Source organism: Bacillus rossius, chromosome 7, assembly GCF_032445375.1.
Source record: "Bacillus rossius redtenbacheri isolate Brsri chromosome 7, Brsri_v3, whole genome shotgun sequence".
Taxonomy (NCBI): domain Eukaryota; kingdom Metazoa; phylum Arthropoda; class Insecta; order Phasmatodea; family Bacillidae; genus Bacillus; species Bacillus rossius.
In genome coordinates, this window is record NC_086335.1 from 13,513,852 (window position 1) to 14,619,261 (window position 1,105,410).

The 1,105,410-nt window shown below is 36.3% G+C and overlaps 5 protein-coding genes and 2 long non-coding RNA genes across 18 annotated transcripts; 5 read left to right on the forward strand and 2 right to left on the reverse strand.

Annotated features, from left to right (window-relative positions):
• Window positions 1-411: 411 nt before the first annotated feature.
• LOC134533679 (sodium-coupled monocarboxylate transporter 1-like) lies at window positions 412-243,796 on the reverse strand. The gene is made up of 13 exons (XM_063371225.1): window positions 243,736-243,796; window positions 170,438-170,638; window positions 123,951-124,110; window positions 123,751-123,868; window positions 95,788-95,855; window positions 94,984-95,138; window positions 88,846-88,986; window positions 84,483-84,591; window positions 72,076-72,185; window positions 57,400-57,586; window positions 56,828-56,914; window positions 9,003-9,163; window positions 412-746 (listed from the first exon to the last, which is right to left on the reverse strand). Exons 2-13 carry the CDS (start codon window positions 170,632-170,634, stop codon window positions 431-433), a joined length of 1,809 nt encoding a protein of 602 aa, XP_063227295.1. The 5' UTR covers window positions 170,635-170,638; window positions 243,736-243,796; the 3' UTR covers window positions 412-430.
• A 396-nt stretch (window positions 243,797-244,192) lies between these two features.
• Window positions 244,193-288,187, forward strand: LOC134533680 (uncharacterized). Of its 4 annotated transcripts, none has more exons than XR_010075364.1 (6): window positions 244,421-244,560; window positions 255,684-255,799; window positions 259,015-259,287; window positions 261,572-261,786; window positions 267,997-268,092; window positions 287,992-288,187. It is a non-coding gene; the product is annotated as an uncharacterized LOC134533680 (long non-coding RNA). The 4 variants fall into 4 exon arrangements; XR_010075362.1 differs by lacking the exon at window positions 287,992-288,187 and adding an exon at window positions 257,915-258,112 and having other exon boundaries at window positions 267,997-268,673; XR_010075363.1 differs by lacking the exons at window positions 244,421-244,560; window positions 287,992-288,187 and adding an exon at window positions 244,193-244,265 and having other exon boundaries at window positions 267,997-268,673.
• Window positions 288,188-324,266: 36,079 nt separating this feature from the next.
• LOC134534406 (lachesin-like) lies at window positions 324,267-748,979 on the reverse strand. Its single transcript, XM_063372870.1, has 10 exons — window positions 748,928-748,979; window positions 743,587-743,696; window positions 571,828-572,035; window positions 455,615-455,773; window positions 409,707-409,835; window positions 401,722-401,859; window positions 391,707-391,856; window positions 356,587-356,655; window positions 330,194-330,301; window positions 324,267-324,851 (listed from the first exon to the last, which is right to left on the reverse strand). Exons 1-10 carry the CDS (start codon window positions 748,977-748,979, stop codon window positions 324,697-324,699), a joined length of 1,278 nt encoding a protein of 425 aa, XP_063228940.1. The 3' UTR covers window positions 324,267-324,696.
• On the forward strand, window positions 547,609-554,399 carry LOC134534419 (uncharacterized). The gene is made up of 2 exons (XR_010075489.1): window positions 547,609-548,483; window positions 552,957-554,399. It is a non-coding gene; the product is annotated as an uncharacterized LOC134534419 (long non-coding RNA).
• LOC134533685 (sodium-coupled monocarboxylate transporter 1-like) lies at window positions 588,646-629,886 on the forward strand. Of its 2 annotated transcripts, none has more exons than XM_063371240.1 (13): window positions 588,646-588,934; window positions 596,579-596,857; window positions 598,159-598,318; window positions 599,309-599,426; window positions 604,805-604,872; window positions 610,152-610,306; window positions 612,239-612,379; window positions 618,041-618,149; window positions 620,993-621,102; window positions 622,434-622,620; window positions 625,813-625,899; window positions 626,371-626,537; window positions 627,743-629,886. In XM_063371240.1, exons 2-13 carry the CDS (start codon window positions 596,664-596,666, stop codon window positions 627,990-627,992), a joined length of 1,746 nt encoding a protein of 581 aa, XP_063227310.1. In that variant the 5' UTR covers window positions 588,646-588,934; window positions 596,579-596,663; the 3' UTR covers window positions 627,993-629,886. The 2 variants fall into 2 exon arrangements, with proteins under 2 accessions (XP_063227310.1, XP_063227312.1); XM_063371242.1 differs by having other exon boundaries at window positions 596,582-596,857.
• LOC134533681 (sodium-coupled monocarboxylate transporter 1-like) lies at window positions 672,976-814,809 on the forward strand. Of its 8 annotated transcripts, none has more exons than XM_063371230.1 (13): window positions 672,976-673,029; window positions 673,462-673,682; window positions 691,171-691,330; window positions 692,895-693,012; window positions 699,337-699,404; window positions 730,844-730,998; window positions 740,119-740,259; window positions 796,882-796,990; window positions 798,099-798,208; window positions 798,280-798,466; window positions 801,983-802,069; window positions 812,592-812,755; window positions 813,577-814,809. In XM_063371230.1, exons 2-13 carry the CDS (start codon window positions 673,489-673,491, stop codon window positions 813,821-813,823), a joined length of 1,740 nt encoding a protein of 579 aa, XP_063227300.1. In that variant the 5' UTR covers window positions 672,976-673,029; window positions 673,462-673,488; the 3' UTR covers window positions 813,824-814,809. The 8 variants fall into 8 exon arrangements, with proteins under 8 accessions (XP_063227300.1, XP_063227297.1, XP_063227299.1 ...); XM_063371227.1 differs by having other exon boundaries at window positions 672,977-673,029; window positions 812,525-812,755; XM_063371229.1 differs by lacking the exon at window positions 672,976-673,029 and adding an exon at window positions 673,113-673,287.
• A 176,489-nt stretch (window positions 814,810-991,298) lies between these two features.
• On the forward strand, window positions 991,299-1,090,361 carry LOC134533684 (sodium-coupled monocarboxylate transporter 1-like). The gene is made up of 13 exons (XM_063371239.1): window positions 991,299-991,427; window positions 1,004,798-1,005,004; window positions 1,014,214-1,014,373; window positions 1,014,451-1,014,568; window positions 1,017,414-1,017,481; window positions 1,053,577-1,053,731; window positions 1,055,355-1,055,495; window positions 1,058,879-1,058,987; window positions 1,069,695-1,069,804; window positions 1,072,596-1,072,782; window positions 1,079,489-1,079,575; window positions 1,087,989-1,088,149; window positions 1,089,905-1,090,361. Exons 2-13 carry the CDS (start codon window positions 1,004,808-1,004,810, stop codon window positions 1,090,173-1,090,175), a joined length of 1,764 nt encoding a protein of 587 aa, XP_063227309.1. The 5' UTR covers window positions 991,299-991,427; window positions 1,004,798-1,004,807; the 3' UTR covers window positions 1,090,176-1,090,361.
• The last annotated feature ends 15,049 nt before the right edge of the window (window positions 1,090,362-1,105,410 follow it).

Sequence of the window (1,105,410 nt, forward strand, 5' to 3'; positions counted from 1 at the left end):
AATTAGGATAAATGTCAAATACTGTCAAAATAATAAAGTTTATTCTTTCCTAGATAATTTAGTTTTAATCATTTATGAAATAATGTTACAAAATAAAATATTACAAATAGGGGATTACTAGTTGTAAAGAACGAGACTCTTATTACATACGAGTTGCAGATATGTATATCTCTACGAATTGATAAAATTAAATGGAGTGCAAGTTAAATTAAAAGCAAAGTTAGTTAAATTTATATTAATTTTTTCTCTGTTTTATTGAAAAAATAATTATTTTTGAAATATATTTTTAAAATATATTCAATACTCACCTTTATTCGAAATATTTTGATAAATAAAAATATACTCAGGTTTCAATTATAGACATCTTGTAATTAGCTATGTTTAATTTTTTTAAAAATTGTGTAAACTGTAAATAAGGTACACTTTTATTTCATGCTGAATTACTTGTCTTCTTGATATAAGACACACTATTTTTCCTTACGTCAGAAACAATGTTTTTCTCCAAGTTCAGCAAAATTTTTTCAGACGGGTCTTGGGCATCTGCTTCACGCGAATGTCCATACTTCTTGACGAAAGGCACCAGGAGCCTGGCATCCACACTATTCGGGTCTGTGAACCCTGTGAAGTAGCTCACGGCCAGACCGACCACGAGGACTGTGGCAGTCCCCACCAGGCAGTAGTAGTGGAAGGAGATTTTGTAGATTGGGAAAGCGTCGTCACCCGTTCCTTTAGGCAGTGGTGTTGGACTGTCGAGAAAAAAATTATAATAATATTTAATATAGTTCTCTTTCAGCTATTAAATAATTAAGTAGGTTAATTAATCCTTTTCTCCTTGTATTATGTATATTAATAAAGAAAGCAAAGTTTCAAGAAAGAGAGGTGTAAGTACCATATTGCTTTATAGTAATAACAGTTATCTTATTTATTTAAACTGTTACATGCACATTGTTCCTATCAAAACAAAACCAATAAATTTTAAGTTTATATCATTTTTGAGAACTAGGCTATATTTTGTTGGTACATTCCAATTGCAATTGCAATTTAAAAATTCATATTTGTCCAAAACTTTTACTTCACGAATCATGTAGGTAAATGTCGGTATTTTATGTTTGTTTAACTGATATTTGATATTTAATCACTAAAATGTATTAAATATGCTCAAGAATTTAAGTGTAAACTTAAATTAATGAATATTTTTGCCTAAAATAAAAATATGTTATTTTATTGATTTATTTTTTACTGAATTGTTATAAATTTTCTTTTTATAACGAATGACATTGTAACGGTCATGTGAGAGTTTTCCGTGAAAATGGAATGGTTATAGGTATAAAATAAAATAAAATGGAATGAAATGTTCTGAAAATCTTTCAATCACATGCAATGGCAAAAAACACTAACCAGTCACGATGGCTTATTCACTACATCCCAAATAACAAAATTTATATAAACACAAATGTGGAGCTTTAAATTATTACTGCAAGCTCACTGGGCGGGAGAAGTACAAGGAACTACCAAATTAAAAAAAACTTCAATAAACCATAAATCATAATCTGTAAAGAATATGCAAAACAAAATACCATATTTATTCATTGGGCCTAACAGATAATTAAATTTTTTTACGAACTCCGAAACGATAATGTAATGGCCTTTTATTTTATAGAAAAAAGCCTATCTTAAAAATCAACACGTCTCATAACTCAAATCAATATCAAAATCTTTAACAGTCAATCGAACTCAACAAATGCAAATATTAACAAAAAATCAACCAATGATACGACAAAAAAAATCCCTAGGCCTTAGCCAAAATTATAAAGACTTCAAGAATACCAACGTGATCATTTTCTAGTGCGATATTATTCATCATTTTTAGAAAAAGAAGCTCGTTAAAAATATTACATTTATAATTTTTTATATTTTAATACATTCGTTTGTTTTTTTAGGATATTATTCTTAATTTAGTATAGGGTTTCTTAAAGTCTATTCAACATGCATTACTATATTTCGCGTTGTTGATCGTATCATGGATTATATACTATGAACTAAAGCAACATTTTTAATTTGTGAATAGTACAAATTCACTAATGAAACTCAATTTTATAACGCGAAAATATTATATTTGAAATTAAAATGACTGGAAACGCAGGCAAAAAAGTATTTTTACGCTTTTTAATAAAAACTCTATTCCATCTAACATTCGCATCCATCTCTCTTTTAAATCTAAAGGGGCAAAGCCTTAGGTATCTGCAGATGTCTGCTGGGGTTTTCATTAATGAGTAGGAAAGTTTAAAATTTATTTTACAGCTACTTCAACAATTTGAATAAAACAGTTTTTCGCCCGATTTTCATGTCACAGTGTTTCATTGTAATTTAATAATAATTGAAACAATTATTGTTTAAAATCACATTATGGTTAACGCCTATTACTATACTGCACCGATAAAAGAATCTCAGTAAGTGTTATGATAACAAAAATTAATTTTTGCTTTATTATTTTTAATTTTATTCCGTATTATTTTCTCCTAACTGTACATTAAAAACAACATATTTTTCAGTTTAGTTCTCGAGTTAGCGAACTGTTTATAAGAGCTAATTTTCACATCTATCAACCATACTCTTTAGGAGGCTTATCAGGATACCACTTATTGTAACAAAGTTTGGGTCAGTGGGGCATTTATACTGATAATCAGATAGGTTATTTATGTTTATTTTATTTATAAATTTGAGTAAAGTTACTTACTACAAGAAATGTTTAAAACGACTTTAATATATTTGAAAATATTTGTAAAATAAACCATAAAAAATGTTATTTTGTTAAACGCATTATTTTACTAAATATGAAAAATATAAAACGGATCTTAAAATTTGTATTAAATTTGCCTCAAAATCTTGAATTCGTTTATGTTTTGCCAATAGTACATTTAACTGGATCATGTATTGTTTATCATAAGCACTATCATTTTGAATGTAAAATAATACACTATAAAGTTTTTAATGCCGAATTATCCCTATATGAAACGTGCCTATACATAATTATTAAATAATACTTCGTTTTCGGTAGGAATTTTATTATTTTTTTGAGAATTTTTGAAGTGAGTAATTTTAACGCGTTTTCACAAATCCCGTACAGTGGTAATTCCAGACAATATTTTCCCCAGTATTTTAAGCTTTAAACATATTATTAACGCTCAAACACAGGTAGCTTATTTAAAAGTATTTATTTAGCCAAAATTTGGTTGTGAATATAAGAAATCATTTGGAGTTCTGAACTAAAAATACTAAAAAAACATTTTGTAATTATATTTAACTAGATTAAAGTTAAGATTATTGTGGGCTATTTCAAAAACCTTGTCTTAATATAAATTGTACATTGATTATAACCTGATAAAAAATAGTGGCGCTTAAGGTTTTAAACTTTTCTGTGTGTGTATCTATCTCATCGTAGCGCCCGAGCGACTAGACCGATTACAATTAGGCTTTTTTATTTGAAGGCTGGTTTATTCGGGTTTGTGCTAAGCTTTGTTTGATAAATATTTGTTCATACGTTTGAAAATCATCGACTCTTTTACAAAATTGTGGGTTTGTTAGCACTGAGGTAAAAGTACTTATATCTCTGTTTCTGAACACAAACACACAAAGTTAAATAATTATTAAATTAAACATTAAAAAGACTAACAGAAAAACAAACATAATAAAAATAAATAGAACCATTATTAACTTTAAATAATTAAATGTTATTCTAAAAGGTGTCGAGGAACCACTAAGTAAACAAAAACGGACCTGTTCAGCTAACAAAAAAATAATATAAAAACTTAATAAGGTTTCAATCCAAAATGCTAGATTAAACTTTATAAACAAGTTTTAAATTGACACCGAAAAATTTACTAAATATAGACAATCATCAAATTACGTCTCCCCTCGTGCACCTGCACTTGTTCGGGTCGCACACTTGTGACATCACGTCCCCCGAGCCATAGCTCGCTCGCCCGCCACGTTTATAGCAGTGGGGCCAAATCCGAATTCTCTGGCCAAAAGTCTTAAAATTAATTTTTTTTCGCGAATCCTGTAGTTATATTTTGAAATATAAGTGTCCAGGGCATAAATAATTGCACAAATCACTTCGTTATGACGAATAGATTTTGCACAGTAATTGAGAGAAGACAAAAAATTCAACTTTCAGAAAAAATTTGGGTAATAAAAACGTCGTTTATTGATTGATGCACTCACTTTTGATTCAACATTTTAGAGTTCTCATCGGTACTAGCTTAATCTACGTTCTTTTCTGATTCTTAGCGTACATATTTCGTATCGGGAAAGCTACAACTACCTTGCAAATTAACGTATTTTAATAAAATAACGGTAAGATTTAAGTAAACCTAACTGTTCTTTGAGCTACTAAATTTCCCCCGATTTCCCCCAACCAGATTTTTGTGTTTTTAGGTACCCTAATATGTACCCTATATAGCCCTGAAAACGGCATTTGCTCAAACATGCTCGTTTGAAAGATACATAATTTTTAATTTGCCCGTGGTGTATATTCAGCTGTAGAAACTCAACTGAGCTGCGAGCGATGGTGACCGCCACGCGTGTTTTTGTTGGTTCTCATGTTTTGACTGGAATGTTTCGGAGGTGGTAAACAAAGATGAATCATCGTTTTTTTATTATTCTTTGTTCACTCTTAGCTGAGTTCTGAAATAAACAAAGCCGACTGTAAACAAACATTGTGAGTGGCTGCAGATCTCCACGCACAGTAGTCGTGCGTAAGAAATAGGCACTTGTTATGTACCGTTTATAAATATTTTTTACCGTGACTGTTTGCAAACAATAATTGTTATAAATCATGATAACATATCACCATTAATCTGCAATATATTTGAATTTGTTAAGCATATATTTTCTTACAATTGTGTTAGCAGACGACATGTGTACACTTGATGCACGATTTACCAAGCACGCCCTGCGCTGCCTGGCGCTAGTTGTATTTCGGATTTTCGCGCGTACGGTTTTGTTTATTTGTCTGGCTGACGCCATACCAGACCGGGTTTTGTAAAGCACAAAACGCGAAAGTCATTGGAAAATACTAAAGTTTACTATTAGGCATAAAGTGCATTGTTTTTTCTTCGCACCTATGTTAAACAAAATACTACGGTGTGTTAATGACGACCCTGACCTTCCTAATTTCAAAAGAGATAGCACCACTGCCAGCCAGTGATTAGGCGAATACCAAATTGCAACTCATCATCAAAGCTTGTCCGCTTCCCATCGGAATGCTGAGCGAGGAAGCTCAAGAGGCAAGGAACAAAGATTTCCGCCACTACCGAAGACATAGATCTCGGAAAGTTTCACGTATAGCTACAAATGCTGATGTTTTTTATTTAATGCTCGCCTCCTCCGATCCGATTATCTCTGCTATACGGGAAACTCCCAAAAGATTCTCAGGCAGCCTGAGTGGGGATGTTGTTGCCCTCTTAAAACAACCTGTTGATGACAGTAGAAGTGACACCAGTAATCTTGATAGTGAATCTGAGGAAGACTGAGGGTTTTTCTTGCATTGCCATTTTAGCTAAAGACAGCTACAGATAAAAAGAGATTTCATTATCATTCGACTGTTTTACTTGTTAAGTAAATATATTTTTGTTGATTGTTTTCTTTAAAAAATGTGGAAGCATAAATAATTTCTTAGTTAATTTTAGCTACTTGTTAGCTTCGATTTAATTTTTAATTTTAATGGTATTAAAAAAGTTTACAAAATTATTTTAGATGTGCGTGTCAAATACAAACTTAAGCAAACGATTTGCAATCACTGCCATCAGCCTAATCACATTCGGTTTTTGATCGTCAGTCTTATACTTTTCAATATTTCAAATAAATTTCCAAATGACCACTTCACATTTAAAGGTAAAAACGGCGAGCTTAAAATAAGTTTTATGGTATTTGAACTATGCAGCCTCAAAAACCCCAAGGCTCTACTTTTTACGTGCAAATAATGTTTTGACACTTCCGAAGTTATTCCGAACAAATTGCGGAGAAGTCATCTCGAATTTTGAAAGCAACATTAATAGATTTGCTATCAATTTTGTATCAATTTTGTTTGAACTCAGCGATCCCGAAAACCCCCGAGTACGATAATTCGTGCCAACTGTCAATCCTTTTTGACTTTTGGTCAGGGAATTCGGATTTGGCCCTACTGTGTGGCAGTCACGGTCGCTCGCAGCCCAGTTGAGTTTCTGCAGCTGAATATACTCCACGGGCAAATTAAAAATTAAGTATCTTTCAAACGAGCAAGTTTGAGCAAATGCCGTTTTCAGGGCTATATAGGGTACATATTGGGGTACCTAAAAACACAACTTTCTGGTTGGGGGAAATCGGGGGAACTTTTGTAGCTCAAAGAACAGTTAGGTTTACTTAAATCTTACCGTTATTTTATTAAAATACGTTAATTTGCAAGGTAGTTGTAGCTTTCCCGATACGAAATATGTACCCTAAGAATCAGAAAAGAACGCAGATTAAGCTAGTACTGACGAGAACTGTAAAATTTTGAACCAAAAGTGAGTGCATCAATTAATAAACGACGTTTTTATTACCTATTTTTTTCTGAAAGTTGAATTTTTTGTCTTCTCTCAATTACTGTGCAAAAAATATTCGTCATAACGAAGTGATTTGTGCAATTCTTGGTGCCCTTGACACTTATATTTCAAAATATAACTACAGGATTCGCGAAAAAAAAAAATTAATTTTAAGACTTTTGGCCAGGGAATTCGGATTTGACCCCACTGTGGGCGCTTCATAGCGAGTACCTACTGAGCTGTACTATTACTGCTTAACTAAGTAGGTATTTTTGTATCGAGAAAACGTGTAATACATAAAGCTATTATATTCTATTATGTAAGACTTCAAACATAAAAAAATATTTAAAAAATATACATCTTTATTACAAACAGGATTTGACTTATTGGTTTGAAATAAACTTAACTATTTTATATTGATTCTGTATAACATACTTACACTGTTAAACATTTAATTTTTTTAACATTACATTTTTATCATTTATCAGTCCTCTAAGTCTTTAAGGATCCAAATTATTTTTAATTAAAAAAAATTAGTATTATTAAATTTATAGATATCGTTTTGATTGGTAAATAAATATTTTCGTTTTGTGTTACATATATAATCTAACATTGCTAAACAGCTAGTGTAAAATTAATATTGTGTTAAGCATTGTTCCTGTTTCTTTTTAATGAATGGCTTGTTTAATTGATTTTATATGTGTATTTTACAACTTGTTAAAACGTGAAGCTTTATTTGTATTTTCATATATAGGACTTCATTATGATTTTTATTAGCTCAACAAAATCATATGTTAAAATATTTAAACATTTAAAATTTGCTGATATATTTTTGAAAGTTTAACTAAAAATTTGACATAAAAAGTTATTTTTCAAAACATGTTTTATTGCTGTAAAATAAAATTTTAATAGTAACAAGAGTGAGATAAATTAAATCAAAATAATATTTTTGATAAAACCGAACCTAAAAATTAACTATCAAAAATTTGTTCAAAGTTTTGTCGGATTTTAAACAAAAATTATTTTGACATTAAATTATATTTGTAATTCTTCCAATAGTCCTATAGGTTATCTATAACATTGAATTTAGATTTTCTAACGACGATATTGAATATTAAACTTTTTGTTAGAATATGCTTAACCACAAAGTTAATTATTTATTTCATCTAAATATTAGTAGAATTACCTATGCTAAACTTCACTATAGCTTATTACGTGATATATCCAACGTTTTTAAATTATGAAATGATAACTACACATTTACCTTAAAAATTAAATGAAACAGGTTTTGTTTGTATCAAAGATGCTTTAAGCTGTGATTACACCATCATTTTTGTTTAAACATTTAAGTAAATTCTATTATTTTAATAAAACATATGACACACTTTTGTCTTCCAATTATGTTGCAGTACTCAGTAGCATAACACATGGCTAAAGAATTTTTTTTTTGAATTTTCCTAAAAAGTTATGTTTTTTTTTTGTGTTTAAAAATAATGTACCACACATATTTAATGTTTAAATACGTCCATTATATTCATCTTTGTTACTTATTGAACAGAAAACAAAAAATAAATAATTTTTCGTCGGAGAACTATTAATCATTAGAAGTTATTTATGAAAATCTTGCCACGTGTATTAAAATCACACATAATTTAATTTAAAAGACTATTGTTTTCTCTTTCAAAAATAAAGTTAAATTCTTTAAATAAATTTGAGATAATTGTTTGTAATGCAAATATAATTTTATTTAAATGTTTAATTCGTTAAAAAAATTAATTGAGTTTTTTTTCATACTTCCGTGTTTTTGTATTTAAAAAAGGTTCATGAGATAATATGTAATTCAGTAAGCTCGAAAAGTTGACAACTAGTTTTATTGTAACTTTAAACGAAATTAAATGACGAAATTTTTCTGAATAAGTACCTATATGAAAAATGTAAATTTTTATACCGGAATCCAATGATGTTATAAAATATTTTGTAGCAAAATATGTTTTTAGATTTGATACACGTTAAACACTTTAAAAAAATTGACCTTGAAATAATAACTGTACTTTGTTTTCATTTACTTTCTTTTAATAGCTACTGGTTTTGTGTATATATATATATTAAAACTAAAAACCAGTAAGCATACATGGAAATGAGTAAATGGAGAAGTTATTTAAACGTTAATTTAGTATGTTATAATTTAATGATTTATAATTAAATTTTATGTAAGTTAATTCCATGCAACAATTTTGAAATAATTTTTGTTAGTTTTGACATATATAAATAGTCGTGAATATACATGGTTTATGAATTTTTGATGTAGGAATATATGGTGACATTTTTACTACCTGAAAATATTTATAAATGTTTTCCACTTTAAAATTCTGAGAGCATTGAAATTGAAACCTTTTGAGACAAAATCACGTACAAAAAAAAAGAAACACAAGTTCTTACGATGGCAAAATTGGCACTGTGATATTAAAGAACTCCTCGCATCCCTCAGTGGACATGGGCAGGTACGGGAACCTGTCAGTACCCATGGTCTTGTACACTTGCGCACCAACCATGATCCATGCCATCACACCAAGGCTGACGACACTCCCGACAAGGCACCCCTGGAAAAAACGAATGCACATAGAAACACAAAAGTTAAATGCAATAACTATATTTCTAAATAGTGTTACGAACGTGAGAGTCAAGACCACGATGCGTGCCAGGCTTGGAACTGGCTGGCAGCCACTGGCGTCACGCACCATTCATTGACATAAGGCATAGCACACGTGCCTTGTCGGATTACAAGGGTCCACATCACCCATCACCCCTCGGGACCTATAAAGTGAAGCATTCTGTATTTTACAATTGAGTAAAACTTTGTCTGGAAATAAAAGACTACATTTAAAAATAATCTTCTTTGACAATTTTTGTGGTGAACCGAATGGAACTAAAAATTAGGTAGTTGGAACCGATTCAGACAAAAATTCTCTTAAGACAGGTAACTTTTGCAAGTGTTCCTGTAGTAAAATAAAATTTATTTTATAAATATTCTATAGTTACTTTTTGTCATGTAAGTAATTTTAGTTGTATTAAAACCAAGAAAAAGTTATTTTATAAAAAACATTAAATTTGCTTGAAGTGATTAATAATTATATAGGTGTTTTTAATTTTAAAAAAAAAGTTTGAACCTAGGGAAAAATTGCGTTCGAACCAAAAAGTAAATAAAGTTATATAATTATTTTAATTTTTATTTGTAATTATTTGGTCAATATAGGCAGTTGTCCTATTTGGAGTTCGAAATAACCGACAATATATAGGTCACTACAATAGCCGATGGTCTTGTGATTATCTATACTGCATTTTAAAGAATAAAAAATAATAAATATGAGTACGAGGAACGACGGCGTACTAGGACGGTGTAAATATTGTTTACGCAATGATTACGGCCCCCAGCAGTCGTCGTCTGCTGGATGCCGCCATCTTGATGACATTCGCCATCTTAGTTACACCTTACGCTCCCAGACCACGCCGCCATTGATGTTTACAACCAGTAAACCTCTGCTGGAGGCCGCAATCTTGTTGACGTCCGCCATCTCAGTACTTCCTTTCGTTCCCAGAGCGCGCCACCGTCCTTCCGAAGGCAGGAGTAGTTTTCAAAAAAACAGGGCGGTATGGATTTGATCTGGGGGACGTGAGCACGTCGAGGTTAGAAAGCAGATACCTTACCAACCAGAACACGAGATGAGTTGAAGGAAATAAAAGTATATAAGCTTAAAATCCCCCACCCCCTCCCCAGCAAAAAAAAGAAAACTCCGAGTATGCTAAAAACAAACACCGCCATACTGTTGTGTTTAATATTCTCAAAAAAAAACCACACCGTGTATGCTTAAAACAAATGCCGCAATACTACAATTTTAAATTTCCAAAGGCCCTTTCCGATTATGTTTAATATAAACGCCGCCATACTGCTAAATTTAAATACAGCTCCCAGGGAGCACCATAACCCAACCACCCGCGCACAGAGAGCGCCACAAAAACCCGCTTACAGAATCCGACCCCCAATTGTTACCGCGAGGGCATCATGTACAGTGAATGCGAAAAAAAAAACAGCCATATTATAGTATTAACCCAGGAAGAAAAACGTAACGTAAAATATGCTTTAGTAATAGGACTTTAGCAAAACTCCAAGTAATAAGCATAGAGTAAAATAAAATGTAGAAGCAAGGTATACCACGAAGACAGAAATAATAAGCATTGTTAAAATGTATAGTAAAGTTGAACCTCTATTGTACTAAAATCACATCCAAACACCACCATTTATAGTACTGGATCAGAGAGAGATAAAATAACATCACTAAAAATACGCCGTAGCAATAGCACGTAATCGGCATGTCAACTAATAAGCAAAATGTAAAATAAAATGTATTATGCATAGTTAGGACCCAAACAAATGCAATGAAAACACATAGTGATAACAGTTGCGCGAAGCGCTAAAATCAAAATTAAAATAAAAAAGGACCCGTACATTAAAGCATGTAACACATAACTATGTGAAGCGTTAAGTAATAAGTATATTTAAAATAAAATCGTAGAAAGGCTATAGTATTGCCCCGAGCATCTCTGCAGCCGCACGGGAAACAGCGAAGGCGGTCTCGCTAGTCCGCGCGGTGACGCCGAAGACCCAGAAAATAATGTTTACAATGCTCGCCGGGAAAATCTGTTATGGTCACCGGCCCTCTCGGCTGCCGCACGATCGCAAGAAAAAAAATTATGTATGTTACCTCAGTGCTCAGTTATAAAAAAATGTAGGTACGCATAAACCTATACTTAAAATATGGAGACCATAGTAATAATATAACTGGATTCCTGTAGTACTAACCATTAAAACAGTGTGAAGCGCATTAAAAGACACACAAATATATGTAGAAATAAGAAAACATAAAATAAAAAAGTAGGGTCGATATAGTAAAACCTTAGTGTAGGAAAAACTCACCGGAATACAATTCGCCCACCTCGTTGGCTTGTAAAGATAAGTACCTTAATAAATAAAAACGCAGAGAAAAATACATATTTAAAATAGGATTTCTATAGTAACACCTATGTACGCCGTGTGGAGTGCAAGCTGCCCACCCGACAGCGTGTTACTATAAGTTAATATATAAAAAATATAGCAAAGACATATTTAAGCGGGAGAGTTTGAATAACAACTGTGTTCGCCATTTGGAACTCGGAAGATTGCAGACAGCCCGCATGTTGACAGGCCAGCGAAAAGTGAAAGTTGTTTGTAACACTGGCCCGCTGCGATCGCCGCGTGCTATACTAACTTCTTGTAATGTCACGGAACTTGCCTAAGCGTGGAACACAATTAATAATATACAGCCCAGTGATACATGAAGTTAATCAACCGACGAACGCATTAGCACACTATAACTGTGACAAAAATAATACCATCCTTTAATAACATAAAACATGTTTAAATAACAATACAAATAGGTACATATAAACCAATTAAACCATATCACTAAAACATAACAAAAACAATCAAAATGCTATAGCAGACACACACAACCACCATCATTAACACAATAGAGCCAAATGCAGATAAAATAAACAGTTTTAAATCGCCAATCAGAAATAATAAAATCTCAGCAACGAAAATTCCCATGAAATAATAGAACACACATCACAAACAACTCGTTTATTGAGACAGCATAATGCAGAGAGTAAAAATTTTTAACATCGCTATATGTAAATACGAATAATAAAACAAACGCGGAAAACTAAATACCGTCACCACCGCGAGAAAACAACCATAAGACGTACTAAAATTGAGTTAACGGAATACCCCAATATTAACAAGCAAAACCATCGACAGCAGGTGACACCATAAATTAATAACTCCAATAAAATACCAAACATAATTACAAGAAAGCTATTATAAGATACTGTTACGATTTCCCTGCGGGTTCGTAAAGGATAGCCCAATTAAAGATTTTTTTTATCACACACAGTTTTATTTATTACCACTACTTGTCACTTACAAATAATCTTCTAAATTGGCAGATAATTAATTACACGTAAAGAAATGTCAATTCCCCAGTCACTCGTTTCACACACCTTGCTGGGCCGCACTTCCGGCGCAACTCTCGCAGCAGCACCACTCGTGGGTCTCCGCCGCGGGACTCCGTCGCCGCACTTCGCCGCCGCCGTCACACCCTTCGCCGAGATCCCACTCGATGACTGACTCGCTCGCCACTTCACTCGGGACTCCGCCGCGCCCGCGACTCTATCGCCCGGAAACTCCCGACTCCACTGAACTCACTCACTCCCTGCCCTGGAACCTTCGTCCAGGGACTTCGCCACTCTGCCGCACCCGCGGCACTATCGCCCGGAAACTCTGCCGCGGGAGAACTCCCCACTGAACTCCTCCTCGATGGTCGGCCCAACCTCCTTATATAGCCCTTGGGTTCCCGTCCAGAACAATCGGGCATGTCTCCGAGATATCGCGCGTCCTTCGCCGTCGAAATGCCCAGAAACGCGTCGTGAGTCCTCGAAGGACGCGGCGGCTGCTCAAAGAACGCCGATAAACGCAACAAGCATCGGGTTCCCACAAAACGCGCCGATAAACATGTCTGAGTCCTTTTATTCCGCAGTGCGGCCTTTTTTAAGTAACTCGATCTGAGGCAGGTGCGCGCTGCGATGGTTAGGATGTCGCGAAATAGTATGACACGAGATACCAGGGAGAGGATGCGGGTGTAAGGGGGCGCAGACAGGCCGAACGAGCGCGGCGACGCCAAGCGCGATCGTAACATTGCCCCCTTCTTAAACCTGTTCGTCCCGAACAGGTAATACATCTCCTTGTGGAGGTCCCCATGCTACTTGAAGTTTAGGCCTCCTGCCTTTCCTCCATCGCGGGCTGTACAGTCTCACCAGATAACCCTCTCTCGCAGTAGATGTAGCTTCTCTTGTCACCCGGCGACACTTCTGCGTCGCAGATGCCCCATGTCGTTCAGCCAGCTGCCCGAGACGGGCTGACCGATGCCTTGGACGGACCCGATACTCTTGAGTGCATTGCTTATTGCCTTCCAACAGTTTCCTTGTTTCTTGCCTTTTTCTCTCCATTTCTTCTCTCGCAGCTACTTGTTCGCACAGCATTTCTTCCCGGCTCTTCTTCGTCTCTTCTTGGTTACTCGTGCCCTCTTGGTTCTTATGTGTCTCACCTGGACTGCACTTAGTTTCTCCTTGTACCCTCTTCATGACTCCTTGTGTTCTCATTTTCTCTTCTCGGTCTTTCTTCCCCTGTTCTTGGTCTTTATTCACCTCTTCTTGGTCTTCCTGAGTCTCTTCTTGGTCTTTCTTCGTTTCTTCTTTGCACTTCTCTATCTCTTCTTGACTCTCTTCTCGGCTTTTCTTCAGCTCTTCTGTGCATTTTGCTCTCTCTCTCTTTGGTAAATGTCCTCTTCGCTGTGTTCTTTGCTGTTCTCTTCGCTGTTCTCTTTACTGTTCTCTTGACTGTTTTCCTCTTCGCTGGTCTTCTCTTCGCTGGTCTTCTCTTCTCTGGTCTTCTCTTCGCTCGTCTTCTCTTCGTTGTTCTTCGCTTTGCGGTTCTTGTCCTGGCTGTTCTCCTCTCCTTGGATAATGTCCTCTTTGCTGTGTTCTTCGCTGTTCTCTTCGCTGTTCTCTTGACTGTTTTCCTCTTCGCTGGTCTTCTCTTCGCTGGTCTTCTCTTCGCTGGTCTTCTCTTTGCTGTTCTTCTCTTTGCTGTTCTTCTCTTTGCTGTTCTTCTCTTTGCTGTTCTTCTCTTCGCTGTTATTCACTTCTTGGCTGGTTTTCTCTTCGCTGGTCTTCATTTCGATGTTGTTCTCTTCGCTGTTCTTCTCCTGGCCGGTCTTCTGTTCACTGTTATTCTCTTCACTGTTTTTATCTTGGTTATTCTTATCTTGGCTGTTCTTCTCTTCTAGGCTTATCTTCACTTCGGTCTTCATTTCATTTTTCATTTCTTCCTGGCCATTCTTCATTTCATCCTGATCCTTCTTAATTTCCTCTAGGCTATTATTTGACCTGCTCTTCGTTTTTTATGATGGTCCTTACTCTCATTATTTTCACTATTCACTTCTTTCGCAGAGTTCTTCATACTGGTTCTCCATGCCCTCATGTCATTCACCATTTCTTCCAGGAGAACCCTTATCTTCCTGATATCTTTTACATTTAACTCTTCAGCAGCCATCTCTTTCTAAAGCATTTACTAATTAAACAACCTAAATAATAATTTTTTTCTAATACTGTTCTTAATTTTAAATGACCTAGCCGAACCTTCTAATTAAACTAACAATAACACTATTACATTCAAAACTAACACTGACTACAGTGTATACTGTATACTCAAACTAACTATATAAATTTCAAATTAACTAAAGTTCTAAACACTAACTATATTCTCGTAAACTAAATTCTATTTCTTAACTATTCTTATAATAAAACTGAATCCTAAATCTATTAATTAGGGCTATCCCACTTCTGACACCAAAATGTTATGATTTCCCTGCGGGTTCGTAAAGGATAGCCTAATTAAAGATTTTTTTATCACACACAGTTTTATTTATTACCACTACTTGTCACTTACAAATAATCTTCTAAATTGGCAGATAATTAATTACACGTAAAGAAATGTCAATTCCCCAGTCACTCGTTTCACACACCTTGCTGGGCCGCACTTCCGGCGCAACTCTCGCAGCAGCACCACTCGTGGGTCTCCGCCGCGGGACTCCGTCGCCGCACTTCGCCGCCGCCGTCACACCCTTCGCCGAGATCCCACTTGTGCCGTTGTAATGTTGGTGGCACTTGCTCAACTTATTTATTTATAATTTTGTTTTCTTTTATTTTTGGGCGAACTGGTTTCCACACGTTTTCAGTGTTTTATTTTGGTATTTGTTAATGGTAATATGTCATTTAAAGATTTAAAGGTTAATTTTGAACGAAGTTGTAATAATTATAATTATGTGTAATTTAAATGTTTGAACATCAAGTTTTTTTATTGTGTCAATGTATTTTTTTTTGAATCTATTATGAATAATGTGTTTACAATTTAATTATTATGGTAAATATGTGAAGGTATATTTATCAAATTATAAGTCAATCTTTTTGTAATAGAATTAATGCTCCATTAATAATCGATATGTGGTCGTTTAAAAAAAAAAAAGTACTCTCTACGAGTGCCATGTTCAATGTCCTTCTTCGTCTTGCACTTACAGACCACAAACGGTCTTTTCCAGCACCTTGACGCCATGATGTAGTAACTCAAAAATTCGTTCTTGTGTGATTTAAAGTTTTCAAGATGCATTAAGCATCTACAACCGCACTAAGTGGTAAGTTTTGTTGTTTTATGTCTCAATAACGTAGGGTAATATTTGTAACACCGGGCGTGTTAATATTCTTTGTTATTTTATGTTAATTAGCGGTTCCACGATACCGGCCACGCGGTAATCCACGATACCGGTCATGCGGTACACTTGAACCAACTTGTGCTGTGGTGTTGGGGGCCTGTCCCCGGCAGCCAGGAAGCAAAATGATGTGACCGCACCTAATTCAGGAAAGCCGACGACTATTTCATTATTTTTGGCATGAACTACTAACATTTTTTTAATCAACTCTACATAATGTGAAAATTTCGTGATCTTAACCTCATCGGACTTCTCGTCAAACTTTGTCTTCTCTTCTATCTTAAAGAAATTTTTTTGTTGAACCAATGTAACGTCTTATTTAACATATAATTTACAAGCAACGATATAATGTAACATGGACTAAAGATATTTTGATAAACAAAAATTTTGTTTTGTAAGGAATTCATCATGTAATTATTAATTTGTTTTAATAGTAAACAAAAAAATTTATTCGTTTTTGTAAGGGGCCCCAGATAAGATAAAACTTAAACATAATAAAATCAGTATCATGTAAGAAATAATTTAAAATACTAGTGATAATATAATATGGTAATATAATATGGTCAGGGTGTTGAGATTTAAAAAATAATTTACATAAAAAATAAATTATTTATCTGAAATTGTCCTTTTTATTTAATCATTGAATAATACTCTTATAGTTTATTGTGAGAGTGCATGACCAGTCAGCCCTGTTGATACTCTAACTAACCCCTCTGCACATCGAAACACTTCATGAGCCTTGGTCCACAAGCTTTCAGCATCCGCCTGCCTTTGTTCATAACCTCAAATATTTTATGAATAGAGGTAAGGTGTGGTGCAGTAATGGTAGCAGAGCATGGTTCTGAAGTTGTTTTGATGTGCATTTGTGCATGTGTAGATTTTGTCTTGCATGTGCCCCTACCTCAACAGCGGTGCTATTCTGGAGGTGACAACACTTTTGGGTTAATTTGTTTTATTTTGTTGTTTGTTAATATTTTGTATTTTTAATCATGCCTTCGACAGTAGTACCAGAATTCCTTTTAAAGGATGAATTGACATTTGAATGTCAGTTGCGTGGTGTTCAGCACCAAGAAGCCACAGCAGCTGTTTTGCGTAAGAAACTTCGCACAGCAATCAATAATGATGTACCTATTGTTCAAGACAATTTAAAGAGTATTGACCCCAATCATGAATTCAATGTGTGCTCGAGTAAAATTCTAGTTTTACAGGAGATAGTCACTAATTTGACTGATGATGAAAACTTTGCCCTTACCTTGCCCAGAGTCAGAAATCGTTTAGCTCATTTGCACAGACGCATTCAATTACTTTTAGAGGTTCATGCCTCTGTATTGTCTGAGGTCCAAGTTGCCTCCTTACAAAATGTTATAATTCAGGTTAAGAGACTGTTAGATATTGTAAACAAGTCAGAAACAGAATTTTCACTATTGCGAGATCTTACCCCTTCAGCCACTATGGCACAAGTTTGTGACCAATTCGCGGGTTTAGCATTGCCCACTCCCAGTAATGAAAACCTTCCTTACAAACCCATCCCAGGGCCTTCCATGTTGAATGTGGATCCTGTTCCAAGTACCACTAAACAAGTTGTAGATTTCACGAACCTAACCAACACAACATCATTACCACCCACGAGCTCTAATTCTCGTGTAGTAGTTTGTACAGCACCTGGAACGTCACAGCCGGTAACGACACCAAGTAGCTTTTCTATTCCTAATGTTTTTGGCAAGATTACTCACCCTCTTGAAAATATGTTGAAGGAACTACCAGTCACAGATGGTCTTAATGTTCCACCCCTGTTAAATTTTTTAAAGAACCTTGTCAGGTTGCGACAGAGTCATTGTGTGCACGAAACACAACTTTTGGAGGTAATTTACCCTTTTACTTTGGGTCCTTTGGCCGAACGAACTCGAGCGGCTATTTCTCAAAATCTTTCGTTTGATAGTTATCATGATGACATTCTTACATTCTTCATTCCATCACGATTGCTCACACAACTTCAACAAACACACTTCAGTCGTCTACAGAAGCCTGGTGAAACTCTTTCGGTTTATGTTAATGATGTTAAGGAAGCCGCAGCTATTTTTCGCCTTAAAGTCACTGAACAAGAAATAGTAAACAATATCCTTGATGGTATTTCTCCTGAAGAAAGATCACGTTTAGTTTTTTTGAATAAGCCATGTTCTTTCGCTGAACTTGACAGGATGTGTATTCACTCACAGAACATAAGATTTGCTGACAGAAACAGAGATAAGCAATCTCCCCATTTTTCAGGTTACAATCCAGCTAGACATTTCACTAATACCTGCAACACCACACAACCTAACCGATACTACCCTAACAGTAATGTGAATTCACATAACAGAGCTCAGTGGCCAGCAAACTCAAGAGGTTCACCTCAGAACTTGTTTTGCACAAATTGTAAAAGAAATAATCATGTTGTTAGTAATTGTAGATTTTTGCAACAAAAAAACGCCTGGAGCAGGGATTCAAGGTGAGCGGTTCCCCCTGCAAATTGGGCCAGCCCAAAAATTCTCAATATAATGCTCACATTTTTCAGCAGATGAAAGTAGCACGTTGTTTTCAAAAGTATTTTGGTACACCGATAAAAAGGAGAAAAGTTCCAGATCAGGTTAATCATTCTAGTTCACCTAATTTAGTAGGATCCAATGTTGTTCCAGTTCCTCGTGTCAGTGTTTCTTTTGGTACGTTTGTAGAACAAGCTCTTGTGGATTCAGGTTCCACACGGTCTATTATCTCTTATCAATTGTTCAATAAACTGAAAGAAGCTAATCTTGTTAAATCTATTGACAATGGTCAATTTAAGTGTTACACAGCATCTAATGAAATTTTGCCTATCGTTTGTTGTGCTGTCATAAAGTTGAAAATAGCACATTTCACGTGGATGTTCCCTTGTTTAGTTTCGAAAAATGTTGGTTTAGACTTCATCCTCGGCGCTGACTTAATGACAAAATCCGGTCTTATTCTTGATATGCAGGAGAAACATATTTTATTTAAATTTCAACCTAACCTCAAAGTTCCTTTTGTAGGTGTATCCCAATTGGATAATAGCCTTGCTGAAATTAGTGTTAAACAAAGTTCTGATGAAAATTCTGATTCTTTGAGTCATCTACCTGAGCATCAACGTAATGCAATCAAAAATTTGTGTGAAAAATTTCCTAAAGTTCTCACTTCTGATTTAGGACTTACAAATCTTCTCGAGTATGAAATTAAACTCCATGACAATGGATACGTTAAAAGTCATCCTTATCGTTTAGCACCACCCCAGATGAACCTTCTACGAAAAGAGGTACAACAATTGTTAGATAAAGGAGTAATTGAACAATCTACCTCTCAGTATGCAAGTCCTGCATTTTTAGTACCAAAACCCAATGGTAAACAACGCATGGTAGTTGATTTCCGCCGTGTGAATCAAAAAATCGAAATTGAATCAGTTCCATTACCAGATTTACATTCAGCCTTTCACTGGTTTTCCAAGGCCAAATTCTTCACTACTATAGACTTAAATTCAGCTTATCACCAAATACCTCTAAAACATGAATCTAAACCTATTACAAGTTTCTGTGTACCATGGAACCTATATCAGTTCACTCGTGTGCCCTTTGGTCTTGCAACAGGCGCACAAGTTCTCACCCGTTTACTCGACCAAATTTTTCATGACGTTAAATTCAAGTTCGTATATAATTATCTAGACGATCTCGTCATCTACTCTGAAAATTTTGATGACCATCTCCAACACATAAAGGAAGTTCTGTCTCGACTTGAAAAAGCTGGTCTTACTGTTAATCCACAGAAAGTTAAGTTTGCAGTACAAGAAATCTCATTTTTAGGACATAAAATTTCTTCACGTGGAATATCCATTGATCCTTAACGAACAAAAGCTATTAGAGAGTTTCCTCCTCCACGAGATGTAAAAGGTGTTGCATGTTTTATTGGTATGATACAATTTTTTGGCAAATTCATTCCTAACCTAGCGGAAAAGGCAATTCCGCTTAATAAGCTACGTAAGAAAAACACAAAGTTTGAATGGGGTGATGACCAACAAAAGGCTTTTGAATCATTAAAACAAGACATAATAAGTCCACCAGTTCTTCGTATGGCGGATTTTTCTAAAACTTTCATTTTGCAAACAGATGCATCTGGTTCAGCAATAGGAGCCGTTTTGGCCCAGGAATTTGACGGTGTTAGACAACCTATAGCCTTCGCATCTAGAACTCTCACTCAGCAAGAACAGAAATCATCAATTTATGAATTAGAATGTTTGGCAGTAGTTTTCGGTATTGACAAATTTAGGCCCTATCTCGAACATGCTGAATTTCTTTTAGAAACGGACAATCAGGCATTATCATGGCTTCTTGCACATCCCCGCCAGTTAGGCAAAATTGGTCGTTGGGTAATGAGAATTTCTTCACTAAAATTTAAAGTTCAACATATCCGAGGATCTCAAAATGTTGTTGCAGATGCTCTTTCACGTATGTTTGATAAGACACAACATAATCCCTCATTGGAGGAAAACAAATGTAAAGTTCTTCTAACAGATTTTCCTTTAACATTCAAAAACATTCAATTGCATCAAGAAGAGGATCAAGAATTACGGAAGATTGTTCAAAATTTAAAATCTGGAATACCCCAAAAATCTTATTTTTTATCTAATGGTGTCTTATATTCTAGAATTCGAAATCATCAGAAACGTATTGTGTTACCTCAAGTCTTGAAACCTGTCGTTTTCCAGTATTTTCATTCATCACCCATTGGTGCACATTTGGGTACCTATAAAACAATTGAGGCTATCAGAAGAAAATTTGTTTGGAAAGGCATGTATGGTGAAATTGCAGAGAGAGTTAAGCAGTGCCAACTTTGTGCCCTTAGTAAGCCAGCTCAAAATACACATTTAGGTTTGTTGTCTTCAGAAGTTTCGGATAAACCAATGCAGAAATTATTTATCGATTTTGTGGGACCATTACCAAGAAGTAGAAAAGGAAATAATATGTTGCTAGTTTGTGTAGATGCATTTTCAAAATTTGTTTGGTTGATCCCGTTAAAGAAAGCTGATGCACCCTCAACAATACAAGCTCTTCAAACCAATATCTTTCAAAACTTTGGTATACCTGTTTCAATTGTTTCAGACAACGGATCTCAATTCACTTCTAAAGTATTTAAGAATATGTGTTTCACCCATGGTATACGTCACATTTGTCTGTCTCCGTACTATCCGCCACCTTCGCATGCGGAAAGGTTTCAATCGAAACCTCCGATCAGCGTTAATCGCTTTTCATGCCGAAGATCAGAATAGTTGGGACAAACATTTAGTTTGGCTTCAGATGGCTTTTAATTACTCACGACATGAATCACATAAGTCTACACCATATAATTTGATGTTCACTTTCACTCCTAATAATCCATTAGCAAATCTTTGGTCTTTAAATGAATTGTTACCAGATGACCCAAAAAACATAAAGGAAGTTTGGGCAGCCGCCCTTAGAAATCTCAAGCGCTCTCATGAGAGATATAGAGTCAAATATAACAGGAACAGAATTGATAATCCTTTTCGACGAGGTGATCTCGTCTTGTGCAGAGCACACCCAATCAGTAAAAAAGTAGATAAAAGAATGGCAAAGTTATCGTTTCGCTGGTCAGGTCCTTACCAGATACAGCGTTTTCTAACCCCAGTTACGGCAAGTTTGTGCGATCCAGACTCTGGATCCTATGTTACCAGAGCCCACATTTCTCATTTAAAGAAATATCATTCATCGTCTTCAGTAAGTTAGGGGAAATTGCACCCCAGTTTTGTTTGGGCCTTTGGCTCAGTCGATCGTGGCCTGATCACCCACCGATCCTAGTCTTTGAGTCCCAAGAAACTTCTCTTTTTTAATAAATCAATATAGGCCTATATTACTATATCACTATATCTATATACATAATATACATAACTACACAAGAAAATGAATAAAGTTAAGAAAAGAAAGGTAAAAGTAATGTAATAACATGTATGTGCACATAAAAAATAAAAATATAAAAAACCATGGTACCTAGTTTTAAGTTGTCGCGCGACAAGTCTTAATTGTTTGTATGTTAGTTTTGGGGAATAAGTTTGGTTGTAGGGTTTTCCTAGTTTGAAGTGTTATGTTCAAGTATTCATTTGTTTATAGGTTTCTATTTTGAATCATTGGTAGAGGAGGATGTTAGAATTTTTTGTCCTAATGCAATGCTATCCGCACTTGTTCTTTATGTTTTATGTTTTAGTGCAGCGGTCCGCTCTCTTGGTCCACTCCGTTGATTGATGTCTGTAGGCCATGTTTGGACCACTTGGTATTCTTCTCTGTGCCTTCACCTTAACTTCAGCTAACATTACGGTAACAACAACTCATACTGGTGTTCTCTTTGAAAAGGAAGAGGATCTTCTGTTTTCAGACAATTTTTATTCTATTGTATTGAATTTCAATTTGCTTCAGTTGGAACATGCAAACAAGGACTTAGAATCAGATTTAAATAAGGTAATTCAAGTCAACAATGTCATTTTCAGTGAAAACAGCTCTTGGAATCAAAACTTCGCCTTCGTAATTCATCAACTCAAGGAAAATGTTGTGGCCTATAGATCAGAGACAATTGCTTTAACTTCATTGTTACCTCAAGAATCTTCAAGGAGAATAAAACGTGGTATTTTTAATTTTGGTGGCAAGATTTTGAAAACTGTTTTCGGTACTCTGGACAGTGATGATTTAGACATTTTGGAAAGACGTTTAAAATCCGTGGAAGAAAACCAAGATGAAATTTCTGGCAATGTCCTACACCATATTCTTGTGGTTAACAGTTTGGAAGAAAGAGTTCTCAATAACACTAAATTGATGAGTAACCTAGCAAAACACTATTTGGCCAGTCATAATGAATTTTATAAACTTTTGAATAGTTCACTACATGAGATTTGGGACAAAATGATGCTAATGAATTTGAGAATTGATTTGAATACACTTTTGTTTAGAATAAGTGAATCTTTATCCAGTGCCCGCTTAGAATTATCTGATTTGAGACAGTCTATCGAAAATAGTGTTCACGGCAGATTAAGTTCAATCTTGTTACCACCTAACACATTCCTCACCTTGTTGGACAATATTCAACATTTAATTTCATTACCATTATACATGTTAGCACAAGTCACTTTTGAAAACCTTCATATGTTTTATGGTCTGAGCACAGTCCAGGCTGTCATTTATAATTGTTCACTAAAAGTCATTGTTAATGTGCCGTTGTCTAATAAGGATAGTACTTTCGAATCATACAAGGTTTTTGCTATTCCTTTCTTCTTCCCTAAATTGCAACATTATCTATTACTCAAGATTCACGATGTGTTGTTGATTAGTCCAGACAGAAAACTTTTTGCATCTATTAATTCTAACCTAGTATCTGGTTGTGTAAAACACAGTATCACTTTGTGTCCATCCAGCTTTCCTTTCTTTGATTCTCATATAAATAGTTGTGAGTTTAATATTTTTCTTGGAAAACCTTACTTTGAGTTTTGTGACAAATCAGTTGTACCTTTAAATCTACCTTTTTTTCAGAAGACCAACACACTCTGGTTGTTTGCAACGAATTTTTCCATTGATGTAACCTTTTTATGTAAATCTACTAAGGAGACATTTGTACCTTTCACTATTACAATAACTGGTAGTGGTTACATAAGTAATGCATCTCATTGTGACATTGTTAGTCCTTTCTTTAAAACCTTTGGTTCAGTCAGTTCCTCTATCACTTTTAATATGTCTCTACCTATTGTACATGTACCTAAATTTAATGTCAATTTAAGTCAGCTGACATTTTCCAAGTTACCAAATGTATCCTTCAATTCTTCAATTGTGGAAGATATTAACAAACTTTTGATCTCTCAGCCTAGTGGTGCTCCATTCCACGACATTGTTAAGCTTTTACGTCCTCACCAGTATGTTGAAACTAATTCTCATTTTAACGTCATTGCTTTGATTTTGTCAGTCTTCGTTTTTCTTTGCATTTTTATCCTATGTATTACCCTATGGTTCAAGTTTAGGTCCATCTCGACCACCCCTTCTAATCCCTCACCCCCTATCCCTTCTGGAACCATCTTAATACCCGTAGCCTCATCCTCCAATGTGGAATAGTTTGTAATTTTTTTATTATGATATGTATGTAATGGGGTTTTTTTTTTTTTGTGGTCAAGGATTTAGTTTTAATTTTTTGTGTGGGATATATGGTGTAGTTTGTTGTTGTCTCCCGGTAGCGTCTGCTTTGAGGGGGGGAGTATGTGCCGTTGTAATGTTGGTGGCACTTGCTCAACTTATTTATTTATAATTTTGTTTTCTTTTATTTTTGGGCGAACTGGTTTCCACACGTTTTCAGTGTTTTATTTTGGTATTTGTTAATGGTAATATGTCATTTAAAGATTTAAAGGTTAATTTTGAACGAAGTTGTAATAATTATAATTATGTGTAATTTAAATGTTTGAACATCAAGTTTTTTTATTGTGTCAATGTATTTTTTTTTTGAATCTATTATGAATAATGTGTTTACAATTTAATTATTATGGTAAATATGTGAAGGTATATTTATCAAATTATAAGTCAATCTTTTTGTAATAGAATTAATGCTCCATTAATAATCGATATGTGGTCGTTTAAAAAAAAAAGTACTCTCTACGAGTGCCATGATCAATGTCCTTCTTCGTCTTGCACTTACAGACCACAAACGGTCTTTTCCAGCACCTTGACGCCATGATGTAGTAACTCAAAAATTCGTTCTTGTGTGATTTAAAGTTTTCAAGATGCATTAAGCATCTACAACCGCACTAAGTGGTAAGTTTTGTTGTTTTATGTCTCAATAACGTAGGGTAATATTTGTAACACCGGGCGTGTTAATATTCTTTGTTATTTTATGTTAATTAGCGGTTCCACGATACCGGCCACGCGGTAATCCACGATACCGGTCATGCGGTACACTTGAACCAACTTGTGCTGTGGTGTTGGGGGCCTGTCCCCGGCAGCCAGGAAGCAAAATGATGTGACCGCACCTAATTCAGGAAAGCCGACGACTATTTCATTATTTTTGGCATGAACTACTAACATTTTTTTAATCAACTCTACATAATGTGAAAATTTCGTGATCTTAACCTCATCGGACTTCTCGTCAAACTTTGTCTTCTCTTCTATCTTAAAGAAATTTTTTTGTTGAACCAATGTAACGTCTTATTTAACATATAATTTACAAGCAACGATATAATGTAACATGGACTAAAGATATTTTGATAAACAAAAATTTTGTTTTGTAAGGAATTCATCATGTAATTATTAATTTGTTTTAATAGTAAACAAAAAAATTTATTCGTTTTTGTAAGGGGCCCCAGATAAGATAAAACTTAAACATAATAAAATCAGTATCATGTAAGAAATAATTTAAAATACTAGTGATAATATAATATGGTAATATAATATGGTCAGGGTGTTGAGATTTAAAAAATAATTTACATAAAAAATAAATTATTTATCTGAAATTGTCCTTTTTATTTAATCATTGAATAATACTCTTATAGTTTATTGTGAGAGTGCATGACCAGTCAGCCCTGTTGATACTCTAACTAACCCCTCTGCACATCGAAACACTTCATGAGCCTTGGTCCACAAGCTTTCAGCATCCGCCTGCCTTTGTTCATAACCTCAAATATTTTATGAATAGAGGTAAGGTGTGGTGCAGTAATGGTAGCAGAGCATGGTTCTGAAGTTGTTTTGATGTGCATTTGTGCATGTGTAGATTTTGTCTTGCATGTGCCCCTACCTCAACAGCGGTGCTATTCTGGAGGTGACAACACTTTTGGGTTAATTTGTTTTATTTTGTTGTTTGTTAATATTTTGTATTTTTAATCATGCCTTCGACAGTAGTACCAGAATTCCTTTTAAAGGATGAATTGACATTTGAATGTCAGTTGCGTGGTGTTCAGCACCAAGAAGCCACAGCAGCTGTTTTGCGTAAGAAACTTCGCACAGCAATCAATAATGATGTACCTATTGTTCAAGACAATTTAAAGAGTATTGACCCCAATCATGAATTCAATGTGTGCTCGAGTAAAATTCTAGTTTTACAGGAGATAGTCACTAATTTGACTGATGATGAAAACTTTGCCCTTACCTTGCCCAGAGTCAGAAATCGTTTAGCTCATTTGCACAGACGCATTCAATTACTTTTAGAGGTTCATGCCTCTGTATTGTCTGAGGTCCAAGTTGCCTCCTTACAAAATGTTATAATTGAGGTTAAGAGACTGTTAGATATTGTAAACAAGTCAGAAACAGAATTTTCACTATTGCGAGATCTTACCCCTTCAGCCACTATGGCACAAGTTTGTGACCAATTCGCGGGTTTAGCATTGCCCACTCCCAGTAATGAAAACCTTCCTTACAAACCCATCCCAGGGCCTTCCATGTTGAATGTGGATCCTGTTCCAAGTACCACTAAACAAGTTGTAGATTTCACGAACCTAACCAACACAACATCATTACCACCCACGAGCTCTAATTCTCGTGTAGTAGTTTGTACAGCACCTGGAACGTCACAGCCGGTAACGACACCAAGTAGCTTTTCTCTTCCTAATGTTTTTGGCAAGATTACTCACCCTCTTGAAAATATGTTGAAGGAACTACCAGTCACAGATGGTCTTAATGTTCCACCCCTGTTAAATTTTTTAAAGAACCTTGTCAGGTTGCGACAGAGTCATTGTGTGCACGAAACACAACTTTTGGAGGTAATTTACCCTTTTACTTTGGGTCCTTTGGCCGAACGAACTCGAGCGGCTATTTCTCAAAATCTTTCGTTTGATAGTTATCATGATGACATTCTTACATTCTTCATTCCATCACGATTGCTCACACAACTTCAACAAACACACTTCAGTCGTCTACAGAAGCCTGGTGAAACTCTTTCGGTTTATGTTAATGATGTTAAGGAAGCCGCAGCTATTTTTCGCCTTAAAGTCACTGAACAAGAAATAGTAAACAATATCCTTGATGGTATTTCTCCTGAAGAAAGATCACGTTTAGTTTTTTTGAATAAGCCATGTTCTTTCGCTGAACTTGACAGGATGTGTATTCACTCACAGAACATAAGATTTGCTGACAGAAACAGAGATAAGCAATCTCCCCATTTTTCAGGTTACAATCCAGCTAGACATTTCACTAATACCTGCAACACCACACAACCTAACCGATACTACCCTAACAGTAATGTGAATTCACATAACAGAGCTCAGTGGCCAGCAAACTCAAGAGGTTCACCTCAGAACTTGTTTTGCACAAATTGTAAAAGAAATAATCATGTTGTTAGTAATTGTAGATTTTTGCAACAAAAAAACGCCTGGAGCAGGGATTCAAGGTGAGCGGTTCCCCCTGCAAATTGGGCCAGCCCAAAAATTCTCAATATAATGCTCACATTTTTCAGCAGATGAAAGTAGCACGTTGTTTTCAAAAGTATTTTGGTACACCGATAAAAAGGAGAAAAGTTCCAGATCAGGTTAATCATTCTAGTTCACCTAATTTAGTAGGATCCAATGTTGTTCCAGTTCCTCGTGTCAGTGTTTCTTTTGGTACGTTTGTAGAACAAGCTCTTGTGGATTCAGGTTCCACACGGTCTATTATCTCTTATCAATTGTTCAATAAACTGAAAGAAGCTAATCTTGTTAAATCTATTGACAATGGTCAATTTAAGTGTTACACAGCATCTAATGAAATTTTGCCTATCGTTTGTTGTGCTGTCATAAAGTTGAAAATAGCACATTTCACGTGGATGTTCCCTTGTTTAGTTTCGAAAAATGTTGGTTTAGACTTCATCCTCGGCGCTGACTTCATGACAAAATCCGGTCTTATTCTTGATATGCAGGAGAAACATATTTTATTTAAATTTCAACCTAACCTCAAAGTTCCTTTTGTAGGTGTATCCCAATTGGATAATAGCCTTGCTGAAATTAGTGTTAAACAAAGTTCTGATGAAAATTCTGATTCTTTGAGTCATCTACCTGAGCATCAACGTAATGCAATCAAAAATTTGTGTGAAAAATTTCCTAAAGTTCTCACTTCTGATTTAGGACTTACAAATCTTCTCGAGTATGAAATTAAACTCCATGACAATGGATACGTTAAAAGTCATCCTTATCGTTTAGCACCACCCCAGATGAACCTTCTACGAAAAGAGGTACAACAATTGTTAGATAAAGGAGTAATTGAACAATCTACCTCTCAGTATGCAAGTCCTGCATTTTTAGTACCAAAACCCAATGGTAAACAACGCATGGTAGTTGATTTCCGCCGTGTGAATCAAAAAATCGAAATTGAATCAGTTCCATTACCAGATTTACATTCAGCCTTTCACTGGTTTTCCAAGGCCAAATTCTTCACTACTATAGACTTAAATTCAGCTTATCACCAAATACCTCTAAAACATGAATCTAAACCTATTACAAGTTTCTGTGTACCATGGAACCTATATCAGTTCACTCGTGTGCCCTTTGGTCTTGCAACAGGCGCACAAGTTCTCACCCGTTTACTCGACCAAATTTTTCATGACGTTAAATTCAAGTTCGTATATAATTATCTAGACGATCTCGTCATCTACTCTGAAAATTTTGATGACCATCTCCAACACATAAAGGAAGTTCTGTCTCGACTTGAAAAAGCTGGTCTTACTGTTAATCCACAGAAAGTTAAGTTTGCAGTACAAGAAATCTCATTTTTAGGACATAAAATTTCTTCACGTGGAATATCCATTGATCCTGAACGAACAAAAGCTATTAGAGAGTTTCCTCCTCCACGAGATGTAAAAGGTGTTGCATGTTTTATTGGTATGATACAATTTTTTGGCAAATTCATTCCTAACCTAGCGGAAAAGGCAATTCCACTTAATAAGCTACGTAAGAAAAACACAAAGTTTGAATGGGGTGATGACCAACAAAAGGCTTTTGAATCATTAAAACAAGACATAATAAGTCCACCAGTTCTTCGTATGGCGGATTTTTCTAAAACTTTCATTTTGCAAACAGATGCATCTGGTTCAGCAATAGGAGCCGTTTTGGCCCAGGAATTTGACGGTGTTAGACAACCTATAGCCTTCGCATCTAGAACTCTCACTCAGCAAGAACAGAAATCATCAATTTATGAATTAGAATGTTTGGCAGTAGTTTTCGGTATTGACAAATTTAGGCCCTATCTCGAACATGCTGAATTTCTTTTAGAAACGGACAATCAGGCATTATCATGGCTTCTTGCACATCCCCGCCAGTTAGGCAAAATTGGTCGTTGGGTAATGAGAATTTCTTCACTAAAATTTAAAGTTCAACATATCCGAGGATCTCAAAATGTTGTTGCAGATGCTCTTTCACGTATGTTTGATAAGACACAACATAATCCCTCATTGGAGGAAAACAAATGTAAAGTTCTTCTAACAGATTTTCCTTTAACATTCAAAAACATTCAATTGCATCAAGAAGAGGATCAAGAATTACGGAAGATTGTTCAAAATTTATAATCTGGAATACCCCAAAAATCTTATTTTTTATCTAATGGTGTCTTATATTCTAGAATTCGAAATCATCAGAAACGTATTGTGTTACCTCAAGTCTTGAAACCTGTCGTTTTCCAGTATTTTCATTCATCACCCATTGGTGCACATTTGGGTACCTATAAAACAATTGAGGCTATCAGAAGAAAATTTGTTTGGAAAGGCATGTATGGTGAAATTGCAGAGAGAGTTAAGCAGTGCCAACTTTGTGCCCTTAGTAAGCCAGCTCAAAATACACATTTAGGTTTGTTGTCTTCAGAAGTTTCGGATAAACCAATGCAGAAATTATTTATCGATTTTGTGGGACCATTACCAAGAAGTAGAAAAGGAAATAATATGTTGCTAGTTTGTGTAGATGCATTTTCAAAATTTGTTTGGTTGATCCCGTTAAAGAAAGCTGATGCACCCTCAACAATACAAGCTCTTCAAACCAATATCTTTCAAAACTTTGGTATACCTGTTTCAATTGTTTCAGACAACGGATCTCAATTCACTTCTAAAGTATTTAAGAATATGTGTTTCACCCATGGTATACGTCACATTTGTCTGTCTCCGTACTATCCGCCACCTTCGCATGCGGAAAGGTTTCAATCGAAACCTCCGATCAGCGTTAATCGCTTTTCATGCCGAAGATCAGAATAGTTGGGACAAACATTTAGTTTGGCTTCAGATGGCTTTTAATTACTCACGACATGAATCACATAAGTCTACACCATATAATTTGATGTTCACTTTCACTCCTAATAATCCATTAGCAAATCTTTGGTCTTTAAATGAATTGTTACCAGATGACCCAAAAAACATAAAGGAAGTTTGGGCAGCCGCCCTTAGAAATCTCAAGCGCTCTCATGAGAGATATAGAGTCAAATATAACAGGAACAGAATTGATAATCCTTTTCGACGAGGTGATCTCGTCTTGTGCAGAGCACACCCAATCAGTAAAAAAGTAGATAAAAGAATGGCAAAGTTATCGTTTCGCTGGTCAGGTCCTTACCAGATACAGCGTTTTCTAACCCCAGTTACGGCAAGTTTGTGCGATCCAGACTCTGGATCCTATGTTACCAGAGCCCACATTTCTCATTTAAAGAAATATCATTCATCGTCTTCAGTAAGTTAGGGGAAATTGCACCCCAGTTTTGTTTGGGCCTTTGGCTCAGTCGATCGTGGCCTGATCACCCACCGATCCTAGTCTTTGAGTCCCAAGAAACTTCTCTTTTTTAATAAATCAATATAGGCCTATATTACTATATCACTATATCTATATACATAATATACATAACTACACAAGAAAATGAATAAAGTTAAGAAAAGAAAGGTAAAAGTAATGTAATAACATGTATGTGCACATAAAAAATAAAAATATAAAAAACCATGGTACCTAGTTTTAAGTTGTCGCGCGACAAGTCTTAATTGTTTGTATGTTAGTTTTGGGGAATAAGTTTGGTTGTAGGGTTTTCCTAGTTTGAAGTGTTATGTTCAAGTATTCATTTGTTTATAGGTTTCTATTTTGAATCATTGGTAGAGGAGGATGTTAGAATTTTTTGTCCTAATGCAATGCTATCCGCACTTGTTCTTTATGTTTTATGTTTTAGTGCAGCGGTCCGCTCTCTTGGTCCACTCCGTTGATTGATGTCTGTAGGCCATGTTTGGACCACTTGGTATTCTTCTCTGTGTCTTCACCTTAACTTCAGCTAACATTACGGTAACAACAACTCATACTGGTGTTCTCTTTGAAAAGGAAGAGGATCTTCTGTTTTCAGACAATTTTTATTCTATTGTATTGAATTTCAATTTGCTTCAGTTGGAACATGCAAACAAGGACTTAGAATCAGATTTAAATAAGGTAATTCAAGTCAACAATGTCATTTTCAGTGAAAACAGCTCTTGGAATCAAAACTTCGCCTTCGTAATTCATCAACTCAAGGAAAATGTTGTGGCCTATAGATCAGAGACAATTGCTTTAACTTCATTGTTACCTCAAGAATCTTCAAGGAGAATAAAACGTGGTATTTTTAATTTTGGTGGCAAGATTTTGAAAACTGTTTTCGGTACTCTGGACAGTGATGATTTAGACATTTTGGAAAGACGTTTAAAATCCGTGGAAGAAAACCAAGATGAAATTTCTGGCAATGTCCTACACCATATTCTTGTGGTTAACAGTTTGGAAGAAAGAGTTCTCAATAACACTAAATTGATGAGTAACCTAGCAAAACACTATTTGGCCAGTCATAATGAATTTTATAAACTTTTGAATAGTTCACTACATGAGATTTGGGACAAAATGATGCTAATGAATTTGAGAATTGATTTGAATACACTTTTGTTTAGAATAAGTGAATCTTTATCCAGTGCCCGCTTAGAATTATCTGATTTGAGACAGTCTATCGAAAATAGTGTTCACGGCAGATTAAGTTCAATCTTGTTACCACCTAACACATTCCTCACCTTGTTGGACAATATTCAACATTTAATTTCATTACCATTATACATGTTAGCACAAGTCACTTTTGAAAACCTTCATATGTTTTATGGTCTGAGCACAGTCCAGGCTGTCATTTATAATTGTTCACTAAAAGTCATTGTTAATGTGCCGTTGTCTAATAAGGATAGTACTTTCGAATCATACAAGGTTTTTGCTATTCCTTTCTTCTTCCCTAAATTGCAACATTATCTATTACTCAAGATTCACGATGTGTTGTTGATTAGTCCAGACAGAAAACTTTTTGCATCTATTAATTCTAACCTAGTATCTGGTTGTGTAAAACACAGTATCACTTTGTGTCCATCCAGCTTTCCTTTCTTTGATTCTCATATAAATAGTTGTGAGTTTAATATTTTTCTTGGAAAACCTTATTTTGAGTTTTGTGACAAATCAGTTGTACCTTTAAATCTACCTTTTTTTCAGAAGACCAACACACTCTGGTTGTTTGCAACGAATTTTTCCATTGATGTAACCTTTTTATGTAAATCTACTAAGGAGACATTTGTACCTTTCACTATTACAATAACTGGTAGTGGTTACATAAGTAATGCATCTCATTGTGACATTGTTAGTCCTTTCTTTAAAACCTTTGGTTCAGTCAGTTCCTCTATCACTTTTAATATGTCTCTACCTATTGTACATGTACCTAAATTTAATGTCAATTTAAGTCAGCTGACATTTTCCAAGTTACCAAATGTATCCTTCAATTCTTCAATTGTGGAAGATATTAACAAACTTTTGATCTCTCAGCCTAGTGGTGCTCCATTCCACGACATTGTTAAGCTTTTACGTCCTCACCAGTATGTTGAAACTAATTCTCATTTTAACGTCATTGCTTTGATTTTGTCAGTCTTCGTTTTTCTTTGCATTTTTATCCTATGTATTACCCTATGGTTCAAGTTTAGGTCCATCTCGACCACCCCTTCTAATCCCTCACCCCCTATCCCTTCTGGAACCATCTTAATACCCGTAGCCTCATCCTCCAATGTGGAATAGTTTGTAATTTTTTTATTATGATATGTATGTAATGGGGTTTTTTTTTTTTGTGGTCAAGGATTTAGTTTTAATTTTTTGTGTGGGATATATGGTGTAGTTTGTTGTTGTCTCCCGGTAGCGTCTGCTTTGAGGGGGGGAGTATGTGCCGTTGTAATGTTGGTGGCACTTGCTCAACTTATTTATTTATAATTTTGTTTTCTTTTATTTTTGGGCGAACTGGTTTCCACACGTTTTCAGTGTTTTATTTTGGTATTTGTTAATGGTAATATGTCATTTAAAGATTTAAAGGTTAATTTTGAACGAAGTTGTAATAATTATAATTATGTGTAATTTAAATGTTTGAACATCAAGTTTTTTTTATTGTGTCAATGTATTTTTTTTTTGACTCTATTATGAATAAAGTGTTTACAATTTAATTATTATGGTAAATATGTGAAGGTATATTTATCAAATTATAAGTCAATCTTTTTGTAATAGAATTAATGCTCCATTAATAATCGATATGTGGTCGTTTAAAAAAAAAAAGTACTCTCTACGAGTGCCATGTTCAATGTCCTTCTTCGTCTTGCACTTACAGACCACAAACGGTCTTTTCCAGCACCTTGACGCCATGATGTAGTAACTCAAAAATTCGTTCTTGTGTGATTTAAAGTTTTCAAGATGCATTAAGCATCTACAACCGCACTAAGTGGTAAGTTTTGTTGTTTTATGTCTCAATAACGTAGGGTAATATTTGTAACACCGGGCGTGTTAATATTCTTTGTTATTTTATGTTAATTAGCGGTTCCACGATACCGGCCACGCGGTAATCCACGATACCGGTCATGCGGTACACTTGAACCAACTTGTGCTGTGGTGTTGGGGGCCTGTCCCCGGCAGCCAGGAAGCAAAATGATGTGACCGCACCTAATTCAGGAAAGCCGACGACTATTTCATTATTTTTGGCATGAACTACTAACATTTTTTTAATCAACTCTACATAATGTGAAAATTTCGTGATCTTAACCTCATCGGACTTCTCGTCAAACTTTGTCTTCTCTTCTATCTTAAAGAAATTTTTTTGTTGAACCAATGTAACGTCTTATTTAACATATAATTTACAAGCAACGATATAATGTAACATGGACTAAAGATATTTTGATAAACAAAAATTTTGTTTTGTAAGGAATTCATCATGTAATTATTAATTTGTTTTAATAGTAAACAAAAAAATTTATTCGTTTTTGTAAGGGGCCCCAGATAAGATAAAACTTAAACATAATAAAATCAGTATCATGTAAGAAATAATTTAAAATACTAGTGATAATATAATATGGTAATATAATATGGTCAGGGTGTTGAGATTTAAAAAATAATTTACATAAAAAATAAATTATTTATCTGAAATTGTCCTTTTTATTTAATCATTGAATAATACTCTTATAGTTTATTGTGAGAGTGCATGACCAGTCAGCCCTGTTGATACTCTAACTAACCCCTCTGCACATCGAAACACTTCATGAGCCTTGGTCCACAAGCTTTCAGCATCCGCCTGCCTTTGTTCATAACCTCAAATATTTTATGAATAGAGGTAAGGTGTGGTGCACACTCGATGACTGACTCGCTCGCCACTTCACTCGGGACTCCGCCGCGCCCGCGACTCTATCGCCCGGAATCTCCCGACTCCACTGAACTCACTCACTCCCTGCCCTGGAACCTTCGTCCAGGGACTTATCCACTCTGCCGCACCCGCGGCACTATCGCCCGGAAACTCCGCCGCGGAAGAACTCCCCACTGAACTCCTCCTCGATGGTCGGTCCAACCTCCTTATATAGCCCTTGGGTTCCCGTCCAGAACAATCGGGCATGTCTCCGAGATATCGCGCGACCTTCGCCGTCGAAATGCCCAGAAACGCGTCGTGAGTCCTCGAAGGATGCGGCGGCTGCTCAAAGAACGCCGATAAACGCAACAAGCATCGGGTTCCCACAAAACACGCCGATAAACATGTCTGAGTCCTTTTATTCCGCAGTGCGGCCTCTTTTAAGTAACTCGATCTGAGGCAGGTGCGCGCTGCGACGGTCAGGATGTCGCGAAATAGTATGACACGAGATACCAGGGAGAGGATGCGGGTGTAAGGGGGCGCAGACAGGCCGAACGTGCGCGGCGACGCCAAGCGCGATCGTAACAATACCAATTCAGTAACACATTGAGAAAATAAATAATACAGACAGATCAGGTGCAAACCCCTATACAACAAAAACATATATACCAGATAAGCTACTTCACTAGGCTAAACACCACACATAAAAAAATCTCAATAGAACCCCGTCATATAACTACAGAAAGCTAATAAACCAAAACCAATATACAGACACTTAATCTTAAAAAAAAATATATATATATATCTACGAGAATATAATCGTAAATATACCACACTCTCAAGTCAGCAAAATACATCACACCAAATAGAATGGCTCGAGAAATGAAAACACAAATAAACATCAATAACCATAAATAACTACGTCACTAAAATATGATATAAAGAAACCGAAACATAAGAATGTCTAGCGTATACAAAACAGGAAAGAACAACCATAACACAAAATCCATGAACAACGCAGGGAAAGATCCAAAACTAAGACCTGTCGACTGAGAGACCAGCACCCCTCCCGCCCCACCCTCGGCACCCAACCTGAAGGATCAAGCTTTGTCTCTACAAGAAACAACGAAGCTCTCATGCGACACGAAAATAGAGGACTGTTGCGGTCCGAAACAAGCTGTATTTTATGTCGTAAACATTGTCAAACGAAGACAGAAATTAAATAAATAAATGCTAGCGTAACAAACTAAAGCACAGATAATACCTCGAGAATAAATAAACGAACGGCACAACACCAGAGACGAAACCTGAAAATTCTTTATTAAAAAAAAAAAAAATCACATATGAGTCTTTACTGCTAGCCCAGCTAATAAGCATGCATTAATAAGAAAAATATGTTATAGTAATGTGTGTAGGTATAATGTACTATACTCATTAAATAAGATAAATTAAAAGTATATTGGTATAAAGCGAAATAGGCACATGACATTATTAAATAAAAATAAAGTAAAATTGTTTTAGTTAAATGCATGCTTATATCCATTAGATAATATTATATAATTAAATAAATGCAAGTAAAACGTGTTAAACGCATACCACATTAATCTAAATATATGCAGTTTTATTCTCTTAAAGTCATTGAAAAAGATACTTTGTAGGAATATAAACATAATTTGTTACTAAATAAAACTGTATGTGTAATACACATTCTTATAGGTAGATCGTCAGCTCTGACACATTTGTCCTTATTAAAGTGCGGCTAAATCTTGCTTCATATAAGAAATATAAGTGCAATTTCCTTGCTGTAAACATGGCATGTGATTTTAATATCTAAATAAAATAAACTAAGTATGTATTCTTGTAAGTAGAAAGCCAGCAAGTTTTAACCTGTTCATATACAGGTAACTTATTTGAAAAGTCATACAATCGTTATTAAATAATCATACTAAGATTGACTTTTTATTTTTACAAAAAATGTTAAGTGCTATCTATACTTCTCTTTCTCTGATGACATTAGGTCCGAAATAACCTAAAGGATAAAAATAATTTTAAGAATTTAGTATTAAATTATTTTTAATTAATAAAATCTATATGTTGTGGAGAAATTAATCCGCAAAACTTTAAAGGAAAATATTTATTTTAAAAAAAACCCTAAAGGCCAAAAACTTTTAAGAATTAAGTTAAAATCTGTATGTGAATTTGTTTAACTATTATTAAATTTGTTGAACTATTATTAAATATTTTACTGTTAAAGGTAGAGTAATTTTTCCGCAAAACATCAATGAATTTTTTTTTAAAGAATTTTAGTATTAGATTATTTTTAATTAATTTAAATATATTTGTTAATTTGTTGAATAATTTTTAAAGTCTTATGGTTATAAGCGGAGTCATTTTTTAGTAAAATGAATAGATTTCTTTAAGCATTATTTAAATGTTTTATCTCTTACATTATTTCACTACCATCGACCGAAAAATTCTATGTTTTTGTTTTCACCATTTGCTTTGGGATTTTTTTCCCCTCTAGGATCCTTTATATAATATGTAAAATATCCGCCGCTACGTAATGAGTGAGAAAAAAAACTATATTAATTGACTTTCAATTTGATGTATGGCGTGTTGTTAATGATATGAATTAAAAGAATATAACATACCATTGAACCTGGGACAGTCTTTCATAGACATTCTGTATTTGCTCGCGTTACTACTATCGTTCTACATATAGGTCGCTTGTTCTTGTATTTTAGTGGAGGTGTTTGCCTTTACTCAGGGTTCCTCTCCCTGCGGTGGGTATGAGTGGTTACTTTTGAGTGTAAATGTGGCGGACGTTGCTGTGAGCCTGTGAGTGTTCTCGAGATGCTCCCGTTTCCCTCTCAAACCCTGAATGTAGCTGACGTTACAATGCATCGGTGTGGGAGTTACCTCTAGGTTCATTGTACCCATCTTGGAATTTTGCAACCAGTATACAGAGCTAATGAGAGAGAGAGAGCAAGAGAGAGGTTTTGTAGGTTTTCATTAATGGTTTTACAATTCTGAAAACAGATTTTAAAATACACTGTAATTTTATTCTCCATATTTTGTTACACAAAGATTATACACAAAAACATTCCTGTGTGGTTAAAAAAAAGTACAATTATATATTTATTTTGTGCAATTTTACATAATGAATGTGGTTATAGAGTTCAATTGATGGTATTTTCTTCTTTCCAGCCAATGGTGTTTTGATGTATATTTGTGCGTTTGTTCGCTAGCTTTTGAGATATATGCTTACTATTATATAGAATGCTGGGGTGTAATAGTATTTTCTGCTTCACTGGATTAGTATTGAAAGGGTACTTTGATTTAATTTTTTTATTTTTGGGACTTTTTTTGTGTCTTGTATATTACTTATCTATATATCTTTCATTATATTCGTGTCTCAATGTATCTCAGTGAAATTAACTAATATTTTTTTGGAATATGAGTGTTAAGTTGGCTAGTGCAATTACTTACATAAATACATTGTAGGCTGCGGTGGCCGGCTCCGTTTTTATTTAACGGATTTATTTTACGTCTGGGTCTGTGGACGTGATGGAGAAAATTATATTATTATTGTTGTGTTTAGCTACTATCGGTGCTGCTGTATATATATATATATATATATATATATATATATATATATATATATATATATATTTAGTTCCCGTTGTTAATCAATGCAAATCTAAAATGTAAAATAAGTATAAACGTTCCAAAAATGATGGTGGAAACATCCTGGAAGTAGTATGTGTGTTTCGAGCTAACCCTATGTCAATGTTTTCTATTTGTTTCGATACATATGTTGGACAATGTGTGCTACTGCAATGTATTGAATCCTGAATCCGCGAGGGAAATAGCCTTTACAGCTTCATCTTTACTTATCTACTTGCGTTTTTTCACCTTTCTGTGTTTGTAATGTCTCTACTTTGTTTTCTTTTTTAAGTGATTCCATATTATTGGTAATTTAGTTTGTTTTTTACACCATTTATATTAGCTTCACCTGTATGTTTGTTTGTATGCTTGTAACCGACTCCTTTGGGTGCGATTTTGACCCACTTTAAAAGGCCAGATTTCATTCAAACTTTGTAGATTTATCGAGGACCGATGACAATACACTAATTTGATAAGATTATTCCAATAATCAATTTGCAAAATAATTTTTTGTCAATTTATATAATTGGTAAAATGAAGAAAAGACGTATTTGTAAAGAAAATTTCGCTTATGTGCGAACTGTTTTCTTTCAGTTTGTCTTTGGCGCGATATAAACAAATCCTACTAAATATTGTGACATTTAATTAAATGAAAAGTGAGAGTGGGTTATGATTATTGTGAACAATTTTCTTGAAGAGAATATAATCTATATTTGTAAAAATATGAAGAAAAAAAATTGAAATAAGGGTTTTAAATGTTGTTTCTTTCGTTAAATAGATAAACACAATTACGTCATTGTTTCATTTTACCAATTAACCAAGAATGAAATATTATTATAAAACAACGTTTTATGCAAATATTTCACGAAACATTAAACAATTGAAGTTTAATTTTGCTGTGAAACCAACAGAAGATGGGAAATCAAACATCATATGCATTACCTCAATAGCTACACCTGATGGGCAGATTTTTGAAATTCCACTCGAACACCAACATGCAAATCTACACCAAGCAGTTACAAATACTCCAAACTATGCCAAGGTCAGTAACTCATTAAATGAAAGACATCAAACACGGAAAATATGGATAAGTTTGATAGATTATATATCAAAAACATATTTGGATAGAGAGCAAAACTTACAGTTTAAGGATTTTTGCCTGGAAGAAATTGAGGAAATAATTTTTAAAATATGCTTAAAACAATAATAAATGAAAAATCTAGTATTATTGTGAAAAAAGCGTGGGGCGCATTGTATCATATTTATCGTACACCGAGCGCCCGATGGTAGCCGACATGTCATCGGAAGGCTCTAGGTTCGAATCCCAGTCCGGTCTATCCGAATTTTTCTCACATATTGTATACACTCTTATTGAGCAGGTCCTTTCCTCATCTTTTCGCAATCCTTATCCTTCCCAAAATTCCTGTTACGTAAATGTGGAACGCTTCACGTAATAATTAATCCGTAACTCCCATCCTTTCCTGCTTCACAGCATTAATTTCGTGCAGTATGTAAGACTGGTCGATATCACTTGTTTGTCAATAACCTTATACAATTAAGTCTCACTGTATATAATTATAACGTTAACATTTTAGAATGGCTTCTAAAATCGAGATTTGACTAAAAATACAGCTGTACACATTAATAATTTGTAAAATACTTACAGTTACTTATAGTTATCACAGAATAATAGTAGATTAGAACAAATAACAGTTTAAAAAATTTAAAAAAAAACGCATTTTTTATAAATAAACAAAAATAAAATGTAAAAAATAAATAAGAGTTTAAAAAAACTTAAAAACCCGCTTTTATAGAAAATACAACTAAAAACTAGAAAATAAACTTTAATAAATTTAAATTTAAATTAGTGTAAAATAAAAATTTATTTTATTTTAAAAAAGCGTGGGGTGCTTTTTAAGATATTATCAAAATGATAATCCTTCTACTCATATCTGTCATTAAAATAATTATAACAATTGACACCATGCACCCCAAGGTTTTTTAAATAAAATACAAATAAATAATATTAACTGTACATTTATTAATCTATGCTTCTGAAAAACCTAAATCGTTTTCCAGTCTATATTTTTTAAATATTTCTGTTTTTATCTTTTTGTAACCATTGGATATTTATTATTACTTCATTATATGTACAGGGAACTACTGGTGACATATTTGATCATGGTGGTATGGTCCTAGATATACTACATACATGAGTTTTTTGTCCTATGTTTCGTATCTAAATTGTTACATTTGTATGGTTGGTATCTATACTAATATTTTAAAACGGAAGAGTTTGTTTGTTTATTTGTTTGTTTGTTTGAACGCGCTAATCTCAGGAACCACTGGTCCGATTTGAAAAATTCTTTCAGTGTTGGATAGTACATTTATCGAGGAAGGCTATAGGCTATATTATATTATCAAAAACATTAGGGATCCTTACTAAAAGTCCAATTCAGAATCAAATGCGTTGGAGGGAGTTAGATACAATATGCAGTACACGTACGAAGTGTGTGTTGACAATGCCGCAGGCACTATAAGTTTATTTTATATTGCCTATTAACATTGTTGCCACGCACTAGATGCCTTATCATTATTATTTTTCCCATACAAGTAAAAAACACCCGTGTGATATTAACAACGAAGCAATCAGTACCCTCATAAGAGTTCAATTAGTATTTAAATACTTTTTATCACTTTAAATCGCAAACCTAAACTATTGTTTTTTTCCTCTCTCTCTGTGTTTAATTTGTGTTTTTCTTTTACTAAAATAATTTTTATTATTTTTAATAATTTTCATTTTTCGGACCACCAATAATTTTTCTCTCTAGTTACAATTCTGACAAGGACTTGTATCAATCAATCTATCTATATATGTGTATATATATATATATATATATATATATATATATATATAAATGAAACCCGTCACGGCATCACGCGTGAACGGCTGGACCGATTTCACTAATTTTTTTTTTGTTGTGTTTGCTATGGTCAGGAGAAGGTTCTTTGAAAGAAAAAAATTAAGAAAATTGTGCGGAAAATTAGAAAATTTAAGAATAATGAATTCCTATTTCCCTTGGTCACGCCATCACGCGTAAATGACTGAACCGATTTCACAAATTCTTTTTTGTTGTGTTTGTTATTGTCACGAGAAGGTTCTTATGAAAGAAAAAATTTAACGGAAAATTAGAAAATTTAAGAATACTGAACCACCATATATAAAATTAATTCCAAACTAACCCAACACTTTATACAATATAAATATTTTTAAAGTAACCTTATGACATTCAGCTTTAAGCGTTTACAGTTTCCAGTGCGGCTTGCATTTGCAATGTCAATAAATAAATCGCAAGGGCAGTCGCTAAGTGTATGTGGCATCAACCTAGAAAATCCATGTTTTTCACATGGCCAATTATATGTCGGCTGTTCCCGTGTCGGAAAACCATCAACATTATTTATTTACGCGTCAGAATATAAAACTAAAAATATAGTTTATCAAAAAGCATTAGAGTAGAGAGAAGCAGTGAGGGGTACAGAGACTATTAGTTGATTTATAGAGCGCGCGTGGTATTGAGCTCATTGTTTACTTAAAAATGCCAAGTTGTTCAATAGCAATTTGTAAAAACATTAGTGGAATTATTGAATCCTATGGAATAAACACTATTTTGACAATATATATTTTGTTTTTTATTTAATTAAATTATTAAGGTCCTTTTCAGTTATAGTGATACCAGGGAATTATGGATTCATTTTTATATGGAGGATATTATAGATTCCAGTTCAAATTGAATAGGTACTCATACCTAAGATAGGTCAGCTATACAAAATAAAGTAGTGCATCATTGCTACGCTAAGGCGGTACGAAGTTCGCCGGGTCAGCTAGTAAATATATATAAGCGAAATACCACTCACTGACTCACTCATCACGAGATCTCTAAAACTATACACCCGATTGACTTGAAATTTAGCATAGTTACTCATTTTGTGATGTAAGTAGTATAGGAATGACGGAGCTGGCACTGGCGCTGGCGCGTGGAGCCGGAGCCGGTGTCCGCCATATTGGATTGTGACGTCACGGCGGCCATCTTGGATGGATGTGACCTTGACCTTTGACCTTGACCTTAAATTTGATCCTCAAAAATCGCCAAAATCCGCCAAAATTGGGCAAAATTTGCCCAAAATTCCTCAAAATTTCCATTTCTGTGGAAAAAAATTCCGCCAAAAATTTTTAAAAAATTCCACAAATTAAATATTTCTCTTTTCGAGGGAAAAATTCCTGTTTCGAGGGAAAATTTCTCGTTTTTAGTCCTTAAATATCCCGGCGGCTAGAAATGTCCATATGTAGGCTTAAGCATCCATGTCGACAGCCTCCGATAAGCCTCACGTCATCATGGAATATGTCATATTGGATGATGACGTCACCGTTGCATTTTCTGTTACGGTCGCCATCTTTAACTTTTTTATTTACTATCCGATTTTAATGAAAAAAAATTTAAAATTTATTAAAAAATTCTCTTAATAAAAATTTAATGAAAAATATTTAAAAAACATACATTTACGACACGGAGCTCGGAGTCCTCGGTTCGAACCCGACGAGTGCAAAAAAATAAAAATGACGACCGATCCTTCCCCTGTGGTGGGTGCTGGCATACTGACTCCCACCACTTATTTCACCTAGTATGGCGTCATGTCCGCCATCTTGTCTTCGATGCTGGAAGCCATCATCATTGTATCGTCGGCTAGAGTGCGCTGATGACATGTTAGTTTAATTCTTATCCGCTAGAGTGCAATAATCAATTATTGCTGTGACACTCGCCATCTTGAAATTCGGCCGCCATCTTGAAAATCCGTAATTATTTAGCTAGAAATTCGGGAAAAGTTCCAAAATTCATTAAATAAATCACTCATTAATTTACATATTGATTAGAGACTCGGTTCGATACCTTAACGATACAAATAATCTTAATTTTTATGTAAAAATACCTAAAAAATTACAGGTTTGAGAAAATAAAAACACCGCAAGTTCTTTTACAAACATAATATTTATTACACAATTTCTGTCATACTACAGGATCACCTGCGAAGGTTAGCAATCTTACAAACATTTAGGTCCGCATTGGCGTGAAATGACTAATTCTTAGCTCCAATCGGTTTATACAAGACAGAGTCCAACCAGATCCTTTACAGACATAGTCCTCCTCTTCTTGACAGAGTTTCTGGATACCTTGTTTAACAGTTTGCTTGACATCGTTAGAACTGTAAATTACTGCAGCCGATGTCTTGAATGCACACTTCTTCACTTTGTCATCGAATGGATAAGGCTTTCCATATATACAGTCCAACCACAAGTTATATTTCAAAGGTCCGTTTGTTGCTACGTCATCAGTAAGCTGATTGATTATGTCCTGTTTGATATCATCAAGAAAATTACAAATGTCCTTCGACTCACTTAACGTACTTGGATAATAGTAGTCTTTCAATGTTCCACGAAATGCAGACTGCGCCAAGTAGAAGCCATTATCGTTCACTTTTAATGCTCCGATCACAGTCTTAGGTTTATTTTCATGTTCAGATGCCACAGTAATCGGTTGTTGCACATCGGTTTTTTTACTTGTACGCTCACGAGTCACCAATCTAAACTCAGGAGTCGTAATTGCTGCAGGTAGTTCTGCAGTAGGCGCACGGAATTCACCTTTACAGTTTATCGCATGTCGACGCAAATTATCAATTCGAGTAAACCATTTATGACACTCGTCACAGCGAAACTTCATGCGAGAAGAATTCTTCGTACATTTACTCCTCTCATGTCTCCGTACATCATGTGCATATGCAAACGACATGTCGCAGTAGAAACAAGGATGCCTAGTTGAAGACAAACCCGAACCAGATGTCGCTGTTACTGCAACTGTACCATTTCCAGGCATACTCTTATGCACATCAATGCATCGTTGTTGTATAGAAACCATTACTTTCTGCCGCACTGCAGGACCTTTACATGTCTCCAAGTGATGCTTCAAATTAACATTTCTTGTAAATTGCTTGCGACACCTTATACAACCAAACATTTTACGATAAGGGTTCTTGGAACATTCTCTCTTCTCGTGTCGACGAGCATTACTGACGTTTGAGAAAATCTTGTCACAGTAACGACATCGATGTTCGTTAGTTGTTGACGATTCGCCATCCATTGAAGTCTCCATCGAGGGCGAAACAGCGTTCGTCGAGGGTTCCTGTACAGCCAGCACTACCGGCATTAAAGTCTCTTCTTTTGGTGGTATCACGTCTGTTGAAATCTCCTCCAGTGTTGACGTCGTCGTTGCCAACGGGATCTGCACCTTCTCCATCGTAGCTATCGTCAAGGTTCCCGTAGTCGAAGGTACAACCTCCATCGAGTTCGACGTTAAAGACGGTAAAGATGTCATCGAGGTCTCAAGAACAGCTAATTGACACGACTCATGCACCAGAAGAAACAAACTAGGTGATCCTTACACCGCCGACGTCAGTAACAAACTGAGCGTCCTGCTGTCTAGGACTCGCTTATATACATGCACCGTATGGAATAATACGCTAGTCAAATCAAGAACCATGTACAATAATACTAGAGTCAAATCTACAAATTAAAAAAGAGAATCATTTAATCGAAAAAGAAATTCGATCTCTCCAATATACGCCAGGCTCCAAGAGCTACAATTCACGTCATCAGATCCATCTACATTTTGCTCCTATGCTTCAATTGACCATTAGCTACAAGGATAAAAGTCTACTCGGCTCCAACACGCAATGTACGGAATGTACGCGCAATACATGCAATTTACACGCAATAAATGTAATGATTACACAGTACACACAGGAAACGGAACGTACACACAGTACACACAGGAAACTGAACGTACACACAGTACACACAGGAAACGGAACGTACACACAGTACACATAGGAAACAGAACGTACACACAGTACACACAGAAAACGGAACGTACACACAGTACACACAGGAAACTGAACGTACACACAGTACACACAGGAAACGGAACGTACACACAGTACACACAGGAAACGGAACGTACACACAGTACACACAGGAAACGGAATGTACACACAGTACACACAGGAAACAGAACGTACACACAGTACACACAGAAAAAGGAACGTACACACAGTACACACAGGAAACGGAACGTACACACAGTACACACAGGAAAAGGAACGTACACACAGTACACACAGGAAACGAAACGTACACACAGTACACACAGGAAACGGAACGTACACACAGTACACACAGGAAACGGAACATACACACAGTACACACAGGAAACGGAACGTACACACACAGGAAACGAAACGTATACACACAGTACACACAGGAAACGGAATGATCACACATACAGTAGCGGAAACACACAGGCTTAGTTGGAAATCAGAATACAAGAAATAAAAACATTAAATTTTTACTTTCAATATTTAATTACTTCTCAACATTACACAAATACAAGTAAAACAAGCCATTATTGTATGTAGCCAGCATTCCTCAGTTCCTTGAGTATGAAGGATATTTCTTTGATGCATGAATAGTTTCCTGCACAAAGCGAGCCATGTAGAAGTCTTAGCCGGTCAACCAATATGTTAGGATCTTTCCATGATGTGTAATCATTCTCTTCTACCACCATCTTCCTTGCACCTTTATAATAAATATTATGATCTCTAGTGTCTTCCGTTTTACCACCAACCTCAGGGTAACTTTCATGTTTGAGACGGTGATCATCACAAGCTTGATCAGATTTATTTAATATATCACGCCGTTTCCACCGTTTCGGTCTCAGGACACCGCCACATTCTTCGATCTTGACAGCTTTAGGTGCTTCATCATAGTCTATGTCTTTGTCAACAGCCTCAGAGTCACTGTAACAATCACTGTAGAAGACATCCTCTTTACCCAGATTACCGTATGAATTCGCTATCGATGAGGTCGAAGTGTCTTCATCGTCTTCATGCTTCCTTTTTTTTGATGGTGCTTCTATTTTTTAATGTTGTTTTGACTCTAGTATTTTAGTAAAATGTTCTTGATTTGACTAGCGTATTATTCAAACCGGTTAATGTATATAAACGAGTCCTAGACAGCAGGACGCTCAGTTTGTTACTGCCGTCGACGGTGTACGGATCACCTAGTTTGTTTCTTCTGGTGCATAAGACGTGTAATTGCTTGTTCTTGAGACTTCGATGGCATCTTTACCATCTAAAACGCTGAACTTGATGGAGGATGTACCATCGACTACGGGAACCATGACGTCGGCGCCGACGATGTTGGAGCAGATCCCGTTGGCAACGCCTCTGACAACACTGGAGGAGACTTCGATATGTGCTGTTCCACCATCAGCTCAAGTTTCATCAGCATTGAATACTTCAATTAATGAAGAGCGTACTTCGCATCAGTGCAAATACTGTGGTGCATCATTTACTATCACCTCAAATGCTCGCAGACATGAAAGAAGCGGTTGTTCTTATAATGTTCAAAGAATACAATTTCAGTGCAATAAGTGCAATAAACTAATTTCACGTCTCGATAGCTTACATCGTCATTATAAAAAATGCTCCGAGACGTATAATGAACATGGTTATTGATTTGACTCATGTGTTGTATCGGCTACTGAGACTATATATAGGTGCTATGAACTTCAGTCCGTCTCTGGCTGCGGTGATGAATGGATCGGATAGACATTTAAAGTCATGTAAAAGGCTTAGTCCGTACAATAAGAAGACTGTTTGAATCGAGGAATCCAAAAGGCTTTGGTAATTTGTCAGTGTTTTTTATGTACTTGTAGTAGTGTATTGAATTTATTTAATAAAATTTTTTTAAAAGAACTTGTGGTGTTTTTATTTTATCAAACCTAACACTTTTTTAGTATTTTTTTAAAGTAAAGTTGTTTTGTATCGACCCGGGATCGAAACGAGGACGGGAATCGATCGAATCAATATGTAAATTAATGAGTGATTAATTTAATGAATTTTGGATTTTTTTCCCGAATCTCTAGCATTAAAATTACGAATTTCCAATATGGTAGTCTTGACATCTGATAGGATGATGGTAGTAGAGGATTTAAAGTCTCTTTACGAAAGTTTAACATGGTTTATTGAAATTATTATTTTTTCATAAATTTAAACATTATTGCATCGATCGGGTATCCAACCGAGGATGGGAATCGATCGAATCAATATGTAAATTAATGAGTGATTTATTAAATGAATTTTGGATCTTTTCCCGAAATTCTAGCAAAATAATTACGGATTTTCAAGATGGCGGACAAATTTCAAGATGGCGGGTGTCAGTAATAAATGATTACTGCACTCTAGCGGATAAGAACTAAACTAACATGGTGTCAGCGCACTCTCGCTGACGAAAACAAGATGGTGGTCTCCAGCAACGAAGACAAGATGGTGGACATGACGTCATACTACCTGATGGTATATGTGCATTGGTAAAAGTGGTGGGGGTCAGTCTGCCTGCATCCACCATTGAGGAAGGAGCTTGTCGCCATTTTAAGTTTTTTTTGCACTCACCGGGTTCGAACCGAGGACGGTAATCGATATAATCAATCAGAATTCGAATAAGTTAATTTTTTGATGAATTTTGGAATTTTTTCCATTAAAATCGGATAATAATTAAAGATTTTCAAGATGGCGTCCAAATTTAAAGATGGTGACCATAACGATAATTGCAACGGTGACGTTTTTATTCAAAATTACATATTCCATGATGACGTCAGAGGCTTATCAGAGGCTGTAGACATGGATGCTTAAGCCTCTTTAAGTAATTTGGGTTCTTTCTAAGGCAAAACGACTTTTGAGGATTTTCGAAATCCTAATTTTTGAATTGTGGAATTTTTTGAGATTTTTTGGCGGAATTTTTTTCCTAAGAAATTGAAATTTTGCCGATTTTTGAGGAATTTTGGGCAAATTTTGCCCAATTTTGGTGAATTTTGAGAGTCAAATTTCAAGGTACTACTTGTCCCGTTACGCTGTGTCCCGTTACGCTCATCCAAGATGCCCGCCGTGACGACACAATCCAAGATGGTGGACACCGGCTCCGGCTCCACGCGCCAGCGCCATGTCCCCGGCGCCCCTATTATATACTACTGATGTAGACGCTCACTAAGAACGGATTATGCGGAAATCCGATTCCAAGGGGAGTTTCAGGGGCGTATTACATCAAAATTTCCAGTTTTTGGTAGGAAATCACCATGGCAACGGCTGTTGCTTTGTTGATGCTTCATTCGTCTCTATGGCAACGACTATTTCATTGTTAGTGCAGTCCTCATCACAGTTGTAATTTTGCGGGTACTTTAAATATCAAAAATTACCCTTTTTTTCAAGTATATATATTTAACAGACTTGAAACTTCACAGTAATGTTCCTTATTTTTTTTATTTATATATTTATTTGTAATTGTAACATGTCAACTAACAGGACAAAGCCTTTAATGGTTGGCACACGGATGGTTACGCAGGATGACATTTTCCGAAAATTAGATCCCATGGGTGGTTAAAACCAGGCAAAAGTGGGTACTTTGTCTGCATGAGAACAGGATTTTACATTGTTCATGCCTTCTGCGTCTCCATGGCAACGGGCATCGCACGGCAGTGGCGTACCCACAAGGAGGGGCATGTATAATGAGCGGCGCAAGAGTGATCTGCCTGTAGACTGCCGTAGCGAAGTACTGGTACATCAGTTGTACGTTGCGTGCACGAGTCGGGAAACAATCGGTGATATTCATTTTCTCTCCGGTACATTATACAGCATTGTAATAAATTTTCACTGAATTTTTTTTTATTTACCATTACTGTAAATGGGAGATGTGGCTTAATTTTTTTCCATTAGTAAAGCCGTGTGAAGCCTTTCGGGCAGCTAGTCTAAGTATATATAATTCCGTATTTATCGTTTCTTGTTACAACATAGCACATTAAAAAACAAACTAAACCAAACATCAAATTACCTTAACTTATCCATTTTTCTCAAATTGTCAGCGAAAATACATAAATTAATGTATCGTTTAAGTGAACAAATAACTTTTTCTATTCTTTTAGATGATGAATTTAATTTATTGGGGATGTGACATTTGGAATAGTAAACGTGTTTGGTCGCAAAGGTAAATCTAGGGTATATGGCTTCATTTTATTCATTTAGCTTATTCCTTTAACTTTTACATGTCTTTATCAAGTGGTTGTCTTTTTATAGTTGGTCCCGTTAACTGTTTCTATTTCACCTGTATGTTATTAGGTATTGTGACAATTATTACCATCGAACATTTTTGTGAGGGAAGCGATGTCTGGTCTTTCTAAAAGCATTTTCCTTACGCTAGGTAATGTAATATATCGTTTGTAATTATATAAATATAAATGAATACTACTTGTAATCTCATGTGCATAATTCGATATTTATCCACATTTGTGTTCCGTTTGGACTTTTTAAATTGCTTTTCTAGTTCACTCCCCTGTCTTGTGTTTCTCATAATTTTTTGAGGTGTTGATGAATTTACGATTATATTCTTGTTATTTTTATGATGTGTTAAAATCATCTGACAATATTATAGATATTTGTAGGGATAGGAAAAATTCGCGGGTTCAATGACCTGCACGATGAACTACATAGTTCTACGTACACTCGGTCAAATTCCACCCACCCATTGGCTGCCGTCTTGTGAGACGTCCCAACGTAGCAGCCTGTGATTCGATAAAGCTTTGTTCGGGCGTTTCTAATTGGCCCAGAGTCATCCACGTGAGTTGATAGCCAATAGCAGAGGCAGCACTGAGGTGTAACTATTTGTATTTTAGCCTGTCGCGAAATGAACCCGCGAATTTTTCCTATCCCTAGATATTTGTTTTGATTATCTACAAAACTACGTGTTAATTTATTTTTCAGGGTTAATTTATTCGTAATTCCAGTTTACGAGTTGTTCTTTTAGTCAGGTCAGGTTGCATACATTAATGTTTGCTACTGTTATTAGTTTTTGGGGTGCATTTTATTTACGGTGGTATTAATGTATTGTTTATTTTATATATATACTTTCAGTTATGGCGGTTACATCTGTGTAATCTATTATCATTGGCATAGTCGTGTCTTTCTATTACAGCATCTGGAATGTTATATGGTTGTATATGGGATGTAATTTCTCCGGGCTATCTCTGTGGGTTTATAAAGTGTCTGGGTTTGCGTCCTGGGTTGTGCATCTTGTAGTCGTTTCGATATTGGTTTCGTATTTCTATATGTCTCTAGATGTTGTTTGGTTTTTTCGGGTTGTCGATGGTACTTGTTATATATGTTTTTCTATTACTGATAACGATATTATGGTTATATTAGCGAATATATGCATATGTCAATGTGGGGTAATATTCAAGAACATTTTTATAATAATACATATGCAGTTTTTTTGTAAACGCATCAGTTACTTCACATGTCACTACTTAGTTTTTAGTATTCTCCTGACACTATACTTATTTATTTTATTTTATTGTAAATATATATTATACAGCCATAATTGATTATTTTATGTTTTTTGACAATAAAGGATTAGCGCTAGTAGGTAGTACATGGTTTTAGGTCTGGTGGGAAAAGAGTATTTGTACGCCACATGTACTTGTATACATGTTTACTTTCATGTAAATATATTTTTATATTTTTCTTCTTTACTCCTTGTCACTTTAATTTCACGGTCGGGCTTCGTTGTTCACGATATATGGTTTAAAGGCATAGGTGGTTTAGCTGATAGTTTGCGAGGCATGCTTAATTTTTGTATATTTTAATTTATTATTTTATCCAGCATTACAGCTGGAAGTTTGTGTTCGGAGGACGCTGCGTGTATGTACTAACAATACTTATTTCCGTGTGCCCCTCCGGCAGTTGAAAAATACTGGTGACCTCACAAGTTCCGCCGAAGCGACTGTGGCTGTCTCTGGGAGGCTGAAAAACGTTTGTGTTCAGGACCATCGTCGAAGCGATGCGGTGTTTGAGGCATGGAATTGCTATATCTGTTATTCTGTAAACGATTTTGGCTACGTGAATCTCCTTGTGTATTCTTTCACAAACATTACTGGTGTGTTCTATTCAGGTTTCGACGGAATGGAATTTTAATGTTTACTATGCTTAATGGATGCATAGCTGTAGAACACAAAGATAAAAATTCTAACTTAAAACTGTACCAGTAACATTTTATTTTAAGTATTGTTATTAACGCCTTGGAACTACAGTGATACCTATACTTATTGGATGTGGTTTAGTACTTATCTATATAGGTTCTATTTAACTGATAATTTTTATATAATTCGGTATATCCTTAATTATTATCTACTAGTATGTAGACTACAGTTAGTATACATAGCTCTGATTATAAATATTTTAATATAAATATATGTTTTTTTTTATCTAGCCTTACATATACAAAGGATAGTTAACAATAATCTTATAAGCATTCTTACTGTCCAACATGAAAGACTCATAAAATATTCATTTATGGGGGTCAACACTCCTTATTTAGAACACCAAACACACACGCAATGGTAATGAAATCAGAGAAAGATAAGTATAGATAGCATGAACATTTATTTTTTAAATAAATAGTAAATCTTAGTATGATTATTTAATAACGATTGTATGACTTTTTCAAAAAGGTTACCTGTATATGGATAGGTTTCAACTTGCTGTATTTCTACTTACAATAATACATAGTTTATTTTATTTAGTTATTAGAAGAACATGCTATCTTTACAGCCGGAAACTTACATTCGTATTTCTTATATGGAGCAAGTTTTACCCACACTGTAATAAGGACAAATATGTCAGAGCTGACGAGCTACCTATTAGCATATGTATTACACAGACCGTTTTATTTAGTAACAAATTATGTTTATATTCCTACAAAGTATCTTTTTTAATGACTTTAAGAGAATAAAACTGCATATATTTAGATTAATGTGGTATGCGTTTAACACGTTTTACTTGCATTTATTTAATTATATAATATTATCTAATGGATATAAGCATGCATTTAACTAAAACTTTTTTATTTTTAATGAATAACGTCTTGTGCCTATATCGCTTTATACCAATATACTTTTAATTTATCGTATTTAATGAGTATAGTACATTATACCTACACACATTACTATAACATATTTTTCTTATTAATGCATGTTTATTAGCTGGGCTAGCAGTAAAGAGTCGTATGTGTTTTTTTTTATTTTTTTTAATAAAGAAGTATCAGGTTTCGTCTCTGGTGTTGTGCCGTTCGTTTATTCATTCGCGAGGAATTATCTGCGCTTTAGTTTGTTACGCTAGCATTTTTTTATTTATTTAATTTCTGTCTTCGTTTGACAAGGTTTACGACATAAAATACAGCTTGTTTCGGACCGCAACAGTCCTCTATTTTCGTGTCGCATGAGAGCTTCGTTGTTTCTTGTAGAGACATAGCTTGATCCTTCAGTTGGGTGCCGAGCTGTGGGGTGGGAGGGATGCTGGTCTCTCAGTCGACAGGTCTTAGTTTTGGATCTTTCCCTGCGTTGTTCATGGATTTGGTGTTATGGTTGTTCATTCCTGTTATATAGCATATTTTGGTGATGTATAAATTTATGGTTATTGATGTTTATTTGTGTTGTAATTTCTCGAGCCATTCCATTTGGTGTGATGTATATTGCTGACTTGGGAGTGTGGTAGTTTCACGATATTATTCTCGTAGATATATTTCTTTTTTTCTAATGGTTGAGTGTCTGTATATTAGTTATGGTTTATTAGCTTTCTGTAGTTGGGTGACAGGGCTCTATTGTGATTTTTTTATGGGTGGTGTTTAGCCTAGTGAAGTCGTCTAGCTGAAATTATTTTTTATTGTTGTATAGGGGTTTTGGCCCATATCTGTCTACATTATTTATTTCCTCAATTTGTTCCTGAATTGGTATTTTAATTAACTTTTTTGGGATTATGTTTGCCGTTTTATTAGAGTATTTTTTTTATAGTGTCACCTGCTGTTGATGGTTTTGCTTGTGAATTTTGGGGTATTCCGTTAACACAATTTTTGTATGTCATATGGTTGTTTTCTGGCGGTGTTGGTCTTTTGTTTTCAGCGTTTGTTTTATTATTCGTATTTACATATTGGGATGTGAAGGATTTTTACTCTCTGCATTATGCTGTCTCAATAAACGAGTTGTTTGTGATGTCTGTTCTATTATTTCATTGGAATTTTCGTTGCAGAGTTTTTATTATATGTGATTGGCGATTTAAAACTGTTTATTTTATCTGCATTTGGTTCAATTGTGTTTATGATGGTGTTTGTGTGTGTCTGCTATAGCATTTTGATTGTTTTTTTTTTATGTTTTACATGATATGGTTTAATTGGTTTATTAGTACCTATTTGTATTGTTATTTAAACATGTGTTATGGTATTAAAGCATAGTATTTTTTCGTCGCAGTTATATTGTGCTTATGCGTTCGTCGGTTGATTAACTTCATGTATCACTGGGCTGTATATTATTAATTGTGTTCCACGCTTAGGCAAATTCCGTGACACTACTGGAAGTTAGTATAGCACGCGGCGATCGCAGCGGGTCAGTGTTATAAACAACTTTCACTTGTCGCTGGCCTGTCAACATGTGGGCTGTCTGCAGTCTTCCGAGTGCTACACGGCGTAAAGAGTTGTTATTCTAACTCTCCCGCTTAAATATGTCTTTGTTATATGTTTTATAAATTTTCTTATAGTAACATGCTGTCGGGTAGGCTGCTTGCACTCCACACGGCGTACAACGGGTTACTATAGCAATCCTATTTTAAATATGTCTATTTTCTGCGTTTTTATTTATTAACTTATCTTTACAAGCCACCGGGGTGGGCGGTTTGTATTCCGGTGAGTTTCTCCAACACTAAGTTATTACTATAACTGCCCTACATTTTTATTTTATGTATTCTTATTTTTACATATCGTTGGGCGTCTTTTGATGCGCTTCACGCTGTTTGAATGGTTAGTACTGCAGCAATCCAGTTATATACGTAATTATTATGTGTCTCCAAATTCTAACGTATAGGTATATGCATACCTACATTGTGTTTTTTATGAGTGTGCACTGAGGAAATATACATAATTTTTTTTCCTGGTGATCGTGCGACAGCCGTGCGGACCGGTGCCATAACAGATTTTCCCGGCGAGCAGTGTAAACATTATTTTCTGGGTATTCGGCGTCACCGCGCGGACTAGCGAGACCGCCTTCGCTGTTTCCCGTGTGGCTGCAGAGATGGTCGGGACAATACTATAGCCTTTCTACGTTTTTTTTAAAATATACTTATTACTTAACGCTTCACACTACTACATGTTACGTGCTGTAATGTAGGGGTCCTTTTTTATTTTAATTTTTCTTTTAGTGCTTTGCGCGACCGCTATCACTTTGTGTTTTCACTGCATTTGTTTGAGTCTCAACTATGCATAATACATTTTATTTTACATTTTGCTTATTAGTTGACATGCCGATCACGTGCTATTGCTACGGCGTATTTTAAGTAATGTTATTTTATGTCTCTCTGATCCAGTACTAGGTATTAAATGGCGGTCTTTGGATGTGATTATAGTACCATAGAGTTTCTACTTTATTATACATTTTAACTTAACTTATTATTTCTATCTTCACAGTATGCCTTGCATCTGCATTTTAATTTACTCTATGCTTATAAATTGGAGTGCTGCTCAAGTCCTATTACTAAAGCATATTTTTCGTTACGTTTTTCTATCTGGGCTAATATTATAATATGGGTGTTTTTTTTTTGTTTGCACTGTACATGATGCCCTCTTGGCGACAACTGGGTAGTCGGATTCTGTGAGCGGGTTTTTGTTTTGCTCTCTGTGCGTGGGTGGTTGGGTTATGTTGCTCCCTGAGGGCTGTATTTAAACATAGCAGTATGGCGGCATTTATTTTAAACATACTCGGAGTGGTATTTTTTGGGGGAATTTAAGCTTATTTTCTTTCATTTATTCTCAACTGGTCTGGTGGTCTAGTTGGTAAGGTATCTGCTTTCTAATCTCGATGTGCTCACGTCCCAAGGATCAAATCCCAGCAGCCAAGGGTTTTGTAAACTACTCCTGCCTTCGGAGCGATGCTGGCACGCTCTGTGAACGAAAGGTAGAACTAAGATGGCTGACGTCAACAAGAAGGCGGCCTCCTGCAGAGGATGACTGGTTGTGAACATCACCGGCGGCGTGGTCTGTGAGCGAAAGGTGTAACTAAGGTTTCGGATGTCAACAAAATGACTGCCTCCAGCAGACAAAGACTGCTGGGGGCCTGCTTTCATTGCGTAGTCAATGATTACACTGTCCCAGTACGCCATCGTTTCTCATACTAATATGGTGATTTAGATATCTAGTAAACGAAAACTAATTGCTAAATAAAAAAATGCCGGCGTAATATATACATTTTTAGCAATATTATTCCGGTTCAGTCTGATGCCACTATGGGGGACGAAAACCTGTCACCATTTTTAATTTAATGACATCACTGGTTTTGAATAAAGGATTACACGGTCTTGTGCAGTGGTTTTTAATGTAAATTTTAATAAAGTTTTAGTAAAATAGCTTTTTTTCCAAAAGTTATGTTTAAAAAATTATTTTTTAATTTGTTTGTTTATATTGTTTCTATTTTTTGGAAAATTATTCCAAAAAAAACTAAACATACGCTGGCAAATTTTGGAATTATTTGGTTAATTCGAAGGTAAATTTGAGAGGATTTTGGCTGGTTGTAAGGGTAAATGTAAATTTATCTCATGTAATAGCCGTAACTTCACAAGTCAAGATAGCTGACACTATGCACTGGTTCATCACTCCGACTCCAGGCACAGGACATGTTAATACATACTGCTGATGATACTGCAAAAATTTACTTACACGTGCATTCATTAATAATTCCTTTGTTTAAGTGTCTGTATGTTTAGAAAACCTATGTTTTTTGAAGTTATTTTTTTAATATCTTGCTGTTAACCTTTGGTTTCGAGCTCCTGGTCGAGGCGAGAAGCCAACTGTGAAGACTTGTAACAATTTTTTTTCTTTATTTCCTAACATTTATTTTGTGGTGGCATCGCGTCCCACGACGAGAGAAGAAACATGCCACTAAAGTCTAGATTCAACCTAAGCATGACTAAATGAGGTAACAGTCTCAGAATGGCCGAAAGTGAAATCGATGTTTAGCCAACTTAGTATTGTTAGAGTTAGCACGAGCAGTATCAGGCACAAACGAAGATTTACATACGCACTGTATTGGAGTGTGAGTTAATATATTTTATTTGATTACTTTATAAGAGTTACCATGCGTAAATACTTTCAAAATATTAAAAAAAAAGTTAAATTTGATATTGATTTTTTTAAAAAATCTACATTCCTGCTTGTTTCTTTTTTGTTTTGTTTTATATGGGATTTTATGATTAATTCTGTGATTTTCAAAATGTAAAAATTAAAAACTTTAAAAATATTACGAAATACATTCCTAATGATACTTTTATTTAATTTTTAGCGTAAAATATGGTTTACCTTTTCATTCGCCCATGGAAAAAGCATTCCGAGGAGAAACATGCCTAAAAGGGCACCTGATGTAATTCCAGAGGCACTCGTTGCAATCTAAAGAAAAAAATTAACAATTAATAGGCGACACCATGTATTAAGAAACCTAGGTTTTCGTTGGGTGATTAATAATCTACATTTAAGCGATCAATGAATTAATGGTACGATGATTTTTTGCATTTTTTATTTTGTAAGATTTTATTTAAATGACTTATTGGCACTCAATTTATTTTAAAAACTATTTATTTGCATTAAATATGAATTTTCATAATTTAAGAAATTTAATTTGCAAAATTTTCTTGGTTGAAGGAAGTATTTGTTCTTTGACTGAATCTACAGTCATTTTTGGGGAATTATTCTAACCAAGAAAATATTTAATTTTTTTTATAATTAACTTTTTTAATAATTAGCATGTAAATCATGTAGAATGAACGATGGTTTAGTTATATTATTACATTACATTAGTAGTAGCATAATTACACTACATTAATTATTGTATAACTAATTTATTGTTTAAACAAACGAACTAAAATTATCCATACCATTATAATTCCAGCAGTTTTCTCTATTGCGAACACCAAAAGAATGCAGATCATCCCTGTAACTACAACTATGCTTTTCAACATAAGAGGAGTTTTATTTTCAAAGAAACTGTTATTCTTTATCCATGGAGAAATAAAGTCTTCAAAAGTTGTGGCTGATAAACAGTTAAAGTTGCTTGAAAGAGCACTGCAAATAAATAAACAGTTCATTATTTTGTTTACAATGAAGACTTAAATATGGTTTACAAATATAAAGATTATAATATTTATTTGGTTTTTAAACTAACCAATAGGAAATACGTTTTCTAAGAACAATCAGTTTTTTTAAATTTTAAACACTAACCTATTTTCAATGAGAACAATTAATAAATAGGTATATGATAGATAAGGTTTAAATATCTTAGGTGTATTATAAAACATAATTATTTTTATTAATATGTAGAATTAAAATCAAACAGTTATATTATAAATAAAAGACAATCAATTTAGTTTTAATTGAAACAACTTTTTTTTTCTTAGCAGCTACATAAACTTTGCTCCGATTGTTATTTTTTGTTAATATTTATTTTAAGTAAAGTAAAACTAAAATTTAGGGAACCAACACTTTTTAAAAATCTATATTAAAATATTAAATATTGCCATTAAAAAAATTTTAGTTGTGTGTTTTTTTTTAATATTTTAATTATCAAAAAATATCATTCATGAATGGACTGGCGAGACACTGTGTCTAGTAAATGTATGTGGAATTTATTTTTTTCCATGTTACTAGCTACGGTAGCGTCACTTTCATCTGCTGGTAGTGCTTGCAACAAGTTAGTCGTTATTGCGGCGCCGTGGTAAGTCGTTTTGTAGGTGTGTACAGTCCATAGTCGAAACACTTGGTCTTTTGGTGTTTTTATTTCATGTTTATGTGCAATGCTGAAACATTTTTTTGTTCCTTCGTGCACTTAACACGAACGTATAAATAGGACAGGCATACAAACTCATATTTTGGTTTCGCCAAAAGATTTGAAAAAAAAAATTGAATTTGCTTTGCCCTTGACTGTTACCGACCTCTTCTTTGTGTCATGTTGGCGTCCTTTGTCCTTCTTCAGGATCAACGACCACTCCTTTGTGTGTTTCCTCTCTGCCTTTGTCCTTTGTGTTTCGATGCTGCCTTTGAATGTTGTATTTCATCGCTGCCATTGTCATATAGGTGCTGCCTCGTCACTATCTTTGTCATCTATGTGACGTCATCGTCTGTAGTGTTAATTGAATATATAGTTGTTTTTTCTAACAAAAGCAATATATCATGACATCATGTTGGCGTTATTGCTGGGTTAAACGTGCGGTGCACCTTGCACACACTGGATAGGGGCCCCGAATAAAAAAAGGACATTTCTAGCAACGGATCGTGACATTCGTTCAACGAAAGTGGATTTTGACGCAGAGTATCTCGCTGTGGTGGCTGCAGTGGGCACAACGTCCGGCGTATGTCCTAACACCTATGCCGCTCACATCGTTTCAATTGAAAGTAATAATAATTGAATATAAATATATCTCTATGGCGGCTGTGGAGTAATTTAGTATAGACAAGAGGGTAGAAGACGTAAAGGAGCAAACAAAGAATGTTACGCCTGGAAATTCCCACGTTGTTTTATAGAAAAAACTGTTTCCCCACTTCAATGTAAACCCTAGGAATAAAGTGATTTTGGCTTACATGTTAACCACGCTTGTGACAATGAATGCTAGCCTCACAGTCGTCGAGATGCTAGTGTAATATAAAACATCTGTGTGTGAGGAGCTGCTACATTTGGATAAGTCATTGGTGAATAAACACATAAATGTTAATTCAGTCTGGAAATTTCTCTCTGAATGTTATGACAACAAGCGCTTAACCTTTTGTTTATGTTGAAACTATTCTGGATGCACTATTTGCGTCAACCGATGCATCCACATGACATCGACATCTGTAAACTTTCGTCACAGAATATGTTGCAGCATTAGCAGCACTTTATTTCCCAGTCAATTCGATTTGCTATTACGTCCCACTGTCTGCAAGAGGTTGAATGTGTTACTTCAAATACAGAGGGAAATCAAACCCATTGTTCAAGATCTACCATAATTGGTCAATTTCTCTAAATTTCTGGAATAGCACAATCGTTCTTTAGAGGTAGTGATAACATCCTCTTAAAGTTATCAATGGCACAGAAATATTTCTCCTCCTTTGCACTTGTTCGTTAGTCTGTTATGACCAAATAGAAAAATACTAATACTTTACTTGCTACGACTGAAACACCTTCCGGAAATATAGGCACCGGTCCACATACTTCGTTTAAGTGCTCCATATTCAACCAGATAAGCCCACCGAAAGATACTCTCTAGTCATACAACGCAGACAATGTTTAAACTGCCTTAGAACGTTACATCACTCGAAGTACTGCCTCAAGGATATATATTGCCACTTGTTGTTTGTGTCATTATTTACTTTTACATTTTCAGAATGAAACTTGTGAAGAGAGAAGTACTGATGCTGCCCCAGACACTGCAGACCGACAATCAACTGTATTAGAAGCGAATGTAACCTCAACTTTATCCACTTTCACCCCTTCCAGTGCTAATAAATCGGTGCCTACAGTCTTGTTTTCAAAAGCCCATGTTAAAATTAATGATGTACTTGGACACCTACATACATTTTGGGTGCAGCTGAGCTTTGCCAGTCAGGCCAGTTTTATGATTGAAATATGTTTTCAGGGTTCTCCTCATAAAAATGTTGACCTACCCATGGAAGGTTTATATAATATACCATTGAATGTTGCTAAGTCATAAACTTCATTGGTAGTAAACCAAACGAAGACAGTCCTGAGTTTGCTCTTGATGCCGTTGTTATTCACTGAATTGCTAGTAACTTGCTCAGTGTTAAACTGTCTCCTGACACTCGTAGGTATTTTTTTCACTTCAGTCTACCTGACCCTTCATATTGTCGCGGTTCGAAATTTTGCAGGGTTGTTGAAATCAATTTAGGGACTTTACTGACGGGACTCTGGGCTGGCTGCTCTGTTCACTCGTCAGCGCAAGTGGCGTGACCATGTAATTGGGGCACGGGGCCGGCGCGGCGCGCTGCAGGCTTGCAGATTTTTGTTTGTTTGTTCGGCCGCGCCGGGCGCAGCCACGGGCCGCAGTTACTGGGGCGCGCTGTCGTAACAAGCCGCGCGGTGTGGCCTGCACGTCGGGGTAGAGGGGGGTAGCCTTCCCAGATGTTGTAGTTAGTTGTTTAGTAAATTTGGCTTCAATAACGAGCGTTTTGTTATTGCTAGGCGCGGCAGGGCGCGCGAATTTAAGCGCCAGTGAGTGGTGACTCGGGGCTCACTCTGGCGGAAGATATGGCGGTCCCCAAAGGTAACGAGTTACTTAGGTCGTAATGTAATTTAAGTTAGGCCATAATGTAATCGTCTTCAAGCACTCGGGTGGAGGCTATGGCCCTCGTCAGGGGTCACTAGTCAGAGTTTTTAAGAATGAAATGTTCGTTCGAGGTTTTAAGGGCAGGAGAGGCCCCTACGTTAGTTTTTAAAGTAATCAATCAAGAAAGGCTTTTCGGAAAATGTGAGTGTTGCTTGATCTTTGTTTTAATTTTAATTATAAATTGAGATGTATTCGTAAGGATTAGGGAATTGTTTAGTGAAGTTCTCTCTTGCTCCCTTGTAAGGTCGTTCAGTCGCTAAGGACGTAATGAAGAGATTGTTGTTGTAAATTTTAATCCCGCTGTGTAAATGTTCGTCAAGACTGATTTTACTTTATTTGACTTTAAAAATAAAAACATTTTAATTTAGTATTATGTTATTTTGCAAAATCTCCTTAGTTCAGCTCTCACCAGACATCCTGTACAGGATGACGAACCTATGATCCTAGGTACAGTAAAGTATTTTTTGAAGTTAAGAGTAGATGCAGCCAGCAAGCGAGTTGTTTCTATGTAAAGAGCTACGACTTTCTCCACCACCCCCCCCCCCCCCCACCCACCCAGCCCCGTAAGTTTTGATGCTTACGAGTTATTTACGATTTATTTACGTCTTATTGACGATTTACTTTTACGTTTTTTTCTTATTTACGACTATCTCATTCTTATTTTTTTTCCTTTGACATATGGTGGAGTTCGCCGGATAGTTTATATTTCTGGAGAGAGAGAGGGAGATTTAATATTTATTATTAAGATTAGTTTCAAATGATAGAAGGTTAATAAGAGTTTACTTGAGGAGAGGATTACGGAATTTAATCTAAGTGGAGGAAGTCTTTGAGATTTTTTTTTTGACGTAACAGATGTGTATTTGAGGATACTTGTAAGGATAAAGTTTATAGTGATAAGTGGTTTGAAGTCGTTGAATTTATTGTAGATTTATATCGGGGATTATGACGTGAGGAGAATACATTACAATTTAAAGGCTTAGTAGAGATAATGCAAGTGGTTTAATTTAATTGAAGTTAATTTTAAGATTGTAGGTTAAGAGAGTTAAAATTTAAAATAATGTTTTTCGTAAATAGGAATTATTTTCAAGTGAAGTTTGTTTTGTTGTCGTGCGCATAGGAGACGAGACGTACGAATTAAATCAGTCGAGGGAAAAGATAAACGTTAGAAAGGAATTAAAGAGAAAACGAGAGTTTATTTAAAAAGAGAGTTAAAGAATTTATAGTGATGTGGTGTTTAATAAGAAAAATGTTGAGAGTTGTTTCAGAACGACACGTCCGTGGACGTGGCAGAGTGAACACGTGACGGGGAGGTGCTGAGACCTACCGGAGAACAGAGGAACCGACAAGCGAGGGTTGGCGAACCTGATGGAATTCGCTGACGTCACGGGCTCATACGGTGACGTGGACAGGCCGTGACCTTGTTTTGATCAGCTGTACGGTAACTTAGCGATAAGAAAATAGACTATTGTTTAATAACTTTCAATTTAAGTATGTTTTAGCAGAAGAGGAACTTTCAGTATGTAAGTAATTTATTTTAAGAAGGGTAATGTCTAGGCTAGAAGTGTTTCGTTGTAAGTTGTTTATGTTTTTGTTAGTTAAATTCTACCTCTGTTTTAAAAATAATTTTTGGGACGTGTAAACAGTTAGTATGGAGGTACACTATAAAATAGATAAGCATTGAGAAAAGTGGGAAGGATAGTTTTTGTGTGTAAAGGGAATTGACTCCAAGGGAACAGAGAGACAAAATAAATGTTTTCTTTAGGGCGAGGGACCCTAAGGCGAGGTGTTGTGTCCCTGGGAAGTAGGGATTGTAGAGCAGACCCATAGGAGATGGGCTGACTACGGAATTAAGGGTCAGGAGAACCCCTGAGAGTTGTGAGTAGTTTGGGGCAGGAGTTCCCCATGGTAGTACCGAAGTGGCTATCCCGTATGGGATAAGGGTACCATTTCAATGAATTTTGTTGGTGGGGTTAGAGTCCCCTGTTGTGTAGTGGGCCTATAGCAGATAGGCACTACAGTGAAATTTTTGATTATTTTGTGAGGTAAATTCCCTAGGTTAAGTAAGATTGGATTCAGTTAGGAAGGAGGGAAATGGGAAACATTGATGAAGTGATCTAGTGTACTTGCCTAAGTGTCAAATTGAATTTTACTAAATCAATTTGGGAAAAAGTTTTTTTTCTGTCAAATAATAATGGAAGAGAGCTAATTGAATAATTTTTTTTTGAGTAAGGTGTTTTAAGTAATGAAATAGAATAATGTGAAGTAGTTTGAATAATTGGGGAGGAGTTTCTTTAAGAGTTTAGATAATTGTTTTCATATTTTATTGAGATATTCAGCCAGTGGAGTTTGAGTGTGAGAGATACAGTGAGATTTTAAGGAAATTGGTTGTTTATTAATTAGGAAGAATGAGATTTTATGATTAAGAGTCAGTAAACATAGTTCAATTTATGACATGATATTTGTTGACAGTTTACAGTTATTAAGGGGAAAACAGAGTAATCTATTAATTTTAATTTTAATGGTTTGAAGATAAGATTATGAATTTTTTTTGGAAGTTTCTTTGGCATGTTTGAATAATTTTTATTTTTTTTTTTTTGATTTTAAGAAAATAAAGAGAGAAAAATTTAATTGATTTACATTAGTTTGGAAGTATGGAGGTTTAATGTTTGATTAGCCCTAACTTGATGGTCGGATCCCAAAAGAATGCCGTAAAACCGATAGCCAATTGAGAGAAATGCGGTAGGCGCTTCTGTAGAGAGGGGTTGTGGGAAAACTCATTGGGACTGATGGCAGATCAGGGGCCCTAAATAGTGTGTGATGCTGTAAAACCAGTGCAGGGTAAAGCCTGGTATACTTAAATTTTTGGGCACAGGTTAGGTAAACCTAAGGTTCCATGGGATTTAGTCATGTTAGCTGCTGTGGGACATTGAGATTTCCATGCTCCATAGTAAATTCAATGTTAATTTTTGTTTTCTTAAAATAATAAATTTGGTTTTAATTTTTTTTGAGAAATTTGATTTCGAACAGTGAAGACAGACCCCGAGGAATAGTAGTTGTCATGATGATGTGAGGGAAGGTGTTAGGCCTAAAAGGGTACAGGCACCACAGAGGTTATTTGTATTGCATAATTTAAATATAAGGAAACTTGAGAAATTTGAAATTTTGTTGTTGGGTTGGACACCCTTAAGAAGAGTATAGGCAGAATTTTTATTGTTATGAGATGTCTAATTTAATTGAAAAGAAGAAAGTTTAAAGATGCAAAGTAACATTATTATTGTAAAAATTGAAAGAGATTAAGAGGTAGAGAGAAATAGGTAGTTTTTTTAAGTAAGCACTAAAGTTTACATATAGATATTAAGTAACTAAGAATGAATAATAAGTTAAGTCTAGTGTAAAAGTTTATTTTGTTAAGTTAGGAGTCATAAGAAAGTTTTTTTAATAAGAATTTCTTTGATAGGAAGTATTGGAAACTTATGGAAATTTTAGGGTAACATAAATAATGTAGGTAATGAATAATAAATAGATGGTAGGTCTTAAGTTAAGATTAACATTTGAAGAAAAATTTAATTGAGAATAAGGAAAATAAGTAGGCCTAAATAGAAAAAGAGAGAGTTTTATGGTAAAGAAATTTTTTAAAATAATAAACAATGAATAATAATGTTGTTTCAGGGTAATGTGGACTAATAATACAATTTTTTTAGGACCAAATAACAGGAATTATGTAACTTAAATTAACATGTATTTGAAACTGTTACAGATCCCTTAAGATGAGCTGAGCAGCAGTACAGTTTACAATATTGCAAGAGTTCGAGAGACAAGATGCAAGATTTCAGAAACAAGAACCAAGACTGAAGACACAACAGAAGAGAAAGCTGGCAGCCATGGGCTCACAAGTGAAGATTAATAAGGCCATGTAATTTTTTTTTTTTTGGAAGACAGTAACTGGATTTTTTTTTGTTATAAACATTCTTTACAGAACTTTTTAAGTTATAATGTCAAAGATAACTAATACCTTAAGTTTAATTTTAAAATTAATTTTCTTTATTTACAGAGGTATTAGGAGTTTTTTTAAACCTTGTTTAAATGGAATTTAAAGATAATAACTTAGTATAAAGGTTTATTAACAATTTTAGTTCACAATTAGGATAGGTAGATGATCTTACTGGTTTAATGATTTGTTTTTTTGAGTTGATGTTAAGTGTTGTGGATTAGACAATGAAATGGTTCTGAAAACTTAAATTATTTCAAGCTAAGAAATAGTAAATTTAATTTTAACTCAAAGGAGACTAGAATTTAAAATTTTGTTGTATTAGTAATGTTGGAAAATTTTATACTTTACAAGAAAGGTTATAAACAAACTGATCAAATGGAATAAGGATGCAGTAAATCACAGGTTCAGTTAGAATTATTGATTTGCTTTTGAGGTTCTGAAGGAAAAGTAATTATAGTTTAAAAGTTTGAATAAAAATAGTTTTTTTTATTGGTTTGAAAAAAAAACATTTAAAAGTTAATTATTCATGATCTAGGTGAGTGATGGGGTGGGAATTGTCCACTCTTTTTCCCTATAACCTCCCTAACATGGCCTTCTATTACAACTAACAGAAAAGAAGAAAAAAGTGAAGAATTATTATGTAGTTAAACTGTGTTTTCATGAAGATAACCTGATGAACTTTTTTTTTATTGTTTGGAAGAATAGTAGCAATGTTAATCGGATATTTTCACTTGGAAGAAGAAGAAGATAAAACTGTTTTATGACTCTACAAGCCAGAGAGTGGTGTTTCCCCTCTGAGCTTCTATTGACTTCGTGTTTACTCTCATGGGATAGCTGGTTCGGCACCATGGAGAGAGATTGGTGGGCATTGTGGTTGCCCCCAGAATAAAATAAGAGTAGAAGAGGTTATGGGTGGGTCATGTGAAGGGACCTTCAACCCAGTTACTTTGTGGCAACTATTTGATGAAGATCAAGACTCCAGAGTTAGGGAAAATCATTGTAGGTCATGTTTCCCTTCCTTAAGTTTCCTATGAAATTATTTTCCTGATTAGATTATGCTAAGGGTAGGATACTTTAAGTAAGCAGTTGAATTAATTAATTTTATTTTTTTTGTGTGTTTGAATCCTTACCCACCGATTGCAGTTTAGTAGTTAGTTCTGGAATTTGTCAGGCGTGATGGTAATGCCTGTTGATGATGATTCAGAATTGTAATCTGTTCGTGATGAGGATGGCACAACTCCGAACCAGATGTGGGGAGAAGATGTGAGCTGCCCTGGAAGCCAGTCCAGTAGCTGTTGGAGTTTATTGGTGTTTGTTGATGGCCAGCCCAGGGAGCTACTCTTCTCGTCAACACTGACTTCGAGGAGTTGCACCAACCTTCACGAGGTAAGAGTTTAATTACTTTGAAACACTGATAATTTCGTAAGAACACTTAATTTTTTTTAAAGAAAGAAAGAAGTATTGTGATGAAAAGAAACTGGAAAAAAAAATAATTATCAAGAATTTGCTCATTGTTTAACGAATACTGAGAAACTAAGAACATTAATTTAATTTGTAAAGAGAGCTTCACTAACAGAACAATTTTTTTTAAATTGAGAACTTGAGCCTCTGAAGGTCCCTGTGAGACATAACCACATAAAAGTTTTACAATTTTTATTTTTACGAATAATTGTTTTAAATGATCTTGTGCAGAATCTAGATGTATGTTCAGACAGTAAGGAACTAAGAAAATTCTTATTTTTGTGAAATGAGGAATTTAGAGTTATAGTTTGATGAAAAAAAAAAAAGAAAATTTGTAATTTTGAGGTAGCTCGATGGGGCTCGAGCTCTGTGAGGGGAGGGTTATGTCGCGGTTCGAAATTTTGCAGGGTTGTAGAAATCAAATTTAGGGACTTTACTGACGGGACTCTGGGCTGGCTTCTCTGTTCACTCGTCAGCGCAAGTGGCGTGACCATGTAATTGGGGCACGGGGCCGGCGCGGCGTGCTGCGGGCTTGCAGATTTTTGTTTGTTTGTTCGGCCGCGCTGGGCGCAGCCACGGGCCGCAGTTACTGGGGCGCGCTGTCGTAACAAGCCGCGCGGTGTGGCCTGCACGTCGGGGTAGAGGGGGGTAGCCTTCCCAGATGTTGTAGTTAGTTGTTTAGTAAATTTGGCTTCAATAACGAGCGTTTTGTTATTGCTAGGCGCGGCAGGGCGCGCGAATTTAAGCGCAAGTGAGTGGTGACTCGGGGCTCACTCTGGCGGAAGATATGGCGGTCGCCAGAGGTAACGAGTTACTTAGGTCGTAATGTAATTTAAGTTAGGCCATAATGTAGTCGTCTTCAAGCACTCGGATGGAGGCTATGGCCCTCGTCAGGGGTCACCAGTCAGAGTTTTTAAGAATGAAATGTTCGTTCGAGGTTTTAAGGGCAGGAGAGGCCCCTACGTTAGTTTTTAAAGTAATCAATCAAGAAAGGCTTTTCGGAAAATGTGAGTATTGCTTGATCTTTGTTTTAATTTTAATTATAAATTGAGATGTATTCGTAAGGATTAGGGAATTGTTTAGTGAAGTTCTCTCTTGCTCCCTTGTAAGGTCGTTCAGTCGCTAAGGAAGTAATGAAGAGATTGTTGTTGTAAATTTTAATCCCGCTGTGTAAATGTTCGTCAAGACTGCTTTTACTTTATTTGACTTTAAAAATAAAAACATTTTAATTTAGTATAATGTTATTTTGCAAAATCTCCTTAGTTCAGCTCTCACCAGACATCCTGTACGGGATGACGAACCTATGATCCTAGGTACAGTAAAGTATTTTTTGAAGTTAAGAGTAGATGCAGCCAGCAAGCGAGTTGTTTCTATGTAAAGAGCTACGACTTTCTCCCCCCCCCCCTGTAAGTTTTGATGCTTACGAGTTATTTACGATTTATTTACGTCTTATTGACGATTTACTTTTACGATTTATTCTTATTTACGACTATCTCATTTTTTTTTTTCCCTTTGACAATATGATATCTTTGTTCCTAAAAATGGGAATTTTATAGCAGAAATTTTTTTTCATAATTGCTTATTGGAGTTACGCTTGAAGGCTTAGCTCAATTATAGAATGGATCAGTATGGAAAATGTGGAAATGGTATCTGGTATAACCACAACTTTTCACATCATTAGAGACAACTGTTTCCCCCCCCCCCCTCCTTTTCAAACTTTTTTGACCCTGAAAAAAGGGATGAAATTGTTTGGGAACTGGAGGAATTTTCACAGAAATAGTTTCACTGATAAGACGACACTGTATGTGAATAACTGTTTAAGCAAACACATTTTAGTGTTTCCCTGCTTTTCAGGAATCCACGACTAAAATGGTAAATTCTAGATCCGTTACTGTTAAGATGGTTTGTTTGCCTCTAAAGATGATTGAGTGACAATACCAATTGACAGAATGTAATCCGATTTCATGGTGGTTTATTTGTTGTCAGAGCACATAGAAAAGGAACCTAAGTCACAGCTTTATTGCTCAACTTCATGCTTCGACCAAAGGTTCAACTGGGATGTTTCCGAAAGATGAACCACTTACAGGTCCCAAGCTACAGGAAGACATTTTAAAGTAAGTGTTTATAGCTAAATTAAAACAGATGTTCAGGGAAATAGTTGTGTTCAGATCATCAAGACTTCCACGAATGGTTTGGTGGTTCAACAAATCTGAGCCGGTGTAATATTTGTGGCTCAAAACTATTATATACTTGATGTTCTCAGCAACTTGCTGAATCATTCACATTATGTCTCATATAAATGCTTATGTGCAGGAATTGTTTCCTTGACCTTCAAGGACACTCTTATCAGATATATTTTTGCATGAATTTATTACTGGAGATGATTCTGTAGATAGAGTCTTGGAACTTCAATGATAACTTATTAAAAACCGGGACAGAAAATTTATAATGCATTTGGGAAAAACTTTGTCAGGGCTCAAAATCATTTGCGAGAATAACATCTGTTGTTGTTTTCATTGGAACACAAAAAAATTGTTACAGAATCCTTTTACTCAATTGCAGTGATGTCGAATTTTAAACCTTCCTTCGGATTCTCACTTCAATGGGCTGTGGGGAGCGGGATTGAAGTCCTTGGAATTACACCGCAGGCGGGTTATTAAAAAGTTCCCAATACGAAGATCTCTACACTGTCTGATGAAAGTGGGTACCAACTTAAATTCAAGACCATTTTGCCCACTGGGTTCAGAACCAACTTATCTTGAGGCTCTAGCACCAGGTAATTTTCTAACCCTTGAACCACTTGTCACGCTGCCTGAGCCCAACTTGGAAGCTTTCCCCATTGGCCCGTCTGCAGCGTTTTGAGCTGGTGGAACGACTGCACTAGTCAGTTTGGAAGCGCTGGCAACAATGCTACCTTCATACAATGGTAATTGGTCTAGAAAAGCCAGACCTATATTGCTGGATCAGCGAATACTACTCAAGGACGACAGTATTCCCCTATTAAGTGGCTTTAAAAACGCATCCTGGTAATGATAATATCCCTCTTGTTTTGACTTTCCACATCAACAATGTGAATGCCAGACATCTTGTTGTTAAACTTTGTCCTCTATCAGTTGAATGATTAAAACAGTGTTTCAAGATGGGCGGTTGTGATGGGTTTGTGAGTATATATTATCACTTTGAGAGACTAAATTTATAGGAGGTTTCGTGTAAATTTCAATTTGCTGCACTATAATATACCGCAGTGCCACTTGCATCCGCTGGCTGTGCCACCAATTAACTGTTAATCATTGTTTTCACGCCGCCGCGCCGTGGTAAGTCGGTCCGTCGATAGGATGGGGTGTTCATTTACAAGCCGAAAAAAACTCATTGTATGAAAATATATCATTTGCTAATTACCATTATTAAAACCGATTTTCATATTAACTAAATATGATATTAATAAAGACAAACAAAACATTTTGAAAGAAAAAAAATTATATTTAAGAGAGCGAGTGTAGGTAATAACATATTAAACTTAATTTTCTTTAATAAAAATTCAAACATTTTAAAGATAATTCAAATAAATCATTATACTAAGGTCCTTTAATCATGATAAATTAACGAAATCAATTCATACCTATTTATATAAACTAACAAGGTATAAACAGTTTTCTAATAGCCTTAATATTTTGGCGTTTACATCTACACTAAATGTAATATTTTTTTGATGGTAAATTTTGTGATCAGTAACAAAATATTTTAATGAAACTTTGAATTAAATATATTTACTAAAGTTAAAATCTTCACAGAGATATCATGAAAGAAAGTTAAAGGTGAACAACTGTTTATTTTTGTTAATTTATTTATTAAAAAAATGGTTCATTTGCTAATAATTGTTTTATCGATATTTCCAAAAAATATTAAGATAATTTTAATAAGTCAAAGTCTAATTTTGCTAAAGTTATCCTTTATTTTATTACTAAATTTGTATTTTATTAGTATCTATCACGTAGGTTCTTCAATATTTAAACTTTAAATAATTTTGTAATCTGTCCATTTAAAATCGTCTCTCAGAGTATATTTTATTACTACGTAATCATTTCTTTACCACTATTAAAGTTATGTCGTACGAAAGAAAAGTTAGTGTAGCATTTTAAAAAACAAAAATTAAAAATATTATTAATTAATAAATGAATATTATTGTGTTTTTAAATACAATCAAACTAAAAAAATCCAATTTAAACCACCAATAAATTTGAATCCACCACCATATAGGAATTAAATGAATACATGTAGGGTGACGAGATTAAATAAGTGTGTTTTGTGTTTTAATATGTAAAATTGTGTTATATGAGGTCACAAAATTTTGGCCTTATATATTGTAAGAGTTATTACCAGCATAATATATTTGAAAACCAATTTATTTTTCATTTATACACAAAAATAGTCTGTTATAAGAAATGAGTCTTTACAGCTTATTTAAAGGAAAGATCCGATTTACATTTAAAAAAAAAACTATCACTAAAAACAATTTGATTTTTGGTAAGAGTTTCACAGAAGCAAAAAAAAACATAGATAAATACACGCGTGATCAAATTAAAACAAATGTAATGTACCAGTAATTAATTTTTGTTCTTATTGCTTTAGAATTTCACTAGGCCTCCACCATAATTGTGGATACAAAATATTTGGTGGTAGCTAAAATCCTTTGTTCGAAATGACATTTAAATATAAAGAATTCCAAATCGTCTAACGACTAAAGACAAAAAAAAATTGTTTGTTATTTACGTATCCTTGAGACCGTCTGCACAATTATTTATCCAAAATTTTTTTAACATATATTTAAGTTTTCTTTGCTGGTTGGCTCCAGCCGCAACTTGGTCTGACCAAAAAAAACTTCACACAGTGGCCATAAAACCCTACAATATTTACAGATGTATATGTTTAATTTTAGGTAGGTGGTTAAACAGTGGTAAAACATTGAACTTATTTTCTGCTGTCTTCGTTTCGAATACTTTTTTAAACACGCGGTATTTAATTTTCAATAGTTTCGATTAATCACTCAAAGCAAACACTTGTCTAATCTATTACTGAAGACGATATCTGAATTCCCTCGGAAAATCTATTAATAGTGTTGGCTTGTTGGCTAGAAACATACCTTGTTGGTTTGGTGAAAATAGAATAAATATTTAAATAACAAAAATTAAAAAATTAAATAAAGTGATTTTAATACAATCCAAGAACACAAGTAAAGTTGTTTTATAACTATACACTCTGTAATCTACATAAACTATGTGTAATGTGTTCATTGAAATATCTGTTTATTAAAACCATATTTAATATACTACATCAGGACAAATTTTTATAACATTTTTTATTAAAAATTTACTAATTATTCTTCGGAATTTTAGATTCATTGATTGAAAATGACAAAGCAGTGGATACTTAAAGAGGCAAGTAATAAATCTTTTTTTAAATAATGCAGGAACTTTTTAATGATTAGCTAAGGTTTTTTTTATTTTTAAAGTGAAGTAATATTTATTAAATTGGGAGAAAAGTTAAAAATAAAGCTAAATTTGATCAATTTCACTCATATTTACACCGTAAAATATAGAAATGAATTTTTTTTTATTTTATAGATAAGCAAAAGATTCTGTAAAATTAAAGTAATAGCAAAGTGACTAAACTAAATTCTTTGCATACATAAACCAAGATGTGTATGTATTCTCTTAAAACCAGCCACGCAATAAAACACAATATACCTTTATTCATGTACATTGCAAATTAAGAAGTTTTCATACCTGAGGGCTGCACTGAAAGTTCCCGCAACAAACAACCCAGACAGTCCTGGTATGCGAGATGCCGTGTCCATTGTAAAATATGGAAGCATCTGGTCAGGCTTTGAAACTTGCTAAAGCATAAAAATAAAATAAAATCATAGTAATTAATTTAAAAATTAGGACTATAAGATTATATTGCTAAATATTTGAAATCAATTATGTTAAACTAAAAAAAAAATTTAATAACTTATAGGTATGTGCGATTTAAATTTTTTATAAATTTTAATTTTCTTTAAATTTGTAAAAAATGCTAATTTAGGTTTTTAGCAACGAAGTTTTTTTCAGAAAGGATTTGAAGCTATCCAAACTTTATAAGATTAACATCACTTGAGTTTGTAGATTTTAAACCCATACTTATAAAGACATTCTAAATTGTTGACTTTTATAAAAAATAATTAAAATGAAATTTTTTTTTCTTTTGTAAATAGCTTTAACATTTTGCTTTGTTCTGCGAATATATTTGTTTAAATAACTCGTGTTTAGATATAATTTTATTAGTAGTCAAACGTTTTTAAAAAAAAATTGACAACATAATAAAACGTGATTAAGTTTCAATTTAAATGAACAGTTACGTGTTTAAATACGTAGTACCTGTAATACAAAACTAATTAGAAATAAATATAGGCAGAAAGGAATAATTATGTATTATTGAATGAATAAGTACTATATTATTATTAAATTGTTGGAGAAAATGGTTTTTAGCAACAATTTCTTTGGAGGATTGCTATATAGTAAATATTAAATTAATTTCAAACGCTACTTTTGAGGTCGTATTAATAAATATTGTAAACCCAGAATTTGATCAATGTATATTTTAAGCATGAAATTTTTTTAATATTATCAAGAAGTATTTTTTTAAATCTTGTAAGATGTTTAAGGTGTTAATTTTTATTCTGTATTTTTTTTATAGATATAATGAATTAAATAAAATGACTAAAGAACTAATAAAGTTACTAAAACATGAAAAAAAAAATTTAAAATTACTAATAATTTAAATTTATTTATTTTACATAATTAAAATAAATCATATAAAAATAGGTCAACGGATTTAAATAACTTAAAAGTCTTTTAGTGTCGAATTAATTTAAACAATTTTTATAAAAAAATTTTGTGTATTTTTTTTTAAAAAGATGGTAAGAAATCGCGGGTGATTTTTTTTACGGCTGAAATAATGAAATATTTTTAGTAGAGATAAAATATATTTAAAATTTCCTAGCTAAGAATGTTTATTATATGATATAATTAACAAGTGTTAAAATACCAAATTCAATTAATATGGAGAAACGTTTCAAATTCTTAACTAATTCAATGTATATTGTTGTAACATAATTTTTTTGCTGTTCTTAATTTGCAAGTAATAGTTGTGATCGGGTTCGTGAGTATATATTATCACTTTGAGAGACTAAATTTATGGGAAGACTTCGTGTAAATTTCGATTCGCTGCACTACAATATACCGCAGTGCCACTTGTATCCGTTGGCTGTGCTACCAATTAACTGTTAATAATTGTTTTCACGCCACCGCGGCGTGGTAAGTCGGTCCGTCGATAGTATGATGTGTACATTTACATGTCGAGAAAAACTCATTTGTATGAAAATATATCATCTGCTAATTACCATTATTAAAACCGATTTTAATATTAACTAAATATGATATTACTAAAGACAAAAAAATATTTTGAAAGAAAAAAATATATATTTGAGAGAGCGAGTGTAGGTAATAACATATTACACTTGATTTTCTTTAAGCAGATTAGCTACGTTATGAGTTAATCACCATCAGATAAGCAGGATAAAACATAATTATGTGAACAAAACATGCACGAACACACGCATATCTACAGAAACATACCAATATACATATGCAAAAAAATATTAAAACGTTTTTTTCTCTTAGAGAACATATTTATTTTCTAGAGAACATATATTTATTTTCCAAGTTTCGTTATTGAAAATAAAAATTTCTTCAAAAATTAATAATGAAAAATTATTTTGGAAACTGCAACCAACATAATATGAGAAAATGTTTAATTGAATTTTAATATATTTTTTTGCTATTGAGAAGCTATATACATTCAATATTATCACCTTAATTAATGGTTCAATTAGTAAAATAAAATATTAACCTATATCTTTAAGAGTAGATAGGAATAGCCGATTCAAGCGCAGGCGCAGGATCCAGGATCCGGCGGCCATCTTTGATGACGTCATCTAATCCATGCTAATCCGTATGCCAACTCTATGCTAATCCGTATGCCAATCTATGCTAATCTGTATGCCAATCTATGCTAATCCGTATGCCAATCTATGCTAATCCATATGCTTATCTATGTTAATCCATCCGCCATTTGGTTTTCTAGAAATTTTCACCAACTTTGAATTGTGACGTCACTGTTGCACTTTTCGTCACGGCCGCCATCTTGGATTCGAATTGTTATTTCGAAAATCAATGTAAACATCAGCCGCCATCTTGTTTCGTCTGCTGGTGGTCACCATCTTGTTTTCGTCTGCTGGAGGCCACCATCTTGTGACGTCATATAGTTCTGTTGGTCGCCACCAGGTAGCAGCAGGGATAAATTTTTTCTTTAACTAAAATATTCTCAGTGCTGGGACGTGAAAACATAGAGGAGTCAAGGTTAGAAAGCAGATGCTCTATCCACATTTTTTTATACTATGTTTATTAAAGACAATTATATGCTCATTACAGTACACAACAGAGGAATTTTACACAAAAGTATTGGTTACATAGTCCCGCCCCATCACGCACACCAACAAAACCACACGAGCCCTTACATATTTTCAAAACACACAAAGGTAATGCCCATATCTCCTTCTGAGTGTTTGTTTTTTGACCATGGCCCATCGGTCAGTTCGTAACCGGAAAATGAAGTCCCACAGGAAGTACGGCTCCGGAGTTGTAAACACGAAAGCGATCAGATGCGACATAAGCCATACGGCAGCCCTCCTCTTCATGGACGGGAACGCTGTAAAGTCATGGTAGCACATCCTGTCCGCACATACGTCTCTTGGTGATACGCCCAGGAGTCTTGCCAGTGTTCTTTGACACCACACCCACAGTCGGCCCGAGGAGGAGCAGATGTACAATCTATGGAGAGCCATGTCACAGTAGCCACAGATCTCACACAGGTCGTCCCGGGATAGTGCGATGCATTTTCTTCGGTATTTGGTAGGGATCAAATCATTCACGAAAGCATAAGCGGCAGCCCGGAGATGCGTGGGTAGATCAGGATCGGAGATGTTTTTCCATACATGAGCCCAATGCAATGAGTGTACTTTGGTCTGTACGTGGGGTGTCGTGTTGATCGCTCTGCGATGAAAATCGTAGAGTTGACGAGTGGACACAGTCGTACCGTCGGGAAGTTCGGAGACGGTAGTCCTTAATGTCTGGGCAGCTGTCCTGTACTGCCGGGGGAGGTTCCCCACTACTTCCCATGCTTCACTGTACAAGGCAGCTGTACAGCCACCCGCCAAGACCCGCTGTATGGAGGTCTTCTGGAATAAGGCTCTGGCCTTTGTCTCATGCTCGATGAGCCCTAGACCTCCATTTTGGACAGGCAAAGTTAATTGGTCTCTACTGACCCTGAAGAGGAAACCCTGCCATATAAACCACACCACATATTGCCGGACGCGGGCATCAGTTGCAGCTGTCAGCGGAAACACCTGTGCCATATACCATAACTGAGACAGACAGTATGTGTTGACAACATATACTCGTTGCAGGAGATCTAAATGTCTCAGGCGTGCTTCTAGCAGGCTCACCAAGCACCTTGTGCACCACCTTGTTCCAGTTCACTTGAAGTGTTTGCTCGATGTTGTTCGTGAAAATAATTCCCAGCGTGCGCATCGTCTCTGTGGGGTTGAAAGGGTGCGGTGGAGAGATAACATCGGGTGCAGCTTTCAAGTTCAACAAGTGCATTTTTTCGAAGTTGCATTTAGCCAGTGTCGCTAGGTGATACGCCGATAGGATGTCGTGGGCGACCGCTAACTCCCCTTGACTGCGCAATATGACCGTGATGTCGTCGGCATATCCAACGCACGTCAAGCGATTCCGATTAACACTTAATCTTCAGAGCATTGTATTGAACCTCCTATAAATGGGCTCAATGTATATCACAAAAAGCGCCATGGAGAGTGGGCATACTTGGCGAACCGATGATAGGATCGGGAAGGCGTCACCAAATCTTCCATTGATGGATAACTTCGAAGATAAGTCGCCACGGAAAACCCGTAATGTTGTTCTCACCAAGTGCGGGAAATTCAGGTGCTCAAGCACCCTGTCCAGGAACACCCAATTCACCCTATCGAAGGCTTTTTCGAGGTCTATGTTCAGAAAGGCGACAGCACCATGCGAGTTCTGTGTCATTATCTGTACATCCTGAAGGGCAGTGGTGGCATGCATAATGGACGTACCTGGCACAGCACAGTGTTGATCCGGACCAATGACTTGTGAGAGCATGTCCTTAATGCGATGAGCATATACCCGCGCAATGAGTTTGTAGTCCGCGCATAGAAGGGTGACTGGCCTGTAGTGAGATATCTCTCGTGGGCGTGTTCGCTTGGGAAGAAGAACGATAATGCCTTCCGCTTGTGTGCGTCCAAGGCGTCCCCGTTGAAGAACAGTTCGAACCATTTCACAGAAGTCTCCTCTAATCGTCGTCCAAAAATGTTGGTAAAATTCGTATGGAATGCCATCTATGCCAGGAGACATTACTTTTGGAGCCCGTCGAATTATTTTCGAGAGTTCATCCTCCGTTATTTCTGCCCCCAGTGCATCTTGTGCATCGTCCCCAAGGCTGCTGTCATATTAGTCCAGAAATGCTGTCCCTGCATCATAGTCGATGGCATGTTCCGCATATAGCTCCTTGTATTCACTGGTAAACGCCTTCAGTATTTAATTAGGATCCATTATTTCCATTCCATCTTCTTTCATTATCGAGATAATGTGTCTCTTCATTCACATCTTCCTCTCGCACATGAAGGATAGGATGCTAAGCCGTTCGTGTTGTAGTGCACTCTGGGTGTTACTGAATCCGATTCGGCTTTCCATGTTAGTTCTGTGAATGGCCATTATTTTCCCCTTAAGTTGGCGACATCTCTCTCTCACATTCGTGTCCAAAACAGATTAGGCATTTAATTCACGCAGCGCACTTTCGTACAAGTAGAGGATTGAGTCCTGTTTCCTCCGGCATCTTGCACAATGATGTTTATAAAGTCTGGTAATACCGGGCTTAACACTGCCTTCCCACCACTGTACCATGTCCGGGTAGCGCTGATTGCGTCGTAACCACTGTGTCCAATGCTGTCGGAAATCCTCATCCACTTCCCATTGCCCCAATAAACGTGTCTGAAGACTCCAATAATTCCTGCCCGGGGTTGGCGAGATTTCCGGGGCCGCCACTGTGCAGATCACCATGTTTTGATCAGACCGCCACCGGTACTACATCATAGGTCCTTGCATGTTGCCGCAGTGATCTGGACAGAGTAATCCTGTCCAGACGTGAGCTCGAATTATGTGAATGAAACATGTAATGCGGTGTTGTTTTGTTGAGAACATCCACCACATCTTCTATGTCTATTGCAGTAACGAGCTCTTGAAGTGTTGTGTTGGTTGGGTAATGGCCACCGATATGATCAAATGGTTTAATTACACAGTTAAAATCGCCGCCCAGTATAATACTTGTGCCATCATTCCTAAGAAAAGGGAAGATTTTCCATTCGAAAAAATTTTAGCTGCTCCGATCTGTGTTGCTTACCTGACGGAGCATAGACATTAATGCATTGTCCAAGAACGCTCTGTCCAGAAGCACTGGAAGAGTTCAGCGCTACTAGGGTGCCCGAGAGTATCCTGCCAGACGTGTGTTCCCTGATGTTAGTAAGTTATAAATGCTTATTCGTGACAATTATAGTGCTTATCCCCCTAGTTACAATATTAGGGTATACATTGAATTGATCGAAAAATGGCCACTGGGCCACGGCACACTCTTGTAGGAATAGTACATCTAAGGCTTGGGCGCGTACAATGCTAAAAAGTGAATGATATTTAAACGACGCTTCAATGGCACAGATGTTTACCGTCGCAATCGTCAGGACCTTGGTCATGTCCGCAGTTACTGTCTGCCAACTCACCACCCCAACCTACGCCCCTCGCACTGTCATTGCCATCTTTGCATTGTGCTATCGCTAGTTGCGCGACTCGAAGTGAGTGCTCCCGTTGCGAACGGGGACTGTCTGGTGTAATTGTTGCCTGACCCGTGGGGCTGCGACTCACATGACGAGCCTTTTTATCTTTGCGTTCGCTTGGAGGCCTGTCTCGACCCACTGTCTTTTTCTTTGCAGTAGCTCTGGTTTGCATCCCCTGGACACACTCAGACATGTAGTCGTCTACATCCATAATTTGTACTGTGGGAGGAGGAGGAGGAGTAGTGAAGTCCTGTAGCACCTGTGCAATAGGTTGCTTAGCATTCGTGGGAACCATAACAGTGAGTGTAACTGCCTCATGGGATGTGTCCATCTTGTCGACCAAAGACGAGGTCTGTACCGGTCTCCGGGGTGAAACACCTGATGTGGCAGGTCTGTCGCATAGTATGCATGTTTCTGTCGAGTTACTGCTCTGTGCGCTGCCCTGCAATGTCTGTGCCCACGTTCGCGGCGCTGCCACCCGCTCACGCGGCAAAGTGGGGCATACCGCGCGGTGGTGTCCCGCCTGCGCACGGAGGCTACAAGTCTGCAACTGTCCATCATAGTCCACAAAGCCGTGGTGCCCGTCTATCGTTATCTATGAAGGGATGTATTTATCGAGTTCCATTTTGACAATACAGACCCCGCATTGTTCATCAGTTAACGCGTGAATTTTCCCATATGGCGTCAGAGTGCTCATTTTTTTTTTCCATTTGGCACCTCGACTGGGATGTTTACCACGCGGACATTCGTCACATTGTCCAGAGCCAATTCAATTTCCACACTTATAGACTCACCATTCGCCGTGTAGATCTGTGACGTCCTGCCGGTCGCCATGAGGATCCTTTCCCAAAGCATCATAGACGTTAACTTGACGAAAATACAGTGTTGTCGCCCGCCCACTTGGACTGCGATGAGCTCGTCGTCGTGCAGGTTTAGGGTCTCGTCCAACCAGCGAAGTAGGTCCAGAGCAGGTGGTTTGGAGGTACACTTTATTCGAAGTGTGTTCACATGCGGAGTGGATTTGCGCGATTACATGGCTAAGTTAAGAAAACTATCCGTTCCTAGTGGGCACACTTGGTCCTTTAGTATGTATAAAAATTTCACTGTAATTATCTAAAGACGAAGAAGGTCCTATGGTCCTCAAATGACTTAATTTTTCGACTTGTAATTTTTACATTGGTGGTATTTAAATGATTTGTATGTTAGGTTGAATACAAAGGGTGGTAGGGGTAGCTGCAATATGCTAATGTGCGGATTAAATTGATGGTGTTGTGGGTTGGTTTAATAATTTATCACTATGAAATATGGATTTAATGTGGGTTTGTAGGTATGAAGTTATTTACACAAAATGTTTCGTGATAAACTAATGTTTTTGCTCAAGTCCCATACTTAGTTTCACACATATATGTGTATGTTCTGAATCCAAAAAATATTACATTTCAATTTTTCTATTTCCTTTCATAACTATAAAATTTACCAAGTCAAGTATTACCATGTAGAAGTTTAACTGTGTGTGTAGATAATGGCTGTGTGCTGAGGGACTCTTGGGTCCACGATGCCGTGAATTGCTTGAGACTGTTGTGGATAGCTCAGGCTATCAGACATTATTTAAAGATAAGTCATGATTGTGAAAGTACCTCGTGACCCCTTCTCTAACTGGTAAAGCCAATAGTGGTTGTACTTGGACCAAGCTATAAAGGTTAATCATACTTGTTGCATGGTTGATACAGGTTTTTACCCCATACCCCTTCGCACATCACAGACCTACCGAAACTCAGGAGTTGTTATGAAAATCTGCACATGAGCTATGTTTAGTGCTAAAATTGTAACAAATTTTAGGCTTGGTTGGTTTCAAGCAGGGGCTTCTTTGTTATTTTGAGGGGTAGTATGATTAGTAGTAGTTTGTGGGTTAAATTTTTGGATTTCGTGTAAATGAGTGGATTTGAGGCTGTGTATTCTTTTATTTCCGTTTTATGGGTTTTGGAATATTTTTCAGTTTAATGCTTCTCTGTACTTAAACATTTGTGCGGAGAGGGGATTGTGTGGGGAGGGGGTTGTGTGGAGTTTGAATATTTTTCAGCTAAATGCTTCTCTGTACTTAAAAATTTGTAAAAGTTACCAGTTACTAGGACTTTAAATATTTTCAGCTTAATGCTTCTCTGTACTTAAAAATTTGTAAACGTTACCAGTTACCAGGACTTTGAATATTTTTTGACTACTTCAGTGCAACTTGTCAGTTACAGTACTTTAAAATTTTAGTGATTTTTTAGATTATTTTCGGGCAAGGTAGTACTAACTTAAGGATTGGTTTTGAAGATATGTATGCAAACATTTTCATGTAATGGCTAGCTACATTGTTTTCTTAAGACTTCTGTTATAGTTCTCCGTACGTCGGACTTCCTTCGCGTGTTCCGTTCATTGAGCACCGACTACCGATTGTTGTGATGACATCAACCATGCAGAAATGGCCTGCCCTGCTACCTTTATTGCAGCTCATAACTGCTACTGTTATGAACGTCAGTGTGCTGACAACCAGCAGCATGACCTCAAGCAGTGTCATCTGTGCGGAAAGATGGTTGCTCGCAGTGGTAAATTGCGGTAATATATTACAACGTGTACTAGTGCTGCACTCACGAGTTCAGTCACCTGATGTATCTTCTGCTTCAAAACCTTCGAAAACTCCAGCCATGTCACACATCATGAGAAGAAGGCTTGCAGTCTCAACCCTAGCCATAAAATGTATTTGTGTGGGAACTATGTTGAAGTGTTCACCAGGGCTGGTAAGTTGAAAGCACATACCAAAGTGTGCAAGGATCCTGATCCACTATCAATCAAGAAGCAGAGAATGACCTCACTTAAGCCTGTAGTCATACCTAAGCCAAGCACCAGCCGAACATAGCTGGTGACAGAGGCGGGTTTTGACCAACATCCACGACTTCATCATTGCAGAAGTGGGAATCTGGGGTAACTTGAAGACTTGTGTGGTTGAAAATAATACCAGTTCTGTCAAGGACACACGTACATACTTGGACGCTATCAAGGTTAAACTAATAAGCCAACTTCTGGAGGAAATCGATGAGGATGGTCACTCAAGTATTACATCGTGCTTGAGTGTAATTGTGTAAAGCCAATGGGTACGTGTGAAGACAAGAGGGCCTTCGAAACCACGAATGTTCCACTCTTTGCAGTTTTTGAAGTGGAGGATGTCATTACTGAATACATCTTTATGATATGTAAAGAGGATCAATACTAATAATGAAAGGGGTCCGTATGGTCTTTGTCTGGTGCTAAGCGACTACAAATACAAATTAACAAGCTTGATCCATTTCGAGCTATCTCCTACATCGAAATACCTACCTGCATCAAAGAAAAATATGCGGTGGTCAATCTGTAAATACTTAGATGAGCACATAAGTTTTAAGTGTGCAATTCTGGTTGAGTTAGATGCGGGTGAGCATCTGAGCATGTTAATAAGTGCAACAATGACTTGGAGATAAGGTTCAACTTCACTAACAAGTTTCCCAATCTACTTCGGCATATCCCTCTGTTGAGAAACAGAATCATCGTGCCTGCATAGACATCAATAGCATCCATGACAACAGTTATCCGGGAATATAGATTTATATTTTGTATACTTAACGTACTATGCATCCAGTGTGTGTACTTTAAAACTGTGTGTCATTTCCGTATCTATATGATTTAGAAGCTAGAGTCTGATATTAATGCAGCTGATACATTAGTTGTCTCCTGACCGCACCAATACTGTTATCTAGCATTAGTTCTTGTTTTTCGAGGCGTTTAATGTAGTGGATTTAATATTATTACCTTTATGAATTAATATTTTTCTTACAGCGATGTTCTTTGTAGAATATTTTCTATGCTTTGGAAGAGGCTTTCACTGCAGTGCGTGTTAGGGCAGGAGTAATCGCCGTTGAGGGGGGGTCATGTCTCGCCAAGCCAATTAGGGTATTTGTAAATGTCGTATGTTACATTCCTGGGCTAATGGAACGTTGTTTGGGATGTTTTTAGGATTTATTTCCATGACCACCGCACCAGCTACAGGGTTGCGACTGGCTGCCTGTATTTCACAGAGTTATGGTTTAGTTCGACAAGTCTCTACCCGCGCTCTTGTCACCATGACTTCATCCAGCGACAGCGAAATGGATGATAGTAGGGAGCGTTCCCGCAACCCTCTGCATCGAAGGACACTTCCTTCTTCAGGACCTAGTCTAATTTCTTCCTTTGGACAGAGAGGCTGAAAATGATGCAGCTCGAACTTCCATTCTCCTACTCAGCAGTGGTAGTGATGATGTTGATGATGATGATAATAATGATGATGATGATAATTTGAGGTTGTGTAATCGGATGGATGGTTTGTCTGTCGCAAATACAAATGAAAAGCCATTCCCTTACATTACTCTTTTAATGTCATGCATGTGAGTGTGTGTGTTGTTTATTTTCATGTGTGTGTAGTTAGTCTTTAATGACATCATGGCTCGGAGACGATTGGCCTATACGCCTGACATTGAACATAAAGTGTTTTCATGTGGGTGATATATATATGTCCTTTTGGAGTAGGTACAGTCAGTCTGTTTGTAGAAGTCATAGACGTAGGATGTGTCCGAGTATATCAATTAGGACTCGTCAGATACCCGGTTGGCAGTGACGGGAACAGAGAACTTGGTGAGTACAGGCTACCGACTTGTCTCGTCTTGTCCCCCCGAATTGTCTCGACTGTCTAAACTTACTCCGTCTAGACTTGTCAGGACTGGGTGCATAACACTTGTAGGTTATTTACTTAATTGGTATATACAGTTAAACGAGTAATCCCCTATAAGCATACATTCAGGGACTTTGACAATGAAAATTTTCGTGTGTGTGTCTGATGCGCATAAGGGTACATATACTTTGACGCATCATGCCACACCTCTCCGGCCAAGATGGTTACTAGTGACGCTATCTACCAACTAGGTTTTTGAATTTGAATTTGGCGCGCTCCAGCGGTAACTTCAAGAATTAAAGATGGCGATGGTGGCACGCTCTGGTAGCAACACTAGGAACTAAAGATGACGACGGTGGCGTCATCTGGTATCGATTATATTAACTAAAAGATGGCGACGGTGGCGCCATTTACGAGCCAACTTGAGAACCAAGATGGTGGCGCCTCAAACAACTTATATTTGAATTTGGCGTGCGATACTTGCTACATCTACCAGCCAACTTGAGAACCAAGATGGCGACGTGCGACACCTGTCTGTTGACTCCCTAACTAATATTTGAATTTGGCGCCATCTGGTGGTAATGTCTGGTAGTCTGTGCTGAAATTTAAGATGGCGGCGATATAATAATTTGAATTTTAAATGTGGCGCTTTAGTTATGCATTAAGGAAGGCAAACAAACCCTCCCCCTATTTATCATAAACTATCCATCAGTACGTAGCATATATAGATTATTTATTCCCCCATATCCCAACTGGTCTCATGGTCCTGTGGATAGAGTGTCTGCTCTAACCTCGACGTCCTCTATGTTTTCACGTCACATGGATCGAATCACAGCCCCAGCACTGAGAATATTTTAGTTAAAGAAAAAAAATAATCCCTGCTGCTACCTGCTGGCGACGAACAGAACTAACGTCACAAGATGGTGGCCTCCAGCAGACGAAAACAAGATGGCGGCCACCAGCAGACGAAAAAAGATGGCGGCTGATGTTTACATCGAATTTCGAATAGTTGAAGTTCGAAAAAAAAATTCTAATCCAAGATGGCGGCCGTGACGAAAAGTGCAACGGTGACATCACGATTCGAAGTTGGTGGAAATTTCTAGAAAAGCAAATGTGGGATGGATTAGCATGGATTAGCATGTATTAGCATATGGATTAGCATAGATTGGCATACAGATTAGCATAGATTGGCATACGGATTAGCATAAATTGTCATACGGATTAGCATATATTGTCATACGGATTAGCATAGATTGGCATGCGGATTAGCATGGATTAGATGACGTCATAAAAGATGGCCGCCGATGACGTCATTCAAGATGTCCGCCGGATATTGGATCCTGCGCCTGCGCTTGAATGGGCTATTCCTATCTTCTTTTAAGTTTGTCTGAAAATAGGAGTTAAAACAATTACAAAGTACGAAATTCTGTAGAAAACTATCTACTTACCTTTGATGTTATAGGATCGCAATTGTAGTAAGTGGTGTACATGAGCATGCCAATCATGAAACATATAGATTTTAAAACGATGAAACCAAAAAAGAAGACGACGAGTGACCTGAAAAAATATAAGTTTTGATTAAATAAATATTCCTTTATTTTTCATTATTTTAATTTTAAATGTAATCAGTTAATTATAACTGGATGCAGTCTTGATGATTTAAAATTAAACTTCATTTATTTAAAAATATCCTTAAATAAATTAAATGATTATCTGCACATTTTTTAGTGATAATGTTTTAATTTTTTAAGAGTCTGCCAAGATGTTAATATTAAAATTTGAAGGTATTCAAAAGCACACAGGGCATTATTATTATATATATTACCATGCTTAAATTCAAAGCAAAATTCTAACCTCATATTAACATACAAATAACGTCTTATATTATTTTCGTTAAAATATTCACATTGTTCATCCTTTTAGAGATAAATGTACCACTCCCAGAATATTATCAATTAAATGAAAAATAAGAAAAAGAATTTTATTATAGTTTTCTTAAATGTAATTTCTTATGTGGTTTTGCAAAATTAAATATCGCACATTTCTAGTAGCTATTCAACAAATCAGCGAAAAATATTTTATATGTATAACAGTGACCTTACACATGAAAACATATAATATTTTCGTTTGGAAATTTCATTCTCATCTGAAAACCATAATCATATTGTAATTTTATTGTGCTTATATATTTTAAAACAAACAAAAAACAATAAAAATTTTAAATATATTGTGAAGGTCTAATTTAATAGAAGCTTCACACAAGCCTTATGTTTTGCCATTATAATATATATTTATATTTTTTCTTCGCATTGTTCTTAGCTAATGGTATGCCGTATGCAAGTATTTTATCAATCCACGCCCAATTCGGTTTGTTATCTCTTACATAATGGATGGTTTATTTATAAAAATTGGAAATATAATTCAACTATGTTTTACCAGCAGCTTCGCTCGCGTTGATATTCTTAAATATGTATCAAAGATCATTGCAAATTAAATAAAATAATATGTTAATTGGTTTTTTATTGCGTGACTAGGATCATCGGTATTTAAAAGTTCTAACATACAGTTTAGCTTAAAAATCTGAAAACATGCTTTATTAAGATATGTTTCACTACTACAAAAAATAAATAATTTTAAATACTAATATTTTTAAAAGTTCAAAGAATTAACGTATAATAAATAAAATTTTCTTTTAAAGAGCTTAAATCAGTGATTATTCTAGGATGATCCTGTATACTATATGTTTTCTCTGTCCAGTGCAAATATGTGTAAATTTCGGGAATTGGATACACGCGAACAGGCTACATATAGTTGGCCATGGTAAAAGCATGGTTTTTCCAAATGCACCCCTGCTACCTGCAATGTTTGCCCTTGAGCTTTGTTAATGGTAACAGCAAAACTATACCTGGCGGGAAACTGAACTTTTTTGAACTGGAACGGTAGATCCATTGGGATAATTTGAATTCAAGGTATGATAACACTTTCCCCATCACCGACACCTGTTAAAATAGTGGCACCAAGTATATTCTGCGCCAATTGTGTGATATGAAGCCTCGTTCCATTACATAATCGAGGAGCATCTAGATTTCTCATAAGCATAACTTGTACAGTTAGTTTCATTTGAAGTTTATTTGAGCGTACACCCAGGATATGAAGTTGTTCTGTATCCATGATTATATCTATTGACCAATACTCCTTCATTTCACCTTGCACCTCTTTTAAAATAAGAGTTCATTTTATTAACGATTTAACGTTTTAGCGACATTACTGAACTAGCGCACAACTACTGATCACTATTCAAATTTTGTTGAAAGTCTAGGAAAACTTCATTAAAAAGATCCACATAATTTTCTACTAAATTAGAAAATTCTCTAGAAAGTAAAATATAACCTTCAGCATCATTATCCAAGCAACCATCACCGAAGAAAATAATGAGACACCTAACCTCAAAAATTCAAAAAAGTTTAAGTAATGCTTGGCGGTGACAGAAAAATAAAATTGAATAGTGAATTGACAGCTTATATTGGAGTATTAGATTGGCGGATTATTTAATTTACTTATTGAAAAGCCAGATGGCGTTAAATTTCATTCAATTCACTCAAACTCTCAGTCGGACGATCATACAAAACAATAGAAATTTTTTTGCCTTCTGAAAAAAATTACCTACTATACCCTTGAGAAAATGCGTAAAAAATTTCATGATGATCGGTTGAGTAGTTTCTGCGTGAAAGTGTAACAAACAAACAAAAAAACAAACTCACATTCGCATTTATAATATTGGTAAGAATGGTAAGGATAAAAGATTAATTCCGCGCTAACGATGAATTTAATTACTATCGTATGTGTTTATAATATGATTTAACAATTTAAACATGAGTAAAATATGTTATATAAATTATAATACATAAATTAGTGTCAATGATTCAAAACTGTAACGATGGTGCTGATATGCCAACTAGTTAGTCAGAACAGTACGAAGATGATTAAGTTTTGTATGTGTATTTATGTCAAAGGCCAAGAACAGCAAGAAAGTTTCGAATGGAAAGAAAGATTTCTGTTAGAGATCAGATAGGGGCAATACGTATCTGTAACTGTATCTCATCAAATACGATGAAAAGAAGATATTCTACATCGTGTAACTGAAACATAATTATGATAGCTGAATGACTATTTTAGAATGTAATTCTAAGCAAAGCTGTTTTTTTGTGGATCACTAATATTATAGTTAATAGAAGTTGTAAACGCAGTTTAAACAACCTTAGCATCTAGAAACATTTTTATTCCAAGAAATGTTATTGAAAAATGTACTACCACTTAATATGAATTAAAGATGGAAATTATTTGAAAAAGAGGTTTTCCTTAACACAGTTATTTCTGAATAACTAAGATATCAACGATTTATGACAAAGAATAAAACTTAATCGTCGGTTGTACAATTGGTGCTGAGTGAATATTGCTAAGAATGAAGCATGGTTGTGAAAGAGACCAATATTACAAGAAGTCTAAGAAGAAGACGACTAATTTTAACGTGCAGTTGTGACGAAGACAAGAACGGCTTTGATTTTGTTGTACGAGGAAACGATTTCATGGTAGTATTTCCGGGATAGCAAATTATTAAAGATCTATAACGATTCCGAGTAATTGATACTGATGGGCTTAACGCCGTAGGAGCTGTTCCGTTGTATGTGAGCCCAGCTGATCCAGAAGAACAAAAAGAGTTATTGGTGTCGAAGACGAAGCAAAGGGATACCTCGGTATTGTGTGCCCAGTAGAACCAGAAAAATCCAGATCCACGGCCTTTGCAGTCAACGACTCTGAGGAAATTACTGGGTACAATAGTTCCCACTTAGAAAGTCTACTAATCATAGGACAGCCAAGGTATTCTGAATAATTGAAATGTTGTTTGTTATTTGAACTGATCAGTCATCATCGGGACTGTTTTAAATAATATCTTCATGTTATTTTGTTGTTTATAACATTAATATATGGCAATGTTCTATATAGTCTATTTTTATCTCAATTTTGTGAAACATTAATAGGTTAGAATATATCAGTCACGACACATTAAATACACACTGGAACTTTAAATTGAATGACCATAATTTAAAATTTATAATTTATTTAGCTAGAAAATTTTATATGTAATATTTCATGTTAACCAACGGTCCATTTCACCATATACTGATCTCAGCCTGGATAATTACTGTATCATATAATCTTTTATGATATCTTAAACAAAAAAAACATTATTATTTTTAATTCCAACTTTGTTTTACTATGAATTTTAAATATTGCTATTAATTGTCCACATTAATATTATATATTGATTGACACAGCTGAAACCCTAACGACCGATCGAATCTAAACCAAAGTACTGATACAACACAAAACGTTATATAATAGATTTAATAACCAAACATGTGTACAAATTTATAATAAAGATTGTGATGCATTACGGGAGTCATTTTTATTTCATTAAGTAAAGGCAAAATGGTGCATTGGATATAGTTGATTCATTTGAACTGATTAAAAATAAGTTAAAGAGAATTTATAGTGTTAAATTTTAGGTCTTGTCATAAAAGAAAAGATCATATTAGTTTTTAACATTATAGGGAATAGTTATTCAGAGTGAAAGTAATTTACTGTTCCGTGACTTATGAAAAATTAAGTGTAACCACACTAGCAACATTCCTACATACTACCATATCTGGTGAAATAAGAGCAACAATAAACTATTTATTAGATCTAATGAAAAAAAAATTCACTTTCAAGCAGATTATTTATAAAAGAATTGTGAACAAAAATACTCACAGCCTAGCTTTTTTTAAAGATGGGAGTGCTATGAACTTCTGTATAGTTCCTTGACTCACACCAAGTCCACTCATCCAGAAAAACGTGGTTCCCAACGAAACGGTCCAAAATGTGTTCCTCGCAAAGGGATCTGGATTGAAGCTATGAAAGAACAATTAATTAGAAAAATATGCATTTTTTTAAATTGCGTATTTTATAACTGCACACACCTACAGCTCTAATCTCACACATACATTTTCTAATCATATAATTATATACATTCACACATATATTTGTTAACATTTTCCAAAATACAGTGAAGCATTTAATAAATATTTTCTATTAAATAATAATAAAAATTAAAATATAATATGAAACCTTAGGCGAAACCATTTTATCTGTCTCTGAAATATGCTTTTGCACACCAATAAATAATGAATTTTTAAAAAAATATTTTTATTGATTTACTTCTTTTTTTTTCAGAATTTTTTTTTTTTTAAATTTTTAAGCTTGTATTCTATAAATAATGTGGTAATTTTTATGTATATTGACAATTATTTCTGTTATCCAGCGAAAGGATTACTAAAAACTTGTTGTTAAGGGTTACATATTAATTAACGCCTTACTTGAATAGTTATTGACGTTTATTGATAAGGCCAGAAAAACAAGACGTAAGAACAACACGTGAACGAGAAACAATGATAGAAATGCCGAAAAGTAAACGCTTTAGTTTCAAAGACTGGGTTTCTAACTCAACAACGAACAGATCTACAAACAGAACTAAATAAGTCTAAGCGATTGAAAAGTTTTCTAAATGCTATTTATGTGAGTAAAAAATTTGTCGTTTTTAAAAAGTCGAATATTGTAAGTTAAAGCTAAAAATTCCTTTATATATATCAACAAATATTTTTACTTTATATAAATATAGGTACTTATCATTACGCGCATGAAAATTACTTATATCCTGTGTCAAAGCATTATGTTATAAAATGAGCTCCTGGTGCTGGTGCGTGGTGCCGACAACCCTGACGACACGGATTTTGGATCCGCCATTTTAAACTCCGCCAGTTTTAATTCCACCATTTGTTTTCAATCATTTTGTTTAACCACTCTACTGGAATCGAATGCCCCACTTCCTAACGTTGCAATTTTCGTTACGGCCACCCTCTTGAAAATCAGTAATTATTAACAAATGTTAATGGAGGAAAATAAATATTAATAAGAAGTTCATTTCATAAAATTTTAAGTAAACAACGTACTTGTGTCATGGAATAGCAGTTTTAATTCAAGGAGGCCATTCGGTTAAAAAATGGCGACAGGTCGTTCCTCCATGGAAGCCACAGACAGACTGACCTCCCATCACTAATTCCAAGGGCGATATTACGCTAGCTAGTATGACGTCATGGCAGCCATCTTGGGTTCTCCATCTTGTTTCCTTATGGTGGAGTTCACCATTCAATTTCGTATGCTGTCACTATATAGGTAATATTTTCTGATACATTAAAAAATACAAATTAATTACAGAAAATCTACAAGTACAATAAACAAGAAAATTTCATTCATTACTCGATGTCTACATTCTTCTTAGAAGGCGAAGCAAGTCCTTTGCATTCCTTAAAATGTATTTTTAGGGCATCACCAAATTACAGTTGATTTACCAGCCACGCCCAGTAAGGGACCTGGTACATCCAGTCGGTGACATGGTGCATGCAGTTGGTTGGCCAGACACACACGACCAGTCGGTTGGTCAGGCTAAAACATCAAGTTGATGGCAAGGTATGCTAAGTCGGAGACCATGCACATCAGTCGGTTGACCAGACACATACGACCAGTCAGTTGGAATGGATATCATTTCCAGTTGGTGGTAGAGTACGCCAAGATGGTGGCCAGATATGTCTAATAATTGGCGAGGAACGCAATCCAGTAGGTGGCCAGCCACATTCAGTTGGTAGCCAGGAACATCCAGTAGAATGTCAGACAAATCTATTCAGTAGCCAAGAGGTATATTTTGTCAATGCTCGGCGAACATTTCGAACATTTTATGTACAAAATCATGCCTATATACCAAGCGTCTATGAACCTAGAGGTATTATTCAGCCACATGTGACCAATATTTGAAACAGGTCATGTTCAATACTAAACGTTTAAACCACGCATCTCCGAACCACGAGACCAATCATGTCCTGACTACAGTTTTGCGTCCTTACATTAAATGAAACGTCGCACATTGAAAAGAAATGTTCAATGGATTCGCAAACATAGGTACATATGAAACACAATTAACACACAATACAAAGACTTGAAACGCAAAACTCACTCAGGCCATGCAATGGACGCGCAATACAGACACTTGGCAATCAATGAACATGCAATACACACACAGGATATGCAACAAATACTTAAAACACAATAGTAGTACGTAAATAGCAGTTCGAGCACAGGCTCCAGGCTGTGGAGCTTGGAGCCGATCTGCCAACTGGGATTGTAACGTCACGGCGGCCATTTTGGATCCGCCATCGTGGATCCGCTTATTTGTTTTCTATATATTTCCGCAAATTTGAATTATGATGTCACCATCCTAATTTCGGTTATGGCTGCCATATTGAAAATCTTTACTATCCAAATAAAATTAAAAAGATTAAAATTTATAAAAAAATTTAAATAATCAAATTTTAATAAAAAATAATTTATAAAACGCACTTACTTCATGGAGCTCGGAGTCTTTGGTCGCACCCGGTGAGGGCAAAATAAAAAAAATGGTGACTGCTCCTTTCGCCATGGCGGCTGCTAGCAGACTGACCTCCTATCACTTATGCCAATATATATATGCCTTTTGACAGCTAGTATGTCATTTCCGCCATCTTGTTTTCGTCTGCTGGAGGCCGCCATGAATGTTTTAGGCTGGTAGATTGCACTACCATCATGTTAGTTTGATTTTCGTCCACTAGAGGGAAGTATTCATTTATTATTACTGAGGCACACATTCATCTTGAAATTTGGATGCCATCTTGGAACTGTGTAATTATTTAGCTATAAATTTGGAAAAATGTCTAGAAATCATTTCAAAAATATGCTATTAATATACTTACTGATTATTTTGATCGGTTCCTGTCCATGGTTCGCAAAAAATTAATAAATTTAAAAATAAATATATCAATAAATGGAAATTCGTTAAAATTAACCTAGAAATTCAGCAAAAAGTTCGAAACCACAAAAAATACACATTAATTTACTGATTGAATTGATACTTCGTTCGATACTTGGTTAATGCAAAAAGGTAATTTAATTAAAATATCGCAAAAGAAACAGGTTCTAGAAATAAAACACCACGAGTTATTTTAAAAACCTAAAAATTATTACATAAAATCGACACATACAAGTAAGTACAAAAATAAAACACAAGAAAATAGCTAAAGTCTTGAGCATTTTTCGATTTCTGTATCCGCTACCCACGAATTAAATCAAGGTGGGAGGAACCCACCACTGGACAAAGGATCGTCATTTATTCTTTTTATAATCTCCATCAAAAATATATCTCGATACATCGTAAGCATAGAAGCCGCCAAGAAAAGGCTTGTAGTCCATATCTTTGAAGTAGTAGGTCCTCGGCTCTGATTCACGAACATGTTTCACACAGAAAAGTTCGGAACTCCAGTTTGAAGAGAAACCTTTCTCGAAGATGCTTTCTGCTTGGAGATTCGTACAATGTCACCGACGCTTTCGTGGATTTTCTTCTTTGTGTTGGTAAACACTGTACGTAGCAAGTGATTATTCTTTAAGTCTTTAGGCTTCATTTTCGTGGTAGAATGCACTGTGGAATTGTACCCATTCACGATTTTTGGCAATGCCATGAACTTTCGCCACATCTTGGTCCGTAAAGTTCTGTTAAATCTTTCTAAAATGAAGGCTTCAACATTACAAAATATATAGTAGTGTTTGATGTCATCCTTACCCATAAAACACTTGAGAGTCGCATTGTATAATTATTTACCAAGATCTGTTTGCAGGTGCGATGATACACAACCATTACAGAATTTGACATGCTCAGTTGCTTATTGCATGTCCATCAAGTGTCATGTGAGTGTATTGCAAGTCCATTGCATGCTATGCATGTTTATTGCGCGTAAAGTGTATGTTATTTTAGGTTTATTGAGTGTCTTGTGTGTTTTTTTCTTGTCCATTGCACATCCTCTTATTTTTTTGAGTGAGTGTCGTTTCATTTAATGTTATTGCTGAAGACTGTAGTCATGAAACATTAATGGTATAATCGCATGACATTGAACGTGATCTGTTTAAAACGTTTGTCGCGTATCGATAAATAATCCATCTTGGTTCAGAGCCACTGGCCTATGCCCATTATTTTTTACATAAATTGTTTAAAATTTTCGCCGAGTATCGGCAAAATTTACCTCTTGGCTAATGACTAGATGTTTCTGAACATCTACTAGATGAGCTTGGCTACCCACTGGATCTGTCTGACCACTTACTGGACATGCATTCCTGATTACTGAATAGATGTGTCTGGCCACCGACCTCGTGTATCTTGCCACAAACTTGACGTGATAGCCTTTCCAACCGACTAGTCGTGTGTGTCTGGCCAACCCACTGATGTTCATGGTCACCGACTGGGCGTACATTGCCATAAACTTGACGTGTTAGCCTGACAAACTGGTTGGATGTACTTGGCCACCGACTGGGTGTGGCTAGTTAATCGACTGTTATGTGGAGATGCCCTAAAACACATGTCAAGGCTAGCAAATTACCCGTTTCACCTTCTAAGAAGACTGTAGACATTAAGAAACGCTTAAAATTTTCTTTTTTTTACTTGTAAATTTTCTGTATTAAATATTTTATTTGTAATTTTGTTATGTTTTCTCGAACTGTCATTTTTTGGTAATTTTTACTAGATAATATTTTATTGCATCAAGTAAGGATCAAACTAAGCGGGATATATATCGAATCAATCATTATTTTAACAAACAATTTTTAATTTTTCCGAATTTATAGTTTAAAATTTACAAAATTTCAAGATAGTGGCCAAGAAGTCTGACAAGATGTGGACGCTACGTAAATACATACTACTGCATTTTTTCGGAAGAAAATGAGATGGTGACCTCCTCCAGACAACAACGAGATGGTGGATCTTGGCATTAGTGGTGGGAGGTCAGTCTGCTGGTGACTTCTGTGGAGGAAAAATCCGTTGCTATTTTTAACGGGTTAACTTCGTTGGATTGAAACTGAGTATTCCATGATAAAACAATATTTTTTTATTAAATTTTAATTAAATGATTTTTATTACGTTTAAAAATTTTCTCATTAAAATCGGTTCATAATCACAGATTTTCAAGATGGCGGCCATAACGAAAATTACTATGTTAGGGAACGGGGAGTTTTATTCCACGGTGACGGAATGTTTTTATTAAAACTTTATACGATTTAACGGATTTTCAAGATGGCGACCGTAACGAAAATTGCATAATTAGGGAGTGGGAAATTTGATCTCAAGATGGGGGTAAAACCAAATGGGGGAATAAAAAATTGCTTTCTTCTAAATGGTAAATCTAAAATGACTGCCGGCGTCAATGTCAAAATCAAAGGTCACAGTCAGAGCCATCCAAGATAGTCGCCATGACGTTAGGGTAATCGGCACCACGCAACACGCACTGGCACTAGCAGCAGGAGCCTCTATTATATACTGCTCATAGCAAGTGTTACTGTATTTAGTTTGATGTGTTCAGCTAAAAAAATGTTTAAATTAAAATGTTTTTCAATTTAGATGTGTCTGATATTTGGGAATTGGTGGTACAGTTGTGGGGAGTTAAATATTTTGTATAAATATATAAAATTATAATTATTATTGCAGATATTTTAGAGGATATAAAAGTTGTTTGAAATGTATCAAGGCCCAAATAAATTTGGTCACAGAAAATGACAAAGAAAAAATTTTGTTTAAAAAGCAACCTTGCAAATTTAAAGGCCCTAACATTAACAAAAAAATTAATTTCACATGCATTTACATACACTTTAGTACTTAAATTTCATTTTATTACCTCCTTTTTCTCTTTCTTAAAACTAGAATTTTAAAGACATTTACGTATTTTAAGAAATGTCCATGGACCACTAAATCTAATATTTTGATGTGAAATTATGTTAACTTACTCAACAAATTCCAATCTTCCTCCTTTTTCACTTCTGTCCCACATAGCATTAAATCCTCCGACATTGATGAGTCCCAAAATAATGATTGTTATTGATGAGCCTACTGTGACAAACGACTGCAGAAAGTCTGTCCATACAACAGCCTTCATGCCACCCTGAAAGGGAAAATAAATTTACAAAGAGTTAGACAAGGTTTACAGTTTTCTTAACCAGCATCGTATATGTAAATAACATGATAAAAATTCAAAATTATTAAACTTATTTGCTGATGCATTGAATCCATTTTATTAAATCTACAAATGTTTCTACTTTAGGACTTCTTCAGTGATTCAACTAAGGCATCATGTTTAAGGACATATTATTCAAGTACCGTAACCCGCTAAAAAAATAAAGGAAGAGAAAACCATTTTGTTGCATCACATGTCGTGGAACACGTGAAAGTAAGACTAAATCTTAAGAATATAATTTTAATTTGTAAAACTTATCTGTTATATTTGTGTTAAAACACATATTCATCTACAGCATTAAATATTTTTTGCGTTTTATCTAACTAAATATTTTAATATGTTAATACTGAAAATTATTCGTTTAAATATTTAAATATTTAAAATATTTAATGTAAGGACTATATTATGAATTATTAATATAAGTCCCACTAATAATTTCAAAGACCTAAGAAGAAATTTTTTTTAAAAGTAATTGTGAATGTGATAATTATTTTGAAAATAAAGTGAACATTTTACAATAAGGTTTTAACGTTTTAAATTCTTATATACTCGGATATTTGTGAAAAAAGATACTTACAAGCATTGTATACAGCATGCATACACCACACACGACGGATGTGACGAGGTGCAGCGGTACTCCGCTAACTGCCAACATGGGAATACTCATTTGATTAAAATAACATTTGTGTACAAATATATCTGAACATGTATATGTTAAATTGTAGAAAACCCACAATTTACTTTTTAAATAACAGAAATAAAGATATTTGTACCTTTGTGCAGAATATTTTGTTTATAAAAAAATATGTTCTAATGTTTTGAACTGCAACATATAAGATTTAAATTATTGAGCAACTAGAAATATTAATTTCATAAAAATAACTGAGAATAAATCAGTAAATAGGAACTAAAAAAGATCACCTTTTATAAATGTTTGAATGAATACAATGTGTAGAGTGCATTATGGTAGGTGCTTGATTTAGCATTAAATTTGCCGCATGGTGGTAGGCAGTTAAAAAACTCTTTATAATATTCTTTCACATAGTGTTATAGCTGAGAAATATTTTTAACGTAAAGAAGCAATTCTATTCATTCGTATTGACTTTTTATTGGTGAGTGTGGAACTAGGAGTAATTTGATAAGTGACATTTAGGAATATTACCAAATAAAAAATATAAGCGAGTCTTTTCAGTACTTGCCAGTGATATGTAAATATCGAACCACGGTAACACGTAAATTGATGTTTCCGTGTTGCTAATAAACTTATAACACCAAACTCGGAAATGTGATTAAAAGAAAAATTCTTAAAATAATACCGACATTGCTAAAAATAACGATCTATAAAATATGCGTTTTTCAAGTACAAGCCAACATTTTGAGACGCGAACCACACACTTACTTATTCACCCCACCGCTAGAATTCGCTGCCTGAATCGTAAAATTTGCTTGCCACCATCACGCATAGATAGCAACAAGGTCACACAAAAGACTTGAAAAATGATAATAATAAACCCTGGCTTTTGATTTTCAACAAGAAATTTTATCTAAACATAACCCATTTACTAAAAATTAATTAGAAAGTTAATACTTTAAAGTTTCCCATTTACCATAAATTATTATTTTAAAAATTCTTTAAAAATTGAACTGAAACCATTTATTTTAAAAACAAACGTATAACACTGTCTATATATTTGTTTTTTTTTCTAAAACCACTGAAATGTCTGTAAATAATTTATATAAACAAAAGTTAACCACACTGACCAGATTTAAAAAAATATGATATTACTTAATTATTATTATGTTATTAAAAACGTATGTATGTGTGCTTATTTACGAGCATTTGAAGATATACATTTTTTTTTATTAAAGACAATGAACTGTTTTATATTTACTGTAACAAAAATTAATCCTTTAATAACTCAGTATTCAATAATAATAAAAAGATGTGTATAATTTTAATATTCTATTTAGAAAAATATTTGAGAAAAATTAAAAAATTATGATTATCAATACATATCCTAAACGTTTATTCTAATTAATTATTAATATTTTATTAAATAAAAATGCCATTATTTAAATTTTTAAACCAAATGAATTATATAAACGAAAATATAAACTCACTACAAAAAAATTATATTATAAATGTTTAAAAATATTCCTAATATTCCTAAAAAATAAAGGTTTTCAAATCTATGGACCAGTATTCAAAATCAATTACTAAAATTTTGAACAAAAATCACCCGTAGTTCCATACCTGCTGATATAATTCTTTTACCGAAACAGCTACGTTAACTATCGAATCATTTGACTTGCAGAGTGAACGGTTAAACTATATAATAAAAAGCCTCCAATTAAAACGAAAAAGAGTAGAAAAATACTAAATCACACTCAGTTTCTTTAATACTGTATATCGATTTTGGTTCTATGGCCGGCTACTGGGCGCGGTATCGTCGCTTTCAAGTCTGATGTCACCAGTGCCGTAGTGCGGGTGTGGGACTCAGCTGTTAGCTTCGGGGAGGGATGGACTGCGAGTCGCCGCCGACGCACGTGCGGAGGAACTCCGCCGCGGGGAGAGGTGTATAATGCTTCGACACAGCGCCACGCAGTCCGTGCCTGGATTGGCATGGATGGGGCCGTACCTTGAGCTGGTACAAAAGGAAGTGCCTCGCAAGAGAATACTTCGATAAGGTAAAGAGGCGACACGTAGTATTGTTTGGATTTGGCATAAAACTAATTTTCATAATGAGTAAAATTTTGGTGCAAAAACATAACTGTGTCTATGCTATTTACAATTACGTTGAGCAAAGTTAAGCAGTGCTGTAATTTCGTACGAAGTTTAAATTTACGTCAAGAAGCTTTAAAATTGGAACTTTGTCTATGGAAATAATTTTGTCAACGTAACTTGTTACGTTTGTTTCGGCCCCATGCATATACTGTTGCGGCACACGGCGCTTTTGACTGGACAGTGTTATTTTGGTGAAGGTTAGGCACACAGCTGTTCGTGACATACCAGGAAGGCGAGAAATTTCGTATTTGCGTGTGGCGACGTTTAAATCCGGCCCCAGTAGGACTTATAAACTTTATATAGGTATATATAGGGATTTTATATAATTTATCTTTTTACATCATTAGGTGTTATTGTTGTATTTTTATATTAATTAGCGCTGACTTAGAATGCTTGTGTGGTTATTTATACGGGCATTCAAAAGAATAAATTTTAGTTAGTTTTTGCATACTAAAATCAAGTAACTGCCATATTTCTGTATTACCATCTGAAGTTTCGTGAATGAAATAGGCCTACGATTTAGTAAAAATCTGCATATATGTACTCTGCATTTTTATTACATTAGGCCAAAGATCAGCCTATAATTTGTTTGATAATATTTATATTTTTGGTTTGACAACTTGGGTAAAAAGAGGGGTTGATTTTTTTGGAGCTCTTAATATTTTTTGGGTATTTCATATTTTTAATTTTATTTACCTAGAGTGTGTTGAGCATGCAACCCCCTTTTGGACGGAAGGCGGGTTTCAACATCTTGAGTATTGGGAACAACGGCGTTCTATGACTGTGTTAACATTGATAACGTAATGAGGGGGAAACCATTACGACATTGTCTGATGGAGGCCGCCATTTTGTTTACATCCACCAACTTAGTTACACCTTTCGTTCCCAGACCGAGCCACCGTCGCTCTGAAGGCAGGAATAGTGTACAAAAAAGCCAGGCAGCAGCTGGGATTTGTTCGGAGAGATGTGAGCAGGCCATGGTTATAAATCAGTGACCATAGCCACCAGGCCACGAGACAATTTCAGGAGTAGAGGAAGAAATAAGAAATATAAGCTACAGTACTAGGAAACATCCACAATTCTTCCTGTGAATTTTATTCACTAAATAAGTGTCAGGGTAGGCTGTAACTTGAATATCAGGACCATAATAGCCGAATTCAATTTCGTTGTCATCAAATCACTCAAATAAAACACATGCGGAAAACTAGGCGTATTACTAACTACTCTGAAAACCTAGTGTGACCACCTCGATTTAAAGCTTTCTTAAATATCATCCTGCATTTTGAAATACGTATGTATAAATCCACATGAGCCTTAGGCCACCAAGGATCTTCTTTCTTAACATATCTGTAAACAGTTTATAGCAAAGAGTTATCTCTCACATCGTTCGACGCCATACCTATAGTGCAGAGTAATCTATTATTGTAGACTCGTAGTATTTTCGGTAAAAGCGTAAGCCACTAATAATATCCTTGTGCCGAGAACTCACGATAAAGAATATCTTTTAAAGTTCTATGAAAATATTCTACAATAGATGCCTTGAACTCACTATAACAGGAGTAATGTTTCATTGCATACTTATAGATTAAAGTGTGAAAAGGTCTATTGTAAAATTCTTCTATAGCATCGCTTTGAATGTTCTTAAAATGTCCTGCCTCTTTTCAAATATGTTCCATGATTGCATTGACTAAATTTCCTGTCTTTTGTTTAACTAGAACCACATAACCACGGTAGCTATACACATCTATAGCTGTAAGGATGTACTTGAAACCACTATTATCTTACTGTACATTAACATCTCCACAAAATCAATCGGTAATAAATCACGAAGACCATAGGTCAACACACATCTACAAGGAAAAATTCTACGAACCCCACAATGTAGTTCATTAGCAATCCTACATTGTGCGAGTCGCTCATTTCGCAATATATTCCACTACCTTCAACTCTTCAAGAATAAATATCGCCTCGTTGCTGTGTCCGGTATAGTCATCAGCTTGTGAGGCCATTATTAATCTGAAGCGAGCAACAATCTGCTTTGGAATATCCTTAAAAACAAATTGCTTTGTCCGTTGCAAATCCAATGTTTTCTGTAACACACCACCTCCTCGCTGCAGTAAGCCAATATTCAGAAACAATCCCTTAACTATATCACACTTTGCATGCCTTTTCCATTTATAATGTTTCGTCCTATGATCATATATTTTATAGTAAGCATTTGTTGTATCTAGTAAATGTCCGTGTGTTGCACTCGGTGGAATAATAATTCGAAAAAGCCAGGAGCAGGCTGTATTATTTAATTATGGGAATTAAATATTTGACTTAAAGAAACACTTCCCTATCCCCTTACAACCAATGATTGTTGCGTTTATAGAGACCATATGTCCTGTAACTCATCAGAAGGTTTTTGCTCTGTAAGTAAGTGTGTACTTCAAATAATGAATTACTCATAACACCTTGACATACAGTAGAGTCAGAACCATCACTATCATTCATTACTGGATCCAGTTCCACTTCCAAGGATTCCTGTTTCGGAATATCATGTTGTTGTGGGATAGACTGCACGAGCGACTAGGCTTGTCCAAGCTTATCCAAATGCGAACTAACAGACTTGAACATTTCATGATTAATCGCATCCCTCTCCATTCGCGCTCACTTAGCCAAAATATATTTGGCAGATATGTTCTGTATAACATGATCTAAATAGTTTGCCTCGGCATACATGACATAAGACTGCCCAACAGCATAAAGTCCTTTTATATACAAGCTCAGAAACTAAAACTGTCTAGAAGCCGGTGGTTTCGGAGCCGCAGGCGGCGGTTTTAGAGGTGTGTGTCACCTAGCACCAGTCCTCGCAGTCGATACATTGACAGAACCCAATCTATTAACACTGCTCTTCACAACAATAGTTAAAGCCAATTGAGAAACGCATTGCGCGATGTAAGCGCTACTAGAGGTAAGTTTTAGTACCAGATCTGTCAAGGTATCGTTTATAACATCCTTTGCCTTTCCTATAAACATCTTCTCAAAATGGTTGAGTTTTTTCTTAAACAAAGAAAAATAAATATCACCTAACTTTGATGGCAGAACTGACAGTCAAGCATTAATTTGATTTACCAACTGCTGTTCCTTTACCTCCATATTCCATAAAAACTCGAGAATACCAACCTGCACATCCTTTACTTTGAATAGTGATGCATTTAGCTATGCAAACTGACACATAAGCTCCTCAGTCATTGTGAAAATGATTACACCAGAGACTGTGTCAATATAATGTTCACAAGTGCCATCCCCAGCATCCTTAGTCATACCCACACATTTGTAAAGTTTTACACCTAAATCGCAATTCCCATCAAGATCAAGAGTCAAACTGACATTTCAGAGGACCACCTCCGAACTTTGATACACTCTAATTCATCTTTCAGTGATTCACCACAATAAAATGATCAAAACCACAAAAATACCTGCCATTAAGCAAAAAAAATCCTTTATGAGAACAAGAAAACCGTGCTCATTTTTTCCAGCAGAAGGGGCACATATATTTTAATGTTTTAAATCCTATATCACTTTTTACATGATCATTATATGCATGGCGTAAATTAAGCAAAACCAAGTGGAAAAGCACGATAACTTTCGAATTATTTCAAAGAAAATGTTTAGGTATTCTTCCATACTTTTGACCCAGGTAACAACAGTCAATGTGTGCATGTCTACACATAAAAAATACTGCTGTATCATACCTCGTTTCACACACATAATATCATCGAATACTATCACTGAATTGGCCCTGGCCTTGCTATGAGGTACCACACCCAGCATTTTCCATTTATTGGAAATATCCCAATCCTTCCACCGCTCTAAGAACCATAGCCAACCGCCGATACTTTGGTTGTTGCAGCGACTTTAAATACAGATACACATTCTCGAACCGAAGACTGTTCGGTCCCTCATGTAAACTAAGGACACACATTTTTGCGCATTGGGACGATCATAATCAAACATTTTACTGTCGAAGGTAGTAAAGACCCATGCCGTGACTCACGAGCACTGGCCTGTGTAATGTGCACAGGCAATGGCTCACACTGTGGAACTACTTCCATTACACAACTAAACAGAAAAGTATAAATTGGTATACATAAACTATATTGAATCAATAAAGAGTGATATTTTGTACACAAAAGAAAGGTACAAAAAGGTGTAGGAATAATAAGCTATATTATAAACAAGCTGCCAGTAGAGTTAAATCTTCCCCTTAAAAACATACAACATAATAATGTAAGTAGTCGTTCTAGCCAACTTAACACTCATATTTCACAAAATATAATTAAAGATTACATAAAAAAATTGAGACACAAATATATGCATAAAATATCGATAAGTACTATACAAGACACAAAAAGTTCACAGCATTAAGCCAGAGACTATCATCTGTTGGTTAGAGCGGTGCGGTGATTTTATACACTATACCGTATATGGTAATCATATATGGTACACATCATGCAATTTCCTACAGTGCAGACTCAACTCCTTCAACCCCTCCATTTAGGTCTGAATGCTACTTAACCTCAAACCATACTGGACTCTGAGTGAAGTGGCCACAGCAAGATATGAAGTTGGGCACTGGGATGCAGACATTGTACCTGATGCTATAGACATATACGCTGTGGAACCTACCGCCGGACCCAACACCAAGTGAAAGGCCAGCACATAATTTTTTTGACCCTACCAATAAAGGTACATGCTTACCCGTGTGGGTTTGCACTGTATAGAATACAGAGTACCATTATTTGCTACAGACAAAACAATTTATCAAAGCCTTCAAATCTATCGAGTATTGCAGTGGCAACACACATTTTCGATTGAGGTGGTAACCAAAATGGCCATGTAATACTGAGCGACGTGTGAGTGTGTATCTTGTGCACACTCCCCCAATATGCTTCATTATCTCGAAGCATTCAGAATACCTGCCGAAGAATCCAGTTATGTTGTATCTTGTAATGAATAATCACATTATCGCTACTTCCACGGAGACACTCCACGCATTACGAGCAGACTCACCACCTTGGATAATTGGCCAACATACTGCAAGACTCAGTACAGTCGTCATATGAACATAAAGTTGGCTAGGCAAGGTATGTTGTCCCTAAACTTATTTCTTAACCAGTAATTAGTTGTAAGTCTGTGTGCCTAGTAGAGATAGTTATACTTCGCTAAATTTACTAATTATTTTAAATTATGGAAACGTCCACAGCAACTGCGTGTTCACGAGCTTCGCATCCTGGCGGGCTTCTTTGCTTTTGCTAGGAGCCACCTCCCTGTCTGGTGAGATTTGCAAACCTTTTTTCCCCAACCATCATGGTTTTTGCAGGCATTTTCTGCCATTTTACTGACTGTGAACCAGTACTGATCATGTTTGATTCGGGCTTGTTCGCAGAAAGAGTCCAAGAGCCAGGTGTGGGCATGACTACACCACCCTCGACTCCTTCATCCGGGAAGCAGGACGACTAAGGCGCGCTGGTACCATGTAACACATCACATTCGGCCAGCTAAGACAAATCTCCAGTCTTCCAGATTTTTGTGATTTCAACAGCGTGACAATCAGTTAACTCCGCCCAAGAGATTGGACGAACCTAAACTATTTACTACGGAATTTTAATAACTCTAAACCCGAAAAATGTATTCCCTGGTATTGTTTATTGAAAAAAAATTGTTTCTGATTCCATTTTAATTAAGCCAAATGAAATTTAATAGTAATATTCTAATTAGGGCCTGCCCATACTTCATATTTTGTAGTTTTGCTATATATTTAATAACGCATTTATTAAATAATACTATTTAAATATATTTGTCAAAACATATACATAAATTAGGTTATATTTAAACCGGTTTGGGGGATCAATGTTTCGTAGATTTATGTTAAATTAGTTAAAATTGAAATAATATATATTCAGATGAAATCTCATTTGTTATTATTTTGCCTTTTAAACGAATAGATCCACCAGTATCCCAAAGTTATTTTAAGGGGACATTACGTTACACCAGAGAAGAAGAGAGTATGTGTAGCATTAAGTACATGTAAATTGACCTTAATACCATTTTCACAGTGAATTATATACTTCTATAGTTTATTGCATATGTGTAATTTGACTTTAATGCCACTTTCATGGTGAATGATATACTTTTATAGTTTAATACATTAATTGTTTTCATGTTCAATTATTTGTTCTCAGTATATTCTTTTTCACACTGAATTATATAGTTTTATAGATAAATACATTTGCATTACAATATATATTTTTAAAGTTAAATACATTAATTGTTATCAGTAACCATGTTCATGTTGCATTATATACCTTCTTTTATAATTGAAAACATTAATTGTTTTCAGTAACTGTTTTATTAATACATATAATAATTTTTCAAACTGAAATGTATAGTTATATGGTTTATTGTGTACATTTTATTTGTTTTTTATGTGTAACATGGTTTTTCTACAGTATTAATCTGTAACTCTTTGTGTTATTCCCCATTGGTGTTGGCTACCCATTGACAATTAAAAAAAAATTGGTTGTCTGTAAAGTCGGTTTACGGACGATAGTTTAACGTGACGTCATAACAAAATATTGATGAAATGATTGATCCAGAAGAAAAAGAAATATCATATTCAGCCTGAGACTGAGCCATAATAGGTTTTTGCAACCAAACCATTTAGGCATTAAAAATATTATATTCTTTGAGGAAGAATTTTTTTTGTTAAATTTTTCTATCTTTTGTATGATAAAATCTACCTCTGCATACTTTTATGAATAAAATTGAATCATTTTTATTGAACTATCACTATTTTGTATGGATACAAAGAAAGAGTAAAATGAAATCTACAATTTAATTAATAAATTTACTTTTATTTGTATTATTTATTTCAAATATATTTATTACTATTGAAATGTTGCGTGCGCCGTATTTATTGTTACAAGTACAAAAAAAAATTCGTAGCTGCCGAGATTCGAACCGATTACCTTTAGAATTTGCATTCATCCATGCTAACCACACGTCCACGAGACCATGTTGAGAATAATTGTTTCAGATGGTATAAATTAATAATATTCCACGCACGATATTTGTTTGAATTTCTTTTAACTAGCATATTCTCTGTTGGACTCGAAATATTTACACGCTTGTGGGCTCATAACTATAATACGGTGTGTGATTTAGTTGATCAAATAATAACTCATGACAAATAATTACCAATGTCAAACTAAAGCATGAAAAGTATCATACCAGCAATAAATATTTAGTTACACAGCTAAAACAATACTCATACAACACTGTTTAAATATACTGATTTACACTAGTAATTAAAATAATACGTACTTGTAAGAACGCCATTTCCTTGCCAATATACTCCCGTGGCGCGGAGCACAACAATAACCTCGAACCAGTACACCGCCACGTGCCGGCCGAGTTCTCTGTACCGTCCGCAACATACCAGAGAGATGCCACGCATGTGTAAACACATCCGTGTCGGTGGTCGTCTCTCGGGGCGTGCGCATCTCTCTCGCGGGCTGTTGGCTGGAAGTTCCCTGCGCCCTATTGCGTAACCGAAGGCTGGCAGTGCGTGTGGGATTTGTGTGCGTGCTGGGGGCGGCCTAGCAGCGCCAACTGCTACCGACCGCGTCCCGCGGGTGGCGGATACGGGAGCCCAGCTCGAGAGTTGCAATCTCGCTGGGGTGGCTGTGAATAACCAATAGCAGTCCGCGGACCAATGGGCGGCTTGTGGAGTCGTTATTACGGCTATCGGGGTGAAAGGTAGCTTGGATGTAGCTCGGCGCGTGGCAGGAAGCAGCTTCGTCGGCGAAGGCACCGCAGGGGAGATCGATGTGCTGAAAAAATGCGAAGTGTAGACGAACTGCGGGCTGGAACTTGCGGATCTGTGAACTGCTGCGCGCGCAACGGAATTGAAATGCATCGCAACTCTGAAGGAAGAAATCAGGAACCTTCAGCTGGGGCTGCTGTAGCTGTGGCAGCAGTAGCCTCGAGCGGCGCGATCTTAAACCGTCTCGGGGATTTTGGGTGGCGAGGTTGGTTCCCTCCCCCCACCCTGGCTTGAAAAGTACTGCTGTTGACCTGAAGAAGGAAGATGAAGATGGCGCAACGTCAGGCTGCCTTTCGCGCCGTGCGCCCGCAGTTCGAGCCGGTTTACTGGCTCGTCTGCCCACTTCTGTCTTAACTGTGGCTGCCTGGGCAGCTGTGGCTGGGTCGACGAGTGAAGTCGCCCACCCCTGGGGGCGCATGCGCCCCTGGTTAATAATAACTTAGGAGTTCCCAACCTTTAAATGCGGGCCGCAAGGCCCAAGCACCCAACTCCAGCATGGTTGATTTTTCAGCCCCTCAAACTCTTCTTACCTGTACCCTTCTTCCCTCTTGTCCAGTAGTTAGCTGCTTGCTTAATGCATGATAATTGATCCCCGCATGACCCGGCCCAGGGTTTTCCCTGTGTCTATGCAGGTTTTACCTGGGTCACACTTAGCTAGCTTTTAAGCTAGGCGACCAATGGGGGGTCAGTCATGGCGCCAATTGCAGCCATGGCTGGCCAGTAAACCCCAACACGCACACGATTGCACGCGCCCTTGTCCTGCATGGTTCGAAACCCGCATGGTAGAGTGTATAGGCTTGGGCCTGAGACACACCTAGGTCCTCCCCTAACCTGGACCCTCCCCTACACACTTAGAATTAACTAAGGCTAGGAAAAAAAAACACATCCGTAGTGGGACATCCGTATTGGGACAATTTTTCGTGCGTGCAGCCAGCGTTCATCGATTTATTAGACGTCACGTCAAAAAATGAATGTCTGGAATCTTTTCTTTTCTAATTTACCCCTGAAAAAACTGCATAAGACAAATAAATGTGTGATGTTATCCAGGCTTTAGGAAATAATGTGTTCCGTTGGTAAAAGCATATATTATACTTAAACTCAAGGTGGTTCTTAAGACAAAGTTAATGCATGTGTTCTGAAATGGTCACGTACATGTTTACGGATGTTTGGTGATAGCCAACCTGCACTCAGCCCAGATAAACAATCTGCCCCTCTAGTGTTGCTTAAATACCACCGGCAGGTGGTGGATGCATGCATTTGCGGTTTGTGCATGCTATGAGAGGTAAGTCACTAGATGTACTGCAACACACTTGAATCAGTGTAATTATTTTTATGCTATCTTTTGCACACTAATGTAAATGTTTTAGTATGTGCTAGCATAACCATTGTATTAAATGCGAACATAACTTGTATTATACTTTAACGTAGCTTATCTTACACACCAGGAAACTGCTATTACACACTATATTTACATGCTATTATTGTCACATCTCATGGATAGGTCTCTCCGCGAATAGTGTTCATAGCTAGCTCCCCTCCCTGACTGTAGGTTGTGGGCGGGGCAAGACCCATTGTCATGACAATGTGGCATGGTGGGTGGAGAATGAAGGGGAACAGGGTATGAGGTTAGTCGTACTCTCGGCATGCACAAGGTAACATGGTCATGGCCGGTCACATGGCATTGGTTAAACTCTGCCTGGGCTTCACTCAGTATACAAATATGCATTTACACATTACACAAATTTGTTTCCATTACTGTTTACACGAAATGGTATTCATTTTTTCTGTATTCATATAGCTTTTTGTATTGCTGAACATAATTTCCCATTTCTCTTTTCCACCTAATATCTACTATCCGAATACCCACCAGTAGGCCTAAAATAATTTGGCCTAAAATTAGGCTGAATATTTTTAGGCCATGTGACTTTATGCCAAACAATATTAGGTCAAATGACTTTAGGTCAAATATCTTTATGCCAAACGACTTTAGGCGAAATAATTTTAGGTCAAATGACTTTAAGCCAAACAAATTTATGTCAAATTGCTTTAGGCCAAATATATATAGGTCAAATATCGTAAGGTCAAATAATTTTAGGTCAAATAAGTTTCATAAAATTATTTTATGTGTCTTTATGCCAAACGCCTTTCGGCAAGATAATTGTAGGTCAAATGGCATTAGGCCAAACAAATTTATGTCAAATGGCTTTAGGCCAAATAATTTTAGTTCAAATGTTTCCGAAAATTATTTTAGGTCAAATGATTTCAGGCCAAACAATTTTTGGTCATTTGGTAGAAAGTAACTTTATTTCTGGCAAAAGGAAGTGCTTGCACATTTAGCTCTCTCTATCTCTATCTATCTACCACATTCTTCGAACATTCAACATGGCTAGAAAACATAAAATAAGTTTAGCGTATTAAACACAGATGAACTTTTCTGTTCCCAAATTTTTTGTTTGCTTGTTATTTACATATTGCTTCTCTGGCGGTTATTTTAATAAGCGAAATTAGTGAATGATTATTTTATTTTCTGGTTAATTCGTTTAATAAATACCCCGTCCCTGGAAAAGTCCAATAATGTGCACCACATGTTTTATGTGAGTGTCTTGTCATACTGTCCTTATCACAATTGTGTGGTTCGAGTTGAGTGAACCAGAATAAATTAATAAATAACATGAGTAAGACTTGTTTAACTATATTTTACTTAGGTGACAGGTAAATTTCCCTAATAAAGAACTAACAGTATCAGTATCAGTATCCAGTATCTGAATGAATACATAAAACCAACCGTAAACATAACACCATTAAACAGCACGGAAACTATGTTTGGTCTACCATCTGGCGATCTTGGTTTCGGTCCAGCGGGTGATCCTGTCACGTTTAGTAGCGTATCAACTAGATGGCGCTGCAGTACATCAACTTCGATCTTACACTGGCAGAACCATATCTACCGGGTTCTGCTTATTAGCTATAAAATGCTCCAATCAGGCTTTAAAGCAGAAAAATTTGATTGCCACACAAAAATGACTTGCTGCAAATTTTTTTTGTAGATATCAAAAACATTTTCCAATACAAAGTCAGTAATTGTATCCAACTTTTTTCCAACTTGTAAAAAAAAACTTTCACTCATCCAGTATTTTTTTGTGTATTTCAATTTTTCGTCATACTGGGTGCATGCAAGTAGTATACGAATGTATGTTCTGGGACTGGCGCTGGCGCGTGGATTGTGATTGCCGACCGCCATCTTGGATTGTGACGTCATGGCGGCCATCTTGGATGATTGTGACCTTGACCTTTGACCTTGACCTTGAATTTTATCCTCAAAAATCGCCAAAATCCTCCAAAATTGGGCAAAATTTGCCCAAAATTCCTCAAAAATCCCCAAAATTTCCATTTCTGTGGAAAAAAGTTCCGCCAAAAATTCGCAAAAAATTCCTCAATTCGAAAATCAGGATTTCGAAAATCCTCAAAAGTCGTTTTTCCCTAGAAAGAACCATAATTTCTAAAACTGGCTTAAAACTCCTAAGAGATAGCCGCTTATAAGCCATTTCTAGGAATAAGGATACCATGACCGTCATCTTGGATTATGACGTCACCGTTGCAGTTTCCGTTACGCCCGCCATCTTTAACTTTTTTATTTATTATCCGATTTTAATAAAATATTTATTAAAAATTATAAAAAAAATTAAATAATAAAATTTTAATAAAAAATTTATAAAAAAAAACATTAACGACACGGAGTTCGGAGTCCTCGGTTCGAACCCGGTGAGGGCAAAAAAAATTAAAAATGGCGACAGGCTCCTTCCTTAATGGTGGCTGCAGGCAGACTGACTCCCACCACTTTTCTTAAAGCAGATATATCGTCACCTAGTATGACGTCATGTCCGCCATCTTGTCTTCGTTGCTGGAGACCACCATCTTGTTTTCGTCGGCGAGAGTGCGCTGACGCCATGTTAGTTTAGTTCTTATCCGCTAGAGTGCAGTAATCATTTATTACTAAGGTGCCCGCCATCTTGAAATTTGGATGCCATATTGAAAATCCGTAATTATTTAGCTAGAAATTCGGCAAAAATTCCAAAATTCGTTAAATAAATCACTCATTAATTTACATATTGATTCGATCCGCTCCTGTCCTTGGTTCGATACTTGATCGATGCAATAATGTTTAATTTTATGTAAAAAATAATAATTTCAATAAACCATGTTCAACATTCGTAAAGAGACTCTAAATCCTCTACGACCACCATCCTATCAGACATCAAGACCACCATATTGGAAATGCGTAATTTTAATGCTAGAGATCCGAGAAAAAGTTCAGAAATCATTAAATATTTTTTCCGATCAATAAACTGATTAATTAGATCGACTAAGGTCCTAAGTACGATCCCAGGCCGATACAAAACAACTTTAATATTTTAAAAAAGCACCACTAAAGTGTAAGGTTCGAGGAATTAAACACCGCAAGTTCTTTTACAAACATAATATTTATTACATAATTTCTATTCTACTACAGGATCACTTACGAAAGCCAGCAATCATATAATCATTTAGTTCCGCAGCGGTGTGAAATGACTAATTCTTAGCTCCAATCGGTTTATACTAGACAGAGTCCAGCCAGAACCTTTACAGACATAGTCCACCTCTTCTTGACAGAGTTTCTGGATACCGTATTTAACAGTTTGCTTCACATCGTTAGAACTGTAAATTACTGCAGCCGATGTCTTGAATGCACACTTCTTCACTTTGTCATCGAATGGATATGGCATTCCATATATACAGTCCAACCACAAGTTATTTTTCAAAGGTCCGTTTGTTGCTACATCATCAGTAAGCTGATTGATTATCTTCTGTCTGATATCGTCAAGAAAATTACAAATGTCCTTCGACTCACCGAACGTATTTAGATAATAGTAGTCTTTCAAAGTTCCACGAAATGCAGACTGCGCCAAGTAGAAGCCATTATCGTTCACTTGTAATGCTCTGAACACAGTCTTAGGTTTAGTTCCATGTTCAGACGTCATAACAATCGGTTGCTGGGCATCTGTTTTTTTGGTTGTACGCTTTCGTGTCTCCAATCTAAAGCGAGGAGCCGAAATGTCGGCAGGTAGTTCAGCAGTAGGAGCACAGACTCCACCTTTACATTTTTTCGCATGATGTCGCAAACTGTCAATTCGAGTAAACCATTTAAGGCACTCATCACATCGAAACTTCATGCGAGAAGGATTCTTCGTGCATTTGCTCCGCTCATGTCTTCGTGCATCATGGGAAAATGCGAACGACGTATCACAGTAGCTGCAAGGATACCGTGGTGATAAAGACGATCCTTTCAGACCCGATCCAGATACAGACGTTGCAACAGTAGTACCATTTCCAGGCATTCTCTTATGCACATCGATGCATCGTTGTTGCGCCGAAACCTTTACTTTCTGCCGCACAGCAGGACCTTTGCATGCCTTCATGTGCGTTTTCATATTATCTTTTCTGGCAAACTGCTTATGACATTTCTCACAAACAAACATTTTACGATATAGGTTCTTGGCACATTCGCTCCTCTCGTGTCACCGGGCATTGCTGTTGTTTAAGAAAATCTTGTCGCAGTAACAGCACCGATGTTCGCTAGTTGTCAAATCAGCATCCATTGAAGTCTCCATCGAGGTCGTATCGTCGATCGTCGTGGTTTCCTGCACATCCAGCTCAGTAGTCATTAAGCTATCTTCTGCTGGTGGTATCACATCTGTTGAAATCTCCTCCAATGTCGACGTCGTCGTCGTTGCCAACGGGATCTGCTCCTCCATTGTCGTCGCTGACGTCAAGGTTCCCGTAGACGATGGTACAACGTCCATCGAGTTAGGCGTTATAGTCGGTAAAGATGCCATCGAGTTCTCAAGAACAGGTAATTACACGACTTATGCACCAGATGAAATAATCTAGGTGATCCTTACACCGTCGACGACAGTAACAAACTGAGCGACCTGCTGTCTAGGACTCGCTTATATACATGCACCGGATGGAATAATACGCAAGTCAAATCAAGAACCATTTACTATAATACTAGAGTCAAAACAACATTAAAAATAGAAGGACCATCAACGAAAAGGCAGCACATTTGGAAGCACCGACAACGAAAAGGCAGCACATTTGGAAGCACCGACTACGAAAAGGCAGCACATTTGGAAGAACCGACTACGAAAAGGCAGCACATTTGGAAGCACCGACTACGAAAAGGCAGCACATTTGGAAGCACCGACAACGAAAAGGCAGCACATTTGGAAGCACCAACAACGAAAAGGCAGCACATTTGGAAGCACCGACAACGAAAAGGCAGCACATTTGGAAGCACCGACAACGAAAAGGCAGCACATTTGGAAGCTCCATCAACAAAAAAAAAAAAGGCAAAAAGGAAGCACAAGTTACGAGATCTATGTCTTAGTTAGAAATCAGAATACAAGAAATAAAAACATTAAATTCTTATAATTTAAATTATTTATTTTATTGCTTTACACTATACAAATGCAAGTAAAACAAGCCATTAGTGTATGTAGCCAGCATTCCTCAGTTCCTTGAGTATGAAGGATATTTCTTTGATGCACGAATAGTTTCCTGCACAAAGCGAAACATGTAGAAGTCTTAGCCGGTCAACCAATATGTTTGGATCTTTCCATGGTGTGTAATCATTCTCTTCTACCACCATCTTCCTTGCACCTTTATAATTATTATGATCTCTGGTGTCTTCCGTTTTACCACCAACCGCAGGGTAACTTTCATGTTTGAGACGGTGATCATCACAAGCTTGATCAGATTTATTTAATATATCACGTCGTTTCCATCGTTTCGGTCTCAGGACACCGCCACATTCTTCAATCTTGGCAGCTTTAGGTGCTTCATCATAGTCTATGTCTTTGTAAACAGCCTCAGAGTCACTGTAACAATCACCGTAGAAGGAATCGTCTTCACCCAATTTACCGTAATAATTCGATGTTGATGATGTTGAAGTGTCTTCATCGTCTTCATGCTTCCTTTTTAGGAGTCCATCATTTTTACAAAGTAGGAAAGATCTACTTGAATTCGGCTGGAATATATTCTCACTTTTAACGTTAAGGATTCTTCCATTGTCTTCATTCTTCCGTAAATCATCAACCTCCTTCAATTTAAGTTCGTTGTCGAGATCGGAAGAGCCAAGAAAATTATTGGCGTAATGCAGATCACTCTTCCTTAGGCTAGTAGATTCATCGTTGTCCTCTAGCCTGTACGCAGGCTTGGCGCTACAAGTTCTGCCATGTCTTTTTAGGCTCTCTCTCCGCGTAAACGACTTGCTACATCTAACACAACTTATCATATTGCGCAGTGGATTTTTAACACAGTCATTCTTCTCGTGTTGTCTTTTATTCTTTCTCAAGATAAACTCTTTACTGCAAAACTTACACCTATGTTCTTTCGATACAGCGTCAGATCCCAAATCGGAATTCATATTAGTTACTGAGACTAACGTCAGATACCAATTGAGTGTTTTAAATTAGATCCAATACTTAAAAAGAAATATTTTCATATTTCATCAGCGAGAATTAATATATCTCATGCAAAAGTACTTTATGCATGTATTTCTGCTTTTCAACAACAGATGTCGCCACATGTTGCTTGCAGGTAAATAATATTTAGTTCTTTTATGCGGGATGCGGGATGCTCACTAACGATCGCAAAAGAAGGATGGCTTCGCTAGACTGCAAGGAAAAGGAAGTTCGTCTTGCATGTTGGTGCTCCACAGATGTCTCATGGCGTAATATTAATTTGACTGAGTAATGATATTTTTTAATTCCACCTGATAAAAATATTGCAAGTTTTGATTTAGTAGCAGAAATTATCGAATTAAATGTAACTCCAAATAAAATGACATGTCTCATTAGTCAAAAAAAAAAAATCCATGCAGACAGCGGTTTCTCAGAATAGTCAGAAACACTTGAAGAAACCACAGGAATGATTGCAAGAACACGGGAAAAACCATCAAAATAATGACAAGAATAATCAGGAGCACACGGGAAAAACCATCAAAATACTGACAAGAATAATCAGGAGCACACGGGAAAAACCATCAAAATACTGACAAGAATAATCAGGAGCACACGTAGAAAACCATCATAATATTAACAAGAATAATCAGGAGCACACGGAGAAAACCATCAGGAGCACACGGAGAAAACCATCAGGAGCACACGGAGAAAACCATCATAATATTAACAAGAATAATCAGGAGCACACGGAGAAAACCATCATAATATTGACCAGAATAATCAGAAGTACTCGGAGAAAACCACCACATGTTTTCTTTGATATCATAAAATTACAGGAAAAAATATTTAAAAATAAAAATAAATTAATAAAAAAAAATACATAAATTTCTGGCTTGTAAAATTATCATTGTTGAGCAAAGATAGAGTTCTTGTGCATAAAGTACTTTTTCATGAGATATATTAATTCTCGCTGATGAAATATGAAAATATTTCTATTTAAGTATTAGATCTAATTTAAAACACTCAATTGGTATCTGACGTTAGTCTCAGTAACTAATATGAATTCCGATTTGGGATCTGACGCTGTATCGAAAGAACATAGGTGTAAGTTTTGCAGTAAAGAGTTTATCTTGAGAAAGAATAAAAGACAACACGAGAAGAATGACTGTGTTAAAAATCCACTGCGCAATATGATAAGTTGTGTTCGATGTAGCAAGTCGTTTACGCGGAGAGAGAGCCTAAAAAGACATGGCAGAACTTGTAGCGCCAAGCCTGCGTACAGGCTAGAGGACAACGATGAATCTACTAGCCTAAGGAAGAGTGATCTGCATTACGCCAATAATTTTCTTGGCTCTTCCGATCTCGACAACGAACTTAAATTGAAGGAGGTTGATGATTTACGGAAGAATGAAGACAATGGAAGAATCCTTAACGTGAAAAGTGAGAATATATTCCAGCCGGATTCAAGTAGATCTTTCCTACTTTGTAAAAATGATGGACTCCTAAAAAGGAAGCATGAAGACGATGAAGACACTTCAACATCATCAACATCGAATTATTACGGTAAATTGGGTGAAGACGATTCCTTCTACGGTGATTGTTACAGTGACTCTGAGGCTGTTGACAAAGACATAGACTATGATGAAGCACCTAAAGCTGCCAAGATCGAAGAATGTGGCGGTGTCCTGAGACCGAAACGATGGAAACGACGTGATATATTAAATAAATCTGATCAAGCTTGTGATGATCACCGTCTCAAACATGAAAGTTACCCTGCGGTTGGTGGTAAAACGGAAGACACCAGAGATCATAATAATTATAAAGGTGCAAGGAAGATGGTGGTAGAAGAGAATGATTACACATCATGGAAAGATTCAAACATATTGGTTGACCGGCTAAGACTTCTACATGGTTCGCTTTGTGCAGGAAACTATTCGTGCATCAAAGAAATATCCTTCATACTCAAGGAACTGAGGAATGCTGGCTACATACACTAATGGCTTGTTTTACTTGCATTTGTATAGTTTAAAGCAATAAAATAAATAATTTAAATTATAAGAATTTAATGTTTTTATTCCTTGTATTCTGATTTCTAACTAAGACATAGATCTCGTAACTTGTGCTTCCTTTTTGCCTTTTTTTTTTGTTGATGGAGCTTCCAAATGTGCTGCCTTTTCGTTGTCGGTGCTTCCAAATGTGCTGCCTTTTCGTTGTCGGTGCTTCCAAATGTGCTGCCTTTTCGTTGTCGGTGCTTCCAAATGTGCTGCCTTTTCGTTGTCGGTGCTTCCAAATGTGCTGCCTTTTCGTAGTCGGTGCTTCCAAATGTGCTGCCTTTTCGTAGTCGGTTCTTCCAAATGTGCTGCCTTTTCGTTGTCGGTGCTTCCAAATGTGCTGCCTTTTCGTTGATGGTCCTTCTATTTTTAATGTTGTTTTGACTCTAGTATTATAGTAAATGGTTCTTGATTTGACTTGCGTATTATTCCATCCGGTGCATGTATATAAGCGAGTCCTAGACAGCAGGTCGCTCAGTTTGTTACTGTCGTCGACGGTGTTAGGATCGCCTAGATTATTTCATCTGGTGCATAAGTCGTGTAATTTCCTGTTCTTGAGAACTCGATGGCATCTTTACCGACTTTAACGCCGAACTCGATGGACGTTTTACTATCGTCTACGGGAACCTTGACGTCAGCGACGACAATGGTGGAGCAGATCCCGTTGGCAACGACGACGACGTCGACATTGGAGGAGATTTCAACAGATGTGATACCACCAGCAGAAGATAGCTTAATGACTACTGAGCTGGATGTGCAGGAAACCACGACGATCGACGATACGACCTCGATGGAGACTTCAATGGATGCTGATTTGACAACTAGCGAACATCGGTGCTGTTACTGCGAAAAGATTTTCTCAAACAACAGCAATGCCCGGCGACACGAGAGGAGCGAATGTGCCAAGAACCTATATCGTAAAATGTTTGTTTGTGAGAAATGTCATAAGCAGTTTGCCAGAAAAGATAATATGAAAACGCACATGAAGGCATGCAAAGGTCCTGCTGTGCGGCAGAAAGTAAAGGTTTCGGCGCAACAACGATGCATCGATGTGCATAAGAGAATGCCTGGAAATGGTACTACTGTTGCAACGTCTGTATCTGGATCGGGTCTGAAAGGATCGTCTTCATCACCACGGTATCCTTGCAGCTACTGTGATACGTCGTTCGCATTTTCCCATGATGCACGAAGACATGAGCGGAGCAAATGCACGAAGAATCCTTCTCGCATGAAGTTTCGATGTGATGAGTGCCTTAAATGGTTTACTCGAATTGACAGTTTGCGACATCATGCGAAAAAATGTAAAGGTGGAGTCTGTGCTCCTACTGCTGAACTACCTGCCGACATTTCGGCTCCTCGCTTTAGATTGGAGACACGAAAGCGTACAACCAAAAAAACAGATGCCCAGCAACCGATTGTTATGACGTCTGAACATGGAACTAAACCTAAGACTGTGTTCGGAGCATTACAAGTGAACGATAATGGCTTCTACTTGGCGCAGTCTGCATTTCGTGGAACTTTGAATGACTACTATTATCTAAATACGTTCGGTGAGTCGAAGGACATTTGTAATTTTCTTGACGATATCAGACAGAAGATAATCAATCAGCTTACTGATGATGTAGCAACAAACGGATCTTTGAAATATAACTTGTGGATGGACTGTATATATGCAAAGCCATATCCGTTCGATGACAAAGTGAAGAAGTGTGCATTCAAGACATCGGCTGCAGTAATTTACAGTTCTAACGATGTGAAGCAAACTGTTAAAAACAGTATCCAGAAACTCTGTCAAGAAGAGGTGGACTATGTCTGTAAAGGTTGTGGCTGGACTCTGTCTAGTATAAACCGATTGGAGCTAAGAATTAGTCATTTCACACCGCAGCGGAACTAAATGATTATAAGATTGCGGGCTTTCGTAAGTGATCCTGTAGTAGAATAGAAATTATGTAATAAATATTATGTTTGTAAAAGAACTTGCGGTGTTTAATTCCTCGAACCTTACACTTTAGTGGTGCTTTTTTAAAATATTAAAGTTGTTTTGTTTCGGCCTGGGATCGTACGTAGGACCTTAGTCGATCTAATTATCAGTTTATTGATCGGAAATTTATTTAATGATTTCTGAACTTTTTCCCGGATCTCTAGCATTAAAATTACGCATTTCCAATATGGTGGTCTTGATGTCTGATAGGATAGTGGTCGTAGAGGATTTAGAGTCTCTTTACGAATGTTGAACATGGTTTATTGAAATTATTATTTTTTACATAAAATTAAAAATTATTGCATCGATCAAATATCGAACCAATGACAGGAGCGGATCGAATCAATATGTAAATTAATGAGTGATTTATTTAACAAATTTTGGAATTTTTCCCGAATTTCTAGCTAAATAATTACGGATTTTCAATATGGCGTCCAAATTTCAAGATGGCGGGCACCTTAGTAATAAATGATTACTGCACTCTAGGATAAGAACTAAACTATCATGGCGTCAGCGCACTCTCGCCGACGAAAACAAGATGGTGGTCTCCAGCAACGAAGACAAGATGGCGGACATGACGTCATACTAGGTGACGATATATCTGCTTTAAGAAAAGTGGTGGGAGTAAGTCTGCCTGCAGCCACCATTAAGGAAGGAGCCTGTCGCCATTTTTAATTTTTTTTTGCCCTCACCGGGTTCGAACCGAGGACTCCGAACTCCGTGTCGTTAATGTTTGTTTTTATAAATGTTTTATTAAAATTTTATTATTTAATTTTTTTTATAATTTTTAAAAAATATTTTATTAAAATCGGATAATAAATAAAAAAGTTAAAGATGGCGGGCGTATCGGAAACTGCAACGGTGACGTCATAATCCAAGATGACGGTCATGGTATCCTTATTCCTAGAAATGGCTTATAAGCGGCTATCTCTTAGGAGTTTTAAGCCAGTTTTAGGAATTAGGGTTCTTTCTAGGGCAAAACGACTTTTGAGGATTTTCGAAATCCTGATTTTCGAATTGAGGAATTTTTTGCGAATTTTTGGCGGAACTTTTTTCCACAGAAATGGAAATTTTGGCGATTTTTGAGGAATTTTGGGCAAATTTTGCCCAATTTTGGAGGATTTTGGCGATTTTTGAGGATCAAATTCAAGGTCAAGGTCAAAGGTCAAGGTCACAACCATCCAATATGGCCGCCGTGACGTCACAATCCAAGATGGCGGTCGGCAATCACAATCCACGCGCCAGCGCCAGTCCCAGAACATACATTCGTATACTACTCATGCACTATTTGTTTAACTCGACAAATTATTTAACACGTAAATAGGAACCAGTTGTGACATGGAGAACAAACTGGCGCTACTTTCTAAGCGACACATAGGTTTCATCAGTAGCAGTTGTTAAAATGCATGTTACCATTTTCAACTGTAGGGCACAGAAAATAATTATATCTTGGGACTTTATGTCGGTAATCTAAATGTTCTGTTGTGCACACACTGTAATAGCGATAATTGGAAGAATAAAAGATTACAGATAAGCGTAATAAAAGTCTCATGAATATGACAGTACATAAATTAACTGCAAACATTACCAGCTATAATTTAACCCAAAACATCTTGAAAATGATTTCTTTTAGATTTATTGGAAATGTATTTTACTCACGCACTAGTAATTTCACATTGATTGATGTTTTCTTGTAACCAAAACAATAATAATCTATATAAACACAGTGTAGGATAGTACTTAAAAATAACAAAGAATTTGTGCCAAAAAAATGGCATTTGAAAAACTGACTCAACTGTTTCTTAAATAGATTGCTTTTTTGTTTAATTAATTTTTTTGTATAATAAATTATAGTAGTTTACATATATTCTTTAATTCAAAACATAATGCTATGAGTCTGATTTATAAATGCTATTTTCCATCATCTCTACCACAATGCTATCACATTGTTTTTTTTTTACAAACGCAAAACAAGTTTTATATTAGTGAGCAAATTTGAATTTTAGAGCTAGAATAATCTTGTAAACTGCAATTCTGTGTGAATTTTAGAAATTTTTGTATGTCTAAATAAAGGGTTGTAAATTATTGCTATATAAACGCTACAGCTCAACATATAGCATAGTTGACAGTAAAATAAACATTCTACTATTTGCTAGAAGTACATGTTAAAAGATCAGAGTTAATTATTCTAAAAACAGTTTTAGGCCAAATACCTTTAAGTTAAATTATTTATGCCAAATGACTTAATAGGAAATAATTTAAGGTGAAATGACTTTAGGCCAAATATGTTTAGGTCAAATGACTTTAGGCCAAATACGTTTAGGCCAAACGTCTTTAGGCCAAATAATTATAAGTCAAATAAGTGTTACAAAATTATTTTAGGCCAAGTGATTTTATGTCAAACAATTTTAGGTCAAATGACTTTAGGCCAAATAACTTTATGCCAAACGAATTTAGGTAAAACTATTTTAGGTCAAATGACTTAAGGCCAAACAAATTTATGTCAAATGGTTTTAGGCCAAATATGTTTAGGCCAAACGCTTTACGCCAAATAATTTTAGGCCTAATGACTTAAGGTAAAAAAAGTTTAGGCCAAGTGAACGTTCTGAAACAGTTTTGGCCTTATATTTTAGGGCAAACGACGCGCTCCCGTATTATCCTGTTTATTGTGTAGCAACTGTGTTTATTTCAAATATGTGATGTTCTGCAGGTCTCCTCCAAACTCAATGGATTACATCTCACCCAAAGAGTTGGTGGTACTCCTACAAACCGAGATAGCAACACTATTCTTTGTGGAGGAGGTGTCTGAGGGGATGTCGCGTGTATCTTCCTCCTTGGTCCTACACGAGGGGGCGGTGTTGTAGACGTGGCATTCGGGGACATGTCCCTGGGGCTGTCCCCTATCCTTTGATGAGATACAGGGCTACCGACTGCTTCCACCCTCCTAGGGAATATTTATATTACAATAAACCTAACATTATTTTTACCCCTGTGTTGTCTAATTTTTTTTACCCACTCTGCTATGTATGTTCCTTATGGTTTCTCATTTACTATACACAGTGGCCTGGGTTAATTCTGACAGTTGCTGCGGTAGGCGATGGCCCAACCTTGCGTTTGCAGCGGTAAACACTTTCACTGTCACCCCACAGGCAAGAAATAATTTCACAGCACTGGTCGCGGCATGCTAGCAGTCTACCAGCCACAGTCTAGAGAGTCTTTCCTACACAGCATTTGTAAAGCACTTATTTTAAATATGCTTATTTTATTATACTTGACACATTGGAAGAGAGCTAGTATTATATATTTTTTTATTACTATACAACACTGTAGAAACCTCCTTTTTTACTATATTGTTTTGAATACAACATGCAGCGTGGTGCTAGCACTATAGCGTTTATATTACTGTACATAACGGATTGCACACAGTAATGCTACTGAAGAGAGCTAGTAGTATATATATTTTTTGTTACGGACTAGTACTGTAAATAAATAGTATTTGAAAATGAACTATAACTATACATTTTTATTTATATAATTTTATTACTTAGCACTTCACACATTAAGACATTGCTATGCTATTTTATAAACTAGTACTATATATTGTTTTATTACTATAATTTATAATGTAGGGAATAATTGTTGCCCACTCTGTGCGTGGAGTCTCAGCATACAACACCTAGATGGCGGCGAGAGTATGTGGCGCTCCCTCTATGTAGCGCTCTGGTGGTGTTTGTCGCATTAAAGATTGCAGTGTTCTCTGGTGGTGTGTGTTGGCATTAAAGATGGCAGAACTTCCTACTCTGTGGTGCTTTCTCAGAATGGGAGATGTTAGTTTTTTTGTCATTTAAACATAGCTAGTACTTTTGGCACTCTCTCGGAGCGGTCTTTTGAAATTTAGACATATCTAGTACTATACTCAGGTGGTGTTTATTTTAAACATAGCTAGTACTGTAGCTTATATTTCTTATACTCCTCAAATGGTCTCGTGTTCTGGTGGCTAAGACACTGCTTTCTAACCACAGCCAGCTCATGTGCACCGATCAAATCCCAGCGCCACCCCGCATTTTTGAACACTATTTCTGCCTTCGGAGCGACGGTGGCGTGGTCTGGGAGCAACGGGTGTAACTAAGATTGCGGATTTCAACAATATGGCGGCCTCCAGATGACAATGTCGTGATGGTGGCCGTCATCATTATCTAATCATTGTTTACACTGTCACAGAATGTCATCGTTCCCCTACTGCCTAGGACTTAATTTCTTTACAAGGATTTGTATTTAATACTTCCCACCTATTTAAAATTAATTATAATTTTATTAAATATATTTTCTGCACACATTAGATGTCTTGAAATAATTATATATAAATAAATAATTGTACTATTGGTATTATATTACCTGTCGAATTCATCAAACTGTATTTCCCAACAAATGTAATTTATTGAATATAATTTTAACTAAAAATAGAGCGTTTAGTATTACATTGAATGTAATAATCAGTCCAATGGTCTGAGCTATGTATTAAGCTATATTTTAGTAATAAAATAAGTAAACACTATTTATATATTTTTTTAAATAGCAGAATATATGATCCAGTAATTTTTTTAAACTATTAAAATTTCCAAATCCAAGTTTTGAATCACATTCCTTTAACTTATTATCTTTGCACTACAATCATTGCGCTGCGAAGCTCACAAGGACAATGTGTATTGGGTAAAACTTTACAAACACTTTTTTTTAATTTTAATTTACACTTTATTATGACTATTTTAGATTACCAAATATATACCAGGGTATTTTCCTTAATATAAAGCTTCATTTCGCACACCAATACGTTCAGTTTCCTACTAATTATTGTGAAATGTACTATATATGTGTTTATGTTCACACATTTGGGTCAGCCTTATTCCTGAGAAAATTTCGTTGCATTAATTGCGTGCGTGATTTTTCCATCGGCTAGATTTGATCCACGTCATTTACGGTTAACAAGCGCTCGCCCTTTGGCTGGTTATCCAGCGAATTTAGAATGTGGAAAGTTATTTTGTATTATAATAATTTTATTTCCCGATTTATATTTATTAAAAAACTGGGGGATTACATTTTACTAGAAAATGTTTAGTAAACCATATGTAATACAAATAGTTTTAATATCCTAAAGTTTCATTGAGCACACCAATACGTTTTGTATGTACCCGAATGTTTACGAAAGTGACTATATACACGTTGGTCCGCTATCTTTGTGTCACATTTCCGTTCAATATTCACGAAAATACTAATATCAAATGCCGTATACCGAGAGCTAAGTTGTGTATATATTAAGAAATAAAATTTGCACATCCTTACATGCTCTCTTCTCAAAGAGCTGCATTGATGAAATTAATTCCACTTCGACCGTGTAAAGTTACTTCCCATTTATTTCTTCTACTGTTCATTATAATTGTATAATTTTGTTTATTAGTATCTTAGACATATTTAGGAAAAATATTTTGTGTCATTTATTTGCAAATAATTTAATATGATGGACATCATTTATTAAATGTTAAGCTGTAGTAACATTAAGGTGGGCGGAAAAGATTTATACCTACACAGGTTGGAATAAACCAGTGATGTCCTTAAATTGCTACAACTATTGAAGTGATGAATGACATTGCGCAGTTTAAATTTATTCATGTTTATTATTGTAACCATCTATATGAGAGGACGTAAATCAAATAATTTTTATTAAGGTTTTCCAATCTTTGAAGTTTCAGAAAAATTTAAACATAAATAAGATACCTCAAATAAGTTTTAGATCAAAATATGTCCGCAAGATAATACGAAAATATATTTTGATTGAATTTATCCAAGATACAGTCTTTGAAATGTTTACAGAGGTATTATTTTTTCATGAACTTTTGAAGATGTTATAATTAAATTTCCTAGAATTTTTTTACTATTTTCTGTAAATAAAGATTAGTTATTTAACTTAAACTATTTTCTAATGCTAATGAATGAAAATTCTTGACAATATGACTTTCATAAAAGTGTCCCGTTAAATACCCTTTAAAAATATTTTTCAGTAGTTATATTGAGTTACCTATTTAAATAACGACTCGACGTTTCTTTTTCCTCATACCGTTTTAACATCAAACCTATTTAAGAAGTAATCTTAAATTTTCTTCAGGATAAGTAAAATATATATTATACATTGCGATTAAATATTTACGATGATTTTTTTTCTACACTAGTGAACTGTATTATAAATTTGTTTTATAGTTTTTTCCTCTCCCAGGCTTTATTTCATATTTTTCAATTTATGTTTGTACGAACACATGTATTTTGTTACAGTAGAAATATAATTTATTCTCTTACCTTGGTTAAATGCCAGAGCTGGTACGTAAACTACGATTGGCAGGTAAAGTAATATATGGACAGTAAAAAGAATTGAAGCCATTGTCCTTACTTGCCTGTTGAATCGTAATTGTAAATACTGAAAAAGAAAAAAAAATATTAATAAATATTGAATAAAAACCCAAATAAAAAAAAACGTTCTTTGTAAAGTGTGTACTTACCTCGTATGTTGATGTTAGTTGAAGATCGAAAAATATAGGCAGAAATATGTAATAACTAATAACACAGGTAATAAAACCTGATATATACTGATTGAAGTAAACGGCTCCATACGTGTAGTATTCGGTAGGAACAGCTACGATTGTTATGCTTGAAATATGACTTCAAACATGAAAGAAGAAAATGAAACATTTTAATTACTCCTGGGAACAGCACGTAAAACCAAAATTATGTTATTAAATGTAAGTACCACGTATACATTAAAATGACATTTTAATTTTAAAATTAATTAATAACAAATGTAACAAAAACTTATATATAGTTTCTTTACGAAAAATAGATATTTGAAACAACAAATAGTAGAAAACAATTACTTAAAACACTCTAAATATGTTAAAAAATTTGTAGGAACAAAAAATATATATTTTTTACTATATATTAACTTCTAGAAATACATCAATTGCATTTAAATTTTTAAATATTAATACATTTAAAACCAGACTGTATTTTTTTGGTCAAATAAATAGGTGTATATAAAACATTTCTAAGACAAATTAATTTATTTAATCTGCAGTGACAGGGCTAATATTTCTGTCATACAGCAGAGATCGAAGAATAGCGAAAATACAGAGATCACATGGTAACGAAATTCCTAGCGAAAATGTCCGTATAGTAAATATAATGTTTTAATTAAAGAATTTTTATGGTGGGCAAAGTATGAAACATCCAAAATGTTAAATAACTGTCTTAATGGAATTTAATTGGAATTTATATAAATTTCAATGACAACTTAAGTACTAAAAAGTTATTTCAAACAAACAACAAACCAACGACTTTCAATCCATCAAAGTTTTATATAACTAAATCAACCTAGAAATTATAACAATATTATTACGTAACCAAGCTCTATCTTGACTTATTACGTCTTGAACGCATGTTTATATTGTTAAGATATCCTAAAACTTTAAATTGTTATTATGAAACCCTAACAACAAATCTGAAATTTATTATTATTTTTTTTGTTTCCCATTAGATTTTTTTTTTTCATTTTGAGTAACAGTTTTAAACAGAATATTAGAAAATTGATCTTGGATTTGCAGTTAAGTTGTATTAATTGACATTGTTCTATGCCACATCTTGGTTGGAGTTCTAAAGTGTTAAGTTATTATTTAAACAGGTTCTTAAAAAAAAATCTAAGAGTTAAATTACCCTTTGTGGCATTTGAAATCCAGCCTTTTTCTTAACTAAGTCCTATATTATATTAATCTACACAAATAATAAAAACATCTTGAGCTTAAATTTCTGGGCATTGGATAAAATAATGAAAAACCTATCTGAAATAGTTACTTTCATTTTTAAAATTTTTGCCTTTTTTATGGTTGTTCTAGCGACAATCGAAAACTAGGGATTTTGATTGATATTTTTTATTAGGAATATCTCTCGCTAACTTAAATAATGGCTATACTAATAACAGAATTCAACGCCTAAGGGGTAAAAAAGTTTTAATACCGTTTTAAGTTAGTCAATTACATCTGTGAAACATTTGGTGCATTAGTGAAGATATAAGTAGTAAATAAATGGGCATACTTAAAAACAGGTTACAGACTGTAGATTAAGGATCGTCGTCCTACATCTTAAATTATGAAGTCACGGTGGCCATCTTGGTGTCAAATTCCTTCAAAATTCCTCAAAAATGACTCAAAGTTGCTCAAAAATGTCTCTTTTTTTTAGGAAATAATTCACGTTTGGGAGAAAAATTTCCCGTTTTATCCTCAAAAATTCTAAATTCTAAATTATTCCAAAGACGTTTGCCATAGAAAAAATAAAAATTCCTCATAGCGGCTACAATTCCCCGACATCTAACCGCTTAAAGCCATCGAGGTCATTTACTGTATCATAACCGAAACATTGAAATTCCTTAAATTTTGGCCAAAGAATTTAGAAAAAATTCCCAAAGATATAAAAAATTGGTTAGATAAACGTTACGGTTTTCGTAACGCCCGCCATTTTGTCTTCTAGAATTTTTCCGCCATATCAAATTATAGATCTTTATAACATGTTTGAAACTAATGACTCACTCTCAAACGCTGCCACTTTCGTTATGGCCGTCATCTTGTAAATCTATAGTTTTCAATTTAAAAAAAATGGGAAAAAATCTGCCATTTTGAAAATCGTTGGTCTTCTAGAAAATCGGCAATGATCATTTAATTTTAAAGAGAAAAATTAGAATATTTATCAAATTTATCTAAATATGAATTTATTAATATACCTAACAGGTGAAATTGGACCGTAACCTTTGAACTTTAAAAGTGACCTTAAATTCTGACCTTAGACGCCATCTTGAAACTAACCATTTTGAAACCAATTCCTGAATTAAGCATTTTTTTACGGCCGCCATCATACATTTCGTAGATATTAAGAGTAGCCTACTATATAAATGTTCCTTCGGTGCCGGGATTCTGAATGTGGATGTGGATGGAGTCTGCCATCTTAGATTGTGCCGTCATGACGGTCATTTTGGATGAACTTGACTTTTAACAATGTTGGTTGAAGTCATCGCCACCATTATGTTTTATATAATATTTCGCTATTTTGAATAACGTCATCGCTGCAATTTACATTTCGGCCGCAATCTTTAAAACCTTTATTTATGATCTGATTTTAAAATAAAATATTCTGAAATTTATAAAAAATTATGTTTTCAAATTTTATGAAACAAATTTGATAAAAAATTATTTAATACAATTTTAATAAGAAACGCACTTACATCATGGAGTCCTCGGTTCGCACTCGGTGAGGTCAAAAAAAAAGTTGGTGTCAGGTCCTCTTGGGATAGTGAGTGAGCATCCCGAATTCTAAATTACAAATAAATAATTTATACATCTAAACACGAGGCGACTACATTTGTTAAGAACTGCTTGGCCATGAGGCTTTCAATATTAAAAATTAATTATTGCAGACCAAATATTAACAATTCTATTTAAGTAAAGGTTCAAATTAAAATCTAACAGTATTTCATTAGTCACTCGACCTAACATGGATCCTGGTTCGCTGCCTACAGCTGTATCGGAAGGAAACCGCTGTAGATATAGCAGAAAGTTATTGGTCCTGAGAAGGAATACTAGATATGCAGAGAAGAATGATTGTATTAAAAACCCACTTCAAATTTAGCATGTTCATTGTGTGTGCAGTGTGAGTATTGCGAATCCATTGCCGTGTTCGGTGTGTGCATAGCATTTTCATTGCATTTTTGGCGTGTGCTTTGCTAGTTTATTTCGTTTCAAATGTGTGTATTGCAATTTCATTAGATTTTTATTGTATGTATTGCGTGTCTATTACGTGTTCGGTTTGTGCATGGCTCGTTAATTGCTTGTTTATTGTTTGTCCAGTGTGCGTATTGCGTGTATATGGCATATCAAGCGTGTAAATTACGTATCCAATTGTTTTCGGTGTGAGCATTGAGTTTTCATTGCGTATTGGGTGTGTGGATTGCGTTTTCATTGCGTGTTAATTGCGAGTCAAGTGTGTGGATTTTGTGTTCAATTCATGTTCATTGGGTGTCCATTGCGTGTCTAGTGTATGCATTGAAAGTTCATTGTGTGTTCGGGTTGTTCATTGCATGTTCATTAGTCTTCTTTGCGTGTATTGTGTGTTCTTTTATTTTGTTGAATGTGTGTCGTTATGTTTAATGGTTGTTTTTTATTTTGTTGAATGTGTATAGTTTCGTTAAATTTGTGTAATCAAGACTGAAGTCAAGTCAATATTTACCTCGTGTTTCGGAGACGCCTTGTCTACACTCATGTTAATGAATATGACATTTTTAAAATGTTCTAATGTGTCGTCGAAATATACCTATTGTTTCGGAGGCGTTTACCTATGCGCATGATTTTATACATGAACTGCTTAAAATGTATGTTTATATATAAAAATAATGGTCTCCTGTTTCCTATTTACCTGGCCTGTATGAATGTCTTTTGTGGCAAGTGCCATGGGTTCGATTTTGATATATGCACTACAATATTTTTCGGGGGGCAAACTTCTCTTTGGTAGGTTTTTTCTACTTTCAATCAGCTTTTCGTAATTTAAGGCGATACAAACAAAAACTTTTCATGTACCTAGTTATGATTTCAGTGATGTTTTATACGTGTTAACAACACGGCTGGGAACCGAGGCCTGTGCGCAGCGTGTTGAGGCCAACTGATCGGTCACCAGACATTTCTACAAGCTTGCGAATCTCTCCGCACGCCGGTAGACGATTCCGTCAGCGTTGAGAAATTTTTAAAATTCTTGTGGAAAACAAGCTAAAATTAGTTTTGTTGACTTGTCGTTAGTTAATACTTTTAACTTCGCATGTATTGTAATTTATTTTTCTAAGTGAAGCAATAAATAAATAGAGAGTTGACGGGTAGGTAAAGAACACGTAGTCTTTAATACAAGAGTAGCTGGCACTGATTATGTATACTTACTCATTTTTTCCTGTTGTTTCATTTAATAATGATAATTTTTTGTTGTACCCTAGATATTATACCGTTCAGTATATAAAAAATAAATTTAATTAATTATATACTGCCTGGTAGCAAATCGCGGACAGGAGCCGATCAATAAATTCAGAACATCAATGAGTGATTTGATTAGTTATTTTTGGAAATCATCCCAAATATCTTGCTTTTGTTTTAAATAATTTTATTATAATGGACAAATTTCAAGTTTGCAGGAGCCTGTTAATAAAAAATTACTGCGCTTCAGCGGTAAAAAATTAAACTAATATGGTGGTAGTGCCAACTAACAGATTAAAACAATATGGTGGTATCCTGTAGACGAAAACCAAATGGCTTTCATGACAGTGTACTTTCTGATGAAATTACAGTCTTATCATTAGTGGTGTGAGGTTTGGTCTGTCGGTGTCTTACGTGGCGGAAGGATCTACACGTAATTTTAATCGAATTATCTCGTTGGGTTTGAACCTAGTAGGCTCTACCTTTAAATTTATTTTATTATTAAAATTAAATGAAATTATTATATATTTTTTACATTAAAAACAGAAATAATCATGTATTTAAAATATTGCGCATGTAACAAAAATTACGTTTACCTTATAATTCAAATTGGGGGTCATATCAAAAACTTCAACGATTACGACATATACAGCCGATATGGTGACCGTAACAAAAATTGCATATTCTAGAATCCAAGATGGCAGGCGTAAGAAAAATTTTTTTTACAATTTTTGTGAATTTTTGGTATTAAATAAAAGAAATTCAAGATTGCAGTCAATGTCATGTTCATGATCTCGTCGGCTTAAGGCGTAGACGACAAGGAATTGAAGCTTTTATGAGAAATTTTCATTTTATCTTAGGCAAAAGTCTTTTGAAGCATTTTGAATTTTTGAATTTTTGAATTTTTGTGGAATCAAACGGGAAAATTTCCCTCAAAATCGCACCATGGTAACATCCACAATAGGTACTATTTTTTTTTAAAAAAAATATGTTAGATCCAGGAGAGATGGACCACCTTTTTTGAAACTCTTATAATTTTGTTATTTGTCAAGATATTGGTGAAGTAAATTTCGCTATGATATTCTGGTGATCTATGTATATGAAAAGCAAAGGTATATGTAGAAAATTTTCGTTAACAAAGTGAAGAAAAATGTTGAAAAATTATGCAGTACTGGCTGGTCCATCTATACAATATACCTAGGGTTAGATGGACCAGGCTATATGGGAGAGATGGACCAGCATTGAGAAAGCTATTTAATCATTTATGACTAACTTTAAATTCAGATTTAAGCACTCAAAAAAAAAAATCGTTTCTGACGTACAAGTCTACAGTGCCTATACATTAACATGTTTTACAAGGTCTTTCTTCTTTTATATATAGTTTTTCAAAACCCGTAAAGATTTTACTTCTTTTTTCCCCATACATCGCACTTATTTTCATACTTTGTGCAGTTCTCATGCAACCAATGGGAACACACTGTGCATTCAATCCAGTCTTCTGTACCTTTTGTAGTATTGTAGTCCTCATTAAACCCGACACATTCATCTTCGTCCCAGTCCCCATCATCACTGTCATCATACAAAATTGGCTGAGAAAATTTTTTGGTGTTTGTTTTTTTATGTTTGGTAGGCCTAACAGTCCTAGTTAGGATAGATTCTTCTCTCCGTCCTTTTCTTTCTTCTTTTTATTTAATTTTCTTCAGTTTGTCATGTTTTCCTTGGGTAATACGTTGTATATTATCCTTAAAATTGAGTACTTTTGAAACACTTCCACTCTTACCACGGGCAGTAGTTTTTTTTTTGTTAAGATTGGAATAGGTGAGATGTTGTTCAAAATTTTTGTTGGCGTGGGGTTGTCGACCTCTTTGACTCAGGAGACACTGGTGGGCCCAGACGAAGTTCCAGGAGTCGCCAGGCATTCATCACTGATAGGCTGTTATAAATGTCTTATAGGCGGAGCAGATTCGAGTGGAGGAGTAGACTTATCGGTGACTATGGTTGCATCTTGGTTTGATGTCAAACCAATGTCTGGAGAGTGTAGTTGAACTATGTTCGTTTCAGTAGCTTCAGAAAGTGACGTTTCACTAGAACCTCTTGTGTCAGGGGTGATGATTGTTGAATCTTCGCTAGGTGTCAGGTAAACGTAGTCTGGTATTGCAGACATGTTTAACGGAATAATTTCACATGCCTTGAAGCCGGAAACTGCATTTTCTACAGTCGCTGATTTGGATCAAGCACCTCCTAGCAACTTGTCAAATTGCAGTCTCGTAATCTGCCGCAATGAGTTGTTCCTCATGAACACATTACATTCTTTGTTGTAGTTAGACTTCAAAGATTTAAAAAAGATTCTGTCAAGTGGCTGGAAGAAATGGGTCGTGTGACTAGGAAGGCTAAGCAAAATTATATCATTTTCATCAGATAATTCAAGCATTTCCACACTGCTGCAATGGGAAGAGTGTCCGTCAAGAATCAACTGTACTTTTCCAGCAGGCTTTCTTTGCAAAAAGTGATGTTTCAACCAGTCTAAAAATAATTCAGATGTTATATAAGCAGATGTCACGTTCGTTGCAATCATGGAACCCGGAGACATGCCATCACTCCTGTTTCTTATTCTTCCCTTTAAAAATGCAATATGGAGGAATGAAGTTGCCCTCGCCATTGAAACAACATACAAGCCATGCGGACGTGCTACCCACTAGACCAATAAGTCAATTATTGCATAGTACTTTTAAACAAATTTATATCTGTTCTAAACAAAGGTCAACATAATAGGCGTATTGATCTTCAAAATCAAATTTACATTCGAATATAAAATTAATTTTTAGACACAAATTTACTGAATATTCCATAACATAAATATGGTCAACAAACAAAGGAAAAACAAAGAAAACGGACTAACCGAACGAAAAAAAGGCCACAATTATGACAGCACAAAAATATTAACCAAAAAAAAAATTCAGCACAACAGTTGAAACGAGACAAAAACACAGCAAAACGAAAAGATGAAAGAAACACAATAGATTTCCAAAAAACAGAAGATAACGAAAAAAAACCCACAAATGATGACATCAAAATATATTGAACTCAAAAAAATTCAGAACAACAATTGAAACGAGACAAAAACACAGCAAAACCAAAAGACGAAACAAAAACAATATTTTCTGTTTTAGAAAACTGTTGTGTTTGTTTCGACTTTTCGTTTTCTGTGTTTTTGTCTCGTTTCAACTGCTGTGCTTTATTTTTTTTTGGGTTTAATATTTTTGTGTTGTTATCATTTGTGGTTTTTTTTTCGTTCTGTTATTCCGTTTTCTTTGTTTTTCTTTGTTTGTTGACCATATTTATGTTATGGAATATCATGTGGTGTTTATATCCTGTTGACAAGAGCAATTTTTTGCTTAATTTGTGTTTTTGTCTTTTGTGTTTTTTGTAGTTTTCTTCTACAGACATACATGTGCTTTAGCAATGGCGAATGTCCAAAAGCTTACATCAAGTCATGCACTCCCATTGCACAAATATTTCAAAGATAATACAATTCTTATAATTTCCGAAATTTAGCTATATAGTGGTTAAAATTATAACATTGATATTAAGATAAATAATGATATATTTTTCCAAATATAATTAGGCGTACTAACTGATGTCGGGTACCAATTATAAACACGCGATAACTAGCAAAAAGATGTTTTAAATTTTGGCAAAATGCAACTATAAAGAGGTAAGAAATGTGTGATTAGGGTTTTAAAATAGTAAATATATCTCCTTATTTAATCAAGCTTGATAAATATTTTTAGTACCAATATTAAACGACAAAAAATAATAAATTCTAATTTAATGTTTTGCAGTATTCTCTCCTAAGGTTTTAAAAAGGGGTGCGTAGTTTTAAATACTAACAATTATGTCCCTGCATTGAATTAATGTTAGTAAATAATATTATGTTCCAATAATAAAAAATAACACCTAAATGCAATACAAATATGTTGCTTTATTTTTAACATCAATAATTATATCACCGAATTAAAACAAGCATATAATGTTTTGGGTACCAAGGAAAAACATACAGTATCTACAAAACAAAATTCTTATATTTTGCGAAATCGAAAACAAGAGGTGAGTATATTTTAACAATAGTAAATATATCTCCGACCTAAATTATTAAGGAGAATAAATATTTTGGTGCCAATAATAAACATACGAAAACTACCAACCACAATTTACCACTATGCAAAGTGGCTTAAGGGGCTATAGAGAGGTGAGTATTGTTTTATGATCAATGAATTTAACTCTAAATTTAATGAATAACAGTTAAAAATGGGTATCATTTAGTAACATACGAATACTACCAAAAATTTTTGCATTAAAAAATAAGTAGATTGTTTTAAAACAAACAAACTGACACTAATAAATATATCAGAACAAGAGTAAGATACTAAAAATTCTTGCACCTAAAGGTATGAATTGCTTTTTTTTTTCATCAACTGAAATTATTTTCATAAGGTGATTACTGTGTTGGAATTTATTTATTTTAAAAAATCCTGTCTCCCAAACTAATAAAGTGCAACATAAAATAAAAAGCAAACATAAAAACTAAATATTATTATTTTAATTATTCGCAAGATTCCGACCCTTAAAGGTAAAAATGTAATGTTTGGTTTAAAAAAAGGCAATCCTCTGATTAAACTATTTCTAAGTAGGCCTACTAATTTTTAGTATTTCCGGATTTCGTCATTTAAGGGCGTGAAAAGGGTGAAAATTCTGGTTTATCATAAAAATTTCATATCTCTGTTGCAAATAATTTTGGATGTAAGAAAAATAGCAGGTAATACGTAAATAATTAATAGCGTAGATTATTTTTTACAATTTTGTAGTATTCCGACCTCATAGCCATACCGGCTCACATTAGTTTTTATTGTAAGAAATTTTATATCGAAGAAAACAAAGATAAAGTTAAACTTTTGAGCAAGAATAACGTACAAAACTATTATTTAATATCAGAATTATTAAAAAAATTAACATTTTTAAAATTTGCTGGAGTTCTACTTTATAAAACGTGAAATAAAGTAAATATTGTTTTAATATAAAATGTAATAAATTCTGATATAAACACAATTAATTTTTAAAATAGGAAATTATAAATAAAACTCAAGCTACATTCTCCTCTTCAACATTCTCCTAAATATCAGCTCTTAATTTGTAATAAGGGTTTATATTATTAAAAAAAAATTACTGTGCAATATATTACATCATGATTGGCAAAATAACTTTTACATCAATATAATAATTATTTTGGAGTTCACTTTTACGGTAAAAAGAAACATTAATTTGAGTTTGGTTATTTTATCGCAAAGATATAATGCCATATTCATTTGATTCTCGATTTTCACATTGGCATATGTGTGATAAAAGAGGAGAGGGTAAGAAATTGTTTTATTTGTTTAATTTATACTAAGCATACCAAGCATTAACATAGGTGCGAGATTTAAATTGTTTTAATTTGTCTAACTCGTGAAATGAAAAGGATATAATTGTGATTTCAAAAAATAAAATATTTCTTCTAACACTCTGAAACAATAGTTTTAAAATCAAATAATTAATCTATACGACATTTTAAATTTCCTTTTTTTATCACTTTAAACATTATCATTTCAATACAGTTATGTTCTAACACCTGAAAACTTATTCTGACTTTTTAAGTAAAAATGTTTGGATTTAATAAAATATTTTTTTCAATTGTATGATTTGAGCAATATATTATAAAGTAAAAATAAAAAAATAAGATGCCTGTACAATGAAAGAAATGAAGTATTAACTGTTTAAAGGACTATTTACATTATTTAGGTCCATAAATAAATTTTTTTTATAAAATTTTGACCCTTTTAATTTTTGTCTGTTTGTCTGTTCCAGCATCAATCGTAAACTACAAAACAAAAAACTGATAAAAAATTTAGAAACTTTTTAGCTAATTTGAAAATTAGTCTATATACCATATAAGAATTCCATCTCTTGGGGGCTTGAAAAGATTGATATAATATTTCAAGATCGTTTATTATATATCTGAAATTAATTACTCTTAAGATAAGATATTGGTATCAATAATAAACATATTAAAATAACAAAAAAAAAATCCAGTTTGAAAAATACTAAACCTAACATAAGTAAGGGGGTTATATGTTTATAAAACGAAAAGTGAGCTCTTCCAAATCTATTATATTTAAAAATAAGAAACCAAGAATATACAATTTGCATATAGAGTTTCGTACTACATATTTTTTTCCTTCCATTTACAGAAGTACGTTTTATAAAGTGTGGTAAAGGTGGACAATTTTTTATTTATTTAAAAATAATCAAATGTTCTCAACTAAATAAGCAAGATTTTCAATACTTAGTAACAATAATAAAAATAACTAAACACAATATCAATTTTACTACTTTGCAATATAATCCTCCCTCTAAGGTGTGTACAAACGTTGATTTCAGTTTAAAGAAAAAAATCATTAATGAGACTTAACTAGATATAAGAGTTTGAAATTATGAATGAGCAACAAGCGTATAGAGTAACAAATTAGAATTTTTTCTGGAATTTGGTTTTATTCGTGTGAAAATAGAGTAAGTTTTGTTTTATCATAAAAATGTCATATTGCCCTAGCAAATGAAGTCAGATGACAGAAACTCAGCATTAATAATATAAATAAATATGATCATAGTTCGTTGTTACCATTTTTCGATATTCGACCTAAATGGCAATGAAACGAGATTACAATAGTTTTTATAGTTATAGATCGTATATTCTCACAAATAAAGATGGAGGTAAGAAAATGAGAAAGAATCAAGTCCCTTTTTGATATAATAGTATGTTATTTACCATTACCGTTTTTCAATATTCTACCACAAAAGTGGTAAATACATTTATTAAAATTATGAAATAATTTTACTTTATTACAAATACCTCCCATTCTTAAAGATATTAGCCGCAATCGCATCTTCATTTAAAATGTAGAGTACACATATGAAATATATAATCCAATGTAAAGGTTTATTTTTATTTTGTTTAGTATTACTTAAAAATAAAACCCTAAATATTTTACCCTCTCCTCTTTTACCACAAGGATGTCAATGTAAAAAGTTGAGAACTATGTAAATATGTTAACCAGACAAAAACCAAACTCAAACTTTATATTTTTGTACCACAGATGTAAACTTCAAAACAATTATAATAATTTTAATATTAAATCATAAATGTATTTCCTCTTAAGCTTATCAAGCCCGATGCAAGTTGTGCTGCGTGATTCATAAAAAATGCAAAATCTGCTGTCTTTTTCTTACTACTGCCATCATCCCAGTAACGGAGGCTGCGTAAGCGGGTGAGCCTTGTAGGGAAGTCGGCTGGTATACTGATCGGTCCGGATGGGCGCCAGGCTAGCTTGCAGCTAGGCCACGGTGAATGTGGGTCGTCAGCCCCTGTGCAGCTCACTAGGCTCGCCGGCGGTGCGGAGTTCGCGTCCAGAAAACACTCACATATCTCACTACTCGCGTCTCACGTCTCGCGGTCTCACATCTCCCGGAGTCTCACAGGGTTACACTTCCGTCCTTGGTCGCGCGCTGGCGAAGACTGGCTAGCGATGGTGACAGCACGGAGGAGGGGTGTGAGGGTGCGTTCCGCCAGCGGGGGCTTGTGCTGGCGGGGTGGGGACCGGGCTTTACTGCCCACGGAGGTACGATGTCAAATGCCCCCCCCCCCCCCCCTGGAGAAGCCCGGTCTTACCACGCGCTCGGGCCCCCGCGGCATGTTTGCACCCTTACTGCTGGCAGCAGGTCCAGGTGGGAGGCGCCTGTGAGAGCCGCCGCTGGTAGGGTCTGTGCTCTGCTTCTCCCTGCGTCCCTCGTGGTGTACCTGGGGGTGGCATCTCCGGACGAGGGCCCTTGGTATGTTTCCCATGTGGTATGCCACAAGGTACCTGGGTGGCCGTCGTACTCGGCGGGGGTGGTCAGGTCGACCGTCTCCTGCCCGACTCCCCAGAGGTTGTGGGCTGTCATTGGTCTTTACGGTGGTTACCCCATATTCCGGTTGCCCCCGCGTTTGTTGCAGATGGCATGGACCCCTTTCCTGCGCTAGGCTTACTACCGAGGGGCCCATCTGTGTATCCAGTGATGCAATTGTTTCTCTCTCCGGGCCGATTTGGACTGACAATGAACGGTAGGGCACCCTCTCCCGCTCAGGTATACCTGGTGACATGTCTGTATTGTTGGTTTCAGCCGCCTGATAGCGCTGGGGACTCCCTGTTTTGCCACCGTTCGCGAGCCTCGGGCCTCGCCATGGGCAGTTCGTGTTTTGGCCTCTTGGTCCGGGTGTTGTGGGCCGGTCTCCTGCATAGTTCTCCACGAAGGGGGGGGGGGGGGTTGCGGTGACTGTCGGTGTGGTTCGATGGGTGGTCTTTCATCCGGGTCGCTCACATACATTGTGAAGGTGGCTGCTTTTAGGGGCGCAAGGTGGCCCCAGGCACCGCGAGTTGGCGACTCCAGTGTTTCTGGGTCTAGCTCCTCTGGCTCAGTCACGACCGGTAAGGTATGCGGCGTGCCATCAGCTTCGGGCTCAGATTCCTCTGCTGAGACATCTGTTATACTGAATTGCCCCAGGTTTTCTTGATGAGACTGCGGTCGGCACGGGGTTTGTACGTCGGGTAGTACGCCATTCCTCCCAGTGGAGGGTGTTTATGATTCATCTGGTTCCCCCTGTGACCTCGTGTCGACGGATGGGCAGTTGGGAGTCGGTGTCCCCGGGAGCCTGTCTCCTGGGAGTGGGGCGAGTCGTAGGTCATCCCGGTGTATTTTCTTCACTCGACGCCTGCCTAGGCATACCTGGTATGTCGTCTGGCCGAGCCGTTTCTGAACAGTGTAGGGCCCGCCCCATCGCGGGGCTAACCCCGCGCAGTAATTGCGAGGGGCAGCTGACAACGGTTGAACCCGCACATAGACTTGATCCCCGGCCTGCACCCCAGGAGGGGGTTGATTTGTTATAGGTGTGATCTCCTGCGCGTATGCCCATTGCCTCTGGGGTGCGCCTTCGTGTGCGAGGTTGCGATGCTGGGCCCGTTCCTCCAAATCTTCCGCTGTGTGCGGAACCCCATGAGTGGTCCACTCCCCGGGCAGTGGCAGTTTGCGCTCCTGGACCATCTTGGCGGGTGTCATACCGGTGGCGGCGTTCGTCCGGCGCCGGACACAAAAGAGTGCGTCTGTGAGGTGTTGGTCCCACTGGGCATGGTCCTGGCCCAAATGGATGCGGAGTTGCACTTTCAGCTCCTGGTTCCTGCATTATGTGGGGTTGGCCCGCGGGTGGTAGGCAGGTGTAGTGTGGTGCCGGATTTGTTGCTCTCCACACCAGGCCTTCCAACACCAGCCAAGGAACTGACTGGCATTGTCCGTGAGAACCGACTGTGGGTAGCCCCAGCATGGCAGGAATCCTGTGCCCAAGATCTTGGTGATCATGGCCGCCCGCACGTTCCGACATGGGTAGGCCTCCGTCCAGCGTGTAAAGAGGTCGGTTACTACGAGGTTGAAGCGGTGTCCTCTAGGAGTTCGTGGGTAGGGGCCCATCACGTCGAGAACTAGTGTTTGGAATGCCGTGGTGGGCTCATGGGGCTGCTGTTGTTCCTACCCATCTCGTCTTCGAGCCTTCCGCGACTGGCATATCTCACACTCACGCACGTAATCTCGTACATCGCGGGTGACTCCGGGCCAGTGGTAGAACTGAACCACTGCCCGTCGTGTTTCGACAGTACCTGGGTGGCCGGCCAAGTCATGGTCATGGTGGAAACGTAGCACAGCCTCCCGTGCTTCAGGTGGTACATATTTTTTCCAATCGACATGTTCCCCGGGTGCTCGGTTGATCAATGTCCCGTCCTGGGTACTCCAGGTCTCCTGATCTCCTTCGGTCACCTGCTGGCATCGACGGGCAGCTTCTGGTGAGACTTCTTGTGCCTTTAGTACACATCAGTGGACGTTGTTTGAGGTACATGGAGGATCGCCCTCTTCCAGTGTGTCGGCTGTGATCCGAGTGCAAGTCGCATCTGGGTGAGGTAGCCTGTCTCGGCTGTTGGGGGCAACATGTCTTCCCACTCTTCTGGGTCGATCAGTTCATTGCGCTCGTCCGGCTCACGGGACAGCAGGTCGGGCCGCTGGTTGTCTGCTCCGGGGATGTGTTCGACGTTGAAGTTTGAAGGATTGTAAGAACAATGCCCACCGGTTCAGTTTGCTCTTCCTTCCCTGCATTGTATGCAACTAGGTTAGGCACTGGTTGTCTGTGCGAAGTATGAAGGACTTCCCTTCCAAGTGTGGGCAGTACTACTTCATCACCCACACGACAGCCAGGCACTCCTGCTCGTTACTATGATAACGATGTTCTGAAGAGCCGAACTTCGCGCTGGCATATCTATAACTTGCCGACCCCCATGCTGGTCCAGGTGGAACAGCACGGACCCTACCCCCAGGGTACTGGCGTCGGTCTGCAAGTACAAATGATGCTCTGGGTCGACCCGTGCCAGAGTATGGCATTGTGTGAACACCATTTTGACCTGGCTGAATGCTTTCTGAGCAATTGCATCCCACCGACAGCGATGTTGTGGGGACAGGAGTTCAGTCAGGGGGGCAATGACATGAGAGAAGTTTGGTACATAACTCCTCAGCCAGTTGACCAGGCCGATAAACCGCTGCAATTGCTTGCGGGTCCGGGGAACCTCGGCCTCTACGATTTTCCGCAGGTGCCTGGGCTGTGGGCGGTTGCCCGCTGCGTCCACGACGTGTCCCAGTAACTTGACTTCTGAAGCGCCGATGTGGCATTTGAGCGGGGCTACCATTAAGTGGTGAGTGGCCAGCCACTACAGGACGAGTGCTAGGTGTTGGACATGGTCTTCCCATGTCTCAGAAAACACAATGACGTCGTCAAGGTAGGCCATGGCAAACTGCCTCAAATAGCCCTCCAGCACTCGTGTCATCATTTCCTGGAATGTTTCAGGCACGCACTTAAGGCCGAAAGGCATGGCTCTAAACTGGAAGCGCTGCCCATCTGGGATGGTGAAGGCTGTCTCTTCCCTGTCCCCGTGCCGTATGGGCACCTGCCAGTAGCCGGCCTTCAGGTCGAGGGTGCTGAACACCTTGGCCTGTCCTAGCCCAGCTAAGGCGGCCTCGACACTGATCTGAAGGGGGGAGCACTGACGGTGATGGCGTTCAGGGGCCGGAAGTCGAGGCAAAACCGTAATGAGCCATCCTTCTTGGGGGCCAACACCACACAGGAATTTTAGTGACTACTGGATGGCTCGATGATGCCATCTTGCATAATCTCTGACACCTGCTCCCGGATGGCATGCTGCTCCCTGAAGCCATACCCCCTAGGTGGCTGGTGGATAGGTCGATCATGGGTGGTGGGGATCTGGTGTTCTGCTACTGTGGTGCGTCGGAGTGGGCTGGCTGTGGCGAACACACCCTGCCTCTCGCAGAGTACCTGTTCGTTGGCAGCTTGATACTGTAGGGGGACATCGTGGTGTAACAGTCTCAGAGTCAGCGGCTCACTAGGTGGTTCAGGTTTGAAGCCTATGCCATACACTGTGAACCATTTCGGTATTCCCACGTGGACGCGGGCCGACTTTAACTCCACTACAGCATCATGTGCTGCTAGCCATGGTTGTCCCAGGACAAGGGCCTTGTGTAAATCCTCCAAAACAAGGGCGGTCACTGTGGTAGTAAGGTCCCGAAGGCTTACCTCAATCTCCGCCTGGCCCACCGTCACTCCTGGTCGTGTGGTGGTCGCTAGGCGCAGCTCCGCATGGTGAGGCCGGAGCGTCCCTGGTGGTACGAGGCTCGGGGTGATGAACACATGGCTGGCACCTGTGTCCACCAGCGCTGCGGCCGGCCGGCCATTCACCTCCACCGGTATGCGCAGCAGGTGGTCTTGCAGTTGGAACAGCTGGCTCAGGGTTGGCCTGGGGCCAGTCGTGCTCCCAGTAGCCAGTGGTGCCCCCAGTGGTGGGGCAGTTGGTGCCCGGGAGAGTGTTGTGGCAGGTGGTGCCGATGATGTTAATGGTGCTGGGTCTGTGGTAGGTGGTGCCGGCATGGCTGGTGGTGCGGATGGTGGTCTTGTGGGGGACGAGCTCCTCAGTTCCGCGCCCCCCGGTGGCCCGTTTCCTGATGAGGGTGTCGTCGGGTGTTGGCGTTGTGATGGAGGGAGGGGGCACTCACGATGCCAGTGGTATGTTCCGCTGGGACACCCTGTTGGCCCTGTGGTGGCCGGTCATATTCACGTGACTGCGAGTGTTCATGGTAGCCCAGTGGGTTGAGTGCCATTGGTGGTGCTGTCGCGCCCTCGATGGCCCGCTGTCGTCTGGGCGGGGTTTGCCACTCGGTTGGTTTGTCGACTGGCTGCACTGTGTGGTGAAATGGCTGCTGTTTGCCTGCTCTGGGGCTGGTGCACCTCACCGCCAGATTTTCTGCAAGTTCTTCTCCGTGGCCACTGCCTGCTTTAAGTAGTCTTCTACTGAGAGGTGTTGGCTGTTGTAAAGAAAAGGCTGGATCTCGTCATGTAGCAGTGTGGTGATGGTCGGGAGTGCAGATGTCAGATCCGTGTTTGGGGCGATCCGCCAGAGCAACTGTACATTGTGGGCGATGAACAGCTCCAATTGCTCCCCGTCCCACTGCTGTTCCCCGTAGAATTGGGACGTGCAGAGTACTATCGCTTGGCCGGTGTTAAACCGCCGTGTGAGCCGTTCCCCGAACTCGGGCCATGGCATGTCAAACTGGCCCCAAAGGCTCCACCACTGCTGTGCGGCGCCTCGTAGCTGTTCGCTCGTCCATTGCGCCCACTCATCAACTGGTACCCTCACTCGCGACAAGCATACGTTGCACTGTCGCAGGAAGGCCCTTGTGTCTTCGTGTGATAGTCCACTGAACTCTTGTAGTGTGGTCCTTCCGGCACTCATCTCCACATGTGGTGCGGCTACCCATGGTGGGCTCAGGTCGACTAGTGGTGAGTACTGTTGCATGGGCGTCTGTTCGTAGCCGCACTGAGCACAGTTTTTACAAAGGTTTGGTTTCATGTCGACGGGTGGTGTCCCGGCAGAGGGGTTTCCAGTGTTTGGGATTCCTTGGGTTGGTTGCCAAGGAAGTGGTGACTTCACCTTGTCTCCCCTCGCCAGATGGGGTTCCTTGGTATGTCCCATGCGTTGGCCACGGTCTCACATTTGGTTGGGACTTTTCCCATGTCCGGTGCACACAGGCACGTGTTGTGCCATGGTAATGTTCCTGTAAGTAGATCCATGTTTTTTGGCAAGGAGCATTTCGCACAGAAGATGGTCATTGTGTGGGGTAACATTGTGTTGGTGTTACTATCAGATCTGAGGTGATGGTCAGCCGAAAATGTTTAATAAATAGTTAAAATTACTTTTAACATTGGAATTTTTAAGAATAAAAACTAATGGAGTGGTGTCTGGTCTTTGTTTCGATCGTAGTTGTTAGTTACATGGTCGTGCGCGTGCACCCTGTACCGAGGGGACGAGTGGTGGCCCCTTGCCCAGACGAACGCACAAAGAGGAGAGTGATAGCTCTGAGGGGGGGGGGATGTGGGTGTTTGGGTCATGCTGTAGTTGTCTGCGCGCGCAGCGTCGAGGAAGGAGTGTGGGCCGCTGCCCGGACGATCGCAAAAAAGGGAGGGCAATAGCTGCCCGGACGATCGCACAAAAGGGAGGGTGATAGCTGCCCGGATAACCGCACAAAGAGAAGGGCGATAGCTCCGACAGGTGTTGGGTCATGACGCAGGCCAGCTGCGTCGCTCGCTCCGCTGGAAAGTTGCGTGAGTGGGGAGGGATGCTCTTTGTTCGCTGCGCTGGTCGCGCCGGCCTGTCTGACCATAATCACGTCGCGCGCACAAAATGGCCGTTTCCCGCATACCACTCAGCTTGGTTGTTGAAAAGTTGCTGTAGAACACTGAAATTTTCTTGATTTTTGCCAAACACGCAGGGGCGCCAAATGCCGTCGTCCCAGTAACGGAGGCTGCATTAGCGGGTGAGCCTAGTAGGGAAGTCGGCTGGTATACTGATCGGTCCGGATGGGCGCCAGGCTAGCTTGCAGCTAGGCCACGGTGAGTGTGGGTCGTCAGCCCCTGTGCAGCTCACTAGGCTCGCCGGCGGTGCGGAGTTCGCGTCCAGAAAACACTCCCATATCTCACTACTCGCGTCTCACGTCTCGCGGTCTCACATCTCCCGGAGTCTCACAGGGTTACACTTCCGTCCTTGGTCGCGCGCTGACGAAGACTGGCTAGCGATGGTGACTGCACGGAGGAGGGGTGTGAGGGTGTGTTCCGCCAGCGGGGGCTTGTGCTGGCGGGGTGGGGACCGGGCTTTACTGTTCACGGAGGTACGATGTCACTACTTGCTCATTTTTTTATTTCTTTAGGTGTGAAACAATGAAAATATTGTTTTACAAATAAAATAGTACTTTCTGATCAAATAAAACGTACTTTTAAAAATTTGTAAATATTTATAAACACACCTTAAGCTACCATCTCTAATTCAACGTTCTCTGAAATATCATCTCTGAAGTTGTAACAGGGGTTCGAATATATAAATGATTTTGAAGATATAAGAACCGTCAAATCAGAATTAGCAAAGTTAAATTTTAATTCAATATTAATTTAAGTTTACTATTAATATTTTTAATTAACATCTGCGGTAAAAAAATCTTTATTTTGTAATAATTTATTGTCATATTTATTAGTTATAATCCTTACATAATCATACCTGTGGTAAAATAGAGGGTAAAAAATTTGGTAATTTCGTTTAAGTAATACTAAACTTAACCAAAAATCAACCTAAATATTCGATGAAAAATCGGATATCTTTACTCAACACTTCAAAGAAAGATGCGATAGTATTAAATACCTTACTATATTGGAGGTATGTATTTGTAATATAGGGAAATTATTAATTATTTATAGCATAGCCTTAACCGTAATAAATGAAAGTGTTATTGTGGCGATGACATGAACTTAATTTAAAAATATATATATGATCATGTTTAAAACTTTTTAAAATTTTCTACCACTTAAAATGAAAATTAGGTGACTATGATTTCATTACGTTAAATGTATCCTCGAAAAGACTGAAATATTAGTTTAAAAAAAGATACCAGTATCTATTGTACAAATGTACGTCCGGGGACTGGGTTTGGGGTGTAGAGCCGTGGAGGCGAACAGTAATGTTTGATTGTGACGTCTGGCCATTTTGGATGACTTTGACATTTGACTTGGACACATGCGGCCATTTTGGATCCGCCATCTTGGATCCGCCATCTTATCTGACATTTTGTTTTCTCGTAGGTTTCGCCATTTTGAATTCCGCCATTTGGTTTTCTATAACTTCCCACCATTTTGAATTATGACATCACCATTGCAAATTTCGTTACGGTCGACATCTTAAAAATCCATGATTTTTATTGTAAGAATTTGGACCAAATTTTAAAATTTATAAGAAATATTTACTAAACAAATTATTTTCAAAAAAAATTAAATATGCACTTACGCCATGAAGCTCAGAGTCCTCGGTTCGAACCCGAACAAAGTAAAAACCATTGGTGACCGATCCTTCTCTGCACTCGGTAGATAGCACAAGCTCAACACCCGAATGGTTTTCAAAAAAAAATTGCAACTGCATCAAGATAGGTAAGCAAAATGCACGCAAAGATCCAGACCGAGTATTAAAATGAATTATATTACCAAAAATCCTTCAAAAGCAGAACAAAAAGATCATGGTGTCAAAGTGGGCATTCAATTAAATAAAAATAATAACTATAATAACTTTGTGTTTATTTTACGTAATACTTAAACGAAAGATTTTGTATCCAATACAAACGTAAATTCTCCAGAATAACTGATGGTGGATATTTGATTACGCGCAAAAAGATAATACACTAACAAATTGAAATAAAAATATAGTTATTTAAAATTGACTACGCGCAAAATAATTATATTACATAATATTACAAACTTCCTGGATAAGGACTGTCCCTACACTACAGGCAGTTCCTAAATCCTAAAGAAATATATTACGTCATTTACATTAAAAATAAATACAAAAAATATTAATATTTATAAAATACAGCAATTTACAATATTACAGAAAACGCTAGGGGAGTGCACGAAATATTTAGTCCTTTTCACGAAAATCAAGCTCTATAACGGTGACGGAGCTTTTTTCCATTTCCCAAAACCAACACCCAGAATAAAAGGAGCAGCTGTCCTTATAGTTTCTTTTGTAGGTGCACCAAACACACTCCTAGCTAATTCTCATAAGTGGCATTAAAATTTCTTGCTGCCTGTAATAAATAAGTCTAATCTGATCCCAACAGCCGAGCAATACGTCTTTCAATGCAAGTATTGTGACATTTTCGGGGCGACGGAAGACTACCATAATGGCATTATTCCGCCTGGCCTCTTCGAAAAAGACGGAAATCTGCCATAAGTCCAAAGGACAAGACGTAATTCTGCCATATTTTCTTTCACCCTCCATGTAATGAGTACAGCAGCATTTTCCTAGAAGTAGTGTATAGAATACTCGGTAGGTAACACTGTCAACCCTCAAGCTGTTTCTCAGGTTAACTTTAAAGCGTAGGGGAGAAGTTGGGTATATGGACCGGGGTTGTAAAGTGGACCAGTATTGTTATTCTGTTGTTTGTGCTGCAATCTGCATGATTTTGGAATAAACACATCGGAGAGTGTCCTGAGAAGTCAACAGGTGGCGCTAGTGTGGATTTCACGTTTAGTTTAGCTAGCAAGTTGACATGTTTGTTCTGTTCATCTAAAACTTTTTTAATTGTGAGATTAACTAATATTTTTCTTACGTTTTAAGACAATTGTAAAATATTAAACATACATACATGATTAGTAGTAATGTTAAGCTTCAAACTGCACCTAATAGTATTTTCGCTATACCATTCATAGACCGACATTTTGAGGTTATTCTGTACAACATGGTATGGTGGAAATATGGAACTTTTTGTCCAAGCAATTTTTGCACACTGGAATAATTGAAGTAATTGTAGATCATTATTTAATAAGTGCAAATCCAAAGCAAATATTCAAGGATTTTTTATGTAATGTTTTCTGTGACTGAACACAAAAAACTCAGATGTTAAGGTTTTTAATGTTTATAATAAATTATTTAAAGTTTACAAAATGTGTTTTTAAGATGCTGAAATGCTAGAGAAATATGTTTTGTAGTGTAATTTGTTGGCACAGGGCAAGCAGGACAGGCGCTCAAGGGGAGACATAGGCTCGTACATTTCAAATGTTGATGGGCGTTGCACAGGCTTGCAGTCTTTCAAAAATAAACTCTGCTGAAATTTTAGTATTTTTTATATTATAAAATAAATAATATGACTATGCGTAGCACATTATCCTGCTTGAATAAAACTGTTAGATCTAATTGAAATTTAGTTTATGTGCCTTTACAGTACCTATAAACGAGCTATGACATAAAATAATAACAAAAAAGCACAAGACATAATTGCGAAAAAACACGAAACAACAAAACACACAGATAGATACTGATTGATAAAGTTCAGTTAACAAATTGGTTACTTTGATTTTCACAAAAATCTTAAACCAAAATTTAAATGGTGCATACAAAATAAATATATAGATTACAAAAGTTTTACCAATGAATATTTGTAGATTATTCAAAAGGATTTATAATTTTTTACACATTTTATAGTTACTAATGGTTTTAAAAGTTTCACAAATTCTGTAATTGCAAGATGGAATTCATTATGTCTGAACCAACATAGATTATTATAATAAAAAGTGTATCACTGATCGGACGTCTAATAATTAGAAAATGAAAATAGGTTATATGGGATAATCAAAATACTTAAATGCCTGAAATTTTTAATATTAATTAAAGAACGATTTCTGGATACTTTCAATTCTTTTATAACTAAAATCTTTTGATGCAGAGAAATTTTTAAATTTAATAAGACCTAAAGATCTTCATGTGTTGCTAATAGTATACATATACATTATGGTGAAAAAAATCTTGGCATCCAATATAACTCGAAGGTCGTCAAAGAGGACACCACGTTTAATGACATTATTTACAATGTGAAAATTCTGATTAATTAAGTTATTATTTTATGACTAAAGTTTATACAATTAATGCTCTCGTAATTCAGAGACGTTTCTTTACTGGAAAATCAGATCCGGACGGCTGAAATATCCTGCTGAATAGTTTCGCAAACATGTTTCCCAGATATATTTTTTTCATTAGCATCTTTTCTTGATTAATTCTGATTACAGTTGGAATATCATTTATTTAATATGAAAGAGTATTTGAGATAAACTACTACTTTGCGGAACAAATATTAACATAACCATGATATTGCATTTGCAAATTTGACTACAAAACGTCTATTTGTAAGATTATTAAAACAAACATACCACGCATTGCTTTACGAGGCTAAAAATTGACGATTTTTTAATCATAAGATTATTTTGTAAAGTATCAAAGGCTTTGCTCATGTTAAAATAAATAGAAAATTTTATTTACATTTGGATTTATACTGGCACACACAAACACATATAATAAAAGCATGTGTTAAAAACGATAATCCTGATTAAAAACCATGTGGTTTAACAGAAATAATATTTTTAGGAATAAAATTCATGTGCCTATAAATATTTTTTCGTCAAAAACTGCTAAAATACTACAAACCATAGGTTTCTGTCTAGAATTTAACCGTCAATAATACTTTAAGAAAATAAATACCGATAAATGGTTGAACACACAACCAATCACTGACAGATGCATACTTAATTAAAATATTTTTGTACAAAAGCAAAAATGTTTTAAATGTTTGTTTGAGCATTATTTATTAACATGTTGGAATGATAATGCTACAGTTACTAAAAACTAAAACGCTACAAATCGACAAAAATATTTTTGCAAAACTCCGTTCCCCCGGAATGGCCAACGCATGGGGAGCCCAAGAAAAGAAACGGGCTCCCCATTTGGAAGCCACCTGGAAGTTTTTTTTTCTGTTACACCCACCGTTTCTTTGGTAGCCTGACTTGTTGCAAGGGATTGTATTCATACCAGAGAAAGTGCTACCATTTTGTCTGGGCAATCCGCCTTGGAGGAGCCGGGGCGCGAACCCGGGTCCTACAAGTCACAAGGCAGGCGCTCTACCCCAGAACCAGAGTGGTAGAGCGGATGCTTGTAGTCTTCTTAACACTGACATGATGTTATTACACGAGTTTACTGTAGTTTCGTGTGTCATTAAAACGTGCAGTACGTGCAGTAATATCTAACCTCGGTAACGAACAAATTTATGTGTTCTTATGTTGCTCGTTCACCGTGAATTATGTAATTACATAACAGTGAAATATAATATGTATAACTCGTCTGGAAATTTTATAAGTTACTTTCCTGCAAACAAATTTACAATCCCGCTGTACAATAATTACATAGAAATATAGGCTAGTAAAAACATATGTAAGAGCTTGCACTGTTGATGGTAAAGTTATTTTGAAATAAATGTTAAATATTAAAAGAGTGTGTTTAGTTAAAATATGCGTGTGCTTACAAGCATGAAGTTATTGTATAAACATTTTATTTATTTGGTTTTAAAGCCACAGAAAAGTTAAAATTTTTATATTATTTTTGTCTTTTTTTTTACCGTGCTAAACATTCACAGCTAATCCCTGGAAAGCTATTCAAACAACTGTTTGCAAATAACTAAATATTGGAGGTACTGGGGCAACACGAAGCATACATGGTAACAATATTTTGTAGTGATACATTTATTTACATGTAAATGAACAAATAGTTAAGGTTACATGAATATTTATGGTCCATTTACAATCAACGATGTAACTTAACAGATAAAAACTGAAAAAACAACGGTTTAGGTTGTAATAAACCTCTGTTCCTGTAGACTTAGTAGGTACATAAAAAAAAGCTAGAAACGTACGGGCTATGGCATACGTCAAGAAGACATTTTAACAGTGAACACAGGCGGAACACAGGTAATATACAAATAATTTAGGTGTTAACACCCCAAAAGGTTGGTGGGTGTTAAGGTGGATCGTAATATATAAAAATATGAATAGAACACTGAAATCTGGTAACTTCTAGATTATTTTAATGGTTAAATTATTTTATATTTTGGACAAGCCATATTTATTATAGTGTGGTAGTTAAAACTTTTGGTCACCACTTTGATGACTTACAAACTAATGACAATAAATATTTTTATGAAAATTCACAGGTTCAATCAAATCAAAATTTATTACATTAAATTGTAATTGAATTAAATTTTACTACACGCAGGCCGGCCGCGGATACTTTGATAATTACTTTACAGATTACATTTATTTTAAAGCAAGTTGCACAAACAAGGTTTCAGAGTAATAAAATTAAAAATAAACAACTTTCCATTATTTTGGTTTGGGAAGTACTTTTCATTACTATATTTATATACTTTTTCTTTAAATGGTAGTTGACTAGTTCGCAAATTGTTCGTAGAGAATTTAAAACTTTAAGAATTCTTACATTGTGTCTTCCAAACATAGACTTAGCTGCATGCGAAGAGCTGACATCTGAGCGGCGAGGCGTGACGGGGCGGATAGCGGACTTAAGTTAACAGCACGATGCGGGTAATTTAGAAGGCCGAAATCAGAAACTCAGTGCAGGTAGATGTGGTTGTCTACCCATCACTGGGGATGAAAAACCCCACAAATTGTGGGGTAGGTCAGTGTGAGCCATACATTTTCATATTCGCCTAACTCATCATTAGACTTAGCATAATTTAAATAAAAATTTTAAGTATTTATTATGTAGCCTGTTACAGCCTATCAAAATTTTATCCCAGTATTGTACTCTACTACTTAATAAGTTTAATATTCTTTACTACTGGATTCCCTTTTGGTTACAGTGGGGTTCAAGACTTGGTTCAAGAAATGTTTCAAGACTCGAGTGAAGTTTCTTTTCAAGATATAGTCTACCAAATTTACGCCAATCCTTCGGAGATTGAAGCCCAGAACATCCTAATTATGCTCCGCCAGTGAACAGTCCGCTATGCAACACTTTGAATATGTACTCCAGCACCAATAGGATCAATTAATGTTTTTTATAACTATTAAGTTTATGAATGGTAAATCTGTTATGGTTATTATCATAGTCTCATTTATGAAATGTATTATAAAATTGTAACTAATAACTTCAAATCGGCCGGGCCCCCTTAAATAATTAATTATTACTTCCGATAATTGTAATTTTGTAATTTCAAAGAACATCAAAATAAGATAATGGAGATTTTAATTACAATAAAAAATGTAAACTTTAAGCAAACATATTTGTTTTTCACTTTAATTACGATCCTCCTTCCTAGTTTCCTTTGTGAGAACTAACTAATAATTGTGTTACTCCCTTGTGTCCTCTGAGTATAGAGTAGTTACTGTTTCACACACTTGATGCAGCTTCTAGAATTTTCATTACCATGGATAAAGTTTCTTTAACTACACAAGGGACACAGATTGGTAGTAGAGCATGGTTTTTAAATTGCATTTAGAATGGTTTGCTTTTAAGTCTACCGTAGTGTTGAATTACTACAAAAAAATTAATAATAATTTTTAATCCAGTTTTTTTTTTTTTTTTAATTTATTGAATTGTAAACTGTGACTGGCGGATACTTTTTCCCTTGGTGATACTAGCTTTAACTCCTATGCATTAAAATAAAATTAAAAGATAAATTTATACTTATATAAAAAATCATCACATGGCTTTTAATTTTAGCGGATTTTTTTCCTTTTTAGTAAGTATTATAAAAATTTACGCTCTCAAGTCCCAACAATGAGAGAGAATTGACATTTTAAATTCAGAAGACGAACAATATTTTCATTTCCCGCTGGCTGTCTCTCTGACTTCGGCGCAGTCCAGCCACCTAGCTGCTTGACCCCCCCCCCCTCTTCCTTAACAAGTGCGCACAGTAGGACCGCCCATGACTATCTTATCACACAGTAGCCTACCCAGCCTCCCCCCCACCGCTTGTCGCATAGCGACCTCGCAATGCCGACGACCTTGTGACGTCAACCGACCTTGTCCCGGCAGAACAAGCCTCCCTTCCCCCTCACCAAGCGGAGTACATCCGCCTGCTGTGATAACACTCGTCGCAGACCTGCTATCTCGGGCACGCGACTCGAGGCCTGCTAAGGGTCTCACTACAATAGATACATCGGCACAGATAATAACGATCGCCCATCGTTACAGGTACCCAATGGTTCCCGCCTATAGCAGTAAATTTTGTTAAGAAAATTTCCCCCTTTTGCTATATAAGCTACTAATAAATTCAAAACCTTTTTAACCTTGGTATACACCCAAACATATTCGCTAATCCCCTTACTCCTGGCAGAGTTCAGGGTAATCAACAAGAGCTTTCTGTTAAAAATTAGTGTAAGACTTAAAATAAGTACTCTATTAGTCTAAGAGTGTCCTTAGGTTTAAGTTTAGGTTAAGTTTAAGTTATGAGTGGTGTATATACACCCTAATTTTTTTATATCAAGTTGTACCAAACTAATGTCAGATGATTGCACCAAAGTATCTCTTGAAGGACGAGGCAGTGTATGAGCTAACCCTCCGGGGGCTACCTTCGTCAGGTGTTGCCCAAACACTATGAAAACCACTTAGGGCCGCTTGTCATGATCAAATACAGCCATCAGTGACGAATTTGACACTGGACGCCCTAGGCGAATTTAATACATCGGTTAGCAAGTTCCAAGACATTGCTAGCTATACCAATACCTTGGATGCGAAAACAAACAAAAATAACATACTGCGTGTGCTTACACGACTTTCACCTGTCTCCACCAGACTCACAAATTTAGTGATTTTTTCCCTGGGTAAATTGAATGAAGTTTACCGCAAGGAAGTAGAGAAGTGTCAGCAACAAATTCCAAAGCTCACCTTTAGGTTGAAAACCAAGATTCTCTTATTAGAACAGAAATTTCCCGAGCCTGCAAATCCAATTTCCAGTCCCCAGCTGCAAATGCCTGAAAAAAATGCAATCGCAGAACCCAATCCAAGGACAACACCCCTCCACGACCCAAGAACAGGGCCACAGGTGTTGCAGCCTATCCCCTCTCTGCCTTCACTCTTACCAGCATTACCACCCGTGCACTCTCCACCCCCACTAACAGTTTCCTTTCCCTCCCTTCCATTCATGAGCCATCCCTCTTTCACCACTATCACCTACCCTCCCAGTCGTACGTTGTTCACTTCCGCAACTGTCATGGCACCTGTATCTCACCCAGTTACCAAGGTAACCTACACTCAACTCATTCCAGGCTTTGCCTTTCATCCCTCCCAACAGATGCACCTTCCTCTCACCGCCCCCATCACTTACAACCCTTAGCATCAGTTTCATTCTGCCTTCTCTTCTAATCCAAACTACCCCTGAACATCGTCCTTCCCACTTGGCTCTCGGCACCCAAGTCTCACCTCTACCCCAGCCTTTTCCATGCACCTTGGAAGCCACTGTCTCACAACCAGTAATTGTACCACCTGTCTCTAGGGAAGACCAGCAGCTGCCACAGATCAGTCCTTCCACAACCTACCTTCCCTTAGCCCCAGGAGCCTCCTTCCCCGAAACAACTCCCATCCCTCACAGACACAGAATATCAATCCCAACCCCGTACAAACACAGGTCCAAACACCCGCAACCCCAGGACACGAATATCAGGTCTATGGTAAAACTGCCCACCCAGTGGAAAGGTTGTTAAGAGGCTTCAAGGAAACCAATGGATTAGAGCCGACAAAATTAATCAAATTTGTATGTCACCTGTTCAAATTGCACCAAAAGGGTAACATACCAGATAAAAAACTGTTTGAGGTAATATTCCCATTGACTCAACCACCACTGAGTGAGCGATCTTCCATGGCTAAAGAGAATAATTGGAACTTTGACCAGTATCATGCTGATGTACTGAGTTTTTTTTTATTCCAGCTCGTATGATCACGAACCTGAGACTAGAGTGGTACAATAGATTGCAACACAAAAACGAAGTATTACCCCACTACATATCAGACATTAGGCTGGCTGCACAAGTCTTTCGTTTAGGAGTTTCAGAATGCGAGATTGTCACTAACATTATTGATGGAATTAATCCAGCGCAGCGTTCACGATCGGTATTCCAGACTCTACCACAGAATTTTGCCGAGCTAGACCGATGGTGTATTCAGTCAATAAATTTCGAGTATGCCGACTACCAAAGGAATCGGCAAGTAATTCACATGGAGCCGCAAGGGCCCTGGAACGAAAACATGAATACCAATTTCAAATCTAAACAGTCCTCTCACAACAACCAACAGGCTAGATACAACTACCCCCAAATGCAAACCCCATTCTGAAAATTCTGCAAAGGACAGGGGCATATAGTTGAGGAATGTCGCACGAAAAACAGAACCCAAAACTACCAGAATTCAAAAACATAAAAAACCTGTAACCCGGTGGCCAGAGAAAAAATACTCTGCGCCACCTAAGCTATACGCCCAGGAGAATCGCCTTTCCAACATTACTTACACTTCAGTGACAGAGAAGCCCCTAATGGGTAAAGAAGATTTGAATAAGAATAAAGGTAATTATTCAGGAACATTCAATCAGAACAGGGGTAGAACAGGAAAAATTTTCCAAAAAGGAAAAAGGTTTTTGAATCAACAATATTATCAAAACATTGCTCAACCAAGAATCACAAAAAGCACTTTCCCTAACATTACTCAGTGCAAAACCTGTATTTGTCCGAAGGTTCCAGGAAAAGGTACTTGTCATAACATTTTTGGTAAAATTACTACTGCGCCTCCTTTTGCCAGCACCTTGATTGGCAAACATAAAATACCTGTATTAATTGACTTAGGTTCTGTTCGCAGCCTTATTTCAGGAACTCTTTATCGTAAATTGCAGGAAAACCATTTAATTAAGAAAGTTGAATCAACAAATGTGAGATATTTTACAGCCTCTGAGCAACATGTTAACACTGCTGTGGTAATCAAAGTCAAAATTGAGTGGTTTTCATGGACATTCCCTTTCTTAGTGTATAATGATTTAGCAACAGAACTTATTTTCGGCTCAGATTTTATTGCTAAAACAGGATTGGTGATTGACCTACATGCACAAAATACTGAATTTAAATGTAATAAAAATGTTGTCATCACTTTGGATAGGCCAGACTGTACTCCAAGGCCACACCAACAATATAACAACAAGCATTGAGCATTCAGATAATTTAGTTCTGGAACATCTCAGCTATGAAAAGCAATCAGCGATTAAAATAATGTGCGACAAATTTTCAGATGTTGTAACAAAAAATTTAGGACGCAACCACTTAATGGAATACGATATAAACCTTTTGGTCCCAACTCATGTAAGATGCCACTCATATCAGTTGCTTGGTCCCAAAATGCAAATCATGCTTGACCACATTCAGGACCTCTTGGATAAGGGGGTGATCGAGCCCTTGACCTCCAGTTTCTCTTCACCCACATTTCTGGAACCTTAATATCAAGATCACAGTTTGGTGGTCGACTACCGCAAGCTGAATCAGCAAATAAATTTAGAGGCTGTTCTTCTACCAGACCTAAACACAGCCTGCTATTGGTTCAGCAAGGCAAAATATTTCAGTATTTTCAACCTTAATTCAGGCTATCACCAAATTCCGCTGACCCAAAATTCCAAACCTATCACTGGTTTTTGTGTCCCCTGGAATCTCTACCAATATATAGTAATTCCCTTTGTCCTGGCCACCGGAGCACAAATGCTGACACGACTGCTTGACCATGTACTAGGGGATTTAAAATTTAAGTTCGTCTTAAACTATTTGGATGTTGCAGTGGTATATTCTGAATCATTTTAGGAGCACCTTAACCACCTGACAGAAGTACTCCACAGGTTATGTGGAGCATGTTTGACAGTACATACCAAAAAGTAAGATTTACAGTTCAGGAAATTTCCTTCTTAGGACATTTAAAACAAAGGAGTTACAATATATCCCAACCGTACACAGGCCATCGTGGATTTTCAACCTCCTAAAGACCACAAGGGCATTGCTCATTTCATTGGCATGGCCAATTTCTACTCCAAGTATATCCCAAATTTTGCCGAGCATGCAGCCCCTTTAAATGCGCTGCGCAAAAAGAACATACAATTCCACTGGGGACCAGAACAGGAAAAATCTTTCCAGTTTTTGAAACAGGCGATAGCTAGTCCTCCTGTATTGCGAATGGCTGATTTCAGCAAGCCATTCATTCTACAAACAGATGCATCCAGCCTAGCCATTGGAGCAGTTTTATCGCAGAAAATTGATGGTTGCCGACAGCCTATAGCATTCGCATCTCGAATGCTTTCACACCAGGTAAGAAAATCATTCTCGGTTTACGAATTGGAAATTTCTTGCAGTTGTCTTTGGCATTGATAAATTTAGACAATTTTTAGAACACAGAGAATTTCTTTTGGAAACAGACAACCAAGCTCTTGCATGGCTATTGGCACATCCGAAACATTTGGGGAAACTCGGACGCTGGATTGCCAAGATTTCATCTTTTTAATTCCAAATCCAACACATAAGAGGTTCTCAGAACATTGTGGCGGATACACTATCTCGCATGTTCGAGAAAACCTCTGACGAAAATACCCGAGAGGCCCCCCCAAAATGGGTGTCAGGCTCTTCTTACAGACTTTCCCTTGGCTTTTCAAGACATACAGTCTCATCAGCAATCGGACCAATTTATTGCCAATATCATTGATCAAGTTAAGGTCGGTACATCCCGAAAATTTTACAAGTTTTCAATAGGACTTTTGTATCGACGAACACGACAGTCGAAATCTTTCAAAATAGTTCTACCCCAAAATTTAAAGGATATGATTTTCCAGTATTACCATTCTTCACCTCTAGGTGCGAATTTGGGTACATATAAAACAATTCAGAGCATACGCCGACATTTCATTTGGGATGGCATGCATCGTGACATTGCCGAGCGTGTAAAGCTGTGCAAGCTGTTCGCACTCAGTAAACCTGCCCAATACAATCAGTTTGGATTCCTGTCATCCGAAGTAGCAGACCGACCTATGCAGAAAATGTTCATTGACTACGTAGGGCCATTCCTAATCTCTAAAAGTGGTCACACCATGCTTCTGGTGTGCATCGATGCATTTTCCAAATTCGTCTGGCTCATTCCCTTAAGGAAAGCCACGACTACAACCACCATTACTGCTCTGCGAACCCAGATATTTAAACATGCTGGACTCCCAAGCATAATCGTCTCGGACAACGCCTCTCAATTTACTTCCAAGCTTTTTAAGAACATGTGTTTTTTTTCACGGCATCCAACATGTCAACACATCCCCATATTATTCTAAACCATCGCATGTGGAGAGATTCAACAGGAATCTCCGTTCTGCGCTTATAGCGTATCATGCGAATGCACAGGACAATTGGGACAGTAACCTAATGTGGTTACAGATAGCATTCAATTATGCCCATCATGAGGGCCATAAAACAAACCCATTCCAACTCATGTTAACTTACCAGCCAAACAATACCCTTTCCAGTCAGTGGTCCTTAACGGAACTTTTGCCCGATGATCCAGCGGACATCGGGGAGATTTGGAAGAGAGCTTACAAGAATCTTAATCTAGCACATGAGTTAAACCGAAACAAATACAATATTAAACGTTCCCCTAATCCCTGCTTGTTAGGAGATGTGGTGATGTGCCGGCCACATCCTCAGAGCAAGGCTATTCACAAGAAGTCGGCCAAGCTTATGTATCGCTGGACTGGTCCTTTACAGATCTAGCGCTTTCTGACATCTGTAACAGTGTCACTAGTAGACCCAAGTTCGGGGCAGTATGTGACTAGGGCTCACATCTCCCACTTGAAAAAGGCACACCCTAAAATGAAATAGGTGTGATATTGTGTTTTCCCTGCTCCTACCATAGGAGTTTCCACTAAATATCGGCATTCCATTCTCCACATCTACAGGATGTACAAAAAATCCCTAGATCCTAGTTCGTAAGTACAACAAAAACCATGGTACTAGTTTTAAGTTGAGCTCAAGATGTATTAGTTTTAAGTGGCGCCACATTAGTTATAATTTGTATATAATGAGTTGAAACTCACCTAAGTTATGTCAAACGTTAGTAATCCATTAACAGGGTAACAAAGAATCCTGTGTGTTTGTATGTATGATGATTACCCTGGGCTCCGCCTTTGAGCGGGGGTGTATGAGCCATAAAATTTCATATTCTCCTGGCTCATCTTCAGACTTAGCATAATTTAAATAAATATTTTAAGTATTTTTATGTAGCCTGTTACAGTCTATAAAAAATTTATCCCAGTATTGTACTCTACTACTTAATTAGTTTAATATTCTTGACTACTGGATTCCCTTTTGGTTACAGTGGGGTTCAAGATTTGGTTCAAGAAATGTTTCAAGACTCGGGTGAAGTTTCCTTTCAAGAATTAGTCTAGCATATTTACGCCGATCCTTGGGAGATTGAAGCCCAGAACCTCCTAAATATGCTCCGCCAGTGAACAGTCCGCTATGCAACACTTTGAATATGTACTCCAGCACCAATCGGAGCAATTTATGTTTATTATAACTATTATGTCTATTAATGTTAAATCTGTTATGGTTATTTTCATAGTCTCATTTATGAAATGTATCATAAAATGGTAACTAATGACTTCAAATCGGCCGGGCCCCCTTTAAAATAATTAATTATTAATTCCAATAATTTTAATTTTGTAATTTAAAATAACATCAAAATAAGATAATGCAGATATTAATTAACAATAAAAAAGGGTAAACTTTAAGCAAACACATTTGTTTTTCACTTCAAATACGATCCTCCTTCCTAGTTCCCTTTGTGAGAACTAACTAATATTTCTTTGTTGCTCCCTTGTGTCCTCTGAGTATACAGTAGTTACTGTTTCACACACTCGATGCATCTTCGAGAATTTTCATTACTATGGATAAAGTTTCTTTAACTATACAAGGGGCACAGGTAGTACCATCTATCCACATGATGGTAGACGACCACTAGCGCGGTTAAAAGCACTTAATTCACCGAAAAAACACTAACATTAATATGATGTAGTCTAAACTTTATATTTGTAAGGAGGTTTTCTCCTGGTCGTCGCGACTAAATCCTATAGTCTTTGATGTCCTACTTCTCAGAAGGAGAGATGCGGTCGTGGTAGAAGTAGTGCGGCAGATGTAGAACGCTCCCTGTACCACAGTTGATTGACGACCCTCTCTACTTGAGAAAGTCCCTTAGTTCCTGCATGGGCTCGAAATTTAAAAGTGGGGAGGGGGGAAGAGATAAACAGAGTGGGCGGAGCTAAGTGGGCCATTGGAGGGAAAGTGCCTGGCGATTGGTCAGGGCTTGTGGGTGTCATAGTGCCACAAGAAAAAAATTTAAAACTCTCTATGGGATCGCCATCTTTAGTTAGCACGGGCGCCATGAGATATCACACAGAGCGGTGGTGTTGCTGTATGCTGTCTAAGGCAGAGGGGGATTGGAAGGTGGTGCTCACTGGCAGGAGAAACTGACATTAGCATGCTTAGTTTTGGTTGTGCTCGAAAGATTGCGCACAAGCCTCGTGCATGGAGTGCAAGCATATGTATGGCTTGTTCCTAAAGGAGAGGAGGGGTTGACGAGGGAAAGATCATGGTCCATCCCTCGGTCATGGTTCCTGGAAGCATAGCAGAAAACCTAAGAGGGCCATGGGTGGGGGGAAGTGCTTGTTTATTCCGAGACCAGCACATCCGCTTTGCTCACCAGGGCCTTGAGTCTGGGAAAGCGAGCTAGGCTCGCCTGACGAGGAAGGTACCCCTGCATGAGAAACAAGGTGGTAGGCACGTTAGGCAGGGAGTGTTATCATTCCTGTTCCTGCATGCAGGCAAGATAAAATTGACTCGGCTATCCTACACTGCGTGTAAGCGTCTGCATGTCTCTGCTGAGACGTTCAGACTCTTTAAGACCCACTAGTTAATTTTAAATATTTATAGCCCTAGGTGGTATAGCTGAGAAAATAAAATTTAATGAGGTCCTCTAGCTAATGGGAAAGCAAAAATATTTTAATAAATAAAAGTTGAAAAATTGAACCAAGAAATTACTGATTTTCGGCTCAAGGTGAACCCTGCGATGTGAATTATCAGTGATGATAGCACAGACAAACACCGTAAGCAACAGTTAAGCGAAAAAACCGATATTTTAAAAACCACAACGATTAAAGCACAGAATAACAAGTATATAATTCCTAAGAGAACAGTTGCGACGTTTCGGGAAAGAGATCTTAAGGCACAAATAGACTGATGTTTGTCATAACATACAGTTTAATTAGTAATGGAGTTTGTCCGAAACTACATCTTGAATTATTTTATCTATTATTTTTAATGTTGTTTGTCATTGGAAATTTTATTTAATGAAATTTACTGAATTTGTTGATATTGACATAGATACTGACATTCTTTCAACTGATTTGTGTTTAGTTTGTTTTATGTGTATAATTGTTTACACTTCTGTTAACAAGGCACAGGTATTAGTGCAGAGAAGCTTATTCAAAAGAGGAACCTGTTTCTGTAACAATAAGTGTCAAGAGCTAATTAAAAAAAGAGGGAAATTAGGGTTGCCAAATTTATTTAGACAAAGAATTTTAATTAACAAAAATTACAATGACATGAATTTCAAAGAGAACCAAAGGAATCGTCAACTAACTTAAAAAATTGGTTGTCTGTAAAGTCGGTTTACGGACGATAGTTTAAAATGACAACGTCATAACAAAACATTGATATAATTATTGCATATCTTTGACGTGACAACGTCTAATAAATAGATTAACGCCGGTTGCACGCACGAAAAAGTGTCCTGTAACGCACATTGTCCCACTACGATGTGTCCCATTACGCTCATTGTACGTTTGCACCGCATCTATCTCTCTTCCACTCGATTGGAACAACCATCGATTTGACTTTTCAATCATGTTTTCGTCATTTGAATTATTAATATTAAGTAAATTAACGATTGTCATCCGGTTTTCAGCACAATCGGTATGGTTATTTAAAAGTAATTTTGAATTTTCAAATACGTTTTTGTACGAACAATGGTGTTTTACAGTTACACATAATAATTCCAATTACACACGGGATCTTTTGCACAATGTTTTAAAAAATATTGTAACACATTATAAATAAGTTTGGTGTATTTGGGATGCGTATTTGTTATAAAAACGTATTATAAAAACGAAATAATATTATTCCCCTACGGTGCTGACATTTACGGTGACAGACGCGAACCGAACGAATCGCGCAATCTATCCGCTTTCGCGACAACCAGGCACTCGTTAATACATATTTTCCTTTGTTTATCGCGAGGGGCGTTATTATAAATGAATTATAAATAAAGTTTTATGCCCGGGGCCACAATTGCATATCATTTTGAGCACTGGAAGACATAAAAACGTAAAATATTCTCGACGAAATTTAATCTCGGTCCCAGCGCACCACGAGCGTCTGGGATGAAGATTAAAGCCGAAATTCTTTCATAAACTTACTTATACCTATTTTATTACCAGCAAGGGCATTTTTATTAAATTCTACATTTAATTTCATGACGAACAAACTTCGTCGTAAAATGTGTAATTGCGAAATAGCGTAAAACATTCTCGACGATTTTGAAGTTAAATAGTAAACATGTATAAAATTTAAAGTTAAAATAATCTATTTGTTAAAGTTATAAACATATTTGAATTAATGAGTGCAAATAAAAGTAAATTTATCAATTAAATTGTAGATTTCATTTCACTGCTTCTTTGTATCCATACAAAAAAGTGATAATTTAAAATTGGTTGTCTGTAAAGTCGGTTTGCGGACGATTGTTTAACGTGACAACGTCATAACATAACATTGGTGAAATGATTGCATACTTTTATGAATAAAATTAAATAATTTTTATTGAATTATCAATATTTTGTATGTATACAAAGAAGGAGTGAAATGAAATCTACAATTTAATTCATAAATTTACTTTTATTTGCACTCATTAATTCAAATATGTTCATTACTTTAACGAAGAGATTATTTTAACTATAACTTTTCAACATGCTTGCTATTTAACTTCTTCTAATCTGTGTTATTCTGTTAAGGATAGGAGGATGATAGGAAAAGTAAGAAACGAATGATAGTTTTCAAGTTTAATGTGCCTCGAAAAAGTCAAATCGATGGTTGTTCCAATCGAGTGGAAGAGAGATAGATGCGGTGCAAGCGTACAATGAGCGTAAAGGGACAAAGCGTAACGGGACAATGTACGCAACGGGACAATTAGTCATCCTTTTTCGTGCGTGCAGCCGGCGTTCATCGATTTATTAGACGTTGTCACGTCAAAATATATTTTCAAGCATTATCTATGTAAAAGAGTTTCCGGAGGAGGGACTGGCTTCTGCCCTCACCTTCCACAAATACTGTCTACACCCATGGTAAATGTGTAAACAAAATCACGTGTAGTTATACGCACTAGTACAGGATAAACTCAAAAGACGTGAATCATAATTTAGGAGACCGTAACATTAGATAGTTGTACTTATAATATTAGATGTCAATAATTTTTCAAGACATGTGATGATAGCCTACATGGAGTAGGCCTACTATAATCTGAAACTATGTATTTGTACTGTTATGCAATAATCGTACAGTCACGCCTGTAGCATAAGGAATCACTACAAGGCAATATGAATATGATAAAAAATACACTATCAAAGTTTATGGACTGAGTCGAAAGACACTACATTCGTATTCCAGAGAACATAGGTTCAAATCCCGACAGGTAATTGACATCATTTTGACATGAAACGTCTAATAAATCACAGCGAAATATATAGACCCTATGTACCAGAAAAAAACTGATGAAGAGGTGTGTATCATCTTGCTTTAACATTTTTCTAACTATATAGGCTTCGACCTTAGACGTACTTAAGTCTTCCTTACCTAGACCTCCCAATACACTTAGTTTTAATTTAGGTTAGGAAAAAAAATTCTATTCAGTGCAGCTCACGACTCAGGCATGATAGCGTGGTGATTCGTGTGATTGTGAATAGAGAACTGACAACACTGGCAATACAGATTATAGGTTCACCCAAAAAAAAACATTAATTTTGATATTTTGCCTTCGGTATCTCATATATCATATCACAGGACAATGTTTAACAGAATTTTCGTCGAAAGCTACCATTAAGTGTCTGTTTTGAATTATAATTTTAGTACGTAGTAAATGTCTCGTTATTATTTTATTTTAAACCATTACACTAAAAGCGACTCGCTAACATAGAAGTTACACGTGAAACCAACAGCCGTGATTCTCGATACAGCCCCACTGATTTTTTTCTCTAGAATATTGGTAGGTTGGTTCCTTACTGTAGGTCATGGCTAATTCATTTGACATTGTCGCTCTACTGTGGCATTGTGTTTTGCCATCTATTAATCTGTTAACGGACAGGCAATAATTTCAGAATAATAAGAAAAATGATATCGGAAATAGACTATTTTCCTGGTAAACGTACACAAATATTATTTCAAGGCTTTCATAAATTAATATTCGGAAATGTTTTCACTTAACCAGCACATTACAGTATTTGTAAAAGATTTCTTAGTCATTGAGGCAGTTATAATATAGGTCTAATTTCACAAACACTTAATCAGTAAAACTTAAACAGCAAACGTAAATCGTTCTCAAGTAACGTATAACAAATATTCCGTATTCGCAGTTGACAGGTTGGAAATGCTGTCTTTGTTTTTATCTTTTCTTAATTGCAATAGTTTGTTTCTGTACATCTATATTTTAAAATACTCTTCTAATAGTTTTCACATCACATGCTAAAAACATAATGCTGGAATCACAATACCCTGTAACATTCCCAACATGACAAAAACACCACCACAGCCATTAAGAAGTAAGGTGAAAGTGAATTCAGCCTACGAAAAGTGAACCACATTAGCCCATCAGAAACATAATGTGGGTATTATTAATGTTGTAGTAACATAAAAAATACTTTTTTTGTGAAATAATGAACGCTTGAGTTTATTTTATAGTTCTATTTATATACGTTACATAAAATAAAATCAATTGAATTACCACCTGAGTAGTATAGATGACTATACTCTTGATGGTGATAGGTGACGTGGCATTTTTAACATATGATATAAACTAGCTTAACCCGTCAACGCTTCGCTGTGGATCAGTATTAAATGAAATGGATAGGAAATTAAAGTGGGTCAGTATGTAATTAAATTTAATTGAAAAAAAATTAAAAAATAAAATTATCATTATAACCGTAAATAAATTTTCATTAAATGTATTGATTATCTATAACTTAACTAATTAAATTTAAAAAAAAATATGTTCAATAAAATTTAGAAAATAATGAACGCATGTTTTTAAATTTAATTACGAATCCATTAATTACTATTAAATGGAGATGTAATTAATATTTCAGTTATTATTTCATAAGTTGAATTATTTAAAATTATGGTGATGAATTACATGGGGAATATAGTAGAGTATATAAGAATTATATACGTTTAAACAGAAAAACCAATTACATAAAAATTCACCAGAACTTCAAGGATATGAAGAATAGCTTATTTTTGATTGAGTTCACTACGTTTGATTTCACTCACTTTAAATATCAATAAAATCACTTTTGATTTGAGTAAAAATTAACTAAATTATCATCAACTACACATTAAGTAATATTATACTCAAATAAATAATCACCACAACGAAGAAAATTATAAGAACAACTATTTATTAATAATTAATCTCACCTAATTAAGCTCACTTTAATCAGGTCTACTTGATTTAATTAATTAAAAATGATCAGATATTTGAATATATTTATCCTGACAGCTGTCTGGTCATATTTTTATTTTGACAAAATAAAAAAGTAAAAAAATTGAATGTCATTTATTTTTAAGATAGCTTTAATTCTATGAACATAATCAAGTTATATAATACAAACTATAATAAAATATTGTTTATATTATTTACAAATAAATAACCTATTTCAATTAAATAACTGAAATAAAAATTTATTTATGTACAAATTACAAAATTTACTAAGTAAAATAAAAATTTAATTTAATGTTAATTAAAATAACCAAATAAAAAGCAACTTATTAAAAAAGTTGGACAAAATTCTATAAATAATTGAATTTATAGCAATTAATAATAAATGGAGACAATACATTATGATCTCTGTAAATACAATTAATTACAATTAATTAAATAAATTCTTATTAATTGGTAAAATTTATTCTTTTTCTTCTGATTTTAATCCTTGCAACTAGAGATTTGCGAATTCAGATGTTAAATAATAATCATTTAACGTAATAAATCGAAAATCAAGAATTGAAAAGGAGAGAAAATAAAGGTCATCGTCATCTACGTGCGAAAACTGAACTCCAAGTTCAATTGTTGTATTCTCAGCAATGAATAAGCTATGAATAGGAAAAAATATTAGAAAATATATAACTTTTCATTTAAATTGTAGTGAAAATAAATTATAAAAATTAATACTTGGTTAGCTAAAATGTTCTGAATTTTTTTTTCAAATATTTAAGACGCTGATTGAAATCAAATGCTCATGAGTTTATTGACAAACAAAGAATTGTTGGGTTGTTTTTTACAACGCTTATTCAATTTATATATAAAAATTATATTTTTGTCAACATCAGCAAACTAAATTGAACCCGTAGAGAATCCTACATATTAATTTTATTATTCACTAGCTGCCCGACCCGGCTTCGCACGGCTATACAAATGGAAAAAAGTAAGCCACATCTCCCATTTACAGTAATGGTAAATAAAAAAAATTCAGTGAAAATTTATTACAATGCTGTATAATGTACCGGAGATAAAATGAATAGCACCGATGGTTTCCCGACTCGTGCACGCAACGTACAACTGATGTACCCGTACTTCGCTACAGCAGTCTACAGGCAGATCACTCTTGCGCCGCTCATTATACATGCCCCTCCTTGTGGGTACTCCACTGCCGCGCGATGCCCGTTGCCATTGAGACGCAGAAGACATTAACAATGCAAAAGCCTGTTCTCATGCAGACAAAGTACCCACTGTTGCCTGGTTTTAACCACCCATGGGATCTAATTTTCGGAAAATGTCATCCTAAGTAACATAAGGAACATTACTGCAAGTTTCAAATCTGTTAAATATATATATACTTAAAAAAAAGGGCAATTTTTGATATTTAAAGTACCCGCAAAATTACAACGGTGATGAGGGCTGCACTAACAATGAAATAGTCGTTGCCATAGAGACGAATGAAGCATCAACAAAGCAACAGCCATTGCCATGGTGATTTTCTACCAAAAACTTGAAATTTTGATGTATTACGCCCCTGAAACTCCCCTTGGGATCGGATTTCCGCAGAATCCGTTCTTAGTGAGCGTCTACATCACAAAATGAGTAACTATGCTAAATTTCAAGTCAATCGGGTGTATAGTTTTAGAGATCTCGTGATGAGTGAGTCAGTGAGTGGTATTTCTTTATATATATATATATATATATATATATATATATATAGGCCTATACATATATAGATAGATGGATACAAGTCCTTGTCAGAATTGTAACTAGAGAGGAAAATTATTGATGGTCCGAAAAATGAAAACTATTAAAAAAAAGAACATTACTTTAGTAAAAGAAAAAAATATTAAACACAGAGAGAGGGAAAAAAAACAATAGTTTAGGTTTGCGATTTAAAGTGATAAAAAGTATTTAAATACTAATTGAACTCTTATGAGGGTACTGATTGCTTCGTTTTTAATATCACACAGGTGTTTTTTACTTGGTTGGGAAAATTAAGAATGATAAGGCATCTAGTGCGTGGCAACAATGTTACTAGGCAATAGGAAATAAACTTCTAGTGCCTGCGGCATTGTCAACACACACTTCGTACGTGTACTGCATGTTGTATCTAACCCCCTCCAATGCATTTGATTCTAAATTGGACTTTTAGTAAGGATACCTAATGTTATTGATATTATAATATAGCCTATAGCCTTCCTCGATAAATGTACTATCCAACATTGAAAGAATTTTTCAAATCGGACCAGTGGTTCCTGAGATTAGCGCGTTCAAACAAACAAACAAACTCTTCAGCTTTATAATATTAGTATAGATTATAGGCCGAACTGTAATTAATATTTTTTTTACTTTCTTTATAAATCCCTCGCAATCCCCTTATTGGATGGAATTTCGTAAAATACGTTCTTAGCTGACCTCTACTCAGCGAAAGAAATATTCCTACCAAATTTCAAGTCTCTAGGCCTTATGGTTCCACAGATATCGTGATGAATCAGTACATAGGTGGAAATCTCTTATATTATTTTACTTACTTAACTGTCGTTTGTCAGGGAATTGTGAATTTCGGTAACTAGATTGCATTTCATTTCAACTAGTGAGCTGGAGTTAAAGCATTAACTAGAACCACAAGACTTTGTTTGCTGCTTATTTATTTAAATTCTCTTTAAGATAATAGACATAATTTATTACTCATGTCGGTTGAGTATTAGGACTGTATGGTCGCGTTTTAACATATGGTAGTTTTCCATCGCCCCTAGACGGAATTATTCGATTATGGTAGTCTTCCAGTATGGCAGTCTTCCATCGCCCCACCTCCCTCATCAAAACAGGAAGAAAAGTACCATATTTTTATTTTTACAGATCGTGGCTATAAGTATACAGTGTTGCTACCTATAGCCCATTATTGGAAATATTTGTTTCTATTAGTGCACGATCTGTTGAGTTGATTTATGACTGGAACTACAGAAAGTAACAGTCAGAAGCGCTATCTGTAGCCTTTTAAGTTAACCTAAGAAACAGCTAGGGGGTTAACAGTGCTACCTAGCGACGTATTCTATACACTACTTTGAGAGGAAAGCAGCTTTACTCATTCCATGGAGTGTATAATGAAATATGGTAGAATTCCGCCTCGTCATTTGAACTTATGGCAGATTTCCGTTATGGTACTTCTCCGCCTTTTTCTAAGAGGCCAGGCGGAATACCGTCAACATGGTAGATTTCCGATATGGCAGTCTTCCGCGCCCCCAAATTTTCTACTCCGCACCCGACCAATGCTATAGAGAGGTCTTTTCTCGGCCGGCCGCGGACTCCGAAAGCCAATATCTTTGCAAAACACATACACACACGCCTTCTTCCAGGTCTGCCAACTCGTACTTCTAATACTTAGTAATCGTCTAATTTCCACATGATAGAAAAAACTATAAGTACTGATTTTGTAACATGATTTCAGAAATGTATAAGAAACTCTGAATAAAATTACCGTTTTAAGCCTTTGTTTTGTAGTGGTTTTTCTATGATACCACTTTGAAAAAATGTTACTATGTATTTGCAATGTTTCAGTGTTATTGCCGAAATACCTCGCGTGAGTAAGCCTTGTGCTGCTATCTGGCGATCCTAACAAGAACAAGCAACATTGGCTGCTTTAATTTTTCCTTCCGCCTCGTCTGCTATAAGTTACACAATATATTCTAATTTATTTTTATTATATTTCTGTGTGCCTCAAAGGGTTAATACATCAAGGATAAGGAAGTATTTCTTTCATGTTAGTGTCTCAAGTTAGTGTCAGCTGTCTCAAGGCATATTATTTGTCTAAGTAATATATATTATTTTTAAATTCCATGTGATAAAAAATAATTTTAGTTTAACAATTTGGTGCCAGAAATTCTCAATTTAAATCTAACTAAAAAAATTAGATTGCTTGACTCATTTCAAAAATTCTTTTTAATTCAGTGATCTATTCTTCAGAAATAATTAGAAGCACTTGGAGAAACCACAGGAATGACCAGAAGCATGTGGAGAAACCATGGGAATTACCAGAAACACTTGGAGAAACCACAAGAATAATCAAAAGCACATGGAGAAAACCATCAAATTATTGTCAGTAATAACCAGGAGCACACGGAGAAATCTAATCGAGGGGGAGAGGTAGTTAATATACAGAATGGTATTAGTGGTGGGGGTAAGTCTGCCAGCAGCTGCCATGGGGGTAGGATCGTTCGCTATATTCTTTTGACCTCGTCGGGTTCAAACCTAGGTCTCCGAACTTCGTGGCGTACTTAAGTGTGTTTTTATTATAATTTTTAATTAATTTGATTAAAAATTTTTTTTATAAATTTTAGAATTTTATCCAAATTTATATCATAAAAATTAAGGATTTTTAAGATGTCGGCCGTAATGAAATTTGCAACTTTTTATAATACAAAATGACGGAAAGTTCGAGAAAAAAAATGGCGGATCCAAGGTGGCGGATCCAAGATAGCGGATCCAAAATAGCTGCCAGGGTCAAGGTCAAAGATCAATATGACCCAATATGGCCGCCATGACGTCAAAATCCCAGATGACAGTTCGGCTCCGCGGTTGCACTCCCGGAACCCAGTCCCTGGACATACATTTGTACACTACTGATGCGTAATTTATATTAAAAATTAAAAAAGTTTAAGCAAACTTCTTTAAAAAAAATTCTTATTTTTTGGTCTTGTAATGAATAAATTATTTTTGTTGTGATAATTTATTTATCAACTATTTTTAAATTGTTTATAGTAAATTATATAACTACTTTTATTTCAATGATAACAATTCAACAATACTCTGAAAATGCACTATGAAAGCCACTTGTCGTTAGTTAATTCTTTATAATTCTTCCTTTCAATGTTTGTTTGTAACATTAACTCTCATAAAGTACATAAAACTACGTGGTACAAATAAAATTACGGCATATTGTGTTACCGACTGTAAATTCGTTTACTTCAAAATTTTTAATAATTAATTTGCCCGAAAAAATACTTAACAAAAAATTGGTTGTCTGTAAAGTCTGTTTATGGACGATAGTTTAACGTGACAACGTCATAACAAACCATTGATGAAATGATTGCATACTTTTATGAATAAAATTTAATAATTGTTATTTTAATAATAAAAGAAAGAATATTTGAAAGTATACTAGTAATCAGATTTTAAAAATGCAAGAATAATTTACATTTATTGCTGAAATTGTTGTTGTAATAAGCAATGAAAACCACATTAATTTTTCACTTCACTTTATAAATAGTCGACGAAACAGTTCACGAGTAGATGACTTGTAATTAATTTTAAAAACTGGTATTTAGTTATAAAGTTTAAATATAATTATGAACAAGTTTTCATATTAATAAACTGTAATCAAATATCTATCATCAATTATATGAATCACCATATTTTTTAGTCAATTGTAACATAACCTACTATTACTGCACTCGCCGACAGCGTAACGGACCACAGCGTAACGTAACAATGAGCGCAACGGGACACAGCGTAACGGAACAATGAGCGTAACGGGACACAGCGTTACGGAACAATGTGCGTAACGGGACACTTTTTCGTGCGTGGAGCCGGCGTTCATCGATTTATTAGACGTCACGTAAAAAATTGAAGTTGATAGATGTTACAAAAATGATCGGCGGTGAAAAAATTTCATTTAAAATATTCAATAACTTGCTTGAATCATGAAATGATTCAATAATTTTAATAATAAATTTCTACAATTGTTATAAACATGGTGCCAGAAATCCGCAGGATTTTAGATCTGTCTCACTCTCTTCTTAATGCATTGTTTTCTTTAATTTCATATTTACACCTTTCAATTCCTTAATTTTAAACCCTGCACCTTCGAGCAATATCCATTTCATCAGTTCCCTTAGTTACCCATGATACATGTACACATGTCCGTTACTTTGTAATGCATTCATCACTCAAAATATCTAACCAACAATGAAGAAGGTTTACTTGAACTGTTGCCACTTTTTACAATAAGAGTCTTTATTTAATATCACTATTAATTATTAACTGTTGAGCGATAGCAAGATCACACTGGATCGCATTTTCGCTGTATTAATCAATGACACACTGTTCTCGTTTGACTACTAGCTAGTGTTTCATTGATTTTATTACATGCTTTTTATTAGCTTCACTTGTATGTTTGTTTGTCTGTCCGTCTGTAACTATTTTTGGACTAAGAGTGATCACTGTGAAATGTCCCACCAATTTCAGTACGTTCGTTAGCCGAGCGGTCTAAGGCGCGCAACTTCTGTGACGTCAGCTTTCGGATTCAGCGGTCGTGGGTTCTACTCCCGGCCACGCCGAAAAAAACAAACTGTTTTTTTTTCCCGGTAAATTCAAAGATTACATCTATACATCTAACTGTAAATGATTCGGAGAGACTTTACCATTTCTTTGTGACGTTGCAACTCCAAATAGTTATCTCAGATGGTAATAGGTAGTGTCGGTAACTCATTTCCCTATGATAATTATGCATAAATATATTTTAAAAAACTAAAAAATCATGCTTTTAAATAATATCAAACTAAAAAGTTAAAAATAAATATAGTTTAAAAAACTAAAGAAAAATGCTTTTAAAGATTATCAAACTAAGAAGCTAAAAATAATTTTAAAATTTAATTTATGACAATATTAGGCCTATATAAGCAATACTAGTATAAATGAGAAAAAAGCATGGGGCGCTTAATATACAAAAAATATGGCACAAAGCGCCTCAAGCTTTTTTCTCATTTATACTAGTATTGCATATATACTATTGTCATAAATTAAATTTTAAAATTATTTTTAACTTTTTAGTTTGATAATCTTTAAAAGCATGTTTCTTTAGTTTTTTAAACTATATTTATAAGTTTTGTATCCTTCCTCGGTGATAGCATGTTTTTGTTGCGTGCTGAAAGAACGGAGATTTGATAGCAAACACAGAATAGCTTGTAACACTTCACAAGTTATAATGCAACCACTCATTAAACAATACATACATTTGATCGTCCTCTTAAAACTCACCTAAATATCAGCGACACAGCTATGGGTATGACGCTCATCTTCTTCCCTCCCAGCAGGTAGTCTACCTTGGTGTCCTGCTTGCCGCACACGCCTATCAACACCCCCACCACTGTGGACACCACCAGCATCAGGGCGAACATGGTGTGGTCCACCCAGCTGAAGTGGGCCACGTGTGTTGCTATCGTGGAGTTCGTCATATTGCTGAAAATTAAATATATAAATTAATATTATTTTTAAGCAAAAGATGTTTAAGAACGATATTATTTAAGTTTTACGAATTTAACAACTAAAAGTGTAAATACCATACCGTGTTTTAAGAAGCAAGTATTGTCGAGGGTTCTTAAATAATTAACTGAATTTAGTTTTAGATTTATAATTTTAATTTTTTGACTGTTTTGAACTTCAATATTAATTACGTAAAACATTTTCTTGGTTTAAATTGTATATAATTTGTTTAGTTACGCAATAAAATCTTCGAATTAAGAGCAAGATAAAACCTGTAATCTTCCTAGAAATAAGAGTAACTTTTTATTTTACTTAGCAGCAAATGCAAAAATGAATTATAAGTTTTCAATAGAAATTAAATGATTTATTTTAAACTAATGGTATGGGTATGGTAAAAATGCAAGGTACACATAATTTTGATCTCACATAAATGTCTAATGTTCAAAACGTGACTCCAGTCGAAAATGTTTTATGTAAACACCATAATATTCCTTTTTTACATTAAGGTTGCGAAGAATTATATTTAATTCTTGGGGAAGCCGCGGGTAACGTAACTTCATAAAAAATAAAATTAATTGATTTTAAATACCAAAGTGAATTTCAGTCAAATTAAACTAAATTCTTGGCAGCGTTTAAACATTAATTTTAAAAAACAAAGATTCATTTAAGAAATTGATGTAAACATTAAAATTTATTTTATTTTATTTTTTAAGAATATTTGTGTTTTTTACTATATTTATGTCATCACATAAAACCATTTAAAATTATTACCTCCTGCTTGAAATCGAAATGCTTCTTCTGAGTCTCACGTAGTCTAAACGTTGTGAGTTGTGGTATTCCTTCTCGTCAGTTCGTACTCCGTTTATTAATGTCAGCTTAAATGTAACGTGTTACAACCAACCTTCAAGCTATCAAGATCCTTATCAGATAAATATAGTTGATGTATTTATGTACCCACACAGTGGCTGAAATTCTTCACAAGCGAATCCTGTCTAGTTTCAAAGTCATAAATTTAAACACGTTGTGCTGATAAACTCACCAAAATGTATTCTATGCAATGCAAACAAGAAGATAAAAACCAAAGCTAAGCTAATAATTTTTCCATTTTGCAAGACCAGCAAATAGCTTATTACACAGCCACATATAAAACAATGCTTATAGTAATCTTTAGGATTTATACTCTTGTTTGGTACTTTTCTGACCTGTCACACAGTGTAAAACAGAAAAAAAAGAGAAAAATTTGCCTTTAATGTCCAATCGAAATCTGTAATTACAATTGCAAAATGAATTTTGTAATAACAACAGTAAAATATATGACTAAACCAAATAAACAGAAATTTTACAAAGGTGTTAATCAAAATATACACGTATCTCTAGATGTTAGGCAGATAAATGTTTGATAATATGCATTGAAAAAATTATAAAATATTATATTTAAACGCAAATTTTAATACCTAGATTAGTTTGTTTACTATCACAGTGTTTAGCGCTTTGACTAGCTGCTGCAGCCCACACCTATCCTTAAGCGCTGCAACAGTTTTCAAACCAAGAATCGCTTTTTTATTAATTCTATTTTTTGTAAAGGAAAACACCTATCAATTAACTTTTCCCTCTTTAAATGGAATGGTTATCCAAAACTCTCGTGATGCATAGTTTTTTTTTATTTAGAAACAGCTATATCCGGCTTCACACAGCTTTTAATGTACGCAAGCATGCGTATAGTTTTTCTGAAGAGTAATTACACAGGGAAAGTGTAATTACAAAGCGACTTAGATAAAACAAAAAAAAAAGTTTTATCAGTTTAGTAATATTTACATGGTAAATAAAATCAAATCATTCGCAACAAAATTAACTCATACTTATATTGTTTTACCAGGAACTTCACCGAATGTTTTAAAAAATAATTCTTTGAATTTTTTTGTTCCAATTTGGTACAAATTGAAAGAAAAATGCATTGCATTAATGTTTAATTGTTTAGTTAGGTAATATTCAACCAATTTCTCTACCATCATTTTGACGGTTTTCATTTCACTTTTAAATACTTAACATAAATATTGAATAAATAATATTTCAAGTGTAATTTTAATCAATTTCTTTTAATATATATTTAAAACTATCTGACGGGGTTCTGAAGGTATTGAACTTTTAAGATAAGAGGCACTTTTTTTCCGTTTCAATCCCACTAATATTATAAATGTGAAAGTTTGGATGGATTGATGGATAGATGTTTGTTACTCAATCACGCCAGAACGGCTGAACGGATCTGGATGAAATTTGGCTTACAGCGAGCTCATAACCTGGATTAACACATAGATTACATTTAAATATGAAATTCCATCCCTAAGGGAGTGAAAAAGTGATAATTTCACTTTATAACCGAAAAAATCATAGGTCATAGACATACAAATAGTGAATGAGTGTCAATTCTCTATGTCTGCCACACGATCATACACATAATACGGTCTGGCAAATTCATATTTTTCACCTTGGTGAAACCATCCCAGAAGTATATAAAAGGGTATCCGAGCCCCGGCGCTGGCGCATGAAGCTTGAGCCGGTCCGCCATCTTCGATTGTGACGTCACGACGGCCATCTTGAATAAGTGTGACCTTAACTTGACCTTGACCTTTGACCAACAAAATTTGCCCAAATTTTCTAAAATTTACCCAAAATTCCTCAAAATTCGCGAAAATGGCCATTTTTTTGGAAAATATTCCGCAAACAAATCTCAAAAAATTTGTAAATTCAAAAATTAGGATTTTTAAAAACCTCCAAATATTTGTTTGCCTTAGAAAGAACACAAATTCCTAAAATCGGCTTAAAAGTCCTAAGAGCTAGCCGCTCTAAGCCGCTGACGTCATCTAGGATTATGACATCACCGTTGTAATTTCCCTAACGACCGCCATCATGAAAATCTTTATTTATTATCCGATTTTAATGAAAAATAAATAAATTAAAAAAAATTATTTAATAAAATTTTGATACAAAATATTAAAAAAAACATACATTTACGACATGGAGCTCGGAGTACTCGGTTCGAACCCGGTTAGGGCAAAAAAAATGGCGACCGAACCCTCCCTCACGGTGGCCGCAGGCAGACTGACTCCCATCACTGTTTTAGTAGCATATATCATTATTTAGCATGATGTTATGACTGCCATCTTGAAAATCCGTAGTATTAATGGTAGAAATACGGGAAAATATATAAAAATTAAAAAAATATATATCAATCAAATTTTAATAAAATACTTTGAAAACACCGTTGCACTTTTCGTTAGGACCGCCATCTTGGAAATCCGTAATTATTATTCTAAAATTATTCTAAAATTTTATTAATTTACATTTTAATAAAATACTATTTAAAAACATTTGCCTTGATGTCCTCGGTTCGCACCCAGTAATAGCAATAATAAAAAAAAAATGTTGATAGATCCTTTATCCATGAAAGCCACCTGCCGAATGACCTAACAATACCAAGGTATATATATACCATCAGCTGGTATGATGTCCGCCATCTTGTCTTAGTCTGCTGGAGGCTACCATCTTGTTTTCGGCTCCTAGAGTGCGCTGATGCCATGTTAGTGTAATTTTTACCTGCTAGAGTTCAGTAAGCATTTATTATTACAGTGGCACCCCTCATTTTAAAATTTGGATACCGTCTTGGAATAGTGTAATTATTTAGCTAGAAATTCGGGAAAAATTTAAAATTTCAAAAAAAAATCACACATTTATGTACTGATTGATTCGATCAATATTCATTCCTGGTTCGATCCCTGGGCGATACTAAACCACTTTAATTAAAACACCAGAAAAGTGTCAGGTTCGAGGAACTAAAAAACGGAAAGTTCTTTTACAAGTGTAATATTAATTACATAGTTTCTATTATACTACAGGAAAATTTGCGATAGTTATCAATTTAATAATCTTTTAGGCCTGCATAGGCGTGAAATGACTAATTCTTAGCTCCAATCGGTTTATACTAGACAGAGACCATCCAGATCTTTTACAGACATAGTCCTCCTCTTTTTGACAGAGTTTATGGATACCATGTTTAACAGTTTGCTTCACATCGTTAGAACTGTAAATAACTGCAGCCGATGTCATGAATGCACACTTCTTCACTTTGCCATCGAACGGATATGGCTTTCCATATATACAGTCCAACCACAAGTTATATTTCAAAGGTCCGTTTGTTGCTACATCATCAGTAAGCTGATTGATTATGTTCTGTCTGATATCGTCAAGAAAATTACAAATGTCTTTTGACTCACTAATCGTATTTAGATAATAGTAGTGCTTTAATGTTCCACGAAATGCCGACTGCGCAAAGTAGAAGTCATCATCATTCACCTGTAGAGCACCGATAACATTCTTAGGTTTAGTTCCATGTCCAGACGACATACCAATAGGTTGCTGCTCATCTGTTTTTTTTTGCCTGTACGCTCACGAGCCTTCAAGCTAAACCGATGAGTCGAAATTTCTGCAGGTAGTTCATCAGTAGGCACACGGACTTTACCTTTCCATTTTTTCGCATGTCTTCCTAAACTATCAATTAGAGTAAACCATTCATGGCGCTCATCGCAGCGAAACCTCATGCGAGAAGGATTATTCTTGCATTTACTCCATTCATGTCTCCATGCATAATAGGAAAATGCGAACGACATATCGCAGTAGCTGCAAGGATACCGTGCTGATGAAGACGAACCCTGCAGACTCAAACCAGATGACGATGTAACTGCAATTATACCATTTTCAGGCATACTCTAATGCACATGAATCATTCGTTGCTGCACCGAAACCTTTACATTCTGCCGCGCAGCTGACCCTTGCATGTCTTCACATGCGTTTTCATATTATCTTTTCTGGCAAACTGCTTATGATATTTCTCACATACAAACATTTTACGATATAGGTTCTTGACACATTTGTTCTTCTCGTGTCGTCGAGCATTGCTGTAATTTGAGAAAATCTTGTCGCAGTTACAGCACCGATGTTCGTTAGTTTTTGTCGAATCAGCAGCCATTGAAGTCTCCATCGAGGGTGAAACGCCGTTAATCGTGGTTTCCTGCACAGTTGGCACTGAAGTCATGAAGTTCTTCTGCTAGTGATACCATGACTGATGAAGTCTCCTCCAATGTTGACGTAATCGTTGCCAACGGGATCTCCACCTTCTTCGTCGTCGCTGACGTCAGGTTTCCCGTAGACGATGCTACAACGTCCAACAAGTTCGTCGTTAAAGTTGGTAAAGATGCAATCGAGTTCGCAAAAACAAGTAATTACGCGACTTTTGCACCAGATGAAACAAACTAGGTGATCCTTACACCGTCTATGTCAGTAAAAAAACTGAACGGTCTGCTGTATAGGCGACGCTCATATACATGATCCCGAAAGACTTATACGCTATTCCATTTAAGAAACATTTACTATATAATAGGAGTCAAAACGACATTTAAAAAAGAGGATCATTTGATCGATAAAATTCGATAAGTTGTGATACGTTCTCGTCTCATGAATTCGATCTCACAAATATACGCTAGGCTCCAAGAGCTTTAATTCGTGCCATAAAAACTATAAATATTTTCTTTCAAGAGCTACAATTCTCGCCATCAGATCCATCTACATTTGGCTCCTATGCTCCAATTGAACATCAGCTTCAAGTGTGCCAACAGCTCCAAAGCACCAAAGCTCCAACACGCAATGTACGTAATGTACGCGCAATACACGCAATTTACGCGCAAAAAATGTAATGAACACACAGTACACAGAGGAAACGAAAAGAAGACAGTGCATACAGTAAACGGAACAAATACATAATGGTCTCGCAATTGACGCACAATACATGCAATGTACGCAATGTACGCAATATACGCAATATACAAACAATGACTACGCATCGTTCGCGCAGGACAAGCATTTAATGAAAACGAAGCACGTTTCCACGGAAATTCTACAAACCGAAAGCTCATTTAAAGAAAAGGAGGCGCATTCGCTCGTTCATTCAATTCGGTAGGATGCGATCGTCAATGATACGTTAGGATATAATGTCTCCGACAATCTATGAGTCCGACAGATTTTAGTTCCATAAGTCATTGGCTCCAATAGACATTGGCTCCATCAGTCATTGACTAAAACAGTCTTTTGGCTCCAAAAGTCATTGGCTAAATAACAGTCATTTGCTCCAACTGCATTTTGTTACAACAGCTCCAAAGATATTTGGCTAGAATGCTACGAGTCTAAGAGTATATGAGGTTACAAGACTGTGAGTCTACAAGGATCTAGCAGGTTACGAGTTATACATGGCTGCGAGACTGCATGGCTAAAAGGCTGCGTGGCTACGAAACTGCATGACTATGAAGCTACATGGATACAAGTCTTCTCGGTTCCAAATGACTGCGAGGCTACATGGCTTTAAGACCATTTGGCTACAAAGCATCAATTCTACTATTCTACAAGACTCCTTCAACTGCCTACGAGTCTAGAAAGCTCCAACTGCTCCAGCAACATTATGTTAAAAAATTACAAGGCTACGTGGTTACATAGCTACAAGTCTACGAGGCTACTTGGTTAGTCTACGAGGCTCCAAGGCATCACGACTACGCGACTACGAACCATGAGGTTACGAGACTACGAGTATAAATGTTTACGAGACTGCGAGGCTACAGAGCTACGAAGCTTCTAGAACACATGTTTACAAGACTGCAAGGATACAGGACTACAAGTCTACATGAGTACTTGGTTACGTAGCTACAAGTCTACGAGGCTACTTGGTTAGTCTATGAGGCTCCAAGGCATCATGACTACGCGACCACAAGCCATGTGGTTACGAGACAACGTGACTACCAGTCTACAATTTTTACGAGATTGCTAGGCTACAGAGCTACGAAGCTTCTAGAACACAAGGTTACGAGACTGCGAGGATACAGGACTACAAGTCTTCATGAGAACTTGGTTACGTAGCTACATGTTTAAGAGGCTACAGTGCTACGAAGCTTCCAGGACACGAGGCTTCGTGGCTTCGAGACTTGACTCTTACTGACTACAATAGCACCATTCAGTGGTGAGAGTTAATTTATGTTATGCAAAATAACCCGTTTAAAGTAGTGTTGATTCTTGGCAACAGATGACACCACATTCTGCTTACAGATAATATTATTAGTTCTTTTATGTGGGATGCAGGATGCCCATTAACGATCGCAAAAGAAGTATAGCTTCGCTAAGCACCAAGGAGAAGGAAGTTCGTATTGCTTATTAGTGATTCTCAGATGTCTCAGAGTTTATTATATATCACTGAGTAATGGTATTTTCGTTTGAATTCCACCTGATAAAAATATTACAAGTGATGATTTAGTAGCACAAATTCAATTAATTAAATTTAACTGTGAATAAAATCACATTACTCATTAAGTAAAAAATCCTTCATGTTTAGATCGGTTTCACAGAATCAACCAGGAGCACACGGAGAAAACCATAAAAATATTGACAAGAATATTCGGGAACACGCGAAAAAAAACATCAATTATTCACAAGAATAATCGGGAGCACACGGAGAAAACCGATAAACACATTTCTTTGATATCTAAAAATCTCAGAAAATGTTTCAAAATAAAAATTAAAAAAATTGATAAAAAAATTACAAAAAATTCTGGCTTGTGCTAGATCTCTATCATTTTTCAACAAATGAGAAGTGCAGTCCAATTCAAAGTAATGTGAACAACAATTTACATTTACATGGTGTCAGTGCACTCTAGCTGACGAAAACAGAACGGTGGCCTCCAGCGGACGAAGACAAGATGGCGGATATGACATCATACAAGCTGACGGTATTACCGTGGTTTTGGTAGTGGGAGGTCAGTCTGCAGGTGGCTGCTGTGGAAGAAGGACCTGTCGTATTTTATTTTTAACTCTAACAGGGATCGAACAAAGGACGTGAATCCATCTTATCAATCAGTATAATAATAAGTTACGTTTTGATGAATTTTGATTTTTTTTAAGTCGGATAAAAAATAAAGCTCTTGACGATGGTGTCTGTAATTATAATTGATACAGTGGGGACATAATTAAAAATGTCGGGTGTGATGTAAGATGTTTTATGACTTTTTATTGAGAATTTTTTTAATACATTAGTAAATTACTGGTTTACTTGTGTTGGTTATCTAACCGAAGACCGAAATCATTTACGTAACGAAACATTTAGATTCGGTTAATTTTTTAATATTTTTTTTAAATTGTTTTTGGATACTCTTGCATTAAAATTTCTGATTTTCAAGATAACGGCCGTAACGAAACATGCAACATTTAAATAATACAATATGGTGGACAACGAAGAAAGTAACGATGACATTTTCAACCAAGATAGCGGGCATAACGAAACATGCAACATTTTTTTATCCAAAGTTGGCAACTGTAACGATATGTGGAACGGTGGCTTTTAAGTAATATTTATTAAATTTTAATTATATAATTTTTTAAATTTAATTTTTTTTTATTGAAATCAGGATAATAATGTCTGATTTTCAGGGTGGTGGACATTACATCATACTAGTTGACGATATATATACCTTGGCATGCGTGGTGGCAGGTCAGTCCGCCGGTGGCTTCGGTGGAGGAAGGACTTGACGTCAATTAATTTTATTTTTATCCTCGCTGGGTTTGAACCGAGGACTTGGATCTACATAGTGATAGTGTACTTTTTTTATAATTTTTTAAATTTTATTTTACATAATTTTTATTATTAAATTCATTCTATTATTTTCTTTATAAATTTTCAAATTTTTGGTGTTTTTATAACATGAAAATCGTGGGTTTTTAAGATGGTGACCGAAACGAAAATTACCACATTGTTTTTTTTAATATTTTTAATTATAATTTGATTATTTAATTTTTTATAAATATTAAATTTTTTCATTAAAATTTGATAAAAAATGTAGAATTAAAGATGGCGGCCGTAACGGAAATTGTAACGGTGACAACATAATCCAATATGGCTGTTTATGGCATATTAATTCATAGAAACGGATTATCAGAAGCTATAGACATTGATGCTTAACTTTTAGGAATTTGTGTTCTTTCGAAGGCAAAGTGACTTTTGAGGCTTTTTAAAATCCTAATTTTCGAATAAACATTTATTTGAAATTTTTCGGAATTTATTTGCAGAAACTGGAAATTTTGGCGTTTTTGGTCAACTTTGGCAATTTTTAGTAAATTTTGTCCAATGTTTCAAATTTTGGCGAATTTTTAAGGTCAAAGGTCAATGTCAAGGTAATCCAAGATGGCCACCGTGACATCACAAATCCAAGATGGCGGACCGGCTCTAGCTCCTCGCGTCAGCGCCACATCCTAGTATGTGCTACTGTATACTAGTTTTATGGATTTTTTAATTTGGGAATTTTGGCTGAGTTGGGCGAATTTTGTGTAAATTTCGAATCATTTTCGGCCAATTTTGAAAGTCTATATCAAGGTCAAATGTCAAGGTCATCCAAGATGTCCGAAAGTATTCACAATCCAAGATGTTCGTGTGTATTCACAGTCCAAGATGGCGTCGACTATCCTCCAATCCGCAGCCTGAAACCAGTTTTTGTACGGCTATTATAACTACTACAGAAAAAATAATGGCTCCATGCATTTTTATTAAATGAAGTCAGTAATCATATGCCTTTTCTTTCTTTTAATCTGTTGATACTGGTTACCAAATTAAAAATAATAATATTTAACCAGTTAAAGTTAAAACCAAAAATGTAATTAACTGTAGATTGCTATGCCTTAAAATAGCTGATAAATACAATCATGCTAAGAAATTTCCCTTTCTTAAGGTCCTGCGAAGCGTAACTAATTGCAAACAAGTTTCTTACATGAAATAAAATAACCCTTTCTGGAGAAATTTTTAAATGTGAAAATATATGAGCAATAAAATTGCCGAAAATATTTCGTGAGCGTTAGAACCTGGTTGGATAATTTTCTCTTTGAATTATGGAAAAATATTTTAATGATATATTAAGAAGTGTTAGCAGGGTTACAAAATTATTATTGGCATCGTACATATATGTGTCAGTACTGTGGTACCTATTTCGTTCACTAAAACCGACAATGCTCGGTGTCATGAGAATGGCAATTGTGCAAAGAGCCTATTGCAGAAAATTCTAATTTAAGGCAAATTCATCTTTCAGTTTGGACGAAGTTACCTCAAAACTGCAAAGGTACACTTTTTTTCGTTTACCGAGAAAAAGTCATTGATTGTGTTAAATGAATGTACGGTGTATTGGTATATATCAGCACACTTGGAAATCTTTACAATCTACATTCAATTTCAATGAAATACCAGCATCGAAGATTGTACCGCAAACTAATATTTTTTGCAAAATTTTAAATAAGAATATTTTTTAAAATTAAATAATGTCACCAGTCTTTCCTTTACTGCAAGAATTTAAACTTGTTCCTCCTCCTGTACACTCCCATCCAAACTTTGTGAAACTCGTCTCCCCAAATTATCCCAGCTCTACCATTCAATGAGCAAGCAGAGCGATCCCATTATTCCCGCCTTGGCGCACGGACGTCTCTGTAATTTGCCCCCGATCCGTGACGAGAACTGCTAGGCCCTGCAAGCTCTCAGGACCACCCAGTTCCTAGACCTCGCCTGATGCGAGCACTCCTTGGCATGATCGCGAATCATCTTCACCAAAGTATAGTCACGCCTCCGGGTCTTGAGAACCGCCTTTCCTACTGGCATCAGCAGCCACCACGCTTCCTTTTCTCCAGGTTTTCCTGGAACACCGCCCCAGGTCTTTGACTGGCCACTAACCCCAGCCAGGCTCAGCCTCTTCCCAAGGCCACGACATTAGTACATGAAATACATACTTTTGCCATCTAGCGGTAGTTTTGTGAATCACTTCCCTGGGACTATGAACGCCCGCGGAACGCCTGCCCTCTGGCATCTCCCGCAGTAACCAGTTCACGTAGTTTATTCCCAGGCCACCAGAGCACTGGCTCAGTCCTCTCCATAAGCCCAAAGCTGCTACCAGCTGCCCAGCGTGTGTCGACCTCTGCTCAGTTCAGCCACACCTCAGTAAGTCGCGCTGACATCGGGTAGTAACAACAACTTCCAGATATCGAAGACTGCCTTCCTCGACAAGCACCTCGGTAATGTTCGGAACCTTTCGGTTCGAGAGCCGAAGCCACCCCACCTTTCTTTCGTTAACGACGCTTTTAATTACGAGTCTCGGCCGCCCCAAGCTCACTGCGCGCGGCGATTCAGGACTGACTGCACCAAACCAGACATAATCGAGACGGCTCATCGTGTTTTTCTTCTAAGATGTGATCAGATTAGACAAGGGATGTTTCCCACCATAGTAGTGTATAGGCGTTAGTCAGTCCATGTAAATCTAGCTAAAGTAGTCATGTATAAGTCATCGTAGATAGTTTATTTTTTTAGACTCATGGATCAACCGCGTCGCGCTCGTCTGCTCAACCAGCGGGCAGAACCTGGAAGACATCACCCTGTTTGACAGTGTACTTGTGCCAGAGTACAAGTGCTAGAAGTACCGGACCAGGCACTAACTACCGGACCCGGGTACTTTCCCAAGGACCAGACCAGTCTCCACAGAGCGGAAGACCAAGGCCCTCTGACATCTCGTCAGCTGTCCCACTTCATCCAACAATCTCCAAAATGCCAACCTTTCAATATTTTTAAAAATCTTTTCCGGACTAGCATCCAAGCACGACGTTTCTCAGATATGAAATCAAGAACCTTACTACAATTATTTCATATGTTTCTTGTTACGAACTTTATTTAAAAATTGTTAATCTACTTATGTTAATTGTCTAATAAAGGCCGGCCCATTCTTGTATAAATGTGATCTCAATTCCATGTTTCATATGTTTTCAGTTAATTAATTTATTTATGTAGTTCTATACTTTATAATTACCAATAACCAAAAGTTAAATAAAATAAGAAAAAATTAAAGGCTGGACGAAATCATTGTTTTACTTTCTGGAACAAAAAGAACCACTCGTTCCCCTCAGTTATCAGGTGAGAGTGACGAGGCGGGACAAGATACGAAAACAAGATATCGTATTACAGGAAGAAAATGACGGCAGATTTCCTAAGATGACACATAAAGTATGTGCCGAATCAGTGCTACTTTAGGCACGATTTTTTTTTATTTTCTTATTTTTACTAAATTTTAAATTTTTTTTTATAACTTCAATTTTCCTCCTTCGCCCGCTGCTTTCGCCCCCATCCAAACTTGTTCGGTCGAGTGTACCGGCAGGTTAGCTTGTTGAGCAGTATAGTGCTCACTGCCGTTTCCCACCAAATTTGCTGGGTCTAGCGGACTACAGGGCTATCATCAGCAACGGTATCCACTGGCCGTCGCGTTTCGTCACGAGTTTAGCGCTACCCGTGACGAAATTAGCCGCCCTAAGCTTCCCATGGTCACCTCCACCCCTTCTCGGAGGTGTGCTGAAGTTTGCTGTCTCTAACACGTTTTGGTGTCCTTTTTTCAAGCTCCGCCGCACGTCCCAATGCCTGGCAGGCGAACTCTCCCATGGCAGGTCATTCACCGGACATACCCCCCACCCCATCCTGGTCCACAGCGGTCATCGGCCAGCCGCGGCAATGACCAACCTCAAGGCCAAAATCCCCCCCCCCCCACTTGCAAAATGGCGGCCATCAAGGGCCGCGATGGTCTCTGCGAGACTCCGATCTGCATGCCCACACCATCTATCGGCGAAAAGACGAACCAGCTGAGAGCGAGAGCGCACTACTGACCACCCTATCCCCACCAGGAGAAACAGTCGACCTCACATTCAGTCGATAGGTCGCCGGAGCCTATTTTTTCTTTCGGAGCCCTTTGGAGCACTTCGGGTTTCCCGATCCCCTCCTCCAGAGGAACAGACGACCGGACTTAATTTTAAGTTAGCGCCCCGGCGCCATTTCAGGGATTTTGAGGGCAGCTCTCATCCAGCGCGCATCTTTGCAACAGGTCGCAGTAACGACCAGCAGATATCGTGATCCGCTTTCGGCAATAATGTAGTTGCTTTCTGAGCCAGGCCTTGTCGCCTAGATTTTTTTTTAGTTTTGCTTCGTAGCTGCCCAAATAGTTAAGTTTAACTTTAGTTTTTTTTTGTTTTCGTCATAATTATTTCTTCTACGGCTACCGCGACCGCCCGCGCCGCGCGTCCCCGGATCACCCCCAGGGACAGCCACTATCTACTTCACCCTGCCAGCTAAGGCAGGGTTTCAGAATCCCAGAGGGTTCCAGAATCCCAGAGTACTCAAGAATTCCAGAGTGCTTCAAGGACCCCAGACCAGTTAAAGATGGCGGCCCAGTTCCGGCGCCACATTTTGCACCTCAACATGTAACTCGTGAGCCTCTATAACGGAGTCTCCCTCCATCTTTCAGCACCCCTCAAAAAGAAGTGAAGAACAGCTTTATAACTCCGCCAGTTTTAGGACGTTTTCCTTATTATTATAAAACATTGTATTTTAAACACATATATTTGTTTTTTTGAGCCTGCGAGCTCAATGTTCCTAAACAGTTGAACTTAGTATAGCATGAAATGGTGTTCCCCCCCCCCCCCCAACCCTTTTTACTTCTATTTTATTCGTTAGTGTACTCAATGTAATGTATCAAAAATATGAATCTAACATTGTTACCAGTTTTGTTTGTTATGGCGGTAATGCCGTAAGATATTTTCAAATGTAAGAATCCGACAATGAAAAAGATACTAAACTACTAATCAACAGTAAAAGCCTCTAATGAAACCAAACCATACGAGTGTTTTCATTTGCTGCTACTTGAAACCACAATCCACGTAACCTTTCCTACTGTCAGGGAGGTTAATTTTATATTGTGTTTGTAAGTGGGCTGTGCCCCTCTGGCAAGTTCTTTTAGATAATTAGCCTGACGCTTCCACCGGACATTTATTATTAATAATTATGGTTTAATCCTGAGCACAGCACCACGGTTACAAGTAATTGCCCTTTCTACCGAATTTCCCGATGGATTTTCTGTTACGCATGTTTAAAGGATTAAATAAAAATAATAGAAACAATGACAAAAACAGCTTTGTAAAAAAGGAAAACAATATAGAAGAAATTGAAGCTGTCAAGAAAGAAGATTGTGATGAAGCCCAAAGAAGACCAAAAATATGGAAATAAGGAATAACATAAATGGTAATGATCATGCACATGTTAATGATTCTGATAACAACGATGATGACTGTAACTTTGAGGCCTATAATAAAACATAAAATTTAAGAGATAAAATAAATATTAATCTAAATTATGGAAAATGACAACAGCAGAAGAGATTGATTAAACGCCTAGGGTATATTCTTACATACAGCCGAAAATTTACCCAACACCAAAAAAAACTGACTATATTTCGTATACTATTGACTTCTTTTTACAAAAAGTCCAAAACACATAATAGTAGTATATAATAGCCAGAGATGGCGCAGGATCCAGGGGCGTAGAGCCGGAGCCGGTGTCCGCCATCTTGGATTTGTGACGTCACGGCGGCATAAATTCCTCAAAATTACTAAAAAATTACTCAAAATGACTCGAAAATTCCTGTTTTAAGAAAAAAATTCCCGTTTTCGAGGGAAAAATTCCCGTTTCGAGGGATAATTTCCGTTTTATTCTGTAAAAATCCCAGCGGCTAGAAATGTCCTAGAAGAGGCTTAAGCATCCTTAACTCAAGCCTCAGTTAAGCCTCTATCAGGATGTAACCTTGAATTTGACCCCGACGGCCATTTAGATCCACCATCTTGGATGACATAAATTTGTTTTCTCGATCATTCCGTCATTGTGTTATCCGCCATTTTGAATTATGACGTCACCATTGCAATTTCCGTTACGGTCGCCATCTTTAACTTTTTTATTATCCGATTTTAATGAAAAAAATTTTTAAATTCATAAAAAAAAATCCATTTCATAAAATTTTAATAATTTTTTTTTAAAAAACATACATTAACGACACGGAATTGGAGTCCTCGGTTCGAACCCGACGAGTGCAAAAAAATAAAAATGACGACCAATCCTCCCCCCGCGGTGGGTGCTGGCATACTGACTCCCACCACTTTTTTTTTAAGCATATATATCGTCACCTAGTATGACGTCATGTCCGCCATCTTGTCTTCGTCTGCTGGTAGCCATCATCAATGTACCGTCGGCGAGAGTGCGCTGACGCCATGTTAGTTTAGTTCTTATCCGCTAGAGTGCAAAAATCATTTATTATTACTAAGGTGCCCGCCATCTTGCAATTTGGACGCCATCTTGGAAATCCGTAATTATTTAGCTAGAAATTCGGGAAAAGTTCCAAAATTCATCAATAAATCTCTCATTAATTTACATATTGATTCGATGGATTCCTGTCCTTGGTTCGATCCCTGGACGATACAAAACAACTGTACTTTAAAAAAAAATACCACAATAGTGACAGGTTTGAGATAATAAAAACATCGCAAGTTCTTTTAAAAATACTTTTATTACATACACAAAACACTACAACAAGTACAAAAAAACACAGACATATTACTAAAGTCTTGTGGATTCCTCGATTCAAACAGTCTTCTTATTGAACGGACTAAGCCTTTTACATGACTTTAAATGTCTATCCGATCCGTTCATCACCGCAGCCAGAGACTGACTGAAGTTCATATCACCAGGGTCCCACTTATATATTCTCATTTGCTGGTACAACACACGAGTCAAAACAATAACCATGTTCATTATACTTCCCGGAGCATTTTTGATAATGAAGATGTAAGCTATCAAGACGTGAAATTAGTTTTTTGCACTTATTGCACTGAAATTGTATTCTTTTAATATTATTAGAACAACTGCTTCTTTCATGTCTGTGAGCATTTAAAGTGTAATCGTGGTGCTGTGCTCACGATAAAACCATTATTATTAATAATAAATGTCCGGTGGAAGCGTCAGGCTAATTATCTAAAAGGACTTGCCAGAGGGGCACAGCCCACTTACAAACACAATTTAAAATTAACCTCCCTGACAGAAGGAAAGGTAACGTGGATTGTGGTTTCAAGTAGCAGCAAATGAAAACAATCGTATGGTTTGGTTTCATTAGAGGCTTTTACTGTTGATTAGTAGTTTAGTATCTTTTCATTGCCGGTTTCTTACATTTGAAAATATCTTACGCCATTACAAACAAAACTGGTAACAATGTCAGATTCTTATTTTTGATACATTACATTGAGTACACTAACGATTAAAAAATATAAAAAAAGGAGGGGGGCTGGGGGGGGGGGAGGAACAAAATTTCATGCTAAACTAAGTTCAACTGTTTAGGAACATTGAGCTCGCAGGCTCATAAAACAAATATATGTGTTTAAAATACAAGATTTTATAATAATAAGGAAAACGTCCTAAAACTGGCAGAGTTATAAACTGTTCTTCACTTCTTTCTGAGGGTGCCGAAAGATGGAGGGAGACTCCATTATAGAGGCTCACGAGTTACATGTTGAGGTGCAAAATGTGGCGCCGGAACTGGGCCGCCATCTTGAACTGGTCTGGGTTCCTTGAAGTACTCTGGGATTCTGGAACCCTCTGGGATTCTGGAACCCTGCCTTAGCTGGCAGGGTGAAGTAGATAGTGGCTGTCCCTGCGCGCCGCGGGAGCTCGTGGTAGCCATAGAAGATATAGTTAAGACGAAAACCAAAAAAAAAAACTAAAGTTAGACTTGACTATTTGGGCAGCTACTAAGAAAAACTAAAAAAAATCTAGGTGACATGGCCTGGCTCAGAAGCAACTACATTATTGCCGAAAGCGGATCACGATAGCTGCTGGTCGTTACTGCGACCTGTTGCAAAGATGCGCGCTGGACGAGAGCTGCCCTCAAAATCACTGAAAATGGCGCCGGGACGCTAACTTAAACTTTAGTCCGGTCGTCTGTTCCTCTGGAGGAGAGGATCGGGAAACCCGAAGTGCTCCGAAGGGCTCCGAAAGAAAAAAAAAGGCTCCGGCGACCTATCGACTGAGTGTGAGGTCGACTGTTTCTCCTGGTGGGGATAGGGGATAGCTGGTTTGTCCTTTCGCCGCTAGATGGCGTGGGCATGCAGATCGGAGTCTCGCAGAGACCATCGCGGCACTTGGTGGCCGCCATTTTGCAAGTGGGGGGGATTTTGGCCTTGAGGTTGGTCACTGCCCCGGCTGGCCGATGACCGCTGTGGACCAGGGAGGGGTGGGGGGTATGTCCGGTGAATGACCTGCCCTGGGAGACTTCGCCGGCCAGCCGTCGGGACGTGTGGCGGAGCTTGAAAAAAGGACACCAAAACGTGTTAGAGACCGCAAACTTCAGCACACCTCCGAGAAGGGGTTGGGGTGACCATGGGAAGCTTAGGGTGGCTACTTTCGTCACGCGTAGCGCTAAACTCGTGACGAGACGCGACGGCCAGTGGATACCGTTGCTGATGATAGCCCTGTAGTCGGCTAGACCCAGCAAATTTGGTGGGAAACGGCGGTGAGAGCACTATACTGCTCAACAAGCTAACCTGCCGGTACACTCGACCGAACAAGTTTGGATGGGGGCGAAAGCAGCAGTCGAAGGAGGAAAATTGAAGTTATAAAAAAAAATTTAAAATTAAGTAAAAATAAGAAAATAAAAAAAAATCGTGCCTAAAGTAGCACTGATTCGGCACATACTTCCCCCCTGAAAGACGGAGTCAGGGTGGCCAACTTGAGCCACCAAAAACCTAAGTGACTTACCCTGTACCAGGATATACTGTAGTAAACTACTTACAACCTATAAGAATTCTTACACGTTTAAATAGAGCTAAAACTTAGAGATAACTTATTGAATAAGTGCCGCCACTTAAAACTAGACATCTTAATATAACACTTCTTAACTTAAACATTTTATGAACAAGTACCATGGTTTTTTTTTTCTTATAATTAGGACCTAGGGTTTTTGATAACAACACTGTGTGTTGAGTTTGGCATGCCGAAGAATTGGCGCTGTTCCTTGCAGAAGGAAAACAGTGAAGAGTGCCCTTACTTTAGGTTCGGGTGCACTTTCTTCAGCTGAGATATGTGCGCGCGCGCGCGATATTCGCCGGAGGTGGGGTCGGCTAAAGCGACAGTGACTGGCGTGAGGTATCGTTGTATCTGCAAGGGGCCATTCCAACGATACGAAAGCTTGGCTGATCTCTTGTCGATCGCCTTGCTGAGTGTGTGTGCTCTGCACAACACTAAATCGCCTACTCTGTAGGGATTGGGATAACGTCTTCTGTTATATTGTTGCCTGCTTGCCTCGTGGGCCAAGTTCAGGTTTTTACGAGCTCTACTCCATACTTCCTTAATGTTCCTGGGGTCGTCTGGCAGTAACTTTTTTAACGTCCATTGATTAGAGAGTGGGGTGTTGGGCTGGTATGTAAACATGAGTTCAAACGGTGTTGTTTTGTGACTCTCATGTCTGGCGAAATTGAAAGCCATTTGCAACCACATGAGATTGGAATCCCACCTATCCTGCGAGTTCGCATGGAAAACTATTAAGGCAGACCGGAGGTTTCGGTTGAAACGCTCCGCATGTGAAGGCTGGGGGTAGTAGGGAGTCGTGGTCACATGCTGAATCCCGTGTGAAAAGCACATGTTTTTGAAAATTGTCGATTTGAAGTTTGTGGCGTTATCGGAAACAATGATGGAAGGTACCCCGGATATTTTGAAAATATTATTTTGGAGGGCTCGAATGGTGATTTCGGCCGTGGCTCTTCTAACAGGGATTAGCCACACAAATTTTGAGAATGCATCTACGCATACTAGAAGCATCGAATTTCCGTCTTTTGACCTTGGGAAGCGTCCTACAAAATCAATGAAAAGTTTTTGCATGGGCCTTTCGGCCACATCGGAACTCAAAAATCCGAATTGTGTTTTCTGGGCAGGTTTGCTCAAATTGCACAACTTGCATAATTTGACCCTCTGGGTTATGTCTTTATGCATTCCGTCCCAGATGAAATGCTTGCGGATGTTTTAAATGGTTTTGAAAATGCCTAAATGTGCGCCTAAAGGTGATGAGTGATAATATTGAAAAATCATGTCCCTGAGATTTCGAGGTAAGGCTATTTTAAAATTCTTACATTGCTGAGTTCTTCGATAAAGAATTCCCTTAGATAGTTTGTGGTATTTTGGGGGTGATCCTGAGTTTATTTGCGCAATTATGTCAGACAGTTGCGGGTCCGAATTTTGGTGGGATCGTAAATCCGAAAAGGCTAGCGGAAAATTTGTGAGCAATGCGTGGCAGGCAATGGGAATTTCTTCCTGAATATAGGAATTGGAAGGTGACTCGAACATTCGGGAAAGGGTGTCTGCCACGATGTTTTGTGATCCTTTAATATGTTAAATTTTAAATTTGAGAGAAGCAATCTTGACAATCCAGCGTCCTAATTTACCTAATTGCTTGGGGTGAGCCAAAAGCCAAGCAAGGGCCTGATTATCGGTTTCCAGCAGAAATTCTTTATGTTCCAAATAGGGCCGGAACTTGTCTATGCCGAAAACTACAGCAAGGCACTCGAGTTCATACACCGAAGAGGCTTTTCTCTCTTGGTGCGTTAAGGTGCGGGAGGCGAAAGCTATAGGCTGCCTACAACCCTCAAACTCTTGTGAGAGAACTGCGCCTATGGCTACGCTGGAGGCGTCAGTCTGAAGAATGAACGGCTTACTGAAATCTGCCATTCCGAGCACTGGAGGGCTAATTATGGCTTGTTTGAGGAAAGAAAATGCTTTGTCTTGTTCTGGACCCCAATTAAAGACTGAATTTTTCTTACGTAGAGCATTCAATGGTGCTGCATGCTCAGCAAAATTAGGTATGAATTTAGAATAAAAATTTGTCATGCCGATAAATCTGGCGATGCCTTTAGCATCTTTAGGGGGCTGAAAATCCTTGATCGCCTGTGTTCGGCTTGGGTCTATGGTTACTCCCCTATTAGATATTAGATGTCCTAAGAAAGAAATTTCTTGTACCGCAAATTTTACCTTTTTTGTATTGACCGTTAGGCCGGCATGGCGTAGTCGTTTAAGGACTTCATGCAAATGAGCGAGGTGCTCTTCAAAAGTTTCTGAATAAACGACAACGTCGTCCAAATAGTTTAAAACGGACTTGAATTTTAGATCGCCGAAAATTTGATCTAGAAGTCGTGTTAACACTTGTGCGCCAGTGGCTAGACCAAAGGGTACTACTTTGTATTGGTAGAGATTCCATGGCACGCAGAATCCGGTGACGTGTTTTGACTCTGGGGTTAGTGGTATTTGGTGGTAAGCCGAATTAAGGTCAAACACACTGAAAAATTTGGCTTTACTGAACCAGTGACATGCTGAATTTAGATCAGGTAATGGCGTCATTTCTACTTCAATTTGTTGGTTCACCTTACGAAAGTCAACAACGACGCGGTGACCTTGACCTTGATCCTTAGGTACCAAGAAGGCTGGGGAAGCGAAATTTGAGGCTGAAGGCTTAATGACGTCTTTTTCTAAAAGTTTTTGTATGTGTTCACGCATTACCTGCATTTTTGGTCCTAACAGAGGGTACGGATGACACCGAACTGGGGTTTTGTCCAAAAGTTTTATTTCATATTGAGTTAAGTGAGTGCGTCCTAATTTCTCACTTAAAACGTCTGGAAAACTGTGACACAAATTTTCTATTTCTTTTCTTTGTCCGTGACTGAGATGGGCAAGTGAAACGTTGTTTTCCCCGTTCGAAACTGACTGGATGGTGTTGACATGAGTCTGACTCTGCGTGTCGGGGCATACAAAGGAAATTAAAATTTGCTTATTAAATTTGAAATGAAATTTACGTGCTTGTAAATCAATTATCATGCCAGTTTTTGCAACAAAATCAGAACCAAATATTAAATCAGTGGCCAAATCATCAGCTACCAAAAATGGAAAAGTCCACGAAAACAAATCAATTTTAATTTTAACAATAACTGCAAACTTTACTTTCAAAGGCTTATCCGCCGCTGTGAAACACTGTATATCAATGGGCTGTGTTTTGTGAATGATATTATCTTGTTGTAATTTATTGAAGAACTTGCCCGACACGAACGAGCGCACTGATCCCGTGTCAATTAGTCCTGGGATTTCTTGTTTTCCTACGGTTGTGTTGGCATAGGGTAGAACTGTGGGTAGATTGGCGAAAATGTTATGACACGTTCTTTTGTCCGTGGTTCGCGGACAATTACATCTTTTGCACATAGGCCTAACAGTGTTGCAATGTTCCATTTGATTGACTTGACGAGCTTTGTTTTTCTTAGCTCGCCTTTGTTTTTGTTTTCTTAGTTTATTTTTTTCTCTGTGTGGGGAAGCTGTGTTTTGTTGAAGTTTTTGGTCGAATTTTGCATTAGGGCCGGTGTGAAGGGAAAAATTTCTAACTGTTGTTTGGGCAGCTGGCTCAGAAAGAATTTTTTCTGGCCAGCGATTTACACGTTTTTTTGAGTCTCGCGAATTTTGATAGTTAGGGCGATAGTTTTTTGCACGACACTGTTCAATGTAGTGCCCGGGTTTTTTGCAGTACCTGCAGACAGGTATCCGTTCATCTTTATTTTGAGGCTTAGCGACTTGTTCATTGCTGTTTTTTTGTTGCGAATTTTTGTTATAATACTGCTGTTTATTTTCTGTTATTCTGGTATTGTTGTGGGTGTAGACATTAGCTTCTCGATTTCGCTGGTGGTCTGCGTATTCTACATTTGTGTTGGAGATGCACAAGCGATCAAGCTCGGCAAAATTTTGTGGTCGGGCCTGAAAAACTGCCCGCGATCTTTCTTGAGGGTTAATTCCATCAAGTATGTTAGAGACTATCTCACTCTCAGACACTCGCAACCGAAGAATTTGAGCGGCTAGTTTGATGTCTGCTATGTAATTAGGTAAGGCTTCATTTCTTTGTTGTAGCCTGTTGCACCATTCCAACCTGATGTTGGTCATCAAACGGACTGGAATAAAATAATTTAGTTTATCTTCGTGAAATTGATCAAATGAATAATTTTGTTCAATCGCGAGCGTAACTCGCTCACTCAAGGGTGGTTGTGTAAAGGGAAAAATGATTTCCAGCAGTTCCCTGTCCGGAAGATTAGCCTTTTGTTTGACCCTAAATAAATGATTGAGAAAATCGATTAGATTTCTGGGTTCCAATCCTGTGGTTTCCTTAAAATTAGCTAAGAGCCTTTCCACAAGATGTGGAATCTTAGCATACAAACTACCTCCAACTGCTTGATTTGAGTTAGAGAATACAGGTACCGGGTTCGGTGCTGGATTAGGGGGTGGAGGTGGAGCTGGTTGAGGTTGTGGATGATTTTGAGTCTGATATACCTGCGGGGCCAATGGCAGGTACGAGGTGGCGGGGCTGATGTATGGCAGTTGTGACTCTACTCGGTCACCGGGTGGCACGGATAAGTTATGTGGCAAAGTTACTGCCAGGTCGGAAGTGAAATTTAGCAGCGGCGAAGCTGACCGTCCAATGGCCGAGGAGATGGGGTGGGTTTCCGGGGAGGTTTGAAGGGATGAAAATGTGGACCTGAATTGCCGATAGGGGTTGAAAATGGCGGGTGAGGTAGAGGGGAGGTATATGGGTTTGGGGCGATGGAAAGGGTGAGCTGCGAACGATTGGCTGGGATGGGCGTAGGTGACCTTGGTGCTCTGGTGATCACCAGTCGCCATGACACTCGCGGAGGAAAACTGCTCGTTAATGGCTGTTGCGGTGATGACAGGAAATGTCTCACGGCGTGGTGTTACTGGTGGAGATGGAGGGGAGGAGGGTAAAGGAGGGGGTGTAGGGACTGGGCTACCTCCGGTTTCCATTTTTTTTGGAGGTTGCGGTACTTGAGTGTGAAACTCTGCTCCTGCAGCTGCAGTTACAGGTTCTAGGGATGTTTGATCAAGTGTGTCCAACTTACTCCGCAGTTTGAAACATAGGGCAGGGATCTGCTGCCTACATTTGTCAATCTCGGTTTGGTAGATTCCATTTAATTTATTTGCGGCTAGTATCTTGAGGTTAGTAAACCTCGTGCCGATATGTGTCAAGCGAGTTAGCGTACGGAGAATTTTGTTTCTGTTTGTTTCCTCTCCGACATAATTGATGTAGCTGTGTATGTCATAGAACTTGCTACAAACACAATTAAACTCACTCAACGGGTCTAGGTTTGTGAGGTGCGTAATGTGTGGTTGTATTTCCTCGGCGCAAGCAGCTCGGAGTCTTTTTCGGAGCGTGGCCACGTCGCCGAGGTCTGATAAGCCTCGAAACTTGAGTTCGTATGTTAGCTCGTCACGGAGGAGGTACTCCGGGGTGGGCATGATTGCAATTACTTCTCTTTGAAGTTGGTACAATCTTACAAATGCAAAACAAATAAACTAAATTTTTGGTGTGGATTGTTCAAAAATAACCCACGTAGAACTTAAACTTATTGTTTAGAATTACCTTAAACTCTATACATAAGACACTCTTAAATTAGCTTAGTTTAATAATATCATCAGTACCACAGCAGGTCGGGAAGTATGTGCCCAAAATAATGAAAAATTTATTAGTTTAGTCAACATTAATTTGGTACTTCTGCTGCTCGAGAAAAGAAAAGAACAAGGCCACGGCGGGCGGACAGTGGTCTGCGAAGGTCGTGCAGGACGCACAGGGCGGTGAACTGAAGACGAAACCACGAACGTGCGCCGTGAGAGATAAATGGGGCGCAGGGACGGGGGAGGGGTGGCTGGGACACGTCCTCAAGATAAGATCACAGCTGGGGGTCCGACGCTCGCGGGCGACCTCGGGCCGCGTAAGAAAAACGTCGCTGGAAGTTAACTGAAATTTTAACTTACAAACTTACTAGTAAAAAGTTAAGCCAGTTTTAGGACTTACAATAATAATATATAACGAAAATCTTAGTGACAAACAAAAAAAAATATTTATACCAAATAAATTTAAAGCATTCTCATAAATCAAACCAAAATACAGTTAACAATTTAAGAGTAACCATAACCACACAAACTGCTACAACATTGTAACCGTAACCATGCTAACTGCTACCAATTTGTAATCGTGGTGCTGTGCTCAGGATAAAACCATAATTATTAATAATAAATGTCCGGTGGAAGCGTCAGGCTATTATCTAAAAGGACTTGCCAGAGGGGCACAGCCCACTTACAAACACAATTTAAAATTAACCTCCCTGACAGAAGGAAAGGTTACGTGGATTGTGGTTTCAAGTAGCAGGAAATTTTTATTTATTTATTTTATTTATTATTATTATTTGAGTGCCTACCAACAGTCAAAGCCTTTAATAGGTAGGCACTTAACAATTATTACATAAAGAAACAACAATAACATACACAAAACACAATGATAAACACAACAATAAAAATGGGACAACACAAACATAAACACATGACAAAGGACCCTTATAAGATTAAGTAGCTAAATTTGTCAAATTTATATTAATTTTTATCAATGAAATAACAATAAAACATTATTTACATCAGAAGTTATCTTAACTGCAAGAAAATTAAGAATTCAAAATATCTTTCATAGAGAATTTTGCCCTTTGGAAAGGGTCTAAATCTTTCAAAATATCATTACAATTATCAGTACACCGTTTTGATAGCTCATTTTTTATGTGATACGTTCGAAAGGGTCGCATTGTTCTATGATTGAATGAAGGAACTCGAAGACCAATTTTGTTGAATATTTCAGTGCTGTGGTAAACATTTATAAAACAATTTATTACAAAAACCTTATCAGAAACTTTCCTTCTAAACTGCAGTGTATGCGTGTTCAGGGTTTCAAGGATTAGATCGTAGTTAAAATTCTCTGAATTATCATCTATTAAATGTTTGTTATAAATGTATCTGAACAATTTCTTTTGTATATTTTCAAGTCTATTTGAGTCAGTGGTAGTTATAGAGTTCCAGATGACAGAGCCATACTCTAATCTTGATCTTACTAAAGTAAAATAAAGACTAATTACAGAATCAAGAGAGCTAGCCAAATAAGTTAAATATTTTATAAGCCCAATTATTTTGTTTGCACTTGCAATTAAATTATCCACGTGGTGATGAAAACAATCATATGGTTTGGTTTCATTAGAGGATTTTACTGTTGATTAGAAGTTTAGTATCTTTTCATTGCCGGCTTCTTACATTTGAAAATATCTTACACCATTACAAACAAAACTGGTAACAATGTCAGATTCTTATTTTTGATACATTACATTGAGTACACTAACGAATAAAATATAAAAAAAAGGAGGAGGGCTGGGGGAGGAGGAACACAATTTCATGCTATACTAAGTTCAACTGTTTAGGAACATTGAGCTCGCAGGCTCATAAAACAAATATATGTGTTTAAAATACAAGATTTTATAATAATAAGGAAAACGTCCTAAAACTGGCGAAGTTATAAACTGTTCTTCAATTCTTTTTGAGGGGTGCCGAAAGATGGAGGGAGACTCCGTTATAGAGGCTCACGAGTTACATGTTGAGGTGCAAAATGTGGCGCCGGAACTGGGCCGCCATCTTGAACTGGTCTGGGGTCCTTGAAGTACTCTGGGATTCTGGAACCCTCTGGGATTCTGGAACCCTGCCTTAGCTGGCAGGGTGAAGTAGATAGTGGCTGTCCCTGGGGGTGATCCGGGGATGCGCGCCGCGGGTGCTCGCGGTAGCCATAGAAGATATAGTTAAGACGAAAACCAAAAAAAACTAAAGTTAGACTTGACTATTTGGGCAGCTACTAAGAAAAACTAAAAAAAATCCAGGCGACATGGCCTGGCTCAGAAGCAACTACATTATTGCCGAAAGCGGATCACGATAGCTGCTGGTCGTTACTGCGACCTGTTGCAAAGATACGCGCTGGACGAGAGCTGCCCTCAAAATCACTAAAAATGGCGCCGGGACGCTAACTTAAACTTTAGTCCGGTCGTCTGTTCCTCTTGAGGAAGGGATCGGGAAACCCGAAGTGCTCCGAAGGGCTCCGAAAGAAAAAAAAAGGGCTCCGGCGACCTATCGACTGAGTGTGAGGTCTACTGTTTCTCCTGGTGGGGATAGGGGATAGCTGGTTTGTCCTTTCGCCGCTAGATGGCGTGGGCATGCAGATCGGAGTCTCGCAGAGACCATCGCGGCACTTGGTGGCCACCATTTTGCAAGTGGGGGGGATTTTGGCCTTGAGGTTGGTCACTGCCCCGGCTAGCCGATGACCGCTGTGGACCAGGGAGGGGTGGGGGGTATGTCCGGTGAATGACCTGCCCTGGGAGACATCGCCGGCCAGGCGTCGGGACGTGCGGCGGAGCTTGAAAAAAGGACACCAAAACGTGTTAGAGACCGCAAACTTCAGCACACCTCCGAGAAGGGGTTGGGGTGACCATGGGAAGCTTAGGGTAGCTACTTTCGTCACGCGTAGCGCTAAACTCGTGACGAGACGCGACGGCCAGTGGATACCGTTGCTGATGATAGCCTTGTAGTCGGCTAGACCCAGCAAATTTGGTGGGAAACGACGGTGAGAGCACTATACTGCTCAACAAGCTAGCCTGCCGGTACACTCGACCGAACAAGTTTGGATGGGGGCGAAAGCAGCGGGCGAAGGTGGAAAATTAAAGTTATAAAAAAAAATTTAAAATTTAGTAAAAATAAGAAAATAAAAAAAATCGTGCCTAAAGTAGCACTGATTCGGCACAAAAGTAATAGTAAATGATGCGTCACAGTATTTGCACTGACGCAATGTACGCTTTTCATTAGTGGAAGAATCCATTGCTGACGATGAAACTTCGGATGATGGTGGTATCAAATCTGTTGAAATCTCCTCCAATGTTGACGTCGTAGTTGCCAACGGGATCTGCACCTTCTCCATCGTAGCTGTCGTCAAGGTTCCCGTAGACGATGGTACAACCTCCGAGTTCGACGTTAAAGACGGTAAAGATGCCATCGAGGTCTCAAGAACAGCTAATTGACACGACTTATGCACCAGAAGAAACAAACTAGGTGATCCTTACACCGCCGACGTCAGTAACAAACTGAGCGTCCTGCTGTCTAGGACTCGCTTATATACATGCCCCATATGAAATAATAAGCTAGTCAAATCAAGAACCATTTACAATAATATTAGAGTCTAATCTACAAATTAAAAAAGAGGATCATTTGATCGAGAAAAAAAAATCTATCTCTCCAATATACGCCAAGCTCCAAGAGCTACAATTCACGTCATCAGATCCAATTACATTTTGCTCCTATGCTTCTATTGACCATTAGCTGCAAGTGCTCCAACAGCTCCATCAGCTCCAAAACGTAATGTACGCAATGTACGCACAATACATGCAATTTACATGCAATAAATGTAATGATAACACAGTACACACAGGAAACGGAACGTACACACAGTACATACAGGAAACGGAACGTACACACAGTACACACACAGGAAACGGAACGTACACACAGTACACACACAGGAAACGGAACGTACACACAGTACACACACAGGAAACGGAACGTACACACTGTATACACACAGGAAACGGAACGTACTCACAGTACACACAGGAAACAGAACGTACACACAGGAAACGGAACGTACACACAGGAAACGGAACGTACACACAGTACACACAGGAAACGGAACGTACACACACAGTACACACCGGAAACGGAACGAACACACAGGAAACTGAACATACACACAGTACACACAGTAAACGGAACATACACACAGTACACACAGAAAACGGAACGTACCGACAGTACACACAGGAAACTGAATGTACACACAGTACATACAGGAAACGGAACGTACACACAGTACACACAGGAAACGGAACGTACACACAGAAAACGGAACGTACACACAGTACACACAGGAAACAGAACGAACACGTAATATTCACGCAATTTACGCATTGTTGAACAAAGATAGAGTTCTAGTACAAGCCAGAATTTTATGTATTTTTGTATTATTTTAAAAATATTTTATTATTTATTTGATATTTATTAAATATTTTTTCCCTGTAATTTTATGATATCAAAGAAAACGTGTGGTGGTTTTCTCCGTGTGCTTCCGATTATTCTTGTTATTATGTTTGCTCATGAATATTATTTTCAATATGTGTATGGTTTTCTCCGTGTGCTCCCAATTATTCTTCTCATTATGTTTTTCTCCGTGTGCTCCTGATTATTCTTGTTAATAATTTGATGGTTTTTCCAAGTGCTTCTGGTTATTCGTGGCTAGACATTTAATGATTTTCTCCGAGTGCTGCTGATTATTTGTGTGAAATCCATCTCTGCATAAAAGGATATTTACTTAATGAGTCATGTCATTTTTTTCAGAGTTACTTTTAATTAGTGAACTTCTGCTAAAAAAATTGACATTTGCAATAATTTTACCAGGTGGAATTATAGAAATAAACAACCATTACTCAGTCAAATAATATGCCATGAGACATCAGCGAAGCATTAACATGTAAGACGAACTTCCTTCTCCTTGGTGTCTAGCGAAGCATACCTTCTTTTGCGATCGTTAGTGAGCATCCCGCATCCCACATTAAATAACTAATTAATATTTACCTGCAAGCAACACGTGGCTACATCTGTTACTGACAGTCAGAACTACTTGCATCAATTTGCTTTGCATTAGATAACCTAACTCTCACCACTGAGTGGTGCTATTGTAATCAGTTAGAGTCATGTAGTCTTGTAGCCATGTAGCCTCGTGTCCTGGAAGCTTAGTAAACATGATGCATTGGAACCTCGTAGACCTGTAGCTACGTAACAAAGTATCCATGGAATCATATAACATAATGCTGTTGGATCAGTGGGAGCAAAAGAGAAAATGCTGACGAAGACAGATGCGATTATTGGAGCTTTGTAGATGTGTAGCTTCGTAGTCAAGTATCCTTGTACTATTATAACATAATGCTGCTGTAGCAGTTGGAGCCAAAGAGAAAATTCAGCTGAAGACAGATGCCGCAATTGGAGCCATGTAGACTTGTAGCTTCGTAGTCAAGAACTCGTGTAGACTTGTAGTCCTGTATTCTCGCAGTCTCGTAAACTTATGTTCTAGAAGCTTCGTAGCTCTGTAGCGTCGCAGTCTCGTAAGCTTGAATACCCGTAGTCACGTAGTCTCGTTACCTCATGGCTCGTAGTCGCGTAGTCATGATGTCTTGGAGCCTCGTATACTTGTAGCTACGTAGCCAAGTAGCCTCGTTGCCTTGTAGCTATGTAAACAAGCAGTCATGTAATCTAATAACATAATGCTTCTGAAGTAGTTGGAGCTTTGAAAACTTGAAGGTAGTTGGAGGAGTCTTGTACACTCGTAGAATTGTAGTCTCATAGTCTCTTAGAGTCATAGCATTCTAACCAGTAGTATATAATAGGGGCAGCTGGGACAGGATTCAGTTTGTGGAGCCTGTGGAGCCGACCGCCATCTTGGATTTGTGACGTCACGGCGCCCATTTTTGACTCAAAATTCCTCAAAATTCCTCAAAATTGACTCAAAATGACTCAAAATTTCCCGTTTTCGAGGAAAAAGTTCCCATTTTATTCCTCAAAAATCCCAACGGCTGAAAATTCCTAAAACTGGCTTTAGCATCCTTAACTCAAGCCAGCGTTAAACCATTTATAGGATTATGACGTCACCGTTGCAATTTTCGTTACGCCCGCCATCTTGAAAATCCACAATTTTTATGTTAGAAAAATCGGGAAAATTTTTAAAAATCATTAAAAAAATTATTTGATCGAATTAAATAAAAATCTTAAAATTTTTGTTGCACTTATCGTTACGGTCGCCATCTTGGATTATATAAATGTTGAATATTTCGTTACACCCGTCATCTTGGTTGAGTACCATGTAATTCTTACACTTAACGTTACGACCACCATATTGGATCCTATTAATGTTGCAATTATCGTATGGTCGCCATCTTGAAATTTAGACGCCATCTTGGAAATCCGTAATTTTTATGTTAGAAAATCGGGAAAAATTCCAAAATTCATCAACAAATTAACTTAATAGAATTCTGATTGATTATATCGATTTTTGTCCTTGGTTCGAAACCGGTGAGGGCAAAAAATAAAAACAAATCAGATCCTTCCTCCACATAAGCCACCTTCAGACTGACCTACCACCACCAATAACAAGGTATTTACCATCAGCTGGTATGACGTCATGTCCGCCATCTTGTCTTTGTCCGCTGGAGGCATTCATCTTGTTTTCGTCTGCTAGAGTGTGCTTGCGACATGTTGATATAATTCTCTGTTCACTATACCTTTAACCTCGTCTGTTGTCCTTTAACTTTGTCTTTGACCTTGACCTTGAACTTTGTCCTTGAACTTTGTCCTTGACCTTGAACTTTGACCTTGACCTCTAACTTTGAACTTGACCTTCAAATTTTACCTTGATCTTGAAATTTGTCCATGACCTTGTTATTTGACTTTGACCTAGACGACCATCATGGATCAGTCATTTTATGTTCATTACATGTTACCAGGAGCTACCACATGCTAGTGGTCATTGCCACCATTATGTTTTCGTCTGCTGGAGGACACCATCATGTGTGTACTCGTCTTACCATCATGATAGTTTTATTATAACCTGCTACAGTGCAGTAATCATTTATTATTACTGAGGTGCCCGCCATCTTGAAATTTATAGGAGCCATCTTGAAAATCCGTAATTATTTAGCTAGAAATGCGGGAAAAATCCCAAAAGTCTCCGATGAAATCAATTATTAATTTACAAATTAAATCGATGGATTCCTGTCCACGGTTCGATTCTTGACCAGTGACAGTTGTAACAAATTATTAAATCAATTTTATATTCTGTTTTCCATTACCTTTCGTGGTGTTGATTAATCATTCACTCTACGAAAAAAAACTCAAGTCAATCTTCCTGACCAACGAATTAATACAATGCCGATTATTCTATTATGAAAGTCTAATTTTTCAATAATCTCAATAAACTATAAGCCGTTCATGTACAAAGCCACACATGTAGATTAATTGCCTTCAGTCCATGAGACCGAGTCATGTCATTATCAGAAGTATAGGCTAGTCATTTCAGGACCGCATGACCTTCGTCGTTTGCTAATTATATTCAATTAATCCATCCTAACATTTTTATACATTCTAAAGGTCCAAGTAACCTTGAAAAATATTTTAGTAACACCAAAAGGTTTTATACCTGTAAATATTCAATCACTACATTTTGTACTACACGCAATCAACAAAAAGGAAGCACCGACAAAGAAAAGGCAGCACCACCAACGAAAAGGAAGCACATTTGGAAGCACCGACAACGAAAAGGCAGCACCGCCAGCGAAAAGGATTCACATTTGGAAGCACCGACAACGAAAAGGCAGCACCATCAACGAAAAGGAAGCACCATCATTGAAAAGGCAGCACATTTGGAAGCACCGACAACGAAAAGGCAGCACCGCCAACGAAAAGGAAGCACATTTGGAAGCACCGTCAACGAAAATGCAGCACATAAGGAAGCACCGACAAAGAAAAGGCAGCACCACCAACGAAAAGGAAGCACATTTGGAAGCACCGACAACGAAAAGGCAGCACCGCCAACGAAAAGGAAGCACATTTGGAAGCACCGACAACGAAAAGGCAGCACCGCCAACGAAAAGGAAGCACATTTGAAAGCACCGTCAACGAAAAGGCAGCACATTAGGAAGCACCGACAAAGAAAAGGCAGTGCCACCAACGAAAAGGAAGCACATTTGGAAGCACCGACAAAGAAAAGGCAGCACCGCCAACGAAAAGGAAGCACATTTGGAAGCACCGACAACGAAAAGGCAGCACCGACATCGAAAAGGAAGCACTTTTGGAAGCAACGTCAACAAAAAGTAAGCACCGTCAACGAAATGCAGCACATTTGGATGCACCTGCAACGAAAAGGCAGCACCGGCATCGAAAAGGAAGCACATTTGGAAGCACCGACAACGAAAAGGCAGCGCATTTGAAAGCACCGACAACGAAAAGGCAGCACCGGCATCGAAAAGGAAGCACATTTGGAAGCACCGACAACGAAAAGGCAGCACCGCCATCGAAAAGGTAGCACATTTTGGAAGCACCGTCATCGAAAAGTCAGCACCGCCAAAGAAAAGACAGCTCCTTTGGAAGCACCGACAACGAAAAGGCAGCACCGCCAACGAAAAGGAGCACATTTGGAAGCACCGACAACGAAAAGGAGCACCATCAACGAAAAGGCCGCACCATCAACGAAAAGGAAGCACATTTGGAAGCACATGTTACGAGAACTTAGTCTTAGTTAGAAATATGAATACAAGAAAAATAAAAGAGTTAATTTTTATAATTGCAATTATTTATTTCTTTACATTATACAAATACAAGTAAAACAAACCATTATTTTATGTAGCCAGCTTTCCTCAGTTCTTTGAGTATGAATAATATTTCTTTGATGCACGAATAGTTTCCTCCACAAAGCGAGTCATGTAGATAGAAGTCTTAGCTGGTCAACCAATATGTTTGGATCGTTCCATGAAGTGTAATCAGTCTCTTCTACCACCATCTTACTTGTTTGATTATTATTAATATTATTTTCTCTGGTGTCTTCCGTTTTAACACCATCCTCAGGGTAACTTTCATTATCGAGACAATGATCATCACAAGCTTGACCCGATTTATTTAATATATCACGATGTTTCCATCGTTTCGGTCTCAGGACACCACCACAGTCTTCGATCTTGCCTGCTTTAGTTGCTTCATCACAGTCTATACCTTTGTCAACAGCCGCAGGGTCGCTGTAGCAATCACCGTAGAAGGCATCATTTTCACCCAGATTACCATAAGAATTCGATGTCGATGATGTCGAAGCGTCTTCATCGTCTTCATTCTTCCTTTTTAGGAGTCCATCATTTTTACAAAGTAGGAAAGATCTGCTTGAATTCGGCTGGAATGTATTTTCATTTTTCACGTTAAAGATTCTTCCATTGTCTTCATTCTTCCATAAATCATAATCGTCCTTCAATTTAAGTTATTTGTCGAGATCGGAAGAGCCGCGATCATAATCTCTCCCAAGACAAGGAAAATTATTGTCGTAATGCAGATCACTCTTCCTTAGTCTAGTAGAGACATCGTTGTCCTCTATCTTGTACACAAGCTTGGCATTACAAGTTCTGTCATGTCTTTTTAAGCTCTCTCTCCGCGTAAACGACTTGCTACATCGAACACAACTTATCATATTACGTAGTGGATTTTTATCACAGTCATTCTTCTCGTGTTGTCTTCCATTCTTTCTCAAGATAAATTCTTTGCTGCAAAACTTACACCTGTGTCCTTTCGATACATCAACAGTCACCGAATCAGGATTCATATTAGTTACTGAGACTATTGTCAGATGCAAACTGAATTAATTAAATTAGATACATTACTTAAATATAATTTTTAATATTTCATATACAAGAATTAAGTTACCTCATACAAAAGAAATTGTTACATTTGGTCTCGATTATTAGCATGAGATGTCGCCACGTGTTGTGTTGAGTCATAATTTATTTAGTTGTTTTATATGGTATGCGGGAAGCTCACTATCGATCGCAAAAAAGGATGGCTTCGCTAGACATCAAGGAGAAGGAAGTTCGTCTTACATGTTGGTGCTCCACGGATGTCTCATGACATATTATTTGACTGAGTAATGGTTGCTTAATTTTTATTTCCACCTGGTAAAAAAAAATTGCAAGCGCTGATTTAGTAACAGATAGTCTCGAATTAAATGTAACTCTAAATAACACGTCATGACTCATTAGGTAAAAAATCCGTCATGCAGAGAGCGGTTTCTCATAATAGACAGAAGCACTTGAAACCACAGGAATAATCAGGAGTACACGGAGAAACCCATCATAATATTGACAAAAATAATAGGGAGCACACGGAGAAAACCATCTCACGTTTCTTTGTTATCATATAAATACAGAAAAAATATTTTATAAAAAAAATAAATTAATAAAAAAAAATTAAATTGAAAGCAGGAATAATCAGGAGCACACGGAGAAAAACATCATAATATTGACATGGATAATCAGATGCACTCGGAGAAAACCACCACACGTTTTCTTTGATATCATAAAATTACAGGGAAAAAAATATTTAATAAAAATTAAAAAAATAAAAATTAAAATGACAAAAATTACAAAAATACATTAAATTCTGGCATGTACTAAAACTCTATCTTTGTTACACAATGAGAAGTTCACAAGCTAGCAGAATCTATTTATGTATTTTTGTAACTTTTTTCATTTTAATTTTTATTTTTTTAGTTTTTATTAAATATTTTTTTCCCTGTAATTTTATGATATCAAAGAAAACGTGTGGTGGTTTTCTCCGAGTGCATCTGATTATCCATGTCAATATTATGATGTTTTTCTCCGTGTGCTCCTGATTATTCCTGCTTTCAATTTAAATTTTTTTTATTAATTTATTTTGATATAAAATATTTTTTCTGTATTTATATAATAACAAAGAAACGTGAGATGGTTTTCTCCGTGTGCTCCCTATTATTTTTGTCAATATTATGATGGATTTCTCCGTGTACTCCTGATTATTCCTGTGGTTTCTTCAAGTGCTTCTGTCTATTATGAGAAACCGCTCTCTGCATGACGGATTTTTTTACCTAATGAGTCATGACGTGTTATTTAGAGTTACATTTAATTCGAGAATATCTGTTACTAAATCAGCGCTTGCAATTTTTTTTACCAGGTGGAAATAAAAATTAAGCAACCATTACTCAGTCAAATAATATGTCATGAGACATCTGTGGAGCACCAACATGTAAGACGAACTTCCTTCTCCTTGATGTCTAGCGAAGCCATCCTTTTTTGCGATCGATAGTGAGCTTCCCGCATACCATATAAAACAACTAAATAAATTATGACTCAACACAACACGTGGCGACATTTCATGCTAATAATCGAGACCACATGTAACAATTTCTTTTGTATGAGGTAACTTAATTCTTGCATATGAAATATTAAAAATTATATTTAAGTAATGTATCTAATTTAATTAATTTAGTTTGCATCTGACAATAGTCTCAGTAACTAATATGAATCCTGATTCGGTGACTGTTGATGTATCGAAAGGACACAGGTGTAAGTTTTGCAGCAAAGAATTTATCTTGAGAAAGAATGGAAGACAACACGAGAAGAATGACTGTGATAAAAATCCACTACGTAATATGATAAGTTGTGTTCGATGTAGCAAGTCGTTTACGCGGAGAGAGAGCTTAAAAAGACATGACAGAACTTGTAACGCCAAGCTTGTGTACAAGATAGAGGACAACGATGGCTCTACTAGACTAAGGAAGAGTGATCTGCATTACGACAATAAATTTCCTTGTCTTGGGAGAGATTATGATCGCGGCTCTTCCGATCTCGACAAATAACTTAAATTGAAGGACGATTATGATTTATGGAAGAATGAAGACAATGGAAGAATCTTTAACGTGAAAAATGAAAATACATTCCAGCCAAATTCAAGCAGATCTTTCCAACTTTGTAAAAATGATGGACTCCTAAAAAGGAAGAATGAAGACGATGAAAACGCTTCGACATCATCGACATCGAATTCTTATGGTAATCTGGGTGAAAATGATGCCTTCTACGGTGATTGCTACAGCGAATCTGCGGCTGTTGACAAAGGTATAGAATGTGATGAAGCAACTAAAGCAGGCAAGATCGAAGACTGTGGTGGTGTCCTGAGACCGAAACGATGGAAACATCGTGATATATTAAATAAATCGGGTCAAGCTTGTGATGATCATTGTCTCGATAATGAAAGTTACCCTGAGATGTTGTTAAAACGGAAGACACCAGAGAAAATAATATTAATAATAATCAAACAAGTAAGATGGTGGTAGAAGAGACTGATTACACTTCATGGAACGATCCAAACATATTGGTTGACCGGCTAAGACTTCTACATGACTCGCTTTGTGCAGGAAACTATTCGTGCATCAAAGAAATATCATTCATACTCAAAGAACTGAGGAAAGCTGGCTACATACAATAATGGTTTGTTTTACTTGTATTTGTATAATGTAAAGAAATAAATAATTGCAATTATAAAAATTAAATGTTTTATTTTTCTTGTATTCATATTTCTAACTAAGACTAAGTTCTCGTAACATGTGCTTCCAAATGTGCTTCCTTTTCGTTGATGGTGCGGCCTTTTCGTTGATGGTGCTCCTTTTCGTTGTCGGTGCTTCCAAATGTGCTCCTTTTCGTTGGCGGTGCTGCCTTTTCGTTGTCGGTGCTTCCAAAGGAGCTGTCTTTACTTTGGCGGTGCTGACTTTTCGATGACGGTGCTTCCAAAATGTGCTACCTTTTCGATGGCGGTGCTGCCTTTTCGTTGTCGGTGCTTCCAAATGTGCTTCCTTTTCGATGCCGGTGCTGCCTTTTCGTTGTCGGTGCTTTCAAATGCGCTGCCTTTTCGTTGTCGGTGCTTCCAAATGTGCTTTCTTTTCGATGCCGGTGCTGCCTTTTCGTTGTCGGTGCATCCAAATGTGCTGCATTTCGTTGACGGTGCTTCCTTTTCGTTGACGTTGCTTCCAAAAGTGCTTCCTTTTCAATGTCGGTGCTGCCTTTTCGTTGTCGGTGCTTCCAAATGTGCTTCCTTTTCGTTGGCGGTGCTGCCTTTTCTTTGTCGGTGCTTCCAAATTTGCTTCCTTTTCGTTGGTGGCGCGGCCTTTTCTTTGTCGGTGCTTCCTAATGTGCTGCCTTTTCGTTGACGGTGCTTTCAAATGTGCTTCCTTTTCGTTGGCGGTGCTGCCTTTTCGTTGTCGGTGCTTCCAAATGTGCTTCCTTTTCGTTGGCGGTGCTGCCTTTTCGTTGTCGGTGCTTCCAAATGTGCTACCTTTTCGTTGGCGGTGCTGCCTTTTCGTTGTCGGTGCTTCCAAATGTGCTTCCTTTTCGTTGGCAGTGCTGCCTTTTTGTTGTCGGTGGTTCCAAATGTGCTGCCTTTTCGTTGATGGTGCTTCCTTTTTGTTGATGGTGCTGCCTTTTCGTTGTCGGTGCTTCCAAATGTGCTTCCTTTTCGTTGGCGGTGCTGCATTTTCGTTGTCGGTGCTTCCAAATGTGCTTCCTTTTCGTTGGTGGTGCTGCCTTTTCTTTGTCGGTGCTTCCTTTTTGTTGATTGCGTGTAGTACAAAATGTAGTGATTGAATATTTACAGATTTAAAACCTCTTGGTGTTACTAAAATATTTTTCAAGGTTACTTGGACCTTTCGAATGTATAAAAATGTTACGATGGGTTAATTGAATATAATTAGCTAACGACGAAGGTCATGCGGTCCTGAAATGACTAGCCTATACTTCTGTTAATGACATGACTCGGTCTCATGGACTGAAGGCAATTGATCTACATGTGTGGCTTTGTACATGAACAGCTTATAGGTTTTTCAGATTATTGAAAAATTAGTCTTTCATAATAGAATAGTCGGCATTGTATTAATTCGTTGGTCATGTATATTGACTTCAGTTGTTTTTCGTAGAGTGAATAATTAATCAACACCACGAAAGGTAATGGAAAACAGAATATAAAATTTATTTAATAATTTCTTACAACTGACACTGGTCAAGAATCGAACCGTGGACAGGAATCCATCGATTTAATTTGTAAATTAATAATTGATTTCATCGGAGACTTTTGCAATTTTTCCCTCATTTCTAGCTAAATAATTACGGATTTTCAAGATGGCTCCCAAATTTCAAGATGGCGGGCACCTCAGTAATAATAAATGATTACTGCACTGTAGCAGGTTATAATAAAACTATCATGATGGTAAGACGAGTACACACATGATGGTGTCCTCCAGCAGACGAAAACATGATGGTGGCAATGACCACTAGCATGTGGTAGCTCCTGGTAACATGTAATGAACATAAAATGACTGATCCATGATGGTCGTCTCGGTCAAAGTCAAATAACAAGGTCATGGACTAATTTCAAGATCAAGGTCAAATTTGAAGGTCAAGTTCAAAGTTAGAGGTCAAGGTCAAAGTTCAAGGTCAAGGACAAAGTTCAAGGTCAAAGTTCAAGGTCAAGGTCAAAGTTCAAGGCCAATGACAAAGTTCAAGGACAACAGACGAGGTTAAAGGTATAGTGAACAAAAATTATATCAACATGTCGCCAGCACACTCTAGCAGACGAAAGCAAGATGAATGCCTCCAGCGGACAAAGACAAGATGGCGGACATGACGTCATACCAGCTGATGGTAAATACCTTGTTATTGGTGGTGGTAGGTCAGTCTGAAGGTGGCTTCTGTGGAGGAAGGATCTGATTTGTTTTTATTTTTTGCCCTCACCGGTTTCGAACCAAGGACAAAAATCGATATTATCAATCAGAATTCTATTAAGTTAATTTTTTGATGAATTTTGGAATTTTTCCCGATTTTCTAACATAAAAATTACGGATTTCCAAGATGGCGTCTAAATTTCAAGATGGCGACCATAACGATAATTGCAACATTAATAGGATCCAATATGGTGGTCGTAACGTAAAGTGTAAGAATGACATGGTACTCAACCAAGATTACGGGTGTAACGAAATATTCAACATTTATATAATCCAAGAAGGCGACCGTAACGATAACTGCAACAGTGGTTTTTAAGATATTTTTTTTTTCGATCAAATAATTTTTTTAATGATTTTTAAAAATTTTCCCGATTTTCTAACATAAAAATTGTGGATTTTCAAGATGGCGGGCGTAACGAAAATTGCAACGGTGACGTCATAATCCTATAAATGGCTTAACGCTGGCTTGAGTTAAGGATGCTTAAGCCAGTTTTAGGAATTTTCAGCCGCTGTGATTTTTGAGGAATAATATGGGAAATTTTTCCTCGAAAACTGGAAATTTTGAGTCATTTTGAGTCAATTTTGAGGAATTTTGAGGAATTTTGAGTCAAAAATGGGCGCCGTGACGTCACAAATCCAAGATGGCGGTCGGCTCCACAGGCTTCGCAACCTGAATCCTGTCCCAGCTTCCCCTATTATATACTACTGGTAAGAATGCTATGACTCTAAGAGACTATGAGACTACAATTCTACGAGTGTACAAGACTCCTCCAACTACCTTCAAGTTTTCAAAGCTCCAACTACTTCAGAAGCATTATGTTATTAGATTACATGACTGCTTGTTTACATAGCTACAAGGCAACGAGGCTACTTGGCTACGTAGCTACAAGTATACGAGGCTCCAAGACATCATGACTACGCGACTACGAGCCATGAGGTAACGAGACTACGTGACTACGGGTATTCAAGCTTACGAGACTGCGACGCTACAGAGCTACGAAGCTTCTAGAACATAAGTTTACGAGACTGCGAGAATACAGGACTACAAGTCTACACGAGTTCTTGACTACGAAGCTACAAGTCTACATGGCTCCAATTGCGGCATCTGTCTTCGGCTGAATTTTCTCTTTGGCTCCAACTGCTACAGCAGCATTATGTTATAATAGTACAAGGATACTTGACTACGAAGCTACACATCTACAAAGCTCCAATAATCGCATCTGTCTTCGTCGGCATTTTCTCTTTTGCTCCCACTGCTCCAACAGCATTATGTTATATGATTCCATGGATACTTTGTTACGTAGCTACAGGTCTACGAGGTTCCAATGCATCATGTTTACGAAGCTTCCAGGACACGAGGCTACATGGCTACAAGACTACATGACTCTAACTGATTACAATAGCACCACTCAGTGGTGAGAGTTAGGTTATCTAAAGCAAAGCAAATTGATGCAAGTAGTTCTGACTGTCATCAACAGATGTAGCCACGTGTTGCTTGCAGGTAAATATTAATTAGTTATTTTATGTGGGATGCGGGATGCTCACTAACGATCGCAAAAGAAGGTATGCTTCGCTAGACACCAAGGAGAAGGAAGTTCGTCTTAAATGTTAATGCTTCGCTGATGTTTCATGGCATATTATTTCACTGAGTAATGGTTGTTTATTTCTATAATTCCACCTGGTAAAATTATTGCAAATTTCAATTTTTTAGCAGAAGTTCACTAATTAAAAGTAACTCTAAAAAATGACATGACTCATTAAGTAAATATCCTTTTATGCAGAGATGGATTTCACACAAAGAATCAGCAGCACTCGGAGAAAATCATTAGATGTCTAGCCACGAATAACCATAAGCACTTGGAGAAAACCATCAAATTATTAACAAGAATAATCAGGAGCACACGGAGAAAAACATAATGAGAAGAATAATTAGGAGCACACGGAGAAAACCATACACATATTAAAAAGAATATTCATGAGCAAACATAATAACAATAATAATTGGGAGCACACGGAGAAAACCACCACACGTTTTCTTTGATATCATAAAATTACAGGGAAAAAATATTTAATAAATATCAAATAAATAATAAATTTTTTTAAAAATAATACAAAAATACATAAAATTCTGGCTTGTACAAGAACTCTATCTTTGTTCAACAATGCGTAAATTGCGTGAATATTACGTGTTCGTTCCGTTTTCTGTGTGTACTGTGTGTACGTTCCGTTTCCTGTGTGTACTGTGTGTACATTCAGTTTCCTGTGTGTACTGTCGGTACGTTCCGTTTCCTGTGTGTACTGTGTGTACCTTCCGTTTCCTGTGTGTACTGTGTGTACGTTCCGTTTCCTGTGTGTACTGTGTGTACGTTCCGTTTCCTGTGTGTACTGTGTGTGTTCGTTCCGTTTCCTGTGTGTACTGTGTGTACGTTCCGTTTACTGTGTGTACGTTCCGTTTCCTGTGTGTACGTTCCGTTTCCTGTGTGTACGTTCTGTTCCCTGTGTGTACGTTCCGTTTCCTGTGTGTAGTGTGTGTACGTTCCGTTTTCTGTGTGTACATTCCGTTTCCGGTGAGTACTGTGTGTACGTTCCGTTTCCTGTGTGTACTGTGTGTACATTCAGTTTCCTGTGTGTACTGTGTGTACGTTCCGTTTCCTGTGTGTTTATTGTGTGTACGTTCCGTTTCCTGTGTGTACTGTGTGTACGTTCCGTTTCCTGTATGTGTACTGTGTGTACGTTCCGTTTCCTGTGTGTGTTCTGTGTGTACGTTCCGTTTCCTGTGTGTGTACTGTTTGTACGTTCCGTATCCTGTGTGTGTTCTGTGTGTACTTTCCGTTTCCTGTGTGTGTACTGTGTGTACGTTCCGTTTCCTGTGTGTACGTTCCGTTTCCTGTGTGTACGTACCGTTTCCTGTGTGTACTGTGTGTACGTTCCGTTTCCTGTGTGTACTGTGTGTCTGTTCCGTTTCCTGTATGTACTGTGTGTACGTTCCGTTTCCTGTGTGTACTGTGTGTGTACGTTCCGTTTCCTGTGTGTACTGTGTGTACGTTCCGTTTCCTGTGTGTGTACTGTGTGTACGTTCCGTTTCCTGTGTGTGTACTGTGTGTACGTTCCGTTTCCTGTGTGTGTACTGTGTGTACGTTCCGTTTCCTGTGTGTGTACTGCTTGTACGTTCCGTTTCCTGTGTGTACTGTGTGTACGTTCCGTTTCCTGCGTGTACTGTGTGTACGTTCCGTTTCCTGTGTGTACTGTGTGATCATTACATTTATTGCATGTGAATTGCATGTATTGTGCGTACATTGCGTACATTACGTGTTGGAGCTGATGGAGCTGTTGGAGCACTTGCAGCTAATGGTCAATAGAAGCATAGGAGCAATATGTAATTGGATCTGATGATGTGAATTGTAGCTCTTGGAGCCTGGCGTACATTGGAGAGATCGATTTTTTTTTCTTAATCAAATGATCCTCTTTTTTAATTTGTAGATTTGACTATACTATTATTGTAAATGGTTCTTGATTTGACTAGCGTATTAATCCATACGGTGCATGTATATAAGCGAGTCATAGACAGCAGGACGCTCAGTTTGTTACTGACGTCGGCGGTGTAAGGATCACCTAGTTTGTTTCTTCTGGTGCATAAGTCGTGTCAATTAGCTGTTCTTGAGACCTCGATGGCATCTTTACCGTCTTTAACGTCGAACTCGGAGGTTGTACCATCGTCTACGGGAACCTTGACGACAGCTACGATGGAGAAGGTGCAGATCCCGTTGGCAACTACGACGTCAACATTAGAGGAGATTTCAACAGATGTGATACCATCATCATCCGAAGTTTCATCGTCAGCAATGGATTCTTCCACTAATGAAAAGCGTACATTGCGTCAGTGCAAATACTGTGACGCATCATTTACTATTACTTTAAATGCTCGCAGACATGAAAGAAGCAGTTGATCTAATAATGTTAAAAGAATACAATTTCAGTGCAATAAGTGCAAAAAACTATTTTCACGTTTTGATAGCTTACATCTTCATTATCAAAAATGCTCCGGGAAGTATAATGAACATGGTTATGGTTTTGACTCGTGTGTTGTACCAGAAAATGAGAATATATAAGTGGGACCCTGGTGATATGAACTTCAGTCCGTCTCTGGCTGCGGTGATGAACGGATCGGATAGACATTTAAAGTCATGTAAAAGGCTTAGTCCGTTCAATAAGAAGACTGTTTGAATCGAGGAATCCACAAGACTTTAGTAATATGTCTGTGTTTTTTTTGTACTTGTAGTAGTGTAGTGTGTATGTAATAAAAGTATTTTTAAAAGAACTTGCGATGTTTTTACTATCTCAAACCTGTCACTTTTGTGGTATTTTTTTTAAAATTACAGTTGTTTTGTATCGTCCAGGGATCGAACCAATGACAGGAATCCATCGAATCAATATGTAAATTAATGAGAGATTTATGGATTAATTTTGGAACTTTTCCCGAATTTCTAGCTAAATAATTACGGATTTCCAAGATGGCGTCCAAATTTTAAGATGGCGGGCACCTTAGTAATAATAAATGATTACTGCACTCTAGCGGATAAGAACTAAACTAACATGGTGTCTGCGCACTCTCGCCGACGGTACAATGATAATGGCTACCAGCAGACGAAGACAAGATGGTGGACATGACGTCATACTAGGTGACGATATATATGCTTTAAAAAAAAGTGGTGGGAGTCAGTATGCCAGCACCCACCGCGGGGGAAGGATCGGTCGTCATTTTTATTTTTTTGCACTCGTCGGGTTCGAACCGAGGACTCCAAGCTCCGTGTCGTTAATGTAGCTATGTTTTAAAAAAAATTTATTAAAATTTTATTAAATTGATTTTTTTTATGAATTTGAAAATTTTTTTCATTAAAATCGGATAATAAAAAAGTTAAAGATGGCGACCGTAAGGGAAATTGCAATGGTGACGTCATAATTTAAAATGGCGGATAACACAATGCCGGAAGGTTCGAGAAAACAAAATAACGTCATCCAAGATGGTGGATCTAAAATGGCCATCGGGGTCAAGGTCATGGTCACATCCTGATAGAGGCTTAACTGAGGCTTGAGTAAAGGATGCTGAAGCCTCTTCTAGGACATTTCTAGCCGCTGGGATTTTTACGGAATAAAACGGGAAATTTTCCCTCTAAACGGGAATTTTTCCCTCGAAAATGGGAAATTTTCCCTGGAAAACGGGAAATTTTTTCTTAAAACGGGAATTTTCTTGTCATTTTGAGTCATTTTTGAGAAATTTTGTGTAATTTTTGCCGCCGTGACGTCACAAATCCAAGATGGCGGACACCGGCTCCGTCTCTACGCCCCTGGACCCTGCGCCAGCTCCGGCTATTATATACTACTCATAATATTTTGGATTCCAAAAAATAATGGCTTTTTTTCTCGGTACCAAATTTTTAACCAAGACTGAGTTCTCGTAACAAAAATTCTAACTTAAGATGTAAAGATGCAAAGAGTAATAATGAAACCATTCCAGCAATCGAGACCAAATCAAGAAAAATACTATTTAAATCATTTGGAGCCAAATGCAGACGGAACCATTTTAGCCATACAGAGCCAATTGCAGTTTGAGGTTTTATAGCCAGATGCTTCCGTATCCTACTATGGGATCGTATGCTACTGATAGGGTCGTTTTCTACGGTATCATGCTATTGTGTCCTACTGATAACAATCGTATTCTACCTTGTTGAATGTTGATTCGAATTTGCGTCCTGTTTGTTAAATGTACATGTAGTTTTAACAAATATTTAAAGGTTCAAAACCTATTAGTTTTGCAGAAAGCGTAAAACATTTTAACGTTATCTCGGTCTTATATAAATGTTTAGTTGGTCAGTTTGATTGTAATATATTATATCCGTATTGTATGTCTGACAGTACGGAGACTCTTGTTTTGTGTGCTGGTAATAGTTCATATTTGTTTGAAAGATATAAGAAATATTAACGAAGAATGCGTCGTCGTCAGAATTCGCTTGGCCTATAAGCCTGAAATTGTGCATAGCCTGTTTAAAATGAATTTCAAGTTTCGAAAGAGTTTTTCTCGTGGTTTGGGTACACTTGGCCTATACTCATGTATTTGGCACTCATGTAGTCAAAAGATGCACAGAATATTGCAACCATTGTAGGCATAGTGATAACATATTTATTTAGTCGGACATTTTTTCTGTATAAAATAAATTTTCCTAGTAATAATAATTAATAAAGAGGACGAAATTTTATGAAAAAATCATTTATTTAATTATTTAGTAATTATATATTTCACACCACCAGAACAAGAGTATCGTAACTCAAAATGTTTACGTTTTGTGTTATATACACAGGTGAATTCTAGTTATTTCATATCTATATTATGCAAGGGTATCGCAGGTCCGAACTTAGATGTCCTGCTATTATGGTAAAAATTGTTTAGCATTGTGACAAATATCTAATACTATAAATGGAAGACTATCTCATTTTGTTGACTTACGATGCTTTTGCATTTTTACTTTTAAAAATATTTATGCAAGAAGATTGCATGTCTAAATACGATAGTCTAGCTCTTTTCTAAATAGTTTAGTCATTCTTTTCTTAAATGCATGGAGATCATAAAGAGGATACCTATTAGTGAAAATCATGCCTTATATATGTATAATATTTTTACTTGTGCTTTGGAAAATTATATTTTCTTTATAGTCAACGTTCAGCCTGAATTTCTTTAGTCTGAGGTTGTGATGTTCTGCTAAGTTTGGTGGAAGATGATGTTTTCGTGTGAGTTTTGAGTTATTTACTTTCTACAGATGGAAAATGATATCCAGGGGACAGCACTTAGTAGATCTTGCTTTGCCACAAATTAATAAAACGTTTACGGAACCATCTTTCACATAAAGTGAAGTAGAAATAAATAAGCAACTTCAACTTCAACTTCAAAGCAATAGAACAACAACTTACCAGTCTGAGACCAAAGATGGCATTTCAACTGCCAACGAAGAAATGAAACAAAGTGAAATAAATGTATGTAATGTAAATATTGTGAAAAGATTTTTTTGTTTAAAAAATGTTTGAGATTTAAAACTGTTTCATTTTTCGCAAATAATTTATTAGTTGTGTAGTTAGTTCATGAGTCTTATTGTTATATTTTTAATGTCGGTATAGTGATATTATAGTACTAATATTGTTTAGTGGAACACTTCATTTAATTTTATTTGATTTAACTTACACTATTACTGCTAAGTAATTTTATGTATTTCAGGATGCCAACACAGAACAACAGGAAGAATGCCTTACAATGCAGCATTATCTCCCTGCAAATGAAGACTATAATTGTTTTACGAGTGATGGCAACATTATTGAGGATATAGTGTCTACTACGAAGAAAATAGTGGAGGCTAATTATGATTGTCAAGTTACAAATTTGGAAAACATTATTAAATACAGCCTTGACCGGGCACATGGACACACTTTTAATACTGCAGAGGTAATAACCAATATTTTTACTTACCAAATTCAAACTACATTAATTCTGTAAAATATAGGTACAAACTCCTAACAGTAATCCTACATTTTATAGACAGCAGTACCCTATGCTTATTAAGTTAAAATTTTATTTTAAATTGTTGTTCCTGTTTGTTCATTTAGAACTCAAGTGAAGGTGAAGATACATAATATGATTACGACAGTGATAAAGACCCAGAGTGGATTCCTGAAGTAGATACTCCAAAAAAATCACTTGACACTAATGAGAATTCAACCAATATTGTTGAAGATAACGGAAGAGATGACCACTGTAAAACCACTACTGATGGCATTCATTATGAACGAGCTAATGAAAAAAATTGTCCACAAGAATGAGAATGAACTAGGTTTATAATTTAATGTTAGTAACCAGTGTAATAAGATTAGTTTTATTTTGTTTTGTATGGTATCTGTTAAGAATTTAAGTTAGACACTGAATTAAACACTACAGCTTTACATTAATAAAACAATGGTTGTAATGTTATGACTTCGGTAGAATGCTATAGTATGATATAGAGTGGCCTAACTTGAATGTGATTAACATACAACAAGCAAACCAGAACAAATTTCTTATTTATTAATGGATTCAGATAACTCTCTTATTCTATTGCAGTGCAGAAAGGCCGCAAGAGAGTGGCGAAACCAGATGAATGGGAACGAAATATAAAGAAATCCAAGCTTAATAAGGCTTAGCACACGTGAACACCAGTTAGTTAGTGTACTTCTGATTCACTAAAAATAAAAAAAAATAAACACAAATTAAAAAAAAACTATTTCAAAACAAATTAATATGCACTAAAAAGTAAAAAAAAATAATTGCGTATTCTTCTACACCTTAATAATTAATTGACTTTTTCTACTCATCGATTATTATGATAATATAATGTAGTTACAATAATTGTTATTTTTGGAGTCGGTGTCAGCCAAGGAAACTCTACAATATATCTAGTAATAATAATACGATAATACTTTAAGATATATTTTTTTTACAAATTAAATTTTATTCAAACAACAATATACTGTGAGTACTGTGACAGAATACCAATACCTAATTAAACCCATTTAAAAATTAATTTTTTTACGATAATATACTGTGACAATATCTGTAACCTTGAAACGACATAAATACCAATACTAAATTAAACCAACAAACGAACTTTAATACGACACTATGCTAAGACATAATGTAGCAAATGGTGATACGAAAATATAGCCAATATTAAACACAAGGACTTACCATAAGAAGGACGGTGTAGAGATAGAACGAGACAAGAATCTGAAACGGTGCGTATGCAAGTGACTCATATCGCTTGTTTCACTTGACTGGCGCGGTGATTGCCCGGCTCGTCCACTTGACCGCTCCCCTCCCGCTAAGGCTCCACCCACGCCACACGCCTCGGCACCGCTCTCGCCTCTCGCCTAGTCAAGTTGCGCGTGCGACACAAGCACATCTCACATATAACTATGTACCTACATTGGCTGACACCAACTCCAAAAATAACATAATAGTATTTTTTGTTTTTATTTTAAATTTATTATTATTATTTTTTTGTATTTTTATGATATCAAAGAAAACTTTTGGTGGTTTCTCCGTGTGCTTCCGATTATTCTTGTCAATATTATTGTGGTTTTCTCCGTGTGCTCCTGATTATTCTTAACAATATTTTGATGGTTTTCTCTGAGTGCTTCTGATTATTCCTGACTAGACATCTGATGGTTTTCTCCAAGTGCTTCTGATTATTCCTGACTAGACATCTTATGGTTTTCTCCGAGTGCTTCTAGTTACAGATGAGGAATTGATCTCTGCATGAAAGAATTTTTTTACTTAATGAGGCATGTCATTTTATTCAAGGTTTCATTTAATTAGTGAATTTCTGCTACTTAATCAACACTTGTAATATTTTTATCAGGTGGAAATTAAAAAAAAAATATCATTACTCAGTCAAATAAAAATAATCTCTGAGAAATCTAAAAAGCACTAACAGGAAGGACGAACTTCCTTCTCCTTGGAGTCTAGCGAAGCCATCCTTTTGCGATCGTTAGTGAGCATCCCGCATCCCGCATAAAAAAACTAAATATTATTTACCTGCAAGCAACATGTGGCGACATCTGTTGTTGAAAAGCAGAACTACATGCATCAAGTACCTTTGCATGAGATATATTAATTCTCGCTGATGAAATATGAAAAAAAAAATTATATTTAAGTAATGGATCTAATTTAAAACACTCAATTGGTATCTGGCATTAGTCTCAGTAACTAATATGAATTCCGATTTGGGATCTGACGCTGTATCGATAAAACATAGGTGTAAGTTTTGCAGCAAAGAGTTTTTCTAGAGAAAGAATAAAAGACAACACGAGAAGAATGACTGTATTAATAATTCTCCACGCAATATGATAAGTTGTGTTCGATGTAGAAAGTCGTTTACGTGGATAGAGAGCTTAAAAAGACATGGCAGAACTTGTAACGCCAAACCTGCGTACAAGCTAGAGGACAACGATGAATCTACTAGACTAAGGAAGAGTGATCTGCATTACGACAATAAGTTTCCTGGCTCTTCCGATCTCAACAAAGAACTTAAATTGAAGGAGTATGATGATTTATGGAAGAATGAAGACAATGGAAGAATCTTTAACGTGAAAAGTGAGAATATATCCCAGCCGAATTCAAGTAGATCTTTCCTGCTTTGTAAAAAAATTGATCGACTCCTAAAAAGGAAGCATGAAGACGATGAAGACACTTCGACATCATCAATATCAAATTCTTACGGTAATCTGGGTGAAGACGATTCCTTCTACGGTGATTGTTACAGTGACTCTGAGGCTGTTGACAAAGACATAGACTGTGATGAAGCACCTAAAGCTGACAAGATCGAAGAATGTGGTGTTTTCCTGAGACCGAAACGATGGAAACGTCGTGGTATATTAAATAAATTTGATCAAGATTATGATAATCACTGTCTCAAAAATGAAAGTTACCCTGAGGTTGGTGGTAAAACAGAAGACACCAGAGATCGTAATATTTAATAAAAATGTGCAAGGATGATGGTGGTAGAAGAGAATGATTACACATCAAGGAAAGATCCAAACATATTGTTTGATCAGCTAAGACTTCTACATGTCTCGCTTTGTGCAGGAAACTATTCATGCATCGAAGAAATATCCTTCATACTCAAAGAACTGAGGAAAGCTGGCTACATACAATAATCGCTTGTTTTACTTGCATTTGTATAATGTAAAGAAATAATATAAATAATGTAAATTATAAAAATTTAATGTTTGTATTTCTTGTATTCTGATTTCTAACTAAGATTTAATTCTCGTAATTTGCGCTTCATTTTTGCCTTTTTGTTGATGGACCTTCCAAATGTGATTCATTTTTTGATGGTGCTTCCAAAATGTGCTGCCTTTATGATGGTGCATCCAAAATGTACTGCCTTTTTAATTATGGTGCTTCCAAATGTTCTGCAATTTTTGTTGATGGTGCTTCCAATTGTGCTTCCTTTTTTGAGGGTGCTTCCAAATGTGCTGCCTTTTTGTTGATGGTGCTTCCAAAATATGCTTCCTTTTGTTGATGGTGCTTCCAAATGTGCTTCCTTTTTTGATGGTGCTTCCAAATGTGCTGCCTTTTTTGATGGTGCTTCCGAAATGTGCTTCCTTTTTGTTGATGGTGCTTCCGAAATGTGCTTTCTTTTTTGATTTTGCTTCCAAATGTGCTTCCTTTTTGTTGATGGTGCTTCCAATTGTGCTTCCTTTTTGACGTGACAACGTCTAGTAAATCGATGAACGCTGGCTGCATGCACGAAATTGTCCCACTACGGATGTCCCACTACGGATGTCCCACTACGGGTGTGTTTATGCATGCGTGGCAACTCTCTGGTATGTTGCGGACAGTACAGAGAACTCGGCCGGCACGAGGTTCGAGGTTATTGTTGTGCACCGCGCCACGGGAGTATATTCGCAAGTAAATGACGTTCTTTCAAGTACGTATTATTTTAATTACTAGTGTAAATCAGTATATTTAAACAGTGTTGTATGAGTATTGTTTTAGCTGTGTAACTAAATATTTATTGCTGGTATGATACTTTTTATGCTTTAGTTTGACATTGGTAATTATTTGTCATGAGTTATTATTTGGTCAACTAAATCACACACCGTATTATAGTTATGAGCCCAAGAGCGTGTAAATATTTCGAGTCAAACAGAGAATATGCTAGTTAAAAGAAATTCAAACAAATATCGTGCGTGGAATATTATTAATCTATAACATCTGAAACAAATATTCTCAATATGGCCTCGTGGCTGTGCGGTTAGCGACTCTGACTACCATTCGATAGGTTGACGGATTAAATCCCGGCGGTTCAAGTTTTTTTTCGTACTTGTAAAAATAAATACGGCTCGCACGACACTTCAAAAGTAATAAATATATTTGAATTAATTAGTGCAAATAAAAGTAAATTTATTAATTAAATTGTAGATTTCATTTCCTTCCTTTTTTGTATCCATACAAAATAGTGATAATTCAATAAAAATTATTCAATTTTATTTATAAAACTATGCAGAGATAGTTTTTATCATACAAAAGATAGAAAAATTTCAAAAAAAAATTCTTCCTCAGAGAATATTATATTTTTAATGCCTAAATGGATTGGTTGCAAAAACCTATTACGACTCAGTCTCAGGCCGAATATAATTTTTTTTCTTCTGGATCAATCATTTCATCAATGTTTTCTTATGACGTTGTCACGTTAAACTATCGTCTGTAAACCGACTTTACAGACAACAAATTTTTTGATGGTGCTTACAAATGTGCTTCCTTTTTTTTATGGTGCTTCCAAAATGTGCTTCTTTTTTTTTATGTTGCTTCCAAATGTGCTGCCTTTTTGTTTTGGTGCTTCCAATTGTGCTTCCTTTTTTGATGGTGCTTCCAAATGTGCTGCCGTTTTGATTACGGTGCTTCCAAATGTGCTGCCTTTATTGTTTATGGTGCTTCCAAACGTGCTGCCTTTTTTGTTGATGGTGCTTCCAAATGTGCTTCATTTTTTGTTAATGATGCTTCCTTTTTGATTTGATTCTTGGTCCTCTTGTAAACGTAAAAAACATGATCCGTTGGTTCAATTGAATATAATTAGCTGACGATGAGGAAGGTCGTGAGGTTCGGAAATAACTGGTCTATACGTCTGACATTGATTATGACCCGGTCTCTCGGTCCGAAGACGCTTGGTCTATCTAATCTTAATATATATAAATCTCGTGTCACAATGTTTGTCCTCAATGGACTCCTAAACCACTTAACCGATTATAATAAAATTCGCACACCATGTGCAGTTCGATCCAACTTGAGAGATAGGATAGTTTAAATCTCAAATTATAGTCGCAATTTTAATTTATTGCGATTTATAAAAGCGAAATACCACTCACTGACTCACTCATCACGAGATCTCTAAAACTATAAACCCAATTGACTTGAAATTTAGCATAATTATTCATTTTGTGATGTAGACGCTCACTAAGAACGGATTCTGCGGAAATCCGATCTCAAAGGAGAGTTTCGGAGGGGGGAGGGGGGGGGGGGGTAATATATCAAAATTTCCATTTTTTGGTAGGAAATCACCATGGCAACGGCTGTTGCTTTGTTGATGCTTCATTCGTCTCTATGACAACGACTATTTCATTGTTAGTGCAGTCCTCATCACCGTTGAAATTTAGCTGGTATCTAAATATCAAAAATTACCCTTTTTTTTCAAGTATTTATATTTTACAGACTTGAAACTTCACAGTAATGTTCCATATGTTACGCAGGATGACATTTTCCGAAAATTAGATCCCATGGGTGGTTAAAACAAGGCAACAGGATTTTGCATTGTTCATGCCTTCTGCGTCTCCATGGCAACAGGCATCGCGCGGCAGTGGCGTACCCACAAGGAGGGGCAAGTATAATGAGCGGCGCAAGCGTGATCTGCCTGTAGACTGCCGTAGCGAAGTACGGGTACATCAGTTGTACGTTGCGTGCACGAGTCGGGAAACCATCGGTGCTATTCATTTTCTCTCCGGTACATTATACAGCATTGTAATAAATTTTCACTGATTTTTTTATTATTTACCATTACTGTAAATGGGTGATGTGGCTTAATTTTTTTCCATTAGTTTAGCCGTGCGAAGCCGGGTCGGGCAGCTAGTCTAAATATATATAAATCTCGTGTCACAATGTTTGTCCTCAATGGACTCCTAAACCACTTAACCGATTATAATAAAATTCGCACACCATGTGCAGTTCGATCCAACTTGAGAGATAGGATAGTTTAAATATCAAATTATAGTCGCAATTTTAATTTATTGCTATTTATTTGTCTTTTATTATTTGACAGTCACAATTATCTGTTAACTCCAAATGATTTTAACAGATGTCGATACCTTTCGACTGGGTTGAGTAAGTAATCAATAGATGGCGCTGCTATGGTAAATCTACGAACGTGTCATATAAGCTACATTTTAACAGCATAATTACCACGTGTTGTTGACGCTATAAAATTAATTAAATCTAAATATATATAAATCTCGTGTCACAATGTTTGTCCTCAATGGACTCCTAAACCAATTAACCGATTATAATAAAATTCGCACACCATGTGCAGTTCGATCCAACTTGAGAGATAGGATAGTTTAAATCTCAAATTATAGTCGCAATTTTAATTTATTGCTATTTATTTGTCTGTTATTATTTGACAGTCACAATTATCTGTTAACTCCAAATGATTCTAACAGATGTCGATACCTTTCGACTGGGTTGAGTACGTAATCAATAGATGGCGCTGCTATGGTAAATCTACGAACGTGTCATATAAGCTACATTTTAACAGCATAATTACCACGTGTTGTTGACGCTATAAAATTAATTAAATTTATTTTGTAGTGAACGAAATACCGTTTAATTCAATTATTTCCACTTTTTAAATTTTTGGTGTTAGCATGTTACTTAGACTGAAATGTAAATTGAATTCATATTATAATGAAGATAATACAGTGAAATTAATCCTGTTTTTTACTTATTTGTGCTTCATTGATCAAAACTTTATAATTTAATTTGAATATATGTATGTAAGTATTATCACATAATTATAAAATTTAATTAAAATGTCATTGCAAAAATTATACACAATTTCCTACACTTTTTCAATAGTTGTACAAATATTTTTTTTATTGTTTTTATTTAACCTCTATTAAAAAATATTTAGCACTTATTATTTCAGTGTGCTATGATAACAAGTTTTTCAGATTTTTTTTCTTATATTTAAACGATTAAATTAGTATTTCAATTCTTATTGAAATTATTATTTAAACTCTATAATTTAAATATGTACATGTCAGTATTATCACATAATTATAAAAGTTAATTAGAATGATTTTCAATTTTTTTTTCAAATATTTAAACGATTAATTTATTATTTTCAGTCAAATGCCATGGAAAAAATCTAACCTCAACAACGCGAGCACCAGAGAGGCACGATGCAAACATATTAAAAGAGCCCATCAGTTATATGTATGTAAGTATTATCACATAATTATAAAATTTAATTAAAATGTTAATACAAAAATGATACACAATTTCCTACACTTTTTCAATAGTTGTACAAATAGTTTTTTTATTGTTTTTATTTAACCTCTATTAAAAAATATTTAGCACCTTTAACTCCAAATGATTCTAACAGATGTCGATACCTTTCGACTGGGTTGAGTAAGTAATCAATAGATGGCGCTGCTATGGTAAATCTACGAACGTGTCATATAAGCTACATTTTAACAGCATAATTACCACGTGTTGTTGACGCTATAAAATTAATTAAATTTATTTTGTAGTGAACGAAATACCGTATAATTCAATTATTTCCACTTTTTAAATTTTTGGTGTTAGCATGTTACTTAGACTGAAGTGTAAATTGAATTCATATTATAATGAAGATAATACAGTGAAATTAATCCTGTTTTTTACTTATTTGTGCTTCATTGATCAAAACTTTATAATTTAATTTGAATATATGTATGTAAGTATTATCACATAATTATAAAATTTAATTAAAATGTCAAAGCAAAAATGATACACAATTTCCTACACTTTTTCAATAGTTGTACAAATATTTTTTTTATTGTTTTTATTTAACCTCTATTAAAAAAATATTTAGCACTTATTATATCAATGTGCTATGATAACAAGTTTTTCAGATTTTTTTTCTTATATTTAAAAGATTAAATTAGTATTTCAATTCTTATTGAAATTATTATTTAAACTCTATAATTTAAATATGTACATGTCAGTATTATCACATAATTATAAAAGTAATTAGAATGATTTTCAATTTTTTTTTCAAATATTTAAACGATTAATTTATTATTTTCATTCAAATGCCATGGAAAAAATCTAACCTCAACAACGCGAGCACCAGAGAGGCACGACGCAAACGTATTAAAAGAGCCCATCAGTTATATGTATGTAAGTATTATCACATAATTATAAAATTTAATTAAAATGTTAATACAAAAATGATACACAATTTCCTACACTTTTTCAATAGTTGTACAAATATTTTTTATTGTTTTTATTTAACCTCTATTAAAAAATATTTAGCACTTATTATTTCAATGTGCTATGATAACAAGTTTTTCAGATTTTTTTTTCTTATATTTAAACGATTAAATTAGTATTTCAATTCTTATTGAAATTATTATTTAAACTCTATAATTTAAATATGTACATGTCAGTATTATCACATAATTATAAAAGTTAATTAGAATGATTTTCAATTTTTTTTTCAAATATTTAAACGATTAATTTATTATTTTCAGTCAAATGCCATGGAAAAAATCTAACCTCAACAACGCGAGCACCAGAGAGGCACGACGCAAACGTATTAAAAGAGCCCATCAGTTGGCAGAACAAATTGAATCAAGAAATCCAGCTCAAAGAATCAGGACAGCAGAAGGTCATGCACAAGAATCTCAAGAACAGTGTAACGAACGTCTTCAAGAGAATATCATAAGAACAAGAGCAGCAGGAGAACGAGACATAGCCACAGTAGGAGCACAGGAACAATAATTTCAATTTATACATGTAAGTAATATCACATAGTTTTATAAAAGTTAATTAATATATCAATGAGAAAATGGCACAAAGCTCCCCACACTTTTTCAATAATTGTACAAACATTTTTATATTATTTTTATTTAACCTCCATTGAAAGTTATTTTGCACTTTTTATTTCAATGTGCTATGATAACATGTTTTTCAGTTCCTCTTTCTATTATTTAAACGTTTAAATTATTATTTTCAGTCAAATGCCACCGAAAAAATCTAACCTCAACAACGCGAGCAGCAAAGGGTCACGACGCAAACGTGTTGAAAGAGCTCAGCAATTACCAGAACAAATCGAAACAAGAAATGCAGCTCAAAGAATCAGGACTGCAGAAAGTCGTGCACAAGAATCTCAAGAACAGCGTGACGAACGTCTGAAACAGAATATTACGAGAACAAGAGCGGCACGAAAACGAAACATAGCTACAGTACGAGTTCTAGATCGACAAAGGCAACGGATCAGCCGCTCATTAACACGTGCATCATTCGTTCGGCTTGCCTTTGAATATGCACCAGATATTAACTACTCAGCGCATTCAAAAATTGCTATCGGTGGAATGGAAAAAGTATGTCAATATTGTCAGGCATTGAAATTTCGGAATGAAGCAGCCGGCATGTGCTGCGCATCAGGAAAAGTTGTGCTGTCACCTCTACCCGCTCCGCCGGAGCCTTTATTATCCCTTCTTACTGGCAATTCAGATGATTCCAAATTATTTTTGCGTAAGATACGCAAATTTAATACTTGCTTCCAAATGACGTCATTTGGGGCAACTAAAATTTGCGATCGTGCATCCGATGGACGTAATTTTGAAACTACATTCAAAATTCAAGGCCAGGTGTACCATAAAATCGGATCACTGATGCCAATGCCTGATAACAATCCGAAATTTCTTCAAATTTATTTTATGGGCGATTGTGAAGAGCACGCGACGACTCGGTGCCTGTATAATTTTATTGAACAAGCAGAGGAAAGAGAAATTGTGATATTATTGGAAAATTTTTTAGAAGATCACAATCAACTAATTCAATTGATCAAAAGAGTTTCGCCACGACTGCAAAATGACAATTATCAAATCGTCATAAAAGCCGACAAAGTACCATTAGGTGAACATGCTGGTAGATTCAACGCTCCAACTGTTGATGAGGTTGCTGTTATCATGGTTGGTGATCCAGTTGACAAAAGATCTATAAAAATTACACGGCGAGACAACACTGTCAGTACGATTTCGGATCTACACCGTTCATATGACGCACTACAATATCCATTGATATTTTGGCAAGGACAAGATGAATATCACCTTAATATCAAACAGTATGATCCAAATACCGGTAAGTTTGACAATTATCTATTTACTTTCTTACTGTATGTATAGATTTTAATTTCGTATTGTATTTTATTTTTTATTTTTTTAGGTGATTACAGAAATAATAAAGTTAGCTCAATGAACTACTACACCGAATAATGGTTAGACAACATCAAGACAATTATATCCTTCGATATCGTCAGCTGTTCCATTAATACATTGTTGATATGTATGCTAAGGTCGAAAGCGAACGCTTGCGATTCCTTCGATTCAACCAGGCAAAACTACGATCGGAAGAATATATTCACTTACGAGATGCTGTTGCTGGAAACATCGATGGAAATTTAAATCCCAATGACATCGGTAATGCTTTCATTTTACCTTCAAGCTACATCGGCAGTCCACGGAACATGCAGGAATACATACAAGATGCGATGACTTACGTACGTCATTACGGCCGACCGGATTTATTTATTAGATTCACATGTAATCCGAATTGGGAAGAGATACAAACTTTACTATTGCCAGGACAACAAGCCATTCATCGTCATGATTTAACTGCACGTGTGTTTAAACAAAAATTGAAATCCTTAATTGATTTTATTGTTAAATATTCAATTTTTGGTATCACACGTTGTTGGCTGTATACGATAGAGTGGCAAAAGCGAGGTTTGCCTCATGCCCACATTTTGGTTTGGCTTAAAGATAGAATCCGTCCTGACGAAATCGATCAAATAATTTCAGCCGAAATTTCAGACCCATTAATTGATCAAGAATTATTTGTTATAGTCACCAAACACATGATCCATGGGCCATGCGGTGCTTTCAACATGACGTCACCATGCATGGAAAATGGAAAATGTAAAAAAAACTTCCCAAAGCCGCATACGAATGACACGATCACGGATATTGATGGTTATCCAATGTATCGCCGCAGAAGTACTGAGAATGGTGGCCACACATTTACAATGCGACTGCCGAACTTTCCAAATCAAGTTGAGTTTGATAATCAGTGGGTGGTACCATACTCACCACTACTTTCAAAAACTTACAAAGCTCATATCAATGTTGAGCTTTGCAGTTCTGTTAAATCAATTAAGTATATTTGTAAATATGTAAACAAAGGTAGTGATTTGGCCATATTTGAATTACAAAACATAAATAAAAATGACGAAATAGCACGATACCAAATGGGCAGATACATTAGCAGCAATGAAGCTATTTGGCATATTCTCAGCTTTCCCATCCACGAAAGAGATCCTGCTGTCCAACATCTGGCAATACATCTTGAAAACGGTCAACGTGTATACTTCACTGAAGAAAATGTTCTCCAAAGAGCGTTCGAAGCTCCGAAAACGACTCTAACTGAATTTTTTACATTGTGTCAAAAACCTGATGTTTTTGGCCAATTCGCGAAGACATTGGTGTATGGTGATGTTCCACGTTATTTCACATGGAACAAATCCAGTAAAAAATGGGAGCCACGGAAACAAGGAAAACCACATCCTTCCATTACAGGCATATTCAAAGCTAACACATTGGGGAGACTTTACACGGTACATCCAAAGCAACGTGAGTGCTTCTATTTATGTTTGTTATTAGTGAATGTTCCCGGACCAACGTCTTTTGAATTTTTACGAACAGTTAATGGTCGAGTATTCAATACATACCAGGATGCATGTCGTGAACTGCAATTGCTAGAAGACGATAACCATTGGGACTTAACACTTGCTGATGCTGCGTTGACATCAACACCGAATAACATTCGTCAGTTGTTTGCAATTATTTTGACGACATGTTATCCCTCGCAAGCACAAACTTTGTGGGAAAAATATAAAAATTGTATGACAGAAGACATCTTGCACCGAATTAGACAAACAAATCAATGCCAAAACATAGATTATACACCAGAGATGTACAATAAAGCATTGGTCTTGATCGAGGATTTATGTGTTCTTATTTCAAATTTACCACTTAATCATTATGGTATGCCATCACCTAATCGTCCAGCCACCGACTTAGTCAATACCGATTTACAACGAGAAAATCAATATGAACATGGAAGTTTAGCAACAATTATCATGAACAGTGAACCATTACTGACAGCAGAACAAAAAATTATTTATGATCGGATTATGCTGGCTGTTGCTGCTGAACAAGGCGGTTTTTTTTTCTTGGATGCACCCGGTGGAACCGGTAAGACATTTTTAATATCGTTGATTCTTGCCAAAATACGGTCGCAACAAAAAATCGCATTAGCAGTAGCATCGTCAGGAATTGCGGCTACTTTACTGGATGGTGGGCGAACAGCACATTCAACATTCAAGCTGCCATTGGACGTTCATAATAAACCAGATGCAATGTGTAACATCAAAAAGAATAGTGGAATAGCTGCAGTGTTGCGGAAGAGTTCTATAATAATTTGGGATGAGTGCACAATGGCACACAAATATTCACTTGAAGCATTAAACAGAACTATGCAAGATTTAAACAGCAATAATAAACTTTTCGGTGGTGCTATCTTACTTTTGTCTGGTTACTTCCGGCAGACCTTACCGGTTATACCTCGCTCTACTTTCGCGGATGAGATTAATGCATGTTTGAAACAATCATTCTTATGGCGAAGTGTTGAAACACTTCGATTGACCATAAATATGCGAGTACAATTGCAAAATGATCCATCAGCACAAATATTATCCGAACAACTACTAGATATTGGGAACGGTAAAATAGAACTGCAACCAAATACGCAATGCATTAAACTACCAGACAATTTTTGCACTGTTGTTCAGGATAAAAATGAATTGATTCAGAGTATTTTCCCGGATATACAGAATAATTATTTGAATCATGAATGGCTTAGTCAACGGGCGATTTTGGCAGCCAAAAACGTTGATGTTGACGAAATTAACTTCCAGATACAACAGTTGTTACCAGGCGATCTGATGTCTTTTAGATCAATCGATACTGTTGTTGATGAAAATGAAAGTGTAAATTTTCCGATTGAATTTTTAAATTCATTAGATATCCCTGGAATGCCACCACATAATCTTCGATTAAAGATTGGTTCCCCTATTGTTCTCCTCCATAATTTGAATCCACCTCAATTATGTAACGGTACGCGTTTGGTCATCAAAAAGATCACCGGAAACATTCTTGAAGCAACCATTTTGGCTGGGAAGTTTAAAGGAAAAGTGGTCCTGCTGCCACGTATTCCGATGATACCATCAGATTCTACCATACCCTTCAAAAGGCTACAGTTTCCAATTCGTTTAGCTTTCGCCATGTCTATAAATAAATCTCAAGGTCAAACAATGTCCATTTGTGGTTTAGATTTGGAAAATCCATGTTTTTCTCATGGGCAACTATATGTTGCGTGTTCACGTGTTGGGAAACCGTCGAATCTATTTGTGTTAGCTAAAGACAGGTTAACCAAAAACATTGTGCACCGATTGGTGTTAAATTAAATTGAAATTGAAAGTATTTATAATTCAAAATATAGATATTAATGTTTAAAAGTTTAAGACTGTCTGCCTTGCCTACCTCATTCATGAGTTTAAGCGTCACATGTTATTTACTGTATTATACTGTAATATACTTATATTTGTTATAAAATTAAATGGAAATATTAAATCTGATAAATTTTTATTTTGTACCTATTGATTTCTGCTTAATATCAAGTGTAAGAACATTTTAATTAATTGTGTTCAACGTACTTCCCCTTCTAATCTCAATCCAGTGAATTTGTATACCAACATCAACATTTTCGTCTTTGTTCGTAAATAATTTCATTGTACTAAAGGGTTATAGTAGTAGAAAGTCAAATAAGGAGATCACCATATTACACATTCTCTTATTGTTCCTCTTAGATTGTTTACTATAATGTAATATAACAAAAACTTTAGCCACAGCAACGCGTGGCCGGGTCAGCTAGTATGTATGTATGTATGTATGGCTTTGTACATGAACTGTTTAGAGGTTATTCAGACTATCGAAAAACTAGACTTTCATGTCAGGCTTATCGGCAATGTATTTAATTCGTCGAACATTGTCGTACATTGGCGTGTGTTTTTTTTTTTTTTTTGAAGAGAGAATGAATTTTAAACTCCGCGAAAAGTAATGGAAAAACAGAATATTAAATTTATTTAATATTTAGTTACACTTGTCACTGTTCAAGTATCGAATCGAGGGCAGGAATCCAGCGATTCAATATGTAAATTAATTAATATTTTTTTTTTTGATAGATTTTGGATTTTTTCCCGAATTTCTAGCTAAATAATTACACGATTTCAAGATGGCACCCAAATTTCAAGATGGCGTCGCACCTCGGTAATAAATGATTACTGCACTGTAGCGGGTTAGAATAAAATTATCCAGATGGAAATGTACTCTAAAAGACGAGTACACACACAAGATAGTGTACTCCAGCAGGTGGTAGCTCCTAGTAGCATGTACGTAACATAAAATGTTGGATCCATGATGGTCGACAAGGACAAAGTCAAATTTCAAGGTCAAGGTCAAATTTTAAGGTCAAGGTCACATTTTAAGGTCAAGGTCAAAGTTCAAGGTCAAGGTTCAAGGTCAAGATTCAAAGTCAAGATCAAAGTTCAATGTCAACAGTTGAGAACAAAGTATGGTGACCACATAATTATACTTACATGGTATCAGCACATTCTAGCGGACGAAAACAAGATGGTGGTCTCCAGCAGATAAAGACAAGATGGTGGACATGTCGTCATACCAGCTGATGATATATGTACCTTAGTATTGGTGGTGGTGGATCAGTCTGTAGGTGGCTTCTGTGGAGGAAAGATCTTTTGTTTTTTTGCTCTTAGCGGTTTCTAACCACGGACGGGAATCAAACTAATCAATCGGTATTCTAATAAGTAACTTTTTTTATAAATTTTGGAATTTTTCTCGTATCTCTAGCATTAAAATTACGGATTTTCACGATGGCTGCCGTCACGAAAAGTGCAACGGTGGTTTTAAGGAATTTTATTATTTAATTCGGTTGATTAATTTTTTTAATAGTTTTTTAATTTTTCCCGATTTTCTAACATAAAAATTACGGATTTTAAAGATGACGGCCATAACGATAATTGCAACAGTTACGTCTTAATACAAGATGGTGGTTCTGTCTGGAACAGGTGATGATATTATTACTTTAAATTTAAAAAAAATTACAAGTCCGAATATGAATGTTATTTTTATATATACCTTATTTAATTTTCAGTCTGGTAAATGTCTCGATGGCCGAGCGGTTATAGGCGTATGTTTTCCAACCTAGAGATCTATGCTGCGATGGTTCGAATCACAGCACTTCCAATGTATTTTGTATAAAAATTTAAATTTAATATGTCGATAAGGACCATTAAAGCTATGGTAGGTAATGAAACATCGACCTTATGTGATGAGACAGAGTGACGCTGGCGCTCTCTACGAACAAACAGCAGAAACAAACTCGACGGTATCCAAGATGGCGGCCTCCAGCAGAACAGAAAAAATCTATATGGCGACCGACGAAAATTTCATCATAATGAGTGGGGCCCTCGATTTCAATATGGCTGATCCAAAATGGACGCCGGGGTCAATGTCAAAGTCACGGTACTACTTGTTCCGTTACGCTGTGTCCCGTTACGGTCATCCACGATGGCTGCCGTGACGTCAGAGCTCGGTCATCCAAGATGGCTGCCGTGACGTCAGAGATGGACGTGACGTCAGAGCTCGGTCAGCTCCTCGCTCCTCGTCCCGGACCCGTGTCCCAGTATGCCCTATTATATACTATAATCAGACAAGTTACAAAAGAACCTTGGATGAGCTGGGGAGGGAGGTGGCAGTCACGTGACCGAAGCTTCTGGCGGGGGTGGGGGCCAGTTGAGCTGTCGCTCGCTTCCGGGAAACAGTGGTCCGGTGTCGTCAGCTCGCGGTCCTAGTTACACGATCCAACGCTATCCATGGCATCAACGTCGGGTCATAAGTCACGGATTTTAAGCGGCACGCCGTTGCGGGGACAGGCACGGGAGATTGTGTACAATGTGGCAACACATTTGAAAGAGCAAAAGCGATTACATAATTTGAAGTACAACATTGTCGAAGCAACAAGTGCTGCAACAAGGGTTTCTCACTCAACTGTAAAAAGAATTTTGGCAGAAGGTAAAGTAAAAAGCAAAAATAGTTTAAGTTTTTCTACTCCCACGGGAAAGAATAAGGAGCGAAAAAAAAGAATCGAAGTAGATGACTTTACGTGCGGCGCTATACGGCGGAAAATTCACGAGTTTTACACCGTTAGAAAAACAATTCCAACATTAAAGAAACTGACCAGGGCATTACGAGAGGACGGAGTTTTAAATTGCAGTAGAGAGTACTTGCGGCATTTGTTAAAACGTATAGGATTTAGGTGGAAGAAATGCCAATCAAAAAGAAAGATTTTGGTAGAAAAACCGGAAATTTCTGCTTGGAGGGGGAGGTATCTACAAACAATTCGTAAATATCGAAATGCAGGTAGAAATATCGTGTATGTTGACGAAACATACCTACATGCAACACATTGCGTTAATTCCTGCTGGCAGTCGAGCACTGAAGTAGGTGTAACAGAATCAATTGGCAAGGGGCCACGTTTGATAATCGTGCATGCTGGTGGAGAAGAAGGCTTCGTTTCTAATGCTTTATTAATTTTCAAATCAAAACAAAAGTCTGGTGATTATCATGATGACATGAACTACCAAAAATTTTCTACCTGGGTAAGACAGAAGCTACTTCCAAATTTACCTGAAAATAGTGTCATAGTTCTAGACAATGCCAGCTACCACAATGTCCAAATAAATAAAAAGCCTACGACCACTACTCTGAAATCTGGCATCCAAGACTGGTTAAAAGCCAACAACATTCAATTCTCCACACACATGACCAAAGCCGATTTGCTACTTTTGGTAAAATCCCACCAAAGCACAAAAAGATTCAAAGTGGATCAAATAATAGAGGAGTGTGGCCATGACACTATTCGTTTGCCTCCTTACCACCCGGATTTGAATCCGATTGAACTAGTGTGGGCAGATTTCAAAGCAAAAGTTTGCGAGGAAATATCTACATCTTTGGACGATAAACGAAAACTTTGTGAGAAATTATTTTGTTCCTATACGGTGGAACAGTGGAAAAAGTGCTGTGATCACGTTAAAAACATTGAAGCCGAATATTTCAAGAACGATGCAATAGTGGACATCGAAATCGACAAGATAATAGTGAATCTTGACTCATCATGTGGCGAAAGTTCTTCGGGTGACACAGGATCTAGCACTACAGAAACGGCCGAATGTCTGAACTCAGACTCGAGCTCGGAATAGGTGAGTCGCGTTCAAATAAATTTTAACCGTACTTCCCTGTTATACATAGTTATAAATGTTTTTGTACTTTTACAAAAATTCCTTTGTAAAACTAATTGCCAACGGGTTCGAATCCCGACTCTGGCGTTCTTGATGGTAACCATGTTTTCCAGAAATTAAAAAACAGTTGAACGATGTGATGGTTCCTAAACAAAGAACGACGCAAGACCGCAACATAGCGATTTTTAAACTCTCAACTTTCTAGCGTTTTTGTCTGGAGTGTCCGCCTTCTTAATTCATAACAAATCCTTTCCGATAATGTAAAATGCTCAAAATGTGTATCTCAGGCCCTGGGTTTACTTTTTCGCTGCGTTAATTTTATTTGTGTGACAGTAAAGTTTGTTATTCGTGTTTGTAAAATAACTTGTTAAATAACTTACGTTTCCTTTGTAGACGATTGGCGTATTGGAAAAAGCTGACGAAATCCTAGTTCCCAATAATCTCATTCAATATAGTTATTACATTAAAAATAACTTAGTTTTTTCTTGCCATCCTTTTGTCGTTATGGTTTTTTGTTTATATACTTAGCCTTACTCTTTACATTCTTAACAATAGGCGTACAACTTAGACTGAGCGAGATGAGCTCAGATGCATACAAAAAAAAGGTATTAAATACTTGAGTGTTGCCCGCGCAAAGCTGCGGCGAAGAGTTATTTCTTCGTACATAGTTTACTTTGCTACTGGCCAACTGCGTGGGTACGATACCGTGTTCGTGTAAGTCGGGCCGACGCGACGGACAAGAACAAGGGCGGAGTCACTCCCTTCCCCTACTTCCCCTCGACGGTCCTCGGGAACTCGCGCATGCGCAGTAAAAGGTTCAGCTCTATCTTGTCGGGTTACTAACCTTCTCCATGATAAAAACACTTCGATGTGCCAACTTTCATGGCGATCGGTCAAATGGTGTAAGAGTTTATCGACGTCATACATGCCAACATACAATTATATATATTCTTATATTTCGAAGTTTTGGGGCTTTCACTTTTAAAGAAGGGGAGGGGGGGTTGGATGTTCAGGACCTCGAATGGTTTGGAACAATCCATCTCGAAAGAAATGATATATGAAATTTCTGAAATTTTCGAAATTTTGGGCATTTGTCCCCAGAGGGAAGGGGTGATTTTGTGGACCCTGAATGGCTGGGAAACAATAAAAATCGAAAGAGAATGATTTTTGAAATTTTTGAAATTTTGGGGTTTTGACTCCTGTGGTGATGTTGAGGACCCCGAATGGCTCGTAAACACTTTAAATCGAAAGAAAATAGATTTTTGAAATTTTTGGAGATTTTTTAATAATATGGTTTTTGACTCCATGTGGGGGGAGGGTAGTTTGAGGACCCCGAAGGGCTCGGAAACACTGCCAATAGTAAAAATGTGTTCTTAAATTTAAGAAATTTTTTGAAATTTTGGGGTTTTGCATCCCCCCCCCCTACCCAATTTGATGGAGAAGACATCTTTGGATGAAAGATCCACCATCCCCCGGACAATTTAGTTCGTAATGATTTAATTTTAATATAATTTCATCCAATTTTTCGAATTTTTGGGGTTTTCACATTTGTGGAAATGGAAGGGTGTGGGGGGGGGGGGGGATGGAGGTTTAGGACCTGGAATGTTTCGGGACACTCCATCTCAAAAGAATATATATTTGAAATTCCTGAAATTATCGAGATTTTGGGGCTTTGTCCTAAGAGGGGTAGGGGTGACATATCCTAAAGACAGTTCAAATTTCCCATCGTAAAACTGCCCTCAGCCACCGAGGTAATATTTTTGAAAATTAGGATGTAATTACTTCCATTTTTAATTGTGATATCATTGTTGAATTTTTCGTAAATCGTCGCAATTTTGAAAATCTGTAATTATTGTGCAAGAAAATTGGGAAAAATTGTTAAATCAATAAAAATTAATCTATGAAATTTTATCAAACAACTGGCCCGACATTTAGAAATTATTACGTCATGTCCCCCGTCTTGAAAATGCGTTATTACTTAGCTAGAAATCCGGAAAAATTCTAAAATTAATAAAAAAATTATTTAATAGAAAATAAAAAAAATGCACTTAGATCATGGATCTCGAAGCCCACCATTCCAACCTTGTGCGGACAAACTATAAAATGTTACGAATGTCTATTCCCTGAAGGCCACCGACAAACTGACTCCCGCTACCAATGCCAAGGGAAATATTACGGAATCTATTATGACATCACGTCCGCCATCTTGTTTTCATCTGCTGGGGGCAGTCCTATTTATTTTCGGTACTTGTAACAAGAAGCGCTAGTTAACAAATATCGTTTGCTAAAGAATGCTGCCGCAAATTTTGTTTTCAGTAAGCGATATGAGGAACCCTAGTATCTTGTAGTACACACGACATCTGCTGACGCTATATTAGTTTAATTTTTATTTCCAGGGTGACAGCTATCGTGTCGACCATCTGAACAAACTGATGAAATTATTTAATTATTGAGCTAAAAAATATTGGAAAAAATTTCAATAATCATAAAAAAAACATCACTTTTTAAAATAATGATTGGTTCGATTGATTCTATACATTGTTTCGATCCTTGACCAAAACAAAAAAGAATAATTTAACTAAAAAAATAAAAAACGTTGAAAAAATTACAAATACCTTTAATTACATAATTTCTACTCTACTACAGGAAAACCTATGAAAGTTAGCATACTAATAAACATTTTATTTTGCATTGACTTGAACTGACGGATTCTGCACTCTAATCGGTTTACTGAAGAAAGAGACCAGCCAAATCCTTTTCCTAAATTGTCTTTTTCTTCTCGACAGAGTTTCTCAACTCGTTTTTAACACACTGATTTTCATCGACATAACTGTAAATGGAAATATTCATAGTCTTGAAAGAGCACTTCTTTTGGTCCTCGAATGGATTCGGTTTACCATATCTTTCAGTCCCACCATAACTTATATTTTAATAAAGGTCCGTACGTTGCTACTTCATGAGTATGCTGACTTATAATCTTCTGCTTGACATTGTCAAGAAAATTACAAATTTCTTTCTACTCACTAAATGTATTTAGATAATAGTAGTCATCCAAAGTTCCGCGAAATGCAGATTTAGCCAAGTGGAAACAGTTACAATTTACCGGTATTGTACCAAACAGTCTAAGGTTTTTTTTTTCTTGTATAGGCATTATCAAAATCGGTTGCTGAAAATCCGTTTTTGTGATTGTTCGCATACTAATCTCCAACCTAAACGTAGAAGACGAAATGTCTGCAAATAGTTCCGCAGTAGACAAATGGTCTTCATCTTTAAAGTTTTTCGCGTGTCATTTCAAACTGATATGAGTAAAAACCAAGCATGCAACCCTTAAGAATGAAATTTCATACAAGAATGATTCTTCATCCATTTGCTTCTCTCGTGTCTTCATGTCCTATGAGAAAATGCGAACGACATATCGATTGATGAAACCGAACCTTTCAGAATCGAAACATATGATGAAGTAACATGTATTACCGATTGCCGGTGTATTATTAAGCGAATCAATTAATGGTTGCTGTAGCGAAACAGCAGGGCCATTGCATGTCTTCATGTGTCTTTTTTTATATATATTTTGGTGAATTTTGGTTTAGGTAATAAGGTAGTTAATTTTGTATACTTATTGCACTGAAAATTGTAATATTAATAATTAAAAAAAATACCGAATTATTATGATAACATTTGTAATAAGAAAATAATTTAAAACATAATGGTAGACTTACATGTTAGACTTATCGGCAATGTATTTAATTCGTCGGACAGGTAAATTGTCTTGAGTCGTTTTTCGTAGAGTCAATGATTAATAAACTCCGCGAAAGGTAAGGTAAAGGCACCTATTATGGGACCCCTTTTAAATAAAATTCATATATTTTTATTAAGTGAACATAAATTAACTTTTCACGCATAATAAATCACTTGATATGTTTAACTATAAAATGCAATACATACATATTGTTTTAAAATAATAAATGTATGTCCTCTGCAAAAAACGGAAGACACTGCACTTTTCCAAAGTAAAAAAAAGGTTTCCTATTATGGGACACATTATTTCTTTATCCTCTTTTGGCAATGAGGACACACAAAGTGACTGTCAGTGGCACCACAATGTTCATGAGCCCAACGACAGCAGACAGTACACTGTATCCACTGTTCGCCATGTTTTTCATCTGAAAATATGCATCCACAGAAGAGGCATTCAGCATCGTTGTCTTCTTCACCAGAGCTATCTTATAAGATGTCGAAATCATCATCCGACTCGTCGTTGCTGGATTTTTCCATTAATCTTCTTTTACAACATCGTGATCTTGACTTTTGTGTGTTGGCAGAAGGTTTTTGTCAGGGTTTTATGACATTTCCTTGCAGCTTCTTTTTTTTATTTTTTGCTGTTGTAGCTCTTTCCAAACTCTTCAGGAGATCGGATTTGTAAGGCTATGAGGTTATTACAGATGCTTTGCCACATCTTCGGCTTTATAAATTTGCTAAAAGACTAGGAAGTGGCTTAATGTCTTTAGGAGAGATAGGTGTGATGTCCATAGTTTAAGCAGGACTAGCATCAGAAGGCCCTGTGCCAGAAAAATGTGGGCGATCCATAGGCAGAACAGGCTGAGAATTAGATGGTCCTGCACCAGTTGATATGTCATTCGAAGTGGCGATGATAGTTGCACTGGTATGAACATCTCTATCAGGAATTTCGTGACAACTGTGAATTACAAAGTCACAATCACGAAACGCATCACTGTTGAATGGGTAAAATCCTGTTTAGCGGAATGCATTGACTGCTATTTCCATTGTTGCAGCTCGTTGATATGCTGAAATGAACAACTTTGCAACCAATAGTGGTGTTACAATACGGTTAGGGTTGTTTCTTAAAGAAGCCTGTATTTCTGAGGCATAATAGGTTTTCAGTGGTTTCATGAAGCCTACATCCAGTGGCTGCATTTTGTGTGAACTGTGAGGAGGGATACAAATGATTGATACGTGGTTCTCTCTAGCCAATCGTATCACATCAACATTTCTGGTGTGTGAGTAGTGGCCATCGAGAACAAGAAGAACAGGGTCTTCAAGTGATGGCTATGTATATTCAAAAAATGATCAAACCACTTTGTGAACCAATCCCCCTGAATCCATCCAGAAGGGTGGCATCCCCAATTAGAACCAGCTGGTGCCCCATCCATGAGTTCTATTTTCATATTATTCCTTGGCCACACTATCAATGGAGGGACAAAAGAACCAACTGCATTCATGCAAGTAACGACTGTTATGAGTGACCCTCTCTCAGCTGATGTCAGTGCAGCTACTTCTCGTTTTCCTTTCAGGGATATTACCTTCTCAGCTCTGTGCTGTACCACAGTTACCCCAGTCGCGTCAACATTGTACAACCTGTGAGGACGGCCTTTAATTTTGTCAAATTCAGTTACATAGAGCCCAAAAAATGTTTTCACATTTTCAGAACTGAAACCTTTTACTCTGGCGTGAGAAATGCCTTGGGGAACTCTTAATGACAACTGTGGATGACGCTTTAAGAAAGACCCCATCCACTTCTTACCAGCTGATTTATTTTTTCTGAGAATGGGTGTTTGATACCATTAGCAATGGCTAGTTGTAAGGCCATCCTTTTAATATCACATTTCCTCAACCCATAAAACCTTTTATCCATCTCAATGAAGTACGGTACGAGTTCATTTTCTAGTTTACAGCTTAATGTAGGCCTTCTTCCTAATGGCACATTTACCAAATCATCAGTACGCAATTCAGTATTTTTCATATACCTTTCCACTGTGCTTTTTGGTACCCCAAAATGTTTCGCTGCTGACTTGTAACCCATAGTACCTGTTTGTACAGCTTTGACAGCTAGGATCATCTGCTCCTTGTCCATTTCTTCCTTTTCGGATTTCGGCTAGGATCCCTCTAAAAGCAAAACATTAATATGAAAGGTAATAATAAATTTCAAATCAATGTCATTTTAGGCAAAGAAAACTGTTAATCTATGCCTATGAATTAATATCCTAAGTCCAGCATTACTTATGAAATATGTCATTACAGTTTGTTAATAACGAGAATTATATTGCTATACATTAGATATGAAGCAATTTAAGTACATTGTAACATAATAAATCATCATTGTGTTGTAACAAGGCGATAGTTAATTGATACTCTCATGTTTAAATGCATAACACTTTATTTAGCAGGAAGCTCTTAATATGAGACCCGGTTCCTAATATGAGATAGTATCCCATAAAAGGGTACTCTGTAGGTCTCATAATAGGAGCCATCAATACGCAACAAAAGTCATTGTGTTGCAGATACAAAAAGTGCACGAAACACAATCTCACTAGCATGCACATAACCACTCATCTATATAGCAATCAGCATGTATGAATGTTATAACAAGTAACCTTACCTTGATTTATATGTAAGCCGTTTCTGTTATCTCGGTGGAAAACTCGATAGCTCGTAAAACACAAAATCGGTAACCACGCTTGTCTGCACATTCGCTCGCTAATGAAAACAATACACACGCAAGAAAACGTTCCCTACACCGAGTTAGTGTATTGTCCGCTAGAGTTGAGGAGCTCCCGGCTGAGAAAGTCTAGGGTCTCATATTAGGAAAGGTCTCATAATAGGTGCTTTTACCTTAATGAAAAACCAAATAAAAAATTTATTTAATATTTAGTTACACTTGACACTGGTCAAGAATCAAACCGAGTACAGGAATCCATTAATTCAATATGTAAATTAATGAGTGAATTTTTGGGAGAATTGTGGAATTTTTTCTAAATTTCTACATCAAAAAATACAAATTTTCAAGACGGTGGCCATATCAGCTTACTGAAGACTGGTAGTAGAGGATTATAAGCCTATTTTAGGATTTTGAACATAATTTTTTGACGTGTTTATTTTTTACAAAAAGTAAAATTTTTCGTATCGACCAGGAATCGAACCAATGATAGGAATCGACTGAATCAATATGTATATTCATTGCAAATTTATTAAATGGATTTTGGAATTTTTCCCGAATTTCTAGCTTTATAATTAAAAATTACCAAGATGGCACTCAAATAATAAAATGGCAGGTGTCACAGTAATAATAAATGATTACTGCACTCTAGCGGGTGAAACATAAACAAGTATGATGGTAGTGCACTCTATCAGACAAGTGCACACACAAGATGGAGTCCTCCAGCACATGATAACAAGATGGAGGCAATGTCCTCTAGCAGGTAATATAATGTTAACTATCGTTGCTAGTAGCGAGTACTGAACACAAAATGGTGGATCTAAGATGGTTGTCAAGGTCATGGTCAACTTTCAATGTCAAGGACAATTGCAAGGTCAAGGGTCAAGGTCATAGTTCAAGGTTAAAGGTCAAATTTCATGGTCAAGGTCAAAGTTCAATGCCGACAGTCGAGGTCAAAGTTATGGTGAACGAAAATTTATACTAACATGGCGTCAGCGCACTCTAGCAGACGAAAACAAGATGGTGGCCACCAGCGGACGAAGACAAGATGGCGGACATGACGTCTTACCAGCTGACGATATATACCTTGATATTTGTGGTTGGAGGTTAGTCTATATATGACTTCCATGAAGGAAGGTTGTGTTTTTTTTTTTTTAGCTCTTACCTGTTTCGAAGCAACGGGAATGGATCTAATCTCTTAGTATATTAATAACATACTTTTTAATTAATTTTGAAATTTTTTATTTAAATGTGATGATAAATAATTCAAGATGGCACCCGTAACGATTATTGCAACAGTTACTTCATAATCCTAGATGACGTCAGAGACTTATTATACATGGATGCTTAAGCCTCTTTTAGGATTTTGGGTTATTTCTAAGGCAAAAGTTTTTTGAGGTTTTTCGAAATCCGAATTTTTGAATTTTTGAGGAAGAAAATGAGAATTTCCCCTCGAAACCGGGAAATTTGGAGTCATTTTGAGTCACTTTTGAGGAATTTTAAGTATTTTTTGTGTCCAAGATGGCTGTCGTTACGTCAAAGGCCTGTCGGTCATTGAAGCCACCACCCACCACAGCCTGAAGCCTGTCTCAGCTTCGCCATTTATATACTACTAGTGATCTTCTGCAAAGTGTACGCAATTTAATGATTTAATACCAAATTTCTCATTTAAGGGTGGGAAAACAGAATGAGATGGTTTTCCTTTATCTTATATGGATGAAGATTTTCCCTTTTTTATATAATTTTTAGCTAATTATTGTTTCGGTAAAATACGCAAAATATCTTTAGAAAGCACTATTCAGTTTTAATTGTATAAATGTGTTTTTTTTTATCTCATATGGACTGTAATTTTCTTATTTTATTTGAAACAGAAGTAAATCACATTTTAATTATTTTTTTTTGTACATTTGGCGAAATTTAATTTAAAAGAAACAAAATTCTCCTTGTGAATGAGGGGATGGGAACTGTTTTTTTTTAATCTCATTAGATAGTGATTCTCCTATATATATATTTTTTCAATTAAAATGCAGATGGTATTATTCCTCTAATTTTTAACGTCAATTTTACAAAATTTTATCAAAATGTACCCAAACTTTATTTAAACTGTTGTGAAAGTGGAATCAAATAGTTTTTTTTTTCTAATCTTATGTGGTCAGTATCATTTCTCTTGTTTTGAAGGACAAGTGAGCATTATCTCATCGATCTCAGAATAAAACTGTAGCTTTATAATTAATTTTAATCATAAATAAAAAATTAAGGTTATGTAGCTACCTAGTAAAAGTAACCACACAAAGGGTCTGAGCTACGTATTAATATTTGTTGTAAAATTTAGTTTAAGAAATAAAAAGTAAGTTTACATTAGGGTTAAAAATCATTAATAATTTATATAAAATAAGGAAAATATTTTTTTTTGGTTGGGATATTTATCTGGGAATTAGAATATTAAATATACATATTTAACAACATTTTATGCTTGACTCATTGGTGATTTTTCAATCCCCAATTATCCAACCATTTTACCCTTTATAATATATTTTTAAAAGAAATTCTGACATTTTAATGACTGTGGTGCTTCTTAGAGCAAATAACGAATTATTAAATGTACAGCCATGCTTTACCCGGGACTAGAACTTAGAACCCTTCGCACCGATAGCTGGGATGCATACAACTGCGCCGCGGTTTCGGCATACTGACTTCAACAGACGGATTCAAGACTCGTGGTTAATATGTATTGTAATTCCGGGAATTTTACGTTTCAACTATTTAATTTTTTGATTAATTAATTAATTTTTGATTAATTAAGCTAACGAAAAGTATTCCAAGAGAGTTTCGCTATCACAAAGATTAATTTGGCACACAGTTACGCTTGGTACTCCACCTGATGTTCATGAAAACGAATATTTAGCCTACAGGTTGATGCCGCCACACGCAGTTGGCTGTCTGGATATCTGGACGACTTCAGCAGTAAGCGCGGTTGCGCTATAAAACTACCTGACAAACTCCCACGGCGTGGTGCGCGCGCACTTATTTGCATGACCGTTGCATACTAAAATGTACCCTCAATGTGCCTGAATAAGAACAACTTCAAAAATATGTTTTCTTGCTATCTGTATAACAAAATTATTAAATCTTAAAAAGAAATGCATAACTTTGTGCTACATGTCCTTTACATTCCTGAATGTCATCGTCGCTTTGACGCATTTAACTTCCTATATGATGAAGTGTAGTGCGACAACGAACATACATAGACGCAACACCGGCTTTGTTATCACCCTACTCAAATATAACGAACTTCTCCATCCATTGTTATGCAATGACTTCACATTGACATAGTTCTTTATGACGAAATGATCTTAAGCTTCCACATGATATAAATTACGATAAGATGCGGAACATTACATGAATAGCAACTGATTGTCGTAACTAGTATTAAATTTTCGCGGAAGCCTCAGCTTTAATATTCTCCTCATTATTAGAAGATACTGCGGCAGAACAAGAGGGCCGTAGAGCAAAACAATAAGGTTATTTTGCATAAAGTTTCATGAAATTTTGAGTTTCAAGCATAAAACTTATTATTTTTTACAAACCCAATTGAAATTACATTACAACTTGTGGTTCTTAGGTAATATTAAAGGAATAAACTGTATAAGTTTTCCAAAAATATTAACGTAAATTATGTTGTGTTTAAATATATAATATGTTGATGAAAACCAATTTTTAACGTAATTACAAATAATTTGTATTACTTTAAATATTTTTTATAAATAATTTTTTAGAATTTCATCATCAAATCAACATTCAAAATAGATAAGACTGGTAAGTAAAATGTAAGTATATAGGCATCTTTAAAATAGTTGAATAAATGTGTCACTACCATTTAGCCCTTCACAACATTAACATGGGTCAATAAAGGCAAAAGGTAGTAGAGATGGAAAAATACTAGGTTGAGGTCAGGTAAGTTTAATTGCCATAAGTTCGAAAAAATTGGTTGTCTGTAAAGTCGGTTTACGGACGATAGTTTAACGTGACGTCATAACAAAACATTGATGACATGATTGCATACTTTTATGAATAAAATTGAATCACTTTTATTGAATTATCACTATTTTGTATGTATACAAAGAAGGAGTAAAATTAAATATACAATTTAATTGATAAATTTAATTTATTTGCAATCATTAATTGAAATATGTTTATTACTTTAACTTTAACTTTTATACATGTTTGCTATTTAACTTATTCCAATCTGTGTTATTCTGTTAAAGATAGGACGGTGATAGGAAAAGTAAGAAACGAATGGAAGTGTTTCAAGTTTAATGTCTCGTAAAAGTCCAATCGATGGTTTTTCCAATCGAGTGGAAGATAAATATATGCGGCGCATGCGTACAATGAGCATAACGGGACACAGCGTAACGGGACAATGTGCGTTACGGGACACTTTTTCGTGCGTGCAGCCTGCGTTCATCGATTTATTAAACGTTGACACGTCAAAAAAACAATAAAATTTAAATTGTTATATTTGCTTTCTAAAACATTAAATCTCTCAACAACAGAGTTGGTTGAAGATTGGGCAGTCTACACAAACATTTTTACTTTACTCATCAGCAAAATGATACCATGGTTACCTAAAAAATAACAAGGGTTAGCTGTAGGTAGTAAAAGGTAATGTATGTATGCTCTATCTTCACATAAGCTCTTTAATACCAGAGCATAACTTATGCACATTCTCCCTAAATTTGAAACATATGCCAAATTTCGGAAAAAAATTAATAATCCAGTACTTTTAAAATTCTTCAAAAGCGCACCAAAGTGAATACTTACAAGTAACTGCTTTTCTCACAAAGGATATATTGTAAGTAAATATAACACAGCCAATTAGCCTATATTGCCAAACTATCTTCTTGTAATATCTGAGTATTGACCTGCACGTCAGAAAATAAATATAAAGTACTGACAAGAAAAAATCCAATGCATTTATAGGTAAATAGGCTCTGCCAAAACGTACAATTTATTTTATAAGCAAGGCGTAAAATCATGACACATATGTAAACAACACCTTTGCTCAACATCTCTCAATTAATAATCAAGCAAAATACATCAAGGTAACCAACTATTAAACCTTGAATAAAAATATTATTAAAATGGCAGCCAATCTAATTGACCATATTATATGTTGAATACTTGTATATGCATCATTAGAAAAAATAACTACTTTCATATACATGTATATAAAATATAACTTTGATTACAGTTCATAATCTTCAAACAATTTAAATACTTTTACTACAAGTGTGACATTTTAAGTATCTTATAACTTGCAAGTGTTCAGACTACAACTTCCTGTCGATAGCTTTCAGTTGTCACAAAAAATTTAACTGTGATCATTGAACCGATACCCGTAATTTAATTTTCCCAAAAATGAAATAAAAACAACAAAATAATAATTTCGTGACACATCCAGCTATCTAATCTATTTTTTTTCAGTTCTATGTATTGTTTTTTGCTCAGCGTGATTCAATTCGAATTGTACCATATGCTTCCCCTGGGTGCCTCATTAAATTAAAACAAAGTTAAATAATAAATAAATACTGCTTAATTTAACTGTCGTTATAATACTTCGATACTAGGTATACTGGCCACAACTACATAAAAAGTCAGTTCCTCAATGCCTATTCAACAGCAAAAATTAATAGTATTTTCACTGTCCGACAGGAAAATATAAAATAACCATTTTTTCCCATCTCCTCCAGCAGCACAATTTGCAGTCATTACAAATATTAACCACTTTTCGATATGGCAGCTCGAAGTCTGGTAAAATCGCTAAAATGGCAATTTTTTAGTCGCTTGACCTCCGACTACATGTTGCTGCTATCGTCAAACCAGGCATTTTATTTGACAGCTGAACAACAGCCATCTCGCTATTAAAACAAAAATCCCCTGCTACTACCAACCAAGAAAACAATATTCCCACTAGAAAAACCCGAGTGCAAAACTCCCAACGCCCCACGCACTAAGTCAGAGCACTTGCTCTGGAACTGAAACAACTACACCCGGCATGCCGCGCCACCTCGTAGCTGGAGCACAGCTACAGCAAAATCTCAGTTAACACTAGAACTACCAAGAGGGTCATTTTTACCCCTTACGATATTTTAAAATGATTCCAAATCTATATATCTGATTCAAATTAACAGACCTTTCGTGACTTTTCCTAAAATTATATTATTAACCATTTTTGAACATCGAGTTACTCAGGTTTTATGCGGAAACTATTTAATTACAATATTTTTGTCCAATAACGTAGCAAATACTTTCATTTTACCTAGAACAACCGACAGGTGTCAAACTGACCTCTGCAGAAAAGTATTCAGTTTGTGATTAATAAATGCCACAGAACTGCATATTAGTAAATAAGTATTTTTAGTAATTTCTTATTAAGAAAAAATACTCCTTTTATGGATGAATAATGTTTCAAGAGGATATTTGGTGTGGAATATCTACGAAGGAAACAATTGCTCTCTCAGTGCATGGTCATGTAGCGTCATTCCGTAGGGCCTGTGATATTGTTATCTGACTCCGCCTTTCCTCACACTAGTGAGACATATTTTATACAAAGATAATTATCATCTCGTCTTACAGTGTTGCGGTTTTCTGACATTACAAAGCAATTAGTTATCTTCCTCTATCTACAGTTTCTGTGTTACTAGTTTCCAGTTACTCCTTCGCTTGAGATTTGTTCTATTTTTTCATCAGTTTTGGAGGACGGGTCATGAAATGTATTTCGTTTTAGTCTCTTACATTTGCAGTTGAGAGAGAGAGAGTTGATTATTGTCTTAGGTAATAGTTTTTTGGTAAACTCTATGTCATTGTACAATCGTTCGAATGTATGATAGATAGTCGCCAAAGACTAACTACAGAACAGGCACTCCGATATTTTCAAGATATTTGTGAAACAAAACTCAGACAGTGAAAATAGTGATAATGATTTTTCTAGTGTTGAAGAATATGTACCTTAGAACAGCGATAGTGACAGACATTCTGATTAAGAGGTGGAATCGGAAATCCTACAAGATGCCGATGTCCGTAAAACATCACGGGCTACTAATCCTTCAGTAACACAAGGAAATAAATGAACAGGTAGCTGAGCAGCAAGCTTCTCAGATGGAAGTGGAAGATATTGAATTCGCCCCACAAGATGATCATGCTCAGGTATTGTGTAGTAGTCGATGGGCTAACCGCAGTAGAAGTAGCAGTAGGTGCAAAACAATTCAATGTGTGAAACCAACAAAGTGTTCTTCACTGAAAAAGATGCCACCTGAATCGGCGACTGTGTTGCGAGGTACTGGGACAGAATCGTTACTCGTTCGAGGATGCAACCTCAAGGTTCTGTGCTATGTGTACATGTAGGGCCTGCTGTCGGTCACATTGAGGTTTCTAGGGATGGAACAGAGTGGGAGGTGTTTGACTTTGGGAACATCCTTCCTGGTAGACGGGGAGCTCAAAATGTAGTAAAAGGAAATAATGGTCCTACACTTCATGCTAAGCGACAGATCAAGGATAATTCTCCGCTAAGTGCGTGGAGACTGTTGCTGACACTAGGCATCCTTATACATATCAAGACATCTACTGAGAATGAAGCCCGCAGAAAATTACATGATAATACATGTACCATCACACTCGTAGAACTTGAAGCTTTCATATCAATAATTTATGCTCGAGAGATTTATGCAGCAAAAGGTCTGGAGCTATCTGCACTGTGGTCAAGCATCTGGGGACCAACATTCTTTATGCAAACCATGTCGCGAAATAGATTTTGCTAAATAATGCAATTTCTCCACTTTGATGATCGAGTTTCACGTAGTGAATGTTTACGGACTGATAAGTTTGCACTAGTGTCACATGTGTGGAATGGCTTTATACAAAATAGCATTGCATGCTACAAGCCTGGTATAAATATCACAGTGGATGAGCAGCTTTTCCCAACAAAAGCTAGGTGCCCATTCATGCAATACATGGCCAATAAGCCAGATAAATTTGGAATCAAATTCTGGCCGGCATCAGATGTCGACTCTAAATATCTAGTCAACGGGTTCCCGTATCTTGGAAAAGAAGATGACCAACCCCGTGATCAGCTACTGGGCACCTACGTAGTTCTACACCTATTGGAACCATATTTGCTGAGCGGCAGAAATGTAACTACGGACAACTTCTTCACTTCTTTAGAACTCTGTCATGCACTGAAGGACAAGAAAACCAGTTTAGTCGGCACTGTCGATCACTTTAGGAAGGAGGTGCCACCTACTGCTAAAAATTGCAAACAACAGTTGCATACAACATTTGTGTACAGGAACAAGGACACAACACTAACAGTGTATCAGGGGAAAGTCAGTAAAAATGTGATCCTCATGAGCTCACTCCATCCAAATGTGAGCATTGCTGACAATGAAAAGAAGACTCCTGAAACCATTCAATACTACAATGCCACTAAATTTGGCGTTGATGTTGTGGACCAAATGGCGCGGAAATATTCTGTCAAATCCGGATCAAGACATTGGCTGGTTCATGTTTTTTTCAATGTGTGGGTTTTGACGTGTATCAATGCATGGATCCTGTACAAAGAAGTAACTGGAAGGAAAATCAAAAGAAGAAAATTTATCCTGGAGCTGTGCGAAGAGCTACGAGCGGCTTACCTGGCTAACAAGAATACCAAGCCACATATTGTTAGCAACGGCAATGAAGAAACAGAAAAATCGCGAAAGAAGTGTGGCAACTGCAGAAAGAACAAAACAATGGCAAGTTGTGCTGCATGCAGAAAACCAGTGTGTGGTAAATGTGTTGGAGTAAACGCCTCATCTGTGTAAAATGTAAATAGGATTTTATATGATGTCAAGTTTTGCTGAAAATAGTAGGGTTATGTTTTTTTTTACTGGTAATGTTTAGGCTGAATAATAACATTTCTATTACGTTTTTATTTAATGTTATTGAACAATAGTATTGCCATTTTTGGTACAATAATGCATTGCTGCAGAAGGAAAAAAACAATGACTAGTGTCGCAGCAATGTATAAAAACATTGTGTGGTTATGATAATACTAGGAGTAAACATTTCATGTGGCGAATTATATGTCATATTAGTGACTGAACTACAGTGGTTACACTGTTCCTGCAGAAATAACACATAAAAAGCAAATATTGCAGGATGTACGAAACCTGATTGTGTTAAATGAATTTCAAGTAAATATCGCATATGTGTAAATGTATCCAGGATTTAGTGTCTTGTCAAATTGTAAGTGAATAAAAGTAGTGCATTAATTTGGTTTTGTATTTTTTTAGATAAGAAACACTTAAATCAGTACAATATTTCTTGTCTCTGCAATAAAGTTGTCACAACTATTAAGGAATTTATTTTTTAAAGATAAAAATTAAAAAGGGTCAAATTGACCCCTCGTGATAGTTCTAGATAGTCAGCTGGTGCCGGTAGTCCTAGTGCTAATTCACAAGAAATTCGTCAACCAGCAATATATAGTGCGCAGAAAGGAACAAATGTTTCAGGTACAGTAAACGTTTTGAAAAGAATAATTCATTAAGTTTTTAAAAATTAATTTTCATATATATTGTGTTTTAAAAATATGCAAAATCATTAATCGCTAGGAAACATGTTGAACATACAAGTAAAGGCTTCTTGTTTTCCTTTACACTATATTTATGTATACCTGCATTGGATTACGTGGGAAGTAATTTTTTTATTTCTATATCATAAAATTCACATTCTCAATAACTACGTTTTGACTTCATCCAAAATAATAGACAACACAAATATTTATAAGATTTCAAAGCCAAAATTTTTCTGTTTATCTACAAAACATAAAAAGGAACACAAACAAAACCTTTACATTGCCACGAGTTTAAGCATCAATCTATTTTGTAATTTGATGTTTGAAGCATTGTAGTTTCCAGAAGTTTAAGGTATAAACTTCCAGATCTTTCAACTACTTTAAGAAAGATTTCTTACAAACGAAAACTAAAAATATGTGTAATTAACCTGATGTAATTGAAAGAAAACTGTTTTTAAAAAGACATTTAAAATTAATTTTTTATAAAAAAATATTTTACAGAGTTTTGGTGAACGATGCGTGCTGCCATTGAAATAACCAACATTTAGTAAGTATATATTGCCAGATAAAGGTAGTCTTTTATATTGTGGCGTAGCTCAGCCAGACATCCCACGTACTCCTATACATAAAACAATTAATAAGCTATAACATTGGGGGGGTTGATTAAGATGGTAGAGTCGCTATACCCGAGACCAAGACTTCTCCCCATACAGGGAGTGTAGGGTATGATTTATGCACTGAAAAGAAACATTATTAATTCATTCAAGCACAGATTTTATTTACTAGGCCAAATACTAGAATCAGAATGAACAAACTCAGGAAAATGTTTAGCAAATAAATTAATAAAAAATTAGTTAACAAATAGATTCACGAATAAATAAATACATTAAATACACATTAAAGTGATGTCGGCCGGCAAACAATTATCATTACAACAACATGGCCGTTCTCTCGTCGCCGCAGCTCCGCTGAGGAATAGTCTACTTCCCAGTTACCACTACATGCATGCTTATAACCAGATGTCGATTTTTCCAATCTACTTTTCCAAAACAACATAATTGGCCTGAAAGGAACTTACGCTACATTATTTTTTAAAAGATTAAGTGCTGGACGAAGATCGTCCAGCCTGAGGCTTCGTCTCAGTATCCATCACTGCCAATCACTTACCCTCACTTCGTCTCAGCGATACGGCCCCGTACTGTCGTGGATCACCCGTCCAGCGAGGTCTCGAAGGCGAAAAAAGCCCCGGTCACTCCCTGGACGAGGGTTTTACCTCCCGAACGAGGTCACCCCGAAAAAACACGAACACCGGGAAAACTTAGCCACGGGGAAAATGGCTGTCCCTCCTTCCCGCAAGGGAAAACAAAAACAAGCGAAGTCGACAGTTCCCTCTGCGCAGGCGCGAGCGAGCCTCCCCCTTCCCCCTCTCGCGCTGCTCGATTGTTTCTGCCCACGTTTCCAAACTCGGACGCAAGATGGCAACACTTATCAGGACAGAGTCCTCGAAACGAGTACACAAAAGCCTCGCGTGGCAGAACTAACAAAACGGCAAACAAGAAACTAGCGTAGCGCAGCGGGTTTTATGGAACAATGTGGTGCAATCCCTCGGCGAGCCCTGGCCAGCGGCCCGCGAGAATAAGCAAGCCACGCAGCCTCGAAAAAGCCCGCGGTGCCTGCAAACTACCATCGCAGCAACCTATATCCTGCTACCCATGTGTCGAAATCAACCGGCCGAGCCTGGAAACGTGCACGTACACCAACACGTTAACCAGACGAGATACAAAAGTAAAATAAATTTAAGAAAAAAAGTAGTGAAATTTTCAGACCGTGACAATATAATTTAATAATATTCTTAAAATACTCATGCGTTTAAATTAATTGCACATGGGTAATTAAGTTTTTTTCTCAAATTAAGCTTCGTCCAATTAAAGTTTAGATATAATTAACTAATAATTTTAAAAATTGCAGAAATCTTTTGTCTGCATACCCACACAGCACAGCTGGTGCCAGCAACGTTGCTGAAACGTTCCCCAGTGCTATGTTGGTCACAGAATTTACAGCACGTTGCCTGCAATTGCAGGCAACGTGCTATTGGCAACGTTACAGTTGAAACATGGCAGCACTTTGCCTGCACGTGCCTTGTAGGTTACGCTTGCAACGTTGCCGGTGGCACCTTTCAGCACGTTGCCTGCACGTGCTGTATAGGTTGCGCTTGCAACGTTGCAGGTGGCACATTGTACCACGTTGTCTGCAAATCTCGTATATATACGTCACTCTCGCTATGTGTCGTGTGTGATAGAGTAAAATTTGTTTGTAGAGTGATAACATTAAATTACTTTTTTAATATGTATTTTATTTATTATTGTAAATGTTTATGGCAGCATACATGGTTTACTGTCTGCCATATATTAATGAATAATATGAACACATTAGTAGAAATTTTGGGGTACCAATAAACACATGTGAAAATACCCTAGGCTTTGATAGATTATTATAAATGTAGGCTAAATATTTGATTGCGATTGTATATATTAATATTAGAGTGGTATATAGGCTACACTGTGTGTATGGTAAACTCCTATGTTTAATTTTTGAATTGTTTTCAAAAGTAGTTTTAGTCAGTTTTATAAAGTTTATTTTATGTACAAGACAGTGATACTTCAGTGAGACCGACATATGTTTCCTATGCTGCTTCTTTTTAAATCCAAACAACTTTCCTAATCTCGAAAAAAATTATCTTATTTCCTTTGTTTTTATTTGATTCTGAACCAATGCCTAAAATAATTCGACATGGATTTGACAACTTCATTTGATAACATCATTACGGTTACGGCCGAAGACATAACGAAATCTCTACAACAAAAATTTGCGTTACATATATATATACAAGACGAAGTTTCACATCGCATTGCAATCAACTATAGTGACGACAATAATAAGTCTTCTAATTTACAGTGAGTTTCAAATATGTTCTTATTGGATATAGTAAAAATTGGCATGTTTTCGTCAAGTAAGTAATTTTTGTAGGAAATTAACATTATTTATGTTTGTTCAATTTTGGTGCTGTGCGGTATATTTTGTTGAAATGTGATTATTTCAAATCGTACATCGAGTTTTCATTTCTCAAATGTTGGCAAAACTACATGCGCAATTCGTTTCGTCCTTCCTTTCTTGCTCTGTATAATCCGTTGTGATCAGTGGTGATTTTGTGGTTAAGTCGTTTCTGTGTTTTTGGAAAAAAGTTTGATTTTGAGGTATTATTGCCGTGGAGGAAATATCAAAAGCTATAAGTTTTGCAGGAAAGATCGGTAAGTGTTTTTTGTTTAACACCTTATTGAATCTTTGTGTTTTCAAATGTAAGAAAAACAAAAGTGGTAAGGTTCACGAGGAAGAGGTTAAAGAGCGGGGAAGTGTATAGATGGGGAGGGCAAGAGATTGGTGAAGCTGAAGTATCAGAGTATAAATATCTTGGGGTGGTGCTACATGAAAACCTTGGGTGGAGGAGCCAGGTACAGAAAGTTGTCTCGAAGGGTAGGAAGGTGCTGGGAATGCTGGGTAGGATATTAAGGGGAACCAGCGCAGAGGTGAAGGAGAAGGCCTACTGCACCATGGTCCGTCATACTCTGGAATATGCTGCAGCAGAGTAGGACCCACATTGTGAGGTGGAGGTAAAGGAGCTGGAGAAAGTTCAAAGAAGGGCAGCCAGGTGGGTGAAGGGTAGGTGGAGAAGGCAGGGTCAGGCTGGCGAGGATGAAGGCAATTTCAGGCCTTCAGTGATGGTGAGGATCTTGGGATGGAGCACCCTAAAGGACAGGAGGAAGGTGGAAAGACTGGTGAGAATGTACAGGATGGTGATGGGAGAAGGGTGATGGAGTGCACTGGATGGACAATTAGGGAAAGGCATTTATAAGGGAAGGGGATACAATAGTAAGAAGGTACAGTTGGTCTGGCGGAGAACGGAGCGGGGCCGGCAGTCAATGCTAGTTAGGACGGCCAGGGAGTGGAATTTGTTGCGGGAGGAGGTGGTGTCAGTGGGGGGAGTGAGACAGTTTAGAAGGGCTGTGGAAGGGATATTGTGAGGGGGTTTGAATGCTTGCCACCGGGCGGTAGCCCAATTGCAGGCCATTATAGTATTATTCTTATTATATAATATGTCGTACAAACACGAAGGCCTAAAATACTAAGCAGGCCAAATATACAACTAGATAGGTAAAAGTTAAGTATTTAATAATATCTATACCCTCGCAATTGGGCTTTCACCCAGTGGCAAGTGGACATCTCACCATCCCCCTTATGCTAACCCTCCAACCCCCTCCTAAACCTGCCCATCCCTCTCACAGTCACCAACTCCTGCAGAAAATTCTACTCCCTTACAGTCCTCACAAGCATAGACTGTCTACCCCTCTCAGTCCTCCTCCACACCCTCTGTATCTTTTAATTGTTGTTTCCCCTCCCCTTGTATGCTCCCTTAGAGAATTTACTGAGCAACCCTCCCCATCCACCCTCATTATTTATCACCTTGTACATCCTGACCAGTCGTTCTCTATTCTTCTCTCCTTCAGTGGTTTCCATCATAATTTCTTCATCATTAGGGTCAGCCTAAAGCTACTTTCCTCCTTCCCATCTATTCAACACCCATCTCCCTGCCCTTCTCGGCACCTTCTCCAGCTCCTTCACCTCCACCTTAACATACGTATCCCACTCTGCAGCTGCATATTCCAGCACGGGCCTAACCATTGAGCAATATGCCTTTTCTTTCTGCTAGCTCCCTTCAACACCCTATGCAAAGGATGAAGTCTCGGGGTGACCTTCCCACCATATTATAGGAGAGAATTTAAGAGACTGAAGAAGTGTTGGCAGTGTCATGCTACACTAGAGTATGGTATTGATGAAGCAGGTTGGCAAAAAGCTAGAAACTAATATCAAATAGGCAAGGAATGAATATCAGCAAAATATGGTGAAATAAGGCAAATAAAATGATTGGCAGAATATTTTTGGTTATCTGAAGAGGGAAAAGAATACTATTGTTATCTAGTAAAGATGGTTTGACTTCAAGAATGCACAAAGAGAAATTTTATCTATTTCAGCTTCATGTTTCAATCATTTTTTCATCATTATTCAATACATTTAGGTGTAATTAACTTAAGAAGAAAACTGTTTTAATGTTTTTTTAATGCTGTAATTCCATGTAAGGAGAAATAATTATTATTTATTGGAGTTGTTAATGTGTGAGCAGTCTGTAAAATGTCGAATGCAAGTGAATGCTCACATTCTTGTTAATTCTTAAGAAAGCTGCATTCCTCTTTGTCTCAAGCTGTCTTCTTTACAGATGTGAAGAAAATGAATATGTTTCAAAGTAGAAAAAGACCTTTGATGTCATTATCAAAACGACAGCTATCCCGGCAAGCAGTTCAAAAGACAACTGAGGATTTGGAAAGAATATGGGTGAGAAACAATTATTCTTCTAGACCTAGCCTACAAGGAAGTTTGATGGAAGATGTACGTGTTAATAAAGGGGTCGAAAACATTGAGAGCTCAGATGGAAATTTCAGTGAAAACTTACGCGTGAGTGATGCAGAAAACTCGCACGTAAATAATGGAGACATAAGTGGAGAAGACTTGAGTAGAAATTTTAGTGTAACTGATGCAAATTTAAAATTTGATGAATATATAAGTAGTCAAATTTCATCAGATTGTTGTGAAAGTTCCGATTCTAGTAATGAGGATTTTGGAAGTTCGTTCTCAAATGATGGTGAAGTAAGAAAGGTCAGTAACGATAATACAGATTCGCTGAAATGTGATTTGGCATCATGGGCTGTAGAGTTTAAAATTCCCCACAACGCTCTTATATCACTTCTGAAAATTCTGAATTACAATGGGCACAATTTTCCAAGTGATTCAAGAACACTTATAAAAACACCAAGAACAACGTCAGTAATAGCTGTGAAACCTGAAAGTTCCCATCATTTTTACTTTTCAGAGGCTATCAGAAGTATGTGGCTTTTGTTAAAATATTCAGGAAGAGAACTTGACGTTCTACATATTATGATCAATGTAGATGGCCTACATATTGCCAAATCATCATCATCGTGTTTATGGCCGATATTATGTTCCGACATAGTTTTGAAAACGGTACACATGATAGGTCTTTATCATGGTAAAGAGAAACCATCTAGTGCAAATGAATTTCTGGGTGAATTCGTCAGAGAAGCTAAATAAATTGTAAATAATGGCTTTTTGTTTGATAATAAATTGGTCAAAGTAAGAATTCGTGGGCTAGTGTGTGATGCTCCAGCAAAAGCATTTGTACTCAATGTCAAATCTTATGGGGGTTATCACTGTTGTACCAAGTGTGCAATTGAAGGTGATTACCTAGAAAAAAGAGTAAGTTTTACAGGAAAGTGTCAAACAAACAGAACAAATGAGAGGTTTTTGCGATATACTGACGAAGATTACCACAAGGGAGAAACAGTTTTGGCATCAAAACCCCACTTTGGCTGTGTTACAAATTTGCCACTTGATTATATGCATGTTATATGCCTGGGTGTTATGCGGAAACTTTTAAATTTGTGGTTGTTTGGACAACTGGTTTTTCGGTTACCAGCTCGGAGTGTGAATTTGATATCGGAACGGTTAGTAGCAATGCAGGGAAGTGTGACCTGTGAGTTTTCTCGTAGGCCAAGGTCACTACATGCATTAAAACATTGGAAGGCCACAGAATTCAGACAGTTTTTGTTGTACACAGGACCTGTAGTGTTAAAGTCAGTGCTAAAGCAGCATTTATATGAGCATTTTCTGACTCTTCATGTTGCAGTGTATATTTTAGTGTCAAAGAATTTAAGCTCACATTTCAGTTACGCTTATTCTCTGCTGGAACATTTTGTCAGTTCTTTTGAAATTTTGTATGGCAGACAGTATATATCTCATAATGTGCATTCTCTTTTGCACATTACAGATGATGTTAAAAATTTCGAAGTACTTGATGAGTTCAGTGCATTCCGCTTGGAAAATTTTATGCAAATTATTAAGAGATGTATAAGAAAGCATGAGAAGCCATTACAACAGATAGTAAGGCGTTATGCTGAAAACAAATTTTTACCATGTGTTAGAAAATTTCCTGAAATTATGAGCAAAGTTATGCCAAAATGCTTTAATATTCATGAATATGGCCCATTATTAAATCATATGTTTGATATTGAACAGTACAAGAAGATAAGTCTGAAATCCATGAATGTTAACTGTAATGATGGGAGAAATTCTTGTGTTTTGCTGAAGGATAACACATTTTTTATGTTGAAAACATTGTACTAGACAAAAACACAAAGGTATTTCTGTTGGTTGGGCGCAAGAACAAGAAAATACGGTCATTGTTTGAGAAACCTTGCTCTTCGGGACTCCTAAATATTTATATTGTTGAGAGTTATCCCCTTTTACCAGTTCAGAACTGTGACGATGTTGTGTCCAAAGTTTGTAGAATGGATTTGAATGACTTGTGCATAATGGTACCAGTAAATCATGACTTCTAAACAATACAGTGAGAAAATTATGGATCTTTTACAGGTATGAAAAAGTTTGCTGTAATTTAATTTGAAGATGGTGTTCAGTGTGTACCACTTACATGGTTAAATACAGACAGAAAGATTTGCAAGTGGCCTCCGTATGAAAACCAGTACAGAATCAAAAAACCTATTGCAAACAGTGTGTCTCCATCATTAGATTGGAAACATCATCGTGTCCTGCGGGTTTTTGCTACAACATGTACGTTTTATTCTGACATATCTACAGTAATATTTTATGTTAAGTTTCGAAGTGTGAGCTGTAACTAATATACTATGTGTGAGATTGGGAAATATTAGTCACGTAGGCCTACTCTTTTTTTAATGAAAAAGCAGCAATTTATTTTTAATGACATTGATAGAAATGTTAAGTATGTTATTTATTAAGCAGGTTATAAAGGTTGGTTGTGCAAAAAGTTTGATAGTGGGTTGGTAAGAAACAAATTTAAAAACTTACAAATTTTAAGGGAGAAATGGTAAAAATTTAGGAACAACAAAGCATTGAGTCAGTCTTTAGTAGCCATTACATAGTATTTCTTAGCTTTTAGAGGTTTTTAAGTTTGTACTGATTTTGCCCAGGTTACCAGTTGTCCACTCTAGTAATGCATTCTTCATTAGAACCTTTAGTAGAAAACAGTAAGTGCGTTTTGGCATTTAAAAGATAGCTGTGTTATTTGAGGTGACTTTTTTTTGTTTATTTAAAAAACTGTAATTTGGGAATTTTCATTGGTCTTGCTTTTTAAATTCTCCATTTTAAACAACCTAGGGAAACCATTTTAAACAAGAAAGTACAGTAATTATCAAATATACCTTTAAAACATTGTGTAGCTAGGTTGTAAAATGTAATCAAACTTATCACTAGTGCTTTACCTTTCACATGCTAGTACTTTCAAATGAAAATTTAACCTTTAACTAGACAAAAACAGAACCTGTTTAAATAAACAAATGCTACTCAGTAATCTTTGCAAAAAAAAGTATCATTATTTGAAGAAATGTGTAAGCTATAATGGTAGTGTCTGCCAAAACTATTAAATTGACAAATTATTGATTGGTTTGATGTATGTGTTCATTATAATGAAATTAGTGAATATATTCACTTTCCAGAAACTTATCAAAGGGCCATTGAGAAATTAAAGGAGGCCGAGATATTTTCCGACGTAGAAAGTACAGACAATGAGGTGAGGAAGAAAAGAAGAATAGTACCAGCAAGGGTCCTATCATCTGACAGTGAGGAAGCAAATGATGATGCAGATAATGTAGTGCTTCCCACATACCCTCAGCCAACGGCTACTGATGTATTTAGTCAAAGCACAGTTGCACCAAGAAGTAAGTCTGTCTCTGTTGGTGTGCAGACTGACAACACAGTTTCTGAATGAGGTATGTTCAGAAAAAATTGCATGTGAATGTAAAATACTTCGTGTATAAAAGATGTTGCATCATTTTATATACCGAAACAAAAGTGGAAGTAACTTTTACAAAAATTTGGTCACTTTTATTGCTGAATGCAAAAATGGTTGCAAAGTATGTTGTCGCTACCTTAACTATTAATAATGGTACAGCTGTGTCACCTACAGTTATTGCTAAATGTCTGCTACCTCACTTAGTATATTTCAACAAGACTGGAGGTAAAATGGTTTTCTCTGATGTATTACATAAACACACATTTTTCGTAGTAGTAGTTGCATAATGAAAAAGGAAAGAATTTTGTTTTAGTGTCAGCTGTTACCATAGCTTGAATGTAACATCAAACATGACCTGATTTGAGTAACTCTTCTAAAAACATAATGAAAATTGAGGAACGATTTAATTTTAGTTAATACTGTGCTGATCAAGTCATTTCCATTAAACACAAAGTATTTCTTCATGCAATAGTCATTTAGTTGTCTTTCCAAGATTGAAATTCTTCATCTGTGTAGTGATTTTCGCTTAGTAAATTACAACTGAAACAACAATGTAGCTAACACAGAACATGACGTGGGTCATCGACACTTAGCAGGCGTGCGTGGTGCGACCAAGGTGACATCGCGAAGTATATATGTAAGAGACAAAAAGATACACACTGTTTACCTACCCTATATTCCTACCTTGGGTGTTTGCTGCTGTTTCTACTGTAGACATAATCATTTAGAATTGGATAAAAGGACAACCATTTATGGGAAGTTTATTAATATTGATTCCTGCAGGTATATACTGTAGAACATTGATTTTAAGAGGGCTCACAGTGCCTAAGGATGAGCACTGAAAATCGAAGCCTACTTAAAATTTGGTACACTGAAAATAGGAGTTCTACTGTAATACATCCTTGCAAAATACAAAGAAGAAAATTTGTTATTTCTTACTAAAACCACATGTTTAAACCATGTTGCACGAATGAAATTGCTCAAAGTGAGCAGTAGGAGCTTCAATACTCCCACGGTTATTTACAATAGTGTTTACAGGCCTACTGACAAGAAATATTTAGTTCCTTGGCAAAAATAATTTGCATGCCTATGTATTCACCTGAAATGTTTGCAAACGTATATTGCAGGCTATGAGCTATGTAAATTGGGTTAAAATTAAGTGGTTCTAATTGCATGAAAACATACATTATAAGCATGCACATGTAAAGTTTCATTGCAATATAAATCATATGGTAACCGTATGATTGGAAAAAACAATTTTCCATTAAAAAAATAACAATTTAAAACATAAAAAGCTCCTAATGAAGTTTGAACCACAATTTGTGATGGTTTACATGCTTTTATACTTAGCTACATAGCGCATAAACACAAATGTCCTGTACAAACCTATATAAAACAAACTTATACTTGCAAAATGTTCTTTTCTTATCAAGATCGCAATTACATCTTCCATGAAAATGTGACTTGGAGATAAAAATTTATTTATTATTCACTTGCAGTTTGTCACAATTCTGGCGAGTGAGCATTGTAAATTTGTGGCCCCTATGGAATTAGTCTTGCTTTGGTCCAGAATGTTAACATGTTTCTAAGCACTTCAACAGCAAGAAAAAACATTCAGTTAACAATTATTGCATGTTTTGTCAAAAACTGTCTGTATCACTCTTTTTCTTTTTCTATATTCCAGTGCTACAGGCGACAAGTGAAAAATCTCTCCAACTTAACTGCATATTCTGTAGATGCTCGTTCAATATAAAATTGATGTAAGAAGTAATCTTTTATTTTCAAAAGCAAAAAATTTTCAATTTAAAAATACAGTTTTATTAAACTTAAGTTTCAGCAGTGAATCAAATGCATCCATAGTGAGCTGCTACTTATAAAAGCGATCAGTCATGGCACAGAAATAAAAAAATTGTAACTAGAAAATTTCTTAAAGTATGAGCTACAGCGATCACTGGGGTTTGCTAATAATAATTTATTTTATTGTTTGGTATCTAAATACAAGATTTGTGATAATAATAAAAGTACTACATTTATAACAATAGTTGCTTAAGTCCTCTGTGTCAAAGATTAATACAGAAGGAATTTTACTTGTTTCATTCTTGTTTCTACATTTACACTGTGCTGTTTTCAAGCCAGCCACCTTCAGTTGAACGTAAAATGTCTTGTGTGTGCAAGTGTACTCACAATAAGTACTGCAGACATACACCTGTGCTCCATAAATAATCTTTTATGATTACATTATTGTAAATTGTTTGTTCTAGTTATGGAATGTCAGAGATTAATGCTGAGAAAAGTAAATTTGTTGGCACTCAAAGTTGATGCAATAATAGAAAAGTTGGAAGGTTTTGAACCAACACCAAGACATGAGCCAACCAATGGTGCGACTGACATAATGTCGAGGTTTCCAGTCGTTTGTGATGTTGGCTTGGAATAAATGGAAAACCTTATGTTAAAGGAAGAAAATTCATCAGTTGTGGTATGTGCCCTATGTTTTTAATTTCTCATACTTACAGATGTTTAGTCCTGCATAGTACATAGGCCTGTTTATCTTGATTGTTTCTTAACTGTTTCAAGTTAATAGTTTGACATATCTTGGTGGAAACACTTTGACCCAACTAGTGCTTAACATAATGAAGAAGGTCATCACCAACACTTATGTATTGAACTTCAGTTGGTTAGGTGCAAAGCAAAAGAGACCCATGAAAGACCTGAACATAGCAAAAATTGTACTGAGTATGTACTGATATATTTTTTTCATGTTATAACTTATTCTAAACTTATTCGATGATCAAAGAAAACTGTATAAAGGTGTAAAACAGCAGCTTGGCTACTTATTGTTGTCAGTCTTTCACAAAAAAACGACAAACCGTGATGCTGTTAACCATATCCTTTTATTCACATAATAACAGTCATTTCTCCCACACACCTTTTCCTCCATTTTCTAACTCTCTAAAACTAAGGCAGTGCTACCAACTCGGAAGCTACAACTATACCCTCAACACAAAATATCTTTATTGCCGATAACACCTCCCCTCAATAAAATATTTTTAAGAAACAAACAATCTTTTCCTAAATTTGTCAAACAGTACACCACCAAGAAGCTTAGTAAAAATATCACCTAGTTGGTAAGTGGTATTAACATAGTCCAACCTAATTATGTTTTCAAACAGTTTCTATTTTACGAAACACTTCTTAATCTTTAGATGTTTGACTCTAGAGTTGACAGTGGCCATATGTGCCAGCTTTATGGTAGACTGATTATCCTCTAACAGAGTGATGTGACCAACTTCTATTTTAAAATCATGCAACAAGTCTTTCAACCAACAAGCCTCACTGGCAGCTTTACTAAAAGCAACAAATTCTGCTTCAGTGGATGACAGAGCCACTGATTGTTGTTTTTTTGAAAACCAGATAACAGTACAGCCAAAAACCTTAAAGCAACAACCAGTTGTAGACTTACAGTCAACACTGCCTCCCCAGTCACTGTCCACATAGCCTACTACATCATCATTCCTGTTCCCATAGTAATTTAAACACATACTTAACGTACCCTTGATATATCTAAGAACATTTTTCAGAAGTTTGTAAAGTAAAGTGCTTGCACAGGTCTGATATCTACTTAAGATTGTAACAACAGCACACAAATCAGGTCGTGATCCCATTGCAGCATGCATTAAGGATCCAACTAATTTTCTACACTTTGACTCTATTTCCTCATTTTCTAAGCATTCCTTTTTCAATAACTCAAACTTAAATTTCTGTCGATGAGCAAGGACAAAGATTTGCATTCTAACATACCATACAACTCAAGTAAGTTCTGCAGATACTGTTTCTGACTTATGGTTGTACGATTACTAGCTAAATCCTGCTCGAAATCAATACCTAGAAACCTTTTTACACAACCCAGCTCTTTAATTTTGAAGGTATTACATAGTGCATCTCTAAGATAACTGAGCTCATTTTTACAATTTACAAAATATAGAATATCATCAACATACACCAACAAAAACGTTTTGGTGTCGCCTTTACATTAAGAATAAACACAGGCATCCTTATCGGAACGTACATAACCCAGTGATGACATTAATTTATCAAATTTAGAGTTCCACAATTTGGGAGCATTTTAAAGGCCATAAATAGACTTATATAGTTTACCAACAGGATACTCTGAATTTACACCCTCTGGTAATTTCAAATAGAGTTCCTCATCAATTTCACTGTTAAGGAATGCACTGCATACATCCATTTGTTGTACTGGTAATTTCAGTTTGGTGGCCACACTCATAAACACTCTGAAAGTTTTAAGTTTTGCCACAGGAGCATACAAGTTATACACATCACATTCTTGCTCGAAACCTCTTGCCACTAGTCTTGCCTTGTATTTAGTTTCCCCAGTTTCAGTCCCCTTTTTTGTGAACAACCATTTTGAACTAACTACTTCTTTTCCTTCTGTCACCTGTGGTAAGGTCGTCCAAGTGTTGTTTTCATGTAACTGCTGAAGCTCGGACTTAATTGCCTCCATCCAACATTGTTAGTCTTCCCTAGTCATTGCCTCTTTTTAACTCTTCGGTACCGCATCAGTTGCTACGAGTCCTAGATCATACTCCGAGCACCACGCTGGCTTTCTTACACTCCGTCCACTTGCTGTTTTAGGTGGCTTATCTTTGGAGGTTTCTCTGCTTGACACTTCAACTGGTCTCCCCTTTCTTTGGTCTCCTTCAGTAACTGCATCCTCAAACCCTTTAAAGGGAGAAGACATTCCTTCACTTTGTACATCTTCCTCATCAGTACTGGAATTTGATTTTATTTGTTCATCTTCTTGAGTCAGGTCTAAGCCAATCATTTCATTCTCTTCTGCTTCAGTTTCAGTCCTTGTTTCACGTCCCTTTAGTCTCACAAACACCACATCCCTTTTTATTTCAACTTTCTTCTTGTCTTTAAAGTAAATTCGATACCCTTTGGAGTCTTCGTAACCAACAAAAACACCTTTCTCTCCTTTTGGGTCCCACTTCAGTCTCTTTTCTTTCGGTATATGGACAAATACCTCTGTTCCAAACACGTGAATTAGTTTTGTCAAATCAACATTTTTCCTTTCCAAGACTTGATATGGTGTCTTATTATTTTCTTGAGCCTTTGAGGTCCTATTTAACACATACACAGCTGTATTTACTGCCTCTGCCCATATCTGTTTGTTAATCCCTTTCCCACTGAGCATTGACCTAGCAGCTTCCACTAAGGTGCGAATGTCCCGTTCTGCTCTTCCATTTTGCTCTGGTGTATAAGGTATCGTTGTCTGGTGTTGTATTCCGTGGTCCTCAAGCAGCACTTTCACTTCCTGATTCACAAATTCTCCCCCATTATCACTTCTAAGCACTTTCACAGACAGACCTGTAGCTTTTTCAGAAAACTGTATGTAGTATTTCAGCTTCTGGGACACCTCAGATTTACTCTTGAGAAAGTACACTTGCCGGTAATTTGAGTAGTCACCTTTCAGTAGCAGAAAGTATCGAGACCCTCCCACAGACTCTACCTCCATTGGTCCACACACATCAGCATGTACCAATTGCAATGGAGCATCAGTGTGTTGTTTGCTTTAACCAAATGGTAATTTCTTCATTTTCCCCTCCAGACATGCTTCACATGACTCATTGTTCTCTGAGTACTTAATATTGTTTTGATTCAAGACACTTTTCACATAGTCCAGGTTCTGATGACATAAACTTTTATGCCACTCTCTCAACGAGCGTACCACCACTAAGCAGTCTTGTCCCATGATTACGTCCAGAATATACTAATATCCCTCCTTATTTGCCACCGCAGGAATCTGGCTGTCTTTATATACATAGCAATGATCGCCAGCCATTTTAACAGTATGACCCTTTTCAATTGCACTTGATACTGAGAATAGGTTCATTTTAAGCTCAGGGACCCACAATACATGGTTCAAGGTACTGTGCACATAATTCTGTCCATTGTAGACTTTCACATTTACTTGTCCGATACCTTACACCTGAAGACTACGTCCATCACCAACAAGAACACATTTATTAGATACTGGTGTAAAGTTCATGAGGAGGCCACGTTCAAATGTCATATGTTCACTTGCTCCACTGTCCATGATCCAAAAGGTGGATCTTTTATGGTCCTCCAAATCACTTACACTACGCAGTACACTTTCTGACATTACAAAGGCATTTTCATGTTTAGGCCTATACCTTTGCTTGCACTGAAACTTCAGATGTCCTTTCTTGCCACATTCAAAACACTTTCGTAAGTCTTTATCCTCTCTGCATTGGTTTGCCACATGTCCCAGGAATCCACACTTGAAACACTTTAATCCCCCTGTCTTCTTGACAGTGTTCCCTTTATATGATCCTGCCACCATAGCCACATCCTCATCCTTGATTTTAGACTTTAACCTCTCTTCTTCCACTAGTAGTCGTGCCACCAGGTCATCAAGTTTTTGTTTACTAGTTTCTACAGATTCCCATGCTGTAACAAAGTGACCAAATCTCTCTGGCAGTGACATTAATATTTTTGTAATCGTGAACTGTTCCGACACTTCTTCTCCTGCCTGTTTAAGCAAGTGACACAATTCTTGTATTTTTGACAAATATGTAGACATGTCAGAATCCTGCTCGTACTTAAACTGAAAAAAACGTTGTTGCAGTAAGAGTACATTTATACTCGACTGCTGCTCATACACACTAAGAAGCTTCCTCCACATCTCACTTGCAGTGGTGCAAGTAGGTATGTGCATCATTGCAGCCTCACTCAAAGGCATTACAATAATACTCTGAGCCTTTGCATCTCTTTTTTGCCACTCACCTTGATCTTTTTCCGGTTTAATGTATGTTCCATCCACAACTGAAAAAAGATTCATTCCCCGCAACAACACCGACACCTGGAACTTCCACACGTTCCAATTCTTCTGCCCCTCCAGCTTTATCGCTCCCACGGTATTCATCCCTAGCTGCTCCATTTTTCCGGAGTCAACAAGCACCGACGATAAATTGTTGACGACAAAAGCGACTGAATGTGTACCACACCCCGGTACCGCTACTCCACAGAAGCTTCCCACGACGCCATTACCACTCTGCAGAGAACCACGTTGCCGGCCGACACAATTTAAACATCGCTGGTACGAAGATCACTCATGACCATTATAAGCATCCTGGGCCCATAACCTGTCGTCAGTCTTTCACAAAAAAAACGACACGCCGTGATGCTGTTAACCATATCCTTTTATTCACATAATAACAGTCATTTCTCCCACACACCATTTCCCCCATTTTCTAACTCTCTAAAACTAAAGCAGTGCTACCAACTAGGGAGCTACAACTATACCTACAACACAAAATATCTTTATTGCCGATAACACTTATAACTAAAACATGTGCTTGGTTAACAGATTACCATCTGCCATCTTCCAGCAGTACTTATCTACTCTTTGCCCGAGGAAGCCAAGTTTCTTGGCGAAACATTGCAAAACATGCTTGCATGCAAAAAAAAGTGTTATCCAATTATGTGTGTATCAATCTCTACAGTAACCTGTCAGTACCCGGAACCCTTCAATTATAATATGTATTTAGGTGCCTAGCAACCCTTGTCTCCTTTTACAATAAATTATTATGATAAGTTTGCTTTCACTACGCCAAAAGATTTGCTGAGAATAACATGTTTAAGCAAATTGAATATTTACCAGTGTTCACCAGTAACCTTTTATTTCCTAAGGTATTCAGTGGCTCGCAGAATATTATCACTGTCACAATTAAAAAGCAGCAGTGTACATCTTGCACTAGTCACAACTGTGGAAAGACTATGCAGTGATTTTTATAAGAGTAACTTCACCTATTCATTAGGGATGCCCTTCAAGAGTCATTGTTCAGTTGAAGATGGCAGCCATTCATAACAAAATCAAGAAAGTCATGTTAGCATAGCTAGATGCAATTGCATTTCCATCATTGTCACATCTCAAGGAGTGTGTGTAGGCAAGAGAAACCAATATGGCAGGCAAAGATGTTGCTTCTCAGTACGTTTGTGATTCTTGTCAGTATTTAGAATATTTACATACAAAATTTGTGTAAACATTTTGTGCAATATGTACGTGCTTCTCAATCACTCAATTTTTAAGAAGGTAACACTTTTAATTTCTGAATATTTTACATGAAACAGTATACATAAACTGACAGTGCATTACAAAATGCTCATAATTATTAACATTTGACAATATTATGTAAGTAACAAAATAACTACAGTACAAATTTCACTACACAGAATATGGCCGAAACTAAATTGATCTCTTGCTCGACTCTCCAATAAGTAATGGGACTATGTTCTCATTGAGCAAAATCTTTTACAAAAATGTTGTCTAATATATCTAAGCTACTTTTTAGAAATCATCATAATGCTTTGCAGAGTTTCTGTACATTATGCCTTAAATACACATTTTCATGCAATTTCAAAAAATGGAGGTAATTCATATGGTTTAGGTCCTGACCTTCATACCGAAGTTAAACTATTTATCTTTGCCCCAAGTTTTGAATGTTAGTTTTTAACCTTTTGTATCCTCTGTGTGAATGATGGTTGGTTATGTTCAGATCTGCTTTAACGAATGACGAGATTAGGATAGTGTGTTAATGTACTAGTTATGTAACAAAGTGAACACTTCGCCAACTAATTTCAGGAGCTGTGCGGATTGCAGCACCTACGGCAACCGAGAAAGATATCTGTGTGATAATCTCAAACTGGATGAAGCATGCAAAAACCCGACAAGAAAGAAGTAGGCAAGAATTTTTTTTGGAGTTAATTGGTTTTATGCAATGCCAACTATACCTAACCCAAAATTTTTGGTCTACATACATTTTTTTAGAGATTGCTTTCTGAAGAATAAATGCATCCAGGGTAACCTGGTTCTACAAATTAATGTTCCAAACCTCTGAAGTAGCAGCTATCAATTTATGGTATATCTGATAAAAATTAAGTTGTTCCCTGCTCATTTTTTGTTGAAACTTATAGTAATATAGTTTTTGCTTTTAGAAAATAAGTTCGTATGTACATACCGCCAAACCCCATTTTTACACTTCTCAAGGGACCAGCCGAAATCTGAGTAAAATACAGTAAAATTTAGAAAGAGAACAGCTGAACATCATGTAAATGAGGCATTCGGGAATATATGTAAAATGAGGGAATATTCAAAATCCAGTGGTCCAAAGACAAGGATTCTACCGGGTACTGTATTTCAAATTGTCAGGATGATTTTCATGATATTTTAATGATGTAATCTTCACTACTTAGTTTAACTATCAAAAACTACAAAGAAAAGTCAGAAAATTTATTTAAAGTTCAAGAAATTACCTAAGATGTTTAATTACTGCGTAATATTGTAATTTTTGCTTAGATCATGCTTTGTTTTACTGAAAGGTAAAAAAAAAATTCATATTCTAAATAACACAGCGAAGTTCTACTAAAGATCCATTGAAATTTTGTAAATCTTAACTTCCTACCAACTTGTATTATTTTACTTCATTTGATGAACAAAGCCTTTTCTCTTCCTTAATTCTGTGAACAAAGCCTTGTATGGACTGGTAGCTTTCTTATCACATAATTGTGATGGTTGGCAGGCTTCAGCTTGAAAGTTCTAACAGAATCATAAAATATTAAATTTATCATAACCAAGCTTTTTAATTAAATGGCTCCTTTGTGCTACTCTAGAAGATACCAGATCTAATTCTATGGAAAATGTCATTGGTACAACAAAATAGTATTTTTAGTACGTTAATATATAGTATTTTGTAAGCTTTGATTCTTGACTATCCACACTAATTAACTGAGAACATTACTGTGGAATGCCTTATGGTTTGAGATGATAAATACAGTAATTACAGTTTTCTCAGTGTTAGGTACATTATTTATTGCTTTAGATATTAATATGAATATGATGTGTGTTGTGTATAGTGTATATAGCAGTTGCATCAAGCTTTTAGCTTGCTACCAACTTGCATGCCATTCTGTGAAAACTGCATTTAAGAAATCGTATCTTTTAATAGATATAAATGAACTCTGTATAGTTATATTTTTTGTGATTGAGTAGTATTTTTATAGTTAATTTGTGATAGTCATTGCTGTAGCCAATTCCATGGTTGACCTGCTAATTGGGTTCTCCACTTGAGGATAATCAAGATGTTATAGCTATGCAGTGTTTTATAGTTTCTGAAAAATTGGTTTCACCAGAAGACCTGGTAATCCCAGCAATATTTTTAGCCTCATTTGCAAGGGATCGTGTTCTTACATATTTTTTTTTGTTTGCGCCAAATTTTTAGTTTATCTTTTTTAAAAAAAAAATTCCCTGCAAAAGTTTAACTTAAGTAATTATGGTATGCCAATTCAAACACTGGCAGTTCATTATAATAGGAGCAACCATACCCTGACCTTAAAGTAGTACAAGAGCTGTAATTTTAATTTACTTCCAAATAAAAAATTTTTTGTTTATACTAAATATGCGATAATTTCATTTCAGATAGTTAGTAAATCATAGTGATTGAAATATTAACTTGTAATTTAATTACGAAGTACTCTAAAGAATGATCAGTATACCAACGTGATGATAAATTTCAAACAGTCCAGTCACTTGTCTGCATATGGTGTATGAATAACTAAACATAATTGAAAATTAATTCCATACAATTATTGCAGACTAGGGTTTAGAATTATTCCACCATTTAAATTAAACTCGAAAAACATTTTTTTTGAACTGCATCATTATATTGTTGTTGAAAAACAGCTGTTACCTTCCTGCAATTTACATTGCTTTTCTATGGTTCCAATCACTAATTTTATAGTTCATTCCCCCCCCCCCCCACCCTAAATTCACTTGTCTAATTTAGATAAGATGGAAAAGTTATTCATAGGTGCTGTGACATTTGACAATGTCACCTGTCTGGTGTTTGTTTTTCTGCGTCTTTGTGTCGCCGCGCGCTTGTTTGGATACGTGAGCGGCTTTTGTTGTGCGGCGGCGAAATAGCTGAGTTGTCTGTCTTTGTCCGTCTGATTGCTGGCGCTGCGCCGTGGGCGCCATGTGAAACAGGCGCGGCAGCGTTACTGGAGCGTGTGATTTAGGAGAAGTTGGTAAGACTGCAAGCCTAGTGACGTGTCGCGGCAGACAGCTGAACCATGGAAGATTTGTGTTGTTGGTTTTTTCGGAGCTAAAAGAAATGGGGGAGTCGTCGCTCGGAGCTGGAGAAAGAAGTTTGTCGCTCGTGGCCGAGTAAAGGAGTGTCATTTGGGTTTCACCGAGTCATGTAGGGTTCGTGACGCGAGAATATCAGCGCGACGAGAAACGAGGCCAATAGGATATCGAAATGGGCTAGAGTTTAGCGACTGGCAGTGAAGTTCGTCTACAATCAACAAGGTGTTAGGTCGTGATTATTAGACTACATGAATGCTACGGAAATCATTATAAGTTATTTTAGTTTTTACTACGAGAGTTTGAACTGCGGTGTCAAGAAAATAATGTTCCTACGAGCTGCAACTTGGAGATGTGAAAAATAGCATGGCAAATGAAGCTGTTATGCGCTGCGGGCCCTGACTGTCTACCTGCGCGAGCCTTGTTTATCCTCGTCAAGATTATGAGTTTACATTTCTACGAGAATTAACATGGATAGTGGTGACGAGTAAATTATCTCATTTTTTTGCAGTTGTAAATTATAGTTGTGGAAATTATGAATGCTAATGGACCTGTAATGAGCCGCGGCGTTTGACTGTCTGCAACTGTGAGCCCTGTTTACCTTCTCGGAGTCTACGAGTTTAAAGACCAGCGGGAAAATGCACCGAGAGTTCCGAAGCATATACCAATTTTTTTTTTAACGAAGAAATCGGCGGGAGGTGAGTGAAGAAAAGAAGTTACAAGGTACAAGCAGATGTTGTTTACGAGCAACGAGGCGGTAGGAAATTGGCTTCGCAGCAGTGTCTACAGAGCAGCGTCCCAGTATGTCGGATGTCACAGCTTTAGATTCTGCGTGGGTGTTTTTAGTGAGCCTTCATTTCTGCTAGAAGATGCCTGAGGTCACATGTGGAGGTCGATGGATTGCAGGATACAATCTATTCCCGTGTCGGCGCAGTTGGTAACTTCATATACACTGTAAGTTTGACCCGCCCTATTATCATGTTGTTTTGGGAGTCGTTTGTGGTTATAATTATTCCTGAGAAATTGCAGACAAGCTTCACAACTATATTAATTGTAATGTTAATACTACGCTTAGTAAATTATTTTAATAAATGTCATATTGGGTAGGTTTGCGCTGGGTTATAGTTAAAATATTTTTTGTGAAGATATTGCAGACAAATGATATGTTGGTAGTGAACTTTGTAAACTAATGAATATTTTGAAGGAAACCTACAACACTTGTAGACGCTGTTAATAATTTTTTTTTATAAAACTTAATTTATACTTGAAGGCATTTCTACTTTGGTTATAGGAATAAATATTGCCAGTAGAGTTGGTGCTCTGAGAAACCACGCATGTACCTGATAATGTTTAAAGTATCTATTTTTGTACTAAATAATCTTCCTGGTAGAGTTGGTGCTCTGAGAAACCACGCATGTACCTGATAATGTTAAAAGTATCTATTTTTGTACTAAATAATCTTCCTGGCAGAGTTGGTGCTCTCGTACTTTTGCGAAGTTAAAAGTAATCATAACAACCTTGCTAGATACGCTTATTTTGTAATTAACATACAACGGACTGGAATAATGTGTACAATTAAACTTTAGTAGAATATTTTCCCTTATTGTTATATTCTGTAAAGAAGTTTGTAAGTAAACAAAGTATAGTAGTCGGTGCTAAGAGTTAAGAGTACAACCAGCAGACTCAAGAAGGAATTTGTTTACTTGCGTTAATTTAGTGGCAGGTTCATTTCTAGTATAAAGCCTGAAATTTCAGAAATTTGGTAATTTGAATAATACCGAGTGTTTTAAAGTAGCATGGTACATGGTGTGCCAGGTTAAATAGCATGTGTATTTACAGTTAATCAGTAATCAATTTGCCAGATGAGTAATTTTAGATAAGGAAGTACCTGAGCCCAATTTAATTTTAATAAGGATTGTTAAAGCTGTGAGAACTTTAGTTAGTGTTTTTGCTATATTAAATAACCTTGTATGTTTTTATATTTCCCATATGTTAATATTTTAAGAGGAGGTAGGATTTTAAAAAAAACTTTTTTTATCTATTGCTGTGCACCAGGGGAGGGTGGCATTTTGATAAAAGCTGGCATTGGTCCGGTGCTGTGGAAATGTGCCCTGTTCGGCAGAGATGCTTGCAGATGGTAAAGCCTGTCACTCTCCTGAATGCGAAAGACCTATTGTTCCCCTTTTAATTTTTAGAATCTTTGTATATCTTGAGAGTTTGAATTATTTAACTATATATTTGAGTTTGTTGTCTTTGATTATTTCCTTTTTGGCTGATGCCTTGTATTGCATTTGTAATTGTGGAAGTAATTTTGATCTTTAAATACAAACTAGACATCACCCTAGATTTTTCTTTTATTGAATATCCTCCCCTTAACTTGTCTTTGGTTCCTACTTTTGGTCAAGCGTACAAGAGGAGTGTTCAGGCTGTGCAACTCTGATTCTAGGTTAAGTTTGATGTATGCTAGTTTGTGTTTATTTTGATTTATTTTGTAACCAGTGAAAATGCCTACAGCTTGGATTAATGAGTTGTCTAAAGAGCAGCTGAAAGTTAACTTATCAGCTGCTGCTATTAAATTTGAAGAAGGAGATACTTTAGATTACTTGAGGAAAAAAATTTGTTGGGTTCATTAACCCTTTATCACCCAGCGTCCTATTTATAGGACACACTATCTTTGTCCTTGAATCTTAAACACCAGGAAACATGAGACAGCGTGCTGAGTCACATGAGTTCTAGAGACTTTAGTCATCATGTTTTCCACCCTTTGTTCCATATAGTTCGCAGTATTGTGCTGACAGTGAGGAAGTGAAGTCGCTCCTTTTTCTTATCGTGCACGCTCTTCTCTTAGGTATTATTTTTTGCTGATGTATTGGAGGTAAGTTTATCCTTTTTATTACTGATGTACTTATTATTGATGTAACTGTTTAAGAAAATGTGTAATTAATTTTTATTGGTTTTTATTTTCTGTAGAATTGAATATAAATACCAGTGTCCTATAAATATGACGCTAAGCGTTGCACATATTTTACACTTCACGGTGTCAAAATGGAAAAAAAAAAAATTTTTTTTATTTTTTGCAGGGATAAGGTACGAAAATGAGTCGCCAACAGTTTCGATCTATTGAAGAAGCGCTAGAGAATTTCTATTCCGATAAAATAGAAGAGGATTTAGCCGCTCTTCCTCCAGATGTTGACGAATTGACAGACGAAGAGACAATTGATGATGAAAATCTAGAAGCACCTTTTATTCAGGATATTGCAGGTAATATAGAAGTAATTATTCCGGAAGTAGAAGGGGAAAATGACATACCAACTGCTTTTTCGCCACAAGAGTTAAAAACAAAAAAGAAAAAGTTTGACAACCTAAACATAACTTGGGAAAAAAAGATTCCAGAATACACAAAGCTGCCTGAAGCAGGAAATTCATTTTTCAGACTTATTGAGTTAGTGAAGACTGACTTAGCAAATGCAACACCTTTAGAAATTTTTGAAAAGTTTTTTACAGAGGAAATCTTTGATTTTATGGTCGAAGAAACAATAAGGTATGCCACTACCCAGAAAAATATGCATGATTTAAGTTTATCAACACAGGATATAAAAATCTTTCTTGGGTTTCTTGTGTTGTCTGGGTACCATACGTTACCCAGTGAGCGGGATTACTGGCGTGAAGAAGAAGACTTAGGGTTAGATGTTGTTCGGAATGCTTTTAGCAGAAATGCATATTGCACAATCAAATATCTCATTCACTTCCAGGATAATTCTAAAGCTGAGGACAACAAACATGATAAATCGTTCAAGGTAAACCCCCTTATTGATAAAATCAATGACAAATTCCAGCAGTATGGTATTTTCGAGAAATACTTGTCTATCGATGAAATGATAGTCAGATATTATGGCCACAATCCACTAAAGCAGTTTATAAGGTCAAAACCGATACGATTTGGTTACAAGTTATGGGCATTGTGTGGTGAAAGTGGATACTGTTATAAGTTTAGCCTTTACTGTGGCAAAGAACCTTTGGAAACATCTTCTGTTGGTCCACTCGGAAGTAAAGTTGTTATGAGTTTGTTATCTGCAGTTGAAGATCCTTCAAGTCACGTAGTTATCTTTGACAACTTTTTCACAAGCCATTCACTTTTGATAGAGCTGCGGGAGAAAGGCTTTAGAGCTACTGGCAGAATATGTGACAACAGAACAGCAAAGTGCCCTATAAAATCTACAAAGGAAATAGAGAAATCAGTACGAGGCTCATACGATTACCGTTTTGATACCAGTAATGAAATACTAGTTCTTCGTTGGAATGATAACAGATCTGTGACCTTGGCAACCAACTATGACACAGTAGAACCAATTTCATCTGCTTTACAGTGGAGTCGAGAAGCCAAGGAACGACTGCCTATTCCACAGCCTCTCCTGATAAAGTCTTATAATAAATACATGGGGGGAGTTGATCACCATGACTGGCTGTTGGAAAAGCATGGAATTGCTATACGAGGCAAGAAGTGGTATTGGTGCCTTGTAACTCGAGTAATTGATATGACAATCGTCAATGCTTTCATACTTTACCGTCTCATACATGGATCAAAGTCAATCTCAATAAAAGACTTCAGAAGATCCATAGCAGTAAAGTATCTAAAGCTAGGCCATGGGCAAAATGTCATGAAAGGTAGGCCATACTCCTTTCCCTCTACATCTAAGCCAGCAGTATCAGAGGATATTCGATTTGACAGGGAAGACCACATTATAGGGAAGAGAGAAAAGCAAAGACGTTGCCAATTCAGGGGATGCAAAGGAAAACCACTTACATGTTGTACAAAATATGATGTTACATTATGTACAAGATGTTTTCCAAAATTTCACAACAAAAAGGAAAGCAGTAAGCCTAATTGACATTTTTCAGTGTACATGAACACACATGTTTTGTATGAACTAATCTGATGCTATAGGTCCTATATCTTGGAACACTTATCTGTATCCAGTTCAAAATGTAAATGGTAAACTAATTCTGTCCAAACCAATTTTTGGAAAATTCATAAACAAATAAAAATTCTTATTTTTGGTACATTGTCACTCACTCTCTCTATGTAATGCATTATTACTGTGATTCCATATTGTTGATGCACTTTTATGTATGTGAATTTGTACAAAATTATATGATTAGAATTTTTGTTATATTTTATATAGCTTAGTTTTTCGTATGTCGACTTTGTGTGCACAATGTGTATAAAATGTAATTTAAAACATTATTGTAGTTCCATAAAAGTGTAAAAAATATATATTTTTCACAGTTCTCCATAATAAGACTTAGTAAAGCAAATTTTATAATGGACACATAAATTATTTTCTTATAGTGAGGGCTGATCGCGCATTGCCGGTGATTTCGAGATGTTAACTATGGGCGCCACCACGTGGAAGGGCACGTGGACCCGGCGGAGTCTCTCACTCAGGGCGTGACGTAGCCCAAGTGGGGACGAGTTACCAGCCCTTTCTATCCTAGCTACCCAGACCTGGCCCGCTCTAGGCGTCGGGCACGCCACACTCCTAGACTCACTCACCACGTGATTAAATAAGTACTCACTTTATATTTATTCTCCAGATTTAATTTCACTAACACGTCTCTCTACACGCCCGTTACACGTTACACATTACACGGTTAAAAAGCCTGAGGCACGAATCGGTTTAGGTGAGGGCATGGTCCACACACGTGGCCATGCTGCAAAGTATACTTATTACACGGTGATGAAAAAGACTCGACTGAGACAATTAATTAATTAAACAGCCCGCTGACCGAGAGCTGCCCCGAGGATGACGAACGAAAGCGATTTAAAAAGAATTAACGATACAGAAATTACTTGGTCAGTGATGAACAAAGGTTGAGGTCCCCGGGGTGCTGGCGCGTCTGCTCTCGGTCAGTGATGAAGATGGACTGGGCTGAGCTCATCGCTCGCAGGTGGCAACATGGCGCCCTTCGCGCCAACACAATTACCGTTACTGTATTCTACGACTCCGTGCCCCGGCGAAAGTTGAGTAAATTACAGATAAACATTAAAAATATATAAAAATTACTGACAATGGAAAGTTTGTTACTATTTACTTATTTAATGATAATTCATATAAAAGCATTCCTATCCTCGTCCAAGTCCGTGCCTGTTCGGGTCCGCCCGGGCAACGTCTATAGTTATTTAAGGTAACCTATTTAAATTACAGAAAACACAAGTAAATTGCACAACACTGGGGCAAAGACGAATGAAAACAAAAAGGGTTTACAAATAATATTAAAACGTAGCAAATTAGGGGTGCGGCGCACTGCAGCTAAGCGCCCTCTTGCCGGGCTAGACACACACGCACACACGCACGCACGAGCGGGAGGTTTGAACTGAAACGGTGGTTGGGCGGTGTCATATCGGGCTCAAAGGGGCCGCAGGCCCGGACGACGTCAATTGCCCCCTCCGAAAGTAGGCCGATATGACAGCGCCGTTTGACAGATGGTTGGGGGGCGTTGCCTGTGGTGTTTACGTCGCGCACTCCCACGTGGCAATGTTGATGTTTATGTTTGTGCGGGCAGGTGGCAATGTTGACATGACGGACGGACAAGCAATGTTTACACGATGGAAGGGCGAGCAATGTTTACATGATGGCGGCGAGCAATGTTTACAAAATGACAGTTGAGCAATATTTACACTATGGAGGACGATACACACGGACAGAATGGGCGCTGGCTGACTAACCTTGTGGGTGGTGACCCACCAGTTGTCCCGAGCCCCAAATCTGCGTCAGCTGCGGCTGCGGCGGCTGCTGCGTGTGATAGCGTGGCGGTGGCCAGGGCGCCGGCCGGCAGGGGCGGCGGCGGCCAAGGTCAGGCGGCTCGTGGCAGGCGGGCAGCAAGCGCGGGCGGCGCTCGGCACGACCCGGCTCAGCCTCGCCGACAGGCGGGCGCTTCGCGGCCCGTCGTGACAGACGGGTGACAGGTGTCGAAGTCCGGGTGACGGTCACGTTCGGCGGTGGGACGGTCGGGCGTCCCGGCGTCGTGGCGTCGACCTGCATCGCGACAGGCGGATGTAGGGAGCTCAGGCGACTCTTCACGGTGCGGCGTCCCAATGTTGCCAACTTGCGACATTTGGGTGGCGTCTCGTGCGGCAGGGCACTTGACCGGTGTTCCGGTACTGCGGCGATCGGCGTCGGAATCGGGCGTCGTGGCGCCTCGGTCGATTCTGGCGTCGTGTCAGGTGGGCATGTAGGCGGCGTCAGCGTCGGCGTCGCGCGCGTCCGTCTCTTTCGGTCCGGTTCATCCGTCTGTGCCTCGAAGCCAGGCGGGCACAGAGGAGCAAATCCAGGCGGCGGGGCGGCGCTCAGGCGTCTCGGCGTCATGGCCCTGGACATCGTGTCGCAAAGCGTCCTGTTTGCGACTGCGCACTCTGGTAGCGGTGACGACGGCCGGATGACGTCGAAGCCAGGTGGTGGCGACAAGGTGACACGAAGCGTCGGCGTCGAGTCTGGTGGCGTCCGTGGCGAGTCGTGTGGCGGAGACGATGCGGGTTTCGCCGGAAATGACCTTGGTGGCGTCGGGACGGCGGTTCGGTGCGGTGGCGAGGTCATTCCGGCGTCGGGAGGTGTCTCCGACACGAGGCGGGTGCTGGACGGCGTGGCAGACTGCGGTGGGACGGTCGTTGTCGGGCGTCGCTCGGTTGGCTTCGGCGAGTCAGGCGTCATCATAGTCGGGATGAGTGGCGTCAGGTCGGCGAAACGAGGTCTTGCTGGCGATGATGCGTTTGGACCAGCGTCGGGAGACGTCAGGTCGACGAGAGGTGCCGAGGTTGGCGGCTCCAGGACAGGAGGTGGCGGAAGCGGAATTGTCGGCGTCGGGACGGCGAGCGTCGGCGTCGGGATAAGTGGCGTCGGGTCGACGAAACGCAGTGTGGCAGGCGGCGGCGGGATCGGACTTGTGTCGGGAGACGTCAAGTCGATGAGCGTCGGCACGGCGGGCGTCGGGACGGCGGGCGTCGGCGTCGGGACGACGGGCGTGGGCGTCAGGACGACGGGCGTCTTTGTCAGAGCGGTAGGCGTCGGTAACGTAACACGTGGCGGTGCGGGTGACGTCAGGACGTACCTTCGTGGTGCTGGGGTCGGCGTCGTGCGTGAGGAGTCGGCTTGGTGCGGCGGTGACGTTCCGGCAACGGGCGGCGTCCTTGGCACGGGCTGCGTCGGCGAGTCGAGCAGCGTCTTTTCCGGCGTGGTTGGCGTCGGCGTGAGCGGAGTCGTTTTCGGCGTGGTTGGCGTCGGCGTGAGCGGCGTCTTTTTCGGCGTGAGTGGTGTCGGCGTGATCGGAGTCGGTGTCGGCGTGAGCGGCGTCGGCGTTTCGGGAAGCGTCGAGGCGTGTCGTGGAGGATTTTCCAGCGTCTCTGCCTCGTACTGCGCCTGGGTGGCTAGGTAGGCAGTGCACCGTGCGCACGTGAAGGTAAAAAACTTGCGCAGTACGGTCCATTCACGTTCGCCGATACAGCCACGATGCCACAGGCCGGCACATTCCTGGCAGCGGTATCCCTCGCTACTACCTCCGGGACACGACCTAGCTCCACATTTCGTCACACCGTGTATGCGGTACTCCGTACAGTAGCCACACTCGTATCCGGCGGCGGTCCTGCCATGCAAGTCCCAACTCGGGCGGGGAAAGTAACACCCGATACACTCGTCCGGATACATGTCTACGCACGTGGTACTCTGCACACGAACAGTCCTCACGAACACATCAGCACTGTGTTACTTACTGCGCTCGGAGTCCGTTGTTTGTGCGCGGATTCCTGGAAGCGTGCGCTTGGCTGATCACGTGGCCGGCGCGCCAGAGTCCCGCTATGCGCTCCGCGCGAACAATAGTTCCGGCGCGAACTTTAGTTCCGCGCGCTCCGCGTAACAACCGCCTATCTCACACGCTCGTACAGGTCTGGTTTTCGCGGAAGATGTAACTCGCCCCACGCTCTTGGGCGCCATTTGAGGGCTGATCGCGCATTGCCGGTGATTTCGAGATGTTAACTATGGGCGCCACCACGTGGAAGGGCACGTGGACCCGGCGGAGTCTCTCACTCAGGGCGTGACGTAGCCCAAGTGGGGACGAGTTACCAGCCCTTTCTATCCTAGCTACCCAGACCTGGCCCGCTCTAGGCGTCGGGCACGCCACACTCCTAGACTCACTCACCACGTGATTAAATAAGTACTCACTTTATATTTATTCTCCAGATTTAATTTCACTAACACGTCTCTCTACACGCCCGTTACACGTTACACATTACACGGTTAAAAAGCCTGAGGCACGAATCGGTTTAGGTGAGGGCATGGTCCACACACGTGGCCATGCTGCAAAGTATACTTATTACACGGTGATGAAAAAGACTCGACTGAGACAATTAATTAATTAAACAGCCCGCTGACCGAGAGCTGCCCCGAGGATGACGAACGAAAGCGATTTAAAAAGAATTAACGATACAGAAATTACTTGGTCAGTGATGAACAAAGGTTGAGGTCCCCGGGGTGCTGGCGCGTCTGCTCTCGGTCAGTGATGAAGATGGACTGGGCTGAGCTCATCGCTCGCAGGTGGCAACATGGCGCCCTTCGCGCCAACACAATTACCGTTACTGTATTCTACGACTCCGTGCCCCGGCGAAAGTTGAGTAAATTACAGATAAACATTAAAAATATATAAAAATTACTGACAATGGAAAGTTTGTTACTATTTACTTATTTAATGATAATTCATATAAAAGCATTCCTATCCTCGTCCAAGTCCGTGCCTGTTCGGGTCCGCCCGGGCAACGTCTATAGTTATTTAAGGTAACCTATTTAAATTACAGAAAACACAAGTAAATTGCACAACACTGGGGCAAAGACGAATGAAAACAAAAAGGGTTTACAAATAATATTAAAACGTAGCAAATTAGGGGTGCGGCGCACTGCAGCTAAGCGCCCTCTTGCCGGGCTAGACACACACGCACACACGCACGCACGAGCGGGAGGTTTGAACTGAAACGGTGGTTGGGCGGTGTCATATCGGGCTCAAAGGGGCCGCAGGCCCGGACGACGTCAATAGTATACGTAAAATTGTGTGCTTGAAATTGTTATTTAAAAAATTAGTTATACAAATAAAATAAATAATTTAAATGTTATAAGATTATTTTGTGAAAAAAAAATTACTGTGACTCACTTAAACCCAGCGTCATATTTATAGGACACCACTTTTTTCAAAAAATATAGCATATAATTTTTTTTGTAAATTTATTCATGCTTAGGGGTGTCAATTATACCAGATATGTAAATTTTATAACTAATTTTCAAAAATAATTAATTTGGGCATTAATGGGTTAAGGGAAATAAAAGCAGGGCTGATAATGTAGCTGGTAATCAGGTTAGCCAGGCAGCTGTGGCTGAATACAAGTTCCTGTTAATTATGTCATCTTTACAGAGTCTTCCGAAATTAATTTCTTACGAGCCTAGAGCATTGCTTAATTTCATCGTAGCTGTGGATAAAGTGAAACGCAGCCATCTTTTGCAGTCTGATGTTGATTTAATTCAGGGGCTCTTGCCTAAATGCAGTGTTGTAGTTCTCGAAGTGCTTCTGGAAGGTTTAGCTCGGGGTGAGAACTGGGAAATAATTAAAGGGAAGCTATGGGTTTTGGTTTGTCCTACGAGGGAAAAAGAGGATTTTGAGGTGGTTTGCCTTAAGCATTTTCAACATCCTGGTGAACGCATGGTTGAGTTTATCCAAAACTTGTGGGAATGTGCTTCAGCATTGGGAAAAGAATTGTCCGACGATCAGCTGATTAAATTGGTGCTGGAAAACATGGCGCCGAGTATTAGGCAGCAATGTTCCTTCCTGCAGACTCCCAAGTCCCTCGATGAGTTGAACCCATGGGCTATAGAGGTGGACAATCTTGTGTACACTTGTCGTGTTGATAGTGCGCAGGCAGCCAATCTAGTGAAGGGTGAAGGTGAGCAACAGGGAGCTACGAGTAATAGGGTTAACTTTGATAAGAGTGTAGGCAGGAAGGATTTCGTAAAAGTAAGAACAACACGATAACTTGTTTTAAATGTAATAAACAAGGACATTTTGCGTCTAAATGTTGGAATCAGGTTTCTGAGAAGCGGCATTGCTTTAAGTGTGGGAAAGTAGGACATATTGCCAGTCAATGCGACAAGAAGACGTCTAGGACCAGTGAAACCACAAGTAAGGAGCAAGATGAGACCAGCGCCATACCTGGGGAGCAAATAGCTGTTATTAAATACAGAATCTCAGGAAGAAACAAGAGTAGTTTTTGAGTCGAAAGGCTGGTAGCTGGGAAAAGCAGACAAGCCTTGGTAGACACTGGTGCCAATTCAAGCTTTATTAGTCAGCAGCTGGCTAGCTCGTTGGTGTTAGAGAATCCTGAACTCAAGAACCAGTTGAAGGTTAAGGAGGGTTTTCAGTTGCGGGTGGCGAATGGTAGTGGCATCCAGGTTAAAGTTTGAATGAGGCTGCATTTCAAAATTTGTAAGTTCTCGTGGACCAGACAGTTTTGGGTTCTTCCCAATTTAATCTGTGATATAGTTTTGGGTCTTGATTTCTTAGAAGAGACTAGTGCTGTTTTGAATTGTGCTGACCGTGAGTTGACTTTTGGGTTTCAAAAGGATTTTGTGGTGCTGTTATTACGTAAGTCCAAAAAGGAGATGGAGATATGTTCAGGCATACGGGCGGACAAGAATAATTTGTCGGCTGAGCAACAGAAGAAGTTGGAAGACTTGAGGGGAGAATTTGGGGATGTCTTGACTGAGAAGTTGGGGAAATGTGACATGATGCCGTACAGAATTAAAGTAAGTGACGAAGAGCCTGTCAGATGCATGCCTTACCAATGTTCTCCTCCAAAAATTCAGGCATTTAGAGGGATAGTGAAAGGATTAGAAAAGCAAGGGATTATTCAGCGGACGCTGTCTCCTTATGCGTCACCTGCCTTTCTTGTAAAGAAAAAGGAGCCTGGCCAGTATCGTTTAGTTCTTGATTATCGTCTCTTGAACCGCAAGATCAAATTGGACCCCTTCCCTCTTCCTAACATCGAGGTGCGTTTTCAATATTTGAGTGGTGGAAAATACTTTACGGTATTTGACTTAAATTCAGCGTTCCATCAGTGTGTTCTGGATGTTAGTAGCAAAAAGTACACAGGATTTGTAACACCTTGGGGCCACTATCAGTGGGAGCGTGTACCATTTGGGGTCAACTTTGCTGGTCAATGCCTGTCAAGGATTTTACACGCACTGTTAGAGGAATACCAGTTCAAATTTGTGGTCTCCTTCCTTGATGACATTTTGGTGTTCTCAAATTCCTTCGAGGAGCATTTGGGACATGTACGAAAGGTGCTGCAGAAGTTATGCAGTGCGGGGTTTACTGTCAAACCGCAGAAGGTTGTTTGGGCCAGCGAAAAAGTGAAATTCCTCGGGTTCTTGGTTTCCAACGGCAACTTGATCATGGATCCCGAAAAGATTGGACCAATTGTAAATTTACCCCAGCCAAGGAACTTGAAAGGAGTCATGAGGTTTATTGGGATGTTAGGGTATTTCGCCAAGTTCATCCCAAATTATGCGGAACGCTGTGCTCCACCAACATGCTGAAGAGGAAGAAGGTCACGTTTAAATGGGGTAGTGAACAAGAACACACTTTTCAAGATCTGAAGTATGCGATTTCTCACACACCTGTGCTGAGGTTGCCAAATTTCAATGAAAAATTTGTACTCCAAGTGGATGCCAGTAGTCTTGCTGTAGGAGACGTTTTACTGCAGGGTGGAGAGTGGCAAAGGAGACCTATCACCTATGCCAGTCGTGCCCTCACTCTTCAAGAGCAGATGTATAGCACCTATGAAAAGGAGGCATTGAGTTGCAATTTTGGAATGGAACGCTTTGCTAGTTACTTGGAGCATGACGAGTTTGATTTAATGACAGACAACCAGGCCTTGACATGGCTGTTTTCGCATCCCCGCTTACTGGGCAAGCTTGGAAGGTGGATCATGCGCCTGACACGTTTCCAGTTCAAGATCATGCATGTAAAAGGCAAGGACAATGGCATAGCGGATGCGCTTTCAAGAATGTTTGATCCCGCAGAATTTCTGGTGGAAGGAGAAGAAAGGAAAGAAGAACCTGAAACATCAGAGGAAGCATGTGTGGTGATTAATCAGATTCCTGAATCCTTTATTGACATCGCGAAGTGGCAGAGTGAAGATGAAGAAGGGCAAGAGATCCAGCAGAAGATTCAATCTGGAACGTGTGAAGACTACTTAGAGTTGAAGGGTATTCTATATCATCTTGACAAGAAGAAAAACAGACGTGTGTGGGTCCCTGAATGAGTACGGAATATGCTCCTGAGGTAATTCCATGACTCGGCAGTAGGAGGACACATGGGTATAAAGAAAACAGAACTTATTATTCGGAAGGAGTTTTTCTGGGAAGGTTTGGGAAAAGATGTACGAGAGTATGTAAGGAGATGTCCCGACTGTCAACTAGTAAAGCAACCTCGCAATACCAAGGTTGGTATGTACTCTGTGCAAACTCCCAAAAGAGGGTGGGAACGACTGTATATGGATGTGTTTGGTCCGTTACCCCGCTCGAGCAGAGGAAACAACTGTCTCCTGGTACTTGTTAATGGGTTCTCTAGGTTTGTTTTCCTATTGCCACTACGTGATATGAAGGTAAGCACCATCTGCAGAAAGTTAGAAAATGAGGTGTGGAAATTATTTGGGAGTCCGGAGCTACTGATCTCCGATAATGCGACCTACTTTACCTCGCAGATAGTGAAGAATCTGTGTTTTCGATGGGGTACCAAACAAGTGCACACGAGTTCGTACTACCTGTGCCCGAATCTGGTGGAGTGGGTGAATAAATCCATCAAGACAGCCCTTACCATTTTCCATCATGAGAAACAGCGAGGCTGGGACACTGAGTTATCGACACTGAGTGTGGCCTTGAACTCTGTACCACATGAAGTAACTGGTAAGACTCCAAGCATGATCATGTTTGGAAGAGAGCTACCTCATCCTTTGTTGAGTCTGTGGGGGATCTCTCCTGGTTGTTTTGAGGAGTCAGGAGCAAAGCTTAAAGAGATCTGGTATGAAACTCAACATGCTTTGGAATAGGCCCATGCGGTGATGGGAAAGAAGTATAATCAAGGGAGGTCAGAGTCAGAAATTGTTACCGGTGACTTGGTGCTGTGCAAGAAGGTAAATCTGAGCAAGAAAGTGGACTTCATCTCTAGCAAGATGTGTCCTGTGTTCGATGGTCCTTACAAGGTCTTATCCTTTTTGACTCCTGTGACGGTTAATTTGGGAGATCCTGAAAAAGGGTTTATTATCAAAAAAGCTCATATATCGGCAGTTAAAAAGTTTATTGCTACTTAGTTGAGTAGCTCGTTGTAGTGGATCCTGGTGACTTGCGTTCTAGTGTCGTCTTGAGATTCTTCTCTTGTGTAGTTGCCAGTGTTTCTTTGTTTCTTCTTGGGGTTTATTCCCTTGTTGGGTGGGACTGTCTTGAATTTTGAGTTTTGGGGTTTGTGTTCCTTGTCATCGTTTGTTTTTGTGGTTTGTGAGTATGTTCTGCCTTGGATGTTATTCTGAGCTGCTGTCCTTTTGCTGTCGCAGGGGGAGCGTGTTTTAGGAGGGGTGGCTGTGACATTTGACAATGTCACCTGTCTGGTGTTTGTTTTTCTGCGTCTTTGTGTCGCTGCGCGCTTGTTTGGATACGTGAGCAACTTTTGTTGTGCGGCGGCGAAATAGCTGAGTTGTCTGTCTTTGTCCGTCTAAATGGTGGCGCTGCGCCGCAGGCGCCGTGTGAAATAGGCGCGGCAGCGTTACTGGAGCGTGTGATTTAGGAGAAGTTGGTACGACTGCAAGCCTAGTGACGTGTCGTGGCAGATAGCTGAACCATGGAAGATTTGTGTTGTTGGTTTTTTCGGAGCTAAAAGAAGTGGGGGAGTCGTCGCTCGGAGCTGGAGAAAGAAGTTTGTCGCTCGTGGCCGAGTGAGGAGTGTCATTTGGGTTTCACCGAGTCATGTAGGGTTCGTGACGCGAGAATATCAGCGCGACGAGAAACGAGGCCAATAGGATATCGAAATGGGCTAGAGTTCAGCGACTGGCAGTGAAGTTTCGTCAACAAACAACATGGTGTTAGGTCGTTATTATTAGACTACATGAATGCTACGGAAATCATTATAAGTTATTTTAGTTTTTACTACGAGAGTTTGAACTGCGGTGTCAAGAAAATAATGTTCCTACGAGCTGCAACTTGGAGATGTAAAATATAGCATGGCAAATGGAGCTGTTATGCGCTGCGGGCCTTGACTGTCTACCTGCGCGAGCCTTGTTTATCCTCGTCAAGATTATGAGTTTATATTTCTACGAGAATTTTACATGGATAGTGGTGACGAGTAAATTATCTCTTTTTTTGCAGTTGTAAATTATAGTTGTGGAAATTATGAATGCTAATGGACCAGTAATAAGCCGCGGCGTTTGACTGTCTGCCACTGTGAGCCCTGTTTACCTTCTCGGAGTCTACGAGTTTAAAGACCAGCGGGAACATGCACCGAGAGTTCCGAAGCATATGTCAATTTATTTTTTTAACGAAGTAATCGGCGGGAGGTAAGTGAAGAAAATAAGTTACGAGGTACAAGCAGATGTTGTTTACGAGCTACGAGGCGGTGGGAAATTGGCTTCGCAGCAGTGTCAACAAACAGCGTCCCAGTATGTCGGATGTCACAGCTTTAGATTCTGCGTGGGTGTTTTTAGTGAGCCTTCATTTCTGCTAGAAGATGCCTGAGGTCGCATGTGGAGGTCGATGGATTGCAGGATGCAATCTATTTCCGTGTCGGCGCATTTGGTAACTTCATATAAACTGAAAGTTTGACCCGCCCTATTTTGCATGTTGTTTTGGGAGTCGTTTGTGGTTATAATTATTCCTGAGAAATTGCAGACAAGCTTTACAACTATATTAATTGTAATGTTAATACTACGCTTAGTAAACTATTTTATTAAATGTCCCATTGCGTAGGTTTGCGCTGGGTTATAGTTAAAATATTTTTTGTGAAGATATTGCAGACAAATGATATGTTGGTAGTGAACTTTGTAAACTAAAGAATATTTTGAAGGAAACCTACAACACTTGTAGACGCTGTTAATAATTTTTTTATAAAACTTAATTTATACCTGCAGGCTTTTCTACTTTGGTTATGGGAATAAATATTGCCAGTAGAGTTGGTGCTCTGAGAAACCACGCATGTACCTGATAATGTTTAAAGTATCTATTTTTGTACTAAATAATCTTTCTGGCAGAGTTGGTGCTCTCGTACTTTTGCGAAGTTAAAAGTAATCATAACAACCTTGCTGGATACGCTTATTTTGTAATTAACATACAACGGACTGGAATAATGTGTACAATTAAACTTTAGTAGAATATTTTCCCTTATTGTTATATTCTGTAAAGAAGTTTGTAAGTAAACAAAGTATAGTAGTCGGTGCTAAGAGTTAAGAGTACAACCAGCAGACTCAAGAAGGAATTTGTTTACTTGCGTTAATTTAGTGGCAGGTTCATTTCTAGTATAAAGCCTGAAATTTCAGAAATTTGGTAATTTGAATAATACCGAGTGTTTTAAAGTAGGTTGGTACATGGTGTGCCAGGTTAAATAGCATGTGTATTTACAGTTAATCAGTAATCAATTTGCCAGATGAGTAATTTTAGATAAGGAAGTACCTGAGCCCAATTTAATTTTAATAAGGGTTGTTAAAGCTGTGAGAACTTTAGTTAGTGTTTTTGCTATATTAAATAACCTTGTATGTTTTTATATTTCCCATATGTTAATATTTTAAGGGGAGGTAGGATTTTTTTAAAAAAAACTTTTTTTATCTATTGCTGTGCACCAGGGGAGGGAGGCATTTTGATAAAAGCTGGCATTGGTCCGGGGCTATGAAAATGTGCCCTGTTCGGCAGAGACGCTTGCAGATGGTAAAGCCTGTCACTCTCCTGAATGCGAAAGACCTATCGATCCCCTTTTAATTTTTAGAATCTTTGTATATCTTGAGAGTTTGAGTTATTTAACTATATATGTGAGTTTGTTGTCTTTGATTATTTCCTTTTTGGCTGATGCCTTGTATTGCATTTGTAATTGTGGAAGTAATTTTGATCTTTAAATACAAACTAGACATCACCCTAGATTTTTCTTTTATTTAATATCCTCCCCTTAACTTGTCTTTGGTTCCTACTTTTGGTCAAGCGTGCAAGAGGAGGGTTCCAGTGCTATGTAGTCATTTACAGTGCATATTGTTGGTTACTATGGAATGATACTGTTCAAAGTGGTATAATAATACACTGTCTCTGCATTGTACAGAGTATAATAATGTCCTGATATGAATATGTGTATTGGTTTATAAAATTATGATATTAAGTTGTGAAATATTTTTAATGAAATTCTGGCTTTGTGACATTTTTTTGTTAATTTTTACAGTGAAATTCTTTCTTGCGGGAAACGGAATGCAAATGAAGATGATGAAACATTGGAGTAAGACATGTGCAGTGCTTCGTTTGCTCATTTCACACTACAAATTTCAGTGGGAGATATGATTTTGTTTTCGTCCTTTTTTTGTTTATTTTTTCATGTTCAGCAAATAGTTGGATAATAAACTTCTTTTTTAATTACTGCATTGCTCTGAAAAAAAGCTGCATATTTTTTTTCAAATTTTTGGAGCTATAAAACTTGTAAGCGGCATATTATTGCGTGTTTAGAAAAATATTTTTTTTTTTCAAACAAAATTGCAAAACTTAAAAAAGTTTTGTACCCGCACGCTGCTGCCAGTAGAAGCCATATTTCCCAGCAATAAAATTATAGTTGTATAACGGGAGAAAAATTTTAATACACACTACAATCAATTACTAATGTATGCGAAATAACATGTGCATCGTAACTCTATTGTTTTCGTTGTGATGAAAACAACTGAACTTCCAATAATATCAGGCTGGCAATGTAAACACGGGCACGTACCAATGAACAGCGTAATTTCTGTCATCGCATTGGGGCACAATGTTCTGTTGATACAGCAGCTGCTAGCGCAAGTAGTTCAATGGTTAAAAGAGGTGGAAGCAGGGGCACAGCATTTCAGTTGGAACAGCAGTTGCTAACGCGAGTAGTTCATTGGTTAAAAGCATAGGGAGAAGCGTACTTGGAACAGCCTGTGCGGCGTGTGGTTTCGGTTTTGTCGTAACCCCGCAGGGTATTGTGGTTTTTTGTATTTTGTTTTAGATGGGTATAACACACTTTAAACAGAAAATTTATCTTCAAAATATGTTTTCTTTTACGGTTTTAATTTAAATAAAAGCAGTTTTGCTTTCACCTGCCCCGTGGTCTTTTTCATAGTTTTTAGCACTACAATTACTTCCGTACAGTTGATCTATCTATGGAAAGCATGGTCGTAAACTTATATTCAAGGGCGGCTTATTTTGGAAGCAATACGGTAATATGTAGTTTCAAATTTAATTATTCATTTAAGTAAGAATACATTGTGAATTTTTTGAAGTTTTTTGAAAGAATTTGTATTAATTTGCATTTTTTGATATACAGTATTCAATTTAAATATTACTTTTTTATTACTGAATTTAGGAGATTACCTATGGTTAAATAAGTATCATGTTAAAGTTACATCTTAAAGGGCGTTAATTGTTTACTTTTTTTACGTACATTTAAAACCACATGGTTTAGTTATGGAATGTTAAAATACCTGTCATCGTTAAATATTAAAACATCTAAGTTGTGTAATCCATGACAAGATGTTCACAAAAACATGGCAGCGCAGCAGCGGCATATTAAATAGATGTAAATAACAGTATGACCAAGATAGAAATTTCGGAAAATTTTTCTATTATCTGTATTGTGCTACATTTATATACATAATAAAGTGACCCAGACACTAAATATAATATAGAACATAGTTATAGCTGTGAATGCATCCAGTTTCTTAAGCGCATAGAGTCACGCCGGAGGTATTTATATGCGGTAACGTCTGCCTGTTTTAGATTTGCGGAATGTTTTATTAACCTATTTTTATAAATATAATTCATACGGTTTATAATAGAAAACGCCATTAAATAATACATTGTGTGCTGAATCATGTCTTAACAATAATTGTGCCGAATGGTTGTGCTTTAATTTTGAAGTGTAGTGAAAATGAACCTTAACCCCTTTACTTTAAAAACCGATCTTTTCAGTACCCAAAAACGGTTCCGGTCCGTGGGCGTGGAACCGAGGAAAAAACCCGACCCATCCCTATTGAAAACTAATTTATTCCTTTTTGGTACATTACATGATAAAGAAAGGTCAAGAGTGGTTTCATTACAGTGTGTGATCTTCATTAAATGATTTAAGTTTTTTTATTAATATAATGCAATGAAAATTTTTTCCCTTATATCAGGTAAGATTTCTTTTTTAAAAGGCTGTGGTCCTTTAAGAAAAGCTTTAAAAAAAATTACAATATAATTTTTTTTTTTAATGGCCGTACATCTGATGAAGTTAATAGAAAGTATGCTGGTATAGCAAACTCATCCTCTTGAATGCCCTGTTATGATCTGAACATGATAAAACTTAACATATGGTGGTTTGCACGTTATTGATTCAGTATTATGACTTAATTGGTATAGAATTCAATATATTTCTCCTCACGCACAAGAAAAATGATTTCTCAATTATTATGTTCATTTCCTCATTTATCGACTGGTTATAAATATATATTTACATATTTAATATACTGTATCAACCCGTTATATATATAAATCCCCTTCATAACAATTTCATACTGTATTGTTTTTGCAGACTTTTTTTTCACGCTACTTTGGCCTCTTTGAAACAAAAACTGCAAGTTTAATTTACTTTTTACTGGATAAATGGAGTTATACAATCATATTCAAATGAAATTGTATATGTATGACATTAATGTTCCAAAATAATACGCACAAATGTGTTATTGAATGTAATATTTTTTAAAACAAAAAAATAATCATGTGTATAATTTTTAATATGTATGTACTGTATAGTCTAAAATATTGTGATATTGTTTTGTGTGTATGGTTTTAACAGTGTGTGCATAAATTATAAAATATATGAAGATATATGTTTTTATTTATAAAACGGTGTTCCTCTTCATTTGCAACATAGAAAAAAGCATTACATTACAAATTTTTGTTTAACTTTAAAAGACATTGAAAACCTTTTTCACTCAATCTATTACGTTAGTGCAGAATTTATTACATGTGGTCATTCCCTGTTTGTTGGTATTGTGAAATATTTCAATTCAACAGATAATTGAATAACATCCCAAAAAGTAAGTTTTTTGTCTAGTATGTAATTGCTTCTTAGAGTATGAGAAACCTAACAGGTATAACTTTTTCATTGAGATTCTGGACATGTGCCAAACATGTTGGTGATGACAGGTGCTAGAGAGGTACAGGAAAAGTGCCTATTGTATATATACTGGGCAGGTGCATAACATGTGCTGCATGGATGTAGGAAAGGTACCTGTAATGTGCCCTTTATGTGCTGGGCAGATGCAGATCATGTGCTGCATTGGTGCAGAAAGCATGCCTGTCATGTCTCATAACGGTGCAGGAAACGTGCCCTTCATGTGCTGCATAGGTGCCATAAAGCTGCAGGAATCGTGCCCTTCATGTGCTGGTTAAGTGCTGGGCAGGTGCAGATCATGTGCTGCATTGGTGCAGAAAGCATGCCTGTCATGTCTCATAAAGGTGCAGGAAACGTGCCCTTCATGTGCTGCATAGGTGCCATAAAGGTGCAGGAATCGTGACCTTCATATGCTGGTTAAGTTCTGGGCAGGTGCAGATCATGTGCTGCATGGGTGCTGATAACGTGCCAGTTGTGATGTGCAGGCAACGTGCCAACTAGCACGTGGTCTGCACGAGACATTGAAACGTTACTGGCACCTATTCCGCCTATTAGTGGCACATCTAGGGCACGTTGCAGCAACGTTGCAAATGTGCCCTTTGTCGTGCAGGCAACGTGCAGGCAACGTGCAGGCAACGTTGCCGTGCTGTTAGGGTACTTAGTGGAATGAAAAATATCATGCTTCATTACATTACCATTGTTAAAATTTTACTGATACACTGGTTTCATACACTTGTATTAAGGTTTATTTCTGGTAAACACTTTGTTACTACGTGAATTTAGACCATGTGTTTTTAATGTTCTAAAAAACCCTAAACATAAGACTAATTATTGCAAGAAAATACAGTTTTAAATGCGTGTTTATTCTTTCTTATTAGGTAGATGTCGAAAAATTACTACCTATTGTAGCAGTTACAAGGGTGCGACTTCCGGAAAATCTTTATAGAGATTTGGTTTCCTGGTCCATACACCCCAAAAACCATCAACTCAAAAGTTTGTGTGTGTGTTGTATATATACATATTTACACATATATAAACATATATACACATAGACACACATTTATATGTATCATATTTTGATTAACACGATAACTGCAGTAATCTTTCACCAATTACTTCCAAACTAATACATAATTTATAAACATAAAAAATCTCGGTCAATTCGTTAATGGGAAAAATCTTACGAAGGGTTAGAAATGAAAAAGGTTTTGGAAAACAGGAAATTCATTAAAATTACAATAATAAGATAAATATCACATCCGTTTGAATGTATCATGAATCGTATGCCTTGTACTATGCCTTTAAAAAGCTGAGCACTATCATGCCAGACGAACTTCCTTCATCTTGATGTCAAGCAAAGCCCTCCATCTTGAGAGAGGGAATCCTGCATCGCCCATAAAAAAAGAATAATATTTATCACTAAGCAACATGTTTTTTTTGTATGAAATAGATTAACTCTCGTTGCTGAATTAAGCATTTGGAGCACTTGGAGCAATTGAAGCTGTTAAAGCTGTTTGATAACTTGTTAGCACTTGGATCATTTGATGATTTGGAGCACTTGGAGAACTTTGGAGTTGTTGGAGCATTGGAGCAGTTGGAGCAGTTGGAGCCTGCCGTATATTGGCGAGAACGTATGCCTGTGACAACATTGTAACACACTTCATCGAATTTTTTACCAAATTTGCGTCATTTTTTGTCAAATATGTTTCCTGTGTGTCCATTGCGTGTCTGGTGTGCGTGTTCAGTGTGCGTGTCCAGTGCGTGTTTCCAGTGTGTGTACTGTGTGTGTTCATTATGTATGTACTGTGTGTCCAATGTGTGTCAAGTATGCTTACTATGAGTTCAGCATGTGTACTGGTTGTCCAGTGTGTGTACTTTTTGTATTATGTGTTCTTATCTTTTGCTGAATGTGTGTTAGTTCCAGTCATGTGTATAGTCAAATCTGTAGTAGCTCTAAATATTTACTGGGTAAAAACCTCTTGGTCTAGATAAAACATTTTTCATGAATTGTTGGTCATTTAGTAAGCATAGAACATGTTATTTGATCTAATTAGGTACTTGCACTTGATTTTATCGATACTTCAGGTCTTTCAGTTTAAAGACTTTTTCTTCACTATATTATATTAGCAATCGACGAAGAAAGTCTTGTGTTTCAGAAACACCTGGCGTTTAGCCTACGTTTCGTGGTCTGAAGACACTTGGTCTATACGTATAGCAATGTACTTGAATTGGTCGGAATTTATTTCATAAATCGAAAAAAAATTTAATTCCATGTTATGCAACGTAATAAAATATTTAATTCATCAAACACCATTGTATATAGTTTCTTTCGTAGAGTGAATGATTAATAAACACCACAAAAGGAAATGGGTAACATTAGTTAAAAAATATTTTAAGCTTTATTTACTCTAATCAACGGCCTTAAATCAAACCAAAGTCTGAAATCTATCGCGTCAATCATTAAATTAGTGATTATGTGATGAATTATGAATTTTTTTAAAGAATTTATAGGTCAATAATAACACAATTTTTAAGTTGACTGTAATGTCGGCTTACTGGAGGCTGGTAAATGAGTTCTTTAGTCTCTCTTATGATTTCGAACATGATTTATTAAATACGTATTTTTGTCTTAAAATAATTTTGTTTTCCCTAGTTCAAGTATCGAACCTAGGATGGCTATCGATCGAATCAATATTTACAATAATGATAGATCGAATCAATCATTATAATAATTAGTGATTTTTTGATGAATTTCGGGTTTTCCCCGAATTTCCAGTTAATTATTCACGAATTTCCAAGATGGCATTTAAAATGTTTTCATCGACTTACTGGAGATTGGTAGTAGAGGAATTTAAGGTTATTTTAGGACTTTACACTATATTTATCGAATTAATATTTTTTACATAAAATTATAATTTTTTTCACATATCAAGTATCAAATCAATGAGAGGAATCGATGAAATCATTCAGTATATTAATTGCTGAATTTTTAATGAAATTTTTAATTTATAGCGAAAAATTAAAGATTTCTAATATGACATCCAAATTTTATAATGGTGACCATCCTGGCCCTAAAAAATTACTACACCCCATCGGGTGAAAATTAAACTAATATGATAGCAACACACAAGCAGACGAAAATAAGACGACGGTAGCACAAAATATCAGACAAACTTAATATGGTAGCTTCAGCAGACGAAAACAAGATGGCGGACGTGGCGTAATACTTGCCGGCGATATATACACCTTGGCTTTAGTGGTGGGAGTTCAGTCTGTCGGTGGCTTCTGTGGAGGAACAGGCTGTCGTCATTTATAGTTTGTCTTCGCCAGGTTAGAACAGGAGAATCCATCACCTGTGCTTTTAATTAAAGTTTTATTACAATTTTATTATTTCATTTCTAATGCATTTTAAATTTTTTTCCGAATATTTTAGATAATAATTACGGATTTTTAATATAGCAGTTTTCATGACAAACGAATATGGTGGGATGTTTTTATTTCAAATTTTTTATAACTTTTAAACAAATTTTAGAATTTATTCCTATTTACTAGCATAAAAAATATTTTTAAAATGGTGGTCGTAAAGAAGATTTCTACAGTTACATCATAATTCTAAATGGCAACCTTGATATCCTAATGTTCGAGGCATGACCTCGGCGGCTTAGAGCGGCTTATCGCCGTGGAATTTAAGCAATTTAAGCCACTTTGTGCAATTTTTTAGCTTTTATCATTTTTAATCGCTAAAACGGGATATTTACACTCAAAACGGGATTTTTTCCCCCTTGAAATATATATATATATTTAATTTTTTTGAATTGGTGTAATTTATTTTTTTAAATACTTAACTGGAATATTTGGCGGAATTTGGAATATTTTGCTCAATTTTGAAGGTCAAGTTCAAGGTGAAGGTCAAATATGAAGGTCAATGTCCTCCAATATGGCCACCGTGACGTCATAATCCAAGATGGGATGTCCCACCCACAATCCACATTTTAATACTGTCCCCGGACAGGCCAATACTTACTTCTAACTAACCATTGCTGCAAAAATCCGTTCGAAAGTTTGTAAATCACAACGTTTTACCTATAACTTTAATTTAAAATAAGTTTTGATAAGTTATGGCAGGGGTTTGAACAAACAGGGGTTGAATTAAAAATAAGTTCTTAAGTTCCGTACCTCATACACTATCAAATTCGTCTAACTTAATGCAAAACCATGGATTATTATCTTCAACTTTCGTATGAATAAATTGTTTATATGAACGACCTACCTTTACAGCAAGGGGCTGCATAGATAGGGTTGAATGACAAAAAATCACATATCTCAGTTAGTAGGCACACTTTCAAATCCATTCAAATTGTTTGCAAATCCAACCAATAGGATAAAAAAAAATTGTCTCAAACAGTTTCTTAATACAACCAACTAATGCAAAGGATAGATAAAAAGGGGTTAAATTAGGAAAACAAATTTTTAGTTCCATTAGTAAGCACAATCTCAAATCCGTTCAAATTTTTTATTAATCTTGTTATTTTTATTTAAAATATTTTTCTGAAAACATTTTTTATTATAGAAACTAATATTGCAAGGGGTTGAAAAGAACCTGGGGTGGGAATAGCAATATAAATAAAACTTTATTATCTTGTACTCTATCTAATATATTTTTATTTTTATTTTAACTTCCTAAATATTATCTTAAACTTTTGTTAAAACAAATTTTTTTCTTACCAACCATTACGGCAAGGGGAAGGAATAACAAAGTTTGAAAGTATACTGTCATATTTGTTATAATTTATTGTATAAATCCTAAACTTTATCTAAAACTTAGGCTGAAAAAATTTTTGATGAAACAATTTTTGATGAAACGAATTATCTTCGTAAAAAAAGGAAATTATTTTCTGTAATGTGTTGATATTTATTAAGGAATACGTTTAGTTTTCTCTGTATGCTCCTTGTTCCTGTTGAGACTTCTGCTGATGTACCTACTTAAAGTGTTTCTGGTTTTTTCTAAGGAATCCATTTCCATAAAAAATTTAACTAAGAAGGTACGCAATTTTATTCAAAGTTTAGTATGAATTGTTGAATTCCTTATACTAAAAAAGCACTTAGTTATTTAAATAAGATGGAATTTAAACATAAAAACACATAACTCAGTCAAATAATATGCTTTAAGACATTTAAGAAGCACTATTATGAATGAAAAACTTCCTTCTCCTTGATGTCTAGTGAAGCCTTACTTCTCTTGCGATCGTTGGTGATCATTCTGCATCCCGCATGTCTGCCACTGTATCGAAAAGACATAGGTGTAAGTTTTTCACCAAGGAATTTATCTTGATAAAGAATGGTAGACAACACGAGATTAATGACTTTGTTAAAAATCCGCAACACAAAATGATATGTTGTGTTCATTGCAGCAAGTCGTTTACACGAAGGGAGAGCTTAAAAATACACGAAAGATGATTGATACGCCAAACCTGCTTAAGAGATAAAGGACAACCATGGAGCTATTTTTGTAAAAAAAAAAAAGTGTTATTCATTTGGTCATTAATTTTCCTTGTCTTAAACTAGATTATTTTCATAGCTATTGCGATCTCGACAAAAAAATTAAATTGAAGGACGTATATGATTTATAGAAGAATGAAGAATATGGTAGTTTCATTAACATGAAACGTGAGAATACATACAAGCATAATTCAACAGGATCCTCCGTTCTTTGTAAAATTGATGGATTCAAAAAAAGGAAGCTTAAAACATTTAAGAATCTTTATTTTCTACGATTTAGAATTCTTACAGTAATCTGGGTGAAGATTCTTACTACGATAGTAGTATAGATAGTATGTTATAGCGCTGAGTTCTGGATGAAGTGAGGTGCCGACCGCCATCTTGGATTGTGATGTCATGGTGGTAATCTTGGATGACCTTGACCTTGACCATGGTGGTCATCTTGGATCCGCCATTTTGTTTTCCACTATTTTGTTTTATGATGTCACCATTGCAATTTATGTTATGGCCGCCATCTTAGAAATCCGTAAATTTTATGCTAGAAAATCGGAAAATTTTTAAAATTAATAAAAATATTTAATTAATTGAAATCAATAAAAATATAACAACTTTTAATAACAAACGCACTTGCGCCCTGGAGCTCAGAGTACTCGGTTGGAACCCAGAAAGGTCAAAAAAAAGATGAAAACAAGTCCTTCCCTGATGGAGGCTACCAGCAGACTGACCCCCCACCACTTTGACCAATGCATATATGAACTACCCCTTCTCCCATTTACGTACACCCCTGTCCACTTAGCCAATTTTTTTTGTGGGAATTTACCCCTCTCCTCCTAAATATCCGTTTCTCGGAATTTTCTCCTTCCCACTAAACATATTCAACAGCCTTACAAAAAAATAATTTTTTCTTTGATTTTTCCCCCCTCTATAAAAAATATTATTTTTTTTTGTAATGAACACCCCACCAGTACCCCCACCCCTAATTTCTGACCCCTCTACCCCCTAACCACCTTTAAGCTTATAAATACTGGCTGCCGGCCCCGGAAAACTTCAGTTTACCCACGTTTACTGCACCGGGCGAGATTGTAGCCTATTAAGGCATCACTTAAGTTGTGCTAATACATCATCAACGAGTCTGATTCCGTACTTTGGACTTGATAGACATGGTTTCGGTGCAAGATATTAGAGATTTGTTTTCCGAAATAGGTGAAAGGATATGTTGGACTGACCTACGAAGAAATTAGTCACAGGTTGGCTTTATCCATGCATAACACCCTCCATGCGTATCCTGACTACGCGGCTTTCATCATGTAACTTCACCACAACATCCTTGCATCAGTCGATGCTGCCATAGAAGATCAAAGTCAAGGAGAAGACAGCGGCTTCGAGGAAGACATCTAAAAAATTTTAGCAGCCGTATCAAATTTGTACATCAAGCTGGAATTGTCACAAAATGGCATATATACAAAATAACGGCGATGAAGACGACACTACAAGGCAGTTTTTACGGCTTGTAATACCGGCCCTTAGTGGTGCTTAGCCTAGACCAGTCTCTCAGTCATCGTCCAGTGTCGAGCCCAGTCCAACAGCAGCAGCACCTACGATGGCCAGTGTCGAGCCCCGTGTGGCATCCGCATCAAATGACATCACATTATCTGCACGCATCGACCAGCGTTTGCCTGCAACCGACGAGATACATCAGCCCTTTCATCAGATGCTGGCTCGTTCCGCATTCATCGATGTCTCTCTTCCATGGTGGAAGATTAGTTCAGACAGCGACTCGGAAAGCGACGAGACACGATCTCAGGTGAGGAAAACTTGGACCCTTTTCAAGCCGAAGACATTAGTATTTACAGTGAACTTATTGTCGGTCATAGACGTGTAGCATACTTTAATGTTAACGGTGTTAAACAAACACAATTTTGTAATGGTGAGGTTTACTCCATAATATCCACATATCCCTTTATGAGTGTGACTTTGTATGTGATAGACCATGCAAATTAGAAGATGGAGGCGTATATTACCTCCGTCCAAATAGTGTACTACCATGCACCCTAGATGACTTGTGTATTCAAAGCCTGAAAGAACCGTTGGTAGAAATGCTAGGGCGCGTCACGTTTTATTACTAACTGCATCGTCCTGATTCAGAATACTTCACTGGTCGGAGTGGTGTAACGGTACGAGTCACGGGACTTGTATACACAGTAGTCAAGTGCAAATCACAAAGTGCGTGATGACCACATGAACACTCTTGGAAGAGTCTAGGCCCACACCAATTACGTACACCTCAAATTACAAGCATAACTGACTTCAGGATATAACATTCATGCCATCTGAAGTTTTCCAAAGTACAATTTCTATGCTACATGAAGTGACGTACATTTATGAACATCCATGCGGGGAAGAGGCCGTGAATTACGTCGAGGGGTGTACAAATAACATACATTTCCACATCCAAAATAATTTTTTTGATGAAGGAGCTTCAATTTCTGTCAATGATAGTGTAAGCAGCAAGTGTCCAGTAAACTTGTGTACACCAGGAATAAAGTTTCCTTGTTCAATGGATGAAATAAAAAATATAACTCCACACCAGTGCATCATATCAAAATTCAGAAGTGATACCCTCACTTTAGAACACATAATTTTTAGTCCAAAAGATTCGACGAGATTTCTGGAATATTGTGATGGGTCTACCCACACATAAATCAAACAAAACTATGAAAAATTGGCGCGTATAATATAAAGTATGTGCACCTGAGACCTCTGTGATGTGTTCCACAATATAAGTTAAACAGAGTGCGAATTTTTGCCATTTCAGCACCTCATTGTCAATCTGGTATTACAAAATAAATAAATAATAATGTTCTTGTAATGTAATCGTAAAAATTGATGTATAATTTTTTGTACTGTATTAATAGGTTAAGAACTCGCCTAGTGTAGTAAAAGTGGGTAAATGTATGCAAAAAAATTCTTCTAAAAAAAAAGATTTGTAAAAAAAATAACTATATAAATAAAAAATGCATATATACGAACCAAATAAAACATGTTAGAAACAAAATATGTGTGTTTTATCATTAAAAATTAAAAAAAAAGATGATGATTTATTTCTAAGTGTAAGTGCGTGTAAAGGTTGATTAAATGTACTGAAAAGTCGTGGGGGCAGGTGGTACCGGGTTCGTTCAGGCGGAGAATGTGTTACGCTGGAACTTAAAGACTTATGTGGCAGTAAATAATGGTGAAACAAAGGACATATGCACATAAATGGCATACATGAAGAACAACCTGATCGATCAAATCACTAATTAAGTAAATGAAAATGGCCCAGTAAAATTTAATATCTGGCTTGAATGCGACAATGCCAAGCCGGTGCCCTTCAATGAAGGTACCAATAAAAGGGTGTTCAAGACCAAGAACATTGACATATATAAGGTGAGCTATATTGAGGAAGCCATAAATGCCACAATCGAAAAATATGTTACGAAGAAGAGGACTACGTCAGCAAGGTACTAGGGTGGACTTTGTCTGCCATTAAGAAGATACAGCTCCGCTCCCTTCCTCCTAGATTGATCTGCCACCATCAATCAGGAACCAGAGAGCATGCATAAAACCGAAGTACCTGGACAACATGTGCTTCAAGTGGGCCCTACTGGCATGATACGTAGAGGGTGGAGAACTTCAGCGTGTGTACAAGTGGTACCACGAACTGGAGGATAAATTTGACTCAACAGGACTTGAGTTCCCTACCCCCTCCACCAAATAAAGGTGTTTGAGCGAAAGAATTCGGACATCTCCGTCAATGTGTACAGCATTGGCGAGAACGACAAGATCGCGCCGGTGCTTGTGGGGAAGGAGGAGAAATTGTAACATTTTATCTCATTATGCTGTCTAGCGAAAAAAATAATTCCACATTTCTTTTATATCAAGAACTTTTCGATACTCGTCCGGCCTCAGATCGCAGCCCACACAGAAAAAGTCCATGTCTGCGAGATGATGTTTTACTTATTAAAATGACCAGCACCGAGATTCATGACTGTCCGGGCAGCAGTGTCTCAACACACACAAAAAGGTTTTGCAACACCCATGCTTCCTTGCGCGTCGAGATGCCAATGCCTGACAAGAACGGCCAGCCTCCAGTCCTGGAATTCAAAAATCACCACCACATGTCCAAGATGCCCATCGTAGTATGTGCAGACATTAAGACTATAATAATACCTTACAGATATGCCAGCCAAACCCCCAGAAGTTGAGCACACAATCATACCAAAAACACGAGGCATAGAGCTAGTGCATATACATGAAGGTCGACAACAGTGTGATCCCAGCCATGCTAACTTCTTCGCTGCCACAAGAACCTCACATATACACGGGTCCCTATGCTGAAGAGAAATTCGTGTAAGCCATTGTTAATATTGGAAATCAGGTCAAAGACATTTGGGAGACCAGCCTGGCCATGACGACCCTGATGTCACTAGAGTACGTCAGCTTCGCCGCAGCCCATCAGTGCTGCTACTGCAATACAGTATTTACGACAAAGAATTATTATAAACTCCGACACCACTACCATTTCAGTGGCAAGAACCTTGGAGCCGCCTGCAACAGCTGGAATCTTCTGTGCAGGCGGCCTAAGAAACTTGTGGTATACATATACAACCTGAGCTACAATGAAACATTCATCATTAAGAAACTAGGTTTCGACAACAAAAATATATATTTATCATACTCCACACACAGGAAAATTTTATTACTTTCTCCAAGAAGCTGGGCGACAAGTTTTCCGTACTTTTTATAGATAGTTTCAGGTTAATGTCTCATAGTTTGGCGTCCCTTGCGTCGTACCTGCCGGCCGACCAATTCACAGTTACCAGAAAATTTTTTCCTCGTGATGAAATGCTCCTCGTCACAAGGAAGTGTGTGTTCCCATACGATTATGTTTTCAGCCGGGAAAAATTGGACGAGCCACAACTACCACTACAAGATGAATTTTACAATATACTAGCAAACCCGGCGAACTCCGTTTCGCCACCAGATAGCTTCGTTTTATGTAACATTTCGTTTGGTGATTAAAAGATGAAGAATTTTTTTTTTTTGTTTTGTATTTGAAAAGGAAAATTTTTATCTCATTTCACAACAGTAATGAATTCATTTTGATAACAAAAATGAAGTGTTATGTAGTTACACTTCTCTAAGTAAATGAAAGTGAATCCAAAGTAAATACTGAATCGAAGCGTTATACATGTCCGCAAATTATCCGTTTCATTGAAGTGCTCTTTGGTAAACCACATTTTTTGTTTTTTGGTCTGACGTTAACACAAACAAAGCGGATGGTTTCCCAACTCGTGAACACGCAACGTATAACTGCCCATGTGAAAAACAATGATTTTCTAAATTTATTCCGCAAACACTAAGCGATTGGCCTTGCGACTTGTTAATTGTCATTGCGAACGCAAGGCGAACTGGAAATTGCAATCGTTTGAAGTCAAACGGAAGATCAGTCGGAATCATTGGTATTCGAGGAATACATACATTTTCACCTGCGTACTTTCCGTTAATAATGGTTGCCTCAATCAAATTCGGCATAAGTCTTTTTATCGAAAGTCGAGTACCGTTGCAAAGTCGCGGTGGATTCAAATTACGCAATATCATAATAACTGTACCAACGTTTAGTAACAAGTTGTGTGGTGGAAATCCTGGTAACTCCAGAGAGTTCAAAAACTCCGCTGGATAATTTACTACATCATCGGGATTTGTTATAAAAACTACGGATTTGTATGTCACCAAATCGCCAGAAATTATTGATTGAATGGTGAAATTCAGTGCGTGTACATCATTATTCTTTGCGGCAAGAATTGCTCGTTGACTTAACCAAGCATAATTCTGATAATTCTCACTAATGTTTGGGAAAACATTTTCAATAAGAGCTAATTGAGAGTCTACAAATCGGCAAAAGTCGTTGTTAAGAATAATTAATCCAGATGTCGCATCAACTGGGACTTTTCCATTTCCAACATCTAACAATTGTTTGGAAAATTGTGCAGCACTTTGATCATTTTGAAGTTGAACTCTCCTATTAGTGGTTAGCGATAATTTTTTTACGTTATTCCATAAAGGTGATGGCTTCAGGCAAGCATTCAATTCATCTGCAGGCGTTCCACGGGGAATTACTGGCAACGTCTGCCTGAAATCGCCTGCCAACAATATCATCAAACCGCCAAAGATGTTGTTATTTCGCCGAAGATCCTTCAGTGTGAAGTTAAGTGCTTCAAGTGATTTCTTATGTGCCATTGTGCACTCATCCTAAACAATGAGCTTGCATTGCATCAACAATTTTTCCATTGCACTGGATCGGGAAATATTGCATGTTGGAGTATCAATTGTGTTTAAATTGAGTGGCAACTTAAGCGCAGAATGTGCAGTACGACCGCCATCTAGAAGAGTCGCCGCAATTTCAGATGATGCTAACGCCAAAGCTATGTCACATCTTGATCGAATAGTTCTGTGAATACACTTGTTGCTGGCTTGCATGTCTTGTGCGGCGGCCGATGTTGGCACGTCGTCCTCTAGGCATTTTGGGCTATGGACAGAGTGTTGAATTTAACCTTAAATGCACGATCCACATTATTTACACAGTTCAACTTAAGACCTTAAAGACAAATGCCTGCTGTTGAAATTTAATAAAAATTTGCACAATATACGTTATATGTTTGTTTTTTTTTTTACTTTTTTTTCACAATTTCACAGTAAACACAATACCGGTTTGTCACATGAAATTAACTGAGCAGAGAACAATGAGTAGTTGATTTGATGGTTTCCAATTGAAATGTTAGAAAATGAATAACTTATTTTTTTTCTTTTTTTTCACAATTTCACAGTGAACACAATACCGGTTTGTCACATGAAATTAACTGAGCAGAGAACAATGAGTAGCTGTCAAACAATGTATCACGCACCGGCGCCATCTACTTAAAATGTTGGTTTATCCTGAATTTTTCCTGAATTTTCTTTGCTATAAACCTCACGGAGACCGAGACCTTTTCAACGACTGCAAAACCGTGGAAATCGGTTCGTGCGTTCTGGAGTTATAGCGTCAGGAAGGAACACCCGACTTATTTTTATATAGTAGATTAAATGACTCACACATCAGAAACGAAGATTACGAGCATGCACAGGCAGTTGGGGACATGTTCGGCTGCGTGACCCTAAGCGACTACAGCGACGTCTACCTAAAGATGGACGTACTGTTGCTGACTAACATGTTTGAAAACTTTCGTCAGCTCTGCCTAATGACATATGGGCTTGATTGCCGTCACTATGTCTGCGCACCAAGGTTCGCGTTCGACGCCATGTTGAAGCAGACGGGGGTACGACTTGAGTTGATGAGTGACTATGACATGTACATGTTTACCGTAGCTTGGATCAGGGGTGGGGTTCGCCCAAGTGGTAAAACGACACTGCAAGGCAAACAACATTTGCCTGCCCCAAACCTACGATCCCAGCCAACCATGTGGCTGTTGTGAACCTGGACGCCAACAATTTGTATGGGTGGGCCATGTTGCTGCCTCTTAAAGTCAGCGGCTTCAAGAGGGTGGGAACTAATATCAACGTGATGTCAATTCCTGACGAGGGGAAGACAAAGTACATACTAAAAGTTGATTTAGAATATCTGCCTGCCCTCCATGACGACCACAAAGATCTGCCCTTCCTGCCCATCAGCCAGTGCCCTCCTGGCTCACGTCAGTCAAAATTGATGACAACACTGGAATCAGAGAAAAAATATATAGTGGGCCATCAAGCAGGGACTAATGATAAAGAAAATTCACAGAGTACTTGAATTTCAGCAACGTGACTCGATGAAGCCATTTATTGAGAATAATAACCAGATGAGGACAGCGGCCACAAATGTCTTTGAAAAAGAAATCTTTAAACTTGCCAACAAATCTTCGTTCGGGTAACTTTACGAGGATAAATTCCAGAGGCAGTGCATGAATCTCGTATGCAGCGAAATTAGACTCTGTAAAGTTGTGGCAAAGCCAGCGTTCCAGGACCGAACCATCCTTGATGAGACTCTGTCACTAATAAAATTACAGCACAAAACAATTTTTCTTGACTGCCCTATATATGTGGGGTTCGAGATCTTGGACTTGTCCATGATATAAATGTATGGATTCCATTATGACATCATTAAACAGAAATACAAGGATGAAATCTCGCTGGCGTTCATGGACACAGACAGTTTTATATATGAAATCAAGACAAGCGATTTATACCATGACCTGACCGACGATGCTGTGCTCCTGGGCGAGTTCAACACCAGCAGCTTCCCCATTGGCCACGACTGCTACTCAACCACGAACAAGAAAGTATTGTGAAAGTTCAAGTACGAATGCAGTGGAGGGGCAATGGAGGAGTTCGTCTGCCTAAGGGCAAATTTTTATACATACAGATGTGACAACAATACAACTAAAAGAGCGAAAGGCATCCAGAAAAGTGTGGATAAGAACAAAATTATTTTCGAAGATTTTCTTGAGGTCCTGGAGCACCACATGGAGAAGCGCGCAAATGTCCGGTTAATAAGAATATGTCATATTACATTATATACAGAATGTAGTGATAAATTAGCACTCAGTTGCTATGACGATAAAATAATTATTTGCGAAGATGGAATTAATATAAATTATCATTCGGATACAAATAATATATGAAAGTCATGAAGTCTGAATTGTTTTTAACGAATTTACTGCTTGAAACTTGCGTCTGTGCTTGTACATTTCGCTCAGGATTCTCTGTCGGGGTCCCAGGCTGCTGTGGTAACCGAGAGAATGCTTTGACAGGAATCTGAACCAGAATGTGCGAGTACAGAGCCGGTGTTTGACACTTGCTAGCCACTTATTTTCCTGTTGATGGAGGTGTACATAGCCTTCATCGTTGGGTTTTCCTGTGTTCGTTGATTCTATGCATCCTGGTTGTTCGAGCTTTTCTTTATTTTTATGCACCTACATTTTTTTGTGTTATGTATATTTTCTCGAATTTATGCACCAGTGTTACTTATAGTTCTGTGTGATTTCTTGGTTGGTGGTTGGTTTTATGCACCCTCGTTGTTTTGAGGTGTTTTCTTGGTTGGTTGGTTGGTTGGTTGGATGTCTGTCCTTGGTGGGGGCTGATGTCACTAGAGTATGTCAGCTTCGCTGCGATAAAGCATTTATGGAAAACCGTAATATTTTTTTGGTTTGTTGGCTGATGGTGAAGATGGTGGTGTGTCCTAGTTGTTTGTAGCACAATACATTTTTTACGCAGATGCTTTTTACACTGACACATTTGACACTGATGTGTTTTACACTGGTGTGTTTAACACTGATGCATTATACACTGATGCATATATACATTGTTGCGTTTTACACCAATGCATTTTTTTACATCAATGGATTTTACACATCGCTGGGTTCTTATATCGTTCTATTTTTTACATGGATGAGTTTTGACATTGGTGGGGTTCTTACATCGATGGGCTTTCACACCGGTGGGGTTCTTACATCGATGGGCTTTGACACTGGTAAAGTTCTTACATCGATGGATATTTTATATCGTGGTGTTATCCCAGTCGTTGTTATACAAGATTTCGCCATTAATACTTCGTTTATTTACAAGATTTCAGCGTTGATACGCCATTGTTATTGGGCCATTTCAGCAATGGCATGTGACACTGTATCATAAGTTAGTTTAGTATTATTCCTGGTAAGCTTGCATCGTTTTAATGGGCTTTGATACATAAAAGACATTGTTCATAAGTACTTTGTCTACATATGTCGTTTATACTGCATATGAAGGAAAGGTCTTGTGCGTGCCTGGTTTTGTTTAGCGGTGACGGTCTCCAACCCATACAAATATCGGAGAGATTTGATGCAAGTTTTTTTGTTTAAGTGTCTAACATGCTGTTTAAGTATTTAGCAGGTGAGCAGTTGCTGAGATGGAGACCTGGTGTGATGGGAGCCAGGGGACGGAGCTTACGTTCACGAGAGAGAGGAAGAATGGTACTTACTACTACTACTTATGCTTCTACATGCAAAAAAAAAATTTAATGTATATTTTTGTCACAATATATGTATTGAACGAAATCCCGAATTGTATTTATTTACTTTGTTTTAAAAAAGGATTATAAAAAACAATTTAACTTGTTTTTCTTTACCAATTTTTTAATATATGCATTAAAAAATTCAACAAAAACTTTGAATGAGCAAAATGAAATAATTTGCAATACTTTTTATACACTTCTTTTTCTATAATAATAATTTAAAAAAATACATTAGATATGAAAATCAGAAAGAAAATAAATAAAAATATAAAGACATTGGTGTATATATATATTATTTACATAATTTCAACACCCCCTCACCGGCCAATAAAAGAGGAAACATTATTTGCAAATACAAATAATAATTAAACATACCTGTACTAATAAGGATGCTCATACACATAGCATGTAATAACTTGAGTGTTACAATGGGCACATTTCACAAATTTCAATTTGTTTTCTATAAGTCTTTAACGGTTTGTTGAAGGAAGGACAGTTTCCTTGTTTACGTAAATCAATGTCATTGGCACTGCACAGTTCTCTCGCAATAATTTTCTGTTTGTCTCCGATAACATATTAAACATCTCATTCTTTAGTTTCGATGAGGTCACATAGCACTGAGTTCACTTGGTCAAAGCTCACTACATCTTCATTTCACGAGAGTCCGTTCACTTGATAAGTCTCGCTTGGTGATTGTCTGTTTATCTCAGCCCAGTCACACGGTGGTTTAAAAATGTATAGAGCCTACACTAGTCTTGACTTCGTCGCCACCAACGACTGATATTACTGCTAGTTGCTTAATTATATACACCTGTTGGAATGAAAGACACTGAACATTGACAAAAATGAGTGTTTTATTGATAGTACTCAAGTCTTTGACGAGTGAGGCTGACATCCAACGTAACGACGCTGCTAATGGAGCGTTATGAATCTTCTATGCTCGAGAGTACTGACTCTGCAAGGGGAAAATAACTGTCCTTGACGGAGGATCGCAGCTGTGACCCCAGTACTCAGTTACTGCAGGCTTCTCAACGACTGTTCATACTCCATGACCTCATGTGGGGCATGTCGGAAATGAAAGACATACCCTTATCCCACTCGGTTCATGTTAGACAGTCTTGGATGTCTGGGTCTTGCTGTAGGCACATCGGCAGGTATTTGTACACGTAGCGTTTTTCGTGTGGAGCGTACACGAGCAGGAACTCATTTGGTAGATAAGGTAACTCCGTCTCCTTGTCCAGACCACCTAGAGTACAGCACGATTGATTAAATTATCTTAGCCCCGCTCGCACAACAGGCAAACATTAACTCCTCTGTAGATATGGTTGCCAACCGTCCCGTATTGTACGGGATTTCCCGTATTCTGTGACTAAAATAAGTATCCCGTACGTAGGCAGGACGGGACGTGATATTTCCCCTATCTTGTTTAAAGTTCAATTCACACACCTGCATAAAATTGAAAAAGCATTTTCCAGCCTGCGCCGCACCACCTGTTATATATATTGCGACATTGCGAGGCTCCGTTTACTCCGCAGTTCACTGGCCACCAAATAGATCATGTTGACGCCGACAGGTGGCATCACTCGTCCGCGCTTAGTCTGTTATGTTTATGTTAATATTGTGTTGAGTTGAAAACGGATAAAGTTGAGTAAATCGGGTAAAGTTAAGTTGAAAAAATGTGTGATATTCGATCGAATTACTAAGACGATATTGACTCAATCTGCATCGAATTTTTTCGATTATATAGGCTTCTATTTTAAATGTTGTTTTGGCTCGTGTTTTATAGTAGTAGTATAGGAATGACGGACCTGGGACAGGCTTCAGGCTGTGGATTGTGTGGAGTGGGATTGTCGGTCCGCCATATTGGATTTTGACGTCATGGCGGCCAACTTGGATGGTTGTGACCTTGACCTTTGACCTTGACCTTGACCCCGACGGCCATTTTGGATCCGCCATCTTGGATCCACCATTTTGGATGACGTCATTGTGTTCTAGAAAATTCCGGCGATGTGTTTTCCGCCATATTGGATGATGACGTCACCGTTGCAATTTCCGTTACGCCCGCCATCTTAAACTTTTTTATTTATTATCCGGTTTTAATGATTTTTTTTAAAAATTATAAAAAAAAAAATAATTTAATAAAATAATTATAAAAAATATATTTTTACGACACGGAGTTCGGAGTCCTTGGTTCGATCCCTTGTCGATACAAAACAACTTTAATATATTAAAAAAGTACCACTAAAGTGTAAGGTTTGAGAAAATAAAAAACACCGCAAGTTCTTTTAAAAAAAACTTTTATTACATACATACTACACTACTACAAGTACAAAAAAATACACAGACAAATTACTAAAGCTTTTTGGTTAAGATTTATTTCCGCATTTAATCCCGTGCTGTTCAAGACACTGTATAGCTGTGAGTCCTGATTTTCGAGGTAGATTAGCGAAATACTTAAAGCACATCTTACACATATAAATCTTCTGTTGATGTTTTGTAACCTGGGGTCTCACAAGTCGGGAGAAGTTTTTGATGTAGCAGTAGTGTGCAGAACCGCTTTCATTTGTCACAAGCAACAAATCGAAATGATTTTTTCTTTCTTGTTTGGTAACCCGAATCGGACACACCTTATTATCCTCATTTAGCGCATACACAATAACTGAGACTTCAGGGTTATATTTCTCAAAAACTTTTATCTGATGTAATGGTGGCGGATAGCACAGTCCATCGAAGTTGTACTTATTCTCCAAAGCATAATACCTCTTATCAACACGGTTTTGATGACTTCCCTCGACAAATCTTGCCAAAATACTCCATTTAAAACAAAACTGGTCCTTCAAGTTTTGGCAATTGACTACTGCTCTTTTGTTGACTATCGCCTCAGGTAAGGCAATAAATGATGATGTCTGATGGTATGGAAGCATACTATCACTTGATTATTTTCCTATGCACATAATCTTGTGACTGTCCAGACTGTTACAATGCGAAGAAACCTTATCGCATTTGTCGCACTTATATGTCTCTCGAGAGATTGTCAGAGACCTACTGCAGGTTATTGATGCACCACAATATTTGCATTGACGCGATGTACGCTCTTCATTAATTGATGTCTGGAATGCAGATGATGACATGTCAGCTGATGGTGAAACAGCACGTATCTTTGTCTCCTCTGCAGCAGGTATCGGGATCTCCACAGCTGTCGACACCTCAGCCATTGAGCTCTCCGCTGCCATGGTCTCCTCTGCGGTCGGTATCGGGATCTCCGTCTCCATCATCGTTGCCGCCATTGAGGTCCCCGCTGCTGTCGGTAAACATTCTATTCCGGTCGACATAACTAAATCTCACGACAATTAATGGAGAGAGCACGTTCGTACTGCACCGTGGCCAGAGGTGAACTGCGGGTCCAGTCGTCTGAACCTCGCTTATATACCCATGGTCTACTGGTGTACTACATGAGTCAAAATATTGTCTGTATTAAAAATTTTTTTATTAGGTACCTAAAAATTGTAGAAATAAAAAACACACGAGTTCAAGTTTTACACATTTATTTATAAAAAGTACACAAATACATATTAGGTTAAGGATTCAAGCATTTTCACAAGCAAAGTTTTTAATGCCGCACGAACTGACTCGCCGACTCCGGTTCCAACTGGTTCGTTGACTCCGGTTCCAACTGGTTCGCCGGTCATGGTATCAGGAACACAGGTTTCCAGCTGGTCATCTTCTGCAACGTCGACAACTCCGACAAGACATGGTCGGTGACGTCTGTGACCATGTCTACGCCTGGGCTTTGGCTCAGTGCTAATTGGGACAGATTCACTGCCTGAACTGCGACGACGAGACACACACCGTTTGGACGTCTGCGTAGAAGCATCACAGGTCGCAACAGGTTGCAACACGACCATGTTTAGTGTTGCACGTGAAGACGAGGCGACTACCTCAGCGATGCTAGCAGGAAGGATTGTGTGTGGTCTCATGTGATAGACGGCACAGTTTCCAGGTTCGCAACAATCTACCAGCTGCTGGGTCGGTTCGTAGGACACAGGAAAGTGCGCAAACCGCCAATGCTGAGCGCCTCCATCACAGGTTTCTGTATATGTACGTAGATACCCGGAATCCCAGTAGCTGTACTCGACACTGCTGAAGCTAGGTCTTGCGCTCACGTACACATTAGCAGGATGAAACGTAAACATCTTCTTGCAGGTGGAACGTCAACTGAAGACACGTACGTAGGTACGACATTTATATATGCAGACTCCTACTAACACTGTGTGTGCCATTTCTGCATTAACTGCGAGTTTGTACAGGCACAGACAAGTTCAAACTTGTCACGTGGCTGCATGTCGTATATTGCACTAAGCTTGCGCAGGGAAGGACAGCCGTAGTCGGTCTGTATATCTACGATTTCAGCTGCTCCGTCGTCACACAACTTGCTCAGCCATTTCTTCTGTTCAGGTCCGGCAACGTAGATTATTTCGTTTTGAACTAGTAAATCTCCAATAGTGTTTTTCACTTGGTGGTACGGAATTTTTCCTTCGTCCCACTCTAGTCCGTGATAATATTTACACAGCCATTCATTCGACCGTTTACTTTTTTCGTCTAGTAGTTTCCACGGATACGGAGGTCAGAAGCTGCGGGTTCGAGTCTTGTCTCCGGAGGTGACGCTAATTTCCTTGAGCACGAATCCATTTTGACTCTGGAAACCTTGCAGGTTGCAGTACATCTTGTCGCTAGCAATGGTTGGTCGTAACTAAATTAATATCGAAAACGAAACGGTATTAATGTCAGAATTTTCACAAGTTTGTCTCTACAATTGTACGATGCAAGCCGATCGTGAAGTATCAGACAAAAAGCATAGGTGTTTGGTGGAATATTTCCGCTAGTCGTTATCTCGATCCTACAGTCGATGATGTTTGAATTTATTCGATCATCCTGTTTGGAAACGTCAAACACCATTAACGGAGCCTTGTTCTTGAAACTGTCAGGACTCAGTATCGGTGACTGTCTCCGCCCATAGTAAGCTTGCTGAAACTTGGCGTACATTTGATATGCTAGAAGATATCTTCCACTTTCAAAATCCATGTTCATGTCAACGTATGGATAACTTTCGCTGTTTAAAAATATTTTTACATTGCGTATTTGACAGTTATCGAATACGGAGTGACTTACACCTGCATTGAGCTGTCTTCCGGTCTGAAGCCCAACGATGATGTATCTTGGTCTTTCCGTAGCGAAGCTGGACTTTACTATCCAATTGATACGCTGACTATGAGGCAAGCCAGGATAAGTTTCCAGGCTCCAGGATCGGAATGGCACATCGAAGTTCTTGCCATTTTCTATGTTCTTCAACATCTTGACTCGTTCAACGGTGCTCACTTGGATGTGGGGCAGCATCCACTCGATAGACTGTAGTGTTAGCGAGACATCTTGAGGGTTTTCTGCAGCGGCGACAATTGCATTAATATGCGTGTTGGCTAGAAGCAGTACGAGCTCTTGTTTCGAATTAATGATTATATGCTTGTAGTCCTCAGCGAATCCGAGAAGCATGGACAGAGGAACACAAACTTCGAACTTCCCTTCGGCATAAAACGGAAGCTTATATTCATCCTCGAGAGCCCAACCGGCCATCTTTGCAGCAGACAGTTCATTTGGCGTGAGCGAAAGGTAATTTTTCATAGCAGATACTATGCCTACATCTCTCGTCTGGTCTACCTCGATGCCATTGAGTACATATGTAATGCGCTCGATTAGGTGAAGAATACCATTGCAGGATATTGACGTCGTTGTCGGGTGCGTACCATCCGCTTTTGTAAGCGTACCTCTTATACGTAGAAATGACTGCGAAGGTAAAATACAAATATCTTGGTGTTGTACTGCAATGCGTACTTCCGATGGTAGTGCGTACGGTTCGAGCAGGAAAAGGCTGGTACTCGTGCAATTCCATTTTCGTAATGCTGTCTTCAAAAATGACCGGATATTCCACGTTGAGGATTTCGTCATCCATATTTATTTGGCACTTGTCCAATACTGAGAAGATACTTTATGTTGTCAGGTGTTAATGCACCGATGTCTGGTAGAGAACTGTTCTTATTCACGGCAATACGATTTCTTTTATAACTGTTCGGTGTTACGAACTTTATGCCCATCGCTTCAAGTGCAGACGTAATGTAATTTCTTCGTCTTAAAAATTCACCAATCGTCCTCGCTGGTCAACGATTCGGACGACGACTTCGTGTGCGCACTTCACGACGACTGGAACGTAAATGATACTTTGCGGTACTTCTACCAGTTTATATCCTGGCGGGACCATCGGCGAAAACTCGTGCAGCATGTTGCTTAGTCTTCCATTGAGATACGTTCCACTTGCCAAATTACAGTTTATTCTTATGACATTCACAGGCAAAATGTTTACTGCGCGCGTAGATTCGTACGTTCTTCCTGTATCATACACCTTTGATTCGAATCCGAGCATGGTACCTATGGTGCCAGGTTTCGTAAAGTCGACATTTTCACTGCATGTTAGAATACTTTTTTGAGTGTTTGGATTTCCACGCAGTTGAAAGTCTACATCCTGTGGTAACATATCCCTGATGTAATTTGCAATGTCGTCAATTTCATAAGAGCCAACAGGTAACTGTATTTCATGAGCGGTCCCATCGCTTTTCAGGAAGCAGATCTTGCAATTTTCTTCGTCAATGTTCTGTATGGCATTATACGTTTGAAAATCTACGAGTCCGATACACCATTCTCCGTCTAAATCCAGAGGCGGGAAATGAACCGCCCGCAGCTCAGATGCGTGACCTGTCAATGTAAGTGTTATCGACATGACTAATAAATTAACATCACTGCACAACCTTTAAGTAGCAATTTATATTTGTCAGCTAATTTTTGTTTGTTAAAAAGCGAAGACACAAGTGTCCGCAGTTTGTTTGATTAGGCCTCTGTTCCGTTTCGTAATTGTAAAACAATGTAGTGGACCGGCCCAGGTACTGTCGCAGTTCAGGCGGAGGCCGTAAATTTCCAAAACTGTCGTAGTAAGTAGCTTTTTTTCCGGACTTTATGTACGCCACCCAGTGCGTACCTCGACCCGACGACGTGTCTAAATTAATTATGGCGCGCTCACGTGTCTTTGTCTTGCTGGGAAAAGTGTCTCCCATAAACACGCCGCGGAAATTTCCTATTTTAAGTTTGCGTGCGTACTTTATTAAATCTACGTTGGTGAGCGGACGTTTCGGCAAAGAACTTAGGATTTTCTCTTTACTCGTTTCTTTTTCATGCCTCGACCTGTCTTGTGAGGTCGTAAGTACAGTCCTGCACCGTTTTTTTTTTACCGATGGCAATGGCCTTCATGCTGGCATTGGGTCGCTGTGCTTCTTTTAACTGCTTGCGTTCATTCTTCGAAGTGTTGACTGCCCGCACTATACCGCTCGTTGCACCGATGAGGCCGCCGAGAGCACCCAATGCAGGCAAAAGCAAAGGAAAGAATCCTCCTATAATCTTCTTGTCGAGAGTCTGTAATTTTTGCTTGGCTTTTTGCACGCCTGCACCAGTCTTGCTTTTGGTCTTGCGTGAGTTAGTCTTTGACTTGATGGAGCTGGCTCGACGAGCGCCCAGTCCTAATTTCGTCTTTGCCTTCATGATTTTGGAAACGCCCCACGCTGCGATTTTCTCTCCTAGTCCCGCGTTCGACGATTTACTTATATCTTCGGCTTCCTGTGCCAATATCTGATCTGCTCTGTGCCTAGATTCCAGATCCTTGCTTAATGAATATGCGATATCGTGCTGCTTGCACTTTTCGTCCAGAGAATTAATGCCCACGTCACCGCGAGCTAACCTTTTCGCTAGTTTAGTCCCGGGGCCGCAAAATCTGTAGCCGGGAATGTGTATCTCGAATGGTAGGTTGTTTATGAGCGAGTTTACGAGTCCCGCACCGATGTGTTTTTTGTTCTTACCTCTTCGAGTCATTACGCACAACTGACCAGAAAGTATAAATACGCTTCTTTTATACAATTACTTAAGTACAATGCAGGTCGTCAAGCAAGACATGTGTTTGCCCGTGCGCATTACGCAAGACGATGTATTTAGTGCGCGTGAATCACGACATGGCTTACTGTTGCCTTCTGCCGTACGATGCATAATGGCGGGTCCGTCCAACTGCGGTAAAACGTGTGTTTTACTGAGTTTACTGGAGGAGCCAAATGGTCTTCGGTTCGAGAACGTCTACTTGTATTCCAAGTCGTTGCAACAGCCAAAGTACCGGCGCCTAGCTACTGTTCTACGCTCGGTGGATGGTCTGGAGTATTTTCCGTTTAGCGATAATACCGATGTTGTACCTCCAAACGAAGCAAAGCCTAATTCCATGTTTGTTTTCGACGATGTAATGTGCGAGAAACAAGGCATAATACAAGAGTACTTTTCCATGGGCAGACACGCCAAGGTAGACTGTGTTTACCTGTGTCAGACGTACAGTCGTATTCCAAAACATCTCCTACGAGACAACGCGAATGTCATAGTTTTGTTTCGCATGGACGAACTTAATTTACGTCACGCTTATGACGATCACGTAAACACCGACATGACGTTCCAGGAATTCAAAGACATGTGCTCCTTGTGTTGAAATGAAGAACACGGATTCCTAGTCATAGTCAAAGACTGGCCTCTATATAAGGGCAGGTACAGACGAGGTTTCGATCAGTTTATTGCCAAACATGAGTCATAGCATTTCAAAATTCGGTCGTAGCAGTCGAGACTTACGTACTGCTCTCAAGTCTCATGACGGCGATATCCGCAAATACATTTCGCTACTGGCTCAAAAAGTAGACAGTGTGAAAAAGGAATTACTAGAGTATCTCGTTGCCATCGACCAGCGTGTGGAAGCCTCGGATTCTCGCATTCGCGACATGATTGAAGTATCGAATGCACAAAGACGGGACGATCTGAGGACTTTTCAAAGTAGTCTGAAAGCATCACTATCTCACTTGTCAACAAATTCAGATTCAGCCAAACACAAGAAAGAAGTCTCTGCGAACGAATAAAAAAGTATAAAAGGAGGTCTTGCAATAAGTTTTCAGCCAGTACAATGTCGGACCTGGCCAGTGACCTTCATCGAGCTATACAGTCTGTTCGTAAAAAATATCTACTTGCTAGACGAACCAGACTTGCACGTGAGATGGCAAATGAGGAGATATTTAAAACAATCACTAGTCGTCTCGACGAACTTAAAAACAAGGAAGAACCGGCCATCATTGTGAAGACAGAAGTTGAAGATGAAATGCCAACTGTAAAGAAGAGAAAGTATGAACCAGATCGAGAAGAAGAGGACTTAACAAGTACAGAGTCCATGCACAAGAAAAAAATACCGAAAAAGGGACATCAAATTAATGCAATGGTCCGACCATACCTGATATCGTTTACGAGCCGGAATAATGACACGACCTACGGAGTGTACAGAAAACATAATAAATGGTTCCTCGGTGCTAAAGAAATAGGCTTTCTACCAGGAAATATCGTGCGCGTAGCAGAGTTCAAAAGGCGCGGGACTCCGGGTCTGTACGAATTGCTGTTTCGCAGGGAACCTAAAGGATATTCTCACAACGACTTACAAGAGTACAAAAACTGCTAGAGCTAACCAATGCACATTTTCGCGATAGCGATCCAGATAGTGGTGTATATAAAGACGTAGATCATGAAAAAATAGACATTCTCGCTAATCTCTTCAGTGAACTAACAATACATGGAGAAGGTTTAAAAAAGCTAGAATGTGGTCAGATATTTGACTATGTATATTGGGACGACCCCAATGAATTAGTTGATTGCCTTAGAATTCTACATGCTTTGCTTAGCGTAGGAAACTATTCGCACATCAACGAAATAGTCTCCATACTTGAAGAGCTGAGGGAAGCCGGCTACATACAATGAGTCGAACCGGAATCGCTCGCGAACTTCATGCTCCTGCTAGACGAAAATACCTTCGTCGCAAAGTCATAGTTCGTGGAATTGATGATTTATTCCAGGCGGACCTTGTTGAGATGATACCGTATTCCCGATTGAATAAAGGTTTCAAGTACATGTTGACAGTCATCGATGTTTATAGCAAGTTCGCTTGGGCTAGACCTGTAAAATCAAAGACTGCAACTGACGTAGCCAAGGCCATGAACAATATTTTGTGTTATGGACGTGTACCGTCGCACCTGCAAACGGACCTCGGGAAAGAATTCTACAATGCAACCTTCAAGGCTTTGATGAAGAAGTATGGCATCAAACACTACTCTACATTTAGTAACGTCAAGGCCTCCATTGTCGAAAGGTTTAACAGAACTTTGCGTTCCAAGATGTGGCGGCAGTTCACGGCTAACGGAAATTACAAGTGGCTTGACATCTTGCCGAAACTGTTAAGCTAGTATAATTCCACGGTGCATTCTACCACGAAAATGAAGCCAAAGGACGTAACGGACAATCGCCTGCTTCAAACAGTGTTTTCCAACACGAAGAAGAAGGATCCACGAAAGCGTAAAGCTAACGTCGGTGACATTGTGCGAATCTCCAAGCAGAAAGGTATCTTCGAGAAAGGTTTCACTGCAAACTGGAGTCCCGAACTTTTCCGTGTGACACATGTTCGTGAAACAGAGCCTAGGACCTACTACCTCGAAGATTTGGACCACAAACCTATCCATGGAGGCTTCTATGCCGAAGAGATTCAGCCTACGTTGTATCCCGATACGTACTTGGTGGAGAAGTTTATAAAACGAAGAAATGGACGGTCCTACGTCAAGTGTTGGGGCTTTCCACCTCGCTTTAATTCGTGGGTAGCTGATGCGGAAATCGAGAAATCCACAAAACTTTAGTAATTTGTCTGTGTATTTTTTTGTACTTGTAGTAGTAGTGTAGTATGTATGTAATAAAAGTTTTTTTAAAAGAACTTGCGGTGTTTTTTATTTTCTCAAACCTTACTCTTTAGTGGTACTTTTTTAATATATTAAAGTGGTTTTGTATCGACAAGGGATCGAACCAAGGACTCCGAACTCCGTGTCGTAAAAATATATTTTTGAAAATATTTTATTAAAATTTTATTATTTAATTTGTTTTATAATTTAAAAAAAAATCATTAAAATCGGATAGTAAATAAAAAAGTTAAAGATGGTGGGCGTAACTGAAATTGCAACGGTGACGTCATCATCCAATATGGCGGAAAACACATCGCCGGAATTTTCTAGAACACAATGACGTCATCCAAAATGGCGGATCCAAGATGGCGGATCCAAAATGGCCGTCGGGGTCAAGGTCAAGGTCACAACAATCCAATATGGCCGCCGTGATGTCACAATCCAATATGGCGGACCGACAATCCCACTCCACACAATCCACAGCCTGAAGCCTGTCCCAGGTCCGTCATTCCTATACTAATTATAGTAAATGGTTCTTGTTTTAAATTAATCGATCAGTCGCGGGTATATAAGCGAGTCCTAGACAGCAGGTCGCTCAGTTTGTTACTGTCATCGATGGTGTAAGGATCAACTAGTGTGATTCATCTGGTTCATAAGTCGCGTAATTACCTATTCTTAAGAACTCGATGGCAACTTTACCATTTTTAACGATAAACTCAATGAAGGTTGTACCATCGACTACGGGAACCCTGACGTCAACACTAGAGGAGACTTTAACATTCGTGGTACCCCCAGAAGAAGAGACTTTAATGACAGTAGTGTTGGCTGTACAGGAAAACTTGACAAACGCTGTTTCGTCCTCAATGGAGACTTCAATGGATGGCGAATCGTCAACAACTAACGAACTTCGATTTCATTACTGCGACAAGATTTTCTCAATTATCAGCAATGCTCATCGACACGAGAAGAGAGAATGTGCTAAGAATCCTCCTCGCAACATGTTTGGTTGTGAGAAATGTCATAAGCAGTTTGCCGGAAAAGATAATATGAAAACTCACATGAAGACATGTAAAGGTCCTGCTGTGCGGCAGGAAGTAAATCCTTCTATACAATAACGATGCATTGATGTTCATAAGATTATGCCTGGAAATGGTACAACTGTGGCAACGCTAGTATCTGGATCAGGTCTGAAAGGTTCGTCTTCATCACCACGGTATCATTGCAGCTACTGTGATACGTCGTTCGCATTTTACCATGTTGCACGAAGTCATGGCGGAGCAAATGCAAGAATAATGCTTCTCACAAGAAGATTCGCTGTGATGAGTGCCATTAATTGTTTACTCGAATTAACAGTTTGCGACATCATACGAAATAATAATGTAATAGAGATGTCTGTGCGCCTACTGCTGAACTACCTGCAGAAATTTCGACTCCCCACTTTAAATTGTAGACTCGTAAGCGTACAAGCAAGAAAACTGATGTGCAGCAACCGATTGCTATGGCGTCTTGAAATGAAACTAAACCTAAGGCTGTGTTCAGTGCATTACAGTTGAATGATAATGGCTTCTACTTGGCGTAGTCTGCATTTCGGGGAACATTGAGAGACTACTATTATCTAAATACAACAACTGAGTCTAAGGACATTTGTACTTTTCTAGGTGATATCAGATAGGACATTATCAATCAGCTAACTCATGGCATAGCAAAAGATGTTCCATTAAAATATGACTTGTGGTTATACTGTATATATGGAAAACCATATCTGTTCGATGACAAAGTGAAGAAGTGTGCATTCAAGACGTCGGCTGCAGTAATTTACAGTTCTAACAATGTGAAGCAAACTGTTTACCATGGTGTCCAGAAACTCTGTCACGAAGAGAACTATGTCAGTAAATGTTAGGGCTGGTCTCTGTCTAGTATAAACTGGTTGGAGCTAAGAATTAGTTATTTCACGCATATGCAGACCTAAATGATTATATGATCGCTTACTTTTGCATGTGTTCCTGTAGTAGAATATAAAGTAATAAATGTTATGTTTGTAAAGGAACTTGTGGTGTTTTATTTTCGAACCTGTCATTTTTTAGGGATTTTCATATAAAGTTAAATTTTTTATCGCCCAGGGATCGAACCAAGATTCGAATCAATAATTACTTTAATGAGTGATTTTTTTTATGAATTTTGGATTTTTTCCGAATTTCTAGCTAAATAATTACACGATTCCAAGATGGCACCCCAATATCCAGATGGTGGGCACCTAAAGTAATAATAAATGTTTACTGCACCTAGCGGGTTAGAATAAAATTAGTATGATGGTAATGTACTCTATAACACAAGTACACACAAAGATGGTGTCATCCAGCAGACGAAAACAAGATGGTGGCATAGTCATCTAGAAGGTGGTGGCTCCTGGTAGTGTGTACTGAAACAAAATGTCGGATACTTTATGGTCATCAAGGTCCAAGTCAAATTTAAATGTTAAGGTCATATTCAGAGGTCACAATCAAATTTCAAGGTCAAGGTCAAATTTCAATTTCAAGGTAAAATTTTAAGGTCAAGGTCAAATTTCAAGGTCAATGTTCCAAGTTCGAGTTCAAGGTCAAAGTTAAAGGTCGAGGTCAAAGTTCGAGGTCAAGGTCAAAGTTAAAGGTCAAGGCAAAGTTCGAGGTCAAAGTTCGAGGTCAAGGTCAAAGTTCAATGCCAACAGTCGAGGTAAAAGGTATTTTGAACATAAAATCATTTTAACATGGCATCAGCACACTCTAGCAGACGAAAACCAGATGGTGGCCTCCAGCGGACGAAGACAAGATGGCGGACATGACGTCATACTAGTCTGTAGGTGGCTTCTTTGGAGGAAGGAACAGTAGTTTTTTTTTATTTTTTGCTCTTACCATTTTCGAACGAAGAAAGGGAATCAGCCTTATCAATCATTAAATTAATTAGTTATTTTTTGGTGAATTTTAAACCCTTTTTTATTAAAATCGGTTTATAAATAAAGATTTTCAAGGTGGCACCTTTAACGATTATTAATTCAATTAGTGACATTATTCAAAATGTCGGGTGTGTCGTAAGATGTTTTTATTACATTTTATTGAGAATTGTTTAGTAATATTATTAATTACTGGTTTTCTTTCGCCGGGAATCGAACCGAGGAGCATATCGTTTAAGTAACTAAACATTTGAATTAGGCAATTTTTAAAATATTTTTTGGAATTTTTTAGGAATTTCTAGCATTAAAATTGTGGATTTTCAAGTTGGCGGTCGTTATGAAATATGCAACATTAAAAGAATCTAATATGGCGGTCGTAACGAAAAGTGTAACGATGACATCATATACAACCAAGATGGCGGGCATAAAAAAACATGCAACATTTATATAATCCAATATGGCGACTGTAACGATATGTGCAAGTGTGGTTTTAAGTAATATATTTTTAAATTTTTATTATATATTTTTTATTTTTATTTTAATTTTTTCCTTGTTTTCGAACATAAGAATTATGGATTTTCAAGATGGTGGACATGACATCATATTATATGACGATATATGTCTTGACATAAGTGGTAGGAGGTCAGTCTGTCGGTAGCTTCCATGGAGGAAGGACCTGATGTAATTTTTTTATATTTTGATCTCGTCGGGTTAGAACCGATGTCTCTGAGCTCCATTGCGTAAGTGTACATTTAATTTTTTAAATATTTTTTATTAAATTTGTAATATTATATTTAATTTTTTAATATTTTTATGAATTTTAAAATTTTTACTTATTTTCTAACATAAAAATTACTGATTTTCAAGATGGTGGCCATAACGTCAGTTGCAATGGTGATGACATAATCCAAGATGGCGGTCATGGCATCCTTATTCCTAGAAACGGCTTATCGGAGGCTTAAGACATGGATTCTTAAGCCATTTTTAGGACATTGTGTTCTTTCTAAGGCAAAAATTATTTTGAGGTTTTAGAAATCCTAATTTTTGAATTGTGGAATTTTTTTCGGAAGAATGGAAATTTTGGCGAATTGTGTCTAGTTTTGGCCAATTTTGAAGGTCAATGGTCAAAGTCAAGATCAAAGTTAAAGGTCATAGTCATCCAAAATGGCCGCCGTGACGTCAGAATCCAAGATGGCTGGCGTACACACAGCTCCAGCGCCTGACGCCTGCGCCCGGAGCCCCATTTACATACTACTCATAAGTATAACAGTATTTCAAGATGGCGGCCGTAACGAAAATTTCAACGTTCTAGAATCCAATTTGGCGCCAATAATATAAAGTTTAACGATTTGGTCTTAGTCATCTAAGATGGCGGGCGTAACAAATCAAGCAATGTTTCTAGAATCCAAGACGGTGGGCGAAACTAAAATTGACAACTTTTGCGTCATAATTCAAATTGGCGGTTGTGGCGTAAGACAGTTTTATTACTTTTATTGAGAATTTTTCAGTACATTCAAATTACTGGTTCACTCTTGTCGGGAATCGAAACGAGTACCGAAATCCATGAAGTATTTAAACATTTGAAATAAGCAATTTTTTTTATTCTTTGGAATTATGGAAATTTTTGGTCAAAAATTAAAGAATTAGAATTTTATGGTCCCCACCAGCGGTTTAGGGGCGGCTTGGCCATGGGGGATTTAAGCCATTTCAGGGAATATGTGTTCTTTCTATGGCAAAAGTTTTTTGAGTTTTTTCGAATTCCAAATTTTTTAATTTTTCATGACAAAAAACAGGAGATTATCCCTCAAAACGGGAATTTTTTTTTGCAATATTGAGTCATTTTGAATCATTTTTGAAGAATTTTAATTTCGAAATGGCCGCCATGACGTCAGAGTGATCGGTTATTTATCGGCAGCTCCGTCAGAAGCCAGCACCTCATCTAGAAGCCAGTTTTCGGATCGGCCAATATATACTACTAACTAGTCTGAGATGTGCACGAAGTAAGGGGGAAGCCAAGGACTAGGGAGGCGACCCTTCAAGACTTTTGGCACAACATGTGTTACTCTTGTTCTAACCAGATAGCTACACTGCATATGTTTTAAGATAAAATTATCAGTCATATACTGAACCATTTTCCTTATTTTCTACAATAAATTAGAAAATAACATAAAAATATAATATTTTTTGCATTTAAATTCATTTATTTATAAAGCTTTTTTTCGTTATGTTATTTTACTTTGATTTTTATGTATGACATGCTGAAAAAATTACTGAAACCGTGCTATTTTTCGGCTTAAAAAATGCATGTGTCGAAACTTATAACATAATTTCGTTACATTTCGAAACTGTGAATAATGTTTCCTGAATAATTTTATTGAAATTTTTCAAAGAAATTATTACATTGCTACAAAAAGAAAATCATACCAATTATAAAGTAGACATATTAATTTATAATCATTTACAATTTTACTACCCGTTTTAAATAACATACATAAAAACAATTATTACATGTTTGTTGTTTCTAAAAGCAGAGGCTTTATTATTAGACGAAAAATTAATAATGAAAATTATAGAAAATAATTATTAACAAATTCAATTTATTAAATAATGTATTGTTTGTTCTAAGTTATATTAATAAACTTTGAAGCAAATAAGAAAGTTTTGTTTTTTTGAAACAAAATAAGGTAATTCAATACGTTTTAATATAAATTGATGAAACACAGTTTTTTAAATTATAAAAAATTATTGCAATGTTTCTTTACTTCAATTTACATTCCTATTTAAAAACCAAATTATTTATATCATGCCCTAAAAGTAAGCCTCATATAACTGAGTATGTAACTCAAAATTATTTATTTTAAATTGTTTATGTTAAAGAACAAAAGTTATTTAAAAATACCAAGACAATAGTTCTGTTAATAATGTATGCAGGATTTCTGACTAAGTAAACTAAAAAAAATACTTATTAAATAATTAGTAAGTAAATATATTTATACTTTTTTGTAGAGTAGTTTATTACACTATTCATATTTTCGTGACAATTTCATTCGCTGGCAAAGTGGGAATCATGTTTATATATCTGTATAGGAACAACCACAGCGTTTGGCAAATTGCGTAAATTCACAGAAAATTGACTACAAGCTCGATTTTGTTAATGCACATTTGGAAAGCTTATATAAATAAAAATTTAATGAAGCTCTATTGTTTGCAAGAAAATAAGATGTATGAAAAATTGTTTTGTATAAATTTAACACATTTTCATATTATGATTACAAAATTACACTTTGTATACATCTTATTCAATAGTAAATGAAAATTTACAAAAATTATGTACTACAAAAATATCTTCAAGAAATTAAAATGAAAAACGCGCTTTGATCTAAATACGCATGTTTAATCAATTACATACATAAGGTTATTATTATAAATTAGAAATTTCTTACAATTATTTTAATTTTAAAATTAATATTTTCTTTAGACCTTTTGTTTTTATCTGTGTGGATGATTTATTGTGTGTACATTAAACATTTTATAAATAATATTATTTGAGAACTGCAGTTAAAAATTTTAGCCTACCCTTATACCAAATAAGTACTACTAAAGTAACATTATCATATTTTTTGATTGTGCCTACAAAGTATTTTTGTATATTCCGAAAGCGATAAAATTTTGTATCACAGTAGCTTTTTTAATTAAGAATTTAATAAGCTAGTATTTTTATATTTGTAGTAAAAATAATAGTCATAACATAAGTATTTTTTTTATAAAACTATTATTACCTTAAGTGTCAAAGAAGAAGAATTTAAAGATTTGTATGAAATTTTTAGTCATTATTAATCTTAAATTACTATGGTTGTTAAAAAATTTAATGTAGTAGCAATTTCAAATTACTGTAAAACATTTAACTTTATAATTTTGCTATTCAAAATAGTTTTTGAACGGAAAACATCGCAAACAAGAAAACTCATACTTTAATCTCTATTCAGTAAATGTATACGACACAGCCCATTTATACAATGGAATGAAAAATAAACCACATTCTTATTTGCATAATTTGGGTCCCTTGGGTAAACCTTTACTACATTTAACTGTACACCACATGTATACATTTTGTACTTCCCAAAAGTTTATTTTTTATCATTATATTGACATTTACGTGGATGCTAGCGTTGTCACAACACTTCACAGTTAATCATGCATACTTGGCGGAATATTCTTCTCTGCTCTTGAGGTGCAAGTTAACAAACTCGTCCAATGAATATTTGTTTTATTGTCTTCTTTCGACAAAAGCTTTTTTTTTTTTCATTTTTTATACCAAAGCGTGGCCTCGCACACGAAGTCGGTCTGTCAGTGAGTGTTCACCGAGAGCTGGGGCGCAGGGGTCGAGGGCGGCTCTACGGCGGGACCCGGGTCCTGCGCAGGTACACCAGTGCGGCCCCCGCCAGGAGCACCGTGGGGCAGGTCAGGGCCGCGGCGCCCGAAGCAGAGTCCTCCACGGGCGGAGGGCCCAAACTGTTCTCTTCCCTCGGGCGGCCTCGGTGCTTCACGTCTGGGAAAGTCAAACAAGCATTATACAACTCAATCAATACACGATGTAAATATATTTCAGATTTATACGTCAGTCTTGCATTAACATTTAGACTGTATGAAGGACCATTTCAGCATGTAATTTTATTTTTGTTCAGGCTGGGAGCATTTAATGCCCTACGAAAAAAATAAAAAACAACTAGTGCCACTAGGCTGATTAGAACTCATAACTATTTAAACGTAGTCTAGCTGCTACTACATGAACATATACAACTTTTTAGACGAGTATTATAGAATAATGCAAGTTGGCCAGAATTTTGCAAAAAATAAAAAAACTTTAATACATAAAAGTAATACATTATTTCACATGTTACAAGATTGTTACGTAAACTTAAAAAAAACACACTACGCAGAAAAAAATAAGATATGAATTTTTAAGAAAATATAAACCATATGAACCCAATTAAATATATGTACACACATAAAAGGAAATTTGTGTAAAAATAAACTTGCAGATTTGTACAAAAATATGTGCTCGTCCATAATATTAATTTGTAGTACTTCAAAGTATATATTGTGATTAATTTGTTAGCTTATAAAACTGTAGCTAAAGCGAGCTCATTTAAAACGAGCTTATTTAACATTATTCTCTTTACTTGTTTTCACTATTTCTTTAGTGCATGAATAGGTACTGACACAAACAAGGCCACTGCTCAAAACGCATTCAGAGACTGCACAGTTGACATATTGAAGGAGATACAGAAGGCACGCCGCAAAGCACGGGACGAGATGGGAGTTCTGCAATAAACACAATCTGAGTTCTTGGAGGAAAGACGGGCGGATCTGAAGATGAGACGCTTGAGGCTTTGCGCGGAAGTGGCTCCGAGAAGGAAGTGCGGGGGTCGCTCTCAAGGGAAAAGGCAAAACCCCTGCTTGGTTTCCATTTTCTCTTCTCTGCTCGTCGTTCCTCCGTTCTCTTACCTAGCATCTCTTTACGGAAGCACAACGTTTCATGAATTTCTACACGTGTTAAAACTTTTGTGGAAAGTATTGCCTTTGTTTAAAATTACGGATTTAAAAATTTCTCGTATTGGCAAAAAAAAGTATAATCAAGTTTCGAGTTAGTTATTAAATGCAACAATTTTTTTAATAAGATTTTAATTTTCTAGTTTAAAATTTATTTTGGCTTAAAAAAATCCAAGAAAATTATATAGCTTGAAAATATGTATATGCCCAAACCTTCTAGTAACTTAAATTGAAAAATAAAAGAAAATGTATGTCTATTAAAATTTAAAAAAGGCATTTATTTTCACCAAACAATATTGGCATGTTTCAGAACTGTCCAGGGTCTTTGAAATACAATTTTAAGACTTTACTGTTGGGACTCTGAGTGGTTGCTCTGTTCACTCGCTGCTGAAGTTGGCTTAGCCGTGCAGTTGGGATACAGGGCTGGCGGGACGCGCTGCTGGCTTGCAGATTACACAAAAGCTTGTGTAGTTTGTTTGTTCGGCCGTATACCAGTGTCGCCGGGCGTCACTGTCACTGGGTCAGATTCGCGCCACCACCCGCGGTTTGGCCTCACTTATTCAGCTTTCCTGTTTAGTTGTTTGTAAATTTGGTTTCAACAACCCTGGATTGTTCTGGTAGGCGCGCCGGTGCACGGATGGTTCTTAAGCGACCACGAGTGGTTAATCAGGGCTCAATCTGGTGGAGGCTATGCCCCTCGGAGAAAACGACTTCGTGATATGATCGTTTTAGGAGGAAGGCTAAGCCTCTCCTCCGTGGCAACGAGTAGACTAGATCGGCCCACCTAGGCACACTTGGTGGGCTCTATGTCCTTTCGTAAGTAGAGTTTTCGAGGTATAAGGTCATATGGTACTGAGGGCAAGAAATGGCCCAAGTTATATGTTAAAATCGAGAACAAAGAACTTGACATAAACAGCATGAGTACGAGACAGTCTTATTTAAGGGGCACTTTTAAATCAAATGTAAGATTTGTCTAAGTGCAGGTCGTACGAATTAGAATACCTAACATTTGGTGATGAACTCTCTAGTTCTCTCTCTGTTTCTAGTTATGGGTTGTGACTTATGTTTTATTTTGTTTAAGTCAACTTTAATCGTAAACACTCAATTTATTTTGGAACCTTAAACGACTAGTTTGAAGTTTAGATATTCAGTTGTACCTAAATATGTGTTATTTGTTTTTGAAAAAGTGTATATTTATTTTTATATAATTTTAGTCATTAATGTTTCGGTGGTAAAACTTCATTTAGAAGCATCCTGTATATGGTGATTGAAAACTAACGACCTCAATGATGTTACATCTCGAAATGTTTAGCTCTACCCGATGAATGTTTATACACTGAGTTTTGGAGTTTCCTGTCAAGCGCATATTTTTTGTTCTTAAATTATTACTTTATTATTTATTTTTTTTAAGCCCGCGATTAACAATATAGTCGATGGTTTGGGTTTTGTCTATAACAACATGACATCGTTGGTTATCAGTATAGTTTATTTTACTTATCTAACCCTTAATGCTCTAGTTTTACCCATTATAAAAATAATATTAGAGTAAATATTGTATGAGAACATCCTCAAAATTATCACTAAATATTAAAATTTCAAGTGAGTCTTGCAAATTTTAGGAAACACTGGGCTGTCTCAGAAGTGAGGTAATTGTTTATTCAATTTGCTGATTAATGAAACTCCACTGAAATAAATTTGGATTTTGTAATAATAATTTAAGGTATTCACTACATTGTATGGATTTATATAAAAATATATTTGAAATGACAAATAACATTATTAAAATTCAAAAAACCAAAATTTCCTGTTTTTTATGTCTTTTATCACACAACAAATACTGAACGATTTTTATAATATTTATTCTAATTTTTACGATATTTTGCATACTGAATGATTACGAAACTACACTAGATTAATAATAAAAATGATGTTTATATAATTTTGCGAAAAAAAGGAGGTGCATAACTATATATATATATATATATATATATATATATATATATATATATATATATATATATATATATATATTGTTAGCGCTAAATTTTGTTTCCTCCTGCTCCAGTAAATTCTTAGGTATAAATTTTTCTTCATTAATCCAAACATACCGTTATTACATCCCCTAGGGATATAATTTCCCAAAATGGTAAAATAAATTTCATAGCGTTTGGTTTTTTTTATTTGCTCCAAAAAGCTTAACTTTCTCTTAATTAGATTCAGTGATAGAATAAACTGTTGTTCAACAATATTTATTTCCTTTTCACCCTATAATGGGTAAAGTTATGTTATTTTATTGATTCAAATTTTTAAGTTAGCTAAAAACCAATGTTAAAAATAGGTTGCGTTATAGACCGACTTATGTAGGTACGTGTGTAAGAAGTTATACTTATTTACTAAAAATGTTAAAAATAATATTTTAAAAATATCTAATTTAAGTTACTTAACTTTGTGTTTAGAAACATATTTAACAACAAAATGGATGTATAGTGTTAATTATATATATATATATACATAACCTTCCGAACTTTATGCCGTGTAAAATAATTCTTATTTTTAGAATAACTTGAAAACAAAAGTGTATTGTTCTATTTCATATTTTAACTTAAGTTATGTAAAGAATGTGAGAAGTTTTTTATTTGTAAATCAAATCTAATCATTAAGTTCTGTCTTATTTTAAATGCAGAGTGGCAAAATTTTATCAAGAAGTTCCATGATTAATTTTTAAATGATGGGCAGGGTAATGGAGGTGAAAAATAAAGATTTTATCAATTTTTGTGTACAATAACCAAACTAAGAGACAGATATATATTAAAACTTATTTGAGAAATAAGTTAAATAAATAACAAATAATAATATAATTGTTTATAAATTAATAGTAAAATATTTAATTATTAAATATCTATGTTAAAAATACAAGACATTTTATTGTGCAGGGGTGGGACTGAAATCTACAATATTTACGTTAGACTTAACGCATTTAAACACCTAAGTTTTTTTCCTATTTATTTATGAAAACAATGCTAAAGTGACGCGGCTAATCATCAAAAGGAATATTGAGTTATTACTGTTGTAATACCTAATACCGCAAAGTATTTAAATATGCAATTATTTGACGGATTATTAAAATTCACATAATATATTCCATAATAGTTTCAATATCACTAAGATTTATATAACACACACGCTTGGTACGTCCACTGATGTTCATGAAAGCCACTATATACCGGTTAATGCAACCTTAGGCGACCGGCTGTCTCGACGTCTTCAGCTCGTGGGTATACCCGAAATGCGTAAGCACTTGCTCATTAAACAGTATAGCGTTTAAATTACGTCTATGGTGAACATGCACATTATTGAATTTCACTTGCTTCCTAAAATTTCACCCTCTATGCATATAAAGAAATATAACTTTAAAAATTCATAAAAGTCAGTTTTTGGCTTTAAGTTTTATGCCGGTACAAATTAAGGAACAAACAAACCCCTAATCAAATATAAAAACAATTCGAGACTCTTTAAACTGTAACATTTAGTGTGAACAATGTAAAATTATATTTATTAAATATTTTCCTCGATTATTTAATCTAATGCAGATATACTTTAACTGTGTCGAACAGTCTATCATAAGAATATATTGATAAATAATAAGAGATTACAATTGTTTTACTGCTAAAAGTGAATATCATGTATTTATCAAAACAATAATTTGAAAAATATTTCTACAACATCAAAATGTAAAAAATATTTCACTGATAATAAAAGATGTGCTCAAAAAGAGTTTCATATGTCCGGTTCAACATTGTTTGTTCAATACAATCAACCGAAGTTGAATAGAAAAAATAATATCAAATTACAACATTTTTTATAAAAATATTAAGTCGATAAACAGAAAATTTTTCTTTAAGTGCCTTGACTTTCAGATTTAAGCCGCGTTGAAGGGGGTAATTCTATTTACTGTTTGCTCTGCAGTGTATCAGATTTATACATAGTTGAGAAATCTAACCAAAATAAAAATCAAATTAGTTGATTTCTCAAACCTTAAGATAACTTCTGCAATGCAAAGCAAAACGTTTGTAAAATCTACTTCTTCGAAGAAATCAACACAGAATATAGATATGGTTTATTTGTCCAGGAAAACCTTTTATCTTCTTTAAGATAATTTTTATGTAAATTATATATTAGAGCAATTTTTTTACATAAGTATTTGAAACATATTAATAAATTCCTTAATAATAATACAAGAAGTAATATTTAACTAGGACCTAAAAGAAATTGAACCAATCTACGATAGTATTTTATACGTTTTAGGATCTACTCACATTATTTTTTATACATACGTACCTCTTTCTTTTGTCATCTTTTCAGCATCAGAGTGTACAATTATTTCGTTGATTTCTTGATTTGTGGTAGCGCTTTGTCCATTTTGTGGCCTAAACTTTATTTTCTTGTCTGAAAGCAAAAGCGTAAAAAAATTCCTTACAAAAATATTTAAATGGTTTTGAGATAGGAAATTATATTAACTATTTTAATGCTATAACAATTTGTAAAGATAAATGTTAAAGCGAATCAGGATTGTCATGGTCAGAAAATGTAAATCTTTAATATGACAATTACATCAACATTCTTAAATTAAGTATTAAAATGTTTTTATTTATAATTGTGAAATCGAAATTAAGGCCATTTTAAAGGAGATAAATAAAAACCTTTTCACAAAAAAAGTCTTATTTATAAAGTAATAAAGATCTAGGACTCTTTACCTGAGTCTTTCGTAACATATACAAAATGTTAAACAATATAATGTAGGAAAAAATTGGATTTGTAGGGACAGCCCAAAAAAATAGTACGATTTTATTTATTACTAATGTCTGCACTGATGTTCTCCACCCATAAAAATCATTTTTACTCGGATCATTGAAAGATTAACACTTTCCACTGGAGCTCGACAGTGGCTGGCTCTTCTGTCCGCTTCCTTCGTACACTCACCCACACCGCGCCGCAGTACAGTCCTCAACTATCGCTCGTTGCAACCGACTGGCTCATCTGGCCTTCTCGCAGTTATCGTCTCCCGATATGTCCGGATCGCTAACTAAGGGCCACTAGCCAATTTAACCTTTTGCTGATTGCAAGGGTATCGCCAGTATCGCTCACCAAAGGCACACTCTCTCCCCTACTCTAAGAACTCTCCGAACCCTTGGAGCTCCCGCGGAGGCCGGCGTAGGCGCTTATATACCTGAGGCATCTTTATCGGGCTGACCCGACGCCCCAAACGCCCAGAACAGCGAAACTTAACCGCCCCACTCCTCTTGGTGGCCTCTGTAAGCACGAAATTCCCAAGCCGCTGAAGGTAACAATAGCCCGGAGGATCCTTGTAATCCGGCCAGGCATCGCATCGCGATCTTAAAGATAAAATATAATTCTGTATGACAGTACCATATCATAAGTCAATTTGTCTAAAGTTAAAATAAGCATTAGGCCCCTCTTTCATTTAGGCTACGCATTACTCTGCAACGTCAAACTACACACCCAGTGATTAAAATTATTAATAATACCTACAAAAATACATAAAATGTTATATATGAAGAGTTTTGTTAAACACATTTACTTGTTATCTCCATTTTTGTACGCAAGTGCTGTCATGAGCGTTCTAGTGAAATAATTAATGTTCGAACAAACAAGAATCGAATATTTCTGAAACTTACATAAATATAATCTCGTACAAAATGTATACACCAAAGACATAAGAAGCAAGTATATAGTAAATCGGTATATTAATCAGTCAATTTCTACTTTTTTGGTCTCTTACTACTTTTTATTGTAGATCCCACCGAAGATGAAGAATAGTGGACTAAGGCAATGATCATTCTTCGATCATTAAACAGCTGATAATATTGAAGGAACAAATGATATGTCTTAAAGTTAATTTTTTAAAACTTTTTAATATTAATTTAAATTCTTCAGAACAGCTCTAAAGCGTCATTATAACAATAAATTGCAAACATTTATACCAAAATAAAATTTCAAACCCACTCTAACAGAAAATAAAGTAATTTTTTTGCTGGTTCAAAGTTGATTTATAAAATACTAGCTGGTGCCCGGTGCGTTTCGCTTCACCTAAAAAAAAAAAAAGTACCATATTTATACGTAAATAAAAAACTTTTTTTTATTTTTTAATTATTTTTGTTAACACATGGGTATACCTACAATATTTTTGGTTTTACCATCGTGAGCATAAACAAAAAAAAAAAAACTGTCGGTTAACCAACGTGGGATCACGCGACATACAATTCACCACGTGAAAAGCAAAAAATTTCCAGGTTCATTCCACATACTTGAAGAGATTGACTTTGGGCCTTGTTGATTATCATAGCAAAGCCAAACGAACTGGAAACTGCTATCTTTTAAATTCAAATGGCATGTCAGTTGGAATAATTGTTATTCGAGGAATTAAAACGTCTTCTCCTTTCTATTTTCCATTGAATATAGTTGCTTCGATACTGTTTAACGTTAGTTTTTTTATCGTAATACGTGTGCCATTGCATAATTTTGGCGGATGTATATTTCTTAAAAGATAAATTGGAGCTCCGACTTTTAAATTTAAGTTGTGTGGTAGAATGCCGGGTAATTCCAATAAATGTAGGAATTCTACAGGGTCATTTATAATTTCATCTTCATTCATCACAGAAACAATTGATCTGTTCTTCATTAATTTTTTTCGAGAATTGTATTATGAAATCAATACTGTCATTATTTTTTGAATCCAGAATGGCGCGTTCACAAAGCCATTGATAGTTTTATTTGGTTTATTGTATTTATTTCATTTTATTTTGTATTTTTGTTTGGGAGAACAAAGTCCATTAATTCTTGAAGTGATGGCACAATGGAACAAAAGTTTTCAGGAATGGTTATGCAATTAGTAGTTTGATCGATTGACATTTTTCCATTGCGAAAATCTAACAACTGTTTAGAAAATGTTGCGGCAGATGCATCGTTTTTTATGTGTACACGCATTTTGATTGTTACGTTTAGCTTCTGAACGTGTCACCACAAATGAGATGCTGTTAGACAGGCATTAGAGTTAATCTGCTGGTGTTTATCTTGGTGTTACCGATAATTTGTCTTAAATCTGCGGCTAGTAAAATTAATGCTCCACCAAATGGGCTATCATTGCTTCTTAAATCTTGCAAAGTGCGTGACTTTTTGTGAGCCATCGTGCATTCGTACCAAAGGATAATTTGGCATTGCTTTAGAATTTTACTCATTCCAGAATATTTTGGAAATATTGCATGTTGGACGTTCTACGATTTGCATATTTAATGTTAATTTTAATGCAGAGTGTGCAGTTCGTCCGTTATCCAATAAAGTCACAGCTATCTCTGAAGATGCAATGGCCAGTGCAATGTACTTTTGTGAACGAACTTGTGCCAATATGATACAGATAAAAAATGTTTTACCTGTGCCACCAGGTGCATCTAGAAAATAATGGCCCCCTCTATTATTTAAAATTGCATTTGTTATTTATTCGTGTATCAATTTTTGTTGTTGTGTTAAAGGTGGTATTTTAATAGCAATAAATTGTCTTAAATCATCAACATTGAATTATTGTTCACGTTTAAGGTCACGATCATAAATATCCAGTGTTGACCGACGTCGAGCTACCATTAAAAGTTGAATGAGTGGTTGGTTTACGATCGATAAACATAAGTCTTCTAATTTGATAAGGGATTAATATAAAATATCATCGGAAAAATGTATGTCGTAGTTACTGGTAGTTTTACGAATGCGATGAAGAATATATTCGCTTAAACTATTCTTAAGTTTATCCCAAATTTCTTTATGATATGATGGAGAACATATGGTTAATATGAATGCAAATAACAAACGTATTTGATGTGGTTGACTTGTTAAACTTGCATCTGTCAATGCTTCCTCCCAATGTTGATCACTTTAAAGGAATTGAAGCTTTTGACATGCGTCACGATATGTCTCGCATTCTTCGCCATTAATTGTTTTTAAAGATTTAAATGATGTTGGACCCTCAACATAGTATATCAACAACATACGTAATTAAAAACATTCTGCGTTGTTTGGATCTACTATATATATTTGTCCCAAAGCATAAGATTCAAAGACATTTGGATGTCCAATAACTAAAATTCCTTCCTTTTTTCTGATCAATTTTTTTTGATGATGGATTCCATGTGAAATATTTTGTTACTTGAAAATATTGCAATGTTCTGGCAAAATTATATTCTTCACACAATTTAAAGAAAGCCATCAATGTTATATCTGGTGGATTAAGTGCTCGTTGTATTGCACTTTCAGTTATAAAATAAACACGTTGTCCATTTTCAAGGTGAACACTGAGATCAACAACTGTTGAAACACGATTATGAATTGTAAGCTGAATATAAGCCACACTTCTTCGTTGCTACTTATGTATCTGCCCATTTGATATTGCGTGACTTTATCAAATTGTGTGTTTAGATTTGAAATTACAAATACATCCATATCACTGCATTTGTTTACATACAAATGTATTTGATGTTTTTTTACGAAGTTGGAGTATCCTAAATTGAAATGCGCATTAATTTTTTTGAAAGCAATGGCGAGTAAGGAACAATCAATCGGTTATCGATCTCATAATCAACATTTTTAATTTTTATTGTTGCTGTGTGTCCACCAGCGTCGGGTTTACGACGTCTGCATTGTAGATATACATCATTGCCTGTAATTATGTCATGATGTAAATCTCGTGGATACATTTTACTACATTTGCCATCAATCATACATGGTGACTGCGGATTGAGAACACCACATGGACCATGCACCATATTTTTGATAATAATGTCAATAATACAGGATCATCTTGTTTATTTGGTATTTTTGCACTTATAACATCATCAATTTGATCTGGTGTTATTATGTTTTTCAACCAAATAAGTATGTGTGCATGTGGAAATCCAAATTTTTGCCATTCGATGGAGTAAATCCAGAAGCGAGTTTCTTCAAAAATATAATTCTTAACTATTAAATCCATCAATTTTGATAATTTTTGTTTAAAAATTCTGGCAGTTAAATCATGACAATAAGTTGCTTTTTGACCTGGCATTAATAGTTGATTTAATTCACCACAATTCGGAACACATGTGAACGTTGCAACGTAGCTAGTATCACCAGGACGCTACCAGGTTGCACCCATGCGCCCAACACTGATCTATAGTAAGTGTAAAGATTTAGTGTGAGCCGCAATCGGCGAAGACGTAGAAATATCCCTGCTAGAAGGGACAATTGGAACAGAAATGTTTTGAGTGATAGAAATAATAAAATAATTTATTTATCAAAACATATATTATATATTTGTTTCGTTTCTCAAATGTTAAACATTGTAACAAGAAGCTCCTTGGAGCATATGTAATTAAACATTGAAAGGTAAACAATTATATTGTTCAAAAAAATTTTAAGATGCCAAATGAAATAAACATAGGAAATTTGTTTGAACGAGCCCAATAAGATGGAGTGACTAATTTGTTAAAACATATGACACGTTAAGTTAACCAGCTACGAACCAAACAGCATGGCTATGAAATACAAACTCTCGATATCAGTTAATCATTACGTTAACGAGCCAAAAGGCATGACCAATAAGACACATAATAAATATTCAAGCATAATAATTGAGAGTATCAGACAGTACACCCCTGTCAATGAATTAAACGTACTGCGCAGTGCAAGGGAACAACGAAACAGGATAAAGTACACATTCCACATGTGGCTCAAATTATGAATTTAAAGAAAACGCGGGGCTAGCCACACTAAATTCACTAAGATTCAATAATAAAATAAGTGATTGAAGAAGCCTGGCTCCGATCGAGTATGAGGAAGAGCAAATAATATTACGACTAAACAAACAGTCTAAGCATGGGCACACAAAAACGCTTAACTACAATCATAAGCAGGAGCTCCAACAACATCACACAAAAATGACATCTTGCACTTAAAATTAATGCTGCATAAAACAAAGATGTCGCAATATGCAAGGGTGCAGTGGTAGGCTATGCTGATCATACCAATGCCCCGGAACTAAAAAGCCACGAAAAGAAAACAAGTTGGAGTCAAAACATCGTGTTTCCAGAAAAATAATGAATTTAAATAAATGCCCCTGACGGCCAGCTAACATAAAAACTTAATAAACTGGAACGCACGCTTATTTTTTCGTTAACGCACGGCAGTCTCGTGCCAAAGTCTCACGTTAGACGTTCCATCCAAACTTGTTAAATACATACAAACCACTTGCTCATTCCTCGACAGGACCGACGACAGAAATGATCGCAGCTATCCCTAACCAAAACTTAGCAGAAGAGACCCGAGGGCACAAGAACACGTCAATTTATACCCTCGCATAGATGGCGTGGCGATCGCACATCGTCGGCGGTGGACCTAAGGAAAAAGGGAGGGGGGAAACACAATACACTCAGCTGGAGAGGGGGTAAGGAGGTAGACGGGAAGGAAGGCTATGACTCGGCGACGACGTGATAGGAACGACGCTCGCTTCAACGTAATAAATAGATCTGGACGGCCGTAAGATCTCACATATGTCATGGCATCTTGTGCTGCCAGTAAATGTTGCTGGGAGAATGAGCAATTTTCCTATATCAGTAACATTCCCATCGTTGGCGATTACATCGCGTAAGTGTACTATGTAGTCGTCTGTGCGCAACTTTTTTTTTATTCAAACGAATGAAAAGAAGGCTTTCGCTTCCAATTTTTGCATATATGTCTACTACGAATTGATAAAATAATTGACGACATTGCAGAATGTGGTTTTGTGTCGCTTGCCGGATCATTAAACGGTTTAAATAAAAATTCATTTCAGAAACTTTTTTATTTGTTTCTTCTCTTGTAATTGGATTTACCTGCTTTATGTTGAAGTGATATCCATTTTCACCCTCCCAAATGATAATGGGGTACTGTAATGTGTTGTATGAGCGATGTATTTATGAAACTCTTTGAATCGTGTTGTTTCTAAGGTGTAAAATAATGGCTCGTGCTTAAAACTCTTCAAAAACCATTAATTGTGATACACCAGATAGCAATGACAATAGCTAATGGTTCTGGTGGTGAGCGTAATATTGGCAACATAATCTTACCGTTTGTACAATACAATCCCGGTGCTCCACCGCTGAATTTCAACGCATTACAATACATACAAATTTTACTCATTGAACCAATAATGCATTCAGCATGTTGACTGAAGTAATGGTGTTATTGTAATTAAATGCAAGACAATCAAATAATGGCATGTTTCGTCATATTAAATTTCTTGAACGATTATTTGCAATTCTTTGTTGTTGTTGATTAATATTTTCATTTGCTCTTGCCTGAGATTATTTTCATTACGTAATTCTCTCTATCAGTCTGTCTCTCTAGAGCGTAATTCATTTGTACGTTGTTGATTTGCAATTAAACATTTTTGATGATCTTCTTGAGATTCTGATGCCCATGTTTGTTAATTTCTTATTCTGGTGCTTTCATTTCGTAGGGCACGTAATTTATTACATTCTGATTTTCGTGTCAGTCTCTTCTAGCAGCTTGGCTGTCTTGGCCATGTGATGATCTTTTTCGCATGGCATCGCAAATATAACCAGTTAAATAAGATATTAAATAAAATTAGCTTCGCTATCCAATTTATATCCAAAATCAGAAAACCAATTGTTGTGGTTACCAATTGTGTATTTTAATTCTGTTGTTCTTTTGTTATACATAGTGAGATTCTAATAAATTGTATCTATTATTCAAAATTTTATTAATTTAAATAAACGGCACTAACGCCATCTTTCTGTTACCAGTGTAACCATATTTGTTAGTGTATGGTGTTCTAATGCTGCCACATGCATATACACAACATTTCCTATCAATTCTACGTATGGTTTAAAATATAAAAATCACTGCCACCAGCGCCATCTATCCGGCTCTAACGTAACTATTTTCGTCGGAGTGTTCATGTCGCCCTTTATAATATGCGCGCAAAGTTTCATATCAATTGGGCTAACGGTTCCCGAATTTTAAGTGAACATACAAACACACATACATTATTTTATATATATATATATATATACTAGCTGCCCGACCCGGCTTCTTACGGCTATACTAATAGAAAAAAATTAAGCCACATCTCCCATTTACAGTAATGGTAAATAAAAAAAAATTCAGTGAAAATTTATTACAATGCTGTATAATGTACCGGAGATAAAATGAATAGCACCGATGGTTTCCCGACTCGTGTACGCAACGTACAACTGATGTACCCGTACTTCGCTACGGCAGTCTACAGGCAGATCACGCTTGCGCCGCTCATTATACATGCCCCTCCTTGTGGGTACGCCACTGCCGCGCGATGCCCATTGCCATGGAGACGCAGAAGGCATGAACAATGCAAAATGTTCTGATGCAGACAAAGTACCAACTGTTGCCTGGTTTTAACCACCCATGGGATCTAATTTTCGGAAAATGTCATCCTGCGTAATATAAGGAGCATTACTGTGAAGTTTCAAGTCTGTAAAATATATATAATTGAAAAAAAGGGCAATAATTGATATTTTAAGTACCCGCATAATTCAACGGTGATGAAATAGTCGTTGCCATAGAGACGAATGAAGCATCAACAAAGCAACAGCCGTTGCCATGATGATTTCCTACCAAAAACTGTAAATTTTGATATATTACGCCCCCAAAACTCGCCTTGGGATCGGATTTCCGCAGAATCCGTACTTAGTGAGTGTAAAATTACAAAATGAGTAACTATGCTAAATTTCAAGTCAATCGGGTGTATAGTTTTAGAGAACTCGTGATGAGTGAGTCAGTGAGTGGTATTTCGCTTATATATATATATATATATATATATATATATATATATATATATACTAGCTGCAGTACCCCGCTTTACCCGGGCTGAACACCGGGTGATATATTGTCCGCGAGTTACAGCAAAATGGATAGCGATATGTCCAGTGCGGTGGACATTAAGAAGTGACACATAATTACTGTTTGTGTATCTGTGACCTATGGTTTTCTGTTTACCCATGGCGATCGGTTGAAAAGTTTAGAAGTTGATGCGCTACAGCGCTATCTAGCGGCGAGTTACAAAAAAAATTGTTAGCATAAAAACCTTCTCCATGATAAAAACACTTCGCTGTGCCAACTTTCATGGCGATCGGTCAAACGGTGTAAGAGTTTATCGGCGACATACATGCCAACATCCAATTTATATATATTCTTATATTTCGAAATTTTGGGGCTTTCACTTTTGCGGAAAGTGGATGTTCAGGACCTCGAATGGTTTGGAACACTCCATCTAGAAAGAATAGATCTTTGAAATTCCTGAAATTGTCGAAATTTTGGGGCTTTGTTTCCAGAGGGGGGAGGGGAGGTTCGAGGACCCTGAATGGCTCGAAAACACTTAAAATCGAAAGAGATAGATTTTTCCAATTTTTTAAACTTTCGAAAATTTGGGGCTTAAACCATCTGGGGGGGGGGGTTGACGTTGAGGACCTCGAATGGCTTGGAAACACTCCAAATCGAATGAGATATAAAGGAATATAAGAATGTAGGCATTTACTGTACTCCTATATACCATAATAACAATATTGACAAATAGAAAGCTTATTACCTACCTATTAATAATTATCTAAATAAATTAATAAATAACTCTATGTTTAAGAATTTACGTACATACATAATATTAAACTTCAAATTATACACACCAAAAAAAAAACTAAGGATGTTTGTGAAACTATATTTATTTGTCATAATGTTTAAAAAATTTGTAGGATTCCTTTATATGTAAAACTGTGGTGGCAATATTCCGCTTATCCAAAGGAGTATAGAAATTAATAGAGACATCACTCCCTGTACACACCACACATCTTTGAATTAAATATAAAACAACATAGTCCAAAATGAAACAAAAAGAATAAATAACAACTAATTTGACAAAAATCTATACAACTGGAATGACAATGTTAACATCCGCCTGAAATTTAATAGAAGTAGGTAGGTAAGAATATATATAAGAAATTACATGAAAATAAAACATACATAAATAAAATTATCTCACACTCAACCAAACATAATGTTTAATATGAAATAAAGGAAGATGGCAATTACACGTAACTATTCTAATTAATAAAAAAAATCAACTTTTCTGAAATAGTTAAATTCAAATTTTTCAACAATATATTACATAATTGATAAATATTTCTGGTCTTCGGTCTCAGCAGCCCTAAGACTCTTGACGCTCAGCAGATAAATTATAAACACTAAACCAAACTCCTTGCAAATAAGTAGGTAATGTAATAAAAAATAACAATATTGAAAAATAGAAAATATTAGTAGGCCCTACCTACCTATGAATAAATTTCGAAGAAATTTATAAGTTTAAGAATTTATGTACCTACATAATATTAAACTTGAAACTATCCACACAATAAAAACATAAGAATGTTAGTGAAACTAATTTTTTTTATTTGTCATAATACCTAAAATACGTATGTTTCCAAAATGACACAAAGTATAAATAATGACCAATATGACAAAAAAAAATTGTACAACTCGAATGACATTCAAAACATACACGTGAAATTAAAAAGAATTATGAGTGCCCTAGGTAGGGAGGAAAAATATATATAGAAGAAATTAAATTTAAAAAATGGGTGCGTGTACTTAGGTACGCGCATGTGAAGTTATACTTATTTGGCATCATTAAAAAATTGTTTTTTATTGCATGCAAAAATATTGCGTGGAGTCCCTCCTTGTGGAAGAAGTGAAACTTCGTATTGTGTAAATGAAAATAGGAAGGGGTAGAAATTGATTTTTATTGAAATGATATTGTATCAAATCATACAAAAAAAAAATAAAGGAAATAAATTTGTAACGATTCATAGATTGATTTTCAGAGAGAGAGAGAGAGAGAGAGAGAGAGAGAGAGAGAGAGACACACCTATTGAATGTCTATAAAACTAACTTTTTTATGAGAGCAGATTTTCATGAAATATATCATGAAATCATTCAACGATAAAACCTGTTTATTTAATCAAGCGGACGGGTTCGCCCCAAGGAGAAAATAACGCGGCGAGACCTCGTGGACGTAGAGAAATGACACACTCACTATTTATGTGTCTATGAAACATGATTTTTTTCTGCAATTTAAATTGTAATATACAAAAATGGTATTGAAAATTGAAACAAATATGGCGACACTACAAACTGTCAAGAGCTTTTTTTTTCTTACTCTTTACTTAGTTCCTTACAATAGCAAAACGTTACGTAATGGCTTGAAAGCTATTGCTCGGCAGACATAGAAGAATGACACTAACAGTTTGTATGTCTATGACACACATTACATTTTTTAGTTTTTTATTAACTCATAATCCAGATAAAATATCCAATTGTGAATCCAAACCATCCTCGAATCCCCGTGAACTCACACAAAAAATTTCATCAAAATCGGTCCAGCCGTCTAGGAGTTCAGTGAAAACAGGGTGAAGGGGACCTTTTTCGAAATCAGACGTAGTAAGTAATTGTATTCTTAATTTGAATGTCAAGTGTGCAAAATAATTTATATCACTTTCAGATCCCGACAGATGTTGTTCTGCCACTGTATAGTTTTTTACCTGTATATATCGAAAAATTGGTGGGCTGTATGTAATCTAGACTTTATAAAGCACTATAGAAAAGAGCTGAAAAATAAGAGATTAGTAATATTGAAATGATTCCATTATCTAGCTAAAGCTCAGCTTGCATTGCAATGCCTCATTCAGTTTTGTTTTGTAATATGTTTAAAGTAGTTACACATATACAAATCATCCATCCATATCTCTAAATATATATTTATCTCTATTTACATCTATTTATATATATCTATCTATCTCTATTTATCTCTTTATATCTACATATATACATCCCACTATATCTCTTCTATACATAAATCTCTATATAGCGCTATACATCTATATATCTCTTTATCTAACCCATTTCATTCTCTATACCTCGCTCTATCACAACTTATCTCTCTGTCTCTCTCAATCTCACTCTGTATATATATCACTCTATCTCTGTCTCTCTTTTATATTTAAATAAATTGTCTCATGCGTGCGCACTTAGACAACAAAAACAGACGAAGTGCTGCTATATAATATGAAATGAACACATTTTTTTAAACTATTCGTGCTCCAACTATTGCAAATAGTTATACCGTCTCAGAAACCTTCAAGGGCATCCGCATAACAACTAACCAAAATTTAATCGGAATCGGATAAATAGTATAGGAACGCATACGGCACAAACAAACGAAAAATAAGACATGACAAACGCATCAAACGAAGGTGTGTTTAAAATTCAAGGCAACTCTATATATTGACGAAGTTAAGAAACAAACTGTTATTAGCACCTTTATTTTGCTAGCCGCTGCGAGCTCCACTAAGCGGGCTGGTCTCACCAAGGAGAAAAATATTAATTTGCAAGACCTTACTATGTGTATGATCGTGTGGCAGACATAGAGAAATGACACTCACTCACTATTTGTATATCTATGACCTATGATTTTTTTCTGTTATAAAATGAAATGTTCACATTTTCACTCCCTGAAAGAAATATACATATATATATAAATATATATCCAATTGTGATCTAAACCATCCTCGAATCCCCGTGAACTCACACAAAAAATTTCATCAAAATCGGTCCAGCCGTCTAGGAGGAGTTCAGTGACATACACACGCACACAAGAAATATATATATAAAGATATATATATATATATACCCTTGGGGGTAGAATTAATCGAAATCCTTTCTTAGCGGATGCCTACGTCATAACATCTACCTGCATGCCAATATTTCAGCCCGATCCGTCCAGTGGTTTGGGCTGTGCGTTGATAGATCACTATGTCAGTCAGTCAGTCACCTTTGAGTTATATATATATATATATATATATATATAGTTAACGTTCGACAGATAGTTTTATTTACTTTAATCTTTAATCTGGTATTTATTTTCAAACAATGATTTTTGTTCTTTTCGTATTTTTGTTTAATATTTAAAAGAATATTTATCGCATAACACCGTATAAAATAATCTATATTTCATTTTAAATGGAAAAAAAATAGATATAGGCTAGTTATTTTATGCAGCGTTTATAGCAATATCTATTGATAATATATTTTAAGTGTGTGTATATGTGTTTGTGTACAATTTTAAAGTTAAATTCTTTGTAATTTTGATTCGGTTTTTTTAAGAGGATTTAGAAGATGTGACCTTGAATATAATATTGGTTAATAAATCTCTAATAAAAACTTATAAACTGAGTCGTCCTTCGAGTAAGGCTTTTAAACAGCAGATTTTACTACATAAAGGTGACGCATTGAATCCTGATATAATAATTAGAATCAATCGTCGTTATGTAAGTATAAAAAGGAACTAAAATAAATATCATGTTTATTTAACAGTGTTCACCCGCATCATAATTAGAACTTTTATCCATATTATAAGTAATATTCTGACTTTTACAAATCTTGCAGATGTGTCATTTCATAAAAAGTTGCATTTTTCACTTTACAATAATTATTAAAACTTAACACAGTTATTTACTTTAATATATTTGCGGTTACAAAAACGTTATAAGATTTTATGTGGTTTGTATCAAAATTATCGCAGCAAAGGTTTTCAAAATTTTTAAAATCAAAGGACGGCTTAAAAAAAACTCTAGTAATGACACAATGTTAAAATTTAAAACGCATTATGCGGCAAAGATTTACGGACTAAGTTCTCAGTAGTATATTATAAAGCAGATTAAGGAGTTTTTTCGTTTAGAATATACTCATAATTGACTCACATACAATTTGTATATTGAAATATTCAGATACTTTAAAACGCCAGGGGCGCAACAACAGGGGGGGGGGGGGCAACGGTATTTTCCTCCCCTCTGAAACCTTGAAGTGGGGGCAAACGGGGGCAAAGAAAGTGCTGTGAAATCAATTTTTAGATAATAAAACTGCTTAAATAGCACCATTTTCCACATTTAAATACAAATTTTTCCGGGGGAGTGCCCCCCCCCCCCACCAACCCCCCCCCCCCCCGCTTCAAAACGGGGGAATCGATGATTCTTTATAAAAAGGTATATTGCCCCCCTTTGGAAATTTAGTTGTTGCGCCCCTCTTCAAACCCAATCATATTATTTAAAGTACTTACTCCGACTAAGCAAAAAAAAAAAAATAAAAAATGCTAAGATATAAATGTATTACAAATATATTTTTACATTTAATAAATTAAATCGAAAATCATTTGAAAACAAAGCTTAACCTAAATCACTTTTATAACTAGAGACCGGATTACATGCAAAATAAAAAGCTTGAAATATGCATTAAATATGCATAAATGTGTCAAAATATGCGACATTAAATAATAGAAAAATATTAGTCTTTATTTTTTTTACTCCAAAATCACATAAAATTAGTAAGATATCGACAGTAAATTAACAATTATTTTACATTTAGTATTCATGTAGAAGTTAACAATCAGGTACTGTTCCAAATGTTCGTTATGTACTGAAATTGTGCCTTCGATCACTCAAAATATTTTTATAAGTGGAAAAAGACCGTTCCACATCCATTGAGGTAACTGGGCAGTATTTGAATTTGGATGCTATGTTATCAATTATTGTTTCTGGCAAAAGGTCACCCATCCCATTAATAACACTATTAATTTGACACAAAGGTTCAAAGCCTGGGTTTTTGCTCAAAACGTTTTTTAACTCTTCTTTTAATTTACACGGGAACACATCTGACAATGTGGAGTTCGTTTGACGGATCTTAGTTATTAACCGAATTGATTCAGTAAACGCCAAACATTGAGTATCAAGCTTTTGAATACTCACAGGTATAGGTATGGGAAAAGTGTATGCTAATCACTGATATGTGTTTTTTTTTAATACCATATACGTTAAATGCTTCCTTAGAGTGACAAATTACCATAGCCTCTGGACTATTGAAGTCATTTAGTACACTTTTGATGTCCTTGTAATGTTCGTTGTAAAACAGTACAGCTTCGATCCATATACCCCATATTTGGCAGTTTTTCTTTATTAGCCTTAAAGCGAACAGGTGCCTTAAATAACACAGTTTTTGTTCACTAAGTCAGTTTGTTTACATTTCCAAACGTGGATCTTACTTCTTCAGAGAGTCGATGTACGCCATCGGCAAAGCACGTCACATGAATCAAATTTGGATAAAATACTTGAAAAGATTTGGCTGCTTTGATCATCTGAGAAAAATATAAACACCCTTTTATCGGCAGAAGCTTCAGGAAATAATTTTTATAATACCCTCATTCACAAATTTGGCGATCGTTGAATGATTTGCCTTTTCAAGTTGTTTGCAGGCCACCAGATAGGAAGCAGAAGGCTCTAGTCTCAATGAACCAAAAATTAAATTCGCAATGAAACGGCCACAAGTATCGGTAGTTTCATCAGCGGAAAACCAAGTAATGCTATCCTGGAGTTCCTTGGGTATTTCTTCCACAACATGAAAGGTACATTTTTGGTATTTAATGTTTACGCAAAGTTCATTAGTCTGGCATATTTTGTTTCAAGCAATGTTTTCGGAGAAAATTATTGAATGTATAATTAGTAAGTTTATGAAGAGGAATATTAATCGCAAGCAATGCTACACATAAATCCATATTAAATAGGTTTTTTTTTATTTTGCCTTCTGAATTAGAATTATTGCTACTTGCCACTGTTATAAGTTGTTTTAGGCCTTTCTTTTGTAATCCTACGACATTAAGACTTGTCTTTACATGCTGGTCAATTCAATTTTTTTTTTGCACAAGTAATATTTTTCTCGCAAACTCAACAATATGAAACACTTCCGTCGTATGTAAATATATTAGGAAAGTCTGCCATCCACGAAAAATACTTTTATTTTCGGGTGGCATGGTACATTTTGAACTTTACACAAACACATAAAACACTACACAAATGCAATGAGAGCGCGTCAACAATTATATGCGTAATTTAATAGCCTAGTGATAGTGGTGTACGATTATATTCCAAACAGTGAACAGTTTAACCTAGTCAAAATAAACCCCAGTGTTTTATATTCTGAAAACAATTGACTGGCGTGACTAACCGCGAAAATATTCCAAAACAATAGACTGCTTATTGCGCTCGAAGGACTGTGTGGCTAAATGCCCGTCTACAATAGCAATGTCCTAAACTGTGTCCGAAGGACACTCGTCGCTGATTGGTCCACGTGACCCTCTGACGTCATGCGTCAAGTGGGCGAAGGTCCGAACCTACCTGGTCCGAAGACATTTCGTCAATTTAAACTTTTTGTCCCAACCTGTGTACTTAGGACACAGAGAAAGAACAGAACACTCACGATATTTGAATTTCCGGTTCCCGTTTGGAAACGTGGTATTTGTTTTTGTTATTGAAGGAAATGGAAGGTGTTGTAAGTCAAGAAGAGACACTTTGCCTTACTGAATAAATATATAATATTGCACTCCCACAACTTTCATAAGTTCAATCTCAAACTACAAAGCATCAAAACAATAAACAAAAACATTAGGTTTGGCACATTTACTGCGCTCTGGTGACAACTTTAGAAATCAATACATTCAGCCATTGGACATCGCAATCGTGTACAGGGCAGTTTTCGGTGAGACAATGTGACGTCACTCACATTTGGATGACATGGACCACGCACAGGTTAGGACACTTGTAGACGGGCTCTAATCAATATGGACAGCTACAACGTAATATTTAATTTGTTCATTATGAATCATTAACTAACCTACCCAGAATTATTGCGAAAATATGCATTATTACAAGATTTTAGGTAAAATTTGCATTAACTAACTAAAATGGGCTAAATATTCAAATCCATATGGAAATATGCAATCGCATATCATGCACTCAACTCTCAATAAAATATTTTTTGCCCCTAAAATTTCTAATTTTTCAGTCTCAAGTTAACATTACCATTAAATTTTTCAACAAATATATTTATTTTTCCCTTACCCAACATTTACGTTATTTAAAAAATACATAGACGCGTTTGAAATCGGCCAAGCCGGCAGATCTGGCGCCGGAGCAGCGGGACCGGCAGCCCTGCACGTGCTGGTGCGCGCCCCCGCCGGCAGAGGCGCTGCTGTCTCGCTCTGCGCCGAGCGCGCAGCGGAGCGACAAGGCCAGCCTCCAGGCGGGGGAGTAATTTGAAACGTTAACCTGGCTGCCTGGCTGCCTGCAGCCCGAGGTGTCATTGTCGCGCGAGATAAGCAGCCTGGCGGGAGGGACTGCTCCCCGGGCGCCATCAGTCAGTGTCACACCTCCCGAGCCAGAGTCTCAACTCGCCGCCAAACTAAACGTTATCCCGGGTTAAACTTCCTCCGTGATCGCATGTCACCTCGCCTTATTTTCCCATTATTAAATGAAACAGACTGGCTGGAATATATATTTTGATAAACCAGCCTCTTGCAAGGCATTAAGATATTAAATTAAATAATAATGTGGTTAAAAATATTTAATACTGAAAATCGGTATGTTGCCTATTGTAATATATAAAGTAAGAAAATAAAACAAACGTTTGCGACTTTGACACAAAATGTTTCCTGCTTATATACCTGGAAAACGCCATAAAACATGATACACGCAATAGTTTTAATTTTTATAAAACAATGCGTGTTTGCAAATATATGGGTATTTAAAAAACTGCATTTTTTAACTTTATTGGGAAATATAAATTATAAATAATTAATTTCATACACATGCTTACTTTTATTAAACTTTAGCGTTCATGGTGAATTTAACACAGCGTATTAACTAAAATGTGTTTGTTTAAATAACATTTTCATTGTTTAAAACAAATACGCCGTGATAAGACAGGTAGTAAAATCATACGTGATACTTGCCAAACATTCTTTGGTTATCTAATAACGGAAATATTTTTTCTATGCATTAAAAATTACAACTTGTGGCACTTATATTTAAAATAAATCAGATTGGCCTTTATTTGAATGTGCAATGTATAAACTCTTATTTTACTATGATGTGGTACTAAGGAGTTAACACCCAAACAATTTTTTTTTCCTTTTTTGAACATCAAAAAACACAAGAAAAACTAATATTTTTTATTGTATATTAAAATACAAATTAAAAGGCCTTGGTTTCTTAAAACAGGTGTATTAATAATGAAATATTTTAATAGCTTACTAAAAGAATTAACATATTATTACAATCGGATATTTATATAGTTATTCAATTAATATGCAAACCATTATGCTGTAAATGACGTGCACTGTGTGTATATGTGATACCTTATTAAATCCATTGAAAAGTATCATTGGAGACCGAGTACAGTATACTTTGCACAGAAAACCATTCCGGAGACAAATGCCCCGCTACAAGCTGAGTACTGAGGCCTACCATTTGTCCGACTGTCAACATATTTTTAATGTTTAAACGTTTAATGACATTTTGACATGGTTGTAATTTTATTTTTATATGGAAATCTGTTGATTCTATGATAGAGTGGACACTAATTAAGACATATAAAAATTAACTATCATGCCATAACTTTGTCTCGAACTCCTATACCCCTTGCATTAAAATCCGGCGTGCATTAATATCGTTACCGATATCGGCGAGTTTATTTCTCAAGGCAGCGTTTCTTATCTCCATTTTCTATAAAGTGATTAGGACTATGTTAATAAATAGTGTGTGCTATTAAAAAAGCTTTTTACTTACTACACACAGATTAACAGTGTATTAACTCAATATGATGAAATATTAAAGTATATTTTGCAAATTTAAACATTGACGAACGGAGAACAGAAACGTCATTATATTTCAAGAGCTGCACACTAGGTTTTTTTTTACGCTGTACATAAACAGTAAATCGAAGTTTTTTTAAGGTTTTGTATATTAGTTATTTTGTAATAAATTGATCATCCATTCATTTGAATTAATTTGCATTTTTTTTTACGTGAACCCAAAAAAAATCGCCATCGGCACAGCCTACAGGCGCAGTTCGATTTCATAGTACCTATTTCTTGAAATTCCTAATCCTTGATGTCTAGCTAAGCTCTCCTTTTCTTTCAGTCGTGTATGAGAATCCCGTATGCCACATAAAACAGCGACTACCTGTACGTCATAGTATTAGGCGCCAACTGTTGCAAGAAGCGAGACTAGTTTCAACAAGTTATTTGCATGAGATAGATTAACTCTCACTGCCAAATGGTACTATTTAGCCAGTGGCAACCTTGTAGACTCTTATCCTTGTAGCTGCCTAGTCTAGTAGACTCTTAGGATGGTATTTATATTCACGTCTTGAGCAATTCCTTCGTCAAGAAATTCTTATATGCATTCTTATTTAACATTTGTGTGCCATAGAGGTTGCTTGAGATGATCTCAAGTGATCGCAAACAAGACAATCTTGATGAAGACCATCTTATGATAGTCACACATTTCTTATTTCTGAGAGGGCATTCTCCTGTCTCATAGTCGTTGCTTGAGAACACCATCGTAGAAGCATGTTTCATAGTCGCTGAGACCGTGCTTAAGAACACGAATAAGATCGTTTTTGCCAAGACCACTGCAGGCATGTCTCGCATGTCTCAAGCAATTGCTTGTTATGATCGCAATGTATAAAATGGCGGATTCTCGTGAACCTCGTGTTTTTAAACTTAAATAAATCCTGTATGAAGTGCTGAAGCAATTTTATATGTATTTTAAATGAGTTAAGTGTTTGTTTGTGACCAGTGGTTACATTTTCAAGTGCTAAACAGACACGTTTATTTACGTATCTATCACAGAACGAGTATAATGGATGTGGAAAACGATACGTTTAATGATGGTTGATGGTACATATCACAATCAGAAAATTTAATTCTACATTCGTGACACCCAAAATACATTAAAAATAATTTAAGAAAAGGTGGCATTACACTGTTAATATACCATAATTTTCCATAAAAATTCGCTAGAGGTTTCGTAGTGTAATGGTTAGGGAAATGGATTTCAAATCTGTAGATTGAAAAAACTATGCGAATGTGGTTCAAATCCTGGCACTGGCAATATTTATATATATATATATATATATATATATATATATATATATATATAGTTACAGTAATTGAAAAATGCAAATATAGCTTTAAGAGAAATTTTATTAGATTAATTTTTTAAAATCTAATTGTTATAATATATTTAAATACATAGCTCAATTTAATGATTTGGTTATTTCATACGCAGTAGGCTTTAAGACATCCTGTAGTCTATATATTTTACTTATAATATGATTAAATTATAGAATCACAAGTAACTTGAACAAGAAAAATTAACCTATTATATGAGGAAATTAATGTCTTATATTATTAATGAACAACCACTTTATAAAGGGGTTTACAAAATTTTAAGTTCCTTACTATGTACCCTTATCAGATTCGTTCAAACTTATTGTTATAATTCTAAACATACATTTTTCTTACTTAAATTAAAAATTTTCTTTTACTGTGTAGTTAAATCTGATATTTTTATTAAACTAACATTTACTGTACCTTATCCTGAAGCTGAAGCAGTGTGACATTTCTCAACAAAAAAAAAGTTTTTCACTACCTGAAATATTTTTTGATAATTATGTAAAGACAGGTAGCTTTTAAAAAAGTAGTAATTCAGTATTAACAGTTCTGAAGATGCTAACTTAATTTTATTATTTTTTAAAACGGTATTATTAAATCGTTAGATACATAATTTCTTAATGTTAAACTTGCACAGGAAAGACAAAAGTCTATAAAGTTCTTAATTTCATTCATCTCAAGTGACACAACCTGAGATGTACTAGAAGGTGTGCATATTTGTGGTCGCAAAACATAAATTTTTCCATGTGTGATTCAAGAGTATTAAAACAATAAACGAATTCCTCACATCAACGTACAAACGCACTTCGAATGTAGTGATATATACTCACTAAATCTTGTTACTATAAATAGCCTCAAATTCTGGGGTTTCAGTGCTTGGTGTGAATAGTACCAGAATATTTAAAGAAAACAGTTCAATCGGCAAAGTTCGTGTATGCTCGTGTCTTTTTGGCTGTCTCAAGTAAGTGCTTCGTCAAGCCATAAGTACGGCAAACAAGCTCTTGCTTGAGCATGCAGTCTTCATGAAGCTCGTCTTGTTCGCGGACTATGAAACATGGAGATTGAAATCGCTGCCTTGAGAAACAAGACCGTCTTCGTCAAGACGGTCTCAAGACATTGCTCAAGATGCGACTATAAATACCAGCCTTAGACTTGTAGTTTCGTAGTTTTGTAGTACTGTAGCCATGAAGTATCGTAGGTTTTGTTGCCATGTTTTCTCGTAGCCTTGTAGGCTTGTAGTCTCATGGAATTGTTGTTTCTTAAACAAGAAGCTTGTAGCTTTGTAGTCGCGTAGCCTGTTTCTAAGTAGCCTCGTATTCTCGTAGCTTCGTAGCCTCGAAGTCTTGTAGCTTCGTAGCCTCGTAGACTCGTAGTCTCATTGTCCTGTTGTCTCGTAGTTTTGTATTCCTGCAGACTCGTAGTCTCGTAGCCTCGTATATTATATAGTATTGTAACTTCGTAGCCAAGTCGCTTTGTAGCTGAATGTTTTTTGGAGCAGTTAGGCCTAAGAAAGCTGGTGCCAATGATTTTTGGAGCCAATGACTTTTCGAATCGAATAAATTTTTAAGTCAAATATTTTTGTAGACAAAGATAGTTGGCTTTAAAGACAGTTTGATGCATTGTAGCCTACTGTAAATAGACCACCGCATTCCACCGAGTTGAATGTTCGTGAAAATGTATATCCTTTACGTTAAATCTACTCAATCAAGCCTGTATTATCGTATTCTAATGATCGTATTCATGTGGTATTTATGTGGTGAGATCGTATCCCTGTGGCGAGATGGTATTTCTGCTATGAGATTGTGTCCCTTCAATGGGATTGTTTCCTACCAATTTTAATTTTCGTACAAATGTGTGTCCTTTTGGTTAAATGTGCTTCCGTTTTATCAAATCCATGTCCAGTGTGTGTGTTGTGTGTTCATTGCGGGTCCTGTGTGTGCATTGTGTGTTTCTTGCGTGTTAATAATGTGTCCACATTGTAATGTGTGTTAATTTCGTGTCTTGTGTATACTGTGTGTCCAATGCCTGTCCTGTGTGTTTTACTCTGTATCGATTGTGTGTCCTTTCTGTGTAGTGCGTGTACGTTGAATGTTAATTGTGTGTCCTTTGTTTGTACTGTTTGTCAATTGCGTGACCTGTGTTTGTATTCTGTGACCTATTTTTGTCAAATATGCTTCCTTTTTAATGAATGTGCTTCCAAAAGTGCTTCCTCTTTTAAATGTTGTTTTGACTTGCGTAATAATGTAAATCGATCGTGTTTTGACTATCACATTATTTTAGCGATCGTGGATCTAAGTACGTCCCAGACGTCAAAACTTTTAGTTTGTAACATATTACGACGAAATAACTATCACCTAGCTTGACTTGTCTGATACATAAGTCCAGTATCTTGCTATTCTTGAGAACTTGATAACATCTTTAAAGTCAAACTCGATGGAAGTTGTACCATTGACGGACCAGAACCTTATAGTAGCGACAACTATTGATACCTCGATGGCAGTGGCGTCGATGGTAACGCAGAGCTCGATTTAATGTGTACCATGGCCACCGAAAATATTAAAAAATACTAAACAGTTCTGGTTCTACCAGCAGAAGAGACTTTAATCGCTTTAGTGCTGACTTCAGAGGAAACCTCGATGAGTGATGTTTCGCCAGCGAAGGAGACTTCAAAGGCTAGTAATTCGGCAACAACTAACGAGCATCGAGGCCTTTTACTGTGACAAAATATTCTCGAACAATTGTAATGCTCGCCGACACGAGAATAATCCTTTTCGCTAAATTTTTGGCTGTAAAAATGCCATAAGCAGATTACAAGAAAAGGTAATAGGTATGAAAAAGCACTTGAAGTCATGCAGAGGTTGTTCTGCACGACAGAAAGTAAAGGATTCTTTACAACAACGATGCATCAATGTGCATAAGAGTACACCGGGAATTGGTACATCTAACGTGTGACATGAGCATCTGGATCGGGTCTGAAAGTTTCGTTTTCGGAAACTAGACATCCTTGCGGCTACTGCCGCATTTTCGTAAGGTGCGCGAAGAAATGAGAGGAGTAATTGTACGAAAAATACATCTTAGGCTATATGAAGTTTTGCCACGATAGGTGTCATGTTTGGTTTACACGTATTGACAATTTGAGACGAGACGCGATAAACTATACAGGCGCCGTACATGTGCCTCTTGTGGAACTACCAGCGCAATTTTCAACTCTTTGGTTTTGCTTTGAGACTCGTATGCGTAAAAACACACAAGCAGATGTGCATCAAACGATTTCGATGGGATCTGGACATGAAACTAAACACAAGACAGTACCCGCTGCATTATAGGTAAATAATTAATGGATTCCACTGGGCGCAATATGGATTTCGTAGAATATTGAAATACTTTTATTATCATAAAACGTTAAGAGAATCGAAAAAAAAAATCTTGATGATATCAAGCAGAACATTATAAAACAGCTTACTAATTAAGTAGCAACGTACGAACCTTTAAAATTATAACTTGTAGCTGGACTGCGTACATGGTCAAACGTTTCCGTTTAAGGTCCAAGAGAAGAATTGAGCTTTTAAGACATTGGCTGCTACAATTTAACTTCTGACGATGTGAAGCAGTTTGTGAAACATGGTATCAAATAATTATGTTGGGATAAAAATAATAATTAGAAAAATTATCTGGCTGGTCTCTGACTTCAGTAAACCATTTGTAGCTGAGAATAAGTCTGTTAAAGCCAATGAAGACCTAAATTTTTTTTTTAGATGGCTAACTTTAGAGAGGTTCCTGTAGTAGTTTATAATTTATGTAATAAATTTTTTTCTGTAGTTTTTTTGTTATATCTTGAACCTTTTCCTTTAATGCTATTTTTAATTAAAATATATTTTTGCATCAGTCTAGGATAAAACTGAAGTGATTATTTTATTCATTGTTATAACTAGCGAGTTTCTGATGAGTTTTGGAAATTTTTACGAAACTACAGCTTAAAATAAAAATTTTAAAGATGACGGCGAAGAAGACTTACAAAATGGTCAATAGTAATAGATTCCATGTTAGGGGTTGTTGACGTACGTAAGATTTGTTATTATTTTTTTTTAATTCAGATTTTTTTAAATGTCATTAAATTACATGTTTAATTTCGCCGGGAATCTAACTGAGGACTAGGATCGGTTGAAAAACGAAAATATTGAAAAAAATAAAAAAAATAATATATTTGGAAAATTTCTTGGAAACTTTGGCCAATATTAAAGAATTTAAAGTTTCCAGTGAAGGACAAGTTCATGACCTTGGCAGCTTAAGGTGGCTACTTTTGAGAAGACTTAAGCCATTTTTAGGAATTATGGTTCTTTCAAAGGCGAATGTATTTTGATGCTTTTCTAACTTTGAATTTTTGTAATTTTTGAGGAATAAAGATTAATTTTCCTTTGAATTTTTTTTTAAATAGGAAAATTTCTAGTAATTTTCAAGAACTTTGTATTTTTTTTAGTTATTTTGAAGTTCCAGGACATCCAAGACGGCCGTTGTGATGTCAGAGCGGTCGGTTATTGACCCGCTCCTTGCTCCTCGGGCCGGAACCATCGCCAGTACGTACCAAGATGCAAGATCCTGCATACTTATGGCTATAACTGATTTAGCCTATTTGGGTTTAAATGTGTAATAACTTCATTAAAAAAATTTAATCTATGCTCAACAAATTTATTCTTACGACCATGCTGGAATTGGTTTTGGAAGGTTTTGGAAGGTTTTGATTTTCAAATCGTCCTAACATCTTTAACTGCCTATTTCCATTTTAGAAACGAATTCAATAATTTCATTATTATAACTTTCAAGTTATTTAGAAACCAATTGCACTCAAGTAGGCTATATACACTGTGTTAGACTATATACATCTGCCATAAAAACAAATTCAAGTAAAAACATTGTTGCCCCCTTTTCGAACAGTTTCATATAATCCCATAATAAATGTAATAATTTATTTTAACATTATTTGTTAGATTTATAACCGTTCAATTATTAAAAGTGCAAAATAAATGTTTTTAGAAGATCGAATTATTGTTGCTAGAATACAAAGTATATATTTAATTCATACTGGTTGATGCTTTATTTCGAGATTTGTAATAGCATAGGGACTGAATTCAAATAAGAGTTTAATAGTCCCTATCTAATGTCAGTCCTTGACCTGTCCCACGTATCGCCGAGCTCAGACTGACCCCATGATAGACAGCGAGCATGTAATACGCGCGCATTTGTATAGGGAACGTCTTCGGATATATACATAATAAACGTTGTTTCTCATTACTTTATATGTCACCCCTAGGTATATGTTAACGATAATGAATATGTGACTACAATTATCAGTATTTGTGCCAAGAATTGAAAACAATTTCTAAACCAAACAAATATTTCCTCAACAATGTGTTTTTACATTTACTGAACTCATTACTCTAATAAAAAACTTCTTATATTACCTATTCTCCATCATCAAAATAAATACGTGTAACACCCTATTATTTCATAAATGGTTGAATGTTTTTTATCAACCGTTTATGGCCCAATTTAGAATAACTATTCTTCGGTTGCAACTGCATAGAAACAGCCGTTAAAGAAGTGACTTTAATATTGTTGTAATGAATACGAAATATGCGATTGAATTATAAATATCAAAAAAGCTTTGTCTTGATTAAGAAGTAATAAAATAAACCATTTAAACGTATTTGAAGCATTTATCTCAATTCCATTACATTTGTTTAGTACTTAAATAATTTTTAAATTTATATGATATAACGTAAATTATAATTTTTATTGATAAATATAAATAAAATTCGATGAATATATTTGTATAATTAAGCATTGTAAAATATTTATCTTTACAATTAACTTATTATTATTATTAACATTAAAACGTTTTGAAATGATTTTTATGATTTGTGCTCATTTGTTAAGAGAATGTACACCATAAAAGAACTGAAGTTTTTCTAGTTAAAATACGTTTAGTTAAATTTTAATTATTTGACTAATATATATTTTTTAAATATGTTTGAATTGTGTATGGTTTAAAAAGCTTTTGTAAATTTGTATTAATAAACACCTGCTTTACAGACAGTTAAAAATATAAGGCATACCGTGATAATATAAACTTAAAATGAACTGAAAAAAAATGTTCGCCAACACGACATAAATTTAAGAATATATTTTATGGAAATTGTCTTACATAAAAATTATAGTACCCACGTTAAAAACGGAAAATTAATCGTAAAAAAAACTAATGACTTATACAAATAATTTATTGTTTGAAGATTAACTGGAATAATTTTTACAAAACAATTATATTAGAAATAAAACGAAAATACTTATTAATTTAAGGAATATTAAAAAAATGATAGTTCATTATAAATTAAATATTTTGGTTTTTAATAATTGTAGCTGTGCTGCATGAATACGAGATGGTGGTCTGTTACATTTTACCTATATTCGAGCTTTGCTTCTGGAGGAACTAAATCATACAAATGTAATATTCTTTTTTTCTTTTAGGAAATGACCAAGACATTATACTCACCGTACTCTGTAGAGATACTGGGTTCTGTCGTCGGCGCGGTCCTGTGCAACGTAGTCGGAGTGGGGATCTCTGAAACACAAAGTAAGAGGAAAATGTTATTACTAGCTTTAATATAATACATTTTTTCTACTAAACCATCATCAAATCTTAAAAAATATATTTTACAAATTAGTCTTTTTGGATAATACATTTATAAAACATATATCAAAACAATTTTTAGATAATTCTTTTACATTTTACGTTAAGATATTTTGAGTTAGTTAGAAAAAATGTCGTCTGCTCTACGAACAATACCTTTGCTTGGATTACAGAAAGTTTTAAAATTTTTATGGGATTTTTTTTTCATATTAACTGATAATACATAAGTTCAAAACTAAAAAGAATAAATGAATTTAATACAAAACCAGATGTTATAACAATAAATTATACAAAACGAAATATAAATAAAAAATAATGTATATTTAACGTAATTACCTCGTGGTATATTGCAATAATGTATTAAAAAATCTTAAGGAATGAGATGATTTGCCTCAATTAGGACTCAAAAATAATACATTTTACCTTGTTTTGGATGTAATCTTTTCTGTTGGGTTACGGTATCATAAAAATACCAATGAACGGATTTAAACACAGTAATTAGAAATATTGACTTAACATTAACACGAAATACTATATGTAAGGGGACGAAAATAATTAAATAACAGTTTAATAATAAGAAAAAAATTTAAATACACATATGAATAACTCTTAAACAAGTAAGTTTTTCTTTAAGAAAAATTCAAACCTTCAAATCTACTAATGCGAGAGGTAAAAAAAAAGAGCATTAAAATGTGCATAAAGAGTTATGATGTATGAATTTGAAATTTTTCGGACATTTTCGGAGTAATATATATATATATATATATATATATTAGGATGGTCCTTATTTTTCAGTCTTAATTTCAAATCGCCCAAACCCCATTTTTTTTTCTTTTGTAAAAGATAAAAAATCGAGGCCTTACTCATTAGGATCAGAGGTCGGGAACCCGTGCCGCATCGAGCCTGAAGTTGGGAGGACAAAGCGCTTCCACGCGCGCGTGTGTCTGTGCAAGCCTCGACATGTCCGTGCAAGCCTCGACATGTTCGAGCCTAGGTCCTCCCGCACTTCTCAGATCTATTTCTCAGTTTGTCTCGAGATGTTGCGCGTGTTACAAGTCCCCGCTATGAAGCAAGCATGTGTTCCAATTTGAGAAGTGACGATAAAAACGTTTATTTAGTGGGTTCAGTGTCTCACTAAATTCGTGGTTGCAAGCTACCCTCATACAAGCAAGTGCTTTCAGTTTTATTTTATAATTTACGGGAAGTGAAATTGCCTCTTGTTGAAAGTGCTAATTAAGTGATAAGGGAGTGTTTAATTTTTCGGGAGAAGGCAAGGATCCCTACGAGATCACTGCAACCTTGCCAGGAAAAAATCATTAAATTACATTATTATTGGCATAATTTACAAAGGAATTCTCATCGGTCATCGGAAACGCAGCGTGAGCGTGAGAATGAATTCATATTAGATTTAAATAATTAATTTTATATCGTGCATGCAAATGCTTTGGAGTTAATTTAAATAGAAGAAGATAGTATATGTTTGTAGCTCCAAAGATAACCTGAATGGAAAGGGTGCATTGCCGGGATTGACAAGAAGACACAAAACGGGAGGAACGGTCAATCGAGAGAGCCATTAAATTTTATGAAAGGAGGGCCAAAGAACAAGCACACCGTGAGGGTAATATTAAATTTCACTTTCACGCAGGAAGTTGTTCTGAAGAGTCTGATTCATCCGACACACCTTCATCTAGTTTGTCCCTACCTTGTCCTACCCAAATAACAGGACCCGCCGAAGAAAATTCCGATGAACCGGATAAAGTAATGTGCGGTCGAAAATGCATTTTAAACCAAAGTTAATGGCAGCCTTGGTTCGTTGCCAAATAAGTCAACGGAATGCATTATTCATTTTAGAAGCAGCAGTTGAAGCACTAGGCCTTAACTTAACAGATATAGCTTTCAATAGGACTTCTCTACAAAGATATATATAGAGAAAGGTTTAAGAAAAATAACTATCTGAAAATTAAACAACTATTTCAAGAGGATGTGCATAAGTTTGTAACTGTGCATTGGGAAGGTAAGCTACTTCCAGCATTGAATGTGTGAGATCCAAAGCAAGAAAGGCTGTCAGTTATAGTTCCCTATGATGGTAACAAAGAAAAATGGTTGAGGGTACCAAAATTAGAAATAAATGTAGTTCAGGAAGAGAGCAGGCCTTAGCTGTTTGGACTGTTCTGGGAGACTGGGGATTGCAAGAACTAGTTCAAATTTTGTGCTCCGACACTACTGCGTCTAATACACGACGTTTCAGTGGTGCTGTAACGTATTTAGAGCAATATGCCGAAAGAGAGCTAATATACTTCCCCTGTAGACATGACATGTACGAGCTAGTTTTGCGGAGTGTCTTCGAACAGGAGTTTTCAAAGGATTCGTACAGTCCAGATATAGTATATTTCAAAAAAAGTAGAGAACAATAGAATACATTGGATCACGAAAATTTTATCACGGGGCGAACTTACTGAAAAGAAATATTGGATGAACAAGAAAATGCGAACATCACAAATTATTTGTATGATGTGCTGCAAAACCAAAATTTAAAACATGATTACCGTGAACTGACTGAATTGTGCATAGTTTTTATTGGAAAGTATCCGGAACAGAACTACAAAATCTAACCACCAGGATCTCTCCATTATGCCTGATGGATGGCGAAAGCTTTGTATTACTTTAAAATGTTTTTATTTTCAGTCGTCAGTTAGCCCTGAATATGTCTGTAGTTAACAGTTTAAGAAATATATGTGTGTTCTTAGTGAAACTTTATGTAAAAGCCTGGCTGGAGTGTTCGTTAGCTGTACAGGCGCCATTGAATGACTTACTATTTACGAAACAATTGATAAAAATATGAAACCATAAATACAGGTATTTCGTCTGCTCCACCTTTGAATATATATACTGTATAGAAGTCGCCAGCCCAGGTTAAAATTTCTAATACGGATTTGAGGTAGTTGGTTAATTCACCGCCGCAATCGCCACCATCTCTAGGGCATCGACTTGTGGTGGTCCCTAGCGGACAAGTGTCGAACTCTTCAAACACCCCTTCCCCCTCCTGTTGAACGACCATGAGCTGCAGTGAATGATAGGTGTGGGTGCGGGAAATGACAGCGGGCGACAGTAATGCGCTCTAATGTGTAAATAACAACTAAGCCGATACAGGGCGTTACGGCAGCGCACTGCAGCGGTGAAGTACCCAAGCTGCTCATCATACGCTTCTGAAAAACTTAGAGTAAATCCTATCCACTCGCGACTTCTATACAGTATATATATTCAAAGGCTCCACTGAAGAAATTTTGCAGTCACTTATGGTATTTATCAGAAGATTTGGCTGTTTTTGCACTTTTTGATAAAAAATTTGCTGTATCATCAAAAATAAAAATGGTTGAAAACTTAAAACGGGAAAATCTCAACACGGAAAGAAAGTATTCCGTTTCTCCAAGCGATACTTTTCACCTTACAGGTAAGATCATTTCTATATTTATTTTTGGTTATGAAATTTATGAAAATATTGTAAACATAACATAAACCTGTCATTTTAAACCATGCTTGGCTCAAAAACCATTTATATATGGCACGTAGTACATAAAATATTATTATTATAGAGTATATTATAAATGGTTAGGGATTTTTTTTCTTTTTGTTTCAGATAAAAATATTTAAGACTACATTTCACAAAAAAGTTTAAATTTCCTGAAAAAATTAGAAATCAACACTAACTTTTTGAATCATAGCCAAGACTTTTGGGACGCAGATGATGACTATTTAAAGAGTCAAGAAACAATAAGTAATTTAAGAGTAGCAAATTACACGGTAATGAGGGGCAAACAAAGACAATTCCTTTTTCACAGTGTTGAAGACCACAGGAAGCAATTCCTTGATTACAAAAAAAAAAAACCTTCATTAAAACGAAAATTTGTTTAAGTTGGAAATATTATTTTATTAAACACCTAAATGTTCATTTAAAAAATTATTTTTAAAATAAAAATATATCTATTAGCATCATTAATTTATTTGCATATTTAAATTGTTACCCTTTTTTCCCATATTCAAGGTCGATGTTGCACGGGCTAAATTTAAATTTACCAGAGGAATTTTGTATATTGCCATTTAACGGAAAAGGGGATAAAAATAAGGGGTGGGGGACCTAGAATAACGAAGTTATTTATCCCCCCCCCCCCCCCACCGAAGGCGACGACGAAGATTATAGGAAGAAATTCTTGGAATGCAAGAAAAAAATCATTAAGAAGTAAATTTGTTTAAATTGAATTAAGAAGTTTTTACAAACATTCCAAATCTGTAATTATTTTACTAAAAAAATATCAATTGAAAAATATTTAAAAAAATAACAGAATTTTTAATTTATTAGCGCGTTTTAATTTTTAACCCTACATTGCAATATTCAATGGCAATGCGGCACTGGTTAACGTTAAAATTTTAAAAAATCTTTTGTATATCTTAATTTTAAAAGGAAAGGAAAAAAATGATGGGTGGGAAACCCGGAATTACGAAGTTATTTTTCACCCCTATAAATCAGGACCTTATATATATATATATATATATATATATATATATATATATATATATATATATGCTGGCCCAGGTTTTATCGTGAGGATCTCGGTTAAGTCGAATAGTTGTTCGGCATCAGAATCGTAACGTATGCCGATAGTATCCTACCGTATTCTATCGTAACCAATATTATCCTGCCAATCGTATTCTACCTTATCCTATCGTACTCTGTATATCATAGCCAAATGTATCCTTCTAGTAGTATAAGAATGTCGGTCTTTGCGCAGATTTAAGACTGTGGTGCGTGGTGCTAGTCCACTATCTTGAATTGTGACATAACGGCGGCCACATTCATATTCGATGACTTTGACAGAAGTTTATTAATGTATGTCCTGGGCCCGGTGACTGTGCGTGGTGTCAGGGTCAATGTCCACCATCTTTTAACATAATAATCTGAGAATATTTCACATCCACCATCTTGGATTCCTCCATCTTGAATTCTATTTGGTTTTCTAGATATATCTGCCATTTAAATTTATGATGCCATGTCTGCTGGCAGACTGACCCCCCACTATTTATATAAATACGTATATTATTTGTTTCATTGAAAAAGTTATCACCCTCCTTCATCCTATCACAGCCATCATCCCGCCTTATTTGTGGTCTCCCCTACACCCTCGACATTCTTTATAGCCATAAATACCGACCGCTTTCCCTGGGAGCCTTCAGTTGACAGATGTTCCTCATTCTGTAGTATGCGTCTACTGAGGTGGCTATCGAGGGTGCCATCTCATGATATTACATTATATCCATTATATAGTTTTTGTCTGCTCAAAGTCGCCATCTTGGATTATATCACAACCACTTTTTTTGATTACGACTTCCTGATTGCTATCTAGATTTCGCCTGCTAGAGGTCGCCATCTTGAAATATGTCACAGCCACTATATTTTTTGTATGTTCTGCTAGAGGTCACCATCTTGGATGTTGTTATTTCCTCGATCTATGTTTCCACTGTTAGTTCCAAGTGTGTGTCATCATCGCTCTGTCTCATGCACTTAAATTAATGTTTCAATACCTACCAGTACTCGTTATGATTATTAGCGAATTATGAAAACCAACTTTTTATACAAATTACATTGGAAGCGAGTTGATGCGAACCATTTCATCATACACCTCTTGTGCCAGAAATTAGGCATTTCGTCACCTTTTATTTAATTTTTCTATAATTTAAATTTTTTTTGGGAAATCTTATTTTCTTAATTTATCTGGTTGTTAAGGGGGTGATTTACTCTTTGTTAGGCCGGTGTACGCCACATGTTTAAACTTGGTGCCAGTGGACCGAAGCCCCTTTCTCAGGGGGCCAATCTGATATTATGATGTCTAATGTGGACGTGGGCAGCCCGGGTTGAAATTTCTCTCGCCTGCAGTCACGTCTCGAGTTTGTAATTTTTTTTTTCTTCATGACCAAAATTGCATAGAGTAGCTTGTGGGCAGCAAGCTGCTACTTCTGAGAGGCTTGCTGAGAATAGCAAGTCTCGTCACGAATGGGGCTCCAGTGGAGCTGTGTTCCCAGCAGAGTGGCATTTACTGACCCCCCTTCCTCTCCCCCCCCCCCTGTTAGTTCTGAGAAATCAAGCTAGGAGCAGTGACCTGACGGGAACTTAGCCAAGACGATGGCCTAATTCAAGGACATTCTCCCTGGTCTTACAGAGACGTCCCCGACATCTAGCGGCGAAAAAAGTAACCGCGGGCCTGGTCGCCAGCATGCAGAGCTCACCCTCGTGACACCTAGTGGCAAGTCAGCTCACCGCCTCAGTTAGTTCCCATATATGCCGCTAGAGAGCAGCGCAGCCGTGCCATAAGGCACTATGCTTTCTTCTCGTGGCCTGTAGAAGTCGATTCTTTGTAGCTTCCTGTTACCGCCGGTAGAGAGCGCGCATGTCGTGTTGTCACGCCACCTCGGGCACCTCCGCATGTTTTCGGCCCTGAGCCGAACCTTCTCCCCCTTTTTTCTTAGGGCTGAGCGCCCGATTTAATTAGAAGCTTTGACCGCCTTCGCCGGCACTTAGTTCTCCGACCTCGGCTACTGACCACGTCTTCTCGGCGTCCTCTGTGCTAAGAGGCTTTTCGCGGCAACGGCGAATTCGTGTGCACAAGAATATAGTCAGCTTGCCTTAGGGATGTGATCCCAGTGGTACAGAAGCCAGTCATATGTAGTATTAAGAAGAAATCATGTTTAGTTAGATTTTATTATTGTTTTTACTTTCCTAAAAATTTTAGTTTCTTCCGCGCAACCGCGAATTCTCGGTATGCGCCATCCTGATGTCGGTGCGAGACACCTCGCGAGCCCTGATTTCACACCCTGTTTGGTGAGTAATCCTTTATTTCTCCCCAAATTCCCTTTTGTTGCCCTTTCGCGCCGACTGTGTATGACTGTCTGGACGCAGGTCTAATTCGTTTTGAATTTGGCTTGTGTTTCAGACAGGGTAAAAATAAATAGCTCCCGCATGATCTTCGGGACCTGCAGCTGATTCCCCCCAATTAGAAGAGTTTTCCTCTCGGTCCGACGTCATCCTGGGAAGACCCGGGTGATATGAGCTATATATATATATTCCACTTGCATAGAAGAAACTAAATTCCTTAATAAGATACCAGCGAGCAGTGCTTTAAGAACGTAATTATCAAGAATATGTAAAATCAAGGAAACTCATATTTATGTAATCGTAAGGAGAATCAAATTTTGGTGCTAGACTGGAAATGTTGTTAATGTAATCATTTGTTTCTTAGGGTGTAATATATATTGTTTTAAATAATGTAGGGGCGCCCCCCGTAACCTTGCTTATTGCTAAGATCTTTATTATCATGTCGAAATGATGCTAAAACTAAACCTCTTAATAATAAACCAGGAAAACCTATAGACCAAATTATTTATATAGTGTATTTATTTATCATTTTCCTTCTTATGCATATCGATCCACGAACTCCCAAGTTACTAGTGTGCAGGGAGTGTAAATTTTATCTTGTTCACCGCCTCGTGTCCCCTCTGGTAATTAACTTAAATTTTCTTAATATTTTTTTCCAGCAGTTTCCAAGGTGTTTTTAATTAATTTAAAACAATATAGTTTTTGGGCACGAGGGGCGTTACACTCTGGATTGAAAAACACACACCACTAACCACCCAACCATTTATACATTTACTAGACTGAAAATTAAATTATATGTATAACACATTAGGGCTTGTAATTTTTTTAATGTTAAGGAATAATAGAATCTCATGTTGGAGGCCGAGCCAACATCTTTATTTTCAAAAATTGCTTACAAGAGCATTAATGATACATAGTGCACAAATCATCAGCAAGAGTGTGTAGCAGCCATCTTTATTTATAGTTCATGCTGCTTATAGTGCTAGTGTAATTAAGTAAACACATTGTCACATTAAAGTCACTGCAACATAATTATTAGTTAATTTATTACCCGCAAGAGTGGAGAAGTATTTATTACTACGGCATCTGACAACTTGTCGGTCATCTTGAATATATGAATATATTATCTTAAAAATTAGAAACAAACTATTCTAAATGTTATCAAAACGTACTTATAAATATTGTTACAAACGCGAGAGACCAGACCGCTATGCCAGGTTTGGAGCTGACTGGCAGCCCTGCAGTGTCATGTGCGGCATGCTGACGTAAGACATGCCACGCGTGCCTGTTCGGATTACAAGGGTTGTCACTACCCTCCTCCTCCCCCAACCGTCCTCATGCCTCGGCACCGTTATCTATTGCTGAGTGGCCGGGAATTCGGCGGGCCGCCATTTGAGCAAGCGACGCAACCCTTCTCGACTGTTCGGGCGTCGGGTCAGCCCGGAATGACGCGAAGGTTCGAGATGGGCGCCACAGACTACTTAAGCAGTGAAGCCAGCCTCCATGACCGGTTTTTGGGGTGACGGTGAATGCCGTGAGTGCCGCGAGTGTGGCGAGGGTTTTGGACGACAGAATCTCACGATGGTGAGGGCCGGTGCGGGCCGTGAGTGTAGCGAGTGTTCGCTGACGGAGTTTTGGCAACAGAGTTCGGCGAGGAGTGCAGCGAGAGTTCCGCGACGGGTGTTGCATGAGTCCCGCGATGAGTACGGCGACATTTTCGAGCGACAGTTCCGGAGTTCCGAGGGTTCTGCGAGCAAGGGGAAGTGCGATATCACAAGAGGGTGAGAGATCCCACTTTTCAGTAGCGCAGCGCGGCTCAACGGGATCGAGAGTGCACTGAGTGGTGCGAGACTGTGTGTGTTAACAGGCGCGAGATAAGGGGAGAACCACTGTTGAGCCTAGCTCCAGTGAGGAGTGCTAACTGCGAAACTTGACAGACATGGAGTGACTTGATAAACCTTTTTTAAGTGAGAGAAGATTTTTATTATTGATACAAATATTACTAATAAATAAAATTGAAATAATTTAATTGCGCCATCCCTTACGAACCAAGAAGTTCTCCCCGCATTAAAAATTGTAACATTTCTGTTGTCAGAAGTGGGATGGACCTAATTAATATACTAAGGATTCAGTTAAATAAATAAAATTAAAGTAAAAAATAGAATTCAGTTTTCCTAGAATAAATAAAGTGTTTAGAACTTTAGTGAAAGTCGTATGTTATAAACTTTGTTTACGTACTCTCTAAAGTTTTGAATGTTATAGAGTTATTGCTATTTTTATTAGAAGGTTTTTATTAATTGATAGCCGTAATCGAAATTAAAATTCTTTTAGTTTATTAGTTTAGGCTGCTGGAGATGTTATTGTTGAGGATTCTAATTAGTTAAGGGTTGCATTAAAATAAATTTTGATTTACATTTTCCTAATAGGAGCCAGTATGAAGACCTTCACGGAATAAGTGAAGTATGAAATGGAGGAGAGTAATAACCACCATAAAGAAAAGAAGAATGATAAATAATAGCCTACAGGAGACGAAGTATGGTCAGGAAAAGATGAAGAGTAACCAGGAGGCCATTCAGAAACAAATTAATAAGAGAAATAATAGACCAACAAGAAGAGGCTGGTATGGCCAAATAGAGAAGAAGAATGAAAAGAAAAACTCACAAGCGGAGCCAAATGCCATAATACTCCATACTGATGAAGGGAAGATAAATAAGCCAAGAGGAGAATAGCAGCAAAGAAGAGAAAAACCGCCAAATAGAGAAGAGCAGCTAGGAAATGAAAATTGAAGAAGAGCTGATTAAGAGCACAAGTGTGGTAAAGACTGGTACCAAAGTGATGAATATTGAACAAAAGAAATAAAGATAAATAAATGAGAGAGGGAAAATGCCGAGAAGTGATTAAATTGAGTCTAAAATAAATGGGAAAATGCAAAGAAGAGATGAAGAAAGACCAATAAGAGCCAATGGGAACACAATGAGTCATGAAAGTGGTACAAGGAGGAACAAAGTGCAAACCAGAAAAGATTCAGGAGAACCAAGAAGGGATGAGGAACCAAGAAGAGACGAAGAAGAGAAAAATTATAAAAATAAATAAAATAAAATAATAATAAAAAATAAGAAACAAAAAAATTTACAAAATTTACAAAATATTCTGACAGCTTGTGAACTTCTCATCGTTGAACAAGGATAGAGGTCTAGTACAATTTCTGATATTAAGGAAAACGTACGATTGTTTTCTCCATGTGCTCCTGATTTTTTCTGTAAGTATATATATTGATGGTTTCCTCCCAGTGCTCTTGATTATTCCTGGTTGTATATCTGATGGTTTTCTCCAAGTGCTTCTAATTATTTGTAAGAAATCGATCACCACATGAAGGATTTTTTAATTAATCAGTTATACCTTTTTATTGAAAGTTACATATAATTAGTGAATTTCTGCTACTACTAAATCAGCACTTACACAATATTTTTATCAGGTGGAATTAAAAATCTCTATCACGAAGGACGAACTTCCTTGTCCTTGGTGTCTAGCGAAGCGTTCTTTCTTTTGCGATCGTTAGTGAGCATCTCGCATCCCACATAAAAAAATAAAAAAATAATGACGAAACACAAAAAATGACGACAATTCATGCCAATTATCGGGACTACTTTTAAAAAGTTCTTTTGCTTGAGATAACTTAACTCTTGCTGATTAAATATTAAAAATATTCTATTTAATTAATGGGTCTAATTTATAACTCTTAGTTTGCATCTGGCATTAGTCTCAGTAACTAATATGGATCCTTATTCGGTGTCTGTCGCTGTATCGAAAGGACACTGGTGTAATTATTGCAGCAAGAATTCATCTTGAGAAAGAATGGAAGACAACACGAGAAGAATGATTGTGTTAAAAATCCACTACGCAATATGATAAGTTGTGCTCGATGTAACAAGTCATTTACGCGAAGAGAGAGCTTAAAAAAACATGATAGAACTTGTAACGCCAAGCCTGCGTACAAGCTAGAGGTCAACAATGGATCTACTAGTCTAAAGAAGAGTGATCTACATTACATCAATAAGTTTTCTTGCCTTGAAAGATATTATTTGCTTGGCTCTTCCGATCTCGACAAACAACTTAAATTGAAGTACGTTGATGATTTATGGAAGAATGAAGAGAATGGAAGAATCCTTAACGTGAAAAGTGTTAATATGTTCAAGCCGAATTAAAGTAGATCTTTTCTTCTTTGTAAAAATGGTGGACTCCTAAAAAGAAAGCACGAAGACGATTAAGAAGCTTAGACATCAACGATATCGAATTCTTGCAGTAATCTGGGTGAAGACGATTCCTTCTACGGTGATGGCGACAGTGACTCTGAGGCTGATGACAAAGGCAATGATTATGATGAAGCACCTAAAGCTGACAAGATCGAAGACTGTGACGATGTCCTGAGAACGAAACAATGTAAACGACGTAATAAAACAAATTATCCTGATCAAGTTATTGATGAACACTGGCTCGATGACGAAAGTTACCTTGAGGTTGGTGTTAAAACGGAAGACACTAGAAATCATAATATTTATTATAAACATGCAGGGAATATGAACTTAGCATAAGAGATTGATTATATGTCATGTGAAGATCCTAACATATTATTTGATCGCCTGAGACTGTTGGTGGCATCTGTTCGTAGAGGAAACTACTCACATATCGACGAAGTAACGTCCATAATTCAAGAGCTGCGGAAAGCTGGCTACATACAATAATCGTTTGTTGAACCGTCATATATGTACTATTGAAAAATAAATTAAAAATTTATATTTTAAAAAATTAGGTTTTATTTCTTGTAAAATCAATTAAAACTAAGTCTGAAATCTCGTCATACTGCTACCACTTCATTTATTGTGCTTCCTCGTCATCAATTGTGCTTCCGATTGCGCGTCCTATTCTATATTTGTGTTTCCAATTGTGCGTCCTTTTCTATGATTGTGCTTCCGATTGTGCGTCCTTTTCTATGAATGTGATACCTTTTTCATTGAATGTGCGTCCGATTGTGCTTCCTTTTTGTTGAATGTGCTCCCTCTATATTTAATGTGCTTCCGATTGAGGTTCCTTTTTGTTAATTGTGCGTAATAAAATCTGTAGTGACTGAATATTTACTAGTTCAAAACCTCTTGGTGTTGCTAAAATATTTTTCAAGGTCTCTTGGTCCTTTAGTATGTATAAAACATTTCACGATGTTCTAATTGACTGTAATTAGCTAACGACGAAGAAGGTCATGAGGTCCGGAAATGACTAGCCTATATGTCTGATATTGTTCATGACTCGGTCTCGTGGTCCGGAGATGCTTGGCCTGTATGTATGGCTTTGTACATGAACGGTTTAGAGGTTGTTCAGTGTATCGAAAAACTAGACTTACATGTTAGGAAATGCGACAACGTATTTAATTCGTCGGATATGTATATTGTCTTGAGTTTTATAATTTTTTTAGAGTGAATGATTAATAAAATTCGCGAAGGTAATGGAAAACAGAAACAAAAATGTATTTCATATTTAGTTATACTTGTCAGTGGTCAAGTATCGAACCAAGGATAGGAACTGATTGAATCAATTTGTAAGTTAATTGTAAATTTCTTTGGAGAATTATGGAATTTTTCCCGAATTTCTATCTAAATAATTACACGATTCCAAGATGGCGCCCAAATTTCCAGATGGCGCGCACCTCAGTAATAATAAATTATTACTGCACTCTAGCGGGTTAGAATAAAACTAGCATGATGTTAATGCTCTCTATAAGATGAGTACACACACAAGATGGTGTCCTCCAGCAGACGAAAACAAGATGGTGGCAATGTCCTCTAGCATGTGGTAGCTCGTGGTAGCATGTACTGAACACAATGTCGGATTCAAGATGGTCGTCAAGGTCAAAGTCAAATTTCAAGGTCAAGGTCAAATTTCAAAGTCTAGGTCAAATTTCAAGGTTAAGGACAATTTTCAAGATCAAAGTCAAAATTCAAGGGCAATGTCAAATTTCAAGGTCAATGTCAAAGTTCAAGGTCAAAGTTCAAAGTTTAAGGTAAAGGTCAAAGTTCAAGGTCAAAGTCAAAGTTCAATGCCAAAAGTCGAGGTCACAGGAATGGTGAACAGAAAATCATACTAACATGGAATCAGCACACTCTAGCAGACTAAAACTAGATGGTGGCCTCCAGCAGACGAAGGTAAGATGGCGGACATGACGTCATACCAATTGACGATATATACCTTGTTATTGGTGGTGGTAGGTCAGTCTGTAGGTTGCTTCCGTAGAGGAAGGATCAGTCTTTTTTTTATTATTTTTTTGCTCGTAAAAGTTTCGAACCAAGGTTGGGAATCGATCTAATAAATCAATATTCTAATAAGTTAATTTTTTTATGAATTTTGAATTTTTTTTCAAAATGGCGTCGGTAACGATAACTGATACATAGGTGTAATAATCCATAATGTCGGGTGTGGTGTAAGATGATTTTATTTCTTTTTATTGATAATTTTTTAGATATATTAATAAATTACTGGTTTACTCTCGTCGGGAATCGACCCGAGGACCGAAATCGATTACGTAACTTAACATTTGAAGTAATAAATTTTTTAATTTTTTTTTTTTTGGAATTTCTAGCATTAAAATGACGAATTTTCAAGATGTCGGTCGTAACAAAACATGCAACGATCTAGAATCCAATATGGCACCCGTAACAAAAAGGGAACGATGGCATCGTACTCGACCACGATGATGGTTGTAACGAAACATGACATTTACATAATCCAATGCAAAGTTGGTTTTTATTTAATATTGTATTAATTTTAATTAATATATTTTTTTATAATGTTTAAAATTTTCCCTGGTTTTTTAACATAAAAATTACGTATTTTCAAGATGGCAGACATGACATCATTCCAGTTTACGATATATATACCTTAACATAAGTGGTGGAAGGTCAGTCTGCCAGCAGTTTCCGTGGAGGAAGGATCAGTCGTCATTTTAATTTTTTTGTCCTTACCGGGTTCGAACCGAGGACTCCGAGCTCCATGACGTAAGTGTACATTTAAATTTTTTTAATGATTTTTTTATATTTTTATTATTAAATTTGATAGTTTAATTTTTTATGAACATTTAAAAATTTTCCCTGATTTTGTAACATAAAAATTACGGATTTTCAAGATGACGGCCTTAACGGAAATTGCAACGCTGACGTCATAATATAAGATGGCGGTCTTAATCCTAGATGACGTCAGAGGCTTATCAGAGGCATTAGACATAGATGCTTACGAACTGTGGAATTTGTTGAGAATTTTGGGCATGATTTTTTTCTCTCCAAAAAATGGAAATTTTGGTGATTTTTGGCTAACTTTTGGATAATTTTTGTTAATTTTAAAGGTCAAAGGTCAAGGTTAAGGTCAAAGTTCAAGGTCATCCAAAATGGCCGCAGTGACATCAAAATCCAAGATGGTGGTCGGCACCCGGCACCACACCCCTAAAACTTAAATTATGAGGAATATTATCGGTCAGCTATTAAAGAAGGCGTAATCTCACCATCGTTGACGGACTATTGTTCATCAAGTTTTCTTGTACCATAGAACGATTCATGCGAATAGCGTTTGGTTCACAACTTCCAGCCCCTCAACCAGCGTATTCTTGAATATAAATTTATTTTTTCCACGTTAGAGAGCGCTCTACAACCTCTTTGACGCAATACACTATTTTCGGTTTTAGATCTAAACGCCAGCTTTCACCCGTGTTCTCTCCATCCTTTCTGCCAGAAGTACACTGCCTTTTCTAACCCTTGGGGACAGATACAGTTCAGTCGGATCCCCATGGATGTTAGCTTCAGCCGTCAAGCTCTGAGTAGCGTGTTGGATCAGATACTTCAGGATTTAAAATATAAATCAGTATTTAGTTACGTCTTATAATAACCTGGTAGAAACTTTGGGCACATTTGTGAGAGGTATTTGAACGATTACGAGCTGCGAATCCAACACTTAATCAAAATAAAATATATTTGGGCGGGGAACACGTTAAGTTTTTAGGTTATATTATCTCAAAGGGTCGGCTAAAACTCTATCAAGATAAAATACCTACATTGATAAATTATCCTTGCCCTAAAAATCTAAAAGGAGTGCAGTGATTCCTGGGCATAACTGGCTATTATGCTTGCTTTCTACCCAACTACTCGACAGTTTGTACACCCTTACGTAAGCTACTTAAAAAGAACGCAGAGTTTGTGTGGGGCGAGGATGAAAAGAAAACCTATGACGAATTAAAGGTGCTTATAACATCTTCACCTGTGTTAATACTACCTGATTTCGATAAAAGATATATTTTTCACGTAGATGCGTCAAACATAGCTTTCGATGCGGTTCTTGGTAATTTGGAAAATGGTTCCTCACGTCCTATCGCGTTGCGAGCAGTACATTACCTAATTTAGAAAAATGCCTAAATAGTTATGAGAAGGAAGCTCTCACGTGTTTATTTAGCGTTGACAGATTTCCATAGTATTTGTACTGCTTTGAATTTGATCTTTATAAGTATAATCAGGCCCTTAGCTGGTTTTACAACCATCCTCACAAGCTGGGGAACTTGTTAGGTGGATTTAAGATTGACATGATTTCGATTCAAAATTTACCATGATGAAGGTACTGATAATGTTGTAACAGCTGCGTCTTCGAGAAGGTTTTCGCCGGAAGAATTTGTAACTGTTGAAACTCCTGAAAATTTACCGTCTCACTTTGTTGCTGTTTGTAAACTATTCCCGGAATCATTTTTTAATTTAAGAGATTGTCAAAAGGACTATGCGTTTTGTCAAAACATTAGGCGTGGTTTACGTGCGAAAATAATAGTGCCGTATGTCGAGTAGGCAAACACTATTTATTTTACTGGTAAAACCGGATGGATGCGCAGTATCGTTGTACCAGCCATTAGGCATCGAAAAAACTACGAAGAATAAGTGCGCACTTGGCATGGCCTGAACTACGAGAGAATGTCTGTAAATTCATGCATAAGTGTTCCGACTGTCAGCTCTCTAAACCGCCACAATGTTCGAATGTTTGTATGTACTGTGCTGATACTCCCGTCGCGGCTTGGCAAACGTTACACGTTGAATTTTTGAGCCGCTCACTCGTTCCAGTAGGAAAAATAACTGTATCTTAGTTGTATTGGGTATTTTCACAACATTTGTAATCTTATTACCGCTGTGAAATATGAAGGCGCCCACCTTTGTTAAATCCCTTAGGGATCATACCTGGAAATTTTTGGTGCCCCTGCAATAATAGTAAGTGGTAATGCCAGATATATTCAGTCTACCCTTTGGAAGGAATTGTGACCCATCTATAGCTCGCCTTATTTTCCGCAAGGAAATCAGGTGAAAAGGTTCAATAAGTTTCTTAAGGGTATGCATATCTTCCTGTAATGGGATGACCAAGCGGCATGGAAAACAGATTTAGATTTCATAAACTTAGGTCTTAACTCAGCTGTCCATCATTCCACGGGATTTCCTCATTCTGTACCCTTCCTGGGGCGTGAGATAACCCAACCTCTCCTAAATCAATGGGGATTGCCGCCCCTGGACTCTTTTTTCGGCGAGACCTCTCATGAGGAGGTTCTTAAAAAAGTAACTGATAAATTAAAGAATGCCAGGGATGTGGTTGCTGAGTTGTTTAGTTCTTCTAAGAAACCTCATGGTTTTAAAGTTAGAGAATAGGTAGTTTGTAAAAAAATATATTTGTTACGTCCGTTAGTTGAGAAGATTAATGTGGTCCTTTAAGAATTGGTTGAATCTTAAAGCCAAATACTGTTTTGTTGTAAAATGTTAAAAAGAAAGGGTAATACAAAAAAAGAGTTGTCTGTAAAGTCGGTTTACGAACGATAATTATACGTGATAACGTCATAAGAAAACATCATTGAAAAATTGCAGACTTTTTAATTTTAAAATATTATTTACAGTTTTTGCAAATTTAATTTAGATTATTTTTTTTTAATATAAACATGAACAATTAGTTATAGAAATAAACTGAAATCAAATCAATGTCATTACATTGTTAATTTTGAATGACGAAATTGGACAAATGTAACAAATTTTTTAAATTGCTGCTTTTAAAAAGCCCTCCTTAACCTGTTTGGTATTATAGAAGATTTTTCGCACGCACGCTCGGCTCAGGCGGAACGTGACAATGAGTCATGATTTTTTGTGCGTGCATCCGGCTTTCATCGATTTATAAGACGTTATCACGTCAAGAAGTGCATGTTCAGCAATTGAAAAAGTATCTCACGTAATTTGATGTAAGCTTTTGTTGTTTTGTTTTGTGTGTTATGCCGGAGTAGTTCTAAAGATTTACTGAGCTCGTTGGTCCTCTCCTACATCGGACGCAACGCCGTGCTGTTCTGCGTGCCTGCCAGCCTGTGGCGTCGGTCTGCCCACTCGTCTGATCGTACCTCTACATTCTCCTAGGTTGCCCTCCGCGATATACTCTTCGCCCAGCGGTCATGGTCATCTTCAGGCTCGATCGTCCGCTTGCAGTTTTACGGCTTTCCACACAGCCTGTATGTCGTCTAGTCTGCCCTTCGCCTGTTCAGATACTTCGACCTCCAGACGTCAGCACATTGTCGTCTACTTCTAGGACGGATCCTAGCTTTGAGTACAACTTCCTTACACTGCCGGCTCATCGCTTCCTGTACTGGAAGCGCCTTGACTACCTACTTCGATGTAGCTATCGTCGTATCCAGCTCCATTCTTGACCCAGTGCCCGCCACCACCGGTCAGGGCCCGCACGGATGTGTCTTCCGTCTGTCATGCGGACTTGACCTTATTGGTATCCTTCAAGATCCATCCTTGGAGCCGAGCATCGGTGTGTGTTCGCCTGCTTGCTCTCTCTCCTTCATGCAAGGGAGCTATGCTGGTTGCTGTTGGCGCCGAGACAGGGGCTGACGCGTGCTTCAAATGTTCCCGTTGCATTATTCGCCGATGCTGAACAGTTGCCGTTTTGTGTATGGTCGTAAATTCGAAACGAAATTTGCATTCCAGAAGAATAAATGGCGCTCAAGGTTTATGGAACAAAATTTCGTCTTATTTGCTAAACCTTTGTAAACTCCCTGAGAAGTCTTCTATTTGGTCGTTATTTATTGGATATAGAACAACTATATTTTCCTCCCACACAGGAATATTTTGAGAACTTCCAGAAAAAGAATTGTAATGTGTTCCGTAAGTTATGTACATTGTGAGTGATGAATTTACACAGTTTTCTTTGGAACAGTGATTATGATAATTTAATTTGAGGTTTGGAAATGGTTTGTATTTGTTTGACTCTCCGGTAGCAGAGGTACGGACAAAAAATGTGAGGAAGTTGTAATATAATTACATCAACGGGACTCTTTGCACGTCGCGAGCGTCGATTCCTATCCCCCCCCCCTTTTCCAACAATACTTCACTAAAATCCTTTACGTTCCCCTAAGCTAGCTGCCTCCCTTCTGCTTTTGCCTTGTTGACACCCTCCACTCATTGCTAGCGGGCATATGCACTTGGTTTTAGTTTATGCTATATACATCCTTGCGGCCTATCACTCTACCTTCTTCTTGTTATAATTTTTTGAATCACTTGGTGGAACTTTAGCAGATCATGTAAATCTTCTCGATTATAATAACGTGATTGTAAATGTGTGAGTTAAACTTAAGACGGGATATGTTACGTGTTTGTTACATCATAGGGCTGTTGTCTATTTATTTTGAAATTTAGTTTCTGGCTGAGTCATTTAGCATTATTTTGTATTAATGTTAATTGTTTTCTTTTGGGCTCTTCAGAACCATGGTGCGCCATTATATTTCACGGTTGCTAGTGTCTGGAAATATCCGTCATTATTTAAACATTTATTAATTTAAATTTCAATGAGTCGTTTTGATTGATCATTTTTTGTAAGATTCTTAGTAAATCGTTACCCCTAATTGTAATTAAGATAGAGGTTTTTTATATTATGTTCTGCGCCGTAAATAATTTTCAATGAACTCGCGGTTGACATTTTCTTTATATTGTCCGTGCATTTCCCTGACATGGGATTTTTGAAACGTTTAAATTGTAGTCAATTGCGTTTATGTTTGAGGCCACCCCTTTTGCATCTTCATGTACTTAAAGTTTTTTACTTGTTAGGCCATATCTTTTACTTGCATGAATTGTGTAGAAAATGCGTACAGCACACGTTCCTCTGAAGACCTACAAGTCAGGACACAATTAAATTGTATAGTTTTATTGTGTATTCAAAAATATTCTCCCGTCACAAAAAATATAATTAATGAGCATCAAGGCTATCCGTAATTGTGTGTGTGTATTTATACATATTTACGTAAGACGTTGATGTTAAAATATTTAGGTGTGAATTATAAAGTATTTAATTAACAATATCGTTCGAATTGAAAAACCGGTTTCATAATATGTTGTTCCTGAGACTCATATAGGTATCATTTGTTAAAAAATTTAATATTTTCTTATTGCATGTTTCCCTGTAAATTATACTTTAAAAATAAAAAATAAAACAATGATTGATTATTATTCCGAATAAAGTAAAAATTATTATTTTTATGTAACATGGTTAAGCGTGAGTCATAGTTTCTGATTCTTGTTATAGCACAGGCGTTTGTATGTATGAGTAGGTTTTCTTGTTAATAACGACTGAGCGCACCTTGGAGGTAGTTGGGTTATAGTCCTGCCAAAGATTCGTACCCATCACTCTTTAATTTGATTAACAATTACACACCATATTATAGTTACGAGACAACGACCGTGTAAATATGGTAAGTTCGAGGCGTGAATATTTCTCGATCGGAGTGTAGCTGTGGGTGACTGTGGTTCAACAAAGTTTCATTGAGCTAAGTCCTTTTCGTATGCCATGCTGTCACTTTCACATTCCCGATACCTACCTCAGATTACACACGTCCGATTGAATAATTAGTAAAGCAAGATAAACTACCTATGTATTTATAGGCAGTCTTTAAGTTTTAAATTATTTCAAAACAAAGGTAGTTTTAAAAGTATGAGAAAAACTAGTACTAATTATTATTATATTATCTTCAATTCAATGCATGGTGATTAATTAACAATTCATACCTCAATGGCAACAATTCTGACAGCTCCTAAGATCCCGATGGTGATATGAAAAACGACGACAACACAGATCCTGTTGGCAACGGCATCAACATATGCACCCACTGTCCCAGCAGAGCAGGAGATATTAATACATGCAGTGTCTTCAGCAGCAGGTCAATCCGGTCAACAGTGCCAATGAATTCGATAAAAGACGCAGCAATTTAAGGTAATCCGTCATCCAAATGTACTGTGACGAAATATAAAACTTGAAAATTCATGATTACATGGTACACAAATATAAAAATTATTCTTACGCATTAAATATCAGTAGTAAACTTGTATCCAGTGTATATGCTAAGGAAGATTAAAGAGACACCTGTAATTATAATGAATTGGTTGCACATTCATCTAAACCAATATGTTTCTTCTGTGGCATGACTTTTATGTACATATTCAGTGCGAAGCATTATGAAATATATCACTCTCATTTTAACAAAGCCGAGAACTTATAAATTATAATTTTATGTTGACGAAGAATCTAGAAAAAAAAGGAATCCACCGAATAATTCAGAAGTTAAATATTGTTTATTTTTATAAAATTTGTTTTTAATAAATAATAAGATATTTTAAATATGGCGGCCAACATATCTAAATCGGCTTAATGGAAGCTGGAAGGAGAGTAATTTTATTCTATTTTAGGACTTCCCACTATATTAATTGAAATTAATATGTTTTACGAAATAATTTTTTTTAATAAACGATTATTCATCGAACCAAAGACACGAATACATAAAATCATTGATTAGATTAATTTTTTTTAATTTTGGAATTTTTCTTTTTTGTCTAGTTAAAAAATTATCAATTCCAAGATTTTTGCCAAGACAACCGACAAGATAGCTGGCGCCTTGTATATAAATACGTATGCACACGATTGGGTAAAATTAAAACCTATATCCACTCTGGTTGACGACGTATTATTATTGCTCTGGGTAGAAATTACTGAACAACTGAAATGGCTGCCTCCAGCAGATGAAATCAAGATAACTACTCTGATGTTATAATCCAAAATGGCGGCCTAAATCAAATGAAACCAATATGGTTACTGTTTGATCATATTCTAATGTGACGGCTTCCAGCAGACGAACATAGTATGGCCGACGCGACGAAATACAAGATGTAATTTATACATTAGTTTTAGTGGTAGGACGCCAGTCTGTCAGTGGCCTCCGTGAAAGAAGTATCCGTTGCTATAATTTTTTTTGCTCTCACTGGGTTGAGTCGATGACTGCGAGGTCTTTTCCTTTTTTTTAAATAAAAATATAATAAAAAGTTATTCAAATATATTTTTGTAAGATTTAAAATTTTCCCTACTTTCTAGTATAATAATTCCGCATTTTCAAGGTGGTGGACGTGGCGTCATGATAAAAAAAATTGGTAACGCCTTTTTTAAAATATTTTATTAATTATTTTGGAATTTTTCTCGTATTTCTAGCTTAATATTTACGGATTTTTAAGATGGCTGCCGTTCCTGAAATAAAAACGATGTCACAATTCAAAATATTGGTGTCCAGCAGAAGTCAAGATATCGGACATTACTTCGCTTAAGGGCGTCCATAGGACTGGGAATTTAAGCCTCTATGAGGGATTTTCCTTTTTTTTTTTTAAAGGCGAAAGTCTTTTGAGTCGTTTACAATTTCGAAATTTTTTAATTTTTTTTATGGTTTTTATCCTTCTAAAAGGAAATACTTGAACTTTTAAATTATTTAGATTTTTTGACAGAATGTTTTTCTTAAAATTTAAAATTTTGGCTAATGTTGCTATTTTATTGCAATTTTTGCAAAATTTTGATGGTCATGATCAAATATCAAGTTTTTGTTCATGGTCATGTTCAAAGTCATCCAAGATGGTTGCCGTAACGTTTTAATCAAATTATGCGGTCTCAGACACACACGTCACAGCCAGAACCCAGTCCCCAAAAATAACTTTATATACTATTGGTTTGAATTATATACTACAATTTTTCTTTAAAAGTAATTTATTCTTTTTCTGTCATCTAATGAAATTACAACATAAACGGCAAAGGACATAATTAAAGTCACTTTAATGATATAATGTTAAGAGAAATGATGCCAAACAATCTCGTAAGTGTTATATAAAGTAGTGAGAAAATGTTGTAGCTGTTAAGAACATGATTGTCGACGCGGTATTACTTGAGAAGTTCAAACGAAGCTTGCGATCATTAAAATGAGGCAACGACGAAGAGGCGCTGTGCTTTCTAGTTCCTTGTTTACACTTCTGAGTACCTCACCCCGTTCAAGTGATTCTTAAGAAAGGTTGAAAACCAAGAAGGAAACAACTAGCGATGAGATGTAGCAGCGAGGTTAAAGAGAAGGGAAACATATATCTCTCGGCAGTGTATGGTTCCAGAGGATTGAATAGGGGGAGGAGACTGAGAAGACGAATCGTCACTGAAGTTAAGTTCAAAAAGGTCTCTTGTAGTCTACTTGATAAATGTAGCGGGTCAGATGGAAACATAGTTGCTAAAACATTGCCAATGAAGAAGACGTCCAAAGACTGGGATAAAGCAGCTTCCGATAGGCGTGGTGGAAAACTTTTGCTAAAGAAGGATCGCTTTCTTTGATAAAATATGTTTCTTTAAAAGCGGAGTTGCAAGTCCGACCTGAAAAAAACCACAGTTCCTTTCAAAACAGCAGTAGCACGTACTTAGGTTGAACTAAATTTTGCCTTTTTTATTCGAACAAATATGCAGATTTTTTATTACAATGCATGGCGTAATATTTTTATACCGTTGTTTTATTTTTAAGCAGAGAATATGTGTATTTTAAATAAATTTTACCATACATTTGTTATATTCCAAACATTATATATTTCAATGTTACATAATCTATGTTTTAAAATACGAAAAATGTTTAAGTGAATAAATTATAATCGAAAAAGAGCAAAATTTTTTTTTTAATATTCTTACAAGTTACGCATTTAAAGCTTTAAACGTAAGTGAATAAGTTTATTCACACTTTATTGCGATCAGTGAATAATCATTTTAAAACTTTTATAGTATTTTGCTGTATAATATCGAATAAGAGCAAGAGTACATTTTTAATATTCTTACAAGTTACACATTTAAAGCTTTAAACGTAAGTGAATAAGTTTATTCACACTTTATTGCGATCAGTGAATAATCATTTTAAAACTTTTATAGAATTTTGCTGTATGATTATTGTCGAAATGTAACTCGACAGTAGCGAAGTGACGAAAATATTTAATAACCCTATCAGAAATAACTATTTTTAAATTAATACAATGTAATTATAAGTGAAAAATAGTTTATATTCGGTTAGTAGCACTAGAAGTTAAATAAAACTATTTTACTTTCGTAATTTGGTGACATAAGTAGCCAAAGATTGTTACACTAAATTAATAAACATTCCCTTAAACTAACTAACTATTTTAAAATTAATATTGTTGTATGTATTGTAACTGCGTTTATTATGATCGCATATCATATTCTTTAAGTAAAAATTAAATGTTTTTTATCCCTAAATAAAATATATTTTTCTACTAACATATTTTAACAGAAAATTAAAATATTTTTTGCGTATGCATAACGTAAATTACTTCTCATAAAAAAAAGAAAAACAAATGAAGTGTTTACAAAAAAACCGAATGTGTTTGTGAGTTTTTATAAAACTATAAACAGTCATAGCTTTTTACGTTATACAGAATATATCATAGCGATAAAAACAATGATAAATATGTTTTTAAAAATTTTAATGCAACCAAAAACATTCTTCCTACATTGTCGCCAAAAAAACAATTCGCAATAATATATATGAAAATTAATAGAATGTGTATATTTGAGACATAAAATTTAATAAATTGTATTTGTGTACAAATATTTTTGTTGATTGCGAAGAATAAAATTTAATTTATGAAGAATCCATGGTAGACGTAAAAGCAAAAACTGAAAAAAAAGCTTACTTCATAACACTAGCTAAATATTACACCAAACCAGCTTAAAACGAAATAGTTTGTTTAGTTTAGATTTGTAATGATTTTTAGTCATCCCACACTAATGTGAAGCCAAAATTAATTCCCTAAAAATTAATATGCATCTTAAATTGAAAACGTAACACTTTCATGTTTTGTATGCAAGATACACACACATATATATATATATATATATATATATATACATATAACTGTATTTGAAGTTTTTTTAAAAATAATTCATTGCACATAAAATATCCAAATTTTAAACATTAAATAATATAAAATATTATAGTATAATATTCTATAATATATATAATTTATTTAACATATAATAAATAAAATATTAAATTGAAATAAAATTTAACGTTAAAGTGGCTTAATACTTATTATAAAAATTTGATTTTTAAATCATAATATTTGTGGTAAAATATAAAAGAATGTAATTTAAGTCGATCAAAAGATAGACAACATTTTTACTTATATTAAAACTGTTTGTGGTGAAAGATCTGTATAGTGTCTAAGAATATAAAAATAAAATTTGAATGTAATGGCCACTCTAGTAGTTTCTAAATTACAAAAATATTTATGAAATTTAACTTGTGTGTTAGACTGCTTGTTTGTTAGTTGGCCGGTTTGTCGTTAGTCTGCCTGACAATTGATGTGTTTATCTATTTATTTGTAGGTTTGTCTTTTACCTGTTCGTTTGTTAAGGCATTATTCAAATACTACTTAATGGACTTCCACCAAAAATTGGTCAGTGAAAAGTTTTAAATTTATTTAATGAAAAAAAAATAATATATTTCCGAACCTACAATAGCATTCATACAAAGATATTTGCTGTGTTTTTACTATCTCTTTAGATTTTACCTCGTAGAGGGTAAACAAAAGGCAAATTATGATTCCCAATAATTACCTAATATTACCTTTGAGCAAGTAATGTGGAAAGTAAGATATTGTACACGCATAACCAAAAACCAAACACTTACTAGGCCATTTATTAATTATACGAAGTTCTGTCCCTATGAGTTACAAAAGAGGCAGATATAATATTTATTTTAAAATAAACATATCTTCCAATATAATAATGCGAAACAAGCAAAATTATAAAAAAAATCGACCTAAAATTGTTACCTTTCTTTACTATTTTTTAATTCAACTTTTAAGTGGCTGGATAGGTGTTTAATACTTTTTTTATAACAAAAACACAACTCTAAAGATACTCAGATATTTTTATACCTATGAAGTATGAATAATTCTCACAGAAATCTAAATTCTCATTTTAACGATTAAGCAAAATTATTCGTGTAAGAAATGTAAAAGGATTAAGTTTAGACATTGAAAAATATTTAAATATCTTTATCTACTATAGTTAAAGCTAAGAAAATAAGCGCAAATAACATGGAAAGTATTAGATACGCAAGTATTTTGTCAACTTTGTTGGTTTATTTTTGATGATGGGGGTAAATGATAAGACAAATGGTTTTCTTTTGGGTTCTATTAAAAAAAAAACCTAATAATCTAGTCAAACAAAAGCTATAAAGCAGATAAGAATAGTACACAGTCAAACTTTATAAAAACAAATTTTATTAATTTTTGAAAACGTTATTCCAAAGGTTATAAAATATTATTTTGGTTTGTTACAGAAAAATATCACTTCATCATTACAAAATATTTTTTAAATTTTTCGAGGTTTAATTCTCTGAGTTTGAGATAACGGTAAAATTTTGTCTAATTATGCCAAAGAATACCACCGAATCCACACAGTGAAATGAGTGGCATTTTACACATAATTTTTAATGAAACATTAGACGTTAGCAAATTTTATTGTTTTAATCTAAATCAAGAATACTTTTCGATTTCTTAGAATTATGATACAAATGATTTGTAAAAAGATGAAATATATTTTTATTTAGGCTATGCATACTACTTAAACCACGGAAACATGAATAATAAAAAAATATTGTTTTCTACATTTTAAAAGGGAGCTATGGTTTTACCACCACATAGAATTTTCTACCGAATGAAGTGAAACGAGGTGTGATTTTATTTTGAATATATGTGAATATTTAAATATAAATAGCAAATTTTTTTTAACACTTTCGAAATTCCCAATCATAAAGTTATTTTTGTGGTTTATTTAAGAAACCAATAAACATCAAACATTTAATTTAAACTCTAGCTTTACTTACAGATGTTTCTGATTGGTTACATTATTCCATAACCATGATATAATATAAGCACCATACTGAAACTCTGTACCACTAAGCCGCAGGTGCGCAGCTTTTTTTTAAGTAACTGTGTCTACTAATATAATCTAAATTTATCGTATATTCATCGCTTAATATTGGAGACGTAACTAAATATTTGAAGTAGACAATTTTTAAAATATTTTTCAGAATTTAGTCGGGATTTTTTTGGTAAAAAATTAAAGAATTTGAATTTTATGGTTAAGTTCAAGGTCAATGCTCCCTCACCAGTGGCTTAGGAGCGGCTTGGTAATAAGGAATTTAATAATCTTGAGGAATATGTGTTCTTCCTTAGGCAAAAGTATTTTGAGGTATTCGAATTCCGAATTTGTTTTTATTTTTTCAGGACAAAAACGGGAAATTTTCCCTCAAAACAATAATTTGTGAGTCATTTTGAGTCATTTTGAGTCATTTTTGAGAAATGTTGAGGAATGTTTGAGTCCAGAATGGCTGCCGTGACGTCAGAGAGGTCGGTCATTGACCCTGCACCAGGCAAAACAACCTGAAACCTGTGCCCGGACCGCCATTTACATACTACTCTCACTGAACTGTTATTTGCACTACGTTGATCAATTGCCCATGAAATAAATTAGCAGTAATTTGAAGTCACCATCGGACACCGGCAACAGCGAGCTTGCTTCGTAATATATTTGGCCATGTACCTTCAAATCAAACAGAAAAGTTATAGTTTGTACACAACAACCTAAAAAGAAATAATCACATTAATTATTTTTACCTTAAAAGTTGGCATGAAATTGTCGCGAAGTATATTGGTTGCCCCAAAGGAAGTCATTTGGAAGCAGGTGTTATATTTTTGTATGTATGTATGTAAGGAAATGTATGGAATCCGTTCCAGTTCCTAAAATAATGAGTACAATGGCTCTTGTGGCGGAACCAATAGCACTAATTTCACTTAGCCATTTGCGCAACTCAATACATTTTCTTCATTTTTGTATTTTAATTCCTTACAATTTGGGCAAACTGAATTCATAGATGCAATAGCAACTCATTGGTAGGAAAGGTAGTCAATTGAAACGTAACTGAAAGCCATTCGTGAAACACTGAAAGCAGCTTGAAAACGACGCTTTGCACGTGATTGTAATATCCCAATCCTTTCAATTTTAATTCGCTCTTCACGTTGCTGTGCAGTCCGATTAGATTGAAAATAAGCTTGGTTTGTAACTTTTCAAGATCTTCGATCCAAATTGCTGCGCCTGCGTCTTATAGGCGGCATGGGTCTAAATGAAAACACACTGAACAAATAAACAAACCATTGGTTTTCGAGAGAAGCGAAAATTTATAAAAAACCAAGAAAATGCCACGCACAGAACAAGTAAAGATGACACGTAAGTCAGTAATATTATTTTCTTTCATGACACGCAAAACCTTTCTTTCTTCGAACTTTATTTTGGGTAGGCATAGATTAATATCCATAAGCCTTATCAACTTGAAGGCATACCAAAGATTATCTTAACGCACCTTTGTTTTGTTTTGATTGACGTCAAATGTTTAACAGATGGTGTGTTTTAATTTACTCTGTGGTTTGTATGGGAAAATAAAAGTGTTGTTTTTACTAGTTTCCTCGCAATTTCTTCCTTTGTCTCTCTCCATAAGAACAATCCTTGTGCCTTAACGAATATTTGAAAAAAAAAAAAAAAAAAGCCACATTGATTGAGCCGTTCTCGAGTTTTGCACTTAGCAACACATTTGGTGATTCATTTTTATATAAATAGATGGATTCAAATATTCCTAGTTTGAAAAAAGTAATGTAAATGGCCATATATGCTGGTTCTTTCTTCAGCTTCTGGTCTGGGGTGACTGTTTCTTTTTCTTGTTTGCCGGTGTGGTAGCAGTCACTGATAGCCCTCGGATTTGGTTTCTCAGAGTAACACCTTTAACGATTCGGATGCGAAAATTTTTAGCTATTCTTTCGAATCAGGTATGGATTTCAAACCAATTTCACGCTTATTATGCGAGGAATTGAATATATTCTGCAGGTAGTTCAACAGTAGGCACACGGACTTTACCTTTACTTTTTTTCGCATGTCATCGCAAACTATCAGCACGTGTAAACCAAACATGATACTCATCGCAGAGTATCTTCATACGGTAATGATTCTTCATACATTTACTCCGCTCATGTCTTCGTGCATCATGGGGAAATGCGAACGTCATATCGCAGTAGCTGCAAGGATACCGCGCTGATGAAGACCTACCTTTCAGACTCGAACCAGATGTTGTTAAAACAGTTGTACCATTTCCAGGCATACTCTTATGCACATCGATACATCGTTGTTGTATAGAATCATTTACTTTCTGCCGCGCTGCAGGACCTTTGCAAGTCTGCGAGTGTCTTTCAAATGATCATGCTTTGCAAATTGCTTGCAAAATTGGTTACAGCTGAACATTTTGCGAGGAGGTTTTGTAGCTCATTCTCTCTTCTCGTGGCGTCGAGCATTACTGATTTCTGAGATAATCTTGTCGTATTATCGACATCGATATTCGTTAGTTGTTATTTCGATGAACTATTACACTTATCGCCTGATGGTACCAAAAAAGGAAGATAATCAAATCTTCAAATGTCGGCAATTATTTCATCAATATGCTGTTGATATGTGTGTTAAAAAAGAAACAGAGCGTTTGAAATTTATTGGTTTGAACCATACTAAACCCCGTTCTGAAGAGTATATTCAACTTCAAAATACGATTAATACTAATGGAAATGCAAACAATGTCGGCCGGATGACAATTATTCCAGCAATATATGATGGATGTCCTCGGCATATTAATGAATATGCACAAGATGCCATGACGTATGTTCGTCATTATGACACAGCCGATTTATTTATTACATTCACATGCAATCCTAAGTGGATAGAAATCAAACAAGCGTTATTCCCTGGCCAATTACCCATTTATCGCCATTATATTACAGCAAGAGTCTTCCGATAAAAAATGACTAAATCTTTAATAGATTTCATTGTGAAACACAGTGTGTTTGGTGAGACCAGCTGCTGGATTTATTCTGTGGAGTGGCAGAAACATGTGTTGCATCATGTACATATCTTAATTTGGTTGACTGAGAAAATAAGCCTAAATGAAGTTGATAAAATCATATCTGCTGAAATTCCCGACTTTCAAGTAGATCCAGGCTTGCATGAGGTTGTTATCAATAAACACCAATTTTAACAAACAAAAAACTGACTTAAAAAAATATTCTAAAACAAATTAATAAGCACTAAAAAGTAAAAAAATAACTGCGTATTCTTCTACAACTTAATAATCTACTTACTTTTTCTACTCATCAATATTTAGGTACGATCTATTTGTTTACCACGTAAGAAGGTAGATATAATGTAGTTACAATTATTGTTATTTTTGGAGTCTGTGTCACACTTCAAATCTGACTCAACACATACCTACACCGTCCTTCTTACGGTAAGTCCTTGTGTTTAATATTGGCTATATTTTCGTACCCTTGTTTGCTACATTAAGTCTCAGCATAGTGTCGTACCTATTAAAGTTCGCTTGTTTGGTTTAATTAGGTATTATTTATGTCGTTTCAAGGTTGCAGATATCGTCTATCGAATGAGACGGAGGAGCAACGTGCCCACCGACTCAGCGTGATACACGATCGTCTATCCAAAGAGACAGAAGAGCAAAATGTAAACCGTCAGAGCTTGATCCACGTTACGGTAGGTGACAAAAATATCCGGATAGCCTATAAAAGATTCAGCCGAGTATCGTTAATTTGCTCCTATGAATTGAAGAGTTCCGTTACTTTGCCATAGGTACCATAATCAGAACCTAACAAAACTTTCATCAATCTACCCTTGAAGTACATCCTTTCCAATAAAAAAAGAATCATCGAAATTGGTTTGGCGTGATATTGAGTTATTCGTCCATTTATCGCGCACATACTTAACGCAAATTGATGACTTATAGGTATGTTTTTCCAATGGATTTCATGGTCAGAACTGGAACAAAATGAAATGGGACCACAAGGGAAGCACCAGTTTAAAAAAAAAATCATCAAAATCGGTTCACAAAATCGAAAGTTCTGAGGTAACAAACATAAAAAAAATAAAAAAATACAGACGAATTGAGAATCTCCTCCTTTTTTGAAGTTGATTTAAAACATTATTCATGGCCCATGTGGAACTCGTAATCCCAATTCACCGTGTATGGTGGATGGTTAATGTTGGAAACGGTATCCACGGGCATTAGTAGCTGAAAAAATTACCGGGAATGATGGTTATTCGCTTCAGATCGACTGCAGATAACGGAAAATCAACAATTTTCAAAATAAATTTAAAAAGTATCAAAATTAATAATCGTCGGTTTTTTTTCATATTCACCAATCGTATCAAAGACTTTCAAGGCGCACACCAATGTTGTATCTTTCCATTCCGTCAAAGCTATAAAATATGTTTGCAAATATGCAACAAACAAAAATACAGACGAATTGAGAACCTCCTCCTTTTTTGAAGTCAGTTCAAAAGGACGTGATATGAATGTGATTGGAGTTGGTGCTGAGAATTTCATGAATGAAGTTTCCCAATACCAAATAGGCCGCTATGTAAGCAGTATTGAAGAAATTTGACGCATTTTTTTTTTTCCTTTTCATCGAAGACACCCCACTTAAGTTCACTTAGCCGTACACATGGAAAATGGTCAAAGAGTATATTTTACAACACAGACTGTTTTACAACGAGCAATTCAAACACCGTCTACAACCTTCACCAGTTTTTTTTATATGTGTCAGAATTATGATTACGCCCGAACACTGCTATACTCATAAATGCCAAAATATCATACTTTGAATTAATCCTCAAAACAATTTCAACGACGGAAACAAGAAAAATCAGTTCCAGGTTACCCCAAAGTATATTCCACTGATGCAATTGGTCGAATTTATTCAGTCCATCCAAGCAATGATGAGTGTTTTAATTTAATATTAATTTTAGTCAATGTTCGAGGCTAAACACCATTCAAACATTTACGTACTGTTAATAGTGAATTATGTGGCTCTTACATAGAAGCGTGTCAGTGTTTGCAAATTTTAGAAAATGACTCTAATTGGGATCAAACTCTCAATGATGCTGTAATTTTTTGAAAAACTCATCAAATACGACCATTTTTTTCTATTATTATAACTACTTAATTTTTGGATCAAATACAAAGATGATATGTGTGACGATATCTTGCATCAACTGCGCAATAGAACAGGAAATCTCCATTTACAAATCACAGAAGAAATTTACAACGAGTCGTTGATATCAATTGAGGACATGTGCTTCATGATGTCAGACAAAGTATAATCTCAATTAGGCATGGCCGCGCCTAATCGCCCAATGCACGACGATTTTAATCAAGAGTTGCAAAGTGAAAAATGTACAATTTTGATTATTTAAGGGAATCAGTTCGAATAAATGTTCCGCTGTTGAACCAACAACCAAACAATGCCTTTGATACACTTATGAAAGTTGTCAATGATGGAACTGGAGGGATTTAATTTTTACACGCTCCGGGTGGTACAGGAAAGAATATTTTTAATTTAATTTATTTTTGCAACAATGCGCTCACAAAATGAAATTGCACTCGCACTTGCTTCATCTGGTATTGCAGCAGCATTGTTGGAAGGTGGTTGAACAGTCCATTCAGCGCTAAAATTACTATTCAATATCCAAAGCAACGAAACTCCTACCAACAACATTTCGAAGAATTATACAATGGCAAAGGTTTTGCAGCAATGTAAGTTCATAGTGTAGGATGAATGCACGATGGCACATAAAAAGTCTTTGGAGGCATTAGACAGAACTATGAAAGATCTGCGAAACAATCAAAACTGATTTTATGGAGCAATGATTTTGTTAGCAGGAGATTTTTGTCAAACATTACCAGTGATTCCACTGTCAATGCCAGAGCATGAACTCAATGCATGTTTAAAGTCCTCCATTTTTTTGGATACTAGATTTAAGCAAGAATATGCGTGTCGAATCGCAAAATGATCGATATGGAGAAATATTTTTTAACAAATAATTGACATTGGTAATGGCCAAATCCCTGTAGACGTTTTGACTGACTATATTACATTTCCTGTTAATTTTTGTTAGTTTACTGAATCAAAAAGAAAGCTCATTCAAAATATGTTCCCAAATGTTGCTCAAAATTACAGACATCATTTTTGGTTGAGCGAACGAGCTATATTAGCTGCCAAAAACACGGGTGCAAATGAAATATATTTCGAAATTCAAAATGAAATTGCCGGTGAATTAAGGACATAATAATCCGTTGACTGCGCAAATAACCAAGATGATGTCGTCAACTATCCACCAGAATTATTAAACTCACTGGATTTGCCAGAATTGCCGCCTCATAATCTTAAATTATAAGTAGGATCGGTGGTCATAATGTTGTGAAATATCAACCAACCGCGTCTTTGTAATGGCACACGGCAGTGTAAAAATTACTGAACAATGTGATCGAAGCAACCATTCTAAAGGGAAAATATAAGAGAGATGATGTGTTGATACCTCGCATCCCAATGGTACCAACTGACGTACCATTTGAATTTTAACAACGGCAAATTCCAGTGCGGCTTGCTTTCGCTATGATCATAAATAAATCCCAGGGTCAGTCGTTGAGTGTTTTCGGCGTTAATCAAGAAAACCCATGCTTCTCTCATGGACAGTAGTATGTTGCCTGCTCCCGCGTTGGAAAACCTTCATGTTTATTTACCAGCCAAATAATCGAACAAAAAAATATCGTCTACCATTAAGCATTACAATGAAAATATCATCACATTATTACTAAGTCGTGCAGTGTACGAAACAGAAAACTTACTTATGTATTTAATCGTTGTTTATTATTGAGACATTAAATCAATCAATAAAGTGATCACTCTGAAATAGGTAATATTTATTTTTTTCCATTGAAGTCACGAAGTCTTCAGGGCAGCTAGTACATTATAAAATATCATATAATTTTTCAGTGTACAAAGTGCAAATTAAGGTTATGTTAAAAGGAAAATCGTAACTGCTTCGTAGAATTTCAACTTAACTCTTGAAATGTAGAAAGTTGCCAGAACAATGTTCAGCATTGCTCATTTAATTGTGATTTTAATAGCTATTTATTTTAACTATTGAAGTGTAAAGATAAAAGTGAAGATGTGCCAGAAAAGTGTTCAACTATGCACATTTAACTGTGATTTTAATTATTTGCGCAAGGACAAAGTTGCAAATATGCAAAAATATATATTTAGTGTATTGACGCTTAAAAAATAAGAAATATTTTTTTAAGAAAGTGTTTTAAAAATTTCCAATGCAAATTATAATTCCGGTGTGCCTTAGTATTATTTATCTCTCTAAATTTTATAGATCATGATAATTATTATGCCCTTATAATGGCCATAAAATGGCAAGGTGTCATATTTGGCAATATAGCAAATGCAATGGTGTTGTTATAAATATTTTTTTTGTGTTTACCGTGAAGTAAAATAGTTATAAAAAGGTGGTTTGAATATTTTCTTGAAACTTCTTTTCATGCGAAATTAAGGGTTAAATATATATCGGGTTCATTACTATTTCTACTTTAATTCTGGTAGGCATATTGTAGGCATTCCTACAAGCTTAGTTAATTATACCTTAATGCTGCCTAAAACAAACTCGCATGAATCCCCTATACCGAAGCTAGACTCAATCAACTGCGCCGTGGAAGTCCGCAAGTCCATATCAACAGAAATCTAGGAACCTTCTCGCATTGTGAAAAAAGGGCACATTAATTTTTTTTGTAATGATGCAGACTGAGAATAATTGAAAGTATTACACATACATAATATTACAAATACACTATAACGTATAACTATTCTTCATTGAATACCATATAATGTGTAAAATAAATAATATGTACATAAAATATGATATATAACATCTAAAAGAAGTGTTATATAAAATATGCTATGGTATTTTAGTGAAAATTTCTCAAAAAATTTCAAAGTTCGTATATTGTCTCAACTTATGACGCGATTTTACAAAATACATTATTTAGGGTTTATTACCTGGCCAATCATTGGTTGACAAATTGTGTGAAACGTTTCTTTGGTTCTTTCCCCCTTACCAAGTTTTATTTTCTTTAACACCATTGTTATAAACGGTACCATTGACAATATTGGACATCGAAGCGGAACGTTGCCTTTAAAGAAAAAACGAAAGAAAACGCGATAAATACTATACAAGCCGTAGGAAGGAATATTAATGGTTCGAAAGTAACGTTGCAGTTAATCGTATCGGGACATTTACATCCTGTCTGTAACAAATGTTTGCATAGCAGTAAAAATCAACTGTGGTGTAAGGTGTGACGCAGGTTTCTTATTGATAAATTGGTTCGATGATTGAGTTATGGTGTTATCTTTAAAATAACAATAAATTGTTAGAATTGTACATATTAACTTTTTGTTTGACCGTTCATTAAAAATTGTAATTTATTTTAATTATGGTTCATATGCACTGTAATGTTTTATGAATACTTGAAACTTTTATTATTATTTACTATATACTAGTTAAAGTTTTTTTCTTAATATTTACCATCTTTAACACCCATTAAGTCGTCCAGACCTCTGATAATAATAGGTTACATAACACATGTCTGTATCGATTATTTCAAACCGACTCGTGCAGGAGGTCGGAGTAGTTCGTGCGTGTGACGCAGGGTATCGGAACTCACGGTAGAGCTTGATGCTGCCGTCGGTGTCGCCCAGGGAGTTTTTGGAGACGCACTTGTAGGAGCCGAAGTCCGCCGGCCCCACGGACCGGATCGTCAGCTTCATGTGCACCTTGTAGGCGTTGTCGAGCAGCACGGGCTCGTACTTGCCTCCTGCGACAGGCACCATTCCCCACCTCGGACCAGGAAGTAACATGCTGCACGCCCCCATGCAGTGGCACGGCAAGAGGGAGCACGGTTATTGCTCTCTCCCAACAGGCAAAAAAATAAAAAAATAAATAAAATAAACAAAATAAATTTAAAGAAAATATCCTAATAATCCTGCAGGTAAAAATTCCACCTAATGTCCCCCCCCCCCAACTTAACTTGATATTTTCTAAATGTATAAAAAAAAACATTATGAGAAGAACCTCGGAACCAATTAAAAAGTGTTGTGTTTCAAAACAATAAACTTAAATACTACTAAATAAAAAAAAATACCCAAACTCCCTGCTTTACCAATACACTTACTAAATCGTAAAATAAATAAACCAAATAAAGTTTTATATACGATTCATATTGCAGATTATACTTACAATACAGAAGAAAAGATTTTCATTCTAAAATGCCATATTTTATAGAACATTGTCAAATAAAATCTGTAATATGTAAAAATATTATTTTGCTGTGGAGATAAACGTTATTTAATTTTTAAAATACTTTATTTATTCGTATCTAAATCAATTACTGAATCTAAGGTGAAATATATTTAAGATGTTTTGGAACTGGGTTTAACTCGAATAATTTATCCACTAAGGCAAAATTATATAATTGAATGCTTGATTTTTGTTAACCTCATTGGTTCACCGAGGCTGAAATAAGGTTTAGTAAAATTGGTTTTAAATGGTACTTTTAAATTAAGTAAATCTGGAAATAATTTTTATTTACTCCATTTATTTTTTTGGTTGTATGAAAATGAAATCATATTTTTGATATTAATCATGCAGAATTAAAAAAAAATTGCAATTAAAATAATGTATCGCATTTTCATGTTTCAGAATTTTTTTACGGTTTGCAAACTTTTAAGGTAGTGAAAATAGTATTTTCTTTAAAGTTTAGGAAGCGAAGTGGGAAAAATGTTGACAAGAACATGTTTATATACCATGAATTGATGACCCTTAATATAGCTAAAATGCACGGTCTCATAAGCTTCTACTATAATGAATAATATATTTGCAAGAAAAAGTGTTTTTTTTTTAAATATTCTTTAAACCTATTATCAGAACTTGGTTTCACATTTAATAGTGCATTTGAATTGAAAAAAGTGTTTAAAATATACATCCACTAAATGCCTGGCAATTTTAATAGCATAAAATTTTACATTAATTTTCTTATGTTCCAAATATTGTACTATGTAGATGATTTAAAGAAGTACATCAATATCTTAATAATACATTAAAATTTTAAGTATTATTACTTTATTACTAAATAGCTAAGACAGGTATAAAATAGGTAACTTGACTATATTAATAAGTTCGTTGCATGCATTTAAACCATGTTTCATATTGGTACATGGATTCCTGCAGATGCCTCCTATTTCCACAAACTTGTTTACGAGATGTGGTTTGGTTTAGGTGCCGCTTAACCATAGACAACCTTCCCTAAAAAAAATTAAGTGTAATTAGTCGTAACCGCAACTGTCCGTGAACAGAAAAATTCTCATGGGTTATTATGATGGAAAGTTAATAAATGAATAATTTCTGGGTTTATATCTACATAAATTTAAATTTTTCAACGTTAGCTACATTGTAAATGAGTATGTATGTACAATTTAGTGAAATTACTTACTCACAAACATGCTAAGTATACATGGAAATTCACCAAGTTGACAATACTTTAATAATTTAATTAACAATAAAAAAATCCAAAATTATCACAGTATTTGAAAAATATGTATTAATCATTTTATAAATTTAAAGTTATTTGTTTTGTGTCTTTAATTTACGTTAAAAGTATAAGTTATAAAACTATATATTAAATTTTCATATATATTTATGATCATATGTCTGAAACCTTTTAAAACATTATTACAACGTTAAAAGACTAATTTGTTACTGAGAATAACATAAGATTTTTTTAAATTCAAAGCCAATATAAAATCAATCTATTTAGGTAAATCGTTTTATAGTGACAGACACACAAACAAAATTTACGTTATAAATGTTTTGTGTATTTAATTTGCTAAAAAGAAAAAAATATATATATACTCAATAATACTAACATAATAGACTCTTCTATTTAATATACTTTCCTATATTAAACCAACGACTTTTAGTGTTATTACAATGTTTATTCAACAAATGAATATATATTAAAGTGAGGAACCCTGTAATATTATCATTATGTAAAAATATATCAAATTTATATAAATTTAAAATGAACTTATAATATACTTCATCTGAAAGTTGGTAGAAATATTAAATTAGGTGCTTAATAATTTTTAAAAATTCACACAATCGAAGGAATATCAGTTACATTACAATGGCCGGATGATATTTGAACATTATTTTATTATTATGTTATCGATTTTTCCTCTTTTCCGCTGTCGGTTTCTTGTCCATTCCTTACGTCATATGGTCGTATTCCACGCCTCTGGCCACAACTCGGCTGGACATTCAGAGTCTTTACGCTCCCTCGCCGACGCTTCCCCGCCAGGCCGCCCCAATGAATATACCCCGGTGCACCCCTCTCCTCCCCTCCAAGGGTTTTCAAACCTCTGATCCCACCCTTCTCCCCGGCTCGCACCTCGGACCCCTCGAGAGAGCGCGTCACGCTTTAGGGTTGATGTAAAATTCATGGCTTGATGCAATCTGAAAAGGCCATCTCTGTTTCCATTCTCCGAGCGTCGAGGAGGAATAGGCGATACAGAATGGACCAATCAGCGCTGTTATATTCGAAACGTTCCACCCATCACTAGAATTGCCAAAATATTTTACAGTAATGTTGCGCAGTCAATGCAGGCCAGTTCTTACATAGATGTATGTCATGCTTATATATCTAGGAAATTGCTTGTTTTTTTTTTACTTTATGCTTAGGTATTATCAGAGATTAAATAATTATAGTTTTTAACACTTTTAATCCTTAAAATTAAAATTTAAAAAAATATATACTTCTGTATGTGTTTATGTAATTATGTTTCGTACAGTCCCCTTCAGATGATAAGGATGTATAAATATATATACTATTAATAAAACTGTTCGAAGCAAATATATTAAATTATGAAAATATATATTGGAAATGGCTTTTTACGGTATTAAGAACTCAAAATTAATGTTATAATTTTGGTCTGTTTGTCTGTTTGTCTGATAGATCGAGCATCAATAGAAGACTAATGAACGGATTTTGATAATATTTTTAATGGATGGATCTTAAACTTAAAAACTGGGCTTTATATAAGAAAATATTTCTTAATATAAAAAATTCAACAGGGTTAAATATGGTTTTGAAGTTAATAAGTTATATCTATGAAAATAATCAAACATACCGAAATTATATTGCGTAACAAAAAAACAAACTACAAACCACAATATTTAAAATTTACGAATTTAAACCCCTAAGGGTTAAATTGGAGATGAGTAAATTTTAATTATTAATAATACCTCCGAATTAATTTAAGCATGATGAATGATTTTGTGTTCTAATAACGACCTTACGAACACTTAAAATAAAATATTTGTATATGGCAAAATTCAATACCCAAAGCGCGAAAAAGGGGGAAGAAAGTTTTTAATTTTAATAAATATATAACTCCGAATTGATTAAGCATTTAAATGATATTGGGTACCAATAAAACCAATACGAAAACTATCAAACACAATTGTTATACTTTGTGAAATTTAACCCCTAAGGAGTAAGAAAGTGGTATTTACTATTTAAGAATAATAACTATGTATATCTTTAAATTAAAAAAAAACGGAAAATATTAGTTTGGGAGCAAACAATATCTTCAATATCTTCCAACAACAATTTTAATATTAATTCAAAAATAAAAGTTTTATGGAATCTGTTAAATCAAAATTGGGAAAATAAATTTTAACTGTATATATATATATAATTAAGTTATAATTATTTTTTTGTTCACATCTGCGGTAAAAAAATTACGTTTTTTTCCCCTTGTAAACAGATATTGCCATATAGACTCAGTTCTGAATTTTTACATTGGCATTTCTTTGGAAAAGTGTTAAGTGATAAAAAAAATTCGGAGATTATTTTAGTAATATAAAACAAATTAATAATCAACTAAAACGTTGGATAAGAATTGTATACCTCCACAATACATTTCCAATTAAAAAAACAATTATTTCAAATATCCTTAAATAATGGAACGTATTTTAAATAAGGTAATATAATTTAATTTTTCTTAGTATAGCTTTAACCATGGTGAAATAAAGTGTCAGTATAAACGATGACATAAACTTAGTTAAGGTAATTTAGGTGCTAATTAAACAATTTCTTTTAGATTGTTAACCTAATGAATTCAATATGAGTTATGTATGATTTCATCAAAGGAAAATATATCTCCAACACGCTTAAACAGAAAACTCAAAATTAAATAATTTATCCAAACTAAAATAAAAAACCATAAGCATGTATTGAAGTAAATATTTTAACATCTTACATATTATTGGCCCTTTTTTGTAAACATGTTTGCAATTTATCACATAATTGTTTTATACAAAGGTAAGATTTTATTAACACTCAGACATTGTGATAGCGAAGCCGTATTAGCTAGTTTCTTTATAAAACCTAATGAACCTCCATATGTCGTTGCGTTTAAATTATGTTATATATTTAAAAGGTACTGTAATTATATATTTTAAAATAAATGTTCACGATTTTAATAACGTGATTGATTAGCTGTCGTAATATGATTGATATATCGTGATATGAACAAAGATTTCTGACCTCCTTTCCAGCTGTCTCAATTTAAAAAATTGTAAAAAAGTATCATAATATTTAAGTTGAAAGAATAACATAAAATTTAGTATATTGGTTTTCAAGAGATGCATGAACAAACGCTTTCTTTAAAAATAATTTATATCTAAATATATATACATATAACAATGTCTGGTTAGTTACACAATTTAAAACTCAAGAACGGTTGGATAGATCTTAATGATCTCTGATTTGTTGGATTCGTGTCCACCCCGAATATCATATTAACTATTCAAATAATGATAAAATTCATTAATTTTTAAACAAATTAGGTTTGGGACTACACCATAGTCCGTAATTGACAGCTCATGTCACGTAGGTTGGCCATAGACATACAACGTTATAGGTGTACAAACTGTGAGTGTTATTTTTCTATGTCCGCCAAGCAATAGCCGCGAAGCTATTGTAACGAATAAAGTAGAGAGAATAAGAAATAAGAAAGCTCTAAACCGTTTTTCGTTGCCATGTTTGGGACAATTGTTTTCACCCATTTTGTGATTTATTGTTTACTTTTATCATTAAAATTAAGAAAAATTAATTACCCTATCACATTAACATTACAGCACTACCACAGAAAAAATATAATAAAAAATATTTACAAAACATAATGTATGAGAAACTCTCGAAACATTCCAGTACCGCTGCCTATCAGTACATAAGCTGTAAGTCGCGAAAGTTTAAATTTTTTTTTATTTCATGTTTGTGATTTGTTATGAAAATAGCATATAAAGGTTACCGGTCATTTGTTTGTTTTTTTGCGAGTGTTATTAATAAATCTAATTCTGCGAGTATTATTATTAACAATGCAGCGAAAACAAAGCCGTAATACAATTAGGCTTCGGAACATTGCAAATCAATCCACTGAAAAATAACAAGAAATCGCAAGAGAAGAGCGCCGCGTCAGTATGGCCTTACTTCGTGCTTCTCAAACACAAGAGTAAAGAGAGGCAGCCCCTGAAACGGCTCGGTTGGAAATGAGAATTCGTCAAGCTTATCGGTGGAACTGGGAAGACGTTCCTGAGATCATTGATTTTGGCCACTCTCCGTGCGAGATCCGACATTTCAGTAACAGTTGCTTCTTATGGAATAGCGGCCACATTGTTAGAAAGATGCCGTACGGCTCATTCAGCGTTAAAATTGCCGTTAAACCTTCAAACTACTAATAAACCGACATGTAACATTGCGAAACACTCGGCTATGGCCAAAGTTTTTGTAGTATCTAAAATCATCTTGGACGATGTACAATGGCGCTCAAATGCGCACTGGAAGCACTTGTACGAACATTGAAAGATCTGTGCAATTACTAGAGATGTTTGGTAGGCACAATGATTTTTCTGTTTGGCGATTTCCGCCAAACACTCCCTGTCATTCCAATATCGACTGCTAACGAATAAACGCTTGCCTCAAATCATCAAATATGTGGCTCTATGAGAAGAAACTTCAGCTGGCAGCAAACATGTGAGTTGCATTGCTGAACGATCCATCTGCTGAAGATTTCTCCAAGCATTTGCTGACTATCATTTCCTCCGAATTTTTGCAATTTCGTCTCATCGAAAAACGAGCTCATTTACAATGTGTTCCCGAGAATCATTGCTTACCACAAAAATAACAAATGGTTGAGTGAGCGAGCAATTTTGGCGGCTAAGAACAAAGGTTTGGATGACAAATCTTGTAATTCAGAATCAAATCGTTGGTACTCTGCATTCGTTCAAATCTAATGACTGTGTAACAAACGAACCAACTAACCAACTAAATTATTAAACTCCTTAGATGTGCCTGGCTTACCATTGCCCAATTAACAACTGAAGATTGGCTCTTTAGTCATCATGCTTTGAAATCTAAACCAACAAAATCTATGCAATGGAACTCGTTTGGTGATAAAAAACTGATGATCAATGCGATTCACGCGATGATACTTAAAGGAAAATTGAAAGGTGAGAAAGTTCTCATTCCAATGGTTCCGATGATCCCAACCAATATGCCCTTTGAGTTTAAACGAATTCAATTTCCGATTAGTCTTGCATTCGCCATGACGATTAACAAATCAAAAAGCCAATCCTTAGGTAAGTGCTTGTGGTCTGAATCTATTAAATGCATGTTTTTCTCATGGTCAATTTTACGTGGCACTTTATCGTGTCAGCAAACCAACCGCTTTATTTGTTCTTGCGCCTGATAACAAAACGGAAAAGGTCACATATCACAAGGTGCTTGCTTCACTGAAGAGAATTAACCCGAGTGGAACCCATGCAGCAAAATACATAGCTTCAATAAAGGAAATGTCTTTCTGACACGCCATTGAAATACTTGATATGTAATTTTATTGAATTCTTGGTATTCATTTTATTACGTTAATAAAATTCTACATTAAGTTTAACTAAATGTGTTAGCACGACATTCGTTGACTGTTAGGCGGTAGGAAGTTCGCCGGGTCTGCTAGTATATATATATATAAGTAAAAATTTTCAAGTAGAATATTCCTATGGCTTATCAGCTATTTTAATTTAACTTTTCTCCCGAAACGAATATATTTTCCAAGGATTATGTTTTTTTTTAAATACGAGCTGAAAACTTTCATTTAAACAAAAAAAAACAATTTTAATATCTTAAATTTTATTTTCATGTAAACCATAATATCAATATTTAGAAACTTCACTTTATGCCTAATTAAAATATTTTAATGGAAATATAAGTTATGAATATTAATACTTGTGTAATATTAGTATCTTAAATGTATGTCTAAAATTTAATACCTTTGCAAAAATATTACTTAGTACGTAAAATTATTATTTCTAAATAATATATTCGATTAAATATTATTGTTAAATCTTTTAAAAACATTTAAAGTTTTGTTGCTGTAAAAAATTTATTCAAAGTAACAAATATTTAAGTTATTTTTTACTAACTTGCAGCATTCTGCAATTCCTCTCTTTAATTCTGCGTGTCGCCACTGCCACCTTCCCCTTCTATCCTCCACCTTCCTGTTTTCTGTCTTGCTGTGACGTATTCGTTTTCCCTCTTGGGCTTTGCGTTCGCGCACTGACGCTGGCACAGCACATTTAAGCTCTCGGAGCCTTCTGATCAGGGTTGCAAACTTGGGGGGTTTTCCCCCAAATGAAGGGGTAACCCAGTTGTAAAGGGATTTTTAAGAGGGTACGTACATTTATTTAGGGGGATTCTTTTGGGGGATTTTTTAGCGGGTACATTATTTAAATTTTTGAGGGCGTGAAATTTAAGTGTATATCTTGAAGGAAAAAAGTGAAAAAAGAACAGCAACACAAGTGGCTCTGGGGGCTGATTTTCGCACTACTTTCTGATCAAAAGAACGTTTTCACGTTGTCAGTTGTCACGTTGAGGTTGTGTCCGTTAGTTTGTTGTCTACTTGCGAGTTTTATTGGATTGCAAATTAAGTCGTTTATGTTTTTTTCTGTGGTGCTTTTGAATAAAAAAAAATACACGAATTATTATTAAGTATCGTGTTCAAATCTTTTCCAGAATGCCAAAAGAAAAAAACCTTAAATATCAGCAAAAATCTACAAAATGTTGGGAGACTGATCTAAAATTTAAAATAAATTCGTACATATATATAATTGTAGATATTGAATATTATTTTTCAAATTTATTATTCTCGGTTTGGGCAGAAAAGTAAGGAAATGAAAAGACCCATAACCTATACTGAAAGTGAAGATCGAGGTTAAAGAGAAAAACATTTTAGCTCTTAAATAGGGTGTACAGTGAAAACTTTAGGGGTTTTTAATCGACATCTAGGGGGATTTCAAGTTGATCCTAGGGGGAATACTCTGTAGGAGTTGGTACACTACTTCTGATTTGGCCTATTTTAAGTTTATATTTCTTCGGGAAATGATCGGGGTGTAAGTGATGCACTTAAACGACTCCAGATGGAAATGTAAGTTGTATTTTGTACGGGGTTGAGAGACAGGCGGTGGCTTTGTCATCAATTTTCTTTAAATACCTATTATTGCATGAATTCCATTTCGGCCGCCGCCTGTAGAAAATTCTGGTTTGGCTTTAAGACTTTTGTGCCCTTTGGTTTGATAGGTTTAATATTGATTTAACGCTGATTTACGTGGGGCCGTCCCGTGATTGCTTCTAAGGTGGTAGTTCTAATTATTGTAATGTTTGTTTACGCCTCTACGCTTAATAATGTATATGGACTTCTTAATGTTAAGATTTTTTTTTTGTAAATTAACGTCTACTACGTATTTATCTATTGCAGATCTTGTTATATATCAACAGTAGTTGTCCGTCATGCATTAACAGTTATCCATATTTAATGTGTAGAATTCCGGGTTCGACTGAATTGTGCGTATGACGGCTGCTTTTTCCTGGGGCACACGTAATGTACTTTAGCCCATACATATTCTTATATATATACATAAACATATATATATATATTTGTGGAATTGTTTTATATATATTCATGTGTTTGTATGATATAAATTGGATGCGTGTAGCAGGGCACACAGAAACGTCTCCAACATTTACAACGTATGATTGGACGTTTGGAATTTATCTTAAGTCTTTTGTGTGTGAAGACACACTTATTCCGTGTAGCTTTGAAATCGATTCTATGTCTATGTAAGTACTGATGGCTGTAATATTTATTTATGTTTATTCACGGACGTATCCACATGTTTATAACACAATTTAATTTTGAGTACATTGCATGTTGGGCGCAGACTTTGAGAATTTGTGACATTAATATGTAATTTTTACACGATTGTTGTTTACAGATGAGAAGCTGTCTGGCATTAAAATTTGTAAAGGATGGGTTACCCGTTTTATAATTGTTCTTTCAGTAAAAATTTACATTGTATTACAGCCCACACGATTTCCAACCCTATCTTAAAACAGAGTAATGAAATACAAGCAATTTTTTTTTTTGTCTTTCACATTAAGAGATGAGGAAAATAATTTAAATTCTTTAAATAATAGAAAGTCAATAATAACTTTAGGTAGAATAAAAGTTAAAAAAAAATATTTCCAAAATAAATAGTTTATGGATTACAAAATATTGAATACATACCCTGGGCTATGATCTCTCCTTTCTCTCTTGTCCAGTAGTTAATCGATTTTGGGTAAGCTTCAGAGTGGCACTCTAAAGTCATCTCCTGTCCTTCTTGCGCGCCCACAAGCTGATTTTGTATCCATATCATAGGTGGAACTGAAAAAATATAAAACTACATATTACTAAAATAGTGTGCGACGACTACTACATCTGAATAAGTTTGGGTATGCCAAATTTTTGTTTTTATTTTAACGGAAATTAAGAGCAACATGTAAAAATCCGTGTTTAGTTTTGAGAATTTCATGATCACTATTAGTATGTATTGGGGGCTCCGAGGATAGGTTGAAGGTTGAGGATTAAGAATGGAGCCAGTGAGTGACCTTTGAGCTTGATCTTGAATCTGTCGGCCATTATGGATATCCACCATTTTTGAAACATGAAATGACGTTAGCCATTTGGTTTTACAGAACCTTCCGCCATATCGAATTCCACAGTCTTGGGTTCTATAACCTTTCGCCATTTTCAATTATTATTTAAAGCCCGCCATTTGACTCTCTAGAACTTTCCGCGATTCCGACATCACATCTGACTTGCTTTCTTACATCACAGCCGCCATATTGTATTCATCTTATGGAGGTCGGCATCTTGTATGACATGATGTTCGCCATATTGTTTTTAACTGCTGGAGTTAATCATTTATCAGTCTGTAAAGCTAATAACCACTATCACGCAACACAATCATCCTATTATGCCCTTCCCCTTAAAGTCTAGGAAAGTCCTCTTGCGATTATGAGAGAGCAATCACGTATCCTATAATAAAAATTGCTGTTTTAACAATACAACGAATTATGATCCAACAATTCATCCTTTTTATTTTAAGTTCATCTTTTTGATGAATATAAATCCAAAATGCACGTCCTATTTTATTAATGTGCTACCAAATGTGCATCAATTTTATTGATTGTTTGTCCTTTTTTATGATTGTACTTAGAAAATATGCATCCTTTTTAATTAGTGTGCTTCCTGGATGAAATGAATTGTGCGTAGCCAGAAATGTAGACTTAATCGTTAGGAATATTTTTGTTATGTAGAAAGCATCAAGAATAATAAGTAGGATTACAATAGAACTCTTTTAGTGAATATGAAATACCAATATACGTTTTTTAAATTCCTAACAAATAAATATAACTTTAAAATTATTTAATTTAAAATAATTAAAATATTTGTTTTCTCGTTGTACATACAGTAGCATATACTGCGTGTATGCAAATGGGGGAACAAATAATAGGGTACTCTGTTTGCTCGTGGCTTTGGTAGAGTGTGTATCGTCTGGTTTTACTTGCCTAGTACATAAGTTCAACGACTATTCTTGAGAACTCAGTGGCATTTATGAAATCCGTGGCCGCTATTTAAATGATAAAAGTGCCAAATCGGGTGATTTTCCGTCACTGAACTGCGCATATTGTTATACAGTCGTAACTGGAATTCGCGGAAATGTTTACGCCATGTTTTAAATCTAAAAGTGACATTAGTGCAACATGTGTAATAGTCAGTTAACACCCCTTTGGGTTCAATATAGGGGCAATTATAAATTTCACCCATATCATGTACAATGTCACTCGTACAGGCCAAACGTCATATAACTACATCACATAACCACGAGGCCTTCTTCTTTTAAGTGTCATAACTTTTGACCAGGTAATGTACAATGTCCGTCCTATAGGCCAAGTACTTATAATACAAAAATTAAGCCATCTTTTTCGATACTTATATATTTTCATACAAGCCATGAATTAATTCAATGAAACAAAACACGAGTCTCCAAAATGATAAACATAAAGTTTGATATAACATATTAAAAGAATATAGACAAACTAAATAAGCATGTTTACTCCCACTACACGACAAAAAGTTTCTTACCATTAATTCTTAAGTTCTTACTAAATACATTGAGGCGTGCACTGCACGATAGTCCTACGACGCAGGAATAATAACATTATTTATATATTTTTATAATAGTAATTTTCACTTACATAAGGAAGGACTGAAATCTATCGGAACACACAATATTTTAATAGGTATTTAAGACATTTTTTTTAATTTTTTTACTAATTTTTGTGGTTAATAATTACAGATTTAAATCATGGAATCCAAATGGCCAACAATGTTTTGGATGCTACACAAGCTGACGATCTGGCCATACTATAGATGTTAATTAATAAACTAATATGACGGTAGCAAACTTAATTAACAAAAACACGATTGCGTATATAAGATGGGCATGATTGGCTGAAGTAATAGTAATATATATTTCTTTGTTTAGTGGTGGGGGTCAGTCTTCCAGGGCCCACCATTGGAATAAAGAGGTTTTGAAAGTTTGCACTCTCTGTATTCCAACAGAATTTTCCAAGGTCCAAGCTATAAGGTTTCTTATTAAATTTGTTATTTTTGTGAATAATTTTTTTTTTCATTTTTTTTTTTTGCAATATACCTACGGAATTTAAAGATGGGGGACATCATTTCATCCAATATGGCAGAATGTAAGATGGCGAAAAGCCCTAGAAAACAAAATGATGAAATTGTAAAAGGTGTAATGTTCTATAGTTTAAAATAGCGGAAAATTCATGAATCTAAAATGTCAGAAAGTAAAACATCCAAGATGATGGACATGGTATCAAATACATGATGGCGGCCAGGTTAAAAGTCTTGGGGGTCATGGCTACGAAGTCTTGATTCTAAAAATTTTAAAACAATTAATGCTGATTTGAGGACTTTTGGTTCTTTTAAAGAAAAAAAATAGACTTTGAGTATTCAGTAATTAATAATTTTTTTAATTTGATGGAATGTTTTTCCTCTACAATAGACATTTTTAAATTTTAGGATTTTTTAGTTTTTTGTGGAAAAAGTTTTCTTAATGACGGTACATTTTTGTTGCGAATTTTGGGTTTATTTTGGCTGCTTTTGACCATTTTTAAGTCAGTATTGAAAAAATGTTGGTTTCATTTTTCCAATTTTTGAAACTCATATATCAATTTACCCAAATTGGTGGCCGGGTTCAACGCCAAACTTCAAAGTCAATGTATAAGAATGTAAATGTTGGCGGTTGTGACTATACTATACCAGATGGCGAATCTCACAAACACAATCTAGACCCAGGACCATGCACCATCATCCCCTATTATTACTACTTTTATAATTTTAAAACCATTAAAAATATGTTTTCTAAAAAAACATTAAAAATAGGAAACATAAAAAAATAAAAAATACAAAAAAAGTTAATGAATTATGAAAATATTTCTGTTTCTATTAAAAATATCAAACGGCCTCGTAATATTACAAAAGAAAAAAAAAATATAAGTTTTGAAAATAATTTGAAGAAATTAATTTTTTAAACAAAATCCATATTTCTTAATTAAATTTTCCGTAAGAATTTCATACTCTATTTGAAGGGTAATTAAATTGATGAATTTTCTTATTTACTCGCATTTAACCTGCTAGCTATTTAAAAATAATTAATTCAGTGTTTAATAATATATTACTCTCTTTTTGAAAATATAACCATTAAATTGTAATACAATTTTAAATTTATATTGACGATCTAAACCGTTGGCTGTTGTGGCCAGTCAGATACTACTTCTTGGCCTCTGGGTGTAGGCCAAGTCTGTGTACTTGATCGTGTTCTATATGGTGATGGCCATTTATTGGATAATGTTTCAATTTCATTTAATATCTTTTTTGATATTTTTAGTAGATTTTAAACGTTATTTTATTAATGTATTTTTTAATATAAAAAAACTGTGTTAACTATTTTAACAGCTAGTACATTTTGCTGGATGAACGAGACAGGTTGGAAACATGAGTGATTACCTCCAGAAAGAACCAGAACGTAGGAGGACTTAATATTTAGTTTAAGTTTTAACTCTGTAGCTTTAGTTAATTTTAAAGATTTATACATCAATATTTTTTTTTAAATTCTATTGAAATATTTAGCATGGGGTGCAATAATTTTTTAAGTTATTAACGTCGTGTGGCGAATAACTGGATGGTGCCAGAAATCCCGCGCGCTTAGCGCTGGAGACGCGGAGGAGCGGTGGTGTGTGTTTCGCCAGTGCCCGCCCGGGGACAGGCGACAGGTCAGGCGCGCCGCGCGGGTTCGCAAACTACTCAAGAGATACGGAGTTTCATTTGCATGAACATCTTGAGGGCGTGATGTGGAGGCAATTGACAACATGTTTTTCTTTTTTAGTCTTTGGTGGAACGAAAGTAAATGCAAAATTTACGAACCGACTGAGTGCGAAGACAGCGCGCGGTTGTACAGCACGGAAATGACATCACGTTTGCCGCTGGGTCGGTGGTCGTGACGTGGTGTTGAGGTGTTCGTCCATACTCGCCATCACGTGACAAGCAAGGGATTACCGGGCGTGTCACTTGGGAATATCCCGGGTGCAAGATTGGCAGTCGGCGCGGTTTATATGCAAGTAGGTCTCGCCCCTGCCCTTATAATGAACCCACAAGAGGATAGAAGAATTTATTTACGCCCCTAACACTGTGCGGGATGGTTGTGAAGTATGCGACGTATGACATTTTCCTCGGCGTGCAGCTAAAGCCTCGCGAGCCCTAGTTTACTGTGCTGCTATTACCTTGAAAAATTAAATTTTAAATTGTGCTAGCCTTCAAGTGATTTTAAGATTTATATGGTATTGTATTATATTGCCGCCCTCGCCACACCATGCTTTTTTAGAACGCTTTTTTTATTTTTGGTATTTAATTTGGCAAATATTTATTTATAAAATTTGTATATAATCGTTTAACCGTTCGTAGTATTTAGTTATAAGTATTTCAAGCTAGCAATGCTTTTAAAGGATAATTATAATGCTATCTTTTTTTGATTTCCGTGCGTACGAAGTAAGTTTGATTGTAATGTTACAGCATATCATATAACATATATTTTTTTACTAAACATTCAAGCTGTTCCAAATTAAGCGACAGGTATCCTTTCCCAACTTTGTATGAAATATATTGTTACGCCATTTTTAAGTTTTCCTCGTATTAAAATTATATGAAATTTCGTTAAATGTTTTATTAAACTACTACTTATTACCTACTACAGGTCCACCTTAACTTTTTAGTAGTGTTTATCTTTGAAAACTCTATTAGTTTGGCTCACAGCCTATTAGTAAATGTGCAGGTTTAAAGGGTGTAGCGTCTTAAATTTAATGTTTTCTGATGCCGTTGATGCCACAGAGATTTGACGCTGTCCCTAGCAGGTCGTGGGGACTGATACTGCTCTCTGTGAGTGTGGGGGGAGGGGTTGTCTTCCGTACGTTGTCAATCGCACTTGTATATGACTGTATCAGGAGACACCGCCACTTTGGGCACATCATCAATTAAACAAACGTAGCCTCATCCCAAGGGCTAAAAATTAGTTATTAATGGTTAAGTATTGTAAAATGTTCAATCTTTATATATATATTTCTTGTGTGCGTGTGTATGTCACTGAACTCCTCCTAGACGGCTGGACCGATTTCGATGAAATTTTGTGTGTGAGTTCACGGGGATTCGAGGATGGTTTAGATTCACAATTGGATATTTTATCTCGATTCTGAGTTAAGAAAAACTAAAAAAAAAAAAAACACGCTTTAAAAGCAAATATTGCAACGCATTATTAGAAGCCATTAAGTTTTGCTATTGTAAGGAACTAAGTAGAGAGTAAGAAAAAAATAAAGATCCTGACTGTTTATAGCGTCGCCATGTTTGTTTCAATTTTCAATACCCTTTTTGTATATTACAATTTAAATTGCAGAAAAAAAAATCATGTTTCATAGCCACACAAATAGTGAGGATGGTTTAGATTCACAATTGGATATTTTATCTCGATTCTGAGTTAATAAAAACTAAAAAAAACACGCTTTAAAAGCAAAAATTGCAACGCATTATTAGAAGCCATTAACTTTGCTATTGTAAGGAACTAAGTAGAGAGTAAGAAAAAAATAAAGATCCTGACAGTTTATAGTGTCGCCATATTTGTTTCAATTTTCAATACCCTTTTTGTATATTACAATTTAAATTGCAGAAAAAAATCATGTTTCATAGCCACACAAATAGTGAGTGTGTGTCATTTCTCTATGTCCACGAAGTCTCACCGCGTCAATTTTCTCCTTGGAGCGAACCCGTCCGCTTAATTAAATAAACAGCTTTTATCGTTGAATGATTTCATGATTTATTTAATGAAAATATGCTCTCATAAAAAAATTAGTTGGATAGACATTCAATAGGTGTCTTTCTCTCACTCTCTCTCTCTCTCTCTGAAATGTATGTAGCTTTCTCGCGGGTCAGTAATGCAGACAATCTTTACATTCTAGCTCGAGACGGAAAAAACAGTAAATGTGGTTTACAAAGACATTTTATGAAGTGTCTTCCCGTCATTACATTTGAAAGTAGAAACATATTTACTCAAAATTTAGGTAGTAACATATTTTTATTGCAAAGACTGAAATAGAGGTGAGAAAAATTATCATTTGTGAACATAAGAAAACTACTACAACTGTATCAACTGTTATGTTATAATGTTTAAATTTCTAAATGGTGCAAGATAATACAAAATTCCATGCGGAAAAAGTCGTGGGCAGCATATACGTATAGTTATAGGTGTGGGGCTATGCATGCTGATTTTTCATACACTGCATGGATGCGAACATGTAAGAATAATCTATCTTACTATAATAAAACAGTACTTTTTCTGTCTGTCTGTACGCGATTTTGATGAAATTTTGTGTGTGAGTTCACGGGGATTCGAGGATGGTTTAGATTCACAATTGCATATTTTATCTCGATTCTGAGTTAAGAAAAACTAAAAATACATGCTTTAAAAGCAAAAAAACTAAGCATTGTTGATAATTAGCCTCCATGGCAACGGGCTTTTGCATTGTTGTTGCCTTCTGCGTAACCATGGGAAAGGTTTTTGGTAACGGCAGTGGCGTGCCCAAGAGGAGGGGTATGTATAATGAGAAGATACAAAATGTCCAGCGTAGAAAAACTTACCGCCATATCCATATCTCACAAAAAGTACATTTGGGCAGGACAATGTCTGTCGGGTCCGCTAGAAAGATATATAGAAAGATATATAGAAAGATAGGGATGTAAATAGAAAGATACAGAGAGTTATAGAGATATACATAGAGAGATAGGGAATTAGAGAGATAAAGAGAGATGCTTAGTATACGTTTAAAAAATTACAAAAAAAAATTGATTGAGGCATTGCAACGTATGCCGGGCATTATCTAGTAGTATTATAAATGTATTGTGTTTTTAATACGTTTAATACAATTATCTACCACGTAAAAACTATCTAAGCAACAAAAGCTAATTTAACTTTCACTTGTCAATGTAAAGTCACTGAGTACATGCCTGTTTCTTATCCAAGTAAAAAGACGAAACGAATTTTAATTACATAAAAATAAAACTAAATGCTCATAAAGTAGGTATACAAATTGAAAACATTTTTTTAATAAATGTTTTTCCCTGAATTTTTTTAAAAATTTAATTAATTGACATACATTTCGGAGTAAAGAAGTAAAAATTATTATAAAAAGTTGTCATTATATTAAAAAAAACTGTAATTTACATTATTCTAAAAGCCGTTAAATAATCAAATAAACAAAATTAAATTAGAATGCGAACCATTGAACATCGGTAAAAAACTTTTGTTAACATCATTTAATTATCATGAATTCTAAAAGCAATTTTAATTTATAACAAATTGCAAATCTCCTTAGCGGAATGGTACTTATATTTCGGTTGTAAACATCAACACTGTTTGAGAAGTCCTACACAATGTGTTTGATGACTATGTTACTTCTAGCAGGACGGTGGTTTTGCTTGAGGATATAAATTTTCCTTTTTTTTTTTTTTTAGTTATAATGCTTGCCGATTTCATGCGACCCTTTGACAAAGATTCTCCTTCTACAAGCACCTGCGAGAGTTTGTGGGGAGCGTGCACTCACAGTGAACAATCAGCATGATCCTCTTGCTGACGGTGGGAGGCACGCCGTTGGACGCTATGCACAGGTACGCTCCCATGTGAAGCCTGTTCACTCTTGTGATGTTGAACACCGGCCCTTCGATACTGGCCACTGCAACATTTGCAATACACACTCTTCCAAGCCCCGTTTTTAAATGTCCAGGAAGCAAAGCAGAAATCATGACCTTTTGACTCGGTAGTTAAGAGTTCTGGGTTTGCTTTCTGACAAAGTCAGGGATACGTTCTAGGTTTGAAACAGGTGTTGGGTTGTTCATTATTCTCTTTACTACAGAAGGCACTGTCAAGCCACCACCCAATCATCTCGCCTAGTCTGCCTTGGCCACGCCGTGGTCATGTGGTCACGACGACGTCTGGGAATCCAAACCTATCTCTAAGCTTTATCACCCCAAGGGGGGCGGGGTTATGTATTCCTTTACAAAATAACATTCACACCAACAAAAGTGAAAAAAAGGTAAACCACGGGCCATGTGTAAGTTTCTATCGAGTGACCGAAAATTTAGTATATAATAATGTTATTTTATATACACCATTTGCATAAATGCAATTAAGTATTATAATACTATTGTTGTAGATTTATTTTCCACCTTAAATTTAAAAAAATAGTAGTTAAGTCTCCACTTATGTTAATTGTAGTTTTGAAATTTGTTTGGTAACCTCATTTTCTCAAAGTTAATTATTTCAACTACTAGCATTATGTGTTTTAAATTATTTTGCACATTGAAAACCCATTTTTTCTCAGGGAAATAACTCCAGGTTTGTTTGTGAGAATTTTGTTCCATAGTAAATTACATTAGCTGTATTTGGTAAATGTAATGATTTTAAGTTTAGTGTCCCCGCGAAAATAAATCCTGCATACGCCTTTGATCACCACACGAACTAAATGATATATTATGTCATGACTGGCAATTGAAATAAAATAATTGTGCACCTAATAACAAAAAAAATTTTAAGAAAACAAATTAAAGTGATTTTTTTAAATTCAAATACATTCAAGTAATATTACAGATGTATCGTAAGGCGAACAAAACTTTATAAGAAAGTACAAATAGGATCATTTTTATAAGCAATCACTTAAATATGGTGTGATTAAAAAAAATGTGAGCGAGTCTTTAGTACTCGCCAGTGATGTGTAAACATATAATCTCGGTAACGAGCAAACTCAAGCGTTTTCATGTTGTTTATGTTGCAAATTGTCTTAGAATTTAAAATTCGGACACGAAATTAATTGTATTATTCTTTAAAATAATGCTGGGCGTATTAAATAAACTAATAAATAAAATAGTTGCTTTTCAAATTCAAAACTTTCTGGATACGAATCTCACAAATACTTTCTGCGCCAGCCACTAGAATTTGCTGCCTGAATCGTAAACGTTGCTTTCAACCATCAAACGCAAATAGCAATCAGCAACAAAAAACAATCTGATATTTAAAATATTATAAACGACTTTGATAAAATCGCGGCTTTGGACCTGATTTTCAACAAAGGAAATTTATTAAAATACCGCGCATCTTGATAATCTACACTTAGCCAAATAGTAAATACTATAAAGTTTTCGCACACGAGAGAAGTTATACTTTAATGGAGTTTCTAAAATATTAATTTGAAACATTTTAAAACACGTATTTTAACGCTAAGTATATGTTTGTATATTTTTTTCTTAAACGGCTGAAAACAGTCTCTTAATACTTCTTACAAACAAACCTTTATCTGATTGAGCTGATTAAACATTATTATTTTATTATAATGTTCTTAAAAAAATAATTGACGATATATTAACTACGTCCCTTGACGTTTACAAACACGTGCACTGTCACTGTGCTATTAACTCTCTTGAGAATTACGAAGGAGAATCTGTATTGTAATCATTGTACTACCTTTTTTACTAGGTATTTTAAAGCTTGTGATTAATTTGAACTATGACTATTTTAGTTTACATAATATATTCCAGGGTATTTTCACTATCATAAAGTTTCATTTTGCACACCAATACGTTTGGTATGTCCCTTAATGTTTACGAAAGTGACTTTATACTGATTTATGTTGCTGAACGTGGGTCAGCCATCTTTGTGACACATTTCCGTTCAACGACTTACAATCCATTTTCAAGAAATAACTCATACCAAATGCCAGTTATCGAGAGCCAAGATGTTTACACATCAAAAATTACACTACTTTTAGATCTAATACTATAGGGAGATCATTTACATATATATATAACTATGATTATAATTTTTAAGAAATAAACTTACTAAGGAACTGTAAACCACGGTAAGAACAAAAATTAGCGTTTATGCATTAAATACTTCATAAGAATTTCATGACTGAGTCTCAAAAATATTTTATGGCTAAGCCGCTCGGCGCTGAAAGTCAGTCATATCACAGGCTACTAACCACAAAGGCATATTAAGGATGGATAAACACATGAATTAGTAAACGTTTTCAAAGCTCAGAAGTAAAGAGCGCAACCTAGTCTAAAGGGAAAACTTAACTAGGAATCGGCCACACACAAACAACTTCTCCCTTCTTCCCCAATGGTTAACGTACGTTTTTGAATTCGGATTTCAAAGGGTATCGTAAAACTGTCGGGGTGACGTGTTTTGGAATTCACCTGGTTTAATTGTACGCAACGTGCTTCGCCCGAAAATATTTGCTATTTCAGCATGTTGGTGTTATTATACTATGGCGGGATTATTAACAGACAAAACACCTACCAGAACTTTATTTTAATTTGTTTATGCTACTACTATTTAGTACTGGGGAGCAAAGTTATAAACAAATCTAACGTTTAAAATTTAGTAATTACATACTCAAAAGCTACATATAAATTTGATATTAATAAAGTAAATATACGTATACAACAAATAGGCTAAATTTATTTATATATAAGCTAATAACCCATGCCTTCGCTCGCGGAATTTTAGGGTATTGCTTATATCTTACGACTGAAATAAAATTATGTGTTTGATTACACATATTTTCAGATTCATAAAAGATTTACTGCCTAGCAAACCCGTTAGAAACATATTTTATAGTGTTTTTGCATAAGCCTTTTTGGTTTTTAGTACAGCTCAACTGTCGGATTTTATAAAATCTGTTCCAGTGTGTTCGAACATATAATTTTCCATAGTAAAATCAAGTTTACTTTCTTTTCATTTCACGAGGTAGACAATTCAAAAGTTGATAAACATATTTAATTGTTAATAAGTTCATGCAATCGTTTACACAAACACTTATTATTATTATGGTTAAAGCTATTACTAGAAGAATTAATAAATTCACTTTATTACTAATCGCTTCATTATTATGATCTCTTTGATACAATCGCATCTTTTTTTTTGAAATGGAGCGTACATTTATAAAATTTATAATATAAAATTTTATTTATTCTTTAGTAATGCCTAGTATTTGCTTTAAAATATTCCCAAAATTTTACCTCCGTCCTCTTTTCCCACTGGTACGCCTATGAAAAAATTTCTAACTAAATAAAATTGTTAATATCCATTTACCAAATTAAACTTAACTCGTCCTTTTTTTTATTGCAAATATAAAATCCAAAATAATTTAAAAAAATTCATTTTTTTTTTAAATAAATCTTTATCCATCCAATCTTGTTTAAGAAGATCACTTATTTTTTTAAATAAATAAATTGGTCTTTAATTTAAAGTGAGATATTTCTAAAAAAAACATTAAATAAGAAAAGGTAGGTAGCTCAATGTATATTTATTAATAATTTATATTATTATAAATAATGTTTGATTTAATATGTACATATAATTTCTTATTATGTTAATGCCAAATTTACAATATAACACACCTCAATAAGTAGAACTTCATCACGTAGTGAAAATGAGTTGGTAGATTTGGCAAGTTCATAAATTAGCACAGCGTACATGCCGCTTGATTATCTTGAGAGACACAAATTTAAAAAAAAAAAATCGCCTTTTTACATATTTTGCGTTTAGTATAGAAAACAGGCAACAGTTCAAAATTTATGTTATTCTTGCTCAGTTTGATTCCTTCGTCAAAATTTGCTCAAATATTTTTTTTTTATTTCAATAAAAACTAACTTACCTCCGTTTCACTGTCATTGTGGTCAAGCATAAAATTTTTTGGTAAAAACACGTTACATAATTAATTGTTTTAATTACTCGTGCTCAGTTTCTTATATCGAGGTTTAATTACTATGGAGATATGAGTTTTTTTATGATAAAACAATACTTATATCTTTTTCACACCATGAAAAGTTGAAATCAGAATAATTGTTAAATTTCTACTCGTATTCCTATAGACTTGTTGTTCATTTCAAATATCATAAACTTATCCAGTGTATTTTGAAATATGCATTTATTTCTTTAAACCAAACTTAACCCTTTTCATCCTTGGGAAGTAATCTCGTTCAGTTTAAGATTAAAATTGTTAATATAGCAAAAATTTTGTTTGGAAATTTTTATATATTTATGATTGGTACTAAATATATATCTTAAATCAAAACTTGGAGATATATTTATATATCCATCTCAAATAATATTCTTCCCTTTTTGGAACCTACGAAGTGGAATTACACAAACTAGTAAATCTGTAGTTGGCAGTTTTAGTTTGTTTATTGTTGGTACCAAATATATTTTAGTGTGCTTGATTAGATTCCAAGTTATATTTAAATATAATAAAACCATCTCTACACTTTTATCACACCTTAGGGGTTGAATTTCGCAAAATGATAAAATTGTTTTTGTTTATTTTGGTATGTTTATTATTCGTACCCAAATATTATATTAGTATTGATTAGTTTCAGAGACATAATTAATCATCTATTTACGATATTTTACATTTTTTACCCCTTTTTGTTTAATATATACTTCATACCCTTAGGGGTGAGATTCTATAATATATATATATATATATATATATATATATAAGAAAATATATAAATACCCCATTTAAGTCAGCAAAACTCCTTAATAATAAAAAAATGTGTTCAAGGAGTCCACGTATAACAGAAGAAAAAAATTATTAGTATTTTTATTTAGCAAGAGATAATAATTGAGAATAGTAAAAATGCGGGTATGATCTCGAATGAAAAATCTATCATATCCCGCGCCGTGTTTTCTCGTATCCGTTCAATGGCATTTTTGTGCCTCTTTTGGTGGTTTATTACCACGTTGCCTTTCAAATACCATATAACTGATTCTGCCTTTTTATTATTGAAGTAAAACTTCTTTGGGTGCGATGGGAGTTAAATTTCAAGGCCGAATTTTAATGCAAAGTTTTTTGTTAAATATTTTTTTTATTTTTTTTTCCTTACCTAACTAAAAACTAAGTGTATTTTGTTTGGGAGGGTCTGGGTTAGGGAAGACTCTAGGTGCGTCCCAGGCCGAAGCCTTTACGCCTATTCATGCTGGGTTTAAACCATGTAGACAAGGGAGCATGCATCGTGTGCTTGTTCGGGGATTGGCCAGCCATGGCTGCAATTGGCGCCATGACTAACTCCCCTTCTTAATACTAGACTATAACTAGATAAGTTAGGCCCAGGTAAAACCTCCATAGACAGAGGGAAAACCCTGGGCACTTACATGCGGGATGCAAAATTTCATGCATTAATTACGAGCAGGTCGGTTACAGGAACAGAAGGATGGTTCAGGAAGAAGAGTTGGTCAGAGTAGAAAGAGTCTACCATGCGGGGGTTGGGCGCTTGGACGGTTGTGTCCACTTGTGGTGTTTAGGGGCACTGGTTTTTTAGGGGCGACTTAGTCGTTTCCCCCCAGCTGCCAGCCAGCTGAATCTTAATACTATTTTGTAGTCTAACTCTAAATGACATGTGTTGTAGCGCATGTGTGAGCATTAAATGTTTTTAAAAACGTTAACTATCCGCGAGCTGAGACAAGGGCCTTAACTCCGGAGAAACTATAGCTTCAGGTCGCCTGTCGCCTGTCAATGGCTGTCGGCACTTAGAGAAATTAGTTCGTCCGTCATTGTTTAACCCTTTATCACAGCATCTACGCTTCGAAGCTACGAGTAATTAATTTAAATAGTGTTTCCGCGAGTTGGCGCGTCAGGAATCACTCAGGAAAAGGACACAGCGCTTGTCGCCTGTCGCCAATAAGGGCAGTCGGTCGGTCGTGAAACTATCCAGTTCCTTCATCGCGAGCCCTTCAGCCCCAACTTCTACGCTTGATTTTCTACGGTTTTGTGCGCGTGTAGTATTAACTGTAGATGTGTTTAAGAGCTGCCAGCATACTTGTGTGAAGTGCGCTAGGAGAACTGTGCATTTAAAAACACGCCTGCCCTCGCTATGTTAAAGGATAGGGCAGAATTTTCTCGCCAGTCCGCAACCGTTTGGTCGGGGTATGGCTTTTTCGGGAAAGCTGCGTCGAGCGTGGCCGGGTGGCCGCGTAGGCGCGCTGTGATTGGCCGAAGGGTCCGGCCAATGACAGGTCACTACGGTGGTCGGTGCGCGAGTACCATTTTCGGTCGCTTAAACTTAATTATTTCATCCGGGTCATATTGTCCGAGGGATGAAACAAGTGGGTTTTGATTTGTCGCACATTTATCGTAAAATGTTTGTGTAGTTCGAATGAAAAAACCGTGTAATGTCTCCATGTCCGTTTCCCGATGGAGTGCCTCTACTGGGCAGTATCTGGGGGCGTCTGTGGCGATACGAATGCATCTATTTTGTATTCGCTGCAGTTTTAGTAAATGTGTTTTGGCTACTGTGGCCCACACGGGGGCTGCATAAGTAATTATAGGTCTGATTAGGGCAGTATACAGGGCCAGGCCATTGTACACAGTGCCCCCCAGGCGCCTACTCATTACTGGGTAGAGTGAGCTCATTCTCCCATATGCTTGGCCGCGCTTGGTGTCTATATGGTTTCGCCATAGTAGTTTGCGGTCCATAATGACTCCTAAGTATTTAGCTGCATCCTTGTGCGGTATATTTTCGCCGAATAAGGTGAGCTGTGGCCTGTTGTTTGGTTGCGGTAGATTTTTGCGTGTAAATATTACTACCTCTGACTTGGTGGTATTAATTTTAGTGCGCCATTTTGTGCACCACTGTTGCATTGCATCTAGCGCGGTTTGCAGTCGAGTCGTAGCTAGGCGCAGATTATGTGATCTGCTATACAGAACCGTGTCGTCTGCATAGCAGCCTAGTTTCACGAGGCGGTGTTCTGGTTTGGGTATGTCACTTACATACACATTAAATAATACTGGCCCTAAAATGCAGCCTTGTGGTACGCCGGCATGTATGTGTTTGAGTGTAGATTTAGTGCCTTCCGCAGTGACTCTAAAAGTTATATTGGCCAGGTATGATGCTATTAATTTTACGTAACAGTCAGGGAAACCTGTTTCGTACAGTTTGTGTATTAAGCCTGCGTGAAAGACTCTGTCAAATGCTTTTTCAACATCTAGGAATGTAGCAATTACATAGTCCTCGACATTGTATGCGCTAGTGATTTCCTCTGTGAGGCGGACTAGTGGCTGTATTGTAGAGTGCGCTGCGCGAAAACCAAACTGCTCGTTGGGCAGGATGTTATGTTCACGTATGTGTATATTTAACCTATGTAATATAATACGTTCGGCTACTTTTTACAGCGTGCTTAAGAGACTTATTGGTCTGTAGTTTTGCGGGAGGGATTTGTCTTCCCCTGGTTTGTGAAAGACAATTACATTTGCCTTTTTCCATTGCGTAGGGAAGTGTTGTAATACTAATATTGCATTAATACACGCAGCTAAGTATTCCAGCGTTTCGTCTGGGAGTTGTTTTAAGACAATAGCTTGGATGCTATCATTTCCGGGGGCTTTTCTGGGTTTCATTCGCTTAATGACCCTTTTAATTTCTTGTGCGAAGGTGAGTGTCGGTTCCACTAGCACTGGTTGTTGTAGTTTAGTGCGTAGTTCCCTATATATGTGGGCAGTGAATTGCCTATCGCAAGGCTGGTTGTGCGGCTGGAATGCAGTTTCCAGTGTTTTTACAAAGGCTTCTGCCTTGTCCGCGGGTTTGAAAGCTATTCCCGTGTCAGTTTGTAGGGGAGGAATTTTCTGTGATTTATTAAATATGCGTTTCGTCATAGTCCAGGCGCTATTGTCCTGGATTTTGAGTTTAGAAATTTTGTGTTCCCATGAGCGGGCACGCCAGAGTTCTATTTCTTCCGATATTACTGTCTGTAATTTATTTATTCGGCGCTTGGTTTCGGCCGGTCTGTGTCTCGTGTACCGTCTACGTAGGCGGCTTTTTTGTTCTATTAATTGCGAGATGTATGCTGGCAGCTCGTCATGCTCTAACCTAATCTCCTTTTCTGGTATGCACGCGGTTATCCCGTCTTGTATTTTTGTTGTGAGGTCAGCTATCGCTGCCTCCAATTCATTGCCTGTTGTAATATTAAGCTCTTTAGCGTCAGGCAAGGCATGTATTAACCCTCCTGCAGTCGCGTGGTTGACATGTGTCACCCACTTCCTCTTTGTTACCAAGAACTAGGTATTGGGAGGGGTTTCCGGTCCGAGCCTGACAGTACCTTTCTGTGAGGCTTGGCGGATTGTACCACTGTAGTTAGTCGCCTGCTTTTCTCTGACGATGTTGTGTGGTTACTGTTAGAAGTGAGTTGGTTGACATATGTCCCCCGTGCGACCATCTACATAACTTTGTTATAAGGTAGGATTGCAATTTTTAATTTCTGTTTTATAATAATGTATTCTCAGTAAAGATATATTTAATATTATATATTATAATATATTATATATATTATAATATATAATATAATAATAATATATAATATATAATATAATATAATATATTATAATATAATATATATTATAATATATTTAATATTATATATTATAATATTTATTTTAATATTATTAATATATTTTATATATATTTAAATTATATGTTTTTAATTTGAAAGAACTTATTTGCTGTAAAAATTTAAATTTTTTACTTTTGTAATTTAATTATTTTTTCTTTTTGATTGAAAATTTTATAACTGTTACTACGCCTTACTGGCTTTGCAGGCCAGTATGGCGGAACCAAAAAAGAGAAGGACAGAAGTTTCCTCGGATCCAGCCGTGTGGATGAAGTGGCTGAATGAAGTTGAAGAGACCGAGATTGCTGGTGAGTCGGATTCTGATGAAAGTGATTATATGTGTGAGAGTGATCATGATTCTGGCACTGATCAGTCTGGTGACGAGAACAGTGATGCTGACACTGAAGAGCAAAACTATAAAACTTTTGTAGGGAAAAATGGAAAAACAAAATGGGTCTGCAGTTTGCCTAAAAAATAATGTCAGAACCCGTAGAGAAAACATAATTACGCACCTGCCAGGACCGAAAGGAGTAGCCACAAAGCTCGTTTCTCCAGAAAAAATATTAGATCTTTTCATAGACGAGCAGGTTTTCAATATGATTGTAGAATCTACAAATATTTACATTGATTCTGTAAAATGTAAATATGAAAGGGAACGTGATGCAAAAAACACAGATGAAGCGGAAATTAGGGCCTTATTTGGACTTCTTCTTTTGATAGGTACTTACAAAGGCTCAAGGACAAACATTGATAAATTATGGGACAACACCAAGGGGAATGGCTTAGAATCTTGCTACCTGACAATGAGTAAACGGAGGTTTTTCTTTCTTCTCAGATGCCTTCGTTTCGATGACATTCGAGATAGGGCTACTCGAAGAGAATTTGACAAATTTGCTCCCATAAGAAATATTTTTGAAGTTGTAAACAACAATTTTTCAAAATATTTCATTCCTAGTGAATATCTCACAATAGATGAACAGTGGTTGGTATTTCGTGGGAAATGTCCATTCCGTCAGTATCTACCAAAGAAACTGGCCAAATATGGAATTAAAGTGTTTGCGCTTGTAGATGCAAAAATGGCATACACGATGAATTAAGAATGTTACCTAGGTAATCAACCCGAAGGACCTTTCAGGAAAAGCAACTCGCCGACAGATGTTGTTATGAGGCTGTGTGAGCCTATCAATGGTTCACATCGTAATGTGACCACAGATATTTGGTTTAGCAGCTATCCTCTGGCTAAAAACCTTTTGTCAAAAGGACTTACCTTTGTCGGCACTCTCAGAAAAAACAAGGCTGAAATTCCGAGAGAATTTTTGCCAAATAAACAGCGTGAGCCTAATTCTTCAATGTTTGGGTTCCAAGAAGATATTACATTGGTTTCATACTGCTCTAAGAAAAATCAAGCAGTTTTGTTGTTATCAACTTTGTATCATGACAGCAACATTGACGAGGAAACTGGAGATAATCATATTTTACAACAAGACAAAAATCGGGGTTGATTTACTTGATCAACTGATAGAAAAATACGACGTGGCAAGAACTACACGAAGGTGACCAATGGTAGTTTTTTTCGACTTGTTGAACATTTCGGCTCTAAATGCATAAGTAATTTTGAAGCTTAATTTGGGAAAGCAATTATCTAGAAGTGAATTCCTCGGAGATCTGGCTTGGGAATTGATTAGGCCACAGATCCAGTATCGCTCAACATTGCCGCAAATTCCAGTTGAACTGAGACGACGAGCCCACATTCTACTCGGACAACCAGAAGGTAATGCAAATGTATCAAAAGGACGTGACGGTGCCAGAGGACGTTGTTTCCTTTGTGGACGCCACAGGGACAAGACGACACGAAAATGGTGTTCAAAATGCCGAAAATGGGTGTGCAATGAACATCTAAAAAATGTATGTGAAGAATGTTTGTAAAAAAATAATGTGAATATGCTAGACTGTAGTGTTTACAAGTGGAAAGTATGATATGAAAGTGAAGTGACAAATGCCGATAAAGTATGCACAATGAGCATATGTAAATACAAAATGTGTGTAAAAAGTGTATATCATGACGTGATGGTTCCAGGGAGGTTTTTGTTGTCAATGCCATACTGACTGGTTGATTATAATGTATGTGCAATGAAATATGTGTATTAGCAATGTGTGTAAAATGTGTATTTTTGGTTTTTGAACTTTATTGAAACCCCTAAACTTGCAGAAAGATATAATTTACAAACCACAGCATTATTTAACAGTATTATATGAAAATAAAAAATGGGTGACACCTGTCAACCACGCGACCTTTCACGATAGAACAATATACGCTACTGCTGGAGGGTTAAATGATTTTGAAAGCCCCTCCAATCGGCGCGGTGATAGTCTTTAGTTTTGCGGGGCGTGTTGGTTTCTGTGTTCGCATTGTCGAATAGAATGTGAACTGGGAAGTGGTTGAGGACATTTCATGCACCACTTCCAGCTCGAAACCTGTATTAAAACGCTTATTAATAACTATGTCCAGTACGTCAGGAAAAGAATTTATTTGGCCTGTGTCATGAGTAGGCTCTGAGGGAGCATGCACATGGTAATTTCTGTTAAGTTGATGCGTATAGAGCAGTCCACCGTTCGCTGTAGTGCGCCTGCAGTTCCACTCTATATGCTTAGCATTTATGTCCCCGATAGCTAGGAAACACGGACCTACATTGTATAAAGCCTCCAGGTCTGCCATGGTAAGTGATCGGCCTGGCTTAGCATATATGGAAATTATTTTAACTTGTTGTCTATTAATGACCAGGTTAATGCCTACAGCTTCCAAGTTAGGGAACTGTGGGAGCTGGCATTCTGTATGTTTAATTCGCCTATGTACAGCTATAGCAACGCCTCCGCCTCTGGCATCATTAGCCCTATCGTGCCTATAGATGACATAATTTAATATAGTAAGTCGGTCTGCCTGACGCAAAAATGTTTCGTTGATTGCCGCGATATCAATTTTATAATTATTTAAGTGATGAGTAAATTCTGATATTTTATTCTTAATTCCACGTGCATTCCAGAAAAGGATTTTGTATAGACTATTATTAGTGTTTCCGGCCGATTGCGTTTGGTACGGTCCGGAATTATTTGCTGCCATTGAGGCGAGCAGTGAGAAGTTTTACGAAGCCCATTGTGGCCTGTATTTTGTCTGGCAGCTCCGTTTGCGGGTTGCACCATATGGCCATGAGTTGGCACATTGGCATGATGGTCGCTGCCAGGTTGGGGTCCGTCTTGAAGGTCTCAGATTTCTCCAAGACCTGCAGGAAGTCCTCCAGCACTGGTTGTTTTGGTGTGGGCGCGGGGGTGGGCTGGGGTGCCGATGACGTCCCCGGGGCGGCATCAACTGCAATTTTGTTGGCAGGTGCAGGTGAGGCCTGCTGCGGCTGAGCAGGAGGGGCCTTCTGCGGCTCACTGCGTCGTTGGGCCGGAGTCTGCGGTGCGGGAGGCGCAGGTGTGTCGCGCGGTTTGCGTGAGGCACCCTTACCATTTTTGTCGCCGCTCGGGTGCTTTTTGAAGTGTGGTGCGGGCTGGCCCTGGAACTGTCGGCGAGGCCTGTAGTCGTTGGCACAGACTGGCCATTCTGTTTCGCGGTAGTTCGGATCCTGCGCAAGGGGCGCGAACCTGTTTGGTGCTGGTTGGGGGACGTATTGCCCCAATTGGGGGGGGGGGGCGCAGGGGGGCCCCAGGGGCAGTGCCTGGGTGGTGCCGGTGGGCCCGAGTACTGGCGCGGGTTGCCAGGTTGCTGGCCTGAGGGGCCTTGTGGCTAAGGTGGTGTTTGTGCTTCCGCTGCAGCACGCCGATTTGCCTTCATGTCATATTTCGATTGCCGCTCTCGCTCGCGTCGTGTCTGTGGCGGAAGGTGACGGCGCGATTCAGCCTTGTAGACCGGGCAGCCCCGGTAGTTGGCTGCATGCTGCCCTTTGCAGTTGGCGCAGCGTACGTATTCGCGGCTGCCCCCGTGCGGGCAGTCTGGAGCGCGGTGCGGGCCGCTGCACCAGCGGCAGACAGATTTGGAATTGCAGCATTTGCCCACGTGGCTGAAGCGCTGACAATTGCTGCATTGATTTGGCCCCTCCGGGTGGCGAATTCCCGGATGGCAAGGATTTGGTTACTGTCGCAAGTCTGAGGGACTTCGACTACGAGCTTATCGCATTTCTGATGCGAATACTGGTTTTCCAAGAACCAGAACGACTGCACGGGCAGCCGCATGTTCTGGAACGTTTCGGCGAGGAATTCGGCTGGGGTCTCCCTGTGGACACCCCTGAACACGAATTTGCTTGGTATTTCGTCCTTTTGAAGTAGGACTGAAAACTGGGCGCCTATGGCCTGAAGGGCCCTGATTGCCAGTTGATACTCGGGCACGCTCGCGGTCTGTATCTGTAGCTGGTCGCGGCCATGGTTGTAAACCGTGAACTTGTCCTGAAGGGACCCCTTCAGGGCGCGGTAGATCGCCGGGTAGTTGTGGGTGGCATCCACTAGTGCGTACAACGGCTTTATTTGGTTCCGACCAGGTTTGGTCGCTGCCTGTTGCGGCTGTGCGGGCGCTGCGGGCGCGCCGGACGCTGAGGGTGCTGCGGAGGGCGCGGGGGGTGAGGGGCCCCCGGCCACGCCTGTCATGTCATCATGATTCCGTTTCGGCCGCTTGCCCTGGACCGTTTGCCATGGGCAGTCACTCCTGTCGTCGCCTGAGATCATGGGAGCCGTCTCTGAAGTATCCATTTCGGTGCTCCTTTAGTCCGTGTCCGTCGCTGCCTTTCGCACCGAATCACCCACTGACCGCAAACGGCTAGGCCAAGGGGGACAGAGCCCCGGGTGTAATCAGTGTTTCTGGCTCTGGTGAGTCTTAGTCAGTCGTCAACAGCAGCTTAAACCTTTCACCTGTGCGCACAGGGCGCACAGGAACTGTGTTCGGTGGCTGTGTGGCACTAATAAGTGCAAGCACAACTTGTCGATTCTCTTCGCACATTACTCCAGTGCAGCTCCTTGAAGATCTGGTAGGTCTGGCAGAGCAGCTCCGTCAGACGACGTCTCTCCTCAGCAGCGCAGCTCGGAATCTTTTTCGCCTTTTTGTTAAATATTGTGAAATGATTTCTGATGCTGAACGGTTGCGGACGGTGCAGAGAACTTGGCGGGCTGCGGGCTCCACATGGAGGCTTGCGGCTTAGGTGTAACCCTGCCATGCTGCAGGGATAGGCGGGTCGCGCCGGTTGGAACCTGCCTGCGCCTGACGTTACCCCTACTTGGGCCGAGGGCAACGCACGGGGTTTGAGGTTATTGTGCGCCGCACCATTGGTCATCTTTGCAAGAAAATAGTGTTTTTTAAGTACGCATTATTTTAATTACTTGTTTGAATCAGTATTGTTTAACAGTGTTATATGATTATTGTTTAGGTAACCTTGCGTTCTGGATGCTTCGTAGTCAGATAGCCTCGCGATAATGTAACATTGAAGACTCGTAGTCGCGTAGTCTCGTAACCTCATGGTTCATAGTCGCGTAGTCATAATGTCTTGAAGCCTTGTAGACTTGTATCTGCATAATCAAGTAGCCTTGTAATCTTATTACATAATGCTGTTGGAGCAATTGGAGCCATGTATCTTCGAAGCCTCGTAGCCTTGTAGTCAAATAGCGTTAGGCCCAAGACTATTTGAAGTCGAATACTTTTGACATCATTGATTGCTGGAGCCAAAACACTGTTGTAGAAAATGACTGATGGAGGCATTGTATCCTAACGTAAAAATAACGAACGCAACCTACTGAGTTGAATGTTCGTGAAAATGAACTTCCGTTTCGTTTGATGTGCTTCCTTTTTGTTGAATGTGCTTCAGATTGTGCTTCCTTTTTGTGATTGTTCTTTCAAATGTGCTTCCTTTTTGCGATTGTGCTTCCAAATGTGCTTCTTTTATCCATGAATTTGCTTCCAAATCTGCTTCCTTTTTGTGATTGTGCTACCAAATGTGCTTCCTTTTCGATCATGTTTCGACTCGTGTATTATTTTTAATGGATCTTGATTTTACCAGTATATTTTTTCTTCGGTTGCAGGTATATAAGCTATTCCTAAACAGCAGGTCACTCAGTTTGTTACTGTCGTTGACGGTAAAGATCACATAGTTTGAATAATTTGGTGCAGAAGTCACGTTCTTGAGAACTGGATGGCATCTTTACCGTCTTTAAAGACAAACTCGATGGAGGTTGTACCATCAACTACGGGAACCCTGACGTCATCACTGGAGGAGACTTCAACAGTCGTGGTACTACCAGCAGAAGAGACTTTAATGCCGGTAATGCTGACTGTACAGGAAACCTCGATGAACGCTGTTTCGCCCTCGATGGAGTTCAATGGATGACGAATCGTAAACAACTATCGAACATCGATGTCATTACTGCGACCAGATTTTCTCAAACATCATCAATGCTTGTTGATACGAGAAGAGAGAATGTGCCAAGAATCTTCCTCGCAACATGTTTGGTTGTGAGAAATGTCATAAGCAGTTTGCCAGAAAAGATAATATCAACACGCACATTAAGATATGTAAAGGTCCTATTGTGTGGCAGAAAGTAAAGGCTTCTATACAACAACGATGCATTTATGTTCATAAGAGTATGCCTGGAAATGGTACAACTGTGGCAACGCCAGTCTCTGGAACAGGTCTGAAAGGCTCGTCTTCATCATTACGGTATCCTTGCAGCTACTGTGATACGTCGTTCGCATTTTCCCATGATGCACGAAGACATGAGCGGAGCAAATGCAAGAAGAATCCTTCTTGCATGAAGTTTCGCTATGATGAGTGCCATAAATGATTTATTCGAACTGACAGTTTGCGACATCATGCAAAAAAATGTAAAGGTGAAGTCTGTGCGGCTACTGCTGAACTACCTGCAGAAATATTGACTCCTCGCTTTTGATTGGAGACTCGTAAGCGTACAAGCAAGAAAACTGATGTGCAGCATCCGATTGCTATGGCGTCTCGACATGGAACTAAACCTTAGACTGTGTTCAGTGCATTACAGTTGAATGATAATGGCTTCTACTTGGCGCAGTCTTCATTTCGTGGAACATTTAAAGACTACTATAATCTAAATACGATAAGTGAGTCGAAGGACATTTGAACTTTTCTAGATGATATCAGACAGGACATAATCAATCAGCTTACTGATGACGTAGCAACAAACGGTCCATTAAAATATAACTTGTGGTTGAAATGTATATAATGATGACAAAGTGAAGAAGTGTGCATTCATGATGTCTACCGCAGTAATTTATAGTTCTAACGATGTGAGGCAAACTGTTAAGCATGGTGTCCGATTGGAGCTAAGAATTAGTCATTTCACGCCTATGCAGATCTAAATGATTATATGTTCGCTAACTTTCGAAAGTGTTCCTGTAGTAGATTATAAATAAAGAAGTAAAGGTTATGTTTGTAAAGGAACATGTGTTGTTTTATTTTCGAACCTGTTTTTTTAAGGTATTTGTACATAAAATAAATTATTTTTGTATCGCCAAGGGATAGAACCAAGTTTGGAATTAATTATTACTTTAATGAGTGAATTTTTTGATGAATTTTGGATTTTATTGCCAAATCTTTAGCTAAATAATTACAATATTTCAAGATGACGCCCAAATTTCAAGATAGCGGGCACCTTAGTATTAAAAAATGATTATTGCTCTCTAGCAGGTTAGAATAAAACTAGCATGATCGTAATATACTCTATAAGACGAGTACACACACAAGATAGTGTCCTCCAGCAGACGAAAACAAGATGGTTGCAATGTCCTCGATCAGTGGGTGGCTCCTAGTAGTGTGAACTGAACACAAAATGTCGGATTTATGATGGTCGTCAAGGTCCAAGTCAAATTTCGAGGTTTTGGTAAAATTTCAAGGTCAAGGTCAAACTTCAAGGTCAATGTGAAACTTCAAGGTCGATGTCAAATTTCAATGTCATGGTCAAAGTTTAATGTCAATGTCAAATTTCAAGGTCATGGTCTATGTGCAATGTCAATTTTCAAGCTCAAAGTTCAAGGTCAAAGTCAAAGTTCAAGGTCAAGGTCAAAGTTCATTGCAAACAGTCGAGGTAAAAGCTATGGTGAACGGAAAATTATACTAACATAGAGTCAGCACACTCTAGCAGATGGTGGCCTCCAGCGGACGAAGAAAAGGTGGCGGATGTGACGTCATACCAGCTCGTGGCATATATACCTTGTTATTAGTGGTGGGAGGTTAGTCTGCCGACGGCTACCACGGAGTAAGAATATGTCGTTTTTTTTTGTTTTTTTTGCTCTTACCAGGTTCGAACTGAGCATTTCAATGGGTAAGTGCGTTTTTAAATATTATTTTATTAAAATTTGAGTAATAAATTATTATTATAATTTTTGTAATTTTTTCCAAATTTCTAGCATAAAAATTGCAGTTTTTTAAACATTGTGGACATAACAAAAAGTGCAACATTCTAGAATCCAATATGGCTGACGTAACATAAAATGTAGGTATGATGTCATAGTCATCCAAAATGGCGGGCTTAAGAAAACATGCCAGATTTCTAGAATTAAAGATGGTGGACAGAACGATATGTGAAACGGTGTTTTTTTAAGATTTTTTATAAAAAATTGATTAAATATTATTTTTTATTTTTTATTTTTTCAATAAAATCGGAAAATAAATAATAATTATTTTCAAGATGGCGGACATAACGTCATACTAGCTGACGAAACATATACCTTGACATAAATGGTGGGAGGTCAGTCTTTCGATAGCTTCCAAGGAAAGAGGACCTGTTGCCATTTTTTTTGACCTCGCCGGGTTCGAACTCAGAACTCCGAACTCCATGACGTAATGTCTACGTTATTTATACAAATTTTTTTATAATTTAATTTGATTAATTTATTTAAATTTTATAAATTTTCCCGATTTTCTAACATAAAAGTTACGGATTTGCAAGATGGCGGCCGTAACGGAAATTGCAACGGTGTCGTCATCATTCGAAATGGCGGTCATGGTATCCTTATTCCTAGAAATGGCTTATCGGAGGCTTTAGACATGGATTCTTAAGCCGTTTTTAGGACATTGTGTTCTTTCTTAGGCAAAATGACTTTTAAGGTTGTCGAAAACCTAATTTTTGAATTGTAAAAGTTTTTGAGAATTTTTGGCGGTATTTTTCTTTATTTTAAAAAATGGATATTTTTGCAAATGTTGAATTATGGGCAAATTGGGGAATATTTTGAAGGTCAAGTTCAAGGTCAAATATCAAGGTAAAAGTTTTAGGTCATTCAAGATGGCTGCCGTGACAGCAAAATCCAATATGGCTGACTGTCTCCTTGCTCCTCGCGCCTGCGCCCGGCGCTGGACATACTTTTCTATACTACTATTAATCATTTACGATTGATCAATTGATATTTATGTTCTGAGAAGTTATTTTGAAATGAGTAATAATTTTGTTAGTTCATGTTTATTTAGAAAAATTATCTTCTTTCTCAGTTTTTCTCTTGCTGCCGTTTTACCGCTTACGATATATTAACAAGTCTGATTTAAATTGCCAAAATGATTTCACTTCTATCACATGTACTGAGTAACACTCACTCTTTGCTTTTGTTTGTTTTATTTTTGGTTTGATGTTGAATCACGATCTCCAGCCGAATAATTTGAAATAACAAAAAATACTCCAATAGAACATAAATAACACTTTTTTTAAGTTTCTAAGTCATTTTGACATATAAAATCACAGTGTTCACATAGGTACCAGTAGTTGGAAATGGGGGGTTCAAGCACAGGCGCAGGAGCCAGGAGCCCGCCATCTTGGATGACGTCATCGGCGGCCATCTTGGATGACGTCATCGGCGGCCATCTTGGATGACGTCATCATGACCTTTGACCTTGACCTTGTCAATCTATGCTAATCTATGCTAATCTATGCCAATCTATGCCAATCCGTATGCTAATCTATGCTAATCCATGCCAATCTATGCTAATATATGCTAATCCATGCTAATCTGTATGCCAATCCATGCTAATCCATCCGCCATTTTGTATTTCTAGAAATTTCCACCAACTTCGAATCATGACGTCACCGTTGCACTTTGTGTCACGGGCGCCATCTTGGAATTGAATTTTTTTTTCGAACTTTGAAATTCGATGTAAACATCAACCGCCATCTTGTTTTCGTCTGCTGGTGGCCGCCATCTTGTTTTCGTCTGCTGGTGGCCGCCATCTTGTTTCGTCTGCTGCAGGCCGCCATCTTGTTTCCGTCTGCTGGAGGCAGCCATCTTGCGACGTCATATAGTTCTGTTGGTCGCCACCAGATAGCAGCAGGGATTATTTTATTTTTTTTCTTTAACTAAAATAATTTCAGTGCCGAGGCTGGGATTCGATCCATGGGACGTGAAAACGTCCGGGATGTCGTGGTTACGAGGCGGACACCTTGACCACTAGACCACGAGACCAATTGGGATATGGTGGAATAAATAATCTATATATGCCACGTACTGACGTCAAGTTTTATGATAAAAGGGGGGAGGGTGTCCTAATTTTTGAATTTGGCGCGCGATACTAGCGACATCTACCAGCCAACTTGAGAACCAAGATGGCGACGCCTCTGGCAACTAATTTTTGAATTTGGCGCGCGATACTAGCGACATCTACCAGCCAACTTGAGAACCAAGATGGCGGCGCCTCTGGAGACTAATAACTTATAGTTACAATTCAATAATAGCGGCAATTAAATGTTTTGAAATTAAAGCAAACAACGTAAATGTTAAACACATATTTATTTAAATCTTATTACAAACAGCAAGGGGTAAGAAAAATCGATGATTTAAAAGAATTAAATAACGAGTAATAAAATCACATAATATTCACACACTACACATCATAGTGACAAAGGCAACATTAACTCGAGACCCAATTATACATAGTAGTATGGGTGGTCGAATAGCCAGAATTTAAGTAGCTGAACATTACAATGGGCGCAATGGAATTTGCCATACAGTTTTATACATTTATCCAGGCGGTTTCCATAAGTCTTTAAAAGTTTGTTGAAGCTGGGACAGTTTCTTTCATTATGTAAATCAACAATGTTGGCACTGCACAGTTCACTAAAGATACTTTTTTGTTTGTCTCCTAGGACGTATACTACATCTCCTTCTTCAGGGTTGACGATGTCACATAACACTGATGAGATTTGGTCAAAGCTCACTTCACCTTCGTTCCACGAGAGTCCATGCACTTCATAAGTCAGTTTACGATTCTCGCTTTGCGACAGCCTGTCTAGTTCGGACCAGTCACATGGTGGTTTGAATATGTATTCATAGGTCCTCAATACATCACCGTCCTCGATGAACATTGCTGCAAGTTGCTTAACCACATACCCCTTTTGTGATGTGAGGCACTGAATGTTGCAGAGAAATAATGACATTTTTTTGTCAGTACTCACGATAACTGATGTGTGAAGCTGTGCTAGCTCTGCAAGGCTGATGTTAGTTCTACAGGTATGACTGCAAGGCTGCAGTGCTGATGTTGTCTCTAGGATGCTGAATGTCAGACTGGTTGTAACAACCCTTGGTGTCGTAGTACACACAAATTTACAATTCGTCTTCATCACTATCCCCCAAGCCACTATCCGTTCCTTCATCCACATCTTCGTTCACCTCTTGCGCTTCCTTTGCGGCCTCGATGCAGGTCATAACAGCATGATATAAATAGGTGATAAATACCTCTTCCTCAGGGAACTCAGTGAGAATGTTGAGGGTGGAGGATGTAAGGTGGTAATGTATATCATTAAAGTCCATACCTATGTAGCGACGTACTACATCCATTACAAATTCCTGAACATCGTCCATCGTAACACTGTTTAAATTACAATCGCAAACACTCTCCGCGTAAACACTGGTGGAAGCCATGATGATAGGAGCGTGGTTAGAAGCAGACTACCACGTTAGTGGAGCGATGCTGTGAGACCCCAGAACTCGCTCTAAATATCCTGCACAACACATTCCATTAGCCCGGGAATGTCACAAACAACATTTACAAATACCCTGAGTGGCTCTGTGTGTTTCCTCCTACCCGAACACGCGCTGTTGTGAAAGCCTCTTCCCAAGCACAGACGTCACTCCCGCAGCAGACAAAACAGGCGTATGCTACAGGAGCTAGAACAATTGAATAGCCAAATATATATTTAGACTACCCAACTTCATAAATGACATGAGACAATTCCTGTGCGATAATCATACTTTAAATAATGCAATGTATGTATAAACAATAATCATGACTAAGTACTTGAAAAAAAAATGTAAATGAGGTGTTATTCACCTTTAGCGCTTCTCGATTTCTGTATCTGCTACCCACGAATTAAACTGAGACGGGAAACCCCACCATTTCACAAAAGACAGGCCATTTCTTCGTTTGAGAACTTTTTCCACCAAATATGTGCCCGGATACATCGTAGGCTGGATCTCTTCAGCATAGAAGCCACCACGAATAGGCTTGTGGTCCAAGTCTTCGAGGTAGTAGGTCCTGGGTTCCGATTCACGAACATGTGTCACACGGAAAAGTTCAGAACTCCAATTCATCGTGAAACCTTTCTCAAAGACACCTTTCTGCTTGGAGATTCTCACAATGTCACCAACATTAGCTTTATGCTTGCGTGTATCTTTCTTCTTCGTGTTGGTGAATACAGTCCCAAGCAGACGATCATCCTTTACATCTTTAGGCTTCATTTTCGTGGTAGAATGCACTGTGGAATTATATTCACTTATAAGTTTCGACAAAAGATCCAACCATTTGTAATTACCATTAACTGTGAACTGACGCCACATCTTGGTGCGCAATGTTCTGTTAAACCTTTCTACTACAGAAGCTTTAACATTACTAAATGTGGAGTAGTGATTGATACCATGCTTTTTCATCAAAGCCTTGAAGGATGCATTGTAAAATTCCTTGCCAAGATCTGTCTGTAGGTGTGACGGTATGCGCCCATCACGCAGAATGTCTGCCATAGCCTTGGTTACATCGGCTGCATTCTTCGATTGTACAGGTCTGGCCCAGGCAAACTTGCTATACACATCGATGACTGTTAGCATGTACTTGAAGCCCTTGTTTATTCGTGAATATGGAATCATCTCAACAAGGTCTGCCTGAAATAAATCATTAAGACCATACACTATAACCTTACGACGTTTGTAGTTCCGTCTTGCAGGAGCATGAAGCTCTCGGGCAATCCCAGCTTTACTCATGATATGTAACCTGCTTCACGCAGTTCTTCCAGAATAGAGAGTATTTCGTTATCGTGACCACTATGTCCGGCTGATTGTGAAGCCAGTAACAAGCGAAGTCGAGAAACTAACTCGTTTGGATCATCCCAGTAAATATAGTCTCTTTTGCGCTTCAAATCAAATGTTTTTTGCACTAGTCCACTACCTTTCCGCTGCGACCCGATACCTCCAAACATGTGGTATATAATGCCGAATTTTGGATGTTCCAATGTCTTATACTGTCCAGTCAAAGCATTATTATTTTTAAAATATCCATTCGTGATTTCAAGTAAATGTCTATACTGTTTTAAGGCCATGTCGGAGTATACAGATGGATCTCGTGTGAATAGTAGTTCGTATAAGCCAGGTGCAGCCCGAAAAACTTCATCATTCACACGTACCTCACTTTTGGGGAGAAAGAATATTTCTGAATTTCCTATAAACCATCTGTTTTTGCGACGATATACTCCATATATGACATCATTTACTCTAGGGTTAAAATTACTTAGATATGTTTGTGCTTCATCGGTATTGGATTCATCTGATGTAGTAGGTTCAGAATTCTGATGTTTCCTATACCATAGATTCAGTGGTAAATCATCATCGCTGCTACTAGATGTAGCCTTAGGTTGAGGGTTTTTAAAAGTAGATTGTAAGGGTTCTTGTTTCACAATGGGCGCAGGTGCTACCTTTTCAAGTCGGGAAGTAATTGGTTGAAAAATAGCTTCATTGATTTCATTACGCTCTAGGCGAGCCCGTTTTGCTAATAAATATTTAGCACGTACATTCTTAATGACGTGGTCTAGCTTATCTGCCTGGAGCGACATAACTGAAGACAAACGAGATAACTGAAGTCTTATATAGCTCTAAACCCGAACCGATAAAAGTGAGGACAATCGCACTTGTGTACCCAGCTTTACATCCTACGATGTCTTAGGCTTAGTACGGGGAGCTATTGGTTTAGGAGTCGCAGGCTTCGGTAGAGCTATTGGTTTAGGAGCAGCAGGCTTCGAACCTGTATTGATGAGAGAAAGTAATTTATGTATATCATTCTTCATGCTATCGACAGTGCGAGCCATTTGTGTAAACCGCTGAGTGTTATCTATGCTACTTACACTTATTGTCTGGAAAGCATCTGTTAAGTTTGATGTTAGCACATCTTTAACACTAGTCAAAATCGATTCACGCAACTTTCCTTCAAATGAAAAGAGCTTATTTTCCAACACCGAAGTAAACATGTCACTTCATTTTATTAGCATTTCAGAAAGATTTTTATTCAGTTGATCCACAGAGTGCTGCTTATTCGTTTCCATAGTATGCAAGTAGTTGGTAAGCTCTAATTGTACACTTCTCATGTTAGTGAGTGAGCTATTGAGTCCAGTAAACCACTGCTTCAACTCATCCGAAATGGTTCTTAAGGCATGAGTAATCAATCCGGAAATACCGTCAACATAGTTTTTATTAACAGCATCATCAGGATCTTTAGGTGTAGCCACGCGTTTCAAACGTTTACCATCCGCACTGCATTGTCCATCATATGTAGGAATCAAACACGACTCATACTGACGTTTAAGACACCCACCACCAAACTTGGAGACGCTATTGTTCATTCTTCAATGATGCACAACTATGAAGTGGTCGAAACCGCAACGATATCGTCCTTTAAGTAGGGGACTGTCCTTTACAATCACCAGAAACCCATGCTCATGTTTCCAGCATAATGAGCACATATCTTTAAAAATATTAAATGTCATGTCTGTGTTTACATGATCATCATAAGCGTGACGTAAATTAAGTTCGTCCATGCGGAAAAGTACTATAAAATTCGCGTTATCGCGGAGCAAATGTTTGGGTATACAGCTATATGTCTGACACAGGTATATGCAGTCTACCTTGGCATGTCTGCCCATGGAAAAGTACTCTTTAATTATGCCTTGCTTCTCGCATGCAACATCGTCGAAAATAATCACCGAATTAGGCTTCGCTTCGTCAGGGGGCACCACATTGGTATTATCGTTAAATGGAAAATACTCCACTCCTTCCACCGAGCGTAGAACATTGGCTAAGCGCAAGTACTTTGGCTGTTGTAGTGATTTCGAGTATAGGTACACGTTTTCGAACCGAAGACCGTTTGGTTCCTCTAGTAAACTCAGTAGTACACACGTTTTTCCGCAGTTGGATGGGCCTGCGATTATGCATCGAACAGTTGAGGGTAATAAAGACCCATGTCGCGAATCACAAGCATCTACTTCATCATCATTAGTGATGCATACTGGTAACGACTCGCTCTGTGCTACGAGCTCCATGACACTGAGTGTAAACCTATAAAACAGGCATACTTATAAAGAATACTATCAGTTCGTTGTTATGACTCGAGCAAGAAGGAGGGTACAGAAAGGTGGAGGGTTAATAAATTCTGTTATTAACAAGCTACCAATTGAATTACACCTGCCAGGATATCAATACTGTGGTCCAGGGACGAAATTATCGAAACGACTAGCACGTGGTGACTCAGGCATAAATTCTCTAGACAAAGCATGCAAGCAGCATGATATTAGCTATTCGCAAAGCAATAATCTAAGTGACAGACACATAGCAGATGGTATATTAGCAGACACAGCTGCGCAAATTGCAAAGAATTCAGGGACGAAATTCGGGGAGAAAGTTGCGGCTTGGGGTGTAAATAAAATCATGCGTGTTAAACGTAAACTTGGATCGGGCATAAGACACAAACCTATGAAGAAAAAACAGAATAGGAAAGCACCCATAAAGAAGGGTGGACTGTTGCCCTTTATTTTCCCAGCATTGGCTGCGCTAGGTAGTTTGATTGGTGGAGCTGCAGGCATAGCCAAATCTGTTAACACTGCTAAGAACCAGGTGAAATTGCTAAGTCAAAATGCTCAGCATAATGCTAAAATGCAGGCACTAGCACACATTTCAAAAAACGGGTCCGGCCTCTTCTTGCAACCTTACCCAGTGATGGGAGGAGGAGGAAGGCAGAAACCAAGAAGCAAGAAGAAGGGAAACAAGAAACAATAATAAATAACTTACCGAAACGACCTCTTACCAATGTAGACTTAAAGATAGCAATAAAAAAATTAAAAATTCCCTACTTTAGAGATGTGTTTATGAGGAACAACCTACCAAGAAAACCATGGCATAACGAATGTGCTATTATTAATTTAGATTCCTCTGAAGGCCCTGGAAGTCATTGGGTTTCCTTTAGCAAGAAGGGTCTGAATGTTACATATTACGATAGTTTTGGAGATTTACCTCCACCCCTGGAACTAAGACAATATTTGAATCCATCAAATATAACCTACAACTATACTAGGCAGCAGAGAATAAACTCATGGAACTGTGGTCATTTATGCATACAGTTTCTGCTCTCTGTATATAAGAAACACAAGTGAGAGTTTAGGCTCACAGTTCAAAAACGAGGGAAAGTGGCACCACATAGAGAGACGTAATCGTATAACCTGAAATGTCGATTACGTTAATACTAACGGGAAACAGTTCGGAACTATGTTCCACACACTTTCCTCCATTGGAACTTAGTGGTGGAGAGTGGGAAATGGCTCTTGTCGACTTTCACAGCTATAATAGCATTCCTAATGTACATGAAACAAACCATTATTTTCGTTATATCTTAAAGGGTGAAGAGCAGTCCCACGAGCTGATTCTACCAACAGGCAGTTATGAAATTGCGGACATTGAGATGTATGTGAAACAAAAGCTACCAGCTAACATCATCTTCACACTAAGAGGCAACCCCAACACACTACAGTGTGCAATGTATAGTGATGCAGCAATAGATTTTCGTGCAAATGATACTCTACGAAGCATGCTTGGCTTTGAAGCTGGAATCTACAAGGAAGGAATAGTACATGAATCAACACTGGCTGTGAATATCCATCCAGTGAACGTCATACGTATTACAACCAATATCGTCGGCAACAGTTTTCTCAACGGAAAGGTAAACAGCACGCTACATGAGTTTGCTCCACTTGTACCACCCGGATATAAAATAACGGAACTACCAAAAAGTCTCATTTATACTCCAGTCACCGTCAAGAGAATACAGGAACTGATTGTGCGGGTTGTTGACCAGGACGGTTACCTAATTAACTTTCGAAACGAACAAATCACTTTACGTCTACATCTGAGGAAATATGGGCGTGAAATACTTTAATCTGTATAAAGGTAGGGGAGTGACGAAACCTAGAGTCAGTGGATCACGAGACCTCAAGCGACTAACACGTGTAAACGTACGCTTACTTAAGAATTTGGGGTATAAAGTTAATCAAAATGGCCGATAGTATTTTAGAAATTGAACAGCCGATACAATACGATGATGACATTACCAAAAGTGAATACCATTCTTATAGGCCATTCCTACATGGTCCCTATGAAGCAAGCTCTGAGGTAAGAATTTCAATACAAAATGCTGATATCTACACTCTAATCTCCAAGAGCATTCTACGCATACGTGGCACTTTCACCAAGGCAGATGGTACAGCACCGGATAATGCAAAAATTATAAACAATGGAATAATGCATATGATGAGTCGGATAGCATATGAGCTGAATGGTGTTCAGATTGATGAGTGTCGAGATGTGGGGACTGTATCTACCGTGAAAAACTACTTGTCACGCACAAGTGATGAAAATGGACTTAGTGAAATGTCAGGGTGGAGTCTCGAAGAGAACTACAGCCTTCCTGTTACTGCAGCTGGACAGTTTGAGATTTGTGTGCCACTAAACCATCTGCTCGGATTCGCAGAAGACTATAAGCATATTATCATAAATGCAAAGCAAGAGCTAGTGATAGTATTGGCAAATACATTTACTAATGCCATTGTAGATGTAAGTGTCCAACCACAACAAGTGTCACTAACTCTAAATAGCTTCGAATGGCTTGTTCCACAGATCACTGTTTCACCATCCCAAAGAACACGGCTTCTTCGACTGGTGGAGAAGGGAAAAAATATCGACCTAGCTTTTAGATCGTGGAGCATAGAATCATATCCTAGTTTACCACATGCTCAAACAATTTCTTGGAATGTGAAATCGAGTTTTTCCACAGAGAAGCCACGGTATATAATCGTAGCATTTCAAACTGCTAGACATAACACCATTAATGCTGATAAATCGAGATTTGATCACTGCGACGTAAAGAATATCAAAGTATACCTCAACTCAGAAAGCTACCCCTACATTGATTTAGAAAACAATTTCACTAATGGGTATTACTTACTTGCATATAACATGTATGCAAACTTCCAGTCGAGTTTCTATGGACGGCAATGTGCACCGCTTTTGACTCCTCAAAGTTTCAAAGACAGAGCAACTCTGTTTATGTTTGATGTATCTCGCCAGGATGAAAGGATTGCTTCAAATGTAATAGATTGCAAAATTGAAGTTACAACTTCAAGGAACATCCCTGCTTTAACTCAAGCCTTTGCGATTATACTACATGATAGACTTGTATCGTATAACCCAAGAGACAAAACTGTTAAAATACTGACCTAGAAAGGATATTGGCTTAGTCTCGTCTCGACCGCCATGACGAAATGTGTAAACCTCCAAGGCTTCTCTAGTCAGTATGGGTTTATTATCAAGGAACTTAGCATTGCAGATGAAGAAGGAAATGTAATAACACGTAACTTTCAACCTCCATTTAAATGGCGATATCTCACCAGGAAGCATCAAAAAACAAATGCTTGGCTCACTAGAAATTTTCATGGTTTACATTGGGAACACGGACTCTTTCCTTATGCTTCAATACCCAACATATTGACAAGTCATCTGACCGGACCTGTATTGGTTGTAGGAATAGAGCAGAAACGGTGGCTGGCTAGCTATTGTAAGCATAATGTGCTAATATTAGATGTACAAGCAGAATATGACTGTCCATCATTGAAAGAAATAAATAAATTGTACACGTGCAATAATACATGTCCAGGTCCGATCTCAAGACACAATGCAAGCATGCTTAGGGCTTGGATGGTTGATCACCGCGTTGGAATGTTGGAGGGCGTCAGCAAGGCGGTGGGGACAACAACGGAAGCAACGGTACATGTGACTGGACTGGAGGGGGGTCCTAACGGTATAAATTGACATCAACACCCTAGACACAGCAGTCAACTCATAGTCGAGTGGGTATAGTGCTGCTGCTACAAATTCAAGCAAATGCCGTTCGATCCGTCTGCAAAGTATGCGGAAGTAACGCCGGGATTTCGCCGTGTGAACTACATCACCGAGGATGGATACTTTCAACTAGAGGTCTGCAACTTCGGTCATCACTGGACCAGTGATTGTGACGAGGAGGCTCCGGACATCATCGAGACATCCTGCAACAAGGTAGATTGTGTCGTCCATTATCTAAGACCTGACAGTACATTCCCTACAACATTAGAAGCGCTTAAGGCTGCATCAGCGACTGAAACTATAAGCTCGGAACCAGACTATTCCTCAGTAAGGTGCGAGTTGCGGCGCAACACCGATCCGGAGGCAGTTATTAGTTGGAAGGAACAGTGTGACGGGTTTATTCACAACACCACCTACGTTAACCATCATTGGTACACATCCTGCAGCTTTCTACTGTGTAGACTCTACCGCTTCACACCCTTCAGTTAAATTTGTAAGCTAAGAAGCAATTTGAAGGTTCGTGCGGTTGTTATTATGTCTTCACGCCATGACAATGATTTCAACAGCTTGTGGCGGAATACGTGTGAATGTATTAGGACCATACCCTTAGAGGACATACCAAGTGAAGCAGAGGATGAGGAAACATTTCTACACAATTGGTTTGAAATCGAGTACTGCAGACAACATGGGCGACGCTGGTCACGTGAAGAGCCGTGGGGACGATCCCCTGAGCGTGATCGTTCGCCAATAGAGTCCGCACATCAAGTTTTTAGAGATGTACCTACAATTCAACCTGCTCGTGAACCAATGTTACCACCAATCATCGCTGTCGAACCACTGCCAATTGCATCTCGTCAATCACCTCCTACATCAATCAAAGAGAGACCGTCACCTCCATCAATTGTGGGGAGACCAGCACGGACATCGCATCTCATGCTAGGAGCAAATCTAACGTCTAACTTTATAAACGTAAGTGAATCAGCAATTAACATCTCATAGAGTATAGTATACAACTGAAAACAATTTTAACAATGGACTGTTCTAATAAATGCTCTACTCTATGGAATTGCATAACAGACATATTTATCCAAGTGATACATATATTTTTAAATACGACCCTCGCCTCGTGCGATGGCAGTCGAGCTGAAACTGTGGTGGTGTAAGGACCTACAGCAGAAGTAGTTAACCAAGATGTCTAACTTTCAACCGAACATGATATACTCCAGTGTAACGCCCGGTCTAGGTACTGTTGATTACAGTGAGTCTATCGACGGGGTTTTAAAACATTTTTCGGAGAGATGTGACGCTGTGTTTCACGTGAAACAGGTTTTAAACCCAGGACCTCAAGATACACCTCTAGAAGTTATCAACTGTCTGGGCTATGGACATTGTAGTGTGAATATGATGAGAGACGATACAGTTCTCCCTGCAACACCTGAAGAGGTTTTCGCACATGCATTCAACCTACCAGCTATTCGGTCACCACCAGCATCTGCATGTGGCCAGACTTCGCCAGTACAGACATCAACTGCCTGTACCCAGATGGGTGCTACATCGCCAGCACCTACTACATCAGTAGCAGTCCAGCCTAAACACCGGCGTCAGCTTCGCCTTCCTACATCTCGCAAGAGTCGAACCCGAGATCTCAGTCATCTAGGTCCGATCAGTGAAGACACCACTCAAGTATGTTCCACAGAAAACACTAGTGATGAAAGAACTGTTGAGATTGCCCGTGTAGCTGTACGTTCATTACTTCTGGAACTATTGAGCAAAGTATAATGTTATTTATATCAATTTTCTCTTTAATATGTATTTCAGAGTTTATTATACTCTATGTAACTTGTAGTTATGCTTAATATTTAGGTATTGGGTCTCGAGTTAATGTTGCCTTTGTCACTATGATGTGTAGTGTGTGAATATTATGTGATTTTATTACTCGTTATTTACTTCTTTTAAATCATCGATTGTTCTTACCCCTTGCTGTTTGTAATATGATTTAAATAAATATGTGTTTAACATTTACGTTGTTTGCTTTAATTTCAAAACATTTAATTGCCGCTATTATTGAATTGTAACTATAAGTTATTAGTCTCCTCAGCTAGAGTGATTGCTTTAATACATAAATTCTAACACTAACTTCGAGATGTCTTCCGCCACTACGAGAAGAGAGAGAGACTCTACACAACACCAATATTTTATAAATACTCTATCATATTTAATAAACATACATTAATAAATAATAATAATATGGCTACAGGTTCCAAACTTATCTCGACTGGTTACACATTGCATAACACTTGTAGGTTTTTAAATTCAAACTTGGCACCATCCGGCGACAATACCTTGAATTAAAGATGGCCGACAGTGGTGCCATCCGGTAGCGACTTTATGAATTAAAGATGGCGATGGTGGCGCGCTCCGGCTGTAACTTTAGGAATTAAAGATGGCGACGGTGGCACACTCTGGTAGCAACACTAGGAACTAAAGATGGCGATGGTGGCGTCATCTGGTATCGATTGTATGAACTAAAATATGGCGACGGTGGCGCCATCTACCAGCCAACTTGAGAACCAAGATGGCGGCGCCTCTGGCAACTAATTTTTGAATTTGGCGCGCGATACTAGCGACATCTACCAGCCAACTTGAGAACCAAGATGGCGGCGCCTCTGGCAACTAATTTTTGAATTTGGCGCGCGATACTAGCGACATCTACCAGCCAACTTGAGAACCAAGATGGCGGCGCCTCTGGCAACTAATTTTTGAATTTGGCGCCATCTGGTAGTCTGTGCTGGAATTAAAGATGGCGATGGTATAATAATAATTTGAATTTCATGCATTTGGGAAGGCAAAGACACCCTCCCCCCTTTTATTATAAAACTTGACGTCAGTACGTGGCATATATAGATTATTTATTCCACCATATCCCAATTGGTCTCGTGGTCTAGTGGTCAAGGTGTCCGCCTCGTAACCACGACATCCCGGACGTTTTCACGTCCCATGGATCGAATCCCAGCCTCGGCACTGAAATTATTTTAGTTAAAGAAAAAAAAAAAAATAATCCCTGCTGCTATCTGGTGGCGACCAACAGAACTATATGACGTCGCAAGATGGCTGCCTCCAGCAGACGGAAACAAGATGGCGGCCACCAGCAGACGAAAACAAGATGGCGGTTGATGTTTACATCGAATTTCAAAGTTCGAAAAAAAAATTCAAATCCAAGATGGCGCCCGTGACACAAAGTGCAACGGTGACGTCATGATTCGAAGTTGGTGGAAATTTCTAGAAATACAAAATGGCGGATGGATTAGCATGGATTGGCATACAGATTAGCATGGATTAGCATAGATTAGCATAGATTGGCATGGATTAGCATAGATTAGCATACGGATTGGCATAGATTGGCATAGATTAGCATAGATTAGCATAGATTGACAAGGTCAAGGTCAAAGGTCATGATGACGTCATCCAAGATGGCGGGCTCCTGGCTCCTGCGCCTGTGCTTGAACCCCCCATTTCCAACTACTGGTACCAAAAATAATTTACACTTATAAAGTGAACATAATATGTCTATACGTCCATTTTAAATTTTCAGTCACACTATCCACATAAAAATAAATTACACTTATATGGTTAATTGCATAACTTATTAACTCATTTCCTCACAAGTACTGAAATGGATTATAGATAATTGAATTAAAATAAAATATATATGGTAGCGTCAATCGTTATCCCTCACGAAAACTGAGTAGTAGACAAACACAAGCAGCATTACCTGACTTCCGTATCATCATTGCTGCGGCATTTATAGCATACTCCGTTACGTAACCACCCCCCCCCCCCCCCCTCGTAGAATAAGTCCAGTCAATAACCCATTCGATCGCTAGTAGTAAATGCGTTGGAGTAGCGTCGCCACTGACGCACTCTCTTCCTCTATTAGTTCTCCCATCACTTACATATTCCAGTCCTCGCCCGGTCCCCCACCCCCCTCCCGTTCTTAACTATCCCCGTGATGCGATCGAAATTTTCATATCGCGCAGCAAAAAAGTTTTTCTTCAAAAAAATGGTTTATGTCAAGTGTTTTCGATTGATGCTGGAACGAACTGACAAAATTGTAAAAAACATTTAATTTTTTTCTTTTAATAGTGTAAATAAAGATACATTTTTTTCATTATTTCATATAATTTACTGCTTTTTTTCTTTCAACAGTTTTATATTAGTAAAGATTATAAACGTGAAATGTATTATTTCAAGCTATGCATTGGAATCGTACTTCTTAATATGGCGTAATGATACTATATGAACTACTGTTATGACGTTGGACGAAGTTTCCCTTCCCCTCTGCTTCCCTTTCCCATCTGCCGTTTTCAGCCATTCCTCCCCGCATCGTTACCTGTTTACCCCTTCTTTTCTGTATTGGCGCTTGCGCATTGCTTTGTGAGTTCCTGCTTAAATATCCCTGCAGATGTTTTGCTCGTTCTCATTTATTATTTTCTTTTCAGACTGTAATCATTTGTTAGATTTAGGTCTCTGCGTTGTAAATTACTTTAAAATCAGTATACTTTTAAATGTAAGGCATGATAGGTTGATGGGACACACCATGAAACTGATCTCCTATAAACAGGTTGGCTCTGTCATAGTTAACGTACGTAAGGTTTATCGTACCGTATCGTGTACGCTATTCCGGCCTCCCCTGTTTGCGTGTTTTAAGAATTTATTTTGCATCGGGTATGGTTAACTTCCTAAATATACTGAAAGTTGTTAATTTTTTTGTGGTACTTTCTTGTTCGAGTTCGTGACAAAAATTTAATGTTAAGATTTCTGAACTCTCGTTCATGTTTAACGTTTTTTTTTCTGTAACTAATGCGTATTAGAGTGAAGTATGCGTTTGACTGGGATGTCAGTAATGTCAAAGCGCAAAGTTAGGTTCACGTTTTGATTGCATTATGTCCCGATGTTTAGCTATGACGCGTCAGCTGATCCTTGTATGGAATATTTTCTACTACTATGTGATATAATTTTATTGGATGTATGTTCTGGTGTACTCCACTGCTTTTGTAGGCCCGTGGTAGGATCAAGTTTGCAAGCAAGCTATTTTATTATGATGAAACATATAATTTTTAATGGTTTAAAATTAATAATGTACCTGTTATCTTAGACGTGATTGGTAAAAGGTTAAATATTATTTCTGTGCTATTTTATAAACTTTTATCTAATTCCAATTAATGTTGGACGAAATGTGTATGTCGTTACATATGTATGATATTTCAAACTTATATCGTATACATAATAAATGTTTGTATCCTGAGATCGCATTGCGTGAAAATTAAATAATTTTAAAATGTTAAAACTCCACGTGTTTCACTTTGAAAGTTAACACAACTTTAAAATATATTATTCCACCATTGAGCTATGACTCAAAGGTTTTGGGTTCGAATGAGTAGGTCCACTTTAAACTATCATCTTTATGAGTATAATGATTACTAGTCTATTTTTTGATGACCTCTCTCATATTCAATAAAATACGTGGTAATGTTAGATGCAGAATTTCTCCATTTCTTATTTACATAATTTTCTTTGGAATCAATATCCCTGGTATTTATGGACATTTGGTGCAGTGATAAGAATCTAATTATGTGGCTGCGTGATTCGTAATAACAGAATTAGGACTTAAACTACTTTACTGCGATTTGTTTTGTTGATACACTAGTAGTATATATTGGCCGGTCCGAGATCAGGCCACAGGCGGTGGAGCCGAGAGCCGGCTCCGCCATCTTGGATTTGTGACGTCACGGCGGCAAAAATTCCTCAAAATTCCTCAAAAATGACTCAAAATAACTCAAAATTTCCCGTTTTAAGAAAAAAATTCCCGTTTTCGAGGGAAAAATTCCCGTTTCGAGGGAAAATTTCCCGTTTTAGTCCTTAAAAATCCCAGCGGCTAGAAATGTCCTGATAGAGGCTTAAGCATCCTTAACTCAAGCCTCAGTTAAGCCTCTATCAGGATGTGACCTTGACCTTTGACCTTGACCCCGACAGCCATCTTGGATCCACCATCTTGGATGATGTCATTTCGTTTTCTCGAACATTCCGGCATTGTGTTATCCGCCATTTTGAATTATGACGTCACCGTTGCAATTTCCGTTATGGCCGCCATCTTTAAATTTATTATCCGATTTTAATGAAAAAAATTTAAAAATTATAAAAAAATTAAATAATAAAATTTTTAATAAAATATTTAAAAAACAAACATTTACGACACGGAGCTCGGAGTCCTCGGTTCAAACCCGACGAGTGCAAAAAAAATAAAAATGGCGACCGATCCTTCCCCGCGCGGTGGTTGCAGGCATACTGACTCCCTCCTTTTTTTTCAAAGCATATATATATCGTCAGGTAGTATGACGTCATGTCCGCCATCTTGTCCTCGTCTGCTGGAAGCCATCATCAGTGTATCGTCGGTGAGAGTGCGCTGATTCCATGTTAGTTTAGTTCTTATCCGCTAGAGTGCAGTAATCATTTATTATTGCTGTGACACCCAACATCTTGTCATTTGGCCGCCATCTTGAAAATCCATAATTATTTAGCTAGAAATTCGGGAAAAATTCCAAAATTCATTAAATAAACTTGTAATCTATATACTGATCGATTAGGTCGACTAAGGTCCTTGGTACGATCTAGGACGATGCAAAAAAATTAAATATAACATCAATTTAACATAATAGTAACAGGTTCGAGGAATTAAACACCACAAGTTCTTTTACAAACATAATATTTATTACATAATTTCTATTCTACTACAGGATCATTTGCGAAAGCCAGCAATCTTATAATCATTTAGTTCCGCAGCGGTGTGAAATGACTAATTCTTAGCTCCAATCGGTTTATACTAGACAGAGTCCAGCCAGAACCTTTACAGACATAGTTCACCTCTTCTTGACAGATTTTCTGGATACTGTTTTTAACAGTTTGCTTCACATCGTTAGAACTGTAAATTACTGCAGCCGATGTCTTGAATGCACACTTCTTCACTTTGTCATCGAACGGATATGGCTTTCCATATATACAGTCCAACCACAAGTTATATTTCAAAGGTCCGTTTGTTGCTACATCATCAGTAAGCTGATTGATTATGTCCTCTCTGATATCATCAAGAAAATTACAAATATCTTTCGACTCACCTAACGTATTTAAATAATAGTAGTACTTCAATGTTCCACGAAATGCAGACTGCGCCAAGTAGAAGCCATTATCGTTCACTTGTAATGCACCGAACACAGTCTTAGGTTTATTTTCCTGTTCAGACGTCATACCAATCGGTTGCTGCACATCGGTTTTCTTGCTTGTACGCTCACGATCCTTCAACCTAAACCGAGGAGTCGAAATTTCTGCAGGTAGTTCAGCAGTAGGCACACGGACTTCACCTTTACAGTTTTTCGCATGACGTCGCAAATTATCAATTCTAGTAAACCATTCATGACACTCATCACATCGAAACTTCATGCGAGATGGATTCTTCGTGCATTTGCTCCGCTCATGTCTTCGTGCATCATGAGCAAATGCGAACGACGTATCACAGTAGCTGCAAGGATACCGTGGTGATGAAGACGAACCTTTCAGACCCGATCCAGATACTGACGTTGCCGCAGTTGCACCATCTCCAGGCATACTCTTATGAACATCAATGCATCGTTGTTGCACCGAAACCTTTACTTTCTGCCGAACAGCAGGACCTTTGCATGCCTTCATGTGCGTTTTCATATTATCTTTTCTGGCAAACTGCTTATGACATTTCTCACAAACAAACATTTTACGATATAAGTTCTTGGCACATTCTCTATTCTCATGTCGTCGAGCATTGCTGTTGTTTGAGAAAATCTTGTCGCAGTAACAGCACCGATGTTCGTTAGTTGTTGTCGATTCGGCATCCATTGAAGTCTCCATTGATGGCGAACCAGCGTTCGCCGAGTTTCCCTGTGCAGCCAGCACTAGCGGCATTAAAGACTCTTCTGCTGGCGATACCACGTCTGTTGAAGTCTCCTCCAGTGTTGACATCGATGTTGCCAACGGGATCTGCTCCACCATCGTCGACGCTGACGTCAAGGTTCCCGCAGTCGATGGTACAACCTCCATCGAGTTCGTCGTTAAAGTCGGTAAAGATGCCATCGAGTTCTCAAGAACAGTTAATTACGTGATTAATGCACCAGAAGAAACAAACTAGGAGATCCTTACACCGACGACGTCTTAACAAACTGAGCGACCTGCTGTCTAGGACTCACTTATATACATGCACCGTATGGAATAATACGCTAGTCAAATCAAGAACCATTTACAATAATACTCGAGTCAAAACAACATTAAAAATAAAAGGACCATCAACGAAAAGACAGCACATTTGGAAGCACCGACAACGAAAAGGCAGCACAATTGGAAGCACCGACAACGAAAAGGCAGCACATTTGGAAGCACCGACAACGAAAAGGCAGCACATTTGGAAGCACCGACAACGAAAAGGCAGCACATTTGGAAGCACCGACAACGAAAAGGCAGCTCATTTGGAAGCACCGACAACGAAACGGCAGCACATTTTGGATGCACCATCGAATAAGTAAGCACCGACAACGAAAAGGCAGCACATTTGGAAGCACCGACAACGTAAAGGCAGCACATTTGGAAGCACCGACAACGTAAAGGCAGCACATTTGGAAGCACCGACAACGTAAAGGCAGCACATTTGGAAGCACCGACAACGTAAAGGCAGCACATATGGAAGCACCGACAACGTAAAGGCAGCAACTTTGGAAGCACCGACAACGAAAAGGCAGCACATTTGGAAGCACCGACAACGAAAAGGCAGCACATTTGGAAGCACCGAAAACGAAAAGGCAGCACATTTGGAAGCACCGACAACGAAAAGGCAGCACATTTGGAAGCACCGACAACGAAAAGGCAGCACATTTGGAAGCACCGACAACGAAAAGGCAGCACATTTGGAAGCACCGACATCGAAAAGGCAGCACATTTGGAAGCACCGACAACGAAAAGGCAGCACATTTTGAATGCATCATCGAATAAGGAAGCACATTTGGAAGCTCCATCAACTTAAAAATGCAAAAAGGAAGCACAAGTTACGAGATCTAAGTCTTAGTAAGAAATCATAATACAAGAAATAAACACATTACATTATATTCTTATAATTTAAATTATTTATTTTATTGCTTTACATTTTACAAATGCAAGTAAAACAAGTCATTATTGTATGTAGCCAGCATTCCTCAGTTCCTTGAGTATGAAGGATATTTCTTTGATGCACGAATAGTTTCCTGCACAAAGCGAACCATGTAGAAGTCTTAGCCGGTCAACCAATATGTTTGGATCTTTCCATGATGTGTAATCATTATCTTCTACCACCATCTTCCTTGCACCTTTATAATAAATATTATGATCTCTGGTGTCTTCCGTTTTACCACCAACCTCAGGGTAACTGTCATGTTTGAGACGGTGATAATCACAAGCTTGATCAGATTTATATAATAAATCACGTCGTTTCCATCGTTTCGGTCTCAGGACACCGCCACATTCTTCGATCTTGGCAGCTTTAGGTGCTTCATCATAGTCTATGTCTTTGTCAACAGCCTCAGAGTCACTGTAACAATCACCGTAGAAGGAATCGTCTTCACCCAATTTACCGTAATAATTCGATGTTGATGATGTTGAAGTGTCTTCATCGTCTTCATGCTTCCTTTTTAGGAGTCTATCATTTTTACAAAGTAGGAAAGATCTACTTGAATTCGGCTGGAATATATTCTCACTTTTCACGTTAAGGATTCTTCCATTGTCTTCATTCTTCCGTAAATCATCAACCTTCTTTAATTTAAGTTCTTTGTCGAGACAGTTTATGCTAGCTTGTAAACTTATCATTGTTGAGCAAAGATAGAGTTCTTGTACAAGCCAGAAATTTATGTATTTTTTTTTATTTTTTAATTTTTTTATTAATTTATTTTTATTTTTAAATATTTTTTCTTGTAATTTTATGATATCAAAGAAAACATGTGGTGGTTTTCTCTGTGTGCTTCCGATTAATCTGGTCAATATTATGATGGTTTTCTCCGTGTGCTTCCGATTATTATTAATATTATGGTGGTTTTCTCAGTGTGCTCCTGATTATTCTTGACAATATTTTGATGGTTTTTCCCGTGTTCTTGCAATCATTCCTGTGGTTTCTTTAAGTGTTTCTGACTATTCTGAGAAACCACTCTCTGCATGGATTTTTTTTGGTCTAATGAAACATGTCATTTTATTTGGAGTTACATTTAATTCGATAATTTCTGCTACTAAATCAAAACTTGCAATATTTTTATCAGGTGGAATTAACAAATATCATTACTCAGTCAAATTAATATTACGCCATGAGACATCTGTGGAGCACCAACATGCAAGACGAACTTCCTTTTCCTTGGAGTCTAGCGAAGCCATCCTTCTTTGGCGATCGTTAGTGAGCATCCCGCATCCCGCATAAAAGAACTAAATATTATTTACCTGCAAGCAACATGTGGTGACATCTGTTGTTGAAAAGCAGAACTACATGCATAAAGTACTTTTGCATGAGAAAGATATTAATTCTCGCTGATGAAATATGAAAAAATTTCTATTTAAGTATTGAATCTAATTTAAATACTCAATTGGTATCTGGCATTAGTCTCAGTAACTAATATGAATTCCGATTTGGGATCTGACGCTGTATCGAAAGAACATAGGTGTAAGTTTTGCAGTAAAGAGTTTATCTTGAGAAAGAATAAAAGACAACACGAGAAGAATGACTGTGTTAAAAATCCACTGCGCAATATGATAAGTTGTTTTAGATGTAGCAAGTCGTTTACGCGGAGAGAGAGCCTAAAAAGACATGGCAGAACTTGTAGCGCCAAGCCTGCGTACAGGCTAGAGGACAACGATGAATCTACTAGCCTAAGGAAGAGTGTTAAGACAATAATATTCTTGGCTCTTCCGATCTCGACAAAGAACATAAATTGAAGAAGGTTGATGATTTACGGAAGAATGAAGACAATGGAAGAATCCTTAACGTGAAAAGTGAGAATATATTCCAGCCGAATTCAAGTAGATCTTTCCTACTTTGTAAAAATGATGGACTCCTAAAAAGGAAGCATGAAGACGATGAAGACACTTCAACATCATCAACATCGAATTATTACGGTAAATTGGGTGAAGACGATTCCTTCTACGGTGATTGTTACAGTGACTCTGAGGCTGTTGACAAAGACATAGACTATGATGAAGCACCTAAAGCTGCAAAGATCGAAGAAGGTGGCGGTGTCCTGAGACCGAAACGATGGAAACGACGTGATATAATAAATAAATCTGATCAAGCTTGTGATGATCACCGTCTCAAACATAAAAGTTACCCTAAAGGTTGGTGGTAAAACGGAAGACACCAGAGATCATAATATTTATTATAAAGGTGCAAGGAAGATGGTGGTAGAAGAGAATGATTACACATCATGAAAAAATCCAAACATATTGGTTGACCGACTAAGACTTCTACATGGTTCGCTTTGTGCAGGAAACTATTCGTGCATCAAAGAAATATCCTTCATACTCAAGGAACTGAGTAATGCTGGCTACATACAATAATGACTTGTTTTACTTGCATTTGTAAAATGTAAAGCAATAAAATAAATAATTTAAATTATAAGAATGTAATGTTTTTATTTCTTGTATTATGATTTCTTACTAAGACTTAGATCTCGTAACTTGTGCTTCCTTTTTGCCTTTTTAAATTGATGGAGCTTCCAAATGTGCTCCTTATTCGATGATGCATCCAAAATGTGCTGCCTTTTCGTTGGCGGTACTTCCAAATGTGCTGCCTTTTCGTTGTCGGTGCTTCCAAATGTGCTGCCTTTTCGTTGTCGGTGCTTCCAAATGTGCTGCCTCTTCGTTGTCAATGCTTCCAAATGTGTTGCCTTTACGTTGTCGGTGCTTCCAAATGTGCTGCCTTTTCGTTGTCGGTGCTTCCAAATGTGCTGCCTTTTCGTTGTCGGTGCTTCCAAATGTGCTGCCTTTTCGTTGTCGGTGCTTCCAAATGTGTTGCCTTTACGTTGTCGGTGCTTCCAAATGTGCTGCCTTTTCGTTGTTGGTGCTTCCAAATGTGCTGCCTTTTCGTTGTCGGTGCTTCCAAATGTGCTGCCTTTTCGTTGTCGGTGCTTCCAAATGTGCTGCCTTTACGTTGTCGGTGCTTCCAAATGTGTTGCCTTTACGTTGTTGGTGCTTCCAAATGTGCTGCTTTTACGTTGTCGGTGCTTCCAAATGTGCTGCCTTTACGTTGTCGGTGCTTCCACATGTGCTTCCTTTACGTTGTCGGTGCTTCCAAATGTGCTGCCTTTTTGTTGTCGGTGCTTCCTTATTCGATGGTGCATCCAAAATGTGCTGCCTTTTCGTTGTCGGTGCTTCCAAATGTGCTGCCTTTTCGTTGTCGGTGCTTCCAAATGTGCTGCCTTTTCGTTGTTGGTGCTTCGAAATGTGCTGCCTTTTCGTTGTCGGTGCTTCCAAATGTGCTCCCTTTTCGTTGTCGGTGCTTCCAAATGTGCTGCCTTTACGTTGTCGGTGCTTCCATATGTGCTGCCTTTACGTTGTCGGTGCTTCCAAATGTGCTGCCTTTACGTTGTCGGTGCTTCCAAATGTGCTGCCTTTACGTTGTCGGTGCTTCCAAATGTGCTGCCTTTACGTTGTCGGTGCTTCCAAATGTGCTGCCTTTTCGTTGTCGGTGCTTCCAAATGTGCTGCCTTTTCGTTGTCGGTGCTTCCAAATGTGCTGCCTTTTCGTTGTCGGTGCTTCCAAATGTGCTGCCTTTTCGTTGTCGGTGCTTCCAAATGTGCTGCCTTTTCGTTGTCGGTGCTTACTTATTCGATGGTGCATCCAAAATGTGCTGCCTTTTCGTTGTCGGTGCTTCCAAATGTGCTCCCTTTTCGTTGTCGGTGCTTCCAAATGTGCTGCCTTTACGTTGTCGGTGCTTCCATATGTGCTGCCTTTACGTTGTCGGTGCTTCCAAATGTGCTGCCTTTTCGTTGTCGGTGCTTCCAAATGTGCTGCCTTTTCGTTGTCGGTGCTTCCAAATGTGCTGCCTTTTCGTTGTCGGTGCTTCCAAATGTGCTGCCTTTACGTTGTCGGTGCTTCCAAATGTGCTGCCTTTTCGTTGTCGGTGCTTACTTATTCGATGGTGCATCCAAAATGTGCTGCCTTTTCGTTGTCGGTGCTTCCAAATGTGCTGCCTTTTCGTTGTCGGTGCTTCCAAATGTGCTGCCTTTTCGTTGTCGGTGCTTCCAAATGTGCTGCCTTTTCGTTGTCGGTGCTTCCAAATGTGCTGCCTTTTCGTTGTCGGTGCTTCCAAATGTGCTGCCTTTTCGTTGTCGGTGCTTCCAAATGTGCTGCCTTTTCGTTGTCGGTGCTTCCAAATGTGCTGCCTTTTCGTTGATGGTCCTTCTATTTTTAATGTTGTTTTGACTCGAGTATTATTGTAAATGGTTCTTGATTTGACTAGCGTATTATTCCATACGGTGCATGTATATAAGTGAGTCCTAGACAGCAGGTCGCTCAGTTTGTTAAGACGTCGTCGGTGTAAGGATCTCCTAGTTTGTTTCTTCTGGTGCATTAATCACGTAATTAACTGTTCTTGAGAACTCGATGGCATCTTTACCGACTTTAACGACGAACTCGATGGAGATTGTACCATCGACTGCGGGAACCTTGACGTCAGCGTCGACGATGGTGGAGCAGATCCCGTTGGCAACATCGATGTCAACACTGGAGGAGACTTCAACAGACGTGGTATCGCCAGCAGAAGAGTCTTTAATGCCGCTAGTGCTGGCTGCACAGGAAAACTCGGCGAACGCTGGTTCGCCATCAATGGAGACTTCAATGGATGCCGAATCGACAACAACTAACGAACATCGGTGCTGTTACTGCGACAAGATTTTCTCAAATAACAGCAATGCTCGACGACATGAGAATAGAGAATGTGCCAAGAACCTATATCGTAAAATGTTTGTTTGTGAGAAATGTCATAAGCAGTTTGCCAGAAAAGATAATATGAAAACGCACATGAAGGCATGCAAAGGTCCTGCTGTTCGGCAGAAAGTAAAGGTTTCGGTGCAACAACGATGCATTGATGTTCATAAGAGTATGCCTGGAGATGGTGCAACTGCGGCAACGTCAGTATCTGGATCGGGTCTGAAAGGTTCGTCTTCATCACCACGGTATCCTTGCAGCTACTGTGATACGTCGTTCGCATTTGCTCATGATGCACGAAGACATGAGCGGAGCAAATGCACGAAGAATCCATCTCGCATGAAGTTTCGATGTGATGAGTGTCATGAATGGTTTACTAGAATTGATAATTTGCGACGTCATGCGAAAAACTGTAAAGGTGAAGTCCGTGTGCCTACTGCTGAACTACCTGCAGAAATTTCGACTCCTCGGTTTAGGTTGAAGGATCGTGAGCGTACAAGCAAGAAAACCGATGTGCAGCAACCGATTGGTATGACGTCTGAACAGGAAAATAAACCTAAGACTGTGTTCGGTGCATTACAAGTGAACGATAATGGCTTCTACTTGGCGCAGTCTGCATTTCGTGGAACATTGAAGTACTACTATTATTTAAATACGTTAGGTGAGTCGAAAGACATTTGTAATTTTCTTGATGATATCAGAGAGGACATAATTAATCAGCTTACTGATGATGTAGCAACAAACGGACCTTTGAAATATAACTTGTGGTTGGACTGTATATATGGAAAGCCATATCCGTTCGATGACAAAGTGAAGAAGTGTGCATTCAATACATCGGCTGCAGTAATTTACAGTTCTAACGATGTGAAGCAAACTGTTAAAAATGGTATCCAGAAACTCTGTCAAGAAGAGGTGAACTATGTCTGTAAAGGTTCTGGCTGGACTCTGTCTAGTATAAACCGATTGGAGCTAAGAATTAGTCATTTCACATCGCTGCGGAACTAAATGATTATAAGATTGCTGTCTTTCGCAAATGATCCTGTAGTAGAATAAAAATTATGTAATAAATATTATGTTTGTAAAAGAACTTGTGGTGTTTAATTCCTCGAACCTGTTACTATTATGTTAAATTGATGTTATATTTAATTTTTTTGCATCGTCCTAGATCGTACCAAGGACCTTAGTCGACCTAATCGATCAGTATATAGATTACAAGTTTATTTAATGAATTTTGGAATTTTTCCCGAATTTCTAGCTAAATAATTATGGATTTTCAAGATGGCGGCCAAATGACAAGATGTTGGGTGTCACAGCAATAATAAATGATTACTGCACTCTAGCGGATAAGAACTAAACTAACATGGCATCAGCGCACTCTCCTCGACGATACACTGATGATGGCTTCCAGCAGACGAGGACAAGATGGCGGACATGACGTCATACTACCTGACGATATATATATGCTTTGAAAAAAAAGTGGAGGGAGTCAGTATGCCTGCAACCACCGCGGGGGGAAGGATCGGTCGCCATTTTTTTTTTTTTGCACTCGTCGGGTTTAAACCGAGGACTCCGAGCTCCGTGTCGTAAATGTTTGTTTTTTAAATATTTTATTAAAAATTTATTATTTAATTTTTTTATAATTTTTAAATATTTTTCATTAAAATCGGATAATAAATTTAAAGATGGCGGCCATAACGGAAATTGCAACGGTGACGTCATAATTCAAAATGGCGGATAACACAATGCCGGAATGTTCGAGAAAACGAAATGACATCATCCAAGATGGTGGATCCAAGATGGCTGTCGGGGTCAAGGTCAAAGGTCAAGGTCACATCCTGATAGAGGCTTAACTGAGGCTTGAGTTAAGGATGCTTAAGCCTCTATCAGGACATTTCTAGCCGCTGGGATTTTTAAGGACTAAAACGGGAAATTTTCCATCGAAACGGGAATTTTTCCCTCGAAAACGGGAAATTTTTTCTTAAAACGGGAAATTTTGAGTCATTTTGAGTCATTTTTGAGGAATTTTGAGGAATTTTTGCCGCCGTGACGTCACAAATCCAAGATGGCGGAGCCGGCTCTCGGCTCCACCGCCTGAGGCCTGATCTCGGACCGGCCAATATATACTACTTACACTGTTGTATGTTGCTGTTTAAAGTTTATTGGGCGGATTCTCTATTACAGGATTCGAACCCTGTAGGTACACTACAGTGGGAACGAAAGGAGATGTGTTTTTTTAACGTGTTTGAAAACAGTTTATCAATAAAAATGTATGAATATGAACTCAATTTAAACATTATTTTATTCGTAATAAGAAGTAATCAAAAATATATTCGTGGAACTGTTTTCACGGGAGAGAACATTCTCTGGGAAACTACCCAAACTTATAGTAATCAAACACAAATGAAATAAATATGTAATTTTTTTTTGCACAATGAAAAAGAAAACAAAATATTGTACCTATCTGGAGACTTTTGGGATTTGAATTTACAAAGAAGTACTGACGAGATTAAGAAATTTTGTAATACCTGACGGAATGTGTAATTTGTGCGCTTTTCCTAAAACACGTATTGCTATCGGAGTGTTGGTTTCATCTGTTACATACCTTACACTTAATTATATTTAAATAAAATATAAAATCAAGATGCCAGATATTGCCACGGAAAGAAAAAAATAAAAATAACCACGGACATGTGCAGGTTAAGCTTGATTAGGTAGTATATATATATATATATATACATGTATGTGACAGCCACCTCGGAACTTGGGTAGCATAGCTACCACTCAAAAAAGGAAACCAATAAGAGTAAACAATTTAGTTCCCCCCCAAAAATGGACAAAGTTTAATTAAAAGTATGCACTGATAAGGTCTTTGAACGGTTCATGCAACAAAGAAGATAGATTTAAAATTTTTTTTACATACATCATTGCTGGTTACAAAGTATATCATAAGAAACTCCAATATTAGACAAACAATATGGTAACACACAGTAAACAAGCAAATATAAGCAAATGTTAAAATGTTATAACACAGACAGCATAAAAATTCCGTGGAAGGAACTGGGTCAGAAAATATTTTACAGCACAGACGGACACAGTTGGGTTGACATGACGAGACAGTTACAACAAGAACAGCAAATAAGTATAAAAAAAGACCTTAGACAAAGTGTTTTGTCTTTGGAAGCCCGCAGTATTTGTCTGAGTGGTAATCGTTGTGGTGTCACAAATATATTTTTTGTCACAGTGCTAGGTTCGTATTTTGTTGTCGTTGTGTTGCCCACATTATCTTTAATGTCTCACCTTTGGGTTCGTCTGATTTTCGCTGTGTGTTCCAATGTCGTGTTTGTATAACTTACACAATTTATATCCTTCTATCTGTAAACTTTCATTACTTCCACGTGTGGTTGCCACAACCGTTATTTTTATTTTAAAAGTAATTTTAAGAGAGATTAAAAAAATCAATTTTTTTTTTAATTCTACAAAAAAAGTCTTTACTACAAGTCACTACCTGGAAAAAATGTCCATGATTTTCTGACACCATAAATGGTTGTTTGGTATAAAAGAAACAGCCCAGGAAGTATTGTAAGGAAGTAGTTTCCCCTGTTACTCCGCCGCGCACGGACAGCGACACGAGAGGAAGATGAGTACGAGTTACCTACTCTCCTGACCGCCGCCCATGGGGATGGTCTCGCCGCTCTCCCGCCGCCAGGTGATGGTGGGCGGCGGGGACCCCGTGGCCGCGCACCTCAAGGTCACGTTGGTGCCCTCGCGCACCACCATGTCCGTGCTGGTGGGGTAGTCCAGGATGTCCGGCGGCACTGCAACACGTCACCACCCCGTGGCTCACCCAACCGTTCGGCATGTGACAAGAAGGAAAGTTTACATATTCTCACCTGAAGCCTTAGAACTAATAAAATTAACGTAAAAGTTAAAGTTTGTTTAATAACTTTAATTCCTCCGTGTAAATTACTGTACGGAAAAAAAAATAACTGTAGCTCTAGCAATTTAATTACCAATTTAATTCAAACTATGAAAGTAAACTATAGTATACAAATTATTTGCATTCTATAATTATACGTTTTGGAAAATGGAGCAAACATAAGACGGTGTTTTCCCACTATTTTGTGTTCTCCATTGCCACAGTGAGAATAGGAAACACTTAAGTGAATGCAGAAATATAGAGAATACTGTCAGCAATTATATCTACTCCTACGATACCAATTGTTTTGATAACATTACTTTCATCTGCCGGTGTTTCTCTTTCAAAGTCATATATTTTTTTACTGCAGTAAAAGTTTGGCATTACAACATGATGTTATGTGATACAAAAAGAATGGCTATGGAAGTAATTGTGAATATATAAAATGTTTATGAAGTATATGTGGTTTGATAATCATAATATTGTTTTGAGTTGGTATTTGAAGTTTATCAATTGTTAGTTTGTTATAGAACTCAGTAGATATCTTAGTAGTTAATTCTTTGTAAAAATAACTTTTCTTTAAAGTAATAACAAGCTTGTATCATCATGGAAACAATAAAGTTGTTTTTTTTTTTAAATTATAAAGACCAATGATATGACAAACGCATCCTAACCGATGTTAGGTCATCTTGTCTGTACTATTACCAAGTAATTCTATAAATATTAAAGTATTATAAGAATCGGGTTATACTGGCACAGGGTTTCTTGAGAGGAGCTGGGTTAGGTCTAGGAGCTGACCGCCAACTTGGATTATGTCACCGTTGCAATTTTTCGTTACAATCGTCTTCTGGGACTGTGACGTCAAGGCGACCATCTCGGATGACCCTGCACTGTTTGAAAATTTTCTAAAGCGATTTGATCTTAATGCTTGTCAAAGGTAGTTAAAATTATATAAGGTGGCAGAGGACATGTGGTGACATGACTATATCACACAGATTTTAAGGTTGTGGAAGAGTCAGGGTGGAGAAGGGGTAGGTACACTAGCAGCGCCAGACGGCGTGTGTCAGAGTAGAGCGTGCTTGGAATGCATGGAGAGTTGTGTATAATGCCCAAAATACCGCACATATTTGAAAGAAAGCTTCAGATTAATGTAAGCAGTTTGATTATAATACAGGGGAGTGTTTTCGACAACATAATGTATTTTGTTCGGGAGAGCGATTTTGAACACATTTGGTCGAGTATAGAAATTAGTGGGACCTCCACTCCCAGACATGTGATCGATATTACGAACTATTAGGAGGACGAGGAAATTTACCTCCACAACAGGCAAAAAATTGAGTTCCAGAGGTATCAGGGTCACCGCTGGACGCGAAAATAGCAGTGAAGGCGAAATCCTGAGCGAGACATTTCGTCCTTGATGCCTGCACAACAAGTTTTGAGAAGGTCAACTTCTAAAACAGCTGGCGGATCGAGGACCATTGCCGCTTTCCAGCAGTAGCTCTCTACGTCTCGTGCTGAATCGCGCGTATCATCGTTGCTGGAATCAACCGCCTTGATGATGTCACTGATGCCGCTGATGGCTATTGCGAAATCTCGACTGCCTCGGTCATTAAAGTGACGGAGAGGTCGACACCATCAACGCCGCCGTCTACTTCAAGTTGGGTTTAACCCTCTGCCGCTGTATCATAGTGTGGGTGGGACTCGCCATCAGCTCCAGATATCGGGTGAAGGCCTTAAGACTTGCGAAAATGTCCTAGACTTGGGGGATATGAGGGGCTTGTTGAAAGATGTAAATACGATGTGCGATAGCTTGAGTTTGAACTGACGAACTTTGCGCCATTAACTACCTCTTTCAGTAACCTAGTTATGTTAAGAGTGAAAGGTAGGACAACACTGAAAGCCCGTGAACCAAGGCTCAATTAAGTGTTTTGATGTGAGGTTAGTTGAGACCAGAAAATTGGCTGACTGGTCATGCACGCTTACACAATTTGGGTAGTTAATTAATAAAATATAATGTCATGTAAATAATTTATTTCAAAAATATTTTTTTTATATATATTTTACTTATATACCTTTTCCATATCAATTACATAATATCTCTTGAGTATCGTCTTTTACAAAATCATTTTAAATTATTATTTATATATTTATATTTTTAAGTATTTAGCAAGGGCCCCGCTATCACAAAAGGTAATTAACGAACAATCAAACACAGGTTTTTTTTATGAAAAACATATCTTAATTTTTTTGTTACATAATTTCTCTTTCTCTAATTATTATGATTATTTTGACGTTGGATTATGTTGTTTCAAAAGAATTTAGCTTGGTGCGTTGCAGAATTTTGACGAAAATGTCCGACGTGATTTAGTTCAAAAAAAAGATTTTAACACATGCTTTTTGAGGTTAGTAAATCATTCCAAAAAATAAATTAGATGACGGCTTTCCTGGCAGATGCGGTCACTGCATGGCTTCAGGGCCGATGAGGACAGGCCTCATACTCCACAGCACTAGGTCGACTCAAGTAAACCGCATGGCCGGTACTCGTCGACCGCTATTACCAAATAACCAAGATATTTGACCAACTCCGGTATTACAAACATTATCAGACGTTCTTAATTAACTGATCAGAAAAACTCACCACTTAGTGCGGTAAAACAATGCTCAAAGCATGTTAAATTCCCAAACTTCTACAGACACGAATTCTCACTACTTGATCATGGCGTCAAGGTGTTGAAAAAGAAAGACCTTTCTTGCTCACGGCAAGACGAAGAAGAACATAGATAATAAGGTAAGTGCACCGAATATGGCCTAACTAAGGTTTGGATGTGCCTATACACAAAACCAATGACTAAATAGGTGAATAATTTATGTGTGTTGTAGAGAAGTATATTGTGTACTCAAAAATTGTTATAAGACGTGTTTTGCAATGTGTAGGATATTTTTTAATAATTTCATTTTTTGCGAATCTGTATTGTGGACATAATATGGCCTAGTGCTCCTTATATGGTATATTAGACACACGATCGTGATTTAAGCAGATAAAATATTATTAAAGTTTTACTTAGCTGTAAAAAATATTATTCACTTAAATAAATGTATAATGAATTGAAACAATTTAATTTTATATATTCGAATATTGCTTCTAGTGATGTTAAATGTTATTTCTATAATTTTTACTTAAATTTAATAAGAATTTCAACCTATATAACAGATAAATTCTTTATTTTTGAAGCCAACACAAACTTTCTTGCTTCAAAATATTTATAAATATACCTTTTTCTTTACTTAAAATTTAAATTTTTTTTTAAATTGCATGATTAAAGAATAAAATAGAGGAATAGGTAATGACATTAGTCATTGTCACAAATTGTTTAACATGAATGGTCAACAAATGCTATAAAATCAAATTAACTGGCAAACCATTGATTAATTTAAAATATAAGTGTTCATGACATTATTATGAATGTTTAAAATAAGTCTAATTTTATTTTTCACAATATGGACAAATAAACTCATCAGTGTCATCAGCCGTAAGTCCTACACATTCTTCATGGAGATATTTCTCACAAAGCTAACATTTTCGCATGTCATTAACTCTCTCTTCTTTGCACAAAGCACAGTACCATGACTCTTGTATTTGGTCGGCGACAGATGTTGAAGCTTTGGGCAATCTGTCTGTGCGTCTTCCAGCATCAAGCTTTCGCCCACCTGGCCTTGAGAAATTTGCCTTCGTGAGAGAAGTTTTCCTTTTTGCACCAGGAGCTTCCTTTGACTGCTCTGTACTTGGTCTTGAAAATAGAGATTTTTTCAGGTGAATGGCCTTGCAGTTTAGAGATGATTTCCTCTTTGCTGCTCTTGAAATTTCTTTTTGAGGTGTTGGCAAGAAAGTTTTGAATGAATCACTTGTGCTGTTAACAGAGCTGCCTTCGGTGTTATGTCTCCTCAGTACTTCCTGTACCAATTCCTCTTCTTCATGACATGGTAAAATAGGCACTCCTGAACACTCAGGTCGCTGGTTGGAGTTTTCTCGCTGTACCTCTACATGTGTTGGCCCACGCATTAAGAAGGCTAGTTTTTTCGGTGACAGAGCTGGATGCATATGCTTTATCAGGCAGAATGTCAGGATTAAATGGGTAAATCCCTGTAGCTCTGAAGCCTGGCTAAATGTTGGACGGATTCATGCATTTGTCCCACACTCCAGTGAACAATGATCCAAAGCGATGTTTTGTAATTGTTTTGTCACCATGATTACTCCAGTATAACAACACAGCTTCATCCCAATAGTGCTCAAAAGCTCTGAACACCATTTTATCCAGAGGCTGGAGTTCATGTGTCGTATTTGCTGGAAGGCAGAAAAGAGTTATTTGGTACTGATCAGCCACATCAACAATTTCATAATACGGATGGCTTTTAGCACCATTGAATATAATGATGCATAGCCCTGGTGTTTTAAATCTACTGAAATGATGTATCCAGCTTACAAATGCCTTCGTTGTCATACTACCTCGTGGTGTCATCTGGCAGACAGAGCTGGGAGGTAAATTATCTACATATTCTGGCTTCATACGGACACCTTTGAACCGTATCATGGGGGGCACAGCAGAGCCCAATGCGTTGCTACAAGCAACAATGGAAACACTTTCTCCATGCTCTTTAGCAACAATGTATACCCGTTTACTTCCTGTTTTGGCATACACGGAAGGTTGTTTGTGCAGAATTAACCTACACCCCTTTTCGTCGACGTTATATATACTCTCAGGGTTCCACATTAGATTTTTAAAGATTAATAGTTCTTTCAGTTTCTTGTAATAGTCTGACATAATAAACTTGTTGACCTTTTGTGCTCTTGCTGGGTTGAGGTTTTGAGCCGTACATTTAGCAATATTTTTATTTCTTTCCAGAAACCCCTTGAGCCATTTCCGTCCAGCAAGGTCTTTTTGAATAGAAACCATATTCTTGATATTGTTGGTTATACAGTATCGGTAAACACAAAGTCTGATAGCTGTTGCTGTTAAAGGATATCCAGTGTTGGCCAATTTTATTATACGTTCACACAAATCCTGCTCTTGTTCATGGGTAAGAATGCTTCTTCTACCAAGTTTTGATTTAAATGTTTTACCTTCATCGATATATCGGCGTAAAGTCCGACGTGGAACAGCAAATCTTTCTGATGCTACATATGTTGATAGTGTGTTCGACTTGACTTGACCGCTTCAACGGCATGTTGCAAGTCTTTCTCTGTCCACTGAGCACGTTTAAGACGAGGACCCATCACCCAAAACATAGAAAAATTCATACAAATAAATACATTGTAAAAAATGGAAACACAGATTTTATGTTCCTAATATGGCCTACACAGGCCATATTAGGACACTTTACATTTAATTAAATAACCACGTTGAAGTTATGTTTTTAGTAAAATGAAAGCATATTTCATTATACCATCTTAAAGAGTATAAAATTCTTAACATTTTAAAGTAAAGTTAAATATTGTATGACTTACGTGTAAGAAACATTTATTCTTTCATTACGTTATTAAATAAGATGGCTTCGTCAACCAACTTCTAAAAACACAATAAGAACGTCCTGTAGCGAGTCATTGTGCCCGTGGCGTTTTCTCTTGCCGTTAGTTGGAAGCATTCGATACTTTCTGCTGTGCAGTGGTGCTGCCTGCTGGACTTTTCTGAACTAAGTATTTTTTCTGTAAATAGGCCATATTAGGGAAACAGGCCATATTCGGTGCACTTACCTTAGTACTAGTAGAGAATACCTTTTGGAAATACAATATATATATCGATTATTACTTGACAATATTTTACCACAAAATAATGAATTAATTCATAAATTATGAAATTGTTCCTTTACACATTTACTAAAATAATTAAATTAGAATAAATCATGGTACATAATAAACTTGAAGTTACGTTGGCACAATAACAAAATTGATGTGTTACAAATATTTAAGTTACACTTAATTACAATTATTATAAACAATTCCAACTTTGTTCACTAGTAAACTTTAAATATTTAAAATGACATATTAAATTAATAAATTCCAAATTGAATTAAAATATATGTGGAAACCATTTCGCTATTAAAACCAAAAAAATTATAAAATAAGTAAAGTTGAGCAAGTGCCACCAATCAGTACAATTGCACAACTTGGAAAAAAGGTGCATATCTTGAGCATGTTATTGCGTGGGCGTTTTAGCAATGATTGATGTTTATATATAGTTGTTTAAGAGAAGTATATGATAGCCAGAATGAGCCCAGGCTTCTGGCTGTGGTGCGTGGTGCCGATTGACCTCTGACGTCACGGCGAAAATCTAGGTGTCAATTTCCCTAAAATTATTAAAAATTCATAAAAAAATAACTCAAAAGGACACAAATTCCTCTAAAGATCTCTACTTCGAGGGGAAAATTCCCGCTTTGAGGGAAATTTTCCCATTTTATTCCTCATAAATTCCAAAATTAAAAATTCGAAAAACCTCAAAATGGCTTAAAATGAACAAAATACAAATAAGGGCATTAAATTCCCTAAAGACAAACCTCTATAAACCGCCGAGGTCAGATCTTCACCTTGACCATATAATGAAAATCTTTTATTTTCGACCAAAAAATTCAGAAAAAATTCCAAAAAATATAAATAAAACTAGTTGCCCGACCCAACATCGCACGGCTATACTCATGGAAAAAATTAAGCCACATCGCCCATTTACAGTAATGGTAAATAAAAAAAATTAGTGAAAATTTATGACAATGCTTTATAATGTACCGGAGAGAAAATTAATAGCACCGATGGTTTCCCGACTCGTGCACGCAACGTACAACTGATGTACCCGTACTTCGCTAGGGCAGTCTACAGGCAGATCACTCTTGCGCCGCTCATTATACATGCCCCTCCTTGTGGGTACGCCACTGCTGTGCAATGCCCGTTGCCATGGAGACGCAGAAGGTATGAACAATGCAAAATCCTGTTCTCATGAAGACAAAGTACCCACTGTTGCCTGGTTTTAACCACCCATGGGATATAATTTTCGGAAAATGTCATCCTGCGTAACATAAGGAACATTACTGTGAAGTTTCAAGTCATTAAAATATATATACTTAAAAAAGGGCAATTTTTGATATTTAAAGTACCCGCAAAATTTCAACGGTGATGAGGACTGCACTAACAATGAAATAGTCGTTGCCATACAGACGAATGAATCATCAACAAAGCAACAGCCGTTGCCATGGTGATTTCCTACCAAAAACTGGAAATTTTGATATATTACGCCCCGAAACTTCTTTTGGGATTGGATTTCCGCAGAATCCGTTCTTTGTGAGCGTCTACACCACAAAATGAGTAACTATGCTTAATTTAAAGTCAATCGGTGTATAGTTTTAGAGATCTCGTGATGAGTGTGTCAGTGAGTGGTTTTTCGCTTACACATATAAATATATATATATATATATGTAAGCGAAATACCACTATATATATACCAATATATACCTATATATATATATATATATATATATATATATATATACAAGTCCTTGTCAGAATTGTAACGGGAGAGGAAAATTTTTCATGGTCCGAAACATGAAAATTATTTAAAAATAATAAAAATAATTATAGTAAAAGAAAAAACAAACATATTAAACACAGAGAGAGGAAAAAAAACAACAAAAATTTAGGTTTGCGATTTTTAGTGATAAAAAGTATTTACATACTATTTGAACTCTTTTGAGGGTACTGATTGCTTCGTTGTTAATATCACACGGGTGTTTTTTACTTGTATGGGGAAATTAAGAATGATAAGGCATCTAGTGCGTGGCAAAAAGGTTAATAGGCAATAGGAAATACACTTCTATCGCCTGCGGCATTGTGAACACACACTTCGTACTTGTACAGCACGTTGTATCTAACCCCCTCCAAAGCAATTGATTCTAAATTGGACTTTCAGTAAGGATCCCTAATGTTATTTACAATGCAATATAGCCTATAGCCTTCCTCGATAAATTTACTATCCAACACTGAAATAATTTTTCAAATCGGACCAGTGGTTCCTGAGATTAGCGCGTTCAAACAAACAAACAAACAAACAAATTCTTCAGCTTTATAATAATAGTATGGATTGCTAACTTCATATGTTTAGTTGCATAATCAATTTCGGACCTCAGATCAATTCGAGGTGAGAGTAAAATTGTAATATATGTATTTAAAAAAATCTTAATTACGATTTAAAAAATAATTAACAAACGTTACTTACATCACACCTACCATCTTCAATAAGGACCTAACCATTTCAATTATTTTTAGAGCCACTATCTTGAATATCCATATTCTTTATGCTAGGAAATTATAAAAAAAAATTTATAAAATATTTAATTAAAACATTCCGCTATCTTGGATTATGACATCACGGCCGCCTTATTGAAAATCCATAATTATTATCAGAAAAATGTGGAAAAAATTTTAAATTTATAAAACACTTGATTAATAAAATGTTTATAAAATATTATTTATTAAATGCACTTTCATTAAGGACGCATCGGTTCGAAACCAGCGAGGTCATTCAATTAAAAATTGCGATGGACCCTACCTCCACGAAAGCCACTGGCAGACGGACCCCCAACCACTAATGCCAAGGTATATGTTGTTACGGATGCAAATAAAAGCGAGACACACGCTAGCTTTGGAGCTGGCTGGCGGTCCTGCCAGGCTACTAGCATCATTCACGTATCATATGGCCTCAACTGATGTAAGGCATGCCTCAAAAGTTAAGCCGGATTACAAGTGTCGTCGATACCCACTCCCCCCAAAGCACCACCCAAATCTTCCTGCCTCGGTGCCATTATCTATCACTGAGTGGCCTTTGTAATTCCGTGGGCTGCCGCGTGAAGTCGCGTGAGCAAGCGACAATTCTCGATGCTTCGGGAGTCGGATGACGCGGATCATCACTTCTGCTCTCGTCGCTTCGAGAAGGGTGCCAAACACTACTTATGCAGCGACGCCGGCCTTTGCGAAGTATTGAGCGGATTCCGATCGAAGGGAAGTGTAACATCAGCGAAGAGGCTGAGAGACCCCCCAGAGAGTGGCGCGATGCGGTGCCCGACTGAATCGTTATAGTGCGGCGACTCAGTAGTCTGTGTTTGTGGACAGGCGCGAGGTAAGGAGTGAATCTATTGTTGAGCCTAGCTCCAGTGTGGAGTGCGAATTGAAGAACTTGACCGACATTGAGTGACTTACGGATAAACATTTTTAAGTGCCAGTTCTTTGAGATCGCACATTTTTAAGTAAAATAATGTATTATTAATTTAAATAATAGTAATCAATAAAACTGTAGTAAAACCTAATTGGCATATCCCTTACGAAGCCATTTCACCTGAAATTATAGGTGTAACACTTCAGAAGTGGGATAGTCATAATTAAATAATTTATGAATGGTTTATAAAGATAAAAAATTTGAATATAAATTTTTTTAGAATTGAAATAAGTGTTAGGAATAGTAGTTAGTTAGAGTGTAGTTGTAGTTAAGTTAGTGTTAAATTCAGTATAATTTTCGGCAACCTCTTAGGACAAATTACATTGTAGATCGTAGGGCGGTACAGATAGTGACAGATTAGTAGTGGATGAGGACAAGAAAGATGACTGCCGAGGAGCTTAAGAATATAATGTTTTCTGGGACTAAATGAATCATAAAATAGAGGAAATGAAGAAGGGTCAGGAGGAAATGAAAAATGTGCAGCAAGAGTTGTATAGAACAACCTTGAAGACAAGTCAACAGAGTTATTCAGAAACCCTCCAAGAATTCGAAGCCAACATCAAGCGACTCGTGTACCTCACCTACGCAGAAGCACCAACAGTGTTCCACCAGCAGCTAGCAACTAGTGCTTTTATATATGGGCTCAGAGATGCTGAGGTTCAGCAAACTCTTTGTATGGCCCGACACAAGAAGTGCTACGCGGCCTTGGTCCATGCACTGGAAATCGAGGCAGCATTCAGTGCCTCTAGAAACCCAAGCATCAGAACAAGGAGAACCGTACTGGAGCCCTACAAAGCAGCATATGCCAGAAACACCACTAATAAAGTAGATATTCTCAGGTAATAAGGTCAAAGTCATCCAAATGGCTGCCGTAAATAACTTAATTATAGATGGCCTCCGAAAACGACAGTATCCAAGCTGGCTTACGCCATTTCCTATATTCCTACCCCTTACCCATGTACCAGGACGAAACAAACCTTTCTACTAACATTATTTACTATTAATCAATAATGTATATGATTCATAATCACATTTTTAATTTTTATTTGTGTGCAGACTTTTTTAATTCGGTCCATTTGTGTTGCATGTTGCGCGCGTATAGTATAAATTCATTACATTATATTTTCAAAACACGCCTTAAGAGTATAGTCTAATATCAATTGAAAAAAATATCTTATAAACACTTGGAAAAGTTTAAAAAAACACTTGAAAAAGATTTTAAACACAGTTTCTATCACTAATATGTATCCACAATAAATAAATGGTTTTAATTATATGGACGAATATTCAATATCAATCACTAAAATATCAGATTGAAATACACATGTATAGTTTCAATTTGAATGTAGCCTTTTTTCATCCTTTTATAATTTCGTTGCATGGTCCACGTGTATCGTAAAAATTCACTCTCAACGTATTTTTATAACGCGTGTAATGAAGCATAACATTTTAAAACGTTTAACTTTACCAAGCAATTATGTGTGTGCATAATTCTTAAAATCTATCTTCCTTTAAGAAAGAATATTCAATTGATTGATTTGGTAATTACTTTAATCAATTTTAGTTTGTTACCTCCCAGTCAGTTATATTCGTGTTTTTTTTATTTTTTACTTAAAACCAAACTTTCAAAATTTAGATAAATAAATTATTGGAAAATGTTAAAAATATTCGCCAATTTTTTATGTGTTCTTACTTAATTCATTATATTTATCTTGATTTACGTTGAGAAATTGTTTTTTTTTAATTACACACAAACTGAAAACATTTATTCTTCTTATGGGTTTAATTGTAATAAGTGGTATTAACACATTCTTATCTCTATAAATATTATTTTTGCAGAGTTTATTTTTATATAGGGAAAAGGGGGGGGGGCAAAATGGGGACGCTAAGAAGAAATTGCCTTAAAAAAACAATGGTTGTTGCTAATATGGCAACAAATGTTTCTACAGGTGCACAAAATGTCAGGCTATCAATGTAAACTAAAATGATAGTTACAGATTACTCACTGAAAACAATGGCAAAACATTTACGATCTCACGATAACACCCCATCTTGCCCCTCTACCTGGGGTAAGATGGGGCATAACTTGAGGCAAGATGGTGTGACATTATTTACACATGTCACATACATAAGCAGTGTCTTCGTCCTCATCGTATTCTCCAACACATGCACAGTGAGCCCACCCTTGACATTCTATACTCTTAACCTACGCTTCCGTTGATTCAGAAAACAAATGGCCACAAAAAAAATACACTTAGCATCGTCAGTTTCTTTCACTTCAGAGTATTTGTCCTTTTTCTGTTTGATGGTGGGCCTACTATTCTTTGTTGTCATCATTCTGTGCTCTAGGTTTAGCTTATTTTTGCAAGAAACAGCAAGTTTCCCAGTTTGAGTTTTCATGTCATTTCTATATGGCGATTTAGTTAAAATAGCAGTTTTCCCACGGCGCCGATCACTCGAATTGTTCCTTTCTTTGCCGATATGGGGAAACAGCATTGTATCTTTTGGGGATACTCGACTAAATGCACCAGTGTTATTTTGTACAGTGGAGAACGAACGGCTAGGAAATATGCAATTCTTGTTTACTTCAGGATTCGAGGACTCTGGTGTGCTATCTTTTTCATTGAAATCCTCAGGCATTATTCTGTCAGTTGTTTTGGACGAACAACTAGGAACAGAATTATCCTTGCATACTTGAGAACCCGAAGATTCTGGTATGTTGGCTCCTTCAGCGACACTAGGCGCTGGTCTGTCAGTTGTTTTGGAAGGCAAGAATACACTATCCTGAAAGACCACGGGGTGTATTGGCCTTATTCCCATGGTTTTAAAACCATTGATGGCTGTCGTCATTGTGGCTGCTCGTAGAAAAGCACTTCCAAACAAGCTGGCTATCTGATACATTGTGACAACACGCCCTGGGTGGCATCGCAACCAATTGGTTACTGCAACTTCATAATATGTGCTGAGTGGCTTCATGAATGTAACGTCCAGTGGCTGGAGGCGATGTGTGCAGTGCGGTGGGAAACAGAGGAGAATAACTCCTTTTCTCTTGCTAGATCAATTAGTTCAAGTTTTTTTGTGTGCTTAGAATGGCCACCAAACAGTAATAAAACACGATTATCTTTGGAGGCGTTAGTAAAAGGCATAAACTGCTTGATCCACCTTACGAAAAGGTCGGACTGCATCCCGCCTGATGGATGACATTCGGCCCAAGTTCCAGATGCAGACCCATCCATCAGTTCGTCTTTCATCCTCTGTCGAGGAAATATCATCATCGGTGGCATGTAAACGCCTGATGCACCGACACAAAGTTCTACAGTTACTGTTTGTCCTCTATCTGCCGATGTTAGAGCTCGAACTTGTTTTCTTCCTTTCGAAGAGATGATTTTCGATCTTTACTTTGGCACTGATGACACACTTGTTTCATCGTAGTTGTACACTCTGTCTGGAGTAATTTGGTATTGGTCATACAGCTGTACTAATAGTTAAAAAAATTTGGTAACCACAGCTCTGTTGAACCCCATTGCTCTCGCTGCAGAAGTAGCTTCCGGTTTTCGAAGAGACAAATCCGGATGTCGCTTCATTAAGCATTTAAGCCAGTCCAAACCCGCCTCTTCTTTGGCAACGTCAAACTTATGATTCTTGTTATTCTTCACAGCTAATTGTAAAGCTAGTTTTCTCAGATCAGCAGTGTTTAGACCAAACAACATGCCTTCTATTTCTTTCAAGTAAACTACTAGCTCATATTCATCTTCAAGACTTAACACTGTTTCAAATGGTCCCAAACTGACATTGAGTGGATGATAAGGATTTTGTCGAAATATAGCCATCTTCCTCTCTAGTGGTATTTGTGGCACATCAAAAGCAGCAGATGCCTTACGAAAACCCATTTTGTTTTGCAAAACATCATCAATTGATTTTTGCATCGACTCTTCAGACCACTTCTGTCGATCTGTCTTTCTTTTATAGGTCCGTACTATTTTGTCTGAAAAAATACATTAGTTAGGGACAATATTAAAATGACCATAGACATGTGGAATAAATTGTTTAAATGTATTTGGTAACATGTGCTCTACTTAAAAATATTATGGTCTAACTTTATCAATATTGTAATCGGTTGCCTTTTCTGAATTAAAAGGATGCTACTGTCGAGAGAGAGCCAAAATCTTAAGTTTTAAAACCAACATGGTGGATGGCACTCTCTCTCTGAGCATATCGGAACCGCCAGAGAGTACTCTCTGTGACATAAGAGTGACGTAAACGCGAGTACGACAGACCCCACTCTGAGCCAGATTAAATATGCCCACAATGCAATTAACAGTTGGTTCAAATTATTTCCTATCAAATAAATAGTTTAGTAAACAGAACTGCACTTATCTGACAGTTATATCATTTACTATCCGCATAATTTAGCTTTAAAAACAATTATTACATCCATTAAAATACTGGTAGATACAATAAACAAAATCTCCGTTGCCATTATATATATATATATATTGTTAGAGAAAATGTGGACTTTTGCTTATGTGCATCCTACTTCCCCAAAACCCATACGTTTTTACTTTTTACTAGACTATTACAAACGAGCAGGTATGGTTTTTAAACCTATAATATAAATACAACTTATCAAAAGCATTACTCTTGGCGTGACAATATTTAGGAGCTTTTAAGGGGCAAGATGGGAACAATGTTAAGGGGCCAGATGGGGACGTCCCAATCTTGCCTCAACTGTAGCATAAAACTTAAAAGAATTATAATAACTTTACAGCTTTTTTAGTCGCTTCCGTGGTTACAGTATTAAATACCTCAAACACTATGTTATTCAATAAAATCCAAGAAATATAACATTTTAAATCGTGGCTTACCTGTTGGCCTTGCCACAACCAATTAAAATAATATCACAACAGAGAGATACATTAAAATGGCCACCAAACACAACAAAATACTCCAAGCTTACTAAAATCTTGAATCTTGTACGCCGAGCCAGCGTGACTTGCTGTTGGAGATTCAATCGTTTCCCGCAAGATGGCAGCATCATGCAGACAACTAAACACTTGCCCCATCTTCCCTCACGACCCCATTTTTGCCCCCCCCCCCCCCCTTCATCAACTGCTTTATATAGATTAATACTTTTTAAGTTAAAAAAAAACACCCCATTTTAAACCCTTCAACAGTAGAAGTGTCAAAGAGGATAATAAATTATATTTGTATGTATATGAAATTCTTTCTCAGTTCATTACTTTCCCGCACTAAAATATTCGAGAGTATGAATTCTAGTTAAAACAAAATTTTCCGTTTGAAACGACTAAAAAAATTTTAAGCGTTAGAATGATATTGTTTTTTGTATTACATTTGCCCAGTTTCCTTCGTTAGGGAACAGGTTAAGATACTCTATGATACTGTTAAATAAAGTTTAAATTTAATAACAGTTGTAGTTATTCTCGAAAATAAATTAAAGACTAGACACAGAATATTATAATTGTGGCAGCCATTTATTATTAATTTCAAACAGTCTATAAAATGTTTTGCTAATTATATAAGAAGAAAACTTATTTTAAACTATTAAAGAGTGTTATGGTCCAAAACGGTTAAAACGAAAATTGTGTTTTCCTAATTATATCCGCTCCTTCAATTTTCCCAAAGAAATTACTTTAAAAGTATGGTTTCGTGGGGGCCGCGGCAGTAGGCCGAAAATCACTAGGCCGACAGGCACTAGGCCGAAGGCACTCGGCCGAAAGGCACTAGGCCGACAGGCACTAGGACGAAAGGCACTATGCCGACATGCACTAGGCCGAAAAATTGAAAATTTATCTCGCTGGAAATATGTCTTAACTCTGGCAACAGGCACTAGGCCGACAGGCACTAGGCCGACAGGCAGTAGGCCGAAAATTCTAATATTTATATCACTAGGAATATGTCTTAACTCTGGCAACAGGCACTAGGCCGACAGGCACTAGGCCGAAAGGCACTAGGCCGAAAGGCACTAGGCCGACAGGCACTAGGCCGACAGGCACTAGGCCGAAAGGCACTAGGCCGACTGGCACTAGGCCGACAGGCACTAGGCCGAAAGGCACTAGGCCGAAATTTCGGCCAAATGACTTTCGGGTTAGTGACTGCTACCCCCATATGCGTGTGTTGTGTCGGTTGACTCTTCCTGAGAGATGAAAAGTGGCTTCGTCACTGAAGATTAATTTGCCGTCAAAGTCATCGTCTTCAAGATGGTTCTGCATGGCAATGCAGAACTGCAGTCGGAGCAATTTTTCATCGTGGCTGATGGCTTGCAGAAGCTGCAATTTGTACGGCTTTACTAAATAATTTTCCACAATGTTGGCTGAGGGAGGTTCAATTCTGCACTATCCCGATAAGTTGACTTCTTGGGACTCCGCACCATCATGTCCCGTACACAATCCACTGTCTGTTGTGACATGCCTGGCCGACCGGACCGTTTTGCATCGCACAAACAGCCGTCTTCCTCGAATTTCTTGTACCACTTTATTATTTTATTGTAAACTGGTGGTGTTTTGTTAAACTTGCTAAGGAAAGCTCTTTGGACACTCACTACCGATTCGCTAAGGGCGTATTCAAGCACACAAAAGGCTTTCTCTTCCTGGTTCTCAGCCATTTTCAGCAACTACATGCACTAGCGCCCCTGTCGGTTGTTTTTTAAAATAGCTTTTTGGCGCTACATTCAAAAAATACTTTGAGAGTTGTTCTTTCACGGGGTATATAATTTGTTACGTTATTCTTTTCCATTTCGCTGTACCGATTTTATGAAATGTTTCACGGACTTTATAATTAGCCTGTTTATATAGATAGGCCTAATAATACAACCCAGCGATAGGCCTAACTTTAATAAAATACAAACAATATACTGCAACGTTACTGGTCTTTATTAATAGTATTGCTAAGGTTAAACAATACTATTTGAAGGCTTATTAGTGTGATACACATAAATAATCATTAATCTTACAATTACACACACAGAGGTAGGAAGAATAGAAGTAATACTTTCTATGTAATTTCTATGATAACATATTTATTTATTAACGTATTTATTTATCAACGTATACCTCAATTCCATATAATGGTTAATTAAATTATTAATACGATTAACCTGAAATTCGTAAAACGTGTCTGATTATCCGCTGGATCAATTACAGGAAATAAGGTTGGCACAGAAATACACTTTCAAGAGTCTATTCGTCAAAATTATTTAATACTATTACTTCCATTCACGGTGTACGTTGTAGAGATATAAATGTTATTATTTTACTTGAGGGTTCAATGAAAATTAATTATTATCACTATGGCTAAAACTCAGGGTCAGCTTCGAGAATCTATGAAATCGGACCACTGGTTTTCGAATTCTAATTCCATACTAAAAAGTTCGTGTTTTAGATAATTTAAATCGTTTTGCTCAAAGACATATAATGTTTCGAAATTAATTGTAAATTCTTGTGAGGACTAAATGAATTAACTTATATCAATGTCCGGGATGATGTTCCAATTTGCGTCCTTTACAACGCGAAAACGTATTTGTTAAATACGTGGCCTAACTGTCAATTAATGTCATATTTAATACTCACAAACCATATGTGAAGTCTGGTGAATTCTTTTATATATAGAGACTAGCTGCAGTACCCGGTTTTGCCCGGGCTGAACACCGGGTGATATATTGTCCGCGAGTTACAGCAAAATGGATAGCGATATGTCCAGTGTGGTGGACATTAATAAATGACACATAATTACTGTTTGTGTATCTGTGACCTATGGTTTTCTGTTTACCCATGGCGATCGGTTGAAAGGTTTAGAAGTTGATGCGCTACAGCGCCATCTAGGGGCGAGTTTCAAAAAAAATTGTTAGCATAAAAACCTTCTCCATAATAAAAACACTTCGATGTGCCAACTTTCATGGCGATCGGTCAAACGGTGTAAGAGTTTATCGACGACATACATGCCAACATCCAATTATATATATTCTTATATTTCGAAATTTTGGGGCTTTCACTTTTGCGGAAAGTGGATGTTCAGGACCTCGAATGGTTTGGAACACTCCATCTCGAAAGAATAGATATTTGAAATTCCTGAAATTGTCGAAATTTTGGGGCTTTGTTCCCAGAGGAGGGCGGCGGGTTCGAGGACCCTGAATGGCTCGAAAACACTTAAAATCGAAAGAGATAGATTTTTCAAATTTTTTAAACTTTCGAAATTTTGGGGCTTTTACCACCTGGGGTGGGTGTGGGGGGGGGGGGGTGGGGTGTTTGACGTTGAGGACCCCGAATGGCTCGGAAACACTCCAAATCGAAAGAGATATAAAGGAATATAAGAATGTAGGCACTTACTGTACTCCTATCTACCATAATAACAATATTGACAAATAAAAAGCTTATTACCTACATATTAATAATTATCTAAATAAATTAATAAATAACTCTATGATAATATTAAACTTCAAACTATACACACCAAAAAAAAAACTAAGGATGTTTGTGAAACTATATTTATTTGTCATAATGTTTAAAACATTTGTAGGATTTCTTTATATGTAAAACTGTGGTGGCAATATTCCGCTTATCCAAAGGAGTATAGAAATTAATAGAGACATCACTTCCTGTACACACCACAAATCTTTGAATTAAGTATAAAAAAAACATAGTCCAAAATGAAACAAAAAGTATAAATAACAACTAATTTGACAAAAAAATTATAAAACTGGAATGAAAATATTAACATCCGCCTGAAATTTAATAGAAGTAGGTAGGTATGAATATATATATAAGAAATTAAATGAAATTAAAACATACATAAATAAAATTATCTCACACTCAACCAAACATAATGTTTAATATGAAATAAAGGAAGATGGAAATTACACGTAACTATTCTAATTAATAAAAAAAATCAACTTTCCTGAAATATTTAAATTCAAATTTTTCAACAATATATTACATAATTGATAAATATTTCTTGTCTTCGGTCTCAGCAGCCCTAAGACTCTTGACGCTCAGCAGATAAATTATAAACACTAAACCAAACTCCTTGCAAATAAGTAGGTAATGTAAAAAAAAATAACAATATTGACAAATAGAAAATATTAGTAGGCCCTACCTACCTATGAATAAATTTCGAAGAAATTTATAAGTTTAATAATTTATGTACCTACATAATATTAAACTTGAAACTATCCACACAATAAAAACCTAAGAATGTTAGTGAAACTAATTTTTTTTATTTGTCATAATACCTAAAATACGTATGTTTCCAAAATGAAACAAAGTATAAATAATGACCAATTTGACAAAAAAAAATTGTACAACTCGAATGACATCGAAAACATACACGTGAAATTTAAAAGAATTATTAGTATCCTAGGTAGGGAAAAAAAAAATATATAGAATAAATTAAATTTAAAAAATGGGTGTGTGTACTTAGGTATGCGCATGAGAAGTTATACTTCATTGGCATCATTAAAAAATAGTTTTTAATTGCATGCAAAAATATTGCGTGGAGTCCCTCCGCGTGGAAGAAGTGAAATTTCGTAATGTGGAAATGAAAATAGGAATGGGTAGAAATTGACTTTTAGTGAAATCATATTGTATCAAATCAAACTAAAAAAATAAAGAAAATAAATTTTTTAACGATTCATAGATTGATCTTCAGAGAGAGCAAGACACCTATTGAATGTCTATAAAACTAACTTTTTTATGAGAGCAGATTTTCATGAAATAAATCATGAAATCATTCAACGATAAAACCTGTTTATTTAATTAAGCGGACGGGTTCGCCCCAAGGAGAAAATAACGCGGTGAGACCTCGTGGACATAGAGAAATGACACACTCACTATTTATGTGTCTATGAAACATGATTTTTTTCTGCAATTAAAATTGTAATATACAAAAACGGTATTGAAAATTGAAACAAATATGGCGACACTATAAACTGTCAAGAGCTTTTTTTTTCTTACTCTCTACTTAGTTCCTTACAATAGCAAAACGTAACGTAATGGCTTGAAAGCTATTCCTCGGCAGACATAGAATAATGACACTAACAGTTTGTATATCTATGACACACATTACATTTTTTAGTTTTTTCTTAACTCAGAATCGAGATAAAATATCCAATTGTGAATCTAAACCATCCTCGAATCCCCGTGAACTCACACACAAAATTTCATCAAAATCGGTCCAGCCGTCTAGGAGGAGTTCAGTGACATACACACGCACACAAGAAATATATATATAAAGATAAACACTGAGCTAAAACTCACATGTTAAATCACCAAAATAAGCGGCGTATTGGTAATAACCATACCACGATGACACATTATTTTACATTCTCTCTTTAACAATTAAAATTAATTAATCTCCTGACCTGAACCGGCTGCTGATTGGCCGAATAACATATAAAACATATGGCCTTCAGACAACAATCCGCGGCAAAGAACCAGGTAAGATATAATTAAATTTAAAAGAAAAATAATTAAATTTAACAACAAACTTGAACCAAAGAGATTACAAACATATAAAAAACACAAATAAAATAACAAACAATATTATAAGTTAATGTTCGAAAATATCTTCAACTGTTATTATATAGCTGGACTGAGAAAATAAGTGTTTGTAAAATATAGTCTGCAGCTGTAAACATCAAAGGTGGAAAATAAACATAACATAATTAATTACTCTTAATTAAAATAAACAATAATAAACCTAATTAATGTGTGGGAAATCTTGTTACCGCACAATACGAAACAGCAATAGGTCTACATGTATTTAATTAAAGAAAAATATATAATACGACTCACCGATAGACCTGCCTAAATTATCACATTACAATATTTGTAATCAAATGTCGCGGCAAAGAAGCATTTTGTGTGCAACATTAAATCAGTTATCGAATTTTGCATAAAATTATACTGGAATTTCGGAAATAGTTATCCTCACTATCACTGTCAACAATAACCCCGCCTTATATCTCGCCATTTTCTTTCCTGGTACTTGCTTGCTCTCAGGTTAACTAGCTAGCCATCGGTTCATCCACGGGATATGTTAGCCGAAGGGTTATCTCAGAGTTAGGCGCTAACTAGGGGTCGTAAAACGAAAATAAGAGGTATCCTCCAGTTCAATTGTAGCCATAGGCTTAGCCAAGGTTCATATAACTGGCCCTTAAACTCGTTATGTTTTACAAACACTATATTTTTAGCCATAGGAAAGTTAACTGGACTTTAACTTACACCTGCCCTTTTATACTAACACACCAAACCTAATTCATAAAACCTACAATCTTTGAGCCAAAATCAATTTAGTCGAAAATAAACTCAGCTAAACCTTCATACTTAAAATAACTCAGTATGAAAAATTTGGCCTAATACCGTTCGGTCTTAAAGCACTCAAAGTAAAATCGTTTAGTGTGTAATCGTTCATACTGTCATTTTCCTGACAAGCAGTGAGGGGAGTTTTTATGTGTTTAGTATATGTTATTTGAAAAAAAATTCTAAGTAGTATAGTTTGGGGGCTCCAGGGACAAGGTTCCAGGGTGTGGTGACTGTGGTGCCAACCGCCATATTGGATTGTGACATCACGGCGGCAATCTTGGATGCCCGAGACCTTGACCTTTGACCTTGACCCCGGGGCCATATTGGATCCGCCATATTGGATTCGCCATATTGGATCCGGTATCTTTAAATCGAGCGCCCCACTCACTCATGATGAAATTTTTGTCACGGCCACCATATAGATTTTTTTCTTAGCCGCTGGAGGCCGCCATCTTGGATACCGTCGAATTTGTTTTCACTGTTTGTTCCTAAAGAGCACCAGCATCGCTCTGTCTCATCACATAATGCCGATGTTCCATTACCTACCAGAGCTATTATGGTCCTTATCGACATATAAAATTTAATTTTTTTATGCAAAATACATTGGAAGAGCTGTAATTCGTACCATCGCAGCTCTGATCTCTAGGTTGAAAAACATACGCCTTTAACTGCACGACCATCGAGACATTTACCAAACTGAGAATTAAATAAGGTATATATAAAAATAACATGCATATTCGAACTTGTAAGTTTTTTAAATTTTAAGTAATAATAGCACCACCTGTTCGAGACAGAACCACCATCTTGTATTAAGATGTAACTGTTGCAATTATGGATAACGGCCGCCATATTGAAAATCTGTAATTTTAATGCTATAGATTCCAAAAAAAAAAAAAAAATCCAAAAAATTATTTTAAAAATTGCCTACATCAAAATTTTAGTTACTTAATTGTTTTCGGTCCTCGGTTCGATTTCCGGCGAGAGTAAACCAGTAATTTATTAATATATTTAAAAAATTCTCAATAAAAAGTAATAAAAAACATCTTTTACACCACACCCGACATTTTGAATTATGTCACCGCTGTATCAATTATCATTACGGACGCCATCTTGAAAATCTTTATTCATCATCCGATTTTAATGGAAACAAGTTCAAAATTCATTAAAAAAAAAACTCTTTAATATACTGATCGATTATATCGATTCCTGTCCGTGGTTCAATCCCTGGGCAATACAAAACAACTTTAATTTAAAAAAGTGCCACCAAAGTGACATGTTGTAGAAAAAAACACCGCAACTTCTTTTAAAAAACAAAAAAAAAATTATTACACAAATGCTATACTACTACAAGTACAAAAAAACACAGACAAATTATTAAAGTCTTGTGGATTTCTCGATTTCTGCATATGCCACCCACGAATTAAAGCGAGGTGGAAAGTCCCACCACTTGACGTAGGATCGTCCATTTCTTCGTTTTATAATCTTCTCCACCAAGTACATATCGGGAAACAATGTAGGCTGTACCTCTTCGGCATAGAAGCTGCCACAGATAGATTTGTGGTCCAAATCTTCGAGGTAGTAGGTCCTAGGCTCTGATTCACCTACATGTGTCACACGGAAAAGTTCGGTACTCCAGTTCGCAGTGAAACCTTTCTCGAAGATACCTTTCTGCTTGGAGATTCGCACAATGTCACCGACGTTAGCTTTAAGCTTTCGTGGATCTTTCTTCTTCTTGTTGGAAAACACTGTTCGAAGCAGGCGATTGTCCTTTACATCCTTTGGCTTCATTTTCGTGGTAGAATGGACCGTGGAATTAAACTCGCTTATTAGTTTCGGCAAGATGTCAAGCCACTTGTAATTTCCATTAGCCGTGAACTGTCGCCACATCTTGGAACACAAAGTTCTGTTAAACCGTTCGACAACGGAGGCTTTGACATTACTAAATGTAGAGTAGTGTTTGATCTCATTCTTCTTCATCAAAGCCTTGAAGGTTGCATTGTAGAATTCTTTCCCGAGGTCCGTTTGCAGGTGCGACGGTACACGTCCATCACGCAAAATATTGTCCATGGCCTTGGCTACTTCAGTTGCAGACTTTCATTTTAAAGGTAAAGCTCAAGCGAACTTGCTATAAACATCGATGACTGTCAACATGTACGTGAAACCTTTATTCAATCGGGAATATGGAATCATCTCAACAATGTCCGCCTGGAATAAATCATCAATTCCGCGAACGATGACTTTGCGACGAAGTTATTTTCGTCTAGCAGGAGCATGAAGTTTGTGAGCGATTCCGGTTCGACTCATTGTATGTAGCCGGCTTCCCTCAGTTCTTCGAGTATGGAGACTATTTCGTTGATATGCGAATATTTTCCTACACTTAGCGAAGCATGTAGAATTCTAAGGCGATCAACTAATTCATTGGGATCGTCCCAATATACATAGTCACATATCTGACCACTTTCTAGCTTTTTTAAACCTTCACCATGTATTGTTAGTTCACTGAAGAGATTAGCGAGAATGTCGATCTTTTCATGATATTCGTCTTTATATACAGCACTATCTGGATCATCATCGCGAAAAAGTGCATTGGTTAGCTCTAGCAGTTTTTTGTACTCTTGTAAGTCTTTGTGAGAATATCCTTTAGGCTCCCTGCGAAAAGCAATTCGTACAGACCTGGAGTCCCTCGCGTTTTGAACTCTTCTATGCGCACGATATTTCCTGGTAGAAAGTCTATTTCTTTAGCACCGATGAACCACTTATTATGTTTACTGTACACTCCATAGGTCATGTCTTTATTCCGACTCATAAACGGTATCGGGTATGGTCGGACCATTGCATTAACTTGGTGTCCCTTTTTCAGTATTTTTTTCTTGTGCTGAGACACTTCTGGTGTCTCATGTTATTATGTTTAATGTTTAACTATGTTTAATTTTAATTGTTAACTTAATTTTTTAGTTAATGCTTTCATATTTATTTTTATTTATGTATTCAGAAGTCTCAGTTAAAATTAATCAAAAAATTTGGTTTTCCGTGCGGCCATTTACCTCTGTTGAATGGACTTGTCCACGTATGAAAGAGGGGGAATTAGCGGAGGGAGGTGGATGACGTCACGGGTGTGTGACGATTATGGGGGAGAGACTGGTTGGACTCTGGCGAAGACAGTAGTTCGCGGGCGTTGACCGACGACGGAACAGCTGATAGTTCCATGAATATGGGATCTCGGTGTAGCTCCGTGCAAGGGAGTATGGACGCGACCCACACGGCCGTTGTTAGCTGTTAACCCTGGAGACTGCTACGCGGAACTATCGTGGCCGCGGCCTGCATCAGCTGATTTTTATTTATAACTTGGCAGGAACGGCAACGTATTTACCGTAAGCGATTTTAAACTTTTCGTGAAACGCGAGTGTTAACGCACCTCATCCCAAAGTGTGAAGATCGCTGCCATTTGACAGTGCTACATGTGTCACCTATGCCGAGTCTACAGCCCGGGTACCCGGAGGCGCTACAGTTTTGGTAAATCCCTACTACACGGCGAGAATTACTGTAAGTAAAACTTTAATTTGTTATTGGTGGAAGAAGAAGTTGGTTTGGGACGGTAGGCAAGCTTTGGTGTGGACTTCCCCTCGCCCCTGCGTGTTTAGAGTACGGACTTAGACTTATGCGAAGGCAAGGCCTTGGTGTTGTAGGTAACGTGATCGCTAAGGCCGGGCATCACGTCAGGATTGTAATTTTTTATATCTTTTTTATGTATTTTATGCCACTTGTAAGTAGTCCGTGTATTATAATTTATCTTTTTTTTTATGTGTCAGAATAAATTTACGAATGCTGCAATAATCTACTCAACGCATAAGCAAGCATTTTATTTTAGTTTTTGCGTCTCTACCGTGTCTACGCGACTAGCCATGGTAAAGTCAAAGTCAGCGGAGTTCAAACAGAATAATTGTAACTGGCTGTCCTGGTAGGGACGGACGTGGGCTGCACGCCCCGGCACGGGGTAGCAGGCTACAGTGCATGGACTCTCTAATCGTTTTTCCTCTTCTTCACGATCTAGTTCATACATTCTCTTCTTTACAGTTGGCATTTCATCTTCAACTTCTGTCTTCACATTGATGACTGGTTCTTCATTATTTTTTATATGTTCGTCAAGGCGACTAGAGATTGGTTTAAATATCCCTTAATTTTCCATCTCACGTACAAGTCTGGTTCGTCTAGCAAGTAGATATTTTTTACGAACGGACTGTATAGCTCGATGAAGGTCACTGGCCAGGTCCGACATTGTACTGGCTGGAAACATATTGCAAGACCTCCTTTTATACTTTTTTCTTCGTTTGCAGAAACTTTTTTCTTGTGTTTCACTAAATCTGAATTTGTTGACAAGTGAGTTAGTGATGCTTTCAGACTACTTTGAAAAGTCCTCAAATCGTCACGTCTTTGTGCATTCTATACTTCGATCATGTCGCGAATTCGAGAATCCGAAGCTTCCACGCGCTGGTCGATGGCAATGCGATACTCTAGTAATTAGTTTTTCACACTTTCTATTTTTTGAGCCAGTAGAGCAATGTATTTGCGGATAATATCGTCATGAGACTTGAGAGCAATACGTAAGTCTAGACTGCTACGACCGAATCTTGAAATGCTATGACTCATGTTTGACGATAAACTGATCGAAACCTCGTCTTTATCCTCCCTTACATAGAGGCCAGTCTTTGGCTATAACTAGGAATCCATATTCGTCTTTCCAACACAAGGAGCACATGTCTTTGAATTCCTGGAATGTCATGTTGGTGTTTACGTGATCGTCATAAGCATGACATAAATTAAGTTCGTCTATGCGAAAAAGCACTATGACATTTGCGTTGTCTCGTGGGAGATGTTTTGGAATACGACTGTACGTCTGACACAGGTAAACGTAGTCTACCTTGGCGTGTCTGCCCATGGAAAAGTACTCTTGTATTATGCCTTGTTTCTCGCACTTTCATCATCGAAAACAAACACGGAATTGGCTTTTGTTTCGCTTGGAGGTACCACATCCGCATTATCATTAAACGGGAAATACTCCAGACCATCCACCGATTGTATAACTGTAGCTAGTCGCTGGTACTTTGGCTGTTGTAACGATTTGGAATAGAGGTAAACATTAACGAACCTAAGACCGTTTGGTTCCTCTAATAAACTCAGTAGAACGCACGTTTTACCGCAGTTGGTCAAACCCACCATTAGTAATCGTTCGGCACAAGGCAACAGTAACCATGTCGTGATTCACGTGCACTAAATACATCGTCTTACGTAATGCGCATGGGCAAACACACTTCTTGCTTGACGACTTGCATTGTACTGACAAAAAATTTATTGAAAGAAGCATATTTATACTTTCTGGTCAGTTGTGCGCAATTACTCAAAGAGGTAAGAACATAAAACACATCGGTGCAGGACTCGTGAACTCGCTGATAAACAATCTGCCATTCCAGGTACACATACCCGGCTACTGATTCTGCGGCCCCGGCACTAAACTAGCGAAAAGGTTAGCTCGCGGTGACGTAGGCATTAATTCTCTCGACGAAAACTGTAAGCAGCACGATATTACCTATTCATTAAGCAAGGATCTAAAATCCAGTCACCGGGCCGACGAGATATTGGCACAGGAAGCCGAATATATAAGTAAATCTACGAACGCGGGACTAGGAGAGAAAATCGCGGCTTGGGGCTTTTTTAAAATCTTGAAGGGAAAGACCAAATTAGGACTAGGTGCTCGTCGAGCCAGCTACATCAAGACAAAGACTAACTCATGCAAGACAAAACGCAAGACTGGTGAAGGCGTGCAAAAATACAAGCAAAAATTAAGACTCTCGACAAGAAGATTATAGGAGGATTTCTCCCTTTGCTTTTGCCTGCATTGGGTGCTCTCGGCGGCCTCATAGGTATAAAAAGCGGTATAGTGTGGGCAGAAAACACTTCTAAGAATGAGCGCAAGCAGTTAAAAGAAGCACAACGACACAACGCCAGCAAGGAAGACATAGCCATGGGTAAAAAAAAAATACAGTGGAAACTACTTACGACCTCACAAATCAGGTTGAGGCATGAGAAAGAAAGGAATGAATAATCCTAAGTCCTTTGCCGAAAAGTCCGCTCACCAATATAGATTTAATCAAGTACGCACGCAAAAAGAAAATACCAAATTTCCGAGGCGTGTTTATGCGAGACACATTACCCAGCAAGCCAAAGACATATGAGCGCGCCATAATTAATTAAGATACATCGTCGGGTCGTGGCACACACTGAGTGGCGTACATAAAGTCTGGAAAAATTGTAGAGTACTACGATAGTTTTGGAAATTTACGGCCTCCACCAGAACTTAGGCAGTACCTGGGCAGGACCACTACATTTTTCTACAATTACAAAACCAAACAGTCACCTAATCAAACAAACTGCGGACACTTGTGTCCGCTTTTAAACTAAAATTAATTAGCTGACAAAAGCAATTTCTACTTAAAGGTTGAGCAGTGATTATAATTTAGTAGTCATGTTGATAACACTTACCTTGACAGGTCACGCATCTGAGCTGCGGGCAGTTAATTTCCCGCCTCTGGATTTAGACGGAGAATGGTGTATCGGACTCGTAGATTTTCAAACGTATAATCCCATACAGAATATCGACGAGGAAAATTGCAAGATCTGCTTCCTGAAAAGCGATGGGACCGCTCATGAAGTACAGTTACCTGTTGGCTCTTACGAAATTGACGACATTGCAAATTACATCAGGGAAATGTTACCACAAGATGTAGACTTTCAACTGCGTGGAAATCCAAACACTCAAAAAAGCATTCTAACATGCAGTGAAAATGTCGACTTTACAAAATCCGGGGCCATAGGTACGATGCTCAGATTCTAATCAATGATGTATGATACAGGAACAACGTACAAATCCACGTATGCAGTCAACATTTTGCCTGTGAATGTCATAAGAATAAACTGTAATTTGGCAAGTGGAATGTATATCAATGGAAAACCAAGCAACATGCTTCACGAGTTTTCGCCGATGGTCCCGCCAGGATATAAACTGGTCGAAGTACCGCAAAGTATCATTTATGTTCCAGTCGTCGTGAAGTGCGCACACGAAGTCGTCGTCAGAATCGTTGACCAGCGAGGACGATTGGTGATTTTTTAAGACGAAGAAATTACATTATATCTGCACATGAAGCGATGGGCATAAAGTTCGTAACACCGAACAGTTATAAAAGAAATCGCATTGGGGTGAATAAGAACAGTTCTCTACCAGACATCGGTGCATTAACACCTGACAGAATAAGGTATTTTCTTAGTATTGGACAAGTGCTGAATAAATATGGAAGACGAAATCCTCAACGTGGAAGATCCGGTCATTTTTGATGACAGCATTACGAAAATGGAATTGTACGAGTACCAGTCTTCCTTCTCGGACCGTACGCACTACCAACGGAAGTACGCATTGCTGTACAGCACCAAGATATCTGTACTCTACCTTCGCAGTCATTTCTATGTATAAGAGGCATGCTGACAAAAGCGGATGGTACGCATCCGACAACGACGTCAATATCCTGCAATGGTATTCTTCAACTAATCGAGCGTGTTACATATGTACTCAATGGTGTCGAGGTAGACCAGACGAGAGATGTATGCATAACATCTGCTACGAAAAATTGCCTTTAGCTCACGCCAAATGAACTATCTGCTCAAAGATGGCCGGTTGGGCTCTCGAGGATGAATATAAGCTTCCGGTTTATGCCGAAGGGAAGTTCGAAGTTAGTGTTCCTCTGCCCATGCTTCTTGGATTCGCTGAGGAATACAAGCATATTATCATTAATTCGAAACAAGAGCTCGTACTGCTTTTAACCAACATGCACATTAATGCAATTGTCGCCGCTGCAGAAAACCCTTAAGATGTCTCGCTAACACTACAGTCTATCGAGTGGATGCTACCCCACATCCAAGTGAGCACCGTTGAACGAGTCAAGATGTTGAAGAACATAGAAAATGGCAAGAACTTTGATGTGCCATTCCGATCCTGGAGCCTGTAAATTTTGCCTGGCTTGCCTCATAGTCAGCGTATCAATTGGATAGTAAAGTCCAGCTTCGCTATGGAAAAACCAAGATACATCATCGTCGGGCTTCAGACTGGAAGACAGCTCAATGCAGGAGTAAGTCGATCCTTATTCGATGAACATGGACTTTGAAAGTGGAAGATTTCTTGTCGCATATCAAATGTACGCCAAATTTCAGGAAGCTTACTATGGGCAGAGACAGTCACCGACACTGAGTCCCGACAGTTCCAAGAACAAGGCTCTGTTAATGGTGTTTGACGTTTCCAAACAGGATGAGAGAATAAATTAAAACATCATCGACTGTAGGATCGAGATAACGACAAGCGAAAATATTCCACCAAACACCTATGCTTTTTGTCTGATACTTCAAGATCGGCTTGCACTGTAAAATTTATTGTCGAGACAAACTTGTGAAAATTCTGACATAAATACAATAAAGTTATCGATAATAATTTAATTATGACCGAGCATTGCTAGCAACAAGATGTACTGCAACCTGCAAGGTTTCCATAGTCAAAATGGATTCGTGCTCAAGAAAATTACCATCACCTCCGGAGACAAGATTCGAACTCGTACATTCCGACCTCCGTATCCTTGGAAACTACTAGACGAAAAAAGCAATTGGTCGAATGATTAGCTACGTAAATATTATCACGGACTAGAGTGGGACGAAGGAAAAATTCCGTACCACCAAGTCAAATCTCCATTGAAGATTTATTATTTCAAAACCAAATAATTTTCGTTGCTGGACCTGAACAGAAAAAATTTAAGTTGTGTGAAGCTCCTGTTGAAATTGTAGACCTACAGACCGACTATGGTTGTCCTTTTCTGCGCAAGCTTAGTGCAATATATGACGTGCAGTCATGTGACAAGTTTGAACGAGTATGTGCTGGTACAAACTCGCAGTTAATGCAGAAATGGCACACATGGTGTTAGTAGGAGCCTTCATATATAAATGGCGTACATCCGTACGTGCCTTCAGTTGTCGTTTGATCTGCAAGAAGATGTTTACATTTCATCCTGCTAACGTGTACGTGAGCGTAAGACCTAGCTTCAGCAGTGTCAAGTACAGCTACTGGAATTCCGGGTATCTACGTACATATACAGAAACCTGTGGTGGAGGCGCTCAGCATTGGTGGTTTGCGCACTTTCCTGTGTCCTACAAACCGACTCAGCAGCTATTAGATTGTTGCGAACCTGGAAACTGCGCCGTTTATCACATGAGACAGCACACAATCCTTCCTGCTAGCATCGCTGAGGTAGTCGCCTCGTCTGCACGTGCAACACCAAACATGAGCGTGTTGCAACCTGTTGCGGCCTGTGATGCTTCTACGCAGATGTCCAAGCGACTTTTGTCTCGTCATCGATGTTCAGGCAGTGAATCTGTCCCAACTAGCACTGAGCCAAAGCCCAGGCGCAGATGTGGTCACAGATGTCATCGACCATGTCTCGTTAGAGATATCGACATCGCAGAAGATGACCAGCTGGAAACATGTGCTCCTGATCCCGTGATCTACGAACCAGTTGGAACCGGAGTCGAAGCACTAGTTGTAACCGGAGTCGACGAGGCAGTTCGTGCATCATTAAAGACTTTTTTTGCGAAAATGCTTAATTCCTTACCCGAATATGTATTTGTGTAATTTTTATAAATAAAACTTGAACTTGTGTGTTTTTATTTCTATAATATTTAGGTAACTAATAAAAAAAATTTAAAAAACAGGCAATATTTTGACTCATGTAGTATTGCAGTAGACCGCGGGTATATAAGCGAGGTTCAGATGAGTGGACCCTCAGTCCACCTCTGGCCACGGTGCAGTATGGACCTGCTCTATTCAGTAAATTTCACGAGATTTAGTTACTGCTTCAATGTCGACCGGGCTAGACTGTTTACCGTCAGAAGCGGGGACCTCGATTAGAGCAACAATGATGGTGTGTCGGAGATCCCGATACCAGCTGCACAGGAGACAACGACAGCGGAGAGCTCAATGGCTGCGGTGTCGACAGCTGTGGAGATCCCGATACCGACTGCAGAGGAGAAACGATACGTGCTGTTCCATCATCAGCTGAAGTTTCATCATCTGCATTCCAGACTTCAAATAATGAAGAGCGTACATCGCCGTCAATGCAAATATTGTGGTGCATCATTTAATAGAACTTCAAATGCTCGCAGATATTCAAAAAGCAGGTGTCAAAATAATTTACTGAAAAGAACAGAGTTTCAACGTATAAAGTGTGGCAAACAATTTGTACGACATGATAATTTTAAAAGACATCTAATAACCTGCAGTAGGTCTCCGACAATCTCTCGAGAGACATAATATAAGTGCGACAAATGCGATAAGGTTTTTTCGCATTGTAACAGTATGGATAGTCACAAGATTAGGTGCATAGGAAAAGAATCAAGTGCTAGTATGCTTCCATACCATCAGACATCCTCATTTATTGCTTTACCTGAGACAATAGTCAACAAAAGAGCAGTAGTCAATTGCCAAAACTTGAAGGATCAGTTTTGTTTTAAATGGAGTGTTTTGGCAAGATTTTGTAACATACGCTGGGCTTCAGATAAACACTCAAAAAATGAATAAGTAAAAAAAACAATGCCTTGGAAGCTTCATCCCACAAACAAAAACAACAATTATTATCACAGAGGTGCCCAGACATTGTACAAAGGAATTTACTTATAACCTACTAGAAGCTCTAGGAGGCTATGTGGATCGAGGATGAGTAATAATGAAATAACAAGAATGCTGGTTTGATTTATATAACTGCCTGTTTACTAAAATTATTTACTTAGCTTTAATTTTCTTTTATCTTCATATTTTAAGTACACATGTATTAAAATACATTAATTATAAACAGAAGGGAATCCCGGGGCAACAAAACACATATAAATGTAAAACAACCATATCTCTTAAACTTGACCTTGATTTTACGTGAGCTCGCAGGCTCAAAAGAAAGACAATTACAATTTGTTTTTAATTTGCTTTTGAAATGAATCTAACGAAATCCTATGTCCTGAAAACTGGCGGTCCTGGCACCGGATGTTTCTGTAGATTAAAGTCCAGAAGATTTCGATTTATGAAGAAACTGATATGTCGACCGGTGTGGGGAGAAAACTTGTGACAAAATGAGACCAATCATGGACTGCTAATTTTGGCAGAGAAGTTCCATTTTAATTCTTGTATCCAAATCTTGAACCCCGCCTGTAACCAAAGTCCCAAATTGCTAAGACTGATTAACAGGCAGCTAAGGCTGGGCAAGACTACACCATGGGAAAGGCAAAAAAGAAGAGGGGAGATATGACGACCACTTACACATAACAGAGGGGGAAGTGAAGTTCGCTGGCTCCAGGAGTAGAGTAGTTAACTTCCGGCGCGGAAGTCCGCGGTAGCTATGACGAGAAAAGTGAATAAATAATTTAGATTAAAATACTATTACGGGCAGCCAATTAAAAAAAAAGAAAAATAAGGCATTTAAGTCTTGACATTCGTGACTATATGACGTAGTGTCAAGTCTTAGAAGTAATTCTGAGGTGGACTCTCGCAAATCGCGACGTTTGGCGCGTACTGTCCAGAAGCTACCCTTAGAATCTTCAAAAATGGCATCGGTGCACCTAATTAACTAAGTTACAGCACAGATCCAAGAAGAAGGGGGGTGGTGGTGACCTGAAGGTATCCGTGAATGCCCGAAGGGGCGAAGCAGACTGCAAAAGTGCTCGCCACGCTCTCACCAGGGTCGCGGGCGGACTAAGGTCGCAATCGCACCGCGACTGCTTCCAAAGTCGATTATGACAAGCTGTCTCTTATGGGAGGGATGAGTAGAGCGCTCTGGCGGCCAAGATGAGAAACTGTCTGGAGGGTCACAGAGACGTCCGCTAGAGTGCACTGGGCACACTTGCCACCAGCGGACAGAGCAATGTTAGGGATTTTTGCCGCCGCTAGGCTTCGCTGAGGGCTCTGTTGGACAAGGGCATATGTCCTTGGAGAGACCATGTACTCTGTGTGGGTTCACTGGAGGTCGATGCTCTGGGTTGAAGTTCCCGAGAACCCACAGGTGGGAGATGAGGGAATGGGAGTCAAAACTTGCTAAGTCGTCTGGGAAACAGGTTGTGTGGACTGTTCCGAGGCGTCGCCGGGGACTGTAATATGCACCTCGACGTGCTGGCAAACAGCTTACCTATGTTTGCCTCCGAGAAATGAAAGATGCTAGCACGGGGCTTGGGGTAGTGTTCGCTAGCACAAATAATCATACTGTTACAGGGAGAAAACGTGATGTAAACTGCGACCGAGATGCTGCGATAACCAATCGTTGGCAAAAGTATCTAATTGGGCCTGCGAACAAGCGCAGGTGCAATGGGTTACACAAGATTACGTCGGAGAGTACAGTAATAGAATAAAAATTAAATGAAATTAAAAATACAACTATTTTTTGGTTTCCTTCTTAAAAAATAAAAAAATAAACTTTAAATTCAAAACTTGTGCCGGAAATTAGGCATTTCGACACCTTTTTAAATTTTCGTTATATTTTGAATTAATTTTGGAAATTTTATTTTTTCAATTTATTTGGTTACAATAGGGCGAATTACACTTTGTTAGGCTGGTGTACGCCATGTAGTTAAACTTTGTGCCTGTGGACTGAAGCACCTTTCTCAGGGACCTATCTGATATTTTGCTAGTCTAATGTGGACGTGGGCAGCCCGGTTGAAATTTCTCTCGCCTGCAGTCACGTCCCGGGTTTTTAATATTAATTCCCTGCATGACTAAAATCGCATAGAGCAGCTTCTGGCCTGCAAGCGGCTGCTTCTAAGAGGCCTGCTGAGAGTAGCGAGTCTCAGCACGAACGAGTCTCCCGTAGACGCTCGTTCCCAGCATCGTTGCGCTTTTCTGTCCACCCTCCCCTCTCTCTCCACCCCCCTTTGTTCTGAGAAATTAGGCTAGGAGCAGTGACCTGACGTGAACCTCGCCGAGACGATGGCCTACTCCAAGGACATCCTCCCTTGTCCTACAGAGACCTCCACGACATCTAGCGGCAGAAACAGTAACTTCGGCCCTGGTGGCCAGCGAGCAGAGACAACGCCAGTGACACCTGGTGGTGGGTCAGTTCACCGCCCCCGTTAGTTCCCCTTTAGGCCACCAGAGTGCCATAAGGCACTATGCTTTCTAGTCGCGTCCTGTTAAAGTCGATTCTTTGTAGCTTCCTGTTACCGCCGGTAGAGAGCGCGCACATGTTGTGTTGTTGTCACGCCCGCCTCGGACTCCTTCGGAAATTTTCGGCCTTGAACTGAACCTTCCCCCTCCATTCCCCTAGGGCCCTAGCGCCGGTTTTAATTAGGAGCTGTGTCTGCCATCGCGGGGATTTAGTACTCTGACCTCGGTTACTGACCACATCTTCTCGGCATCCTCTGCGCTAAGCGGCTTTTCGGGCAACGATGTACTCGTTCGAATCAAGATGTAGTCAGCTGTGTTTAGGGATGTGATCCCAGAATCTAATGTAGCAGTAGCCGTTTAGTCGTGGCATTTAGGCAACGAATAATGTTTTAGTTTACATTTTGTTAATTTCTGTATCTTCCTAAATCATGGTTTCTTTCGTGTCATCCGCGGATTCCTCGGTTAGTGCCATTTGGATGTCGGCGCGAGATGTCTCCTGAGCCCTGGTTCTACACCCTGTTTGGTGAGTAATTCAGCTTTTTTCCTTCCCGAATTCCCATTTGTTGGCCATCGCGCCGACTGTGTTTGACTGTCTGGAAGCAGGTCTAATTCGTTGTGAATTTGACTTGTGTTTCAGACAGGGTCCAAGTGCTGGGGAGACGAAATTGCTCCCAGCTTGTTGTCCTGGACCTCGAGCTCCGAGTCCCTTTAGAAGATATCTTTCCCGGCTCGACGTCTTACCTTGAAGACCCGGGTGATAATGTAAAATAAACATCTCCCCCTTTCTATCTACGAACTACATTAACCGAATGAATAGCCTACCAGCGAGCAGTGACTTAAGAAACTTAATCCTCAAGAACATGTAGAATCAAGGAAACTAATTACCTATGTAATCATTGGATGAATCAAATTTTGGTGGGATACTTCAAATTTTTGTTTATGTAATCGTTCGTTGGTTAAAGTTGAATATGTGTTGTTTTAATAATATCGGGCGGGCCCATTCTCAAATAACTTAAATATATTGTTAATATCCTTCAATGGGAAACTTATAAATGCCAAAACAAATGGAAAACCGAATTAATTAGTTACATCTTTAAATAAAACAGGGAACCTATAGACCAAGTTACTTGTGTAGTGTTTATTTATTTGTTATATACCTTATTCTATTTGACGATCCACTAGCTCCCAAGTTGCTTGTGAGCAGGGAGTCTAAATTTGTCTTGTTCTCCACCTCGTGCCCCCTCTGGTAAATAACTTTAATTTTCTTAATATTTTTCCCAGCAGTTTCCAAGGTTTTTATTATTAAGTTAAAATGATATAATATTGAGGCACGAGGGGCATTTCAAACTTGTGCCCAAAAATTATGATAAACAGCAAAATTTATCAAGGGAAGTAATCAAAACCGTGTTGATAAGAGGTATTATGCTTTGGAGAATAAGTACAACTTTGATGGTCTGTACTATCCGCCACCATTAAATAAGATAAAAAATTTTGAGAGAAATAACCCTAAAGTTCAGTTAATGTGTATGCGCTAAATGAGGATAATAAGGTGTGTCCGATTCGGATAACCAAACAAAAAAGAAAAAATAATTTCGATTTGTTGCTTGTGACAAATGAAAGCGGTGCTGCACACTACTGCTACATCAAAAGCTTCTCCCGACTTGTGAGACCTCAGGTCACAAAACATCAACATAAGAATTATGTGTGTAAGATGTGCTTTAAGTGTTTCGCTAATCGACCTCGGAAAACAGGTGTAACTGCTATACAGTATCTTGAATTGCACATAATTAAATGTGAAAATAAATCATAACCAAGACTTTAGTATATTTTCTGTGTTTTTTGTAGTAGTGTAGAATTTATATAATATAATTTTTTTATTTTTAAAACAACTTGTGGTGTTTTTATTTTCTCAAACCTGTCACTTTTGTGTCATTTTTGCAATTAAAGTTGTTTTATATCGACCAGGGATGGAACCATGAACAAGAAACGATATAATCAATCAGTATATGAATATGAATTTTGAACTTTTTTTATTAAAATTTGATAATAAATAAAACATTTCAAGATGGTGACCATAACGGAAATTGTACAAGTGGTGACATAATTCAGAATATCGCGTGTGGCGTAAGACTTTTTATTACCTTTTATTGAGAATTTTTTTAATATAATCATAAATTACTAGTTTACTCTCGCCGGAAATCGAACCGAGGACCGAAATAGTTTAAATAACTTAACATTTGAGTAAACGATTTTTAAAAATTTTTTGGAATTTTTTTGGTATTTCTAGCATAAAAATTAAGGATTTTCAAGATGGCAACCGTAACGATAATTGCAACAGTTATGTCTTAATACTAGATGGTGGTTCTGTCTCGAAATTGTGGTGCTATTATTACTTAAAATTAAAAAAAAAAATTACAAGGCCGAATATGCATAGTATTTTTATATAAACCTTATTTAATTTTCAGTCTGGTAAATGTCGCGATGGCCGTTGCGGTTGAAGGTGTATGTTTTCCAACCTAGAAATCAGAGCTGCGATGGTTCGAATCACATCACTTCCAATATATTTTTCATAAAAAATTAAATTTGATATGTCGATAAAGACCATAATAGCTCTGGTAGGTAATGGAAAATAGACCTTATGTGATGTGACAGAGCGACGCTGGCACTCTCTAGGAACAAACAGCAGAAACAAAGACGACGGTATCCAAGATGGCAGCCTGCAGTGGAACTAGAAAAAAATCATGAGCGATGCTGGTGCTCTCTAGGAACAAACAACAGAAACAAAGTCTACAACATCCAAGATGTCAGCCTCCGGCAGAACACAAAAAAAAAATCCATATGGCGACCGTGACGAAAATTTCATCATGAGTTAGTGGGGCACTCGATTTAAAGATGGCTGATCCAATATTGGCGGATCCCAAATGTCCGCTGGGTCAAGGTCAAAGGTCAAGGTCAAAGGTCAAGGTCACGGTCATCCAAGATTATCGCCGTGACGTCACAATCCAATATGACAGTCGGCACCACAGTCAAAACACCCAGGACCTAGTGCCTGGTTGCCCTATTATATACTACTATTTTAAAATAATTTTTTTAAAGCCTTCAAATTATTTCAAGATTTCAATTAAATTTTACTCTGCTCAGCACATTATCAAGGAATTTCCTTTTTTCTACTAAGAAAATTGGACATAAAACCTACACGGTCCATTATCTTAAATTGAAACTCACTTGACTGAAATAAATGAGGAAGGGGAGGAAATTGATCACATTTTTCTGTAATCCTCTAAGCCTGAAGCATACACAACGCACGGAAAGTTCTAGCTGAACCGCACTCTGCTTTGACTCAGACCATAACATTTCTCCACCGTAGCCATAGCTTAGACCTCACCTTACCACACTCAAAACTTAATCTTAATATAATCATATCAGTAAAGGAACCTATATAAATCACCAAAATAACACTGAAATACATTTTTGCATCCCTCAACAACCACAAAAAAGTTGTATTAAAAAAAGAAATAAAATTATTTATAGAAATAATTATTTTTTGTATTTTTACTTGCTCCTTCTCTAACTAAAATCTTGGTCAAATAATGCAAAGGTATCATATATATGAATATAACAAACACGTAATTGATTTTCTTAAAACAACAAGTTAAACTGTAATTTGCTACTAAAAAACTACTTAAGTAAAAAAAGTTAAATAAATTAACCTTACCATAGTAGGATTAAAATTGCGTAATAGTTTCAAAACCTTAATTTCGATTACCCTCCAGAGACAGTGTTTTCGAAACCAGTTGTACCCCGCCTAGAAACTGCACTAACTCCATGTGTGTGTGACCAAATGAAGAAGAAAAACAAAATAAATTACTTTTGTTTCACTTCAAAATACGCAACAGGCAGTAGGCCGACAGGCACTAGGCCGACAGGCAGTAGGCCGACAGGCACTAGGCCGACAGGCACTAGGCCGACAGGCAGTAGGCCGACAGGCACTAGGCCGACAGGCACTAGGCCGACAGGCAGTAGGCCGACAGGCAGTAGGCCGACAGGCACTAGGCCGAAAGGCAGTCGGCCGACAGGCAGTATGCCGACAGGCACTAGGCCGAAAGGCAGTAGGCCGACAGGCACTAGGCCGAAAGGCACTAGGCCGAAAGGCACTAAGCCGAAAAATTGAAAATTTATTTCGCTGGAAATATGTCTTAACTCTGGCAACAGGCACTAGGCCGACAGGCACTAGGCTGAAAGGCAGTAGGCCTAAAATTCGAAAATTTATATCACTGGGAATATGTCTTAACTCTGGCAACCCGCACTAGGCCGACAGGCACTACGCCGAAAGGCACTAGGCCGACAGGCACTAGGCCGAAAGGCACTAGGCCGACAGGCACTTGGCCGAAAGGCACTAGGCCGACAGGCACTAGGCCGAAAGGCACTAGGCCGAAATTTCGGCCAAATGACTTTCGGCCTAGTGACTGCTACCCGTTTCGTGTTCTTATGTAAGCGCGTTAGAAGTTATACTTAATTGGCGTAATTAAAACATAACTTGAATTTTGCATGCAAATAATTAATAGAAAATTAAATAATAATAGTACTAGAGTGATATTATAAAAATGGTTCGTTATGTATAAATACATTGAAATTCAATTCAATGTTAATATAAACACGCGTATTAAACTAGTTACTTAATTTGGTAAAAAAAATGAAGAAAAAAATTAAAAATTAAATTCAATAAACATGCTCAAAAATTATTTTAATTAATCAATATAATTTATTATATTAAAATATATTTATTTATAATTAATAATTAAAATAAATTATCCATTCTGAAAAGTAAACCCACAAACTCTCCCATAAAAATGGCCAGGAGACTACTAAACCTCCACAGATATTTTGTGCCTGCGACAATGGAAGCCCACAAACAGCATTAGATCGTTAAAAAAACGGTTACATAAACTCACTTATATAAATACACTTGAAAAAGTTAATAAAGCCCATTTCGATCACTTATCTTCACAATAAAAAAATGTTTTTAATTATATTCAATATTAATCTCTTACGTCTATGATTTAAAAGCACATATACTATTTTTATATGTAACATTTTTTTCATGCTGTCAATTTTTATTGCATGGTTCCACACATCGTACAAATTCACTCTCATAATGTTTTCTTTACGCACCTAAAGTGATGTAACCTAACCCTTAGTTTATAAATGCACTTAAAAATCAATTTCAAAATGTTTATAAAGACAATTTCTATATATCATATATTCAAAATAAATAGGTACATTATTTAAATGGTATGGACAAGTGTTAACTATCAATCATTAAATTGTGAGTTTTAAAATCACATATATATTTATTTTTGTATGCAGCATTTTTTTATTTAAACAATTTTTTCATTGAATTAACATTTTGTTGAATCGTGCGCGCGCATCGTAAAAATGAACATTAAAATAAATTTCAAAATGTTTATAATTACAATTTATGTATATCATATATTCAAAATAAATACATTATTAAAGGGTATGGACAAGTGTTTAATAATAATCATTAAGTTGTGAGTTTTAAAAGCACATATATAATTTTTATTTATATGTAGCCTTTTTTTATTTAACCAATTTTTTCATCCTATGAAATTTTTGTTGAATTTTGCGCGCGCATCGTAGAAATTCATTCTCATTATTTTTTTCATTACGTACCTAAAGAAATATAATTTCAAAAATTATCGAAATCCTTTATGATGTTTTCAGTGTTTCTAAATAACGCATGCAAAATAGCTTAACAGACAGAAAATTTAATAACTTTATTTTAAGTTCTGAATAAAATTAATAGCTATTCCTTAAAAAATTTCATAATTTTAATTAAAAAAAACAAAATGTTGCTCCAGTAAATTTAACATTAGTATAAATTAAAACCATTTAATACAAAATCGATAGTATTTTAATGTCCATGACATTTCATTGATGCATTTTAAATGATAAACAAGGTATTATTTTTTTATATTTTTAAGCAATGATTACAGATTTTAAGTTATCGCTCTTGCATGATATTCAATAAACTATCTTCCCGTTTATAATTTTTATATAGACTTAATATATCAATCATCTTTCACGTCAGTATACCTACTTTCGCATATGCCAGAACAAAAGGCAGGCACACCCGACACTGTTTAATCCCACGCTGCGAAGGAAAAAAGCGCGCATTCAACCCGGAATCACACGGCATACATGTAAGGCCTCGCAGTCGTCCTTTGTCCCTGCGTGGGAGATTATTCAACCGCACAATGGATTAGGACAGAGGGGGAAAAAAATACTTCGGCGAGGAATAGGCAGAGAATCCACATAGAGAGAATAACCAAGGTAGATGGTAGAGTTTGCTCATAACATCCCACTTTAAACTGGACTAGTGTTAGATGAGGCCGGGAAGTGGTAATGGGTAATGCGATATTCGCCATTTTACATATATTTGCATGGCAAAAACCCGCGAAACTAGGGTTGCCCATCTACGGGCTTGTGTGCCACAAGGGAAACCAGGGTGGAAGAACCAGGCTGTAATGTGGAGGCCACCCGCGCATGACTTGGAGCACTTAGTTCCCTCTCCCCCGCCAACCCCTGGGGCGCAGTCCGAGGATGGAGAGCGATGAGCTCTGAAAGTAAAACCGGCATATGTACAACACGCTGTACTCGCGAATACTTATAGGATCCTTCAAGTCGTTATAGACTTGATCAAATCGTCATCTTTTTTAAGTCCAAAAACTTCTTTCACGGAGCCATAAGCAAACACTATAGTTCCAAATATTATATTCAGATGTATAAAAAAAATTCAGCATAGAAGATATTTTGATAAAGGTTCATGTCAAGCAGTTTTATACTTAAAGGCTATTAAAAAGTGTAAATTTTTACCTTCCAAGTTTGTTTATTGTTGCATCTTAGTATAAGAATGTTACGAAAGCACTTACACTGCATGTAATTTTACACGCAATTTAGCTAAGACTGTAAAAATTACAGCGAATCAGCATTTTAAAAAAGACGTATACTATATTTTTTACACAAATTTATCTGAGTAATTGAAACCTGGTTAATAAGTATATAAAAATAAATATTGTTTATTTATAAATATTGTTTATTATTACGTAGACTTTCCATAAAACAAAAGACCACAATATTGATGCTAGTTTACATGTTTCATCGGACAAAATTAATTTTTAGTGATATATTGGGCTTTCATTTCTGGTTTGAAAGACAATAAAATTAATTAATCCCTTTATAATTACACTATCGTATTCGTTCCAACTGTCTGTATACCTTTTAAATATTATCTAAAACTTTTGTCTGAAACATTTTTTGATACAATAAAAAAAATCATTCCAAAGTGTGAAATAAAAAGAGATTAAACTATAAAAAAATTCCAACTCTCTTATTAGATACAATAATAATAAACAATTGTAAATATTCTAAAAATTTCTAAAAGTTCGTCTAAAAACCTTGCTGATAAGATAAACCTTTACTGCAAGGTGTTGAAAAATCAATGGTCGACTTAAATTATATATATACTAGCTGTACCCTGCCACGCTTCGCTGTGGCACATTGTGATTGAATAGTTGAGAAATGAGAAACAACACAAAGTATAAGTTTAATTTTGCAATACCTGTGGATATATAATATTTTTTTTTTTTGTTTTTCCACTGTATGCGTATATATAAAGACTATCTGGTTTTCGACTCGGGAACACGCAACATACAGTTGCCCATGTGAAAAGCAATCCGCATCTAAATCTAAACCACACATATCTAAAGTTTGACCTTCAGCTTTATTGATTGTGATTGCAAATGCCAATAGAATTGGGAATTGCAATCTTTTAAATTGAAATGGTGTATCGGTCGGGATCATGGGTATTCGAGGAATGAGGACATCTTCACCTTTGAAAGGCCCCGTTAAAATTGTGGCTTCCACTACGTTATTCATTAATTTCTTAACTGAAAGTCGCGTGTCATTGAAGAGTTTTGGCTGATTAATATTCCGCAAGAGGATAATTGGCACACCTATTTTCAATTTAAGTATGTGTGTTGGTATCCCTGGTAGATCAAGTGAGTTTAAAAATTCCATTGGATAATTAACTACTTCATCTGCTCCCACAACGGAGTCTATCGACTTATATGTAATTTCGTTACTTTGAATACTGGATTGAATAACATTATTAAGTTAATAGACATCTTTATTCTTTGCGGCAAGGATAGCTCTTTTACTGAGCCAATCGTGATTTCTATGATTTTTTTGAATGTAAGGAAATACATTTTCGATCAGTTCTTCTTTTGATGTTACTAAATTACAAAAACGATAGGGAAATGATATTCGTCTAGACGTCTCATCGACTGGCAGCTGTCCATATCCAATTTCCATTAACTGTCGTGAGAATACCTCAGCTGATGGATCATTCTGCAACTGGACACGCATATTCGTAGTAAACTGCAATGTACGTACGTGCCGCCATAGTGTTCAATATTTCAGGCAAGCATTTATTTCGTCTGCTGGTGTCGATCGAGAAATTACAGGCAATGTATGCCTAAAATCTCCTGCGAGCAATATCAATGCATTCCCGAATGGTTGAACGTTTCCACGCAAATCTCGTAACAATCGATCAAGAGCTTCAAGCGATTTTTTATGTGCCAAAAAATTTGTTTACATTTTTGTAATACTTTTCCCATACCGGATGCTTTGGAAATATTTCACGCAAGAGTCTCGATGATTTGCATGTTTAATGGCAACTTTAGAGCTGAATGCGCAGTTCTTCCACCTGGTAACAATGTCGCAGCTATTCCAGACGAAGCAATAGCTAAGGCTATGTCATTTTTTTATCGAACCGTTGCTAGAATCAATCTAATTAGGAATGTTTTCCCAGTTCCTTCTGGCGCATCCAAGAAGAAGATCCCCCCAATTCCGTCATTTATCATTTGCATTATGTGATCATAAATGCCTTTCTGTTCACGCGTTAATTTGGGAATGTTCGATTGGACATATGTCTGAAGATCATAAATGTTATAATTCTGTTCACGGCGTAAATCTACATCAAATGCAGCAGTCGCAGTTCGGGCTGGTGCTGGCATTCCTAATTGACTAAGAACTTTATTTGCAATAGCTAAGCACTTGTCTTCAATATTTATCAATGCTTCGTTGTAAATGCCTTCTGTTAATTCTAAGGTCATATTGGCATTTTCAAGGCGTACTCTATGCAAAATATCCTCAGCCATATGAGATCGATATTTTTCCTATAAGTCTGTGGGAGATGAAGGAAAACAAGCGGTCAATATAATTGCGAATAATGCGCGAATTTGGTTTGGATGTGCAGTGTTGCACGCCTCATTCATGCATATATTCCACTGTTGGTCATTTTCTAATAAATTCAGAGCTTGACACGCAGCGCGGAAATTGGCATGTGTGACGTGGTCAACTATTTTTAATTGCTGAAAAGATCTAGGACCAGGCACATTTACCAATAGCATGCGAAGGAAAAACCATTCATCTTGATAGGGATGCACTGTATAAAGTCTACCAATTGTATTTTCTTTGAAAATGCCAGTTTGACCGTCAACTGGCTACCCTCGTCTGCGTCGTACGAATACTTTTTTAGTTACATTCCACGTGTAATAAGAGGGAACTTCTGAATACATCAGCGTTCTGGCGAAAGCGTCATCCTGGCATAAGGTGAAAAAAGCAGTCAGAGTTTTACCAGGTGGATTACAGGATCTTTCTTGCACATTTGCATTTGTGAAATAAACACGCTGTCCATTTTCTAAATGTACTGCCAAGTGAACCACAGCTGGATAGCATTCATGAATGGGAAATGAAAAAATTCGCCATGCAGCCTTATTGCTGCTTATGTATCTCCCAGCCTGGTATTGAGCAATTTCATCGATATCTCGTATTGAATTTTTGTCACTATTATCTGATTGCACACTAAAAACTGCCATATCACTGCCTTTATAAAAATATTTACAGATGTATTTAATGGATTTGACTGAATTGCAATATTCCTCATTAAGTGGGCTTTATATGTTTTTGACTGCAAAGGAGAATATGGAACCACCCAACGGTTGTCTACATCAATATCACCATTTTGCATGTGTATAGTTGCCGAATTCCCACCATCTTCAGTTGATCGTCTTCTATACCGAGGATATCCATCGTAGCCTGTTACTGTGTTGGCTGTGAATGATCGAGGATATTGCTTAGAGCATTTCCCAACTACCATGCATGGTGAATTTGGATTTAGTGTACCACATGGTCCATGTATAATGTTTTTGATAACAGCATGCAAATCCTTATCGACGTCAGCCCGTGGAATCTCAGCGCATATCACATCGTCGATTTCGTCTGAAGTTATTTTATTGTAGAGCCAGATTAGTATATGCGCATGTGGCAATGCTCTCTTTTGCCAATCCACTGAATACATCCAGCAGCGCACAGATCCAAATACTTCATGTTTCACGATGTAATCCATCAGCGATTTAAGCCTTTTTTCGGAAAACACGTGCTATAATGTCATGCCTATCGACAAGTGATTGGCCAGGAAGTAACAGCTGCCGTTTCTCGTCCCAAGCTGTATTGCATGTGAAAGTGATAAATAAATCTGGACGCCCGTAATGACGAACATATGACATTGCATCTTGAGCATATTCTTGCATGTGACGTGGACTGCCAATGTATGAAGATGGCAAAATAGTTAGCTTTCCAACGTTGGTTGTATTACTGTCATTCGCATCTGCACCTCGCAAATGAACATTTTCTTCAGAACGTAGTTTAGTCTGATTCAAACGGAGAAATAGCACACGTTCCGTTTCAATTGTTGTATACATATCCACAATATACTGGTGAAACAACTGACGGCATTTTAAAATATTATTGTCCTCGTTCCTCCGAATCACTAAGTGGTATGCGTAAAAGTTCATTGAGCTGCAATTTTTATTGATATCTGAACCATTTACTGGATTTATCATTTTTACATTGAAATGATATCCATCGGCACCATCCCAAAAGATCACTGGATATTGTAAAGCATCGTAACAACTGTGAGTTTCTGCTACGATTATCAATTGATTATTTCTTCGATGGAGAACAATATCTCTAGGTTGGAACTGATCTCCGACTATGACAATTGCTACTTCGTCTATAGTTGGAGCATTATATCTCCGGACATGCTCTCCAGCGGGAGTTTTGTCTGGGTGAATAATAATTTTGTGGGTATCTGATGGCATCATATCAATTGCTGTTTTGAACAAAAGCACCAAATTGTACCTTTCGTGAAGAAGCTCCTGCAGTTGCGAAATAATGGATCTTCTTAGCGAGGTATGTATTCCACAACGTGCATCTACTTCATCTCTATCATCAAAAATGAAGTACATTTGTAGGAATTTATGATCACTATCTGAGAACGGGAGCAGGGAGCCAGCTTTGTGATATATTTGCCCTTTGATTTCAAAAATTGGCATGAATTGAGCAGTCACGATTTCCGCACCAAATGACGTCATTTGGAAGCAAGAGTTATATTTCCTGATGTTCGATAGGAAATGCTTCGATTAAGCGGTAGATCCAGCAAGTAAAGTTTTCATTGTATCTGATGGTGCATCAAGTTGAGGCAATTTGATTTTTCCGCCAGCGCAACACATCCCTTTCGTTTCATTATTAAACTTTAGAGCCTGGCAGTAGCGTCAGACATGACTCATCTGACCAATGACAACATGCTGACTTGAACTATAATCAACAGCTTGATTGTACCGGAACGCAAGACGATTTTATTCCAGATGCAGATCAGCTGTTCTTTCTGTTCGTGTTTCAGCTATCCTCACACTTTCGCGTTCATTCCGTTCAAAACGAACCAAATTTGTTGCTGCAGAACGCGACTGACGTGCTCGCAATCGTGCATCCTCAAGCCTGGCTGCTCGTCTTTCTGCTGGTTCCATGTTACGTGTCTGGATGGTGCTTAGTCTGTTCCTCTCTCGCACCGATGCTCGCTCTTCCTCAGTCATGTTTGAAAGCCGTCTTCTTGATCCTTCTGTGTGGCGAGTGCGACGGCCCAAATTGACATACAAAAGTTTTAGCTAAAAATTCTAAAAAAAATTACAAATTCTGTACGAACTTGATTTTGTGCCTACGAAGTGAGCTATGATTTTTTGTCCGCCAACGCTTATATTTCAACTTCTTGCAATTATGGCTGGTCGTATCATAAATTTATTCAGGCAAAATATTTTAGTATTACTACTAAGAGTTATAATACGTTCAAATGAATGTGATATTTCCATTATTACAGGAGTTAGAGCGATTTTTTGGTTTTTCAAAAAACCTTCCCTATTTCTACCCATGTGATCGAATATTGTCCATTTACGAACTTGCCCAAGATTTTACACTTCTCAATTTTATGTATCAGTTTGGAAGTGATTCGTGAAAAATTGTGACAGTTGTAGTGTCCACAAAATTGTGACGTGTGTATATATATAACGATGGTTTGGGGGTCAAACGAAAAACATCATAACACTTTTCCGAAAGTCGCACCATGGTAACGGCTACAATAAGTAGTATTTCTTTTAAATCTACCTAATACATATTTTTTTAAGCTTCTGACTGTGTTTAAAGTTTATTTGTTCATTTATTCATGTTTGATTTACAAAAATGAGTGTTTTCAAAAATTTTATATAGCACATTCAACATTAACTTGGACATTCGCATTCCATTATATGCAGCAAATATGTTCGTGCCAATTTTATTCAACCTGAAGAATATTTTGTAACACCCCTCGTGCCTCAAAATTGAATTATGTTGAATTAATTAAAAGGAGCCTTGGAAACTTGCTGGATACAAAAAAAAATAAGTTAAATAAATAAATGGATTTACCAGAGGCGGCACGAGTTGGGGAACAAACAAAATTTAGGAACTTCCTGTAACAAGCAAGGAGGAAGTTGGTGTGGATCGATAAAATCAATAAATAAAAACTACACGATTAACTTGATCTATAGTTTCCCTGTGTTATTTGCCCTGATGAATTATCTTGTTTCCATTATTTTACACACAAAAGGTTTTAACAAGTTTCAAAGATTAAAAAAAAGAACAACGAAAAGGGGGCCGGCCGGCGATTAGTTAACACAATTTACATTCTTAGTTTGAAATATACACATTTGCATTATGAGTTTCACACCCCAAGTTGGATGGATCCGATGATTACATTGATAATTAGTTCTATTCGTTCTACATTTTCTTGAGAAAAACACTGGTCGCTGGTGCGTTGGTCCTCCGCTTAAGATAGTTCGTAGCTAGGTAAGGGGGGAATGTTGAATTTACATTACCACCCGAGGTCTTCAAACGATCACGTCGGGTGGTAGAAACGTTTCTTCTAACGTGACCCACGGAACAGGAAGGGGAGGGGCCACGAGATGGGAGCACTCAATCTCTCCCTGTCATCGACCCTGTCTGCAACAGTCCAAATCAAAACTGATTACAACTTGTATACAGGCAGTCTATGGGGCAGAAAATGCCCAAAAAAATTTAAGGGGAAAAAAGGGGGTCGCGAATTATTACTCACCAAAACAGGGGAGTTGCCCAGCACGCTGCAGTCGTGGAGTCAGCCAGGGTCTGGAGCTCGCGAATTGCCCGGCAGGACGCGGATGATTTCTTCATGATTAAATATAAAAGAGAAAAAATTTCTAAGGCAAATAACTAAACTATGCAGACAGACTAATCTACTAGAATTGACTTGAGGGATAGCATCCCTTCTACAAAGCGACTACATAGTCGTTAGCGGTCGGATGAAGTCTTGCCGATTCGCCGATACTCGATGGAGGTCTGTCTGCAGACGCGACGCGAGTTGATCTGTGTGTCGCGGCAGGACGCGTCTCGTAATTAAAAGTAGCCGCCGGCGCTAACAGGTGGAGGGAGGTCTGGGCCGCCAAAAGATTCCGAACTTGCCAGAATGCGGGCGAGAAAAAAACTCTAGCAGGAGTCTTGAAGTTGGCCACACTGGGTGACAGTAGCGATCTCTGTCGGAGGGGTCTGAGTTGAAAACAATCGACTCGCGCACGGCGTCCATATAACTCAAGGGAAAGCAAGTGCTGCTCTCTGGCGCCCTAGAGGGTAGGCAAGCGGAGAAGTTCGCGACTTGGTCGCTAGGTAGTGCTTGCTATCAGTTCTGGCGCCTTCATTTTTTCGGGTAGACCTTGAGAACGGTCACTGGTGCCCAGGGGGTTACGACCGGTCATTGGTCTTACTTGGAACTGAGAACGGGGGGGGGGGAGGGTAACGTGCAACGCGGCTGGGAATCTCCGCCCCGCCGCAGCTGCAGGGGAGCGAACATAACACTAAAACGTGATGAAAAGGGCGAATCTCAGCTCGTCTCTGCGAACTGGTCGCCTGCAAGCTACAGGCTTGCCTATGCAGTTAGGGTCACGAAGAGAAATAATATTACAGGCTTGAGGCCTGACTGAAGGCGGGGAAAATGGTAAGCGGTCTGCCAGTCAGGGATTAGGCCAGCAAAATATCCGATACGCCGATGGGAAAGGGGCTTCAGAGCACTGAGACAAAGTTTAACTCAGAGGAGTACACCAGACTAACAAATTAAATTCACACTCTAGTAGAGCAAATAAAATTTCCACACAAAAATTTAAAATCATAATAAAAATTTAAAATATATCGTGTCGAATTTACTAATTAACGGCACAATTTGTTATTTAAAGAATATTCCATGAGTATTATATAATTGTATGTTATGTGTGTGGTGTGTGACGTGTGTGTCGGGGACCACCGTATTGGATAATGACGTCACAGCGGATTTCTTGGTTGACCTTGATCTTTGACATTGACCCTAAGAATGTGCCAAAATTTTGCCAAAATCGGCCATATTTTTTCAGTTTTCAGGAAACTAATTCAAAATAAAAATCTAAAATCAATACTCAAAACTCACAAAATCCATTTGAGAGAAAAAGCAAGAAAAAATTCAAAAATTGGGAAATTTACAAAGGAGAAAATAATTTTGCCTTAAAATAAAAAAAAAACGAAAATTCTCCAAAGAGGCATAAAATCCCCGTCGACCAGCCCACTTAAGCTGCCGAGATTCAGTCTGCCATTTTTTCATCTGCTGGAGACTACCATTTTGAGTTGTGTCGTCATCGTGGCAATTATCTTTACGGCCGCAATTTGGAAAATCCGTAATTATCATCAAAAACATTTGGGAAATTTTAAATATTAATAAGAAAATTTATGTAAAAAAAATTATTCTGTCATTTCAAAACTATGACGTCCCTTCCGCCATTTTGAAAAAAATTATAATATTTATGCGAAATTTTTCAAAAATAAATATAATTTAATAAATTAATTATTTAAATAGAATTTTAACTAATTTTTAATTAAAAAAGGCACTGACATCATGGAGTTCGGAATCCTCAGTTCAAACCCGGAGGACAAAATAAAAATTGCGATGGATCCTACCTCCACCGAAGCCACCGAAAGAATGACCTCCCACCACTTATACCAAACAATGTTTACATTACGGCAGCTAGTATGACGTCACGCCCACTATCTTATTTTAGTCTGCTGGAGACCGCAATATTGTTTTCGTCTGCTGGAGGCCACCATATTATATTATGACATCATAGTCACCGTCATTTTTCGTCTTTCAGAGTTCGCCATTTTGAATTATGACTTCAGGTTCGCCATCGTGTTTTAGTATACTGGAGGCAGCCATCTTTATAATCGGTACTTGCTACCTGAATTATGATTGTTACATCGTGTGCCAGAATGCATTTTTGCAATATTGGTTAAGATGTTTACCCGCTAGAATGCATTATTACTTATTGTTAAGACTTCCGTCATCTTGGTTGTCTTGGTTGACATATTATAAATGCGCAATTATTTAGCTACAAATCCAGAAAAAAAACATAATTATTTTTTAAAAAAATTAGATTTTGATGTAATTATTAGATCAATATCCTTTGTTTGATACTTGATGGATGCAAAAAATTTAATTTACAAAATATTAATTTCATTAAATATGGTGGAAAGACTTTAAAAGATGATCAAATTACACTACTATTAGACTCCAGTAAGCCAATGGTGATATATTGGCCGCCATATTGGAATTATGTAATTATGTACATAGAAATTCGGAAAAGATTCCAAAATCAATCAAAAAATAACTCATTCATTTACTGATTAAATATATTCCCTACTTTAATCCTTGGCCAATGCAAAAATGTAATTTTATTCGAAATAACATACATTTAACATAAAAGTGACAGGTTCAAGAAATAAAATACCACATACACAAGTTATTTTAAAAACAGAAGAAAGTATAACATAAATTATATACCACTACAAGTAAAAAACAAGAAAATTACAAGCGTTTGTCAATTTCTACAGTCTTCTCCGAGTGTGAAGAGTGTCCTTTGCATACCTTCTTGGCATGTAATATAAGGGCATCTCCACATGACAGTTGATTACCACATACAGGACACAGCACAGAGTTCTCGATTTCGTTAAAAGGACAGTAATATATTTCATGATGCTTCGCACTAAAAATGTGCACAAAAGTCTTTCCGCAGAATATATATTTTTGTACCGATAAATGCATAACCATTCCATCATATTTCCTGATGTGTCTTTATAATCTTCTATAGCATATAAACTGGGTACAATATTTATCGCACTGATATTTAATGAGTTTAGAGTTATTATTAAAGTCGTGTACAATGTAAACATAAAATTTCAGTTTTTTTTTGTCATAATACGTACTGTTGGATGTTGAAAAACCTCTAGTTGCTACGTCTTGTATCGATGTCACTGGCACTGATGACAAACATTGTTCTGCTGCTGAAGTTTGATATAACACTACAGTTATTAAAATCTCCTACTCTGCTGGAACAGCAGGTGTAACTGTTGACACCATTGCCAACAGGATCTGCCTCATCGTCACCGTCGTCGTCGCCATCGGGATCTCTGGAGCTGTCAGCAACATTGCCCTCAAGGTCTGCACTGTTGATGATACAACTTCCATAGAAGCTGTCGTTTAAGATGGTAAAGACGTCATCGAGTTCTCATGAATAGACGATTATGAGACTTAGGCACCAGACAAGTCAAACAAGACGATACGCACTGCACCACAGGCAGAGGTGGACTGAGATTCACATCGTCTAGTCCTCACTTATGTACTCGCAGCGACTAGCATGAGTCTCGAGTAAAAACCACAGCCAGTTTAATTTTTGCAAACAGGTTTTTGCTTGCACTTTACTAACCCAGTGGAGATTTCATAACGTTCATTTAGACTATCTAGTCGTATAATTATTACATTTTGTTGCATTGGAACAGAATTCTTTGTGTATTTTTCTGACATCCGCTATTTTATTAAAAACACTACAAAAAAATCTGCATTGTGCTAGAACACCATCCTTGCTGAACAAAGCATAATTTCAAAAGCATAGGTCGTGATTTACTGAGTTTGTTTTAACAAGACGTATGATAGTTTTCTCCGCCCATGATTATTCCTGTCAGTATTTGGTTGGTTTTCTCCAAATGCTTCTGGTCAATCCAAGATGTCCGTCGTGACGTCATAATTCAAACTGGCAGCAGTAACGAAAAGTTCAATTGTGACGTCATCATCTGAGATGACCGCCGTGACGTCACAATCCTCAATCCTCGAGCCTAGAACCTGTGCCCGTGGAAACATTTAGATACTACTAGAAATTTATTTCAAATATATCAGGTTTTAAAAATTCCCTGATTAGGTATATTTATCACTTAGAAGCAATTGTACACTTATGTATATGCTATATTTATTATTCCTTAAACACATTCTTAAAAAAAAAGTATAGGTATTGTTGTAAAAACTTAACTTAAAACACTATAAAACAGATTCCATATCCATCAGTGTATAATAAAAAAAATTGATGGATGGAGAGATAGAAAATTTGTGAGTTGCACAAATATTTTTAACACGCGCACAGGGTATAAGAGTACAAACGAGTGTCCAAGTATTCGAGTGTAGGTATAATTATCTGTAAAAATATCCGATTTCAGAAGTATGTGAGTGAATAAGTATGCGAGTACGCAAATATAAAAGTGCGGAAGTACACGAGTGAGCAGGTATAGCTACAAGTGTTAACGTGTGCAAATGCGTAAGTTTGCGAGAGCGCAAGTACGAAAGTGGGCAAGTTTGTAGGTCCGAAACTATGTTATTATGCTAAAATGCAAAGGCGCAAGCAAACGAGCGATTATGCTGCCATGTGTTTTCGCCAAGTTATTTTCAAACTGAATTATGCTTTCAAAAATTCACCTTCAGTAAAGTACATAATAAATTTTCACGCTGGAAGTGTCACAACTGTAATAAACAAAAGTCACCTAGAAACCTGTAAAAAGTCTTAAATTTATATAACTCCATAATTAATGCCATGTTTTTCTCACTCTCTCCCACCAATGCACCGAGCGTCCCACTAACAAGCGTTGGATCAATAATTTACATATATGCAAACTGGAATAATTTAAGTAATTGTAGATCATTAATAATGAGTGGAAATCCAACGCAAATATTCAAGGTTTTTTTTTATATTATGTTTTCATTATTAGGGTGATAGAACACAAAAAACTCAGATATTAAGGTTTTTAACGTCAGTAGTATATAATAGGGCAAGCTGGGACAGGCCTCAGGCGGTGGATTGAGATTGTCGGTCCGCCATCTTGGATTCTGACGTCACGGCGGCCATTTTTGACTCAAAATTCCTCAAAATTCCTCAAAATTGACTCAAAATGACTCAAAATTTCCCGTTTTCGAGGGAAAAATTCCCGATCCGAGGGAAAATTAGGATTTCAAAAAACCACAAAAGTCGTTTTGCATTAAAAACCACGAAATTCCTGATAGAGGCTTAAGCATCCTTAACTCAAGCCTCAGTTAAGCCTCTATCAGGATGTGACCTCGACCTTTGACCTTGACCTTGACCCCGACGGCCATTTTGGATCCGCCATATTGAAAATCCGTAATTTTAATGCTAGAGATTCGGGAAAAAAAATTAAAAATCAAAAAAATTAACTAATCGAATTAAATAATAAAAAATCCTTAAAACCACCGTTGCACTTTTTCGTGACGGCCGCCATCTTGTCTTCGTTGCTGGACGGTGTCCGCCATCTTGGATTCTGACGTCACGGCGGCCATCTTGGATTGTGACGTCACGGCGGCATCTTGGATGAGCGTAACGTGACACTTTTTCGTGCGTGCAGCCGGCGTAACGGGACACAGCGTAACGGGACATATCGTAACGGGACATAACGTAACGGGACAAGTAGATCACGGCGGCCATTTTGGATCCGCCATCTTGGATCCGCCATTTTGGATGACGTCATTGTGTTCTAGAAAATTCCGGTGATGTGTTTTCCGCCATATTGGATGATGACGTCACCGTTGCAATTTTTGTTACGGCCGCCATCTTGAAATTTGGACGTCATCTTGAAAATCTTTATTTATTATCCGATTTTAATAAAAAAAATTCCAAAATTCATCAAAAAATTAACGTATTTAAATTCTGTTTGATTATATCGATGTACGTCCTTGGTTCGATTCCCGACGAGAGTAAACAGTCGATCCTTCCTCCATGAAAGCTACGTAGACTGATCTATCACCACCAATACCAAGGTATATATCGTCAACTGGTATGACATCATGTCCGCCATCTTGTCTTCATCCACTGGAGACCACCATCTTGTTTTCGTGTGCTAGAGTGTGCCGATATCATGTAGTATAATTATCTGGTCACCACACCTTTGACCTTGACCTTGAACCTTGACCTTGAAATTTGACCTTGACCTCGAACTTTGACCTTGACCTTGAACTTTGACCTTGACCTTGAAATTTGACTTTGACCTTGAACTTGAACTTTGACCGTGACCTTGAAATTTGACCTTGACCTTGAAATTTGACCTTGACCTTGAACTTTGACCTTGACCTTGAAATTTGACCTTGACCTTGAAATTTGACCTTGAACTTTGACCTTGACCTTGAACTTTGACCTTGACCTAGAAATTTGACCTTGACCTTGAAATTTGACTTTGACCTTGAAATTTTACTTTGTCCTTGAAATTTGACTTTGTCCTTGATGTCCATCACGGTTCCGTCATTTTATGTTCAGTACATGCTACCAGGAGCGACCACCTGCTGGAGTACACCATCTTGTGCGTGTACTCGTATTACCATCATGCTAGTTTTATTCTAAGATGCTACAGTGCAGTAATCATTTATTACTGAGGTACCCACCATCTTAAAATTTGACCGCCATCTTGAAATCATGTAATTATTTAGCTAGAAATGCGGGAAAAATTCCAATAGTCTCCGAAAAAATCATTTATTAATTTACAAATCGAATCGATGGATCCCTGTCCACGGTTAGATTCTTGACCAGAGACAAATGTAACTAATTATTAAATAAATGTTAGGTTCTGTTTTCCATTACCTTTCGCGGAGTTTATTAATCATTCACTCTACGAAAATCAACTCAAGTCAATATACCGGACCAACGAATTAAATCAGTGCCGATTAGCCTATTATGAAAGTCTAATTTTTCAATAATCTGAATAACATATAAGCCGTTCATGTACAAAGCCACACATATAGATCAATTGCCTTCAGTCCAAGAGACCGAGTCATGTCATTATCAGACGTATAGGCTAGTCATTTCAGGACCACATGACCTTCGTAATCCATCGTGACATTTTTATACATTCTAAAGGACCAAGTAAACTTGTAAAATATTTTAGTAACACCAAGAGGTGATAAACTAGTAAATATTCAATCACTACATTTTGTACTACGCGCAGTCAACAAAAAAGGAAGCACCAACAACGAAAAGACAGCACCACCAACGAAAAGACAGCACATTTGGAAGCACCGACAACGAAAAGGCAGCACATTTGGAAGCACCGACAACGAAAAGGCAGCACATTTGGAAGCACCGACAACGAAAAGGAAGCACCATCAACGAAAAGGCCGCACCGCCAACGCAAAGGAAGCACATTTGGAAGCACCGACAAAGAAAAGGCAGCACCGACAACGAAAAGGCAGCACATTTGGAAGCACCGACAACGAAAAGGCAGCACCGACAACGAAAAGGCAGCACATTTGGAAGCACCGACAACGAAAAGGCAGCACATTTGGAAGCACCGACAACGAAAAGGCAGCACCGACAACGAAAAGGCAGCACATTTGGAAGCACCGACAAAGAAAAGGCAGCACCGCCAACGAAAAGGAAGCACATTTGGAAGCACCGACAAAGAAAAGGCAGCACCGCCAACGAAAAGGAAGCACATTTGGAAGCACCGACAACGAAAAGGCAGCACCGCCAAAGAAAAGACAGCACATTTGGAAGCACCGACAACGAAAAGGAAGCACCATCAACGAAAAGGCCGCACCGCCAACGAAAAGGAAGCACATTTGGAAGCACCGGCAAAGAAAAGGCAGCACCGCCCACGAAAAGGAAGCACATTTGGAAGCACCGACAAAGAAAAGGCAGCACCGCCAACGAAAAGGAAGCACATTTGGAAGCACCGACAACGAAAAGGCAGCACCATCGACGAAAAGGAAGCACATTAATTTGTCATTGACTGCAATATTCATTGGTTCCAATATTCATTGGCTCCAATATTCATTGGCTCCAATATTCAATGGCTCCAATATTCATTGACTCCAATATTCATTGGCTCCATCAGTCATTGACACCTACAGTCTTTTGGTTCCAAAAGTCTTTTGGCCCCAAATATATTAGGCTAGAATTCTTCGAGTCTAAGAGACTATGAGACCACATGGCTACAGAACTACGTGACTACGAATCTTCAAGTTTACGAGACTGCGAGGCTACAGAGATACGAAGCCTCTAGTACACAGGTTTACGTGACTGCGAGGATACAGGACTACCAGTCTGCATGAGTACTTGACTACGAAGCTACTCGTCTACAAGGCTACAATTACAGCATCTGTTTTCGTCAGAATTTTCTCTTTTGCTCCAACTGCACCACCAGCATTATGTTATAAGATTACAAGGCCGCCTGCTTACGTAGCTTCAAGTCTACGAGGATACTTGGATACGTAGCTTCAATTCTACGAGGTCCTAAGACTTCATGACTACGCGACATCGAGCCATGAGGTTACGAGATTACGTGACTACGAATCTTCATGTTTACGAGACTGCGAGGCTACAGAGCTACGAAGCCTCTAGAAAACGAGTTTACGTGACTGCGTGGATACAGGAATACAAGTCTGCATGAGTTCTTGACTACGAAGCTACTCGTCTGCAAGGCTCCAATTGACACATCTGTCTTCGATGGAATTTTCTCTTTTGCTACATCTACGCCATCAGCATTATGTTATAAGATTACAAAGCTACTTGCTTACGTAGCTTCAAGTCTACGAGGCTCCAATACATCATGACTACGAGACTACGAACCATGAGGTTACGAGACTATGCGATTGCAAGTCTTCAAGGTTACGTCATCGCGAGGCTATAGGACTACGAAGCTTCCAGAACGCATGGTTACGAGAATGCATGACTAATTGGCCGCATGGCTACGAAACTTTATGTCTCTGACTGGCTACAATAGCATTATTCAGTGGTGAGAGTTAATTTATTTCATGCAAAGGTACTTGCTGCAAGCAGTTCCGCTTTTCAACATCAGATGACGTCACGTTTTGCTTGCAGGTAAAATAATATTTATTTATTTTATGCGGGATGCGGGTTGTTCACTATCGGTCGCATAAGAAGAATGGCATCGATAGTCTTCAAGGAGAAGGAAGTTCGTCCTTCCTGCTAGTGCTTCTCAGATTTCTCACAGTACGCCATCTTGGATTGCGACGTCACGGCTGCTATCTTGGATGGGTGTGACTTTGACCTTTGACCGAAACCGCAGGAATGATCGCAAGCACACGGATTAACCATCATAATATTGATAAGAATAATCAGGAGCACACGGAGAAAACCATCATAATATTGGCAAGAATAATCAGGAGCACACGGAGAAAAACGACACATGTTTTCTTTGATATCATAAAATTACAGAAAAAAAATATTTAAAAATAAAAATAAATTAATAAAAATATTTAAATTAAAAACAAAAAATACATAAACTGATTCTGGCTTGTACTAGAACTCTATCTTTGCTCAACAATGATAAGTTTACAAGCTAGCAGAATCAGTTTATGTATTTTTTGTTTTTATTTTAAATTTTTTTATTAATTTATTTTTATTTTTAAATATTTTTTTTCTGTAATTTTATGATATCAAAGAAAACATGTGTCGTTTTTCTCCGTGTGCTCCTGATTATTCTTGCCAATATTATGATGGTTTTCTCCGTGTGCTCCTGATTATTCTTATCAATATTATGATGGTTAATCCGTGTGCTTGCGATCATTCCTGCGGTTTCGGTCAAAGGTCAAAGTCACACCCATCCAAGATAGCAGCCGTGACGTCGCAATCCAAGATGGCGGACTGTGAGAAATCTGAGAAGCACTAGCAGGAAGGACGAACTTCCTTCTCCTTGAAGACTATCGATGCCATTCTTCTTATGCGACCGATAGTGAACAACCCGCATCCCGCATAAAATAAATAAATATTATTTTACCTGCAAGCAAAACGTGACGTCATCTGATGTTGAAAAGCGGAACTGCTTGCAGCAAGTACCTTTGCATGAAATAAATTAACTCTCACCACTGAATAGTGCTATTGTAGCCAGTCAGAGACATAAAGTTTCGTAGCCATGCGGCCAATTAGTCATGCATTCTCGTAACCATGCGTTCTGGAAGCTTCGTAGTCCTATAGCCTCGCGATGACGTAACCTTGAAGACTTGCAATCGCATAGTCTCGTAACCTCATGGTTCGTAGTCTCGTAGTCATGATGTATTGGAGCCTCGTAGACTTGAAGCTACGTAAGCAAGTAGCTTTGTAATCTTATAACATAATGCTGATGGCGTAGATGTAGCAAAAGAGAAAATTCCATCGAAGACAGATGTGTCAATTGGAGCCTTGCAGACGAGTAGCTTCGTAGTCAAGAACTCATGCAGACTTGTATTCCTGTATCCACGCAGTCACGTAAACTCGTTTTCTAGAGGCTTCGTAGCTCTGTAGCCTCGCAGTCTCGTAAACATGAAGATTCGTAGTCACGTAATCTCGTAACCTCATGGCTCGAAGTCGCGTAGTCATGAAGTCTTAGGACCTCGTAGAATTGAAGCTACGTATCCAAGTATCCTCGTAGACTTGAAGCTACGTAAGCAGGCGGCCTTGTAATCTTATAACATAATGCTGGTGGTGCAGTTGGAGCAAAAGAGAAAATTCTGACGAAAACAGATGCTGTAATTGTAGCCTTGTAGACGAGTAGCTTTGTAGTCAAGTACTCATGCAGACTGGTAGTCCTGTATCCTCGCAGTCACGTAAACCTGTGTACTAGAGGCTTCGTATCTCTGTAGCCTCGCAGTCTCGTAAACTTGAAGATTCGTAGTCACGTAGTTCTGTAGCCATGTGGTCTCATAGTCTCTTAGACTCGAAGAATTCTAGCCTAATATATTTGGGGCCAAAAGACTTTTGGAACCAAAAGACTGTAGGTGTCAATGACTGATGGAGCCAATGAATATTGGAGTCAATGAATATTGGAGCCATTGAATATTGGAGCCAATGAATATTGGAGCCAATGAATATTGGAACCAATGAATATTGCAGTCAATGACAAATTAATGTGCTTCCTTTTCGTCGATGGTGCTGCCTTTTCGTTGTCGGTGCTTCCAAATGTGCTTCCTTTTCGTTGGCGGTGCTGCCTTTTCTTTGTCAGTGCTTCTAAATGTGCTTCCTTTTCGTGGGCGGTGCTGCCTTTTCTTTGCCGGTGCTTCCAAATGTGCTTCCTTTTCGTTGGCGGTGCGGCCTTTTCGTTGATGGTGCTTCCTTTTCGTTGTCGGTGCTTCCAAATGTGCTGTCTTTTCTTTGGCGGTGCTGCCTTTTCGTTGTCGGTGCTTCCAAATGTGCTTCCTTTTCGTTGGCGGTGCTGCCTTTTCTTTGTCGGTGCTTCCAAATGTGCTTCCTTTTCGTTGGCGGTGCTGCCTTTTCTTTGTCGGTGCTTCCAAATGTGCTGCCTTTTCTTTGTCGGTGCTTCCAAATGTGCTGCCTTTTCGTTGTCGGTGCTGCCTTTTCGTTGTCGGTGCTTCCAAATGTGCTGCCTTTTCGTTGTCGGTGCTTCCAAATGTGCTGCCTTTTCGTTGTCGGTGCTGCCTTTTCTTTGTCGGTGCTTCCCAATGTGCTTCCTTTTCGTTGGCGGTGCGGCCTTTTCGTTGATGGTGCTTCCTTTTCGTTGTCGGTGCTTCCAAATGTGCTTCCTTTTCGTTGGCGGTGCTGCCTTTTCTTTGTCGGTGCTTCCAAATGTGCTGCCTTTTCGTTGTCGGTGCTGCCTTTTCGTTGTCGGTGCTTCCAAATGTGCTGCCTTTTCGTTGTCGGTGCTTCCAAATGTGCTGCCTTTTCGTTGTCGGTGCTGCCTTTTCGTTGTCGGTGCTTCCAAATGTGCTGCCTTTTCGTTGTCGGTGCTTCCAAATGTGCTGTCTTTTCGTTGGTGGTGCTGTCTTTTCGTTGTTGGTGCTTCCTTTTTTGTTGACTGCGCGTAGTACAAAATGTAGTGATTGAATATTTACTAGTTTATCACCTCTTGGTGTTACTAAAATATTTTACAAGTTTACTTGGTCCTTTAGAATGTATAAAAATGTCACGATGGATTACGAAGGTCATGTGGTCCTGAAATGACTAGCCTATACGTCTGATAATGACATGACTCGGTCTCTTGGACTGAAGGCAATTGATCTATATGTGTGGCTTTGTACATGAACGGCTTATATGTTATTCAGATTATTGAAAAATTAGACTTTCATAATAGGCTAATCGGCACTGATTTAATTCGTTGGTCCGGTATATTGACTTGAGTTGATTTTCGTAGAGTGAATGATTAATAAACTCCGCGAAAGGTAATGGAAAACAGAACCTAACATTTATTTAATAATTAGTTACAACTGTCTCTGGTCAAGAATCTTACCGTGGACAGGGATCCATCGATTCGATTTGTAAATTAATAAATGATTTTTTCGGAGACTATTGGAATTTTTCCCGCATTTCTAGCTAAATAATTACATGATTTCAAGATGGCGGTCAAATTTTAAGATGGTGGGTACCTCAGTAATAAATGATTACTGCACTGTAGCATGTTAGAATAAAACTAGCATGATGGTAATACGAGTACACGCACAAGATGGTGTACTCCAGCAGGTGGTCGCTCCTGGTAGCATGTACTGAACATAAAATGACGGATCCGTGATGGACATCAAGGACAAAGTCAAATTTCAAGGACAAAGTAAAATTTCAAGGTCAAAGTCAAATTTCAAGGTCAAGGTCAAATTTCTAGGTCAAGGTCAAAGTTCAAGGTCAAGGTCAAAGTTCAAGGTCAAATTTCAAGGTCAAGGTCAAATTTCAAGGTCAAGGTCAAAGTTCAAGGTCAAGGTCAAATATTAAGGTCAAGGTCAAATTTCAAGGTCAAGGTCAAAGTTCAAGTTCAAGGTCAATTTCATGGTCAAAGTCAAATTTCAAGGTCAAGGTCAAAGTTCAAGGTCAAGGTCAAAGTTCGAGGTCAAGGTCAAATTTCAAGGTCAAGGTCAAATTTCAAGGTCAAGGTCAAATTTCAAGGTCAAGGTTAAAGTTCAAGGTCAAGGTCAAATTTCAAGGTCAAGGTTCAAGGTCAAGGTCAAAGGTGTGGTGACCAGATAATTATACTACATGATATCGGCACACTCTAGCACACGAAAACAAGATGGTGGTCTCCAGTGGATGAAGACAAGATGGCGGACATGATGTCATACCAGTTGACGATATATACCTTGGTATTGGTGGTGATAGATCAGTCTACGTAGCTTTCATGGAGGAAGGATCGACTGTTTACTCTCGTCGGGAATCGAACCAAGGACGTACATCGATATAATCAAACAGAATTTAAATACGTTAATTTTTTGATGAATTTTGGAATTTTTTTTATTAAAATCGGATAATAAATAAAGATTTTCAAGATGACGTCCAAATTTCAAGATGGCGGCCGTAACAAAAATTGCAACGGTGACGTCATCATCCAATATGGCGGAAAACACATCACCGGAATTTTCTAGAACACAATGACGTCATCCAAAATGGCGGATCCAAGATGGCGGATCCAAAATGGCCGCCGTGATCTACTTGTCCCGTTACGTTATGTCCCGTTACGATATGTCCCGTTACGCTGTGTCCCGTTACGCCGGCTGCACGCACGAAAAAGTGTCACGTTACGCTCATCCAAGATGGCCGCCGTGACGTCACAATCCAAGATGGCCGCCGTGACGTCAGAATCCAAGATGGTGGACACCGTCCAGCAACGAAGACAAGATGGCGGCCGTCACGAAAAAGTGCAACGGTGGTTTTAAGGATTTTTTATTATTTAATTCGATTAGTTAATTTTTTTGATTTTTAATTTTTTTTCCCGAATCTCTAGCATTAAAATTACGGATTTTCAATATGGCGGATCCAAAATGGCCGTCGGGGTCAAGGTCAAGGTCAAAGGTCGAGGTCACATCCTGATAGAGGCTTAACTGAGGCTTGAGTTAAGGATGCTTAAGCCTCTATCAGGAATTTCGTGGTTTTTAATGCAAAACGACTTTTGTGGTTTTTTGAAATCCTAATTTTCCCTCGGATCGGGAATTTTTCCCTCGAAAACGGGAAATTTTGAGTCATTTTGAGTCAATTTTGAGGAATTTTGAGGAATTTTGAGTCAAAAATGGCCGCCGTGACGTCAGAATCCAAGATGGCGGACCGACAATCTCAATCCACCGCCTGAGGCCTGTCCCACCTTGCCCTATTATATACTACTAACGTCCTTATTAAATTATGTAAATTCTACAAAATGTATTTTTAAGATTCTGAAATTGGAGGGAAATATTTTTGTGTAGTGTCGTTTGTTGGCACAGGTCTAGCAGCACAGGCGCTCTAGGGGAGACATAGGCTCGTACTTTGAATGTTGGTGGGCTTTATGTAGGCTTCCAGTCGTTTAAAATTAAACTTTGCTAAAATTTAAGTATTTTATAAGGAAATAGAAAACATTACTATGCGTAGCATATTTTTTCTGTTTATTTAAAATTGCCAGATAAATTGAAATTCAGTTTTATGTGCCTTACAACAATAATAAACTAATTATGACACATACATTGAAAAATAGGTACCATATAAGCACATAGAATAAACTATAAAATAAAATTTACACAATATATACACTTATTGATATCAATAACTTTACGACAAAACACGAAACAACACAACAAACATATAAAGATTGATAAAGTTCATATTAATTAATTGGTTACTTTGGTTTTCACAAAAAACTTAAACAGGAACTAAAATGGTGTGTACAAAACAAATATGTAGATTATAAAAGTTTTAAATAACATTTTTCCTTAAGATTTTTACTAATGAATTTTCTAGATTATGTTAAAAGAGTTATAATTTCTTACACATTTTATTGTTACTGATAGTCTAAAAGTGTCTCTTATTCTATAATTGCAAGTTGGAATTCTTAATCAATAACAAGATATTTTGTCTGAAGTATTAAAAATGGTAATAAAAGGTACATTATAAAAAGTGCATTACTGATGGAACGTCTAGTAAATATAAAATGCAAATTTAATTTAAAATAGGAATTTAGCATATTTGAAAGAAATTTAAAAGCCTGAAAGTTTTAAATATTATTTTAAGATTTTTTTCTGCATACTTTCAATTACATTACAATCAAAATTAGTTATTAAATTCCAAATTACAACCCATTATACTACTTTATGGCTAATCAATTTGAAGAACAATTAAAGTATACTATCAGGTATTTATGCAGAGAAAAATATAAATTTTATACGATCTAAGATCTTCAATGGCAACTAAAAGTTGGCCTACCTATTATCTAAATGTTGGTGAGAAAAAAAAGCTTGGCATCCAATATAACACGAAGGTATTTAAAGTGGACACCACGTTTAATGCAATTACTAACTTTGCGATAATTCTGATTAATTTAATTTATTGTTTTACAAAAAGTTATACAATAAATGCTATCGTAATTCAGAGACGTTTGTTAACTTGATAACCAGATCTGTACAGCTAAAATATCGTTTTGAATATTTTTCCAAATATATAACACAATTATATATTTTTTCATCAGTATCTTTTCTTGATCAATTCTTGATAACAGTTGGAATATCAATTATTAAATATTAAAGAGTAGTGGTGATAAACTAACACTTTGCCGAACATCGAAAATCCATGAACGGACATTTCCAAATTTTACTTAAAAGCATATATTTGAAAGATAATTAAAACACACATATATAGGCCTATATATATGTATATATATATATAACCACGTATTGCTTGACGCGACCTTAAAATGAAAATTTTTCAATCACAAGATTGTGTTGGAAATCACCAAAAGCTTTGCTTGTGTTGAAATAAATAGAATATTTTATTTATATATGGTACACAAATAATATATATAATACGTCTGTGTGTTAAAGATGATCTTGCTGATTGAAAACGACGGGGTTTTTCAGAATTAATATTTTAAGGAAGAAAATTCAAATGCATGTAAATATTTTTTTCTCGATAACTTATAAAATATTACTTTACAAAGATATTGGTCAATTGTTTGTGACTAAATTTTAACTGTCAATAATACTTCAAGAAAATATATAACAATAAATGTTTGAATACTCAACATTGGTAAACAACCATTATTTAAATGAAATGGTAGCTGGAATATCGTAGAAAATTATGGCAAAGCGTACTACTGCCTGAATCCAAATACGAAATATTATAATCATAAATACATAGATAAAAATTAAAAATATAAACGAAAAGAAGACACATCATAGATTCAAATGAAAAATTTACTAATTTAATCAGCTTTATAGCTCCCAGTGAAAAATAAATAAAAATATTCATGCTAACCCGGGTGGCATTTCAGTTAGCTTGTAACTACCCGCGGGAGGGGGGCAGTAGTCTATTTATCAAACACTATAAAATGTACACTTTGTAAATATATCTTTCTGTTAATTCATATTTTCAAGTAAATCAGTGTGGTTATTACTTATAAATAAATTTCAATATGAAACCCCGAACCCATTGGTGGAAAGGCAAAGTGCGAATTTGTGTCTGTAAGCAAATCATACGGAATTGTTAATTTTAATATTATAGATTTTATGTCTGTAAAGAAATATAAAAAATATTACATGTAAGCTATTTATATATAATGACTTGTGTACAAGTAACTTATACAATTTTCACTACGTTTGAGCATTGTAGCCTCTAGCTATGTTTGCATATATTCTATGTTGCATGGTAATCCGTCAGCATGGCGCATTAGTTTACGTTCTACTGTTGTTGGTTCTAGCTCAAGGTCGTGTCTTTTGTGAAGAATGTCGTTAAGAGGAAGGAGTATGTATTCCCGTGCGTCACAGCGGAACGGGGTGATATATGTCTTATAGAGGGAGGGAGACTGCATTGTTTCCTTTGTGGATTGTATTCATTCATGCGTTTTGGGAGATCATCTTTCAAAAACTTTAACAACTAGGTAAACCACCTTGAAACCTACTACCTCGAATTAGTTACCTTTCATAGCGATAGACATCATTTTAAATTTAACACTAGACCGCTTAGCGTATAAGAACACTTGGAAATTAACTAAGAACCTGTATAATAATAGGTTCTGTTACAGAAGTAATGTGAGCGAATAATAAAGTGTTCGTAATCACCGTAAAATCGTATTACATTTGTAAAAATTTTATGCTTGGTGACAAATGTATACAGTTGAAAGTTTTGCAAATATTAATTAATATGAAAATAATGTTTGCCCGTGCTCTGTCACGAATACAATAATCACATACAATGTATTATTTTGCCTCTAGTCTCTGAGGTGACAGGCCTAACAAAATCAGTTATATTACCTGTTTGAGCTCCTAATATCACAGTATCAGTTTGGACTGCACATTATTATGATTTTCATCCTAGAATGCAAAATGAATGGGCGTAGTTGAAATAATTTTTTGTGGGTGGGGATATCATCAGTTGTTGGATTGCTTGGTGAACTAGTTTTATGTGATTTGATTACTTATTTAGGTATATTCACATTATTTGAATACAATTATATTTTATTGGAACTTGCAGTACTATCGAGTACAGGATTCTTGGCAATAGCTTACCTCAGAGTTTAGCAGGAGAATAAATGTTTTATTTCATACAGTGAAACGCTCAGAAACTTAATTAAATCACTGGGATTATTAAACATGAACTTATTTGAGTACCGAAATACAGAAAGATGCTTAATATTTGTGCACATCGCAGTGACACCGCTATTTAACTATTTGTAATTTTGATTGCAAGAAAAGTTGTTATACAGTATTTCAAATATTTTGCTCGTGTAATATTTCTACGTGTTATAGTATCAAACGTGACTTTTTATTTAACTTTTACAGTATCAATAGTCCATTGGAAGGTTGTGTATGTTTATTTCCGTCCAAAAAATTTTTATACAAAATTAAAATATCCTTCAACAAGAGATTTTACTATTCTTACAATTTTGTTTTTAATTATTATGTTCGAATCTTCCCTTCAGTTTAACAAATTAAGTTTATATAATAATTTCACTGTGAATTTAAATCCTCCATACATTCTACAATTGATATTTTGAGAGTAGGCTACTATTACGAAAAAATATTAAATTTTATTTTAAATATTTTTTTGCATACTTACGGATTTCAAATACGACATAAAACATTAATTTTCCTTTTTTTAAAAAAATGTTATAGCAATTGAGGAGACACAGAAACACACAGAAAACAATTAAAAATTAGGGAACATCAAAATATTTTAAACATAGATAGCACAGAAAATTACGTAGAAAGAATTGGTAAAAATAAATTATTATAGCACAGACAGACACATTGAGCTAACAACGAAAAGACATTAGCAACAAGAACAGTAAAAAAGACGAAAAATACTTTAGACAACTCACCAAATTGAATTTTAAGTACTTTCATAAAGATTCAATTGGAAATCTGTTAACAAGGAATAGTTTGCAATACTAAAATATATATTATAACTTTGTACATCACATGGCTTTGGATATTTTTACGCATATAAAAAAAGGTTTATAAGGGTATATTTGAGTATTTTTTTTTTATAAAAATTGGCTAATAATTTTATACTTTAATTGGTGTGTACATTCGACATAGCTTTTTTTAAACCATGGAAAAGATAATCGATCAAATATTCAACAATTTGACTTTCTTTGGTTTTACCGTATCTTAATATGCGCAGTTAATACTATAAAGATATTCAAACAAGGGTTTAAAAATAACTTTTACATACTTGAGGTACTGGGGCAATACAAAGCATAAATAAACGGTGACACTATTTAGTAGTGATACAGTTATTTTCATGTAAATGTACAAATTAACAAATTTGTAAGATAACATGAATATTTCTGTTCCATTTATAAAATAAATACTGTCCACAACGGAAAACAGAATAACTCAACGGTGAAACTTAACAGATAAAATAAAAATAAAAAAAAACAAAAAAAAAAACAACGGCTATACAGAGACATGCCGTTGAACCCAGCGATATGACAAAACAGCGACGACAGCACAGACAAACACCATAAGCCACAGATGAGTGACAAAACATATATTTTGATAACCACAACGATGATAGCACAGAATAACACAGTATATATTTCCTAAGACAACTGTTGCGACGTTTTGGCACAAACAGACTGAGGTTTCTTATGGCATACAGTTTAATGAATAAAAGTGTATGTCTGAAACATCTTCTTGAATTAATTCACCTGTTATTTTAAATGTGGTTTGTTAGTTGAAATTTTATTCAATCAACTACACTGTTTTTGAAATCCACGTAGATACTGACATTCTTAAAAAATATTTATGTTTTGTTTTGTTTTATGTTTATATTTGTATACACTTCTGTTATCAAGGCACAGGTATAACTGCAGAGAAGCTTACTCAAAAGAGAAACATTTTTCTGTTACAATAAGTGTCAAGAGCGTATTAAAAAGGGGGGGGGGGTAGGGTTGCCAGATTTGTTTAAATTTTTTTTTTTAAATTTTCATGGCAGGAGTTTCAAAAAGCACTAAAGGGATCGTCAACTACCATAAAAGTGTATTTTCATGCATTGTCTTTGTAAAAGAGTTTCCGGAGGAGGGACTGGCATCTGCCCCCCCCCCCTTCTACATATACTGGCTACACCCATTGTAAATGTGTAAAAATAATCACATATAGAAACACGCAATAGTACACGATACACTCAAAAGACGTGAACTAAAATTTTGGTGACTGTAATTTTTTAAAGTTGTACTTATAATATTTTATGTCAATAATTTTTCAAGACATGTGATAATAGCCTACATGGAGTACTATAGTCTGATACTATGTATTTGTACTGTTATGAAATTATTGTACACTCACGCCTGTAGCATGAGGCATCAATATAAGGGAATCTGTAAATGAGAAAAGATAAACAATAGAAGTTTATGGACCGAGTCGTAAGACACTAGATTTGTATTCCAGAGAACACGGTTCAAATCCCGGCTAGCCATTGTGATACCGTTTTGACGTGAAACGTCTTAAAAATCGCAATGAATTATATGGGTACCAGAACAGACTAAAAGGTCTGTATCATTGTAATTAAACATTTTCCTAACTATGCAGGCTTCGGCCTGAGATGCACTTAAAAGTCTTCCCTACCTAGACCTTCCAAATACACTTAATTTTAATTTAGGTTAAGAAAAAATATTCTTTTCAGTGTAGCTCACGACTCTGAAATGATAGCGCGGTAATTCTGGTGTTTGTTTATAGAGAACCGTCAGCACTGGGCAATGCAGATTGAACGTTCACCAAACAACATTAATTTTCATATTAAGCCTTTGGTATCCCTTTTATAATATCACAGGACAATGTGAAACAAAATTTTCGTCGAATATTAATTGAAATGAATAGTAAGCTACCATTTAGTGTGTTTTTTGAATTAAAATTTTTCGTACGTAGTCAATGTCTCGTTTTTATTGTTTTTGTTTTAAACCATTACACTAAAAGCGACTCGCTGAAATATAATTTTCACGTAAAGCCAATGGCCGTGAGTCTCGATACAGCCCATCGATTTTATCTAGAAAAATGGTAGGAGGGTTCCTTACAGTAGGTCATGGCTAATTCCTTTCACATCGTCGCTCTACTGTGGCGTTGTGTTTTGCCGTCTGCATTGACCTTGATTTTAATCTGTTTATGGAGAAACCAGCATTTTAGAATAAGAAGAAAAATAATATCCTAAATAGGCTATTCCCGTGGTAAAAAGACATAAAAATAATTTCAATGCTATCATAAATTAATATTCGAAAATGTTTTCACTTAACCAGCTCTTTACAGTATTTTTAAATGATTTCGTAGTCATTGACGCAGTTAAAATATAGGCCTAGTTTCACAACTACTTAATTAATAAAACTTAAATAGCTAATGTGAATCGATATCAATTAAAGTAAAACAAATATTCCTTATTCACAGTTCACAGGTTCTAAATGTGATTGTTTTTATCAATTCTTAAAAGCAATTGTTTTTCTGTACATCTACGGTATATGTTAAAATAATCTTCTAATGGTTTTCACAGCAAATGCTAAAAACATGGTGCTGGAATCAGAATATCCTGTAACAACCCCGACATGACAGAAACAACACCACAGCAATTAAGAAGTAAGGTCGTAGTGAAGTCAGCCCACGAAAAGTGAACCCCAACAGCCCATCAGAAACATAATGTGGGTATTATTAGATAATGATGTAGTAACGTAAAGATATTTTTTTTGTGAAATCGTTCATGCTTAAGTTTATTTTATCGTTCTTTTGATAGACATGACGTAAAATAAACTCTTTTGAATTGCCACCACAGAACTATAGATGGCTATACACATGATGGTGATAATCTGTCGTGGCATTTGAAACATATGATATAAATCATGCAATATTTTACTTTATCTTAACCGTTGGTTGTCAGTGATTGAGATTTCCGGTCACTAGATTGCAATTCATTTCCACTAGTGACCTGGAGTTCAAACATTAATTAGAATCACAAGACTTGGTATGCTGCTTATTTATAGAAAATCTTTCTAAGATAATAGACATAATTTGCTCATGTCATTCAAGTATTAGGACTGTATGGTCGCGTTTTAACTTATGGTAATGTTCCATTACGACCCTTTTCCGTCACACCCCGGCGGAATTCTTAAAGAATGGTAGTCTTTCAGTATGTCAGGAGGAAAAGTGCCACAATGGAAATCTACCAAAATTCTATTTTTACAGATAGTGGTTGTAAGTATATAGTACTGCTTCCTTTAACCTATTTTTGGAACATTTGTTGATTTATTACTGTAACCACAGAACAAACAAATTTATGACTGGAACTACAGAAAGTCACCGTCAGAAGCGCTATACCCTTTTAAGTTAACCTAACAAACAGCTAGAGGATTAACCGCGCTACCTAGAGACTTATTCTATACACTGAAAGAAAAGCAGCTGCACTCATTTCATGGAGTGTATAAGAAAATATGGCATAATTCCGCCTCGCATTTTGAATTTAAAACAGTTTTCCGTTATGTAATTTTTCCGCCTTTTTCGAAGAGGCCAGGCGGAATACCGTTATTATGGTATTTTTCCAGTTTGGTAGTCTTCTGTCGCCCCAAAAATAACTACTTTAATATACTTTAATATTCTTAATCATAATCTTTTTCATCTACGTGGAAGGTAAAATGTAGACACAACTAGCCGAAAAATTTTCCTGTTTTTCTGTATCTTTTCATTTAGGTCTAAAATTATGTTTAAAAAATTATGATTTTACGTTGATACCAAACTCAATGAAAAATAAAAAAATAAAAAATAAAAAAAATACTTCATATTTTATGCAACCTGTGTATGTGACTACGTAAAACAATGATTTTAACTTTCTTAGACAATTTGATAACGTATTGTTAGAGCACTATTACTTTATATCAGTACTATAAAGGTATTAAAAAATTATATATTATTTGTGTTATTGAAACACTAAGAAGCAATGCAATATAAATAATTTGCAAACCAAAACCAAGTTATTTATTAAAAGAAGAACATGTAATTTCGTTTGGGAAAACACTAATAAAAGTTTACGTTCCTTTGAAAATATTTACATCCAATCCCCTTAGCGGTATTAGTAAAAAAAAAAGGTATTTACCTTCAGGGTTAACCATCAATTAGAATAAGACGTCCAACACACAATCATATTTTTTATTTATACGAAATTAGCCCGGATACAGCTGAAACGCCGCAGGCTAGAATAAACTGAGTTTCCTCTGACTCCAGTGAGCATAAACTTTCCCCAGGATTTCTGAAAATTCTATTACTGCAAATGAACTGTATTCAGGGATATTTTTACTTCCCTGCCTCTTTCATGGTTTGCATGCAGAGAACCGGCGAGCAGATCAAAGTGGAAAAAAAAAAAAAAGTGCGTGGACGTACCTAACCCTAGTGAAATCACGTTAGAACTTTCATCACTGCCTCGTCTCTCTCCTCTCCTCGAGCCCGCTCATCGGGAGCTTTACTTGTGATATTTCCAGCACAATCCTTTCCACTCCTGCCACGTGCTCATTACGGCGGAGGTCCTTTCCCATACGTCCAGGAGCCGCAGCTCAGGGGCGTATCTAGCACGGCCCGCCATGCGCCGATAACCACCGAGTGCCAGCCACTGCTCTCTTGAAATGCTAGCTAGGGTATTCACTATTAAAAAAAAAAAAACATTTTGAAAAATAATATAATGTTTGATTTATAGCTTCAAAGCATCCAATCACATGCTTGTAATATTTTTTATGAGGTAGATAAAAATAACCTTTTTTGGTTATAGTAAAAAATACCGATTATTGATTAATTAATTAATAAATTAAATATTTAATAAATTTTCACCTTAGGTTAAATTTTTTTTCGTATTTACACGGTTGCTTTTAATGATGCGATTTGTTTTCTGTCTATACCCGAAGCCTGTTTCTTCATGTCAAACGTATTCATTATCCATTGCACTTCTTAGTCCATAGCATGAATACAATTACATTGCATGCCATGTAAACACTTTTGTAGGAAACCTAACACTTCATCCCCTATCTAACTCTTAAAAAAAAAAACATGCACATTTTCCCTCTTGAATTGCAACTTTAAAACTATTTATAGGAGAATTTATACTATTCTTTGTTGTTTTAGTTTAGTAGTTTTCTTAAAAGAAAGCCGTCAGTGTTGGAAAGAAATGAACATAGGATAACATTATTAGAATCAGTTTATTTTAAAGATGTCCATTCAAGTAAATATTAACGATTTCATTTGTCCTGCACTATTTGGCGGCGTGGCGTCGTCAGATGTATACACCTTGGCCTGTATTTGGTTTAATCAATAAAAAATTAATAATATATTCATTAGATACATATATTTTTTTTTACCCTGACAAATTGAAATAAAATTTTAATTGTAGGTTTTTCTAACATAAAGTTTTTTAATTACCAGGTAACAAAAAAATCAGTAAAATTTCATTTCAGAAAGCATTCTATCTATTTTAAAGGAAATCCCAGTGATATCTTAGAAGATTTCTTCATGCGCGAATATATACATTTTTTTTTACCCCGCGCAATACTGGAAAGGAGAGTTGATTGAGCGAAACGAATGGTTGTTTGAAAAAGTCCAGTTTTTTTCACAGCACGCCCATTCCTACCCTGTGTTCCTTTGTCTCGCCTCGACTTGCGAAGATGAAGGAAACAGCAGAGGTGCTCGAGCTGCGACGTAAACACGAACAATGGAAAGAGTTTGGCTGAGGGTCGCAGGGGCCGGGATGAGCTCTCCAGGGATGGAAGAGTGTGCCTCCTGCCACTGCGGCGCTCGAGGGCCAAGAGCGGGTGGCGGGGCGCGCGGATTGCACTTCGGGTTCATTATCGCGGCAACTGGAGCTCACTTGTTTCTTTCGCCTACACTCGTCACAATGGTCCCGGCGCTCTGCTCCGCGCCGTTCGCGGCGTTTCCTCTCACTTTTTTTTTTTGTATTTTTGCAACTGCTTTTGGGCGAATGAACTGCCCTCCAGAGTGGGAGAAACCTTTTCCGAATTGTATAGAGTTAAATTTAAAAAAAAAAAATGTTCCCTCGGTAGATTAGATATATATATCTATATTTCTATGAAGTAATTAACCTGACTTAAGAATTTCCAAACCAATAAAACATTTGCATTCGTATTGAACATCGGGCTATACGGTACCTACAATCTAAATTAATAATACAATTTTTCGAAGCAAAAAGTCTTAACATTGGTTGAAATGAAGGAAAAAAAATTGACAATTGCTTTTTATATTATTGATTATTCAAAAAATTTATATTTAACTTTTTAAATTTGTTCTGTTTTTGTATGTTCGAGCATCAATTGAAAACTACTTAACGGATTTTTTTTAAAAATATTATAATGCTCTAAGGCTAACTTGAAAACGAGACTATTAATAATTTAAAAATTCAACCCTAAATGGGTGAAATAGGGCTAAATATGGTATAAAGATAATTATTTAAATCTCTGAAACTAATCCAACATAATAAAATATATGGGTACCAATAATAAACATACGAAAACCACCAACCTACAATTTTTATGATTAGTGTAGAATAGTTCCTCCGAGCACAGGTTTCAGGTTGAAGAGCTGAGGATCCCACCATTTTGGATCGTGACGTCACGGCAGCCATATTGGATGAATTTGTCCTTGAACATGACCTCGAAATTCAAAAATTACCAAAATTTGCCCAAAATGAATCAAACTTTGCCCAAATCCGCCAAAATTTCCGGTTTTTTCGGAAAATATTAAGTCAAAACATATTAAACATTTTTAAAAATATTTTTTTTTTTACTTCGAGGGAAAAATTCCTCTTTTGAGGGAAACTTTTCCGTTTTAGTCCTCAAAAAATCCAAAAGATTGAAAAGTCCGTAAGGAGGCTTAATTAGCCATTTCTACAGCCTCCCTAAGCCTCAAAGGATGAAATAGAAGCCATTTTGAAGTATGACTTTTACCATTATCGTTACGGCCGCCATATTGAATATCCGTAATTTTAATGCTAGATAATCAAGAATTGTTTTTAATTTATAAAATAATTAATTTCTCAAATTTGAATTAAATAATATTCGAAAATACAGTTGCACACATCGTTACGGTCGCCATCTTGGATAATAGAAACGTTGCAAATTTCGTTTCGGCCGCCATTTTGGATATGTATGACATCAAGGATACACTTTTCGTTACGACCGCAATTATTACTTCTAAAATGTTGCACTTTTCGTTACTGACACCATCTTTAAAATCCATAATCTTTATGCTAGAAAGAAAAGAAAAACTTTAAAAATAAAAATTATTAATAAAATTTTAATAAAATATTATTTATAAAACGCACTTACGTCCTGGTGCTCGGAGTCCTCGGTTCGAACCCGCTGAGGGCAAAAATAAAACAAATACGACAGATCCTTCCTCCACAGAAGCTACTTACAGACTGACCTCCAACCACTAATGCAAAGGTATATATCGTAAGCTAGTATGACGTCATGTCCGCCATTTGTTTTTGTCTGCTGTAGGTTTCCATTTTTTTTTTCGTCATCTAGAGGGCACTGCCACCATGTTAGTTTAATTTATACCTGCTAGAGCACAGTAATAATTTATTATTACTATGGCACCCACCATCTTGACATTTGGCTTGCTATCTTGGAAATTTATAAATATTTAATTATAAAAACGTGATAAGTACCCTAAATTTATTTTTAAATTCTTCCAATTAATATACTCACTGATTCAATTAATTCCTGTTCTTGCTTCGATCATTAGACAATGAAAAAAAAATATATATTGTACACAAAAATACATCTATTAATAAATCACGTTCAGAATCTTAAAAGCAACTTAAGTTCCCCTATACCAGCCTCCAATAAGCCGATATGACCACCATTCTGGAAATTAGATATAATTAAACTAAAAATTCGGGAAAATGTTAAAAGAATTATCAAAAAAACACTCATTATTTTAATAATTTATTCGATCGATATCCTTCCACGGTTCGATCTTCATCAGTGCAAAAAAATACCAATTTAATTTTTTCATTCGATAACGGACAGGTTCGAAAAATTAACGCAATTTTTTTTTTACAAATACAATAAATTACACATATCCTATAATGGTTTACTGAAGATAGAGTACAGCCAGATCTTTGCCTACATAGTCTTTTTCTTCCTGACAGAGTTTCTCGATACTGTGTTTAACAGACTGCTTCACATCGTTGGAAATGTAAATGAGAGTATTCATTAACTGTCTTGAATGCACATTTTTTCACTTTGTCCTCGAACGGATATGGTTTGCCATATATACAGTCCAAACATATGTTATATTTTAAAGGTCCATTTGTAACTACTTCATCAGTAAGCTGATTAATAATGTTCTGCCTGATATTGTCAAAAAAAGTACAAATGTCAGTCGACCCACTAAATGTATTTAGATAAAAGTAGTCTTTCAACATTTCATGAAATGCAGATTTCGCCAAGTGGAATTCGTTATCATTTACCTGTAATGCACCGAGCACAGTCTTAGGCTTGGATTCATTTCCAGACCTTAACGCATATAGTTTCTGAACATCCGTTTTTGTTCTTGTACGCATACGAGTCTCTAATATAAATTGAGGAGTCAAAATGTCTCCAGGTAGTTCATCAGTAAGCACACGGACTTCACCTTTATATTTTTTTCGCATGCCGTCTCAAATGGTCAATACGAGTAAACCAAACAGGACACTTATCGCTGAGAAACTTCATACGAGCTGGATACTTCATGCATTTACTCTGCTCAGGTCTTTGCGCATCATTGGAAAATGCAAATGTAGCCGCAGTGATGTCTAGCCGTCGAAGGCACTCCTTTCAGACCCGAACCGGATACTGATGTTGCTGTAGTTGTACCAATTCCCAGAGTACTCTTAAGCGAATCAATCAATGTCTGTTTTAATGGAGGATTCCTCTCCAGCCAGTACTGTATTCATTAAGCTTTCTTCTGCTGGTTGTATCCTCTAGTGTTGCCTTCGACGATGCCAACGAGATATGCGTCACCATCGTCATCACAGATGTCAAGGTTCCCATAAACGATGGTACAACTTCCATCGAGTTCAACATTAAATATGGTAAAGATGCCATCGAATTCACAAGAACGGGTAATTACGCGACTTATGCACCAGATGTGGCAAACTAGGTGATCCTTACCCCGCATCAGCCATAACAAACTGAAAATCACGCCGTCTGGAGACTCGTTTGTATAAACGCTACAGGTCAAATAATATGCAAGTCAAAAAACAGATAATTTACATTAATACACTAGTCAAAACAACATTAAAAGGGCAGTATATTTGGAAGCAAATTCGACAAAAGAAATGGGTACGCAATACACGCACAGCACACAATTACAATGCAATAAACACGAAATTGCAACGCAATGACCACGCAATGTACGCACTGAACACTCAATGTACGCGCAATGCCCACGCAATGAACTCACCAAACACGCAATACACACACCGAACACGTAATGTATATACAGGACACACATTTAACGAAAAATACGCACATTTGGACGGAGATTCTACAAAAAGGAAGGACATTTACTTTTAAAGCAGCTTGCCCACAAGTTGTACTTTGTGAATTAGTTGTCTGCTGTAACATTTCGGTTAGTGTCTGTAATAGCAGTGCACAACCTCAGAACTGCATGGGTATGTTTGGATAACTTTCCGTAGTAAGAATAGTATCATCTGTGTCATTCCCAGGATATATATATATATATATATATACATTGTAGAAGTAATTATTTATATTATCCGTCAGACATAAACCATTGTATTACATATTTGTTAGGCTTGTTAGGTATGTACATCTTGAAAGCACATATACACCTGAATCCTAACAGCATTTTAACAACTAATGCATATTCACCTAAAGTAAAATTATTTTGGCAGTTGTTGATATATAGCTGCAAATTAAGCATGTGTTTTCCTCTGATTTATTTGGGAACACCATAAAATCTAAAACACGCCATAATGCAACAGAACCTTCCTCAGGACATCGTTCATATCAAAATGTCATGAACTTTACCGCCAGATGAAAATAATGAAGTTAGGCGTTCATCTCCAGATTTTTAAATTGTTGTAAAAATACAAGCCCCAGAAATGCTTCAAACTCAGTGTTGTCGATATTTCGCAGTTTAGATCTATTCTAATTAACATACCTTTACCTGTACTCACCCAACTTATTAGTCCAGTGTACTTTTTAACTGAAGATGTCATCAAACTAAATTCTCCAAACTCTCTCGGCTCTACTTTTGCACCTTTTGAATGTGCAGGTCCTTTTAGGTTCTCGTTGTTTTCTTTGCCCCAATAGAAGACTATTTGTAACAATGTTTACCGTAATAATATAATGGTTGATGGTTTGCACCATGTTCAGTCAAATAGGTTTCACTTGCGCTTGCAAATTTTCATTTTCAGGAATTTCTTCTAGAGATTGCTTCAACTCTGACTGATGATCACACCAGTTATATCGCTGACAACATTACCAGTTTATTCCAACCACTGAGAAACGCTTTTTTTTTCAAATTTAGAATCACTAACACTAACTTGTTTACGTTATCCAGATGACTTGTCATCGCGTAAATAAATGCCAGACACACATTTACTGGACCTGGGTCTCACAGACCCTAAACATCGTGTTTACTGAACAACAGTTTCCGACTATACCTCACACCATCTCCCTCATAATATGAAGGTAGTAGATTGCCAGACTACAGTAAAAAATAATAAAAAACGGGCCGTACAAAAAATAATTTCTAGGGTTTCTCATACCCAGGTAAATTGTTTAAAAGTTAGTATAATTTAAGTGCCTGGTTTCAAAAATCCTTTTTAAGCGTGTTAGAAGTTAATTTTTAGCTTGATGAAAGACAATTACGCAATTTCATTTTATGAAGTAGACAATTTAAAAAATTGTTCAACTCGCACCTATAAAAATTAAAAAAATGCTTATGTCCTCATTTACACTGAAACTTTCATTTACTATAGTAAAGTGATGATTTTAATAACTAAATAATTTCACCTTATTACAATAACCTCCCATTATTTTAGGATATTCGATACAATCGCATCTTTATATGAAATATAGATTAGATATATAAAACTTATTATCCAACTTTTTTGTTAATTATGAATTTGCTAAATAATACCTAAAATCCCCGAATATTTTACCCCTCGTCTCTTTTGCCTTAAATATGTCAATGCAAAAAATTAATTACTATGTAACAATGGCAATATATCTTAATAAAAGAAAAACCAAACATTATAATAACATTTTTTAGAGTAGATGTAAATCCCGAAATAATCATAGTAAAGTTATATTTATATTTAGTTAAAATTTATCAAGACATCGATTTTAATAGATTCCAAAACTGTTTTTTTAATAATATGAACCCCTGTTACAACTTAATATGTGATATTAAGGTGAATGTTGAATAATAGAAGGTAGCTTAAGGTATGTGTATTTATTATTTTCGATATGATTTATTAAATATGAATTGACCAGAAGTTATTATAGAAGTATAACTTCTTTGCTGAGGTGGTGGAAACGGAAGACAAGGGAAAAAATATATATGTTTTGGGGGAACCGGGTTAGGAGGGGGAACGTGGTAGAGGAACCAACAGAGAAGGCACATACTTTTACACACAATTTTACATAAACTTTTACACAGCCTTTAACACAGACATTAAAACACATTTTTGCACACACATTTACACAGCTTATTACACAGCCTATAACACACACTTTTACACAAAAACACTTTTAACAAACACTTTTACAGACACTTTTACACATACATTTACACAAATTTGAAACCATTTTTAACACACAATGTTTCACACTTTAATACACACTTGTACACATTTTTTTTACACAACCTTTAACATAGCCATTTACACATAATTTTGCTCACACTTTTAAACAACGAATAACACGGTCTTTAACACACACTTTTACAAACACATTTACACATAATTTTACACACGGTTTTTCACATACTTTTACACAGCTTTTAACACATTTTACTCACTATTTTGGACACACTTTTACACAGCCATTAGCACACAACCTTACACAAACTGTAACACAATTTTTACTCACACTTATTTTCATATATACCCTGCCTCAGGTTGTAAATAATATGCCGATATTTTTCATGAATATAAATGTTTCAAACAGTCGTCTTGGACATTTGAAATCGAAAAACTGTGGTTTTATAATCAGTATTTGTTTACAAAACTACAATCCAAAATAAAAACCTTAACTACTCAGAGACCAGGACAAACTTTATAGATCTGTTTAAATGTTTCGTTTTTACAAAATTTGTAGTAAAAAAATAACGCAATGGTTTCCGATTTATCCATAAAATATATTATCCACAAGTTAAAACTTCCCATTACTAATCAGAGATGACAAAGCTACATTTATTAATTCATTTTCTGTTTGACACATAAAGATTCTTGAACATAAATGTCTTAACTAAATTCCATTTCCCCAAATACTGTAAAATTTACTTCTCCTTCATCGATTGTTATAGTTTAAAATGTTGGGAGAGGAATTTACAAATGGGTTGTAAAAGTAATCAGACCATGTTTGTAATCATGAAGAACAAAGTATTCAGAAAGTTTTGAGGAATGAGGTGTTAAGTATCATCCACTCCCGGCTTCGACTAGTATTCACACAGAGTGCCACCGGTGCGAAGGCTGGTAACAGCGATTACGGTAATTTCGTGTCGTGGGCTAAAGACGCCTTGTCCCAGCAGCCGAGTAATTGCTCGGGACTGAAGGGTCCCTGAGACTCCACGTCACTAATCCTGTTAGCCGCTCCAATCAGAACTGCAGGTCCCCGCCAGCCACCCATTGTTCCGCCGCGCGAGCTGCGAGTGGGAACTCGCTCCGCTTACGAATGGGAAGGAGGTCGTTGTGGCTGTGAAGGATGTTGGTTTTGTTTGATTTTTTTTCTATGCTCTTTGTTCTAGAATCTTGTGTTTCATTTGGATCTATTTCTTACAAATGCAGATATGTGTGTTTAAGTTAGAACTTATATCAATTTTTTTTGTCATTCTTATGTAATACATTATATTAATAATAATTGTATAAGACTTAAAGCCAAAATTTCTAAAAATGATGTAAAAATTCAACATTTTATTCGATTTAGGAAAACTGATGAAAAAAATATTTTTTTTAATTTATAATATTTTTTTTTTACAATATTAAATTAATATGTCTCCTTACTTCAAACTTTCTTCACTGTCACACGTTATAGTTTGAAATATTTGCATGAAAATAATGCTGTTCCTAAATACGTTTTGTTAAAAAAGAAGCCAAAAATTTATATACGCTAAAGTTTTTTTAACAAATAGACTACTATAAAAACAGGGAGTTTTTGTTTATTAATGTTCAATAACTCTATGATTATATATACTGTTCATAAAACTTTTCAAGGCAAAAAGTCTGTACATTGGATTAAATAAGTAAAAAAAACATTGGAAATGGCTTTTTTAGTTATGGAAAACTAAAAAAAAAATATTACAATTTTTTAAATTTTGTTTATCTGTTTTATCGGGCTATTTTATGAATTTTGATGATTTTATTTAAATAGAATGCTCTTAAGCTAAAATTAGAAATGAGGCTATAGGTATATAACTAGTGATTTCAACCCCTAACGACGGAAAAAGATGTAAATATGGATTTAATATTATTAATTGTATCTCTTAAACAAATCAAGCATAAGACAAGTTTTTATGTATCTACCAATACTAAACACACGAAACATACCAACCACAATTTTTATTTTCAGTGAAATCGATCCCCTGTGCAGTAAAAAAAATGAATGAATCTTTTTAAGATTAACAATGTAATTTCGGAATTTAATTAAGATAAAGAATAATTTTGTGTACCTATAATGACTGTACTTAAAAAACCAACCACAATTTCAATATTTTGTGAAATTCAACCCCTAGGGGGTGAAAAAAGGGGGAGGAATGATTTTAAGTGGAAATATTATATATTTATTACCAATAATAGACATAAGAATACTGCAAACCACAATGTTTATATTTTACTAAATTCCACCCTTAAGGTATTTAATTAGGGGAAATTAATTTTTTAAGATTTATTAAGGTGTTTAAGATAAGTCACAAGCATTCTCACTGTCTCACGGCGTGGTTCTGTACAGTTAACAGTTGTGAAGACTGCTTGACCCTAAAAATCGAGGGCAAAGTGAGTTTTCTGACAATTCACTCTCATAATTTTTCATAACGCGCCTAAAGAAATATATCTTCAACAAAAACTAAATTTTGTATTTGACCACAGACACAGCCTAGACCCGGGTGCAGCCTTAGTTATTTTTTTTTATTTTCGCGCCGAGAGTCATTGTGTTTCAGTAGTGGTTCGCGGGACATCATAAACGTTGACAAAGTAATGACGAACAGTTCTGAAGTATTGCCTAAGTGATGCAAATTCATGTTTAATAATAATAATTTGACAGTATCGCGATGAAAGACTTCATTGAGAAAGTACGGCCATGTTAGTAAGTGGAAAAGAGAAAAGATAAATCGTCAAAATTAATCAAATTTGTGTGTCTGTAATAAAATAACCATAACATTAATATAACATACAATTTCACTGGCATTTTCAATGCAATAATTTTTAACAAGACTTTGAAAAAAAAATACACTGTTGTTCAATCAACTAAGAAGTCGTACCAGTTAGTAAGGCGAGGGGGCTGATTTATTAAAATGTCTACAGTGGAAAGTTTTTTATTGATCTGGATTGAAATTAAAGTGAGACATTAAATAATTTCTAATTTTATTTTAACATATTTTATATGGATGTACGGGTGTTTTCTTCAATGGCTTTGTCTTTCAGATCAGGTACAGCCACGTGGCGTAATAGAGCGCGCCGCTTGGAATTTGTGACGTTTTCGAAACCGTCCAACTCAATTGGCGCCGGACATTGGGGTTTCTGTGTGTGGCCTCAAGCTTTCTCTGTCTAATAATATGTTAAATCTATACTTTATACAATTAGTGTGTTTTAAAAATGATAGCGACGGTAATTTAATTGTCAACAGCAGTATGTTAAATTGTATACTAAATTAATATAAACTCTTAGAAACAATATAAATACATAAAAATAAAGGTGTTTAATTAAAAATGGTAGCTAATGATGTACTCTTCTGGTTCAGCATTTAGTTGGCTGATGCATGTAAGCTTGAACACTTGCAAATAAAATATTATATCTGGTTTTATTAAAATAAGAAATAAAAGTAGCTATAACATGGGTCATATATACAAATATATGTAAAAATAAATAAATAAATATATATATATATATATATATATATAATTTGTGATTCAACTGAACAACGCCTGTAACTCCTTGTGAAGTTCCCCAATACTTTAGTTTAAAACATTATGAGGTAGAATTTATTATTCCTGGTACTGTTCCTGGGAGGGGGGGGGGGGCGGTTGTCCAAATTTGTATCCCCTTGGAAAGGGTAGGGTACTGGCACCTTATATGAGACTGCTGCCTAATTTGAGACCCCTTGGTATCTCACCAAGGAAGTGCTGCACTGTCTCGGTAGTCAGTGGAACTCTATGCCGAAGCCATTTCAGGCACCAGTAGTTCAGCTGGTGCCGCTTAGTTAAACAGTTGCAACGCTGTGACGGTCTGTGAGTTTTGTTTACGATAAAAGTTATTTCCACGCCATCTTAAATATGCAATACATCAGAAAAGGTAAGTGTATATGTATTTATTGGTTTCTATAAATAATATATATAACCATTTATTGTTGCGATCACGTTATTACAGTAAAGATATATATTTTTAGTTAACCAACAAACTCAGGTTTTTTGTCGCAATGTCCAAGTTCCCGAAATGAGACCTGTTAGAGTTACCTAATATGAGACACGTCTCATATAAGGCAACTGGTATATCATATTAGGAAACCTATTGATAGTTATTATGTTAGATCAACGTAATTGTTAATGGACGTTTTTAAAATAATGGGATAAAAATAATATACATACAAGATTCATTTTGCTGAACGCAGCCTATATAAAACAGTGTTTTGTTTTCGAACAATGTCAAATTCAAACTAAAGAATTAATACTTTTTAGTAACTTTTTTTATCAGAATATTGACCAATATTTGTCAACCGAAAGCTTTTTGAAATCACCTTTTTTCTTCCCAGTGTTATTTTGGCACCACCGTTCATTTATGCTATGTAATATATTTTTCAAACATAAAGTTTCCTTTTCCCTTTACCCTAAAGTGCCTCTCTGTAAACATAGGGCCTAAGCTTGGCTACGGTAGAGTAAAGCTTACATAAATTTTACTCAGTTATTTTCCAGTGCCAATGTAGTGTATACTTATAAACATTTTCTCTCAATTAAAAAAACCGTTGTGCATTTATATATATTTTTTGCAGATGTCACCACCTAAAAAAAGGAAAACTTGTAGTCCGCAACAGATGGTTCGTGCAATTCGAGTTGTAAGAAATAAGGACATGGGCTACACACGAGCTTCGAAATACTTTGAAGTCCCTAGGGGTACTCTAGAAAAGTATGTGAAAGATACCAATTCTCCTGATGAGTTTATTGCAGTTCCTCTTGGTATAAGGCCGGTATTAACCCCAGAAATTGAAAGATCGCTTTTTGAATATTGTGTTCAGATGGATGCAAGATATTTTGGCTTGAGAAAAGCTCACATAATGCGGATGGCTTTTGAACTAGCTCTTAAAAACGGCCTGCCTCATCCTTTTTCTGATAACAAGCATTCTGCTGGAAAGAAGTGGCTAAGAGGTTTTTTTAAACGACACCATATTCTGTCAGTTAGAAGCCCAGAAGGGACATCCCTGGCTAGAATAAAAGGTTTTAATCCTGAGAGCGTGGGAAAAATTGTTGATCTTTAAGAACCTGAGTTGAAAAAAATTCATAACCGGCCTCAGAGTATTTAATGTTGATGAGACAGGCGTATCTGTTGTGCAGCATAAACATAGTAAAATAATAAGTGTGAAAGGAAAGAAAAATGTAGTTTTAATATCAGGTGAGCGGGGAGCACTGATTATGGCAGTTGTTTGTATGAATGTGACTGGAACCTACGTACCACCAATGTTTGTCTGGCCACGAAAAAAAAAAAACGCACGATATTTCATGGATGGTGCACCAGCTGGTTCAATTGGCGCGTACAGCCAATCTGGATGGATAAAAACATAAATTTTTACACAGTGGTTTGATCACTTTGTAGCTTTCACATGTCCAAGTGCTGAAGACCCAGTTTTGTTAGTTTTATATGGACATAATGCACACACTAGAGACATACTGTAACTATCATATGCTTGCCTCCACATTCGTCGCATAAAATGCAGCCGCTTGATGTTGGGTTTATGTTTCCATTGAAATCTTATTATGCGCAAGGGAAGTAGAAAATGATCTCTAGCAAAACGACATGTGCGACAAACCCCATCCTTCTCCTCTAAGACTGACACGTGTTGCGAGGCTTTTTAATGTGGCCTACACAAAAACAGCAACAATGGAAGCATCTGTGAATTCTTTTAGAAAAACAGGTTTGTTCCCGCTAAACCGGCATGTTTTCAGAGATTACGACTTTCCTCTTCATTCTTCTACTGATAGGCTAATTACTTTATCATCACAAGCTTTTCCCTCAACAACTGCAGAACAACCTAGTCCGAACGGGTCAACACCACAGCCTGATCCAACTGCAATGTCAACACAACATACTGGCCCTCCTACAAACTCAGCGCCAAATAGGCCTACCATTGCTTCAACAAGTTCTATGTTACAGGCCACTCATTCAACAAGTTCAGCAGAACAGAATAAATATTCTGCCATAATCAATAGAGAGGACAAGACGTCGCATAACAAAAAAACGGTGTCTCCGGGGGACATTATTCATTTGCCATATTTTCCTACAGAGGAGCCAATTTTAAGTAGAAGAGGCACTGCAAAAGTCATCACATCAACACCTTACAAAGACCAACTAAATGAAAGTATTGCTAGAGGTAAGGTAAAGGAAATGAAAAAAAAACAAAAAAAAAAAAACAAGAATCTTGTCGCTAAGGAATATTTCACCTCAGCAGTAAAACCATTAAAAGATGCCAGGATAGGACTAAGTTTGTCAACAAAACGAGGCCAAAAAAAGGAAGACCACACAGTTGGAGTCATCAGAATCGGATGATTTATCCGATTCTTTTTCGTTGGAAGACAGCTCCGATGGGATGGATGATATGGACGACAATGATGCAGAGTGTATATTGTGTTCTGGTTTGTGGTCGGAGGACAAAAGTGGTGAAGAATGGCGTCAGTGTAGAAAGTGCTGTATATGGGTTCATCATAACTGTGGTGCTGATGACCGATTTATTTGCCCCAAATGCCTTAAAAAAGTTTCCAAATATGTTTAAACACGAAGTGTGTATTATTGAAGTTAATGTAAGTAAACATTGTTGAATTGTGAAGTAAATGTGGTTTATGTAAAGCAAAAAATGGAGGGTCTCATATTAGAAACCTATTAAAAATTAGTTCAAAATGTCATAATTCTAAATAAAACAAAAAATAACATTTAAATATGTAAATGATTTCTTTTTAAGTGCACAGCGTGTTAATAAATGGCTTACAGAATATGTGTGCTTTTTGTTAAAAGTATTATTATGTAAAATATATTTTTTATAATTTTTTTAAAAAAAGGTGTCTCATATTTGGAGCCTTTACCCTACCTTTCATACTTTTGGTGGCGGTAGTGTAGCTAGGTAGAAATTGGAAAGGTACACTTTCCGATTTCTTAAAATGTTTCTGTTTTAATGCAAATATGCACTGAAAAGGTATCCCCTTGGAAAGGGTACCTTTCAGAATTTTCTGTACATTGGCACAGCAGAAAATAAACTGGAAAGGTACCCAGTTTATTTTCTGCTGTGCCAATGTACAGAAAATTCTGAAAGGTACCCTTTCCGATTTCTTAAAATGCATATTATTTTCTGCTTTAAAATCCTGAAAGTTATCTCCTTGGAAATGTAACCTTTCCAGTTTGTGACATGGTTGTGCTCGCTCATAAAATCCTAATAGATATCCCCTGTGGAAACATATCGCAACATGGTTGCCAGACATGTAATGTATCGATACAGGCCAAGTGAAAGAATGACATGAATTAAACACATCAGGAAAAATACCTTATCACTAATTTTACATTTAATAAATTTTAATTTATTAGCTCCCTATAACGTTTAATAGAGGTTAGGTTTGGTTATTTTAGGTTAGGTTAGGTAAGGTCTTCTGTGGACACTCCCTACCAGCGCTACCTAGTATGAAACTGAGGAACTAGGTGCTTATATCGATACCTTACTTGTCTGGCAGCGATTTTGGGATATGTTGCTAGAGGGGATAAATTTAATTATTTTAAAGCAGAAAATAATAAGCATTTTAAGAAATCGGAAAGGGTACATTTCCAGTTTATTTTCTGCTGTGTTTTTGTACACAAAATCCTGAAAGGTACCCTTTACAAGGGGATACCTTTTCAGTGCATATTTGCATTAAAACCGAAACAGTTAAAGAAATCGGAGATGGTACATTTCCAGTTTCTATTCAGCTACACTACCGCCACCAAAAGTATGAAAGATACCCTTTCCTAGGGGATATAATTCTATCGTCCCCTGTTTCCTGCCCTCCACGGAACAGTGGTAAGTGCCATAGTAGAAAACTACTATAAGGAAACATTACAAGGGAAAGTTTACCATAATTTTTTAAACATCGATTTTAAAATAATGCAGTGCTGCTGGCTAGAATTTTTTTTTGAAAACTTTTTTTCTTCTCTTGTGCGATTTTTTTATTTAATTTATGATTGGAACTACAGAAAGACCATCAGAGTGCTAACTGTAATTTTTTTAAGGTAACGTAAGAAACTGCTGGGGTTGACAGCTCTACCTACTAACTTATTTCATATACTACTCTGAGAGCGAAGCTGGTGTAGGTACTCATTCTATGGAGTGTATAAGGAACTATGGCAAAATTTCCCTTCGTCCTTTTAACTTATGGTAGTTTTCCACTATGATACTATTCCTCCTGTTCTGAGGTGGCCAGAGGTGATCCTTCCATTACGGTAGCTTTACCTGACTAGGGTCCACTCAGACGAGATATGTTAGGACGTTGAAAGGGACAACTACCTGCATATACTCGCACAGTTTAAGCCAAATCGGTGAACTCCGACTCGAACCCTCCCCGTAGTGTTGTTTAAACTATTAATTTTACTATTTTTAGCTTGCCAATTTTTTTTTCTTTTTAACTGGGTCGCTACGTAGGTATAAAAACTAATACAAAAAACTTGACATTTTTAAGACGTAACCTTCATTACAAACAGGCACCATACCGGAGCGAGGCATTCTCTCTCACCACTACAGTTTAACTTATAAATGCGGTGAAACTTTGAGGCATTGGTTCAAATTAGGCATTTACCAAGTACCCAAACGAATGAAATATAGTAATCTGGGAAAGTATTGAAAACATTTAGAGGAAATTCAGGAATAACATCATATTATATACTAATATCCCATTTAAAACAAAGTTAATAATGAGCTCCACTACCACTAACGCCGTTAATTCGCAGACCACCGCGAGCTTCACTAAGCAGGCGAGACACGCTACGACAAAGTATAGGAAATTGACAGATCTATCCATACGACCGTGACCCATACCAGTTTCGCCTCAGCACCAGACACGTAAAGTGTGACAACGGCGTTGCGGTGACGGGACCAATGCAATGTGCTATTGTGATCTCCGTATAATGTGGTACCAAGATTGTTATTATCAATATTTACAGGTTCAAGGGTTTCAGGCAGACGTATAAAAATATTTATATTTATTATTTAGAGCATTTTTTTCCTTTAAAAATGCGGGCATATTATAATGAAGCCTCAAAACAAAAGACTTGATAACAGCTTATTTGGTTATTTTATATGTATCCATTATTGTGAGTTGTGTTTCTCGTTATGTGGCAAAAACGTGCAAAATTAGTTCATGGATTGGAACGGCTACTTATTATGTTGATGTGTGGAATTTCCAACGAAAACTCACACAAACTGAAATAATATCATTTAACGAACGTGTGGGATGATAGAATTTCCAAGCGTGGGTGCTCTGTAAATAAATTCTAAAAAAATGTAAAGATGTAGAGTATTGTAATTCTTTACAAAGATACAAACACCGAAATAAGTATAATCAATCTATAAAATATGTACAGTTGAGTGTTTTGCAAGAAACGTTTTATGTTGTACCAAGAAGACATTTGAATCCAGTTGAACAAAATTTATGGGCATTGGGCAGAAAAACTTTACTTCTTCAAAAATATTTTTTTCTAATTGCGAAAGTACTTGCATAGTTCCGAGGACTTGGAAATATATTTGATACTTTTTGCAACAATATCACAAACAGCAGCAAAATAATAACCTGGTGTATTTAAGTGTAGTTCATTCACATAAACTATAAAACATTGCTTCGCCGCTATATTTAAATATTCTGTCAATTATACATTTATTTTTAAAAAAATATTTCGTATGTTATGAATAAGGAGACAAAGTATGAAAACTAACAAACGGAATATTTGTAGTATAAAAATAAAAATTAAATAACATTTTTTATAATCTTATTTTAATTTTTTAACTTTCTCTGTAAAAACGGAAAACTACTAACCATTTTAAAACAAAAACTAGTTCACAACACTGCAACGCAAAGAGGCTAAACAGAATTATTCAAGACGTCTTGCGTTGGAGATGACGCACATTGACGTGTTTGTCGTCAGCCCGAGTGACGTAACCACAAATAATCGGTTGAAGGTAGCGCGTGGAACGTCTAAAACAATCACTTCACTGGAAAGTGCCTAATCAAAAAACTGCTGTAAATAAAGGAGAAGGAAGCACCAAATTTTCCAAATATATCGGTCATTTCTTCAACTAAAACGCATTCCTCTAAAGATCCTGTGACTTTATTATTTGCAAAAAATTGGTTGTCTGTAAAGTCGGTTTACGGACGATAGTTTAACGTGACGTCATAACAAAACATTGATGAAATGATTGCAAACTTTTATGAATAAAATTGAATAATTTTTATTGAATTATCACTAATTTGTATGGCTACAAAGAAGGAGTTAAATGAAATCTACAATTTAATTGATAAGTTTCCTTTTATTTGCACTCATTAATTTAAATATGCTTGTTACTTCAACGAAGAGATTATTTTAACTATAACTTTTATACATGTTTGCTATTTAACTTGTTCCAATCTGTGTTATTCTGTTAAGTATAGGACGATGATAGGAAAAGTAGGAAACGAATGGGAGTGATTCAAGTTTAATGTGCCTCGAAAAAGTCAAATCAATTGTTGTTCCAATCGAGCGGAAGAGATATAGATGCGGCGCAACCGTACAATAAGCGTAACGGTACACATCGTAACGGGACAACGTGCGTAACGGGACAATTTTTTTGCGTGCAGCCGGCGTTCATCAATTTATTAGACGTTGTCACATCAAAAAAAAAATTATATCCTCACAGAGGGCCTGCAATCTGAAATTCTCCCACCGCGATCAGCAATTCACCGTCTATCTCCGAGGTTCGCCCAATTCTCCGCGCAGGACTGTAAGTTTACACACTGCCCCACTGACAAAACAGCGCACTATCACTTGCCACAAAAAAACATCCATAATAGACAATACCTCTTCCTGAACCCTCTACTCAAGGGCTACATACAATGAAACATCCACCAAATTTAAAAGTAAAAACAAATATTTTAAATAGTAGGTTCTCAATAATTGCAACCATATAAGTATATTATGAAAATAATAGGAAATAAACATGTGAACATAACAAACATGATGTTAGAAAAATTATTCCTTTAAAAGGGAAGCTTGATTTCAGAGATTTTTTTTGGAAACACTCTTTTGTAGCTATGGCGTTTAAAAAATGTTACATTAAATAATTATCAGATATAATTTTATTGAAAAAGTGTGTGTAAAATATTTATTTTAATATTATTTTACTTTCTTAGTTGAAAGTTAATTAATTATATTGCTGATATTTTCCTAATAAAAATTTATAGGACGAGATATTATACAGAAAAATAAACAATCATAATAGTAAAATCTGAATACAAAATAAAAATTTAGCAAAGACACTGAAATATTATTTAAAATAGTAATTATGATCAATTAATGGTGCAAGGGTTGCAGGTATTAAAATCCACAAAATAAATTTTAAATTATTTCTTTGAATGGTGAAAAAAATAATTTTATTTTCTTACATATAAAAACACCGCTCCACTTCCCCTCAAATACACACTTCCAATAATCCTGCCGTAATGAATGTGGTGGTTATAAAAGAGATTTTTTTTAATTTAAGTCCGATTATTTTTTTATTAATAGTAACCTCCGAATTCCATTATTTTAAATATATTATTAAACACGTTATTCAAAGAAAATCATATATGAAAATAATAAAAAAAAATTTCTTTGGAATTTGTTCTGTAGGAATTAAGTTAACGAGTGTAAACAATTTACCTGTGCAGTTATAAAACATAAATTACAACAAATCCAAATATTTTTCTCATAATAAGAAGTGTATTACAGAAAACTAACAGGCAGAAAGTACAGTTTTTAAAATTGATGAATAAACGTTAGTTAAAAATATTATCTGGGTGAAACAGACATTTTTAACCTTTTCATTTAGTTTCTTATATTATCCAGAAATATTTTTCATAACTTAGAAACCCGCTTTAGATATAGTAGAATGCAAGATTTGCTTGGATTTTTGGTCTTTTTTCGAACATTTTTTGTTGCAAATAAAATTTCAGAAATTATAATTGCCATAAAATATTTTTTTATCAATGCTATTTATATTTAAAAACATAAATATATAGCTTACTTTAATACATCATATATATATATTGCTATGGCCTTTGCGTAATTTTGGTATATTATTATATTTAAAAGAACAAAAATCTTATTTGGAAGTGACGGGCTTAAGAAAAGATACAAAACAACAACCATTTAAACCTCAGAGGTGACACTTAAGGCCCAAAAACAAAGAAAGTCAATGTCTTCGTGAAAAAAAAAACACTTTTGGGACAGTGGATCGTTAGCATCAAATAAAAAAATATAAAAATGCATGTTCGTCTATAGCTATGCTTCTATTTATTATAATTGAATAGTTAATTGTAACTGGAGATAACAAAATTCATTTTTATAATCACCAGTTGACTTTATAAAGAAGGTTATTACTTAAAATTTACAATAGTGTTAATACATTCATACATTTCAATTTATAATGTAAGTTCATCTTAATGAGTGAAAATTTTATAATAGGGGCCGGCCCGTAAATATTTAGAACAATGTAATAAAATACAAATCAACTATAAATATTAAACAAATATCCTATTTACATATTCACGCTTTCCTGTGTTGCTTACAGTTGGCACGTCTAGTTATAGATAATACCAGAATATATAATCATTAACAACTTTGGCTATCACATATTTTATAAACAGCTCGCATCCCGTGGTAAACTGGCTGTGGGTGTCGCGGAGAATTTGGAGGTAGTATTGTCGGGAGTGATAATTTATGATGGAGCCGGGCTACCAGGTGTCGTCTTAGTAGCCTTCGAGTACCGAGGAGCAGAGAAAACGGCAATCTCGGCTCCGTGTCTGGGATACCAATTCTTGGACCCTGTCTGTGAACATGCCAAATCCAAACGATCAGACTGCTTCACAAATAGTCATTACATAGGTATAAATGCCCACAAAAATGGTGTTGCAAACTCACCAAAACAGGGTGTTGCAGTGTGGCTTCATGAGAAGTCTCGCCGAGGTGTCTGCGAAATCCGGACCGAAACTGGCGCGGTGGATGCAGAAGCACTCATAATTTAAATTTAACAAAATATTTACCAAATGATAAAATTCTTCTTTCTACAGCACAGTCTGACTGATAGCTTAATAAAGGCTTACGGAAGGCATCCATAGACGAGGCGACTGCATCCTTGCAGTAGTAGCGAAGTTGTATATTGCTGAGGGCTGGTCGAGAAACTATGCTGTCAATAAGAAGTCGCGCCCGATAAGTCCCTTGTATGGCACCTGTGACACTTAATGAAATCAGTGCTTCGCCTTGGAAGAAGGATGGAGATACTTTGTTTACGGGGCCTAAAAGTTCCGAAGATGTCCGAAGGAGTGATCGAGGAATACTGACTTCCATAACTCGACGTTGGTGTTAGTGTCCGATCGCAACGCTACCTACTGGGGAGTGGCCGAAACAGAGAAGAAGTCGACTCGCACATATCACACGACTACTTCAAAAGCATGGGGCTAATGGAGTACACTGGTAGAGTGCTCTGGCGGCTTGGAAGAGAAAGACAGGAGAATGTTGGTTGTGTGAGTCGCTAGGGGGCAGGATGTGTTTGGCCAAGACTCGGAGTAGTTGATAACTCCACCGCTAGAGGTCAGAGGCGGTACATTTGAAGCAGTGCGGGCACTGCTTAGTGTTTCTTCCTCTCATTTCCCCTCCCCACTCCTTCTTTCCCCTTCCTCACCATCTTCCCTTCCTAACCCCCCTCTTCCTCCCTTCCCCGCCGCGCCACCAGCGCACTCTGCCGTGTATTATTTCCGGCCTATATTACCTCGGCTCCCGGGCTATTTGCTGCAGTCTATCGGTCGTCTGACTCGAAGGCTGTCACTTGGGGCTGGCGTCGCGTTGGTATGTATTCGGCTGTGTAACTTAACTTCTGTAATTTTCGGTAATTAGTATAGTCTCTTATTCTTGCTTGCGCGTTGTGGCCGCACTTTTAATTTTGGATTTTTGCCATGTTTAGTAATGTTTGTAAGTCTTCTTGGACCCTTCAGGTCACTGCTTAATTTAATTCTTTGCTTTAGTTTCTTTTGCTCATGCCGAGTATTACCGGTAGCTTATGTAATAGTGTTTTTCTGCGGTTGTATATGGGCATGCCATGATGGCTTTGGACACTTCTTGTCAAGCCGTGTCGTAACGGAAATAGTAATTGTATGTAAGTGTAATTTCTTTCTTTCTTGTTGTTGCCTAGCGGCCCATATGATTTGTGCTACGTTAGACGCGTCGTCAGTTGGCCCCATTTATCGCAACATTGTTTGAACTTGTATCTGTGTAAAGTATTCCCGCGGGAAACGACATATTATATGCATTGTATGCTAAATTTGTTACTAATAAATGGCCTTGCTTGTTATTTGGAATATGGACTTTACTTCTTGCAGCACCAGCAAATATCTGCCGTGGGTCTTAACGGAAAGACCCCTGTTATTTCTCCATTTTCAGTTCTATCCCAGTAGGTGAGGCTACAACTTCTGCGCTACTCTGCTTCGGCAATGGTTTTGCTGTGTTTTGCTTGTTTTCTTTCATGACCATGAGTGGCTCGGGAGTCAGCTGGATCTACTGGCTTCACCGCGAAGAGCTGATACGGTATGTCGAAGAGAACCAGCTGCCTGCCTCAGTGAGCGACACCGTAGCTGACAAGTGCGCCCGGCTCGTTCAATTCATACACAAGGTCAGTGATGTCTCGTCTGGTGTTCCGATGGCGCAGTCCAAACTGATAATTCCTTTTCTCAAAAATTATTTTTCTCTGTTCACAAATCCCTTCCTGTGTTGAGTGGTAGTGAGCCTAGGCCTATTCTAGATTTTTTTATACAGGCTGAGCGCCTCGCTAAATTGAATTTTGTGTCAGCTGGCACCTTTATAAAAGCTTTGCTTAGTAAGTGTACTGGCGTTTATGTGTCTAGGCTAACAGAGGCTATCATACAGAAGGTCGATTTTCATACTTTTAAGACGTCGGTACTTTGTGCTGTGTGTCCGCCGCGCGTCATGGACTCGTGTAAGCGCGATTTGATTTTCAGGTTTCAGCATCCTAATGAGTCAGTGACTCATTACATTGATGAGGTTGTTTCCTATGCCGATGTTTTGGAAATTGACATCGCTGAGCCTGAGTTAGTACAGCTTATTTTAGGCAACTTTGCGCCCCATGTGCTCACCCACTGTGGTATGTTAGCTCCACCTACCACCTTCGATGCTTTGCGTGCCTGGGGTAGTTAGGTAGAGGCGCGGTTATTAACAGTGTCTAAATATGAGGCTGAGTTCTCGCCTCCCGCTAGGTCTACGTCCGTGTCAACTGTTCGTGACAGGGGATTTCACAGCCAACAGGTTACGTCAGATTTTCGTGGCAGCGACGCACACGATGCTGACACTAGTGTTTTACGCACGCAGGAAAATAATAGTAATCAGCATTCCTCCTTTGTGCCTCGCCTTCATGACAGCTCATGTGCAGGGCGTTCGCCTTCACGTAGATTTGACAGCGAGTCGCGTGCTCGCTTCCCCGCCGGTGGTGCGGCTATTGTAATTCCTCCCCTTGGTCGCCCGTCTGCCCCGCCTCTTGACACTACCCAGCCGCGCCGGCGTTTGTCTGGCGGCTGCATTGCCACTTCTACGCAACCGGTACAGGATGTTCCAACATTCACTCGCACTAGCTGTGCAAATTGTTGCGTGTTTGGACACGTGACTCAGGACTGTGATCAGGCACGCATTGACGTTAACGCAGGTAAATGTTTTTCCTGTAGGGGATTAGGTCATAACCAGAGTAATTGTCCAGGAAACGGCCATTGACAGGACAGAAGAGAGGTAGTTTCTGTCGCTTCTATAGGAAAGCCTCTAGCTCTGTTTCTCTGAATTTCTTGCCCGATTTTATTCACGAGCATTTCTTTTCGGCTCTTTGTTGTTACCGGTGCTACATGCTCGGCCATTAGTGAGGCATTTCTCCAGACCTTAATCAAAACATTTACTAAATTTTCTTTTCGTGTATTATCTGAACACCAGATTAATATTTGCGTGGCGAATGGCGAGTGCCTTCGCGCAAATACGTTCGTGGTTATTTACTTTAAGATTAAAAAACATTTTTCCTGGAATTGGAATTTTCTTGTTGTTCCTGGTCTTTCACCTAATTTTATTTTGGGCTTAGATTTTTTGAGCAAGACTCGCTGCATCCTGGATGTGGGCCAGCGTGAGCTCCATTTTGATTTCGCCTCTTCTGTGAATGTTCCCTTACGTTTGCAGCCTAGTAATTCTGTTATCTTTGAGTACCGCAATGCTGATAGCATTGCTCAAGGGCAGGCTATTGCTGACCTAGTTCACGCCTTTTCCGATGTTATCACCTCTAAATTAGGACGTTGTGACATTTTACCCTATAAATTCTATTTAAATGATGAAGTTCCTGTTCACGCTAAATGTTTCTCCTCCTAAGCTTCAGGCTATGAGCGACATCGTGGATAAGCTCTTGGCCGCTGGTGTAATTTCACCTTCTACATCTGATTTTTGCACACATTCTTTTTTAGTGTGTAAAAAAGATGGCGCGAGCTTTCGCTGGTGCATAATAACATTCCTCTGAACAATAAAATTGCTAACGACAGTGTTTATCCACTCCCTACTGTCGAGTCTGCCCTTCAGCATCTAGGTAAGGCTAGATATTTTTCGGTTATTGATTTGAATCAAAGTTTTCACCAGTGCCTGCTAGATCCTAGTTGCCGCAAGTATATCGCATTTTCAACTCCTTTTGGCAATTTTGAATTTAATCGTGTGCCTATGGGTGTTAGTTTTGGCAGTCAGGCTATGAGCCGGATCCTTGATCATGTTCTATCTTATCTTAAGTATGATTATGTATTTAATTATGTCGATGACATCATTGTTTACAGTAACACCTTTGAGGATGACATTACTCACCTGACTGAAGTCATTTCTCGTTTACGAGGGGCCTATCTCACTGTTAACCCGAAGAAGGTTACATTAGGCAAAACATCTGTTAAATTTTTAGGTTATGTTATTTCACAAGGTACCCTCCTGATGGATCCTGACAAGATCGCCCCTATCGTCCAGTTTCCTAGGCCTGTCAATTTAAAGTGAGTTCAGCATTTCTTAGGTATGTTAGGTTATTTTTCCAGATTCATTTATAATTTTGCTTATTTATCTGCTCCTTTAAATATTTTGCGTAAGAAGGATACAGTTTTTGAGTGGGGCCCCGAACAAGAGAAATCTTTTCAGGCGCTGAAGTCTTTATGGCTTCACCCCCAGTGCTCATTCTACCCGATTTTATAAATCGGTTTGCCGTTCAGGTTGATGCCTCGCACGGTGCACTTGAAGCCGTCCTAGGACACCTTGAGGAAGGCCAGATTAGGCTCATTGCCTATGCTAGTCGCTCGCTATCAGAGTCTGAGCAGCGATTAGGTGTCTATGAGAAGGAGGCCTTGGCTTGCCTGTTTAGCCTAGAAAAATTAGAAAGTTATCTTGATGCTCGGGAGTTCGATTTATTTACCGACAACCGAGCCCTTAGTTGGCTGTTTAATCATCCTCATCAGCTGGGTAAGCTGGGTCGCTGGATTTTGAGGTTATCACGGTTTCAGTTTGTCATCCATCACATTCCAGGTAAAGATAATGTTATAGCTGACTCTCTCTCTCGCATATTTTGCACCGATGAATTCGATCCTTTGGAACCCAGCTTTTCTGACGCTACTAAATTTATTACTGCCTTTAAATTTTTTCCTGAATACTATTTTAATATCAAGGAATGTCAGAATCAGGACCCCCTCTGCCAGCAGGTGCTGAGAGATCTTCAAGATAAGAAGGTTGTTCCCTATGTTGAGGAGAGTGGCATGTTGTATTTTACAGGAACTTCTGGCAGAGCCCGAAAGGCTGTTGTTCCAGTTGTCTTGAGGCCTATGGTGTTAACCTATTTTCATGCATCTCTCCTACGTGGTCATCTAGGAATAGATAAAACTTTTCGCAGAATTTCAGGACACCTGTTTTGGCCCGAGCTTCATGCTGATGTTCGGAGCTTTGTTCAATCTTGTCTCGACTGCCAGATGTCTAAGCCGCCGCATAATTCTAAGGTGGGTTTCTATGCTGCTGATACTCCTGTTGCGCCTTGGCATGTCTTACATATAGATATTTTTGGTTCTCTGACACATTCTAAGAAGGGTAATGTATGTTTGCTTGTTGTTCTGGATATTTTCACAAAATATGTTATTTTATTACCTCTTAGAAACATGAAAGCTGCTACTATAGTTGAGGAACTTAAGAAACAGGTTTTCAAGTTGTTTGGTCCTCCATGTATGATCGTTTCTGACAATGCCCCGTATATTCAGTCTACTATCTATAAGAATTTTATTTTTTAATGTGCTGTTAAACCTATTTATAGTTCAGCTTATTTTCTGCAGTGCAACATGGTAGAGCGGCAAAATAAGGTTCTTAAAAGCATCCTGATTTCCTTCTACCGGTCTGATCAGACTCTTTGGGATTCAGATTTGGAGTACACTAATGTCGGACTTAATTCAGCTCTTTATTCTGCTACTGGTTTCCCACCTTCAATTCCGTTCCTAGGCCGTGAGCTTACCATCCACTTACTGAACCAGTGGGGCTTGCCGTCCCTGGACACCAGCCAGGACGCCCAGGCATTGGAATGTTTACTCGACACGGTTTCCTGTAACATTCATAAGGCTCGTAAGGCCGTTTCGGACAAGTACAACAAGGCTAGAGCACCTCATGGTTATAAGATTTTGGATTTAGTCCTTTGTAGAGCATTTAAATTGCCTAAGTTGGCTGATCAATTGAATGTAAAGTTACTACCTCCTTATGAGGGACCTTATTGTATCGACAAGTTTTTGGGTGCCAATGCCCTTTTATTAAATTGCTGTAAGCGCAAATTTAAGTTTCGAAAGGCTCACGTAACCCAGGTGAAACCTTTCGTTAAGTAATTTTTTATGGGTTTGTTGTAAGTTGTTTGCAGTATTATATCCAGTTACAGTATTTATATATATATATATCTTTGTTGTTGACCCATTATTAATAATTATGAGATTAGCCTATTGGCCTGCTGTTAAGTGTTCGTGTTCCTAGGAACTTGTGTTTCAAATATGTATCTGTAGCTTGTATTTGTTGGATTTGTGCATGGTGCTGCCACTCCCCTTCTCTTTTTTTTTAGTTTGGAGCACCATCCTTTTTCCCTGTTACCCTTGCTCTCTGTGCCCGACTTCCGCCAGCGATCTTCAGCTTCACCTCACCGAGAGACGTCTCCGTGGGACCTTCCGTTCGTCGCATCTCCCTACTGGAGGTACTTGCCTGTGAGAGCCCATCGTGCTACTGCCCATCGTGCTACCATGAACTTACCTGGCGGCTTCCTCGTCGTGTGGAGGCTCGATGCTGTCTCGCCGCTTCTGGGTCTTGGAGAGGGACCGTGTCGATTCCGGCTGAGTGCTTCCCACACCGCAGTGAGTCCATTGCTGCCCCTGGCCCTTGCTTGACGGGCCCTGGACATCGTAGCTGACCCCATCGTCAGCCTGCTAAGGCACTGTGACTTGGTGCTCCCTGCTGGAGTCCCCTCCCATGCCTGGGTGGTTGCGACTCGCAGGACAGCCCTGCTACGAGCCCTTGTTCTGGGCTGAACATCACCTTCATATCTGAACTTCTTACTCCGTACTCTGTATCAGCCGCTGGCTGCTGTCTACCGCTGTTCCGAAGACCTGCGTAGCGTGTGCCTACGTCCGAAGCCATCTCGTTGATCGCCGCGGCGATCCTAAAGCTTGCTGTTTGATGCTGTCTCCAGTCTCCAGTCTTTCAACGTCATGAACTATCTTCATCGTGTGGATCTTCAAGCTCTCCAGGCAGGAACAATTTAGGGAGGGGGGTTTAAGCAGTGCGGGCACTGCTTAGCGTTCCTTCCCCTCCTTTCCCCTCCCCTCTCCACCTTTCCCCTTCCTCACCATCTTCCCCTTCCTAACCCCCCTCTTCCGCCCTTCTCCACCGCGCCACCAGCGCACTCTGCCGTGTATTATTCCCGGCCTATATAACCTCGGCTTCCGGGCTATTTGCTGCAGTCTATCGGTCGTCTGACTCGAAGGCTGTCACTTGGGGCTGGCGTCGCGTTGGTATGTATTCGGCTGTGTAACTTAACTTCTGTAATTTTCGGTAATTAGTATAGTCTCTTATTCTTGCTTGCGCGTTGTGGCCGCGCTTTTAATTTTGGATTTTTGCCATGTTTAGTAATGTTTGTAAGTCTTCTTGGACCCTTCAGGTCACTGCTTAATTTAGTTCTTTTCTTTAGTTTCTTTTGCTCATGCCGAGTATTACCGGTAGCTTATGTAATAGTGTTTTTCTGCGGTTGTATATGGGCATGCCATGATGGCTTTGGACACTTCTTGTCAAGCCGCGTCGTAACGGAAATAGTAATTGTATGTAAGTGTAATTTCTTTCTTTCTTGTTGTTGCCTAGCGGCCCATATGATTTGTGCTACGTTAGACGCGTCGTCAGTTGGCCCCATTTATCGCAACATTGTTTGAACTTGTATCTGTGTAAAGTATTCCCGCGGGAAACGACATATTATATGCATTGAATGCTAAATTTGTTACTAATAAATGGCCTTACTTGTTATTTGGTATATGTACTTTACTTTTTACAGCACCAGCAAATATCTGCCGTGGGTCATAACGGAAAGACCCCTGTTATTTCTCCAATTTCAGTTGTATCCCAGTAGGTGCGGCTACACATTCAAACACTCGTGTCCAGACCTTGAGATAGACCGTCGCTGGCCGGAATTAAGCACCAGTCAATGCTCTGGGCAGTGATTCGCGGAAAAGAGGGTAGGGTGGTGGGTGGAAATTTTCTAGGAACAGTGGTAAATGTGCTCTACTGAGCCTGGATATGTGTCTGGAGGTCAGGGAAACTAACTCCAGGGCCTGACTGGAAGTGTTCGCCTCAGGCGAGCTGTGAGAAATGAGGTTCTCTGTGAAGCTGCAGCCACAAACAGTCCTATAGCCCGTCCCACTCTCAGATTATAGCACACGGCTTATGGCACGCACTGTTGCCAAATCTCTAACACATTACGAATTTCAGGAGATGTGTGTCTTTGTAATTCGGATGGAACAAGAAGCATTTTGAGAAATCATATCGTAATTCATAATATTTTGTACTATTACACATATAAATTTTTAATAATACCACTTTTATGTAAATTTCAAATAAAAACTACCTATTGTAGACGAAAATTTCTTATAGTTTTCTTTTATGTTCTAAAAATCCCATATATATCACATTTTCATGGGCCCGATACATGCCGTATTTTTTGACAAGTCATGTCCAAAATGATAAATAAAATACGGTAATGGAAATTCTCGGTCGAGTAAGTTATGGGAAAAATCGGAACAATTGGGTCGAAATGGAGAATATTTTTTGAAAAACAGAAAAATCGCAATAACTCCCATAATATGAATAATATCGCACCCGTTTTAACGTATGATAGCTTGGAGTACCTAATGCCAAAAAATGTTTTCTAAATAAGTTTTTGATACGACCAGCCATAACTGCATGGTTTCGAAAAAAAATTTCACTGGACAAAAAAAAACGTAACTGCCTTAGTAGACACCTTATCAAATCTGTTTAAATTGTTTGTTAATATCATAATTATTTTCCAAAACTTTGTCTAAAACAATGTTTGGTAAGGTGCTTGGTGTTGAGAAGGATAGAAAAATAATTCAAAATTTTGTACCATGATCGCTATTAAATTCCTTCGTATTTATTTAATACTTTTTACATATTATGTTCAAGATGTTACCATACCAGGCGTACATAGGGTACCATGTCGCTGCTGTTCTGTCCTTATGTTGTAAATGGTTCGCTCGGAACAGCCTGTTACTTTGGAAGCTTCCTTAATTGCATTGCACACACTCATATTTTTTGAAAAATACTTAAATACCTACATTTAACAGAAATTGCACTCCCTCCCGCGTAGCCTACCGATATAATTTATTTTCGGTGTTCTATCTTCCATATTTTATATGTACGTAATAAAAATAAATGTAGAAAATAAAATCACTTGTGTTAATATATAATTTGTCAAAATTATAACTGTAACGAGTCACCGGACACAACGCGTTGCTTCGTTGCGAGACGCGATACTAACTGGCAGGCTGGTTTTCAGAAATGCGTGTCTAAGGAAATACATGGTTGACTAAGGAAGTCGTGTATTTGAAATTGCTTGCAGGACAGAACCCCACTTATCTAAACACACGACCCTGTTTCCTCTTACGACGGCAGCTTGTGAGAGAAACCTCTATTGCAGCGCGCTCTTGTACTGTTAAGAAACATCTTTAACAGCTATTTCCACGGAAACTGTAGAAGCAATTGAGATAGAGCTGCTTTTAAAAACTTATTCAATTCATTGTGAACATTTTTCATGCTTTCGTCCCCATCTTTCTTTAATAGAAAAAATTTTTTCCGCTGGTCAACTTTTTGATGTGTCAGTTTGTAAGAAAATGAATTTCAATAAATTAAAAAAAATATTTAAGTGAAATTTGTACAGTTTTTGTCTTAAAATTTGTTCGGTGGCGTTCTAAGGCATAAATTTATTAATAAAAAAAATCTGAATGAAATACACATGTAGGTTTTTTTTTTTAATATGAAACATCTCGGAATACTTCAAAACAGTTCGCAGTGAATAAGTTATGTTATTTTATTTTTTCGGACACTTAAAATATTGTTAAGTATTCAAAACAAGCATTGCCTGATGCGTATTTCGATGCTATACAACATGAAAAAAAGCTTGGTCCAAAAATTAAAATTTTAATTTCGTTTGATATTAGGCAACAACGCACGAAGAAACAAGGACAGCGCTAACGGCAATCGGCGTGTGTTAGAGAGAGAGAGAGAGAATGCGCCCATTTACTCCCACACTGCAATCTAAGAGTGGGATGCTCTATAGTCATGAGAGTCGGAGTGAATTTCAATCAGTACGAGACCAAAAATCTATCCTCGCAAATATCGGCAAAGTCTCAGATACGGCGCTGAGAATGACTCGAGGAACTAGCCGAAAAAAATTAAGTGGGAATGTACAGTGAGCTGACCAAGTTTAAATTTTAGTTATAAAATTCGTGCTAAAATAATGTTTGAAAATTCAAATTTAAAATTGTGGGAAGAATCACTATTGGCGACTCAGTACTTCTCTAAATAGATCGTGACTACATGGTCTTACTTTATATAAACACATAAAAATAGTTTTGGAATGTTTTAAAGTTAATAGTTGAAGACTATAGCAAACTCATATTATAATTTAGGTAAAGGATAAATGGGTTTTATCTCGTGGACGGTACAACCATTAGCGTGTTATACATTTTGGAAAATAATTTTATGCCATGTTAAGTAATGTAAATAAACAAATGATCTGTATTAAAAATAAAACACAAATAGGTAAATTAATGAGAGCAAATGGTGTTTTCGTAGTTGGGATATCTCACTGGCCTCATTATAGACACTTAAATTGAGATAATAAACGATATGATTAACAACGAAGATCATTGAGATTACCGTAGGAATAAAATATGCCAGAACCTAGTTTTTCATTTAACTTCAAAATCTTTATAATGGTGTGACAGTTAATATGCTCCTGATTATTCTTGCCAATATCAAGCTGGTTTTCTCCGTGTGCTCGTGATTATTCATATCAATATTTTAATGGTTTTATCCGTGTGCTTTCGATTATTCTTGCGGTTTCGGTCAAAGGTTAAGGTCACACCCATCCAAGATGGCAGCCGTGACGTCACAATCCAAGATGGCGGACCATGAGAAATCTGAGTAGCACTAACAGGAACGACGAACTTCCTTCTCCTTGAAGACTATCGAAGCCTTCCTTCTTATGCGATCGATAGTGATAATCCCGCATCCCACATAAAAGAAAAAAACATATTTACCTGCAAGCGACATGCGGCATCATCTGATGTTGAAAAGCGGAACAACTTGCAACATGTACCTTTGCATGAGATAAATTAACACTCACCACAGAATGGTGATATAGTAGTCAGTTAGAATCATGAAGTTTCGTAGCTACGCGGTCAATTAGTCATGCAGTCTCGTAACCATGCGTTCTGGAAGATTCGTAGTCCTATAGCCTCGCGATCACGTAACCTTGAATACTCGCAATCGCATAGTCTCGTAACCTCATGGCTCGTAGTCACGTAGTCATGATATATTGGAGCCTCGTAGAGTTGAAGGTACGTAAGCAAGTAGCCTTGTAATATTATAACATAATTCTGATGGTGCAGTTGGAGCAAAACAGAAAATTCTGACGAAGACAGATGCGGCAATTGGAGCCTTGTAGACGAGTAGCTTCGTAGTCATGAACTCATGCAGATTTGTAGTCCTGTATCCACACAGTCACGTTAAATTGTGTTCTAGAAGCTTCGTAGCTCTGTAGCCTCGCAGTCTCGTAAATTTGAAGATTCGTAATCACGTAGTCTCATAACCTCATAGCTCGTAGTCGCGTAGTCATGATGTCTTGGGACCTCGTATACTTGTAGTTACGTATCCAAGTAGACTCGTAGACTTGTAGCTACATTAACAAGTAGTCATGTAATCTTATAACATAATGCTGCTGGAGTAGTTGGAGCAAAATAGAAAATTCCGACGAAGACAGATGCGGCAATTGGAGCCTTGTAGACGAGTAGCTTCGTAGTTAAGTACTCATGCAGACTTGTAGTACTGTATCCTTTCAGTCACGTAAACTCGTGTTCTAGAGGCTTCGTAGCTCTGTAGCTTCGCAGTCTCGTAAACTTGAAGATTCGTAATCACGTAGTCCACTGAATGGTTCTATTGTAGTCAGTTAGAGACATGAAGTTTCGTATCCACGCGGCCAATTAGTCATGCAGTAAAGAAATAAGTAATATTTACCTGCAAGCAACACGTGATGTCATCTGTTGATGAAATTCGGAACTACTTGCCACTAGAACCTTTGCATGAGATATATTAAATCAAAACATTGAATGGTAATATAGTAGTCAGAGTACTGAAGATTCGTAGCCACGCGGCCAATTAATCATGCAGTCTCGTAACCATGCGTTCTGGAAGCTACGTAGTCCTATAGCCTCGCGATCACGTAACCTTGAATACTCGCAATCGCATAGTCTCGTAACCTCATGGCTCGTAGTCACGTAGTCATGATATATTGGAGCCTCGTAGAGTTGAAGGTACGTAAGCAAGTAGCCTTGTAATATTATAACATAATTCTGATGGTGCAGTTGGAGCAAAACAGAAAATTCTGACGAAGACAGATGCGGCAATTGGAGCCTTGTAGTCGAGTAGCTTCGTAGTCAAGTACTCATGCAGACTTGTAGTCCTGTATCCTCGCAGTCGCGTAAACTCGTGTTCTAGAAGCTTCGTAGCTCTGTAGCATTGCAGTCTCGTAAACTTGAAGATTCGTAGTCACGTAGTCTCGTAACATCATGGCTCGTCGTCGCGTAGTCATGATGTCTTGGGACCTCGTAGAATTGTAGCTACGTATCCAAGTAGTCTCGAATACTTGTAGCTACGTAAACAGTCATGTAATCTAATAACATAATGCTGGAGTAGTTGGAGCCGAGTAGACTTGTATTCTTGTAGCTTTAAATACATGTAGGCTGTGCTGCCTTTTCGTTTTCGGTGCTTCCAAATGAACTGCCTTTTTTTTGGCGGTGCTTCCAAATGTGTTGCCTTTTCGTTGACGGTGCTTCCTTTTAGTTGGTGTGAGTTGTACAAAATGTAGTGACTGAATATTTACTAGTTCAAAACCTCTTGGTGTTACTAAAATGTTTTTCAAGGTCACTTGGTCTTTTAGTATGTCTAAAAAATGTCACGATGGATTATGAAGAAGGTCATGCGGTCCTGAAATGACTAGCCTATACGTCTGATATTGACATGACTCGGTCTCATGAACTGAAAGACACTTGGTCTATATGTATTAATGGCTTTGTACATGAAAGGCTTATAGATTATTCAGATTATTGAAAAATTATACTTTTATGTTAGGCTGATCGTCACTGTATTTAATTCGTTGGTCGGGTATATTTACTTGAATTGATTTTCTTAGATTGAATAATTGATAAATTCCACGAAAGGTAATGGAAAACAGAATCTAAAATTTATTTAATAATTAGTTACACCCGTCACTGGTCAAGAATCGAACCTAGAACAGGAATCCATCGATTCAATATGTAAATTAATAAGTGATTTTTCGGTGACTTTTGTAATTTTTCCCAAATCTTTAGCTAAATAAATATATTCTTTCAAGATGGCGCCCAAATTCAAGTTGGCGGGCGCCTCAGTAATAATAAATGATTACTGCACTGTAGCAGGTTAGAATAAAACTAGCATTATGGTAAGACGAGTACACACAAGATCGTGTCCTCCAGCAGACGAAAACAAGATGATGGCAATGACCACTAGCAGGTGGTAGCTCCTGGTAGCATGTACTGAACATAAAATGACGGATCCATGATGGACGTCAAGGTCAAAGTCAAATTTCAAGGTATAGTTAAAATTTGAAGGTCAAGGTCAAATTTAATGTCAAGGTCAATTTCCAAGGTAAAGTCAAAGTTCAAGGTCAAGGTTTAAGTTCAAGGTATAGGTCAAAGTTCAAGGTCAATGTCAAAGTTCAATGTCAACAGGTTAAAGGTATGTTGAACAGAAAATTATACTAACAAGTCGCCAGCACACTCTAGCAGACGGAAACATGATGGTGGTCTCCATCGGACGAAGACAAGATGGCGGACATGACATCGTACCAGCTGATGGTATATACATTGTTATTGGTGGTGGTAGGTCAGTCTGAAAGTGGCTTCTGTGGAGGAAGGATCTGTTGTTTTTTCTAATAAGTTAATTTTTTGATAAATTTTGGAATTTTTTTCCTTAAAATCGGATACTAAATTAAGATTTTAAAGATGGTGTCCAATTTCAAGATGGTGGTCATGACGTCATACTACCTGATATATTATATGCATGGTAAAAAGTGGTAGGGGTCAGTCTGCCTGCAGCCACCATTGAGGAAGTAGCCTGTCGCCATTATTTTGCCCTCACCGGGTTCGAACCGAGGACTTTGAGCTCCGTGCTGTAAATGTATATTTTTTAAATATTTTTTATTGAATTTTTATTTATTGATTTTTTATAAATTTTAAATTTTTTTCATTAAAATCGGAAAATAAAAAAGTTAAAGATGTAGGGGCGTAACGGAAATTGCTGCGGTGACGTCATAATCCATGATGACGGCAGAGACTTATCGGAGGCTGTAGATATGGATGCTTAAGCCTCTATATGGACGTTTTTGAGCCTCTGTTATTTTTATGGACTAAAACGGGAAATTTTTCCTCAAAACGGGAATTTTTGAGCCATTTTTGAGGAATTTTGAGGAATTTTTGAGTCAAATATGGCTGCCGTGACGTCACAAATCCATGATGGCGGACCGAAAATCACAATCCACATCCTGCATCCTGTGCTAGTAGCCCCCAATATACACTACTTTACACTTTGATTATTTCGTGATAAGGGTCTCTTTTAACTGACTTCAAATTGCATAACAATAACTTATATGTCTGTACAGTGAACTTAATTAGATTATTATTGATTGCTTCAATGATAATCAATGGCATAGGCCAGTTATGGTTTATTGGTTTTCTGAGAAACTGAAAGTCTTCAAACAAGGATGGTGGGTATGCACTTAGCTCATATCTCATGGTTTTCTCAAGTTATAGTTTCCTTGTCTTAAAAATTACAAGAAATAGCTGGATCAATGAGTAAGGATCAATGGTTTTACTATGCGGAACTGTGACTGCAGAGGAACTACTGAGGTTATTTGCCTTGTTGGTCCTCTTAAACGTAAATGAAAATACATTTTGTCCAATCATAATAGCTAAACTTTCCTTCCCACTGACTCGTATTCATGCACATTGACAAATGCCTTCGCCACAATACCATTTATTATATTTCTAAAACAGGTGTCAGCTGAAAAAAGTGACCATGGTGACATATTTTCATAGGTATATATTTTTAATGTCCAGAGTATCTATATCAATTCTCAAGATACTGAAATCCTTTTTTTTTTGTTACACTTGTGGTTTAAGTGAAACAATTTGAGTCCTACATGACAAGTTTAAAGTCAGACATATGGGCGTTCACATAGTCCACAATGTTCGCTTTTCTTCAGTCATATTACTTCCAAGAGTTTTCGTCCATTTCTTTATCTCATTTGTAGTGAGTTAAAAGGTAATTTAGACTAGAGCGGTACATTGGGAAGCGTTAAGAAAAGTAGTTTTTTTTCCTTGTATATTAACAAAAAACTACCATAAGACATAAATTCTTGGAATTTGATGGAGGTCCTAAAAGATCTGACAACACGTATTTGAGCTATTTAATTCACTGATGCACAGCATTTAAATATCATCGAACAAATTTGTTGTATTATAATGAAATCTTTGACCAATAAAATATTAAGTTTGACAAAAATAACAAAATAACAAAGACGTAAGAATTTGTCCTATTTTTATGGTTATAGGCAAACATCTTGAAACTTACCCATTTCCAGTTGCCAGATTTTTGTAGATTTTTCTAATATCTAGAACTCTTGGAATAGAGAAAAAAGCATTCACAGAACTTTTGTTGGAATTTGTTTAAGGTTATGGATCCTTTTTGTCTACATTTACCTTCCACTATAAATATTTTAAATAAGAGTCTATCTACTGGTAGTTACATTGTTATTGCTAGAGTAATTGATAGTTACAAAAAAAGTTAAAATTTAATTACGTACTATCAACCAATCTTAGTTTTATGCCTTTTTTTCAAAATTAAAAAAAAAATTTGAAAATTTATCTCATTTAGTATAAAACATTTTCCTAACACCAGTAAAACGTGGTTTCTTAAATATCATAAACACTAGTGCAAACCTGTTGAATATTATGAATAAAATTTAATTATCATGAGGTCACTAATATAAAACAATCTGACATAATGCATCTAGATTCCACTAAAAAAAATTGAAACCTATCGTAATAATTGATTAATTGATTAAAAGGTCTTAGCTTTTGGTCTAGATTTTTTTTATTAACCTGGTTTCCTAATTAATATCTATATAATTTAATGGTGAAAATAGAACAAATTTCATCTAATAGACACAGTGTTTTTTCTGGAGTTGCCCAAGGTGAAAATTTGTTACAGCTTCCTTTTAATGGGTTTGTTGTCATACTGAAGTGATTTACGGAATTCATGATTGGTTAATGATCGTAGAGGTTGCCAGCTAGCATAGATTAGCAGTCCTGTGAACTAGTACACGGGTAGAGTGACTCTCATTTCAGGGAAATATGTCGCCACATGGCAGGCAGGAATGAATTAATTAATGAAAAGAGGCTCACCCCACTGTTTCAAGCACCAGGGATGCTGGATTGATGACAATTTTATAAACACAATTCAGCTTTGGATTGGTTTTATTCCGATCAGCAGTGATACATGGTGCTACTTGGCACATGGATTGTCCTTTGTTCGTACCGAGATTCAACAGAGTACTCGTGTTCCATTGCATATGTGTGCGCGATGGCAGATTAAAATACGTTATAATGTTCTTAATATCCCACACACTTTATCACAAATACTAATCGTGTAGGTGTTCCTGGTACACAACGCTCACTAGAAGCGAAGTGTTCTGTACAGAAGTATGGCTTAACTCCGCATAACAATGGACACTAGTTGATATGAAATACAATATTGCATGATGGTGTGATTACACCTAAATTGATATAACAGAATACTAGTTGAAATTACAAAGCTTTACAGCGATGCAGTGTATAAACAAACACAGACCTTAAAGACATAGCTGGAAATCTATTGCAATAAACAAATTAAAACCACTCAAGTGTGATGCAATGATTAGATAGAAGATAAAATTACTACTGGCACATGACCCTAAGCTAAAGTGAATGGCATGTGGGCAGCAAAGGAGCAGGCCCCGAATACCTCAGGCCATCTAAATAACAAGAATATTTTGGCATGTATCACCTCACATAGTGGCCCGTTGCGGGCCAGACCATAACAATGCCTGATGGTGTATATCGATGACTTAAGACCAGGAATGCAACCAGCATCCCAGTTAGACAAAGACTCATGTAGAAAAATGAAAGGTCCCAAAGAGGCCACACACTATCAATTAAAGTTGTTGGTGTGTTCAAGGGATGATGGTTTCTCCTTTGTTGTCTTGGCAGCAAAAGCGCAATATGGCTCAACACACCCTGTTGGGTCATCTTCCATCACACTGGATGACCCTGTAACTTCGGGTTGACCACCCGCACCACGAATTTCGAGTCTGCCAGAATCATGTCTGATGGCAATTGGGGGGAGGAGATGCCCTGGATGTCGGCTGGTTTGGGGAAATTGTCATGGTATCGCAATGACTCATCAGGTGGTACAGCTTATGAATTGTTGCCCTGCCACACGAATGTTACAGGTTTATGACGGACACCTGACATCACAGTCGTGGTTGGTGACGAAGATGCTTGACGAGCATCTGACATAACAGTCGCTGGGGTTGCGTAATGCGCATCCGACATGGCAGTAATTGGAGTGCATGTATTATGAATCCCTGATGTCACAGTCACGGATGGTGACGAATATGTGTGACTGGCATCCGCCATCACAGGCATGCTCGGTGACGAGGGTGAGTCTGGTGTCGCACTTAGGTGCCGAGCATCCATATCTGCAGGTCTGGCAGAGTCGAGTCATTTCACCACATCGTGGAGCTAAGACCAATTGGGGCAAGGCTCGCGCAAAAGTTCCTGTTACTAGTGAGCAGGTGGTGACACCTAACGTATGACTGTTGGACCAGCTCCAGCAGGGGGAGGGATGGAAGGGGTTGGGGAGTTGCTGGGGTACATGTGGCTGTGAACTATGCCTGATTCTGGCATACATCCTCTCATCGTTCGGCGATGGATGTCTACAGCACTTTCTTGAGAGTGTCTGCCACCTGGAGCTCGCCTAAGAGAGCTAGGTCCTAGCCCTGGAGCAACTCTTCAGGGGAGCTGCAAGTTACAAAGTTTCAGCCTTGGCAGGTGCAATACAATATTTTTTGAGGAGGATATCCCAATTGTTGTGATAGTCACCGAGATGGAGCTGCAACTCTAACTCGATGTCCTAGTTGCGGTGAACCATCATGTCTGCCCTTAGGTGGTATGTGGAGGTGTTCCACCTCCCAGCACCTGCAGTCAGCCATCCAACATTATCCCAGGAACTGTGAGCCATGAGAAATCCGTATCGGAAAAATTTTTTAGTGTCGAGGAGTGAGGTGAAGATACTCCTCCCTGCACAAGTGATAGAAAATGCCTCTGCCCAGCGGGTGAAAGTGTTGGTGACCATTACTCTGAACCAATTCCCGTAGGTCCTGTGAGGATGGGGGCCCCATGACGTAGAGAGTGATGGTGTGGATTTTATCACGGTATATACTAGGGTTCTGTAGTTCAACCCCATCTGGGTGGCAGGCCTTGCTGTGCTGTCAACATTGTTAAACCTGCACATGGTCTTGGGCATCGCCTGCGATGTCCGGCAAGTGAAACCATTGCTGCAGAGCGTGCTGTGCCTGGTAGGCCTCTGGGCGCCCCTCCAGGTCATGGTCGTAATAGAAAAATGTAGGGTGACTAGTCGCACTTCGGAAGGTATGTGCGTACATCATGCACACATGTCCCCAGGCATGTGACTCTGGGGGGCTCTGTCATAGTTATCCAGGTAGGGGAACCCTTGTTCCCTGCATGCGGCAAGCTCCATCAGGGTGGTTGGGTCCTGGCACTGCACTTAACAGACTTTCTTGATCAGGGCAACCAGGATCATGGATATGACAGTTTACGGACCCCTCTGGATTTTTTGGCATAGAGCATAAACAGTAGGGTCTCGCCCATGGGCCCTAGTCTGGGTTCTGTGGGAGGAAGTATGTCGTCCAACCCTTGATCATCATTGAATGATGTTTTGTGATCGGATTGGTGGGACAGCTCATCTGCCAGCTGGTTCTCCTGCCTAGGGATGTGTTCCATGTGGAAAGCGAAGTTGTGGAGCATGACTGCCCACCAGGTGAACTTCGAATTGCCCCTCTGGCTGGAGTTCAGCCACCAGAGGCACCAAATATCCACGTGAAGCATGAAGCACCTCCCCTCGAGGTGGAGTCTGTACTAGCACCAGGAACTTCTGCTCATTGATATGGTAACATCACTCTGCAGGGCCAAACCAGATGCTGGCATATTTTATCACCTGCTTTTTCTCTCCATCGTCATTCTCATATAGTACCTCGCCCGTAACATACTTGATCACATCTGTCTGGACGAAGAGGGGGTGATCAAGCACCAGGCATCACAGTGTGTGTCACTCTCTGAATTGTTTTTTGATATCGGTCAGGGCCTGCTCTTCAGCATCCATCCAACAGATCTTACTCTTGGGTGACAGTAGGTCGATCATGGGGGTGGTGATAGTGGCGAAATTTGGAATGAATGATCTGAACCAATACAAATTCCAATTATTTCGGAAATCGTTTTTTGGTATGGGGAACATCATAATCTCGATTAGAGTTACATGATACGGTAGAGGGGAGCATCCATCTGTACTCACGAGGTACCCCAGGAATTATAGTTCGCCAACAATACTTTCGCGGTGCACATGTCAGTCCGTGATAGGCATACTGTTCGAAGGCAAATTTGAGGTGGGGTGCATGGTATATCCAAGACTGTAACCAGATGATCATGTCGTCAAGGACGGCCGCATCAAACTGGCCGATTTAGGCGTCTAATTGCAAACAATCATAGCCTCAGCTTAATGGCATAACACAAAACTGGAACCTGTGCCCGTCGGGGATGGTAAAAGCCATTAAGGGGGAAGTCCTTGTGCTGGACTGTCACCAGTATCCAGATTTCAGGTATAACGATGTGTCAATTCGAGTGTTTCAAATTCTTTTGAGAATCTATGTGAGATTAATTAGTGGAGGTGGTGCTGGGATAGTAAAGTCGTAAATTGGCTTGAAATTGACAAAAATACCTAGGAAGCTGTTCTTATGATCGGCCATGACTGAGCGACAATTTTAGTTGGACATACTCAACTCTTTAACTCCATCCCCTAGCATGTCCGTGATCTGTTCTCAGATGGTGGTGAGTTTTTGTATGCCGAAACACAGTGGTTTGCGAAAGAGGGAATAAAGGACAACAGGGGAGTGCACTGTTCAATAATGCTCGTTCAGCACAGCTGGTCGGCTGAAGCGAACATCTGCAGTTGCTGCCTGAAAACTGTAATATAGTAGTAACTGTTAGATAGTACACCATGCCACAGGTCTGCCAGATGCATGTGGTCTGTCCTAGCAAGAGGCGGTTTTATGACATGGTCGAACACTCCTGGGTCCCGAAAGCATTATACCTGCCCCGACTTTGATGTTGGCATTCTCCTGTACCAGCCACAGCAGCCCCAGAATGAACTCACCATGGATGTTCACATGATGAGAGCACATGTATGGGTGATGCTCATCTTTGCATGCCCGCGACGTAAGTGTGGCTTGCTGCGATGTCCACCAATGCCTCCGCAAGCCGCCCATTCAACAGAACCGGGACTGGTATGATACTCCCCGCCTCCAACCCCAGTAGATCCGGAAACGTGGTGTAATTGTCAGTTGTCGGTTTGTTCAAGCCAAAGCCAATTTTATAAACTGATTTTGTTAACACAGTTTGTGCTTAAAAGCTTTTTATTAGACTGACAAAACTGGTTTATATGTTATCTTTCGACAATGTCGATAGCTAGAGATACAACACAATAAAATCATAAAATGTATCTGTCTGTTTGTTTGTCAGTTATAGCATCACGCTAAAACTTTTGGACCGATGTTAATGAAACATTTCGTATTTTGAAGCATATTAGTTGACTTAAAAACTATTTTATATTTTTTCTCACCATTATAATGGGAGCCAGAGATATAAGAATAATACCCCTTTTTTCACAACCAAATGGTACCAATATATGGTGAGCTCCTAATTAAAGTTTATTCATATTAAAGAGGGGTCAGTTTTTAGTAGACCTTGCACTAGATGCTACGCAGGTCAAACTGTAATCCATACTAATATTATAAAGCTGAAGAGTTTGTTTGTTTGTTTGTGTGAACGTGCTAATCTAAGTAACCACTGGTCCGATTTCAAAAATTCTTTCAGTGTTGGATAGTACATTTATCGAGGAAGGCTATATGTTATATAATATTATCAATAACATTAGGAATCCTTGCTAAAAGTCCAATTTAGAATCAAATGCGTTGAAGGGGGTTAGATACAACATGCAGTACATGTACGAAGTGTGTGTTGACAATGCCGCAGGCGCTAGAAGTTTATTTCCTTTTGCCTATTAACATTGTTGACACGCACTAGATGCCTTATTATTTTTAATTTTCCCAAACAAGTAAAAAACACCCGTGTGATATTAACAACGAAGCAATCAGTGCCCTCATAAGAGTTCAATTAGTATTTAAATACTTTTTATCACTTTAAATCGCAAAACTAAACTATTGTTTTTTTTTCCTCTCTCTGTGTTTAATTTGTTTTTTTCTGCCCTTTTTTTCTAGTATATAAATTTTACAGACTTTAAACTTCATAGTAATGTTCCTTATGTTACGCAAGATGACATTTTCCGAAAATTATATCCCATGGGTGGTTAAAACCAGACAACAGTGGGTACTTTGTCTGCATGAGAACAGGATTTTGCATTGTTCATGTCTTCTGCGTTTCCATGGCAACGGGCATCGCGCGGCAGTGGCATACCCACAAGGAGGGGCATGTATAATGAGCGGCGCAAGAGTGATCTGCCTGTCGACTGCCGTAGCGAAGTACGGGTACATCAGTTGTACGTTGCGTGCACGAGTCGGGAAACCGTCAGTGCTATTTATATTCTCTTCGGTACATTATACAGCATTGTAATAAATTTTCACTGATTTTTTTTTTTAATTTACCATTACTGTAAATGGGAGATGTGGCCTAATTATTTCCATTAGTATAGCCGTGCGAAGCTGGGTCGGGCAGCTAGTATACCATAAAGATCGAAAGATTAAAACAAAACATATGCGTCCAAGGCATCTTGCCTAGGTGTTTCGTGTTTATTTACGTTAATGACACTATGGACAACAAAATAATTTCATATGACTTAATTTAATGAATTTTTAACAAACTTTATAATTAATAAAAATGTTTGGTATTGTTTTAACTTCTTGTTGAAGCCATGCAATTTGCACAGTAGAGTGACTTCGTTCCTCATTGATGACCAACGGGTGGCCTGCTTAAAGAATCCTGCAATAATTAAATTTAATCTCTATTGAAAAGTACTTAGGCCTTACATCTGTTTGGTCGCTTACTTCTTCTTAACTATACAACAGATTTTAATGCAGTTTTCAATATCATTTAAAGAATTACTTCCGGAATGTTTATGACACTAGTACATTCATATTAAAATTTAAATATAGCACTAATGAAATCACGATGTTTTTTTAAACAAGTCGAAAGAATATGCTTTTGGGGACCTACATGTCTTACGCTGACTTCTACATTACTGATGTATTAAAACTACATGATTAAGAATACATGTTTGTAGGTCTTAAAAACATACAAAGAAAAGTATGCGATAAAAGATGTCTTACAAATGTTTATTTATCTTTCATACAAGGTTTAAAAAATAATGATATATTAGCTTATCCAATTTATTATGTCAGTTACCTTAGTTATTACAAATATATCAAAATAACCTTTTAACATTAATTGCTACTTATAAGAATTTACTAATTTAATTAAATTACCCCAGATAAGTAGATCACTCTCGTGCTGGTAATTTAAGAAAGTAACAAGTTGGTATTCTTTGTATGCAGCAATTAAGGTATCATGAGTATGTGGTGAAGAGAAATCACAGATACAGAAATAAAGGCAACATGAGTCGCTGGTGGAGGAGGGATCAGGGACGCAGAAAGGTGACCTGTGGAGCTAATGAAGAAAGGCTCAGGGATGCAGCGAGTAAGGTAGCCCGAAAGGCTAGTGAAGGAGGACTCAGAGACGCAGCTTGTAAGGTAACGTATACATTTGGTGGAGGAGTTCTCAAAGATCCAGCAAGGCGACAAGGGGGATGATGGCGGAGATCTCGTAGATTCAAAAAGTAAGGAAGCCTTGACGGCTGGTTGAGTAGACTAAGGAATTCAGCAAGTAATTCAGCCTGGGTGGCTGGTGGGAGATATATCAGGGATGCAGCAAGGTGGCCTGTGGGGCTAATTAAGAAAGGCTGAGTAAGGTAGCAAGTAAGGTAGCTTGTGTGGCTGGTAGAGCAGGACTCAGAGATGCAGCATGCAAGTTGACCTGAAGCTTGTAGAGGAATGATCAGGGATGCAGAAATATGGCCTTTGGGGCTGATGGAGGAAGGCTCAGGGTTGCAGCATGTATGGCAACCTGTGTATTTGATGGAGGAGGACATCTGGGTGCAACCAGTATTACTTTGGTGGCTGGTGAAGGGGAGTTTAAGGATGCAGCAAGTAAGATGGCCTCTTTGGCTAGTTCAGAATGGCTCAATCATTCAACAAGAATCATAGACTGATTGGCTGGTGAAGAAGGACTCAGGGAAAAGGAGGGTTTAAGGATGCAGCAAGTAAGTTGGCTTGGTTGGCTGGTGCAGAAGAGTTTTGTTATGCATCAAGTATGGTAAACTGATTGGCTGATGGAGGAGGCCTATGTGGCTGGTGGAGGAGGCCTATGTGGCTGGTGGAGGAGGCCTCAGATACTAAGCAAATAAGGTGGCATGAGTGGATGGTGTAGGAGGTCTCAGGTCTCAGGGATACGGCAAGTAATGTGGCCTAGGTGTTTGGTGAAGGAAGTATCAGGGATGCTAACAATAAGGCTGTCTTGTTGGATGATGCAACAGAACTCAGGGATGCATGAAGAAGGGGGTATATGTGGCTGGTGGAAGAGGTCTCAGGGTTTAAGTATCTAAGGTGGCCTGGGTCACAGGTGTAGAAGGACTCATGGATGCCGCAAATAAGGCTTATTGAGTGGTTGGTGCAAGAGGGTTTAGGGATGCAGCAAATAAGTTGGCTTGGGTAGCTGTTGGAAAAGGGCTCAGCGTTGCAGCATTTAAGTTGGCCTGTGTGTCTGGGGGATCGAGGCTTGGGATAGTAATGGGCGGCCTCTCGACAAACTGAGTAAATTTGTTTGCTCGAAAATTTTTGCTCGACCTGCTCTATCAGCCTCTAGTGCAGCCTATTTGTATATTGTTAAAAATAAAAGTTTTTCACTTTTAATAGTATTTAGTATTATTATCAACAGATGATATCATTTGAATATAAAATAAAAGTTTGTAAATATTATAGTGTTTTACATTGCATAACATAATGAATTTACTAGATTTTTTAATTGAACTTCATTTATTTTTATTGTGCTCGAGATATCCGCTTGTGCACTTCCCTTATTATTTCATCTCTCTATTTTTTTTTTTAAATATTGTTTGTCTATTTTCATCCTTGTATTGTGCCAGCCAATTTTGTATTATTTCTGTTGGCTGATGCTTAGTAAAAATAAAAATAAAAATTTGTATCTACAAAAAAAAATATATTAACGCATAGAAAACATCCAGAGCTAAAAAGACAAAAGATTTATTAGAAGTGGCTTTCTAATAAGGAAGCACTCATTTAGGAACGATACAGAAAATTACACTTATGAACTACCCTCGGGAAAATAGCCTGTTGCAAAAAGGTTTCAGCTTTGATATGACAATGCGTGGATAATATTAAGTCCCACTAACCGTTGACCTATCTCGTCATGGGGTCCGATTTTGATCTCGCAATGCACGAAAAGATGGACATTCATCCACTAACTCTATGTAGCCGGCTGGCTCTTCATCAGGTCCTAATTGATGTGGCTATGACTGCAAAGAACGATACCGTGGTGTAAACTTATCGATTACCTCTTGGTAGCCAACCTGGCTCTTCGTTGGGTTCGCGTTCTGGCAAATTCAAGGAAAATTATAATTTTGAGTTGAATACTCACCTACTACCTCCAAGTAGCCGACCTGGCTCTTCATGGGGTCGGTGTTGATCTGGCACATGTACCAGCCGCGGTCCTGCTCCCTCACGTCCCTGATGGTGAGGTACCACGTGCGGTGGTCGCTGTGCGTCACTGCGATGCGGTGGTTCTTGGTGATTACGTGGGTGGCTATCGTCAGGATGGTCTGGGTGTCTACGCGCAGCCAGGCCACCTGCAAGCATACACAAACATTTTTATTTATATATTTAAACTGCTCTCGAATAAGTATGGCCGGAATTGTAATTTTTTTGAGGTAAACAAAAATAATGTCCTGAAATATCTTGGAATTTTCAATCTCTCCTGGTATCCAACCACCATATAAATCGTGTTTATATAAGGTAATAATACTCATTGTACAAAACAAGAATCATTACAGGCAAATAAATGATTGCGTGTAAATCAGTTAACGTTATTGAAGTGAAACTTCTTTGGCAATGTAAACCTCGACTCGTAAGTATATTGTATGTGGTGTAATGGCAGAAATAGAAACAGCGAACGAAGACAATTTTCTAAATAAATATGATTAAAAAATATTGCTCAACAAAATAACTGCTCAGGATATCAATAATTACTCATAAATCAATAATGCTTAATTATAATAAGTATTTGTCACTACAATAAATTACAATAAATATTTCTCACAAATAAAATGGTATATTAAGATTTTTAGGACCCCAACTATGGCATGAAAACTATTCTAAATAAAAATTATACACGTTTTTAAAATAAAATACAGTTAGATGAATTTTATTCTCTACCAAATTAATAATATGAATTAGTTTTACTCAGCAAAACAATTCATAAAATTTAGTAACTAGATAAAACATCCCGGAAATTTTGGCTTTCATTTTTTTTTCAAGGTTTTAAGAATCCTAACTTTTTTGTTTTAATTATAAATTTTATAAAGAATAGAAATAAATTTATGAACATGAATTAACAAAATTATTAATCACTTTAAAGTAACAGCTCAGGATAACAATAATTACTGTACATTTAATATTCATTGATTAACAATAAATATTTCGCACTGTTGAAATACATCATAAATAAAATTTTTGTACTTAATATCAAAGCTATGTTTTATTACAGTAATGTTACGAACGTAAGCAGGACCGCGGCGCACGCAGGATAGGAGCTGGCTGGCAGCCCCGCACGGCCACTAACGTGACACATTCCGCGCGAGCCTGGTCGGATAACAAGGGTTGTCGCTACCCCCATCCCCCTACCAACAGTCCGCTGCCTCGGCACCGTTACGAGGCACCTTGTGCGGGCCATCGCGCCAGCTGTCGATGCGCTTCTCGACGGTTCGGGCTTCGGGTCATAGTTTCCATCAGAGAATTCCGTAGGAAGATCAAATCCTTCTTGACTCACCTTTGGAAACTTGTCATAATTTTTATTCCTGTATTACAATACATCGTTTCTGATCCTTCGATGTTGCAATGTCATTGCATTTAAATGTATGCGATGCATATGTTTAGTTTTATGCTTTATTCCAAATAAACATACATTAGGTCATAACACTGACGGTTTCTCAGTAAACGAAAAAATTGTACCTACACAGGTTTCGATGTGTTTTCTATTACTTTATCACTTTGTCCAAACTGAATGCCACAATTGGGGCAACGTAACTTTTGTTTTACAAAAAGTACTCTATGCAACAATTGCTTTTCTCATGACGTTTAGATTTGTTGGTTTTAGTGAACAAAATGCTATAGTAGCGATACAGATAGGCCTATGCCGACGATGGCAATACTGCTTTTGGAACCACACTGATGTTCTTGATATTTTACCAAACAGAAAATAATGCATTCAGGGTCCAACACTGTTATTTTCAAAACTTTTTCGTCAATATTATTGCTCTTTACTGTAAAAATTTGAATATTTCGTCAGTGGGAGTTAATTTATCTAATACAATAATCGTATTGCAAGTAATTTTTATTCCTGCCAAAAGATGGCCCCACATTTTGTGTTGAGTTAACTTTTTTTTTTTTATGTGGGTTTGGGAATGCATTCTCACGATCGCAAGAGAAACAGAGCATCGCTAGACATCAAACAGAAGGAAATACGTCTTCTAAGATAGTGTTACTCAGCTGTCTCAAGGCATAGTAATCGACTTAGTAATGTGTCTTATTGATTTAAATTTCAAATGATAAAAATTCTTTATGTGCTGAATAAGTAACATCATTTCGCCAAGTAAACGAAATTATGATTACAATTTCATGCTTTATTTAAAAAAAAAATCTCATAAATAACCAGGAGACCACGGAGAACACCAACAGCAATATTACCACAAATAACCTGAAGCACACAGAGAAGCCTAAATAAATATTGTCACGAAAATTCAGGAGCACAAGGAAAGCACTAACAAAAGTAGGCCTACTGCCAAAAAAATCAGGAGTGTTCGGACAAAATCACCAGATATCTTGAAAATTCAGCTCAGTGAATACATTTTGATATATGCTAGCGTATTAAATATAATAAAATAGTAAGCATAGCCAGTAGTATAGGAATGTATGTCCGGGAACTGGGCCGGCGATAGGTGCCTGGTGCCGACCGAAATATTGGATTTGACGTCATGACGGCCATCTTGGATGACCTTGACCATCATAATTTGCCAAAATTTTCCAAAAATTCGCCAAAAATCCTACAAAATTTCCAGTTTCTTGGAAAAATATTCCCGTTTTGAAGGAAAATTTTCCGTTGAGTACTCAAACAATGCAAAAAACTTGAAATGTCCATAATGAGGTTTAAGAATCCATAGCTATATACAGCCTCCGTAAGCCTCCGAGGTGATGAACTTGAAAATAAGGATTACTTGGCAGCAATTTTGAGTTATGATGTAACAGTTAAAATTATTGCTACGCCCGCTATTTTGTAAATCTATAAATTTTATGCTTATGTTTAAAAAAAATTAATTAACATAATTTTAAGAAAATTTTCTTAAAAAATCCGTCGCACATCTCGTTACGGTCACCATTTTGGATTCTAGAAACTTTGAATTTTTCGTTACGCATGGGGTTTTGGATGTGTATGATGTCAACATTGCACCTCTTGGACTTAGAACGTCACAATTATTGTTTCGGTCACCATTTTGAAAAACCTTATATTTTTTTGCTATAAATAAGGAAGAAGAGAAAGGAAATCTATAAAAATGTATTAAATTATGATTTGAATAAAATGCACTTCCGTAGTGGAGTCCTCGGTTCAGACCTGGTGAGGACAAAACAATGGCGACAGATCCTTCCTCCACAGAAGCCGCAGATAGACTGAACTACCACCGCTTTTTTTCCTAGCCTAAGTTAATATAAGGGTGTAAGGTGGGGGGTCCAGGTTAGGGGAGGACCTAAGTGTGTCTCAGGCCGAAGCCTATACACTCTACCATGCGGGGTATTAACCATGCAGAAAAGGGCGTGTGTATCATGTGTTTATTGGGCTTTATTGGCCAGCCATGGTAACGTTTTAGCCATGACTGACGCCCCTTAGGTTGCCTTATCCTAAAAGCTAACTAAAGTGACCCAGGTGAAACCTGCATGGACACGGGGAAAGCTCTGGGCTGGGTCATGCGGGAATCAAATAAACATGCATTAAAGCAAGCAAGAAAACTACTCGTCAAGAGGGAAAAAGGTCCAGGTAAGAAGAGTTGAGCGGGGCAGAAAGATTCAACCATGCAGGGGTTAGGCACTTGGGCCTTGCGGTCCGCATTATTAAAGTTGGGCACACTTGGGTTATTATTAACCAGGGGTGCATGCGCCCTAAGGGGTGGGTGACTTCACTCGTCAGCACAGCCCAGCTGCCCAGGTAGCCACCTTTAAAAAATAATGGGGCAAATGTAAATATTCCCTTCCCCTATCGCCGGAGCCAAGTCTAGGACAGAGGGACAGCCTCGGTTTCAGTAATATTCACAGCGGCAGAAGGCGGCAGGGCAAGCCCTGCAAGCTGGTAAACCCACTGATTCACCGGCAGCTAAGGCCTGGCGCGATGGCCGAGAGCACAGGTGCTCTCGACGGTGGGCAAACGAGTCGGACGTTACTGGCATCCTGGCATCCTGGCGTTGCGCCATCTTCATCTTCCTTCTTCCAGTCAACAGCCGATGACCTTTCAAGCCAGGGTGGGGGTAAGTCTTCCGGGCAAATGAAGTATCTTGCTGTTTTGGACCCTCATGTCCTCCAAAATCCCTAGGACGGTTTCCGGTTCCGCCGCTCAGGGGTAACGCTGTCTCCAACAGGGCCCCAACTTGAAGGCACCGCCATCTCTTCCTTCAGAGTTCCGATGCGTTTCAGTTCCGTTGCGCGCGCAGCAGTCCACAGCTCCGCATGTTCCATCCCGAAGTTCATCAACACTTTGCATTTTTTTAGCACATTGAGCTCTCCAGCGGTGCTTTCATCGACGGAACTGCTTCCTGCCACGCGCCGAGCTGCATCCAGGCTACCTTTCGCCCCGATAGTCGTGATAACGACTCCACCATGCCGGCCAGTGGTCCGCGGACTGCTATTGGTTATTCACAGTCACTCCAGCAAGATTGCAAATCTCGCGCTGGGATCCCGTATCCGTCACCCACGGGACGCGGTCGGTAGCAGATGGCACTGCTAGGCCGCCCTCAGATAGCTACACTGCCAGCCTTCGGTTACCCAATAGGTCGCAGGGAACTCCCGGCCAAAAGCCCGCAGGAGAGATGCGCACGCCCCGAGAGACGACCGCCGAACCTGAACTCCCACCACTAATACTAAGGTTTATATCTCGCCAGCTAGTATGACGTAACGTACACCATCTTGATTTAGTCTGCTGGAGGCCACCACCTTGTTTTCGTCACCTGGAGTGCGCTACCACAAAGTTAATTTAATTTTTACCCGCTAGAGTACAGTAATCATTTATTAGTACCGTGGCACCCGCCATCTTGAAATTTGGATATCATATTGTATATTCATAATTATTTAGCTGTAAGATTGGGAAAAATTCCAAAAATCTTTAAATTCATTCCTTAATTTACTAATTGATTAGATCAACTCATTTCCTTGGTTGGATCACTGGGACATATTGACCGCTGTCTTCTAATTCAGTAATAAAGTACCTAGAAATTCGTAATATATTTTTAAAAATGCATTAAAAATATCCAATTTGTTTAGTTATTAAATCAACGGATTCCTGTCCCTGGTTCAATACTTGTTAAATGCAAATAAATTAAATTAAATATCAAATCGATGTAAAATAAAAGTGACAGATTCCGAAAAAAAAATTGTTACAAATACAATTTATTACATAGATCATATACTACAACAGGAACACTTGATAAATTTAGCAATTTTATAAACACTAGTTCTGCATTGTCTTTAACTGACTAATTCTTAGCTCCAAACGGTTTACTGAAAACAGAGACCACAGCCAGATCCTTAGCCTACATAGTCTTTTTCTTCCCGACAGAGTTACTCGATACTATGTTTAACAGATTGCTTCACGTCGTCGGAAATTTAACTGGGAGTATTCACTGTCTTGAATGCACACTTCTTCACTTTGTCCTCGAACGGATATGGTTTATCCCATACACAGTCTAACCAAAAGTTATATTTTTTTAAATTGTCCCTTTGTAGCTACTTGATAATGTTCTGCCTGGTATAGTCAAAAAAAGTAAAGCTGTTATTCTACACAACGTATTTAGATAATAGTATTCGTTCAGCTCATTTACCTGTAATGCACCGAGAATAGTCATAGGCTTAGATTCATGTCCAGATGTCTTCGCGATCGGTTGCTGATCATCCGTTTTTGTGCTTGAACGCATACGAGTCTCCATTCTTAAGCAAGGAGTCGAAATGTCTACAGGTAGTTCATCATTAGGCACACAAATTATCTCAAGCCATCTCAGATTGTCAATACGAGTAACCCAAACATGACACTTATCAAAACGAAACTTCATACGAAAAAGAATAATAACCTGGTCGTCGATTACGTGTTTGGCTAATGAATAGAAAGGCTTCACTAAAAACGAGCACAGACTTGAGGTGTAGCCAACAACTACTGGATATTCCTGGCCACCGACTGGATATGCCTGACAACTAACTGAACGTGTAAACCTGACCTCAATCTGGTAGTGTCTAACTACCAACTGTACGGGTCCAGCCAACAATCTAAATATGGCTGTATGCTAAATACATGTCTGATCACTGAATATACGAATATACATGCCTGACCACCGAATGGTTGCGTCTTATCACCTACTGAACGTGTCTGACCGTCAGATACATACCTGCCCACGGAATTAATGTCACTTACCACCGACTGGATGTGCCTGGTCGCCTATTTTGAATAATACCTGGGCTCGTATTTTGGAGACGCTTGGTCTATGTGTTTAGTTTAGATACTAAAAGAAACCAAACTTAAAACTTAAATTAATAAAAATCATCACCATTGACAGCTAAAATATATACAAACTAGCTGCAGTACCCGGCTTTGCCCGGGCTGAACACCGAGTAATATATTGTCCGTGAGTTACAGCAAATTGGATATGTCCAGTGTGTTGGACAATTAGAAATGACACATAATTACTGTTTGTGTATCTGTGACCTATGATTTTCTGTTTACCCATGGCGATCGGTTGAAAGGTTTAGAAGTTGATGCGCTACAGCGCCATCTAGCGGCGAGTTACAAAAAAATGGATAGCATAAAAACCTTCTTCATGATAAAAAAACTTCGATGTGCCAACTTTCATGGCGATCGGTCAAACGGTGTAAGAGTTTATCGACGTCATACATGCCAACATCCAACTATATATTTTCTTATACTTCGAAATTTTGGGGCTTTCACTTTTGTGGAAAGTGGATGTTCAGGACCTCGAATGGTTTGGAACAACTCCATCTCGAAAGAAATGATATTTGAAATACCTGAAATGTTCGAGATTTTAGAGCTTTGTCCCCAGAGGGGGAGGGGTGATATTGAGGACCCTGAATGGCAGGGAAACACTAAAAATCGAAAGAGAATGATTTTTGAAATTCTCTAAATTTTGGGGCTTTGACCCCTGAGAAAGAGGGGGGGGGGGTGATGTTGAAAACCCCGAATGGCTCGTAAACAAAACACTCCAATTCGAAAGAGAATAGATTTTCGAAATTTTGGGAATTTTTTTTATTATTGGGTCTTTGACTCCTTGTGGGGGGAGGGTAGTTTGAGGACCCCGAATGGCTCGGAAACACTCCAAATAGTAAAAAAGTATACTTAAATTTAAGAAATTTTTCGTAATTTTGGGGTTTTGCACTCCCCCCTCCCTCAAAATTGGGTTGGAAGTCGACTTTGAGTAAAAGTTCCACCATGCCCCGGACACTTTAGCTCGTAATGACTTAATTTTAATACAATTTCCTCCAATTTTTCAAAATTTTGTGGCTTTCACGTTTGTGTAGGGGCGGTTGGGGGGGGGGGGGTGGGTTGGAGGAAAAGGACCTGGAATGTTTCGGAACACTCTATCTCGAAACAAATGATGTTAGAATTTCCTAAAATTATCGAAATTTTGGGGCTTTTTTCCAGAGGGTGGCGGGGGGTTCGAGGTCCCTGAATGGCTCGAAAACACTTAAAATCGAAAGAGAAAGATTTTTAAAAAATTTTAAACTTTCGAAATTTTGGGGCTTTAACCACCTGGTGGGGGGGGGGGGGGAGGGAGGTGATTTTGAGGACCCCGAATGGCACGGAAACACTCCAAATCGAAAGAGATATAAAGGAATATAAGAATGTAGGCATTTAATGTACTCCTATCTACCATAATAATAATATTGTCAAATAGTAAAACTTATTACCTACCTAAGAATTATTTTATAAATAAATAATAAATAACTCTATGTTTAAGAATTTACGTACATACAAAATATTAAACTTCAAACTATACACACCAAAAAAAAAAAAGGATGTTTGTGAAACTTTTTTTATTTGTCATTATGTTAAAAACCTTTGTAGGATTTTTTATATGTAAAACTGTGGTGGCCATATTCCGCTTATCCAAAGGAGTATAGAAATTAATAGAGATATCACTCCTTGTACACACCACAAATCTTTGAATTAATATAAAAAAAAAGATAGTCCAAAATGAAACAAAAAGTATAAATAACAACTGATTTGACAAAAAATTTATTCAACTGGAATGATAATGTTAACATCCACCTGAAATTTAATAGAAGTAGGTAGGTAAGAATATATATATATATATATATATATATATATATATATATATATAAAATTAATGAAATTAAAACGTACATAAATAAAATTATCTCACACTCAACCAAACATAATGTTTAATATGAAATAAAGGAAGATGGCAATTACACGTAACTATTCTAATTAATAAAAAAATCAACCTACCTGAAATAGTAAAATTCAAATTTTTCAACAATATATTACATAATTGATAATATTTCTGGTCTTCGGTCTCAGTAGCCCCTTTGAATATATATACTGTATAGAAGTCGCGAGTGGATAGGATTTACTGTACGTTTTTCAGAAGCGTATGATGAGCAGCTTGGGAACTTCACCGCTGCAGTGCGCTGCCGTAACGCCCTGTATCGTCTTAGTTGTTATTTAGACGTTAGAGCGCAGAACTGTCGCCCGCTGTCATTCCCCGCACCCCCCACCCATCATTCACTGCAGCTTATGGTCGTTTAACAGGAGGGGGAAGGGGTGTTTGAATAGTTCGACACTTGTCCGCTAGGGACCACCACAAGTCGATGCCCTAGAGATGGTGGCGGTTGCGGCGGTGAATTAACCAACTACCTCAAAACCGTATTAGAAATTTTAACCTGGGCTGGCGACTTCTATACAGTATATATATTCAAAGGTAGCCCTAAGACTCTTGACGCTCAGCAGATAAATTATAAACACTAAACCAAACTCCTTGCAAATTAGTAGGTACTGTAAAAAAAATATAACAATATTGACAATAGAAAAAATATGTAGGCTCTACCAACCTATGAATAAATTTCGAAGAAATTTATAAGTTTAAGAATTTATATACCTAAAATATATTAAACTTGAAACTATCCACACAATAAAAACCTAAGAATGTTAGTAAAACTAATTTTTTTATTTGTCATAATACTTAAAATACGTATGTTTCCAAAATGAAACAAAGTATAAATAATGACCAATTTGACAAAAAAAATTGTACAACTCGAATGACATTGAAAACATACGCGTGAAATTTAAAAGAATTATGAGTGCCCTAGGTAGGGAGGAAAAATGTATATAGAAGAAATTAAATTAAAAAATGGTTGCGTGTACTTAGGTATGCGCATGAGAAGTGATACTTCTTTGGCATCATTAAAAAATAGTTTTTAATTGCATGCAAAAATATTGCGTGGAGTCCCTCCGCGCGCAAGAAGTAAAACTTCGTAATGTGGAAATGAAAATAGGAAGGGGTAGAAATTGATTTTTAGTAAAATTATATTGTATCAAATCAAAATAAAAAATAAAGGAAATAAATTTTTAACGAATCATAGATTGATCTTCAGAGAGAGAGAGAGAGAGAGAGAGAGAGAGAGAGAGAGTGAGAGACCTATTGAATGTCTATAAAACTTTTTTATGAGAGCAGATTTTCATGAAATAAATCATGAAATCATACAACGATAAAAGCTGTTTATTTTATTAAGCGGACGGGTTTGCCCCAAGGAGAAAATTGACGCGGCGAGACCTCGTGGACATAGAGAAATGACACACACTCACTATTCATCTGTTTATGAAACATGATTTTTTTCTGCAATTTGAATTGTAATATACAAAAACTGTATTTAAAATTGAAACAAATATGGCGACACTACAAACTGTCAAGAACTTTATTTTTTTCTTACTCTCTACTTAGTTCCTTACAATAGAAAAACGTAACGTAATGGCTTGAAAGCTATTGCTCGGCAGGCATAGAGGAATGACACTAACAGTTTGTATATCTGTGACACACATTACATAAAATTAAGATATATTTTTTAAAACCGTTTAAACATTATTTTTTTAGACTAAAGATAGCCTATGTCCATCCCCAGGATATAATCTATCTCCTTGCCAAATTTCATTACGATCCGTCCAGCCGTTCAGCCGGGAAAAGGTAACAAACAGACAGACAGACAGAGTTACTTTCGCATTTATAATATTAGTAAGGATATAGTCATAGAAGTAATGATGACAAGTTCGATGAAAAAATGTAATTGAAATGATTTGGTGCGAAATGTATATGGAGCAGATTGAACACTTCGTGAAATTGGAGCACTTCGAGAAATTGGAACATTGGAGCTCTTGGAGCAATTTCAGCTTTGGAGCGCTTGGAGCTCTTAAAGTTTTTGAGCTGTTGTAGCTTTGGAGCTTTGGAGCTGTTGGAACTTTGGAGCTTTGGAGCTGTTGGAGCTTTGGAGCTTTGGAGCTGTTGGAGCTTTGTATTTTTTGGAGCTTTGGAGCTGATGGAACTTTGGAGCTGATGGAGCTTTGGAGCTGTTGAAGCTTGTACCTGTTGGAGCATTTGGAGCAAATCGTTCATTTGGAGTTTGGAGCTTTTGAAGCCATGGATCTTTGTAGCTTCGGAACCAAAAGCATTTGTACTTTCCTTGGCGATATCAGGCCGAATATTATAAATCAGCTTACTGATGATGTAGCATCAAACGCTCCTTTAAAATATAACATTTGGCTGGACTGTATATATGGAATGCCATATATGTTCGATGAAAAAGTGAAGATATGTTCATTTAAAACATCGGTTACAGTGATCTATAGTTCTGACGATGTGAAGCAATCTGATCAACATGGTGTCCATAAACTTTTTGTCAAGAGGAGAAGGGCTGTGTCAGTAAAGGTTCTGGTTGGTCTCTGCCTAGCATAAACCGATTGGAAATAAGAATTAGTCAGTTCACGCAGATGTAGGACTATATGTTTATAAGATTGCTTAGTGTCCCAAGTGATCCTGTACTAGAATATAAGTTATGTAGTAAAATGTATTGTGTAAAGCAATTTAAGGGTTTTATTTCTCGAATCTGTCACATTTATGGTCATTTTTAATTTTTTTTTGGTTCGCTTAGGGATCGAACCAAGGATCTTACTCGATCTAATTTATCAGTTAACTAATGAGTTATTTTTTTGTTGAATTTTGGATTTTTTCCCAAATAACATGTTAATTATTATGAATTTTAAAGATGGTGGACATAACTACTTATAGGCTGTTGGTGTGCTAGGAAACTGTGCTTATTTTGGAACTTTGAACATGATTTATTAAAACTGTTATTTTTACATAAAAATATTTTTTTTGCATCGACCAGGAACCGAACCGAGAATAGAAACTGATCCAATCAATCAGTTTATTGATTTCAAATTTATTAAATGTAGTTTGGAATATTTTCAGAATTTATAGCTAGGTAAATATTTACACAATTCCAAGATGGCACCCAAATTTCAAGATGATGGGAGCCTCAGTAATAATAAATGGTTACTGCACTCTAGCGGGTAAGATTTAAACTAATATGATAGCAGCGCACTCTAGCAGACGAAAAAAAAGATGGTGGCCTCTAGCAGACATTAACAAAATGGCGGACATGACGTCATACTAGCTTATGATATATACCTTGGCAATAGTGGTGGGAGGTCAGTCTGCTGGCGGCTTCCGTGGAGAAAGGATTAGTCGCCATTTTTATTATTTTTGCCCTCACTGGGTCCGAACTGAGTTCTCTATGTCGTAAGTGCATTTTTACATAGTATTTTATTAATTTTTCATTAACTAAATTTTTTATAATTTTTCAAATTTTCCCATATTTCTAGCCTATAAATAACGGTTTTTCAAGATGTAACTAGAAGTGCAAAGTTCTAGATTCCAATATGTCTGACCAAATGTAAAGTGTAACGATGATTTCATAGTCATCGAAATTGGCGGTCATAACGAAACATGCATAATTACTAGAATTCAAGATGTTGGGTGTAACAATATATGCAATGGTGTTTTTTTTTTAAATATTTTTATTAAAATTTTATTAATTTTTTATATAAAATTCAAAATTTTTTTCATTAAAATTTTATAGTAGATAATGATTTTCAAGATGGTAGCCGTAACGCAAATTGAAACGGTGACGTCATAATCGTTGATGACGTCAGAGGCTTATCGGAGGCTGTAGACATGGAAGCTTAAACCTCAATAAGGAATACGTGTTCTTTCTAAGGCAAAAGTCTTTTGAGGTTTTTCGAAATCCTAATTTTTGAATTTTTGAGGAAGAAAACGAGAATTTTTCCCTTGAAAAAAAGAAATTTAATAATTTTTTCAAATTTTTTGAGATTTTTTGGCGGTTTTTTTTCTCTCCAAAAATCTGGACATTTTTGTGGAATTTGGAGAATTTTGGGCAAATTATGGCAAATTTTGAAGAACAAGAACAAAAGACAATGTCAAGGGCATCCAAAATAGCCACCGTGACGTCAGAGGTCGGTCACACACCACAGCCTGAAGTCTGTGCCCGCAGTCTCATTCACATACTATTTCAATACTCATTCATGTTATAAATCGCAATAAACATATGCTGAAAAACCTTGCCACAAAAATAAATAACAATTATGGTAATCACACTGAGATATCATTGCACGAGGTGCCAGCCACAGCCGGAGTATGTGCTCTGGGCACTTGGATGCACAGCCTGGGTTTGCACTGCCTCCGATGAATCATTAAGTGGTTGTTTACTAGCTTCGTGACGTCACATTGGGACGGGAGTTGTACAAAGACCTGCTGCCAGATATAACAAATTTAAGTACACCCATTCGCTTAATGAAAAAATTGGGAAGTAAGCAATTTGAATATGGCCTTGGGGCAAGGGAAAACAGGGAGATACAGGAAGCTACAGTTTCCGTCACGCAGTGGTTCGGACAAGTTGTTTCATGGCCCTTTGGCCGATTCTGTTCTTCAAATTGCGATCGAGTAACCTTAGCCCAAGAAATATCAGTGAATTTACTCTCTAAACGTCCCAAAACTCGAAGTGTATACATTTTGCATCTCCGAAAAGCAGTTGAAACTGTGCCTAACAATTATAATACACGTTTCCATTGGTGAGTTGGAATGATTTTGAATTACCGCAATCGATTTTGAAGTAAAAAACTAATGCTAATTTAGGTGGCCACAAGATAGGTGCTCACAGTTTCGTTGCCTCACACTATACAAATTTAATAACGATTGAAAAAAATACTAGAATTTAAAACCGATTACAAAACAAACCAATCTGAATTATGAGTAGGTTTTCATTAAATAAAGGCCTTTGAATAATTTTTTAAATATTTCTTAAGAATTTAAAAGCCTTAGTAGACATTCAATTAAAATATTGATCTTTTAAAACACTCGATTTTACGGTATTTATTTTGGTAAGCTTTTGTGAGACTACAATCAGCATAACTTTTCATACATGTATTATTAATGATCTATAATTTTGTATGTCACTATTTATATATTTACGTTTGATTAAAAAAAAACACAATCTTTGTTAAATGCGGTACAACTGTCCTCATGTCTGTACCCGCTGTGTCGATCACAGATCAATGTTATGACCCACGGGTTGTGTCGGTTCATTCCGAATTTATGAGCCAAATGTCTTCATTCGACGCTCATGGTGCACCAGAAAATTTTGGAATCAGCTCATGAAACGAGATCACGGTTGAACTCCAGCGACGCAACTGGCCAGCAGACCAGCACGAGGACCAGATGGGTGGTTGTACATCCCTGCCTGGCCGCGACCATTCTCAAGGAGTTTCGGCTGGGCTTTGGCGGCGATTTATTCATTGTGCCAAGGGATGTGCAGGGGTGGGCGGTGGTACCGAAGGCTGGGCGGGCCCCAAGCGAGGCAAGACGTGACTAGAATTCCGCAAGCCGACGACAAGTGGTGCTTAGAACATCTCTTCTCTGCCTCTTCAGAAGGAGGGAGAGAGGTCGGGCGATGTTGCCAGATGGACTAGTGTGGTGGGGACCAATGGCGGCAGGTCTAGGATGGCCGTCGCGTCTGTTGGGTCAAGAGACACGGGTTCAAACAAATCCTCTGACATGGCTCACGTTTACAAGAATACAATCTGTTCTCCAGAGCTACAATGCCAGCTGAAATACCTAATTTCATGTGCATGATCAACACTTAATATTTTAGAGTTTTTGAATGTTTTTGAACAAGTAGGTGAAAAACGTTTTTGAAAAAAAAAATTTGTGATTGAGTTTTCATTACAAGCCAGTGATTTGAAACATCTTAACACGTTAACGAGCAAATTAATGTGTTCTCATGTTGCAAATACACTTATAATATTAAACTCAGAAACGATATATAACGAACAATTCTTTAAAATGATGCCGAGCGTAATAAGTATACGCAAATTGTGTTTTCAACAACATTTCTGGATGCGAATCACACTTAGGGCGGAATTCATAGTGGTGATATAAGCAATACTTGAAAAAAGTACTGCTTATATGCATGCTTAAGTATGGCATTAAATTCATAGCGAACAAACAGAGCACTGTTTTTTAGGACTACTTCAAGTAATACTTCACGAAGCACTGCGTCAAATAAGTACTGCTCAATACGAATTCACAGTCATGAAATACATTTGCCTTGTTTCGCAAGTATTCATAATCAAATAAGCTATGTTTATTCATTGATATAAGAAATACTTAATGAAGTCGGCTATCTAGGTGACTCAAGTACCGGTACGGATTTGTTTGTTGTATGGAATAGGTTATGTAAGGTATTAATTCCCGTTAATTTTTCCATATATTGAATTAAAATTTTGAGAGTAAACAAATTCAATTTGGGGAAAAGAAACGAAACAAATCGTTGCCGCTTAGTTTTGTAAACAATACAGGCTACGTACGTAACCTCTTCTGCAACTAGCGAAATGGATTTTGGTGAGTGGGACGATTTTGAACAACTTGCGGATGAAGTTTACGAGGACCATGTCAATGTACGGACACCAAAGCGCTACATACGAGATGCATTAAACCCTTTCGAATGGTTTAGTGATTCTGAGTTCAAGCGACGTTTCAGATTCAGCAAGAACACAGTCATCCAAATTATCATGCCGTTAATTGAACCTGCACTGAGGAAAGAAACTACTGCTATGTATTTTAAGACCAACTGCTTAAACAAAATTCTTTCCGAATCAGTAGGTAAAATGTATTCCTCCCTTTTCTTTTTCACTAGCCATTACGAATCACGAAAGTTGTTTCGCTAACACGTGGTTAACATCATCCGCTTATAGATCACAGACACAAGATGGCCAACATAATTTAACAACACAAACATTCAAAACATATTTATGTAGGTGTAAATTCGTTTTTAATAAATGTTCATATTTATGTTATTCAAGTTCACTACCAAATAAAGTATAAATATCATCCTACGTAGTATTTTCATTATTTTAATCACATATATGGTTTGAAACGTGGGAATTTTTATTTTAAAACAGGTAAACTATGTATTTACAGAGGTATATTTGCTTGCGTTACGTTGACACAAAATTCGTCCTTTACTTTTTGAGATACTTCATCAAGTACAGCATGGCCAATTTAAGTAGTGCTTGTTCAAGTATTACTTCGTCAGTATAAGTTTATGAATTCATTGCTGGAATAAGTACTACTTGAAGAATAAGCACTACTTTATAAAGTATTACTTATTCGCCAAACAAGCCTTCGACTATGAATCCCACCCTTAGTGCCCGCACCCGCCGCTATATTTCGCTGCGGAGCTTCTACGTTTAATATAAAATCACTCGATTTGTCACGCGAAAATTTTGAACAATATAATGAAATGGCTCCGATAAACGTAAAATAGAATAGAAAAAATATTTAACCCCAGATTTGGACCTGATTTCCTACAACAATTTTATTAAATCCTACCTATCTTGTTTAAATTCATTAAACAGTTAATACTACAATGTTTACCTATGTATTTGTAAAGTTTGGTTCACGCCATCTGTCACAAATGGCAGCACCATGGTTCTTACACATTTCTGTTCCTTAACTTACAACGCATTCACGAAAGTACTCCCACCATATATAGATAGCTAAAATATTACACATCATAAACTACGTTACATTATAGTTTAATTAATATTTATTTTATTTTTTTCTTTCACAACATGTGGCACTATTTAAAAATATATTTTCAACTTGTGTTTACTTGCATGCATGGAGTTATATCAATTAAATGTATTCATTGTGATATTTTAAGTTTCTAACCAAAGAATCAGAAAATTTCCCTCATGTGAGGATGGCTCGTGGACGATATGTCCTTCGCGCTGTAGTCACAATAGCGCGACGCAATGGGAAAGGTGCGAATGAAATAATTTTCTATTCAAAAAACTTTCGATACATCTGTGACGTCGGCAGAAAAAAGATTTGCGGGCGTGACAGATATTCCGCATTAAAATATTTTCTATTTTCGTCACTGCTTCGCGGGCACGACGTTGCCGCTATGAACGTCAAAATTTAGTTTTCTGAAGATGGTTAGACTGATATTTTTAACTAAGGGTTTGTGTACTCAAATAAACCATGAAATTTTTGAAATGTTTTCGCACACAGTAATTCTCCAGAATAATGTTAAATTTGTATTAAAAATATTTCTCTCAAACATGTGTTTTTAAAGAACCCTGGAATCGTTGATTTTTGTGGTATTTTTGGCGCGTGTATATTGGCTAGAATAATTTAGGCGATAATCCTTTTTCATCCGTTTCGCGGGTAAGTACGCATGTTCATAACGACGCGATGTTCGGCAGTCGCGCCAGCCGCACATTGTGCGATGGCGTGATTGGCCGTGGGCAGAATGAGGCTGGCAGTTGCCGCGCGGGGCGCCTGTGGGCCCGGGCAGTTCCCGGAGGTAATGACGGAGGAGGGGGAGTCCACCAGGAGGGGCGCCGGGGATGTGTTTACCGGAGATCGTCGAGCAGAAGGCCAGATAACGCACTGTTGTTCGAGACGGCCCGTCCTCCGGGTTCGACGAGCAGTGCGTGAAGAAGAGGGCCACGTGACAGCCTCGTGTCGCCGCCAGGTCGCTGGTGCTGCCGCGAGGAGCTGCGCTCAGCTGACGGCCTCCTGCTCCGTGGCTGCTTCCCACTGCTAGCACAGGTGAGGCACGCTGAGCAAGACGCGCATGCGTCTCTAATATACTTACAGTCATGGGCTCACTCAACAGGCCCGCTTCACTTGCAACATCGTGACTATGGAACGGGTTTGATGAACTTAAAAGTCCAAAATCTGTTCTATAGAAAATTTCCTTTAAAATTTAAAGATTTTTCTTGTCGCATGCAAAAAAGGCCCACATAAGGGCAATAAACAACATACAAGAACCCTATTACTTGTATTACTTGTGTCGGTAAAAACTCACGCGGAAAAATCTCGGGCCAAACGGGCCCCCATTGCGAATCTTACAGAGTTGCGACCCTGCTTACAGTAGTGTAAAAAATGTTTGAAGTGATAATGATTGTATACTCTAATGAGAATAATATAAAAAGCATAAAAAATCTTCGGTATGAAAAAATGATTTTTTTTTCAAACCCAAATATCGATATTGTTTCTTTTTTCCAAGAAACTAACAAAGTTTCCCAGCATTTTTTTTAAGCAGTGCTGCTCTCTGTAATGATAAAGACAGAATTATCTTAGAGGAGTTTGAATTTCCTTAATTACTTGCATTTGTTTTAGTAATTTTTTTTTAATATTTCGATTAAAACTTTTTAAAATTTTACAAAAACTATGCATTTGTGTAGAGAGAGAGAGAGAGAGAGAGTGAAAATACATTTATTGGTAAATTTGTATTGCCCTTATCATATATATTATTTTCAATCTCACATAAGCAGTGATACATTTCATATCATTCTTCTTATTAATAGAAATATGTACATATTAAACTTGTTTATTATTATAACAATATTGAATTGAATTTCTTAGAAATTTAAATTTACTAATGATTATGAAACAGAAAAAAAAGAATATAACTATATTTGAACTCCTGACAGAAACCGCTCATGTGAAAGACATAGGTAATTAAAAAATAATAACTTTTTAAAAATAAACTCAAAAATGGAACACAAAATCTTATAAAGGTTTTTGAACCAACCATTATAATGAATTAGAAATAAGTTTGCACGAGAAACAATTTTTTCTGCGTTTGGAAAAAAAATAATAATCTGGATACTATCCACAAGTATCGTATTTCCTTACTCCGTGTAGAGGCAGTTGTTAACGGTAATTATTGTAAAATTTCGTAACACATTTATTTTTAAAGTCACTTATTTTATAAATTACTGAGAACACTTAAACAATGGTAAAATTTCAGTATTTTTATGTAATTGTTTCAACGTGTACCAGATGAATTTTTTTTTAAATTTTGTGATTTTTTTGCCAAAATAGCGATTGAAGAACAAATTGAGCTCTTATCTTTCATAAATATAAGGAAAATATCGTGTCATAACATGTTTTCCTGGGTTTAATTACCTATAGATAACATTGATAAGACGCAATACTTACGGTAAGTATGTGATAATGATAGGATTGTTTCTAAATTATGCCTCAAAATTTGCAAAAAACAAATACTAGTAGATACACGATTTATCATTTCGAGGTATCGGCCAAAACATGTTTTCCGGTGTCAAACATTACCTTGAAACAAGCTGATATCAATATTTTACTACGATGTGCTACAATAAAGTTACGCGAATACATGTAAGGTCAGATAGCTGTGAAGTTAATTGCGTTTTAATTTTAAAAGGCTACAAATTATGTGTGAATTTAAACAGTTTTTATGTCAGTATTTGTTTCAATTACGCATGTATAAAAGTTAATTCTACACACTTTTGATGAAAAATCTATTGGAAATTTGAAATTTCTATATAATTTTTTTGGTAAACTGAGCAATATTAAATTGGTGAAAAAAATTATTTTATAAGTAGTGTTTACCTATGCACTTACTATTTTTTTTCTCTAGCATATTGCTTTTTAGTATTTTTAATGTAATAAACTTCAATGTTTCAAAAATACAGTTTTTTTTTCATTTAATAGGCTACACCCAGCATTCAGAATAAGTTACAATAATCACAACTTAAAACTTACGCTACAAATAATTTTATTTTTTTTTCTGTGTCAATTTTTGCTAAAAATGTATATTAATATTAACTATTTTGGTATATATTATTTCTTTTTTTTTTAATTGAAGGCTTTTGGAACATCAACCACAATAAACATTTGAAAATAAATTAATTTAACTGCCATTACATGTTTTAACATTAAACATTTAAATAACTTACTATACTGAAAATTTTCTTGCCAAACTTTATCTTGTTTTGTCAGGGTAACTCCCTAGGATTACTTTGTAAATAAACTAACTCTCTGTAATAATTACCAATGATTTCGAAATAGGCACGAATATATAAACTTTAAGGATATCGCATTTCTTTACAATTTACTCCACTTGATTTATTAATAAATAAAAATTTGCATACTTAAGAAAAAACAACAAAATCTCTTTGGATTGTTTTGGAAAACGAAGCATACTTTGATATCTAGGATACCTTAGATACCTTGAATCCCTGAAAAAAAAAATCAAATACTTACATGAATATTAGATAAAAGGTTTTGGCAGCCATCAATTTAAATAAAAAATTTAACTTAATACCACAAAATGTTTACATATTTTGGCAAAAAGGTTTATTGTTTATGAGATTACAAAACGATGTTTAATTTAGTTCATTTTCAGCAACAGGTGGTGAATTTTTCAAACTTAATTTCCAAAAAATTGGTTGTGTGTAAAGTCGGTTTACGGACGATAGTTTAACGTGTCAATGTCATAAAGAAACATCGATGAAATGATTGCATACTTTTATGAATAAAATTGAATCATTTTTATTGAATTATCACTATTTTGTATGGATACAAAGAAGGAGTGAAATGAAATCTACAATTTAATTGATAAATTTACTTTTATTTGCACTCATTAATTCAAATAAGTTTATTACTTTAACGAAGAGATTATTTTAACTATAATTTTAATACATGTTTGCTATTTAACTTATTCCGATCTGTGTTATTCTGTTAAGGATAGGACGATGATTGGAAAAGTAGGAAACGAATGGGAGTGTTTCAAGTTTAATGTGTCTCGAAAAAGTCAAATCGATGGTTGTTCCAATCGAGTGGAAGAGAAATAGATGCGGCGCAAGCGTACAATGAGCGGAACGGGACATAGCGGTAAGGTACACAGCGTAACGGGACACAGCGTAACGGGACACAGCGTAACGGGACAATGTGCGTTACAGGACACTGTTTCGTGCGTGCAACCGGCGTTCATCGATTTATTAGACGTTGTCACGTCAGTAAATTATTGGGTTAGTTTAATTGATTCTAAACAAAGTTTGAATATTTTGATGTGTTTTTCGGAAATTATTTTACATAGGAAATTATTTTGTATGCGAATCGTATGCAGATGACGTACATTCACTGGTTGAGTTAACATTGCAAATCTAAAATTTTAATCCTTCTTATTTTATAATTGATAGGCGGCACATTACATTTCCAGCTGTGCATAGCACAAAATAGATCCTACATAAATAAGTTTTAAAAAAGTAATTATTATGTGTAGAACTTTATTACTTTATAAAACATTAAAAAAATTAAACTGTATTATGTGTAATATTTTAAATTTATAAGCAATATTAGATATTGGAGTGTTTTCATATTTTCTACCTTTTTTGACGTTACAACGTCTAATAAATCGATGAACGCCGGCTGCACGCACGAAAAAGTGTCCCGTTACGCACATTGTCCCATTATGCTGTGTCCTGTTACGCTCATTGTACACTTGCGCCATCTCTATCTCTCTTCCACTCGATTGGAACAACCATTGATTTGACTTGTTCGATGCACATAAAACTTGAAACACTCCCATTCGTTTCCTACTTTTCCTATCATCGTCCTATCCTTAAAAGATAACACAGATTGGAAGAAGTTAAATAGCAAACATGTATAAGTTATAGTTAAAATAATCTCTTCGTTAAAGTAATAAACATATTTGAATTAATGAGTGCAAATAAAAGTAAATTTATCAATTAAATTATATTTAATTTCACTCTTTCTTTGTATCCATATGAAATAGTGATAATTCAATTTTATTCATAAAAGTATGCAATCATTTCATCAATGTTTTGTTATGACGTTGTCATGTTGTTCTATCGCCCGTAAACCGACTTTACAGACAACTAATTTTTTTTTTGAATAACAATTAGAAAGCTTTTAAGACGATGAAATTCATTTAGATCATTAATTTTACAATAAACGAATGTTATGCGCTTGTCAAACAAAAAATTGTAGCTACTTTCCGTCATGTTTTATATTTCTTTAATGACAACCAGATACGATTGAAATTAGTGTGATAGATTTATGTGGCTTTAAATAAAATGCCTTAAATGACAAAAATAACTAAAAAATAATCTAACTTAAACTTTGGTTAGAAAAATCCTTGAAGAAAAATTACTTCTGTGTTGTTATATAAATGAAGATTAAATAAAACGTTAAAAACCCACTTAGCATTGTCGATGGTTATCAGTATATGCTGTTTTACATATTATTCTTTCTCTTAATACCAAACCATCGAGGGAAGATTGATTGCATCATATTTACTCTGATTTTTCGTAGTTTGTTTTTTGTTTTATTCAAGTGTTCCCATAAATTCAATGTTATCCCTACAAAAGAACTAAACGATTTTTGATCACACTACTATCATTCTGGCCGATCAACTCAGGCGTGTTCTTTCGGCAGGGCTTCCCGTTTTGCCTCTCACAACATTAGTGTTGACTCAGCCCTAGGCGGACGCTTTGGTGATCCTCAATGCCTGGCCATAGCCCCTTGAAGAGGCCGCGGAAGTGAGGGCTTGAACCGATAGATAGTTTGAGTACACACTACGTTCATGTAGGCACTATCAGGACAAAGGTTGGAAGATAGCTAGCATCGTAGTGGTCGTCGAACCCACGTGCCTGCTGGTAGGACACGAGGCCTCGCAGGCATTGAAGTCTTGCCTCGAACCTTTATATCCTTGTTTGAATGACTAGAATTTGTGGTGTAGGGAAGATCAAAGGTTCTATTTGCAGTGTTAGCTGTGGAATATCACAAAAAAAAAAAAAACCATGAGATATCTGTTACACGCAGTATGGTAAATAAAGTACACATTTACAAATTTAACAGTACTACAAAAATGAATTATTTCAATATAAGTAACAAAAGAAGATAAATAAAAAAATATATTTTTCTAATTTTTTAAATTAAAAAAACATCTTACAGAAATTTTTACAGTATCATAAGGGTTGACCATTTAACGATATATATATATTTTTTTTTTCTTCAGATTTATGATTTCTTCATTGAATTACAGAATTGCACTTCTTCAAACTTGTTAGTTACAACATCTAAAAAATAGATGGTATAAAAAACTTGCGTTTAATTGAAAAAGCCATAATTTAAATGTCTTTTAAATATGTTTTTTACCTGTTTACTCTGTTCTATGAAGCATGACCACAATCATGATATAGTGCCTGATACAAAGATAAAATATAATTATCAACTGATGCAACAAATCAGTAATATATCATAGGTGATAAATGTTTATGTATTGATTTAAGCTAAATAAACTGGAAGAGATATGAATACCATAATATTGGAGGTAACCATGGAATATAGAGTGATGAAATATTTGTTTCTAACATATGCATAACCATGTTTAAAAAACTATAAAAATTTAATCAATACAATAATTAAAATATCTCTGTTCAATTTTAAAAATGTTTGAATCGCTATCCAATTGTTCCAATTTGCAGATATCGCCTTAATTTTATACATAAATGATAAATCTGTAATATTATAGTAACCATTCTTTCTAAGATTTCAAATAATGTTATTACTAACCACAAACCTCCTGCATACAGAATGTTTTATCGAAAATAAGCGAAATCTGCGCCACCCCTGTCCACTTGGTGTTTCGGTTATTTAGGTTTATTCCCTTCATCATTGGCATCAAAGAGTCTATTTTATCATGTTTTTATACCATTGGAGATGTTGGATAGCAAGTTTTATTTCTTTGGTTAAATACCATGGAAATTTTGGAAAAAAACTAGCTGATATAGCTGAGGAAAATATTTAATTGGTTTTAATCTAAGATACGTAAAATTGGTGTAAGTCTCTGCCACTGTAGTGTTCTGCAACGTGGCTATGGTACTTCTACACATGGTTGCATGTTTCATATTGTTTTTCATTGGCATTGCATACCCAGGGATTAAGAAGTTAATTTGTGCACGATAGCATACGCCACACTTTCTAAGCGAAAGATTTCAGTATTGAGCTTAGTCGTAACCGAACATAAGTTGCCTTGCCAGCAGTTCAGTTACACGAGCACTAATCACCTTAGCCCCTTATAAAGGTGAAATTTCGTCTGGCTTAAAAATTTAGCTTTTTTCAAATATATCCAATTTTTTTTTCATTGCTAAGTAGTTTGGATTGATGTTTTTATTAAAATTACATAGCTTTTAATGCAAACTAATGTAGTAACACTTGTCTTTGAAATAAAAAAACAGAGTATGCACAAAGGCTTTAAAATGTTAAAATTTATTTTAATACATCATATAGGTAACACATAATTTGTCTGTAAATAAAGTTTAAATAGATTAGGTTTTCATCAAAATTGCATAAAGTAAATGGTTTAGTGTTTATTAAAAATAAAAATTTAGATATTAAATATTATGCAACACAGAAAATTTGTTACTCTATTTGGTCACGCTCTAGTAACAATAAATTTCAATTTTTTTTTCACTCTAAATTATTGTCTTAAGTTATAATACTATGGAAATTATATTGCTAAGACATAACCTAAACTTTATGAGGCTCGGAGTTCAGTTCCCACTAAATAATTTGTTTTGATTGGCGCTATTTTTTCATAAGTTGTAATTAAAAATCTTCTAAGCTGACACTTGCCAAGTGTTTTGACTTAATCCGTGGATGAGTTTAAATAAATTTGTCATACTAAAAAATTAAAATGTTTCCCATGAACTGTGACGCAAATAATTAAAGTGTTTATATCACATAGAAATTAAAGTTATTTATATGTTTTATGTATCCTCGTCGGTTACTGGGATCTCTAAGGATTATTGTCTTTTTTCTCGTTTTTTTTTTACTTTTGTGGGCCTGTTTTTTTATTATTTTTGCATATACTCAGCAATAGAAAGGCCTTTTTTTTAAATTAATTTACAGGAGTTATAACTGTAATTAATATTAAGATTAAAAAAGTTATATTAAAGACTTCTCCTACTTTCACTGTTGCAATAGTAATAAAGTGATAATTTTATATCTATATATAAAAGATAAAAACACAAAATGTATTAAATAGCTGCAATGTGTACATTGTAAGTTCATAGGTAGTAACTTAGAACTGAATCTATGCTGCCTTAAAAACTCTCTACTGTACTCTAACAGCACTATTAAAGCATGTAAACTAACATGCTTCACACAAATTTACTTTTAGCCTATTGTTAAAATAAGAAATAAGTTATTGCTTGAAAACATAATTAAAACTTTTAAACGCACTTCAAAGCATTAAATACAGTCTAAATGCCACAATGTACGTATAACAATTATAAAAAAGGTTTGTTAGCATGTAAATCTAAATACTGCCATAACTTAAAGTATGGACTTAAATCGCAAATGAACACATGCTTAATTCAATTTGATGTTTGCTTGAAGAAGCGGACGAAGCGGACGAAGCGGACGAAGCGGACGAAGCGGACGAAGTGGACGAAGCGGAAGCGTGCGAGCTCAGATCGCGGGGATGTGGAACACGACGGGCGCGGAGCCGCTCTACTTCGGGTGGCTGGACCACTGCGTGTTCGGCTTCATGCTCCTGCTGTCCACCATCATCGGCATGGTGATCGCCTGCCTCGGCAAGCAGGACACCAAGCTGGACTACCTGCTGGGCGGCAAGACCATGAGCACCTTCCCCATCGCCATGTCGCTGATATTCAGGTGCCGCCACCCGCCCGCTCTCGCCGAGCCTCGTTGTTGCGTCAAACGTTTCTGCAATTTGGTGTTTCACTAATCTCGTGTTTCTCTTTGACAAAAATATAAGGAGCGGATACAATATTTTTAGTATATAGGAAGAAAGTTTTTTGTTTATGTTTATAAAACCCTTCCCTATTTCAACATCTGTTTCCCGATTTTGCCCAATAAATAACTGCAACAAAGATTTAATATATTTATTTTGTATCATTAAATTTTTCAATATGTATTCATAAATTTCAAATGTGTCTAAGGTTATGAAATATAGGTGCCAAAAAATAAATAAAATTTTACCAATAGTAGTGGAAATATCAATTTGGTAAAGCCTGCACTAGGTAGGCATAGAATTATGTGCGAAAATTTTCTAAAATATTTTGCGCATTTTTAATTGCAAACATTTAATTTAGCCTAAAAGTGCCATAGGTTATAAAACATACTTTTTTCCTTGGAAGATTTTTGTTAATAGCGCACTTATAAAGATTGTAATTAAAACTGATAAATGTGAAAGCATTTGCAAAAGACCAAGCGTTACATTCATTGTAAATACAACTGTTAAATGTGAAAGAATCCACATAAAACACAGAAAAAAATAAATTAAGATATAATTACAAACAATTGATGGTACTTAGAGAAAACCCATGTTTACATAAACAAGAGTAAAGAAAATTAAATAAAAAATTTCAATTTTTTTGCATTAAAAGTGCAGATATAGGTTTAAATTATATAATATATTCGGTTAAAACCTCTGTTTCATGTTTGCTAGACGAAGAATCTATGATAATAACGAAATATTTCAAACTCTATGTGATAAAAGGATGAACTTTAGAAAATTTTAACAAGAACTTTTAAAGAGTATTTTCGTATTTATTTATCAAGTGTCAATTAGCACTGAATTATTAAATCAACCTTAAACACAACTGATTTTAAGAATCTGAGACAAATAATTCAATATAGGTAACTAAGTTACATTTTAATAATCAGTAAATTTGCATTTTCAACAGCTGTTTATGGGAGGCTATTAATTCGGAGACATAAAATGTTACTGATTATGGAATTAACAATGTTCTTTTGTCATTTAATATATGTGATATGCATTTTTTATCTACATCCCCCTTCAATCTATTCCTAAACATATTTTTAAAATAATTCAAATTTAAAAATTTAAGTTAAAAGTTAAATAAAAAGTTAAATAAAAGTTTAAATTCAAATGTAGGTTTCTCAGGAATATGAACTGCAGCAAATATTAAAATTGTATAATTTTGTTGCAGCCATGTTTCTGGAATATCTCTGATGGGCGTCCCTTCTGAAATATACACGTACGGCACCCAGTATTACATCGTCAACCTGGCCATTATCATCACAGGGGTTCTCAACTATTACATCTACCTGCCGGTGTTTTTCGATCTGCAGCTCACGTCAACTTACGAGGTGGGTTATCTACTTTAGGACTCACCTTATAACAGTACCTTTACACAATAATTCACACACATGTGAACCGATATTAAATAAATAGTAATTTTTTTTATATTATCAATGCAGGATGAGTCCTTTATCGTGCATATGTGTCTTGAGAATTGCATTTATAAGATTGTAATATATCTCTTCATAAATCTCTTTAGTGTCAAAAAGAGATATAAACATCATCGAAAGTAAAATTAAACGACTAACAGAAGTCATACGGTTAAAATTACATAATATTAGGACTGCATTTTATTAGTTAGTAATTATTTTGGGTTTTGCTAGTAATAGTTCTTTATTGAATCACTTTTTCACTAATGGTAAGAACTACTGCCAATATTTTAGCAATTGTACAGCTCGAAAAAAAATCTTGTTAAACAATAGTTGCAGTAAAAATACACGTGTTAAAAAACATATTAATAGCACATTAATAAATATGCGTGTAATATTCTTGAATACGTAAATGTATATCTATCGTATGTCTTTGTTTCCGTGATCGCTGACGCAACGCCCTAAAGTAGGTTGAGCCGGGGTTTTATCTTATCATCGGCTTTCAATCTATGCAGTGTTTAATTCTGTGGTTCGAATCTGGTCATAAATTTAGGGTTCCGTTTTCTCGCGCACAGGTTCGTAGCCGTATTGTTACTGTATGGAGTCAGTTTGTATTTGTATTTAGTTAGTGAATATGGATTATTGATTAATAATTTTAAATGGCTCTAAAACACATTATATATACTAAAAAAATATGTTTTAAAATATTAACTTCAAAATCTGTTTGATTGGTTAGAAAACAGCTGAACAGGAAAGATCTGCTTAAACTTGGCGATGGTTTCTGGTTAGAACCAGTGGCCTGAGGCACATGCAGAGTGCGAGCTGTTACTGTCTCGCCCAGTGTTCCAGTTCTTTGAGCTGAGGTTCAGCTGTAGTACCTTGAGCTTGTGTTTTTTTTTTTTGTTCCAGTACCTTGAACTGAGGTTCAACCAGCACGTGCGTGTCATGGCTTCGCTGTTGTTCACCATCTCCGTTATCCTTTACATTCCGATCGTTATCTACGTGCCGGCGCTGGCCTTCAACCAAGGTGAGTGGTACATGGTCTCCGAGTGGCGCCGGCTGAACGCGGACTCACGGGAGAAAAACAAATTCCGTGGCGCACGTTAATGATTCCGTAATGACGTCAGGGGCCGCTTCACGTGTTCCTTCTTCGCGCAAGAGCAACGCTGTCTGAGGGTCTGTGAGTGCGACCCAGAAGTTACTTCCTGACGTTATTGTATCTGACGCACTTGTACTGCTTTCAGAATTACGTTCGCAAATTTTTCATGACTGCAATATGTATTTTAACTTTTACGGTATAATCACGTAAAAAACCTTTCCGAGGGGCAAAATATAAAGCAAAAGTGGCACGAAAGCAGAGACAAAAGAAAAAAAAAAAACATGATTACTGGGAATGTATAGTGAAATTTCCGTGCATTTGTGCGTGACTGAGAGAATGCACATAGTAGTTATATAAACATACTGTTTATAAAATATTTAATATTCATTTTCGTCCATTTAAAATAATTGATTTTTATAGATGGATTATAATTTTAATGTACGCATGTAAAATTGTAGTAAATTCATTGTAAATAACATTTTGTTTTTTATAAAATTTACTGTAACTGTAACACGGGAAAAATATTTTTATTTATTTTGCTAAGCTGTTCCAAACCAATAATTAACATGTGCTCGGCAAGGCGCGCTGCCGTTGCGAGACTGGTATTTAGAGTTGACGGACGGTTTCTACGAGCGAGGTCTCGTTCACGCTGCTGTGCGAGCTGCACGTGACATCCCGGCGGGCAGCCACGCGCCCAGCACGGGCTGTCCACTCGGCCTCGACAAACAGCCCGTGAGCAACACAGCGGTCACAGCCGGACCGGGAGCCGTGAGTCACTCCGGCCATCTCGGGCGCCCGCGAATACCTTCCCAAGTCGCATGGCAACACGGCCTGGCATTCGGACAGCTCATGCCCAATGTCATATCCTTTGGTTTACAGAGCAATATTCAAAAATAATTCAAAAGGTTTTTTTTGTTTATGATTTTGCGAAACGTTTCTTTTTTTTTTCCTTAAGTTTAAACGTCTTCTTGGCTTATTGCCTGAACCTAATTTCTTTAGTTTATTGATTTTTTAATATTAAATTTCATAATTGTTTTCACAAAACACAACTCAATAAAGGATAAGCCCCGGCAAAATATTTCGTGTAATACCCGAAGTTTCGGAACGTCAATTGAAAGTAAATGCGTCTCTGTAGACTCAAGACCATAATACGAATCTATGTTACATTAAAAACTCACATAAAGCTCAGTACTGAAATTACTGGACGTTAAGTTAAAGTTCACTTGTACTTTTTTATGTAGGTAACTAAAGCTTTACAGTTTTTAGTTTCACCTCCTACACAAAAATGAAATGACCATTTCCTTTTTTTAAACTTATTGATAGTCTTACGTTTGAGGTAAATATTTAAAACAAAAATAATTGGGACAACGTAATGATGTATTATTATTCCACAAAATAATAAATAGATATTACACAAACTTCAATAAACAGATAATTTTATGAGTGCCTGCAGTAAAACGTAACAATAAAATAAGAGAATTCATCAAATGTCACAGTGACATGACGAGTGTTGTCGTGTACATAACCGGGATCATGAGTCGTGACGTCATTCACCCTTTGTGGTAGTGACTCAGCTGGAAGTTATTTTATTATTATTATTTTTATTTTTTAGAAGTACCTCAGCTGCTAGCCCAGGTATTTTATGTACTTCCTGATGCGATGTAGAAGTAGATTAATTTGGGCTTAACGTCCTGGTTGATAGCGAGGTTTTTAGATACGGTGCCACAGAACTATGCATGGGCAGAGATACGGAGAGAAGTAAGCCATGATCTGTTTAAAGAAATAATCCCAGCAATTTCCTTGAGTGTTTGAACTGAAAGGACCTTGTTTTGAACCAGGGACACCTGCAAGGTCACTCTGTCGTGTCAATTATCACCTCATCATTCGTGAGAGTAGAATTGTTGAAAGCTAAGTGCAGTTCAAACTTTTATGTATATTAAAATAACAGAGTGTTTTTCTGTCTGGTTGAAGATCGTGCATGTTGTTGCGTATATTCTCCATAGGAGGTAGGCGTGTACTTTGAAGCAGTTTATTCAAAACGAATTTTTTTTTTTTAATAACTTTATGCGATTTTTGAACTACACCTAGTTTAAAGTGCGAAAATTGAGTAGAGAAACAATTATGAGATCATAGTAGGTTTTTTCGTAGGAATGTTTGTTAAAATTGTGTAATATATTTGCTGCATATTTCACTCGTATATTCTATTCATTCTTTCACAGCAGTCGTGTGAGTTGGTTAATATTATAGTAAGGTACGATTCAATTTCAGAATAAAATAAGTTTCATTCTAATAATACCTTTTTTTTAAATTTGTAGTGTGGCATAGTAAAAGTAAATTTGGTATGTCTCAGTCTATATAGTCAGCAATACGATAGTGTTTTGCCTGTGGATTTACTTAAATAAACATGATTATATAAGCTAGTCAATTATGTTACAAGTACGTATCATTCATAAACATTTATAAAGTTTTATGATGTGGGTATATAAATATTGTTTCCGTTAAAATTAAAGATTCTTCTAATAATTTTATACCTACAATATCCTTGTAAATGTACCCAAAAATAAAGTTATATTAATATTTTTTTATAATAATGCACTATCAACAAGGGTTAGTTCACTTAATTGTATTACGGTGTGCCTGTCCGGCAACATTCCTAGTGTATATTTCCTAAAACATCGTGTAATATTACACCTAATATAGGTATGTTTTATTCTTGAAGTTAAACATTGATAAAAAAATAACTGATTTTCAGTGTAAATCAATGACTCTTCTGATGGTTTTACATCAAAAATGTTCTACTTAAATATCGGTAATATGAATTAAAATGACTGATTGTGTTTTGATAATAATACACCAACATGGTGTGTCTCATTTTATCCAAGCAATATGCATTTCAAAACACTATCAATCAGTGTTAATTAATAACTTGTATCCCTGTGTGCTTACACTGTAAAAATAAGTAATTTTTCACATTCGAGTAGGTAGATTTTTACATGTAAGTATGAGTGAGTTATGGAATATCAGTGTGTGTAATTGAAACGAAAAATCTTACTTTACATGCCCTATTTAATCCCATAATTTCCCATTTATTAAACAGCTTAAAAGTGAAGGTTGTCGCTTTTGGATCAAGAGATGAGCATTTAACATCTGCAATCATGGTTTGAGCACGCGCCAACCCTCTCTGTATTTTATATAATTATCTACAAGAAGGCACACTAGTGACATCCAGTAGCGAACTAGAGAACATTTTACGATGTGATACAAAGTGCAAAATTGGTTTTTAAATATAATTTTAAGAACGGTAGAAACACACATACATGAGTGTTACATTACACAGACATAAATAATGGTATTTTACACTATGATACCCATACATAATAACATATCAATGTATATGTGAAATTATGCAAACAGTGTATATGTAATTGAAAATTCTAAAAAGTTAAATTACCTGTCAGTATTTGTTAAAGTACACCTATTTGGTTGGTGTTATTTTACAACAAAATTGTGTTTCTATATAAACCTGTGTAAGTTGTAAACTCTTACCCATGTGGGGTTAAAATACACCTACTTAAGTGTAGAGATACAATTGCCACCTACTACGGTGTAAAATTAAACTTTTTTACAGTGTACCTAACATGAAATATCTTAACCAATAAATTGAGCTATATAAAGTTTTTACATGAATTATACAATAAAATAACGTAGTTTAACTAATTTTCTTAAATTATAATATAAAAATATGACATTGAAAATAATAAAAATATTCTAAAAAATATATTTTCTGATAGTGATTAATTGTACTAATAGACGTTTAATTCTTAATCCTCAGGTCTTAGCTACTGACCCATTAGTCAAAATGAGAGATTTTCAAGAATATTGAACTATACCTACTATTATCCCAGGATTAAAACTGATTTAAAAGATGTGATTTTTAACGTTTAAAAATGTATTCAGTGATAGTTTTGCTATCATAAAATTTTATTTGGCATACCAATACGACTACTACATTACACAATAATCATGAAAGCTAATATATACAGGTCAATGCCGCCACACGTAGTCGGTTGGCCTTCTGGACGACTTCGGCTGGCGGACTCTTCAACCTCGGCGGCATTGTGCGCGCGTTGTTTTTATTACCGTAGCACACAAAACTTTCACTCTCAAGCTGCCTACATAAGGATAACCAGATAATCAGAACTTTACAATAAAATAATTTAACTTGATTTTGGTGTTAATATTTAACCTAATTGGTCCAATAAAAAGATAAATGTTTTGTTACCTCTGTATAAGCTCTCATAGGTACGTCTTGTTTAATAATTGTATGTTTTGTCTCAGTAAGAAAATTATCTTGTAGTATTTGTTTTGTATTAATTAGTAGGTGTTGCCTGCTTTGTATTAAATGCCTACCTTATGTTTACCTGTGTGTCGTGGCTTGCTTGTATGTAATACTTAAACCATATGCAGTGCCTCCTCATGTCTAGTGCATGAACGGTAAAATTAGTAAATGTTTGTATGTCACTATAATAAAATAATGAAAATTTATATAAATTTACAGATATATTAAATACATATTTTGAACTAACGAAATAAAGGTTTTTGTAATTTGTTGTTAAAAAACTTTTAATTAAAATTTTAAATGTAAAACTATCAACTATATATAAGTATATATCTTGGAAACGAATTGTTTAAGAAGCCTACGTGGTACCCGCTAGAAGTATAATTTGAATTATTCCTGCATTAAAGTTTAATAGTGGTTAAAACATACGCTGTTTTCTAGCTGTTGGATTATTTAACGATGTATACCTATAACTTTTAAATTTGTAAAAAGTATTTAATATGTTATAAAAATGCTTCTTCAATTAATTGACGATCCCTCCATATAACAAAATCATTAATTTATATTTAAATTTTTCTTTAGAAATATATGATTTACTATGACAGAGAAAATATCAATAATTCAGTATTTAAAAAAAAAATGTTCAAATGTTATCTGCAGTTATAAATGCATTAACATTAAAAAAAAATGCATACTTTACTTTGCTATGTAAATAGTTAAGTGTATGAAAATGATTTTTTTTTTTTTTTTAGTTTCAAACTACTGACAAAGCATATAGAAATTAGTTTTTAACTTTTTATCGGTATTAGAATCAACTAAAAATAATTCTAGGTGAAAAAATATTTTTCTGTTGTAATAAAATCTTTGTTCATAACATAGCAGTTACTAAATGAATGAAGTACATTATTTAAAAAATTAATATTATTTTTTTGAAATATTTTACAGTAAAATGGTTTTTATTTTTCAGTCACAGGCATCAATCTTCACTTCATAACACCTATTGTCTGCATGGTTTGCATTCTTTATACAATGTTGGTAAGTTACCTGTTAACTAATATGTTTATATGAAAGTCAATGAATTATTGACCCAAGTTATATAAAGTGAATACTCTTTTTTACAACTTTGGGTATAAAAATAGAATTTTTTTTTCATTGAAAAGAAAAATTGTAAGGGATTAATAATATTATATTTATTAAAGAGTGATAAAATATTATGCTCGAATATTAATGACATCATATTTAAATATTTAATTGATAATTCTGGTGTTAGTTCACTCTTGAATAATATTTAAATATATTTTAACATATTTGTTAGTTTGCAATACTTGTGAATAGTATTCAATTTATAAAATGTAATTTAAATAAAGTTTTATGACTTATGTTGCTTTAATGTTCATTAAAACTTATAAAGGAAGCAAAATGTATGAAACATATATTCCATTACTTTAATATCTAATGCTGAGTTATAAATTTGCAATTTCAGCACATTTAGGCCTACAAAAATTGAGCACAAAAATACACATTTTAAACCAATGATTTCCAAAATAGCTTTGTAACAATTTTTATTGCAAATGAATGTGTTATTCCTTTTTTTCACAAAAATAGTAAATTAAATTTTAAGTTTCTAAAGTTTATTAAAACATTAACATGTTGGCTTTTTAAAATTTAACTAATTTTTAGCAGTTTCACTTAAACTTAATAGGTGTATTTTTATTTTGTTAGATAAAGTATTGAAACGAATTTTTAATTCGTATAAGATTAAATATATTTTTTTAAAGTTGTGGTACCCGCTTAGCAGTTTAAATGACACTTTTGCAAAATTATAGTTTAAAAGCGGTTGAAACATGCGTTGTTTTCTAACTGATATTGAGAACTAAATAATATTACTTAAAAGTAAATTTTATTAATGTTTTTGCTAACACTACCCTGCAGTATAAGCCCAATTATAAATTGTTTCTCTATTTGTATTTATATTTTATTTTATATTTTGAACTGGAAAACAGAATCAAGTACAAAGAAAGCTACCATTATAAACAATGAAAATAAGATAAAATACAAATGTAAAGAACTGACGCGTATATTTAAATAGTCAACCACAATCTCGTTACAAAACGAATAAAAATGACCATTTAAAAATAAAAATACAACTATTTTCAAGTACTACGTTTTCAAAACTAACTAGAAAGGATTAAATAATTTCTCCTAGCTGCATACAGATTTATAACCCCATACAAATTCCTACCCCATACAGATTGTCCTGAAAATTTTTGGTTGTAGATCTTTAACACACATAAAAATTCTTATAAGGTTTTAAACTAAAAACTTATAATTGATATAATTCATGCATGAAAAATACACCTCAGTAACTTACAATTTTATTACACTACACATTATATGAATTGTTGTGTGAGTTTTCTCAGCGACAGCTACAACCTACACTCCTTAATATTATCTATTGCATGCGCCCCACGTTTTTAGTCTTAAACTGAGCTACAGTATGTTGAAAGTTTCAAGTCTTCAGCTCATCGTTAAGTTAGTTTAAAACTGATTGCTAAATTGGTACTGAACATACAAAAAAAAAAACAGACAGAAGAAAGTAAGTTCATAAAAATTTAGTATTACGTTTTCTTTATTATAAAAGCTGATACAATAAAATATGTAATAATTGCAAAAACTTTAAAGTGTTTATCTTTAGGTTTATTTTGATGCCAAATAAATAACAGAAGTAATTAGCAACAAAAGCTGCATTAAGGGCTGATGGATCTGTGTTCAGTTTAGACGTCCCTTTGTTCAGAACCACTCGCTCTTCTTACGTATTCTCCTACAGCTTCAGAAAATAAACACAACAAATATGTTATACAGCTGTAACGAAGTAATTATCTTATGATTTTAAACCCTGTAGGCTAAAACTTTGAGATGTATGCTTTTATGCCTCAATACAATCTTCCATAAAAAAAATGTGTGCTTGGAGTCTACGCGTGACAGAAGTGAAAATTAGGCAAAACGCCTTTAGGCAAAACGACACATGCCCCAAATGTTTACAAATTTGTGCAAACTTATGTACAAGTGTAAGCAAATGTGTGTCCAAGTATGTGAAAAGTTTGTGAAAATGTGAGTAAGTCAAGTGTGTGCAAAAGTGTGTTCAAGTATGTGAGCAAGTGTGTGCAAAAGATGTGTGCAAGTGTTTGCAAAAGTGTTTTCAGTTTGTGCAAGTGTGGTCAAGTAGTGTGTGCAAGTATATGCAAAGTGTGTGTAAGTGTGTGCAAGTATGTGCAAAGTGTGTGTAAGTGTGTGCAAAAGTGTGTTCAAGTGTGTGCAGTTGTGTACTGGTGTGTGCATTGGTGAGTGCATTGGTGAGTGTAAATGTGTGCAAGTGTATGCTAGTGTGTGCAAATATTTGTGCAAGTGTGTACATAAATATGTGTGAGTGTGTGCTAGTGTGTTTAAACGTGTGAAAGTGTGTGCAAGTGCGCAAGTGTATGGAAATTAAAAAAATGTGTGTGCTAGTTTCTACCTAAGTGTTTGCAAATGTGTGCAAAATTATGTGCAAGTGTTTGCAAGTGTGCAAACGTGTGTGCAAGTGGTCGCAAGTGTGCGAATGTATGTGCAAGTGTGTGTTCAAGTGTGCGTTAATTGTGTCAAGTATGTTCAGAAGTGAGTGATATTATTTTCAAAAGTGTGTGCAAGTGTGTACGAAATTGAGTGCACGTGTTCGCAAGTTTGTGCAAAAGTCTGCGCAATTGTGTGTAAAATTGTGTGAAATGTGTGCAAAAGTAAGTACTATTGTGTGCAATAGTGTGAGCAAGGATGTGCAAGTGTGTGCAAAAGTGTATGTTTGCAAAAGTGTGTGTGAAAAGTGTTTCAAGTGTGTGCAAGTGTTTTAACTCGTGTGTGCAAACGTATGTGCAAACGTGTGTTCAAGTGTGAGCAGAAGTTTTTGCCGTCTCGTCTCTTCTGCTTGTTCCCCCACAACGTAACTAGCTAATGCGATCGGAATTTTCGTAACGCTCAAAAACTGTAGCCTCCCCAGTAAAGAAGTTTCACTTTAAAAAAATATTTCAGTGACGAGATCAGCCACCTCCCTTGAGCTTTAAAACCGCGCACTATACCACTCTGATATCAAGCATAACAAGAGTTGGCAAGGATAATATTTATTATACTGATTGTAATATCAGTTTTCTGAGGTAATTTTGTACATGTGATGACCTTTTACTATGTATAATTTAGTTTACTAAATGTATTTCAGTTAGTTACACATTAATAATGTTTCATTTCGCACACTAATACGTTAAGTAGGTAAGTCCCCTAATGTTTACATAAATGACTTTATATTGGTTTATTTTGCTACATGTGTGTCCGCTACCTTTGTGACACATTTTCGTTTATTATCTTCCGTTCCATTTTTCAAAATTACTCCTACCAAATTCCGAATACTGAGAGAGGGGATATTTACACATAACAAAATACATGGGTGCGTGGCTGCTACTTACGTCAAAAGTGAAATTGTGGTCACCTATACTACACACTCTGTTAAAGCTTGGTTCTGGTGCAATGCTTATTTATGTCATATCGGCGAAAAACGTAAAATTCTCATGTTAATAATTCATTTTTGCGATATGTACATATGGCGTTTGTAGTCAGCGCAGAACTGCTGAAATCTGTGATCGGCCGCTATGAAAGAAACGTGTCCATGACTTAAATTTTACTCGTTGTGAGAATATTTTTTATTGAATTCCTGGTCGAAAAAATTGGAACGCTAATATATAATTTTTATTGCTGATTTGGACGAGAAACGAGCTACATACTTGTTATACATGTTAGAGCTTGTACATGTTTATATCTAGCCTTTGCAGATTTCCTGGTCCAATTTGTGCTCATTTACAGTTCCATTCCTAAACGGTTATACTGATTTTCAATTTTATTGAATGAATATATACTATTGCATTGCTTGCTGTGAAATGTCATATCATTGATTTCCCTACAATATAGGTAAAAAAACTACGCGATAACGGCATCCAAACGTAACGATGCAGTGTACATGTAACCGTAATTAGTTCTGAATATTCCATGAAATACTTATTGCTTTAAGTGAAATTCATTATCAACAAACTTAACCAAGCCTTTGAGTATTTTTCAGTTTTTTTGTATTAAGGCGCAACGACATTAAAATTAATAATCAAACGATATGAACGCGGACCTATGCAATGGAAATTTTTTAAATGGTGCAGGATAATATGACATGCGTTTTTTTGTCCAGTTGTGTTAAAACCAACATATATATTTATATATTATATTATATAAATTAAATATATTTACCAACATATATAAAACAAAGTTGGGTTAGTTGCACTATGTTTGTTTACCACACACACACACACACGCGCGAATAATACAATAGGCCTATAGAGAACACAAAATAAATAACTGTGGAATTAAAGATACCTTTAGGATTAGGGTGTATCATTGGCACTTTTGCCATGTGACGAGTGTGAGACAATAAGATAATTGTGCTTATGCTTGCAATTTTATTTAAGCAATATTTCTTTGGAAGAAGAAAATTACCCAGCTATGTACAGAATGAAAAATATTTTTCAATAGATAATAGACTTGTTCCTTCAACTAGATATCTTGATCAAGGAACAACAAGTTCACACTTCCACACGCAAGTAGAATAGTATCTCCGTACCCAATGCGATCTAGCTCAGACTTAGCTAATGCTATAAAATATTTTCTTTATATCTATAATCTGTTCGTCTTTACATGTGTGTTTCAAGAGTGTCACTGAAGATTTTTATGAAAAAAAAAGTAATCTTCAGACACCAGAAAAATTTATTTATTAACAATTTAAAGAGCCAGCCGAAAGTTAAAACATTTCGAAAATAAAAATTGCATAGCAACCGAAAAATATTTAAAACCTCATCTTGCAAATACAAATATAAACTATAAAGTACCATTCCTTTAATGTGTCAGCGAATATAAAGGTTTCGAAAAAAAGATTTATAGTGAAAGTGTATTTTTCGATGAAGAAAAAAAGATTATTTGCTACCCACTTGCTACGAGAGTAATGTAATTCGCAAAAAAAATTATATATAAATATATTTAGTTACCGATTGTCACCACACGCTTGTGAATTAGGAGACTATTTCTTTTTTAGCCAGTGTGACAAATATCTTAATTCTACGTTTCCGAAACTCCAGTTAAATGCGACAAGACAGTTTAGTGGATATATTTTTAGTTTGTTTGCCTAGGGATTCAAAGTGTTATTTTACAACTTACAAGTGTGTGGTTGTCACTGAGACGTGCTGTGTTGGCAGGGGGGCATTAAGGCTGTAGTGTGGACCGACTTCCTCCAGTCCTTTGTCACGATGGGCTCCGTGTTCGCTGTGATCGTGATCGGTCTGATTGACGTGGGAGGGTTCTCCGTCGTGTGGGAGCGAAACAAGCAAGGAGGCAGGCTGGAGTTGTTCAAGTAAGTCAACTGCATGGTTTGTAGCTTTTTATTCTGAATACGGTTCATATTTAACTCAATAAAACATTGGATTTGAGAGAGTAGATGATAAATAATCATTGTGACCTCTTTCAGCATGTTTAAATATTATACACTTGTGGCCAAAAGAAAAATTGTTGTAATTGGAGATGGTTAATGAACCGTAAATAACAGTTCTGTTTAAGGAACAAATACTATTTTCTTATACTTTAAAGTAAAATTTTATTTATTCTTTTAATATAAGCTGCATCAGAATACTAGCCTAATGGATACCTTAGATAATGGATCTACTAAAAGTGGTTCGTAGTGGACGCGGCCATTTCTGCGTGGCTTCCAAATTGTCACAAGAGATGCATCGGCATCCCTACATGCGTCCACTAAAATCGAAATTTCCATGGATGCGACACTCGCATCCACCGATGCGTCCCTATATCAAATACCTTTGGTCTCGTGTGATTTTTTGTACAATAAATTACTTCATATTTTCGATATAGAATTTTTTAAAACTTTATAAACATAAATGATAACTCAAATAAGACAAATAAAAACAAAAAAATATAGAGATAGACCAAGTTAAACTTATATGCGTATTTGTTGCTCGTTTTTAGTATTTTTCATTTTTGGAGATTCATAACAAAATTGTATTTTGATCGCTAACATTTATAACAAATACATTAAAATATTTTTTTATTGGTTGTTGTTATATATATGTTTTTCTTAATATTCGTAGATATATAAATGTAAAATAGCTACGTGCATATTAATAGGACGGACAACAGTAAGTGCTAGCAGTAAAAGTATTCGGAATACCATTTATTAGATATCGTCCTTTTTGATGCATTTTCTAAGGGATTTTGGGATGGACGCGTCCCTATTTATTCGTATACAGTTTATCTTTATGTGTTACAAATCATATAGGCTTTTTTTCACATTCAGTTGAAATAAAATCATGATGTTACTTTCACAAATCTTTATTTTTATGTATACAATGTATATAAAATTTTATTAATATCAAAAAAAGATGTGTCATGAATGAAAAATAATATATGACGACTGTTTATTAATTTATAACTTCTAAAAGTTCGGTTACATCTAATAAAACATATATTTTTACTTTTAATTGTGTTCTAAAGTTATATAAAATATGTATTGAAAATTTTGTTCTTATTTCTCGTTCAAATAATTAAAATTCAATTAGTATTACGTTCTTGCAGAGTTATTGCATTTGTCATAACTGAACCATTTACTGCAGCGTTGTTGTATCAACCCTTAAATAACCATAGCCACCTGAAAAAAAATTTAATGAAAAATTAATTTTAATGTAGATAGTGTCAAGTCTGCAAATTATTTATAAGATATTATTTTAACTGTGTAACAAAATAAGTTGCTAAAAATTTATATGACACTAATCAGGATATTTGCAGCGGAAGCTCTGTGTTCACAACCATAAAAATTCCTGTTTTTGAGTGATTTCATGTACACGAAAAAAGTTTGTTTCCCATATTCATGAAACATATTTTGAAATGTATTGTGGTATCCTTTCTTAAGTAAAATTAATTACAAAATTACAGCTATATTACAATAAGCAGTTTATAATAACTTAAGAACCAGGTTTTAAAGTCATTGGAAGAAGATATTCTGTAATAAAGGCCTGTCAACTAAAGGTTAAAAACAAAATAGCATGGAAGTAACTATTTAAAATTATATTTTATTTTCCTTCATTTTGTTTTAAAATGAAGGATATCAAATCAGAAGAAACAGACTTGTGCAACACCAATTTTATTTAGGTTTAAGTACGTGATCTAAGACAATGAAATCGAACTCAGATAGCCGGTTAATCGTGAGTTTCCTATTAAAACTGTGATACGACCTCATGGTTGTGTTATGAATGTTTTGTTTTGTTTTTTTCGGCAGCATGGATCCGAGTTTACTCGCCCGCAACACCTTCTGGACAGTCACGCTAGGAAGTACTTTTGGATCTCTGTCATCACTGTGCGTCAACCAAGGAATGGTTCAGAAGTTTATTGCTTTGCCAGACTTTAGGCGAGCGAGAAGGTAAAGAAAAAACTGTACTTACATTGTTATTTTTAATTCTCATTTAGTATTTTATTTATTATTTCTAATATCTTATAATGTGATAAAAGAATTATCTAAATGGATTTTTGTAGCAAATTAAGCTAAACAATTTATATTATGTGCATAAAAAATGTGCAATGAGGATAGTAAATAGTTGAATTACTTTTAATTTTAGATAAACAAAAAAAAAGGAAACAATTTACTAAGTGTTTGCAATTTATTCAATAAGTATTTAAACGATAAGTTAACATTAAATGTAATAATATAAAATTTTGTTTAAATTATCTGTATCAATTACGCACCATAATTTCTTAAGTAGCATTGCGAAAATGCTAAGAGCATTCAGAAAGAAAATTTTCTTTCTATATTTGTGGTATGTTGGTTAAACACTAAATACGAATTAAAATTAAACAATCCTTTGGCATTTCAAAATACAATTGGTATAGTTTTAATCATATTTGTTGCGTATTTTTTAAGTTCTAAATGTGGTACATTCGTATAGAAATCAGGAGATAACTTGTAGTTTATTTAATATTTAACATTTATGATTAAGATAACCTAAATTGCATTATTAAAATACCACTATGAGTTTTAATTCAATTAAAAAAATAATTTAATATATATCACGGATTAAATGGAATAATAATCATCAATAAACTAGAGATTTTAATAATATTTGTAAATTTACAAGGATCTTAATATTGTTGTATTATTTTTTTAAAAAATCAAAATTTGTTTTTCCATTCCTTCCTCACTCTATATCTCCCCCCTGAGGTTACAAGAGAGAAAAATAGCCCAATATCTAATAGAAATAAAAATTCCCGCTTATTACGCACTTCTCTGGCGTACTGGGGATTTGATTATAATTGTGTGTGAAATTAAATGTGATTCATAACGTTCTTTGCTAAATAAAAACAAATTGCCTTAATTTTATTTGACATATTCTTGGTCTATAGAAATTCAGAAAAGGCATAACTTAAAAAGGAAAGCAAACCAATGATTACTATGTTAATATTTATTCCACGCGATTTGTGTTGATAGATGGTTTCTAAATACGGAATAAATAATTTACTGGCAAACGGTATTATGCATTGTCAAAACGAATAAATTAACTTACAAATGAATCCTACCTTTTCGTAATTGGTGAGTTTTATAAATCAATTGTCAAATATTACCTTACCCACCAAACTGTCATAAAGGTTTGGTTATGTTGGCAATTTTTTTAGGAATTTATGATGTAATGAAGTAAAAAAATATAATGGTAACAACGATATATGACTAAAAATGTGTAACATTATGAATATGAAATGTTTGTTTTTGTATGTTTATAAATAGCAATGAGTAGATGGAAATAGTCTACGGGTGTAATATTATAATTATGTGACTGTGATTTTGTGGTGTATTCTTAAGATAGCTTGTTAATCGTCAGGATTCGTCCATGTTAGGACGTTTCCGTCGCTCGTTGACTATGACCAAGACCTGGACGGCCATTTGGATTTGCTCCACAACGGCCATCTTGGAAACTATAATTATTGAAACTTAGTAATAATTTGAGATATAAATTCGGAAAAATTTCCAAAATTCATCAAAAAATTAATTTAATAAAATAATTATTGATAATATTAATTTCTGTACAAGGTTTTCTACTTTACCGGTGCAAAAAAAAGGTTAATTTCAAGTGAAGAGGGGGTTATCTGTAATGTCGTTTTACGAACGATAATTTAACGTGATAACTTCATAAGAAAACATAGATGAAAAATTGTATTTAAACCACATTAACTTTTCACTTCACTTTATAAACAGTTGACAAAACAGTTTATGTGTAGATTGTGTGCTGCCGCTGTCTCTCTTCTACTCGGACGCATCGACCGATGGAGTGGAAGAGAGATAGATGCGTCACAAGCCGAATGTGCGTCTCTATCGCTTGTTCCGCGCTCTTGCTTGCACACTTGGCTCAGGCAGAACGTGACAATGAGTCATGATTTTTCGTGCGTGCAGCTGGCGTTCATCGATTTATAAGATGTTACACGCCAAAAAAATAATTCAATAAAATATAACGGATATATTATCAACTGTATAAATTCATCACCACTAGCCGTCAGCTACTGGTGCCATTTTGGGCACCATCTTAAGAAATTGTAATTAATTGTTTCTATCCTTACTGGATATAAAAGAAAATAATTATACACACAATTACTAAAAAAAAGTTTCAGGTTAAAAAATTAAACAAAAATTATAAATAACCATTTCTTATGTCATTCATACAACAAAAAAAATAATTAAAACCAGCAAATAACTAGTTTTTCGATTTCTACAATCTCATTTGAAGGAGAAGCAAGTCCTTCGTATGCCTTGACGTGTGTTTTCAAGGCGGATCTACATGACAGACTATTCACCAAGCACGTCTAATCAGTGGCCAGGCACATCCAGTCGTTGCCCAGTCACATCCAGTTGGTTGTCTAAGGACGTCACACAGGTTCGACAGATAAATCAGTCGGTTAGTCACGTTAACAAGTCAAGTTGGTGGCAAGGTACGACCAATGGCTTACCAGGCACGTCAGTGGCCAGGAACGCACGTTCATTAGGTGGAAGCAGCCATCCAGTTGGTAACCAGGCAAGTATATTTAGTAGGCAGTGCACGTGTTCGGCGGCCAGGTACATTCAGTTTGTGGCCGACATGTCCAGTTATAGACTAAGCACGTCTAGTAGGCGACCAGGAACGACCAGTTGTCAGCTTGACACATCAAGTTGATGGCAAAGTACGTCCATTCGGTGGCCAGACATGTCTATTCAGTGTCCAGGAACGCACGTCCAGTAGGTGGCAATGCTCATTCAGTTGGTAGCTAGGCATGTCTGTGCAGTAGCCAGACTAATAATAAGCGACCAGTTACTTTCAGTTTGTGGTTGAAATGTCCAGTTATCAACTCGACATGTCCGGTCAGCGTCCATTCACCACTAGTTGTTGGTTAGACACATCAAGTTGGTGGCAAGGTACATTGTAGCCTTGCACATATTCAGTGGTCAGGCACACCAGCAGTTGCTGGCTAGATAGCTTCTGTCTGTGGCCAGGCACTTCATATAGGTTTGACAGACACATCAGTCTGTTGGTCAGGCTAACAAGACCACTTGTTGGCCAGGCACATCCAGTTGTTGGTTAGACGCCTACACTCTATGGCCAGTCACATCAGATACGTTTGGAAGACACACCAGTCACTTGGTCAGCCTAACAAGACCAGTTAGTGGTCAGACACATACAGTTTGTGGCCAGGCATATCCAGTTCTTGGTCAAACTTATATGGTCAGTAGCCAAGTGATATTTTTCGTCTATACTCAGCTATAATTTTAAAAATTGCATGTACAAAATCATACGCAAAGACCAACCGTCTCTGAACCAAGAGGTTTCATTCATCAATTTGCAACCATCATTTCCAAAAGGTCATGTTTAATGTCACGCTAATATACCAGTCGTCTCCGAACCATGAGGCCAATCACGTCCAGAGTACAGAATTATCTATGCTTATTCATCGACAAAAAGGAACCAGTTTCTAAAATATTCACATAAGTATAAAAATGAAACACATTCAAAAAGCAAGCACATTTGGACGAAAATTCAACTTGGTAAAATAACTTTTTTCTCATCAGAATGACTCTGCCCTATCAATCGAATATGATACTACAGTCTTGTCTACGCACACCTAGCGAAAAATATATACATTTTCACGAAAATTCAACTCAGTAGGATGCGATAGGACATAACGACACCAACAGTAATTGGCCCCAACTGTCTTTGTGCCTGGCCACCGAATCGTCGTATCTTGCCACAACTTGATATTTCAACCTCACCAACTGACTTATTTGTCTTTCAAACCTATCTGACGTTCCTAGACAACCAACTGTATGTGAGTGGCCACTGACTGGATGTGCCTGGCCATATATTGGACACGCCTGGTTAATCGTCTGTCATGTAGATATGCCCTGAAAACAAATGTCAAGTCATGCAATGACTTGCTTCGTCTTGTAAGAAGATACAGAAATAAATTATCTCTAATTAATTGCCTTTTTTGTGCTTGTAGAAATTACAGAAGAAATATTTTTTTTTTGTTTGAACCTGAAACTTTTTGTAGTAATTTTGATTAAATTATTATTATTTTTATCGAGGAAGGATTGAAAAACAACGGATATCTATCGAAGCAATCATTATTTTAACAAACGATTTTTTGATGATTTTTGGATTTTTACCCTATTTTTTAGGTTATTAATTACGAATATGTAAGTTGGTGGCCAAGTTGTCACTAGTACTTGACGGATGGTGGATGATTATTTTAAGCAGTTTAAAGGATTTTTCGCCATATTTTATTCAAGTAAAATTTTTACCAAAATTAATTATTTCTGCTTCGAACAAGTATCTAACCAAGAACGGATTTCAGTCTATTTAATAATTATTTTATCAAGCGAATTTTGTCATGATTTTTGGAATTTTTTTTCGACTTGTCTAGCTCAATATTGACAGATATTCAATAAATTTTGGATTCCAAGAAGGCCGTTGTGGAACCATTAAAGATGGTTTTTGAGGTACTGATCACAGTCAAGGAGCGATGAAAACGTTCGAACATGGCCGAATAATGACGATTGACAAGCCACCACAAGAATCCACTACAAAGTCTTTGTCCCGTAAGAATAAAATTGCGCCCGTAGACACTATTTATATCAACTGCAATATAGAAACGCATGTGTGTACATTAACTTCACACATGTTAGTTCACTATTTATTTCATTTTTGATAAAGAACATTTTAAACAAATAGGAAAACAATTTTTTCATATAAAATGACATGAATTATTGCGTGATTGAAAATGAGTCCTGATGTTTTGATTTTGAGAGTGGTTGTGGCTGAGAAAATTTGACGCACATGAGATTTTCCTGAACGTATCCTCCCACGGTGGTTTGCAACTGTCATCCTCAGCAGTTAGGTCAAGGAACAAAACGTATCCGAACCCACGGTTAAGTATTCCACAACGGAAAATTTCTGAGCGCAAACGGGAGTCTAACCCCGGAACATTAAACCACAAGGAGTCTTAAATACTAGGCTTAGCAACCGTGATGAAAATATGGTTCTGCAGAGGACGCAAAAAACATAATTACTTTGCTAGTATTTTTTCTAAATGCAAATAAACTAAAACAAAGTGCTGATAATTTTTTTGATACATTTATTATAATATTGTGTAAAATAACGTATTACATTTTGGTACACTATTAATAATTTCAAATTTATTTCATATTGTACCTTTTAATTCATTCAAGCTATTTTCTATATATAACGTAAGATTATGAATTAATGCAGGTCCAATGACTTCTAATAAAGACATAATAATAGCATAAGATTTCGAAAAATGCGTCCTTTTCATTAGTCGCTAACTTGGGAAAAGTTCCTGTTCAGCTGCCAGTGCATGTAAGAGGAAGTTATTTTGTTTGAATTTTTTGACCTAATCGCATAACAAGCACTAGTCTGAAAGAATTTGTTTTTTATTCTTTCCCGAAATAAGGTCGTAAAATTGCCCAGTCTGCTTGAGTGGTTAAGAGATCGGTTAAAGCTTCACCATGAACTTCAATTGTAATTATAGTTTTTCTGAAATTTTACAGCTCGCTGGTTATCTTCACCGTTGGGATGACGATAGTGAAGACAATTGTAGTGTTTGTCGGCCTCATCATGTTTGCTGCATATTATGACTGCGATCCATTTACAACCAAGGTATGTCAACATTCATTTCTCGAACAAAGACATAAACAAATTGCCTGTAATTAACGAAATGTTTATATAAATTACTTTTGTCTTCCTTGAAAAGTAATTTTTTTACTAAAAAAAAGTTTTTGTCTGTAAGTTTCATAAAACATTACGATCGTAAGATAGCAGTAGAGCCTAATGCCAAAAAAAGAAATATTTTTAAAATTTGTTGTATTAATTTTTTTAAATTCCTTTTTAAAATGTACACTTATTAAAAAGCAAGTCAATCGAGTTATGGTTATCTAGTAAATCAAAAATAATTTTCATTAAGATTAGAAAACATATTTTTGTCTAGCTATTTGTTGATGTCTCAGTGATTTGACGATTCATTATGTACAGTAAAATTCATACATATTTACAAACACTCAAATTAAGTTCGTAATTACCTCTTATTATGAAAAAAAAAATTAATGAGAGCAACAACTTATTAAATTATGATAAAAATATATATTTTTTAATAATTTATTGACAATTGTTGTAGGTAAAACTTCAGAATGTAGGTAAGCTATACTAAAGCACATTTATGCACAGATTATTTCTCCAGGAAAAGTTTGTAAAGTTTTTTTCCGTTTGTTTTTAAGGAAGACATTTCCCAATAGAAAATTTTGAAGCTTTTAATAGCCTAGGTTTGAAGTATTATAATGTTTCATGCATGTCTACGATGGCTTAATGTAAATTTACATATCTGGTGCCTATTTACATCTATCTATATATAGGCTATATAATTAAAAAATTGCACTAAATACCAATTTTCTTTTGTTACATGCATATTTACAAAACAAAATTTCTGACAAAAGTAACCAGTAATTATTTCAACGATATGCTCAGATATCAGAAGAATAAAGAGTTACCAACAGGTCACTTATAAATAAATGTTTCTTAATTAACTCTTATAGTTGCTGTAGAATAAATTCCCAAGCATTTTGTTTGTTTCTGTTGATGTCAGTTGATTATTTTATTTGTTTTCAAAATAAACATTTTTCTTTGAGATATTCAAAATATGACATATAAACAATGAATGACAATTTTTTTTTTAAATTTAAAATAAATAAAATATGAGAAAACGAGAAAAGTTCTCTAACATATTTGACAAAGAGTTACAGTAACACAGATAAAGAGTAACAGTTACAGATATCGTTTATTTTAACCACTGAATGATTTTAACACTGAGACCATTTTCAAAATTATTTGGGTATTATTGTTTCAACTGTAGGTCTACTGCATATAATTTCCTGAATAGTTCTACTTCCTAACTATTTATTAATTAATAAACAAATTAGGATTTTAATTCAAATAAAATCCCTTACACTTGTTTTATTAATAATAATTAAAGGTTTGTGATGTATGAACCTATAATTTTTCATACAAAGGTCACTTTTAAAATTATAAAGCCTGTTTAAAATTTTTATTTTAGTATTTTAATATATACTATACCCTTGTTTAAAGGTATTTAAATAATAATAATAACTTTGTTTAAAAAAGTGACAAATAAATGGCTTCTTAAAACAATTCGAATTAATTATAAGAATACATTAATAACTTTTTTTCCTGTAGTTGTTTAATATCGTAAATTATTTATTGTTTAAAATTATTATTTTTTTTATATTAAAATTTTCAATTAAATATTTTTTTTAATATTATATGATTATAAATAAAGTTTGATTTTCGTTATTACATTAAGATGATAGTTAATTGCTAAATTTAGTGCCAAAAATAATAAATTAGACATTTCATGGAAACATCAAAATTATTACGACACATGCATGCGAAAAACCCTAACATTCAGGTATGAAATTTACACCACCATTCAAAAATTTTCACTATCAATTTATTTGCACAAATATGACCAGTTTAACGAGTCAATTAACAAATTCGTAAGAAAGGCATATGTTTGAAATTTCAAACAGAAATTAAGATTTTCTCTAAACATTAAATAAATGTATACAATTTTCATTTTTAAATATTTTCATTTACTGAAGAGGATACTATATTTATACTGTTTGAAATTTTATTAAATTAAGTTAAACATCAAAAGTTCTTATTTTTTATGAATCATTTTAGTAATGAAATCATTAAGTGAAATGTATTTTATTAATGTAAAAATAGTGAAAGAAATTAGCTCGTTAAACAAAATAAGGCATTATTAAAAAATACTAAGACTTCCATTTATAATTACAGTTTTAACACAAAAATTATAATATTAAAAGTTGTAGACTGCGAAGAAAGTGTGAGAGCAATTATTTTAATGTTTCAATTAAAAATAGCTTTTAAAAGGGCATATAATATTTAAATATCTAATCTCATGTTTTTCATAATAAATTCTTGTGAAAAATCTTACATGATTATGTTTCTTTGTGCCTTAGAATAAAATTTATATATTAAGATTTATTGAACTCCAACAGAAATAAGTGATATCTTCATCGTGAAAACCTTACCACTTTTTTCACAGAATCTATATTTTTTAATTAGGTAAGGTTAGGCTTGCTGCTTATTTTCAATTTAACTTAAGTAACAACGTCATGTTCCTATATTTAAAGGCCATTTATACAAAATTTTACTCTTTATTGCTGTAATTACTTTATTCAAACACAAATTTTTAAAGTATGTCTCGCAAAATTCCTTAGATAATCAGTAGGCCATTTACTATTGTATCTTGATGTTGTTATAATATTGATCATAAGTTTGCAGCAAGTTTCTGTTTTGTGAGCAGTTCAACAAAAAATAAATTTTTTTTAACACGTCATTAATGTTCATTAGGTAGTCCTTCAGAGCACGCCTTTAAAGTGTTAAATGATATGGTTATATTCCAGAAAATCCTAAAAGCCGATCAAATCGTTCCATACTACGTAATGGATACCTCAGCTGATTTACCTGGACTGCCAGGACTTTTTGTAGCTGGAATATTTAGCGCTGCCTTGAGGTAAGTATTTTCAAGCTACAACGTTCCTATACACATTACTAAGGTCCGCACTATTATCAAGGAACATAATTGTTTTTGAAATGTTTAATTTACTCGAAACTATGGTTCTTAAAAAGACGCTTAAGAATTGCGTTGTATGTTAGGACCTAAAATCCAATTATTTTAAATATTAAATAAAAATTATGAATAACTCTGTAACAATAAATACAAATATTTTTTTAGTTGAATAAATTATAATTCATCAATTTTAACATTTTAAATATAAAATGGTTTATTAACAAGTGAAAAATTCATCCGCAAAATTTCTTTAAAGAGGGGTGGTGGGTTTCGGTTATACTCATAGCACCTCCTACATATTTTTCATGATAATTAATGGGTTCCATAATATTTGAAGAATAATGCAAATCGTTCCTGTGATATTCTGAAGGAAATTTACTGTGAAATTCAATTTATAAAGACAAGCAAAGTTTGTGGAATATTACTTAATAATATTCAGTTGAACCTTCACTTCGAATGAAAAAAAAAATTTAAATTTAAATTAATCTTTGAATAAGTTTGCTATTTTATGGTTAGGCACTGTCAAAGTTATTAAATAAATGCATTTCAATTTTTTTATGTTAGAAAAGGGTTGTGACTGGTAAAGTGCGCTGTCAAAATAAAAATAATTACCTACTTAAATTTTACGTTTTCAGTAAAACAAATTAATAAAAATGGAAGGTTTAGTGGTTTGTAATCATAACTTTTTCAACAGTATTGGATAAAGTGAATGGATTTATTCTAAGGAAGCTCTAAATTATTTTAAGTTATGTTATTGCTAGATAAAATGCTTCATTTAGAAAATTCCCTAAAATTAAATAAAAATCTTATTATTTTGCAAAAAAAAAAAAACATTATAATTATTTCAATCACAGCATACAGTATTTCATAAAAAAAAATCAGTTTCCTGAGGAATATCACCTTTGGCACTATCCTTATACCTATTAAAGAATTTAAACACATTAAAATAATAAATGATAAAACTAAAACTTATGTATGAAAATTTTTAAGAAACAAAAAAGTACTTACGGATCCAAATATGAATTAAAAAATGCATGTTTGTAATAAAAATGTAGGTAACATATTTTTATATATTCCAGAAATCTCTTTTTTCAAGAAACACTAATTTGTTTTTTAATTTTTATAGTGGGAACCCAAAATTAAATCTTTTCATAATTCATCAGTGAAACAACACCTCTGAGTTATGTTTGTCTCTAATTCACTATTTTAGTTTTTAAATAAAGTCCTGCTTATGTGAAGTTGAAAATCAAACAGTGACATTTGATTCGTTTCAGTACCATGTCCAGCAACCTAAACTGCCTCTCTGGCACGATTTATGAAGACTTCATTCTACCTTTTATCAGAGGAAACAAAGTATGGGAAGACAGAGCTCATATTATAATGAAGATAATCGTGTTCTTGTTTGGTCTTCTTTGCATAGTAATGGTATTCATCGTGGAGCAAATGGGTGGAGTTTACCAGGTAAGATACAATGTATTCATAAAATAGAACATATATATTGTAATTTTAAGTATACAGCTATTTAGATTGCGTCATTCCCAATTTTTATTTGTAACAGTCATTTTTTGTGAAGTATTTTATCAAAAGGAAATCACAGATGGTACAAAGAAAGCGAAATAGTTTTTCAGAGAGTTTTAATAACCCTGAGAGTGTATAAGACTACTTTCATCTTAAAAAAAACTAAAAGTTCGCCACCAAAATTTATAATTAAAATGTTTCTTTTGCTAAAATGTAAAGTTTTAACGGATATTCAGAAACTCTGCCTAAAAAAAAAACCTGTTTGTAAAAGATAACATCCTAAAATTAACTTTGTTTATAATAAATTTAAAAGTATTTCATACTCACAAGTTGCCCGCAGTATTTAATAATACCTATATGCGTACCATAATACTGTTTCGTTCAAATTATACAATTTGAAACAAACTTAAATTAATTTGAAGTTTTAATCTCGCAATTTCTTTTTCTGTTGGAAAAATATATTTTAGTGTGTGACATGGTGGAATTTACAGATCCAAGAAATATTTAATTTTTACAATACTTTTAAAGGTTTTCAAAAACAAAAAAAAATAATATTATTATTATATTTTATTAAATATTTAAAGTGTCAAGTAGAAAACAGTTCATGCGTTTGAAGGTATAGATGATAATTTTATTTAGAATTGATTATAACTTAACGGTTCTTTAAAAAAACTACGAAAATGCATTAAAATTTACATAATCTTAATTTGTTGTTGTATGCTTAAAATACCCTTTATTGTCTTGACTATAAATCACAGACGAAGAATACAAAAATGAAAATTAAATCATTGTATTATCTTTTCTATTACAAATAAGATATTTTGTAAAATATTTAATGAAAACTTCCTGAAAACCGTAAACTGGCAATTAACGCATAGTTAAAAATAATAACCTTTTTCCTATAGGCACATTTCCTGGCATGTAAACAGCCAGTTCGCATAATCGAAGAGCTTATATCTTACTAAATGACTTAAAATCGCAAAGCAAAAAATGGAACCCCAAGCTTATTACGTGATGCGGCATGCTCCAAACAACACCATGGGTATAAATGATTTTCTTATAAAAGGAGTATAGCAATTAATAAATTTAAAAAACATATATATGGTTTCTGAAATTAAGAAGTCGAGACCTATAATTCTAAGCGTTCTAGCCAGGTGCCAGCCACTTTCAAACTGTTTCCAAAATATGCATTTATACAAACACTACGGCGTAAAAATTTGAAATGTTGTCTATGAATTGTAATTATTGTATTTAACATCTAACTTTTAAACCGATAAAGTTGTGAGTAAAAACAATTTTTATGTAAGGTTTAAACATTACACTGAAATAATCATAAACAAAATAAAAAGTATGTAAATAGAGTTCCGAGCGCTGGTGCCAGTTCGTTGATTGCGGATTGTGACCGTCGTCTTGGATTGTGAAGTCACGGCGGCCATATTGGTGTCAAATTTACTCAAATTTTCTCAAACATTACTCAAATTTCTAGAAATTTCCCTATTTTGAGGGAATATTTCCAATTTTGAGGGTAAATTTGCCGTTCTATAGTAGCCAAGAAATATTTTTCTTCGATACTCATGTACAAAATCATGCGCATAGGCCAAGCGTCTCCGAACGAAGAGGTGCTATTCGCCGATACGCGACCAACATTTTAAAATGTTCATATTCAATTTCAGAGGTATAGACCAAATGTCTCTGAACCAAGAGGCCAATCATGTCATGAGTACAGATCAATGCTTATTTGTTGGCAAAAAGGAAACACATAATAAAAAAAACAATTTGGACTAATAGGAAGCACATTTGGGAGCATAACCAACGATAATGAAGAACATTTGGAATCACGAGAAAAAAGAAGCACAATAAAAAAAGGAAGAACAGCCAACGAAAAAAATTTCGACATAAAGGACACACATTTGGAAGAAAATTCGACAAAAGAAGCACATTCAACGAAAAATACGTACCTACATGCACACGTACATTCAAATAAGTGGGGATACGATATCGTCACCGGGATTCTATCTGGTCTCAGGGATAAAATCTTTTTGCAGAGATACGATATCGTTGCATGGATACGTTCTTGCCACAGGAATACGATGGGTCGCAAGATGCGCTATGATATAATGCCCTCAACAGTATTTGGCCACATGCGTTCATGGCCACTGAATAGACGTGTGTGGTTACCGCCTGGGCGTACCTTGCCATCCACTTGACGTGTTTGCCTTTCCAACCGACTGATGTGCATTGGCATCGACTGGACTTAGCTGGTAGTTCAACCAGCGTTCGGAGCACCATTTGCATACTCCTAGTCTGCTAAGTTAGTTAAACCTTATGATAGATAAACCCTATGATAGATAAACCCTAGATACCATTGATGGTTGTATGAGCAATAAAGTTTTTATTCCGTTCAACCATAACAACTTAAACGTCATGATAAGAGAATTAATAACAAATAAGTCCAATTTTTGACTAAAAAAATAAAATTGTATCCGATTATATTAAAATACTTTGTTATATAAAGTTATTTGGCATAAATTATTATTTTAGCTATTATTTTTAGATCTCTCATTGTGCTGTGTGTGACGGATCAATAGTAGAATGTTTTTTATTAAAACTTGTGTTTCAACAAAATATTATAATAGCTGACTTATATATATATATTAAATAAAAAAATCTTTTTTCCATAGCAACAAAAAAATTAATAATTCTAATAAATACTAAAAATGAAAAATTATAATAACGTAATATATTTATTCACTTCTATGTTCTAATACATTAAAATACAATAATGAAAGGCATTTTATTAAAAACTTCCACATTGAAGCAATGTATATTTTTAAAAGAGGTATTATCACTTTGGATTTTTTTTTATAAAGTTTATCAGTAATTTAAGCTTCCCTTATTGTTGTTTAACCTGCCAAACGTTTTTTTTTTTTACACTTTGCAGAATTTTTAATTACTCCAACATGTGAATAAATATTTGTATTGAAAAAAATTTCTCGTTATAAATTTGTTTCAAAATTAAATTTTGTTTGATTGCGCAGAAACCCACCGAAGTGGTGTTTGCGCGTTTAATTATTGCTCTTTGTTTATCCACCGGTGTGGAGTGTTATAAAAAGAACACCGATGTTTTGTTTATAGCTCTCCGTGAGCCTCAGTGGCGTCACTGTAGGCGTATTCCTTGGGCTGTTCACTCTTGGAATGTTTTTCCCATGGGCCAATTTCAAGGTGAGAAATTATAATTTTTATTACATCACACTAGTAAAAATTAAACAATTCACATATTGCAAAAAATATATATCATTTTATTATTCCAAGCCTTAACTACGCTACAAAAAATAAGTCGATAAATAAAAATAACTAGTTTCTCTAGAAAAAAGAGAAAAATTAATTTTACAAGATGGTAAAGTCCAAGAATAAATAAAGTTTATTACAAAGCATGGAAAAGCAATTGTGATATGTGTGTATATATATATATATATATATATATATATATATATATATATATATATATATATATGTGTGTGTGTGTGTGTGTGTGTTTGTGTGTTTGTGTGTGGATTTTTGTTTCGATGATAACAATTTTTGATTTCTTAACTACTATCATGATAAAGTTGTTGAATTGTCAAATGGGACGTTTTTGACGTCTGCCGTGCCGTGCACCGAACTGCAGCATTGCCCTGTGCGTATGCGCGACAGGGTGCGCTGGCGGGGACAGTCGTGGGACTGCTGTTCATGGGGTGGATGGTGTTCGGCGCCCAGCACACCAACGCCATTGGCATCGACACGTTCCCCTACCTGCCCCTCTCCACGGAGGGCTGCGAGACCAACGCCACGTTCACAACCACTCCCTGGAGCCCCATGTCGTAAGTACACTCGTTCTCTCCATTATTGCATCATGACTTTGTTTAAGAGATAAAACTTTGTAGGCATGGAAACATTAACTGAATATTTATGTGATATGTTTGGCTGTGTTTAATTAACTGTCTCTAGTTCATTTAACCGCATCATACAGCTGCACTGGCCAGGAGCTAAACTTTCTTACTAGAGATAGTCCAGCAGTTACAGATGATTATGTTTGGTCATTATAGTGTTAAATGTCTAAAATATAACAAAATTATTACTTTTAAATACAGTTTGATGTGGGGAATAAATAATTTAATTTCGTAGTGTTTAACGCCTTGCGGTAATGCAAATAGACTTTAAATAACCCGACCAGATGAAACAATTTTTCCAGAACTAAAAAATATAATTTACTCGATTCAATAAAAGCATGCCAGGTGCTGGGCCACAGACCGAAATAACCACAACTTAGGGCGAAGCCTGAGCGATTGAACCTACCAAAAACAGTTAAACTCATTACAAAGAATAGATGAGCTTTTGCTGTAAATAGTGGACAGTAGTAAATACAATTGAACTCAAAAGTAATGATAATATTATAGCCAAATAAAATAAGTAAATAACGACTGCAAGCAAATACCTCTAAACGTTTCAAAATGAGTGAAACCAACAAAACTTTAAAAAAAAATCATGAAACAAACATATTCTAATGTAAAAGTCTTGGCTTAACCAGACAAAACAATAATGTGTCTATGATTTCTACAACTCAACATCACAAGTTACATTTAAGGTACACAAGTATGTATTTAAAGTCCTGGATTTTATGTATGGGATATACAAAAATATATTTTGCATAATCGTGTGTACAAATTTATTAAACTTCAAATATTAAATATTGTTTTATAAGAGGAGGAATTTACTTTTTCTATGACAAATAACGTAGACTAAAATGCTGATGGAATATGGATAATGATTAAACTTGTTTTTTTTTTCTCGAGAAAAATATGGTTCGTTTTGCCTTTGCTATTGCAAAACACCAAATTTTCGGAACTTGACTTACTTAATTAAATAACCCTCAAAAATAAATAGTACAGGTTTGTGCTTAACACCAGATACTAGTCGAAAAAGTGGTAACTCAGTCATTACTAAAGTGGTATTTTAGCTTACTGCCCACTTCACTCTTAGAGTGGATATTAACGTTACCACCCCGAGCTGATTGTGTTGCTGACAGGACGCCTCACCCACGTTACGAAGACTCGCAGTCCGAGGAGGTGTTCTTGCTGTACCGGGTGTCGTACATGCTGTACAGCGTGGTGGGCACACTGGTGGTGTTGGTGGTGGGCATGGTGGTCAGCTGGGCCACCGGCTTCACGGACACGCGCCACCTTGACCCGCGCCTCATCGTGCCCATCATGAAGCGCTTCGCCGGTCCGCCCGTACGCCCGCACGAGAAGCAGAAGCTATACGCAGGCCCCGTATGAAGATCTCTACCTCTCCTCCAGCCGTCACTTTACACCTCCCTGTCGTGCCACATAATCATGAGGTTTGGCCTGCGGTTTATCTTGTATTTCATATAAAGCAGCTTGCACAGCAAGTGTACCCGCAAGAGAAGCAGAAGATCTACGCTGGCCCCGAATAAACATCACTACCTCTCCTCCCGCCGTCACTTTACACCTCCCAATAATGCCACATAATGATGAGGTTTGGCCTGCGGTACATCTTGTATTTCATATAAAGCAGCTTGCACAACAAGTGTACCCGCAAGAGAAGCAGAAGCTCTACGCTGGCCCCGTATGGATATCCCTACCTCTCCTCCAGCCGTCACTTTACACCTCCCTATCGTGCCACATAATCATGAGTTTTGGCCTGCGGTACATACTGTCTTTCATATAAAGCTGTTTGCACAACAAGTGTACCCGCAAGAGAAGCAGAAGATCTACGGTGGCCACGTATAAAAATCACTACCTCTCCCCCAGCCGTCACTTTACAACTCCCTATAATGTCACATATTCATAGGGTTGGGCCTGCCGTACACTCTCTTTCATATAATGCTGCTTGCACATCAAGTGGACCAGCAAGAGAAGCAGAAGATCAACGCCAGCCCTATTTGATGTTTGATGCTCAACCTCCTCCCTTCATTCTCCGCAAGAAAACAATTATTAACTTACCTTTCGCTTGTCACGTTAGCTGACTATATTTTTACCCAGTCTTTTGGATTTTATCTGAGACTAAAATATAGTTTCAATTCGCAAAGAGTAAAATAAATAAAATTTTTTTAACTTATTTTTTGTATTCGTTTTATCTTAACTGCGGAGATACCGAAAATGTATGTTACAAACCTTATTATATGTTTAAATATTATTGCCATGTGAGTTCCAGCTAGTTTGCTGCTGTACTTATATCAACAGAAACGGGCACCAACGACAAATTAATTTTGATTTCAAAATATCTTCCGCAGTCCAACAAATACGTGTAAAAGATATTTACGATCAATATCTTATGTGCCTAGAACAGATAAGGTTTTTAATTAACACTTATTAATGCCACATAATTGTACAGAAAAGCTGTGACGACTCATTAGATGTGACCAATTTCCCCTTCCATCCTGTATTTTTACATTACTCTTTATAGTACTTAGGTAAATAAGTGTTTTCTTGGTGTCAGTGGAGTGGTGACCAAATGAAATTTGGAGATTTATCTCGACTGACTTGCATTTAATGCGAAATCTCTGAGTGGTTGTTCAACTGGAATATGGTTTAGAGACAGAATTTTCGTAAGAAAAGTATGAGATTTTATATTTTGTATTACGCAGTTTCATACCTGCAGTGCGATTAAAGATTAAATTTTTATGTTTGGATAAAAAATCCTAAAGAACAACTGGGAAATGAACTAGAAATGTGAAGTGTAAAGGTTTTGCTACATTTTTCATTTTGAAGCATTAATAGAATATTAATTAAGCATTTATAAAAAGAATAATTCATGTAAGTAATACTTTTAGTTTCCTTCGTTTATAATATTATGATTTTTTCTAATCTTTTCGGCAGTCGTGCCTTATATCATAGTGGAAATTCTTTTTACTGTATTTTAAGTCTAGTCATAGGTTTATCTACATTTACATTCACAGAGAGATAGAGAGAGACAGAGCGAGCGAGAAAGAGTTAAGGATAGCTAAACAGATAATATAATTTTTGTGCATATAGTTTTCAGAACTATTTCATTTTATTCAAATTTGTAATATAAAACAATGCTTTGCTTGACCTATAAGAGTGAATTGAAACTCTTGAGCTGGGCAGCTATAATGTGTTACAAGGTGCAGTGTTCCATGAAGATGTTTTAAACTGTAAATAAGCTTAATAAAATTTTCGGTATTTGTAAGGACTATAATTATTTTGAGATAAAATAATTTAATTCAAATTTGGGTAACAGTATTTCATGTTATTGTAGTTCTATTCATACATTTATTATAAAACAATTTTTTTTTTCGAAAATAGTTATTCATTACTTTGTTCTTCTTAAGTGAAACAAATAGTTAAGTATGACATAACAAATTAAACTGGTTATAGAATGTTTTTTAATTACTTTTAACAATTTTTTTGTGAATTTATTGTTACTGGAATACTTTAAAATACACATTATTTTATATGTGGAAATTTTAAGCTTTACTAAAGACAAATTTATTACCAAACATTTTTTATTTTTTTAAAATAAAATTATGTAAATTCTTTTAATGGCAAAATGTTATTTTTTAAATATGGATAACGTTTTTAAAAATGAAACATACAATTTTTAATGTTATAATTCAAATAAAACCTTAAGTTAAAAAATAACCCTAACATGTTTATTTGATGTTATCTTTAAAAGATTTGTGCAATGGGAGTGCATGACTTGATGTAAGTTTTTGGACATACGCCATTGCTAAGAACTTTTTCTGTTGAAGAAAAACTAATAAATAAAATAAATAAATAAAAATACTCAAAAAAAGACAAAAAACACACACCTGTGTTTCCGTACCATGTGCGTCTCTGCCTGAGGACGGGAGCAGATAGCAGTTCCCGAAACGTCGCTTGTTTCTGTTTAGGTAAAACTATTGTATTTGTTTGTCTTTTCGTTTTGTCATGTTTTTTGTCTCGCTTCAACTGTTGTGCTGAATTATTTTGGGTTTCAATATTTTTGTGTTGTCATCATTTGTGGGGATTTTTTCGTTCTCTTAGTACATTTTTCTTTGTTTTTCTTTGTTTGCTGACCATATTCCTGTTTCGGAATATTTTGTGGTGTTCATATCCTTGTTAACAACAGCAATTGTTTGCTTAGTTTTGTGTGTTTTTTGTCTTTTTTTGAGTATTTTTATTTATTTATTTTATTTATTAGTTTTTCTTCAACAGAAAAAGTTCTTAGCAATGGCGTATGTCCAAAAACTTACATCAAGTCATGTTTATTTGATTATATTGATTTTTTCCGAGCATTAGGGTACATAGTAAAAAAATATTTACTTGTCACTTAAGTGTTCTGCTTCAAATAAAGTTCTAATTTTAAAATAAACTTCATTAATTGTGCATAGAAACACAAACAAAAATATTTACACAAATTAAAGAACTTACCTTAAGTGATTATAACGAAAAATCATAGCAGTTAACGTTTCATTATTTTACTACGCTAATTGTCAAATATTTTATAAATACCATTAACCCGCAAGCATTAGGATCTACATTACGACATTGCAAATTTATTGAGAATAATTTTGAAAGTCTTTGAAATATTTTTTTGGCCAGTTTTCCTTATGTAATTACTTAATTAAAGAATTTTTTTATGAATACGTACGGAGATAGTACAAATTTAAGTAAATAAAATTTAAGAAAATATTGCAGGGACTTAAAATATTCCGTACATCTATTGCGTTAGTTCAACTTTGTTTAAATTGCCTTAGAATGTGGTTTAATGTAAAATATTTTTACAGGAGAGTTTCTGTTAAGTGAAATTTGTGAAAAAAGAAATCCATTGTTACAGTTAACAATATGATAGTATCTTAAATAATTCATTAGTGAAGTATAAGTAAAAAATAAAAAATATATATTTACTTTTATGAAACTAAATAAATAACATACTGATAAGTATTATAAATTACAAGAGCCGTATTTAAATGTCGGTCCTGCTACAAGGTTCTGTGTGTAGTGATGGTGGCGATGTCAGCCATCTGGGATTATGACGTCAAGGCTGCCATATTAATTAAACCCTTCACCTTGACCCCGGCCACCATCTTGGAGCCACCATTTTGAGCAGCCAAATTTTTTCCATAATTCTGTTTTCCTCCATATTGGATTCTAGAAATTCATTCAATTTTTTATTGTGATGGCATTATTGCAAATTTCTTTACGGGCGCCATCTTGAAAATCTATAAATATTAAGCTATAAATGAGGGAACAACTTTAAAATTAAAAAATATATATATATATATTCAAAATGTTAATAACAATTTGACATTTAGGAATTATGATATGTCTGCCAATTTGAAAAATCCATACTAATCAGAAAATTTCTGAAAAACTTTAATTTAAAAAAAAATTGTTCGAAAATGAAAAAAAAAATCGTTATTTTATAACCGTGATCCGCTTTATAAGTCTGTCGTGATTATTTAGCTTGAAATTCAGAAAAAGAAATTATTTAATAGAAAAAATCTTCAAATACAATTTTAATAAAATTTTAGTTAAACGAGCTTACATTATGGAACTCGGAGTCCTTGGTTCGAGCCCAATGAGGACAAAATAAAAATGGCGACAGATCGTTCCTTTACGGATGCAACCGATAGACTAACCTCCCACCACATATGCCAAAGAATATATTGCGTCAGGCAGTATGATGTTACGTCCGCCATCTGGCTTTCGTCTACTTGATTCCACCATCTATGGTTTGACATATTGTTTTCACCTGCTAGAGGGCGCTACCGCCATGTTAGTATAATTTCTACCCGGTTGAGTGCAGTAATTATTAAATACCTTGATTTCCGCCATCTTGAAGGCGTCTTCGAGGAGAAAATTCTAAAAATCAAACAAATAATAATTCGATCGATTCGTGTAGGTTCGATACTTGATCGATGCAAAACATACTTATTTTTCAGCTATAAACTCTTACTTTACAAAACATGGTCAAAATAGTAAAAGAGGCTTAAATTGTGTATATACCATCCAATAAACCGATGATGATATATTGATCGTAATATAGGAATTCACCATATTTGAATGGAAAAAAATATTATTCAAAATTATTTCATTAATGTACTAATTATTAACTATATATTTATGTCCTCGGTTCAATTCTTATTGTATGCCAAAAAGTTTTTAGTTAAAAACACCATTAAACTATCAAGGTCAAAAAAATTCAAAGCAGTTATGAGGACTGCCGACAGGAGTGAAAACTTAAAACTATGTACAAACTTTTGTTATTATTGTATATCCAAATAAATGGTTTGATCTTAAATTAAAACTTGTTAATCAAAGTAACTATTATTAGTAGTAATAATAGAATTAATAAAATACTATTATAATTTCAAATAAGAAATAATAACTTTGTAAAATATAATTGTGTAACATAATAAAACATTTTTCGATAGTCAGATTTTTCGCAATTTTTACGAAAAAATATCACACAACAGATTTTTTTCATCACGTTAGTAAAATAACTCCTAAATTACTATAAAATACGCATATGCATAGTAGCTAATTTTAGACATTAAAAAATAAATATTTATGTTGTTAATTATTAGGTTATATTGCTACAAAGACTCCGTTTTCTTCGGTATTCAAACAATATATCTATATGAGAATACTCATATATTTTTTACTCACTTTTTACTCCACAGTAATTGTAAACTTAAGATTTAAAATAAAAATGTAACAAAAACACAATTTTAACAATAATATAACTTATAAAGTGTTAGTGTTAACACATCACGTGACCATGTCAATGACGACTTACATGAATTAACTCCCTATCCAAACCTTCCTATAGAAGTTTTAACTTCAAAAATTATCATGCAATTTCTACATGTACAAAAAACCAACAAATTAAAAGTTTTGATCGTTCTCTACAGTCTTCTTAAAAGGATTATCGAGACCTTCACATGCTTTGACATGCGTTTACAGGACAGATCTGCATGACAGTCGATTAACCAGGCACATTCAGATGTTGGCTAGACACCTCCAGTCAGTGTTTAGGCATGAAATTAGCGGCAAGATACATTCAGTGTGTTTTTTTTCCTAACCTAAGTTAAAACTAAGTGTGTAAGGGAAGGGTCTAGGTAGGGAAGACTCTAAGTGCGTCTCAGGGCAAGCCCTATACGCTCTAAACATGCGGGTTTTTAACCATGCAGAAAAGGTCACGTGAATCGTGTGCTAGGAGGGGATTGGCCAGCCATGACAGACGTTTTCGCCATGACTAACTTCCCTCACTCTTAATTCTAGACTAAAACTAGATAAGTTGGGCCCAGGTAAAACCTCCATAGACAGAGGGAAAACCCTGGGCACATACATGCGGGATGCAAAGGTAATGCATTATTACAAGCAGGTGGATTACAGGAATAGAAGGATGGTCCTGGAAGAAGAGTGGGGCGTGGTAGAAGTTCTACTATGCAAGGGGTGGGGCACTTGGACTGTTAGTCCGCATTGGTTTGGTCAGGTCTGATCTTTTGGGGGCGGCTTATGCCATTTCCTGTCGTGCTGCCAGTTAGTACTCATTGTGGCTGTGTGATATGATCGTGTAAGTGGGGCGGTCGCGAACTGTGGCGTCGGACTAGACTCCAGAGTGGTGACAGAGCTTCAGGTCGACCTGTCGCCAGTAAAAGGCTGTCGGTCAGTTAGAGAAATTGCCACCATCGGTCATTGAAAAGTCCTAGCTGCAGTACTACGCTGTGTGAGCTGCGGTCGCGAGCAGGACATCGAGCCAGACTCCAGAATGGTGACATAGCTTCAGGTCGACCTGTTGCCAGCAAAAGGCAGTCGGTCAGTTAGAGAAATTGCCACCTTCTGTCATTGTAAGACTCTAGACTAGCATCTACGCTGTTTATCTTCAAAGGATAATTTATTTATTCCATTAGGGCCCCGCTGGGCCAAAGCACGACTATTTGAATCGCCTGATAGTTTGTGTTGTGCAGTGTGTAGTGGGATGATGTGTGCTTATATATAATTGGGGCCATATATTTACTTAACTTAACATTAATAACTTAATATACGTGAGCTGTCAGCTTGTGTGCGTGCACTCCGCGCGCGTGTTCTCACACTCGGAGCAGGGGGAGGGGGCGCGCTCTGATTGGCCCGCGAGCTGCCGACCAATCAGAGAGCAGTCCCGCTACGTCCGCGTCTACGGCGGGCGGTGTGACAGGATAGATTTTGGGCGTTTATATTTCTCAATAATGTCTGGGTCATAATTTCCTAATGTAGAAATATGTGGATTTAAACTATTTGCGCATTTATCGTAAAAAGTTTGTGTAGTTCTGATGTAGAAGTCTTGTAAGGTTTCCGACTTCGTTTCACGATGCAAGGCTGCTACATCACAATACACTGGGGCGTCTGTAACTGCCCGAATACATTTGTTTTGTACTCGTAGATTTATTAAGTGTTATTTCGCAGCAGTTGCCCATACCGGGGCTGCATACGTAATTATAGGGCGAATGAGTGCTTTGTAGAGCAGCAGACCATTTTTTACTGTGCCTCCACATCGCCTACTCATAACTGGATATAGTGAGCTCATTCTAGCATGGGCTTGAGCCCGCTTGGCGTCAATATGATGGTGCCAGAGCAGTTTCCTGTCCATGTGTACGCCTGGGTATTTTACTACGTCCTTGTTAGGGATTTGTTTGTTGAACAAATGTATTGGTGGCCTGCGTTCTACAGGCGGAAGGTTTTTGCGGGTAAACACAATAGCCTCTGACCTAGCTGTGTTTACTTTTATTCGCCAGAATGTGCACCATTGCTGCTACACAGCTATGCATCCTGGAGTCTGGTCGTGGCCAAATGGAGGTTATGTGATCTACTGTAGAGTATAGTATCATCTGCATAGCAACCTATCTTTACTAGGTGGTGTTCAGGGCGTGGTAAGTCGTATGTATATATGTTGAATAGGACAGGGCCAAGAATTCTGCCTTGTGGTACGCCAGCTCTTCTTTGTTTAATTCAGACAGAGCTCCTTCAGTTGACACACTGAAGGTTCTGTCTGCGAGGAAGGACGCGACTAGCTTAATACAGCAGTCGGGGAAATTAGCTTGAAATAATTTGTAGATCAGCCCTGCATGAAATACCCTGTCTAAGGCTTTTTCTACATCTAAAAACGTTGCAACTACATAATCTTGAGCGTTAAATGCGCTAGTGATCTCTTCTGTGAGACAAACTAATTGATGTACTGTCGAGTGGATACTTCGGAATCCGAATTGCTCGTCCGGCAGTAAGTTGGGATCGTGTATGTGTTTGTTAAGCCTGGATAGTAGGATATTTTCCGCGACTTTCGACACAGTGCTTAGTAGGCTTACTGGCCTGTAATTCTGAGGCAGTGTTTTGTCTTTCCCTGGCTTGTGGAGAACAATTACTTGTGCTTGTTTCCACTGGGTAGGGAAAATATGTAGTCTGAGAATTGCGTTTATGCATTCAGCTAAATATTCTAGTGCTTCGTCGGGGAGCTGTTTTAGGACAACTGCCTGGATGCGGTCGTTGCCTGGTGCTTTACGCGGCTTCATTTGCTTGATAGCTCGCTTAATTTCCTGGGCCTGTGTTAATAGGGGCTCGGAGACTGTAGGCTGGAGCAGTTTAGCGCGTAGTTCACGGTAGATCTGCGCTGTGAAAGGCCTATCGCAGGGCTCCATGTTGGGCTGGAAGGCGTTTTCTAAGACATTAGCGAAAGCTTGTGCCTTGTCTTGGGGCTGAAAAACTATGCCGTTGTTTGTTTGAAGGGGAGGGATTTTATCCGTTTTATTTAAGAGTCGCTTCGTCATGGCCCAGGCACTCCCGTCCTGGATCTTGAGTTGCGAAATCTTTGTTTCCCATTGGATGCTGCGCCAGAGGGAAATTTCGTCGGAAATGACTATTTGGATTTCATTTATCCGGCGATTTGTGGCTTGTGTGCGCCGCCGTGTGTATTCACGGCGTAATCTGTTTTTGTGCGATATAATATCGCTGATGTAAGCTGGCAGCTCGTCATGTTCTAACTTAACTTCCTTTTCTGGGATGCACGCGTCTATACCGGCCTGGATTTTCACTGTGAACTCAGTTATCGCAGTTTCAAGATTAATACTATTTTCTATAGTGAGTTCGGCCACATCCTGAAGGTTTGTGGTCAAGTAATTTTTAAACCCGCGCCAATCCGCGTTTTTATAATCTCTATACTTCCGTGGCGGGTTTGAGTCTGTGTTAGCGTCATCGAAAATTAGGTGAACAGGGAAATGATCTGAGGAAAGGGCGCGGAAAACCTCGAGCTCGAATCCCGTGTTGACACGCTTGTTTATGGCGATATCTAGAATATCTGGCAAGCAGTTAATGCTATTTGGGTCGTGAGTGGGCTCTGAGGGAGCATGCACGTGGTAGTTTTTATTGTGTCGGTTGGCAAACAGCAGCCTACCATTTGCTGTGGTGCGTCTGCAGTTCCACTGTGTATATTTGGCATTTATATCGCCTACTGCCAAGAAGCTCGGGGCTGTTCCGTACATGGCGTTGAGATCGTCCTGGCAGAGGGACCTACCGGGTGGGGCTTACATAGAAATGATTTTAAGTTGTTGTTGGTTTATTGAGAAATTAATTCCAACAGATTCAAGGTTATGAAAGTCGAGGAGTTGGCATACTGAGTGATTAATACTGTTATGAACAGCTAGGGCTTCCCTACCACCTCTGTTGTTTCTATCGCGCCTATATATTACGAAATTAAGTATCGTTAGGCGATCTATCGGTTGTAAGTGTGTCTCGTTTATAGCCGCGATTTTAATTTTCTATTTTTCCAGGTGATTTATAAACTCCGGTAATTTATTTTTAATTCCGCGTGCATTCCAGAAAAGAAGGGAGTGGACCTTAATACTATTGGTCGAGGTTGTTAAGCAACTCGGGACCGGATTAGTTGCTACCATTGAGTATGGTATTCAATCCCTGAACAAAGCCCAGCGTAGCTTGGACTTTTTTGGGTAGGTCAAATCTAGGGTCGCACCATACCGCGAGGAGTTCGCATAGAGGGCCGATGGATGCTGCCAACTTCGAGTCAGTCATGAGTGTGTGGTTGCTTTCCAGGAATTTTCTGGAAAACAGTCGGCTCTGCGGGGCTTTGTGCTGTGGGTGCGGGCGGGGCAGTTGGCGGCATCGGCATTGCATCAACTACCATCGTCTCCACGACTGGAGCTGCAGTTACCTGGCGCGGCGCTACAATAGGCGCTGGCATGCGGGCAGCTGGTGTTGTGGCAGCTTTGCTTGCCAGCAGCTTGTCCTGGGCTGGCTGCTGGGAGTGCTGCTGGGGTTTGCCCTGGCTATTTTTGTGGCCAGTCCAATTCTTTTTCGGCTGCCTCTGGTTGCGGGGGCGCGGGTTGTTAGCCAGCGCCGGGAAATTCAAATCATCCCGGTAGCTGGGTTCGCAGTGTTGTTGGAGGGGCGCGTAGCGGTTTTGGAACGCCTGAGGCATGTACTGGCCCAGGTTGTTCTGGTGTGCCCACTGGTCCCAGTGGTCGGGCCTAGGTGGGCCCTGGTGGCCTGAAGGGCCGGCCTGCTGGGGCGCGGGCTGCTCAGCTGCGCGCTGATTGGCGCGCATGTCGCGGGGAGATTGTTGCTCGCGTTCCTTGCGAGCCCGGGGCGGTAAGTGACGGCGGGTCTCACGCTTGTATTCGCGGCAGCCGCGGTAATTCGCGCAGTGGGGCTCGCCGCAGTGTGCGCACTTCTTCTCGCCGGTGTCTTTACCGGCGTGGGGGCAGTTAATTGCGCTGTGGTCGCCGCTGCACCACCTACACACTACGTGTTGAAGCAGTTGCTCCGTTTTTCGGCACTGTACAGCATTCCTTCCCCTCCCTTCCCCTCCCCCTCTCTCCCACGCCGCTTCACCAACGCTCCCTGTCGGAGTGTTTTCAAGGCCTTTATATTGTCCGGCCCCTAGCGTATTCCTTGCAGTCGTTCGGTCTCTGGACTCGAAGGCTGTCACTACGGCAGTGGCTCTGCGTTCCAGTATGTACTCGGCTGTGAAACTTAACGTCTGTATTTAGTATTGTTCTTGCTTGCGCGTTGTGGCCGCGCCTTCATTATTTATTGCTGCCCACTTAAATGTAACTGCCACCTATGTTTGGACCCTTCAAGTCATTTGATTTGGGTTTCTTTTGCTCACGCCGTGTACTGTCCGTAGCATGTTGTAACATTTCTGCTGTTGTATATGGGCATGCCACGATGGCATTGGACACTTCTTGTCAAGCCACATTATAAGTTTTTTTGATTCTGCCTTCAGTTTTTCGCCTAGTGACCCATATTACTTGTTCTGCTTCAGCGCATTGCCACCACGCCCGCTTTACTCTTGCTTACTTTGTTTTATTTATGTGAATGATTGTATGTATTTCGCGTCCCGCGGGAGCGCATTCAGCCCTAATGCGAGTCATAAGCTGCTTTATAAACTGTAAAATTTATTAACTGTTATAACTTATATCACTTGCACAAATACATTTCTATTTTTGGTATTTTATATTTTGTTTTGCACCAGCTTCCCACTGTCGTTGGGTTTTAATGAAACCCCCCACCCCTGCCTTTGTCTAAGTCAGTTGTAGTCGATTGGACTTGTCTCCAATTGGCTTCAGTGTCACCAGGTATGTCCAGTCAGTGGCCAATCACATCCAGTTGGTGACAGTCACATTCATATGACGTCTAGACACCTCCAGTCAGTAGTTATTCATATCAGCCGGTTGTCCGGGTTTGTCCAGTCAGCGACAATACACCTCCAGGTGTACGCTAGACATGTCCAGTTAATGTTAAGCACTTCCAGTTTGTGGTCAGGCTAACACGATCAGTTGGTCACCAGGCACAGCCAGTCGGTGGTCAGGCACTTAAAGTTTTCTGCTAGACATATCTAATTGTGGGATAGACACCTCCATTCAGTGGCCAGACACGCCGGTGACCAGCGATGTCTTGGTGTGAGGTATTCATGTCAAGTTGGTGACCATGCAATAAGTTGATTGGTCAGACACCCACGGACTGTCAGTGGGAAAGAACATCACTTCCAGTAAGTGGCAATGTTCACCTAGTCGGAGGCCAGACACGTCTATTCAGTGGTCAGGAACGCATGTCCAGTAGGTGGCCAGCCACATTCAGTTGGTAGCCAGGCGCAGCCAACAGGTGGTCATACACATCTAGTCAGAAGCCAAGAGGTAATTTTTCGTCGATACTCAGCGAACATTTTAAATTGTATATGTAAAAAAATGCGCATAAACCTAGTATCTCTGAACTAAGAGGTATTTTTCGTCGATACGTGACAAACATTTTAAACAGGTCATGTTCAAGGTCATGCGTATATACCATTCTGTCTCCAAACCACGGGGCCAATCATGACCTTAGCACATATTCATCGATGGTCATTCGACATCAAAAAGAATGCACATTCAAAAAAATCCCACCACATTAAAAAAGAAAGAACATTTAACGAAAAGTACACATATTTGTAAGAAAATTTAACTTATTAGGATACAGTTTTATCACAAATATATGATCTCATACCTGGATGCAATCTCATCACAGGGATACGATCAAATCAAACAGATAATGTCATGTCGCAAGTGATTCACTCTCATCGTAGGAATATAATCTCATCGTAAGGATACGAACTCATTGCAGGGAAGTAGTGTATAATAGTTCCTCCGAGGACTGGATTCTGGCTGTGAATTCGGATGGGGTCAATAACCGATTGTTCGGATGTAACGGCGGTCATCTTGGATTACTTTGACATTGACCTTGTCTATGGCATCTGTGATCAACCATTTTGTTTTCTATAACTTTCCGCCATCTAGGAAACGAATACTTCACTCCCCAATGTTGCAATTTTCACTACAGCTACCATCTTGAAAATCCGTAATTTTTTTACAAGTTATTCGGGAATAAATTTAAAATTTATAAATAATTAATCAAAATTTAAATAAATGTTTAAAACACCACTGCAATTTTCGTTAATGCAGCCATATTAAAAATCCATTTTTTATGCTAGAAATTCTGAAAAATTTTTAAATTTATAGAAAGATAATAAAATTGTATAGAAGAAACTTCTCCATGGAGGATTATTATGTCATCGTCACCATCTTGAGAATCCGTAATTATTATCAGATTTTAATGGGAAAATATTTAAAATTTATAAAAAATAGTACCAAATTTTAAGCAATTAAAAAAAACCAACTGACATTAGGTATGGAATCGCCGGTTCAAAAACAGAAAACGCAAAAATTAAAAATAAAAAAAATTCGGCAGATCCTTCCTCCATGGAAGCCGCCGGCAGACTGACAACCCACCACTAATGCCAAGGTATATATATATATATATATATATATATATATATACAGCCAGCAAGTATAACATCATATCCGCCTTTTTTCCGTCTTCTGGAGACCACCATCGTCTTAATCTGTTAGAGTGCACTGCCAACATGTTAGTTTAATTTTTACCCACTAGAATGCAGGAATCATTTATTATTTTAGTGGCACCTGCCATCTTAAAATTTTGGCACCATTTTGGATATTAATAATTATTAAGCTAGTAAATCAAGAAAAATTTAAAAATTCATTTAAAAATCAGCAATTAATATACTGATAGATTTAATCGATACCTGACCTTGGTTAGATTCCCGTGTGATGCATAAAATGTAATTTAATTTAAAAAATAATTTAAATAAAATAGTATAAAGTCTTAAAAGAAGCTTAAATTACTCTACTACCAGCCTCTAGTAAGCCATTGATGTCATATTAACAGCCATCATAAAAATTCAAATTAATTAATGTGGAAAATCTGAAGTAATTCCAAAATTAAATCGATCGATTCCTGTACTAGGTCCGATACTTGATAGATGCAAAAAATTAACTTTATGTAATAAAAACTCTCATTCATTAAAAATGGTGAAAATTCCTAAAACCAGTTTTGTTTCTTACTTAACCTGCCAGTAGTAAGTCAAAATGACCGCTTTTATTAAAAATTTTATTTTTAGCTATAAATTCGGGAAAAGTTGTAATGTTCATAAAAAAATTACTTACTTAAATAATGATAGACCCTAAAGTTTTCCGTCTTTGGTTTGATTATAGGCCAGTAATAAGGCAAAATAAAGCTTAAAAAACAATTTAAAATTCTGTTTCCCATGGAGCTCTTTAATCTACGAAAATCAACACTAGGCAAGATACCTGCCCGACTATATTAATACGTTGTCACGCTGCCTAACATGAAAGTCTAATTTCTCGATATTTAGAACATATTCCAAACAGTTAATGCACAATTCTATACGAATAGACCAACCGTTTTCGTACCACGATACCAGGTCAAGAACAATGTTAGATGTATAGACCAGTAGTCACCGAAACACAAGATCTTCTTCGTCGATAGCAAATATAACATATTTGAAGGAGTTAAGATATGTTCTCTTAACTGTCAGACACAAAGTATCGATTAAACCAGTTACAAGTATTTTGAACACTGGAACATATTTTACGCTTATAAAAGGACCCAGGATCCCTGAAAAATTGGTTTATCAAGAACACGAGGTTTTAAACCAGTAAATATTCAGATCTACTACAGATATGACTTCGCAATATTTAACGAAAAGACAACATTCAACAAAATAACCCACTGCAAACACTGGACGCACAGACCACACAGTACACGCAACTAACATAGAGTACACACATGCAATGGGCCCACAGTACACAAAGGACATGCAATGGACCCATAGTAAATACACTGGACACACAATAAACACACAGGAACTCAAAATTAACGAAAAGTACTCATATTTGGAAGCACAATCGGAAACACAATAAAAGACAATGAAGGACTATAAACGAAAAGGATGCACAATTGGAAACACTATCATGAAAAAGGAAGCACAATCAACGAAATGACGCTCATTTGGAAGCACAATCAACGAAAAGGAAGCACATTTGGAAGCACATCAACAAAACGGAAGCATAAACGGATGCACAATCAACGAAAAAGAAGCACAATCAAAAAAAAGGAAGCACAATTGTAGGCAAAATAAATGAAAAGAGGGAACAATCAAAGAAAATGAGGCACAATAAAAAAAAATTGGTTGTCTGTAAAGTCGGTTTACGGACAATAGTTTAACAAGACATCATAACAAAACATTAATGAAATGATTGCACACTTTTATGAATAAAATTGAATCATTTTTATTGAATAATTACTATTTTGGATGGATACAAAGAAGGAGTGAAATTGAATCTACAATTTAATTGATAAATTTAATTTTATTTGCACTCATAAATTCAAATATGTTTATTACTTTAACGAAGATATTATTTTAACTATAAAATGTTATATGTTTGCTATTTTACTTAAAGATCGTCGAGAATATTTTACGCTTTTTCGCAATAACACATTTAACGACGAAGTTTGTTCGTCATAAAATTAAATGTAGAATTTAATAAAAATGCCCTTGTAGGTAATAGAATAGGTATTAGTAAGTTTAAGAAAGAATTTCGGCTTTAATCTTCATCCCAGACGCTCGTGGTGCGCTGGGACCGAGATTAAAATTCGTCGAGAATATTTTACGTTTTTATGTCTTCCAGTGCTCAAAATGATATGCAATTGTGGCCCCGGGCATGAAATTTTATTTATAATTCATTAATAATAACGCCCCTCGCGATAAACAAAGCAAAATATGTATTAACGAGTGCCTGGTTGTCGCGGAAGCGGATAGATTGCGCGATTCGATCGGTTCGCGTCCGTCACCGTAGATGTCAGCACCGTAGGGGAATAATATTATTTCGTTTTTTATAATACGTTTTTATAACAAATACGCATCCCAAATACACCAAACTTATTTATAATGTGTTACAATATTTTTTAAAACATTGTGCAAAAGATCCTGTGTGTAATTTGAATTATTATGTGTAACTGTAAAACACCATTGTTCGTACAAAAAAATATTTGAAAATTCAACATTACTTTTAAATAACCGTACCGATTGTTCTGAAAATCGGTGGACGATCGTTAAATTACATAATGTTAATAATTCAAACAACGAAAACATGATTGAAAAGTCAAATCGATGGTTGTTTCAATCGAGTTGAAGAGAGATGTGCGCAAGTGTACAATGAGCGTAAAGGGACACATTGTAGTGGGACAATGTGCGTTATGGGACACTTTTTCGTGCGTGCAGCCGGCGTTCATAGAATTTATTAGACTTTGTCACGTCAAAAAAGGCACATTTGGAAGCACAATAATAAAAGGAAGATTTATTACAAAAACTAAGTAGGTATTTGTTAGAATACAGATTACAAGAAATAAAACAATAAATTTATGAAATTTTATTTATTTACTTATTTCATAATATTAAACACATATAACATAAACAAGTGATTATTGTATGTAGCCCGTCTCTTTCAATTCTTTAAGTGTGGAGGCTACTTAGTCGATGTGTGAGTAGTTCCCTCTACGAACCGATGCCACCAATATTCTTGGGCGACCAACGAGTATGTTAGAATCGTCTCATGATATTTAATCAATTTCATCTGCTGATGTCATCTTCCTGGAATATATGTAATTAGTAGTATGTTTTGGTATTATCTGGCACAGGCGTCAGACTGTGGTGCCGACCGCCATCTTGGATTGTGACGTCATGGCGGCCTTCTTGGATGACCATGACCTTAACTTTTGACCTTGACCTTGATCCCGGAGGCCATTTTGGATCCGCAATTTTGGATCCGACATTTTGGATCTGCCATCTTGGATGATGTCATTTTGTTTTCTCGAACATTCCGCCATTTTGTTTTCCGCCATTTTGAATTATGACATTACCATTGCAATTTAATTTGCGGCCGCCATCTCGAAAATCTTCATTTAAGATCCAATTTTAATGAAAAAATTTTAAATTAATAAAAAATTCAATTAATAAAAATGTATAAAAAATATTTTTAAAACATACATTTATGTCATGGAGCTCGGAGTCCTCGGTTCGAACCCGGTGAGGGCAAAAAAAATGACGACCGATCCTTTCCTCATGGTGGCTGTATGCAGACTGACCCCCACCACTTCTTTCATAGCATTTATATCATCAGGTAGTATTATGTCATGTCCGCTATCTTGAAAACCCGTATTTTAATGCTAGAGATTCGGGAAAGATTCCAAAATTCATTAAATGAATTTGTACTAATTGATTCGATCGATTCCTGTCCTTGTTTTGATACCTGGACGATGCAAACAATTGTAATTTTATGTAAATATAATAATTAAAATAAATCATGATCAAAATTCATAAAGAGTCTTAAAATCCTATACTACCAAGCCATTATGTCCACTTTCTTGGAAATTTGTAATTATTGTCCCACAAATTAAAAAAAAATGTTAGATTCATAAAATAAATCAATCATTAATCTACCTACAGAATCGATACATGGACAATAAACAAAATGAAGTATTTTCAGATAAAGTTTACAAGTTTGAGAAAGTTAAGACAATACAAGTTCTTTTTAAAAAAATTATTGCAAAATTCAACACTACTACAAGTACAAAAAAAAAACCAAATTACTTAAGTCTTGGTTATCCTAAACCAATTCTGTTAAAGATTTATTTTCACATTTAATTTTTTGCCTGACACTGTATAGCTGTTAGTCCTGATTTTAAAGGTTGATTAGCGAAATACTTAAAGCACATCTTACACACATAAATCTTACATCCATGTTTTGTAACCTGAGGTCTCACAAGTCGGGAGAAGTTTTTAATGTAGCAGTAGTGCCCAGCACCACTTTCATTTGTCACAAGAAAATAATCTAAAACATTTTTTTTTTTCTTGTTTGGTTACCCGAATCGGACACACCTTATTGTCCTCATTTAGCACATTCACATTAACTGAAACATCAAGGTTATTTTTCTCAAAATATATATCTGATTTAATGGTGGTGGATAGTACAGATTATCAAAGTTGAACTTATTCTCCAAAGCATAATACCTCTTATCAACAAGGTTTTGATGACTTCCCTCAACAAATCTTGCCAAAATACTCCAATAAAAAAATGAACCTTCAAGTTTTGGCAATTGACTACTGATCTTTTGTTGACAATTGTCTCAGGTAAAGCAATAAATGAGGATGTCTGCTGGTATGGAAGCAAACTAGCACTTGTTTCTTTTTTTATGCACATAATCTTGTGACTATCCAAACTGTTACAATGCGAACAAACCATATCGAGTTTGTCGCACTTATATGTCTTTCGAGAGATTGTCGGATACCTACTACAGGTTATAAGATGTCTTTTCAAGTTAACATGTCGTACAAATTGTTTATTACACTTGTTACATTGAAACTCTGTTCCTTTCAGTAAATTGTTTTGGCACTTTTTTTTCATGTCTGCGCGCACTTTAAGGTGTAGTAAATGATGCACCACAGAATTTGCACTGACGCGATGAACGTTCCTTATTTGTTGAAGTATTCAATACTGCTGGCGAAACTTCAGCTGATGATGGAACAGCACATATCGTTGTCTCCTTTACAGCCGGTATCGGGATCTCCGCCGCTGTCGACACCGCAGCCACTGAGCTCTTCCGCTGTCGTGGTCTCCTCTGCAACCGGTATCGGAATCTCCGACTCCATCAACGTCTCTGCCATCGAGGTCCGCGATGTTGATGGTAGATCGTTCATCAAGGCCGTCATTAAAACATGAACTAAACTCGCGAAACTAACTGAAGAGGGCCGGTCCGTACTGCACCGCAGCCCGAGGTGAACTGAGGGTTCAGTCGTCTGCGTAGAAGCATCATAGGTCACAACAGGTTGTAACACGCCCATGTTTGGTGTTGCACGTGCAGACGAGGCGACTACCTTAGCGATGCTAGCAGGAAGGATTGTGTGTGGTGTCATGTGATAGATGGCACAGTTTACAGGTTCGCAACAATCTAATAGCTACTGAGTTGGTTCGTAGGACACAGGAAAGTGCGCAAACCGCCAATGCTGAGCGCCTCCATCACAGGTTTCTGTATATGTACGTAGATACCCGGCATCCCAGTAGCTGTACTCGACACTGCTAAAGCTACGTCTTATGCTCACGTACACGTTAGCAGGATGAAACGTAAACATCTTCTTGCAGGTCGAACCACAACTGAAGGCACGAAAGGATGTATGGCTGTTATATATGCCGTTTCCTACTAACACTGAGTGGGCCATTTTTGCATTAACTGCAAGTTTGTACTGGCACATACTCGTTCAAACATGCCATGTGGCTGCACGTCATATATTGCACTAAGCTTGCCCAGGGAAGGACAGCCATAGTCGGTCTTTAGGTCTACAATTTCAACTGATGCATCACACAACTTGCTCAGTCATTTTTTTTGTCCAGGTCCAGCAACATAAATTGTGTTTTACACTTGGTGGTACGGAGTTTTACCTTCGTTCCACTCCAGACCATAATAGTATTTACATAGCCATTCATTAGTGCAATTGCTTTTTTCTTCTAATAATATGCAGGGATACGGAGGTCGGAATGTGCGAGTTCGAGTCTTGTCTCCGGAGGTGACGCTAATTTCCTTGAGCAAGAATCCATTTTGTCTCTGGAAACCTTGCAGGTTTGCAGTATATTTTGTCGCTAGCAATGCTCGGTCCTAACTGAATTATCATCGCAAACGAAACAGTATTTATGTCATAAGTTTAACAAGTTTGTCTCGACAATTGTACGATGCAAGCCGATCGTGAAGTATCACACAAAAAGCATAGGTGTTTGGTGGAATATTTCCGCTAGTCGTTATCTCGATCCTACAGTCGATGATGTTTGAATTTAATCGATCATCCTGTTTGGAAACGTCAAACACCATTAACGGAGCCTTGTTCTTGAAACTGACAGGACTCAGTATCGGTGACAGTCTCCGCCCATAGTAAGCTTGCTGAAACTTGGCATACATTTGATATGCGAGAAGAAATCTTCCACTTTCAAAGTCCATGTTCATATCAACATACGGATAGATTTCGCTGTTTAAAAATATTTTTACATTAAGTATTTGACAGTTATCGAATATGGAGCGTCTTACTCCTGCATTGGGCTGTCTTCCGGTCTGAAGCCCGACGATGATGTATCTTGGTTTTTCCATAGCGAAGCTGGACTTTACTATCCAATTGATACGCTGACTATGAGGCAAGCCAGGATAAGTTTCCAGGCTTCAGGATTGGAATGGCACATCGAAGTTCTTGCCATTTTATATGTTCTTCAACATTTTGACTCGTTCAACGGTGCTCACTTGAATGTGTGGCAGCATCCACTCGATAGACTGTAGTGTTAGCGAGACATTTTGAGTTTTTTCTGCAGCGGTGACAATTGCATTAATGTGCGTGTTGGCTAGAAGCAGTATGAGCTCTTGTTTCGAATTAATGATTCTATGCTTGTAGTCCTCAGCGAATCCAAGAAGCATAGACAGAGGAACACAAACTTAGAACTTTCCTTCGGCATAAACAGGAAGCTTATACTCATCCTCAAGAGCTCAACTAGGAATCTTTGGAGCAGATAGTTCATTTGGTGTGAGCGAAAGGTAATTATTCATAGCAAATGTTATGCCAACATCTCTCGTCTGGTCTACCTCGATGCCATTGAGTACATACGTAATGCACTCCATTAGGTTAAGAATACCATTGCAAGGTATTTACGTCGTTGTCGGATGTGTACCATCCACTTTTGTCAGCGTGCCTCATACGTAGAAATGACTACGAAGGTAAAGTACGGATATATTGGTGCTGTACAGCAATGCGTACTTCTGATGGTAGTGCGTTCGGTCCGAGCAGGAAAGGCTGGTACTCGTGCAATTCCATTTTCGTAATGCTGTCATCAAAAATTACCGGACCTTCCACGTTGAGGATTTCCTCTTTCATATTTATTCGGCACTTGTCCAATACTAAGAAGATACTTTATGCTGTCAGGTGTTAATGCACGGATGTCTGGTAGAGAACAGTTTTTATTCACACTAATGCGATTTCTTTTATAACTGTTCGGTGTGAAGAACTTTATGCCCATCGCTTCGAGTGCAGACGTAATGTAATTTCTTCGTCTTGAAAATTCACCAATCGTTCTTGCTGGTTAACGATTCTGACGACGACTTCGTTTGCGCAATTCACGATGACTGAACGTAAATGATACTTTGTGGTACTTCGACCAGTTTATATCCTGGCGGAACCATCGGCAAAAACTCGTGCAGCTTGTTGCTTCGTCTCACGTTGAGATACGTTCCACTTGCCAAATAACACTTTATTCTTACGACATTCACAGGCAAAATGTTTACTGCAAGAGTATATTTGTAAGTTCTTCCCGTATCGTACACCTTTGTTTCGAATCCGAGCATCGTACCTATTGTGCCAGGTTTCGTAAAGTAGACATTTTCACTGCCTGTTAGAATGCTTTTTTGATTGTTTGGATTTCCACACATTTGAAAATCTACATCCTGTGGTAACATATTCATGATGTTATTTGCAATGTCGTCAATTTCATAATAGCCATCAGGTAACTGTATTTCATGAGCGGTCCCATCGCTATTCAAGAAGCAGATCTTGCAATTTTCCTCGTCGATATTCGGTATGGCATTATACGTTTGAAAATCTACGTGTCCGATACACCATTCACTGTCTCAATCCAAAGGTGGGAAATGAACCGTCCACAGCTCTGATGCGTGACCTGTCAAGGTATGTGTTATCGACATGACGTATAAATTATCATCACTTCACGACCCTTAAGTAACAATTTTTTTTGTCAGAAAATCTTTTTTTAGTTAAAAAGCGAAGGCATAAGTTTCCGCAATTTGTTTGATTAGGTTGACTGTTCGGTTTTGTAATTGTAGAACAATTTAGTGGTCCGGCCCAGGTAGCGCCTAAGTTCTGGCGGAGGTCGTTAATATCCAAAACTATCGTAATACTCGGCCATTTTTCCAGACATTATATACGCCACCCAGTGCTTGCCATGACCCGACGATGTATATAAATTAATTATGTCGTGCGCACGTGTCTTTGGCTTGCTGGGTAAAGTGTCTCGCATAAATACGCCGGGGAAATTTGGTATTTTCAGTTTTCGAGCGTACTTGATTAAATCTATATTGGAGAGCGGACGCTTCGGCAAAGAACTTAGGAATTTTTCATTCGTTTCTTTCTCATGCCTCGGCCTAATTTGTGAGGTTGCAAGTAGAGTCCTACAACTTTTTTTTTACACATGACAATGGATTCCATGCTGGCATTGTGTCGTTGTGCTTCTTTTAACTGCTTGCGCTCATTCTTCGGAGTGTTGACTGCCCGCACTATACCGCTCGTTGCATCGATGAGGCCGCCGAGAGCACTCAATGCAGGCAAAAGCAAATGAAGAATTCCTCCTATAATCGTCTTGTCGAAAGTATGTAATTTTTGCTTGGCTTTTTGCCTGCCTGCACCAGTCTTACTTTCGTCTTGCGTGAATTAGTGTTTTACTTGATAGAGCTGGCTCAACAAGCACCCAGTCCTAATTTGGTCTTTGCCTTCATGATTTTGGAGACGCCCCAAGCCGCGATTTTCTCTCCTAGTCCCGCGTTGAACGGTTTACTTATATCTTCGGTGTCCTGTGCCAGTATCTCGTCAGCCCAGTACACGGATTCAAGATCCTTGCTTATTGAATATGCAATATCTAGCTAATTGCACTTTTTGTCGAGAGAATTAAACCCACGCCACCACGAGCTAACCTTTTCGCTAGTTTATTGCCAGGGCCGCAGAATCTGTAGCCGGAAATGTGTAGCTCAAATGGCAGATTGTTTATCAGGGAGTTCACGAGTCCTTCACCGGTGTGTTGTTTGTTCTTACCTCTTCGAGTCATTGCGCACAACTGACCAGAAAGTATAAATATGTTTGATTTTATACAATTTCGTCAGTACAATGCAAGTCGTCAAGCAATAAGGGTGTTTGCCCGTGCGCATTGCGCAAGACGATGAAACAAGCGGTCGTGAATCAGCTCATGGCTTACTGTTGCCTTCTGCCATAGGATGCATAATGGCAGGCCTGTCCAACTAAATTGTGCATTCAACTGATTTTATTAGAGGAGCCAAACGGTCTTAGGTTCGAAAAAATGTGTACATCTTATCCAAATCGTTGCAACAGCCAAAGTACTAGCGACTAGCTACAGTTCTACAATCGGTGGATGGTCTGGAGTATTTTCCATTTAATGATAATGCGGATGTGTTACCTCCAAGCGAAACAAAAGCCAATTCCGTGTTTGTTTTCGACAATGTAATGTGCGAGAAGCAAGGCATAATAAAAGAGTACTTTTACGTGAGCAGACACGCTAAAGTAGACTGCGTTTACCTGTGTCAGACGACAGTCGTATTTCAAAACATCTCCTACGAGACAATGCAAATGTCATAATACTTTTTCGCATCTACAAACTTAATTTACAACACGCTTATGACGATCACGTATACACCGACATGACATTCCAGGAATTCAAAGACATGTGCTCTTTTTGTTCGAAAAAGAACATGGAATCCTAGTTATAGTCAAAGACTGTCCTATATATAAAGGTAAGTACAGACAATGTTTCGATCAGTTTATCGTGAAACATGAGACATAGCATTTTGAAATTCGGTCGTAGCATTCGAGACTTAAGTACTGCTCTCAAGTCTCATAATTACGTTATCCGCAAATACATTTTGCTACTGGCTCAAAAAGTAGAAAGTGTGAAAAACGAATTACTAGAGTATCTCGTTGCAATCGACCAGCGCGTGGAAGCCTCGGATTCTCGAATTCGCGACAAAATCGAAGTATCGAACACGTAAAGACGTGACGATTTGAGGACTTTTCAAAGTAGTCTGAAAGCATCACTATCACACTTGCCAACAAATTCAGATTGTGCTAAACACAAGAAAGAAGTTTCTGCGAAAGAATAAAAATGTATAAAAGGAGGTCTTGCAGTATTTTTTCTGACAGTACAATGTCAGACCTAGCCAGTGAACTTAATCGAGCTATACAGTCTGTTCGTGAAAATTATCTACTTGCTAGACGTAACAGACTTGCATATCAGATGGAAAATTAAAAGATATTTAAACCAAAAACTAGTCGCCTCGACGAACTCAAAAAATAAGGAAGAACCAGCCATAAATGTGAAGACAGACGTTGAAGATTAAATGCCGACTGTAAAGAAGAGAAAGTATGAACCAGATAGAGAAGAAGAGGACTTAACGAGCACAGAGTCCATGCACAAGGAAAAAATACCGAAAAGGGACACCAAGTTAATGCAATGGTGACGAGTGAGAATAATGACACGACCTATGGAGTGTACAGAAAACATAAAAGGTGGTTCCTCGGTGCTAAAAAAAAGACTTTCTACCAGGAAAAATTGTGCGCATAGAAGAATTCATAATGCGCGGGACTCCAGGTTTGTACGAATTTCTGTTTCGCAGGAAGCCTAAAGGATATTCTCACAAAGACTTACAAGAGTACAAAAAACTGCTAGAGCTATTAAACGCACATTTTCGCGATAACGATCCAGATATTGGCGTATATATAGACGAAGATCATGAAAAGTCGAAATTCTTGCTAATCTCTTCAGTGAACTAACAATACATGGTGAAGGTTTAAAAAAGCTAGAAAGTGGTCAGAAATTTGAATATGTATATTGGGACGACCCCATTGAATTAGTTGATCGCCTTAGAATTCTACATGCTTCGCTTAGTGTAGGAAACTATTCGCACATGAACGAAATAGTTTCCATACTTGAAGAACTGTGGGAAGCCGTCTACGTACAATGAGTCGAACCAGATTCGCTCTAGAACTTCATGCTCCTGCTAGACGAAAATACCTTCGTCGCAAAGTCATAGTTCGCGGAATTGATGATTTATTCCAGGCAGACCTTGTTGAGATGATACCGTATTCCCGATTGAATAAAGGTTTCAAGTACATGTTGACAGTCATCGATGTTTATAGCAAGTTCGCTTGGGCTAGACCTGTCAAATCAAAGACTGCAACTGAAGTAGCCAAGGCCATGAATAATATTTTGCGGGATGGACGTGCACCATCGCACCTGCAAACGGACCTCGGGAAATAATTCTAAAATGCTACCTTCAAGGCTTTGATGAAGAAGTATGGCATCAAACACTACTCTACATTTAGTAACGTCAAAGACTCCGTTGTCGAAAGGTTTAACAGAACTTTGCGTTCCAAGATGTGGCGTCAGTTCACGGCAAATGGAAATTACAAGTGGCTTGACATCTTGCCGAAACTAATAAGCGAGTATAATTCCACAGTGCATTCTACCACGAAAATGAAGCCAAAGTACGTAAAGGACAATCGCCTACTTCATACAGTGTATTCCAACACGAAGAAGAATGATCCACGAAAGCTTAAAGCTAACGTCGGTGACATTGTGTGAATCTCCAAGAAGAAAGGTATGTTCGAGAAAGGTTTCACTGCGAACTGGAGTCCCGAACTTTTCCGTGTGACACATGTTCGTGAATCAGAGAGTAGTACCTACTACCTCGAGGATTTAGACCACAAAACTATTCGTGGCGGCTTCTATGCCGAAGAGATTCAGCCTACATTGAATCCCGATAATTACTTGGTGGAGAAGATTATAAAACGAAGAAATGGATAATCCTACGTCAAGTGTTGGGGCTTTCCACCTCGCTTTAATTCGTGTATGGCAGATGCAGAAATCGAGAAATGCTCAAGACTTTAGTAATTTGTCTGTGTTTTTTTGTACTAGTACCTAGTAGTGTAGAATTTATGTGATATTTTTTTTTTTTAAAGAACTTGTGTTTGAATTTTCTCAAACCAGTAAACTTTACCTGAAATTACTTCATTTTGTTTATTGTCCATGCATTGATTCTATAGGTAGATTAATGATTGATTTATTTTATTCATTTAATAATTTTTATAAATTTATGGAACAGTAAATATTAATTTCCAAGATGGTGGACATAACGGCTTACTGGAGGATGGTAGTATAGGATTTTAAGCGTCTTTAAGAATTTTGATCATGATTTAATAAAATTATTATATTTACATAAAAATACATTTATTTTGCATCTTCCAGGGATCGAAACATGGACAGGAATCGATCGAATCAATTAGTACATTGATTACTAATTTATTTAATGAATTTTGGAATTTTTCCCGAATCTCTAGCATTAAAATTACGGATTTTCAAAATTGTGGACATAACGTTATACTACCTGATGATATATATGCTATGTAAACAGTGGTGGGGGTCAGTTTACCTATGGCCACCACGAGGGAAGGATCGGTCTGAATTTTTTTTTTGCCCTCACCAGGTTCGATCCGAGGACTTCGAGCTACATGTCATAAATGTATGTTTTAAAAATATGTGTCATTAAAATTTTATAAATTGGATTTTTTTATACATTTTTAATTTTTTCATTAAAATCGGATAATAAAAAAAGATTTTCAAGATGTCAACCATAACGGAAATTGCAACGGTAACATCATAATTCAAAATGTTGGAAAACAAAACGACGTCATCCAAGATGGCGAATCCATGATGTCGAATCCAAAATGTCGGGTTAAAATTGTTGCCGGGGTCAAGGTCAAGGTCAAAGGTCAAGGTAACGGTCATCCAAAATGGCCACCGTGACTTCACAATCCAAGATTGTGGTCGGAACCACAGACACCACAGCCTGAAGCCTTTGCCAGATAATATCAAAACATACTAGTGCCATTAATGTTTTTAAGATTACTATCGTCCTAGTTTTCATCATAAGCGTGATCGTAATAATTTGTTTTAACATCGATTCTATCGTTTCGGTCTCTGGGCTTCATCACTGTTTTCGATCTTGCCAGCTTTAGGTAACTCAGTCACTGTCGCCATCATCGTAAAAGTCATTATCTTTACCCAGATTACTGTAATAATTCTAAATCGTTGATGTCGAAGCTTCTTCTTTGTCTTCTAGCTTCCGTTTTAAGAGTCAATCTTTTTACATGCTTTATATTAGCTTCACCTGTATGTTTGTCTGTCCGTCTGTAACTCTGTCTGTCCGTCTGTAACTCTTTCGACTAAGAGTGAGTGACTCATCACAGTAAAATGTCCCACCCATTTCATTACGTTCGTTAGCCGAGCGGTCTAAGGCGCGCGATTTCATTTCATCCAACAAACCAGATCTGGTGTTCTTGGCTGAAACCTGGCTTAGGACGGGCGTTCCTTTCACAGTGCCAGGATATGTGATGCATCGAGCTGACCGTTTGGATGGGCACAGGGGGGGCGTGGCACTTCTTGTGCGCCAAACCCAGTCGCACCATAGGCGGCAGACACCTCAACTGCAGCACGTGGAAGCGGTGGCAGTTCGGCTGCACACGAACCCCACGCCCTTCACTGCCGTGGCCCTCTACATTCCACCACCCACCCCATTCCCAGCAGAGGACCTCACCAGCCTTCAACGGCTCGACTCACGTGTCATCCTGGCGGGTGACTTCAATGCCAGGCACACCTCCTGGGGCTGTCTCCGTAATAACTATAGAGGTATTGCCCTCTGAAAGTACCTAAATGAAACCCCCTTAACACTCCATGCCCCCGACACATTTACATACTACCCCCACTCCCACACTGGCAGCCCCAGTGTACTGGACCTGGTGATAGGCACAAACCTACCCAGAGTCAACCCCCTCACTGTCTGCACCGACCTGACATCTTACCACTACCCTATCTTGGGTACCATAGACACAACAGTCACCCCCACTGCCACCAGCCTCATCTTTAATTACAAACTAGCTGACTGTAAACAGTACCGAACAGCTATGGACCAGCAGCTCGACATGCAGCGCAAAGTCCGCACAAAGGAAGAACTGGACCAACATGTCCTTCACATTGCTGAAACCATCATCACCTCAGCCTCACAGCATATCCCCACAATCAAACCACACCCACTTGGGCTCCCACTTCCTGGTCACATTAGGACACTCATTACATCCCGCAACAAGGCTAGGAGCCGTTGGCAACGTACCCGCCTGCAACCGGACCGGGATGTCTACAATGCGCTGTTCCGACAGTGCAGAGTGGCCGTCGCGGAATGGACGACGGCGAACGAGGTCAAGAAGTTCCAAGCACTGTCACTAGCGAATGGCTCGGTTTGGCGTTTTGCACGCAGTCTCCGCTCTGCCAGGTCAACGATTCTGCCTCTAGAGGCGGACGGTGGCATGGCAGAGTCGGCGACTGACAGGGCTGAATGCCTTGCCGACCACTTTGCGAACTCATTCACCCCAGCAGAAGTACCACCACAACTCTCCAAACTCCCCACCCACTACCACCCTCCACCTCCCCCTGCACCTGGTGCTCTCAAACTGGCCACGCCCAGGCAGGTGAGGAAGGAAATCAACCGTGTGCGCAGCAATGCTGCCCCTGGCCCAGATGAAGTCACCCCACGCCTTCTCAAATCCATCTCATGCAAAGCACTCATTTACCTCACCAACATCATCAACAGCATCCTCATCACAGGACACTACCCATTCTCATGGCGCGAAGCCACGGTAGTGCCAATTTTCAAGGGGAAAGGCTCGGCCAAACGGCCAGCCTCGTACCGTCCCATATCGCTGCTCTCTGTGATATCCAAAGTAGCGGAGCGCATTGTCCTGGCCAGGTTGGAAGCGGAAGTAGCACGTCTGCAACCGCTGCCGGAATTCCAGTTCGGTTTCAGGCGTCAACTTTCTACGCAGCACGCATTGGCTCACGTCACTGACCAAATCACCCTCAGTTTCACCCAAAGGACCCATACCGGCATGGTGTTGCTAGACCTGAGTCGTGCATTTGATACAGTCCATCATCACGCCCTAATCCTAAAGCTAGCCTTTCTGGGATTCAACCCTGCACTTCGCTGCATCCTCCATTCTTTCCTGGAAGCCCGTACGTTCCACGTGCGGGTGGACAGGTCCACATCATCGTCTAGGCAGATCACCGCAGAAGTCCCTTAAGGGTCTACACTTTCCCCTCTGTTATTTTCCCTATATACACATGATATTCCTAAGCCCCCCGAATGCACGATTGTCATGTACGCGGACGATACCGCGCTGATGGTTCGCCATCATGATCCCGTATTAATTAAAGCCAGGCTGACCGCGGCTATTAACACAGTCAATAACTATTTTATTTCCTGGGGCATACTCCCTAACCCTACCAAAACTGATGCCATCTTTTTTACTAGACGACGCCCCCGTCTGCCCCCAGCACTGTTCGTGGGAGGCGCAGTGATCAAGTGGAGCGATACAGTGAAATACCTAGGTGTGACACTGGATCGCACACTGCGCTTCTCATCACACTTCTCGTCTGCCACTGCCCGGGCCTACCGCGCATATAACTCGCTGTCCGCCATTCTCCGCCCCCACAGCCCCTTACCAGACAAGGACAGAGTGCGCCTCTTCAAGGCGTACATTGTACCTATTTTGCTTTACTCCTCAGTAATATTTGCACATGTACCCGACACCCGTTTCCACCAAATAAAAACATGCTTCAATAAATTACTCAGAGCAACACTCGGGAAATACAAACATGTAACCAACATACAGCTCCATGCCCTCGCAGACACACAACCACCACGCTCACTTGTAATACAATACGCAGACAGATTCTTTAAGAAAGCAGCACAACACCCGTCTACACTTGTACGAAACATCGGCAAACACAACATCACCAGACCTCACCCTCATAAACTCATCACAGAATACCACCCAGGCAGGCCACCCTGACTGGGCAGTTCTCAAGAATCTTAACATCGGTCAAGAAGATCAGTGCAGTGCAACGGACGCCCACCACAGTGCCGGTGCGACGCACTACCAATGAACGCCGCCCATAGCGACATTGCCAGAAACTAAGTGTATATATATTAAGTTATCTATCTACCTGAATGCTTTTATCTTTTCCTCCCTTTTCTCAAATTTACTTAATGTGTATAGTGTATATGAGTGAAGAATAACTTCCATACCCCAAACATAGAGCCCCGGGGCTCCAGACAAAACCAAAGGTTTTAAACTTTTCCTTTGTATATACCGCTTATATTTTTCTGTTAAACTCTGTGAATTTTGTATATACCAGCAAAGTTTAACTTGTATTTAATAATAATGTATTTTTAGGCAAAAGAGCACTGTGTGCTGGCGTGTCTTGTAAACCATTGTCAAATAACTGTGAAGTGTAAAAATGTATAATAAAAATCTTTTGAATTGATTGAAAAAAACTTCTGTGGCGTCAGCTTTCGGATTCAAAGATCGTGGGTTCTACTCCCGGCCACGCCGAAAAAAAAATGTTTTTTTTTTTTCCCCGGTAAATTCTAATATTATATCCATACATCTAACTGCAAATTATTCGTAGAGACTTTACAATTTCTTTGTGACGTTGCAACTCCAAATAGTTATCTCAGATGGTAATAGGTAGTGTCGGTAACTCATTTCCCTATGATAATTATACATAAATATAGTTTAAAAAACTAAAAAAACATGCTTTTAAAGAATATCAAACTAAAAAGTTAAAAATAAATATAGTTTAAAAAACTAAAAAAAATGCTTTTAAAGAATATCAAACTAAAAAGTTAAAAATAAATATAGTTTAAAAAACTAAAGAAACATGCTTTTAAAGATTATCAAACTAAAAAGTAAAAAATAATTTTAAAATTAAATTTATGACAATAGTATATAAGCAATACTAGTATAAATGAGAAAAAAGCATGGGGCGCTTAATATTCAAAAAATATGACACAAAGCGCCTCAAGCTTTTTTCTCATTTATACTAGTATTGCTTATATACTATTGTCATAAATTTAATTTTCAAATTATTTTTTACTTTTTAGTTTGATAAACTTTAAAAGCATGTTTCTTTAGTTTTTTAAACTATATTTATTTAAAAGGTATGTAGGAGCTACATGAATTCTGTTTAAATGTATTTTCACTTGTCATGTCGAGGATACTTACACTGTCTTTATTCTTCCATAAATCTTTAAGGTCCTTCAATTTAAATTCTTTGTCGAGATCGAAAGATATATGAAAATAATCTCTTTCAATGCAAGGAAATTTATTGACGTAATGCAAATCACTCTTATTTAGATTAGTATATCCATCGTGGTCCTCTAGTGTGTAAGCAGGCTTGGCGTTACAATAGGTGTATAACAGTTCCTCCGGCGACAGTGTTCTGGGTAAAATGCCTGCTGCCAGTCTGCCATATTATATTCTAAGGTCATGGGGGAAAACTTGTATTGACATTGACCATGACCTGGACCTTTAAATTTTGCTTATAATTCCCAAAATCTCTAGTTTTATAAAAAATAATTCTGTCAAAAATCTCAAAAAATTTTAAAAATAAAATATTTCTCTCCCTCCAGGGAAAAATTACCTATTTTCAGGGAGAATTTCTCGTTTTAGTCCCTACAAATGCCATCGGCAATAAGTGTCCATATTAAGGCTTAAATTTCAATCCAAAAAGCCTCCGATATTCCTCTGACGACATCTTGGATAATTACGTCACCATTGTAATTTTCGTTTCACCCGCCATCTTGAAAATCCCTAATATTTAGACTATAACATAGGTAATTTGTTTTAATAAAATATATATAACATTAGTAGTATAGGAATGTATGTCCTGAAATTGGCCACTGGCGGTGGAGCCGGGAGCCGACCGCCATCTTGGATTATGACGTCACGTCGGCCATCTTGGATGACCTTGACCTTGACCTTGACCCCAGCGGCCATTTTGGATCTGCCATCTTGGATCCACCATCTTGGATGACGGCATTTTGTTTTCTCGAACTTTCCGCCATTTTGTTTTCCGCAATTTTTAATTATGACGTCACCGTTGCATTTTCCGTTACGTCCGCCATCTTTAACTTTTTTATTTATTGTCCAATTTTAACGAAAAAAAATTTAAAATTTATAAAAACATTCAATTAATAAAATTTTAATATAGTTTTTTTAAAAAACGTACTTTTTAGACACGGAGCTCGGAGTCCTCGGTTCGAACCCGACGGGTGCAAAAAAAAATTAAAAATGGCGACAGGCTCCATCCTCAATGGTGGTTGCTGGCAGACTTACCCCCACCACTCTTCACCATTCATATATACTTTCAGGTAGTATGACGTCATGTCAGCCATCTTGTCTTTGTTTGCTGGAAGCCATCATCATTATATCATAGGCTAGAGTGTGCTGATGCCATGTTAGTTTAATTCTTATCCACTAGATTGCAGTAATCATTTATTACTGTGACACCCACCATCTTGAAATTTGGCCGCCATTTTGAAAATCCGTAATTTTAATGCTAGAGATTCGGGAAAAAATTTAATAATCATTAAAAAAATTAACTAATCAAATTAAATAATAAAAATTCCTTAAAACCTACGTTTCACTTTTCGTGACGGCCACCATCTTGAAAATCCGTAATTTTAATGCTAGAGATTCGGGAAAAAAATTAATAATCATTAAAAAAATTAACTTATCAAATTAAATAATAAAAATTCCTTAAAATCAACGTTTCACTTTTCGTGACGGCCGCCATCTTGAAAAACCGTAATTCCAATGCTAGAGATTCGGGAAAAAGTTCAAAATTCATCAAAAAATTAACTCATTAAGGAAATTATTGATTCCTGACCTTGGTTCAATCCCTGGCCGATACAAAACAACTTTATTTAAAAAAAACCACAAAAGTGACAGGTTTGAGAAAATAAAAAACACCGCAAGTACTTTTAAAAACTTTCATTACATACATTCTAATCTACTACAAGTACAAAAAATAATACACAGACAAAGAACTAAAGTCTTGTGGATTTCTCGATGTCTGAATCTGCCACCCACGAATTAAAGCGAGGTGGAAAGCCCCACCACTTGACGTAGGACAGTCCGTTTCTTCGTTTTATAATCTTCTCCACCAAGTACGTATCGGGATACATCGTAGGCTGGACCTCTTCGGCATAGAAGCCGCCACGGATAGGTTTGTGGTCCAAATCTTCGAGGTGGTAGGTCCTAGGCTCTGATTCACGAACATGTGTCACACGGAAAAGTTCGGGACTCCAGTTCGCAGTGAAACCTTTCTCGAAAATACCTTTCTGCTTGGAGATTCCCACAATGTCACCGACGTTAGCTTTAAGCTTTCGTGGATCTTTCTTCTTCGTGTTGGAAAACACTGTTCGAAGCAGGCGATTGTCCCTTACATCCTTTGGCTTCATTTTCGTGGTAAAATGCATCGTGGAATTTTACTCGTTTATTAGTTTCGGCAAGATGTCAAGCCACTTGTAATTTCCGTTAGCCGTGAACTGCCGCCACATCTTGGAACGCAAAGTTCTGTTAAACCTTTCGACAACGGAAGCTTTGACGTTACTAAATGTAGAGTAGTGCTTGATGCCATACTTCTTCATCAAAGCCTTGAAGGTAGCATTGTAGAATTCTTTCCCGAGGTCCATTTGCAGGTGCGAAGGTACACGTCCATCACGCAAAATACTGTCCATGACCTTGACTACTTCAGTTGCAGTCTTTGATTTGACAGGTCTAGCCCAAGCGAACTTGCTATAAACATCGATGACTGTCAACATGTACTTGAAACCTTTATTCAATCGGGAATACGGTAGCATCTCAACAAGGTATGCCTGGAATAAATCATCAATTCCGCGAACTATGACTTTGCGACGAAGGTATTTTCGTCTAGCAGGAGCATGAAGTTCGTGAGCGATTCTAGTTCGACTTATTGTATGTAGCCGGCTTCCCTCAGTTCTTCAAGTATGGAGACTATTTCGTTGATGTGCGAATAGTTTTCTACACTAAGCGAAGCATGTGGAATTCTAAGACGATCAACTAATTCATTGGGGTCGTCCCAATATACATAGTCAAATACCTGATCACTTTCTAGCTTTTTTAAACCTTCGCCATGTATTGTTAGTTCACTGAAGAGATTAGCGAGAATGTCGATTTTTACATGATCTACATCTTTATATACACCACTATCTGGATCGTTATCGCGAAAATGTGCATTGGTTAGCTCTAGCAGTTTTTTGTACTCTTGTAAGTCTTTGTGAGAATATCCTTTAGGCTCCCTGCGAAACAGCAATTCGTACAGACCCGAAGTCCCGCGTGTTTTGAACGCTTCTACGCGCACGATATTTCCTGGTAGAAAGTCTATTTCTTTAGCACCGAGGAACCACCTTTTATGTTTTCTGTACACTCTGTAGGTTGTGTCATTATCCCGGCTCGTAAACGATATCAGGTATGGTCGGACCATTGCATTCACTTGATGTCCCTTTTTCGGTATTTTTTTCTTGTGCATGAACTCTGTACTTGTTAAGTCCTCTTCTTCTCGATCTAGTTCATACTTTTTCTTCTTTACAGTTGGCATTTCATCTTCAACTTCTGTCTTCACAATGATAGCTGGTTCTTCCTTGTTTTTAAGTTTGTAGAGGCGACTAGTGATTGGTTTAAATATCTCCTCATTTTCCATCCCACGTGCAAGTCTGTTTTGTTTAGCAAGTAGATATTTTTCACGATCAGGCTGTATGGCTCGTTGAAGGTCACTGGCCAGGTCAGACATTGTACTGGCTGAAAACATACTGCAAGTCCTCCTTTTATACTTTATTATTCATTCGCAGAAACTTCTTTCTTGTGTGTGGCAAAATCTGAATTAGTTGTCAAGTGTGATAGTGATGCTTTCATACTACTTTGTAACATCCTCAATTCGTCACGTCTTTGTGCATTTGATACTTCAATCATGTCGTGAATGCGAGAATCCGAGGCTTCCACACGCTGGTCGATGGCAACGAGATACTCTATTATTTCGTTTTTCACACTTTCTACTTTTTGAGCCAGTAGTATAATGTATTTGCGGATATCAGAGTCGTGGCATACAGTATGTCTGCTGCTACGACCGAATTTTGAAATGCTATGACTCATGTTTGACGATAAACTGATCGAAACCTCGTCTGTATTTGCCCTTATATAGAGGCCAGTCCTTTACGATGACTATGAATCCGTGTTCGTCTTTCCAACACAAGGAACACATGTCTTTAAATTCCTGAAACATCACGTCAGTTTTTACGTGGTCGTCGTAGGCGTGAAATAAAATAATTTCGTCCATGCGAAAAAGCACTATAACATTCGCATTATCACGCAGCAAATGTTTGGGTATTCTACTGTACGTCTGACACAGGTATACGCAGTCTACCTTGGCGTGCCTGCCCATGGAAAAGTACTCTTGTATAATGCCCTGCTTCTCGCACATTACATCGTCGAAAACAAACACGGAAATAGGCTTTGCTTTGTCGGTAGACACCACATCGGTATTATCGCTAAACGGAAAATACACCAGACCATACACCGAGCGTAGAGCATCGGCCAAGCGCTGGTACTTTGGCTGTTGCATCGACTTGGAATACAATTAAACGTTCTCGAACCGAAGACCGTTTGGCTCCTCTAATAAACTCATTAAAACACACGTCTTGCCACAGTTTGACGGTCCCGCCATTATGCATCGTACAGCAGAAGGCAACAGTAAGCCATGTCGTGATTCACGACCGCTAGTTTCATCGTCTTGCGTAATGCGCACGGGCAAACAAACATCTTGCTTGACGACCTGCATTGTACTAAATAAATCGTATCAAATCAAACACATTTATAATTTCTGATTAGTTGCGCGTAATGACTCAAAGAGGTAAGAACAAAAAACACAGTGGTGCAGGACTCGTGAACTCGCTGATAAACAATCTGCCATTCGAGCTACACATTCCCGGATACAGATTTTGCGGCCCCGGCACCAAACTAGTGAAAAGGTTAGCTCGCGGTGACGTGGGCATTAATTCTCTCGACGAACAGTGCAAGCAGCACGATATTGTCTACTCGCTTAGCAAGGATCTTGAATCCAGGCACTTGGCCGACGAGACATTGGCACAGGAAGCTGAAGAAATAAGTAAATCGTCGCACGCGGGTCTAGGAGAAAAAATCGCGGCCTGGGGAGTATCTAAAATCATGAAGGCAAAGACCAAATTAGGACTGGGTGCTCGTCGAACCAGCTCCATCAAGTCAAAGACTAACTCACGCAAGACCAAACGCAAGACTGGAGCAGGCATACAAAAAGCCAAGGTAAAATTACAGACTCTCGACAAGAAGATTATAGGAGGATTTCTTCCTTTGCTTTTGCCTGCATTGGGTGCTCTCGGCGGTCTCATCGGTGCAACGAGCAGTATAGTGCGGGCAGTCAACACTAGCAAGAATGAGCGAAAGCAGTTAAAAGAAGCACAGCAACATAATGCAAGCATGGAAGCCATTGCCATGGGTAAAAAAAACGGAGCAGGACTGTACTTACGTCCTCACAAATCAGGCCGAGGCATGAAAAAGAAACCAAAATCTTAAGTTCCCTACCGAAACGAACGCTCTCCAATGTAGATTTAATAAAGTACGCACGCAAACTTAAAATACCAAATTTCCGCGGCGTGTTTATGCGAGACACTTTACCCAGCAAACCAAAAACCAACGAACGCGCCATAATTAATTTAGACATGACAGCAGGTCGCGGCACGCACTGGGTGGCCTATGTAAAGACGGGAAAAAAAGCTACTTACTACGACAGTTTCGGTAATTTGAGACCTCCGCCTGAACTGCGACAGTACCTGGGCTGGACCACTACGTTGTTTTACAATTACGAAACGGAACAGAGGCCTAATCAATCAAACTGCGGACACTTGTGTCTTCGCTTTTTAACAAACAAAAATTAGCTGACAAATAAAAATCGCTACTTAAAGGCCGTGAAGTGATGATAATTTATTAGTCATGTCGATAACACTTACATTGACAGGTCACGCATCTGAGCTGCGGGCGGTTCATTTCCCGCCTCTGGATTTAGACGGAAAATGGTGTATCGGACTCGTAGATTTTCAAACGTATAATGCCATACCGAATATCGACGAAGAAAACTGCAAGATCTGCTTCCTGAAAAGCGATGGGACCGCTCATGAAATACAGTTACCTGTTGGCTCTTACGAAATTGACGACATTGCAAATTACATTAGGGATATGTTACCACAGGATGTAGACTTTCAACTGCGTGGAAATCCAAACACTTAAAAAAGCATTCTAACATGCAGTGAAATTGTCGACTTAACGAAACCTGGGACCATAGGTTCGATGTCAGGATTCGAATCAAAGGTGTATGATGCAGGAAGAACGTACGAATCTACGCGCGCAGTGAACATTTTGCCTGTGAATGTCATAAGAATAAACTGTAATTTGGCAAGTGCAACGTATCTCCACGGAAGACTAAGCAACATGCTGCACGAATTTTCGCCGATGGTCCCGCCAGGATATAAACTGGTCGAAGTACCGCAAAGTATCATTTACGTTCCAGTCGTCGTGAAGTGCGCACACGAAGTCGTCGTCAGAATCGTTGACCAGCGAGGACGAATGGTGAATTTTCAAGACGAAGATATTACATTACGTCTGCACTTGAAGCGATGGGCATAAAGTTCGTAACACCGAACAGTTATAAAAGAAGTCGTATTGCCGTGAATAAGAACAGTTCTCTACCAGACATCGGTGCATAAACACCTGACAACATAAAGTATCTTCTTAGTATTGGACAAGTGCCGAATAAATATGGAAGACGAAATCCTCAACGTGGAAGGTCCGGTCATTTTTGATGACAGCATTACGAAAATGGAATTGCACGAGTACCAGCCTTTCCTGCTCGGACCGTACGCACTTTCATCGGAAGTACGCATTGCTGTACAGCACCAAGATATTTGTACTTTACCTTCACAGTCATTTCTACGTATAAGAGGCACGCTGACAAAAGCGGATGGTACGCATCCGACAACAACGTCAATATCCTGCAATGGTATTCTTAACCTCATCGAGCGCATTACATATGTACTCATTGGCGTCGAAGTAGACCAGACGAGAGATGTAGGCATAACATCTGCTATGAAAAATTACCTTTCGCTCACGCCAAATGAACTGACTGCTCCAAAGATTCCTAGTTGAGCTCTTGAGGATGAGTATAAGCTTCATGTTTATGCCGAAGGAAAGTTCTAAGTTTGTGTTCCTCTGTCTATGCTTCTTGGATTCGCTGAGGACTACAAGCATAGAATCATTAATTCGAAACAAGAGCTCATACTGCTTCTAGCCAACACGCACATTAATGCAATTGTCGCCGCTGCAGAAAAAACTCAAAATGTCTCGCTAACACTACAGTCTATCGAGTGGATGCTGCCACACATTCAAGTGAGCACCGTTGAACGAGTCAAAATGTTGAAGAACATATAAAATGGCAAGAACTTCGATGTGCCATTCCTATCCTGGAGCCTGGAAACTTATCCTGGCTTGCCTCATAGTCAGCGTATCAATTGGATAGTAAAGTCCAGCTTCGCTACGGAAAAACCGAGTTACATCATCGTCGGGCTTCAGACCGGAAGACAGCTCAATGCAGGAGTAAGTCGCTCCTTATTCGATAACTGTCAATTACGTAACGTAAAAATATTTTTAAACAGCGAAAGTTATCCGTACGTTGATATGAACATGGACTTTGAAAGTGGAAGATTTCTTCTCGCATATCAAATGTATGCCAAGTTTCAGCAAACTTACTATGGGCGGAGACAGTCAACGATACTGAGTCCTGTCAGTTTCAAGAACAAGGCTCCGTTAATGGTGTTTGACGTTTCCAAACAGGATGATCGATTAAATTCAAACATCATCGACTGTAGGATCGAGATAACGACTAGCGGAAATATTCCACCAAACACCTATGCTTTTTGTCTGATACTTCACGATCGGCTTGCTTCGTACAATTGTCGAGAAAAACTTGTGAAAATTCTGACTTAAATACTGTTTCGTTTGCGATAGTAATTCAGTTACGATCTAGCATTGCTAGCGACAAGATGTACTGCAACCTGCAAGGTTTCCAGAGCCAAAATGGCTTCGTGCTCAAGGAAATTAGCGTCACCTCCGGAGACAAGACTCGAACTCGCAGCTTCCGACCCCCGTATCCGTGGTAACTACTAGACGAAAAAAGTAAACGCTCGAACGAATGGCTATGTAAATATTATTACGGACTAGAGTGGGACGAAGGAAAAATCCCATACCACCAAGTGGAAAACATACTTGAAGATATACAAGTCCAAAACGAAACAATATACGTGGCCGGACCGGAACAGAGGAAATGGCTACGAGATCTATGTGACGACGGAACAGTTGAATTTGTAGATATACAGACCGACAATTGCTGTCCTTCCCTGCGCAAACTTAGTGCATTAAACGACGTGCAGCCAAGTGACAAGTTTGAATGTGTCTGTGCCTGTACAAACTCGCAGTTAATGCAGAAATGGCACACACATTGTTAGTAGGAGCCTGCATATTTAAATGTCGTACATACGTACGTGCCTTCAGTTGTCGTTCTACCCGCAAGAAGATGTTTACGTTTCATCCTGCTATCGTGTACGTGAGCGTACGACCTAGCTTCAGCAGTGTCGAGTACAGCTACTGGGATTCCGGGTATCTACGTACATATACAGAAAACTGTGATGAAGACGCTCAGCATTGGCGGTTTGCTCACTTTCCTGTGTCCTACGAACCGACTCAGCAGCTATTAGACTGTTGCGAACCTGGAAACTGTGCCGTCTATCACATGTGACCGCACACAATCCTTCCTGCTAGCGTCGCTGAGGTAGTCTCCTCGTCTGCATGTGCAACACCAAACATAAGCGTGTTGCAACCTGTTGCTACCTGTGATGCTTCTACGCAGACGTCCAAACGACGTTCGTCTCGTCGTCGAAGTTCAGGCAGTGAATCTGTCCCAACTAGCACTGCAGTAGAGCCGAGGCGCAGACGTGGTCACAGACGTCATCGACCATGTCTCGCTCGAGATGACGACATCGCAGAAGATGACCAGCCGGAAACCTGTGTTCCTGATCCTGTGACCTGCGAACCAGTTGGAACCGGAGTCGAAGAGGCAGTTCGTGTGACATTAAAGACTTTGCTTGCGAAAATGCTTAATTCCTTAACCTTACATGCATTTGTGTAATTTTTATAAATAAATGTGTAAAACCTGAACTTGTGTTTGTTTTTTATTTCTACAATTTTTAGGTACCTAATAAAAATAATTTTTATTTACAGACATTATTTTGACTAATGTAGTATTCCAGTAGACCGCAGGAATATAAGCGAAGTTCAGACGAGTGGACCCTCAGTATACCTCTGGCCGTGGTGCAGTACGGACCTGCTATCTTCAGTAAATTTCGTGAGATTTAGTTACTGCTCCAATGTCGAGTGGGGTAGACTTTTTACCGGCAGCAGCGGGGACCTCGATGACAGCAACGATGATGGAGTCGGAGATTCCGATACCGGCTGCAGAGAAGACCACGACAGCGGAGAGCTCAATGGCTGCGGTGTCGACAGCTGCGGAGATCCCGATACCGACTGCAGAGGAGACTTCAATTAATGAAGAGCGTACTTCGCATCAGTGCAAATACTGTGACGCATCATTTACTAAACCTACAAATGCGCGCAGACATGAAAGAAGCAGTTGTAATAATAATTTACTGAAACGAATACAATTTCAGTGCAATAAGTGTAATAAACTAATTTTACGCCTCGACAGCTTACATCGTCATTATATAAAATTCTCCGAGACAGTTAAGTGCAAGTATAATGAACATGAACATGGTTATTGTTTTTACTCATGCGTTATACCAGCTAATGAGAATATATATGTGAGACCCTGGTGATATGAACTTTAGTCCGTCTCTGGCTGCGGTGATGAACGCATCGGGTAGTCAGACTTGAATAATAGACCAGTATCTAGCTGTTCTTGAGACCTCGATGGCATCTTTACCAGTATCAACACCGACCTGGATCGAAGGTCTACCATCATCAGTGCAGACCACGATGACTACGTCGTCTACAGCTACACCTGCTCTCTCAGCACAACAGGGGATTTCGACGCGTGCAACATCTTCCACAGAGCAGAACTCAAAGGCTTCCGAAGTTAACATGTCAACAGTGTTGCAGATCTAAATGTTTATAAGATTGCTAACTTTAGCAAGAGCTGCTGAATTAGAATATATATTATGTAATAAAATTTATCTTTGAAGAAAAGCATGCGGTAATTTATTTATCGAACCTGTCACTTTTCTGGTATTTTGAATTAAATTTACTTTTTTTTTATTGAGCAAGGATCTATCTATGGAGAGGAATCAATTGATTTAATTAATATATTAATGAGTGATTTTCTTGATGAATATTTGAATTTTTCCCAAATCTCTAGGTTAATTATTATGAATTATCAAGATGGTGGTCATAACTGCTTACTCGAGGCCAGTTGGCAAGGAAACTTAGCTGTTTTTAGGACTTTCAAACATATATTTTTTGAAATGGTTATTGTTTCAGATAAAATTAAAAATTATTGCATCAATCAAGTATCGAACTGAGGCATTAACTTAAACTGACTAATTCTTAGGTTCATTCGGTTTACTGAAGACAGAGACCAGCCACAGTCTTTGCCTACATATTCAGTCGTTTTCTTCCCGAGAGAGTTTCTCGATACTTTTTTTTTAACATATTGCTTCACATCGTTGGAATTGTAAATGGGAGTATTCGCTGTCTTGAATTCACACTTCTTCACTTTGTCCTCAAACGGATATGCTTTACCATATACACAGTCCAACCACAAGTTATATTTTAAAGGTCCGTAAGTAGCTACTTCGTCCGTAAGCTGATTTATAATGTTCTGCCTGATATAATAAAGAAGAGTAAAAATGTCCTTCGACTCACTAAACGTATTTATATAAAAGCAGTCTTTCAAAATTTCACGAAATGCAGAGTTCGCCAATTGGAATCCGTTATATTTTACCTGTAATGCACCGAGTACAGTCTTAGGCTTAGATTCATGTACAGGCTCACATTCCTTTGTCGAACGTATATTTTTGTGCTTGTTTACATACCAGTCTACCATTTAAAGCGAGGAGTCGAAATTTCTGCAGCTAGTTATTCAGTACGCACACGGATTCCACCTTTACATTTTTTAACAAGTCGTCGCAAACAGTCAATACGTGTAAACCAAACATGGCAATCATCGCAACGAAACTTTAAACGAGAAGGATTTTTTACACATTTGATTCACTCATATCTTTTTTCAACATGGGAAAATGCGAACGACATATCACATCAGCTGCAAGGATGCCTAGATGATGAACACAGAAACAGGACCACGACGCATGCCAAACTCAGAGCTTGCTGGAGGCTCCGCACGGCCACTGAAGTTACGCCCCATACACTGGTGTAAGGCATGCCACGTGTGCCTGCCCGGATTACAAAGGTCCTCGCTACGCTCCCGCCCCCCTTCCTGCAACTACTCATCGTCATGCCTCTGGCCATTGTCAATAACACTTTTAGTGGCATGGGAATTCTGCGGGTTTCCCGAAGCCGCCGCACGCACGGATTTTCGTGAATGAGCACCGCCTTTCTCTATGTTTCAGGCGTTGGGTCGGCCCTGGATAACGTGACTCGTCACAGGCTCTCGTCGGTTCGAGAAGGGCGCCCCCGTGCCACTTCAAGCAGCGACGCCGGTCTCCGAGGCAGTTCTGAGAGTTCCGATAGTTCCGCGAGTGAAGGGAAGTGCCACATCGGCGAAGAAAGTGATAGACCCCCTCAAGAGTGGCGTGACGTGTAGCGACGTTATCGAGAGAATGCGACCGAGCGGCGCGAGACTGTGTGTGTGGAAAGGCGCGAGGTAAGGGGCGAATTAATGTTGAGTCTAGCTCCAGTGAGAATTGCGAACTGTGGAACTTGACAGACATTGAGTGACTTGCGAATAAACATTTTTAAGTGCCAGTGATTGATCAGATTTTTTTAAAGTACAATTGTTAATTAGTTATGTAAATATTACTAATTAATGAAACTTATAAAACTTAATTGGACTATATCTTACGAACACAATTCTTCCTACATAGGTTCGTAACAATATTATCTTGAACATCACGTGACAACCTTAGACAACATTTATTTCAAAGTCTCAATTGACATGGGGTACTATTATTATTTATAACAATTATTATTTTATTTTCTCAGTAAGTGATATTAAAAGTTTCTCATTTTTTACAACATACATTTTTATTGAGTCATTTCAGTATTTTTTATGTATTTCACTGTATCCATATTAAAGTAAAATAATGATTCCAAATATAATATACATTTTATTTGGTGTCCTTACTGAACCATTCTTTTTTTATTTATTTTTTGCTGAGTTAAATACACATTAAAGCTTAAATAATTAAGCAAGTCTTCAATAAGTATTCTCATGTTGTACATTGTGATTAGTTTTAGTAAATTTTTTATTTAATTTTAATAAAATTTTAAGAGAATACATGGTGCTAACCAATGAGTGAATGATATGTCAGAATTGGATTTATTTTTGTCAAAAATTCCACATATAAACGTTTTTTATAAGTTTTCCTACTTTTATGATAAAAATATATTGGTTCACATATCTTATAGTGTTTGTTAAAAAAGGGTTTAAGTTAATTTGTTCTTATTAAAAATATTTTACAGTAAAAACTTAATATTTAAATGAAATAGGTGTTTAAACAACGTTAATGAAGTAATTATAATTTTAATGATTTTTTATTTGATAAAGAAATAATAACATTTTTATGTATTTTCCAATAAAGTACAAAAATTAGATTAATTTTCCTTTTTAAAATTTTTTGATGAAATGTCTCTTTTATGTGTTATTTCGTGATTTTTACTATAGGGACTTTATAACAAAATTGGCTACAAATTTGGTCTGATTATTATAAGTAAATTCAAAAGCTCTAAACACTCAAAACATGAACTTTTATGAGAATTGTTAAAGCAGTCTAGTTAAATTAAAATTTGTTATTCAGTGTTAAAAGTATTTTAAATCACCGCTAAACGTTTAATACCTATTATTTATTGAAGATAAAATTTAGACACATTATTTTTATTTCTTTAGTGCAATTCATAATTTACGCATTATAGCTGGATTTGTTAATTCGGGACAATAGGAACGCAGTAACGTTTGCAAAGTATAATATAACAAACCAACAAAACTTAATTATTGGAGCTTACTAAATGCCTATAGTCTACATGAAGTAACATCGAAATCAGTTAACTGAATGGGTTAAAAAAAAATTTCTCTACTAAGTGGTATATTTTTCGAATCCTTGATAAAAATTGAATGTTATTTTAGATTGAAAACAATTTTAAAAGAAAATTTATACTTTTATTTGTAGTGGTTGGTTCGAGTGTATTTGCTTAATTGTTCACGTAGGTCATATGTAAATTATTGGAAGTGTTGTCAAGTAAATATGAGCAAACTAGATAATGAAATAATTAAATAATTCAAACAAACTTTCATAATTTATTAAGAAAAATTTATTAGCAGGACGATAAAGAAATTCATTTTTTTATAAATATTGGTTATTGCTTTGGGTCCCTAATAAAAATGGCATCTGATCTGACGATAAAGAAAATTTTAATAATTTTATGGCATACGGTTTTTAATTTTGACGATTTATTGGATATGATATTTTACCAACCATTAATAATGTCAAATAAAGAAGCTGAAACAAGCCGAGATATTTTTTTTATACATATGCCAAAACACATTCAGACACAGACACTGATGGAGATCTCATAAGCATATATTACTTCGGGGAAAAATACTTATAAGTATAAGAGTGCATAAGGTTTTTCCAGCATTTATACACGTTTATATAAGCATAAGTACCCTTTATTTAAATTGGTAACACCTAAATGAATTTTTCTTTTTTCATGGTCATATCTAAATTTCATAGGTATCAATATTTTTGTTCAAGTGTATACAACATATGAACTAAAATAATTTTTCGTCCCATCTTCAATAACAAAAATATTGATGACAAATCCACCATAAATCATATATGTACAGCCTGGCAAAGAGGAGATAGATATATCAGGTCAACAATGTTTTTGAAGCTTAGCCGCATAAAAGTGATAGCTTGCACCAAAGTTTCGCTCAAAATTGTAGCAGTAATTATCAGGGTTAAATAATCAACCGTATATTTCTCACCACAGAGAATGTCTGATACAATGCTAAGCGAAACGCCGGTACACTCTACCACTTCAACGCGTTTTAACCTAGAAAAAAGTATAGTTCATTAGACAACAGTAGCAAAAGTATGCAATCTACTTCAGCACAAAAATTTTATAACTTCTCATTGTTCTCATGAAGACAAACACATTTTTAAAGCCATGCTTACCCATGTTAAAGGTTACAATTGAAAGACGTTTACATTAGGATTAGCCATTATGGTCAAGGACTGCTAACAAATCAGATAACATTTCGTGAGGATACTGAGGTGGGGTTGCTGTTTAAGGTCTAACTAGTTTGCTTCTGATAAGGTAAGTCATAGAAATCTTACACAGGTAGAATTTTTTTTTTAGTGTGATTAGATAGATATAAGTAAAAGAATTTAAGATATTTTGTTTTTATTTTAAACATAAATGTGTATGGTTCTACTTTCTCTTAAACTAAGCGATGAGTAACAACGTTAAAATTTTAGATTTATATTAAAATTAACATGGGCTGGAATTACGATAACCGTCCAGATAACAGTTTTCCAAATTTCTTCCCAAGAATCACTGCTATTAAGAGCAAAGGTGATTCCTTACTTCTAAGCTCAATTTTCTCCCTAATAGGCCTACCCATCAATTGCAATTTATGTATTGTGTTTAATTGATTTTTCTGCAGGACCTTAAACATTATAACTATTTCAAAACAATTGAATAGATTTTGAGAAGCTGTATTAAGTGTTTGAAAATGTTTTGTCGCAGAGTTCGGGTAGTATCCACCAATGCGTCATGACTAACTCCACTGGCACTCCATCCCCCTACTTTGGATGGGCGGACTACAGTGCCTTCGGTCTGATGGTGGCATTATCCACAGTAGTAGGTGGTCTCATTGGCGTGTGTGGTAAGCAGGACACCAAAGCCGACTACCTCCTGGGTGGCCGATCCATGAAGGTGTTTCCCATTGCCGTCTCGCTTGTGTTCAGGTGAATTATCTTCACTTATGAGAATTTCTCAGGTCCATTAATGTTTGAAAGTTTCACTTATATGGCCAGAAAGTTGTACCATTGAATATTCAAGAGTAATTAATATTTTTATGCACAATCTGATGCGTTATTCAATCAGCCATCTGCAGTTATTTACTATGAGACTACGTCTGAGCATATCTTTGCATAACTGTAAAACTTAACTATTTATATAACGCGTGAAGACTGTGTTGAGACCATTAAACTATATTTTGTTTCAAAGAGACTGACTTCAAAAACTGATCCCAATATATTTTTTTATAAAGGAATAAAATTGAGTCCTTAAGCTTTTAATCTTTGGTTGTCACCAATTATACAATTTTCGAACATCAATTGAAATGCTTATTCAAACGGAATTTGGTTCAGTATACTTATAAAAAAACCATACATTAAATGTTTACTGATGAATTAACATATAAGTTATATGGCATTTGGTGGGAGTAATTTCGTGAAAATGGAACGGAAATCGGTAAACGGTAATTTGACACAAAGATGGCGGACCCACGTGTAGAAACAATTACCCCTATATGGTCAATTTCGTAATTATTAGGGTTCAATGTAAATGTATTGTTGTGACAAATGAAACTTTATGGAAATCAAACAATCCCGGTAATTTATTTGATAACTAAATTAGTTACAGTAAAAATTAATATGAAGTTGTAAAATAACTAAGAAAACTGGCATTAAAATGATAACGGAAGTTATTTGTTTAAAGTGAGTATTAAAAATAAATTCTGTGACTGACATTATAATGTCATTTGAAAATTTGAGGTTGATTCCTTTTGCTGATAATTGGTGTGCCTTAAAACAAGTCATGACTAATGTCAGGTATGAAGACCAAATGTCTACCAACCACGAGGCGTACAGTGCGAATATACTCAACATTATTTACACTAACTGAAATACTTCTTTTAAACATTATTACAAAAGTAAAAAAAAATAATGGTGACGAGATTAGGTTAACAAGCGAGCATTTAAAAATATTCTACTTATAAATTCCAAAGAGCCTTAGTAGCACAGTGGTATAGCGCGCGTATCACAAACTATCCATTTATATCGTACTAGCAGCGAAACCCGGCGTTGCTCGGGTTAAAATACATCGCATGGTTAATGGTATAAAAATACATTTATAACATAGATATTATATATTTCTATTTCCGATATTGAAAGACTTATTCGGTTATCAAACATACGTGTATATAGAGTATATATAATAGAGTAAACTAATTAACGAATTAAAATAATTATAAGAAAACTTTAGTAAATTATAAATTCATGTTTTATTTACATATTTACATATTATATTATTCATATACACATTAAATGTTACATTATATATTGATATATATTATACAATTACATTTTTTATTTTAATATTATTTTTTGTTTTGAATTTATTTTCACAACACTTGTATACACTACATTTATAGTTTTGTTGTTCGTACTGTATATAAACCAATTTCGAGGTTATCCTACTCTTGAGCATGCGACGTATAGTTGGCCTTTTGCAAAGCATGGTTCCCTTCAGTCAACTCCACAGTACTGGAATGTTTGGCCCTGTGCTTTGTTAATAGTCATGCTGTAAGCCAACTTCACCGGGAACTGTAACCGTTTAAAAGTAAAGGGCAATCCATTTGATATTAAAGGTGGTATGAATAATATCTTTCCTTTTCCTTTACCATACATTATACTGGCTTCAATGACGTTATTTCGTAGCTGTTTGATGCATTCTCTCGTACCATTACACAGTTTCAGATAGTTCAGATTTCGTAATACAATAAATGGTAAACCAATTTTTAATTTAAGACAGTATAATGGCATTCCTGGAACATTTAATGAATTTAAAAATTCAGAAGGAAAATTGACGCATTCCAGCTCATCAGTCATTGTATCAATTGACATGTAAATTTTCTCTTAGGCCGGAATCATTTCCTCGATGACGTTGTTGATGTCGTTGACAATGTCGTTCTTCGTGGCTAGAATAATTCGGTCGCGTAACCAGAATTGGTATAATTTTCAATAATATTTGGATATAGGCCTACTTCATTAATAAGTTGTTCAGGTGTTTCAACAACATTACATAACTCATTAGTTAATGTTATTTGCCCAGTATTTTCGTCTATTGGATAGGTGCCTTCTCCTATATGTAAAAGTTTTTCAGAAAATTCTTGTGCCTTTTCATCTCCTGAATTCTGCGCCCTCATGATCGTTGTTAATTTATTTTTACGTGTTCCCATATATACGAATTATTTAAGCAAGCATTAATTTCATCTGCCGGCGTCAATTTGGGAATGACAGAAAGCGTTTAACGAAAATCACCTGCTAGTATTAACAACACATCACCCCTTATATTCATGTTGTCGCGTGAACCTTGACGTGTTATATTGAGTGCTTATAGTGATTTTCTATGGGTCATTGTGCTTTCGTCACATATAAAGGATTTGCACTGTTTCAATATTTGTCCACGTGCTGATTCTTTTGTCATGTCACATACCGGAAATTCATAGTCAGCTACATTTAATGCTAATTTCAAACCAGAATGCGTTGTTCGTCCCGATGATGCCAGGACGAGAACAATTTCTTTATTTGCACGGATTTCAGCTAGGATTCAATTTATCAAAAATGTTTTCCCAGTGCCGCCAGGTGCGTCTAAAAATATTAGGCCACCTTGCTGTTTTCTATAGTAAACCATTATTATATCATATGCCTGTTTTTGACTCTGAATTAATAAGTTTTTTTTTGTGTTGAATGCAAAGCCCCAATTCGTCGATATTACAATTTGTTTCTCTTAAAAATTCACTGTTCTTAGCATCCAAATGACTTCGTTTAGGAGATTGAACACTTATTTGTATCTACTAACGTTTGGTTAGATATTGCTAAACATTTATCTTCTATCAATATCAAAGCTTTGTTAAAAATTTCTTCATTGAAATCAATTTCATTTTTCGTCGCAGTTCAGCCAAGATGTCATCGCTCATACATTCTCGATATTTAAGCCATAGATAGTCTATTTGGATTAGAAGGATCACATGTAGTTAATATAATTGCAAATAGCTCACGAATTTGATTCGCTGTTGCCGTTTGGACTGCTTCGTTCATAGATAACTCCCAATTATTATTGTTTTCTAGTAGACCTAATCTTTGAGATGCCTCTCGATATGTTTCACAAATGTAACCAATGATAGTTTTTAGGTCTTCAAAACACGTTGGGCCACGAATAGTGTGTGGTAATAAACGTAGATAGAAACATTCAGCGTTTTTTGGATGCACTGTGTAGACTCGTCCTATTATGTAACTCTTGAATACTCCATCATGTCCTTCTACTGGCATTCCACGTTTTCGAGGATTAAATTGTTTACTTGTTGTAGTCCATGTATAATAGCTTGGTACTTCTGAATAAATTAAGGTCTTAGAAAATGGATCTTTCTGGCATAGTTCAAAAAACGCTGTTCAAGTTGTTCGTGTTGGTGGTTCTGTAGCAACTTTTTGTGCCGTTTTTGTAGTGAAAAACACACGTTGTCTATTTTCTAAGTGGACGGATAAATGGAGAACCAGCGGATCTCGATCGTGAATTGGAAAACTTAAAATTCGCTTCGTTAGTATTGATGTAATGACCCATTTTATATCGTTTTACCTCATCATGTTGGTTTTATTTGGTTACCGTTAAAACAGCCATATCACTGCCTATATTAATATATTTGCACACATATTTAATTGACTTGACAAAACTACAGTATTCAACATTGATATGGGCATTAACATTTTGGATAAAAGTGGATTGTATGGAACTACCCATTGATTGTTAATTTAAATTTCTTTATTGCTTCGTACTTTAAATTTAGCTGAAAATCCGCATTGTTCTGGTGGTCGACATCTGTATTTCAGATATCCGTCTTCGCCGGTGACTGTTTCTTTCAAAAGTGGCTTTGGATAACGTTTCGTACATTTTTCATCTTTAATGCACTGAGAACCATGTTTTTCACTATTATATTATATAAATCAGGATATTCTTCCGGGATTGGAAACTCAGCCTTAATGATATCATCTATCGGATTTGGTTGAATTCTATTTTGAAACCAAATTAAGTTGTGAGAATGTGGCAATCCTTGTTTCTGCCATTCAATTGAAAACATCCAACATGTAACAGCACCAAATATTTGATTTTTTACGATGGCGCCAAAAAAAATTTCATTTGTTTTTGATGAAAAACTCGGGCAACAATATCATGTCAATCACTGGCCGCCTGCCCATATTGTAATTCGTCTTTTATTTTCATGTAAATGTTATAAATAAATCTGGTCGGCCGTGTTTTCTGACATAAGTTATCGCATCTTGAGCATATTAAAGCATGTGACGTGGACTTCCAGTAAACGTAGATGGCAAGATGAACAATTTTCCCATGTTATCGACGTTTCCATCATTCATCATAGCATCGCTCAAATGAATGTATTCATCCCAACGCAACTTTCGTTGATAATGGCGAATAAATTCTAATCTTTCCGTCTCAGTTTTACCATACATATCTAAATTAACCTGCTGAAATAATTGCTGACATTGTAAAATATGGTTATTTTCACCATTTCTCGTCATAATTCGATAAGCATAAAGTTTCATAGCTGATACTTTTTTGTTAGTTTAGCAATCTGTAGCTGGATCGATTTGTTGAATATTAAAGTGACAACCATTCTCACCTTACCAAAAAAATTAGCGGATACTGTAGTGCCAGAACATTCAAATAGTTTGTTCTTTTTCACTTGTGATAATCACTTGAATTTTTTTGTAACTGTTTACTCTTAATTCCAATTGATCTTTACCCGACTGCAAACACGATTGAACTGACGAAAAGTCCCTGAATTTTGTTATATATACCATGAGATTCCAAAATTTCCAGTACCAAAACACTCTAGAATATGAAGATGTACATCACTTCGATTTGGTTCTTTTAGATCAATAATAACTATTGTACACATTTTGGAACTTTACAGATCAATCTAATTTGTTTTTAGAACTTTCTCGAACATTTTAGATAGCTTAAAATAATTTGCACTCATTTTAGAATTTTCTTGATCATTCTAGAATTTACTAGAACTTTCTCAAACATTCTTAATCTATCATAATAAATTTCACTGATTTTGGAACTTTCTAGATCATTCTAGAAATTTCCAGTTTTTTCTCTAAAATTCTAAATCGATCATATCAAATTGCACTCATTTTGGAACTTTCCAGATCATTCGGGAAATTTCTAGAACGTTCTCGAACTTTCTAAATCGATAATAACAGTTTTGGACATTTTGGAACTTTCTAGATGAATCCAGAAATTGGTAGATCTTTCTCAAACATTCTATATCGATTATAATAGTTTGCACTCATTTTAGAATTTTCTAGATCAAAACAGATATTTCTAGAACTTTCTCGAACATTCTATATCGAACATAATATTATTGCACTCATTATAGAATTATGTCAATCATTCCATAAATTTCTAGAAATTTTTCGAACATTTTAAATTTATTATAAATTTTTACACATTTCGGAAGTTTTAGATTATTCCAAAAATTTAAGAACTTTCTTGAAAATTTTAAATCTATTATAATAGTTTTACACATTTCGGAACTTTCTAGATTATTCCAGAAATTTTAAGAAAATTGGTAGAACATTCCAGATCAATATTATAACCGTTTTACATATTTTGGAACTTTCTGGACCATTGAACCAATTTTGAGATCTTTTAAGAAGTCCTCATGCGTTAGAAAATGACAGAAATGTATGTTTTAACATTTTCGCCACCCACAACCACCCCAAACCACGCCCCGCGACCAAACTCCCTTGCTACCACCTGGAGACCAAGATGTATTTACCACCCCAACGGGAAGTTGATTAGGGGTTGGTGGTGATTGAGAAAACTGTGTATTTACGAACTAACAAAGCATTTTATATTTAGATATTTAGATTTATTTTTAGATAAGGCCAAGTTTATAAAACACGCAAAGGACTGCAAACGATGTAATAGCGCAACATTCATCAATGTAAGAAAAATGCTGTGTTTATGAGCACGAAAACGCATCACGTCAACAACCTGACCACTTGAAATTGTAAAACAGTTGGAAACAAATTTTTTCCCTGGCTTCTTTTCTAAGTTAAGTTTATCAAGAAAACATATTATATTGAGTGATATTAATTAAGTGATATTTTCTTTCACAGTATGATAGTTTAACAAAGGATAACGTTATGTTTTTTTTAACACCATTGTAATACCTCTATGCACATAATGTCTGCGTCTATAAAAGTTTTCGGAACACTTCGCTTTCAGCATGTACATCGAAAACGCAAGCAAAAACGCAAAAAAAAGTTGGAAGTTGAACAATACTTATGTTGTGTTCTTGCGCCCTTGCATAGTATATAAACCTGGACTGTAAACTTAGTTTTGGCATCTTGCGTTCCTTGCGTTATTGCGTTTCTTTCACGGTTTATAAAACCGTCCTGAGAAACGCCACATGGCAATGCATCACGCTGATCAATACCAAGCGTGATAAATATTCAATAAGAATGTTTGCTAGTACTTACCTATATTACTGGACGCAAATCACACACGTAGTTCCCGCACCCACCGCAACAATTATGCAGCTAGCAGTAAGTTCACTGCTTTTGCTACCTAAACATTGTTTTCGAAGACGAAATTTATGACTATTAGAAACGGCTCCGATAAAAGAGAAAAAAGTTTTTAAAAAATTAAGCCCGGCTTTGTGGTTTATTTTTTACATTGAATTTTATGAAAAGACTAACCATTTTGTTAAAATTCAGCCAAAAGTTAATACTTCAGAGATTCCCTTTAGCGTTGTGAAGTTTAGTTCGCGTTTTCCACCATCGATGGCAGCACCATCTGTTACACACTTACGTTCCTTAAATTCTGTCGCATTCTCGAAATTACTACAACCAAATGCCTTTTTAGGAGAGCTAAAATGTTTCTCATCAAAAACACATATTGAATAAGTAGGTTTAAAGTAACAGGTAATGATTAAAGTACACACATATGTTTCTTTAAAAATTAACTACACAATTAGGGTACTGATTGGAGCAACAACTACATGCGTAACAATAAGCACGACACTCATATATACAGTTTAAAACCGTGCAACAAGAGAAACCAGAAAATAACTGACCACTTTACTTACATAAATTACCTGATATGGCTGATAATTTACCACTGTAAGAAAAAATATGTTTTAATTTCAAACGTGTGTAGGTTTTATTATGATTAATATATCTTTTACTACTCCTCTTACATTTAACTTGTTTATACTAACAAAATAATAAGAATAAATTTCAACCACTTCACCCCCCCCCCCCCCCCTTTTTTTTCTCCAAGTTTTTCTTCACTGGAGACATCAAAAATATATTTAGATTTTGAATTTTTGAAATGAAAAATACATATATTAAAATCCTAATTTTACTTTCGAGTAGATTAGTGGTTATGCTTAATATTATTTGAACAAGTACACAACATTTGTTTCTTCTCTTTTAGAAAAGTATGAATATGCGAAAATTCAGAACCTCAGATATAGTAAATATAGCGATGTACGATAACAAATAAAACCATACTCATCCCGTTTTTACTACTTCAGATGTAAAATGAAATATGCATAAAAAACTTCCATTAAAATATTATGTTAGTTCATCCGGCAAAATGTACCATATACTAGGTCATTTCATTAGAACAATATTTTTAGAAGGCAATTTAAAGCCTTCAAATAAAATATTACTTCCAGATAGAAATTTTTACATTAGTAAATGTGGTTTATTATATAAAACCTTAATTATTTGCCAATAATTATAGAATTACTGAAATAGGATAAAAGTTTTTAAGATGTTATGTTTTATAAATTACATATCATACCGAATATCTTAATAGTAGTACGTAAATGTTGCTTCGAGCACAGAGTGCAGCGTGAGGAGCCGAGTGTCCCTCTGCCATCATGAATATTGACGTCACGGCGGCCATTTTGGGATAAAAAATGTACTAAAAAAATAACTCATAATGACTCAAAATTCCTAAAACATTTTCCGTTTTTTTGGGAAAAATTACACGTTTTGAGAGAAAATTTCCCATTTTTGGACTTAAAAATGCCATCGGATTCGAAATTCCTAAAAAAAAAAGGGCTAAAACTCCGCATCTACAGCCTCCAATAAGCCTCTGGCAACATCTTGGATTCTGAAGTAACTGTTCGTGGCCAGGTTCGTAGTTGACGTTCAGGCACGTACAGTAGGTGACAATATGCATCCAGTTGGTAGCCGGGAATGTCTATTCAGCGTCCAGGTACGTACGACCATTAGGTGACAAGTCATATCTAGTTGGTAACCAAGCGCATCCAGTAGGTGGTCAAACACATGCAATCAGCAGTCAAAAGGTATAATTTCGCCAATACTCGACGAAAAATTTTAAAAGATTATGTACAATATCATACGCATAGGCCAAGTGCCTCCGAACCAAGATGTTTCATTCACCAATATGCGACCAACATTTGAAACCGGTCATGTTCTATGACACGAAAATATACCAGTCGACTCCGAACCATTAAGCCAATCATGTCCAGAGTACAGACTTATCTATGCTCATTCATCGACAAAAAGGAAGCAGTTTATAAAAAGAAAGCACATTAAAAAATAGGAAAAACATGTGAACGAAAATTTAATATGGTGTGATATGGGCTCGACACAGTCCCAATATACAGTTGGCTCCAACTGCGCCAATGCTCCAAGTGCATCAATTGATCCAACAGCTCCAATTGCTCCAAGGGCTCCAATCGCTCCAAGTGCTCCAACAGCTCCAACAGTACCAAGTGCTACAAAAGTTGCAGGAGATCCAATGTTCCAATTGCTCAAAGACCTTGTCTATATTTGTATAATTTATGTAATAAAGTTTTTATTTGTATTGGTGTTGCTTTATTTCTCGAACCTGTAACATTTATGATAATTTTAATTATATGAGCATGCTTTTAAGTGAACTTTATTTTTTGCATAGATATTTATAATCGAACCAAGGACAGGAATCAATATATTCAATCATTATATTAGAAAGTGATTTTTTTGAAAAAGTTTGGAATTTTTCACGAATTACTAGCTACATAATTACAGACTTCCAAGATGGAAGACATAAATACTTACTGAAGTCTGGTTTATGTGGAACATAGGCTAGTTTAAGGATTTTTAACATGATTTATTAAATAAGCATTTTTTTTTACTAAATTTAAAATATTTGCATTGGTCAAGGATCTAGCCTATGGACAGGAACTAATCGAAACAATCAGTATATTAATTGCATATTTCTTTAATGAATTTTGGATTTTTTTCCGAAATTACAGCTTAATAATTATGAATTTCCAAGATGGCATAAAAATTTCAAGTTGGCGACACCAGAGTAATAATAAATGATTACTGCACTTTAGCAGGTAAAAATCAACTAGCATGATGGTAGAGCATTCTATCACAAAAAAAAATGGTAGACTCCAGCAGACGAAAAAAATATGGCTGACGTGGCCTCAAACTAATTGGCAATGTATACATACCCTGGCCTTAGTAGTGGGATGTCAGTCTGCCTGGCTTCCGTGGAGGTAGGATCTGTTGTCATTTTTTATTTTTGTCCTATACCGGTACGACCGAGGACGTTAGCTAGTGTTAAAATAATATTTTGTTAAATTATTTTTTTATTAATTTTTAATTTGTTTATTTTATAGAATAAAAGTTAGAGATTTTCAAATTGGCAGAGCGTAACGAAAAATGCTACAATCTAGAATCCAAGATTGTTTCTTTAACGAAATGCGCAACGATTATGTAACACGCGCCCAAGATGGCGAGTGTAAAGAAATGTGCAACTTTTATAGAATCCAAATAGCGGCCGTATCGAAATGTGCAACAGTGTTTTCAAATATTTTTAGTAAAGTTTTATGAATAAAATTTAATGAATTTTAAATATTTTCACCGATTTTATAGCATAAAATTTACTGATTTTCAAGATAGCAGCCGTAAAAAAAATTTCAACTATTACGTCATAATCCACGATGTCGCCGGAGGCTTATCGGAGATTGTAGATATGGAATTAAAGCAGCATTTTTTTTTTTTTTTTTTAGGAAATTCAAAGCCGATGGCATTTTGAAGGACAAAAACGGGATTTTTTTTTAACGAGAATGTTTAACGGGAATTTTTTTGGGAATTCCGAGTCATTTTTGACTTATTTTTGAGTCCAAAATGGTTGCCGTGAGGTCAATATCCAACATGGTGGAGCGACACTCGTCTCCGTACCGGAGGAACATTTACATATTACTTTAATTTACGCTTGATTCACCTCTATAATACAATATTTATAATAAAAAATTCAGACTTCCTTTAAACTATAATATTAAAAATTATAAACTCATGCTACAAAATTCAGTATGTAAGTGATTCTCATTTTGTTACATATTGCGTGCTTCAGTTGCCTGGGAGACCTTATCTATGATTATAGAACAAAATAACCTCCTTCGAGAAGAATTTAGAAAACTCATAAAAAATCTGTGACCAAATAATTGGGTAGGTAACTTTTTTTATTACTTGTTTACCAACCACATGAATGGCATGTTGATACTTTTTAAATATAGAAACTAACCAAGCCCCTTTCCTCTACCTTTGAGGTATAATAAAAAAATAAAAATATCTTGTTATGGAACTCATCATGTAATATTTTTGTCATCATTATCTTACCTACCACATAATTTGCTTCAAGAATTTAATTTTTTTTATTCCAGAATAAAAATCTCATACATTTCCCCACATTTGTAAGTAATTTGTGAAATAATATTTTAAAAACACATTATTTATCTTATAATGTAAAGTAGCTAATGCCCAGCACGCGTTGCAATGCCTTATTTAATTTATTTGTAATTAATTTTAAGGTGGTTTACATACACAAAGCATCCCTATAACTCTTTCTATACTTCCCTCTATATATACATATATATCTCCCTTTATTGCTTTAACTCTCACTGTATATATCAATCCATCTCTCCCTCTATATATATTGTCTATAACTCTCTATCTCTATCTCTATCTCTGTATGTCTATCTATATTTCTCTATTTTTCCATCTCACTATAAGTCACTCTATCTCACTATATTTCTCTAACAAGCTTTATCTTTCTCTCTCAAATCGCGTGCTACCAGTAGTATTCGGACAAAAGAAAAGAGGATCTGTCATAAAATACTTACTGATGATCATCCGATACTACTCACGCGTCATAATAAATTGGCATTGATACGCAGATGGTATCAACAATGAAAAATCCGTTGCCATGCAAAGGAATTAAGTGTCACGAATAAAATGGCCAAATTTAATTAAAACATAATTAAATTATGATTTAAGGTTGGTTTTATTAAAATCTCACCTAGACAGTGACCTTCCTCTTGTTTCGAAGGTCAAGTTTGCAAAGTTTCATCTCAATGGTATGAATGATGCGTGAGTGCATAGAATAAGAACGAATAAATCAAAATTGATTTTGATATATTAATAGCTGCAGTACCCGGCGTGGCCCGGGCTGAACACAGGGTGAAGGGGACATTTTAGAAATCAGATGTGGACATTAATTATCTTCTTAATTTGAATGTCAAGTGTGCAAAATAATTTATATCACTTTCAGATCCCGACAGACGTTGTTCTGCCAGTGTATAGTTATTTACCTGTATATATCTAAAAATTGGTGGTCTGTATGTAGTCTAGACTCTATAAAGCACTATAGAAAAAAAGCTTAAAAATAAGAGATTAATAATATTGAAAAGATTCTATTATCTAACTAATGCTCGGCATGCATTGGAATGCCTCATTCAGTTTTTTTTAAAATATGTTTGAAGTATTTACCCAATACAAATCATCTATACATCTCTCTAAATATATACTTATCTATATCTACATCTATAAATATATAACTATGTATCTCTATATATCTATTTATCTCTTTATATCTAAATACGAGGGCTGTTTTTATTTCAACCTCCGAAAGGCTATATAAAAAAAGGATCTTTACGTAACATAGTAATTCTACCACCAAAAGTACAGTACGGTCTTACTTATTTTAATACATAAAAGCCAAAACTATCGAGGCATTTGTCATATCGTAACACAAGCTTATCTATGCATGTTTCGAAGAAGTTAGCCGCCAGTGAATAGAGATAACAGGACAAATGCCTTGATCTCCCGCTCCCTCACGACACCACTGTGAGGCGGGTGGACTAATTGTGCGGAGTATTGTGCCTTATTATTCATATTCTTGCGATAATTCTTGACGCGGGAGCCAGTGCGCCGCGAGATTAGTCCACCCGCCTTACATTGGTGTCGTGAGGGAGCGGGAGATCAAGGCACTTGTCCTGTTATCTCTATTCACTGGTGGCTAACTTCTTCGAAACATGCATAGATAAGCTTGCGTTACGATATGACAAATGCCTCGATAGTTTTGGCTTTTATGTATTAAAATAAGTAAGACCCTACTGTACTTTTGGTGGTAGAATTACTATGTTACGTAAATTTCCTTTTTTTATATAGCCTTTCGGAAATTGAAAAAAAACAGCCCTCGTATAAATACAAGTATAACTCCCACTATCTCTATCTCTTCTATATATAAATCTCTATATAGCTCTATACATCTATATATCTCTTTATCAAACCAATTTAATTTTCTGTACCTCGCTATATCTCAACTTATCTCTGTCTCTCTCTATCTCACTCTATATATATCATCCTATCTCTGTCTCTCTTTTATATTTAAATAATTTATTTCATGCGTGCGATATTAGACATCAAAACAGATGAAGTGCCGCTATATAATATGAAATAAACACATGTTTTGAAAAGATTTGTGCTCCAACTATTGAAAATAGTTATACAGTCAGAAATCTTCACGGGCATGCGCATAACAACTCACCAAAATTTCATCGCAATCGGATGAATGGTATAGGAACGCATACGGCACAAACAAACGAAAATTAAAGACATGACAAAAGCATAAAACGATGGTGCGTTTAAAATTCAAGGCAACTCTATCTATTGACGAAGTTAAGAACAAAACTGTTATGAGCGCCTTTATTTTGCTAGCCGCTGCGAGCACCTTTAAGCGGGCTGGTCTCACCAAAGAAAAAAAATGGGTGCGTGTACTTAGATACGCGCGTGAGAAGTTATACTTCTTTGGCAACATTAAAAAATAGTTTTTAATTGCATGCAAAATTATTGCGTAGAGTCCCTCCGCGTGGAAGAAGTGAAACTTCGTAATATGGAAATGAAAATAGGAAGGGGTAGAAATTGACTTTTAGTGAAATCATAGGTATTGTATCAAATCAAACTAAAATAAATTATGAAATAATTCAACGATAAAAACTGTTTATTTAATTAAGCGGACGGGTTCGCCCCAGGAGAAAATTGACGCGGAGAGACCTCGTGATCATAGAGAAATGACACACACTCACTATTTGTATGTCTGTGACCTATGATTTTTTTCTGTTATAAATTGAAATCATCACTTTTTCACTCCCTTAGGGATGGAATTTCATAATAATATGTGGTCTACGTGTTAATCCAGGTAATGAGCTCGCTGTAGGTGGGGAAGGTTGATCAAGTGTTAATTGGTCAGCTATCGACCGGGGTTGAAAATATAAAATTATATTAAAAATTAGGGAATGGTGATAGAAGGGTGAAAATTTAGGGTTGTATGTATTTTTTAATGCCACATTATAAAAAAATAAAAAATTAAAATTTTGTCCAAAAAATAAAAATGTTAGAGGTATGCAAAATAGATAGTAGCCGATTCTCAGACCTACTGAATATGCATACAAATATTCATAAAAATCGGTTAAGCCGTTTTGGAGGAGTATGGTAACTAACACTGTGACACGAGAATTTTATATATAAGATATTATTCATTCTTAGTATATTACCTTTCGTTTTAATTGGTTGAGATATTTAAATTATTACTATTAAAATTTCCCTATTTGCAAGAACATTAAAAATTTTAAAACAGGCAACATTATTTATTATGTAGTTTTACATGCTCAGTTTATAACATTCGTTAACAATTTTTTGCAAATTAATTTTTTTTTCTATAAAACCAAATTGTTTTACCCCTTTCTAGTTGAATCTTGAGAAATTATGCGAGTAACTCATATACATTATTCGCGCAGTTTCATAACCTCCACTTGATTCCCTTCAGATAACCGATTCCTTTAAATTAAATAAAACAATCCCAACAATTTTTCAACACTTTAACGGACTATTTTTCAAAATCAATCAATTACATGACGTTCATTCTTAGATTCTTAAGTAAACATTGCGTAAATGTGGAAGTATGCAATTTTATTTTTGAAACCAACCAACAGCTTTTACAACCCTAAGGGATGGAACTATGTAAAATTTTGGGAAAATGTTTTGTAATTTTGGCATGTTTAGTTTCAAAACCATTATTTATATTTTTTGCTTGATTATATTTGGAGGTACAAATAATTATTTAAAGTTCATATTAAAAAAAATCCCTCGGTAGAGTTGAAATTCTGTGTGTATATCTGTGTGTATATATATATAGACATGTGTTTAAGTTTACCAAACACCTTTTTAATAAATACATTTCATAATATCCATGAAGAAGTTTTTTATTGAAGCCAGAACAAAGTGACAAATAATAAACGTACGGACGAACTTGCCCAGGCGAAACCTCCATTGGAAGCGAATTTTCAGAAAAATCCGTTTTCAGTTGTCAATGCAGTATAGGGAACATCACTGCTAAGTTCCGAGTCTGTAAGACATAAGCTATATTTAAAAAAAAAAAAAAGAGGAAATTTTTTTTCTTGAATGCTCCAGCAAATTTTAAAGAACTTATTTTTAAAAGTCGTGCAATTTTGATTTTTAACGCTTTCGCAACTCCGCTTGGAGCCGATTGTTGTAAAATATGTTCTGAGAGAATTTTTATGTAGTGTATTATAAGGAATATACGTTAAAAATTTAATGTCTGCACCTATTGCAGTTCTGGAAAATTCGTGATGAGTGAGTCAATGAGTGGTTTTTCGCTTAAATATATTACACAAGTTCTTTTAAATATCAGTCTATGACCGGCTTGTTTTTGAATAACAGTTTGTAATGATAATTTTTACCATACAAAATAAGAATTTAGATTAAAAATATATAACAATGATCATATACTTTCCTTACATTTACTAAGTAAATAATTTATCAATTTTAATTTTCTAGTATATTGTGCCGGAAATTAGGCATTTCGACACCTTTTTAAATTTTTTATTTAATTTTAAATTAATTTTAGAAATTTTATTTTTTTAATTCATCTGGTTGATGACTCTTTGTTAGGCTGGTGTACGCCACATGTTTAAACTTTGTGCCAGTGGAGTGAAGCACCTTTTCAGGGGCCTATCTGATATTTTGCTAGTCTAATGTGGACGTGGGCAGCCCGGTTGAAATTTCTCTCGCCTGCAGTCACGTCCCGGGTTTGTAAAATTAATTCCCTGCATGACCAAAATTGCTTAGAGCAGCATCTGGCCTGCAAGCTGCTACTTCTTAGAGGCCTGCTGAGAATAGCGAGTCTCATCACGAACGGGTCTCCAGTGGACCTCCGTTCCCAACTCAGTGGCGTTTTCTGTCCAACCTCCCCTCCCCCCCCCCCCCCTTTGTTCTGATAAATTATGCTAGGAGCAGTGACCTGACTTGAACCTATCCAAGACGATGGCCTGCTTCAAGGACATTCTCTCTGGTCCAACAGAGACCTCCTCGACATCTAGCGGCAGAAAAAGAAACTTCGGCCCTTGTGGCCAGCGAGCAGAGACCACGCCAGTGACACCTGGCGGCGGGTCCGTTCACCGCCTCCGCTAGTTCCCCTTTAGGCCGCCAGAGCGCACCACCTGCTACGCCATATCACTATGCTTTCTAGTCGCATCCTGTTAAAGTCGATTCTTGGTAGCTTCCTGTTACCGCCGGTAGAGAGCGCGCATGTCGTGTTGTTGTCACGACCACCTCGGACTCCTTCGGAAATTTTCGGCATAAAACCGAACCTTCCCCCTCCTTCTTCCTAGAGACTTTAGGAGCGTGGTCCTCCAGGAGGCTCTCTGGCATTGGCTACTAACCGCTCAGCAGTTCGGGCTAAACTTCTCTCCGTCTCTTGTCGCGGCTACGACGGAAACGACTTCTATTAAGAATGTAGACAACGGTCTTGAGGGATGTGATCCCATTTGTACAGTAGCCAGTCAGGAGTAGTTAATAGAAAAAGTCATGTTTAGTTAGATTTTATTTTTTTTTTATTTTTCTAAAAATTTGGTTTCTTCTGTGTCATCCACGGTATCTCGGTGCGCGCCATCCTGATGTAGGCGCGAGACATCTCGTCAGCCTGAAACCACACCCTGTTTGGTGAGTAATCCGGCCTTTTTTTTTCCTCCCCGAATTCCCGTTTGTTGGCCTTTCGCGCCGACTGTGTATGACTGTCTGGAAGCAGGTCTAATTCGTTTTGAATTTGACTTGTGTTTCAGACAGGGTCGAAGTGCTGGGGAGACAAATTGTTCCCATCTCGTGGTCCTGGACCTCGAACTCCGAGTCACGTTAGAAGAGATCTTTCCCGACCCGACGTCTCACCGTGAAGACCCGGGTGATTATGCAAAATAAACATCTCCCCCCCTTTCTATCTACGAACTACATTAAAAGAATCAGTAGCCTACCAGCGAGCAGTGATTTAAGAACTTAATCCCCAAGAGAATGTAGAATCAAGGAAACTTATTATCGATGTAATCATTAGACGAATCAAATTTTGGTGTGATACTTCAAATTTTTAAATTTTTGTTTATGTAATCGTTCCTTTGTTAAAGTTGAATATGTGTTGTTTTAAATAATTACGGGGCGCCCCCATATTTTTGTTACATGTTAAAATCTTGATTGTGATATCAGAATAATGCGCAAACAAAACGTCGTCATAATAAACCAAGGAAACCTGTAGACCAAACTTCTTATGTAGTGTATTTATTTATCACATACCTTCTTCTATTTAACGATCCATGAACTCCCAAGTGGCTTGTGTGCAGGGAGTGTGAAATTTGTCTTGTTCACCGCCTCGTGCCCCCCTCTGGTAAATAATTTTAATTTTCTTCATATTTTGCCCAGCAGTTTCCAAGCTTTTTTTATTAAATTAAAATAATTTAATTTAAGGGCACGAGGGGCGTTACAAGATAAACCAGAAATTTTAATTTAAAAAAAGAGAAAGGTTATAATCTATTAAATACTTTCCACTAATTATTTATCGATATTAGTACTGCTATACTTCAAATATTGCAAATATAAGAAAATCTTATTTTATTCAACGGAAGTAAAAAATTTTCGTACGCTTAATTCACTTATATCAACAAAAATAGTTTTTTGAAAGTTCTTTGTTTCAAGGTATTTTTGTTTACAGTCAGCTATCTGGAATTGCGCTGATCGGAGTACCGACTGAGGTGTACACTCATGGGACGCAGTACTATGCTATTTCGTTCAGTTTGGTGATAGCTAGTCTAATAAACAACTACCTGTTCCTGCCTGTTTTCTTCGACCTGAAGCTCACATCTACTTACGAGGTAACGATTTAGTTTTAAATTATTATAAACTATCGTTTTATTTTGTCTGCTATGAGAAAACTAGTTTCTTCAATAAGATACCAGACGAATTTTTTTATTTAATTAAAAAAATACTTAATTGAATATAAGAAATAGAATATAACATAATCTGTTAAAAAGATCTTTCGTAAATTTTTGTGTTCAAAATACTTTATTTAAAAAATTTAAATTTTGACTGAAAAGTATATTTTAGCACAATTTTACTGTCAAAAAATTGGTCTAATAACCTCTTCTGGCCAATATCGTCATCACAGTTCAAGTTTGATTTTCTTTAATAAAATGGTTTAATCATTTTCTGTTGCACCATTGTGTTTTGAGCCCTGAAATATGGTCATAGGGAACTTTTATATGAACCAACATTTGTGGTGGTAAATTATAATGATCTCGGATCGACTCAGCAGACATGTCTGGATATGTTTCGGAAATATTATGGTTAATATTTTAATTAGGCGTAAATATTAGAGATTTGTGTACAACGTTTCAGATCATTTATAAAACATTTATTATATTGCTGCTTTTAAAGCGTAAGCCTACAAAAATATCCCAATTTATATACTATTATTTTTAATGTTTGACATGTTAGTTATATAATTGTTATCATTTAATAATGATCTTTATTTTGTCACAATTATCCTATGTATTAAATAAAGTATTTTTGTATCTATACCTTTTAATATTTCACATAGCTTAGGTTTGCAACAATTATTTAAATTCCTTCATATGCTTCGGATATTTTTTTTAGAAAAAAAAAACAAAGAAATAATACTGCAGATGCACGAGCTGCTAATCTTGTGGCAACAATTTACTCGCTGTGTCACAATCGATTGATGCGACTTCATATTGTTCCAGCCCACCGATAGATATCCGCCTATCATTTTTTTCACACTGAAACTGCCAGTTGCCAAAAAATAAAAATGTTTGAGTTACGTTTCACGCCAACGACGTTAGTGTGGTCTCAGCATGTGTTGGCACAACGTGTAGAGGAATGGTCCAAAGATCACTGGATGCGGACCAACAACGAAAATGATGTAAATGGCCATATTTAAAGTCTTAGACCGGCAGCAAAGTCGTGACTTGAGGTGAAGTGGAGTATTAAAACATTTCATTAACCTTCCAAGTTTTTGCTGTAACTTCACTTACCTGAACCTGCAAGCGGCCCTTTAAATAATTTCTCAAAAATTACTCAGGACACTTGGCTACGTCCTAACAAATAATGTTTGTTAAAAACATTTCCGTATCATCTTAATTATTTTGAGCACATTATAAGCCTTATATAAACTAGCGTTAAAATAAACACTAAACAAAAATAAATTTTATTAAAATGATTCTTTATAAGAAATAATAACACACAAAATATGTATTGTTTAAAATATTAATAATCTCTGATAAATTTTTAATAATTAAAAAATAATAATTTTTGATTAGTTAAGGATAGCTCGCTCCGATACCAAATTCTTTGGAGATTATTGGAAAAGTTTTTTTTTGTCATGTTGTCAAATGTGGCTAACCAACAGTTCTTTTTCAGTATTTGGAGTTGCGCTTCAACCAGAAAATACGCTTTCTTATGTCTCTACTTTTTGACATATCAATTTTTCTATACATCCCGATTGTCCTTTACGTACCAGCATTAACTTTTAATCACGGTAAGTTTTAAAGTAAATAAATGTTTACTATAAAGTCATGTTAAACATCTGTACAGGCTAATATAGGTATAGTTTTGTTTCACAAAAAATTGGTTGTCTGTAAAGTCGGTTTACGGACGATAGTTTAACGTGACAACGTCATAACAAAACATTGATGAAATGATTGCATACTTTTATGAATAGAATTGAATCTTTTTACTGAATTATCACTATTTTGTATGGATAAAAAGAAGGAGTGAAATGAAATCTAAAATTTAATTGATAAATTTACTTTTATTTGCACTCATTAATTCAAATATGTTTATTACTTTAACGAACAGATTATTTTAACTATAACTTTTATACATGTTTGCTATTTAACTTCTTCCAATCTGTGTTTTTCTGTTAAGAATAGGAAGATTATAGGATAATTAGTAAACGAATGGGAGTGTTTAAAGATTAATGTGTAATAAAAGGTTATGTTATAATTGACTAAAAATGAATGGTGATTATTATAATTGATGATAGATATTTGATTACAGATTATTAATATGAAATTTTGTTCGTAATTTTATTTAAACTTTATAGCTAAATTCCCGTTTTTAAAATTAATTACAAGTCATCTACACGTGAACTGTTTCGTCGACTGTTTATAAAGTGAAGTGAAAAGTTAATGTGGTTTTCATTGCTTATTACAACAACAATTTTGGCAATAAAGGTTAGTTATTCTTGCATTTTAAAAATCTCATTACTAGTACAATTTCAAGTATTTATTCTTTTATTATTAAAATAAAAATTATTAAATTTAATTCATTAAAGTATGCAATCATTTCATTAATGTTTTGTTATGAAGTTGTCACGTAAAACAATCGTCCGTAAACTGACTTTACAGACAACCAATTTTTTTGGTTGATCTTCTATTTAATGATTATCTTTGTTTTGCTGTAGAAGTGCTATTTTTTATAGATATTGGTGACAATTTAAAAAAAAAGATGAATCTAGAATGTTTATTGGTTAAGAGTTTATGTGAGAGCATCAAAGAATGCAAAATCACACTATAATGGCCAACTTCATAGGTTCATTCAGTCCGGATTATACAGATATTGATATAATGATAGGATAAATGAATAAAGTCACATTATTCAGAAGTGTACTGATACAACCAAAGCCGAAATACCTTGTTTCTACACTTAGTTGCTAAAGGAATTAATTCATGTAATTTAAATGGGCATAGAATATAAAAATTAAGATGGACAAGTTTAGATCGGTTGTTTACAGATCTTTTGATAAACCAAGTCTGTAGCATTATTAAAAAAAATCGGTTGTCTGTAATGTCTGTTTACGGACGATAGTTTAACGTGACAACGTCATAACAAAACATTGATGTAATGATTGCATACTATATGAATAAAATTGAATCATTTTTATTTCAATAATATAAAAAATAATTGAAATTACACTAGTAATCATACTTTTAAAATGCAAGAATAATTAACCTTTATTGCCGAAAATGTTATTGTAATAAGAAATTAAAACCACATTAACTTTTCACTTTACTTTATAAACAGTCAAGTGGAATAGAGACAGATGTGGCGCAAGCGTTCAATGAGCGTAACGGGACACTTTTTCGTGCGTGCAGCTGGCGTTCATCGATTTATTAGACGTTGTCACGTCAAAAAAACTTTAATGTTTTAAGGGTTAGTGTTTTTTTGATTTTCATGTTGCTTTGGTTTTAAGTATAACGGGAAGATTATAAAATTTAATATATGTCTCTATTTTTATTATAAGATGCTTTATTTTATTTGAATAAGGAAAACAAAATGTTTAGGGTTTTTGAATCTTGCTGAATTAAAAAATTCCTCTTGGCACTTTGGTATCCTAAACCAAAAGTTAGAATCGAAGAAGGCATCAAACTATTTTGTTTTTCATGTATTGTGTGTTATTCATCTATAATCGTAAATTCAAAACATCTCCAAATAAAAAATAGATGGCTTTAAACCCGCAGGACCGGAACACACCTACTCCACGACCAATTTACACTGTATATAAATAAACGATTAAATCGAGATTTTAAGTAAAGTAAATAATTTGGTTTTCAGCAAATATAAAAATAATGTAAGAGATTCAAAATTTATATTAATATATATTTTGGTTTAAGCAGAACTTTATAAATTTACCAAAACTACTGCTAAAAAGTTTTCTTATGTCAAAATGCAGAAACAATTTCCTGAAGGCAAGGCCAGTCACCAGTGCTTCACGCAAGAACGTGTTGGCCTGTCAGGTGCCGCTAACAGAACACTTGGAACTGAATCTAAAACATACAATAAAATATTTATGGTACACACAGTAAATGAAATGGCAGACAAAAATGTCACTCACATGAATGGTAATAAGAGACATAAATGTGCATTAGAAGTAATATTATTTTTTTAAATCTACACTAATTTTGGGTATACATTTTTTACTTTAGAAAAAGTTTGTTTTATGTATGGTATTTGGTTAACTGTATGTTTTGGCTGTAGCATATAGTACATAAGAGTTGAATTCCTTTAGTAATATCCAGGCTGTAGCTATAACAGTGAATTTATTATTAACTTGTCGTATGGCAAAATGAAAGACGCAAGAAGATAAACGATAGGAATGAAATTATGCTAAAACAAACTTTTTAACTGTGCACAAATTTTACAGCAGCAAAAATACATATAATTTTTTGTTTCGAATTAGGCCTAGTTATTAACTGTGACTAATAAAACAATTTAAAAAGGAGAAATCATCAAAAATAAAACAGTTTAAAAACTATAAATTATAAAAGACAAGTTCTGTCATGTTACACTTTCCACTGACTCAGCAAAGCAGTAGCGCCTGCTATATCCGACTGAGAACACAGACGTTACTTCAACATGTATGGTGGATCGTGAGCTGCAAACTGTTTTCGCCTGAAACTAGGAAACCAGTCGGTAATGCGTGTATCGCGAGTCGTCTAGCTTCCAAAGTTTCACTGAATTTTGTTCAAGATATTGATTAATTTACATAGAATAAGTCAAAATATCTGTGCCAAGTTTCGTGTAGTGTTGATTTCTTTAAATATTCTCCTTACAGATTTTTCAGTTAACATTATTCTTTTCAATGTTCTTTAACATTCTCTAAACACCCCACAAAACTCCGAGCGGACACAACTATAGATACTAACTATAGATACTCACTGTGATAAACTGAGTGACACTCATACCCACAATTAAAGAATAAGAAAGTCTAGGGATGAACACGGTATTACTACACACTCTGCTTGGAATTTATCTAAGTAACCTGCTCAAATACACAAAATGGACCAAAAGAAAAATATGACCCAAGTTTTCGGGCACCGTTTCTCAAGTGGGCGATTTCAATAAAGACAATGGAAAGTCATTCTTTTTTTTAAATATCACCACATAAGTATTTTTAGCTCGCTTTATTAAAATTTTTAAATTAATACATTAAATATTAATTACTTACTAGTTTTTAGGCGAAGTGTAACACTATTTTATGTTTCATAAGTGCGTAGTGATTGGATCATGATTTTCATTCAACCTCTTCACTGATACATACCACCCTTCATAGCAGAGTAGAGCAGTTTAAATGGCATTCCAACGTTTTGTTACACAACAGTTGATGAAGTGGTATTCACAGGTAGGAGCAGCCTATTGCCATCTTTTATAACTAAATTTAGTGCAGTGCATCATTTGTGATATTTTTAAGCATGAAATTTATTTTAAAGTATTAATAAACATTTAGATATTATCTGCTTCTCAAAAAGGGACAGTGCTGTCTAATTTATTGTGTTACAATTTACTATTGCTCTGATGATGTAAAGGACCTAAATATTTTTGTCATTGACGTGTCTTTAGCAGATATTTAAATTGCTTCATAATATTTTATAAAACAAGGGTTAAATCATTTATTGACAATGTATAAAATAAAACAATATTTGAAGACAAATGTGCTCTACTCCGAATTATTGACAACATATGGACCGTGAATATGTTTATTGTTCCAGCCATTGGTATGTAGCTCAATGAATAGCCAAACAAAATGCTTAACATGTTTCACCGTAAGACTTTCCAGGATTCAAATATTATGAAGTGCAATGAAGCATAATCGAATGTTTCAAGGTTTGTGAATCACAATAACGAATTTGTAGTTAGGATATTCAAAGAAATAGAAGAAAATTTTTAATAAAGTTATTTAATATATATGACATTCAAAAGCAATTACAACAAGCATTGTTATTATTTTTGTAAGCCTAATATACACCAATCTTTTTATTGTTGCAACTAATTAGTGTAATTTACTCTTTTTATGTGTGATAATTTTTGGAATCTTATTATTATATCGTTTTCAGAAATATTTGTAAATATAACAAAACAAAAGTTTCAACTTACATCTGCTGTTGAAATGAAATTTTTTCATATCAAGAATATTTTGATGTTAATACACTTTTTTTAAACACTGATTACATTAAATATCTAATTACATACTTAAAACATTTTTTAATTATTGTCAATTGTAAAAAAATATATATTCTGCGCTTCACTATCTGAATCGTCTGAAGGATTTCCTGCCAGTGTGCGTGAAATCTACACTCATGCAGTCATTAATTCTATCTCATTTTTAAAACTGTGACATAGTTTACAATGACATGGTACACTATCTAGAAAAACGACTGAAAAAAATTCAAATGACTTGCATTCGTTTTATTTATAATATTATATTGCGTGAGCATTTATAATCCGATTATAAATAATTTGGCTGGTTGAAATTTCATAAAAAATATCACTAAACACTCTTTTTATGCTACACAAAATACTTAAAGCAGATACTCCTCAATATATATTCCATCGATTTACATTTTTTTTTCAACACTGGTCACAGTCTTGGAACCGATAAATCCAAATAGTGAACTTTTAATACCCATGCCTAAAACAAAAACATTGTAGAAATTCTTCACAATTACTGCATCTCGCCTGTACTACAACCTCGACCAGGGTGGTAGACACTAACGGTCTATCGAAATATTTAAAAAGTCAGTTATTAAAAAATGGCTCTAAATTCACAGTCACGTAACAAAGGGAATATTAAATGAATGTGTGTGTATGTAAGTGTGTGAGAGAATATCATTATCGAAATAAGAATTTCAATTATATTTTAGTATTTTTTATTTAAAACAATATTGAGTATTTTTAAGGTTTGTCTATGATTATTTCTTATTTTTTATGGCTATAACTTTATTTTTAGATGGTTCAGTTAGTAATAAACTATGATGTTAAATTGGTAAACGATTTATCAGAAATGGCTGTTATTTCTAAAGTGTTAGTATGTAATTTTATGTTTTATTCCTATATATAACTTATTTAACGTGGATTATGTATCATAATTTAGTGTAAGAAAATGCGTACACGCCTTTTCTGCGCCAAACTTAAAACAAAACAAATAAAGAAAAAAATTTAAAATCAGTCAATAAGTTATCCTAATCCTTTATTTATAAAATAATGGGTTATAATATTATCCTAAATAAATAGTGCACGTTATGATATAATTTTTATTAGCATGTGTTACTTAAATTTAAGGGGGCTTTAGCTAAGTAATTGATGTCTTATTTAAGTACGAAAAATGAAAAGATTATTTTTGCTTATATTTGTTTCCAAAAATGAAATTCGATTGTTATTGACTTTGCATTTTAAATAATAGCATAAATGAAATCAAACAATATGTGCATCTTAGGTCTATATAATTGTTTTTGTATTTTCATGTAATAGTAATATTTTATTTTTTTCCAAATTCTACTTTTTAAAATGGTTTAAAATTTGTAAAGAAATTTTCAAGGTATCACTTTAAATAAAAATTCATAGAATTAAATCTCTATAAAATTTAAAAATAAAATATTGTATTCAATATTTTCATACTTTTTAAAGAGTTTACTAATAGTTCAGCGATTTTTAAAACAAACGGAAGTAATTTTTTGTATTCTTTGTATTTATTCAAATTACTTAAGCTTGAAAAAGATTTGAAGAACTGTGTACAATAAAAATATTTCATTAAATAATATTTATAAATAAAACCTTTTAAATATCATTGCAATACTTTTTAGTTAACCGTTATTTTTTAATTCATATAAAAATCTTCAAGAAATGATCAAGCTGTAACTATTATTGACAATATGTAATTAACACATCATTTGAAAATTCTAAATATTTTGGGCAAGTTTCAAAGAACCAGATAATGATTAATGCAATGAGATTAATTGGGTATAAAACCTTGCACTTATATAATGCCTTTTGGATTATTTAAATTATTTTATTTTTCTTTCAGTGTCTGGAATAGATGTACATCTCGTGACATACATTGTTTCAATAACATGTATATTCTACACAATGCTGGTGAGTTTAATATATTTTCGAAGTATTTCACTTTAAAAAAATGGTATTTATATATTTTATAAAACACTTGTTTTATATATGTTGGTCTTTTTTAAACACTGAGTTTGAGGAGTAAAATTAGCAAAGCGAATAAATTTCGCAGCTGATGAAAGTTTTCTTATGATCTAAGTAGCTTCAGACTGTGGAGATGGAGAGGGTCTGGGACTTGAGCATCAGGATCGCCATCTTAGACAACGGTGACCTTAACCTTGACCTTTGACCATTAACTTTGAACTCTTACCCCTTAGGTGAGACTTGTTACATAGAGTGTAATTGTACACCCCAATTACATTTTATTAATATATAAGAACAAACATTATTCTTAAAAATTGCTTAAAAACAAAATAATTGTGTTTTCGTATTATGTTTTCATTCCACTTCCTTGATGTTGAATGCTCATCCTTATTATCATAAGTTAGTTTAAATAAAATGTAAAAAAAAATTCGGAAAAAGCTACAAAATAATACCTAACAATAATATTTTAATGAAATATAATATACATCATGGTCTTCATAGGTACAAAGTTCGATTCTTGGTAAGAATTAAAAAATATAAATTTATTCCCAACTATTCACGAGACGACATTACACATATATTTATTTCAGCCATATACTGTTTCCGCAAATATTGCGTTACGGTAGTTATCTTGGAATTGCCATATTGTTTTCGTCTGCTAGAGTGCGCTGCTGCCATAATGGTTTGGTAACCAACCTCTATAACACACAAAAATTAATCACATGATCGTCCACATTGTAGAGTATACCATATTGTCAGCCATTCTGAACGCCATATTGAAAATTTGTAATCATAAAACCAGAAATTAGGAAAAAATTTCAAACATTATTAAAAATTCGCCTATTATTTATATTTAATAGATTACAGTCCTTTGTTTGATTCCAAGCAGTTAAATATGGCTAAAATTTACTTATCAAAAACATTTTACATGATACTACAATAAATAAAACAAAAAAATTATTACAAATTATATTTATTATGGAATTTCTCGTCTAATAAATGTAAAAATAACCAACTTACAAATTCTTTAGCATTTCTCGATTTCCTCATCTGATACGCAAGAATTGAAGTGAGATATGAAACCACACCAAATTCATAGCAGTATAGAGTTAATAAATTGAGTCTTTAGACATACGTGTAGGTTCTAGGTGCAAGATATAAAACAACATATTTTTACAAATATTATTTATTACATAAGTTATGCTTTACTCCAGGTACTACAAAAATTGGCCTTTCAGCGTGTTTCATTTATATTGTCTTCCTGCAGAGGGAAGCAAGTGCTTTACATTTCTCGAAGTGTATTTTCAGGGCAATCCACATGAAAGTTGAATACTACCTATGTTACACAGATGAGAGTCCTGTGTTTAGTTAAAAGGGCAGTGATATATTTTATGATGCCTTGCATTTCTTATGATGGTAAATGTCTTACCGCAGAAGATATAGTTAGGTACTGATGAATAGTCAACCAGTCCTTTGCAAAACCTAACGTTCATTTTTAAGTTCCCGTAGTGTATACATTAGCTAAAGACTAGTTGCACTAATCTCTAACATGTTCAGAGTTAGCATTACAATTGCTTTTTACACACTCGCAAAGCTTCGAGTTCACGAATTTGCCACAGAATTTGCAATCAGGTTCTTGCTTGTGCATAACTGGCCCCGTGTAGATTTCCTCGTGTCGTTTAATGCTACCATGGAAACCAAATAGTTTATTTCAATTGTCAAACCAATACTGTGTTCTTTGTTCACTATTCAGACATTAGCTTCTGTCAAACTTGCTACCACTTAATGCTTTGTTAAAGTTAATACCACAATAACGACATCGATGCTTGGAAAACGTTGGTAAGCTTCCGGTGCCATTATTGATGAAGTGGTACTGCAATCATGGAAGTCTCGTCGGCTGACGACGCTGCATTTATTAAAGTCTCCTCAGCCAATGGAACTGTACCGGCTGAAGTTTTCTCTAGTACAGCTACCACGAGCATTTCTGAGGTTGTCGGCATAGCTACCATCGAAATCTCTGATGAAGATGGTACACCCACCATAAAATTTATGTTCCCTCTGATAATGGTACAACTTCCATTTATGACGAATTTGGAAACGCACGTACTTCAGGATGCTTAGCAAATGGAGTTTATCCACAGTTTATCAAAGCTACAGGTGAACTGAGAACCTGTAATTTGGACCGTACTTAATCATCACCAGTCACAGATACAGTATGTGAGTCAAAAAATCACAATTTATTTCTTTTAAATAATTTTACTACTGCATTAGTTTATATTTATATAAATATTGTGTAAATATATTAACCAAATGTATTACATTGTGGTTAAAATGTGTCCATTTTCTCCAAACATATTTGGTTCCAACTAGCTTGTAATACTACGGTATTTACAGGTTCACTGCAAATGTTTTTGATGCTCGTTTGTTTTGTTTTTCTTTCGTTCCCGGACTTTCGGCAGTGTTTCGTTTGGCGTTGTCACGAGCGTCAGTGGCCTTGGACGTTGCCTTAACGACGCATGAAATCAACAACATTCGGCCGTGGTTCGAAACAATAACATTGTTATTGGTCGCTTGTAATAATTACGCCTAGCGTCGATGTTTGGATCGGCCGATTAATACCGACAATGTGAAATATAAATATTAAGGAAAAAGAGTGCTTCTGACGCCGGGAATATGGCGTGATTTCGGCGAAAATTCCCGTGCGGAATTTGGACGTTTGAAGCAGATCAGCGTCGTGTTTAACTACACAGGTGTGGTTAAACGCGAGAACGAATCACTACGGACGTCAGAAAATGAAGGCAGCGCGCGGCGACGACTTTGCTGATATTTTAAAGTTGAGAAATTCCCTTGTACCACGACTCAGGTATGGCTGACTGCACCATCATTTAGAGACGTTTGCGCCGTGAGTCGATAGCTCCATCCCAGTGAACAATATTAAAATCACGCACGTAATTAACATCGATGTGTTTTCAATCATTTAATTAGATTCAACGAACTATTTCATCAAACTGTTGCACACAGGTCCATTAGTCCTAGGAGTACGAGTCTCGTGTCTGACTAACTGGAGGCAAATATTAAATAGACTTCTGAAAAATAATAAACATGTGCCCAACGTAACTGAACATAGATTTGGACATAGTTTGTTTTCTTTTGGACATATTCGATAAATTTGTGTTTAGAGTCATGTTGGTTACTATTGTTGAGTATTCTACCAAAATAAATGTTTTTATTTTATTGTGGTACTAATTATCACTAGGTTATGTTAATCATAACGCAAGGCTCCCAATCCCATTAAATATTTGTTTTTTATTGTATGCTCATGTTGTATGGGGCATGTTATAGTGAGCCGTATGCTTAAAAGCTACAATTGATCCAGCTGTCTAGTTGAACATTGCTCTACCAAGATCGAATTACTTCAATCGCATTTGGTTTCAACTAGTTCACAATAGTTTTAATATCTCAAACTTCTCCAGCTGTTTTCAATGGCTCAAATTGCTCAAATCACATTTGGGTTTAACTAGCTCACAATGGTTCCAATGGATCTAACAGGTTCCAATGGATCCAACTGCTCAAATTGCTCCAAAAGCTACAATCGGTCTAAATGCGCCAAATGGTCCACTTACTTAAATTTATTTTATAGTTGAAACTGATATAATTGTCCCAACTGTTCCAATTGTTCCAAATTTTCCAAATTCTACCACTGATCCAAATGCACCAAATGCTATAATTCCTCCAAATGATCAAAATGACTATTCAAACATTGCTTTTAGTAGAACCAATTTCTCTAACCGCTCCAATTTCTCACACTGTAGTAGTATATGAATGGGCGTCCGACGGCAGGATTCAGGATGTGGATTGTGTGGATTGTGATTGTCGGCCCGCCATCTTGGATTGTGACGTCACGGCGGCCATCTTGGATGACCTTGACCTTGACCTTTGACCTTTGACCTTGACCCCGGCGGCCATTTTGGACCCGCCATCTTGGATCCGCCATCTTGGATGACGTCATTTTGTTTTCTCGAACTTTCCGCCATTTTGTTTTCCGCCATTTTGAATTATGACGTCACCGTTGCATTCCGTTACGGCCGCCATCTTTAACTTTTTTATTTATTATCCGATTTTAACGAAAATTTTTTTAAAATTTATAAAAAAATTCAATTAATAAAATTTTAATATATTTTTTTTAAAAATTGTACTTTTTAGACACGGAGTTCGGAGTCCTCGGTTCGAACCCGACGAGGTCAAAAAAATTAAAAATGGCGATAGGCTCCTTCCGCAATGGTGGCTGCAGGCAGACTGACTGGCCCCCACCACTTTTTTCAAAGCATATATATCGACAGTGAGCATGACGTCATGTCCGCCATCTTGTCTTCGATGTTGGAAACCATCAATATTGTATCGGCGGCGAGAGTGCACTGACGCCATGTTAGTTTGATTCTTACTCGCTAGAGTGCAGTAATAATTTATTACTGTGACACCCGACATCTTGAAATTTGGCCGCCATCTTGAAAATCCGTAATTTTAATGCTAGAGATTCGGGAAAAAGTTCAAAATTAATTAAATAAATTTGTAATCTATATACTGATTGATTAGATCGACTAAGGTCCTTGGTTCGATACCTGGTCGATACAAAACAACTTTAATTTAAAAAATACCACAAAAGTGTTAGGTTTGAGAAAATAAAAACACCACAAGTTCTTTTTAAAAAAAAAAACTTTTATTACATAAATTCAATACACTACTACAAGTACAAAAAATAATACACAGACTTAGAACTAAAGTCTTGTGGATTTCTCGATTCAAACAGTCTTCTTATTGTATGGACTAAGTCCTTTACATGTTCGTAAATGTCTATTCAGTCTATCAGGTCGACATAATGGTACACCACAATTTTCACATAAAACCGAATTATCGACTTCATTAAAAGGACAGTGATATATTTCGTGTCGTTTTGCAATTTGAATATTTGCTAATGTTTTGTTACAAAATATACAGCTTGATTCTGATGAATGTACAGACAGTCTATCACAATTCCTGAGGTGACGTTTTAATCTTCCATAACGTTTAAACTTGCTTAAACACCTGTTGCACTGATATTTAATGCGTTCAGAGTTATTATTACAATTGTGTATTACATAATCACGTAATTTCAAGTTTTTGATCTTGTTACAGTACGTACAGTTGGGCGATGGAACACTGTTGGATGCTCCTTCCTTTATCAATGACACTGGAACTGTTGACAACCATTGTAACACTGCTGTCATGTTAACTTCTGAAGCCGTTGAGGTCTGCTCTGCAGAAGATGTTGCACGCGTCGAAATCTCCTGCTGTGCGGAGAGAGCAGGTGTAGCTGTAGACGACGTAGTCATCGTGGTCTGCACTGATGATGGTAGACCTTCGATTCAGGTCGGTGTTGATACTGGTAAAGACGCCATCGAGGTCTCAAGAACAGCTAGATACTGGTCTATTATTCAAGGCTGACTACCCGATGTGTTCATCACCGCAGCCAGAGACAGACTAAATGTTCATATCACCAGGGTCTCACTTATATATATTCTCATCAGCTGGTACAACACATGAGTCAAAACAATAACCATGTTCATTATACTTGCACTTAACTGTCTCGGAGCATTTTATATAATGACGATGTAAGCTGTCGAGGCGTGAAATTAGTTTATTACACTTATTGCACTGAAATTGTATTCGTTTCAGTAAATTATTCGGACAACTGCTTCTTCATGTCTGCGAGCGCTTGAAGTTCTAGTAAATGATGCGACACAGTATTTGCACTGATTCGAAGTACGCTCTTCATTAATTGAAGTCTCCTCTGCAGTCGGTATCGAGATCTCCGCAGCTGTCGACAACGCAGGCATTGAGTTCTCCGCTGTCGTGGTCTCCTCTGCATCCGGTATCGGAATCTCCGACTCCATCATCATTGCTGTCATCGAGGTCCCCGCTGCTGACGGTAAACAGTCTATCCCGGTCGACATTGGAGCAGTAACTACGAAATTTACTGAAGAGAGCAGGTCCGTACTGCACCGCGGCCAGAGGTATACTGAGGCTCCACTCGTCTGAACTTCGCTTATATACCCGCAGTCTACTGGAATACTACATTAGTCAAAATATTGTCTGTATTTAAAATTAATTTTTATTGGGTACCTAAAAATTTTAGAAATAAAAAACAAACACAAGTTCAGGTTTTACACATTTATTTATAAAAATTACACAAATGCATGTTAGGTTAAGGAATTAAGCATTTTCGCAAGCAAAGTCTTTAATGCCGCACGAACTGCCTCTTCGACTCTGGTTCCAACTGGTTCGCAGGTCACGGGATCAGGAACACAGGTTTCCAGCTGGTCATCTTCTGCGATGTCGTCATCTCGAGCGAGACATGGTCGATAGCGTCTGTGACCACGTCTGCGCCTTGGCTCTACTGCAGTGCTAGTTGGGACAGATTCACTGCCTGAACTTTGACGACGAGACGAACGTCGTTTGGACGTCTGCGTAGAAGCATCACAGGTCGCAACAGGTTGCAACACGTTCATGTTTGGTGTTGCACGTGCAGACGAGACGACTACCTTATCGATGCTAGCAGGAAGGATTGTGTGCGGTCTCATGTGATAGACGGCACAGTTTCCAGGTTCGGAACAATCTAATAGCTGCTGAGTCGGTTCGTAGGACACAGGAAAGTGCGCAAACCGCCAATGCTGAGCATCTCCATCACAGGTTTCTGTATATGTACGTAGATACCCGGAATCCCAGTAGCTGTACTCGACACTGCTGAAGCTAGGTCTTGCGCTCACGTACACGTTAGCAGGATGAAACGTAAACATCTTCTTGCAGGTCGAACGTCAACTGAAGACACGTACGTAGGTACGACTTTTATATATGCAGACTCCTACTAACACTGTGTGTGCCATTTCTGCATTAACTGCGAGTTTTTACGGGCACAGACACGTTCAAACTTGTCACTTGGCTGCACATCGTATATTGCACTAAGCTTGCGCAGGGAAGGACAGCCATAGTCGGTCTGTAAGTCTTCAATTTCAACTGCTCCTTCATTACACAGATCTCGTAGCCATTTTTTCTGTTCAGGTCCGGCAGCGTATATTGTTTCGTTTTGAACTAGTAAATCTTGAAGTGTGTTTTTCACTTGGTGGTATGGGATTTTTCCTTCGTCCCACTCTAGTCCGTGATAATATTTGCATAGCCATTCGTTCGAACGTTTACTTTTTTCGTCTAGTAGTTTCCAAGGATACGGAGGTCGGAAGCTGCGGGTTCGAGTCTTGTCTCCGGAGGTGACGGCAATTTCTTTGAGAACAAAGCCGTTTTGACTCTGGAAACCTTGCAGGTTGCAGTACATCTTGTCGCTAGCAATGCTCGATTGTAACTGAATTATTATCGCAAACGAAACAGTATTTAAGTCAGAATTTTCACAAGTTGGTCTCGACAATTGTATGATGCAAGCCGATCGTGAAGTATCAGACAAAAAGCATAAGTGTTTGGTGGAATATTTCCGCTAGTCGATATCTCGATCCTACAGTCGATGATGTTTGAATTTAATCGATCATCCTGTTTGGAAACGTTAAACACCATTAACGGAGCCTTGTTCTTGAAACTGTCGGGACTCAGTATCGGTGACTGTCTCCGCCCATAGTAAGCTTGCTGAAACTTGGCATACATTTGATATGCGAGAAGAAATCTTCCACTTTCAAAGTCCATGTTCATATCAACGTACGGATAACTTTCGCTGTTTAAAAATATTTTTACATTACGTAATTGACAGTTATCGAATAAGGAACGACTTACTCCTGCATTGAGCTGTCTTCCGGTCTGAAGCCCGACGATGATGTATCTTGGTTTTTCCGTAGCGAAGCTGGACTTTACTATCCAATTGATACGCTGACTATGAGGCAAGCCAGGATAAGTTTCCAGGCTCCAGGATCGGAATGGAACATCGAAGTTCTTGCCATTTTCTATGTTCTTCAACATCTTGACTCGTTCAACGGTGCTCACTTGGATGTGGGGCAGCATCCACTCGATAGACTGTAGTGTTAGCGAGACATCTTGAGGGTTTTCTGCAGCGACGACAATTGCATTAATGTGCGAGTTGGCTAGAAGCAGTACGAGCTCTTGTTTCGAATTAATGATTATATGCCTGTAGTCCTCAGCGAATCCAAGAAGCATGGACAGAGGAACACAAACTTCGAACTTTCCTTCGGCATAAACCGGAAGCTTATATTCATCCTCGAGAGCCCAACCGGCCATCTTTGCAGCAGTCAGTTCATTTGGCGTGAGCGAAAGGTAATTTTTCATAGCAGATGTTATGCCTACATCTCTCGTCTGGTCTACCTCGACGCCATTGAGTACATATGTAACGCGTTTGATGAGGTGAAGAATACCATTGCAGGATATTGACGTCGTTGTCGGATGCGTACCATCCGCTTTTGTAAGCATGCCTCTTATACGTAGAAATGACTGTGAAGGTAAAGTACAAATATCTTGGTGCTGTACAGCAATGCGTACTTCCGATGGAAGTGCGTACGGTCCGAGCAGGAAAGGCTGGTACTCGTGCAATTCCATTTTCGTAATGCTGTCATCAAAAATGACCGGATCTTCCACGTTGAGGATTTCGTCTTCCATATTTATTCGGCACTTGTCCAATACTAAGAAGATACTTGATGTTGTCAGGTGTTAATGCACCGATGTCTGGTAGAGAACTGTTCTTATTCACGTCAATACGACTTCTTTAATAACTGTTCGGTGTTACGAACTTTATGCCCATCGCTTCAAGTGCAGCCGTAATGTAATTTCTTTGTCTTGAAAATTCACCAATCGTCCTCGCTGGTCAACGATTCTGACGACGACTTCGTGTGCGCACTTCACGACGACTGGAACGTAAATGATACTTTGCGGTACTTCGACCAGTTTATATCCTGGCGGGACCATCGGCGAAAATTCGTGCAGCATGTTGCTTAGTCTTCCGTTGAGATACGTTCCACTTGCCAAATTACAGTTTATTCTTATGACATTCACAGGCAAAATGTTTACTGCACGCGTAGATTCGTACGTTCTTCCTGCATCATACACCTTTGATTCGAATCCTAACATCGAACCTATGGTCCCAGGTTTCGTAAAGTCGACAATTTCACTGCATGTTAGAATGCTTTTTTGAGTGTTTGGATTTACACGCAGTTGAAAGTCTACATCCTGTGGTAACATATCCCTGATGTAATTTGCAATGTCGTCAATTTCGTAAGATCCAACAGGTAACTGTATTTCATGAGCGGTCCCATCGCTTTTCAGGAAGCAGATCTTGCAGTTTTCTTCGTCGATATTCGGTATGGCATTATACGTTTGAAAATCTACGAGTCCGATACACCATTCTCCGTCTAAATCCAGAGGCGGGAAATGAACCGCCCGCAGCTCAGATGCGTGACCTGTCAAGGTAAGTGTTATCGACATGACTAATAAATTATCATCACTGCACAGCCTTTAAGTAGTAATTTTTATTTGTCAGCTAAATTATTTTTTTAGTTAAAAAGCGAAGACACAAGTGTCCGCAGTTTGTTTGATTAGGCCTCTGTTCCGTTTCGTAATTGTAGAACAGTGTAGTGGTCCGGCCCAGGTACCGCCTAAGTTCAGGCGGAGGTCTCAAATTACCGAAACTGTGGTAGTAAGTAGCTTTTTTTCCAGACTTATATACGCTACCCAGTGCGTGCCGCGACCTGCAGTCGTGTCTAAATAATTATGGCATGTTCGTTGGTTTTTGGTTTGCTGGGTAAAGTGTCTCGCATAAACACGCCGCAGAAATTTGGTATTTTCAATTTGCGTGCGTACTTTATTAAATCTACGTTGGTGATCGGTCGTTTCGGCAGAGAACTTAGGATTTTCGTTTCTTTTTCATGCCTCGGCCTGATTTGTGAGGACGTAAGTACAGGCCTGCGCCGTTTTTTTTACCCATGGCAATGGCTTCCATGCTTGCATTATGTCGCTGTGCTTCTTTTAACTGCTTTCGCTCATTCTTCGAAGTGTTGACTGCCCGCACTATACCGCTCGTTGCACCGATGAGACCGCCGAGAGCACCCAATGCAGGCAAAAGCAAAGGAAGAAATCCTCCTATAATCTTCTTGTCGAGAGTCTGTAATTTTTGCTTGGCTTTTTGTATGCCTGCTCCAGTCTTGCGTTTGGTCTTGCGTGAGTTAGTCTTTGACTTGATGGAGCTGGCTTGACGAGCACCCAGTCCTAATTTCGTCTTTGCCTTCATGATTTTAGATACGCCCCAGGCCGTGATTTTTTCTCCTAGACCCGCGTGCGTCGATTTACTTATTTATTCAGCTTCCTGTGCCAATATCTCGTCGGCCCGGTGCCTGGATTCCAGATCCTTGCTGAGCGAGTAGGCAATATCGTGCTGCTTGCACTGATCGTCGAGAGAATTAATGCCCACGTCACCGCGAGCTAACCTTTTCGCTAGTTTAGTGCCGGGGCCGCAAAATCTGTATCCGGGAATGTGTAGCTCGAATGGCAGATTGTTTATCAGCGAGTTCACGAGTCCTGCACCACTGTGTTTTTTGTTCTTACCTCTTCGAGTCATTACGCGCAACTGACCAGAAAGTATAAATGTGTTTGATTTTATACAATTTATTTAGTACAATGCAGGTCGTCAAGCAAGATGTTTGTTTGCCCGTGCGCATTACGCAAAACGATGAAACTATCGGTCACGAATCGCGACATGGCTTACTGTTGCCTTCTGCTGTATGATGCATAATGGCGGGACCATCAAACTGTGGCAAGACGTGCGTTCTACTGAGTTTACTGGAGGAGCCAAACGGTCTTCGGTTCGAGAACGTTTACTTGTATTCCAAGTCGTTGCAACAGCCAAAGTACCAGCGCTTGGCCACTGTTCTACGCTCGGTGGATGGTCTAAAGTATTTTCCGTTTAGCGATAATACCAATGTGGTGTCTACCGACGAAGCAAAGCCTAATTCCGTGTTTGTGTTCGACGATGTAATGTGCGAGAAGCAGGGCATTATACAAGAGTACTTTTCCATGGGCAGGCACGCCAAGGTAGACTGCGTATACCTGTGTCAGACGTACAGTAGAATACCCAAACATCTCCTACGAGATAATGCGAATGTTATAGTGCTTTTTCGCATGGACGAACTTAATTTACGTCACGCCTACGACGACCACGTAAACACCGACATGTCGTTTCTGGAATTCAAAGACATGTGTTCCTTGTGTTGGAAAGACGAGCACGGATTCATATTCATCGTAAAGGACTGGCCTCTATATAAGGGCAGGTACAGACGAGGTTTCGATCAGTTTATCGTCAAACATGAGTCATAGCATTTCGAAATTCGGTCGTAGCAGCAGACATACTGTATGCCCCGACTATGATATCCGCAAATATATTTCGCTACTGTCTCAAAAAGTAGAAAGTGTGAAAAACGAAATAATAGAGTATCTCGTTGCCATCGACCAGCGTGTGGAAGCCTCGGATTCTCGCATTCGCGACATGATCGAAGTATCGAATGCACAAAGACGTGACGATTTGAGGACTTTTCAAAGTAGTCTGAAAGCATCACTATCTCACTTGTCAACAAATTCAGATTTTGCCACACACAAGAAAGAAGTTTCTGCGAAGGAATAAAAAAGTATATAAGGAGGTCTTGCAATAAGTTTTCAGCCAGTACAATGTCGGACCTGGCCAGTGACCTTCATCGAGCTATACAGTCTGTTCGTGAAAAATATTTACTTGCTAGACGAACCAGACTTGCAACGGAGATGGAAAATGAGGAAATATTTAAACCAATCACTAGTCGCCTCGACGAACTTAAAAACAAGGAAGAACCAGCTATCATTGTGAAGACAGAAGTTGAAGATGAAATGCCAACAGTAAAGAAGAGAAAGTATGAACCAGATCGAGAAGAAGAAGACTTAACAAGTACAGAGACCATGCACAAGAAAAAAATACCGAAAAAGGGACATCAAGTGAATGCAATGGTCCGACCATACCTGATATCGTTTACGAGTCGGAATAATGACACGACCTACGGAGTGTACAGAAAACATAATAAGTGGTTCCTTGGTGCTAAAGAAATAGACTTTCTACCAGGAAATATCGTTCGCGTAGAAGAGTTCAAAACGCGCGGGACTCCGGGTCTGTACGAATTGCTGTTTCGCAGGGAGCCTAAAGGATATTCTCACAAAGACTTACAAGAGTACAAAAAACTGCTAGAGCTAACCAATGCACATTTTCGCGATAACGATCCAGATAGTGGTGTATATAAAGACGTAGATCATGAAAAAATCGACATTCTCGCTAATCTCTTCAGTGAACTAACAATACATGGCGAAGGTTTAAAAAAGCTAGAAAGTGGTCAGATATTTGACTATGTATATTGGGACGATCCTAATGAATTAGTTGATCGCCTTAGAATTCTACATGCTTCGCTTAGCGTAGGAAACTATTCGCACATCAACGAAATAGTCTCCATACTTGAAGAACTGAGGGAAGCCGGGTACATACAATGAGTCGAACCGGAATCGCTCACGAACTTCATGCTCCTGCTAGACGAAAATACCTTCGTCGCAAAGTCATAGTTCGTGGAATTGATGATTTATTCCAGGCGGACCTTGTTGAGATGATACCGTATTCCCGATTGAATAAAGGTTTCAAGTACATGTTGACAGTCATCGATGTTTATAGCAAGTTCGCTTGGGCTAGACCTGTCAAATCAAAGACTGTAACTGAAGTAGCCAAGGCCATGAACAATATTTTGCGTGATGGACGTGTACCGTCGCAACTGCAAACGGACCTCGGGAAAGAATTCTACAATGCATCCTTCAAGGCTTTGATGAAGAAGTATGGCATCAAACACTACTCTACATTTAGTAACGTCAAAGCCTCCGTTGTCGAAAGGTTTAACCGAACTTTGCGATCCAAGATGTGGCGGCAGTTCACGGCTAACGGAAATTACAAGTGGCTTGACATCTTGCCGAAACTGATAAACGAGTATAATTCCACGATGCATTCTACCACGAAAATGAAGCCAAAGGACGTAAGGGACAATCGCCTGCTTCGAACAGTGTTTTCCAACATGAAGAAGAGAGATCCACGAAAGCGTAAAGCTAACGTCGGTGACATTGTGCGAATCTCCAAGCAGAAAGGTATCTTCGAGAAAGGTTTCACTGCGAACTGGAGTCCCGAACTTTTCCGTGTGACACATGTTCGTGAATCAGAGCCTAGGACCTACTACCTCGAAGATTTGGACCACAAACCTATCCGTGGCGGCTTCTATGCCGAAGAGATTCAGCCTACGTTGTATCCTGATATGTACTTGGTGGAGAAGATTATAAAACGAAGAAACGGACTGTCCTACGTCAAGTGGTGGGGCTTTCCACCTCGCTTTAATTCGTGGGTGGCAGATGCAGACATCGAGAAATCCACAAGACTTTAGTTCTATGTCTGTGTATTATTTTTTGTACTTGTAGTAGTGTATTGAATTTATGTAATAAAAGTTTTTTTTTAAAAGAACTTGTGGTGTTTTTATTTTCTCAAACCTAACACTTTTGTGGTATTTTTTAAATTAAAGTTGTTTTGTATCGACCAGGGATCGAACCAAGGACCTTAGTCGATCTAATCAATCAGTATATAGATTACAAATTTATTTAATTAATTTTGAACTTTTTCCCGAATCTCTAGCATTAAAATTACGGATTTTCAAGATGGCGGCCAAATTTCAAGATGTCGGGTGTCACAGTAATAAATTATTACTGCACTCTAGCGGGTAAGAATCAAACTAACATGGCGTCAGCGCACTCTCGCCGCCGATACAATGATGATGGTTTCCAACATCGAAGACAAGATGGCGGACATGACGTCATGCTCACTGTCGATATATATGCTTTGAAAAAAGTGGTGGGGGCCAGTCAGTCTGCCTGCAGCCACCATTGCGAAAGGAGCCTGTCGCCATTTTTAATTTTTTTGACCTCGTCGGGTTCGAACCGAGGACTCCGAACTCCGTGTCTAAAAAGTACAATTTTTTTAAAAAATATATTAAAATTTTATTAATTGAATTTTTTTATAATTTTTAAAAATTTTTCGTTAAAATCGGATAATAAATAAAAATGTTAAAGATGGCGGACGTAACGGAAATTGCAACGGTGACGTCATCATCCAAGATGGCGGAAAACAAAATGGTGGAAAGTTCGAGAAAACAAAATGACGTCATCCATGATGGCGGATCCAAAATGGCGGATCCAAAATGGCCGCCGGGGTCAAGGTCAAGGTCAAAGGTCAAGGTCAAGGTCATCCAAGATGGCCGCCGTGACGTCACAATCCAATATGGCGGGCCGACAATCACAATCCACACAATCCACATCCTGAATCCTGCCGTCGGACGCCCATTCATATACTACTCACTGTTCCAGCTTATATAACTGCTCTAATTGAATCCAAATGATTGGTTTAAACAGGCGCATGCAGTTCAAACAAGTAATTAATTGTATGTAGCCCGCGCCTCTTAGCACATTAAGTATAGTCCATTTTTGTTTGATGGTAGATAAATTTTCGCCATTTTGCGAATCAAGTAGATGTCTTAATCGGTCAAACAATATGTTTGGATCTTTTCACGATAAGGAATCAATATTTTTCGTTGCTGCTTTATTCCTTACATTTTTTATTATTTATATATTTTTAAACTCGAATTTCTTCATTGTCACTATGGCCAGCCTCATACTCATAACCATTATAATCCAGTGATCGTCATTATATTAAGCATTATTCGCATCGTGAGTCGTTTCCATAATTTTGTTCTCAGAAGTATTGCTAACTTATGCTCTGTGAATGAACATTTATATAATGATGACATATGTAGGTTTTATCATTGTCATTCTAGTTATTCTCTATAAATAAATACTCTCAGGAGTTTTTTTCATACGAGACTTGAGATACTCTAAGAAATAGTCTATTGTATCGCGTGTTCCTATTTTAAAATTAGACTTACAAAATTTATATCAGGTGGAAACTAAACAAAATATCCCAGTTCGTTAATTTGCCTTAATACAGCTGAGAAACACTATCATACATATCATATCCCTATTCGCCTTGACGTTTAGCAAAGTTCTTCTTCTCTTGCGACCGTCTGGGTAAATATGTAGTTGGGCGATATTTGCTAAAAAATTTTTTAAAATTCCGAAAATACTTTTATGCTATGCTTTTTAACTTCCTCTTTCCATAAATCTCGGCGGAGATAAGAAATTACAAATACTTTAGGAGATTTCGACGTTCTTATTTTGCAATACAAGACCCGTGCAATCATTCGACAGAAGCTATTTATAATTTTGCCGTGTGTTCGTGAATGCCTTATTAATTAAAATGGTCGATTAGGTCAGGTAAGTTACATTATAAATACTTTCAAACTAAGCGGACATTAAAAATAATACGAAATAAATTTAATGGTTGTTTAGTTTTAAAGTATTTATAATGTCACTTACCTGACTTAAGAAACCGGGACAAAGAATAATCAGTTGGAACTCACGTAATTTTTTTTTACTTATTACTTGCGCAACAATATCCAAATAACAAAAATAAAACATTAAAATTTGAAACGTTAAAAACTTGCCTATGTTCACGTGACAAAATTCTACAATAAAAAAAATTGATACTCATAAACAAGAAACAATAGGCTGAACGCCGCATGAATGCACATGTATTGTGATGAAAAATTAAAAAATTCGATATCTCCTAAAGTATTTGGAATTTCTTATCTCCGCCGGGTTTTATGAAAAGAGGAAAGTAGTATACAATAGGGCATACTGGATCAGGCTTCAGGCTGTGGAGCCGAGAGCCGACTCCGCCATCTTGGATTGTGACGTCACGGCGGCCATCTTGGATGGTTGTGACCTTGACCTTTGTCCTTGACCTTGAATTTGATCCTCAAAATCCGCCAAAATTGGGCAAAATTTGCCCCAAAATTCCTCAAAAATCGCCAAAATTTCCATTTCTGTGGAAAAAAGTTCCGCCAAAAAATTTCAAAAAATTCCACAAATTAAAAATTTCTCATTTCGAGGGAAAAATTTCCCGTTTCGAGGGAAAAATTCCCGTTTTTAGTCCTTAAAAATCCCAGCGGCTGAAAATTCCTAAAACTGGCTTAAGCATCCTTAACTCAAGCCTCAGTTAAGCCATTTCTAGGAATAAGGATACCATGACCGCCATCTTGGATTATGTCGCCACCGTTGCAATTTTAGTTACGGTCGCCATCTTTAAAATCTTCATTTACTATCCGATTTTAATGAATTTTTTTTTAAAAATTATAAAAAAATTCAAATAATAAAATTTTAATAAAAAATATTTAAAAATCATACATTAACGACACGGAGCTCGGAGTCCGCGGTTCGAACCTGGTGGGTGCAAAAAAAAATAAAAATGACGACAGATCCTTCCCCCTAGGTGGCTGCTGGCAGACTGACCCCCACCACTTTTACCAATGCACATATACCATCAGGTAGTATGACGTCATGTCCGCCATCTTGTCTTCGATGCTGGAAGCCAACATCATTGTATCGTCGGCTAGAGTGCGCTGACACCATGCTAGTTTGATTCTTACCCACTAGAGTGCAGTAATCATTTATTACTGTGACACCCGCCATCTTGTCATTTGGCCGCCATCTTGAAAATCCGTAATTATTTAGCTAGAAATTCGGGAAAAGTTCCAAAATTCATTAAATAAATCACTCATTAATTTACATATTGATTCGATCGATTCCCGTCCTCGGTTCGATACCCGATCGTTGCAATAATGTTTAATCTTATGTAAAAAAAATAATTTAAATAAACCATGTTCAACATTCGTAAAGAGACTCTAAATCCTCTACGACCACCATCCTATCAGACATCAAGACCACCATATTGGAAATGTGTAATTTTAATGCTAGAGATCCGGGAAAAAGTTCAGAAATCATTAAATAAATTTCCGATCAATATACTGATTAATTAGATCGACTAAGGTCCTTGGTACGATCTAGGATGATGCAAAAAAAATTAAATATAACATCAATTTAACATAAAAGTAACAGGTTCGAGGAATTAAACACCGCAAGTTCTTTTACAAACATAATATTTATTACATAATTTCTATTCTACTACAGGATCACTTACGAAAGCCAGCAATCTTATAATCATTTAGTTCCGCAGCGGTGTGAAATGACTAATTCTTAGCTCCAATCGGTTTATACTAGACAGAGTCCAGCCAGAACCTTTACAGACATAGTCCACCTCTTCTTGACAGAGTTTCTGGATACCGTTTTTAACAGTTTGCTTCACATCGTTAGAACTGTAAATTACTGCAGCCGATGTCTTGAATGCACACTTCTTCACTTTGTCATCGAACGGATATGGCTTTCCATATATACAGTCCAACCACAAGTTATATTTCAAAGGTCCGTTTGTTGCTACATCATCAGTAAGCTGATTGATTATCTTCTGTCTGATATCGTCAAGAAAATTACAACTGTCCTTCGACTCACCGAACGTATTTAGATAATAGTAGTCTTTCAACGTTCCACGAAATGCAGACTGCGCCAAGTAGAAGCCATTTCGTTCACTTGTAATGCTCCGAACACAGTCTTAGGTTTAGTTCCATGTTCAGACGTCATAACAATCGGTTGCTGGGCATCTGTTTTTTTGGTTGTACACTTTCGTGTCTCCAATCTAAAGCGAGGAGTCGAAATGTCGGCAGGTAGTTCAGCAGTAGGAGCACAGACTCCACCTTTACATTTTTTCGCATGATGTCGCAAACTATCGATTCGAGTAAACCATTCATGACAATCATCACATCGAAACTTTATACGAGAAGGATTCTTTTTGCATTTGCTCCGCTCATGTCTTCGTGCATCATGGAAAAATGCGAACGACGTATCACAGTAGCTGCAAGGATACCGTGCTGATGTAGACGAACCTTTCAGACCCGATCCAGATATGGACGTTGCAACAGTAGTACCATTTCCAGGCATACTCTTATGAACATCGATGCATCGCTGTTGCACCGAAACCTTTACTTTCTGCCGCACAGCAGGACCTTTACATGCCTTCATGTGCGTTTTCATATTATCTTTTCTGGCAAACTGCTTATGAAATTTCTCACAAACAAACATTTTACGATATAGGTTCTTGACACATACGCTCCTCTCGTGTCGCCGAGCATTGCTGTTGTTTGAGAAAATCTTGTCGCAGTAACAGCACCGATGTTCGCTAGTTGTCAAATCAGCATCCATTGAAGTCTCCATCGAGGTCGTATCGTCGATCGTCGTGGTTTCCTGCACATCCAGCTCAGTAGTTATTAAGCTATCTTCTGCTGGTGGTATCACATCTATTGAAATCTCTTCCAATGTTGACGTCGTTGTCGTTGCCAACGAGATCTGCTTCACCATTGTCGTCGCTTACGTCAAGGTTCCCGTAGACGATGGTACAACATCCATCGAGTTCGACGTTAAAGTCGGTAAAGATGCCATCGAGTTCTCAAGAACAGGTAATTACGCGACTTATGCACCAGATGAAATAATCTAGGTGATCCTTACACCGTCGACGACAGTAACAAACTGACCGACCTACTGTCTAGGACTCGCTTATATACATGCACCGGATGGAATAATACGCTAGTCAAATCAAGAATCATTTACAATAATACTAGAGTCAAAACAACATAAAAAATAGAAGGACCAACAACGAAAAGGCAGCACATTCGGAAGCACCGACAACGAAAAGGCAGCACATTTGGAAGCACCGACAACGAAAAGGCAGCACATTTGGAAGCACCGACAAAGAAAAGGCAGCACATTTGGAAGCACCGACAACGAAAAGGCAGCACATTTGGAAGCACCGACAACGAAAAGGCAGCACCGACAACGAAAAGGCAGCACATTTGGAAGCACCGACAACGAAAAGGCAGCACATTTGGAAGCACCGACAACGAAAAGGCAGCACATTTGGAAGCACCGACAACGAAAAGGCAGCACATTTGGAAGCACCGACAACGAAAAGGCAGCACCGAAAACGAAAAGGCAGCACCGACAACGAAAAGGCAGCACATTTGGAAGCACCGACAACCAAAAGGCAGCACATTTGGAAGCACCGACAACGAAAAGGCAGCACATTTGGAAGCACCGACAAAGAAAAGGCAGCACATTTGGAAGCACCGACATTGTAAAGGCAGCACCGACAACGAAAAGGCCGCACCGCCAACGAAAAGGCAGCACATTTGGAAGCACCGACAACGAAAAGGCAGCACATTTGGAAGCACCGACAACGAAAAGGCAGCACATTTGGAAGCACCGACAACGAAAAGGCAGCACATTTGGAAGCACCGACAAAGAAAAGGCATCACATTTTGAAGCACCGACAAAGAAAAGGCAGCACCGACAACGAAAAGGCAGCACATTTGGAAGCACCGACAACGAAAAGGCCGCACCGACAACGAAAAGGTCGCACCACCAACGAAAAGGAAGCACATTTGGAAGCACCGACAACGAAAAGGAAGCACCATCAACGAAAAGGCCGCACCGCCAACGAAAAGGAAACACATTTGGAAGCACCGACAACGAAAAGGCAGCACCGCCAACGAAAAGGAAGCACATTTGGAAGCACCGACAAAGAAAAGGCAGCACCGCCAACGAAAAGGAAGCACATTTGGAAGCACCGACAACGAAAAGGCAGCACCATCGACGAAAAGGAAGCACATTAATTTGTCATTGACTCCAATATTCATTGGCTCCAATATTCATTAGCTCCAATATTCATTGGCTCCAATATTCATTGACTCCAATATCCATGAGCTCCAATATCAATTGGCTCGAATTGCTCCAAAAGGTTCCATCAGCATTTTGGCTCCAACAGTTTTTTGGCTCCGATAGTCATTGGCTCCAATAGTCTTTGGCTACAATAATCATTGACTGCAATATTCATTGGTTCCAATATTCATTGGCTCCAATATTCATTGGGTCCAATATTCAATGGCTCCAATATTCATTGACTCCAATATTCATTGACTCCAATATTCATTGGCTCCATCAGTCATTGACAACTACAGTCTTTTGGTCCCAAAAGTCTTTTGGCTCCAAATATATTAGGCTAGAATTCTTCGAGTCTAAGAGACTATGAGACCACATGGTTACAGAACTACGTGACTACGAATCTTCAAGTTTACGAGACTGCGAGGCTACAGAGCTACGAAGTTTCTAGTATACAGGTTTACGTGACTGCGAGGATACAGGACTACCAGTCTGCATGAGTACTTGACTACGAAGCTACTCGCCTACAAGGCTACAATTACAGCATCTGTTTTCGTCAGAATTTTCTCTTTTGCTCCAACTGCACCACCAGCATTATGTTATAAGATTACAAGGCCGCCTGCTTACGTAGCTTCAAGTCTACGAGGATACTTGGATACGTAGCTTCAATTCTACGAGGTCCTAAGACTTCATGACTACGCGACTTCGAGCCATGAGGTTACGAGACTATGCGATTGCAAGTCTTCAAGGTTACTTTATCGCGAGGCTATAGGACTACGAAGCTTCCAGAACGCATGGTTACGAGAATGCATGACTAATTGACCGCATGGCTACGAAACTTTATGTCTCTAACTGACTACAATAGCACTATTCAGTGGTGAGAGTTAATTTATTTCTTGCAAAGGTACTTGCTGCAAGCAGTTCCGCTTTTCAACATCAGATGGCGTCATGTTTTGCTTGCAGGTAAAATAATATTTATTTATTTTATGCGGGATGCGGGTTGTTCACTATCGGTCGCATAAGAAGAATGGCATCGATAGTCTTCAAGGAGAAGGAAGTTCGTCCTTCCTGCTAGTGCTTCTCAGATTTCTCACGGTCCGCCATCTTGGATTGCGACGTCACGGCTGCCATCTTGGATGGGTGTGACTTTGACCTTTGACCGAAACCGCAGGAATGATCGCAAGCACACGGATTAACCATCATAATATTGATAAGAATAATCAGGAGCACACGGAGAAAACCATCATAATATTGGCAAGAATAATCAGGAGCACACGGAGAAAAACGACACATGTTTTCTTTGATATCATAAAATTACAGGAAAAAAATATTTAAAAATAAAAATAAATTAATAAAAAAATTTAAAATAAAAACAAAAAATACATAAAATTCTGGCTTGTACTAGAACTCTATCTTTGCTCAACAATGATAAGTTTACAAGCTAGCAGAATCAGTTTATGTATTTTTTGTTTTTATTTTAAATGTTTTTATTAATTTATTTTTATTTTTAAATATTTTTTTCCTGTAATTTTATGATATCAAAGAAAACATGTGTCGTTTTTCTCCGTGTGCTCCTGATTATTCTTGCCAATATTATGATGGTTTTCTCCGTGTGCTCCTGATTATTCTTATCAATATTATGATGGTTAATCAGTGTGCTTGCGATCATTCCTGCGGGTTCGGGCAAAGGTCAAAGTCACACCCATCCAAGATGGCAGCCGTGACGTCGCAATCCAAGATGGCGGACCGTGAGAAATCTGAGAAGCACTAGCAGGAAGGACGAACTTCCTTCTCCTTGAAGACTATCGATGCCATTCTTCTTATGCGACCGATAGTGAACAACCCGCATCCCGCATAAAATAAATAAATATTATTTTACCTGCAAGCAAAACATGACGTCATCTGATGTTTAAAAGCGGAACTGCTTGCAGCAAGTACCTTTGCATGAAATAAATTAACTCTCACCACTGAATAGTGCTATTGTAGTCAGTTAGAGACATAAAGTTTCGTAGCCATGCGGTCAATTAGTCATGCATTCTCGTAACCATGCGTTCTGGAAGCTTCGTAGTCCTATAGCCTCGCGATGACGTAACCTTGAAGACTTGCAATCGCATAGTCTCGTAACCTCATGGCTCGAAGTCGCGTAGTCATGAAGTCTTAGGACCTCGTAGAATTGAAGCTACGTATCCAAGTATCCTCGTAGACTTGAAGCTACGTAAGCAGGCGGCCTTGTAATCTTATAACATAATGCTGGTGGTGCAGTTGGAGCAAAAGAGAAAATTCTGACGAAAACAGATGCTGTAATTGTAGCCTTGTAGACGAGTAGCTTCGTAGTCAAGTACTCATGCAGACTGGTAGTCCTGTATCCTCGCAGTCACGTAAACCTGTGTACTAGAGGCTTCGTAGCTCTGTAGCCTCGCAGTCTCGTAAACTTGAAGATTCGTAGTCACGTAGTTCTGTAACCATGTGGTCTCATAGTCTCTTAGACTCGAAGAATTCTAGCCTAATATATTTGGAGCCAAAAGACTTTTGGGACCAAAAGACTGTAGTTGTCAATGACTGATGGAGCCAATGAATATTGGAGTCAATGAATATTGGAGTCAATGAATATTGGAGCCATTGAATATTGGACCCAATGAATATTGGAGCCAATGAATATTGGAACCAATGAATATTGCAGTCAATGATTATTGTAGCCAAAGACTATTGGAGCCAATGACTATCGGAGCCAAAAAACTGTTGGAGCCAAAAGGCTGATGGAACCTTTTGGAGCAATTTGAGCCAATTGATATTGGAGCTCATGGATATTGGAGTCAATGAATATTGGAGCCAATGAATATTGGAGCTAATGAATATTGGAGCCAATGAATATTGGAGTCAATGACAAATTAATGTGCTTCCTTTTCGTCGATGGTGCTGCCTTTTCGTTGTCGGTGCTTCCAAATGTGCTTCCTTTTCGTTGGCGGTGCTGCCTTTTCTTTGTCGGTGCTTCCAAATGTGCTTCCTTTTCGTTGGCGGTGCTGCCTTTTCGTTGTCGGTGCTTCCAAATGTGTTTCCTTTTCGTTGGCGGTGCGGCCTTTTCGTTGATGGTGCTTCCTTTTCGTTGTCGGTGCTTCCAAATGTGCTTCCTTTTCGTTGGCGGTGCGACCTTTTCGTTGTCGGTGCGGCCTTTTCGTTGTCGGTGCTTCCAAATGTGCTGCCTTTTCGTTGTCGGTGCTGCCTTTTCTTTGTCGGTGCTTCCAAATGTGCTGCCTTTTCTTTGTCGGTGCTTCCAAATGTGCTGCCTTTTCGTTGTCGGTGCTTCCAAATGTGCTGCCTTTTCGTTGTCGGTGCTTCCAAATGTGCTGCCTTTCCGTTGTCGGTGATTCCAAATGTGCTGCCTTTTCGTTGTCGGTGCTTCCAAATGTGCTGCCTTTTCGTTGTCGGTGCTTCCAAATGTGCTGCCTTTTCGTTGGCGGTGCGGCCTTTTCGTTGTCGGTGCTTCCAAATGTGTGCATTTTCGTTGTCGGTGCTGCCTTTTCGTTTTCGGTGCTGCCTTTTCGTTGTCGGTGCTTCCAAATGTGCTGCCTTTTCGTTGTCGGTGCTTCCAAATGTGCTGCCTTTTCGTTGTCGGTGCTTCCAAATGTGCTGCCTTTTCGTTGTCGGTGCTGCCTTTTCGTTGTCGGTGCTTCCAAATGTGCTGCCTTTTCGTTGTCGGTGCTTCCAAATGTGCTGCCTTTTCGTAGTCGGTGCTTCCAAATGTGCTGCCTTTTCGTTGTCGGTGCTTCCAAATGTGCTGCCTTTTCTTTGTCGGTGCTTCCAAATGTGCTGCCTTTTCTTTGTCGGTGCTTCCAAATGTGCTGCCTTTTCGTTGTCGGTGCTTCCAAATGTGCTGCTTTTTCGTTGTCGGTGCTTCCAAATGTGCTGCCTTTTCGTTGTCGGTGCTTCCAAATGTGCTGCCTTTTCGTTGTCGGTGCTTCCAAATGTGCTGCATTTTCGTTGTCGATGCTGCCTTTACAATGTCGGTGCTTCCAAATGTGCTGCCTTTTCTTTGTCGGTGCTTCCAAATGTGCTGCCTTTTCGTTGTCGGTGCTTCCAAATGTGCTGCCTTTTCGTTGTCGGTGCTTCCAAATGTGCTGCCTTTTCGTTGTCGGTGCTGCCTTTTCGTTTTCGGTGCTGCCTTTTCGTTGTCGGTGCTTCCAAATGTGCTGCCTTTTCGTTGTCGGTGCTTCCAAATGTGCTGCCTTTTCGTTGTCGGTGCTTCCAAATGTGCTGCCTTTTCGTTGTCGGTGCTTCCAAATGTGCTGCCTTTTCGTTGTCGGTGCTTCCAAATGTGCTGCCTTTTCTTTGTCGGTGCTTCCAAATGTGCTGCCTTTTCGTTGTCGGTGCTTCCAAATGTGCTGCCTTTTCGTTGTCGGTGCTTCCGAATGTGCTGCCTTTTCGTTGTTGGACCTTCTATTTTTTATGTTGTTTTGACTCTAGTATTATTGTAAATGATTCTTGATTTGACTAGCGTATTATTCCATCCGGTGCATGTATATAAGCGAGTCCTAGACAGTAGGTCGGTCAGTTTGTTACTGTCGTCGACGGTGTAAGGATCACCTAGATTATTTCATCTGGTGCATAAGTCGCGTAATTACCTGTTCTTGAGAACTCGATGGCATCTTTACCGACTTTAACGTCGAACTCGATGGATGTTGTACCATCGTCTACGGGAACCTTGACGTAAGCGACGACAATGGTGGAGCAGATCTCGTTGGCAACGACGATGACGTCAACATTGGAGGAGATTTCAATAGATGTGATACCACCAGCAGAAGATAGCTTAATAACTACTGAGCTGGATGTGCAGGAAACCACGACGATCGACGATACGACCTCGATGGAGACTTCAATGGATGCTGATTTGACAACTAGCGAACATTGGTGCTGTTACTGCGACAAGATTTTCTCAAACAACAGCAATGCTCGGCGACACGAGAGGAGCGAATGTGTCAAGAACCTATATCGTAAAATGTTTGTTTGTGAGAAATTTCATAAGCAGTTTGCCAGAAAAGATAATATGAAAACGCACATGAAGGCATGTAAAGGTCCTGCTGTGCGGCAGAAAGTAAAGGTTTCGGTGCAACAGCGATGCATCGATGTTCATAAGAGTATGCCTGGAAATGGTATTACTGTTGCAACGTCCATATCTGGATCGGGTCTGAAAGGTTCGTCTACATCAGCACGGTATCCTTGCAGCTACTGTGATACGTCGTTCGCATTTTTCCATGATGCACGAAGACATGAGCGGAGCAAATGCAAAAAGAATCCTTCTCGTATAAAGTTTCGATGTGATGATTGACATGAATGGTTTACTCGAATCGATAGTTTGCGACATCATGCGAAAAAATGTAAAGGTGGAGTCTGTGCTCCTACTGCTGAACTACCTGCCGACATTTCGACTCCTCGCTTTAGATTGGAGACACGAAAGTGTACAACCAAAAAAACAGATGCCCAGCAACCGATTGTTATGACGTCTGAACATGGAACTAAACCTAAGACTGTGTTCGGAGCATTACAAGTGAACGAAATGGCTTCTACTTGGCGCAGTCTGCATTTCGTGGAACGTTGAAAGACTACTATTATCTAAATACGTTCGGTGAGTCGAAGGACAGTTGTAATTTTCTTGACGATATCAGACAGAAGATAATCAATCAGCTTACTGATGATGTAGCAACAAACGGACCTTTGAAATATAACTTGTGGTTGGACTGTATATATGGAAAGCCATATCCGTTCGATGACAAAGTGAAGAAGTGTGCATTCAAGACATCGGCTGCAGTAATTTACAGTTCTAACGATGTGAAGCAAACTGTTAAAAACGGTATCCAGAAACTCTGTCAAGAAGAGGTGGACTATGTCTGTAAAGGTTCTGGCTGGACTCTGTCTAGTATAAACCGATTGGAGCTAAGAATTAGTCATTTCACACCGCTGCGGAACTAAATGATTATAAGATTGCTGGCTTTCGTAAGTTATCCTGTAGTAGAATAGAAATTATGTAATAAATATTATGTTTGTAAAAGAACTTGCGGTGTTTAATTCCTCGAACCTGTTACTTTTATGTTAAATTGATGTTATATTTAATTTTTTTTGCATCATCCTAGATCGTACCAAGGACCTTAGTCGATCTAATTAATCAGTATATTGATCGGAAATTTATTTAATTATTTCTGAACTTTTTCCCGGATCTCTAGCATTAAAAGTACACATTTCCAATATGGTGGTCTTGATGTCTGATAGGATGGTGGTCGTAGAGGATTTAGAGTCTCTTTACGAATGTTGAACATGGTTTATTTAAATTATTTTTTTTACATAAGATTAAACATTATTGCAACGATCGGGTATCGAACCGAGGACGGGAATCGATCGAATCAATATGTTAATTAATGAGTGATTTATTTAATGAATTTTGGAACTTTTCCCGAATTTCTAGCTAAATAATTACGGATTTTCAAGATGGCGGCCAAATGACAAGATGGCGGGTGTCACAGTAATAAATGATTACTGCACTCTAGTGGGTAAGAATCAAACTAGCATGGTGTCAGCGCACTCTAGCCGACGATACAATGATGTTGGCTTCCAGCATCGAAGACAAGATGGCGGACATGACGTCATACTACCTGATGGTATATGTGCATTGGTAAAAGTGGTGGGGGTCAGTCTGCCAGCAGCCACCTAGGGGGAAGGATCTGTCGTCATTTTTAATTTTTTTTGCACCCACCGGGTTCGAACCGCGGACTCCGAGCTCCGTGTCTTTAATGTATGCTTTTTAAATATTTTTTATTAAAATTTTATTATTTGAATTTTTTTATAATTTTTAAAAAAAAATTCATTAAAATCGGATAGTAAATGAAGATTTTAAAGATGGCGACCGTAACTAAAATTGCAACGGTGGCGACATAATCCAAGATGGCGGTCATGGTATCCTTATTCCTAGAAATGGCTTAACTGAGGCTTGAGTTAAGGATGCTTAAGCCAGTTTTAGGAATTTTCAGCCGCTGGGATTTTTAAGGACTAAAAACGGGAATTTTTCCCTCGAAACGGGAAATTTTTCCCTCGAAATGAGAAATTTTTAATTTGTGGAATTTTTTGAAATTTTTTGGCGGAACTTTTTTCCACAGAAATGGAAATTTTGGCGATTTTTGAGGAATTTTGGGGCAAATTTTGCCCAATTTTGGCGGATTTTGAGGATCAAATTCAAGGTCAAGGTCACAACCATCCAAGATGGCCGCCGTGACGTCACAATCCAAGATGGCGGAGTCGGCTCTCGGCTCCACAGCCTGAAGCCTGATCCAGTATGCTCTATTGTATACTACTGAGGAAGTTAAAAAGCACAGAATAAAAGTACTTTCAGAATTTTTTTTTTATTTATTTATTTTTTTTTTAGCAAATATCGCCCAAATACATATTTACCACCGTCTGAAAGCATCCCGCATCCCTCATAAAACAATGACTGCTTTTATAACATTGTGAATGATGCATGTTTTATACTTGAATATGTATGGATTATTACTTATTCTATGTTAGATTCACATATTTCTTTTTATCGGTAGCATGCTCTCTGAGTCATTCAATGATGCGACATCTTTTGTTAAAAAATATAACATCTTGGAGATGAATTCTTCAAAATAATGAATGATATGATGGATAATAAAAATTCCTTTTAAGGTCCTTGATTTCAATATAAAGTTTCAGTTGGCCACGGTTGTAGCTACTGTAGTAAGGAATTGACATTGAGAAAGAATGCTATAAGTCATACAAGGGACCGAGAGTATTTGGCTCATTTCCATAAAACGTTTAGTTAAGGTCAATGCCAGAAATTATTTGGTGGAAGAATTTTTTTACATAAACATCGAAAAATCTGTACAATTAATCTATTTTATGATAATAAGGATGAGTATTCAACATCAAGGAAGTGGAATGAAAACCAAATATTAAGCAAATATTATTATCACAAAAAAATCTAAAAATGTTAATTCTAACACCATTATCGCAGATCTCACAATTTTATTGCAATCAAAAGATGGTGAAGTTATTAAAGTGACACTAGAATAAAAGTTTACACCTCCAAGGTAAATAAAAAAAATATTTTACGAAATACTAGTCGCCTTCGTGAACTAGAGAACAAAATTGAAAAAAAAAAAAAAACCTCAAGGAGAAAAGCTCGGTTATTATGACGAAGCTCTAAAATAAAACGATGGAAACGACACCTCAAATTAAAAAGAAATAATTTGAAAAATACTTATGATAATAATAATGATCACTGGGATGATAATTGTTTTGACTACAAGGCTGGCGATAAAAACAATGAAGAATCTAAAGATTTGAAAGAACCTAAATAAAAACACGTAGAAAGATGACAGCAGCGGAATAGACTGCTTACTGATCGTGGAAATATCCATAAATACTGGTTGACAGATTAAGACATCTACTTGATTAGCAAAATGTTACTATAATTAAAATTTTTTTTACACTACTTAATGAACTAAGAAGCGCGGGTTACATACTATAAATGACTTGTATGACCTAAATGCGCCTATTGAAATCATTCATTTGGATTCAATTGGAGAAGTTCTATAAGCTGGAGCGGTTGGTGAAATTGGAAGAGCTAGAATAATTGGAACTAGTAAAAAAAAAAGTTTGAATAATTATTGGGACCAATTGGAGCAATTAGATATTTGAATCATTTGGTTCAGTTGGAGTAGTTGGAGCATTTGAAACAATTTAAGCAGTTAGAACCATTTAAGAAATTGGTGCAAATGAAGCTGTTCGAGCGGTTGAAGAAATTGGAGCCATTGGAAAAAATAGGAGCAATTGGAAATAATTGGAGCTAGTAGCAGCCAAATTGGATTGTAGCAGTGGGGGATAGTGAAGCTGAGAGAAATGACCACCTTGACGTCGGAGGTCGGTCGGCTCCTCGGTCCTTGAGCCAGAACCATTTTCAGGACCTACTGTTAAGATCAAAACTTAATATATAATTAATAATATAAAATTTTATCACAAGAAAAAATATTCGTATTTACTTATAATCGGAAAAATTTAATCGTACTAAATACTTAAGTTTTAAATTGCACATTTTTATAACACCAAATTCTGTTTCAATACATTATTAATTGGGACTCATATTTTGAATTATTTTAAATAATTTTCTCTATTTACTCTGTTTGGATCTTTAGTTAAAAAGAAAAATTATATTTTGAAAGAGAACATGTCATTATAAAATATTTTTGTAACATTAAATCTTTTGTATTTCATTCCGTCGAAAACCTATGAAGAGTTATCGAACTTGATCATTGAAACTCTTTAATATATATTCATATAGGAATGGCGTTATGATAAAATACATCAGCCATTTAGTGATTGGAACATGACCAGAGCGACGACGGATAAATTAAGCCTATAACACTTTGTTAATTGTAATTTTATTTATTTAAACTTTTTTTTTTCAGATACCATTTTTCAGAAACAAACCATTAACTTAATTAAATATACTTTCATGGACTTTACACCAAAGCTGCTATTGAAAATCATACGATATTAATTTCAATATTAAAGCCAGTTCTATAAATTCTTACGATTTTTTACTTTGAAAGAGAAGAGAAAATTTATATTTTAATTTTTTTACTTAACCACATAGTAAAGTTAAATTTCTAATATCGAGAAACTAAATTTCGAACAAATAATTTATACGTTGGGAAAATTTTATATATATATATATATATATATATATATATATATATATATATATACACTAGCAGTAAATAGCAGAAGGTGTCCTGCCAGAGTTTATTTATTTACCTCCATATATCTAAAATCGATGGTTTGTACGTAATCTATAAAGCGTTTAAAATTTCAATCAATTTTTAACTCACTCACCAAATACTAATTATACTACAAATCACTATTTGTTGTTATTGAGAATTAAAGACAGTAAAACTCACAAAATACCAATTTCCATGGCGATCGTTTGAACGGAATAGAAGTCGATGCGCTGCAGCGCTATTTAGTGGTGAGTTATAGCAAAATTGAAGGTGTGAAAATATTCTCCATAAAAACACTCTTCGATATGACAACTTTCATCGTGATCGGTCAAACGGTGTCGTGAGTTTATTAAAGTCATGCATACCAACATTCATGTGTATATATATAAATATATAAAAATCAAAACCACAGTAACTTTTTGTTATTGTTAAATCAACTAAAAAATACAAATCACAGTCACAATCAGTATTTGTTATTATTTGCTGCTATGTGTTCCTTGAGTTGTAGCAAAATAAATATTGTATAAATAATTGTCATATAAGAATGTCCAAAGATAGTTTAGGTGCATGTGATACAAATATATTTAATGTTTATTGACAGAAAATATTTCCAAAGGCAGTTTAGTTGCGTGTGATACAAATGCCATTTGACTACAAATAAAATAACAATAGTTATTTGTAGATAGAGTGCAAGGCATTGCCCGGACTGAACACAGGGTGAAAGCACTCACTAGGCCTATATGACAGTGTGGTGGACATACACAAATGACACACAATTACTGTTTGCATGTCTATGACCTATGATTTTCTGTTTATCCATGACGATTGGTTAAACGATGTTTAGAAGTTGATGGCTGCAGCACCATTTAGTGAAGAATTATAACAAAATGAATATCGCGAACACATTCTCCGTTTTCCAATACCTATGTATACCAATTTTCATGCAGATAGGTTTAACGGTTTGGAAGTTGATGCATTGCAGCACCATATAGCGGCGAGTTTAAAAAAATGCATTGCATAAAAACCTTCTCCATGAAAAAAAACCTAAATGTGCCAACTTTTATGGTGATCGGTCAAACAGTGAAGAATTTTATCCACGTCATACATACATACATACATACTAACATCCTATTCCATATATATAGATTGGACAACAAAATTCTGGAAAAATATATTGGATGAAATGAGTTGTGGAAAAAGGATATTGGTACGTTATTTCCTTAAAAGGAAATTCACATTAAAACTACATCAAACACAAGTAATATATTGACTTTTATTATTTTATATATACGTTTGAAACACAATTTGAAATTAATAACACCGTACATTAAACTCATAATAACATTACTCTTATGTTCATTCTTTTCAATATTGTGAATAACCTACTATAAATTAAACAAATTCGATCGTAACATCACATTTAAATCTAAAATTCAACCATAGTGTGTGCATTATCTTTCCCTTAATTTGATTTTCTCGACAATAAGGTTGAACTGGTAGAAAATTGAAAAAGTCATTAAACTCTAGGACCCAAATTTACCGTAGCAACTTATTTGTAATGATGCTATCAAAAAGTGCAACTTCAAGGATCGAAAAACATTTCTATTCACTCGATTAATTTTTAATTTTTTTTAATTTATTAAGTTTTTTAACCCTTTTTTCAATAAGCAAAAAACACGAACGAGTGGTGGAAATGAGTGTCCGGGCACTGGAAATATTCTAATAGCCTCATTCATGCGTTGACATTTGTTTGAGATTATGTGTAGTTATGGTTAATGTTGAAGTGCAAATGATTATTATGTATACTTTCAGGGTGGACTAAAGGCAGTCGTGTGGACTGATTTCCTGCAGTCGTTTGTCACGGTTGGATCAAGCCTTATCGTTATTGCCATCGGAGTGGCGCACGTAGGAGGAATTGGCGAAGTGTTCAGTAGAAGCTACGAAGGACAGCGCCTGGAATTGTTCAAGTAACCAAATTTAATATTATTTTAGTAGTATATAAAAATAGCTCCGGTGCCAAGTTCCAGGCTGTAGAATGTGCCCGTAAATATTGATTTATGACGTCACGGTGACCATTTTAGGTGTCAAATTTCCTCCATATTCCTTAAAAATGACTCAAAATTCCTAAAAATTTCCCTATTTCGAGGGGATGGTTCCTGTTTTAAAGGAAAAATGCCCCGTATTATTAATAAAAATTACAAAATTCAGAATGTCTCAAAATTTATTTTCTTTACAAAAAAAATCAAAATCCAAAAAGTGACATAAGAGTTCTTAATGCTAGCCTCCCTAAGCCACTGAGGTTACCTACGTGGCTAAAAAATTCAAAAAAATAAAATAAAATTGATAGTTTTCTACTGTTCTATTATGTCTGATTCAATGCATATAAGCTTCGTTTGCATTTTCTTTTTTTTTTTCCTCGTGTACGTGCTGAATACCGTTTAATTCATTTCGTTCTTTGCGTTGTACTGTAGTTCGATAAGACCAAACAATAGTTTGGTTGGTAACATCGCTAATTCTGCTACGTAAAATGCTTCGTATTACTGGTGGCACTGCAATGCGATTAAAATATATCCATTCAAACTATTTGTTTCAATTGCGACACAAGGAGCTTTGCGGAGAAATACAATTCAAATAAAAATGAACAATTGACTAACTTTAGTGATTATTTAAAAATTGGTTTTCTATAAAGTTGGTTTACGGACGATAGTTTAACATGACAACTTCATAAGAAAACATTGATGAAATGATTGCATACTTCCATGAATAAAATTGAATCATTTTTTATTTTAATAATAAAAGAATAAATACTTGAAATTATACTCGTAATCAGATTTTTAAAATGCAAGAAAAATTAACATTTATTGCTGAAATTGTTGTTGTAATAAGCAATGAAAACGACATTAAATTTTCGTTTAAATATTATTAAGTACAAGTTTTCATATAAATAAACTGTAAACAAATATCTAACATAACCTATTATTACTGCACTCGCCAACATATGCTACTATTTAAGAAGTAAAAGAATAAATACTTGAAATTATACTACTAATCAGATTTTTAAAATGCAATGATAATTTACCTTTATTGCCGAAATTGTTGTTGTAATAAGCAATGAAAACCAGAGATTAAAATCCGTCGAGAATATTTTTGTTTTTATGTCTTCCAGTGCTCAAAATGATATGCAACTGTGGCCCCGGCCACAAAATTTTATTTATAATTCATTAACAATAACGCGCCTCACGATAAATAAAGGAAAATATGTATTAAGGAGTGCCGGGATCCCGCGATAGCGGATAGATATTGGGATTCATTCGGTTCGCGTCCGTCACCGTAAATGGTAGCACTGTAGGGGAATAATATTATTTCGTTTTTATAATACGATTTTATAATAAATATGCATCCCAAATACACCAAACTTGTTTATAATGTTACAATATTTTTTTAAACATTGTGTAAAAGATCCCGAGTGTAATTTGAATTATTATGTGTAACTGTAAAACACCATTGTTAGTTAAAAACATATTTGAATATTCAACATTACTTTTAAATAACCGTACCGATTGTGCTGAAAATCGGTGGACGATTGTTAAATTACATAATATTAATAATTCAAACGACGAAAATATGATTGAAAAGTCAAATCGATGGCTGTTCCAATCGAATGGAAGAGAGATTCCACGCATGCGTACAATGAGCATAACAGGACACATCCGTAGTGGGACATCTCTAGTGTGACAATGTGCATTACGGGACACTTTCGTGCGTGCAGCCGGCGTTCATCAATGTATTAGACATTGTCACGTCAAAAAACGTAAGTCCTTTTTTTATTTAAAAAAGACTAAAAATTAATTATTATAAGAAAACATTCCAATGAATTTACAACAGAATAACACTTAACTGAATTTAAACAACTGAAGATCGACAGAAAAATAAATTATTGTTCAACCTCGATCAAAGAGGAAACATAATTCTCTTTTGCTGAGGTCACAGATTAAAAAGAAATATAAAATAAGGTTTTGGCCATGTAGAAAGGAAAAACTCTCTATAACTGAGATCGTAACTGTTAGGGTTAAAAAAAGAATGATACTTGTTAAGGTAATTGCACAAATCAAAACAAAATTCGTTACACAAAGTTAAAAAACACAGCACAATAAAAAATAAAATTATACTCTCAAGCTGTGACATTTCCCCCGAGACTAGCCCGCCTATGGCATCGTATAAATGTAGGCTTACATTGTCTTACGTCGTACCTCCTATGATAGTAAAGCACAGTCCCCACCCCGCCAATTGCTGTCCCCGCTGGCGGAATGCACCCTCGCATCACATTTGCACGAATCAGTTAGTGATTGTGTCCGCAACTAAGTAAGTGCTTCGTGCGTTGTTTTAGGCATCTGTATGAGAACCAGTGTATTAAATTCCTATAAGAGTTCTGTAATGTGCGTCATCATGTATGTATGTGACCCGTTAAAAGTACCCAGTAACTGTTTTGACGAATGCCGTAATATATTTTGCCAGATTTAATGCATAGTGCTCACTGAGTGTTTTTAATAATATATAAATTGTTGGGCTCCAGGTAACGGAGTTGCCCCCAAGCGACGAACAGTCTCTGGTTTGACTGGTGTTTTTCAAGTAAAAAATACCATATAAAAATCCGCAGAATTTGGAACTTCTGTCAGTCGTTTCCCACATGGGGAATTTATCTTATTATATTGTTAGATATTTAGATGTTAAGTTTCACGTAAAACATTTATTAGTGCTTTATGATTGTGGCGGGCGAGGGCGATGTCCCTCCCCTCTTCCAACAGCCTTCAGGAGTTCGCGGTACAAGGAGGAGGTGACCATCATGTGGGTAAGCACTGAGATCTGCATGCCAGAAACTCATATTAATCAACTGAAATCTTCGGTACTTATTTCACCACGAATATCTGGATCAGTTTGCGGTGCAGGGTGCAACCCTCCCGTTGTAACTTCTACTTCGCTGCGCTACCGCACCGTGGAAGTTTAGAAATAGTTCAGGGCCAACTTATTCGAATCGCAATTTTTCTATAGCGGGACTGCTGCCAGAGGTCGTACACGAGCAACGTGAAGTGCAATCGTGTTAACAATGTTTCCAGTGTAATTTGTAGCATACCGTTTCAGGCCTAGTGCCTGGCCACCAGAAACCCAATCGGTCATGATGCTGTGCTCCGCGGAACTGGAGGTAAGCCTACGGAAATTGACCACTACAATAACAGCTCTTGTAATGGAGGATTTGCACGAGGACACTGTGTTATGTCATCCATTACTAGCGGAACACGTTGCGGTGGTGAACTGAAAAAGGGCCTCATCAATGTGGGACACATGAGCACTGCACTGTTATTTCGACCCATTCCGCCTGGCGAGATATTGACATTGGAGCCATTCCGTCACGATGTTCCTCCCCAGTGCCAGGCAGCGGTCAACTGTGTGCTCCGCAAGTGACAAGATGTGTTTGCCATGGCAAACTCGCTGCAACGCAGCACAGTGGCGGTGCACAGGATTCCGACTACCAATGACAGACATGTTCGTGAGTCCCCCTCGGGGCTATGGGTGTCATATGTTGCGACATGTCATCATTGAGCATTCTAACAGCCATTACAACTCGTGTGTCATGCTAACACCGAATAAGGACGGCTCATTGCGTGTTTGCGTGGACTTCCGGCCGTTGAACGCTGTTACAGTCAGCTTTCCACCCTCACAGATCAGTGGTGAGACTGCCGTAGTTAATTTAGGTCGGGTGAGACCTCAAGGCAGGCTATTGGCAGGTACTTATCTGCTGTGAGGACCGAGAAAAATACAGTGTTCACCATGCTGGATGGGTGGAGATTTAAGTTTATAACAATGCCTTTCGTCATGAAATGCGCCCCAACCATCTTACAAGAGTACTGCAGGACTATGTAGGAAATTTTGTAATAGCCTATCTGGATGAAGTCATTATCTTCTCCGAGACATGGGAAAACCACATCACTCACTTATCGCACGTGTTAGAGCGATTATCTACCTATCATCTCATGGATGCAATACCAAAATATCATATAGGAACACTGGAGGTTAAATTCCTGGGACATGTAGTGAGTGTGGAAGTTAACCACTTCCAGCCTGAGCATCTGAACAAGGTCACTGAGGCTGATGTACCGTGGACCCCCAAACAACTGAAGCGATTCGTAGGGCTCATGAACTGTCTGCGGTGTTATGTACCTGAATCATCACAAGTGACTGCGCCCTTGACTGACTTGATTTCCCCTCAGTACTGTTATAAGTGGGATGCCCCAGCCCAAAGGGCCTTCGATCATGTTAATACCGCATTCACACTGGCCTGAGTCGACCTTGAGAGATGACTATTTTTACAGACAAATGCTAGTGCCCTCAGGGTATTGTGTCATGTGGATTCCCAGGGGGATCAGCAGGCTGAAATGCAAGGTACGTGGTACATACGAGATGGCATGGTGTTGAACTGTACACCCGGGGAAAACGCGAAGTGGAAGACGAGCATTCCACCCGAGGCCCAGGAGGCAGTTCTCAGGTTCTTTCTTGACCACGGTTTGGCTGGCCATTCCAGCACGGACATAACCCAATGCTCTGTCTGTCAGAACTATCATTGGCCCGGCGCCGCTCGTGACGTGCGCGAATATGTGCGCTATTGTGAGATATGTCAATTACAAAAAGCACGGAGACAGGACTGAGAAAAACAAAAAGTCCCACGAGAGCCCACCACGGCTTTTCAAACAATAGCCAGGGAGGTAATGGGCTCATATCCACAGACACCCCGAAGGAAAAATGTTATTCCTTGTAGTCACGGACCTGTTCACGAGGTGGGCAGAGGCGTAGCCACATGGAAATATACGGACTTCCACGATCATCAACAACCTGATGCAGGAGTTTCTGCCGTGCTGGGGCTATCCACAGTCCAACCTCTTGGACAATGCCAGTCAGTTCCTGGGAATACAATGGAGGGCAATAGGCAACAAATTGAGCACCATACGATACCTGCTTATCATCCAAAGGCAAATACCACAGAACGCCGAAACCAGGACCTGAAGGTGTTACTTCGGATACATATCAGAGCGGACTACGTCTCCAATGGGATATACACGTCGCTGACTCACTGTTCTGCACCTGCCAACAGGTAAACGCAGCCACTGGAATGACCACAGCTGGCAAGGCCAGAATCTGCCATTGCCTAGCGAGTGAGCGACTCACGGCACTCCCCATTAGGCGGAAGAGATGGAAGAGCTAATTCTGTGTTATTAATCGAGGGCCACAAGAAGGGGCGACGATGGCAAAGCCCGTATGGGCATAAGATAACGCCGGTGACCAAACGTTCCCCATCAGATGTGAGGGCAGGTGACCTGGTGTTCGCCGGAGTGCACTTATTGTAAGCGGCGCCTCGGGGCTACTGTGAAGGCCTAGCACCACGCTAGGGAGGTCCCTGAACAGTTCAGCGGAAGCTCGGCCGTATGACCTACCTGGTACGATTAGATGGCCGCCATGTGAGGAAACTACACCTCGATGACCTGTGCCTTGCTATACTGCCGGGGGAAGGGTTACCCGGGATGCCAGACACAAGGACTTCGCTAGATGGAATGGCACCCGAATGGGAAATAGGCGAAGTGACACCACCGACAGAGAAATTAAACGAGAGTAGGAGCCCCCACCTTGAACCTGGATGATACTGCGCTATCTCTACATTTCCATGTTAACTAATGATACTCCCAAAATTAAAGCCAGCATATAAACGTTTGATTTGTTTTCTTGATTTCTTTTTAATACTTCAAATGACAAATAATAATTAAAAATAATAAAATCTAGTTATACTATTATAAATTAATGTTTGGCACACCAATACGCATTGTATGTAACCTATATGCCGATTTATCTTATAGAAAAATACATTTAAGTTTTCCACTAATTTCCCAATATTTTGGATTAATGATCCAATTATTTTGCATTAAAAGTTGATTCGAATTAATAACAACTTAAAAAATTTTTTTAGCCAAATCGGTCCAGCGGTTCTCAAGTTATGCGCTTATCAACGAACAGAATATCATTTTTATTTATATAGATTTATCATAACTGAATGACCAAAAATTATTGATATACTGAGCAGGTATTCTGAAGTGAGAAATAGTTATATTAATTCCTGTTTATTAAAATAAATATTCTCCTTTTTCCGTCTTTTTCTCTCTCCATCTATCTCACTTTGCCGTATTACTCCTTACGATGTATTTACGAGTTGTGGTTTGAATTGCCAAAGAAGTTTCACTTCTTTAAAGTGTACTGAGTTATTATTTTTTTTATTTAGGGATTTTGACTACGATTTCCCAATAATCTCTAACACAACATCTGTTCCTTTATTGATGGTGTTTTCTGTACATACTGGCAGCAATTACATTGTTCATTCCCTATTAACCTTAGAAACTCAGTCTATATGCTTGTAATATTATTTACCAACATATTTATGTACACAAAATTATTGGTTAAATTAAACCGAGTTTTAAAACTTAGAAACGTAGAATCTAAAATGTCATCTTGGGCTTACCTATATTTATTATTGTTATTTTAGTTCTAAAAATATTTTGCATAAGTTAATTTTCAAAATTCGGTTCAATGTTCTTCTTTTTGATCGAGACGCGGCAGTGGCGTACCCACGAAAGAGCCATGTACAGGCTGAGCACAAATGATCGGGATCCAACAGAAAATTACTTCAGCCAATAGCGAAACTCTGAAAACATTTTTTTTTTACAAGATACAATGACAATATACGATCCTCACGTTACGCAGCAAACATCGAGGGGGTATTTAAACTCATCCCACACTTTGTGCAATGTGTCTTATTGTACGACCGGCCTATGTGACCTTGATACTCTTGTCTGCGCTCCACACGCCTTGATCTACTTTTGTCGTTAGAAAACAGTGATAAGACTACAATTTTATGGAGAAATGGAGGCAGCATGTTATCAGTACAATAATTGGCTTTTTGGTATCTTGCTTTTATCATTACGGTGGCCAATAATATACAAACTGAAATTTTTTCAACAAAAAATGTTTCCATAAACACACTCTTTATTTTATTTTTTTCTGAAGACTACTATTTATTTGTATAAAATACGAGAAACAAACCATCTTTTCCTTTTTAAAAATTTACTTCACTTAATTAATTTATTTGTAGTACTTACGTTAAGAGTATTCGTTTTAGTGGTCCGCTATAATTATGTGCAAATTTTTGTTTAGAATTGACAATAACTCAAAGCTGCCAAATATTTTAGAACGGCCTTGTAAATTAAGATGAGAATATTTCACCAGAATATCCCGGGCAAAGATTCCCCTAGGCTAAAAAAAATAATCGCATGTGACAAACACATTTAAGGTTATTCATTGTATGGTATTAATTTTTCTAAAGGTGCTTTCTTGGAGTCATCACAACCTTTAAAATGCAGTTCCGACTGCATCTCACCTATCGTATTTCCCTGGCTGGACAGATTCTTCTCGTTGCACAATAAAGCCAATTCCACTAACCACACACTACGACTGGGTAGCGCAGAAGCTAACTTTGTTCGGCATCACACCTGATGTATCTTCGAGGTTAGCTAGAAACAGATTTTTTTTGTTGAAAAATTTAACTGGTTACACTGGGCAAGAACTACAAGCCGGTTGGCTAAGTGGTTTCTATTGGATGGCATCTCACGAACTTACCTCCAAGATTGACCGGGAATAGCTTCTGTTCGTTGGATAAAATAGCCAATTATATTGGGAATACACTATTGGGTATACATTTTCAACACTGGAATGCACCACCTCACCATTTGTATCTCCGTAGTTCAACCGGAAACAACAACACCTGTTTGTTGGGCGTACTGGTCAGTTCCACTGGGCATAAAGTACAAGTAGAATGACAAAGTGTTTTACATTGGAAGTCATTTGAAATACCGTATTTCCAAGGTTGGCCGGAAAGAGCTTCCGTTCGTTGGATAAATTAGCCAATTTGACTGAGCATACATACACTATGAGCCGGGTAGCGCAGTTATGGACAGTCCTGTACCTCACCTTTTATCTCTCCGACACCATGATTTCCGGGAACATAAACTGTTTGTTAGAAATACATTAGACTGCATCTTACCTATCGTTATCTGGGAACAGCTTCTGTTTGTTCGAAAAACTAGCCAGTAACTCTAGGAATAATTTATGAGCCGGGTTGTGCAGTGGTTTAAAACTGGGCGCATTTTTAAACTACCAGGATTTGAACTGGATCTATTCATTGTGATTTTTGTTATAAAAGGTATAGCAAATTTGATCCAGGAAAATGTGGACATGGTTCATTTAAGGTGAACTATAGCTGATAGCTTCCTTAATTACCTTTAATCTGGCTTGTTATATATCCGTCCGTTTCTTATAACTTATAATACAAATATTTTACAAGTTGTTAAGTGGTTAATGAAACATTTTTTGTTAACAATCACTTAACCAATTACAATGTAAAACTAGATTTACCATAATAAATGTATTTATAAAGCCCGTATAAATTAATTTAGCAAAATATATTATTTCAGATTTAATTATTAAACAATAATTCACAATGAGGAATTAAAAATTTTAATTTATCAATAATATCACAAATATAATCACAATAATTTTAAACACAATAAAAAAAACAAAGTGATTTCCTTGAAAATGCTTTGTTTTGAAAATATTTATCGATTTAACCATTACGTCAATTATTTATAAAAATTTTCCTGAATGTAAATTGATGTTTCAAATATATAAAGTATCGTTACAAACATTTTTTTCTTCATATGGTTATTAATTATGTCCATTAAGACATAAATAAGTTCTTTAATTTAGCCTTAATTTAAAATATTTAAACATTAAACTGCAATTATATAAGGTTTAATGGGTATTTTTCCACACATCATGTAAGAGGCATGAGTTTAATGACTTTTGTCTAGTTTTTGGTTGAACTAATTTACATTGCGATATCAAGTCATAAAAATTACCCGCAACCGTTTAATTTTAATTAGCATCAACCTTTGACTTCTTGGAAGGCGACGCTGATAAATTGCTTTGGCTTTCAGCCTTGATCCAAGCCCTTTGGCCCGGAACACATTCTGGACTGTGACCTTGGGGATGACCTTCGCCTGGCTTTCTTCAATGGCGGCGAGCCAGGGAATGGTGCAGAAAGTCATTGCGCTGCCCGACATTACCAGCGCTAGGAAGTAAGTATAGATATTACACGAAAGTAGCATTAGCAACTCTTGCTAAAATAACACCTTTATAGAAAGAGTTGGTATAATTTCTGTATTCCTTATCCAAGTAAAACAAGCTCGAATAAATGTAATATATTTCTAAAGTACAAAAAATTTATAGCATACTAATTCTATTGATTTTTAAATCTATTTTCATAAAGTTTGGTATTTATTGATAATTTATTTGTTTAATTCATTCTTTGTTACCAAAAATTTTTTACTGAAGATATTTTAATTAACTTATATTTGAATAAATTTAATTAAAAAAAGTTTAGTTTTAATTTTTTTTCCAACAGCCAAATAATGCTCCACAACTATGAATAACTAAAAGCGTGGGGTGCTTTCTTGTATCATTTAGGCCTACGTAATAACGTAATATAAGTGATATGAAATTCAAGACAAATGATATCCAGCACCCCATTAATAATTTTATGTAATTTATTGTTGTTAAGTTCGTATAGTAATTTTTGTAACTTATATCGTAAATTTTTGAAAATTACTTTATGCTTAAAATTTTTGTAACTGAATATATACTGAAATAAGTGATAAAAAATATATTATAAATCTTATTGTTTTTTACTGATATAAATATTAGGAAAATTGATATCAAGCCCATCACGCTTTAAGATAAACAGGGTTGTGGAGAATTATTTGGCTTTCAGATAAAAAACTTAAATTTACTTTTATTTTTTTCGTTTTTATTTTGCAACGACGAAAGCTTTTTTTTTAGTGTTTTTTTTAAATTAAGAATTTGTTTAGTTCTTTTTAAACTCAAAATAAAAAAATATTGAATATGAGTAATTAAAACAGATTAAAAATACTAAAAAATGAGTGATTGAAAGACTTGACTTGATACAACTAACTTAAAACTATTCATTGATTTTCACGTAATCTAGTCATTTCAGCTAATTCGTCATCGTTACTTTGAAATTACATTACCCATGAAAACAAAAAATAATAAGCAAAATCTTGTGTTTTTACAATTATTCTGATTTTACATCGCCCCCCCACCCCTTTTTCCACGTGCTCATTTACCACCATAACCCGACCTATTAGATCGGAAACACTTAAAATCAAAGAAGTTTTGATTTTTAACATTTTTGAACTTTTGGGACTTACCCCTATAAACAACCCCCCCCCCCCCTCCTTCACATGAGCACAGTCTACCTCGGGGAAAATTTCCACCATGACCCGACCTTATGGATACACATAAATCATAGTTATTACCCATAGCTCGAAATTAGTGGATTTTTGACCCTCTGACCCCCACCTACTCACCCTTAACACTAAGGTCTTAAGTTTTCAAAGTATTGTATTTTCAGAGCTTATTTATATGTATGCAAAATTTCAACACAATCTGACGTCAAAAAGTGGGTAACAATGGAATGGAAAGATGATATTACGTAGTCCATTCATGCATACATGTCAAGCTAATAAAAGCGTGGTAAAAAGAAATAAAGCGCGTGTAACTCAGTACACGTGATATCAGTGAAACCTCTTTCACCATTAAAACCTCGACTCGTAAGTATATAATAAAGGGAAAAATGGTAGAGAAAGAGAGAGAGAAATAATACAATTTTTTTAAATAAACTAAACTAACAAAATTATTACTCACTTGAAAATAACAGCTCAGGATATCAACAATAACTTATTAATCAATACTTAATAATTAAAAATACACGTACGTATAGTTCAAATATTCATGCCAAAAAGAAAAAAAAACTATTCGTATTACTGTTTCTTCAAACAATCTTGCCATTTTTAAACACGACAAATCTCTGAACGAAATATGAAGTTCATAACCAGTAGCACTATATATGGGGGAAATGCAGGTACTGTCACAACAGCACGTTCTATGCTGCTGGTTGAACAAGAAGGAACGTGAGCACACTGGTAGAAAATATAAAATTCAAGGCACTCACAAGCCGACTGTATAAGATACTTATATCTATTTTCTGAAACAAGTGCTTGTGCTAACTTTATCTTTTTTTTTTTCGTTTATATATCTATCTTGGTTCTATTTTTTTTGGAAGGTGGACGAATCATTGCACAAAGAGAATAACGTAAAAGGGCCCAGAAACATATATATAGCATAGTGCTCTTTTTACATCTCTTTGGCCGAGTACCTAATCTCTGTACTTTACGTGTTACAAACGTTTTACAGCAATGTTTCACGAAAACGTTGCATTAAAATTAGGCCTTGAAATTTTACTAACAACGTGCTCAAATATGTTTCAATTCCAAAATAGAATGTGAAATTATTTTTAAAAATATAAATACGTAATGTATTAAAATATGAATTGAATTTTATATTGTATACAATTTCATATATAACGTTTGTATGAAATGTACAAAGTAAAAAAAGGAATTAATAGCATTTAATTAGATAATAAATTACTTTAATGTAGCAGAAATTTCAATTGACATAATAAAATGTTATTTTGTCGCCATTTCACATGCTAGACAAATACAGGGGGGGAAAAACGCATAGGGCCTAATGCGTGTCTGAAATATCTTGGTTATGAAAACATTTGCACACGAAAATTTGGTAGTGAGTTAATAATAAATTATATGACAAAAACGTACGTCATGTAACCATCTCACAACATTGTTGTAAAGTTTAATAAAAGTTAACAATGTATAATTTGAAGTTTCTTGGCTAGTAGGTTTCAACCGCGTCAAATAAGAATAGCTCACCAATGTTTCGGTTGACCTTGTGGTCACCATTTTCAGGGTACCAGTTACTTACCAATAACCAGGTTTTATGTTACTGCTTTTCTGAAGATGGTGGCTGCAAGGTCAACCGAAACGTTGATGAAATATTCGTCTTCGAAGTGGCTAGAACCCACAAGCCAAGCAACTTGCTATAACAGCCGTAGTAGCCTGCGATCATCATTAAAGAAAAAGTGGTCAAAATCACAATTTACTTGTAAGCTGTGGTGCTTCCCTCAGGCCTGTCAAATAAAAAAAAGTATTAAAATTTATTTTTGTTAATTTATTCTAAAAATTTAGAGTCAAAACAGAAATTCTGGCGATATTCCGTTGAATTTAAGTTTTCGTATGCCTATTGTGCTTGCCTGAATGAAAAATTTAGTCTTTTTTCGGATGCTTTGTTTTAATTGGCTACAAAAGTTTACACCATTAGTTAATTTTGACTACTAATATTAAATAACATCATTAAAAAGTCTATATTTATTTAAAATATACATATTAAAATCAAAACAAGTCTTTTTGCAAAATATATGTAACAATTTAAGTTATTTTAAAAATTATTTTAACAATATTTTAGAAACAAACCTCAACGTTTCCGGAAGCCTGTGAATAAATGAATTGTGACACAACAACTAGTAAAATAACCTGTCTATTTACAACTTGACATTCCTTTAGTTGAGTGCTGATAGAAATGCCTGTATTACGTAAGGATTTTTGGTATTTGTCTTTCCTTCGTAAAATGATAAAAGTCTGATAAGGAAATGAACATTGTCATTAAAATTTATGGCTTCGTAAACAATTCTCAACAAAATAATCCAAGCAGTAAATAACTAGGTGTATTCGCTTCTATAAGAAACGCGAAACTCAACTTGCGAGGTTTAATTACTTCATATTAATGACACGATTAGTCAAGAAAATTATAAAAAAATTATGTTGTAAAAAATTAAGTGTTTACGTCTTTAAAGTGTACTCTTTTATTTATGTAAGTTCAAGGGAGAGTAAAAAATTTAGTATGACCTAGGCTATTTATTATTACTTAGAGAATGTTGTGATAAAATCTATTCATAGAAACAGCCTTTCACATTTAAATTACTTACAAATACAATTATAGACATGAGATTTTATAAATATTAAATTTAAAGAACAATTTATAATGTCAGTCACTTATACACAACTTTACATTTTAATAAAATAATTGTAATATATATCTGTGTTTAAAAGTATGTAATAAAATCTTAAGGCGTAATTAATTTTATTCAAACTTTTAACTTAAATAATTTTTTTTAAATCTCTTTTTCGTAATGATGGTCACAGAAATATTTTTGTTGAATATTTATTAAATACTAGAAAACCCGGCGAACTCCGTTTCGCCACCAAATGGCTTCGTTTTATGTAACATTTCGTTTGGTGATTAAAAGATGAAGAATTTTTTTTTTGTTTTATATTTGAAAAGGAAAAATTTTATTTCATTTCACAAAAGTAATGAATTCATTTCAATTACAAAAATGAAGTGTTATTTAGTTGAACTTCTCTAAGTAAATGAAATTGAATCCAAAGTAAATACTGAATCGAAGCGTTATACGTGTCCGCAAATTATCCGTTTCATTGAAGCAATAATTAGTGTGTGAATATTGTACCTGTAATTGGATCGACCATCTTCAACGTGATGTCGTATCCGTCTTGCCCTTGCCAATAAATGATTGGATATTGTAACGCATCGTACAAACGATGTGTCTCGTTTACACGATGCATGATATTGCTTCTTCGCTGAACGACAATGTCTCGCGATTTATTTGGATCGCCAACAATAATTGCAGCAACATCATTAACGGTGGGTGCATTGAATCTTCGCACATGTTCACCTGTTGGGGTACAATCCGCTCTTATGATAAATTTGTGCGTATCCGATGGCATTCGTTCCAATGCTGTTTTGAACATATTAACCACAGCATTATTAGCGTGAAAAAATGCTTGCAACTGTTCAATAATTCGTCTCTTTAACTGTTGTGTTCCCTGTATATTGCACCGCACATTCAGCTGATCCACCATCGACGAAATTAAATATATTTGCAGAAATTGATGCGGTTCATCTGGGTTGGCACCATTGAACCATGCAAATGATATATTTGTCCTTGTATCTGTAATTGCAAACAATCATTTGTTTAAGAATACGGTGTAACTTCTGATCGTGTGATGGTGTAGTGTGTGGTGTATATGTAGTTGTTATGTATTGCAATTCATTGTGTTGGTGTGAGTGATACTTTACCTTGCAAGTCGGCATGAAGCCGCCTTCTCGAATGATATTAGCTCCAAAGGAAGTCATGCGAAAGCAGTTATTGTATTCAAGGATGTGTTGAAGAAAATGGCTGGAATCGGGATCAGTTCCATCGAACAATGGTTTCAGTGGCTGTGGTGGTGTAAGTAATGGATCAAGTTTGACTTTTCCACTTGCGCAGCACAATCCAGCCGTTTCTCTTTTGAACTTTAACGCATTGCAATATCGGCATATAGTCGTCATTGGTCCAATAATTAAATTTTCATCATCACTGTAGTTCGCAGTGGGATCATATTGGAATGCCAAGCGATTGTATGATGCGAATGATCTTCGTGTGCTCACGCGTTGTCTCAATCGGGCATTTTCTCTTATTATATTTTGTCTTTCTTCGCTTAAGTTCTGTGAATACACTTGTTGCTGGCTTGCATGTCTTGTGCGGCGGCCGATGTTGGCACGTCGTTCTCTAGGCATTTTGGGCTATGGACAGAGTGGTGAATTTAACCTCAAATGCATGATCCACATAATTTACACAGTTCAACTTACGACCTTAAAGACAAATGCCTGCTGTTGAAATTGAATAAAAATTTGCACAATATAGCCTACGTTATATGTTTTTTTTTTTACTTTTTTTTTCACAATTTCACAGTAAACTCAATACCGGTTTGTCACATGAAATTAACTGAGCAGAAAACAATGAGTAGTTGATTTGATGGTTTCCAATTGAAATGTTAGGAAACGAATAACTTTTTTTTTCTTTTTTTTTACAATTTCACAGTGAACACAGTACCGGTTTGTCACATGAAATTAACTGAGCAGAGAACACTGAGTAGCTGTCAAACAATGTATCACGCACCGGCGCCATCTAATTAAAATGTTGGTTTGTCCTGAATTTTTCCTGAATTTTCTTTGCTATAAACCTCACGGAGCCCGAGACCTTTTCAACGACTGCAAAACCGTGGAAATCGGTTCGTGCGTTCTGGAGTTATAGCGTCAGGAAGGAAAACCCGACTTATTTTTATATAGTAGATATACATTTAATTTCTAATACATCATCTTTTGATTAAAATCTTGCTAAGGCAGTTTGTTTGAGAAGCAAATATTTAATTCAAATGAAAATACTTAATTTATTTTTAAAGGTTGTCACAGAAATGAAGAAACAAGAAAAAATTATAATAGTAGTTTTGTTTCCAGTAATAGTTACTGAAACAAATTATTTTTTTTACCTTGATAGCATTTGAATATTTACAAAATTTTGTTTTTTAAAATTTAACAGAGATCATTTAGTAAGCTGTTTATAGGGAGAAAATTGCCCTTTCGAGTAAATATCCTTTTTTCTGCTGTAGGATATCCGGAGATGCAAGACCCGCAGGGGGGGTCGCAAGATCCGCAGGGAGGGTCAATTATCCTCTTTTTCGGAGTGCTAGTTTAACCTGTAAATCCCTATACCTGTCATTTCATACATTTATTAGGGCTTATAGGTATTTAGGGAGTCACGACTGCCATCTTGGATTACGTCACTCCCGATGGCTATTTTGGATTTGACCTTTACCTTTGACCCCGATGGCCATTTTGTTTTCTAGAACATTAGCCATTTCGAGTTTCGTCTGCCATCTTGAAAATCTTTATATAATATCCGATTATAATGAAAAAAAAATTTAAATTTATAAAAAAAATTAAAAAATCAAAATAAAATTTAATAAATATATTATAAATAAAATTTTAATTAAAACCTGCGTATCGAACACCCCACTCCTCTACATTACGAATACACCATCTAGCACCCCACACCGCTGTTACAATGACATCGTAATCGAACACCCCACTCATCCCTGTTACAATTTTTCTCTACACCGCATTCTTTAAAATAAATTTATTATCAAAATAAAAAATATATACCATCGTTGTTTGCCGGAGGCAGCCATCTTATTTAGTGGAGACCACCATCCTTATTTCATCTGATGGATGTCATCATCGGGTGTAGGTTTCTAAAGTACGTTAGTGTATGTAACGACGGGTTCCTATCACGTACCAACATTATTATGACCCTTATAGACCAACCATTTTTCTTAAACTCTTATCATTTATAGGTTTCGACTAAAATATATGTTATCAATACTGTCGTTGTGGATGCGATAGTTAAAGTAATGATAATTTCAAAAAAACATTTATTACCCCATCTTAGCGGACCAAACATTTTTCAGAGTCCTAACTCACAAATTATATTCTCTTCTCATGTTTGCGTACTCGTGTTTTAAAAGCTGCATGGAAGCAGATATTTTAATGTTTGTGAATAATTACATTCCTAAACAAGTTCATGTTTGCGTAAGTTTATGTCTGCTGGAGACCGCCCTCTTGATTTCATCCGATGTAGCCATCATCATCATCCTAAAGTACCTAAGTGTATGTATGTAAGGTCGAGTTTCAATTTCCTGCCAGTGTTGATATGAACCTTATAGACAAAAATCCACAAAGTCCACAACCATTTCCTTAATCTTTTATATAACAAGATATATGTCAACAAAAACAGAAACTATAAAACAAAAAATGGAAACTATACAACAAAGTTACAGCATTGAGGATGCGATGGTTATAGTAATAATACTTAGTAACTTTTTCTTCCATTAAATATATTTACATACTACTTCATAGTCGTCAAAGGAACCAGACATTTTTCAGAGTCCTAACCCACAAGTAGATAAGTATCTCTTCTAAGTAGGAACATGTTCGCGTATTAATGTTTAAAAAGTTGCATGGAAGCAGATATTTTAAATGTTTGTGTAAATATCCTCCACCGAAATTTTTGATGAAAGAAAAAAACACATGCAGTCTTAATCATGCACGAGAATATAATGCTAGAAACAAAAATGCCGACTTACATTTGTACAGTATTAGATGTGCCCACTCTTCACGAGAGAGACAACATCCAATACATAACATTTTACGTTTCAACTTAATGTCTGATCGCTATAGTGTATATGATGCAGTAACAACACTCACCTCAGCCATTACTACCGCTACGAGATGCACTTCATATTGAATAAAAATAGTTGTTTAAAGTCGTGGCAAGAAGTCTAAGTGAATAAAATATTAAAAAATATTTAACACTCTTTAATAAAAACACACAAACCTTCACACCATCTTCTTCCCCTTTTTAACACAATACCATTCAGAAGGCGTAACCGACCCCCTTAAGAACACCCTGCTCCACAGTACTTTCCATACTAGACATCAATTACTCTGTCCACACAACTATACAAGCATTACACAGCTCCAAAGTCGATGATTGAGGAATAAGGGTCTAATATTACCACACCCCCCCCCCACACTCCCCGAAAATATCCACCACAGTGAGAGTGGAGGTGTTCACAGGTACATCTACGAAGTCTTCCCTGGACTCTTTGTCTTCATCCATCACAAGAGCTTCTTCCTGGCCGCTAGGCTCCTGACAGCACGCATAGAACTCATCCTCAGCAATCTTCTCATAGCTGGCACGACACATGTTACTAGCTCTGTTGATAACTACGAATGTAACATCATAAGGGTGCTATTTTTAAACTGTCCCCACCCCTCTACACTTTTGTTTGCAGTCCTGTTCGTGCGTGCCAAGCACACACGTCACTGACGCACTGCCTTTGACGTCACCACACCTACCCTCTCCCGCCTCAACCCCCTGAACAATCCACACCCCAAATAGCTGCGTCATTTAGACCTGTCGGCACATGTCCCCAGTCTCCTGATACCATTTTAAGCACCTTCGACGAACAACCCAACCCTGGTAACTAGTGAAAAGTTTCAAACAGTACATGAATAAATACTTTTTTATTTATTTAAGACTTGCATTTATTAATATAAAAATTTACATTTGTAGCAAGGAGCAAACCACGCTAACTGCTACCATTATTGTAGCAGCAAACCACGGTCTGATTACCATTTTTGTTTTGCTGGGTGGATCTTTAGGTTTCACAATGTTATTAGTAATGAACAGAAACAAGGTGTGATTCCGTCTGAATATAATTACGTCAAATTTATTAAAGGAAAATTTATAACAGATATTAAAAATATATAAACATACAATATTAATTACATTCTTAAACAACTCTCACGAATATTCAAAAAAAATTATTGGCCGGACGTACATGGAATTATCAAAGTTTCATTTACTTAAAATATATAAACCAATATAAAAATACAAATATATTTTAACTATCCCAGTATAGGTATGTACTTAAAGTCCAGAAATTATGTTTGTATGATTAACATTTTTTGACGGCGTAATTTAGGAAATTTCAATAAAAGGTTGAACAATACAGTAGCGCCGGAGGTCGGGGCTGCGTTTCCCGGAGCTCACGCGGGTACATGATGCCAGGGCGCTTGTGTCCTGTTGAGGAAGGGAGATGAAAATGCCAATTCGGCGTCCGGTTCTCGGACCCTGTCTGGAACAGTCCGAATAAAAACTGATCAGAACTAGAACACAGACAGTATACGGGGCTGAAAATGCCCGGAAATGTTAATGGGAGGTTGGGGAAAGTCGCGGATCGTCACTCACCAGACAGGGGAGTTGGCTTCTGTTTACCGATCCGTCGCCAGCCAGGAACTGGATTCCGCGATTACGTGGCTGGGAGCAGTTGTTTTCTTCATTTCAAAAGAAATAAATAAAAAATAATAATTATTACACTTGTACTACGCAGACGGACTAAACTACTTAAAAAAAATTACAGGGATAGCATCCCTTACATAAGCGACTACATAGTCGGTTGCGGCCGGATGGAAGTCTTGCAGTGTCTCGTCGACTGGCCGATAATCGTAAAATGGTCCGTCTGCATTTGCGACGCGAAGTGTCTCGCGGAGAACCGCGTCTCGTAATTAAAAGTAAATCTCGAATCAAAAGTGGAGGGTGTGACTGGGAGTCCGGACCGAAAGTTTCCGAAGTTCCCCGAGTGGGCGTCAAAAAAAACCTCTGACTGATGTCTCGAAGTTGGTAGCACTGGGCGACTTTAGCGCTACCTGTTGAGGGGTGTCTGAAATAAAAAAATAATCGACACGCCCAAAGCGTCTGCTTCAACAAGGGAATAAAGGAGCAGTCAGGTGCTACACTCTGGCGGCTTACAGGGTAAGTTGGCAAGGCGGTTAGCGAGTTTGCCGCTAGGTATCGTGTACGGTCCATCTTGGCACACACATTTTTTATTCAAGGCGTCCTTGGAGACGGTCGCTGTCTGCTGGGGTTTCTGACCGGTCATTGGCCTTAGACGAATTCTTAGAACTGAAAGATTGGGGTAGTAAAGGGGGGGGGGAAACCCAACGACACTGGGAACAAGCGTCCATGATGTGCTTTTCGAGGAGAGAACCTAATACGTATTCGTGACAGTAAAGGCTATGAGAAATGGTAACAGCTCGTCCAGAGCTGCTGTAGGCAGTTTTAGTCATGAAGTGAAGTAACGTTACAGGCCTGTAACGTGCCTGTAAGCGAGGGAAATTTTAAACTGGCTGCCAGCAAAGTATTAGATCTGCAAAATATCAGATACGTCTCTGGGAAAGGTGCTTCAGAATACTGGCACAAATTTTAGCTTAGGGGAGTACACCAGGCTAACGAAGTGTAAATCACCCTTTAGTTACCAAATTATAAAGAAAAATAAAATTTCCAAAAATAATTTAAAATTATATTAAAAATTTAAAACATCGTGTCGAAATACCAAATTTCCGCCACATACTCCACCACTGAAAGGTGGAGCCAGGGTAAGCAACCAACACTGAGCATGAAATAATTGAAACCTGGTATACTTACCCTGTACCAGAATCGACTTAGATAAACTACTTACAATATGTGATGAACTTACGATGTAACATGGTCATAAAAAACAACTTTAAAAACTAAGTGACATGATTATTCATTTTTACACATAACTTTATGAACTAGGTATCATCTTTCTCTTACGAACTAAGTTACAAATTTATCTTATGTACTAATTTACATCTCTCTTAGATGTTAAGTGGATTTTACATGCTAAGTGGCTCTTATGGACCAAGTGTTCTTATGTATTAAGTGCTCTTATGTAATAAGTGGCGCCACTTAAAAATAATTTCTTATCCTAAAACATTCTTAATACTAAACATCTGAAATGTAAACACTCTTACAAACTAGTACCGTGGATTTTTATTACTTATAAATAGAACCAAGGATTTTTATATCTGTCAACACTGCGTGTTGTAGATGGCATGCCGAAGCTTTGTATAAGACTCCTCGAATAGGAGTAGAGGGATGCACCTAATTTAAGTTGGGGTGCATCTTCTTTAGTTGCGAAATGTGCGCGCGCGTTATGTACGCACCAGAACTTGGGTCGGCTAGGGCGACCGTTACTGGGGTTAGATTGCGCTGGATTTGCCACGGGCCATTCCAGCGATAAGCAAGTTTGGCTGATCGCTTGTCGATCGCCTTACTTAGTGGATGTGATCTGCACAACACCATATCACCTACTCTATATGGATTAGGCGAACGTGTCTTGTTATATCTCTGCCTGCTTGCCGCGTGGGCTAAGTTCAGGTTATGCTGAGCTCTTCTCCAGACTTCTGTTATGTTGCGAGGATTATCTGTGAGAAGCTCTTGTAGTGACCAGAGATTAGAAAGTGGATTGTTCGGTTTATACGTGAACATGATTTCAAATGGTGTGGTTTTGTGTCCCTCATGTCGGGCAAAGTTGAAAGCCATTTGTAACCAGACCAAATAAGTGTCCCATTTATCCTGCGAGTTCGCATGATATGCTATTAAAGCGGATCGGAGGTTCCTATTAAAACTCTCCGCATGTGAAGGCTGTGGATAATAGGGAGAAGTGGTTACATGCTTTATGCCATGGGAAGAGCACATATTCTTGAAAAGTCTGGATGTAAATAGTGATGCATTATCTGACACAATTATTGAATGTAAGCCTGATATTTTAAAAATATTATTTTGCAATACTTGTATTGTGGTTTCTGCTGTGGCTCGCCGGAGGGGAATGAGCCATACAAAATAGCTACGAGAAGCATGTTGTGTCCAGTTTTAGAACGGGGGAAGGGGCCAACAAAATCTATAAATAATTTTTGCATAGGCCTTTCGGCCACATCTGATGTTAAAAATCCAAATTGTGTTTTCTGTGCTGGTTTACTCAGGGCGCATAATTTACATAATTTTACCTTCTCAGCAATGTCTTTATGCATTCCATTCCAAATAAAATGGCGGCGTATGCCGTCAATTGTTTTGTATGTGCCCAGGTGTGCTCCAATGGGTGAGCTGTGATAATATTTAAATGCAATGTCTCTTAAATTCTGAGGAAGGGCTATTCTGTAAGTTTTGCATTGTACTGTTCGTCGATACAGGCGACCTTTTGAAATCTTGCAATATTTTGGCGGTGTACCTGATTTTATTTGCTGAATAATATCTGAAATGTAAGGATCTGAATTTTGGTGACACTGTAAGTCTGAAAACGCTAAAGGAAAATCCGTGAGTAGAGCATTACATGAAACTGGGGGTTTCTCCTGAAGATTTGGTTTGGAGGGATTCTCGAACATTCGAGAAAGAGCATCTGCTACAATATTCTGCGTACATCTGATATGTTGAATAGTGAATTTAAGTGAGGAGATTTTTGCTATCCACCTGCCTAATTTTCCTAGTTGCTTGGGGTGAGCCAAAAGCCAAGCAAGGACCTGATTGTAGGTTTCTAATAAAAATTCCCTGTGTTCAAGGTATTGCCGAAACTTGTCGATTCTGAATACAACTGCTAGGCACTCGAGTTCATAAACTGAGGACGATTTCTTCTCTTGATGAGTTAGGGTGCGAGAGGCGAAAGCTATTGGTTGCCTGTGGCCATCGAACTCTTGTGATGGAACTGCGCCAATGGCGACACTCGATGCATCTGTCTGTAGTATGAATGGTTTAGTGAAATCCGCCATTCGAAGAACAGGTGGGCTGGCTATAGCTTGTTTCAAATAACTAAAAGCTTTGTCTTGTTCGGGACCCCAATTGAATGATGCGGTTTTCTTCCGAAGAGCATTTAAAGGGGCTGCATGTTCTGCAAAATTTGGTATGAATTTAGCATAGAAATAAGCCATTACAATAAATCTAGAAATTCATTTTGGATCTTTTGGAGGTTGGAAATCTGCGATGGCTTGAGTGCGGCTTGGGTCAATTGTTACTCCTCTACTGGAAATTATGTGTCCTAGGAAAGAAATTTCAGAAACTGCGAATTTAACCTTCTTTGAGTTTACTGTCAGTACTGCTTTACGCAGCCGGGTGAGAACTTCAGACAAATGAGCTATGTGATCTTCAAAAGATTCGGAATACACTACGACGTCATCCAGGTAATTAAATACAAATTTATATTTTAAATCGCCAAAAACTTGGTCTAGGAGGCGAGTCAGTACCTGTGCGCCTATGGCTAGTCCCAACGTAACTACTTTATATTGATACAAATTCCAGGGCACGCAAAAGCCGGTGATGTGTTTTGATTTTGATGTTAATGGTATTTGATGGTAGGCCGAATTAAGATCAAAAACGCTAAAATATTTGGCTTTGCTAAACCAATGGCAAGCTGAATTCAAATCAGGTAATGGTACCATTTCTATGTCTATATGTTTGTTAATTTTTCGAAAATCCACAACTAAGCGGTGACCTTGACCTTTGGGGACCAAAATGCTGAAGAGGAAAAACTGGAAGTTGATAGTTCAATAACATCCTTGTCCAATAGGTCTTGTATGTGTTCGCGCATGATTTCCATTTTGGGACCCAATAATTGATACGGGTGACATCTGACTGGGGATTTATCCAAAAGTTTTATATCATATTGCACTAAGCGAGTGCGACCTAGTTTTTTTGTCAAGACATCTGGGAAGTTATGACATAGATTTTCCACTGCTTTTCTTTGCGATGTGTCGAGGTGTGTCAGGGATAACTCACATTCATCCTCAGCTTCGGTATATGTTGCATTTACATTACTGTGATGCTGGATTTGTGGTGCAACAAATGGGATAACAACAGATTTATTAAATTTGAACTTGAAATTTGTTGTTCGCAAATCAATTACTAAGCCTGTTTTATAAATGAAATCCGATCCAAAAATTAGATCAGTAGCTAAATCCTGTGCAAATAAAAATGGAAACATCCAGGTAAATAAATCAATTTTATATTTAATGACGACTGCTTGGGTAACCTTTAGTGGTTGCTCTGATGCGGTGAAAATTGTATTTTTATTGGTTTGATTTCCTGAACCAATTTCTCCTTTTGAAAACATGAAAAAGATTTGCTGAACTAAAACTTCGGACTGAGCCTGTATCAATAAGTCCTGGAAATTCGTGTTTGCCAATTAAAGTGCTCGCATAAGGTAATACTGTTGGTATACCTGCAAAGATATTATGACATGTCCTCTTGCCTGAATTTTTTGGATTTATGCAATTTTCCCAATGTGTCCTAGGGTCGGTAGAATTTTTTTACCTTATTTGAATTTGTGTACATTTTGCGTTTTTGTCTTCTACGAGACTTGTTTGACTTTTGTGACCTGTTTGAATTTTTTGTGTATTTTTGTTGTTGCGCAGTGTAATTACTCCTTGGATGGTAATTAAATTTGTTATTGTATCTACTCGGTGCATGTGGAGTAGTGACTGTATTGCATGAATAATTTGGATATGATTTATGTTAAGGTGGCACAGAAGGCTTGCTTTCTGGCCACCTCGTTACTCGTTTTTTTGGTTGTTGTTGTTGTTGTAATAATTTTTCTGTCTGTACTTAGTGCGTCATTGCTAAATCACATGCCCGGGTCTTTTACAAAATTTACAAAATGGCATCTGTTGCTGGTTATGATTATATCCACTCTGATGGTGACTGTAATCATTTTGTTTTGTTTTGTGAATTGTGTTCATGTTCTCTTTTCTCATTTAGGGTTGTAATACTGACAGAATGGGGTGTCGATCAAGGGAACTCGGGTAACGATTCTTTTGGTAGTGGGCGAATTCTACATTAGTGGCATGTATACACAAACGGTCCAGCTCCGCAAAAGTATGTGGTCTGCTCTGAAAAACTGCTCGCGATCGCTCTGAAGGGCTTATTCCATCTACGATATTGGAAAACATTTCGCATTCTGAGGCGCCTAATCGAAGGACTCGAGCGGCTTCCTTAATGTCAGCAATGTATTTACTTAATGGCTCGTCTTTCTGTTGAAGTCTGTTGTACCAATAAAGTCGCAGGTTTGTGAGCATGCGCGCCGGAATAAAAAAAATCTAATATGTCAGCATGGTACTGATTAAAGGTTAGGTTATTTTCTATGGCCAATGAGGTTCGTTCGCTGAGATGTGGGTGGGTAAGGGGAAAAACTATCTCAAACAATTATTTGTCTGGTAGGTTGCATTTTTGGTGTAGTTTCAGTAAATGTCGCAAAAACTCAATCAGTTTTTTAGTATCTAATCCATTGGTTTCCGGGAGATTGGTGTGTAGTCTTTCTGCTGGGTGGGCGATTTTACTGTAGAAGTGGGTGGTTTTGACCTTGGCCAGGTAGTGGTGGGGTTGATTTGGTGCAGGATTGGGGTTGTGTGGAGGGAGGGATGCTGCAGATGCCAGAGGGAGGTACGAGGTTGAAGGGCTGACTTGGGGAATTTGTGGGTCAGGATGTGAAATAGCTGTCATGACGGTGGACTGTGCAAGAGAAGTCGCGGTGCTAGATGCACTTACCTCAGGTAGGGGTGAGATTTGCGTGCCAACTGCCGCAGAGGGAGTGTGGACTTCTGGGGTGGTCTGGAAGGATGGAAATGCTGACTGGAACTGGTAGTATGGGTTAAACATTCCCGCCATGTTTGGTAAAAGGTACATAGGTTGGGTGGGGTGAGAGGGGTGCGCAATGACTTCGGGAATAGGCCGAGTGTAGGTGACCTTGGTGACTGGCTGGGGTACCGGCCTCGCGATAGAGGCGGAGGGAAACCACATGTGGGTGGATGGGTAGCCAATAGTAGTGATTGCAAGAAATGGGATTGACGTAAAGGAAACTGGTGGCGGCGATGAAGGCGGAGGCGGGGGCGATACTGGTAATGGAGACACCAGAGTGGCCTTGGTCTGTAGTCCCAGTATTTCTGTAGGCGCCGTTTCAGCCTGTGTACTTGTACCAGGTATCTGTTCCTGAGGGATGGGAATTACGTCAGTAATGCTCACGAAGAGTGGGTCCTGTATGGTGATGAGTTTTGCACTCAACTTATGTGTGAGATCAGGTATCTGTTGTTGGCATTTGTCAATTTCTTTGGTGTAGATACCATTCAATTTACCTCCTGATAAAATGGACAGGTTGTGGAATCTAGTGGCAACGTGGTTAAATCGTGTGATGGTTCTTAATATGTTTGTTTTGTTTGTATCGTTCTGCACACCATTGGCATAAGCACTTATGTCTTGGAATTTACCACAGACAATATTGAACTCCTCTAGTGGGTCCAAATGTAAATTCCAAGCAATTGGCTGTACTTGTTTCTGGCAAACGGCTCTGAGTCGTTTCCTGAGCTCTTGGACATCTCCTGAGGTCGGTTGTCCCCGGAGTGTGAGCTCATAAATTATCTCGTCCTTAAGGAGATACTCCGGAGTGATCATGTTTAACTTATTTTAAAAACTCTTAGAACCTATAACTCTTACTCTAGGTTGTCATGCAATGCACAAAACACTCTTAACTTAAACTTAAATTAACACTTAAACTATTTGGTTGCGCCCTGACTCTGCATAATCAGTGGGTCGCGTACATATAATATTTTGCATTCCCGCCAACAAAAAGGGTAATGTCCTCTCAGGTGAAGGACGGCGGGCAGAGGGGGGAGTAGCAGGCTGCGTGCTATCACGCACGCGTGGCAAGATTACAGGTGTCAACAGACGCCGCGGACCTCGGCCGTCGGGCGGGGAGAAAGGGGGGAGGGGTGTCTGTGACCTTGTGTATGTCACGTCTGAGGACAGCGCCACGGGAGGGACAGCTGTGGGCCGCTGGGAGACGTCTTGCGTGAAAGTTAGATTAATATTGCTTGTAAGGAATTAAAATTAAAGTTACTTATATTCGCGCCAAAATAAATATAACAAGATTCCCGCTCAAATATTTATATTAAAAAAAATTAAATATCTAAAAATTTACTTTATGTTATTATTACTGGGATTGTTTAGAGACGAAATCACACACTAATAAACTATGAACCCCAGCTCTGCTACCATTTTTGAAGCAAGGATCAAACCACGCTAACTGCTACCATTTTTGTAGCAGCAAACCACGGTCTGATTACCATTTTTGTTTTGCTGGGTGGATCTTTAGGTTTCACAATGTTATTAGTAATGAACAGAAACATGGTATGATTCCGTCTGAATATAATTACGTCAAATTTATTAAAGGAAAATTTATAACAGATATTAAAAAATATAGAAACATACAAAATTAATTACATTCTTAAACAACTCTCAGGTATATTCAAAAAAAAATATTGGCCGGCCATACATGGAATTATCAAAGTTTCATTTACTAAAAATATGTAAACCATTAAAAAAATACAAATATAGTTAAACTATCCCAGTATAGGTATGTACTTAAAGTCCAGAAATTATGTTTGTATGATTAACTTCGTTTGACGGCATAATTAAGAAAATTTTAAAAAAAGGTTGAACAATACAGTAGCACCGGAGGTCGGGGCTTCGTTTCCCGGAGCTCACGCGGGTACATGATGCCAGGGCGCTTGTGTCATGTTGAGGAAGGAAGATGAAAATGCCAATTCGGCGTCCGGTTCTCGGACCCTGTCTGGAACAGTCCGAATCAAAACTGATCAGAATTAGAACACAGACAGTATACGGGGCAGAAAATGCCCGGAAAAGTTAATGGGAGGTTGGTGAAAGTAGCGGATCGTCACTTACCAGACAGGGGAGTTGGCTTCTGTTTTCCGATCCGTCACCAGCCAGGAACTGGATCCCGCGATTACGCGGCTGGGCGCGGTTGTTTTCTTCATTTCAAAATAAAAATAAATTTAAAAAAATAACTATTACACTTGTACTACGCAGACGGACTAAACTACTTAAAAAAAATTACAGGGAGAGCATCCCTTACATAAGCGACTACATAGTCGGTTGCGGCCCGATGGAAGTCTTGCAGTGTCTCGTCGACTCGCCGATAATCGCAAAATGGTCCGTCTGCATTTGCGACGCGAAGTGTCTCGCGGAGAACCGTGTCTCGTAATTAAAAGTAAATCTCGAATCAAAAGTGGAGGGGGTGTATGGGAGTCCGGACCGAAAGGTTCCAAAGTTCCCCGAGTGGGCGTCAAAAAAAACCTCTGACTGATGTCTCGAAGTTGGTAGCACTGGGCGACTTTAGCGCTACCTGTTGAGGGGTGTCTGAAATAAAAAAAGAATCGACTCGCCCAAGGCGTCTACTTCAACAAGGGAATAAAGGAGCTGTCAGGTGTTACACTCTGGCGGCCTACAGGGTAAGTTGGCTAGGCGGTTAGCGAGTTTGCCGCTAGGTATCGTGTGCGGTCCATCTTGGCACACACATTTTTTATGCAAAGCGTCCTTGCGGACGGTCGCTGTCTGCTGGGGTTTCTGACCGGTCATTGGCCTTAGACGAATTCTTAGAACTGAAAGAGGGGGGGGGAGAAGGGGGGGGGAACGCAACGATGCTGGGAACAAGCGTCCATGACGTGCTTTTCGAGGAGAGAACCTAATACGTATTCGTGACAGTAAATGCTATGGTCAGCTCGCTTTTGAGAAATGGTATCAGCTCATCCAGAGCTGCTGTAGGCGGTTTTAGTCATGAAGTGAAGTAACCTTACAGGCCTGGGACGTGCCTGTAAGCGAGGGAAATTATAAACTGGCTGCCAGCAAAGTATTAGATCTGCAAAATATTAGATACATCACTGGGAAAGGTGCTTCAGACTACTGGCACAAATTTTAGCTTAGGGGAGTACACCAGGCTAACGAAGTGTAAATCACCCTTTAGTTACCAAATTATAAAGAAAAATAAAATTTCCAAAAATAATTTAAAATTATATTAAAAATTTTAAACATCGTGTCGAAATACCAAAATTCCGGCACACATTTCAAAAAATTAAAATTTATATAGTATCAGTACATTTTATCAACTGATTTTCACATTTATCGCATACTAACCACTTCACAAAAAAGAGATCGCCTTTTTAATGTATCAATTTTTCTACTTAATAATCACTTGGGTACTTGGTAGGCTGAATTTCTTCCCAATAGAATCTGCCACGTATCACCAAACCTCGTAAATCTTCCAAGTAGTAACATCCCGGATGGTAATTACGTATTTTAACAACCCGGAATATTTATGTCGACCATTTATAAATACAAACAAAATATTTAATTTTAGCTCTAAGTTTTACGCCTATTTTTTTGTATCAAAATAAACAGTTTCCAGGAGTGAGCTATATTTTACATTAACAGGCACCCTGCCAGTTTTTCTGTATTTTCTGTAAGAAATTAAGCCACATATTACACCCTTTTGCTGCGAACTCTCTTCACATGACTTCCTTGAGAAAAGGAGTAAATCATTCATCCATCCATCCTTTTATCTCGCTAAACCTAAATTAATTATATTTTTTTCCGAACATGGCTACAAGGCTAAATGGCCGCAAGGGTACATCAAAAACACAAAGAATAATATTTGTATAAAAATACCAAATCAGCAAATTTAAAGCTTACTGTATTTTATTTTATGCTTACTACAAGACCATGTGGTTTTTGAACCATTACATATTCAGCCCTGGCTACAGACTTGACAACAAACAATCAACAAAAGGAAGCACATATGGAAGCACAATCAACAAAAAGGAAGCACAATCGGAAGCACATTCATAGAGAAGGAAGCACAATCAACAAAAAGGAAACAAACATGGAAGCACAATCGGAAGCACAATCACAAAAAGGAAGCACATTTGGAAGCACAATCCACAAAAAGGAAGCACATTTGGAAGCTCAATCAACAAAAAGGAAACACGTTTGGAAGCACATTCAACGAAAAAGGAAGCACAATCGTACAAATGACTTACAATTGGAAGCACATTCAACAAAAGGAAGCACATTTGGAAGCACATTCAACAAAAAGGAAGCACATTCATAGAAAAGAGCGTACAATCGCAAGCACAATCATAGAAAAGGACTCATAATCGGAAGCATATTTGATGAAGAGGAAGCAGAATTGGAAGCACAATAAACGAAGAGGTAGTATGGAGGCGACTAGAACTTGGTGTACAATTTTTTTAATTCCCCATGAAAATGCTACTTTCTTCGTTAAATTTAGTTCCAAATAATTAACAAGACCTGGGATAGTACTATAAGAATCTTCATTTTCACATTTCTTGTGATCATTATAGTCATCTAATATTTTGCTACCTTTTTACTTCTTTGCTTTTATAGACACACCATTCTTAACATTAACCAGCCTGGTTTGAAGATAGAGGGTTTTGCCAGACCTCAAGAGGGAAGAGAATCATCTTACAAACAAGTGTTGCTCGGCTGTATTTAACCTATTTGATGAATGAGTAATGGATATTTTTATTTAAGAGCCACCTGAAAAAAATGCCGAAATTTCTTACTTGTTGTCAGGAATTCACAATACAAACGGATATCTCTCAATATATTCCAAGAACAATACAAAAAATAAAACTCAATAAGATATATATGACTCAAGAAAAACAGGCAGAACATTCCACTAAATTAGTTTATTAACTCAGAATCATTCATCTATAAGAATACAAATGTGTTTATTTCTAATGTGAACACACATTTAAAACACTAATACTCAAATTTCAAACACAATTTATCATATTTTTAAACACAAATCAGCTTATTTCAAACAAGAAACCACACAATTCACAAAAACCACATATTTCAAAACCAAGAACAGAAGTTTGAAGTCATGTTCTTTTATTTTCTAGAGCGACTCGTGATGTTACAGCAAACTGGTTTTCGTCGATGCTATAGATGCTTATGCAGGCAAGAGGATTCTGTTTCTCGAACAGAGGGATCTGGCGAAGTGGATTGGGAAACTCGTTGTTTGTGAAGTTGAACCTTCCCTCGAAGTCATTGTAGTACTGATTAACATGCTCAGATGCTCACCCGCATCTAACTTGACCAGAATTGCACACTTAAAACGTATGTGCTCATCTAAGTATTTACAAATTGACTACCGCTTATTTTTCTTTGATGCAGGTAGATATTTCGATGGAGCTAGCTCAAAGTGGATCAAGTTTGTTAATGTGTAGTTGTAGTCGCTTAACACCAGACAAAGACCATGCGGGGCCTCTTCATAATTAGTATTCTTCCTGTTTAGATAACTTAAAGATGTATTCAGTAATGACATCTTCGACTTCACGAACTGCAAAGAATGGAACATTCGTGGTTTTGAAGGCCCTCTTGTCTTCACATGTACCCATTGTCTTTTCATAATTGCACTCAAGCACGATTAATATTTGAGTGGACCATCATCTTAAATTTCCTCTACGAGTTGGCTTATTAGTTATACCGTGATAAGAGTCCAAGTATGTACATGTGTCCTTGACAGGACTGGTATTATTTTCTACCACACAAGTCTTCAAGTTACCCCAGATTCCCACTTCTGCAATGATGAGGTCTTGGATGTTGGCCAAAACCCGCCTCTGTCACTAGCAATGTTTGGCTGGTGCTTGGCTTAGGTATGACTACAGGCTTAAGCGTGGCCATTCTCTGATTTTTAGTTGATAGTGGATCAGGACCCTTGCACACTTTGGTATGTGCTTTCAACTTACCGGCCCTGTCAAACACTTTAGATTAGTTCCCACACGAATACATTTAATAGCTAGCGGTGAGACCGTAATTCATCTTCTCATGATGTGTGACATGGCTGGAGTTTTTGAAGGTTTTAAAACAGAAGCTACACCAGGTGACTGAAGTCGAGAGGGCAGCACCAGTGCGAGCAATCATCTTTCCACACAGATGACACTGCTTGAGGTCATGCTGCAGATTGTCAGCACACTGACGTTCATAACGGTAGCAGTTATTAGCTGCAGTATAGGTAGCAGGGCAGAAACGTCATTTCTGCATGGTTGATGTCATCACAACAATCGGTAGTCTGTGCTCAATGCACAGAACACGCGAAGGCAGCCCAACGTATGGAGAAATATAACAGAAGTATTAAGAAAACAATGTAGTTAGGCAATACATGAAAATGTTTTCATACATAACTTCAAACCTACAAACTACAGCTTTATTAAACCAATCCTTAAGTTAGCACGAACTTGCCCGAAAATAATCTAAAAAATCACTAAAATATTAAAGTACTGTAACTGACAAGTTACACAGAAGTAGTCAAAAATATTAAAAGCCCTGGTAACTAGTAACTTTTACAAATTTTTAAGTACAGAGAAGCATTTAGCTGAAAAATATTCAAAGTCCACACAACCCCCTATCCACACAAATTTTTAAGTACAGAGAAGTATTAAGTTGAAAATATTCAAAGCTCTACATAGTTACATTTTCACACAAAATATTAAGTACACAGAAGCATTAAGCTCTAAAATGTTCAAAGTCTACACAACCTCCTCTTCACACAAATTTTTAAGTACAGAGAAGCAATAAACTGAAAAATATTCTAAAGCCAGCACAGCTACATTTTAACACAAAAGTTTAAGTACACAGAAGAAGCTAGCAGAAAAAAATGTTCAAAGTTCTGATAGCTAACAAAATTATTTAAAAGATCATATAGATTGCTATCTACAAAAAGAAAAAAAAATGAATACACAGCCTCAAATCAACTCATTTACACGAAATCTAAAATTTAACCCGCAAACTACAACTAATCATACTACCCCTCAATATAACATAGAAGCCCCTTGCTTGAAACCAACCAAACCAAAAAATTGTTACAATTTTAGCACAAAACATAGCTCATGTGCAGGTTTTCATAAAAATCTTGAGTTTCGGTAGGTATGCGATGTGTAAAGGGGTATGGGGTAAAAACTTTTAGCAACCATGAAATAAGTATGATTAACCTCTATAGCTTGGACCAAGTAAAACCACTATTTGTTTTGCCAATTAGAAATGGCGTCGCGATGTACTTTCACAATCATGACTCATCTCTCAATAATGTTTGAGAGTCTGAGCTATCCACAACAGTCTCAAGCAATTCACGGCATCGTGGACCCAAGAGTCCCTCAGCACACAGACATTATCTACACACACAATTAAACTTCTACATGACAATACTTGACATGGTTAATGTTATAGTTATGAAAGGAAATAGTTAGAAAAATTTATATCTAATACTTTTTTGGATTCAGAAAATACACATACATGTGTGAAACTAAGCATGGGACTTGAGCGAAAACATTAGTTGCTCACGAAACATTTTGTGTAAATAACTTCATACCTACAAAACCACATTAAATCCATAATTCATAGTGATAAATTATCAAACCAACCCACAACACCATCAAGTTAATCCGCACATTAGCATAGTGCAGCTTCCCCCACCACCCTTTGAATTTAAACTAACATAAAAATCACTTAAATACCACCTATGTAAAAATTACAAATCGAAAAATTATGCATGCGATAAGTATGGAGGTGATCTCATACATATCAGCATAGGCTCCTACACAAAAAGAAACAATTAAATGTATCACCCCGGCCACCAAAACATTTAGACCATCCCAAGACACATATAATATCTCTTATGCTGCCATTATTCTGAAAATCACAAGATTCTTTGTTTTTAACACCAGCTACATAGTCATTATACTCATCATCTTCTCAGATATCGTCGACACAGCCATCATCATGATCAACATACTCATCCAGATTACAGTTATATTTCGTAATCTTAGGCATCGAAGCTTCTTCTTTGTCTTGAAGCATACTTTGTAAGTGTCTATCCATTCTCAAAGGTCGAAGACTCTGGATAAATGGGCTGAAACATATTCTCAATATTCACAATAATTATACTTCGACTGTGGTCGGTCTTCCTTAAACCTTCAACATCCTTAATTTCAAGTTCTTTGTCGAGATCAGAAGAGCTACGAAGATTCATCCCAAAGGAATAATATTCATGAGTGAGCATAACTTTACAAGTCTTGCAATGTCTTTTTAAGCTCTCTCGTAGTGCAAAATACCTGTCACACTGATCAAAACTTAACCTTTTATGTAGTTGGTTTTTGACATGATTCCTTCTCAATGTAAAAACCCTGTCTCAATAACTACACCAGTAACCTTTTCATGACGTTAATATCACCGATCCAGAATCCATATTAGTTTCTACGACAGATGTCAGAAGCAACCTGAAAGTTCAAACGCAAACACTAAACTTAAATAGAATATAAAAATAAACTATCGGCGAGAGTTAATTCCAAATTTTAAATAATACATGGTTAAGTAGTTCCGCTTCTCACCAACATATTTTGCAACATGCTGATTTAAAGTACTTAATTATTTATTTCTAATAAAGTAAACCTTATAAAAAGAACATAATATTAGTTAAGGAAATATAAATGCTACCCAAATATGACTACAAATGTAGTCAATTCGGCAGCAAATGTAGCCAATTTTCTCCATCTGTTTACAAATGTAACCCTGTAGCCTATGTATTCCGATCTTCAACCCACTTCGTTTCAGAGTATGATGGGTGTATTCATACTGTTTATAAAGCTATGTTATTATGTATAATGCAGGATGTATACTTGGTGTTCCCAAGAGAAGTAAGGATTCGATAGGTCTCAAGGGAAAGAAAATAAAATTTGTGTTGTCCTCGTCACAAGCTACCATTTCTTATATGTAACAAAATAATGAATTTTAATCAAGTGTGTCGTTATTATCATTTTTTTAAACCAACCGAAATTCTCAGCACATAACCAGTCACATGTAGAAATAATCTGACTATGGTGGATTATAACCCCAGAATTCTCTGAAAAATGCTATGTAAGAATCAATTTTATTTCTAAATAAGGCCACATTCGCCAGTTCTAAGAGTGAACATTATGGAGGACGTATACTTGGTGTTCACAAGAGAAGTAAGGATTCAATACGTCTCAAGAGAAAATCATCAAATTCTTGTCAGGTAAAAGAGCAGAAATACACGAATAAATAAATTCTGACTCAGTAAAGTTGCAGCAAACATAGGAATCCATCGTAATTTCACGTGAAAAAATAGGAGCACTCAGAGAAAACCATCAGGAGAAGATGTCGTTTATAAACATCATAAATTTTCAAATTTTTTAAAAAAGTTCAAAATAATCCTGCTTAAACAGCATGAGTGTTCTAGCACAATTTAGCATATGAACTCTTTGCATAAGCAACATGAGAGTTCTGGCACAAGTCAGCTTGTGAACTCTTTGTTTAAGCAACAAGAGAGTTCTAGCACAAATCAGCTTGTGAACTCTTTGCTTAAGAAACATGAGAGTTCTGGCACAAGTCAGCTTGCGAACTCTTTATTTAAGCAGGAATATTTTGAACTTTTTTACAAAAAATTGATAAACATGATGTTTATAAACGACATCTTCTCCTGATGGTTTTCTCTGAGTGCTCCTATTCTTTCACGGGAAATTTTGATGGATTCCTATTTTCGCTTTAACTTTACTGTGTCAGAATTTTTTTTCCGTGCATTTCTGCTTTTTTACCTGACAAGAATTTGATGATATTCTCTTGAGACCTATCGAATCCTTACCTCTCTTGCGAACACCACGTATATGTCCTCCATAATGTTCACACTTATAAGTAGGTGTATTTGGTTCATCCTGGGACAGGGGTGTGGGGTGGGGGATCCGGGGATCCGCGGCGGTCATCTTGGATTACGTCAGTTCCGGCGGCCATCTTGGATTACGCCACTTCCGGCGGCCATCTTGTATTTGACCTTGACCTTTGACCCCGACGACCATTTTGTTTTTCTAGAACATTCCGCCATTTTGTTTTCTAGATCATTCCGCCATTTTGAGTTTCGTCCACCATCTTGAAAATCTTTATGTATTATCCGATTTTAATGGGAAAAAAATTAAAATTTATAAAAAATTAAATAATCAAAATTTTAAAATAAAATTTAAAAATATATTATTTAATACAATTTTAATTAAATACCTGCGCATCGAACACCCAATTCCTCTATATTACGTATACACCATCTAGCACCCCACTCCTATGTTACAATGATATCGTTATCGAACACCCCACTCACCCCTGTTACAATTTTTCGTTACACCGCATTCTTTAAAATAAATTTACTATCAAAATAAAAAATATATACCATCGTTGTCTGCCGGAGGCAGCCATCTTATTTATTGGAGACCACCATCTTGATTTCATCTGATGGATGTTATCATCGGGTGTAGGTTTCTAAAGTACGTTAGTGTATGTAAGGTCGATTTCCTATCCCGTACCAGCATTATTATGACCCTTATAGACGAAAACCACAAAATCCACAGTCATTTTGCTGTTGTAACCACCATTTTTTCTTAAAGTCTTATCATTTATAGGTTTTAACTAAAATATATGTTATCGATACTATCTTTGTGGATGCGATAGTTAAAGTAATGATAATTTAAAAAAAAAAAACATTTATTAACCCATCATAGCGGACCAGAAATTTTTCAGAGTTCTAACTCACAAGTAATATTCTCTTCTCTTGTTTGCGTACTCGTATTTAAAAAGCTGCATGGTAGCAGATATTTTTAATGTCTGTGTATAATTACATTCCTAAACAAGTCCGTGTTTGCGTACTCGTGTTTAAAAGCTGCATGGAAGCAGATATTTTAATGTTTGTGTATAATTACATTTCACCATTCTGTAAGATATTTATAAGTATCAGTACCTCGTGGGATATAGGTTCTATATTAAAAATAATAAACAATATGTAGGTAAAATTGTATTTATTAAATTAAGAACATATTTTACACAACAAAAATGGAGCAAAACAGAAACTATACATCAAAAAACTTAAACTTTACAACAAAAATGGAAACTATTCAGCAAAAACACAAACTGTACAACAAAATGAAAACTATAAAACAAAAAACAGAAAAAAACTATACAACAAATGGAAACAACTACCAAACTGCCAAACTATTTAAATCAAAAACTATTTACAGGAAAAAAAAATTATTCGTCGCCTCATACATATCCGTGGGGGACTGTGTGGATACCATCTTCGCAGATCAACCGTTTGTCGTCCTCCCACGTTATGGCCAGCTTATTGCTGTACTCAGTATAGAGTATGTGCTGACGGGAGCGAATTGCTCTAACGCCTGCCCTCATTGTGCGGTGGTCTTGCAGGGCATCCAGGTAGTCGTCGAATGTTATGTGTTTTTTGACCACACATCGCTGGATGCCCTTGGCCTTTTTCTCGCTCTTACCACCACACCTGTAGGCGTAGAGTTTGGCCCGTAGGCTTACAAACTCCTCCATCACTTCTCCCCCACATTCATCTTTGAATTTACCGACAACTTTCTTGTTGATGGGGGAGAAGCATGGGTGGTCGGAAGGGTAGCAGCTGGTGTCGAATTTGGCCATCAGTGTAGGGTCGGCTTTGAGGTCTGAGTAAAAGTCTGTTGTCTGGATCTCATACACAAAACTGTCTGTATCCATATACATCAGGTGAATATTGTCATGGTAACGGGGTTTCATGGTATTGTAGTGGAAGTCGTACATGAGAGTCTTTGAAAGATCTAGTACGGCCAGTCCGGCATAGATCGGCTTGTCGAAAATGATGGTCTCGTGATTAAGGTGGACTAGAGACAAATTCGGTTCGTACATTGTACGGTCCTTGAAGGACGGACGACACACCAACTTCTTGAACCTCTTCTCGGAGCACACCAACTCCATTTTGAGCCTCCGCCTTTTATTTTCCATCAGTTTACCAAATGTCGAGTTCACAGCGAGCTTAAAGAACTCCTTCTCGAACTCGTTGGCTGCTGCTTTCCGCTTGTTGGTATTCAGCCGAATATAGGGCTCCAACCATGCCGACTGCTCAAACTGTAGGACTCGGTGTATCTTAGTCACTCTCAGCCCATGAGATACTGCTTGCTGTAGATTTTTGTAGTGGACAATGTAGTGCTCTTTATTTTCAAGAGTTGTCATCAGCTTTGATTGCTTTGAGCCGGGCGGGCACTGATTTACGGGGAGAAATGGCAGGTCTTTATGACTTTCGTGGATCTCGGGAGGGTACTCCACATCACACTCAATAATGTAGCCTGTAGGAGAATCATCTGGGACAGACACGACATCAATTGATGTGTCTGCCCATTGGAAATGCCGAATTGGAAGCGGCAGAGACATCGCCCACCCGTACAAATTATTTGCATCAATGTACTCCAGGAATGTGGATGGCTTGGATGCATCATATGTCTCAGGTATGTAGGAGTTATTGGCTACGCAATGACGTTTAATGCTTTGCGCTACTCCTCCCCTAATACCAGCCTCCACAAACATATACATGTCGTAATCTGTGAGAAGCTCTAGCTGTACACCTGTGGTTCGAAGCATCGCATCGAAAGCGAATCCAGGACAAGAAATATAGTGAGACGGATCTAAACTATATGTCTCCAAACATATGGAACGGAAATTCTCGAATACGTCCGCCAAAATCAGAACATCCGTCTTTAGGTACAAGTCAGCGTACTCCCCCAAAGTAGCACACTGAAACTTATCCCAGACTTTCACTGCATGAACGTACTCCATCTCTGAAATCATGGAATCAGTCAGACTATTGTAGAAATCGCCGATAGGTGGAAGACTAGTATCATCTAGTCGAGCAAAAGAATCGACAAAATCATACGGGAAGACACCCTTGCGGGTAACCAACTCCAACTCATCAGGCGCGAAAAACTCAGCAGTACTGACAAACTTGTCTGCCGGCAAGAACTCAGCGAGCGAAGCAAGACCCCGACTCATGAAACGGAACGTATCGACAAACTGAATGCTGAACTTATCATGCAACTTCTTGGAAAAAGTTATCAGCTTCTCCTCTGAATTCGGGATTATGAAGATGTCTTTACTGTCGTACCCCAACTTCCTGATAATGAAGTTCTGGTCGTACGCCAGGTTGTGGAAGAACACAATTAACTTCTTTGGTCTGCGCCTGAGAAGGTTGCAGTCATTACATGCAGGTCCCAGATATTCACCGGTAAAGTGATTGTGATCACGAACTTTCATTGCAGTTCTTCCGAACTTTCCTCCACAGTAGCAACACACACCTGCTTGCAGAAAAGCAGTGTTCTGTGCATGTGTGAGCAGAGTCATAGGAACAGATGTAAAAAATATTTTTTGTACATCATGACCAATCTCCACAATGCGAGAAATGAATTTATCTTCTGCGTCACAACCGCGATACAATTCAGGCTCTGATGGAAGTGCTGAAGTGAGGTGTGCTGGAATGACTGTATTATCTGCTTTCACATAAATGCAGTAGCTGTATGCTTTATGCTTTTGGTACTGCAGCGTGTATGCTTCATCAGGATTCGGGTGACACATATGGATTTTCTCCAGAATTGCTTCAAAGTCGCAATAAACCACGATGGGCATCTTATCAGCATGGTGGAAGTTTTTGAACTGCAGAACAGGAGGCTGGCCATTTTCATCAAGCTGAGGCATCTCCATCCGAACAGAAGCATGCTGTTTGCAGAGCTCACGGTGTTTTTCCAAACACTGAAGACCAGTGAGCCCGCTAACCCTATCCCGATCATCATAATGCTTGAAGCATCTTTTGCAAACATGAATAGCATCATGATGTGTAGTTATTTGGGACCGAACAAGGGCAGAAAAATTTTTAATGTAGGTGAAATGGGAGGAATTGTCATTGACCAAGAGCAGAAGGTCGAAATGATGTTCTTTTTCTTCAGGAGCGACTCGTGCAGGTACAACATTCAGATTCTCGTCGATGCTGTAGATGTTGATGGAGACTCCAGGGTTCTGTTTTTCGAACAGCGGTATTTGTCTGATTGGAGTAGGAAACTCGATGTTCGTGAAGTTGAATTTCTCTTCCAAGTCATGGTATCGCTGGTTGACACGCTCTGGATGCTCTCCTTCCACGTACTTCACAAGAATAGACCACTTAAAACACATGTGGTCTTCGAGGTTTTGTGGATTTATCACCGCATGTCTTGACTCGATGGTGGTAGGCAGTTCGATGTAGGAGCTGGCACGGAGTGGATCGAGCTTGTTTATGCGAAGTTGAAGTCGCTTAACGGCCGACAAAGTCCATCCGGACCCTTTTCCCATGTAGTCTTCCTCCTCCTTGCAGATCTTAGAGATGGATTCAGTTACTGCTTCCTCCACCTCATGAACTGCGTAGAGGGGCACATTAATGGTTTTGAATGCTCTCTTGTCTTCGCTGACATCCACAGGTTTTTCGTAATCACACTCAAGCACGATGTTGAATTTAAGTGGACCGTTCTCCTCTATCTCCTCTACCAGTTGGCTCATTATTTTTGCCTTGATGGAGTTCAGATACGAGCAGATATCCTTGGCAGTACTTGACGTGTTTTCTGCCACATACGTCTTCAAGTTGCCCTTGAATCCTACTTCAGCGATGATGAAGCCATGGAAATTGGCCAAACCAGTCCCAGTCACCACCTTTGTTCGGCTGGTCGAAGGCTTGGGCGTAACTGCAGGCTTAACTGCTACCATCCTCTGCTTCTTTGTCGGAGGTGGAGCAGGCCCCTTGCATATCTTGATGTGGGCTTTTAACTTATCAGCCCTGGCGAACTCCTTAGCGCAGTTTAAGCAGGAATTCACTATGCGGTTTGGGTTAAGACCGCAAGCCGACTTCTCATGTAGTCTGGCGACATCAGCACGGGCGAAGGCCTTGTAGCAGAAGCTACACCGGGTGCCTGATGTCGTGGCGACAGCTCCAGTACATGATGCAAGGTGCTGCTGCATCTTATCGCTGCGTGCGACCATCCTTCCACATAGGTGGCACTGCTGGTGGTTACGATGCTGGTTCTCAGCACACTGACGCTCGTGCCGGTAGCGGTTGTTGCCTGCCGTGAATGTAGCAGAGCAGAAACGGCATTTCTGGACGGTAGACGCCATCACGACAATCGGTAGACTGGTCTCAACGTACGGAACACGCGAAGGAAGCTCGACGTACGGAGAACTATAAAAGAAGTATTAAGAATACAATGTAGCTAGATGTTACATGAAAACAAACATAACCTCAAAACTCTAGCCCTCAAGCTTACTAACCTAAACTGATAGCAATGTTACTAAATAAAAAAAGTTGCAAACATAACCTCAAAACTCTAGCCCTCAAGCTACTAACCTAAAGTGTTAGCAATGTTACTAAATAAAAAAGTTACAAACATAATCTCAAAGCTGCTCCTTCATGTACAATCCTAAAATGGTAGAATTTTTAAAGTACTGATAAAAGTTAAAGCTGAAAAAGTATTCAATGTTAACTAAAAATGATTGATTACATAACCTCAAAACTACTCTAATGCACAACCCAAAAATGCTACAATATTTAAAGTACTGTTAAAAGTTTAAGCTAAACAATTCCTGGCTACCCACACATAAGTGTACAGAGAAAAAACTAGCTAGCTGATAACCTACGAAAAAGCTGAGAAACATTCAATGTTAACGAAACATGTAGCATACCTCAGAAAATAATGAAGTGGAGTTGTAGAACACGAAGTAGCGTTGGTGGTAGAAATCGTGGTAGCAGCGAAACACACACGAACTAGCTCTCTCAAACTCCAAGAACACAATGAAGCTCCGACAGCTAATCCCGGCCTTTTATAGCCGCGGACCTGCTTGTTCTTGGAAAAAAAACAATTAGGAACATAGTATTTTTACCGAACCTACCAATAGGAATGTAGTATGTGGAGGGGAAGTACCATTGTCTTCGGAAAAACCCAGCATGACTCATGCGCAGGTCGTAGCAGGTCTGTGAGGGGTTGGAGGTAGAAATGTAGGTAATAACTTAACATAGGAAACCACTCTCGGGTAAAACCACTAATAGCCTAGGTGATTAGAGATTAGGTCGCGAGGCACTGCATGCATCGTGACTCATCACTCAGGAATGTCGTCTCGCAGTGCCGAGGGGACCCGAACAATAGACTTGACCGTGCATGTCACAACAGATCCATTAGTCGCCCGACTTTGTGGCGCCATGAGGCGCTCAGGTAGCAGTCATGGTCTACGGCAACAGACTCGTTAAAGTGTCATTACGAAGCACTCAAGCTGCGTTCGAGGAACATACAGCTAAATATTCATTATAGATATGTAAGGAAAGAAATAAAAATTAATAGGGTAAGTTTAATACATTTATTAAAAGTAAGAACACATTACAAAGCTATAACATTAAAAATTTATTCTACATTAGTTATGACCAACATTTGTTTAAAAATTTTTAGCATTTCATTGCGAACAATCAGTTGAACATCCATAGTATGACACATTTTGCTGATGTTCCAGGAACCAACCCGTTTCACAACCATTTAAGGAGACTTTCCTTAAGCTCTCTTTTCATTGGTCAAATAAAACATCTCCCTCTCTTCCCCTCATACAATGATGCTGCTTCACCATCATGCTAAAATTCTGCAAGACCAAAAAAATTTGCTTCCCTTAAACCTTACGGTAGAAATTTCATCCTAGGATGCTGTTACTGCATCTAGAAATTAAAAATTATATTATCTCATACAGGTTTTATTTACATGTTAGACTTAACCATCCTACCACACACATGCACACACATGCACACACTTACACACACATGCATACGCATGCATGCACTGAGATGAAATACATACTCGCCCACATAATGTACTTATTTTTACAAAGGCAACATATTAAAACACATAATATTTAAATTTTGTGTAGATTGTATGGTACCAGAAACCATACTGCAAAACGAGCGGACAACACTAGAGTCTTTACTAGGATTGGGCTGATGGATTACCTCTGGAACGCCCTTGTTGCCTTCAACGACTCAGAATTAATACTTTTATCCATCAAAAAACAACAACAGTTTAACTAAGCAAACATACACCCCACACCCCTCAAAAAATTGTTATTACACAAGGCATTATTTACATGCCAGGAGACCGCACATACGAAGTGCGCAGCTTCAGGTTAGAAATATTTATTAAAATAACCGCTAAAGATGCTAATTTGTTTATGAAAAAATTGCACATGACATACAGACACTTGGTTATTTACACACACACACATACATACATACATACATACATACACCCTGCACGGCTTCAGAAGGAAACAATATTTTGAAAACCACTCAAGACTTACATCTGTTTATGAAAAGGAGCTAAAAATTAATATTTTTTCAAAGTTAATTTTAGAGATGAAACCTCATGTGCAAGTCCTTGCATGCGAGAACATTTTATTACACAATTATCTTCCTTTTTTCCAAACCATAGGTCTGATGTCTGGATACCACACAAATCTCATACTTAACATATGAACTACGAGATGACTGCATGCCAGTCCAAGCCCCCTACGCTTAGAGACGAAACTGCACTAGAAGCGTTAGCAAGCATTGCAATTATCTCTTTTCACTAATGCAGTTTCACCTCTGACTAGGTGGACCTCCTGAAACAGCAAACATAGGACAGTGAAACACATTAAAATAATGCATTTCAAAATAATTGAATCATATAAAACACTGCATATTTCTCGAAAAATCACCACGCAACTGACAGCCCTTTCAATCACAATTCTGCGAATGCTATCACAGAATGTTAGATTTAGAAAGAAAGGATCATTCATTCCTTAATTATGGAACACAGTAATACATCACATGAAGAGAAACAAAAAAGGCACACACTTCGTTCTTAGACTCGTGCCGCCTCCTTGACAGAGAGAAAAGATTTTACACATAAAATAGTATATATTTCTTTTCCAGCGATGAAGCTGTACTAATATAACCTTGTCAAGCTTAGATGATCTAGGGAGAGACAAAGTAAATAAATATATTAACAAAAAAAGTCGGCTAAAAATCATTTACAAACAAAATACTTAATGTTCCTTCGATTACATATTTTTCTCAATTTAATAAATGAGAGAACACAAACATTTGCTTAAATCACTATTTATCAATTTTAAACTCTCGTGTACATTAGGAAAAAATTTATATTATCATTCATTATTAGCTGTAATGTAAAAAATTCAAAACAGTTTCTTTGTGGGATGTAGAATGCTCACTCACGATCGAAAAAAGGAGGGGTCTTCGCTGTAACTCAAGGGGAGGGGGAAACCATCTTGAAAGTTGACGTTTCTCATATATTTGGATATATTAGTAATCAAGCAAGTAATAACATTTGGTGGTATAATCTCCGTCTGATTAAAGTTTATTTGCTAACATGAATTCACAAATTAAACGAATCTGTGAGTACATTTGCATATATTTTATAGAAAAAAATGCACAGATTGTTTTATCATGAATAACCAGGAGCACACTAAAAAAAACCAACGAAATTCTCGCCAATAATAACCAACAGCACACGAAAAACAGAAAAAAAAAACGATTTGTCAGTAATAACATGCACCATGCGGAGAAAATCACCAAAATATTGTCAAGAATAAACATCAGTACATGTAGAATACCAATAAATTCTTGACATGAAAAAGGCTGAAGTGCACGGAGAAAATCATCAAATTGTTGTCAGGTAAAAAAAAGCAGAAGCACATAAAAAAAACCAACAAAATTCTAACACAGTAAAGTTGAAGCACATGTAGAAATCTATCGAAATTTCACGTGAAAAAATAGGAGCACTTAGAAAAAACCACCAGGGAGAAGACGTCGTTTAAAAACATCATAAATTATCAACTTTTTAAAAAAAGTTCAAATTATTTCATGCTAGAACTCTCATGTCGCTTAAGCAAAGAGTTCACAAGCTGACTTGTGCTAGAACTCTCATGTTGCTTAAGCAAAGAGTTCACAAGCTGACTTGTGCTAGAACTCTGTTTTTGCTTAAGCAAAGAGTTCACAAGCTAACTTGTGCTAGAACTCTGTTTTTGCTTAACATGAGAGTTCTAGCATGAAATAATTTGAACTTTTTTTAAAAAGTTGATAATTTATGATGTTTTTAAACGACGTCTTCTCCCTGGTGGTTTTTTCTAAGTGCTCCTATTTTTTCACGTGAAATTTCGATAGATTTCTACATGTGCTTCAACTTTACTGTGTTAGAATTTTGTTGGTTTTTTTTATGTGCTTCTGCTTTTTTTTACCTGACAACAATTTGATGATTTTCTCCGTGCACTTCAGCCTTTTTCATGTCAAGAATTTATTGGTATTCTACATGTACTGATGTTTATTCTTGACAATATTTTGGTGATTTTCTCCGCATGGTGCATGTTATTACTGACAAATCGTTTTTTTTTCTGTTTTTCGTGTGCTGTTGGTTATTATTGGCGAGAATTTCGTTGGTTTTTTTTAGTGTGCTCCTGGTTATTCATGATAAAACAATCTGTGCATTTTTTTCTATAAAATATATGCAAATGTACTCACAGATTCGTTTAATTTGTGAATTCATGTTAGCAAATAAACTTTAATCAGACGGAGATTATACCACCAAATGTTATTACTTGCTTGATTACTAATATATCCAAATATATGAGAAACGTCAACTTTCAAGATGGTTTCCCCCTCCCCTTGAGTTACAGCGAAGACCCCTCCTTTTTTCGATCGTGAGTGAGCATTCTACATCCCACAAAGAAACTGTTTTGAATTTTTTACATTACAGCTAATAATGAATGATAATATAAATTTTTTCCTAATGTACACGAGAGTTTAAAATTGATAAATAGTGATTTAAGCAAATGTTTGTGTTCTCTCATTTATTAAATTGAGAAAAATATGTAATCGAAGGAACATTAAGTATTTTGTTTGTAAATGATTTTTAGCCGACTTTTTTTGTTAATATATTTATTTACTTTGTCTCTCCCTAGATCATCTAAGCTTGACAAGGTTATATTAGTACAGCTTCATCGCTGGAAAAGAAATATATACTATTTTATGTGTAAAATCTTTTCTCTCTGTCAAGGAGGCGGCACGAGTCTAAGAACGAAGTGTGTGCCTTTTTTGTTTCTCTTCATGTGATGTATTACTGTGTTCCATAATTAAGGAATGAATGATCCTTTCTTTCTAAATCTAACATTCTGTGATAGCATTCGCAGAATTGTGATTGAAAGGGCTGTCAGTTGCGTGGTGATTTTTCGAGAAATATGCAGTGTTTTATATGATTCAATTATTTTGAAATGCATTATTTTAATGTGTTTCACTGTCCTATGTTTGCTGTTTCAGGAGGTCCACCTAGTCAGAGGTGAAACTGCATTAGTGAAAAGAGATAATTGCAATGCTTGCTAACGCTTCTAGTGCAGTTTCGTCTCTAAGCGTAGGGGGCTTGGACTGGCATGCAGTCATCTCGTAGTTCATATGTTAAGTATGAGATTTGTGTGGTATCCAGACATCAGACCTATGGTTTGGAAAAAATGAAGATAATTGTGTAATAAAATGTTCTCGCATGCAAGGACTTGCACATGAGGTTTCATCTCTAAAATTAACTTTGAAAAAATATTAATTTTTAGCTCCTTTTCATAAACAGATGTAAGTCTTGAGTGGTTTTCAAAATATTGTTTCCTTCTGAAGCCGTGCAGGGTGTATGTATGTATGTATGTATGTATGTGTGTGTGTGTAAATAACCAAGTGTCTGTATGTCATGTGCAATTTTTTCATAAACAAATTAGCATCTTTAGCGGTTATTTTAATAAATATTTCTAACCTGAAGCTGCGCACTTCGTATGTGCGGTCTCCTGGCATGTAAATAATGCCTTGTGTAATAACAATTTTTTGAGGGGTGTGGGGTGTATGTTTGCTTAGTTAAACTGTTGTTGTTTTTTGATGGATAAAAGTATTAATTCTGAGTCGTTGAAGGCAACAAGGGCGTTCCAGAGGTAATCCATCAGCCCAATCCTAGTAAAGACTCTAGTGTTGTCCGCTCGTTTTGCAGTATGGTTTCTGGTACCATACAATCTACACAAAATTTAAATATTATGTGTTTTAATATGTTGCCTTTGTAAAAATAAGTACATTATGTGGGCGAGTATGTATTTCATCTCAGTGCATGCATGCGTATGCATGTGTGTGTAAGTGTGTGCATGTGTGTGCATGTGTGTGGTAGGATGGTTAAGTCTAACATGTAAATAAAACCTGTATGAGATAATATAATTTTTAATTTCTAGATGCAGTAACAGCATCCTAGGATGAAATTTCTACCGTAAGGTTTAAGGGAAGCAAATTTTTTTGGTCTTGCAGAATTTTAGCATGATGGTGAAGCAGCATCATTGTATGAGGGGAAGAGAGGGAGATGTTTTATTTGACCAATGAAAAGAGAGCTTAAGGAAAGTCTCCTTAAATGGTTGTGAAACGGGTTGGTTCCTGGAACATCAGCAAAATGTGTCATACTATGGATGTTCAACTGATTGTTCGCAATGAAATGCTAAAAATTTTTAAACAAATGTTGGTCATAACTAATGTAGAATAAATTTTTAATGTTATAGCTTTGTAATGTGTTCTTACTTTTAATAAATGTATTAAACTTACCCTATTAATTTTTATTTCTTTCCTTACATATCTATAATGAATATTTAGCTGTATGTTCCTCGAACGCAGCTTGAGTGCTTCGTAATGACACTTTAACGAGTCTGTTGCCGTAGACCATGACTGCTACCTGAGCGCCTCATGGCGCCACAAAGTCGGGCGACTAATGGATCTGTTGTGACATGCACGGTCAAGTCTATTGTTCGGGTCCCCTCGGCACTGCGAGACGACATTCCTGAGTGATGAGTCACGATGCATGCAGTGCCTCGCGACCTAATCTCTAATCACCTAGGCTATTAGTGGTTTTACCCGAGAGTGGTTTCCTATGTTAAGTTATTACCTACATTTCTACCTCCAACCCCTCACAGACCTGCTACGACCTGCGCATGAGTCATGCTGGGTTTTTCCGAAGACAATGGTACTTCCCCTCCACATACTACATTCCTATTGGTAGGTTCGGTAAAAATACTATGTTCCTAATTGTTTTTTTTCCAAGAACAAGCAGGTCCGCGGCTATAAAAGGCCGGGATTAGCTGTCGGAGCTTCATTGTGTTCTTGGAGTTTGAGAGAGCTAGTTCGTGTGTGTTTCGCTGCTACCACGATTTCTACCACCAACGCTACTTCGTGTTCTACAACTCCACTTCATTATTTTCTGAGGTATGCTACATGTTTCGTTAACATTGAATGTTTCTCAGCTTTTTCGTAGGTTATCAGCTAGCTAGTTTTTTCTCTGTACACTTATGTGTGGGTAGCCAGGAATTGTTTAGCTTAAACTTTTAACAGTACTTTAAATATTGTAGCATTTTTGGGTTGTGCATTAGAGTAGTTTTGAGGTTATGTAATCAATCATTTTTAGTTAACATTGAATACTTTTTCAGCTTTAACTTTTATCAGTACTTTAAAAATTCTACCATTTTTAGGATTGTACATGAAGGAGCAGCTTTGAGATTATGTTTGTAACTTTTTTATTTAGTAACATTGCTAACACTTTAGGTTAGTAGCTTGAGGGCTAGAGTTTTGAGGTTATGTTTGCAACTTTTTTTATTTAGTAACATTGCTATCAGTTTAGGTTAGTAAGCTTGAGGGCTAGAGTTTTGAGGTTATGTTTGTTTTCATGTAACATCTAGCTACATTGTATTCTTAATTCTTCTTTTATAGTTCTCCGTACGTCGAGCTTCCTTCGCGTGTTCCGTACGTTGAGACCAGTCTACCGATTGTCGTGATGGCGTCTACCGTCCAGAAATGCCGTTTCTGCTCTGCTACATTCACGGCAGGCAACAACCGCTACCGGCACGAGCGTCAGTGTGCTGAGAACCAGCATCGTAACCACCAGCAGTGCCACCTATGTGGAAGGATGGTCGCACGCAGCGATAAGATGCAGCAGCACCTTGCATCATGTACTGGAGCTGTCGCCACGACATCAGGCACCCGGTGTAGCTTCTGCTACAAGGCCTTCGCCCGTGCTGATGTCGCCAGACTACATGAGAAGTCGGCTTGCGGTCTTAACCCAAACCGCATAGTGAATTCCTGCTTAAACTGCGCTAAGGAGTTCGCCAGGGCTGATAAGTTAAAAGCCCACATCAAGATATGCAAGGGGCCTGCTCCACCTCCGACAAAGAAGCAGAGGATGGTAGCAGTTAAGCCTGCAGTTACGCCCAAGCCTTCGACCAGCCGAACAAAGGTGGTGACTGGGACTGGTTTGGCCAATTTCCATGGCTTCATCATCGCTGAAGTAGGATTCAAGGGCAACTTGAAGACGTATGTGGCAGAAAACACGTCAAGTACTGCCAAGGATATCTGCTCGTATCTGAACTCCATCAAGGCAAAAATAATGAGCCAACTGGTAGAGGAGATAGAGGAGAACGGTCCACTTAAATTCAACATCGTGCTTGAGTGTGATTACGAAAAACCTGTGGATGTCAGCGAAGACAAGAGAGCATTCAAAACCATTAATGTGCCCCTCTACGCAGTTCATGAGGTGGAGGAAGCAGTAACTGAATCCATCTCTAAGATCTGCAAGGAGGAGGAAGACTACATGGGAAAAGGGTCCGGATGGACTTTGTCGGCCGTTAAGCGACTTCAACTTCGCATAAACAAGCTCGATCCACTCCGTGCCAGCTCCTACATCGAACTGCCTACCACCATCGAGTCAAGACATGCGGTGATAAATCCACAAAACCTCGAAGACCACATGTGTTTTAAGTGGTCTATTCTTGTGAAGTACGTGGAAGGAGAGCATCCAGAGCGTGTCAACCAGCGATACCATGACTTGGAAGAGAAATTCAACTTCACGAACATCGAGTTTCCTACTCCAATCAGACAAATACCGCTGTTCGAAAAACAGAACCCTGGAGTCTCCATCAACATCTACAGCATCGACGAGAATCTGAATGTTGTACCTGCACGAGTCGCTCCTGAAGAAAAAGAACATCATTTCGACCTTCTGCTCTTGGTCAATGACAATTCCTCCCATTTCACCTACATTAAAAATTTTTCTGCCCTTGTTCGGTCCCAAATAACTACACATCATGATGCTATTCATGTTTGCAAAAGATGCTTCAAGCATTATGATGATCGGGATAGGGTTAGCGGGCTCACTGGTCTTCAGTGTTTGGAAAAACACCGTGAGCTCTGCAAACAGCATGCTTCTGTTCGGATGGAGATGCCTCAGCTTGATGAAAATGGCCAGCCTCCTGTTCTGCAGTTCAAAAACTTCCACCATGCTGATAAGATGCCCATCGTGGTTTATTGCGACTTTGAAGCAATTCTGGAGAAAATCCATATGTGTCACCCGAATCCTGATGAAGCATACACGCTGCAGTACCAAAAGCATAAAGCATACAGCTACTGCATTTATGTGAAAGCAGATAATACAGTCATTCCAGCACACCTCACTTCAGCACTTCCATCAGAGCCTGAATTGTATCGCGGTTGTGACGCAGAAGATAAATTCATTTCTCGCATTGTGGAGATTGGTCATGATGTACAAAAAATATTTTTTACATCTGTTCCTATGACTCTGCTCACACATGCACAGAACACTGCTTTTCTGCAAGCAGGTGTGTGTTGCTACTGTGGAGGAAAGTTCGGAAGAACTGCAATGAAAGTTCGTGATCACAATCACTTTACCGGTGAATATCTGGGACCTGCATGTAATGACTGCAACCTTCTCAGGCGCAGACCAAAGAAGTTAATTGTGTTCTTCCACAACCTGGCGTACGACCAGAACTTCATTATCAGGAAGTTGGGGTACGACAGTAAAGACATCTTCATAATCCCGAATTCAGAGGAGAAGCTGATAACTTTTTCCAAGAAGTTGCATGATAAGTTCAGCATTCAGTTTGTCGATACGTTCCGTTTCATGAGTCGGGGTCTTGCTTCGCTCGCTGAGTTCTTGCCGGCAGACAAGTTTGTCAGTACTGCTGAGTTTTTCGCGCCTGATGAGTTGGAGTTGGTTACCCGCAAGGGTGTCTTCCCGTATGATTTTGTCGATTCTTTTGCTCGACTAGATGATACTAGTCTTCCACCTATCGGCGATTTCTACAATAGTCTGACTGATTCCATGATTTCAGAGATGGAGTACGTTCATGCAGTGAAAGTCTGGGATAAGTTTCAGTGTGCTACTTTGGGGGAGTACGCTGACTTGTACCTAAAGACGGATGTTCTGATTTTGGCGGACGTATTCGAGAATTTCCGTTCCATATGTTTGGAGACATATAGTTTAGATCCGTCTCACTATATTTCTTGTCCTGGATTCGCTTTCGATGCGATGCTTCGAACCACAGGTGTACAGCTAGAGCTTCTCACAGATTACGACATGTATATGTTTGTGGAGGCTGGTATTAGGGGAGGAGTAGCGCAAAGCATTAAACGTCATTGCGTAGCCAATAACTCCTACATACCTGAGACATATGATGCATCCAAGCCATCCACATTCCTGGAGTACATTGATGCAAATAATTTGTACGGGTGGGCGATGTCTCTGCCGCTTCCAATTCGGCATTTCCAATGGGCAGACACATCAATTGATGTCGTGTCTGTCCCAGATGATTCTCCTACAGGCTACATTATTGAGTGTGATGTGGAGTACCCTCCCGAGATCCACGAAAGTCATAAAGACCTGCCATTTCTCCCCGTAAATCAGTGCCCGCCCGGCTCAAAGCAATCAAAGCTGATGACAACTCTTGAAAATAAAGAGCACTACATTGTCCACTACAAAAATCTACAGCAAGCAGTATCTCATGGGCTGAGAGTGACTAAGATACACCGAGTCCTACAGTTTGAGCAGTCGGCATGGTTGGAGCCCTATATTCGGCTGAATACCAACAAGCGGAAAGCAGCAGCCAACGAGTTCGAGAAGGAGTTCTTTAAGCTCGCTGTGAACTCGACATTTGGTAAACTGATGGAAAATAAAAGGCGGAGGCTCAAAATGGAGTTGGTGTGCTCCGAGAAGAGGTTCAAGAAGTTGGTGTGTCGTCCGTCCTTCAAGGACCGTACAATGTACGAACCGAATTTGTCTCTAGTCCACCTTAATCACGAGACCATCATTTTCGACAAGCCGATCTATGCCGGACTGGCCGTACTAGATCTTTCAAAGACTCTCATGTACGACTTCCACTACAATACCATGAAACCCCGTTACCATGACAATATTCACCTGATGTATATGGATACAGACAGTTTTGTGTATGAGATCCAGACAACAGACTTTTACTCAGACCTCAAAGCCGACCCTACACTGATGGCCAAATTCGACACCAGCTGCTACCCTTCCGACCACCCATGCTTCTCCCCCATCAACAAGAAAGTTGTCGGTAAATTCAAAGATGAATGTGGGGGAGAAGTGATGGAGGAGTTTGTAAGCCTACGGGCCAAACTCTACGCCTACAGGTGTGGTGGTAAGAGCGAGAAAAAGGCCAAGGGCATCCAGCGATGTGTGGTCAAAAAACACATAACATTCGACGACTACCTGGATGCCCTGCAAGACCACCGCACAATGAGGGCAGGCGTTAGAGCAATTCGCTCCCGTCAGCACATACTCTATACTGAGTACAGCAATAAGCTGGCCATAACGTGGGAGGACGACAAACGGTTGATCTGCGAAGATGGTATCCACACAGTCCCCCACGGATATGTATGAGGCGACGAATAATTTTTTTTTCCTGTAAATAGTTTTTGATTTAAATAGTTTGGCAGTTTGGTAGTTGTTTCCATTTGTTGTATAGTTTTTTTCTGTTTTTTGTTTTATAGTTTTCATTTTGTTGTACAGTTTGTGTTTTTGCTGAATAGTTTCCATTTTTGTTGTAAAGTTTAAGTTTTTTGATGTATAGTTTCTGTTTTGCTCCATTTTTGTTGTGTAAAATATGTTCTTAATTTAATAAATACAATTTTACCTACATATTGTTTATTATTTTTAATATAGAACCTATATCCCACGAGGTACTGATACTTATAAATATCTTACAGAATGGTGAAATGTAATTATACACAAACATTAAAATATCTGCTTCCATGCAGCTTTTAAACACGAGTACGCAAACACGGACTTGTTTAGGAATGTAATTATACACAGACATTAAAAATATCTGCTACCATGCAGCTTTTTAAATACGAGTACGCAAACAAGAGAAGAGAATATTACTTGTGAGTTAGAACTCTGAAAAATTTCTGGTCCGCTATGATGGGTTAATAAATGTTTTTTTTTTTAAATTATCATTACTTTAACTATCGCATCCACAAAGATAGTATCGATAACATATATTTTAGTTAAAACCTATAAATGATAAGACTTTAAGAAAAAATGGTGGTTACAACAGCAAAATGACTGTGGATTTTGTGGTTTTCGTCTATAAGGGTCATAATAATGCTGGTACGGGATAGGAAATCGACCTTACATACACTAACGTACTTTAGAAACCTACACCCGATGATAACATCCATCAGATGAAATCAAGATGGTGGTCTCCAATAAATAAGATGGCTGCCTCCGGCAGACAACGATGGTATATATTTTTTATTTTGATAGTAAATTTATTTTAAAGAATGCGGTGTAACGAAAAATTGTAACAGGGGTGAGTGGGGTGTTCGATAACGATATCATTGTAACATAGGAGTGGGGTGCTAGATGGTGTATACGTAATATAGAGGAATTGGGTGTTCGATGCGCAGGTATTTAATTAAAATTGTATTAAATAATATATTTTTAAATTTTATTTTAAAATTTTGATTATTTAATTTTTTATAAATTTTAATTTTTTTCCCATTAAAATCGGATAATACATAAAGATTTTCAAGATGGTGGACGAAACTCAAAATGGCGGAATGATCTAGAAAAGAAAATGGCGGAATGTTCTAGAAAAACAAAATGGTCGTCGGGGTCAAAGGTCAAGGTCAAATACAAGATGGCCGCCGGAAGTGGCGTAATCCAAGATGGCCGCCGGAACTGACGTAATCCAAGATGACCGCCGCGGATCCCCGGATCCCCCACCCCACACCCCTGTCCCAGGATGAACCAAATACACCTACTCTTATAACTGGCGAATGTGGCCTTATTTAGAAATAAAATTGATTCTTACATAGAATTTTTCAGAGAATTCTGGGGTAATAATCCACCATAGCCAGATTATTTCTACATGTGACTGGTTATGTGCTGAGAATTTCGGTTAGTTTAAACAAATGATAATAACGATGACACTTGATTAAAATTCATTATTCTGTTACATATAAGAAATCGTAGCTTGTGACGAGGACAATACAAATTTTATTTTCTTTCCCTGAGATCTATCGAATTCTTACTTCTCTTGGGAACACCAAGTATACATCCTGCATTATACATAATAACATAGCTTTATAAACAGTATGAATACACCCATCATAATCTGAAACGAAGTGCGTTGAAGATCGGAATACATAGGCAACAGGGTTACATTTGTAGACAGATGGAGAAAATTGATTACATTTGCTGCCGAATTGACTACATTTGAAGTCATATGTGGGTAACATTTATATTTGCTTAACTAATATTATGTACTTTGTATAAGGTTAACTTTATTAGAAATATATAATTAAGTTCTTTTAATCAGCATGTTGCAAAATATGTTGGTGAGAAGCGGAACTACTTAAACATGTATTATTTAAAATTCGGAATTAACTCTCGTTGATAGTTTATTTTAATGTTCTATTTAAGTTTGTATTTGCGTTTGAACTTTCAGGTTGCTTCTGACATTTGTCGTAGAAACTAATATGGATTCTGGATCGGTGCTATTAACATCATGAAAAGGTCACTGGTGCAGTAACTGTGACAGGGGTTTTACTTTTAGAAAGAATGATCATGTCAAAAAACAACTATATAAAATGTTAAATTTTGATCGGTGAGACTGGTATTTTGCACTAAGAGAGAGCTTAAAAAGACACTGCAAGACTTGTAAAGTTATGCTCACGCATGAATGTTATTCCATGGGATGAATGTTCGTAGCTCTTCTGATCCCGACAAAGAACATGAAATTAAGAATGTTGAAGGTTTAAGGAAGACCGACCACGGTGGAAGTATCATTATTGTGAAAAGTAAGAATATGTTTCAGCCCATTTCTCCAGAGCCTTCGAACTTTGAGAATGGACGGACACTTATAAAGGATATTTCTAGACAAAGAAGTTGCTTCGATGCCTAAGAAAACGAAATATGACAGTAATCTGGATGAGTATGTGATCATGATGATGGCTGTGTCGATGATATCTGAGAAGATGATGAGTATATTGACTATGTAGCTGGTGTTAAAAACAAAGAATCCTGTGATTTTCAGAATAATGGCAGCATAAGAGATATTATATGTGTCTTGGGATGGTCTAAATGTTTTGGTGGCCGGGGTGATACATTTTATTGTTTCTTTTTGTGTAGGAGCCTATGCTGATATGTATGAGATCACCTCCATACTTGAACGCATGCATAATTTTTCGATTTGTTATTTTTACATTGGTGGTATTTAAGTGATTTTTATGTTAGATTAAATTCAAAGGGTGGTGGGGGAAGCTGCACTATGCTAATGTGCGGATTAACTTGATGGTGTTGTGGGTTGGTTTGATAATTTATCACCATGAATTATGGATTTAATGTGGGTTTGTAGGTATGAAGTTATTTACACAAAATGTTTCGTGAGCAACTAATGTTTTCGCTCAAGTCCCATGCTTAGTTTCACACATGTGTGTGTATGTTCTGAATCCAAAAAAGTATTAGATATCAATTTTTCTATTTCCTTTCATAACTATAACATTAACCATGTCAAGTATTGTCATATAGAAGTTTAATTGTGTGTGTAGATAATGTCTGTGTGCTGAGGGACTCTTGGGTCCACGATGCCGTGTTGTGGATAGCTCAGACTCTCAGACATTATTGAGAGATGAGTCATGATTGTGAAAGTACATCGCGACGCCATTTCTAATTGGCAAAACAAATAGTGGTTGTACTTGGTCCATGCTATAAAGGTTTATTATACTTGTTGCATGGTTGCTACATGTTTTTACCTCATACTTATTCACACATCACAGACCTACCGAAACTAAGGAGTTGTTATGAAAACCTGCACATGAGCTATGTTTTGTGCTAAAATTGTAACAATTTTTTGGTTTGGTTAGATTCAAGCAAGGGACTTCTATGTTGTATTGAGGGGTATAATGATTAGTTGTAGTTTGCACGTTAAATTTTTGGATTTCGTGTAAATGAGTGGATTTTAAAGCTGTGTATTCATTTTTTTTTCTTTTTGTAGATAGCAATCTATATGATCTTTTAAATAATTTTGTTAGCTATCAGAACTTTGAACATTTTTTTCTGCTAGCTTCTTCTGTGTACTTAAACTTTTGTGTTAAAATGTAGCTGTGCTGGCTTTAGAATATTTTTCAGTTTATTGCTTCTCTGTACTTAAAAATTTGTGTGAAGAGGAGGTTGTGTGGACTTTGAACATTTTAGAGCTTAATGCTTCTGTGTACTTAATACTTAGTGTAAAAATGGTACTATGTAGAGCTTGAATATTTTCAACTTAAAGATTATCTGTACTTAAAAATTTGTGTGGATAGGGGGTTGTGTGGACTTTGAATATTTTTCAGCTAAATGCTTCTCTGTACTTAAAAATTTGTAAAAGTTACAAGTAACCAGGACTTTTAATATTTTTGACTACTTCTGTGTAACTTGTCAGTTACAGTACTTTAATATTTTAGTGATTTTTTAGATTATTTTCGGGTAAGATAGTGCTAACTTAAGGATTGGTTTGATGAAGCTGTAGTTTGTAGGTTTGAAGTTATGTATGCAAACATTTTCATGTAATGGCTAGCTACATTTTTTTTCTTAACACTTCTGTTATATTTCTCCATACGATGGGCTTCCTTCGCGTGTTCCGTGCATTGAGCACAGACTACCGATTGTTGTGATGACATCAACCATGCAGAAATGACGTTTCTGCCCTGCTACCTATACTGCAGCTAATAACTGCTAATAACTGCAGCTAATAACTGCAGCTAATAACTGAAGCTAATAACTGCTACCGTTATGAACGTCAGTGTGCTGACAATCTGCAGCATGACCTCAAGCAGTGTCATCTGTGTGGAAAGATGATTGCTCGCACTGGTGCTGCCCTCTCGACTTCAGTCACCTGGTGTAGCTTCTGTTTTAAAACCTTCAAAAACTCCAGCCATGTCACACATCATGAGAAGACGGCTTGCGGACTCACCCCTAGCCATAACATGTATTCGTGTGGGAACTATGCTAAAGTGTTCGCCAGGGCCGGTAAGTTGAAAGCACATACCAAAGTGTGCAAGGGTCCTGATCCACTATCAACTAAGAAGCAGAGAATGGCCGCGTTCAAGCCGGTAGTCATACCTAAGCCAAGTACCAGCCAAACATTGCTGCTGACAGAGGCGGGTTTTAGCCAACATCCACGACCTCATCATTGCAGAAGTGGGAATCTGGGGTAACTTGAAGACTTGTGTGGTAGAAAATAATACCAGTTCTGTCGAGGTTACATGTACATACTTGGACTCTTATCACGGTATAACTAATAAGCCAACTCGTAGAGGATATTGAAGTTGATGGTCCACTCAAGTATTACATCGTGCTTGAGTGCAATTATGAAAAGCCTATGGGTACATGTGAAGACAAGAGGGCCTTCAAACCACGAATGTTCCATTCTTTGGAGTTCGTGAAGTGGAGGGTGTCATTACTGAATATATCTTTAAGATATGTAAAGAGGAAGAATACTAATTATGAAGAGGGCCCGCATGGTCTTTGTCTGGTGTTAAGCGACTACAACTACACATTAACAAACTTGATCCACTTTGAGCTAGCTCCATCGAAATATCTACCTGCATCAAAGAAAAATATGCGGTAGTCAATTTGTAAATACTTAGAGGAGCACATACGTTTTAAGTGTGCAATTCTGGTCAAGTTAGATGCGGGTGAGCATCTGAGCATGTTAATCAGTGTTACAATGACTTGGAGGGAAGTTCAACTTCACAAACAACGAGTTTCCCAATCCACTTCGCCAGATCCCTCTGTTCGAGAAACAGAATCCTCTTGCCTGCATAAGCATCTATAGCATCGACGAAAACCAGATGACTGTAACATCACGAGTCGCTCTAGAAGAGAAAAGAACATGACTTCAAACTTCTGTTCTTGGTTTTTAAATATGTGGTTTTTGTAAATTGTGTGGTTTCTTGTTTGAAATTAGCTGGTTTGTGTTTGAAAATATGATGAATTGTGATTGAAATATGAGTGTGTTCACATTAGTAATAAACACATTTGTATTCTTATAGAGGAATGATTCTGAGTTAATAACTTAATTTAGTGGAATGTGTTGCCCGTTTTTTTGAGTCATATATTTCTTATTGAGTTTTATTTTTTGTATTGTTCTTGGAATATATTGAGAGATATCCGTTTGTATTGTAAATTCCTGACACCAAATAAGAAATTTCGGCATTTTTATCAGGTGGCTCTTGAATAAAAATATCCATTACTCATTCATCAAATAGGTTAAGTACAGCCGAGTAACACTCGTTTGTAAGATGATTCTCTTCCCCCTTGAGGTTTGGAAAAGCCCTTTATCTGTTAAACATGGCTGGTTAATGTTAAGAATGGTGTGTCTATAAAATCAAGGAAATGAAATGGTAGCAAAATATTAGATGAATATATTGATCACGAGAAATGTGAAAATGATGATTCTAATATAACTATCCTAGGTCTTGTTAATTATTTGGACCTAAAAATTAACGAAGAAAGTAGCATTTTAATGGGAAATTAAATAATTGTACACCAAGTTCAAGTCACCTCCATACTACCTCTTCGTTTATTGTGCTTCCAATTCTACTTCCTCTTCATCAAATGTGCTTCCGATTGTGAGTCCTTTTCTATGATTGTGCTTCCGATTGTGCGCTCTTTTCTATGAATGTGCTTCCTTTTTGTTGAATGTGCTTCCAAATGTGCTTCCTTTTGTTGAATGTGCTTCCGATTGTAAGTCATTTCTATGATTGTGCTTCCTTTTTCGTTGAATGTGCTTCCAAATGTGCTTCCTTTTTGTTGATTGAGCTTCCAAATGTTCTTCCTTTTTGTGGATTGTGCTTCCAAATGTTCTTCCTTTTTGTGATTGTGCTTCCGATTGTGCTTCCAAATGTGCTTCCTTTTTGTTGATTGTGCTTCCATGTTTGCTTCCTTTTTGTTGATTGTGCTTCCTTTTTGTTGATTGTGCTTCCATATGTGCTTCCTTTTGTTGATTGTTTGTTGTCAAGTCTGTAGCCAGGGCTGAATATGTAATGGTTCAAAAACCACATGGTCTTGTAGTAAGCATAAAAATACATATTTCAAGGATGTTTGTGCTCTACAGTTAGCTTTAAATCTGCTGATTTGGTATTTTTATACAAAGATTTTTTTCTTTGTGTTTTTGATGTACCCTTGCAGCCATTTAGCCTTGTAGCCATGTTCGGAAAAAAATATAATTAATTTAGGTTCACCGAGATAAAAGGATGGGTGGATGTATCATTTATTCCTGCTCTAAAGGAAGTCATGTGAAGAGAGTTCGCAGCAAAAGGGGGTTAATATGTGGATTTATTTGTTACAGAAAATACAGTAAAACTGGCATGGTGCCTGTTAATGTAAAAGATAGCTCACTCCTGGAAACTGTTTATTTTCATGCAAATAATCTAGGCGTTATAAAACTTAGAGCTAAAATTGAATATTTTTTGTGTATTTATAAATGGTCGACATAAATATTCCGTGTTGTTAAACTACGTAATTACTATCCGGGATGTTACTACTTGGAAGAATTACGAGGTTCGGTGATACGTGGCGGATTCTATGAAGAAGAAATTCAGCCTTCCAAGTACCCAAGCGATTATTAAGTAGAAAAATTTATACATTAATAAGGTGATCTCTTGTTTGTGAAGTGGTTAGGATGCGATAAATGTGAAAATCAGTTGATAAAATCGACTGATACCATATAAATTTTAATTTTTTGAAATTTTAACTTTTATATTAATAAATGCAAGTCTTAAATAAATAAAAAAGTATTTATTCATTTACTGTTTGAAACTTTTCACTAGTTACCAGAGGTTGGGATGTACGTCGAAGGTGCTTAAAATGGTATTAGGAGGCTGGGTACATGTAGCGACAGGTCTAAATGACGCAGCTATTTGAGGTGTGGATTGTTCAGGGGGTTGAGGCGGGAGAGGGTAGGTGTGCTGACGTCAAAGGCCGTGCGTCAGTGACGTGTGTGCTTGGCACGCACGAACAGGACTGTAAACAAAAGAGTAGAGGGGTGGCGACAGTTTAAAAATTGCACTCTTATGATGTATCATTCGTAGTTATCAACAGAGTTAGTAAGATGTGTCGTGCCAGCTATGAGAAGATTGCTGAGGATGAGTTATTGCGTGCTGTCAGGAGCCTAGCGGCCAGGAAGAAGCTCTTGTGATGGATGAAGACGAAGAAACCAGGGAAGACTTCGCAGATGTACCTGTGAACACCTCCACTCTGACAGTGGAGGATATTTTCGGGCGGAGGGGGGGGGGTTTATATTAGACACTTATTTCTCAATTATCGACTTTGGAGCTGTGTAATGCTTGTATAGTTGTGTGGACAGAGTAATTGATGGTTAGTATGGAAAGTACTGCGGAGCAGTGTGTTGTGAAGGGGGTCGGTTACGCCTTCTGAATGGTATTATGTTAACAAGGGGGATAATAAAGTGTTAAGGAGTGTGTGTTTTTTTATAAAATAGTGTTAAATATTTTTTTGATATTTTAGTCACTTCGACTTCTTGCCACGACTTTAAACAACTATTTTTATTCAATATGATGTGCATCTCGTAGCGGTAGTAATGGCTGAGGTGAGTGTTGTTACTGCATCATATACACTATAGCGATCAGACATTAAGTTGAAACGTAAAATGTTATGTATTGGATGTTGTCTCTCTCGTGAAGAGCGGGCACATCTAATACTGTACAAATGTAAGTCGGCATTTTTGTTTCTAGCATAATATTCTCGTGCATGATTAAGACTGCATGTGTTTTTTCTTTCATTAAAAATTTCGGGGGCGGATATTTACACAATCATTTAAAATATCTGATTCCATGCAGCTTTTTAAACATTAATACGCGAACATGTTCCTACTTAGAATATATACTTATCTACTTGTGGGTTAGGACTCTGAAAAATGTCTGGTTCCTGTGACGACTATGAAGTAGTATGTAATTAAATTTAATGGAAGAAAAAGTTACTAAGTATTATTACTATAACCATCGCGTCCTCAATACTGTAAAATTGTTGTATAGTTTCCATTTTTTGGTTTATAGTTTCCGTTTTTGTTGACATATATCTTGTTATATAAAAGATTAAGGAAATGGTTGTGGACTTTGTGGATTTTTGTCTATAAGGTTCATATCAACACTGGCAGGAAATTGAAACTCGACCTTACATACATACACTTAGGTACTTTAGGATGATGATGATGGCTACATCGGATAAAATCAAGAGGGCGGTCTCCAGCAGACATAAACTTACGCAAACATGAACTTGTTTAGGAATGTAATTATTCACAAACAATAAAATATCTGCTTCCATGCAGCTTTTAAAACACGAGTACGCAAACATGAGAAGAGAATATAATTTGTGAGTTAGGACTCTGAAAAATGTTTGGTCCGCTAAGATGGGGTAATAAATGTTTTTTTGAAATTATCATTACTTTAACTATCGCATCCACAACGACAGTATTGATAACATATATTTTAATCGAAACATATAAATGATAAGACTTTAAGAAAAAATGGTTGGTCTATAAGTGTCATAATAATGTTGGTACGGGATAGGAACTCGTCCTTACATACACTAACGTACTTTAGAAACCTACACCCGATGATGACATCCATCAGATGAAATAAGGATGGTGGTCTCCACTAAATAAGATGGCTGCCTCCGGCAAACAACGATGGTATATATTTTTTATTTTGATAATAAATTTATTTTAAAGAATGCGGTGTAGAGAAAAATTGTAACAGGGATGAGTGGGGTGTTCGATTACGATGTCATTGTAACAGAGGAGTGGGGTGCTAGATGGTGTATTTGTAATGTAGAGGCGTGGGGTGTTTGATACGCAGGTTTTAATTAAAATTTAATTTAAAATACATTTATTAAATTTTATTTTGATTTTTTAATTTTTTTTATAAATTTAATTTTTTTTTCATTATAATCGGATAATATATAAAGATTTTCAAGATGGCAGACGAAACTCGAAATGGCGAATGTTCTAGAAAACAAAATGGCCGTCGGGGTCAAAGTTAAAGGTCAAATCCAAAATGGCCATCGGAAGTGACGTAATCCAAGATGGCCGTCGTGACTTCCTAATATAAGCCCTAATAAATGTATGAAATGACAGGTATAGGGATTTACAGGTTAAACTAGCACTCCGCAAAAGAGGATAATTGACCCTCCCTGCGGATCTTGCGACCCCCCCTGCGGGTCATGCATCTCCGGATATCCTACAGCAGAAAAAAGGAGGATATTTTCTCTAAAGGGAAATTTCCTCTCGAGAAAGGGAAATTTTCCCTCGAAAAAGGGAAATTTTGTTGTAAAATTCGGTATTTTGAGGAAGTTTTTGCAACCGGAAGTGACGTAATCCATTATGGCCGCCGCGGCTCTTAGGCTCCCGACCCGGGACCCGGTGTGCCAGGATGAACTATATATACCTAATGGGGTACCCAATGCATATGTTACCAGATTTTTATTATATCTCTTTCTTGTCTGTTGGTTTGTTTACTTTTTTTTCACGGTAAAATATTTGCAATATATTTTTTACTAATTTTCAATGAACTACAGACTTGATAATTTAAACATAGCTCAGAATTGAATGACAATGCACACGCAAGATTTAAAAGCAGAATAAAATGATTTGAATAAAAACGTTATATTTACGATAAAATTATACATGTTAAAATTTAACGTAGGGCACATGCAATGCAAAATAGTAGTGATTGTAGAGAGTAGCTTTTGTTGAGAATACACACACAACAGTTCGTATTATCTGCAATGAAATAAAATTGTTAGTTTCTATTGCATGAACCCTACTTTTTTCGTTTTAAATATTGCAGGTATTTTCATAGGTATTAAACATTCACAATCACAAATTTTCAAGACAATCTGTATGGAATTAGTAATCTGTATGGGGTTATGAATATGGTATGGGGCTAAGAGAAATAATTTTTTTACTTTTTAGTCCGTTTTAATAAGTCGTATATTATAAAAGTATTTTTTCCAATAATTTGGTCATTTTTTTTTAAATCAAGTTCGTCCTACAATGCCACATATAAATTCAAAATAATAATATCTAAATAAATAATTTATGGATCCATTCAAATTATATAGCTATAAATAATTGAAAATGTTCAAATGAATTTGAATCAATTTGTTTTCTTAGTAGTTAATTGTATTGAAAATTTCTTAATGCTTTTGAATTATTTTGGAATTTTTTTGGGTAAATGCCAAGTTTTTAAAGGCATTAAAATACTCTTGAAATATTTTTGTACAAAATAGAACATATTTGTGACATCCAGATTACCTTTTGACATTTAAACTAAACTGCTCCATAAATCATATTTAATCAAAACATTTTTAGGAGAATCATTAAAAGCATAGAGAAAATTTATCTTATAACAAACAATTGTGATTAAATCCGAATTGCAAAAATTAGGCCTATTAATTGAAAGGCTAATTAAAACAAAAGACAACTTGCTTATGTATTGTCCAGATTATTCGAGTTTTTGTTTTCTTATGGTTATGTATTTTTTCACTGACAAATATTTTGGTAATGTTCCTTAAAAATAATGTATTGTTTCGATGTATTAATGTGGGAGAACTGTGTTAGTAATGGATAGCACAATTAAGATTTTTTAACAGTTTTATTGATCACCAATATTTATACTAAACACAAATCACTGACACTTAAACATGTTTAACAATTCACTCAATTCTTGCAAGATCCGCAGTTCACACTGCTCACGCCACTCACCGTCGCGGGACTAGGTCACCAAAATTCCGTCACCAAACTCCGCGTCGTGCCACTCTCAGGGGGTGGGGGGATGTCTCGCCCACTTAACCGCTGTCGCACTAGCCTTCGCTCGGAATTAGGGATGCAACATCGCTCTTAAAAACATCGATATCACGAACATCGATGTTCAAACGAAAAAGCATCGATGTCAAAAAACATCGTTCTGACAACCGATACATCGATGTTTTAACAGATGTTTTTTAAATATCAGGAAAAATATGCCAAAATGATTTAAACTATAGTATGTAGCCAAAAACCATACCTACTACAGATTCCTGACCACAATAACCACAACATATTTACAGTCGTGTCTCGTGCAGAACAAAAACATGTACTAAAAGAAAATTCTGCTACCAAAAACTTAAAAATCCGCATGAACTACTTGACCAGCTCTCAGTAAATTTCAAAGAGTTGTGGACAAATTTAAATGACTACAACTTCACAACATTAGCAGAAGTAAAGGTAAACATTCAAAGGGCATGTCCGTAATTTAAATGTATGTAAAGCTGGCCGTCTGTTCGGGGTTTATGTGTGTCAGTGAGGCGGGATGATAAGCGCGACGCTCGCCGGTGCTTCTAGCACAGTGTCTCCTCTGGACTGGCGCGCAGTCTTCTCGTCGTCACAGGATAACTGAGAGAACTGACCGGTGACCGTAACATTATATGACCGAGAAATGAAGATAAAGGTGTACTGCACTGCCATTAAGTGGTTTCGAGATTCTGTATCGGTTGTTTTATGCCTAAAAATTACTCTGAAAACACACCTTTTAGCCAAAAAAAAACTAAAAACACAGTTTAATAACTTAATCCGAATTCAAAAGTACCTTTCAGCATTCAGCGAACACTTGAATGATTTTTGTAAACAGACCCCACTCGGATATCTTGAGCACCGTGTGTGTGCCCGGGCAGACTGCAGCCTTAAGACACAGGCTTACTTAAAATAAAATTTCCCTTGTTTGTTATGTTTTTAGTTATCATTTCATGAATATATTGTAAATAGTACAAATCGTGAGAGATCTATTTATCCAAAAACCATTGCGATACGACATTTAGTTTTCAAGAAACTTTCTTTTTATTTTCGATACTTATAAAACTTACATTTTTAAGTATAAATAAAAGTAGGTAAATGCTAAACCATTTTGGTTGGTATCCTTATCATTTTTTTCCAGTATTTTACGAAGTCCAAAATCATTTAAAAAATAACTAATTTTTTTACACAATTTATTTTTAATTGAAAAAAAAAAAAGGAAAAAGCATGAAGTGTATGTGCAGGTTTAAAATGTAACATTAATTTTCTCGATAGAGCTAGCGAGACCGTATCGGTACCAATAAATAGCTTGTATGTACAACAAGCTATGAAATTGTCCATAAAGTCTCGCTGCTTTTTCCCTATATTTTTTAACATTTAAAAAAAATCTTATGTAAACAATTTTTTTAACGGTATTCATTTTTTCCAATTGATTTTACACATCTTAAAGTACTGGAAAAAATTAATACTGAAATCAACCAAATAGTTCAGTATTTACAACATTTATGATACCTACCTACTTAAAAATTAAGGTTTTTATAGTAAGTATAGACAGTTTAAAAAAATTGTATCTTAAAAACTAAATGTCGTATCGTAATGTTTTTTTATATATTCAATAAATATTCATGAAATGATAGCCAAAATATTATAAAAATAAAAAACTAGGGCAAATTTAATGATGAACGATGTCGATGTTTTTGGACTTTTTCGTCGATGCATCGGCGATGTATCGCTCTTCAAAACATCGATGCTAACATCGATGTTTCATGAACGATACATCGATGTTTTCAAAACATCGATGTATCGTTTGCATCCCTACTCGGAATCCGTGCCGAACTGTCGCAGAGGCCTGTGTGGCGGCTCAAGTACCTAGAGGCGTCCTTCTCGAAGGGCCGAGAGGTACTGATGACGAGCCGCGTCATCCCGGGCCGACCCGACGCCCGAAAAGTCGAGAAGGGCGTCGTTAGCTCACGCGACGGCCCGCGGAATTCCCAAGGCCGCTCAGCGATAGCTAACGGCGCTCGAGGCAGGACGATGCGCGGGGATGAGTAGGGGGAGGGGGGCAGCGACGGCCGTTGTAATCCGGCCAGGCACGCGCGGCATTCCTTACGTTAATGGATGGTGCGTGACGTCAGCGGCAGTGCTGGGCCGCCAGCCAGCTCCGAAACTGGCATTGCAGTCTGGTCTATCGCGTTCGTAACAGTATTAAATAAAGAAAAAAGTACGGTTTAATGTTTTTTTTAAAATATTAGTATTTTGTCACATAAATGAAATACATTCATGGTAAATTACTAATACAAAAAATGCATATGCAGTTAGGAAACTCATAAGGTACAAAAATGTTCTGGTTTGTGAAGACTGCTGTGTGAAGATTTGTAAATGTTTCACGGAAACCAGAAAAAATGCCTTAAAGTTAATCACAAAAATAATGTTATATGTCATATTTATGTTTCAGGTCGATTTGGTGGTTTTGTGTAGGGAATATTTTCATGAAATCGGTAATGGTGATGGTTGGACTGACAATTTACTCTACATACTACGAATGCGACCCAATTAAATCAAAGGTAAAATGTGTTTAGTTTTTACATAGATAAATAATTTGTGAAATAAACTACGGTCGTTATTTATTTGGAAACTTATTTGATGAAACAGTTTAATTTCTGTTAAATGTATGACGTTTATTTGACAACTAGTATAAAAAAAAATTTTATTTATCAAATTTAATGATTAAATATCAAGACGAATGAAAAATGAGGAATTTACATATTAACTTTTCCATGTAACATTGTTATTACCTATCTTAATTTTAGTAGAACCAGTGCAGCAATGTATGCAAGTATTAATGAATTATTTTTACAATATTTTATATTTTAAGACATATTAGGAAAGTTTTTTATGTGTTTTTGGTAAATTGAGCTTTAATTGTTTGTATCTTAACTAATTGCTTTCAAATATTTCCATGTAACCCAATAATGTTGTGATTTTCTGGAATCCAAATTAATAGCCTCATATTTGCTTTAAATTGACGTCCCTTCCAACAAAGCTCAGTAATTGTATCTTGGTAGATAACGAACTGCACTAACAAGCTGTGTCACTACATTTTTGGAATCACAATATCAGGACGGGTGCCATGCAATAGACGCTACGTGAATAAAATGTTTTTTCGACAACTAAAGATCAACAAATGTATGATGCAAACACCACAAAAATGGTGGACGCGCAAGACTTCCCGATTAGATATATTTCCTATCTCCATCGCGTCGCAAGAGTAACGTTAACGAGATGAGATCAGAAATTTGCTTTATTAAGTTGGTTATAGTGATCTTTAATAATATAGTTTTCATTCTTTAAGGTTTTGTTTATTAATTCATCTGAGCAACTTATAAATGCGTAAAAATAAATTGGTTTTTCAGAATTAATTTTTGTATAAAACAATACTTTTTAAATTGTTGGTCAACTTATGTGGTGTCATTAATGGCAGAGGGAGTATGTTAGGTTATTTTATAGTTTTATGCAAAATTATAATTTTTCTGTTTAATTAAGACTGCATGTTATCAGTTACCAGATATGTCACTGTCGCTTCGCGTCCGTAGAGTCCCGCCCGTCCCGCTTGTGTATTCCAGCATAAAGGTTTCCTGCGCAGAAATCTTTGCTAATCATATCTGTTTGCAGAAAGTCAACAAACCCGATAATGTTGTGCCATACTTCGTGATGGACACCGCGGGCTCCATTCCTGGTCTGCCCGGCTTCTTCATCGCCGGCATCTTCAGCGCCGCTCTCAGGTGTGAACTGCGTCAGTGAGGTGACCCAAGCAGTGGTTGTTGCCCGAGCAACGCGACTCTCTCTCTTCCAGCACCATGTCGAGCGACCTGAACTGCCTCTCCGCGACCCTGTACGAGGACGTGCTCCTCCCGTGCGCCGGCAAGAAGAGGGATCTGGAGGAGAGAGCTCACGTCATCCTCAAGACAATAGTGGTGGTGTTCGGCTTGCTGTGCACCCTGATGGTGTACGTGGTTGAGAACTTGGGCACAATATTTGATGTGAGTTCATTCCCGAAGCACAAATCAGGGTCAGAACTGTTATTTTTAACGTTAAGTAAATTGTTAAGGTATTAAACTGTTAAAAATACAAAATTATTCATTTCAAAAACATGAAAACTCATCATGTAAAAATTTTCTACACCTGTAATCGAAATTTTTAAATTTTATATTATATAAGTTGGAAATTACGAACAAGAAAATATGGTTAAAATCCAGTAATGAGGAAGTTAAATTTGACCATATACAATAACAGTGTTTGAGATAATTATTTTCATGTGAAAATTTCACAGACATCCAAAAAAATACAACTGTCTTATATATGGCCCCTGATTTACAAGTCTATGTTAGCTTTTAAGACACTTAACCATACAAAAACCATGTGCTAAATTATCCTTCTTTTTGTTACACGGATTTCCCCTGCTTGAAAATTATTGTATGCATATGTAAAATTTTTGTCTCTTCACGAAGCCTCAATTACTTTTTTTTAACTATGCGGTTATATAAATATTATTTATTTTAATCTGATTATATCTAATTCCAGATTTCTTATTTCCTATTTGTTTAGTTTTGTGTGCTTATGTCACGAAAAAATTCTTCATTAAAATCATAAACAACTGCAATAGTATAAATTAAATTTTAATTAAAAAAATCATTAACTGTTATTTATTTTAATTAAATCATTTTGTTGGTAAATAATAACTTAAAACCAAATTTGTGAAAAAATATGTTTAAATATTTCACTTTATATTTGTTTGGATTAAAAGTGGATATTATTTTATTTTTTATTTTTATGGTTACTGAATTTTTGTTATTATTTTCACTGTCAATCATTTAAGTTATCTCAGTGCAAGGCAATACCGTTCTTTGGATTACAGCAACCAAACTGCTACTGAACAATTGAATTGCATTTGTCGAAAACATGAATGCGATTTAAACTGGCGACACTCTGACGATTATTATTTGGCGTATTTTAAAAATACTGAAATTTAAGATAACTGATTTACTTGACTGCTGTCAAAATAACATCGGGGCAGAGACAAGAAATTGATTTTAAGATCAAGTGATGTGTAGAAGCTATAGTTACTCCCTTCTAACCTGAACGGTTAAGTTGTTTTTTTCTTGCTATCAGAATAGCTCAAATAATTATAGAATTCACCTGACTAGGTTAAATTTTAGAAATATGGGAAAATCTGGAAAAATAATAAACTAGTTTCTACAATTTCTTTTATGTATGAATTATATATGCAGACACAACAATACTTCTATATCATATCATAAAATTCTTCATTTCCATGACTAGCATGCTTCATGTTTAACTATTATTATGTAGATACAATACTTTATAGATATTTATAATTACTGTACAAATCAGTGCTTGAACTTTTTAGAAAAAAATATTTAAACTGAATATCAAAACTCTTTTGTCGTGACGGAATTTGAAATTCTTTCTTTTTGTGTTAACTGCTTACTTTATCGCCAATAATCTTATGATCGGATTTTCCTTGTACTCAGTATATTTGAGCCGTAAGAAATATGTTTCTAAGTTTTTTGGTGTTTTTATGTTACATCAGAGGAAAAGGAAATAGAATAAACAAATAAATCTGATGCGTACGATTTATTAACATCAAAGTCATTACAGATAGCTTAGGTTATTGAATGAGAACATGTTCTATGTTCTGTTTTTGAAAAAAAATTTATGTTCTAATACTTTGCTACTAATATGAACCATGTTAATAAATTTAAGTTCTGTCGTTGATCAAAATGTTCTTTCACGTTTATGCATTTTCTGGCAACACAATCTAGTCATACTTGCGTGACGTCCTGCTGATTCACTCGCTTAGTAAGTCACGTGACCGTGAGCGGACAGGCAGTGAAATCCTGTCGTCAAACTCTACCTTGATAATAATTTAACCGTTCCGTCGTGAGGAGATTTCAGTTAATCACATTTTAATTAGGGCCAAATCTCTAGGCCGTATTGTTAAACGAATCTTGGAAAAAAATTCTTGTTCTGTACTTACACGGCACTTTTAACTTTGAAAACATTGTTTAAATGAAACTATGAGAGCATATTTTTCAATACATTTTAATTTTGCCACGTTATAAAGCTACCTTTCTTTGCATGGACTGCAGGAATAAATAATTACCTGTATGATTACTCAAATGATTCGGAAACTATTTATAATAATAACATGTTGTAACTACTATTGGCTAATTCGAAAAACTTTTTTGTGCGATATGACATTACTAATTAACGTATTTACCATGCTTGTTTAAGATGAGACAATTAAAAAAATATATATATAATAGCAAAGATTTATATATTTAAAGTAGATGTAAAACATTTGCTATCATCTGACAATTTTTTAAACATGGAAAAAAAAGATCAATTTTTTACTCATTCTTAATTTATTGCCACCATAAAAATTACAGATATTTTGAAGGGGGGGTAAATACAGTTTTCAATAATAATAACTTTTACCATTATTTTTTTAATTATTTTATCGTTAGGGAATTTCTTTGTTTACAATCAAAAACTATTTTCTTTAAATGTTATTTAATACTTTTTCTGCATGGATAAAAACATTTTTTTTTCTTTTTTTAGTTACGTATTACCAGCCATTAAATTTCATAATTTTGCCTTAAAAAAATAAGAACTAAAATTTTGCACATCTGAAAACACTTTTAGCTATCTTAAAAAAGAATAAAATTTTAACATTTAATTTAAATTAAGATCAAATAATTGTTTATATGAAGTTAATAATAAACATTAGGTACTTAATATTTATAGCAATATCTGATACTTCAGCAACAAAATAATTTTACAAAGAAAAAATATATCTTTTAACGCATGATACTTATTTGAATCATTTATTATATATATTTTTAATCACTTTCAAATGGAAATTTGTATTTTTCCATAGATTTTACAATCACGCTACAATATATCTTATAAAAAAAATCTCCATGCTTTCTAAATTTCTCACATGATTGCTGCGGAAAAGAGTCTTCCAAAGTCAAGTCTGGAGGTGAAAACGAATGAAGACCATTGATAGGTCGTATGCAAATATTTTTGGTTGTTTATTCTACTGAATATGAATTATATTCTATTTTGTGAATCATTTATTTGTCCATGAAACTTTAAAGATTGGAAACTAATTATAAATTGTATTGAATATGATTTAATTTTTTACTTAGAGTAAAGAATATTCATTACATATTTATCATTTAAATATGAAATAAAGGATATCTTAAGATGTCCTTATTTTCACCTGCATATACACGAATTTGAGAAAAAAGGATAAAAATTAGTTAATTAAATGCAGTATGTATATTTGTTGCAAAAGATATTCGATCGAATCCAGACTATTTATAAGCATGCAGACAAATTTTTTAAATTATAAATTAAGTTATAAATTTGAAATTTTTCAGGTGGAAGTTTTTAACCTAGAAGACAGGTTGCTTATGGATATAAAACTAATCTTGGAAAAGTATGAATTTCAATTCTGTATGTTGCAGCTCTCCATGTCCGTCAGTGGAATTACAACTGGAGCATTTTTAGGCGTGTACTGCTTAGGAATGATGTGTCCTTGGGCGAATGCAAAGGTATGAATTTTATTTTTTAGTGATAAGTAAAATGTTTATATAAAAATTAGTATTCGTTACTCTACTTGTTTTCCACAAACATGCGGCAATCAAAATGAAAGAAAAAGATATGTTTTTTTTTTACTTAACGCATATACGAAAATTTTGATCACTTGTGTATTATACTCACTCCAAGTAACACCAATATATATATATATATATATATATATATATATATATTGTATATGGTGCAGATTCATTGTTTTTTTTTTTTTTAGTTTTATTAATCAATTTCCAATGTAATATTATAAACATGACTTCAGCAACTGTAACGTCACATTATAATTAAAAAGGGACACATCCTAGCCTATAAAAATGTCAAATTATTCATCAAAAATTATAGTTTGGTAAAGCTGCGTTCATTTGACACATGGTATGCGAAGAGTAAATTAAATTAAGTAAAGTGATGTTTAAAAAAAATTGGTATCAATTTAAAGTCACTCCACGTCTAAATTTAATAGTTTTTATGTCCGGAAATGGCAGAAAGAAGTATTTACAGGTATTACCAGGTAGAAGGACATGATTGGAACAAACAATCTTGAATAATAAATGTTGATAATAAATGTAAATGTTTTGATCTATATTCCAATAACAAGGAATTAAAACTACTGCAAAACTTTAAACTTTCTATCTCATCTATACTAATAATAAAACTGTTCGAGGCAAAGAGTCTATACAATGGATAAATTGATGAAGAATCTATGACAAATGGCTATTTATATTATTGAGAACTCAAAATTATATATTTTTTTATTTTTTGTCCGTTTATCAGTTTGATCGAGCATCAATCGAAAACTACTGGATGGATTTTGATTAAGTTATTTTTAATGGAGTGATCTTTGGCTAACTTAGAAACTAGGCTTTATCTAAAGAAAGAATTCCACCCTAAGGGGGTTACAAGTTTAATATGGTTTAATATTAATTAATATTATCACTGAAACTAATAAAGCTCATTTAAAGATAATGGGTTCCAGTAATTAACACTCGAAAACCACCTACCACAATATTTATATTTTTTACAAATTCAACAACTAAGAGGTGTAAAAGAGGTAAGTTTTAAAAATTAATACTTATATCTCCGAATTTAATTACGCGTAATGAATGATTTTAAATAACTATAATACACATTGGAAAACTTACAAAAATTTTTATATGTTGAGAAATTTAACCCCTAAAGGGTAAAAAAGGTGTAATTATGTTCTATAAATTAATAATTATATCTCCGAACGTAATTAAACATAATTGTGGCTGTACATCGCCAACACATTTGTTACGCTGCGCCCAACACGCGGCTATCAGCAGAAGCTGACCTGACGGTGTGTGTACACCCCTGGGGTTAGAAAGCAGCGCACCCTCCAGGAGTCCTGTTAGCCCGAATACCAAGGGGATTATCACCACTTCTCGTGCGAGCTGCCAGGCCTGCAAGGAGAAAAGAAGTAATAGTTCTGGTCTGCCTTTTAACACGAGCAGGCTGAGTTGCTCGCTGTAGATAAATGTAACTTAAATAGCGCAAACGATGGCGCAAATAAATAGTTTGTAACAGTAGACTCGTTTAATATAGTGTGGCCTACCTACCCCTCATGGCTACAGTGGTAACCTCGACGTGATGAGGTAAGGCTAGTATGTTTTCCAAAATAAGTGTCACGCGATATACATGTTTTGTGTAATATACCCAACCTGTTGCATCGCACATAACGTGAATCACATGTTATTCGCATTGCACGTCGCCCGCGTCACACATAACCAGCGCCATACGTCATTCGCATCGGACATTATCCATTTCGCACATCACCTGCGTCGCACATCACCCACGTCGCATATAACATGCGCCGCACATCATCCGCATTGCACGTCACCCGCGCCATGTGTTGTCCATGCCGCTTGTTACATGCACTGCATGACATCCGCGCCACGGGGTTGCAACCTTTGCGGCGGAAGTAGAGATAATGCACGACTTTCCAGCACATACTTCGGACTTCTGCGAATCTTCTGTGACGTACAGGTAGTGGTTATGTTGATGTTCGGTGACACAGTCCAGGCAATGGCATCGCGCTCCAGCACATCTTCGCACCTCGTCTTTTAATGCGTTATTTTCACTATAGAAGAATTCAGTAGTCATGGCCGAACCTCCATCATCAACTGTCTCCATCGGGCGCATTGCAGCCTACATTCAACCCTTCTGGGCTCCGGACCCGGTAATGTGGTTAGTGCAGGTGGAAAACCAGTTTGCTCTAGCTGGCGTCACTTCCGACGAAACCAAGTTCAATTACATGTTAGGCAATTTGGACTGCAAATACGCTACTGAAGTGCGTGATATACTAAACCATTCCCATATGAAGACAAATATGGCCTACTAAGAACAGACTTTATAATGAGATTAAGTGTTTCACAGGAAAAAAAGAGACGAAACAACTGCTGGAACGCGTGGAGGTTTATGACCGAAGGCCTTAACAGTTTCCTTGGCACCTTCACAGTTTGGCAGGAGCAGTCGTTCCAGGTGACCTTATCAGGTCATTGTGGTTGGGTCGTTTACCACCACCAATGCAAGTGATCTTGGCAACACAGACAAATACTTCTTTATACTCTCTAGCCAAACTTGCAGATGCCATTGCGGATACAAATCTGAGACCAGAGATGACAGAAGCATGTTCGTGAATATGTCGATTCTCATGACAGCCAAAATAGGAGAGATGGCCTCAACACTGCGACAGGAGATCGCAGCTGTAGCATTCCCTACTCGTCTCTGTCAGCACGAAAGTTGCAACAGCTCCCCATCTACATCTCGCCAGCAAGGCTCCCACAGCAGGAGTTTGCAAGGGATATTCTAGTACAACTAATTCTTTGGCGATGGGGCACTAACGTATGTTCAGCCCTGTGAATGCAGCTAGGGAAACATGCCGGGGACTCGCTGATTGTGGCCAGAGACTCCACAGAAACTTCAGGCAGCGACCTCTTCATCTCGGACAAGGGCACAAAGGTACTGTCTTTGGTTGACACGGGTGCTGACATTTGTGTGTTTCCACGCCCAACTACCAGGAAGGCGACCTAAGACCAATTTTGTATTGTGTGCAGCTATAGGTTCAAATATTTCAAAATGGCTTCCTTAACCTAACTTCGTAGACGAAGTTCTCATAGGACTTGACATTTGTGTGTCTTACCTTGATGATATTGCAGGCTAACGGGGAGGGAAAAGCCCCCACCGCAGCGTGCTACCTCGGCGCTCGGGGCAATTCACAAAAAGATCCCTCGAGCCGCAGGGCATACCAAACTAGAGTCCATCCCTTCAGTTAGGGACGAAAGCAGAGCTAGGGTGAAGTGAGCAAAAACATCAAACATCCAAATGATCCATTTTAATAGCCCTTTATTTTCAAAAAACAAATAATCATAAACAAATACAATGGAAGAGAGGACACGGCCTCAAACCCCGTAAGGAGAACAAACCCGCATACAAAGTAGACTAAATAACAAGCAAATACCCACAATATTGCAAACCACACGGTCCCACGGCCCAAACGGCCGTTTACAAACAAGTCGTACTAAACGGGTAAACGGGTAAACAAGTTTCAGCAACATTAACTGGAGGAACTTTCCTCAACAAATTATAAGTTACCAATTACAAGTTACCATATTACTATACAGTATAAGACAGTATATTCAGTCATCAACCATACTAGAAGTATATAAATACAAATACCACTCAAACAGAAAGGCTCAAACAATTTACCATCGCGAATGTGAACATACAAAGAAGAGTTTCAATGAGATCACTATCCATATACCATCAGATAGGCAGCCATAAAATTAAAAGGGCACTACAAACTCGCGTGCACTCGCAGAGTCAAACGACACTCTAATGACGAAGTATCGGGTCAGGCAAAAGGGCGAAGGGCGAAGAATTCACATAGCAAATCATAACATAAGCCAGCTACTCGTAGCAAACCGTACAGGGCACATGAAAAAACTTAAACTAAAACTGCAAACACCTAGACTCAAATAAGAATGAACACCGCATATACACGCGCGAGGGCCTAGTTAAACACCCGTGTCTCACAATGCTTATCATCGAACAGGGAACGACCGGTCCGCGCGACGAGAATACCACACAACAAAAACGACGCCTCGCACCTCGACCGGCCGTCATCAGCGGGCCCGGCAGTACCTCACAAAAGAACGAAAATGGAAAGCACAGTAAAAAATATAATAGGGGCGGAACATAAGTCAAACGCGACAAGCCACAGACACAAAAAGGAAAACGTACAAGGCACATAAATAAACTGGCACGGTTGGCACAGAGCAAAACATACGAAGGATTACCCGAAACAAAATTTAGAAGTGACTAGCCAAAAGAGAAATTTGACCAAGAAGGAGAGAAAAGAAGCTACATTGCTAACACGGCCTAATGTAACGGTCACCACGCTCCAACAATCTAGTCCCAACCATATCTGTAAGCGAGACCCACGCCCTGCCGAGCCCGAAGACGACTGCCGAGTGCCGTCGCAAAACCGTCGCAGGAAGCACAAAGCCGGAGAGGGAGTCGAAAGGGGAAGGAGGGGAGGAAAAAGAAGGGGAGGAACAAGGAGGGGAGGAACAAGGAGGGGAGGAACAAGGAGGGGAGGAACAAGGAGGGGAGGAACAAGGAGACCTATCGAGGAGGGGAAGGGAGGGGGAGGGAATGCCGACGTGCGCGGACAGATTAAGCTGACCGCTGCAATATATTTATAGCTTCCATCAATGAGGTACATCATAGACAGCACCTCGAGGAACTCTTACAATGACCCGCTCAGTATGGACTACTTATTAACTCATTCAAGTGCATGTTTGGCAAACCACAAGTGACATTCTTAGGACATAACATCTCAGCAGATGGGACCACACCCATCCCATGTTATACTTCACTACAAGAACTATTTAAGGTGAAGCATCTATACCAGTATACATGAATGAAAAACTTCTACGAGCGCTTCATTCCCAAGGCTGCCGAATGGCAGGCTCTCCTTCACGAACTTATAAAGGGTGATGTGAAAGACAAAGCCCTGTTAACATGGACACCTGACATGCGACAGTGCCTTTGAGAAGTGCAGAACTAACCTTGCTGTAGCCACCCTGCTCGCCCATCCAAGTTCGATTGCACCATTAAAATAATGGCAGATGTTTCAGATTTTGCATTGGGAGCAGTCCTCCAACAGTTTGTCCAAGCATCCTGGCAACTGTTAGAACTATTCTCCAAGAAATTCAACCCTGTCAGCAAAAATAGTGTGCCTATGATCGGGAGCTACTAGCGATTTATTTAACTATCCATCAGTTTCGCCATTTGGTTGAAGGCAGACCTTTCTCTGTTTTTACAAGCCCCTAGTTTATGCATTCCACTAAAACCCTGTAAAGTACTCTCCCCGCATATCCATACATTTTGACTTTATTAGCCAGTACACCACAGACATTTGGCAAATCACAGGATCCGAAAATATCGTTCCAGAGTGGATGCTGTCGCTGCTACCCTCGATTACTTAGCCCTTGCTGCATCACAGGCTGATGATGATGAAGTACTACGAAGATTTCTACAACTAGATTCTTGCCTGCATCTGCAGAAGATATGCTTGCCACATTCCCCAACAGTGATCTACTGCGATGTCTTCACACAAACAAAACGACCCTTCAAAAATACCCATTTCGCCAGGATACATACAACATGGTGCACCAGCTGTCTCACTCAGGCATCAATGCTTCTGTATATTTTGTCACCCAAACATTTGTATGGCCCTCTATCAAGTCAAACTGTCGAATATGGACTAGTGCATGTATAGCTGCCAACACTCCAAAATATCTCGCCATGTTTCTTCCCCTGTTGGTTCCTTCATTCCACCATCCTCCTGCTTTGACCATGTCCACATAGAAATTGTGTGACCCTTGCCTAACTTACGAAGTTACCATTAGTGACCATCATCAACTATTTCACTCGGTGGCCAGAGGTAGTTCCAGTGGAGAACATTGTGGCTAACGCCATTGTTAGAGCATTTTATGCCAACAGATTGTACACTTTGAAACTCCACTACAAATCACAACCACTTAAGGGTGCCAGTTCGAGTCCTCTCTTTTCAGGCACCTAAGTAACCTGACGGGATTGACTCGCTTTCGGACCATTGCCTTTCATCCTGCTTCCAACGTCATGGTGGAGCGAATGTACAGACAACTCAAGGCCACCATACATTGCCTTATAACAGATCACTGGGTGGACATCTTACCCACCATACTCTTAGGCACCATAGCAGAATGGATTGAGGATCTCTGTGATTCTGCAGCAAATTTGGTATATGGCCAAACACTATGCCTAACTGGTGAGTTTCTTGTCACCCATCCTGATTCAGGACAACTGGAGGCCCCAGGCCTCATCCAAGAGCTTTGGCAGAAATTTCGTGAGCTCCGACCAGTTGGTGGCACAAGACATGATAAGCAGAGAACATTCGTTTTCAAGGATCTTGCCACATCCACCGAGGTCTTTGTTCGCTACAACAGTTCAATAGGGTGCTTTGCAACCTCCTGTTGTTAGCAAAACACAGGAAAAACTGCGACTCTCCAAATGCATAGTAGGCAGGCAACTGTTTCCTTAGATCGCTTAAAACCTGCGTACACCATCCGAGATATCCTTCCAGAGGACAACGAAATGCCACATCCTGCTGCTGGGACGGCAACTCCGATGAATCATCCGTAGGTCGACATCGTGCCTCCCCAATATACAGCACGTCGATCCGGCCGGCAAGTTCGTTTCCTTAACCGCCTCCAAAACAGTTTCTCGTTTTTTGTGCGCAAGTCACTGCCAATACATATGTTGCACTGCGCTCGCCACGCGGCTATCAGCAGGAGCTGGCCTGTCGGTGTGTGTGTACACCCCTGGAGCTAGAGCGTAGCGCACACTCCAGGAGTTCCGTTAGTGTGGATGCCAATGGGATTATCACCCCTCCTCGTGAGGGTTGCTGGGCCTGCGAGGAGAAAAGAAGTACCAGTCCTGGTCTGTGTTTTATTACGAGCAGGCCGAGTTGCTCGCTGTAGATAAATGTAACTTTGTTAGCACACTCGACGGCGCAAATAAATAGTGTGTAACAGTAAACTTGTTTTTTAATCTAGCATGGCCTACCTGCCCCTCCAGAGTAATCAGTAGCCTTACGGCTACAACAATTAGTTCCTATAGGTACAAATAATAAACATACAAATACAACAACAATTTTTTTTTTTGTGGAATTTCACCCACAACGGTAAAGTGTAAGTATGTTTTTTGTGATTATTATTTATATCTCATAACTTAATTAAGCATAATAATTGACTTTGGGTACAATAATAAACATAAGAAAACTACTAATCACAAGCTTGTATTTTGCGAAATATTTCCTTAAGTTGTGAAAATTAAGTATGTATGTTCTTAAGATTAATAATTATATCTTATTTTTATAAAGCATAATAAGTGTTATTGGATACCAACAATAAACATATAACTATTAACTACAATTTTTATATTTTGCGAAATTTAACATGTAATAAATGAAAAAAAACGATAAGTATATTTGTTTAATAATCATAACACCCAGTTATATTATTAATCATAGTAAAATATATTATCAACAAATAATAAACGTGCGAAAAACTACCATTTACAATTTTACCATTTTACGAAATTCTAGTCATAAGGCATGAAAAATGGGGTGAATATGGTTTTAAGATAAATGATTTAAATTTTGGAATTCAATCAAGTACAATAAAAATTGGGTACTCATAGGTAATACACATTTAACACTACCAAACACTGTTCTACCATTTTGCTTTATTCAAATTCTGAGGTTAGTACAAGGGGTAAGTGAATTTTTAACAAAAAATGGAACACTTCCAATGCAATTTTAACTATAAGTAAATTACTAAAAAAAATTTGCATCAAGAGTTACATATTTATTATTTTTTGGGTTGGTAAATATTCGGCTTTTAATGGGGTGATAACGGGATAGTTTTCCATTAATTTAAAACAATTTGTATCCCCAAAACTAATTAAGTTTTTTGGAACTAAATCGTAAAGATTATAAACTAAAAATGACTTTTTTTTACATAATTACAGAATTCATCCCCTAAGGTGTGTAAAGGGGTAAAGTTAGGAGTAAAGAATAAAGAGGCATATTTACGAAAATACTATCCCTTATGGTTGGATATCAGGAATAAACAAGTATATAGAGTTACGAATTGTGTAGATTTTTGCCTTTTCAGTTTTTCCGATTTTCTTCTTTTAAGGGTGGGAAAATGGGAGTATTTTGTGTTTTAACAAAAAAAATTATAGGTCCATAATTATTAAAACTGGATGTAAGAAACACATTGTTACGAACGTGAGCAAAGCCGCGACACGTGCAGGTGCAGAGCTGGCTGGCTGCCCCACACGGCCACTGATGTAACGTGGCCACCGCAACATGAGACGCGCCGCGCGCGCCTGTAATATTACAAGGATCGTCGCTTTCCCCCTCCTACCCTCCGCCCCCGTGCAGCGCAGATAGCTAGACACCTTACACCTCGCGGCTGGGGAGTCCCACGCGCCACCTGGCAGCTGCCGACGCGCGTCTAGAGATTTCTTGGGTCGGGTCGGCGCGGAATGACGCGACAGGCCCCAGCAGCGCTCTTGAATTCTAGAAGTGGCGTCTGTGCTATATAAGGCGAGGACGCCGGCTTCAGAGTTAAGTTCAGCTGGGAGCTGGGAGTTTTCCCGCGGCGGAGTTTTCGGGCGATAGAGTGACCAAGTCCCTGGACGAAGGTTCCAGGGAGGAGAGTTCAGTTCCAAGCGACAGTGTCGCGGGTGCGGTGGAGTTCCGAGCGAAGTTCTGAGCGATGCGTCGAGTGGAACCTCAGCGCAGGGTAGTGCGACGGCAGTGGTGGAGTACGGCGACTGAGTACCGCGACGGAGGTCCACGAGGGGTGCTGCGGCGAGAGTTGCGCCAGAGGTGCGGCCCAGTGAGGTGTGCTGTGTGTAATAACCGAGTTACTAGGGAAGCAACATTTTTAAGTGTAATTAATTATTAGGCATTTTAGTAGATTATTTGTTAGTGCTGTAAATATTGGCGATAAATAAAACTGTGTAGTGATAAAATCTTTAAAGGGGCTATCCATTACGAACACAGCAGTTACCCATAAACATTTATTACTTCATTCATTTAATTAAATTGTATCATTATCATAAATAACAGAAATAAGAATTTATATAGAGTTATTTCTCCTTCCCCCCCCCCCCCCCACCCGATATTTCACCCTAAAACCAGTGAAACGGGAACACGTTAGTTTTTATAGCAGTAAATCAAATATATAATCAAAATAAGATAAAAATAAAAAACGGAGGAAGAATACGTATAAATTGTGATTTAATATTTGTTTTAATCTATATCAATTTTCTATATTCAACGTAAAATGGGAAAAAGGTAGCAAATTATTTTTATTAAAAAAGTCGTACCATTGAAGCTTAGGTATGTGGTATTATTAACAGACATGCAACTTCTACCAACACTTTCTTACAACATGCTGAAGTTCTACATTTAAAAGGGTGAAATAAAAAAAATAGAGTTAAAACAAATGTTCTTATATATCATTGATAAAATCAAACTTACTCTAAGAATAGGAAATGTTTAATAAACATACATAAACCTACAAACTCTTATTGAACATTTTTCTAAATATCACCTTCAAAGTTGTAAAAGGGTTTAAAATCATTTAAAAATAAAAATATGTATGAAATATATATCATTATTGGCAAAATTAATTTTCCCTCAAAATAAATATAAGTTTACTAATTGTTTTGGAGTTCACAACTAGAATAAAAAGAAAGAAAAGTGTTGAGCCGAATTTTTAGGTCAAGTGTGAAAAATTCAATTTAGCTTCGAATAAAACTGTAGATAAGAATGAAAAACTAAACAAGCCAAAACACAATTTTATAAGTATTTATATGAATCCAATGAATCCCATTGATTGTCTTTATAAGATTTATTTTTTATTATAAGTAAAAATTAAAGGTTTTATGCTTCACTTATTAGAATACAAAACTAAGTTATGTTTTAGTAGTTATTATAACATTTGGTTAAATAAAAAACAAAAATAAATGTTATTACAATAAGCAATTAAAATGTAATAGGAAAATATATAATACTCTTAATTAATGGAATTACCAACTGAAAATTTTAAAATGATATTCTACGAATTTAAACTACGAATAACTGTTATTTATTGGCGTTAAACCGACTACAAAAATTATTTCAAAGTGTCTTTTTTTCCCATTAAGGACTATTAATCTTTCTGAAATGTGTTCCCGGATGATTATATATATAAGTTTATGTCTTAACACGCATACAGCAGTAAAGCACGTGCACCATAAGCTGTGTGTTTCCTGCCATGCAGTCAGTGTAATAGTTTTGTCAAGGCACAAGCGTGAGGCACCGGGCTGCAAGCAGGAAAGCGACCAGCCGCGTGTGCCCAGGGTGCGCTGGCCGGGACGACCGCCAGCATCGTCCTCATGAGCTGGATAGTGCTCGGTGCGGAGAGAGCCGTGGCCGAGGGTTCGCTCACGTACCCGCAGCTGCCGCTGTCCACGCAGGGGTGCGCCGGCCACAACGGGACCGCGCTCGTCTCCTTCGTGGAGAGGTAACTATCCATGCGATCACTCATTCGCGTCACAGGAATTTGGAATCGAACCCGAGCCCAACTTAAAATAACTACCGGCGAAGAGAACGATCCATATTACTTTTGACAGCTTTAGACGTGCAAGTCGAAATAAGGCATCATATAACTCGTTCGGTAATACAACAATACTTGTTTCTTTTTTATTGTAAAGGACGTGAGATTAGTTTTTCTTGTCAGTAAGTGTTCACACACTGTTTACCAGTTTAAACTACAAGTTTTGTTAAAATTAATGTAAAATGAAAGTTTGAAATTTAAAATTATACTTTAAGTGCTACACTTGTATACGCCATCATGGTTTAACAATTTTTTGGGACGTCACACCTCACAACATATATTTATAATTATTTAGCTGCATTAACTACATTTTTAACTGAATGCCTGGGTTGTGATATAAATGGCTAAAAAATATAAAGAATATCCTCCTAAGTCATTCATGTATTAAAATAAATGTAGCGATAGGAATTAGTATATTAGTCAAAATACTTACAGAAGACTTTATTATTAAGTTTCTGAAAGTATCTTGACGTATCGTCTCAGCGTTAATCACGTCAAATATCTAATTTATTATGGCGTTATATGTTATAAAACCAATTTGTCTTATTTCAGTTACTTAAAATTACTAAGTGACTAAAGGTCACTTACATACCAGTTTATTTCCATTATAACCCATTGAATTCCAAAATAACAGGGCATGTTTTAAACTACACACGCGGGTCAGAGTCACTGGCCACATGTTGACCTGGTCCAGACTAACTGTGCGTGTTCCCCGTGAATTGTTGCAGCGCGCAGAGCGGCTCTGCCACCACGGAGGGAGTGTTCTTCCTGTACAGACTGTCGTACATGCTGTACAGCGTGGTGGGCGCATTGGCCGTGCTGGTGGTGGGGCTGGTGGTCAGCTGGGCCACGGGCCTTACCGACCCGCGCGGTGTGGACCCGCGCCTGGTGGTGCCCTTCATGCGGGGGTTCACCGGCCCTGTGGCGCGCCCTCGCGAGGAGGAGCTGCTCTGCCACAGCCTCTCCACCTGCTAGCGCCACCCTCCACTGTGCCCTGGGTCCTGGTGGTGCCCTTCACGCGGGGGTTCACCGGCCCTGTGGCGTGCCCTCACGAGCAGGAGCAGCTCAGCCACAGCCTCTCCACCTGCTAGCGCCACCCTCCTCTGTGCCCTGGGTCCTGAGATGGTCGTGCCTGTTCGTCTGGTTCCAAATGCTTGACGCAGCTCTCATACTTAAACGGGCAGCTTTGATAGGCATATTGCGAAGCTAATTTATTTCTGAAGGAACAATAACATGACTTTAATACAAAAACATAAATACAGAAAAAGAATTTTACCTTATTTATTTATAGTATCTGTGTTATGTGTCATTAAATTGTAATATGATAGGCCTAAATTGTTTTTATTCGTTCAACAATTGGTTCTGCATCAACCTTTTTGGTACCGATTAATGATGTAGAGGTTTTTAAATGATTTTTTTTAATAGTTTAACCTAGCAGCCTTAAAATATAAGTTAAAAATGAAAACTTATTCAAATCTCTTATGTATGTTTTAGTTTCTTCTTTGGATTTTTTTTTAAATATCTGCACCTAACTCACTAGCGAGAGTTATATTATATTGGGAGCAAGTCGGCACCAATATAATTCAAACCCACTGCTTTCGTCGTCGGTGTAAAATTTTTATCAATAATTTTTACAAGTTTTTAGGCCTAATGTGTTTTCTCGGAATTTAAAATTGGATAAAATCCCATTCTGGTTGTTTTTTCGTGTAATTATGATCTCATATTTGTTGTCTGTTCTGAAGGTTTTTCTGTGACATACAGTGTAAAATAGTAATGGTGTGTGCTCATATTTTTTTAAAATTAATTATTTCTTTTGCAAGGAAACTTCAAAGAATGTATGCTATTTACGTTTTCCTTTTGTAATAAATTAAAAGATGTATAAAGATATTAATTTGTAACCTAATGAATAATTTAGACGATATCTTGCAGACTGCTATACATTATTAAAACGCTTCACATTAGATTATTTCAATTATAATTTGATTTTATATTAACCTCCTGAGGATATATTTACTTGGATATTGAGGCACAATTATTATTAAACCAAACGATTGAAATTATTTTTGGAGGTAAGTAGCTGGAGCTGGTACACCATATTGGATTGTGACGTCACGGCCTACTGGGATGACCTTGACCTTGACCATTTAACTTAACGTTTTACCTTCAAAATTTGTCAAAATTTGCCATAATTTGCCCAAAAACCGCAAAAAAATCTTCAAAAATGTGATGATTCTAAAACTAGGATTTCGAAAAACCTCAAAAGACCTTCGCCTTAGAAAGAACACAAAATACTAAAAGCTGCTTAAAAGTCCTAAGACCTGCCCGCTCTAAGCCGCAGAGGTCATGACCTTAAAAACTAGGATGCCATGGCCGCTATTTTGAATTATGACGTCACGGTTTCAATATTCGTTACGGCCGCCATTTTGAAAAACTTAACTTATAATACAATTTTAATGAAATAATTTATAATTTACCAAAAAAAAAATCAAACAGATTTAAATTTAAAAAAAATAATTTAAAACGCACTTACGACATGTAGCTCGGAGGTCTCGGTTCGAACCTGGCGAGGCCAAAAATATAAAAAATTGCGATCGATCCTTCCTCCACGGGAGCCATCTTCAGACTGACCTCCCACCACTTATGTCAAGGTAAATATATCGTCAGCTAGTATGATTTCATGTCCGTCATCTTGAAAATCCATATTTACAATACTAGAAAATCGAGAAAAATGTCATGTTATAAAAAAAAATATTTATTAAAACATAATAAAATACTATTTAAAAAAATGCACTTGCACCTTGAAGTCCTCGGTTCGAACCCGGTAAAAGCAAAAATTAAAAAAATTACACCAGCTAGTATGACGTCACGTCCGCCATCTTGTTGTCGTCTTCTGGAGACCACCATCTTGTTTTCGGCTCCTAGAGTGTGCCACCAACATGTTAGTTTAATTTTTACCCCTAGAGTGCAGCAATCATTTATTGTTACTATGGCACCCGCCATCTTGACATTTGGGTGCCATCTTGTAATTGTGTAATTATTTAGATAGAAATTCGGGAAAAATTCCAAAACTTAGTAAATAAATTTGAAATCAATATACTGATTGATCCGATTAGTTCGTGTACTTGGTTCGATCCCTGGGCGACGCAAAATAAATATAATGTTATGTTAAAGGTAATAATTTCAATAAATCATGTTCAAAACCCTAAAAGAGTCTAAAAATCCTCTACTACAAGCCTCCAGGAAGCCATTATGACCACCATAATGGACATTTGTATTTATTGACCTAGAAATTTTGGAAATTATTCTAAATTCACCAAAAAAAATCAGTCCTTAATTTACATATTAAAACGATGGATTTTTGTCCTCGATTTTATTCTTGACCAGTGACAAGTATAACCAAATATTAAATACATGTTCTAATCTGTTTTACATTTCCTTTCGCGGAGTTTATTAATCATTCACTCTACGAAGAAAATATAGCCAAGCCAATTACCTGTCCGACGAATTAAATACGTTGTCGATAAACCTAACGCGAAAGTCTAGTTTTTCTACACTTAGAATAACTTCTAAAACGTTCATGTACAAAGCCATCCATACATATATACCAAGCGTCTTCGGACCACGAGACCAGCTTATGAACGATGTCAGACATATAGACCAGTCATTTTCGAACCTCATGACCTTCTTCGTCGTCAGCTAATTATATTAAGCTAAACCAACTTAAATTTTTACGCTTACAAGAAGGTCAAAAATCCCTGAATTATTATTTATCAAGACAAAGAGGTTTTGTACTAGTAAACATTCAGAGATACTACAGATTTTAATACGCACATTCAACGAAACGCCACACATTCAACAAAAGAACAATCTGAACATATAGTACACACAGTAAACACAGGGAAAGTTATGTACAGACAGTACACACAGGAAACGGAATGTTCACACAGTACACACAGAACACACAGGAAATGTAATGAACACACAGTACACAATAAATGCCATCCTGTATACGTACCTTGTGACAGAAAAATGAAAATGTTAAAAAAAAAATTGACATTTAAAAAATACTAAGAATTTTTGTTTGCGCTGAACTGCCTTTGATGTCATACTTTTCAGAAAAGATTTTTTATTCTTAAAATGTTCTTTAGAAGCTATTTTTGGAGTATCATTTAATAAAAGCTTGACGCGAGAAAAATAGATGCGAAGAAAAGAGGTTTAATTTTTTACCTAGTCCACGTATAACTTTTACATACCACATTTTTATGGCCAGCCCAGAAAACTGATTAAATGCGACGGTGATTTAAAAAAAAATAGAAACGTAAGTTGTTTGTAAAATTTTATAGTGAAGCATTTAATCATGATAATTTCCAGATGGATATATTTACAAAGAAAAGGTTCCCTTAATTTTTTTTATATATTTAAAATATTTTCATATTACTGCAAACTATAAATAATAATAGTAAATAATATTTTTATATGAATAGATATTTGTCGAAAACAGCATAAAATACGGTTCAATACATAAAATATTCTTAAGTTTTTTAATATTTCAGGATGCGAAAGATTTTAAATTTTCGAGAACACACAAACTCAAATATTTATTGGGAACTAGTAGAATAGGATAGCCGGTCCGGAAACAGGATGCAGGATGTGGTGGTGGTGTCGGTGTCCGCCATCTTGGATTTGTGACGTCACGGCGGCAAAAATTCCTCAAAAGTCCTCAAAAATGACTCAAAATGACTCAAAATTTCCCGTTTTAAGAAAAAAATTCCCGTTTTCGAGGGAAAAATTCCCGTTTCGAGGGAAAATTTCCCGTTTTATTCCTCAAAAATCCCAGCGGCTAGAAATGTCCTGATAGAGGCTTAAGCAACCTTAACTCAAGCCTCAGTTAAGCCTCTATCAGGATGTGACCTTGACCTTTGACCTTGACCCCGACGGCCATCTTGGATCCACCATCTTAGATCCGCCATTGTGTTCTCGAACATTCCGTCGATGTGTTATCCGCCATTTTGAATTATGACGTCACCGTTGCAATTTTCGTTACGCTCGCCATCTTTAACTTTTTTATTATCCGATTTTAATGAAAATTTTTTTTAAAAATTATAAAAAAATTCACTTAATAAAATTTTAATCAAAAAAATCGAAAAAACATATATTTACGACACGGAGCTCGGAGTCCTCGGTTCGAACCCGGTGAGGCCAAAAAAAAATAAAAATGGTGACCGATCCTTCCCCTGTGGCGGGGGTGCTGGCAGACTGACCCCCACCACTTATGTCAATGCACATATACTATCAGGTAGTATGACCTCATGTCCGCCATCTTGAAATTTAAACGCCATCTTGAAAATCTTTATTTCTTATCCGATTTTAATGAAAAAAATTCCAAAATTCATCAAAAAATTAACGTATTTAAATTCTGTTTGATTATATCGATGTACGTCCTTGGTTCGATTCCCGACGAGAGTAAACAGTCGATCCTTCCTCCATGAAAGCTACCTAGACTGATCTATCACCACCAATACCAAGGTATATATCGTCAACTGGTATGACATCATGTCCGCCATCTTGTCTTCATCCACTGGAGACCACCATCTTGTTTTCGTCTGCTAGAGTGTGCCGATATCATGTAGTATGATTATCTGGTCACCACACCTTTGACCTTGACCTTGAACTTTGACCTTGACCTTGAAATTGACCTCAAACTTGAACTTTGACCTTGACCTTGAAATTTGACCTTAAACTTGACCTTGACCTTGACCTTGAAATTTGACCTTGACCTTGAATTTTGACCTTGAACTTGAACTTTGACCTTGACCTTTAACTTTGACCTTGACCTTGAAATTTGACCTTGACCTTGAATTTTGACCTTCACCTTGAAATTTGACCTTGACCTTGAATTTTGACCTTGAAATTTGACCTTGACCTTGAATTTTGACCTTGAAATTTGACCTTGACCTTGAAATTTGACCTTGACCTTGAAATTTGACCTTGACCTAGAAATTTGACCTTGACCTTGAAATTTGACCTTGACCTTGAAATTTGACTTTGACCTTGAAATTTTACTTTGTCCTTGAAATTTGACTTTGTCCTTGATGTCCATCATGGATCCGTCATTTTATGTTCAGTACATGCTACCAGGAGCGACCACCTGCTGGAGTACACCATCTTGTGCGTGTACTCGTATTACCATCATGCTAGTTTTATTCTAACATGCTACAGTGCAGTAATCATTTATTACTAAGGTACCCACCATCTTAAATTTGACCGCCATCTTGAAATCATGTAATTATTTAGCTAGAAATGCGGGAAAAATTCCAATAGTCTCCGAAAAAATCATTTATTAATTTACAAATCGAATCGATGGATCTCTGTCCATGGTTAGATTCTTGACCAGAGACAGTTGTAACTAATTATTAAATAAATGTTAGGTTCTGTTTTCCATTACCTTTCGCGGAGTTTATTAATCATTCACTCTACGAAAATCAACTCAAGTCAATATACCGGACCAACGAATTAAATCAGTGCCGATTAGCCTATTATGAAAGTCTAATTTTTCAATAATCTGAATAACATATAAGCCGTTCATGTACAAAGCCACACATATAGATCAATTGCCTTCAGTCCATGAGACCGAGTCATGTCATTATCAGACGTATAGGCTAGTCATTTCAGGACCACATGACCTTCGTAATCCATCGTGACATTTTTATACATTCTAAAGGACCAAGTAACCTTGTAAAATATTTTAGTAACACCAAGAGGTGATAAAATAGTAAATATTCAATCACTACATTTTGTACTACGCGCAGTCAACAAAAAAGGAAGCACTAACAACGAAAAGACAGCACCACCAACGAAAAGACAGCACATTTGGAAGCACCGACAACGAAAAGGCAGCACATTTGGAAGCACCGACAACGAAAAAGCAGCACATTTGGAAGCACCGACAACAAAAAGGCAGCACATTTGGAAGCACCGACAACGAAAAGGCAGCACATTTGGAAGCACCGACAACGAAAAGGCAGCACATTTGGAAGCACCGACAACGAAAAGGCAGCACATTTGGAAGCACCGACAACGAAAAGGCAGCACATTTGGAAGCACCGGCAACGAAAAGGCAGCACATTTGGAAGCACCGGCAACGAAAAGGCAGCACATTTGGAAGCACCGACAACGAAAAGGCAGCACATTTGGAAGCACCGACAACGAAAAGGCAGCACATTTGGAAGCACCGACAACGAAAAGGCAGCACATTTGGAAGCACCGACAACGAAAAGGCAGCACATTTGGAAGCACCGACAACGAAAAGGCAGCACATTTGGAAGCACCGACAACGAAAAGGCAGCACATTTGGAAGCACCGACAACGAAAAGGCAGCACATTTGGAAGCACCGACAACGAAAAGGCAGCACATTTGGAAGCACCGACAACGAAAAGGCAGCACATTTGGAAGCACCGACAACGAAAAGGCAGCACATTTGGAAGCACCGACAACTAAAAGGCAGCACATTTGGAAGCACCGACAACGAAAAGGCAGCACATTTGGAAGCACCGACTACGAAAAGGCAGCACATTTGGAAGCACCGTCATCAAAAAGGCAGCACATTTGGAAGCACCGACAACAAAAAGGCAGCACATTTGGAAGCACCGACAACGTAAAGGCAGCACATTTGGAAGCACCAACAACGAAAAGGCAGCACATTTGGAAGCACCGACAACGAAAAGGCAGCACATTGGAAGCACCGACAACGAAAAGGCAGCACATTTGGAAGCACCGACAACGAAAAGGCAGCACATTTGGAAGCACCGACAACGAAAAGGCAGCACATTTGGAAGCACCGGCAATGAAAAGGCAGCACATTTGGAAGCACCGACAACGAAAAGGCAGCACATTTGGAAGCACCGACAACGAAAAGGCAGCACATTTGAAAGCACCGACTACGAAAAGGCAGCACATTGGAAGCACCGTCATCGAAAAGGCAGCACATTTGGAAGCACCGACAACGAAAAGGCAGCACATTTGGAAGCACCGACAACGTAAAGGCAGCACATTTGGAAGCACCGACAACGAAAAGCAGCAGATTTGGAAGCACCGACAACGAAAAAGCAGCACATATGGAAGCACCGACAACGAAAAGGCAGCACATTTGGAAGCACCGACAACAAAAAGGCAGCACATTTGGAAGCGCCGACAACGAAAAGGCAGCACATTTGCAAGCACCGACAACGAAAAGGCAGCACATTTGGAAGCACCGACAATGAAAAGGCAGCACATTTGGAAGCACCGACAACGAAAAGACAACACATTTGGAAGCACAGACTACGAAAAGGCAGCACATTTGGAAGCACCGTCATCGAAAAGGCAGCACATTTGGAAGCACCGACAACGAAAAGGCAGCACATTTGGAAGCACTGACAACGTAAAGGCAGCACATTTGGAAGCACCGACAACGAAAAGGCAGCACATTTGGAAGCACCGACAACGAAAAGGCAGCACATTTGGAAGCACCAACAACGAAAAGACAGCACATTTCGAAGCACCGACAACAAAAAGGCAGCACATTTGGAAGCGCCGACAACGAAAAGGCAGCACATTTGGAAGCACCGACAACGAAAAGGCAGCACATTTGGAAGCTCCATCAACTAAAAAAGGCAAAAAGGAAGCACAAGTTACGAGATCTAAGTCTTAGTAAGAAATCATAATACAAGAAATAAAAACATTACATTCTTATAATTTAAATTATTTATTTTATTGCTTTACATTATACAAATGCAAGTAAAACAAGTCAATATTGTATGTAGCCAGCATTCCTCAGTTCCTTGAGTATGAAGGATATTTCTTTGATGCACGAATAGTTTCCTGCACAAAGCGAACCATGTAGAAGTCTTAGCCGATCAACCAATATGTTTGGATCTTTCCATGATGTGTAATCATTCTCATCTACCACCATCTTCCTTGCACCTATATAATAAATATTATGATCTCTGGTGTCTTCCGTTTTACCACCAACCTCAGGGTAACTTTCATGTTTGAGACGGTGATCATCACAAGCTTGATCAGATTTATTTAATATATCACGTCGTTTCCATCGTTTCGGTCTCAGGACACCGCCACATTCTTCGATCTTGGCAGCTTTAGGTGCTTCATCATAGTCTATGTCTTTGTCAACAGCCTCAGAGTCACTGTAACAATCACCGTAGAAGGAATCGTCTTCACCCAATTTACCGTAATAATTCGTTGTTGATGATGTTGAAGTGTCTTCATCGTCTTCGTGCTTCCTTTTTAGGAGTCCATCATTTTTACAAAGTAGGAAAGATCTACTTGAATTCAGTTGGAATATATTCTCACTTTTCACGTTAAGGATTCTTCCATTGTCTTCATTCTTCCGTAAATCTTCAACCTTCTTCAATTTAAGTTCTTTGTCGAGATCGGAAAAGCCAAGAAAATTATTGTCGTAATGCAGATCACTCTTCCTTAGGCTAGTAGATTCATCGTTGTCCTCTAGCTTGTACGCAGGCTTGGCGCTACAAGTTCTGCCATGTCTTTTTAGGCTCTCTCTCCGCGTAAACGACTTGCTACATCGAACACAACTTATCATATTGCGCAGTGGATTTTTAACACAGTCATTCTTCTCGTGTTGTCTTTTATTCTTTCTCAAGATAAACTCTTTACTGCAAAACTTACAACTATGTTCTTTCTATACAGCGTCAGATTCCAAATCTGAATTCATATTAGTTACTGAGACTAATGCCAGATACCAATTGAGTGTTTTAAATTAGATTCAATACTTAAATAGAATTTTTTTCATATTTCATCAGCGAGAATTAATATATCTCATGCAAAAGTACTTTATGCATGTAGTTCTGCTTTTCAACAACAGATGTCGCCACATGTTGCTTGCAGGTAAATAATATTTAGTTATTTTATGCGGGATGCGGGATGCTCACTAACGATCGCAAAAGAAGGATGGCTTCGTTAGACTCCAAGGAAAAGGAAGTTCGTCTTGCATGTTGGTGCTCCACAGATGTCTCATGGCGTAATATTAATTTGACTGAGTAATGATATTTGTTAATTCCACCTGATAAAAATATTGCAAGTTTTGATTTAGTAGCATAAATCATCGAATTAAATGTAACTCCAAATAAAATGACATGTCTCATTAGAACAAAAAAAAATCCATGCAGAGAGCGGTTTCTCAGAATAGTCAGAAAAACTTGAAGAAACCACAGGAATGATTGCAAGAACACAGGAAAAACCATCAAAATATTGTTAAAAAATAATCGGAAGCACACGGAGAAAACCGTCATAATATTAACCAGATTAATCGGAAGCACACAGAGAAAACCACCACATGTTTTCTTTGATATCATAAAATTACAAGAAAAAATATTTAAAAATAAAAATAAATTAATAAAAAATAAAAAAAATAAAAAAAAATGCATAAACAGTTTCTGCTAGCTTGTAAACTTATCATTGTTGAGCAAAGATAGAGTTCTTGTACAAGCCAGAAATTTATGCATTTTTTTTTTTTTTTTTTAATTTTTATTAATTTATTTTTATTTTTTAATATTTTTTCTTGTAATTTTATGATATCAAAGAAAACATGTGGTGGTTTTCTCTGTGTGCTTCCGATTAATCTGGTTAATATTATGATGGTTTTCTCCGTGTGCTTCCGATTATTCTTGACAATATTTTGATGGTTTTTCCCGTGTTCTTGCAATCATTCCTGTGGTTTCTTCAAGTGTTTCTGACTATTCTGAGAAACCGCTCTCTGCATGGATTTTTTTTGTTCTAATGAGACATGTCATTTTATTTGGAGTTACATTTAATTCGATAATTTATGCTACTAAATCAAAACTTGCAATATTTTTATCAGGTGGAATTAACAAATATCATTACTCAGTCAAATTAATATTACGCCATGAGACATCTGTGGAGCACCAACATGCAAGACGAACTTCCTTTTCCTTGGAGTCTAACGAAGCCATCCTTCTTTTGCGATCGTTAGTGAGCATCCCGCATCCCGCATAAAATAACTAAATATTATTTACCTGCAAGCAACATGTGGCGACATCTGTTGTTGAAAAGCAGAACTACATGCATAAAGTACTTTTGCATGAGATATATTAATTCTCGCTGATGAAATATGAAAAAATTTCTATTTAAGTATTGAATCTAATTTAAAACACTCAATTGTTATCTGGCATTAGTCTCAGTAACTAATATGAATTCCGATTTGGGATCTGACGCTGTATCGAAAGAACATAGATGTAAGTTTTGCAGTAAAGAGTTTATCTTGAGAAAGAATAAAAGACAACACGAGAAGAATGACTGTGTTAAAAATCCACTGCGCAATATGATAAGTTGTGTTCGATGTAGCAAGTCGTTTACGCGGAGAGAGAGCCTAAAAAGACATGGCAGAACTTGTAGCGCCAAGCCTGCGTACAAGCTAGAGGACAACGATGAATCTACTAGCCTAAGGAAGAGTGATCTGCATTACGACAATAATTTTCTTGGCTCTTCCGATCTCGACAAAGAACTTAAAATGAAGAAGGTTGATGATTTACGGAAGAATGAACACAATGGAAGAATCCTTAACGTGAAAAGTGAGAATATATTCCAGCCGAATTTAAGTAGATCTTTCCTACTTTGTAAAAATGATGGACTCCTAAAAAGGAAGCACGAAGACGATGAAGACACTTCAACATCATCAACATCGAATTATTACGGTAAATTGGGTGAAGACGATTCCTTCTACGGTGATTGTTACAGTGACTCTGAGGCTGTTGACAAAGACATAGACTATGATGAAGCACCTAAAGCTGCCAAGATCGAAGAATGTGGCGGTGTCCTGAGACCGAAACGATGGAAACGACGTGATATATTAAATAAATCTGATCAAGCTTGTGATGATCACCGTCTCAAACATGAAAGTTACCCTGAGGTTGGTGGTAAAACGGAAGACACCAGAGATCATAATATTTATTATAAAGGTGCAAGGAAGATGGTGGTAGATGAGAATGATTACACATCATGGAAAGATCCAAACATATTGGTTGATCGGCTAAGACTTCTACATGGTTCGCTTTGTGCAGGAAACTATTCGTGCATCAAAGAAATATCCTTCATACTCAAGGAACTGAGGAATGCTGGCTACATACAATATTGACTTGTTTTACTTGCATTTGTATAATGTAAAGCAATAAAATAAATAATTTAAATTATAAGAATGTAATGTTTTTATTTCTTGTATTATGATATCTTACTAAGACTTAGATCTCGTAACTTGTGCTTCCTTTTTGCCTTTTTTAGTTGATGGAGCTTCCAAATGTGCTGCCTTTTCGTTGTCGGTGCTTCCAAATGTGCTGCCTTTTCGTTGTCGGCGCTTACAAATGTGCTGCCTTTTTGTTGTCGGTGCTTCGAAATGTGCTGTCTTTTCGTTGTCGGTGCTTCCAAATGTGCTGCCTTTTCGTTGTCGGTGCTTCCAAATGTGCTGCCTTTTCGTTGTCGGTGCTTCCAAATGTGCTGCCTTTACGTTGTCGGTGCTTCCAAATGTGCTGCCTTTTCGTTGTCGGTGCTTCCATATGTGTTGTCTTTTCGTTGTCGGTGCTTCCAAATGTGCCTCCTTTTCGTTGTCGGTGCTTCCAAATGTGCTGCCTTTTCGTTGTCGGTGCTTCCAAATGTGCTGCCTTTTCGTTGTCGGCGCTTCCAAATGTGCTGCCTTTTTGTTGTCGGTGCTTCCAAATGTGCTGCCTTTTCGTTGTCGGTGCTTCCAAATGTGCTGCCTTTTCGTTGTCGGTGCTTCCAAATGTGCTGCCTTTTCGTTGTCGGTGCTTCCAAATGTGCTGCCTTTACGTTGTCGGTGCTTCCAAATGTGCTGCCTTTTCGTTGTCGGTGCTTCCAAATGTGCTGCCTTTTCGATGACGGTGCTTCCAATGTGCTGCCTTTTTCTAGTCGGTGCTTCCAAATGTGCTGCCTTTTCGTTGTCGGTGCTTCCAAATGTGCTGCCTTTTCGTTGTCGGTGCTTCCAAATGTGCTGCCTTTACGTTGTCGGTGCTTCCAAATGTGCTGCCTTTTCGTTGTCGGTGCTTCCAAATGTGCTGCCTTTTCGTTGTCGGTGCTTCCAAATGTGCTGTCTTTTCGTTGTCGGTGCTTCCAAATGTGCTGCCTTTTCGTTGTCGGTGCTTCCAAATGTGCTGCCTTTCCGTTGTCGGTGCTTTCAAATGTGCTGCCTTTTCGTTGTCGGTTCTTCCAAATGTGCTGCCTTTTCGTTGTCGGTGCTTCCAAATGTGCTGCCTTTTCTTTGCCGGTGCTTCCAAATGTGCTATCTTTTCGTTGCCGGTGCTTCCAAATGTGCTGCCTTTTCGTTGTCGGTGCTTCCAAATGTGCTGCCTTTTCGTTGTCGGTGCTTCCAAATGTGCTGCCTTTTCGTTGTCGGTGCTTCCAAATGTGCTGCCTTTTTGTTGTCGGTGCTTCCAAATGTGCTGCCTTTTCGTTGTCGGTGCTTCCAAATGTGCTGCCTTTTCGTTGTCGGTGCTTCCAAATGTGCTGCCTTTTCGTTGTCGGTGCTTCCAAATGTGCTGCCTTTTCGTTGTCGGTGCTTACAAATGTGCTGCCTTTTCGTTGTTGGTGCTTCATTTTTTGTTGACTGTGCGTAGTACAAAATGTAGTGATTGAATATTTACTAGTTTATCACCTCTTGGTGTTACTTAAATATTTTACAAGGTTACTTGGTCCTTTAAATGTATAAAAATGCCACGATGGATTACGAAGGTCATGTGGTCCTGAAATTACTAGCCTATACGTCTGATAATGACATGACTCGGTCTCATGGACTGAAGGCAATTGATCTATATGTGTGGCTTTGTACATGAACGGCTTATATGTTATTCAGATTATTGAAAAATTAGACTTTCATAATAGGCTAATCGGCACTGATTTAATTCGTTGGTCCGGTATATTGACATGAGTTGATTTTCGTAGAGTGAATGATTAATAAACTCCGCGAAAGGTAATGGAAAACAGAACCTAACATTTATTTAATAATTAGTTACAACTGTCTCTGGTCAAGAACCTAACCGTGGACAGGGATCCATCGATTCGATTTGTAAATTAATAAATGATTTTTTCGGAGACTATTGGAATTTTTCCCGCATTTCTAGCTAAATAATTACATGATTTCAAGATGGCGGTCAAATTTTAAGATGGTTGGTACCTCTGTAATAAATGATTACTGCACTGTAGCATGTTAGAATAAAACTAGCATGATGGTAATACGAGTACACGCACAAGATGGTGTACTCCAGCAGGTGGTTGCTCCTGGTAGCATGTACTGAACATAAAATGACGGATCCGTGATGGACATCAAGGACAAAGTCAAATTTCAAGGACAAAGTAAAATTTCAAGGTCAAAGTCAAATTTCAAGGTCAAGGTCAAATTTCAAGGTCAAGGTCAAATTTCTAGGTCAAGGTCAAATTTAAAGGTCAAGGTCAAATTTCAAGGTCAAAGTTCAAGGTCAATGTCAAAATTCATGGTCAAGGTCAAATTTCAAGGTCAAGGTCAAAATTTAAGGTCAAGGTCAAAGTTCAAGGTCAAAGTTCAAGGTCAAGTTCAAAATTCAAGGTCAAGGTCAAATTTTAAGGTCAAGGTCAAATTTAAAGGTCAAGGTCAAAGTTCAAGTTCAAGGTCAAATTTGAAGGTCAAGGTCAAAGTTCAAATTTCAAGGTCAAGGTCAAAGTTCAAGTTTGAGGTCAATTTCAAGGTCAAGGTCAAAGTTCAAGGTCAAGGTCAAATGTGTGGTGACCAGATAATCATACTACATGATATCGGCACACTCTAGCAGACGAAAACAAGATGGTGGTCTCCAGTGGATGAAGACAAGATGGCGGACATGATGTCATACCAGTTGACGATATATACCTTGGTATTGGTGGTGATAGATCAGTCTAGGTAGCTTTCATTGAGGAAGGATCGACTGTTTACTCTCGTCGGGAATCGAACCAAGGACGTACATCGATATAATCAAACAGAATTTAAATACGTTAATTTTTTGATGAATTTTGGAATTTTTTTCATTAAAATCGGATAATAAATAAAGATTTTCAAGATGGCGTCCAAATTTCAAGATGGCGGACATGACGTCATACTACCTGATAGTATATGTGCATTGACATAAGTGGTGGGGGTCAGTCTGCCAGCACCCCCGCCACAGGGGAAGGATCGGTCACCATTTTTTTTTTTGCCCTCACCGGGTTCGAACCGAGGACTCCGAGCTCCGTGTCGTAAATATATGTTTTTTCGATATTTTTGATTAAAATTTTATTAAGTGAATTTTTTTATAATTTTTAAAAAAATTTTCATTAAAATCGGATAATAAAAAAGTTAAAGATGGCGAGTAAACGAAAATTGCAACGGTGACGTCATAATTCAAAATGGCATATAACACATCGACGGAATGTTCGAGAACACAATGGCGGATCTAAGATGGTGGATCCAAGATGGCCGTCGGGGTCAAGGTCAAAGGTCAAGGTCACATCCTGATAGAGGCTTAACTGAGGCTTGAGTTAAGGATGCTTAAGCCTCTATCAGGACATTTCTAGCCACTGGGATTTTTGAGGAATAAAACGGGAAATTGTCCCTCGAAACGGGAATTTTTCCCTCGAAAACGGGAATTTTTTTCTTAAAACGGGAAATTTTGAGTCATTTTGAGTCATTTTTGAGGACTTTTGAGGAATTTTTGCCGCCGTGACGTCACAAATCCAAGATGGCGGACACCGACACCACCACCACATCCTGCATCCTGTTTCCGGACCGGCTATCCTATTCTACTGGAACTAGATGCCAATTTTTTTTTTTTTTTAAACAAGCTTACTTTTGTACACTTCAAACTTAATTTTTAGATTTCCATTTCGCGAAACCACCTAGCAGTTATTTTCTGTTATCATATTTATTTTAAATCATTGTAACATGAATTAGTTGCTTTATATTGAAGTGTGTTCAAATGTAAAATGTTTAGCTTGTAGTATTACAAAAAAATAATAAAAAATCCTTAGGAAATAGATTCTAAACACGTTTTTGAAAAGCACACAATCTATTTCAGTGTAGGTGCATTCAAATGTATACACTTTCAAATACTTTGGTATCGTCGTAGTCGTACTAATAGCTGAATCAAGAACACCTTATAAAACATTATCTCCTACATACAGTAAGAAGAAAACGTACAAGATAAATTAAAGAGTTAACATATATGTTTACACATTTTTGCTAATGAAAAACACCTCTGTTTATAATGTAATTCAATAATAAAATATATGCAATTTAAAAAACACAAATAATATTAATTAAAATTATTACCAAAATATTTGTTTGGAATTCTCATAGCAGCATATGAAAAAATACACACAATTATTGCAATAATTCAATCACTTCTAAAAAAATGCTCTGATTAATGATAAAAACCCTTATAACTTTAAGATAAAGCAAATGCTTGTAATGATTATTCTTAAACTTTGTAAGAAACTAGGCATAATGTAGCATATATTTTTGGTAGCAAAGCCTAGGTGAACTTATTTATACAATAAACTAATGCTTTCTTTAATTAACTTTACTTGCCATTCATTTCTTTTCTTGTGCTTCAAAATATATTTTGGGTCCATACATTTTATTTTCCTTTTTATGCGGCTATCTATTTTTTCAGGCGTCATACATACTAAGTAGAATCTAGTCAGCTGAGGTAACATCTAGTCCAGCCAAAATGGTTAATCTTTAAAAATCCTTGGAACAAAAAGGTTATTGCTGCTGTAGGCCACGAAATCGCAACACTGCTTGTTTGAAATTTAGTGGTACCTGAATTTGGTAATAAAACCCATGATTTTTTTCAGATGCAAAATACCATCTTTTTCTTCTAAACACTTCAAGCGCTTTCTTTATGTACATGTACAAAAAAATTTTTTTCACCAACAGAAGGAAAACACTTTACCTCTACAATGTCTTTACTGCCTACTACAGCGTCCGTAAAAGCACCAAGATAAGGCACTGTCACTGAAATAAATATGCCACACTTTTCTGTTGTCACACTACTGATCTCTTCATATTTGATCAGTGGTGTTTTTTCGTGTAGCCTTCCAAATTGAACATTGTGCCACACTCAATAAGGGAGACAAATGTGAAAAAATGACTTTAAAAATGTGTTTGAAATATTAGTATACAATATAAGGCTGTCTTTTATATGTTACTTTTGAGAAAAAAAATTATTACGTTTTGAAAATTTAAGTGATGGAGTTTTTTGGACACGCATTGAAAAAAACACTTGGTAATATGGCCTGACACTAAGAAAGTATTCACAACACGAACTTGAAACTAAAGTATTTGTATACTTCTAAATAAAGTCTGTTATATTATTAATAATTTTATTTACGATATGTATGAATGAAAAAAAAAATAATTTTAAAATTACTCATATACATTTACTGCTTAAAAGATATTTAAAAGACGATCTATAAATGCTTGCTTGTAACTTTCGGCTATAAAAATAATTTTGAAATGATTGGTATTTACCTACAACTAACCAGAGTTTGAGGTAAAATTGTCAACAAAATAAGAGCTACAATTACAGATTGTAGTACATCAATAATATAAATTGTATCAACACGTTTTCGAAATAATCTAATGATCTGCTTCGTTTTCGATTGGATTGGACAATAAGATACTTATGACACAGATTATATGGTTGAAGACTAGTACATACACCCACATTAAGCATGGGCGTAGCTAAAACAGTGTTAGAAAAGCTGGATAAACACTTTTAAGTACATGACTCATAAAAAAAAACTGAAAAGGAGAGAGGAAGACAGATGTTTATGAAGTCCGACATCCACATGTCTCGCGAATTTCCTTGACAGGTCTCAGAAAAGTTCGTGGCTTCGAGATTCAACACGCACAAGGATTGCTAAATACATTTAGATATTTATTTAATTTAAAACACTTCAATATATTTTAAAAATTTCAGAAAATGTTTTGCAAGTACAAACAGGAAAGTAGCGTCACACACAATATACAGAATGTAGTGAAAGAAAAATTTGAAATTCGTTAATCGAATGTTAGAAACCAAGAAACAGAAAGAAAATTTCCCGCGATGTGTAATACCATTTATAGTCATATTGTTAGCAGAAACCAAATCATGTTGTTTCGGCTGACGTTTACGTTATATAACTGCATTACAAGGGTTTATAAGCTGCAATTTTTATGGGAGGGACTTACTTATTAACTTAAACATATGTCTACAAGAAAACGTAATCATGCCGGTATTCGAATCTGCTACCTCTTGCGCTATAAGCTGGCGTTCTACCGATTACACAATGATAGCCAGCTTCAAAACGGTACTAAAATTGCATTTATCAAATATGAAACACAACATACATAACTACGATAAACAATGAAGTAAAACGAACTGAAAATTTGTTAAATTTGTATGAGGAAATAAGCTCTCAGCTCTAAGTTTGAAGCAACACAGAGAAATACTCAAATTGCAAAAATATGCGTTTAATTTTACATTTTTAAATTCATTTCGCATTGGGGAAGACATAAACTTTAACATAGCATTTCAAATTCTTACTTCGACAAAACTGAAGATCATAAAAAAATTATGTATTACATCAAATATGAAACTGCATTGTTTCACGTAAAATTTCGATTAAACTCAGCTTATTAATATATTTTTGCTTACCCCTCTTCTTCATTGTCCACATTGCTTACTTTTCTTTTTTTCCTCCATATCTCGTCCGCTGCTTTCGCGTGTTTTTTTCGTTTCCGTGGACGAGAATCCCGAGGTTTTCCCGGAATTTGTTTACCCATTAATACTTTGATATTTAAAACAACTCTAAGAGCAAATTAGAAACATAAAATAAAAATTGCATTTATTTCCATAAACTTCACTTCACCATACTTCTTCCTACTGAACATTGACAAGTGTTTATTTTGTGTGACTAATCTTCAAGGTCAGTCAGCGAGGGGGGTGGGGAAAGAATTTCGCGCGGCCTTACAGCAGGGGTTGCCAGTGTGTGCGTACAACACAGGCACAACTATTGTACAGTCCAAGAGAAGAGTGTTTTAGACAACTGACATATAACAAAAACAATGTTTCAAAATTTTATATTTTTTGGATGTTGCAAAAAACTTAAAAAAAATCAAAACTGATTTTATTTTACAGATTATGTTTCAAAATAGCATTTAACAAAATATGAAATTTTTCCATTGAGATATTAATGGTGGTTTTTATTAAAATAATAATGTCTAATTCAAGCGACACTAACGATTGCAGCACACATTCGGCAATTGATTCATCGCTTTCGTAATAAGTTATTTCATTGGGCATTTTGTACAGATCACATGAAACACAATTCATTAGGAAACAAATGGATAGTTAACAAAAAATAGGTACACAAAAGCCCTGATTTATCAATTTTGAAGTGAAATATTTAGAAAATTATGCTTTTTAATCAAAAATCAACTGCAATTTTAAAGTGTTCATACATTAGTACAAGTAATATAATAAAAAAAACAATGAACAAATTCAGATTGTTAGTATACATAGATAATGTGATACTGTGTTAAAAAAATATAGAAATGAAACAACAAAATATAATAAAAGGTAAAAATATAAAAAAAAAATCATATCCACCCGTGCGAAGCCGGGACGGGCGGCTAGTTACTTATTAAATTCGTATTATCTATTGATTGGAATAGCCGATTTGAACAAATCAAAATGTAATATACATGAATTGAATCAGTCTTGAAAACAATATGATTATATGGATAAGGATTTAAACAGAAGTATGGTCTAATTTTGGTCGGTATTTCTATCAACTTTTAAAATGTAAAAAGTGGTTATTGTGACATAGCGATAATAGTTGGACATATAGTATCGCGAAGTTTTTTGTAGATATTGATATGTTCTTTAATAGTGTATAACATACTTTTGTTCTATCATCAATAGTTTCCGCAACGCATGCGACGTAAGATGTTTTATGGCAATTTTTTTACACCTTGGGTTACGTTACTAAAGTTTTTAGTAAGGATTCCTTAACTTTTCTAGCCATAAATATAGCCTTTGTTACTCAGGGTGAATGTAGCTTTCTAATGGTGAAACAATTTTGAAATCAGCACAGTAGGTTTTGAGTTTATTCATTACAAACATACACACAAAAATACAAATCTTTCCTCTTTATAATATTAGTGTAGATTGCTCTAAATTCAATTATTTATAAAATATTGGCCATTTTTTTTAATTATTTGGTTTATATTTAGTTATTTTATTTTTATTGAAATAAGTTAATTTTGTAATTTGTAAATATATTACCTTTTATTTCAGTTATTAAATTCAAATAGGTTATTTATTTGTAAATAATTTTAAAAAAATTATTGTAATTTGTTTTATATAAATTGATTATGTTCATAGAATTGAAGCTATCTTAAAAACTAATGACATTCATTTTGATAAATTTTTAATTTTGTCAAAATCAAAATATATTCAGACAACTATCAGGATAAATATTTTCAAAAAAATCTGATCAGATTGATTTAATTAAATCAAGTAGGCCTGATTTAAGTGAGCTTAATTAAATGAGATTATTATTAATCTATAGTTGTTCTTATAACTTTCTTTGGTTTGGTGATTTTTTATTTGAGTAGAATGTTAGTTAATGTGTAGTTGATGATAATTAAGTTAATTGTTACTCAATTCAGAGGTGATTTTATTGATATTTAAAGTGAGTGAAATCAAACTTAGTAAACTAAATCAAAAATAAGTTTTTCTTAATATTCTTGAAGTTTTGGTGAGTTTTTATGTAATTGGTTTTTCCGTTTAAACGTATATAATTCTAATATACTCTACTATATTTCCCATGTAATTTATCACCATTATTTTAAATAACTCAACTTATGAAGTAATAACTGAAATATTAATTACATCTCAATTTAATAGTAATAACAAGATTCTTAGTTAAATTTAAAAACACCCGTTCATTATTTTCTAAAGTTTACTAAACATATATTTTTTAAAATTTTATTTGTTAAGTTACTGATAATCAATACATTTAATGATATTTTATTTATGGTTATAATGATAATTTAATTTTTGTTACTATTTTTTCTTTAAATTAAAGTTTATTTAATACTTACCCACTTTAATTTCCAATCCATTTCAATTAATACTGATCCACAGCGATGCATGGACGGGTTTAGCTAGTTTATATCATACTAGCTGCAATAACCGGCGTTGCCCGTGCAGAACACAGGGTGAAGGGGACCTTTTTCGAAATCAGATGTAGTTAGTAATAGTCTTTTTAATTTGAATATCAAGTGTGAAAATTAATTTATATGACTTACAGATCCCGACAGACGTTGTTCTGCTAGTTTATAGTTATTTACCTGGTCTGGATTTAATTAAGACTTTATAAAGCAATATAGAAAAAAGTTGAAAAATAAGTGATTAGCTTACTATTATTGAAAAGATTCCATTATCTAGCTAATGCTTGGCCTGCATTGCAATGCCTCATTCAGTTTTGTTTTGTGATATGTTTGAAGTAGTACCACATATACAAATCATCTATCCATTTCTCTATAAATATTTATCTCTATCTACATCTATATACATCTATGTATCTCTCTATCACTTTTTATCTCTTTATATCTACATATATACTTTCCACTATCTCTATATCTTCTATATATACGTCTCTATATAGATCTATACACCTAAAGGTATATCTTTTTATCTAACCCATTTCATTCTCTATACCTCCCTGTATCTCTACTTATATCTCCGTCTCTATCTCACTCTATATATATATATATCACTCTATCTCTGTCTCTCTTTTATATTTAAATAAATTGTGTCATGCGTGCGCACTTATACAACAAAAACAGACGAAGTTACACTATATAAAATGAAATGAACACTTTTTTTTTACACGATTGTTATCCAACTATTGAAAAAAAGCTATACCGTCTCAGTAACCTTCATGGGCATGCCCATAAAAAATAACCAAAATTTCATCGCAATCGGATGAATGGTATAGGAACGCATACGGCACAAACGAAAATTAAAGACATGACAAACGCATCAAAAGATGGTGCGTTTAAAATTCAAGGCAACTCTATCAATTGACGAATTTAAGAAGAAAACGGTTATTAGTGCCTTTATTTTGCTAGCCGCTGCGAGCTCCACTAAGCGGACTGGTCTCACCACAGAACAAAGAGGGAAATATAGAAGTGCGACTCTTACAGTGTAAACTGAAACCATGTTTCACGCGACATGTGTCGCTATCTGTTGGGTGGCCCCATAACAACCAGCAAATAAAAAATTGAAATAGAGGTTCTCATACAAAATTTTTTTTGTTAATGCTTTTTTTTGGTTACATTATGTTTTCTCCTTGGCGGCGCAAAACAAATTTAATCGATGCGAAAATACTTAATGCAGTTATGTTATAAATCGTCATGTAATAAATAAAGGAGTAGGAGGTGCAAAAACTCACTGTACGTGAATTACACACCACAAAATTAGTGGCTACTTAATAGAGTGAATTTTCACTGGTTTGTTTGCCTGATATCTTATACATTACTTCTCCTAATAAATTAATGTAGTTATTTCAGCAATATATTATGAAAACTACTATCTAGCAGATGGGCCCATAACTACTTCAAAAAACTAGGTGTCAGTCTCGGTAATTAGAGTTTCTCTCCCATGCGTCTCACCAAGGAGAAAAATGTTAATTTGCCAGACCTTACTATGTGTATGATCGTGTGAAAGACATAGAGAAATGACACTCACTCACTATTTGTATGTCTATGACCTATGATTTTTTCTGTTATAAAATGAAATTTGCACTTTTTTACTCCCTTAGGGATGAAATTTCATATTAATATTGGGTATATGTGTAAATCAAGGTTATAAGCTAGCTGTAGGTCAAATTTCGTTCAAATCGATTCAGTAGTTTTTACGTGAAAAAGTAACAAACATCCATCCATCCATACTTACAAACTTTCGCGTTCATAATATTAGTTGGAGGTTTAAAATACGACAGCTATCAACATCAGGTGTATAGTGATCTATACTACTGAGGTGGTTATTTAATTGAGTTTATTATATGTAATGTCTATCAAAGAGAACAATAAATAAACTTTAGCGTAAATGATTTCACAAAAAAATGTATTTTTGACGTTAATACATCATTAATAATACCCACATTATGTTTCTGATGGGCTTTAGGGTTCACTTTTTGTAGGCTGACTACACTACTACCTTACTTCCTAATGGCTATGGTGGTGTTTTTGTCATGTTAGGGATGCTACAGGGTATTGTGATTCCAGCATTATATTTTTAGCATGTGCTGTAAAAACCATTAGAAGAGTATTTTAACATATAGATCTACCGAAAAAGAACAATTGCAATTACGAATAGATAAAAACAATCACAGCATTTCCAACCTGTGAACTGCGATACTGTTTAAATTTTACTGATTAAATAGTTGTTAGATTATATCTATATTATAACTGCCTCAAAGACTAAGAAACAAATTTTAAACACTGTAATGAACTGGTTAAGTGAAAACATTTCAGAATTTTAATTTATGAAAGCCTTGAAATAAATTTAATGTATGTTTACTAGGGGAATGGTCTATTTCCGATATCAGTTTTCTTCTTATTCTGAAATGATTGCCTGTCCGTAAACAGATTAATAGACGGCAAAACACAACGCCACAGTATAGCGACAATGTCAAATGAATTAGCCATGACCTACAGTAAGGAAAAATCCTACTAATATTCTATAAAAAAAAATCGGTGGGGCTGTATCGAGACTCTCGGCTGTTGGTTTCAAGTGAAACTTCTATATCAGCAAGTCGCATTTAGTGTAATGGTTTAAAATAAAAACAATAAAAACGAGACATTGACTGCGTAATAAAAAATTTAATTCAAAACAGACACTAAATGGTATCTTACGACGAAAATTCTGTTTAACAATGTCCTGTGATATGATAAATGAGATACCGAAGGCATAATATAAAAATTAATGTTTTTTGGTGAATGTACAATCTGTGTTGCCCAGTGTTCTCAGTTCTCTATACATAATCACACTAATCACCGCGCTACCACATATGAGTCGTGAGCTACACTGAACAGAAATTTTTTCCGAGCCAAAATTAAAACTATGTTTATTTGGGAGGTCTAGGTAAGGAAGACTTAAGTTCGTCTCAGGCCAAAGCCTATATAGTTAGAAATATTTGTAAAGCAAGATTATACACACCTTTTCGTCAGCTTTTTCTGATAACCATATGTTTCGCTGTATTTTTATAGACGTTTAACGTCAAAATGATATTACAATTACCAGCCTTGATTTGAACTTATGTTCTCTGAAAAACGAATTACTGTCTTACGACCTGGTCCATAGACTTCGATAGTGTATCTCTTCTCATCATCAGATTGCCTTGTGATTCCTTATGCTACAAGCGTGAGTGTACGATTATTGCATAACAGTACAAATACATAGTTTCAGACTATATACTCTATGTAGGCTATCACCACATGTCTTGAAAAATTATTGAAATCTTATATTATAAGTACAACTATCACTTATTATGGTCTCCTAAATTTTAATTCATGTCTTTTGAGTATATCCTGTACTAGTGCGTGTAACTACGTGTGATTTTGTTTACATATTTACCATGGGTGTAGACAGTATTTGTGGAAGGGGAGGGCAGAAGCCAGTCCCTCCTCAGGAAACACTTTACAAAGATAATGCTTGAAAATACATTTCTAGGTTAGTTGATGATTCCTTTAGTATTTTTTGAAATTCCTGCCATTGAAAAATTTGTAAAATAAAATTCTTTGTCGAAATAAATCTGGCAACCCTACATTTCCCCCTTTTTTTACAACTCTCTTGACACTTATTGTTACATAACCAGGTTTCTCTTTTGAATAAGCTTCTCTGCACTAATACCTGTGCCTTTTTAACAGAAGTGTAAACATATATACACATAAAACAAACAAAACACAAATCTGTTTAATGAAATTCAACATCTATGTGAATAAAACAAATTCAGTATCGTTCATTAAATAAAATTTCCACTGACAAACATCATTTCAAATAATAGGTAAATAAGTTGAAGATGTAGTTTCGGACAAACGCTATTACTAATTAAAATGTATGTCATGACACAAATCAGTCTGTTTGTGCCTTAAGATCTGTATCCCGAAACGTCGCAACTGTTCTCTTAGGAATAATATACTGTGTTAGTCTGCGCTATCATCGTTGTGGTTTTCAAAATATCTTTTTTTTTTTTCGCTCAATTTTTGCTTATGGTGTTTATCTGTGCTGTCATTACTGTTTCTTTACATCGCTGGGTTCACCTGTGCATCTCTGTTTAGCAGTTTTTTTTTTTTCAATTTTTATCTGTTATGTTTCATCGTTGATTTATTCTGTTTGCCGTGTGCACTGTAAATTTTCTTTGTAAATGGAACATAAATATTCATGCAAACTTAAATATTTGTTAATTTGTACATTTACATGAAAATAACTGTATAGTTCAAATTAGTGTTACCATTTATGCTTCGTGTTGCCCCAGTACCTCCAATATTTAGTTATTTGCAAACAATTGTTTCAATAGCTTTCCAGTATAAGCTGCGCAAGTTAAGCACGGTAAAACAAAAGAAAACCAAATGTAATATAAAAAATATATTTTCTGTGGCTTTAAAACCAAATAAATAAAATGTTTATACAATAACTTCATGCTTCTAAGCACACACTATTTAAATATCTAACATTTATTTCGAAATAACTTTACCATTGACAGTGCAAGCTCATACATATTTTTTTTACTAGTCTATATTTGTATATAAATATTGTACAACGGGACTGTAAGTTTGTTTGTAAACAACTAAAAAATTGCCAGACTAGTTACACAAATGATATTTCACTGTTATGAAATTACATAATTCATGCTGAACGAAAAACATAAGAACACAAATTTGTTCGTTACCGAGGTTTGTGCCCCTTGTGTAGTTAAAGAAACTGTATCTATAGTTATGAAAATACTGGAAGCTGCATCAAGAGGGCGAAACAGTAACTACTGAATACTCAGAGGACACAAGGGAGCAACCAAAAATATTAGTTAGTTCTCACAATGGGAACTAGGAAGGAGGATCGTATTTGAGGTGAAAAACAAATATGTTTGCTTAAAGTTTACCCTTTTTATTGTTAATTAAACTCTGCATTATATTCTTTTGATGTTCTTTGAAATTACAAATTTACCATTAATGGAATCAATAATTAATTATTTTAAAGGGGGCCCGGGCCATTTGAAGTCATTAGTTACAATTTTATGATACATTTCATAAATGAGACTATGAAAATAACAATAATAGTTTTAACATTAATAAATGTAATAGTTATAAAAAAAACATTAATTGCTCTGATTGGTGCTGGAGTACATATTCAAAATGTTGCATAGCGGACTGTTCACTGGCGGAGCATAATTAGGAGGTTCTGGGCAGGGCTTCAATCTCCGAATGATCGGCGTAAATTTGGCAGACTAAGTCTTAAAAGGAAACTTCACTCGCGTCTTGAAACATTTCTTGACTCAAGTCTTGAACCACACTGGAACCAAAAGGGAATCCAGTGGTCAAGAATAGTAAACTAATTAAGTTAAGGCAAAAGGATAACTGGGAGGCAACAATTGTCAAACAGGACGTTGACTTTTCCACTTACCGATCTGGGGTTGAAGTGAAGTGAAGTGAAGTTAAGTCACTCCCCGAAGGGAGGCGGCGCGAGTAGTCGCGATGAACCGTCGCGAAACATAATGCGAAATTACTACTTGGCTACTAATGGCAAAAGCAAACCAGAAGAATAAAGAATAAAAAAATGTTAGGGAACACTCCCGAACTTAAGAGATCACATCTCTTAACTAGATTGCGGCGGTGAATACGTAAACGGCGCGGGCGATGCAGCTCCGGCACGAGATGCTATCGTGGTGACCGCCGAAGGAAGAATCTCCCGCTCTTCCAGGTGACATGTGGTTAAGTACGAGCGAGATGCCCGGAGTCTTAGGGAGTGGGAGAAGTGGTCGCTGATTGGCTAGAATCAGCCCGGCGGGGAACTTGCTCCGCCCTCCAAAAAAAAATATGAAGAGGGCTCATTGACTAACTTAAAGGGGCCTAAGAGGTGCAAAGCAGAGCGCTCTGTTGGGGACAACAGGAACTGACTCTGTGTTGGTACGCGGGAGTCTCGCGGGGGGGGGGGGGGGGGGGGGAAACTAGCGAAAGGTAGTACCATATGGAGCCCTCTTGGTGCGAGCTCTGTCGGGGAGGAAAGGAACTTAGATGAAGTATGGTCGCGGCCGCCAGAGCGCTCGCTCCGACGCCTAAGAGAAGGTAATTTAGTTCGCCGTGCCGTCGGGAGATGGCGCACACTGTCCATTCGCCGGCCTGGGGTCTGTTATAGTGACCAAGAGGGAGGGAGTTTATCCAGATGGAAGGGTCTGGAATGGATAGAGGGGAAAAGGGAAGGGGGGTGGGTAATGCTGCGTAGTGGGAAAGGCCGCCTACAGGACTCCCGAGGCGTGTCGGGACCGACTGTAACCTGTGCCGGCGAACCTGACCAAAGTTGCTTCGGTCAACCGTAGCTTGAGCTACGGGTGTGCCTAGGAGGGCTGACGGAAGCACAGATAGCGTGTGGCAGGACGTGCCCAGAGCACTGAAGGGGTGCGAAATTTCACTAGCGTACGTGCCGAGGAGCGGGGAGACATGAGACGATGCTTAATCAGGACTTGAGTGGTGTGGGAGCCCGTGGATGAAACTACCGGAGACAAAATTAAGTAGGAGAGTACAATACTGGGATAAAATTTTGATAGGCTGTAACCGGCTACAGAAAAAAATACAAAAAAAAATATTTATTTAAATTATAAGCCTAAAGTTGAGCCAGGAGAATATGACAATTTATGGCTCAGGTTAGATGTTACTGCACGTGTTAATGACACACGAAACTACAGTAAACTCGTGGAATAACATTATGTAAGTGTTAAGAAGACTGCAAGTATCCGCTCTAACACTCTGGTTCTGGGATAGAGCGCCTGCCTTGTAACTTGTAGGACCATGGTTCGCGCCCCGGCTACTCCAAGGCGGATTGCCCAGTCAAAATGGTGGCATTTTCTCTGGTAGGAATACAATCCCTTGTAACAAGTCAGGCTACCAAAGAAACGGTGGGTGGAACAGAAAAAAACCTTCCAGGTGGCTTCCAAATGGGGAGCCCGTTTCTTTTCTTGGGCTGCCCATGCGGTGGCCATTTCGGGGGTTTCTCCGGGGGAACGTGGTTTTGCAAAAATATTTTTTGTAGTTTTGTAGCGTTTTAGTTTTTAGTAACTGTAGCATTATCATTCCAACATGTTATAAATAAAGCTCAAACAAACATTTAAAAATATTTTGCTTTTGTAAAAAAATATTTGAATTAAGTGTGCATCAGTCAGTGAGTGTTTGTGTGTTCAACCATTTATCGGTATGTATTTTCTTGAAGTATTATTGACGGTTAATTTATAGTCATAAACCTTTGTTTTGTAGTATTTTAGCAGTTTTTGACGAAAAAAATATTTATAGGCACATGAATTTTATTCCTAAAAATATTATTTCTGTAAAACTACATAGTTTTCAATCAGGAATATCGTCATAAACACATGATTTATATATATATATATATATATATATATATATATATATATATATATATATATGTGTGTGTGTGTGTGTGTTTGTGTAACAGTATAAATCCAGATGTAAATAAAATATTCTATTTATTTCAACATGAGCAAAGCCTTTGATACTTTCCAACATAATTTTATGATTAAAAAATTGTCAATTTTAGGCTTCGTCAAGCAATACGTGGTATATATGTTTTAATTATCTTACAAATAGACGCTTTGCAGTCAAATTTGCAAATGCAATTTAATGGTATTAGGTGTTCCGCAAAGTAGTAGTTTATCTCAACTACTCTTTAATATTTAATAAATGATATTCCAAATGTAATCAGAACTGATCCAGAAAAGATGCTGATGAAAAAATTATATAATTGGGAAATATGTTTGTGCAACTATTCAGCAAGATATTTCAGCTGCCCGGATCTGATTTTCATATTAATAACGATAGCATTTACTGTATAACCTTTAGTCAAAAAAACTATTTTAATTAATCAGAATTATCACATAGTGTGCATTAAGACCTTCGAGTTATATTGAGTGCCAAGCTTTTTTTCACCAACATTAGCAACACATGAAGATCTTTAGGTCTTATTAAATTTAAAACTTTCTCTGCATCAAAAGATTTTAAATCTAAAAGAATTGAAAGTATGCAGAAAAAGGTCTTAAATTAATACTTAAAAATTTCAGGAATATAAATTATTTTGAATATGCTACATTCCTATATAACCTATATGCATTTTATATTTATTAGGCGTTCGATCAGTGAAGCACTTTTTACTATAAACATTTTATTACCATTTTTGTTGGTTCAGACATAATGACTCGGTTTGGATTAAGAATTCCAACTTGCAATTACAGAATTAGTGACAGTTTTGAAACCATTAGTAACTATAAAATGTGTAAAAATTTATAACTCCTTTTAAAAAATCTACAAATATTCATTGTTAAAACTTTTGTAATCTACATATTTATTTTGTATACACCATTTTAGTTTCGGTTTAAGATTTTTGTGAAAACAAAAGTAACGAATTGTTTAACTAATCTTTATCAATCTTTATCTATCTGTGTGTTGTGTTGTTTCTTGTTTTATCGCATTTATGTGTATCAGTGTATATCTTGTGTTAGTGTGTTTTTGTTGTTATTTTATGTCATAATTCGTTTATAGGTGCTGTAAGGCACAAAAACTGAATTTCAATTAGATCTGACAGTTTTCGTTACGCAGGATAATATGCTACGCAGAGTTTATTTTTGAAAGACTGCAAGCCTGTGCAAAGCCCATTAACATTCGAAATATACAAGCCTATGTCTCCCCTAGAGCGCCTGTGCTGCTTGCTCTGTGCCAACAAACTACACTACACAAAAGTTTTTTCCCTCGCATTTCAGCATCTTAAAAACACATTTTGTAGGCTTTAAATAATTTATTATAGACATTAAAAACCTTAACATCTGAGTTTTTTTTATGTTGGGTCACAGAAAACATTACATAAGAAAATCCTTGAATATTTGCGTTGGATTTGCGCTCAATAAATAATAATCTAAAATTACTTCAATTATTCCAGTGTGCAAAAATGTAAATTCTATGAAGCTAGTTACATTACAATGTTACGAGTAAGGCCATTTTCTTCATTCCGTAGAATGTATAAGACATTTTGGCAGAATTGAATACTAGAAAACACATTTTTTTTAATCGTCGTAATAAGAATACAGTGATACCTATATAAAATGTTTGGAAACATTTTATTCTTCTCGTCCGCGATCTGGATATGATTTGTTATTGCAACTATCAACGTCTGCAGCCGTATCTGTACACTTTAAAGTTAACCTGAGAAACAGCTTGAGGGTTGACAGCGTTACCTACCGAGTATTCTGTACACTACTTCGAGAACAATGCGTCTGTACTCATTCCATGGAGGGTGTAAGAAATTAAGGCAGAATTCCGTCTCGTCCTTTGGACTTATGACAGATTTCCGTTATGGTACTTTTTCGAAAAGGCCAGGCGAAATACTGTTATTATGGTAGTCTTCCGATATGGTAGTCTTCCGTCGCCCCTTGTATTATTTTTCCTAAAATTAGTGATAGAATATCTAATACAAAAATATTGTCATTACTGATATAAAATTTAAGAAGAATGATATCAGGCACTCCCACGTTTTTAGTTATACAGAGTTGTGGTGCATTATTTGACTGTTGGACAAAAATTGTAAATTATATTTAATTTTTTGTTTATTCAAAAAATAAAGCGTTTTTTTTTTTAATATTTTTAAACTATTAGTTTAGTGTTATTTTTTAAAGGCTCTGCATTGAAAAAATATTCTGACAACAAAAAGCCAACGTCTTCTTTACCCCTTACTTTAATATTAAACAGTACAACCGTTACAAACTTTTAATTCTTAATTTGATTCGTTTAATTAAATATCAGTAAACATATCAGTCGCTTTTTATCTTATATATACTTGCTCCCGTATAATAATATGAAATGTCTGTTAAAATGCGATTTATAGATTTCCTATTGATGACACAAATGTAGAACATAAATTGTTTGCATTTATCATTTAGGTCGTGAATGTAATAAAATCCACAAATATTTTCTAATATTTAAAACATACTTTTTATCAAAAAATTAAAGTGAATGGGATAAAATTAACAAATAAATCGTTATCAAAATAATTAGGATTGTTCTTACATTAAAAACATATTTAATAATATCACATTATAATAGAGAAAAAATTTATTAACATTTTAAATCACTACGTTGTTATTGTCTGATAATCTCACACCATTTTCGAAATGCATAATATTCTTTACATTTAATTTACATGAACTAAGTGGCTGAAATAAATATCTGTTAATTTTGACATCCGTTTTAATTTTCGTATCGTTACTCTTTCATTGCACTAGATAAACAGATCTTTAGATATTGCCAAGAATCCATGTAAACTTATTATAACAATATAATTCAATTTTTTTTTTTCTGAGATTACTTATTGCATGGAAATACCGATTAATGTTAACTGAATCATAATAGGGGTCTTTTTAAACAATGAAAAGCTAAAAAAAATTTATGCGAATGATATTTTTAACGTATAGGTCATTAAATGTTTCTGAAATTCATCTTAGTTACTTTTTGTGCGGCAAAAAATAACATAAAAAAATTAAATTACATAATATTAATTTATTATATATATTAAAGGTATAACAAAGATGTCTAGAAATAATGTTCAAATGGGTCTTCAATGAAATAGTGTGTAAAAAAAATAAATTTGGCATATTTTACAGATAAAGAAAATCTTTAAAAATTTTTCAGCCTAAGTCCTTACTTTGAATAACCACTTTAAGAAAAACTTTAATTTTAATTGTACTATATAATTTCTTAAGTTTAAGTTTAACGTTTCTTGTTCCAGTCTGTAACCACACACGTGACAATTATATTACGTAGCTACGCATTACGTTTAACATTTCCACGTCTATACTCTTGTCATTCTTTAATAGCTTTATCTATTTTACTGGTGTGTAACCACCAATAGCCCTATAACTGCTCATAACTTTATCGAAATAAATGAAGGTTATAAGCAAAAACCATTAAGTTTAACCAGTACTATGACCAATGAAAAATCCCGAGTACTGAAAGCGCAGTCTTCCCGATGATAACCACAGTATCTTTGAATAGGGCACTAACAATTTACAGCTGCATAAAATTTCAGAACTTATTATTTTCATAAAGTTTGAGGATTTCATTCCGAATAAAAGAGCTTAACAAGATATATACATCAGGTTTATTATTTTAAACATTTTATAACTGAAAATATAATAATTTTTTTTAACTACATAATATTATTATAATTATTGACGTTTAAAATATTTGAAAATCTTTTTTTCAGCAGTTCAAAATATTCATGTTTGTATGTAAATAAAAATATTTGTTTAGTTAAAATGTGTGTCATTAAAAAAAAAAAACAATAATTTAAGATAATTCGACTGCATTTTTTATTTTTGTTATGTTTGTTATGTCAGAACTTTCGACTGGGTGAACCGATTTTGATGGTTCTTTTTTTATTTGAAAGCTGGTGCTTCCCGTGTGGTCACATTTAAATTTGGTCCATTTCTGACAATGGCATCCATGAGAAAACCATATAAGTCTTCAATTTGCTTCAAATATGTGCGCGACAAATGGACGAATAACTTAATATCACGCCAATCGATAGTAGTATAGTTTGGCCGGTCCGAGATCAGGCCTCAGGCGGTGGAGCCGAGAGCCGGCTCCGCCATCTTGGATTGTGACGTCACGGCGGCCATCTTGGATGGTTGTGACCTTGACCTTTGACCTTGACCTTGAATTTGATCCTCAAAAATCGCCAAAATCCGCCAAAATTGGGCAAAATTTGCCCAAAATTCCTCAAATTTCGCCAAAATTTCCATTTCTGTGGAAAAAAGTTCCACCAAAAAATCTCAAAAAATTCCACAAATTAAAAATTTCCCTTTTCGAGGGAAAAATTTCCCGTTTCGAGGGAAAAATTCCCGTTTTAGTCCTTAAAACTCCCAGCGGCTGAAAATTCCTAAAACTGGCTTAAGCATCCTTAACTCAAGCCTCAGTTAAGAAATTTCTAGGATTAAGGATACCATGACCGCCATCTTGGATGATGACGTCATCGTTGCAATTTCCGTTACGGCCGCCATCTTTAAATTTATTATCCGATTTTAATGAAAAAAAAATTTAAAATTATAAAAAATTAAATAATAAAATTTTTAATAAAATATTTAAAAAACAAACATTTACGACATGGAGCTCGGAGTCCTCGGTTCAAACCCGACGAGTGCAAAAAAATAAAAATGGCGACCGATCCTTCCCTCGCGGTGGCTGCAGGCATACTGACTCCCACCACTTTTTTTTTCAAAGCATATATATCGTCAGGTAGTATGACGTCATGTCCGCCATCTTGCCCTCGTCTGCTGGAAGCCATCATCAGTGTATCAACGGCGAGAGTGCGCTGACGCCATGCGTTGCAATAATGTTTAATCTTATGTAAAAAAATAATTTAAATAAACAATGTTCAACATTCGTAAAGCGACTCTAAATCCTCTACGACCACCATCCTATCAGACATCAAGACCACCATATTGTAAATTCGTAATTTTAATGCTAGAGATTCGGGAAAAAGTTCAAAATTCATTAAATAAATTTGCAACCAATAAAATGATCAGTTAGATCGACTAAGGTCCTTGGTTCGATCCCTGGCCGATACAAAACAACTTTAATATTTTAAAAAAAGTACCACTAAAGTGGCAGGTTTGAGAAAATAAAAAAACACCACAAGTTCTTTTAAAAAAATTTTTATTACATAAATTCAATACACTACTACAAGTACAAAAAAAACACTGACAAATTACCAAAGCCTTTTGGATTCCTCGATTCAAACAGTCTTCTTATTGTACGGACTAAGCCTTTTACATGACTTTAAATGTCTATCCGATCCGTTCATCACCACAGCCAGAGACGGACTGAAGTTCATAGCACTTATATAGTCTCACTAGCTGGTACAACACATGAGTCAAAACAATAACCATGTTCATTATACTTCTCGGAGCATTTTTTATAATGATGATGTAAGCTATCGAGACGTGAAATAAGTTTATTACATTTTATACACTGAAAATGTATTCGTTTCAGTAAATTATTCGGACAACAGCTCCTTTCATGTCGGCGCGCATTTGTAGGTTTAATAAAAAATGCGCCACAATATTTGCACTGATGCGAAGTACGCTCTTCAATAGTTGAAGTATTCAATGCTGATGAAACTTCAGCTGATGGTAAAACAGCACATATCGAAGTCTCCTCCAGTGTTGTCAGAGGCGTTGCCAACGGGATCTGCCCAACATCGTCGTCGCCGACGTCATGGATCCCGTAGTCGATGGTACATCCTCCATCGAGTACGACGTTAAAGTCGGTAAAGATGCCATCGAAGTCTCAAGAACAGGCATTTACACGACTAATGCACCAGAAGAAACAAACTAGGTGATCCTTACACCGTCGACGGCAGTAACAAACTGAGCGTCCTGATGTCTAGGACTAGTTTATATACATGAACCGGATGGAATAATACGCTAGTCAAATCAAGAACAATTTACTATAATACTAGAGTCAAAACAACATTAAAAATAGAAGCACCATCAAAAAAAAAGGCAGCACATTTGGAAGCACCTTCAAAAAAGGAAAAACAATAGGAAGCACCGTAAAAGAAAAGGCAGCAGATTTGGAAGCACCGTCATCGAAAATGCAGCACATTTGGAAGCACCGACTACGAAAAGGCAGCACATTTGGCAGCACCGACAACGAAAAGGCAGCACATTTGGAAGCACCGACTACGAAAAGACAGCACATTTGGCAGCACCGACAACGAAAAGGCAGCACATTTGGAAGCACCGACAACGAAAAGGCAGCACATTTGGAAGCACCGACTACGAAAAGGCAGCACATTTAGGCAGCACCGACAACGAAAAGGCAGCACATTTGGAAGCACCGACTACGAAAAGACAGCACATTTGGCAGCACCGACAACGAAAAGGCAGCACATTTGGAAGCACCGACTACGAAAAGGCAGCACATTTGACAGCACCGACAACGAAAAGGCAGCACATTTGGAAGCACCGACTACGAAAAGGCAGCACATTTGGCAGCACCGACAACGAAAAGGCAGCACATTTGGAAGCACCGACTACGAAAAGACAGCACATTTGGCAGCACCGACAACGAAAAGGCAGCACATTTGGAAGCACCGACAACTAAAAGGCAGCACATTTGGAAGCACCGACAACGAAAAGGCAGCACATTTGGCAGCACCGACAACAAAAAGGCAGCACATTTGGAAGCACCGACAACGAAAAGGCAGCACATTTGGCAGCACCGACAACGAAAAGGCAGCACATTTGGAAGCACCGACTACGAAAAGGCAGCACATTTGGAAGCACCGACTACGAAAAGGCAGCACATTAGGAAGCACCGAAAACGAAAAGGCAGCACATTTGAAATCACCGACAACGAAAAGGCAGCACATTTGAAAGCACCGACAATGAAAAGGCAGCACATTTGGAAGCTCCATAATCGAAAAGGCAGCACATTTGGAAGCTCCATCAACAAAAAAAAAGGCAAAAAGGAAGCACATGTTACGAGATCTAAGTCTTAGTTAGAAATCAGAATACAAGAAATGAAAACATTAAATTCTTATAATTTAAACTATTTATTTTATTGCTTTACATTATACAAAAGCAAGTAAAACGAGCCATTATTGTATGTAGCCAGCTTTCCTCAGTTCCTTGAGTATGAAGGATATTTCTTTGATGCACGAATAGTTTCCTGCACAAAGCGAACCATGTAGAAGTCTTAGCCGGTCAACCAATATGTTTGGTTCTTTCCATGATGTGTAATCATTCTCTTCTACCACCATCTTCCTTGCACCTTTATAATAAATATTATGATCTCTGGTGTCTTCCGTTTTACCACCAACCTCAGGGTAACTTTCATGTTTGAGATGGTGATCATCACAAGCTTGATAAGATTTATTTAATATATCACGTCGTTGCCACCGTTTCGGTCTCAGGAGACGGCCACATTCTCCGATCTTGGCAGCTTTAGGTGCTTCATCATAGTCTATGTCTTTGTCAACAGCCTCAGAGTCACTGTAACAATCACCGTAGAAGGAATCGTCTTCACCCAATTTACCGTAAGAATTCGATGTTGATGATGTTGAAGTGTCTTCATCGTCTTCATGCTTCCTTTTTAGGAGTCCATAATTTCTACAAAGTAGGAAAGATTTACTTGAATTCGGCTGGAATATATTCTCACTTTTCACGTTAAGGATTCTTCCATTGTCTTCATTCTTCCGTAAATCATCAACCTCCTTCAATTTAAGTTCTTTGTCGTAATCGGAAGAGCCAAGAAAATTATTGTCGTAATGCAGATCACTCTTCCTTAGGCTAGTAGATTCATCGTTGTCCTCTAGCTTGTACGCAGGCTTGGCGCTACAAGTTCTGCCATGTCTTTTTAGGCTTTCTCTCCGCGTAAACGACTTGCTACATAGAACACAACTTATCATATTGCGCAGTGGATTTTTAACACAGTCATTCTTCTCGTGTTGTCTTTTATTCTTTCTCAAGATAAACTCTTTACTGCAAAACTTACACCTATGTTCTTTCAATACAGCGTCAGATCCCAAATCGGAATTCATATTAGTTACTGAGACTTATGCCAGATACCAATTGAGTGTTTTAAATTATATCCAATACTTAAATAGAAATTTTTTCATATTTCATCAGCGAGAATTAATATATCTCATGCAAAATTACTTTATGCGTGTAGTTCTGCTTTTCAACAACAGATGTCGCCACATGTTGCTTGCAGGTAAATAATATTTAGTTCTTTCATGCGGGATGCGGGATGCTCACTAACGATCGCAAAATAAGGATGGCTTCGCTAGACTCCAAGGAAAAAGGAAGTTCGTCTTGCATGTTGGTGCTCCACAGATGTCTCATGGCGTAATATTAATTTGACTGAGTAATGATATTTGTTAATTCCACCTGATAAAAATATTGCAAGTTTTGATTTAGTAGCAGAAATTATCGAATTAAATGTAACTCCAAATAAAATGACATGTCTCATTAGGCAAAAAAAAATCCACGCAGAGAGCGGTTTCTCAGAATATTCAGAAACACTTGAAGAAACCACAGGAATGATTGCAAGAACACAGTAAAAACCATCAAAATATTGACAAGAATAATCAGGAGCACACAGAGAAAACCATCATAATATTGACAAGAATAATCAGGAGCACACGGAGAAAACCATCATAATATTGACCAGATTAATCAGAAGTAATCGGAGAAAACCACCACATGTTTTCCTTGATATCATAAAATTACAGGAAAAAATATTTAAAAATAAAATAAAATTAGTAAAAAAATATAAAAAAATTAAAAAAATGCATAAACAGTTTCTGCTAGCTTGTAAACTTATCATTGTTGAGCAAAGATAGAGTTCTTGTACAAGCCAGAAACTGTTTATGTATTTTTTAAATTTTTTTATATTTTTTTATTAATTTTATTTTATTTTTAAATATTTTTTCCTGTAATTTTATGATATCAAGGAAAACATGTGGTGGTTTTCTCTGATTACTTCTGATTAATCTGGTCAATATTATGATGGTTTTCTCCGTGTGCTCCTGATTATTCTTGTCAATATTATGATGGTTTTCTCTGTGTGCTCCTGATTATTCTTGTCAATATTTTGATGGTTTTTACTGTGTTCTTGCAATCATTCCTGTGGTTTCTTCAAGTGTTTCTGAATATTCTGAGAAACCGCTCTCTGCGTTGATTTTTTTTTTGCCTAATGAGACATGTCATTTTATTTGGAGTTACATTTAATTCGATAATTTCTGCTACTAAATCAAAACTTGCAATATTTTTATCAGGTGGAATTAACAAATATCATTACTCAGTCAAATTAATATTACGCCATGAGACATCTGTGGAGCACCAACATGCAAGACGAACTTCCTTTTTCCTTGGAGTCTAGCGAAGCCATCCTTCTTTTGCGATCGTTAGTGAGCATCCCGCATCCCGCATAAAAGAACTAAATATTATTTACCTGCAAGCAACATGTGGCGACATCTGTTGTTGAAAAGCAGAACTACACGCATAAAGTAATTTTGCATGAGATATATTAATTCTCGCTGATGAAATATGAAAAAATTTCTATTTAAGTATTGGATATAATTTAAAACACTCAATTGGTATCTGGCATAAGTCTCAGTAACTAATATGAATTCCGAATTGGGATCTGACGCTGTATCGAAAGAACATAGGTGTAAGTTTTGCAGTAAAGAGTTTATCTTGAGAAAGAATAAAAGACAACACGAGAAGAATGACTGTGTTAAAAATCCACTGCGCAATATGATAAGTTGTGTTCTATGTAGCAAGTCGTTTACGCGGAGAGAAAGCCTAAAAAGACATGGCAGAACTTGTAGCGCCAAGCCTGCGTACAAGCTAGAGGACAACGATGAATCTACTAGCCTAAGGAAGAGTGATCTGCATTACGACAATAATTTTCTTGGCTCTTCCGATTACGACAAAGAACTTAAATAGAAGGAGGTTGATGATTTACGGAAGAATGAAGACAATGGAAGAATCCTTAACGTGAAAAGTGAGAATATATTCCAGCCGAATTCAAGTAGATCTTTCCTACTTTGTAGAAATTATGGACTCCTAAAAAGGAAGCATGAAGACGATGAAGACACTTCAACATCATCAACATCGAATTCTTACGGTAAATTGGGTGAAGACGATTCCTTCTACGGTGATTGTTACAGTGACTCTGAGGCTGTTGACAAAGTCATAGACTATGATGAAGCACCTAAAGCTGCCAAGATCGGAGAATGTGGCGGTGTCCTGAGACCAAAACGGTGGCAACGACGTGATATATTAAATAAATCTTATCAAGCTTGTGATGATCACCGTCTCAAACATGAAAGTTACCCTGAGGTTGGTGGTAAAACGGAAGACACCAGAGATCATAATATTTATTATAAAGGTGCAAGGAAGATGGTGGTAGAAGAGAATGATTACACATCATGGAAAGAACCAAACATATTGGTTGACCGGCTAAGACTTCTACATGGTTCGCTTTGTGCAGGAAACTATTCGTGCATCAAAGAAATATCCTTCATACTCAAGGAACTGAGGAAAGCTGGCTACATACAATAATGGCTCGTTTTACTTGCTTTTGTTTAATGTAAAGCAATAAAATAAATAGTTTAAATTATAAGAATTTAATGTTTTTATTTCTTGTATTCTGATTTCTAACTAAGACTTAGATCTCGTAACTTGTGCTTCCTTTTTGCCTTTTTTTTGTTGATGGAGCTTCCAAATGTGCTGCCTTTTCGATGATGGTGCTTCCAAATGTGCTGCCTTTTCGTTGTCGGTGCTTTCAAATGTTCTGCCTTTTCGTTGTCGGTGATTTCAAATGTGCTGCCTTTTCGTTGTCGGTGCTTCCTAATGTGCGGTCTTTTCGTAGTCGGTGCTTCCAAATGTGCTGCCTTTTCGTAGTCGGTGCTTCCAAATGTGCTGCCTTTTCGTTGTCGGTGCTGCCAAATGTGCTGCCTTTTCGTTGTCGGTGCTTCCAAATGTGCTGCCTTTTCGTTGTCGGTGCTGCCAAATGTGCTGCCTTTTCGTTGTCGGTGCTTCCAAATGTGCTGCCTTTTCGTTGTCGGTGCTTCCAAATGTGCTGCCTTTTCGTTGTCGGTGCTGCCAAATGTGCTGTCTTTTCGTAGTCGGTGCTTTCAAATGTGCTGCCTTTTCGTTGTCGGTGCTGCCAAATGTGCTGCTTTTTCGTAGTCGGTGCTTCCAAATGTGCTGCCTTTTCGTTGTCGGTGCTGTCAAATGTGCTGCCTTTTCGTAGTCGGTGCTTCCAAATGTGCTGCCTTTTCGTTGTCGGTGCTGCCAAATGTGCTGTCTTTTCGTAGTCGGTGCTTCCAAATGTGCTGCCTTTTCGTTGTCGGTGCTGCCTAAATGTGCTGCCTTTTCGTAGTCGGTGCTTCCAAATGTGCTGCCTTTTCGTTGTCGGTGCTTCAAAATGTGCTGCCTTTTCGTTGTCGGTGCTGCCAAATGTGCTGTCTTTTCGTAGTCGGTGCTTCCAAATGTGCTGCCTTTTCGTTGTCGGTGCTGCCAAATGTGCTGCCTTTTCGTAGTCGGTGCTTCCAAATGTGCTGCATTTTCGATGACGGTGCTTCCAAATCTGCTGCCTTTTCTTTTACGGTGCTTCCTATTGTTTTTCCTTTTTTGAAGGTGCTTCCAAATGTGCTGCATTTTTTTTTGATGGTGCTTCTATTTTTAATGTTGTTTTGACTCTAGTATTATAGTAAATTGTTCTTGATTTGACTAGCGTATTATTCCATCCGGTGCATGTATATAAACGAGTCCTAGACATCAGGACGCTCAGTTTGTTACTGCCGTCGACGGTGTAAGGATCACCTAGTTTGTTTCTTCTGGTGCATTAGTCGTGTAATTGCCTGTTCTTGAGACTTCGATGGCATCTTTTCCGACTTTAACGTCGTACTCGATGGAGGATGTACCATCGACTACGGGAACCATGATGTCGGCGACGACGATGTTGGAGCAGATCCCGTTGGCAACGCCTCTGACAACACTGGAGGAGACTTCGATATGTGCTGTTCCACCATTAGCTGAAGTTTCATCAGCATTGAATACTTCAATTATTGAAGAGCGTACTTCGCATCAGTGCAAATATTGTGGCGCATTTTTTATTAAACCTACAAATGCGCGCCGACATGAAAGGAGCTGTTGTCCGAATAATTTACTGAAACGAATACAATTTCAGTGTATAAAATGTAATAAACTAATTTCACGTCTCGATAGCTTACATCATCATTATAAAAAAAGCTCCGAGAAGTATAATGAACATGGTTATTGTTTTGACTCATGTGATGTACCAGCTGGTGAGACTATATAAGTGCTATGAACTTCAGTCCGTCTCTGGCTGTGGTGATGAACGGATCGGATAGACATTTAAAGTCATGTAAAAGGCTTAGTCCGTACAATAAGAAGACTGTTTGAATCGAGGAATCCAAAAGGCTTTGGTAATTTGTCAGTGTTTTTTTGTACTTGTAGTAGTGTATTGAATTTATGTAATAAAAATTTTTTAAAAGAACTTGTGGTGTTTTTTTATTTTCTCAAACCTGCCACTTTAGTGGTACTTTTTTTAAAATATTAAAGTTGTTTTGTATCGGCCAGGGATCGAACCAAGGACCTTAGTCGATCTAACTGATTATTTTAATGGTTGCAAATTTATTTAATGAATTTTGAACTTTTTCCCGAATCTCTAGCATTAAAATTACGAATTTACAATATGGTGGTCTTGATGTCTGATAGGATGGTGGTCGTAGAGGATTTAGAGTCGCTTTACGAATGTTGAACATTGTTTATTTAAATTATTTTTTTACATAAGATTAAACATTATTGCAACGCATGGCGTCAGCGCACTCTCGCCGTTGATACACTGATGATGGCTTCCGGCAGACGAGGGCAAGATGGCGGACATGACGTCATACTACCTGACGATATATATGCTTAAAAAAAAAGTGGTGGGAGTCAGTATGCCTGCAGCCACCGCGAGGGAAGGATCGGTCGCCATTTTTATTTTTTTGCACTCGTCGGGTTTGAACCGAGGACTCCGAGCTCCATGTCGTAAATGTTTGTTTTTTAAATATTTTATTAAAAATTTTATTATTTAATTTTTTATAATTTTAAAATTTTTTTTCATTAAAATCGGATAATAATTTAAAGATGGCGGCCGTAACGGAAATTGCAACGATGACGTCATCATCCAAGATGGCGGTCATGGTATCCTTAATCCTAGAAATTGCTTAACTGAGGCTTGAGTTAAGGATGCTTAAGCCAGTTTTAGGAATTTTCAGCCGCTGGGAGTTTTAAGGACTAAAACGGGAATTTTTCCCTCGAAACGGGAAATTTTTCCCTCGAAAAGGGAAATTTTTAATTTGTGGAATTTTTTGAGATTTTTTGGTGGAACTTTTTTCCACAGAAATGGAAATTTTGGCGAATTTTGAGGAATTTTGGGCAAATTTTGCCCAATTTTGGCGGATTTTGGCGATTTTTGAGGATCAAATTCAAGGTCAAGGTCATAACCATCCAAGATGGCCGCCGTGACGTCACAATCCAAGATGGCGGAGCCGGCTCTCGGCTCCACCGCCTGAGGCCTGATCTCGGACCGGCCAAACTATACTACTATCGATTTCGATTATTGTATTTTTTTATTGGAAAGATGTACTTCAAGGGTAGTTAAATGGGAGTTTGGTTAGGTTCTGACTATGGGATCCATGACAAAGTAACGGAACTCTTCCATTCTTAGGAGCAAATTATTATAATATTATTGTAACAGCGAATGCAGGTAGTTATTGTACATAAAGTAATCAGTTCTTCTGGTAATAGCGTACTATACAAACCTGCTCGTAAACTGGAACGATGTTGTGGCAAACAGCACATGGTACATTAGCGAAAATATTAATAGCCGCTTCAAAATATTGTTCATTTGCAATATCCTTACAAATATGACTGACTCGTCGCATTCTACTAAGTCGAAAAGAACGAGTTTCAGGTGTTTCGTTTGATAAGCGATCGTGAATCAATCCAAGTCGGTGGGCACGTTGCTCCTCCGTCTCATTAGATAGACGATTGTGGAATAAGCCGAAACGGTGGGCACTTTGCGCTTCAGTCTCTTGCGATAAGCGATCGTGGATCAAGCTCAGACGGTTTGCACGTTGCTCCTCTGTCTCTTTGAATAGACGATCGTGTTTAACGCTGAGTTGGTAGGCACGTTGCTCCTCCGTTTCATTCGATAGACGATCGTTTATCAAGCACAGACGGTGACTACGTTTTTTGATATTTTCCCTGTTCAAAACTTTTTTCATGTAAAGCCGCATTTTTAAAGTCTAGTTTTGCGCTCTTCGCAAATCTCATTTGAAATTGGCCTCGAGGTAGATTTCCTCTATTGAGATAAGTGTTTCTCCCTGACATCGTGTGTTTCATTTAAACGGAGCTAGTAGTATAGTTTGGAGGCTGCGGGGACAGGGTTCAGGGTGTGGTGCCTGTGGTGCCGACCGCCATCTCGGATTGTGACGTCACGGCGGCCATCTTGGATGACCGTGACCTTGGCCGTTGTCCTTGACCTTGAATTTGAAATTAAAAATTTGGCAAAATTAGCTAAAATTCGCCCAAATCTACCAAAAAATCCTCAAAAATCGCCTAAATTTCCAGTTTTTTGGGAAAAAAATTGAAAATTATCAAAAAATTTTAAAAATAAAAATTTCTCTTTTTGAGGAAAACTTTCTCGCTTGCTTCCTCAAAATATCAAAAATTTTGATTTCGAAAAACCTCCAAATCTTTTTACCTTAGAAAAAACACAAATTCCTAAAAGCGGCTTAAAAGTCCTAAGAGCTAGCCGCTCTAAGCCGCAGACGTCATCTAGGTGTAAGACGTCAACGTTGCAACTTCTGTTACGGCCGCCATCTTAAAAATCTTAATTACTATCCAATTTTAATGAAAATAATTTTTACTTTATAAAAAATTCAATTAAAAATTTTTAATAGAAATATTTAAAAAAAAACATACATTTACGACATGGAACTCGGAGTCCTCGGTTGAAACCCGGTGAGGGCAAAAAAATAATAAAAATGGCGACTGATCCTTCCCTCATGGTGGCTGCTGGCAAACTGACCCCCACCACTTTTTTCATACTATAGGTATCATCGGTTAGTATGACATCATGTCCAGCATCTTAAAAATCCGTAATTTTAAAGGTAGAAAATCAGGAAAATTTGTAAAAATTATAAAAAAAAATAATTTAATTAAATTATAGTAAATATATTTAAAAACACAGTTGCACTTTTCGTTACGGCCGCCCACACGCAAATCCGTAATGTTTACAATAGAAATTTGGAAAAAATGTCTAAAATTGCAATAAAATTTTATTAATCACATTTTAATAAAATACTATTTAAAAACACGCGCCTTGATGTCCTTGGTTCAAAACAAGTAAGATAAGAGTAAAATAAAAAAAAATGTCGATGGATCCTTCTTCCATGGAAGCCACCTGCCGACTGCACCAATACCAAGGTATATATATCATCAGCTGGTATGATGTCATGTCCGCCATCTTGTCTTCGTCTGCTGGAGGCTACCATCTTGTTTTCGGCTCCTAGAGTGCGCTGACGCCACGTTAGTGTAATTTTTACTCGCTAGAGTGCAGCAATCATTTATTATTACCGAGGCATCCATCATTTTGAAATTTGGACGCCATCTTGGAATTGTGAAATTATTTAGCTAGAAATCAATATCCGTTCCTGGTTCGATCTCTGAACGAAGCTTAAAATAAATTTAATGAAAATACCAGAAAAGTGCCAGGTTCGAGGAATTAAACACCGCCAGTTCTTTTACAAACATAACATTTATTACATAATTTATATTCTACTACAGGATCACTTGAGAAACCCAGCAATCTTAAAAACATTTAGCCCTGCATAGGCGTGAAATGACTAATTCTTAGTTCCAATCAGTTAATACTAGGCAGAGACCAGCCAGATCCTTTACAGACATAGTCCTCCTCTTCTTGACAGAGTTTCTGGATACCGTGTTTAACATTTTGCTTCACATCGTCAGAACTGTAAATAACTGCAGCCGATGTCTTAAATGTACACTTCTTCACTTTGTCATCGAACGGATATGGCTTTCCATATATACATTCCAACCACAATTTATTTTTCAAAGGTCCGTTTGTTGCTACGTCATCAGTAAGCTGATCGATTATGTTCGGTCTAATATCGTCAAGAAAATTACAAATGTCTTTTGACTCACTAATCGTATTTAGATAATAGTAGTCCTTCAATGTTCCACGAAATGCAGACTGCGCCAAGTAGAAGCCATTATCATTCACCTGTAGATCACCGGTACCAGTATTAGGTTTAGTTTCATGTCCAGACGTCATACCAATCGGTTACTGCTCATATGTTATTTTTTTGCCTGTACGCTAACTAGTCTTCAACCTAAACCGAGGAGTCAAAATTTCTGCAGGTAGTTCATCAGTAGGCACACGGACTTTACCTATGCATTTTTTCGCATTTCTTCCTAAACTATCAATTAGAGTAAACCATTCATGGCGCTCATCGCAGCGAAACCTCAAGCGAGAAGGATTCTTCTTGCATTTACTCCGTTCATGTCTCCGTGCATCATAGGAAAATGCAAACGTCATATCGCAGTAGCTACAAGGATACCGTGCTAATGAAGACGAACCTTCCAGACCCGAACCAGATTACGATGTTACTGCAATTGTACCATTTCTAGGCATACTCTTATGCACATAAATCATTCGTTGTTGCACCGAAACCTTTACTTTCTGCCGCGCAGCTGGACCTTTGCATATCTTCACGTGCGTTTTCATATTATCTTTTCTGGCAAACTGCTTATGACATTTCTCACAAACAAACATTTTAAAAAATATAATCTTGTCGTAGTAACAGCAGCGATGTTCGTTAGTTGTTGTCGAATCAGCAGCCATTGAAGTCTCTATCGAGGGCAAATCGTCGTTCATCGTGGTTTCCTGCGCAGCCAGCTCTGTAGTCTTTAAGCTCTCTTCTGCTGGTGGTACCACGACAGATGAAGTCTCCTCTAATGTTGACGTTGTCGTTGCCATTGGGATATGCACCTTCTTCGTCGTCGCTGACGTCAGGGTTCCCGTAGATAATGGTACAACGTCCATCAAGTTCGTCGATAAAGTCGGTAAAGATGCCATCGAGTTCGCAAGAACAAGTAATTAAACGACTTTTGCACCAGATGAAACAAACTAGGTGATCCTTACACCGTCATTGTCAGTAACAAACTGAGCAGTCTGCTGTCAAGGACTTGCTTATATACATGCACCCGATAGAATAATACGCTAGTCAAATCAAGAACCATTTAATATAATACATGAGTCAAAACAACATTTAATAAAGAAGCACATATGATCGAAATAATTAGATGCAGTGTGATACGTTCTTGCCTTATTAATTCGATCTCACCAATATACGCTAGGCTCCAAGAGCTCCAAAGCTCCAAAGATCCAACACAAACAGCTCCAACATTTGGAGCTGTAGGAGCATTGAAGCGTTTGGAGCATTTGGAGCTGATGGAGCATTTGGAGCTGTATTTATATTCTGATTTCCATTACCTTTTGTGGATTTAAGTTATCATTCTCTTTACGAAAAAGACTCTAAACAAGATACCTGTCCGACGAATTAACTATGTTGTTTCATGCCTAACATAAAAGTCTAATTTTTCGATGCATGAAAAAAAAATTCAAACCAGTTCATGTACAATGCTATACGTATAGGGCAGGTGTTGTCTACGGACCACGAGACCAGGTCATGTACCAAGTCAGACGTATAGGCCAGATGTCTACGAACCACAAGACCTTCTTCGTCTATAACTATTATGTTTCAAGTATAGTCAATACAAAGTCTTCGAAATGTTAGACCTAAAATATCGATAAAATCAATTACAAGCAATTATACAAACGGAACATGTTTAATTCTTACTAAGGGAACAAGAATCTCTAAAAAATGTTGTATCAAGACCAACGGATTTCGATACGGTAAATATTCAGAGCTAATATAGATTTAAAAACGCGAATTTAACGAAACGAGAAACATTCAACAAAAGAAAATGACACATTGAATACACACAGTACACACACAGAACACAAACTGGACATACAATACACACATATTACACACAATGTACATACAATACACACACAATACACTCTGGACACACAGTACACACACAGTACACACAATGGTCATACACAGTACACACAGCACACACTGGACACACAGTAAACGCAGTACACACATTGGACACAAAGTACACACACTGGACACAAAGTACACATACTGGACCCACAGTTCACATACACTACACGCATGGACACACAGTACACGCAATTAACACAACGAGCACACAGTTTACACAGGACACACAGTACACATATATGACACTTAATGGCCACAAAGTACACACACAGGACATACATTGAACACAAAATACACTTATTTGACACACTTTACACAGTTTACACACATTGGATACACAGTACACACACAGGACACGCAACGAACATGCAATACACAAACAGGACATATATTTGACAAAAAGGAAGCATATATGAAGGAAAATTCGATGTAGTGTGATATCATCTCGTCACAGGAATACGATATCGCCAATATATGGAGCTTTGGAGCATTTGGAGTTTCAGAGCACTTAGAGCACTTGAAGTATTTGAAGCTTTGGAGCACTTGCACTTGGAGCTGTTGGAGCTGTTGGAGCATTGGAGCAATTTGAGCAGTTAGAGCCTACTGGTTGCCAAGAGGATTACCACCCTCTCTCGCGGGGCTGTTTCCAGGCCTGCGAGGAGAGAAGTGCCAGTCCTTGTTTGCCTTTGTCACGAGCAGGCCGAGTTGCTCGCTGTATGGTAAATGTAATATTTGTTCATACACTCGACGGCGCCAATTAATATAACTTGGCCTACCTGCCTATGCAAAGCAATAAGTAGCCTCACAGCTATAATAAGAAAATATTTATTTTACTAATATATTATTTTTTACTATTTATTAAAAAGTGAATTAAAACTAAAAAAAAATTTATATTGTGTTTAAAACTTTGAACAGTTTTAAACGTGTATACGAAACAAACTTTTTGTTGATAGGTAAAAATCAACAAATCTTAACGGTAAGTGTGTTTATTTTTATTTCAAAACTAAGTTTTAGGAAAGCCCGATAAAACTTGACCGATATGTGGCAATCGAAGGCTAGCCATTGCGTTCTCCTTCGTCAGGCTGGTCATACCGTGAATGCGGTCGGGGTCAAAAACTCCCCACTCGGCGGACATGCACTTGACCCAAATAGCCCAACGCTACACGCGCGCATCTGCTTAGGGGTTGAGCTGCATAAGTAGCCTACAAGCTTTCAAACAATTTATTAAGTGCCACATTGACTTCAGCTGGTAAAAAATTTGGTAAATATTTCTTGACATATGCTTTAAACGTGATCAAAACTATCACATTCGTGATTCAGATCGTCTTTACTCACGCTTTGTTAATGTGAAGCATTTGAACTGAAAAAGGAACTAAACATACCTGTTTTATCATCCGTTATCATAAAAAGATAGTAATGTAATACTCAGCAACTATTAAAGAATTATACGTTTGCAAGACACACATTTATCTGTTTTTGTTTGCAGGTAGGACACTGAAGCACCTGAAAAACTAGGCCATGTAAACAAAATTTATTCAATTTTAATTATTTACAATTTTTTTCCAATAAATTTTAAGGAGCCTTTACTGTGAATGCACTTTATTCACAGACTTTATATTACCTACCCCAAGTAATGTCATCTGCTTGCTTTAATTAGCATAGTATTGCCAAGAGAACTATTAAAAACCGTTTAAATTGAACAATGTCGAATGTTTACTTGAACTTTTCTGTTGAAATAAACCCTGCACTCATTAATTTTCACGTTTTAATTTTATTGTTATATTTTAATTAAGTATATTAGACATAAACTGCTAAGATTTTCGGCATAGAAACTGAACCATGTGAAGAACTGTGATATTTAATAATTTTAAGGTGTGCCAACTGCGTACGACTTGTAAGTGGAAGTGTTTTGGACTTTTACAACCAAATTAAATATTTAATATTGGGACAACAATTTTGTTCTGCACTTCTTACGTCTTTGGTGTTCTCATAGTTATTTATTATTCTTAGAAATTTTTTTTGTAAAAACACTGCGATTCAATTTAAATAAGTATACCCGAACATTTGCCGTTGGTGGTCGTGCTATGATCTACTTACAATGTAAAAAAAATAGTGTGATTATACACCTATGTCTGCGACAGCAGTGTTACGATTTGTGTTGTGTTTTTTACACCAATTTTTTTTAATTCTATAAATAAAATACTTTTTAAATTTTTACACACTAGTGAAATAATTTGTTAAATTTATCAAAGGTTTTGGTACATTTTTAATCAGTGTAACGGAAAATTTCATATGCAATAAATGTATTAAATGTCACTAGTTAAAGAAAATTTTACGAAAAAACGGAATACATACAGTCTATAAATGCTAATAATAGTTATTTCGAATATATTATTATTAAAAAAAAATACAAACAACCTAAAATAATCTACCTGACCTTACTGAGTTTCAAACACAAGACCCATTGTTACACAGTAATTTAGACTATTGTACAAACTAATACATAATGAACTAAACGATATCATGACGGGTTTCACTTGTGATCTATAAACAAAGCGCAGACGAATAATCAATGGACTTTGTCAACATTAATATCTATTTTCACATACTAGGTAGTTGTGAATGTACTTTGACGAATGCTATGTAATAAAGCAACGACACGTGTTTAAAAACAACAGTGCAGAAATTGAATAATTCGTGCTCAGATTCTTAACTTCCGCCTGATTTGCGTCTGAGATAAGATTTATTTATTATAAATATCAATGTTACAGCCTTTTCAAAACTTTTCGGTCATTTTAAGAATAAAATATAAAAATACACAAAGTAAATATCGTGAAATTTATTTCGGCTCAGTTTCATAATTCACACTCGAGTATATTCAAAGATGTGTGTTTTACTTTTAAAATATACTATTAAGGCTTTAGGATGCTTTCAGAGTAGAATATCTGTAAATAGTAAATCAAAGTTAGTAGTTCCTGTTTTTTATTAAATATATTATATCCTAACTACCTCTTCTTCAACTTCGGAGTTATAGTGTATCAGAATGCCTTATTACCTTTATGTGTAGAATTTCGTAAATAAATAAAGCATAGCTTTTAGATTGGCAAAATTACTTGCTAACAAATACAAGATCGATTTGTTCTGTTATTTTAAAGATATGCCGGAACAAACAGTTTAAGAGATATTATTTTTTGTGTTCCATAAAATGATAAAAGCTTTCCATTGTTTTAATAATAAATTCATGAAAAGTACAGAATAATTACCACAAAACGATTTTTATTAGTATAGTGAGTAACTTATACGTATAAGACTAATCACTAGAAATTACAATATTTATTTTAAGTTTGCAAGACAAAGACTACATTAGCCTAATTTTAATGTTTGCGTTCTTACATATTTTTCATTGTTTTACAAATTATTTACTTAAGTCTTAGAAAAATGTGTTTTTAATTAATTTAAAGAAATTTTTTATTATTAAGGCAATATTTCTTAATTGTGAAACATTATTCTTAAACCAAAGAAACAATTTGTGAAAGTTACTTCGTTTCAATGTAAAATGTTTTGTGACTTTCTTAAAAACCATTAGAAAACTTTATTATTTAAATTGCAAATTGACAACTAAGATAAACTGAATTGATAATGTTTTAAAACTTTAAATTCCTCATGGTTAAGGAAAAAGGGTTAATATTAAAAAATACTATGTATAAAAACATTTGCAAGATAAGTTTCTTAATTAAAATTCTTCCTTAGTGTGCCGCCAACAAACAATTTATTTTATTCCAGATTGAAGAACGCAAGTAAAAGCTACAAACATATTATGAATTTTCTGATCCTTTATCTTCATATTGCAGCGATGATATATATATGTATATTTATATATATATATATATATATATATATATATATATATATATATATATAGCATTCACAAAGGTCACAGTCCGTAAATAAATTTTTAAACTTTTATAATGTAAATCTCTTTTCAAACCATTAAATTTACCTGTAACACTTAATTTTGTGAAATTTACTTCGTTTCAATGTAAAATGTTTTGTGACTTTCTTAAAATCCATTAGAAAACTTCATTATTTAATTTGAAAATTGACAACTAAGATAAACTGAATTGATAAAGTTTTAAACCTTTAAATTCCTCATGGTTAAGGAAAAAGGGTTAATATTAAAAAATACCATGTATAAAAACATTTGTAAGTTAAGTTTCTTAATTTAAATTCTTCCTTAGTGTGCCGCCAATTAGCATTTAACGGTACAATTGTAAATTTGAATTTAAAATTATTATTTTAGCATTAATTTGTAGCTAAAATGTAAACTTTTTCCATTACCTGTACACACCCACTTATTCTTTGTCAGGCTAGTTCCCCAGTTCCTTCCCAGCACCGTGTCTGATTTTTGCCAAACCTCTGCGAGGGAAGCATTCAGTGTCTTCTTATCCTCGCTTCGGCGCACTTCTAGTTTCTGTAACACGGCCTATAATCAGGACTGCTTTTGGCTACAGCTTCACAGGGCTGCCAGTGTCTCAGAGCTCAACTGAGGTGAGCACTTATTGTCATTATCTGTTTTACAATTCCAGGGCCCCCGAGCAAGTATAGGCGCTCTGGGTAAGACATTTCTCACAAACCAGCATCCCCCCCATCCCCTTTTTCTCCAATCACCACCCAGAGCATTGAACGGTGCATAACTACGGCCAGCGATGGTCTATTTCAAGGTCTAGACAAAAGTGTTCGAATGCACCACCCCTGACCTCTATTGACGAAATTAGCAACTACTCCTTCTGGTGGTCAAGCACATCCTGCCCCCTGGCAACTCACTCAACCAACAATCTCCTGTCTTTCTCTTCCAAGCCACCAGAGTGCTACACCAGTCTCCTCCATAAGCCCCATGCTTTTGAAGTAGTCTCGTGCGACATGCGCGAGTCGACTCCTTCCCAGTTTCGGCCACTCCCCAGTAGATCGCGCTGCGATCGGGCACTTACACCAACGTCGAGATATCGAAGTCAGTATTTCTCGATCCCTCACTCGGAAGTCTTCGGAACCTTTCGTACCTGAAGCCGAAGTATCCCCCCTTCATTTATAAATCAAGCGCCGGTTTTAATTAAGCATCAAACTGACCTCCGCTCCCCACCAACAGCGCGATGTCAGACTGACTACTTCGTTTCTCGGCTAGAACTCAGCAAAATTCACCATCGACACGTCCACTAGGATGTAACCGTCTCGTCAAGGGATGTTTTCCTTATGTTTTTAGATAGTAATTAGTCATTCTGGCTTTCAATGTAAAGTTTTTTTGATAAATTTTAATAATTCTAAATTATGAGTACTTCCGCATCCACCGCACTTGTTTCGGTCAGGATATCGCGCGCATCCCGGCGGGACCCCTCCTCAACGCAAGGACAACACGCTGTTTTGGTGAGTTTTCAACACCTTCTTTCTCTTCCCCGATGATCCCCGTTTTTGTGGGCATTTTTGCCCGTTTGACGACTGTCTGTGAAGCAGGTCTAATTCTTTTGGATTTGCCTTGTTCACAGACAGGGTCCCAGAACCGGTATCCCTGAACCGGTATCCAAAAATCAATATCCAAGAATTCGTATCCCGGAGCCGGCGCCGAAATTGCGGCAAAATGCTCTTCCTCGTCATCGGTAACCGGAAACTACTGAGGCGCCACATGGCAGCCCGGCTACAGTATGATGTATCACTCCCGACCTGCAAGTTACAAATAGACGACCCCCAAATTCCCTGTGACTTCTACAATGCGCCAGTGCCACACAATTTCTAATTGCCAGATAATCAATACTTAATATTATAAATGCGAAAGTAACTCTGTCTGTCTGTCTGTATGTCTGTTTGTTTGTTACCTTTTCCCGGCTGAACGGCTGAACGGGTTGTTATGAAATTTGGCAAGGAGATAGATTATATCCTGGGGATGGACATAGGCTATCTTTTGTCTTATAAAATAATCTTTAAACGGGTTAAAAAATATATCTTCATTTTATATAATGTGTGTCATAGATTACAAGCTGTTAGTGTCATTCCTCTATGCCTGCCGAGCAATAGCTTTCAAGCCCTTACGTTACGTTTTTCTATTGTAAGGAACTAAGTAGAGAGTAAAAAAAAATAAAGATCTTGAGAGATTGTAGTGTCGCCATATTTGTTTCAATTTTAAATACCGTTTTTGTATATTACAATTTAAATTGCAGAAAAAAGTCATGTTTCATCATAGAGGTATAATAGGTAGAGGGAGCGTTGGCAATACCATGACATGTATAACTGTGTGGTCAACACCTATCACGTGACTTAAGGATAATTTGAGCGGGAATTCAAAGTTTGTTTCAGATTCGTAATTACAAAAGCATGAACGTAACGATTCTGTAGGCGTTCGCTGATCATCAAATGAGAGTATTTATACCTTTGGGAGTGTAAGATGTGCTATTCAGAGAAAATATTTTACCAAACATGGATTTTATCTAAATAAGGCTGGAAAATACTTGAGTGAAAAATTCAGCAAAGTAGTTAAACAGTTACTTAAGAAGGAAGATGATGTTCCTCTTTATTTTAATGATAATTTAATGATTGTTCCAAAAAACTTGTAAACGTACATGTGTTTTTGTTTTTAAATTGTAATACATATTATACAAAAAATATTATAACTTTTAAATAGGTTAGTGAGTAACTGGGTTGATTCTACAAAAAAAAATTCAAATAGAAACCACTTTTTATAATAATTTTGAAATTATGAGTACAATAAATTGTTCCTAGGATAAGTTAAATAATATTACTCTTAATTTAATTAATCAAAATGTTAGAGGTGCTGTCACCCACCTCTCTGTGAGGGATAGCAGGGAGCACCTAGCAGGGTCACTGGCAAATAGATGTAATATATTTTTTTTTCAGTTAACTTTGATTTTATTTTGTGAGGTGATTTAATGTGAATTATATGGTGGAAAGTACTCACAAAAAATTGCTAAATTTTCTTTTCTTAACGTACAGTATGATCAATGTGGTAATTTTCCAAATAGAATAACATTCTCAACAGCAACAGCTATTGGTAATATATTTAAGAATAACTAAAAATTATCATTAATTTAGTACAGGAGCTACTTTAAATGGTCAGTCTGAACATGATCCACAGGTTTTGAGCATAAATTATAATTTAAGTAATGTAAATAAGTCTATAACAAAAGTTAGATTTAAACAAATATATGACAGCTCTCTTAAACTACTATAATTTTCTTTAGTCAAAATCTTGGAAGCCTTTAATGTTTGAATCTGAGTCTTACACACTTTATAACAATTTTCAAAAGATTGTATTATTTCCTTTCAATGCTTGTTGCCCCATAAAATACTGTAGTACTCCCAAAAAATCTATAAATCAAAATGCATGGCAGGGCCGTAGCCAGGATTTTGTGAAGGGGGGGCGGGGGTTCCGTTTTGTGAAATGGGAGGGTGGTCCAGTTTTTCATGAAAAGGGGGGTGGGTGGGTTAAGTTTTGTTAACATTTTTTTCATTGAGTTAAATAAAACTCTGTCACACTAACATCTTAGGAAACAATTCACTTATAGAAGTCCATTACTTACACACATAAATTAAAGTAGTGATTTTGCTAGAGAAAAGACAGCTAAACATTTTATATTTTGGATTTGTGTGCGAAGAGGGGGGAGGGATGCATTGTTGTAGGCCACTATGATGATTACAATAATACTTTCAAATTAATCCCTGTGTAACCTTATGTATTGCTTATAATTTTCTTATTTTGATTTCACTGGTTCTTACTGTTTTAAAACACTGAAGGGCGAAAAGGGGGGGGGGGTTCTGTAACCTCCCCCCCCCCCGGCTTAATCACTGTCCATGGTTAACAAAGGGTATAGCTTAATCTTGTCAAGTTAAAAGAGACATATCTAAAATCTAGAAATACGGGTCTCCTTGAAGATATAATTTATTATAAAAAATATAGTAAAAATTTAAAAAATTAAACATATAAATTAAAATGAAAAAGTAAAAACATTAACAACTCTTCAAATAAAATCAAGACACCTATAGTAAGACCTTAAAAATCTACATTTCATATACAAATGAAACTCTGTCTTACCTGATGTGTGTGTGTGTATATATAAAAATAATTTTTATTTATTTATTTATTTTCGTCCATCTGAACATACAGACATTTGCACAAATGGTATAGGACACATCAAGAAATATAATTTAACATACAAACAGTAAAAGTTAAATAAACCAAAAATCCAGACATGGGAAAAAAATAATAAAACTGGTGTTACAGGTACATATAGAGCTTCTAAAGCTAAAATTTTAAATTTGACAGTTGACACAAGTTTAACACCAAATGGTTGCAGAAACATTAATACAAGTAGAAGTATAGGCTTGATACAATAATACAATTGTATACAGTTAGGCCCTACAGTTAAAACAGTAGTAGTACAGTTACAATTATATATTTTACAATACAAATAAAACATATCTTAACATAACTACATGCATAAAGTTAAAGTAGTAATACAATAGAGACAAATATTGTACAATATATGAATTACGAATTACAGTAAACTCCCTATTATCCGCGCATGCTACGAAAAAATACAGCACATATGTAAATCTGTATTTTATTACAAGTGAGCAAATTTGAACTCTACTGACGAGTGTATTGTGTGCAGTATACAGTAAAACACCACAGGCGAGCCCAGTGCGAAGGCGCAGATGAATCACGAAGCGGCTTTGCAACACATCGTCGGACTGCTTCACTAATTAGAGGAAAAAGACGACGATGCGCAGTTGGCTGAAAAACTTATGTTTCGGAAATTCAATCAAGAATTAAGAAAAGATGTTTCCAAAGTAAGAAACAAAAGCAAGTGACTGATTTTTTTTTTCAAAAAGTTGTAAATTTTAAGAGTTGTGCTTTTTAATGTCTAATGAAGTACGTACAGTATGTACCTACTGTATCCTTGTTACGAAGTAAGTAATGAGCACTTTTATGTTTACATCAGTGAAATGTATTGTATGTGAATTATTCAGTAAAATACTTCAATTTTAGCATTATTTAATAATTCTTTCTGTAAATTGTAACTTTTACTGTAAATAAATTTTTAGAATATTAAGTTGAAATTAATATTTCCTTTTTTGTTTCCCTTTTTCGGCTCTTTTGCGGATTATCCGCGATTTTCACTATCCGCTGTGGCTCTGCCACTTAATTTCGCGGATAATCGGGAGTGAACTGTATCTCGTAAACATTGAAATTGTATTTATAAATAATCAAAAATAAAAGTAGGTATAAAGTGGAAGTTAAGGTTGTTCTATTTATATAGTCTGCTGTGGAGTAGTAGCATTCTTGAAGTAGCAAGTTAAAAACTTTTTTTTTAAATTGTTGAAAAAAAATTATTTCCTTAATGTTCTGCGGTAGATTGTTGAATAATTTAGCTCCTTTAAAATTCACTGTAATAAATACAAGGGCGCCCATACCCATGGTCAGGGGAGGGCCATGCTCCCCTCACCCTAGCTTTCAGGAAAAGAAAAAAAATTTTAGGTGTTTTTTAAGGATTTTTGGCAAATTTTAGTAATTTTTGGCACTTTTTAAAGGTCTAACCCCCCCCCCCCCCTAAACCTACGGGCGCCCTTGAATATATTTCCACGTGTACGTTTTTTTTATGCCTTGTATTGTGTGTGTGTATCTGTGAATTAGTTTTGTATGAATTGTGCATATTTTTATAATTGATTTATTCTACATCCAGTGAGACTTGTACTACAAATAGATTTATGGAAAGTAATACAAATAAATAAAATAATATTGCTTTGTGTAACTGTTGCATTACTGTGATGCAAAAGTTATATTATGACTTTAGACCGAACTTACTGATTAATGTAAAGGCTAGTGCTTAATGCATTGCAATTTCGTAGTGGTTTTGTTGTAAACTTCTTCACAGTCTTTTTTTCTCATCCTCAGTGCATTACACTTATTTCTGTGGTTCTTTAGTCCATTTTTTACAATAGCAAGAAACTTTTTGGCCTTCCTCGGAGACTGAATATCCTGTTCATTAAAGTCACCAATGTAATGGTATCTTTGAAAAACATAACTGGTGCCACCTGTTGAGAGCACAACAACTAATGAAAAAATATTCAACACACAATTTGAACACAAAACTCACATCTCGATCAAATAACACAAAACAGACACTACACAGAAGTGACATTTATTAAATATATTTTTATATGATAGTTGACACCATCTGGTAAAACATTACAGGAGTTAAATTGACTAATTTTCATTCATTGTAGCAAGGACAGTGAGAAAATAGAATTTATTATATAATGATAATCATGAATTTAGCACACAAGTTTAGAACGCCATTAGTGGACATAATAAAGGATAATGTACTGTGAAGGAGGATAGAGTGGAAGAAGAGGGGATGGCAACCAGTCAGTCCACAACCCAATTGCGTGCCACAGATACAGGGGTGCCCACAATTTCAGGGGGAGGGGGGTGGTTTAAAGACGAGAAAAATGTATATATTATTTACATAATTATAGCTTCTAATGTGAAAATACGTTTCTGGTGCTTTGATAATTGAAAGGGATCTTGTAAATCAAATTGCAACCCCGCACTTTCCTCAACAAAAGCAGTTTGGCATCTGTCGGTTCAGGATGGAAATATTACCTGATATGACCAAAATTATTATTAGAAAATCAGTTTTAATTAATGCAAAATGTGATAAAATATAATACTAAAAACTTATTATATTATAAAATATTTGAGTAAATCATTGAGAAGATGGCATAAAAAATTTCGGGGGGGGGGGAGAAATTAGGTTGGGGGGGGGTGAGTCATAGTGTTTGAGGGGGGTGGGCACCTCTGACAGATAGATAGTTTTTTATGCATAATTCTACAAAACATATGAAGTCACACTCTATGAAATCAGTATAGGCTAACGTGTGTGCATTAAAACACTACTATCATAAGCCTACTCATAAAGAAAGTCATAAATAAAATATCAATAGTGCACCAGTTTTGTTAAATAATTTCACTGTATCAATTGTGGATGTAATACTAATTGATAAGCATAGTATAGTATTTACTCTAGGTGTAAAGTCATAATGAAAGTTAAAATGCCTTTAAAAATTTACAACTGCAACTTCCAAGACTCACTCAAACTAAGGTTGTAGTAGTAGTGGGTATCCTACATCATCACCAACTGAAATTTGAGTCACATGTCAATAAGGAAGTTAAACAAAAACAGTAAGTAAAATTAATTTGTGGTACCTAGTTATAGTAACGTTGGTTTGGTGGATGTATTGGAATTTGAGAGAAAATACATTACCAAACATGGCTGGAAAAAACTTGTTAATCGAAAAAATCTCTTTATTTTAAGGATAATTTAATTAATGTTCCAAAAACTTGTAAATGTATGTTCTTTGTTTTTAAATTGTAACACATTAGTTCTTGAGTCCACCAGACTTTTAAAACATATAATGCATTATAATACTTTAACTGTGTCTTAATTAGGCTTTCAAAAGAATAAATCTACTGATAATGCAATATTTAAACTAACCACGGAAATCTAAACTCTAAATAATCATTAACATGTTATTAGAATTTTTATGACCTACCTAAGGCTTTATTGTGTAAATCATGAAATCCTTATTGAAAAACTGGAATACTATAGAATAAGAAATAATTTCAATAATTTACTTAAATCATACCTTAATTCTAGAATACAAATTGTAATTACAAAAGATAACTTGACAGGAACAAATTCAACTTCTAATACTGGGATCATTTACCATGGAGTTCTCAAAGGATCTGTTCGTGTCTGTTTATTTATATAATTATTACTCTTTTATGTACATTTGTACTAATTTATCCTATACATCTTTAGGTATACTCTTATATTGTTTTGTATGTTGTATCTTACTTATCTGTCTTACCTATTTGATGTTATATATATAATTTTATTATAATTGACTTATTTTACATCCAATGAGACTTGTACTCCAAATTTATTTAGGAATTTAATAAAACTAATATAAAAAAATATTGCTTTGTGTAGGCCTAGAACTTACTAAAATAGAATAGATAGTTTACAACATTGTGCTGCATTATTATATCAATGTATAACAATGCTGCATTCAATTAACTATCCGGAGATCACTAGCCGAAATGAATTACACACCAAGTGGATGCAATACTTTGTTGCACATTTAGGTGAAATATGATTATAAATTTGTTAAGTGATGTATTTCTTTACCTTCTGCCTCTGTTGACACATACGTTTCGGACGAGTATGTCGCCTTTGTCGTATCTCGGACATAACCTTGTTTACTTCTCTTTCCATTAGTGTCGTGACATTCCTCTACACACAACCGTTTGACTGGTTTCCTCGGGTTTGGAGTGGTAAGCAAATGCGGAGGGAAATCTAAAATTGTGGGAACTGCAGTTTTCTTTAGCCATGTACCACCAAACTTCACTCTATCGAAGCACTCGTCTTCGAAATGTTCGGAACATATTTTTGTCGCCGAAGTTGCTTTGAAATCTTGTCGCCTTACTTTGATTTCCCCCAACCTTCTACGGTTTTCGTCCTTCGGAAAACTGAAAAAGATTAAAATTTAGAGATAAAAAGCCAATTATAGCTCTCAAGTACCAAACACCAGCGTACTTTTAATGCTAATATTCACGTAAATAAGCATATTTACCTGTGAAAACTTAGTGGCCTTCCTTTATGACTTGCATCCAAACGCACAGCAATACAGAACCATTTTCAAAAATTAGCACATAACACGTATTTTCGCCCCGATGCGATATGTCAACAACAGCAATCGTCCTTAAGTCACGTGTTTTTCGAGCCAACCATGTTGAACACGCATTTGTGACGTCACGCTCTCTCTACCCATATTACCTCTATGTGTTTCATAAACACATAAATAGTGAGTGTGTGTCATTTCTCTATGTCCACGAGGTCTCGCCGCGTCAATTTTCTCCTTGGGGCGAACCGATCCGCTTGATTAAATAAACAGCTTTTATCGTTGAATGATTTCATGATTTATTTCATGAAAATCTGCTCTCATAAAAAAGTAAGTTTTATAGACATTCAATTGGTCTCTCTCTCTCTCTCTCTCTCTCTCTGAATATCAATCTATGAATAGTTACAAATTTATTTTCTTTATTTTTTTAGTTTGATTTGATACAATATTATTTAACTAAAAATCAATTTCTACCCCTTCCTATTTTCATTTCCACATTACAAAGTTTAACTTGTTCCACGCGGAGGGACTTCACGCAATATTTTTGCATGCAATTAAAAACTATTTTTTAATGATGCTAAAGAAGAATAACTTCTCATGCTCGTACCTATGTACACGCATCCATTTTTTTTATTTAATTTTTTCTATATATATTTTTTTCTCCCTACCTAGGGCACTCATAATTCTTTTAAATTTCACGTGTATGTTTTCAATGTCATTCGCGTTGTACAACTTTTTTTTGGTCAATTGGTCATTATTTTGTTTCATTTGGAAACATACGTATTTTAGGTATTATGACAAATAAAAAAATTAGTTTCACAAACATTCTTAGGTTTTTATTGTGTGTATAGTTTTAAGTTTAATATTATGTAGGTACCCTACATAAATTCTTAAACTTATAAATTTCTTCGAAATTAATTCATAGGTTGGTTGGGCCTACTAATATTTTCTATTTGTCAATATTGTTATTTTTTTACAGTACCTACTTATTTGCAAGAAGTTTGGTTAAGTGTTTATTATTTATCTGCTGAGCGTCAAGAGTCTTAGGGCTACTGAAACCGAAGACCAGAAATATTTATCAATTATGTAATATATTGTTGAAAAATTTGAATGTTACCATTTCAGGTAGGTTGATTTTTTTATTAATTAGAAAAGTTTCGTGTAATTGCCATCTTCCTTTATTTAATATTAAACATTATGTTTGGTTGAGTGTGAGATAATTTTATTATTGTATGTTTTAATTTCATTTATTTTCTTATACATATATATTCTTACCTACCTACTTCTATTAAATTTCAGGTGGATGTTAACATTGTCATTCCAGTTGAATATTTTTTTTGTCAAATTAGTTGTTATTTATACTTTTTCTTTCATTTTGGACTATGTTTTTTTTTTTTAATTCAAAGATTTGTGGTCTGTACAGGGAGTGATATCTCTATTAATTTATATACTCCTTTGGGTAAGCGGAATATGGCCACCACAGTTTTACATATAAATAAATCATACAAATGTTTTAAACATTATGAAAAATAAAAAATTGTTTCACAAACATCCTTTTTTTTTTTGGTGTGTATAGTTTGAAGTTTAATATTATGTATGTACGTAAATTCTTAAACAAAGAGTTATTTATTATTTAATTTAGAAAATTATTCATAGGTAGGTAATAAGTTTTTCTATTCGTCAATATTTTTAATATGGTAGATAGGAGTACAGTAAATGCCTACATTCTTCTATTCCTTTACATCTCTTTCGATTTGGAGTGTTTCCGTGCTATTCGTAGTCCTCATCAGGTGGTTAAAGCCCCAAAATTTCGAAATTTAAAATTTTTTTTTAAATCTTTCTCTTTCGATTTTAAGTGTTTTGGAGCCATTCAGGGTCCTCAAACTACCCTCCCCCCACAAGGAGTCAAAGACCCAATAATAAAAAAATTTCCAACAATTTCGAAAACCTATTCTCTTTCGATTTGGAGTGTTTACGAGCCATTCGGGGTCCTCAACATCACCCTTCGCAGGGGTCAAAGCCCCAAAATATCGAAAATTTCAGGAATTTCAAATATCATTTCTTTCGAGATGGAGTTGTTCCAAACCATTCGAGGTCCTGAAAATCCACTTTCCACAAAAGTGAAAGCCCAAAAATTTCGAAATATAAGAATAGTATATATAATTGGATGTTCGCATGTATGACGTCGATAAACTCTTACACCGTTTGACCGATCGCCATGAAAGTTGGCACATCGAAGTGTTTTTATCATGAAGAAGGTTTTTATGCTATCCATTTTTTGTAACTCGCCGCTAGATGGCGCTGTAGCGCATCAACTTCTAAACCTTTCAACCGATCGCCATGGGTAAACAGAAAATCATAGGTCACAGATATACAAACAGATATTATGTGTCTTTTCTTAATGTCCAACACACTGGACATATCGCTATCCATTTTGCTGTAACTCGCGGACAATATATCACCCGGTGTTCAGCCCGGGCAAAGCCGGGTACTGCAGCTAGTTGTACTATATATGTGATAACTCAAGTGGGATGTGCAGGAATTTAATTATGCTACATGCTTATAATTATTACTCTGGGATTGGTTATTTTTATTTTTAACTATGGTTCTAGGCACCTCTTAATAATTTGTCACAGGCCGGCTCTATTTTAACATTTTAAATTATTTACCTATATTATAAATTGTAACTTTTTATTTATTAGTCAAATAATATATTTGAAATAATTAACTACTTTAACAAAAAAAACATATTTATCAAAATGTTGTTTTGTTTACTTTTGTTCAATTAACTATGATATAAAAATAAATATAGTCACAGTTATATACGAACCTGTATTTTTTTATTTATTCTTTTGAAACTAAAGATCCACATTCTGCCGAAATATTTCCAGGGAGACATTTACTTTACACCAATGTAGAGAGACAGAGAGAGAGAGAGAGAGAGAGAGAGACAGATTGTAACATTATTATTGTATATTATTGCACTAAATATAGCAAAACTATTTAAATATATATAAAATATGCGATAAATTTGTGATATAAAGAGGTTCAAATTATGCTGAGCATAAATATATTTTGTACACATTTTAAATGCGATGTCAAAATTGTTCAACGTTAATTAAAAACTCAAGTTTTTATCATGTAAGTAAAGTAAGCGCATTTCTTTGCAACATATAGTTTCGTATTTGCATTCTTGTACCATTCTCTACGAATGCTTTCTACAGTTTTCACAGGTCTGCCATTGCTTGGATGCTGCAATGAAGATGATTGAGTGTATTTTAAATGGGAACTATCGATGCAACCTATTTTGGTTTTATTTGTATTTTCACCTGATATTAAAACAAAAAATATATATAGCCTATACTGTTTTTTTTTCTTATCGGTTGTTTGTTTGTTTTTTGTGCCAACGAATATATATATATATATATATATTTACTTTTACATACATATAAAATAAACTTTACTAAATTTAAATATTTATGAAGTTTCATAGATCTAAAATTGGCATTTATACCGTTTACGTCTGTATATTTGATTAATAAATGCATTTCCCATTTTATATTTTTAATTACAACTTATATGACTTAATACTTGAAAACCTTAACTACAATGCGAAAGCCATTTAGATTAAAATTGTTTAAAGGTTTACATATGAATGTTAAACATATTGAAAATTACTTTAATTTTTGGAATTAACTCAAACCGGTAATAAATGAATTAAATGTTCTAAATATTACGTAGTTTTAAACCTTTTTAAACTTAAGCAGGGTTTTAAGTAGTATTTAATTTTTTATGATTTTAAAATTTCATAAAGATAAATATTTTACATATTATTTTATCCAAAATATGTTTTGATAAATAACTAAACGAATGAGTCTCGTACGTTTAACTTGTACATACAGAATCACTATTTTTGTTAGGGCTACAAACTACTGACATTTATTTTATGGAAAATATTCAAAACCATTACAAATTAAATTAAAGATAAAACTAGCAATAAATATGTGTTATTATTTAGTTACTGTTTTCGTAACTACTTTGGTTTCTAGTGCTTTTTTCGGACGTGAGAATAAACATAATTAAAAAAGTAATTTTAGACTAGCTAGCCCCTTTAATCTAATTACTTTTCCAGCGTAATATTTTACCCGCGAGTTTTTCTCCAAGAGAGACCCGTTGTGTTGTTATGACTGAGAAACACGCAAATTTCTTAAAAAATAAGGTAGAATTCTCTAAATATTGCATTTCTTCCTTAAAATATATTTTACGGTGGGGATTCATAAAATTATAATTAATCAAAGTTGTGTTTTGCTAAGCTTTATCTTTTTTTTTCTTGTATTTTTTAAAGTAAATTGCAATTTTAAAATAAAATTACTTTTCTTAGTAGTGAAGTAAGTGGTTATATATATTTTCGTTACGTGTTTCTCATAAATTATACTCAATATCTGATTTCATATTTATTATAGGTAAACATTAAGATGTTCATATATATATATATGTATGTTTTGGTTTTGATTTTTGTATTTCTTTGTTTCTTGTTTATAAATATCATGATTGTTGTAAGTATTGTATTTCTTAGTTATGAGATATTGAAATTAGAATTTACTAAGTTAACATATTTATTAATAAAGTCAGTATTTTGACACATCGTTTTTCAGAGTTATATTTCATTTTTAACTTTTAACTGATTTATTTGTGTATATCTGAATTTTGTTTGCTCCTAAATTATGAATTCTATGTTTTAAGGACTTTATTTTAATCGATTAAACATTTCTTATGTTAGGAAAATTTTAATGCTTGGTATTTAAAAGTTGTTGAGGTTTTCTAGAATAATAAGACTGACTATGAAGTTATATATAGATACAGCAGTAGTAAAGTTTGGGGGATACTGGGACTGGAGTCGTAGTGTGGTGCGTGGTGCCAATGTCCGCCACTTGGACTGTGAAGTTACGGCAGCCATCTTGGATGTCATTGAACTTCAAAATTCCTCAAATATTCCTCAACAAAAAATTCCTTTTTCGAAGAAAAAAATTGCCGTTTAGAGGAAAAATTTCTCATTTATTTACCTAAAAAATTCCAAAAATAAAAATTCGGAAAGCCCCAAAATACTTTTGCCTTTAAAAAAATCCAAATTCCTAAAAATGGCCTAATACTTCTAAAATCAAGCCGCCCTAAGCCGCTGAGGTCTCCACATTAATAATTACTGAAAAATGGAAATTACTTCATTTTCTGACCAAAAATTGCAAAAAAAAAAAAAAAATGTGCAAATTACCCATAGCAGCTTAAATTCCTCGTTGTCCAGCTGCCCTAAGCCGCTGAGGTAATGAACTTGAACGTAAACATAAAACATTTAAATTTTGACCAATAATTTCCAAAAAACATTAAAATGTTGTTTACTTCAAACGTTGCAATTTTAATTACGAGCGCCATATTGGAATTGAACATGCTTTCCCCGAATGTTGCAGTTTTCGTTACGCCTGCCATATTGATCGAGTATGATGTCATCATTGTACTGGAGGCCGCTATCTTTGATTTTATAAACGTTGCATTTTTCGTTACCACCTATCTTAAAAATCAGTAATTATTATCAAATTTAACGGGAAATATTTTAAATTAATAAAAAACTCATTTGATAAATTTTAGGAAAAAACATACTTGAATCATGGAGTCCTCGATTCGAATATGACGATGGCGAAAGATTTAAAAAATGATGAATCCTTCTTCTACACAAGCCACCGGCAGATTGACCTCTAATCACTAATTCCAAGGAAAATATTATGTCAGTCAGTATGACGTTATGGTAATCATATTATTTTAGCCTGCTAGATGCCACCATCTTGGATCCGACATATTGTTTTCTTCTGCTAGAATGCGCTTCCAAAATATTTGTTTAAATTTTGACCGATAGAGTGAAGGAATCACGTTTTAATGTGACTAGGGCGCAATTTTGAATGATTAAATTAAAAATTCGGGGAAAAATTAGAAAAAATCATTAAAAATTACTTTTTAAAATATGATTCTACTAATTTCTGTTCTTGGTTCAATCTTTTCTTGGTGTAATAAATAAAAATAATAAGTACAAACCATAAATGCCAGTTTCGAGAAAGAAACACTTTTTTCAAATTAAAAAATTACTACAGAAATTTTACACATACAAAAATAAAAAAAGTACTAGTGTTCCTCTATGTCAAAAGTCTCCTTAAAAGGCGAAGCTAGTCCTTTGCTTGCATTGACATGTGTTTTCAGCGCATTCCCACGTGTATGTATATTACGCAGCTTTTTCCAGTCGGTGACCATGCACATCAGTCAGTTGGCTAGACGCAAACACGGCCAGTCGGCAATGTTGGTGGCAATTTACGCCAAGTCCGTGACACATCTATTCAGTGACCGGGAACGCATGTCGAGTAGGTGGATATCCCCTTATAGTTGGTTGTTCAGGAACGTCAGATAAGTTGGTCTGACACGCACGTTCAGTCGGTTGGTTAGGCTAACACGTTAAGTCGGTGGCAACTAACGCCCGATATATTTTTCGATGGTACTTGGCGAACATTTTAAACAGTTAATGTACAAAATCATGCGCATTATTCAAGCGTCTCCGAACTAAAAAGCCAAGTTGTGTACAATGTTAGGTGTGTAGGTCAAGCTTCTCCAAACCAGAGGTGCTATTCGCCGATAGGTGACCAACAATTTGAACATGTCATGTTCAAATTCAAGCATATAGACCAGACGTCTCCGAACCACGAGGCCAATCATGTTCTGACTACAGACTTATTTATACTTATTCGTCGTCAAAAAGGAAGCATAAAATAAAATAAAAGCACTTTCGTCAAAAAGGAAGCACATTTAAAAAAGAAACACATTTGACAAAAAAAGGACACAAACTATACAAAATGGACACGCAATACACACACTGGCCCCACAATGACCACTCAACGAACACGCAATGAGCACTAAATAATCACACAATGGACACACAGGACACACAGTACAAATACAGAACACGCAATGCACACACCGTATACAAACAGAATACACAATTGACACACATTAGGTGTATATAATATTATGACCGGGGAAATAGGTCCAGGAAAAGGTGTTTGGTGGCGGCTTCTGCTTTGGAACCTACATCTCCAATGACGTCACGGTGGACATCTTGAATTATAAAGTCACTTTTGATCTTTTAGGTATGGTCATCTTCGTTTCTGACATCTGGACGACCATTTTCGTTGACAATGACCTCTGACCATGACTTAAATCTTTGACATTTACCATTAACTAGGAACATGACCTTAAACTTTGACGTTTCTCCTTGAACTTTCACCTTGACCTTTGACCTTGACTTTGAGAGACTTTGACATTGAACTTGACTTTCGACCTTGATATACGACCTCAGTCGCAAATTTGGATTCCTCCATCTTGTTATCGAGCGTCCCAATCTTTGTACGTTGGAATTTTCGTTACAGCCACTATCTTGAATTCTAATAACATGTCCACCATCTTGTTTTCGAGTTCCGCTATCTCTGAACGTTGCAATTATCGCTAAAGTCACCATATTGATTCTAATAACATGTCTGTAATATTTTTTTCTTCTGCTGCAGGCCACCATCTTGGATGATGAAGCGACTGCCAATTTTTTATTTTTTGCGGTAGGCCAATAATTTTATTTCCATCATATTTTTTACGGTGTTTGTACCTAGAGAGCAGTATCATCGCTCTATCGAATGCACATAAAGTCGATGTTCCACTACCTTCTAATGTTGTTGTGGTCCTTATCGACACAATAAATGTATTTTTTTTCCAAAATACATCGGAATCTCTATGATTCAAAACATGATAGGTCGGACCTCGGGGTTGGAAAACATACGCCTTTGAACTCACGGCCATTAGGACATTTACCACACTGAGAATTAAGGTAAGTAGGTACATAAAAAATTACAAACATTCGAATTTGAGTATCTCTTCTTTATTTTAAGGAAAATAGCATCACCTGCTAAAGAATGTTGACGCAATCTTTATTTTTAATACTTGCTACCAGGAGCGCTAGTTAACACACATCACCTGTAAAAGAGTGTAGTCGCCATCTTGTTATGAATATACATTACTAGGAGCTCTAGTATCATGTAGTGCACATGCCAACTGCAAGAGTTTTTGCCGCCATATTAGTTTAATTCTTAGCAGCTAGAGGGCAGTTTTAATTATTAACAATCACCTGTAACCGTATCCGCCATCTTGTTGACCATCTTAACTGCCATTTTGAAATTCAGGGAAAATTCTAAAAAAAATTATCTGAAAATTCAGCAATTACCTTGGTTATTGATTAAATCAGTTCCTGTACTTCATTCGGTCCTTGAATGCGGTTTAAAAAGTAATTTTATTAAAAAAAAAATGTTAACGTAAAATATGGCGAAAAATCATACAAGCAGCTTAGGCTCCTAGTCTACCAGCCTCCAGTAAACCGAAGAAACATTTTGGCCGGCATCATGATAATTCGTAGTAATTCACGTAGATTTTATGGAAAAATTCTGAAAACCATTAAATATAATCGCCTATTAATGTAAGATTTGTTCGACAGATTTCCGTCCTGGGTTTTATTCTTGGCTGGTAGATAATATGAGTGACTAAATATTAAAATACATTTTAAATAGTTTCCCATTACCTTTCATGGAGTATTTTTTATAATCCTCTCTACAAAATACGTCTCTATACAAAAACCTGTTGTACAAAATAAATACGATGTTGCTGTGCCTACCATGGGAGTCTAATTTTCATACTTGTAATACGTTCTAATCAGGTCTTGTACAATGTTAGGCGTACATACCAAGGGTCTCTAAACCAAGAGATAATTTTCTATGATAGTCGACAAACATTTTAAACATGCCATGTCCAACGTCAGACGTTTAAACCAGGCATCTCCGAACCACGAGACCAAACAGGTCCTTTGTACATCCTTAACGATCCACAATCAATAATAAGGATGCAAATTTGGTAACACAATGAAAAAATTAAACACAATTGGAAGCACAGTTAAAAAGTAAATACTTTTAAGGACAAAAAAGAAAAGAAAGAACAATTGGAAGCAAAATCAAAAGTAAGGAATATATTTGAAAGTACCATCAAAAATGGAAGCACAATTAGATGACAATCAAAAGTAAGGAATATATTTGACAGTACCATCAAAAATGGAAGCACAATTAAAAAGACAATCAAAAAAGGAATCACATTTGGAAGCACAACTAAGAAAAGGAAGCACATTTGGAAGCAAAATTAACAAAAAGGAAGCACAATCGGAAGCACAAACAACGAAAAGGAAGTACATTAGAAAACACAATAAAAAGGAAGAACAATCAGAAGCACAATAAAAAAATTAAAAAAACAGTCAACGAAAACGAATCACAATTAGAAGCATAAGTCAAATAAAACTAATCATATCAGAAGCACAATAAACCAAAAGGAAGTTCAATTAACAAAAAGGAAGGACATTTGAAAGCACAAACACCATAAAAAGAACAATTAACAAAAAGGAAGCACATTTAGAAGCATATTCAACGAAATGGCAGCACTTTGTAAGCACATTCATAAAAAAAATGAAGCAAATTTGGAAACACATTAAAAAAAGGAAGCACAGTCAACGAAAAGGAAGCTCACGTGGAAGCACAAAAAAACGAAAATAAAGCACATTTGGTAGCAAATTTGACAAACTGGCCTCACTTTGGAAGCACATTAAAAAAAAGGACAATCGACGAAATGGAAGCACCTTTGGAATCTCAGTCAAAAAAAGGAAGCACTTTTTAAAAAAAAGGACACACATTTTTAGGTAAATATAAATTTCTAGGGTACTATCTCGTCGCAGGAATACGGCAAAGGAATACGATCTCGTCACAGAGATACGATCCAGCTACAAGGATACGATCTTGTTGCAAGAATACTGACCGAGTTATGATCTAAGTGCAAGGATACGATCTTGGCCAAATGGTTACGATACAGTCACAGGGAACGATCACACCATAGAGATATAATCTCGTCACGGATATACTGTGCCGGAAATGAGGAATTTCAACAGTTTTTTTTAATTTGTTATTATTATTTTTAATTATTTTTAGATATTTTATTTTTCTTATAATCTGGTTTCTAAAGGGGTGATTTACACTTTGTTAGGGTGGTGTATGCCCCGTAGTTAAACTTTGCGGCAGTGGACCTAGGCACCTTTTCTCAAGGATCAATCTAAACTTTTGCTCATCTAATGTAGTCGTTAGCAGCCCAGTTGAAATTTCTCCCGCCTGCAGGCACGTCCCGGGTTTGTAAGATTATTTCCCTGCATGACCAAAACGGCATACAGAAGCTCTGGACAAGTCGTTACCATTTCTCAGAGACGAGCTGACCATAGTCTTTCCCATCACACATACGTCTTAGGTTGTGCCAAAAGTTTAGTGTTTCGACACTTTTTTTTGTTTTCATATTTTAAATTATTTTTGTAAATTTTATTTTTCTTTATAATTTGGTTACGTTGGGTGATGCACACTTTGTTAGGCTGGTGTACTCTACGTAGTTAAACTTTGTGCCAGTAGACTGAAGCACCTTTCTCAGAGACCTATAGGATCTTTTGCAAATCTAAGACTTCTTTGGCAGCCCGTTTGACATTTCTCTCGCTTGCAGGCACGTCCCAGGTCTGTAACATTACTTCACTTCATGACTAAAACTGCATACAATAGCTCTGGACGAGTTGTTACCTTTTCTCAGATATGAGCTGATCATAGCCTTTACCGTCACGAATACGTCTTAGGTTCTCTCCCTGAAAGGCACGTCATGGACGCTCGTTCCCAGCGTCATTGCGCTTTTGTCCACCCCCTTCCCCTCTTGGTTCTAAGAATTCAGCTCCGGAGCATTGCCCTGCCGTTAACCCCGCCAAGCGTTGGCCGGCGTCAAGGACGACTTGCATAAAAAATGTGTGTGCAAAGATGGACCACCCCACGACATCTAGCAGTGGACATAGCAACTTCTTCTCTTGTGGCGAGCCCGTGGAGCTGACCACCGCAACATCTGGTGACAAACTTACTAACCTTCCAGCTAACTTCCCTGTAGGCCGGCAGAGTGCAGCACCTGACTGCCCTCTATAGCCCCTGGTTTTAGCAGGATGGCTTTGGCGAGTCGGTTCTTTTTTTATTTCAGACACCCCTAAACAGGTAGTGCTAAAGTCGGTGTGTGCTACCAACTTCGAGACATCAAAGTCAGAGTTTTTTAGCCCAACAATGCATGATTTTTTCTTTCTTTGTAAAAAAATTACACTATGTTAAAATATATTGATAACACACAGGAAAAATAGAAAAAAATATATATTTTATTATTTATAAATTTTATTAGCAATTTATTAGAATGATTCATATATTAATCATCATGTGTAAACCCAAGTGGTGCACATCTGAATCATACTTTTGTATAGTAACTATGTCAAATTTACTATAAGCAAAATTATAGCTAGTAAAATATCGTAGAGGAAATTTTAGTAGTAATAAAATGTAAATAATTCCAGTAAAAAAAGATACAATATGTAAAATCCGGGAAAATTTTTTTCTCAAAGTCATCACCAGTCTTTACAAAACTAAGATTACATAACATTCAGTTCCCAAACTCAACAATTACAAAAAATCAAACAAATTGCGAACAAAAAGCTCGCAATATCAAAGTCACAATGTTCTTTTATAGTAATAACTAGCTGACCCGGCAGACTTCGTACTGCCTAATTAAATTGCAATAAAGTCTGGTCAAAATGATTTGTAATGTGACATTTTATTGTTCCTACATATATTATAGTCGGGGCAAAAAATTCTCCTGAACAGAACCGTCACCCTGGTGATAGGGCGTTGTGAATAAGAAACATAATTAAATAAAGCATATATAAGCATTTAAAAATAAGTAATCTATTTATTGTTAATCATGTGAAACATAATAAGTTTTATTTTCATTGTAGTGCTTTGTGATATACGATGTTGTTGGTTTGATTATCTGGCGAATAGACAAACAAATCTGATGGTTTTCCAACACAGGAACAGGCAACATACAATTGACCATGTGAGAAACATGGGTTTTCCAGATAAATACCACAAACACTTAATGATTGCCCCTGAGACTTGTTTATGGTCATAGCAAAAGCAAGCTGAACTGGAAACTTTAGTCATTTAAAGTCAAACGGCACATCATTCGGAATCATTGGAATGCGAGGTATGAGAACATCCTCCCCTTTATATTTTCCTTTCTGTATAGTTGCTTTTATCAAGTTGTTTAGTAATTTTTTATTGCTAACCGTGTGCCGTTGCAAAGACGCGGTTGGTTGATATTTCGCAACATTAAAACAACCGATCCAACCTTTAATTGAAGATTGTGAGGTGGCAATCCTGGCAAATCCAGCAAGTTTAAAAGTTCTGGTGGATATTTCACTACATCATCTTGGTTAGTAGCGGAATCAACTGATTTATATATCCTCGATTCGCCTGTAATTTGTTCTTGTATTTTTAAATTTAATTAATTTACATCTATGTTTTTGCAGCCAATATAGCTCGTTCGCTCAACCAATCATGGTTTCTGTAATTTTGAGAAACATCTGGAAACACCTTCTGAATAAGTTCATCTTTTGATCGAGTTAACTGACAAAAACTTGGAGGAATGTTAAAGCAGCCAGTCAACATGTCTATTAGAAATTTGCCATTACCAATGTCAATGAGTTGTTTAGAGAATATGTTTCCAGATTGGTCATTTTGCAACTCTACACGCATATTCTTGCTTAAATAAAGTACTTTGACATGTTTCCACAAATTGGAGGACTTTAGACATGCATTGAGTTCATCAGCTGGTGTTGATCGTGGAATCACGGGCAATGTTTGACGAAAATCTCCTGCTAATAAAATCATAGCACCACCAAATTGGTTATGATTGCTCCGTATATCTTTTAATGTTCTGTCTAAAGCCTCCAAAGATTTTTTATGTGTCATCGTGCATTCATCCCAAAAAATTAATTTACATTGCTGCAAGACCTTTGCCATTGCAGAGTTCTTAAAAATTTTGCAGGTAGGAGTTTCATTGCTTTGCATATTTAATGGCAATTTTAATCCTGAATGGGCTGTTCGACCACCTTCAAGCAAAGTTGCTGCGATTCCCGATGAAGCGAGTGCAAGTGCAATTTTATTTTGTGAGTGAATCGTTGCTAATATTAATGAAATCAAAAAAGTTTTTCCTGTACCAGCAGGTGCATCTAAGAAGTAAATCCCTCCAGTTTCATCATTTATTACTTTCATAAGATTATCAAATACATACTTCTGTTGTTCATTAAACAGTTGAAGGTTCGTTTGAATTAATTCTTTTAAAGTGTTGAGATCATACATTCATAAATTATAAAATATATATATTTTTGCACCAAACACTATAAAATAAAATAAATAATCAATGTAGGGTATAAATTTATGGATTATCAGTGTTCAAACTTAAATATTTTTTTTTCTTAAAAATTATAGTTGTCTCCTAATAAGTTGTAACTAATATCTATCATCAAATAATTATATTGTGTTTCAAAATAATAAATGTGTTGCTAAAAATGAATCAACAAATAATATGATGACTAAGTGATGATTATGATTATTGACACATCTTAATATAGGTGACAGAACATATTGTTCGCTAAAATAATTATGATTAATTGATATAATATATACCTTGAAAGTTGGCATAAAATTTTCCCGAACTAAAATTGTTGAACCAAATGAAGTCATTTAAAAGCAATTGTTATATTGTTGAATATTTGTCAAAAAGTGTATGGAATCTGTTCCTATTCCTGAAACCAATGAGTACAATGGCTCTGGTGGTGGTTCCAATGGTATCAATTTCACTTTACCATTTGCGCAACACAATCCATTAGCTTCGTTTTTATATTTCAATGCCTTACAATGTGAGCAAACCGAGTTCATGGAACCAATAACAACACATTGGTAGTTACTGTAGTCAATTGGCACATAGTACCTGAAAGCAGCTCGATTCAAACTTGCGCGATTATTAGTTGAATGTCGCGCTTGCGCTTCACGCGTTTGTGATATCCGAATTCTTTCACGTTCATTTCGGCCGTTATGTTCTTGTGCAGCATGATTAGATCGGTAATTAGCTTGGTTTGTAGCATTTCGGGTTCTTCTACCTAAATTGCTTCGTCTAATAGGAGGCATATCTATATTATAGATTATTTTGTCACATGCAATAATTAGCGATCATAGGTAAATAAACACTGCACAAAATACTATATAGGTTAAGAATTTGTTTCGTGTATCAGTTGACAAAAGCAAACTCATTAGGGTAGGTAACCTGTTGTTGTTTCAATTTTTTTTAAATTTGATATGACTTGGAGTCAAATCCTTCAAGCCGTATTTAAAATAGGGAAATGAAATAATAAAAACTTAAACATATGAAACACTTTTGGTAACGCTGGTTTTGTTGGACTGATGTAATGACTTGAAAACTGATGCATTTTTAAGTAAAACAAATTAAATAATATCGCGAAGCCGACCAAATTGAACTATTCGATTTCGGTTTTTTTTTTTTTTTATCTGTGCTCCAGCGCATACTGTTTTGATAGATATGATTGAACTTTGTACAGAAGTAATAAAGTGCAAATTTACTCTTTGACATTAGGAACATACCTACATTGTTTAAACAACAATGAGTGCTCGTTTTAGTTAGAAAAAGTTTGTATGGGAAAAAGAAAAGGGCTGGTTTTAAGGTTTTTCCGGCAATTATTCGAATTTTATCGCGGTAAAAACCATCTTTGAACTTCAACGAACATTTAAAAAAAAATTGGCCAAATTGGTACAGGCGTTGTTGAGTTATCCGCTTACCAACACATTTTGCGATTCATTTTTATATTATAGATCAGACTTTGAAAAACCTAACTTTGCTGGAATGAAATTGCGTGAAACAGTTTGTGTTCTTATTGAAACATAGAGCTACTGCACATTTTGAACACACTACATAGGTCTGTTTCGTACACGCTGGTAGCTTACAGCGTATTCTTGTCGAATTCCATGTTGGTAAATGGTTCACATTGTCACGTCTCACATCAGGAGGAGGAATTCGTGCAGCTGGTTCTCTCTTTTTTTCAGAACATACTGCTGTTGCACTTCGGAAGATGGCCTTCCTCGTTTTGATGCTGAGGAACATCCAATGGCACATAGTGTGGTGGCTAGTTCAAGTCTGAATTCTGAGAGTTTCATTGAACTCCCATGCATTCTTCGATGGAGTAGCCAGGAATTGATAACTGTAACATCAATGATGTGGTAACAAAAAGTCTCATGTACCACTTCCTCGTGCGCATAGTAAACTATCAAGTAAGTCCACGCCCCCCATGTGACGATTATATTCCCGTATTATTGCTGGGCATTTCACAGTTTTCCTAGCTTTCTCTTTTCTATCAAATCTTGATATTGTACCCTCTGGTTGTATTCCACTGAATATGGAGATCAAGACCAAAGACTTGTTGTACTTCCATAACACATTGCTTATCTCTGTGTTTTCATATGTGGCACAATACTCAGTAGAGTATCCTATGTTCTCTTTCTTCAGCTGGTAATCAGTTGGTAGCTTGCAGTGTGGTATTATATTCCTACGAACAGTTCCCAGGCTGAGAATACCTTTACCTGCTAAATAGGACAGTAGGGGCACACTCGTATAGCAATTGTCAAAATAAAGTTTATGGTTTACTCCATTTGGAATATCGTGACACAGTCTAATCACATTTCCATTTGCGACAAAATCTGGCTCATCTACAAGTTTGTTTTTAGCTTCATTTTCTGTTCCAGTGTATATTTCAAACTTATAGGCAAAGCCAGACACACCACAGAGAACAAATAACTTATACCCCATTTATTTGGTTTCTGAGGCATGTACTGCTTCATATGGTGGCGAGCTTTTGTGGAAAACATCTGTTCGTCAACAGACAAACACTCTTCCATTGGAACGGTAAGGAACTTCTTTCCAATTTCATTGAGCACAGGGCGCAGTTTGTGAAGCTTGTCGTACCCTTCAAAACCTCTTTCTATGACTTGCTTCGTATGATCATTGAAATGTAGCACAACTCTTATTTTCTCAAATGTTTTCAGATTCATTGCCTTCTGCACCATTTCTACACCAACAGCCTTATCCCAATAAAGCCTTATGTTGGAAAACTTACAAACAGATGAAAAAATAAGAATTCCCAGGAACCTGTGAAATTCATCTTCAGTGAGCTCGAAAGGTTTGTTTGGGTTTATAGAAACACCATAACGTGTTGACTCGAACAGTATTTTCTGCACAAGTTCCTTCCCAAAAAAGTACTTAAAACATTGGAATGGTGTTTCCAACTCCTGTAAGACTTCTGGGTTGGCACTTTTTCCAGAAAACTTCTTTTGCTGCTCTGGAATACACAAATGTTTTTTTTTTGCAAGTTATATGTGGAGCTTTTTTCGTGGAGGTACTAGCTTGAGCTGAATTATATTGCTTCTTGTTTGAATGAGTTTCAGAACATGTCTCAGGTTCATTTGTTGGCCTACTATCGCTGTCATGTGGCGACTGGAGAATTTGTTCTCCTTAATTACCTAGCTGACTGCTAATGTGAGTGCAAAGTTCTCCAAAATCTTGCACTTCAGATGGCAAGTGATCAACCAACAAGCCAAGAGTATCATTTCCACCTAGTAATTGTTTTATGCTTTCTTGTTGTTCAGGTAACACATCTATAACACTATCCAGTAATGCGGAAGAAAGCTGTGATTCATTTACTTGTAGGCCTATAGCACCACTATTTGAAGTAGTTGATTCAATTTCTTCATCACTATCACTATCCATGTCATCTTCACATCCACTTGGAATACTGGCAAGTAACAATGGAATGTCTTCTGGCTGAATTTTCTTCCTGGTTCTCTCATCATCAATGTAATACACAGACATCTGAAATGGAATTGAAAATGAACTGCAGTGAAAGTTGTATTTTATTTCTCGATATATGAACCCACAAAATGTGTGGAATTATATACATCAAATATAATAATTGTAGTGAATTGTCAAAGGTAGTAAAAAAAAATGTAATTCATATTTTTAATTTCTTAGGTTATTTATAACACACACATAGGCTCTATATATAACTATACAAATAAATATATAAAAATATATCAGGAACTAAGTTAGTTATGCTTTATTTTGTGTGACAACACTAGATTTCACAGTATAAAATACCCATGAACAACCCACCCCGTAAAGTGTTTCAGCTATCATGTGAGATGCAGTAACATGAAGTGATTCATATTTGAATCATACACATTATTGCCTAAAAATTTTATAATTTATGTCAAAACTTGTTTATTTTCATTTACAGGTAATACTTACACATTGGACTAAACTAATTTATTTTTTCTTGTGCTTACCTTCAGTTAAAACAATAAATAAAATTGCTTCCAATTCTCTGCATTGTTCACTACAACTGTATAATGTAAACACCACAGTTAACACTACACAGAAGACTGTTGCTCTGTGGAACACACAAACTGGAAGGTTCATAAATGAATCACTTAGAGGTTAGAGCTTAGAAATGTATAGCTGGGTTATATAGACAGGAAAAGCGGTGTGATGCAAATGTGCACCACCATGCATTGTAGGGTTATGATGCCCACTCGGGGAACTTCGGAACCTTTCGCTCCGGACGTTCCAGTCCCCCCCTCAACTTTTGGTTGAACATTTACTTTTAATTACGAGACGCGGTTCTTCGCGGGACACTTCGCGTCGCGACTGCAGACGGACCGTTTGTGATTATCGGCGGATCAACGCACTGCAAGACTTCCATCCGGCCACAACCGACGATGTAGTCGCTTAAATAAGGGATGCTATGCCTGTAATCTTCTTCAAGTAATTTAGTCCATCTGCATAGTATAAAGAGTAATAGTTATTTTCTTTTAAATCTTTTTTTTTATTGGTAGAAACGTCCGAGCCAGCCGCGTATTCGCGGGATCCAGTTCCTGGCTGGCGACGCATCGGAAAATAGAAGCCAACTTCCCTGTCTGGTGAGTTACGATCCGCGACATCCCCCAAACTCCCCTTAACTTTCGCGGGCATTCTCTGCCCAGTTTATACTGTCTGTGTACAAGTTCTGATCAGTTTTGATTCGGACTGTTCCAGACAGGGTCCGAGAGCCGGACGCCGAATTGGCATTTTCACCACCCTTCCTCAACAACACACAGGTGCTCTGGCATCATGTTCCCGAGTGATTTCCGGGAAACGAAGCCCCAAACTCCGTTGCTTCTGTATCTTTTGACCTTTTTCTAAACTTTCTTAAATTACGCCATTAGACGAAGTTCATCAGATAAACATGATTTCTGGACTTTAAATTTATATACTGGGATAGTTTAAACATATTTGATTTTTTGATTGGTTTATGTATTTTTTAATGAAACCTTTTTATAATTTAATGTCGGGTCGACCCATATTTCATTTTAAATATATCTGAGAGCCAATTAATCAAGTAATTGACATTGTATGTTAATAACTTTTCTATCTGTTAAAAATTTTCCTTAAATAAATTTGACGTGATTATATTCAGACGGAATCACACCTTGTTTCTGTTCATTTCTAATATCATTGTGAAACCATAAAGATCCCCAGCACAAGGTTCACTCCTCGAAAGTCACGGCTAGGAGGCCCGTTCCCAGCCCGGTTGCGTTTTCTGCCCTCCTTATTTCACCTACACCCCCCTTGATTCTAAGAATTTAGCCCAAGAGCATTGCCCTGGCTTGAATCCCACCAAGGCGATGGCCTACTCCAAGGACATTCTCGCTTGCCCTGCAGAGCCATCCACGACACCTAGTGACAGAAAAAGTAACTTCGGCCCTCGTGGCCAGCGAGCAGAGACAAGGCCAGTGACACCTGGCGGCGGTTCAGCTCACCTCCTTCGTTAGTTCCCCTTTACGCCGCTAGAGAGCAACTCCGCGGCGCCATAAGCCCCTATGCTTGCTAGTCGCGTCCAGTTAAAGTCGATTCTTTGTAGCTTTCTGTTACCGCTGGTAGAGAGCGCGCATGTCGTGTTGTTGTCACGCCCGCCTCGGACTCCTTCGAAAATTTTTGGCCTAGAACCGAATCTTCCCCCTCCTTTGCCCTAGGGCCTTAGCGCCCGTTTTAATTAGGAGTGTGGTCCTCCATCAAAGGACTTTGACATTGGCTACTAACCGCGCTGCAGGTCGGGAAGATCTTCTCACCGTCTCTTGTCGCGTCTACGACGGAAACGCCTTCTAATGAGGATGTAGTCAGCTGTCTTGGGGGATGTGATCCCAGTTGAACAGTAGCCAGTCATAAGAAGTGATTAGAAAATAGTAATTTTTTAGTTAAATTTTATTAATTTTTTTTAATTTACTAAATGTCGATTTCTGCCGCGTCATCCGCACATTTCTCGGTCCGTGCCATTCTGATGTCGGCGCGAGACATCTCCTGAGCCCTGGAGCTACACCCTGTTTGGTGAGTTACTCCGGTATTTTTTTTCTTCCCGAATTCCCGTTGTTGGTATTTCGCGCCGACTGTGTTTGACTGTCTGGAAGCAAGTCTAATTCGTTTGGAATTTGGCATGTGTTTCAGACAGGGTCCAAGTGCGGTGGGCGGACGAATTTTATCCCCGCATGTTATTCGGAACCTCGAGCTCCGAGTCACCTTAAGAAGAGAATTTTTCCCGGCCCAACGTCATACTCTGAAGATCTGGGTGATATTAGAAATATATCTCTCCCTTAAAATGAACTAAATTTATTAAAATAAAAACCTGCGAACAGTGAATTAATAACTCAATCCCCGATAATATGTTAAATAAGCCGAAACGATAAACAATGTAATCAGTGAAAGAATCTAATATGGTGGAGTATTTAAATTTTTTGTTCTGTGATGATGTGTAATTAATATAATATAAATTGTTTTAATAATATTGGGCCAGCCCACCGTTAAGTAAGTTTTAAATCTTGTCTATACCTTTCTTTGTGAAACTTAATTAATCCAAAACAACTGACAAACACGTTGAACTTAATCATGCTGAATAAACCGGGAAACCTATAGAGCAACCTACCTATATTGTGATTTATTTGTTTCACATTCACCTATTTCCTATTTAAACGATCCACTAGCTCCCAGGTTGACTGTGTGCAGGGAGTATAAATTTGTCTTGTTCACCACCTCGTGCCCCGTCTGATAAATAACTTTAATTTTCTTAATATTTTTCAACCCAGCAGTTTCCAAGGTTTTTTAAATTAAGTTAAAATAATCTAATATTGAGGCACGAGGGGCGTTTAAAAACGATCTTGCCACAGGGATACGATCTTATCAGTAGAATATGATAATAAAGGCCTGACTAAGTACATTTAACAAAAAAAGATTTACATCTTCACAAATATTTAACTCAGTAGGATACGACCGTAAATTTACAATACGTCCAAATGACTTTGGCTGAAGAAGTCTTTGACTCAAACAGTCATTGGCTCCAATAGTGTCTATCTCTAAAAGTCATTTGATCCAAAAGTCATCGGCTCAGCACTCTTAGTCCTTACTGCTTCAACAATATTTGTGTACAAGGCGACTTGGCTACGAAGCTACAAGACTAAAAGACTACGAGATTTTAAGAGCCTGCAGGACTAAAAGACTACGAGGCAACAGGACAATGGGTCTACTAGCCTACGAGGCTCCAACTAGCAACAAAGGCTACTAGACTACGAGGCTACAGGACTAAAATACTATGAATCTACAACTTTACGAAGCTACAAGTCTCCAAGTCTACGAGACTATGAGACTACAAGACTACCATACTACAAGACTACAAGACTATGAGGCTAAGAGGATACGAGTCTACAAGGCTGCAACTGGCTACAATAGCTCCATTCAGCAGCGAGAGTTAATTTATCTCATGCAAATAAATTGTTGAACGTAGTCGCGATTCTTTCAACAATTGCCACCCCGTTCTGTGTTGTATAGGCAGTTGCTGTTTTATGTAGTATGCGGGATGCTCACTCAAGATCGCAAGAGAAGTAGGGCTTCGGTAGACACCAAGGAGAAGGAAGTTCGTCTGGTATGATTGTGATTCTCAGATTTCATAAGGTATATTGTTTGACTGAGTAATGATTTTTTTGTTTAAATAATACCTGTTAAAGGTATGGTTATGTGCTGATATAGCAGCAGAAATTTACGAATTAAATATAACTGAATAAAATTGCATGATTCAATAAGTAAAAATCTTTACAAAGAGATTGATTTCTCAGAAATAACCAGAAGCACTCGGGGAATATCAGCTGAAATCTTGCCAGGAATAACCAGGTGCACACAAAAAAGCAACAGAAGTGTCGCTATGAATGACCAGAATAACTTGCAGAAACCAACAAAATACTGCCAGAAATAATTATAAGCACATGGATAAAACAACAAAATATCGAGATTAATAATCAGGAGCACATGGAGGAAAACTTTGGCAGAAATATTAAGGAACACATGGAGAAAACTATTTCATGTGTTCCTAAACGTTTATCAAGTCCAGTAAAAGAAAAATATGCAACTAAAAATATTAAATAATAAAATATAAAAAAAAATTACAAAAAATAATAATATTTACAAACATCGTTTCAGCCCGCTTGTAATAGGTTCCTTAGTACAGCAATGACAGAGTTCTAGCACAAGCCAGATTGTTTTAATGCGTTTAGTGCGTGTTTTTTTCGTGTATGTTGCGAATATTGTGTATGTATTGCGTGTCCTGTGTGTCTGTGTATTGTGAGTACTTTTCTTAAGTAGAATGTCCTTTCTTTTTTGAAAGTGCTTCCTTTTTGACACATGTATTTTTATTTTTATAATGTGCTTCTCTTTTAACGACCAATGAGCATCGATAAGTCTGTACTCAGGATATGATTGGCCTAGTAGTTCAACATTGAAAATGACCTGATTAAAATGTTGGTGTCTCGTATGAGTGAATAGCACCTCTTTATTCGGAGATGCTTAGCATAAACACCTAACATTTTACTTGACCTGGCCTCCTAGTTCGGAAAAGCTTGGCTAAGGCGAACGATTTTGTAAATTAACTGTTTAAAATTTTTGCCGTGTATCGACGAAAATACTTCTTGGCTACTGACTGGATGTTTTTGATAATCTACTGGACGTGTCTAGCTACCAATGGACATGCGTTAAAGGTCGCTGAAAATACATGCTTGGCTGCCGACTAGACGTACCTTGCCATCAATTTAACATGTTAGCCTGATCTACCAACTGGACGTGCGTGTCTGAGAAACATATCCGATGTTCCTAGACCACCACATATACGTGGGTGTCCGTGTACTAAACATGCGTTCCCGGTCACTGAATAGTCGTGTCTGGCTACGGACTTGGCGTACATTGCCACCAACTGAACGTACTGGTCGTGCGTGTCTGGCCAAATGACTTATGTGCATGGTCACCGACTGGACGTAGAGTGTTAATATACATACACGTGGAAATGCGCTGAAAACACATGTCATTGCAAGACATTTAAGAAGACTGCAGACATCGAGAAATATTAGTACTCTCTTTGATTTTTGTACTTCTAAAATTTCTGTAGTCATCTTTTTATTTGGAATTAGTGGTTCATTCTAAACCTGGAATTTTTGGGTTATTTTAATTAATTTTTTTATTAGGCCTACATCAAGTAAGCGTTGAACCAAGGATAGAAATCAGTAGAATCACATTATTACAAGTAATGTTTTAATGATTTTTATTTTATTTTTCCCGAATTTTTTATTTAATAAATCAAGATGGCACCTTAGTGACAAAATGGCGGACGTCACAGTAATACATGATGCCTGCACCCTAGCGGTCAAAATTGAAAAAAAATATTTCGGTAGCGCTTTCTAGCAGAAGAAAACAATATGTCGGATCCAAGATGGCTTCCCCCAGCAGGCGAAAACAAGACGGTTATCATGACGTCATACTGACTGACGTAATATCTGTCTTGGTATTAGTGGTTGGAGGTCAGTCTGCCGGTGGCTTGTGTGGAGGAAGGATCCATTAATTTTTTAATCCATCGTCATTTTCGAATCGAAGACTCCATGATACAAGTATGTTTTTTATTAAAATTAAATAAAAATATTTTTTGTTAATTTTTAAACATTTCCAATTAAAATCAGACTATAATTACGGAATTTATTAATGGCAGGCCTATCGAAAATTGCAACGTTTTTAGAATCAAAGATGGTTTCCTCCAGCAAAACAGAATAAACCAAGATGATGGTCGTGACATTATCCAAGATGGAGGCCACAGCAGCAGACAAGATCGCGCCTGTAACGGAAATTGCAATGTTCTAGAATCCCTGATGGCAGCCGTAACGAAAAATGCGATGATGACATCACACATGACCAATATTTCAAGGCGTAACGAAAAGTGGAACATTCGGGGAGTGAGACGTTCCTTTTTTTATATGGCGGGTGTAACGAAAAGTTCAAAATTTTAAGTAAACATTTATTTTTTATTTTTTGTGAAACTTTTTTGGCATTTATTGGTCAAAATCGTTATTTTGGTTTTTACATTGAAGGATGTGACCTATGTGGCTAAGGGCGTCTATACGACTGGGAATTTAAGCCGCTATGGAGAATTGTAATTTTTATGACTTTTTAATATTTTTTCAGAATTTTTGATCATTTCAAGTTTACGGTCAAGGCAATGTCGTAACCTCGACGGCTTAGGGCGACTTGCTTTAAAGAGTCTTAAGCCGTTATTTAGGAATTTTTGTTTATTGAAAGACAAATTTTTTTTAAGGCGTTCCCATTTTAAAAATTTAGAATTTTTGAGGGAAAGAAATTGGGGAACTTTCCATAAAAAGGTTAATTTTCCCTTCGAAATATGGAAATTTTGCTGATTTTATGATGAATTTTTAGGACAAAATCATCCAAGATGACCACCGTGAAGTTAAATCCTAGATGTGGGATGTCGACACCACCTTTTTATTTATTTTTTTAAGATGGGTGGTATACAGGCAAGTTTTGACTCTGTCAGTCGCCAGTGTGACAAATCATCACCCCCCCCCCCTTAACGTTATATTGTTATGTTACCCCGAGTCATTATGAAATTATAGTTGTCATTGTTGGTGTTTAAGACAACACAAATTATATCCATGTCTTACCCGGTATTCGAACCCAGAGCCCCCGCACCGTAGCCCGGTGCGTTATCGACTGCGCCACGGAGGCCGACTCTCTCACCAAATTCCAGTTCCTGTCCAAGTAACCCCCAATATATACTTCTTACAACGAATTTAATTTTTTTTAGTCTCACGATGTTCTTTTTAATCAGAAGACATTAAAATTAAAACTTAAACATAGAATAAATGATGTTTATAATTACGTACGCGCGTTAGAATTTATAGTTACTTTAATAAAAATACAAAATTAATTTAGCAAAATAAATAAATTCCCGGTTCTTAATGTAAAAAGAAACATGTTTTCCAATTAAAATAATTTAATTTAGTAAAATATTTGAGGTATATTTTAATAAATAACGAAAATCAAAAAAAAATATACTGAATGCTCGTCTAATTTAATTCATTAATATTAAAAAATTATAATGAAAAACTTTTATATTTATTGTGAATATAAATTATGCATTTACATAAATATATTAACTTATATAAACACTTGAAAAAACACTTAGAAAAGTTTATAAACAAAATTTATATTACTAATATTTACCATAAATGACTGTTTTTAATGATATGGACTAGTATCCAATATCAATCGCTAAAGAATAAGATTTAAAAGCAAATATCTTTTATTTGTATATAGCGTTTTATTCATCTGTGAAAATGAATTTTCGTAGTGTGCGCACATCGTTAAAATTCATTCGTATAATGTTTTTATAATGCACCTCAAGACGTATCACTAAAAAAAAAATTGTTTGTCTGTAAAGTCGGTTTACGGACGATAGTTTTACGTGACAACGTCATAACAAAACATTGATGAAATGATTGCATACTTTTATCAATAAAATTGAATCATTTTTATTGAATTATCACTATTTGGTAGGTATGGATACAAATAAAGAGTGAAATGAAATCTACAATTTAATTGATAAATTTTCTTTTATTTGCACTCATTAATTCATATATGTTTATTACTTTAACGAACGGATTATTTTAACCATAACTTTTATACATGTTTGCTATTTAACTTCTTCCAATCGGTGTTATTCTGTTAAGGATAAGACGATGATAGAAAAAGTAGGAAACGAATGGGAGTGTTTCAAGTTTAATGTGCCTCAAAAAAGTCAAATCGATGGTTGTTCCAATCGAGTGGAAGAGAGATAGATACGGCTCAAGCGTACAATGAGCGTAACAGTTCACAGCGTAACCGGACCTTGTGCGTCACGGGAAACTTTTTCGTGCGTGCAGCCGGCGTTCATCGATTTATTAGACGTTGTAACGTCAAAAAAAAATTCAAAGCAGTTATGGGGACTGCCAACAGAAGTGAAAACTTAAAACTATAAACAAACAGGTGTTATTTTTGGATATCTAAATTAATTTTTGATAAAAATCCGAAACTTTTTCGCAATTATTAAGGAAACATATTATCCCACAGCAAATTGGTTTTATGACGTTTGTAAAATAATTCCTAAATAACTATAAAATACGCATTGCATAGTAATTGTAGGTATTAAAACAATAAATAATGATGTTCTTAATTTTTAGGTTATATTGATACAAAGACTCAGTTTTCTTCGTTATTCTAACTATATATCTATATGAGAATATTAATATATTTTTTAACTCACTTTTTACTGCATACACACATTCGATTCACATATGCACATCACTGATGTATAGCGACTGAAGACGCGTGTTAATAAGATATGTTTTGGTATATGTCGTGTGCATTACTTGTCGACCTGTGTTATGTGTATTGGCTGTGCGCGCACCACTGAGTATTTATATGTATGTATACATATATATATATACATTCACAGCTGATGACACGTGACCATGTCAAATGAAGACTTACATGAATTTTTTCCTTATCCAAACCTTCCTATAGAAGTTTTTCACTTCAAATAACTATTTCATTCGTAGTGCGTAAATTTTTTATTTTATTTATTTTTAAATAAATGAATGCATGAAGGGATACCTACATCACAACACTTGACCTTGGTTGCAAGGCGAGTGCTTGGACGGGGAGTGTGGTGTGTGATGCGCGGCGGGGTCGAGTGCCGCAGTCGGGCCCGGCTGGTGACACCACTCTGGCCCCGCGCTGCCCCACCCGGGCGACCCCGCTATCTCCCCGCGCCGACCCCTTCTGCCTCCCAGCACGCTTCCATCGCACCGAGCCTATTGCAACTTCATGCATGTCCAAATAATCACGAACAATCCGTTGTCCGGGTCCTCAAGTTTTTTCCATGACATCCCACCGAATTCGTTAGCTTGTGGAATTTAGGCATGTCGAACGTTGAGCATAATAAAGTGACGTTTGCCTAAGCAACTAAGGTTTTTAAAAAATTAGGATTTTTTTTACTATGAAACAGCTAAATCTAGAAAGCCTATATAATACTCAAATATATGTGCTTGTTTTTCATTAGGGATGTATAATTTAGTTTTATAGTGTTTACGTAAATTTGAAAATACAGTACACTCTCGATTATCCGCGAAATTAAGTGGCAGGGCCACCGCGGATAGTGAAAATCGCGGATAATCCGCAAAAGAGCCGAAAAAGGGAAACAAAAAAGGAAACATTAATTTCAACTTAAAAGTCTAAACATTTATGTACAGTAAAAGTTACAATCAACAGTACAAAATTTTAAATGATGCTAAAATTTTAGTATTTTACTAAATAATTAATAAGTGCTCAACCATACGACTAGAAACAAAGTGCGACAGAAACAAAAATAGCAACGCATGCCAACCTACTGCGTGAGTTCCGAGAAGGCCTGTGGCGTTTTACTGTATACTGCACAATACACTCGTCGGTAGAGTTCAAATTTGCTCACTTGTAATAAAATACAGATTCACATATCTGCTGTATTTTTTAGTAGCATGCGCGGATAATAGGGAGTTTACTGTAATAAAAAAATGTTTTAAACATTTTAAAGAAGTTCTTTCCATAAAAAACACAATATTTCTTCAGTTCTTTTTTTTAAGAATTATGGAAAGGTTAGTTAAATATTTTTACATAGTGAGAGTTAAAAATTAGATTTAGTGTTTATAGCAGTAAATAATAGTATGTACTGGCCCAGGAGCCAGTGTGTGGAGCAGTGGAGCCAGTCCGCAATCTTTGATTGTGATGTCATGGAGGCCATCTTGACCTTGACCTCGTCCGCCACTCATTACCGTCGCACATTTCGTTACACACGCCATCTTTAATGTGTATGACATCATCGTGGCCATTTTATTATTATTACCACCTTTGATTCTAGAACGTTGCAATTTAAGTTACAGCAACCTTCTTACATCCTTGTGTCAAGTCCGCCATCTTGGATCTGACATCACAGCCACATCTTCGATAAAGACATCATGATCACGATCTTGTTTTTGTATACTGGATGCTGCCATCTTGGATTCCATCATATTTGTTTTGTTTTTTTTGTGTTTGTTTATAGAGAGCGCCAGCAATACTCTGTCTCATGCACATAAAGTCGATGTTCCATTATCTACCAGAGCTGTTATGGTAATTATGAACATATTAAATTAAATATATTCACGCAAAAATACCATGATAGCTCTGACTTATAGGTTGGTAAACGTACGCCTTTAACAGTACCGCCATTAAGACATTTACCAGACTGAGAATTAAATAAGGCATACACAAAATCCCTTTAGTCACAGCCTATAGGCATGTGTAGACTTCGAAGTAGCTACTTATTCTGGAAATAATTTTGAAACTTTTATAAAAGTTTATAATATTTTAAGAACTTCGTGTAGATAACATATTTATGTTCCCTAAAATTTTTTTATAATTGATCAAATAAATATTTACTCATTTTCCATGCATCGAGAACATGACTTATATATTTAACTCAATATATCCATTGTTGAATTGTTTATAACGCAGATTTAAATAGTTTAGAACGCATCATTGAATAGCTTAGAACGGATTTCATATTATATTCCAACTAAGGAAATTATTAAATTTTTTTGATCATTGCACTAAGGGAGCGTTCAAGTATTACGTAAAACGTTACGATGCGTTACAGGGGAGGGAGGGGGGTTTGACCTACGCGTTACGTTTTTTTTTTTTTTTTTTTTAAACCCTTCAGTACGGTCGCGTAGAGACAGATTCTTTCACGCATTTTTAAAAAAAAAAAATTCTCAAAATTTCAAATGTAATGATAACTTCAATTTTTTTTTACCTTCACAAAATTGCTTCTGATTGTTGCTTTACAGGATTAGTGAATAATGTTTTTTTAACTCCAAACGTAAAGCATATATATATATCAACAGCTGTGATAGTTTTTCTCGTCACTCCAGTAAAGTAGTTAAAACAAAAAATACCGCTATTCGGATGGCTTCGTTATACTTCGGTTGTCAACGTAGACTCCAATCGCCATATTAGAAATTATATAGGTATTGATATTCAAAATACACTGTTTTCTATGTGTGACATTTTCTCTCATCACAACAGTAATGTTGTGGTACGAAAGACGATTGGTCTGAAAGGTTAATAAAAAAACTAGTGAATTAAAATCTCCCAAATTGGCAACCCTTTTCGTTTTTTTTTACGGGGGATTCCCGATTGAATTGTTCGTATTTTGTTCTCCCAAGGTGGCAACCCTTTTAGTTTATGTGCTCCAAGCACTCGACCGACTGTATGAAAATTGACAACTACGATGTTTTGGCGGAATATAGAAACCCTGAAGATAGCTTGCAGGATCCAGCAGAACCTAATATGGCGTGGTATAGCGCTCACGTCCGTGAATCGCAATATTTCTTGCAAGTTATTAAATGCGCGGATGAATCCTGCTGTTCCCGCTTGAGGAGTGCATTAAAATCTGTCTTTCCAGAAACTTTCCGGCCGCCACCCTGCTAAATCCTTCAAACCGCAAACAAGTTCGTGGTACCTAGTCAGATAGACAGAGGATCATGCAAGTTTTCGCCACTTCTTGTGACGTTGTCTGTTGAACTGTCGCCTCCTCTAGAAGGGTTTAAGCAGATGCCTTACGATTTATTTTGCCCATCAGTACAATCCGACCTAAAGAACCGAGTATGTTCAACCTGTGGGATTTATTTTACATCCCACAAGAGTGTTCAAATACACAATTGTTACATGCATGGCAAGACTGCCCAATACCTTCGTGAAAGTCGAGTACGGCCACAGCGACTTGCTGCAAGAAGGGCAAATGAGCTTCTCTGCATTGTGCGTTGCTGTGAAACATCGTCTGAGGATGCCGATTGGCTCGACGAAGACGAAGTTGATGCAAGCGGGTTAACAATTCCGGAACCCTCTTCGTCTGCTCTCCGGATGCCAGTAATGAAAGAATCTGAGTGGCTGGCAAACCCATGGACAGATGAGCAGTAAAACTCCAATTTAATTGTTTCTTTTTTACAATCTACTTATTTTAATTATGGCTAATTTTATTTAAAATCTTTTTCGTTTTCGTTCGATCGTATTCTTAAATACTATTATATTTTGACAAATATATTTTATTTCAGTTAGTTTTATGTTTGTAATTGCATTGCCAAAGGTAAAAATAATTATTAGAAATAAAATTTGTTATTTGATTTTAATAGCTTTATTAGTAAAACGCTAAAATAGGAGAATAAATGAGAAGAACAATGGCGGATAAAGCAAAAAGTGAGTAAGGACAGAGCCAAGTCAGGAAAACGACGTAATTAAATGTATGATTGAGTAGTAAAAATTTATTAGGACAAAAAAAAACATTAGAAAGCTCTTGCTTTTAAAAACAAGACATTTCAAATGTTAATAAATAACATTAACGCGATTAAAACAATAACAAAGGTATTTTAGTGATTTATTCCGGTACGTTACGCCACATAATTGTGACTTTTAGGTAAAAATGGTCACTTGGGTTTACGTTACTTTTACTAGGGGGGAGGGGGATGTACAGAAAAACGTTACGGCGCGTTACATGGGGGGAGGGGGGGTCAAAAATATAAAAAAATTGCGTTACGTAATACTTGAACGCTCCCTAATAACGAATATGTATTAAAATTATTTTGCACTAAGGTTTAAGATAATATTAAAATGGTTTGAAATAAAGTTAAAAGAATTTGATGCTAAGAAGGTTTTAAATTTTTAATTTTAACCAAGTTTTTACGGTAGTAATTGATCGAAATTTTTTTCTGCCTAAGTATCAGGGAAAGATTAGAATTAACACAATAAAATATAACGGATATGATAGTGTATATTTAAAAAAAAAAGGTAATTATATATTTTTTTTTACTTTCAAACCCTGTTTTGTCAACATCTTGCAGAAATGACTGGGTGAACCAAAATTTGTATTAATAATAGTTTTAATCAGTACTTGTTAAGACAGTTAAAAAAAATAATGGATTCGATAATGAATCAAGTAGGGAAGTTATATGTATTTTATCATTACTACCCCAGGTTTTTCAATCCATTGCATAATGGTTTGTACTATCAAACATTATTTCAGACAAATGTTTTATGTAGTATATAATAGCCCGTTCTGGGTTCTGAATGTGGTGCCGGTATCGATATCCGCCATCTTGGATTATAACGTCACTGCGGCGATCTTCCATGATATATGAGCCTGACCTTTAACCTTGACTTTGACATTACCTTGAAACTTTGCCAAAATTGGCCTAAAATGACCCAAAATTTGCCGAAATCCATCAATATTTCCAGTTTAAAAAAAATTATTTCAAGGGTAGAATTACCTTTTTCAGGGCAAATTTATCGTTTTAGTCCTAAAAAATAGCAAAAGCTTGAAAATTCCCCAAGTGGCTTAAATTCCCTGGCGACAAGCCGCTCGAAGCCACCGAAATCATGACCTCGACTATAAGGATATCACGTCAGCCATATTGAATTATGACTTGACTGTTGCAATAATTATCGTTACGGCCGCCATATTGAAAATCCGTATTTTTATGCTAGAAAATAGAGAAAATCTTTTAAATGAATAAAAAATGAACGAATGAAAATTTAATTTAAAACATACAGCCATATTGAATTATGACGTCAAAGTCGCCATATTGCCAATCCATAATTATGATACAAAATATTAAGAAAAAATTTAAAAATTGTAAAAAATTAATTAGTCAAATTTTAATAAAAATTAATTTTAAAATACATGTAATGAAGTCCTAAGTTTGAAAATAGCGAGGAAAAAATTAAAATGGCCACAGATCCTGTTACACAAAAGCCACCAACAAACTGACCTCCCACCACTAATACTAAGGTGTAGGCCTATATATCGCAGGATAGTATGACATCCAGAGACTCTGCGAGGCCCCTGGTATTATGCTGAAAAGAGGCCCCTTTCGCAGGAGTGAACATACCCCAAGCAAAAAACAGGGGGTTCAGGGTCCTTCCCGGAAAAATTTGTATTACAAGGTGCAAAATATTGAATATACAGTTGGAAGAATTGCAATATTTTCTACTGTTTTTAATCTTTACACGAATAAATAATAATTTGTATTACATTAACTTAAGTTCAGTTCCTGTGATACAAAAAAACAATACAATTCCAAAGGTTTTTCAATAAAATAAGTTTTACAATGAAAAAAAAACACTGTAAGTCTTTCACTATATATATATAAATATATATTTTATTTATAGCTACTTATACTTAACAGAACTAAGTATTATTAATGTTTATATCGGATGACATCAAAACATGCAGTAATAATTAACCTAAAATTGTTTTTAAATTATTCAATCTGCGACTGATTAATTTCTGAGGTTATATTGAAATCAATTAATGGTCTTTACTACTGTAAGCTGTAACAATACCAATTTTTATTTCAATAATGCAAAAAAGTGTTAATGAAAGATTGAACTTCTTCAAAATCAAGTATACCTTCCCCTTTAAGCACTAGCACCAAAGTCTACTTCAAAGTTTTCAACCTCTTGCACATAATGTCTATGCCTATCAATAATTTAAATATGCTTCTTTCTACATTTTTTGAAGCAAAGTCTTTGATGACATCACTAAAGTATAGCGTTTTAAGTATGTCACAATAATCTTCAGTTTTGGAAAAGATCGTTCACCCGAAGCATTTGACACCATCATTGATAAGAACATTCTCAGAGAAATTTCCACATTCGGAAATGCTGGCAAAAATCCATTTTCATACAGATGATGATATATGGCTTGTAAATTCAACTTCTTTGTAGGAGTAGATCGACACCCAACATCATCACCTCCTTCCAAATTTTCTTCGTACATTACAATATTTCTTTCCCCTTCTGATTCACCAGAGTTTGCACAATCGGAACCAATATAAACGTGTACAAGCTGCAAAATGTCTTTATTTTCTGTAAGATAACTTTTTAAATGTAGGCATTATTCAACAAGCTCCAACTTGTTTACATCTTGTTTGTATACAGAAGCAAAATAGTCCCAACAAATTTTCAGTTTGTCTTCTTGAAGATCAATTAAATCCTCCAGAAATCCGAATATCTTCATAACTCTTCTGTATGCTTCTGTGCGTATATTTAGATTCAATACCAATGAGTCTATGATTGGAAGGTAGGTCTCAACTCTAAGTTTATCTGTTCCTTTGAAAATAGTATCTGGGTTGCTGCTGTTGTCGAAAAATGTAAGCCGAGTGCTGCGTCTATTTGTTCTGTTCTCAGAATTCTCACTATTTGTGTTTTTAGTTGATGCCAAAGCGGAACTTTCGTAGCTGTCAAAACTGCCTCTTTTCTGTTCAACATATGATTTTAGAGACTCGAGAACTTTAACAGCTACTGACAGAGTAAGAGTAGGTTTTTGCAGGACTGTGTTGACCTTGTTGATTCTTCCCAAGTATCATTCCAAAAGTAAGTGAGAAACACTGTCTCAAATCTTTCCATGCATTTCTTCAAACCCACAGCATTTAATTTCGTGTCAGCATACTGCTTGGTGTCATTTCTAATCGCATCCAGTACTGACTCAATCACTTCATATCCTTCGCTTAATGCTAAAACAGCATCTGCCCTAGCTGACCATCTAGTGGTGGAGAGTGGTTTTAGCTTTTTACTTCAATCAGTCATAGCAGATAACAATATGTTCCATCTGCTAGTTGATGCTGAAAAAAAGTTGTTCTGTGATTGAATGAAGTCAAAATATTTTGTCGCATTTTGGTTGCTTTCTGCTGCTACTACACCTACAAGATTCAAAGAGTGGGAAGAACATGGTATAAATTCTGCTAGTGGGTTTTTGTTGTCTGATTCTTGCTTGCAAACCAGTGTATTTGCCACTCATGTTTGATGAATTGTCGTAAGATTGTCCCCGACAATTTTCAAGAAGAATACCACAGTTTCTCAACAAACAAGTTACTTATTTTAAGAGTGTTTCGGCTGAATGCCCATTAATGGCAATGAATTTCTAGAACCTTTCAGTTGTTTCACTATTTATTACATACCTAATAATAAACGTAAGTTGATCAGTATGTGCTACATCAGGTGTGGAGTCTACACATATCGAGTAATACTTGGCCTCCTTAAGGTCTATAACAATCTGCTCAAACACTTTTCTCCCCATCACTTCAATGAATTCATTACACACAAAAGACGACAGGTAAGAAACATTTCCTTGGCCTGTATTTCCATATTTCTTTATATGTTCTTTTAAAAATGGATCTATTCATTTATCAACTCAAGTGACCCTAAATAGTACCCGTTATGTGGATTACCAAATTTCTCTTCATCTCCTCTGAATGGTAGACCTCTTTCAGCTAAAAACCTTACGACAGAGACAACTCTAACAAAATATTCTGCCAATATTCACATTCCTTATTAATTTCGATCTGGAGTGCTGTATCAATTCTTCCTACTTCTTTGCAGCGTCTCAAGTACACTAACATATTATTTCTATGCTCCTTCCCATTTTCGTGGGCAGTTAGAGACTGTGTTGAATGTTTATAATAGTTAAGGCCTTCTGAACAGAAGGGACTGGAAGAATTAGAACCAAAATGTTTACAAACAAATCAATATACTCGACCAGATGATGATGAATACAGTAACCATTCACGCCTGATTTTCTCCCCAGTCTGAAGCTCCCGGAAAAACATGGTTGAACACAATGTTCGTGACTCAATTACTTTTTTGCTATCTTGTGAACACTCATATTTACGAACAGAATCAATAAAATTGTGGTTGAAATTTTGACAGCATGAAGGACCTTTCCTTATCCTATATTATTGAAGTTCATTTTTAGAACCTCGAAATAACTTCCATTGTTATACATCTTTACCTGGTTCCATTTCATCACAACTGCGTATTTCATATTTTTCATGTGAAACTGAATTCTGAAGGTCATAAATAGTTGCAGGAGAGCTGTCGGGATAAACTTCTTGAACATTTACGAGTGAGGAGGATGACGGTGACGGACCAGGAGATGAAACATTGTGATCAACTGGAACTGAATTCTGAAGGTTATAAATAATTGAAAGAGAGCTGTCGGGATAAGCTTCTTTAACATTTACGAGTGGAAAGGATGACGGACCACAAGATGTAGCATTGCGATCAACTGGAAGACGATCTGAAGAACTAGAAGTGAGATTAATAACTAAGCCTAAATTTATTTCAGCACCAGAAACTGTTTGAAAAAATGAAGTCACTTTTGGTAAAGATTCTATAAATAGTTCACTTCTTTTAACCTTTTGTATTTTATGGGCAGCACTTTCATAGATATGTTTTATGATTGCGATTAAGGAGCACGTTCAATCTTCTAATAAATTCCCACAGTTACATGGTAGACTGTTCACCTGAAAATAAATTACTTGATTTAATCATACAATCAAAATAAGAAAATTGCAATACATATATATATATATATACACACACACACTATTTGGATCGAAAAACTACATAGGTCATTTGCCTATCTGTGCAGATAAATTTATTGTATAAACCAATGAATTTTGGAAATAAACGACTGTCAAATAGCTACATGGAACAATAACACAAGATAAAAAAATAAAAAATTCGAACAGGCAAACTTAAAACCAAAAACATTAGATATTCTATCTGTGAACCTTCAGCCTAGCCAACTGTCTTTTTTTTTATGTTAGAATCCTTCGCGAGGTCGAGACAACACCAACAAGTCTAACATTCCCCCCTTTACAACTATTATGTCAAGCCCTGTGACTATGTGACAGCGACAATACAGACTTGTGTCAAGTGGTGACTCTAACGGACGAACACAAATACCCATGTCTTACCCAGGACTCGAAGCCAGAAACGCAACCGCCCGCATCACAATCAGGCGCGCTACGGAGACCGGCAACTCGGTCACTATGCCACTACTGAAGGATGTGCAAAACTTTAGAAAAATAAGGAAAATACAAATTTCTTAGAATCACGTTTTTAGAAGTAAAGTTTTTATATACTGTTAAGTAATTATATGACTTTTTATTTTAATTACTAAGTAATTATATGACTTTGTCTTATAATTTCTTATGTACCCCAATCCCAAAAGAAAATAAGAACATGTTCTATTATAGTTTCTGTTATATTTTCGGGTAAAGAAACTGTAAAACCTAGAAGCCCGTTATACAATGGCTCGGAAGCGAATTCGTATCATAAAAACACATGTGAAAATGTGTTCTAATCCTGTAAATAATATTTGAATCGTAATCACTATAAATACCACATATTGTCACAAACTGCATATTTCTCCTCTCTTTTTTCTGCTTCTCTTTTCTGTTTTTTTCTCTTTTATAATTCCAAACACTAATGGAGGTGATGTACTGATGTACATAAGAAGCTGACGTAGATTCAACATGAATTTATAAACTATATACGACAGAAATGTTTGTTTAATGATTAAACATGAGTAATATTGTAAATGCATAACCTTTTTCATTTATTTTGTAATCCTTATGACTTGTCCAATAGCTTTGTACAATTGGGTATGAAAAATATCCTAAGGATGCAATAAAACAAACAAAAAAACTACGTTTTCAGTTCCGCATCCAAATTATTTCGCTTCTGCGCCATTGTAGAACGAACTTAAAAACTACCACGGAACTGGGCCTCGTACGAATAAACAGTACGCTAAATTTCTCATGCTATTGCTAAGCCCGGTGATACAAATCAGTTACCATTACTGTACACACATTTTACAAAACGGCAAATTATTTGTAGTAACAACACAGAAAACCAACTTTCACTTACTCTCATAGCCCAGGGCAGAACTGTTTCTTTACGCAGTAGATCGATTCATCGATAGGTAAAACGCACATTGTTTAAATGTACTGCCAGCAGAATGCGCGCAGTGCACCTGCACGCTGACCACCATTCGACAGCTAGCTGCTTGATACGATTCCTTTCGATTGGTTTTATACAGTGTAATGTATAAATTAATAAAAATGAAAAAAAATATTTATGTAAGGAATTATGTATCATCGAATATTTTTTATTCCTCAAGCCGGAACAAGAAATATTTTTCTTGCAATTGTGTATTGCCACACACTTGTCACAGACAGAACAATTGTAGTGTGTGTTTTCTTTGGCGTTGGTGATTTATATGAGGCAGACTGAGGTCCCCTGGGGAGCGAGGCCCCCGGTGGCCGCCGGGTGCGCCTATACGTTAATGCGGCACTGATGACATCACGTCCGCCATTTCGTTCTCGTCTGCTGAAGGCAGGGGGTGCTGTCACAACGTAGAAACACACAACTTAGAAACATGTAACCTAGAAACACACAAGATAGAATTTCTATGTTATGACAGTTCTAAGTTGTGTGTTTCTATGTTATGATGTTTCTAAGTTGTGTGGTTCGGCGTTGTGTGTTTCTACGTTACGTGTTTCTAAGTTATGACAGTTCTAAGTTGTGTGTTTCTAAGTTGTGATAGTTCTAAGTTATGACTTTCTACGTTACGACATTTCTAAGTTATGTGGTTCGGCGTTACGTGTTTCTAAGTTACGTGTTTCTAAGTTATGACAGTTCTAAGTTGTGTGTTTCTAAGTTGTGATAGTTCTAGGTTATGACTTTCTACGTTATGACGTTTCTAAGCTGTGTGTTTCGGCGTTACGAGTTTCTAAGTTACGTGTTTCTAAGTTATGACAGTTCTAAGTTGTGTGGTTCGGTGTTGTGTGTTTCTACGTTACGTGTTTCTAAGTTATGACAGTTCTAAGTTGTGTGGTTCGGCGTTGCGTGTTTCTATGTTATGTGTTTCTAAGTTATGACAGTTCTAAGTTGTGTGTTTCTAAGTTGTGATAGTTCTAAGTTATGACTTTCTACGTTACGACGTTTCTAAGTTGTGTGGTTCGGCGTTGTGTGTTTCTAAGTTACGCGTTTCTAAGTTATGACAGTTCTAAGTTGTGTGTTTCTAAGTTGTGATCGTTCTAAGTTATGACTTTCTACGTTATGACGTTTCTAAGCTGTGTGGATTTAGAATGGTAACATGCGGTTTTGTATTGTGGCGAATGTTTTCATACGGTCTTTCATTCTGTCCCTACATAGTTCACGTCTTGACAGCTAGGAAGAGATGAGTAACTCTCTTTACCACTAGTGCTATCTATTGGTAACTTAAAATACTACATTTTAAAACCTTGATATTTTATCAACTATGGCATTCCTGCACAGTATGTGCATTTTACGATGAACCTTTTTATGAAAAATACATTTTATCTTGTATATCAATTACACACATGAAAAAATTGAGCTTGTATCCAACCAAAAAAAAAAGAACCTAAACGTTAACTAGTAAGCCTATTATTTGAAGGGAAATCCAATAAAAATAATATGCTCTGAATTAAAAAATGAATTTTTACATCTAAATATAAATGTGGAGGAAATACCGCTCATTTTACTAGCAAGTGACTTATTAAAATAGAATTGGTGAACTTTGAACAAAGAACATAAATATTTCAGCAACTCAAGCTTACTGATTATTTTCATTGCATGGTTTTTTAAACTGGAAAACATACTTATGAACCATCTTATGAACTGAATGATACTTTAACTATTAAAACTGCGTTATTCAAAGAAATATTTTAATGCTGTTTTTATTTCTTTTATTTGAGAATGTTTCGCTAATTTGGTCATTTTCGAAGGGAAATTATTGTACATAATTCATTGTTCAATAATATTTTTGTGCGCTGAAATAATACTCGCAATGAAATGAATTCATGACTATGGTTAGTTGCTACGTTATAGTAAATGCATAATTATTCCATAAAACATTGAAAGTTAGCCATTTATGTATGAATATGTTACGAGTTTATATTCTGACGAAAGTTTGAAAGCAACATGATTAATATGCCTTTAAATAAAAAATTATGTAACATTATTTACTGCAGGATTATATAATCATGCAAATTGAAATTTTTATATTTAATAGATTTTTAGTTTAACTATACAACACAACAAGACATTTCTTCAACAAATTGTTATTTGTAGGTATATTAATAAAAAATAGCATAATATTTTTGTTAAATTCGTAAGTGTTTTCGGATGGTATGTGATCGTGGCTTGGAATATTCAATAAAACATGCATATTTTATGATTAGAGTTTCGAAATTATATTTGACACTGTTGTAGCGACCAGGCATTGTCTTTATGACATTTTTACATAAGAGATTGTATTGTTTAAGCGGTTCAATAATTTAGAACTAATTTTCCTAAGCTGACTTATACTATCCACAATTCATTAATGCTTCAGAATTTTATTTTAATAGTTAACCCTAGACTCGTTATTCTGTACTCACACATGAGACATTTGGTTTTCATTTTATATGAAAACTAGAATGTAATTAATTGTAAGAAGTTTTTGTTTACGCAACCATAGAAAATAATGATTTTTTTTAGTATTATATTACATTCAACGACTTAAATTGCATTAAACTAACTGTAGAATAATTTTGAGTATGTCTTGCAACCGTTGAACAATATACACGTGCAATATTATATACGGTTGAGGCCATTGTTAAAGGGTGTCAACCACTAAACATTCAATATAGAAAATTTATTTTCAAGGGCGTATTTATAAATAAAAATTTATTTTAAAATATTTGTTTTTTAATGACATTATGGCGCTTGGAACAATCGGTTTTAGAAAGTGCAGAATGAATTTTTTCCAAGGCCAAAATCAATTAGGCCAGATTATATTAACTGAATACATTTCTGTATAGACTGATTCATACGTGCTGCACTAAACAAAAATGTGCGTTTTTGTAGTAGGTTTTATGTGCCCTTATTATTAGTGTAACTTCTCTAGACACAAAAATTTTGTACCGGTTAATGTAACATCATTAATAAAAATAATGTAAAAATTCTAAGCCAAAAAAAGGCCTACGCATTTTAGGTAGAATTCGCAGAGCGAAGGTACCTATTGAGGAATTCCGCGAGTCACGACATACAGAAAATTTCACTATATTTTCTCCGATCTAGGTCCCCAGACCCCAAAAATACCCTCCGTTCAAATCTTGTCCGCAAACTTTCAGGCGTATTTATCAACGGATCAAAATGAAATTTGGCATATACACTCTTTGGGTCGAAGATGGGCCGGATAAGTTTTGTAGTTTAAAATTGGCGGAGTAGTGAATTTTTGGAAAAGTCGTAATTATCAACTATTCAAAATGAAATATGGTATACACACACTTTGGGTACATATCTCAGTCGTTTTCTAAAATGGGCCGGATCGAGTTTGGTGTTTAAAAAGAATACCGGTGGTGAATATTTCGAAAATATTTAACAATTTCTAATTGAGGTAAATATGAATGTCTAATGTATTGTTGGATTGGATTTATATCCCATACATATTGTTGAAGCCACAATTAATTAGCAATATAATGTTAGGTACATTGGATTTTCTAGAAATATTCATAAGAGTTTACATTGTTATAATTCTGGAATTTTTCAGAAAGTTTTTTTTTTATATTGGTAGGCCATACTGCAAAATTTACCTTCCCGACTGGCTGCCATCGGGAATTTTTTTTATTCATACAAATGAATATTTTCAAAGTGACTTTTCTGCATGTATATTTGGATTCGTTAACAATAAACAAAAGTGAATACAATTAATTAGATTTAAAGGCGTAAATGCGCATCCCGTCCATTTCACACTTATCTTATTCGTCACATGGGCGCGCGAAAACTAAAGTTTACGCTTTTGTTTTACAAATACAGTAGTCTTGATTCTTTTTTTACCACCTGAAATTAAACCTGATTCATATGCAAAAATAATTTTCATTACGTCAGAAATAATTTTAACTGTCTTGTTCCCAGCCTCCGACTTTAAATAACTTCGCGGATGCATTTCGCTAAATATACCTAATGAGTCACTCTCTGCTTTTGTTTTCGTTTGGCGAATAGAATGATTTTAAATAACTACTTGCGGTAAAATTTTGTTCAGAAAAAATGTGTATATTTTTATTTACCTTGAAACGTATTGATTTTTAGTAACAAGCCACTACAATAATAGTTGATGAAATGGACTTCACGCTAGTAGCTTGCTATAAAGCTAGGCCCTTCTTAATAATTTATGTATTTTTAAGCTCCAATAAGTAATCAGTTTTTCACATTGTTATGTACACGCGTTTCTTTACATTTGCGAACACGTTATGCGTCACCCTCTAATGTACATATTGTTACGAACATGAGACACGGCCAGCCGGCCAGCCTTGGTAGACTTGAGAATTCGTCCCGGCCCTGGCTGCACCCCCCACCCCTCTTCCTCACCAACAGCCGCGTGCCAAGGGATGATGTGTGTCGTACGCGAGGATACCTGCGCTCCCCCTCCCTATTGTGCCGTGCCACTCCCCTCCCCCTGACCCCAGCCATTGTGTGAGCTGGCGTTGCGCGAAGGTTCCCTGACCTCCGTGAAGCACCCCCAGGTGACAAAGGCACCGACGAGAAGCTTCGCGCTACCGACAGCGCCGGAATTTTCGAGTTCGCAGCCGTGGGAGTATGCTCGGCGCGGCTGCCCCCCAGCAGTCTTTCGGAGGGCGACGGCCCCAACTGGCGATAAAGGCGATAACCGCGCGAGGTCGGCGCGGAGTCCAGGCGAAGGTGTGAGTGTTTCGGCAGTGAGTCGGGAGTCTTGGCGGGCAGAGCCCCAACTGGCGATAAAGGCGATAGTCGCGTGGAGTCGGTGCGGAGTCCCGGCGAAGGAGTGAGTGTTCGGGTGACGGGTGACAGTGCGGAGTTCCGGCGTGAAGGCGGCGAGAGTGGACGGCGCCGGCGATAGTCCTGGCGGCAGTGCGGCGCGAGAGTCTGCGAGGGATCGGCGCGACACCGGAGCGGCGGCGCCTGGAGCCCCTGTGTTGCAGCGGCCGAAGCTTCGGTAAGGACAGCAACGTGCGGAAGGGCGAGCCACTGGGGAGTCAGACCCCAGTGTGCAGGAAGAAGTGACTCGGCAGAGACGTTCGGTTATTTTTAGTGGAATGCTATCAAGAGTTATTGTGTCGTGTTTTCATGTAAATAAGAGTGTAGATAGTAGTTCTAAATAAAGACAGTGAAAAATTAATTGGGCTATCCTTACGAACCCCTTCCCACAACAGGTGGTCGTAAGAATATTTATATATGTGTAGACGTTCTTTGATAACCAATTTTTACCATACGTCAATAAGTACATATGTACTGCAATGGTGGCTATACTAAGCTTGGAGGCTGTGATGTGATACATAAACCTATTATCACCAAATATATGGTTTATTGTGTTTAACTGAATTTTAATATACCTCGGAAACATTTATAGTGTGTAGAACCAAGAATGTGTTTTACTACAGAAATATAAGTATTCCAAATCTTCTCTATCACTGTGTTGTATTGTGTTGTAAATGAGAAATGGTATTTTATATAATCACGGGAAAATTCCTAACTAGGGAGTGGTTTTCAGTATCAATTATTCAAATTTAAAAAATTCACATTAATCACTAATAAAACCGTAAGGGCACCACTTCGTTAACATAAACGAAGGTATTATTCTGGAATAAGAAAATTATTTACCAAACTGGTTTCACCACGAGACCGTGAACAACACGTAATCTAACAATATTTCTCACAGGGTTACACAACAGAACATGTGCAATGAGATATTTTTAAATACGGCTAATTATCACAAGTGCCATTTGGAGTAGGACACAACTGAAGTAAGGAACGGTACTCACGCATTATTTTAGGTAACAATAGAATATTTCTTGTTTTAGATCAACATTACTTTAAATCATTTTATTTAATTTCGGCTAGTTTATCAGGTTTTATTTACCATGGAAGACAATTCCCAGACCAATAGTTTCATACGAATGGAACTAATGTTACTCAACACTTAACGATCTAAAATATTACATGAAATATCGGTTTTGATTTTTAAAGTAATAGATGATTGTTCACTCATTCTTAATTGCAATAATTCATGTTCGTTGCGACATGTATTTGCCTGTAAGCCTTATGAGATTTGCCGGCTTACATTAGGAGCTGTACTTCACTTACAACTTAACACACCTCTGCTCAAATTGTCTTTAGATATCTCCCTATGTAACTATTTATAGGGCTTCCAGACCAACACTTTTCCATATTACGATGGTTGATGTGTAGCTAAATATATCACTATAGCTGGATAAAACTTAAGCGACACTATTTCCATTCAATATGGACGCTGCCTCAAAGGAATTTTTTTTTCATTCAATTCGAACATAGTTCAACTTTATTGACGCCAGTGATGTCATACCGTAGGTTAATTAAGATCTAACAATTTAAAAAAGTAGTAATTAACGACATTATTTTTGTACAATCGCAAAATTAAAGCAAGAGTTTCTGACACTGTTTCAATTCTTATAGAAAATTTATATTTAAATCAATGTAAACCGTCAACAGACTTGCTTATAAGTAAGTGACCATGCTCTGGGTTGCATGTACACAAAACAACCGTAACCCTTTCCAACGTTTTGTTTGACTCAAATACATAGGAATAAGTTTAATATATTTTGATAACAATACGAATGTAGCAGTTACGTCTTATTTTCATTTCGAACGCCTATTTACGGGCTACACCGTACAACATAAGTTTTAATAGAAATATTTTATTCAATAAACGTTCACCTACTGAAATAAATTCAAATCTATATTCGCTAAACCGCACGAGTCATTCAGTGGTTTATGCTTTTTTTGCAACAAAAAGACTTCGAACGTGCCCTTGTGCGTAAAATCAGTTTGTTTGTCGGATATGCAAATAATGTAATAACTTAATATCCTAGCAGTAAAGTAAATAATTTTTTGCAAACAACATCGATATTGGACGTTGCGCTGGCCGCTTAATGACTCAATCTATATTAGCTTTTTTTGACAACGAAAGGTCCTTAATTATAAAGTATCTATATGTTCCGTGGGTGTCACCTATTTAATTTAATAACATTTCTTACTAACGAATCCTAAAACGTCGTATGAAACTGCAAAATAACCGTTATGAAAGTGGATAAAACTCTATTTTAAACTACACGCTATTTCGATTTATCCGCAGCATTGTCTCGCAAATATGATTTTTCTCTCCAATTTAAAAATTTTTACTAAACATTTTAAGAGAACTGATTTCTTAGTTTTAAGTGACGTAGTATCTGAAGAAAAGATATTTACATAATGGTGAATTTTTAAGTCAAGAAAGTCGCTGTAGAGTTCAGAAAGGGTTAAAATTGATTTAAAATAGGATATTATGCATTTCATTTCGGTTCCTAAACCAGCATATAATTTCATGTTACAAAATATAAAATTAACTGTTTCTAAATCTACCAATATATACTTACGAAAAATACCTACGATAAGATCTTACGTGATTTTAAGCAGTACCTAGTGGTTTTCATGCTATTTATGCTAAATATGTAAAAACATATTGCTACGTGCAACGTGAAAAGCTCAAGGACACCTCGCTCAAGGTCACGGCCCGGGCAGGGCGCCTGGACATGAGCCGACCTGACCTCCTCCTGGATCCCTTACACTCATCGGCAGCTACTGTGGTCAGCATAGTCCGTGCTTCCCCCCTTCCCTCCTTCCTGCACTCTTCATCCTAGCCGGCTGTCCCCTTGTCGGAACACATTGTTTACACTCTAAGTTACTAGCATCCTCCATAACCGCTGAGTGTAACCGTGTTATTCACCGCCAGGTGACAGACGACGCCCATCGAGAAGGTTCAAGGTGCCGACACGCGGGGAACGTTCGAGTTCGCGGGCGCGAGACCTATTTAAGCTTGGCGCGGCCGCCTCCGAGTAGTCTTGGTGGGCGAGAGCCCTAGCTGGTGATAAAGGCGATAACCGCGCGGGGTCGGCGCGGAGTCCCGGCGAGCGAGTGGAGTGACGGGCGACAGTTCGGAGTTCTGGTGTGGAGGCGCCGACAGTGGGCGATACCGGCGATAATCCTGGCGGTAGTGCGGCGCGAGAGTCTGCGAGGGATCGGCGCAACACCGGAGCGGCGGCGCCTGGAGCCCCTGTGTTACAGCAGCCGAGGTTTCGGTAAGGACAGCGACGACTGGAAGGGCGAGCCACTGTGGAGCCAGATCCCAGTGTGCAGGAGGAAGTGACTTGGCAGAGAGAACTGGTTATTTTTCTTGGACTGTGATCAAAATCTAGTGTGTCGTGTTTCCATGTAAATGGGTGTGTAAATAGCAGGTTAAATAAAGACAGTGAAAATTAATTGGGCTATCCTTACGAACCCCTTCCCACAATAGGTGGTCGTACAATATAGTATGATACACAGATAGTGTTTTCCAGGTTTTTGCAATAATATATTTGCTTAATGAATATAAGCATTACCCAAAACGTCATAATTTATTCAAAGGAAGCGGGCTTATCTTACCTAAATTCATAATAAAAATAGCCTATATACTTTCTGATATTTTTGCCACTGATAGATGTAGTGAAAACCATAACCATTAAAACATTAAATCCGAACTCGGATTTTTGCAATTGGGAAAAGTGGCGGCCATTTAACTCTGGTTTTCCCGCTTCGCTCCATTCCGCACCTCATACCACCTCATTCATGTGGAAGTGGTGACCCCACCATAATAATAGCCTATAAAATGCACCATCTCATCTATGCAGTACCCTGCCTCGGCGGTCGGCGTGATAGGTTACGTGTCCATTTTCATTATTCTCACCACAAGTTTCGTTTCGTTTACTCCATTTTACCAAATCTAATGTACAATAACTTTTTGTGGGTTTATTATTTGAAACATATTATTATTAGCAGAGTCCCCCTCCCCCTACCTACACAGCCATTCTGTTTGTTCATGTAGGTAATGAAATAATGCATCTACCTTCAACCACAGTCTGGAAAAGCATTTTTGTAACACTTAGCATGTTTACTTCACGTCTTACCTACTGCATGAATCTGTTTGAGAAGACGTAATACTAGTGTAAATGTTATGCCACTTTTTTCCCTTTTTAACACGCTTTCATTAGCTTGGTATGTATCTATGTAACGGAATAATTGAACGTGATTTTCACCCACTTCAAAGCGTCTGATTAAATTGAAACTTCGCACACTTATCGAGGGCTGATGACAATACACTAATTTAAAACATTTGTCCGATTATTCTGATCAGGATCGTCAGGATTAACGATTTACCACGGAATCTTTTAACTTAATTTCCACCCACATCAAAATGTCAGATTAAGTTGAAATTTGCACATTTATCAAGGACCGATTACAATACCAGAATTTAATAAGTTTGAACAGGATCACCAGGATTATATTAAATTTATAATTAGGTAATTTTTTTTGTACTGCACACAAGGTAAATTGTTTATGTATTCTTTTTGCTTAATATGTACCTAAGACACATGTAGAACTTAGTCGCGTAAGGTCTCTGGATGGTATTCGTATTGAATAACTTGATTGTTTAAAGTTGACAGGAAGACTCTAATGTAGGCCTAATGGTGATGCACTGTATTAAATGTTGAGATTACGAAATGAATCATAGAACTACATGATGACCTGTTTTCACATATGATGTATTAAAAGCCGCTTCTTCCTTACTATGAAATTATCGTGTTTAAAGATACATAAATACAAGTTTAAAACCACTCTTTTGTATCTAGCTGAACTAAAAGCTATAAACTAAATAATAATTTAAAATACTCGAAAAGACGGCGGACCCACATTATAGCCTACATCATATATAGTTACTGCTTTCGTGAGCATCCAACGAGCAAAATATTAAAACTTTAAAAATATTCCAACTATCCGTTAATATTTTATGATATAATTAAAAGTAATGAAATAAAATATGACAACTTAATAAATATTATAAAATCCTGGTATTACAATTTTTAGTTCGCATTGAAATTAAGTGATAACGCAGTGAGAATCATACTGTAAATTCGCCAATAATTGTTAGCTTGTATATATTCGACGCCATGTTGAATGAAAGAATTTTGTGTTGAAATATTTACTGTTAAATCTCTAATATTTAATCAAATCAATAAGGTTAAGGGTTTTTTGTAGGAAGTATTACCCACCAGACAGGCTTCTGTCCTTTAGGCAAAAAAATGTATTTAAATCATTGATTTAGGGTTATAATGTGTTTGTTTTAAATGTTTTGGGCTAATATTTAATTTTTAAAAACTCTTCATTAAATTCAGTGTCCAATATTTGTATTTTCAACATGAGAACACATGAATATGGTCGTTACCGAGGTAAGTTTTTTACACATTGCTGAAAGACTCACTCACATTTTATTTTTAAATATTACATGGTAATATTCTGTGTACATTTTAATGCTATCTATACCATCATAAACTTTATCTTTGTTATGTTAAAGTGTTTAGTTTCTAATTGATTATGCAATATTAGTTAATTTATATATGTTACAAAGTAAAAGAATACGCAACACCTAACTTTGACACCTATAAAGGCGTTAAACTAAATAGGCATTTTCTACAAGCTAACGTTAGACGATGTTTTGGACAGCAGTGAGGTAGGTGCCAGTCAGACCGGATTATCGCATGCTCGATGTCTTGTGTAAGAGGTTGAGCCGGATGCAGCATTTCACAGAAGACAGAAACCCCAGCAGATGCGACACACCTCGTTATTGCTACTACACTGCTGTGACAAGTCGACGCCTCACCTCCCAGCCCTCTCCCTTCCGGTCCTTCAACCTTTCTACTCATTCTCGCTATGTTTTTGACCTGCTTCGTTAGGGAGGGGGATCCCAAAATTCCTAAGAATGCAAAGCTCCTTGCGCCCAAAACTCCCCGCTGAAAGCTATTCGTCGAGTTTCTGAGAATGAAAAGATCAAGGTGGGTCGTAAAACCACCCAAAAATAAAAGATGTTTTTGGTTGGAAAGAGGGCGGAAACCCCCACCCCACCCCACCCCTTCCAAATTGTGAATGTGGATTTCCCAGGGGGTTACCACCAGATATATAGTAGGATGCATTATGATTAAATAATGTGTTACGTCTCAAATGTGAAGTAAGCGGGCGATCCTCGGCAAACGTTTGTGTTCAAACAGAAGGGTTTATATAGATGCCCATGTGTTTGAATGTAACAGTTAATTCTTAAAAGATTTTATTTGTTAAAAAATTGTACATACATTTTCGGGGTTTTTATATCTACCACTCAAAAAAGCCATAGCATGTGTATTGTAAGAGCTGGGAAATTATGCATATGTTTATCTTGACTTTATGACGCAAAATTAGCCTGATGTAGTCCAAGATTATCGACGAACAAAAACTTTAGTAATTATCTAATAACATCGTTTAATAATACTTAAATTTTTTTAAAGGTTTTTTTAGGTCATGAAAGTACGAATAACACAATATTTTATCAAAACCTATAAATTTAATAAAGTACCCAGATCCTGAGGCCAAGGAAATCAATAAGTAATCTTGATTCTAATATTGCTCGGTAAAAAACTAAATGTCTTTGATTTTATACTGTGGGATTGGTAGTGTCAGAATCGTCTGTGCCCGTTTGCAGAGAAACTAATAAGGCATTATGATTAACCTGGCCGTGACATTTCTGTTAACTTTAATTCCTACGTATGACACGATCCTTATGGTTTATAACATATGGAACGTTTGCCGCCGTATATCTTTGGCGTCATGCCAGTAACGTTGCGGATTGTTAAGTAAAAAGTCAAGTTTATCCCTGGCTAAGGTTCCACAACATTTTTTTGGGCTACCCAGTATGTTGTAATGATAATCACAATAATTCATTTTAACCCTCATGGTGTTTACTCATTTACCTAAATAAAACATCAACATAAGCTATGAAACAAATATAAACTCAATTTTGCAACTAAACTACGAAGTTGACGAACAGAGAGCCAACCAGGCAGCACAACCGATTGCTTCCAAAGGGACTTGAACCCGTGTTACTGAATCTCATTCTTTTGTTATCTGCCGCATTGTCCTCGACATAATGTGGGTTCGGGTCCCCGCTGCAAAAATACCTAATCATTCGACTCAAACTCTCTTTAAAGTCATTTGACTCCCTTTAATTTATACCACAACCAAAAACTTATTTTTCATTATCTTAACGCAGGAAGTGAGGCGGCATTCTGCAGCCTGGAACTCTCATCCGGCCGGCGGCTCCATGCTCGATTCTACCATTTGGTTATGAGGCTTGCAACTGCTATAATTAACTACATTACAGTTGCAGATTACTCTGTAGCGATATAGCCTGATCAATCAACAAGTCTGAGCTAAGTCCTAGAAAACTGTTTTTTATTGTTTCATTAAAACAATCCTTAATGCATTTACACATATAGACTGTCGGAAAACGTACCTATTCGATACTACCATTTTAAAAATTACTTAAAAGAAAACACTGAAGATAAAATGTAAATTGAAATAATCAGGAAATACTTAGTTTATTTCATCTCAGGCACTTTTAATAATAGTTGTTTATGGAGAAATCTGTTCTATTTCACTAATTTATAAAGCACAAATATACAATTACTTAACGGCCAACATAACTGGCATTAGGGTGTGATTCTAAATAATCTGTTAAATTGTATTAAACTTCAGATCTAAGACTTGTTTGATATTGTTGAATGAAATATAACCTTCTACCTTCTATTCTCACATACATATAAACTATCCACTACATTATATTGTCACTGCATGTTTGATTAAACTCTTTGCGTTATCTATATTTAATAGAAGTGTCAGCGGACCTGACATGTGATAAAAAAAAAATGTATTTCGAAATGTTAACCTCAATTCCTAACTGTTTCCTGAGCTACTGCAGAAAATGATGAATTGTGTTTACAAATGTTTTCAAAATATTTTTTTCTGCCCATTTATAGAGGTTTTATTTCAATTAAGTCTATCATACAATGATTTAAATATTTATTTCGAGTCAAGAGAGGTAAAATTTTTGTTCCCTTATGTCAACATGAAATAAATCCACAATCAGAAGCATAAAAAAATTTTGAAAGACATTCAGTGTGCATTTAAATGTACCTCTCGAAATAATTTCATCATTTGCATTATAAGGTAGCATTTGACCTATTAAGCGAATATATATCCCTTCTTATTTATGATTCGCTCCGACCCATCAATGTTATATGCCGAGGTATAGTGGTTGTAGGGGCGAATACCTTTAAGGAAAAAACTGTAATTGAATGAGTGAACTCAATATTAAACAGGGTTTAATATACTAAATGTTCAATGTCCTATTTCGAGTCATAATGGAATTAGGTTCGAATAACTGAATTAATAAGAAAATGTATGTATAAAGGTCATTAAAATTATTGAAACCACTTAATATAATGTACTTCCTAAATTTCTCAACTTAAATAGGCTGGACTCAATACGCATTGTTGTTGCGCAAAAGAGATATATTATAGTGAGCAAGCTGTATTTAATATTTAATGAAATAATGAATAGGCGAGAATCAATTTACATTGATGCTACACATTATTGTTTTTTTACAAAAGATGAATATTAAAAATATCTGTATTTCAAAAATATATAAGGCAAACTGTTACAAAGTAAACAACAGCGCGACTGACAAGCAATATAAACAATGAAAATATTTTTTTATATTCCACAGATAAACTGGGTTATTTCTACTACGTGAAAAAAAATCCGTTTTCCATTCATATGAATAAAGCAGTCACAATGCGAATACATGTATTTGTGTTATTTAATCAAATACATTTATAATGCATATTATAAATGAATGTTATCTGTCTTTACTCCTTCTTGTGAACTTTAACTATGCGAAATTTCTCAATTCTCAGTGCTCACATACTGTTTAAAAAGGTGTAAAAATTTTTTCCTTCACGTATATTAATATAGTAAGATCAATTTAATTTGTTTGTTTGAAACTACTGATCCGATTCTGACAATTCTTTCAATATTAGGAATCTACATTATCCCTCAGTGCTATGGGCTATTTTTTATTCCGATAAAGACTTGTTTTTTAGTAATAAATCACAAAAACTGTAATTGAAGTAAGAAAAATTCATCTGGTAGAGTGATATTTCTTTATGACCAACAAGCCAATTCCTCTTTTTCATATCTATTGTCTCCATGGCAACAGGCTTTTGCATTGTATCCATTACTATTGTCAAGGCAGTGGCGCACCCATGAGGAGGGGCATGTATAATGAGAAGTGCAAGAGTGTTCTGCCTGTAAACATCAGCAGCGAAGCACGGATACTCCAGATGGCGCTGCGACCTATCAACTTATATACTGGTCAACCTATCACCATGAGGCGATGAGCGGGGTACTGCTTATTTAACAGAAATGTGATATTTTTAATGTATCTTCCTCTAAACTCAAGCTTATATCCAACGAAGCGAGCGGGTGAAGAGTTAGTATAAAGATATATCACACTGTTATGGACACGATAACTGCCATAATTTTGCACAATATCACAAACATCATACATACTGATACATAAAATATAATAATGGAAATTCTTGGTTGAGTTCTGTAATGGGCAATGTACGACAATTTGTCTTAAAATGGGGAAGTATCTTTGAAAAACAGAAAAATTGCAATAATTTACATTACACGATTAATATCGCGGCCGTTTTAACCAATAGGACTTGCAGGAGGAATCCCTAAAAATGTTGTCTAAATAAATTTTTGATTAAACCAAACATTACTGTATAGGGGTAAAAAAACAAGGGTTGAGGAATAAAAAAATTCATAACTGTCTCGGTAGGCACGCTATAAAACCCGTTCAAAATTTATATAAATCTTATAACTGTTATAGAAAACTTTTGCCAGAAACAGTTTTTAATAAGACGAACTATTGCTGCAAGAGGTTGAAAAACAAGAGTGTTACTTTAAACCAATTCTTGATCTACTGACTATGTACACTATTGAATCCTTTCGTACTTGTTTCAACCTGAAATCTTTTTACAAATTTTTTAAATTCAATTTTTTATATCACCTACCATTACTCCAATGGTAAAAAGTAAGGCTGAAGAACAAAAAAAATTCATAACTGTCGATGTAGACACCCTAACAAATCCAAACAAATTGTTTTAAACCTCTTTGAAGGATACATAAAATCACATTTCCTTTATTATTTTCCAGAACGTTTTCGGAAGAAATAATTATTTCTAACCTTACCTTCACCTGTAGGCTGTGCCAAACAGTTTTTTTTAGCTTAACTTATGATTGATTTTAAAGTATTTAGTTTATTTATAAAGAAAGATATAATGGGGATACAAGAACGTACTAGCTTTACTTACTTCCTGACATGTTTGCAGACATTTCCTAAAGTGTGTTATGGTATTCCAATGGCTGATCAGTTATTTACTTTTTTAGCTAGTTGTTAGGTTAGCTGCTGTGTCATACGTATATAGAAAACATTAAATCTTAGAGAAAACCTGGAGATCCGACAAATATAAGATGAATACTCAAACACACACAAAGAAAATCAAGCCTGGCAGTATTTTGTTCCAATTCCTTGCATATAATTCGTTGTGCTGTCAGTGCATTCAACATTTGCTGATTTTGGCTTGGTTTTCTGTGTGATTGTTTGTTTAAGTATTCATCTTTAGTTTGTCGATTCATCAGACTTTCCCTGCAAACCACTTCCCCCCCCCCCTCCTTGGCGACGCCATTGGGAGTGTGCAAGGGTTTCTTTCGTTATTTCTTAGTAGGATGCATTTAGAAATATGGGTACTGTCGATAATCACCAATGGTACGTCTGCTACAGTTTCCAGATTTCGCCAAAAAAATTATTAGGTATCCCACCAAATTTGTGTGGTGTTGCCAGTGGTTTTAGTCATGCGTGAAAAATACAACAGCTCTTTCTGGAGCCTCCATGACTGTTCTCCGTTGTGCCTGATGCCCGAGTTCTCACAGATTGCGGCACAAAGAGATTAAGTTTCACGGCCATCGTGGCTCTGTTTTGTATAAATACTTAAATTAAAATACAAATGTAAAAGTCTCAAAAATTCTCATGAACTAAGCCCTAGCCTCACTTGTTACCAACTCCTACACATGCAATTTTTGGCTGTACCAACATTTGACACCTTTATATAATTCGGATTAAAAACTATGTAACTTTCAAGCAAGACCTAGATGATTTAAGAAATAATAAAAATGAAGGTAGCGAAAATAATTGAAACTTAAATCAAATTAATTTTTCATTTTCGGATCAACGCCCACTGTTCGCAGGCGGCCACAGATATCGCTACTGAAAAAAAGTGCCAAAGCTCAAGAACATTTTGAGGTAGTATAATCGATATAAGGTAAAAGTTGCTTGTGCAACCTTACTATTGGTGGCTGGCCAAATGTCGCGGAAAAAACGATGAATAAGGTTCACAAACGTCGTTTGTAGCTGGAATTTGCGAGCTAGGAATTTCTGAGAAAACTGTATGGTAGATAAATTTGACTCGTGTCACTTATAATTACTGAATGTTGTAACACCGAAAAGAAAAAAAAGTCTATTTGAATTTTGCGATAGCACGCAAGACGAATTTAAATGTTATGATTTCGCAAATAAACTGATATTCTCCGATGAAACAACTTTTTATTCATAAGGACGAGAATACTATGTACTATTGAGGCCTTACTTAAGGCGCTCGAGTTTAAAGTCGGAGATCGCAGAAGGGAGTACCAACTAAATGCAGTGAGAAGTACGGTCCCTAGGCAAAAAAGAATGACCTGGATAATAATTGAAAACATCACTGCCGGTTTACTATTTAATATTTCCGCTTGGCATCGGCTTGGTACATTGAAATACAGAACCATTTACACAAATCTGCGCAAGATCTAGATCTCGCATTAAAGAAAAGGACATCTAAAGTAATCACATATTATAAACACTATATTACGGGTAATTCTACAAATATTTAGAAAGCATTAGTTTTTCCCTAACAGGTCTGTTAATTACAATCCTGGATGACGTAATTGTCTATAACTGTTGTTTAGGCACAATTCCCAATGTTTTGGTCAAACCGGACTCTCGTTTCGACGTAATTATGCGAGTCTCACATCCCGCACCACAGCAATGTGTTAAGTCTGGCTTGCAGTTTACGTAAATTCTCACGTAGCGTAAAAAGGAGAAGTAGAGTTTATTTCGCCACATTACGATTCAAGAAACTAGCAAGATAATGAATTTGAGTTTATGATCAGTCAAGTCTCTCTGCTCATTGTTTTTCCTTGAAAAACCAACCCGGTGTCCGGCTGTTAATAGCGGTTGCGTCGAGGCTTACTTGTAGTTGCGCAGCATGGTGGACGATAACCCGGGCTGGGCACTCGTCGATGCGTAGGTGAATGGAACAGCCTTTCCATTTTAGCAGCGGCGCAACACGCCTGCACCCACGAGCCGAAGTCGACTCCACCAGCCGCCAGCACCGTCTCCCCGCTCGCCAGCCGCAGACCGTCGCAGGTTAACGCGTCACCATGACGTCATAAGGCTCAGCGCGCCGCGCGGTGTTGGCTCGCGGAAACACACACAAGCGCAGCGCCGCGAATGTCCGTAATGCTTTTGTTTTAATCGATCTTCAAGACGAAAATGAACCAAGTGCCAAACAATCTATCCTAACATATTATATAATTAATTACCAAATTAAAAGGACGTTAAAACAAACAAATAATAAAAGTAAAGTTAATGGAGGCGTGGCAAACGCCTCACTATGTAGGGTAATATAGTTCGCTATAAAACTGTGAAGTAAGAAATATATTCAGGGATCATGAGTTTATTTGCATTGCCACTAAGAAAATAGTATGTACCAATATTTTTCCCAGCTAAAAAAACAACAAAACGTCGCAATTAGGTGAAAATGATGCAATTGTGGTTAGGTATTTCCAACTGAGTGAGGATCGTATCAATACTTTGATTCAAAATGATGAGGACCCACCCATTGGGCTTTGGATTCGACATTGTGAACTGAAGTATGCCATTGCCTCTGTGAGGCACACGACATTCTCCGGCTGCCATATTATTATTATATTTTTCTTGACATCTACTGTTCTAAAAATCACTTCTTGTTATTCATTGTAATTTTGTTTAGTTGTATCAAGCTCTAGTTCATGAATCACATTGCTGAGAAACCACAATGAACTTAAAGAACGCATTAATGCAACATTACGAACAGTTACCAGTGGAACATTACAAAATAGGTGGAACAAACTCGATCACAGATTACATAATTGTTTCGTTATGAAAGGTTCACAAATCGAACATCTGTAACTTTTAATAATCAATGGGGAATGGTTTTTTAACAGTCACTAAAAAAAACATGACCCGTTTTCCTTATTTTCCATATTTACTTATTATAGTATGTGTAATGGTAGTTACTGTTACTTATATTATATGTAATGGTTTGGAAAACATATTTTTTTTTAAATCTGGTCTTTCGGTTATGCTAACCATGCAATGAGGCTTTATAAAAAAAATTTTTTTACTGATCAGGACCGACATTAAGTTATTTGTACGATACAAGTAGCCAATGCCGAAAAAATATAAAATATGACTACCGACTGCGGTAGAGTGCTTCGTAGGCGGCACTAGCATGTTACAGCTCACCAAAAAACGCAGTATGTGGATGTACTGATTATATAAATACTTAGTTAAGCCGAACCTAATGCAAAAACACTCGAGAGATAAATAATTTTGAAGTTATTTTGATTAACTTCTCTTTAACCATTTTACGATCGACTAATTTAAAAATAATCCCAGCTAAGTAGCAACTTATCTTAGAAAGTGAGGCCTTATAAATAGTTTTATTAATTTATAGACTTCATAACCGCGAGATTAGTTTATTTTCACTTCTTGGATATTATCAAATATATTTTTTCTCAATTTCAATGCTTATTTTTTCATAGTGTAAAAAGCAGACAATCTTTAGTGTCTACTATATTGAGTTTGCATGCGTCTAGCAAATAACACTTCAATTATCGATAGTTATAATTATTACTACATTTTTTCTGGTGGTCCAGAGAATATTTTATTTCGAAACATAAGTAGATACAGAAGAAAACATAAAAATATTCTAATAATTAAATACTTTCCCATAAAGCATAATTAGAACATTAAGATAAGACTAGCGAGAACACACATTCTCATATTTCCAGTTGATGACATGCCATGAAAGTTTAAGAAATATGAAGTGAAAGATTATTTAATATTTATTAAGTTCCATGCTCTAGTTTTTCCGTTGAAAATGTTTTTAGGCTTAGGTCTGTGACGTTCCGATAGGTTTAAGTTTGAAAACTTCTAAAGATGTGTAATCATTATTTACTATTGCTGCTAATATGCACTACAGAATAAACTTGGATAGAAAAATTATCTTCAATTGAGCTATTTCTACCTCCCTTCCTTTACTCAACAAACAAAAAATTTTTGTCTCGCTGAACACTGTAAAAATTACTAAGAAGCAATAGTCGGCTAAAAATAATGAAATCATTAAGGTAGCCTATACTAAAAAAATATCAGAAATATACATATGTCTGGGGGATTCTCTTGTAAAAACAGCAACTGAATGATTTTTAATTTAAATGAAAAATTAAATGTAACTGGGTAATAATTTTATTATACAAATAGGAGTATTTTGCCAAGTACATGAGAATTGAGTATCCAGCATATGTAAGTTTATTTTCTGCCGGAGCAAACATATTGGAAAAAATAAAATATACAAGTAAGAGTTGAAAGCTCGGCTCCTGAAATTCCACTCGAGAAGATTTCATTCGTGTACATGGTCATTCTCTGCCAGTTCAGGTAGCTGAACAAGCCTAATCCCCGAAGGGTGGGGGAGAGGGATTTTCCGAGCAGACAAGCGGTGTATATAAGGCCCTGGAAAACCATTGTCGAGACAAAATGGAAACACTGACAGGTCACCGGGCAGGTTGTGTGACATACGTCCACGAGAACTACGAATACGTCAAAGATAAAAATGTTAGGGACATTTCGTATTTGCGCTACAAAGATAAAGGGTGTAAATCGCGAATTGTGTGGAATGATTTTGAAATCATCTCTAACGTCAATACACATAATCACGATCCAGATTTGAAAGAAATAGAAGTGTTGCGGTTAAAGCAGGCTCTTCGAGAACGTGGAGCATCGATGACGTCACGCATTAGCTACAGAGAAGCATATGATGAAGAATGTTTTAGGTGAGTACTATTTCATTGTGTAATTTATTTGGCTGCTATATTTACAAAGAGTGACTGATTAGTTCATATTCCTGTACGTTTTAACATTTATAGCTACTCAATTTACTAGTCATACTATGTATGCAAAGGATATAATGCTTTTTCTTCTTATTGAAACCATTTTACTGTGTATTTATGTTATTCATGTTAACTTAAAATAGCTCGCTTTATCTTAACTAGAACTTCCAGTTGGAATTACTTTATTCTATGAGCACGATGTAGGCCCTACCTACTTCGAGCCCATTATAGTATTTAATGAAAATGTTTCAAAGTGCACCTGCTAATCAATTTTAGATAGGAAACCTTCTATATTTAGTTGAATTGTATTTGTGATTTTGTTGTTAATATCATCACATTACCGTATTTCAATACATTCACTTATCGTACTTATTTCATCTACGAAACTCACTGAATTGTCGGAGTGATACGTAAACATATATAACGAAAGCGTATGGGTGTTATGGGCTAATGTTTAAATTAAACTTATGAAGTAAAAAAATTCCAAACAGTTAGCCATTATAATGTACCTTAAAGAATCATTATAATTTCCATAAAAATCATAATTTCAAACTATATAGTTACGTATTTTACGTTTGAGATATTTGAAGTTATTTGTATTCAGTAAAGATATCACTTTATTCTAGCACATTGCAGTATTATTGAGCATGTGTCACAATTAAATACTGAAAGCATGTAAATTGAAACCTTCTAAATTACAAATGAGAAAAAGGTATGTAATACTTTCCCACAAGCCATAGTCATGCAAGAGCATTTAACAGGTATTTTATTATTTTGTCAAGCAAATATCTCTAGCTTTGCAGATAATATTCATAGTTTAATATTTCCATCGCCAGTTTTACTGCCTTATTTGCCTATCGGCTACTATAAGCATTGCGTTAACAAGACGTTCTTAAATGTTGTTTATTGCTACGACTAAAACACAATTTGAAACAATGAATGTTGTATATGTGCTTTTATTGTATTCGTGTTTTTTGATAATAATTTTATAAATTAACTTATGTTACTTGCATAGAACTCAGTATTTAAGGCATAAACTATGTTTCCGAATCGTATTATTTCCAGAGAGTGTTAGATAGAAAATTACTGTCAGAGGTTTTTAACCAGTAATAATTTTTTGTGTTTATGTTTTTATTGCTGAAAGCAGGAACTGCATTTTTAGGAAGACATAAAATTCTTAGTTTTATATTCAAAATGTTTGAATTTGTTAATAACACTCGATAATATAATGAGGCTTTATCTTTCACCAATGAAAAAGAAATAATTTTTTTAATGTACTGGTACTCTCAAACACGATTTCATCTATTTAGATTAAATTCACAAAAACTTTGTTATCGGTAGACGATAAATTAATCAACTTGGTTCTCAACTACCGGAAGAAATTTAAAATTAACATTTTTCTAAATAATAAAACGTAATTTCAGCAGTAAATGAATAGTGCACAATATTCGTCTATGAGTATCACGTGAGCTTAAAGCGGCAGTCACAATTCCACGACAAACACGACACGAAAAATCAGATTAAGCGTCGAACCTACAGCGTTCCAGCACGACAGGTACTATCATAGGGTCAGAATACTACGACAGCATTAGCACGATAAACTTAAATATGGTAATCGTAAAATATTTTGAAGTCACATGCGACCATAAAATTCAGCATAGATGCGCCTGAAACTGTGTAAACCCTATTATTTTCTAGCCTGAACTTTATCAATTAATAGTTATTCGCTTAAATAATCCTTTATTCAATTCGATTTTGAAGAAATTTTGCATAATAACATTGGTCATACACAACAATATTTCTTTATAAAGGCGCACTACAATAATTGTAATAATTGTGAAAAAGTACCTACACGTAAAATTAAATTTAAATTTTCTGCGTAAAGATTTACCAAGCAGGTAATTATTAGTGATTTTTACTTTTGTTTGAACATTTTTACTTTCCGTCATGCGGCAAGACACGACGAAATTAGAAAATGAATCTAATACTTGCGGGCCGTCGGGGCGCGAATTTTGAGTTTCATTGGCTACTGAGCGTGTCGGGCCTGTCGTGTCTTGTCCGTCGTGGCATTGTGGCTCCAACTTTACTGAATAAATGCAACAGTAAACAAATGTAACACCCTACAGATGTCAATATCATTAAAATTCAAAATTGAGTATATATTAACAATCATATAAATGATATTATTGCTTTATTATAAAACTTAACTTCTTCCGAGTTAAATCAGTTTCGTGAGCTATTGGGTTTTTTAAGGGTGCTCCAATTTTCCTCTCTCATTCACTCCGCCAATGCTTTAATGTCATCTCATCTTATCTAATGACCCTGGCGTCAACTAACGAAGCCATAATTCATTTGATTTTCTTTGAAAAAAATATTAGAAAGTTTTATTACCACAAGAACTGCGAGTACCTTTAAATTTAGTTTACATATTGAATTATAAGGGCGTATATTGTTCGAAGAGAAACATATGTACGCACGTAGAGGCAACCCACGTGACCCAAATACAAACATCTGATTGCCGGTATGGAAACAAAAGGGAGTCTGATTGAAATAAGTAGGTGGTCTTTTCTTGTGACATGTTCTAGGGTGCTAAGAGGGTAGTTTATTAAAAATTAAATTTTTTCTTACACAATTAAGTATTTTTGCTTATTATTTTAAATAAATAACGTCATAATATAACTACCGTTTCTTGAAAAAAATTTGTTAAAATTTCATTACGTATTAATTTAATAGTTATAAGAGACTTAAGGAACATTTTTACTGTCAATCCTTGCAAGAGTATGTAATCGTGCTAAAGTCTATACATTTAAATTAATCGCATTTTTTGTAGCCTTTGAAATGTTTTCCTTAATTTTTTGTATATAATTAATAAGTCAAGAGATATTTCGGTATGCCCAACCCTGAAAACCTCATGTTCGAAGGATTATAGGGGAAAATTATTTTTTTCATTGATAAATGATATACACATATTTATAAGTAATTAATTAAATAGACTACATACAAACTATTAAATTAAAACTATACATAACACGGTTAAGAACATACTTTTAGTTCATGCTTGTGTTTACATAAACATTGGCCTTAAAGTTTCATTAAACCATTAAGTAAATATTTATTATGTATAAGAATTTTATAAAAATAAACGATAGGCCTCCACATTGAAAAAACCATTACCCACGTGTTTAAACAAGCATTTCAGAGTGTTGCATCGGCAATAGCATATTATTATGTGTGTCACGCCTAAGAAATTGTGAGCTTATGCGGGAATAATTTTCGTAAAAATTTTAAATGTGTCATTTATTACGATTCTCGTGAAGGTGACAACTTATAGGCGCAAGAAATATTTTCATCTCCAAAGGGTATGACTGCAGTGGTAGAGAACAGTTATAGCGTTACAGGCAATAGAGATTATAGAGTTACTTTATGGTACCGAATTCGTTTTCTCCGTCTGGACAACCAATAACAGGCAAACATACAAACAGACATTAGTTTTTATTATTGAAAATAACAAAAACATTATTGTGTGTGATTGGAATGAAATTGCGTTGGTAACTAGGTATTAGCCGTAGTGTAAATCCACCAATTTCGGATATCTTACCTGCGGAAATTGCTTAATATTTTCAGTATTATGAAAATAAATAATAAAACAAAAATTTTACATGCTACATACATATGTCGCTTATCTGGTCAGTATAATCTCATAATAATCGTAGGGATTTTAGATTTGTTTTAGTCCATATTTTTCGTATTTATGTCGTTATTTTAGGGCAAGGATACTTTACCAGTATTAAAAATTTTATTCACGGTTTCGGATGATAAGACTTTAATTTATATGTACACTTAAATGCCCAAATTTTCTTACTGTTTTATTGTAAAATACATGGTTCATGATAACTACTAAATACTGTTCATGGAATCAAGAAACAGATACACGTCGAGCAACGTATTGTAGTACTTATAAGACTTAAATTTAAATTACTTATTTACTAAATAAAAAAAAATTAAAACCTCAGATATTCACGTGTCTTTCCACTATATACAGATTACATTTTTTTACGCTTGATCGCAAATGCAAACTACCGATTAACCCAAAACTAACGTATATATCAGGCGTCTAACAGTCAGCACGCAGGAAATTAGCTGCCATGCAGATGTAGCTCGTATAATATTACGAAACGCGATGTGTGAAGAAAGGGCTGTTAAGAAATGACATAGAAGTCTAAGTTTGGTGCTGGACTAGCACGCAAAAAATAATACATTATAAACTATCAGAAATTAAATTCCACAATATATGCAGAAAATATTGAAATTTATTCATGTTAGTGGCTGGTTGGAACATGAAATTGCTCAGGAAAATAAACTTTCTTGAGCTTTTGCTGAAACACATCATTATTTTCGAAAACGTTTGAACCTTATCATAGTATTCCTTGAAACCAATTGAATTATCTCAAAAAAAAACATTCTTAGTTCTCTAAACGTTCTCATTTTTTGTTATAACTCTAAAAATCTCAAGGGTCATGTTAATAACCGTGTTTCTGATGAGAGAGGCTTTCGAAAAAACTAGGTACATTAAGAACAGATTAGGTTAATAAAAAACTACAATGCGCTTGGCGTCACGTGGAAAAAGGGCTCTCCCTGAGTAAGTTTTCACCGTTCTTCCGATTTATTAGTTGGGTATAAAAAGTGTCGCAGTTCACACATGCTAACAAATTAAATGCAGTACACTGAGTTTTGCAAACTACCCTGAGTTCACTTTAACTCAACACCTTTCTATACGTAGTTTGTTTTGACAAAATAAAAAACAAATCAGTAACTTCATCAAGGTTACATGTCAAGTAAAGAAATGAAAATCGCCATGTAGCTAGCTTCCCGCCCTGAGGCAGGGTCTACAAGAATGAGATGAGGCTGACACTCAGTGGAGCCGGCTGCCCTACCCGAGGGACAGACCTGTCGTTCCGGCCAGCCTACATGTCAAGTACCGATCCCCAATAAATGTTTCTTTATTTAGTTGGCATCCGTGAAACTTTCGCGCCCTTATAGTCATATTTTATTACTACAGTCACTATCATAATTCTGGGGGAATTACTCGCTATAATATAAAATGTTGTGGTCAAGTAGGCCTACTTGTGTGTTAAATGCCGAGTTGTATACCTGCGTGTGCATTATACTATAGACGCACAAAATATGGGCATAATATTGTAGGTACAACCGAATGAAGTAGCGCAATGGTTAAATTTTTTCAATTTTTTTGCTTCATTTAGCGCATTCAAGACGTGTACACGTTCTCTTTGCCATTACAATCCGATAAATACACAATACAAAAATTAAACAAAGAAACATAAAATTACATACAAGCAAGAACAATAAAAACTATTAAATTAATAATGAATGGCTAGTTAATGACATTTAAGTTTAATAATTTAAACCATATGAGCTCATCTATATTGCAAAAAAAATTAATTTTTTTTGTAATATTTAAAATCACAAATTCTTACACACGTTTTTTCACTTCTGCGTTGGTTAAGTGGAAATTTATAACTGCGCAGGCAGTTTGGGTTGAGTATTCTAGTCGAGTTTGCACCAGAGAATTTAATGAATTTGACATAACATTGGTCACACACATGGTTAATTGAAGTTCATGATTTGATTTTGATCGAGGCCCACGACTGCGAATTGAGCTTCAAACATGTATATCTGATATAAATATTTAGAGAAGAACTTGTCTAAGTATTTGGTGTAGGTATAGCAATTAGTGTGCTTAGTTATCATGTATGGATTTAGTTGTAGCCAATTCAGTTTTCCATAGTTAGATTTGAGTAATAACGTAATTATAGAATATATGAAAAACGAATGCAAATATTTTGAACCTTGCAGCCTTTTTTCAGATGGTTTATGTAATTTAGACTACGTGACAATAATCGATCAAATGTATAGTGACTGCACAAGTGTGTAGCTTTCACGCACATGACAATAAATTCATTAATAATTATATTGTGAACAGAATTACACGATTTCATTACAAACATCAGTCACAAAAGCCCTCCAGAGATATGTTTCCATACATCATAATCTTACATCTTTTAACAGAGTTTAAGAATACAATATTCGCATCTTCTGAAGTGGCCTATCCATGATTACACGCTGTTATTATTTAGAGATGAAGAAGTTATTGAAATTAATTGCTTTTTATTGAATTCAAATACGATTTTATATGACATCGCACACTCTAACTGCTTCAAATTTTCTATTCAGTTTCTAAATTTCATGTACGATGCTGTATGTACTGGCGACAATGAGAAGTTGTAAGCATAAAGTTGTTGGTTTGTATAAGTTATTAGAGGCTTGCGATGTAGTTGAAGGGCACGAAATGGAAAGGACCTGTGATAGACCCTTGAGAATCGATGGCTTCAATAGCGTTCCATGGTGATCGGCGTTTATCACGCGTGGCTATTTACTTTTACTGTGTATAGGGTTTAATAGCAAGTAATTTTCCGAAATAAAAATTTGACCAGCGTGAAATAGTTGTATAGTAATGAACCAATGCAGAATAATAAGTGAAAAGCTTATGTGTTTTGTTTTATTATATGTGTTATTTTATCAGATTTCCGCTGGCAAAAGAAGTAGTAGGATTCCCATCGGCAGAAGAGCTGATGAGGCGTGCACGTAAAAGAATTGTACCACCCCAACCACAATCACTACAAGAGTTTGACGAGATGATGACGCTTGATCAGTGGAAAATTTGGGGGAAGTCTCTAAGTGGTGAACGGTTTTTTCTTAAAACCATTGTTTCCACCGATGGTGGGGTGGCCGCTTTATTTGTTTCACCACATTTCAAGGATTTGCTAGGTACAGAAAATTCTAACGTTCAGGCTGATGGCACTTTCAAGTCTGTGCCTCTTCATCCTAGAAGCGAACAACTATTTACCCTGCACGTGGTAGATACTGAAAGGCATGGAGGACTTCAAAATCAGGTATACTTTCCAGCGTAAATATGCACCTACCTAATTTTTGTATTAATTAAAAGTAATTTAATAGCCTTTACATGTACTAAATTTCAATCATCAATTCTGCACTTGTGAGTTGTACTTCATAGAAAGGCAAATTACCGCAGACAGAGAAAATCTGTTAAACAGGTAAACACAAGGTATTGAAAATGTGTTTTTAAACCTGGAAATGCAGAACAAATTATTATATCTTAGTTACAAAACAGTATCAGCGGTTCTTCTTTCTATTTAATATAATGTCTCTAAACTGGTATGCATTGTAATCAAATATGTGTGTAATTTAAATTAATCTCATCAAATTTTATTAACAATTAATAAACGTAAATGACAAACTATTGTCTTTTAATTTTAAGTAAAATCTTGGTTGCATTTCATTTTCTCCTGATCAAAATAAAGATGCATTGTCCCCAGTTTGATCAAATAAATGCATTCGTCTTATTTTAAAGTGGCACACTTGGTTATGTAATTTTAATGATAATGATAATTGTATAGGAAAATATTTAGTTATTTCTGTATGTTATGCATGTTAATGTAATTTTGTCTTAGTAACAATTTTATACTAATATTCCTGTTATCTTGATAGACAGTAGTTCGATGACGCAGGAAAAAATGTTAGGACAAGAAAAACACGGGAAACTCTGGGAAATTGACTAATGTAAGAGTGTGGGAATCCTGAAATAGAGAGAAATACCAACAGAAGCACGATATTTCCATCATTAGCAGTATTCCTAAAATTAGTAAAACTTTAATATTTTACAAATATTACGAAAGGCCTAAGGTAACATGGAATCCAATATAACGGATATAAATTTTGTTTTATTTTCAGTATTTTGAGAGTAAAATATGATCTTAGTATATACGTAACAGCTGGAATAAATTAATGTCCAAGTTTTAAATATTCGTGTAGGTGAGCTGAATATCTGTGCATTTAATAAACTTTTCCATAAATACATCAATGACGCAAACGACACAAAATTTCACATGAGACGATGCCAATTAAATTTTTGGTAAAGTCAAATAAATTCAGGCTTTATATAACCTCATTTAATCTAGGCAAAATTAATTGACAAGGAACGACAGTTGTAAATAAAAAGCAAACCGTGAGAATTGCCTTTTCGTCACATCAATCGACTTATAGATATTCGTATGCTCAGACATTACATTGACATTATATGTATAACTCTATTGAATAAATATGGAACTATTTTCTGCATCATAAATGTTATTCATGAAACAATGTAAAATATTTAAAACAACCGGTTTCCTGCTAAAGAATTTATATGTAGGGAAACAACTTTTATCTTGTTTTTATAAACGAGTTATCATTAAGGGAGTATTTGTTTACTAATTTGATTTATTACTTCAGATATACCCTGCAGCTTACGCACTTATGACGAGAAGGACAACTGAAGCGTACGAAGCCGTTTTACGAGGTTTAATCGAAGAAGTGCCAACATTTAAGCCAGCAACTTTAATGAGCGACTTCGAACCCGCATTGCGCTCTGCCTTTCGACGTGTTTTTCCAAATGTATCAGTGAAAGGATGTTGGTTTCACTACGCCCAAGTAAAATACCATTCAATTATTTTAAATTTTAATAGCTGTGCTGTTTATCGTCATAAATCAATTAATGCATTGATTATGCAATCAAGGATAAAACTGGTGCAGAGCACTTAATAGCTAAAGCAAATTGGGATCGAATACTTGGTGGCATGGTTACAATACAATACACCACACTTTATGCATGCAATTCTAAGAAGTAGAATGTTAGGGCCAATGCAGTATTATTATTATTAATAATGATTTAAGTTTTCAGAGGTGTTACATTTATGTAACATAGGATCTGAAATTTAACTCCAACTCACGACTAAATATAATAATAGTTCTTGACCACTCAGCCAGTAACAAAATATATTGGAGGTCCTATTGTTTAAAGCTGTTGTCACAGTCCTTTCATATGGCTGCTTGGAAAAAAAGGTGAGGTTCATTTTAGTTTTATTTTATGGATCAATTGTGTATAGTCTGTCATTGCAAATGCAAAGCATTTTTCTCTACTATACCTTTACTGTAAAAGTGAAGTCTTTTTAAAATTAAATAACAGGCATAAATATCCGTTATAAAAATATTAAATTGCAGCTGCTGCAGCTTCAGTAATCATTTTAAGAAGCATAAATCTATTTACATGAAATTTAAAACTGACAGCACTTGAAATTGGTCTGCTTTCTAGCTTGGAAACTTTGAAGATACATTTAATTTTTTTTTGTCTCTGAAATTTCAGCTTTTATGTTTGTGTTGATGTGTGTAGGCTATAAGTGTGCATGTGTAATATTGTACTGAATGACTTTCTACCCTAAGAGCCAGATGGTTGGACACACATTCTGTATGTTCAAAGGCAATTTTTCGACGCGCGCAACAACTGGGAATGGCGAGAACCATCCGCTCTGAAACTGGAGAAACGGCTTTGAAGATGCTTATGGCCTTACCGTTACTACCCACAGACAAAATTATATCTGGAGTACAAACAGTGGAAGAATATTTGCTGCAGGAAAACATGATGGTTACGTTTCAAAGACTCACACAATACATAAGAGATTTTTGGATTGGTGTGGTGACGCCAAGTGTTTTGTCTGTAAATGGCCTCGAGTGGAGGACCAACAATGCCGTTGAGTCTTTTTACAGAAAGTTGCTTAAAGCTGTAGGTGGGCCCAGACCGGAATTTTGGCATTTCATCAGTAAGTAAATTTATTTTCATAGTAAATATGTTAAGAATGTTATAATATTTTCCTCGTTTGTTAATAACTATGTTTTTTCAGCCGCTCTTAGAAAACAAGACAGTTCGTTCCATACTACAAGGCGAAACGTAGAGAGGCAGGTGGCAGCCCAGAGAACGCGGCGTCGATCGTATGTGCGGCAGGACGAAAACATTCAGCAAATGCAGGGGGAGCTGTCTGAAGAATCAATTTCTATTAAAAGATTCCTCCAACGAGCATCCTGGACTGTGAGTTCGTTAGCAGAACGACTTCTACGAACATCTTTGGTGGCAGCTGTAATGGACGATGAAGTTACAGCTGAAGACGAATTCCAAGATGACACACCACCAGAACATCTTCCTGACATACTGTTTGATGGAGAGGTTACCATCACAGATGAGGTGAGTTAATTAAACATTTAAATACATATTTAGAACAAAGATAAAAATTCCCTAGTTTATATAGTAACAAAGCTTTACGCATTTTATAAGTGAAATGTTTTATTGGTAAACCGTATAACAAGATAAAGGAAAATCTGCGGAAAATTGTTACATCCGTATTACCAAATGTACTGAAATAATTTAAAATAGAGTCTTTTACTTTTTTAATAACACAATGGCAACTTAATTTCTTTTGTGATGAATCATGAAATAACTATAAATTTAGAAAAAAAGGGCTATATATAATATTTTGTAATGGAGTATTTCTCACCAGTTTGATTGAAACATAATTTTATTTGCGCGTTAATTTGAAGTCGGCAATTCCATGTATAAATATTTGCAATATTTAAATCAAACATTATATAACTTTAAATAACATTAGTTTATAAAAATATTAAAATAATTTAAGCAAACTTTAATGCCATGTTATTAATATCATGGCTTTACATTCATTGGTAGATTTTCAGGCATGCTAACACATTCCAATAATTCATAGTTTATTATATCTTAAGTTTATGTCGTCTCTAATGACGTTGTGGTCTGCTAGTTGTCTACTACAACTAAATTCTGAAAATTCTCACGTTCATAGTCGATTACCAAAATTCTTTGTATCACACTTCACAAAGATGTGACGTTGACCGGGGCTTTCCCCCAATGACCCTGACCGTCCTGACTCAGTCCCCCCCCCCCCCCCCGCGTTTGTAGAGCCGCAGTGCGTGGGCATGTGAGAGTTCAAACAGTGCGCCACGACCCCGGAAGACACCCGTTTGTGCAGTGCAATATTCCCAGTTCCAATTTAGTAGGAATTAAAATAAAATATATATTTTTCTTTTCATCAAGTGTATGTGGTTTCAGCAGACTGACTTGAAGTCCCCTGTTGTAATGTGATTTGAGTGAAATGTTTTCACTTGACAAAGCCGGAACCGGAAAAACGAGCGGATTCGAACTTGACCGAAGAAGGAATTATTTCAAACTTTACTTATTAATGAATCCTATTTTATAATCAGTAACGAAAGCTTTGGAGGACGTGCTTTATATATGTACGTGTCTGTGTTTTTATCAATAACGCATGGTATGAATTCGATAATCATAACGGTTTACTTATTCGGCGCAAAGACGCCTCGGTGAGAGCCCTCTGCCAGCTTAGTCGGACGTCATCACCGGCCGAGGTATGACGCACCGGAGACTTCATACGTTGCCGTCACTGAGCCAGTAGTTATGTATTTTATTTTAATTGTTCTAATTCACTTTCTTAATACCATAGAGTCCTACCTATGGCGGTATTCATTAATTAAGAAAACGAATCCTTGATTCTTGTGAGCTTTGATATAAAGTATTATAAATATTTTAGCTTGTGGCATTCAGATACCAATTATTTTTATTTATTTCATTTCATAAATTTTAATGTGCACTTAAACAAAATATAATCATATAGAATTCCTGACAGAGTGTCATTGCGCTGTTAGGCGAGGGTATAATCAGGGTATAAACAGAACAAGAATACGCCAGAAATTAAGGAGCCCGCCTCGTCAGGGCGTATATGTGTTGGTGAGGTGAGATGATAAGCGTGACTCTCGCTGGTGTTACTAGCGCGGTGTCGAAGCGATGACCATTACACTAAATGGCGACTAAATGTAGATAAAGGTGGAAGTGGAATGCAAGGCCGTTAAGTGGTCTCAACAATATTAACGGGCGTTTCATGACAAAAAACTACTCTGGAAACACGTATTTTAGCCGTTTTCACTCTCCTAAAAATACAGTTTAAAAACGAAATACAGAAACAGAACGACTTTTCCGCCCTCACCGCATTCTTATATGCTTTCCGTAAACAAAGACCACTCGGATATATTGAGTAGTTTTCAAATCGCGTTTGTTCTACTGAAGCTCTGCACACCGTATGTGTGCCTTGTGTGCCTCGGTAGGCGGCGCCCTTGATAGCCTCAACTGAAGTTAGATGCAGTGCCTTGAGTAAATACATTTGTATTCTATGTTTCATACCCAATTTTTTTTTTGTTTTTTTAGCTAGACCAGTATGAAATTCGTATTTTGCTCAATTTCTCTTTAATTAAACACTCTATGTATACAAATAATAAAAAAACCAGCATTAATGTTTGTTGCTTGCCTTAAATACCCATGTTTTCATGTTTTGTATGCATCATATTCAAATTTATTTTTTATAATTGGTGTTAAAAAATTCAAAACATTTATTTGGTTATTGCATTGTTACAGACCACAAGCACATCCAGCTTGGTGGAAGAGAGGACACCAAATATTGGAAGAAGATATCGGCATCGTGAACCTCCATATCAGAGACCAAGAAACACGAATGAAGAAGCTGGAAGTTCGTTTGAATCAATTTTAGAGGTATACAGTCAAACAGTACTAACGAAATCATAATAGTGATTTCTAATAGTATAATATTAAATTGTTTCTGTATATTTTAATGCTTTGTATTCAATACTGGTAGATGTTTCTATTGTCCTCTGTGGATGATTTGATAGTGCACTACGAGTAGCATGATATGTCACAATTAAATTGGCTGGTCATAGCAGATAATTAAAATAAAAATCTGTTAATAAAAGGGTGAACTCACGAGCACGTAATTTTGCTAAGTTGGGTTTCAGGAGCGGATAATTATTTTAAGGATGAAAAATGTAAAATTAATAATGAATGTTATCCTTATTTTTAATGTTACATCAAAGTGAAACCACTGAATTCTACCGATGCGATGTGTAAAATTGTTTGTTAGCATGCGAATCATAGGACTGAAATATTTTTGTAGCGTATAAGAAACAATTACAAATAAAATATTAAATGACTTTACTAACCTCCAACACAGAATGAGTTATAATTCGACTGATAAATTTTAGCTGTTAGTACAAAACTCATCCCTGCGTTGTAGTAAAATCATTTATTTTAAATATTTGAGCGTAACAACATTCTTATGTAGCCTACATAATTCTAACACAACCTATAACAAGGCGTTATGTTTATTTTTAAAAACAAATTCAAGATTATATTAAAATCTTTATTGAAATTTTTCTCTCTTAAAATTTTATTAACACGTACAGAAAACTACGTGTGATTAAATAACATGTGAAAAAAATTATGCCTACATACCGCAAATAACATTTCAATTATTTAGATCGTTACTCTTGAACAAAGTCTAATAACTGTTTTATGAAGTTTAGCTGTAACTTACTTCTGATTAAGCCACACAAATGACACGTCATCACAGTTGGAAAGTAAAGGCCTATTTCTGGTCTCAAATCAGCTTACAGAGCGAGGTGGCACAAATGTTACATATTGGATTAAAATTCTAAAGATCTCGGGATAAATTCCTGTTATGTCCATCCGATTTTGGTATCCCATGGTTTCAATAGATTAGATACTTGAGGCAGAATATGCAAAGTAATCTCATAATAGAATATGGCCAATTTTCTCCCCAGTTTTCATGGCCTGTATATTGTTTGTCCTAATAACATTGCCGAACGAGAAGTAAGAACATAATTAAAATTATTTTAGGATCATTATTTTGCATAAAACCAGGGTCAATTAACTATAAAAAATCAGATTTGTGGGAAAGTAGCTTTAATAAATTAATCTCAGCTGTCGATAGGGACGCTTTAGTTCATAGAGTTCTAACTGCAATATTTCGACAGCTTGACAGAAGAAGCTGTTGAATGTTCGATTTTAAAATAATTACTAAGTTGACATTTTCTGTATGAGAAAATTGTAGGAAATTCCTTATTTGCATATTATAAAGTGAATAAAGTAATTCCGTATATGACATATAAAGAAAATCAAAGATGTTTTATTGGAAAATCACAATAAAACCATTTTTGGTGAAATATAACTTTATTCCGTGCATCTTAAATTTCAAGAAATTAACTTGTTGGGTAGTACCTATTTTTGAGAGAATGCTATAAATTTAAAAACTATTGTTTTATTAATCCATTTTCAAGATCTGTTTAGATTACATTCACACAGGAAAGGAAATATTTAATGCAATAAACAGTTTAGAAACTCTTTCAAGCAATTTTCGTGTGCAATAAACAAATAAAAAGGTAATTAAATATTTTTCCTATAAAGGTAAATTATTTTTGCATGTTAAAGAATGAATCACTGGTTGGTTACTTCAGCAAAGGAAGTGTGCAATTTGAAGAATTAAGAACACATTTTACACTCAGTAATACAATATACATCGGGAACATTACAACTATTCAGCTTTGAAATTGCTAAAAAATATAGTGTAACCCTTCATTACTATCCATCTTTAATAAATTACCCTTTTAATTTTTTTTCGCCATTTGAATTTACTTTTGAATTGGCAGTATTTTGATACATATTTGATTTTTTTACTGTATTGTTATTATTGGTATAACACTGTATAGGGTAATCTTATTTTGATTGAAAGCACGGTTTACAATTTTTAATTTATAACCCTGGAAAAAATTAAACAAAAGTAATTGCACATAACTAAAAAAAATCATTTTTTGAAAATGTTACCACACAGTAATTAAAACATGAACGTGCTAATAAATTTACTATTCTGCAATCACCTTAGAAATAAATGTAATTGTATTCGCTGGCTGGGACAATATTTCATTATTTTTAAATTATGTCCTTTCTTTGGAAATTAATAACTATTAACTGATCTCTATGATGTTATTCAAACAGTATTAATTTATTTGTTGCTATATCATTGGGTTTTATGCAATAAAAAGTTGGAGGATTTGAAGCAAATTAATCCAATTTAACAGATTATGACGGGAAATTCATGATGGTACTATCTATTTCAACTCAATTACCTGTGTTTGCTTGTTGCTTAATGCTCGTCGTATTAAAATATGCCATGGGTGATATAAAATCAAAGGGAGTTGAATGATTGAAAATAGAACTTACGCATAGAGTCGTACTAGATTAATTTTTTTTAATAATTGGTCTTATATTTTTTAACAAACCCAAATAATAAAATAAATGCATTGCTGCATATTTACCAAAAACCAACTTTATAATCTCGTAGGTAATTTTATTTTGTGAACTTTATAAATCCATGGTTGACATACTTAAAACTATTAATTGATAAATTGCTTGCTGCTTATTAAAAATTGTTGCTATAGTGAAGTACAAAGAAAACTACAGCTGGAACGAGCAAGCATTATTTATGTATTTTATCCACAACTAAACGCTAAACTGACTGTCACTCATTGCGAAATCAGCCATAATTATTTTATTTTTTGCATTAGGTGACATGATTTATTTATTGAAGCTTAATTTTAAACCAATCACTACTTTAGATTAAAAACTTGTTTTTTCGGGATTAAATACTGAATTGTGGGGAGCTTTGAGCTATTAGGCTCTATTTGTAAATTAACCGTGTCTTATTGGTTACTCAGACTCTAGTGAATAAAGGACAACTAGATTACTTCTTTACAAATTGCCATTAATGTTTTGGAATACAAGATCTTGTAATTTATAAAATATGCAATGATCATGCGTACGCCACAATGGCTTTACAAGAAGCGTCATCCATTTCAATTAAAAAAAGTGTTAACACCAAATACTTCTTATTTAATAGGCCATAGCATTAACGGATACAAAATTTTAAATCTACCTTGATTTATTCCGATTGAAATTATTGTAATTTTTTGTATTGTAAAAAATATTTCATAGTATCTTTCAATATACATGTCTGTCGTATCTTGACGTTTATTTAACTGCTTTCACTCAACGTGTAAGCACAGGGGGGAGTTTATATGGATTTTAAAAGGGTATATCTTGTGAGAAAAGTGCGGTCACTATCATTTAATGTTTAAAATGTATTGCTTTGTTCTCAATGAAGGTGTCTCTTCAAGAAAATGGAATGGATCAAGAAGATTCAGAACGAGTTGAACAACCTTTATCTGAAGTAACTACAAGTTAGTACATTTGTATTTTCTATACAATGATATCAATTCAGTCACGTATGATTTTATGTAAGTAAACTGCAGTGTTAATTACTGCTAAATTCTTAAACTATGACAAAATGCATGAGTGTGAATCATGTTAGTAGGCTATAAGTCAGTGAGGTCCTCATCGAGTATTATAACGCACCCTATGATGAACTGCACCAACAATAATGATATCTTTTATACGGTTAATAAAAATTAAGCTTCCTAAAGGGATTAGATGGAACAATTATTTGGCCAGCGAGATAATTCGCAACGTCCGGGGATACCAACGATATATTGGTCGAGTATAAAACTTTCTTACTACCTAAAACATGTTCAGACATAATAAATTTATTTTTACAAGTGTTTGCATGGAGCTAAGGGGATGGCATTTTTCGCGAATAGATCTGAACACCTGTTAGACTGCAAGAAGGTATACCCGCGCAAGCTGTTTCTTCCTTGTGATTTGCGGTCGTCTGCAAGAGAAGACGTTGCTTTATTTGACCGGGCCACTCAAGACGCGTTTGCTTCCGTCACTGAATTACTGTCATTGATTGTATTGTAACAATCGACAAAATAAACTCATCCAATCACGACACACAGGCAATGCTATAGTGTTTTAACTTTCAACTAGTCTCTGAATTTTTCGCGAAATATGCATGCCCCTAAGCTTGGCTTATTGTGTACCTAAGTAAAACATGTGTAATTATTTACCCTTAAGATTGTGATGTTACAGATTTATGATAACAACTCTGTATGAAGTTAGGTTAACACAATTCAATCTTCTAAATCAGATATGTTGCCACACATTTCTATTTACGTGTGCAGAGAATTTGATGTAGAGTATAACTTATCAAAGCTATTATAATTTATTTAAATTTTTGAGCAGAATTTATGGGATACAGAAGTTGTTTAGTTTAAAAAAAAATTTAAATACCTAAACCAGTTTATAATACACGTATCTGCTTGTTATGGTCATTAAAAGAAATTACTCACTCTGAGTAAGATGAACAGCAAGTTGCACGAAGGCACCTTTTAAGATCTCAAATGACCCATTGACGCACCAACATCCAAATATTGGCAAATAAACAATTTCATAAGATTGAACTCAACTAGTAGAATAAAACATTAGTACAAAATAAATTTACTGCCCGCTCGGTTGATATTTCTTTGCGAGTATTTAATATTACTTAGACAATTAATTATTTTCTTTATTTTCCAGTATATTTAAAATTTTGAGGTGATGTTTGAAGAAAGATTACATGAATTCATGACGATAGTGTGACTTTCGAAAAAAATTTTTCCAAATAAATTCGTTATATAGTCTCCATACCCAATACCATGCCAGGAATATATACATAAAATAAAGAGGTGATAAATCTCTGTCCATTTCGTTAATGGGTAAAATCGGACCAGTGAGGAAGAAAGCAACAATAACTTCTAAACTTTTAAGAAATTGGATTTCATTTTAAGTAATTATTCCTTATTAATATAATACCAAAAAATTTAGTTTCTAAAGTTTTTTTATAACACCAAACATTAGCTCTATAGGTGAAAAAATAGGGGTTGATGGACTGGAGAATTTATAACTTTTTAGGTCCATTTTCACATCTGTTAAGTTTTATTAACTTTCGTAAATTCATCTAAAAATAATATGAAACAGGTTTTATACAACCACCCCTTACTATAACGAGAGACTTAACTAAGATCGTAAAAACCAAACATGCATGGCTCTTATAAGAAACAATATTGAGGCCATAAAAAATGTTTTAGATATTGTTAAATATTACCATTATCTTTTTTCTGAGATATTTTTGATAGCAGCAACCTTAAGTGCAACATGATAATAAATTGTTTTAATACATAATTATGGAAGTAAATGCGTATTTTATTTTCACAGGAGTTTTCGCTAGCGGCGCAGCACAAAGTTTTCAGAATGCTCCAGATTTCCCTAGAATATTCTTCAAGATTCTATAAAGATCCGTGTAACGAAGTATGACATTTAAAATCTACCTGAGCGTGCAGCTGAGCCAGAAATAATTTTTAACCAGCAGGGCTAATATTTGCATGTATTGTTAAATAGGCGTATATACATTTCATAACTAGAGACCCGGAAAATTCGCGGGTTCAATGACCTCCAGGATATAATCCAATGTCCTCTACACACTCGGGCAAATGCCAACTGTTCGTTGGCTGCTGACTTGTGAGTCGTCTCGACTGGGTGGCCTGTTAATCGACACTTCTATGAGTGAGGGTCTCTAATTGACCCTCAGTCCTCCAGATTAACAGTGAACCAATGACAGAAGCAGCACTAAGGTATATCTATTGGAATTTTAGCATAACACGAAATGAACCCGCGCATTTTCCGGGTCTCTATTCATAACATAATATTTCAATGTTTAAAATTTCTATATGTTTATGAATGTACGTGTAAAGAGTTTATAGTACATACAATTTTCTAAGACTAATATTTAAATATAATTTTATACTCGAACGAGTTTCAAAAACTCATAATAGTAGTCGATAATCATGAATATTAGTTATCAGCACCCACTATGCAAATCATGCATCTTCATTTTAATATAAGACACCGTATTTCGAAATAATTAGCTATAGGGAAGTACAATATTAAATTTAAATAATACTCATTTAATTTATTGCTATTGAGAAAAAAGTTGTGTTAATGAAGCGAAATGAATTGGAATGAATAATATAATTGTGTCACTACTCTAATATTTAGCCTAGGCTATATATATGCATATAAACTTTCTCCGCCTAATAAAACAGTGTTTTCTGGGAGTTAATGTTAATATCGCAGTAATAAAAACGCCTTAAAAGAGGTTTGGCCAACAGCCATATTGAGCAAATTTAAATTGTCTCTTTTCAAAAGCTAAAAAATACCTTCAAACGTCAATATGTATACTATAACAATTTAATTTGTTTTAGAATGTATTTTCATGAAATAGAACATGCAAAGTAACAACACACTGACACTAATGCATCAATATTTTTCCAGGGTTGTGCATGATTTGCAACATCGGCGAGCCAACTAACATCATTGTCCCTTGTCACCATCAAGGCTTGTGTGACGAGTGTGTGGCTGAGCTTAGGAGGAGAATGACTTTACCACCTGAAGAAGACGAACTGGGGGCATTGAATATAGAATATTCACTGTGCCCCTACTGCCGTACTCAAATACACGACTTTTTACGAATCCACATTGTGTGAAACTGTAAATAACGTAATTTTTTTTTTTCGTTTAGATTTAACCACCATTCTGTACATCACTTACCCAAACATAGTATATTTCTTGTAAAGTTCTTAACTGCCGTAAGTGTGTCTTAGGCCAGTTTTTTGATTGATACAACGGTAAATAATTAATTTCAATGGTCTTAAATTATGAGATTATTAAACATTATACAACTTACAAGTTTTAGAATCATTAGAAACTTAGGTATTTGTTTATATGAGTTTCAGAAAACGGCACCTTAAGATAATATAAGCTTCTTCTTAAAATTTTATTTATTTATTGACTTCTACATTTTGCCGACGAAGAAACCAAACCCAGAAATTAACAACAAATAAAAAGCCCATGGAAAAATCCCATCATTTGACAAGATTTGTTTCGGAATTCAAAGTTACGTTACTCCAAATACGTTCAAATATGTTTCAATTTACCAACGTCACTTGACACGGTACTGTTCTTTTTATCCCTAGCTGAACGCAGTGAATGAATGCAAACCCGAATTCTGGCATAACATAACGATCTCGACTAATCGAAATTAGTCACTGGTGCGCTGAAAAGAAGCCAGTAGTTGAAGTAAGCATACATCAAAGATATAGTATGAATGGATTATCAATAAACAATTCTGATAGAAAAATCTTGGGTTTGTAATTATGTTTACTAGCCTTTTATTTTGTTAGGCAAATGTTGTTATATTGGAAAATTTTACATTTAAAAAAACCACTACCCAAAGATTTATGACTAATCGAGGTAACTGTTGCAAAAACAGCGTCTGTGGTAGGAATGTCACACACACACACATATATAATATTATTTCTCAGATAATAATGTGCGAAGCTTGATCCATTATACCCCTATAATCAGCGAGACGCTGAGACACCTTGACCAGCATCCACAATAATATATTATAAGTTTAAAGTGTGAAGAACGACTTCGTTAAAAAACATCCTTTAGTCTTTTAGGTTTAAAGTGATACATGCAGTATATTTTTGTAATAAAATACTTTTTTATCATTTTGCAACATAAAAAGGTTAAACGAGAAAGGAATCCAACACAAAAATTTATTTTTTTATTAAAAAAAAATTTTTTCCGTTTCTTTTCACATGCAGTTTATTAACACTTTTTTAGTTAATTTAATATGAATGGCTGAATGGGCTGCAAACGAGTCGAATTTAAAGTTAAAAAATTTTCAGGGTTGTTCGCGGGCTCGTTACATTCCCGGGCTTCTGTTAGCACAGTTTTATGATTCTAAGTGTCTATCCCGTCTCGGTCAGGAGAGTTTTCACTCGATGGGGTGTATACGCTACTATTATTGCAAACTAACAATTTCCCCCCCCCCCTTGTTTTTTTTAACCAAAATACGTGTCATTCACATTCATAGCTGATTATTTTACTTGAAGAAAACTGTAATTTCACTTTCAATATCCAGCAAATTTTATTCATGTAACGTTTACTTAATGATAAACGTGCAAACCAAAAATTGTTACATAATCGAAATGGTGACAATTTAATCATTCAATTCAAGTTCGTCAAATATAGTCTGTCCTGTAATGTGGATTCTATTAATCGGGAGACCTCGGCAAATAGTTTTGTTCAAATACAAACATCTATGATGAAATTTGTCGTACAAGTGTGTATGAATGTATCAGTTGATTATTAAAGAAACTACTTAAAAAACATTTTCAGAAATATTTTGTACTTATAGACACCAATTTTTAAGAAGCCGTTTAAAATGCGTTAAATATGATGAATATTTGAGTAAATATATCGCGATTATTAAAACCATTAGTGTCGAAAAACGAATATGTTAACATCCGCAACAAAAAATATGTTAACCCGACATTCTTAGTTTAACATTCGTAACAAACACCATATTTTAATTAAATGTGTAAGTTTATTACATACACTTTAAATGAGCGTATAAACATCTCTGTAACTTAAACTATAGTGGCTAATTTCTGGAACATAAGTTGGGAATTTATGGGCTATGCTCCTTGATCAGGTACAAGTTCAGTTCCCGGCTGTTATGAATCAGGCTGAAGCCGTTCCTGGCCCTTTAAACATGAATATGCTTTGTGCGCAACTTTAATTTTACATTAGTTTTAAACCTTATTTTCCATATTCCTATTTGAACTAAATTGTTATTCCCTCTGTTTAAAGAAAAACCATTGCTGAAAAGGAAATTTAGTTAGGAATAGTAAATAACTTAGATAATTTCTGTGGAGTTTTTTTTTGCAACGGTTATGTATTTAAGATTTACGGTTTTCATGAACTAGCAAAAGAGTTCCTGGTCCATGCATCGGTAGCATTGATGTCGCAATTCCCACGTGTAATCGCATTTGTGCATGTATTAACGAATTTGGTTTTGCTTTAAAAATGTCAGTATTTTTTACTATGGTTATATTTTGTTATGATGAAAAATCTTTTTAGAATAGTTACAACATTTTTATCAAAATGGAAGTGTTTTGTGTTAAAAATGTATATAAAGAATAATATTGGGTTTTTGCAGTCAATCGTGTGCATAGTGTGGTATACAAACATATTTCGTGGTTAAGGTTATTAAAAGAGTCCATCAAATGAAAAAAATCTTTTTTTTGTGAAAATTTGTTGTTTTGGTTCAATGGGTAGTTTCTGTTTGTGTTCATAGCTAATTACTGACTGATATTTTGTTTATTTGTGTTTAAATATTAATATTTTCTTCTATAATATAATTATATTCTATGCTAATGTGTGTATTTATTTTGTAATTTTTTTAAATATTAAAAGAAAAATTTACTTACATATGTTACTTTGTCTTGTTTTTTAAACTGTAGAATATATAAATATTTAAATAATTTGTTTTTTACTATACCAATTTAATTTATTTAGGTTGTGTTTAAATGCATCATACAATAATTGTAATAAATCTATTTCAACACTAATGTTTTATGCTTAACTCTTTGACGCCAAACTGGTGATTTGTAAGTTACATCATAAGGTTTTTTTTAGAAAAACTTCAAATATTATGCGTTTTAATAAATAAAAATCTAAATTAAAAATGTATTTTGGAAAAAATTATTTAATCCCGCCCTTTGATTAATTTTTGTGACCAGCCGCTACGAGTGCTATTTGAGTGTTTTAAACACCGTAGTTGCAAATCCATAGATTAGTTTTGTCTTAAATTTCATATTACCACATTTTATAAATAAAAAAGTTTTTCTGATTGGTTATAAAAAAGAGGATCTATTATTTATATATAGCCTTTCTGTCAAGACGCATGGCTACGTTTCCCTATACGTTTAAATAGCTATCTGTTAATAATTATAGCTACTCTCGTAATCTTACGGAAAATGATGTAGGCCTATGATGTGAATAAGGTTGTTTCGAAATTAAATTTTAACAGTCATATTTGAATGTTAATTTGGTAAGCGTATTCACGTGGCCTCTGTTCTTGCAGTACCACTTCTTATTGAGTTCTGCTATGTGCGCCTTGTCCGGAACACTAACAGAAGGGATGGGGAATATTTAATTTTGTCTCATGTAGCGGTCGCGACTGTATCTGTAAGTCGCAAGGCCAGGCCACAACCCGCGATAGCGAAAATACCACGTCACGTCACGTCACTAGAGCAACACTAGAGAAACAGCATGTCGTGGGCCGCATGTACCCGCAGCAAGTCGTCGTCTGTGGAGCAGCAACTCGCGACACGCCCAGCGCTGCTTGTCCAGCGTCACACTAGTACTTCCTCAGCGCGACGCGCGACACGAGCGTGGCCAGTTACTTTTCGAAATAACATGTGAATTCAACCTAAATGATATCGCCTATCGCGAAATAACGAACAAAGCAAGAAATCACTATTTCATCGCACCGAAGTAGGGCACTGCCCAGTTTCTGTATGTTCAACATTACTATATAAATGTGCAAAATATATTTTTAAAGTTTCCATTAAAAATATATATTTTTAAAAAATGTCTGGAATATAAAGAAATTTTTCTTAATTTCAGAAAATAACTTCTATAAAATGAAGGCAATGAAATATAAGCTATTTTGGTTTCTCTGAGATTACATCAATTCAAAGTTTGTTTAAATTAATGTCATACTATAAATATTAATAAAACTTTAAAACGAGATTAAAATAACTTAATAAACTAGTATTTCATTAAAAACCAAACAAAATCATTGTTCTTCCAGTTCCATGCACGAAAACCCGTAAATAAATAATATTTGCGTTAAAAATATCACATCCTCCTACATTACAGATTTGGTCATGCGACTTTGCCGCCACTAACTACCAGTGTACTTCGAATACATATTTCATTTTGCCCGTAATAACAATAAGCCTTCATAGTTGAACCGTCGCCCGGCGAAATGCAACTACCGATCCCTTATGATGCCTTATCTTTATGGCATTACGTCATTACGTAAGACGCCTTAATGCGGCCGTCATAAGTTAATACTGTTACGACTCGCTGTGGGACATAAAGGGTTCGTAAGGATAGCCCAATTAATTTTCCACTATCTTTATTTAAAAACTGCTCTTTACACTCTTATTTACATTCTTTTTTGTGCTGGTATCGGGATGTAGACTGCTATCAAATTATGAAATGACAATATAATAAGGGACTCCGAAACATAAATTTCAATTTCAAGTACGTCGTAGGTTGTGTTAAAATCTTGGACCCCTCTCGACATAAATATGATGCGTTGCTAATTAAGGCCACAGACAATACAGAGTATTCTCAAGAAAACTATTAGTTAATTCATTGGCAAATAACCCCTTCTTCCACTCTCCAACTTGCTTTTGGCAATGAATCAGTCATTCAGTATTATCTGAAGTCGAATAAATGTTTGGGTGCAAGCACTATTACTTAAAATGGTTGTCCCAATCACATCATACAGTGGTTACTTTTAGAATGAAGTAAATAGAAAAAGCAAAACGTCCGTAGTAGGTAAGTTACAACATTTTTCCTATGGCAATGGTAACTTAAAAGTCTGTTGATAAAATACACTACAATCTTAGGTGATGGAAGAGAAATACCACGAGAGGTAGAGAGAAAGAGAGAGAGAGTTAAATGTGTGATTCAGACGTAACACTGACAGAGTGGATATCTGGACAGCCAACAGAGAGCCGCATTTTTGGCCGCACGAGTCACGCTGAAATTTGAACTCAGTTAAAACTTCTGTGTAGCGAAAGAGCAGAAAACACCATTTTGCCTAAATTTCTACAAATCCAAGCTAAAAATAAACACGTAAACGGGAAAACAGCCTTCCATAATTATATCAGCTATTTGTAAAAAGAGTAGGTAGTAAATTACTAACCAGTAACGCATCCAAAAATATGTAGGTATATTTTAAACGAAAATTGTTGGTTTTTTAATGTAGTTTGAGAATATGGAAATACGTTGTGCAAACCACAAATTAATTAAAGTTAAAAAGACAAAAAATATAAAAATACTGCACAAATTTAAACATAACAACTCATACAATTTCTTTATTATCACACTTCAACTAATGGGAATTATTCAGAAATGCACTAACTTACGCGTGACGTGTGACCTCTAACGAGGTAGAGTTGGTAGGACTCTGTTAAGGTTAGTTCTACTCGTAGTAGAATTAACCTTAACTCTGGTTCAAATTCATTTTATCAATCTTGATTTTTTTACCAAATTTTTTCCCCAAAGAACACAGCGCAATTGTCTAATGAACTCGCTGTCACGTTGTAACCGGCTGTCTGGCTAAACTTTTTCTGCATCCCCAATGAACAATGCTTGTGCAATATTATTCAGAAAATAAAAAGGAAAATTGCAGCTTAACTTGTACTTTTATGTAAAGGGAAAATTTAATTTCTTTGTTCCTGATCTAGCCCAAAAATGTGCAACGATTTTTAACAAATATGTTTACGAGATTTATTAACTATGAACCCATTTTCTGAACATTAACATTTCTATTTTCTCTATAAAAACTATATTCAACTCAAAGTTTTGACGTGTATTTTACATACATATTGTAGGTATATTCCCCAACACTATTGTTAGTTTAAAGAGAAGAAAGCCTTATTACGCAACAACAGCATTATATGAGAAATTAAAATTTTTAATCAATAACATTTTTACTATTTGGCTCAGAGTTCCGTAAACAGCGACGGCAATAGCAGTAACGGAAAAATTATATTTTAAAAACTCGTTTTAAATTTATATTTTTTAAAAGAAGTGTATTTAGTCCAATGTTAAATCATTTTATTTATTATAAATATACAAACAAAAAAATAATATTTTTATGGACACTTATATAACGTATTCATTAAAAACCTGAATAAACTCAATACATCGTTCTAATGTGGCTGGAAAACCATTTCCTGATGTCCATTCAGCGATATGTAGAACTGACAGCACTACCTATACTTTGAGATGTGAACTAAAAGAAAATGTTTATGTAGCCAAAAGAGTGCAGCACTGAATGCAGGCAGTGTAAACAAAATATTTCTCACTACAGACTTTTCAAAATATTTATGCGTTTTCATACAAAATTCTAAGTGACATGATTCGGTGTTGTGTGTTTCTACGTTACGTGTTTCTAAGTTATGACAGTTCTAAGTTGTGTGTTTCTAAGTTGTGATAGTTCTAAGTTATGACTTTCTACGTTACGACATTTCTAAGTTGTGTGGTTCGGCGTTACGTGTTTCTAAGTTACGTGTTTCTAGGTTATGACAGTTCTAAGTTGTGTGTTTCTAAGTTGTGATAGTTCTAGGTTATGACTTTCTACGTTATGAAGTTTCTAAGCTGTGTGGTTCGGCGTTACGAGTTTCTAAGTTACGTGTTTCTAAGTTATGATAGTTCTAAGTTGTGTGGTTCGGCGTTGTGTGTTTCTACGTTACGTGTTTCTAAGTTATGACAGTTCTAAGTTGCGTGGTTCGGCGTTGCGTGTTTCTACGTTACGTGTTTCTAAGTTATGACAGTTCTAAGTTGTGTGTTTCTAAGTTGTGATAGTTCTAAGTTATGACTTTCTACGTTATGACGTTTCTAAGTTGTGTGGTTCGGCGTTGTGTGTTTCTAAGTTACGTGTTTCTAAGTTATGACAGTTCTAAGTTGTGTGTTTCTAAGTTGTGATCGTTCTAAGTTATGACTTTCTACGTTATGACGTTTCTAAGCTGTGTGGTTCGGCGTTGTGTGTTTCTACGTTATGAGTTTCTAAGTTATGACAGTTCTAAGTTGTGTGTTTCTACATTACGTGGATTGTTACGAGTTTTCTTAGTTATACATGTTCTACGTTGTGACTTTCTACGTTATGTGTGGTTCCCCTGAAGGCAGCAATCTTGTTGTCGCCGGGGCAGCCATCTGGTATTCGTTTGCTAGAGTGTGCTGCTGACATAATAGTTTAATTTTCACCCGATATAGTTCAGTAATTATTTATTGCCAGAGCACCCAACATTTGTTGGCCATCTTGGCCGCCATCTTGGAAATATATTTTTATTAAGCTAGAAATATGGGAAATATTAATAAAAAAATCAGCAATTAATTAATTGATAAATTCTATCAATTACATTGTTTGATTCGATCCTTACTGAATCTCAAAAAGGTAATTTCAGGTTAAAAATACTCTTATTAAAGAAAATATGGTAAAAAGATTCTAAGAGCAGCTTTACTTCCTAGGAAACCTGCCTCCAGTAAGTCGTTGATGACATATTGGTTGCCATCTTGGAAATCCGAATAGATATTACATAGAAATTCGGAAATAATTCCAAAAATCACTAACAAAATCACATATTAAATAATTTATTCGGACAAAATCCTTCCTCGGTTCCATCCTTGGTCAATGTAAAAAAATAAAAGATAAATTTAATTAAATGTAATATTAATTTCACATACAAGTGACAGGTTCGAAAAAATACTTTTTTTTCGTTGCAAATATAATGTATTTTATAATTTCTACTTTACTACAGAAAAAACCTTTTAAAGTTAGCAGTCTAATAAACATTTAGCTCTGCATCAGCTCTAACTTACTTAAATTAGCTCAAATCGGTTTACAGAAGACAGAGTCCAACCAGATCCTTTCCTACATAATTCTTATTTCTTCCCGAAAGAGTTTCTTGATACTGTGGTTAACAGACTGCTTCACAACGTTTGAAATGTTATTGGGAGTATTCAGTGTCTTAATATTCCTACTTCATCACATTGTCCTTGAAATGAAATGTATTGCCATATACATTGTCCAGCAACAAATTATATTATATATATCCGTACGTTGCTACTTCATCTGTAAGCTGATGAATTATGTTCTGCTTGATATCATCAAGAAAAGTAAAAATATATTTTCACTCACTAATTGTATTTAAATAATAGCAGTATTTTAACATTCCATTAAATGCAGATTTCACCAAGTATAATCCTTAATCATTGACCTGTAATGCACCAATCACAGTCTTGTTTTGAGTTATATGTCCAGGTGTCATCGCAATCGGTTGCTGCCCAACTTATTGTGTGCTTATAAGCATACGCGTCTACAACCGAAACCAAGGAGTTGAAATGTCTTTAGGTAGTTCCACACTAGGCGCATGGACTTCACATTTACAGTTCCTCGATGTCGTCTCAAAATATCATATGTGTGTGACCTAAACATGACACTTATTGCAGCGAAACTTTATACAATATGGATTCTTATTACATTTACACCGCTCATGTCTTCGCGCATCATTAGAAAAAGCGACAAAATTCCACATACCCTGCAAGGATGCCTAGTTGATGAAGAGGAACCTTTCAGGCTCAAACCAGATGATGATGTTTCTTATGTTGTACTAATTCCCGGTGTATCTAAAGCACATCTATCAATCGCTGTTGTAGAGAAACCTTTACTCTCTGCCGCGCAGCGGGACATTGACCCGTTTTCAAGTGTCTTTTCAACTTAGGATTACTTGCAAATTACTTGCGTCATTGTTTACAGCCAAACCTTTTTACGATGTAGATACATAGCACATTCTCGTTTCTCGTGTCGTCGAGCGTTACTGTTGTTTATGAATATTTTGTCACAGTAACGGCTTAAATGCTTGTTTGTTGTTGAACGAATCAACATCCATTGAAGTATCCATCGACGGCGAAAAGTCATTCGTCTAGGTTTCCTCTGCATCCATCACTCCGCTAGTGTTGTCATAGACGATGTCAACGGGATCTGCGTCAACATCGTAGACGCTGACGATAGGGTTCCTGTAGACCATAGTACAACAACCATCGAGCTGTACCTTAAAAATGGTGATCCTTAAACCACCGCAGCCAGTAACAAACTGATAGTTTCATCGTCTGGGAACTCAATTTGCGCGGAACCCACTAATGTGTCAAACGGAAATTTTTGATTATTTACTATCAATTTCCTAACATCTGTTGTGTCCGGCCAGAATGAACTAATTGAAGAGTGTAAATTAACCCTACTTGAATCCAAACTAAAAATATTTCTTAGTGTAACTATTTTATCTGTGGTAAATAAAAATAGGTGATATCTGTAACAAAAGTAGTGTATTATCTAAGTGTTATTGTATCGTTGACATAACAATCATACAACCTATTTGATTCACAGAATTAATAAGTCAGTATAAGTAAAATTATTTGTTAATATAAGATAATTTGAATTCTTTCAGGGGTTTTAGTTAATCATCAATCCAAGTGCAAAGTAGTAATCAAGTTCCTAAAATTAATATTTAGGCAAAGGTGTAAATCAGTTACTTCAGATCAAAAAACTAAAAATTATGCCTCTTTTTAAGTTAAGTTCATGTTGAAAGTTACAATAAGCTAAAATCAATTATATATGAGTGTGTGCCGTTTAGTAATCAGACGGTTAGCAAACCTCTGGGTTTCAGTGAAAACATACTACACCAGAATAAACCTCTTACTCAATAGTTACTAACTCCAAAATGAATTCCAATCATGTACTACGTCTAAAACTAATACTGGGATCCCGGTATAATATACGATAAATTAAATTAGCCAAGTTAGTATGTATGCAGAATAGGAGTTACAATTTTAGTTTAAACATTCAATTCTTTAAGTCTCTTTGAATGAATAATTGTTAATTAACGTAGATAGAAATCTTGAACGTAACGACGAAAGTTTATACAGCGACGGGACGGGACTGGAACATGCCAACCTCGGTTTCAGCAAACCACACCAGGGAAAATAGGCAATACTCGGTGACCACTGCACAGCGCGATCAACGGACAGCGACCTCCATCACTCTCGTTACTGATAGAAACAGTCCTTCGGGCACTCCTCTCGAACGGTCTCCTGGGGCTGGTCGTCGGACTGGCTCACGGATCGTCCTTCTCTGGATACTCCATCGTCGAGTTGAAACGTTCTTCCACCCTTCCTTCAGTCAGTCGTTGTTGGACAGGACAGAAGTAGACTCGGACATCAAACCTTCATTGGATTTGTCGATTATTCTTTCGCAGGTAAATTTTAGATTATCCTCAAAATTATATATTCCTGGTAAGTTATTTTCTACACGTCGATATCCGCAGCTAATGGTTCAGGACTCGTTGATAATAACTGGTAATTCTTCGTAAATAATTTTATATAAATCCACTTAATATCTTGCAAATATCAAAAAATCTTCTCTAATTTTCAGCAATCCAGCTTTAAATATTTAATATCGTCATATTTCTTGTAGTAGTTATTTGGAGAATCTAACTTAAAAACCTTTTTACTGACGAACATTCTAAAAGAACAATTTTCTCTATCTTGTTTATTACAACACGATTCTCTAAATTTTGTCAAAACATGAACTGTTTGTCCAGAAATTAAGTAATGAAAACTCCTATTCTTTACAAATGCAGAGAAAAAAAATGAATTAAAATAAAATTTAAGGTTTATGACCAAAGATAAAATCATAATCATAGAAAAAGCAAAATACTTTTCAAATCACACACAATTGCATAGAATAAGCGAACCATAATTTAAACTGATGAAAATGTTAAGCGTGAATAAAATAAATAAACCGATTTCTATAAAGTGTAGAAATTACCTTTATAACTTATATACCCGCAACTTATCAAATTATATGCTAGTCAAAACAAGATAAATTTACTATAATACACAAGTAAAAAAAATATTCAAAAAAGAATAACACTTACAAAAAGGAAGCAAATTCAGCAAAATAAATGGACGTGCAATACTGACCCTGGACATGCAATTAACACAAAATACACACCTAGGACAGGAAGTGTACACACACTTACACACAAGGACACGAAATATTCACACAATTACACTCACAAGACATGCAATGTACACACAATTACAGACACAGGACACACCATAATACACGCAATGACATGCAATGCACCCACTTGACAATCAATGAACGCATAGTATACACTGGAAAGTAAATAGACACGCAGTGGATACACGGTACATGCAATTGACACACAGTATACGTATTGGACACACAGTACAAATACAGAACATGTATGGACATGCAATGGACATACAATACGCGCAATGAACACACAACACACACACACACACACATATGCCAATAATTTTACTAAAAGGAAGCACTATGGATGAAAATTTAACTGTTTGTGGTATGATCTCGTCATAAGGATACGATAATACAGGCTTTACTATGTAAATTTAACGAAAAGGATGTACATTTTCACGAAAATTTAACTCAGTCGGATGCGAACGACAATTTACGATAGAATATAATGCATCGAACAGTCTTTGGCTCCCACATACTTTGTCTCAAAAATTAATTGACTCAAAAAGTCTTTTGGCTCCACCAGTCATTGGCTTCATTAAACTTTGGCTATAACATACTTTTGCTCCAGCGGTTTTTTGGCTCCAAAATGTGTTTGGCTCAAACAGTCTTTCACTCCAAAAGTATTTGGCTCCATCGGTTTTGAGCTTGGCTGCTATTTGGCTACGAAACTAGAAGGCTACGAAGCTATGAGATTACAGGACTACAAGACTACAAAGCTTATACTGGCTACGAGGCTACAAGACTACTAGGCTTCAAGGCTACAAATATACGAGGCTATAAGTCTACTAATATACTAGGCTACAAAGCTATGCGAATACAGGACAACAAGACAAGTCTACGAGACTGCAAGACTACATGTCTCTAACTGACTTTGACTCCATTCATCAGCGCGAGTTAATTTATCCCATTAAATAACTTAATGCAGGTAGAACCTATTACTGCCAATGGATGGCGCACCATGTTGTGATGGGGTAAATATTTATTTTTTATGCGGGATGCGGGAAGTGTGATGCTTTCTCACGGCCACAAGAGAAAGATGTATTCACAAGACCACAAGAAGAAGGAAGTTGTCTTTGATAATAGTGTTTCCTAACTTTTTAAAGGCGTAGTTTTCGTCCGAGTAATTATATATTTTTTTTTGGATTACACCTGATTTAAATGGTGTAAGTGCATATTTAGTTACAGGAATAGTAATTTATATGAATATCTGACTAAAATTGCATGCCTCATTAAGTAAAACAATTTTCATGCAGAGATTGATTTCTAAGAAATAACCAGAAACACAACGAGAACATCAGTAGAAGCCTCGCTATGAATAACCAGGAGCACACAGAGGAAAAATTAACAGAATATTCACTATGAACGATCAGAAAAACTTGGAGAAACTAAAAATATATTTACAAGAATAAACAGGAGCACATGAAGAATACCAACGTATTAATAACTTGAATAATCGGAAGCACATGGAGTAAACTTACGCACATTTTCCTGAATCACGATCAGTGAACCACAAATAAAATTATAAAAATAATCAATTAAAAAAAATAATGGAATTTATTATAAAATTTAAAAATTTAAAAAAAAAAATACAAATAAAATCTTCTTCCAGCTTGCTTACTACTCCTTTTTTGAGCAAGGATAGAGCCACACAAGCCAGAATTTTTTGTAATATTATATTATAATTTTTTATTATTAATGTCTTTGTTATTTTCATTTATTTATTAATTATCTTTGTCTTCTTGGACTCCAAAAGTCATTCGCTCAAAAAGTCAGCATCTTCAGCTGTCATAGGCCCAACTGCTCCAACAACATTTGGTTCCAAGGCGACTTGGCTACGACGCTACAAGTCTATAAGTCTACGAGGCTATGACACTACAAGTATATAAGACTACGAGGCTACGAAGGTACGAGTCTGCAAGGTTCCAGCTGGCTGTTTTTATGTGGGATACGAGATGTTCACTCTCGATCGCAAGAGATTCAGGGCTGCGCTAGATATCAAGGATAAGTAAATTCATCTCGCATGTCAATTTTTCTCATTTGTCTCAAGTCATAGTAATCGTCTAAGTAATGAATTTCATCGACACTAGCTCTTTCATGTGTAATGCGGGATGCTCACGATTGCAATAGAAGGAGAACTTCGCTAGACATCAAGGAGATGGAAGTTCGTATTGCATGATAGTGTTTCTCTGTTTCTCCGCCATCTCAAGACATATTAATCGATTCAGTAATGAATCCACCGTCCTGATAAAAAATACTTTTGTGCTGTTTTAGTAACAGAGATTAACTACATAAATAAATGTAACTTCTAATAAAATTTCATGTCTTATTAGGTAAAAAAAAAAATTCATGCAGAAATTGAGTTCTAAGAAATACTTACAATCCCACGGAGATCATCAGCAGAAGTCACACCAGGAATAACCAGCAGCACTAGGATGAAACCAACAGAATCGTCAACATGAATGAACAGAATACCGTCGTGAAAACATTATTATATTGGCAGGAATATTCAGGAGCACATGGAGAATCAGACAATAAATTAAAACATACTATCGGGAGCACACAGAGAATACTAAAGCACATTTTCCTTAATCAAGATCAGTGAATCGCAAAAAAATAAAAATAATTAAAATTAAAAATAAATATTTGAATAAACTGTTTCTGCCTGCTACTGTGAACTTCTCCTTTGCTAAGCAAAGATAGAGTTATGTCACAAGAGAGAATGTTGTGCAATTATTTATATTTCTGTATTACTTTTTTGTTATCCACTGATATTGATTTAGGAACATGTGCGTTAGTTTTCTCCATGTTATTCTGATTATTCCTGCCAATATTTGTTTGGTTTCACCACATTATTTTGGACGTTCATGGCGAATATTCTGTTAGTTTTCTCCTTGTGATTCTGGATATTCCTAGCGAGACTTCTGCTGATGATCACAATGTGCTTCTGAGTATTTCTTAGAACTAAATTTCTGCATGAAAAATTTTCTACTTATCAGACATGACATTTTATTTAGTGTTACATTTAATTAGTGAATATCTGTTATTAAATCAGCACAAACATATCTTTATCAGGTGGAATTCCAAAAAAAAAGATTCATTACTGAATCGAGTACTATGTCTTGAGATGGCGGAGAAACACTATCATCAATACGAACTTCCTTCTCCTTAATGTCTCGCGAAGTCCTCCTTCTATTGCTATCATGAGCATCTCGCATCCCACATGAAAGAGCAAGTGTCTGTGTAGCATGTCAAACGATGAGATTCATTACTTAGACGATTACTATGACTTGAGACAACTTAGAATAATTGACATGCGAGATGAATATCCTTCTCCTTGATGTCTAGCGAAGCCCAAAATCTCTTGCGATCGTGAGTAGGCATCCCGTATCCTACATGAAAACAGTTACTGTCTGTACAATACAGCATGTGGCGTCAACTGTTGCAAGTATCTGGAATGCGTGCAACAAGTAATTTGTATAAGATAAATTACTCTCACTGCTGAATGGAGCTATTAAAACATGTGACAGCCATGTAGACTCATAGTCTCGTATTCTTTGTTGCAATGTAGCCTCGTAGCCTTGAAAACTCGTAGCCATGTAGCCTTGCAGGCGGTTCGTAAACTTGTAGTCAGCTGTAACCTTGCCGACTCGTAGCTTTGTAGCCTCGTAGTATCGCAGCTAGTAAGAGCCTTTTAGACTCGGAGTCTCGTAGTCCAGCACCCTCGTAGACTTGTAGTCTCGTAATCTTACAGACTTGTAGCTTCGCAGCCATGTCGCCTTGTAGCCAAATGTTGTTGGAGCTGTTAGGCCTAAGACACCTGAAAATGCTGACTTTTGAAGCCAATGACTTTTGGAGCCAAAGATTTTTGGAGCCAAAATATTTGGAGCCAAAGACCTTTGGTTTCACAGATAGTTGGTGTCAAAGACAATTAGAGGTACAGAAGACATCAGTGAATTGACGTTCGCATCGTACTGAGTTAAATGTTTGTGGAAATGTACATCATTTTAGTTCAATGTACATATTCAAACCCGTATTATCGTATCCAAAGATCATATCGTTCCCATTTGCGATATCTTATCCCTGTAACGAGGTATTATCCCTACGATGAGATCGGTTCCTTGTGACAAGATATTTTTTCTATTGCAAGATCGTATTACTATGATGAGTTTGTATTCCTCCGATTAGATCGTATCCCTCCGATGGGATCGTTTCCTACAAGTTGAATTTTCGTACAAATGTATGTGCTTTCCGTTAATTGTGAATACTTTTTTTTTCAGTTACTAGTCCAGTGTGTGTATTGTGTTGCGTATCCTGTGTGTTTATTGCATGTTAGTTGCATGTCCAGTATGTGAATTGCGTGTTCGTTGCCAGTTAAGTGCTTGTATGCACTGTATTTCCATTGCGTGTCCTTTGTGTCCTTATTTTTGTGCTTACAAATGTGCTTCATTTAAGTTGTTTGTTCTTAAGATTGTGCTTCTGTTTTAAATGTTTCCTTTTTTATTTACATCGATGAGTCTGTAGATAGGCCATGATCGAACTTCTGCTTTGGTGATGCCTGGACTAAACGCCTGATATTAAACATTACCTGTTTTAAATGTTGTTCGAGTATTAACGAAAATGTTCTCTTGTTTTGAAGTCGCTTGGCTAATGCGCATGATTTTGTACATCAATTGTTAAAAATGTTTGCCGAGTATAGACGAAAAATTCCTTTTGGCTACCAACTGGATGTGTCTTTGCCACCTACTGGACATGCGTTCCTGGATGCTGAACAAACATGCCTGGCTATCAACTAGACATGCCTTGCCACCCACTGGACGTTTCTGACTGCCGAATACGTACCAGGCCACCTACTGGTTGCACCTTTCCACTTACTAGACATGAGTTCCTGGCCAAAGAATAGACGTGCTTAGCCACCAACTGGATGATACTGGCCACCTACTGGACGTGTGTAGCCACTGATTGGACGTGTCTGATAAACCGAATGTCATGTGGAGATGCGATGAAACCACATGTCAAGGCAAACCAAGTACTCACTTCGCTTTCTAAAATGACTGTAGACATCGAAAAAAGCTTGTTATTTTTTTGTTTATTTGTACTTGTAGTATTTCTGCATTAAATTGTTTATTTGTAATTTTGTTGTTTTTTCACGATCCTGTTTTTGTTTGGTATTTTATTAAATTTTTTTTATTGCATCAAGCAAGGATAAATCCAATGATGGATAGCAAGTAAATCAATCATTTGTTTAACAGGTTTTTTAAAATTATTTTGGGAATTAGTTCTGATAATCTAGCTTAAATTGAACAGAATTACAATATGGAGACAAAGATGGCATTGGTAGCTTACTGGTGTCTATTGGATGAGGAATTTAATCAATTTTAAGATTTTTTTCATATTATATTTTAAAAAATATTTTTTTCCTGAAACTAACGTTTTTGCTTCAGTCAAGGATCAAACCAAGGACAGAAATTAATATAAACAAAAAATATTTTAAAAAGTGATATTTTAAGAGTTTTTAGAATATTTTCAGTTTTTCTAGCAAAAAAAAATACTGATTTCAGAATAGTGTATTCCAAGATGGCGGATGTAGAGTCATCGAAAATGGCCACCAACTTCCTGATCATAGTTAACGAGCGGCGGACACGCCCGAACATGACTGAATTCTAATAATTCACAAGCCACCCAAGAATCCACCACAAAATCTTAGTTTCATCATAAATACGTTAGGCCTGTAACGACTATTTATACTAAGTTCTCATTCTCTATCGACGTGTGGACTGAGACAACGTCAGAATAAGATTTTTTTTTGGCATAAGAGCTCACTTCCTTGAAAACTTTTGACAATATTGTTCTAAGTATCGTGCAGTTACAGTCTAATTAACCAACTGAATTTCCCTAGAAAGCCATGTTTAAAGTTTTTGAAGAATGGAACATTAGTATGTGAAAGGTTGTAGGTATAACAGACAGTAGGTATAACTTGGTTTCTGCTGTAAAAAAGGTATTTTGTGCATCAGCATATTCACTACTTTTCTCATACTTAGAACTTAGTTAATGAAGCTCCTTTTATTAATGAAAAAAGTGTTCGCACAAATATAAAGTTTAGGGCTGTTGTAAAGTTTATAAAAAATAGTGCTCATGTGTCTGAAAAATTTAGGAATGTGCAAATAGACAACAATGTGGCAGAAGAAAATGTAAAAAAAAAAAAAAAAAACATGATTTTACATTTGAAAACGAGATAGAACTCGACATACTCACGATCGAGAGATTTGTTTTAGTTTTAAAATTAGTATGTCAGAATTTAATCTATGATACCTCAAGCCCAGAAATCTTGAAACTCTTCTAAAACTTTTCGATTTTGCTACAACCAAAATATCAGGAGAGAAGTATGTCACTATGTCAAACATAATTCATATTGATCATTGTTTGAACAATAGATTAGAAGTTTTCGAACCATACTATGCCAAAATTTTGACTGTAAGTGACTAATTGTTAATGGCAGTCAACAAGAGATTTTGGATGGCTGAACAAAACCATTCATTACAAGAGCCCCACTGCTTGTGCTAAAGCAAAATAAAAACTTCAAGCAGTGTGTGCTGGTGAGCAATGATCAGAAGAATAATAGGAAGATGCGCGTGCTTTGGAGCTGCCAAGTAATTTAATTTTTGGCGAATGTGTACTAACTCCTTTTGAGTTAGTACACACCAAGAGTAAGAAGAAACAAAGTTTGGTGGGAATTAGTCAGTAGTTACACCATACGTAGAATCCAAGTAGATCCCTGATGTCAAATTCACTTCATCAATGGGAAGAGATGAAGACAATTTTTCCTGTCTTTACAAACTGGCACGAAAATATCTACTCAACATGACTACGTCTGAATCTTGCGAAAGTTCTTTTTTAAAAGGGGTACTACCTTTATCTAAAGATAGAAATCATTTATGTGGAAAGTACATGCAAAAACTTGTTTTTTTGGGCAGTATTTTAAACGTAGTTGCGTTTGAACAGAAATTAAATGGATTTCATGTTTTCACATTTATTCATATTCATTATTTTTAAAAAGTAATAGGTAAAATTCATTAAGTGATTTAGTATTTGTTCTTACAATAATATATATATACATAATTTTTTATCCCTTTCAATAAAATATGGATATCGTTCGATGTTGATGATATCGATATTTGATTTCGATATTTTTGTAATCTCGATACCAAAAATTGATTTTGCTATCGATAAGTAATATCGGATCTCAACCGATATCACAACAACCTTAGATAAGGCAACTAACCCCCATGGAAATACGTGACAGATGCACCAAACGTTAGCCATCAATAGAAGAAATTTAAAACAAAACTCTTATTGGCGCAGTTAGTTCGCTATGCACCACCAGCTTCACGAAGATGCTGGGTCTCGCCAAAAAGAAGGATAACAAGTGGTTAGACATTGCTATATGACCGTGTTGTGGACACAGAAACATTCAATTTTTGTATTGCACTTGGTTCAGCCATTTTGTTATGAAGAGGTTATTATAAAATTAAGCTCTGGATACATCCCTCGGGATCTGTGCACTTTTCCAGTATAAAAAGTAACCCATCTTACTCTCCGGCATGCAAATTTATGCATAAACCATGTTGATCCGTTGCTCCGTTGCTGAGAAAAAAAAAATTACAAACAAAAAAAAAATACTTTTTGCAATTTTAATATTAGTAAGGCTGCAATATTATTTTAACAATAAGAGCTACTGAGAACTTACCCAAAGTTTCTGTGGATTTCACTGCCTTTACCGTATACGGTATAAATACGGAGCTGCCAAATAATTTCTGGTAAAATTGCCATTCCTTTAATTCCTTATGTGACCTTATAGTAGATATTCAGGTTTCAAGATATATACATACCTGCAAAAATTAAAAAAAATACTATTAAACACGGAAAACGATTATCAAATAGATTCTTAAACTAATGGCTTTCAACATATAGAAACATTTAAATTAAGTCTGGCATGCACACACAATACTTATTTGCACAAAATATCACACTTATAAATTAGTTATAATTGACTCCTTTAAAACACGACGGAAGATTATTTAAGAAATAATTTATTTGCGTGTTTCAACGAACATACTTTACTTTTATAAGTTATAAATTACGGTTGTTAGGACTATTACTATTTTTAAACTTAAAAAATTGGTTGTCTGTAAAGTTGGTTTACGGACGATAGTTTAACGTGACGTCATAACAAAACATCGATGAAATGGATGCATACTTTTATGAATAAAATTCAACCATTTTTATTGAATTTTCACTATTTTGTTAGGATACAAAGAGGACTGAAATGAAATCTACAATTTAAATGATAAATTATTACTTTTATTTGCACTCTTTAATTAAAATATGTTTATTACTATAACGAAGAGATTATTATAACTATAAAATTTATACATGTTTGCTATTTAAGTTCTTCCAATCTGTGTTATTCTGTTTAGGATAGAATGATGATAGGAAAAGTATAGGAAACGAATGGGAGTGTTTCAAGTTTAATGTGCCTCAAAAAAGTCAAATCGATGGTTGTTTGAATCGATTGGAAGAGAGATAGATGCGGCGCAAGCGTACAATGAGTGTAACGGGACAACGTAACGGGACACTTTTTCGTGGGTGCAGCCGGCGTTCATCGATTTATTAGACGTTGTGAAGTCAAAAAAAAAAGTAAATTTGATTTTTTGCAAATACTTGTGATGTGATGGCATCCAAGTACATAAAATATATAAAAACATAACAACAAACCGTATTACTCTCCATGAAATATTTCCCAAATTCCATTTAGTAGGAAATCCCGCATTTCTTAGAAACCGCCAAAAAGTTAACTACTATACTACTGACAATATAACGGAAAGTTAAACAAATTTTTGTCTATATGAATTTTAAAATAAATGTTTGAAAAATTTCATATTGTTTTAATGACATCAAATATGGAGTATTCACAAAAATGTTTTTGTTTGGACCCAGCTTTACTATAAAATGTTGGGCTTTTTTTACCATTCTTGGTTGAGATATATTAAATAAATAATTTAGTAAAATAAAATTATGTATGATTTACCCACCTATATAAACTGAGAAAACGGCAGATGTTTTGATAATCATTAGCTAACATGCGCTAGCATTTATAAAATAACACAAATCAAATATTTTGCACAAACCCTAAAATTCAGTTCTTATTGAAAGAAACGTGTGTAATATTTGTTATAGATAAGAAGAAGCTACCTGAAATAGCTGTTCAATTCAAAGCTAATTTTTAAAATAACTTAAATAACGGAAATTTTTTAAGTTTTTTAATAATTAAGAAGACAAAAATACAAATATTTTGAATTATCCAGTTCATGAAAATCATTGAAACATGATCATTGTTTCTTAAAGCGATCTCAATGTAAAATCGTTATTGAGTATTAATACCTTTAAAAATACACAATTTTGATGCTTCAAATAAAATACAGATTTTTTTTTTCACTCTTAAATTTTTGCCGGTAATTGGTTTATTAGCTATACGATATAATTTTTTTCACAAATCCCATTGAACAATAAACTATGTGTTAGAGATAGTCTACATGATTTTACAAACTTTTATTCAAAAATTAATACTCATCTCTTCTTTTTTTTTAATTTCAATTGTTATGCAAACTTATAATTGCGAAAGTACTCTTTGGTCCACTATGAAAGAATTTTCTTACACTCGCAACGTAATTAAATAAATGAATTTTCGTCTTAAAATATATTGACTATGGAATTTATAAAGTTATATTAATATGAATATTTGGTTAAGTGGCATAGAAAGATTCATTCCAACATAATATTGATAGTTGTACTCCTCAACATTCATTTTGCGTGATAATACAGCAAATTTGCACAAAATTAGAGACCTGATTTTGTAATTTCTATAAAGGTCTTCTTAGTCCTATTCTCTGCTTTTAACTTTTTTTTAAAAAATACTATACACTGAAATAACATATTTTTTAACTCATGTTAATTTAACTAAAATATTCATTCAATTAACGCAATAAACAAATGTTAAAATTATTATTCTTAGAATTCACAGTGAGTGTTCTAGAGCTTTTTTAATTAGATCAATATTTAATGCAAGCACAATCACTTTTAATTAAATTATTTTAATTATTATGTTTTGAACCCACGATCCTATAATTGGCCTCTTCACCTAAGTGCATACTGAAAGGTTGTAAACTAAACTAAAGTACTGGTATAAAAAAAGTACAAGTAGGGCTATTAACAAATCCTACGTGACATTTATGTTTTTGTCAGTATAAACGCCCAATTATGCAGAAACATGGTCTTTTTAGTTTACTGTGAATAAAAATTTGAATTTTATAAATACGTATGTATGTTTAAAAAATTGTTAAAAATTTATGAAATTTTATTTAGTTATTATTCATATAAATTTAAAATAAACGTGCAAATATTGTGCAACTAAAAACGTTTTTTAATGATTTGTACATTTGAATAACTCAACGAAAATCTTTAGTAAATTTCATTTACTGAAAACGCTCTTTAAAATTACACAAACTGTAAATTTTGTTGAAATATAATAATGGCAAACTTTTTAATTTATATATAATAAATTATATATATAAAATATATACATATATAAATAAATTTTACCTGATTTTTTCAGTGTACATAAATCACGTCATCAATCAATAATCTGGTGAACAAACAAAGAAAACGAAAAACTGATTTAATATTTCCATAGTGTTTCCACAGACTATGCAATCAATATTAAAAATGATTATGATTAAAGAAACAGTTATTTAACTGCTTTGGTTTTACTTGATTTTATATTTAGATTTTATATATTTTTTTAATGTAGAAACTTCTATTATTATATATAATCATAGATAAGACATATTTATTTTAAACCTTTATGGCTGGATTTCTGTACCATAGTAAAAACTAAAATATATTTTATTATTTATATTTATATTTTACAAAAACACCAGCTAAGTTTCTTCATTTAAACTTTGAAACCAAATTAACATATATTTATGTTGGTTTTTGAAATAAAATAATATTCGTTTCTCAGTTATTTAATTTTAATAATACTTTCAAAAATAACACTCTCTTGAAATAATTATATTGTTACATGTGGGAAATAAAGGTCCGGAATGAAAGCCACATTAAGTATTTGCAGTATGATTTACTACCTACACTGAGAGAAAGAATTGGCTGGTGCAAACAAAATTTGTTTGAAACAACGAAATAATTTGTTTATATATTAGCAATTAAATATTTAGTTGTTCTAACCAAATTATTTTGTTGAGCGAATTTGGTTTCGCCAAACAACTAACATTTGGTTGGCCGAACCAAATATTATGTTTTCCCAAACAAATATTTTGTTGGTTCAACCAAATATTTTGTTGGCCCAACCAAATATTATGTTGGCCCAACCAAATATTTTGTTGATTCAACCAAATGTTTTGTTGGCCCAACCAAAATTTTTTTAGTTCAACTAATTATGTTTTCAATTCAACCAAATATATAGTATGGCCAAACAAATGTGTTATCGTTGTAACAATTTTGCTTTAAAGTTACCAAATATTTTGTTCCTATAACAAAAGATATTGTTAGATCAACCAAATATTTGTCTAGTGTAACCATATATTTTTCAACGTTACCAAACATTTTTTTGGGGTTTAACCAAACCTTTTGTCAGGTCAACCAAATGTCTGATTGGTGAACCCATATTGCTTCTAAGTTTGCCAAATATTTTGTTGGTTTAATCTATGTATTATTGGTTTAACCATATTGATTTAAGGTTACTAATTATTTTGTTGGTATGACCAAAATTATTGTCAGGTCAACCAAATATATAATATTACCAAATATTCAGTTGGATCAAATATATTTTTTATGAATCCAACCCAATGTTTTTTTTTATTCTCAAATAAAAGTATGGTAAATACAACGAAGTTCTTATTGTTTTCTATCAAAATTTTATTGTTTTAACCAAATATTTCAGTGCAATCAAATTTTTGATTGACTCAAAACGATCGCTCTATTGTTACCAAGTATTTATTCAATTCAACCGCTAATTAAAACAATTATTTTAATCCTTAGCCACATATTTGGCTGTACATATTTATTATTTAATTTTACTTAATCCTTCACCCAAATATGTCAGTTCCAATTAAAAATATTGTTTTATTAAAACAAATCTGTTACTCCCAACCTAATATGTACTTTATTTAACAAAATTTCTACTAACTTTACCAATACATTGTTTGTTCAACCAAATACCTGTTACTAACTAACAATACATTTGTTTGCTTGGGAAATATTACCCAATTTTTTTGGGTCAAAAAATATAATTTCCAGCCTAGCTCAATTTAAAAAAAAAAATGATTAAAAGATATAATTTATAAATTGTGTATATATTAAAATAAGGAAAAAAAACTATCATTGCATTTAGGCAACCACGGCACAGCAAAACTGACAAATAAGCGAACCAAAATTTTATCTTATAAAGAGTTAAGCAAATACACCTTCTAAAGACAAGACTATTTTATTGATTAAATGCTAAACTGAATTACTTATATTAGTATTGAAACACTTATAGATTAACAGAATAAATAGGCTGAAAATTGACTTAACATCTAAAAATTATTGTGATAATAATAACAACACACCGAAAGCAGAGCAATTTTGAATAAACACAACATATATAGAGATAAGCCCTTCATTTTTTTTAAAAATTTGACTTCTGGCTGAAGTTTAAAGCTGTGTGTTCGCTTTCCCACTGGCTTATTTCATAGCAAGAACATTTCAGTTCTAGTTTGTAGCACTACCTGATTCATTATGTCATTCCTATCTAGGTGTCGACTCACAGTAAAAGAGAGGTGTGTTCAACCTACGTTTACTCATTAACAATAAGCAAGAGTAAAGTTTACCATTATAGTTTTTGACCAAATGAATACGCAAAATATCTTACTTCAGAATTCCGGAAGTACAAGAATAAAGTAATATAAAATAGCTTGTTATAATTTGTTCCAATTAAAACATTCAATTAAAATATTAATCTAAGGAAAATATTATTAAGGAAAGCAGGAGCAACAACCAAAAAAAAAAGAAAATTTCAAAATGACTTCTCAGACTTTACTGTAAAATAAAAACAAATTTTTACAGCATACATTTTTTAGTGATAGTTTTAACACCGGCCACTCAGTTATAAATTTATATACCGCAGCAGCAGTCGTACTGTTTGATTTCTTCACACAGATGGTATTTTACCAATGTTTTAAAACTTCTGTCCATGACAAATTTTAAATGAAAAATTGAGAAAAAATACATAAACTTCAAGCTTGTAATAGAACACTATCTTTGCTCAACAATGAGATGTTTACAAGCTAGCAGAATCTCGTTTTGTATTTTTTGTAATTTTTTTAGTTTCAAATTTTTTATTAGTTTATTTTTATTTATTAAGTAATTTTCTCTAATTTTATGATATCAAAGAAATTCGTGATGGTTTTCTCCGTGTGCTCCCGATTATTCTTGTCAATACGTTTGCTCCGGATTATTCTTGTCAATATGTTGATGGTTTTCTCCGTGTGCTCCCAATTATTCTTGTCAATACGATTGCTCTTGAATATTCTTGTCAATATGTTCATGGTTTACTCCGTGTGCTCCTGATTATTCCTGTAGTTTCTTTAAGTGCTTCTGTCTATTCTGAGGAACCCCTCTCTGTATGAAGGATTTTTATCTAATGAGTCATGACATTGTATTTGGAGTTACATTTAATTCGTGAATTTCTGCTACTAAATCAGCACTAGCAATTTTTTTACCAGGTGGACTTTAAAAAAAAAACATTACTCAGTCAATTGGTTGATCGGCTAAGACTTCTACATGTTTCGCTTTGTGCAGGGAACAATTTGTGCCTCACAGAAATATCCTTCATACTCAAAGAACTGAGGAAAGCTGGCTAAATACAAAAATGGCTTGTTTTACTTGCATTTGTATAATGTTACGAAATAAATTAAATATTGAAAGTAACAATTTAATGTTTCATTTCTTGTATTCTGTTTTATAACTAACTCGTAACACAGCTGCCTTTTTGATGGTGCTACCAAAATATGGTGCCTTTTTGATGGTGCTTCCAAAATGTGCTGCCTTTTTGTTGATGGTGCTTCCAAATGTGCTGCCTTTTTGATTGTGCTTCTAAATTGTGCTTCTTTTTTTTGATTGTGCTTCCAAAATGTGTTTCCTTTTTTATTGTGCTTCCAAAATGTGCTGCCTTTTGGATTATGCTTCTATAATGTGCTGCCTTTTTGTTTGTGCTTCAAAAATGTGCTGCCTTTTTGATTGTGTTTCCAAATGTGGTATCTTTTTGTTGATGGTGCTTCCTTTTTGTTGATTGTGCGTATTAAAATCTGTAGTGACTGAATATTTACTAGTTCAAAACCTCTTGGTGTTACTAAAATATTTTTCAAGGTCACTTGGTCCTTTATTATGTATAAAAAAATTCACAGTGGTCTAATTGACTGTAATTAGCTAACGACGAAGAAGTTCGTGAGGTCCGGAAATGACTAGCCTATACGTCTGATATTGTTCATGACTCGGTCTCGTAATCTGGAGACACTTGGCCTGTATGTATGGCTTTGTACATGAACGATTAATAGTTTATTGAGATTATCGAAAAAAACTAGACTTTCATGATGGGCTTATCGGCAACGTATTTAATTCGTCGAACATTGTCGTACATAGTCTTGAGTTTTATTTTTGAAGAGAGAATGTTTAATAAACTCCACGAAAGGTAATGGAAAACAGAAATTACAATTTATTTAATATTTTGTTACACTTGTCACTGTTCAAGTATCGAACCAAGCACAGGAACTGATCGAATCTATTTGTAAATTGATTGTAAAATTTTTGGTGAATTTTGGAATTTTCCCCGAATTAATAGCTAAATAATTCCACGATTCCAATCTAGTGCCCAAATTTCAAGATGACGGGCACCTCAGTAAAATTAAATGATATCTGCACTGTAGCGGGTTAGAATAAAACCAGCATTACGCTAATACACTCTATAAGGTGAGTACACTCACAAGATGGTGTCCTCCAGCAGACGAAAACAAGATGGTGGCAATGTCCTCTAGCAGGTGGTAGCTCCTGGAAGCATGTACTGAACACAAAATTTTGGATCCATGATGGTCATCAGGGTCAAGTCAAATTTCAAAGTCGAGGTCAAATTTTAAGTTAAAGGTCAAAATTCAAGGTTAAGGTCAAATTTCAAGGTGAAGGTCAAAGTTCAAGGTCAAGGTCAAAGTTCAAGGTCAAGGTCAAAGTTCAAGGTCAAGGTCATCCAAAATGGCCACCGTGACGTCACAAATCCAAGATGGCCGCCGTGACGTCAGCGCAATCGGCCGGCTCCACGGCTCCCGCTACACACCCTGAATCCTGTGCCTGGACATACTTTCCTGTACTACTCAGAATTATTTATTTTATCACGATGTTTCCACCGTTTTTGTCTCAGAGCTTCATCACAGCTTTCGATCCTGACAGCTTTAGTTGGTTCTTAACAGTCGTTAGTTTTTCACCAGCCTCAAAGACAATGTCGACACCATCGTAGAAGTCAATGTTTTCACCCGGTTTACTGTAAGAAACCGAAATTGTTAATGTTGAAGCTTCTTCATCGACTTGAATTTTCCTTTTTAAGCGTCCATCTTTTTTACAAAGTACGGACGATCTACTTCAATTCGGCTTAAATGTATTCACACTTTTCAATTTAAGGATTCATCCACTGTCGTCATTTTTCCATAAATCATCATCGTCCTTTAAGTTATTTGACGAGATCGGAAGAGCTATGAACATAATCTTGTTCAAGACAAGGAAAATTATTTTCGTATTGTAGAACACTCTTCATTAAATTAGTTCCATCGTTGTCCTCCAGCTTGTAAGCAGGCTTGGCGTTTTAAGTTCTATCGTGCTTTTTTAATATCTCTCTTTATGTAAACGACTTCCTACATCGATCACAATTGAACATTTTGCGTTGCAGATTTTTAACACAATCATACTTCTCATGTTGTTAACCATTCTTTTTAAGTATAAATTCCTTGCTGCAATACTTACACATGTATCCTTTCGATAAGCTGCAGACATGGAACAAGGGTCCATGTTAGTAACTGAAACTAATACCAGATTTTTACTAGGAGTTTTAGAATGGAACTATTACAGTAGTATACAAATGGGCATCCGGGGACTGGCTTCTGGCTGAGGAGCCTGAGGAGACGATCCGCCATATTGGATTGTGACGTCACGGCGGCCATCTTGGATGGTTGTGACCTTGACCTTTGACCTTGACCTTGACCCCGACGGCCATTTTGGATCTGCCATCTTGGATCCGCCATTTTGGATGACGTCATTGTGTTCTCGAAAATTCCGGCGATGTGTTTTCCGCCATTTTGAATGATGACGTCACCGTTGCAATTTTCGTTACGGCCGCCATCTTTAACTTTTTTATTTATTATCCGATTTTAATGAAATTTTTTTAAAAAATTATAAAAAAATTAAATAAAATTTTAATAATTTTTTTATAAAAAAACAAACATTAACGACACGGAGTTCGGAGTCCTCAGTTCGAACCCGACGAGTGCAAAAAAAAATAAAAATGGCGACCGATCCTTCCCTCGTGGTGGGTGCTGGCAGACTGACTCCCACCACTTTTTTTCAAAGCATATATAACATCATCTAATATGACGTCATGACCGCCATCTTGTCTGCAATGCTGGAAGCCATCATCATTGTATCGTCGGCTAGAGTGCACCGACGCCATATTAGTTTAATTCTTACCCGCTAGAGTGCAGTAATCATTTATTATTGCTGTGACACCCGCCATCTTGTCATTTGGCCGCCATCTTGTCATTTGGCCGCCATCTTGAAAATCTGTTATTATTTAGCTAGAAATTCGGGAAAAGTTCCAAAATTCATTAAATAAATTTGTAATCTATATACTGATTGATTAGATCTAATAAGGTCCTTGGTTCGATCCCTGGCCGATACAAAACAACTTTAATTTTAAAAAAGTATCACTAAAGTGTTAGGTTTGAGAAAATAAAAACACCGCAAGTTCTTTTAAAAAAACTTTTATTACATACATACTACACTACTACAAGTAAAAAAAAATACACAGACAAATTACTAAAGTCTTGTGGATTTCTCGATTGAAACAGTCTTCTTACTATACGGACTAAGTCCTTTACATGACATTAAATGTCTATTCAGTTTATCAGGTCGACATATTGGTACACCACAATTTTCACACAAAGCCGAATTATCGACTTCATTAAAAGGACAGTGATATATTTCGTGTTGTTGTGCACTCTGAATATTTACCAATGTTTTGTTACAAAATATACAGCTTGATTCCGATGAATGTACAGCCAGTCTATCACAATTCCTGAGGTGCCGTTTTAATCTTCCATATTGTACAAACTTGCTTAAACATCTGTTGCACTGATATTTAATGCGTTCAGAGTTATTACTACAATTGTGTATTACATAATTACGTAATTTCAAGTTTTTGATCTTCTCGCAGTACGTGCAGCCGGATGATGGAACACCGTTGGATGCACCTTCCTTCATCAATGCCACTGGAACTGTTGACAACCATTGTAACACTGCTGACATGTTAACTTCTGAAGCCGTTAAGGTCTGCTCTGCAGAAGATGTTGCACGTGTCGAAATCTCCCGCTGTGCTGAGAGAGCAGGTATAGCTGTAGACATCGTTGTCATCGGGCTCTGCACTGATGATGGTAGACCTTCGATCCAGGTTGGTGTTGATACTGGTAATGATGCCATCGAGTTCTCAAGAATAGATAGATACTGGTCCATTATGTTATACAAGTCTAACTATCCGAGCCGTTCATCACCGCAGCCAGAGACGGACTGAAGTCCATATCACCTGGGGTCTCACTTATATAGTCTCATTAGCCGGTACAACACATGAGTCAAATCAATAACCATGTTCATTATACGCCTCGGAGCATTTTTTATAATGGCGATGTAAGCTATCGAGACGTGAAATTAGTTTATTGCACTTTTTGCACTGAAACAGTATTCTTTGAGCATTATTCTGACAGCTGCTTCTTTCATGTCTGCGCGCATTTGAAGTGAAAGTAAATGATGCGTCACAATATTTGCATTGATGCGATGTATGCTCTTCATTACTTGATGTCTGGAATGCAGATGATGAAACGTCAGCTGATGGTGGAACTGCACGTATCGTTGTCTCCTCTGCAGCAGGTATCGGGATCTCCACCGCCGCCGTGGTCTCCTCTGCAGTCGGTATCTGGATCTCCGACTCCATCATCGTTGCTGCCATCGAGGTCCCCGCTGCTGTCGGTAAACATTCTATTCCGGTCGACATAACTAAATCTCACGAAACTTAATGGAGAGAGCACGTCCGTACTGCACCGCGACCAGAGGTGAACTGCGGGTCCAGTCGTCTGAACCTCGCTTATATACCCGTGGTCTACTGGTATACCTCATGAGTCAAAATAATGTCTGTATTTAAAATTATTTTTTTTCCTATTAGGTACCTAAAAATTGTAGAAATAAAAAGCATACTAGTTCAAGTTTTACACATTTATTTATAAAAATTACACAAATACATATTAGGTTAAGGAATCGAACATTTTCACAAAAAAGTCTTTAATGCCGCACGAACTGACACGTCGACTCCGGTTCCAACTGGTTCGTTGACTCCGGTTCCAACCGGTTCGCAGGCCACAGGATCAGGAACACAGGTTTCCAGCTGGTCATCTTCTGCGACGTTGACAACTCCGACAAGAAATGGTCGATGACGTCTGTGACCACTTCTACGCCTTGGCTTTGGCTCAGTGCTAGTTGGGACAGATTCACTGCCTGAACTGCGATGACGAGACGCACACCGTTTGGACGTCTGCGTAGATGCATCACAGGTCGCAACAGGTTGCAACACGTCCATGTTTGGTGTTGCACATGCAGACGAGGCGACTACCTCAGCGATGCTAGCAGGAAGGATTGTGTGTGGTCTCATGTGATAGACGGCACAGTTTCCAGGTTCACAACAAGCTACCAGCTGCTGAGTCGGTTCGTAGGACACAGGAAAGTGCGCAAACCGCCAATGCTGAGCGCCTCCATCACAGGTTTCTGTATATGTATGTAGATATCCGGTATCCCAGTAGCTGTACTCGACACTGCTGAAGCTAGGTCTTGCGCTCACGTACACGTTAGCAGGATGAAACATAAACATCTTCTTGCAGGTCGAACGTCAACTGAAGGCACGTATGTATGTACGCCATTTATATATGCAGGCTCCTACTAACATTGTGTGTGCCATTTCTGCATTAACTGCGAGTTTGTACAGGCACAGACACGTTCGAACTTGTCACGTAGCTGCACATCGTATATTACACTAAGCTTGCGCAGGGAAGGACAGCCGTAGTCGGTCTGTAGGTCTACAATTACAACTGACACATCACACAGTTCTCGTAGCCATTTCTTCTGTTCAGGTCCGACAACGTAGATTATTTCGTTTTGAACTAGTAAATCTTGAAGTGTGTTTTTCACTTGGTGGTACGGAATTTTTCCTTCGTCCCACTCCAGGCCATGGTAGTATTTACATAGCCATTCGTTCGAGCGTTTACTTTTTTCGTCTAGTAGTTTCCACGGATACGGGGGTCGGAAGCTGCGTGTTCGTGTCTTGTCTCCAGAGGTGACGCTAATTTCCTTGAGCATGAATCCATTTTGACTCTGGAAACCTTGCAGGTTGCAGTACATGTTGTCGCTAGCAATGCTCGGTCGTAACTAAATTATTATCGAAAACGAAACAGTATTTATGTCAGGATTTTCACAAGTTTGTCTCGACAATTGTACGATGCAAGCCGATCGTGAAGTATCAGACAAAAAGCATAGGTGTTTGGCGGAATATTTCCGCTAGTCGTTATCTCGATCCTACAGTCGATGATGTTTGAATTTATTCGATCACCCTGTTTGGAAACGTCAAACACCATTAACGGTGCCTTGTTCTTGAAACTGTCGGGACTCAGTATCGGTGACTGTCTCCGCCCATAGTAAGCTTGCTGAAACTTGGCATACATTTGATATGCTAGAAGGAATCTTCCACTTTCAAAGTCCATGTTCATGTCAACGTACGGATAACTTTCGCTGTTTAAAAATATTTTTACATTGCGTATTTGACAGTTATCGAATACGGAGCGACTTACTCCTGCATTGAGCTGTCTTCCGGTCTGAAGCCCGACGATGATGTATCTTGGTTTTTCCGTAGCGAAGCTGGACTTTACTATCCAATTGATACGCTGACTATGAGGCAAGCCAGGATAAGTTTCCAGACTCCAGGATCGGAATGGCACATCGAAATTCTTGCCATTTTCTATGTTCTTCAACATCTTGACTCGTTCAACGGTGCTCACTTGGATGTGGGGCAGCATCCACTCGATAGACTGTAGTGTTAGCGAGACATCTTGAGGGTTTTCTGCAGCGGCGACAGTTGCATTAATGTGCTTGTTGGCTAGAAGCAGTACGAGCTCTTGTTTCGAATTAATGATTATATGCTTGTAGTCCTCAGCGAATCCAAGAAGCATGGACAGAGGAACACAAACTTCGAACTTCCCTTCGGCATAAACCGGAAGCTTATATTCAATCCTCGAGAGCCCAACCGGCCATCTTTGCAGCAGACAGTTCATTTGGTGTGAGTGAAAGGTAATTTTTCAAAGCAGATGTTATGCCTACATCTCTCGTCTGGTCTACCTCGACACAATTGAGTACATAAGTAATGCGCTCGATTAGGTGAAGAATACCATTGCAGGATATTGACGTCGTTGTCGGATGTGTACCATCCGCTTTTGTAAGCGTGCCTCTTATACGTAGAAATGACTGCGAAGGTAAAGTACAAATATCTTGGTGCTGTACTGCAATGCGTACTTCCGATGGTAGTGCGTACGGCCCGAGCAGGAAAGGCTGGTACTCGTGCAATTCCATTTTCGTAATGCTGTCATCAAAAATGACCGGATCTTCCACGTTGAGGATTTCGTCTTCCATATTTATTCGGCACTTGCCCAATACTGAGAAGATACTTTATGTTGTCAGGTGTTAATGCACCGATGTCTGGTAGAGAACTGTTCTTATTCACGGCAATACGATTTCTTTTATAATTGTTCGGTGTTACGAACTTTATGCCCAACGCTTCAAGTGCAGACGTAATGTAATTTCTTCGTCTTGAAAATTCACCAATCGTCCTCGCTGGTCAACGATTCTGACGACAACTTCGTGTGCGCACTTCACGACGACTGGAACGTAAATGATACTTTGCGGTACTTCTACCAGTTTATATCCTGGCGGGACCATTGGCGAAAACTCGTGCAGCATGTTGCTTAGTCTTCCGTTGAGATACATTCCACTTGCCAAATTACAGTTTATTCTTATGACATTCACAGGTAAAATGTTTACTGCGCGCGTAGATTCGTACGTTCTTCCCGTATCATAAACCTTTGATTCGAATCCGAGCATCGTACCTATGGTGCCAGGTTTCGTAAAGTCGACATTTTCACTGCATGTGAGAATGCTTTTTTGAGTGTTTGGATTTCCACGCAGTTGAAAGTCTACATCCTGTGGTAACATATCCCTGATGTAATTTGCAATGTCGTCAATTTCGTAAGAGCCAACAGGTAACCGTATTTCATGAGCGGTCCCATCGCTTTTCAGGAAGCAGATCTTGCAGTTTTCCTCGTCGATATTAGGTATGGCATTATACGTTTGAAAATCTACGAGTCCGATACACCATTCTCCGTCTAAATCCAGAGGTGGGAAATGAACCGCCCGCAGTTCAGATGCGTGACCTGTCAGGGTAAGTGTTATCGACATGACTAATAAATTATCATCACTGCACAACCTTTAAGTAGCAATTTATATTTGTCAGCTAATTTTTGTTTGTTAAAAAGCGAAGACACAAGTGTCCGCAATTTGTTTGATTAGGCCTCTGTTCCGTTTCGTAATTGTAAAACATCATAGTGGTCCGCCCAGGTACTTTGGCAGTTTGGGCGGAGGGCGTAAATTACCGAAACTGTCGTAGTAAGTGGCTTTTTTACCCGTCTTTACATAGCCACCCAGTGCGTGCCGCGACCCGCCGTCGTGTCTAAATTAATTATGGCGCACTCACGTGTCTTTGGCTTGCTGGGCAAAGTGTCTCGCATAAACACGCCACGGAAGTTTGGTATTTTAAGTTTGTGTGCGTACTTTATTAAATCTACGTTGGTGAGCGGTCGTTTCGGTAGGGAACTTAGGATTTTTTCATTCGTTTTTTTCTCATGCCTCGTCCTGTCTTGTGAGGTTGCAAGTAGAGTCCTGCGCCGTTTTTTTACCGATGGCAATGGCTTCCATGGTGGCGTTGTGTCGCTGTGCTTCTTTTAACTGCTTGCGCTTATTCTTCGAAGTGTTGACTGCCCGCACTATACCGCTCGTTGCACCGATGAGGCCACCGAGAGCACCCAATGCAGGCAAAAGCAAAGGAAGAAATCCTCCTATAATCTTCTTGTCGAGAGTCTGTAATTTTTGCTTGGCTTTCTGCACGCCTGCACCGATCTTGCGTTTCTTGTTCTTGCGTGAGTTAGTCTTTGACTTGATGTAGCTGGTTCGACGAGCACCCAGTCCTAATTTCGTCTTTGCCTTCATGATCTTAGATACGCCCCACGCTGCGATTTTCTCTCCTAGTCCCGCGTTCGACGATTTGCTTATATCTTCGTCTTCCTGTGCCAATATCTCGTCGGCCTGGTGCCTGGATTCCAGATCCATGATTAATGAATATGTGATATCGTGCTGCTTGCACTTTTCGTCGAGAGAATTAATGCCCACGTCACCGCGAGCTAACCTTTTCGCTAGTTTCGTGCCGGGGCCGCAGAATCTGTAGCCGGGAATGTGTAGCTCGAATGGCAGATTGTTTATCAGCGAGTTTACGAGTCCCGCGCCGATGTGTTTTTTGTTCTTACCTCTTCGAGTCATTACGCACAACTGACCAGAAAGTATAAATACGCTTCTTTTATACAAATACTTTAGTACAATGCAGGTCGTCAAACAAGACGTGTGTTTGCCCGTGCGCATTACGCAAGACGATGTATTTAGTGCACGTGAATCACGACATGGCTTACTGTTGCCTTCTGCCATACGATGCATAATGGCGGGCCCGTCAAACTGTGGCAAGACGTGTGTTTTACTGAGTTTACTGGAGGAACCAAATGGTCTTCGGTTCGAGAACGTCTACTTGTATTCCAAGTCGATGCAACAGCCAAAGTACCAGCGCCTAGAAACTGTTCTACGATCTGTGGATGGTCTGGAGTATTTTCCGTTTAGCGATAATACCGATGTTGTACCTCCAAGCGAAGCAAAAGCCAATTCCGTGTTTGTTTTCGACGATGTAATGTGCGAGAAACAAGGCATAATACAAGAGTACTTTTCCATGGGCAGACACGCCAAGGTATACTGCGTTTACCTGTGTCAGACGTAAAGTCGTATTCCAAAACATCTCCTACGAGACAACGCAAATGTCATAGTTTTGTTTCGCATGGACGAACTTAATTTACGCCACGCTTATGATGATCACGTAAACACCGACATGACATTCCAGGAATTCAAAGAAATGTGCTCCTTGTGTTGGAAAGAAGAACACGGATTCGTAGTTATAGTCAAAGACTGGCCTCTATATAAGGGCAGGTACAGACGAGGTTTCGATCAGTTTATCGCCAAACATGAGTCATAGCATTTTGAAATTCGGTCGTAGCAGTCGAGACTTACGTACTGCTCTCAAGTCTCATGACGACGTTATCCGCAAATACATTTCGCTACTGGCTCAAAAAACAGACGGGGTGAAAAAGGAATTACTTGAGTACCTCGTAGCCATAGACCAGCGCGTGGAAGCTTCGGATTCTCGCATTCGCGACATGATCGAAGTATCGAATGCACAAAGACGGGACGATCTGAGGACTTTTCAAAGTAGTCTGAAAGCATCACTATCTCAATCGTCAACAAATTCAGATTTGGCCAAACACAAGAAAGAAGTCTCTGCGAACGAATAAAAAAGTATAAAAGGAGGTCTTGCAATAAGTTTTCAGCCAGTACAATGTCGGACCTGGCCAGTGACCTTCATCGAGCTATACAGTCTGTTCGCGAAAAATATTTACTTGCTAGACGAACCAGACTTGCACGTGAGATGGAAAATGAGGAGATATTTAAACCAATCACTAGTCGCCTCGACGAACTTAAAAACAAGAAAGATCCAGCCTTCATTGTGAAGACAGAAGTTGAAGATGAAATGCCGACTGTAAAGAAGAGAAAGTATGAACCAGATCGAGAAAAAGAGGACTTAACAAGTACAGAGTCCATGCACAAGAAAAAAATACCGAAAAAGGGACATCAAGTTAATGCAATGGTCCGACCATACCTGATATCGTTTACGAGCCGGAATAATGACACGACCTACGGAGTGTACAGAAAACATAATAAATGGTTCCTCGGTGCTAAAGAAATTGACTTTCTACCAGGAAATATCGTGCGCGTAGCAGAGTTCAAAACGCGCGGGACTCCGGGTCTGTACGAATTGCAGTTTCGCAGGGAGCCTAAAGGATATTCTCACAAAGACTTACAAGAGTACAAAAAACTGCTAGAGCTAACCAATGCACATTTTCGCGATAACGATCCAGATAGTGGTGTATATAAAGACGTAGATCATGAAAAAATCGACATTCTCGCTAATCTCTTCAGTGAACTAACAATACATGGCGAAGGTTTAAAAAAGCTAGAAAGTGGCCAGACATTTGACTATGTATATTGGGACGACCCTAATGAATTAGTTGATCGCCTTAGAATTCTACATGCATCGCTTAGTGTAGGAAACTATTCGCACATCAACGAAATAGTCTCCATACTTGAAGAACTGAAGGAAGCCGGATACATACAATGAGTCGAACCGGAATCGCTCGCGAACTTCATGCTCCTGCTAGACGGAAATACCTTCGTCGCAAAGTCATAGTTCGTGGAATTGATGATTTATTCCAGGCGGACCTTGTTGAGATTATACCGTATTCCCGATTGAATAAAGGTTTCAAGTACATGTTGACAGTCATCGATGTTTATAGCAAGTTCGCTTGGGCTAGACCTGTCAAATCAAAGACTGCAACTGACGTAGCCAAGACCATGAACAATATTTTGCTTGATGGACGTGTACCGTCGCACCTGAAAACGGACCTCGGGAAAGAATTCTACAATGCGACCTTCAAGGCTTTGATGAAGAAGTATGGCATCAAACACTACTCTACATTTAGTAACGTCAAAGCCTCCGTTGTCGAAAGGTTTAACAGAACTTTGCGTTCCAAGATGTGGCGACAGTTCACGGCTAACGGAAATTACAAGTGGCTTGACATCTTGCCGAAACTAATAAGCGAGTATAATTCCACTGTGCATTCTACCACGAAAATGAAGCCAAAGGACGTAACGGACAATCGCCTGCTTCAAACAGTGTTTTCCAACACGAAGAAGAAAGATCCACGAAAGCGTAAAGCTAACGTCGGCGACATTGTGCGAATCTCCAAGCAGAAAGGTATCTTCGAGAAAGGTTTCACTGCGAACTGGAGTCCCGAACTTTTCCGTGTGACACATGTTCGTGAATCAGAGCCTAGGATCTACTACCTCGAAGATTTGGTCCACAAACCTATCCATGGCGGCTTCTATGCTGAAGAGATTCAGCCTACGTTGTATCCCGATACGTACTTGGTGGAGAAGATTATAAAACGAAGAAATGGACTGTCCTACGTCAAGTGGTGGGGCTTTCCACCTCGCTTTAATTCGTTAGTGGCAGATGCAGACGTCGAAAAATCCACAAGGCTTTAGTAAGTTGTCTGTGTATTTTTTTTTGTACTTGTAGTAGTGTAGTATGTATGTAATAAAAGTTTTTTTTAAAAGAACTTGCGGTGTTTTTATTTTCTCAAACCTAACACTTTAGTGATACTTTTTTAAAATTAAAGTTGTTTTGTATCGGCCAGGGATCGAACCAAGGACCTTATTAGATCTAATCAATCAGTATATAGATTACAAATTTATTTAATGAATTTTGGAACTTTTCCCGAATTTCTAGCTAAATAATTACGGATTTTCAAGATGGCGGCCAAATGACAAGATGGCGGGTGTCACAGCAATAATAAATGATTACTGCACTCTAGCGGGTAAGAATTAAACTAACATGGCGTCGGTGCACTCTAGCCGACGATACAATGATGATGGCTTCCAGCATTGCAGACAAGATGGCGGTTATGACGTCATACTAGATGATGTTATATATGCTTTGAAAAAAAGTGGTGGGAGTCAGTCTGCCAGCACCCACCACGAGGGAAGGATCGGTCGCCATTTTTATTTTTTTTGCACTCGTCGGATTCGAACCGAGGACTCCGAACTTTGTGTCGTTAATGTTTCTTTTTTATAAAAAAATTATTAAAATTTTATTATTTAATTTTTTTTATAATTTTTAAAAAAATTTCATTAAAATCGGATAATAAATAAAAAAGTTAAAGATGGCGGCCGTAACGAAAATTGCAACGGTGACGTCATCATTCAAAATGGCGGAAAACACATCGCCGGAATTTTCGAGAACACAATGACGTCATCCAAAATGGCGGATCCAAGATGGCAGATCCAAAATGGCCGTCGGGGTCAAGGTCAAGGTCAAAGGTCAAGGTCACAACCATCCAAGATGGCCGCCGTGACGTCACAATCCAATATGGCGGATCGTCTCCTCAGGCTCCTCAGCCAGAAGCCAGTCCTCGGATGCCCATTTGTATACTACTTATTACTTAAATAGAATTGTTTATAATATTTCGTCAGTGAGAGTTAATTTATCCCAAACAAAAACTTGTTACAAGTAGTTACTATCCCCGCCAATAGGTAGCATCATGTTTTGTGTTGAGGTAAATATAATTTATTTTATTTGGGATACAGGATCCTCACTAACGAAGGAAGGCTTCGCTAAACATCGAGGAGAATGAAATTCGTCTTTAATAATAATGCTGTAGACGTCTCAAAGCATAAGATTTGACTGATTAATTGGTGCTTTTTTGTTTGCATTTCATATATTAAAATATTTTTAATTATAATTTCGTAGCAGAATTTCATATTTAAATAAAACTCTGAATAAAAATTTGCATTACTCATTAAGTAAATTTTTTACGTGCAGATATCGATTCCTCAGGAAAAAAAAAAAAGCAGAATCACTCGGATATCACCAGCAGAAGTCTCGTCAGGAATAATACGAACCGCGCGAAGAATTCCATCAAAATTGTGGCAGAAATAATCAGGAGCACAAGGAGAAAACTAACGCAAATTTTTCTTAATATAAAAATATCTAAGAAAAAAAAATTACAAAACTATTATTAAAAATAATAAAAATAAAAACAATAAATGAAAAAAAAAATTCTGACAGCTTGTGAACTGCTCGTTTGTTGAGCAAGGTTAGAGTTCTAGAAGGGGAGACTGGGTACGGTTGTGCAAATTTTCATTTGAACGGCCATAATATCGTAAGTATTCCAGTTAGCTGGAAGAAAGGTGTGTTTTATAATGAAACAGACATTTTTCTACGTACAAATACTACAATTTTGTCTTAAAGGTTAATTTATAACAGTCGTTTGAAAAAAAAGAAACAAATGTCACAATCGTCCCCACCCCAAGGACTGTTGTGACAGTGCCTGGGGTCAAAAGTGACATGTTCAATAATACACATAAATGGTCTTTAATCAACTTAATTGCACGTAATAAATGTCATACAATCATTTTGTGATGAAATACGTCAGTAACAAAGAAACATTTGCACCACTTATAACTTATAAGACTTTGTAACATCTTTAAGTTTTAACAGTCTTCTTATTAATCAGCCAATAGGTTACTAAACTTATGTCATCTTAAGATTTAAATACACATGAATTGTCTTAAATCATCTATAAGGCACATGTTAAATGTCATACAAACATTTTGTGGTAAAATACAGGAAACAAAATAAAATTTGTATCACTAATAACTAATAAGGCTCTATAACATATTTAATCATCAACAGTCTTCATATAAATGAGCAAATAGTTAACTAAAATTCTAATCAGCTGTATAACAGCTTAAACATAAATTTTTAAAGTGAACATGCAACAAAAAAAAAAACTAAATCAATAAAATCTAAGGAAGTTATTACTTCTAAAAAAGTAACCTACTGAGATCTAGTCAGACTCTTCACAGTTATGACAAATGTAATGACAACTACCATCTGTGCACTAAAAGTGGAACAAGAGCTTACATTTTCCTTGGCATTTGATACATCTAAAAGTAAAAAAAAAAATTGTTTTACTTATGTCACAACTGTACCCAGGAAATATGGCACAACCGTACCCATTGCATTTATTCACAAAAAAAGAAAACTATTGCCATGATTATACCGGATAACCTATGTTCAAAATAATCACTGCTTTTTAACCGCTAATGTTTAAGTCTTTACGAGAAAAAAACACGTATCGCTCTATCTGTATACATGAAACAACAATCACACAAATAAATCGATCAACAAAACTTACTTTTCATGGAAAAATAGCAATGTGGAACCCTGCAAGCCGCTACGTCGCGCGCCGGCTGACGCACTACTGTGAAACATGTGCGGACAGGCACGCCGCTCCTCTCTTCCTCTGCACCCGCTTCCCCCCCTCATCTCCGCCAGTAAAACCGGTATTCCTTATAGTTTCACTAATACGACGACTGTCACGTAACCTGGCACAATCGTACCCAGTCTACCCTATGCAGGGCACATCCAATTTAGCAACAGTGTTTAACTGTGGTTGTGTTTTAATTTATTAAACACACTAACAAAACAGTATTTGACTTAATACTGAAATTTTTAAAAAATCTGGGATCGTTGCGGCTAACTCATGTAGTGGTTAGCTAATGAAACCATTCAAAACAGTACCACTAGGTGTCAGTGCCAGTCGGTAGTCAGTGTCTTATCGTTAATCAGTTCAATTGTAGAAAATGATATCACCTAACCCACTCAGTATATATGTTGTTATAACGTTTATACAAAACAATAATGATTTAATGTAGCCAAGTTAAATTGTTTATATGAGAGTTAACATATCACACTCAAAATATTAGCACAAACGGAAAGATGCTGGAATAATAAGTGTGAGGGTGTATTGCAGTGTCGAACCGTTGGATACTTAATTGTTTCAATCCTTAGTTCGCTACTTTTGTAAATATCGCCAAAACACTGCATGTTAAATAATTTTATTATTTAAAATAGCATCTGCAGATTAAAAAAGTGCTACTATAAACATCTATCTCAATCGGAGTTTACCCGAAATTCACATTTACATCAAACAGATTTCGAACACCATTTAAGAGAAAAACTTTGATTTTCAGTTCAAAAATTATATAACTTAAAAAGCTTGCTACTGATTGGCTGGTAAGCCGCACTGATCAACGTCTGTAATTGTACCAAACACACAATCATGCCGTAAACAATACTGTATTTGTGTGGAATGTTACTGCTTTATCATAAAATCACTCGATAAGTATTACAAACATACAAATATGCTATTTAATAAGTCCATTTATAAACAATTGATCCTTAGAGAAAATTATTCTGTACTGGACTAGTATGATGCATAGAGTTTAAGCATCACAGATACGACTTAAAATCATCTACACACCACTGTCTGGCAGGGAGAATGTTGCTAACGTTGACACATTAAAAATAAACGTTAATAAAAACATCTGGGATAAATGTATAGCACCGGTTGCAAATTTCTAGGTAAAATATTATGGATTTCCAAGATGGTGACCATCATCGGCTTACTCAAGGCTGGAAGTAGAGGAATTTAATCCTATTTTAGGACTTTCCACCATATTTTATTAAAAAGATATGTTGGCCTCCAGCAGAAGATAACAAGATCGCTGCCTCCAGCAGACGAAAACAAGATAGTGGACATGACGTAATAATAGCTGGCAATTTAGATGTATCTTGGCATTAGTGGTGGGTGGCCAGTCTGCCGGTGGCTTCCGTGGAGGAAGGATCCACCACTATTTTTAATCGAATGACCTCGCCAGTTTCGAACCAAGGACTACAAGCGCCATGATGTAGGGTTCTTTTTTTAAATTTTTTTAATTAAGTTTTTGGTAATTTTCCCAAATTTATCTGATAATAATTATTGATTTTCCAGATGGCATTTATTACGAAAACTGCAATAGCGACGTCATAATTCAAAATGTCACAAAGTTCTAGAAAACAAAATGGCAGAATTCAAAATAACGGAAAGTTCTAGAAAACAAATAGGCAGAATTCAAGATAGCGGATCCATGATGGCTGCCGGTGTGAATGTTAAGGTCAATTTTGAAGGTCAAAGTAATCCAAAATGGCCGACCTGACATCACAATCCAAAATGGCAGACTGGCACCAGGCACCACAGCTTGAAGCCTGGCACCGGACCGACTATTATATACTACCCGTCTACAATAACGTATATATGTGGAAAGTTATTACTTTTATTGTAAAATCACTTGGGAATTATAAAAGTTCATAAAAAATGCTATTTAATCAGGTCGTTGACACTTAATTGGTCTTTAGAATACATTGTAATTGTACTGGAACTTGATGATGCAAAGTGTTTTAGCATCACAGATACGATTTAGCTCATCGACACAACGCAACAGATATTAAAATTAATAATAATACAAACATCTGGGATACGTGTAGTAGCACAGTACCTCTCTGAGAATCTACAATTTAAAATAATGAGATATTTATAAAAAATATTATTTGTTTCTGCTACCCCGCATGTTACAAATAAAGTAACCTTCATTGCGCAATATTGTGCTTGATGTAAATCATAAATGCAAGGTAATACATGAGATACGAAGTAAGCTGAGGGTTTATTCTGCCAAGCGTCTCTGTCACGATGTGAGTAGAACTGTAAATATGAGAGAATAAAATTTTGCAACCATAAGATTTTCGAAAAATTGTTTAAATCAAATAATATTACACATAGTTTTAAGCTTCTTATCAGTTGAGTGGGCTTTATTTTATCACTTTAAAAAAGTGGTTGTATTTCCTTTACGTAATGCATACTTGTTACTCAATGGAATAAGAAGAAATATATTTTCATGTACTGATTTACTTCATAGAGGTCAGAAAAGATTTTAATAACAAAAAAAGGTTATCAGTACATTCCTTCGCACATTAACACGTGCCGAGCTTTATTTTTATCTCACCGAACAGTATACACTTTTGTTTCTTCAGAGGAGGTTTCTACGTCTAAGACTAACAGCTGTTAGTGCTGCTGTAGAAAGTGTGTATAGAAAAAGTAAGTTATTCAAAACGCTATTGTTAAAATTAATGTTTGCGTCATATTTAGTACATTAAATTATTATATATTTATAAGTGCTTTATTTCTTATTGGTATAATTTCGTGGCCAAGACTGTAACAACTTCTTGGCTTTTGAGTTTTAACAACGTAAAAATAATTGATGATTTTTCCGATGTTTGGACTTGAGTAGAAGCTCAGTTTGTCCAATTGGCTGCAACTTGGCAAGCCAGAACGTTGAGCACATCATTATTACCTTGAACGTGGTCCCAAACCAAAAAAAAATATAAATAAAGAAGTAACTATAATGATTACTTTTTCAAATGTTTTGGAATTATTTTTTTATTGAACAACTTGCAATTAGGTATAGACAGACACAATGTCAAAGAATGTGTATTAATAGAATTATAACTCCTTCTAGTAAAATAGAGTCTGATGTCAATTTATCATCCTTACCTTGTTTACTTCTAATTATAAAGATTGTTTCTCAATAAGGCAATTAACGCATTATTTTATCAAGCAGGTTCTTAAAAAAATATTTACATTTCTTACAAATGTTCCCTTATAGTAACTATTTCATGTATTTAGCGTCATAAATTTTTTAATGTGAGCGAATTGTACAAAACAAAATGTGTCAGCTTCCACACTTACTGGTAAATTTACGTTTCTGCTAGAAATATTACAAATGTTCTTACCTGAAAACTACGTTCAATGAAAGATTTATTGCTAGTAAATTGGACCTTATTGGCAGAAACATGTTCAACTGTATACAGTGCGCGCAGAAAATAAGAAAATAGTTAGGACATTGTTTAATCATTAATATGTGGATTTGAGTTATTATAAATACAGGAACATTAAAATTATTCCTTTACATCCGACTAAATTTTGAAGTTATACTTTTTTAGGCGCGTTATGAAAAAATGATGGAGTAAAATTTTAAGATGCGCGCACATCACTGTAACACCAAATTAACTGGTTGAAGCTGCGCGCACCATATGGCGACATTTTTACAGGAAGATGGCGGACCCATGTGTATGAATATAAACCCACATTAGGGGACATACCAAACATATTGGTGTGCCAAATTAAACTTAATGATAGTGAAATTACCATGGAATTTATTTTAGTAAACTAAAATAGTCATAGCATTGAGTAAATTCCAAGGTTTAAAAAATACCACATTATTTTGGTATTACATCAAATATAATACATAATTTCCTAGTAACCTTCTATCAGGAAAGTGTTTATACTGCGCGGTCAATATGCTGAAGGGCAGTGATTCAAAAACTTGGCGGTAGATATATTTTTTTAAATTTTTTGAAGTTATACTTCTTTAGGCGCGTTATGAAAAAAATGATGAGAGTGAAATTTTAAGATGCGCGCGTATCACTGTAATACAAAATTAACAGGTTGAAGTTGCCCGCTAAACCGCTCATTAAGTCTCGAAAAAAATCTAGCAACAAAATAGAAATAGACCTTCTATTAGTCGCGCATGTTGGCACGCTCGTCGCCTCTGATCACTTTTTTCATATTTATAATATTTATCCACATGTTTCTAGTTTCTACATTAACTACACGTGTTTTAGTTTCATACAAGTGCGAATTATATATGTGCTAATAAATTATATTCAGTAGTGATTTAAATTGAATATTTTTATTACTTACCATTATTAACAATTCGTAAATATTAGTAAAAAAATTGTGTCTTTATACATTTTCAAGTGCTCCAATATAATAAAGGTCAACTATCCGTATGTATTTTGTATTGATATAAATTAAAATATTATTATTTCATATAATTAATACTAAATAATATTAAATTATTAATGTTAAATATATATTATTGGTTATTTAATATTTACAAAATAAGGAAATAAATTTAATAAAACATTTACAAAAAAAATTGTCATAAAAATTAAAATCGAACAATATTTAAATTTTAATTTTTAATATTTACTATTAATTTGAATAAATAATAAATATTTATAAAATAAATGAAAAAATTTAATGAAAACTTTTTGATAAGAATTAAAAGTGAATTTTAAATTAAGAAAATAATAAATATTTAAAAAAAGAATAAACTAAAATTTAATTTTTGAATATATAATATACATGTATTTATTTTCTTTTAAAATATTAAATAATCAAGAATAAATATTTAAAATGAAGAATCTTATAATATTTAGTACAAATTATGTCATATAGAGGCCTATTTATTATTCTCTAAACTTTATTTATTAATTTTTCATATTTAAACAGAAATTTATTGACTGTGTTGACTATATTTTCCCAGCCCTTTTATTATTTTATTGTAATTAATTATTTTCATGCAATTAAAAACTATTTTTTAATGATGTCAAATAAGTATAACTTCTAACGCGCATACATAAGTACACGCACCCATTTTTTTTTACTATCAGAAGTGTTCGACTGTTGCTTCATCACCTTTCAAATACACTGCTGTTCCATCAAGTAATAGAAGATCCTGAGACAGTCTAGATATTTATTTCTCCGAGAATTTCGTAGATGACCAAGCAGCCTATACCAATAACAAGATAACACAAAAAGCCACGTAACATAAAAAAAAAACATCGTTTTAGTCCACTCTATAACCGTTTCCATACAGTTTAGTTGAAAGGAAAGAATTGTTAGAATGATGATTCCATCCTAAATTAACTAGCATTGGATTTATAAATATGGCAATAAACTATCTGACACAGCCAGAGCCTTTACACTTATTTCGTTTAAGTAAGTTGGCCTAGCTGATCATTAAATTTAATTCAATATTATATGATGGAGAGGATTTCCTTGAGTTAACTTAACCTGTTGGCAAAATGATAAAATTTTGCGCTTGATTTGCATCGGATTCACATACCAGGGGATTTTTAAGTGATTTTCTGTGATATGGGCAGTTTGAAATATATTCTGCATTTTCTACCACAAGAAGAAACAATAAAAAAGACTAACTTTTTGGCCGACAAGACCTCTCTACCACCAGTTAACATAGGCGTATTTATAAGTTATCATAAATACTATATTATTTAGAAACATATATTTTTTTCTCAAAAAATTTGAAAAAAGGAATTTGAATAAACCCAAAATACTTTGCCTTAAAAAGAACACAAAACCTAAAAAAAAGTCTTTAAAAGCTTACTGGCTTAAGCCGTTGATACAAGGCCCTTTCATTTGACCATAAAATTCTAATTCTTTAGTTTTTTTATCCAATAATTCCGCAAAAATTACATAATATAACAAAAAAAAATTGCATACTTCAAATGTTTAGTTACATAATCAATTTTGGCGTTGGTTCGATTCCCGGCGAGAGTAAACAATTAAGTTATTAAAAATATATTTTTTAAAAATACTTAACAATATTTAAAAAAAAATAATAAAAATTTCTTACGTCACACCAGGCCATCTTCAATTATGACCTAACTACTAAAATTTTTGCTTCTGCCGTCATATTGAAAATCCGGATTCATCATCAGATTTGAAAGGGAAAAATTTAAATTAAAAAAATGTAATTAATAAAATTTGAATAAAATTTTTTTAAAAACACTGTTGCACGTTTCTTAACGTCCACCATATTATACATGTTTGACATAATCGTGGCGCGTTTTGTTTGTGACACCATCTTGGACTCTAGATCATTGCACTTTTCGTTAGGACCACTATCTTGAAAATCCGTAATTATTATACTAGAAATTTGAAAAATAAAATAAAATTTGTAAAAACATATATAATAACAATTTTATAACATTTTAATAAAACACGCACTTACGTCCTCGGTTCAAACCCGGTGAGGTCAAAATAATATGACACGTCCTTTCTCCACGGAATTCAACGGCAGACTGACATCCCAACACTAATGCCAAGGTATGTATCGTCAGATAGTATTACGTCACATCCGCCATCCATCTAGTTTTCGTCTGCTAGAGGCCTCCATCTTGTTTAAGTCTACTAGAGTTCACTACCCACATGTTAAATTAATTTTTACCTGCTAGAGTGCAGTATTCATTTATTATTACTGTAGCACTTACCATGTTGACATTTGGGTGGCATCTTGAAATAAAAAAAAAATTAAAATAAAAATTCTAGATATATTCCAAAAATCATTAAAAAATCTGAAATAAATATTCATATTGAATCGATGGATAACTGTACTTATTTGGATTGTTGATATATTCAATGCAAAAAAAAAATAATTAAAAATTCTACATTAGTGACAATTTGTAAAACAATTAACATTTTTTGAAAATAAATATTTTATTAAATAGATCCTATACTACTACAGGAACACTGGCTAATGTCAGCAATTCAAAAAACCATTTTGTTCTGCCCTAGATTGAACTGACTAAATCTTGTCGCCAATCGGTTTACTGAAGACAGAGACCAGCCAGATCCTTTGCCTACACAGTATTTTTCTACCCGACAGAATTTCTCGATACTGTGTTTAAGAGACTGCTTCACATCGTCGAAATTGTAAATGGGATTTTTCACTGTCTTGAAATGCACACTTGTTCACTTTGTCCTCGAACGTATATGGTTTGCCATAAACACTGTCCAAAGCTCCATTTGTTCGAACAGCTTCAACTGCTCCAGTTTCTCCAAGTGATTTTAAGCTCCATTTGCTCCAAGAGCTCCAATGCTATAATTGGCTCCATTATACCAACAGATCCAAGTGCTCCAAAGCTCCAAATGCTCCAACTTCTCCAACTGGTCCAAGAGCTCCAATTACACTAAGTGCTCCAACTGCTCCAACTACATTCGGCTCAAAATGATTTCATTTTTGTTCGAACTTGGCCAGAAGGTTATTCGAAAAAAGGAAGCACAATTGTAATTTAATAAAAGAAAAAGAAGCATAAACGGAAGCACATTCGACAAAAAGGAAGCACACTCAACAAAAAGGACCCACATTTTGAATGTAAATTCAACATAAAAGGAAGCACATTTTACGAAAAGGATACGTTCTCAGTAGTAATATACGCGTGTACAGTCTTGTCTACGCACATTTAATTAAAAGGGCATTCATTTTCACAAACATTCTTCTCTGTAGGATTCGATAGACAATATTAAGTGAGGAAATAATGCCTCCAATATACATTGTCTTCAGCAGTAGTTTGGCTCCAAATGTCATTGGGTTCGAACAGTCATTAGATCCAAAAGTCATTGTCTACAACAGTCATTGGCTCCAACAGTTATTAGCTCCAACGGTCATTGGCTGTTAAGGTCTTTAGCTCTATCAGTCATTAGTATCCAACCGTTATTGGAACCAGTTATATTCGAAACCAACAGTCTTTTTCTCCAAAAGTCCATGGCGCCATAAGTAATTGGCTCCAAAATTTTTTTAGACTTAGCTGCTATCTGTCTATTAGACTAGGAACCTACGAAGCTACAAGACTACAGGACTAGAAGACTACTAAGCTACAAGTCTATGAGGCTACGACACTACTTGGCTCTAACTATCTTTGACTCCATTGAGCTACGAGAATTGATATAATTAATAAAAGTAACTGGTTGTAATTCTTTTATGTTGGATGCGGGATGCTCACTAACAATCGCAAAAAAGGAAGGCTTCTCTAGACATCAAGGAGAAGGAAGTTCCTCTTGCATGTTAGGGCTTCTCAGCTGTCCCTAGGCACATTATTTGACTTATTAATAGATGTTATTTGTTTGAAATCCGCCAGATAAAAAATATGTTACTTAAAATGAAATCGTGTCACTCATTTCAGTAAAAAATTTCGTTCTGTTTTCAGTTACTCAGAACTAAATAGAAACACTTGGAGAACATTAACATATTTCTTGACGGAAATAATGACCACACTGAAAAAAAAAAAAACTATAGCATGTTTTCCTTAATATCAGATAATATACAAAAATAATAATAATTACAAAAAAATTGGCATGTACTAGAATTCTATTCTTGTTCACCAAAAGTGAAGTTCACAAGATGGCAAAAGCTGTTTTTCGTAATTTTTATTTATTTTGTGCTTCCTTTTTTGTTGAAATTCCATTCAAAATTTTATTCCTTTTGGTTGAATGTGCTTCATTTTTGTCGAATCTGCTTCCGAATGTGTTTTCTTTTCTTCAATGTGCTTTCTTTTTGTTAATTGAGCTTCCAATTGAGCTTCCTTTTTCCAAATAAGCATCTGCCCAAGTTCAAACAAACAAAAAATGCAAATGAAATCAGTTAGAGCCCAATGTATATGGAGTAGTTTGAGCACTCAGAGTAATTGGAGCTCTTTGACCAATTGGAGAAGTTGGAGCAATTAGAGCAGATGGTACTGATACAGCAATTCGAGCATTTGAAGCTTTGGAGCACTTGGGGCTGTTGGTCTGTTGGAGAAAATTGTTACATTGAAGATCTTGGAGTGATTTGAGCTTTGGAGCACTTGGAGCAATTGGATCTGTTTGAGTAATTGGAGCTTTGGAGCTCTTGGAGCATTGAAGCAATGGAGGTCTTGGAGATTTAGAGCATTGGAGGTCTTGAAGCAATGGAGAACTTGGTGCTTAAAACACTTGGAGCAGCTGGAGCAGTTGAAGCTTTTAGAGCACCGGAGCTTTGGAGCACTTGGAGCGATTGGTGCTCTTAGAACTGTTTGAGCTGTTGGAGCCTTTGTAGCACTTGGAGCTGTTAAAGCTTTTGGAGTATTGCAGTAGTTGGAGCCTACCGTATATTGGCGAAACTGTATTCCTGTGATGAGGTCGCATCACACCACATCCAATTTTTGTCCATATGTACTTCCTTTTTGTCATTTCCTGTGTGTGTATTGCATGTTCGTTAATTGGACGTAGTTATGCAAAAAGGAACCAACCCACATGAAACCTATTCTAAGTACTGTATTTTGAAGTAAAAGTTAATTATAAATAGTAATTCTCCTATTGATAATATAATGTGGGTATAATTTTAATGGTCTAGTATAAATACTGATATAATAATAGCAACGACGGTACGATCAACCTTGTACTATTTTAATTTATTTTCAAATAAATTACATATAACAAAATTGTGTGTTGGTTCCTTTTTGCATAACTACGTCCAATTGCGCTTCCTCTGTGTCGAATTTTTGACCAAATGTGCGTAATTTTTGTAAAACGTGTGTACATTATTGTTCGGTATGTGCATTGCGTGTTTGATGTGCATATTTCGTGGTCATTGCGTTGTCATTACACGTACATTGCGTTTTCAGTGCGTTCATTGAGTGTTTGGTGTGTAAAATGCGTGGTCATTGCGTGGTCATTACATCGTCATTGCATGGTCATTACATCGTCATTGCATGGTCTTTGCATGTACATTGCGTGTCCTGTGCATGTATTGTTTACCCATTTTTTGTCATATTTGCTTCAAAATTTTCTTCTTTTTAAATGTTGTTTTGTCTTGCGTATTAATGAAAATGACTCGTGTTTTACTTGCATAATATAATTCGAATGGGTGCGTGTACATAATCGAATCCCCAGACGGCGGGGCTTTCAGTTTGTTTCTGGCTACGGCAGTGTAAGGATCACGTGGTTTTTTTCTCATCTGTTACATAAGTCGCGTAATTACCTGTTATTGTAAACTCGATGACATCTTATCCGACTTTAACGACAAACCCAATGGAAGATGTACCATTGTCTGCGGGAACCCTGGCGTCAGCAGCGACGATGGTGGTGCAGGTCCCGTTGGCAACGACGACGAAAACGCTGGAGGAGAGTTCAACAGTCGTGGTACCACCAGCAGAAGAGAGCTTAGTGACTACATTGATAGATGCAGAATAATCCTCGATGAACGACGTTTCGCCTCCGATGGAGATTTCAAGGGCTAGTAATTCGTCAACAACTATCGAGCATCAATGCCGTTACTGTAGCAAGATTTTCTCAAACAACATTAATGCTCGGCGACAAGAGATCAGTATATGTACTAAAAATCATCCTTGCATAAAGTTTGGCTGTAACCAATGACACAAACAATTTGCAAGGCATGATAGGTTGGAAAGACCCTTGAAGACATGCAAAGGTCCTACTGTACGACAGAAAGTAAAGGTTTCCCTTTAACAGTAATTAATCAATTAACTTAAGAGTACACTAGGAATTGGTATAACTAAAGCAAAATCATCGGGTTCGGGTCTGAAAGGTTAGTCTTCATCAACTAGACATCCTTGCAAATACTTTGATATGACATTCGCATTTTCGCTTGATGCATGAAGACATGAGATGAGAAAATGTGTAAAGAGTTCTTCTTATATGAAGTTTCACTGCGAAGTGTGCCATGTTTGGTTTACACGTATTGACAGTTTGCGACGGTATGCGAAATACTGTAAAGGTAAAATCCGTGTGCCTACTAATGAACTACCTACACGCATTTCCACTCCTTGCTTTAGATTGGAGTCTCGTATGTGCACAAGCACAAACACAGATGTTCATCAACAGAATGTGATGAGGCTTGTACATGAATCTAGGAATCAGACTGTGCTCGGTGCATTACAGGTAAATGGTAACAGTTTCCACTTGGTGAAATCTGCATTTCGTGGAAAGTTGAAAGACTACGTCTATCTAAATACGTTTAGTGTCTCGAAAGATATTTTTTACTTTTCTTGGCGATATCAGGCAGAAAATTATCAGCTTACTGATGTTGTAGAAACATACAATTAAAATATAACTTGTGGTTGAATGTATATATGAAAAACCATATCCATTCGAGGGCAAAGTAAACAAATTTACATTCAAGACAGTGATGACTCCCATTTACAATTCCGACGATGTGAAGCGGTCTGTTAAACACAATATCGAAAAATTCTTTCGGGAAGAAAAAGACAGGCAAAGGTTCTGGCTGGCCTCTGTCTTCAGTAAACCGATTGAAGCTAAGAATTAGTCAGTTTTTAACTAATGCAGATCTGAATGTTTACAAGATTGCTAACTTTGGCAAGTCATCCTGTAGTATTATATTATCAATGTAATAAAAAGTATTTATAAAAAATGATTTTTTTTAACCTGTCACTATTGTAGTATTTTTTATTAAAATTATTTTTTGCACTTGATTGGTCAATTATTGAAATAAGGACAGGAATCCATCTATTAAATAAGTAAAAATATTGTTGATTTTTTTTGATAATTTTTGTAATTCATCTTTAATTTCTAGTTTAAGTATTACAAAATTTCAATATGGCACTTAAATGTGTAGACAGTAATTATAAATGATTACTGCAATATAGCAGGTAAAAAATTAACAAACATATAGATAGTGCACTCTAGCAGACGAAAACCAGATAGAGGCCTTCAGCAGACGAAAAATAGATGACGGACGTGACGTCATACTAGCTGACGATATACTTGGCATTAGTGGTGGGAGGTGAGTCGGCCGGTGGCTTCCGTGGACGATCTGTGAACTTTTTTGACCTCACCGGGTTCAAACCATGGACGTAAGTGCTCGTTTTTTTATTAAAATTTGATTAATTATTTTTTTATAAATTTTAATTTGGTTTTCACAATTTCTAGCTAATGATAACGGATTTTCACGATGGAAGTTGTAACGGAAAGTGCAACAATATAGAATCCAAGATGGTGTACGTAACGAAACGCGAAATTATTATGTCATACACGGTTAAGATGGCGGGCGTAACGAAATTTGCAACGTTTCTAGAATCCAAGATGGCACCCGTAACCAAATGTGCAACAGTGTTTTAAAATATTTTTATTACAATTTTAATAAGTAAGTGGTTTTATGATTTTTCTAATTTTTCCAAATTTTCTAGTATAAAAATTATGTATTTTCAAGATGGCGGCCTTCACGATAATTGTAGCAGTTAGATAAAAATAGAAGATGATGATTGACGTCATAAATATTTATTTTTATGTTTGATTTTATAAAGAATTTTTAGTTTATCACTACAAAGTATAAAACAAAGTCACTTCCCGCTGTCTGTCTATCCCTATGTATGCTTAGATCTTTAAAACTACGCAACGGAATTTGAAGCGGTTTTTCTTAATTGATAGAGTGATTCAAGAGGAAGGTTTATATTTATAATACATGCATATTATAGTAGAGAAGCACTGATAAGTTTAGAGGTTTCTAATGTGATATCGTAAATAAACCGATTTTTTTGCGCTTACATTGCAAACGCTGGCTGAACCCTACGAGATAGATCAAAATAATCTTTTACAGTATTATACACCATAAAAAGTTCTACAAAAAAAAAGTCCGTGATAGTACATGTCTATCTCTAAGGGATAACCCACAATAACCAATTTGTATCCTGTACATTTTACGAGAAATAATGGCTTATTTACGAAGCGATTTTAAGCAATACAGCATTAATCCTTAGCCAATTAAGTACCTAAAATACATGGTGCATTTAATACAGATTTATATGGAGCTTTACAGAATGTAATTTAAATGAATATTTTGGAAGATATTACAGATTTAAAATGCAGGGACACAGCGGTTGCGGCGGTACCGACCGGGGGGCCGGTATAAAAATATTCTGTAGTATAATTAGAATCAGCATTGCACCATTGCAAAGCCGGCGTGGGTAGCTAGTTATTAGTAAATTAAATGTTTACTCTCGCTGAGAATCTAACCAAGGTCCGAAATCGATTAATAACTAAAAAATTGAAGTAATCAAATTATTAATTTGTTTTTGGAATTTTTTGGTCACAAATTAAAGAGTTTGAATTGTATGGTCAAGGTCAAGATCAAGGTCCTTGTATCATTGTATCAACGGCTTATTGTGGTTTGCTTTTAGAAGTCTAAAGCTTTTTTTAGGATTTTTTTTTCTTTCTTAGGCAAAAGTCTTTTAAGGTTTTTCAAATTCCTAATTTTTGAATTTTTGAGAAGAAAAAAAAACAGGAAATTTTCCTCAGAACGAAAATTTTTTCCCTCGAAATAGGGATATTTCTAGGAATTTTTTAGTTATTTTGAGTCATTTTTGAGGGATTTTTAAGGTCGAGGTCATCCAATATGGCCGCCGTAACATCACAATCCAAGATGGTGCACCCCGGCACCGGCATCACATGCCACAGAGAGGGCAGAAAATACTTTTACGCACTACTCAGCCTAGTTCGGCTTTGAGAAAAATCTTCGCAGGTGATTACTTATACATTTTAATCATCGATTGTACACCAAGCATTTTTGATGTATAAACAACTAAGCTCTCCGCATTCGGCAGTAAGTAGAGGTAATTTCGTGAATGGAAATGGTTTGGAACGGAAATGAGTTCCTAAACCAGGTGTTGTCATCTGTGAGAATCTCAGAAATCTCGAAAAAATGGTGCGGTGCACCTGCATGATTAATCAGCATTTATTTAACTCTACGAAAATCGAGAAACTTACTAAGCGCATTTGTGTACCAAACTAAACTTTATATTATTACAACTAAGCTTTTTTCTACCTTTATGACACAATTTATGTTAAGAAAGTAATAATGAAAACTTGAAAAAGCAAATAAATATTTTGGCAAACTTTAGTTTATATTCAAAAACACAAGAATTTATTAGCCTATATTTATATTTAAGACTATCTTAAAAAAAAGAATTTCGTTGTTAATTTTTTTAATTTAAATGTTAAACAGTTTAATAGCTCAATGAAGTTAAGGTTTGTTTGTAAAAAGGATCGAGAGACTGGTTTCTGTCTTTTAAGCAAAAACAAATCTACATGCATATACCTAGTGTTATTATACCCTATTTATTTTAAAATATTTCGAGTTTATTTTATTAATGTATCTTTTAGACTGAAACTTTGAAATAAATAAATAAGCTATCTTATTTATTTAATTCATGGTTTCAGTCTAAAAGATACATTAAGAAAATAAACTCGAAACAATTTAAAACAAATATTATAACATTACGTATATGCATGTATAATTGTTATTGCTTAAAAGACAGAAATACATATCTGTAATGCCAAGTTTGTTCCAACACAATACATTTTTCTGGCTAGTAACTTATATGTAGGTATTTTTAATTTTGTGATCATATCTCGTTATGACTATTCAAGTTCACATAAGATATTCCAGAATTGTTTTGCTGCCATAAAGTTTACTTTGGCACAAAAATACGCTTAGGCCTAGTACATCCTCCAATTTTCGCTAAAATTAATACATACGAGAGCATGATACCATACATGTGTCCGCTATCTGGACGAATTCGGCTCGTGGCTATAGCGGTTTATTTCTACATGCGCATTTGACATTCAACCTGTAAAATTTCCGTTGTTTAAAGCGCGCTTATTTTATTGCATTTCGAGTGTATATGTAAATCTCATTTTCAACGCGGCTCAAAAAGTTTAACCTCAAAATCTCAAACGATGATAATTCCGGTGTAGGGGGAAATTTCAAAGTATCGTTTTTGAGGCTTTTACACCTGACGCGTTTAGTACTCATGTTATTTGATAGCTCTAAGATCTCAATCGTATCAACTTGTTGAACAGAATTAGAGTTTAGTTTTTAAAAGGGGATTCATTTTACTACTTTTTTTTCTATAATGAATAGATTTCGTATATTTATCACTCTTAGTTTTTTTTAAGTATTCTACGTGTAATTTCGTGTCCGAGTTTAGTATTATAATTTTATTTGTAACATGAGAACACATAATTTGCTTTTTATCGACGTGAGATGTTTACTCATCACTGGCGAGTACTAGATGTCTCACTCACATTGTTTTTATAGTTAAAATACATTCACAAGTTTGTGAAGTTGCGTAAAAAAAGGTATTTCAGAAATAATTTTTAAACTTTAACGATTTACATGGTTCTATAATAAATAAGCAGATATTGTTTTGTCAACAATATTGAAAACGTTTCAGTAAGCTTTCTGCCATGTACTTATAAAACGTTCTCTATTATTTTATTTTTCTGAAAGACAATATAGGAAAATCGAATATTTATAATATTAAAATGTAGCAATCAAGAAGTAAAAGACTATTTTATATGTTCAATACATTGTAAAAATTTTAAATTTAGTTTACGAATAAGTTTTTTAATTATTAATAATTATTAGTGATAAACGAATTTAAAAATGCTTAGTTTAATTTAAACTCAAACTAACATGATTAATGTACGAATATTAATAAAAACCATTAAGGTTCGCTAAGTTCACGGAAAAATCTACTTCTTTTTTTCCCAGGGTATGTTCATCTTGTTTACAACGAGCACTAGAATCGTAAGTAAGAGTAAAGGGTAGTTTATAAAAAGATTTGCTTATCTAACTTTATAAAGAACTAGTCGCTTACTTAAGTAAAATTCATCTTTTAAAAGTTCGCAAATTTACTGTGATTTATCATGTAGATTGCCATACAAAACCTTATTAAATTGCAGCTGGACGAAACGATGGAGAACTGTTTAAGTTTGTGGCGTATATCTGACATTTTCCTCAGCTGAAGCAATATGATTTTCCTCAGCTGAAGCAATATGATGAACTCCACGACAGCATCACACGTGGCCCACTTCAGCTGGGTGGACCACACCATGTTCGCCCTGATGCTGGTGGTGTCCACAGTGGTGGGGGTGTTGATAGGCGTGTGCGGCAAGCAGGACACCAAGGTAGACTACCTGCTGGGAGGGAAGAAGATGAGCGTCATACCCATAGCTGTGTCGCTGATATTCAGGTGAGACGTGAATCGGCTAGAATTGTTTACTTACGTGCATCTCTATTTGTTCGTAAGGAACCACTTCTCTTGCCGGAGCACGAGCGAGTTCTTTCTAAAGAACAAAACTAATTTTTATTTGAGATAATTAATAAATTTTAAATATTAGTTTGATAATTGTAATATTTTCTCTAATTAAAAAAAAAATTAATATACTACAGAAGTGGTTCCCAACAAAATGTCCCGCGCTACCCTGGGATTCCGTGGCAGAGACACAGGGGTTCCGTGAGTCAGGACGAATGTCGTATAAAGCAGGCACAATTATTGTAAAATAAATTTCTTTGAAGTATTTGGGGTTTCGCCAAAAGAAAAGTCAATCATAGGGATCCCTGGCCGAAAAAAAAAATTGGGATCCGCTGTACTAGGGAATAAAATTATTTGTTTGATTTAAAATAGCTATACATTATAGATAAACATTTATGACAATCGCATACTGCTACGATTTCTTAAACTTATTTTAAACATTTGGTTTTATTGCAGGAAAAAATCTTTATTTATAGTTGTATATATTTTTTTTTCATATACTATAAATAATCATTTCATCTACTATTTATTCACGTAACATTTACATTTTTTGACATTCCTCAAATAAATTTATTATTGCTTCTAGTTTTGTGATATTTGGAGACTTAAAAACGAAATTCGTGAATTCGAAGTAGCACTTGACAAACTGCGACGGTTTATTAATTCCTAGAACAATTTTTCTTGTTACTTAGATTTCAGCACAGTTCTTGTCTCCCGGTGCTCTAGTATAATCATGACCAATATTTCTTACTTTTGAAGGTAATTTAATTTATCAATAAATTTATTTAATGTCATTGTATACATATTTTAGCTATGACGTCTTAAAAGCAGAATACATTTCGTTTGTTAAAATATGAATTAAAAATTAGTGGTTGAATATTTAATTTGTTACTGGTTATTTATTTTATAAAATAAAATGTTCAATTTGCTATTTACAAACAAATTTTCAAAAACCCCTCCAAAATTGTATATGCTTTTCAATAAATCTTATAATTACGGTACTACGCATTTTTAAGGATAACTTTACAAAACATTATTCTTCTTTAACATTAGAAATTTGTACAGCAGAGTTGATTTTCAACTTGGTTTGAAATAACTTAATAATTTACGCGGAATCGCACTGGTTAGAGCTCGAGGTATTAAAACCATTAAATGTACCGAAGCATTTGTTGGCTAAGACCAACACCAGCGCAATATTATGACTAAGTTATTTTTGCATAGTCAATAATGACATTACTTAACCCATATTCTTACGTGACTCAACATTATTATTTCACAGTTTATTAAATTTTAAGAAAAGTAAACGTGAAATATTAGCGTTCATTAAACACTTGTGTCCCGGTTTGACAGAAAAAAAACCTCTTTACATATTATAAATACAAATAACAATAATAAACATATAATTTGCAGTCGCGGTTACAAACAAACCTTACATCAAGCCATATCCTACTTATTTGTCTATACTCAAGAAGTCTAGTAAAGTACATTTCCAGCTCGTCGAACCTAATTTAAACTCCGAAGTCCGTTGTAACTGGTAACGAACGCTACTACGTTACGCTGGGGTCAAACACCAAACATTTATTTCACGTACATTACTGGTGGAAACTCGCCGCCTACATAGAACACCATTTTGAGCACAGCAAAAACCATATTTAAAGTTCCATTTCCTTCTGCACGGGGGCCAGATGGGCGTTACAATTACTTGTATGAAAGCTGACTACCACTCTAATGATAATGTCCACAACGGTTATTATCCGGTCATAAGCACCTTCAGTATTAGTACTTAACCCTTTCAAACTGTTTTTAAATTTCAAGAATACAGTTAATTTTGAATAAGGCATCAATTATGCACACCTAAGAAACACCGATTCAAGTTTTTTTGTTAGATTATTAGACAAATGTATTTTTGGAACCTAGTATGGGACATGTGTGTCCAATCAGTACTTTCGAGTGGAGCACAAATGTCCCATTAGGTTATGAAGTAAATATGTCACATATGTTTGATTTTAGTAATCAATATTTATTTAGATGCTATACTAAAGATAAACATATATTGTTTATTTAGTAAAAATTTTAATATTTATATAAATTATTTATAAATCATTTTACAATTTTTCACTGAGTTAAAGGTATGAATAAAACAAAAACAATGCAGTATAGAAATTTACAGTTAGAAAATTGTTTACGTGTTCACATTACCTCTTCTATAAAACAAAAACAATGCAGTATAGAAATTTACAGTTAGAAAATTGTTTACTTGTTCTCGTTACCTCTTATATATTTGAAGACAGAAACACCAATACCTATTAATAAAAATCTATCTGACTGTATCGAATTCAATTTATATATTAATAAGAATGATTATACATTTTATAGGCTAAAAAATTTATGACAATTTGTGCGAATATATGGAGCAAGCAAAACGTTTTTTAGTGTAGGCCCTAATTGCAATTTGTTTCTTCTTTCTATTGTGAGTATAGTAACAGCCTCCCCCTAATTTTCATAACATTAACAGTTATGATTTTATGTAAGGTGTGATAGGAAGTAAAATAATTTTTGCAGAGAGGCAATTTACACATCTCGCAAAGTTCTTGTTTCCATTTTCTTTCTTGAGCAGTAGTATTAACTCCTTCTTGTACTTCCTCCAACTGAAATGTGATCATCTAAATTACACATGCTTTTGAATATTTTTGGTAGACGACCGCTTGATATTTTGCGTCTTATTTGGGTCATTTACTTCGAAAAAATTATACATTCTACCAAACTGAGAAGAAAATGAGAAATGGAATATCATTTCTCTTTATGTCTTTGAAAACAATCCACAAATTTACAGCCAAAATCATTAGCAGCTTATAAAATAGTTTCTACCTTCATTTTGCAGATTTTCTGTCATAATCATACAGTGCTGGTATCTGATCAGAAAAATTTAAACATCCCATATATTTTTATGATAAACTCAGTGTTTAAAAATCTCAAAAAACCGCGTTATTGTTGAATGAACAAAAAATAAAAAATAAAATTTAAGTTGTTTTCTCCAATATCCATATCATGCACCACAACTCTATAGCTAAAACGTGGGATGTTTGATATCATTTGTCTGAAGTTTTATATCAATAATAACAATGTAATTTGTAATATATTCTCAAGCACTAATTTAGGACATAGTCATTTCGAAATTTTAAGGTATATGCATTTCGAACATTTTAGGATATAGTCATTACGAAAATGAATATATGAACTTAATAACAATAATGAACTTAAAATTAGTAATGGGGTGCTCCAGGCGCGCAAATCTGAGGATTCGCAATTGGAGCCCCCGGAATTTTACACAGTGTTGGGGGGGAGGGGGGCAAAAATTTGGCACGTGGGGTTAACTGACATGTCATATCCAAGCGCGGTGCCCGTTTGCAGTACAATGCCCATATTTGGGCCTACATGCATGCAATAAAAATAAAACGTTAAAATATACAGAAAGTTTACCATAACACATAGTTTTGATATCAAACACGTTTCACAGTCACGCTTTTGCAAGTTAGAGGCTTCTTAATTCCAGGGGTCCATGGCCACCTCCCCCCCCCCCCCCCCCCGAAGGTTCAACGCTCCCGGGTTACTTGATAACATTTGTTTTAAATTTTCTATCATAAATTTAAGGATATAGTCATTAAGAAATTGAATGAAGATAGCACCCCACGCTTCTAGTTATAGAGAGTTGTGTTGTATTATTTGGCTGTTGACAAAAAAAAATTTAATTGATTTTTTTTTTTAGTTTTTAGTTCTTTCAGCGATGAAAGCGGGATTTTTAGTGTTTTCAAATAGATGGTTTATTTTATTATGTTTAGTGTTACAATAAGAAAAACAATTGAATATAAGTAATTGAAACAAATTAAAAATACTAAACGTGAGTGATTAAAGTATTTATTTGTTAAAATAAACTTAAAATTAGTCATTAATGTCCACGTAATCTTGTCATTTCAGCAAATGCGTAAACATTAAAGGGAACTTTTCTTGTTACCTTAGAGCAATCAAGTTCTCCTACTTGAAGACCATCTAGTGATTTTACGCGATTAAGAGCTACAAAAGCCTGTCCAGCAGGAAACCGACGCGATCCAAAAAAAAATAACTGCATAATCTGCAGTGCAGCCTTGCATTTTATGCACGGTAGATGCCCAATTCAGTATTAATGGCAACATTCGCCTTTCAGCAGTACCATTGCTGTATTTCGCTGAAAATTCAATGGCAATTTATTTAATTATATGTACACCATTTTTGCCGAAATTTGATGGAAAACTGATGTAATGTCCGTATCTTACAGTTTATCACGCCGAAAATGTGGCCAAATAATTTCACATATAGTACCCACCATAACCTGACCTCGGAGACACTATAAACCGAAACGAATATATTTAAGGGCCTTTCCAAGGGGGAGAAATACCAAGCCCAGGCACTCTTTTCACCATAACACGACCTCGGAAAAACTTTAAATCGAAAAGAATATCGTTATATAATTTTTAAAATTTAGGAGCATTATGCCCCATCCCCTTAACCGAGCCGAGTTTCCACCATAACCATACCCTTTTGGATCGTTCTCACTCCAAATCAAAAAAGTAATGAGTTTAAATTTTTTTAATTTTATGTCATTAAAACCCTCCCCCCACCTTTTTAAAGGGAAATAGTTGACCCCGGGGTAAATTCCCACCATGCCACGACCTCATGGAAACAAAAAGCCTGGTTATTACCTCATTGCTCGAAATTAGTGTTTTTTTTAATCCTCTGAAACACCCCCCCCCAACTCATCAATAAAAAAACAAAGGTTTTAAGTTATTAAAATTTGTATTTTTAGTGGTTCTTTCTATGTATGCAAAATTTCAACACATTTGGAGGTAAAAAAGTGAGTAAAAATTAAATGCAAATATTTTATTACATAGTTTTTTCAAACATGCATACTGATGAAGCTAACAAAAACGTGGTAAAAACATTGCGTCAGGGCATTCAACACTAATTCAGCTTCATTCTTTTATTTGTTTCACAGTTTTCCTTTTTTTGGTTTTGTTGTGACAGTTACTAAAAAATTATACTTTTTTAGTATCATGCCACTTGATTGCCAAAGAACATGATTTTTGTAAAGCTGATTAATTCATCTTTTCAAGTGTTTCGGGAAATTTTGACACTTTTTTGTCTCTATTACAGTGCCAACTTCTGCGCAGTGAAAAGTGTCCATTAGGTGCACTAAGTTCAAAACCTTATCTAACCTTAAAACTATATCTGTAGTAGAAATGTTTCTGCCAACCTGCTTTCAACTGTCTCTTATAGTATACCATTGGTATGATGGTTCTCTTTGCCACAATAAACTTTGAAATCATACAAGTAACAGGTCAAAGAGTCACATCTAAGTGGAAACTTTATTCTTCTCAGAAGAATGTATGGATTCCTCTGAGGACTGGAGCTGGGCATAGTCTTATTTGATTCTCACGTCACGGCGGCCATATTATGTTATCTCAAATTTGGACGATATTCTGCCAAAATAATACCAAATTTTTCCAAAAATTGCCAAATATTCGACTAAATCCTCCAAATTTTCAATTTTTAAAAACAAAAAATTTGCCAAAAATCGGGAAAAAATTTCCCTAATTCTAAAGAAAAATTCCTGTTTTGAGTTGAAATTTCCCGATTTTGTCTTCAAAAATGTCAGACACTTGAAAATTCCCCGAAGGTCTTAAACTCCTCATGGGCAAGCCGCCATTAGCCACTTAGGACATGACCTTGACAAATAGGATGCTAAAGCGGCCATTTTTAATTGTTATGTCACCGTTGCAATATTATTTATGGCTGACATCTTGATAATCCGTAAATATTAAGATATGAATACAGGGAAAATGATAAAATTCATAAAATTTGAATTAATAAATTTTTTAATTATAAACATTCCGCCACTTTGAAACTATGAAGTCTTGGCCGACATCTCGAAAATCCATAATTATTTATCTAGTTTTTCGGGAAAAAATGTAAATTTATTAAAAAAATGTTTTATTAAAATTCATAATATTTTTTTCTTAATTCACTTACGTCAGGAAGCTCTGCGTCCTAGGTTCGAACTTGGTGAGGATAAAAAAATGGCAACGGATGCTTCCTCCACGGAAGCCACGGGTAGACTGACCCACCACTAATGCCAAGGTATATAATATCGTCAGATAGTATGACGTCACGTTCACCGTCTTGTTTTCAACTGCTGGAGGCCACCATCGAGGATCCAACATATCGTTTTTGTCTGCTTGGGGACACTGCCGCCATATTAGTTAAATATTTGCCCGATAGAGTGAAGTAATTATTGTTTTCAATGGTGCCCGCTATCTTGTGGAATATAGGCCGCCATTTGGTAAAGCAGTATTTATTAAGTTATAATTTCGCAAATAATTCCAAAATTAATCAAAAATCGGCAATTGTTTATTGATTTGATTGATTACAGGGCTAGGGTTCGAACCTTGCTTGATTAAAAATACGTAATTTTACATAAAATATATTTATTCAATACAATATGGCAAAAATTTCTAAAAGAGGCTTCGATTCCTCATCTAGTAGCCTCCAGTAAGACGATGATGTATTATTGGCCGCCATATTGTAATAATTAACCTATAAATTCAGGAAAAATTACAAAAATCATCTACGTTCTCACCCTATACCTTGAGGACAAAATCCAAGCCCACATAATTGTTAAGTGGAATCCTTGAGATATATTTAAATTCTATCCCCTTAAGTTCATGATCGGTTCGATTGTTACGTATATGTTTTCCGTTTTATCTAACAACTTTATAACTATTGTGATCCAGTGAGTTCAAGTTCGCGAGTTCGTGAAAACCATCTACTTATAATTTTCCATGTTCTTCTAAGGATGGTGGTTGAACTTCCTTAACTTCATTGGAGCACTGGAATAAGTTGCCATTCCGTCCACGCTGTGTTTGCATGCACCATGATAGTCCACATATAAAGGAAAATTATTTCGATGAGATTTAAGTTTAAAAATGCAAATATATTAAATGTAGAAAATGAATGAAATTTAAATTTATATGTAAGGGGTTCTGTTTTTCCTATCTTATGAAATTCTAATTATTTTATACTGATATTATCCAGTATTAGTACAGTGTTATAAATATATCTTGAAACTTCAAACGTTTGACCAGTAAAACAAAAAGAATCTCAAACTCTGTGTGGTTGTTGCTTAAATCCAGATAATGTAGAGGAAATTTTTCCACGGGTAGTTTCAAACGGAATCTAAAAAATATTAAAGTAGGATTGTGAACGCCATCTCATTATCTGATTTCTTGAATATATTTTTTTTTCAGTTTGCAGCCAAGCTTTTCTAATAAGCAATAATTAAATAAATAATATAATAAAGAGATTCGTTTCAAATTTGCTGGTAGTTTGTAGTTTTATTTTTTTGCTTTTGCGATTAGGGCTGTTTTAATGGTTTAGTGAGTACGGTTCAGCATTTACAGATTGTAGATCAGCAACAGCATTACAGACTTAAATTTGCAGAGATGTCGTTACGCAACATGTTTAACCTATGTTGGGGGGGGGGGGGGAGATTAATTGACGCAGATAAGTGGCAATTTACCAACTTTACCAAGAACGCTTTCACATCAGAATTGTACCGAACATAATGACCAACATACGTCTTAAGAACCCCATACCAGCCAAGTCGGCGAGCATGCTCGACGAGCATATCCACTAGTGTATGTGGCCCTTTTATACTATGGAGGTAATGCAACCCTATGGAATATGGCTACACGTAAACCTCGCGCAGGTCGCCTGTTTGTCAAGGAGCATTAGAACGTGACGGCGTTGTGATCACGCGTCCTCTCAGGCTCTGGACTATGCATAAGGCGTGGGAATACTATTTGCGCCCTCAACTTTAATAGATTTCGATCACAGTTCTTTGAAAAACTTCTTGTTTTGGCAATCCGTAACCACCCATTAAATTTATTCCTTGTTTAGTGAACTTTCTGAATAGATATAGAATGTAAAAATAAAAATAAGTTATTAATATTTGAATGCATAGCCAAAAGCAAAATATCTGTCACCAAGTAGCAACACCGCTAAAATAAACTGGCTTTTTGATTTGGAATAACAATTTTGGGATATTTTTGTAATTATATATAAATTATTATTAATAAAAAAAAAGTAGTTTGTGAAAGTAATGGTACGTATTTCCGATGAGAGTTTCAGTCTTTCGTGGCCAATTATTATTTTGTCTAACACGCCTTTTTTCGTTTGTTTGTACATCAGGATTTCCTATGCATCAGCCTGCAGCTATATGCAGCTGTGTAAGTCTCTGCTGTATCCACTAAGGAGTATGTCTCTTCCCCATACCGCTACAAACCAAAATAATTACAAATATTTTATGCAAATAAATTTTCCTTTAAAAATTTCTAAATGAGTTTGATCTCAAACTGTAAGATTCTATAACAAAGGTCAAGAAATGTTATGCATGCGTTGTTTCACACTACGAAAACATATTATGTGTTTCTTCAATTAAAGTTATTATTTTATGTGGTTGTCTGTATGTATATGTGGTTCTTTGAATAAACCGGACACAACAAATATAAAGTGGGCCAATAATAATGTTTTTTTGGTCATTCGATAATTTTGGAGTCGGTATTATTTCTTCACTCCTGAAGAAATGTGTACTATTATATATTGTTTTGAAGTAACAGAAATAAGATAAAGTTTATGAATCGTCACATTAATTTTCGATTGGTATAGTTGAATCTGTGGTTTTTCCGCAAATATATGTTGCAATCCAAGGGAAAGTCGAAGTACCCAATTCCTGGTAAGTCTCTTAGGTTTGCTTTCCCTTGTCCCAAGCTGACATCCAATATTCAGACAACCCAAAATTATGTTTCAATTTTTTGTTGTTTAAATATGTGGCATAAAACCCTGTACTTTCTATAAATAAATTTTTATACATATATTTTTTATTAAAATATCAAATTTTCATACGTACAAAACAAAGTTATAAATTTTAAATGTTCAGATTATAAGTTATTTATTTTTTCAACCCATTGTGTAATCCATAATTTTTCAATTACTGTTTTTGTAACTAACACTGGAAGCTGCGAGAAATCTGTACATTTTAATTTTTACGTTTCAAGCCACATTTCAGGCATTACAATCGTCGCTGTACCTGCAGAGTTCTACACTTACGGAGCTGCTCACTTCAACCAGTATTTAGCAAGTATAGTAACCTGTGTCATCAACTACTACATTTTTTTGCCGATATTTTTTGAACTTCAGCTTACTTCAACCTACGAGGTGAGTAGCTAATGACAATGTTTTGATTTCATTATACATTTTTTTCTTTTTCTGAATTTTTCTCTTTTATTTTACAGTATTTAGAACAGCGATTTGATAAGCGAGTGCGCGCTATGGCCTCATTCATTTTTGCACTAAATGTGATTCTTTACCTGCCTATCGTGATATACGTACCTGCTCTGGCTTTTAATCAAGGTATTGTAAAATAAATATTATTGCTTACAAAAATAAAGCTAACATACATCTATGAAAATGTATTAGTTTCTATATAACTTGAAGATTGACAAAAATAATAACATTGCAATTATACTAAATAATAAACATTGTTTCATTTTAAATTCATGGTTTATAAGTTTCATACAATGTTTAAAATAGCTTAATATATACTAATATTATAAAGGTGAAGAGTTTGTTTGTTTGTTTGAACGCGCTTATCTCAGGAACCACTGGTCTGATTAGAAAATTTTTTCAGTGTTGGATAGTACATTTATCGAGGAAGGCTATAAGCTACATTATATTATCAATAACATTAGGGATCCTTAATAAAAGTCCAATTTAGAATCAAATGCGTTGGAGGGGGTTAGATACAACATGCAGTGCACGTACGAAGTGTGTGTTGGCAATGTCGCAGGCGCTAGAAGTTAATTTCCTATTGCCTATTAACATTGTTGCCACGCACTAGATGCCTTATCATTCTTAATTTTCCCATAAAAGTAAAAAACACCCGTGTGATATTAACAACGAAGCAATCAGTACCCTCATAAGAGTTCAATTAGTATTTAAATACTTTTTATCACTTTAAATCGCAAACCTTAAATATTGTTTTTTTCTCCTCTCTCTGTGTTTAATTAGTTTTTTTATTGCCCTTTGTTTCAAGTATATATATTTTACAGACTTAAAACTTCACAGTAATGTTCCTTATGTTACGCAGGATGACATTTTCCAAAAATTAGATCCCATAGGTGGTTAAAACCAGGCAACAGTGGGTACTTAGTCTGCATGAGAACAGGATTTTGCATTGTTCATGCCTTCTGCGTCTCCATGGCAACGGGCATCGCGCGGCAGTGGCGTACCCACAAGGAGGTGTATGTATAATGAGCGGCGCAAGAGTGATCTGCCTGTAGACTGCCGTAGCGAAGTACGGGTACATCAGTTGTACTTTGGGTGCACGAGTCGGGAAACCATCGGTGCTATTCATTTTCTCTCCGGTACATTATACAGCATTGTAATAAATTTTCACTGAATATTTTTTATTTACCATTACTGTAAATGGGAGATGTGGCTTAATTTTTTTCCATTAGTATAGCCATGCGAAGCCGGGTCGGGAAGCTAGTAATATATATAAATATATGACAGGATTATTAAAGAAATATTTTCTATATAAAAGTCTTGAACATTATAAAAAGTTACAGAATATATTTTAAAATAACTTGATTCCCATTTTTAAATGATCTTAAATAAAAAAACAAATAGAGTACACCTGGTTCAGATAAAATTTAAAATTTCTTATAAATATAACTATTAACAACTAGCCACATTTAAGTTAACGTAATTAAATCTATGAGAGTAAAAATGCTTATTAAACATGTTGAATTCTTTCATGAGGGCCGATTAGAGAACATTTTGCATTGAGTCTCATGTCCGTAAACGTATAGTTCTTTTGCTTTAAGCCGAACATCACCACGATGAACACATCCCACGTGGGCTGCTTCAATGGGGAGAATGTTTACGAAGTTTCCCTGAAATAATGCGTCTGAAAATAGTCCTGCGCGCAGTTCACTGCTTGCGTCCAGTTATCAGTCTCGTAGAGAGCCTTGCTGTTAAACATGGTCGACTGCGCGTTTGATGAGTATGCCGTTATGACGCTACTTCACAACTATATATTGCACCGTGGTTACTCCGCCTACTCGGTTTGGAAGCAGACTTACTACTGAAATTGAAGTTAGCCCGACAACCACGCATGCAATTGTACACTGTCGGCCGTGTGCTTCACAAGCAGCTGCTACACACATACCACTCCCAGGAGGTACATGCCACTGTCTAGCACATATGACCCCACCACTTAGTTCTTTTACCCAGTTCCTGCACCTTTGTGTGTAGTAATGCCACTTTATATTGCACATTATCTTCATACGTGAAGCCAAACTCGCCAGGGAAGGTGTTCTTAACAAGTGCAACAGCCGTGTGTGCGCGGGGTCCCTAAACAACATTTGATTGGTCAATCCCTTCTGCCACTTCGCCTGGCGGGGGCCACCAACGTGACAATCCTGCAGGACGTATTGCTCAAACTCTCTGAAGATGCGACATTCAACGTCCTGATCGCCATGTAGTCTCAACAAGATGATGTACCACCGCATTCTCCACATGGTTTCCGCTGTCACCTTGACTAACAATTAAAGATGTGGTGAGGCGGTCATGGCGAACAATGATTGACGGCACTGGATACGTAAATGTTGATACAACGTGAGGAGACTGGTTCACAGGAACCCGGCTGAGTCCTAGTAGGATCTGCCTGAGCCCCTTGTGGACTACTACGCTTTGTGAGCTAGTGTACCGGGACATGTTACGCATTTAAAATGTTTCTGCTAAACTAAGGGTCACCAAGCTTATACTAGATGGTCGTAGAAATACTGGAACAATATACGTACACCACGCCTTTCATTGACGCAATATACCGTAGACATGTCCACGTGTGGCACATTTCTGACTGGTAGCGGAGTAATTGTATGTTCCCGTACATGTGTTGTTTTGCAAGATGCTTTCTAATTTGTTCTTTCTAAAAGCATAGAAATATCAAAAATAAATGTACAGACTGTGTACATCTTTTATGCACGTTTGGTTGTTAAAAATTTCAAACTTTGATAATTTTAGCGTTAATTTATTACAAACTTTGGTTACTATGTATAAATATATTATAATTTATTTAATTATCTCTATTGCTTTTGTTTCTACAAAACTGTAGCAAGGATGTGGATAATATTTTTTAAACAGTGTATCTTTTCCGTAATCAAAACACAGGCAATATTTTTTTTGGTTACAGTAAGTGGCATTGGAGTTCATTTCATCACATCCGTTGTCTGTGGAGTCTGCATGATATATACAATGCTTGTAAGTAACTTTATCTATATATTACTTTTTCTAGAAAAGAATTTTTGAATACTTTATTATTTTAAAACTAATAATAATTGATCTGTTAAATTTCTCAGGATGTCTAAGAAAATAAAAGTAGGTACATACAGAAAGATAAAATAAATATAAGGTTTCTTTGCTACATAACCAATTCAGAATGGGTTGTCACAAATGGCTAAACTTCATAAACCGGTTTATTCTTTATATTTATTAGCTAATACCCTTTTTTCGCTGATGCCAATTTTTTAATATTATTAATATTTTACTGTTGTATCATACGTATAAATAGCACGAAACGTTTAAAAAATATAAATAGTAAAATAAAAATCAAATTAGATTATGCCATATTCTATTATTCTATGTTGCCACTTTCCTTTAATATTGTTATATGCACAGAATTATTGAAAACACACTTTTCTATGAGTAACTATTTATAATTATATGCTTATATTAATTTAGGACTAAAAAAATTTCATCTTTCTTAGAATATAAAACATATATCAAAATTATAATATTGCTTGTTATAAAAGAGAAAGCAATGTTTGGTGTTAATGAAAAAAAAATTCACTATTGTTTTTTTTTCAAAGGAAATACCCATATGAAAATTGAAAACAAGATATGAATTTGAATATAGTCATAAACCAAATGATACTTGTTCATATTTAGAGAGAAATTAATTATAATAAACTAACATACCATTTTTTATGCCACATGAAACATTTTATAATTATTTGAATTACATATATTGTTCTTTAAAAAAATACTGACCCCAATTACAACTTTAGAGCTAGAATTTTAGAAAACTTATTTTTTTATTTAGTTTGTTTATATAATTATATTTAAATTTCATTATAACAAAAATCTATATCACACCTTATATCACAACTCCCTTCTCACTGGTGCAGAAATGGGAACGGGTTGCATATTGTTAATTGATTTTGTATATTAATTAATCATACCGAAAATTTTACCGACCGTTTGATCAATTTCACTGAAATTATTTTTTAATAAATAAAACTGACCGAATTTTCTCCACAGTTAAATATCCAACAAAGCCAGAATTGTGTTTTAAATATCATTCAGAAAGAAATTCTTGCACAGATTCTTATCGTTATCGCCTGCTTCTTTTCTTTAAGTGTATGATTTATTAATATATATATCTAAATGAATACCTTTTATCACATCGGTACCGTGAAAACTTATTTAAACACGCATTGAAACTCATCATGAAAGTGAGGTTAGCTTATTTTAATACTTCAATTTTGATTTCATTCTTGATACCATTTATTGCGTCAAAATATTTACTTACACTGTTTCTGTACCTTTGAGGTCAATTTAAAAAAATGAGTGGTAAAAACATGATACGTTATATTATATGTTCATTATTCTTCCTCAGTTTATTGTATCCTAATTGAATTGCTCCGGAGCTATGATTGTTTTAAATAAAACCACCTTACACTTTTCAATTCGTATAGTGATATTTAAAAAAATTGTAAAAACGCACTAAGCAATTGTGTAAATTATTCACGCCCATATTCATACATCCTACTTAATTATTTGCTTCATAGATTAGATTTTTTGTTATGTAACCCAACTTACACATTTTTCACCTATTTTGTGATTAGCTTTCATAAAATATTAAAAACACCCTACGTAAATATCATAATGTTAATTATGCATGTTTTGGATGTACTATTTATTACTAAAAACAAAACTTATTTATGAAAATGCAGGTTAATTTATTATTAATGTTATTCGTTTCCAGTTTCTTTGGAGTAATTGATTTTGTGAGATTAAAGAAAAAACTTACCCCTTTTTACATTTGATACTTCAAATTTATTATTTGAACACAATATATAGCTCTATATGCATGCTATTAAGTTTTAATTTTAGTATATTTTGAAGTTTTTTTATAAATATCAACAACAAATTTCATACCCCTAAGGGGTGGAATTTTGCAAAATTCTAAGAAGGGTTACAAGCTTGATTAATTATATCACTAGATCTCAATATTTATTATACTATTAGCTTCAGATTTTCCATTAAAATATTTTAAAACCAAATTTTAATTTTTTAAATCCTATAGCGGTGATATTCTTTAGTTACATATAGCCCAGTGTTTAGGTTGCCCCAATAACTTACTTATTAACAAATTCATTAAAATATGTTCTTTAGTATTCGATTGAAACTGAACAAATAGACAAATATAAGAACAGAAAAAACAATAAAAATTACAACACTATTATTTGAGTTTTAAATAATGTGATAGCCACTTCAAAATATTTTACATAATTTCATCCAATGTACTGATGTTTTTTTATTGTTATTATTGGTGTCTATATATATATGACTTCAGCCAATGTTGTTATGCCGAATAAAGTGTATCCTATTAAACATTTTTATATTTACTACTTGTAAAATTGCAATTTGTGATGAATAACTGTAAAATATGATAATAAAATATAATGTTTTGATTACATTTTCGTTTCAGTGTGCGTTTTAGTTACGCATCAGGCAAATCATATAGATAAAGTAAATAAATTAAACCAAAGTTTTCAAATGGTTTAATGAATATTTTGAGGCGTTTGCTACGCCTCCATTAGTTTCACTTTTATAATTAACTAGCTGTACCCTGACACGCTTCGCTGTGGCACATTGTGATTGAATAGTTGAGAAATGAGAAACAAAACAAAGAATACATTTCATATAAGTTTCATTTTGCAATACTTGAGAATAAACAATATTTTTTTTTTGTTTTTCCACTGTATGCGTAGGTATAAAGACTATCTGGTTTTCCGACTCGGGAACACGCAACATACAGTTGTCCATGTAAAAAGCAATTTGCATCTAAATCTAAACCACACAATTCTAAAGATTGACCTTGAGCTTTATTGTTTGTGATTGCAAATACCAATCGAATTGGGAATTGCAATCTTTTAAATTGAAATGGTGTATCGGTCGGGATCATGGGTATTCGAGGAATGAGAACATCTTCACCTTTGAAAGGCCCCGTTAAAATCGTTGCTTCCACTACGTTATTCATTAATTTCTTAACTGAAAGTCACGTGCCATTGCAAAGTTTAGGCTGATTTATATTCCGCAAGAGGATAATTGGCACACCTATTTTCAATTTAAGTATGCGTGGTGGTATCCCTGGCAGAACAAGTGAGTTTAAAAATTCCGTTGGATAATTAACTACTTCATCTGTTTCCACAACGGTGTCTATCGACTTATATGTAATTTCATCACTTTGGATACTGGATTGAATAACATTATTAAGTTGATAGACATCTTAATTCTTTGCGGCAAGGATAGCTCTTTCACTGAGCCAATCGTGATTTCTATGATTTTTTTGAATGTCAGGAAATACTTTTTCGATCAGTTCTTCTTTCGATGTTACTAAATTACAAAAATGATCGGGAAATGATATTCGTGTAGACGTCTCATTGACTGGCAGCTGTCCGTTTCCAATTTCCAGTAACTGTCGTGAGAATACCTCAGCTGATGGATCATTCTGCAACTTGACACGCATATATGTAGTAAACTGCAATGTACGTACGTGCCGCCATAGTGTTGAATATTTCAGGCAAGCATTTATTTCGTCTGCTGGTGTCGATCGAAAAATTACAGGCAATGTTTGCCTAAAATCTCCTGCGAGCAATATCAATGCATTCCCGAATGGTTGAACGTTTCCACGCAAAACTCGTAACGATCGATCAAGAGCTTCAAGCGATTTTTTATGTGCCATCGTGCATTCATCCCAAACAATTAGTTTACATTTTTGTAATACTTTTCCTATACCGGATGCTTTGGAAATATTGCACGTAGGAGTCTCGATGATTTGCATGTTTAATGGAAACTTTAGAGCTGAATGCGCAGTTCTATCACCTGCTAACAATGTCACAGCTATTCCAGACGAAGCAAGAGCTAAGGCTATGTCATTTTTTGATCGAACCGTTGCTAGAACCAAATTAATTAGGAATGTTTTCCCAGTTCATCCTGGCGCATCCAAGAAGAAGATCCCCCAATTCCGTCATTTATTATTTGCACTATGCGATCATAAATGCCTTTCTGTTCACGCGTTAATTTGGGAATGTTCGATTGGACATATGTCTGAAGATTATCAATGTTATAACTCTGTTCACGACGTAAATATACATCAAATGCAGCAGTCGCAGTTAGTTCGGGTTGGTGCTGGCATTTCTAATTGACTAAGAACTTTATTTGCAATAGCTAAGCACTTGTCTTCAATATTTATCAATGCTTCGTTGTAAATGCCTTCTGTTAATTCTAAGCTCATATTGGCATATTCAAGGCGTACTCTATGCAAAATATCCTCAGCCATATGAGATCGATATTTTTCCCATAAGTCTGTGGGAGATGAAGGAAAGCAAGCGGTCAATATAATTGCGAATAATGCGCGAATTTGGTTTGGATGTGCAGTGTTGCACGCCTCATTAATGCATAAATTCCACTGTTTGTAATTTTCTAATAAATTCAGAGCTTGACACGCAGCGCGGAAAGTGGCATGTGTGACGCCGTCAACTATTTTTAATTGCTGAAAAGATCTAGGACCAGGCACATTTACCAATACCATGCGAAGGAAAGAACATTCATCTTGATTGGGATGCACTGTATAAAGTCTACCAATTGTATTTTCTTTGAAAATGACAGGTTGACCGTCAACTGGCTCCCCTCGTCAGCGTCGTACGAATACCTTTTTAGTTACATTCCACGTGTAATAATAGGGAACTTCTGAATAAATCAGTGTTCTGGCGAAAGCGTCGTACTGGCATAAGGTGAAAAAAGCAGTCAGAATTGTACCAGGTGGATTAAGGGATCTTTCTTGCACATTTGCATTTGTGAAATAAACACACTGTCCATTTTATAAATGTACTGCCAAGTGAACCACAGCTGGATAGCGTTCATGAATGGGAAATGAAAAAATTCGCCATGCAGCCACATTGCTGCTTATGTATCTCCCAGCCTGGTATTGAGCAATTTGATTGATATCTCATAGTGCATTGTTGTCACTATTATCTTATTGTAAACACTAAAAACTGCCATATCACTGCCTTTATTAACATATTTACAGATGTATTTAATGGATTTGACTGAATTGCAATATACTATGTTTATGTGGGATTTATATGTTTTTGACAGCAAAGGATAATATGGAACCACCCAACTGTTGTCTACATCAATATCACCATTTTGTATTGTATACTTGCCAAATTCCCACCATCTTCAGTTGATCGTCTTCTATACCGAGGATATCCATCGTAGTCTGTTACTGTGTTGGCTGTGAATGCTCGAGGATATTACTTAGAGCATTCCCCATCTACCATGCATGGTGAATTTGGATTTAGTGTACCACATGGTCCATGTATCATGTTTTTGATAATAACTGCATGCAAATCCTTATCGACGTCAGCCCGTGGAATCTCAGCGCATATCACATCGTCGATTTCGTCTGAAGTTATTTTATTGTAGAGCAAGATTAGTATATGCGCATGTGGCAATCCTCTCTTTTGCCATTCCACTGAATACATCCAGCAGCGCACAGATCCAAATACTTCATGTTTCACGATGAAATCCATCAGCGATTTAAGCTTTTGTCGGAAAACACGTGAGTAGTATATAATAGGGGCTCCGGGGACACGGGTTCTGGGTGTGGATTGTGATTGTCGGTCCGCCATATTGGATTGTGACGTCACGGCGGCCATCTTGGAGGAGTGTAACGGGACATAGCGTAACGGGACAAGTTTGACCTTGAGCTTTGGCCCTCAAAATTTTCCAAAATTGGGCAAAAATTGCCCAAAATTCCTCAAAATTTCCATTTCTGTAAAAAAAAAAATCCGCCAAATTTTTTTTAAAAAATTCTAAAAATTAAAAATTTTTCTTTTCGGGGGAAAAATTCCCGTTTCCAGGGAAAATTTCCCGTTTTTAGTCCTTAAAAATCCCAGCGGCTAGAAATGTCCATATGTAGGCTTAAGCATCCATGTCGACAGCCTCCGATAAGCCTCTGACGTCATCATGGATTATGACGTCACCGTTGCAATTTCCGTTACGGCCGCCATCTTTAACTTTTTTATTTATTATCCGATTTTAATGAATTTTTTTTTAATTTATAAAAAAATTAAAATAATAAAATTTTAATAAAAAACTTATAAAAATATACTTTTACGACACGGAGTTCGGAGTCCTCGGTTCGAACCCGACGAGTGCAAAAAAAAAATTTAAAAATGGCGACAGGCTCCTTCCTTAATGGTGGCTGCAGGCAGACTGACTCCCACCACTTTTCTTAAAGCATATATATCGTCACCTAGTATGACGTCATGTCCGCCATCTTGTCTTCGTTGCTGGAGACCACCATCTTGTTTTCGTCGGCGAGAGTGCGCTGACGCCATTTTAGTTTAATTCTTATCCGCTAGAGTGCAGTAATCATTTATTACTGTGACACCCGCCATCTTGAAATTCGACCGCCATCTTGAAAATCCGTAATTATTTAGCTAGAAATTCGGGAAAATTTCCAAAATTCATTAAATAAATAGCTCATTAATTTACATATTGATTTGATCCACTCCTGTCCTTGGTTCGATACCCGATCGATGCAATAATGTTTAATTTTTTGTAAAAAATAATAATTTCAATATACCATGTTCAACATTCGTAAAGAGTCTCTATATCCTCTATGACCATCATCCTATCATACATCAAGACCACCATATTGGAAATTCGTAAATTTTATGCTAGAGATGCGGGAAAAATTTCAAAATTCATTAAATAAATTGACAATAAATATACTGATTGAATAGATCGACAAAGGTACTTGGTTCGATCCCTGGCCGATAAAAAAAACAACTTTAATATTTTAAAAAAGTACCACAAAAGTGACAGGTTTGAGAAAATAAAAACACCGCAAGTTCTTTTAAAAAAACTTTTAATACATACATACTACACTACTACAAGTACAAAAAAAATACACAGACAAATTACTAAAGTTTTGTGGATTTCTCGATTCAAACAGTCTTCTAGTTGTATGGTACTACAATTGTGTATTACATAATCCCGTAATTTCAAGTTTTTGATCTTCTCACAGTAAATGCAGTCGGGTGATGGAACACCGCTGGATGCTCCTTCATCAATGCCACTGAAACTGTTGACAACCATTGTAACACCGCTGACATGTTAACTTCTCAAGCCTTTGAGGTCTGCTCTGCGGAAGATGTTGCACGCGTCGAAATCTCCTACTGTGCTGAGAGAGCAGGTGTAGCTGTAGACGTCGTTGTCATCGTGCTCTGCACTGATGATGGTAGACCTTCGATCCAGGTTGGTATATATAGTGGTAATGATGCCATCGAGTTCTCAAGAATAGCTAGATACCGGTATATTATGTTATACAAGTCTAACTATCCGATCCGTTCATTACCGCAGCCAGAGACGGACTGAAGTCCATATCACCAGGGTCTCACTTATATAGACTCATCAGTCGGAACAACACATGAGTCAAAACAAGAACCATGTTCATTATACTCACACTTAACTTTCTCGGAGCATTTTTTATAATGAAGATGTAAGCTATCAAGACGTGAAATTAGTTTTTTGCACTTATTGCACTGAAATTGTATTCTTTTAACATTATTAGAACAACTGCTTCTTTCATGTCTGCGAGCATTTGAGGTGATAGTAAATGATGCGTCACAGTATTTGCACTGACGCAATGTATGCTCTTCATTAGTTGAAGAATATAATGCTGACGATGAAACTTTGAATGATGGTGGTATCACATCTGTTGAAATCTCCTCCAATGTTGACGCCGTCGTTGCCAACGGGATCTGCACCTTCTCCATCGTAGCTTTCGTCAAGGTGCCCGTAGACGATAGTACAACCTCCGAGTTCGACGTTAAAGACGGTAAAGATGCCATCGAGGTCTCAAGAACAGCTAATTGACACGACTTATGCACCAGACGAAAAAAACTAGGTGATCCTTACACCGCCGACGTCAGTAACAAACTGAGGGTCCTGCTGTCTAGGACTCGCTTATATACATGCACCGTATGGAATAATACGCTAGTCAAATCAAGAATCATTTACAATAATACTAGAGTCAAATATACAAATTAAAAAAAAGGATAATTTGATCGAAAAAAAATTCGATCTCTCCAATATACGCCAGGCTCCAAGAGCTACAATTCACGTCATCAGATCCATCTACAATTGCTCCTATGCTTCAATTGACCATTAGCTGCAAGTGCTCCAACAGCTCCATCAGCTTCAACACGTAATGTACGCAATGTACGCGCAATACATGCAATTTACACGTAATAAATGTAATGATTACACAGTACACACAGGAAACGGAACGTACACACAGTACACACACACAGGAAACGGAACGTACACACAGTACACACAGGAAACTAAACGGACACACAGTACACACAGGAAACGGAACGTACACACAGTACAAACAGGAAACTGAACGTACACACAGTACACACAGGAAACTGAACGTACACAGAACACACACAGGAAACGGAATGTACACACAGTACACACAGGAAACTAAACGTACACACAGTACACACAGGCAACGTAACGTACACACAGTACACACAGGAAACGGAACGCACACACAGTACACACAGGAAACTGAACGTACACACAGTACACACAGGAAACGGAACGTACACACAGTACACACAGGAAACGGAACGTACACACAGTACACACAGAAAACGGAACGTACACACAGGAAACGGAACGTACACACAGTACACACAGGAAACGGAACGTACACACAGTACACACAGGAAACGGAACGTACACACAGTAAACACAGGAAACGTAATGATCACACATACAGTAGCGGAAACACACACAGGCTTAGTTGGAAATCAGAATACAAGAAATAAAAACATTAAATTTTTACTTTCAATTTTTTATTACTTCTCAACATTACACAAATACAAGTAAAAGAAGCCATTATTGTATGTAGCCAGCTTTCCTCAGTTCTTTGAGTATGAAGGATATTTCTTTGATGCACGGATAGTTTCCTGCACAAAGCGAGCCATGTAGAAGTCTTAGCCGGTCAACCAATATGTTTAGATCTTTCCATGATGTGTAACCAATCTCTTCTACTACCATCTTACTTGGTTGTTTATTATAAATACTGTTAATATCACAATCGTCCCAGTGATCATAATAAGCATTATCAGATTTATTTATTATAACACGACGTTTCCATCGTTTCGGTCTCAGGACATCGCCACATTCTTAGATATTTTCAGCTCTAGGTGCTTCATCACAGTCTATGCCTTTGTCAACAGCCTCAGAGTCACTGTAACAATCACTGTAGAAGACAACCTCTTCACCCAGATTACCGTATGAATTCGCTATCGATGATGTCGATGTGTCTTCATCGTCTTCATGCTTCCTTTTTAGGAGTCCATCATTTTTACAAAGAATGGAGGATCTACTGAATATAGGCTTGAATGTATTCTCACTTTTCACGGTGTTGATACTTTCATTAGTTTCAGTCTTCCCGAAGCCATTAGCATCCTTCAATTTATGTTCTTCCTCACGATCGGGTGAGCTAATACCATCACGCTCAGGACAAGGAAAATTATTGTCATAATGCAGATCACTCTTCTTTAGTCTAGTGGATCCATCGGTGTCCTCTATGCCGTAAGTAGTCTTGACTTTACATGTTCTACCATGTCTTTTTAAGCTGTCAATTCGTGTTAACAACCTGCTACAACGATTACAGCTTAACATGTTGCGTAGTGGGTTTCTAGCACAATCATTCTTCTCATGACGTCTAGCATTCCTTCTCATGACAAAATCCTTGCCACAGTATCTACAGCGGCTTCCTTCTGATTCAGCTATAGATAACAAACCACGATTTATGGTAGCTTCTGTGACTAATGTTAGATACAAACTGGCAGTTTTCTCCAATTGGAACCATTTCTTAAATAGAGTTTTTGAAATATTTCATCAGCGAGAGTTAAGTTATCTAACGCAAAGCAAATTGATGCAAGTAGTTCTGGCTGTCGTCAACAGATGGCGCCACGTGTTTCTTGCAGGTAAATAATATATATTTCATTAATGTGGGATGCGGAACGCTCACTATCGATCGCAAAGGGAGGTTGGCTTCGATAGTATCCAAGGAGAAAAAAAATTCGTCCTTCCTGATAGTGCTTCTCAGATTTCTCACGGTCCACCATCTTGGATTACGACGTCACGGCGGCCATCTTGGATGGGTGTGACCTTGACCTTTGACCGAAACCGCAGGAATGATCGCAAGCACACGGATTAACCATCAAAATATTGATAAGAATAATCAGGAGCGCACGGAGAAAACCATCATAATATTGGCAAGAATAATCAGGAGCACACGGAGAAAACCGCTACAAGTTTTCTTTGATATCATTAAAATACAAAAAAAAAAAAAAATAAAAAATTAAAAATAAAAACGAAAATAAATTCAAACATTCTGCTAGCTTGTACTAGAACTCTATCTTTGCTCAACAATGAGAAGTTCACAAGCTAGCAGAATGTTTGAATTTATTTTCGTTTTTATTTTTTATTTTTTATTTTTTTTTTTGTATTTTAATATTATCAAAGAAAACTTGTAGCGCTTTTCTCCGTGTGCTCCTGATTATTCTTGCCAATATTATGATGGTTTTCTCCGTGGGCTCCTGATTATTCTTATCAATATTTTGATGGTTAATCCGTGTGCTTGCGATCATTCCTGCGGTTTCGGTCAAAGGTCAAGGTCACACCCATCCAAGATGGCCGCCGTAACGTCGTAATCCAAGATGGTGGACCGTGAGAAATCTGAGAAGCACTAGCAGGAAGGACGAACTTTTTTCTCCTTGGATACTATCGAAGCCAACCTCCCTTTGCGATCGATAGTGAGCGTTCCGCATCCCACATTAATGAAATATATATTATATACCTGCAAGAAACACGTGGCGCCATCTGTTGACGACAGCCAGAACTACTTGCATCAATTTGCTTTGCGTTAGATAACTTAACTCTCGCTGATGAAATATTTCAAAAACTCTATTTAAGAAATGGTTCCAATTGGAGAAAACTGCCAGTTTGTATCTAACATTAGTCACAGAAGCTACCATAAATCGTGGTTTGTTATCTATAGCTGAATCGGAAGGAAGCCGCTGTAGATACTGTGGCAAGGATTTTGTCATGATAAAGAATGCTAGACGTCATGAGAAGAATGATTGTGCTAGAAACCCACTACACAATATGTTAAGCTGTAATCGTTGTAGCAGGTTGTTAACACGAATTGACAGCTTAAAAAGACATGGTAGAACATGTTAAGTCAAGACTACTTACGGCATAGAGAACACCGATGGATCCACTAGACTAAAGAAGAGTGATCTGCATTATGACAATAATTTTCCTTGTCCTGAGCGTGATGGTATTAGCTCACCCCATTGTGAGGAAGAACATAAATTGAAGGATGCTAATGGCTTCGGGAAGACTGAAACTAATGGAATTATCAACACCGTGAAAAGTGAGAATACATTCAAGCCTATATTCAGTAGATCCTCCATTCTTTGTAAAAATGATGGACTCCTAAAAAGGAAGCATGAAGACGATGAAGACACTTCGACATCATCGATAGCGAATTCATACGGTAATCTGGGTGAAGAGGTTGTCTTCTACAGTGATTGTTACAGTGACTCTGAGGCTGTTGACAAAGGCATAGACTGTGATGAAGCACCTAGAGCTGACAAGATCGAAGAATGTGGCGATGTCCTGAGACCGAAACGATGGAAACGTCGTGTTATAATAAATAAATCTGATAATGCTTATTATGATTACTGGGATGATTGTGATATTAAAAGTATTTATAATAAACAAGCAAGTAAGATGGTGGTAGAAGAGATTGATTACACATCATGGAAAGATCCAAACATATTGGTTGACCGGCTAAGACTTCTACATGGCTCGCTTTGTGCAGGAAACTATCCGTGCATCAAAGAAATATCCTTCATACTCAAAGAACTGAGGAAAGCTGGCTACATACAATAATGGCTTCTTTTACTTGTATTTGTGTAATGTTGAGAAGTAATAAAAAATTGAAAGTAAAAATTTAATTTTTTTTATTTCTTGTATTCTGATTTCCAACTAAGCCTGTTTGTGTTTCCGCTACTGAATGTGTGATCATTACGTTTCCTGTGTTTACTGTGTGTACGTTCCGTTTCCTGTGTGTACTGTGTGTACGTTCCGTTTCCTGTGTGTACTGTGTGTACGTTCCGTTTTCTGTGTGTACGTTCCGTTTTCTGTGTGTACTGTGTGTACGTTCCGTTTCCTGTGTGTACTGTGTGTACGTTCCGTTTCCTGTGTGTACTGTGTGTACGTTCAGTTTCCTGTGTGTACTGTGTGTGCGTTCCGTTTCCTGTGTGTACTGTGTGTACGTTCCGTTTCCTGTGTGTACTGTGTGTACGTTTAGTTTCCTGTGTGCACTGTGTGTACGTTCCGTTTCCTGTGTGTGTACTCTGTGTACGTTCAGTTTCCTGTGTGTACTGTGTGTACGTTCAGTTTCCTGTTTGTACTGTGTGTACGTTCCGTTTCCTGTGTGTACTGTGTGTCCGTTTAGTTTCCTGTGTGTACTGTGTGTTCGTTTAGTTTCCTGTGTGTACTGTGTGTACGTTCAGTTTCCTGTGTGTGTGTACTGTGTGTACTTTCCGTTTCCTGTGTGTACTGTGTAATCATTACATTTATTTCGTGTAAATTGCATGTATTGCGCGTACATTGCGTACATTACGTGTTGAAGCTGATGGAGCTGTTGGAGCACTTGCAGATAATGGTCAATTGAAGCATAGGAGCAAAATGTAGATGGATCTGATGACGTGAATTGTAGCTCTTGGAGCCTGGCGTATATTGGAGAGATCGATTTTTTTTTCGATCAAATGATCCTTTTTTTTTTATTTGTATATTTGACTCCAGTATTATTGTAAATGATTCTGGATTTGACTAGCGTATTATTCCATACGGTGCATGTATATAAGCGAGTCCTAGACAGCAGGACGCTCAGTTTGTTACTGACGTCGGCGGTGTAAGGATCACCTAGTTTGTTTCTTCTGGTGCATAAGTCGTGTCAATTTGCTGTTCTTGAGACCTCGATGGCATCTTTACCGTCTTTAACGTCGAACTCGGAGGTTGTACCGTCGTCTACGGGAACCTTGACGACAGCTACGATGGAGAAGGTGCAGATCCCGTTGGCAACGACGGCGTCAACATTGGAGGAGATTTCAACAGATGTGATACCACCATCATTCGAAGTTTCATCGTCAGCATTGGATTCTTCAACTAATGAAGAGCATACATTGCGTCAGTGCAAATACTGTGACGCATCATTTACTATCACCTCAAATGCTCGCAGACATGAAAGAAGCAGTTGTTCTAATAATGTTAAAAGAATACAATTTCAGTGCAATAAGTGCAAAAAACTAATTTCACGTCTTGATAGCTTACATCTTCATTATAAAAAATGCTCCGAGAAAGTTAAGTGTGAGTATAATGAACATGGTTCTTGTTTTGACTCATGTGTTGTACCGACTGATAAGTCTATATAAGTGAGACCCTGGTGATATGGACTTCAGTCCGTCTCTGGCTGCGGTAATGAACGGATCGGATAGTTAGACTTGTATAACATAATATACCGGTATCTAGCTATTCTTGAGAACTCGATGGCATCATTACCACTATATATACCAACCTGGATCGAAGGTCTACCATCATCAGTGCAGAGCACGATGACAACGACGTCTACAGCTACACCTGCTCTCTCAGCACAGTAGGAGATTTCGACGCGTGCAACATCTTCCGCAGAGCAGACCTCAAAGGCTTGAGAAGTTAAAATGTCAGCATTGTTACAATGGTTGTCAACAGTTCCAGTGGCATTGATGAAGGAGCATCCAGCGGTGTTCCATCACCCGACTGCATGTACTGTGAGAAGATCAAAAACTTGAAATTACGGGATTATGTAATACACAATTGTAGAACCATACAACAAGAAGACTGTTTGAATTGAGAAATCCACAAAACTTTAGTAATTTGTCTGTGTATTTTTTTTGTACTTGTAGTAGTGTAGTATGTATGTATTAAAAGTTTTTTTAAAAGAACTTGCGGTGTTTTTATTTTCTCAAACCTGTCACTTTTGTGGTATTTTTTAAAATATTAAAGTTGTTTTTTTTATCGGCCAGGGATCGAACCAAGAACCTTTGTCGATCTATTCAATCAGTATATTTATTGTCAATTTATTTAATGAATTTTGAAATTTTTCCCGCATCTCTAGCATAAAATTTACGAATTTCCAATATGGTGGTCTTGATGTCTGATAGGATGATGGTCATAGAGGATATAGAGACTCTTTACGAATGTTGAACATGGTATATTGAAATTATTATTTTTTACATAAAATTAAACATTATTGCATCGATCGGGTATCGAACCAAGGACAGGAGCGGATCAAATCAATATGTAAATTAATGAGCTATTTATTTAATTAATTTTGGAAACTTTCCCGAATTTCTAGCTAAATAATTACGGATTTTCAAGATGGCGGTCGAATTTCAAGATGGCGGGTGTCACAGTAATAAATGATTACTGCACTCTAGCGGATAAGAATTAAACTAAAATGGCGTCAGCGCACTCTCGCCGACGAAAACAAGATGGTGGTCTCCAGCAACGAAGACAAGATGGCGGACATGACGTCATACTAGGTGACGATATATATGCTTTAAGAAAAGTGGTGGGAGTCAGTCTGCCTGCAGCCACCATTAAGGAAGGAGCCTGTCGCCATTTTTAAATTTTTTTTTTGCACTCGTCGGGTTCGAACCGAGGACTCCGAACTCCGTGTCGTAAAAGTATATTTTTATAAGTTTTTTATTAAAATTTTATTATTTTAATTTTTTTATAAATTTAAAAAAAAATTCATTAAAATCGGATAATAAATAAAAAAGTTAAAGATGGCGGCCGTAACGGAAATTGCAACGGTGACGTCATAATCCATGATGACGTCAGAGGCTTATCGGAGGCTGTCGACATGGATGCTTAAGCCTACATATGGACATTTCTAGCCGCTGGGATTTTTAAGGACTAAAAACGGGAAATTTTCCCTGGAAACGGGAATTTTTCCCCCGAAAAGAGAAATTTTTAATTTTTAGAATTTTTTAAAAAAATTTGGCAGAATTTTTTTTCACAGAAATGGAAATTTTGAGGAATTATGGGCAATTTTTGCCCAATTTTGGAAAATTTTGAGGGCCAAAGCTCAAGGTCAAACTTGTCCCGTTACGCTATGTCCCGTTACACTCCTCCAAGATGGCCGCCGTGACGTCACAATCCAATATGGCGGACCGACAATCACAATCCACACCCAGAACCCGTGTCTCCGGAGCCCCTATTATATACAACTCACGTGCTTTAATGTCATGCCTATCGACGTGTGATTGGCCAGGATGTTAAAGATGCCGTATCTCGTCCCAAGTTGTATTACATGTGAAAGTGATAAATAAATCTGGACGCCCGTAATGACGAACATATGACATTGCATCTTGAGCATATTCTTGCATGTGACGTGGACTGCCAATGTATGAAGATGGCAAAATAGTTAGCTTTCCAATGTTGTTTGTATTACCGTCATTCACAACTGCATCTCGCCAAAGAACATATTCTTCAGAGCGTAGTTTAGTCTGATTCAAACGGAGAAATAGCAAACGTTCCGTTTCAATTTTTGCATACATATCCACAATGTACTAGTGAAACAACTGACGGCATTTTAAAATATAATTGTCCTCGTTCCTCCGAATCATTAAGCGGTATGCGTAAAAGTTCATTGAAATGCAATTTTGATCGATTTCTGCACCATTTACTGGATTTATCATTTTCACATTGAAATGATATCCATCGGCACCATCTCAAAAGATCACTGGTATTGTAAAGCATCGTAACAAACGGTGAGTTTCAGCTACGTTTATCAATTGATTATTTCTTCGATGGAGAACAATATCGCTAGGTTGGACCTGATCTCCGACTATGACAATTGCTACTTTGTCTATAGTTGGAGCATTATATCTCCAGACATGTTCTCCAGCGGGAGTTTTGTCTGCATGAATAATAATTTTGTGGGTATCTGATGGCATCATACCAACTGCTGTTTTGAACAAACGCACCAAATTGTTTCTTTCGTGAAGAAGCTCCTACAGTTGCGAAATAATGGATGTACTTTGCGAGGTAGGTATTACACAACGTGCATCTACTTCATCTTTATTATCACCAATGAAGTACATTTGTAGGAATTTATGGTCACTATCTGAGAACGGGAGCAGGGAGCCAGCTTTGTGATATATTTGCCCTTTGATTTTAAAAGTTTGGCATGAATTGAGCAGTAACGATTTCCGCAACAAATTATGTCATTTGGAAGCAAGAGTTATATTTCCTGATGTTCGATAGGAAATGCTTCGATTCAGCGGTAGATCCAGCAAGTAAAGTTTTCAATGGATCTGGTGGTGCATCAGGTTGAGGCAATTTGATTTTTCCGCCAGCGCATCACATCCCTTTCGTTTCATTATTAAACTTTAGAGCCTGGCAGTAGCTACAGACATGACTCATCTGACCAATGACAACATGCTGACTTGAACTATAATCAACAGCTGGATTGTACCGGAACGCAAGACAATTGTATTCCAGATGCAGATCAGCTGTTCTTACTGTTCGTGTTTCAGCTATCCTCACCCTGCAGAACGCGACTGACGTGCTCGCAATCGTGCATCCTCAAGCCTGGCTGCTCGTCTTTCTGCTGGTTCCACGTTACGTGTCTGGATGGAGCTTAGTCTGTTCCTCTCTCGTACGGATGCTCGCTCTTCCTCAGTCATATTTGAAAGCCGTCTTCTTGATCCTTCTGTGTGGCGAGTGCGACGGCCCAAATTTGACTTTCTGAGAGGCATTATTTCGGTTTTCACTGAAACAGAAGAAAGGAATGAGATTATAACTTCTTATGGCTCTCACAGCTCTTATATTCTCCTATCTCTCGTGATTATCATAGCTGCAGCTCGACAACAATGAGACACAGGATGGACAGCATTGAAAAATAATAATATATTTATTGTCCATCATGTAATTGGAAACGAATATTGTTTCTCATGTGACTGCGCCATTACTATTGCGGTTGTCAGCGAGTGTTTTCCTCGCTTAAGGCAGATGGCGCGGTCATTGGTACACAGCTAATAGGTAAAAAAACTGTTTTTTCGCACTTGTGCTATGAATGTGATGCAATTGTTGTTATTGGCGATAGAACATTTTAATTTAAATTAAAAATAAATAATGGTAAAGAGTCTACGGAGTTCAAAAAATGAATCGCCTAGAACAGGGGTCGGCAACCTGCGGCTCGCGAGCCACATGCGGCTCTTTGGATGTGAAGCTGCGGCTCTTTAGTTCCGTACCAGAAATACTGCATCACCAGGTCATTTATACAGAAAATACTTTTTTTATTACAAACCAGTAATAAGCCTGGTTTTTTTTCCCACGACTGTTATATTTTACTAAACAATATGTCATCAAGCAGTTAAATTATCAATTCAAAGCTATCCACCCACCCGAGGTTTTCGGTTTACTAGTACTTACGGGCCCACCCAACAGATAGGCTTATATATGAATAAATTTTTCTTATGAATAAATATATTAGTTTTTTTTATAAAAAAATCTTTATTTATGCAAGTACTATTTATTGTTGGCAAGAAAATTTTTTGTGGCTCTTTAAAAACTCTGAAATTTTGTAAATTGTAATTTTTGGCTCTTCCGACTCAAAAGGTTGCCGACCCCTGGCCTATAACCATCTACACGGAATCCCACATCACGTGGTGATAGTCCCATACAAAACATAACCTCTACTTACGATTGATTAAATTGTTGTTATTGGCGATAACACATATTAATTAAATTAAAAATTAAAAAAGGTATAGAGTTAAGGAGTTCAAAAAATGAATAGCCTAGAACAATCTACATGCAATCCCACATAAAGTGGTGATGGAACCATACAAAACATAACCTCTACTTACGATTTGGATAACGGCGCAGCTCAATCGAGACACGATCACACTTAAGTACCTCATCCATATTGTAGGCTATAATTAGTCCCATACCAGTACGCTTAGTAATTTTTTAATTATTGCACCTCACAATAAAAGAATTCTCAATGTATATAGCCATTTCCCGCTCGCTTCACTTGACGTAGTTTTTTCCATTGCTAAGAGAGATCCTTTGGCATGGAGAAACGTTTCCATAACAGAAAATGCGTGTTTTTTTTGTTTTTATTAGTGATAAAACACATTAATAAAATGGCGCAGTTACTTTTTCGCGGTCGCGGGTATGTTGCTGAAGAGAAAAGTAGATAAAATCAATCCTTGATTCGGGTTGTATATAATGGTAAAATTTTAGCTCCATCGGTGCAGAAATTTTTGAGTTTTTGAAGCGTACACAAACAAACATAACATTTTTATACATATAGATTTGTAGTTTTAACATCTTTTGTATTATTAACGTCTTTTTAAATTTATTTGGTTTGGATTATATTATATGATATTATAGATAGTTTGGCGCTTGTCTCAAACTCGCCCTGAAGTATGGTTGATAAAACATTACGGACATTAGCGGCTCTGCGTTTGTGTTTCCACGAGCCAACACCGCGCCGCGCGCGGAGCGATGTGACGTCATGGGGAGGCGTGAACGAGCGGACTACTGCGGCTGGCTAGCGGACTGACGGGGCTAGCGGCTGGTCGAGTGCACATCGGCTTGCGGGAGCAAGTGTCTTGGACTGTAGCAAAATGGAAGCCAGTATCCCATTCACCAACGCCTCGAGCAGTGCCCAGCCCAGGCTGTCATCCACCACGCTGCATGGACAAAAAGTAAGCCTCGACGCACTTGATATTAACAACCAGACATCGGGTTGAGTTTTCGATGGAACGAAAAGAGAGCGACTATAGTGATCACAAACTGAGACCTTGATAGCATCAGAAATCGTTAACGCCGCGAACTAAACTCTATTTCCTTTTCTCATGTTGGGCTGTGCGAGAAAACTACATTTACTGCAAGTGAGGCTTAGACGTTTTTTATGATGTGGTGCGAGATGTTAGGCACGGATTATAGCGTCACAACTAGAGACCGATTTGACAAAAAGAATTGGGGATGTGCAAAAAACATTTATAGACAACTACGTTATCCATGATTACTTTTAACGGAGTTATTAGGGAAAATCTAAACTTTCTTAAATGTTTGCAAAATTAAGTGTAAAATGTGTTTGTAATGATTAGTTATATGAGATGTGTTTTTTTTAAATGCAAGATCGCGATCTGCAAATTTGTGTCAGTTGTCCTGTAGTCAATGTACCAAGCCAATACCAAGCCGTAAAATTAAATAGCAAACAGGCAGTGATGCACTTAATTATTTTCCAAGCCGTCTTTTCCCACTTAGGGGATGTACTTTTCACTGCATTTACCCTTTTTACCCAGCTGCGATTTCTTGCTGTAAACCCAAGCGCCTCAAGTAAGGCCTCAATTTCTTTTAGTTATTGAATGGGTGTAAGTAATTTATTTCAATAACATAATCATTAGGCTTATTTCAAACATAATGGCTTATTATATTTACCTGATTTTATAATAAGTAATAAACCAAGTGTTAAAGTTTGTTTTCAGAACCTCAAATTCTTTTTTTTTAAATAAAATATTTATATTTTTACCTGGTATCAAAAATACTATTAGTGTTTAAAATAAAATAAAAACACAATTTGTGATATTTAAAAAAAATTTTTTTTTTTTTTTACTCGTGTTCGTTACTACATAAAAGTTAAATTACATAGGTCTGCGAAATATTTTTAAAAGTTTTTTTGTTAAATGGTTAATATTTGTTTTAATTTTCTTAAAAGTAATAGAAAACGGTGTTCATATGATATATATCACGTCACATTTATCAGATTTAGATAATATAGCATTTAAATACGAAAAAGACAAAAACAAAAATTTAATAAAAGGAATGAGAATCATTTTAGAATATTTAAAAACGTTTTATTGAGTTTATAGCTATTAAAATACAACATTAAGGTATACATGAAGAAAAAAATTAATAATAACGTTTTCTTTTAGATAAAAAGGTGCGTTTTGTTGATTTTTGTTTATGATTTTTTATTTCATCTCTGTGTATCATCCAGCAATATTCCGCCATCATATTAACGTCCCAATGGCTTTAATATCTTCTTTCCATCTCTTTTATGTCCTGATTAAACCGTTCACCTTGTTCTTCACTGTAGTCGCCTAGATTTTTTGGGAAACAACCAATGTTAGAATTTAAAAAAAAATGTCAGACTCATTTTACATCCTAAATTTTTACAGGCGTTTAACATTTCCTGGACAATATTTCTATACGCAGGATCTTTTGTGTTGCCTAGAAACTTAGATACGACGTTTTTAAAGCCATGTCAGGCATATCGTTCCAAGGTTGTCATCACTTTTTCAAATTCTGTATCCCTAATCAGTTTCCTGATATCTGGTCCCGTAAATATTCCCTCTTTCAACTTCGCATCAAATAAGCTAGGGGAAACATGAACAAAGATACTTCAAAGTATTGCCATCTTGCGGTAATGCCTTTACGAACTGTTTGATCAAACCAAGCTTAATGTGAAGTGGTGGAAGCAATATTTTTTCGGTTTCCATCAAGCTCGGATTGATGATATTTTTTACTTCAACTTTCAATTCCATTATAATTTTGCAATCAGTTTTGTTAATGTAAATTTCTAACTCTACTGTCCCATTCACAAATATAACAGGGGAATTTTGTGTAGCCTTGCTGTTGACCAAAAAGCATGCATATGATTTTTAAGTCACCGCAATCTAACCATTTGTGTTCGGTGTATCTTATTTTCTCCAAAACATGTTTAAAGTTTTCGTAAGTTTCTTTAATATAAATTGAATGAGCTACGGGTATCAATGCAAATTTATTGCCAATATGCAAAAGGACAGCCTCAAAGCTTCTTTTTGAAGAATCTATAAAGAGTTGCCATTATTGTGTATTGTATTATATATATAGATTTTTTGTATTAAACCGCTAATATCACAGCAAAATACTAAATTGTCATCTTACTTAAAATAATACACAAATTCTTGTTCTCTGTTTCGATACCAGTAAAATATAGTTGCAGCATCTAATAAATTTTTCTTTTAGTCGAGAACCGAGAAGTTCTGCAGCGCCCTTAGGTAATCCAAGATCCCGTACCAAATCATTTGCAGATGATCACTTTGTTCTGAGTTTTGTGATAAAGGCGTTTCGAAGCTGTTAGTTTTAGTAGGAACTGGTATGGGTAATTCGGGTCCATGTGGAACTGCCTTTGTAACACACAAAACATCAGGATTCACAATTTTGGCGTGGTTTTTAGAATAAATCCTATTACATTGGTCAAACAAAAATAACAATCATCTGTATGATTTTTTTGTTTCCGCCACAACATAGGAATACCGAATGACAATGATTTTGATTAACCGTAAGTCCACTTCAACACATAACCGGCATACTGTATGCGGAACCCACTCTTTCTCTTGGTAACATAACCTCAGTCCGAAGTAAGCATAATAAGCATTTTTTACAAAGTCTGTTACTTTTAATCTTTACTTAACTATTGTATTTTGTCCGCAAATATAGCAAAATACATTTGGATTGTTTTTGCAACTCCGAGAACCCATAGTTACAGATTTAATACAACAATCTTTTATTACACTTTTTTTGCAGTTTAAAACACTATCATTAGTCATAACCTACATAAAACTTTTTTTGATACTTTTTCTAACAGGGGAAAGGCAGGTTAGTAACAATAGACTATATGATGTTCTGTAATAGAGTATAGAATAGAAATACAGATCATGAAATCTATTTTGTAAAAAAAACAAACGAACTTACCAATCTAACGAAAATGTTTTCAACAAGCTTATTTTAATGAATATTTATTGCTTTAAAAAGGTTTGAAAGTTTTTTTGAAATCACAATACTTATACTGTTAGTAAAACAGTTCGAGGCAAACAGTCTGTACATTGGATGAAAATTTTGGAAGTGGCTATTATTTAAATAATTGAGAACTCAAAAAAAAAAGTTTAAAAAAAGTTTATTGGTTTTTCTGTTTGTCTATTTGTCTGTTTGTTCGAGCATGAATAAGAAACAACTGGACGGATTACGATGAACCTTTTTCTGTTAGAAAGGTTTTCGCCTAACTTGAAAACTCGTCTATATGTTATTACAGAATTCCACCTCTAAGTGCGTTAAAAGTTGTTAAAATGGTATAAAAAAATGATTATTTCTCTTGAACTAATCAAGTTAAATAAATAAATTCGGAACCAATACTAAATGTACGAAAATATTCTACCAAAAAAAATTAATCTTTTCGAAATCAATTCCCAAGGGGTGAAAAAGGGTAAGTTAGTTTTAAAGATTAAATATTTTATTTTCGAATTTATATTGGGTAACAATACTAAATATACGAAAATGCCAACCACAATTTTTATATTTTGCAAATTCAACCTCTAGGGAGTGAAAAAGGAATAACAATGTTTCTGAGATTAATAATTATATATCAGAATTTAATTAAGGATGAGAAATTATTTTTGGGTACCATTTAAACCAATACGAAAAGTGTAAATTTTATATAGTTTTATATTTTGAGAAAATCAACTCTTAAAGGCTGAATAAAAAATAAGTATGCTTTATAATTTTTCATTATATCTTGGGAGTAAATTATAATGAGTTCTAATAAAATACATGTGGAAACTAACAATAAATATTATTAATTTTCCGAAATTCTAACTTTAATAAATAATAAATGTAATTATGTTAAAGAATAATTATTATTCCTTCAAATTACCTAAGCTATATAAATTATGCGAAAACCATCAACAAAATTTGATATATTTTGCGAAATTCAAACCTTTAGGGGAGAAAAAGAAATAAATAAGCTGACCAAGCATAGAAAAAATACAATTCATTAGGGATGATAAAGCAATGAATTCGTTTTAAAGTTAAATAAATATTAATTAGAATTCAATCAACCATAATAAAAATTGTGTACCAATAACAAACCAACGAAAAATATCCAATACAATTTTTAATTTATACCTAATCCAACCAGCTAAAAGGCTAAAATGGTATATATGGTTTTAAGATTAATATATACATACAAGTTAAATTTAGAATTTAAATTATTTTGGGTTCCTTGAAATTATATCCCACAAAATTTAAATGTTCATTTCTTGACAATGTCATTGAACAATATATTTTTTTTTGGTAAAAGTCTGTTTTCAATCATCCTACTTTAGGAAAAATTTGTAATTATATCCTTGTTGTTAAAACTTAAAGCATATTTTATTCAATGTTTTAATACTAAAATATTTGCTACATGTAAAAAGAAAGTTGTTTAGTAAAAAATGTAATCGGTTCTAGAATTGGGTATGATTTTATAGTCCCGTTGAATAATATGCTTATTTTCGCTTTAAGTTAATCAGCGTATCATACAGTAAAGTAGATTTTATTTGGACTCTAGCTAATGTTTATTTATCCATTTTAAGAAGATATTTAAATCTATGCTTCGTGTAACGTAGTATATACTTAACTTCAAGAATATGCATATTGTAACATATATTTTGTATACTATTGTAAAAGTAAATTCGTCCTTAAATTTATTATTCATTGCATAGTTTTAACAAAAGACTGGATTTTTGTTTATGTATGTATCAATAGGCTACAACTATTATAGTACCCTTTGGAGATAAGAATTTAATACACTGCACATTTGCAACTAGTCAACTTTGTTTTACCTTTAACAACATATGTTAGTATTAAATATTATTTACATTAATAATGTATATGAGATTAAATTGTTGCGTTTGTTAAAATATTTTAATACTGTATTGAGATTGGAATGGTAATGTTATTGGTGGTATCCTCTGTTAATTCTTAGTATCATAGTGATAAATATTGTGTTCGGTTTAAGAGGGAATTTTCATGCTTATCGATTTCACATCAATACGCTGTAAATGACCAAATTTGTTTAGCACAATACAGGCTTTTGTTTTCCTTCCGAGTCAATAACTATTTCTTTTCATTTAAATTCGCAGAGACAACTTAATGATTACAGATAAACATGTTAGTGTGTCATATTGGCGCTCTGGGTTTGTTATTTTTAATTGCATTATATTTAGGAATTTCCAAGAGGTACAAATATTACTAGATAAGCTCCTTCGTACCAATAAAAACATTAGAAATATTCCAACCGCAATTTTACCATTTATGAAATCAAAACCCAATGTGGTGAAAAATGATTTTAAATGATTTTAAGATAAAAAATTATATCTCTGAAATAAACCAAGAAAAAATTGAATTATTTTACTAAAAATTAACATACGGAAATCATCAAACACAATTTTACCAGTTTGCAAAATTTAAATTCTTAGAATGGTAAAAAGGTTAAAAGTGTGATTTTAAATTTAAAAACTAACACTAATAATAAGAATTTATAAAGTAAAGAAACTTGCATCTAGCGTTACGTATAGCTTATTTTGCGTTTATTAAATTTTGATGTAATTAAATGGTGGAAAAATAATAAGCTATTAAATTAAAATTTCATTCGTTTTCAATATTTCGCCCTAAGAGGGGCAATGTTATAGGTTTGGTTAAAATTTTTTTTTTTCGAATTTACTTAATATAAGGGTTAGAAATAAATAATGAACATAAAGCATACGAGTAGCCTACAGAGTTACAAATTGCACTTTTTTTTTTTTTTAAGTTTTCAGGATTTCTTCTTTTAAGTGTGTGAAAAGGGAGTAAGCTTTGTCCAATCATAAAAAAACATATATCCGTAGTAAAAAAGCGAGATTAAATAATCTTAGCTTAAATATCATTTATAATTAATTACGTAGTGTTTTTTTTTTTAATTTTCCTATATTCGACTCCAAAAGTAGCGCAACGGGTGCACGTTAGTTTTTATGGTAATAAACATAGGTATATCGAAGCAAATTAAAATGAAGGAAAGTAATTGAGCAGAAATAAAGTAAAAATTATTATTTAATATAATCCATTTTTCAAAATTCGACCGCAAAATGGGTGAGTAGTATAGTATGGGGGCTCCGGGGACAGGCGCAGGCGCGTGCAGCCAAGAGCCGAACCACCATCCTGTATTGTGACGTCACGGCGGCTATCTTTGATATCAGTGACCTTGACCTTTTACCTTGACCTTTGAACTTGACCTTGACCCTGGCGGCCATATTGGATCCACCATACTGGATCCGCCATATTTAAATGGAGTGCCCACTCATAATGATAAAATTTTAGTCTCTGTCGCCATATTGATTTTTTTTGTTTCACTGGAGGCTACCATCTTGGATACCGTCGACTTTGTTTCTGCTGTTTGTTCCTAGAGAGTGGCAGCGTCGGTCTGTCTCATCAGATAAGGTCGATGTTTCATTACCTACAAAGCTATTATGGTCCTTATCGACATATTTTTAATGCAAAATACATTGGAAGCGCTGTGATTCGAACCATTGCAGCTCTGATCTCAAGGTAGGAAAACATACGCCTTTAACCGCACGGCCATCGACACATTTACCAGACTGAGAATTAAATAAGGTATATATAAAAATAACATGCATATTGGGAGTTGAATTTTTTTTAAATTTAAAGTAATAAAAGCACAACCTGTTCGAGACAGAACCACCATATTGGATTATGACGTCACTGTTTAAATTTCCGTTATGGTCGCCATCTTGAAAATCCGTAATATTTATGTTAGAAAATTGCAAAAAATTTTCAAACTCATTAAAAAAATGATTTAATCGATTTAAATAATAAATATTAAATAAAATATTACTTAAAAACCACTGTTGCACTCATCGTTACGGTCGCCATCTTGGAATATATTGTTACGAACGTTAGTAAGGCCATGTCACGCGCAGGTGCACGCCGTAACATCAGATGTGCCGTGCGCACCTGGGCAACCGCTTTATCTCCCTCCAGCCCTCCGCACTCCCCGCGCGGCGCCCTGCCTTTGACAGGTAACTGACACCGGACAGCAGGGAGTTGCGCGAGCCGCCCACACGTGTTTTCGAGAGATTTATGCCGTCGGGACGGCTCGGAGCGACGCGACAGGCCCCGGCCGCTCTCGTGAGTTCTGGAATTTCGCTGGGGCCTATATATAGGCCCGATGACGTCAGTCTGAGTTAGTCTGAGTAGAGTTCGGAGTGTTCAGTCGGGAGTTCTCCCGCGGCGGAGTTTCCGGGCGATAGTGCGGCGGGTGCGGCAGAGTGGCGAAGTCCTTGGACGAAGGTTCCATGGCAGGGAGTGAGAGAGTTCAGTGGAGTCGGGAGTTTTCCCGCGGTGGAGTTTCCGGGCGATAGAGTCGCGGGCGCGGCGGAGTCCCGAGTGAAGTTCCGAGCGAGGAGTCGAGTGGGATCTTTGCTAAGGGTGTGACGGCGGTGGCGGAGTGCGGCGACGGAGTCCCGCGGCGGAGACCTACGAGGGGTGCTGCGGGGAGAGTTATGCCGGAGGTGCGGCCCAGCGAGGTGTGCGGAACGAGTGACTGGGGAATAGATCTTTTTTTAAGTGAAATTAATTATTTGCCAATTTAGAAGATTATTTGTAAGTGACAAGTAGTGGTAATAAATAAAACGGTGTGTGTGATAAAATCTTTAATTGGGCTATCCTTTACGAACCGGTGGTAAATCGTAACATTTTTGGTGTCTGAAGTGGGATAGCCCTATTTAATAGATTTAGGATTCAGTTACATTATTAGAATAAAAGTTAAGAATAGAATTTAGTTTACGAGAATATAGTTAGTGTTTAGAACTTTAGTGAATTTGGATTATTCTAGAGTTAAGAGTTTACTGTAGTCAGTGATAGTTTTAATGTAATAGAGTTATTGTTAGTTAAATTAGAAGGTTCGGCTAGGTCATTTAAAATTAAGAACAGTATTAGAAAAAAAATATTTAGGTTGATTAATTAGTAAATTCTTTAGAAAGAGATGGCAGCTGAAGAGTTAAGTGTAGAAGATATCAGGAAGATAAGAGTTCTCCTGGAAGAAATGGTGAATGACATGAGGGCATGGAGAACCAGTATGAAGAACTCTGCGAAAAAAGCGAAGAGTGAAAATAATGACAGTAAGGACCATCATTATGAAACGAAAAGCGGGTCAAATAATAGCCTACAGGAAATGAAGAAGGATCAGGATGAAATGAAGAATGGCCAGGAAGAAATGAAGAGCGAAATGAAGACCAGCGAAGAGAAGAACAGAAAAATGAAGACCAGCCAAAAAGAGAATAACAGCGAAGAGGAGAACAGCAAAGAGAAGAACAGCGAAGAGAAGAACAGCGAAGAGAAGAACAGCGAAGAGAAGAACAGCGAAGAGAAGAACAGCGAAGAGAAGAACAGCGAAGAGAATAACAGTGAAGAGAAGAACAGCAAAGAGAAGAACAGCAAAGAGAAGAACAGCGAAGAGAAGAATAGAGAAGAGAAGAACAGCGAAGAGAAGAACAGCGAAGAGAAGACCAGCGAAGAGAAGACCAGCGAAGAGGAAAACAGTCAAGAGAACAGTGAAGAGAACAGCAAAGAGAACAGCGAAGAACAAAGCGAAGAGGACATTAGCCAAGGAGAGGAGAACAGCCAGGACATTATGATGAAAGAAGAGCTGAAGAAAAGCACAGAAGTAGTGAAGATTGGTTACAAACTAAAGAATAATGAGCAAAAAGAAATGAAGATAAACCAAAGAGAGAGGGGAAAATGCCAAGAAGAGCTGAAAAAAAGCCTAGAAGAGAAAGGTCAAGAAGAGATAGAGAAGTGCAAAGAAGAAACGAAAAAAGACCAAGAAGAGACGCAGGAAGACCAAAAAGAGGTGAAGAAAGACCAAGAACAGGGGAAGAAAAACCGAGGAGTAAAGAAAATGCAAGGAGTAACTGAGTGCAGTACAGACGATATTCAGAAGAACAAAGAGGGAAAGAGGAACCAAGAAGAGAGGAAAACGAGCTGGGAAGAAATGCTGTGTGAACGAGTAGCTACGAGAGAATAAAAAGAGAGAAAAAGGTAAGAGGCAAGGGAACCATTGGAAGGCAATGAGCAAGACTCTCATGAGTATCGGGCCTGTCCAAGACAACGGTCGGCCTGGCTCGGGCGGCTGACTGAACGACATTGGGCATCAGCAACGCAGAAGTGTCACTGGGTGACGAGAGAAGCAACATCTACTGCGAGAGAGGGTTATCTGGTGAGACTGTACAAGCCCGCGATGGAGGAAAGGCAGGAGGCCTAAACTTCGATTAGCATGGGGACCTCCAGGAGGAGATGCATTACCTGTTCGGGACGAACAGGTTTAAGGAGGGGGCAATGTTATGAACGTTAGTAAGGCCACGTCATGCGCCGGTGCACGCCGTAACATGAGATGTGCCGTGCGCACCTGGGTCACCGCTTTATCTCCCTCCAGCCCTCCGCACTCCCCGTGAGGCGCCCTGCCTTTGACAGGTAACTGACACCGGACAGCTGGGAGTTGCGCAAGCCGCCCACACGTGTTTTCGAGAGATTTATGCCGTCGGGACGGCTCGGAGCGACGCGACAGGCCCCGGCCGCTCTCGTAAGTTCTGGAATTTCGCTGGGGCCTATATATAGGCCCGATGACGTCAGTATAAGTTAGTCTGAGTAGAGTTCGGAGTGTTCAGTCGGGAGTTCTCCCGCGGCGGAGTTTCCGGGCGATAGTGCTGCGGGTGTGGCAGAGTGGCGAAGTCTTTGGACGAAGGTTCCAGGGCAGGGAGTTAGAGAGTTCAGTGGAGTCGGGAGTTTTCCCGCGGTGGAGTTTCCGGGCGATAGAGTCGCGGGCGCGGCGGAGTCCCGAGTGAAGTTCCGAGCGAGGAGTCGAGTGGGATCCTCGGCGAAGGGTGTGACGGCGGTGGCGGAGTGAGGCGACGGAGTCCCGCGGTGGAGACCCACGAGGGGTGCTGCGGCGAGAGTTGCTCCAGAGGTGCGGCCCAGCGAGGTGTGCGGAACGAGTGACTGGGGAATTGACATTTTTTTAAGTGAAATTTATTATTTGCCAATTTAGAAGATTATTTGTAAGTGACAAGTAGTGGTAATAAATAAAACTGTGTGTGTGATAAAAATCTTTAATTGGGGTATCCATTACGAACCCGCGGTAAATCGTAACAATATAAATGTTGCCCTTTTCGTTACGAACGCCATTTTATATCCTATTAATGTTGAAATTATCAATAAGCCCACTATCTTGAAAAATCCACAATTTTAATGCTAGAAATTCCAAAAAAGATATTTAAAAAAAAAATTTAAATCGTTTACTTCAAATTTTTAGTTATTTAAACGATTTTGGTCGTCGGTTCGATTTCCGACGAGAGTAAACGACTGATCCTTCCTCTAAGGAAGCTACCTAAACTGACCTCACGTTACCAATAACAAGGTATATGTCATCAGCTGGTATGACATCATGCCCGCAATCTTGTCTTCGTCCGCTGGACATCTTGTTTTAGTCTGCTAGAGTGTGCTGATGACATGGTAGTACATTTTTCTGGTCACCATACCTATGACCTTTACTGTTGGCATTGAAATTTGACCTTGACCTTGAACTTGAAATTTAACCTTGACCTTGAAATTTGTTCCTGTCCTTGAAATTTGACTTTGACCTTGACGACCATTATGGATCCGACATTTCGTGTTCAGTACACACTACCAGGAGCCACCACCTGCTAGAGGACATTGTCACCATCTTGTGTGTGTACTCGTCTTACCATCATTACCATCATACTTGTTTAAGTTTTACCCGCTAGAGTGCAATAATCATTTATTATTACTGAGGTGTACGCCATCCGAATATTTTAGTGTCATCTTGGAATCGTGTAAATGTTTAGCTAGAAATTGGGGAAAAAATACAAAATTAATTTAATAAATTTTCAGTTAAATACTTATTTATTAGATCGATTCCCGTCCTTGGTTCGAAACCAGTAAGAGCAAAAAAAAAAAAAAAACATCAGATCCTTCCTCCACAGAAGCCACCTACAGACTGACCTCACACCACCAATACCAAGGTACATATATATCGTCAACTGATATTACGTCATGTCCACCACATTGTCTTCGTCCACTGGAGCCCACCATCTTGTTTTCGTCTGCTGGAGGTCACCATCTTGTGTGTATACTGTATACTCGTCTTACTATCATTATCGTCATGCTAGTTTTATTCTAACCCTCTAGAGTGCAGTAATAATTTATTATTACTGAGGAAATTTGAGCGCCATCTTGGTATTTTATAATTATTTAGCTAGAAAGTCGGGAAAAATTCCAAAATTTATAAAAATAAAATCATTAATGTACTTTATTGAATCGATACTTGGTTCGATCCTGGATGATACAAAAAAAATGATGTAATAAAAAATACCTCAAAAATGACAGGTTCGAAAAATAAAACACCACAAGTTCTTTCACAAACATAATATTTATTACATAATATATATTCTACTACAGGATCACTTGCGAAAGCCAGCAATCTTATAAACATTTAGCCCTGCATAGACGTGAAACGACTAATTCTTTGCTCCAATCAATACTCCAACAGTTCCAAATGCTCCAACAGCTCCAACAGCTCCAACAGCTCCAAATGCTCCAATAGCTCCAACAGCTCCAACAGCTCCAAATGCTCTATCAGCTACAACAGCTCCAACAGCTCCAATTGCTCCAAAGCTCCAACAGCTCCAACAGCTCCAAGAGCTCCAAAAGCCCCAAATGCTCCAACAGTTAAAAATGCTCCAACAGCTCCGAATGTTCCAAAGCTCCAACAGCTCCAAATGCTCCAAAAACTTCAATGCTCAAACACCTCCAACAGCTCCAAAATGCTCAAACAGCTCCAAATGCTCCATCAGCTCCAACAGCTCCCACGGCTCCAAATGCTCCAACAGCTCCAATTGCTCCAATTGCTCCAAAGCTCCAACAGATCCAAGAGCTCCAAAAGCCCCAAATGCCCTAACAGCTCCAAATGCCCCAACAGCTCCAAATGATCCAACGGCTCCAACAGCTCCAACAGATCCCACAGCTCCAAATGCTCCAACAGCTCCAAAAAATACAACTCCGAATATGCATGTTATTTTAATATATACCTTATTTAAGTTTCAGTCTGGTAAATGTCTCGATGGCCGTGTGGTTAAAGGCGTATGTTCTCCAACCTAGAGATCAGAGCTGCGATGGTTCAAATCACAGCGCTTCCAATGCATTTTGCATAAAAAATTAAATTTTAATGTGTCGGTAAGGACCATAATAGCTATGGTAGGTAATGGAACATCGACCTTATTTCATGAGACAGAGCGATGCTGGCGCTCTCTAGGAATAAACATCAGAAACAATGTCGACGGTATCCTAGAAGGTGGCCTCCAGTGGAACATATATATAAATATGGCGACAAAGACTAAAATTTCATCATAATGAGTGGGGCGCTCGATTTAAAGATGGCGGATCCAAGATGGTGGATCCAATATGGCCGCCGGGGTCAAGGTCAAGTTCAATGGTCAAGGTCATAGGTCAAGGTCACGGACATCTAAGATGGCCGCCGTGACGTCACAATCCAGGATGGTGGTTCGGCTTTCGGCTCCACGCGCCTGCGCCTGTCCCCGGAGCTCCCAAACTATACTACTTGGCTGAAAAGGTGGGCAAAATTTTTATTATCAATGTATCTCTGAAGCCAATAAAGCCAATGTAAGTTTTGTAGCATGATTTATAAACATACAAAATCTACGTACGGTTTTTTTTACGTTCTCTGTAGTTCTAGTTATTTAATATATTGGTATTGGGTTAAGTATAAATAATAACTTCTGATTAAATCAATCTTATTTTAAGATATTATAAATCAACATTCTTTCAGCTACTTTCTTTTATTGAACGTTCTTCGAAATATCACCTTTTAAGTTATGACATGGTTTAATACAATTTTTAAAAAGTTATGAAATTTATAAAATCAGTATTAAAAAATTATTTAAAATAAAAATAAATATAGGTTTATTATAACTATTTTGGAATACACATAAACGGTTAAAAGAAAAAAATTGCCAGTCAAGTGGACTGTCAAGACAAGTGAAAACTTAAAACTTTGTTTTTAAATGTTATATATGACATCATTTCAACGTCTAATGTACATAAGAAAATGATTTTGGCATTATACCAGTACGATGTCAGCATGATATCATTTATCCTTATATCATTTTTAGTCACAACAGATGTCTGTGGTATGTAAAAATTACGTAAAAATTCATTACCTAGCTATGACTTACCAGTGATGTCAGACCTAGGTCATGTATTCGCGTGGTCAGATTTACTTCAATTACTGCTACTACAGCATGTTGGTAATGCGAACTCACAAGATTTTACCCATCCAAAAAAGAGTCCAACACGCACATGTTACAGTCGAGTATATACAATGTATATGTGTATATATGCGTATACATGTACACAGGCCGCTGCGAATCGCCAGTCTGGCGCAACACATCATTAGCATGTCAGTGACGTGAACGGAAAAGGAGAGGGGTAAATATTTTGGGATTTTATTTGTGTAATACTAAACAAACTTAGAATTAATAATTAGATAGTAAAGTTTATATCTGTAATTTTTAATTCAAATAAAGATGCGACTTTATAAAGTATCCTTAATTAATGGGAGGTATATTTCATTAAGTAATATTACACAATTATTCTAAGTGTAGCTTTAACCATAGTAAATAAAAATTGTTGTTGTAAACGATGGCATAAACATAATTAAAATGAAATAGATGCGTCTTTTACAATTTTTTAAATTGTGTGCCTCTTGAAATGAAAAGTAGGTATGTGTGATTTTTAAGAATAAATAAATAGTCTAACACTCTAAAACAGAAGTTTTAAAATCAGATACTTTATCTACAGTAAAATTTTTAAATGGACTACGCAAATATACTTAAAAAAAAATTCTTAAATTGTTTTGTAATGAAATAAATCTTTAATGCACCTGAAAACTTTATTGTTCCTATTTATTTAGAAAAAATTTTTGGAAATAAACACAATTTTTTTTTTCAATTGTAAGAATTTTGTTATATTCTGAAATTGCGCGAGCGAAGAAGTGGGTGTTATGCTAATATATGTATACTTATATGTATATGTTTAAATAAAGTGACAATACCGGCCGCACTAAAATTGTGTAAATAACTTTTTGAAATTTAAGAAACAATTCCGCTTTTACAAAAAAAGACCTTTAAATTAAATTTTAACAATACATCATAACAAATTTTTTTTTTCAGATTAGTTGGTAATAATAGTAAAAACATATACAAAATAATCCCTGCGTAAGCAACTAATGAAAACAGCAAAAGATCAAAAATTAATTTTCTTACGAGAATCAGAAATTTTATAGTAAAATATTATTTGTCTTTTAAAGCAAAGGTTAAGCTTAAAACTGAAATAAATACATTCCTGCTTCTAGCATAAATCTTTTTTTAAAAATAATCTTGGTTTTTACGATGCACAGTATTCTTTCAAAATCAAATTTTTTTTCGGCCTATGCATCGGTAAAGTATGTTACAATATTTTCTGTCTTCATTTATCCACTTAACACATAAACGTAAAGTTTAAAATAGATTTTTATACAATTTTGGTATGTTTCTGTTGCTAATTCAAAAATTTAATTAATACACAGAACCAAAAGAAAAAAAAATTGGGTGCATAGGATTTTCGAACTGATTGTAGCTATATTTGGGGCGATGAATCTAAATATGAAATGAGTTTTTTTTTCTATCAGCTCTACGTTTTGAGACAAGGGAAGCTTGAAATGTGATGTGTTCTTTTACACATTGAGGACAAATGTGATTCAATACCAATAGATCAATTACCGAAAATTAAAGAAACATAGATTTGGTTTTGGAGAAGATAAGATGTTTTGAACTTCAATGGGTGATTTACGTGGACTTAAAAATGGTAAAAAAAAATTCTCGGTTAGCAAATTGGCCACACCAAATGTTCTTTCTTGGCCTTTGGGACAACAGAAACTAAACATACCACTGGTTTAGACAAGTGTGGCCTAAGAGAGAAGACATCGTTGAAGAAAAAATGTTATTAACAACCCTTTATTATACGAGAGAATATTATCTTTCCTCCACTGCATATCATCTGGGCCTTATGAAACAGTATGTAAAGGTTCTTGATAAGGACCAAACATGCTTTGCATTTATAGGGGGAAAAATGCCTCACTTGAGTAAGGAAAAATTTAAAACAGTAATATTTAACGGACCAGAAATAACAAAATTCATAAGAATGAGGTTGAGCATAAATCTTGGACTTCATTTGTTGCAGTTGTTGGAAATCTTCTGGGTCACCGAAAAGCAAAAAACTATGTTGAACTGGTAAAGGACATGCTTAAAAAATTCAAATCCCTTGAGTGTAACATGAGTATTAAGGTGTACTATTTACAAAGCCACCTGGATCGTTTTACGGAAAATTTAGGAGACAGGAGTGAGGAGCAAGGTAAAAGATTTCATCAAGATATTAAAATTGCGGAAAACCCCTATCAAGGAAGAGGGTATACGCACTTAATGGTAGATTATTGCTGGAGTTTAAAAAGGGACATTTCTCAGATGTATTCAAGAAGTTAACAAAAATTAGGTTCTGAATTGTTGAGAGACCTGTTGGTTCCATCGATGACTCTCTACTTAATTTTTATATATAATAATAGTGTATACTAATAATATTTTAATAAAAAATGTTTATTAAAATAATTTTGTATAATTTAATAATAAGAATTTTATTTTTAATTTGTTGATTGCATTCAAGGATTTAACCTAAAATAACGTAAAACGTAAATTTGACTAAAATGTTATATCTTAGAAATTTTACCTCCTAGGCAAAAAATAATCACACATTTTAATGCAGAGCACCAAATTCATATTAAATCAGCTCCAAATACCCCGCCCCCAAAACTGTTGTTGGTCTGTATTGTTACGATTTTAATAATCGTTGAGTGGGAAGGATTGGTTTCGTAAAGGGATAGCCCAATAATTTTTAATTGCACAGTTTTATAAAATGCTAATATTAACAACACTAATAAATAATATAAACTAAAATGCATGCTAATCAATGACTCGCACTCAGTATCTCAAGTCCTTACACACCGCACACCTCGCTGGCCGCACCCCTCGCGCAACTGTCGCCGCAGCACTCCTCGTGGACCTCCGTCGCCGCCGTCGCACTTCACTTCGCTAAGGCTCCGCTCGACGCTTCACTCGGATCGTCGCTCGGGACTCTCCCCGCACCCGCGGCACTCTCGCCAACCAAAAACTCCCCTCGCCTAGGAGCTCACTCTAACTCACCGAGCAACTCCCGCGCAGGCCGGTTTCCAGGCTTATATATACCATGGCGCCCTTCTTTAAGTGATGAGAGCGGCTGGGACCAGTTGCGTTATCCTGTGCTGACCCGACGCCCGAAGCGTCGGGAAGGGCATAGGCAGCTCGCACGATGGCCCGGGGAATTATCACGGTGGAGCCGTGTGGAGGAGGGGGTAGGGAGGACCGTTGTAATCCTGACAGGATTGCGTGGCCTGTCCCAATTCAGTGGGGGGTACTTGACACGCGCCTGATGCCAGCCATCACCCAACCCGGTGCGCGTTGCGACCTTGCTTGCGCTTTAGCAGTACCTATTATAAAACATTTTTAGAGTTAAAGTAGTAGTTTACGTAAAAATATATTTATTTATTACCAATCATATAAAGTTGGTGTACGTTATAATTTATTTTAAACATTAGTTAAGATTTATAAACCGTTTTAAAATGTATAAAACAAACTGGTAGATTTTACATACTCTGATGAACCGAAAATATAGTATACAGTATTTAAGCTCTATATCGAAACATAATACGATATAATTACTATTATAGTACTGATAAAGCAATACTTAATGCTAAATATTTTGTCTAGTTATAGTATAGCTGATTTTTTGTAAGCTATAAAACCAATTGCATTTTATTTCAGGGTGGCATGAAGGCAGTTGTGTGGACAGATTTTCTACAGTCATTTGTCACCGTTGGATCATGCATAGCAATCATCATTTTAGGACTGGTCAAGGTAGGCGGTTTCAATATTATGTGGGACAGAAGCCGAATAGGAGGAAGACTTAACTTTTTCGAGTAAGTCATAAATTAAATAATTGCAGACATAGTACTATATATTTTCAAAAACCATACTCATTATTTTAATTACTTATTTAGATGATTTCATTCTTGGAGACATTATGAATATTTAAATATTTTTTGCAAATGTTGAATTACAGTCATTATTTATAATCATTTAATTAAGCATTAATTTATATAGATATAAGGTCTTAAATTGGATTTGAATGCGTACTTACCATATGAAATGTTAAATTATGGAGTTAATATAAACTTTGAGTTAAATATTATTACTAATAACTAATATAACCAATACATTACATTGTAAACAACTTTTTAGCTTTATTTAGTTTCATTCCGCCTATCTTTACGAATGTTATTGCATTTTAAAATTCAGAAATTGTGTTCCTATACCGTTTTCATGTCTGATGACAAATATTTTGGACTTATTATAAAGCATTTGATTTTAATTTACTGATTTTGTCACTTATAAATATTGTATTCAAATATGTACCTTCATTATAAGTTTTATATTATAATAATTGAGGATAAACTAAAAACATTAAACAGTTTTGAATAAACCACTGATAGTCTAAAAAAAATTCAAAGAAAATAATTTTTTTTATTTATTTACTAACAATAACATTGTTTTAAACTTCTTAAATAAAAAATGGTAATCATAAAGTGAATCAAAAATACGATTTCATTTTTTTTCATAATTTGAAATTAAATTACGAAGCACATTGCCACTTCTGCTTGTTATATTTAAACAATTTTGTTTTCAAAGAACAAGTATCCTTCAGGACAGTCTCAAAAAGTATAGTTTCACTGAAATATTTTGGGCCAAGAAAACAAGACTCCAAAATCAGATGCTGTAATTACAAGACAAAAATTTCTGAAAACATGAGTTTGATGATATGCGCTCGAAAATTTTAAATTTCATTTTTAATATAGAACTGAAATTTTCTTGTATACACTTCCATATATTTCATTCTAGAGTGTCCACAAACCAGAGATAGAGAGTATGGACGTTTGTCGTTTCCTCTCTGTGAAAATTTTGCTGTACAAAGCCTTAAACGCGGTAATCACAAGATTTCATTGGTGATTATAATAGGTAGACAAATAATGGAACTTATAAAAAACTGATAAATCAAATTAAATACAATGAACTACCGCTGTTCTTGAAGAATTTCATTGAAGTAATTTTTCTAATATTATAGGCAATGTTAATTAATATAGGAGTGTTTGAGCAATGTTTTATAAGGCTCTTACTAAGTCAAGATTGACTTCTTATTTTAATGGACACAAATGCAATTTATTTCATTTTACTTTTTCAAAACTAAGATATTTATATTATTTACAATACGAATATTGTTACTGAACAGGTGATCGGTGAATACAATATTATTTACAATCAGCCAAATAGTTTTTAAACATTAATAACAAAATGTTGTTATTTTATAATTTTGTGAAATTTTTAGCTTATGTAAATAATATAAATTTAAACTTAACATTAAAATTTTACCAATTTTGATACATAACTGGTGGCCGTTTTTAGGCTTTAGTTCAATTTAATTATTAAAAAAAGAAATAAATTATTATATTATAGTTTAATATTGACCATAAGTATTATAATTTCAGTTTGAACCTGGATCCATTTGCAAGAAATACGTTTTGGACGTGTGCTTTAGGCAATATATTCTCCTGGATGAGCGGACTGTGTGTGAACCAAGGAATGGTACAGAAGTTCATAGCACTGCCCACTTTGAAGGAAGCCAGAATGTGAGTTAATTATTACATTACCTATGTAAATATTTTTTTCTGGTTTCATTTTACTGAGAAAGATAAAAAAAATTCAGACTGTAACTGATTTGTACACTTCCTTCTCTTTGCAGTTTTGTAGAGAGAAATTAAGGGCACTGAAGAAAAAAGGTTTTGTTGGACCTCTTCCCAAATACCTTAAACCACTCTCTATTTAAATAAAATTAAAGACTGCAAACACTTTAGAGATTACAATGGGTCTAAATGTGACAGAACTACGTTTTTTTACCTTATCTTCTCATTTTTTCAAATGTTTCTAACAAGAGAAAATATATTTATCCCATAACACTTATTCAGACAAATATGAGAATAAAACATTAACTCTGTTTAAAACTAAACAATTTTCTTAATACTGAACAATATGAAATACAAAACTATGCAACTGAGGGCTTCTAAAATAAGCTTGTTTTATTCATTTATTTGTTAATCTCACGAATGCAAGAAATAAAATTTCAAATTCTCCAGATTCAAACCCTTCAAACAAATTAACACTACAATGACAGTAATCCACTTCAATGATGCCTTTTTTATTTTGTGGTTGAGAATTTTTTATCAGTCGTAGCCAAATCAGCACGTAATGTTGGAGTTTAAACATTAGTACACAAAGATTATTTTAAATCTTATGAACTATTTGGATCTTCAAATGTTTAACTATCGTCCGTAAACCGACTTTACAGACAACCAATTTTTTTGCATTAAAATTGTATCTTTGTACGTAAAGATCATTAAACCTTTATTTCACGCATAATGAATCGAAACAATATATAACATGATTATTCTTCACCAAATGAACATGTTATTGTTATAATACACTCAAATGTGCAATAAAGTAGACTAACCACGGAGCGTAAATAATCGGAGTTACGGGCTGTAATATTAGTTATTCATTATCATAAAGTGGCATCCCCCTACACTCCCACCATTCGTAGCAACTTGCAACGTATCCATTGCCTTATCAGCCATTTGGCATTCAGCCGCCAAGCGATAAACAACTTCTAATTCTCACTTGAGGTAAAACTAAATATTTTATAGATACAATTTTTGGTGTCTCTTTGCAGTATTTAATCGTAAATTTCGTCCAGGTGGACATGTTTGTATAAAGATGCATGGGCCATGCTATGAGCATATCGTATTACTTATGGTTTCCACACGTTTTATATTCACCCTACTCTCAGGGTAAACTCATACATTATGAAAGTCTCTGAACGTAGCCGGGCTCTTCTGTTGCCTGGTGCCCTTAATATCAGGTTTTAGGGAAAGTGCCCCCTCCACTCAAAGGAAAAGCCTTGTCAATTTTTCGATGACTCTGATTATATTCCTATTGCAATAATTTTTTGAGTTAAAATATGATTTTTAAAAAAAAGTGAAAAATGCTAAAAAAATAAATTAATATGACTAAAATATTCATTTTGTGCTTTGCAGTGGGCTACTAAGTTTTCTTGGTTGCTGTCAGTATTCTGTCAGACCTTTTGACGAATAAATAAATGAGCCTCGTCCGCACCAAGGTAATTATAGACGCGTGTTAAAATGAGAATGGAGTAGGATATTAACGTAAAGAATGGGTAAGGGAAACAGGAGTAACTGATAAAACCCAATGGTTCATAGCAACGTCTGCCATGATTCCCACTTGAGAAAATGCTGTTTCGACTTCCGCAATGAATCGAACCTGGATATTCCTGGAGGGAGGCGAGTGTTTTTACAATTTAATCGTCACCGTGCCTTCATTTCAGCTCTCTTATCAAGCTTCGTCCCATATCGTTTATTCATGAAGCAATTTGGAGTTATGTTTCGCACATCATATCCGAGCTAAGATGGGCTGATTCCTTGCACCAATAAAGTAACTGTGTACTTTCTTATCTTTACTTCCAATACACTGGTTTATAACGCTCTTATATTGGACTTTCTGTATTGATCTTTACAAGATTTATAACGCATCATTGATATGGAAGACCGTTTAGCACGTGTCTATACTTCTAACACATTGTATATATTTTTTGATGTGACAACGTCTAATAAATCGATGAACACCGGCTGCACGCACAAAAATGTGTCCCGTTACTCTGTGTCCCGTTACGCTCATTGTACGCTTGCGCCGCATCTATCTCTCTTCCACTCGATTGGAACAACCATCGATTTGACTTTTTCGAGGCACATTAAACTTGAAACACTCCCATTCATTTCCTACTTTTCCTATCATCGTCCTATCCTTAACAGAATAACACAGATTTGAAGAAGTTAAATAACAAAGTTGTATAAATGTTATAGTTTAAATAATCTCTTCGTTAAAGTTATAAACATATTTGAATTAATGATTGCAAATAAAAGTAAATGTATCAATTAAATTGTAGATTTCATTTCACTCTTCTTTGTATCCATACAAAATAGTGATAATTCAATAAAAATGATTCAATTTTATTTATAAAAGTATGCAATCATGTCATCAATGTTTTGTTATGAAGTTGTCACGTTAAACTATCGTCCGTAAACCAACTTTACAGACAACCAATTTGTTTATTTATTATTGATAATGTGAAAATTATTTCAAGCCAAATGTAACGTCTAAATAATATACATTATAAATAAAATTCTACAATGAACACTGTATGAATAGTTGAGGTATGTAATAAATTGTGTGAATATCACATTGATTTCAGGATCTTAAGCATTAACACGGTGTTTTCTCCGTAAGTTTTTTACGCTCTTTGTGGCCCCACAAGGCAGCTATCTCAATGGCTGGCGTGATTCTTCTTTGACTTCACAGTTAGAAAACGACTGCAATTAAAAACACTTCATAAAATAAGAAGAGAATTTTCAACTGAAAAGTTATGTATCCCAAAATTCATTGCAGATTTTCAAATATTTGGCATATTAAATTTAAAATGTTACTGTGAATTTTGACGTGTTCACACAAAACCATGGAAATTTGAATGCTCTCAAAAATTTGGTTACACATTAATATTTATTCTGCATACATGGATGAGCAAGCAGTCGCCACTAGGTATTTGAAATACTGTTATACATTGTATAAGGTTGAATGATTTTGTTTAAATTATTTTAAGTTTTAAGTTTTTTTACTGTGCCTATAATTACGGTAGCGCTATTTATAAATGTATTAAAATATATCTAAATATAACTTAGGTTTTGACATTAGACCATAATTATTCAAATTTTTGTTCCGATACAAACATAGAATACAAATTTCTCAAAATAATATTTTTCATTTATTTAATTTATCTTAATTGAAAATAAATTAAGACATAAATATTACTTTTAATTTTTCTTATGCGTTTAGGACATTGTGAAAAATTGTCCATGTTCAAAAACAGTAAATTAAAACGTTACAGGTCACTAATGATTTTCAACGCTGGATTTTTCATTGTGAAGTCATCATCACTTTTCATCGGTCTGCTGATTTATTCAAGCTACTACGAATGTGATCCTATAACATCAAAGGTGAGAAAGAAATATTAATATTTGTAGAGTTTGTTTTGCCAGCAAGACATTTGAATAAATGTATCCCCACAAAAGAACATTATAAGAATGAGGACATTAAGACGCGTTAAACATATACAAGTTTATTTATATTATCCTGTAGAACATGTATTAAAAATATAATCATAACAATTTTAAAGAAAATAATAAAATTAAAAAACTGTGTTTTTGGAGGTATTTTTTTATTAATTGCAACTCGTTTTTTTTTCTTTTTAACACTATCCACCTGTGATTGCAAGATAAAAAACAATTTGGTTTCAACATTAAAGCGGAAATACAATTTAAACAATTTTTTTTAGGAATTTTTGGTCATAACATTAGTTCTGTTTTAATCACCACTATTACAAACAATTATTAAAAAAGAAATTTAAACAAAAAATTACTTTAACTGTAATATTCGACTTATATGGCCAGATATACTTTGGATTCTGGATTAAAGTCACATCCGTAAAAAAATGTGCCCAAAATTTGTCACGTATATTTATATATCTTGAGTAATCTGGTAACAAAAAGAAAAACAAGAAGCAGATAAATTTTTAAAAATTTCATGAAAACTTTTTCAAAAAATTATTTTTTAACTGAAGTTTTCCAATTCAAATTTTTGCAAAAAAATTATAACTAGAATTATATATAGGCCTATATAAGTTGTGTAAGTTACGCCATTTATAACTCAAGAACGGCCGGACTGATTTTAATGATTTCCAATTTGTTGTTTTCGTCTCTGCCCTAAAAAGCAGATAAACATTAACATATTGATAAAATTCAAAGGAGAATGTGTTAGTTACACCATTTATAACTCAAGAACGGACGGAATGATTTTAATGAACTCTAATTTGTTGTTTTCGTCTCTGCCCTAAAAATCAGATTAAGTATTAACATATTGATAAAATTCAAAGGAGAAAAAGGATCTTTAAATAAATAAGGTTTGGAACTCCACCGTATTCCGCAATTGACAGCTCAACATGTCACGCAGGTGTGCCATAGACATACAATGTTACACATGTACATACTGTAAGTGTTATTTCTCTATGTCCCCCAAGCAAAAGCTGCAAAGCTATTCTAACGAATAAAGTAGTGAGAGAAAGTAAAACGAAAGCTCTAACCCGCTGTCATCACCATGTTTGGGACAAATGAGTAGCTGGATGCAAGAAGGGCCTTTTTATGAAATGGCCCTTCATGAGTAAAACGTGTAAATTTGTTCCCCTAAGCACCACCGTATGCTCCTCAAAATTAGGTTTGGAAATTTCCATCCTTAAGGAAGATATTAATTTATGATCAACAAAGAAAAAAAGGCTGTTTTTGCATAGAACCATAAAAATGTTTTTTTTTTTTTGTTATTTTAATGTGTGGAGTTCACGGGATGTGCACTCATTAGAGAGATGCTTGAACAACGATTTGTTTGTGTGCACGGCCGTAAGAGCGCTAGTGTGCTCACTGCTCAATGTTTGTTTACGATTCGTTGCCAAGGCTCATTTAAAATGGCGGCAATTTTTCTTTCGTATTTTTGTTTAAGACTTTAGGTTATTTGCGTGCTACTTGCTAATTGCTTCGTAGGTGGAAACTGGAAAATATCTGGTGTTTATTTATTCAATTATTTAGTGGCCATATTTCCATTGAGGTATATTATTAAATTGATTATAAAATTACGTATTAAGTAAAATATAATGCCACCACGTGTACGAAAATGCTAGCTTGTGACATAGGTGGTTTTAGCATAAATATATACTTAGGTCATTATTCCACCAATGTTTATACGGTTAGTACTGTGCACGGCCACAACAGCGCTGCAAATAGCGTTCTAGCTGTCATTCAGAGAGTGGCCTTTCTATCCCTCCCTCTCTTTTCTATGGTGGAGTTACTTTTTGTTGTATTTTAATAGGAAATTAAAGTGCTTAAAATGTTGCGAAGTGAAAATGAAGACTGTTCTGACAAAAGTGAAGAAATAAATAAGAACAGCAATGTAGGAAAGCGAAAATTACGGTTTGAGAATTTATGGGGGAAAAAAATAAGAAGAAAGCAAGAAGGAACATAGGGCTGTGCTACAGATTTTCGAGTGGAAAAGTAGTGCATCCGAAAAAATTTCATCCTGTAGATAAGTGTTGCTCTAAACAATGCTACAAAACAATCGATGTGATTGAGCAAGAAAAATTTTTCAAGTCATTTTGGTCGGTTGGCGACAAAGATAAGCAAGACAATGTTATAGCAGGTAACTTAATTTCTATTGCTCCTAGAACAGTGATGGTAAATTCAGTTTACAAGAAAAGGCCTCTCATTTGGAAGTATCAAAAACCGTTGCAGTCAAGTGGTGTTTCCATTCCTGTTTGCCAAGCGTTTTTTATTGGTAAATTGCAAATATCAAGAAAGAGGTATAAGAGTTATTCAAGGAAAGTTGGGTAAAGGTGACTTGGTGATTAAAGACAACAGAGGTAAACATGCAAACTGTCCAAGTAGGATAAAGCAAAATGTTTGGGAGTTGGCCAAAAAACACTTATCCTCCATTCCACGTGCTGAATCACACTATTCTGCAAAGAAAACAAAAAAGTTGTATTTTACTAACCCTACATTGTCAGTTAAAAAATTGTTGGAATGCTTTCAAAGAATATTTTAGAACTGAAACAGGAATGGCATTAGGTATTAAATATACCACTTATAATAATTTTTTCAGAACCCAATCAAACTACAGTTTCCGCAGACCTCGAACAGATGTATGCGACTTGTTAAAAGAATGCATTGTTAAGCTGAAACTCCGACCAAATGATGCTTGTTGACAGTTGTTTAACATACACAAATGTCGAGTTAAACGATATCAAAGTATGAAGCAAGATATAGTAAACCAAAGTAAAAGAGACACGAAAAATGTAGTGTTTGAGTTTGATTTTGCCCCAAATCTAGCACTTCCAAAGCTTAACGTTACTAGTCAATTCTACAAAAGTTTGATTTGGTTGTATGTTTTCAATATCCATGAACATAATGATGGCACGAGTGCACTGTATTGGTATTTGGAAAGTGATGGTAAGAAAAATGCTTATGCTGTATGCTCTATGTTATACCATTTTATTTCCAGCATTATTACTCCAAATTTGAAATGTGTAACAATGTTTTCAGACTCATGTGGAGGACAAAAGAATAACCTAACAACGGTACAGTTTTGTTGTTGGCTCTCTAAAGTGTTAAAAATTGTATTGCACCATATGTTTTTCCAGTAAGGGGACATTCCTACTGTCAATGTGACATGAACATTAGTTTGTATTATAGTAAAGTGAATAAAATGGAAACAGTGGAAACTGCATCAGGATACGTATCCATCTTAAAAAGTTGTCGAACAATTCCTAAACTATTTCAAGTAGTTGATGCGAGTGGACTTATAAAGAAGTGGTCATACATGATGAGCTGGATTGCTGAGAAGACACCAATAACCAGAGACGAAAGGTTCTCTATACATAAATATGTACAACTAAAATATTCGCATGGCATGCTTTCAGCATCCAAAACCTAAATGCCTATTTATCTCCCATTTAAAGTTTTCAAGACTTCCAAGGTGAATGAATATCATCTACCTGTTGAAGACAAGAATATTTTGAAACCAGCCAAAGTTCGAGATGTAAAATCCTTAATGCGCTTTCTTTCTGAAGACTCCCAAAAGTGGTATGAAGAAAATGTTTTTCGTTGATTTAACCAGACATGAGAAAAATGTTTTAATAAGAAGAGAAGTATTTGCAAACATTCCTTGCACAGTGGTATCAAAGGTTTTGTTTTCACTAAGAGTAAAATGATTGACAATGTGTTAAAAATATGTTACTGATTTATTTGATATCTTAATGAAAGTTTGGTAACAGACTAAGAACGTGTTTACTGCTTTAACTCTCTGTTTTTCTTGTTACAACTTAAACTAGGTATAGTTATATTGACTGAGCGGTGTTAACAAAACATTACGTTATTTAAGACATTTATTTTTGTTTGTATATCATTTTTACAAGCTAATATTTACCCTTATATATTTTTGTTATCGTACAACCAGCTGTAAAATTTACTGTTTCACATTTTTTCCCATGCATTTAATAAATAAAAAAAACTTTTTAATATTGCATTGTTACTTAAAAAATCATCTCTGCAAACATGGGCCTTTAAATTTATAATATTTCAATAATTTTTTTTAAAGTAAGGATATATTTTTCATTATTAGAGATAATGATGTGGACGGTCAGGTGTGAAAGAAACAATAATTGTTTGTATCACAAGAACATAATTTGGCATTCAAAAGATAATGTTATTCCAATAATTAAAAGGCTTATATATTTTTTCCATGCTTTTTCGATAAGCCCTTCTTGCATCCATCTCCTCAAATTTTTTTACCAATTTTGTGATTTATTTTTTACTTTTATCACTTAATTTTTTTTAATATGAATCACCCAATCACATCAACACTACAGCACTTCCACAGAAAAAAATTAATAAAAAAGATTGACAACACAAAATGTATGAGAAACTCTCGGAATATTCCAGTGCTGCTAGTAGTATGTTTTGGTTCCTCCGGACGCAGGGTTCAGGGTGTGGTGCCATGGTGCCACCACCTTCTTGGATTGTGACGTCACAGTGGCCATCTTGGATGACCTTGACCTTTGATCTTAACCTTCAGCTTTGACCTTCAAAATTTGAAAACATTTACCAAAATTTACCAATTTTACTAGTTTTATGGAAAAAAAATTCCGCCGAAAATCTCAAAAAATTTGAAAAAAATAACATAAAATTTTTTTCGAGAGAAAAATTCCACTTTCGAGGGAAAATTTCCAGTTTTAAGTCCATAAAAATATCAGCGGCTAGAACTGTCCATATATAGGCTTAAACATCCATATCTACAGCCTCCGATAAGCCTATGACATCATCATGGAATATGAAGTCACAGTTGCCATTTCCGTTATGGCCGCCATCTTGAAAATCTATATTTATTATCGGATTTTAAAGAAAAAAATTCTAAAATTTATGAAGAAATTTAACTAATAAATTTTAATAAAAATTATTTAAAAAATAAATGTTGCAATTTCCGTTACGGCCGTCATCTTGAAAATCCACAGTTTTTATGTTAGAAAATAGTGAAAAAAATTAAAATTTAAAAAAAATTTATAATCTATTTAATAATAAAAAATTTCAAAAATTATATTTTTAAAAAATCAAAAAAAAGTATACTTACGCCATAGAGATCGGAGTTCTCGGTTCAAACCCGGCGAGGTAAAAAAAATGGCGACATTTCCTTCCTCCATGGAAGCTATCGGCAGACTGACTTCCAACCACTTATGTCAAGGTGTATAATATATATCGTCAGCGAGTATGACGTCATGTTCGCCATCTTGGAAATCTTCATTTATTATCTGATTTTAATGAAAAAATTAAAATATTTATAAAATATTAATTTATTTATTTACAATAAAAATCTTTAAAAACACAGTTGCAGATATCGTTATGACCAACATCTTTAATTCTAGAAACTTGGCATGTTTGGTAATGCCCGCCATCTTTTATGACTATGACATAATCGTTACACTTTACATTACCTCCGCCATATTGGACTCTAGAATGTTGCACTTTTTGTTACGGCCACCATCTTGAAAAACTGCAATTTTTATGCTATAAATTTGGAAAAAAATAAAAAAAATAAAAAAAAATTAATACTCAAATTTTAATAAAATAATATTTCAAAAATGTACTTACTCCTTGCAGTCTTCGTTTTGAACCTGGTAAGACCAAAAAAAAAAAAACTTTGACAGATCCTTTCTCCACGGTAGCCACAGGCTGACTAACCTCCTACCACCAATATCAAGGTATATATCGTCAGCTGGTAAGATGTAATGTCCGCCAACTTGTCTTCGTCCACTGGAAGCCACCATCCATTCGTCTGCTAGAGTGCGCTGACATCATGTTATTTTAATTCTTACCCACTAGAGTGCAGTAATCATTTATTATTATTACTACGACACCCGCTATGTTGTCATTTGTGCGCCATCTTAGAATTGTGTAATTAATTCACCAAAAAAAATTGGTTGTCTGTAAAGTCGGTTAACGGGCGATAGTTTAACGTGACAGTAATAAAAAAACATTGATGAAATGATTGCATACTTTTATGAATAAAATTGAATAATTTTTATTGAAATATCACTATTTTGTATGTATACAAAGAAGAAGTGAAAAGAAATCTACAATTTAATTGATAAATTTACTTTTATATGTTCTCACTAATTCAAAAAAGTTTATTACTTTAACGAAGAGATTATTGTAACTATAACTTTTATACATGTTTGCTATTTAAATTCTTCCAATCTGTGTTATTCTGTTAAGGATAGGTCGATGATAGGAAAAGTAGGAAACGAATTGGAGTGTTAAAAGTTTAATATGCCTCGAAAAAGTCAAATCGATGGTTGTTCCAATCGAGTGGAAGAGAGATAGATGCGGCGCAAGCGTACAATGAGCGTAACGGGACATTTTGCGTTACGGGACACTTTTTCGTGCCTAAAGCTGGCGTTCATCGATTTATTATTTGTTGTCACGTCAAAAATTTGCAATCAATTTACAGATTGATTCGATCAGTTCATGTCCTTGGTTAGATACTTGTTCGAAGCAATGCGTTTAAAATTTATGTAAAATATATCCATTTCAAACAATAATGTTTAAAAATCCTATGAAGGCTTAAAATCCTCTACTACCAGCCTTTAGTAAGCTGTTATGATCGCCATCTTGGTCTCCGGCCACCATCAAAATCTTCTATCTTGCCTGCTTTAGGAGACAGCTGAGAAGCACTATTACGCAAGACGAACTTCCTGCTCCTTGATGTCTAGCAAAGCCTTAATTCTTTTGTGGAAGTTATTGAGTATCCCACAACTTTCTTAAAGTAAATTAATAATTTTATCTGAACACATCATGAGGAACATGTTAGCAAGTATCGGAACTACTTACAGTTGTTTTGCATGAGAAAAATTATTTATCGCAGCTGAATGGAGTAAAAGACAGTTAGAGGCATGTAGTATCGTAGCCTCGTAAACTTGTAGACTTGTAGCCTAGTTAATTGTAGACTTGTAGCCACCAAACTTGTATTCTAGTAGTCTTGTAACCTAGTAGTATTGTAGCCTCGTAGCCTAGTAGCCTCGTAGTCATGTTGTCTTACAGCTTCGTAGCCACTTAGTCTCGTAGCCAAATAGCAGCTAGGTTTAAGATTGCTGGAGCCAAAGACAGATAGCGCTAATGACTGTTGAACCCAATGATTTTCGAGCCAATAACGGTGGAGCCAAAAGACTTTTGGAGTCAAAGACTGTTGGAACCAAACACTGTTGAAGACACGGGATTTGAAGCCAAACCCTGTTGAATCAATAGACTGTAGGAGGCATTATATCCTCTCGTAAATTGACGATCGTGTCCTACTGATTTGAATTTTCGTGTACATGTACATCCTTCTCCTTAAAAGTGCTTCCTGTTTGCCGAAATTTAATCCAAATGAGTGTCCTTTTCGTTAAATGTGTGTACTGTGTATAATTTTCGTGTTCGATATGTACGTGGCTATAAACCAGAAGCCAAGCTACTTTATTTACTAGACATCCTTGTAGTTCCTGTGATTTGAAGTTCGCTTTTTCACATGTTGCATGAAGACATGAGAGGAGCAAAATTGTAAACAGTCCTTCTTGTCCGAAGTTTCGCTACGAAGTGTGCCATTTTTGGTTTACACGTACTGACAGTTTGCGACGGTATGCGAAATACTGTAAAGGTAAAGTCCGTGTGCCTATTGCAGACCTGCAGACATTTCCACTCCATCCTTTAGATTGGAGACTCGTATGTACGCAAGCACAAACACAGCTGTTCAGCAACCGAATGTAATGAGGCTTGTACATGAATCTAGGCATCAGACTGTGCTCAGTGCATTACAGTTAAATAGTAAGATTTTCCACTTGCCAAATCTGCATTTCGTGAAGTGTTGAAAGACTACTATTACCTTAATACATTAAGTGAGTCGAAAGATATTTGTACTTTTCTTGGCGATATCAGGCAAAACATTATCAGCTTACTGATGTTGTAGATACATACAGACAATTAAAATGTAATTTGTACTTGGATGAGTATACGGCAAACCATATCCATTCGAGTACAATGTTAACAAATTGACATTCAAAACAGTGAAGACTCCCATTTACAATTCAGATGATGCGAAGCAATCTGTTAAACACAATACTTATCAAAAAAATCTGTCGGGAAGAAAAAGACTATGTAGGAAAACGTTCTGGCTGGCCTCTGTTTTCAGTAACCTATTGAAGCTAAGATTTAGTCAGTTTAAACCAATGTATATCGAAATGTATATAATATTGCTAACGTTAGCAAGTTATGCCGCAGGAGTGTAGGATTTATGTAAAAAATTGTATTTGTAATAAAAGTTTTTTATAATTCAAACATGTCACTTGCATGTTACATTTATGTGATTTTTAATTTTATTTACTTAATCTGCATTGGCCAATGATGGAAGCGAAGAGTGACATCGATAGAATGAATATATTATAAATTAGTGATTTTTCAATAAATTTTGGAATTTTTTTCCGAATTTATAGGTCAATAATTACAAAATTCCAAGACTGCATCCAAATGTCAATATGGCTGGAGCTACAGTAATAATGAATAATTACTAAATTCTGGCAGGTAAAAATTAAACTGACATGACGTTTGCGCACTGCAGCAACCGAAAACCAGATGGCGGCCTCCAGCAAACAGAAACAAGATGGCGGGAATGATGTAATATTATATTGGCGATATTTATACCTCGGAATCAGGGGTGGGAGGTCAGTCGGTCGCTGGCTTCAGTGGAGAAAGGTTATATCGTATTTCTTTTTTATTTTTACACTCACCAGGTTAAAATTAAGACGTTACTGCATTATTTTAATTGATGAATTAAATTTTTTATAAATTATTAATCTTTTCCCTAGTTTCTGTCTAAATAATTGAAGATTTTCTTTATGGCGGTCGTGACTTCTTAATCTAAGATGGCGGAGTGATTATTTAATTTTTTTATATTAAAAATGTTTAATATTTGTTTTCCTAGCATAAAAAGTATAGATTATCAATATGGCAGACGTAACGATTATAACAATTATGTGTGATTCAAGATGGAGGCCTTAACTAAACGTGCAATGATGACGTCATAAACATCCAAGATGGAGGTTGTAAAGAAAATTGCAACGTTTCTTGAATCCAATATGGTAACCGTAAAGTATTGTAAATCGGTTTTTTAAATAATATTTTATTATTTTTTATTTATTAATTTTTTTATGAATTTAAAATTTTTTTTTTTTAGATTTCCTTGCATAAAAATTACTGATTTTGAATATGGTGGCCTTTACAAAAATTGCAATGGTAAGGTCATCATTGAAGATGGAGGGTATGAGATAAGAAATTATTTTTGTATATTTTTAGTAACGGTTTTGTTAATATATTATAAATATATTGCTTGTTTACTCTCACCGGGAATCGAACCAAGAATAAAAATCGATTCAGTAACTTTACATTTGAAGTAAGAAAAAAATTTTAAAATATTTTTTGGAAATTTTTTGGAAAATTTTGGTCGAAAATTAAAGAATTTGAATTTTATTGTCAAGGTCAAGATAAAGGTCCTTATATCAGCGTTGTATGGCGGCTTACGTTTAGGAGTCCTAAGCAATTTTTAGGAATTTATGTTCTTTATAAGGCAGAATTATTTTTAAGTTTCTCGAATTACAAATTTTTTATTTTTTCAAGGAATAAAACGGGAAATTTTCCCGTTAATGAATTTTGAGTATTTTTTTTAAACTGAAAAATTTTGCAGTTTTTAGAAAATATTGGCCAATTTTGAAGGTTAAGGTCAAGGTCATTCAAGATGGCCGGTGACACGTCACTATCTAAACACGGAATTCCTGCTCTCGGCTCTAAAGCCTAGAAGCCTGGGCCAGTATCCCTTTTTCTATACTATTAAAAAAAAACATTATATTTTTATCAGTTTGAAATGACTTTGTCAGTAACGAGACATTTTTATACTATTTAATTAGTAAAAAAAATTATATCACTTATCATTATTGTCACATTCATTCCGCGATAGAAAATGTTGTCATGTTAAATGTAGGTAGATTATTCATTCATTCTTATAATGAGTTTGTACCTACAATGTTTGCAAAATTGATAAAATAAGTTTTATTAATAATTAAAATAAAAAATAAAAACTCTTTCCTTTAAAACTATTTAGTAAAAGTTAAACTCAATTCGTAAAAAAAGATGTTTATTTAAGTCTATAGGAGTATATACAATTATATATCTTTATATAGACTTTGTTTTGCATTGCAACTTTGTCTACAATAATAAACGGTACTTTTATTGGATTATGTCAATTAATGAAGATAAATATAAAAAAATTTCCACGGCATCCCCACGAATTCGTACACACTGCAGAAAGGTTATTTATATTTATGCCATGAGTTTGTAGTCATCAATATATATTAAATTTTATTATAAACATTAAATTATATCAGTTAATCACGGCAAAGCATTTGGTTCCGAAATGGAAACAATTTTTTAAAAAATTATGGTATTATTAATAAAAAAATATTTGTTCTACAAAAAGCAAATTATTTATACTTTAAAATAATTATTTTTTAACTAAACTTTTTTTTTCAGCAAGTGAATAAAGCCGATCAAATTCTTCCCTTCTTCACGATGGACACAGCTTCTCACTTGCCAGGACTCCCGGGATTGTTCATTGCCGGAATTTTCAGTGCTTCACTCAGGTATGATATCAATTTTTACATTTATAATTTTATGCAGTGCTGTGTTATATATTTTACACTGCCTAATCAGAGTTCAATCGGAATCGCATTTTGTTTTTTTTTAAATGTGGTAATCAGGAAAATAGAGATCTTCAATTTATGTGAAACTTGATTCGTCGTTACCTTGTTCCGGATGTCTTTATATGAAATAGCACGTGAAAAAGTTATTTTAAACAAACAAATCACTGAAGTATAATACAATTAAAAAACGATAGATTGTTTTTTTCCCTAAATTGTGCACTACTGAAGCCAACGTAGTTCAGAATATAAAACTAGTAAATGGTTAGTTCCGTAAAAAAATTATTTCTTTTTACAGACGCTTTTATTTTAAATATACTTATTAATACATTTTAATTTATGTTATGACATTGAAACAATCAAAATAAATATATTTTTTTAACGTATCACATTATCTATGTATACTTACAATCCGAAACTGTTCATCATTTTTTTACTAAAGTAACTTATTTAATCATAAGGGAGACATATTACTTAGTTTTTTTTATTTAAATTTTTACAACATTTTACAGTTTTATCTGATCTTACATAATTAAATTTCCTAAGGTTTTTATTAATATTTTTTGTTGTTTTTTTATTTTTATTTATTTTTTGTTGTTTTAGGTGTTTGTATTTATTTTAAAGAGTTTTTCTAAGTCATTGTAATTATTACATTTCTGTATTTATATTTTTATTTTTAAGCTTAATTTAATTCTATTGGTTCTTACTTTTATTTTACAAAACTTATACCTTAAAGCTTCACTGTACACTATGTTGGCAGTGGTATTTGTAAGTGATAACAAAACATTGATTTTCAGGAGATCCTACTCAAAAAAGGACAAAATATAATTGCCCATGAGAGAAGTACTCTTTTCTTAGGTCGATGCCAACAATCGAAAACGTTTGTCCCTGTAATTTAATTTATCGTAATGGCAGGAAACTGTAACCTTTTCAAGGATATAGGAAAATCTGTCGGAATCATCGGGATTCGCGTAATGAGAGCGAGCTGTCCGGCCGCATTCCCAGTGATGATTGTTGCTACAATCACATTGTCTCGTAATTCCTTTATCAAAAGTCTTGTGCCATTACACATACTGGGAGGGCTTTAATTTCTCTATAGAATATTGGAAGTACCTCCTTTTAATTTTAGTTAGTGGGGTGGAAAACCGGCAGGATTAAGGGAATTTAAAAATTATTGTGGGTAGTGCACTGTATCTTCGATGTTGCACACGGTGTCAATAGATTTATAACATTTAAAATCACCCGGAACTTTTTCCATAATCATTATATTTATCTTATTTACTGAGTCGTTTCTCGGTGACACTATCGCCCTCGAACAGAGCCAATTGAAATTTCTTTCTGTGAGATTTTCGATGTCAGGAAAGATTGTGTCTATCAGAATTTCTAGACTGTTAACAGTTTGAGCTAATTCATTGTCCAACAATACTTGGGGGCTATGTAAAATGTTGAAAAATGTAAATAAAAAATACTAAGTAATATGTCTCCCTTAAGATTAAATAAGTTACTTTAGTAGAAAAAGATAAACAAATTCGGATTGTAAGTATACATAGATAATGTGATACTGTGTTTAAAAAATATATAAATGAAACAACAAAAAAATATAAATAAAGGTAAAAATATAAGAAAAATCACGTGTGAAGCCAGGACGGGCCACTAGTGACTTATTAAATTCGTTATATCTTTTTATTGGAATAGCTTATTTGAACAATTCAAAAAGTAATCTACACGAATTTAAACAGTCTTGAAAACAATATGATTTATTTGGATAAGGATTTAAACAGAAGTATGAATAACATGGTCTAATTTTGGTCGGTATTTCTATTAACTTTTAAAATGTAAAAAGTAGTTATTGTGACATAACGATAATAGTTGGACATATATTATCGCGAATTTTTTTAGATATTGATATGTTCTTGTATATTGTAGAACATACTTTTGTTCTATCATCAATAGTTTCCGCAGTGCATGTGACGTAAGATGTTTTATGGCATTTTTTTACACCTTGGGTTACGTTACTAAAGTTTTAGTAAGGATTCCTTATCTTTTCTAGCAATAAATATAGCCTATGTTACTCAGGGTGAATGTAGCTTTCTAATGGTAAAAGTTTTGAAATTGGCACAGTAGTTTTTGAGTTTATTCATTACAAACATACACACAAAAATACAAATCTTTCCTTATAATATTAGTTTAGATAAAACGCTGACATGAAAAATTCGTTTCAGCAGATTTTGCACTGGAAATTCCCCAAACACAAACTGTGCAAGATTATAAAAAATATTCAGAATTAACTTATTTTAATAAGTATTGTTTCTTTTTTGTAATATTATTATACACTGATATTAATCCATGCTTTACTACATAATTATATAAATTCGTCACTATACAAATCCTGTTGTTTAACCAGTATAGCAAAAAATATCTCATCGAAACCAGTTTTTTTAAGTTCAAGAATTATGCCAAAACAGTCAGACAAACAATCTTACAATTTTTTTAGTATTATTTAACTTACAAATATGTTGAAAAATTATTTTCGCTGGCTATGTTAAATATGTTTATAAATTCAATGTTTCAACTTTTCACCTTGAGCAATTGCATTATCAATATAGATATATTTTTGCAGAAATAATTTGAATATTTTCGCCACTATTATTCTATCTAGCATAAGATTATTTTCTTTGATTAATAAATTATTAAACTCTATTTTTAAAAAATTACTAAAATATTGGTTTTCCAGCACACTTTCAAGCAATTTCAACTGTTTATCCGCAACTATAAGTGAAGACTTCGTTTATCCATGGATAAAAGGCAAAGTATTTGAGAACCGGATATTTCATTTCGTGATGAAGATTACAGTAATCGTTGCAGGGCTTTCTTGCATCCTGTTGGTAATTGTCATTGAAAAAATGGGAGGAATTATAAAGGTTAGTATGTGGATCCTTAAAATCAAAAAACATTTAACTTAAGTTTTTCATCAGAACGAGTAACGAAGTAACTTGGTTATAAAGTATCATAAAAAAGAATTTTAATTATATTTATATATGACCAATCGATGATTCGGAACTACCATGTAGGCCTGACTACAATAAGACCAAGAATTCAGAACTATATTCTCTTAAAGTATGTTAGTAATGTTAGAATTATTTAAGAGAATACAAAAAAAAAATGTTATTAACAATCGATTTTGAGATTAAAATGGTCTGATACGCAAACTTATCAAACAATAGAGTCTTAAAAATTATATCATTTTTTCATTATTCACTTTGATGCGCATTCAAATTGCAAACTCTTAACTATAGTAATATACCATTTTGGTGGAATATAGACCAATAGCACAGGGAACTTGTATCAGCTTTAGTGTAAGGTGAAAATTAGCCACTTAGCATTTACTCGCAATTTAAATATCCTTTTATGGTAGAGGCATTTCAAATAAGCTTCGTAAGTGCATTTTTTAATGCCAGTTAAAGTTAGATTAACTTTTTTTAGATAGAAGATTGAAAACTAGCTTATCGTTATCGATTCAGAGATATATTGTATATGGAAATTAAATAAATTTACTCGTGGTTTTTATTGTATCCATCAGTTTTAAATTTAAATAATGATCAGATGAGGCTATTAATGTGAATTATATTACTTCCCACTAGTGATGTTTTAATGAAACATGTTAAAAATATATCACTGTAATACCTGCAACTAGTAAGCATTTAGCGTGTATTTATATCACTAAATACAAGAAATCTAAAAACAAAGTAATAACTTCTTAGGTAGTAATAATATTTTGTCAAATGTATTTTCCATTAGTTTTTTTTAAATAACAAAGTGCTAACTATTTTTAAGATGTTGACTATTATCTACGAAAAAAGCCGCATATTACTACTAAGGTAACTGGTCAATTTTAGAATGATAAATTTCTTACAACGCATAGTTTCACACCAAATACAAAACCAATAGTTTTGGCAGCTATTTCGCAAATATTACATTTTACATAGCGTGAAGCATTTAAGTCTCAACTGGTTTTAGCTTAATTTATTTTAATTAAAGACCTTTTGTAAAATATTTATTTCAAATTTTCTTAAAAATATTAATAAATATATTTGATTTAATTACATATACGTAAACATATATTTAAAGTAGACTAAAACCAGTTCTTGCCATACATGTGCATTTTTTTACTATCTTATTTTAAAAAGTTCTCAGTTTCGATAGTGCAAAGTTTAGTTTTTCTAATGTTAAGGATTTTAAAATATTATAAAAAAAAATCGCATTGAAAGACATAAATAATATTCCGTCAAAATTTTATATTTTTTAATATCTTAAATGTACTACATGACTCCATTGTGCATATATATTACCAGGAAGAAAATTACGGACTGTTTTACGCATGCAACTTCATTTTTCCAGTCTATGATTATTTATTTCTACATGTGCTTTATGTAAAGTTCTATGCCATTTAGAACCAACGTGTTTAATATGAAAGCTGTAATATCAGCTTTGGCCAAATATTAAAAAATTCATAATGGAAATTCTAACCCCACTTAAATTGTAATGTACATTAAAGTACATGTAAAATGTCAGTGCATGTTAATATAACAAAAATCTACCGTGAGTATCTGTCAAGTTTTCAGCCTGATTGAACGCAAAGTTCAAACAGACTACTAATTAACGATGATTAGTTTGCAAGATGAGCGTGCACGTAATAATATGTATTGCCATTTAGTTATTGGAATAGCAGAGAGATAAAGTGTTCTCAAAGTGTTTAGCGAAGATCATAATTTGATTCATTAAAATGTTATTATAAAGTATTTAACAAACGGGGCACCCACAAGTGTTTCAGTATCAAAACTTACAAGCATAACAGCTTGATTTGAACAGTACAAAAAACAGGTGAGATTGCACGTATTAAGTGCGACAAAAATCGCCAGATTAAGAGGGTTAACACAACTCAATGAGAAAACACAGGGTACATAAAAATTTTCGCTGTTATACGGACTACAAATGTCATTGTAATACGTTACAATGAATACAAAAAAATTGCACAAATATAAACGAGACGCGTCACGAAAAACCTAACGGGTGGTTCTGTGCAGCGGGCAGGTGGCATACATTCGGCAAAACACGATATAGGCTCGCACAAGAGACAAGTTTAAATTACAGGGCAAAGAGACAAACAAATTTAAGCAAAAATAATTACGTGCCCACAAAAAAAAAGCGAAGAAACCTATATCGGTGTGGCACGAGAGGATGGTCACTTTACAAGGAAACAAAATAAAAAAAATATCATCAACGTGACGATGCAATCCACAGTCAAACGCAACTGGCAGCATGGCGTGACACAAAATTACAGCCCAAAGAGCCCGAATACAGTAAAAGCTCATGCATAATTACGCATTGGCGAAACAACGTGTTACAATCTGAGCATGGCCACATCGTACAACAAACTTACAGTTACTGTGTCGTGCATGAAGTTAACGTTATCGCCGATACTGACCAGAGATCTCCCAACTGCAACCTAATGACCGCGAAGACCGTAGCAGACAGAAAGAAAAACAGACAGGAACAGACAGGAACAGATCCGAGTTGCCGCCAATTTTTCGTCATTGGTTAATCCCTCAGCGTGGGGGAGGTACAAGCCTTTTTAGGGGATCTTGTTCTCCCATTTTGTAGTCATAAAGATGTTTATGGTAAGAGGCATCCCCAGCAGTCGTTGATTACAGGCAAGTATGTCGCCACACTTAGTCCAGGACTGAGAATCCCTTAAATACAAGTGGCACAGAGGGCGCTAGTGCTGCGGCGGGGAAACAAAACTGTTGGAGAAGGAGAGGGGTTGCGGAGGAGGAAATATACCAACCGAACAGTCGTAGCGGAGGCGAAGGAATCACCTGACTATGCGGCCAATGCATGAAGCACATGCTTCAAGTAAATAACAATTCAATAACTACAAATGCCTTAAAAATCTAAGATTATCACATTCTCACGTAATTATTATTTCATTAAAACCACATTATAACTAATGAAAAAATGTACATTGTATTTATAGACTGATGCGTGTGGGGCCGCCTCTTCACCTGGATTTCCAAATCTTGTATTTTAATTTTACGAAACTTTAGCGTAACTCATTTTTCATGCTGTAATTTTAGCTGTTATTGGTAATTTACAAGACTTTAAGGGGGTGCCTTCCATTTCAGGGCAAGATTTTATATTTACATTAATTACAGATAAACTTGTAGACTTTTTCAATTGATTATCTTTCACGGAATGAAAAATATACACAGCTTATACTTTTTGTAGAATTAGCTGCCAAAGTAACATTTTCAACGCTTTTGGGTTGTACAAATAAGGAGAATTTCATTTATTGCAAAACTGAAACTTTTTTGGTTTAACTGCTATGCCACTGGATACTTCAAGAAATGGTTTGAATTTCTTTCAGAAACTATTAATTAATTTTACCTGGCATTTCAAAATTCTCAAATTTGTTACTATTTTGACAGCCAAGAAACATGAAGCGAGTTTTTGTGAAAGAAACGCAAACCATATCATGAATTAGCAGCTAATCATGCATAACGTATGAGCTTTATATATTTTTCATTTCGTGAAAGTAAAACAATTGAAAAAGTCTAAAAGTTGATCAGTATAAATATAAAATATAAAATCATGACCTGAAATGGGAGGCACTTCCTTAATACTGCGCTATTTTTAAAACTTTTTTAAATAGCTTTACAGTCATTTTAGTGTTTGGTAAATTTTAAAGGCGGCAGTTTAGATTCTCGTGATAAATTTTTCGTTCCTGAGAGGTGTGCCACTTATTTTGAACGTGTCACATTGTTTTGCGTGGTTGTGCCAACTGCTGCGACGCTAATGCCAGAATTATGGGTGTGTTAAAAACTGGTGCACGAGAGTGGTGTGGGCATACGGGCAGAACCTCATCGCGATGCCTGAGAGAGTTCGTCGAGAGACCTGAGCGAGGCAACACCTGCTTGGAGCGGGGCCCTAGATGCCCACGAGCGTGGAAGGGCTGTTACATCCCGGACTAAGACCGCGTGCAACGAGGCCGCTTCATCTCTTCGGCCGCACTCACGAGGCCCGCAGATTTATACATAATGTTACGATCGCGCTTGGCTGCAGTGCTTGGCGTCGCCGCGCTCGTTCGGCCTGTCTGCACCCCCTTCCACCCGCATCCTCTCCCTGGTATCTCGTGTCATACTATCTCGCTACATGCTGACCGTCGCAGCGCGCACCTGCCTCAGATCGAGTTACTTAAAGAGGCCGCACTGCGGAATAAAAGGACTCAGACATGTTTATCGGCGCGTTTTGTGGGAACCCGATGCTTGTTGCGTTTAACGGCGTTCTTTGAGCAGCCGCCGCGTCCTTCGAGGACTCACGATGCGTTTCTGGGCATTTCGACTGCGAAGGTTGCGCGATATCTCGGAGACATGCCCGATTGTTCTGGACGGGAACCCAAGGGCTATATAAGGAGGTTGGGCCGACCTTCGAGTTGAGTTCAGTGGGGAGTTCTCCCGTGGCGGAGTTTCCGGGCGATAGTGCCGCGGGTGCGGCAGAGTGGCGAAGTCCTTGGACGAAGGTTCCAGGGCAGAGAGCCTGAGGGAGTGAGTGGAGTCGGGAGTTCTCCCGCGGCGGAGTTTCCGGGCGATAGTGCCGCGGGTGCGGCAGAGTGGCGAAGTCCTTGGACGAAGGTTCCAGGGCAGAGAGCCTGAGGGAGTGAGTGGAGTCGGGAGTTCTCCCGCGGCGGAGTTTCCGGGCGATAGTGCCGCGGGTGCGGCAGAGTGGCGAAGTCCTTGGACGAAGGTTCCAGGGCAGAGAGCCTGAGGGAGTGAGTGGAGTCGGGAGTTCTCCCGCGGCGGAGTTTCCGGGCGATAGTGCCGCGGGTGCGGCAGAGTGGCGAAGTCCTTGGACGAAGGCTCCAGGGCAGAGAGCCTGAGGGAGTGAGTGGAGTCGGGAGTTCTCCCGCGGCGGATTTTCCGGGCGATAGTGCCGCGGGTGCGGCAGAGTGGCGAAGTCCTTGGACGAAGGTTCCAGGGCAGGGAGTGAGTGAGTTCAGTGGAGTCGGGAGTTTCCGGACGATAGAGTCGCGGGCGCGGCGGAGTCCCGAGTGAAGTTGCGAGCGAGTCGTAGTGTGGGATCTCGGCGAAGGGTGTGACGGCGGCGGCGGAGTGAGGCGATGGAGTCCCGCGGCGGAGACCCACGAGGGGTGCTGCGTCGAGAGTTGTGCCAGAGGTGCGGCCCAGCGAGGTGTGTGGAACGAGTGACTGGGGAATAGACATTTCTTTAAGTGTAATTAATTATTTGCCAATTTAGAAGATTATTTGTAAGTGACATGTAGTGGTAATAAATAAAACTGTGTGTGTGATAAAAATCTTTAATTGGGCTATCCTTTATGAATCCGCGGTAAATCGTAACAATAAGATATTAGCCTTTTTATTTCATTGCGTTTAAAACACGCGAGTGAGAGCAACAAATGTATCATGTTAGTTTTTGAAACATTTTGGCTCGTGTGTGATTTGGAACTCAAGAAGATACTGCAACATTCCTTTACTGCTCTCAGCTGCGCGGTGGGTTACCAAATATATTCAGTAAGCTGTTCTTTCGTCTAAGACTCCCACGGTTATAAAAAATGTAATTTGGCAAACTAAAATTATGAATTTTCTTAAAACACTTGGAACTACAACTGCATTTTTATTTTTCGTGCAAGCTGAACTATTCTTGCCTTTGTCGGAGCAGGAGAACTGGCGACCAACAGTGAGAATTTAACTGTGCGCACGAGGCGTGCAGTGTAAGCAGGACTTTGCACACCGCGGGCCTGGTGTATCTGTGAACTGTGTCGAGCCACGCAAACAGGCTTGCTACCGTGGCCATAGCTTAGTCGAACATTTGCGCGCTTATTATTTGGTTTTCCCTGATTTAAAGACCCTGGCATTAAGTAACTGTTTCACACCAAGCAACATAAACAGTTGGCAACTGGTCATATTTTGCTACGATCCCAAGAAAGTTGAACTTGAATTTTTTCGACACTTTGAAATAAATTTTATTTAATGTGTTGTTAACCATTGCGTGTCTAGTGCAGTGCTTAACCTTTTTCTAATATTGGCACACCTCGAAACTAAACATTGATTTGCAGTAGATGGATTTTAAGTACTGTAGGGCCAGTGTAGAAATTATGACTAAGATGTTGTGTATATAATTATTTTTTTTATAATTCTGCAATTTTTACCGGCGTTCCCATTGTTACTCAGTCGTTCTAAGCACCTCCTTTTAAAATTTAAACTCCTCAAAATCTCTGAAGTAATTTATTACTGATGATTCATAAAAATTCCCTCTGTGATATTTTGATTTTCATTATTGAGATTTAGGAATTATTGTGTAATACAATTTTTGCACTTTTGCGTTTTAGATCAATATTTTAATTTTTATACCAAAAATGAGGCTTCTAGACTACCAACAAAATTATTAAATATTTTTAATATTTTTAAAGAATTACTTTCTCTTTTTATTGCGCTCTGGGAAGGCAAAATTTTAATGACTTGTGTAGAAAAAAAGTTACATAATGTAAGGAGGAATATTATGCCAAGATATGCGGTATTGTTTTGATGTTAAGTATATTTTGGTTCCTAACAGGTTTCATCAAGCACATCAGGTGTAACATCAGGAGCCCTCTTGGGCATGTTCGTGCTTGGAATGTTTTTTCCGTGGGCAAACAACAAGGTAATGTTCCATTAGTTTATATTAATAGAATAAATCTGTCGCCATTCGTTAAAGTGCTACAAATGTTTTTACAGTGGTTGATTTAAGAAACACATTTTTTAAAAAAAGATTGGAATTATGTTATAATTAATGCTGAAGCAAATATATCACTAATTTTTTGTGGGCAGTTTAATGCAATTTATTTCAGAGTATATCCTTTAGATTTTCACACCACTATTTATAATAAAGCATTAATAATTATTTAAGGACAAATCGTTTTTCACACCTTCTTATAACACATCATCTAAATATTAATTAATATTTAAGGAGTAAATAATTCAGAAAATGCACCTATGACGGTACTAAAACATGTTGTTCTCAAACCAAGTGTTCTGACAGTAAACGTCAGCTAGACATTGTGCTAGCTAAATTAAATTATGTGTGGAAATTTGTGGAACCAATAATGTACAGAGACGTTAGTTCCAGATTTATAGAATAAAATATTTTTTTATTGATAGGGTTAACAATAGAGTGAAGAAAAGGAACATAATTATGTGACGCACACTACCGTAAAGATGTCTGAAAACTGATAAAAATATTATTTTATGAATTTAACAACTGACATGATACAATTCAGTCATTGTTTTGACTTTGGTGGTACGCAATGTGGTCCAAATCGCTTCTCTTTATACGGAATGTGAAATGACGTTTGATGCAATTTTATTAACGTTGTTTTTTTAATTCAGTAATTTGCAATTAATTATTCAAAAATAGCTGTTTAAATGAATCTGGTACTGGGAACTATTTTTTATGACATATTGGAGTCATCTAATCGTTTAAAACGTTGATTTTAAATTGGCGTAGTTTTAACGCAGAGATCTTAAAAGTCTTCTCCATCCGGCGCCCATATTGTCCTGAAGTGCTGCAGCGCAACTGTTAATATTCCGCTCTAACAGTGTATCTAGTTAGGCATCCGTCCAGTCTATGACGGCCTACGTACCACTGTATATATGCAAAATCGTTATAGAGAACTATATTCCACGACGCAACCAGTTGGAATAAAATTAATTTGGAAATCTACAGCTGAGGTAAGCTGTACCAGCCATTGTTGAAGGTAAATGAGAATACTTACCTACTAAATGCCACGTATATTACTACTGTGTTTGAAAATTTCTGACTACTATGATATTTTTATATTGAAGATTAAGGGCTAGTTAATTAAAATATGTAACGTTTTATTCACTCTGTTAGTAATAGTGAAACATTTATTTTTGGTTATTATAACAATCACTATCATTATTGTCTGGAAATAATGTGCTATTTCATGATAACGTATTGTTCTGGTACTTGTTTGTTGTAAACCGAGCTAGGTACAACACAAAAGCTTTGTATGAGCACATTCATAAACATTTCCCCCAAAAAGCCTTCCCAATACGTAATACGTCCACATAAGTACTAACACGGGTCCAGTAACAATTTACAATTGATCGAAATCATAAACAAGGAAAACTCATATCATTTGTACAATTATTTTACCTAATAAATAAGCATAGATAAACTATAAAGTAATAATACGAATAGTATATAATAGCCTGAGCAGGCGAAGGAGGCGGAGTGTGGAGCTAGGAGCAGGTCAATGAACGACCCCTGATGTCACGGCGACCATCTTGGACTCAAAATCCCCAAAATGTTTCCAAATAGACTCAAAAGTCCTCAAAATTCCTAGAAATTTCCCCATTCGAAGAGAAAGAAAAACATTTTTGGGAACATTTCCTGTTTTTATTCCAGAAAAATTTAAATATTGGAATTTTTCCCAAAGAGTTTTATAGTCCCGATGGGCAAGCCTCCAATAAGACTTTGGGGGGATCTTTACCTTGACATTTGACCTTGAAATTTGACATTGACCTTGACCTTTAACTTTTATCTTGACCTTGACATTTAACTTGACATGACCTTTGAAATTTACCTTGACATTTACCTTTGACATTGGCCTGGAACTTTGACCTTGACTTACACCTTTAAACTAAGAAGCCATCTTGGATTTTTTCAATTTTACACCAAGCACCCTACTCCCTAATATCGCAATTTTCTTTATGGTCACCATTTTGAAAATCCGTAATTTTTGTGCTAGAAAATTGGGAAATGTTTTTAAATTATTAAAGAATTTAATAAATAATATTTGAATTTCAAACGCACCTCCTTTTGAACCCGACGAGGTCAATCGATTAAAAATTACAATGGATCGTTTCTTCACGGAAGCCACCGGCAGACTGACCTCCCACCACTAATGCCAAGGAAGATATTACGTTCACTCAGTATGACGTCATGGCGGGCATCTTGTTTTCGTCGTTTGGAAGCCAACATCTTGGACCCGACATATTATTTTCGTCTATGAGAGTGTTGCTGCAATATAAATTTAATTTTTACCCACTGGAGTGCAGTAATTTTTTATTGTAAGGGCACCCACCATTTTGAAATTTGTCCACCATCTTAAAAATATGTCATCATTAGGCTATAAATTTGAAACAAATTCAAAAAAATATCATAAAATTTACATACTAAAATAACGATTGATTCGATCGATATCCGTCCTTGATATGATCCTTGTTTAGAGCAATAAAAGATAATGTGATAAAAACTACCAAAAAATACAGTTTCGAGAAAAATTACATAATTACAAATAAAAAAATTATTACAGAATTTTTTTACAAGTACAAAAAGAATTACAACCTTTTCTCGATGTCTACAATACCTTCTTAGAAGGCGATGCGAGTCATTTTAATGACTTGACATGCGTTTTCAGGGTATCATCACATGACAATAAATTAACCAGCCACGAGAATTCGGTGGCTAGGCACACCTATTCAGCGGCCAGGAACGCACATGTAGTAAGTGGCAAGTCATATCAAGTTGATGGTCAGACATGTATATTCAGTGGCCAGGCACATAATCGGTAAGCAGACAGGTTTTGATGTAAGCTATGCGTGTCAGTCGGTTCGGACAGGCACGCACAACCAGTCGGTTGGATAAAAACGTCTAGCAGGTTGACAAGGTACGCATTTCCAGTTGGTGGCCAGACCACTTCCAGTTGGTAGCTATATGCATCCAATATGTGGTCAAACACATCCAGTCATTAAATAAGAGGTATTTTTCGTTGATACTGGGCAAACAAAATCATGTGCATAGACCAAGCAAGCGTCTCTGAACCACGAGGCCATTTCATGTACAATGTTAGGTGTAAAGGCCAAGCGTCTCAGGTCTCGTCTCGTCTCGTCGATAGGTGACCAACATTATTATCAGATCATGTTCTATGTCAGGCGTATTGACCAGTCGTCTCCAAACCACGAGGCCAATCATGTGCTGAGTAAAGACTAATCGATGCATATTCAAAAAAAGTTTGCATATTCAGAAAATAAAGCACATTCATCAAAAAAGAAGCAAATATAGAAGAAGAGTCGACAAAAAAGAAGCACATTTAACGTAAAGGATGTAGCTTTCGACAAAAATTCAACCAAGTAAGATACGATCTCTTCGCAGGGATACGGCACCGGGCAGCAGTAGTGATGTCATAAAATGATTCACTTATTTTCTTTAGGCCTAGTTTGAAGGATAGAAAGGTGGCCATGATTATGTTTGAAGTATAAAGTTTGGGAATACAACATACTTAAAAAATGAACGTTACATTTATCGTCAACAGGCATGGGCTTATTTCATTTCTCGGTCTTTTTAAATGAGATAACACTTCACATAAGAAACAGCCCTTAAACGGGCATCATGAATAATATATATGGTACGAAAACAGGCAGGCATAATTATGTAGTGTACAAAATATTTAGGTAAAGAGATTGAAGCATTGTAAATGTAAAAGGAATGTATATATGCAAACACCACTCTAATCATATAAATTAATTCTTAAATATTCCATACCAATGTACGAATATGCCAATGCGCGCAAAGCAACGTCCACTCAAGGTCATCGGCGGATGACTTGCACATGTTGTGATTGAGTTAGGAAGCTGATGTGAGGGAGAATGGAACCAGAATTCTAGATTATCATACATACACAATAATATATATAAGTACAATAATACTCCAGGGGTAAATACCGATGAAAACTGAGTTCAAAATTAAATTGATTAACCATACATACACTATGCACAACAAAGTATAGGTATGCAAGATGTGTAAAATATGGCATGCATATCTTAGACTTAGAATAAGTTATATCTACTAGGTATCAAACGCACGCTTCTTATGACCGAGAATCATATCAATATCAATATCAATATATATATACATACATTTGTGTGTGTCTGTGTGTGTTTGTGTGTGTGTAAGCGTACACCAGTAGAACGAGTTTGAGCCAATAACAAGAAAACGTGGCAGAATATCTCGACAAATTAGAATCTCTATACGTAAACATGTAACTTATAAACTATTAGCAACAAATCCCGTTTAAAGCAAAAATTTACGTGCCAAGACACAGACAATTGAGTGGCACACACACAATTATCACATTTAACGTTAAAATTACTCATAGGCGCCACCCATAAACATATGAAAACCTCAAAGCAACACAAAACAAAATTCACATCAATGATTCACATTTATGGCATACTAGCATACTATCAAAATACAAAAGACAAACGTGTAAATTGGCCTACGCAAAACCACGTGGAGAAGACGTAAAAAGTAATAAAGCACAAGCGAGCTCAACGAACATATAACAAAGATTGAAGCGTGTCCATGACACAAGAAAAAAGTTACTTAATAATTCTTGTTTCCCTCAATAATGAATTCGCACAGTACAACAGACATGAGTTGCATGCATGCGCTTAGTCTAATAGTAGAAAAAACTAAAACGCCTATAACAAAAGTCATAAAGCGACATTTCACTGACAGAAAGCCCTGCAGCAGTTCAAAACATGTGCAATTGAAACTAAAAGGCCGCGTAACGAATAATCTTATACGAACATGGCTTTAAAAATAATTTTCACAAAAGAAGTTAATTTAGACACTGTTTTATACACGATGATTCTAATGTCTAATCAAACGATGTTTATACTAACTGCAAGAACATGAAATTTTCATAACGACAAATTGTCTAACTGTATTTAGTTTACATGACGGCTCCTAAAGACAGAAACAACAGGTAACAAAACGACTGATAAATTTTAAAAGAAGACTCAAATTAGCTCTGCAGGAGCTTATATAGACCCAGACCTAAACTAGTTCGCTTGCGCGGAGGGAAAATGCAGGGGAAGCAATGCGCACGACATATTAGCACACGTATCGATTCAGAAAAAGCCTTAGTGGAAGGAGAGGGGGTAAACGTAAAGGTAACCTAAAGGAAGTGGAAAAAGGGGAAGAAAGGCACGCATGAAAGCTGATAGACGAAACGTCCGTTTCAAAACTTAATGTATTTTCCATATACAATTTAAAAAAAAAGAATTCTACTTCATCAACCAAAATACGAACATAAACTTTATCCATAGCATCATATTATAGTAAGCACGTTATCTTCTTTATTGTGCATAGGCTTCAAACCGCTAGTTACAACTTAACGCGAATGTCACCAAAATGTATAATGTATTGTACGACACAATATATAAATTAAATGATGAAATGATTTTGACATAAATGAGATTTTAAATGTATTTAAAAATTCCAGTAACAAATATCCTCTACCAAACACCACTGTTCTCAAGAATGTAAATAAATATACAAATATTCTCTAACCATACACACACATACACAGATCAAATTTATGCTTTTAAACAAATATATCTTACCAAGTTTTCTTATTTAAACTGAGCAAAAAATAAACTTTTTTATGTTTTTGGTTGTAAAGCAACGAACAGTCACTAAGTAACTTGCCCGCCCAAGCCCATGAAATCGTTTTCTGCCCCAAAAGAAAAGAAAATATTAAATAGAATTTCCGCCCAAAAGCTTTTTGCAACAGGCTAATTGATTCTGCTTGAGTCAGCTGTTAATAGAAAAAATGGCAACAGAAAGTATATATATTGAATCATTCTGCAATATCTTGGAATCAGGTAGTAATTCTTATGGTCTCGTGTTTGAAGTTTATGATAACTGTCACACACTCTCCTCTTCACTAGTGCAATGTTAATGTCCCCTCAAAATAACTTTGGGAGACTGGTAGATCTTTTAGTTTAAAATGCAAAAGAATAACAAATACGATTTCGTTTATATATCTGTGCCTCTATATTTATTTTACCAACAAAACATGATCTCAGCTAACAAGTTAAAAAGTAACTTAACTTACATATATGCTTTGCCAAATATATTAAAATTATATTATTGGTTATATTAAAACTATTTTATTTTAAGAATGGGTCAGCCCTTATTAGAATTTTTATAATAAAAGCTTTCTTTTTGGCATAGTTAAACTGAATCAGAAACAATAAAGATGAAAGTAAACAATCCCAGAGTTTTAATTTTAGTGCTTAGAGTTGTTAGCCCCGTAAGTAATAGTTTCGGATGTTCTTGTCTCTTCAACGCAGTAATCTTATTGTCACGCTGTAGACACCACTGAGAAATGGGAAGCATGGAGATTTGAATTTATCTGGACGAAGGTGATGTATTACAGGCTTCAAGGGCGCCTTAGCCGTCCTGCGTCCCCAAGGAAGAAAGCGGGGATGTGGTCGCCATGCCCGCTCCAAGCTCTTGAACCCTGTCTGTGAACAAGTCCAAATCCAACATGGCCAGAACTGGTTCACAGACAGTCAGTTAATTGGCAAAAATGCCCACCAAAAACGGAGATAGTCGGGGAATAAAAAGGTTGGCAAAAACTCACCAAACAGGGAGTGGCTCCTAGCACTCCGGAAGGTAGCCCGCCAGGGTGCGAGGCGAAGACAAGCGCCGAACACACGCGGTTGCCCCGGACGTTTCCATAAATTAATAAAATTAGGAATTTGGCAAAGTATAACTAATTTCTACATGGCACACAGACTGAATAAATACTGGTTATGATAGGGATTAAGGACAACATCCCTTGACTAGCCGACTACATTTTCGTACGACGACCGACTGAAGTCTTGCTGTTTAGCTGGCGGATGATCCGAGGTGGTCAGTCTGCTTGTGCAGCGCGGAGTGCCTGTGGGGCGGCAGCGACTCTTCATTAAAAAGGTGCTTTCTTTCGAAAGAAAAGGAGGGACTTCGGCTTTCGGACCGAAAAGTTCCGAAGATTTCGAGGGGATGGTCGAGAAATACTGACTTCGATATCTCGAAGTTAATGTTAGTGGCCGATCGCAGCGCGACCTACTGGGGAGTGGTCGAACCAAGAAGAAATCGACTTGTGCATCTATCGCACAATGCGACTTCGAAAGCATGGAGCTTATGGAGGAGACTAGTGCAGCGCTCTGGTGGCTTGGAAATTAATGACGGGGCACTGCTTGTTGCGTGAGACGCCAGGGGGCAGGCGTTTAGCAGGCGTTCCAACACCCAGGGGAAATAACTCGCGAATCCACCACGAGAGGGCAGAGGCGGTACTTTCGAAGACCGAATGGCTTCGGCTGGGATAGTGGCCAGTCAGTTCCCTGGGCAGGGTTTCCTGGAAAGGCTTGTGTTGGGGGGGGGGGGGGGGGGAGTAAACTGCAAGACGGTGGGAAATTAAGCTCTACAGAGGCCATAGACGTGCCGATACGTTGGGTAAAACTTTTGCGAGTGTGCCTCTAGGTGCTGGCCTCAGGAGAGCTCCGAGAAAAATAGGCCCCTGGAAAACGCAGGGATAAGCCGTTTCGATCACGGCTCGGAGGTGAGTTACAGACGACAGTTGTGCATCCAAGCGGGGATAAAATGATACACAGGCTGACTCGCAAAGACTCGGCAAAATTAGATATAAGGCTGGGAATGGAATGGGGAGACTGCCCTGACAAATATTAAATGGGAGTGTACAAAGAGCGGAAAAAGTTTAAGTTTAAGCTGCAAAATTACTGGTGAAATTGATGCCTCAAAATTCAAATTCAAAATTGTGCCAAAAATGCTAATTGGCGGCACATAAAGAAAGGTATATATGGAGAAATATTTGGAACATAATATAATAAAAGCACATGCTACAGGTGTTGCTAGACTTAATAGCAAACCTATTTCAGCTGCAAAGCCCTACACTGGATTATTTGTAGATTTTATGCAAAACTATTTATTGGGCTGCCTTTGGCAGGCAATATGAAAACCTTTAAATTTTAAAATTTTGCTTCAACTTTATGGCTACAGGTCCAACCATTAAAGTTGAAAACCAAACTTTTAAACCAAAATTTACGATAGAAATTATGCCAACCAATTAAAGTTAACTAATATTTGAAGCCCATAAATAAACAGTAACATATACTAAGTTCGTCTATGAATTTAAATAAAATATGTATGTATTAAAATAATCAAATGCAATTTCTAAGCTGCTGTGATTTTTCGCCAGGGTTGTTTAGCTGGAAGTGCAGCTAGTCTTTTGTTCATGGCATGGATCATCATCGGTGCCCAGCTCTACAAGACTATGGGCGTAGAAAGATTCCCACATCTACCCATGTCCACTGAGGGATGTGAGGAGGTTTTCAACATCACCGTGCTAGAGGCACCAGTGTATGTGTTACTATAGCAACGAGTATATTGCACAAACTTTTGAGAGCATAAATATTAGAGAGTGAAATTTTAACAATGTCCTATTTTTCTTTATTGTAGCCACGTGAATTTACGTGTACCTATTTACTGTTATCTTAAGTCACTGTTAGAATAATGTGTTTCAGCCAGGTTTTAACAAAACCTGTTACAATACAAGCATATACAAGAATTATAATAATTCGAGACTTATACGAATGTCAGTAATATTACTTTGTATATTTTTGTTTTGTATATTTATTTTGTTTATGACAAAACTGAGGCTGATCCGTGGATTTCTTAATTGCTTGATGAAATTTAACTGACAAAACATGTTACCGGTTTTAATTCTTGAGTTACATGACACTTTTAAATGTTACGTAAAGATTAATTTCAAGTGCATTATTGTATTTTAACAATCCAGTTTATGTTTAATTTGTATGTCACTTTCAGATGGTTTCCATCCCTGAATAAAAATATAAATTTATATAATTAATATACCAAATATAATGACCATTCTGTTATAGAAGTTTGATAGTCTTTTTTGTTGAAGAAAAGTATCAGTTTTTGCTGTGCCGTTATTGTAAATTTTTGTGCTACTTTGTCAAATTGTAAGCGTTTTTCTTTTACTTTATTTTCAACCATAGCAAAAAATATTATTTTTATTAATTTTTTTTAATTTAAATAAACATAGGCTACATAGATTACCATGTTTTCAAGCTTAAATAAAATGTATTTTTTTTTTTCAATTACAAGCCCAAGTAGGATGAATCAAGTTATAATAATTTTTGCTCAGGCGAGTTTGCAATATTTCAAAGACACTTTTGGTAAAACAAGCCAGAATAGTGATTTAAATTACAGATGCCTTTTTTTCTTACACACTTGAAGTTAACGATTAAATTAATGAGTAATAAGTTTAAACATATTTTAAGTACCTATAACAACATTCTTTGAACCTTACTAAAAATGTTCTTTTGAATATCACCCTGTGTGTGCATTAATATTGTTCTAGTTACATTGTTTAATTAACTTTTTGATGCACTTAAAGAAGAATTGATCACAAAGAATTTGAAGCAACTGTTATATGGTGTAACAAAATTAAAGCTTATTTTATATGATAGTAGTTAGTAATAAGTTTTTAACACATGAAAAGCAATGGAAATCATATTTTATATTTAAACCATAAACGTTTTTACTTTACATAAACATTACAAGTCTAAGCTTTTAAAATGCAAAGAAAAAATCGGAATAGAAAAACCTATTTCAAAATAATTTTCAGAAAACCCAGAAGTTAATTTATTTTAAATGACTGTCTTAAAAAACTTTATCGCTTTCTTTTTGCTGCTTAATATGTAACTTCAGTTATTAATTGTTTGAAAAAATGTTATTATGAAAATATATATTTTTTTCCATTAATCTATTCGAAATAAAGTAAAATATATTTTGCATAATGCAGTGTCCAAAGTCATTATCAGGAAATTAAAGTAAGTGTTAAAAACTATAAAAATAAAAAAATATATATTATAATATTGGCAGGTATCAAATTCACTCATTCACTTTTGCAAAAAAAAAAAAATATGTTTTGACAGAAGCTGGTGTTTGTGCTATCTAAGTAATTTGAATACCGTGGTTTCTTTGTTGTTATTAAATTAACTTTGAGAAGATTTTTGTGTCTTAAAGGAACACGGTTCGCCAACAATTGGCCAATATCAAGTTACGCTTATTGTTTTTCTCGAACAGGCCCACCGCGCTGCCCGCAGGGATGGGTGAGGACGCCTTCGCGCTGTACAGGATCTCCTTCCACTACTACTGCCTGGTGGGCACCGCGGTGACCGTGGTGGTCGGCCTGGCCGTGAGCTGGTGCTCGGGGCTGCAGTGCGCGCGCACCGTGGACTCCCGCCTGCTGGTCTCGTTCATGAAGCAGCGCGGACACGCGCGGCCGCGGGGAGCCCTGCATCCCTCGGAGACGGAAATGCTTGCACCGATGGCGAGAAACAATTACAACAAATAATACAACTACATCTGAGGAATATTCATCGGGTTTGAAATCTTTTGGACGCATTTTATTTGGTAATTTGCCCTACTGCTCAATGAAAAATGTTTATAAAATAACGATCTATTTGTATAATATTTTATTAATCCCAAATATATTCACAAATTTATAAAGAATAAAAACTGTGACCAACAAAACAACAAACATTTGTATTTATGTTAATGGCCTTAGACATTAAAATATTTTCATGTCATTAACTATCTGGTAAATGCTGTTCCATGCGCATGTATAAATTTGGGTTTTAAGCATCATTTAAACATTTTGAAATGATATGTTTCTCTATCTTTAGAAACACTAAAGTTAAAACATAAGTCCTATCTTCAACAGCAAGAACTAATAGGATGTCTTAATGCTAAGGATATTAATATTAAAAATTTAATTTTACTGCAAGAAAATTTTGGAAAATAACGAAGGATTTATATTGTAATTTTAACGGTGTTAAAATTTGTGCAATATGTTTCCATAAAATTTACTGTCTTCAATATCATAATTATTAAAACGGTTTATATTCCATTGAACTCTTTCTCTAGACCCAGATTTGGGGGTCTTTTATTAAAAGATATCAGTAATTCTAAAACTTTATATGATCAAGATAATGTGGTTTTTAGAAATGTTGAATTCATAATAAGCGGGCAGGAGTGTCAATTATTTAAAATAAAATATTTTGATTCTTTAATTTAATCAATCAATGTTTTGTTGAAAATGAAGAAAAAATATCTTTCTAAAATAATTCTATTTTTTTTTCAGTTAAATAATCGGTTTTTAATTTCATGTAAACACAAAACAATTAATTGCACTAAACTATTTACCTAAAAGTTAATTTTATCTTACCTAACCAGTTCACATGAAGAAGTTGTGACTCTCATATAAATTGTAACCTTTGTCGTTGACACCTCGCTCAATTCGCGAACGGCTCAGTTACTTACTAATAGATCAGATTGGTGCGGTGTTGAAAGGCGAGAGCAAAGTCCAGGCAGCGCTGACAGCTGGTTCCATACCACCCGAGGATTAAAACAGGAAATGTTCCCTCAAAACGGGAATTTTTCCCTCGAAATTTTGATATTTTTAGAAATTTTGAGACATTTAGAGTCATTTTTGAGTCATTTTGAGGCCAAGATGGCCGCCATGATGTCACAGTCAAACATGTCGGTCAGCTCCTCCGACTCAAAGCCGCGAAGCCATGGCTCGGATGAACTATTATACACTACTCTTACTGTGTTAGACATTTGGAAACAGCGCTTGGCATTACCCGTGAACGGCTATCTAAGAGTGAGACGGTCTATAAAAGCAGCAGACAGCGAGCTCACCACTCTCCCCTGTGCCTGTTGATGTCATGGCGAAGCACAGGAACTGCATGGCACTTTCTGGTAGAGCGGAGTCACTGCGACGAACACTTGCTGCAACCACTTACTTAATCACCTACACATCAGTCTCTTTCGGCTGTAGGACCGTCACTTGCAAAAGGTTGGCCTTGGATAGTTTTAGGGACTCAGGTCAATGAGCTGTCAATGAATTAAAATATTCTACCCAGTAGATGGTCATTTCCTACAAGTCTATCACTGGTAAAAGATTCTATTCCACGCGGTTTTTCTAATATATCTGTTAATCTTACATATTAACGTAAAATTAAACGCCAATTTTCAAAGCGATAAAATAATTTTTTCTTTTGTTTTAAAACAAATACAATATTATTGATAAAATGTGAAGAAACTCTCAAACAATAAGCAGATGATAAAATATTTTTAAAGAAAAAGTTACATTCAGTGCTTGCACATTAAGAAAATAAAACACCATTAAAGATAAAAGTAATGAGACATATTGAATTGTATATTGTATGCTTATATCTTAAAACGATGCCTAAAGATACAGTAAAATTGTCACTTATTAATACGAAGAGTACTTAAAAACATAGGGGTATTTTATAACTTGTCCTAACAAATATACTTATTTTATAAATTTTAATTATTTCCATTAAATATTTTAAGAATAATATGGGCCAAAATAAATGTGTTTTTTACTGCGGAAACAAATAAACTTATCGTTACACAAAAAACTTAAATTTTAAATCTTTAAGTTAAATTCCATCAAAATGCATTGAAATATTTTCTCTTATAGACTGACAAAAACACATTAATTAAATTTCCTATGTCTAACATATTTAATGGAACATTAGCAAGCCAACCGATATTTTTTTAAAAAGGTATTAGGAACAATTCGTGATGTATATAAACGACTATGTTGTAGACAAAAGTAAGTATTGACTATTGAAGAAAAAATTAAATGCTCAAGCACTAAACTTCGCTTGTCAACATACACATCTGAAGAAGTTTTGTAATTTATTTTTTTGACGTGACAACGTGTAATAAATCGGTGAACGCCGGCTGAACGCACGCTGAACGCACGGAAATGTGTCCCGTAACGCACATTGTCCCACTACGGATGTGTCCCGTTATGCTCATTTTACGCATGCGCCGTATCTCTCTTCCACTCGATTGGAACAACAATGGATTTGACTTTTCAATCATGTTTTTGTGGTATGAATTATTAATATTATATAATTTAACGATCGTCTAACGATTTTCAGAAAATACGGTACGGTTATTTAAAAGTAATTTTGAATTTTCAAATACGTTTTTTTTTCGTACGAACAATGGTGTTTTACAGTTACACATAATAATTCAAATTACACCCGGGATATTATGCACAATGTTATAAAAGTATTGTAACACATTATAAATACGTTTAGTGTATTAGGGATACGTATTTGTTATAAAATCGTATTATAAAAACGAAATAATATTATTCGCCTACGGTGCTGCCATATACGGTGACGGACGCGAACCGAACGAATCGCGATATATGTCAACTGCAGCGGGAACCGGGCACTCGTTAATACATATTTTCCTTTGTTTATCGCGATGGGCGTTATTATTAATGAATTATGAATAACATTTCGTGCCCGGGGCCACAATTGCATATCATTTTGAGCACTGGAAGACAAAAACGTAAAATATTCTCGACGAATTTTAATTTAAGGTTTTCATTGCTTATTACAACAATAATTTCGGCAATAAAGGTTAATTATTCTTGCATTTTAAAAATCTGATTATAAGTATAATTTCAAGTATTTATTCTTTTATTATTAAAAAAAGTAGCATCTGTCGGCCAGTGCAGTAATAATAGGTTATGTTAGATATTTTATTACAGAATATTTATATGAAAACTTGTTCATAATTATATTTAAACGAAAAGTTAATGTTGTTCTCATTGCTTATTACAACAACAATTTCGGAAATAAAGGTTAATTATTCTTGCATTTTAAAAATATGATTACTAGTATAATTTGAAGTATTTATTCTTTTATTATTAAAATAAAAATGATTCAATTTGATTCATAAAAGTATGCAATCATTTCATCAATGTTTTGTTATGACGTCACGTAAAACTATCGTCCGTAAACCGACTTTACATACAACCAATTTTTTTAATTATTACATGTTGGCATAAAAAAAAATATTTTAGTTATATAAATATATTGTATTCAGTAAACCATTAAATAAATTATGTAAAATAATTTTTTAATTAAAAAAGGAATGTTTCTTTTAAAAAAGAAAATTTCTCTATGAATTTCAGTAGTATATGATAGTATGTCCGGGCACTGGCGCTGGCGCGTGGTGCCTGGTGCCGACCGCCATATTGGATTGAGATGTCACGGTTATCATCTTGGATGACCTTGACCTTAAACTTTGACCTTGACCTTTCACCTTAAAATTACCAAAAGTTGCCCAAAATTCCTCAAAATTCGCCATAATTTCCAGTCTTTATTTGGAAAAAAAATTCCGCCAAAAAATCTCAACAAATTTTAAAATTAAAAAAAAAACATTTTCTTTTCGAGAGAATAATTCCCGTTTGGAATAAAAATTTCCCGTTTTTAGTCCATAAAAATTCCAGTGCCTAGAAATGTCCATATATACATGTCTAAATCCTCCGATAAGCCTCTGACGTCATCATGGATTTTGACATAACCGTTGCAATTTCCGTAACGGCCGCTATTTTGAAAATCTATATTTATTATAGGATTTTAATTTAAATAAATCTAAAATTAAAAAATCAATAAATTAATAAAATTTTAATAAAAATATTTCAAAACAAATGTTGCATTTTCCCTTGCAGCAGCCATCTAGAAAATCCGTAATGTTTATGATAGAAAATCGGGGGAAAAAATAAAATTTAATAATCGAATTTACTAATAAAAATTAATACAAAAATATGAAAAAAATAAAAGTTCACTTACGCCATGGAGCTCGGAGTCGTCTTTTCAAACCCTGCAAAGAAAAAATAAAAAAAATGGCGACTGGTCCTTCCTTCACGGAAGCTATCTGCAGACTGACCTCCCACCACTTATGTCAAGGTAAATATATCGTAAGCTAGTAAGGCGTCATAACCGACATTTAAAAAATCTTTATTTATTTTATAATTTTAATGAAAACAATTTAAAATTTATAAAAAATTAATTAATTAATTTTGAATAGAAATCTTTTAAAAAACTCTTTGCACATATAGTTACGATAATCATCTTGAAGTCTAAAAAATTGTCATGTTTCGTTATGCCCACCATCTTGGATGAGTATGACGTCATCGCCACAAATTACGTTACATCCGTCATTTTAAATTATAACGTCACCGTTGCAATTTCCGTTACGGCCACGATATTAAAAAAATGAAATTTTTAGGCTAGAAATATATAAAAAAATATAAATTGAAAATTTAATAAACAAATCTTAATAGAATAATATTTAAAAAACAATCTTAATTCTTGCTGTCTTCAACCTAACCAGGTAAAAGCAAGAAAAAAATCGTCAACAGATACTTCCTCCATGGTAGCCGCAGGCAGACTAACCTCCCACCACCAATACCAAGGTATACATCGACAGCTGGTATGACGTCATTTCGGCCATCTTTTCTTAGTCTCCAGGAGGCCACCATCTTGTTTTCATTGATAGAGTGTGCTGACGCCAAGTTAGTTTAATTCTTACCCGCTAGAGTACAGCAATAATATATTATTACTGTGACACAAACCATTTTGTCATTTGGATGCCATTATGAAATTGTGTAATAATTAACATAGAAATTCAATAAAATTTTGAAAATTCATTATATAAATTTCCAATCAATTAAAAAAATTTTCGATCAGTTCCTGTCCTTTACTCGATAATTGGTCGAATAATATAATGTTTAATTTCATGCAAAAAGTACCAAACTCAATAAGTAAGGTGGTAAGTCATAAGTATGCATACTTTCCAAGATAACCACCATCCTATAAAACATTACGAATGCCATCTTGTAAATTTAACATAATTAACCTAGATTTTAGAAAAAAAAAGTACAAAATTCATGAAAAAATAAATCATTAATTCACATATTAACTCGAAACTTGGTTGGATCCCTGTAAGATATAAAATAAATTAAATATAACATCAATTTAGCATAATAGTGACACGTTCCAGAGATAAAACACAGCAATTTCTTTTACAAACGTTATATTTACTACTTAATTTCTATTCTACTACATGATCACCTAAGGCTTACAAACATTTAGGTCTGCATAGAAGTGAAATGATTAATTCTAAGCTCCAATCGGTTTATACTAGACAGAGACCAGCCAGAACCTTTATTGACATAGTCCTCCTCTTCTTGATAGAGTTTATAGAACCATGTTTAACAGTTTGCTTCACATTGTTAGAACTGTAAATTACTGCAGCCGATGTCTTGAATGCACACTTTTTTACTTTGTCATCAAATGGATATGGCTTTCCATATATACAGTCCAACCACAAGTTATATTTTAATAGACCGTTTGTTACCACATCATCAGTAAGCTGATTGATTATGTCATGTCTGATATCATCAAGAATTGCACAAATGTCCTTCGACTCAATTAACGTATTAAGATAATAGTAGTCATTCAATGTTCCACGAAATGCAGACTGAGCCAAGTAGAAGCCATTATTGTTCACCTTTAATGCAGCCAACACAGTCTTGGGTTTAGTTTTATGTCAAGACGTCATAGCAATCGGTTGCTGCACTTTTTTGTTTTGTTTTTGTTTTTACGCTCACGAGTCTCGAATCTAAACCGAGGAGTCGAAATTTCTACAGGTAGTTCAACAGTAGGCACACAAACTTAACCTTTACGGTTTTTCGCATGTCGACGCAAATTATCAATTCGAGTAAACCACTTATGGCTCTCATCACACCGAAACTTCATGCGAGAAGGATTATTCGTACATTTACTCCTCTCATGTCTCCGTACATCATGTGCAAATGCAAACGTCATATCGAAGTAGCCACAAGGATGCCTAGTTGAAGACGAACCTGAACCAGATGTCGATGTAATTGCGGTTGCACTATTTAAAGGCGTACTCTTATGCACATCAATCATTCGCTGTTGCACGGAAACCTTTACTTTCTGCCACACTGCAGGGCCTTTGCATGTCTCCAAGTAATGCTTCAAATTAGCATTTATAGTAAATTGCTTGCGACATTTTTTACGGGTAAACATGTTACGGTAAATTTTCTTACCACATTCTCTCTTCTCGTGTCGTCAAGCATTGCGGATGTATGAGAAAATCTTTTCACAGTAACGACATGGATGTTCGTTAGTTGCTGACGATTCGCCAACCATTGAAGTCTCCATCGAGGGAGAAACAGCATTTGTCGAGGTATTTGGTTACACGATTGTTTTATTCTCCTCCAGTGTTGACGTCGTCGTTTCGAACGGGATCTGCTCCGTCATCATCGTCGCTGATGTCAGGGTTCCCGTAGTCGATGGTACAACCTCCATCGAGTTCGCCGTTAAAGACGGTAAAGATGCCATCGAGTTCTTAAGAACAGGTAATTACGTGACTTATGCACCAGATGAAACAAGCTAGGTTATCTTTACACCGTCGACGACAGAAACAAACTGAGCGACTGCTGTCTAGGACTCGCTTATATACATGCGCCCGATGGAATAATACGCTAGTCAAAACAAGAATTATTTACTATAATGCTCGAGTCAAAACAACATTTAAAAAGAAGCACACAAAAATAAGGTAACTCAATTGGAAGCAAAATTCGATATATATTATGAACACGCATTGTAATCTATGTACACACAGTACACACATTACACACAGTAAATGGTACGAAGCCGCAATGTTCACGCAATTGACGCGCAATACACGCAATGTAACGCAATGACTGCACAACTTTCACGCAGTTCAAGCATTTAATGAAAAGAAAGCACATTTAGATGTACAATCAACGATAGGAAGCACAATCGGAAGCCCTTTCAACAAAAAGAACGCACATCTAGCGAAAAGTACATACATTTTCACGAACATTTAACTCAGTAGGTTTCGTTTGTTAATTTTAAGTTAGTATACAATACCTCCATAAGTCATTGGATCCAACAATCAATGACGTCAAAAATATTTACCTCCAAATAGTCTTAGGCCTAGCGCTATTTGACTACAAGACTAGGAGACATACGAAGATTCAAGACTACAGGATTACATGTCTACATAAGTACTTGACTTCGAAGCTACAAGTCTACAAGTCTCCAATTGATACATTTGTCTTCGGCTGAATTTTCTCTTTGGCCCCAACTGCTCCAGCAGCATTATGTTATATGATTACAAGGCTACTTGGTTATTAGCTACAAGTCTACGAGACTTCTTGGTTACATAGCTACAAGTCTACGAGGCTCCAAGGCATCATGATCACGCGACTACGAGCCATGACGTTACGAGACTACGTGACTACGAGTCTACAAGGTTACGAGACTGCGAGGCTCCGGGACTACGAAGCTTCCGGAACATAAGTTTACTTGACTAAGAGGCTATAGGACTACGAAGCAGTGACGTAGCTAAGGTGACTGGCGCCAATGGCCAGAATTGAAAATGGCACCCCATCTTGGATTAAAAGAGGGGGGAGGGGAGTTCAGTAACGCGATACCGTCGCGGCGGCGCCCCCTCCTGCTCCGGCGCCCCTTGCGGGGGCCATCCCTGCCACCCGCTTGCTACGCCACTGCTACGAAGCTTCCATAACACACAGGACTAAGTGGCTACGAGACTGTCAGGTTTCGTGAATGCATAGCTCCAACTGACTACATAGCACCATTCCATGGTGAGAGTTAATTTATCTCACTCGAAATTACCTTTTTGAAGTAGTGTCGATTCTTGTCAACAGATGACACCACATGTTGCTTACAGGTAAACATTTAGTTATTTTATGTGGGATGCAGGATGCTCACTAACAATCGCAAAAGAATGAAGGCTTCGTTAAGCACCAAGGAGAAGGCAGTTCGTCTTGCATGTTAATGTTTCTCAGATGTCTCAGAAATTAAAATTATTTAACTGAATAATGATTTTTTTTTAATTCCACATGATAAAAATATTGTAAGACACAACACACGGCTAGGAGGCTTCGAGTATTCATGGCCCCAACTGGCTACTTTAGCTCCAGTCAGCGGCGAGAGTAAAGTTATCTCATGCAAAAGAACGTTTTGCAAGTAGTCCCAATTATTGACATGAGATGTCGTCACGTGTTGTGTTGGGTCAAAATATTTACCGTAACCTTGTAGACTCGAAGTCACGTAGTCTCGTAACCTCATGGCTCGTAGTCGCGTAGTCATGATGCCTTGGAGACTCGTACACTTGTAGCTACGTAACCAAGTAGTCTCGTAGATTTGTAGCTACGTAACCAAGTAGCCTTGTAATCTTATAACATATTGCTGCTGGAGCAGTTGAAGCCAAAGACAAAATTCAGCCGAAGACAGATGTATAGCCAATTGCTTCCGATTGCGCTTCTTTTCTTTGATTGTGCGTCCAAATGTGTTTCCATTTTGGGATTGTGCTGCCGATTGTGCTTCCTTTCGTTGATTGTGTTTCCAAATGTGTTTCCATTTTGGGATTGTACTGCAGATTGTGCTTCCTTTCGTTGATTGTGCTTCTAAATGTGCTTTCTTTTCATTAAATGCTGGAACTGCGTGAACGCTGTGTAGTCATTGCGTTACATTTCGTGCGTTGCGCGTGAATTGCGTGAAATTTGCGGCTTCGTACCGTTTACTATGAGTAGGTACTGTGTGTACATTGCATACATTGCGTGTTCATAAAAATTTTGCGTATTTTCTTACCAATTGAGTTACCTTATTTTTGTGTACTTCTTTTTTAAATGCTGTTTTGACTCGTGTATTACAGAATTTGGTTCTTGATTTCACTAGCGTATTATTCCATCGAGTTCATGTATATAGCCGAGTCCTAGACAGCAGTCGCTTAGTTTGTTACTGTCGTCGACGGTGTAAAGATAACCTAGTTTGTTTCATCTGGTGCAAAATTGAGTAATTACCTGTTCTTAAGAACTTCATGGCATCTTTACCGTCTTTAACGTCGAACTCGATGGAGGTTATACCATTTACTATGGAAACCTTGACGTCAGCGACGACGATAACGACGACATCAACACTGGAGGAGACTTCAACAGTCGTGGTACCACCAGCAGAAGAGACTTTAATGCCGGTAGTGATGGCTGTACAGGAAACCTCAACGAACGCTGTTTCGCCCTCGATGGAGACTTCAATGGTTGGCGAATCTACAACAAATAACGAACATCGATGTCGTTACTGTGACAAGAATTTTTCAAACATCAGCAATGTTCGACGATACGAGAATTTAAAATGTGCTAAGAACTTTTATCGTAAAATGTTTGGCTGTAAAAAGTGACGCAAACTATTTACTAGAAATGCTAATTTTAAGCATTACATGGAGACATGCAAAGGTCCTGCAGTGCAGCAGAAAGTAAAGGTTTCGGTGCAACAGCGAATGATTGATGTGCATAAGAGTATGCCTTGAAATGGTACAACTGCAATTACATCGACATCTGGTTCGGTTTCGTCTTTAACTAGGCATCCTTGTGGCTACTTCGATATGACGTTTGCATTTGCACATGATGTACGGAGACATGAGAGGAGTAAATGTACGAATAATCCTTCTCGCATGAAGTTTCGGTGTGATGAGAGCCATAAGTGGTTTACTCGAAATGATAGTTTGCGTCGACATGCGAAAAACCGTAAAGGTGAAGTTTGTGTGCCTACTGTTGAACTACCTGTAGAAATTTCGACTCCTCGGTTTAGATTGGAGACTCGTGAGCGTAAAAGCAAAAAAATACAAAAACAAACATGTGCAGCAATCGATTGCTATGACGTCTTGACATAAAACTAAACCCAAGACTGTGTTGGCTGCATTACAGGTGAACAATAATGGCTTCTACTTGGCTCAGTCTGCATTTCGTGGAACATAGAATGACTACTATTATCTTAATACGTTAATTGAGTCGAAGGACATTTGTGCATTTCTTGATGATATCAGACATGACATAATCAATCAGCTTACTGATGATGTGGCAACAAATAGTCCATTAAAATATAACTTGTGGTTGGACTGTATATATGGAAAGCCATATCTACTCGATGACAAAGTTAAGAAGTGTGCATTCAAGACATCGGCTGCAGTAATTTAAAGTTCTAACAATATGAATCAAACTGTTTAACATGGTGTCCAGAAACTCTGTCAAGAAGTGGAGGACTATGTCAATAAAGGTTCTGGCTGGTCTTTGTCTAGTATAAACCGATTGGAGCTTAGAATTAATCATTTCACTTCTATGCAGACCTAAATGTTTGTAAGCCTTAGGTGATCATGTAGTAGAATAGAAATTAAGTAGTAAATATAACGTTTGTAAAAGAAATTACTGTGTTTTATTTCTCGAACATGTCACTATTATGCTAAATTGATGTTATATTGAATTTATTTTATATCTTACAGGGATCCAACCAAGTTTCGAGTTAATATGTGAATTAATGATTTATTTTTTCATGAATTTTGTACTTTTTTTTTCTAAAATCTAGGTTAATTATGTTAAATTTACAAGATGGCATTTGTAATGTTTTATAGGATGGTGGTTATCTTGGAAAGTATGCATATTTATGATTTACCACCTTACTTATTGAGATTGGTACTTTTTTACATTAAATTAAACATTATATTATTCGACCAATTATTGAGTAAAGGAAAGGAACTGATAGAAAAATTTGTAAATTTATTGGAAAATTATATAATGAATTTTGAAATTTTTATTGAATTTATATGTTAATTATTACACAATTTCATAATGTCATCCAAATGACAAGATGGTGGGTGTCACAGTAATAATATATTATTACTGCACTCTAGCGGGTAAGAATTAAACTAACTTGGCGTCAGCGCACTCTACCGATGAAAACAAGATGGTGGCCTCTTGGAGACTAAGAAAAGATGGCCGAAATGACGTCATACCAGCTGTCGATGTATACCTTGGTATTGGTGGTGGGAGGTTAGTCTGCCTGCGGCTACCATGGAGGAAGTATCTGTTGACGATTTTTTGTTTGCTTTTATCAGGTTCTAACCGAGGACTGTAAGTCGTAACAGTGTTTTTTAAATATAATTTTATTAAAATTTGGTAAATTAATTTTTATTATAATTTATGAATTTTTTTCAAATATATAGCATAAGAATAATAGATTTTCAAGATGGTGGCCGTAACGGAAATTGCAACGGTGACGTCATAATTTAAAATGGCGGATGTAATGTCAATTGTAGCGAATACATCATAGTTATCCAAGATGGTGGGCGTAACGAAAAATGCCAATTTTCTAAACTTCAAGATGGTAGTCGTAACGATATGTGCAAAGTGTTTTTAAATATAATTTTATTAAAAATTAATTATACAATTTTTTATAAATTTTTAAATGTTTTTATTAAAATCTCAAAATAAAAAAAATGGTTGTCTGTAAAGTCGGTTTAAGGACGATAGTTTAACGTGACAACGTCATAACAAAATATTGATGAAATGATTGATCCAGAAGAAAAGGAAATATAATATTCGGCCTGAGACTGAGCCTTAAAAGGTTTTTGCAACAAAACCATTTAGGGATTAAAAATATTATTTTCTTTGAGGAAGAAATTTTTTTTAAATTTTTCTATCTTTTGTATGATAAAATCTACCTCTGCATACCTGTATGAATAAAATGGAATCAATTTTATTGAATTATCACTATGTTGTATGGATACAAAGAAGTAGTGAAATGAAATGTACAATTAAATAAATAAATTGAATTTTATTTTGCATTCATTAATTCAAATATATTTATTACTTTTGAAATTTAGCGTGCACCATAATTATTTTTACTAGTAAAATAAAATTCGCAGCTGCCGAGTTTCAAACCGATAAACTCTTGAATTTGAAGTCATCCACGCTAACCACACGGCCACTAGACCATATTCACAAAACTTGTTTCAGATGTTATAAATTAATAATATTCCACGCACGATATTTGTTTGAATTTATTTTAACTAGCATATTCTCTGTTGGACTCGAAATATTTACACGCTCGTGGGATCATAACTATAATACGGTGTGTGATTTAGTTGATCAAATAATAACTCATGAAAAATAATTACTACCAATGTCAAACTAAAGCGTGAAAATTATCATACCAGCAATAAATATTTAGTTACACAGCTAAAACAATACTCATACAACACTTTAAATATATTTTCACTAGTAATTAAAATAATACGTACTTGTAAGAACGCCATTTCCTTGCGAATATACTCCCGTGGCGCGGTGTACAACAATAACCACGAACCAGTACGCTGCCCCCAAAAAACCAGTGCCCCTAAACACCACAAGCGGACACAACCGTCCAAGCGCCCAACCCCCGCATGGTAGACTCTTTCTACTCTGACCAACTCTTCTTCCTGAACCATCCTTCTGTTCCTGTAACCAACCTGCTCGTAATTAATGCATGAAATTTTGCATCCCGCATGAAAGTGCCCAGGGTTTTCCCTCTGTCTATGGAGGTTTTACCTGGGCCCAAATTATCTAGTAATAGTCTAGTATTAAGATGGGGAGTTAGTCATGGCGCCAATTGCAGCCATGGCTGGCCAATCCCCGAACAAGCACACGATGCATGCTCCCTTGTCTGCATGGCTTAAACCCAGCATGAATAGGCGTAAAGGCTTCGGCCTGGGACGCACCTAGAGTCTTCCCTAACCCAGACCCTCCCAAACAAAATACACTTAGTTTTAGTTAGGTTAGGAAAAATAATAAAATTACACGTGGGACATCCGTAGTGGGACAATTTTTCATGCGTGCAGCCAGCGTTCATCGATTTATTAGACGTTGTCACGTCAAAAAAGATTTTTAAGATGGCGGACATGACTTCATACTAGCTGACGATATATGTATATACCTTGACATAAGTGGTGGAAAGTCAGTCTGCCGATAGCTTCCATGGAGGAAGTACCTGTCGCCATCGTTTTTTTTTTTTTACCTCGTCATGTTCGAACCGAGGTCTCCGTGCTTCATGACGTAAGTGTATGTACATTTGTTTTGTAATTTTTTAAAAATATTTTATTTATAAAATTTGTTATTATTTAATTCGATTGATTAATTTTTTTTATGATTTTTAAAAATTTACCGATTAACTAACATAAAAATTACGGATTTTCAAGATTGCAGCCGTTACGGAAAAGGCAACGGTATTTTTTAAATATTTTTATGAAAATTTAAATTAATTTATTTTTTTATAATTTTTTTAAATTTTTTTTTAATTTGATAGTAGATAAAGATTTTAATTATGGCGGCCGTAACGGAAATTGCAACGGTGACGTTATAATCCATGATTAACGGCTTATCGGAGACTGTAGACATAAAAGTTTAAGCCTATATATGGACTTTTCTGGTCGCTGGTATTTTTATGGTCAAAAACGGGAAACTTTCCTTATAAACGTGAATATTTCTCTCGGAAAGATAATTTTTTTATTTTTCAAATTTTTTGATATATATGGCAGAAATTTTTCCAAAAAAACTGTAAATTTTGGCGAATTTTAAGGAACTTTGTGCAAATTTTGGCAAAATTTTGAAGGTGAAAGGTCAAGGTCAATGTTCAAAGTCATGGTCATCCAAAATGGCCGTCGTGACGTCACAACCCATGATAACGGTCGGCACTAGACACCACGCGCCAGCGCCAGTCCCCGGACATACTATTATATACTTCTAATTTCAAACATGTTCAAGAAGACAAGTCAATTTGATGTCAGCGTCCTACTGGTTGTTAGTAAGCACCATTGAGGATATTTCATATTTAATAAACCTTAATATATATTTTAAAAGTATTTTATAAAAAAATTATACAAGCCAATTATTTAACTAAGGATGTTAGTCAAAGAAGTCAATATTTTAGTAGGTCTTTTATTTATTTTTTTAATTCTAAATTTTTTGGTTAATATTTAACCAACGAATTTTCAAGATTGTGACAAATATTTTCGATAGGATGGGGAACGCAAATAAATTTGACAATTTGGAGATTGACACTTCTGCACTCTAGATGGTAAAAAAATAAAACTATTTGTTGGTGGAGTAGTTACTACTTTATCAGACGAAATCTGCGATACGTGACGCCAGCACTCCAAGAAGCAGGAATTTAAATTAAATATTGTGGCCTCCAACAAGAACTGTATTTATCCTCCATAAGAAGTAAAAAAAATACAAAAATAAATGTTTTATTTAAAAAAATACTTTTATTATATTATTTATTGGTTTGGGATATGTCTCAAAGGAAATTGGGTCAAAAGTTTAAATTTTCCATGTCATAAGTCCAAATTTTATTGGTTAAAAAAAACCTCGTTTCTGATATTTTTGTACAAAATCTTTGAATATAGTGTGCCTATAAGGTTCATAACATGACTGTTAGGTAATACGATGATCGACTTACGTGCATGAGTAAGAGCGACACAGGTGCAATCTAGGACAAACACAGCAATCACATTGGCTGCCACCAGCACACAAAAACAAGATGGCGGGATGTTGTAGACTCAGAATGGTGGAATTTATAATCCAAGATGGCAGTCTGGTAGCCAATGGTAAAATTTAAATGGCGACCGTGTTGTTACAATTCAAGGTAATGGATGGTACCTCGGCTCATAACCTTCAACCTGCCACAGGAAAGGCATTCCTACTAGTTAAAAAAAAATTACAAATAGATAAAAAAATTAGAAACAGTTTTCCTGTTTATTATTTCTTGTTTATAATTTTATTTTTTTTGTATTTAATGAAC

Excerpts from the sequence above, each read along its gene's own strand:
- LOC134534406 (XM_063372870.1), bottom strand. The coding sequence starts at position 748,979 with ATGACGCAGCTATTTGGGGTGTGGATTGTTCAGGGGGTTGAGGCGGGA. Across the intron at positions 391,857-401,721 it reads AGGAGAGATCATAGCCCAGG|GAGGCAAGTACGAGCCCGTG; the intron begins GTATGTATTCAA and ends TGCCTGTCGCAG. Across the intron at positions 356,656-391,706 it reads CGGCAGCATCAAGCTCTACC|AGATCCCCACTCCGACTACG; the intron begins GTGAGTTCCGAT and ends TTTGTGTTTCAG.
- LOC134533679 (XM_063371225.1), bottom strand. The coding sequence starts at position 170,634 with ATGACGAACTCCACGATAGCAACACACGTGGCCCACTTCAGCTGGGTG. Across the intron at positions 95,856-123,750 it reads AGCTCTGGCATTTAACCAAG|TTAGCGGAGTACCGCTGCAC; the intron begins GTAAGAGAATAA and ends CCATGTTGGCAG. Across the intron at positions 747-9,002 it reads ACAGTGCCAATTTTGCCATC|TCCAACACCACTGCCTAAAG; the intron begins GTAAGAACTTGT and ends TTTTCTCGACAG.
- LOC134533681 (XM_063371227.1), top strand. The coding sequence starts at position 673,489 with ATGACTAACTCCACTGGCACTCCATCCCCCTACTTTGGATGGGCGGAC. Across the intron at positions 691,331-692,894 it reads AGCTCACATCTACTTACGAG|TATTTGGAGTTGCGCTTCAA; the intron begins GTAACGATTTAG and ends GTTCTTTTTCAG. Across the intron at positions 812,756-813,576 it reads CTCGTCTCCTTCGTGGAGAG|CGCGCAGAGCGGCTCTGCCA; the intron begins GTAACTATCCAT and ends GAATTGTTGCAG.
- LOC134533685 (XM_063371240.1), top strand. The coding sequence starts at position 596,664 with ATGTGGAACACGACGGGCGCGGAGCCGCTCTACTTCGGGTGGCTGGAC. Across the intron at positions 621,103-622,433 it reads ATATTTAGCGCTGCCTTGAG|TACCATGTCCAGCAACCTAA; the intron begins GTAAGTATTTTC and ends GATTCGTTTCAG. Across the intron at positions 626,538-627,742 it reads ACTCCCTGGAGCCCCATGTC|GACGCCTCACCCACGTTACG; the intron begins GTAAGTACACTC and ends TGTTGCTGACAG.
- LOC134533684 (XM_063371239.1), top strand. The coding sequence starts at position 1,004,808 with ATGATGAACTCCACGACAGCATCACACGTGGCCCACTTCAGCTGGGTG. Across the intron at positions 1,072,783-1,079,488 it reads AAATGGGAGGAATTATAAAG|GTTTCATCAAGCACATCAGG; the intron begins GTTAGTATGTGG and ends GGTTCCTAACAG. Across the intron at positions 1,079,576-1,087,988 it reads TTCCGTGGGCAAACAACAAG|GGTTGTTTAGCTGGAAGTGC; the intron begins GTAATGTTCCAT and ends ATTTTTCGCCAG.